This window comes from Microcaecilia unicolor, chromosome 11 (genome assembly GCF_901765095.1).
Source record: "Microcaecilia unicolor chromosome 11, aMicUni1.1, whole genome shotgun sequence".
Lineage (NCBI taxonomy): Eukaryota > Metazoa > Chordata > Amphibia > Gymnophiona > Siphonopidae > Microcaecilia > Microcaecilia unicolor.
The window spans coordinates 152,853,172-153,975,815 of NC_044041.1; the positions used below are offsets into that span (position 1 = coordinate 152,853,172).

Below are 1,122,644 nucleotides of genomic sequence, written 5' to 3' on the forward strand. Positions count from 1 at the left end.
CGGATTGGTCATCAACATGTATGTTAAAGTCTCCGAGAATGAGGGACGGAGATGAGGGTTCTAGAAAAACGGAAAGCCAGGCATCGAAGTCGGTGAGGAAGGAAGAGAGGGATTTATTAAGGGGGCGGTAAATGACTGCCACTCTGAGTGGCAATGGGTCGAATAGTCGGATGGAGTGTGCTTCAAAGGATGAGAAGCAGTGAGACTGGTAGGAGGAGGGGTTGGAAACTACAGGAGGGCGAGAGTAGTAGCCTGACGCCTCCACCACGGCCAGCTGGGCGGGGAGTGTGGGAGAAGAGATAAACTCCACGACAAAGGGCTGCGACTGAGGCAGAGTCATCAGGGGAGAGCCAGGTTTCAGTTAGGGCAAGCAGTTGAAGGGAACGAGAGATGAAGAGATCGTGGGTGAAGGGCAGTTTGTTGCAGACCGAGTGGGCATTCCACAAGGCACATGAGAAGGGGAGGGAAGAGGGGGGGAGGAGGGGAATAGAAATGAGATTGGAGACATCACGGAATCGTTTGCATGGATAGGAGGAGGACAGGTGAGGGGGGCCTGGATTAAGATTAATGTCTCCCGCGGATAGCAGGAGGAGGAGCAAGAGAGTGTGGAGGAGGGTAGGGGAGGTCAGGCGACGAGGGCGACGAAGACGGGGTGCACTTGGGAGGAATGGTGATGGGTTAATGGCAGGAAGGAAGTGTTGAAGGTTAAGAGCTAGGAAGGAGGAGGGGGACAAGAGAGATGGTGAAGTGGTGAGGGACGGGGGTGAATAGGGTATTGCTGTAGCGAGCAGGACGGGAGGGGACATGGGTGGGCAATGAGTTCCAGCGGTAGACAGCGGTGGGGGGAGGGGAAAAAGATTAGGAAGGGACAGGGCAAGGAAGAGAATGTGGACAGGGGCTATAAGTAGTGATTGCGGTGTAACAGGTGTATGTGTAGTGACTGAGGTGAGAAGCAGATAGATAGAGCGGAAAAGCTGAATTGGAGGCTTGGAATTGGAGGGATTGATGGACTGGAGAGCAGGTAAGTCAATGGCTGACAAGTTAGCAAGCAGGCAAGTGAGGCAGTGGCTGCCAAGCTAGCAGGCGGGCTGGAACAAGCTGGTGCAGATAGACAGGAACGAGCAGGGAGAGGCAGTGAGAAGCTGGGGAGCAGGTAAGTCAATGTAATGGCAGGTAAGTCAATGGCTGACAAGTTAGCAGGCAGGCAAGTAAAGCAATGGCTGACAAGCTAGCAGGCGGGCTGGAGCATACTGGTGCAGATGGACAGGAACGAGCAGGGAGAAGCTGGAGAGCAGGTAAGTCCAGGGCTGACAAGTTAGCAGGCAGGCAAGTAAGTCAATGGCTGACAGCTAGCAGGCGGGCTGGAGCATACTGGTGCAGATGGACAGCAGGTAAGTCGATGGCTGACAAGTTAGCAGGCAGGCAAGTAAGTCAGTGGCTGACAAGCTAGCAGGTGGACTGGAACAAGCTGGTGCAGATGGACAGGACCGAGTAGGGAGAAGCTGGAGCAAGCAGGCTGGAGCAGATGGACTGGAACAAGCAGGGAGAAGCTGGTTCAGGCGGACTGGAACACGCTGGAGCAGATGTACTGGAGCAAGCAGGCTGGAGCAGGTGTACTGGAGCAAGCAGGCTGGAGCAGATGGACCGGAACAAGCAGGGAGAAGCTGGAACAGGCGGACTGGAACAAGCTGGGATCTGGCGGACTGGAACAAGCTGGGATCATGCAGACTGGACCGAGCTCGGAGCAGGCGGATCAGGCAGACTGGAGCACACTAGAGCATTTGGACTGGAACAAGCAGGCTGGAGCAGATGGACTGGAACGAGCAAGGGGGAAGTGGATCGGTGGACTGGAACAAGCTGGGATCAGGCGGACTGGAACAAGCTGGGATCAGGCAGACTGGAACGAGCTTGGATCAGGTGGACTGGAACGAGCTGGGATCAGGCGGACTGGAACACGCTGGGGCAGTTGGACTGGAACAGGCAGGCTGGAGCAGATGAACTTGAACAAGCAGGGAAGCTGGGTCGGCGGACTGGAGCAAGCTGGAGCCGTTGGACTGGAGCAGGCAAGCAGAGAGACGCTGGCTCGGGTGGACTGGGGCAAGCTGGAGCAGCTGGGCTGCTTTCAGAGCAACCAAGCTGGGCTGATTTCAAAGCAACAGAGCAGCCAGAGCTCCCGTGAGGCACCTCACTCTCTCCCCGAGTGCCTGGTCAGCAGCACCCGGGCAGGCTCGATGGTCAGACGGTCGCTCAGGGTGGGTGTCCACAGGCGAACGGTTGTCTGCACCGGTGGAGTCTCTCGATGATCCGTGGGTGGCAGCATCAGGCGTCCACGTGCGGGTGGTCCGCGACAGGGCTGGAGGTGGCCGTGGGCAGACGGTCCACCAGCGGCGCTGAATGCGCCTAAGTGCCAGAGATACGCACATAACTCATGGAGGGGCATAATCGAACGAAAACGTCTATCTCCATGGGCGTTTATCTCCGAGAACAGGTCCGTGAAGGGGCGGACCGAACCGTATTTTCGCAAAAAATAGACGTCCATGTTTTATTCGACAATTTGTGAGCTGGGCGTTTTTGTTTTTCAGCGATAATGGAAAATGAAAGCGCCCAGCTCAAAAACGAATAAATCCAAGGCATTTGTTCGTGGGAGGGGCCAGGATTTGTAGTGCACTGGTCCCCCTCACATGCCAGGACACCAACCGGGCACCCTAGGGGCACTTTTACAAAAATTAAAAAAAAGGTAAAAGAGCTCCCAGGTGCATAGCACCCTTCCCTTGTGTGTTGAGCCCCCCAAATCCCCCTCAAAACCCACTGCCCACAAGTCTACAGCATTACTATAGCCCTAAGGGGTGAAGGGGGGCACCTACATGTGGGTACAGTGGGTTTGGGGGGGTTGGACGACTAAGCATTAAGCAGCACAATTGTAACAGGTGGGGGGGATGGGCCTGGGTCCACCTGCCTGAAGTCCACTGCACCCCCTAACAACTGCTCCAGGGACCTGCATACTGCTGCCAGGGAGGTGGGTATGACATTTGAGGGTGAAAATAAAAAGTTGTGAAACATCATTTTTTGTGGTGGGAGGCGGTTAGTGACCACTGGGGGAGTCAGGGGAGGTCATCCCCGATTCCCTCTGGTGGTAATCTGGTCATTTAGAGCACTTTTTGGGGCCTTATTCGTGAAAAAACAGGGTCCAGGAAAAGTGTCCTAAATTCTAGCTAAAAACGCATACTTTTTTTCCATTATCGGCGAAAGGCGCCCATCTCTGTTCAGGTGATAACCATGCCCCAGTCCCACCTTCACCACGCCTCTGACACGCCCCCGTGAACTTTGTACGCTTCTGCGATGGAGTGCAGTTGAAAACGTCCAAGTTCGGCTTTCGATTATACCGCGTTATTCATTTTTGTGAGATAAACGTCCATCTCCCAATTTAGGTTGGATCTTGGGCGTTTTTCTCGTTCGATTATAAGCAGGATAGTATTCTATAAATTATGTGCATAATGTTTAATGTTTAATAAGGTTTGATATACCTCCTTTCTTAAAAGAAAATCATAGGTGTGAATCCTGCCCATACTCCACCCAAACTCTGCCTGTGTGTAGGCCCATCTGTAAAATATGTACTATATAAGATATGCGTGTATTTACAGAATAGCCCTTAGATGAAATTTTATTATTTATGCTCATGTGCACACATACTTGCATATATGCCGTAATTCAAATTAATTACATGTGTAATTGGTATGTAGCTATTAGCATGTACTTTACAGAACTTGCCCTTAAAACGTGCATGGTAAAAGCAGTGGCATACTTTGCAACAATGCAGGCTAGATGAAAATTGCACTCCAAATGCCTTCTAGGAAGCCCTCTGAGAATCAAGTGAGTTTACAACTTCACCAAGGCAGAAGCTCCATCCATGTATCACCTGAATAGTTTGTCCAGAATTCCCAAAACTAGTTGTATTGGTGAGGTAGCAGTGTGGTTAGGCCTGCCTGAAAGCTCTGATGTTGCTGTCAGGGTTACCAGCTGGCACCAAACTTACCAACAGTCAGTAAAATAAAATGAACTGAAAATGATGCCAAAAAAGCTAAAACAAACAACATAGAGGAGGCAACAAAAAAGGTTGGAAATATTTTTTAATGGCCATGTTTCGGTGACAGGGCCTGCTTCAGGAGTCTAAAAATATAAATTATTATTATTATTAGCATTTGTATAGCGCTACCAGACGCACGCAGTGCTGAACACATGACACAAAGAGATGGACTGCTTGGTCCAGTCCATCTGCTCCAGCTTGTTCCAGTTCGCCTGATCCAGCTTCTCCCTGCTTGTTCCAGTCCATCTGCTCCAGCTTGTTCCAGCCCGCCTAATCCAGCTTCTTCCTGCTTGTTCCAGTCCGCCTGATCCAGCCTCTCCCTGCTTGTTCCAGCCATCTGCTCCAGCTTGTTTCAGTCCGCCTGATCCAGATTCTCCCTGCTTGTCCAGTCCATATGCTCCAGCTTGTTCCAGTCCGCCCGATCCAGCTTCTTCCTGCTTGCTCCAGTCCATCTGCTCCAGCCTGTTCCAGTCCGCCTGATCCAGCTTGTTCCAGCCCGCCTGATCCAGCTTCTCCCTGCTTGCACCAGTCATTCTGCTCCAACTTGTTTCAGCTTGTTCCAGCCCGCCTGATCCAGCTTCTCCCTGCTTGCTCCAGTCATTCTGCTCCAACTTGTTCCAGCTTGTTCCAGCCTGCCTGATCCAGCTTCTCCCTGTTTGTTCCAGTCCGCCTGATCCAGCTTCTCCCTGCTTGCTCCAGGCCTTCTGCTCCAGCTTGCTCCAGTCCGCCTGATCCAGCTTGTTCCAGCCTGCCTGATCCAGCTTGTTTCAGTCCGTCTGCTCCAGCTTGTTCCAGTCCGCCTGATCCAGCTCATTCTAGTCCGCCAGCTCCTGCTTGTTCCAGCCTGCTCCAATCCTACTGCTCTGCTCTCTTCTGCTCCAAACCATTCCAGCTTGTTCCAGTCCTGCTGCTGTGCTCTCCACCGCACTCACCTGTTCCTGCCTGCCTGCTGCCCAATCACCTGCTCCTGCCTGCTAGCCACTCAACCTGCCTACTAGCCAATCACCTGTTCCTGCCCGCCTGCCTGCTAGCCAATCGATCAGCCTGCCACTTGTCAGCCCTTCAACTTGCCTGCCTGTCTGCCCATCAACAACCTGCCACTTTACCAGCCCTTCACCCTCCTGACTGACTGCTCACCCTGAAACCTGCCTGCCTCCCAGTCCATCTTACTGCCAGCTCATCACTCCCCTGCCCGACTGCTCACCCTCACCTGTCTGTCTCCCAGCCCATCTACCTGCCCCCTTGAACACCTCAGTCACTACTTATGGCCCCCATTCACATTCTATTCCTTGCCCTGTCCCTCCCTAATCTTTTCCCCCTCCCACCGCTGTATACCACACGAACTCACTGCCCATCCATGTCCTCTCCCATCCTGCTCACTACTGCAATACCCCACCCACCCCTGTCCCCACCACCTCACCATCCCTATTGTCCACCTCCTCCTTCCTAGCTCTCAACCTTCAACACCTCCTTCCTGCCATGAACCCTTCCCCATTCCTCCTAAGCGCATCCCGTCTTCGTCGCCTTCATCGCCCTACCTCCCTCACCCTTCTCCGCACTCTCTTGCTCCTTCTCCTGCTAACCGCGGGAGACATCAATCCCAACCCAGGTCCCCCACACCTGTCCTCATCCTCATCTCATCTATGCAAACGTTTCCGCGATATCTCCAATCTCATCTCTATTCCCCTCCTCCCCCCTCCTCCCTCCCCTTCTTGTGTGCCCTGTGGAATGCACGCTCGGTCTGCAACAAACTTTCCTTCACCCACGATCTCTTCATCTCCCATTCCCTTCAACTGCTCTTCCTAACAGAAACCTGGCTCACCCCTGACGACTCTGCCTCAGTCGTGGCCCTATGCCACGGAGGTTATCTTTTCTCCCATTCGCCCCACCCAGTTGGCCACGGTGGCAGCGTCGGGCTACTACTTTCGCCCTCCTGCAGTTTTCAACCTCTCCTCCTACCACAGTCTCACTGCTTCTCATCCTTTGAAGTCCACTCCATCCGTCTATACTACCCGCTGCCACTCAGAGTTGCAGTCATTTACCGCCCCCCTGATAAGTCCTTCCCTTCCTTCCTTACCGACTTCGATGCCTGGCTCTCCGTTTTTCTTGAGCCCTCATCCCCATCCCTCATTCTTGGTGACTGATAACCCATCCGACTCATACTCTTCTCAGTTCCTCACTCTAACCTCCTCTTTCAACCTCCAACTGAGGACCACCACCCCTACTCACCAACCGGCCACTGTCTTGATCTCGTCCTCTCTTCTACCTGCTCACCCTCCAATTTCCGTGCATCAGCTCTTCCTCTCTCTGACCATCACCTGATCACATTCACACTTCATCACCCTCCCCCTCAGTCTCGCCCAACACTAACCACTACTTCCAGGAATCTCCAGGCTGTTGACCCCCCCACCTTATCCTCTAGTATCTCTGATCTCCTCCCTTCCATCATGTCCTCCGAGTCTGTCGACAAGGCTGTCTCCACTTACAATGCCAGTCTCTCCTCTGCTTTAGACACCCTTGCACCGTCCATCTCCCATCCCACAAGGCGTACCAATCCCCAGCCCTGGCTGCCCCCTTGCACCTGATACCTTCACTCCTGCGCCAGTTCGGCTGAACGCCTCTGGAGGAAATCTCGCACCCATACTGATTTCATTCACTACAAATTCATGCTATCCTCCTTCCAGTCCTCCCTATTCCTCGCCAAACAGGACTATTACACCCAATTGACTAATTCCCTCAGCTCTAACCCTCGTCGTCTGTTCGCCACCCTCAACTCCCTCCTCAAAGTGCCCTCCGCTCCCACCCCCCTCACTCTCTCCCCAATCTCTGGCTGACTACTTCTGCGACAAGGTCCAGAAGATTAACCTCGAATTCACCACCAAACCTTCTCCTCCTCTTCATTCAATAACCCACTCCCTCAACCAACCAACCCAGGCCTCCTTCTCCTCTTTTCCTGATACCACCGAAGAGGAAACCGCCCATCTTCTCTCCTCCTCGAAATGCACCTACTGTTCCTCAGACCCCATCCCCACCATCTTACTTAACACCATCTCTCCTACTATCACCCCCCCCCCCCCATCTGTCATATCCTCAACCTCTCTCTCTCTCTACTGCAACTGTCCTGGACACCTTCAAGCATGCTGTAGTCACACCACTCCTAAAAAAACCATCACTTGACCCTACCTGTCCCTCCAACTACCGCCCCATTTCCCTCCTACCCTTTTTCTCCAAGATACTTGAACGCGCCGTTCACAGCTGTTGCCTTGATTTTCTCTCCTCTCATGCCATCCTCGATCCGCTTCAATCCGGCTTTCGCCCCCTACACTCGACAGAAACGGCACTATCTAAAGTCTGCAATGACCTGTTCCTCGCCAAATCCAAAGGTCACTACTCCATCCTCATCCTCCTCGACCTATCCGCCGCTTTTGACACTGTCAATCACAACTTACTTCTTGACACACTGTCCTCTTTTGGGTTCCAGGGCTCTGTCCTCTCCTGGTTCTCCTCTTATCTCTCCCATCGTACCTTCAGAGTACACTCTCATGGATCGTCCTCCACCCCTATCCCGCTCTCTGTTGGAGTTCCTCAGGGATCTGTCCTTGGACCCCTTCTTTTTTCAATCTACACCTCTTCCCTGGGCTCCCTGATCTCATCTCATGGTTTCCACTATCATCTTTATGCTGACGACACCCAGCTTTATCTCTCCACACCAGACATCACTGCGGAAACCCAGGCCAAAGTATCGGCCTGCTTATCCGACATTGCTGCCTGGATGTCCAACCGCCACATGAAACTGAACATGGCCAAGACTGAACTTATTGTCTTCCCACCTAAACCCACTTCTCCCCTCCCTCCACTCTCTATCTCAGTTGATAACACCCTCATCGTCCCCGTCTCATCTGCCCGCAACCTCGGTGTCATCTTCGACTCCTCCCTCTCCTTCTCTGCACATATCCAGCAGATAGCCAAGACCTATCGCTTCTTCCTCTATAACATTAGCAAAATTCACCCTTTCCTCTCTGAGCACACCACCCGAACTCTCATCCACTCTCTCATTACCTCTCGCCTTGACTACTGCAACCTACTCCTCATTGGCCTCCCATTTAGCCATCTATCCCCCCTTCAGTCCATTCAGAACTCTGCTGCACGTCTTATCTTCCACCTCGACCGATACACTCATATCACCCCTCTCCTCAAGTCACTTCACTGGCTTCCGATCAGGTACCGCATACAGTTCAAGCTTCTCCTACTAACCTACAAATGCACTCGATCTGCAGCCCCTCCTTACCTCTCTACCCTCATCTCCCCTTATGTTCTGTTTAATTACCCCTCTATAGACCCCCGTGGGATCCTTCCACACGGAGGTGTACAGAGGGTTTGTTCTTCTGAGATCTTTTTAACCACCTCCCTGAATTCCTGTGAGACCCCTTCCCATGGGTATCGCTGTTGGGGAGGCATCAGAAGGCTCAGTTCGAATCTTATTCCCATGACCACAGCTTTCTGTCTCTTTGGATCTAAATGAATCTTTGGCTATTTATGTTAAGTGAGAAATCTTACTTGTGTGTGTGTTAGTTTGCAAAACAGATAGAAGATAGAGAATAAATTGAAGCAAGGACAGAAACAGTGTAGTTAAAGAAATAGTCTTTTTATTCTTACCAAATCAGACTTTAATCAGATACATTCATCAGACAAATTCTGGATTCAGCTGACTGGAGCTCTGTGTCCTAGATGCGTTGGGGAGAACCTCCAACGATCTATCTGATGCCCTTCTCTTATATAGTATCTGGTCCTAATACAAGTCTATGGGAAGGGATTTTTTTTCTCTAATCTTGCTTAATCTATGAGTCATGCCCTCCGGTCAGGTGCCCCTCTTTCCGTTTTAGCTATTGCAAGTTATTGTGCAATTTCCTTTTTTGTAAACACTTCCCTAGATATGGACTTCCAAACATCCAAACATTAGCTATTGCAAGCTATTGTGTAATTTCCTTTTTTGTAAACACTTTGTTCTTATGAAGATATCTAAATATGGATATATCAATTTCATAACATCTTGTGATCTGGGTGCCAACTTATTAAAGACAGACTCCGTGTTATGAACCAAACTTCTTATCATTTCTGTCTTTAATTTCTACATCATGTGTGTTACACTCAATTTGGAAGTAGCACCAGGTTTCATTAGAACTCACCAAGCAGTCCTTGCTCTTGCAGGCTCTCTGCTATAAGGCCATCATCTTGTTATCAGGCCTAGTCAGTGCTTTTCAGCTGTTTAAAGCTATGTAGCTTGGCCCACCACTATTCCAGTGGATAGGTCTCAAAGTAGAACACATATTAACCTGCAGGAAAAGCAAGTCCTTGCTCAGCCAGTCATAGATTTTTAAACCTAGCTGGTATTTTTACAGCCTGAGTCCTAAAATCTGGCCTTCCACCCTTCCGGTGGGCATCCAGTGAGGGCCTCTTGCTGTACTATAATTATACAGTTCCTACCCGTAACCTCCACTCTCAAGACAAATCCCTCCTTTCAGTACCCTTCTCCACCACCGCCAACTCCAGGCTCCGCCCTTTCTGCCTGGCCTCACCCCATGCTTGGAACAAACTCACTGAGCCCATACGCCAGGCCCCCTCCCTGCCCATCTTCAAATCATTGCTCAAAGCCCACCTCTTCAATGTCGCCTTCGGCACCTAACCACCACACCTCTATTCAGGAAATCTAGACTGCCCCAACTTGACATTTCGTCCATTAGATTGTAAGCTCCTTTGAGCAGGGACCGTCCTTCTTTGTTAATTTGTACAGCGCTGCATAACCCTAGTAGCGCTCTAGAAATGTTAAGTAGTAGTAGTAAGTAGTATAGTCCCTGCTCAATCTACAATCTAAATAATACAGACAAGACAGTTACGGGTGAGGGAAGTAATGGGTGAGAAGGAAGGAACGGATAATTGAGTAATGGCTAGGAGCTAAAAGCAGCAGTGAAAAGGTGGGTTTTCAGCATAGATTTGAACACAGGTAGAGATGGGGCTAGACGTATAGGTCCAGGAAGTCTATTCCAGGCATAAGGTGCCACAAGAGAAAAGGAACGAAGCCTGGAATTAGCAGTGGAGGAGAAGGGGGACGACAAGAGAGATTTGTCCAGTGAGCGGCAAATAGCATATAAACATCATATAAAATATAAATTATGAAAATTATGAAAAGGATGGGCTCCACCTTAACCAGGGTGGGGCCAGGCTGCTGGCATCGGTATTTAAAAAGGAGATAGAGCAGCTTTTAAACTAGAAACTGGGGGAAGGCTAACAGTCATTCAAAAGTGCAAGGTATCTTTCAAAGATATCACCAAAACAGGGAAGATAGGGTTTCTCCTCTCTCCCTTCCACTCCATCCGTGTGCATCTCCTTCCTTTGTCTTTCCTTCCCTCCATCCTTGTACAACATTTCTCCTCTCTTCCCTCCCCTCCATCCATGTGCATCTCCTTCCTGACTTCCCTCCCCTCCATCCATCCATATCCAGCAAATCTCCTCCATCCATCCATATCCAGCAAATTTCCTCTCTCCCCTGCCCTCTCCTCCATCCATATCCAGCAAATTTCCTCTCTCCCCTGCCCTCTCCTCCATCCATATCCAGCAAATTTCCTCTCTCCTCTGCCCCTTCCATCCATCCATGTCCAGCAATTCTCCTCTCTCCCCTGCTGTTCCCTCCCCTCCATCCATGTCCAGGAACTCTCCATTCTCCCCTGCCCTCTCCTCCATCCACCCATATCCAGCAAATTTCCTCTTTCCCCTACCCCCATTCATCCATCCATGTCCAGCAATTCTCCTCCCTCCTCTCCCCTGCCCTCCCCTCCATCCATCCATGTCCAGCAACTCTCCATTCTCCCCTGCCCTCTCCTCCATCCATCTCCAGCAAATTTCCTCTCTCCCTTGCTCCCTCCATCCACGTCCAGCAATTCTCCTCTCTCCCCTGCCCTCCCCTCCCTCCATCCATCCATCCATGTCCAGCAATTCTCCTCTCTCCCCTGCCCTCCCCTCCACTCCAGCAATCTCTTCTCTCCCCCTGCCCTCCCCTTCTCTCCATGTCCAGCGATCTGTTCTCTCAAGGGTAAGGCTGTGGTCAGTTGTGACACCGAGTATTTTTAGGCTGTCCGAGGTAGGGAGGGTGTGTTCTAGGGTGTTTATGGTTGTGGGATTGTACTTGTTATGTTGAGATAAGAGGATAAGGCAGTGTGTTTTTTCAGAGTTTAATTTCAATTGGAATGAATTTGCCCAGGAGTTCATAATGTTAAGGCCGTCATTGATTTCATTGGTTATTTCTGTGAAGTCATGAGTGAAGGGAATGTAGATTGTGACTTCATCTGCATAGATGAACGGGTTGAGGCCTTGGTTGGATAGGGACTTTGCCAGTGGGATCATCATCATGTTGAAGAGTATTGGTGAAAGTGGTGATCCTTGATGTACTCCACAGATAGCTTTCCATGCTTGTACATTGGAGCATGCTTGTACATTGTAGCACAGGTTCTTTTCTTCCAGTTCAGGAACCTACTGCCTCACACTTTAAAGAAAATCAACAAAAAAACTTCCTTCCTGACTAACACCAGGAACAGCCCTAACTGGGATTCAGGGACAACTATGGCTTTCTAACTAACAAAATAAATAATAATTTTGTAACCTTAAATAGTTTTTCTATTCTTGTACTGAGTACCCTAACTAAGGAAGGGCACTCTTCATTGAATCCTGTAGTCACACTGCCCACAGCAACTTGGTCTCTCCAAAATCATGCAATCTTCCACACTAGCATACCAGCAGACCATGCAGAACACACCTGCTGCCAGCCCAACCTTAAGCTTCGAGACCAGTTTTCCTAGTGGCTTAACTGGGATTAATCCACTTACACAAACTTCTGCACTTGGTCTGTCTACCTCAGTCTTAACTGCAAAACTTTTAAACAGCGCACAAACAAAATAAATCAGTTTTAGTTCTTTTTTCCTGCTCAAATCCAACACCTTTCTCCTCCAGCTCACTTCATCTACCCTCAGTGCTCAAACACTTACAGAAAAACTTACTTTCACATACTTTCTGTCTCAGAAATCCTGTCATGCAGTCAGAGCTCCCACACACACACCTTCACTCTTCAGTGTCTTCAGCCCCTCTCCCCACAGGGTTGCCAGGTGGAAAATTTTTTTCCCACCCAAACCAGCCTAAATCCAGCCCCAAACCCACCCAAACTCAAACCCCGCCCCTGACACCCCCACCCCCGCGTCATCACCCCCGCCCCCGCCGTCATCAACCCCGCCCCCGCCATCATCAACCCCGCCCCCGTCATTGGCCCCACCTCCCCCGTCATTGGCCCCGCCCAGAACATCACTAACCCCGCCCAGAACATCACTAACCCCGCCCCCCACGGCCGAAAAAACGCCTAAAAAACCGCCCAAAAGACAAAAAAGAAGCCCAAAAAACCACAACCCGCCGCGGGCAAAAGTTTCCCGCGGCGGGTCGCGGAAAACCGCCCAATTGGGCGGTAAAACCGCCCACCTGGCAACACTGTCTCCCCACTTCCTGGCAAGCTGTTGCCAAGGGAGACTGTGACTCTGAGTCACCAGCTGACCTCTGCCAGCCAATAAGGTTTCAGAACACAGGGTGATCGCCTCATGGACCCTAATTAGCAATTTTTTTCACAGTCTCCATTTTGGAAAATAATTTCCTATAGAAAATAATAGAAAAGTTAAAATTTTAGAAAAAAAACATAAAATTTCTGTACAATTTGATCAAAATATCCTATAATTATTAGTGCTGTCGAACTACACATACACTGCATTTTTTTTATAAATTTAAGCACACATTTAAAGACATTTACAGATTTTTATCTATAAAACTAGAGATGTTTACTCTAATTAAATTCTGCATGACCCCATGCACATGCCCGAGTGATGCCCACTCAAAAAAAACCAAATCCAAAGCTCAGAGCATTGGGGCAAGCCGCGGACAGCGTGGATCCAGGCAGGAAGCCCAGGATCACTTCCAGAGCTGCAGCACTGGCCACCAACAATAGCTGGAAGCCCGGAGCCTCCCTCAAACCCCAGGTAAAAATAAAAATAAGAAAAAATAAATATAACCAGTGGTGTGCTGGTAAGTGTTTAACAACAGGCTCTCTCCCCGGTCCCCCTCTGTGCCCCCCGGTCCCCCTCTGTGCCCCCCGGTCTCCCTCTGCGCCCCCCCCCCCCCCCAAATTGCAGAGCTGGCTATAGCCGGGGAGAGAGCCTGGGGGGGGGGGGGTGGCAATGCATTACTCCAGGAAAAAAATTAAATGATCCCAGGTTCCAATCTAATTCATGTTTAATGTGTGATAAAATGCCATAAATAAGTAAATAAATATAAACTTTTAATGTTGAGCACCTGATTCTCAAAGTGAACATATTCCAAACACTATAATGAAAATAAAATGATTTTTTTCTACCTTTGTTGTCTGGTGACTGTTTTTCTGATCATGCTGGCCCAGTATCCAATTCTGCTGCTATCTGTCCTCTTAACTCCGTTTCCAGGGCTTCCTTTCCATTCATTTCTTTCCTTTCCTCCTTTCTTCTTCATTTCTGGTCCTCAGCTTCTTCCTATTCCTACAGGAAGTGGATCAGAGAGGGCCGGATGGATGCGGCAAAGGGGAGCAGAGCTGCCTGTGCGAACGGCGGTGCTTTGCGACGGGTGAAGAAGTAAATGCAGCAGAGCCTGGGGAGACTAATTATTTTAAAAGGCAGGCAGGCAACGCTGCTGAATGCTGCTTCCCGCCACGCTGGTGACTGGTGCAGGGATGAGAGTTCTCAAGCCTTGGGGGCCTCCAGAAGATTCTTCAGCTGGCAGGGCCCGGAGATCCCCGCCAGCCCAGGTATTTATCTTTACAGGAGGGGGATGGACAGAGAAGAAATATGTGGGTCATGCCCACCCAGTCCACCCAAAAAATGAGGTCTGGCTATGCTACTGGCTCAGAGGTGAACTACAAGCTTGACGTATTCAGCCACGGGTAATAGTAGAGCTGTTATATGTTGAGATCTTGTTAACTGGTTCTGTTTGATGTGTTAAGGAATTTTTCATGGATATTCAAGGCAACTGTACCATCAGTTCAGCCCAAAGCCACAATGTTTGTGATCTTGTTAACTGGTTCTGTTTCTAGTGTTAATGACATTTTCATGGATGTTTTAGGCAGCTGTATCATCAGTTTGGCTCATAGTGACAATAATTTTGGATTGTCTACTATCACTCTTATTCAGTGCTTTTTTTGTGCTGGTATGCGCCGGTACAGCGTACCAGCACCTTTTTTTGTGGGTCCCCTCCCCGACCCAGTCCCCACCTGCCTACCAGCTCCGTGCCGACAATCCTCTTCTCCTGCCACCCGGCACCGTGACCCAGCCTTTAAAAAAATCTATGAAGCGGCGGAGCGGTGCCTCGCGTCTGCCTGTAAAAGAAGAAAAATCACCTCGTCGGCTGGCCTTCCCTCACTCTGTTCCGCCCTTGCGGAAATAGGAAGTTACGTCAGAGGGCGGGACACAGTGAGGGAAGGCCGGCTGACAAGGTGAGTTTTCTTCTTTTACAGGCAGATGCGAGGCACCGCTCCGCCGCTTCGTAGATTTTTTTTTTACTTTATTTATATTTTTTTACATTTACATATCAACATAAATGTATTGGAAATATACAAGAAATATAATAATCCATACAAATGATTAAAAGGAAATATTTCTCTAATCTCTTTTGTCCACAACTCAATAAAAGATCCAAGTACTAGGTAAAAAGAAAATATAGAAAAAAATGTAGAAATGAAATTTCAAGAGCAGACATAAACCTGATAGCCTACATAATAGCATTTATCACTGGGAGGCAGTTAAAGGTTTTTCCACACTTTCTTGTGCCTCAATAAATTGTAACAATTTTAAGGGTTCAAAAAAAACATAATTATTTCCATTTAATGACACCAGGCATCTACATGGAAATTTTAATTGGAAAACCCCTCCAAGCTTCAGAGTTCTAGCCTTGTAAGACAAGAATTCCCTTCTTTTTTTCTGGGTGTCTCTAGCCAAGTCTGGAAAAATCTGAACTCTTGAACCCAGGAATTCCGTATTCATATGGCGAAAATAGGTCCGAAAGATATTATTTCTGTCTATTTCTAATGCAAAGGTAACTAATAAGGTAGTCCTCTTAGTCACTACATCCAAGGAGCTTTCCAGGAAATGAGTCAAATCTAAGTCCGGTGTAGCCCGAGGTTGTTCAACTATATTCTTTATTCCAGTTATGTACTGGGCCCCAGCAACAGGTGGAAAAGCTGCTGCTGGGATTCCCAGTACGTCTAGAAAATATTTTCTCAACATATCCAAGGGAGCAATTAAAGGAGATTTTGGAAAGTTTATTAATCTCAGGTTGTTCCTACGACTTTGATTTTCTAAGTAAATAATTTTGCGAGCAAAAACATCTCATTCCTTGATTAGAGTGGCTGATATATTCTGAGATTTGATAAGTTCTCCCTCCAAGTTCTGGACTTTTTCAGCCATATTCTATTGATTTTCCTTTAAATCAGTTATTTCACCCCCAAAAGAATTGGAAATAGATTGTAAGGAAGTGTGAATACCTTGAATCGCGTCCCAGAGCGCATCAAGCGTTATTACAGTCGGTTTAACATTTCCTCGGTGTCCTACAGGAGTCATATCGCAAACCGCAGACAAAGACAACACTTCTTCCGTTGTAAAATTGGTTGGCGTCGAAGATACAACGGGCGCTCCCAGCACAGCTACCAGGGGTGGCGTTCCACCAATCACTCCGGTCTCCTGTGCCTCCGTCATACTCGTAGTCACTCCTGGTCGAGGAGGGGCTGTATTCGGGGGAGGACTAAGCGATACCCCCTCAATGCTATGGCCCGCTTGAACAAAAGCGCGCCCTGCAGAACCAGGCTGTCGCTCTCCGAGGGTCGTCACTCCATAGGACTCCAAGACGGTCTGACACACAGCGGGGTTTACAGCTAAGCTCGGGGAGGTAAGAGCTTTAGCTTTCCCCTTTTGCTTCCCTATGGTATTTATTTGGAGAACTGGCATTCAAACCTCGAGGTACTCAGGAGCTCTGATCCTCGCGTCCTTTCAAGATGCCATCTTGGATCCTAACGGCCCCATTCCGTAGATGTTTTTTTTAAAGGCTGGGTCACGGTGCCGGGTGGCAGGAGAAGAGGGTCATCGGCACGGAGCTGGTAGGCAGGTGGGGACTGAGTCGGGGAGGGGGGCTCAGATGGGTATGGGTGGCTGGAGGGAGGGGGAGCATGGAAACGAGGAGAGTTGCTGGACATGGGTGGATGGCAGGGGAGGGCAGGGGGGACAGGAGGGTCACTGGACGTGGGTGGATGGCAGGGGGAAGAGAGAATCGCTGGACATGGGTGGATGGCAGGGGGGACGGGGGGTCGCTGGACATGGGTGGATGGTAGGGGCAGGGGGGACAAGAGGGTCGCTGGACATTGGTACATGACAGGGGGAAGAGAGAATCGCTGGATATGGGTGGATGGCAGGGGGGACGGGGGGGGTCGCTGGACATGGGTGGATGGCAGGGGGGACGGGGGTTGCTGGACATGGGTGGATGGCAGGGGAGGGCAGGGGGGACAGGAGGGTCGCTGGACATGGGTGGATGGCAGGGGGAAGAGAGAATCACTGGACATGGGTGGATGGCGGGGGGGACGGGGGGGTCGCTGGACAAGGGGGAAGGAGGGCAGGGGAGAGGAGGGTTGCTAGACATGGGTGGATGGAGGAGAGGGAAGGGAGAGAGAAATGCTGGACATGGATGGAGGCAAGGAAAGAGTGAGGAAGGAGATGAGATGACTACTACTACTACTACTTAACATTGCTAGAGCGCTACTAGGGTTATGCAGTGCTGTACAAATTAACAAAGAAGGACGGTCCCTGCTCAAAGGAGCTTACAATCTAAAGGACAAAATGTCAAGTTGGAGCAGTCAAATTTCCTGGGTAGAGATGTAGTGGTTAGGTGCTGAAAGCGACATTGAAGAAGTGGGCTTTGAGCAAGGAATTGAAGATGGGCAGGGAGGGGGCCTGGCGTATGGGCTCAGGGAGTTTGTTCCAAGCATGGGATGAGGTGAGGCAGAAAGGGCAGAGCCTGGAGCTGGCAGTGGTGGAGAAGGGTACTGAAAGGAGGGATTTGTCTTGGGAGCGGAGGTTACGGGTAGGGACGTAAGGGGAGATGAGGGTAGAGAGGTAAGGAGGGGCTGCAGATTGAGTGCATTTGTAGGTTAGTAGGAGAAGCTTGAACTGTATGCGGTACCTGAGCGGAAGCCAGTGAAGTGACTTGAGGAGAGGGGTGATATGAGTATATCGGCCGAGACGGAAGATAAGACGGGCAGCAGAGTTCTGGACAGACTGAAGGGGGGATAGATGGCTGAGTGGGAGGCCAGTGAGGAGTAGGTTGCAATAGTCAAGGCGAGAGGTAATGAGAGAGTGGATGAGAGTTCAGGTGATGTGCTCAGAGAGGAAAGGGCGAATTTTGCTAATGTTATAGAGGAAGAAGCGACAGGTCTTGGCTATCTGCTGGATATGCACAGAGAAGGAGAGGGAGGAGTCAAAGATGACACCGAGGTTGCGGGCAGATGAGACTGGGACGATGAAGGTGTTATCAACTGAGATAGAGAGTGGAGGGAGAGGAGAAGTGGGTTTGGGTGGGAAGACAATAAGTTCGGTCTTGGCCATGTTCAGTTTCAGGTGGCGGTTGGATATCCAAGCAGCAATGACAGATAAGCAGGCCGATAATTTGGCCTGGGTTTCCGCAGTGATGTCTGGTGTAGAGAGATAAAGCTGGGTGTCGTCAACATAAAGATGATAGTGGAAACCATATGATGAGATCAGGGAGCCCAGGGAAGAGGTGTAGATTGAAAAAAGGACAGATCCCTGAGGAACTCCAACAGAGAGCGGGATAGGGGTGGAGGATGATCCATGAGAGTGTACTTTGAAGGTACGATGGGAGAGATAAGAGGAGAACCAGGAGAGTACAGAGCCCTGGAACCCAAAAGAGGACAGTGTGTCAAGAAGTAAGTTGTGATTGACAGTGTGAAAAGCGACAGAGAGGTCGAGGAGGATGAGAATGGAGTAGTGACCTTTGGATTTGGCAAGGAACAGGTCATTGCAGACTTTAGATAGTGCCGTTTCTGTCGAGTGAAGGGGGCGAAAGCCGGATTGAAGCGGATCGAGGATGGCATGAGAGGAGAGAAAATCAAGGCAATGGCTGTGAACGGCACATTCAAGTATCTTGGAGAGGAAGGGTAGGAGGGAAATGGGGCAGTAGTTGGAGGAACAGGTAGGGTCAAATGATGTTTTTTTGAGGAGTGGTGTGACTACAGCATGCTTGAAGGTGTCCGGGACAGTTGCAGTGGAGAGAGAGAGGTTGAGGATATGACAGATGGTGGGGGGTGATAGTAGGAGAGATGGTGTTAAGTAAGATGGTGGGGATGGGGTCTGAGGAATAGGTGGTGCATTTCAAGGAGGAGAGAAGATGGGCAGTTTCCTCTTCGGTGATATCAGGAAAAGAGGAGAAGGAGGCCTGGGTTGGTTGGTTATAGGGTGAAGAGGAGGAGATGGTTTGGTGGTGAATTCGAGGTTGATCTTCTGCACCTTGTCGCGGAAGTAGTCAGCCAGTGATTGAGGAGAGAGTGAGGGGGGGTGGGAGTGGAAGGCACTTTGAAGAGGGAGTTAAGGGTGGCGAACAGACGACGAGGGTTAGAGCTGAGGGAATTAGTCAATTGGGTGTAATAGTCCTGTTTGGCGAGGAATAGGGAGGACTGGAAGGAGGATAGCATGAATTTATAGTGAATGAATTCAGTATGGGTGCAAGATTTCCTCCAGAGGCGTTCAGCAGATCGGGCACAAGAGCGAAGGTAACGGGTCCAAGGGGTCAGCCAGGGCTGGGGATTAGTACGCCTTGTGGGACGGGAGATGGATGGTGCAAGGGTGTCCAGAGCAGAGGAGAGAGTGGCATTGTAAGTGGAGACAGCCTAGTTGACAGACTCGGAGGACATGATGGAAGGGAGGAGATTAGAGATACTAGAGGATAAGGTGGGAGGGTCGACAGCCTGGAGATTCCTGGAAGTAGTGGTTAGTGTTGGGCGGGATTGAGGGGGAGGGTGATGAAGTATGAAGGTGATCAGATGATGGTCAGAGAGAGGAAGAGCTGAGGCACAGAAATTGGAGGGTGAGCAGGTAGAGGAGAGGACAAGGTCAAGACAGTGGCCAGATTGGTGAGTAGGGGTGGTGGAGCTCAGATGGAGGCTGAAGGAGGAGGTTAGAGTGAGGAACTGAGAAGCGTATGAGTTGGATAGGTTACCAGTGTGTATGTTAAAGTCTCCAAGAATGAGGGATGGGGATGAGGGTTCAAGAAAGACGGAGAGCCAGGCATCGAAGTCGGTAAGGAAGGAAGAGAAGCACTTATCAGGGGGGCGGTAAATGACTGCAACTCTGAGTGGCAGCGGGTAGAATAGACGGATGGAGTGAACTTCAAAGGACGAGAAGCAGGAGACTGCGGTAGGAGGAGAGGTTGAAAACTGCAGGAGGGCGAGAGTAGTAACCCAATGCCGCCACCGCGGCCAATTGGGCGGGGAGAATGGGAGAAAAGATAACCTCCATGACATAGGGCCGCGACTGAGGCAGAGTCATCAGGGGTGAGCCAGGTTTCAGTTAGGGCGAGCAGTTGAGGGAAAAGGAAGAGAGGAGAAAAACTACACATGGTTGTAGAAAATAGGCAGAAGCTGGATCCACTGGACAGTCAAGTCTGCGGAGGACCCAGCTTTTACTTACGGATGTAGGGCAAGAAATGAAGAAGAAAGGAGGAAAGTAAAGAAATAAATGGAAAGGAAGCCCTGGAAACGGAGTTAAGAGGACAGATAGCAGCAGAATCAGATACTGAGCCAGCATGATCAGAAAAACAAAGTCATCAGACAACAAAGGTAGAAAAAATCATTTTATTTTCATTTTAGTGTCTGGAATATGTCCAATTTGAGAATTTACATCTGCTGTCTTATTTTGCACTGGGTATACTGGAGCTGTAACAGCTTACAGAAATTATTTATAATGAAAACAAATCACGTTATTTTTTTCTCCTATACTAGTATAATATTTTCAATGATGTCTGCTTATATGCTCTATGGCTGGTATAAGGGGTGTGGTAAATGTGGGTGTGGTTATGAGAGGGGCAGGGTCATATGTGGTGACTCCACCTACAATGAGTACCGGCACCTTTTTTTCTACAAAAAAAGCACTGCTCTTATTTGAGTATAACCTGAAGAAGGAATGGGCAACAAGGCAAAGCTTATTTTATTTTGTAGCATGCACCCTGGAAGTCATGTGTCAGCTGCTCTCTGCTTTTTCTTCTTGTTTGTGGGTACACAATAACTTGCTGCTTCAGCCTCAAAATATCACAGAATCTGTACTGCTCAGAGTATTTTTTGATGGAATCTGCAGTTATACACAGATATGTAGCGTAGAACTCTGAAAGATACATTTCGGAAAGGTGGTGGTGATACAGAACTTAAGTTTCTTCGAATCAACACAGAAGTCAAAAGGATTAGTGGGAAATGTTATAGGTGGCTCTCAGAAAGAGATCAAGTAGTGACATTATTCATCACAAACAGTGAGTACATTAATCTTGGCTAAGGGTACACATTGCAGTAATGGTAAGCACAGGGATGTCCAACCTCGGTCTTCAACAGCCGCAATTAGTCAGGTTTCCAGGATTTCCTCAATGAATATGCATGTAAACATGTATACTCTGGAGGAAAGGAGAAACAGGGGTGATATGATACAGACGTTTAAATATTTGAAAGGTATTAATCCGCAAATGAACCTTTTCCGGAGATGGGAAGATGGTAGAACGAGAGGACATGAAATGAGATTGAAGGGGGGCAGACTCAAGAAAAATGTCAGGAAGTATTTTTTCACGGAGAGAGTAGTGGATGCGTGGAAATGAAAACGGTAACGGAATTCAAACATGCGTGGGATAAGCATAAAGGAATCATGTGCTGAAGGAATGGATCCTCAGGAGCTTAGTCAAGATCGGGAGGTGGGGCTGGTGGTTGGGAGGCGGGGATAGTGCTGGGCAGACTTATACGGTCTGTGCCAGAGCCGGTGGTGGGAAGCGGGAATGGTGGTTGGGAGGCGGGGATAGTGCTGGGCAGACTTGTACGGTCTGTGCCAGAGCCGGTGGTTGGGAGGCAGGGCTGGTGGTTGGGAGGCGAGGATAGTGCTGGGCAGACTTATATAGTCTGTGCCAGAGCCGGTGGTTAGGAGGCGGGGCTGGTGGTTGGGAGGCGGGGATAGTGCTGGGCAGACTTATACGGTCTGTGCCCTGAAGAGCACAGGTACAAATCAAAGTAGGGTATACACAAAAAAGCAGCAAATACGAGTTATCTTGTTGGGCAGACTGGATGGACCGTGCAGGTCTTTTTCTGCCGTCATCTACTATGTTACTATGTATTAGATTATTTGCATGCATTGACTCCATTGTGTGCAAATAGATCTCATATATATTCATTATGGAAATCCTGAAAACCTGATCTGGCGAGGGCTGAAGTTGGTCACTCATGGTTTAGCACATCTACTGAATCCCCTGCTTTAAATGTCTCCGCATGCCACTGGTATGAAGGCTCACTTCAAAGCACTTAGACTTACAAAGTTACATAAGTTACTATGGGGCTCATTTTCAAAAGAGAAAAACATTTAAAAAGTGGCATAAATTGGCATTTGGATGTTTTGCTTGGAAAAAAATGCCAATCAATATTTAGGAAGCCCATTTTTTAAACATTTTGGTATGCAGTTCATCGGTAGTGCGTTCAAATTACAAGGGAGCATGGCGGGGTGGGATTTGGGCTTTCCTAAGACTTGGACATTTTTCTGCCAAAATGGAACAAAATAAAAATGTCCTGGGCTACAATTTAAATGTTTTGGTCTAGACCTGTTTTTATCACAACTAAGTCAAACAAAGCTGCCCTAAATGACCAGATGATCACTGAAGGGATTAAGGAATGACCCCGCTTACATCCCCAGTGGTTATTGATCCCCTCCCACCCCCAAAGGTATGAAAGAAACAGCCTCAGATGTTAAAGCCAGTCCTATTAGACCAGCAAGCAGGTCCCTGGAGTAGTCTAGTGGTCGGTGAAGTGCACTGTAAAGAAGGGGACCCAGGCCCAAAATCCACTCTGTTACTCTCATGATGGAAAGTGTGAGCCCATCAAACCTCCCCAAAAATCTACTGTACCCACATATAGGTGATACCTGCAGCCATAAGGGCTACTGTAGTTGTGAATGGTGGATTTTGAGGGGCTCACCATACAATATAAGGGAGCAACAGTGAGATGTGTACCTGGGACCTTTTATGTGAAGTCCACTGCAGTGCTCCTTAGGATGCCCCAGTGCTCTGCTGTGATGTCTGTGGGGCCAGTGCATTTTTCACTTGAAAATGTTTTTTGAAAATGGTCCAAAAAGATAAACGCACTGAATACAACAACGTCTAGAATATGGCCATTTTCGAAACAAAAAGATAGACATTTTTGTTTTCAAAAATCATTACATTCGCCACTTGAATGTTAGAAGTTTTGAGCAAAATATCCAAAGTTAGATTTAAATGTCATATCGAAAATGCCCCTCTATGTAACTTTCAGGCTTATTTTCGAAAGTGATCGCCGGCCATCTTCCGACATAAATCGGGAGATGGCCGGCGATCTCTCAAAAGCGGCGAAATCCATATAATCGAAAGCTGCTTTTTTGACAGCGTCGCCGCTTTCCCGTCGCCGAGCCAGCGAAAGTTCAAGGGGGCGTGTCGGTGGCATAGCGAAGGCCGGACATGGGCAGGCATGGGCGTGGCTACAAGATGGCCGGCTTTCGCGGATAATGGGGAAAAAAAGCGGCGTTCATCAGTATTTCGCCGGGTTTACTTGGTCCTTTTATTTTCACAACCAAGCCTCAAAAAGTTGCCCCAACTCACCAGATGACCACCGGAGGAAATGGGGAATGACCTCCCCATGCTCCCCCAGTGGTCACCAACCCCCTCCCACACTAAAAAAATAAAAATCAAAACCTTTTTTGCCAGCCTGTATGCCAGCCTCAAATGTCATACCCAGCTCCCTGACAGCAGTATGCAAGTCCCTGGAGCAGTTTTTAATGGGTGCCGTGCACTTCAGGCAGGCAGACCCAGGCCCATCCCCCCCTACCTGTTACATTTGTGATGGTAAGTGTTGAGCCCTCCACCCCCCGAAACCCACTGCACCCACATGTAGGTGCCCCCCTTCAACCATAAGGACTATGGTAGTGGTATAGAGTTGTGGGTAGTGGGTTTTGGGGGGGTCAGCACCCAAGGTAAGGGAGCTATGCACCTGGGAGGTATTTGTATATTTTTGTTTTAATTTTTAGAAGTGCCCCCTAGGGTGGCCGGTTGGTGTCCTGGCATGTGAGGGGGACCAGTGCACTACAAATGCTGGCTCCTCCCACAACCAAATGCCTTGGATTTCGCCGGGTTTGAGATCACCGGCATTTTTTTCCATTATCGCTGAAAAACAAAACCGGCCATCTCAAACCTGGCGAACTCTGGCATTTGGCCGGGCTAAACCGTATTATGAAAAAAAAGATGGCCAGCCAACGTTTTCGATAATACGGTTCCGGCCAGCTGTTGCGCCACCACCAAAATAGATCGCCTGCGACGTTCGATTATGCCCCTCCACGTAAGTCTGTGTACTTTGAAAATGAGCACCATAATGTCCTTTGATAAATGGTTAAAATTTAGACTACATATAACTTTTCCTTCTGGGGGAAGGCCGACAGTCGTTCAAAAACCACATGGTTCAGAACAAGGTATCTTTCAAAGATATCACCAAAACAGGGAAGATAGGGTATTCCGATAGCAAGGTTGCCAAAGAGACCATAGTAAATCAGCCTGCTTATAATCGAAAGAGAAAAACGCCTATATTGTGACCCAAATCGGGAGATAGACGTTTATCTCCCAAAAACGAATAAAGCGGTATAATCAAAAGCCGAATTTGGACGTTTTCAACTGCACTCCGTCGCGGATGCGGACAACGTTGATGGGGGCGTGTCGAAGGCGTGGTGAAGGCGGAACTGGGGCGTGGTTATCTGCCGATCAGAGATGGGCGCCTTTCGCCGATAATGGAAAAAAAATATGCGTTTTTAGCGAGAATTTAGGGCACTTTTCCTGGACCCTGTTTTTCCACGAATAAGGCCCCAAAAAGTGCCCTAAATGACCAGATGACCACTGGAGGGAATCGGGGATGACCTCCCCTGACTCCCCCAGTGGTCACAAACCCCCTCCCACCACAAAATATGCCGGTTCACAACTTTTTATTTTCACCTTCAAATGTCATACCCACCTCCCTAGCAGCAGTATGCAGGTCAATGGAGCAGTGGACTTCAGGCAGGTGGACCCAGGCTTATCCCCCCCCCCCCCCACCTGTTACACTTGTGCTGGTAAATGGGAGCCCTCCAAACCGCCCCCCAAACCCACTGTACCCACGTGTAGGTGCCCCCCTTCACCCCTTAGGGCTATAGTAATGGTGTAGACTTGTGGGCAGTGGGTTTTGAGGGGGATTTGGGGGGCTCAACACCCAAGGGAAGGGTGCTATGCACCTGGGAGCTGTTTTACCTTTTTTTTTTTTTTTTTGTAAAAGTGCCCCCTAGGGTGCCCGGTTGGTGTCCTGGCATGTGAGGTGGACCGGTGCAGTACGAATCCTGGCCCCTCCCACGAATAAATGTCTTGGAGTTATTCGTTTTTGAGCTGGGCGTTTTCGGTTTCCATTATCGCTGAAAAACAAAAACGCCCAGCTCAAAAAAAGATAAACGTCCATGTTTTTTCGAAAATACGATTCGGTCCGCCCCTTCACGGACCCGTTCTCGGAGATAAACGCCCATGGAGATAGGCGTTTCTGTTTGATTATGCCCTTCCAGGTGACCTTAAATAAAAATCAGACAAAAGATTGCAAATTAATACTGTCAACTAATGAGCAAAATGTAAATAGGAACAACAAACATAGTTTGAAATGTCTATATGTGAATGTCCGAAGCCTAAGAAATAAGATGGGAGAGTTAGAATATATTGCAGTAAATGAAAAATTAGATATAAGGGCATCTCTGAGACCTGGTGGAAGGAGGATAACCAGTGGGACACTGTCATACCAGGGCACAAATTATATCATAGTGATAGGGTGGATCAAATTGGTGAAGGGGTAGCTTTGTATGTTAAGGAGGGCCTTGAATCAAATAGATTGAAAATTCTACAGGAAACAAAACACATCTTGTAATCCCTATGGATTGAAATTCCATGTGTAAAGAGGAAAAGGATAGTGATAGGAGTGTACTACTGTCCACCTGGCCAGGATGAACAGACAGATGTGGAAATGTTATCAGAAATTAGGGTGGCTAACAAACTGGGCAACACAATAATAATGGGTGATTTCAATTATCCCGATATTGACTGGGTACATGTAACATCAGGGCATGCTAGGGAGGTAAAGCTCCTTGACAAAATCAAGGACTGCTTTATGGAGCAGCTGGTACAGGAGCCGACAAGAGAAGGAAAAATTGTACACCTTGTCCTTAGTGAAGCATATGATCTGGTGCAAGAGGTAATGGTGCTAGGGCCGCTTGATAAAAGTGATCATAATATGATCAGATTTGATATTGGCTTTGGAGTAAGTACACACAGGAAATCCAATGTGTTAGCATTTAACTTTCAAAAAGGAGACTATGATAAAATGAAAAGAACGGTGAAAAAAAAACTTAGAGGAGCAGCTGCGAAGATCAAAAATTTACATTAGGCGTGGATGCTGTTCAAAAATACCATCCTGGAAGCCCAGGCCAAATGTATTCCACGTGTTAAAAAAGGAGGAAGGAAGACCAAATGGCAGCCGACATGGTTAAAAAGTCAGGTGAAGAAAGCTATTAGAGCTAAAAGAAAATCCTTCAGAAAATGGAAGAAGGAACTGACTGAAAATATTAAGAAACAGCATAAGGAATGGCAAGTCAAATGCAAAGTGCTGATAAGGAAGACAAAGAGAGACTTTAAAAAAAGATTGCATTGGAGGCAAAAACATGTGGAGGGGCATAATCGAAAGGGGCGCCCAAGTTTTCCTGAGGATGTCCTCGCAGGACGTCCCAGCAAAGGGGCAGGGAAACCCATATTATCGAAACAAGATGGGCGTCCATCTTTCGTTTCGATAATACGGTCGGGGATGTCCAAATCTTGAAATTTAGGTTGTCCCTAGAGATGGTCGACCTTAGACTTGGTCGTTTCTGATTTTCGGCGATAATGGAAACTAAGGACGTCCATCTCAGAAACGACCAAATGCAAGCCCTTTGGTCATGGGAGGAGCCAGCATTCGTAGTGCACTGGTCCCCCTGACATGCCAGGACACCAACCGGGCACCCTAGGGGGCACTGCAGTGGACTTCAGAAAAAGCTCCCAGGTACATAGCTCCCTTAACTTGTGTGCTGAGCCCTCTCAAAACCCACTACCCACAACTGTACACCACTACCATAGCCCTTATGGGTGAAGGGGGGGCACTGTGGGTTTTGAAGGGCTCAGATTTACCACCACAAGTGTAACAGGTAGGGGGGATGGGCCTGGGTCTGCCTGCCTGAAGTGCACTGCACCCACTAAAACTGCTCCAGGGACCTGTATACTGCTGCCATGGAGCTGGATATGATATTAGAGGCTGGCAAAAAATATTTAAAAAATGTTTTTTGAGGGTGGGAGGGAGTTAGTGACCACTGGGGGAGTAAGGGGAGGTCACCCCCAATTCCCTCCGGTGGTCAACTGGTCAGTTCAGGCACCTTTTTGTGGCTTGGTCGTAAGAAAAAAGGACCAGGTAAAGTCGTCCAAGTGTTCATCAGGGACGCCCTTTTTTTTCCATTATGGGTCGAGGATGCCCATGTGTTAGGCATGCCCAAGTCCCACCTTTGCTAAGTCTCCGACATGCCCCTGGGAACTTTGGTCATTCCCCTGTGACGGAAAGCAGTTGGGGATGCCCAAAATCGGCTTTCCATTATACCGATTTGGGCGACCCTAAGAGAAGGACACCCATCGTGCGATTTGTATCAAAAGATGGGCGTCCTTCTGTTTCGAAAATAAGCCTGATAGTAAAAATCTTTTTTAGGTATATTGAAAGCAAGAAGCTGGCAAAAGAATCGGTTGGATCACTAGATGACCGAGAGGTAAAAGGGGCAATCAGGGAAGACAAAGCCATAGTTGAGAGATTAAATGAATCCTTTGCTTCATTCTTCACCAAGGAAGATTTAGGAGAGATACGGGTGCCAGAAATGGTATTCAAAGCTGACGAGTTGGAGAAACTAAATGAAATTTCTATAAACCTGGAGGATGTAATGGCACAATCTGACAAATTGAAGAGTAGCAAATCTCCTGGACTGATAGAATTGAAAAATGAACTTGCGGAGCTATTATTATTAATATGTAATTTATCTTTAAAATCAAGCATGATTCTGGAAGATTGAAGGGTGGTCAATACAATGCTGAGTTTTTAAAAAGTTTTGTGGTTTTTTCTGTTTTTATTTTAGAGCAGCCATACTGAGTCAGACCAATGGTCCATCGAGCCCAGTATCCTGTTTTCCAAACAGTGGCCAAGCCAGGTCACAAGTATCTGGCAGAAACCCAAATTGTGGCAACACTCCATTCTACAAATCTCAGGGCAAGCAGTTGCTTCCCATGTCTGTCTCAATAGCAGACTGTGGACTTTTCCACCAGGAATTTGTCCAAACCTTTTTTAAACCCAGATATGGTAACCGCTGTTACCACATCCTCTGGCAAAGAGTTCCAGAGTATAACTATTCATTGAATAAAAAAATATTTCCTCCTATTCGTTTTAAAAGTACAGTGCAACGGTCTGGGACCAAAGAAATACATGCAGTCAACTGGAGCGTGCACATAACCGTTGTGACCCAAAGAAGCTTGACATCTGATAAACATACGTACAGTACTGTTTATTATATGTACAGTATATGGTCTCCATTAACTGACGTTATACAGTCTCCGTTAACTGACAAAACATAGTAGATGACAGCAGAGAAAGACCCGCACAGTCCATCCAGTCTGCCCAACAAGATAAACTCATATGTGCTACTTTATGGGTATACCTGACCTTGATTTGTATCTGTCATTTTCAGGGCACAGACTGTAGAAGTCTGCCTAGCACTAGCCCTGCCTCCCACCACTGTCTCTGCCACCTAATCTCCGCTAAGCTTCTGAGGATCCCTTCCTTCTGAACAGGATTCCTTTATGTTTATCCCACGCATTTTTGAATTCCTTTACCGTTTTCATCTCCACCACCTCCTGCGGTAGGGCATTCCAAGTATCTACCACTGTCTCCGTGAAAAAATACTTTCTGACATTTTTCTTGAGTCTGCCCCCCTTCAATCTCATTTCTTGTCCTCTAGTTCTAGTTAGGCTTACTTGAAGTAATCAGTCATAGTCCTCTGTACACTCTTGTGTCTGTGAGTTCCATAGACTATGTCTGCCAGACGGTAAAAATTGTCGTAGCACGGACATCCAGTGGCTTCCAGATAGGCCCGCACAGTGTTAAGACTCTCCAGCGCTCTTGCAAAAGTGACAGGAGGAGGTTGTTGAATTTCGTCAGCATGTGCCTCGCTGCTCATTTCATCATCTGTTTCATCATCAGCCGTTGCCTGCGTGTAGGAGCATATCTCGACATCAGTGCTGTCGTCAGCTGTTTGTAGATCGTAATCAACAGCTACGTAGTGATGAAACTCCTCTTCAGTAACACCGGCTGGGATGTCAATAGCCTGTTCATCTGATGTGTTTGCAACAGCTGCATCTGTTTCATCCCTCTCCACATCCTTAACAAAACTTGCCCACTTGTAGCAGTTCACAATGGTTGCTTTTGTAACATGATTCCAGGCTTCTTTCTGCATATGTAGGGAATCCAACAGTGATAGATTATGAGCCAGTTCAGCAGCACGTTTATCCTTGCCAGTCTGGTCATCCATAATGCTCATCAGACGACATAGCACAAGAGCCCGATAATGTTGTTTGAAATTTGCTATTATGCCCTGATCCATAGGTTGGATCAGAGAGGTAGTGTTTGGTGGCAGGAAGACCACCTTGACATTAGACTGCCTGACATCATCACTGTGTGCAGCACAATTATCACAAAGCAACAAAATCTGACACTTTTGTGCCCGCATTCTAGTGTCTAACTTCTTTAGCCACTGCTTCCAAATTTCCCCAGTCATCCATGAATTTGCGTTAGCCTCGTATGACACAGGAAGTCGCTTAACATTCTTAAAGCGATGGGGCTGTTTGCTCTTTCCAATGACGAGTGGTTCCAACTTCTCACTCCCATCCATATTGCAGCAAAGGAGGATCGTCAGTCGGTCCTTCGATGTTTTACTTCCTGTAGTTTCGGCATGTTTGAATGCAAGTGTTCCATCAGGAATCGCTCGCCAGTAGAGACCGTTTTCGTCAGCATTGAAAATGTCACGAGATCCAAACTCGTTCAAGATGTTAGGAAGAACAACCAACCCAATTTTCAACACCAAAGTCATCAGCGTCTTGTTTCTCACCATGCTGTTTCTTGAATTTTATGTTGTTCCTCTCCTTCCATCTTTCTAAGCATCCAACAGTGGCTTTGAAATCAGTTAGTCCAAGACTTTCAGCTAGCTGATTAGCTTTCTCCATAAACAGTGGACCACTGACAGGAAACTGTCAGCTCCTGACCTGAGAAAACCACCGAAGAAGAGCATCTTCTACATCCTCAGCTTTTCCCACCCATTTTCGTTTCCTGTGTGGATTTGTATTGTTTTGCCAGTCTTCCAAAAGCTGATCTTTCTGCTTCAAGATACGTGAAATTTGACTGGGATTGACACCATATTCTTTAGCAATAGATGCTTGACTTTGCTTGTTTTCTAATTTAAGAACTTCTATTCGTTCAGCCAGTGTTAAAGTCTTACAGTTGTGTGATGACGACTCCAGTGTACACTCTAACAACATTCTTTCGCTTATTCTGCCTGTGGCAGTTAACCAACTAGATTTCAAATTTACCGCCCCTTTGTCACGCGCCAATCGGCTTCCATATTCCGTGTGTGTGCTTATGTGGAGTCTTTCCTGCAGAGGTAGCGGTCTTAAACCATGCATATAAGTGAATCTTGCACTTATCAGTGGTGCGCTAAACCGGTTTGTCCCCATAGAAATAGATGGCGCCAAAAACGGGACCGAAGTATGGCATGCAGTTAAACAGAGCATGCGCTTATCCGACGTGCACTTAAATGGAGTGCACTGTATTTCCAAGTAACTTCCTTGAGTGTCCCCTAGTCTGCACTTTTGGAATGAGTAAAAAATCTATTTACTTCTACTTGTTCTACACCACTCAGGATTTTGTAGACCTCAATCATATCACCCTTCATCCGTCTCTTTTCCAAGCTGAAGAGCCCTAACCTCTTTAGCCTTTCTTCATACGAGAGAAGTTCCACCCCCCTTAATCATTTTGGTCTGTCTTCTTTGAACCTTTTCTAATTCCGCTACATCTTTTTTGAGATATGGCGACCAGAACTGAACACAATACTCAAGGTGTGGACGCACCATGGAGCGATGCAAAGGCATTATAGTGTTTTCTCTTTTTTTGAAAGTATCTTTATTGATGCATGGAGACAAGCACAATAATTCACTTACAGAACATTTCCAATCTTTGCGACACAACATAGCAGTACAAACTATATAAATACAACTGTGTATACCAATGGCCTCCATAACGTTTTCAGTTTTTCCCCCTTCCAAAACAAGAACATAACAAACCAACCCCCCCAACAAAGACAACCCCACCCCTTCACCCCACTCCACCCCCTTTTACTGTCCATCCATCATACTATCCTCAGCTTCAACTGTGGGGCCCACTGGCAAGAACAAGGAAAGCACCCTCCCCCATATGTCACAATACTGACGATGCCCCAGGAAAGTAGAAAACTTAAGCGTGGTGAGTACCCAGTTATCCATCTCCTTCATGGAATTCTTCCACATATCAAGGGATGGGGGTGCGGTGTCAACCCATGCCTGCAGAATGCATTTCTTTGTTAATAATGTCGCCAGCAAACTTACATTGGCATCTCCCAACCCCTGTTCACGGAGTGAGTCTGTACATCCCATCAGGCATTATAGTGTTTTCAGTCTTATTCACCATCCCTTTCCTAATAATTCCTAACATCCTATTTGCTTTTTTGGCTGCCGCTGCACCCTGAGCAGAAGATTTCAGCATATTATCTATAACGACACCCAGATCTTTTCTTGAGCGCTGATCCCCAAGGTAGACCCTAGCATACTATGATTTGGATTATTCTTTCCAATGTGCATCACGTTGCATTTGTCCACATTAAATTTCATCTGCCATTTGGATGCCCAGTCTTCCAATTTCCTAAGGTCTTCATGCAATATTTCACAGTCCGCATGTGTTTTAAGAACCTTGAATAGTTTTGTATCATTGCAAATTTGATCACCTCACTCATCATTCCAATTTCCATATCATTTATAAATATGCTAAATAGTACTGGTCCCAGTACAGATCCTTGCGGGACTCCACTATTCACCCTCCTCCATTGAAAGAAATGACAATTTAACCCTACCCTATGTTTTCTATCCAATAACCAATTCCTAATCTACACCAGAACCTTGCCTCCTATCCCATAACCCTTTAATTTTCTCAGGAGTCTCTCATGAGGAACTTTATCAAAAGCTTTCTGAACATCTAGAAACATTATGTCAACCGGCTCACCTTTATCCACATGTTTATTCACGCCTTCAAAGAAATGAAGCAAATTGGTGAGGCAAGACTTCCCTCAACGGAACTCATGTTGACTCTGTCCCATTAAACCATGTTTGTCTATGTGTTCTGTAATTTTATTCTTTATAATGGTTTCCACTATTTTGCTTGGCACCGATGTCAGGCTTACCGGTCTATAATTTCCTGGATCACCCCTAGAACCCTTTTTAAAAATCGGCATCACATTGGCCACCCTCCAATCTTCAGGTTCCAGAGGTGATATGGGAAATTATAGACCGGCCCAGCAAAATGGTAGAGACCAGTGGTGTACTGGAGCCGGCTCGCACCGGTCGTTAAATTTTTAAAGCTCGTGCGAGCCTGTTGTTCTGGCAGGTGAGCCGGCTCCCAGGGGAGGCGCAACCCGGCAGTAAGTGAGGTAAGCATAGCAGGAGGGTGCCACAAGCCATGCTTAACTCACCTCCCGCCACTCTGGGGGATTTAAATCGTTGATTTACCTCTGTTGCAGCAGCCGCAGTGAAAGCCCGTCTCTAGTCTTCCCTTCGTTCCAGTCAGTGTCCCGCCTTCTTCTGACGTCATTTCCTCTTTCTGCGAGGGCGGGACACTGACAGGCAATAAAGGGAAGGCTAGAGACGGGCTTTCACTGCAGCTGCTGTGACAGAGGTAAATCAATGATTTAACCCCCCCTAGGACAGCAGGAGCAAAAATAGGGATGTTGGGGGGAGAAGAGGGTGGGCAGGTGGACATTGGAGCAGGAGGGTAGAGGAGAGAGGAGCATCGAAGCCATCAATGGATATGGATGGGAAGGCAGGGTCCAGGGAGAGAGGAGAAATTGCTGGACATGGAGGGGAGGGGAGGGCAGGGGAGAGAGGACAGCTGCTGGATATGGATGGATGGAGGGGGCAGGGGAGAGAGGAGTATCGTTGGGTATGGATGGCTGGAGGGTGGGCAGGGGAGAGAAGAGAATCACTGGGTATGGATGGCTGGTGGTGGGCAGGGGAGAGAAGAGAATTGCTGGGTATGGATGGCTGGAGGGGGGCAGGGGAGAGAAGAAAATCACTGGGTATGGGTGGCTGGAGGGGGGGCAGGGGAGAGAAGAGAATCGCTGGGTATGGGTGGCTGGAGGGGGCCAGGGGAGAAGAGAATCTCTGGGTATGGATGGCTGGGAGGGGGGCAGGGGAAAGAAGAGAATCTCTGGGTATGGATGGCTGGAGGGGGGCAGGGGAGAGAAGAGAATAGCTGGGTATGGATAGCTGGAGGGGGGCAGGGGAGAGAAGAGAATCGCTGGGTATGGATAGCTAGAGTGGGGCAGGGGAGAGAAGAGAATTGCTGGGTATGGATGAAAAGAGGGGGGCAGGGGAGAGGAAAGTTGCTGGACATGGGTGGATGGAAGGGAGGGAAGAGGAGAGGGCAGGGGAGAAAGGAGGGTTGCTGGACATGGGTGGATGAGGGGAGGGCAGGGGGGAGAGAAGGGTTGCTGGACATGGATGGATGAGGGGAGGGCAGGGGAGAGAGAAGGGTTGCTGGACATGGGTGGATGGAGGGGAGGGCAGGGGAGAGAGGAGGGTTGCTGGACATGGATGAATGGAGGGGAGGGCAGGGGAGAGAGGACAGTTTCAGGACATGGATGGAGGGGAGGGCTGGAGAAATTCTGGACATGGATGGAGGGTAGGGAACACAGGAAGGAGATGCACATGGATGGAGGGGAAGGGAGAGAGAGAAGAAATGCTGGACATCGATGGAGGGGAGGGAAGAGAGAGGAAGTAAGATGAACATTAATGGAGGGGAGAAAGGAGAAATGCTGGACATGTATGGAGGAGAGAGAAGGGAGAGAGAAGAAATGCTGGACATGGAGGGAAGAGAGAGGAAGGAGATGAGATGAGGGAAAAGGAAGAGAGGAGAAAAACTGCACATGGATGGAGAAAATAGGAAGAAGCTGGATCCACTGGACAGTCAAGTCTACAGAGGATCAGAAAAGAAGAAGAAAGGAGGAAAGAAAAGAAATAAATGGAAAGGAAGCCCTAGAAATGGAGTCAAGGGAATAGAATCAGAACGAGATACTAGGCCAGCATGATGAGAAAAACAAAGTCACCAGACAACAAAGGTAGAAAAAATTATTTTCATTTTAGTGTTTGGAATATGTCCACTTTGAGAATTTACATCTGCTATCATATTTTGCAGTGTATAGCAACGTGTTTCTTTCTGTTTTTCTGGTATTGTGCTTCTTAAGATTTCAGGTTAATTTTTGAAGAATTTGAATAGGGGCTATCTCTGCTCTGCATGTATGACCGCAAGGCCAAATGTCTGAATAGGGATCTGTTTGTTAGGTTCTGAGATTTTGATAACACATTGTTTTTCAGAGTTGGCAAGACTGGTCTTTATGCTAATTTGGTTTGTGTCATTTTGGGTATACTGCAGAGATTTTTTTTTCCTGGTAAAGGGTTTCTAAAACAGACATCATGTTATGAGAATCAGGTTCTCAACGTTAAAAGTTTATATTTATTTACTTATTTATGGCATTTTATCCCACATTAAACATGAATTAGATTGGAACCTGGGAGCATTTAATTTTTTTTTTCCTGGAGAGAGTAATGCATTGCCGCCCCCCCCCCCTCCAGACTCTCTCCCCGGCTATAGCCAGCTCTGCAATTTGGGGGGGGGGGGGGCGCAGAGGTGGACCGGTGAGAGAGCCTGCACACCACTGGTAGAGACTATTATAAAGAACAAAATTACTGAGCATATTCAAAAACATGGATTAATGAGACAAAGCCTGTCTTGTCCGCAAGGAAGGTGAGCCCTTAGGTCCCGCAAGGCCCCGAAGGACCTCAAAGGACAGCCGTGCAACCCCTAGTCTTCACCCGCGGCGACCGCCGTTCACCAAGGGTTGAGCCCCCAGCTGCAGGCGGTCAACGGGACTTCAGGAACCGCGGGGTTGACGAACTGACCTGGACTGGGACCAGGAGAGAAGAGGGCAGATGGAAAATGGAGACGTCCAATAACAGGCAACAGTTCAGGGCAGGCAGCTAGCAGCATAGTCAGAGTCAGGCAAGAGGTCAAGGCAGGCGGCTAGCAGAGTAAACCAGGAACTGTCCAAAAGTCAAAACCAGAAGTACAAGGAAACCAACTGAGCACAGGAACAAACGGAGACTGGCCTCGGGAATCAGAACCTGAAGCAATGTCCTAACTCAGGCCCGCTCCTTAAATACTGTTCAGCATTCAACCGCCCAGCCCCCGTAGACATAGCCGGCCAATCAGAACCTGGTTATCGACAGAACCCTTCTGATTGGCTCTGTCCGACCTCCCAGGTGGGAATACCGTACTGGCCTCCCAATCTAACTCCTCTGAGGCGGAGCTTCGGGTTCCTGTGCCCGAGAGTGAAGGAGACGCCGGCCATCGCGCCTCGGCGCCATCTTCCCTACTGGTGCAAACACAGCCACCATAGCCGGCGATCGAAAGTCCGGCAGCCGCAATCGCCGGCTTCTGGCCTCGGCCCCGGCCCCGGACTGGGCGGCCATCACCACGGCGAGCCCCGGCTCCCCGCTGTGGCCTCAAGAAAGCCGGCCTTCGTCGGGGCAGACGCCGGTTCCTGCTTCCCACGGAGGAGCAGCCGGAGGGAGCGACGGATGTGACAAAGCCAACATGGATTTAGTGAAGAGAAATCTTGCCTCACCAATCTATTACATTTCTTTGAAGGGGTGAACAAACAAGTGGATAAAGGTGAGCTGGTCAATATCTGGATTTTCAAAAGGTGTTTGACAAAGTACCTCATGAAAGACTCCAGAGGAAATTGGAAAGTCATGGGATAGGAGTAGTGGTGTGCTGGTAAATGTTTAACAACAGGCTATCTCCCCGGTTCCCCTCTGCGTACCCCCCCCCGACCCCCTCTACGCCCCCCCCCAAATTGCAGAGATGGCAATAGCTGGGGAGAGAGCCTGGGGGGGGGGGGGGCAATGCATTACTCCAGGGGAAAAATTAAATGATCCCAGGTTCCAATCTAATTCATGTTTAATGTGTGATAAAATGCCATAAATAAGTAAATAAATAAATAAATGTAAACTTTTAATGTTGAGCACCTGATTCTCAAAGTGAACATATTCCAAACACTATAATGAAAATAAAATGATTTTTTTCTACCTTTGTTGTCTGGTGACTGTTTTTCTGATCATGCTGGCCCAGTATCCGATTCTGCTGCTATCTGTCCTCTTAACTCCGTTTCCAGGGCTTCCTTTCCATTTATTTCTTTCCTTTCCACAGACTTATTTTTTTTTTTGTTACATTTGTACCCCGCGCTTTCCCACTCATGGCAGGCTCAATGCGGCTTACATGGGGCAATGGAGAGTTAAGTGACTTGCCCAGAGTCACAAGGAGCTGCCTGTGCCTGAAGTGGGAATTGAACTCAGTTCCTCAGTTCTCCAAAGTCCACCACCCTAACCACTAGGCCACTCCTCCACTTGACTGTCCAGTGTATCCAGCTTCTGCCTATTTTCTTCATCCATGTGCAGTTTTTCTCCTCTCTTCCTTTTCCCTCATCTCATCTCCTTCCTCACTCTTCCCTCTCCTCCATCCATGTCCAGCATTTCTTCTCTCTTCCCTGCCCTCCCCTCCATCCACCCATGTCCAGTGACCCTCCTCTTCCCTGCCCTCTCCTCCATCCACCCATGTCCAGCGACCCTCCGCTCCCCCTGCTCTCCCCTCCATCCACCCATGTCCAGCGACCCTCCTCTTCCCCTGCCCTCCATCCACCCATACCCAGCGACCCTCCTCTCCCCCTGCCCTGCTCTACAACCACCCATACCTAGCGACCCTTCTCTCCCCCTCCCCTGCTCTCCATCCACCCATACCCAGCGACTCCCTTCTCTCCCCTGCCCCCCTCCTCCAGCCACCCATGCCCAGCGACTCCCTTCTCGCCCCTGCCCCCCTCCTCTAGCCACCCATGCCCAGCGACTCCCTTCTCTCCCCTGCCCCCCTCCAGCCACCCATGCCCAGCGACTCCCTTCTCTCCCCTGCCCCCCTCCTCCAGCCACCCATGGCCAGCGACTCCCTTCTCTCCCCTGCCCCCCTCCAGCCACCCATGCCCAGTGACTCCCTTCTCTCCCCTTCCCCCCTCCAGCCACCATGCCCAGCAAATCCTTCTCTCCCCTGCCCCCCTCCAGCCACCCATGCCCAGTGACTCCCTTCTCTCCCCTGCCCCCCTCGTCTAGCCACCCATGCCCAGCGACTCCCTTCTCTCCCCTGCCCCCCTCCAGCCACCCATGTCCAGCGACTCCCTTCTCTCCCCTGTCCTTCCTCCAGCCACCCATATCCAGTGACTCCCTTCTCTCCCCTGCCCCCCTCCAGCCACCCATGTCCAGCGACTCCCTTCTCTCCCCTGCCACCCCCTCCAGCCACCGAGGTTGTCCAGTGGATGCTTCGGAGCAGGCAGGAAAGATCCCCAGTCTTTTCTGCCCGCTGCCGGAGCAGGCAGGCAAGACTGCCTGCCCTGAAGAATTCGCTGGACAAGGGAGGGGAGGGACCGGACTCTGTGGGAGGATGGAAGGAAGGAGATCCGGCTCGCCCTCAGAAACACCCGGCTCGCAAGTCGGTAAAAAATATAACAACCAGCTCTTGTGAGCCTGTGCAAGCCGGCTCCAGCACACCAGTGGATAGGAGGTAGTATCCTATTGTGGCTTAAAAACTGGTTAAAACAGAGAGGAGGGTTAAATGGCCAGTATTCTCAATGGAGAAGGGCAGATAGCAATGGCATAGCTATGGGTGGGCCTGGGTGGGCACAGGCCTTCAAAATAGTTCAGTAGTGGCTGCCTCACTCCCCTCTCTCCCTCTCCATCACCCCCAGATCTGGCATTTGCCTCCCGCCTGCAGCTCCACAACACACCCTTTCCCTGTTCTACCTCAGCACCTTCCTCAGCAGCTTCCCTTTGCTATGCCCTGCCTGATGATTAAAATGTTTACAGCAGCTGTATTTGCACTTTGTGTGAATATGCTCTCAAGCCTTTTCTTCCATTTTGTTAAATTGGTAGTTCTGATTGCTATTTACTTTGATTATGTTCACTATTTTCTTCTTTTCGTCAGTGTTCTGCATTTTTCTTTGGTATAGCAGAGAGAGGGAACAAAGTACAAGCTAAAGTCCAAACAAAAAAACAGCACCAAGGGCCTTAAAAAGAGGGACACAGTTCTTTATCATCATCATTTATCATTCATTCATTTTATATACCGTTTCTTATTGCTACACCTTCCCTGCTATCATAAATTCTGTTTAATACAGTTTGTAAAAAGAAAAGTTTTCAGAAGTTTTCGAAAGTGAATGTAGGAATCCTCTAATCTAATCTCTTTTGGAAGGCCATTCCAGAGAGAGGGAGACAGAAAAAAGAACGCTGATGCACGCGTAGATTCCCATCGAGCCTTAGCAGGCGGAGGAATGACTAACCTATTATCTGTTAGCAATCTAAGAGTTCGCATAGGAGAATAGGGAATAGTCAGATTAGATAGGTAACTAGGAGTAAGTAAATGCCTTATGTGTCAAAGTGAGTACTTTAAATTTGACTCTTGCTTCAATCGGAAGCCAATGAAGTTGGTATTATAAAGGTGTTATTCTATCATCCCTCTGAGCCCTACACATCATGCGAGCCGCTGTATTTTGTATTCTTTGTATTCTTTTTAGATTACATCATTACTTTAGTGATCCCTGCATAAATAACATTACAATAATCTAAGCGTGATGTAATACACGCGTACATCAATGTTTCAAGAGAGTCTTTACTTATTATATTTCTAATTGAACTGAGCTTCCTTAAGTGAAAAAAAGACTTTTATAACTACATCAGATATTTGTTCCTCAACAGTTAGTGCAGATTCAATAATGACCCCTAAATATCTGAAGGATTTAACTGTTGGAATGTATTGACCAAATAACATTGCTACTGATGGAATAGCTCCATGTCCCACTATCCATGATGTCATTGTCTAATCCGGATTTAATACTAAGTGATGTGTTGCCAACCATTCTGCCACTTTATCATGACAAGTTTGAATTGGTGTAAGATCTATACTTGATGGCTGGACATAATGAATGAGAAGGAAGTCATCAGCATACGAATAAGAACTAATACCCATTGTTTGAATGAGTAATGCCAGGGGACTAACGTATAAATTAAACCTTTATAAAACAGTCTTTGAAAAAGACCCGACACGGGCCATGTTTCGGCGCTCTGCACCTGCTTCAGGGGTCGCGATGATGGCGGGGAAAATTTTGTGGAATAACAGCACAGATGATAGTTGTTACGTGTGTCTTCAATATGTTTTCCCATATGTAGGAGAATGGCACTCATATAGTGAAAAACTAACGCTCTCCTTTGATATTGGTTTCCTATATGTGTGGAGGAATACATATTGCAGGCACACGTAACAACTATCATCTGTGCTGAGTTACTCCACAAAATTTTCCCCGCCATCATCGTGACCCCTGACGCAGGCAGGCACGGAGCGCCGAAACACGGCCCATGTCGGGTCTTTTTCAGTTTTATAAAACTTTACAATTAAAGAACTTGTGCCCCTCTTTTTAAGGCTTGGTGCTGTTTTTTTGTCTGCGTTTTTCTTTGACAGTTTTCAAAGGGATGTTTGTGTGTATGTTTTCTTTGAGAACTGGTGCAACAAAGTTTATGGGGAAAATGCCCACAGATTTTGTACTAATGTGGGTGGTATTCAATACTACCCTCCTAATCTACTGGATACAATAAAATAATACAATACAATAAATGTTTTTTTTCTACTGCAAACCAAAAAAACAGCTCAGCGTGGATTACAATCAAGAGAACTAGCTATAACTAATGAAATTACATACACAGAAAAAAGAAAGATTAGCAACAAGAATTACTCAAAGAATTTCTTAAACAAGTATGCTTTAAGAAATTTTCTAAATCTCAAATAACAAACTTTGGACCTATCCCTGAGTGGAAGGGCATTCCAACAGCTTGAGACTTGACAAGAAAAAGATGTTACATAAAATCTTTTAGGCCCCAATATTCAAAATGATTTAAACGGCCAGGAGCTGGCCATTTAAACCATCTGTTCGGGGCTAACCAGACATTTTCAGCAGCAGTTAACTGGATATTTTGGAGGCATTCTGGGGGCAGAGTTGGCACTTAGCCAACTAAGATAACCACATAAAATGCAGTCCTATCTTTATCGGTCAAATTTTGCCGGCATTGTATACCTGAAAATCCAATGCCATAGCCCGGACATGGTGCAGCATTGAGTAGTGGTCAGCAAAATTCTGATCACTGCTAGCTGAATATCAGGAACTTAGATTTTAAAAGTTTTGCCAATGTGTAGTGGAGAATCAAAAAGTCCTTCAAACACAAAGATTTTTAAGTAAAGGTAATGGCCTGACCCCATAAAATCTTAAAAACAAGAATATACAGAATATAAATTTACAGGGCTGGGAGCTGAAGGTGTTGTGGTACAGTCTCCGTCACAGGATTATGGCAGGGTGCAGGAGGGGGTCACAAAACAGCCCACATCATAGTGTTTGCTGGGGGTGTCTTACAGGATGGTTTCTTTCACAGTGCTGGAGGAGTGGTGGTGTTACAGGACAGTCAATCTGTTCTTGGCCAGGGAGAAGGAGCCTACATGTCACAGGGCAGCTGTCAGATTGCTTTGGCAAGGCAGCTTTTTCTTTGTAAGTACATTCTTTCAGTGCCTGCAAAAGACACAGAGTGACTTCCTGTGGCATTTCAAGCTTGCTAAGTGTCTTTATTTAGCCTGTGGGCGTCAAACATGACATATATCTACAGCTGGAAGCACATCAGAAACTCAGCAGTTTCCTTCTATCTGGGAACCAGCTGCCAGTCTAGACTGGAAGGAGTCCTAAATCTGTACAAAGGGGAGGGGCACAAATCACATCCTCATACACCACAGTTTAATGCATAAGAGTGGCACACTTTAATTTTGATTGTTGTCAAAAGACAGTGATTCTTCCTAGTTAGCGATGTGATCATCATACAATCTGTTAATAAAGGTACGATAATTTATTGTTTATTTATTTACTATACTGTCTCTTATTGCATAGTAAATCAGAACGGTTTACATATCAAAAAATATACAAATAACATATGATGTAATTTAAGCTATGAACTCCATTTTATGATAGGACAGCATAGACACAACTTCCATACCGAAGAAGACATAGACATTTAGTACAACAATCGTACATCTCACATCAATCATACTTTATCTCTAATAATTCATATTTTCTATATAATGTGGAGGGGCATAATCGAACGGCGCTGGCCAAATAGATGGCCAGCCATCTTCAGGGCCGGCGCAGTAAGTGGGCGGAGCCAACCGTATTTTCGAAAAAGATGGCCGGCCATCTTTTTCTTTGCTAATACAGTTGGGCCCGGCCAAATGCCAGAGTTCGCCGGGTTTGAAATGGCCGGTATCGTTTTCCGGCCATAATGGAAAATAATGCCAGCGATCTCAAATCCGGCCAAATCCAAGGCATTTGGTCATGGGAGGAGCCAGCATTTGTAGTGCACTGGCCCCCTTCACATGCCAGGACACCAACCGGGCACCCTAGGGGACACTTCTAAAAATTTAAAATAAAAATAGCTCCCAGGTGCATAGCTCCCTTCCCTTGGTTGTTTAGCACCCCCCCCAAATCCCCCCAAAACCCACTCCCCACAACTCTACACCATCACCATAGCCCTAAGGGGTGAGAGGGGGCACCTACATGTGGGTACAGTGGGTTTTGGAGGGTTCCCATTTACCACCACAAGTGTAACAGGTAATGGGGGATAGGCTTGGGGCCACCTGTCTGAAGTGCACTGCACCCACTAAAAACTGCTCCAGGGACCTGCATACTGCTGTCATGGAGCTGGGTATGACATTTCAGGCTGGCATAGAGGCTGGGTGGGAGAGGGTTGGTGACCACTGGGGGAGTAAGGGGAGGTCATCCCCGATTCTCTCCGGTGGTCATTTGGTCAGTTCAGGCACCTTTTTTGAAGCTTGGTATGAAAAAAAAGGGACCAAGTAAAGCCGGCAAAATGCTTGTCAAGCCTGGGGTTTTTTTTCCCATTATCAGGCGACGCCGGCCATCTCGTGAGCATGTCCCCGCCCCCATCCCACCTTCACTACCCTACTGACACGCCCCCTTGATGTTTCGCCAGCTCCGCGACGGAAAGCAGTTGAACCCAGCCAGAATCGGCTTTCGATTATACCGATTTGGCCGGGTTCAGGAGATCGCCGGCCATCTCCCGATTTGTGTCGGAAGATGGCCGGCGATCATTTTCGAAAATGAGCTGGATAGAGATCTTGTTTCTAACCTGAGTGGTTTCCTGAGTAAACAATGTTATATTTCAAAAGCTTTCTCAAAAAAATATGTTTTCAAAGCTTCATGAAAAAGCATATACGAGTCTTCCAGTCTGATATATTTTGGGAGGGACTTTCATAATTCTGGGGCCAAAAAGAAAAAGGCTGAAGCTTGAGTAGATTCCCACCTAGCTCTTGAAGGCGGTGGAATCACTAATCTAATGTATGTGAGTGAATGGAGTGTTCGTGTTGGTATGTACGGAATAGTTAAGGCCACGAGATAGGACAGGATGGTTGAGTGAAGCACTTTAAATGTCAAAACAAGAATTTTAAGTGAACTCTTAAATCTAACGGGATCCAGTGAAGCTGACGTAACAAAGGTGTGGCCCTATCATATTTAGAGGCTCGACAGATAACATGGGCGGCCGTATTTTGAATGGTTTGTAAATGCCTTAAAGTTTGCTTAGTAATGCCTGCATAAATAACATTACAATAGTCAAAACGTGTTGCAATATAAGCGTAGGCTAAGATACGCAATGAATTATTATCTATAGCATTTCTAATAGAACGTAATTTTCTTAGGTGATAGAAGGATTTTTTTTTTACTACCTCTGATATCTGATCATCAAAAGAAAGAGCTGAATCTATGATCACACCTAGGTATTTAAAAGATTGCACTGGAACAATTTGCCTGTCAAACAAAATAGGAATTACGGTTATTACAGGACTATGACCTGTTATCCAAGAATATTGTCTTTTCGGGGTTTAATATCAGGTGGTGCTTAGAAAGCCAAGTGGCAACCTCGTTTAGACAGTTCTGTAGTGGCTTTAAATCAATATTTAAAGGATTGACATAATGAATCAAGAGGAAATCATCTGCATACCCAAGGATTGAATAAGCAGTGCTAGCGGACTGACAAATAACAAACAATAGTGGTGATAAGACCGATCCTTGTTGTACACCACAGGAAATGGAACGAGATCTTGAGAAAGATGAATTTTGAGCCACTGTAAAAGAACAACTACTAAGATAATTAGAAAACCATTTATGGACAATGCCAGATATACCAAGAGACCGCAAATGCTCGAGCAATAAGCTATGATCAATCAGATCAAACGCCACGGACAAATCTAATGACACAAGTAAAGCAATCTGGCCTTGTTCCAGTCTTGAATGTAATTCACTTAAAAGAGCTGACAGTATTGTCTCTGTGCTGTAACCTTTCCTAAACCCTGACTGTCTGGGATGTAAAGCATTCATAGATTCAGAGTATGATTGAAGCTGTGAGAAAACGACGGTTTCCAATATCTTTGTCAGAAATGGGAGATTGGAAACTGGGTGATAGTTACTAGGAGATAGAGGGTCGTGAGGGGTTTTTTTCAGGCTAGGTTTAACCAAAGCTTCTTTAAGGGCTTTCCGAACGACTCCTTCTGCAAGACTTTTTATTATCATTGAGTGTATGTGAGCTGATAAACCCAAAGAAGGGATTTTAAGGGTCTAGGGAACAGTAAGTACATAAGTACATAAGTACATAAGTAGTGCCATACTGGGAAAGACCAAAGGTCCATCTAGCCCAGCATCCTGTCACCGACAGTGGCCAATCCAGGTCAAGGGCACCTGGCACGCTCCCCAAACGTAAAAACATTCCAGACAAGTTATACCTAAAAATGCGGAATTTTTCCAAGTCCATTTAATAGCGGTCTATGGACTTGTCCTTTAGGAATCTATCTAACCCCTTTTTAAACTCCGTCAAGCTAACCGCCCGTACCACGTTCTCCGGCAACGAATTCCAGAGTCTAGTTACACGTTGGGTGAAGAAAAATTTTCTCCGATTCGTTTTAAATTTACCACACTGTAGCTTCAACTCATGCCCTCTAGTCCTAGTATTTTTGGATAGCATGAACAGTCGCTTCACATCCACCCGATCCATTCCACTCATTATTTTATACACTTCTATCATATCTCCCCTCAGCCGTCTCTTCTCCAAGCTGAAAAGCCCTAGCCTTCTCAGCCTCTCTTCGTAGGAAAGTCGTCCCATCCCCACTATCATTTTCGTCGCCCTTCGCTGTACCTTTTCCAATTCTACTATATCTTTTTTGAGATACGGAGACCAGTACTGAACACAATACTCCAGGTGCGGTCGCACCATGGAGCGATACAACGGCATTATAACATCCGCACACCTGGACTCCATACCCTTCCTAATAACACCCAACATTCTATTCGCTTTCCTAGCCGCAGCAGCACACTGAGCAGAAGGTTTCAGCGTATCATCGACGACGACACCCAGATCCCTTTCTTGATAGGGAGACTTGATAAAAGTTTTTGAACTGATGTAAAAGAGTACCACGACTCAGAGAGACTTAAAATGGACTTATCATTTAATGTATTGGTAATACTAGTAAACTATGCTCATAGCTTAACAACTTTTGATATGAAGTTAGCTAATATCTCAATATCCACATGTGGTGTAATAACCCTAGTATCTGGTTTTGCTGTTACTTGTTTTATGATAGAAAAAAAGTTGCTTAGGTGAATTAGAGGCCCATTGAATTTGTTTAGAATAGTAAGAAGTCTTAGCTATTCTAATCTGAGTTTTAAAATACCGTTGGCATTGTTTACATTTATTTTTCAATTCTTCAGTTTCCCCTATTTTCCATTTCCATTCTGCTTTACGTACCTGCTTTTTACGTGGAGGGGCATAATCAAAAGGGGCGCCCAAGTTTTCCTGAGGACGTCCTCGTAGGACATCCTGGTGAAGGGGCGGGGAAACCCGTATTATCAAAACAAGATGGGCGTCCATCTTTTGTTTCGATAATACGGTTGGGGACGCCCAAATTGTGAAATTTAGGTCGACCTTAGAGATGGTCGTCCCCAATTTTTGGCAATAATGGAAACTGAGGACACCCATCTGAGAAACGACCAAATCCAAGCCCTTCGGTCGTGGGAGAAGCCAGCATTCGTAGTGCACTGGTCCCCCTGACATGCCAAGACACCAACCGGCAACCCTAGGGGGCACTGCAGTGGACTTCAGAAATTGCTCCCAGGTGCATAGCTCCCTTACCTTGTGTGCTGAGCCCTCTAAATCCCCCCCCCCAAAACCCACTCCCAACAACTGTACACCACTGCCATAGCCCTTATGGGTGAAGGGGGGCACCTACATGTGGGTACAGTGGGTTTGTGGTGGGTTTTGAAAGGCTCACATTTACCACCACAAGTGTAACAGGTGGGGGGGATGGGCCTGGGTCTGCCTGTCTGAAGTGAACTGCACCCACTAAAACTGCTCCAGGGACCTTCATACTGCTGTCACAGAGCTGGGTATGATATTTGAGGCTGGCATAGAGGCTGTAAAAAATATTTTATTTTTTTGAGGTGGGAGGGGTTAGTGACCACTGGGGGAGTAAGGGGAGGTCATCCCCGATTCCCTCCGGTGGTCATCTGGTCATTTAGGGCACATTTTTGTGGCTTGGTCGTAAGAAAAAAAGGACCGGGTAAAGTCATCCAAGTGTTCGTCAGGGACGCCCTTCTTTTTTCCATTATTGGTCGTGGACACCCATGTGTTAGGCACACCCCACTCCCGCCTTCGCTATGCCTCCAACATGCCCCGTGAACTTTGGTCATCCCCATGATGTAAAGCAGTTGAGGACGCCCAAAATCAGCTTTTGATTATGCCGATTTGGGCAACCCTGTGAGAAGGATGCCCATCTTGCGATTTGTATCGAAAGATGGGTGCCCTTCTCTTTCAAAAATAATCTTGATAGTCTAAGAGCAGGGTTGGGACTTTTTTTACCCATGTTTTAATAATCTTGGGGTGAGCAATAATGTCCAGTGATTTTTTAAGGACATAGTTCCAAACTGTGACTTGTTCCTCCAGTGGTTGATCTTTAAATTCTTCTGGAAAATGATCTGAGAGAGAGGGCAAGGAAAGAGGATCAACACGACTCAGGCATCTTGTCTGAATAAAGGAAGACGTAGCTAATTTAGCTGGTTTGGTAAGTAAAAATTTAATGATCAGACCAGATTGTAAGCTCTTTGAGCAGGGACTGTCTTTCTTCTATGTTTGTGCAGCGCTGCGTATGCCTTGTAGCGCTATAAAAATGCTAAATAGTAGTAGTAGTAGTAGTAGAAACTGGCATGGTCAGAAGATTAGTACAACGAAGCAGGTCTGGAGAATTAGTCATTAGTAGATCCAAGGTATGGCCTGTGTATATTCCTTCCTATGCTAGGCCTGTTACTAAGGCCTACACCTGACATTGCTCTGTTTGTTTCTCACATGTTAGCCTACTAACTCAGCATCTTTTGTAACAATCAGTGCTTTCTCAGGAGCTGAGAACAGACACTTCACAGATGCACATTTGGCTGCAGCTGAGACTATGCCTTTCATATAAGGTGGATAAAACCTTGGGAGATGGTGAAAGACTGACAATACTCAGTGAGCCTAAGATGTCCAGAATGTTTCATTTGTGGGGAGAGAGACAGAGAGAGGACACAAGGGTATTGTTTTAGTTTGCACGCACTACTGGTGGCTAATTAGCCAATGGCCACTGAGTGTTCACGTGAACACACATCAGGAGAGATTGGTATAATACAGGAAACTCCATACAGTGGGGGAAATAAGTATTTGATCCCTTGCTGATTTTGTAAGTTTGCCCACTGACAAAGACATGAGCAGCCCATAATTGAAGGGTAGGTTATTGGTAACAGTGAGAGATAGCACATCACAAATTAAATCCGGAAAATCACATTGTGGAAAGTATATGAATTTATTTGCATTCTGCAGAGGGAAATAAGTATTTAATCCCTCTGGCAAACAAGACCTAATACTTGGTGGCAAAACCCTTGTTGGCAAGCACAGCGGTCAGACGTCTTCTGTAGTTGATGATGAGGTTTGCACACATGTCAGGAGGAATTTTGGTCCACTCCTCTTTGCAGATCATCTCTAAATCATTAAGAGTTCTGGGCTGTCGCTTGGCAACTCGCAGCTTCAGCTCCCTCCATAAGTTTTCAATGGGATTAAGGTCTGGTGACTGGCTAGGCCACTCCATGACCCTAATGTGCTTCTTCCTGAGCCACTCCTTTGTTGCCTTGGCTGTATGTTTTGGGTCATTGTCGTGCTGGAAGACCCAGCCACGACCCATTTTTAAGGCCCTGGCGGAGGGAAGGAGGTTGTCACTCAGAATTGTACGGTACATGGCCCCATCCATTCTCCCATTGATGCGGTGAAGTAGTCCTGTGCCCTTAGCAGAGAAACACCCCCAAAACATAACATTTCCACCTCCATGCTTGACAGTGGGGACGGTGTTCTTTGGGTCATAGGCAGCATTTCTCTTCCTCCAAACACGGCGAGTTGAGTTCATGCCAAAGAGCTCAATTTTTGTCTCATCTGAACACAGCACCTTCTCCCAATCACTCTCGGCATCATCCAGGTGTTCACTGGCAAACTTCAGACGGGCCGTCACATGTGCCTTCCGGAGCAGGGGGACCTTGCGGGCACTGCAGGATTGCAATCCGTTATGTCGTAATGTGTTACCAATGGTTTTCGTGGTGACAGTGGTCCCAGCTGCCTTGAGATCATTGACAAGTTCCCCCCTTGTAGTTGTAGGCTGATTTCTAACCTTCCTCATGATCAAGGATACCCCACGAGGTGAGATTTTGCGTGGAGCCCCAGATCTTTGTCGATTGACAGTCATTTTGTACTTCTTCCATTTTCTTACTATGGCACCAACAGTTGTCTCCTTCTCGCCCAGCGTCTTACTGATGGTTTTGTAGCCCATTCCAGCCTTGTGCAGGTGTATGATCTTGTCCCTGACATCCTTAGACAGCTCCTTGCTCTTGGCCATTTTGTAGAGGTTAGAGTCTGACTGATTCACTGAGTCTGTGGACAGGTGTCTTTCATACAGGTGACCATTGCCGACAGCTGTCTGTCATGCAGGTAACGAGTTGATTTGGAGCATCTACCTGGTCTATAGGGGCCAGATCTCTTACTGGTTGGTGGGGGATCAAATACTTATTTCCCTCTGCAGAATGCAAATAAATTCATATACTTTCCACAATGTGATTTTCCGGATTTAATTTGTGATGTGCTATCTCTCACTGTTACCAATAACCTACCCTTCAATTATGGGCTGCTCATGTCTTTGTCAGTGGGCAAACTTACAAAATCAGCAAGGGATCAAATACTTATTTCCCCCACTGTATATGGCACAGGCTAGTTTCTGATTTCTAGTTTGGGAGAAATCACATGATTTGGGAGAAACGAAACTTACATAGGCTATATATGTGATGTCTGGGACAGTGTTAGCTGAGCAGTCTGTTATATAGTGATTGCATCTGGCATTGCTGTCTGACAACCTGCTCCAGAGAGAGAACAATTATTTTGTATATTGGCTCTGTGAGATACCAATAAAGATAATTACTGGTTGTGCCTGAGTATGTTTTCTCTCTTATTTTTAAGTCTACGAGGCTGAAGTGTTTCCCCTCCCTGAGGGTGGCAAAGGGATTGGGAAAACACAGCTGCCAGATGAGTTGGCCCTTTTATGTATTGCGTTACCCCAATATCTTGTAAGAATGTTGAAAATCTCAGGGAATGCGGTTTAGTAGTCATCGAGATGGATATTAAAGTCTCCCCAAATCAGGAGAGTAGGAAATGTTAAGGCTGCATCAGATTGGTATATATTCTCCCAATCTTCCATTGAAGCAGAAGGGGCACAATAGAAGAGAAGAATATGAAAGGTGGTAGTTGAATTTACCTCTAATAAAAGAAGTTCTGGATAAGAGAGACCATGAACAGGAATTTCCTTAACTTTAAGAGTAGAAGAATAGATGAACCTATTTCAGTTAATTGTTTGCATGTTCGATGCAGGAACATTTACCAGTTTCATCTGCCATGTGGGGTCAGTCTCATGTTATGAGCCACAAGGTTCTGGAATCTTGTGGTTCATACTGTGAGATTGACCCTGTGCCAAAGAGAAAACTGCACTATTAAATGCCTCCTTCCAGCTGGCTAATGGGGACAAGCTGCCAGGGGAAGTGCTGGTGTAGAGCCTCCATGATAATGGGAACTGGTATGGAGGAAATTTAAATTACCTGTCTGCTGCCTTTTCTCCCCTTCCCCCCTCAAAATAAATCTCAGTGCTCTAGGTGACTGCCTAGTTTGCCTAATGGAAGCACGAGCCCTGAATGTTTGGATTCATAGGATTATGTAATAATTGCCCTAGCAGCATTAATACCCACAGAGAAAAGAGACCCCTTACTGAACATTGGGTTACTACTGTATCAGAGGAGACTGTTCACTAACACCATGCTGGGACACTGGGTTGGTACTGGCTCAGAGGGAAGAGTTTCCTTTAATAATTTGCTTGGATACTGAATCACTACTGGATCAGGGGGAGAGTGCACCCAACTCCATTCTAGGACACTTGGTCAGTACTAGCTCAGCCCAGAGAGTGCCCCCTGACACCATGTTGGGACACTAGGCCAAAAGTGGTTTGGAGAAAAAAAAGTCACTCAACACTATACTAGCTTTCTGGATCAGAGTTGGCTAAGAAGTGTGAATGCCCTTTAACAATATGCCAGGACACTGGGACAATACCAGCTCAATGGGAAGAGTGCCCTTAATACTATGCTGGGATACTGGGAGGAAATCCCCCAACTGAAACACCACTCTCTACAGCATAAAAGATCTTGTCGAAATCTATTACTCGTCAGGACATCTCATTCAGTTTCTGAGCTCTTCTGTGGTGGCATTTTGATGCCAGAATATCTTTCCAGGATATTTATATTGAAATGCATCTGTAGTTGAGCCCACAGCCAAATTCTTTGAGTCTTAATTTGACTTCACTTTATAGCCTGTCATAGTCTGGCAGCCTCTGAAGAGAGAAGTTGTGGTTGAGGAAAGGAGGGTATGGTCATTGTGATACAGTGAATATGCTTTTCTTATGACCTCTCACATTAATCTTTTCTAGATGCAGTCAGTCTAGACCCAGATTTAGGCCTGTCTCTAAATGAGATGAAGTAGATGAGAGCAGTATCGGAATTTATGAAATCCTGGGCCAGGGATCTGTACTGGGACCAGTGCTATTTAACAAATTTACAAATGATTTGGAAATCAGAACAAGTGAGGTGATTAAATTTGAAGATGACACAAAGCTGTTCAAAGTTGTCAAAACACACAAGGACTGTGAAAAATTGCAGTAAACCCTTAGGAAACTGGAAGTCTGGGCATCCAACTGGCAGATGAAATTTAATGCAAAGTGATGCACATGGGGAAGATTAATCCGAATCATACTTACCTGATGCTAGGGTACACCTTAGGAGTCAGCACCCAAGAAAACGATCTAGGTGTCATTGTAGACAATACACTCAAATCTTCTGCCCAATGTGCGGCGGTGGTCAAAAAAGCAAACAGGATGCTAGGAATTATTAGGAAAGGGAAGATAAATAAGACCAAATATATTAGAATGCCTCTGTATCGTTCTATGGTGCGACCTCACTTTGAGTATTGCGTTCATTTCTGCTCGCCATATCTAAAAAAAAAATAACGGAATAGGGAAAAGGTTCAAAGAAGAGTGACCAAAATGATAAAGGGGATGGAACGTCTCTCATATGAGAAAAGGCTAAAGAGGTTAGGGATCTTCAGTTTGTAAAAGAGACAGCTGAGGGGACAAATGATTGAGGTCTACAAAATCCTGAGTGGTGTAGAACAGGTAAAAAGTGAATTGATTTTTCACTCTTTCAAAAAGTACAAAGACCAGGGGACACTCAATGAAATTACATGGAAATACTTTTAAAACAAATAGGAGGAAATATTTTTTCACTCAAAACCAGTTAAGCTCTGGAACTCTTTGAAGGAGGATGTGGTAACAGCAGTTAGTGTATCTGGGTTTAAAAAAGGTTTTGTCAAGTTCCTGGAGGAAAAGTCCATGGTCTGCTATTGAAATAAACATGGGGGAAGCCACTGCTTGCCCTGAGATTGGTAGCATAGAATGTTGCTACTATTTGGGTTTCTGCCTGGTACTTGTGACCTGGACTGGCCACTGTTGGAAGCAGGATACCAGGCTGAATGGATCATTGGTCTGAACTAGTATGGCTATTCTTATGTTCTTAACTGAGGGACAAAACTGGAAACCATCTGTAGTATTACATCAGAGACAGAATGGGATAGAAGCGTTGATCTGCTTTCACTGTCTGTTTTATAAGGACCTTGAACTGGGGGGCAAGTGAGGAGCCCAGCTAATGCCAAACATGAAGATACCTCTGTCTCTTTAGTATCTTGTGGAGTCCTGCCGAGAGCTACCTTCTTCTGCGCTGTCCTTGAGAATACTTAAATCTCAGGAGCATCTCGCCTCAGCCTGTCTTCCATTTCCCACTCTTGTTTGCCTTTCTGCCTATTGGATTCTCTGTCCAGAGCATAACCATGCACCCTATCTGCCTCCCTCCTCTTCTTCCCTTTATCATTATTACTAGTATTACTCCTATTTCTCATTTCTAAAGTGCTACCAGGCATGGGCAGTGCTATATAGACACATATGAGAAAGTCTCTGATCTGTAGAGCTTACAAGCTAGACAAGACAAACATACATGAAAACAGATTCTAGGAGAATGTGAAAAGAGAAGTAGATTATCTGTATAGTGCTCTAAAGGGGCACAGAAGAGATGTCCTTACTCCTTGCTTTATTCTTCTGTCTCTCCTTTATCTTTGTCCTTTTTACATTTCTTCTGTCTCTGTCTCTCTAAATTCCTCACATAAAACAGTGGTGTACTCCCATAGGAGTATGAGAGGTCACTTCCAATGAAGAAATTGAAGATGTTCCCCCGTGCCCAGAAAAAGACATTCAAGAATTAAACTCAGGAACATGGCCTTTTTTTCAATCACATTTGATCAAGACAATTCTATCCTGCCTGCAAAAGTGAGTGAGATTCGCAGCAGAGAGAGGAGGGCAGGGGACTAAGAGAGTGCAAAGGATAATTTTAGCAAATGTATTTTGCCTCTGAGGTTGGGTTACAGTCTTATGGCAATGGCAGACAAGACTGTGGAGGAATAGGAGAGAAGACGAGAATGCCAACTCCGCAAGCAGAAAAATGCTTCTGTCCCTCTGCCATGATCATGTACCATCCCCTGTGTCTTGGATCGACATGTTGTGGGGCTAGCTGTAATCCTCCGCCAGGATAAAGAGTACTAGGACCACCAAAGAGCATAGTGCCTTCTATGTGAAGGTGACAAGGCATCACAGACATACAATGGGAGTGGAGAGACATGACACATGGTATACAATTCTTCTAACCGATAACTCCCTCCTATCCCCATCTGCGCCCAAGTATCTTCTGGATTCATACACATAGTAACATAGTAACATAGTAGATGACGGCAGAAAAAGACCTGCACGGTTCATCCAGTCTGCCCAAAAAGATAAATTCATATGTGCTACTTTTTTATTTGTACTGTCCTCTTCAGGGCACAGACCGTATAAGTCTGGCCAGCCCTATCCCCGCCTCCCAACCCCCAACCCCGCCTCCCACCACCAGCTCTGGTACAGACCATATAAGTCTGCCCAGCACTATCCCTGCCTCCCACCACCGGCTCTGGCACAGACCGTATAAGTCTGCCCAGCACTATCCCCGCCACCCAACCACCAGCCCCGGCACAGACCATATAAGTCTGCCCAGCACTAGCCCCGCCTCCCAACCACCAGCCCCGCCTCCCAACCACCAGCTCTGCCACCCATTCTAGGCTAAGCTCCTGAGGATCCCTTCCTTCTGCACAGGATTCCTTTATGTTTATCCCACGCATGTTTGAATTCCGTTACTGTTTTCATCTCCACCACCTCCCGCGGGAGGGCATTCCAAGCATCCAACACCCTCTCCGTGAAAAAATACTTCCTGACATTCTTCTTGAGTCTGCCCCCCTTCAATCTCAATTCATGCCCTCTCGTTCTACCGCATTCCCATCTCCGGAAAAGGTTTGTTTGCGGATTAATACCTTTCAAATATTTAAACGTCTGTATCATATCACCCCTGTTCCTCCTTTCCTCCAAGGTATACATGTTCAGGTCCGCAAGTCTCTCCTCATACGTCTTGTAACGCAAATCCCATACCATCCTCGTAGCTTTTCTTTGCACCGCTTCAATTCTTTTTACATCCTTAACAAGATACGGCCTCCAAAACTGAACACAATACTCCAGGTGGGGCCTCACCAACGACTTGTACAGGGGCATCAACACCTCTTTTCTTCTGCTGGTCACACCTCTCTCTATACAGCCTAGTAACCTTCTAGCTACGGCCACCGCCTTGTCACACTGTTTCATCGCCTTCAGATCCTCAGATACTATCACCCCAAGATCCCTCTCCCCATCCGTACCTAGCAGACTCTCACCGCCTAACACATACGCCTCTCTTGGATTTCTACTCCCTAAGTGCATCACTTTGCATTTCTTCGCATTGAATTTTAAATGCCAAACCTTAGACCATTCTTCTAGCTTTTTCATATCCTTTTTCATGTTTGATTTGTACCTGCGCTCTTCAGGGAACAGACTGTATAAGTCTGCCCAGCACTATCACCGCCTCCCAACCACCGGCTCTGGCACAGACCGTATAAGTCTGCCCAGCTCTATCCTCGCCTCCCAACCACCAGCCCTGCCTCCCAACCACCGGCTCTGGCACAGACCGTACAAGTCTGCCCAGCACTGTCCCCACCTCCCAACCACCAGTCCCGCTTCCCACCACCGGCTCTGGCACAGACCGTAAAAGTCTGCCCAGCACTATCCCCGCCTCCCAACCACCAGCCCCGCCTCCCAATCTTGACTAAGCTCCTGAGGATCCATTCCTTCGGCACAGGATTCCTTTATGCTTATCCCACGCATGTTTGAATTCCGTTATCGTTTTCATTTCCACCACCTCCCGCGGCAGGGCATTCCAAGCATCCACTACTCTCTCCGTGAAAAAATACTTCCTGACATTTTTCTTGAGTCTGCCCCCCTTCAATCTCATTTCATGTCCTCTAGTTCTACCGCCTTCCCATCTCCAGATAAGGTTCGTTTGCGGATTAATACCTTTCAAATATTTGAACGTCTGTATCATATCACCCCGTTTCTCCTTTCCTCCAGGGTATACATGTTCAGGTCAACAAGTCTCTCCTCATACGTCTTGTAACGCAAATCCCATACCATCCTCGTAGCTTTTCTTTGCACCGCTTCAATTCTTTTTACATCCTTAACAAGATACGGCCTCCAAAACTGAACACAATACTCCAGGTGGGGCCTCACCAACGACTTATACAGGGGCATCAACACCCCCTTTCTTCTGCTGGTCACACCTCTCTCTATACAGCCTAACAACCTTCTAGCTACGGCCACCGCCTTGTCACACTGTTTCGTCGCCTTCAAATCCTCAGTTACTATCACCTCAAGATCCCTTTCTCCGCCCGTACCTATCAGACTCTCCCCGCCTAACACATACGTCTCCCGTGGATTTCTATTCCCTAAGTGCATCACTTTGCATTTCTTCGCATTGAATTTAGACCATTCTTCTAGCTTCCTCAGATCCTTTTTCATGTTTTCCACTCCCTCCCGGGTGTCCACTCTGTTACAGATCTTAGTATCATCCGCAAATAGGCAAACTTTACCTTCTAACCCTTCAGCAATGTCACTCACAAATATATTGAACAGAATCGGCCCCAGCACCAATCCCTGAGGCACTCCACTACTCACTTTTCCCTCCTCCGAGCGAATTCCATTCACCACCACCCTCTGGCGTCTGTCCGTCAACCAGTTCCTAATCCAGTTCACCACTTCAGGTCCTATAAAAAAGATATGGCAGTGCACAAAGCCTCATATGTCCTATTCCTGTTCCTTACAGCCAGTGTTCCTGCATCATTCCCTACAATGCCTCCTATTGAGAGAGGAGCTGTAAGCTTCCACATATCCAGTGTTTCTGCACCATTCTCTACAGTATCTCCTGCTAAGAGAGACTGGAACTGCAAGTGCTGTGAGCTCTCCCACACTCAGCACTCCTGCATGATTTCTGATAATTCCATCTGCTGGGAAAGCCAGGACGATAGGAGCAGTGAGCTTCCCCTACAGCCAGCACTCCTGCACCATTCCCTGCCTCTCTCCTTTACACATTCCTGATCATAGGCTGTGTCTGCCATCGACCCACAGGAGATCCTTTATTCTCATGGTTTTTCCATTCTTCCCAATATTTTCCTTTACTTCAGCAGGAAGGAGTGCTACACAGAAATATATACATGGATTTACATATGGATGCATATGGAGACAAAGCTTGAACTACAGAGACACTGCCAGGGGCAGACAGTGTGACACACATCCAGAGTAAAAAGAATGAAAACTATTACTAGCCATGCTATACTATTGGCTCATATTCAAGCCATGGGAGTCATAGAGAATGTTTTTAGCATGGCTCTTCTGTTGGATAGATGTCAGCAGGTTTTTGTACATGGTAATAGGTCATCCAGATACTAGTAAGTTGTGACCTACACTATAGTATCTACATGGATGAAAAACAGTTTTTCTTATCAATCATCTATGGCCTGGCAGATATCTTATCAAAAGTAGAAATATGTCTAATAGTGGTAGAAGAATGATGAAGGCTAACCATTAATCTGAATAAAATGAAGTTGATGAGTTTAGGTAGACCTAGAGCAGTGGTTTTCAACCCAATCCTCAGGGCATAGCTAGCCAGTCAGATTTTCAGAATGAGGAACCTCTTGCAAATATATGACATGCATATTCATTGTGGATATTCTGACTAACTAAGCTGTGTCCCAAGGACTGGGTTGAGAACCGCTGACTAGAATGACTGGTTGTTCAGTTGAGGACACAGTGTTTTAACTGGTTTGATATCTGTTTAATCTGAAAACTACCAAAAGAATTAGATCTTTTGTTTGCTCCCTAAAAGTGTACCCTTCCCCCATCTGGCTTGTAAATCTGTAGGTTAAGGTGAGGCTGATAGCTTGTGTTGTTGTAGAAGGAGCAGTTAAACCACATTGTCTTTACTGACTTCTGCCTAAAGGATACACACAGATAAGAATTGCTCTGGCTTAATTCTGGCTTAATTCTGCATTTATATCTTTATATCTTTCCTGTTTTTGTTACATACTCTGCTAAAATTGTGATTTGCATGTCCCAATCCTTAGAGCTGTACACCTGGACATTTCTTCTGGTAAATTTAAGTGCAACTTTTCAGATAGGTTACAGCGGAGACATTCCTAAAGTCTTAAGCTTAAGCCCACCCACCCCAATGCGGACACTTCATAAATAACTTCCCCAAATACACTACTTATCACAAATTAACTCCACCCATATTACAACTGTCTCTGAAAAGAAAACCCCTCATTATCACAGGAATCCCCAGTCTTCTACTCACCAGCTAAGGATTACTGCTCTAATAATAAGAATCTCAGCCAAAAGATCCATAGGCTGCTGATCTCACTATATCACACCTGTTCATACCCATTTCAACCAATCAGGATGACTTTTATCCTCTGTAATAATTGTGGTGCTTTACTTTCAAGACCAATTATCTGGAGACTTAAGGCTTGTCCTATCTGTCTGCAACTCACCAGATTAAAACACGAGCTCAGTAAAGTAAAACAGGAACTAGATGCACTTAAAGCAGCATCTAGGACCGCACAATATCATACTGCACAGAATCATACCAAATTATCACCACTACCAAAAAGGATAAAACTACCTAAAAATAGATTGAGCACTGTAGGCTCAGGCAGACTTCGTTATGTGACAAGAAAACATCCGACCTCACAAGTGTTGCCCCTACAAAATTCTTTTACTCCATTACAGCACTGTGATGTTCTTGAAAACAGAACTGAAGCCAAAGAAAAAATAATAAAAGTGGAACAAAAAGATATGAAGGTACCCAAAGAGAAAAGAAACCCCCAAATCACTAATGATGAAACGCATACCAGGAAATGTAGATGGAAAGCGATGACCACAAATGCTCGCAGTCTAAGCAATAAAGTTCATGACCTTCAGGCCCTGATGTTGGAGGCAGACTTGGATGTTGTTGCAATCACAGAGACGTGGCTAAATGGTTCCCATGAATGGGATGCAAACATACCAGGCTATGATCTATTTAGGAAGAATAGAGAGGGTCGTAAAGGTGGCGGAGTAGCTCTGTATGTGAGGAATGATATCACTGTGACTGAAATGACAGGGACATGGGGAAAGGAAGAAGCGATATGGATCACCTTAAAAAGAGATGATAGAACCTCTGTCCACGTGGGTGTTGTCTACAGTACAGACCTCTGACACAATTGGAGGAATTAGATAAAGACCTGATCGCAGATATTCAAAAGTTGGGAAACAAGAGAGAGGTGCTGCTGTTGGGAGATTTCAATCTGCCGGATGTAGATTGGAAGGTTCCGTCTGCGGAATCAGAAAGAAGTAGAGGGATTGTGGATGCTTTCCAAAGTGTTTTGCTCAGACAAATGGTGATGGAACCCACGAGGGAGGGAGCGACACTGGATCTGGTGCTCACAAATGGGGATAGCGTGTCAAATATCCGAGTGGGTGCCCACCTGGGCAGCAGTGACCATCAAACGGTTTGGTTTGATATAACAGCTAAAGTGGAGAGCGGCCACTCAAAACTCAAAGTCCTGGATTTCAAGCGTGCTGACTTTAGTAAAATGGGGGAATACCTGAGGAAGGAGATGATGGGCTGGGAGGAAGTACGAGAAGTGGAAGGACAGTGGTCCAGGCTGAAAGAAGCTATAAACAGGGCCACGAACCTTTATGTAAGGAAAGTAAATAAAAGCAAGAGAAAAGGAAAACGATATGGTTCTCCAAGCAAGTGGTTGAGAAAATAAAGGCTAAAGAGTTGGCGTTCCAGAAATACAGAAAAACTCAAGAAAAGGAACACATGGAGGAATACCGGATGAAACTGAAAGAAGCCAAGAGAGAGATACGACTGGCAAAAGCGCAAGCGGAAGAACAAATGGCTAGAAATGTAAGGAGGGGTGACAAAAATTTCTTCAGGTATATTAGTGAAAGGAGAATGACTAAAAAGGGAATTGTGAGACTAAAAGATACTGCGAACCGCTATGTGGAAAATGATGAAGAAAAAGCAAATTTGCTAAATAGATACTTTTGTTCTGTTTTCACAGAAGAAAATCCTGGAGAAGGACCACAATGGACTGGAAATAGTACAAATGAGAATAAAGTGGATAGAGCACCGTTCACGGAAGAAAGTGTGTATCAACAACTTGAAAAGCTAAAGGTGGACAAAGCCATGGGACCGGACGGGATCCACCCCAGGATATTGAGGGAGCTCAGAGAGGTTTTGGCGGGTGGTGGTGAATGGAATTCGCTCGGAGGAGGGAAAGGTGAGTAGTGGAGTGCCTCAGGGATCGGTGCTGGGGCTGATTCTGTTCAATATATTTGTGAGTGACATTGCCGAAGGGTTAGAAGGTAAAGTTTACCTATTTGCGGATGATACTAAGATCTGTAACAGAGTGGACACCCGGGAGGGAGTGGAAAACATGAAAAAGGATCTGAGGAAGCTAGAAGAATGGTCTAAGGTTTGGCAATTAAAATTCAATGCGAAGAAATGCAAAGTGATGCACTTAGGGAATAGAAATCCACGGGAGACGTATGTGTTAGGCAGGGAGAGTCTGATAGGTACGGGCGGAGAGAGGGATCTTGGGGTGATAGTATCTGAGAATTTGAAGGCAACGAAACAGTGTGACAAGGCGGTGGCCGTAGCTAGAAGGTTGTTAGGCTGTATAGAGAGAGACCAGCAGAAGAAAGGGGGTGTTGATGCCCCTGTACAAGTCGTTGGTGAGGCCCCACCTGGAGTATTGTGTTCAGTTTTGGAGGCTGTATCTTGTTAAGGATGTAAAAAGAATTGAAGCAGTGCAAAGAAAAGCTAAGAAATGGTATGGGATTTGCGTTACAAGACATATGAGGAGAGACTTGCTGAACTAAACATGTATACTCTGGAGGAAAGGAGAAACAGGGGTGATATGATACAGACGTTCAAATATTTGAAAGGTATTAATCCGCAAATGAACCTTTTCCGGAGATGGGAAGATGGTAGAACGAGAGGACATGAAATGAGATTGAAGGAGGGCAGACTCAAGAAAAATGTCAGGAAGTATTTTTTCACGGAGAGAGTAGTGGATGCGTGGAAATGAAAACGGTAACGGAATTCAAACATGCGTGGGATAAGCATAAAGGAATCATGTGCTGAAGGAATGGATCCTCAGGAGCTTAGTCAAGATCGGGAGTTGGGGCTGGTGGTTGGGAGGCGGGGATAGTGCTGGGCAGACTTATACGGTCTGTGCCAGAGCCGGTGGTGGGAAGCGGGAATGGTGGTTGGGAGGCGGGGATAGTGCTGGGCAGACTTGTACGGTCTGTGCCAGAGCCGGTGGTTGGGAGGCAGGGCTGGTGGTTGGGAGGCGAGGATAGTGCTGGGCAGACTTATATAGTCTGTGCCAGAGCCGGTGGTTAGGAGGCGGGGCTGGTGGTTGGGAGGCGGGGATAGTGCTGGGCAGACTTATACGGTCTGTGCCCTGAAGAGCACAGGTACAAATCAAAGTAGGGTATACACAAAAAGTAGCAAATATGAGTTATCTTGTTGGGCAGACTGGATGGACTGTGCAGGTCTTTATCTGTTGTCATCTACTATGTTACTATGTTCAGTTACATAGTAACATAGTAGATGACGGCAGAAAAAGACCTGCACAGTCCATCCAGTCTGCTCAATAAGATAAACTCATATGTGCCACTTTTTGTGTATACCTTACCTTGATTTGTACCTGCCTTTTTCAGGGCACAGACCGTATAAGTCTGTCCAGCACCATCCCCACCTCCCACCCCTGGTTCTGGCACAGACCATATAAGTCTGCCCAGCACAATCCTTTTCCCGAATTGATTTTTGGCTAGGGGAGGCTACGGTGGCAGGGATGATGAGCTCTCACCAGATACTGCCTCGTACCTGGTCCGATCACTCCCTGGTCCTAATGCAATTGAGGGTATCTGTGGCAGGCGGGGTAAAGGGGAGCTGGCATTTGGACGATGCTCTTCTACGAGACCCATTCAATATAATTAGCATAGAATGCAATATTAGAGAATACATTCAGTTCAACGACAATGGGGAGGCCTATCATGGTTTGGGAAGGATTCAAAGCAGTGATGAGGGGCCACTTAATAGCACTGAAGACACATGTTAGGAAACAGCGGATGTCTAAGGAGGCTGCACTTCGGAGACAACTGGAAAAGGAAGAAGCTAGGCTCCGCCTGGATGGGTCTGGGCAGTCACAGGCAATTATGGACAGCATCCGCCAGCTACGGAATCAAATTTGTGACCTTGAGCTGACGGACCTATCGGAGAACCTCCAGAAGACCCAACAGTCACGCTATGAATTTGGAAATAAGGCCAGTTGACTTTTAGCCTATAGGCTTAAACAAAATGCAACTCGCAATGTAGTTGCGAGCTTGAGAGATGAGGGAGGGGGGACTTGGGACGACCCTGAGTATATTAAAGGAGCCTTTAAAGACTTCTATGAGAGGTTATATGCCAGAGGTGAAGAGGTTTCGATAGCCGATATGGAAAGCTATCTAGAGGGCGTAGAGCTCCCCAGACTGACAATAAGTGCTGCGCAGGCGCTATCGCACCCCATTGAATTAGAAGAGATTGTTATTTTTGTTACATTTGTACCCCGCGCTTTCCCACTCATGGCAGGCTCAATGCGGCTTACATGGGGCAATGGAGGGTTAAGTGACTTGCCCAGAGTCACAAGGAACTGCCTGTGCCTGAAGTGGGAATCAAACTCAGTTCCTCAGGACCAAAGTCCACCACCCTAACCACTAGGCCACTCCTCCACTCTCGTCATCAAAGGGCTTCCTACAGGAAAAGTCCCGGGCCCTGATGGATTCACTAACAAATTTTATAAGATATTTGGGAAGCTCTTGGCCCCGTTACTGCTGCGAGTATTTAACTTTCTTGGGGACGGCTCAGGTCTTCCGCCAACGTGGAACTTGGCCAACATTATGGTCATTCACAAACCAGGGAAGGACCCCTAACTCTGCGGATCTTATAGGCCCATCTCTCTTCTGGGGATCGATTATAAAATCTTTACAAAGATCCTAGTGACGCGGTTGCAGAACTATTTGCCCTCCCTGATCCATGAAGATCAGGCAGGTTTTGTGAATGGGAGACAGACAATTGATAATATACGTAGAGCCATACACATGGTTTACCACGCACAAGATACGCAGACCCCCCCTATGCATCTTATCGCTAGACGCTGAAAAGGCGTTTGACAGAGTGAGCTGGTCCTTCCTGTTTGGAGTGCTAGATAAAATGGGGTTTGGGGGGCTATTTACTCAGTGGCTCCGTCTGATCTACAGGGCCCCCCAAGCCTCGATTCGAATCAATGAAAAGCTTACAGAGCCTTTTCGTCTATATAGAGGGACGAGGCAGGGGTGTGCGTTGTCCCCTCTGCTTTTTGCCATAGTGATAGAGCCACTTGCAGAGTGACTTAAGACACATCCTGATATCAGAGGGCCGCGGCTCGGTGGGATGGAAACACGAGCTCTCCCTTTTGCAGACGATATCCTGCTCATGCTAAGAGATCCCAAGACCTCCTTCCCGAAAGTGCTGGAGACACTACATGATTATGGGGTGGTCTCGGGCTTCAAGATTAATCTAGGTAAGTCTGAGGCACTAGATATAAATATACCTATTGAACAAAAAACACGACTGCAACAGACATCTCCCTTCCGCTGGGCGCAACGTTATATCTGAAACTTAGGGGTTAACATCCCGAGGCGTACAGAAGAGCTCTATCAGTCTAACTTCTCCAACATAGTACGATGACTCTTCCAAGACCTGCAGAGGTGGGAAGGTCTGACACTGTCCTGGGTTGGGCGGATTAGCGCAGTCAAAATGGTGATACTACCGAGGATGTTGTATCTCTTTATGGCGCTGTCGATTTCAGTCCCGGGCTGCAGAGAAAAATTTTCTCATTTATCTGGAAAAAGAGGCCCCCACAGGTTAGAAGAGAAGTTATGTATCAACCGAGGGAGCGGGGTTGGGAGGATGGGGATTCCCTCTTTCACTTCGTACTTCCAGGCAGAACATCTCAGAATAATAGCTACATGGTTCACAGACATGGAGAAACTAGGGACAAAGATAGAGCAGGGATGGATGGGACCTTTTCCGCTCAGGGCTATACCATGGCTGACTAAACAGGAGTTGGAAGCGCTAATTAAGAAATGCCCGCCACTGATACAGTGGCCCCTACTTACTTGGAGTAAAATTTGAGATCAGTTCTTCCCGGGGAGCAGATATTTTCGACACATGTTCCTGAGGTTTGCTCCCCACTTTGGCCCGGGCAGGCAAGATACGGCTTACTGCCACCGGGAGGACATGGGATTATGTGCACTGCGCCAAATGTGGGACGAGGATAAGACGATACTGTTTGAGGAGCTTTGCAGGGAGCATGGGTTATCCCCCCCCCCCCCCCTTGCAGGCTTTCCAATATTACCAAGTACGGGATTTTATAATTCCACGGGCAAAAGGAGAGCTTAGTTTGCCTGAAACCAGATTAGAAATTGGGCTGGCAAAAGTGTGTGTGGGGGGGGGGGGGGGGGGGGGGGAGAGGCAGCATATCAAGACATTATGAAGCGCTACTTTTGCACTCCAACCCGATAGAACATTATCTGACCAAATGGGGAGAGGCCTTGGGGGTGACATATACGTTCCCACAGTGGAAATTGGCATTTCGCTCTTTGCTTAAAGTCTCAATATCTAGTGCCATGATTCAGAGCGGTCACAAAATCTTATACTGCTGGTACTATACTCCACATCGCCTGGTAAAGATGTATAAGACAGGCTCGGCCCAGTGCTGGCGACAGTGCGGTGACATTGGAGATATAGTAACATAGTAACATAGTAGATGAGGGCAGAAAAAGACCTGCACGGTCCATCCAGTCTGCCCAACAAGATAACTCATATGTGCCACTTTTTGTGTATACCTTACCTTGATTTGTACCTGCCTTTTTCAGGGCACAGACCGTATAAGTCTGCTCAGCACTATCCCCGCCCCCCAACCACCAGCCCCGCCTCCCAGCACCGGCTCTGGCACAGACCGTATAAGTCTGCCCAGCACCATCCCCGCCTCCCAACCACCAGCCCCGCCTCCCAATCTCGGCTAAGCTTCTGGGGATCCCTTCCTTCTGAGCAGGATTCCTTTATGTTTATCCCACGCATGTTTGAATTCCATTACCGTTTTCCTCTCCACCACCTCCTGCGGAAGGGCATTACAAGCATCCACCACTCTCTCCGTGAAAAAATACTTCCTGACATTTTTCTTGAGTCTGCCCCCCTTCAATCTCATTTCATGTCCTCTGGTTCTACCGCCTTCCCATCTCCAGATAAGGTTCGTTTGCGGATTAATACCTTTCAAATATTTGAACGTCTGTATCATAGCACCCCATTTCTCCTTTCCTCCAGGGTATACATTTTCAGGTCAACAGGTCTCTCCTCATACGTCTTGTAACGCAAATCCCATACCATTCTCGTAGCTTTTCTTTGCACCGCTTCCATTTTAACATCCTTCGCAAGATACGGCCTCCAAAACTGAACACAATACTCCAGGTAGGGCCTCACCAACATCTTATACAGGGGCATTAAAACCTCTTTTCTTCTGCTGGTCACACCTCTCTCTATACAGCCTAGCAATCTTCTAGCTACGGCCACCGCCTTGTCACACTGTTTCGTCGCCTTCAGGTCCTCAGATACTATCACCCCAAGATCCCTCTCCCCGTCTGTACCTATCAGATTCTCACCGGCTAACACATATGTCTCCCGTGGATTTCTACTCCCTAAGTGCATCACTTTGCATTTCTTCGCATTGAATTTTAATTGCCAAACGTTAGACCATTCTAGCTTCTGCAGATCCTTTTTCATGTTTTCCACTCCCTCCGGGGTGTCCACTCTGTTGCAAATCTTGATGTCATCCACAAAAAGGCAAATTTTACCTTGTAACCCTTAGGCAATGTCACTCACAAATATATTGAATAGAATCGGCCCCAGCACCGATCCCTGAGGCACTCCACTACTCACCTTTCCCTCCTCCGAGCGGACTCCATTCACCACCACCCTCTGGCGTCTGCCCGTCAACCAGTTCCTAATCCAGTTCACCACTTCGGGTCCTATCTTCAGCCCGTTTAGTTTATTCAAGAGCCTCCTGTGGGGAACCGTGTCAAAAGCTTTGCTGAAATCTAAGTAGATTATGTGGACCTCCAAACATGCTCACTTATTGGATTGAGGTTCTGAAATTTATTACGGAGGTTACTGGGGCGACATACCCAATGAAAATGGACCACTGTTTACTACATTTCAAACCTCAGGGGGTTCAGAACCCTATACACCAATTTGCTGGCCAAGTATTTGTGGCAAGGAAGATGGTTCTAGCTGCAGCTTGGAAGCAACCATCACTCCCTGGCCTTCAGAGAATCCTGCATAAACTGGACTACCTTTGCTTGATGTCGAAACTCACGGTGATGCGGACTGGCCTTCTGGTGCAACATAAGAAAATTTGGAACCCTTATGAACAATGGTTAACCTCACCACACATCTCTGGACAGTAATATATAACACTATGTCGTGACAGATAGAGCTGTCAGAACTCCTGGGAGGGGGGAGGGGGGGAGGGTGATGAGGATGACAAGGCTTGATTTGTGGAACTATTTTGGATGATTTCTGACTAGCATTCCTGTTGTAATAGAAATGTTCTATATACTGCAATGTTTTAAAAATTGAAAATAATAAAATAGATGGTGAAAAAAAATAAAATTTCCAAAGCAGAGTGAATCATAAAGGTAGAATAACATAAACTTTCCTCACAGCGAACAAACGGCCCAGAACAGAAGCAATAACCACACAAAGGAGGGAAGATCTCAACCTCCTGTAATAGAACAGTATGTAGAAATTCTGCAAACTGGTTTTCAACTTCTCCCGATGAGATACATATCTGCATGAAAGATCTGAACAAAAAACAATGTCAGACAGGGAGGTATCATGGATTCATCTGCTGTGACTAAAGGAAAGAAAATTACCAAGGTAAGAATCTAATTTTCCCTTCCTTGTCATCAGCAGCAGATGAATCCATTAACTGATGGGATGTACAAAAGCACTCCCTACTTACGGTGGGTACAGGCCACTCCGTGAGCAAGCACTTGCGCTCCAAAATGTGCGTCCTGCTTCGCTGCAACATCCAGCCTGTAATGCCGGACAAATGAGAGCTGAGAAGCTCAGGTAGCCGCACTACAGATCTCTTGAAGAGAAAGTGCAACCGTTTCAGCCCACGATGAGGAAATCGCTCTTGTGGAATGCGCCTTAAACGCTTCAGGTGGAGACCGTCCTGAAAGCAGGTACGCAGAAAAAATGACTTCCTTGAGCCACCGTGCTATAGTGGCCTTAGACACTGGACACCCGCGTCGAGGACCTGTCAACAATACAAAAAGGTGATCAGAAGTCCTGAAGTCATTTGACATCTGTAGATACTGCAACAGGGCCCTACAGACATCCAAAAGATGCAATTGCCCAAAGGAATCGGAAATCTTCCCTAGAAAGGAGGGAAGAAAAATGGGCTGGTTCAGGTGAAACGCTGAAACCACTTTAGGCAGGAAGGAAGGCAATGTACATACCGTAACTCCGGACTCCGAGAACTGTAGAAAAGGGTCCCGACAGGACAGCGCCTGAAGCTCAGACACGCGTCTAGTCAATGGCATGGCCACCAAAAAGACTGTCTTGAGAGTCACATCCTTCTCCGAAGCTCGCTTAAGCGGCTCGAAAGGCAAACGCTGAAAAGCCTTCAACACCAGTCCCAGGTTCCAGGCCGGACAAGGCAACTGCACGGGAGGGCGGAGCCAAAGCGCCCCTCTGAGAAATCGGACAATATCAGGATGAGCAGCAAGGGATAAGCCCGAGACTTTCCCTCGAAAGCATGCTGTGTTTTTTCCCCATCTCCTAGCCCTGATAGTGAGGGGAAAAACAATACAGCCTCATAGGCTGAGAAAAAATAATAAGAAAGAGAACTTAGACTCTGTTAGGCGCAGCCAGTAAATTACCTTTATTATTATCTCACAGAGCCAAAATATACAAACAATAGTTCTCTCCCTTGGAGCAGGTTGACAGTCAGCAATGCGCATCCACCTGAAAGACAAGGGACTGCTCAGCTAACATTTCCCGGACATCACATATATACTGTTACAAGTTCTGCTTTCCCAGAAATCAGATTTAGAAGGCTTTCCAACTACATTGTCTAGGGGTCATTTTAAACCCATTGTTATGCATGAAGGCACATGGAGAAAATGGGTCTTACCTGCTAATTTGCTTTCCTTTAGTCCCTTCAGACCTGTCCAGACTGATGGGTTATCCACTCTTACCAGCAGAAAGAGACTGAGAATTCCTGATTCCTAAGTGAGTCTATAACTGTGCTGTGCAGTACCTCAGAGAGTCAATATTTCTGTACAAAAGTAGAGTACTAATGCTCCAAATTGTCCCTTTCAATGCTCTGCTCAACCTTCCATTGCAAAGCATATTTGTGCTGCATCAGCTATGCTCACTCCAAAATTTGGCGGCATATTAGATTCCATTTTCTTTTTTTTTCTAAACATCAAACTATTCCAATGCATCTCAGCGCTGCCCAAGATAAACGACCCAACTGACGCAGCAACTCTAAGTCCACCAAAGGTTTGCACTCTCTCAGGAGAAACAACACAACAACAAGAATAACCTGATTAGGGCAGGTTCTGGGCCAGTCTGAAGGAACTAAAGGAAAGCAAATAAGACCTAATTCCTCCTTTTTAGTCATCCCTTCAAACCAGCCCAGACTGATGGGAAGTACCAAAGCGGTGAAGGTCATTGGTGGGACCCTCAAAGCCTCTCAGACGGGTGCCGAAGGTTATGTCCTGTCGAGCCTGAACATCTACTCAATAGTGTCACACAAAGGTATGCAGACAGGACCAGATCGCTGCTCTACAAATTTCTTGAGGTAGAACCAGTGAGCTCTCAGCCCACGAAGTCACCTGTCTTCTGGTGGAATGAGCATTAAGGGCTTCCAGAACCATCCTCCTGCTGAAGAGATAAGCTGATGCAATTGCTTCCTTTATCCACCTAGCCATTTTGGGATTGAAGCTGGCATGGGTAACCCATCCTGCCTGGGCCAGCTCCAATCCCAAAATGGCTGCTGCGACCCCCAGTGGCAATCTCACAAGATTGCTGCGAAGTTGCAGCAGCCATTTTCACTATGGAGATGGCATGGGCATGAGCATGTGGGGATCAATCCCGCCCCAACTCACCACTAGATCACTAGGGCTGTACCAGTGGCGTAGCCACAGGTGGGCCTGGGTGGGCCGGGGCCCACCCACTTAGGGCTCAGGCCCACCCAGCAGTAGCACACGTTTAGTGGTAGCTGGTGGGATCCCAAGCTCAGCCAGCTGAAGACTTCCTCCTGATGGTAACGAAAATGCTACTCTCCATGATACCTGCACCTGCGTATGTTCAGTTTTCAGCGCATGCCTGCTGCAGACTGCCAAGGTGGAAAGAAGAGTTTTCCCACCAGCTGAGATATTTTTTGGATGGTGGTTGGGGGGGGGGAGAGAACAATTGGTGCCCACCCAGTTCTTCCTTAGGCCCACCCAAAATCTGATGTCTGGCTACGCCCCTGCTGTACATTAGACCCCTTTTTAGGGGGAAAATGTTATTTCAGCTTATATTCAGATTGGTTTTTATTCAAGTATGTACAGTAAGCTATGAGCACCCCCAGCCCTTGAGGCTGGCATCCATAGTTATATTGTGCACTCTGGGAGCTCCAGATTCATGCCTCTGTTCAAGCTGGGAGAGTTCAGCCACAATCTCAGGCTGCGCCTTGTCTGACCCCAGAGCAATAGCCAGGAAAGAAACGCCTGCTGCAGCAGTCTCATATGGGCCCTGGCCCACTGTACCACCTCCTGAGTAGCAGCAATTGAACTCAGTACATAAAGATAATCTCAGGCCTGCAGACACCTTGCATGAAGGATGGACTGCAACTTCTGAACTCTCGCTGTTCACAGAAAGACTCAGCCTTGAGGTATATTAAACTGGACCCCCTCAGTACTCCAAGTTCTACAAAGGATTCAGATTGCTCTTGGCTGGATTAACAATCCAGCCCAATGACTCCAAAAACTGCACCATCCAAGTAGTGACTTGTCTGCTCTCCTGACTGGATTTCACTCAAATCATCCAAATACAGGTGCACTAGAATGCCCTCTTTTCAACGGGCCACCTTGGAGAACGTGTGAAGAGCTGCTGCCAACCCAAAATGGAACACACAAAATTTATAATGCTGCCCCAAAAGGGCAAAGCATAGAAATCAAAGATATAGGCCTCTATCAGGTCCAGGGAAGTAAGAAACTCCCCAGTTCTCACTGCCACAATGATGGAGTGAAGAGTTTTCATGCAAAATCTGGGCACTTTGAGGGTCCGATTCAACCCATTTTAAAATCTAAAATAGGGCAAAAAATCCCTTCCATGTTTGGAACCCCAAAATAAATTGACCATTACCCCAGCTACTTGCATGGAGCAGGGCTTACCACCCACAGCTGCACTAACCTTTGCAGCATTTCTCTGATGGCCCCCACGTTCCACCGAGATCAATAGGGGGACTCCAGAAAGGCATCCAGCAGTGAGCATGCAAACTCTCAGAGGTAGCCCTCGCAGATGATTTCAAGGACCCACTGGTCTGAGGTAATGTGGGCACACCTTCAATAAACGTTTTGATGCAACAGAACCAGAGTCTCTGCTGCCACGCTGCCCTATATGAAAGGACTGACAAAGATTGAAGTCCTTCAACCAGCCGATTTTTGTCGATCCTCTGGTTCAAAATACAGCTGCCAGACTACTTTGCAAGCTGAAAATGTCAGATCATATCACCCCTCTCAATTCATTTGCACTGGTAACCCCTCCACTATCGTGTTTCATTTAAAATGCTTACTTTGACTCACAAAACTCATTACTTAGGCCAATCGCCTTATCTATCTTCTCTCACAATACCATACGCTCGCTCCCGTCATCTGCATTCACTGCATTTAGTTCTGCCAAATCCGTCCATTATGAATCCACTCGATATACTGCATTCCTTTTTCTATCACCAATACTGTGGCATGATCATCCACCTAATATTCACTGTCAATCTTCTTTTGCCAAGTTTAAAACTCTATTAAAAACACATTATTTTAGACTGGCTTATAATGTTTTGCTATGATAGTACTCTCCCATGATCCTTTTCCCATAGTGGATCAGTGGGTCTGAGTGCTTTGTTGAAATTGTAGGATCAGTGGTGTGCAGTGACATTTGTAGCAGGGGATTCAGTAGATGAGCTAACCAGGGGTGTCCAACCTCATTCTTTTCTAGGTCAGGTTTTCAGGATTTCCACAATGAATATGCTTGAGATCTATCTGCATACAATGGAGGCACTGTATGCAAATAGATCTCAGGCATGTTCATTGGGGAAATCCTGAAAACCTGACTGGATTGTGGCTCTTTAGGACCAAGGTTGGAACCCTTGTGCTAAACATCAGTGCAATACATACCCTTAACCAAAGTTAATGTACTCACCGTTTGTGCTGGATGATGTCACGTCTTGGTCTCTTTCTGAGAGTCACCTATAATATTTGCCACTTCTCCTTTTGACTTCTGTGTTGATTAGAAGAATCGGAAGTTCTATATCACCACCACCTTTCTGAAATCTGTCCTTCAGAGTTACACAGACTGATATTATGTGGTGTAGAACTGCAGATTCCATGAAAAAATACTGAAGGCAGTCCAGCACAGCACAGCACTCAAGTCACTCACCTCTGTCACAAGCAGAGGAATCAGGTTGGATGACTCATGAAATTCCAGGGCACAAGGAGCCCCATTCACTAGCTCAAAGCTTTCCCTTTGCATTTTCTCCTCTCTTATGGCATGCCCACTGTCTTTCCCTCCAATCCATGTTTCTTGCCCACACCAGTACCTTGCTTGTTGCTTTCAAGACATTGCAAGTTGCAGATCAGAAGATGCAGATTGTGCTAAGGCATTTCCATGACTAGGGAGGGGGCAAGGGAATGAAAACAAAATTACCCATTCCTTGTTTTACTTAAAACAAACAAACAAACAAACAAACAAACAAACAAACATTATCCATAAAGCAAGCAGGTGTAAATCCATGGATGATTTTCAAGAGGACCAAAAATTAAAGCAAAGATACTCAGACACTGAAAGTGTGTTGGCAATCTGTTTACAGTGATATTAAAGATAAACTGAACTGAATACCAAATAGAAATAAGTAAATAGTTTTATTATAATATGTCCCATGCCCCTGTAACAAAAAATCAGAAGTACTATTGTGAGCATGATGAGAATATCCACTGACTGAACCTAAGGAACATTCGGAAGCCTAAGTTATGCACGATATCTGTGGGGGCGGTTCGGTACCGTTTTTTCCTGGTCACATTCCAAGCTGGCACCAAGAGAGCGCCAGTCGTGAGAAGAGCCACTTAATCTCTGGATGGCGGGTGTTGTTTGAGGGCGTTGTTGGTTCTCCCCAGTTTTTATTTGCTCCTTCCACCACCCAGCCCGCTGATAGCCTGCCCGACCTGTTGCCAGGTGGGCGGTTTTACCGCCCATTGGGCGGTTTTCCGCGACCCCGCCGCGGAAATTTTTGACCCGCGGCGGGTTGCGGTTTGTTTTGGGCTTCTCTTTTTTGTGTTTTGGGTGGTTTTTTGGCGGTTTTTTCGGCCGCGGGGGGCGGGGTTAGTGACGTTTTGGGCGGGGTTAATGACGTTCTGGGCGGGGCCGATGACGGTGGGGCGGGGTTGATGACGGCGGGGGCGGGGGTGATGACGCAGGGGTGGGGGTGTCAGGGGCGGGGTTTGAGTTTGGGCGGGTTTTGGGCTGGATTTAGGCTGGTTTGGGTGGGAAAAATTTTTTCCACCTGGCAACCCTTCCAGCCCTCACACAGAACAGCAGAAGCAGCATGTAGCATGCTCTGTGGCATCCCTCTTCAAAGGCCTGTGAAGAGAGATGCCACGGAGCATTGCTGCTTCAAAAAGTCGGGTCTGTGAAGAGAGATGCCGCGAACGTGGAGCATGCAGCTTCTGCTGTTCTGTGCGAGAGCTCAGAGCTGGAAGGTCGGATGGGCTATCAGCAGGCCAGGCATGAAGAAGCAAATATAAACAGCCTCGAACAGCGCCCGTTGCTGTTCTGCATGAGAGCTGTGCTGGCACAGGCAGGATCGGGCTGTCCGTGTGCAGGAAGGAGGCAGAAAATTGCAGAAAACAGAAGCCTTTTGGGGGGCAGGTGAGGAACTAGCAAAAGTTTTTAAAAAGCCCTTGGGGTGGCTAGAAATATTGGGGGGGGGGGGGAGGGAAGGCATTTGCCCCCATAGTGAAGCCTGAAGCCTAGTTCTCTGGCTTACCAAATCCAAAGTGCTCCAATTCAGTCGCGCGGCCACCATGGCAGGTTACTGCCTTTGTGGGGGAGGTCACAAGTTGTTTCTGAAGTTGAAATGGAAGCTCTAGACTTTTCAAATGGCACCTAGAGCTTCTATTTTCAACTTCAGCACAACTTTAAAGTACCCCGTTCCTGATGAAGCCGAGTTCTAGGTGAAATGGGTCCCCCCAAGTTCTTTTGTTATGCTGATTTTGATTTAAGTCGCCTGAGAAAGTGACTGCATAAAGGAAATGTGAGGGATGACTCATTTTTCATTAGTTATTTAAGGCATACAATTTTGAGCCTGTGTAAGTGGAGTATTTTTGTGCCCAATGATAGAACCGTCTGTGTGTATTAATCAATGTAAATAATATATAACACGTGCTAAACCATAGGTAGTTTACCTACGGTTTCTGAGGGCTTTTTTCTCCACTTTTCCAATTTAGCACTGATTATTTTGCTGCTAGAGCTTCTTTTGGTATTAGGTCACCAACCCCCTCCCACCCTAAAAAAAAATTAAAATATTTTTTTGCCAGCCTCTATGCCACCCTCAAATGTCATACCCAGCTCCATGACAGCAGTATGCAGGTCCCTGGAGCAGTTTTAGTGGGTACTGCAGTGCACTTCAGGCAGGCGGACCCAGGCCCATTCCCCCCACCTGTTACACGTGCTGGTAAATGTGAGCCCTTCAAAACCCACCCAAAACCCACTGTAGGTATATATGTAGGTGCCCCCCTTCACCCCTTAGGGCTATGGTAGTGGTGTACAGTTGTGGGGAGCGGGTTTTGGGGGGGAGGTTGGGGAGCTCAGCACCCAAGGTAAGGGAGCTATGCACCTGGGAGCAATTTCTGAAGTCCACTGCAGTGCCCCCTAGGGTGCCCAGTTGTTGTCCTGGCATGTGAGGGGGACCAGTGCACCATGAATGCTGGCTCCTCCCACGACCAAATGCCTTGGATTTGGTCATTTTTGAGATGGGCGTCCTGGTTTCCATTATCGCCGAAAACTGGGGACGACCATTTCTAAGGTCGACTTAAATGTTGAGATTTGGGCGTCCCCGACTGTAATATCGAAACGAAAGATGGACGCCCATCTTGTGTCGATAATAGCGGTTTCCCCGCCCCTTCACCGGGACATCCTTAGAGATGGGCATCCTTAGAGATGGTCGTCCCCGTTCTATTATGCCCCTTCATGTGTTTTTGCCTCCAATGCAATCTTTTTTTCAAAGTCCTTCTTAGCCTTCCTTATCATCATTTTGCATTTGACTTGCAATTCCTTATGCTGCTTCTTATTATTTTCAGTAGGTTCCTGCTTCCATTTTTTGAAGGATTTTCTTTTAGCTGTAATAGCTTCCTTGACCTCACTTTTTAACCATGCCGGCTGCCATTTGGTGTACCTCCCTCCTTTTTTAATACACGGAATATATTTGGCCTGGGCTTCCAGGATGGTGCTTTTGAACAGCATCCACGCCTGATGTATATTTTTGACCATCGCAGCTGCTCTTCTAAGTTTTTTGTTCACCGTTCTTCTCATTTTGTCATAGTTGTCACGCTTCTCACGGAAACTCTGGGTTTGTGAGTCCTTGGACCACTGCCAGTGCCGAGGAGCAGCAGTGGCAGGCAAAACCACCCCCAATCCAGAGACAAGGCAGGACAGGACTGGAACCTCGGACTGGAGTTGCAGCAGAGGCAAACAAGGTGGGACAGGCAGAGCAGGAACAGCTAGACTTCACCTGCGCTTGACCGCCGTTCCCAGGAATTGAGCCCCTGGGTGCAGGCGGCCAGCAGGACTTACAAGACAGAGCAGGAACTGGATACCAAGAAGAAACACACAACAGAGTCAGGACTAAAAGCTGCCAGGCAGCCACTAAGACAGAAACACAGACAGGTAAGAGTCAGGACTGAAAAAAGGAACATAGACACAAGACAAGGAAATGCAGACCAGAAACAAGAATAGGAACTAAGCAATAAAACCAAAGCTAACTACACACAAACAAACTAGAACCAGGCAAGAAACTCAGATTAGAACTGGACTAAGCAGAAGTGCACAGAGCACACCCACATACCAGGGACCTTAGATGATGCAAAGGCATCCAACCGATTCTTTTGCCAGCTTCTTGCTTTCAATATACCTAAAAAAGATTTTTACTATCAGGCTTATTTTCAAAACAGAAGGACTCCCATCTTTCGACACAAATCGCACGATGGGTGTCCTTCTCTTAGGGTCGCCCAAATCGGTATAATGGAAAGCCGATTTTGGGCATCCCCAACTGCTTTCCGTCACAGGGGAATGACCAAAGTTCCCAGGGGCATGTCAGAGGCTTAGCAAAGGTGGGACTTGGGCATGCCTAACACATGGGCGTCCTCGACCCATAATGGAAAAAAAAGGGCGTCCCTGATGAACACTTGGACGACTTTGCCTGGTCCTTTTTTCTTACGACCAAGCCACAAAAAGGTGCCTGAACTGACCAGTTGACCACCGGAGGGAATTGGGGGGTGACCTCCCCTTACTCCTCCAGTGGTCACTAACCCCCTCCCACCCTCAAAAAACATTTTTTAAATATTTTTTGCCAGCCTCTAATATCATATCCAGCTCCATGGCAGCAGTATACAGGTCCCTGGAGCAGTTTTAGTGGGTGCAGTGCACTTCAGGCAGGCAGACCCAGGCCCATCCCCCCTACCTGTTACTCTTGTGGTGGTAAATCTGAGCCCTTCAAAACCCACCGTGCCCCCCCTTCACCCATATGGTGCACAGTTGTGGGTAGTGGGTTTTGAGAGGGCTCAGCACACAAGTTAAGGGAGCTATGTACCTGGGAGCTTTTTCTGAAGTCCACTGCAGTGCCCCCTAGGGTGCCCGGTTGGTGTCCTGGCATGTCAGGGGGACCAGTGCACTACGAATGCTGGCTCCTCCCATGACCAAAGGGCTTGCATTTGGTCGTTTCTGAGATGGATGTCCTTAGTTTCCATTATCGCCGAAAATCAGAAACGACCAAGTCTAAGGTCGACCATCTCTAGGGACAACCTAAATTTCAAGATTTGGACGTCCCCGACCGTATTATCGAACGAAAGATGGACGCCCATCTTGTTTCGATATTATGGGTTTCCCTGCCCCTTTGCTGGGACGTCCTGCGAGGACATCCTCAGGAAAACTTGGGCGCCCCTTCGATTATGCCCCTCACGGTTTTTGCCTCCAATGCAATCTTTTTTTAAAGTCTCTCTTTGTCTTCCTTATCAGCACTTTGCATTTGACTTGCCATTCCTTATGCTGTTTCTTATTATTTTCAGTCAGTTCCTTCTTCCATTTTCTGAAGGATTTTCTTTTAGCTCTAATAGCTTTCTTCACCTGACTTTTTAACCATGTCGGCTGCCATTTGGTCTTCCTTCCTCCTTTTTTAACACGTGGAATACATTTGGCCTGGGCTTCCAGGATGGTATTTTTGAACAGCATCCACGCCTAATGTAAATTTTTGATCTTCGCAGCTGCTCCTCTAAGTTTTTTTTTCACCGTTCTTCTCATTTTATCATAGTCTCCTTTTTGAAAGTTAAATGCTAACACATTGGATTTCCTGTGTGTACTTACTCCAAAGCCAATATCAAATCTGATCATATTATGATCACTTTTATCAAGCGGCCCTAGCACCATTACCTCTTGCACCAGATCATATGCTTCACTAAGGACAAGGTGTACAATTTTTCCTTCTCTTGTCGGCTCCTGTACCAGCTGCTCCGTAAAGCAGTCCTTGATTTTGTCAAGGAGCTTTACCTCCCTAGCATGCCCTGATGTTACATTTACCCAGTCAATATCGGGATAATTGAAATCACCCATTATTATTGTGTTGCCCAGTTTGTTTGCATCCCTAATTTCCTTTAACATTTCTGCATCCGTCTGTTCATCCTGGCCAGGCGGACAGTAGTACACTCCTATCACTATGCTTTTCCCCTTTACACATGGAATTTCAATCCACAGGGATTCCAAGATGTGTTTTGTTTCCTGCAGAATTTTCAGTCTATTTGATTCAAGGCTCTCCTTAATGCTACCCCTCCACCATATCACTACGATCATAGGCGCCGACTCCGTGTGTGCTGTGGGTGCTCGAGCACCCCCAATATTTCACTCACCGGAAGTTCGTTCCCTCCCTCCCTCCTCCCATCGAGTTCCAGGCCCCCTCCCTCCAAAGTTTAAAAGTCATCTATTTTACCTCGTCGGGGTTAGGGCAGCAGCAGCAGTAATAAGCATGCAGGCTCGGCTCGGTGCCTGCATGCTTTTTACTACTGCTGCTGCCACCCTAACCCTGATGAGGAAAGATAGATGACTTTTAAAATTCGTAGGGAAGGGGCCTGGAACTCGGAGGGAGGGAGGAAGGGAGGGACGACGACCCTGGAACTGGGAGGGAGGGAGGGGGCCCTGGAACTTGGAGGGAGGGGGGAGGGAAAGGAGAGAGAGAGACGGGGGAGGGATGGGGCCTGAAACTTGAAGAAAGGGAGGGAGGGGGCCTGGAATGGGAGGGACTGGAACTGAAAAGAGGGCGGGAGGGGAGCCTGGAACTCAGAGGGAGATTGAGGGGGGACAGGGGAGGGAGGGAGGGATGAGGGGGAGGGGGAGGAGGGAGGGGTCAAGGGGAGGGAGTCGGGGGGGGGGGGGGAATGCAACACCTATAAAAAAAAAAATTCAGCATCCCCAATCATTTTGAAAAGTTGGCTCCTATAACTATGATATAATTTGTACCTCAGTATGACAGTGTCCCACTGGTTATCCTCCTTCCACCAGGTCTCAGAGATGCCTTTTATATCAAATAGGGCTTCGTTAAAATCAAGTATTTACTGGTGTCTTTGGCACAATTTTACATACTGCTCAAAGATTTACTGCTAAACATTTCTGCAAGCAAGTCTCACAAACAGGAAATTGGTATGTCTTCTTCCTCGGGAGAAAAAAGGAAGAAATGTGATATACAGTCTCCTGAAAAGATGGCGCCGAACAGGTCTAACGTGTACCCTTCTGAAGCTGTTCTTGAAGAACTAAAGGCATTAAGGGATCTCACTGCAAAGCACTTTGAAACAACTTGCAGCTTGAAAAACAATCTCTTGGCACTTATAATGTCTGTCTCCATTTTCAAACAAGATTAGAAGCAGTAGAAAAACACTCAGAACAAACCGCCACAGATTTACAACAACATGTGCACTTAACAACCGACAAACTTCTCTACTTGGAAAAACAGCTAGAAGATCTTGCAAACAGAAGCAGGAGAAACAATATCCAAATTTTGGGCTTACCAGAACAATCAGAAGGATCTGATTTACCACTGTTTTTAAGCCAGGGGCGTAGCCAGACAACAGATTTTGGGTGGGCCTAGACAAGAAGTGGGTGGGCACCAAGTGTTCTCTACCCCCCCCCCCCCCACCACCACCACCACAAAAAAAAAAAAATCTCTGCTGGCGAGAAAACGCTTCTTTCCACCTTGACAGTCTGCAGCAGGCATGCCCTGAAGACTGAGCATGCACAGGTGACAGTATCTAGGAGAGTAGCATTTTCATTACCATCAGGGGGAGGTCTTCAGCTGGTGGAGCTGGGGATCTCCACCAGCTACCACTAAACGTGTGCTACTGTTGGGTGGGCCTGAACCCTAAGTGGGTGGGCCCTGGCCCACCCAGGCCTACCTGTGGCTACGCCACTGTTTTAAGCACATGGCTCCTGAAAATCTTGCGTTTATCACCTGAAACAGTTCTTGAATTGGAGCGTGCACACAGATCTCCGGGGAAGATTAAGTACAATGCTAAGACATCGCGCCCTATAGTTGCAAAACTACATCGATATCCTCAAGCTCTATTAATTTTGACAACAGCAAGATCCATTTCATCTCTGATTTTTGAAGGCAGAAGGATAAATATTGACCCAGATCTATCGAAAACCACTGCACAGAAACAGAAGCAGTTTCTATGAGAGCACAACTTAAAGAAAAAAGACCAAGGTTTGGATTACAATACCCTGCAAGGATGATTATCACATTAAACAACATCACCGGAGTCTTTGACTCTCAGGAATCCTTACAACTATTCCTGGATAAAAGGGACAGGGAAGGTATGGCTAGATTAGTTAATCTCTATGCATATATTCTTTTTTTTCTCACTCTGCTGAGCTGTTTCATGCTCTAGTAGGTCATGTGCTGGTGGCTGTTTACTCACTGCAATGGTATTGAAACTTTTGCTAGTCACAGTTTCCTTTTTTTTTTTAATGCAAATTCTCTTTTCATGGACAAATGACAACGACTTTTGTTATGTTGATTTTCTAGTACTTGAATGGAAATGACTTCAGTGACAGAGTAACGCTATTGACTAGCTTGTTTTTGTATGTTTTCACCTACTTCTACAAAAGGCAAATTTTTCACTTTGAAACTATACTAAAATTGTTATTATTAGATATATAACTTCAGTTATATTAATTGTCACCAAATTTTATTAGGCCTGGGAGTTCTCCTTGCCTGCTGTTCATTTCTAATATCCTCTTACACCCATCTATTTTTCTCAAGCTGAGCTCTCAGCTCTTAGCTCTTTCTTCTTATGGCTTTTGTCTTTCCTTACATGAATCCAAGCTATACTTTTCTTTCTAACGTAATTGCTGGATGTAATAGTAGCAATATGATGATGTATATTTGTCATCCTTCACTAGGATATACACAATATTTGAAATGGAAAATGTTTCATATAAAATTTTGCAACACTTTTAATGTTTTTTCAGATCTTAACATACTTTCACAACATGGCTCACAATATAAAAAATTATACTAAGTTTATTTCTTGGAATGTGCATGGGCTCCGGCACCCAATAAAAAAGGGGAAAATATGTTTAGCTCTTTAAAAAATGAAAGCACAAATCATGTTTTTACAAGAAACACATCTCCCGGACATGCATCTTTTTATCAAAACTGGTAATTGGTTAGGTGAATTCTACCAGTCTCCATCTGATGGTAAAAAGGGAGGAGCTGCTATTATATTTGATAAAAAATTAACAGTTAACCTTCAAAAAGAAACAAAAGATGCAGGGGGACGATGGCTTCTGTTAAATATAGCTGTAAATTGTTTAAAACTAAAGTTGTTCAATGTTTATGCCCCTAACAAAGATGACCCTTCTTTTTTTTATACAATAGCTGAAAAATTGGCAGAATACCCTCCAGTTCCCATTATCACAGCCGGTGATTTAAATATGCCTCTAGATACATGGTTAGACAGACAATCCAATACAATTTACCATATACCTAAAGCACACATTGCCTTACTCTCTATGATAAATACATATCATCTGATTGATCCATTGAGACGGTTTCACCCAGATTCCAGAGAATACTGTGTTTTTTCTAATCCTCACCATCTATATATATAAAAGGCACCACTGAAGCCTCCAGCCGGAAGTGTGAAGCGCCAGAGATATCCGGTTTCCCCATGAGTGAAGGAAAACAGCACAGCACGAAATCTCACACAGTGAAGGACTCAGAGGGGGGAGGGGAGAGAGATGCCCTCACTCTCTCTCTAACAAAAACACAGAACAACAGGAAACAACACTGAAGGACTGGACTCGGAGGGGGGAGGGGGAAGGGGAGGGAGAGAGGGCAGAGGGCAGGGACACACACACTCACTCCCACATGCACACTCTGAAGAAAACCTTGCTAGCCCCCGTTTCATTTGCATCAGAAACGGGTTTTTTTTTTACTAGTAGTTTAACAAGAATTGATTTTTAAATTTCTAATAATTTACTGGAACCAACCATTTCTTCAGACATATTGTAATATATGGTAACATATATTAAATGTTTTTTCCTGGGGCTCTGGGGGGGCTTGTTCCAGGGTTTTGGTGGAGGCTGCTGGCTGGAAAAGGTTTAAAGTTTAGTTTGGGAATTGTTAATGGAGTTAGCTGAAGAAAGTGTGAGATGTTTCTTAAATGTGGTTTTATTTTTCAAGAAATAAACCATGATTAAGTGGGGATTGTACTTTAAAATGTTCCTTTCTGTTTTGGGTACAAGTCAGGTTAAAATTGACTTTGAAATTCTCTTTATAGGAAGTTTTGCATTTACTTCTATGGTTGAGGGAGATTCTAAACAGATCAGAAAAAAAAACTGTCTTTCTCTGACAAGCTGATTGGTTGAGTGATGTCAGATCCTCTAGGTGGGGGTGAGTTGCCAGGGAGACTGGAGTGAGCAGAGAGACCAGGGCTGTGAACATGGATTGAGAAAGAAAAAAACGTATAGTGTGTGTCTGTGTAAAAGTAAGAATAAAAGTATGGATTTTGTGAGTTTAAAGTGAAATGTGATATTGAAAAAGGGTACTTTAATATTGAAAGTGAGTGAAGGTGAGCTTTGGTGATTTGAGCTTAAAAGTGAGTACTTCAATAAACAGACTGCCTTTTTCATTATTGTGTTGCTGAATACATGTGGGGAAAAACATGTATTTTGGGTGGGAGAGAGCTGTACTAATAGAAAGCTGTGAGAAGTTTTAAACCAAATTTAGGTTGGTTTGGAGTGAAACAGAGGTATGTATGTCCCAGCATGCAGTGAATGGAATGATTAAGTTCTAAGGGAATTTAAGGTCATGGAAGGTGGAATGAGAATCTGTAGGCTCAGGTATTAAGTGGACACATGGCTGCCTACTCTTTTTAGAATAGGGGAAACAGTTGAGACTCAGGTTCTGAGAGACTGTGATTTCTGCTGGTAGTTATACTAAGTGAAAGAAACTATAAGGGTGTCAGGAAAAAGTGTGTAAGGATTTTAACTCTAACACAGGGGAAGGACTGAGAGGTGAATCTGTGATTTTAAGAATGAAGCCATTAAGCTGTGTCTGGGGGGAAGGTGTGTTGTTTGTGAGAGTTCTGAGTTCAGTGCAAGCAAGGTTTGGAATCTGACTTCAGAATAAAGAAAATCCAGCACTGCTGTTGTCTGAGTGTGCTGTATTCTCCAGATTGATCTGATAGCTGTGAAGGGAAAAGTTATGCTTTTATTTGAAGTCTGGGAGATGGAATGTTGAAGCCTGCTGGATTTTAGACTAGGGAAACAACAGTGAGAAATAGGTTTTCTAGTGAGAAAACCTTTAACTTATTTTATTTCAATTAGAGAGTTTGGCCACAGTATTGAGAATTGGTTAATAGTCACCAGAGCCTGAACAAGAACAGAGGGAGTTCAAGGGTCTTGCCTCCATTTATTTTCTTTATAAGTGAGGTTTAGGGAGAAGAAATCTGGGGGAGTCATCCTCTGAAGGGTTCCAGATGAGCTCCAACGCAAGAAAGACATCACCTAAATAAATTCAACCACAGCTAAGTGACATTGCCAAGGGTGTTGAAAGAAATATATTATTTTTTCACAACATTTTAAGGGAAACAAAGGAACAGACCATCAGATCTTAAAAATCTATGAGATCCCTGCAAAAACACCAATAGTGCACACAAAGAGACCAATTTCTACATCAGGAAAGAGAATAACCACAAATATCTGATTTTGATAAAAGACAATTTAAATACATATCTGAAAAGGTTCTTTTCCGCCTTTTTAGGTGAAACAGACAAAGTTAAGGGTATACATGTAGTTCTACATTTGAATGTTGAATATGTTATTGTAGTTCTATTAAGCTTCACACTAATTGTGAATTTGAGTTTATTTGAATGAAAATTTGCTTGCATTTGTATTCAATAAAGAAAGAGATAATTTGCAAATCTGAAAGTTTGGTCCTTCCATTTCAGGAACAAATCCTAAATTTAGATTCTTTTCCTCCTTTATTCTTTGAGAGTAAAGGACGAGGTTAGTTTATTTGTTCCACTCCCTCGGCTGTGAGTGTGTGTTCCCTGGATATTCGCCACGACTACAACCATCAGGTATCTGGGAGCACATCACTACAGTCCAGCCGAGAGGGGTGGTAACAATATCTCCAATTACAATTTCAGATCTTGCAGCAATCTCTATTACTCTTCAACTTAATGCATCTACTTCATTAAAAAACCCTTCTGGAGACTTACTATATTACATTGTAAGCTCTGTCGAGCAGGGACTGTCTCTTCATGTTCAAGTGTACAGCGCTGCGTACATCTAGTAGCACTATAGAAATTATGAGTAGTAGTAGTAATTATTAATGGATGATAGCTACAAGAACAGAATTAAAAATGCAATTGTTGATTTTTCTTTTGCCTATAATCAAGATCCTAACATAAACCAAATCACAATTTGGGAAGCTTTTAAGGACACTATAAGTGGAGAATTCATGCTATCTCTGCACACCAAAATAAAGAAAGATAAACACCTTACAGGATAAGAGAATGAATTAAAATTACTGGAAAAAAAATATATTGTTATCTCCTAATCCAAACATTCTCAATTCCATATATCAAACCAAATACAAATATAACAGATTATGGAGTATAAAAGCTGGCCATGAGATCTTTATTCGCAATCAATCCCAGTATGCTGAACAGAATAAATGTAGTCAAATGCTTGTTATCAGAAAAGGAAAATAATTAAAACACAGATACCTACAATAAAGCAAAAAAATTCAGATATTTCTTATACTAAAACAAAAGATATACTTGAAGCTTTTCACAAATTTTATACAGAACTTTATCAATCAGAAACTTCATATGCCCAATCTCAACTACAAAATTTTCTAAATAATATCTCTTTCCCTTCCTGGTCCACAAAAGAAAGAGACTCACTCCATTCCCCTATAACTGATCAAGAAATCTTAATCTCGATTAACCAATTGAAGTCTAGGAAAGCACCTGGACCAGATGGGAGGGGCATAATGGAACAGAAACGCCTATCTCCATGGGCGTTTATCTCCGAGAACGGGTCCGTGAAGGGGCGGGGCGGATCGTATTTTTTAAAAGAAAAAGACGCCCATGTTTTATTCGTCAAGGTGTGAGCTGGGCGTTTTTGCTTTTCAGCGATAATGGAATATGAAATCGCCCAGCTCAAAAACGAATAAATCCAAGGCATTTGTTCGTGGGAGGGGCCAGGATTCATAGTGCACTGGTCCCCCTCACATGCCAGGACACCAACCGGGCACCCTAGGGGGCACTTTTACAAAAACCAAATAAAAGGTAAAAGAGCTCCCAGGTGCATAGCACCCTTCCCTTGGGTGTTGAGCTCCCCAAATCCCCCTCAAAACCCACTGCCCACAAGTCTACACCATTACTATAGCCCTAAGGGGTGAAGGGGGACACCTACATGTGGGTACAGTGGGTTTGGGGGGGTTGGACGACTAGTAGCACTAAGCAGCACAATTGTAACAGGTAGGGGGGGGGATGGGCCTGGGTCCACCTGCCTGACGTCCACTGCACCCCCTAACAACTGCTCCAGGGACCTGCATACTGCTGCTTGGGAGGAGGGTATGACATTTGAGGGTGAAAGTAAAAAGTTGTGAAACATCATTTGTTGTGGTGGGAGGGGGTTAGTGACCACTGGGGGAGTCAGGGGAGGTCATCCCCGACTCCCTCTGGGGGTCATCTGGTCATTTAGGGCACTTTTGGGGGCCTTATTCGTCAAAAAACAGGGTCCAGGAAAAGTGTCCTAAATTCTAGCTCAAAACTGTTCCAGTATCGGCGAAGGGCGCCCATCTCTGTTCGCCCGATAACCACGCCCCAGTTCCGCCTTCGATACGCCCCCGTCCACTTTGTCCGCATCCGCGACGGAGTGCAGTTGAAAGCGTCCAAAGTTCGGCTTTCGATTATACCGCTTTATTTGTTTTTGTGAGAAGAACGCCCATCTCCCGATTTAGGTCGGAACTTGGGCGTTATTCTCGTTCGATTATAAGCTGGATGGTCTTCCTAGCGAATTTTATAAAGTATTTAGTAAAGATTTAATTCCTAACCTTCTTAATTTATTTGAACAACTAGAAAATTACTCTTCATTAAAAACACTCATTAAAAACACTCTGAGGCAGTTATCACTATTATACCTAATAAGGATCCTACACAGATCTCCAATTATCGGCCAATATCTCTATTAAATGCATATTACAAAATATTTGCAAAAATCCTATCTAATCTTTTACGTTTAATCATTGGCTCTGTTATTCACTACAATCAAGTTGGGTTTATGCCAGGGAGAATAATTACCAACAATGCCCGCTTGTTTCACCAGATTTCCTTGCTTGCTAAATCTCTAGATCAACCTGTTATAGCAATGGCTATTGATGCTGAAAAAGCATTTGAGAGAGTAGAATGGAACTTCGTATTCTCTGTCCTTTATAAATTTAGAGCACCAGACTCTTTCATCAATAAAATTAAAATGCTGTACACTAAGAGGTCACGTGATCGCCATGGTCGGGAGCAGACGCAGTAGAGTGTAGCTCCTACGACTTTCCCGCTGATCCGAGCATAATCGGCTTATTTGGCTGCAAATTCCCACAAACAGAAGTTGGGAGTAAAGAGATTTGAGTGGAGGTGGAATCTCATTCGAGCAGCTTGAGGAACTATGACATTGAAGCCGCCAAGGAGAGAGTGAGAGAGGCAGAGGCCAGCTCATTCTAAAATGGCAGATACATGTGGTGACTCGAGCCCCCAGCAAAATGGTATGTGGATCTCTGAGTTGGTGGCATATGGGCAAACTTAGATGAGCTGGCACAGAAAATAACAGCTGGGACAGGCCATTTTCAGAAGATGTGGTCAGAGATATTCTGCAAAAATAGTCATTTTCAGTAAAACAGGTGAAAGAAAACGGAACTTTGTGAGGAGCTGACCGAAACTAGAGGACTGAGAAGACATTGTGGTCGAAAGTGAGAAATTGCTAAATAGATTAGACGAAATTGCAGAGAATTGCAAAAATATGACTGATAGGTGCTAATGAAAAAGATAGGACACAAAAGGATATATAAACTGACAGCAAAGAGCAATCTTGGAAGAATTCAGATACTTTGTTAACTGATTGAGTTACAGTTTGAGCTTCCTATGAGAAATCCTATGCTTGTATTGCTTTCCTTATTCATCCTGTATTGCATTTATGTGGTGAGTATAATAATAAAAACTTAAAAGATAATTTCTCATATCCACTGTATTTATTCTAATTATTATCGCTATAATTATTCAGAGTAAGTGCATTGCTCTGGGTACCTGGGAGTCTAGATAAATGAGGAAAAATATATCCTGATGCAGCCTTGGGTGGTTAATTCATCCCTAGCCTTCTGTGGCTGGACCACAGGCCTGGGAGGGATTAATACACCCTAAAATATTTACATTAACTAGCCATTAAGCCCATTAAAATGGGCGAGATTTCCAGCTACCCTCCTCGCCGCCGCTCCCTCTCCCCTCCGTGCCGGGCCCCCTGCACTGACCTCACAGCGCCTCTCACCTCCATGTGGAAGCGCTGCTGCAGCGCTTCCACATGGAGGTGAGAGGCGCTGTCAGGTCAGTGCAGGGGGCCCGATATGGAGGGGGGGCGGGAGCGGCGGCGGGGGAGGGGGGAGGTTGGTGTGCGTGATGTTCGTTTCCAGGCTCCAGCTGCAGTGGCAGGGTCTGACAGTCCGACTCCGTTTCCCTCTCTGTTCCGCCCTCTGACGTCATCACGTCTTGACGCGAGGGCGGGACAGAGAGGGAAGTCTCTACTGCGCATTTGCAGGTGAGTCGGTCACTTGCCATTTATATGTTTGATTGGTGACTAACCCGACTGCTGATAGAGGGGAATTCTGTGCCCTTAAAATCTGGAAATCCCCGGCTTTTTATCAGTCTTTGTCTAAATTTAATCTCCTCACAATTTGTTATGCCTTTTTCAATTTCCTCTATTGTTTTCACATTTTTATCCTTGTAGTTTGAGAAGTTACAGCTGGCTTCTTGTTGCAAGTACAAAGGCTACTAAACATTTCCTATTTCAAACCTTTTTTACTGCAGTTTTAAAAGTTAGGTAATTTTCCCTTCACATAGAAGTTCTCAAATTTTACCTTGAGTTCTTCATTTCTCTATAGTCTGATAATTTTGGCCTCCAGGACATCTCATTTTAAGAGCTGGTCCTTGCTTCTAAATTGCCAAAAATCCTTTTTCACATATATATGGCACATATATATGGGTATTCTGTTGTACTTCAAGTTTCTTGTAATGGATCCAAGGGAGGAAATTTTTTGGAGACGTCCATCTAGATTGACCTCCCGCGGGAGGTGGTGGAAATGAAAGCGGTAACAGAATTCAAACACGCGTGGGATAAACATAAAGGAATCCTATTCAGAAGGAATGGATCCTAAGGAGCTTAGCCGAGATTGGGTGGCAGAGCCAGCCTGTGGTGGGAGGCGAGGATAGTGCTGGGCAGACTTATACGGTCTATGCCCTGAAGAGGACAGGTACAAATCAAAGTAGGGTGTACACAAAAAGTAGCACATATGAGTTTGTCTTGTTGGGCAGACTGGATGGACCATGCAGGTCTTTTTCTGCCGTCATTTACTATGTTACTATGTTTAGAACTGGGGTACAACTTTGCCCCTTGAGTTTATAGTTTTATTGATTATTGTCCCGGGCGGGCGTGAGGCCCTCTGCGAGCCCCGAGGACAACCGCTCCTCTATTCACTGTCTCTCGCAGGACGTCTGAATACAAGAAGGGGGTTTTGCATATTCCCATTGTGAGCTCCATGCCAGTTGAGTGAGTCCTGGAATTCGAGGCATACCCTTAGAGAGTAGTGATTTTACACCGGTCGAGAGATTCTCAGGTAAACAGTTGTGCGTATAAGCCGATTGAGTGATTCTCAGCTGTCCCACGGTAGAGTGATTCCTGCATGGACTACTATCCCTGAAGATTGGTGAGTATTAATTTTATTTACCTGTATATTATTTGCTATAAGTTTTGGTTCAGAATAAGCTCTTACCCACCCACTATGTCCGCAACATCTTTAGATACACTTTTAAAATTCTTCCCTTCTGAAAAAAAGAATTCACACGCATTTGTGAAAAATGGTTTAAGAAATGGAATAAAAATGACAAGGACCTAAAGTGGCCTGTCTCCGGCTCTTTTGAGCCTGCTAAGTTACGGGCATTAATTGCCTACAATGATTCCCATAAAACCGGGAAATCTAGATCCAAGCATCTTGACACAATCAATAAATGGATCCTTATTGGAGATCAGGATGCTGACCATAAATCTCTACCCGACTCCCATATCGGTTCACCTCCACCTTTGGAAGCGACCGCGCCCTTAGCGTCACCTCCTTATGAGCCTGCACTTTCCACACCCGCTCACAAATTGTTAACCTGCGGCACAGCTGTTGGCTATACCACCATTCCCGTGGGCTACTGTGACCAACCTTCAGCCGCTGAGCCAACACTTACAGACCCATCCCTACTCCCTGAACCCCTTACCTTCATTACTCTTGATAGCCCTTCTGCGGTTCACATCTCTGGCACAGTGGATCTATCCCCACTTCCCTCCCAATTGCAGCCCAGTGGCCCCGTTGCTGTTATGCCCTCTGCACCTGGGGCCGGATCGCAGCCTCTTGCGCCTGGACCTCTGCCTCTTTCTGCGGAACACAATCCAGTTCTGCCTCACCCTTTGCTTGTGCCCTCTCCTCCAAATTCGTGGAAGAAGGATTGCTCTGACCCCCCTCAGCCTGCTGCGCTTTCACTCTCGTCTGCCCAACCACTGCCTGCGCAGTCCGCCCAACATGCTGAAGATTGGCACCAATTGGGTGCTCGTCCCAAAGAACGGAGCCTTTCCGCTCCTATATTGTCTGAAGAAAATATGGATTTTCTTAAGCTACCATTGGAGGATGGTCTAAAAACCATTAAGTGAGATCTGCTCCATTTAGGGAGACTTGTCACCTTTGCCCAACCCTCACCTGTGCAGCAATTCTTCTGTACTGTTTCCCTTCCCCCGAAGTCAGACCACACCCCGATACAGTCTGATCCTTTTCATGATCCCAAGCTCCACTTCACGACCCTTCATACCATACATAATAAGCTAGTGGATATCTATAAGGATATCAAACACTTCCAAAACTCCCGGCACTCTGTCCTACAGGAGCCTGTGTTTGCGGATAACCTGAACCTAGACCATATTCCAATACTAAGTGATCCCATTGCAGATCATGGTCCCTCTTGCCCCCCATCTCTTCAGGAAGTCCGTGAGAAGCTTGTTCACATTTCGCATGGACTTGATGCCTTAAAAGATTCTGTGTGCCCCGCACCACGAAATACCTGCATAGCGGACAATATTAGATTCAAACATCCCAACGCACCTGAACTCAGTCTTGCTGTTGTCACCCCCATGCCTCAGGAGCCCACCCATTCTATTCCCGCGGCACCTGATGAATATGTTGCACAACAGGAGAACTCCTGGTTTTACGCCCAACCATGGGCTTCTCACCTGGCAGGATGGTCTGAGACTCTTGCTCCTCAGTCTACTACTACTACTATTTAGCATTTCTATAGCGCTACAAAGCGTACGCAGCGCTGCACAAACTGCCCTTTTCCCTCCTCCACGGTTCCCTTGCAACTGATAAATTATTGTTAGCTCATGAGCTCATTTTCTCCCATCCTGACCCTACCTGGCCTCACAGGACTAAGACCTATTTGATTGAAGGTTTCCAGGTGTGGAAGAAATATGAAAATAAGTTCCTGGAGCCCACTCTTACTGTCCCTAGTGCCCCCGATTCCATTAAAGTCATGCCATTGCTGAACAAAATGTCCAGTGGTGTGCCTCACACCAAATACACCCCCTATTCTGCAGTAATAAGTACATAAGTACATAAGCACTGCCACACTGGGAAAAGACCAAAGGTCCATCAAGCCCAGCACTCTGTTTCCGACAGCGGCCAATCCAGGCCCCAAGAACCTGGCAAAAACCCAGAATTTAATAACGATCAATGGACTTTTCCTTCAGGAATCTGTCCAGACCCCCTTTAAACTCAGCAAGGCCAGCTGTCGTCACTACCTTCTCCGGCAATGAGTTCCAGAGTCTAACCCACGCTGAGTAAAGAAAAACTTTCTCCAATTTGTTTTAAACCTACCACATTCTAATTTCATCTTGTGTCCCCTAGTTCTATTATTGTTAGAAAGCTTAAACAAACGCTTCACATCTGTCCGCTCTACCCCACTCATTATTTTGTAGACCTCTATCATATCACCCCTCAGCCGCCTTTTCTCCAGGCTAAAGAGTCCTAGCCCTCTTAACCTCTCCTCATAAGGTAGTCGTCCCATCCCTTTTATCATTTTCGTCGCCCTTCTCTGCACCTTCTCCAATTCCATTATATCTTTTTTGAGATGAGGCGACCAGAACTGAATACAATACTCCAGGTGCGGTCACACCATGGAGCGATATAACGGCATTATAACATCCTCATGCTTGTTTTCCATCCCTTTTCTAATAATACTCAACATTCTGTTCGCCTTCCTAGCCGCCGCAGCACATTGAGCGGAAGATTTCAACGTTCTATCCACGATGACTCCCAGATCCCTTTCTCGGTCCATAACTCCTAAAGCGGAACCTTGCATGACATAGCTGTAATTCGGGTTCCTCCTTCCCACGTGCATCACTTTGCACTTGTCAACGTTGAACTTCATCTGCCAAATGGACGCCAAATCCCCCAGTCTCACGAGTTCCTCTTGTAGTCTTTCACACTCCTCCTGCGACGAGACGACCCTGGATAACTTTGTGTCATCTGTGAATTTAATTGAGTTGAGCTTAATAGTTTGGTATAAAAATTACCTGATATTTCCACAGGGAGTAATAAATGGATTCACAAATTTCAAGAATCCACACTTGGTACTACTCTTGCTGTGGGTGACATCAAAGCTTTACTTGCCTGTACCCCACATGCTAATGTTGGCGACTTGTTCACACAAGCCGGCTATTCCAAAATGATGACTGATTGCCAATATGATGGTAATCCCCTTACCACCATTGAAGTGAACTTGTTTGCAGCCATCCATACAGCCTTTCCCCCCCCCATAAGGACTTCTCAGTTCTCACTTCACAGCAATGGGTTTCAGACTCTGAATCCATCGAGACATATATACTTAGAATGCAACAGCTCTACAGAGATTAGACAGAAAAGAGGTTTGATGCTAAAAATGCTCTTCCTGTTTTCTACCACCTCCTAAAAGAGACGTTACCCTCCAAAAGTCAAGGAAGGCTTGGACAACACTATGGGCCTCCCACACAAATTGTGGCCTGAAATGAAGGACCACATTCTGCATCACTGCAGACTGTTTGTCAAAAATAAACAAAACGAGGACCACAAGGAAAGGGCTTTACACACTCATCTCATGTCCATGCAGATAGCTAAGCTAAAAGATGAGAAAACCCCACAAACTAGTGCTTCCACTTCTAGCTCTAGTTCTCCCATGTCCTCGCCTGTCTACCCTGCAACCCCCCAATCATACTCAGAACTAAACTCATCACTGTCCTCTAGTTCTTGCTCTACCCCCGACCCACAGGACCCTTTTAGGGACTCTAATTGGCCTTCAGATTGTTCTGACTTTCCCTTTTGTGGAAAGCATGATCCCCACAGTTATACTATGTATTCTGGCAATCGTAATAATAATGCAAAAGGCCCAAATCCCAGGCGATATCGACAGGACCGAGATCAGTTCCCCAATACTCGGGGAAGACAGAACATGAGAGGTCCCCCAAATCGCGACAAGCAATTTAACCATAACCCCGGGCAATCTAGTCCCAACCACTGTCCTAACGTTGAATGTTACCGTTGTCATCAGTTCGGCCATTTTGCTGCCGAATGCAGGCAACCTCCTCAGAACATTGACAGGCAGGCAGGCACGACGCTATCCTTCCCCCGCCCGGCAATCGTTCCCCTTGTGGAACCCTGACCAACGTCATTCACAGTGACTAGGTGTGGTCCGTACCCAAGCAGGTTATGATGACCCTATGATCACACTGCTCATCTGTGATGTACCTGTATTTTTCTTAATTGACACCGGAGCTTCTCGCTCTGTATTAGCTAATGCTCCCCAGAAATTGAAGAAGCATCTTAAACTGTCCAAAGAAAATATTACCACTACTGGATTCAACGGTATCTCTACAGATACTCCATTACTGGAACCATTGCCCATACAGTATGCGGATCAACAGCTATCCGCCTCGCTATTATATGCTCCAGTATGCCCAGTTAATCTGCTCGGCAGAGACTTGTTGACACTGTTCAAGTTTGAAATTCACTTTGATTTGTTGCATCCAACTGTCAGTAATTCTCTGTTACTCGCAGTTACATCCTATGTTGACCAACAGATAGCTGCTGTCCTTAATAAGTTACCCGATTACCTTTGGGCATCTCCTTTCTCACCCTACGGTGAAGTGGTTAATCGATTGCACCACATTCAACTCATGCCTGACTGCAAAGGCCCCAAGATCTCTGAGTACCCTTTGAAACCTGAAGTTATAGCCGGTGCCCAAGAACAGATCAATTCCCTATTGCAGCAGGGGATAATTGAGAAGTGTCATTCTCCATATAATACCCCTTTGTTCCCGGTTAAAAAGAAGGAACCAGGGCAATGGTGCATAGTTCAAGACTTGCGCGCCCTTAATGACGTGACCCCAATTTTCTCTAATGTGGAAAATCCCACTACACTCTTAAATAGTATCACCCTTCAAAAATACCATTCAACCATTGATTTGTCCAATGCCTTTTTCTCTATTAAACTTGACCCTCAGAGTTGCCCACTAACTGCTTTCCAGTTTGATAACACTATCATCAATGGACATGCATTCCTCAAGGTTTCATTGATAGCCCTACCATCTTTTCTCAGACATTTGCAGTACACATACGCGACTTTAAGGTATGTTTTGCACCCCACACATCTACTATTCAATATGTTGATGATAAAAAAACTCAAAAATGATCCACTTCATTTTACTCCTGATGAAACTGAAAATCTTATGTCATTGGTTAAGGATGTTATGTTACATTCTCCCCTTGCTACTATTGATGTTTCTCAGGATGTCCATTTATGGATTGTACATTCTGAAGACACATGGAGTTGTTTAATAATACAGGCAGATGAGGATATAGCTTGCGGTTACCTATCTGGTACTTTTACTCCCATTGAAAGAGCTTTCGCTATTTGTGAAAAAGGATTGGTTGCTGCTGCGACCGCTATTATGAAGCTGTACAGCTATATCCCCCACCTCCCTGTTGTTTTATATACCTCACATGATGTTAAGTACCTTTTAGATAAACAATTTAGTCACATGACTGTTTCACGCCTTCAGAAATACCGTGCTCTTGTTTAGTGTTGTACACTCTATACACCCACTGACTTTGACTGACATTCAACGTCTTGATCCTATGCTCATGATTACTCTTACAGCACACAGCGCCCCTTTCCCCATCAATGTACTGCCCACTTGACCCCCTTACCTAATTCCCTTGCAATTCACTATGAGATACTACAACACAGACAACTGTGGTTGATGGTTCATGCCAACATGGCAGAGCTGGTTTTGTGGCTCTTCAATACACATCGGAAGAGGATATCCTCGATCCGGTACAATTCAGACTCCCTGAAAATTTTACTGCCCAAACTGCTGAACTGGCAGCTGTACTTTATGTTTTGCTATTCAAAGCCTTGAACACTGTCCTCTCCATAGTCACTGATTCTGACTACGTTTTTTCTTCCCTGCATTCTCATGCCCGTAAATGGAACCAGAGAGGCATGATATCCTCCACTGGTCAGCCATTAAGTCACTTATCTCTGTGGACTGCCCTTTTGAGGCGCTTCAAGAGCGCCATCAGAAAGGCTTTTGCACAGCAATTACCTGGATTCGAGCCCACCAAGAGACCCTTTTTTCCTTTGCAATCAAAGGGAACAATTTAGCAGATGAAATGGCCCGTGAGGTGATGTCAGCACCTGACTGCTCCCCCGACCGTGATCACTCCCTTACATTGACCACCGACGTTCTTACGTCACCACCCTCAACCTCACCCCTCGATCCTCCTCCTGCCTTGCCTCTTACTCTGCCCCTTGACACACCCCCTTCCACACGCCCCCATCCAAAACTACTCCCCCGGTCACATGCCCACCTCCTGATCCGCCCATTTCTGATTTTTCCTCGACGTTAATATCATCCATCACACAGTCAGAACTTAACCAATGGAGGTTATCAGGTTGCTTCATTAATTCTGAAGGTCTCTGGACCCACCCTAATGGCCAATTATGCACTTTCCATTACATTTTATCTTTTACTTCATGCTTTACATTACCCACTGCATTTGAATGCTGCCACAATGTACGACCAACTGTCCACTAAACTTTGGGCCCCTCGGCTGCTTTCACTATGTAGGACTGTTGTTCAGAATTGTTACAAATGTTTTCTCTACGCACCTAAGTGTGGACTCACTGTTCCGGCTGGCCACTTGCCCATTGTGCAAGGACCAGGACTACATTGGCATGTAGACTTTACTGATATGCAGATACCTGTGCAAGGTAAAAGGTACCTGCTTGTCTGCGTGGATGCCTTCTAAGTGGATAGAAGCTTTTCTGTGCACCAGAGAAACTGCTCAAGTCATGGCACTTTCTCTCTGTCACGAGATCATACCCCGATTTGGTATTCCATCTAAAATTACAACAGATAATGGTACACATTTTGTTAATGAGTTTCTGAAGTCTTTACTTCCAGCTTTAGGTATTACCCATCGCACAGTTTGTGTTTACACAGTCTTTGGTATCTAGTTATAGGGTCCCAGGTGGGGTCGTCATCTGGGGCAGGATCCCAGGGTATGAGTTGGGTAGGGGTGCTATGACTCATGTACTGGCAGAAAGTTTTTCAAGAAGAAAAAATGCTAACAGAGTTAAGGTCAAGATAATAGCGATAGTGAATATCACATAGAAGGCCCAGTCGGTTCTAGAATTTTCAACACCTAATTGTGCTTTCCTCAATTGGGATAACTGTGTCAGTCTGTGTTGTAATACAGGGTGGGTGGTTTGCAGAGAAGCGTGTTGAGGTTGAGGTCCCTGTGAGGGAGGGGTAGACATGTAATTCGTAGAAGACCTTCTAGGTTAGATGAGATAAAAAAAGTAGAGAGGCATCCAAACCACCCCTCGATGCAACTGGCTTCATAGAACGGCGTTAATGCGAGCTGCTGAAGTAACCTCACCTGAGAAAGACGCGGTACTTCCAGTTCGTCTACCCGCCCCCAATGCAGTGGCACTAGGTGAGGGCTGCTGGAGTAACCTTGCAAGAAAAAGGCACTGGACTTCCTGGTTCATCCGCTTGCTCCCAACGCAGGCTCATCCTTCCCAGCTGAACAAGGATACGGACAGTCGGAGAATAGCGGATTTAAGAACATGAAGAGAGAGCTGGTCGGGAGGAGAGTGAGGCCCGATCTGACCTAGCCTTCTCAAGCCCAACAGCCCCACTTGGTCGCATCCTGCCCGCGTGGCGGTGCCTGAATCACCAAAGCACAGGACCGAAGCTAATCAACGCAAGAATAAGAAAGCAACACCCGAACAACCAAAATATCTCACCAACATGCTCCTCCTAAACATACTCATCATCATCTACGTTCATCCATGCAACATTCACTACCCCCCCCCCCCATCAGAACTCAATGTTATACCAGTTCTTCACTACCACAAAAGAACAACCAAACTAATCACACCCCCGCAAACCGACAACAACCAAACAAACCTACCATCACGCAGACAACCATCACTAAAAACAATCTCACCTAAACCCAAGACAGCTATAACAAGGCAGCTCACCAATATCCACCTATCAAACCCAATTCATGAACCATACCAAACCATCCGAGTGGGTTATACCAATGCAAGATCAGCAGTCAACAAAACTGAAATCCTCACAGACTGGATCAAGTCAGACAATCTTGACCTCTTATTCATCAAAGAAACCTGGGTACGCGATCCAAAAGACCCCATCATACTTGAACTATGCCCCCCTGGTTATAAACTCTCACACTGGACCAGAAAAGAAAAAAGAGGTGGAGGCATAGCTCTCATCTACAGATCACGCTTCTCCACTGAACCCATTTCTGAAACCATTACACCACAACTTGAAATTGCTTCAATCAGACTTCACAGCCCCACACTCTGTGACCATCTACCCTGTATCCTATTCTACAGACCTCCCACTAACTGGAATAACAACCAATCCACCTTCATAGACTTCATGTCAAACGCATACATCAATAATCCCAATGTACTATTAATTGGGGACTTAAACCTACACTTAGAAGATCCCAATCCACCTTCATGGACTTCATGTCAAACGCATGCATCAATAATCCCAATGTACTATTAATTGGGGACTTAAACCTATACTTAGAAGATCCCAACTCTGCCTACACCCATGAATGTAAGGATCTCCGTCACCTTTGTAACCTTGACATCCCTCCTATACAACCTACCCACAGCAAAGGGCACTCGCTCGACATCATCTCTTACAAATTCTCTACAGACCAAAACATCTACATATCCGATATCAACTGGTCTGCCACCCCCTGGTCGGATCATCATAAATTGACACTATCCCTACACTGGTGAAAAAAAGGCCAGCCTAAAACACAAGACCCTGTAAAAATCATCACTAGAGGATGGATTGACAAAGAAAGGTTCTGGCAACAAATCTACAACAACAACTGGTCTACACAACCAAACTCAAATTACTTCCTTGCAGAATGGGACAACAGATGCAAATATACTGGATGAAATTGCCCCACTGCGCACTAAAATTCTACATAGGTGCAATCCATCACCATGGTTCAACGACATACTAAGAAACCTAAAATCACAAACCAGGAAACTAGAAAAAACATGGTGTAAATCAAAAAATAGCATCACCTACAACGCATGGAAGCAGTCACACAGGAATTACAAAAACGCCATCAAACGAGCCAAGAGATCCTACTACACACAAACAATTACAACCAGCGACACAGACATAAAAAAACAATATCAACTCATTGTAAGCCACATTGCAAAGAGCCTGCAAAGAGGTGGGAAAATGTGTGATACAAATGCAATAAATAAATAAATAAAGAATCTTCTTAACACCAACCCAATCACATCCTCCCCCTCAAACTACCCATCTGCTAACCAACTGGCCAAATACTTCAACGATAAAATTACCAATCTTTGCAGCATGATCCCCCAGGATTGTGCAAATATCGATACCTTTCTTGACAAACTAGACCCATACTTAGATGAAATTCCAGCCGACCACTCATGGACAAACTTCACCCTCCTCACCACTAAAGAAGTTTCTATGACGGTCACCAAGCTCTCCAAATTGCACTGCCACCTTGACCCTTGTCCCAACTACCTAATGAAAGATGTCCCAGAACGCTTTATTACAGATCTTGCCTCCCACCTAAACTTTCTGCTACAGCAAGGCTCATTCCCTACTGAACATGGCAACATACTACTCACACCAATACCTAAAATCCCCAAGAAACCAGCGAGTGATGTCACCAACTACCACCCTGTCGCCTCCATCCCGTTGCTAATTAAATTGAAGGAAAACAGGGTGACCTCTCAAATCAACGACTATATACAAAAATTCTCCATTCTACATGAATCGCAATCGGGTTTCCACCCAGCCCACAGCACAGAAACCATCCTACTCACTCTAATAACCAAATTCAAACAGGAAATCTCACTTGGAAACAACATCCTCCTTCTACAATTCGACTTATCCAGTGCATTTGACATGGTAAATCATAATATCCTAACCAAACTACTAGATAAACTTGGGATCGGTGGAAATATCATTAATTGGATAAAAGGCTTCATCACCACAAGATCTTACCAAGATAATCAGCCTCAACTATCTCATCTCCCTGGACTGCGGTGTACCTCAAGGATCCCCTTTTATCACCGATCTTCTTCAATCTTATAATGATCCCCTTAGCCAAAGCGCTATCCAGACATGGTCTTAACCCTTTCATCTACGCCGACAATGTCACCATATTTATTCCCTTCAAATCTAATCTAACAGAAATCTTCAACAAAATTTCCTTGGGCATGAACATCTTAACCTCCTGGGCCAACGCCTTTATGATGAAAATGAACAAAGAAAAAACACAATGCCTAATCCTCTCATCCCCACACTCCACGCTCCTCCCAACTAATCTTAACACATCTGACATCACAATCCCCATATCTGACAACCTGAAAATCCTTGGGGTGACACTAGACAACCATCTCTCACTTGAAAATCACGCAAAATCTGCTACACAGAAAATGTTCAACATGATGTGGATACTGAGACGCGTAAGACTATATCTCCCCTTGAAAACTTTCCGGTACTTGGTACAATCCACGGTACTTACCTACGCCGACTACTGCAACAGTATCTTCTTAGGCTGCAAGACCCATATCCTGAAAAAGCTTCAGACTGCCCAAAATACAGCAGCAAGACTCATTTTTGGCAAACCACGATTTGAATGCGCAACACCTCTTCGTAAAAAACTTCACTGGCTCCCTATTCAAGAGCATATCAACTTCAAGGCCCAAACGTTAATCCACAAGATTATCCACGGTGAACCCCCGAGCTATATGCTCAATCTGATCGACCTCCCTACCAGAAACATGTCTGAAACTTCGTGAACTTACTTCAACCTACATTACCCCAATTGCAAAGGAATCAAGTGCAAAACATATTATGGATCCAACTTCTCCTTCTTAGGCAGCCAACTCTGGAATGCCCTCCCCAGACCCATCCGTTCAATCAGCGAATATCTTCCCTTCCAGAAATCGCTAAAAACCCATCTGTTCAAGCAAGCCTACCCAAACTAACCCTATGAACCCATCTAGCAACACATCCAAGAAACAACGACAATGACCAAGATTACACCTCCCATCAATTTCCCTATCCCATACCCCATCCCCCCTCTCTTTCAGCATTCTAATATACTTAACTTATATTCTCTCTAACAACATTATGTAACCTCTATTACTATGTAAGCCGCATTGAACCCTCTTTGAGTGGGAAAGCGCGGGGTACAAATGTAATAAATAAATAAATATTAATTATAGCTAGTAGATTAGACCTATATGAATTATTGGGCTCAGGTTTCGCTCAGCTCCAAGAGGGGTTAAATGTAGAATATGTAGGTTCCTTGGGTTGGTAATTGTTAAGGGATTTCCCAAACTTCCCTTCATAGGGATGACATAGTTTTATACTGGGAAGCAGCTAAGGCAGTCTTAAGAGGTGATATTATAGCCTTTAGTGCAATGAAGAAAAGACGAAGGGATGCGGCTATTTTGCAGTTGGAGAAGCAAGTGGGCTTTTACCAACGGCAATATGGGAAAGTTTTATCTGATGAAAATAGAGACTGGTTTCTAGCTGCTCAGAGTTCCTTTAATGAACTGCTACACCAAAGAGCCAAAAAATCGGCCATATACTACCAATATCAACTCCATAAGCATGGAAATAAAGCAGGCAAACTGCTGGCACATTTGGTACACCAGAATAGGGGATCTAGGAGAGTGTTAGCTGTTCATACTGCTTCGTGGCATTTGGCCAATACTGATGAGGAAATTGTTCAGGTGATTCAAAATTATTATCAATCATATATCTGACTTGACACAAGAAATGGATTTGGATATATACTTAAATAGTTTAGACTTACCTAGAATTTCCAATAATCAAGCTATAGCCCTTAATGCACCCATTGGAATAGATGAAGTTGCATGGGCAGTGGGAAAGAGTGCACTATATAAAGCTTCGGGTCCATGGTTATAGAGCTGAATTTTATAAATTATTATTGTCTGACATTCAACCTATTCTAGCTTGCTTATACAATAGAGTAATAGAGGACCTGATTCTTTGCACTTGGCAGAGATTGTAGTGTTTCTCAAACCAGGAAAAGACCCTGGATTTCCCGAATCTTATAGACCAATTTCTTTGATTGGATATAAGGCAAAACTGTTAGCTGGGATTCTGGCAAATTGTTTGGCTTGTGTGTTGCCGTTGGTGATCACAGAAGGGAAAGGGAAGGGAAAGGGAAATGGGACTTGTTATACCGCCTTTCTGAGGTTTTTTGCAACTACATTCAAAGCGGTTTACATATATTCAGATACTTATTTTGTACCAGGGGCAATGGAGGGTTAAGTGAGTTGCCCAGAGTCACAAGGAGCTGCAGTGGGAATCGAACTCCCCAGGATCAAAGTCCACTGCACTAACCACTAGGCTACTTCTCCAGAGCCTCAGGTAGGATTTATTCATGGGAGACAGGCGGTTAAGAATATTTGGACTATATTGGCCACAAAGGAGAAAGTTCAAGAGTCACATACTCCATCGATTCTAATTAGTTTTGATGCAGAAAAGGCCTTCGATAGGGTTACTTGGAACTTTTTGTTTGCAGTGTTATGTAAGTACGGTCTCTAGGGTTTTTTTGCACTGGCTATTCAGGCACTATACGCTGAACCAATGGCTAGAGTTATGGTTAATGGCTTGATGTCTGAAGCTTTTCCCATACTTAGAGGTACCCGGCAGGGTTGCCCTTTGTCCCCATTGTTATTTGCTTTCACCTTGGATCCCCTGATAAGGGAAATTCTGCACAATCACGATATCAGGGGTATTATGCTGGGAAGTTATGAGTTTAAGATCTCGGCCTTTGTGGATGACCTGCTAGTGCATTTGTCTTTGCCAGAGTGATCCCTATTAACCTTGTTGGAGAGTTTCAACGAGTATGGTTGCTTCTCGGGATTTCAGCTTATTATGCATAAGTCAGAGGGACTGCCGACCAGTCCAGAAGTGCGCACTAGGTGGGAGGGTGAATTTCCCTTAAAGTGGGCGTTGGGGTCCTTCCGATACCTGGGTATCTTGTTACCCAGTGATATCCGAAATCTTTACAGAATAAATGTTGATTATTTGTGGAGGAGTGGAGGAGTGGCCTAGTGGTTAGGGTGGTGGACTTTGGTCCTGAGGAACTGAGTTCGATTCCCACTTCAGGCACAGGCAGCTCCTTGTGACTCTGGGCAAGTCACTTAACCCTCTATTGCCCCAGGTACACATAAGTACCTGTATACAATATGTAAGCCACATTGAGCCTGCCATGAGTGGGAAAGCGCAGGGTACAAATGTAACAAAAAAAAAAACCCAGCAGCTCTTTATTTGGCATACATTGCCACTCTCACTTAGTGTTAAAATCAGTCTATACAGTATGATTTTGTTTCCTCAATGGCTATATGTGTTAAGACAATTACCTCTCTGTTTGCTGCAAAAAGACTTGTGTCACATTCGGAGATCTCTTACATTTTTTTGCTGGGGGGGGGGGGGGAGGAAGCCCAAGATTCCTTTGGAATATTTGTATGGTAACTGGAGGGCAGGAGGGTTAGGATTGCCTAATTTAAAATTATATAACTTGGCATGTTTGCTACGACATTTGGCGGACTGGGTCCTAGGTATAGAACATTATACATGTTGGTCTTTAGAAAGGGAATTGTTTTCACTATTCCACCCTCACTATCTCTCATAGGAGCCGACTCTGTGGGTGCTGTGGGTGCTTGAGCACCCCCAATATTGAGAAAATTCCATGTATGTGTCCAGGGAGGGGTTATTTCCACTGGGCTTAGCACCCCCAATAATTTTGAAAAGTTGGCTCCTAGTATCTCTTGCATGCTACGCAGCAAAATTTGCCTTCAAAGTTGAAAAAGCATGTTTTGTTACATTCAGTGAAATATGCATGGAATTCCCTGTTTTGGTATTTACAAGTAAACCCATGATGTACAGATTTCCTGCCATTAGTGGGGAATCTAGATTTTGACCTAGGCCAAACCAGAGGAATATTTCATAAATGGGCTTCCCAAGGGATATTTTATGTTGCTGATCTATTACAGGAAGATGGTTCACTGAAAGCTCTTGATAATCTGTTAGAGCACCTACAGGCACACCCACTAAATTCTTATGTCTATTTGCAGGCTTGCCATTATGTAAAATCTTTAATGTCGGAATGCACTAGAGGATTGTTTTCGCTATTGGAGAAGTTTTTTAGACCAACAAGTCAGGTTTATATTTCTGTAGCTTTTCTGCATAAATCATTAGTATCACGCATACCAGGGAAGGATTTTAATACATTGACACTTAGATGGCGGGTGGACCTGGAGTACTCGACCAGTGTTAGGGATATTTTGCGTTTAATACAGTTGATTCCACGACATATTTATAGTGCACAATATAGAGAGTGTCAATTTCGAATTGTTACTAGATCTTATTATTCCCCTCGACAGGCGTATTATGCTGGTTGTTTAGATGTCAAGAATTGCGCAAAGTGTGGAAATCCCGATGCCACTTTGGTTCATGCGTTGTGGTATTGTCCAAATGTACAACAATTTTGGTCATGTTTGATTAGATATTGGGAGCAACTGCTAAATAAACGAGTGTTTCTATCACCGGCAAGTCTCCTGTTTGGTTGGGTGGGGCGTGAGGATTCCCTACTATTAAATGAATGCATTTTTATATATAAAGCAGGGGTGGTGGGAAAGAAGTGTATTATGCAGTGTTGGATTCAGAGTGTGGCGCCTGGTTATTGGTCCTGGCGGAGTGCTTTTCATAATTTAGCTGTCATGGAAGCTAGAGACGTACGCCTGACATCAATTTGGGAACCCTATATAATGTCTCTATCCCCAAGAGTTTGCAGTCTTCTAATGAACCAATCTTCCATATAACCTTCTAAAGAGTCATGAGTAGTCCTTTGGTATATGGGGGGGGGAGGGTTGGGATAGACTGAGGGAGATATGGGCAGTCTCAGGATTTTGGGGAGTGGCTCTGTTCGTGGGTTTGGTTGATGAGAGAATGTTAACTTGAGTAGAGTAATATAATATTTAGGCTGCTTAGTTCGTTCACATAGTCTTCACTGTTGAAGAATGTAGATGAAAGGGGAAGGAGGGTGGGGGAGGGGTGAAAATTCAAGGTATGGTTCCTGTTTAAGTTTTATAGATGGTTGGAGAGATAGTGGTCTTGGGCTATGAAGTCTTGAGACATAGTTATTGGTACAACAAAACAAACAAATGGATGCCTGTTTTCTAATGTATATTATGGTAGAATAATGTTAAGAAAATGTTTACTTTGGTGACACTTGTATATTGCCTATTTGATCAATAATAAAGATTATTTTCACTAAAATACTATACACTAATCCCTCTGCATGCATTATTACAAATAATACGTTATCAAAGCAAATAAGTTTAAAGAGAGGCACCAGGCAAGGCTGCCCGCTGTTGCCTCTTCTATTTAATTTAGCTCTGGAACCCCTACTTATTTCCATCCATCATAATTCTACTATACATGGTATCTCCTTTAAAAATGAAGAAATCAAAGCAGCGGCCTATGCAGATGATGTTCTACTATTTTTCACAAACCCTATACAATCTATAGAAAATTTTCTAAAACTGGTAGAAACTTACTCTTATTTTTCAGGCTACAGGATTAATAAACAAAAAATGGAGTTAATTCCCCTTAATGTACATGCCATTCCAACCATTAGCTCACATTTTGATTTTGTTTGGTCATCTAGTGGCTTTCGTTACCTTGGATTAGATCTCTTACCAGATCTTGAATCTACTATGACATCTAATTCAAAGAAAATTCTTTCAATAATCAAAGAATTACTTCTTTCATGGAGCTCATTGCACCTTTCCTGGTGGGGAAGATTGGAATCTATAAAAATGGTAGTAATGCCAAAAATCAACTTTATTTTAAGTATGATTCCAGTTTATTTTCCCCACACTGTCTATCAACAAATAGATAAATTTCTATCACAAGGAGGAAGTGACGTCAACTCCTAGAGATGGCTGCTTAATTGAAGAGCTCTGTAAGCTCCGGAGTGAATTGAGGCGCTACCCCCCCCGCAAAAACGCAGCGAAATACCCTCAAACACAGAGACCACAAACGTGATCGCGGTGAGGAAAAAGCTGGCCAAATTTAAATATTCATCTGAAGCTCCGAGTGCGGGTAAAGGCACAGGAGCCAGAGCGGTGACACGAGGTACCAAGATGGCAGCTGAAGAATACGAATCAGACCCAGACCTCGAAGAGACTGTGGACCAGCGATTCAGAGATCTTTAAGCAGGCCTTTGTAAAGTGGTTCAAGGAAATAAAGACGGAGCTAGTGGCCACTAGACGCAGCATCCATACAGCTGTAGAGGAGCTGCGGGACGAAATGAGAGAGATTGGTAACAGGCTGGCAGAGACGGAAGCGATAACGGAGGAGATGCGGGAGCTGCAGAAATCCGTTAGAACAGAGCAACAGTCAAAACTGGAGATGGAGACGCTGTTAGAAGATCTGGAAAATCGCACACGGCGATGTAACCTACGTTTCAAGGGAGTCCCGTAGGAAGATCAATTTACAGATGCAGTACAAACGGTTAAAGATATTTGTGCCTTTTTGCTTCAGAAGGACAACAACCCTCGGTAAATTGCTGGAGATGAACAAGTGGAAATTGAGAGGGCACAGAGAAGCCTGGGCCCTCAAAGAGGTGGAATACCTAGAGACATAGTAGCCTGTTTCCACAAGTTTACAGTTAAGGAGGCTGTGTGGCGGAAGGCAAGAACCATGGGAGAAATAGAGTGGAAATCAGGGAAAATCAAAGTGTTCCAGAACTTGGCTCGAAAAACATTACAAAGGAGGAGAGACTTTAAAGAAGTCACGACTTATCTCCAGAAGGCTGGGCTGCGGTACAGGTGGCTGCATCCATTTGGAATACAAATCACAGTGGGGAATGCCACACGCAGGCTACAATCGCATTTGGGAGCATGGAAAATATTGCAAGAAATGGGCTGTACAGATCTCTTGAGAGAGGCAGTGGGCACACAACAGCAGCAACAGCGGAGCCCGGTGCGAAAGGAACAAAATGGCTGGCAGAAGGTGACAGGGCAGAGGGAGCGCACACCGAAGCGGGTGGAAAGACCAGAGGCTGGGAATGAGGATGGAACGTGAACAGAATGAAAGACTGGAAGGACAAAATTTGGTCAGAAAGACCTGCGGAGTAAAAGCAGGGGGAAGTTTGTTGGTTAATGTTTGGGGGGAGGTTGGAATGGGGGGATAAAAGAGGGAGAGTGCACATTATTGAGTTAAAAAGTTAATAAGTGGGTATCTGGGGAGGGCTCACTTCCTAAGGTGCAAAACTGGCAGGAGGGGGTGGTGGCTAGTTGTGGGAAAGGCCCACAGAAGGGAGGGTGGGGGTGGGGTACAGGGGAGGGGGAAGGGGCGGGAGGAGGGTTAAGGGTAGGGTCGTGGAATATAAATGGTTTGAACAGCCCGAATAAGAGAAGTGTTATATTTAGAGAGCTACGAAGAATGCACTGGGACATAGTTATGTTGCAATAGACCCACATTAGGGCACAAGACACACACCTAATTTTGAATAAAGGTCTGGGAGAAGGCTTTACACTGGCAGATCCGAAGGGGAGCAAAACGGGTGGGCTGGTTATCTATGTGAAAGATCACCTGTAATTTGTTAAAGAAGCAGTATATAAGAATGGGGAAGGGAGATGTATTGCCATTAAGGGGAGGATAAATAATAGCCTAATCACATTAATAAATGTTTATGCACCTAATGTAAGGCAGGGGAAGTTTAACGATCATTTTAGACAAGAAATGAAAACTTTTGTGGAAGGCAGAGTCATTCTGGGGGTGGATTTTAATTTCCCGGTGGCTGAGATTGATCACTCTAAAGGAAGGGTGGGAGGGGGAGGACCTAATAGAAGCTCATTACTTAGATTGATGAGGGAACTGGACTTGATTGATGTGTGGAGACTCCAACATCCGGGCCAAAAAACATACACTCACTATTCTCATGCTCAAAGCTCATATGCTAGGATTGATATGATTTTGTGCAGTAGAGCGTTATGGGGAGTAATAAATAATGCGGAAATTGAAAGTTCAGTGCAAAGACAGTGGGAGAATGACCAAGGATACCAAAGACAGGAAGATGTTCCTTAATAAAAGAGTTTATTTGGAGGATGAAATTGAAAGTTTACATGCCTCTGATCATGCCCCAGTATGGGTATCAATGAAGGGTATGGGACAGGGAGCGGGAAAGGTTTGGCGGCTTAATGAAACATTATTGGATCTTGAGGTGGATTGTCAGAATATCCGGGCTGCCATTACAGATTATCTGGATATCAATGATAATGGGGAGGTGGGGGAAGGGACTTTATGGGATGCATTGAAGGTGGTGATCAGGGGCCATCTTATCCAAAAAGGGGCCTTTCGGAAAAAGGAACGGGAACATCATGAAATGCAGGTTCGGAAGAAACTGGTGAAACAAGAAGCTAGGTATCAAAGAGAAGGGGGCACCTATAACTTACAAGAGCTCCTTAAATGTAGAACAGAGTTGCAAACTATACAGATGAAAAGGATGGAGTTCCATAGAAGCTTAATGCAGCAGAAATTCTTTGAGTTTAGCAATAGGGCAAGAAATATGTTGGCTAGGAGGTTACGGGAGAGAAGGGTTAAAAATACAATTGTAAAGATAAAGGGAGCAAAAGATGCAATGTACTACCAGGATGAAGACATTAGAGAGCAATTTGTGAAATATTACATCAAATTGTACTCTAAAGGATTGGAGACTCAGAAGGAAGAGATGCGAGAATTTCTGCAGGACTTAGATTTGCCAAAGATAACGGCAGCGCAGAGGGCTGAACTGGAAGCTGCCTTTACTTTGCTGGAGGTACTTTCGGTCATAAAGGGTTTGAAGGGAGGGAAGTCACCAGGATTAGATGGATATACTGCTAAATTTTATAAAGTATTCCAGCAAGAGTTAGGATCATTATTGGTGAGGATAGGGAACATCTGTTTTGTCGACAGAATTCCGCCACTAAGTATGCGAGAGGCGGGGATCTTGGTATTGCTAAAACCGGGACGAGATCCCACGGCTTGTGGATCGTATAGGCCGATTTCCCTGCTTAACATTGATGTTAAGATTTTAGCAAAAGTAATGGCGGAAAGGCTGAAGAAGATTCTCCCCTCTCTCATACACGAAGATCAGTCAGGATTTATAGCGCATAGACAAGTGGGCGATAACATCAGGCGCACCTTAAACATCATTTGGGGGGCACAGAAAAGGGGGGATTTCTTAGCGTTACTCACGGTTGACACTGAGAAAGCGTTCAATAGGGTGGAATGGGAGTATCTATGGGATGTTATGCTAGAGATGGGATTAGGAAGTTTATTCGTAGGATGGGTGAAAGGCCTCTACACAACACCGGTAGCACAGATCAAAGTAAATGGGGGCTAGTCTAGCCAGTTAAAATTCAGAACATCCCCTTTATCGTTTGCCATTTCTATAGAGCCACTAGCACAACGAATAAGAATGTTAAGGGATGTTAAAGGGGTTCGGATGGGTGGGAGGGACCACAAAATGGCATTATTTGCCGACGATATTCTATTCTATGTTGGATATCCGCTTTTGACTTTACCTATAATAGTGAGGGAATTAAAATCATTTGGAGCATTGTCAGGTTTTAAGGTGAACCTAGACAAATCAGAAATAATAGGGATTACGACATCAGACCAAGAACTGGAACAGATGGGGAGGAATTTTGTGTTTCGGGTGGCAGCTGATAGCTTCCAGTATTTGGGCATATGTATTCCGCGAGATCTTTAGCTTATATTTGCTGAACTATGTCCCCCTTCTCCGAGCAATACGAAAGGTGGAAGTTGGGCTGGCTCTCATGGTGGGGATGGATAGCAACGATAAAGATGAACATATTGCCCAGGTTATTGTTTTTGTTCCAGACTCTGCCTATCCCAGTCCCTAAAGGGGAGTTAGGGAAAATACAAACAGAACTAGGTAGATTTGTATGGGGAGGGAATCAGGCACGACTATCCCAGAGGATTTTATGGAGGGCGGTGGATCAAGGTGGAAGGGGCATGCCAAATATACTTTGGTATTATTGGGCAGCTCAGCTGAAACAGATTGGGATGTGGAGTAAAGTGGACCTATAACTTGATTAGAACAGATATTTGTCCGGGGGGGGGGGGGGGGGGGGGGGGAAGAGATTAGATGCTTTTCTATGGAGCTCTATTCCTGAAGTAAATTATAAGAAGATATCCCTGAATCCATTTGTATCCCACCTGTTGATGCTATGGGGGGGCCCTTAAGAAGAGGCTACGGGGAACTCAGTATAGATCCACATATGCATGGATAACTCAAGAGCCAAGATTTCTAGGAGGGGGGGAAATCGGGTGTTTCTCACATGGTTTCATAAGGGACTGATTCGATTCAGGGAGTTCTTGGAGAATGGCGCAATCAGAACCTTTGAGGAGCTCAGCAAAGCTTATGATTTGCCTGAGACAGACATATATGCTTATCTACAGGTGAAAGATTATATTATGAAAGAGAAAGGGTTGAAGGATGGCCCAGCCACAACTGAAAAGTTTGAAAATCTGTGGGGGGACATAGACCTGAAAGGTAAAGGGATTTCTAAACTTTATGAATACATTAGGGGACGGGATTTTGTAAAATTACCATTTATAGATATTATTTATTTATTGATTTTAGATTACAAGTACATTAACTTGCACAGGAAAAACAGAAAGCAACAATCTCATGTAACATTATATTGCATATATCTACCTAAAATGATAGAAATACATTCTTCCTTAGACCTCTATTGGTGAGAGACGTTAAGAAACATGAGGAGACATTTAAATCAAAAAGAAAAATTTTTTTTTGTATAATTCGGCTTGCCTTTAAACCCACACATACTATTAGTTGATAAGTGATGTTATTACAAAACAGGTGCCTGGATTTTTTTCATTTCTAGGAAAGATCGTAGCTGTAAAGGATCGGAGAAAACATATTTATTCCCCTGAAAGTTAATCCTACACTTACAGGGGTAAGCTAGCAAAAACGATGCACCCAAAGCTCTAATATCATTTCTTAAGTCCAAAAATTGTTTCCTTCTATCCTGAGTTGCCTTCGCAACATCTGGGTAGATCCATATTTTCTGTCCATAAAACATTTTAGTGGAATTTTTGAAGTATAATTTAAAGACATGGTTTAAGTCTTGCTCAAACACAAATTGAACCAACAATGTTCCTCTATCAGTTATATCCATATTAGAATCTTCCAGAAATGCAGTCAGATCATGGGGTTCCTGGGGTTCTCCTTGTAAGTTTCTTGCAGGACCTGTATTCAAACCTTTTTTCAGAGGTAAGTAATAAATCTTATTATATAGGGGTAAATTTGAAGCTGGTATCTGCAGAATTTCCTTCAAATACATTTTAAATAACTCATCTGCTTTTATCAACGAAGAAATAGGAAAGTTCAAAAGTCTCAAGTTCAAACGTCTATTATTATTCTCCATTAATTCAATTTTCCTGTGAATTATTTGTTTATCCTTAATTAGAGCTTCTACTGAAGATTTTAAACCATTAATTTCAATTTGTGTCTGTTGAGTTTGGGTGTTAGTATTGTTTTTTATTTTTTCCAATGAGGCATCAAATTTTTCTAGTTTACTTATGATTGTGGCAAATTCATTAGTGGATTTAGTCACTGCTACCGTCAAAGCTTGAACCGCTTTCCAGACTTCCGTTAATGTAACCTCTCCTGGATTTTCCTGGGACTTTGAGTCCTCCCCGTCAGAACTCCGAGGTAGTTTGCCGAACGAAATCCCCCTAGCAGCGACTTCCGCATCCAGCGGGGTTTCCCCATCTCGGGTCGAAGCAGGGCAGGGAGGCGGGATCAACTCCGGCGGTGTGAGAGAAACCTCATAGCCCAGAAGCGCCGACGCTCCTCCGTCGGGGCTTAGCATCGGGCTCGCCAAACCGGTCTCTGGTGGGATATTCTGCAAGAAGTGATCGAGAGTTTGCTGAGTTGGGGTCGAAGTTATTGCCTTCGGCAATAGGCTTTTCGTCGCACCCTTCCTTTTAGTATGTGGCATATTTCAAGGAGGAAAAGTTTTCAGCGTTCTCGGTCAGCCTCGCGCAGCATTCAGGCGGCCATCTTGTAACGCCCCTCCTACCAAAATTACCATTTATGAAGGCTTGGGAAAGGGACCTCGGTACAGAGCTTACTGAAGCTGAATGGAGGAGAGTCTGCATGGAGGTTAAAAAAGCCTCCATATGTGTCCTCATTAAAGAGAATGCATACAAGATACTAAGTAGATGGTACTATATGCTGGATAAAATAAAAGCAATGTATCCGAGTGCAACGGATAACTGTTGGAGATGTGAGAAGGGGAAGGGAATCTATTTTCACATATGGTGGGAATGTCTGGTACTGCAGGTATTCTGGGAAGAGGTAACTGGCCTCCTAACAAAGGCGGTGGGTACCTTGGTCCCTTGTAATCCTAAGTGGTGTTTGCTGGGATGGGGAAACAGAAGGGGAAAGAAATGGCAATGTAGAATTAAGCGTATGGGCCTGGCAGCGGCGAAAACGACTGTGGCTTTAAGGTGGAAACAAACAAGGGGTCCCACAGGGAAGGACTGGGTTGAGAAGCTTAAGATGGTGGTTGCCATGGAAAAGATGACAGATAAACTTAGAGGGAGATTTAGTTCCACCACTGAAGAATGGATACATCTGGAGGTAATCATGGCTGAAGCTTTAGGGAAACAGGCGGGTTAACCAAAACATAAAGGAGGAAGGAGCGGGGGGGGGTAAGGGGGGAGGGAGGGGGGGATGAGTGGGTTGGAAGGGGTATGGGGAGAAAAATGATTTATGGAAATTGTTTGACTAAATGTAATTTGGAATGTTATGAGAGCTCCTTGCTCCAAAGTGCTGTTAACATGGTTGTTTAATAAAATTTATAAATTAAAAAAAAAATTTCTATCACAATTTTTGTGGGCTTCCAAAGTCCCAAATATTGCTTTGAAAACATTGAAAAATCCTAAAGAACTTTCTGGACATATCATAAAGACTTGCTGAACTAAACATGTATACTCTGGAGGAAAGGAGAAACAGGGGTGATATGATACAGACGTTCAAATATTTGAAAGGTATTAATCCGCAACAGGGGCGTATCTGCGTGGGGCCTCAGGGGCCTGGGCCCCCGCAGATTTCGCCCTGGACCCCCCTACCGCTGCCAACCCTCCCCCTCCGTTGCTCGCCTACCTTCGCTGGCGGGGGACCCCAACCCCCGCCAGCCGAGGTCCGCGTCCTCCTGCCGCTGCCGGCTGCCTTTGGTCCTTTAATTCTTCCATTGAAGCTGGCGCCGACGAAAGTTTCTTTTGAGTCTGACGTCGCTGCACGTTGTACGTGCAGGACGTCAGACTCAGAAATTGTTTCTGAGTCTGACGTCCTGCACGTACAACGTGCAACGTGCAGCGACGTCAGATTCAAAAGAAACTTTTTCGTCGGCGCCAGCTTCAATGGAAGAATGAAAGGACCAAAGGCAGCCGGCAGCGGCAGGAGGACGCGGACCTCGGCTGGCGGGGGTTGGGGTCCCCCGCCAGCGAAGGTAGGCGAGCAACGGAGGGGGAGGGTTAGCAATGGCAGCGGCTGGGGGGAGGGGGATCGGCAATGGCGGCGGCGGCGGCGGCGGCGGGGGGGGGGGCTATAATGTGCCCCCCCTCTCTGGCCCTGGCCCCCCCTACCGCCGCAGTTCAGATACGCCCCTGATCCGCAAACAAACCTTTTCAGGAGATGCGAAGGCGGTAGAATGAGAGGACATGAAATGAGATTGAAGGGGGGCAGACTCAAGAAAAATGTCAGGAAGTATTTTTTCACGGAGAGAGTAGTGGATGCTTGGAATGCCCTCCTGCGGGAGGTGGTGGAAATGAAAACGGTAACGGAATTCAAACATGCGTGGGATAAACATAAAGAAATCCTGTGCAGAAGGAATGGATCCTCAGGAGCTTAGTCGAGATCGGGAGGCGGGGCTGGTGGTTGGGAGGCGGGGATAGTGCTGGGCAGACTTATACGGTCTATGCCAGAGCCGGTGGTGGGAGGCGGGACTGGTGGTTGGGAGGCAGGGATAGTGCTGGACAGACTTATACGGTCTGTGCCCTGAAGAGCACAGGTACAAATCAAAGTAGGGTATACACAAAAAGTAGCACATATGAGTTGTCTTGTTGGGCAGATTGGATGGACCGTGCAGGTCTTTTTTCTGCCGTCATCTACTAAGTTACTATGTTATTGGATTGCTACACATTCCAGTTATGAACCTATATGGTTGAAAATTGAAAAGGAATTATGGTCTCAAAACTTACATCCACAACATATTCCTTTCTGTATACCGAAACACTTTACAAGATAATTCTGTTATTGTTTCATCTCATAAATGCTTGATTGAAGTAGATAAATATATGGAAACCCCTAGTGAGAACTCATTACACTCCATAATTTGGGGTAATTCCATTATTAAAATCAATAAATCATATATATTCTGGTTAACTTGGTATAATAAAGGCATATATTATATAGCTCAATTATTATCCAATGGAACACTGCATTCATTTTCTTTATTGCAGAGTAAATATCTATTACCCTTTAATCAGTTTTTTCGATGGTTGCAATTGCAGCTTTACCAGAAATGAAAATATTAAGACACTTTCCTCACAACAACCAACTAAAATTTCCTTTGTTGAGAAACTAGTATTGATCATATGACCTCTAATATATACAGCTTTTTGATATCAAAAGAATCGTCTTCAAAATCTGGCCTCATGCATTCATGGGAATTAGATCTGGAACACAAACTAACATCAGAACAATGGAAAGACTTCTGGAAATTTCTTGAACGACCAGTAACCTCAGCTAATATGATCTATTCACTTTTCTTTTTGCATCACACAGCTATCTGGACTCCACAAAACCTAGCAGTTGCAGATCTACTACCTCAAAATCTCTGTTGGTCATGTAAGACATATCCTGGAACTCTGAAACATCTTCTTTTTGAATGCATGGAAAAAGACATGAAACATTATTTCCAAATTCTACATATTCAACAACCAATCTCCTGGAAAATGATTATTTTTGGTTCTCTGGCATTGGACACCTCTGTGGATAAACATGACTCTAAATTGCTCAACATTTCATTAGCAGTTGCTGTAAAATCCGTACTATCCAATTGAAAAGATAACTCTCTTTTAAATATTCATTTCTGGTGGCAATCTGTATTGCAACTTCATCAATTTGAAGTCTCAGTAATAGATAAAGATCTTTCTCCATTGGCACTTAAAGTATGCTCTAACTTGGACTTTTATATGTCCAATACTTAAATACTTACTTAACAGCTTTGATACATGTTTCTGATATTTTCTAGACACTGTACTTGAAAGGTGATGACTTTCTTTATTCTCACATCCAGCAATTCACCTGACAAATTGTTTTTCTTTGTACTGCTTGGTCTCATTGAATTATTTGAGTATTCTGTTGTACACATTTTCTTTGTACTTTGTACTTTTCAAAGTTAATAAAGATACTTGGACACAAAAAAAGAAGCTACAAAGTAGTAAATTTAAAACGAATTGGAGAAAATATTTTTTCACTCAATGTGTAATTAAACTCTGGAATTTGTTGCAAGAGAATGTAGTAATAGCAGTTAGCTTAGCAGGATTTAAAAAGATTTGGATATCTTCCAAAAACAAAAGTCCATAAGTCATTATTAACATGGACTTGTGGAAAATCCACTGCTTATTGCTTCGATAGTAATACTGGCAATTGAATATACAATACACCCGGGCAAAATACAACAATGGAGACCTGTTATTGCAGGGGAGACAGCAAGATCCAACAGCAGACCCCAAGTTAACGTTTGTCATGAGATACGTGCCTGATGGAGAGAAAGCAGCCTATATTATTCGCCAGCATTGGGATGTAATGCAATCACATCCTTTGTTTGCACATTACAGATTGAGAACTGCATTCTCAGAAGCAAAAAACTTGAAGGAAATATTAAGTCCTGCAGTATTAAGAGAAAGTGAATTGCAATCCACAAATGCCAAGAAGGGACACGTTAAATGTGGCAGGCCAAACTGCAAAACGTGTTCTGCTACAATAGAAGACAACAATTTTGAGCATGATGGGAGGACATATCATTTAAGACATGACACAGCATCTTTCAGTCTCATAATTCCATTTCCAGCCTTCCTTCTTTCATTAATAATTTTGTCTCCCTTCCTTGCATTTGTAGCCATTTGCTCTTCAACCTCTGCTTTTGCTAGATGTATCTCCCTCTTGGCTTCTTTCAGTTTCTCCCAGTATATTTTCTGTGTTCCTCTTCTTCAGTTTTCCTGTATTTCATGAATGCCACCTCTTTTGCCTTTATTTTTTCAGCCATTTGTTTGGAAAACCATATCAGTTTCCTTTTCTTCTTGCTTTTATTTACTCTCCATACATAAATGTCAGTAATCATTTTAATAGCTCCTTTCAGCCTGGACCACTGTCTTTCCACTTCTATGTCTTCCAATCCCATCAGCTCTTTTTTTCAGGTACGCCTCCATTGTGTTAAAGTCAGTATGTTTGAAATCCAGGACTTTGAGTTTTGATTAGCTGCCCTCCACTCTAGCTGTTATATCAAACCAAACCTTTTTATGATCACTGCTACCCACGTGGGCACTCACTCTGACATTAGATACACTTCCCCCATTTGTGAGCACCAGATCCAGAGTCGTTCCTTCCCTTGTGGGATCTATCACCATTTGTCTTAGCAGAGCACTTTGAAGGGCATCTACTATCTCCCCTACTTCTTTCCGATTCTACAGATGGAACTTTCCAGTCCACATACCCTCACTTACCCACTTCCTCCTTCAAAACAAGATGCCAGTAGCAGCAGTAGAAGTGGCTCCTGAACAGGGTGCCTTTTGGGGGATACCCGAGTTGCCTTTGTATGACTCCTTTCTTTCCCAGATCTTTATCAAGCTGCGCCAATTGTGTTGGAGGTAAGATTAGTATGGCATGATTTTCCTTTGGTAAAACCATGTTGCCGTAGATCTAGTAAGCCACTGGATTCTAAGAAGTGTACTATACTTCTTTTCTTCAGCAGTGACTACATAATTTTGCCTACTTCTGAAGTGAGGCTTACCAGCCTGTAGTTTCCCACTTCTTCTTTGTCACCATTTTTGTGCAGAGAAACCACATCTGCCCTCCTCCAATCCCATGGAACCTCCCCTGTCTCTGAGGATCTATTGTACAAATCTTTAAGAGGGACACCAAAACCTCTTTGAGTTCCTTCAATATCCTCGGATGTATCTCATCCAGCCCCATGGCTTTGTCCACGTTCAGTTTTTCCAGTTGTTTATAAACACTTGTCAGTCAACAGAGGTCTTTCTGCAGGATTTTCTCCCGTGAACATAGAACAGAAGTATTTGTTAGTATGTCCGCCTTTTCCTCATCACTCTCCACATATCGGTTCTCAGCAGCTTTCAATCTCACAATTCCATTTCTAGCCTTCCTCCTTTTCCCAATATACCTGAAAAAGGTCTTGTCACCTCTCATCATATATCTTACCATTTTTCTTCCACTTGCACTGTTGCCAGCCATATTTCCCTCTTCACTTCTTTGAGTTTTATGTGGTATTCTTTTCTTCTTTCTGCATTCTTCTGTACTTAATGAATGCCACAAGTTTTGCCTTTATTCCTTCAGACACTTGTTTGATGAACCATATAGGTTTCCTTTTCCTCTTGCTTTTGTTTACTTTCCTTACATAAAGATCAGTTGCCATTTGTATTGCTCCTTTCAGCTCGGACCACTGACTTTCTACTTCTGATATATCCTCCCATCCTGCTAGCTTTTCCCTCAGGTACTCCCTCATTTTACTAAAGTGAGCAATAATTCAGAGCAAAAATTCAGAGACCAGCTTTTGATATGAACAGACTGAATCTGAAGGAAATAGGGAATCATTTCTTAACACAGCTATGTGCTTTGAATTGTTGTATTATCTCCATCTGCTGGAATGTTGAAGCATGTCAACCATCAACTGAAAGGGTGCTGATTCAAAAAGGACTGCTTCAAAGCTGGGCTTAAAACGACATGGGCCAGTGTGTCACTAAGTGCAAGAATCAATCTTCTACACTGGGCAGCAAAAATCTAGATCAGAAGTCTAGCAGTAAGTTACACAGCAAAAGAAGTGCAGGCCACAAAGATGATCACTCCTCGGGATATGGGAAAGCCTCTTGAGACATCTTCCTCAATGGAACAAAGAAAATGGAAACAGTGCAACTTAGGATGCGAAAGAGTGTTCACAGAGAACCAGAAGTGCTGTTGTACGATGATAGTCTGAGCAACAAATGTTAGTAGTTTCTTGCAGCAAAATGGAGGAGTGCTGCAGAATAACAAGGATTCAAGATGGCTACTGTGACTTTGTCCACCAGGAAAAATCCAATGAAGAACTGGTCCCTCTCACATAGACAATGGCAGCAGCAGTGGCAGTACAAGAATTCTTAATCAGTGTGTGCTGAAAGACCCAAGTGCTCTGCGTGGGTTTCCAGTCAAACAGGAAGTCCACATAGGAGAATGGGGCAGAGCCTGGTGAAAATTCATTAGTTCAAAAGCGCCATTCCAATTCCATAGGTACCAGCTCTATTTTCTGATATGTTTTATTAAATTTGGAGCTGAGATCTTCAAGCTGCAGGGCAGCAGAAGAAGGCAGGAAGAAAGTGTTTCTGCTCCCACCTCCCCCTGCAGCCTATTAGGAAGAGGAATAGAGAAGGCTAGAAAGAGGCAGAGGAGATTGAAAGGAGCTACTGACATGGAGAGAGAATTCTACTGTGAAGGGTTTGAAGAGACAGAAATTTGTTGTAAGGGGAAGAGAAGTAGGGTAATGGGGATAGCATCTGGGAATGGAACTTTGGGAGCTACAAAAGGGTGCAGGGAAGAATGTGGCTGTAAGGAGCTTGAAGTGGTTGAATGCAGCTTTAAAAGGAAGAGAGGCTGAGTGATGGGGACAGCAATTGTGAGTGGAGCAGAAACAACCATGATGGGCTGTGATGAAGAAAGGGAACTGGGAGAAGGAGGCATGATCTGGGAGAGAGAAAGAAGAGGAAAGAGTAGCTGAAAGAGATGGAGTGTAGCTATGTGGGACTGAGAAAAAAGGAGCTGAGAGAAAGGTGAGAGGAAAGAGGTTATGATGAAGAGAAAAGAGGAGAGACATGAAGGTGAGAAAAGGATGAAAGGTGACATGAGGGGGTGAGACTAGAAGGCCATTTACAGTGGTGGAAATAAGTATTTGATCCCTTGCTGATTTTGTAAGTTTGCCCACTGACAAAGACATGAGCAGCCCATAATTGAAGGGTAGGTTATTGGTAACAGTGAGAGATAGCACATCACAAATTAAATCCGGAAAATCACATTGTGGAAAGTATATGAATTTATTTGCATTCTGCAGAGGGAAATAAGTATTTGATCCCCCACCAACCAGTAAGAGATCTGGCCCCTACAGACCAGGTAGATGCTCCAAATCAACTCGTTACCTGCATGACAGACAGCTGTCGGCAATGGTCACCTGTATGAAAGACACCTGTCCACAGACTCAGTGAATCAGTCAGACTCTAACCTCTACAAAATGGCCAAGAGCAAGGAGCTGTCTAAGGATGTCAGGGACAAGATCATACACCTGCACAAGGCTGGAATGGGCTACAAAACCATCAGTAAGACGCTGGGCGAGAAGGAGACAACTGTTGGTGCCATAGTAAGAAAATGGAAGAAGTACAAAATGACTGTCAATCGACAAAGATCTGGGGCTCCACGCAAAATCTCACCTCGTGGGGTATCCTTGATCATGAGGAAGGTTAGAAATCAGCCTACAACTACAAGGGGGGAACTTGTCAATGATCTCAAGGCAGCTGGGACCACTGTCACCACGAAAACCATTGGTAACACATTACGACATAACGGATTGCAATCCTGCAGTGCCCGCAAGGTCCCCCTGCTCCGGAAGGCACATGTGACGGCTCGTCTGAAGTTTGCCAGTGAACACCTGGATGATGCCGAGAGTGATTGGGAGAAGGTGCTGTGGTCAGATGAGACAAAAATTGAGCTCTTTGGCATGAACTCAACTCGCCGTGTTTGGAGGAAGAGAAATGCTGCCTATGACCCAAAGAACACCGTCCCCACTGTCAAGCATGGAGGTGGAAATGTTATGTTTTGGGGGTGTTTCTCTGCTAAGGGCACAGGACTACTTCACCGCATCAATGGGAGAATGGATGGGGCCATGTACCGTACAATTCTGAGTGACAACCTCCTTCCCTCCGCCAGGGCCTTAAAAATGGGTCGTGGCTGGGTCTTCCAGCACGACAATGACCCAAAACATACAGCCAAGGCAACAAAGGAGTGGCTCAGGAAGAAGCACATTAGGGTCATGGAGTGGCCTAGCCAGTCACCAGACCTTAATCCCATTGAAAACTTATGGAGGGAGCTGAAGCTGCGAGTTGCCAAGCGACAGCCCAGAACTCTTAATGATTTAGAGATGATCTGCAAAGAGGAGTGGACCAAAATTCCTCCTGACATGTGTGCAAACCTCATCATCAACTACAGAAGACGTCTGACCGCTGTGCTTGCCAACAAGGGTTTTGCCACCAAGTATTAGGTCTTGTTTGCCAGAGGGATTAAATACTTATTTCCCTCTGCAGAATGCAAATAAATTCATATACTTTCCACAATGTGATTTTCCGGATTTAATTTGTGATGTGCTATCTCTCACTGTTACCAATAACCTACCCTTCAATTATGGGCTGCTCATGTCTTTGTCAGTGGGCAAACTTACAAAATCAGCAAGGGATCAAATACTTATTTCCACCACTGTATTTATTTACATTGACTTGATATACTACAAAGGGCCATGGTGGTTTCTATGTGGTTTACAACAAATCTAAAAGCTGCCTAGAAGAAAGAAAGAAATACAATCAAAGAGAGGAAGCACAGATATAGTTAGTGGGTGGAAGGGAATGCAGTTGCAAAGAAGTGAGTTTTCAATGCTGCCTTAAACTTCACATAGGATGGTTCTGAGCAGAGATGGACAGGGAGTGAGTTCCAGTGTAACTAATGGCAGTGGAACAGGTAATGTCAAGGCGAGCAACGGAAGAAGGGGTAGCCAAAGTGAGCCAACTGTAGAGGAGCAAAGAAATTGAGAAGGTTCATAGGGTATGAAGAGGCACAATAAATAATCTGGGGATCATGGATAGTTAGATTTAAAAACAAGAATACCAAGTTTCTATTGAATTTGAGCAGAGAACAGCAACCAGTGCTCTGTACGAAGCAGAGGTGTGACATGATTGAAGGGTCTTGAACGGTACAGTAAATGAACTACAGTGGATTGAATGAGCTGGAGCTGTTTAATGGAGGAAAGAGGAAGAACTATGTAGAGAGAATTACAATAATCAATATGAGTGATGACTAGGCTGAGTAACAGTGACTGGATGATGGAAAGAGAAAAAAGAGAGAGGATGGAGCAAATTCTATGAAGAGCAAAAGAAAGAGGTCTTAATAACCGCATTAATCTGGTCCTTAAAGGTGATATGGGTATCAAGGTGAACACCTAGAATTCTAACAGAGTCCTTAAAAGGGAGCAGCTGGTTATCAACCATAGGAAGAGAAGGAGCTATAGTGGAGAGGCTCCAATGATTCCAAGTGTATGGAGTCAGAAAGTGAGTAGGTTCATATTTCTAGGAATTGAGAAATGGGTGATGTTCAGAAAGCCACAAAGAGACCTTTTTCAGGCAGAGATTGAGGTCAGTGAGATCAGTGCTTGAAGAAGGAAGCGATAAAGGATCTGAATATCATCAGCCTAGCAGAAAGAAAGGCAATGATTAGATTGGATCAAAGTAAGACGTGTGGCCACAAAAAAACATTAAATAAAGTAGGGGCTAGTATAGAACCTTGTGGCACACCAGAGAGTATAGGAACAGAAGGTGAGCGAGCCATGTCATGAATAACCTGACAGGTACAATTAGACAGGTAACTTTTAAACCACAGCAAAACAGAGCCAGAAATGCCAATAGACTGCAAGTGATGGAGAAGAAGAGCGTGATCAACCAAGTCAAAGGCAGAAGACAGATCAAGTGAATCCACGTCAATCTGGATTCAGACCCAGTTAAGGAACAGAAACGATCCTCGTATCCCTACTAGATAATCTTCACAGAAACTGAGACAGGGGATTCGCCTCGGTGTTAGTACTGCTAGATTTCTCAGCAGCTTTTGACACTGTGGATCATGATATCATGCTAGCACGACTGACAGAAACAGGTATCAATGGAACCATACTTGCCTGGTTCAGACCTTATCTATCAGACAGGCAACAATCCACACTGTTTAGCCACAACTCATCACCACCATGGGCACTGACCTGTGGGGTACCACAAGGATTGATACTGTCACCTATTCTGTTCAATATCTATCTCAAGCCACTAGCTGAGCTTATTCAGTCAATGGACACTCAGTTCTACATCTACACGGATGATGTGCAGCTACTCATACCCATTTAACCTGACTTACCTACAGCCTTGAATAAACTGATTACTTGTCTAACATCATTTCAAGAATGGGCTAAACACAACAAACTTTGCCTAAACCCAAGTAAAACCAAGCTTCTCTGGGTCCCTAACACAAGTGGATACATACCTGACATCAAAATTTCTTTTGGGAAGTACGAACTCCTCCTCAAATCACAAGTCAGGAACCTTGGAATACAGTTAGATTCAACACTTACTCTGATTCCCCAAATCCAAGCAACCTTCAAGTTGTTTTTACTATTTGCGACAGCTACGCTGCCTCTCTCCTTACATCAAGAAGGTAAATCTTATCCCAGTTGTGCATGCCATGATAACATCAAGACTGAATTACTGCAATACAATGGTCTTGACTACAAAGGGCCTGCACCAGCTCCAGTTAATTCAGAATGCTGCAGCAAGTCTCATAGAAGGTTGCAAGCGACGTGACCACATCACATCATTTTTGCAAAATGTTCATTGGCTGCCAATACAATACAGGGCTAAATTTAAAACTCTGTCTGATCTTCAGGTCCTTAAAGGAAATGGCTCTGGATACCTGAAAAATAGGATGATCCTCTATACACCACGAAAGACACTAAGGTCCTCTCAAAGACTATCACTAACCACACCCTTTCCAAAAGACATTACACAATGTGATACCCGCAAGCAAGCCTTCTCTGGAGTAGCCCCCACACTCTGGAATGCACTGCCTGAAAGGATCCGCTTAACACAAAACTATCTCTACTTCAGGAAGCAGGTGAAAGCTTGGCTCTTCAACCAGGCCTTTAACAGAAGAAGTAACTAACTTATTAGTCTCACTCACACACACAAGGAGTGACACAGGCTGCACATACTGCAGCAGGACATGTTTATCCACTCCTACCCTAGCTGAGATAAAATTAACTATACAAGACTCATGAAAAACACTAGTATATTGAGCTTTTCAAATTTATATACTGAGAAAGGAGAAAACCCCTCAGAAACCTATCGGATTATGAATCCTAGGTTATAACGGATATAAATATATATTTGACCATTGATTAGTTTCTATCATAGGGATTTAATAAAAACTCCTTGCATTTTTACATATATGTTTTTTGTAACTTCGTTTTTTTATGCAATTTCATTTTTTTATGTGCTAAACTTTAAACCCAAAAAGTGCAAACATTCAATTTAGAAGCGCCAAATATACAAAGAGCAACACTTAGCTTATGTTCGACAGGGCCGGCGTTTCACCTGTACTTAAGTACATAAGTAATGCCATACTGGGAAAAGACCAAGGGTCCATCGAGCCCAGCATCTTGTCCACGACAGCGGCCAATCCAGGCCAAGGGCACCTGGCAAGCTTCCCAAACATACAAACATTATTTTTGAACAGCGTCCATGCCTGTTGTACAGTTTTTACTCTCTCAGTTGCCCCCCTAAGTTTTTTTTTTACCGTTCTTCTCATTTTATCATAGTCTCCTTTTTTAAAGTTAAACGCTAACGTATTTGACTTTCTGTGTACAGTTACTTCAAGGTCGATATCAAAACTGATCATATCATGGTCACTGTTATCAAGCGGCCCCAGTACCATAACGTCCCTCACCAGATCATGCGCTCCACTAAGGACCAAGTCTAGAATTTTTCCTTCTCTCGTCAGCTCCTGCACCAGTTGCTCCATAAAGCTGTCCTTGATTTCATCAAGGAATTGTATCTCTGTAGCGTGTCCCGATGTTACATTTACCCAGTCTGTATTTGGATAATTGAAGTCACCCATTATTATCACATTGCCCATTTTGTTCGCGTCTCTGATTTCTTTTATCATTTCTGTGTCTACCTGCTCATCCTGGCGAGGCGGACGGTAGTACACTCCTATCACCGTTTTTTTTCCCTTTTATACATGGAATTTCAACCCACAATGATTCAAAGGTGTGATTTGTGTCCTGCTGAATTTGTAATCTATCTGAGTCAAGGCTCTCGTTAATATACAATGCTACCCCTCCACCAGTCCGGTCCACCCTATCACTACGATATACTTTGTACCCCGGTATGACAGTGTCCCACTGGTTATCCTCCTTCCACCAGGTCTCAGTAATGCCTATTATATCCAATTTTTCGTTTAGTGCAATATATTCCAACTCTCCCATCTTATTTCTTAGACTCCTAGCATTTGCGTATAGACATTTCAGAGTATGTTTGTTGTTCTTATTTGCATGATGCTTAGTACCTGACACTATTGATTTGACATCTTTTGTCTGATCTTTAGTTGTATTTAAGGGCACCTGGTCTACCACGGTCTGTTGTGCAACCTCACTATCCAGAAACCCTATCTTCCCTGTTTGTGAGGTATCTTTGCAAGATACCTTTTCCCGAACCATGCGCTTTTGAGCGACTGTCGGCCTTCCCCCCATTTCTAGTTTAAAAGCTGCTCTATCTCCTTTTTAAATGCCGACGCCAGCAGCCTGGTCCCACCCTGGTTAAGGTGGAGCCCATCCTTTCGGAATAGGCTCCCCCTTCCCCAGAATGTTGCCCAGTTCCTAACAAATCTAAAACCCTCCTCCCTGCACCATCGTCTCATCCACGCATTGAGACTCTGGAGCTCTGCCTGTCTCTTGGGCCCTGCACGTGGAACAGGTAGCATTTCAGAAAATGCTACCCTAGAGGATCTGGATTTGAGCTTTCTACCTAAGAGCCTAAATTTGGCTTCCAGAACCTCTCTCCCACATTTTCCTATGTCATTGGTACCCACATGTACCAAGACAGCGGACTCCTCCCCAGCACTATCTAAAATCCTATCTAGGTGACGCGTGAGGTCCGCCACCTTCGCACCAGGCAGGCAAGTCACCGATCCTCACGTCCACCAGCCACCCAGCTATCTATATGCGTAATGATCATATGTGGCTTCTTCAGGAAAATGTGCTGCTAATTTGACTTTCACATATCTAAAGAAACAGGATTCAATCAGTTTCTTAAATATATAGTTTAAAAGCTGTAGAGCTCTATCTCCAGTTAACATACTTTCAGTTGTTCAGGCTGCAAACAAAATGGCGCTTATACATCATCACACGCCAACTGAGCCCTTTAAATAGAACATTGGGAACAGCTGATTTTAAAGTGATCGTTACATTAAAGATTCTATATGATTTGTCATTTAATTCAATCCAGTTAATAAAATGCATACCTGTCAATTTTATTGTTTAATCCCATAGGTTCTAGCGTTTTCAATTTAAATGTCCATTTTGCTTCTCTTGGTTGTAACATTAATTTTCTATTACCTCCCCTCTCATTAATTTCAATTCTGTCAAGGACACAACATTTAAGATCTTCAAATTTGTGTTTCAACGCAGTGCAGTGTTCAACAAGTGGCTCTTTCATATTCTGTCTGACAATGTTTGATCTATTTTCTAACATTCTAATTTTCAGTGCCCTTGTTGTCATTCCTATGTATAATTTATAACAGGGGCACTGGATGATGTAAACTACAAAATCAGATCTGCAATTAGTGAAATGGACTAAAGGATATTCTTGTCCATTCAAGACATCTTTGAAACTTTTTGTTTGTACAGTGATTTTGCAAATTTGGCACATGCCACATTTAAAGTGTCCCTGAATTTTTCTGCTCCCATCTGCATATGATGGGAATACTGCAGGGCACAGCTCTTCTTTTAGGTTCCTGCCTTTTGCAAATGCTATTCTTAAATTTGTTTTCTGGAACAAGGGATTAGTTTGCGTGGAGGGGCATAATCGAACGCGAACGCCTATCTCCATGGGCGTCTATGTCCAAAAACGGGTACGTGAAGAGGCGGGACAGACCGTATTTTCAAAAAAATGGACGTTTTTCAGCTGGGCGTTTGTTTTTTTTAGCGATAATGGAAACTAAAAACGCCCAGTTCAAAAACGTCCTAATCCAAGCCATTTGGTCGTGGGAGGGGCCAGGATTTATAGTACACTCGCCCCCCTGACATGCCAGGACACCAACTGGACACCCTAGAGGTCAGTGCGGTGGACTTCAGACAATGCTCCCACATGCATAGCTCCCTTACCACGGGTGCTGAGCCCCCAACCCCCCTCCCCCAAAACCCACTACCCACAAATGTACAACACTACCATAGCTCTTAGCGGTGAAGGGGGCACCTACATGTGGGTACAGTGGGTTTTGGAGACCTCCCATTTACCAGCACAAGTGTTACAGGTAGGGGGGATGGGCCTGGGTCCACCTGGCTGAAGTGCACTGCGGTACCCACTAAAAATGCTCCAGGAACCTGCATACACGCAGGCCTCTAGGACTTGTTGCTGCTATATAACATTGGCACACCAGTTGACACCTGAAGACTAATCTCTCCGAAAACGTCCTTTATTGGAATAAGCATGCTTACTTGCAGTTAACTGCAGATCAGAGGTTGTGCCCCACTGGCAACGAGTCTCCCTGGTACTGAGATGAGCAGTAGGTCAGAGCTGGCAGAATGCTGTACAATGCCCTCTTTCAGCCACATTCAAGGTAAGAACTAAGTTCTATAACGTGGCTAACATGTGAAAGGGATCTAAAACTGGCTTACAAAAATGGTCACTACCTCATGGACTACCGGAAACAAAACAGGGCACACTCTGACCCAGTAAGCAGGGGGAAAAGCACCATGGGAGTAGAGCCTACCAACTACCAACATCGTGAGCATTTGCCACAAGCTAGTGGAATCACGGAGCCCAATACCCTACACCCACCACAATGCATTGCTGATGTGACTCTGCAGTGCGCATAACCAGTGCCTTTTTTTGTGACGGTACACGCCGGTATGGCGTACCGGCACCTTTTTTCACCTGTCCTGACTTTTAGCTGTGCTCTCGCTCGCTCTCTCTCTTTCTCGCCGCTGCCTCTGCTCTGCCACCAACGGTACGGTAGCTGTCCTAAGCTTCTCTCTCAACCCCCCTCCCCATACCCCCATACCTGTTCCAATTCAACTTTCGAGCACTAACAGAAGCAGTGTTTCACATTTAGCTGCCTGTCCTGCATCAGCCCAGGAATCTTTCTCTCTGCAGTGCCGCGCTAGCGCGCCCCTGCGGAAACAGGAAGTTACAGCAAAGGGGGCGGAGCGCAGCACGGCAGAGAGAAAGGACTCCTGAGATGACGCAGGGCAGGCAGTTGAATGTGGAACGCTGCTACTGTTAGCGCCAGAGAGGGAAAATCATTTCAAAATGTACTTGGTAGGTGGGATGCATGGGGAAGTGTTTACCAATGCTGGCAAGGGAGGGGGCGCAGAAGAGAGACATGGGGAGGGAGGAAATGTTCATTTGACCTGTGCACAGGGGGTGGGGGGCACAGGAGAGAGACATCCTGGACTCGAGGTTAGAAAAAGCAGGAGACTGCTGACGGGGTGAGTCTATCACACTGCTTCACCCAAAACAATTCCAAATGCTAACAATAGCAAAAAGATAATAAGAAATAAGGGACTGCCTATGCCTGTCCATCTGTAAAAAAAAGTTTAAAGCTGTCCTAGTTGGATAGACAGTGTCTTCAAAGGTGGCGCAGACAAAAATGATTTTTTAACTTATTGGACACCTTTTTAATTTATTTGAAAGCTTCCCATATGTAGATATAAAGAAACTGTATTTTGTGCTCATTTTTCTACACTGTCCTACAATACAGTTGGCAAAAGTTCAGTGAGGACAACCTGTTTCTTGATGGGTTCATCTTAACTTTTGTTTTAATCTGCCTTGGGAAGCCTGGTATTTTAAATATTGGAAGTACAATTAAAATCTCCATTCATTGGGGCACATGGAATCGCATCTTCACCTAGACATAGATGGAGAGGAAAGCAGGAGAAAGAGAATTGCTGGACATGGATGGCTGGAGGTGTGGACAGGTAAGAGAGGAAAATCGCTATACATGGAAAAGAGGAGAATTGCTGGACATGGATGACAGGGGAGGGGCAGGGGAGAGAGGAGAATTGCTGGACATGGATGACAGGGGAGGGGCAGGGGAGAGAGGAGAATACCTGGACATGGATGGCAGGGGAAGACAGGAAGGAGGAGACATACTGGATATGGATGGGAGGAGAGGTCAGGGAAGAGAGATTTGCTGGACATGGATGGAAGGGGAGGGCAGGGGAGAGAGGAGAATCGTTGGATATGGATGAGTGGGGAGGGCAGGGGAGAAAGGAGAATCACTGGACATGGTTGGCAGGAGAGGACAGGAGACAGAGGAGAATCGCTGGACATGGGAGGGGAGGGCAGGGGAGAGAGGAGAGATGCTGGACATGGATGGAGGGGAAGGAAGAGAGGAAGGAGATGCACATGGATGGGAGGGCAGGGAAGAGAGGAGAAATGCTGCAAATGGATGGAGAGGAGAGCAGGAGATAGAGGAGAATTGCTGGACATGGATGGATGGAGGAGTTGGCGGGGAGAGAGGAGAAATGCTGGACTTGGATGGAGGAGAGGGGAGAGAGAATTATTGCTTTATATGGTTACAGGGGAGGGAAGGGAGAGGAGAAATACTGGACATGGATGGAGGGGAGGAGAGAGGAGAAGTGCTGGACTTGGATGGAGGGGAGGAAAGAAAAAAGAAGAAGATGCACATGGATGGAGATTAGGGAAAGTGAAGACAGGAGAAAAACTGCACATGGATGGAGAAAATAGGCAAAAGCTGAATCCACGTTATACCTCCTCCAGTCAATTCCACGGAGGAGGGCCCAGTTTTTACTTATGGATGTATGGCAAGAAATGAAGAAGAAAGGAGGAAAGTAAAGAAATAATTGGCAAGGAAGCTCTGGAAACAGAGTTAAGGGAACAGATAGAGAGCAGTAGAATCAGAGACTGGGACCAATATGGATAGAAAAACAAAGTCACCAGACAACAAAGGTAGAAAAAATCATTTTATTTTCATTGTAGTGTTTGAAATATGTCCAATTTGAGAATTTACATCTGCTGTCTTATTTTGCACTGGGTATACTGGAGCTGTAACAGCTTACAGAAATTATTTCTAATGAAAAAAATCACGTTATCTTTTTCTCCTATACTAGTATAATATTTACATAGTAGATGACGGCAGAAAAAGACCTGCATGGTCCATCCTGATGTCTGTTTATATGCGCCATAGCTGGTATAAGGGGTGTGGCCAATGTGGGTGTGGCTAGCATAGGGGTGGAGTCATATGTGGTGACCCCGCCCATAGTGAGTACCAGCACCTTTTTTTCTACAAAAAAAGCACTGCGCATAACAGAAAAGGTGTCACACTCACCCGAGAGCCACATCAGAACTAGGGAAAGGCTGTCACAGGATAGAACACATTCTGCTGTCATGGAGGTGAGTACGGCATTTGAGGCTGGCATAGAGGCTTGAAAAAAAGTTTTTAAAGTGGGTTTTGTTTGGTGGGAGGGGGTTAGTGACCACTGGGGGCGTCCAGGGGGGTCATCCCCGATTCCCTCCAGTGGTCAACTGGTCAGTTGGGGCACTTTTTTGGGACTTGTTTGTGAAAAAAAAGGGTCCACAATAAGTGACCCAAAATCGCAGTAAAAACGCCTTTTTTTTCGATTATCAGCTAAAGACGCCCATCTCTCCTCGGCTGATAACCACGCCCCAGTTCCACCATCACCACGCCTCCGACATGCCCCTGTCAACTTTACCCGTTTCCGCAACGGATTGCAGTTGGAAACGCCCAAAATCGGCTTTCGATTATACCGATTTAAGCGTCCACGGGAGAAAGACGCCCATCTCCCGATTTGGGTCGCAATATAGGCGTTTTTCTCTTTCAATTATAAGCAGGACAATCTCCCAGCGTCTTCTCACCATTCTAGAAACTTCGGGGCCCAATGATGTATATTTCATTACCATGGTACATGTATTATTGTGTTTTTCTTTCTGACAATATATATACTAGTGTTTTTTCATGAGTGTTGCATAGATTTACCCTGTCACACTAGTTTCACTGCACTAATCGTCTAGTGATAAAATTAACCATTTCTATGACCTCATGTGCACCTTTCTTTAAATTAGTCACCTTACTTTCTAACCTATATATATGTTCCATCTTTGCTTATACCCTTCACTATCAATTAAAATGTTCTATTATGTATTGTGTTGTCATTGTAAGTAGTAGACTATGCCATACTTGGTATTGTTATTTGAATATTTTTACTGCTGTAATTGCCTATTGCTCATGTTTGATCTATTCTTACTGTACACCGCCTTGAGTGAATTCCTTCAAAAAGGTGGTAAATAAATCCTAATAAATAATAAAGTGAAACAAGGATTACTGAAGAACATTGGTCTAAGGAGGTTCTAATAGTGTCATGCATAGCCACCAAGAGAGTTTCTGTGCTATGCTGTTTTCGAAAGGCCAGTGAAGAATCCAGGAAAGAAGTGAGGTGATAATGTATTACTTTTTCCAAGACCTTAGAGAGAAAAGAAAGGTTAGAAATGGGTGTATAAGTGATTAGGATCAGTACGATCAAGGGAAGGCTTTTTTCAAGAGAGGCATGATCATGGCATGCTTCCAAGCATGGGGCACTTGCCCAAGTGACAGAATTGTCTGGATCAAGGGCAGAAAAAGTGGGAGATGAGATGAGAGAAGGTAGAGAGACAGGCTATGGAAAGACAAACATGTGGAGTAAAGAAGAAACAAAAGGAATGATAAGAAAACTGGAAAAGAAATCATAAAACACAAGGAACTTGAAGGCAGAGAGGAAGCATAAGAGAAGACCAAGAATAAGTAGAGACAGAGGATACAAGACAAACTATAGACACAAAAGAATCAATTTTTGTGGTAACTGGGCTCCTCAAGGGTAGGGAATAGCTGGCATTCTGCCATTCTCCTCCAGCCCTAAGATCATCGGGATAAATAAGTTATTTTACTGAAAGGACATGAGGGAGCAGAGGGAGTTTTGGCAGGATGTGATGCCATGGTGTGAAAAAGTTCTGTAATAGATAGGACCTATACAGGCTTATTTTCGAAAGAGAAGGGCACCCATCTTCCGACAAAAGCCAATTTTGGGCATTCTCAACTGCTTCCCGTCGCGGGGACGAACAAAGTTCATGGGGGCATCTCAGCACCGTAGTGAAGGCAGGGCTGGCGCATGATTAAGAGATGGGCATCCTCAGCCGATAATGGAAAAAAGAAGGGCGTCCCTGACGAGCACTTGGCCGATGTCATGTTCCCTGCCTGCGCAAGGTATGGGCATCTGAAGAGATGGTGGCCATCTTGGATTTGAGCATATCCAGGAGAGGGCGGCCATCTCAGAGGTGGGCGTCTTAGGAGGGGGCGGCCATCTTGCTGTTGGGCAGCTGCAGGAAGGAAGCCCATGTTTGGGCTTGAGGCCATCTTGCTGTTGGGCAGCCGCAGAAAGGAAGCCCATGTTTGGGCTTGAGGGCGTCTCCGTTTGGGGCAGTCATCTTGAAGACAGTTGTGCATGTTTGGGCCTAATTCCTGCACTATTTAAAGCCAGGCCACCAGTCCTCCCACGCTTCGGCTTCTATTCAGTTCTCTGGGTAGTTGCAGTGCTTCTGGTTTTTCTACTGTTTGTTGCCTGGTATTGACCTTCATCTGATTCTGGATTTGCTTCTGTCTGCTGCCTGGTTTTGACCTTTGCCTGATCCTGGATTTTATACTGTCTGCTGCATGGTATTGACCACTGTTTGTGCCTGGACCTTCTTTGCCCGCTGCCTGGCTGTGCCCCGTGGACTCTGTTCTGGACTCAGTTCTTCCTGCTGTTGGCTTCCCGCACCTGGGAGCTCAACCCCTGTGGAACGGAGGGAGACACAGGGGGAACTCTGGGTTGGCCGACAGCTCAGTGGGAATTCTTCCTCCATTGGGCACAAGGGCTCACATCTCCACTTTGCGTGCCTGACAGAAAGCCGAAGCCATGAGCTTGTCGGACAAGTCCGCGATGGCCGAGTTGACCCGAATTGTACAACAGCAGCAAGGACAGCTGAACCAACTATCCACGGCGCTGCAGAATGTCTGCTCCCAGATGCAGACCATGCAGGCGGGCCGCCAGGTTGTTCCTAACCCTTCGGAGCCGGGGGGATCTCCCTTGGGACTCCGGCTGCCGGACCTGCCACGCTTTGATGGCACACCTTCTGCCTGCCGAGGTTTCATCAACCAATGCAGAATGCTATTTGAAATGCAGCCCCGGGCCTTTCCATCTGACCAAGTTAAAATTACATATATGATGACTCTCTTGTCTGGACCAGCCCTGGCGTGGGCCGCTCCCCTTTGGGAGCAGCGGGATCCCATGTTAACTAATTTCAATGAGTTCCTATGCCAATTCCGGACGGTGTTCGACGTTCCTGGAAGACCATCCACCGCCGCTGGGGAGCTGTTGCGAGTGCAACAGAGTACAGACTCTGTGGGGGTATACGCTATTCGCTTCCGGACGCTAGCTGCAGAACTTGGCTGGAATCAAGAAGCCTTGACTGCCATATTCTGGCAGGGATTAAATAGCCGCATTAAAGACGAGTTAGCCGGACGAGAGGTACCTGCGTCCTTGGATGCAGTGATCTCCCTATGTACCCGAGTGGATGTCCGGTTTCAGGAGAGAGCCCGGGAACGGGCGAATCCGCGTTCGGGACCCCGGTCCACCTCGGGGTCACAGTTCCGTCATTCCCCTCAGCGGGCACTGGGGTTTGTGATGGAGAGGTCCAAAGAACCAATGGTAATGGTACGATCACGACTCTCCGAGAAGGAGCGAGCTTTTCGTCGTAGGAATCGACTCTGCTTCTACTGCGGGAAGACCGGCCATATAGTGGCTTATTGCCCTTGCAAGGCAGGAAACGACCAGACCCAGGACCACTAAGGCAGGTGGCCTTGGGTCATGTGTTTGCTAAGCCTGAACAAGTATCCCCATGACATGAAAAATTGGTTATTGTTCCATTGACTCTGCAATATCAGAATTTCACAGTGTCCACCTCGTCTTTGATAGATTCAGGAGCTGGAGGTAATTTCATCGCCGCCGGACTCCTGACGAAGTTAGGTAATCCTTGTGTAACCTGTGGATCGCCACTACATGTAACCTCAGTGCAGGGGATAGCCTTGCCTCACACTATCACGCAAATCACCAAACCGTTACAGATGAGGCTTGGGAGTAAGTCATGAAGAGACGATCCAATTGTATGTTCTTCCTCAGGCTATTCACCCCTTGATCTTGGGCATGCCCTGGCTATGCCAGCACATGCCTCAGATCAACTGGAAGACCGGCGATGTGGCTAGTTGGAGCCCTTGGTGTCAGGAGATCTGCCTTAAACTCAGGGTCTCCTCTGGAGGTAATGTGAAGGTGACAACGGGAGGTTTGAAGGCTTGCCGTTCCCAGCTCCTCAGTGAGTATCAGACATTCCGGGACGTGTTTGATGCCCGGGAGGCGGATGTTCTTCCCCCTCGTCGTCCTTTTGATTGTGCTGTTGATCTTATGCCTGGACAGACCCCTCCCCGGGGACGAATATATACACTGTCTCGTGGGGAGTCAAATGCCATGCGCTAGTACATCCGTGAGAATTTAAAAAAAAGATTCATTCGCCCGTCCTCCTCGCCCGCTGGCGCGGAATTCTTTTTTCTGTCCAAAAAAGATGGCTCTTTACGTCCATGTATTGATTATCAAGGTTTAAATGCCATCACAATTAAAAACAGGTACCCCTTACCCCTTATTCTGGAGCTCTTTGATCGTCTCCAAGGGGCCATCATTTTCTCTAAATTGGACCTGAGAGGTGCTTACAACTTGGTGCATATCCGGCCAGGGGATGAATGGAAGATGGCTTTTAACACCCATGAGCGGCATTTTGAATATCTAGTCATGCCTTTTGGCCTGTGTAACGCCCCAGCTGTTTTCCAGGACTTCGTCAACTCCATCTTTCAAGATTTGTTATATGTCTCAGTAATTGTTTATCTGGACGATATCCTTGTTTTTTCTAAGTCCCCTCAAGAACATGTAAAGCATGTGCGAATAGTACTGCAAAGGCTACGAGAGAATCACCTATTCGCCAAACTTGAGAAGTGTGAATTCCATCAACAAAGTATTCCTTTTTTGGGATACATTATCTCAGCTATTGGGTTGCGGATGGACCCAGGGAAAGTCCAGGCTATTCAAGAATGGCCACACACGCAGGGATTACGGGCGATACAAAGGTTCTTGGGCTTTGCCAATTTTTATAGACAATTTATTCACCAATATTCAGTAGTGGCAGCTCCCCTTACCGCCTTGACGAAGAAGGGAGCCAACGTGAGGGATTGGTCCCCACAAGCTATTGAAGCCTTTGAAAGTCTAAAGAAGGCTTTCTTATTTGCCCCTGTTCTTCACAGTCCAGATACCCATTCATTTTGGAGGTGGACGCATCGGCCTTAGGAGCTGGAGCTATCCTATCACAAATAAACCAAAGAGATATTTTATTAATATGATAAAGATAAAATATGCATACAATAGTCCGTATACATAAAATAGCCCGACACAGGCCGTGTTTCGCCCAACTGGGCTGCTTCAGGGGCTAAAAAAAAAATAATAATAATAAATAGGTAATAAATAGCAAATCTAAACATCTAAATAAAAATCATAATAATAATAATAATATAAAATGATATATTATATAAATTTACAAAGGACAACATTAAAATACAGTCAAATGCAAACTTGTACTATTGAGAGCCAAATAATAATGATGAAGCTAGGGCATTAAAGTGTATAATATCAAAACCCCAAAGGCTCATTATTCAAATTTTACAGGTGGCTAAAGTATCTGCAACATACATATTTACGTATATATTACAGAAGTCCAGAAACATGTTATACAAACATCTAGAGAAGACACATGGAAAATACATAGAGATAATTATAATTATGAGCACAGAAGTTTACTAGACACCAGACAGCCATCTTCAATAATATATTGCAAGGCACACCCACCTACAGAGTGGTTCTTCACTACCAAACCAGAAATATGCTTGGTAAAGGCAACTAAAAACATAAATAAGAAATAAAAAGAAAAATGTGGATCAACAATTAAAAAGAAAAAATATGGAAAAATCATATGATAAAGAGATATCATAAAAAAAATAGAGACTCACGTGTATGAACAATATCCTGAAAAAACGGCTCATCCAGAGACGCAAAAACAAATGGTTATGGACCTGCATAAATTATATTATATGTAAGTAAAACTTTAAAATGATGAAGAAAACCTGGTAAAAACGGACCACAACTCCTTGAAGGGGATCACATGAAAGGCTATATAATTGAACGGCCATATCATTAGACATAGGTCTGCCTACTTAAATAGAAAGGAGATATATCCCAAGCCGTAGTCCTCTCTGGTAATGTCACGGTGCCTCTTTATTAATTCGGGCTTAGTATCGGAGAGTATGATTACTATGCTAAGTTAAAGGGCAAACGTAATTTTCGAAAGAAAAAGCCTGTAATGATGCGGTAATCGTTATAAAGACGCAGTGACGCGTTACTCTATTTTATTCGGGCTCAATATCGGGAAGTGTAAATGCCAACTATATTAGAGGGCGACATAGTGAAGCAGAAGAAAATAAAATAATAAAACATTAGATCAATTTAGCCCAAGACTTACCTGAGGTCATATGAGCAGCCTCTAATCTCCGAATATGCCGAAAAAACTATGGCGAAAAACCGGAAGTTATTTAAAGGGAGGTAGAGATCAAAGGTCAAAGGACCGTGTTTCCCACAGAGATATATTTATTCCAGTGCAAATGATGAATAGTAATCATCAATGAATAAGAGTATTAAAATATGCTTGTATTATAAAAAGTTCTTGTATTATAAAAACGTGCGAATGTTAACATATGAGCAGGCCCGAAAAATAGCCAATCGGGATGAGCGAAAAAAGCCAATAAACTCTAACAAACAAATCATTATATGGACAGAAAAAATCATATCGAAACTAAGATAGGTGTATCGAATGATGAAAACCTTATGGAGAAAAATAGATAATGAAAAGGGGAGGTAAACCACGGAAATAAAGGTCAAAGGTCGTCTAAGCTTAAACAGACACTCACTCACTTGCGCATGTTCACTGCAACCAAAAGCAATATAATGAGTGTAAACATGGAGTAGCATCACTGTATTGATGAGTAATGTGTGTAAAGTCAAGAGCTAGAAATAGTAAATGAAGAATGATGGATGATGAGTGAAATTATAAAAAATGAATGAATGGAAAATAAAAAATGAGAAACACAAGGGGCACTAAAAGAGGTGCCATAGTCAAAAATAAAAATAAAAAATAAAAAAATAAATAAAAATATATATTATATATTATTAAGATGGATGTCTAATGAACATACATGGTCATAAAAATACAGAATAGTCCGTTTCACCATTTAAACCATGTGGATGGAGGGTATTTAATTCAAAGATAAATTCTTGTTCTTTCCGTAATAAGTACATATCAGTTGGTCCACCTCTCCATTTGCTTTTATATACATAAATGGCACAGAACCTATAATCATCAAATTTGTGACCTAATGATATTGAGTGTTGTACTAATGGTTTATCTATTAGTTTTCGTTTAATTGCACTTCTGTGTTCAATAATTCTAGTATTTAGTTTCCTTTTTGTTTTTCCCACGTAAGCCAATTTGCAAGGACACATAGCAATATATATCACATTACTAGTTTGGCAATTTGAAAAATGTCGGAGATGAATGTCTCTATTTGCTGATGGTACATAGAGATTTTTGGTCTTAATGTTAACTTTGCAAACCGAACATTTACCACAAGGGAAATGGCCGGTTGGCAATTTGTTCAATGCAGTAGAAACATTAGGTAGTGCAGAGGGAACTAGAAGGTCCCTTAGATTACGTTCTCGTTTGTATGCAACTATTACTCTCTTTTGCTGAAATGGTTCTAAACCTTCCAACAAATGCCAATGTTTTTTAATAATATTGACTATGGAGCTAGACATACCGGTAAATGGCAATGTGCAGACTATCTTATTCTCATTTGTTCTCTGGATTGGATTGAGCAGTGTTTCTCTCGAATTATTGGATTGAGCAGTGTTTCTCTCGAATTATTGGATGCTTTATAGAATCCCTCTTTGATGCATTTTAAGGGGTACCCTTTTTCTCTAAACCGTCTGGACATATCCTGAGAACGAAGTGTATATGTTCTTTGTTCTGAACATAACCGTCTTAGACGTAAAAATTGGCTATATGGTAAATTTGCTTTCAAACTTCTACTATGACAACTTTCATAATGCAAAAATTTATTCACATCCGTGGGTTTGCGGTAAATGTCAGTAGTGAACTTATTTTCCATTATGTTTATATTAATGTCCAGGAAAGGGATTTTTCTTCCATCAAAATGCATTTGGAATTTTAAATTGGTATCCAGAGTATTTAACCAATTGTAAAAATCTTTAAGCTCCTCTTCTGTGCCCTTCCATATCATAAAAATATCATCAATATATCTCTTCCAAATGTATATATGATCTATATATCTGTTCTTTACAATAAATTTTCCTCAAATTGGGCTACGTATAGATTATCAATGGATGGTGCGAATGTAGCACCCATCGCTGTACCTTTAATCTGTTGGTAATATTTACCATCAAACGCAAAAAAATTCTTTGTAAGTGCTATTGTGGCAAGTTCAACAATGAGTTGTGTCAGTATCCTAGGTCTTACATTTTGATTTGACAGTTTTTCCTTAATAATCTCTATTGATTCTTTCTGTGGGATATTGGTGTACAGACTCTCTACGTCAAAAGTCACCAGTAACATATCTTTACTTGGTGTGATTTTATTCAACGTATTGATAATATCAGACGAATCACGTGTGTAGGAAGGAATTTTATGAACCAGAGGACGTAGAAATTTATCAGTGAAAATTGATAACGGTTCTAATAAGGAGCCACAGGCAGATATAATTGGTCTACCTGGGGGTCTGGACAGGGACTTGTGTATCTTTGGGAGAATATATATAGTTGGTGTAGTGGGTTCTTTTACCACTAGGAAACTAGCTTCCTTTTCAGTTAGATACTGTGCTTTTCTTCCTATTTCAGCCAAAGAGAAAATTTCATTTTGAATATTTATTGTGGGATCTTTGCTCAATATTTTATAAAAGGACTGGTCATTAAGTTGTCTATAAACCTCGTCTATATAGTCTTTCCTATTCATGACTACAACGGCTCCACCTTTGTCTGCCGGTTTAATAATGATACTATGGTCTTTCTGTAATATTTTAATAGCAGTGCTTTCTTCCCTTGTTAAATTATAGAAAGTCCTTTTCTTACCTTGTTTCTCTAAAGTTGCTATATCTTTAAGTACGACAGTTTCGTAGGCTTGTATTAGATGATGGGTGTTGGCAGGCGGGAGCCATTTGCTATTATTTTTAACTATAGATTGGTCATTATAATCTGATGTTTTTTTTTAAAAGAATTCCATAATTTTCAGTTTGCGTATAAATTTAAAAAATTCTATTCTAGTTTTAAAAGCATTATATTTTGGCGTAGGTATAAATGACAGACCCTTGCTCAAAACGTTCTTCTCTGTATCCGTTAGTTTTCTATCTGAAAGGTTGTATACTGTATTCAATACCCGTTTATGTTTTCCTGTCCATATTTTTGTTGAAAAATGCCACCTCTTCCTCTGCCTCTACCACGACCCCTACCTCTATATGATGAGTATCCTCGTGGATACTCAGAGGTGGAGTTGCCTATGGCAGATTTTTTCCTCCAGAGTTGACCTAAATGATGTACCTGTTTATCAACATTCATTCTCGGGGGTCTGTTTAAGCTTAGACGACCTTTGACCTTTATCTCCGTGGTTTACCTCCCCTTTTCATTATCTATTTTTCTCCATAAGGTTTTCATCATTCGATACACCTATCTTAGTTTCGATATGATTTTTTCTGTCCATATAATGATTTGTTTGTTAGAGTTTATTGGCTTTTTTCGCTCATCCCGATTGGCTATTTTTCGGGCCTGCTCATATGTTAACATTCGCACGTTTTTATAATACAAGAACTTTTTATAATACAAGCATATTTTAATACTCTTATTCATTGATGATTACTATTCATCATTTGCACTGGAATTAATATATCTCTGTGGGAAACACGGTCCTTTGACCTTTGATCTCTACCTCCCTTTAAATAACTTCCGGTTTTTCGCCATAGTTTTTTCGGCATATTCGGAGATTAGAGGCTGCTCATATGACCTCAGGTAAGTCTTGGGCTAAATTGATCTAATGTTTTATTATTTTATTTTCTTCTGCTTCACTATGTCGCCCTCTAATATAGTTGGCATTTACACTTCCCGATATTGAGCCCGAATAAAATAGAGTAACGCGTCACCGCGTCTTTATAACGATTACCGCATCATTACAGGCTTTTTCTTTCGAAAATTACGTTTGCCCTTTAACTTAGCATAGTAATCATACTCTCCGATACTAAGCCCGAATTAATAAAGAGGCGCCGTGACATTACCAGAGAGGACTACGGCTTGGGATATATCTCCTTTCTATTTAAGTAGGCAGACCTATGTCTAATGATATGGCCGTTCAATTATATAGCCTTTCATGTGATCCCCTTCAAGGAGTTGTGGTCCGTTTTTACCAGGTTTTCTTCATCATTTTAAAGTTTTACTTACATATAATATAATTTTATGCAGGTCCATAACCATTTGTTTTTGCGTCTCTGGATAAGCCGTTTTTTCAGGATATTGTTCATACACGTGAGTCTCTATTTTTTTTATGATATCTCTTTATCATATGATTTTTCCATATTTTTTCTTTTTAATTGTTGATCCACATTTTTCTTTTTATTTCTTATTTATGTTTTTAGTTGCCTTTACCAAGCATATTTCTGGTTTGGTAGTGAAGAACCACTCTGTAGGTGGGTGTCCCTTGCAATATATTATTGAAGATGGCTGTCTGGTGTCTAGTAAACTTCTGTGCTCATAATTATAATTGTCTCTATGTATTTTCCATGTGTCTTCTCTAGATGTTTGTATAACATGTTTCTGGACTTCTGTAATATATATATGAATATGTATGTTGCAGATACTTTAGCCACCTTTAAAATTTGAATAATGAGCCTTTGGGATTTTGATATTATACACTTTAATGCCCTAGCTTCATCATTATTATTTGGCTCTCAATAGTACAAGTTTGCATTTGACTGTATTTTAATGTTGTCCTTTGTAAATTTATATAATCTCTATGATATCATTTTATATTATTATTATTATTATGATTTTTATTTAGATGTTTAGATTTGCTATTTATTACCTATTTATTATTTTTTTTTAGCCCCTGAAGCAGCCCAGTTGGGCGAAACACGGCCTGTGTCGGGCTATTTTATGTATACGGACTATTGTATGCATATTTTATCTTTATCATATTAATAAAATATCTCTTTGGTTTATCTACGATCTGCTTTGTACAGTTTCCACTTTGGAGTTTGCAGATCGTCTGCCTCTTTGTTTTCTTGGGCTATCCTATCACAGACTTCAGGTGCAGGGAAAAGGCACCCTTGCTTTTTCTTCTCCAAAAAATATACAGCAGTGGAACAAAATTATACGGTTGGGGATCGAGAACTGCTGGCCCTTAAACTGGCCTTTGAGGAATGGCGATATCTCTTGGAGGGGGCAGTTCTGTTATCACCGACCACAAGAACTTATTGTATCTGCAGGAGGTGAAGAGACTTAATCCTCGTCAGGCCAGGTGGTCCTTGTTTTTCGCCGTTTCAATTTTTGTCTCAGCTTCGCCCTGCAGTTAAAAATATACAGGCAGATGCCCTGTCCAGAGCCTTTGACCCGCCGGAGGAGATTGAGGAGTGGAGTCCTATGTTGAATCTGGCCTGCATCGCCGTCTCCGTGCTATCTACCCAAAGCCCTTCCAAGAACCTCGTGTCCCCTCGGTTCAGGAGAAAGATACTTAGATGGGGACATGCTTCCAGGATTGCGGGACACCAAGGACACCATAAGACATTACACCTCATTTCCCGGTTTTACCAATGGCCTCATATGGCCCAAGTTGTCCTGCAGTTTGTCACCATTTGCCCTACGTGTGCTCAACACAAGAACCCTCCTGGGAAGCCTTGGGGGTTGCTCCAACCTATACCAGTGCCACAAGCACCGTGGCAAGAGGTCTCCGTGGACTTTATAACAGAGCTACTCCCCTCTCAGGGTTGTACGGTTATTTGGGTGGTGATTGACCGATTTTCACGTATGGCACACTTCATTCCTCTAAGGCAGGGGTAGGCAACTCCGTTCCTCGAGAGCCGCAGGCAGGTCAGGTTTTCAGGCTATCCACAATGAATATGCAGGAGATAGATTTGCATACCATGGAGGCAGTGCTTGCAAATCTATCTCCTGCATATTCATTGTGGATAGCCTGAAAACCTGACCTGCCTGCGGCTCTCGAGGAACGGAGTTGCCTTCCCCTGCTCTAAGGGGACTTCCGTCAGCGGCAGTGCTAGCCCAGCAGTTTATCCTGCATATTTTTCGCATCCACAGGTTACCCATACGTATTATCAGTGACCGAGGGCCACAGTTCACATCCAGATTCTGGAGGGCCTTATGTACAAGTTTTTTTTGGTTTTTTTTTAATTTGTACCCCGCGCTTTCCCACTCATGGCAGGCTCAATGCGGCTTAGGTACTTATTTGTACCTACTTTGGAATCACGAACCACTTCTCATCGGCATATCATCCCGCAACCAATGGTATGGTGGAGCGGGTGAATCAAACGCTGAAACTGTATCTGCGGATGCATGTTAATAAAGAGGATATAAACAACTGGGCCTTGTTGTTTACCTTGGGTAGAGTTTGCGTATAATAACAGTCTTCACTCGGCCTCTCACACCTCTCCGTTCTTCGCGGCTTATGGATGGCACCCAAGATTGCCTCTCCCCATGCCACAAGTGATTGGAGATGTTTCAACTGCTGCTCCACCTCAACTTCAAAGGACCTTAACTGACCTCCGGAAAGTTTGGAATGAAGTACAATCACACCTCCAACAAGCCACGGAGACATATCAAAACGATTTGCAGATCAGAAGAGGCGCTCAGTCCCACTACTCCGGCCGGGACAACGGATATGGCTCAACACCAAATACCTCAAACTCAGACTGCCTTCTTTTAAATTTGCCCCCAGATTCATTGGACCGTTTGCCATTACTGAGCGAATAGGGGCCGTTACCTACAGACTACGATTGCCTCCTCACTTCAAGATACATAATGCATTCCGTGTATCTTTACTCAAGCCATTGGTATCCTCCAAGTGGGACCCCAAACCCAAAGTGGGTCCAGTCCCGGAGGTCTACTGTTTGCTGCCTGGTATTGACCTTCGCCTGATTCTGGATTTGCTTCTGTCTGCTGCCTGGTATTGACCTTTTCCTGATCCTGGATTTTCTACTGTCTGCTGCCTGGTATTGACCTTTGCCTGATCCTGGATTTTCTACTGTTTGCTGCCTGGTATTGACCTTCGCCTGATTCTGGATTTGCTTCTGTCTGCTGCCTGGTTTTGACCTTTGACTGATCCTGGATTTTATACTGTCTGCTGCCTGGTATTGACCACTGTTTGTGCCTGGAACTTCTTTGCCCGCTGCCTGGCTGCGCCCCGTGGACTCTGTTCTGGACTCAGTTCTTCCTGCTGTTGGCTTCCCGCACCTGGGGGCTCAACCCCTGGGGAACGGAGGGAGACACAGGGGGAACTCTGGGTTGGCCGACAGCTCGATGGGAATTCTTCCTCCATCGGGCACAAGGGTTTACATCTCCACTTGGCGTGCCTGACAGCCGACTTTACTTGGTCCATTTTTTCTTGCGACCAAGCCGTGAAAAGGTGCCCGAACTGACCAGATGACCACCGGAGGGAATCGGGGATGATCTCCCTCCCCTTACTCCCCCAGTGGTCACCAACCCCCTCCCACCCTAAAAAAAAAACTTTAAAAAATTTTTCTGCCAGCCTCAAATGTCATACCCAGCTCCATCACAGCAGTATGCAGGTCCCTGGAGCAGTTTTAGTGGGTGCAGTGCACTTCGGGCAGGCGGACCCAGGCCTATCCCCCCCTACCTGTTACACTTGTGGTGGTACATGTGAGCCCTCCAAAACCCACCCGAAACTCACTGTACCCACATGTAGGTGCCCCCTTCACCCCTTAGGGCTATGGTAGTGGTGTACAGTTGTGGGGAGTGGGTTTTGGGGGGGATCAGCACCCAAGGTAAGGGAGCTATGCACCTGGGAGCAATTTGTGAAGTCCACTGCAGTGCCCCCTAGGGTGCCCAGTTGGTGTCCTGGCATGTCAGGGGGACCAGTGCACTACGAATTCTGGCTCCTCCCATGACCAAAGGGCTTGGATTTTGTAGTTTTTGAGATGGGCGTTCTCGGTTTCCATTATGGCTGAAAACCGGGGACGACCGTCTCTAAGGTCGACCATCTCAACATTTAGATCGACCATCTCTAAGGTCAACCTAAATGTTGAGATTTGGGCATCCCCGATCGTATTATCGAAATGAAAGATGGACGCCTATCTTGTTTCAATAATACGGGTTTCCCCGGCCCTTCGCACCCCGTTCGATTATGCCCCTCATAGTCAAGTATCAAATTGAAAGAGGAATGGAGAGGAACATCATTTTCACTTTTCCAAAAAAAAAAAAAAGTTTTTAAAAATCAACCCACCTGATTGTGGGTGGTTTAGATGGGCCAGGTTGGACTGGAAAGGATATGACAGTGGTATAGATGGACTGTGGGTAGGAGGAGGAGGGAAGAGAAGAAAAGTGATGTGGATTAAATTGGTGGGGATGAGTTGGGGTTGGGAAGGAAGTGAGACTGGTGGGACATTCAGTGCTTCCCTAGCTTCTTTTTTTTAGCCACAAGTCCTTCCACTATGTGCACTACCTGCTATGCTCTACATTTAAATATGGCCTGGCCATGCTTTGTTTTCAAAGCACCCCCAATCATTTTGAAAAGTTGGCTCCTAAGCCATTATTAGGCATAGGCTACAGTGAATGGTAGGCAGCTCTGTTTTTGTGACCCCATTCATTAATGTTGCAACCTCATTTGAGGTTCCAACCCACAGTTTGGGAACTACTGTTCTAGCTCCATTGTTGAGATATGTTACAGAAATGAAATGCAGGTTTTATATTGAGATTCTGTCCATTTCTGTATAGAATACATACCTTGGTCCCATATAGCAGAATGCTGTCAATTCTAATGGCAGCTTTACTGGCTGGAGGGTTTCTTTACGCATAGAAAATCCTTGAAGAGGTCACGTGATGACGCGGAGCTGAGCAGACGCCTGAAACACCGGCTCCAGCCTGCCTGCAAATAAACCGGTGAAATAGCCTGCTATCTCCCCCCGAAGTGACTCCTCAGTGAGACCATCGCGAACAGGAACGCAAGAGCAGAATACCGAGAGGTTCGGAGGTGTTTACAACTCGCCAAGAAGCAGGGTATGCCCGCAAAGACCCCGTGAGGCAAGAAAAGCGCTAGCGGTGAGCAAAACAAGATGGCATCGGCGTCGGAGGCTCCGATGGCAGGGCCGCTGCCGCCTGAGCTGGTCAGAGAGCTGGCGCAACAAATTTCAGTGGTCCTGGAAGAAAAACTATCCAAATTACAAGCCTCGGTAGACCACATCCGTGAAGCGCTGGAACACCAGAGTACTCGCCTGCAACAAGTTGAGGACCGGGTATCGCAGTGCGAAGACACAGCTGCGGGTTCGAGTGGAAGAATAGCGGCGCTGGAACTCAGGTGTGAACAACTAGAGCGGAAGGCGGATGATCTAGAGAACCGCAGTAGGCGCAACAACCTGTGGATTGTGGGTCTCCCTGAGGCTGTCAAGGCAACAGAGCTTAGAAAATTCGTGGAGCAATGGCTCCCTGAGCAATTGGGCCTGGATTTTGGTGGGAAATCGCCACAAGTGGAACGTATACATAGAGTGGGAGCAGAGCGAGCAGCTGATAGCAAGCCGAGCCAAGTGCTGGCGAAGTTATTGAATTACATGGATATGGAAACTATTCTGCAAGCTCATCGACGCAAGCCTGGCCTGGAATATGATGGAAAGAAAATTCTACTATTTCAAGATTATTCAGCTGCGGAGGCTGACCAGCGGAGGATTATGGGGTACCACTGTAAGAGACTGCATGAAAAAGGAGTTCGTTTCTCACTGCTATATCCGGTAAAGGTACAAGTGTTACATGAAAACAAGAACTTGTTTTTTAAAGAATCTGAGGCGCTGGAACCCTTTGTGACAAATTTAAGCTGAAGCGGGAGCTGCAGAATCGTGTGGACATTAGCAGTATAGCAGGTTGCGGATGGCTGCAGGGCCCTGAGTTGTGTGCCAGAAGGTGACTTGCGCAAGAGGAGACCGCTATGGTTGACCGGGAATTGCCGGTTAGAGCTGGAGACCGTAGTGAAGGCAGCGGGGTAGGACATCATAGCAGAGGAGGACATGAATACCATGCGTGAGGGCCACAGGGAGCTTGAAAACCCCTGCCTTGAGTTATCAGACTTTACAAGTGCGGGAGTTTCTTGCTGAAAGCCTTCTGGTAATACGAACTGGTTGCATGTTTTTGTTGCAGGTTACCATGTGTTCATGTTTCGATGTTACATATGATATATGCTGGGGAGTTGAAGAGGGGGAGAGAGGGCAGTTGAGGGGGGTGAAGAGACCGGAAGAGTTGGCGGTGTGTTTGGAGGGTGAGTGTGTTGTGAGTCGGGCGGGACTGTAGGGGTATTTCCCTGTGATCTAGCCTAAGCTGGTCTTGGCCTATACAAGCCTATGACATCTTGGTATAATAAGATGGCTGCTGCAACATCTCTGTGTCAGCAAAATCCAGCTTCAGCTTGTGGAAAATCACTGACAGGCTTGTTGAAGCCAAGGACATTCTGTGTTCCAACCATCCCCCTTCTATCTCAGAGAAGCTGAGAAGGGAGGCAGAGCCATGGCACCAGAAGTTACCATCTCCAAGGTCACAAAACAAAGAACTCTTCTTACCCATGCACTGTACGGTATGAGAGGAGAATTGGTCCAGGCTATCACTGAGAGAGGTCTGAAGAACGCGGGGAGAGTGGGAGAAGAAAGTTGTCAGAGACCCTCGGAGGAGTACCTGGGAAGGACCTGAGAAATCCAGCAAGGCTCGGGGTGAGCTAGAGACTGTATGATACCAACCTTGTGACCTGCATAACTGGTGCAAATACCTGTGGCAGAGATTTTGGCTCTGAGAACCAAAGGAGAGACGGGAACCTGCTTGTTTTCTGAGAAAGACCTGCACTGGTCTTATCTGAAGCCGTGATCAGGACAGCGTGGTAAAATCACAGTGATATATTTCCAGGTCTGGGGTTAGGCAGTGGTTTTATCTAAGTACGACTGGTTTATGTCAGCTCTTGGTCAGGGACAGCTGCTAATGTGTATTTTGCATAAGATGTGATAAGTTTTCATAAGGATCATTAGGATATCATTTGTACTGTTCTAATCATTACTGTACGTAGTCTCAGGATAATCAGAGTGTAGTTAGACAATATATTTTGTTAGTGCATATCAGCAAGAGATATTTTTTGCATATAAGCTATTGCAGAGTGTCTATTTTTCTACCTGTAATAAATATATAATTATCATCTGTGAGGTGGCTTTGGGTTTTTTTTGGCGAAGAACAAAACACTGGCAGGGTGCCAGCACAAGGTTTCTTTATAATATTTCCCCTAGACTGAGCAGAAACCTTGTAATAAGTTTTATCAGGGAATAATTATTGCCCTAATTACTTATTTTCATCCTACAAATTTGAGCTTGCGTTCCGGGAATGTCATTCAGTTGATAACAGTTTAGACCCGGAGGTTCTCTGTTTAAAAAAAAAATCCTAAGCTGCACAAGTCTGAGCTTTGTTTTTTTTACATTCTCTTACTGTGTTTTCACTGAGGACTGTTGAAGCTTATCTGGTAGTCGTAAATCTGTTGCTCTTGCCAGATTTATGACTGGGCAGTGAACCAGGTTTTTTTGGGGGGTGTTTGTACTAGCTGTGTTAATTGCTAGCTGTTTTTTTTTTTCTTTCTTTCATTTTCCTGTCCGTACAGTGTCAGTATGACGGCACCTAGCCATAGGCTCTCACCTCTAGAAGTAGCAGTGTTTGATGCAATGGTGGCAGGGGGCCAGTCTAAAACACTTACGGAGGGCTCTCTGAAGTCTATGTTGTCCTTATTTCGCAAAGAAGACGCACAAAGTTTCAAAGCATATGAGGTAGTCTTGAACCAAATCATGAAGGTAAAGCATAGATTGACTGTTCCAGCATTAGTGGAGCTCTCATGCACCCTGCTGGCCAAAATGGAAAGTGCAAGTTGTAATCGCTCTACATTGCAAAACGAAATTCAGCAGTTGCAGACTGAAGTTGACGCCCTAAAGAAAGAGAGACTTGATTTACAATTGGCTCTTGAGAGCAAAACTTCACAGGCAACTGGTGAAGGGGGGGGGGGGGTGACTGAGAGTTCCCATGATCATGGTATATGTGCCGAATGTGTGGGTCTTCAGGACAAATGTGCTACTTTAGAGAAAGACAGATTGCATTGGGAGCAGACTGCCTAATCTTTACAGACTGATTTGAGGCTGAAAAATGATTCCCTCTCTGCTAAATCATATCAATTAGAGGAGGTGATGCGAACTTTAAGTTTGCGAATGAAAGAAATAAATCACACTCACTCCCGGCTACAGGAGGAGAGAGAAATGCATCAGGATATGATTTCTGCTTTGCGTAGGGAGTTACAACATGAGAAAGGGAGTCATAGCTTTGCTCAGCAGGCTTGGCATAAAGCCGAAGGAGAACTAGCGGAGTCCTGGGAGAAAAATAATACACTGTCACTGCAGTTATCTCAGGCTTTGCAAGATAAAGAGATGTGTATAAAAGCACTCAATCAGCATAAAGGAGACCTAGAGATGTTGCGGACGGAGGTATGTGACTTGGTGGATGAGGCTACTGCTACACCCACGGAGTTGCAGGATAGGGATGATGTGAGATCACACAGCCCTGTACTAGAACAATTTTGCCTGCCTGAATGGGTCCCTTGTAATGAATTAGAGCAGGAGTCTAATCCTTTTCAGTTGACAGCAATTCCCCGGTACAGTACTCTTGGTCCGCAGACCTTTGACTGCATGCCGGACCATAGGGTCCGCCCAGTCCGGTCACGGAACACTGTATCCCCCGATGAGGACACTGACACTAGTAATCAGACACTCCCACCAGTCAGGTCCCAGAATACTATGCCCACTGATGAGAGTCATGGTACAATTGGTCCTATGTTCCTCCCAGGAAGGGCACAGCACAATGCACTTCCTGATGAGGTCACTGGTACCATTGGGCCTATGCTCCTCCCAAGAAGGTCACAGCTTTCTGTCCTGCCTGATGATGTCACCAGGAACAGTGGGCCTGTGCCACACCCAAGGAGGTCACAGCCCTCTGCACTACTTGATGACATCAACAGTACACCCGCACCACCATTTTTGTCCCCTACTGGTGAGCAGCGGTATTCCACCCAGACACTTAAAAATAACACTTTATCTAGGGAACAACACTCCCAAACAATGAAGACTATTCACACTATGATCAAACCTTTTAAGGAGTCTTCCAAGGTATCCATACATGCTCATTTGCGGTCAGTCCATGAAATCTTTAAGACTTTACAGGTCACTGCAGAGTCAGATAAACTGGCTTTACTGAAGTGGACGTTTGGCGAAGAATGTCAGGTGTACTTGGAGGCTATAGTGGAAGACAGCCCAGACCTGTTTAATGTGGAACAAGCTTTGAAGAAGCGATATGGTCTGTTTTCAGATGACACGGAAGCAAAACGGGCAGCCTATAATATGCTCTGTGGTCCCAAGGAGAGTCCGTGTGAGTGGGCATTTCGCTTGAAGCAAGCCTTTTTCCAGGGGCAGGCCACACCAGACGCAAAGGATCTTGAATTTGGTGAATTCAGAAATCTTTTTCTGAAAGGGCTGCCTGAACGAGTGAGATTTCACTTGACGGGACAACAGAAAGAACCTTATTCCAAGCTTTTGAAACAGGCAGATGGGGTTTTTGATATGTGTCGCGCCCGGCCCACAGTGGAGGCACCCAAACCCGCATCAAAGCATCGCAGCCCGGGGGCTCAACCCAGTGTGTGTGCAGTCACCTCCACCCTTGCACTGGAAAACAAGGGGTCAAGTCCGTCGACACAATCACAGCCTAGCAATACCCAACCTCACCAGCCAGGTGGCACCGCGCAATCTGCTGTGCATGAAGGACAACAACAAGACCCGAATAAGAAGCATTTTAACAAAAGGCAGCGGCCTCAGGATAAGATCAGAAAGCAGCAAGCACAGATTGAGCAATTGTTGGCGCAACTGCAACGAACAAATTCTGAAACTGCACCTCAGCCATCCTCTTCACAAACCAGAGGAGGCAACTTTTCAAAGAACAAGGAGAAGCCTTTTGGGCCACCCACACCTGGGCCTAGTGTCAACTCTGTTGAGGTGGAACCTCTGTCCATGCCTGAGGACGACCAGGCATGACTAGGCTTGGATCCACCTACACCACCATCCATGCCCACAGTGCAGGTGGAAGCTGTGTCGGCTGTCAGTGATGAGTCTCCTGTGACCCAGGCTGATGTCCACCCCTCAAACCCGGAAGGGCCTCTATTATGTGACTCGATTAAGGAAACCAGGTACTTTATGGGTCAACTTACTCCTAAAGGTTACAGATATACCGTGGAGCTGTTGATTCAATAGACATTTTCCTGTCAGGGTCTGCTGGATACAGCCTTAGAGGTGACTTTGATTACCCAAGGCCTGTTTCAGAAACTCGAGGCATCTCTAGGGGGGGAGCGGGATGTGCTGAGTGTCACTCCATGCGATTTATCCCTAATGGCCTATGGCAACCAGAGCATCGGTACTGTGGGACAGGTTTGGCTTTCTTTACAGCTCGGTGAGATGAGTATCAAACACCCTGTCATCATTACCGCCAGTGCGGGTGAAGAATTCTTAATTGGCAATGATCTGTTAAAAAGATTGCGGCCTAATTTGGATTATCACCATGAAGTCATCTGGGCTCAAGTCACAGGTCCCCTTCCATATAGGAAGGTACGGCATATGAGCAGAGTCAGTGGTTCCAGCTCTGTGGGGCTTAGGGATTCTCCATGTCGAATTAATTTCCAGACTACAGAAGACCCTCTTACCTGGGAGATCCAGTTGAGTGGTGCACCAGGGGGGGAAGTCCAGAATGCTGAAGTAATCCAAGTTCAGACAGATTGGATAGCTGACATCGTCATCCATGCAGACAAGTTGGAGATTGTTCTGAATAACCCGCCTACCACGCATGACACTCCAGATGATGCTACAGACATACCTCAAGAGATCACGGCATCCTCTTCCAGTCATGAGACACCACATCCTCGCCGGTTGACTGACATCCAGCAAAAGGATGATGCTTTCACCATTCCTGTTCAGATAGCTGAACATGGCCAAGACTGAACTTATTGTTTTCCCACCAAAACCTACTTCTCCTCTCCCTTCACTCTCTATCTCAGTTGATAACACCCTCATCGTCCCCGTCTCATCTGCCCGCAACCTCGGTGTCATCTTCGACTCCTCCCTCTCCTTCTCTGCGCATATCCAGCAGATAGCCAAGACCTGTCGCTTCTTCCTCTATAACATTAGCAAAATTCGCCCCTTCCTCTCCAAGCACACCACCCGAACTCTCATCCACTCTCTCATTACCTCTCACCTTGACTACTGCAACCTACTCCTCACCGGCCTCCCACTTAGCCATCTATCCCCCCTTCAGTCCATTCAGAACTCTGCCGCACGTCTTATCTTCCACCTTAACCGATATACTCATATCACCCCTCTCCTCAAGTCACTTCACTGGCTTCCGATCAGATACCGAGTACAGTTCAAGCTTCTCCTACTCACCTACAAATGCACTCGATCTGCAGCCCCTCCTTACCTCTCTACCCTCATCTCCCCTTACGTCCCTACCCGTAACCTCCGCTCTCAAGACAAATCCCTCCTTTCAGTACCCTTCTCCACCACCGCCAACTCTAGGCTTCGCCCTTTCTGCCTCGCCTCACCCCACGCTTGGAACAAACTCCCTGAGCCCATACGCCGGGCCCCCTCCCTACCCATCTTCAAATCATTGCTCAAAGCCCACCTCTTCAATGTCGCCTTCGGCACCTAATCACTTCATCTCTTCTCAGGAAATCTCATCTATCCCAATTTGACATTTCGTCTTTTAGATTGTAAGCTCTTCTGAGCAGGGACCGTCCTTATTCGTTAATTTGTACAGCGCTGCATAACCCTAGTAGTGCTCTAGAAATGTTAAGTAGTAGTAGTAGTAGATAGCTGACATCCAAACACTTCAGTCCACTTTGCTATTGCCTAGCGATGTCTCCTTCATCAGTGATACTCTGTTCTTCCGTCTGCGAAAGTCTGTGCAACTTCACTTCAGTAAGTGTTCTTCCACTTCGGTGCAGGTACCTGGACAAGGTGCCAAGACGCTCGTGGGAATGTGCAGTCTCCCTTTGACCGTGGGACAGAAGACGTTCACCCACCACTTCTCAATTATGAAAGGCCTACAACAGCCCTTATGCCTGGGCTCCGATTGCCTTGTGCGACTGGGAGTTTATGTGGATCTGGTGAACCTTGTCTTGTGGAGTAGACTTGCTGGCAGCCCCGTGGAATCCGAGGTAACGCCTGTTAGCCTGAAGTCTGGACAGACCATACCCGAGGTCTGTGAAGTAGTCTGTGATAAAGATGTGATCATTCCGGCTAGAGTGAGGGATTTTTCCATCAAGCTCCGACTTGCTCAGGGACAGTGTCTGTTGGACAAAGTGGTGTACTTCAACCCTCATGCTCATTTTCGTGACCTAGGGTTGTCCATTGGTGTTCTGCCATGTTTGGAGGTATCTGATGCTCCTTTCCACTTGTTGGTCACCAATCCGCAATCAGATGAAGTTGTTGTGTCTAAAGGAGACCCTTTTGGATTTCTGGTGGGAGAGTCTTTTCCTGATGTCGAGGTAAGTTTGCCTATTATTGGCAGGCTGCCTTCCTCTTGGAACACCTGCCGGGGGGGAGACTGAGAGTCTGTTTACCTCTCCCAGAGGCCTCATATCTCTGGAGTTCATGTGGCCATACGATGCAATGGATTCACAGGTGCAGTTGGAAGACGACTTCTTGATTTTGTCCAGAAGGATGTCTCTACCCCAGAGGTCTAGAGGGGTGAATTCTGTCGAAACCTCATCTCTGCAGGCGGACATTGAAGAGCAAGTGGAAATTCCATCCAACCAACCTTTCTCAGAGTTTGATGCTATGGTGAAAGATCAAGTGGAACAGGCTGATGCTTGTACTACTGACACAGAGAAGATGCAGTTGACTGAGTTGCTGTACAAATACAAGGAGCTTTTTGCTGTAGACTCATATGACTGTGGCCTTACAGACCTGCACGTCACCAGAGTGCCTACAGAACCAAATAGTAAGCCTGTCTTTGTGCGCCAGTATAAGATTCCATTGGCTTCCTATGAATCTGTGCAAGAGATTCTCAATACCTTGGAGGCCAGGGGTATCATTAGGCAATGCAACAGCACATACAACTCCCCTCTGTGGCCCATCTTAAAAAAGAACAACAGCTGGAGAATTGCTCTGGACTACCGTCAGCTGAATAAGCGAGTACCGTTGTCCAGGTGGCCGATGGCTCCACTGGATCAGAGTCTTGCTACTATCAAGGGGGCTAAGTATTTCACCAGCTTAGACTTGGCATCAGGGTTTTGGACCGTACCTGTACATCCACATGATCAGTATAAACTGGCTTTCACCTTTGGGAAGAAACAGTACACGTGGAACAGAACTCCCTTTGGTTTTCTCAATTCACCGGCTGAATTCAACATCTTCCTACATAAAGCACTTCCAGATGCTGAAGCTCGAGGAACTGTAGTCTATGTGGATGATATTTTGATCAAAAGCTCTACCTTTCAAGAACATTTGTCAGAGATTGAGCACGTTTTCAGACAGTTGACAAATGCTGGAGCCAAATTGACATTGGCCAAAGGACAATGGTGCAAGAAATCTCTGAATTACCTAGGGTATGAAATTTCTGCTGAGGGTCTGTGACCTCAGAAGAAGCAAGTTCAGGCCTTACAACAGCTGAAACGACCCACCAATCTCACAGAACTTCGTTCCTTTCTGGGAATATGCAATTACTCCCGACAGTTCATAAATGAGTATGTGGAGATCACCCGACTATTGGTCAAGTTATTGAAGAAGGATGTACCCTGGAATTGGGGTCCAGAGCAGGAATCTGCTATGCAGGAGCTGAAGGAGCAGCTCAGCCGCTTTCCATGCCTCGCGTACCCTGAGGGGGGTCGTGAGTTCTACGTTGACCTTGGTTACTCCAATCACTCTATGAGTGCTGTCTTGTATCAGAAATATGATTCTGATAAGCGGGTTGTGGCCTATGCCAGTAAAGGCCTATCTGAAGTGGAAAAGAAGTATTCAGACTGTGAGAAATCCTTATTGACCACAGTGTGGGCTCTGCAACATTTCCAGAGTTACATCCAAGGGGACAAGCTAATCGTGGAAACTTGTCATCAAATCTAGTTTCCTGGGTAGCGACCGAATCAAATCTGGTCGGGTGTCCAACAGCAGAATAGTCTCCTGGACACTAGCTCTTCAAGGATGGCCTCTAGAGGTAAGGTATGCTCAAAAACATCGCAATGTAGTAGCCCAAGGTATGGCTGACCTGCATGACTGTGCAGGACATGATTCCTTTGCCGGTAATCCTGAAACAGATATCCCACCACCAGAGGTAGAACCTCATCGACACCACCTGTATGATGAGAAGATTTGTACTACCATGCCCAAAGTCTATATGGATGGTTGTGCCTACCGCCATGACACAGACCATGAGTTGGTTGCAGGTGTGGGAGTGGTATGGAATCCAACCGTTCCTGAAGAGACTTTGAAGCACAGCTTGGGTTCACAGACAAATCAGTACGCTGAGATTGCTGCAGCTTTGGTGGCGGTACAGTCTGCCGTTCAGAGAGGAATTAGGGAACTAGTCATCTGTACAGACTCCGATTATGTGAGACAGAACTTTGTCTCTCATCTACCCAACTGGAAGCAGAACAACATGCTAAACTCGAAAGGAAAACCGGTACATCATGGAAGTTTGATTCTGGCCTTAGATCGCCTGGTATGGGACCATGACATGACCATCTATTGGAAGAAGGTTAAGGGTCATGCAAAAGTTGATAGTCCTGACAAGATAGGGAACGACTTAGCAGACCAACTCGCCAAGGAAGGTGCACTCACCGGAGAGCCATGGCGGTTCTCAGAACCTGAGACATTGGCAGTTCATGCTGTCACTCGATGGCAAACAAGACAGTCGACTGAGACTCCCGTGTTCCAGTGGTGCAGTGAAGTCCCATCATTTGATCTTGTAACGGCTCAGAAATCGGATCCAGTGGTTGGACGATTTTATGAGTACATCCAGAATCCGCAAGAACATCCATTGACAGAAGAGGAATGTCAATCTGAAGAACTGAGGATACTCTATACATCCAGGGAGAAGTTCAAGATTCAACAAGACCTGCTTATTCGGACGAGTAAGCATGGCATTGAGCAATGGGTTGTGCCCCAGACATATCGTGGCATCATGTTGCAACATGCTCATGATGAACCATGTGCAGGACATAGAGGAGAAGGCATCACCTATGAGACCTTGAAGCAAGTGGCTTATTGGCCCCATATGCGTCAGGATGTGAAGCTGTATACTCGAGGTTGTCTGACCTGTTGTCGGTTCCAGCCATCTTCTCCGTCGCATCGAGCACCACTCAGGAAGAAGGGTATTGCTATGCCCTGGTCAGATATCCAGATTGATTGGGTTGGACCAGTGGTTCGATCCACCCGAGGCAACAAGTACATGCTTACTGTCACCTGCATGTTCACCAAGTGGGTGGAGTGCCTACCTGCACCCAATTGCACTACCGAGACTACGGCTACCTTACTACTGAATCATGTGTTCAGCCGGTGGGGTTTGCCCATGCGAGTGGACTCAGACCAAGGATCCCAGTTTACCGCAGAAGTGATCCAACACATGTGGAAGATGTTAGGCATGAAGAGTAAACTACACATTGCCTACCGACCTCAGTCCTCAGGACAAGTGGAAAGAGCTAATCGTACCATCGTCACCATTCTGAAGAAGTATGTGTCCTCCTCAGGTAAGGATTGGGACATGAAGTTACCATTGGTCCTCATGGCCATCCGTGCCACACCCCATCGGTCTACAGGCGTGTCACCCTTTGAGGTGATGGCAGGTAGGGAAATGATGTTACCAATTCATTTGCTTTACAGGACTAATGATGTGAACTTGTCCAGTGCTACTTCCTCTCATGAGTATGTCACCCATTTGCGGCAGCATTTGCAAAGTGCCTTTGTCTTTGCCTAAAAGAACTTGGAAAGTAGTGCTAGAGGTAGAAAAGCCTACTATGATCAAGGGACTACCTCCAAAGAATACCAAATTGGTGACAAGGTATTCTATTTCAATTTTGCCAGAAACAAGGTAAAAGAAAAGAAGTTTCTGCCCAGTTGGCATGGTCCTTTCCCTATAGTGGAAAAAGCTTCACCTGTGGCTTACCAAATTCGCCTCAGAAAAAGTTCTCAAGGTGAAGATAACCTTAAGTGGGTCCACATCAATCAGTTGAGACCATGTCATCCCAGTCATTTGGTTCCAGATACATGCATTGTTGAAATGACACAAACTAACCATGAAGCAGAATAGCTTCGTCTTCTTTTGTTTTTCAGCTACAGAGAAAAACAAAACCTTGAAGATTCGGTGCAGTTGCCTAACAGATTGATCCTGTTTCCATTCCTGATGTCGTTCTTCAAGATGTTCCTGACGCCCTGCTTCTTAATCCATTGGTGGTTTTCAACATTCCTTCCCCTTGTTCCTCATGATTTCCATTGTTTAGTCATGACTGTTGGAGTTTTTCTTTTCCCAAGAATCATTCTTCGTGTTGGGGGGGAATTTGTTTGGTTTATTTTATTTCAACTGATCTAGTGTTCCTGAAAGTGAAGTTTTGGATGTGTTTGTTTGTTTGTTTGGACATTTCATTGACTTTCTTTTTGAACTGTGTCCAATGCTTATGTTTGAAGACTTTCTTCATCATCACCATTTTGTTCCTGTTTGATGTCTTCTTGATGAGAGAAGTTGTCCATTTACACCTCATCATTCATCACGGTCCACCCTATTGACTATGATTTGGACATTATGTCGTTTTACAGTCTAAAGACTCTCATATCATTGACTTTGTTAGACTTTGTGGAGGTCAACCATGAGTAATTCTCCACGATGCAACAGTTTTAGTCTACTATCATATTAAGGACTAATTTGCTTATGCTTTGCCATGCATTTTATAGTATGATAATTGATTTTTGATTATACTTTCATGCGTTAGGACATAACTGCTAACACCCTATGATTTGTTCCTTATTAATGATCTGCTGTTTTAGCATTTGAGTTTACGTGTAAACATAAAGACACGATTCATGAAGTGCATGCTTCTAGAAGTGCTTTAATAGAGTGTTAGTATGGAGTTACTGACATTTACAGTTCTTGTTTTATTTGGTCCTGACCATGAGTCTTGATGTCAACCCGTCTAGTTATATTGCTAGTTAGGTTGGAGAAGGCTTTTACTCCTGTGTAGTAAATTCCATCTCCAAGGGGGGGGGAATCTGTAGGGGTATTTTCCTGTGATCTAGCCTAAGCTGGTCTTTGCCTATACAAGCCTATGACATCTTGGTATAATAAGTTGGCTGCTGCAACATCTCTGTGTCAGAAAGATCCAGCTTCAGCTTGTGGAAAATCACTGACAGGCTTGTTGAAGCCAAGGACATTCTGTGTTCCAACCATCCCCCTTCTATCTCAGAGAAGCTGAGAAGGGAGGCAGAGCCATGGCACCAGAAGTTACCATCTCCAAGGTCACAAAACAAAGAACTCTTCTTACCCATGCACTGTACGGTATGAGAGGAGAATTGGTCCAGGCTATCACTGAGAGAGGTCTGAAGAACACGGGGAGAGTGGGAGAAGAAAGTTGTCAGAGACCCTCGGAGGAGTACCTGGGAAGGACCTGAGAAATCCAGCAAGGCTCGGGGTGAGCTAGAGACTGTATGATACCAACCTTGTGACCTGCATAACTGGTGCAAATACCTGTGGCAGAGATTTTGGCTCTGAGAACCAAAGGAGAGACGGGAACCTGCTTGTTTTCTGAGAAAGACCTGCACTACATAAGACAGACAGCTAAGATAGCGTCTGGGGAGAGTCTGCTCTGGTCTTATCTGAAGCCGTCATCAGGACAGCGTGGTAAGATCACAGTGATATATTTCCAGGTCTGGGGTTAGGCAGTGGTTTTATCTAAGTACGACTGGTTTATGTCAGCTCTTGGTCAGGGACAGCTGCTAATGTGTATTTTGCATAAGATGTGATAAGTTTAAGTTTTCATAAGGATCATTAGGATATCATTTGTACTGTTCTACTCATTACTGTACATAGTCTCAGGATAATCAGAGTGTAGTTAGACAATATATTTTGTTAGTGCATATCAGCAAGAGATATTTTTGCATATAAGCTATTGCAGAGTGTCTATTTTTCTACCTGTAATAAATATATAATTATCATCTGTGAGGTGGCTTTGGGTTTTTTTTGGCGAAGAACAAAACACTGGCAGGGTGCCAGCACAAGGTTTCTTTATAATATTTCCCCTAGACTGAGCGGAAACCTTGTAATAAGTTTTATCAGGGAATAATTATTGCCCTAATTACTTATTTTCATCCTACAGGACCCGGGTGTGGGTTCCACTTAGATGGGGGCAGGGCGACAGGGGAGGGATGGAGGGGTAGGAAGGGAGAAGAGAGAGCGGGAGGGACCGGATAGGGGGGGAGACAGGGGGAGGTGAAGTGAGGGGGTTCTACAGTCGATAAACAGGACAGCACGGGAACTACTGCTAAGGGTTGGAGGCATAAAGGCATGATGGGTGGGCAATACATTGTCTGGGGAGATGCAGGAGTGTATGAGTGGCCCAGGGGCTCAGCTGGGAGGCCCTTGGGCTCTGTAATTGACTTATGCGCAAGTGGAGGCATGCTGCAGAAATTGCATGACTAGTTTAAAGATTGTCACACTGAATGTGGATGGAGTGCACTCCCCAATCAAACGCTCAAAAATATTACAGGCGCTCAGGAAGCAGAAGGCTGATATAGCTATGCTGCAAGAGACCCACTTAAGTAAGATGGAGCATTTAAAATTAAAAAAGGATTGGGTAGGGGAGGTGTTTTTTGCAGCTTACAACGGGAGACAAAGAGGGGTAGCTATATTGCTTAAGAAAACTATTGCTTTTGATCTTCACAGAATGTACCAAGACCCAGAAGGGAGATTTCTCATAGTAGTGGGAGAATTGCAGGGCAGAATGGTGGGGCTCTGCAGTGTGTATGCGCCCAATATATACTCGCATAATTTCTTTGCGTTATTGGCAGCTAAACTGGTCACATTTGATCAATATCAACTAATAGTAGGGGGGGGGGGACTTCAATATAGGATCCCTCTATAGACTGTAAACCCCCAAGAAGGGTAGGCAAAGATCAGGAAGATAGAGGGGTTAATTTCTTGATGAAGGAACTAGATCTAGTGGACATATGGCGCTATCAACATCTTAGTGAGGCTGATTTTACCTTTTTCTCGCACCCACATGGGACGCACTCTCACCTTGACTATCTGCTAGTGCCTTACTTGTTGGTGCTGAGGGTGGACCAATCGGGAATCGGAGAGCCAGAAGTACCTGATCACTCGCCGGTGTGGCTGGTGTGGCAGGGGGGAGGCCGTGAGGGAGCCGATCGGTGGCGCATGAACCTGGCACTCTACCAAAGTAGGGAGTTTCATACTTATCTGAGAAAGAGCTGGATAGATTACACTATAGAGAATGAGGCACAGGACGTGACCCCACGAGTCTTTTGGGAGGACTCAAAGGCAGTACTGCGAGGGAAGATCATCTCGTACACTGCCTCCCTGAATAAGAAGCGAGGGGAGAGAATCCGAGCCCTTGCCATAAAACTGAGAGATGCTCGCCGAGCGCTCATTGGGTGCCCTTCGGACTCTGCTAGGAAGGCTTATATGGATTGTAAAAAGGAGGTGCAGGAAGTATTGGAGGAAAGTGCACTCTACAATATCAAGCTGTATAAATACAAATTACACCAGTGGGGTAATAAGACGGGCAAGTTGCTAGCGTCCTTAGTGTGGCAGAAAACAGCAAAAAGGCTTATAACTAGAATAAGGAACAGGGAGGGAGAACTTAGAACCCAGTTGCCCGACATAAAAAAGGAATTTGTTGAATATTATTCAAAGTTATATCAGTCAGGACATTTTTCAGAGGAAAAGTGTTTAGAGTTCGTCGACGGGATAGGGCTGCCCCTGATTTCGGAGGAACAGCGGAGGGGGTTGAATGCACCCATTCAGGGTAAGGAAGTACAGCAAGTGATTAAGCGCCTCAAACTGGCTAAGGCGCCGGCCCGGATTGGCTAGGAGCGGAGTATTATAAAATACTGCAAGACATAATGGTGGCCCCATTTATAGCTATGTGTGATGAAACCAAGGAAAGGGGTGAGATGGGGGCGGTGTTAAATCATGCGCACATTGTATTGATCCCTAAACCGGGGAAAGATGAAGAATTAGTGGGTTCGTATAGGCCCATATCGCTGTTAAACCAGGACGTAAAGATCCTAGCAGCGGTGTTGGCAGACAGACTGGGCAAGGTGGTGCCTGGCCTGGTCCACCCAGACCAGATGGGTTTCATTAAAGGGCGGTTTGCATCAGCTAATATACTGAAAGTGACCCGCATACTACTGGAGGGTAGTGGTAGACCGGGAGACGCCATAGTGGCAAGCCTTGATGTGGAAAAGGCTTTTGACAAGGTAGTCTGGCCATATTTGTTCTGGATTCTGAGATGCTATGGCATTCAGGGGGATTTTTTGGGATGGGTACGAGCGTTATACTGTAACCCGACGGCGCAGCTCCTTGTCAATGACTCCCTGACTGCTCCATTTACCCTTGGGAGGGGGGGACTAGGCAGGGCTGCCCCCTCTCACCCCTACTATTTATTCTTACCTTAAAACCTCTAGCGATAAAACTGCGGCATGAGGCCGCGCTGAAGGGACTGAAGGTGGGAGGAGAGGAATACATAATCAATTTGTTTGCAGATGATGTGCTGCTTCTGTTGGATGAGGCAACTCGTACACTGCCGCTGGCTATGACGCTTATTCGGGCATTTGGGGCATTCTCAGGGCTCAGTATAAACTTCAACAAATCTGAGGCGTTGCCGGTGAGCGACCCGTGTGCGAGTAGACGCTTACACTCCTTTCCGCTATGATGGGCTACAGAGGGTATTAAGTACCTGGGGATTTATATCAGTGCGAGCCCGGCGTGGGTATACAAAAAAAAAATGTGCTAGACCGCTTGACAGAGGTGAAACACACATGCCAGAAGTGGAAGGACCTGCCAGTGAACTTTTTAGGGCGCATAGCATTGGTTAAAATGGTACTGTTGCCAAAATTGCTCTACTCGCTACAGATGCTCCCTCTGTGGGTGAAAGCCTCGGAGGAGCGCTTGTACAAAAGCATTGTTGGGACTTTTATTTGGCACGCTAAATGCCCACGGATAGCATTTGCGAAATTAGTAAGGAATAATGGGCAGGGGGGACTTTGACTTCCGGATCTGCGAATTTATAACGTAGCAGCGCTGATGCGGTGGATCCACGAGCTAATCACAGAGAAGGGCTTTTTTGCCCCTTTGGGCTTCTGGGAAAGCTGGTGCATGCCAAACGACCCCTTTGCGGTTTTAGAGTCCTGGGCAATACAGGATGCAAGAAAGAAAGTGTACAACCCCTATGTCGCAGCTCTTCAACTAGCTTGGAGATGGTAGAGAGGGCAGACGGGAGTCAAAGGGGGGACCAGCCCGTTTTTGCCGCAGGTGGGGAATATGGCTTTCCCAGCGGGGTTGGGAGTGTCAGTCTTCTGCCAGTGGAAGGAGAAAGGCTGCAGATTCATAGGCCAGTTTCGGAAGGAGGGGGAGGATGTTTTTCCCAAGTTTGACATGGTGCGTAATGCGTTACAGATCCCTGGCTCTCAATTCTTTGCATACCTATAGGCGCGAGATTATATACTGAGTGTGGAGCGCCGCAGCAAGTCAATAGTGCGATTTACACAGCTTGACCATACTTTTATGCAGTTGACCCGCCCCATAATAGGTTGACCGGCTGGTGTCAATTGATTAGGGAGCAATTGAAGACACCCCACTTAACCACGTTAGCGACAGCATGGAGCAAAGATATTGCAGAAGAGGTATCGGTGGAGAGACTGAGTACAATATTCCGAGACCTGCGAAGGCTCACTCCGAATGCGCCATTGCAGGATATACAATACAGAGTTCTATACAGGATACATATCACTAAGGTTAAGGGGAAAACCCTGGGGATGTGGGACAATGACACATGCGATAAGTGTGGAGGGGCGGCGGGCACACTCTTTCATGGAATGCCCAACCCTGCAGGAGTTGTGGTCTGGGGCACTGGAAACCATGGAAGGGATCTTACAGAGATTAGTGGAGTGGTCTTATTCAGTCATGTTAATGGGGTGTGGACAGGCTCTCAGGGAGCAAGGGTTGAGGGCCTCACATTGCAACTTTGTATTACTAGCCATGGTCCTGCTTAAGAGATGTGTGTTGAAGCAGTGGGTGCACAGAGAACCCCCGGCACTGGCAGCATGGAAGAATAGTATGCTTGAGATGGCACATTGGGTGTCTATGAGATACAAATGTGTGACCTCCCTGGACGCTCGCCAATACCGGGATTTGTGGGGGAGAACAAGCACCTCACTCATGATGTCTGAACAAGTATCCGACTAACTTGATTTCAGTGCTGATTCAGCGACAAGCAGTAGAGGGGGGGAGGGAGGGGGGAAAAGGGGGGAGTGGGGGGAAGGGGGAGGGTAGAAGGTAGAGGAAGGGATTTTCTGCTGGGGGGGGGGACAGCACTGAAAGAATAAAACCATGGAGATCGGTAGATTGTTGTCAAAAGTTGTTAGATTATGTTATGTTTTTGCATTGTTATTACTACTACTACTACTACTTAACATTTCTAGAGCGCTACAAGGGTTACGCAGCGCTGTACAAATTAACGAATAAGGACGGTCCCTGCTCAGAAGAGCTTACAATCTAAAAGACGAAATGTCAAGTTGGGGTAGAAGAGATTTCCTGAGAAGAGATGAAGTGATTAGGTGCCGAAGGCGACATTGAAGAGGTGGGCTTTGAGCAATGATTGCCTTTGATGACTGTACCTGTATCCATGGAACAATAAAAAATATATTTAAACAAAAAAAAAAAGAAAGAAAATCCTTGAAATCCATTCTTGTAGGATTTTGTACAGCTAACATACAGTAGGCACAAGGGAGAAGATGTAATGTGATGCATGAAAATGTCACTTTGGTTTACCAAATTCCCCTCTCCCATTGCACTGCATTGAGATGCAACTGCCCTGCTGGCTTCCCTCTCCCCACTCTGACAAATCATCTGGTACCAGCAGGTCATGAACAGAACCAGAATGGCTGCTCCATGCAATGCCTCTGCCCTCACAATTAAACTGAGTTCAGATTTTAATTAAATTGAGTAGAAGATAATTCTGAATATCTGTCCCAAGTGGGGAAAGGCTGACCCCAGCTCTGCTGATGCTGCCTTTGTCCCTAAATTGGCCTGCACCCTAGGGTTACCATATGGCTCCAGAAAAAGGAGGACGGATTGAGCCAGCCGGGTTTTACTTCCATTGCTTTGAAAGCAGTGGAAGTAAAACCCAGCTGGCTCAATCTGTCCTCCTTTTTCTGGAGCCATATGGTAACCCTACCTGCACAGATCCTGGCACAAAAGGTTCTTGGTTAGTGTCCCAGTATTACCTGGTACAAATTGCAACAACTAATCCTGCCCTCCAGTGGACCCGCTGGGCAATCCTTTCTGGACCAGGCCCTGACAGGTGCTGGAAGATTTTATGCTGCTTAAAGGTGACCTGTGGTTAGTAAAAGTGAATCGATTTTTCACTCTTTCAAAAAGTACAAAGACCAGGGGACACTCAAGGAAGTTACATGGAAATGCTTTTAAAATAAATAGGAGGAAATATTTTTTCACTCTGCGTTAAGCTCTGGAACTCTTTGCCGGAAGATGTAGTAACAGCGGTTAGCGTATCTGGGTTTTAAAAAAACTTGGACAAGTTCCTGGAAGAAAAGCCCATAGTCTGCTATCCAGACAGGCATGGGGAAGCAACTGCTTGCCCTGTAATTGGTAGCATGAAATGTTGCCACGATTTGGACTTCTGCCAGGTACTTGTGAACTGGCTTGGCCAGTGTTAGAAACAGGATACTGGGCTAGATGGACTATTGGTCAGACCCAGTATGGCTATTATTATGTTCTATGTATGTCACTTAACCGTCCATTGCCCCAGCTACAAAACTTAAATTGTGAGCCCACTAGGGACAAGGAAAGCACCTGTATATAATATGTAAACCACTTTGATTGTACCACAGAAAGGCAGTATATCAAATGCACTACCTATACAAGGCATCTCTCTTTTTACTCAGCTCCCGCCCTGCAAGTTGTATCATTTTGTATCTTCTTCTGTGGTATAAGGAAGAAAGTACAGACTGTGGTGGTTATCTGCACCTACTTTCAAAGAAAAAAATCTCACATTTTTGCCATGTCACTAGCTTTCCAATTTTTTTTTCTCTGCAAAAATCATTCACTCAGTTTAATTCCTTTCATTGGTATTTTAAGCTGCCATACTGTGTAAATCTAGACATGTGTTAAATGTGGTGTAAGTGGTTTATTAAAATTTGATATACTGCCCCCAAGAGGTGGCTTTCAGAGCGGTTTGCTGAATTCTGCATTTTACTGGCATCTCCCCTGCCATTTCCAGCCCCTACACTCACTGCAGTTTGCTGAGATCTTCACTGGTGTTTCTGATCTATGTGTGCTCTGCATTTTGCTGGCATCTTACTATCTCTCCCCCCCCCCCCCCCCCCCCACCCTCCACCCCCGCAACAGCAAAAGAATTTCACATATTGTTTCTGCTCATCTCATCATGTGATACCCCCTCCCTCTTGTAGTGTTTATATGTATATTCAGCAGCACAAGCCGTTTACTTACTGTAGTACAACTGAATATACATCTAAGTGTGACTGATGCCAGTGAGTAGTACAGCCCTCATCACATTTTCTATAGCTTTGACCTCATTATTGTGGTCACAAAAAGCATGCAACCTCCAGGGCACAGGGCGATGATGTTTCCATTTACAGCTCACCCAGGTTGTGACCTCAAACAGGAGGTTTTGCAACCACATTTTGGGAAGTTCTGGACTAGTCATTTAAGATAGGCTTGCTATTTATTGCACCTTTATTTGCAAGTGTGATATCTAGTAGTTGTACCATAAGACTACTCAGGGATTAGCCAGAGTCATTTTTGAATACGACAGCTGCCTGGGCTGGAGTAAATATGGTTCAATTCTACCTTCATCACTCCCTGGACCCCTAGTGGGAGTTGATGACCCAGAGGAGGCAGGGGACAAGACAGGGCAGAGCTTTGGGAAAAGGGGGACCTTCTACCATTTTAGCTCCATGTCAGGGCTTGGATTTGGAAGGGGTGTTATGAGCACACTGAGCCACCAGGGAGTGGAGATTCTCCTAGAGGAGAGGGTCTGGTGGGCCTCCAGTTTGGGCCAGTGGGCCCTTTAATGGGATGTTGTGAAAACATGTTAAGTCTTGGTCAAAAAGTCCCAACTGTATGTCTGTTCATCATCAGAGATGAAAGGGGAAAGGGAAATGGGAAATGGGACTTGATATACTACTACTACTACTTATCATTTCTAAAGCGCTACTAGATGTACGCAGCGTGCCTTTCTGAGGTTTTTGCAACTACATTCAAAGCGGTTTACATATATTCAGGTACTTATTTTGTACCAGGGGCAATGGAGGGTTAAGTGACTTGTCCAGAGTCACTGAAACCTTTTCTAGAGGTAGAAACTAAACAGCCAAAAACTCTTGTTCTAAAAGGCAGTTATTTTCTGTTCCTTGGCTGCTGGAGAGGTAGCTCATCCAGCGACCTCAATTAAGTGTTAATTAAGGTGTGGGGGAGTAGAATACTTCCATAGGTTGCTGAGTCAGCTTCAAAGAGCCTGTTTAAAAGAGGCCCCTTAGATTCCAAACTATATAAAGAGGAAAGGTCCCACTGAACTTTCTTTCTGAGAAGTTCTGAGAGAAGAGGACATTTCTCTGGTAAGTGAACGCTATTTTGCTTTGTGCTTTGGGACCTTAAAGATTTCGGGTTTAAAGGAGGAATTGTAGGTTAGTGTTAGGCAAAATAAAAATATAAAAAAAAAATTTTACCAACTAATCTCCATAGTCTTTTCCACTTAGTTTTAAAAACTTTGTACCACAGCATTAACAGATAGAATCTAGCAGGCACTGCAGGACCCAGGGCCCAAGAGAAAGGCAGAGCTCCAGAGTCTCAATGCGTGAATGAGACGATGGTGCAGGGAGGAGGGTTTTAGATTTGTTAGGAACTGGGCAACATTCTGGGGAAGGGGGAGCCTATTCCGAAAGTATGGGCTCCACCTTAACCAGGGTGGGACCAGGCTGCTGGCGTAGGCATTTAAAAAGGAGATAGAGCAGCTTTTAAACTAGAAATGGGGGGAAGGCCGACAGTCACTCAAAAGCGCATGGTTCGGGATAAGGTATCTTTCAAAGATATCACCAAAACAGGGAAGATAGGGTATCCTGATAGTGAGGTTGCAAAAGAGACCGTAGTAGATCAGGTGTCCTTAAATAAAAATAAAAATCAGACAAAAGATTGCAAATTAATACTGTCACGTACTGAGCATGATGTAAATAGGAACAACAAACATAGTTTGAAATGTCTATATGCAAATGCCAGGAGCCTAAGAAATAAGATGGGAGAGTTAGAATATATTGCATTAAATTAAAAATTAGATATACAGTGGTGGAAATAAGTATTTGATCCCTTGCTGATTTTGTAAGTTTGCCCACTGACAAAGACATGAGCAGCCCATAATTGAAGGGTAGGTTATTGGTAACAGTGAGAGATAGCACATCACAAATTAAATCCGGAAAATCACATTGTGGAAAGTATATGAATTTATTTGCATTCTGCAGAGGGAAATAAGTATTTAATCCCTCTGGCAAACAAGACCTAATACTTGGTGGCAAAACCCTTGTTGGCAAGCACAGCGGTCAGACGTCTTCTGTAGTTGATGATGAGGTTTGCACACATGTCAGGAGGAATTTTGGTCCACTCCTCTTTGCAGATCATCTCTAAATCATTAAGAGTTCTGGGCTGTCGCTTGGCAACTCGCAGCTTCAGCTCCCTCCATAAGTTTTCAATGGGATTAAGGTCTGGTGACTGGCTAGGCTACTCCATGACCCTAATGTGCTTCTTCCTGAGCCACTCCTTTGTTGCCTTGGCTGTATGTTTTGGGTCATTGTCGTGCTGGAAGACCCAGCCACGACCCATTTTTAAGGCCCTGGCGGAGGGAAGGAGGTTGTCACTCAGAATTGTACGGTACATGGCCCCATCCATTCTCCCATTGATGCGGTGAAGTAGTCCTGTGCCCTTAGCAGAGAAACACCCCCAAAACATAACATTTCCACCTCCATGCTTGACAGTGGGGACGGTGTTCTTTGGGTCATAGGCAGCATTTCTCTTCCTCCAAACACGGCGAGTTGAGTTCATGCCAAAGAGCTCAATTTTTGTCTCATCTGACCACAGCACCTTCTCCCAATCACTCTCGGCATCATCCAGGTGTTCACTGGCAAACTTCAGACGGGCCGTCACATGTGCCTTCCGGAGCAGGGGGACCTTGCGGGCACTGCAGGATTGCAATCCGTTATGTCGTAATGTGTTACCAATGGTTTTCGTGGTGACAGTGGTCCCAGCTGCCTTGAGATCATTGACAAGTTCCCCCCTTGTAGTTGTAGGCTGATTTCTAACCTTCCTCATGATCAAGGATACCCCACGAGGTGAGATTTTGCGTGGAGCCCCAGATCTTTGTCGATTGACAGTCATTTTGTACTTCTTCCATTTTCTTACTATGGCACCAACAGTTGTCTCCTTCTCGCCCAGCGTCTTACTGATGGTTTTGTAGCCCATTCCAGCCTTGTGCAGGTGTATGATCTTGTCCCTGACATCCTTAGACAGCTCCTTGCTCTTGGCCATTTTGTAGAGGTTAGAGTCTGACTGATTCACTGAGTCTGTGGACAGGTGTCTTTCATACAGGTGACCATTGCCGACAGCTGTCTGTCATGCAGGTAACGAGTTGATTTGGAGCATCTACCTGGTCTGTAGGGGCCAGATCTCTTACTGGTTGGTGGGGGATCAAATACTTATTTCCCTCTGCAGAATGCAAATAAATTCATATACTTTCCACAATGTGATTTTCCGGATTTAATTTGTGATGTGCTATCTCTCACTGTTACCAATAACCTACCCTTCAATTATGGGCTGCTCATGTCTTTGTCAGTGGGCAAACTTACAAAATCAGCAAGGGATCAAATACTTATTTCCACCACTGTAATAGGCATCTCTGAGACCTGGTGGAAGGAGGATAACCAGTGGGACACTGTCATACTGGGGTACAAATTATATCGTAGTGATAGGGTGGATCGAATTGGTGGAGGGGTAGCATTGTATATTAACGAGAGCCTTGAATCAAATAGATTGAAAATTCTGTAGGAAACAAAACACATCTTGGAATCACTGTGGATTGAAATTTCATGTGTAAAGGGGAAAAGGATAGTGATAGGAGTGTGCTACCATCCGCTTGGCCAGGATGAACAGACGGATGCAGAAATATTAAAGGAAATTAGGGATGCAAACAAACTGGGCAACACAATAATGGGTGATTTCAATTACCCCAATATTGGCTGGGTAAATGTAACATCGGGACACGCTAGGGAGGTAAAATTCCTTGATGAAAGCAAGGGCAGCTTTATGGAGCAGCTGGTACAGGAGCTGACGAGAGAAGGAAAAATTCTAGACCTAGTCCTTAGTGGAGCGCATGATCTGGTGCAAGAGGTAATGGTGCTGGGGCCGCTTGATAACAGTGATCATAATATGATAGGATTTGATATTATCTTTGAAGTACACATAGGAAATCAAATACGTTAGCGTTTAATTTTAAAAAAGGAGACTATGATAAAATGAGAAGAACGGTGAAAAGAAAACTTAGAGGAGCGACTGCAAGGGTCAAAAATTAACATCAGGTGTGGATGCTGTTCAAAAACACCATCCTGGAAGCCCAGGCCAAATATATTCAGCATATTAAAAAAGGAGGACGGAAGACCAAACGACAGCCGGCATGGTTAAAAAGTGAGGTGAAGGAAGCTATTAGAGCTAAAAGAAAATCCTTCAGAAAATGGAAGAAGGAACTGACTGAAAATAATAAGAAACGGCATAAGGAATGTCAAGTCAAATGCAAAGCGCTGATAAGGAAGGCTAAGAGGGACTTCGAAAAAAAGATTGCATTGGAGGCAAAAACACATAGTAAAAATTTTTTTAGAAATATTAAAAGCAGGAAGCCGGCAAAAGAATCAGTTGGACCGCTATATGACCGAGGAGTAAAAGGGGTGATCAGGGAAGACAAAGCCATAGCGGAGAGATTAAATGAATTCTTTGCTTCGGTCTTCACCGAGGAAGATTTGGGAGTGATGCCGGTGCCGGAAATGGTATTCGAAGCTGACGAGTCGGAAAAACTTAATGAATTCTCTGTAAACCTGGAGGATGTAATGGGGCAGTTCTGCAAACTGAAGAGTAGCAAATCTCCTGGACCGTATGGTAGTCATCCTAGAGTACTGATAGAACAGAAAAATGAGCTTGCAGAGCTATTGTTAGAAATATGTAATTTATCCTTAAAATCGAGTGTGGTACCGGAAGACTGGAGGGTGGCCAATGTAACGCCGATTTTTAAAAAAGGTTCCAGAGGAGATCCGAGAAATTATAGACCGGTGAGTCTGATGTCGGTGCCGGGCAAAATGGTAGAGACTATTATTAAGAACAAAATTACAGAGCATAATCAAAAGCATGGATTAATGAGACAAAGTCAACATGGATTTAGTGAAGGGAAATCTTGCCTCACCAATCTACTACATTTCTTTGAAGGGGTGAACAAATATGTGGATAAAGGTGAGCCAGTTGATATTGTGTATCTCGATTTTCAGAAGGCGTTTGACAAAGTACCTCATGAAAGACTCCAGAGGAAATTGGAGAGTCATGGGATAGGAGGTAGTGTTCTATTGTGGATTAAAAACTGGTTAAAAGATAGAAAACAGAGAGTAGGGTTAAATGGTCATTATTCTCGATGGAGAAGGGTAGTTAGTGGGGTTCCGCAGGGGTCTGTGCTGGGACCGCTGCTTTTTAACTTATTTATAAATGACCTAGAGATAGGAGTAACTAGTGAGGTAATTAAATTTGCTGATGACACAAACTTATTCAAAGTCGTTAAATCGCGGGAGGATTGTGAAAAATTACAAAAGGACCTTACGAGCCCGGGAGACTGGGTGTCTAAATGGCAGATGACATTTAATGTGAGCAAGTGCAAAGTGATGCATGTGGGAAAGAGGAACTCAAATTATAGCTACGTCATGCAAGCAGTGGCGTAGCAAGGGCGGGGCGGTGGGGGCGGTCCGTCCCGAGTGTCAGCTGGTGGGGGGGGGTGCTCCGCTCCCGCTGCTCCCACCCTGTCCTGCCTTAAAAAAAATTTTTTTCGAAGCACCAGAGTGGCAGGCAGCGCCTCGCGTCTGCCCTGCTAGTAAAAAGCTCCTGGACGTCGTCGTCAGGCCTTCCCACATTGAGTCCCGCCCTCCTCTGAGGTAATTTCCTATTACCGTGAGGGCGGGCAGGACTCAATGTGGGAAGGCCCGACGACGACGTCCAGGAGCTTCTTACTAGCACGGCAGACACGAGGCGCTGCCTGCCACTCCAGCACTTCGAAAAAAATTTTTTTAAGGCAGGACAGGGTGGGAGCAGGAGAACGGAGCTGGTAGGTGTGTCAGGTTGGGTCGGGTGGGAGGGGGGACTCAGAGGGGTGCTCAAAGGGGAGAAGGGGATTGGGGAGGGTGGGGGAGGGAGCCCAGATGGTTGCCCAGAGGGAAGAAGAGGATTGGGGAGGGTGGGAGCCCAGATGGGTGCCTGAAGGGGATTGGGGAGGGTGGGGGAGCCCAGATGGGTGCCCAGAGGGGAGAAGGGGATTGGGGAGGGTGGGGGAGCCCAGAGGGGTGCCCAGAGGGGAGAAGGGGATTGGGGAGGGTGGGGACAGACCCTGGATGGAAAGGGGAGTGTGAGGGAAGGCAGACCCTAGATGGATGGGAGAGGGAGGGCAGACGGATTGAAGGGGCAGAGAGAAAGGGCAGATGGTGGGTGGAAGGGGGAGAGAGAAAGAGGGCAGACTGGGGCAAATGGTGGATGGAAGGGGCAGAGATAGAGGGCAGATGTGGATGGAAGGGAGGGAGAGAGAGAGAGAGAAGGCAGATGTTGATGGAATGGGGAGAGAGATGGCAGACTGGGGCAGATGGTGGATGGAAGGGGCAGAAATAGAGGGCAGATGTGGATGGAAGGGAGAGAGAGGGTAGACAGTGGATGGAAGGGGCAGAGAGAGAGAGGGCAGACAGTGGGTGGAAGGGACATTAGAGAGGGCAGACACTGGATGGCAGAGAGAGAGAGCGAAGACAGATGCTGGATGGAAGGAAGACAGTGAAAAGAAGATGAGGAAAGCAGAAACCAGAGACAACAAACTGTAAATATATATATTTATTATTTTGCTTTAGGATATATTATTGTAGCTGTGTTAATGTTTATAAATAGAACATGTAAATAAGGTAATCTTTTTATTGGACTAATTTTTTTTTTTTTTATTTGAAAGAAGTCTTTATTGTTCAATGAAACGTAACATAACATACATTGCTCAAACATCAAATAAGTACTGTTCTATTGTAAATACAAAGAATCCGCTAATAGTTTCTGCACTATGGTGATTAACAGTTTCATCATTCAAATATTAACATCACGTAACTTCAAAATTTTTGTCGTTTATTCCTTTTCCCCCCCCCCCTTCCCCCCCAATCTATCAATACCCCCCCCCCCCCCACTACCCACCCTCCCTCCTAAAGGACACAGCTGGCCATTAACAATCATATTACACTCGGGTAATCAACATGCTAGACTGATAGGTCTTCAGAGGGAACATTGTTCCAAACTAATTTCCATTTTCCCATCTGGTTTTTGCGCTCAGCCATCAGTCTCTCCATTTCACACACATACCTCAGTTTGCGCATCCATTTCGTTATTGGGGGAACCCCCTCCCTTCGCCAGTGAGAGGCTACAACCACCCTTGCCGTTCCCACCACATGTTTCGCCAGAGTCTGTTTACATGCTGTTAAGCCTGCAATCCGAGCAGAGAACAGGAACACCTCAGGAGCCCATGGGATTATACCTCCCAACCATTTCTGCATCCTAAAGTGGACCGCTCTCCAAAATGCCCGGATTTTGATACAGCCCCACCATATGTGCCCCATTGTGCCCCTGTGGCCACACCTCCGCCAACACATACCCGAGGAAGACGGAAATATCCTCTGTAAACGAGCAGGTGTAAGGTACCACCTATATAATACTTTTACTGCGTTCTCCTGCAGGGGTACATGTGTCGACACTCTCACTACGCTTCTTTCTATTCTCTCCCACTCAGGCTTCTCCAGGCATATACCCAGTTCCCTTTCCCATCTATTCCTGTGCTCCTCACTACAAATTGTTTTCTTACTTATGATGAGGTATAGGTGACTGATCAAGCCTCGAGAGGTAGCAAACTTCTCGCACATTTTCTCCAGCTCCAGCGTTTGACGCTTCATCACTTCTCGTACCGCTTTAGTCTGGAGAAAATGTGCTAATTGACGATATGCAAATTCACCTCCCTCTACCCCTGGATATCTGTCTTTCAAGGCCCGAAAAGACAGCAATGAGTCCCCTTCAAACATTTGACCCCACTTTCTTACCCCTGTCTCATACCATTTAGTAAATACCCCCTTGGTGGTACCTGGTAGGAATAAAGGATTAAAAGCTATAGGGGTGCCTCGGGTCAATATGCATTGTCTCTTAGGGAATAAACTGTCCCAGTAATAAAGTGTTGTAGCTATAGAGGGGCAGGCTCGCTCCATTGGACTAATTTTAATACATTTTTACTTAACTTTCAGAGAACAAAACCCCCTTCCTCAGGTCAAGATAGGATACTGTAAAAGCACTATACTGTATTGACCAGAAGAAGGAGATTTTGGCCTCTGGAAGCTAAATGTATTAGTCCAATAAAATGGTATTATTTTATTTTCTGTATTTGTTTTATTTCTATTTGTTAATTTGTAAAGTGGTGATTGGTATTTGTTAGTTTTTTCAAATTTACATCTGCTGTCTTTATATTTTGCACAGTACTAGGGGACATTTTCTGTTTCTGTGGTGTTGCATTGTATGCAGAGTCTGGCATCGGGGTTTCAGTTTAATTTTTGTCTAAATAGAAAGTTTATGATTACTTATTCTATAGTGGATTAGGGTGTATCTGTGTTTGTGAAAAAGACATGGCTTTCAATTGGCATTGACTGTGCAGGATCGACGATCTGTACTATTCTGTCTGGTTTCGTTTTTACAATAGGTGAATTGATGTTCTAGTGCTCACTGTAGTGTTTAAGATGCTTTCCTTTTCCTTGTGTGACTCGTAGAAATGACTGCTTATGGTATGGTAGAATTGCTCTATAGGTCCTGAGTGTTTTGTATTCTCGGTATGCCTAGTACTGGATTTGTGGGGGGGGGGGGGGGGGGGTTAAAAAATGACCGGCCCCGGGTGTCAACTACCCTAGCTACGCCACTGCATGCAAGGTTCCATGTTAGGAGTCACGGACCAAGAAAGGGATCTAGGTGTCGTCGTTGATGATACATTGAAACCTTCTGCTCAGTGTGCTGCTGTGGCTAAGAAAGCAAATAGAATGTTAGGTACAGTGGTGGAAATAAGTATTTGATCCCTTGCTGATTTTGTAAGTTTGCCCACTGACAAAGACATGAGCAGCCCATAATTGAAGGGTAGGTTATTGGTAACAGTGAGAGATAGCACATCACAAATTAAATCCGGAAAATCACATTGTGGAAAGTATATGAATTTATTTGCATTCTGCAGAGGGAAATAAGTATTTGATCCCCCACCAACCAGTAAGAGATCTGGCAACCACAGACCAGGTAGATGCTCCAAATCAACTCGTTACCTGCATGACAGACAGCTGTCGGCAATGGTCACCTGTATGAAAGACACCTGTCCACAGACTCAGTGAATCAGTCAGACTCTAACCTCTACAAAATGGCCAAGAGCAAGGAGCTGTCTAAGGATGTCAGGGACAAGATCATACACCTGCACAAGGCTGGAATGGGCTACAAAACCATCAGTAAGACGCTGGGCGAGAAGGAGACAACTGTTGGTGCCATAGTAAGAAAATGGAAGAAGTACAAAATGACTGTCAATCGACAAAGATCTGGGGCTCCACGCAAAATCTCACCTCGTGGGGTATCCTTGATCATGAGGAAGGTTAGAAATCAGCCTACAACTACAAGGGGGGAACTTGTCAATGATCTCAAGGCAGCTGGGACCACTGTCACCACGAAAACCATTGGTAACACATTACGACATAACGGATTGCAATCCTGCAGTGCCCGCAAGGTCCCCCTGCTCCGGAAGGCACATGTGACGGCCCGTCTGAAGTTTGCCAGTGAACACCTGGATGATGCCGAGAGTGATTGGGAGAAGGTGCTGTGGTCAGATGAGACAAAAATTGAGCTCTTTGGCATGAACTCAACTCGCCGTGTTTGGAGGAAGAGAAATGCTGCCTATGACCCAAAGAACACCGTCCCCACTGTCAAGCATGGAGGTGGAAATGTTATGTTTTGGGGGTGTTTCTCTGCTAAGGGCACAGGACTACTTCACCGCATCAATGGGAGAATGGATGGGGCCATGTACCGTACAATTCTGAGTGACAACCTCCTTCCCTCCGCCAGGGCCTTAAAAATGGGTCGTGGCTGGGTCTTCCAGCACGACAATGACCCAAAACATACAGCCAAGGCAACAAAGGAGTGGCTCAGGAAGAAGCACATTAGGGTCATGGAGTGGCCTAGCCAGTCACCAGACCTTAATCCCATTGAAAACTTATGGAGGGAGCTGAAGCTGCGAGTTGCCAAGCGACAGCCCAGAACTCTTAATGATTTAGAGATGATCTGCAAAGAGGAGTGGACCAAAATTCCTCCTGACATGTGTGCAAACCTCATCATCAACTACAGAAGACGTCTGACCGCTGTGCTTGCCAACAAGGGTTTTGCCACCAAGTATTAGGTCTTGTTTGCCAGAGGGATTAAATACTTATTTCCCTCTGCAGAATGCAAATAAATTCATATACTTTCCACAATGTGATTTTCCGGATTTAATTTGTGATGTGCTATCTCTCACTGTTACCAATAACCTACCCTTCAATTATGGGCTGCTCATGTCTTTGTCAGTGGGCAAACTTACAAAATCAGCAAGGGATCAAATACTTATTTCCACCACTGTATTATTAGGAAAGGAATGGAAAACAAAAATGAGGATGTTATAATGCCTTTGTATCGCTCCATGGTGTGACCACACCTCGAATATTGTGTTCAATTCTGGTCGCCATATCTCAAAAAAGATATAGTGGAATTAGAAAAGGTGCAGAGAAGGGCGACAAAAATGATAAAGGGGATGGGACGACTTCCCTATGAGGAAAGGCTAAAGCGGCTAGGGCTCTTCAGCTTGGAGAAAAGGCGGCTGAGGGGAGATATGATAGAGGTCTATAAAATAATGAGTGGAGTTGAACGGGTAGTGTGAAGCATCTGTTCATGGTTTCCAAAAATACTAGGACTAGGGGGCATGCAATGAAGCTACAATGTAGTAAATTTAAAATGAATAGGAGAAAATACTTCTTCACTCAACGTGTAATTAAACTCTGTTATTCGTTGCCTGAGAATGTGGTAAAGGTGGTTAGCTTAGCGGAGTTTAAAAAAAGGTTTGGACAGTTACCTAAAGGAAAAGTCCATAGACCGTTATTAAATGGACTTCGGGAAAATCCACTATTTCTGGGATAAGCAGTATAAAATGTTTTGTACTTTTTGGGATCTTGCCAGGTATTTGTGATCTGGATTGGCCACTGTTGGAAACAGGATGCTGGGCTTGATGGACCTTTGGTCTTTCCCAGTATGGCAATACTTATGTGTCACAAGGAGCTGCAGTGGGAATCGAACTCACTTCCCCAGGATCAAAGTCCACTGCACTAACCACTAGGCTACTCCTCCACTGAACCCTGTGTCAGGCTGGATGTGAGCCCTTGAGCCTAGGCTGAGGCCTAATATAGCTTTTAGGCCAAGGCCTAGGATGGACCAAACAGGTACTATACACCACCCCAACTACCAAGCCCTGCACACACATACACGCGACCAACTTGCACTACCAGAAAGGGGAAGATAGGCCATGAGGCCCGCCTGAATGCCCTAACGGGAACCCACTTGCTCAAAATACAGTCATAAGGGCCTCATGGCCTAACCAGAACCGACTCAAACCCAGGGAAGGGAGAAAGAAAAAATGAGGAGTCCCCACGGGGACCAGAGCACCAACACACTAAGTGCTCGCTAAGGACACAAGGGAAAAATGAACTAAGAGAGGTAACTACAAGAAGCACATCAGACTGTGCCTCACAGCACACAAAGAAAATGAGGGACTGAGAAATATGGATACAGAGAGCAGAGACCCCAGCAGACAGGAGAGGGAAAAGCCATCAAAAAATAGAGAGCCGGGCCTGGGACGCACCCCGCTTAGAAAGGGCAGCACACAGTAAGAGCGAGGGTAGTGACAGCAAAAAAAAGAATTAAAACAGTCACAAGGGAAAGACTGCTCCAAACACTCAGCTGCCAGAGGCAGGCAAAGGGTTAACCAATCTCTGAACACACAGCTGCCAGAGGCAGGAACACTGTAGACAAGGGTAACATAAACACAGGGAAGAACAAACAAACAACCCCACAGCAAGAAACAAAGGTCCCGGGTCTGCCACAAAGACAGACAAAATACAAACACAGCACAAAGGGTAACTCCAAGGGAAGCAAAACAAACAACCTGGAACAGAATGATAAATAAGCTTACCACAAAGCACCAGAGTCAAACAGAGGAAATCACAGGTGAGGGAAGAGGGGTAATCAGACACGCAGGAAGCAGCAAGCACACTGAGACAGAGCAACAGAGGGCTACAGCAAGGAAGGAGAAAACAAACTCCACAATACAGAGAGCAAAAGCTCAAACAGCGCAAGGAAAGGCTTCAGCAATAAATGAAGGGCAACGCCAAAGCAAGGGTTGTAGGAAGGGTAAGCTTAAGTAGATCAGACTGACGTCAGCTCAGCCCAGATGGGCCAATCAGGAATGGTTCCAGGCATTCCTCTGTCTGACTAGCAGAGTTAAACAGAATCATAACACCCTGGATCATCCAAAACATCCATACTCATATTCCAACCCAACTGCTTAATCCCCATTCAAATTCTTGGCATCCATTCTTCACCAACCTAATCCCCAAGTTCCTATTTTCCCACCCTATCCAATCATCAATCAGTCACCATGATCCCACACTCCTTCCAATCCACAGTTAATTTCCGAGCCTATTCTCTTCTGTTCTACTACCTAATCCCTTGGTTCCCACCTACAGTGTAGTAAATTTAAAACAAATCGGAGAAAATTTTTCTTCACCCAACGTGTAATTAAACTCTGGAATTCATTGCTGGAAAATGTGGTGAAGGCGGTTAGCTTAGCAGAGTTTTAAAAGGGGTTGGACGGTTTCCTAAAGGACAAGTCCATAAACCGCTACTAAACGGACTTGGAAAAATCCAAAATCCCAGGAATAACATGTATAGAATGTTTGTACGTTTGGGAAGCTTGCCAGGTGCCCTTGGCCTGGATTGGCTGCTGTCGTGGACAAGATGCTGGGCTCGATGGACCCTTGGTCTTTTCCCAGTATGGCATTACTTATGTACTTATCTGAGTCCCTGATCTATCCTTAACCCTATAACACTACACCCCGACATTGCTGACGCTGCTGTTTCAGCAATGGTGGCAAAAACAAAGAAAAAGATTGCGGGGCTGCACTGTTCATGCTTGAGGCTGCCGACTCTGCCCCGGAACAGGATGTGAAGTCAGAGGGGGCGGGAACATAAGATCTTAAGAATAGCCATACTGGGTCAGACCAATATGGTTCATCTAGTCCTGTTTCCAACAGTGGCCAAGCCAAGTCACAAGTACCTAGCAGAAACGCAAATAGTGAACACAAAAGGGAGTACTATCAATGTGGCAATCAAAATACAAAGAAGACTAATCATATTACTTTGAACATTTCTAAATTTTTCCTTATTTGATCCATCTGATAATTTTACAAAAAAGTTTTTTTTATTTAGTTAGTTTTATAATTCTTTTTTTAAAGGGAAAGAGACATCAGACAGCCAGCAAGGCAAGCTATCAGATCTCTTATAGCACACAGCTTTTTCAAATCCAACCTTATTAAGCAATCATCGATCATTTGCCTAAATACCCCAAACCTCTCTTTTGTGTTTCCTTTAATTCATATAAAACAGACTGTTAGGACACAGTGCCTCCAAGTCTCCAACTCAATACTAATAACAACATAGGAGCCAACTTTTCAAAATGATTGGGGGTACTTAATTTTTTTTTTTTTTTACAGGTGGTGCATTTCTCCCCCTCCCCTCACCCCCTCCCCCCTCCTCAGAGTTCCAGGCCCCCTCCCTCTCCTCAGAGTTCCAGCCCCCCCTCTCCTCCGAGTTCCAGGCCCCCTCCCTCCGAGTTCCAGGCCCCCTCCCTCCCTCCGACTTGAGTTCCAGCCCGACCTCTTCTCCCACTCCCACAACAGTCCTTCGCCTGCCCCTCGCCTTCCTGCATGCTGCCCATAACTTAAAAGTCATCTTACCGGGGTCCCAGTGGCAGCAGGAAACAGGAAATGAGGGTGGGACCAGAGGCAAAGCTGAGAGCAACGAGAAGGGAAGGCAGGCTGAAGCGCCAACTCGCCGAGCCTGCTCATGCTCACCTTTCACTACTGCTGCCACCGGGACCCCGGTAAGATGACTTTTAAGTTATGGGCGGCATGCAGGAAGGCGAGGGGCAGGCGAAGGACTGTTGTGGGAGTGGGAGAAGAGGTCGGGCAGCGGGCTGGCTCCTGTCCTGGGGAACTTCTTGTTCCGGCGGGGAAATATTGGGGGTGCTCGAGCACCCACAGCACCCACGGTGTCGGCGCCAATGAATAACAAGACAAAAAAGGGAAAGGAAAAGCACTGACTACTTAGCTTAAACAGCATATTAACCCAGTGCTGCAAACCTTAGGTAAAGAAACCCAAATAGTGGCAACATTCCATGCTACCAATCTCAGAGCAAGCTGTAGCTTCCCCATGTCTGTCTCAATAGCACACTATGGACTTTTCCTCCAGGAACTTCTCCAAATCTTTATAAAACCCAGATACGCTAACCACTGTTACTACTTCCTCCAGCAAAGAGTTCCAGAACTTAACTATTCATTGAGTGAAAAAATATTTCCTCCTATTTGTTTTAAAAGTATTTCCACGTAATTTCCTTGAGTGTCCCCTAGTCTTTGTACTTTTAGAACGAGTAAAAAATCAATTCATTTCATTCTACACCACTCAGGCTTTTGTAGACCTCAATCATATCTCCCCTCAGTCATCAGCCTCTTTTCCAAGATGACAAGCCCTAAACTCTTTAGCCTTTCCTCATATGAGGAGTTCCATCCCCTTTATCATTTTGGTTGCTCTTCTTTGAAACTTTTCTAATTCCACTATATCTTTTTTTAGATACAGTAACCAGAACTGAAAGCAATTTTTAAGGTGAGGTCGCACCATGGAGCAACACAAAGGCATTATAATATTTTCGGTCTTACTCACCAAGATTTCAGCATATTATCTACAATGATACCTAGATCTTTTTCTTGGGTGATGACCCCTGAGGTGGACCCTAGCATCAGGTAACTATGATTCGGATTATTCTTTCCAATGTACATCACTTTGCATTTGTCCACATTAAATTTCATCTGCTGTTTGGATGCCCAGTCTCCCACTTTCCTTAAGTCTTCCTGCAATTTTTCACAGTCCAAAAGAGTTTTAACAACCTTGAATAGTTTTGTGTTATCTGCAAATTTAATCATCTCACTTGTCATTCCGATTTTCATATAATTTATAAATATGATAAACAGCACCAGTCCAAATACTGATCCCTGTGGCACTTCACTAATCACCCTCCTCCATTGACAGAAATTTCTATTTAACTCTACCCTCAGTTTTCTGTCCAATAACCAATTCCTAATCCACACCAGAACACTGGCAGCCGCAAGTATGAACAGAGAGGCCCTGTGATTGATTTAGTTTTGTTTCACTGCTGCTGTTGGTCTGGATAAACAGCAGCAGCGGTGGTGGGGGTGTTGGGTGGGAGGGGGGACAGAGGGGTAGACACTGGATTTGGGGGGATGGAGAAAGGGGGCAGATACTGGATGTAGGAGAAGAGGGGGGGACAGATTCCAGAAGGAAGGGGGGAGAGAGTTGGCAGACACTGGATGTAGAGGGGAGGGGCAGATGCATGAAAGCAGGGAGAGAGAAGAGTCAGATGCTGAATGGAAGGGGAGCAAAAGAGGACAGATGCTGAGTGGAAATGGGAGAGAGAGGGGGCAGATCCTGGATGGAGAGGAAGAGAGAGAGGGAAGATGCTGGATGGAAAGGGGGAGAGAGAGTGGAGGATAGATGCTCAATGGAAAGGGGGAGAGAGGGGGCAAACACTGGATGGAAGGCACCACAGAAACAGGGCAGATGTTGAATGAGAATGGGGAAAGAAAGGTTAATGCTTGATGGGGGGGAGAGAAAGAGGGCAGATACAGGATGGAAATGGGGAGAGAGAGGTCCCAGATGATGGATAGAAGGGACCAGAGAAAGAGGGCAGACACTGGATGGAAATGGAGAGAGAAAAGGGCCAGACTCTGGATGTAAGTGAGGAGAGAGACAGGCCGGACTCTGGATGTAAGTGGGGGAGAGATACTGGATGGAGGGGGAGTGAAAGAGGACTGACACTGGGCAGAAGGGGGAGAGAGCGGAGCTGATGCTGGATGGAAAGGGGGAGAGAGAGAGGGGACAGATGCTGGATGGAGGGGGAGCAGAGAAATAGGTCAGATGCTGGACAGAAGTAGGGAGACAGGGGGGCAAAGAAAGAAGGCAGATGATGTATGGAGAAAGGGGAGAGAGGGCCCATGCTGGATGGAAAAGGAGGAAAGAGGGCACATGCTAGAAGGAAGGGGAGAGAAAGAGGGCACGTGTTGGAAAGAAGGCAGAGAGAAATAGTGTACGCATTGGAAAGAAGGGTGAAAGAAAGAGGGCACATACTGGAAGGAAGTGAGGAGAGAAAGAGGCAACATGCTGGATGGAAGTGGGAGAGAGAGGGGACAAATACTGGATGGGAGGGAAGAAAGAGGATGGAGTTAGTGAGAGACTGGGAAATAAGAGGAAGTAAAATAGGAGAGCCAGAGTGGGAAAGAAATGGCAAACTATAGGTAGACACAGTAAAAAAAAAAAGGGGGGGGATTGAAGACTGTATACTAGGAAAGAATTAAATTTGGACAGATGCAAAAAATAAATTGAATAAAACTAAAAGGAAAATCAGAAGAAAAGAGAGAAAAATTACAAATCGACAGGAAATCATGGCAAGAGAGTTATGAAAACAACGAGGAAAGCAGAAACAAGAGACTGGGACCAACACAATTAGAAAAATTAAATGGCCAGACAACAAAGGTAGAAAAAATAAATTTTACTTTTAGGATAAAGTAGTGTGGGAGCTATGTTAATAAATGTTAATGAATATTGAAAATGGAAAATGGAAATAAGGTGATATCTTTATTAGATTAATTCAATATATATATTTTTACTAATGTTTGGAGACCAAACTTCCTTCCACATGTCAGAACAGGATACCATAAGAGCACTATACTGTCCTGACCTGAGGAAAGAGGTTTTGGCCTCTGAAAGCTAATTGAAAAATGTATTTAGACCAAAAAAATGGTATCATGATCATTTCCATTTTTTGGTTTGTTTGTATTTGTTAACTTATAGTGTCGTGATTGGAATATAACTAACGTAGTACTGGGGTATCCCGCTCTTCTGGTTTCAAAATATATGTTCTAATACTCTATTCAGAAACCACTGTATACACTATTTTTTTCAATTTTTAATATGCTGTACCTAATGTGCCTAATATATGCAACTAATGTAATATGAGTGCTCAGTAAAATAAAAGTTGCAGAGGCTGGTAGCCGTGGAAGAGCTAGGCGGTCCATCTATTAGAAATCTTCCTGAGTCCTGCTCTCACTCGATGAAGATTTCTAATAGATGGACCGCCTAGCTCTTCCACGGCTACCAGCCTCTGCAACTTTTATTTTACTGAGCACTCATATTACATTAGTTGCATATATTAGGCACATTAGGTACAGCATATTAAGGATTAAATTCTCCTGAAGACGCCTTATGAGCGAAACACATATTGTGTTGGGAACAGAACAGATGATGGGATGAGGAGACATTGATGAACTGTTGATTCTAAGATGGTTCTCTTCCTACCTCTCCCTCCGCACCTTCAGTGTTCACTCTGGTGGATCCTCTTCTACTTCTATCCCTCTGTCTGTCAGCATACCGCAGGGTTCTGTTCTTGGTCCCCTCCTCTTTTCTATCTACACTTCTTCCCTTGGTTCATTAATCTCATCCCATGGCTTTTTCTACCATCTCTATGCTGATGACTCCCAAATCTACCTTTCTACCCCTGATATCTCACCTTGCATCCAAACCAAAGTTTCAGCGTGCTTGTCTGACATTGCTGCCTGGATGTCTCAACGCCACCTGAAATTAAACATCACCAAAACCGAGCTTCTCATTTTTCCCCCCCAAACCCACCTCTCCGCTCCCCCCGTTTTCTATTTCTGTTGATGGCTCTCTCATTCTCCCTGTCTCTTCAGCTCGTAACCTTGAGGTCATCTTTGACTCCTCTCTCTCCTTCTCTACTCATACCCAGCAGATCGCCAAGACCTGTCGTTTCTTTCATTACAACATCCATAAAATCCGCCCCTTTCTTTACGAGCACTCTACCAGAACCCTCATCCACACCCTTGTCATCTCTCGTTTAGATTACTGCAATCTGCTTCTTGCTGGCCTCCCACTTAGTCACCTCTCCCCTCTCCAGTTGGTTCAAAACTCTGCTGCCCTTCTCGTCTTCCGCCAGGGTCGCTATACTCATACTACCCCTCTCCTCAAGACCCTTCACTGGCTCCCTATCCATTTTCGCATCCTGTTCAAACTTCTTCTACTAACCTATAAATGTACTCACTCTGCTCCCCAGTATCTCTCCACACTCGTCCTTCCCTACACCCCTTCCCGTGCACTCCGCTCCATGGATAAATCCTTCTTATCTGTTCCCTTCTCCACTACTGCCAACTCCAGACTTCGCGCCTTCTGTCTCGCTGCACCCTACGCCTGGAATAAACTTCCTGAGCCCCTACGTCTTGCCCCATCCTTGGCCACCTTTAAATCTAGACTGAAAGCCCACCTCTTTAACATTGCTTTTGACTCGTAACCACTTGTAACCACTCGCCTCCACCTACCCTCCTCTCTTCCTTCCCGTTCACATTAATTGATTTGATTTGCCTACTTTATTTATTTTTTTGTCTATTAGATTGTAAGCTCTTTGAGCAGGGACTGTATTTCTTCTATGTTTGTGCAGCGCTGCGTACGCCTTGTAGCGCTATAGAAATGCTAAATAGTAGTAGTAGTAGTAGTAGTAGTAATAGACTTCCTGAGCCCCTATGCCTTGCCCCATCCTTGACCATCTTTAAATCTAGATTGAAAGCCCACCTCTTTAACATTGCTTTTGACTTGTAACCCCTTGTAACCACTTGCCTCCACCTACTCTCCTCTCCTCTTTCCTCTACACATTAATTGATTTGCTTGCTTTATTTTTTGTCTATTAGATTGTAAGCTCTTTGAGCAGGGACTGTCTTTCTTCTTCTATGTTTGTGCAGCGCTGCGTACGCTTTGTAGCGCTATAAAAATGCTAAATAGTAGTAGTAGTAGTAGGTTTTTAACTGCACCAGTCACATGAGCACGAGAAGTTGATGGTGACTCTACTGGGAGCGGCACACTCTAATATCTGAAGACCCAGCCCTAAGTTAAGTACCTGTGTTGTGGTATCGTGAACAGGCTTGTTTTTCCACGTTAGTGTATTAGCTTTAATTAGGAGGTAGGGAGGGTTGAGAGTGCAATGATGTCTGAAGTGATTGGAATATGTCAGTTTTTGAAATTTATATCTGCTATCTTTATATTTGCACAGTACAGGGGGACATGCATCACTTTTTCTCTTTCTCTAGTGCTGCACTGTGACTTTTTGGGGGTTCAATTGTCAGGTTTTCAAGGCAGAAACTAGTTTCGTGAGCCCTTGGGCCACTGCCGTGGAGTAATTAGAGTCATGCTGGAAGCAGCCAGCACACAGAGACAGAGGCAGAACTAACTCAGGAAAACAGGCAGAAGCCAGCTCAGAAACTGACCGCCGGAAATAAGGTGAGTCTGAGAGGGGTCACGACCACAATCGTGACAGTACCTCCCCCTCAAGGCTCCTGTGTGCCCACGGGAGCTTTCAGGTTTCCATGGGTAACAATGGTGAAACCTATGGAGGAGCTTCAAAACAGGACCATGGTTAGCTGGACTGGAACTTGGACTGGCATCCGCATCTGGGCTGGACCTGGAACTTGGCTTGGACTCAGCATCTTGGCTGGAGTTGGAACTCAGCTTAGACTCAGCATCTTTCTCTATAACATCAGCAAAATTCGCCCTTTCCTCTCTGAGCACAGCACCCGAACTCTCATCCACTCTCTCATTACCTCTCGCCTTGACTACTGCAACCTACTCCTCACTGGCCTCCCACTTAGCCATCTATCCCCCCTTCAATCCATTCAAAACTCTGCTGCACGTCTTATCTTCCGTCTGGACCGATATGCTCATATCACCCCTCCTCTCAAGTCACTTCACTGGCTTCTGATCAGGAACCGCATACAGTTCAAGCTTCTCCTACTAACCTACAAATGCACTCGATGTGCAGCTCCTCATTACCTCTCTACCCTCATCTCCCCTTATGTTCCTACCCGAAACCTCCGCTCACAGGACAAATCCCTCCTCTCAGCACCCTTCTCCACCACCGCCAACTCCAGGCTCCGTCCTTTCTGCCTCGCCTCACCCTATGCTTGGAATAAACTCCCTGAGCCCATACGCCAAGCCCCCTCCCTGCCCATCTTCAAATCCTTGCTCAAAGCCCACCTCTTCAATGTTGCCTTCGGCACCTAACCATTATACCTCTATTCAGGAAATCTAGACTGCCCACCTTGACATTTCGTCCTTTAGATTGTAAGCTCCTTTGAGCAGGGACTGTCCTTCTTTGCTAAACTGTACAGCGCTGCGTAACCCTAGTAGCGCTTTAGAAATGTTAAGTAGTAGTAGTATCTTGGCTGGAACTGGAACTCGGACCGGACTCAGCATCTGGGCTGGAACTGCCACTCAGACCGGACTCGGCATCTGGGCTGGAGCTGGAACTCGGCTGGGATTCAGCAGCTTGGCTGGAGCTGGAACTCGGCTTGGACTCAGCAGCAATTCGTCTGACAGCATCCCTCAGGATGGACTGCTGGTAAGCCTGGACCTCGGAATTCGCAAGACGCTTCCTTTCATCGGCAGCTTCCCGAGTATCCCGCAGGGCTGGGTCGGAGATAAATAGGCGGCGGTATTCCCAGAGCGTGGTCCTAGGATCAATGGCAGAAACTGGGTTTACAATGCGCCCAAGCTGCCGGAAACACTTCCTCTCCACTGAAGCTTCAGGCCGCTTCTTCAAGATTGGATCAGACAAAAGTTTTCTGCGATATTCCTCAAGTGTCATGAAAAGATCAGGAACAATAATAAAGCCAGAACCGAACTTCACAAGGGAAACAGGTGCAAAACCCGGGTGATGACCCGGATTGCCAACAGGGGCAAAAGTCCTAGGCTGGAAGCCCAGCGGGTAGGGTGATCTTGCCGAGCTCATGGCCTTTGCATTCTGTCAGGTTTTCAAGGCAGAAACTAGGTTCGTGAGCCCTTGGGTGAATTCCTTCAAAAAGGCAGTAAATATATTGTTCTGTTTCCATGCTTAATAAAGTCTTCACTTAAATAAAATTTTTAAAAGGCGATAAATAAATCCTAATAAAATAAATAAATAAATATTGCCAATGGGAAGAAGCTGGACTAGTGAGCTGACAGAGAGTCAAGTATTAAAGTACCTGTTATTTCCAGAATACTGCAAATCAAAATCACAGAAAAACACTTCACTCGTATCATGCTCAGCTACAATTGTTTGCAGAAATACATTCAATTAACTCAACAAAAAAAAGGAGGAAAAAGCCTCAGAAAATGCAGGACATTTTGCTTCAATGTTTTGTTAAATGAACCTGCTACATCAATCATTGGCATAGAAAACCTCTTTCCTAATTGAGAGTTGGCATGATTTTTATTTAAATTTTATGTCTAAACTTTTATTATAAAAAAGCAAACTCCACTTTATGTTCAATTCAACTACTTAGCTTTAGTGCAGCATGCTAATCACCCCAACGCTGGCCACCGTTTCACGGGCCACTCCGCTGCTTCAGGGGGAGATAGAAAAATCCAGCACTGCAAAAAAAAACAAAAAAAAAACAAAGTGGTCATGCTACCAGTTTCAAAACCAATTATCAAAAATAATTTCAAAGCCATTTACTGCTCATCCTGCTAACTATTTTACTATTTGAGCTGAGCACATTCAAAATGGCAGCTCAGCATCTTTTGATCATATTTAAATAAACAACTAAACAATCTAAAAGCTTTCTAATAGATACTGTGGATATTCATTGGTTCAGAAAAAATGAACTAGCTCAAGATCAAAATGTAGGTCAACTGGTTGCAAACAAACCAAATGAAAAATCAAATCTCTCACATATGAGAAAGAATCTTTTATAAGTGGACAGAGAAAACAATCAGAAAAAAATCGACAAAGGTTCAAGAAGTTAATCCTTACTAGATATTATCAGGTAACCAGGAGGATTAGATAGAGTCTTGTGAAGTTTGGGTAACATGTACATCACAGGTATATAAGGACATTTTTTGTTCAAGAACAAAAACTCTTGCATGGTTAAAAACTTCTCTTGGGCGGTTTTTGGAGCGCGTTTTGGGGAAGGAAGTGTCAATGGAGTCTGAGGTTGTTCTCTTGGGAGCTGCCCAGGTGAGGGAGTCTAGTGCTGCTCATCATACATTATTTCTATATAAGGCTTTTCTAGTAGGGAAAAAATGTATACTGTTAAATTGGACAAAGTTGGAAGCTCCTTCATATTGGCAATGGCGCAATAGGCTGCATGCACTCCTCTTGTTAGAATTGCAAGACTCATATTTCAATCCCAAAAAGCAACGCAAGCTTTACTTGATATGGGGGAAATATATTCATATTCTAGCCCCTCGAGCTCGTAGCTCAATTCTTAATCAATTGAAAGTGGATTAGGGGTTGGGGTAATAAGAGGGTATAAGGTTCCTGTCTATTCGCGTTATGTGGAAGGTACAGCATGGAAAATAAGGGGGGGGAAGGGAAGGGGGGAACAGGGAGCGAGGGGGATAAGGAGGGAGGACACAGAAGGAGGGAGGGGGTGCGGGTGGGTATTATTCAACAGAAAAATAACATAGATGTTGGTAAGACTGTAGTAAGGAATGTATAAGGAGTCTAAGAAATAAGATGGGAGAGTTGGAATATATTGCACTAAATGAAAAATTGGATATAATAGGCATTACTGAGACCTGGTGGAAGGAGGATAATCAGTGGGACACTGTCATACCGGGGTACAAAGTATATCGTACTGGTAGGGTGGACCGGACTGGTGGAGGGGTAGCATTGTATATTAACGAGAGCCTTGACTCAGATAGATTACAAATTCTGCAGGACACAAATCACACCTTTGAATCATTGTGGGTTGAAATTCCATGTATAAAAGAGAAAAAAACGGTGATAGGAGTGTACTACCGTCCGCCTCGCCAGGATGAGCAGGTAGACGCAGAAATGATAATAGAAATCAGAGACGCGAACAAAATGGGCAATGTGATAATAATGGGTGACTTCAATTATCCAAATATAGACTGGGTAAATGTAACATCGGGACACGCTAGAGAGGTACAATTCTTTGATGAAATCAAGGACAGCTTTATGGAGCAGATGGTGCAGGAGCCGATGAGAGAAGGAAAAATTCTAGACTTGGTCCTTAGTGAAGCGCATGATCTGGTGAGGGACATTATGGTACTGGGGCCGCTTGATAACAGTGATCATAATATGATCAGTTTTGATATCGACCTTGAAATAACTGTACACAGAAAGTCAAATACGTTAGCGTTTAACTTTAAAAAAGGAGACTATGATAAAATGAGAAGAACGGTAAAAAAAAAACTTAAGGGGGCAACTGAGAGAGTAAAAACTGTACAACAGGCGTGGACGCTGTTCAAAAATACCATCCTGGAGGCCCAGGCCATACATATTCCGTGAATTAGAAAAGAAAGACGGAAGTCCAAAAGACAGCCTGCCTGGTTGAAAAGTGAGGTGAAGGAAGCTATTAGGGCTAAAAGAAACGCCTTCAGAAAATGAAAGAAGGAACCGTCTGAAAATAACAAGAAGCACCATAAGGAGTGTCAAAGCAAATGCAAGGCGCATATAAAGAAGGCCAAGAGGGATTACGAAAAAAAGATAGCATTAGAGGCAAAAAAACATAGTAAAAATTTTTTCGGTATATTAAAAGCAGGAAGCCGGCAAAAGAATCGGTTGGGCCGCTGAATGACCGAGGGGTAAAAGGGGCGATCAAGGAAGACAAAGACGTAGCGGAGAGACTGAATGAATTCTTTGCTTCGGTCTTCACCGAGGAAGATTTGGGTGGGATACCGGTGTCGGAAATGGTATTTCAAGCGGACGAGTCGGAGAAACTTACTGACTTCACGGTAAACCTGGAGGACATAATGGGGCAGTTCAGCAAACTGAAGAGTAGCAAATCTCCTGGACCGGATGGTATTCATCCTAGAGTACTGATAAAACTGAAAAATGAGCTTGCGGAGCTACTGTTAGTGATATGCAACTTATCCTTAAAATTGAGCGTGGTACCGGAAGATTGGAGGGTGGCCAATGTAACGCCAATTTTTTTAAAAGGCTCCAGGGGAGATCCGGGAAATTATAGACCGGTGAGTCTGACATCAGTGCCGGGGAAAATGGTAGAGGCTATTATTAAAAACAAAATTACAGAGCACATCCGAGGACATGGATTACTGACACCAAGTCAGCACGGGTTTTGTGTGGGGAAATCTTGCCTGACCAATTTACTTCAATTCTTTGAAGGAGTAAACAAACATGTGGACCAAGGAGAACCGGTTGATATTGTGTATCTGGATTTTCAAAAGGCATTTGACAAGGTACCTCATGAAAGGCTGTAGAGGAAATTGGAGGGTCATGGGATAGGAGGAAATGTACTATTGTGGATTAAAAACTGGTTGAACAGAGAGTGGGGTTAAATGGGCAGTATTCACAATGGAGAAGGGTAGTTAGTGGGGTTCCTCAGGGGTCTGTGCTAGGACTGCTGCTTTTTAATATATTTATAAATGATTTAGAGATGGGAGTAACTAGCGAGGTAATTAAATTTGCTGATGACACAAAGTTATTCAAAGTTGTTAAATCGCGACAGGATTGTGAAAAATTACAAGAGGACCTTACAAGACTGGGAGACTGGGCGGCTAAATGGCAGATGACGTTTAATGTGAGCAAGTGCAAGGTGATGCATGTGGGAAAAAGAACCCGAATTATAGCTATGTCATGCAAGGTTCCACGTTAGGAGTTACGGACTAAGAAAGGGATCTGGGTGTCGTCATTGATAATACGCTGAAACCTTCTGCTCAGTGTGCTGCTGCGGCTAGGAAAGCGAATAGAATGTTGGGTATTATTAGGAAAGGTATGGATAACAGGTGTGAGGATGTTATAATGCCGTTGTATCGCTCCATGGTGCGACCGCGCCTTGAGTATTGTGTTCAATTCTGGTCTCCGCATCTCAAGAAAGATATAGTAGAATTGGAAAAGGTGCAGCAAAGGGCGACTAAAATGATAGTGGGGATGGGACGACTTCCCTATGAAGAAAGATTAAGGAGGCTAGGGCTATTCAGCTTGGAGATGAGACGGCTGAGGGGAGACATGATAGAGGTATATAAAATAATGAGTGGAGTGGAACAGGTGGATGTGAAGCGTCTGTTCACGCTTTCCAAAAATACTAGGACTAGGGGGCATGCGATGAAACTACAGTGTAGTAAATTTAAAACAAATCTGAGAAAAGTTTTCTTCACCCAACGTATAATTAAACTCTGGAATTCATTGCCGGAGAAAGTGGTGAAGGCGGTTAGCTTAGCAGAGTTTAAAAAGGGGTTGGACGGTTTCCTAAAGGACAAGTCCATAAACCGCTACTAAATGGACTTGGGAAAAATCCACAATTCCAGGAATAACATGTATAGAATGTTTGTACGTTTGGGAAGCTTGGCAGGTGCCCTTGGCCTGGATTGGCCGCTGTCGTGGACAGGATGCTGGGCTCGATGGACCCTTGGTCTTTTCCCAGTATGGCATTACTTATGTACTTAACTGAACTATATAAGCTTTGGTGATTTATGAAAGTAGCTGTTTTTTGAGGGGTTTTTTTGTGTTTGAACATCAATAAAAATTGTTGAACCATAAAAACCTTCTCAAGCCACATTCTATAACTTGTTGAATTTCCTGTTGTAACATTTTAGTTGGATCTTCACTCAATACACTATAATCCCATTCACAACTCAACTGACTTTTAACCTCTTGGATGTAATCATTTTTATTCAGGAGAATAGCCCCACCTTTGTCCACCTTTTTTCAAAACAATATTGCAAATACCATTCTGTTTAATATGTTGCATTATTTTGCTGTGCATTATTTTGATTTTTTTGATACATAATTCCCTGAAGTGTATTACAGTGTGCATAATACCATCAGTAACAGAGGTACTGGGGGAGGCACCTGGTAGACAGTGAAGGGGTCCTTCCCCGCTGTGTTCAAAACTGCCCCTACTGTCCCTTTTGTTGTTGTTGTTGTTGTTGTTGTTAAAAGTAGTACTTATAAAGGGGTAGCAGTGTTTCCTCTAAGCTACGCTATATATTCAGTAGCTGAGTAAAATTTAAAGTAGCTGTAAATATAGCTAAACTACAGGTGAACAAGGAGGGAAAGCATGCAGAGCATGTCTTCTCATGAAATTCTTTCCAGCCTCCCTGAACGTGCTGCCATCTGAAGACATCAGGAGTGGCAGACTGAGGTATGGCTGCAGAATCACCATGACAAGAAGCACTGAAGAAACAGCAGCAGGAGTCTGCCAGCACTGTGAGCATATTTAATATTGGCACTGAAGAGACAGGGAAGAAGATGGGGCTAATGAGAGACAGAGGAAAGTAGATGAGAGCTGATAGCTGAAGAGAAAGTAAATAAAAAGAGTGGAAATAGGAGACTTAAGAGGAGTGAAAAAATGTGTGGAACTGAAGACTGAAGGGGTTGATGCTCAAAGGTTCAAGGAAGAGTCTTCATCTACCGCTAACAGTGCAAAAAAATAAGCGCAGCATGCTCAAACTCTAATGAGCACGCAAATTACCGCCATGTTAAAATCCTGGCAGTAATCTGCAGCTTACCACAAAGTGACAAGTTTCCTGTCAGGACCTGAGTGGTGATTGGCTCAGGCACTGACAGGAAACCCAACATTAAAAAAGAAAAACACATGCTGCAAAACAGCTGGGCTGACACCTCCACCCCCCCCCCCCCATATTAAAAAATATTCCTGAGTGGTCTAATGGCCCCCTGCCCCCTCTCTCCTACACACATACCCTACAATAGTGGTCTTAACTCCACCCCCATCCCATAACCATACACATCCCTGGTAGTCTACTTCCCACCCCCAGTCCCATAAAGCCCCCCCCCCCCCCCCCCGGGTACCTGGAAGAAGAGAGACAGGAGTTTGAGACTATTTGGTCCTGTCTCTGGGCACTGTCATCTTCAAAATGGGATGCACTGGGTGGGGTCTGTTTACCATATAAGATATCTAGCTGAAGAAGCCTTAGATATGAATGTAGTAGCCACTCATTGTTGCAATGTTTGGAAGGCTTTTCTCTCCGAGAGCAGAAACTGTGTATTACAAGTTCAATTGGAAGGACACCCATACGAGGCACTGGTGGACTCTGGCAGTGTCATGATCCTCGATTGGAGAAAAATACTTACCCAACTGCAATTAAACTATGAACAGACTGTGACATTGGCATGCATACATGGTGACCAGAGGCAGTATCCTACAGCTCAAGTATCATTTAAAACACCTGTAGGGCAAGCTCAACTGGAAGTAGCAGTCTTGCCTTGGTTACTCTACCCAGTAGTACCTGGTCATGATTTTGCAAACTTTGGAGCCATCTGGGCCCAGCTGATCACTGGACCACAGAAGAAAGAGGAGTCCTTCCCTGAGATCTTCCCACTAAAGGACCCCAACTTGTATACCGAGAGCTCAAAACTGCCTAAATCCTGTATTGCTTTCTGAATTTAGGAGCTGGAGTGGATGGAGTTCCAGAGCCGGGGACAACAGTGGTCCAGACACTTCAAACCTTTCAGATAGTCTACCCAAATGGAGTAGCAAGGGAATCACAGGGAAATGTAAAAGAGCCCAGTCATAGAATGAGTTTCTTAGAGCAGCATGAGTCAAGATTGTAACTGTAGATGGAAATTCCCCTCTAAGGTAACATTCTCGTAATTCATAACAAAGAATGACCAATGGTCCATCTAGCCCAGTATCCTGCTTCCAACAGTGGCCAATTCAGGTCACAAGTACCTGGCAGAAACCCAAATAGTAACAACATTCCATGCTACCAAATCCAGGGCAAGCAGTGGCTTCCCCCATGTCTATCTGAATAACAGACTATGGACTTTTCCTCCAGGAAATTGTCCAAACTTTTTTTTTAACTCAGATACGATAGCCACTGTTACCATATCCTCCAGCAAAGAGTTCCACAGCTTTATACTTTGAGTGAAAAAATATTTCCTCCTATTTGTTTTAAAAGCATTTCCATGTAACTTCCTTGAGTTTCCCCCTGGTCTTTGTACTGTTTGAAAGAGTGAAAAATCAATTCACTTTTACCCATTCTACACCACTCAGGATTTTGTAGACCTCAATCATATCCCCACCCCCTTTGTCTTTTCTTTTCCAAGCTGAAGAGCCCTAAACTCTTTATCCTTTCCTCATATGGGAGGATTTCCATCCCGTTATCATTTTGGTCGCTCTTTTTGAACCTTTTCTAATTTCACTATTTCTTTTTTGAGATATGGCAGCCAGAATCGAATGCAATACTCAAGGTGAGGTCACATCATGGAGCGATAAAGAGGCATTATAATATTCTTGGTCTTATTTTGCATCCCTTTCCTAATAATTCCTAGCATCCTGTTTGCTTTTTTTTTTGGCCACCACTGCACATTGGGCAGAAGATTTCAGCGTATAGTCTACAATGACACTTAGATCTTTTTCTTGGATGCTGACTCTAAGGTGGACCCTAGCATCAGGAGGTAACTATGATTCAGATTATTATTCCCAATGTGCATCACCTTGCATTTGTCCACATTAAATTTCATCTGCCATTTGGATGCCCACTCTTCCAGTTTCCTAAGGTCTTCCTGCAATTTTTCACAATCCTCATGTGTCTTTCACTACTTTAAAAAGTTTTGTTTCAACTGCAAATTTAATCACCTCACTCGTCATTCAGATTTCCAGGTCATTTATAATTATGTTAAGTAGCACTGGTCCCAGTATAGATCCCTCCGGCACTTCACTATTCACCCTCCTCCATTGAGAAAAATGGCCATTTAACAATGCCCTCTGTTTTCTGTCCAGTAATCAATTCCTAATCCACAGAAGGACATTGCCTCCTACACCATGACTTTTTACTTTTCTCAGGAGTCTCTCATGAGGAACTTTGTCAAAAGCTTTCTGAAAATCTAGATACACTACATTAACCAGCTCACCTTTATCCACATGTTTAGTCACGCCTTCAAAGAAATTAAGCAAATTGGTGAGGCAAGATACCCCTTGGCCCCACGGATTCCCTCACAGGCTTTCTGCTTTTGATGTACCTTAAAAAGGGGTTTCTATGAGTTTTTGTCTCTGTGGCAACTTTTCTTCATATTCTCTTTTAGCCTTCTTTATCAGTGCTTTGCATTTAGCTTCACAGTGCTTATGTTGCTTCTTATTTTCATCATTCGGATCTTTTTTCATTCTTTGAAGGCACCACCCGTGTCAACAAGATATTTTGGATTATGCCACCAATGTTACCCAGAGGTCACTGCCTTGCATAATATGAAAATTACCACAGTGGCCAATGCTCTATGGGAAACCTTCTCCCACATGGGGATTCCTACTGAAATATTGACCAAGGCACCACTTTTATGTCTAGAGTCATGAAGCAAGTGTGTGCTCTGCTCAAAGCAAAGATCTTGCAGACATCAGTTTATCATCCACAGACAGATGGTCTAGTGGAACACCCTGATAAGACTCTCGCAAATGCGGAGGAAGTTTGTGGCTGAACTGGATACTCTACTTCCATATATACTGTTTGCTGACCAGGAAGTGCCCCAGAGTTCGACAGGATTCTCTCCATTTGAACCTTTATATGGTCAGAGACCTAGAGGAATCCTAGATGTTGTTCAGGAAGCTTTGGAGGAAGAACTTAGCCTCATAAAGAACTTGGTTGAATATATGCTCACCATGCGGGAAGGTGAAGAAAGCAGGTGAAGCAGCCAAATTCTTCTTGGAGAAGACTCAGGCTGGTCAAGCCTGAACCTATAAAAATAAGCAGTGCAGAGAACCTTCCAGCTGGAGGACTGAGACTTAGTCCTCCTGTCCTTCTCAGAAAGCAAATAATTGTGCAAGTGGCAAGGACCTTATGAAATAGTAGAGAAGACAGGACCTGTCAATTACAAAGTGGCCCAACTAGATAAGAGGAATAAGGCAATGATCTTCTACATCAATTTGTTAAAGAAGTGGATCCCAGTGACCGCGGCACTGGTCCAAATGGATGACTTTGGACTGGAAGTTCCAAGACAGTCCGAGCCCCTGTAAGTCCCATTTGATGATCAACTTTCTGCTTCATAAAAGGCCGCCCTGAAACAGTTGGTCCGCCATAACCAGGATGTGTTTTCCGGAGTGTTGGTCTGGACCCACCTTGCAACTCATGATATTATCACTGAGCCTGGAGTGGCAGTCCAGCAATGCCTCTATTGGATCCTGGAAGCCGAGCAGCAAGCAGTTACAAAAGAAGTAGCTGAGAAACTGGAACTGGGTGTTGAGGAGTTGGCCAGTAATTGGTCATCCCTCATTGTGCTGGTGCCAAAGCCAGATGGGAGCATCTGGTTCTGTATCAATTTCTGGAAGGTAAATGCTTTCTCCAAACTGGAGGCTTATGATGAACTCATTGAAAGGCTGGGAGGAGCCCAGTTCATCTTGACCCTAGACCTGACCAAAGGATATTGGCAGATACCCCTCACTCCATCTACCAAGGAGAAGACATTCTCTTCAACACCCCAAGGTCTATTCTGTTTCATTGTATTGCCTTTCGTCCTTCATGGAGCTCCCACCACCTTCCAACCTTGTCGACCGCCTACTCAAGCCACATGGCAATTTTGAGGCTGCCTACTTGGACAACATCATCATCTACAGTAAAGACTGGAGGACCCATATCCTCCAGGTAGAAGCAGTACTGGATTGGCAGCACATTCTAAAAAGTGCTTCCTCGGAGGACAAGCGGTCCAATACCTGGGATACTTGGTCAGGAAAGGACAAGTGAGACCCCAGATCCAGAAGGTATTAGTGATTACTCAGGTGCTGGTATCCCAGACCATGAAGCAGGTGCAAGCCTTCCTAGGGCTTGTTGGATACTACCGATGACTTATCCCAGTGTTTGCTAAGAAGGCGAAACCACTAACCCAGCTCCTGCAGAAGAAAGCCCTGGAGAAGGTAAAATGGATGTTGGAACTGGATACTGCTTTCCAGACCCTAAAGGAGGATGCCTGTTTGGAGCCGGTGCTAGTCAGTCCGGACTTCAACCGGCCCTTCATGGTACAGATGGATGCATCAGATGTCAGGCTTAGGGCCGTCCTAGCCCAAGAAGTGGGCTGTTTCCTAAGGAGAGGAGCTATGCTATGATTGAGAAGGAAACCAAAGCTGCCAAGTGGGCCTTGGAGACATTCCAGTATTATCTGCTATGATGACACTTCTTGCTCTTCACCACAAAAGTAGACTACAGTGTTCACTTGGATATATTCAAGTGAGAGGGATAGGTCTCATACATCACTGGGATATGCTGCCCTATGGTGGCTTTAAATGTAAACAAATCTGACTCGTGATTAAAATAATCATAGACCATAAACCCATTCCTTCCTCGATCTGTGCACTTATGTAAAAAAACTTTTTCTAAAACTTTTTTTCTTCTTTTTCTATGTGAAGATGCATTATCCTCTCTTGTGCTCAAAAATAAACCAGAATGACCGGCAATTTAGCATGAAAGGGTATAATCACACTTATCTGAAAGCTCAGTTGATCCTGACAGGCACCCGTTTTGCTGCTGCTTTGTCAAGGGACCTGAGCTGGAAAATACACATAGTTTTCATACTGCCAATTTAATATATCCAAGTGAACACTGTAGTCTACTTTTGTGGTGAATTGTGAGTGTATATCAGTAGACGTTTGAGAGCCACTTTATATTATTATAAATGATCTTATCTGACACTTCTTGCTCAACATGGACCATGAAACCCTCAAGTGGATGGCTTGCCACAAAGATTGGAATGTATGCATCATGCAGTGGTTCCTCGGCCTCCAGCCCTTCAGCTTTCAGGTGCAACATCAGGTGATTTTTTGTCATGGGAGGTGGACCCTGACATGGCAGGTGCTCAACCAGGTATGCTTGAGCTAAGAAGGAGGGTATGTGAGGGAGTCTATAGGACGCTGCCCCTTTCCCTTAAAAATACTCCCTAACAGAGTCAGAACCACCTTAAGCCCCATAGACCTGCCCAAAGAGGAAGTGACACAGGAGAGGTGGAGGCAGAAGGACATCTGCCAGAATGTATAAAAGGCAGGGCCAGAATTGGGAAAAGGAGGCCCAGGGAAGGAAGAAGTAGCCCCACAGCATATGCCTTCATTATCTATGTGTAGCTACCATAACCTGGTTCAGATAGGCCAAACTAATTTGAATAACTGTAAGAATTCTGTTCTTGAGGCCTCGTTGGACCCAGACCAGCATGCGTGCTACCTAAGAGAGAGACTGTATACAATATGATTTTGGGGCCTTTCAGCCATAGGCCTATTTATTTATTTATTTATTTATAGCATTTATATCCCACAATTTCCCACTCATGGGCAGGCTCAATGTGGCTTACAACAATCTGTAAAAACATACATCAAGTCAGCAAACAAACAATTTCTTAGAAGTGTAAGAGAGAAACGGTAAAAGCAAAGAAGAGAAAAAGAGAAAGAGTAGTGGTGATCAATATGACGCCTTGACAGAGACAGTTCAGAAGTAAGAGATGCTAGGCGGGATTTGAGTGTAAGCTTTTCCAAATAAAAAGGTCTTGAGGCGTTTAAAGATTTCCTCTGAGACTTTACCCCTCATTTTCTTTACCTGTGAAGTAACAGGCCTCAGCCTTTGAGTTAATAGAATTTTACTTTACCTTTGTAAGCTTGTCCGCCTGTATGATCTGAAGGCCCACTCTCAATCCTCACTCATGTTATCAGTCTCCTTCCTCTTTTCTCACTGACTTTGATTCCTGGTTTTCCTTTTTTCTTAAACCATCTTCCCCTTCCCTCTTTTTGGGGGACTTTAATATTCAAGCTGGGGACTCCTGACTCTTATATCTCAAAGGTTCTTCCTTTAAACTCCTCATTCAGCCTCCAGCTATGTTCTACTATCCCTTCTCACCAGCATGGTCACTGCCTCAGTCTCGTCTTTTTCTCCAGCTGCTCATTCTCAATCTTTTCCTCCTCAGTTTTTTCCCTCTCTGACCATTATCTGATAGCTTTCACACTTTATCACCCTTCCTCTCATTCTTGTCCATTCATCCACAACACATTTAGGAATCTTTAGACTATTGACCCTATTCCACCGTTGTTTCATCTTTCCCCTCATCCACCATGTTATCCAAGTCTGTCAATGAGGCAGTCTCTTTCTTGTTGGAATGTAATTGTATTTTGCATGCATTGCCTGTCACCTATTATTTCTCTGTGATTACTCTGTGACCTCTGATGTGAATTAGTTAGAGAGGTCACACAGCTATGCAACTTCCTGTGGGGGTTAGACTCAGAAGATGCAGCAGATGCAGCACATGGAGCACATGGAGCTCATGTTCTCTCCTAACCTGAGAGGATCTATGGTGGTGTGAGCATCCATTACCATCTAAGCACATGGAAGGAGCTGATAAGACAAATGTATAGTAATATGTAAATATAAGCCTGTCTGATTATAATCTAACTACAAACTGTGAGTAAACAGATGTTTTGTTACTTCAACTTTAAAGTGACTCAGCAGTGAATTATTCAGGGGTGAATGAGAGAGAGATGAAGAAAGAAATTAACATTTCTAAAGCTGAAGCTGTGTGTACTAAAATCTGCTAATTATTTACTACAAATAATCCAACAAAAGGGTTATGGGCCCCAGGGCTCAGGAATTGAAAAAGAAGAGAAATATTACCAGGCAGAAAAAAAGGCCACATTTTTCTCTTAAGTTTTAAAGGAAAGATTCAGTCTGTCTCTCTCTCCCCCCACACAGCAGACAGAAGGCTAAGAAAATGGCTGAGGGAAGAAATTCACCATTTTTCTATTCTCTCAAGGTGCCTAGATTAACTGAGTTTAATTATCGGCAGTGGGAACTAAGATTCATATGTCTCCTTCGAGCAAAAAGATTAAATATATGCTTAGACCAAGACAGAACAGCTGAAAATATGGCTGAATGGGACAATGCAAACTATTATGTGAAGTGCATGCTTTTGGAAGCTCTCTCAGAGAAACAAGCCATATTAGTGGAGGGAAAAGATACACCAAAGGACATTTTATATAAACTGAGAACTATGTATGCAACTACATATGCAAAGCAGCAACCAATTTGGTTGGCAGAGTTGAATGAAACCAAATTAAGGGATAAAAGTAAATGTAATGATCACATTATGCATCTTATGTCTTCATTTCAAAAGCTAGAACTTTCTGGAATTCCCATGTGTGATGCATTGAAAAGAGCATTTCTTTTTACCTCACTATCAAAGAAGTTTGATGTTTTTAGGTCTGTAAATGAGGCCATTGAAGGGCAATCTTTTGAACAGGCAACATCAAAACTAAGGCAGGAATGCATAATAAATGATTCTGAGGAGATGTGTTCTCAAAGCAAGTCAGAGAGAAATGAAACAAATTTCTTGGCAAAGAACAGAGGAAGGCGGAGCTATGGGAAAACTCCACCCAAGGGCAAGCTGATTTGCTACTCATGTGGAAAGGAGGGACATGTATCTAAATGGTGTAAGGAAACACAAAACACTCCCTCTAGCTCACCTAAGCCAATGGAACTAAAGAATTTTCAAACCAGGAAATGTATGAAGGACAAAGATAAACACAAGGGCTTTCTAATGGCAGAAAAATCTTTGACTATGGTAAATAATAATTCAAATGAAAGTACTTGGATTTTGGATTCGGGGAGCACATGCCATTTAACCAATTGTAAAGATTTCTTTCAGGAAATGTGTCCAGAGGAAGGTATTCTTAAAACTGCAAACGCAGGGACTGCTAAGATCCAAGCAAAAGGTATTGGATTCTTAAAATGCAAAGTGTCTAATGAAGTTAAAGAAATTCCTGTAAGTGATGTCTTGTATATTCCCCAAGCAGTTTGTAATATGCTTAGTGTATCTACATTAGATAAGAAGGGATTTGTGATTCATTTTGAAAACAGTAAGTGCACAATCTCTAAAAATGATGAAGTGTATGCTGAAGCTTTTATGCATAATGATGTTTATAAACTGAGCATTTCAGGTGAAGCCTCACATATGGCGCAAGTAAGGAAGAATGATGGTAAATGTAGTCTGGAAATCTGGCACCGCCGCCTGGGACATCGTGATTCTAAGGTGATCCAGGATCTTTACAGTAAGCAACTGGCCACTGGCATTCAGATAAGTGCAGATGCTGGTAAAATGGAGAAATGCATAGACTGTGTTACTCAAAAAGGTGTGAGACCCTCATTTCCTGCATACACAGGAAATAGGAGTAATAAAGTGCTGGACTTAATACACAGTGACTTATGTGGACCGTTTAATATCCCATCATTGGGAAATAACAGATTTGTGCTAATATTCTTGGATGATTTCTCTAGATATTGTGTGGCCTATTTGCTGAAAGAAAAAAGTCAAGTCACAGACATGCTGAAGAAATACGTAGCCATGGTGAGCAATAAATTTGAAAGAAAACCAAAGGTTCTTCAGACCGACAATGGTGGTGAGTTCACTTCACAAAGCATGCGCACATTTCTAGAACAAGAAGGCATTCAACATATCACAACAGTAGCTTATACACCAGAGCAAAATTCTGTTGCAGAGAGAAAATTTAGGTCACTTGTGGAAATGACCAGATGTATGCTGTCAGATAGCAATCTCCCTAAAAGACTATGGGGGGAAGCCATTCTCACAGCAGTGTACCTACAAAACAGAATGCCAACTAAAGGCGCTGAGCGCACACCACATGAGACATGGCATGGTAGGAAGCCAAACCTGTCACACATAAGAACATTTGGAAGTACAGCATATGCTCATATACCAAAGCAAAGAAGGCATAAGCTGGATTCCACAACAGAAAGGGGCATTTTAGTTGGCTATGCTCCAGGACACAAAGGATATAGAATTTTGAATCTGAAAACTGGCATTGTTGGCATAAGACATGTTACATATTTTTATGAAAACAAAAGGGTTGATAAAGGCTGGATTATCCCAGATGAGCCTTATCATCCAGAATATGAAACTAGAACCATAATAGACATGCCAGTGTATATAAATGCCATACCAAGGCAGATGTCTGAAAGCAACTCACCTGTATCTAACGAGGAACAGGCAGAGGAAGCAGACACAGAAAGGATCATTGAAGAAGACAGTACAGTTGGAGAAGGGGAATCAATTGGAGAAGGACTCTCAGATATAGAGGATGCAGAAAGGTCGGACCAACCTGTTGTCAGACGCTCATCCAGGGAAACAAAGGTGTTCCACCCCCAAGACTGTCTTACCTAACAAAGTCAGCAGAAGCTCAAGAGCCCTTAACATGGGATGAGATTGAGAAAATGCCAGCAGAAGAAGCTGCTGAATGGCATAAAGCTGCACAAGAAGAAATTGATGCATTGGATAAAAATAATACTTGGATTCTTACAAAATTACCTCCTGGCAAGAAAGCTATAGGATGCAAATGGGTATTCAAGTTAAAAAGGAATGCACAAGGAAAAGTGGAAAGGTATAAAGCCAGATTAGTGGCAAAGGGATATCTTCAAAAATATGGAGAAGATTTTGATGAAGTGTTTGCACCTGTAGTGAAACACACGACAATAAGAACACTTCTGAGCATTGCAGTCTCAAAAGGCATGCAAGTCAAACACATTGATGTGAAAACAGCGTTTCTTCACGGAGATATAACTGAAGACTTGTACATGGAACAGCCAACAGGTTTCATAAATACAAAACAAAGACAGCTAGTGTGTAAATTAAACAAAGGTCTTTATGGATTAAAGCAAAGTGCAAAATGTTGGAATGATAAATTGCATGAAATATTGACAAATTTAGGATTTAAGCAAGGTGAAGCAGATAAATGTTTGTACACTAGGTGCACAAATGGACAATATGCATACATTTTAGCTTTTGTTGATGATCTGCTCATTGCAAGCAAAAGTGAGCAAGAGTACAAGGACATTGTAAAATATTTAAACCTCAATGTTGAGATAAAAGAACTTGGTAATGTGTCATACTATCTTGGTATAGAAATTGAGAAACAAAATGATGGTTCTTATCTTCTAAGCCAGAAGCACAAAATAAATGAGCTTATTGAAAGTTTAGGTATGCAAGATGCCCAAGTTGTAAGCACTCCCATGATCACTGATTTTCTGAAGGATGAAACAGTAAGAGAACCTTTACCAGATAACATCCAATATAGATCAGCCATAGGTAAGCTTTTATATCTAGCTACCACATACAGGGCTGATATAGCAAATGCAGTAGGAATTTTGAGCAGAAGGGTCAGCTCACCTACCAAATCAGATTGGACTGCAGTTAAAAGGATGGTAAGGTATTTAAAGGGTACCATTGATTGTAAATTAAAGATTTCAGCCAATAGTAATCCAAAACTAATATGTTACTGTGATTCAGATTGGGCAGGGGATCATTCTGATTATAAATCCACAAGTGGATATGTGTTTATGTATGGAAATGTACAAATTTCATGGGCCAGTCATAAACAAAGTATTGTGAGTTTGTCTTCTACAGAAGCTGAATATGTGGCCGTATCGGAAGCGTGCAGAGAACTGATGTGGATTGAAAAACTTTTGCTGGATTTCGGAATAGCTGAAAAGAGACCAATCCAGATAATGGAAGATAATCAGAGCTGCATCCGACTGTCACAGAATGACAAGGTTCAGTCACGTACCAAGCACATCGCAACGAAATACCACAACGTGCGAGAGTTGGCGAAAGAAGGGGTCATCAGTCTACACTATTGTCACACCAGTGAGATGACAGCTGACATCATGACCAAACCGTTACCCAGAGAACATTTTGTGAATCTGCGTATAAAGCTGGACTTTGTATGAATAAATAATTGCATGACAGTTATGCATGAGAAGGGGTTTGTTGGAATGTAATTGTATTTTGCATGCATTGCCTGTCACCTATTATTTCTCTGTGATTACTCTGTGACCTCTGATGTGAATTAGTTAGAGAGGTCACACAGCTATGCAACTTCCTGTGGGGGTTAGACTCAGAAGATGCAGCAGATGCAGCACATGGAGCACATGGAGCTCATGTTCTCTCCTAACCTGAGAGGATCTATGGTGGTGTGAGCATCCATTACCATCTAAGCACATGGAAGGAGCTGATAAGACAAATGTATAGTAATATGTAAATATAAGCCTGTCTGATTATAATCTAACTACAAACTGTGAGTAAACAGATGTTTTGTTACTTCAACTTTAAAGTGACTCAGCAGTGAATTATTCAGGGGTGAATGAGAGAGAGATGAAGAAAGAAATTAACATTTCTAAAGCTGAAGCTGTGTGTACTAAAATCTGCTAATTATTTACTACAAATAATCCAACATTTCTATAACACTATACTCTCTTCTGCTTTTAACACTCTTATAGAGAATAACACAGGGATATTGTTTGTCCCCATCCCTGTGGGTTCTGTCTCCATCCCCACCCCATCCCTACAGATTCTGTCTTTATCCCCTGCCCCATCCCCGCTGGCTCTGTCTATATCCCTATCCCTGTGGGCTCTGTCCTCACCTGAAGAAGCCTTGAACACTTATGATTTTATATTTAAATATTTTTATTAACGTATAAAAAGGAACAATATGCTGTGCAACTGTTGTTTATAAATCACAAATAGAAAACAATAACAACGAGCAACTATAATAACCCCCCCCCCCCACACCCTCTACCCTTCTAATCTCAACAGTAGCTGACTTCTACTACCCCAAGTTAAAATGTCCAGGGGTACAAAATACAACCTATTCTGTATGCCTTAGTGGTGGAGAAATATGCCCTATGAAGCACTGTTATGATTTTTTAATCTGTGGATGATAAGTGATGATAAGTCATCAACAATCTCAGGATTCAGTCTAGCTCTCCTATCTTCCACAGTCCTTCCTGCAATAGGAAATGTCTTCTCAGAAGATGTGGTGGTAGCAGTAATGTACAGGATCCCGCATGCAAATTTTGCCAGTTATGGCCAGCACTTTTGCTTGTGTTTCCAAAAAATGAAAATATCATCGCCTGCATCACTCGACCATAAATAACTGTCCAATTCATTAACAGCCTTCAAAGTAGAGAATGACACGGGGACAAAGTTTGTTCCCGTCCCCATGGGCTCTGTTCCCCATCCTGCCCCTGCGGGATCTGTCCCCGTCCCCTCAGGCTCTGTCCCTGCGGGCTCTGCCCCCATCCCCACTGGTCCCTGTCCCCGTGTCATTCTCTACACTCTTGTCTCTACACTCTCGTTCCTTCCATTCCAGAAACCACAGCTTTGGCTGACCTCCAGAATCACTACCTACATTCCTATGCTCCCTTTGCTAAGTGCTTTTAGCTAAAATACCATAAGTGATTTCATACATTTCCAATTGTTGCTGAACAGCTTTCAGTCTGCTACTGCACTTGCCAAACAAGAGTAATGTCCATCTGACAAACTCTCTTAACTCCAACCCACACCATCTCTTTGTCACATTAACTCCCTCCTCAAAGTGTCTCCACCTTCAACCCCATCTTATTATTATTTTTTAAATCATATTTATATCCCGCATTATCTGCAAAATCTAAGGGGTTACATAAAAACACTTTCTACAAACACAATCAGTTACTAATAATTCAGGAGCCACCATAATTTAAACATCTTTGCACTGATATATTTTATTTATTTTCCAGATTTATAACCTGCTCAATCTGACATCCTTGGCGGGTTACAATAAACATACAAAAGCTTCATTTAACCACAATATTTACAAAAAACAACATTCTACACCAGACATTTCAAAAGGAAGCCAGGCCCAAGTCTCAGCCTGTTTGTCTGACATTGCTGCCTGGATGTCCCACTGCCATCTGAAAATGAACATGGCCAAGAGCAGACCTACCAAGTCTCCCACTGAGATACACTACTGTTGCCACCACCGCTGCCGCTGCTGCTCTTTTGATAAGTGGCTGCAGCCACAGCAAAAGAAGAAAAACAAGCACAGGGCTGCAGCTGCCTTCAGGCAAACTTTGTCTGTCAGCAGGGGCAGAGGATGGCAGAGCTGACAGTGCATGCCTGAAGGCTGCTGCGGCCCCGTGCTTGGTTTTTTTATGTTTTGCCGGGGCTGCTGCTGTGACATCGAGAAAAGCAGCAACGGCCAGGAAATGTGGGGTACTGGGTTGAAAGGATAGGGGAAGGGGGGAAGGGCATTGTCAGGTTTCTCGTGGAACCTCTGGGTTAGTGAGCCCTTGGACCACTGCCGAGGAGCGGCAGCAGCAGGAGAATCACCCAAACACAAGACAAGGCAGAACAGACGTACCGGCAAACCCAGGACCGGAACTCCCAGACGGAGACTGCAGCTGAGGCAACTCAAGCTGGAACAAGCAGGACAGGAAATTAGCCCAAACTTCACATGCACTTGACCGCTGTTCCTCAGGGGTTGAGCCCCTGGGTGCAGGCGGCCAGCAGGACTTACCGGACAGGGCAGGAAGGCTGAACTGCAGGACACAGCAGGAAGAAGAAACCAGAAAACAAGCCGGGTCTAGGCAGGCAGCAGACAGTAGAATAAACCAGGAGACAGGCCGGGTCAAGGCAGGCAGCAGACAGTCGAATAAACCAGGAGACAAGCAGGGTAAAAGCCGTAACCGGGAAAAACTCAGCAGCACTGCAACTAACTCTCACCAAAGGAAACTCCTCTGAGGACCTCTGTTGTAAGGCAAACTAGAAAACTTCCCAGGTGATTAATAAAGGCAGCCTACAAAGGAGTTCACCAGGTACGGGTACTGCTTGGTTCCAAAAAACTCCCAAAACAATCTGGAAGGCTGGAAGATCCAGACCGGACCAGAATATCTTCTCAAACATGGGAAACGGCAAGCCATCGGTTCACAGCAGCTACCAGGTCTAACCACCGGGGGGCGAGGTGACTGAGAGCAAGGAACCTGGGTACAACCGTGACAGGCGTTGGAGGGAGGCAGGAGGTGATAAATGGAGAGAACAGAGGGGGAAAAAAGAAAGAAGAGTGGGGATACTGGATGGAAGAGGGATACAGAGAAAGAGAGATGAGAGAAAGAGGGGACAAGGAAAAGAGCAAGGGAGAGACAATCTGCTGGTGAGAAGGAAGGGAAGCAAGGGGGAGAGCCTGGTTGATTAGATGGAGAGAGAAAGAGGAGAAATGCTGGATGAAAGGAGGGAGAGAAAGAGAAAAAATGCTAGAAGGAGGGGGCAGAAAGAGGGAAGATGCTGGATGGAAGAGGGGTACAGAGAGAGAGAGATGTGAGTGGAAAGATGGGGAGAGAAAAAGTGGATATGGAAAAGGGCTGGAGAGAGAGAGAAGCTGCTGGGAAGAAGCATGGGGAGAAACTGGGGGAGACCCTAGCTGGTCAGACAGAGAAATGCTGGCTGAAAGGAGAGAGAGAGGGAAAATGCTGGAAGAAGAGAGCAGAAAGAGGGAAGACACTGGAAGGATGGGGAGAGAGAGAGGACATGCTGAATGGAAAAGGGTAGAGAGAGAGAGAACTGGCTAGAAGGAAGGGAAGATAGAGGGAGACAATGGATGGAAGGATTGGGAGAGGGTAGATGGGTGGAAGGATGGGGAGAGAAAGAGGGATGACACTGGATGGAAGGGTAGGAGAGAAAGAGGAGATGCTGGATGCAAGGATGCAGACAGTAAGAGGGGGAGACACTGGAAGGATGTGGAGAGAAAGAGGGGAGATGCTGGATGGAAAGGGGGAGAGAATAGAACTAGTGAAAGACTGGAGAATTCGAGAAAGGGGCATGGGGAGAACAAAAGTGAGGAAAAGATAAAAAGCCATAGGTAGATGAAGTAAAAAGAGGGAAATTAAAGAATGGATAGTAAGAATGAATTAAATCTGGACAGAGAGAGAGAGAGAGGGGCAGAAAAATAAATTGAAGAAAACAAAGTAAAAGGAGAGAAAATGACAAATGGACAAGAAACCCTGGCAAGAGAGTTAAGAGAAGATGAAGGAAAGCAGAAACAAGAGACTGGGACCAACACAATTAGAAAAAGTAAATGGCCAGACAACAAAGGTACAGAAAATAATTTTATTTTTAATTTAGGATAAAGTAATGTGGTAGCTGTGTTAATGGAAGTTAATAAATACAAAAAAACGCAAAATAGAAAATAAGGTCATACCTTCACTGATTTTAAAACATTTTTGATTAGCCTTCAGAGACCAGCACTTCCTTCTTCAGGTCAGCAGAGGATACCATAACAGCATTATTCTGTCCTGACCTGACCTGAGGCAGGAGGTTTTGGCCTCTGAAAGCTAACTGAAAAGGGTATTAGGCTATTAAATAAAATATTTTCTGAAATGGCGTAGGATTGAGGTGTGCCAGGGGTGGAGCTATGTAGAGTGGGTGGAACTGAGGCAGAGTGGGTGGGGCTGGGATGTGCACTAAAATCTCCCTCTAAAAATTGAGACCCCTTGGCAGCTCTGCAAGAGTGAGCTTCTTATCTTTCCCCTTAAACCTAACTCTCCTTTTCCTTCATCCTCTGTTTCTGTGGATAACACTTCCCTGTCTCCTCAGCTCATAATCTGGATGTCATCTCTGACTCCTCTCTCTTTCTCTGTACATGTTGAACCAAAATTCATAGTAACTTAGTAAATGACAGCAGATAAAGACCAGCAAGACCCAACCAGTCTGCCCATCTCTTTTATCTCTCCTTATACCCAGGACTGGCTCAAGGGATTGTGGTATCCTGAGCCAGCTTGCATCGGTGCACTGCCTCCCTGCATTGGTGGGCCCCTTCATCATTTCTGTTCTGCCACCCCTACGGGTTTGACATCTCTCCCTTCCTCCTGCGGTCCAGTGTCTCTCCTCTTCTCTACCTCCCTCTCGCCCCTTCCACACCCCTCCCTCCTCCGTGGGTCCAGTATTGTTCCTTCTCCTCCTCCTCCTCCCCACTGCAGTCCTGTAAACTCTGTGCAAGTTGCCAGCAGCAGCCTGAAGAAAGACTGCCTTCACTCAGGCTCTGGGTCTTCCCTCTGCTGCATTCTGCCCACAGGAAAGGTGGAAGGTTGCCTTTCTTCAGGATGCTACTGTCGGCAACTTGCAAACAGTGTACAAGACTGTAGAGGAGAGGGAGGGGGGAGAGAGAGAGGAGAAGGAACAATGCTGGTCTGTTAGGGAGGGGGTGCAGAGAGGAGAGAGAGAGAGGCTGGGCTGAGGAGGTGGGCAGAAAAGGGGACGGATGCTGGACAAAGGAGGGAGGCAGAGATGCTGGAGCAGTGCATAGAGGAGGAAGAGAAAACTTAATCATTAGACCAGGTAATTCCAGAAGCTGCCCTCCAACCTGCCTAATTTTTCTTGCCTGCAACATTCAGTCTGCTTGAGAATGGGAACTCGGGACCTGGACGGTTTTTGCAGTGAGAAGCCAGCAGAATAGAAAACCAGCCACTGTAAGTGCTGGTTTTCTGCCGACCACCAGTTTCACTCCCTCCTTTGCTGGCCTCGCTGTTTGCACCGGATCACCTGAAGACTTGCGGACAGTAGCGATGTCATCCTCTGAATGCAGCATGGGACCTCCCAGCTACATGCACACTAACAAATCTGCCCCTTAGAACACAAAATTCCTGTTTCCATATGGTCAGGACCCTGCATAGCTGTTAGTGTGTATGCAGCTGAGAGGTCCCGTGCTGACTTTTGAGGATGACTTCATGGCTGCCTGCAGGTCTTCGGGTGATCCGGTGGCAACTACTGGTGAAAGGCCAGCAGGGTTGCAGGGAAGGGCGCTGTTACAGGGGACAGAAAGATCTGGAGAGCTGAAGGAGGGAGGGAGGGAGGGAGAAAGGTGATGTGATGGGAGGGGTGGATGCCGTGGTGTGCTGGAGCCGACTCGCACCGGCTTGCAAGAGCCGTTGTTAAATTTTGGTACCGACTTGCAAGCCGGTTTGTTCCCTAGTGCGAGCCGGTTCTCCTCCCTCCCGCCCGCCCGATCCGGTCCCTCACGTCACCGACCTGACTCTTCTAATTCTTTGGGGCAGGCAGTCTTGCCTGCCCGCTACCAGCGCTGACTCTTCCCTGCTGGTTTGCGCTTTAAAAATGGCTGCCGAGACTTCTACTGGTCTTGGCGGCCATTTTGAAGAGCGAACCGGCAGGGGAGAGTCAGCACTGGTAGCGGGCAGGCAAGACTGCCTGCCCCAAAGAATTCGAAGGACAGGTTGGTGAGGGACGGATCCGGGGAGGGAGGAGAAGTCGCCAGTGAACAACTCAGGAGGGGTGGCAGGGGAGAGAAGGGAGTCACTGGGCATGGGTGGATGGAGGGGAGAGAAGGGTCGCTGGGTATGGGTGCATGCAGGGCAGGGGAGAGGAGGGTCACTGTTGGACATGGGTGGATGGAGGACAGGGGAAAGGAGGGTCACTGGGTATTGGTGCATGCAGGCAGGGGAGAGAAGGGTCGCTGGGTATGGGTGCATGCAGGGCAGGGGAGAGGAGGGTCACTGCTGGACATGGGTGGATGGAGGGCAGGGGAAAGGAGGGTCACTGGGTATGGGTGCATGCAGGGCAGGGGAGAGAAGGGTCGCTGCTAGACATGGGTGGATGGAGGGCAGGGGAAAGGAGGGTCACTGGGTATGGGTGCATGCAGGGCAGGGGGAGAGAAGGGTCGCTGGACATGGGTGGATGGAGGGCAGGGGAGAGGAGGAGAGAGAGAAGAAATGCTGGACATGGATGGAGGGGAAGGAAGAGTGAGGAAGGAGATGAGATGAGGAAAAAGGAAGAGAGGAGAAAAACTGCACATGGATGAAGAAAATAGGCAGAAGCTGAGGACCAGAAATGAATTTAAATGCTTTACTTTTTGTCTATTAGATTGTAAGCTCTTTGAGCATGGACTGTCTTTCTTCTGTGTTTGTACAGCGTTGCATACACTTTGTAGCGCTCTAGAAATGTTAAATAATAGTAGTAGTAGTAGTAAATGAAGAAGAAAGGAGGAAAGTAAAGAAATAATGGAAAGGAAGCCCTGGAAATGGAGTTAAGAGGACAGATAGCAGCAGAATCGGATACTGGGCCAGCATGATCAGAAAAACAGTCATCAGACAACAAAGGTAGAAAAAAAAATCATTTTATTGTCATTATAGTGTTTGGAATACGTTCACTTTGAGAATCAGGTGCTCAACATTAAAAGATTGGAACCTGGGATTATTTAAAATTTTTTTCCTGGAGTAATGCATTGCCACCCCCCCCCCCCCCCCCCCCAGGCTCTCTCCCCGGCTATAGCCAGCTCTGCAATTTGGGGGGGGGGGGGGGGGGGGGGGGGGGGGGGGGGGGTGGCGCAGAGGGGGACCGGGGAAAGAGCCTGTTGTTAAACATTTACCAGCACACCACTGGGTGGATGTCCAGCCAGGTAATATGACCTAGAGGAAAGATAAATGCACCAGGTTAGGAAGAATAAGGACATAGGAGGATAGAGAAATAAAGAGGAGATGCTACATTGGGAGGGGGGAGGATATAGAGAAGGAAATGGAATGCCAGACATGAAAGAAAGAATACAGGAGATTCTTGCTGCACGGAGGGAGAGGACGCAGAGAAGGGGTGCTGGGCCTGAAGGAATGTGGGAGATCTTGACTACAGGGATGGACAGGACAGAGAGGGGGTGCTGGGCCTGAGGGAAGGAATGAGGGAGATTCTGGACACAGGGAGGGATAGGACACAGAGAGGGTTTGCTAGACACAAGAGAAGGAATGGTGAAAGATTCTGGATGAGAAAAGGAATGGGTGGAGATTCCAGACACAGGGAGGGACAGGCCAGGGCCGGTCTTAGGAATTGCAGGGCCCAGTGCAGACCAGTTTGCTGCCCCCCCAGCCCCGCCCCCACCCAGCCCCTTGTTGACAAGATATGTTTTAAAGATTCTTTTATTTCAAATAAAGACAAAATCAAGCAAAACTTGTTTACAAAAACTAATTCAAACATGAAAAATGCTATACTAGGAAACCTTTGGGTTTAAAAAGCAAAACCACGTGCACGTAAGGACTATATAAATGAATTAAAATGAATCCACTTAATATGTAATACTTGGTAGCAATAATGAAACAGTGACTGAATATTCAGATATCAAGCAGCCTGAGCCAACAGATTTATTTTCCACTGAACATAATTAACTTAGTATGAACTTGGCTGCTAATAGTGTGCTGAACTGGCCAATGTTGGCACATTTAGCCACACCCTTTTACCAGCCATGACGCATATAAACAGTAATCGTTGAAATATTACACCAGTACAGGAGAAGAAAAATAAATTGGGTTTTTTTTGATCATGTTGGTACCAGTCTCTGATTCTGCTGCTCTCTATCTGCTCCCTTAACTCCACTTCCAGGGCTTCCTTTCCATTTATTTCTTTACTTTCCTCCTTTCTCCTTCATTTCTTGCCCTTCATCCATAGGTAAAAGCTGAGCCCTCTGTGGACTTGACTGGAGGAGGTATAGAGTGGATCCAGCTTGTGCCTATTTTCTCCAGCCATGTGCTGTTTTTCTCCTTTTCCCATTCCCTCATCTCTGTCAGTATGCATCTCCTTCCTCTTTTTTCCCTCCCCTCCATCCATATGCATCTCCTTCCTCTCTCTTCCCTCTCCTCCATCCATGTCCAGCATTTCTCCTTTGTCTCCTCCCCTCCATCCATGTTCATCTCACATCCTCTCTTCCCTCCCCTCCATCTATATCCAGCATTTCAACTCTCCCCTCTCCTCCATCCGTGCCCAGAAATTCTCTCCCCTTCATCCATGTGCATCTCCTGTCTTCCCTCACCTCCATCCATGACCAGCATTTCTCCTGCCCCCCCCTCCATCCATCCATAGCAAATCTCCTCTGCCCTCCCTACCTATCCATGTCCAGCAATTCTCCTCTGCCCTCCCCTCACATCTATGTCCAGCAATTCTCCTTTGCCCCCTGTCCTCCCCTCTCATCCACATTCAGTGATTTTCTTCTGTCCCCTGCCCTCCCATCAATGTCCAGCATTTCTCCTCCCTCCCCTCTCCTCCATCCATGTGCAAGGCCGTGCTAACATGGTAAGCGAGGTAAGCACCGCAGGGGGGGCGCCAACCTCTGGAGGGCGCCTACCGTTTCCTGAGGTCAGCTCACTTGCAAAATGTTTTACCTGAAGCTGTGATTCTCCTCTGTCCCCTGCCCTCCCCTCTTCGACCACAGTACTCACTGAGGCAGGCAGGCTCTGCTGAAGCTGTTTGAAAGAATACAACCAGTGCTATTTATGTCTTTGGTGTGGGACAAACTCCTCATTCAGAGTGAGCTTGAACAACATTCAAATTAAAGAGAATAGCCAGGTTTGGAGGGAGGTGTGCAAGTGAGACCGGGGAGAAATAAAAACTAAATAGTGTAATTGTTAAAATCTGTAAGTGGTTTTTTTCTCTGAGCTTGTACACCGAGAGGAGGGCATGACTGCAATGATGTTTGCATAATTATCAGGTAACCCGATAGCTACAACTAAAAGCCATTTCATTGGCTGATGGTTCCAACAGTAGTTTCAGAGGAAGTTTAGCTGACGTAGTGTAGAATAGCTGGTAAGTGAAAATCTGATTGGTTTTTTTTTTGTGTGTTTGTTTTTATGTAAAAGATTCTCCTTGGATAGGGAAGAGTCTGCCCTTATTTGACTGTCCCTATTTGACTGACTGTACATTTGTCCTTTAGATTGTAAACTCCTTTGAGCAGGGACTGTCCTTCTATGTTAAATTGTACAGCGCTGCGTAACCCTAGTAGCGCTTTAGAAATGTCAAGTAGTAGTAGTAGTATATGTGAAAATATATTTTGCTTTAATGAAATTGCTAAACTTTAGAGTCAGAGACTTATCAATGATCAGAAAAAGAAAGTCACCAGACAACAAAGGTAGAGAAAAATCATTTTATTTTCATTTTAGTGTTTGGAATATGTCCACTTTGAGAATTTACATCTGCTATCTTATTTTGCAATGTATAGCAATTTGTTTCTAAGAATATTGCTGACAATTCCTGTCAGTGTGGCAAGTGGTGAGCGATCATTTTCACGGTTAAAAATCATAAAAAACTAGTAAAAAATGCCTGTTTCAAAAGGGAAGGAAATGGGCACTAGCAAGGCCATCCCCCACCCTCCCTCCCTCGCTGTTCCAGACTCTGCAGTCCCTCCGTTTTCACCCCCCCTTTCCGCGACCCAGTCGACCCCCCCTTCTTGGCGAAAACCGTCCGCCACCGTCCAGTACCTGTGCTGACGGGAGACCCCAACCCCCGTCAGCTGAAGTCCTGTGCTGGCCTTCGAAGCGTTGCTTCTTCAATGATTTTGTGTCCAAGTTGCTCTGCGTGCATCTGACATCAGATGCACGCAGAGGAATTTGAACCAAAGATCATTGAAGAAGCAACGGCGTGAAGGCCAGCACAGGACTTTGGCTGACGGGGGTTGGGGTCCCCCGTCAGCACAGGTACTGGACGGCGGCGGGGGACGGTTTTCACCGAGAAGGGGGGTCGACTGGGTCGCGGAAGGGGGGTGCAGTGGGCTGTAACACAGGGGGAGAAGTAGGGAAACACGTGGAGTGTGTTTCCCTACTCCTCCCCTTGCTTTGGTAACAGCTGTCACTAATGTCACTGATGTCAGTGCGTGCCTGCCTAGCAGACTACCTCTGAGGGAGGCATGGTTCCAGGCACATCCTGTTGGAGGTGAGAATTATTATATAGGATTATTTGCGATCAAGTATTTCGCAAGAAAGACTTGTAAGCCTTGCCATGATTGCTATTGAGAATGATATATGTGCCCAGTTAGATATCAAAGATTTAATTACTAATTTCGTGAACATGAAAGCACGAAAAGCTAAGTGGTGGTAAACCCTCTATTTGTTCAGCAATCCCACAAAGATGCACTCCATCTTTCAGCTCCTATTTCCTTTGCATCTTGTACCACATGGGGGGGGCACCAACTGATAGTCTGCAGGGGGGCACCAGAGACCCTAGGCACGGCCCTGTCCATGTGCATCTCATTCCTGTCTTCCCTCACCTCCATCCATGTCCAGCATTTCTCCTGCCCTCCCCTCCATCCATGTCCAGCAACTCTCCTCTCTCCCCTGCCCTCCCCACCCAACCAGCGATTCTTCTTTGCCCCCTGTTCTCCCCTCTCATCAACATCCTGTGATTCTCCTCTGTCCCCTGCCCTCCCCTCCCATTGATTATCCTCTGCCCTCCCCTCCATGTCCAGTGACTCGCCCCAGACCCAACTTACCCCCTTTTCACCCCCTGAGTTTCAGTTCCCAACCACAGCCCTACCTGTGCCCTCAGTTTTTCACCACAGCCTCTCCTTTAAGCCTTCCCCTTCTCTCTCAGCGTGCACTGTGCTGCCTTCGCGGAAACAGGAAATTGCATCAGTGCACGCTGAGAGAGAAGGGGAACTTTTAAAGGAGAGGCGAGCCTGCTTTTTCGCTGCAGCTGTGTCACGATTCTGAGGAATGATCCAGAGTAGTGAGCTCTTGGGCCACTGCCGGGGACCGGCAGCAGCAGGTGAACCACCCAAACAGGAAGCGAGGCTGAACAAAGACAGGCTAGTACAAGATTCAGGACTCTCAAACAGGCTTGGCTGGAACCAGATGCTGGAACGGACTTGGCTTGGCTGGAACCGGATACTGGAACAGACTTGGCTGGAACCGGATGCTGGAACGGACTTGGCTTGGCTGGAACCAGATGCTGGAACTGTTGGAATGTAATTGTATTTTACATGCATTGCCTGTCACCTATTATTTCTCTGTGATTACTCTGTGACCTCTGATGTGAATTACTTAGAGAGGTCACACTGCTATGCAACTTCCTGTGGGGGCAGATGCAGCAGATGCAGCACATGCAGCACATGGAGCACATGGAGCTCATGATCTCTCCTAACCTGAGAGGATCTATGGTGGTGTGAGCATCCATTACCATCTAAGCACATGGAAGGAGCTGATAATACAAATGTATAGTAATATGTATATATAAGCCTGTCTGATTATAATCTAACTACAAACTGTGAGTAAACAGATGTTTTGTTACTTCAACTTTAAAGTGACTCAGCAGTGAATTATTCAGGGGTGAATGAGAGAGAGATGAAGAAAGAAATTAACATTTCTAAAGCTGAAGCTGTGTGTACTAAAATCTGCTAATTATTTACTACAAATAATCCAACAAAAGGGTTATGGGCCCAGGGTCAGGAATTGAAAAAGAAGAGAAATATTACCAGGCAGAAAAAAAGGCCACATTTTTCTCTTAAGTTTTAAAGGAAAGATTCAGTCTGTCTCTCTCTCCCCCCACACAGCAGACAGAAGGCTAAGAAAATGGCTGAGGGAAGAAATTCACTATTGTTCTATTCTCTCAAGGTGCCTAAATTAACTGAGTTTAATTATCAGCAGTGGGAACTAAGATTCATATGTCTCCTTCGAGCAAAAGGATTAAATATATGCTTAGACCAAGACAGAACAGCTGAAAATATGGCTGAATGGGACAATGCAAACTATTATGTGAAGTGCATGCTTTTGGAAGCTCTCTCAGAGAAACAAGCCATATTAGTGGAGGGAAAAGATACACCAAAGGACATTTTATATAAACTGAGAACTATGTATGCAACTACATATGCAAAGCAGCAACCAATTTGGTTGGCAGAGTTGAATGAAACCAAATTAAGGGATAAAAGTAAATGTAATGATCACATTATGCATCTTATGTCTTCATTTCAAAAGCTAGAACTTTCTGGAATTCCCATGTGTGATGCATTGAAAAGAGCATTTCTTTTTACCTCACTTTCAAAGAAGTTTGATGTTTTTAGGTCTGTAAATGAGGCCATTGAAGGGCAATCTTTTGAACAGGCAACATCAAAACTAAGGCAGGAATGCATAATAAATGATTCTGAGGAGATGTGTTCTCAAAGCAAGTCAGAGAGAAATGAAACAAATTTCTTGGCAAAGAACAGAGGAAGGCGGAGCTATGGGAAAACTCCACCCAAGGGCAAGCTGATTTGCTACTCATGTGGAAAGGAGGGACATGTATCTAAATGGTGTAAGGAAACACAAAACACTCCCTCTAGCTCACCTAAGCCAATGGAACTAAAGAATTTTCAAACCAGGAAATGTATGAAGGACAAAGATAAACACAAGGGCTTTCTAATGGCAGAAAAATCTTTGACTATGGTAAATAATAATTCAAATGAAAGTACTTGGATTTTGGATTCGGGGAGCACATGCCATTTAACCAATTGTAAGGATTTCTTTCAGGAAATGTGTCCAGAAGAAGGAATTCTTAAAACTGCAAACGCAGGGACTGCTAAGATCCAAGCAAAAGGTATTGGATTCTTAAAATGCAAAGTGTCTAATGAAGTTAAAGAAATTCCTGTAAGTGATGTCTTGTATATTCCCCAAGCAGTTTGCAATATGCTTAGTGTATCTACATTAGATAAGAAGGGATTTGCGATTCATTTTGAAAACAGTAAGTGCACAATCTCTAAAAATGATGAAGTGTATGCTGAAGCTTTTATGCATAATGATGTTTATAAACTGAGCATTTCAGGTGAAGCCTCACATATGGCGCAAGTAAGGAAGAATGATGGTAAATGTAGTCTGGAAATCTGGCATCGCCGCCTGGGACATCGTGATTCTAAGGTGATCCAGGATCTTTACAGTAAGCAACTGGCCACCGGCATTCAGATAAGTGCAGATGCTGGTAAAATGGAGAAATGCATAGACTGTGTCACTCAAAAGGGTGTGAGACCCTCATTTCCTGCATACACAGGAAATAGGAGTAATAAAGTACTGGACTTAATACACAGTGACTTATGTGGACCGTTTAATATCCCATCATTGGGAAATAACAGATTTGTGCTAATATTCTTGGATGATTTCTCTAGATATTGTGTGGCCTATTTGCTGAAAGAGAAAAGTCAAGTCACAGACATGCTGAAGAAATACGTAGCCATGGTGAGCAATAAATTTGAAAGAAAACCAAAGGTTCTTCAGACCGACAATGGTGGTGAGTTCACTTCACAAAGCATGCGCACATTTCTAGAACAAGAAGGCATTCAACATATCACAACAGTAGCTTATACACCAGAGCAAAATTCTGTTGCAGAGAGAAAATTTAGGTCACTTGTGGAAATGACCAGATGTATGCTGTCAGATAGCAATCTCCCTAAAAGACTATGGGGGGAAGCCATTCTCACAGCAGTGTACCTACAAAACAGAATGCCAACTAAAGGCGCTGAGCGCACACCACATGAGACATGGCATGGTAGGAAGCCAAACCTGTCACACATAAGAACATTTGGAAGTACAGCATATGCTCATGTACCAAAGCAAAGAAGGCATAAGCTGGATTCCACAACAGAAAGGGGCATTTTAGTTGGCTATGCTCCAGGACACAAAGGATATAGAATTTTGAATCTGAAAACTGGCATTGTTGGCATAAGACATGTTACATATTTTGATGAAAACAAAAGGGTTGATAAAGGCTGGATTATCCCAGATGAGCCTTATCATCCAGAATATGAAACTAGAACCATAATAGACATGCCAGTGTATATAAATACCATACCAAGGCAGATGTCTGAAAGCAACTCATCTGTATCTAACGAGGAACAGGCAGAGGAAGCAGACACAGAAAGGATCATTGAAGAAGACAGTACAGTTGGAGAAGGGGAATCAATTGGAGAAGGACTCTCAGATATAGAGGATGCAGAAAGGTCAGACCAACCTGTAGTCAGACGCTCATCCAGGGAAAACAAAGGTGTTCCACCCCCAAGACTGTCTTACCTAACAAAGTCAGCAGAAGCTCAAGAGCCCTTAACATGGGATGAGATTGAGAAAATGCCAGCAGAAGAAGCTGCTGAATGGCATAAAGCTGCACAAGAAGAAATTGATGCATTGGATAAAAATAATACTTGGATTCTTACAAAATTACCTCCTGGCAAGAAAGCTATAGGATGCAAATGGGTATTCAAGTTAAAAAGGAATGCACAAGGAAAAGTGGAAAGGTATAAAGCCAGATTAGTCGCAAAGGGATATCTTCAAAAATATGGAGAAGATTTTGATGAAGTGTTTGCACCTGTAGTGAAACACACGACAATCAGAACACTTCTGAGCATTGCAGTCTCAAAAGGCATGCAAGTCAACCACATTGATGTGAAAACAGCGTTTCTTCACGGAGATATAACTGAAGACTTGTACATGGAACAACCAACAGGTTTCATAAATACAAAACAAAGACAGCTAGTGTGTAAATTAAACAAAGGTCTTTATGGATTAAAGCAAAGTGCAAAATGTTGGAATGATAAATTGCATGAAATATTGACAAATTTAGGATTTAAGCAAGGTGAAGCAGATAAATGTTTGTACACTAGGTGCACAAATGGACAATATGCATACATTTTAGCTTTTGTTGATGATCTGCTCATTGCAAGCAAAAGTGAGCAAGAGTACAAGGACATTGTAAAATATTTAAACCTCAATGTTGAGATAAAAGAACTTGGTAATGTGTCATACTATCTTGGTATAGAAATTGAGAAACAAAATGATGGTTCTTATCTTCTAAGCCAGAAGCAGAAAATAAATGAGCTTATTGAAAGTTTAGGTATGCAAGATGCCCAAGTTGTAAGCACTCCCATGATCACTGATTTTCTGAAGGATGAAACAGTAAGAGAACCTTTACCAGATAACATCCAATATAGATCAGCCATAGGTAAGCTTTTATATCTAGCTACCACATACAGGGCTGATATAGCAAATGCAGTAGGAATTTTGAGCAGAAGGGTCAGCTCACCTACCAAATCAGATTGGACTGCAGTTAAAAGGATGGTAAGGTATTTAAAGGGTACCATTGATTGTAAATTAAAGATTTCAGCCAATAGTAATCCAAAACTAATATGTTACTGTGATTCAGATTGGGCAGGGGATCATTCTGATTATAAATCCACAAGTGGATATGTGTTTATGTATGGAAATGTACAAATTTCATGGGCCAGTCATAAACAAAGTATTGTGAGTTTGTCTTCTACAGAAGCTGAATATGTGGCCGTATCGGAAGCGTGCAGAGAACTGATGTGGATTGAAAAACTTTTGCTGGATTTCGGAATAGCTGAAAAGAGACCAATCCAGATAATGGAAGATAATCAGAGCTGCATCCGACTGTCACAGAATGACAAGGTTCAGTCACGCACCAAGCACATCGCAACGAAATACCACAACGTGCGAGAGTTGGCGAAAGAAGGGGTCATCAGTCTACACTATTGTCACACCAGTGAGATGACAGCTGACATCATGACCAAACCGTTACCCAGAGAACATTTTGTGAATCTGCGTATAAAGCTTGGACTTTGTATGAATAAATAATTGCATGACAGTTATGCATGAGAAGGGGTTTGTTGGAATGTAATTGTATTTTACATGCATTGCCTGTCACCTATTATTTCTCTGTGATTACTCTGTGACCTCTGATGTGAATTACTTAGAGAGGTCACACTGCTATGCAACTTCCTGTGGGGGCAGATGCAGCAGATGCAGCACATGCAGCACATGGAGCACATGGAGCTCATGATCTCTCCTAACCTGAGAGGATCTATGGTGGTGTGAGCATCCATTACCATCTAAGCACATGGAAGGAGCTGATAATACAAATGTATAGTAATATGTATATATAAGCCTGTCTGATTATAATCTAACTACAAACTGTGAGTAAACAGATGTTTTGTTACTTCAACTTTAAAGTGACTCAGCAGTGAATTATTCAGGGGTGAATGAGAGAGAGATGAAGAAAGAAATTAACATTTCTAAAGCTGAAGCTGTGTGTACTAAAATCTGCTAATTATTTACTACAAATAATCCAACAGGAACGAACTTGGCTGGAACCGATACTGGAATGGACTTAGTTGGAACCGGATTCAGGATTCAAGCTTGGCTGGAACAGGATTCAGGATACTCAAACAAACAGGATTCAGGATTCTCACACAAGCTTGGCTGGAACAGGATTCAGGATTCTCAAAGTAGAGAGGTGTGGTAGCCGTGTTAGTCCACTCTTAAGGTTATCAATAGAAATCAAACAAAATAAAACATGGAAAAGAAAATAAGATGATACCTTTTTTATTGGACATAACTTAATAGATTTCTTGATTAGCTTTCGAAGGTTGCCCTTCTTCGTCAGATCGGAAATAAGCAAATGTGGTAGCAGATAGTATATATAAGTGAGACATCCAAGCATTACTTTGACAGTCTGACAGAGTGGGAGGGTGGGGGTGGGTAGGAGGTATGCATGGGGACATCAAAGCATTTCATTGATATTCTAACAGGATGGGTGTGGTCTTGTAAGATGCTAGCCCACCGGGGTGGGAACCTGACTGGCACCGGCTATCTTCATGTGATGTCTGTGCAGATTGAATCTTGTCTTAAGCATCTCAAACAAACAGGATTCAGGATTCTCAAACAGGGCGACACAAGCAGGGTAAGAACTAAAGCTGAAGGCTTGCAGGGCTGGAACAAGCAGGATGGGAACTGAAGCTAAAGACAAACAGGGCAAACACAAGCAGGGTAGAACTGAAGCTGAAAAAAAACAGGGCAAACACAGGCAGGAAAGAGCTGAAGCAGAAGGTTTGCACGACAAGAACTAGCAGGGCTGGAACTGCAACAAACACAGACGAAAGCTTGTCAGAAGACCTCTGTTGCAAAGGCAAGTCTGAAAGTTCCCAGGTGCTTAATAAAGGCAATTACAAATGAGGTCACAGGTGAGGCTTGGCAGCAGGAACACCAGGGCAAGTCTGGAGTGCTGGAACACCAGGAATGGCATGAACTCTGGAACATGTCTGGGAAACAGGAAGAAGGCAGTCCACAGCAGCCATAGGGCCCGGTCACCTGGAGGCGCGTTGAGTGTAGGCATGGGATATAGTCACAACCATGACAAGATGCCGCTGCGACTTTTTAAACGCAGGGCAGCTGGAAGGAAAGCAGCTGAGGATCAATGGCACTACGGCAGGGAGCAACAGGAAGTGCCGCGAGGTCCCGTGCGACCGCTCCTGTCGCCCTTGCCTAAGACCAACCCTGCCGACAGGCCACAGGGAATCCTGGGCATGAGGGAAGGAATGGGGGAGATTCTGGACATGGAGAAGGATAAGGGCAGGGTCATAAAGGTGAGATGCTGGACCTAGGGAAGTGTAAGAGCAAGGAAACAGATGCTGGACACAGGGGAGGGTAATGCAGGAACACAGAAGGGAGATGGATGGTGGACATGGAGAGAGAAGGAATGTCAAATGGACAGGAGATATGGAAAAAGACAGAGGAACATAGAAACCAGAGTCTGGGGCAATGCAATCAGAAAAATAAAACGACCAGACAGCAAAGTAGAAAGAAGAATTTTATTTTCTATTTAGTGATTAGAATATGTCAGTTTTTGTAATGTATAGAGCTGGTGTTAGACATCCAGTGCTTTTTTTTGTGCCGGTACGGCGTACCGGCACCTTTTTCGTGAGGCCCCGCTCCCGTCTGTTCCTGCCCCGCAGCTCCGTTTAAATAACATTACCCGTTGCGATTCTCCGTCCCCTCCCCTGCCCTCCCCTCACCTACCCTCCATCAGCACGTCGCCTCTCTCCACTGCCCTCCCCTCTGCAAGTCGTGCGAACCGGTCCGGAAGTGAAGGCAGCAAGGCAGGCACACAGCAGACAGGTTCCTCTCCTCTTGCGTCGCTTCCCTTTAGCGTGCCCCGCCTTCGTGGGTGGGACGCGCTGAGAGGGAAGCAACACGAGAAGAGAGGAACCTGCCTGCTTGCTGCGTGCCTGCCTTGCTGCTTTCACTTCCGGACCGGTTCGCGCGACTTGCAGAAGGGAGGGCAGTGGAGAGAGGCGACGTGCTGGATATGGAGGGTAGGTGAGGGCAGGGGAGAATCGCTGGACTTGCAGAGGAGAGGAGAAGTGCTGGGCATGGATGAGGGGAGGGAGGCGACATGCTGGGCATGGAGAGGAGGGGAGAGAGAATCGCTGGACAAGGAGAGGAGGGCAGAGGAGAGATGAGAAGTGCTGGGCATGGCTGAGGGGAGGGCAGGGGAGGGAGGCGATATGCTGGACATGGACATGGGCAGGGGAGAGATGAGAAGTGCTGGGCATGAATGAGGGGAGGGTAGGGGAGGGAGGCGACAAGCTGGGCATGGAGGGGAGGGGAGAGAGAATCGCTGGACATGGAGAGGAAGGCAGGGGGGAGAGGAGACATGCTGGACATGGGCAGGGGAGAGAGGAGAATTGCTGGGTATGGATGAGAGGAGGGCAGGGGAGGGAAGCGACATGCTGGGCATGGAGGAGAGAGAAGAGAGAATCGCTGGACATGGAGGGAAGGGCAAGGGGGAGAGGAGACATGCTGGACATGGGCAGGGGAGGGCAGGGGAGAATCACTGGGCATGGGTGGCTGGAGGGGGGCAGGGGGAGAGGAGGGTTGCTGGACATGGATGGAGGGAAGGGAAGAGTGAGGAAGGAGATGAGATGAGGGAAAAGGAAGAGAGGAGAAAAACTGCACATGGATGAAGAAAATAGGCAGAAGCTGGATCCACTGGACAGTCAAGTCTGCGGAGTAGGACCCAGCTTTTACTTACGGATGTAGGGCAAGAAATGAAGAAGAAAAGTGGAAAGTAAAGAAATAAATGGAAATGAAGCCCTGGAAACGGAGTTAAGAGGACAGATAGCAGCAGAATCGGATACTGGGCTAGCATGATCAGAAAAACAGTCACCAGACAACAAAGGTAGAAAAAATCATTTTATTTTCATTTTAGTGTCTGGAATATGTCCAATTTGAGAATTTACATCTGCTGTTACAGGTCTAGTATCCCACTGGGGATACTGGACCTGTAACAGCTTGCAGAAATTATTTATAATAAAAATCACATTATTTTTTCTCCTATACTACTATAATATTTTCAATGTCTGTTTATATGTGCCATGGCTGGTATAAGGGGTGTGGCTAATGTGGGTGTGGCTATAACAGGGGTGGAGCCATATGTGATGACCCTGCCCACAATGAGTACCGGCACCTTTTTTTCTACAAAAAAAGCACTGTAGACATCACTGGGGCCCAAGGTAGAAATTTGGGAGGGGACCCCTAAGCTTGTTACCTGGCTGTGCCTTCTTTGGCATCAGGCAGGCTTGGGGCCCAGAACAGTTGGCCTGATTGCAAGTACTTCCCCCTGCTCCCAAGCGCTGGCCCCTGACATCTGCTAGCTTTATAATTTTTTTTATAGTACAAGGGGAAATATTGTTGGTTTTTTGTTTTGTACTGCATGCTAGAGTCTGGTTTCTTAGGGTTTCAGCTGAATTTTTATCTAAATATTTCTATTAGTTTATGGTCACTGAGTTTCTATTTAGTGAGGGTCTCTCTGTGTTCTGTGTGAGTTTCTATGTAAAGATCTGTAGTAATCTGGCTTTTTCAGTTTTCCCAATAGCTGTACTGATGTTCTAGGGCCCACTGCATGTTTATTGTGCTGCCTCTCCCTAGGTATGGTCCTTATGAAGTTTTGGAAGTTATGGCAGAATGAGTGAATTTTTGTACAGTTTTGTATTACTTTACATTATGCCTATTACTGACAGAATTTATATTGCTGTTACTGAGATTGTATTATAAACAAATATTTTTGTACAGCATGTTTTATAGGGAAATATCTAAGCTCTGCTGTACACCAGTTGTTGGGGGAGAGGCCCAGTGGCTCTGTGAATGAAAAATATATATTTGGATTTAATACTGTATGTAGGAAGCAAATGTATGTTCAGAGACTATGGAAAGAGTTGTGGCTCGTTGAAGATTGAAGAGAACAACCTGTTGTACTACCCCTTCTCCTAGTCCTCAATGCGGCCTGCAGGTACTCAGTCTTGTAATGCTGCCCTCACTGTTGGGAGTGGGTCATGGACATGGTGTGACAAGTGGCAGAACAGTGATGGAGCAGGGTGGTGGCAGGTGCCAAGTTTTATCTTTCAAAAAGTTGGCAACCCTAGGCATACCATTCACGTAGCTGGCAGGGATCACCAAACCCCCAGCTGCTGAAGACATCTGCAGCCCACTGAACACATCAAAAAACCATAGCAATCAGTGGTGCTGCTCCAAACTACTGACACTGGTACTGTGGGCATACCCAGTACTTATGTTTTTTCAGTTTATGCATGAGAACTAAGCATGCCTGGGGTGCTGGTGTCAGTGGCTCAGAGCACTGCCTTAAATTGCTGCACTTATATAAACATGGCCTGGTGGGTTGTGCATGTCTTCAGCTGGCAGGACCGGAGATCTTTGCTAGCTAAGGTATTTAATTTTTAAAGTTTGGAGGGGGGGTGCTGGTAAGGGAAGAGGAAATGCATGCCCACCCAACCTACCCACCCAAAAATTGCCTTCTAGCTACGCCACTGGCCTACACCCCTCCTTGGTAATTGCTATTTGGTAAGTAACTGTGCCCTTCTCCACTGCCAACTTCAGATTCTGTTCCTTCAATTTTGCGGTGTGTGCCTGGATTAGATTTCCTGAGTCAGTATATCATGCTCCATTTCTGGTCCTATTTAAATACAGGTTAAAAGTCCACCTTTCTGAAGCTGATTTTAAACCTTAAACCCTGTTTAATATCCATGTTGTTTTAATTATTCCCGTAATAAAGGAAACTCCCTGATCTCTTATTTGTCCTATATTTCTCTCTTGAATTGATTGCAAGTTTTGTTGAGCAGGGATTGTCCCTTATGTGTTTGTGTACAGCGCTGTGTACGTCTAGTAGCACTATAGAAATGAAGCAAAGATACTTACCTGTAGCAGGCATTCTCTGAGGACAGCAGGCTGATTATTCTAATAGTTGGGTCAGCAATCCGTGTCAGCGCGGGAACTGGCATTCCAAATAGCAAACAATTTTCCTGGAGCCTTCTAGCACGCTGCGTGTCCGTCCACGCTGCGGGTGCCTTCCCACCCACCGCGTAGCCACGCTCCTCAGTTTAGTCACAAGGGGAGGTGGGCGGGTTTGTGAGAATAATCAGCCTGCTGTCCTCGGAGAATACCTGCTACAGGTAAATATCTTCGCTTTCTCAGAGGACAAGCAGGCTGTATTAATTTCACAGTTGGGGTATCCCTAGCTTTCAGGATTACCCAAAACAACAAACGTTGGTCAATTGGACCTTGCAACAGCAAGGACATAACAGAGATTAACCTGAAACTATATACAAACTAGCTGAGATTGTAGCCTGAAACAGAAGAAAACGGTCCTGGGAATGGGGGGGGGGGGGGGGGGGGGGGTGGAGTTGGATTCTAAACCCAGAATAGCTTCTGCAGTACCGACTGCCCAAACCAACTGTTGCGTCAGGTATGCTGCTCAAGGCAGTAGTGTGATGTGAATGTGTGTACTGAAGACCACGTTGTAGCTTTACAAATCTCTTCAATGGAGGCCGACCTTAAGTGAGCCACCAATGCAGCCATGGCTCTGACATTATGAGCCGTGACATGGCCCTCCAGAGTCAGCCCAGCTTGGGCATAAGCAAAAGAAATGCAATCTGCTAGCCAACTGGAGACTGTACGTTTTCCGATGGCGACTCCCCTCCTTTTGGGATCAAAAGAAACAAACAACTGGGCGGACTGTCTGAAGGGCTTCGTCTGCTCCATGTAAAAGGCCAACGCTCTCTTGCAGTCCAAGGTGTGCAAGCTGCTTTTGCCAGGGTGGGCATGAAGACAGGGAAAAAATGTTGGCAAGACAATTGACTGGTTTAGATGGAACTCTGACACCACCATCGGCAGGAACTTAGGGTGCGTGCAGAGGGCTACTCTGCTGTGATGAAATTTAGTATGAAGTGCATCCACTACTAGGGCCTGAAGCTCACTGACCCTACGAGCTGAAGTAACAGCCACCAAAAAAATGACCTTCCAGGTCAAGTAATTCAGATGGCAGGAATTCAGTGGCACAAAAGGAGCTTTCATCAGCTGGGTGAGAATGACGTTGAGATCCCATGACACTGGCGGAGGTTTGACAGTGGGCTTTGATAAAAGCAAACCTCTCATGAAGCGAACACCTAAAGGCTGTCCAGAGATAGGCTTACTTTCTACACGTTGATGATAAGCACTAATTGCACTATGGTGAACCCTTACGGAGTTGGTCTTGAGACCAGACTCTGATAAGTGTAGAAGGTAATCAAGCAGGGTCTGTGTAGGACAAGAAAGAGGATCTATGGCCTTGCTGTCACACCAGACGACAAACCTCCTCCATTAAAAAAAATAACACCTCTTAGTGAATCTTTCCTGAAAGCAAGCAAGACTCAGGAGACACCCTCCGAAAGACCTAAGGAAGTGAATTATAGGCTGTGACAAGGCTACAGCCCAGATGTACAAAATGAAGCAGCAAAACCCTGAACTACATCTCCCAGAATGCATTTCCAGTCCCAGCAGGGGGAGCCCAGGGGATAGGCAAGCTGGCCATATACCGTCTCTGACCACAAGAGGGAGGGAGAATGAAGAAGCCCAGTTCCCCTGGACCCGCAATCAGTATATCATGCTTCCCACCTGTAAGAGGGAAGGGTGGGGTGAGAAGCAGAAGGAGGATTGGATGGATTGGGTGGAAGAGGGGGTTAATGAGGCAGAGCAAGGGGAAGAAAGCCGAATGGAATGGGAGCTTGACAGTCCTGAGGAGCACAGCCCCTGAAGGTTTGCAAACCTACATTGTTTTGGAATTTATTTTGATTTAAACCCTGCTTAAATAGAGAAGCCTGTTTTCTTTTGTGAGACCTGTTTGCTTTGGGGAAACCCTGAATGTTGGAAAGTTTGCTGGGAGAATTACAAACCTGTTTTGAAACCTGATTATTTTGAGAAACTCTGTTGAATTTGAAAGGCTTGTTTATGAAGGAGGACTGCCTGGTGGGAAGAGGGGAAATCCTGCTTGGGGGCAAGTACTGTTTGTTTGCTATTGACTTTGACCAAAAAGGAGGGATTTCAAAAGGACTATTGCATCCCCCTCAGGGATTGGGGAAGAGTAGTTGTGTTTAGTGGGCTGATGTACTAAACAAGGCAGAACCGCCCTGCCTGAGAAGTCCTAACCCAGGGCTCTGGAGTGAAGTTTGGTTATTAACCTGACAAATAAAGGAATGTTTTGATGTATCCCCTGGTGGCAGTTTTGTGAAGATCTGGCTATTCGCGGGAGGCAGCTTCCTCCCCCATACTGGAGCAGCGGGCCTGTTTACAAGGCTCTCAACATCCAGGCCATGAGAGCCAGAGACTGGAGGTTGGGATGTAGAAGCAACTCCTCGTTCTGGGCGATGACTGTCAGAAAACACTCAAATCTCCACGGTTCTTCGGAGGACAATTCCAGAAGAAAAGGGAACCATATTTGATGTGGCCAGTACGGTACAATCAGAATCATGGTTTCAAGTTCTTGCTTGACTTTCAGCAAAGTCTTCCCCACCAGAGGTATGGGAGCATACCGAACGCCTGTTCCCCAATGTAGGAGAAAGGCATTTGACGCTAGTCTGCCGTGGGTCTGAAGCCTGGCACAAAACTGAGGGACCCTGAGATTGATTTGAGTGGCGAAAAGATCCACCGAGGGGGTGCCCCACACTCAGAAGATCTTGCAGGGTACGTCCAAATTCAGTGACCACTCGTGAGGTTGCATTCCCCTGCTTAGCCTGTCGGCCAGACTGTAGTTTATACCTGCCAGATAAGTGGCTTGGAGCCTTCAGAAGCCACATCTGGATGGCTTGCTGACACAGGGGGTGAGATCCAGTGCCCAGGGCCTTGCCTAGGGTCTCCGGTGCCCCCCTGCAGTTGGCCCCGCCCCCTGAAAACGATCGCTACACTACCCGCCCTCTTCTCCCCAGATCCTTTTCCTTTTTTTTTGTTTAAATTTACTTCTGTCCGGCGGCAGCGTAGCATTAGTGAGAAGGAGGCGGCGCTCCCCCGCCCCAACGTGTCAGTCTTCCCTTCGCTCAGTTCCCACCTTCTTCTGACGTCTTTTCTGATGTCAGAAGAAGGCGGAACTGAGCAAAGGGAAGGGGCGGGGGAGCGCCGCCTCCTTCTCACTGACGCTACGCTGCCGCTGGACAGAGGTAAATTTAAACAAAAAAAAAAAAGGAAAAGGATCTGGGGAAAAGAGGGCGAGGTAAGCATGGTGCGGCGGGGCACCCCCCAGAGGATGGCGCCCTCCTGCCATGCTTACCTCGCTTACCGTGTTGGCACGGCCCTGCCAGTGCCCCCCCTGCTTGTTGGTGTAGTACAACACAACCTGATTGTCTGTTTTAATTAAGATAATTTGGTTGGACAGCCGATCTCTGAAAGCCCTTAGAACATTCCAAATCGCTTGAAGCTCCAGGAGGTTGATCTGAAGACCTGTTTCCTGGAGGGATCGGGTTCCCTGAGTGTGAAGCCTATCTACTACTACTACTCATCATTTCTATAGTGCTACTAGACGTACGCAGCGCTGTACACCTGAACATGAAGAGACAGTCCCTGCTCGACAGAGCTTACAATCTAATTAGGACAGACAAACAGGACAAACAAGAGATAAGGGAATATTAAAGCGAGGATGATAAAATAAGGGTTCTGAACAAGTGGTTAGGAGTTAAAAGCAGCATCAAAAAGGTGGGCTTTTAGCTCACATTCTTCTAACAACAGTGCTCATACACTGTAAGCAGCCTGTGCAGGGAGGTGCGTACCTGCAATCAATGAGTTTGCCGGGGTGAGTCTAGGGATAACTGCAATAGCTGGAAAGGACGCTGGAGATAAAATGCGGAGGTAGAAAAAAGGGACAGTCGAGGTCTGATGGCTGAGGTGAATTTTTAATTCTGCTCACATCTTCCCATGCTTGATGCACAAGGCGAGTAACACTACTAGAGATGAAACTGAGATCTACTGGAACAATGCAGACTGTGCTCTTCATCCTCTACATTCATCTGGGTCACAAGACTACCAGAAGGGATGGGCCAACCACTTCTGTGGCTATAATCCACTGATGTCATAAGACAATCTAATTAATAACTCCTACATTGAAATATTTAGGTTAAATACACTTAACCCTAGTCTCACCACAAACTTCCAAACACCAGCTAGCTTTTCGGGTCAGGTACCTGAACCAGGGCCACAACAAAAGTTTTATTATTCCTGATCTAGGCGCAGGTCAGGTCCGGGCTTGATCCTAATAGGTTGTAGGGTTTTAAGCCACACTTTGTATTATTACTCTTTATCAGTCTGGGAATAAAATAACTTCACTTTCACTCCAAAGAAACTCTCCACTCCAGGATTTGTATTTTATGCAAAACAGAACTTTACTGGAATGCTGCAACAAGCAGATATCCAAACTTCATATTTTTCTTTAATAAACAGTTCAATCTATCTGTATCCAAATAGTTCATTTTGCTGAAAGAGGTTTTCGTGCCATATTTTTGGTATAAAATTTCCAACTCTTAATTAATAGTCTCTTTATAAATCCTAGGGTATTTTCATGTTTACAGTGTCACCAGTCCTCCAATACCTATCCTTTCTAGCAGAACAATCCAAGGCTGTGATCCTGCGCTTTCTGTGGCAAGCTGTCCTGCTGGGCTTTTACCCAGCCGCAGGACTCAGGACCAGACCTCCCTGTCTGTCTTTCCTCCAGAAGTGCACTTCCACAAGCTGCTGCCTCTACAAGCATTTTCCTGTTCCGCTCCCAAGCTGGGTTAATCCTTTCTACCCACCTGGAGCACTCCTTACTCTCCAGTTAATGCTTTTGTTGGCAAAACCTCCTCTATGTTCAGCCTTAGGTTATTGAGCCTGTCCAGAACACCCCCTTTCCTCAAGGGTCTTGGCGGAGGTGAAGGCAACCAAAGACCATGTGCTCACTAATCCTATCACTTTTATAACTTTTTAACTCCATCCCAACTATGACACCCATTGCCAATAATCCTCCCTCTGGGCTGGCTCTTCACCCTCACATTCATGCTGTTCTCCCTTTTCCCAGTGAATCTGGAGAGCTCTACATTGGTCTAGTAATCCCCTGAGGAAATTTCCAAACCCAGTTTACCAGGGGATTACATACATATATGAATATTTACATTTTGAAAAGTTGTAGAGAAAGCCACAATTTCTGTCAGAAATAGCCTCCAAATGTAAATTCAAGACCCCCACAGGTACAGCCTCGCAAAAGGTTGTTATCTTCAGCTGTTCCAAAGTGGCCACCCAACACCCTGGCAGATCAACAAAAGACCTATTGGCACATCACCATTATGGGCTGTAGAGGAATAACAGTCAGGGTCTGTAAAAGGAAATGCTGAAGAAATTAAAAAATATGGGGGTTCTAAACATGGCTGCTCCCAGTATGGACGTGTAGAGCGCTGTCTCCTGCCAGCCAGTTCGCTGAACTACCGGTATAACAGCTGATCTATTGTATATCGATGTCGAGGCACCATGTCATCCAAATCCACTAGAATTGAGGGCTCTATTGTACACTCATATCACATCCGTCGCTCCCTCCGGCTGCTCCTCCGCTGGAAGCGGGAGCCGGTGTCCACCGCGGTGAAGGCCGGCCATCTTGAGGCCGTGGCGGAGAGCCGGGGCTCGCCGCGGCGATAGCCGCCCATTCCGAAGCCGAGGCCGTAGGCCGGCAATTGCGGCTGCCGGGTTCTCGATCGCCGGCTATGATGGCCGTCCTCGCGCCATTAAGGAGAATGGCGCCGAGATGCGATGGCCGGCGTCTCCTTCACTTTCGGGCACGGGTACCCGAAGCTCCGCCTCAGAGGAGTTAGATTGGGAGGCCGGCAATGTAGTCCTGCCAGGGAGCTCGGACACAGCCAATCAGAAGGATTCTGTCAGTTACCAGGTTCTGATTGGCCGGCCATGTCAGCTGGGGCTGGGTGGTTGATTGCGGACTGTATTTAAGGAGCAGGTCTGGGATAGAACATTGCTTCAGGTTCTGTTTCCCGAGGCTTGTCTCCGTGTGTTCCAGTTCTCAGTCTGTTTTCCTTGCTCTCCTGGTCTTGACCTTTGCATTGTTTTGGACTTCTCTGCTAGCTGCCTGCCTTGACCTTTTGCCTGTTTCGACTACGCTGTGAGCTGCCTGCCCTGACCTATTGCCTGTTTTCGACTACGCTGTGAGCTGCCTGCCCTGCCCTGTTGCCTGTTTCGACTACGCTATGAGCTGCCTGCCCTGACCTGTCGCCGGTGTTTCTCCTGCCCTCCTGGCTCCTGGTTCCAGTATTGGGTCAGTTCGTCAACCCCGCGGTTCTGGAAGTCCCGTTGACCGCCTGCAGCTGGGGGCTCAACCCTTGGTGAATGGCGGTCGCCGCTGGTGAAGACTTGGGGTTGCACGGCTGTCCTCTGAGGTCCTTCGGGGCCTTGCGGGACCTAAGGGCTCACCTTCTCTTCAGACAAAACACTCAGCATCTAAAAGAAATAAAATCGACCTCTCTGTGCCAGAGAAAGCCCTGCAGTCGCCACTACCTGGTGACAAAACGGATCTCCTCGTTGATGATATCAAAGCGCTGCATGCTTTGATGAAACAAAATCTCAATGCCATTTGTGAGATTAAATCGAAGCTAGCATCAATCGCTACTCAGCTAGTCCAATTTAATGCTAGAATTGAATTCTTGGAGGATCGTATGTCTGCTCACGACTCTCTCCATCAGGAAATGGATTGCAAAATCAATAAAATTGATTTTCTACAACGGGAATTAGAAAATATGTCCAATCAAATGAGGAGGAATGATATACGTATTTTAGGTCTGCCTGAACAGTCGGAGGGTAAAGATATTGTTAAGTTTCTACACTCCTTCCTGGCTAACATCGTTAATCTCCCAACCGTCACCACTTTTGAAATAGAACAGGTTTACCGTGTTGCGTTCAGGCCCGCCCCTGGGACATATCATCCGAGGCCAATAATTGCCTCTTTTCGCAGGCATGAGCAGCCGTTGCTATTGTTGAATGCCTCCTGGGCTAAATCTCCGCTGATGTATGCAGGAGCAAAGAACATGACGAAAAAGATGTTTTACTCGATGTGGAAACTCAAAAGAGTAAAACCTTTCTTCCCGAGAAACATTTTCCGTACCCTGGTACAGTCAATGGTAATAAGTCATCTGGACTACTGTAACACTTTGTACGCTGGCTGCAAAGAGAGGACTATTAAAAAACTCCAAACAGCTCAGAATACCGCAGCCAGACTCATATTTGGAAAAACTAAATATGAAAGTGCGAAACCCTTAAGGGAGAAACTACACTGGCTCCCTCTCATGGAACGCATTGAGTTTAAGATCTGCACGACCGTACACAAAATCATTCATGCAGATGCCCCACTCTACATGTTAAACCTAGTGGACTTACCGCCCAGAAACGCCAAAAGATCAGCCTGCAAATTCCTCAATCTGAACTTCCCCAGCTGTAAAGGACTTAAATATAAGCAGGCATACGCCACTACCTTCTCGTACAGAAGTACACAGCTATGGAACGCACTACCCACAGCCTTGAAAACCATGGACAATCTAATCAACTTTCGCAAATCTTTGAAGACACATCTCTTCAACAAAGCCTACAAAAAGAACCCTTAATGACACAAATCACCACCCAACCCACCCAAGTATTAAAATACACCTCTTACACCACCCAATCTAACACTTCCTTCTCTAATCCCTCATACATCTTCTGCTTACTACCGATTGTATTTAAGATCCTGTCATGACTATGTCATAACAACACTCTGAAAGCCACATTGAGCCTGCAAATAGGTGGGATAAAGCGAATGATACATACCTGTAGCAGGTGTTCTCCGAGGACAGCAGGCTGATTGTTCTCACGACTGGGTTGACGTCCACGGCAGCCCCCACCAACCGGAACAAAACTTCGCGGGCGGTCCCGCACGCAGGGCACGCCCACCGAGCATGCACGGCCGTCTTCCCGCCCGTGCGCGACCGTTCCCGCTTAGTTGAATGACAAGCAAATTAATGAGTAAAACGCAACTCCAAGGGGAGGAGGGAGGGTAGGTGAGAACAATCAGCCTGCTGTCCTCGGAGAACACCTGCTACAGGTATGTATCATTCGCTTTCTCCGAGGACAAGCAGGCTGCTTGTTCTCACGACTGGGGTATCCCTAGCTCTCAGGCTCACTCAAAACAAGAACCCAGGTCAATTGAACCTCGCAACGGCGAGGGTATAACAGAAATTGACCTACGAAGAACAACTAACTGAGAGTGCAGCCTGACTAGAATAAATTCGGGTCCTGGAGGGTGGAGTTGGATTTAAACCCCAAACAGATTCTGCAGCACCGACTGCCCGAACAGACTGTCGCGCCGGGTATCCTGCTGCAGGCAGCAATGAGATGTGAATGTGTGGACAGATGACCACGTCGCAGCTTTGCAAATCTCTTCAATAGTGGCTGACTTCAAGTGGGCCACCGGCGCTGCCATGGCTCTGACACTATGAGCCGTGACATGACCCTCAAGAGTCAGCCCAGCCTGGGCGTAAGTGAAGGAAATGCAATCTGCTAGCCAATTGGAGATGGTGCGTTTCCCGACAGCGACCCCTTTCCTATTGGGGTCGAAGGAAATAAACAATTGGGCGGACTGTCTGTGGGGCTGTGTCCGCTCCAGATAGAAGGCCAAAGCTCGCTTGCAGTCCAATGTGTGCAACTGACGTTCAGCAGGGCGGGTATGCGGTCTGGGAAAGAATGTTGGCAAGACAATTGACTGGTTAAGATGGAACTCCGACACCACCTTTGGCAGAAACTTGGGGTGAGTGCGGAGTACTACCCTATTATGATGAAATTTTGTATAAGGAGCATGAGCTACCAGGGCTTGAAGCTCACTGACTCTACGAGCTGAAGTAACTGCCACCAAGAAAATGACCTTCCAGGTCAAGTACTTCAGATGGCAGGAATTCAGTGGCTGAAAAGGAGGTTTCATCAGCTGGGTGAGGACTACGTTGAGATCCCATGACACTGCAGGAGGCTTGACAGGGGGCCTTGACAAGAGCAAGCCTCTCATAAATCGGACGACTAAAGGCTCTCCAGAGATGGCTTTACCCTCTACACGATGATGGTAAGCACTAATCGCACTAAGGTGATTCCTTACTGAGTTGGTCTTGAGGCCAGACTCTGATAAGTGCAGAAGGTATTCAAGCAGGTTCTGTGTAGGACAAGAATGAGGTTCTAGGGCCTTGCTCTCACACCAAACGACAAACCTCCTCCACTTGAAAAAGTAACTCTTTTTAGTGGAATCCTTCCTAGAGGCAAGCAAGTCGCAGGAGACACCCTCCGACAGACCCAACGAAGCAAAGTCTACGCCCTCAACATCCAGGCCGTGAGAGCCAGAGACTGAAGGTTGGGGTGCAGAAGCGCTCCGTCGTTCTGCGAAATGAGCGTCGGAAAACACTCCAATCTCCACGGTTCTTCGGAGGACAACTCCAGAAGTAGAGGGAACCAGATCTGACGGGGCCAAAAAGGCGCTATCAGAATCATGGTGCCGTGGTCTTGCTTGAGCTTCAATAAGGTCTTCCCCACCAAAGGTATGGGAGGATAAGCATACAGGAGGCCGGTCCCCCAATGGAGGAGAAAGGCATCTGACGCTAGTCTGCCGTGTGCCTGTAGTCTGGAACAGAACAGAAGCAGCTTGTGGTTGGTCTGAGAGGTGAAAAGGTCCACCGAGGGAGTGCCCCATTCTCGGAAGATCTTACGTACCACTCTGGAATGGAGCGACCACTCGTGCGGTTGCATGACTCTGCTCAGTCTGTTGGCCAGACTGTTGTTTACGCCTGCCAGGTATGTGGCTTGAAGAAGCATGCCGAACTGGCAGGCCCAACGCCACAGCCCGACGGCTTCCTGACACAGGGGCGAGATCCGGTGCCCCCCTGCTTGTTGATGTAATACATTGCAACCTGATTGTCTGTCCGAATTTGGATATTTTGACAGGACAGCCAATCTCTGAAGGCCTTCAGTGCGTTCCAGACCGCTCGGAGCTCCAGGAGGTTGGTCTGAAGATCCTGTTCCTGGAGGGACCACAGTCCCTGGGTGTGAAGCCCATCGACATGAGCTCCCCACCCCAGGCGAGATGCATCCGTCGTCAGCACTTTCGTGGGCTGCGGAATTTGGAATGGACGTCCCATGGTCAAATTGGTCCGAATGGTCCACCAGTGCAGTGAATTGCGGCAACTGATGGAGAGGCGGATGACATCTAGATTCCCGGTGGCTTGACACCACTGGGAAGCTAGGGTCCATTGAGCAGGTCTCATGTGAAGGCGAGCCATGGGAGTCACATGAACTGTGGAGGCCATGTGACCCAGGAGTCTCAACATGTGCCGAGCTGTGACCTGCTGAGACGCTCTGGTCTGGGAAGCAAGGGACAGAAGGTTCTGCGCCCTTGCTTCGGGAAGAAAGGCCTGAGCCGTCTGAGAATTCAGCAGCGCTCCTATGAATTCCAGAGATTGGACCGGCTGGAGTTGGGACTGCGGGTAATTTAGCACAAACCCCAGCAGCTCCAGAAGGTGGATAGTGCACTGCATGGACCGAAGGGCTCCTGCCTCTGAGGTGTTCTTGACCAGCCAATCATCAAGGTACGGGAACACGTGCACTCCCAGCTTGCACAAGTACGCCGCCACCACCACGAGGCACTTTGTGAACACTCGAGGCGCAGAGGCGAGCCCAAAGGGCAGCACACAGTACTGAAAGTGCCGTGTTCCCAAACGGAATCTGAGATACTGTCTGTGAGCTGGCAGTATCGGGATGTGAGTGTATGAGTCCTTTAAATCCAGGGAACATAGCCAATAGTCTTTCTGAATCATTGGTAGAAGGGTGCCCAAGGAAAGCATCCTGAACTTCTCTTTGACCAGGTATTTGTTCAGGCCTCTCAGGTCTAGGATGGGGCGCATCCCCCCTGTTTTCTTTTCCACAAGGAAGTACCTGGAATAGAATCCCTGCCCTTCCTGCCCGGGTGGCACGGGCTCGACCGCATTGGCGCTGAGAAGGGCGGAGAGTTCCTCTGCAAGTACCTGCTTGTGCTGGGAGCTGAAGGATTGGGCTTCCGGAGGACAATTTGGTGGAGGGGAGGCCAAATTCAGGGCGTATCCGCACCGCACTATTTGGAGAACCCACTGGTCGGAGATTATTAGAGGCCACCTTTGGGTGAAAAACTTTCAACCTCCCCCCCGACTGGCAGATCGTCCGGTACGGACACTTTGATGGCGGCTATGTTCCCATGGATCCAGTCAAAAACCCGTCCCCAGTTTTTGCTGTGGAGGCGCAGGGGGCTGCTTAGGCGCACGCTGTTGACAGGAACGAGCGCGCTGGGACTGTCCCTGTGCCTGATGAGGCCTTTGGGCCGGCTGGGTGTACCTACGCTTGTTGTAGGCGTAGGGCGCAGCCTGCCAGGCCCGGGAAAAACGTCCACCTGCAGAGGTGGATGCTGAAGGCACCCGGTGGGAGAGCTTGTCGAGGGCGGTTTCCCGCTGATGTAGTTGGTCCACCAACTGCTCGACCTTCTCGCCGAAAATATTATCCCTCTGGCAAGGGACATCAGCCATCCGCTGCTGGGTGCGGTTGTCCAGGTCAGAGGCACGCAGCCATGAGAGTCTGCGCATCACTATACCTTGGGCCGCAGCTCGAGATGCCACATCACAGGTGTCATAAATACCCCTGGACAGGAACTTTCTGCACGCCTTCAGCTGCCTGACCACCTCCGGAAAAGGCCTGGACTGCTCCGGGGGGAGCTTGTTGACCAGGTCTGCCAGTTGCTTCACATTATTCCGCATGTGTATGCTCGTGTAGAGCTGGTAGGATTGGATGCGGGTCACGAGCATTGAAGATTGGTAGGCCTTCCTCCCAAACGAGTCCAGAGTGTGAGACTCCCGCCCCGGGGGCGCCGAAGCGGTATCCCTCGAACTCCGTGCCCTCTTGAGAGCAGAGTCCACGACCGCCGAGTCATGAGGCAATTGAGTCCGCATTAACTCTGGGTCTGAGTGGATCCTGTATTGGGACTCCGCTTTCTTGGGGATGGTGGGATTAGATAAAGGTCTCAACCAGTTCCGAAGCAGTGTCTCTTTGAGGACATTGTGCAACGGTACCGTGGAGGACTCTAGGTGGTGATGGATAGTCGAGGACCTCGAGCATCTCGGCCCTCGGCTCATCCACAGAGACCACGGGAAAGGGAATGCAGATAGACATATCCCTGACGAAGGAGGCAAAGGAGAGGCTCTCAGGTGGCGAGAGCTTCCTCTCCGGTGAAGGAGTGGGGTCGGAGGGAAGGCCCACAGACTCCTCTGAGGAGAAATATCTGGGGTCCTCCTCCTCCCCCCATGAGGCCTCTTCCTTGGTGTCGGACATGAGCTCCTGTAGCTCAGACCTCAACTGGGCCCGGCTCGACTTCGAGGCACCGAGTTCTCGGTGGCGGTGTCGAGCGGTGGACTCCCATGCCGGTGGGGATGAAGCTCCCTCCATCAACATCGACGGGGACTCCACCTGCGTGGCGGTCGAGACCGGCGCCGCAAGCGGCGTCGGCGTCGAAGGCCTCGGCACCGGGCTAGAGCACGCCGGCGCCTCCATCAACGGCGCCAGGGGCGCAAGCACCCCCGGTGCCAGCACAGTCTGGCGCATCAACCCTTCCAGGATCCCCGGAAGGATGGCTCGGAGGCACTCGTCAAGGCCCGCTGTCGGGAAAGGCGAGGGGGCCGGTGGAGGTGCCGGTGCCAGAATCTGCTCGGGTCCAGGAGACGGCACCGAAGTGCTCGTGCCCTGACGTAGCGATACCTCTACCAGCGAGGGGGAACGCTCCTCCCGGCGCTGCCGCTTCCTCGGCGTCATCTCTGGAGCCGGAGCCGGCAGCCACATGCGCCGTGGGTGACCGATGATGGTGCTTTTTAGCTTTCTTCCGGTGCCCGTCATCGGCGCTCGGCGGTACCGAAGAGGAGGATGTAGATCCCCCTCGGCCTCGAGGGATCGGGTCCGACAGGGTTCGGTCCCAATGGCCCTGGGTAGAGGGAGTGACCAGGGCCGATTGCCCGCGCAGCCGCTCACCCCTGCCATCTCCGGAAGACCGGCGGGCCAACGGAACCTGTGCTCCTGGGGTCGGTGTCGTCGGTGCCGATTTCATGGACATCGGTACCGGTACCGAAGATCCGGCTGTCGACACCGATGCCGTCGAAGTCGACGTCGAGGGGCCGGCGCAAGTTCCAAAAAGACGGTCCCGAAGAACTTGCCTCGCCACCTGTGTCCGTTTCCGTAAACCGAGACACAAGGTGCACATCTTGGTATCGTGCTCCGGCCCGAGGCACTGGAGGCACCAAGCGTGAGTGTCGGTCCTGCGAGATATGGCGGCCGCCACCGACACACTTCTTAAAATCCACTCGGGACCTTCGAGGACATCGACGGAAAAATCGCGTCGGCGAAGTCAAAGTCATCGATGGTGGCGGTAAAAAGCACACCCGAAAAAGAAATCGACCGCGCGGCCACAAGGCCGCAACGAGGCGCCCCCCGCTAAAAGTACGAGGGGAGTAAAACAAAGTTTTTTTTCTTTTTTTTTTTTTTGAAAAAGAAAAAACAGAACAAAAGAAAAAACAAACGAAGAAACAAAAGAAAAAAAACTCGCATCTAAGGCGCGGTCCGGTTTCCGGGGCTGACAGAGAAAAGACTGAGCGGAAAAGAAAAGACTGAGCGGGAACGGTCGCGCATGGGTGGGAAGACGGCCGCGCATGCGCGGTGGGCGTGCCCTGCGTGCAGGACCGCCCACAAAGTTTTGTGTCCGGTTGGTGGGGGCTGCCGTGGACGTCAACCCAGTCGTGAGAACAAGCAGCCCTGCTTGTCCTCGGAGAATGTGGGGTACAAATGCAATAAATAATAATAATAATACTTCTGGTGCACGATTCTCTAAACCAACAGCTCAGAAACAGAAGCAATTTTTAGACATGCGCCCCAGGCTCAAAGCTATTGATGCTCAGTACGGTCTTCCTCTATCCTGCTGTTGATGAGTAACCTTTCAAACAGTACCAAGCTCTATAGCGATCCTTCTGAACTGCAAAAGTTCTTGGATGAGAGTGCCATGAGATAGTATAGTCGACATCAGAGGCTGTCACTATGCTTCCTCTCTTTTTGTGCTCCTTTTAAAATTTAAGAATGGCAGCATAAAGGCTTGATATTTATTTATTTATTTATTGCATTTGTACCTCACATTATCCCACCTATTTGCAGGCTCAATGTGGCTTACAGAGTGTTGTTATGACATAGTCATGACAGGATCTTAGATACAATCAGTAATAAGTAGAGGTTAGGTGAGGAATTAGAGAAGAAGGTGTTAGATTATGTACTAATGGTAACTGTTACTACTCTAACTTTCTCACTATGATTTAAGGGAGCACTCCTTTGGTAAATGCTTCTTAAATATCTCATTCGTGAGGACTTTTTGAGGATTCTTGATAATTAATTTTTGCTGTTATATATATCCATATACTGGCTTCTCTCTGGCTGGCTAAGACTCTCTATCTGAGTCTATTCTAGCCGCATGTACCTCACAATACGATTTTATCTCTCTTTATTCACTATGCAAACAGTTTCTGTCTTTCTCCTTCTTTCTTTTTTTTTCCTCCAGATTAGTATACCATTTTTTATTACTATTTATTTTGAGGACCTCGCTCATTGCAATCATTTGCAACCTTCTCTTCATGCAACTATATATTGGCCCACCCCACTAAAGGCAGAATTTTACACTACCAATGCTGAACATGCGAGTTTTATCCCTTAATATTAAAGGGATTTATAATCCCATCAAGCAAAAGAAACTTCTCCTTTACTTGAAAAAGAAAAACTCTGACATCTGTTTTTTTGCAAGAAACTCATTTAGATGCACATGAGGGGTCCAAACTTTTAAGTAAATGGTTTGACCAATGTTTCATTAGTCCTGCAAAAGGCCGGAAAATGGTGTAATTACACTTATAAGAAAATCCCTACCCTTCCAATTAACTTCTCATACCACTGATGAGGGCAGATGGTCTCGACTAGAGGGCACTCTAGAGGATAAACCCATAATACTCATTAATGTTTATGCTCCCAACACTGATGACCCTAACTTTTTCCACAAAATTAATACCTCTGGAACAACTGCTCTTGCTTGCCATACCATAATTGGAGGGGACTTCAATTTTCCTATTGTTCCTTATATGGACAGAGCTACATGAGCCCCCCACCCCAGGAGAGATGCATCCGTCGTTAGCACTTTCTGTGGCTGAGGATTTTGAAATGGGCATCCCATGGTCAAATTGGATTGAATTGTCCACCATTGGAGGGAATGAACAAAGTCGGTGGACACATGGATAACATCTTCCAGGTTCCCTGTGGCTTGACATCACTGAGAAGCTATGTTCCATTGAGCAGATCTCATGTGCAGTCGTGCCAGGAACTGTGGAGGCCATGTGCCCCAAGAGTCTCAATATCTGCCGAGCTGTGACTTGCTGAAATGCTCGAACCATGGACACCAGGGACAGAAGGTTGCCTGTCCGGGTCTCTGGGAGATAGGCTTGAACTGTTTTCATGTCATAGTAACATAGTAGATGATGGCAGAAAAAGGCCCGCACGGTCCATCCAGTCTGCCCAACAAGATAAACTCATGTGTATACCTTACCTTGATTTGTACCTGTCTTTTTCAGGGCACAGACCGTATACGTCTGGCCAGCACTATCCCCTCCTCCCAACCACCAGCCCCGCCTCCCACCACCGGCTCTGGCACAGACCGTATAAGTCTGCCCAGCACTATACCCCGCCTCCCAACCACCAGTCCCGCCTCCCACCACCGGATCTGGCACAGACCGTATAAGTCTGCCCACCACTATTTTCGCCTCCCCACCAATGCTCCAATTAATTCCAATTTGTGAACATAGTACCAAAAAAACATAGATGACGGCAGAAAAAGACCTGCACGGTCCACCCAGTCTGCCCAACAAGATAAACTCACATGTGCCATTTTTTGTGTATACCTTACCTTGATTTGTACCTGTCCTTTTTCAGGGCACAGACCATATAAGTCTGCCCAACACTATCCCCCGCCTCCCAACTACCAGCCCCGCCTCCCACCACCGGCTCTGGCATAGACCCTATAAGTCTGCCCAGCACTATCCCCACCTCCCAACCACCAGCCCTGCCTCCCACCACCAGCTAAGCTTCTGGATCCCTTCCTTCTGAGCAGATTCCTTTATGTTTATCCCATGCATGTGTGAATTCCGTTACCGTTTTCCTCTCCACCACCTCCCGCAGGAGGGCATTCCAAGCATCCACCACTCTCTCCGTGAAAAATACTTCCTGACATTTTTCTTGAGGTCTGCCCCCCTTCAATCTCATTTCATGTCCTCTTCATTCTACTGCCTTCCCATCTCCGGAAAAGGTTCGTTTGCGGATTCATACCTTTCAAATATTGAACGTCTGTATCATATCACCCCTGTTTCTCCTTCATTCCAGGGTATACATGTTCAGGTCAACAAGTCTCTCCTCATACGTCTTGTAATGCAAATCCCATACCATTCTCGTAGCTTTTCTTTGCACCGCTTGCATTTTTTTTAACATCCTTCACAAGATACGGCCTCCAAAACTGAACACAATACTCCAGGTGGGGCCTCGCCAACGTCTTATACAGAGGTATTAAAACTTCTTTTCTTCTGCTGGTCACACCTCTCTCTATACAGCCTAGCAATCTTCTAGCTACGGCCACCGCCTTGTCACACTGTTTCGTCGCCTTCAGGTCCTCAGATACTATCACCCCAAGATCCCTCTCCCCGTCCATACCTATCAGACTCTCACCGCCTAACACATACGTCTCCCGTGGATTTCTACTCCCTAAGTGCATCACTTTGCATTTCTTCACATTGAATTTTAATTGCCAAACGTTAGACCATTCTTCTAGCTTCCGCAGATCTTTTTTCATGCTTTCCACTCCCTCCGGAGTGTCCACTCTGTTGCAAATCTTGGTGTCATCTGCAAAAAGGCAAACTTTACCTTCTAACCCTTGGGCAATATCACTCACAAATATATTGAATAGAATCGGCCCCAGCACCGATCCCTGAGGCACTCCACTACTCACCTTTCTCTCCTCCGAGCGAAGTGGGATGGGACTTGGAGTAATTTATTAAGAACCCTAATAGTTCCAACACCTGAATAGCTCTTCAAATGGACTCCCGAGCACTATCCTCCAAGGTGCTCTTCACCAGCCAATCATCGAGATAAGGGAACACACGACATCTCAGCCTGCGTAGCGACGCCGCACCCACTACTAGGTATTTTGTGAATACTTTGGGGTACTGCTATGGATTTACAGCCTGTCTCACTAACACAGACTGCTCAATAATTACCGTGGATTCGTAATAAGTAAATGAAACCTTTATTAGGGAAGCTAAATTCTACAATGGTTAAGATTATATATATATATATATATATACACACACAATGGTTAGCACATATACCATGATTAACTCTATACACAATCATTACATCACTGGTCTCTACATCTCTTAGACCAGGAAAAGAAGCAAACACAATGATTAACTCTATACACAATCATTACATCACTGGTCTCTACATCTCTTAGACCAGGAAAAGAAGCAAACACAATGATTAGCTATATAAACAATCATTACATCACTGGTCTCTACATCTCTTAGACCAGGAAAAGAAGCAATACATTATATACATACAATCATCACTGGTCTCCATCATCCAGGCTCTTATCATCAGCTGGGGGGGGGGCCCGATTTGCAGCGAGAGCTAGGAGCTTTGGACCAGGAACAAACCTTCTACGCAGTCCGTACGTTACTCACAGATGAAGCCCACCTTACTGTGACAAGCCCTCCCTTTTTATTAGGCTCTGAGCTAATGTCCAGAGCTAAGGAAAGTTACAGAAAGCTTCTATGGAAAATCACAGAACGCTTACCATGGTCACATGCTTTCCCAAGTCCAGGTGGCCAAGCTGGGCCTGGGAAATAAGTGCTATCCTCCCCTTTGCATACCAAATTAGTTAGAGCTGTGTCTTATCTTCTGCATCCCAACTTGTTTTTTATATTTACAAGAAAAGTTACTTTCGGTCAAAGACAAGATTTCAGAGTATATTATCGGACAAAAGCAGGGTTGAAAAGCAATCCTTTAAGGTAACACTTAAACAATCATTTTTAAACAGAATTACTTCTAATCAATAATACAGACCCCAAGTGCACTGGTCGTTCAAGACAGGGTTGAAAAACAATCTTTAAAATTCACTTCCATTACATCTGGGCGCTGACGCTAGGCCAAAGGGCAGTATACGGTACTGAAAGTGCTGCGTTCCCAGCCGAAATCGAAGATACTTCCTGTGAGCTGGAAATATTGGGATATGAGTGTAAGCTTCCTTCATCTCCAGAGAGCATAGCCAATCATTTTCCTGAATCATGGGAAGAAGGGTGCCCAGGGTAGGGTTACCATATGACTCCAGAGCTCCTGGCAGCATGCGTTGAGGGAGAATGGTGTCGATGCTTCTTAGCATTCGCTCGATGCACCTCACCGAGGCAATTCGGTGCCGACGAGGATGACGTTGAATCCCCACGTCGCCTTGTGGTTGGGTCCGACAATGGACGGTCCCGGGGGGCCTGCATAGAAGGAGGCCTCAAGGCAGGTGGAGACCCACTCGATGCCTCAGTTCTCCCAGTGTGTCGTGGCCTTTCAGCAGCCATGACTACCTCCACTCACGACGTTGATGCCGCCGACCTCAGTACCGATGTCGATGCCAACATTGAAGGACCGGACCAAGCCCCAAAAGTTTTTCTCTCTGGACTTCTCAAGCCAGTTGAGTCCTTTTCTTCACACGAAGACAAAGGGCACAACCAGCTGGGCTATGGTCGGGCCCAAGACACTGAATGCACCATGAATGGATATCAGTACTTGAGATGGTCCATTTGCACCGAGAACACTATTTGAAGCCACTGGGAGTCTTCGATGACGTGGAAGGGAAGACTGCTCTAGCCAAATCAAAAAACTCGATGGTGCTGAAGAAAGTGCACCAAAAAAAAAGGGAAGTTCCTGGCCAAGCAGGCCTAAGGACGGCCGCAAGTAAAATTAAGGAAACATAAACGGGTCTTAGAAACTAAGACTATAAGGGAATTTTTTTAAAACAAGAAAATAAAGAGAAATTAACAGAAATAAGCGAGAAAGCCGTGCAAAAAGGCATTGAGGCTCTCCTGGGCGACGAAGCATAGCCAGGTAAATTAGCTGTTGCTCCTCACGCAGAAAAAAAGTAACTGAGGAGTGCAGCCGCGCGGCGGGTGGGAAGGCACTTGCCGCATGTGCAGATGGACACGTGGCGAACTAGAAGGCTCCAGCAAATTTTTTTGCTATTTGAAATGCCGGTTTCGGGGCCGGCGCGGATCGCCGACCCAACTGTGAGATTAATACAGCCTGCTTGTCCTTGGAGTACTAGTAATAGTAGTAGATTCTTTAACCTTTGTGGTAGATCTCTGTCAGTGTAAATTTAAATTAAGATATGGGATGCTGCCTATTGAGACATCTTTAAATATAATTGAACAGTTTCCATAAGTACGTATGTGGTTTAGTGTTGGTAAGTGCTTGAAATAATTTGTTTAAAATATTTACCAGTCAATATTCAGCTGGTGGCAGTAAGCATATTTTTAAAATGCTGACAATCGCCAAGTATGTTACGCCTAAATTAGACCCCTTCCCTCAAATCCAAGACTCAGTTAACTTGTCCACAAACCAGCAATCCCCCTAGCCCCCTGGAATCCTCACCATCCCGGAAATTACCCAGATCCCTGGTGATCTAGTGGGCTAGTGCTATAGTGGTCTCCTTCCACTTCAGCACTGTATGGATGATCTCTAGTGATAGTAATACAAGACCACCACAAGGGGGCAGTGCTGCCATTTTTGAACTCAGAGCTGGATGAGGTGGGAGCAGAAAGGGACCACTCCCACACCAGCCCACTAGACAACCAGGGATCACCTAAGTCCTGGGGGTGGTAGGGTATCCAAGGAGCTGGGGAGAGGGTTGGGTTGTGGCAGGTGAGGCAGAGCTTGGATTTGGGGGGGGGGGGGGGCTGGAAGGCAAACAGAAGGGGATCATAGTCTGTGGGGGTTGGAATGGGAAATGGAAGGGATCAGAATTTGGTGGGTGGGGGTAGAATGGGGGTGGTGGTGTCAGAAAGGCTGCCACTTAGGTGATATCCTTTATCTGCGTGCCAGCCAATATTCAGTGCCAGCATCGGCTTAACTAAGCAGCCAAAGAAAGGACAGCCTTTTGTGGGATCCTATCTGGCTGCTTAACTAAACATCAGCACTGAATATGGCCCCTGCCCACATTAGTACTGGCTCCACCCTAACGCCACCCCTGGACTGCCCAGTGCCTAGATTTCTACTGAGTGGTTAAAGCTGATATTCAGTAGCACTGCCTGATTAAATGCTACTGATCATTGGTGGCCAGCCAGCTCAGAAGCCTCTCCTGTCTGCATAAAGTACACAAAGTGTCACCCGTGATGCATAGTAACATAGTAAATGACGGCAGATAAAGACCTGTATGGCCCATCTAGTCTGCCCAACAAGATAAACTCATTTTACATGATATGTGATACTTTATATGTATACCCGACTTTGATTTTTCCTTGCCTTTTTTTTTTTTAATTACATTTGTACCCCGCGCTTTCCCACTCATGGCAGGCTCAATGCGGCAGGCAATGGAGGGTTAAGTGACTTGCCCAGAGTCACAAGGAGCTGCCTGTGCTGGGAATCGAACTCAGTTCTCAGGGCACAAACCGTAGAAGTCTGCCCAGTACTGTTCTTGTACTAAGTTCTGAAGCACCTTAAAATTTACACTCCAGCCCATCCCTATGTACATGACAGCTTTGCAGATTACTTAGAAATATGTTGTCAGGTGCACTCCAAGGCATTTTTTGTCAGTAAGGGGGCAATTCTAAAACCTATGTGCTAACATTTACACGTGCATTATATGCATAAATAGTTGCAATACTAGCATATATGTATGTGTGCACTTAGGCATCTATATGCCAGCATGCCTCCTAAGCACTATTGCTCAAATACCCTCTTAACTTACAAAGCATGTATTTCCAAGGGGGTGGAGCATGTGCAAGATATAGGCAATGCTCCCACTAGGATACTATGTTACCTGCATCCTTGCTGCACTTAAGTCACTCGCACTTATACCAGCTCTATGGCTGGTATAAATTTCTGTACCTAAATATTAGATGCATTAACACCTGGCTACGCTAGTATTCTATAGGAAGGTAGCTTACCTGTGCTCCTACCATGCGCTCTCCAGATGCTCAGTTCTAGGCACCTGTTATAGAATTGCTCTTAAGAGTCATGGCTCAGACTTGTGTGCCTAGTGCCTGCCCATGTTAACCTTGGGCCCCTCTCCCCCCCTTTAAAAAAAATCAGTTCTGGCTATACCACTGATAAACTTTACAGTCAGTGTGTATTTTCCTAGTCTCATCACTCATTGATGTGTTGTGCATATTTGTTTGGAAATCACAGTTCCTATTGTGTCTCTACATCTCTCACCACTAAGTGCTGATCTGCAAATTCATTTCATGTGGCTTTTTTCATTTTCTGTTTTGCAAAAATGATACTCTGCTTCTTTAAATGTACATACAGAGCACCAGTGCTATCCTCTGCAGTTAAAAAAACAAGTTTGGAAATATAGCCTCTTGGGTTAGTTGCCGAGTGACAATTATGGATGACAACATTCACATCAGTCACTGAGGATTTCTTTCATGCACAACATTGCCATTTTGATTGATAAAGCCTTTTCCTGTGCTGCTGTAAGGATTAGATTTGGCTGGGCAGTGCAGAAATGCTTTTTCCTGGAAAGATACAAAATATATTATTTAGGAAATCCCCAAATTTGCAGTGCTCCACATTTCTGCACAGCTCAAACATATACAGAATTCATAGATACCTATAGAAATACCCTTGTAGAACTCTAGGGGCCTCTACAGACATATGTAACAACATTTTAAAAACGAACAGATGTCACAATTAGAACCACTACTAGATACAAGTGATTACAGCCAGGACTGGCTCGACCTGTCCCAGGAGCCCTTCAACTATATGGTAGTCTGAATGGAAGAAAATAATTTTGTGGAGATAGCAGAGAGCTGTCTAATGAGCTATATGAAAAAAGCAGGAACCTGAGGTGGTGGAAGGTAGCAGGTACCACAAGGACAGATGGCCTGTGGGCACTGGGCAGGTGATCCCATTAATTATTTTATATCCTTTGCATTGGTGAGATGTGGCTCCTTCTCTGAAACGGCTTAGTAGTGCCGCCTGTGAATTCCTGCTCTGATTTTGCCCCTGGCTCTAAGCAGCCTCCTTTAATGGCAGGGTGCAGCCCCAGCCAAGCGTCAGAGCTCAGCCCTTGCCCCCAGCACTTTTCTGTCCTTAATAGGTAGCAATCTGCTGCCCCTCCCAAATAGCTACCTGAGTCACTGCCCCTCCACCTCCCTCCCTTCCATCCAGACCTGCTGCCACTCACAGCTAAGATGAGGCAATATCCGCCAGTCTTAAAATGGATTCTCCAGGGAAGCCTCTGGCAGAGTCAGGTATCTCTGGTGCATTGTGGGAAATGTCTATGGCAGGTGAGAAAACAACAATAGAGACAGGTAAGAAAGCGATTTATCTTTTTAAACTTTGACAGATGGAGAAAAGAAAGGTTTATAGGGATAGGGAATTGAGAATAAAGGGTGGGACAGGAAGGTTTGAAGAGTATGCTCATAATATATGCACTTCCTTGAATTCTGTGGATTTTACACTTGAAGCCTAGAATCACATTCCTCTCCTCCCCGCTCCTCGTACTGCTCTCACTGTAGCCGCAATGACAAATTACCTGTGCGACCCTATTTTTTAGAAATTGCACAGGCTTTAGAGCATAACTTGAGAGTAGCAAAAGGTGTTTATTATGTGAGAAAATAAATCATTAAAGGCACAGATCATGTTAGAAGTGGCTTCCAGTTTAACTCCTTGGAGTCACTTTGAATGATAAGTGGGAAAGGGATGCAGGATGGTCTCCTCCTAGCACGGTGGCAATAGCAGGCTGGTCCTTCTGTCCATGTCACTGCTAATATTAAACTTTGATATAACACTACAAGGTACACACAGTGCTGTAAAAATACACACACGAGACTTCCTGCTCTGTTCAACTTAATCTAGTCAAGACAGACAGATAAGACTAATAAATGTTTGGGGAAAATTAGTGAAACAATTTAAAGTCTCAAAGCTGACTAGATTCAGTTTGATTGAAGATATAGGTAAAGCACTATGTATGATACCACAAGCCCTCTGCTGGCCCTTCAGTTGTCTCTCTGCTTCTTTCTCAGCCCCTAGCTCTGTGCTTTGTTTTTTGAGGGCCAGATGCACTAAACTTAACGAGCCAGCAACGAACGTGGTTTTTAAACTGGTTCTAGCCAGTTTAATGCGCAAGTAGTAAACCGGGACATGCACAAAAGGGCATTGTCCTGTCACAGCAGCAGCTAACGAAAACGGAATGCAGATGAGCAAATTAGTATTATAATGTGTATGCGATGCACTACCGTTTTCTGAACCCCTTACTGTGGAAAACCTAACGGGAGGTCTGCACCTCTCGTTGGGGCTGCTGTGAGGGAATCGGAAGGAAAAAAATATGCAAACCTTACAGCTGCTTTTTTTTTTTTTGTTGTTGCTATTTTCCTGCTCAAACCTCCCTGGAAAATTCTTGCAGAGCTGAACACCTATAGCGAGCTCCAAAAACGTCTGAGAAGGACTACAATCTGGAAAAAAATGTCCAAGTGCTCGTCAGGGACGTCCTAACAAGGACGTCCTTCACTCACAAAACCAAAAAAGGATGTCCCTGACGAGCACTTGGACGTTTGCAGCTTTCTCCAAGTGAAGGGCTACTACTTATTTTAATCATTGCTTTAAAAGTTGAACGAAGGAGCTTAGATTTGTTCCCCTTCCTCATAGCCAGCTGAAGCTCCTTGAGAGGGCTAATGGATGATTGTGAGCCCCCCCCCCCCCCCCCCCACAGCTTGTCAGTCAATCACAGCGCGTTTAAGCTGACACCAGTGACGCTGTGATTGGCTGAGAGAGACTTGGAGGAGGGGCTACTTTTCGGGTACCCTTGAGTTTGAAGAAAAGCCCATCCTGCTCGTCAGGGACGTCTTTTTTTTTTTTTCACACTTGGCTGCTCTGGGCATGCTCAGCTGGCCGACTGGCTTGGAAGGAAATCACATGCAAATGAGCTAGCAGCGAGCAGCTCATTTGCATGCGATTTCTTTGATGCATGCCCATTTCTTACTGATTCGCTAAGGAATCGGTAAGGGAAGGGCTTTAACGTTTTTGTTAGTGCATCTGCCCCTGAGTTCTGAAAGCAGAGCTGGCTGATAGAAAAGGGAGAAGGAATGAATGAAAAGTTCAAAGCCCTGATTCCTTTTCTGTGTGCACAACCAGCTTTGAGAACATATATGGGGTAATTCTCTACAGGTTGGCTAAAATTAGGTGCCAAGATGTTGTGTGTTAGGCACAAATTTTAGCAATTGTGCACATAATTGCCATTATAGAATACAAGCAAAAAAGGCCCGTGTCTCAAAAAAATGAAACGGACATTAGCAAGGCTATCATGTAATGGCGATTATGTTTTTAAGTGAACCGCGATTCTCCCTTCGCCTCCCTTACCATCCAGCGATTCTCCTCTGCGCTGCCCTCCCATCCCATCCATGTCCCGCAATTCTCCCCTCACCTCCCATCCCATCCCATCGATATCCAGCGATTTTGCTTCTGCCCTGCTCTCCCATCCATGTGCAGCGATTGATGTACAGTACGTTGGAGTGTCCCTCTGCTTCTCCTCTCTCCCCTGCCTTCCCCTCCATGTCCAGCGATTCTTCCCTCCCCTCTCATCCCATGTATGTTCAGCAATTCGCCTCCCATCCCATCGATCCAATGATTCACTTCTGCCCTGCACTCCCTTCCCATTGCATCCATGTCCAGCGATTCTCTCCTTCCCTCCCCTCCATGGCTAGTGACTCTGTCCTTCCTGCAAGCCATCCATCTTACCTGAGGTCACAGCAGCAGCAGGCTGGGCTCGTGTCTCCTCCAGCATTCCCTTGCCTTCCCTCTCAGTGCCCTGCCCGCCTCTGATGTCATTTCATTTTTACGCGAGGGCAGGACACAGAGGGAGTGGAACGCTGGATGTGAGCTGACATCAGCATGTTACGAACCTAGACAGACAGCCATCCAGAGAAGCTGAGGTACAAATTATTATACAGACTAGCATAAGTCCACAGTTACGTGTCTAACTTTAATTGCAAGCAATTAGCTGAATGGCTGGTGTAAATGCTTGTATTCTATAGCCCACGCATGTGAATGCTAGGTCTGCCCATATCCCTCCCAGGTCAATGCCCCCTTGCAGTTTCAGAATACTAAGGGCAGTTACACATGTAACTACCAGTTAGTGTAACACCAATGATAGCCAATTATTGGTCAACACCAATTAGCAGCTGACAGAATTCTATAACTTGCACATGCAACATTGCGAACAAAGCATTAAATTGTGCATGCAGGTTTAAGAATTAGGGGAATAATGCAACAAGTTTCAGTGATTCAGGGTCATCAGCTGGCTCCTTTTACTTCAGGAAAGTCTGAGCCAGTTCAGGTTTTATCCACTGAATGTATGGAGATTTGTTTTCCCTAAGAAAAGCGGAAACCACAACTGCAAGTCTATGCATGCAGTGGGTACAACCAGAACTGGATGAGCTTGTCCTTGTGATATGGAACCCATTGAAAATCTGATTGACTGTGCCAGTAATAGTGATGAATGAATCAGTAGAAGTAGAAAGGAGAATACAATCCTCTCTCGGGGATATAGGCAGCACCAAGGTTTAAAATCTTTTGAAACAGTTTGTGGATTCTAGGTCTATCACTGTATGCCTGAAATAATTTATGAAGTGAATTTAAGATCACTACAGATCTTTAATAAGATAAGAATAACATTTAGTCCCTTCCCCAAAGGGCTTATGATCTTCATGGAATGAGGCCAAGGAGCTACATTGTCATAGTGGAGACATGTAACACAGACACTGAGGTGATCATTTCAGCACTGAGCACATTTTTAGAGGAGTAAGTTAACTGTTAGTCTGAGACAGATGATCCTAATAGTAAAATAAAAAGTATGGCCTTCCTTCACATGTGCTGAATTCCCTTTGCTCTATCAGGTATCTAGATTCCCTGTAAGTTACTTCCTCATAGTTTTAAACTGTATTTTGCCAACAGTGTGGTAGGTACCTGGAATCATTACAAGAAGAGGGACAGACCAGAGGGCCAGTGTTGCCAGATAGAAAAAAATACTCCCGTTTGAAGGTTCCAAGCTGTTTGGCAAAACAGTTAGAAAGTGCTTTGGAGTTTTAAAAATTGTAATTTTTTTTCTAAAGGGTAATTTTCAAAACCATTTATCCTGCTAAACTGATAGTCTGAAGCCTGCTCACCCTTGAAGCAGCTAAAAGTAATTTGCAGGCTTCATAGCATGTGGATTTTCAGCAGTGTTTAAGGGAGGCATTGCCAAAGGCATTTTGGACAGGATTAGAAAATAATTCACTTAGATGGTATTTTCCATTAAAAATTATACCTGCACAAAAAGGAAGCTGAAAAGTACATGGGCACTCTCCTTTTGAAATGTGAAAAGTAACCATGGACTATGCATCAAAGCAGACTATTTGAAAATTACGCCCAAAGGTCTCATTAGCTTAGCAGAGTTTTAAAAAAGGTTTGGACGGCTTCCTAAAGGAAAAGTCCATAGACCGTTATTAAATGGACTTGGGGAAAATCCACTATTTCTGGGATAAGCAGTATAAAATGTTTTGTACATTTTTGGGATCTTGCCAGGTATTTGTGACCTGGATTGGCCACTGTTGGAAACAGGATGCTGGGCTCGATGGACCTTTGGTCTTTCCCAGTACGGCAATACTTATGTACTTATGTATTCTCTCATCCTTACCTGTTACTAATACAGTAGCTTTTCAGTACATTGTCTGGAATAGGATCGAATGAGTGTGTTGTCTTCAGAACGTAACTTTGTGCCACATGTGGACCACAGGCTGTCTTCCAGGGCTCCTGTTATCCCCCTTCACACTCACAGCACAGGTAATGTTCTCTGTAAGTAAATAATCATACAATTATTACACTCTCCCTCCACTTTTAAAAGCTGTTGGATGCAGGTAGAGAAGAGAACCTGATGAACATCTTGATTGGGGGGGGGGGAGGGAGGGTTAGTGATGACTTGCATGACACTATATCTAAAGTCGCTACTTCTATCTCCAAGAATAACTACTGTAGTTTTGATTCATGGTTTTAAATTGAATGAATATAAGACAAAAGTGCTCTGGCTTGATTGTAATGTTAATTGTATTCCAGATTCACTTTTTGGTTTCTAAAGACTTATCTCTATAAGTTGAACATACAGCCAAGGTCCTCGATACTACTGTTTCCTTTGAACCCCAGGTAAATCACCTTGTTCAAATGGTATTTTTCAAACTTTGCCAATTGCGCCATATTCATCATTACTTTGAGAGTAAACACTTTGCCATTCTAGTCTAGGCTATTTTAGCTCATCATATAGACTATTGTAATGTTCTCTATTTGTCTCTTATGGTTAAACTTCGCTCAAAGCTTCAGGTTCTACAGAACACTGAAGCTAGACTGATTTTTGGCCTTAAAAGATCTGACAGTGCCACAGCTGTGCTTTTTTTTTTTTCTCTCCATTGGTTACCAGTTCAGGCCCAAGTGCTGTTTATCTTTTTTTTTATTATTATTTAAATGAGATCTTTATTAACTTTCAAAACAGAAAAGCATATGCACAAAATAGTAAACACGTTGCAGCATACAACAAAAGCCCCTAACAAGTTTCTACAACAGCTTACAACAGTGGAAACAATCAAAATTTGTAACAAGTTTTGTGATGTAAGGTACAATATCCCCCCCATCTAGGTGGACCACACCCTGTAAATAAGAGTTCACCCAGCAGCCTGCAACTACGGTTCAGGAAAAAAATAAAAACAAAAAAACCCCTCTCACTCGCTCAGAAAAAGTTCACTTGCATATAGACCCCCAAATTTCTTTTCAACATCTTTCTGCATGTCACCTGACAGCGGTCAGTTTTTTCATTCTATATATATGATGAAGCTTAACCCTCCGTTAAGCAGCGATGGGATGCCTGGATCTTTCCAGGCTGCTGCCAATGTCAGTTTGGCAGCATGCAGGAGATGCCGAACTAGAAGAGTGAGTTTTATGAACACATGGGATATCCCTATTAAAAAGGAAGATCCCAGGGTCCCGTGGCACCTTCAAGTCCATTATCCACATGATTTGAAAATGTATGCTCTTCCAAAAGGCTTGAGCCTTCGGGCAGCGTCATCACACATGTCCTAGTGTACCCATGGAACCACACAGCTGCCAGCATAGGATGAAACCTGAGGGTACCAATGGCTAATACAATCTGGAGTCAAATATCACTGGTATAAAATCTTTTCTCCGAGGACAAGCAGGCTGCTTGTTCTCACTGATGGGTGACGTCCACGGCAGCCCCTCCAATCGGAAACTTCACTAGCAAAGGCCTTTGCTAGTCCTCGCGCGCCCATGCGCACAGCACATGTGCGGCCGTCTTCCCGCCCGAACCGGCTCGTGTTCGTCAGTCTTCTTTTGTCCGCGCTCGGTACGGTCGTGTTTGCGCCATTCACGCCCCTTAAGTTGACCCTCGCGCGTCTTTTGACTTTTCGCTTTTAAAAAAAAAAAAAAGAAAGGGATTTCGGAGAAGGGCCCTTCGGTTTTTTCCCCTTCCCGTATTTCCAGTTTTTGGCCCCGTTAAGTTTTCTTTCGTTTTCGGGGTAGGCCCTTTTGAGGCCTCGGGTCGAGTTTTTTTCTCCCCCTCTTTTTGGTGCCTTACCGCAATTACGAGTTTTGATTTCGCCGGCGTGATTTTTCCGCCCATGTCATCGAAGTCTCCCAGCAGCTTCAAGAAGTGCACCCAGTGCGGCCGGGTAATCTCGCTCACTGATAGGCACACGTCGTGTCTTCAGTGTCTGGGGGCTGGGCACCGCCCGCAGGCCTGTAGTCTTTGCGCCCTTTTACAGAAAAGGACTCGGGTAGCAAGATTGGCCCAGTGGAACGTTTTGTTCTCGGGCTCTTCGTCGGCATCGGCACCGGGAATATCGAGTGCGTCGACGTCGACAGCGTCAAGACCTCCGCCCTCGGCCGCGACTGTATCGATTGCATCGAGGCATCGACCCTCTGCATCATCGGGGCCGAGACATCGGAAGGCTGCGTCGGCGTCGGTGGTACCGGGACCTCCACTAGTGCTGATGTCGTCGGACGGTGGTGCTTCGACTGGAGTGCAGGTGAGGGCTGTCCATTCCCCTGCTGGTGGCGGTGAGCCTTCGGGTGGGTCTCCCCCTAACCTGAGGGCTCCTGTGGTACAGCCCCCCCCGAGACCGACCTTCTTCGGCCTCGGCCCCGAGGAAGCTCCGGTGACATGCTTCGTTTGAAAAAGTCAAAGAAGCATCGACACCGGTCTCCTTCCCGCGTCGGTACCGAGAGCTCTGGGTCGCCGAGGGAGTCGGCACCCAGTAGGCATCGGCACCGGGAAGACCGCTCACCCTCTGTTCAGGAGATGTCGATGCGCTCCACCTTGGACAGCCCGGAACAGCCTCCACGCCCGGAACAGACTCTGACTTCGACACCTGCATCGGCTTCCGTGTCTTTCTCCACAGCCGCCCTGCACGAGAGTCTCCGGGCCGTTCTCCCAGAGATCCTGGGAGAGCTGTTGTGCCCTTCCCCTCCGGTACCGGGGGTGCTTGCGCCAGCGGTACCGTCGAGTGAGGCGCCGGCTGGCCCCTTGCCCGGGGTGAGGTCTCCGACATCGGTGCCGCTTGCGGTACCGACTGCGGTCGCCTCCCAGGAAGGCTCCCCGACGACGTCGGCGGAGGGAGCTTCGCCGTTGCAGGCGAGGGAGTCTACCTCGACGCTCACACCGTGGCCGTGGTTCCACGGAGTCGAGCCGGGCAAGGCTTCAGACACAGGTTCGTGAACTTGTGTCTGATACCGATGGTGAGGCCTCGTGGGAGGAGGAGGAGGACATCAGATATTTCTCTGACGAGGAGTCTGATGGCCTTCCTTCTGATCCCACTCCCTCCCCTGAAAGGCAGCTTTCTCCTCCCGAGAGTCTGTCTTTTTTGCGGCCTTTGTCCGGGAGATGTCTACGGCCATCCCCTTCCCGGTGGTTGTGGAGGATGAGCCCAGGGCTGAAATGTTTGAGCTCCTGGACTATCTTTCTCCACCTAAGGAAGCGTCCACAGTACCCATGCATCATGTCCTAAAAAAGACATTGCTGGCGAACTGGACCAAGCCTTTAAGTAATCCCCACATTCCCAAGAAGATCGAGTCCCAGTACCGGATCCATGGGGACCCAGAGCTGATGCGCACTCAGTTGCCTCACGACTCTGGAGTTGTGGATTTGGCCCTAAAGAAGGCTAAGAGTTCTGGGGAGCATGCTTTGGCGCCCCCGGGCAAAGACTCTAGAACCTTAGACTACTTTGGGAGGAAGGCCTACCATTCCTCTATGCTCGTGGCCAAAATTCAGTCTTACCAGCTCTACACGAGCATCCATATGCGGAACAATGTGCGGCAGTTGGCGGGCTTGGTGGACAAGCTCCCTCCTGAGCAAGCCAAGCCATTTCAGGAGGTGGTCAGGCAGCTGAAGGCGTGCAGAAAATTCCTGGCCAGAGGGGTATATGATACCTTTGATGTTGCATCCAGGGCCGCTGCTCAAGGTGTGGTGATGCGCAGACTCTCATGGCTGCGTGCCTCCGACCTGGAGAATAGGATCCAGCAGCGGATTGTGGACTTGCCTTGCCGTGCGGACAATATTTTTGGAGAGAAGGTCGAACAGGTGGTAGAGCAGCTCTACCAGCGGGATACCGCTTTCGACAAGTTCTCCCGCCGGCAGCCTTCAGCTTCTACCTCCACAGGTAGACGTTTTTATGGGGGAAGGAAGACTGTTCCCTACTCTTCTGGTAAGCGTAGGTACAATCCTCCTTCTCGACAGCCTGCGGCCCAGACTAAGCCCCAGCGCGCTCGCTCTCGTCAGCAGCGTGCGCCTCAGCAAGGCCCCTTGGCTCCCCAGCAAAAGCAAGGGGCGAGCTTTTGACTGGCTCCAGCAGAGCATAGCTGACATCAACGTGTCAGTGCCGGGCGATCTGCCGGTCGGAGGGAGGTTGAAAGTTTTTCACCAAAGGTGGCCTCTCATAACCTCCGATCAGTGGGTTCTTCAAATAGTCCGGCAAGGATACACCCTCAATTTGGCCTCCAAACCTCCAAATTGTCCACCGGGAGCTCAGTCTTACAGCTTCCAGCACAAGCAGGTATTTGCAGAGGAACTCTCCGCCCTTCTCAGTGCCAATGCGGTCGAGCCCGTGCCATCTGGGCAAGAAGGGCTGGGATTCTATTCCAGGTACTTCCTTGTGGAAAAGAAAACAGGGGGGATGCGTCCCATCCTAGACCTAAGGGCCCTGAACAAATATCTGGTCAAAGAAAAGTTCAGGATGCTTTCCCTGGGTACCCTTCTTCCCATGATTCAGGAAAACGACTGGCTATGCTCTCTGGACTTGAAGGACGCCTACACGCACATCCCGATACTGCCAGCTCACAGACAGTATCTGCGATTTCAGCTGGGCACACGTCACTTCCAGTACTGTGTGCTACCCTTTGGGCTCGCCTCTGCGCCCAGAGTGTTCACGAAGTGCTTGGCTGTAGTAGCAGCGGCGCTTCGCAGGCTGGGAGTGCACGTGTTCCCCTATCTCGACGATTGGCTGGTGAAGAACACATCCGAGGCAGGAGCTCTACAGTCCATGCAGATGACTATTCGCCTCCTGGAGCTACTGGGGTTTGTGATAAATTATCCAAAGTCCCATCTTCTCCCAGTGCAGAGACTCGAATTCATAGGAGCTCTGCTGGATTCTCGGACGGCTCGTGCCTATCTCCCAGAGGCGAGAGCCAACAACTTGTCCCTCGTCTCGCGGGTGCGAGCGTCCCAGCAGATCACAGCTCGGCAGATGTTGAGATTGCTGGGCCACATGGCCTCCACAGTTCATGTGACTCCCATGGCCCGCCTTCACATGCGATCTGCTCAATGGACCCTAGCTTCCCAGTGGTTTCAGGCTGCTGGGGATCTAGAAGACGTGATCCACCTGTCCACGAGTTTTCTCAAATCCCTGTATTGGTGGACGATTTGGTTCAATTTGACCCTGGGACGTCCTTTCCAAATTCCTCAGCCACAAAAAGTGCTGACTACAGATGCGTCTCTCCTGGGGTGGGGAGCTCATGTCGATGGGCTTCACACCCATGGAAGCTGGTCCCTCCAGGAACGCGATCTGCAGATCAATCTCCTGGAGTTACGAGCGGTCTGGAACGCTCTGAAGGCTTTCAGAGATCGGTTGTCCCACCAAATTATCCAAATTCAGACAGACAACCAGGTTGCCATGTATTACATCAACAAGCAGGGGGGCACTGGATCTCGCTCCCTGTGTCAGGAAGCCGTCAGCATGTGGCTTTGGGCTCGCCGTCAAGGCATGGTGCTCAAAGCCACATACCTGGCAGGAGTAAACAACAGTCTGGCCGACAGACTGAGCAGGATTATGCAACCTCACGAGTGGTCGCTCAACTCCCGAGTAGTGCGACAGATCTTCCAGGTGTGGGGCACCCCCTTGGTAGATCTCTTTGCATCCCGAGCCAACCACAAGGTCCCTCAGTTCTGTTCCAGGCTTCAGGCCAACGGCAGACTGGCACCGGATGCCTTCCTCCTGGACTGGGGGGAGGTTCTCCTGTATGCTTATCCTCCCATACCTCTGGTCGGGAAGACTTTGTTGAAACTCAAGCAAGACCGAGGCACCATGATTCTGATTGCTCTTTTTTGGCCGCGTCAGATCTTGTTCCCTCTTCTTCTGGAGTTATCCTCCGAAGAACCGTGGAGATTGGAGTGTTTTCCGACCCTCATCACACAGGACGAAGGGGCGCTTCTGCATCCCAACCTCCAGTCTCTGGCTCTCACGGCCTGGATGTTGAGAGTGTAGACTTTGCCTCTTTGGGTCTGTCAGAGGGTGTCTCCCGCATCTTGCTTGCTTCCAGGAAAGATTCCACTAAGAGGAGTTACTTCTTTCTATGGAGGAGGTTTGCCATCTGGTGTGACAGCAAGGCCCTAGATCCTCGCTCTTGTCCTACACATACCCTGCTTGAATACCTTCTGCACTTGTCTGAGTCTGGTCTCAAGACCAACTCTGTAAGGGTTCATCTTAGTGCAATCAGTGCATACCATTACCGTGTGGAAGGTAAACCGATCTCAGGACAGCCTTTAGTTGTTCGCTTCATGAGAGGTTTGCTTTTGTCAAAGCCCCCCGTCAAACCTCCTACAGTGTCATGGGATCTCAATGTCGTTCTCACCCAGCTGATGAAACCTCCTTTTGAGCCACTGAATTCCTGCCATCTGAAGTACTTGACCTGGAAGGTCATTTTCTTGGTGGCAGTTACTTCAGCTCGTAGAGTCAGTGAGCTGCAGGCCCTGGTAGGCCAGGCCCCTTACACCAAATTTCATCATAACCGAGTAGTCCTCCGCACTCACCCTAAGTTCTTGCCAAAGGTTGTGTCGGAGTTCCATCTCAACCAGTCAATTGTCTTGCCAACATTCTTTCCCCGTCCTCATTCCTGCCCTGCTGAACATCAGCTGCACACATTGGACTACAAGAGAGCATTGGCCTTCTATCTGGAGCGGACACAGCCCAACAGACAGTCCGCCCAATTGTTTGTTTCTTTTGATCCCAACAGGAGGGGAGTGGCTGTGGGGAAACGCACCATATCCAATTGGCTAGCAGATTGCATTTCCTTCACTTACGCCCAGGCTGGGCTGGCTCTTGAGGGTCATGTCACGGCTCATAATGTTAGAGCCATGGCAGCGTCGGTAGCCCACTTGAAGTCAGCCACTGTTGAAGAGATTTGCAAAGCTGCGACGTGGTCATCTGTCCACACATTCACATCTCATTACTGCCTGCAGCAGGATACCCGACGCGACAGTCTGTTCGGGCAGTCAGTGCTTCAGAATCTGTTCGGGGTTTAGAATCCAACTCCACCCCCCTAGGCCCATTTTTATTCTGTTCCAGGCTACACTCTCAGTTAGTTGGATAAATTGTTAGGTCAATCTCAGTTATGTCCTCGCCGTTGCGAGGCCCAATTGACCGTGTTTGTTGTTTTGAGTGAGCCTGGGGGCTAGGGATACCCCATCAGTGAGAACAAGCAGCCTGCTTGTCCTCGGAGAAAGCGAATGCTACATACCTGTAGAGGGTATTCTCCGAGGACAGCAGGCTGATTGTTCTCACAAACCCGCCCGCCTCCCCTTTGGAGTTGTGTCTTCCCTTGTTTTGTCTTGCTACATATGGGACTGACGAACACGAGCCGGTTGGGGCGGGAAGACGGCCGCGCATGGGCGCGCAAGGACTAGCAAAGGCCTTTGCTAGTGAAGTTTCCGATTGGAGGGGCTGCCGTGGACTTCACCCATCAGTGAGAACAATCAGCCTGCTGTCCTCGGAGAATACCCTCTACAGGTATGTAGCATTCGCTTTAATTATTTTCTTTAATATTAGAAGCCATAGCAATGATGTCCAAAGACTTTTTCCATAGAGTCCCATTCCTTAGAGGGGAACACCACACCAGGCTCCTGCTCTCATTTTCACCGATGAGCAAAATCTGGGAGAGTAGAATCTCAGAGAGGAACATAGAGCCTTCCCACCAGATGCTTTGTATAGTGAAAAGTCCTTACATACATCCTCCAAGAAGGCATACTGACTTGTGAGACATTTCTTCAATTCTTTAGACATTAAAAAAATATTTCACTTGCACGTAAGCATAAAAGTGAGTCTGTGGCAGATCATAATCTCGCACCAAAGTGGCAAAAGTGATAAAGGAATATTTATCCTACATCTGGCCCCAGTGATTTAAGCCCCACTGCCTCCAAACCTCAAATATGGGTGATTCCAACCCAGGAGGGAACAAAGCATTACAACAAATTTTGTATGTTGCGAGACAGCTGGAAGTCCTGCAAAGGATTCAGGGTGTCCACAAATCCGAAGGGCATGAAGAACAGTAGGTGACCTCCCCTCTACAATAGTCTGGTAGCTTCAAGACATTTAATGATACTGCCCCACCCTGGAATAGTTCAGTTTGAACCCACAGCTTGTAAGCATGGTTCTGAAACCATTTTACAGCAGCTCTTGCTTGTGCAGCCTGGTAATATTGCCATGTCAGGGACCCCCAACCCCCCTTTTCCTAGAAAATCTTGGTGTTCTAGCCCCCTAAATAAATCTCAAGAGTCTATTTTGAAGAGAAAAAACAACACTCTTAGGAACTGCAACAGGAAGAACCTGAAACGATAAAGCTGCCTAGGTAATACATTCATCTTAACAGTGGAAATCCAGTCAAACCAGGTAAAGGACAAGCTATTCCAATGCTCCCAATCAACGTAAATACTAGAAATCAGTTTAGAGTAATTAGCTTCATACAGATCATCATTATAATGTGGTTGAATCCAAACACCTAAGTACTTTAACCCTTTAGTAACCCACCGGAAAGGGAAGGAGGCTTGCACGGTCGCCAGGGTGGGGTCATCTATAGTAAGATTAAGTGCTTCAGTCTGCTTTATTCCTATCCCAGAGCTAGTGTGAGAGTTAAGAGGGGTACCTCATCTATGTTTCAGCTTATTCGTGGCACTAGACAGGGGTGCTCCTTTTCCCCACTTTTGTTTGCCCTGGTGAGCGGCTATATACTATAACCCTGACATTAAGGAAGTGCTAATGGGTAGTCAGAATATAAGGTCAGTCTTTTTGCTGACAATGTGTTATCTCTAACCTCCCCTATTATCACTTTTCCCAATTTGGTTCAGGCATATTCCTTGGTGTCAGGGTTCAAAGTTAATATGGACAAGACTGAAGCACTTAATCTTACTATAGATGGCCCCACCCTGGCGACCGTGCAAGCCTCCTTCCCTTTCCGGTGGGTTACTAAAGGGTTAAAGTACTTAGGTAACATAGTACTGAAATCCAAGCATCCAGCATAGATGGGGGAATAGAATTTCCTTCTCTAACACCATTATTAAGTTGTGCTATCAAAACGGATACTTGTAGGCAAAAATCCTATAAAACTCCAAAGGAAGACCGCCCAATCCAGGGGTTTCCCAGCTACCATAGAGCTAATAGCAATCAACACTTTGTCTGACTGAACCAAAGCCTCAAGACCTTCCCTCTAAGCCTCCATAAGTGAAGGCAAATTTAACTTATCTAAGTAGGAGACAATCCTGGCATCATCAATGGTAGAATCCACAGTATGCAAAGCTGCTAAAAACTATCTAACATGATGTCTAATCTGAGAAGATTTATATAGCAACTGCCCAGATCTATCCTTTTCCCTACCACCCGGTCCACTTGAGCTTTCCTCAGCTAATACGCCAAAATAGAGCTAACTTTACCTGAGTATTTATAATACCTGATACACACTTTCAAACAAGAATTAAACCCTCCGCAGCTCACTAAGGACTTTTCTGGAACCAAACTATAGGTAGAGAGGGGCCAGATGTCAGATTAAGCTCCAAATACTCCATCAATAGGGTTCTATATTCTTGAACAACCACCTCATCTCTCAGGAGGCTAGTGTTAAGCATCCATAAGCACTCAGTGGAATCCTCACAAATTCCAAAAAGGTCACCCAACAAGGTGCATGGTCAGAAAAAGTTATGTTGCTAATACCCGAACTTCATGTTCTACCTCTCAAATAGTTATCAAAAAAAAAAAAAAAAAGATAATCTATACGGGAGTATTGCAGATGAGGAGAGGAAAAGAAAGTATTTATTTATTACATTTGTATCCCACATTTTCCCGCATAGCAGTAGGCTCAATGTGGCTTACAGGCTCCGGAGAGGAGAGTACCAACTCCGGGAATATATACAGAGTGGAAAATAGAGTAACAGTAGGTGCAAGGAAGCTGATAAGGTTCCGGAAAAGAGAATACAACTCTGGGACGAATATATAGTAGCATATAGAGAGAAGTAATCCCAATGAAGCTGATAAGTCTCCGGGGATGGGACTACAGCTTCTAGTGAGCAATACAGAGTAGGATAAGAGTAGAAGTACACTTAATTATAACTGGAGTGGTAAAATTCGTACAGTTTGAAGTAATAGGATTATTAAGTATAGTCCCGTTGTGTGCCATGTTCATCTCTCCACACATTATACAGGCCAAGATCTTGCAAATGAAGCTTCAAAGCATGAGACTTCAGCTTCTCACCCAGGGTCTATGCCCCAGTGGAATCTAGGGCCAGATTAAGATAGACGTTACAATCTCCCAGTGGCGTTCCTAGGCGGGGGGCAGTGGGTGCGGTCCGCCCCGGGTGCACGCCGCTGGGGGGGTGCCGCGCGCACCTGTCTTTCCTTCGTTCCATGCTCCCTCTGCCCCGGAACAGGTTGCTTCCTGTTGCGGGGCAGAGGGAGCATAGAACGAAGGAAGGACAGGCGCGCGCGGCACCCCCCCAGCGGTGTGCACTCGGGGGGGGGGGTCTTTCGCGGGGGGTGTCCTTTCGCCGGGGGGGGGGGGGCGGCGCTGCATCCGGGGGGCGGGGCGCATCAGCGATCCGCCCCGGGTGTCAGCCCCCCTAGGAACGCCACTGCAATCTCCAAGGATTAGTGGACCCACTGCAATACCACCTGCCTGTATCTTTTTTGTTTGTTTGTTTTTTGAATTTTTAGTTTTTATTATATTCTTTGTATAAACATTACAAAATCACAATATCTTAAGGCAATGCAGTGATACAATGATGTATATATCATCAAACAACATAATCATCCCCCCCCCCCCCACTCTAACCTTCCTTCCCTACCACAGTTTCTCTAAACATGAACATAATACCATAGTTCGAAAATCTTTCAATGAGTACCTCTCCATTGGTGATATGGCTTCCATATAGCATGGAAGTGTCCCATACAATCATATTTCAGAGCAGTCAGTTTTGACATCAGATATAAATTGTCAGTTTTTAGTAGCAAATTGTCTTTGTTGGGAGGTTCCAGCTGCCGCCAAGCGGCCACCACACAAAGGTGAGCCACAGATACCACCATGTGTCCTCCCACTGGGCTGGATAATCATTGCGCAAATAGCTAAGAATGAATGGAGAACGTGAGAGTTTTAACATCTCTTGAAGAATCTTAGAAACCATCTCCCAGTAAGTATTTTTGGACATAACCACCAAATATGTGCAAAAGAGCCCTCAACATCACATCCTCTCCAACAATATCCTGTTCCAGCCCCAATTATCTTCTGTAATCTAGCTGGGGTATAGTACCATTGGAATAATATTTTATAGCCATGTACAATATAATTGGATGCAGTGGAAACTTCTGTGATGGAAACTCATGCAAGTCTTTTGTAAATACTTTGCCAGTGTGCTGTCGATTAAGGAACACCCATTCATGCCTCCCATTGTTTTTCATATAACTGAACTATGGGCTTACTAAACAGCAATGCTTGATATAGTCTAGAAATTAACCCGGTCCCTACCACCATATGAAAAATGTTAAGCAAAGCTTGATAGCTTGATTTCTCTCCCCCCCCCCTCCCAATCTGGAAGGACTTTCCTCCTCATAAAATCATATAACTGATCATAGAAGAAATGGTCTCCTTCCCTCAACCCCTATCTATCCCGAATACAGAAAAGGGAATCGGAATCCCCTGAACCACCAGCTGGTCTAACATCCTACAACCTTGCTTCTTTCACCTGTGGAAGGCCCCGGTGTGGGCCGGTGCATCGAAACCCGAGGCATACACTATTGGAGTAGCTGAAAAATATTGTTTAGGGAAAAGAGACAACCTAATGGAGTACCAGAGGGCTAACATGCAGGATGCCCCATAAGGAGCTTGAGCAAGTCTGGAGTGGAGCTGGGGCAAGGATAGCCAAGATATATATTGTAATGGCATTTCTCTTAGCATTGCTTGCTCCAGCTGCACCCAGCACTTATCCAGAAAAGCACGCCATTCAAAAAGGGTCGTGAGTTGAGACGCTCTACAATACTTAAAAAAAAATCTGGTACCCCTATTCCACCCTGTTCTCTGGTCACATACATAAAATTCCTCTGCACCCGAGGTGGTTTCTGTTGCCAAATGTAATGGAACACTTTCCTTTGCAGTTTAAACAAAAACCCTTTCGGGATGGGTAATGGGAGACATGTGAAATAGTATAAAAAAAACGGGGTAGCACATTCATCTTCACCACATTAATACTCCCCACCCAAGAGAGACTAAGCCCATCCCAGCGATCCAGGTCTGCTATTACTCGTGTTTAAGAAGGGCGGGTAATTCAGCAAAAACAGACTGCCGGGATAGTTACTCCTAAATACCAGATACTATGAGACGCCCACCTAAAGGGAAAGCGTTGACAAAGGGCCTGAAGATCAGTACCTGCCAATGTAAGATTCAAAATCTCCAATTTGGCTGCGTTAACGGTAAACCCCGAAACCTGACCATAACAGCATAGCAGGTCCGTTACTTCTTCTGAAGATGTTACGGGATTCGACAAAGTGAAGAGTATATCATCAGCATACAGTAGGATCCTATGCTTCTGCTGACTTACATTGAGGGCTATCATGGATCTTCTGGGCCAACAGTTCCATAATCAGCGCAAATATAAGTGGGGATAATGGGCATCCCTGTCGAGTGCCTCGAGAAATTTGAAAAAATTTCATATATGTGCCATTAATCCGAAGGCTTGCCATCGGAGGATCATAAATAAGCGCTATCAGCACACAAAATTTCCAGAAAAGACAAACCGACGGAGTGTGGCAAACATGAACAGCCAAATCACCCGATAGAATGCTTTCTCTGCATCTATACTAAGAACTACTGCAGGAGGCTGCCCCTGATGGCCCGCCCAAATTAGATCTAACAAACACCTTATATTGTCTTTTGGTTGTTGCCCTGCTATGAAGCCTGATTGGTCTTCATGGACCAACTCTGGCAGATATTGTTGTAGTCTAGCCGCCAAGATTTGGGTTAACAAATTATAATCTAACCCCAGTAATGATATTGGATAACTACATTGAGCCGGATCTTTCCCCGATTTGTTTATTAAAGTCACACCTGCTTGACAAAATGAGAATGGTAATTGAGATTCCATAAGTAAGGTATTATAACAATGGGTCAGTGATTTGACCAAAATCTGAGCAAATTTTTTATAGAAAAAAATTTGGAAAAACCATCCAGTCTCGGGGCTTTGCTCGTTTTCCAATTCATAATGCCAAACCAACTTTATCTATAGAAATTGGAACTGAGAGTTGGGCTGCAACACTGGAGGAGAAACCAGGAAGTGCGATGCCATCTAGATAGCTCTCCAGCTCAGCGTCTAAAACCCCTAGACTTACCGCATACAGTGTCTCAGAATACTGAGCCATTTCTTACCCAATTGCGTTGTCGCCCTGGACCATGTCACCTCTCGAGGTTTTCATCTGCACTATTACATTTTGGGATTGCTGTTTTCGTATTTTGGCCGCCAATAGATGACTTAGAAATATTCTTGATGGACCTGTTGTAGAGAGGTAGCCAAATCCTCCAAATCCAACTCGTGCAACTCTTTCCTACATTGACGTAGTTGCTGACTGATTGTGTGAAGGGATGGGTGCGCTTGATGGTCTCGCTCTATGCCAATTAAGCACCAATGATACTGGAGCATGATCCGACCACACCCGTTGTGCAATAAATACTTGAGATACCAATGAACATGAGCCACGCTCCAGCATCCATAGATGTATTCGAGTATAAGAATCACGTAAAGCTGAGTAAAAGGAATACTCCCACTCTCCTGGGTGGTATAAGTGCCAGACATCTTCCAGTCCCAGGCGAGCCATGAAACTTCTCAATATAACATGATCCCGCTTGGCATATTGAATTTTACCCGAGGAGTTATCCATCAGAAGATGGCACGTCAAATTGAAATCTCCTCCTATTACCAAAGTGCCCTGCTGGAAGAAGAGCAACCTAGGCAATAAAGACTCAAAGAAGATTCCTTGACCAACATTGGGGGCATAAATATTTACCAATGTATAGAATGTCCCATTGAACTCGGCCTTTACAAAAATAAAACGGCCCTCTGGATAAGTACATAAGTATTGCCATACTGGGACAGACCAAAAGTCCATCAAGCCCAGCATCCTGTTTCCAACAGTGGCCAATCCAGGTCACAAATACCTGGCAAGATCCCCCCAAAAAGTACAAAACACTTTATGCTGCTTATCCCAGAAATATTTTCCCCAAGTCCAATTTAATAATGGTCTATGGACTTTTCCTTTAGGAAGCCGCCCAAACCTTTTTTAAACTCTGCTAAGCTAACCGCCTTTACCACATTTTCTGGCAACGAATTCCAGAGTTCAATTGCACGTTGAGTGAAGAAACATTTTCTCTGATTCATTTTAAATTTACTACTTTGTAGCTTAATCACATGCCCCCTAGTTCTAGTATTTTTGGAAAGCATAAACAGATGCTTCCTTGTCATCAGCAGCAGATGAATCCATTACGAATGGGTTGTGTCCACCTACCAGCAGGGGGAGATAGAGAACACTGAAAATCATAGTGCCTCTAGGATGGCTAGCTCCATCTGCCTCTCAGTATTTATTCATATCAATGTTTTAGGTTTTATTTACTATTATTATGCTTCATGTTATATGAATGCTCTTGCTGTTTTGTTCTTTATATTAGCTTTTCACTTTAAAATCACATCACATTTGCATAGCATTTAAATTTTAAATTTTATATTTGTTATATGTTTTAAGCTTTATTTACTTTCAAGATGTTCATGTTTCATGAATGCTGTAGCTGTTTTGTTCTTTATTTTCTCATTTAATATTTGCATAGTTTTCAGATTATATATGTATTATCATTTGTTTTTAGTGTTATATTCTTTTATATTTTGTTTTATATTGTTTTTATTTGTAGGCTCCTGATGTAGGCCCTTTGGCCGAAACACAACGTTGTGTGGAGTCAATATACTGATTAATAAAGTTTGGTTCATCTTCACTCTGGAACTCCTGGTTTTTTACCCACTGTTTTGTTGTATTGTGACTATCCATGGGATTTCATTGAGTTCTCCACGTTTGTGGATTCTCTACTGGTTTGTTTCTCTATCTCTCAGCAGGGTAGGACGCAGCTTGTTCAGCTCCTTGAAAATTTCTGCCTGGGGAGGCTCCTGTGCTTGGCCAGTTGAGCTGGGGTGTGGTGGCTTGTGGTGCCCACTTTAAAGGCACATAGGTTCGCCCTTTCCCTGCCTTACCCATTGTGGATGCAGGCACATAGGTTTGCCCTGTCCCTGCCTTTCCCACCCTCTACTGCCTCCAGAGTACCTCTGTAGCTGTTTGCCTCCAACTTTCCTCACAGCGTTAAAAAAAAAAAAAAAAGCGCTTTTTATGTGCTGCTATTCTGAGGCTTTTATTGACGTGCAACGTGACCGGAGTTCGGTGGACTCGGTCCTTTGAGGTAAGAGCGGTACTCAGCTCCTCCGGGGAGGGCCCGCGGATGGCGTTCCGATCGGGGTGATTTTGGTGCAAAGCCGCCATTTTGTATTTTATTCCGCCGTTTTTCGACGATGGCTGCTGAGGGAGTCAAGCGCTGTTCCTTTTGTGGCAAGCGCAGATCAGCAGTGGGGCTCTGTAAAACGTGCTGTATAGACGGTAGAGCCAGTACGAGCATGGTGAGCGATGAGTCTTCCCGATCAATGGAGCTGGCAGTGGACGCCATCTTGGAAGCGCCGCATGGCTCGACTCCCGCGGTTGTGGAGGAGTCTGTGAGCAGAGGGGCGCCTCGGGCCGAGGCTACCAGAGGAGCTCTGTTCCCCGTAGCTCCTAATTCGGAGATGGGGAGGTCAGGCTGAGTTTTTCTCCCCTGAGTTTGTGCTTATTTTACATAAAACCTTCATGCTGAAAAGAGCTCTGCCGCAGGTGTCTGACACTGTGTTGCTACCTGGTCTCCCTCCGTCTGATGATTGCTCGGGGCAGATGTCAGAAGTGGATGCCCCTGAGTGTTGGATGCACGCTAAACATATACGGATAAATTCCCGTCGGAGAGTGGCGCACCTCTCTCCCCCCCCCCCCCCCCCCCCCCCCCCCCCCCCGTGGTCGGGCTGTGGGGACTCTGAGGGATCTGGCAGGCCTTCGTGGTCTGAGGAGCCAGAGGAAGGTGCCAGTTTGCCACTGGATCTGGATGATCCCACTGCGGTTTGGATTTTCCACCGCGATGAACTGCCAGTGTTTATCTCTGATGCCTTACAGGCCCTCTCTATTGATGATCCTGTTCAAGGCGAGGCCTCCTCTGGTAATCGGAGGATGGCAAGTACTAAGAAGCCTGCTCAAGCCTTTCCTTTGCATGACTCCATCCATGAGCGTATTTCTGCTCAATGGGCTGACCCAGAGGGACCCTTGAAAGTGGCCAGGGCGATGGGGCATCTTTACCCTCTGAGTGAGGAGCACTTGGCCCGTTTTGGATGCCTAAGTCACGGCTGTGACAAAAAAGACCACCCTCCCAGTAGAGGGAGGGGTCGCCCTGAAGGACATTCAGGACCGGCGCCTGGAATCAGCGCTAAAACGGTCCTTTGAGATTTTGGGCCTAGCCTTAAGGGCGTCTGTTTGCAGTTCTTATGCTGCTCGAGCCTGCCTTTCTTGGTTACCACAGGCAGTGGAACAGCCCATGGATGGTGCGGAGTCCCTCGCTGAGGTTGCACCGCTCATGGAGTCGGCCTTGTCATTTTTAGCTGATGTCCTCTATGATCTGGTCAGAGCTTCGGCTAAACAGATGTCTGTGGTGGTGTCCACCCGCCGCCTTCTGTGGCTACAGCATTGGGCGGCTGACATGGCCTCTAAGCAAAGGCTGGTGAAGTTGCCCTTTCGGGGACTTCTGTTATTTGGAGAGGAGTTGGAGAGGATTGTTATTTGGAGAGGATTGTTAAAGACCTGGGGAATGCTAAACCCCAGCAGTTACCTGAGGATAGGCCACGGCCTTCTTCCAAGGGTCAGGTGGTTCCCTCCTCCTCTAGACCTCGCTTCCGTGAAGCTAGAAGGTATCTCCCAGGGCGCTCTGCTGGGTTTACTCAACATGCCCGTTTTCAGCAGAGGAACTCCTTTCGCTCGGACAAGCGATCTGCAGCGGCCGGTGCTAAGCCTGGAGTTCAAGGGCGACCCTCTCAATGATGGTGCGCCGGTCCACTCCTCCTTTACAGCTGTAGGAGGATGCCTTTCCCTCTTTCTAGAGGAGTGGACCAAGATTACCTTAGAAGTGGTGCCATGGGCGAGAGCGCATATGAGACCTCTGCAGATTGCCCTGCTTCAACGATGGTCTCCGATGTCCTAGGATTATCAACGCAGACTCATGTGGCTCCCTGCGGCCCGACTCAGTATGGAGTGGTGGCTCTCAGACAGCATGCTGCGGCGAGAAATGCCGCTAGTGCTTCCCGATTGGTGCCTGGTGGTAGCGGTTGCCAGCCTGAAGGGCTGGGGAGCACATTGCCAGGGAAGCTATGCCCAGGGTCTATGGACACCCGAGGAAACAGGGTGGTTCATCAATCGCTTAGAACTGAGAGCGATATTTCAGGCACTTCTGGCCTTTCACAAAACTCTGGAGGGACTGGCTGTCAGAGTTCTGTCGGACAACACGACAGCAGTGGCCTACATAAATCGACAAGGTGGCACTCAGTGCAGAGCACTGGCCGCGGAGGCTGCTCTAATTTGCTACTGGGCCGAGCTACATCTGCAGCTTCTGTCAGCAGCTCACATAGCAGGTCAGAGCAACGTGCAAGCCGGTTTTCTAAGCAGGCATCAAATCGACCCAGCGGAGTGGGAACTGGCAGATGAAGTGTTCCTTCAGATCTGTGCCAAATGGAGAAAGCCTGTAATGGATCTTATGGCGTCAAGCACAAATGCCAAAGTCTCGTCCTTTTTCAGCAGACTGAGAGATCCTCGCTTGGCGGGGTTGGATGCCTTGGCTCAACCCTGGCCTCCGGGCCTCCTGTATGTGTTCCCTCCTTGGCCCTTAATAGGGAGGCTCCTCCTGCGAATTCGGCTACATTAAGGAGTGGTGATCCTCATTGCCCCGGATTGGCCCAGGCGGCCGTGGTATGCGGACCTCCGGTGGATACTGATGGAGGCTCCCCTTCCTTCGCCTCTGGTTCTGAACCTGTTGACGCAGGGCCCAGTGACTATGGTGGATCCATTCCGCTTTAGTCTTACGGCATGGCTATTGAGAGGGCGCAATTGAGAGACAAGGGCTATTCTAACAAGGTCATCTCCACTCTCTTGCAGGCCCGCAAGCATTCCACTTCCATTGCCTATACTCGGATCTGGTGCCAGTTTGAGGCTTGGTGTGCTTCTAAAGCGATCACACCCATGCGGGCTTCTGTCTCGCCGATACTTGACTTTCTGCAGGATGGTTTACAAAAAGGCTTGGCCTATAATTCCCTGTGTATTCAAGTTTCAGCATTGTCGTGCTTTCTGGGGAAGGTCGCTGGCCTCTCCCTGGCTTCACATCCGGACATTGCACGGTTTCTGAAAGGAGTGCTTCGGCTCCGGCCTCCCGTGCGGGCACCTTGCCCGGCCTGGAACCTGGGGCTAGTATTAAAGGCTCTTCAGTGTTCAACCTTCGAGCCGCTGAAGCAAGCTTCGGAGAAGGATGTGACTCTAAAGACGGTCTTTTTGGTGGCCATTGCATCAGCGAGATGGGTATCTGAGCTCCAGGCGCTGTCCTGTTGAGACCCTTTTCTGCAATTCTCAGAGTCTGGAGTAAAGGTACTTACTGTGCCTTCCTTCATGCCTAAGGTGGTTTCAGCGTTTCACCTAAACCAGTCTATCTATTTGCCCTCCTTTACTAGAGAGGAGTTTCCAGAATCCTTTGGGCAGTTGCACCTCCTGGATGTGCGCCGGGCTCTGTTGCAGTATCCGCAGATGTCAAATGCTTTCAGGACCTCTGATCACCTTTTTGTATTGTTGTCAGGTCCTCGCAGAGGGTCTCCAGCGTCTAAAGCCACTATAGCCCGTTGGCTTAAGGAAGCCATTTTTTCTGCATATCTGCTGTCTGGCTGGCCTCCGCCTGACGCCTTTAAGGCTCATTACAGAAGAGTGATTTCCTCCTCTTGGGCTGAAACGGGAGCACTCTCTCTTCAAGAGATATGTAGTGCAGCAACTTGGGCTTCTAAGCTTTCTTTTGCCCGACATTACAGGCTGGATATGGCTGCCAGGAGGGACGCGCTTTTTGGAGCACAAGTGCTGGTGCATGGTGTGGCTTGTTCCCGCCCTATCTATGGATTGCTTTGATACATCCCATTCGTAATGGATTCATCTGCTGCTGATGACAAGGAAGGGAAAATTAGGTTCTTACCTTGGTAATTTTCTTTCCTTTAGTCACAGCAGATGAATCCATGATCCCTCCCTGTTTGACTCTGTTTTGTGTTCAGTTTTTCCTGCAGACATGTTCCTTCATTGGGAGAAGTTGGAAAACAGTTTTCAGGATTTCTGTTCTTCTACAGGAGGTTGAGTTCGTCCCTCCTTTGTGTTATTGCTCCTGTTCTGGGGCGTTCGTTCGCTGTGAGGAAAGTTCATGTTATGCTACTTTGCGGTTTGGAAGCTTCAAAATACTGAGAGGCAGATGGAGCTAGCCATCCTAGAGACACTATGGTTTTCAGTGTTCTCTATCTCCTCCTGCTGGGAGGTGGACACAACCCATTCATAATGGATTCATCTGCTGTGACTAAAGGAAAGAAAATTACCAAGGTAAGAACCTAATTTTCCCTTCACGTCTACCTGTTCCACTCCACTCATTATTTTATAGACCTCTATCATATCTCCCCTCCGCCATCTTTTCTCCAAGCTGGAGCCCCAGCCGCTTTAGCCTTTCCTCATAGAGAAGTCGTCCCATCCCCTTTATCATTTTCGTCGCCCTTCTCTGCACCTTTTTTAATTCCACTATATCTTTTTTGAGATGCGGCGACCAGAATTGAACACAATATTCAAGGTGTGGTCGCACCATGGAGCGATACAAAGGCATTATAATGTTCTAATTTTTGTTTTCCATTCTTTTCCTAATAATACCTAACATTCTATTTGCTTTCTTAGCCGCAGCAGCACACTGAGCAGAAGGTTTCAATGAATCATCAACGACGACACCTAGATCCCTTTCTTGGTCCGTGACTCCTAACATGGAACCTTGCATGACATAGCTATAATTCGGGTTCCTCTTTCCCACATGCATCACTTTGCACTTGCTCACATTAAACGTCATCTGCCATTTAGATGCCCAGTCTCGTAAGTTCCTCTTGTAATTTTTCACAATCCTCGGATCTCTAAGACCATTATTGTTCTTCACCCGAATCCTTTTATGTAGCAAAATTCCCACTCCATTAGGTTTTTTGTACGCATTTTATTTGGGGCTTGAAACACCTCAGGAAATTTGTGATGTGATAAGATATTTTAGAAGGCAGTAGATGAGTCTCCTGCACAAACCCGACATAAATTTTTGCCTCCTTAAAAAAATAAACATCTCTTTTGAGAGGAATTCTCGCACATTATAAGTGGAAAAAAATGTAAAGATCCCATTGGAACAAAGTATGTTAAGATACACCAGCCACCCACATCACCCAATTTCCGTTTACCCCAGAGGCTTAAGATCCTCGTGCATTGCCATGCATTCACCATCCTCTCCCCCCACTCATACCAGTTTCCCCAAAAAGGCAAGATATCCTGTCCCTGTTCCTCAATCCCCCTCCCCCAATCTCCTCCTGAGAAACTTGGCCCCACATCACTTCCACAGGGCCCAATAATAGAGGAAGAACTATTTGACAAGATATCAATATATACAACAGCAGAAACATGAGCTATGCAAGATTGCCTATGTCACGTCCCCAATGGGGTATAAGTAAATGCAATTAGCATCTTAAATTCTTAATCATGAATTTTTCCATTCTTGGTTACCCAATGCCAGCTTTGTTTTCCAGGGGATTTACATGGAGAACTAGTAGCTGTGGTAGCAGAAGCATCTCGGGTCAGTAACCCCGCAGCCACCAAGTTATCCTTTACTCCTGTAATTGAAGTAGCCGAATAGCTCTTGCCACCGTAAGTAAAGGAAAGGCCAATCGTAAAAACCCAACGATATTTTTCCTGGTCCTCGTGCAACAACAGTGTTGAGTCTCGATATCCGGCTAGATCACACTGCACAAAATCAAACCAAATTCACACCACTGCCTCAAAGGATAAAACCACCTAAGAATAGATGGTTCACAGTAGGCTCAGGCAGACTTCGTCATGTGACACAGAGGCATACACCCTCATAAGTGTTACCCCTACAGAATTCTTTTGCTCCATTAAAGCACTGTGAGGTTCCTAAAAATAGAACTGAGCCAGAAGAAACAGCAAAAGCAAAAGAAATTAAGGTGGAACAAAAAGATATGGAGGGACCCAAAGACAAAAAACACACCAAAATATCAAATGTTGAAACACATATCAGGAAATGTAAATGGAAAGTGATGACCACAAATGCTCGCAGTCTTGGCAACAAAGTTCATGACCTTCAAGCCCTGATGTTGGAGGCAGACTTAGACGTTGTTGCAATCACAGAGACATGGCTCAATGGTTCCCATGAATGGGATGCAAACATACCAGGCTATAATCTATTTAGGAAGGATAGAGAAGGTCGTAAAGGTGGAGGAGTAGCTCTATATGTGAGAAATGATATCACAGCAACCAAAATGACAGGGACCTGGGGTAAGGAAGAAGCGATATGGATCACCTTAAAAAGAGATGATAGAACCTCTGTCCATGTGGGTGTTGTCTACAGACCTCCAACACAATTGGAAGAATTAGATAAAGACCTGATCGCAGATATTCAAACGTTGGGAAAGAAGAGAGAGGTGCTGTTGCTGGGAGATTTCAATCTGCCGGATGTAGATTGGAAGGTTCCGTCTGCGGAATCGGAAAGAAGTAGAGAGATTGTGGATGCTTTCCAAAGTGCTCTGCTCAAACGGTCATGGAACCCACGAGGGAGGGAGCGACGCTGGATCTGGTGCTCACAAATGCGGATAGCGTGTCAAATGTCCGAGTGGGTGCCCACCTGGGCGGCACTGACCATCAAACGGTTTGGTTTGATATGACGGCTGAAGAGGAGGGTGGCCACTCAAAACTCAAAGTCCTGGATTTCAAGCATGCTGACTTTAGTAAAATGGGGGAATACCTAAGGAAGGAGCTGATGGGCTGGGAGGACGTACGAGAAGTGGAGGGACAGTGGTCCAGGCTGAAAGAAGTTATAAATAGGGCCACAAACCTTTATATAAGGAAAGTAAATAAAAGCAAGAGAAAAAGGAAACCGCTATGGTTCTCCAAGCAAGTGGCTGAGAAAATAAAGGCTAAAGAGTTGGCGTTCCAGAAATACAGAAAAACTCAAGATGAGGAACACGGGGAGGAATACCGGAGGAAACTGAAAGTAGCCAAGAGAGAGGTACATCTGGCGAAAGCGCAAGCGGAAGAACAAATGGCTAGAAAGGTAAGGAGGGGTGACAAAAATTTCTTCAGGTATATTAGTGAAAGGAGAATGACTAAAAGTGAATTGTGAGACTAAAAGATACTGCAAACCGCTTTGTAGATAATGATGAAGAAAAGGCAAATTTGCTAAATAGATACTTTTGTTCTGTTTTTACTGAAGAAAATTCGGGAGAAGGACCACGATGGACTGGCAAAAGTTCATTTGAGAATGGAATGGATATAGCACCGTTCACGGAAGAGACTGTGTATCAACAACTAGAAAAACTAAAGGTGGACAAAGCCATGGGACCGGATGGGATCCACCCCAGGTTATTGAGGGAGCTCAGAGAGGTTCTGGTGGGTCCTCTTAAAGATTTGTTTAATAAATCCTTAGAAATGGGAGAGGTTCCGAGAGATTGGAGAACGGCGGAGGTGGTCCCTCTTCACAAAAGTGGTGATAGGGAAGAAGCTGGAAACTACAGGCCAGTAAGCCTCACTTCGATTATTGGAAAAGTAATGGAAGCGATGCTGAAGGAAAGGATAGTGAATTTCCTGGAAGAAAATGAGTTGCAAGATCCGAGACAACATGGTTTTACCAAAGGGAAATTGTGCCAAACGAATCTCATTGAATTCTTTGATTGGGTGACCAGAGAATTGAACCGTGGACGTGCTATAGACGTAATCTACTTAGATTTCAGCAAGGCTTTTGACACGGTTCCCCACAGGAGGCTCTTAAATAAACTGGATGGGCTGAAGATAGGACCCAAAGTGGTGAACTGGATTAGGAACTGGTTGACGGACAGGCGCCAGAGGGTGGTGGTGAATGGAGTTCGCTCGGAGGAGGGAAAGGTGAGTAGTGGAGTGCCTCAGGGATTGGTGCTGGGGCCAATTCTGTTCAATATATTTGTGAGTGACATTGCCGAAGGGTTAGAATGTGAAGTTTGCCTATTTGCGGATGATACTAAGATTTGTAACACAGTGGACACCCCGGAGGGAGTGGAAAACATGAAAAAGGATCTGAAAAAGCTAGAAGAATGGTCTAAGGTTTGGCAATTAAAATTTAATGCGAAGAAATGCAAAGTGATGCACTTAGGGAGTAGAAATCCAAGAGAGGCGTATGTGTTAAGCGGTGAGAGTCTGCTAGGTACAGATGGGGAGAGGGATCTTGGGGTGATAGTATCTGAGGATCTGAAGGCAATAAAACAGTGTGACAAGGTGGTGGCCGTAGCTAGAAGGTTACTAGGCTGTATAGAGAGAGGTGTGACCAACAGAAGAAAAGAGGTGTTGATGCCCCTGTACAAGTCGTTGGTGAGGCCCCACCTGGAGTATTGTGTTCAGTTTTGGAGGCTGTATCTTGCTAAGGATGTAAAAAGAATTGAAGCGGTGCAAAGAAAAGCTACGAGAATGGTATGGGATTTGCGTTACAAGACATATGAGGAGAGACTTGCTGACCTGAACATGTATACCCTGGAGGAAAGGAGAAACAGGGGTGATATGATACAGACGTTCAAATATTTGAAAGGTATTAATCCGCAAACAAACCTTTTCCGGAGATGGGAAGGCGGTAGAATGAGAGGGCATGAAATGAGATTGAAGGGGGGGCAGACTCAAGAAGAATGTCAGGAAGTATTTTTTCACGGAGAGGGTGGTGGATGCTTGGAATGCCCTTCCGCGGGAGGTGGTGGAGATGAAAACAGTAACGGAATTCAAACATGCGTGGGATAAACATAAAGGAATCCTGTGCAGAAGGAAGAGATCCTCAGGAGCTTAGCCTAGAATGGGTGGCAGAGCTGGTGGTTGGGAGGCGGGACTAGTGCTGGGCAGACTTATACGGTCTGTGTCAGAGCTGGTGGTGGGAGGCGGGACTGGTAGTTGGGAGGCGGGGATAGTGCTGGGCAGACTTATACGGTCTGTGCCAGAGCTGGTGGTGGGAGGCGGGACTGGTAGTTGGGAGGCGAAGATAGTGCTGGGCAGACTTATACAGTCTGTGCCAGAGCTGGTGGTGGGAGGCGGGGATAGGGCTGGCCAGACTTATACGGTCTGTGCCCTGAAGAGGACAGTACAAATAAAAAAGTATCACATATGAATTTATCTTCTTGGGCAGACTGGATGGACCGTGCAGATCTTTTTCTGCCGTCATCTACTATGTTACTATGCTACTATCTCCACCATCACATCCTCCCAGGAAATAGTATCTCCTTTTTGTCAAATCTATTCGAATGACATCACTTCCTCTCCCCACCCAGCTGTATCTTAAGGTCATTGAAAAATTAGCCCATCCAACATTGGAAGTGTATACATTGGCAATAGTAAAAGTAACCCCCTCCAATAAGATACCCCCACAAAAGATCTTGTTTAATTTTATTTATTTGAATCCTCAAATTATGATGAAAAAACATTGCCTCTCCCTCATTTCTTGGAGTCTTGTGTATCAGAGGCAAAGATCTGATGGGGATAGGCTCTATGTCTCAGCAAACGTTCATAATGTTTTAGCAAATGAGTCTCTTGTACAAGAACAATGTTTGCTTTGTGGCGTGAGAGATCCTGAAACAACAAACTTCTTTTCCTAGACGAGTTGAGACTATTAACATTTAAGATAAACAATTTTAAGCAGACATCAGAATCTCATAGTACAATCATAGTCCACAGGCTGCTTACGAGTGGACCCCCAAAACGGCGAGAAACAAATAATATGGTCCCTCAAAAGAAAGAAAACACAGCAGCACACCAAACAAAAATCCCACGTCCAAAATCCCCCCACTCCTCCCAACCCTAACCCCATCCCTTGGTCAGAATGTCAAACTCCCACAACTCAGGGATCAAAGAAAAAAGAAGAAGGAGATCTCCTGTGGAAAGTAGTAAATTTAAAATGAATTGTAGAAAATATTTATTTATTGCATTTATATCCCACATTTTCCCACCTATTTGCAGGCTCAATGTGGCTTACATAGAGGGGCATAATCGACCGCGAACGCCCATCTCCATGGGCGTCTATGTCCGAAAACTGGGACGTGAAGAAGCGGGACAGACCGTATTTTCGAAAAAAATGGGCGTCCATCTTTTGTTTCGAAAATACGGTTTGGATGGACCAAATGCTATGGATTAGGACGTTTCTGAGCTGGGCGTTTTTTTTTTTTTTTGCGATAATTGAAAATAAAAACGTCCAGCTCAGAAACGTCCTAATCCAAGCCATTTGGTCATGGGAGGGACAAATGTACAACACTGCCATAGCTCTTAGGGGTGAAGGGGGCAACTACATGTGGGTACAGTGGGTTTCAGAGGCCTCCCATTTACCACCACAAGTGTTACAGGTGGGGGGGGGGGGGGCCTGGGTCTGCCTGCCTGAAGTGCACTGCAGTACCCACTAAAAGTGCTCCAGGGACAGGGCTTGTTGCTGCTGTATAACCTTGGCACACCAGTTGACACCTGAAGACTAATCTTGCTGAAAACGTCCTTTATTTGAATAAGCACGTTTACTCACAGTTAACTGCAGATCAGAGGTTGTGCCCCAGTGGCACTGAGTCTCGCAGTAGGTCCGAGCTGGCAGAATGGTGTACAATGCCCTCTTTCAGCAACATTCAAGGTAAGAACTAAGTGCTATAACGTGGCTAACACATGAACAGGATCTAAAACTGGCTTACAAAAATGGCCACTACCTCATGGACTACCGGAAACAAAACAGGGCACACTCTGACCCAGTAAGCAGAGGGAAAAGCACCATGGGAGTATAGCCTACCAACTACCAACATCGTGAGCATTTAGCACAAGCTAGTGGAATCACGGAGCCCAATACCCTACACCCACCACAGTGCATTGCTGATGTGACCCTGCAGTGCCCTTAACAGAAAAGGTGTCATATTCACCCGAGATCCACATCAGAACCAGGGAAAGGCTGTCAGAGGATAGAACACATTCTGCTGTCATGGAGGTGGGTACGGAATTTGAGGCTGGCATACAGGCTGGCAAAAAAAAGTTTGTAAAGTGGGTTTTTTTTTGGTGGGAGGGGGTTAGTAACCACTGGGGGAGTCAGGGCAGGTGATCCCCGATTCTCGCCAGTGGTCATCTGGTCAGTTGGGGCACTTTTTTGGGACTTGTTCGTGAAAAAAAGGGGCCAAAAAAAGTGACCCAAAATCGCGGTAAAACTCCTTTTTTTTTCGATTATCAGCTAAAGAGACCCATCTCTCCTCGGCTGATAACCACGCCCCAGTTCCGCCTTCGCCACGCCTCCGACATGCCCCCGTCAACTTTATTCGTTCCTGCAACGGAGTGCAGTTGAAGACGCCCAAAATCGGTTTTCGATTATACCGATTTGGGTGCCCGCGAGAGAAAGATGTCCATCTCCCGATTTAGGTCGGAATATGGGCGTTTTTCGATTATAAGGTGGATAGTAACTGTGATGGTGATCACCAGTTCCGGTATAGCAGATACAGAGTGACAATGTAGAAGGTTCGTGTAGGATAAACACATCAGGGAATAAGGAGGAAGGGTTGAGTTGTGATCAATTCGAGTCTTAGTTTCGTTGTGTTGTGGGATCGAGGCATTTAAGTTGGGTCATCAGGGTATGCCTTTTTGAATAAGTAAGTTTTTAGTGATTTCCGAAAGTTTGATAGGTCGTGCGTTGTTTTCAAGGTGTTTGGTAGTATGTTCCATAGTTGCATGCTTATAAAGGAAAAGCTGGATGCATAGGTTGATTTGTATTTAATTCTTTTGCAGCTTGGGTGGTGTAGGTTTAGGTATGTGTGTGTTGATCTTGTGGTGTTTCTGGCTGGAAGGTCAATGAGGTCTGTCATGTATCCCGGGGTCTCACCATAGATGATTTTATGCTCTAGAGTACAGATTTTGAAGGCAATCCGTTCTTTGATTGGGAGCCAATGTATTTTTTCGCGTAGGAGTTTGGCGCTTTGGTATTTCGTTTTTCCAAAAATCAGTCTGGCTGCAGTGTTTTGAGAGCGGTTTTGGAGTTTCTTTATGATTTGTTCTTTACATACCGAGTAGATTGCATTACAATAGTCTAGGTGACTTAGTACCATTGATTGTACCAAGTTGCGGAATATTGCCCTCGGCAAGAAAGGTTTTATTCGTTTGAGTTTCCACATTGATTGGAACAATTTCCTTGTTGTATTTTTCGATTGTGTTTCTAGCGTGAGGTTTCGATCTATGGTAAGTCCAATAATTTTCAGGTTGTCAGAAACAGGGAGGGTGTAGTCTGGGGTTTTAATATTGTTGGGTTTGTTGGTGTTGTATTGGGATGTAAGGATGAGACAGTGTGTTTTCTCTGTGTTTAGTTTCAGTTGGAATGCATCTGCCCATGTGTTCATGAGTTGCAGGCTGAGTTTGGTTTCTTTGATGATTTCTATCGGGTCGTGTTTAAAGGGGATGTATATCATAACATCATTTGCGTAAATGTAGGGGTTAAGTCCTTGGTTGGATAGGGATGTGGCTAGTGGGGGTAATCATTAGGTTGAATAGGATCGGTGATAGTGGTGATCCTTGAGGTACACCGCAGTCTGTATTCCATGATGGTGATATGTTCGATTTTGATTTGACTTGATAAGTTCTGGTGGTTAGGAAGCCCTTGATCCAGCTGAGTACACTTCCACCAATTCCAAAGTAATCTAAGATATTTAGTAGTATTTCATGGTTAACCATATCGAACGTGCTTGACATGTTGAATTGTAGGAGAAGTAGGCTATTGCCTGCTACGAGATCTTGTTTGAATTTGGTTAGGAGGGTAATTAGTACTGTTTTGGTGCTGTGGTTAGAACGAAATCCAGATTGTGATTGATGTAATATTGAAAATTTGTTTAGGTAGTCGGTAAGTTGTTTGGTTACCATGCTTTCCATCAGTTTGATTACCAGTGGGATAGATGCTATCGGCCGGTAGTTGGTGATTTCGTTTGATTTTTTTCTTTGTATCTTTCGGTATAGGGGTAAGTAGGATATTTCCGTTTTCTTTGGGAAAGAGTCCATGTTGAAGCAGGTAGTTTAGGTGGGATGTGAGATCTATTATGAAGCGTTGGGGAGCGGATTTTATTAAGTAGCTGGGGCAGGTGTCCAATTTACAATGAGTCTTGGCGAATCTGTTGATCGCCTGGGTGACTGTTTCGGAGGTGAGGAGGGCGAAGTTTGTCCAGGTTAGGTCCGCTCGGTGTTCATCGAGGGTTGGGTCGAGGCATTCAATGAATTTCTCTATGTCAGTAGTGTTCTGTGGTAGTGTGTTGCGTAGGTTTACAATTTTTTTCTTTAAAGTATTTAGCAAGTTTGTCCGCAGATAGGATGTCTGTGTTGGTTGTGGTGGCCGGTGTAGTGTCTAGTAGTTTGTTTACGAGATGATATAGTTTCTTCGTATCCTTGTAATCGTGTCCTGTTTTGGTTTTGTAGTATGACTTTTTGGGTTGTCTTATTGCATATTTGTACTTTCTTTGAGATTGTTTCCATGCGTTTACTGTGTGTATGCCTTATTTTCTTCCATGCTCGTTTGTGTTTCCTAGTTTGTGTTTTTAGATTTTTCAGTTCTTCATTGTACCAGGGTAACGAGTTATGCCTGCGTGAGGTTCTTGTTTTTAATGCTGCTATTTCGTCTAATATACTACTGCATCTTTTATCCCAGTCTAGAAGATAGTATATCGAGTCAGTTTGAGATGTCCATTCATTATCGTAGATCTTTTGCCAGAATGTTTCCGAGTCTGTTTTGCCTCTTGTGGTGTAGGTCGTGTGATCTTGTATTTGGTTTGTGCCTTTTTTTTGCCATTGAAGGGATAGGCTTAGTTTGTAATGGTCTGACCATGGTGTGTCTATCCAATTAGTATCTGATATTATTAGGTTTTGGTCTGTGGACAGTTTATGCGTGAGGAGGTCAAGTGTGTGCCCTATGACTTGTATTGCTTGCATATCTGGTAATTTAAGGTCCCAGAGTTGGAGGAATTCTTTGCATTCCCGTGCATTGGTGGAGTTTGGGTCTTCTAGATGAAGGTTGATGTCACCTAGTATTAGTATATTGGCGTTTGTTACGCAGGTGTTTGATATGAAGTCCATGAAGTGTGATTGGCAGTCATTCCAATTTCCAGGTGGCCTATAGAATAGTACACAGCTTAGATGGTCAAGCAAGGTTGTGTGGTGGATTCTGATTGAGGAGATTTCAGGTTGGGGTGTTATGGACTCGGAGGTGGTTAGGGTGGTGAAGTTGGATCGATGGATTATTGCTAGCCCTCCTCCTCTCATTTCTTTCCTGGTCCAGTGAGTAATTTTGTAGCCTGGGGGACATAGTTCTAGAATTATGGGGTCATTTTGATCGTGGATCCAAGTTTCATTGATGAATAGCAGATTGAGGTTTTCTGACGTGATCCAGTCTGTTAGTATTTCTACTTTGTTTACTACAGATCTGGCATTATTGTAACCCACATATTTTTTGGTAGGGCTCAATTGTGTTAGGTGTTATGGTGATTTTTGTTAATTGTCTATTCTTTGGTAGTTTGTGATTGTTCTGACCTTTCTTGCCCTTGTGTTGTTGTTGTCCGCATGTTGAAGTTCTTTCTTTGTTTTGGGTGTTGTTAGTTTGGTAGGGTGTGGTGTATTTGGTCACTTTGTTATGGGTGTGAATTGTGGGTATGATAAGTTCTGTGAGTGGGGTGGATAGGGTGCAATGGATCAGGGATATGGAGTAGATAGTTAGGAGTAGTGTGATGGTGTTCATTGTGGTGAGTGTTCCCTTTGGTTGCTGGTAGGTATGTTTTGTGGGTGTGTGGGCAGGGTTAGTTCTTTGTGGTGGGATCTTAGGTTCGGTATTGTGTGTTTTGTGTTTTGCGGCTGGTCTCAAGTCTTATGGGGTCAGTGGTGGTTTTGAGTCCTTTGTAGTACTGAGGTCAGTAATGGTTCTGTGTCTTTTATAATTATGGTGGGTGGGGGTGGGTTTGATTGCTTGGGTCTGTGGGTCCGATAGTCTGCGGCTTTACACGGCAGGCTCTCTAGGTCGCAGGGCTCATGAGTTGATCTTAGTTGACGATTCTTTTGCTCACTTTGTCGGGTTGACCGCCTCAGGGGTTGGACGGATGCATGCCACGTATCTCGCTGGTCTGCAGCCTTCTCGGAACTTCACTGCCAGGGCGAGTGGGTGAGCGGAGGATGGATTAGAGGGATCGCTGTCTTCACTCTGGGCATAGGCCGTTGCTTGCCCTTGTATGCCGTTCCAGGTGATTGGTGAGGTGGGGTTTGGTGGGAGCACTGGATGCCTGTGTCCTGATCGCCGACCACTGATTGCTGCTGCGGGTCCGGGTGAGCGGCCGAATTGGAAGGGGGATGCCTTTGCTCCGTCGCCACCTGCTGTCCTCTGATCACTTTCGTCGCGACTCAGGTGAGTGGTGCAATGGTGGGGTGGCGGGTCAGACCGGCATGGAGAGGCGGCCGGGTCGTGAGGTGGGATTTATTGGAAGCGCTGGCTGCCTATTCGCTGATCGCTGCTGCTGCGGACGAGGGATGCCTTTGCTCCGTCCCCGCCCGCTGTCCTCCGATCATTCTCCCCGTGACTCAGGTGAGCGGCTTAAGGATGGGGTGGCAGGTCAGAGCAGTGTGGAGGAGTGTTAGGTGTGCCGGGGTAGGCCAGGCCGGGTCACGGTCGACCGCTGGCTCTCGGATTTTAAACGCTAGCGCCCCTTAGGGAGAGGTTCATTTGCCTGTCCCTGCTTTGGGGGTAGTTAGCTGGTCTTACCGAGGTTGGTCCAGTCGGTTCGGACCCTCTGTGCTGCGTTCAGTACGCACAGCCTTCATTCAGGCACGGAGCTCAACGAGGACCGTCCTGCTCCGTTGCCATCTTGGGTCAATATTTCTTCACTCAACGTGTAATTAAACTCTGGAATTCATTTCCAGAGAATGTAGTAAAAGCAGTTAGCTTAGCGGGGTTTAAAAAAAGGTTTGGCTGGCTTCTTAAAGCAAAAGTCCATAGACCATTATTAAAATGGACTTAGGGAAAATCCACTGCTTATTTCTAGGATAAGCAACTGGAGTTGATGGATCTTTGGTCTGTCCCAGTATGGCAATATTTACATAATTGTAAAAGAAAACAGGAGAGTAAATGAGCCAGCCCCACTGCTTCCCAGCTAAGCAAAAGAAAGAGAGAAAAAAAATCATAAGCAAAATCTCACTAGATTAATAACACACACACCTACCAACCCAAAAAATGCATATCCCCAATTGCTCTGTTAATACTCCACAATCACACAAAAACACTCATCACAGTCAATACTGCTAAGACACCATCAAATCTAAGGTAGACTTGTCCTGCAGACAAGTGCAGCTTCTCCAGATCAACAATCAAAAAGTCCAAACTGAAGAAAATCCTCCAGCGGCCATCAAACTGAAATAAGAGGATCTTTCTCAGCACTACGAGTAAGCCTTTTGCCCTTATGTGGTGGTCAAGCCCATTGCTTCTTTCACTGCCGTGGAAGAGGCAGCCTTCGGTCCTACATGAACCTCAGCTACCAGGCTGGTATCCCGCAACAGCTTCCAGGCCTTCTGGCACTGGAAAGCATAAAACCAGAGGAAAGGCCATCAATATTTTACTTGGGCTTTCTGCACCACCTCAACACTGTTTAAACTCGCAGCACTTGGTCAGCTGAAAGTGGATAAGCCCTGGTACACAGAGATAGATGCATCTGAAAGGTCAAAAATCTGTTTGGTACAAGCTTTCTGAAGAACTATTTATTTATCCACATACCTCATGAAGCACACCACTGTGTCATAGCTGATTATTCACTACCACTCCTAGGGCCCAATGAGCTTGATCCAGCTCGATGTTGGGTGGTTCTTCACCCATCCCCAGCAATTGATGGCACAGCACCTGCACTATTTTTGGGACATCCTCCTGATTATTATTCTAACATAGTAACATAGTAACATTGTAGATGACTGCAGAAAAAGACCTGCACGGTCCATCTAGTCTGCCCACGATAAACTCATATGTGTACACCTTACCTTGATTTGTACCTGTCTTTTTCAGGGCACAGACCGTATAAGTCTGTCCAGCAGTATTTCCCGCCTCCCAACCACCAGTCCCGCCTCCCATCACCGGCTCCGGCACAGACCCCGTATAAGTCTGCCCTCCTCTATCCTAGCCTCTCAACCACCAACCCCTCTTCCCCCCGCCACCCAATTTCAGCTAAGCTTCTGTGGATCCATTCCTTCTGCACAGGATTCCTTTATGCCTATCCCACGCATGTTTGAATTCCGTTACCGTTTTCATCTCCACCACCTCCCGCGGGAGGGCATTCCAAGTCAGTTGCTGTTCAGATTTGGCAGGAGGAGGAAGTGCTGCTAGAAGCTCTGCAGGTTTCCAGGGGGAAGGGAGTGCGGCCTAGCTCCTTCCCCAAGGATGAGGAAGGGCCCTGGGGAGAGGGCCTCAGGCAAGGCCCAGGCCATCGGGCCGGCTGAGGCCCAGAGGGACCAGAATGCCTGTAGGAGCAGTTCCCGGTCTGGTCGAGCGCTGGAGAAGAGGGAAAGAAGTCCTCTGGACAGACGGGAGCGGACATCCAAGGGAGGTAGCCAGTCCGGTACCCCCCCCATGCCCTGGCAACGTCTAGAAGGTGAGGGGGGGGGGAGAGCTGGTGAAGGCCCGGGAAGAGAGGTCTGCAGAAACAAAGAGCAAGAAGGCTATGGAAGTTAGTCAAGAAATGCTGTCAGAGTCCGAAGAGGAAGGCAGCGAGGATAGTGACTCCTCAGAAGAGGAGGAGGAGGATTTGCTTGATATTAGTTATGATCCGGATGATCCAGCCAGCAGGGTGGTGAACATGGTGAAGCGTATTAAGCTGGTGGAGAGGGAAGTGGGGGAACTGGGGAAACGTTTGAAGATGGCAAAAACGTTGTGTAAGTTTGCCCCAGGACAGCACAGGAAGATGTATGAGAAAGAGGAAGGCAGATTAACAAAGATGTTGCAGTCTAAAGAACTTTTATTGAACAGATTGAAAAAGGGCCCAGAAAATCCTTTGAAAGAACTGTATGTTAATTTAGAAAGGATGGCAGGCTCATGTTCCAAGGGCCCTATAAAGACTGGGTCAGAGCAAGCTTTGAAGGGGCATAGAGAAAACAGAGTGGAGAAGCATGTTGATGCAGGGTTTGGGCGGCAGGAGCCGTCTGCCCAGGGAGAATTACCAGAGACCAGTACACAATCTACTTTGCAATTCATGAAGCAACTAGCAAGTCAGTCCAGTGCACTTACCAAAGGTGAAGCTCCAGTGGGAAGGAAGGCTGGAGGAGGATCCAATATGGAGGGGTCACGTCTGGAGCAGCCTGGAGGGGAGATAGCAGAAAACAACATAATACCATGCAAAAATGCCAGGTGTTGGAGCCGGAGGACTCAAGGGGGGTTTTTTCGGTGCAGAAGTACTGGTGGACATGACTAGTGTGGCTGGCGGTTTCCCTGGGGAGCCGCTGGCAAAAGATCCGCAGGGAGCAGCGGCAGATGCAAGAACATACCTGCCAGACGGAGGATAAGAAGGGTGGAGGTCCACAGCGGCAGCCTGAATCAGCGCAGGATGGGGAGATCCAGGGCAAGCCGGAGACTGTAGAGATGCGGGGAAAAGCTGGCGTCCCTTCCAAAAGGCATCGGGAGGGGAGAACAGTTGCAGGAGGGACTTTCAGGCAGCCAGCAGGCTTCTGAGCAGCGAATGGCAGAGGGCAGATTGCTGCTGGACGAGAAGGATTCGCTGGGTTTAGCGGGACAGGAGGCGGGCTTCCGGGCCCGGGGAAGCCACGCCCCCGCGGGCCAGAGTTTCAGGAGCCTTTGCCCAACCAGGATGCAGAAGAGGGACGTGGCAGCCTGATGGATAGTGGGTTCAGAATGGCGCCTGTGGCAGAGAGTGTTGGGGCAGCGCGGGATGTTTGGGGAGCTGCCAGTTGAGGAGCGTCAGTCGGTGCAATCCCTGCAGCAGCCAGCAGATCTGTTGGGACAGGAGGGGACTGGTATAAGTGACTCTGTGCATATAGGGGGAGGGCGGGGGTCTGGGGAATTGGTGTTGGACATTGCTGCTACGAAGAAGCAACAAGACATTGAAGGGGTTCATAATAAGTTGGCGATTGGGGAGGGGAGGTTGGAATGAAGGATGATGGGAAACAGGGGGAAGATGCTTGTATAGGGCGGGCTGGGGTTAGTTCAGGGAAGGGGACAGGGGGGGCGGTGGGGGCCGGGGGCCCGGTCCTTTGCTGCAGTAGTCCAGGGGAGGGGGGAGACAGAGGGGGGTGGACCTAGTGGAGGTGGGGGTGCGGGTAGGTCTTTTGGGGGTATGGGGAAGGGGAAGGGGAGTGGGCAGCTTCCTAAGCGACGTAATGTAGTACAATTAAAATGGATGGGGGAAGGGGCAATGCCATCAAGGGACCGGGTCTTGCAGCAGGTAATGGGGATGGGGTTTATACCCGAAGATTTTGATGCATGTATACATCCCTACAATATTCCTGAGTATGATATTAGCTTCATGACACAGAGGGGGCTGGAGATGTTTTGGGGAAGATATGAGGGGTTGCGGGGAAAAGGGGAATGGAAAGATTTCAGGGCCATCCCGATCAGCACGCCGGACTTGGTGCAGGTGACCCTACTCGTGAGGAATGAGTCTCTTTCAGGGGCGGATTTGGCGTATTGGCTGCAGCGGTACGCGGAGTTAAGATCCCCGCTGACGAAATTGCCGGATCCAAGCAGGGTGTGGGCAGGAGGGTGGGGAGCACGGGTACGGTTGAAACAGATAGGCCAGGTAGTGCAGCACATCCCTTCGTCTGCGTTCATTGGACGTGATCGCGTCCTCTGTTTTTACAAGGGACAGCCACGTCAGTGTTTTTAAGTCAGGCTCAGGAGGGTGGGGAGGGGGATGGGGAGTAAGAGGAAGGTAGAGAGGGTCGGGAAGGGGGTGCAGGCCCAGGAGCTTCAGTGGGGGGATAGGATGGAATTAGAGGAGGAGGTAGAGGGGGGATTAGGGGAGGGGGAGGGGAGGGGGAGTGAAAGGGAGAGTAGGGATGAAGAAGTAGGGCCGGTGGAAACCAAGAGGAAGAAAGGGAGGTTGAAAGGGGAGGGAGGAAGGGAGACTGTAGGGGGGGAAGAAGGAGGGGAGGAGAGGGAGCGGATTGAGGCTGAAGGTGACCGAACAGCAGAGATTTTGATTCAGGGCGAGAGAGGAGTTCTTCAGGAGGTCGGGGAGCAGGGGAAGGAGGAGGGGGTGACTGGGTCGATGACTGGGTCAGAAGAAGATGGCAGGGCTTCTACTCACATTTGCCACGCTTAATGTGGCTAGTATTATGTCGGCAAAGGCACAGGGTATGGCGTATGATTGGTTTGCACGGGTCAGGGCAGATTGTTTCCTGATACAGGAGACCCGGTTGCGATCCCTCGAGGAGGTCAGGCGTGCGCAACGGGCCTGGAGGTGGGGTCCTTCTGTGTGGGGGGTTGGCGGGGGACAGATATGGGGGGGTTGGGATTTTGTTTAAGAGGCATGAGGTTTGTATCCAACGGGTGGTGGAATTGGGGGTGGGGAGAGGGTTGGTAGTGGATGTGGTTTGGGCGGGTAAGGCACTTCGGGTGGTAAACGTGTATGGGCCCCAGAGCAAGAGGGAGATGGTGCTTTTGTTCGGGAAAATCAGACCCTATTTGTGCACATCACGGCAGGTAATTGGGGAGGAGATTTTAATACAATTTTGCGGAGAAAGGACAGTGGGGGGAAGTCGGTGCAGGTGAGATACGATGGGGTGCGATTGGCAGGGATAATGCGTGAGGCGGGGTTGGTTGATGTACATATGGAGTTTTTTGGGGAGCAGGATGGGTTTACGTTTTTCAGAGGGCAATGTAAAAGTAGAATAGATCGTTTTTTGGTGAGGAAAGGGGTTTGTTTTCAGGGACCTAAGTAGAGGCAGTAGACTTTTCAGACCACCGTATGGTTATCATAGAGGTGGGGGGGGGGGGGCAGCAGCTCAGAGGCCAGGGAGGGGGTTATGGAGGCTAAATTAGAGATGGTTAGGCAGTGGGAGGGTGAGGGAGGATTTTCTGAGATTTTTGGAAGACCAGGTCACGGTGCAGGGAGCCTTTTCATCACTGGGAGGGTGGTGGGAGGTGGTGAAGAAGCACACACGGGAGTTTTTTGTGCGGCAGGCAAGGTGGGAAGGGAGGGAAAGGACGAAGTTGGGCATGGCGGTTAAGATGAAGAGGGATAAATTGATTTCTCAGGGGGGGAGTGCGGGGGAAATTCAGGAATTACAAGTCCTTTTGGAAAAGGTGCAGTATAACCGCTATTCCTCCTTGGTCTATGAACGTGATTTTGGTAAATTGTTTAGTCCGACCCCTTTGTTTGTTGTAGGGAAAGGAGGGAGCACAAGGTGTTGGAGAGTGTGCGGGATGCCCGTGGGACTCTTCGGGACTCCAAGGAGGGGATCCTACGGGTTGTAGAGGATCATTTTTCGGCATTCTTTTCCACCCAGGGGTTAGATGAAGATTTGATGGACCGGTATGTGCAGGGTACGCCTGGGCTAGGGAATGGGGGACCCAGCTCCAGACCTTGTCGCAACCAGGACCTTGCGGGAAGTGGAGGAGGCGATTGAGGCACTCCACAAAAAGTCTTCGCCAGGGCCGGATGGGCTGCCGGCCGAGTTTTATAAGGTCTTTAAGGTGCAGTTGGGTCGATATTGTTGAAGGTGTGGGAGGCGGCCCGAGTGGAGGGATCCCTCCCAAAATCACTGAAGGAGGGCGGCCATTGTGTTGCTCAGCAAGGGGAAAGATGCGTCAGAGCTAGCCAATTGGCGGCCTATTGCATTACTTAATACGGACCGGAAAATATTTGCGAGGATGTTGTTCCAGAGGATGAGGCAGATGTCGGGGACATTGTTAGCAGCCTCACAAGCATGTGGGGTTAAGGGGAGGGGGGTGTTAGAGGCAGCGGCGTGGGTTAGGGAGGGGTTTGAGCATAGTAGGGCAGGACCCACGGGTAGATTAATGATAGCTTTAGATCAGGATAAGGCATTTGATAGGGTTCAATGGGGGTTTTTGTGGCGGGTGTTGAAGCATTATGGGTTTCCAAAGGGATGGGTAGAACAGCTGAAGTTAGTGTATAACCAGGCGGAATGCTTTCCGTTGGTAAACGGGTGGAGGGGGAAGAGGTTTGGGGTAGGTGCAGGGGTGAGGCAGGGGTGTCCACTTAGTCCGTTGCTGTATGCGTACGCCATTGACCCATTTGTGCGAAGGGTGGAGCAGGGAGGTGGGGGAGGTTTGAAAGGGGTGGAGGTGGGGGAAGGTCATCAACTGAGGGTCATGGCGTACGCGGATGATGTGACGGTCTGGGTAGCAGACCAGCAGGAAGGGGGGAAATTGCAGGAGATGATCGAAGAGTATTCACAGGCGACGGCATCACGGATCAACTTTCAGAAGTCCAATAGTTTGTGGGTAGGGGATCAGGGTGGGAAGTTTGGGTTAGGGGGTAGGTTTCCGTCACCAGGGAGAGGCTGAGGGTCTTGGGCATTCACTTTGGATTAGGGGATTATGGGTTGGAGAATTGGGATAGGTGTTTGCAGTTAGCCAAAGTAAAGGTAGACAGGTGGAAGGGGTGGAAAATGTCTATGGGAGAGCGGGTTCGGCTAATTAAAGTTCATTTGGTTCCTTTGTTGTTGTTTGTCAGTTATATTTGTTTGTTGCCCGAAAGATGATACACGTTACTTTATAGTATTTTTTTTCAGCTAGTGTGGGGAAACAGAATGAACCCTGTTAAGCGCAATATTACATATTTACCAAGGAGGGAGGGAGGGGTAGGTATGATAAACCCGTTTTGTTTTTCAGTTCATTATTTTGCAGTTTAACTTGGGTAAGGCGGTAGGGCAGGAGCCCCCAGGGTGGGCGCGGAGTGTCCTTGGGTGGTGGTCACGGTTATTGGACAATATGGCAGCAAGGAGGAAGAGTTGTAGCTTTGAGGAAGGGTGGCCCGGAGGGGGTGGGGTATTACAAATCCCTGGTAAAGCTAGTGCGGGTATGGGGGCTGACGGTGGGTGAGGATCCAGGAAGGAAGAAGGGAGGTATGGATGGAAAGGGTAAGGTCGCAGGTTTTCACTGCACCCTTGGTGTTGCGGGATGCTCCTGAGGTAGTGCTGAGGCAGGGTTTACGGCTTATAACATCAGACAGAATCCCGGTTAAGTATCGGGACATGGCGTGGCTGTCCCTGCACGGTAAGTTGTACGTGCGAGGCAACTTGAAGTATCGCAACGTGCAGGACAGAGGATGCCCGAGAGGGGAATGTGCTGGGCAGAGGAGACAATGGAACACTTCTTACAGAGGTGCCCATTCACGGTGTAGGTTGGGAATCGGGTCTCCTCGCTGTTGAAGATCCCTGGGTTCAGTAATTATAGTTATGCGGATTGGGTATATGGTCCCATGCATAAAATAAGGGCTTGGATCCGGTAACTCATTTCATTATTTCACTGGTTCTGCGCTACTGCTCTGGATGGCGCGATGTAGGGTTTCGCTGCACCAAGAGTTCCGGTCAGTAGAACGTGTTAGTTGGGATGTGGTGAGAGCCGTGCAGGGAGGTGGCGAAGTGGGAGGGGGTGGAGAGGGGTAAGGGGACAGCCTTGCGGTGGTGGAAGGCAGGTTAGGCTAAAACCCCCCATGAAATCCTAGAGCAAAGTTATTGTTTGGAGTAGGTTTGTTTTCTGTATTAGTTGGGGACTTGCTGTTTGCATGTGTGTAAAGGGGGGATATTTCTGTTGCATGATGTTTGTGGGGGATGGGGGACGGGGTGAGGTTTTATGTTTGTATTCTGCTTTAGTTTTTTCTAATAAAAAGAGTTCTCCAAGCGTTCACCACCCTCTCCACGAAAATGGAGGTTCTTCCGCTGGCCCCTATTTTTCATATTATCCATCTTATAGTGCAAGTCATCCAACTGCATCTCCAGCAACGTGCATTTAGTTTGCAAGTCCAGCACAGATTCCCCTTGGTCCTCAACCTGCATCTCCCTCCATGTGTGAGCCAAAGTCCTGAATGTCCCTATGGAGAGGTGTCAATCCACGTGGTGAGTTCACCACACATTGCCTGAAGTTTGAGCTGTAAATCTTTCAAACATCACTGGACTTCTCTGCTCAAACTAAGCAATGTGGAGTGGAACGGGTACACGTGAAGCGTCTGTTTACTCTTTCCGAAAATACTAGGACTAGGGGGCATGCAATGAAGCTACAAAGTAGTAAATTAAAACAAATCGGAGAAAATGTTCTTCACTCAACGTGTAATTAAACTCTGGAATTTGTTGCCAAAGAAAGCGGTAAAGGTGGTTACTTAGCAGGGTTTAAAAAAGGTTTGGACAGCTTTCTAAAGGAAAAGTCCATAGACCATTATTAAAATGGACTTGAGGAAAATCCACTGCTTATTTCTGAGATGAGCAGCATAAAATGTTTTGTACTTTTTTGGGATCTTGCCAGGTATTTGTGACCTGGATTGGCCACTGTTGGAAACAGGATGCTGGGCTTGATGGACCCTTGGTCTGTCCCAGTACGGCAATACTTATGTAAGTTAACTGGGTCTTGCTCTTCGTCATCCTCAGAGCAGGTAGGAGAATTCGTTTCCGTTCCTGATCAGGGATAGTTGACTGAGAGGCCCGTCTCAAGGCCTTTTCTGGTCCCGGCCGTGCTGCAAGGACTCCTTAATATTGGCATTTTTGAGTTTGTGTGCCATAGCTAACCAAGGAGAAGGCGCACACTCACAAAAAGCAACTTCAAAAACGTGATACAGTGAAATTAGGGCTTAGTTTACTAGATGGGAGCGGTAGCTCAGAATTTGCAATCCATCCAGGGAGCTGACATCACTTCCTCTCTCTGAAGATTTATCTTAAAAAAAAATTTTGGCTAAGTGATATTTATATTTTTCCAGTGATTTTTTTCTTTCTTTCTCTTTTTTTCCTCTGTTTGTTACCCACTTTGAGCCACTGTTAGTGGGAGTTGAAAGGATGCAAGAATCATATTACATTACACATGCTGACAACTTGAGGAGGGAAGAAAGGGGAGATGCTGAACATTTTGAGGAGACATGGAGGGAAGGGAAGATACTGAACATCTTGATGAGGGGGGGGGGGAAGAGGCAGAGATAGAGGAGAGGGGAGGTAGGGAAGGAGAGATAGTGGACATGGAGGGGAAGACCTTGAGCCACCTTTGCTGGGAAGCACATGGCTGAAGGTTCGCCTAGGGTGTCAGATACCCTTGGGTTGGCCTTAGGAATAGGAAAACATGCCTGTTTCAGTTCCACTTATATATATGTATTATGTAAGTAGTCAATTGTAGCACTCACTGCTACAGAACAATGTGGAGGTTAGAATCCGATAAGAAATTGTTTAACATTTTGTTAGTGGTTGCTTTACATTTAATTGTTTTAAATTGGAAAAATAATGTACATCTCAATTATAATGAATGGTGGAGTAACGTGTGTGTGATTAGGAAATATGAAACTATACTAGCCCATAGGCACCGTTGTGTTCAATCTGTCTTGAAGACCTGGGCTCGTTTGGATTCATTTTGTCAGACTCCTAATAGCACTACCTGATAATTGTATAATTGCTGATTTGCTATGGGTATTGTCATGGTATGTTGTTCTGCCTTTTTATTTTTGTTATTAACTTTGCCATGGATTATTGTTACTGTTTCTTTTTGGTTGTTTTGTGTTATACTTGTAAAACCTTAATTAAAAAAAAAAAAAAAAGATAACAAATATAGAATTATAACTTATAAAAAAAAAAGAAGCACAGATGGGTTTGAAAAAGAATGAGGCAAGTTGATGGAGCACAGATCAATCACTGGCTATTTAATGTAAGTTAGAAATGTCACCTCAGGTTCAGGGTACCTTGATTTTTCAAACCTTGATTGTTCAAACTGGGATATGACAGGAAATAGGCCACCATAAATAACCACTTTTTGATGCAAGTCCTTTAAGCCCTTGCTGCCTGCTTCTGTTAGATAGACCTCCAGGGCAGTAGTTCTTGTGTTCTTAAGCATATATTATTACTTGGTAAGCTGGGCCATTGCCAGAGGTGGTGCCACGCTGAGGAAAGAGGTCTGCTACATTACATTGAGTCAGTCTGTGAATCTGCAACCACATGAGCCTAAAAAGGAAGAGAAATGCCAAAAAGACTCTTGCTCTGGGTGCTGTTTTGTGCAGCAATTGTCCCATTAGTAACACATTCGCCTTCATAGATAGAGAGGATGTTGGTGGGGGGGGGGGGGGTTGCACATATTGGAGAGCCGATAAGCTGTACCCTGAGACCTGTGTGTGTCCAATCTTTCATTATAACTTCTTAAACTCCTCTAGTGGACTTTGCATACCTACTTAACTAACTTCGTGGCTAATCACCAGAACCTTCTGCCATGATGTATTTAAGAATGGTGGCCTGCTGCTTGCAGGAAATTTGAAAATGAAAAATCTGACAAAGTAATCCAGAGCAGGCCTGTCCTGTCTCTGTCCATTGCAATACCACAGATCTAAATCAGTCTCAGCCCAGACTCCTTGCTCTCCTGCTTCACGAATTCCTTCTCAGCACTGAGGCAGGTCTTCTCTTTCTTCCCAGGTCCCATTATATCATGTCCAGCATGGTGGAAGGCAGTGAGCAACAGCCAGAGAAGATGAACCCTGAAGACATCATTGTAACACACCGCCAGGTGGTAAAAGGGCTGGAGGCACTACGGAATGAGAACAGGGTGCTGTCCCATATGCTGGAGGAGGCTCTGCTCTATGGACAGAAGGAAGAGACTGGGAAAATAGGGAAGGACATGGAGCTCCAGGAGGAGAAGTACCAGCTGCTTCGGAAGTCCCTGGAAACTATTGACCTAGGGCTGGGGGAAGCAAAGGTATTCCTAATATGAGGGAATCTAGAAAAATGCACTGGTACATGTGGAGGGGCATAATCGAATGGGGACGACCATCTCTAAGGGCGCCCATCTCTAAGGACGTCCCGGCGAAGGGGCGGGGAAACCCGTATTATCGAAACAAGATGGGCGTCCATCTTTCGTTTTGATAAGTACAGTCGGGACGCCCAAATCCCAACATTTAGGTCGACCTTAGAGATGGTCGACCTTAGAAATGTTCGTCCCTGGTTTTCGGCCATAATGGAAACCGAGGATGCCCATCTCAAAAACGACCAAATCCAAGCCATTTGCTCGTGGGAGGAGCCAGCATTCGTAGTGCACTGGTCCCCCTCACATGCCAGGACACCAACCGGGCACCCTAGGGGGCACTGCAGTGGACTTCAGAAATTGCTCCCAGGTGCATAGCTCCCTTACCTTGGGTGCTGAGGCCCTCAAAACTCACTCCTCACAACTGTACAACACTACCATAGCCCTAAGGGCTGAAGGGGGGCTCCTACATGTGGGTACAGTGGGTTTCGGGTGGGTTTTGAAGGGCTCCCATTTACCACCACAAGTGTAACAGGTGTGGGGGGGGGGGGGGTATGGGCCTGGGTCCGCCTGGCTGATGTGCAGTGCACCCACTGAAACTGCTCCACGGACCTGCACACTGCTGTCAGGGTGGGTATGACATTTGAGGCTGGCAAAACATTTTTTTTAAGGTTTTTTTTTTTTTTTTTTTTAGGGTGGGAGGGGGTTGGTGACCACTGGGGGAGTAAGGGGAGGTCATCCCTGATTCCTTTTGGTGGTCATCTGGTCAGTTCGGGCACCTTTTTGAGGCTTGGTTGTGAAAAAAAAAATGGACCAAGTAAAGTCGGCCAACTGCTCGTCAGGGACGCCCTTATTTTTTCCATTATCAGTCGAGGAAGCCCATGTGTTAAGCACGCCCCAGTCCCGCCTTCACTATGCTTCCGACACGCCCCCCCAGGAACTTTGGTCGTCCCCGTGATGGGAAGCAGTTGAGGACGCCCAAAATTGGCTTTCGATTATGCCAATTTGGGCAACCCTGAGAGAAGGACGCCATCTCTCGATTTGTGTCAGAAGATGGGCGCCCTTCTCTTTCGAAATAAGCCTGAAAGTCACTCTTACTGCAGGAGCACTAGTTGTGGAGGTACTCATATCTTCTGTGGCCTCAGTCGCTCTCCAGCAGAAGATGCTGTAGAGAATAGTGGAGGAGCAACGACTGTTGGGGAGGTCACAGCTCCTGCAATCCCCATTTTTCCCAGCAGGAGGTACAGTAGAGAACAGTACAGAACCCACTGCTTCTGCATTTCCTGTTTGTCTCAGCAGAAGGGTAGTGCAGATGCACTTACAATTGGAGAACTCTCACAGCTCCTGTAATCTCTGTCTCTCCCAGCAGAGGTACTGTTAGAGAACTGTACAGAACTCCCAGCTCCTGCAGTCCCAGTGTCTCCCAGCAGAAGGTGCTGTAGAGAATAGTGTAGGAGTGTTCATAGCTCCTGAAGGCCCAGCCTTTTTTTATTTCATTTTTTTCTTCATCCTTCCTTCTTCAGATGATGATTGCACTTTCAACCCACATTGGGCTACTGGAAGCAGAAAAGCATAAACTAAAATCTCAGGTGAAACGACTCTGCCAGGAGAACCTGTGGTTACGTGATGAGCTGGCCAATACTCAGCAGCGTCTACAGCACAGTGAGGAGATGGTGGCACAGCTTGAGGAGGAGAAGAAACATCTGAAATTCATGAACCAAATGAAGCAGTATGAGCCCGAGGGGGAGCAGGTAGGACCTTGGGCACCCTAACAGTTGAGATTTGTGGCTGTAGGAAAACTGGCAGCCCAATATTCAAAGGCACTTATCTGTAAAACAGCAGCTCCTCTATAGATTCTTCACCTATCTGTGAATTTTTGACGGCACTATCTAGATAGTGCACTGAACATTGGAAGGCATTCTAGCTAACTTTACAGATAGTCAGTGATATTCAGCCGCTATCTGTACAACTATGCAGATTAAGTTGGACAACAAAAAGACTGTCTTAATTAAAATGCATAGTTCCATGGCTAGTAGCTGAATATTACCGCAGTTAGAAGAGTCATTGATGGTCAACACCAGGGCTTAATTTGTGCCATAATGGAATGGAAAACTGTTCCAGCACTGCTAGCAGCTCTGGCAGTGATGCCATCCCCCTATTCTCCCTACCTGCTGACTCTCCCCATGGTCCAGCTTTTCTTTCCTTCCTCTCCCCTTCCCAGCTGGTGATCTGGCATCTCCCATGACCTCTTAAACACCACTCCACCCACTCGGGTGTACGTGTACCTTTTTAAAAAGTCATTTTTGCTTATAGAGGCTGCTGGTGGAGATCAGCGATGCATATGCCCTGCTCACGTCCTCCCGAAGCCTTCTCGCTAATGTAATTTCCTGTTCCTGCATAGGCAGGAAGCATCCGAGGAAGGCTGTGGGGAGGGCACAAGCTGTACATATGCATTGCTGCTCACCGCTGGCAGCCTCTACAAGCAAAAACATTTAAAAGGCACACCTGAAGGGGGAGGCATTTGAGAGGCTGGTGGGAAGGGGATCAACTGGGTAAGGGACAGGAAGGACAAATGCGGGACCTTGGGGGTTGGGGTGGAGACATACTGGACTATTGGGTGGAGAGGAGACATGCTGGATGGACCATTGGGGAGGGAGAGAGGAGAAATGCTGGACCATTGGGAGGTGGAGGAAAAAGAGACCTGGAACACGGGGGGGGGGGGGGGGGGGGGGAGGAGATATGCTGGACTATTGGGGGAGGGGGGGGAGAAAAAAGAGACATCCTAGACCTTTGAGGGGGGAGCAGGAGAAATGCAGGACCATTAGGGAGGAGAGAGAAAAGGAGATGGGGAGATGCTGGGCTACAAATGAGGGGGGGAGACGGATGCATGATGTTGTGCTTTAAGGGTGGGAGTGAAAAGAAGGAGATGCTGGGTTGTGGAGAGGAGAGAGAGAGATGTTCAGTATCTCCCCCTCCCACCACCTTTGTAGCTCAACGTGACAACAACCCTCCATGGCTTCTCCCACATGGTTCCAAAGAGATGAATGAGAAGATGATGATGAATACAGAGGGTAAAAATGCGGTAATGGGGAATGGGTGACAGAAGAGAATAGGAGACTGGGGAAGGAGTGAGAGTGGAAATGGGGGAACCAAGGACTGAGAGAAGGAGATGGAAAGCCGATAGGTAGGTGAAAATAAAAAAAAGATTACAGTTGCACCCTGGCACATATACGTGGTTTTTTTTTTTTATGTTCATTTTGGCCAGCCCTTACAGGAGCAATTAAGGGAGTTCTCCTCCTTAATCCCCTGTTGTTTATTTGTCCCTCCCAATTGAAACTAAATAAAGATTGTGGCCTCTGTAGTTTTATTAGGAGAGCTCCACATGTAGGTTTCCAAAATGGCAGACATACATGTGTAAGTGCTTTACACATATGTAAGTTCTGCATTACCATATTACATATGTACATGTCGGCACTTACAAGTGTAATTTGTGGGATTTCCTCTATTGATGTTTTACACATAAGTAAAATGGATGCTCCTGCCGTACCCAGCTGCCACATACACATGCATTCCTGTGTATATTTTAGAAAAGCTCTATATCAGCAGATCCTTTTCTAAAATACTACCAGAATTGTACATATCGTGACCTGGATGTATCAGTTTTGATTTCTATATTCTATCTAAATGGTCCTTCACATATTTAAACGCCATGGCTGGCATTTAAAAAAAACAACTGTTGACTGCGACATTTAATAATGACCTGTGGATTTTAGAACCTGATAACAGGCGATTTACCTCTTTTGGCTACACAGTAGAGTGACTATCTTCAGAGCAGGTCACTGCAAACAGGTCCATGTCCGGCTATGACTCAAGTTCCTGCTAGTTACCCCTGGTCACTTCCTTTAAACCTTGTCACTCCCGCCACCACCACCACACCTCCTCATCAGATATCTTTTAGAACACATAAGCAGTAATTCAAGCTGATTAAGCATGAGGAGGGAATCTCTCGGTGTATTAATAAAAATCCAAATAAAATGGTCTGTCCTCTTACCAGGAGAAGGAGGAGCCACAGCCGTGGAAAGACAGTCTCACTGACCTGTTTTCCAGTGAAGAGGAGGAACACAAACATCGTAGGTTTTGTGTACCCAAATGTCTGTCAGTATATGTCTTCGAGTTCGTCTCTCAGTCTATAGACACTCACCTGTCCTTTTTTTTCTGTCCACTGCTAGTATGTGCTATTTATATAGTGCTATTAGTTTCCAAGTTTAATTATGCTTGATACACCACCTATTGGAGTACTGTCTACATTTTACATTGTCTCTGAATAGATTTGGTTGTTAGGAGACTTGAAAAATAAGAAATTAGGAAAGTTACAATATTATGATAAGCTGAAGTCAAGTAACATGGGGAGCTGTGTGTTTCAGGTCCGACCCACTGTGGTCCTAGGCTGGTTTGACAGCTGGCATCCTACATTGCTGGGATTAGAGATGTAGTGGGGATTAGAGATGTAGTGGGTATTAGGAGTTGAATGCATCCTGGAAAAGGTGCACATGCAGCAGTGTCTGCTCTGTGGAGCTTACTATCTAGTTAAGTCAGTTTTCCCATCTACTCCTTTGGAGTCTCATCTGTTTTGTAGCTGTCTTCCAGTGGTGGAACACACACAAAAGGAGAAGCAGGTACTAAAACACTAGCAGCAAAAACAAAACAAAGAACACCAAGATTCTGGAGAACCAGAGCTAACTTGACCACAGTTTAGTCAACGTAGAAATTGTGCTTGACAAAGCCACATTTGTCAAGTGAGCTGCATCAGGGGTCATATAACATAAGATTTTTGCACACTGCCTGCATAAGTCCTGTAACAGCATCTGTCTGTGAAGAAGAGGTTGCCCTGAGAAGTGGCAGTTGTGTCATAATCTTGTTGCTGTGACTTGAGTGAACAGTATCCATTCTGATGTTATATGACCCACTGATTGCAGCCCACTTGGGCAAAACATGACCCCATCAGGTGCATGTCTAACTTGAATAAATTTTATTCAAGTTACCTCTGGTTCTCTAGATTCTTGGTGCTGTTTTCTTTTGTTTTTGTGTCTCCCAGTGTACAGAGCCTCACTTGTGCTCTCTGTCACAGACTGTGTGTATTATAATGCTGCTAAATAGTTACTCATTCCTCCTTTTGTCCTCTCTAATCATGTGCCTCCTCTCCTTCCTCTCTATATTTCCCTCTCTCCCTTGCCTAATTCTCTCTATTTTTTTTTTAAACTTCTGTGTTTCTCACTTTTCCTCCATTCTTGCTCCCTCTCCTCCTCCAGGGAGTCCACAGATGAGCAGCTCATTCACAGCTGCTCAGCAGGGTGGTTACGAGATCCCTGCTCGGCTGCGCACTCTTCATAACCTAGTGATCCAGTATGCCTCGCAGGGACGCTATGAAGTGGCAGTGCCCCTCTGCAAACAGGCATTAGAAGATCTGGAGAAAAGCTCCGGCCATAACCATCCAGATGTTGCTACTATGTAAACATCCTGGCACTGGTGTACAGGTGAGGCCTAGAGGTATGGAACTTTTTTCTCATACAGTTTCCAGCATCAGATTCTGGTGTGACATGCCTGCACACCTCAGAGGCACAATGCTTTTGTTATTGGACAATTTTGTTAATGTTTGCTAATCAAAGACATATAATTTGATTAGCAAACAGCAAAATTGTCCATCTGGTACTCTGAAAAGGTCATTTTCAGCAAGGAAAATTCCTATCAGCATCAGAAGAGTTAATAAATGTGTTTTATCGTAGTCTCATTACCTAATTCAGCTGTAATGCAGAAATATCCAACAGCCATCTATTCCACCCTACCTTGCTGTCAACAGCCTTCAAAAGAATTTAGAAGATGTTTATGGGGGAAGGAGAAAGTCCTTATGCAGACAAATGTTCCTTAGGCTGATGGGATGGGAATTCTGCAAATTCAAACTTATGCCAAATTACAAGTAAAAACAGCACTCGTCTGCCCCACAGCACCCTAATTCCACTGCTGAGATATCCCTTCCTCCTCACCCTCACAGTTCTGCCAATACATCTCACTCCTGACTTCCCAAATGATAAATCAAACCAGACACTGGTGGGTGACATCATTAACTGTATTATTTAAATGTGTGCTGCCTCCTGAATTCTCCACCTGCTCCAACTCCACTGTCTGCCAGCTCCTTTGTACATCGGGAGAGCAGTTTCTAGTGTACAGGCTGAAGAATCAGAAAGCGGCCTTTTAAACCAGACACTGGTGGGTGACATCATTAACTGGTCCCTCGGGCAGAGTCTCTGATGTTACCCTTCAGAAGAAGTTAGTTCATATCAATTTGTTCTCTGTCACTAATTTTACTTGACAAAGTCTGTCATTATCTTTACAATGTATTACTACTGCACTTCTTTATAATCGTATTGTTGAATATTACTTTGCTTTGTCTCTGTAAATTGCTCTGTCCTCCCTACTAATGTTCTCACAAATCAGTCTCACTAATTGGCTCTGCTACATTGCTCTATGTTCATGGTACTAAGTTCTCAATCCGAGGCACTAGAATCACAATTTAATATTCCAGTGATCATAACCAATAGAGAAAAACCTAATTGATATAGTTATGAACACAACCATGCCTATTATCCTAACACACCCAGTTATTTGACCCAAATAATATCAGATCAAAACCACTTTTCTTCACATAGATCTGGTTCTTCTCAAAATCAACTATTAAACATAAATATATTAACTATCCCCCAATATCCTTCGTACTTATTGCAGTTCGATATATATAACTGCCAGATCTATAGTAAACAAAAGTAACCTAATCAGAGGATGGATTGAGGAGGAAAATCTTGGTTTGGCATTAATAACAAACTTGGTTACGCCTCATTGATGACCCACTATTACATGATTTATGTCCTCCAGAATACAAAATTCTCCATCAAACTAGACCAGTAAAAAAAAAAAAGAAGGAGGCGAAATTGCCATTATTTACAAATCTTTCTCAATATTGAATTTACTTTTAATCTTAACTCCCATAATCTAGAAATTATAACCACTAAAATCAAAGTTGATTCCCTACATGACTCAATGTGCCTTAATCTCTTTTACTGCCCACCGGGTAATTGGTCAGCCACCGAATCTGTTTTCTCAGAATTCATCTCTAACATATTTGTTAAATATGACAATGTACTACTCATGGGAGATATCCCTTTCAATCTACGCTGACAGAGATCTATGAGAAGATCCGAGGCTAGCTTTCCATCCTAACCTCATGGGCAAAAGTATTTCAGTTTAAGATAAACAAAGACATCCCAGCACAATAAGGTAATTCCAACTTCACTTGATGTCAATGAGTTTAAGCTACCAATCTAAAATAGCCTAAAAATCCTTGTCGTCGAGCTAGATAGCCATCTGCTTTTGGACCATCAAGTGAAGGTTGTCGTGAAGAGAATGTTTTTTTGCAATGTGGCGGCTGAAGCGTATCAGAAATTGCCTGCCTAGAGATCTATTCCGCACTTTCGTTCACTGGCTGGTCCTTTCTCACCTGGACTACTGTAGCGGGATTATGCTGGTTGTCATGACTATCTACTACGAAAACTCTAGACTGCCCAGAACACGGCTGCTAGTTAATACTAGGCAAATCGCTCTTTGCCCATGCACAGCCATTGCGTTTTGACCTGCACTGGCTCCCAGTCAAAGATCGCATCATCTTCAAAGTCTGCTCTTTAATGCACAAGATCGTATACAGAGAGGCGCCTGAATACATGCACAACCTAATTGATCTGCCCCCAAGGAATGCTTTGTCAACATCGTGCAATTTTCTCTGTCTTCATTATCCCAGCAGTAAGAAGTCAGATACAAACAGATGTTTGCTTCGTCTTTCCCATATACCAGTGCTAAGTCTTGGAATGAACTGCCGAGCAATTAAAAGGGATATTAGACCATCAATTATTTAAGAAGTTCTTAAATCATTCCTATTCATGAAAGCCTATTCCTTAACGAATCCCACCATTTGACTTTCCCATTGTGGTTTGTTTCAACACTTTTATTAAGATCCAACTGACACAGTGCAAACATTACACCATCACAAGAAGTACAAACATAGGCTTGCAGTAAGTTCACACCCTCCAATACTAGTCCATACTCTATGGGATTTTTTTTTTACATGTACAGAACACTCAAGAATAATTCAAAGTAAATTGATGTTTTAGGTGTAATCCCCTCTTTCCCTGTCCCCCTCCCCCCACCCCCCTCCCAAGAATCCATCCCCCAACCCACAACGATGCAACTAAAGATTCCTCCAGAATAAGGCACATTTACATCCAAGTAATACATCCTATACCTTCCCCCCTCCTTTTAAATTCTCCCTCCCCCCTTAAAAAAAAACCAAAAAACTTATAAGCTTTTTTAACACTGAACTGCGCGCGGCGTGGAGTCGAGACTGGATATAGGGACCCCAAGTCTCCAGAAACTGTGACCTCTCTTCTGTGAGGGTCCCACCGCCCTTCGCTCCATGCAATAGAAGATTGTGAAATCTGTTCCTCCAATGCCAAAAATCAGGTGGGTCCGCAGAGACCCACCCATGCATAATCACTTTTTTCCCATCAAACAGGCCCTGCGGATCACTGTCTCGAGCCCCTCTTCTGGAAGACAAAAAGCTCATATTATCAAATAGTATCCCCAGAGGCGTAAAACTTATTCGAGACTGTACCAACCCCTCCAAATATTCTATGATCTGATGCCAATATTTTTGTGTGGCAGTGCAACCCCAAAGACAGTGGTACAGTGTGCCTTCCTGCCTCTGACACTTAGAGCAGAGTGGATCAGGCACCCCTCCCATCTAAACAGCTGCGTCTTGGTCATAATAGCCCTGTGTAGAATTCGAAACTGACATTCCCGCAGACTCGCATTCACCGAGATCTCCGGGATCAGGACACCAACTTTGTATAATCTAAAGTCAAACCGGGTCTCTGCATGTCACGGGCCCATCGAGTGGTGATTGCTTCAGTATGTCTCTGCGGGTCACTACCCAAGAAGCTTATGCAAGGCTCGATATGAGGGCCGCTGTCCCGGGGTCTCCTTAAAGAACTCTCTGACTTCCTCCCATGTCCACAATTCAACTGCTCCATATTGAGAGACCGAATATAATGAGCTAGTGCTGATATGCAAATTCATGACTGGCACTAATTCCTACCCCCAATGCCCCCAAGTTTAGCAGACCACCCCTTGTCCCTAATACATGTTCTACCCTTGTTATTCCCAGTAGTGCCCACCTCCGAAATACCTGATTCTCAGATCCAGGCGTAAATGTTGGGTTTCCCTGCAACGGTAATAATCAGATATATCGCTCCCAAACCCCAGTACCTATTTAAATCCCGCCACACCTCCCTTATGGGTCTTAGCAACAAACTACCTCTAAATTGTGACGGTACCGAACACTGCGGACCATGTAATAAATAGTGTAAGTGAAAGGGCGCAAAAAAAGCTTGCTCCAGTTTCCGCGGTGTATAATCGTGTTTGTCCAACGCCAGTCACCCAAATGTCTTAGCAGGCAGGCTTGATTATATTTTTGTATATCTGCAGGCCAAAGCCTCCCACTTCCAGGTGCCCATTAACAAAATTCAGCGGCAGCTTAGACTTTCCCCCCCCCCCCCCCCCCAAACAAACTTTCGTAATGCTGGTTGATTCGTAATATCTTTATTTCGCAAACGCAGTGGAAGAACCTGCACATGTCACAGCCATCTAGGGAACTCTGCCCATTGCGACATAATTGGACCCTCCCATGCAGCGACAGCGGCAGAATTGCCCATTTTGCAGCCTAAGCTGCATATTCCCAACAGCCGTGTATAATTAAGGTTATAAAATTCCGTCGTCCTCATGGCTATCTGTACCCCCAGGTATGTAAAACTCCCTTTGGCCCATTTTAAGGGGAACCCACTCCCCCACTCCACCCCTCACCATCATCCCTTGCCGTTAGTGCTAAAGACTTGGAAAAGTTGAGTTTGAATCCAGCATAATCCCCATATTCCTTAAACAATTCTAACAGCGCATGTAGAGATTTCTTAGGGTCCGTGAAGTGTATCAAAATGTCATCCGCAAAAGCGGAAATCTTAAAACCCATCTCTCTCCATTTTACTCCTGCAATTTCCGGATGTGACACAATCTCTCGTACCAAGGGGTCCAAAGTCAGAACGAACAGCAATGGGGAGAGTGGACACCCCTGTCTCACCCTCTTCGAACCTGGAATTCCCGTGATTTCTCTCCATTAATCCACAGGAACGTGAGGATTAACATATAGCGCTCCCACCGCAGTGCGGAAAAAACCCCGATGCCCACTTCTGCAGTACAGCAAATAAGAACTGCCACGCCACCCTATTGAAGGCCTTCTCTGCGTCGAACTTATCAGCAGAGGAAGGCCGTCCCTGTTCCTCCACCTTCCTCCAAGGAAGCAATAAGGGCCCTCATGTTACTTACCACCGATCTACCCCTCACAAACCCCACTTGTGGCGACGCTACCAATTAGGGGAGCACCCGCGCCAATCGGTTAGCGAGAATTTTCGCGTACAATTTAGCATCGCAATTAACAGCGAAATTGGTCTATAGGAACCCATATCTTCTGGGTTTTTCCCCGGTTTCAACAACACGATCATTTTTGCCTTGGTAAAAGACTCTGGAACCTTACCGGAGATCGCTATGGAGGTTAAACAGATTTAACAAGGCGGAGCTACCTGTTCATACATCAGTTTGTAAAAGGCTATACTATAGCCATCAGGCCCTGGTGCCTTATGAATATCACTCTGTTGTAAAGCTAATATTAATTCCCCCTCCTCTATGGGGGCATAAGAATTTCTTTCTGTGGTGTCGCCAACTCTGGCAGGTCGATGTTATCCAGAATAACATACTATCAGGTATTATATCTGTATCCGCTTCATACAGTTTTGCATAATAATTTCGGAAACTTTCTACTATGTCCTGCTCAAGCCTATGCACTCTACCATCTGGGTTTTGCACCTGCAGGATCCGGGATATCCTCCTTGACCCTCTGGCAAAACCGGCCCAACAAGTGCCCCGCCTTGTTCCCATACATAAACAACTGATGTTATAATACATGATCGATTTGTATGCCCTCTCCTGCAAGAGCTCATTTTAATGCCCTCTGAGACTCCAAGTTTACCACCAATTTCTGTCCTCTGTCTGGACCCTCCCATATCTCCGCCGCTGCGCCCAAACCTCCCTTCCAAACGCACAGATCTCCTGATCCCTTGCCTCCTTTTCCTGCTCTATATGCGATTATTTCTCCTCTCAGCACCGCCTTTGCGGTTTCCCAATATAACCCATGCTGTTCTATATGGACCCTTATTATGGAGTTCATACTCCCTCCACTTTCCCTGAGATGTTCCTTAAATTTTGCATCTCGGTAAAGGTTCAAAGGGGAAAGGACCCACCCCCCATAACTCCTCTTTACTCCCCGCTATTTCCAGTGTTACCCACACTGGTGAATGATCAGAAATTTCTCCTGGCCCAATCTCTCCGCTGCCACAGTTTTAGAGAAGAGCGACCGTGAATATGAATATATAATACAATCCTAGATGAAGATAGAATGGGCTCTGGACAAATGTGTGTAATCTCTACACCCCGGATGGAGCACCCTCCACCATCTATCAATTCAAGGGTAGTACACAGAAACGGCAATCCTTTGGAGTAGTATCTCTGCCCCAGGCCCCCCTGACTTGTCTTGTCCAATATTGGGTCATAGACCATGTTAAAATCACCCCCAAGGACCACCGGTCCCTGCTGGTAAGGGGCTAGCAGTGTCACGATTCTGAATAAAATTTTTATCATAGACATTGGGCGCATATATATTACAAAAAGTGTATGAGACCCCTCCCAACTCTGCCTCGACCAACACAATCTACCCATGAACTTCTCTTTACTGTTTTGATATTTAATTGGCAACCCCTTCCTGAATAGGATCAGTACTCCAGCCTTCTTTTTGTGTGCGGGGATCCAACTACAGCTATCTACCCAGCCCCTGCTTAAATTTATCCTGCTCTATGGAGTCAAATGCGTTTCCTTGAAGGAATGCTATGTCCACCGCCCATGCGCCGCAGAGCCTGCTGAATTTTTTTTCCTCTTTATGGGCGATGAGAACCCCCCCCCACATTCCAAGACATTAACTTAACCTGCCCAGCGCTCAAGTTAAGGCTTTTCTCAATTTGTTCAATTGTCTAATGTATGGAGAGAGCACCTCCCAGCCCTCGGTACTCCCTCGTCTAGCCCCCAGATGATCCTTTGCCTCCCCCAGCGCACGCAGTCAGTCCACCATAAAAATAAACTGTCCCAAAAACAAACCCCAAAAAACTCCAGAACTCCCCCCCTCGCCCTCCCCCTTTTGTACCCCCCATTCTCACCAACCGTCCGGAGTCCTTCCGGAACACTTCCATTCTGGGCCTGAAGCCACCCTAGTCAACTATATCCAACCCGCCTCCATCCCCCATCTTCCCCCCTCCCATACAGAAGCGGCTGAAGCTTCACACTGTCCAAATTCTCATATCCCTCCATCCCATCTCTCCTCTAATGCACTCGTAAGATATGACCCATGCATTTATTATGAGAGAGCAGTAGACACTTTCCGTCCACTGCCTCCTATTCACTTCTATTCCACTCCTCCCATCCTCCTTCCCTGTCCCAGCCTTTTATAATTCCTCCTAACACATGCCTACCACACCCCCTCTATTCATACTCATCCAGTCAACCATCCATTTCTCCTATATACAACTCTTTCCTATAATCCCCCCATTCAGATCCATAGGAGCCCCAACAAACATCTCTCCCCTGCTTCCGTCTTTATCTTACATGAAACCTGCAACAACCTGAGACATACTCTAATGACTTCCCTCCGGCCCCTTCTGCCAAGAGAAAACATTCAAGATCAGGTCTAAATGGTTCATTACTTCCCAGGATAATCAATCAGTACAATCGCCCCACCACATTTTGCATCTGCAAGTCCTCTATCTCCAAACTCCACAGGTCCTCATCCCACAATCCTATTCTCCAAGCCTTGGGGGGGACTCATGCCCGGTTGCTACAAATTATAATAACTTCTTACGAATGTCCAGCTAAACCAGCTTTTCCTCTTCCTGCTTTATCTCCCGATTTCCAGTGTCTTTTATATCTCAGCTGCGCTCTTTTTGCAGGCTTGTAAATTCTTATCACGTTGCTAGCGACAGATCCTGCCTATGTGAACTGCCAACCTTATCTGCTGCCCTATTGCCTTAACACTTTGGCAATTTGCTCCTTCGCGAGTCCACTGTCAGTAGGAGGATTTCCTGGGCTCAAAACTCCCAAATACAAGGTGGAAACAACTGCTTCAAACGAAACTTGGCATCAGGGTTATCCCCAAACTACAGCTTAAAAACAACTGCTATCTCGAAGTTTAACTTACTAGTCCGTCTGTCTGCTACAGACTCAGCTGCTACCTCTCTGTTGTCTGCTCGCATGTCCAACAGTTCTGCATTCACTCTGGTGCAGCTCTCTTTTGACCACTTCCTCCAGATATCCATTAGCGTCTTCCACTCGTTCAAAAAATAGCACCTTGTCTTGTTCCATAACTTTCATTTCGCTGGATACAAGAGGCTGAAACGAATCTTGTGTGCAAAAAGTGCCGAGCATAGCTGGTACAAATGCCCTCCGAGCTGCAGCTACTTTGGTCGAATAGTCCTGAAAACAAAGGACTTTATTGTTCTGATATCTCAGGTGGTTGCCTCCCCGCAGCGATTGTAAAATTTTTGCTTGTGGGCATCATTAAGCACTTTAAGGATTGTCACTCTAGGGCGAGTTTCACCTGCCCTTCGCGGGCCCCAGCCTGTGTGCTCTCTCTAAACGGAGCCTCCCCCACCAACTCCGGTAGCTCCGCTGCCTCCGGTAGCCATTTTTCAAGAAAACTTCTGAGGTCCTCTCTCTCCCAGGGACTCCGGTAGACCTACCAACCGAGAGGTTGTTCCGTCTTGCACGGTTCTCAATGTCTTCTAACCGTTCCTCCAGTTCAGTGACTCGCTTTAGCAGTGCAGGAGTATCGCCAGACAGCTTCTGCACTGTGTCTTCAACACTGCTGACTCGCTGCTGTACCTCCCGCAGGTCTGTCACGATGGTAGCATATCTCTCCTCCATGCTGTTTAACTTGTCCAATATTTTTTGAAATTTGTCATCAACCGACAATTCCACTGCCTCCGACACTTCCCGTATAATCTCCGCTGCCCATTGCGAGCTCGGAGTCGGAGACGGCGGCTGGCTCTTATCCGCCATTTTAGCCTCCGCTCCGCGCCCTTTCTCTCGGCTCTCTTTTTTCAGCATCTTGGACCGCCATACCTCTCGATTTCTCTCCTTTTGTATGTCTCGCTCTCCTTGTTCAACTTAACCGCTTGCAAATTGCTTTTCGGGGGGATATCAGCTGATTCTAATCAATGGCTCTTTCGGGCGCTTCAGAGCAGTGAGATCAGGCGTCCTCACTCCTCCAACCGGAAGTCCTCCCATTGTGGTTTGAAGTGGGACTCTCACTCACTTGCTCTTGGTGGACAGTTTTTCCTCCCCATGTCTTTTCTGTGAATTCCTCCTGTCATTCTATGCTTATACTTTCTTTTATTGTAATTTTTCTTGAGCTACTGTACGCCACATTGTGCCTGCACTTGTGGGAAAATGTGGGATAGAAATGCACTAAATAATAAACTAAATAATGTGAATGGTGTCAACACTAAAAGACTTCATATCATCGTGGCAACTTATTCACTCAAAAACTACTTCATCCCACACCAGGAAATTACTGGACCTACTAGCCCATAGATTTAACGACTTAGACAACCACTATATTGACAACATTTCTTAGTCTCCAATACCCTGGTCAGACCATAAAAAAATTACTTTCACTCTATACTAATCTCTACAACAGAACCAAACTAAAGCATGTAATGGACAAAACACAACTCTTCTGTTCTCCGATTCCCTAATGTGGCTGTGCCACATGAACTTGATCTTACCACAACATCACCCTGTATTTGTTCACACCGGAGCCTGCAAAGGCCTCTCCGGTACTATGTAAGCCACATTGAACCTACAAATAGGTGGGAAAATGTGGGATACAAATGTAACAAATAAATAAATACTGGAAGGAATCCATTAGAAAACAATTTACTTCCTGAGGCCTCTTCAGTTTTTCAATCTAGAGGCAACATTTACTCTCTAAAATTCTGTCCAATGTACTAAATAACCAGGCTTTACCTCAACAGATTCAATCAATTTCATGTCTGACTGGGATGCTTAAGTAAATCTATTCTGGATGATTTCGCTCCCACAAAATCCAAAACTAGATCATCCCAAAAAAACATTCCCCTCGTTCAATTGTGAAACTCTCCTACTGAAAAGACTTTGTTATAACTTAGAAAGGAAGTGATCAAAAACCAAATCAGATATCAATTAAACAATGTTGGAAATCAGCCGTAAGGGCTTATAAATCTAAAAAGTAGAGAAGCCAAAAGCAGTTATTATAACTAACAAATAGGTAGATCATCTATGAATACTAAAAAACTATAATTTAATTACTCCCTACTAAATACTAAGAATTTATCCCAGTCAAATGAATCAACCCCTACTGTATCTCAACTAGCAACAGGGATAATACAATATCCTATATAAACTACAGAACACTTGTATCTTATTAACATTTTAATACTATAGCTACTCATATAAGATTTAAAAACACTTAGATGGAGTCAGCAGTCCAGGAGCTACCCAGTCTTTTGCACAGAGTGTCGCATTTGTGATTATCTCCCAGTTGGTGTGAAGTCATATGTGTGTGCTCGGTGCAAAGAGCTCCTAGTTCTCAGGGAACAGGTCCGTTCTCTCGAGGCTAGGGTTCAAGACTTGGTTAGAGATGAGGGAGATAGAGCAGTATATATGATGAGACCTACAGGGATGTTGTAGAGAGGTCCCACCTCCAGTCGGGTAGCCCCTGTGCTACTTCGGAGGAGAGAGGCCTCCTGGAAGGCGAGCATTCCCCTGGTGAAGTAGGAAGTACTCCTGTAGCCAGGACCTGCCCTCCAGAGGATGTATTATCCTCTCGCACCGAGGATATGTCTCTGATTACGGCCCACAGGGGAAAAGATAGGACCGCTGTTGTAGTTGGTGCCTCAATCATTAGGCATGTAGATAGCTGGGTGGCTGGTGGACGTGAGGATCGCCTGGTGACTTGCCTGCCTGGTGCGAAGGTGGCGGACCTTACAAGGCACCTAGGCAAGATTTTAGATAGTGCTGGGGAGGAGCCGGCCGTCTTGGTACACATGGGTACCAATGATGTAGGAAATGTGGGAGAGAGGTTCTGGAAGCTAAATTTAGGCTTTAGGAAGGAAGCTCAAATCCAGATCCTCTAGGGTAGCATTCCTCTGAAATACTACCTGTTCCACGCGCAGGGCCCAAGCGACAGGCAGAGATCCGGAGTCTCAACGCGTGGCTGAGACGATGGTGTGGGGAAGAGGGTTTTAGATTTGTCCAGGAACTGGTCAGCATTCTGGGGAAAGGAGAGCCTATTCCGATCTGATGGGCTTCACCTTAACCAGGGTGGGACCAGGCTGCTGGCGTCCAACTTTTAAAAAAGAAATAGAGCAGCTTTTAAACTAGAAAATGGGGGGGGGGGGGGGAAGTCGCTCAAAAGCGCATGGTTCAGGATAAGGTATCTTTTGAGGATATCATCCAGACAGGGAAGAAAAGGTTACTTGTAAGTAAGGATGTCAAAGAAATTGTAGTAGATCAGATGGCCTTAAATAAAATTAATAATGACCAGACAGAAGATAACACATTAATAATGCCAAGTATTAAACATAATATAAAACAAAACAACAAGCATGCATTGAAATGTCTATACGCAAATGCCAGGAGCCTGAGACATAAGATGGGAGAGCTGGAGTACATTGCACACAATGAAAAATTGGGTATTATTGGCATCTCTGAGACCTGTTGGAAGGAAGATAACCAATGGGACACAGTCATACCGGGCTACAAATTATATCGTATCGATAGGAGGAGTGGTAGCACTGTATGTAAATGAGAACCTTGACTCGGATAGGCTACAAATATTGCAGTAGACAAAACCCCTATTGGAATCTTTGTGGATTGAAATTCCATGTGAAAAGGGGAAAAGGACAGTTATAGGAGTGTACTACCGTCCGCCTGGCCAGGACGAGCGGACGGACACAGCAATGTCAAAGGAAATTAGGGAAGCGAATAAATTGGGCAATGTAATATTAATGGGTGATTTCAATTATTCACATATAGACTGGGTTAATGTAACATCGGTACATGCTAGGGAGGTGAACTTTCTTGATGAAATCAAGGACAGCTTCATGGAACAGCTGGTTCAGGAGCCCACAAGAGAAGGAAAATACTAGACTTAGTCATTACTGGAGCTCATGATCTGGTGCTGGGGGTAATGGTGCAAGGGCCACTTGATAACAGTGATCATAATATGATCAGTTTTGATATTGGCATTGAAGTAAGTGAACTTAGGAAATCAAATACACTAGCGTTTAACTTTAGAAAAGGTGATTACGACAAAATGAAAAAAGCGAGTGAAAAAAGACTGAAAGGTGCAGCTCGCAGGGTAAGATCTTGTATCAGGCGTGGATGCTGTTTAAAAACACCATCCTGGAGGTATAGGACAAATATATTCCGCGTATTAGAAAAAGAGGAAAAAAGACCAAACGTCAGCCGGCGTGGCTAAACAGTAAGGTAAAGGAAGTCGTTAGAACCAAAAAAACAATCATTCAGAAAGTGGAGAAGAGAAACCGACTGAAAGTAACAAGATAAAACATAAGGAATGCCAAGCCAAATGCAAAGCAGAGATAAGGAGGGCAAAAAGGACTTTGAAAAAAGTTAACGTTAGAAGCGAAAATACATAGTAAAAATCTGTTTAGATAAATTAAAAGCAGGAAGCCGGCTAAAGAATCGGTTGGGCCGCTGGACGAAAATGGTGTTAAAGGGGCGATCAGGGAAGACCGAGCCGTAGCAGAGAAATTAAATGAATTCTTTGCTTCGGTCTTCACCGAGGAGGATTTGGGAGGGACACCAGTGCCGGAAAACATATTTGAAGCGGGCGAGTCGGAGAAACTAAACGAATTCTCTGTAAACTTGGAGGATGTAATGGATCAGTTCTGCAAACTGAAGAGTAGTAAATCGCCAGGACCTGATGGTATTCATACCAGAGTATTAATAGAACTGAAAAATGAACTTGTAGCGCTACTGTTAGTAATATGCAATCTATCCCTAAAATCGAGTGTGGTACCGGAAGACTGGAGGGTAGCCAATGTTACACCAATTTTTAAAAGGGTTTCAGAGGAGATCCGGGAAATTATAGACCGGTGAGTCTGACGTTGGTACTGGGCAAAATGGTAGAGGCTATTATCAAGAATAAAATTACAGAGCACGTACAAAAACATGGGCTGATGAGACAAGTCAGCAAGGATTTAGTGAAGGGAAGTCTTGCCTCACCAATCTACTGCATTTTTTTTGAGGGGGGTGAACAAATGTGGACAGTGGGGAGCTGGTGGATATTGTGTATCTGGATTTTCAAAAGGCATTTGACAAAGTGCCTCATGAAAGACTCCTGAGAAAACTGGAAAGTCATGGGATCGGAGGTAGGGTATTACTATGGATCGAGAGCTGGTTGAAAGATAGGAAGCAAAGAGTAGGGTTGAATGGTCATATTCTCAGTGGAGAAGGGTAGTTAGTGGGGTCCCACAGGGGTCTGTGTTGGGACTGCTGCTTTTTAACATATTTATAAATGACCTAGAGATGGGAGTAATTAGTGAGATAATTAAATTCGCAGATGACACAAAATTATTCAGGGTCGTCAAGTCGCAGGAGGAGTGTGAAAGATTACAGGAGGACCTCGTGAGACTGGGGGATTGGGCATCCAAGTGGCAGATGAAGTTCAATGTTGACAAGTGCAAAGTGATGCATGTGGGTAAGAGGAACCCGAATTACAGGTATGTCATGCAAGATTCCGCGTTAGACGTTAAGGACCTAGAAAGGGATCTGGGAGTCATCGTTGATAAGACGTTAAAAACGTCTGCCCAGTGTGCTGCCGCGGCTAAGAAAGCACACAGAATGTTGAAAGGGATGGAAAACAAACACGAGGATGTTATAATGCGTTGTATCGCTCCATGGTGAGACCGCACCTCGAGTATTGTGTCCAATTCTGGTCGCTGCATCTCAAAAAAGATATAAAGGAATTAGAAAAGGTGCAGAGAAGGGCGACGAAAATGATAAAGGGAATGGAACGACTTCCCTATGAGGAAAGGCTGAGAAGGTTAGGGTTCTTCAGCTTGGAGAAAAGGCGGCTGAGGGTGATATGGTAGAAGTCTACAAGATAATGAGTTGAGTAGAGCGGACAGATGTGAAGCATTTGTTACATTTTCAAACAACAACAAAACCAGGGGACACAAGATGAAGCTAGAATATGGTAGATTTAAAACAAATAGGAGAAAGTTTTTCTTTACTCAGCGTGTAGTTAGACTCTGGAACTCGTTGCCGGAGAATGTAGTGACAGCAGCTGGCCTTACGGAATTTAAAGGGGGTTTGGACAGATTCCTGAGGGAAAAGTCCATTGAACATTTATTACATTTTTTTTTTTTGGGGGGGGGGGGGGGGGTTGCCAGGTTCTTGAAGCCTGGATTGGCCGCTGTCAGAGACAGGATGCTGGGCTTGATGGACCCTTGGTCTTTTCCCAGTATGGCGGTGCTTATGTGCTTTTGTACTTATTTTGAGTACAAAATCTTTAAAATATGAAAAGATGTCATAAAGTCCAACAAAATTTCTATTATCCTCCCTAACGAACCAATAAACCTATAAGGAGGTTTAGTAGCCGTTAAATTTTTTATTTATTTATTTATTTTTTGTTACATTTGTACCCCGCGCTTTCCCACTCATGGCAGGCTCAATGCGGCTTACATGGGGCAATGGAGGGTTTAAGTGACTTGCCCAGAGTCACAAGGAGCTGCCTGTGCCTGAAGTGGGAATCGAACTCAGTTCCCCAGGACCAAAGTCCACCACCCTAACCACTAGGCCACTCCTCCACTTTGTGATCAGGAAGATGTGCTGCTAACTGTTTTTTGCGAAGACAGGTTTCTTCTGTATTTGTTACAGCTAACTGTATTACTTCATGACCTAGTCACTATTACTAATCAGGATTGTGTAATAACCTAGTAACCAGTGATATCAGTGTTTTAGTTAGACAGTACACTCTACAGTTGCTTATCAGCATAATGGAGCTACATTTGTACAGCTGAGCTGTAGTGTAGGGTGTATTATTCTATTTTCTTACCTATATAATAAATTAATATATTTCACAGCAGTGACTTTACTTTTATTCCAGTTCTATCTAACAGAAGAAAAGTTCTGGTGTAGGCCCAGCATTTATAGGTGAATAACTCTTCTGGGCAAAGCTACCCAATGATTAATTCCCAGGTTCCGTTTACAGGAGTCTGGCTAAACCAACTTCCTAGCTCTGTCCAGGGGTTATATATTATAAAGGAACCTGGCTGTTCTGGGCCACATATGTAAACAAAACCAGCAATAAAACTCTTGCCTCTGCTTATAAGTGAGCTGTAAATCTTGAATAGCAGCTTCACGAAAACCTGACTCTTTAAGTTCTCCCCCCCTGCAGTCTCTGAAACAATGTCAGAGACACAGACAGCAAGGAAACGAATTAGTGAATGGATACAGACTTTAACAGCACGAGAGATCACAGGAAAGCAGGGATACACACAGAGACCTTCCTCTAGCAGGTCTCTATACAGAAAACAATCGGATTCTTTTCTCAACTCTCTGAGATCGCGGCCCGAGCCTACATTCCTAGATCCGTCGCTGGAGACAGTAAAATAATTTCTGCTGAAATATTTCTCCTCTCAATGTTCCTTGGATGCTTGTCCGAGCTACCTTTTAAAAGATTGCGGAAGCACTTTTATTAATCTCCTCAAAACAAACATTTCCTTCATATTAAGTCATGGGTTTTTTTCCCAAAGAATATAGGCTCAATAATACTTACTCCTATTCCAAAAAGTTATCGGCTTCAATCAATGATGTCACCAACTACACACCAGTAGCATCCATTCCTGTACTAACTAAAGTCATGGAAGGTATCATTGCTGCACCTCTTATGGAATATCTTTAATCTTTTGCACTCCTGCACAAATCCCAATCAGTTTTCAGACCCTCCTATAGTACTGAAACAGACCTTACCACTCTAACTTCCAACCTCAAGAAAGAAGTCAGTCATGATAAAAAGATAATCCTGATGCAATTTGATATGTTGAGTGCGTTTGTTATGGTGGACCACCACATACTATTAAACATCTTAGATCACTTTGACCTGAGTGGTAATGTCCTCCAATGGTTTCAAGGTTTTCTGAAGTTCATATCATATCAAGTGAAGATGGCAGGTTCCATTTATCCTCCTTGGTCCCCTGATTGTGGAGTGCCTCAGGGTTCTCCACTCTCCCCCATTTATTTATTTGTGACGTTTGTATCCCACATTATCCCAAACAAGGTTGAGTTCAATGTGGCTTACAATAAATAGTATAGGATACATAAAGAATAATGCATAAGAAAGTAATTTGTTGAAAGAATTCAATTTTACAGTACAGTATGATAAACATACTGGAATAGCTTTGGATGTTTAACATTTAGAAAATCTATTATGAATGAGAAATTGTACATGAAGCAAAGAGAAAGTTAATGGTAAATAGAGTAATAACCAATTCAGGTAATAATTAGTTATTTGAGATATGGTTTTTCTTTGTGAGAATTTGTTTGAATAGGAATGATTTGAGGATTTTGCAGAATCTAGTATATTTCTGTATAATTTCTTATTTTGGATGGTAAGGAATTCCACCATTTGGTTCCTTGGTAAGTGAAGTCTGCAGAGTTAATTAACGTAATGTCTCCCCTGGGTAGCAGTCTGGAATCTGCAGGTTTCAAAACCTTCATGTATGCAAGTGACCTTGTCCATTATGGGCCCAGAGGTCAGCTTTGGTGGTGTTCTGGGTTCCTTTTTCTGGTCCCGAGTCCACTTCTTAGGGGCAGTGGGTTTGGTAGCACAATAATACAACACACAAGTGTGGCTTGGCAAAAGGTATTTTATCGAGAAATAGGCTTACAGCACTTAGGGCAGAAAGATAATACAGCACTGCTTCTGTGTGTCTCAGGGTCTGCCTGATATCTCTGAGTGAATGAGTGTCTGTCTCTGTCAGGGCTGAGAATAGGTGTGTGTGTGTGTGTGTGTGTGTGTGGAATGGCTGCAGGTAGGATGGAGGGGGGGGGGTGTGGATGTGTGTGTGTCTTTTCTTTTTGTCCCTCCCTGGTTTAAATAACAGAATTATTTTGCTACACATAGGAAGTATGAATTCCTGTGAAGGCATAGTTTATGGAGACAGTGGTTCATTTCTATTGTTTCCTGAGCATTGGTTCTGGCTTTCTTCTTTTTTTTTTTTTTTCAGAAGCACAGGTAGAAGTTCTGTCTTGCGTGACATTCCCAAGTATCAGACTAGGAAGGTGGGGGAGGGGGGGGAATGTCAGAGCTGCTGTCCCAGAGGTCTTTTGCTGACACAGAGTAGGCCCAAAAGCCTCAAATAGGCTAATGCTGATAGACATCAATATTTACTTCCCTTGCAGTAAACATATTTCTGAAATCTTACACCAAATAAAATTAGGCCTTGACCTTATGGAATCTTGGGCATCTGATTTCAGATTGAAACTCGACAGGGACAAAACAACATTTTTGGCCATTACTAACCCATACGATTTCACTTCCTTCAATTCATTTACCATTGATCAAACTTCCTATCCTATAGAATCCACTTTGAAGATTCTTGGTGTTTTCATTGATCATCAGCTCACGTTTGATCAACATGTCTCCCAGGTTATTTCCAAATTATTCACAACCCTCTGAAAGGTTAGGCACATCAGGCCCTACTTTACATCTGAGACTGCTGGTTCAGTCTCTAGTTATCTCATAGCTGGATTACTGTAACACTATGTACTCGGGGTAGTAAGGAGCAGGTCCTAAAAAGACCTCAAACTGTACAAAACACAGCTGCTCGATTTATTTTAAAGTACGTTTTGAGCAAGCCACTCCTTTATTAATTAGATTACATTGTCCCCCCATTAAAGCCAGGATCTCGTTCAAGCTATGTACCTTTATATTCCAGATATTGTATGGACTGGCTCCAGATTATATGAACCATTTAATAGAAATATCTTTACATAAAATTTCCTTGGAACTAGGAACCCTCTCATACTTTGTCCACCAAATTTTAAAAATGTGGTATATAAAACCACTTTCAGCTGATTTCACCTATATTGGAACCAAATGTTGGAACTGATAAGCAGTAGTAGTAGTAGTAACTCTTCCAAAATCTATTAGATTTCATCCTATATACTTACAATTCTGAAAATTGCTGAAAACTCATTTCTTCACCAATTCATACCAGAATTCATTACATTAGTTAATATAACAATAATCAATTGATAATCTTGTCTCTTTTCTGTATTGCGACTCTATCAATATATAGACTATATGTAGTTTATTTGTTAATCTGTTACTCTGTCACTTCATCATACTACTTCACTATGTTGAAATTCAAACTCTGTATTTTTAATCAAAACTGCAAGCCATATTGAACTCAAGCTTGTTTTTGGGATAATTTGGGATATAAATAAATAATACATAAATAAAACCCTGAAACTAAAGCACCCCATTTTATTATAGAAAACCACAGCCTAGGATTAAATTTTCTTCTTATTGTTACAGAGACCAGAATAAATATAAGGAGGCGATAGATCTCCTGAATGATGCTCTTCAGATCCGTGAACAGACCATGGGAGTGGACCATCCTGCGGTTAGTGGCCATCTTGTTCTTTAACATAAGGAACACTGAAGTTCCTGCCCAATTCTCTGCAGCATCTTCTGCTGTGAAAGGCTGGGATTGCAGTTCCTGTGGGTCCTCCTCCTCCCCACTCCTTCCTCCACGGCTAGAGAGAGCATCTTCTTTTTGAAGCATGTATAAACCTAGAGTCTTGTCCTTCCCAATTATTTTAACTGTCCTTCTTCCTTCCTCTTCTCCTGTAGGTAGCTGCCACTCTGAATAACCTGGCAGTGCTTCATGGGAAGCGGGGAAGATACAAGGAGGCAGAGGCCACTGTGCAAACGAGCATTGGAAATCCGAGAGAAGGTAAGGAAAGAGCTTTAGCTAGAGTTGAGGCAACGATATTAGACACCCTAGGCAAACCTTCAGCCTTGTGTCCCCTCTCAATTAACTTTTACATTCCTAGAGCTTCACCCCTTTCCAAGATTTTATAATTAAACTCAACAATCATGATCATTTGAACACTATACCTCCCAGAACAATCCCGTAAAAATGCATTTCATGGACATATACCACCTGATATTCAAAAGAATTTAACCTGGCTTGAGAGAGTCCTGCCTAGTTAAATTCAGTAGAGCTGCCCTAAACGCTGATAATCAGTGGGGCTTAACCGGACAGTGCTGCTGAATATCACCATAGACCACCCCTGGCCTTAGAGCTTGGGCAGAGTGAGGGATAAGCCAGCAAAAAAGCTTGTCCTATCTTTATCCACAAAGCTAACTGGCACCGGGTTGAATAATAGCTGGTGCCCACTTAACTTCTGGGTTGCGGCATCTGCCTTCTTGGTACCCCTTTCCCTTCCCTGCAATGCCAACGCAACACAAACAAACTGGGCAACACAGTAATGGTGATTTCAATTACCCTGATATTGACTGGGTTAATGTAACATCGGGACACGCTAGGGAGGTAAAATTCCTTGATGAAATCAAGGACAGCTTTATGGAGCAGCTGGTACAGGAGCCGACAAGAGAAGGAAAAATTCTAGATCTAGTCCTTAATGGAGCGCATGATCTGGTGCGGGAGGTAATGGTGCTGGGGCCGCTTGATAACAGTGATCATAATATGATCGGATTTGATATTAGCTTTTAAGTAAGTATACATAGGAAATCAAATACGTTAGCGTTTAACTTTAAAAAAGGAGACTATGATAAAATGAGAAGAACGGTGAAAAGAAAACTTAGAGGAGCAACTGCAAGGGTCAAAAATTTACATCAGGCGTGGATGCTGTTCAAAAACACCATCCTGGAAGCCCAGGCCAAATATATTCTGCGTATTAAAAAAGGAGGACGGAAGACCAAACGACAACCGGCGTGGTTAAAAAGTGAGGTGAAGGAAGCTATTAGAGCTAAAAGAAAATCCTTCAGAAAATGGAAGAAGGAACCGACTGAAAATAATAATAAACGGCATAAGGATTGTCAAGTCAAATGCAAAGCGCTGAAAAGGAAGGCTAAGAGGGACTTCGAAAAAAAAGATTGCGTTGGAGGCAAAAACATATAGTAAAATTTTTTTTAGGTATATTAAAAGCAGGAAGCCGGAAAAAGAATCAGTTGGCCCGCTAGATGACCGAGGAGTAAAAGGGGCAATCAAGGAAGACAAAGCTGTAGCGGAGAGATTAAATGAATTCTTTGCTTCGGTCTTCACTGAGGAAGATTTGGGAGTGATACCGGTGCTGGAAATGGTATTTGAAGCTGACGAGTCGGAGAAACTTAATGAATTCTCTGTAAACCTGGAGGATGAATGGGGCAGTTCTACAACTGAAGAGTAGCAAATCTCCTGGAGCGGATGGTATTCATCCCAGAGTACAGACAGAACTGAAAAATGAGCTTGCATAAATTACATAGCAGTGTTAGAAATATGTAATTTTATCCTTAAAATCGAGTGTGGTACCGGAAGACTGGAGGGTGGCCAATGTAACGCCAATTTTTAAAAAAGGTTCCAGAGGAGATCCGGTAAATTATAGACCAGTGAGTCTGACGTCGGTGCCGGGCAAAATGGTAGAAACTATTATTAGAACAAAATTACAGAGCATATTCAAAAGCATGGATTAATGAGACAAAGTCAACATGGATTTAGTGAAGGGAAATCTTGCCTCACCAATCTACTACATTTCTTTGAAGGGGTGAACAAAGATGTGGATAAAGGTGAGCCGGTTGATATTGTGTATCTGGATTTTCAGAAGGCGTTTGACAAAGTACCTCATGAAAGACTTCAGAGGAAATTGGAGGGTCGTGGGATAGGGATAGGTAGTGTTCTATTGTGGGTTAAAAACTGGTTAAAAGATAGAAAACAGAAAGTAGGGTTAAATGGTCAGTATTCTCAATGGAGAAGGGTAGTTAGTGGGGTTCCCCAGGGCTCTTTGCTGGGACCGCTGCTTTTTGGCATATTTATAAATGACCTAGAGATGGGAGTAACTAGTGAGGTAATTAAATTTGCTGATGACACAAACTTATTCAAAGTCGTTAAATCGCGGGAGGATTGTGAAAAATTACAAGAGGACCTTACAAGACTGGGAGACTGGGTGTCTAAATGGCAGATGACATTTAAAACGTGAGCAAGTGCAAAGTAATGCATGTGGGAAAGAGGAACCCGAATTATAGCTACGTCATGCAAGGTTCCACGTTAGGAGTCACTGACCAAGAAAGGTGTTGTCGATGATACGTTGAAACCTTCTGCTCAGTGTGCTGCTGCGGCTAAGAAAGCAAATAGAATGTTAGGTATTATTAGGAAAAGAATGGAAAACAAAAATGAGGATGTTATAATGCCTTTGTATTGCTCCATGGTGCGACCGCACCTCGAATATTGTGTTCAATTCTGGTCGCCGTATCTCAAAAAAGATATAGTGGAATTAGAAAAGGTGCAGAGAAGGGCGACGAAAATGATAAAGGGGATGGGACGACTTCCCTATGAGGAAAGGCTAAAGCGGCTAGGGCTCTTCAGCTTGGAGAAAAGGCGACTGAGGGGAGATATGATAGAGGTCTATAAAATAGTGAGTGGAGTTGAACGGGTAGACATGAAGCGTCTGTTCACGCTTTCCAAAAATACTAGGACTAGGGGGCATGCGATGAAGCTACAATGTAGTAAATTTAAAACAAATCGGAGAGAACTTTTCTTCACTCAACGTGTAATTAAACTCTGGAATTCGTTGCCAGAGAATGTGGTAAAGGCGCTTAGCGGAGTTTTAAAAAAGGTTTGGACGGCTTCCTAAAGGAAAAGTCCATAGACCGTTATTAAATGGACTTGGGGAAAGTCCACTATTTCTGGGATAAGCAGTATAAAATGTTTTGTACTTTTTGGAATCTTGCCAGGTATTTGTGATCTGGATTGGCCACTGTTGGAAACAGGATGCTGGGCTTGATGGACCTTTGGTCTTTCCCAGTATGGCAATACTTATGTACTTATGTATTCCCTCCTACCCCCAACTGCACAATGAGCCGCATCCTTACTCCATTCATCCCACACCCTCATAAGCTCCCACCTCCAATTCTGGTGGAATCCTAAGCAGCTCCATATCCAAATGGCTGGTGTGACCTCTAGGAGCAATCTTGCAGTACTCACTTGAGGTCATGGCAGCCATTTTGGATAAGGAGCCACTAGGGTCAGGAGTGAGTGGGCATCACTCTTGCCTTTAGGACCACCACTGGACCACAATAGACCTTCAGGTAGGCCCAGATGGACCTCTGGAGCTGGGGGATTGGGGAACTTGGGGCCAGATTTGTTTTTCTTTGGTGGAAGGGAGATCATTACTGGGGGAGGGGGAATGGAGGGGGCAAAGGCACTGAAAGCACTTATGCGGGTCCAAGCTGATGTTCAGCCAGGGCCCGCCTAATTGTCTCTTAGTTGAGTCCTGGCTGAATATCAGTTGGGACCCACATAAGCTCCAGCACTCAGTGCCGGTGCCCGAACATGGTCTAGCACTGAATATGCAGGGCTAATTCTGCCATGGTAGTCAGCATTTTACAAAACACTGACTGTTGCGAGCTGAGCACTGACCAGATACTATTTAATATTAAACTAACAAGCCACTTACAAGGCCTAACCCCTGGTAAGCCTTTCCTCAGCTGAGAGGTGCCCAGCTCTACCACCGGCTGCCTTTCAGGTGCTGTGGAGGACTTGCAGCTCATCTGCATATCCTTACAGCCTTCTCTGGGGTGACACACCCAGGTCCACTCCGATCCACTCATGGCCTCCGCTCTAGGTGCCCCATTTTTCTCTTTACATCTAATCTTCTTCCCAGTTGCTAAAGTACCTCAGTCATTTATGGCCCCTATTCACATTATCTTCCTAGCCCTGTCCCTTCCTAATCTTTTCCCTCACCCCCTACCTCTCTCCGCTACAGGAACTCACTGCCCATCCATCGACTTCATCACCTCACCTTCTCTCCTACCCTCTTCCTCCCTCTTGGCTTTTAATCTCCGTCTCTTTCTTCCCTCCATTTTGCCCTCCCCATTCCACCTAAATACCTCTCGCCTTCGTGGCCACACCTCTCCTACTCTCCTCCGCTCTCTTTTACTCCTTCTCTTACTCTCAGCCGGTGACATCAATCCCAATCCTGGCCCTCCTCACCAACTATTATCCCAACTCTACAGATCTCACCGCGACCTCTCTAACCTCATCTCTATTCCTCTACTCCCCTCCTCTTCTCTGCCCTTCTCTTGCGCCCTATGGAATGCCTGCTCTATCTGTAACAAACTCCCCTATATCCAGGACCTCTTTATCTTGCGTCACCTCCATCTGCTCGCCATAACAGAAAACCTGGCTCTCAGTGGCGTTCCGAGGGGCGCTGACACCCGGGGCGGATGGCCGATGTGCCCCCCCCCCCCGTGCAGCGCGACCCCCCCCCCCGGTGAAGGGACACCCCCCCCCCCACCCCAGCGAAAGAACCCCCCCGGGTGCACGCTGCTGGGGGGGTGCTGCGCGCCGGTCAGCGTCGTTGGTTTCCATGCTCCCTCTGCCCCGGAACAGGTTACTTCCGCCCCCACCCGCCCCCCCCCTTGGTACGCCACTGCTGGCTCTGCCCTGATGACTCTGCTTCAGTCGCAGCCCTCTGCCATGGTGGTTATCTTTTTTCACATACTCCTCGCCCTACTTGTCGCGGGGGCGGTGTTGGACTACTTCTCTCTCCCTCCTCCAGATTTCAACTCCTTCTTCCACCTTAATCTCACTGTTTTTCCTCCTTTGAAGTCCACTCTATCCGCCTTTTCTCTCCTCTGCCTCTTCGAATAGCGGTCATTTATCGTCCCCCTGATAAGTCCCTTTCATCATTTCTCAGTGACTTTGATGCCTGGCTTGCCTTCTTCCATGATCCTTCCTCCCCCTCTCTCATCCTTGGTGACTTTAATATTCATGCTAATGGTCCTTCCAACTCTTATATTTCCAAGTTATTCGCTTTAACATCCTCCTTTAAACTCCAACTATGCTCTACCTCCCCCACTCATCAAAATGGTCACTGTCTTGATCTCATCTTCTCCTCCAACTGTTCACCCTCTAGTTTCCTTGCCTCTGGTCTTCCCCTCTCTGATCACCATCTTATAACTTTCACACTTAAATCTCCTCCCTCCCAGTCCCATCCTATCTTATCTAATTTATCTAGGAATCTTCACGATATTGACCCTTCATCTCTATCCTCCCATGTTTCAAACCTCCTCTCTACTGTGGCACCATCCACGTCTGTCAACGAGGCTGTTTCTTCTTACAACAATACTGTATCCTCTGCCTTAGACACTCTTGCACCTTTGATGACCCGCCCTATAAGGCGTACAAAACCCCAACCTTGGCTGACTTCTAATATCCACTACCTACGTTCCTGTACCCGCTCCGCCGAATGCCTCTGGCGGAAATCTCGGGCCCTTGCTGATTTCTTACACTTTAAGTTCATGCTGACCTCCTTCCAATCTGCTCTTTTATGCGCCAAACAGGATTATTATATCCAACTGACCAACTCTCTTGGCTCTAAACCTCGACTTCTCTTCACCACATTGAATTCTCTCCTCAAGGTGCCCCCTCCCCCAACTCCCCCTTCATTATGTCCTTAGACCGACAAGGTTCAAAAGATAAACCTTGAATTCTCTACCTTGCCACCTCTCCCTCCACTAGTCCGTTCCCCTCTCTCTCCTTCCCCTCATTTCTTTTCCTCCTTTCCTGAAGTTACTATAGAGGAAACTACAGTTCTCCTTTCTTCCTCAAAATGTACCACCTGTTCCTCTGATCCCATTCCCACCCACCTTCTTAATGCCATCTCACCTGCTCTTATTCCTTTTATCTGTCACACTCTTAACCTCTCACTTTCCATTGCAACTGACCCTACTGCCTTTAAACATGCTGTGGTCACACCTCTCCTTAAGAAGCCTTCACTTGACCCTACTTGTCCCTCTAATTACCGACCCATCTCCTTCCTCCCTTTTCTCTCCAAATTACTTGAGCGTGCTGTTCACCACCGCTGCCTTGATTTTCTTTCCTCACATGCTATTCTTGACCCACTACAATCTGGTTTTTGCTCTCTCCACTCAACCGAAACTGTGCTTACTAAAGTCTCCAATGACCTATTACTGGCTAAATCCAGAGGTCTCTATTCCATCCTCATTCTTCTTGATCTTTCCGCTGCTTTTGACACTGTTGATCACAGCATACTCCTCGATATCCTGTCCTCACTTGGATTCCAGGGCTCTGTCCTTTCCTGGTTCTCTTCCTACCTCTCCCTCCGCACCTTCAGTGTTCACTCTGGTGGATCCTCTTCTACTTCTATCCCTCTGCCTGTCGGCGTACCTCAGGGTTCTGTTCTTGGTCCCCTCCTCTTTTCTATCTACACTTCTTCCCTTGGTTCATTAATCTCATCCCATGGCTTTTCCTACCATCTCTATGCTGATGACTCCCAAATCTACCTTTCTACCCCTGATATCTCAGCTTGCATCCAAACCAAAGTTTCAGCGTGCTTGTCTGACTTTGCTGTCTGGATGTCTCAACGCCACCTGAAATTAAACATAACCAAAACCGAGCTTTTCATTTTTCCCCCCAAACCCACCTCCCCACTCCCACCGTTTTCTATTTCTGTTGATGGCTCTCTCATTCTCCCTGTCTCCTCAGCTCGAAACCTTGGGGTCATCTTTGACTCTTCTCTGATCATATCCAGCAGATCGCCAAGACCTGTCGTTTCTTTCTTTACAACATCCGTAAAATCCGCCCCTTTCTTTCCGAGCACGCTACCAAAACCCTCATCCACACCCTTGTCACCTCTCGTTTAGACTACTGCAATCTGCTTCTTGCTGGCCTCCCACTTAGTCACCTCTCCCCTCTCCAATTGGTTCAAAACTCTGCTGCCCGTCTCGTCTTCCGCCAGGATCGCTTTACTCATACTACCCCCCTCCTCAAGTCGCTTCACTGGCTCCCTATCCGTTTTCGCATCCTGTTCAAACTTCTACTAACCTATAAATGCTGCTCCCCAGTATCTCTCCACACTCGTCCTTCCCTACACCCCTTCCCGTGCACTCTGTTCCATGGATAAATCCTTCTTATCTGTTCCCTTCTCCACTACTGCCAACTCCAGACTTCGCGCCTTCTGTCTCGCTGCACCCTACGCCTGGAATAAAGTTCCTGAGCCCCTATGTCTTGCCTCATCCTTGGCCACCTTTAAATCTAGACTGAAAGCCCACCTCTTTAACATTGCTTTTGACTCGTAACCACTTGTAACCACTCGCCTCCACCTACCCTCCTCTCCTCCTTCCTGTACACATTAATTGATTTGATTTGCTTACTTTATTTTTTGTCTATTAGATTGTAAGCTCTTTGAGCAGGGACTGTCTTTCTTCTATGTTTGTGCAGCGCTGCGTACGCCTTGTAGCACTATAGAAATGCTAAATAGTAGTAGTAGTAGTAGCTAAATGGACTATTTGAAAATTGCCCCTTCTTCCTGCAGGTAAAAGAGTGCACTGATTATAGGTCGATTCAGAGAGCTACTGTGGGTGAAAGCATGTGGTTGGCGAGAGGATTACAAAGAAAGGTTTTGGGCTGAAGCAAAACCTCACATTTAGTCACCATTGCACAGCATATTAAAAAAAAATTAATCTTTATTACAACCACAATAAAACACCAAAAACACCCCAAAAGGCAATACAACGTGGTGATTTTCAATTTTCACCCCTCCCACCACACCTTCCCCCAAATCCTACTAGACAATACAAACCAAACAGTTCAAATTGCTCGTGTTGATTCTTCACGGCGACCTAAACCCAAAACCTTAAAAACAACAACCACTATCACCTCCGTCCCCCCCCACCAAAATTCGAGTGCTCCAGGTTACAAGTTCAGCAGAAAACTACGAGCTCGATGTGGCAAACTGACCCACACCAGGGACCAAACTTGTTGGAAGAGTTTCCATGCCCTGATGACTTCCATCCAATATCCAATCTTTACATTTTCATCAGATGAAAGAGTTCATTTCTCCAGAAAGTCACTGAAGTGGCAGCATCCTGCCACAAGCACATCAAGATGCAGTTTCTGGCCAAGAAGACAGTTTTGTGTAAAAGAAGATTAGGACCCGATCTAAGGCCCAAAGCAACAAAATTCGAAAACAGTTGAACGCAGGTGTCTACCCAAGATCAAAGACAGATAATTCAGCACCCACACCCAGAAAGGTTTTATCAATACACAGGTCCAAAACATATACACCAATGTGGCAGGTTCAGCTCTACATTTTAGACACTCGGCCATATTCTTCAGCCAAGCCAAATACGCCCGATGAGAAGAAATATACAGACAAAGTTTATACTGTTGTTCTTGAAAAGATACGGAGCAGTGATGTCACCATAAAAGATGGCCGCCTGAGCCGAGAGCTCTGATTGGCCCCGAGCAATAATTAGCACCACTGCGACGCATTTGGCGATAAATATCTTGGTCTGTAACACATCTCTCTGCAGGAGCGCCCCCTGACAACTTTCGATGGGCTCCAGGACTCCTGTGGTGGATTTCACTGAGTTGCCCTAAACAGGCCCTGCTACAAGCACCTGCATGGACGAATCGGGAGCCCGTATTCCCGCCCATCAGCCACCGCACACATCCTAGTACTTACCATTGCTCTTTACTCCTGGAGAACTTTCGGAGCAAGAGAGCGAACCCCTATGGGGAAATTAGACAGTGGGTGCAAGAAATAAAATCAGACTTAAAAGTGGCACGCTCCGAGCTTGCTACTTTGGGCGCAGACCTTCGTGGCAATATAAGAGCTCTCGGTCACCGCGTGGCGGAAGCAGAGGATTGGAGAAGAAGGCGGAGGCATTGAACGCAGTTGGAGACTCAACAGCTATAGGATAAACTAGAAGCCCTCGAGAATTGGAGCATCCATTGCAATATTCAGTTTCGCAGCCTGCCTGACCACTTTATGCAGATTGTGAGTTGGTCATACAAAAGATAGTTTGTGCGTTGCTGGCTGAAATGCAAATTACTATGGAGCCTGCCGAGCTGCACCTAGAGAGAGCACACCCGTCGCTGGGGGCCCCGAGAACAAACCAGCCCCATGATATGATCGCCTGCTTCTCAGACTTTAAATTGAAGGAAAAAATCATGCATGCATCACGAGTGGTGCCTGAGTTTAAATGGGATACCTATCATATAGAACTGTATCAAGACCTGGCTATGGCCACATTGAGAAGACGAGCTGAGCTCAAACCCTTTACACAGTTTCTCTGCTCTCGGGGTATCCAGTACAAATGAGGTCATCCGTTTGCATTGCGCTTTTATAAAGATGGCAAAATGCATCAGGTTCGAAAAGCCTTGGAAGCAGCTGAGATATTCCCAGAAGGTGTTCTCGGCATGATGGACCCACCAGTGAGACATCCTACAGGACCAAAGGAGGCCAGACCATGTTGGCCGTGGATTACCTCAGGCAAGGGACGCCTACAACGCCAGCACTCTGATTCAACTTTAAAGCATACAGACTTAGCAACTAAAACTCGAAATGAAATGGACTGTACAATTTACAGTTGCGTCCTTACCCTCTCATTTAGCGAGAGTCGTCACAATTTTGGATTGACTGTTGAAGGACATTTTAGTCAATATGGACACTGAGTCATGTACCTTTTGCTTTAAGTTTGCGTCCAGTGTGTAAGTTTTATATCTATTATTTGTATATTGGGCACAATCACTTCCTCCTAAAGCACCCTCATGTCATTCAAGGGAGAATGCCACGTTATTGGGGAGGAATGTGGGTTTCAAGGAGTAGGAGAAGGGATGGGAATTTTTCTTTTGATTCAGATTGGTGGCTGGCTCCTGGTTCCCTGCTTTGATAATAAGACTAAAGCTCGCTATCCGATATGAGAATGTTTGCTGATTATCATGAGTACCCTTACCTTTCTTACCCTTAATGTTAAGGGATTAAATTCACCTGTGAAAAGGCAACTCATGTTTAAGGAGATACAGCGCCTATGAGCGGATGTGTCTTTCATACAGGAGACACACCTGTGAGTATTTGTGCACTCATGGTAGATTCCCACATATTTACTTCGAATCTAGTCATATGGATAAAAAAAAGAAGGGGGGGGGTCATAATAGTGCTCTCCCAGAGTTACCCCTGGCAGTTGAACACATAGTTCGAGACCAGGGGGGACGATATATTCTCTTGGTCTTATGAGTGCTTTTCCTACTTAATATATACACCCCCAATGAACATCAAGGAGCTTTCTTTGATGAGCTGTTAGCGGTTCTCTCCAAACACGTGGAGGGCACTTTATTGGTGAGACGCAATTTTAACCTTACTTTGCAGCCAGTGCTGGACAACTCCATGGCAGCAGTGCTGTACTCCCGATCTGATCGCGCCCGTTTACATAGCTTCATGGGCACATGGCAATAGACCGATTTATGGCACCATCTAAATCCCTCAACACGTAGCTATACTTATTCAGCTGTCCATGGCTCTCACTCCCGTATAGATCTTTGGTTGAGACCCCCCACATTTGCATGTGGAAAAGAGGAATCCAAATTATAGCTATGTAATGCAAGTTTCCATCTTAGGAACCACCAACCAAGAAAGGGATCTCATTTCGTTGTTGATGATACATGATACACAAATTCATCCCAGAACCTGGTCGGACCATGCCCCCCCACACGGTGGAGGTGAGACTTGATGTAATATCCCCCCCCCAGCCCCACAGTGGCGCTTTGATGATAGACTATTAGCAGACCCCTCCGTTATTTCATGCTTAGAAGTTGAACTCAGGGAATACATGGCTTTATTAACAAATTTTATAAATGCTATAAAATTAGAGCCTTTAATGAACTGGAGTTTTATATGAAATTGCTATATTCTTGGCGCTTGGCTAATGTTACTGTTCTATTGAAACCAAGGAAGGATCCCCAGCAGTGTGGTTCATATCGTTCAATCTCACTGTTGGAATTAGACTACAAATTGTTTACAAAAATTCTATCTAAAAGACTACAACAAGCAATGCCACAGCTAATACATATAGATCAAGCAGGTTTAATTGTGGGCCGACAGACATTCGGAGGGCACTCACGCCGCCTGATGCATGAAGTGAACGCTACACGACAGCCCACATTACTGCTCTCCTTGGATGCTGAAAAAGCATTTGATCGAGTGCACTGGCCCTTTATGTTTTCTGTTTTGGACCACATGGGTTTTACAGGGCGCTTTGTCTCCTGGCTTAAGCTATTATATATACAGCCACTGGCCTCACTACAAATTAATGGCAAATATTCAGACCCGTTCCCTTTGGGTCAAGGCACACGCTAGGGGTGTGCACTATCTCTGTTACTGTTCGCACTCACCATTAAACCATTACGTAGCTCAGATGATTTGAGCTCACCCATACATACGTGGTATCTCTCGGGAGAAGAACACAATGTAATTTATCTTTAAAATCGAGCATGGTACCGGAAGATTGGAGGGTAGCCCATGTAAAGCCGATATTTAAAAAAGGTTCCAGATGAGATCTGGGAAATTATAGACCAGTGAGCCTGACGTCTGTGCCGGGCAAAATGGTAGAGACTATTATAAAGAACAAAATTACAGAGCAAATTCAAAAGCATAGATTAATGAAACAAAGCCAACATGGATTTAGTGAAGGGAAATCTTGCCTCACCAATCTATTACATTTCTTTGAAGGGGTGAACAAATATGTGGATAAAGGCGAGCCGGTTGATATTGTGTATCTGGATTTTCAGAAGGCGTTTGACAAAGTACCTCATGAAAGGCTCCAGAAGAAATTGGAGTCATGGGATAGGAGGTAGTGTCCTATTGTGGATTAAAAACTGGTTAAAAGATAGATAACAGAGAGTAGGGTTAAATGGTCAGTATTCTCAATGAAGAAGGGAAGATAGTGGGGTTCCTCAGAGGTCTGTGCTGGGACCGCTGCTTTTTAACATACTTATAAATGATCTAGAGATGGGAGTAACTAGTGAGGTAATTAAATTTGCTGACGACACAAAGTTATTCTAAGTGGTTAAATCGCAAGAGAATTGTGAAAAATTACAAGAGGACCTTATGAGATTGGGAGACTGGCAGATGATGTTTAATGTGAGCAAATGCAAGTGATGCCATGTGGGATAGAGGAACCTGAACTATTGCTATGTAATGCAAGGTTCCACGTTAGGAGTCACCGACCAAGAAGGGGATCTCGGCGTTGTCGTTGTTGATGATAGGTTGAAATCCTCTGCTCAGTGTGCTGCTGCAGCTAAGAAAGCAAATAGAATGTTAGGTATTGTAAGCCCGCAGGGGTGCTCTCAGGAGTGCAGCAGCCCTCTAGTGGCTCCTACCCGGCCTGACCAGTCCTTTGCTCCAGGGAACAACCTTGAAACAAGACTTCTCTAGGACTCTGGTGACTCAAGCCTCTCTGTTTGGGCCTCCCCTTTCCCTCAGGGTGACCTCCCCATTAACCTCCAGTCCTGGACCTGCCTCCCCGCTGTATCTCCTGGTAACCGACCCCCTTACCAGTTCTTCTGGTGGGGCCCCCTGGTCACCCTTCTCTGGAAGATAGCCCAGATTCCTCTGCTTTCAGAAATATGCAAATTAGCTGAGTAAATGTAAATTCAGTTTATTGGAACTATGCTTCAGTCTTGTGGGAACCTTTCTTTCCAACTATTATAAGTTTTCTGCAATTCACTCCCTGAGCCCATTTACTGTGGGACACCTGGGTCTCAGGGTATAACAGCCACCACCCCTGGATATGACCTTCTTTACTCTCATTAACCTTACGGTCCTATCCTCCACCCCACGGCTGTTTGTTCATTTTAAACACTTCACAGTTCCAACCTCACTATTTTGGGAACTTCTAACCCCAGGCTTTGCCTGCCTCAGCTTCTCACCAACACAGTTCCACCATCAGTACTTTGGGGACTTCTTCTCTTACCCCAGGACTTTCAGCCTGCTTCTCTCCCTCTAGGACTCTTCAGCTTGGAGAAGAGACAACTGAGGGGAGATATGATAGAGGTCTATAAAATAATGAGTGGAGTTGAACGGGTAGTCGTGAATCGTTTGTTTACTCTTTCCAAAAATACTAGGACTAGGGAGCATGCAATGAAGCTACAAAGTAGTAAATTTAATATGAATCGGAGAAAATGTTTCTTCACTCAACGTGTAATTAAACTCTGGAATTTATTTCCAGGACATGTGGTTAAGTTGGTTAGTTTAGCAGGGTTTAAAAGGGGTCTGGACAGCTTCTTAAAGGAAAAATCCATAGACCATTATTGATTTGGGGAAAATCCACTGCTTATTTCTGGGATAAGCAGCATACTGCTTATTTCTGAGATAAGCAGCATATCTCGGTGGTAGGAAAAATAATGGAGTCTCTGCTGAAAGAAAGGATAGTTAACGTTCTAGAAGCCAATGGGTTACAGGACCCGAGGCAACATGGCTTTACCAAAGGAAAATCCTGCCAAACCAATCTTATTGATTTCTTTGACTGGGTGACCAAAGAACGGGATGAAGGACGTGTGCTAGATGTAATCTACTTGGATTTCAGCAAAGTCTTTGATACGGTCCCCCACAGAAGACTCGTGAATACGCTGAAAGGGTTGAAATTAGGCCCAATAGTGGTGAACTGGATAGGAAACTGGTTGACCGACAGGTGACAGAAAGTGGTGGTAAATGGAATCCGCTCGGAGGAAAGGAAGTTGAGCAGTGGAGTTCCTCAGGGGTTGGTGCTGGGGGCCTATTCTGTTTAATATTTGTGGGAGATATTGGTGAAGGGTTGGAAGGAAAGGTGTGCCTTTTTGCGGATGACACGAAAATAGCCAATAGAGTGAATACGAACAGCCCTGGGATTTTCTCTATGGATGGAAGATGTGATTTATAAACTATGGGAAAGGAAGGGCCTAACCCAACTGGGACAAATTTGGGAGGAGGGGACAATACTATTGTTTGCAGAGCTTCAAGAAGATTTTGATTTACCAGCACACCACCAGTTCCATTATAGACAGATACAAGATTATATTTATCGTAGAGCCAGAGGAATTGGCCCTGGAGGATACCCTATTAGAATGTGCCCTTAGAAGTAGGAATTCTAGAGGGTGTGTCTTACGCTTATATGCTGCGCTAATATCTTACCAAACACCTTGTAACCAGGTACCTCTAGGTGCAGCCAAGGATAGAACAATCTCCTCCAGCCACAGGCTCCAGGTACAGTCAAGAAATAAATGTCCACCAGCAGCTTCAATCTTAAGGACTTTATTCCATGCAGGTTTCTAGTAGACCTGATACACAGTTCCAACAGCAGCATTCACCTTCAGTCTTAAGCACATATAAGCCACCTGAAAGTGTGTGGCAAATAGTCCCCTTTAAGCAGTAGGCTATCAGCACATACCAGGATTCAATACAGGCTCACAGTTGGCTCCAGTCTGGGCTCATTATCCAGTGCACAATAAACAGTAGTTCAATTCCAAATAGAAGCAGTTCATTCAGTTCATCATCACAGTTAAATCACAAAGCAGAGGTTTCTACCTTCTACTCTCTTTACCTTCATAATAGGTTCCATACTTTAGGGACTTCTCATACCCAAGGGATTCCACCCTGCATCTGCTTCACTGGTAGATTCAATAGTTTAGGGACCTCTCTTACCCAAGGGTTTTCAGCCTGCATAACTTTAGGGACTTCTCTTACCCAAGGATTTTCAGCCTGCATCTGCTTCACTCTATCCTCTTCTCTCCCTCTCTCCTGGGACTCCTTCCCACCTGCCTAATCAATCCCTGGCTGCTGCTACCACAACCAATCATTCTCCTTCCACTAGCTTCCACCACACCCATACCAGCTGAGTTAAGCATTAGACTAATGATGAGCTCCTGCACACAGGGTTTCCTATCTCTCTTTCCCCCTAGTGGCAGCCAGTCTACACATCCTGCCAGCTTGCACCCATGTCTTCCCCTATTGCAGCTAGGAGTCCAGTCCGGGTTCTTCATCTCACCCCCTGGCTCCTTGCCTGCAATGCCTTCTGGGACTTGTATTTCAGACTGAAACTGCCTTAACCCAACTATCCTGGATGTGACTCTATCACAACCTATCCTGAGATATACTCAGCGATGGGAACGGGATCTGGGAATCGGCCACGATTTAAAAAGTTGGGAAAAGGCTTTTGGATATATGTTATGGGTTTCTGTTTCTAGTTCTTTAATTGAAAATGGGCTATAAAATGCTTTACCGATGGTATTACAACCCCCATAGATTAGTGAAAATATATAACCAGGGATCTGGCCGATGTTGGAGGGGATGTACAGAGGTAGGGGATATGATCCATATCTGGTAGTCTTGTCCCAAGAGAGAGACCTAGTAGACTGAATTGATACGTATACTTTGCCAGATTATTGGCACACAATATCGAGCAACAGCGGAATCTTGCCTCCTGCACTTCAGACCCGCGGGGGTTCAACCTGATATACACCGTTTAGCTTCGGTTCTGTTTGTAGCGGGAAAAATTACGTTGGCATCTGCCTGGAAAAGCTCCCCCCCCCTACCTCCAACGATAAAAGTCGTTCACAAGATGGACCATCTATACCAGTTGTCTAAATTGACTGCTATGGGTCGCTTTACTCATACTACCCCTCTCCTCAAGACCCTTCACTGGCTCCCTATCCGTTTTCGCATCCTGTTCAAACTTCTTCTACTAACCTATAAATGTACTCACTCTGCTGCTCCCCAGTATCTCTCCACACTCGTCCTTCCCTACACCCCTTCCCGTGCACTCCGCTCCATGGATAAATCCTTCTTATCTGTTCCCTTCTCCACTACTGCCAACTCCAGACTTCGCGCCTTCTGTCTCGCTGCACCCTACGCCTGGAATAAACTTCCTGAGCCCCTACGTCTTGCCCCATCCTTGGCCACCTTTAAATCTAGACTGAAAGCCCACCTCTTTAACATTGCTTTTGACTCGTAACCACTTGTAACCACTCGCCTCCACCTACCCTCCTCTCTTCCTTCCCGTTCACATTAATTGATTTGATTTGCTTACTTTATTTATTTTTTGTCTATTAGATTGTAAGCTCTTTGAGCAGGGACTGTCTTTCTTCTATGTTTGGGCAGCGCTGCGTATGCCTTGTAGCGCTATAGAAATGCTAAATAGTAGTAGTAGTAGCTATACGAGCTAGACAAATCATACAATTCCATAAGCAGTGGGATAAATATACCACTTGAAGATCCTGCTCAGGAATAGATCTTGATGCTCCATGATAGATTGCTCCTCCTGTTTGATTTGTTAGCGGGCTCATAAGCTTTCTGAAGAAGAGGGTCAGGCCACCTTCCAGACTAAGGGCTTTGTTTGGGTGGGAGGGGGAGGGGGACTGAATAGCGTTACTATTGTCTAGCCTATGTTCTGATTGTTTAGCTTTGATTGTATGTTATATTCAAAACAGGAGGGGGACTGAATAGTGTTACTATTGTCTAGCCTATATTCTGATTGTTTAGCTTTGATTGTATGCTATATTCAAAACATTTTTCAATTAAAAAAAAAAAGGATACAAAGCAAGCCAGGAGCTTCAAATGTTTCATGAGCAATTGAAAACCATCCCCTGTAACCTGCTCAACTTGGAGGTCCATATTCCAAACACTGGCCAAAATTGCATAGTCCCAGGCAAGTGCCAAGCTGCACAAGTTGAACTGGTAAAGTGATAAAACTGCCTTAGTTGTTGAAGCTAAAAATTAAGTCTCAGAAAGCAGATCCACTGCATCTTCGTTCAGCGTAGATATGTCCAGTGTTCTAACACAATGTTGCACTTGTCGATATGCTAGACAGTCAGCAGCTCACAAATTCTCCTTCTCCTGAAGCTGTTCAACAGATTTCATGGCCCCGTCATCAATCACAAGACGAACATAATTTAGCTCATGCTAGAACCAGCACTGTAAGTACAAGCTAAAGCGGTTGGGCTCTTCAGCTTGAAGAAAAGACGGCTGAGGGGAGATATGATAGAAGTCTATACCATAATGAGTGAAGTGGAACGGGTAGATGTGAATTGCTTGTTTACTGTTTCCAAAAATATTAGGACTAGGGGGCATGCAGTGAAGCTACAAAGTAGTAAATTTAAAACAAATTGGAGAAAATAGTTTTTCACTCAACATACAATTAAATGCTGGAATTCGTTGCCAGAGAATGTAGTAAAAGCAGTTAGGTTAGTAGGTTTTAAAAAAGGTTTGGATAGCTTTCTAACAGAAAAATCCATAAGCCATTATTAAAATGGACAGGGAAAATCCACTGCTGATTTCTATAATAAGCAGCATAAAATGTATTGTACTGTTTTGGGATCTTGCCAGGTACTTGTGACCTGAATTGGCCACTGTTGGAAACAGGATGCTGGGTTTGATGGAACTTCGGTCTGTCCCAGTATGGCAGTACTTATGCACTTAAAACTGTCGCACCAGGGTCCAAATCTCTGTTACCCTAGAGAGAAAGTAGTATAGTAGAAGTGGAGGGAAGCTTTATCTGTTTACAAAGCCACTTCCAGCCTTTGTGCATAGTTTTTAAAATAAGATGTGCTGCAGCTGTCTTTGCTCATGTGGGATGCTTTGTATGTGGAGGAGTGGCCTAGTGGTTAGAGTGGTGGACTTTGGTCCTGGGGAACTGGGTTCAATTCCCACTGCAGGCACAAGCAGCTCCTTGTGACTCTGGGCAAGTCACTTAACCCTCCATTGCCCCAGGTGCAAATAAGTACCTGTATATAATATGTAAGCCGCATTGAACCTGCTATGAGTGGGAAAGCGCGGGGTACAAATGTAAGAAAAAGAAAAGTACAGCAGTTGGTTGGTTTGTAATCAACTGTTGTTCCAGAACAGTAGGAGTAAAATAATCAGTCCCTTTAATCCAGTCCACTAAATGTCTCACAATACAAGGCACATTATACCGTCTCAGACCAGGTAAATTCAAGCCTCCTGGACCAAAAGGCAAAGATAACTGTTGTAGGAAGACTCTAGGCCTTTTAGAAGTCCACAGAAACGTAGTCAAACGTTTCTGAAAAAGAGCCACATCACGGTTAGTTATATTATCGGGAAGGTCTGTAAAACATACAAACATCTTGGAAATAACACCATCTTATATAAAGCTATATGTCCAATAAGGGACCATGGTAAAGAAGCCCACAGAGCAAAAACATCTAAAGATTTTTGAAGTAATATGGTATAATTTTTCCAGTAGGCATCTGCCACTTTACTAGTCAAATAAACCCCCAAAGTATAGTGCACTTTCTGCAGTGAAAAGTCATCCCCCCAGTCAGCATACTGGTACTATCCCATGGTCATGGCCTCAGACTTAACAAGGTTAAGTGACAAACCAGAAACTCTGCCATGGGCATGCACCAAGTGCAGAAGCCGAGGTAATGATCACTGCGAATGGGTGAGGACACACAACATATCAGCAAAAGCCATGCACTTCACCACTTCATCATCAACAGTAAGGCCACTGACTGCAGGATCTGCCCGCAGTGCTATCAAAAGGGGTTCCAAAGCAAGAATGAATAACAGTGGCGACAAAGGGTACCCCTGATGGGTGCCCCGTACCAAAGAAAAATATTCAGAGAATCCACCATTGATCAACACCGTTGACATAGGGTCGGTATGTAAGATCTTTATCATATCCAAGAAGGGTCCCCCAAAACCATATTTATCCAATAAAGAAAACAGATAATCCCAATGTACACAATCAAAAGCCTTTTGGGCATCCAGAATAACTAAGATATTCCCAATGCCCCAAGGCTTCCTTAACCTTACATACATTCCAGACTGCTTGTCAGGATTGCACTAAACCCACCTGATCCTGATGGACAAGATCTGGATGCAAACCCGCTACCTAGTTGTATGGATCTTGGCTATCAGTTTCACTTCAAAATAAAGTAAAGAGATGGGTCTGTATGTGTCCAGCAATGTGGGATCATCACCAGGCAAGACCATGATAATAGACCAATTCGCATAAGCTGGGAAGGCAGTTGCCTCACAAACTCGCCCAAAATAAGCCTCCAAAGGATGGGAAATATGGTGCCGTAAAAGCTTATAAAAGTCAGCACTCAGACCATCAGGTCCAGGAGCTGTGGCCAGTGGGGCCTGCTTAATATCATTAAGAATCTCCCAAGCTGAGATCGGTTCATGCAAAAGCTCAGCAGCCTGGGGGCTAACATGGGGCAAACCCAAGGAGGACACATACGACTGAACCTCCTCAGTAGCCACAGATGACTTCTGATATAACATCGTTCCATATTTGCAATAAGATTAGCTTTATGACTAATACTCTTACAAAACCGCAGGCCCTCCCAAGGGTGAGTTAATTACTTCCCAGTGTGATTCCCATACCGATAAAGCTTGTGCTTATAATACAACCTAGGTCTCTAGTCAATGAAGAAGGGTGTGAAATCCATTCCCGCTTACAACAGTCCACCTGATGCTCCAAATACAAGAAGTCCTTGGCCAATCTTTTCTGCTCAGCTGCCACATAAGCAATCATTTCCTCCCCCAAAACAGTCTTCACTGTTTCCCAAAATAGAGTGGGGTCTGAGACATGCTGACTACTGTCTGCTAGGTAATGCTGCCATTTCAGGGCAATGTATATTTTAAAATGGGAGACCCAATTGTCATGGTCCTTGGTGATGTCTGAGGTTCAGGCTGGCCTGCAGGAGTGCTGGCGAGGGATCAGGAGGAGTCTGCAGCTATATCCGCTGGTGCATCCTGCCAGCACACGTGGAGCCGATTTTGGGGTTTGGACGGTTCAGCGTCTGTTTTGGATGACACCAGATGCCAGACCTGATTTAATTTCACCAATGCTTCAGACAGACGCTCTGGCGTCATTGCCACCCTAGCTTTCGGTCTGCTGTGGGTTTTGGGACATATGCCTTGTGAGAGTTTCTAGCGCAGCGTGTTGCTGCTTGTGTCTGTGGGGGCTTGTCTTTAGCCCTAGTGTTTGTTAGTGTTTCCAGTACAGCTTGTTTCTGCTTGTGTCTGAGTGGGCTTGTCTTGAGCCCGTGAGCTTTAAGAGAGTTTCCAGTGAAACGTGTTGCTGCTTGTGTCTGAGTGGGTTTGTCTTTTTCCCTTGCGCTTTGAGAGTGATTCCAGTACAGCGTGTCACTGCTAGCTTTTGGGTGGGCTTGTCCTTAGCCCCAGTGCTTTGTGAGTTTCCAGTGCAGTGCATTGCTGCTTCTGTCTGTGGGACTTGTCCCTTGCCATGTGCTCTATGTGGGTTTCCAGCACTGTCCTGTGCTGCTTTTGTGTTTTTTCTTTTTGTTGTTGTTACATTTGTACCCCGCGCTTTCCCACTCATGGCAGGCTGAATGCGGCTTACATGGGGCAATGGAGGGTTAAGTGACTTGCCCAGAGTCACAAGGAGCTGCCTGTGCCTGAAGTGGGAATCAAACTCAGTTCCTCAGTTCCCCAGGACCAAAGTCCACCACCCTAACCACTAGACCACTCCTCCAGGGGCCTGTCTTGTCCAGCCTTGTTTCGTTTGTTACATCTTTGACGCCCTTGATTTTTGGGTTGTATGCCTGCCTGGTTTATGCACTCCTGTGCTACAGTTGTGCCCTTCACGTTCTTTTTTTTTTTTTTTTTTTTTTTTTTTTCTTACTTGCTGTTTGGGTTCCAATTCGGCCTTGTGGCCCATGTGTCTTGATCCTTCCTTCTGTGCTTTGTTTTCTGGTCCTACTTGGGTGTGTTGAGTTTTGCTGCCTTTTAGTTTCTTTTGCTGGTGAGGGTTTAGCCTGACATAAGCCCTGGTCTTAGTCCAGGGGCTCACTACCAAACCATAACACCAATACAGATAGTACAGAAAGCGCAAGACTCTCTGCAAGTCCAATCAAATTAAAGAATGATCAGATAAAGTGTGAAGATATATGGCCGCATCTAATACCCGAGAAAAATAAGGGAATGTTGCAAAAATATAATCCATGCGGGACATGGTTGAGTGTGCCCTGGAAACATGAGTTAAAACTTTTGTCTAAAGGGTGAAGATTCCGCCAGGGGTCTACCAAATCTAATACTTTGCAAAAATATTGTAAACCTCGACTGGCTCTAAGCACTTCCCCCAGCTGATCCATGGAAGAATCAACTGCAGTATTAAAGTCCTCCAAAATTATAAGAGGCAGGTGTAAATAAGGCACTACAACCTTAATCAGTGCTAGAAAAAAGGGAAGGGTAAAAATGTTTGGCACATAATCATTGAGTATGACCAACTCTGTATTGTGAACAGTCAAGTGGACCAACACATCTACCCTGCCACCCCACAAGCACCTTATGAATCTGACTTGGAACAAATTTACTTATCAAAATCACCACCCCAGCACTATGGGTAATACGAGAAGAAGATTGCACAGCACCCACCCAGCTAAACTTCAAATTTTGATGCGCCCCAACACTAAGATGAGTTTCCTGAAGGCAAGCTATATGAACAGTATAGTGTGTCGTTGCTTTTGTCTGTGTGGGCTTGTCTTTAGTCCTTGTGCTTTGAGAGTGATTCCAGTACAGCATGTTGCTGCTTGTGTCTGAGTGGGTTTGTCTTCAGCCCGTGAGCTTTGAGAGATTCTCCAGTGCAGCGTGTTGCTGCTTGTGTCTGTGTGGGCTTGTCTTTTACCCTTGCGCTTTGAGAGTGATTCCAGTACAGCATGTCACTGCTAGCTTTTGAGTGGGCTTGTCCTTAGCCCTAGTGCTTTGTGAGTTTCCAGTGCAATGTGTTGCTTCGTTTGTTACATCTTTGACGCACCTCCACAGGGATTTCATAAAAAACAGTGTGATACTCATGCATCACCTGAAGGTGGTCTGGATAAAGAAGTGCAAAACAGACTTGATGTTTATATAGCACAGAGCACACCGAGCTGAATTCTCACTGGCCGGTTGCAATTGCCACCAGTCCTGAAAACACAAAATCTTGTGACTGTCTACATGCAATGTCTTTCCAGCTCGCAAGCCATGAAGGCTTTCCACTATGTGGGCGAAGGTAAGCATATGCAGGATTACCACCCGTGGTCTGACCCCTTCAGGTCCACAAGCACCCAGGCGGTGGGCCTGCACAATCTACAATGGGCTATGCTGATTACTCAATTTAAGCATTGGGGAATCCAGATCCCCTTCCCGAATGTGCTTCGTAATGTCCACCAAGCACAGATTGTTGAACCTGGCCCTGTTCTCTAAATCTTCAACCTTGTCAGTAAAGGCCTGCAATTCCTTATACCAGGTGTTGGTCTCCACCCAGTGCAGGGAATCCTCCACCACTCCAGTCCGCCTCTGCACCTCATCCAGTTCCAGACCCAAAGGAGCCAGCTCTGTGGGTGCTTGAGCACTCCCAATATTGAGAAAATTCCTTGTATGTGTCTAGGGAGGGGTTATTTTCATTGGGCCTAGCACCCCCAATAATTTTGAAAAATTGGCTTCTATGCCCACACCCATACCATCTATACGCTCGTGAGCATTATTGATTTAATAAAAAAAACTGCTGCAACTTCAACAGCCGCCTTCACTTCAGAGATTATTTCCACAGTCCACTCCAAGCTAACAGAGGGGCTTAGCAGGCCAGAACTCAGCTCCATCTTATTTTCCAAGGGTCGGCTCTTGTACTGCCCTTTTCACAAAGATTTTGTAGCCATGCAGGCAATGAAACATCCCAAGAATCAATGGCTCACCATAAAGTGAGCTAAATCTACAAAATGAAGGTGGTCTCCTCTTACGATAAACAGAATATCCAAAAATATATTGGGAGATCCAGTACACTAGCATAAGGCGTATCTAGCTTAAACTCAGGTAATTTATCTCACTCTCTGAGGAAAAGGCCTTAAGAAGCCCCCAGCTTATACACTTTTAGCTTCGGGGGCTGGACTGCTTCATCATCGGCCAAAAGCCTTGTAATTGTATTGATTTAATATTCTTTGAATATACTATTGTCCAAATCTTAGTGGCTGTGCAGCTCTATTGTTTTCACACCCAAGTTATGGGCAAGGGAATAACTTAGCTTATTTGCCGTCTCCTTCTCTTTTTCTTTTTTCTCTCATTCTTCCTTACACTTCGAGTCTTGACCACGGCCTACGATGGCCAGCATTTCGATCACCTGCCTCAGGGTCCAGTGGTCTGCATCGATCTCTTCAGGGTGCAAATTTTGAACGCTATTCGGTCTTTGATTGGGAGCCATTGCAATTTTTCTCGTAGGGGTTTGGCGCTTTCAAATTTCGTTTTCCCAAATATGAGTCTGGCTGCGGTGTTTTGGGCAGTTTGGAGTTTCTTAATGATTTGTTCTTTGCATCCGGCATAGATTGCATTGCAGTAATCTAGGTGACTTAGTACCATTGATTGCACCAGGCTGCGGAATATTTCCCTCGGGAAGAAAGGTTTTACTCATTTGAGTTTCCACATTGATTGGAACATTTTCTTTGTTGTAGTTTTCGCATGGCTTTCTAGCATGAGGTTTCGGTCGATTGTGACTCCGAGAATTTTCAGGCTATCTGAGACAGGAAGGGTGTAGTCTGGGGTGTTTATATTGGTGGGTTTGTTCGTGTTGTATTGGGATGATAGGATGAGGCAGTGTGTTTTTTCTGCGTTGAGTTTTAGTTGGAATGCATCCGCCCATGAGTTCATGATTTGGAAACTGAATTTGATTTCGTTCGTTATTTCTGTTAGATCGTGTTTGAACGGGATGTATATCGTGGCATCATCTGCGTATATGTAAGGGTTGAGGCCTTGATTGGATAGGGATTTGGCAAGTGGGGTCATCATTAGGTTGAAAAGGGTCGGTGATACCGGTGATCCTTGGGGTACTCCACATTCTGGTTTCCATGGTGATGATCTATTCAAATTCGATATCACTTGGTATGTTCTTGTGGTTAGGAATCCCTTTATCCATCTAAGTACACTACCACCAATCCCGAAGTATTCTAGGATGTTTAGTAGTATTTTGTGGTTTACCATGTCGAATGCACTAGACATGTCGAATTGCAGGAGAAGTATGCTTTTGCCAGTTGCAGTTTCTTGTTTGAATTTGGTTAGGAGGGTAATGAGTACTGTTTCAGTGGTGTGGTTGGAACGCAATCCTGATTGTGATTCATGTAGTATTGAGAATTTGTTTAGGTAGTCGGTATGTTGTTACCCTCCTCAAAGAAACTTTGTCTTATCAGATCTTATAGCTTATTTGTTCTGCCTCTAAAAGTCTGCAATTCCTACTTTGCTTTCTAAAGAGCTCTAAAAACCATGGTCAACTGGTTGCCTTTGAGGGGCATAATCGAAAGGGGCGCCCAAGTTTTCCTGAGGACGTCCTCGCAGGATGTCCCGGCAAAGGGGAGGGGAAACCCATATTATCGAAACAAGATGGGCGCCCATCTTTCGTTTCGATAATACGGTCGGGGACATTTAATCTTGACATTTAGGTCGTCCCTAGAGATGGTCGTCCTTAGACTTGGTCATTTCTGATTTTCGGCGATAATGGAAACTAAGGACGCCCATCTCAGAAACGACCAAATGCAAGCCCTTTGGTCATGGGAGGAGCCAGCATTCGTAGTGCACTGGTCCCCCTGACATGCCAGGACACCAACCGGGCACCCTAGGGGGCACTGCAGTGGACTTCAGAAAAAGCTCCCAGGTACATAGCTCCCTTACCTTGAGTGCTGAGCCCCCCAAAACCCACTACCCACAACTGTACACCACTACCACAGCCCTTACAGCCCTTACAGATGAAGGGGGCACCTATATGTGGGTACAGTGGGTTTGTGGTGGGTTTGGGAGGGCTCATATTTACCACCACAAGTGTAACAGGTGGGGGGGGGGGGGGGGCCTGGGTCCGCCTGCCTGAAGTGCACTGCACCCACTAAAACTGCTCCAGGGACCTGCATACTGCTGCGATGGACCTGAGTATGACATAGAGGCTGGCACAAAATATTTTTAAACCATTTTTTTTAGGGTGGGAGGGGGTTAGTGACCACTGGGGGAGTAAGGGGAGGTCATCCCTGATTCTCTCCGGTGGTCATCTGGTCAGTTCAGGCACCATTTTGTGGCTTGGTCATAACAAAAAAAGTACCAAGTAAAGTCGTCCAAGTGCTCATCAGGGATGCCCTTTTTTTTCAATTATCGGTCGAGGATGCCCATGTGTTAGGCACGCCCAAGTCCCGCCTTCACTACCCCTCCGACACGCCCCCGAGAACTTTGGTCGTCCCCGCGACAGAAAGCAGTTGGGGATGCCCAAAATCGGCTTTCGATTATGCCGATTTGGGCGACCCTGGGAGAAGGACGCCCATCTTCCGATGTGTGTCGAAAGATGGGCGTTCTTCTGTTTCAAAAATATGCCTGTTTGTGTCATAACTCTAAATGTCATACCTTTTACCCAGTTTCCCCCTCATTCCTCATTCTCCCCTTTTTCAAACAGCTTGCCTTATATTTATAAGGCTTCATATCCTCCCACCCCAAAACTCTGAACATATATCCTCCCTTTCCAGTAAAGCTCTCATTTAACCTACAGAATGTCATTGGGATCCAGTTGTTTTGCAGATTAATCTGTATCTAAACTACACCATGATCCAACCAAACTACTGCCTTCTGTACCCTTCCCACCAGAATCAAATCAACTCTAGAGTAACTATTATGAATTTGGGCATTTAAAAAAAAAATATATATATATATATAAGTACATAAGTAATGCCACACTGGGAAAAGACCAAGGGTCCATCGAGCCCAGCATCCTCTCTACGACACCGGCCAATCCAGGCCAAGGCACCTGGCAAGCTTCCCAAATGTACAAACATTCTATACATGTTATTTCTGGAATTGTGGATTTTTCCCAAGTCCATTTAGTAGCGGTTTATGGACTTGTCCTTTAGGAAACCGTCTAACCCCTTTCTAAACTCTGCTAAGCTAACTGCCTTCACCACGTTCTCCGACAACGAATTCCAGAGTTTAATTACGCATTGGGTGAAGAAAAAGTTTCTCCGATTTGTTTTAAATTTACTACACTGTAGTTTCATCGCATGCCCCCTAGTCCTAGTATTTTTGGAAAGCGTGAACAGACGCTTCACATCCACCTGTTCCACTCCACTCATTATTTTATATACCTCTATCATGTCTCCCCTCAGCCATCTCTTCTCCAAGCTGAAAAGCCCTAGCCTCCTTAGTCTTTCTTCATAGGGAAGTCGTCTCATCCCTGCTATCATTTTAGTCGCTCTTCACTGCACCTTTTCCAATTCCATGATATCTTTCTTGAGATGTGGCGACCAGAATTGAACACAATACTGAACGTGAGGTTGCACCATGGAGCGATATAATGGCATTATAACATCCTAACACCTGTTTTCCATACCTTTCCTAATAATACCCAACATTCTATTCGCTTTCCGAGCCGCAGCAGCACACTGAGCAGAAGGTTTCAGTGTATTATCGACGACGACACCCAGATCCCTTTCTTGGTCCGTAACTCCTAACGTGGAACCTTGCATGATGTAGCTATAATTCGGGTTCTTTTTTCCCACATGCATCACTTTGAACTTGCTGACATTAAACGTCATCTGCCATTTAGCCGCCCAGTCTCCTAGTCTCGTAAGGTCCTTCTGTAATTTTTCACAATCCTGTTGTGAGTTAACGACTTTGAATAACTTTGTGTCATCAGCAAATTTAATTACCTCGCTGGTTACTGCCATCTCTAAATCATTTATAAATATATTAAAAAGCAGCGGTCCTAGCACAGACCCCTGAGGAACCCCACTAACTACCCTTCTCCATTGTAAATACTGCCCATTTAACCCCACTCTCTGTTTCCTATCCTTCAACCAGTTTTTAATCCACAATAGGACATTTCCTCCAATCCCATGACCCTGCAATTTCCTCTGTAGCCTTTCATGAGGTACCTTGTCAAACGCCTTTTGAAAATCCAGATATACAATATCAACCGGCTCCCCTTTGTCCACATGTTTGTTTACTCTTTCAAAGAATTGAAGTAAATTGGTTAGGCAAGATTTCCCCACACAAAAGCCGTGCTGACTCGGTCTCAGTAATCCATGTCCTTGGGTGTGCTCTGTAATTTTGTTTTTAATAATAGCTTCTACCATTTTCCCCAGCACCGACGTCAGACTCACCGGTCTATAATTTCCCGGATCTCCCCTGGAACCTTTTTTAAAAATGGGCATTACATTAGCCACCCTCCAATCTTCCGGTACCACTCTCGATTTTAAGGATAAGTTGCATATCACTAGCAGTAGCTCCGCAAGCTCATTTTTCAGTTCTGTCAGTACTCTAGGATGAATACCATCCGGTTCAGGAGATTTGCTACTCTTCAGTTTTATTTATTTATTGCATTTGTATCCCACATTATCCCACCTCTTTGCAGGCTCAATGTGGCTTACAATTCGTCGTGGATATTGGAAATAGAAAAGAGCATACATTTGGTTTATGGAGGGTTAGGTGGTGAAGTACATGGTTGTATTACAGCAAAAGACATTATACCGTATTTTTCGGACTATAAGACGCACCGGACCATAAGACGCACCTAGGTTTTAGAGGAGGGAAATAGGAAAAAAAAATTTTCCTCTTTCCCTTCTCTAAAACCTAGGTGCTCTGCTCCGGTGCGTCTTGTCCGGGTTTCGGACCTCCGTTCCAGTACTTACATGATTCCATGTGCCCTGGTGGTCTAGTGACGTCGGGGCAGGAAAGAGCCCCCTCTTTCCTGCCCATCGCGCTGCTCTCCGTGCTTCTCAATGCTTTCTGATGGTCTCGGCGAGATTCAAAATGGCCGCCGAGAATCTCGGCGGCCATTTTGAATATCGCCGAGACCATCAGAAAGCATTGAGAAGCACGGAGAGCAGCGCGATGGGCAGGAAAGAGGGGGCTCTTTCCTGCCCCGACGTCACTAGACCACCAGGGCACATGGAATCATGTAAGTACTGGAACGGAGGTCCGAAAACGCTACCTTCGGACTATAAGACGCACCCCCCATTTTCCTCCCAAATTTTGGGGGAAAAAAGTGCGTCTTATAGTCCGAAAAAGACATTCCTATATATATTAAAGATTGTACAGTTACATGTGTTGATCTTTGTGATAAATCTTGTCGAAGAGATAAGTTTTCAGTAGTTTGCGGAAATTGACCAGTTCATGGACCGTTTTCAAGTTGCGTGGTAGTGCGTTCCATAGCTGTGCACTCATATAGGAAAAGGTAGATGCATGCAACAATTTGTATTTCAGACCTTTACAATTGGGAGGATGAAGATTGAGGAATGTACGAGAAGATTTTATTACGTTCCTGGGTGGTAGTTCTATTAGGTCTGTCATGTAGGCTGGGGCGTCTCCATGGATGATCTTGTGGACTAGGGTACAAAGTTTGAACGTGATGCGTTCTTTAAGTGGGAGCCAGTGTAGTATTTCTCGTAGGGGTGTCGCGCATTCGTATTTTGATTTGCCAAATATTAGTCTGGCGACTGTGTTCTGGGCTGTCTGAAGTTTTTTTTAAGTATTTGCTCTTTGCAGCCAGCATATAGTGAATTACAATAGTCCAGATGGCTGAGTACTAGTGATTGTACCAGATTGCGGAAGACGGACCTTGGAAAAAATGGTTTGATTCTTTTTAGTTTCCACATTGAGTGAAACATCTTTTTGGTTATGTTTGTCGCATGATTCTCAAGTGTTAGGTGTCGATCAATGGTGACTCCAAGAATTTTTAGGGTGTCCGAAACTGGTAGGTTTAGTTTAGGTGTATTAATGGTGGTGAATTTATTCTTATTGTACTGCGAAGTGAGTACAAGGCATTGGGTTTTTTCTGCGTTTAGTTTCAGCTGAAATGCATCTGCCCAGGAATTCATGATGTGTAGGCTTTGATTGATTTCGTTGGAGATTTCCCTTAGATCTTGTTTGAATGGGATGAAGATCGTTACATCGTCAGCATATATATGTGGGTTTAAGTTCTGATTCGATAGTAGTCTGGCCAAGGGTGTCATCATTAGGTTGAATATGGTCGGTGAGAGAGGGGATCCCTGTGGAACACTGCATTCAGGTGTCCATGTAGCTGATGTAGCCGAATTTGATGTCACTTGATAAGAGCGTGTAGTTAGAAACCCCTTAAACCAGTTGAGAATGTTGCCTCCGATGCCGAAGTATTCAAGGATGTGTAATACAATTCGACATGTCAAGCGCATTTGACATGGTTGACCATGGAATTTTAACAGTAGTATGTTATTCCCGTTTGCAATCAGTTGTTTGAGTTTTGTCATGAGTGTGACTAATACAGTTTCAGTGCTGTGGTTGGCGCGGAATCCTGACTGGGAATCGTGTAATATTGAGAACTTGTTTAGATATTCTGTGAGTTGTCTGGTCACCATACCTTCTGTTATTTTGGTAATTAAGGGAATGGATGCTACTGGTCTATAGTTCGTTAGTTCGCTGGCATTTTTCTTTGCATCCTTGGGTATGGGGGTGAGTAAAATGTTACCTTTCTCCATTGGGAAGAGTCCGTTTTGTAGCATAACGTTTATGTGGTTTGTTAGGTCTGTTATAAATTGTTGAGGGGCTGACTTCATGAGGTTGTTTGGGCAGATGTCTAATTTGCAATGAGATTTGGCAAATCTTTTAAGCATTTGTAAGATGAGGTCTTCCGGTAGTATTGTGAATTCAGTCCAGATCCTGTCTGCTGGGTAAACTCCAGGGTCTGGGTCTAGGCATTCTAGGAGTGCAGTGTAGTCGATGGGGCTGACAGGTATTTTAAGTCGTAATTGTATGATTTTCTCCTTAAAAGTACTTCGCCAAGTCGTCGGCTCCTGGTGTGTCTTTGCTCATGTTGGTGACTGGAGTAGTATCTATTAATTTGTTCACGAGTTGGAAGAGTTTGTGTGTGTCTTTGTAATTTGGACCAATTTCAGTTTTGTAGTATTGTCTTTTGGTTTGTCTTATGGTATATTTATATTTCCTTCGGAGTTGCTTCCAAGCGTCGAGAGTGGGATCATCTTTCTTTTTATTCCACGCACGTTCTAGTTTCCTAACTTGTGTTTTGAGTTTTTTCAGTTCTTCATTGAACCATAGTATTGAGTTCTTTCTGTGCGAGGTTCTGGTTTGGATTGGTGCAATGTTGTCTAGTATTAATTTACATCTGTTATCCCATTCTGAGAGGAATTGGATTGTGTCTGTCTTTATTGTCCATCCGTCAATGTAGATTTGTTGCCAGAATTTAACCGAGTCTATTTTTCCTCTTGTGGTGTAGGTTTTTCGTGTTTGTATGTTAGGTAAGTCTTTCATTCTCCATTGGAGGGTGATATGTGCTTTGTAATGGTCTGACCACAGTGTAGGTGACCAATTAGTGTTTGTTAGTGTAACAGTTGCGTCATGGTCAAATTTGTGTGTTATGATGTCTAATGTGTGACCTTTTTTGTGTGTTGGTTGTGTATTTTGTCCTTGTAGATCCCATAGTTGTAAGAACTCTTTACAGTCTTGGGTACTTGTTATGGTGAGATCTTCCAGGTGTAGATTAATATCTCCTATTATGATGAGGTTAGAGGAAGAGATACAGGTGTTCGAGATGAAGTCCATGAAGTGTGTTTGGCAGTCTCGCCAGTTGCCTGGTGGTCTGTAAAATATAACTGCGTTAAGGTGTTCCTGCAGTTTAGGGTGACTGATTCTTATGGAAGTGATTTCAAGTTGTGGCATTATGGATTCAGCTGTGTTTGTGACGTTGAACTCCGATTTGTATATTATGGCTATTCCTCCTCCTCTTTTTTTCCGTTTCTTGTCCAGTGTGTAATTTTGTATCCTGGTGGGCATAATTCTAAGATTATAGGGTCTTGAAGGTTGTGGACCCAGGTTTCAGTGATGAATAGGAAGTCAAGGTTGTCTGCAGTGATCCAGTCTTTTATGGTTTCTGTTTTCTTTACTACTGATCTGGCGTTTACGTATCCCATTTGGATTGAATGGTAAGGTTCGGGGCGTTGATGTCTTAATTTTTATTAGTTGCCTGTTTTCTTGATGTCTTGTTTTGTTGTGTCCTTTCTTCCCTTTCTGTTGGTTATTTCCATATATATTTGTTTTTCCTTTTAATTATTATTCGTTTGTTCTGGTGGGTTGTGCGTAATTTGTCTGTAGGGTGTGTGTGTTGTCAGTAGATTGGTGTTTGAGTTAGGAATTGTCCATGCGTAGTATATTAGGGGGAGGAAGTAGATTATCATGATCAGTTTGTTGGTGTTCATGTTGGCTGTTATTCTGAAATCTGTGATATGTATTTAAATGTATAAAGCAGGTAGCAGATCGTGCCTTCTTATGGTATTATTAGATGTCTAGCAGTCATTTATAAGACATTTATAAGGTGGACATATAAGAGCGTTTAGAGGCAAAGCGATTTGAGAGGCTTTTAGCATGTGTTTGCTGAACTGCCCCATTACGTCCTCCAGGTTTACCGTGAAGTCAGTAAGTTTCTCCGACTCGTCCGCTTGAAATACCATTTCCAACACCAGTATCCCACCCAAATCTTCCTCGGTGAAGACCAAAGCAAAGAATTCATTCAATCTCTCCGCTACGTCTTTGTCTTCCTTGATAGCCCCTTTTACCTCTCGGTCATCCAGAGGCCCAACCGATTCTTTTGCCGGCTTCCTGCTTTTAATATACCAAAAAAGGTTTGAAACCTGATAAAGATCCCAGTTCTGTGCAAAACTATAGACCATTATCTTTAATAAACTTGGATGCCAAGATATTTGCCAAAATTGTTGCAGAGAGATTACAACTTTTCCTACCTAAAATCATACATCCGGATCAAACGGGTTTTATGAATGGGAGATCCTCCTCAGATAACACAAGAACCTTCTCTAACATACTAATGCATGGTCAAGAACATCAGATCCTTTGGTTGCAATAGGATTAGATGCTGAAAAAGCATTTGATCGTGTAGAATGGCCATATTTGTTCAAAGTATGGTTTATCTGCACAATCAATCAATATAATTAAAGTCCTGTATACCTCCCCAACTACATTTATTCAAATTAATGATGTAATTTCTAAGCCTTTTACACCAACAAAGGGCACTAGACAGGGTTGTCCCTTATCTCCATTATTATTTAATCTAGCCCTTGAACCATTATTAACAGCGATTCGTCAACACCCCCTTATCAGTGGCGTTAAAATCGGTCAACAAAACATTAAATTAGCTGCGTATGCAGACGATGTCCTACTATTCACCTCTCCTACATCAATTCCTCACATACTGTGTTTTAATATCTAAATATGCCAAAATATCCGGTTATAAATTAAATACCACAAAAACGGAACTTTTGCCCATAAATTGTGTTCATCTGAAACATATTATTCAACAATATAATTTTCAATGGAATGATAATCAAATGAAGTATTTGGGAGTTTTATTTGGCCCAGCTATTGAGGACACTATCCTACATAATAATTCTCACCTCCAACAGGATGTGCTTGGGACCGTGCCTGCCGGAAGTGGTCTGCTAGGCAGGCATGCACTGACCTCAGTGACATCAGTGACAGGCAATTTGGCAAAGCAAAACAATCTGAGTGCTGGCCATTAGGACACAGGGTTGATAGGAGAGTTTTAAAAGACTGAAGGAACCGAAAGTGTTAAATGGGGGGGAGGGGGGGAGTTCTGAACGACTGAAAGACATGAACATTTGGGAAAGGAAAACAATCTGAATGCTGGCCATTAGGACACAGGGTAGATAGGAGAGTTTTAAAAGACTGAAGGAAACGAAAGTGTTAAACTGGAGAAGGGGGGGGGGGGGGAGTTGTGAATGACTGAAAGACATGCAAATTTGGGACAGGAAAACAATCTCAATGCTGGCCATTAGCACACAGGGTACATAGGAGAGTTTTAAAAGACTGAAAGAACCAAAAGTGTTCGGGGGGGGGGGGGGGGGGGCAAGTTCTGAATGAATGAAAGAAATGAAAATTTACGAGAGGAACACAATCTGAATGCCGGGCATTTGTACACAGGGTAGATAGGACACTTTTTTTAAAAAAATGAAGGACGTGAAAGTATTACATCTTGGGGGAGGGGTGAGGAGGAAAGCGGTGGGGAATCCGGATACTGGGCGTTAGGGCCACGGGGGTACATAGACTTTTGAAAGCCTTAAGGAACCCAAAGTGTGGGAAGGAGGAGGAAAAGGAGGGGAGGGAATGGGGTGAGTGGCATTAGGAACAGGGGAGGGGGCCCTGTCACACACTCTCATTCTCACACACACACTGTCACACAGACAGTCTCACTCTGTCACACACCCGCACATTCACTCTGGCTCTCTCTCTCTCAAACATACACACTCCCAGGAAAACCTTGCTAGCGCCTGTTTCATTCGTTCCAGAAATGAGCCTTTTTTACTAGTCATTTATAAAACACAATAAAAATATTGGAACTAAAAAAAAATATACTGAAAATTTTTTTTACTATGTTCTTTTTGCCTCTAATGCTAAATTTTTTTTTGTAATCTCTCTTGGCCTTCTTTATCTGCGTCTTGCATTTGCTTTGACACTCCTTATGTTGCTTCTTGTTATTTTCAGACGGTTCCTTCTTCCATTTTCTGAAGGCATTTCTTTTAGTCCTAATAGCTTCCTTCACCTCACTTTTCAACCAGGTCGGCTGTCTTTTGGACTTCCGTCTTTCTTTTATAATTAGTGGAATATGTTTGGCCTGGGCCTCTAGGATGGTATTTTTGAACAGTGTCCATGCCTGTTGTACAGTTTTTACCCTTTCAGTTGTCCCCCTAAGTTTTTTTTTTTTTTCCACCGTTCTTCTTATTTTATCATAGTCTCCTTTTTTAAAGTTAAATGCTAACGTATTTGACTTCCTGTGTATAGTTACTTCACGGTTGATATTAAAACTGATCATATTATGATCACTGTTATCAAGCGGCCCCAGTACCATAATGTCCCTCACCAGATCATGCGCTTCACTAAGGACCAAGTCTAGAATTTTTCCTTCTCTCGTCGGCTCCTGCACCATCTGCTCCATAAAGCTGTCCTTGATTTCATCAAAGAATTGTACCTCTCTAGTGTGTCCCGATCTTACATTTACCCAGTCTATATTTGGATAATTGAAGTCATCCATTATTATCACATTGCCCATTTTTTTTTGCATCTCTGATTTCTTTTATCATTTCTGCGTCTACCTGCTCATCCTGGCGAGGCGGACGGTAGTACACTCCTATCACCGTCCTTTTCCCTCTTATACATGGAATTTCAATCCACAATGATTCAAAGGTGTGATTTGTGTCTTGCTGAATTTGTAATCTATCTGAGTCAATGCTACCCCTCCACCAGTCCAGTCCACCCTATCACTACGATATACTTTGTACCCCGGTATGACAGTGTCCCACTGGTTATCCTCCTTCCACCAGGTCTCAGTAATTCCTATTATAGTCAATTTTTCATTTAGTGTAATATATTCCAACTCTCCCATCTTATTTCTTAGACTCCTAGCATTTACATATAGACATTTCAGAGTATGTTGTTTGTTACTATTTGCCTGATGCTTAGTACTGGACACTACTGATTTGCCATCTTTTGTCTGATCTTTAGTTGTATTTAAGGGCACCTGGCCTACCACGGTCTGTTGTGCAACTTCACTATCCAGAAACCCTATCTCCCCTATGTTTGAATCTCCATGCATTTACCAAATTTAGGTTTCTCATCACTTCTTTCACTTTTCTCCTTTGTGCCTATAACCCATGATCCCTTCCTTCTAGAGGTGTCTACCCTTGGGAGAGGGCCAAATTAAAATCCCTACACTTTGGCTTACTCATTCCCCCAAAGTTTCAAAAAAGGCTTCCCGATTCATATTTGGTGCATAGGATCACTATGGTGAGCCAAAGCAGTATTACCTATTCCTCTGCTTCTTTAAGTTTGCTCTGCACTGTTGCTGTGTGCTCTTCCTCCTCCACTTGCTGCCTAAAGTCCACCATGTCGGCTCAGAGGACATGCATTAACTTGAGCAGTTCTCCTTTTGCTACTCATATTTCCTCTTTCAGCTCCTGCTGGAACTATGAGCATATCTCTTCCCTCATTTCTTTTAGAGCTGTCTTGTCACTGCTTTTGCCTTCCTGTACTTTGTGCTCCTTTGCCTTCTTTCCCAACATATTGCCACTTGCTGTCATTTTCAGAGTTACACATCCTGGCTCTGTTGCCCTGAAAGCAAACTTCTTTAGGTTGACTACCTTGCTTCTCGTGGTCAATACTGGGGCTTTGGTAGGTTGTAATAATACTGTTGAGGTCAATATTGAGGCTGCGGTAGGTTGTAATAATACTGTTAAGGTCAACACTGGGGCTGTGATAGGTTGTAATAACACTGTTGTGATGAATTTGTGCTTTCAAGGTTGATAAAGAACATATTGGCCGTTGGCACAGAACTCTCTGTCCATCCAACTAGGCTGCTAATGTTATTTCTTCCTTGGTCTTATACATGAACAGTGAAAACTCACCTTGCGAATGTAAAAAAATTGCAATTATTTCTTGTACGATATTTTAATTTGCTTCTCTAACTTACATTCAGTCTGCCTTATGGAGTACCTCAGGAGTCCATACTGGGCCAATTATTTTCAGTAGGTTCTTGGCTCCTCTGGCATTACTGATACAGTCACTAGGATTGACCTTATCTAGGCAGATGACATTCAGTTATTGACTACTATTGATTTGACTACTATAGACCTGCTTTCCACTAAATAGTTTTAAAAACTTTGTACCATAGCATTAACAGATAGAATCTAGCAGGCACTGCAGGATCTAGTTTAGTATTAAGGGGGAATAAAAAGAGAGAGCGAAAGGGATAATCAAGTAGGACCTAGTTTAAGTATTAAGGGGGGAATAAAAGAGAGAGAGAGAGAAAAGCAAGCATTATTAACTAGATGCTGTGGAGGGGCATAATCGAACAGGTTTCCTGGGGTCATCCTCCATGAAGGGGTGGGGAAACCCGTATTATCGAAACAGGATGGGCGTCCATCTTTCGTTTCGATAATACGGTCAGGGATGCCCAAATCTCAACATTTAGGTTGACCTTAGAGATGGTCGTCCCCGGTTTTCAGCGATAATGGAAACCGAGGACGCCCATCTCAGAAACTACCAAATCCAAGCCATTTGGTCGTGGGAGGAGCCAGCACTGGTCCCCCTCACATTCCAGGACACCAACCGGGCACCCTAGGGGGCACTGCAGTGTACTTCAGAAATTGTTCCCAGGTGCATAGCTCCCTTACTTTGTGTGCTGAGCCCCCCAAACCCCCCCAAAAACCCACTCCCCACAACTGTACACCACTACCATAGCCCTAAGGGGTGAAGGGGGGCACCCATATGGTGGGTACAATGGGTTTCTAGTGGGTTTTGAAGGGCTCACATTTACCATCACAAGTGTAACAGGTAGGGGGGGATGGGCCTGGGTCCGCCTTCCTGAAGTGCACTGCAACCACTAAAACTGCTCCAGGGACCTGCATACTGGGTATGACATTTGAGGCTGGCAAAAAAACATTTTTTAAGCTTTTTTGTTTTTTTTTTAGGGTGGGAGGGTTTTTTTTAGGGTGGGAGGGGGTTGGTGACCACTGGGAGTAAGGGGAGGTCATCCCCGATTCCCTACGGTGGTCATCTGGTCAGTTCGGGCATCTTTTTGAGGCTTGGTCGCAAGAAAAAGTGGACCATGTAAAGTCGCCCAAGTGCTCGTCAGGGATGCCCTTCTTTTTTCCATTATCAGCAGAGGACGCCCATCTCTTAAGTATGCCCCAGTCCCGCCTTCGCTATACTGCCGACATGCCCCTGTGAACTTTGGTCATCCCCGCGACGGAAAGCAGTTGAGGGCGCCCAAAATTGGCTTTCGATTATGTTGATTTGGGCGACCCTGAGAGAAGGGCGCCCATCTCCTGATTTGTGTCGGAAGATGGGTGCCCTTCTCTTTCGAAAATAAGCTTGATAGTGTACAACCCTTTTCCCATAGTTATAAACTGAAAGCCTGAGACCCCCCAAGGTGGCATTTTGAAACGGACATGCGCTGCAGCAGCTCCTGAGTACCAGTTGGGATCCTAGAACTTGAGCTTTCCTTAGAACCAGCAATGGGGAAAAGGAAGGGGAAAACTAACGTGCTCACCTCCACGAGCCGGGTAGAGTCTTCCACCATGCGACAGGCAACCCTGGATGAGATGATAACGTGGGCGCCGGGACCCCCAATGAGCACCTTGATGAAACCAACTGAAGATCGGGAACATAGTATAGAGGGAGTTACATTGAGTCCGCCCTCGTTTACAGCCCCCCCCCCACCCCGAGACCCGGAGGTGTAATAGTGGCGTCGGAGGAGCAGCAGTCTGGTGCACCCGAAGGTGGACAAGCCCCAGTTGCTGCAGGAGGAGGCCCCGTAGCTACTTCCTCTCCTGTAGGAACAACTGATTTGCGAAGACAGGGTTTACATTCCTTGCCGTCACTATCGCCTTCACAGGATATTCCTTCAGGAGGTAACCGAGAATGTGTGACACCTGCTGTAGTTACACTAGAGAGTCTATGGGACGCGATACAGGGATTGAATTCCACGATGCAGCAGATCTCCATTTCCACTCGAAGAGAAACGGTGGAAATCAAACAAACTGACGATCAGCTTTCTGGTAGGCTCGAGACTCACATTACCAAAATGAAGTTCACCTTAAGAATTTTACATCGATAGTTTCAAAAGATAAAAATTTCTTAGAAAATCAGATTAGGAGAAATAACTTAAGACTATTGAATTTTCCTAAATCACCTCTAGTTTCTGCAGTAGAAATGTTTAATATCTTATGGAAGTTTTACATATTCTTTTCTGATAATTTTCCACCTATAACAAGGATTCAATATATTACTGGTATAAGAAATGTAAGGAATTCTTCCCAACCTGATCTGAATTTAACTGAATTTCTTGAAAACTCATTGGAAGTAGTAACTGAAAGGACCACTATGCTGGTAACGTTTGCAACTTGATCGTAATAATATATTTAAATTATATTTCTGCCATATCCTATATAATAATTCTCACCTCCAACGTTCTAATCTTGCTGCCTGTGTCCGTGGCTCCTTCAGAGTTGCTGCGCTAGGCTCCGTAGTCAGGCTGACGTCACCGTTGCAATTATGCTGTGAACTTCAGAACCCGCGAAAAAAGAAAAAAAAAAAAACATTCCATGCCTCACAGCTGATCCATGTCCAGCGACCCTGCTCTCTCACCTGCCTCCCCTCCAGCCACCCAGGTTGTGTAGCGAATTCTTTGGGGCAGGCAGGAAAGATCCCCGGTCCTGCCTGCTCGCTGCTGGCGCTGACCCTCCTCCGCTGCCGGATTGCTGTTAAAAATGGCCGCCGACACTTACAAGGGCGGCCTCCAAGACTACAGCAGAAGTCTCGCGAGTCATCCATTGGAAGTCTCGGTGGCCATTTTGAACAGCGATCCGGCAGCGGAGGGTCAGCGCCAGCAGCGAGCAGGCAGGACCAGGGATCTTTCTTGCCTGCCCCAAAGAATTCGCTACACAACCTGGGTGGCTGGAGGGGAGGCAGGTGAGAGAGCAGGGTCATTGGACATGGGTGGCTGGAGGGGGGGCAGGGGGAGAGGAGGGTCGCTGGACATGGGTGGCTGGAGTGGGGGGCAGGGGAGAGAGGAGGGTCGCTGGACATGGGTGGCTGCAGGGGGAGAGGAGGGTCGCTGGACATGGGTGGCTGGAGGGGGGGCAGGGGGAGAGGAGGGTCGCTGGACATGGGTGGCTGCAGGGGAGGGGGTGAGGGGGGTCCTCAGACCATAAAGGGGGGGAGGGGTCCTGAGAGAGGGCGGTGGGGGCACACACTCACTCTGTCTCTCACATACACTCTCTCTGACACACTTTCTGTCTATCACACTCTATCTCTGTCACAGACACACACACACTCTCTCCCTCTTACAAACACACACACACACACACTCTGTCTCTCTCATTCTCTGTCTGACACATACACTCCATCTCACACACACACACACACACTTTCTCTCTCAAACATACACTCTGAGGAAAACCTTGCTAGCGCCCGTTTCATTTCCAACAGAAACGGGCCTTTTTTACTAGTAAATGATAATTTCCTAGGATCAAGAATTCAAATGTTTCCGGACCTATCGAGGGATACCCAAAAAAGAAGGAAAGAATTTCTGCAATTAAAATCAAGAATGCTTAGCTTAGGTGGAACTTTTTTGCTTAAGTATCCCTGTAGATGTGTTATTTCTTTTAACTCTTCAAATTATATCTTTTTTGAACCTGGAAAATTATTAGAATTTATTACAAGTAAAGAGTAGAATAGAAATCCCTGATTGTAATACTATGCATCGGCTGTGCTTATGGAGGGAGCCTTCTGTTTTCAATTGTTGATTAATACTACGTAAAATGTTTCCTTGCTCTTGGATCATTTTGTGGACTAAATATTGAAATAGTTTTCTTCATTTAATATTAAAAGAGAATAATATTCTAATTACTATATGTTTATGTTATGACATGAATGTAAAATGAAAAATTCATAGGTTGCTGAGTCAGCTGTCAAAGAGCCTGTTTAAAAAAGGCCCCTTAGATTCAAAACTATATAAAGAGGAAAGGTCCCACTGAACTTTCTTTCTGAGAAGTTCCGAGAGAAGAGGACATTACTCTGCTAAGTGAACACTATTTTGCTTTGTGCTTTGGGAATTAAAGATTGGGGTTTAAAGGAGGAATTGTAGGTTAGTGATAGGCAAAATAAAAATACAAAAAGCAAATTTTATCAACTAATCTCCATAGTCTTTTCCTCTTAGTTTTAAAAACTTTGTACCACAGCATTAACAGAAGCTAGCAGGCACTGCAGGATCTAGTTTAGTCTTCACGCCCACCCCTAGAACAACTCTTCTTCATTTATAGTCAGTTATTGTAATTAGGGTAACAAGCAAGGAGTGCTCTTACAGAGTTTTAAATACATTTCATTACCCTCTAAGAAGAAAACACTAAATAAATCATAAAATATACTATATGAACTAAAAGACATTTTTATATTAGGCTAATATCCTTAATACTGTAGCAAGTTTTAAATTATTGAAAAACTCAAAAACACTAAGATGGAGCCAGCAGTCCAGCAGCAAGAGGGGTGCTATCCAGTCTTTTGCATTGAGTGTCACATGTATGATTATCTCCCAGTTGGTGAGATGTCATAAGTAGTAGTAGTAGTATGTGTGTGCCCGATGCAAAGAGCTCCTAGCTCTCAGAGAACATGTCCGTTCTCTTGAGGCTAGAGTAGCAGACTTGGTGGAGCTGAGGGAGACAGAGTGGTACATAGAGGAGACGTACAGGGATGTTGTAGAGAAGTCCCACCTCCAGTCTGGTAGCCCCTGTGCTACCTTGGAGGAGGGAGGTCTCCTAGAAGAAAAGCATCACCCTGGTGAAGTAGGAAGTACTCCTGTAGCCAGGACCTGCCCACTAGGGAATGTACTATCCTCTCGCACCGAGGATATGTCTCCAAGTGCTGCCCGGGAGGGAAAGGATAGGACAGCTGTTGTAGTTGGTGATTCGATCATTAGGCATATAGATAGCTGGGTGGCTGGTGGATGTGAAGATCGCCTGCTGACTTGCCTGCCTGGTGCGAAGATGGCGGACCTCACACATCACCTAGATAGGATTTTAGATAGTGCTGGGGAGGAGTTGTCTGTCTTGGTACATGTGGGTACCAATGACATAGGGAAATGTGAGAGAGAGGTTCTGGAAGCCAAATTTAAACTCTTAGGTAGAAAGCTCAAATCCAGAACCTCTAGGGCCCAAGAGACAGGAATCTCAGTGCGTGGATGAGATGATGGTGCAGGGAGGAGGGTTTTAGATTTGCCAGGAACTAGGCAACATTCTACGGAAGGGGGAGCTTATTCCGAAAAGATGGGCTCCGCCTTAACCAGGGTGGGACCAGGCTGCTGGCGTCGGCATTTAAAAAGGAGATAGAGCAGCTTTTAAACTAGAAACCGGGGGGGGGGGGGGGGGGGGGGGGAGGGAGGAAAGCAGACAGTCGCTCAAAAGCACATGGTTTGGGATAAGGTATCTTACAAAGATATCACCAAAACAGGGAAGATAGGGTATCCTAATAGTGAGGTTGCAAAAGAGACCGTAGTAGATCAGGTGTCCTTAAATAAAAATAAAAAACAGACAAAAGATTGCAAATTAATACTGTCAAATACTGAGCATGAAGTAAATAGGAACAACAAACATAGTTTGAAATGTCAATATGCAAATGCCAGGAGCCTAAGAAATAAGACGGGAGAGTTAGAATATATTACACTAAATGAAAAATTAGATATAATAGGCATCTCTGAGACCTGGTGGAAGGAGGATAACCAGTTGGACACTGTCATACCGGGGTACAAATTATATCGTAGTGATAGGGTGGATCGAATTGGTGGAGGAGTAGCATTGTATATTAATGTGAGCCTTGAATCAAATAGATTGAAAATTCTGCAGGAAACAAAACACTTCTTGGAATCACTGTGGATTAAAATTCCATGTGTAAAGGGGAAAAGGATAGTGATAGGAGTGTACTACCGCCTGCCTGGCCAGGATGAACAAACGGATGCAGAAATGTTAAAGGAAATTAGGGACGCAAACAAACTAGAGAACACAATAATAATGGGTGATTTCAATTACCCCAATATTGACTGGTTAAATGTAACGTCGGGGTACGCTAGGAAGATAAAATTCCTTGATGAAATCAAGGACTCTTTATGGAGCAGCTGGTACAGGAGCTGACGAGAGAAGTAAAAATTCTAGACCTAGTCCTTAGTGGAGCACATGATCTGGTGCGGGAGGTAATGGTGGTGGGCCCGCTTGATAACAGTGATCACCGCCTGCCTTGACCTCCTGCCTGTCCCTGGACTACTCTACTCGCCGCCTGCCTTGACCTCCTGCCTGTCCCTGGACTACGCTGCTCACCTTGCCTGCTCCTCTCCCCTGCTGGGGTTGGGAGGCTAGTCCCCTGGTGTCCGGTCAGTCCGTCCACCCCCGCGGTTCCGGAAGTCCCATTGGCCACCTGCAGCTGGGGGCTCAACCCCTGGTGAACGGTGGTCGCCGCGGGTGAAGTCTCGGGGTGCTCGGCTGTCCTTTGGGGGAACATTGAGGCATTCCTTACGCTCTCCTGGGGGACCCAAGGGCTCACACTCATCAGTCAGGACAGTCATCAAAGGAATCAGGTTGTTGTTGCCTGTGTTGTTTGTTTCATTCTTATTCTTGGAGGGGGGGGGGGAGAGGGGGAGGCTTCGAGGAGAAAGTTGAGTTTGGGGGCTGCTGGCTGGGACGGCTCTAGAGCAGTGTAGATATTAAAGATCAGGGATAACATTAAAGTGGGTAAAATAACATGAAGGAGATTAAATTTATATCCTGGAACGTTAATGGAGTGTCCTCGCCGATTAAAAGGAAGAAAATATTGAGAGACTTGAATAGGCATGGGGCAGATATTGCATTTCTGCAGGAGACCCACTTCTCAACAACAGAACATCATAAATTTGGGTGTTGGTGGGTAGGTCAGGTAGTGGAGGTACCTGCAGTGGGGCGTAAAGCGGGATTAATGGTTTTGTTGAGGAAGAGGATAGATTTAGAGATACAGCAGACATGGAAAGACCCACAAAGTAGATTTCTCATACTTAAGGTGATGCTTAATAAAACACCTTTATTATTATGTAATATATATGGCCCAAATGTCTATAATCAGCAGTGGGTGAAGAGACTAATCAGTAAAATTACTATGTTGGGAGACCTACCTGTAGTGATGGGAGGAGATTTTAACATTGTGCATGATACTTCTCAAGATAAATCTAGTACGAAAGTAAGGGAAGACAACAATCCTGACAAGGGCATTAAAAGGATATGTTCCAGATTGGAGATGGTGGACATATGGAGAACATTACATCCCAATGAAAGGGACTATACTCATCTTTCCAGGGCCCATGGAACGCAATCTAGAATAGATTGCTGGCTATTATCTCGGGAACTTTTCTCTAAAGTAGGAGGGGTAGGAATTGGATCCTATGGGTTATCAGATCATGCATTTGTATGGCATACACTAGAATATGGGGTAAGGAGGGACCAGCAATATATATGGAGATTCCCCCTGAGATTCTATAAAGATCCTTTGTTTAGAGACCATCTTTTGAAAACATGGGAGGAATATCAACACCATAACGCAGAATTTCAACAACAATCGATATTATATTGGGAAGCATCCAAAGCTGTGTTGCGAGGGGAAATAATAGCATACTCTTCTTTTCAAAAGAAAACAAGAGATAGGGAAATTCTGCATTTAGAAAAACAAGTGAGTAATGCGAGAATCCAATATGGGAAAAATTCTACGCCCCAGAGACGTACACTATTGTTGACCCTTCAAACGAGTTTAAATGAGCTTCTTCACGAGAGAGCAATAAAATCAGTCAAATATTATCAATACCAATTATTTTTACATGGTAATAAGGCTGGTAAGCTATTATCGCGTCTGATAAAGCAAGAGGGAGGCTCAAGAATTATTACACAAGTGAAAACAGAGGGCAGAGGGTTGGTACGCACCGATAGAGATATAGCGGAAGTGTTTAGCAAATATTATCAGAAGCTATATGGCAGACCATCTAATGAACCCATGGAAGGGGATATGTATTTAGATAACCTGCAATTACCAACTTTGAGCGCAAGGGACATCAATAAGTTGAATAGAGAAATAGCACTAGAGGAGGTAGAGTTGGCCATTAAAGTGCACTCTGTAAGGCTCTGGGCCCTGACGGATTCAGGGCAGAGTTTTATAAATAGTTATCCCCTTCCATTATACCGACATTGCAAGCATATTTTTCGCAGTTTATATTAGATGGAAGGGTACCGCAAACGCTTCAGTTGGCACAGATAGTGTTGCTACTGAAGCCAGGGCGGAATCTGGAGCGAACATCTTCATATAGACCAATATCATTGTTGAACATGGAACTTAAACTCTTTGCAAAGATATTGGCCAATAGAATGGCTAGAGTGCTATCCGACTTGGTGAGTGAGCAACAGGTGGGGTTCGTGGCAGGGCGTAAGGTAGCACACAATATGCGGCGGCTCTTGCTTTCAATGGACTATGTGGAGACAGCCAGGATACCATCCCTCTTGGTTAGTTTTGATGCTGAAAAAGCATTTGACCACATATATTGGGAGTTTTTGTTTATGGTGTTACGGAGATATGGGTTTTTCGGGTATTTTTTAGAGGCCTTACAAGTGTTCTATTGATCCCCTAGGGCTAGGGTATTGGTTAACGGAGTGTTTTCTCCTGAATTCGACATACATCGTGGAACTAGGCAGGGGTGTCCGCTTTCCCCTATGCTCTTTGTATTAACGGTGGACCCACTAATTAGGGAAATCATGAGTAATGGGGAGATTCGAGGAGTAGAAATAGGGAGAAATATCTTTAAAATTTGAGCATTTGCAGATGATTTATTAGTACATCTAGTAGATCCCCAGAGGTCATTCCCTACGTTATTGGAGTGCCTAGAAGAATATGGGGATTACTCAGGATTTGCGCTGAACTTAGATAAAACTATAGCGATGCCTACAGAGCATGCAGTAAGAGCTGGATGGGTGGGAACCTTCCCAGTAAAGTGGGAATTCAACTCCTTTAGATACTTGGGAATCCAATTATCCCGAACCACGACACGTCTGTATAGAATAAATATGGATTCTCTATTGGATCACTGTAAAAGTATATTAACCCACTGGCAAACCTTGCCTCTTTCGCTGCATGGACATATTCAATTATTTAACATGATATTGTTTCCCAAATGGTTGTATATTATTCAATTAATGCCTTTAAGGTATTAAGGAGAGATCTTAAAAATCTGAAGAGAATGATTACCTTTTTTTGCTGGACGGGAAAAAAACCAAGAATGCAGTTTAAGTACTTAGTAGGGGCATGGAAGTATGGGGGAGTGGGCATCCCAGACTTAGCTGTATACAATTATGCCTGTTTACTCCGACACCTAGGCGATTGGATACTGGAACAAGACAGATATACCCCGAGAGAGTATGAAACAGGATACTATGCTCCTTGGCACATCTTCTCCCTATTGTACTGCCCGCAAAAGTCACTTCCGAGAGAGCTGAGACAGAGTAGGTTGTTGAGAGCAATGAGACAGACGTGGAAGTTTTTGGTTCGATTGTTGGGAGGACGGGCCAATATATCTGACCAACTCCCGATTAAAGGAAACTTGTCTTTTGCCCCGGGGAATGACAATGCGAGTTTCCATATCATCATGCTGATCAATCCATAGACTGGTGGGTTGTGTCCATCTACCAGCAGGTGGAGATAGAGAGCAATCCTTTTGCCTCCCTATATGTGGTCATGTGCTGCCGGAAACTCCTCAGTATGTTCTCTATCTCAGCAGGTGGTGGTCACACACAGCAGCAGCTCTGGCTAGGCCTCCAAGCCTAATTTTTAGGTTTTGTTGAGTGCCTGGGGTTGAGGGCTCTTCTTGAGCAAGTGCAAACCTGGTGGCGTCAGGTCCCTCCTTTTCTCCCCCCTCCCGCTGGCTCCGTTAAAAAAAAAAAAAAAATTTTGGACATCCTTAAGGGCGTTTATTTCGACGTTTATTTAAACGTTTATTGCAGCTACTCACTGGGACACCAGGTCGTTACAGCTCGGAGCGAGAAGCAGGTAATTTTTACCTTTTTATAGCGGGCAGGGGGTTCCCCGATTGATCTCCACGTGGCCTATGGCGTCGGAGGGCGAGGGCGCGAAGAATCGCTTCCCGGACCGCGTGTGCGCTTCTAGCGGGGATGCGGGGGTTTTAAAATCTGATTCACCCTTGTTGGGTGTCAGTTTGGAGGCCGGTCAGTGTCCCGGGTCTTCCTCTGGCGCGGCAGTTTTTCCCGCCATAAACGCCCATCCCCCGCTGCTCGCCTCCGCCATCTTGGCCGGCCACTCTGCTCAGACGGCTTCTTCTTGGGCCGCCCTTGAGCTGGGAGACATTCATGCCATGGCCGCCCTTGATTTGGGCGACGGCAAAAAAGCGGCTAAAGTTAAGCGCCGTTCTTCCCGCGCGGCTCCTTCGCGGAGTGTCGCGCCGGACGCCATCTTGGATGCGCAGCATGGTTCTCCCCCGCTCTTGCGAGCGCCGGTTGAGGGTACGTCTAGGGCTGTGGCCCAGGCTGCTGAATTGCACAGTTTGGGGGGTTTCTCCCCCGAGTTTATTTTGCTACTGCATCAGGCCTTCCTTATGCAGAACGCTGCCCCTTCTCCCTTGTCCGATAAAGGGGTTGAGGCCCCCGGAAGTAAACGCCCTCGGGTGGATGCCCAGGCCTTAGAGGACGCTGTTTCCTCTGATGTAGATGAGGGCAGCATATCTGAGTTCTCCCAACGGTCCTTTGGGGATTCCTTGGAGGAGACGGATTCCCGCTCGGATGGAGCGGATGACCCCTCTGCAGCACGGATCTTTCGCTCAGAGGATTTGCCCAACCTGTTAATGCAGGCCATGAGCATTTTGAAGATTTCCTCTCCGGAGGACGTCTCTCCCTCAGCCCCTGTTGGCTCCGCCATTATGCTGGGGACGAAGCGCCCGCCTAGAACCTTCCACGTGCATGATGCCATGCACACCTTAATTTCGGCTCAATGGGATGTCCCGGAAGCGAGCCTCAAAGTGGCTAGGGCTATGTCCCGCCTCTGTCCTTTGCCTGAAAGTGAACGTGAGGCCTTTCTTTGGCCTACCATGGATTCTTTAATCACTGCGGTGACTAAGAAAACGGCGTTGCCGGTGGAAGGTGGCACGGCACTAAAGGACGCCCAAGACAGAAGATTGGAAGCGGCTTTAAGGTCATCCTTCGAGGCGGCTGCCTTAAGTTTGCAGGCCTCAGTTTGCGGCTCCTATGTGGCCAGGGCGTGCCTGACGATGGTGCAGCGGGCTTCCCCCTCGGATCCTTCCTTGAGGGCTGACTGGCCGGCCCTGGAATCGGGCTTGGCTTATTTGGCAGACTTATTGTATGATGTCTTGAGAGCCTCGGCTAAAGGCATGGCTCAGACAGTCTCTACGCGGCGCTGGCTTTGGCTGAAACATTGGTCTGCGGACCACGCCTCTAAGTCCCGCCTGGCTAAGTTGCCTTTTAAAGGCAAGCTGCTCTTTGGGGTCGAGCTGGACAAAATCGTGACCGATCTCGGCACGTCTAAGGGCAAGAGGTTACCAGAGGTCAGGGCTCGGGCCAGTGCTCGCCCCGGTATCTCCAGAGGACGGTTTCAAGAAGCCCGTCGGTACCGCCCGGGCAAGTCGGGCTCCTCTGCCCCCTCTTCCTTCAAAAGGAACTTCTCCCCCAAGCAGCATTCCTTTCGCAGAGACCGCCGTCCGGGAGGTACGCCCTCCGGTCCTCCCCCAGGGTCTCGTACCCAATGACGGGGTCCTGGTCCATGGCCCAGTGCAGATTGGAGGACGCCTGTCCTCGTTTCTGGGCGAGTGGACCAAAGTAACTTCAGACGCTTGGGTGCTGGAAGTCATCAGAGACGGCTACAAGTTAGAGTTCTGCCGACCCTTAAGAGACGGGTTTGTACTCTCTCCCTGCAAGTCTCCGGTCAAAGCTGTGGCAGTGCAGCAGACCTTGGACAACCTGATCCGCCTGGGTGCGGTCGTTCCGGTGCCAGAAAATCAGATTGGCAAGGGACGTTACTCCATTTACTTTGTGGTACCAAAGAAAGGAGGTTCTGTCCGGCCTATCCTCGACCTCAAAGGGGTCAATCGGGCCTTGAAAGTGCGGCACTTTCGCATGGAGACTCTCCGCTCTGTTATAGCGGCAGTGAAGGCAGGAGAGTTCTTGGCTTCCTTGGACATCAAGGAAGCGTACCTGCATATTCCCATCTGGCCTCCTCATCAACGCTTTCTGCGTTTTGCAGTCCTGGGCCGACACTTCCAGTTCAGAGCCCTCCCTTTCGGGTTGGCTACTGCTCCGCAGACCTTCTCCAAAGTAATGGTGGTCATCGCGGCCTTCCTGCGGAAGGAAGGAGTACAAGTCCATCCTTATCTGGATGACTGGTTGATCCGAGCCCCCTCTTATGCAGAGTGCGGCAAAGCTGTGGACCGGGTGGTTGCTCTTTTGAGCTCCCTGGGGTGGATCATCAACTGGGAGAAGAGCCAGCTGCGCCCGACTCAGTCCCTGGAGTATCTGGGAGTTCGATTCGACACCCAAGTGGGCAGAGTGTTCCTGCCAGACAATCGGATTGTCAAGCTTCAGGCTCAGGTGGACCAGTTCCTAGTAGCCTCTCCTCTTCGGGCTTGGGACTATGTGCAGCTGTTGGGCTCTATGACGGCCATGATGGAAGTAGTGCCCTGGGCCAGGGCTCATATGAGACCACTACAACACTCTCTGCTGCAGCGCTGGACTCCGATGTCGGAGGATTATGCTGTGCGCCTTCCCTTGGACCCAGCAGTGCGCAAGGCGCTGAGCTGGTGGATGCAGACAGACAAGTTGTCTGCAGGAATGCCTCTGGTGACCCCGGAGTGGATTGTCGTCACGACGGACGCCTCTTTGTCGGGCTGGGGAGCCCACTGCTTGGGAAGGACAGCGCAGGGGCTCTGGTCTCCTGCAGAGGCAAAGTGGTCTATCAACCTTCTGGAACTCAGAGCCATTCGGTTGGCGCTTTTGGAGTTCATCCCGGTACTGGCGTTGAAGCCAGTACGGGTCCTGTCGGACAATGCCACGGCTGTGGCCTATGTCAACCGCCAGGGAGGTACCAAGAGCGCCCCTCTAGCCAAGGAGGCCATGAATCTATGCCAGTGGGCGGAAGCGAACCTGGAACAGCTGTCAGCGGCCCACATTGCCGGAGTCATGAATGTCAAGGCGGACTTTCTCAGTCGCCATACCTTGGAGCCCGGAGAGTGGCAGCTATCTGCTCAGGCGTTCTTGGACATCACGAAGCGCTGGGGCCAGCCGAGCCTAGATCTGATGGCGTCATCGGCCAATTGCCAAGTGCCGCGCTTTTTCAGCAGAGGACGGGACCCTCGATCCCTGGGAGTAGATGCTCTTCTCCAACAGTGGCCGACACAAGAGCTTCTCTATGTGTTCCCGCCCTGGCCCATGTTGGGCAGGGTGCTAGACCGGGTGGCAAAGCATCCGGGCCAGATAATCCTGGTGGGTCCGGACTGGCCCAGACGTCCCTTCCTTTCGTAGGGAGGACTACCCAGAGGAATACTCTGCTCTCAAATATCTGGATGTGGGACGAGTCATCATCAGATACTTGGAAGTGACCAATGATTTTCGGAAATCGGATCATCTGTTTGTCCTGTTTGCAGGTCCTCGTAAGGGTCTGCAGGCTTCTAAGCCTACAGTGGCAAGATGGGTCAAGGAAGCCATTGCAGCGGCTTATGTGGCCGCGGGGAAGGTGCCGCCTATCCAGCTGAAAGCTCACTCGACTAGAGCTCAGGCGGCCTCGATGGCAGAGGCTGGGTCCGTCTCCTTGGAAGAGATTTGCAAGGCGGCAACTTAGGCATCGGTCCATACCTTCTCCAGGCATTACCGCTTGGCTGTGGCTGCTCGGGCGGAGGCCCGGTTTGGAGCTTCAGTGTTGCGGTCAGGGATTTCTATGTCCCGCCCTGGGTGAGTACTGCTTCGGTACATCCCACCAGTCTATGGATTGATCAGCATGATGATATGGAAGGTAAAATTATGTATCATACCTGATAATTTTCTTTCCATTAATCATAGCTGATCAATCCATAGTCCCTCCCAGATATCTGTATTGGTTCTATTCTGGTTGCATTTCAGGTTCAAGTTTAGTCTTCAGTTCCTGTTCAGGAGGACTTTGTGTTCAAGTTTTTCAATGGATTCTTCAAGAGTTGAGACGAATTTGTGTTACAGTGAGCTGCTGCATTCCTCTCCCCTCCGTTTTACGGGGCTGGATTGAGACTTAAATTCTGCCGGCGCTCCCTCCCGCTTCGTGCGGCAGTAGGGCAGCTTTGTACCCCTCCCGCTTCGGCGGTGTTAGGGTCAGTCAGCTCCTCCCGCGGTTGCGGTTGCAGGATAAGCCAGATCCCCCCGCATCGGCGGGTGTGGTGTCCCTCCCCCGCTCCGCGGGGATGAGCTGGACGGATTCCCCTCCCCCACTTGTGTGGGGATGAGCTGGGTTAATTCCCCTCCCCCGTTTCGGCGGTGGTGAGCTGGGCAGAGTGCCCCTTTGTGGGTGTAATTCTCTAAGTGCTGAGTCCTGCGGATGGAGCTTGGATATCGACATACTGAGGAGTTTCCGGCAGCACATGACCACATATAGGGAGGCAAAAGGATTGCTCTCTATCTCCACCTGCTGGTAGATGGACACAACCCACCAGTCTATGGATTGATCAGCTATGATTAATGGAAAGAAAATTATCAGGTATGATACATAATTTTACCTTTACTAGGTGGGCGTCCAAGGGGCTTATATTATTACAACATGTATTAGATGACAATGGTAAGATGCACACATGGGAGGTACTTCTGGCAGCGGGGAAGGTAGAGGGTAGAGATGTGATGGCCTACATGCAATTAAGTCATTATATATCATCGTTGGAACGAGAGACCTTGATCCCGTCATTAGGAAATAAGATACAGGGCTTTTTTAAAAAATTTAGAGATGAAGGTCTTTTGATATCTGGACTGCATGCAGCAATCCAGAAGAACTCGCAGGAAAGGATGTTTGAGGACCTGGTTGCTAGATGGGCCCCTGAATTGGGTGTGAGGCTGAACCCCTTAAAGTTAATAAAGAGAATACCTGAAATATCAGTTAATGCAGCCCTTAGAGAATGTTAGTTTCGTGTAATCCACCGAGCATACTTTACGCAAGAACGCTTATTTAAAATAGGGGCATTAGATTCATCGATCTGCCAAAAATGCAAACAGGGAATAAACTCTTTCTACCATTCATTGTGGAATACCCTCACACTCAGACTTTTTGGAAAGCAGTGTGTGGGTATCTGCAGAAATTAACCGGCTGTGTAATTCCACTATCTCCACAGGCCATATTATTAGATTATTATGAAGCATATCATTTACCTACCAGAACATATACATCACTGCTGAGGAAGGCAGGGATTTTGGGGAAAAAAAGTAATCCTGGGAGTGTGGGTAGGGGAAGAAACACCGTCCTTTTGGACATGGAGAAATAAGTTGCATGCTTTGATGATTTTTGAGCATCGATATGCAAAATGCACACCTAAGTGGTGGAAGTTATTTCAAGGAATATGGGGTGTATATATTGACTCCCTCCCACACAGAGTGCGAAGTATGCTACTCAATACTGGACAATAGTTATACAGATCAGGCGGGGACACTCTGAAGTGATATTTAGGATGTCTAGGATGCTACGAGTGCTCTGAGGGATAGAGGAGGCTTCCCCTTTTTGCCTTTCCCTCCCCCCCATTTTTTTCTTTTTCTAGTTGATAGTATTGTGGTATGTCTGTTGTTACATTAGTTAGGGATGTAAGTGTTAAAGCTGATGACTTGTGGTGGGGGGGGGGGAGAATAAAAAAATGGAAGACGGGCAGGGTACAAGGAATCTTAATTAGATAATTGGATGGATCAAAGGTTAAGGGGGAAGACTAGGGATGGTCCAGGAGGGAGGGAGGAAATCATATTAGATCAGTGGGTAATATATGCAGAGTGATAACCAAATGTTTGATTGAATCTTTCCCTACATTTCTTGGCCAAGGGCCCATGGGGTTATAAGAGTCCAGACCCTGTGGGCTGTGGAAGGGGAGATATGAGATCTTGAAAAAGGGAAGGAGGGTAAGAGAACACTCCTGGATTATGTGGTTTATTGGTGGTTAACATAAAAAGGTTTACGGCAATGTTATATAGTTAAATTTAGTAAAACCGTCAAGTATAGGAAATGGGTGGGGAGAGGAGTGACCAGCAGAAGAAAGGAGGTTTTAATGCCCCTGTATAAGACGTTGATGAGGCCCCACCTGGAGTATTGTGTTCAGTTTTGGAGGCCGTATCTTGCTAAGGATGTTAAAAAAATGGAAGCGGTGCAAAGAAAAGCTACGAGGATGGTATGGGATTTACGTTCCAAGACGTATGAAGAGAGGCTTGCTGACCTGAACATGTACACCCTGGAGGAAAGGAGGAACAGGGGTGATATGATACAGACGTTCAAATATTTGAAAGGTATTAATCCGCAAACAAATCTTTTCCGGAGATGGGAAGGCGGTAGAACGAGAGGACATGAAATGAGATTGAAGGGGGGCAGACTCAGGAAAGATGTCAGGAAGTATTTCTTCACGGAGAGGGTGGTGGACGCTTGGAATGCCCTCCCGCGGGAGGTGGTGGAGATGAAAACGGTAACGGAGTTCAAACATGCGTGGGATATGCATAGAGGAATCCTGTGCAGAAGGAATGGATCCTCAGAAGCTTAGCTGAAATTGGGTGGCGGAGCAGTTGGGGGGAAGAGGGGGTGGTGGTTGGGAGGCGAGGATAGGGGAGGGCAGACTTATACGGTCTGTACCAGAGCCGGTGATGGGAAGCGGGACTGGTGGTTGGGAGGCGGGAAATACTGCTGGGCAGACTTATATGGTCTGAGCCCTGAAAAGGACAGGTACAAATTCAAGGTAAGGTATACACATATGAGTTTGTCTTGGGCAGACTGGATGGACCGTGCAGGTCTTTTTCTGCCATCATCTACTATGTTACTATGTTACCTCTTCTGGGCCCATACGCTGCTACCAGAGCCTCTCCTGTCTTGCAAGTTGCACCAGTCCCAATAGTGCCTTGGGCTCGTGCCTCTGTGGTCACTTCTGGGTCACGGGTGCATGGCCCGTCTTCCTTCCTCCACACATCCACTGGCAGCTGCCTCTTCCTAGCAAGGCCGACCCGGAAGCCGGTCCCTGCAGTTCTGGTGAGCCCCAGTTTTTTTTTTTAAATGCTCGATGCTTGTGGGTGGGGAAGGGAGCCCTGCAGTTAACGTGCGTTAAAATTTTTAACGCACATTAACCATTTAACACATTAATCGTGTTATTAGCACATTAAATGTACAGTCCTATTTTTGAGGCAACATGACATTTTGCGTTCTACTTTTTGGCTCCCAAATTATGGAACGACAGCCCTATTTATATCCGATCTGAAGAGTCTTTTTCCAGATTTAAGAAGGCCCTCAAAACCCATTTCTTTTACTCCAGCTTTCTGTGTTTCCCCTAGAGCCTCCAATGCCTTAAACCCAACATATGTAGCAGATGCAGGTTGATACAATTTTATTCTTATTTTATTTTTAGTTTATTGGTTCCTTGTTATTTGGATGTTGCTTACTTTCCTATCAAGCTCTGGCATTCTTTTCTTAACCTGAATTATAAGTGCCTTGACCTGCATGTCAGATTAGGTGGTATAGTATTTTTATTACTATTTATTTATATTTTGCTCACACCTTTTTCAGTAGTAGCTCAAGGTCAGCTAGATTCAGGTACTCTGGGTATTTCTCTGTCCCTGGAGGGCTCACAATCTAATTTAAATGACTTGCCCAATATCACAAGGAGCATCAGTGGGATTTCAACCGGCCACCTCTGGATGTCAAGACTGGTGCTCTAACCACTAGGTTACTCCTCCACTCCTGAAACAAACATTAAACAAAATGTTTCTTCATGGAAAGGGTGATGAAGACACGAATGACCACCTGGTGTGGGTGGCAGAGACAGAGTAAAGTCTGGGATAAGGATTCATACTTGTGAATAAGTAAGGGAATAGAGAGTAACAAAAATATCAGTGACAAAATACCACGAATAAGATTGCACAAACTAGGTGGTCCTTGTCTGCCTTCATCTTCTGTGATTCTTTATTGGTTGGCATTTGTCTGTGTCTTTGAAGTGATAACTTCTAGATCACGTACATGAAGTGACCAGTTTTGTACCTTTCTCCCTCTCCCTGGGCACCCAGGTTCTGGGCGTGGATCATCCAGATGTGGCCAAGCAACTGAACAATTTGGCTCTACTGTGCCAGAACCAGGGCAAGTTTGATGAGGTGGAGCAGTACTATGAACGTGCTCTGCGCATCTATGAGAGCACCCTAGGGCCAGAGGACACCAATGTAGCCAAGACAAAGAACAATCTGGTGAGTTTTTGAGGAAATGAGGGGGCATATATGTAAAGGCTGTTTCTCCTCTGTGTTGCTCAGATCTTCCAGCACTAGGACTTCACTGACACTTGTGGCCTGTTATTCGCTACCTGGTGGCTTCAGCTTACACTTGTTCCTTTCTGGGACAGAATTGATAGAGGAGGGAAACTGGAACATTTTAAAAGGTTCTCTCTACCCAGCTGAGGTCTATTTCACTGGTTCATAAAGAAGGGCTCAGGGTATAGAAAAAAGTTTCAAGTGTTGTGCTGATCCTCATCACAACCTGATGATGTCAACACTTAATGGACAACAAGAGGTAGCAGAAGCAATGGGCAAGTGCTCACAAAGGAAAAAGGAAAGCCCATCTTTTCAACTCAGAAAAAAAAATGCAAGATTGATAGGAAATTGATGAAATGGTGTGGGTGTGGGTGTCAGGATCATGTTGGTTACATTTGGTTTTATTCTAACCCTAGACACCTCAAAATGTTTCCTTATAAAAGAACATACCCTGTACTCAGAAATAAGCTCTATAGGACAGAGATAGATTATACACCATGGTTGCAGCTGCTCAGTTGAGGATATTAGTAAGGCAGTTTAGTGAATCAGTTGGGGATGAGTCCCTAATTAACGAGGTGCCATAACTGGTCAGTCAGGGGTATTTTGTCTTGTTCTTTCAGGTGCTGAGGCTAAAGTAAATGATCTATTTGTCCCTAGGTTTTTATCTTGGCATATATTACATTACATCTCTCCTTGGATCTTTCCCTGTAGGCCTCCTGTTACATAAAGCAGGGGAAGTACCAGAAAGCAGAGGAACTATACAAAGACATTCTGGCCACACATGAGCAGGAGTTCCTAGCTGCGGAGGGTAAGCACTTGCCAACTTCCTTTTATGTCAGCTTCAACAAAGGCTCAATGGGCCCGCTATTCAGACCATGGGAGTTAGCCCGGTGAACTCCCGTGGTTGGTGCTGAGCCCAGATATTCAATGCCGGGCCGTTTCCAGTGACCAGCGTTGAATATCTGGTTTATTTTTGGCTGACTCAAACTTAACCAGCCAAGCCGATATTTGGTGCTGGCTGTTTTAAGTTTGAACTGGGCAAAGAAAGGCATGGTATTCACGTGGACAAATATGACCACCAAACTCACCCTGAAAATCAGCAGATAGCTGGTTATGTCACACGATATACCCAGCTAGTTGCAAATTTTCAGTGGGTCATGGCATGAGAGATGCAAGGAAACATTTCTTCACACAAGATAGTGGGCACAGGGAACAACCTCATGGCAGAGGGGTAGGGACAAAAATGGTATCAGAATTCAAGAAAACCATGGCTGGGCAGTGGGAAAGTGATCACTGGCAATAGAAAAGTGAGGGATAAAGCCTGGGCGCATAAGGTAAAGCTGGAGACTAGGTAGAATCTACTGTATTGCAGCAGGGAGCAGAAGGTCCTGAAGATCACAATTTTGTTTTTAAAGACTGTTTCTCTGATGTTGCATAATTTATAGGTAGCACATGTAGACAGACCCTGAGTGATTAGTAGGACCCTCAAATTGCTTACTTGTAGAAATTACCCATCATACCAGCGGACCTCCATTTTCAGGTATTGTCCCCAGCAAATCTGTTTTCAATTGCCAACTTCTCTGGCAGATTTCACCAATTGCTGTCACAGGGGCAGAAAGCATCATCTCTTTTCCTCACCTCAGGAAGGACGTGACCAATCAGTGGTAGAAGTGGGGAAGCCTCCTCTTCCTAGAAGGAGGTGGCCAATCACTGCAGCAATGGCAGTAAAGCCTTGGTACATGTCCCCTGGAGAGATATAGCTTATCAATACTCCCTACTGGCCTGTCCAGTGGAAGGATGTGTCCTGAGATCCATTTGCTGTGTACAGGGCTCATCGCATTAGCAGTACCAGGCAGAGCAGGTATAGTTGGGAGTTGCTACTCTTCTCTCACTAGCAGTCCACTCTCCTGAGAGTAGAGAGAGATGATAGGATGAAGAGGAAGAATGGGGTTGAAAGTAGTTGGAATTGGGAGGGAGGAAAACTAGAATCGAAGGGGGGTTGGGGGAGGAGGAGAGGATAACCAATGATGGACCTGGCAGGGGAGAGGAAGAAGGAAGGTTGGCGGTGATTTATTTTCACCCACAGCTAAATCGATGGGAGATGAATGAAGGTGTATAGCTGGAGCTATGCAGCAAGAGGGTGCAGGAGAGGGGAGAGACTTGGGATCAAATTAGTTAGTAAAAGAGAGACAGCAGGATTAAAAACAAGAGGAGGGGATAAGAATAGAACAAGAGACATAGGCATAACAGTGAAGCTGCATGAAAGTGGAAGAAAGGGACATAAAAGCAAAGAGAGAGAAAAATATAGAACAAGGCAAAGTGATGGTAAGGTTGAGAAATGGATAAGGAGAGAAAGCATGAGGAAAATTTAAAAAATGATGGATCTGAAGGAATAATGAAAAATATTGCATTTGATAGGAAGAAAATCAGGAAGTTGAGGGGATGAATGATAGGAAGGAAAAAATGAGAGTTGAAAGATATGAAAGGAAGGAGAAAGATGGAAGCAATGAGGAAACAGGACATTAAAGAACAGAGAGTTGAGAGAGATGGCACTTGATTGTCTAGCAATCAATAAGGGAGGCAAAGGTGGGGAGGGGTATTTAGAAAAAAGGACAAGGAATGAGAGACTGAGGTGAGGAAGGGGAAGTGCTGAGATACAGGGAGGATAGAGAACAAGGAAGGATATGGTGGGGATAAATTTCCAATATATCCAGAAGTACTTAGCAGACAGAACACTATTAAATAGCAATTATTCTGGACACGTTTCTAGGGGAAGCGTACCTCTTTGGTCCTTGACTAGCTAGCTGTACGAATGAAAGGAACAATGCCACAGATGGAATATATATTACTAGTAAAAAAAAAAAAAGCCCGTTTCTGATTGAAATGAAATGGGCGCTAGCAAGATAATCACCTTCTCCCATTAATGTTTTTAAGGGAAGTGTTAGGAGGAATGTACTCTGATGGTAATCAATAATTTCCAGTGATGTATTATAAGTACTACCATGCTGCAGAATGAGATCTATATTTGTTTATGTACTTGTATTCTTTTGTTTCTGTCTGTCTGTTAGTGAATGTTACGTATAGGTTTTTCTAAAAGTTATACATTATACACATTTTCCAAAAGTTTTATTCCTAATATAATTTTTTTCTTACATTTGTAAGATTTCTTTATAAACAATATTTTTAGTGTAAACTTTGTTACAATGAACTAAAAGCTTTCCTTGTTCAGGACCATCCATCATAGTAACATAGTAACATAGTAGATGACGGCAGAAAAAAGACCTGCACGGTCCATCCAGTCTGCCCAACAAGATAAACTCATATGTGCCACTTTTTGTGTATACCTTACTTTGATTTGTACCTGTCTTTTTCAGGCCACAGACCGTATAAGTCTGCCCAGCACTATACCTGCCTCCCACCACCGGCTCTGCCACCCAATCTCAGCTAAGCTCCTGAGGATCCATTCCTTCTGAACAGGATTCCTTTATGTTTATCCCACGCATGTTTGAATTCCATTACCGTTTTCATCTATACCACCTCCCGCGGGAGGGCATTCCAAGCATCCACCACTCTCTCCGTGAAAAATACTTCCTGACATTTTTCTTGAGTCTGCCCCCCTTCAGTCTCATTTCATGTCCTCTCGTTCTACCGTCTTCGCCTCTCCAGAAAAGGTTCATTTGCGGATTAATACCTTTCAAATATTTGAATGTCTGTATCATATCACCCCTGTTTCTCCTTTCCTCCAAGTATACATGTTCAGGTCAGCAAATCTCTCCTCATACGTCTTGTAATGCAAATCCCATACCATTCTCATAGCTTTTCTTTGCACCGCTTCAATTCTTTTTACATCCTTAGCAAGATACAGCCTCCAAAACTGAATACAATACTCTAGGTGGGGCCTCACCAACGACTTATACAGGGGCATCAACACCCCCTTTCTTCTGCTGGTCACACCTCTCTCTATACAGCCTAACAACCTTCTAGCTACGGCCACTGCCTTGTCACACTGTTTCGTCGCCTTCAAATCCTTAGATACTGTCACCCCAAGATCCCTCTCCCCGTCCATACCTATCAGACTCTCACTTTAACAACTGCATCTGAAGAGTTTCGAACTCTTGAAAATGCCTGTGTAAATACAGGTTCTGGTAGGAAAATACTAACTTTGTCAAATGTTTGTCCTTGTGACTTGTTAATTGTCATAGCAAATGCCAATTTGACTGGAAATTGTCTTTGACATAAGGTAAATGGGAGGTCAGTGTTTGATGGTGCTAGGTCAATATGTGGGATAAAAACAGTGCTCCCTGCTGTTGACCCAGTGATTATTTGACTAATGAAGAGGTTTGCTCTTAAGTCTTTCACTATTAAGCGAGTTCCGTTAAACAAACCTTCTTTTGTGTTTAAATTTCTCAGTAGTATAATAATAGTGCCAATTTTTAAGTGCAGTTTATGTGGAGGCATGCCAGTTGGTGTTTGTTCATGAAGGAACTCCACAGGATATATTTGATAACGGGGTCTGTGCCAGAGGCGGGACTGGTGGTTGGGAGGCGGGAAATACTGCTGGACAGACTTATACGGTCTGTGCCCTGGAAAAGACAGGTACAAATCAAGGTAAGGTATACACATATGAGTTTATCTTGGGCAGACTAGATGGACCGGGAAGGTCTTTTTCTGCCGTCATCTACTATGTTACTATGTTACTATGTCTATGATCATCTTCAGTGGAGTCATGAATGGAATCTGTACTTAAATAAGTTATTTTCTTGCCTTCTAAAATATTTAGAACGTCGTCATTTATTTTATCTACGTGTGCATTTTTTGGACAAAGAATAGCCTTTTAAGCAAAGTTTTGAATAGCATCAGCTGTAATTTTCTGTCCAAACACTGCATGAACTACATCAGTGTTACAAATGTGCTTCTCAGGTATTTCAATAAGATCTTTGAAACCATGTGGACATGGGAGATTTCTGTTAGCTAAACAAATCCAGTTGTTGTAATCTGGATCCACACAGCGGATATTGTTGTGTAATTTAAGTATTTGAAAATGGTTCCATAGTTTATTATACTTTACTAGTAAAAAAGGCCCGTTTCCGAGAAAATGAAACGGGCCCTAGCAAGGTTTTCGTCGATTCTCCTGTCTCCCTGCCCCTGGCACCACGCCCCCCAGAGGCCGCCACCGTTCCCCCCCTCCCGATGTCACCGCAGCCACTGCACCCCCCTTCCACCCCCACCCAGGTCGTTGCTGGCGCCGCAGCTCCCCCCCTCTCCGTCTGGCCACCCACCCAACAGACCTGCTGAAACAGAAAGAGATGATTTTAAGAAGCAAGACGGAACCGCAGGCAGGCAGCAGGCGTTGGCTGTACACTCTGAAGCCGCTCCTCCTCTCGCCTGTGACGTCAGTGCGGTCCTCCGGGTTCCCCAGCAGGGGCATTGATGTCAGGCTAGAGGAGGCGCGGCTTCAGAGTGTACAGCCAATGGCCGCTAGCTGCCTGCGGTGCCGTCTTGGTTCTTAAAATCATCTGTTTATGTTTCGGCATGTCTGTTGGGTGGGTGGGCGTTCTGAGAGGGTGGAGCGGCGGCAGCGACGTCCTGGGTGGGTGTGGAAGGGGGGATGCAGTGGCTACAGAGTCATCGTGGGGGGTGGAGTGGTGACTGCCTCTGGGGGGGCGTGGCGGCAGGGGCGGGGAGAGAGGAGAATTGCGGGGTGGCTGGGGGGGGGGGTAGGACACTTGTGCAGATCTGTTGGGTGGGTGGGCGGTCAGAGAGGGGGGACCGGCACTGGGTGTTGTGACCTGAGGGGGGGGGGCATTTTTGCAGGTTGTTTTTTTTTGTTTGTTTTTGTATCGGACGTGGGGGGGGGGGGTGGTAGCGGCAGTGAGCAGGGGGGTGAGATGGGATTTGTTCAGTGTTAGTGCTCCGCCCTCGACGTCATCATGTTGTGACGCGAGGGCAGGGCCAACACTCATGGGCAAATTTGGGTTTCACCACCATGCAAGTTAGAACGTTGGGAGTTGTGGAGGCTTCATAGAACGTTGGGGTTGTGAATTATGTCTGCTGGATGGGGCGTGGCTGAGGGTGTGTCCATGAGTGAGAGTGAGTGGTGCATGAGTGAGAGTGAGTGGTGCTGACAACCTAGCCTACCAACAGTACAGGGCTTCAGTGTTTCCCTGCCACAGAGTGAGCTTCAGAACGTTGGAGGTGAAAATTATTTATACAGATGCTTGCTTCAATAATGTGCGTTCTATCACCATGTGGTACCACCGGCAGAGTTTGTCTAAAATCTCCACCAAGGAGACGAACTTTCCCTCCAAATGGTTTGTCATTGTTCATGATGTCTTTAAGTAGTCTATCTACTGCATTAAGTGCCATACTGGGAGCCATAGTTGATTCATCCCAAATAACTGTGCATCTCTAAGTATGGAGTACATAAGTAATGCCACACTGGGAAAAGACCAAGGGTCCATCGAGCCCAGCAATCCTGTCCACGACAGCGGCCAATCCAGGTCAAGGGCACCTGGCAAGCTTCCCAAACGTACAAACATTCTATACATGTTATTCCTGGAGTTGTGGATTTTTCCCAAGTCCATTTAGTAGTGGTTTATGGACTTGTCCTTTAGGAAACCGTCTAACCCCTTTTTAAACTCTGTCAAGCTAACCGCCTTCACCATGTTCTCCGGCAACGAATTCCAGAGTTTAGTTATGCGTTGGGTGAAGAAAAGGTTTCTCCGATTTGTTTTAAATTTACTACACTGTAGTTTCATCGCATGCCCCCTAGTCCTAGTATTTTTGGAAAGCGTGAACAGACGCTTCACATTCACCTGTTCCACTCCACTCATTATTTTATATACCTCTATCATGTCTCCCCTCAGCCGTCTCTTCTCCAAGCTGAAAAGCCCTAGCTGTCACCTTTGTGACCATTTCCTTGTCTGTGCTCACCTCGCCCTCTGGTGGCCAGACCTGGTGGCTGCAATGGACTGTCTGTTTACTGTCACCCGTTCCAGACTTCAGCCCAGTTCAGTCCAGATCTTCCGGGCTGCCAGAATTGCTTTCCCTGTTTGTACCTGAACAGCACCCGTAGTCGCCTTGTGATTGCTGCAGCTGAGCTTTAGCAGCTGATGGGCTTTATTAATCACCTAGAAACTTCTGTGTTTGCCTAAGGTATGTGGGTGTGCTCTGTGCACTTCTGTGCACTTCTGCCTAGTCCAGTTTTATTCTGAGTTCTTGCTTGGTTCTTGTTTGTTTGTTTGTTTGTGTGTAGGTAGCTTTGGTTTTATTGTTTAGTTCCTAGTCTTGTTTTTGGTCTGCATTTCCTTGTCTTGTGTCTGTGTTCTTTATTAGTGGCTGCTTGGCAGCTTTTAGTCCTGTTTCCCTCCTGTCTGTTTTTCTGTCTTAGTGGCTGCCTGGCAGCTTGTAGGTTTGACTCTGTTGTGTGTTTCCTGCTGGTATCCAGTTCCTGCCCAGTCCGGTAAGCCCTGCCGGCCGCCTGCACCCAGGGGCTCAACTCCTGGGGAAGGGTGGTCAAGTGCAGGTGAAGCCTTGCTCTAGTCCTGTGTTCCAGTCCAAGTGTTCTTGTCCAGTGTGTTCCTGCTTTGCTTATCCCTGTCTGCAGTCCCTGCTTTGTGTGTGTGCTAGTCCAGTGCTGGTTGGGGTGGTTTTGCCTGCCACTGCCGCTACTTGGCAGTGGCCCAAGGGCTCACAAACCTAGTTGCTGCTTTGAGACCTGACACTAGCCTCCTTAGTCTTTCTTCATAGGGAAGTCGTCCCATCCCCGCTATCATTTTAGTCGCCCTTCGCTGCACCTTTTCCAATTCTACTATATTTTTCTTGAGATGCGGCGACCAGAATTGAACACAATACTCAAGGTGCGGTCGCACCATGGAGTGATACAACGGCATTATAACATCCTCACACCTGTTTTCCATACCTTTCCTAATAATACCCAACATTCTATTCACTTTCCTACCCACAGCAGCACACTGAGCAGAAGGTTTCAGTGTATTATCGACAATGACACCCAGATCCCTTTCTTGGTCCGTAACTCCTAACGTGGAACCTTGCATGACGTAGCTATAATTCGGGTTCTTTTTTCCCCACATGCATCACCTTGCACTTGCTCACATTAAACGTCAGCTGCCATTTAGCTGCCCAGTCTCCAAGTCTTGTAAGGTCCTTCTGTAATTTTTCACAATCCTGTCGCGAGTTAACGACTTTGAATAACTTTGTGTCATCAGCAAATTTAATTACCTCGCTAGTTACTCCCATCTCTAAATCATTTATAAATATATTAAAAAGCAGCAGTCCTAGCACAGACCCCTGAGGAACCCCACTAACTACCCTTCTCCATTGTGAATACTGTCCATTTAACCCCACTCTCTGTTTCCTATCCTTCAACCAGTTTTTAATCCAGAATAGGACATTTCCTCCTATCCCATGACCCTCCAATTTCCTCTGTAGCCTTTCATGAGGTACCTTGTCAAATGCCTTTTGAAAATCCAGATACACGATATCAACCGGCTCCCCTTTGTCCACATGTTTGTTTACTCCTTCAAAGAATTGAAGTAAATTGGTCAGGCAAGATTTCCCTCCACAAAAGCCGTGCTGACTTGGTCTCAGTAATCCATGTCCTCGGATGTGCTCTGTTTTTGATAATAGCCTCTACCATTTTCCCCGGCACCAACCTCAGACTCACCGGTCTATAATTTCTGGGATCTCCCCTGGAACCTTTTTTAAAAATCGGCGTTACATTGGCCACCCTCCAATCTTCCGATACCACGCTCGATTTTAAGGATAAATTGTATATCACTAACAGTAGCTCCACAAGCTCATTTTTCAGTTCTATCAGTACTCTAGGATGAATGCCATCCGGTCCAGGAGATTTGCTACTCTTCAGTTTGCTGAACTGCCCCATTACATCCTCCAGGTTTACCGTGAAGTCAGTAAGTTTCTCCGACTCGTCTGCTTGAAATACCATTTCCGACACCGGTATCCCACCCAAATCTTCCTTGGTGAAGACCGAAGCAAAGAATTCATGCAATCTTTCCGCTACATCTTTATCTTCCTTGATAGCCCCTTTTACCCCTCGGTCATCCAGCGGCCCAACCGATTCTTTTGCCGGCTTCCTGCTTTTAATATACGGAAAAAATTTCTTGCTATGTTTTTTTTTGCCTCTAAAGCTATCTTTTTTTCGTAATCCCTCTTGGCCTTCTTTATCTGCGCCTTGCATTTGCTTTGACACTTCTTATGCTGCTTCTTGTTATTTTCAGACGGTTCCTTCTTCCATTTTCTGAAGGCGTTTCTTTTAGCCCTAATAGCTTCCTTCACCTCACTTTCCATGCCGGCTGTCTTTTGGACTTCCGTCTTTCTTATCTAATTCGCGGAATATGTTTGGCCTGGGCCTCCAGGATGGTATTTTTGAACAGTGTCCATGCCAGTTGTACTTGTTTTTACCCTCCTAAGTTTTTTTTTAACCGTTCTTCTTATTTTATCATAGTCTCCTTTTTTAAAGTTAAATGCTAACGTATTTGACTTCCTGTGTATAGTTACTTCAAGGCTGATATCAAAACTGATCGTATTATGATCATTGTTATCAAGCGGCCCCAGTACCATAACGTCCCTCACCAGATCATGCGCTCCACTAAGGACCAAGTCTAGAATTTTTCCTTCTCTTGTCGGCTCCTGCACCAGCTGTCCTTGATTTCATCAAGGAATTGTACCTCTCTAGCGTGTCCTGATGTTACATTTATCCAGTCTATATTTGGATAATTGAAGTCACCCAGTATTATCACGTTGCCCATTTTGTTTGCGTCTCTGATTTCTTTTATCATTTCTGCGTCTACCTGCTCATCCTGGCGATGTGGACGGAGGTACACTCCTATCACCATCCTTTTCCTTTTTATACATGGAATTTCAACCCACAATGATTCAAAGGTGTGATTTGTGTCCTGCTGAATTTGTAATCTGAGTCAAGGCTCACATTAATATACAATGCTACCCCTCCACCAGTCCCGGTCCACCCTATCACTACGAGGCATTGTTAGATGTTAATCTCATACTTGATGTAGAGTCCTCTAGTAGAGGAACAGGCAATTTAAACTGCGAATGATAAGTGCGTCCTCCTGGAAGAAGATTTGCAGCAATTTCTGTTGAAGCAACTGCAAGTGCTATTCCACCCTCTCCTCGGATGTTACTCAGGATACTTTTATATGTATACGTTTTTCCAGTTCCACCAGGACCATCTAGGAAAAAGCAGGTGTTGGTTATGTTATTTGTATTGCATGCTGAAGCTTTGCGTTGCTCATTGTTTGTTTATTTATTTATTTATTTTACAGCTTTTATACCCCACAATTTCCCACCACTGGCAGGCTCAATGTGGCTTACAACATTTATTAAAAATAGTTGAGTACAATAGACGGAAAAGAGATAGTCAGAGTGGAGGACAAGGATAAAGAAATGGGTCAGTCCATAAGGGCCGTGCCCCGAGGTCAGTGTGGCTGGACAGGTGCGTTGGGGTACACTTGCTCAAATAGGTAGGTCTTGAGTGACTTCCTGAAAGTCAGATGATCCTGAATTGTTTTCACTGATTTAGGCAGCGCATTCCACAAGTGTGTACTGACATAGGAAAAGGTGGAAGCGTACATGGTTTTATACTTCAGCTTAGAACACGCAGGGTAGTGGAGGTTTAAGTAGGAATGGGCAGTTCTTAGTGAGTTTCTTGGTGGTAGGTGGATTAGGGCATCCATGTACGCTGGGGCTGTTCCATAGAGAATCTTGTGGACTAGGGTACAGATTTTAAAAGTTATATGCTCTTGGACAGGAAGCCAGTGCAATTTCTCACGAAGTGGACTGGAGCTGGTGAATTTCGACACTCCATAGATGAGTCTAGCTGCTGTGTTTTGAATGGTTTGTAGCTTCTTTAGGAGAACACCTGTGCACCCTGCATAGATGCAGTAATCTAGGCGACTCAAGACGAACAACCTGACCAGATTGCAAAAAACTCCCCTCGGGAAATAATGCTTCACTCGCTTTAGCTTCCAGAGTGAGGAGAACGCTTTCTTGGTGGTTATGATGGTATGATCCAGTAGCGTTAAGTTCCGATCTACAATAACACCTAGTATACGTAGGCTTTCAGAGATGGATAAGGTAAAGCCTGGCACGGTTAAGGTAGTGGGCCTAAATTTATTAAAGGGAGAGGCAAGAATCAGGCAGTGAGTTTTGTCGGTGTTAAGTTTTAATTTGAAGGCGCTGGCCCAAGTCAGCATGGTATTTATTCCAAGGTTGATGTCATCAGTAATTTCAGCGAAGCTCGTATGAAATGGGATGTAAATAGTGACATCGTCTGCATAGATAAATGGGTGGAGACCTAGTTTAGAAAGGGCTGCAGCCAGGGGAATCAGCATTACGTTGAAAAGAGTAGGAGAGAGCGGCAAGCCTTGGGGCACCCCACAGACCTGGTGCCACGGAGAGGATAGCTGTGAGTCAGACTTCACTTGGTAGGTCCTGGTGGTTAAGAAACTGGCTAGCCAGGCTAGAACATTCCCACCGACTCCGAAGTAGTCGAGAAGCCTTAACAGGTTTTGTACCATCAGTTCAGCTTTATGCTTTTCATCTGCAGCGTTGAAGGCAAGGTTTGGGTCTTCTATTGTGTGGATGGGTGTTAGTAAACCAAAGTGTTCAAGGTTTTTGCCATGTGTATTAAGAACGGCTTGGATTTTCATAAGGCACAAATCTTCACAAACTGAGCAGTCTCCTTTGCAACCATGCATATGTTGTAAATCTTCATGCATAAAGAATTTGTATTTGTGATAAATTTGTAAAGCATTTGATGGTACAGCAAAAACACAAATATATGCAAAAAGGTGTCTTATTTGTTGTGGCATGCTGCATGTGACAGCATTGTCTAATGTGTTGTCCCACAGAACTTCGTCGTGAATCAGGCCCATTTTCTTGGCTGCATCTTGAAATGTATTGTAAACAATATTTTCTACTGTTTTTAAATCTTGAAAGGACTTTGCCCCCGGTTGGTGTAGTAGAATCAGTCTTAAACAGTAATGCTCTGGATCTGCTGCAAAATTAACTGCATACATTCTGCCAATAGTTTTGTGGTTTCCAGTTTTCCTGTGTTTTCACTTTCGTTCAGTTTTGTGAAAAGTATAGTATATAGGAATATCAACGTACAGAATGGAGTTTGCTTTAGAATCTTCAGCATTAAGTTTAAACCATGCTGGTGTCTTTTGTTTTAGCTGTTTCTACTGCAGCTTAGCACAATCATGTCCTTTATAGACATATTTAAAAAGGTACTTCACACTTTTAATAGATGCACATACTTCTACATTAATATGTGAATTGTATTTTAAAAGTAAAAATGGGTTATAAGGGACTACCCAAGTGTTATTAATGAATTTTCCAAGTAAAACCAGTAGTGCTTTTTTATGTAGGTCCCCTCTCCGACCCAGTCCCCACCTGCCTACCTGCTCCGTACCGATGACCCTCTTCTCCTGCCACCCGGCACCGTGACCCAGCCTTTAAAAAAATCTACGAAGCGGCGGAGCGGTGCCTCGCATCTGCCTGTAAAAGAAGAAAAATTGCCTCGTCGGCCGGCCTTCCCTCACTGTGTCCCGCCCTCTGACGTAACTTCCTATTTCCACAAGGGTGGAACACAGTGAGGGAAGGCCGGCCGATGAGGCAATTTTTCTTCTTTTACAGGCAGACGCGAGGCATCACTCCACCGCTTCGTAGATTTTTTTAAAGGCTGGGTCACGGTGCCAGGTGGCAGGAGAAGAGGGTCGTCGGCATGGAGCTGGTAGGCAGGTAGGGAGGGGGAGCAGTGAAATGAGGAGAGTCGCTGTACATGGGTGGAGGGCAGGGGGGACGGGGGGGGTTCCTGGACATGGGTGGATGGCAGGGGAGAGCAGGGGGGACAGGAGGGTCGCTGGACATGGGTGCATGGCAGGGGGGACGGGGGTGGATGGCAGGGGGAACAGGGGGGGTTGCTGGACATGGGTGGATGGCAGGGGGGACAGGAGGGTTGCTGGACATGGGTGCCTGGCAGGGGGAACAGGGGGGTTGCTGGACATGGGTGGATGGCAGGGGAGGGCAGGGGGGACAGGAGGGTCACTGGACATGGGTGGATGGCAAGGGGAAGAGAGAATCGCTGGACATGGGTGGATGGCAGGGGGGACAGTGGGGACGGGGGGGGGGTCGATGGACATGGGTGGATGGCAGGGGGGGACAGGGGGGTTGCTGGACATGGGTAGATGGCAGGGGAGGGTAGGGGGACAGGAGGGTCGCTGGACATGGGTGGATGGCAGGGGAGGGTAGGGGGGACAGGAGGGTCGCTGGACATGGGTGGATGACAGAGGGAAGAGAGAATCACTGGACATGGGTGGATGGCAGGGGGAACAGGGGGGTTGCTGGACATGGGTGAATGGCAGGCGAGGGCAGGAGGGTTGCTGGACATGGGTGGATGGCAGGGGGGACGGGGGGTCGCTGGACATGGGTGGATGGAGGGCAGGAGAGAGGAGGGCTGCTAGACATGGGTGGATGGAGGAGAGGGAAGGGAGAGAGAAGAAATGCTGGACATGGATGGAGGCGAGAGAAGAGTGAGGAAGGAGATGAGATGAGGAGAAAAACTGTACATGGATGTAGAAAATAGGCAGAAGCTGGATCCACTGGACAGTCAAGTCTGCGGAGGACCCAGCTTTTTACTTACGGATGTAGGGCAAGAAATGAAGAAGAAAGGAGGACAGTAAAGAAATAAATGGAAAGGAAGCCCTGGAAACGGAGTTAAGAGGACAGATAGCAGCAGAATCAGATACTGAGCCAGCATGATCAGAAAAACAAAGTCACCAGACAACAAAGGTAGAAAAAATCATTTTATTTTCATTTTAGTGTCTGGAATATGTCCAATTTGAGAATTTACATCTGCTGTCTTATTTTGCACTGGGTATACTGGAGCTGTAACAGCTTACAGAAATTATTTATAATGAAAAAAAAATCATGTTATTATTTTCTCCTATACTAGTATAATATTTTCAGTGATGTCTGCTTATATGCGCTATGGCTGGTATAAGGGGTGTGGCAAATGTGGGTGTGGCTATAATAGGGGTGGGATCATATGCGGTGGCTCCGCCTGCAATGAATACCGGCACCTTTTTTTCTACAAAAAAAGCACTGTGTAAAACTGTACCAACACCATTATCCCTTCTGCGGTATTTAGGATATCCATCACAGTTCTCAATAGTTTCATTCTGAAATGATTTTGGAAATTGTTTAGAGCACTTGCCAGAAACCATGCATGGGAAAACTTAAGTTAGTATCACTGCGAGGGCCACGTATCACATGTTTTGCAACAGTTGCATGGAGACGTGGAAATTTCTGTATATCGAATTTCAGCACATAATATTTTATCAATTAATTCCTTGTTTTTTGGCTTGTTCTTCTTTTAGGATAAGTAATATGTGCGTGTGGTAAACCACATTTTTGAAATTCTATAACATGAATTTTTGCAAGAGGGACACCAAGTATGTGTTCTTTGCATATATCGTCTAGTAAGTGTTTGAGTTTTAAATGAAACACCCTTGCCAATAAGTCAGGTCGAACCTCTGGTGCCTGGCCTTTTTGTAGATTTTGAGTAATTTCTTCCCACCTAGGGTTGCAGGTCATAGTAATAAAGAGATCTGGCTTCCCATATTTGCGAACTATCGCCATTGCATCTTGATAATTTTGATGCATATTTCTTGGGCTTCCTGAAAATGTTGATAGTAAAATAAATGGTTGTCCAGGTGTAAATTGTCGATCTGTAGGTTCACTTGCAAGGTGGTCCATTAATCCAGAGTGTTTTTCTACTCTTAATAGTTTTTGATTTTGTCGAATAAAATTCATTCTGTTAGCCTCAGTTTTAATATAGGCATCCACAAAATATTGTTGTGTTAGTTTTCCAGCTGATATGAAACAAAAAAGTGAGGAGAATGAATGAGGATACCAAATAATGTGTTTATTCACATAAAAAATGACGTAATTCACATAAAAAAAAATTTTTAAGAACGGACTTGTTATACTCCTCTCCAAAGAGAGAGGAGTATAACAAGTCTCTTTGGAGAGGAGTATAACAAGTCCGTTCGGTTTTTAAAAAAATGTTTTTATGTGAATTACGTCATTTTTTATGTGAATAAACACATTATTTGGTATCCTCATTCATTCTCCTCACTTTTTTGTTTCATATCTCACGGTTTCGTGAGGGATTTTACCTCCTTTTTGTTTTATCTTAGTTTTCCAGCTGAAACAAAAGGATTGAACTCATTTCTTATAGCAAAACGATATCCATAGTACTGCATTTGTGTTACTCTTACTCTTGTGTTCTTTTGTTTGCGACACAGGTGCATTAGACATTATGGTTGCTCAGACAAAGGAATATGTATCCCCCAGCTCTGATCTCCATATGGAAAGAGTAATGTATATACCACAGGTTCAAGATTGGGATCCAACACACTGATTATCTCTATTTTGTTGTTTTCATTTTGTGTGTTTCGGCAGTGTATTATGAGATCTCAATGTAAGGGAGGTTCTCGATCACTGTTTTGAAAAATGAAATCCACTTCATTGGCTCTAGGAGCATTGTATCATCTGGGATCATTTTTGCGATCTTGAACAATAGCCATAGAAATTCTTGGTAGTTCTATTGTTAGTCGTTGAGCTTCAGATATGCATTCATTCTCAACTTCATACAGCATCTTGCATGCATCAGCGAAAGGATTTTCGTGTGCCATAAAATTACTTAGTAGTCTCAATAATGTGTTGTCGATTTGTGCATTTGTTAAGATTTGTAGTCTCTGAACAACAGCTTCGTCTGGATCAAGAATATATAATTGTGCAAATTGTCTTTTGTTGTCATTTTCAGGATGTAGTGATGCTATTCTATGGTAAACAGTGCCATTAATTCTAAAGCAGTAAGGGCCATATCCAGGTGGTGGTGAAATGTTAGCTCCCATAGAGGCAAAAGCTATTGAACTATTAATGGACCGAATGTCTTGGAAAAATTTTTTTTCGAATATTGATGTTCCCCAGAGAGAAGCTGTTGTATAAATTCATTTGACCTAATTGCTGGTAGTTTTACTTTGCCTTTACAACAGCATTTAGTGAATAGATTGTCAGAAGGTGTTTCATTTTGAAAATGTTTAGCATGGCAAAATATGCATATAGCGTTCATTGGACCACAACTGTAGTATAGAGTGTCGTTCTCATTTACAGAATCTGTAATTGCAATTCCTGTGTTTGAATTTGTAGACTGTGTTGTCACTGGTGCTAGTTTTAAATGCTGTACTGTCTGGTTCTTCGTCTCTGTCTCTGTAAATATGCTTTCCTTTTCCTATTGGTGGCTCTTGCTTCATCTGGCATTTTATTAAATCTTGTGCGTTCTATGGCACTGTGCCTTCTTCTGTGTGTTTCTCTCTGTTTGTTCGTCATTTCAGCAAATCGTTGCCTTTTTACAGCAGTGGGCCTTGGTCTGTTACTTTGATTTTCCTGAGCAGTTATATTTAGGACAGTTGTGCTTTCCCTTCCATTGTCTTTTTGATGTAGACATGGGTTGTATTTTGTTTCTCAGCTACATGCCTTTTTTGTTCTGCTTCAGCTTTCTTTTGTCTACGTTTAGCTTCTTCCTCAGCAGTGACTGTTGTTGTATGTTTTTTACTTGTCCTTTTTATTGCAGTACCTTGTTCAGTTACTGTTGCAGTGGCTTGTTCATGTAGATGTGCCTTTTTCTCCTGACTCATAGCGACACGCCTTTTTCTTTGAGCTTCTGCTCTTTTTTTGTTTACGTTTTGACAGCTGTTCAGCAGTTACTGTTGCTATATTTTGCATGGTGGACCTTCTCCTTGCAGTGGCTTGCTCATGTAGATGTGCCCTTTGCCTTTTTCTTTGAGCTTCTGCTATTTTTTCTTTTCGTTGTGACAGCTCTTGATTACTTAGTGTTTTTATATTTCCCATCCTGGACCTTCTCCTTGCAGTGGCTTGTTCAGTTAGATGTGCCTTTTGCTCCTGACTCAGAGCAGCATGCCTTTTCCTTTGAGCTTCAGCTTTTTGTTGCTTCGATTGTGCCAGTTCTTCAGCAGTTAGCCTTGTTATATTTTGTATCATGCACCTTTTCCTTGCATTTGCTTGTTGTCTTAGATGTTTCTTTTCTTCTTCAGTCAGAGCTGCACGCCATTTTTGTTGTGCTTCGGCATTTTTGCGTTTACGTTCTGCCATCTCCTCAGAAGTTAGTGTTTTAATATTTTGTTTGCTGGACCTTTTCGTTGCAGTGGGTTCATTTTCTCATGCCTTTTTCTCAGCTGTACAGCCTTCTGGTTGTGGTAGAGCTGGGTTTTGTTCTTGTTTTGTCTGCTGGTCAGCAGTTAGTGTTGTTATATTTTGTATCCTGGGCCGTTTCCTTTCACAGTCTTCTTCAGTTTGACGTGTTTTTTCATTGTGAGTGAGAGAGCTCTCAGCCTTTTTAGTTGTGCTTCTTCTTTTTTAACTGTACATTCAGCATGTTCGTCAGCAGTTATTGTTTTTTGATGGATTTGATGTACACACAGATTATCACAGTGGGTCTGTGTGCTTCTTGTTTCTCTGGTATCCATAGCCTGTGATTGATCTGTATGGAAGTGAGAGTTGAAGAGAGAGACGTACTTTTCCTGGTGGTTTGTGCATTTTGCGGCACCCTGCGTGGTACCTCTGTGTCTCGTGTTCTGAAAGAAATGGGGGAGAGAATCAGACTGTTTCACAGACTGAGTGTGTGTCAGAGAGTTGAAGACAGATGCACAGTGTCTGTGTGTTAATGAGTGAGAGACAGCTGGAATTGGGTTGGGGGGTGTACACTCTGTGACTCAGAGTGAGACAGAATCAGTGTTTGACAGACTGAGTGTATGTCTGAGAGAGACAGAAAGTGAGTGAGAATGTGTGACAGTGATAGTGACTATATGTGAAACAGAGAGTGTGATTGTGTGAGAGAGAGTATGTGTGACTGTGATAATGAGTATTTGTGATAGTGAAAGAGACAGGCCGATAGCTTGCAGTAGACTCAGTGCTACCAGTCAGTCTGTCCGTTTTGGTTCACAGTGTTGGTGCGGTGAGCTGTGATGCACTTTTCCTGGTGGCTTGCACGTTTGGTGGCACCCTGCGTGGTATCTCTGCGTCTGTTGTTCTGAAACAAATGAAACAGACCGTATTAAAGTGTGTGTGTGTATGAGTGAGAGATAGATGCAATGGGGGGGGGGAGGGGGTAGTATTTGTGACGCAGAGATAGGGAGAATCAGAGTGTTTGACAGACTTGAATGTGTGTCAGAGTAGAAGACAGAGATACACATTGTGTGCGTGTGTACGAGTGAGAGTCAGCTGGAATTCGGGGGGGGGGGTAGTATGTGTGACAGAGAGAGAGAATCAGTGCGTTTGACAGACTGTGTGTGTGTCAGAGAGTGGAAGACAGAAATACACATTGTGTGTGTGTGTGTGTGTGTGTGTGTGTATGATTGTCAGACAGATCCAATTGGGGGGGGGGGGGGGTGTAGTATGAGTGTCAGAGAGAGAGAATAAGACTGTTTCACAGACTGAGTGTGTGTCAGAGATACACAGTGTATGTGTGTGTATGAGTGAGAGACAGCTGAAATGGGGGTGGGGGGTGTAGACTGTGTGACACAGAGAAAGAGAGAATCAGAGTGTTTGACAGACTCAGTGTCAGAGAGTGGAAGACACAGATACACATTGTCTGTGTGTGTATCAGTGAGAGACAGGTCCAGTGGATCACAGAGAGAGAGAGAATCACAGTGTTTGACAGACTGAGAGTGTGTTTGTGAGTGGAAGACAGAGATACACAGTGTCTGTGTGTAACAGTGAGAGTCAAATCCAATTGGGGGGGGGGGGGGGGGGGGGGGGAAGGGCTGTCTTTCTGTTTGTCTGTCAGAGAGAGAAAGACAGAGAGAGAGTGACATGAAATCAACTCTGCCTAGTCCCCACATCACCACAGCCCAAAGTTGTTTTTGTAGTTTTGATTTCTTTTACCTCGACAGCAGGTAGGCACAGTGATGGAGCCTGGAGTAGTGTAGGAGGTCCAAGTTGAATACAGGCGAGGCAGAGCAGGCACTATCAATGCCTGCAGCACACGGGACAGGTTTTCTTCAGTCATCAGCTTTGCTGCTGTAGCAACGGCCAGTGTGTTTGCAGCTGGAGTCCTGTCAGAGCAGTTGGTCCAGGTAGGATTTCTGCGCGAGGAAGTGAGTGAGGCGTCTGTTTGTTCAGGTCAGGATTTCAGTGGGAGGAGGATTTCAGCGCGAGGGACTGATTCAGGCGGCTGTTTGTTGAGATCAGGATTACAATGCGAGGAATTGAGTCAGGCGGTTCTTTCTTCTGTTCAGGAGGGCTCCGAGGGCAGGACACGGCGCGAGGAACTGAGCCAGATGGCTGTTTCTTCAGATCAGCAGGGCTCCGAGGGCGGGAGGGTGGAGTGATTACAAAGCCTACGAACACTTCAGGGCTTCACGGCTTCACTGCCACGGAGTCAGCTTCAGAACATTGAAGGTGCAAATTATTATATTAGAGATGATTATTTATGAATATAAAAATAATAGCTGCATATATGTGGCAAATTGCAAAGCAGATTATAAAAATAGCTTAGTTGCCAAAAATAGCACTAAAATATATACAAAGGTATATGATTATCCAAACGGACTATCTAAATGAGTGATCACACAACCAATCACAATACTGATATCCAGGGGTGTAGCTACTATGAGGCCACGGGGGCCTGGGCCCCCATAGATTTGACCCTGGACCCCCCTGCTGCGACCCTCTCGACCCCCCCCTTCCCGTCGCCAACCCTCCCCTGCCGCCGTTGCGTACCTTTGCTGGCAGGGGACCCCAACCTCCGCCAGCCGAAGTTCTCTCCTTGGCCGTGCAGCGTTGCTTGCTGAATGTACGTGCAGGATGTTAGACGTATGCACAGAAACTTGATCAGATCATTCAGCAAGCAACGCCGTGCGGCCGAGGAGAGAACTTCGTCCCCCACCAGCAAAGGTACGTGGCGGGAGAGGGTTGGCAGAGGGAAGGGGGGGTCGAGAGGGTTGCGGTGGGGGGGGGGGATGTGTCAGCAACGCCGCGCAGCCGAGAAGAGGACTTCGACTGGCGGGGGTTGGGGTCCCCCACCAGCAAAGGTATGCGGCAGGAGAGGGTTAGCGGTGGAAAGGGGGGGGTCGAGAGGGTTGCCGGGGGTGGTGAAAGTTGGCGGCGGCAGGCGGGGGTCGGCAGCGCTGGGGGGAGCTAAAACGTGCCCCCTCACCTCGGGCTGTGGACCCCCCTCCCGTCGATCTCTGGCTACGCCCCTGCTGATATCCTAATGATTATTATGAGAACTTACACCACATGTCTTCTGCAAAATACACAGTTAGCAGCTAATTACTCACTGACCATAAATCCTGAAATAAAACCAATCACAGATAAAACTGTGGACTAGCTATCCCTCTGACCATAGGTAGTATATCCAATTATCTCACCTTCCCATCTTTGGCAGACTTCCAATAGTAAAGAAGTGGATTCCTCCTCTGAGACTGAAGCTGAAGCCCCAACGAGTCTCTCAGTCCAGGAATAAAGTCCAAGGTCAGTATTCTGGATACAGATGAAATGATAAGTAGTAGTAGTAGTAGATGGCACAGTCTTTAGGGAGGCAATGTATCGTAGCTGAGCTAACCTTTTTGTTACAAGGTATGCATTTCACTGGTGTAGAAAATCAGTCTCTTGCTCTCTCTGTCAGAGCCTTCTATCCTCCAGCAAGTCTTCTGGTCTTCTTCTGTTCTCCTTTTCAGTCTAACATTGGCATCCAAGGGTCAGATGAAACATGTGGACCAATCACAGATGGTGTAATAATGTCCAGCCAGATTCATGATCATGAAAAGAGGCCTTTGTTATAACAAAGAAACAGTTATCAGAAGGCACATACAAACCTCCCTGCCGGATCCCATACTCCTGGAGCTATCTGTGTCTCTCTCCTCCATTCTTCCCAGGAGATATGGGCTAGTTTGCAACAAATATGTCCTTGGACGAAGTCATCTTAATATGCCCAGCAGTAATTTTCCTTTGTAGAAAAGCTGGTTTCTAATGGTTACAGATGTATTCAGGCCACAGGCTGTAGAATCCATATTGGTATAACAGAATGGTTCAGGCTTGTATAGGCCCCAGACCAGCAAAGGTGAGATCGCAGGTAAGTACATAAGTAATGCAGCACTGGGAAAAGACCAAGGGTCCATCGAGCCCAGCATCCTGTCCACGACAGCGGCCAATCCAGGCCAAGGGCACCTGGCGAGCTTCCCAAACGTACAAACATTCTATACATGTTATTCCTGGAATTGTGGATTGTTCTTTAGGAGATCGTCTAACCCCTTTTTAAACTCTGCTAAGCTAACCGCCTTTTCACCACGTTCTCCGGCAACAAATTCCAGAATTTAATTATGCGTTGGGTGAAGAAACATTTTCTCCGATTTGTTTTAAATTTACTACATTGTAGTTTCATCGCATGCCCCCTAGTCCTAGTATTTTTGGAAAGCGTGAACAGATGCTTCACATTCACCTGTTCCACTCATTATTTTATATACCTCTATCATGTCTCCCCTTAGCCGTCTCTTCTCCAAGATGAAAAGCCCTAGCCTCCTTAGTCTTTCTTCATAGGGAAGTCGTCCCATCCCCGCTATCATTTTAGTCGCCCTTCGCTGCACCTTTTCCAATTCTACTATATCTTTCTTGAGATGCGGCGACCAGAATTGAACACAATACTCAAGGTACGGTCGCACCATGGAGCGATACAACGGCATTATAACATCCTCACACCTGTTTTCCATACCTTTCCTAATAATACCCAACATTCTATTCGCTTTCCGAGCCGCAGCAGCACACTGAGCAGAAGGTTTCAGTGTATTATCGACGATGACACCCAGATCCCTTTCTTGGTCCGTAACTCCTAACGTGGAACCTTGCATGACGTAGCTATAATTCAGGTTCTTTTTTCCCACATGCATCACCTTGCACTTGCTCACATTAAATGTCATCTACCATTTAGCCACCCAGTCTCCTAGTCTCGTAAGGTCCTTCTGTAATTTTTCACAATCCTGTTGCGAGTTGACGACTTTGAATAACTTTTTGTGTCATCAGCAAATTTAATTACCTCGCTAGTTACTCCCATCTCTAAATCATTTATAAATATATTAAAAAGCAGTGGTCCTAGCACAGACCCCTGAGGAACCCCACTAACTACCCTTCTCCATTGTGAATACTGCCCATTTAACCCCACTCTCTGTTTCCTATTCTTCAACCAGTTTTTAATCCACAATAGGACATTTCCTCCAATCCCATGACCCTCCAGTTTCCTCTGTAGCCTTTCATGAGGTACCTTGTCAAACGCCTTTTGAAAATCCAGATATACGATATCAACCGGCTCCCCTTTGTCCACATGTTTGTTTACTAAGGAGAAAAAAGCTGGGATGAAATGAAGTTGGGGTCATTACAGAGTAAGTAAACAGAAGGGCAGGTGAGAGTGAAATATAGAATGAGCTGAAAGGAGAAGGGGGATTTTTTTTTTTTGTTACATTTGTACCCCGCGCTTTCCCACTCATGGCAGGCTCAATGCGGCGGGCAATGGAGGGTGAAGTGACTTGCCCAGAGTCACAAGGAGCTGCCTGTGCCGGGAATCGAACTCAGTTCCTCAGTTCCCCAGGACCAAAGTCCACCACCCTAACCACTAGGCCACTAGATAAAAGGTGGAACAAGATTAAAGGTGCTAAAAAGGGAATCTGGTGGGCTGTGAGAGATGGAGAAATAATAAATGAATGAGATGAAGTGGAGAAGACTGAAGAAATATGGGAGAAAGAGAGGCAAAGAAGAGAGATGGAGGAAGGTGAAAAGAAAGGATTTAAGGAAGATGAAGAAGACACAGAATGAAAGTTTATGGGAAATTGAACTGAGAACATATGCTGTTATATGTTGTATGTTCTTTTTAAATATGCTTTTTTTTGTACTAGGCTGCATGGTTTATTTTGATATGGAATGTCTTCCAAGTTTCATTTGCTAGTGACTCTCAATGAATAGGGAGGACCTGGATTATGCTAATTTGGATAACTAGGAGGTATTTTATTCTATTGTGTTCTCTTCTTCCTTCTCCAAAGGAGTCTAGAATGTAGATCGAAATTATGAGACAGCTGTATTTAAGGTGTGGCCATTTCTCCACTGTAACAGGAGTTACTGTAGACAGCACACACAGGGGGCCAAGTACCCAGTTCCAGGAGTGAGACTTTTTTGGCCAGTCCTGGTTTTAAATTTACAATCCAGAGCAGTATGGCATGTGTAGGCTTTTATTCTACCCATTGAAATCTGTGCTGCGGGTTCCATAATACATTAGGACAGTGCTATCTGAAATCTAGGAGTGGCCTACAATCTCTCTTTTAGAACTGGGTAATTTAGCAGCTCTGTAGGAGGGAGATTTGAAGCTAGTTCTGAACTTTTGACGATCCTTCCCTGATATATCATGGGACTTGCAGCAATGATTTCAATAGGTAGCATCAGGGACTACAAATCCTACACTGCTTTGAAATATAAGTTCAAAACCAGGACCAGCCAGAAAGTCTCCTTGCTGGAACTGAGTAATTTGAAAACTCTGCACACCGAAAGCAAGACTCCTGCTGTTTGTACCCTTTTACTGCTGCGGCACTTCTAAGCGAGCATTCCTTAAAGTGAACACCTTTATTTCTATTAGGGATGAATAGCAAACAAAATTTGTTGTTTTTTTTTTCTGTTCTGGAACACGTCATCTAGAGTGTACACTCTCCTTGAAGAGTTCATCTACTTGCACATAGTGCACTCTAAGAAAAATGCACACTTTATCAGTGAATGATATTTTATCACAAATGACAGCCCATCCCTAATTTTTATGTACACAGTGGGGAAAACCAGGAATAGGCATCTTGTCTCAGTGACGTCGAGAGGAATAATCGAATGGGGCGCCCAAGTTTTCCTGAGGACATCCTCGCAGGACGTCCCCGTGAAGGGGCGGGGAAACCCGTATTATCGAAACAAGATGGGTGACCATCTTTCGTTTCGATAATACGGTCGGGGACGCCCAAATCTCAACATTTAGGTCGACCTTAGAGATGGTCGTCCCCGGTTTTCGGCGATAATGGAAACCGAGGACACCCATTACTACTACTACTACTATTTAGCATTTCTATAGCACTACAAGGCATACGCAGCGCTGCACAAACATATCTCAAAAACAACCAAATCCAACTCATTTGGTCGTGGGAGGAGTCAGCATTCGTAGTGCACTGGTCCCCCTGACATGCCAGGACATCTACCGGGCACCCTAGGGGGCACTGCAGTGGACTAACTGATACACTAACTGAATGGAAAAAGCCCTTCCATTACCGGTCCCTTAGCGATTCGGAAAGGAACCGGCATGCATGAAGGAAATCATGCAAATGAGCTGCTCACTGTTGGCTCATTTGCACACGATTTCCTTCCTAAGGAGGAGGAAGCCAGTGCAGAGCAGCCAAGCATTATGTGTGGCTGCTGCGCACATGCCAAAGATGGCTTCATACATGCAGACAAGCTGCATGTATAATAGCCATCTACAACCTTAAATAAATTGCCATCTACAACCTTAGAAAAATACAAATACAGGTGAAAACATCCAAGTGCTCATCAGGGACATTTTTTTTTTTTTAGAGTATAGGTGAAGGGACGTCTTTCCCTGCAACGGCAGTTGAGGACGTCCTTCACTAAGCCGCCGTCCCTGTGATGGCAGTTGAAGACGTCCAAAATGTGGATGTTTCTGTGAGAAGGACGTCCATGCCTGTTATCCTCCGACACCCCCTTTATTTGGATTTTGGATCACAAGTGGCAGCAGTGGGATTTGAACCGGCCACCTCTGGATTGCAAAACCAGTGCTCTAACCACTAGGCCACTCCTCCACTCCACTCCCTTGAAATTTGGCTGTCCCTGTGGAGGGTGGGGGGCAGTTCAGGACGTCCAAAATGTTTGAAAGAAGAACGTCCACGCCTTCGCTATGCCTCCGCTGACACACACATACCTCCCTTCCCAGGGACCTGCATACTGCTGCGATGGACCTGAGTATGACATTTCAGGCTGGCAAAAAAAGTTTTTAAAGTTGTTTTTTTTCAGGGTGGGAGGGGGTTAGTCATCACTGGGGGAGTCAGGGGAGGTCATCCCCGATTCCCTCCGGTGGTCTTCTGGTCAGTTCGCACACCTTTTTGAGGCTTGGTCCTAAGAAAAAATGGACCAAATAGTCGCCCAAGTGCTCGTCAGGGACACCCTTCTTTTTTCCATTATTGCTCGAGGACGCCCATCTGTTAGGCACGCCCCAGTCCCGTCTTCGCTATGCCTCCGACATGCCCCCATGAACTTTGGTCGTCCCCGTGACAGGAAGCAGTTGGGGACGCCCAAAATTGGCTTTCGATTATGAACGATTTGCGCGACCCTGAGAGAAGGACGCCCATCTCCTGATTTGTGTTGAAAGATGGGTGCCCTTCTCTTTCGAAAATAAGCCTGATAATTACCCAATCCATATCATGTGTGCTCAACTGCACTTACCAATAATACAATATGAACAACTGTTCCAGATTTGCCTATCAAAATCTGGTAACCATACCTCTACCAGAATTAATATGAGTCCATAACATCAGAAAAAGAGCCCAAGGTGATCTGCTTCATAAAAAAAGCGTTCCCACCAAACAGTACTGACCAAAGAGGCAACAGATGGAAGCTGTGTTATGTGTGGGTGAAGTGAAAGCAGGGGACCAAGTTACTCAGAATAGATCCCTGGAGTAAAAGACATAATGATGTATTACAGAATCCTGATTTCCATAGAGAATATGATAGATTTGAGACCTGTCAAGTTCCATTCATAAATATGTTACATCAAGAGGCAAGCAATGATAAAAGAAAGCTTCTTAGTAAGATATTAAATGAAGTCTTTTGCAGCAACAGTTTATATTTTTAATGTCGTTAAATTATAGTGGAGTTTGGCTCTGTTAATGGTTCAGTAACAAAATACACAAGCACAAAAAAACATTTGATATAACAAAGTTCAATTTATCTACTATAATAATTTGCACCTCCAACGTTCTGAAGCTGACTCCGTGGCACACTGAAGTGAAGGGTTCGTAAGGTTCGTCAGTCTGTCACCATCTCTCTCTGTCCCGCCCTCACGTCAAAACGTGATGACGTCAAGGGCGGAACAGTGATAGGGAAGGGAATACTGCAGAGTTGCCAGGCAAAGGTACGTGACGTCACATCACAAGGCAACCAACCAACGGCCACACCAAGCGCACCTGCGCACCGCCTACCCTCTCTCTGTCTCGCACAGTGCACCCTCCATCCACCCATGTCCAGCGATCCTCCTCTCCCCTTGCCCCCCAGCCACCCATCGCCAGTGACTCTCCTCTCTCCCCTGCCCCCCTCCAGCCACCCAGGTTGTCCAGCGAATTCTTCGGGGCAGGCAGGAAAGATCCCCAGTCTTGCCTGCCTGCTGCTGGTGCTGACCCTCCTCCGCTGCCGGATCGCTCTTCAAAATGGCCGCCGAGACTTACAAGGGCGGTCTCCAAGAAATCTCGGCGGGTATTTGAAGAGTGATCCGGCAGCGAGGGAGGATCAGCGCCGGCAGCGGACAGGCAAGACTGGGGATCTTTCCTGCCTGCCCTGAATAATTCGCTGGACTACCATGAACCGGGTGGTTGCTTTCTTCAGGTGCTCGAGGGAGGGGGGGAGGACATCCCGCTCGCCCTCAAGAACAACTGGCTCACACCCGGCGTCCAGATCCGCAACTTGTGCCTCCTTCTGCGACAGGCTGGCCTTCTGCACCGCCACCGCCCCGACCTCATGTGAGTACCGACCGAGAAAGGGAAGGGGAATCGCTGTAAGAGTGAACCCCACATGGGGAAGTGGGTGAGGCTCTGCTGGCGCGGGGTAGGGCTGTGGCACCTCTGCTCTGACCGACTCCAAGCATCTTCCCCTCAAATACTGATCAAGTTCTGAGACATGAGGGGGAGGAGGGGGTCCTGAGACGAGAGAGAGGTGTGGGAGGGGGTCCTGAGAGAGAGGTGGGGGGGGGGGCTGAGACAAGGGAGAGGAGGTCCTGAGATGAGAGAGAGGGGGAGGGGGTCCTGAGACGAGGGAGAGGAGGAGGGGGTCCTGATACGGGAGAGAGGGGGGAGGGGAGGAGGAGGAGGGGAGAGGGAAGGAGGCCAGGGGAGAATGCAGAGTTGATGCACATGTAGGGGGGGGGGCAACGGACAGAGGAGACTTGCTGCACAACGATGGATGGAGGGGGCAGGGGAGAGATGCTGCACATGGATGCAGCACAGAGGATGTTTGCTGCATATGGATGAATGCAGGGGAGAGAGCATAATTGGTGCACAAGGGACACACACTACACTCTCTCACTCACTCACACAGACAGACACACATATTCTGTCTCTCTCTCAATCACACACTCTCACACATACTCACTCTCTGACACATACTCATTCACTGTCTCACATATATTCATTCACTCTCACACATACTCTCTCCTAACATTTCCCTTAAAAACATAATTGCCATTAGAGGACAACCTTGCTAGCGCCCCGTTTCATTTCTTTCAGAAACAGGCCTTTTTTTACTAGTAAATAATAGAGCACACAAGAAAAAGAAAATCAAGGAAACAATTAGTATAACTTTAGCCCTATAACAATGAAGGGAGGGACGCCTAAGCAAACCCTGAAGCTAGATAAAAAGCAAGCAGTAAAAAAACAAACAAACAAACAACCCTCCCCCCTGAAATTAGACCTTATTCACAATTTGAATTACCTGATTTGAAGAAGACACCAATTTAACCCAAAGGACCTTCAGAATGTTCCAGCTGTTTAGCATTTAAGAACAAAATTGTCCAGGCTCAAAAAAATACACATTTGGAAAAAGAAGAAACTGTCCACCAATGGTCAAGACTTCATGCAATTCAAGAAAAGTTTCTCTTATGTTCAGTGTAATCATACACAAGTCAAGAAAAATCCAAAGTTTGCAGCCCAGAAAAGAAACATTTTTTTTTTTTGGGGGGGGGGGGAGGTCTTTTTACAAAGGCACGTTAAATGCTAGAGATGCTCATATTCTTAACGTTCAGCACACACTTATTTTCAGTACACACTAAAAATGTTAGCATGCCTTTGTAAAAGAGGCCCATACTTAGCTAATGGTATAGTTAAAGTATGCCTGGGAATTTTTACAGGGCATCACAGACTTAGCCCTTCTGCATTTAGGTGTGCCAGTTATTGGATGGTGGAGGAAAAATAGTGAATGCATGCTCAGATGGTTGTATGATGCTAATAGAAAATCCCCACACTGATGCAAAAGGCTGCAGCTATTCTTGGCCATAGATTTCACACCAGTTTTCTTTTACTTTTTATTGAGAAAAATGTTGAATACAGAACAAGAAAAAAACAAAACTAACAGAAAAAAGAACTACTAATTACAAATTTGAGGGTAGGAAAATCACTAATGAAAAAGCAATTAAGTACTTCTTGAAAAGAAGGTGGTGGTTGCTTACTTATGATAAGAAGAAAAGTTTTTTATTAGGTACTTGATATACCGCTGTTTCTGAACAGTTCACAACAGTTTACAACAGGTAAAATAGAGCACAGCAAGTAGAAAAGAACACCATTAAAATAGGAAAGATGCACGCAATCCAGATAAAGCATCACACCCTAATAGATCATAGTAACATAGTAACATAGTAGATGACAGCAGAAAAAGACCTGCATGGTCCATCCAGTCTGCCCAACAAGATAAACTCAAATGTGTATACCTTACCTTGATTTGTACCTGCCTTTTTCAGGGCACAGACCGTACAAGTCTGCCCAGCAGTATCAAAATAAGTCTTCATGTATCAGGCTGATCCTTCACCTGATGCTCTAAATGACATGTAGATTCATAGTGGGCCAGTTTTGGAGAGGGAAGGCCAATCGGTGGGCATTCAAAGAGTGAAGAAAATGATTTGGAGTATATGGTATTTATAACACAAGAAAAATATGAAGGTAGTCCCAGGTGTAAGGCCTTATGTGCCAAACAAAGGATCTTGAACCAAACCTGAAAGTTAACAGGAAGCCAATGCAACTTGACTAGTATGGAAGAAACCGAGTTAAATCTCTGAATCTGTCAAAATTGAGCTGCTGCTGCATTCTGGAGAGTATGCAAACAATATAATTGCTGGAAGGTGATGGTGTTACAGTACTCCAATCTTAAGGTTACAAAAGCATGAAGAAGATAAAAATCGAGAAACCTAGAGAAAGAGCAGTCTATGATGGGACAGGAAACCCAGCTTAAGGACTTGGGAAACCTGTTTTACAAAGGAGAATTTAGAGTCAATAAACACTCCTGGTAACAGAACAAGTCGACTGCAGGAATAGGTAGATTGAAAAGGTTGGCCGAGGAAGAGGGCCAGTGATCCAGCATGCAACTATTTTGGACAGATTGAAAACTAACTTGTGGTTGCTCAGCCAATTTGATAGAGCAAAGAGACAGGTCTGTAATGGACTGAACCAGAGAAGTTGGAAAAATGAGCAGAATATCATCAGCATAAATTAAAACTTTTATGTTAAAGTCCTGTATCAAGGTAGCCAGAGGGTTAAGAAAGATATTAAACAAAAGTGGAGACAGAACTGACCCCTGTGGAACACTACAGAGTGTAATTATCGCCTGGTCACTTCAATTCCACTATTTGCAAAAATGATGGAAGACTATGTTGTTAAATTATTGGATAACTATCTTATTGGTCATGATATTTTACTCCTACTTCAGTCCAGTTTCCATAAAAATCATGGTACAGAAAGTGTGATACAAGCTATAATGCACAAGGTGGTGCGATATTGAGCCAGAGACAAAATGCCATAGAGGGGCATAATTGAACGAAAACGTCTATCTCCAGGGGCGTTTATCTCCGAGAACGGGTCCGTGAAGGGGCGGACCGAACCGTATTTTCGAAAAAAATAGACATCCATGTTTTATTTGACAATTTGTGAGCTGGGCATTTTTGTTTTTCAGTGATAATGGAACATGAAAGCGCCCAGCTCAAAAACGAATAACTCCAAGGCATTTGTTCGTGGGAGGGGCCAGGATTCATAGTGCACTGGTACCCCTCACATGCCAGGACACCAACCGGGCACCCTAGGGGGCACTTTTACAAAAACAAAAAAAAAGGTAAAAGAGCTCCCAGGTGCATAGCACCCTTCCCTTGTGTGTTGAGCCCCCCAAATCCCCCTCAAAACCCACTGCCCACAAGTCTACACCATTACTATAGCCCTAAGGGGTGAAGGGGGGCACCTACATGTGGGTACAGTGGGTTTGGGGGGGTTGGACGACTAAGCATTAAGCAGCACAATTGTAACAGGTAGGGGGGGGGATGGGCCTGGGTCCACCTGCCTGAAGTCCATTGCGCCCCCTAACAACTGCTCCAGGGACCTGCATACTGCTGCCAGGGAGGTGGGTATGACATTTGAGGGTGAAAATAAAAAGCTGTGAAACATCATTTTTTGTGGTGGGAGGGGGTTAGTGACCACTGGGGGAGTCAGGGGAGGTCATCCCCGATTCCTTCCGGTGGTCATCTGGTCATTTAGGGCACTTTTTGGGGCCTTATTCGTGAAAAAACAGGGTCCAGGAAAAGTGTCCTAAATTCTAGCTAAAAACGCATACTTTTTTCCATTATCGGTGAAATGCGCCCATCTCTGTTCGGCCGATAACCACGCCCCAGTTCCGCCTTCGCCACACCTCTGACACGCCCCCATCAACTTTGTCCGCATCCGCGACGCAGTGCAGTTGAAAACGTCCAAAATCGGCTTTCGATTATACCGATTTATTCGTTTTGGGGAGATAAACGTCCATCTCCCGATTTGGGTCGCAATATAGGCGTTTTTCTTTTTCAATTATAAGCTGGATAGTCATCTAATTTGATCTTTCTTCTGCATTTGATTTTGTTGATCACAATTTTTTAATAAATAGATTGAATGAGTTAGGCATCTGTGGAAAAGTCAAGACTTGGTTTAAAGGTTTCTTAACATTTCAAAGTTACAAAGTACAGAAGGTAGACACATAAGTACATAAGTATTCCCATACTGGGAAAGACCAAAAGTCCATCAAGCCCAGCATCCAGTTTCCAACAGTGGCCAATCCAGGTCACAAATACCTGGCAAGATCCCAAAAAAGTATAAAACATTCTATACTGCTTATTCCAGAAATAATGGATTTTCACCAAGTCCATTTAATAATGGTCTATGGACTTTTTCTTTAGGAAGCCATCCAAACCTTTTTAAAACTCTGTTAAGCTAACCGCCTTTACCACATTCTCTGGCAACGAATTCCAGAGTTTAATTACACGTTGAGTGAAGAATATTTTTCTCTAATTCATTTTAAGTTTACTACATTGTAGCTTCATTGCATGCCCCCTAGTCTGAGTATTTTTGGAAAGCGTAAACAGACGCTTCACATCTACCTCTTCAACTCCACTCATTATTTTATAGACCTCTATCATCTCTCCCCTCAGTCGCCTTTTCTCCAAGCTTGTCAGATAGCTGGAATCCTGGATGTGGGTACCCCAAGGCTTGGTCTTATCCCCCTCTTTTATCATTTTGCTACAACCATTAGGTAGATTACTGGAACAATTTTAGATACCTTACTTTTTTATGCAGAAGAGACAGCTGTATTATTACCAGTCTCTCAGGATTGGTCTGATACCTTAAAGACTCTGTAGCCCCCCCTCCAGCGCTCTTGTAAAACCAATGCACATGCTATCTGACGCGTCGTTGTTCTTCTTCTACTTTGTGTCTTTTCCATTCTCATTATCGTCAGTATCATGTCCTCCTTTGTACCACTACGAAGGATTACTTTACATGTCGTAGTTCAGAAGTATCCAGCACACTACAGGCTCTTTTCCGTATTATTAACTCAGTTGTTCCTTCCCATTCTTTGACCCCCTTCTTATGATCCTTCTGTTTTCTCCCTGATTTTAGGAACTTTCTGGCAAACTAAGATTCAGTCCTTGCGTGCTTCCCTTCAACCGACCTCTTCGCTCTCTCTGCCTATTTCATCTCTTCCTTCCTCCGTAGCACCTCAAACTGCAGGAGAGTCTACTAGTTTTCTCTCCACAGCCACCTGGTCTTCTTTCAACACCCCTACTTTGATTTGATTTCACTCAAGCTTGTTTTTCCCTCTACTAACCCTTCTGGATCACTTACTGACCCTTGGCCTGCCCATCTCTGTAAGCACCTTGCTTCGCATATTCTTCCTCTTCTTCTCCTTCTCATTCAGATTAGTCTTTTATCAGGCACAGTTCCCAATGCTTGGAAGCATGCCTTCGTTACCCCACTTTTAAAGAAGCCCAATCTCGATTGCACTGATCTGTCAAAAAACAGACCGATTTCAAATCTCCCATTCTTTTCCAAAGTTTTGGAAAGGTGATGCATTTTCAATTCACCTGTTTCTTAGATTCTGTCCTTGTTCTTCATCCATTTCAGGCTGGCTTTAGGAGGCAGCACAGTACTGAGACCTTGCTTGTTTCCTTCTATGACACTATTCAGACAACATTGTTCTGGATCATTCACCCGCTTTTGATTTAATAGACCACACCCTTCTTCTTTCATGTCTTCAATCTGTTGGTATTTCAGGTGCTGTTCTGCAGTGGTTTCACAGTTATATATCAGGTCACTCTTTTCAAATTGCCCATTGTCAATCATGTTACAATACTTTTTCAGTTATCTCTGGGGTCCCTCAGGGTTCAGTCCTTGCACCACCCCTGTTTAATGTTTTTCTGGCTCTACTAATCACCCTTATCCAATCCAATCCAATCCAATGGTTGTCTCCCTTTCTGTTATGCCAATGATGAACTGATATTATTTTGTATTCCTCCCACACAGTCCAATCTGACTCAGCTTAATTTATTTATTTTATTTAGTTAGATTTTGCTCACACAGTAGTAGCTCAAGGTGAGTTACATTCAGGTACTCGGGATATTTCTCTGTCCCAGGGCTCACAATCTAAGTTTGTACCTGAGGCAATGGAGGGTTAAGTGACTTGTCCAAGATCACAAGGAGCAGCAGTGGGATTATAACCGGCCACCTCTGGATTGCAAGACCTGGTGCTCTAACCACTAGGCCACTCCTCCACTACACTAATTTATGTCTTCAAAATGTCTCCAGCCGGTTATGTAATCATTGTTTATTTCTGAATATTAAGAAATGTGAGGCAATCCATTTTCCTAATCCTTGATCAGTAGTTCCTTCTCATCCTATTGGTGATCAGTACCATCTTAACTTGACTCTTTAAGAATCTTGGAAGTTATTTTTCATAGTTGTCTTTTAAGGATAAATTCAGTTCTAAGGGTATCTTTCTTTGCACTTTATCATATTTGGGCTATTCGCTCTCTTTTCTTTTTCTTCTGTACGCACCCTTCTTCTTTTTCTTGATATCACACATCTTGATTACTGCAATTCTCTTTATGCCAGCTTACCATTATCCTCTTTAAAATGTTTACAGTTAGTTCAGTCTACTGCTGTCCATCTTCTTCACAGGTCCACTGCCTTTGATCACTTTATTCTGTTACTTTGTGCCGAACATTGGCTTCCACTTGCATCACGTATTGAAAAAAATAAAAGTGTGCATACGTTTGCGATTTCCACTATATGGACTAGATTCTATATATGGAGCCTCAAAAATGAGAGAAATACCTGTGTAAATGGTTTGGCGTGGTTTATAGAATACATGCTTAAGTAGAGAGTTACTTGGCCATTTGCACCAATGAAAACTTGGTGCAAATGCCCATGCCTAAATGTACGCATGGAGCACAATTATTCTGTAATTACGCATGCAACTCAAAGCCATGTCCCTGTTCCACCCATGACCCTCCCATTTTCGCACTCCCTTTTTAGGACTTCTAACTTTACGCACATTGGTCCCAATTAAATCTAATTGTTAAACAGCTTGGAACAGAACTAAGGGACTTTGTGATTGGACTGAGCAGCAAAGAGATCCAACGAGGAGGGTGCCCCATGCTCAGAAGATCTTTCAGGCAACACCTATACTGAGGGACCACTCATGTGGTCATATGACCCTGCTTAGTCTGTCAACCAGGCTGTTGAATTTCCCCACTAGGTAAGTGGCCTTGAGGAGCATCCCATACTGGTGTGCCCAATGCCACATCCAGACGGCCTCATGACACAGAGGGCGTGATCCGGTGCCTCCCTGCTTGTTCGTGTAGTACATGGCAACCTGATTGTCTGAATGGGTACAATTTGGCTGTTCAGCCGATCCCTGAAAGCCTTTAGAGCGTTCCAGATCGCCTGGAGCTCCAGAAGGTTGATTTGGAAATCTGTTTCCTGGGCTGACCAAGCACCTTGAGTGTGAAACCCATCTAAGTGAGCTCCACACCCTAGATGGGATGCATCCATCATCAGCACCTTCGTGGGCTGTGGAATTTGGGAGTCTTAGAATCAGATTGAATTGTCCACCATAGTAGGAACTGAATCAGCTCTGGCAGAACTCAGATGGCATCTTCTAGGTTCCCAGTGGCTTGACACCACTGGGATGCTAGGGGCTGCTGGGCAGTTCTCATGTGAAGACGTGCTATGGGTGTCACATGAACAGACGCCATGTGGCCCAACAACCTCAACATCTGCCGGGCTCTGACCTGCAGAGCTGCTCAGACTCGAGTGGCAAGGGCAACAAGAACATCTGTCTGCACCACAGGGAGAAAGTCCGGAGCAGACTGAGTATCTAGCAGAGCTCCTAGGAACTCCAATCACTGGACAGGGAGCAGATGGGACTTGGGGTAGTTTAAAAGAAACCCTAGTAGCTCAAACACCCGAATAGTCCTCCATATCGACTCCTGAGCACCGTTCTGCGATGTGCTCTTTACCAGCCAGTTATCAAGATAGGGGCACACATGCACTCCCAGTCTGCACAGCAACACTGCGACTACTGCAAGACACTTGATGAAAACCCTGGGAGCTGATGCAAGACCAAAAGGCAACACAAGATACTGGAAGTGACGTGTCCCCAGCCAAAATCGAAGATACTTCCTGTGAGCTGGAAATATCGAGAAATGAGTATAAGCATCCTTAAAGTCCAAAAAGAATAGCCAATCATTTTCCTGAAGCATGAGAAGTAGGGTGCCCAGGGAAACTATCCTGAACTTTTGTTTGACCAGGAATTTGTTCAGGCCCCTTAAGTCTAGGATGGGACGCATCCCCCCCTGTTTTCTTTTATACAAGGAAGTATCTGGAATAGAATCCCTTCCATTTTTCCCCTGGTGGAACGGGTTCAACCGCATGGGCCTTGAGAAGGGCAAGGAGTTCCTCTGCAAGTACCTGCTTATGCTGAGAGCTGAAGTGATGTGCGTTTGGGGCAATCTGGTGATCTCTGTAGCAGAGCATAACCGAGATGGACTATTTGAAGAACCCACTGGTTGGAGATTACAAGGGGCCACCTTTCTCGGTAAAACTTCAGCCTCCCTGTGAATACCAAGTCATCCGGGATGGTCACTTTTACAGCGGCTATGCTCTGCTAGAGCCAGTCAAAAGCTCACTCCCTGCTTTGACTGGGGAGCTGCCTGGGCCTTAGGCGCACGCTGTTGATGAGAATGAGTGCACTGGGGCTGAGCCTGCTGAGGCTGGTGAGAAGAAGGGGTGTACTTATGTCTCTGCGAGTAATAATTACTCCTCTTTGACTTGCAAAAAAAACCTCCTAGATGAGAAAGGTACAGAAGGTGTCCAGCGGGAGACAGAATTGATGGTGTTAAGTGTGTTTCTTGATGAAGTCAGCGACCTTCTTCACCTTTTCTCCAAAAAGATTATCCCCTCCCCCGCCACGTGGCAAATCTCTGCTGGACCTCCGGGTCCAAGTCAGAGACACGCAGCCATGAGAGTCTATGCATTGCTATACTCTGGACAGAAATCCTGGAGGCCAAATCAAAAGTGTTGTAGGTGCCCCTGGCCAAGAAATTACTACATGACTTCTGCTGCTTGACCAGCTGGCGAACAGATTCAGCCTGCTCCAGTAGGAGAGAGTTTGCCAAATCAGATATACAGCGCCCCAAGGACAAGTACAGGCTCATGTAGAGCTGGTATGACTGGATACAAGAGCAGAGCATGGAGTCGCCCATACATATTCTGCCCCAAAAAAATCCAGGGGGGAAACAAAGCATAATCCCTAGAACTCCTGGCCCTTTTGAGCACGGATTTCACCACCAAGGAATGATGAGGCAACTGGGGCCTATATCAAGCTTAGGGGAAGACTGAAATCCGGTACATGTCAATCTTCTTGGGGAGGAGAGGGACCAACAGAGGGGGACTCCCAGTTCTTCACTTGACGATCTCATGAAGTGGGACCAACACAGCCTCTCTAGGAGGAGAGTCATAGTCCAGGACCTTGAACATCTTAGCCCTGGGCTTGTCCTTCACTTTCAAAGGAACTGGGATGGCAGCCACCATCTCCATCACAAAAGAGGGGAAGGAAAGGCTCTCAGATGGAGATTTCCTCCTTTCCTGTTGAGGGGAGGGTTCAGATGGGATGCCATAGGACTCCTCCACTGAGAAGTACTATGAATCCTCTTCTGAGTCCCATGAGCTGTAAGCCAAGATCTCATGGGAGGGCTGAGACTGAGCCTGCCTCGACAAAGAGGTACCATGACCCCAAGAGGGGCGTCAAGGTGTCGGCTCCGGCCTTGATTCTGGCAAAGCTTCCTCCACTGATGTTGAGGATGTGCCAACACGGGTGGCAGTCGACGCTGAGTGTCGATGGGGGATAAATGCCGATGATTCTTCTGATGCTTGGCATCGATGCTCCCTGGTGCTGAAGAGGATGATGAGTCTTCTCGTCACCTTGGGGTTGGGCACGATGACAATCGGTCCTGGGAGGCCTGCATAGCGGCCGGCATCAAGGCACGTGGGAAACCCACTCGATACATGGTTACTCCCAGTATGCAAGGGTCTCTTAACCAAATGGACCAGTGTATCCAATACCAATGCAACACCCGATGCTGTGACACTGATGTCAACACCAATGTCGAGGTTTTGGACCTGGCTCCAAAAATCTTTTCTCTGAGCCTCTCTGACCATATGAAGAAAGAGAATACAGTTTGCAGGGGTATGATCAGACCCTAAACACTGCAGACACCAAGAATGGGTGTCTTTGCCAGAGATGGTCCTGTTGCATCGAGTGTAGTGCTTGAAGCTTCTGGGAACCTTGGATGACATGAAAGGGAAAACTGTGGCCAAATCAAATGACTGAATGGTGCTAAAAAGGGGGAAGCACCAGGAAAAGGAAGAGGGAAAAACTCGACCGTAGCTCAGGCCTAAATGCAGCCTAGCAAGTGCAGTAAAATCAAGAAAACTTAAAGAGGCAAAATAATAATCTAAAAATAATACATTGAAGGAAGAAAATCAAAGATAAACCCCCCCAAGAGAGGTATAAGAAACAAAAAGGAAAGTACAAAAAGACCGAAGGCAGAACCAGCTGTGAGGAATGTAAATGAACGTGTCCTCTCCTCACCGCGGGAAAAAAAGAGAACAAATAGTCCCGTGCTCTTGTTGCGGGCGAGAAGGCACTCGTGCTTGCGAGGTGGAGTACGTCTCATGCTCAAAGACCTATTTTAAGCTTGTTACAAGCTCTGGACCGGCAACACATGTGGGAATTATAGGCCTGTTTGTACTAACCCCCAAATTTTATAAATGACGCTTAAAAACTGTGTGCACAGATTTGGACAAATGCCCAATTTATACATGCAGTTTACTTGAACAAGCCAATTAGCACCAATAATTGAGTGCTAGCGATCAATTATTGGCACTAATTGGCATTAAAATTTGTACATGCATTTTTAGACACACAGTTCCAAAAAGCGGGTATGGCAGTGGGTCGCACGCAGATCAGGGGCATTCGTATAATTTATGCACGCTGTTATAGAATAAGGGCAATCCTCACCAAATGCGTGATTTGGTGCAAATTCTTGCATCTAAATTTAGGCACCAATAATGACAGTAAGCATTATTCTATAAACTGCGCAAAATGTTCAGCGCCTCTTATAGAATAATGCTTAGCGTGGTTTTCATTTCAGCACCATTTATAGAATTTAATCCTAACTGTGTATGTTCAGACACACTAGCATTTTGCATCACACCCTGGGACACTACACCTCCAGGCATATAAAGGAGTAAAACTAGAACTGGATTTTATTTATTTGCATATTTGTATACTGCTTTACACACGGCAGGTGCACAAAGCACCCATGCTGATTATGGTGTTTGTGTGTGTGTGTGTGTGTGTGTGCTTGTGCCTGCAAAGTTATCCATTGTAGGCATCAGAATAATTCTCTTTTCTCCCATAGGTAAGAATCAATCAGGCACCAACAATACCCAGATCAAGGTAAGTCTTTTTGCCGCAGGTTACAGCCAACAGGATACTGGTGACACCTGGAAAGGGTGGAGGATGGGAGAAGGCAGAAACCCTAGGGGCCTTTACAAGCAGCAGATGTTAGTTTTTCTCTTACCCCCAGCACCAACAGGATTTTTTGCTGTGACACACTGGTCTGAGATCACATTGAGCTAATTAGTTGAGATTCCCCTTACCCCTTCAGATCAGACATAATTTATTGGTAAGACAATTTTACACATATTGCCAAAGTAATATATTTATTTACCGCCTTATTGAAGGAATTCACTCAAGGCGGTGTACAGTAAGAATAGATCAAACATGAGCAATAGACAATTACAGCAGTAAAAATATTCAAAAACAATACAAAGTATGGCATGGTATACTACTTACAATGTCAACACAATACATAATAGAGCATTATAATTTTAGTGATGGGTAAAGCAAAGAAGTAACATATAAATAGGTAAGAAAGTAGGAAGAGTTAGAAAGGCGATTGATTTAAAGAAAGTTGCACATGAGATCAGAGAGATGGTTAAATATTATCTCAGCTAGGGTAGGAGTGGATAAACATGTCCGGCTGCAGTATGTGCAGCCCAAGTCACTCCTTGTGTGTGTGTGAGTGAGACTAACAAGTTAGTTACTTCTTCCATTAAAGGCCTGGTTGAAGAGCCAAGTTTTCACCTGCTTCCTGAAGTAGAGAGAGTCTTGTGTTAAGCAGAGCCTTGCAGGCAGTGCATTCCAGAGTGTGGGGGCTACTCCGGAGAAGGCTCGCTTGCGCGTATCACATGTCAATATTAACTAAGTATTATTTTAAACACTGGCTGTGGTTTTATAAAAAAACATGTACATTCAACATTGCAATCCATATAGCTGCTGGAGGTCTATACAGTATATATACACAGAACTGAATGTACATTAGAAAGCAATTCTATAAACTGGCACCTAACGATTGGCGCTAATTGGGTGCATAAGTTCTAGAATAATAGCCCTTATGTGCGTGATGGCACAACAAACTGACATTTATGTGTTAGGTTCTAGGTACTATTTTATCACATGTGTGCCACAATTGCCCAGCACTTAAGTGTGAGGGGGCACACATGTAGGAAAGCTGGGCATGTCTCTGAGGTACACATGTAATTTATAGAATACTATAAATTACAGGCACACACAGAGGGGCATAATTGAATGGGGACGACCATCTCTAAGGGCGTCCATCTCTAAGGTTGACCTAAATGTTGAGATTTGAGCATCCCCGACCGTATTACTACTACTACTACTATTAAACATTTCTATAGCGCTACTAGACTTACGCAGCGCTGTACAAATTAACATGAAAAGACAGTCCCTGCTCAACAGAGCTTACAATCTAAATTGGACAGACGAACAGACAGCTAGGGGTGGGGAAATTGCAGTGGTAGGGGTGATAAGTGAGGGTGTTGAGTAAGAGAGTCATGGTTAGGAGTCGAAAGCAGTAGCAAAGAGGTGGGCTTTAAGCCTAGACTTGAAGACAGCCAGAGACTGAGCCTGACGTACTGGCTCAGGGAGTCTATTCCAGGCATAGGGAGCAGCGAGATAGAAGGAACGGAGCCGGGACCTTAGAGATGGTCGACCTAAATGTTGAGATGGTCGTCCATGGTTTTCGGCCATAATGGAAACGGAGGGCGCCCATATCAAAAACGACCAAATCCAAGCCAGCATTCGTAGTGCACTGGTCCTCCTCACATGCCAGGACACCAACCGGGCATCCTGGGGGGCACTGCAGTGAACTTCAGAAAAAAGCTCCCAGGTGCATAGCTCCCTTACCTTGGGTGCTGAGCCCCCCAACCCCCCCCCTAAAACTCACTCCCCACAACTGTACACCACTACCATAGCCCTAAGGGATGAAGGGGGGCACCTACATGTGGGTACAGTGGGTTTCGGGTGGATTTTTGGAGGGCTCACATTTACCACCACAAGTGTAATAGGTGGGGGGGGGGGGGGGGGGGGGGATGGGCCTGGATCCGCCTGCCTGAAGTGCACTGCATCCACTAAAAACTTTTTTTAAATTTATTTTTTAGGGTGGGAGGGGGTTGGTGACCACTGGGGGAGTAAGGGGAGGTCATCCCTGATTCCCTCCGGTGGTCATCTGGTCAGTTCGGGCACCTTTCGAGGCTTGGTCGTGAAAAAAAAGGGACCAAGTAAAGTCAACCAAATGCTCGTGAGGTACGCCCTTCTTTTTTCCATTATCGGCCGAGGACGCCCATCTCTTAACCACGGCCCGTCCCGCCTTTGGTACATTGCCGACACGCCCCCGTGAACTTTGGTCGTCCCCGCGACGGAAAGCAGTTGAGGATGCAAAACATCGGCTTTCGATTATGCCGATTTGGGCGACCTCGGGAGAAGGATGCCCATCTCCCGATTTATGTCTGAAGATGGGTGTCCTTCTCTTTCGAAAATAAGCCTGTTAGGCACCAACAGTTATGACTGCCATTGACTTAGCATAGCTGTTGGTGCCTAATTTTAGGTGCACCAATGTCGATATATGCTGTATCCTAGAATGGAATCTTGGTGCGCAAACACTGCTTTAGAACTGATGCTAAGCACATGGCATTGGGGCACCTAAATCTGGGTGCCAATTTAGAGAATTGTCACCACAGACAACCAGCAGTTACATGTATATCAGCAATATTCAGCCACCATATAATTGAGCTCAGTGGTTTAAAGTTAGGGCAGCTTTTTTTTCTGTCCTAAATTAAATCAATTAGCTATACAGACAGCAGCTAAATATCAGTGCTATAAGTATTGCTAGGAAAAATGTCTTTAGTCTGCACTGTTTCCAGCTAGAGAATGCCACTATAAAATCACAGATAAAGAACTTATATGTTCTAACAGCAGCTACTAAATGTCTTTAGTCTGCACTGTTTCCCCCATACCCAAAGACTCAAAGAAAAATGCTAGTGAACTAACTACAGACCAGTGGCATCTATTCCCCTAATAACCAAACTAACGGAGGGAATGGTAACCAAACAACTCACTGACTATTTAAATAAGTTCTCAATACTCCGTGATTCCCAATCAGGATTTCGTTCTAACCACAGTACTGAAACAGTACTAGTCACTCTCATGTCCAAATTTAGACAACTGATCGCAACTGGCAAAAACATACTACTTCTACAATTTGACATGTCCAGCGCTTTCGATATGGTAGATCACAGTATTCTACTACATCTCCTTGAATACTTCGGAATCGGAGGCAACATTCTTAACTGGTTCAAGGGATTCCTAACCACAAGATCTTACCAAGTGATAACTCGACTACATCTGCCACATGGACACCTGAATGCGGAGTTCCACAGGGATCCCCCCTCTCGCCGACTCTATTCAACTTAATGATGATACCCTTGGCTAAACTACTATCTAACCAACACCTCAACCCATACATATACGCAGACGACGTAATGATCTACATCCCATTCAAACAAGATTTACAGGAAATCTCCAGCTACATTAACCAGAGTCTTTATATCATGCATTCATGGGCGGATGCATTCAAGCTGAAACTTAATGCAGAAAAAACCCAATGCTTAATACTCACCTCTCAACACAATACGAGCAAATTCACCACCATAAACACACCAAATTTGACACTCCCTATCTCGGACATCCTAAAAATTCTTGGAGTGACTATCGATCATCATCTTACACTTGAGAGTCATACGAAAAACACAACCAAAAAGATGTTCCACTCAATGTGGAAATTAAAAAGAGTAAAACATTTCTTCCCAATGACAATCTTCCGTAACCTGGTACAATCAATGGTGCTCAGTCACCTAGACTACTGTAATGCACTCTACGCTGGATGTAAAGAGTAGACAATCAAGAAACTTCAGACAGCCCAGAACACCGCAGCCAGACTTATATTCGGAAAAGCAAAATATGAAAGTGCTAAACCACTACAAGAAAAGTTGCACTGGCTCCCACTCAAAGAACGCATCACGTTCAAGATTTGTACTCTAGTTCATAAAATCATCCATGGAGATGCCCCAGCCTATATGTCAGACCTGATAGACTTACCGACTAGGAATGCCAAAAGATCAGCCCGCACATTCCTTAATCTTCATCTCCCAAGCTGCAGAGGTCTAAAATACAAACTTACGCACGCAGCAAACTTTACCTACCTGAGTGCCACGCTATGGAACGCACTGCCGCACAACCTGAGAAAGATCTACGAACTAACAAACTTCCGAATATCACTGAAGACCCATCTTTTTAATAAGGCATACCACACAGAACAACAAATATAAATGCATGCACCTCCTTTACCTTTACACAGACCTATTTTTATAATATCTGTTTGTTCTAAACTTCTACTATGTTACTCAAAATCTCTATGTAACAATATGTAATTATTTTTATAATCTCTGCTTGTTTTAAACTTCTACCATGTCACTCAAACAATAAGTGACTATGTTCTAATCCATTACCACCAAATACGATACATTGTAAGCCACATTGAGCCTGCAAAAAGGTGGGAAAACGTGGGATACAAATGCAATAAATAAATAAATAAATGTAGGACCCTTTAAATACTGACTTGTTAGTGATTTAAGGTACAAGTAAACAAAAGGTGATAATTTACAAAACAGTAGTAAGAACAATAAAATAAGTTACAGGGTACAAAGAGTGCAACAAGGACAATTTCCAGGTTCTGATCCGTATTAGCCCTAATCAGCTTAAATTTCATGTCTGGTGGCTTAATAGATGCTTTACTGCTATAGCTGCTGTTTCTCCTGATTGCCTGGTATTAGAGAGTTTTTTTCTGCTCATTCTTTTGTGGGAAATCTGTTTGTTTTTCACTGTCAGCTTTGTGAAATTGTGCATCTCTACTATTTTTATATTTTACACAGTGCATGAGGAAGTGCATTTGTGTTTCTAAATGTCCAGCACTATACTTCAGGCAGAGCTGGCTACTCAATTTCCAGTTCAGGTTGTGTATGCGTTTTCTATGTCTTTTCTGCGGTCACTTATTCTGTGTTGGTGAGGCTTTTTCTCTGTTTTGCATGTGTGACTGAGGTCCTGTTCTGTGCAGGTTTCTGTTGCTAGCTTTTGTTTTTCAATTGGTATCTCCCAAATAGAAGACGCACTGATGTTCTAGGGCAGGTTGCAATTTGGATTGCCTGTTTTTCATATGCAGGGAAGTGGTTGCTTAGATTTTGGGTGTTAATGTTCATTTACTATGGCCAAGGTTGCAATGAATGTGAGTGTATTTTTCCTAGGGTTTTGTCTTACTTCAGAGAGCTTGGTAGTGGATGAAGTTTGTGCCACTGTTCAGATGATACTAAAATCTGAACAGCTGTTATTTTATTTCCAGGCATTTTATATACCGCAAATTGATTCTGTACAGGCAACTAAGTGCTTTACAACAATAAAAACAAAATTCTTCCATTCTGAACTGGTGGAGGAAAAAAAATTGGGGGGGGGAGGGGGTGAGGGGAGGGAACAGAGGAGATATGGAACAATTAAACAGAAGGAAAGGTGAAGGAAAAAAGGAAAGTTTTCAAAAGCACCTTAAATGACTGAAGAGGCATATCATTTCTAAGAGTGGGGGGCAGATCATTCCATAATTTATTGGGTATGGAGTAGCTATTGCCAGAATTGGAGGTGCAGGATTGCTATTGGAATTCTGTCCAAGTCTGAGTAATTTGGGGTTAAATTCTAGACCTCCCCTACCCCAGATCTCTCTCATAACACAAAGATTAGTGGGTGATACTATCAAATAATTGCACTTGTAGTTTTCCTTGGTGGCTGCATTTGTCCAGAGGTTTCTTAGTTTTTGTTGTTTCTTGCAATATTTTTTTTTAATTTTTTTATTTATAACAATTTTATACATAAAATCAAGTATTCAACTTGTTTGAAAAGTGGTACATTTCGTGTCATATACAATTTTAGGAAATAATTAACAATAAAAGGAAAAGAAAAAAATATTTTAAATTGAAATCCCCACTCAAGTCCACAATATGGGATTCAAAATGAAAAAGAAAAGTGGAATTATTCTAACAGGGATACTTTTCTAGGAACATTCACTTGAGAAATTTACAGGCTACACTATTCGGTGTCATAATTATCTATATCAAAGGGAAGATGACATTTTCAATTTTCCTTATTTTGTCTAGACACTAAAAAGGCTGTTAGCTGAGTTGGTTCAAAAAATACATATTTAAGGGATTGGTATTTTACCACACATTTACAAGGAAATCTAAGAAAGAAAATTGCTCCCAGCTGTAACACTGCTGGCTTCATCAAAAGAAATTGTCTTCGCTTTTTTTGTGTCTCACGAGAGACATCAGGAAATATCTGAATTTTTTGGCCTAAGAACACTTTGTCCTTATTTCTAAAATACATTTTCATTAACCATGCCTTATCTGGTGGTAATGCTACCATCACTATCAATGTTGTTGGAATGACAGGGTCATTTTCTGAAGACTCAAGTATAGCTGAAATATTAAGATCTTGTTTCTGGTTTTCTTGATTTAATATTGGAAGGTAGTATATCCGAGAGAAAGGTGGAATCATCTCTTCTTTTACTTCAAGTATTTCCATTAAATACTTCTTTAACATTTCCCTTGGGGATTTAGACAACTGTCTTGGAAAATTTAATAAACGAAGATTGTTACTTCTAACTGAATTTTCCAGTAATTCCGTTTTTTTTCGCAGGAAAATCAAGTCTTTAACCATAGTCTCTTGTTGAGTTTGAAGTTTTTTAACTTCCAAGATCCTATCGTTATCCGTTTGCTCTAATTTTTCAACTTTAGTATCCAGAATTTTAGTTTTTTGCTCAAGAGCCAAAAAATCCTAATTCAATTTATTTACTTGCGGGACAAGAGATTTTCCTAGGCCAACTATCAAGGTCCACAACGAATCTAGCGTTACTTCCGCTGGTTTTTTAATTTCAAAAGAAAATTGTGTGGGTAGTACCTCTTTATCCGAAGTTTTCTCCAGTATCAAGCTAGCAGCTTCTTCCACCTTCGATAGAATAGGTGTTTGTGTCCGAGACCTCAGTTCACATCCAACCGGATCTATTTCCTCCCGGCCCTGTAGACTTACACCACTTCGGGAAAGCAAGTCCAGAGACGCCTCGGTTGGTGTGCTATACCCTGCAGGTTGCGGGGGCGGTTCCCTCGAGTCGGGGCTGAGCATCAGCTCAAGCCCAGGAGAAGCTTCCGGGCCTCCACTCGCACCGGCGCTACTCAGCGGGCTGCCTTCTGACATTTGAATCGCCGAAATAGTTGGAGTAGACGCTGCCTGAAGAAGCGTTCGAATATCTTGAGAGGTAAAAACTTGCCGTTGCGGGGCTTTGGAGGCAGGACGGCCCCGTCTTTTCGGCATGTTTGAATAATTTTCCCTTCAGGGAGCTAGAGTGTAGCCTGCTAGCGTCTCAAGGGCGCGGCCATCTTGAATCCTCTTGCAATATTTTTATAACCAGTTTAAAGCTCCCAGCTGCACTTAATCTAAAGCCAAGGTGTGTGTATCTTAGTATGCTCAACTTCTTATTCATTTAGAAAGAATATTGATATTGTGTTGCGATTGTTTTTCTCTTTTCAGTAAAATCGTAATTTTTATCTATTCTATCTGTACTTGAAGGGCCCACAATTTGCGCTAAGTCACCAACTGGTTTAGGCACTCTGCAGCAGAGGACAGTGTTTACCAAAACCACCCACTGGAAGAGGTTAATGCAATGATAGTTGAGTCTCTCCTGGTTCCCCATACCAGCCCACTCCCAGTCAGTTCTACCAGTCATCAAAGAGGCATCAGTCCCAAGTGAAAGTGAACAAAATTACACTAGCTAAATTGCCTGGATGGCCCAGTGCCACAGATGTAATCCTTCAGCTTTGGGGACACATGCTTACATGTAGCAGGAAATTCTTGAAGGGTGAGCTGCAGCCTCGGTATGTGCATGTTCATTTCTCTATGCTTACAACCTTCTTTCAGCAGTGGATGGGACCATCTCCTGCTCTGCAGCTGGGGAGTTGTTAATGAAGGCAGTTAGCAGGACATTAGGGGCGTGCAGTCATTTTTTTTAATTTATTTATTTACAAGAAGTCTTTATTGGAAAGTGAAAGATCCCTGTACAGCAATTAGAAACTACAACAATGTCATTAGAGAGTTGTCAATCTGTACATGTCGAACAGAACAGCATTTAACATACAGAGTCCACTGCTAATCACATCATATGTCTGGACTTCACATTTTTTCAAAAGTTTTTTTTCTCCCCAACAAAATACAACTTATCAATCCAAATCTACTCATAGTTAGTATCCCCCTCTTCCCACCCGGTACATTACCCAGCAAGAGACAGTATCACATTTATTCAGCAGTCAAGTAGTAACAGTAACCCCTTCTATAATCCCATACCCAGAGGAGCCCAAATTCTTCCCAATTTTGCCAATTGTTTGCATTCCTTTGCTAATAACTTCTCCTTTTCTGCAATATTTCCAAGCAGTTTTCCACTTAATCATTGAAGGACTATTGTTTCCAAGCTCGCGCAATTGTCAGTCTGCCCGCACAGAAACAATGTTTCGCTAGGGTCCTGCCCTCTTCTTTAAGTCCCAGAATATTTTTGTGAAACAGGTACACTGCGGGGTCCCACGGTATATCACGGTCCCACTGCGGGGTCCTACCCAATGTTGCACCCTCCCCTGGATAGCCCTCCAGAATTCTCTTACCTTTCTGCATCCCCACCATATATGGCCCATGGTGCCTATTTGACCACAATGTCTCCAGCACATCTGGGACACTGTACTGAACATATGGTGTAGTCGTACTGGGGTCAGATACCAACGATATAGTATTTTCGTAACATTTTCCTGAACATTTACCGCTGAAGAGATCCGAACCGAGCCTCTTTCAAATCTCTGCCAGTCCTCCTCTGTATATTTTACTCACACTTCCTTTTCCCACTGGACCCGATGCCTTGAGCTCTGCGGGAGTTGATCTCTCAAATATCCATATAACAAAGTAATTAGACCTCTAGTTCCCTGGTCTCTTACACATAATTCTTCTAGAAAAGTGACTTCCCCAAACAGATTAGTTCTTAGCCCTGGGGATTGTAAAAAATGTATTAATTGTGTGTATGCGTATTGATCCCTCTGAAGGAGATTATATGTTTCAGCCAATTCTGGGAATGTGACTAATCTCTCTCCACTTAGCAATTGTCCCCAAAGATCAAGACCTTTCTATGCCCACCTAGTAAAAGTTGAGGGTATGCACCCCAGTGGGAAAGTCAGATTGTATGCTATAGGAGACAGCCTAGAATTATATACTTCTACGTTCCATTCTATCGCAACACAAGAATGTGAAGCGAATAACAGGACTCACTTCCACTCCCAGCTGCCTATGTTTGGGTGCTAGCCATAGCACGTGTCCAAGCTTTAAAGGGCTGCGAAGTAAGTACTGTTCTACCCGCACCCATAGCTTGTGAGAAGCCTCCTGAAACCATTCTATCGCCGCTTTAACCTGGGCTGCCCTATGATAGAGCTCCAGGTAAGGGACTCCCAATCCCCCCTTAGATTTACGGGCCATATATGCCACATTGGGGTGAATTCTCGGCTTACTCCTTTTCCAAATAAATTTTGTCAACCAATTTTGCATGGACTGAAGCAAATGATCTCCTATTGGTAGTGGTATGGATTGAAAGAGATATAATAGACGTGGCAAAATATTCATTTTCACCGTGGCAATCCTGTCAAACCAAGACAAGCTAAGAGTTCCCATCAATCTAGATCTGCCTTAAGTTCAGTCAATAAGGGAGTATAATTCACCTCACTTAGGCGCTTCAGATCACTAGTGAGGAAAACTCCCAGGTATCGGATGCCTTCAGCTACCCACCTCAAGGGGAACAACTGCTGGCACTTCTGATAGATTTGTGCCTCCATACCTTGTGTGTTAATGCTTCCGTCTTGGTGTAATTTTAAAACCGGAGACCCTACCAAAGGCTTCCAGAGTCTGAAGTAACCTTGGAAGAGAGTCTAGAGGAGATGTGATTATTAATAAGACGTTGTCTGCAAATAGTGCTACTTTGGACTCTCAGTCCTGTACCTTCACCCCGGTAATTCCCGGGTCGTTTCTAATGGTCCACGCCAGGGGTTCCATCACCATAGCAAATAAGAGGGGCGATAATGGACACTCCTGGCGTGTTCCTCTTTGTAAATCAAAAAAGGGGAGGCCTGTCCATTGATCTTTATACATGCTCTAGGTCTAGTGTAGAATTCCTCTATCCAGCCCATAAATTTAGAGCCAAATCCAAACTGGTGCACTGTTTGATATAGAAAGGGCCAATGCACCCTATCGAATGCTTTTTCAGCATCGATACTTAACAGGTAGTAGGATAAATTTCTTTGCTTTGCGACATACATAACATCTAGTGTTCGCCTAATGTTATCGGAAGCTTGTCTATGTGCAATGAATCCTACCTGATCAGGATGAATGATAGATGGTAGGACTGTAGTCAACCTGGTGGCCAATACTTTTGCCAATATACGCACATCAACATTTAGTATCGAAATTGGCCGGTAGGAAGAACATTCGGTCACATCTTTTTTGGGCTTAGGGATCACAGCAATCCATGCCTCTCGCATAGTTTCTGGCATACTTTCCCCTGCCCGTACAGAATTTAATACTTCCGCTAACAAAGGTGCCAGATAAGGAGCAAATGTTTTATAAAATTCACTTGTGTAACCATCTAGCCCAGGTGATTTGCCAGTTTTTAGGGTTTTAATGGCATTGAGCACTTCCTTTGCCTGTATAGGAGCTTCAAGCATTTCCCTTTGTTCTGGAGCAATACTTGGCAAGTGCAGTTCCTCTAAATATGACTGAACGTCCTCTTCCTGTATCAAGCCATCCTTAGAATACAGTGCAGCATAATATTGGGTGAATCGGTTTCTAATCTCTTGCGACTGTCGCAGACTCTCTCCTTGCTGTCCCTTAATATGAAAAATAGTACGCTGTACCTGAAGCTTTCGCAGTTTAAGCGCTAGCTGTCTGCTAATCTTATTCTTCTCAGTATAATTATGAAGCTTTAGCTTTTCATTATGGAAGTCTAACTCCTGACTTAGTAGAGCATCCAATTGTACCCTCATTATTTTATTGCATTTGTATCCCACATTTTCCCACCTTTTTGCGGGCTCAGTGTGGCTTACAATAAGTTGTGAGTGATAGAAATACAGTTTGTTACTACTCGGTTATGGATTACATTGTGAGGAGTTAGGCGAGACAAACTCAGAGTATCATTTAGGAATATAACAATGGAAAGGAGCAGTTAAACATTGGGGGAACAACGGAAAACTAAAAGGGCAGTACATACAACAAGAAAGCATAAAGGCATACATTTTCTGTGAGTAGAGGTATGAGTGTGGTGAGAGTACAGGGGATGAGAATTCAGAGTGGCTATATTGAAGCATTGTTGAACCGTGGGTGTGGGCTTTATGTATTTTGGTTCTTTCCGTAAGTTTTCTCAAAAAGATGGGTCTTCAGTAGTTTGCGGAATGTGGCTTGTTCATAGGTCGTTTTCAGGTTGCGCGGCAGTGAGTTCCAGAATTGTGTGCTCATGTAAGAAAAGGTTGACGCATGCAGCGCCTTGTATTTCAAGCCTTTGCAATTAGGGAAGTGGAGGTTGAGGAAAGTTCGGGATGATCTTTTAGCATTTCTGGGTGGTAGATCTATTAGATTAGACATGTAAGCTGGGGCCTCACCGTGAATGATTTTGTGGACTAATGTGCATGCCTTAAAAGCAATGCGTTCCTTAAGTGGGAGCCAGTGTAGCTTCTCTCGTAAGGGTTTTGCACTTTCATATTTTGGTTTTCCGAAGATGAGTCTGGCTGCTGTGTTCTGGGCTGTTTGGAGTTTCCTCAGTATTTGCTCTTTGCAACCTGCGTATAGTGAGTTGCAGTAGTCCAGATGGCTGAGTACGAGGGATTGCACTAGGCTGCGAAAGACGGATCTGGGGAAGAATGGTCTTATTCTTTTCAATTTCCACATGCAGTAGAACATCTTTTTGGTTGTGTTGTTTGCATGGTTTTCGAGTGTTAGGTGGCGGTCGATAGTGACTCCAAGGATTTTTAACATTTCTGAGATTGGAAGGTTTAGTTTTGGTGTGTTTATAGCGGTGAATTCATTCGTGTTGTACTGGGAAGTGAGTATCAGGCATTGAGTTTTTTCTGCATTTAGTTTCAAGCGAAATGCATCTGCCCAGGTGTTCATGATGTGTAGACTTTGGTTAATTTCATTGAGGATCTCTTTAATGTCTTCTTTGAAAGGGATGTATATTGTTACATCATCGGCGTATATATATGGGTTGAGGTTGTGATTTGATAGGAGTTTTGCCAAGGGGATCATCATTAGGTTGAAGATGGTTGGTGAGAGGGGTGATCCTTGTGGTACTCCACATTCAGGTGTCCATGCAGCAGACGTGATTGACTTTGATGTGACTTGATATGACCGCTGGGGTAGGAATCCCTTGAACCAGTTTAGGACATTTCCTCCGATGCCAAAATTTTCGAGTATGTGTAATAGGATTTCGTGGTCAACCATGTCGAAGGCACTTGACATGTCGAATTGTAGGAGGAGTATATTGTTGCCGGTTGCAATCATTTGTTTAATGCAAGGTTCGGTAGTGTTTAAGAGAGCCTGTATTTTCATGTTTTAGCTCCAATTCCCTAATCTGACTTCTCAACAGTTCTCTAGCTCTTTTCCGTTTAAGTTGTCTTGCCACCACCATGAAATGGCCATGGGATACTGCCTTAAGCGCCTCCCAGACCACCGCCACTGGCGGGCCTGAATTCAAATTAAATGACAGGTATTCCTCAAGTACCTTAACATATTCGCTACAAATATCTTCTTGCCGTAATAAGCATTTTATTGAAAGTCCAGGTCCCCCACCTTTTCTCTGTCAGGTGGCTTTCCCACTGCAGCATACAAGGAGCGTGATCAGATAGGATGATATTTCCAATCTGAGCGTCTCCAATCTGACTTCCTAGCGTTTTATCTGTAAGGATGTAGTCTATTCGGGAGTACGTCTGATGGGCTTGGGAGTAAAAAGAATAGTCACGTTCCCACGGATGGCGATCTCTCCAGGAATCAAAGAGCCCTACCTCCGCCACAAAAGTGGCAAAGTGCTTAGCAATCACCCTATCAGAACAATCCAAGTCTGGTTGCAAGGTGGCATTGAAATCGCCTCCTAGAATCACAGGGCTTCCTATCATTTCCATCAATTTTCGCTTAAGTAACTGGAATAAAGAATGTAGATCCTAATGTGACCTCTCTATTTTCTATGGTACCTCTAATCAAAACATACCACCCCTTTGGTTCTCTTTTCACCTGGTGAACCTGTAGAGGGAGGTTATTATGAAAGAGCAGGGCCACCCCTCTTTGTTTCTTATTCGAGGTATCTGATGCAAAAAATTTTTTGAATAGTGGGGATGCCGGAACAGGTATTCACGGGCCCTTTTCAGATGTGTTTCTTGCAGCATTATAACATGCGATTTCAATCTATTAAGTTCCTGCCACACTAATTGTCGCTTTCTTGGGGCATTGAGGCCTTTTACATTAAGGGTTACAATGTGTAAGTTATGTGACATTAGGTTTGTACCAACCGGTTCCAGGCCCTGCGCCTGTTCGCTGCCCCTGAGTAATGTACTCCCCTAACCCCCCTCCCATTCCCCCTCCACCCCTCCCCGTATCTCCCTATTGACAAAGAGAAACAAGAAGAGATCAAAACACAAATATCCTTCCTTCCTCGCACTCCCAGTCAGATCGACAGACCCATCTACAACCCACAACCCCCCCCCCCGCACCCCTCTCCCCTCTTGTTTCATACAGACAACATATTCATCCCTCCCTTTTGTCTCCCATATGTGTAAACTGATGTACTTGCAGGTAACTACCCGTTATATGTGTTCAATCAGTCTCTGCAGGAGTCTTGTGGCCAGTTTAGATGTATTCAGCTGAGGTTTCTTTGCTTTATTAAAGACCTGTTGCCACTGATGTAATTTGTCCCATGTCGCTGCGGTGGTTGTTGTAGTGGCGGACTCTGCCTCCATGTCCATCAAACTTGCCACTTGCAAAAGTTGTCGAGCAGCTGCCACAGTGCGGACCTTATGGGTTTGACCCGCTATGGTGAAGCACAGAGAAAACGGGAACGCCCATCGATATTTAATATTATGTCTTCCCAGGACTTCCAAAATGGGTCTCATGTTTCGCCTTTGTTGTAAGGTATAAGCTGAAAGATCCTGGTAGATAGCAACTGAGTTTTCATGAAACTGTAAATCCTTCTTCTGCCTGGATAGGGCAAGCACATTTTCCTTCTCAGCATATTTCCAGAAGCGAACAACAATATCTCGTGGCCTGTTAGCCATCTGTTTTCCCAGAGCCCTATGGGCCCTCTCGATTTCAGGAAGTGCTGCTTCTGGGGTTCCCTCCATTAGTTGTGCACACAGTTCTTTTATTATTTTCGGTATATCTTCTTGCTCGCCCACCTCCGGAATTCCCCGGAAGCGTAAATTGTTCCGTCGCCCCCGATTTTCAATATCATCCATCTTATATTGGAGTTCTTCTAATTGGGTGGCAAATCCATCTTCCCGCTGTTTCACTTGCACCAACAGTTCATCCTGTTCATCAACTCGGCCCTTAAGCTCTTCCAGCCGGGCCCCAACATCTTTAATCTCGCCCCTCAAATTGTCTATGCTTTCTACAATTTCTGATTTCATGTGAGCCAAGTCTTTTTGGAGATCTTTAAGTATCTTAGCAAACTGCGATTCTCGAACGCTGCCTGTTTCATCTTCAGATCGCACCGATTCAGAGTCTGAAACGTCCTCGTGTTGCGGAGAGGCATGGCGCCCGGCCATCTTGCTTACCCTTTGGCTGCTCCTCGCGCCAATTTTGAGATCCGATGTTTTTGATTTTGCGACATCTTAGCTCAAGTGAGTTGCAGAGGGTTGTTTAGCTTTCAGTCGCTTTTTGTTACTCTATCTGTGTCGCTTAGCTAGCTATTTTAACGGGAGAGGTCCGGAGCCGTGGGTTCAGGCTGCCATCAAGGTTGCCGACGTCCGGGTGTGCAGTCATTTTGAAACACAAGAACTATCAGATATTTTAGCAATTTTGATTCTAAAATGAGAAAAACATGATTCTCAAAACACAACTAATATCATACACCGAATGCTCAGCAATTATTACTAAACTTCCAAAGATATTTTATAAAATATTTGTACAAAACACAAAGAGGAAAAAAGCTTCATAGCCAATCGGGGTTCAGTGTCTTTCATAGACATAATTTTGCATTGTTTATAATATTTCATAAATCAAAAAATGTAATAAGCTCTACTGCACATTCTTTCAAAACAATATACTTAACTTGTAAGTTTTATGACCACCACATAAGTCCAAAACACATGATCCTCCCTGAATTTCTTTTATGTGGTTTTAGAAGATAATTCATTTTTACTCCCCCCTCCCCCAAGATGTGCCTCCAGGGGCCTGTGCTCAAGAGGGAAGGGTTAAGACAGTTGTTATAATTAGCAAATCAATCATTAGGCATGTAACTGGGCAGCTGGTAGGTGTTAGGATTGCTTGGCAACTTACCTGCCTAGTATGAAGATGGCAGACCTCACATGTCACCTAAATAGGATTCTAGACAATGTTGGGAGGAGCCAGCTGTCTTAAAACATGTAGGCACCAAAGGAAAAGAAGCTTCATTCTTCTCCCCTTCCATCTCATTCCTTCATTATTTCTCCATCTTCTTTCTCAGCACTCCAGAATCCCATTTCAGCCTTTGATACCTTCCTGTCTTTTTTCCCACCTTTTATCTTGCTCTTCCTTCCCTCCTGTTTCCGTCTTTCCCCCTTCTCCTTTAATTCTCCATTCAGCTCATTCTATATCTCACACCTACCCTTATTTTTACTTACTCTGCAATAATCCCAACTTCACTTCATCGCAGATTTCCCTCCCCACCATATCCTTCCTCATTATCTATGCTTCATGTATCTTAGCATTTCCCCCCTTCCTCAACCCAGTCTCTATTCTGTTTTACTAAGCTGCACTAGTGGAGGAGTGGCCTAGTGGTTAAGGTGGTGGACTTTGGTCCTGGGGAACTGAAGAACTGAGTTCGATTCCCACCTCAGGCACAGGCAGCTCCTTGTGACTCTGGGCAAGTCACTTAACCCTCCATTGCCCCATGTAAGCTGCATTGAGCCTGCCATGAGTGGGAAAAGTGCGGGGTACAAATGTAACAAAAATAAAATAAATAAATGGGCTTAACATGTCCTTATGTGGTCCTCTCTCCTGGGCTAAGCCCATTTCTAGTACAGCCATCAAACAGGGCTTTTTTTTTTCCATTTGTTGCATTTTTGGCTATATGCTAATAATAGCATTAGTAGGTGGCCATTTAAAAAAATTAACATGGGAGCACTTACCTCCTCCTACTTAGGCGGTGCTAAGGCTCCTGCATTATGGATATGCTAACCAGTTAGGGCGGCGGTAATATCAGCACACTAGCTGATTAGCACATCCATTTCCACACTCATTCTCCATCGGATAATCCTTCTAAAAAAACCAAAAAACAATACATACTGTGCACTTAGTGCATACAGATGACAAAAGTAACTCAGAACACTTTAGTGCATCCTGCCTTAGGCCATTTTTGCTGCGACAGCTGCCTATTAGCACCTAATGCAGCTTAGTTGAAAGGGCCCTTAGTCTTTTAGATAGAAGCTGAAATCCGGAATCTTCAACATAGGATTCTCCTATTCCACACACAGACAGGCAGAGCTCCGAAGTGTATGAGACAATGGTACAGAGAGAAGGGATTTAGGTTTGTTAAAAACTGAGCAACATTCTGGGGAGGGGAGATCTAAGTCTGAAAGGATGAGCTCACCTTATCCACAGTGGAACCAGCAACTGGCATTAACCTTTAAAAAGGAGATTACTGCCTTTTTGAAAAGAAAATAAGATGATACCTTTTTTATTGGACATAACTTAATACATTTCTTGATTAGCTTTCGAAGGTTGCCCTTCTTCCTCAGATCGGAAATAAGCAAATGTGCTAGCTGACAGTGTATATAAGTGAAAACATTCAAGCATTACTATGACAGTCTGACAGGGTGGGAGGATGGCCTCCCACCCTGTCAGACTGTCATAGTATACTGCTTCCAACAGTAGCCAATCTACGTCTGTCAGACTGTCATCTGTAGCCAATCTACGTCACAAGTACCTGGCAGAAACACAAATAGTAGCAACATTCTATGCTACCAAATCCAAGGGCAAGCAGTGACATGGACTTTTCCTGCAGGAAATTGTCCATACCTCTTTTAAACCCAGATATGCTAACCGCTGTTACCACATCCTCCGGCAGTGAGTTCCACAGCTTAACTATTCTTTCAGTGCAAAAATATTTCCTATTTGTTTTAATAGTGTTTCCGTGTAATTTCACTGAATGCTCCCTGGCCTTTGTACTTTTGGAATGAACGAAAAATCGATTCTTTTACCCGTTCAGGATTTTGTAGACCTCAGTTACCTCCCCCCTCAGCCATCTCTTTTCTAAGCGGAAGAGCCCTAAACTCTTTAGCCTTTCCTCATATGGAAGGAGTTCCATCCCCTTTATCATTTTGGTTGCTCAACTTTGAACCATTTCTAATTCTGCTATATCTTTTTTGAGATACAGTGACCAGAATTGAATGCAATACTCAAGGTGAAATTGCACCATGGAATGATAGATGCATTATAATATTCTTGGTCTTATTTTGCATTCGTATCCTAATAATTTTAGCATCCTGTTTGGTTTTTTGGCCACAGCCAAACACTGTACAGAAGATTTCAGCTTATTTTGTACAATGACACCTATCCTTGAGTGCTGACTCCTAAGGTGAACTGGGTAACTATGTTTTGGATTATTTTCCCCAATGTGCATCACTTTGCATTTGTCCACATTAAATCTCATCAGCCATTTGGATGCCCAGTCTTCTAGTTTCCTAAGGTCTTTCTGAAATTTTTCGCAATCTGCATGTGTTTGACAACTTTGAATAGTTTTGTGTCATCTGCAAATTTAATCACTTCACTTCTCGTTCCGATTTCCAGATCATTTATAAATACGTAAAATAGCACTAGTCCCAGTACAGATCCCTGCAGCACTCCACTATTCACCCTCCTCCATTGAGAAAAATGGCCATTTAATGCTACCCTTGTTTTCTATCCAATAGCCAATTCCTAATCCACAGAAGGACATTGCATCCTATCCCATGACTTTTTAATTTTCTCTGGAGTCTCTCATGAGGAACTTTGTCAAAAGCTTTCTGAAAATTCAGATACACTACATAAACTGGCTCACCTTTAACCAGATGTTTATTCACACCTTAGAAGAATCAAAGAAATGAAGCAAATTGGTGAGGCAAGACTTCCCACGGCTGAACCCATGCTGACTTTGTTCCATTAAACTATGTTTGTCTATGCGTTCCGTAATTTCTTAATAGTTTCCACTATTTGCCCCGTACTGAAGTCAGGCATACCAGTCTGTAATTTCCCAGATCACACCTGGAACCCTTTTTAAAAATAAGCATTACATTGGCCACCCTCTAATCTTCAGGTACTACACACAATTTTAACGACAGGCTGCAGCAGATCAGCAATTTCATGTCTGAGTTCCTTCAGTACCCTGGGGTGTATACCATCTAGTCCAGGTGATTTATCACTGTTTTTAACTTGTCAATTTGGCCCAGCATGTCTTCCAGGTTCACCAAGATTTCTTTCCGTTCCTCCGCTTCACCACCCTTGAAAAACATTTCTGGTACAGGTAGATCTTTTACATCTTCTTCTGTAAAGACCAAAGCAATTAATTCATTCAATCTCTCAGCTAAGGCCTGGTCCTCCCCAAGTGCCACTTTTGCTCCTTCATGATCTAAACATATCATGGATTCCCTCACAGGCTTTTTCCTTCTGAAGTACCTGAAAAAGGTTGTTTTTGTCTCTGCAGCATGTTTTTCTTCATCAATACTTTGCATCTAGCTTGACAGTGCTTATGTTGCTTATTTTCTTCATTTGGATCCTTTTTCCATTCTTTGAAAGATGTTGTTTTGGCTCTAATAGCCTCTTTCACTTTACTTTACTTTACTTTTAAACATGCTGGATGTTGTTTGCTCTTCTTTTCACCCATCCTTGTTGATACGTGGATATATGTTCTGGGCTTCCACGATGGTATTTTTAAACAATGTCCATGCCAGATTTAAAGTTCTAACCTTTGCTGTCAACCCTTTTACCTTCTTTTTAATCATTTTCCTCATTTTGTCGTAGTTGTCATTTTGAAATTTGAACGCTACTACAGTAGATTTCTTTAGTGACTTCATTCCACATAGCTCAAATTTCATCATGTTATGATCCATGTTTGCTGGCAGATCCAACACAGTTACAACTCCAACCATGCCCTGTATTCCACTAAGGACTAGATCTAAAATAGCTCCCTCTCTTGTCAGTTCTTAGACCAGTTGCTCCAAGAAGCAGTCATTTATTACATCTAGGAATTTTATTTACCTAGCACTCCAGATGTAATATTTATTCATTCAATATTGGGGTAATTAAAGTCACCCATTATTATAATGTTGCCCAAATTTCCAGCTTTCCTAATTCTGTGAACATTTCTTATCTGTCTGTTCATTCTGTCCTGATGGATGGTAGTACTGCCCTACCAGTATTCTCCTTCCTTTCACACCTGAAATTTCTATCCATAAAGATTCCATGCTGCTATCTGTTCCATGTAGAATGTTTATTTTGTTTGACTCAATTACCTCTAACATATAGAACAACCCCCCCTCCAATTTGATCCACACTATCATTGCGATATAATTTTTACCCTGATAACACAGAGTCCCATTGAGGTCTTTTTTCCACCAGGTCTCCGAGGTGCCTACTCTATCTACCTCTTCATTTAGTGCTATATACTCCAACTCTTCCATCTTATTTTTTAAGAACATTCTAGCATTTGTATAGAAACACTGTAATGCTATGGATTTACAGCCTGTCTCACTAACACAGACTGCTCAATAACTACCGTGGATTCTTTTGGATTCATAACAAGTAAATGAAACCTTTATTAGACGAGCTAAATTCTACAATGATTAAGGTATATGCAATGAAATGAAGATACATACCTGTAGCAGGTATTCTCCGAGGACAGCAGGCTCAATATTCTCACTGATGGATCGTCCTCCGCGACAGCCCAGGAGACCGGAACAAAACTTCAAAGCCAAAAGAATCTCCAGAACGCTCCATCACATGGGCCAAGTGCACCGTGCATGCGCGAATGGCTTCCCGCCCGCAACGCGAGCATGCCCTTACTTAGTTTAATAAAAAGCAAATTATAGAACTGCAACAACTCCAACGGGGAGGAGGGGAGGGTTTGTGAGAATATTGAGCCTGCTGTCCTCGGAGAATACCTGCTACAGGTATGTATCTTCATTTTCTCCGAGGACAAGCAGGCTCAACATTCTCACTGATGGGGTATCCCTAGCCCCCAGGCTCACTCAAAACAATGAACATTGGTCAATTGGGCCTCGCAACGGCGAGGACATAACACAGATTGACCTAAAAAGAAACACAACTAAGTGAGAGTGCAGCCTGGAACAGAACAGAAATGGGCCTAGGAGGGTGGAGTTGGATTCTAAACCCTGAACAGATTCTGCAGCACCGCCTGCCCAAAACGACTGTCGTGCCAGGTATCCTGCTGAAGGCAGTAGTGAGATGTGAATGTGTGGACTGATGACCACGTTGCAGCCTTGCAAATCTCTTCAATAGAGGCTGACTTCAAGTGAGCCACTGACGTAGCCATGGCTCGAACATTATGAGCCATGACATGGCCCTCCAAAGACAGGCCTGCTTGGGCATAAGTGAAGGAGATGCAATCTGCTAGCCAATTGGAGATTGTGCGTTTTCCAATGGCGACTCCGCTCCTGTTGGGATCAAAAGAAACAAACAACTGGGTGGACTGTCTGTATGGCTTAGTCCGCACCATGTAAAAGGCAAATGCTTTGCAGTCCAAGGTGTGCAACTTGTCTTCACCAGGGCGGGTATAAGGATTGGGAAAAAATGTTGGCAAGACTTACGTATTGTTAAATAACTTCTGGTTTTTAAAAGAGAAAGAATGTAATCAGATGTATTATTTCTAACTAATATTGGACAATATTGGGAAATGATTTGACTATACACCGTATTGGCATTGAAGAAGCCAACCAGATGATCAATGTGGAATAATGAATTAGACGAGTAATATCTGGGGATAATCAGGTTAATACCACTTTTTTTTCTGTTTACTGTTTAATTGATCTCCTTGTCTTGTTTCACTCTCCCTATTTAATGGTCTAAGGAAGAGAATAGAATTACCTGACTGAAATAATTCCTATATATTACTTTCTCTGTATTTCTGGCAAGTTGTTTTATCGCTTGTAAAAATTTAAATGATTATAAATAAAAAATTTTAAAAAATGTTGGCAAGACAATTGACTGGTTCAGAGGGAACTCCGACACCACCTTCGGCAAGAACTTAGAGTGAGTGCGGAGGACTACTCTGTTATGATGAAACTTGATATAAGGTGCATGCACTACCAGGGCTTAGAGCTCACTGACTCTATGAGCTGAAGTAACAGCCACCAAAAAAATGACCTTCCAGGTCAAGTACTTCAGGTGGCAGGAATCCAGTGGCTCAAAAGGAGGTTTCATCAGCTGGGTGAGAACGACATTGAGATCCCATGACACTGGCGGAGGTTTGACAGGGGGCTTTGACAAAAGCAAACCTCTCATAAAGCGAACAACTAAAGGCTGTCCAGAGATGGTAAGCACTGATTGCAGTAAGGTGAACCCTTACTGAGTTGGTCTTGAGACCAGACTCTGACAAGTGTAGAAGGTATTCAAGCAGGGTCCATGTAGGACAAGAAAAAGGATCTATGGCCTTGCTTTCACACCAGGCGGCAAACCTCCTCCATTTGAAAAAGTAACACTTTTTCGTGGAATCTTTCCTGGAAGCAAGCAAGACTCGGGAGACACCCTCTGAAAGACCCAAGGAGGCAAATTCTAAGCTCTCAACATCCAGGCCGTGAGAGCCAGAGACTGGAGGTTGGGATGTAGAAGCGACCCCTCGTTCTGGGTGATGAGGGTCGGAAAACAGTCCAATCTCCATGGTTCTTCGGAGGACAACTCCAGAAGAAGAGGGAACCAGATCTGACGGGGCCAAAAAGGCGCAATCAGAATCATGGTTCCATGGTTTTGCTTGAGTTTCAGCAAAGTCTTCCCTACTAGAGGTAAGGGAGGATACGCATACAGGAGGCCTGTCCCCCAATGAAGGAGAAAAGCATCTGATGCTAGTCTGTCGTGGGCCTGAAGTCTGGAACAGAATTGAGGGACTTGTCTGTGGCAAAAAGATCTACCGAGGGGTGCCCCACGCTCGGAAGATCTTGCTGACAACTTCCATGTTGAGTGACCACTCGTGAGGTTGCATGATCCTGCTCAATCTGTCAGCCAGACTGTTGTTTACACCTGCTAGATACGTGGCCTGGAGAAACATGCCATGATGGTGCGCCCAAAGCCACATCTGGATGGCTTCCTGACACAGAGGGTGAGATCCGGTGCCCCCCTGCTTGTTGGTGTAATACATTGCAACCTGATTGTCTGTCTGAATTAAAATGACTTGATTGGACAGCCGATCTCTGAAAGCCTTGAGAGCGTTCCAGATCGCTTGTAATTCCAGGAGGTTGATCTGAAGATCTCTTTCCTGAAAGGACCAAGCTCCTTGAGTGTGAAGTCCATCTACATGAGCTCCCCACCCCAGGAGGGATGCATCCGTCGTCAGCACTTTCTGCGGCTGAGGAATTTGGAATGAGCGTCCCAGGGTCAGATTGGACCAAATGGTCCACCACTGAAGGGAGCTGCAAAAATCGGTGGAAAGATGGATTACATCCTCTAGATCCCCTGTGGCCTGGCACCACTGGGAAGCTAGGGTCCATTGAGCTGATCTCATATTTAGGCGTGCCGTGGGAGTCACATGAACTGTGGAAGCCATGTGACCTAAAAGTCTCAACATCTGCTGAGCCGTGGTCTGTTGCGATGCTCGAGCCAAGGACACTAGGGCCAGGAGATTGTCTGCCCTTGCCTGGGGAAGATAAGCTTGAGACGTCCGTGTGTCCAACAGAGCTCCAGTGAACTCCAATTTCTGTACCAGGACAAGGTGGGACTTTGGATAATAACTTACAAACCCCAGTAGCTCCAGCAGTCGAATAGTCATCCGCATGGACTGTAGAGCGCCTGCCTCCGAGGTGCTCTTCACCAGCCAATCATCGAGATAAGGGAACACATGCATTCCCAGTCTGCGTAGCGATGCTGCGACAACTGCCAGAAACTTTGTGAAGACCCTGGGTGCAGATGCGAGGCCAAAGGGCAGTGCACAGTACTGAAAGTGCCGAGTTCCCAACCGAAATTGAAGATATTTCCTGTGAGCTGGAAGTATCGAGATGTGAGTATAGGCATCCTTTAAGTCCAGAGAGCATAGCCAATCATTTTCCTGAATCATGGGAAGAAGGGTGCCCAGGGAAACCATCCTGAACTTTTCTCAGACTAGGAATTTGTTCAGGGCCCTTAGGTCTAGGATGGGACGCATCCCCCCTGTTTTCTTTTGCACAAGGAAGTACCTGGAATAGAATCCCAGCCCTTCTTCTCCTGATGGAACGGGTTTGACCGCATTGGCCTTCAGAAGGGCGGAGAGTTCCTCCACAAGTACCTGCTTGTGCTGGGAGCTGAAGGACTGAGCCTCCCGGTGGGCAATTTGGAGGCTTGGAGACCAGATTGAGAGTGTATCCTAACCAGACTATTTTTGAAGAACCCACCTGTCGGAGGTTATAAGAGGCCACCCTTGGTGAAAAAATATCAACATCCCCCCGACCGGCAAGCCGTCCGGCACAGACACTTGTTCCGAGGCTATGCTGCACTGGAGCCAGTCAAAAGCCCGTCCCTTGCTTTTGCTGGGGAGCCCTAGGGGCCTTAGGCGCACAGCGTTGAAGGGAAACGTGCATGCTGGGTCTGAGCCTGAACCGGCTGCCGAGAAGCAGGAGTGTGCCTATTATAGAGTGTGCCTATTATAGGAAGAGGGAGCACTCTTCCTCCCTCCAAAAAACCTCCTGGATGAGGAGGTGGTAGCAGAAGACGCCCGGTGGGAAAGAGAATCCATAGCATCATGGTGCTTTTTGATCTGATCGACCATGTCCTCTACTTTCTCTCCAAAAAATTATTCCTCCGGCAAGGAACATCCGCCATTCACTGCTGGGTCTTATGATTCAGGTCAGAGACACGCAGCCATGACAGTCTACGCATCACTGTACCCTATACTCGGGGATAGTGTCGTAAGTCCCCCTGGCCAGGAATTTGCGACATGCCTTCTGCTGCCTGACCACCTGGTGAAAAGGTTCGGCGAGCTCCAGAGGAAGTGCTTCAACCAAACTAGACAGTTGCCTCACCGAGTTCCGCAAGTGGATACTTGTGTAGAGCTGGTAAGTTTGGATCTTGGTGGCGAGCATAGCGGCCTGATTCTCTCCCCAAAAGAATCCAAGGTCCTAGACTCTCTGCCTGGGGGGCGCTGAGGCATAGTCTCTAGTACTCTTGGCTCTTCTGAGAGCAGAGCCCACCACCATGGAATCGTGAGGAAGTTGGGCCTTCACCATTACAGGCTCTCCATGGACTCTGTACTGGGACTCAGATTTTTTGGGGACCACTGGGTTAGAAAGAGGGCACGACCAATTTCGCATAAGCACTTCCCTCAGTGTATTATGCAAGGGGGCTGTAGCAACCTCAGCAGGCGGAGAAGGATAATACAAGACCTCGAGCATCTCGGCCCTGGGCTCATTCACAACCTCCATAGGGAATGGAATGTCCTTAGACATTTCCTGAACAAAAGATGAGAAAAAGATTCTCAGGTGGAGACATTCTACTTTCAATTGGCGGAGTTGGATCAGAGGGAACCCCACACAACTCTTCCTCCGAAAAGTATCTGGGGTCTTCCTCCTCTTCCCACGAGCGCTCTTCATTGGTATTAGACAAAAGCTCCCTAAGAGCAGCCCGAACCCGAGTCTGTCTCGATGTCGAGGATCAACGACCTCGTGGGGGGTGTCGAGAAGTCGACCCCTGCCTGGACTCCGGCGAAGCTTCCTCCGCTGACATCAAGGGGGAATCGACCGGGGTGGTGGCCGACGCTGGTACCGCAAGCGGCACCGAGGACAGAGACCTCACCACAGGTGACAGCCCAGATGCCACTTCTGCAGTCGGTACAGAAGGTGCAAGCACCCCCCAACACCGAAGCAGATTGGCGCAGCAATCCCTCCAGAAGCTCTGGAAGAAGGGCCCTGATGCGCTTGTCAAGAGCTTCCCCCGGAAAAGGCTGGGGGGCCGGTGCAGGAGTCGGTGCCAGAATCTGAGGAGGTTCGAGAGCTGGTACTAGGCTGCCAGATGACCGACGCATCGGCACTTCTTGTATGGGGGGTGAGCGGCCCTCCCAGCGCCGATGCTTCTCAGGTGCTGACTGCCTCAGCTGCCCTGAGCTCTTGGTGCATGGAAGATTGATGACGGTGCTTTTTAGCCTTCGCTCGACGCCCGTCATCGAGACTACTCAGTACCGAGGACGTGGAATCCTCACGCCTCCTCGGGGCCGAGCCCGACGAAGGTTGGTCCCGGGGGGCCTGCATAGCAGTAGGCCTCGAGATAGGTGGAGACCCACTCAATGCCTCTCTGCTCCCAGTGTGATGCGGTCGTTTGGCAGCCATTACCTGAGCTCTCGGTGTCGCTGCTTCCTTTGACATAGATGCCGATGCTGACATTGAAGGACCAGACCGGTCAGAAAAAAGTTTCTCACACTGAGCCTCTCAAGCCACTTGGGTCCGTTTCTTCATCAAAAGACACAGCTTACAGGCAGCTGGCAGATGGTCGGGCCCAAGGCACTGAAGACACCACTTGTGGGGGTCGGTACCCGAGATGGTCCAGTTGCAGCGAGTACAACGCTTGAAGCCGCTGGGAGTCCTCGATGACATGGATGGAAAAACAGCAGCTGTGAAATGAAAAGGCTTGATGGTGCCAAATAAAAAGGCACAAAAAAAGGACAAAAGACCCGGCAGAGCAGCCTAAAAAAAGAACAAAAGACCCGGCAGAGCAGCCTAAGGGTGGCCGCAACGAAAAAGAAAGGAAGCGTAGAAAATTTGAGAAAAACTAAGAAAAATAAGGAAAAATACTATTATTTTTTTATTTTTTAGTTTAAGAAAACTATAACGGGAAGCTAAATAAAGCAAGAAAGGGGGCGATAAACACCAAAAAAGGTCTCCTGAGCCGTAAGAGCGAAGAAAAAATACGTCGTCACTCTAAAGCGGATCAAAGAAAACTAAGGGCATGCTCACGTCGTGGGAAGCGATTTGTGCATGTGCGGGGCGGAGCGTTCTGGAAACTTCTTTTGGCTTTGAAGTTTTGTTCTGGTCTCCTGGGCCATCGTGGAGGACGACCCATTAGTGAGAATATTGAGCCTGCTTGTCCTCGGAGAATTAGTTATATACACACAATAATGAGAAACAGTCATAAACAATCATTACATCACTGGTCTCTACATCTAAACAATGCAAAGAGTTCTTAGACCAGGAAAGAAACAATACATACACTATACATACAACATCACTGGTCTCCGTCATCCAGGCTCTTATCAGCTGGGGGGGGGGGCCCAGTTCACAGCGAGAGCTAGGAGCTTCAGACCAGGAACAGACCCTCTGCACAACACGTCTCCCCACAGATGAACCCCCACTTTGCTGTGACAAGCCCTCCCTTTTTATTAGGCTCTGAGCGCATATTCAGAGCTATGGAAAGTTACAGAATGCTTCTCTATTTAGGACTGTGGGAACGCGGTCACATGCTTTCCAAAGTCCAGATGGCCAAGCTGGGCCCGGAAAAACAAGTTTATGATTGTTTTTTCATTATTGTGTGTATATAGCTAATCATTGTATATACCTTAATCACTGTAGAATTTAGCTCCTCTAATAAAGGTTTCATTTACTTGTTACGAATCCAAAAGAATCCATGGTAGTTATTGAGCAGTCTGTGTTAGTGAGACAGGCTGTAAATCCACAGCATTACAAACACTAAAAACTTCTCCTTTCACAAATGTTTAAAGAGATATCCATTTAAAATATTCTTATTCTAATGCTTCTCTGTTTCTTTATTTAATTGTATGTTTACATTTTTGTTAGCCTCTTTGACCCTTTATTGAGATTTAGCAGAATACAAATAAGAACATAAGAACAGTCATACTGGGTCAGACCAGGTCCATCCAGCGTGGTATCCTGCTTCCAGTAGTGGCCAATCCAGGTCACACGTACCTGGCAGAAACAATATTAAGTAGCAGCATTCCACGCTACCAATCCCAGGGCAAGCAGTGGCTTCCCCTATGTCCATCTCAGTAACAGGCTATAGACTTTTCCTCCAGGAACTTGTCCAAACTTTTTTTTTAAACCAGATACACTAACTGCCAATTATCACATGCTCCGGCAACGAGTTCCAGAGGTTAACTATTTGTTGAGTGAAAAAATATTTCCTCCTACTTGTTTTAAAGCATTCTCATGCAATTTCATTGAGTGTTCCCTGGTCTTTGTACTTTTGGAATGAGAGAAAAACCGATTCACCTCTACCCGTTCCTCTCCACTCAGGATTTTGTAGACCTCAATCATATCCACCCCCAGCCGCCTCTTTTCCAAGCTGAAGAGCACTAACCTCTTTAGCTCTTCCTCATATGGGAGCAGTTCCATCCCCTCTATCATTCTGGTTGCTCATCTTTGAACCTTTTCTAATTACACTATATCTTTTTTTAGATACAGTGACCAGAATTGAACACAATACTCAAGGTGAGGTAACACCATGGAGTGATACAGAGGCTTAATAATAGTTTTAGTCTTAGTTTGCAGCATCCTGTTTGCTTTTTTTTGCCTACGCCACACACTGGGCAGAAGATTTCAGCATATTAGCTATAGTGACACCTTCTTGAGTGCTGACTCCTAAAGGGACCCAAGCATTAGATAACTATGATTTGGATTATTCTTCCCAATGTGCATCACTTTGCATTTGTCCACATTAAATTTCATCTGCCATTTGGATGCCCAGTTTTCCAGTTTCCTAAGGTCTTCCTGCAGTTCTTCACAATCCACGTGCATTTTGACATCTTTGAATAATTTTGTGTCAGCCACAAATTTAATCACTTCACTTGTTGTTCTGATTTCCAGATCATTTCTAAATAGGTTAAATAGCACCGGTCCCAGTACAGATCCCTGAAGCACTCTACTATTCACCCTCCTCTATGGAGAAAAATGGCCATTTAACCCTACCCTCTGTTTCCTGTCCAATAACAAATTCCTAATTCACCACAGAACATTGCCTCCTATCTCATGACTCTAATTTTCTCAGGAGTCTCTCATGAGAAACTTTGTTAAAACCTTTCTGAAAATCTAGATACACTACTTCAATTATTGGAAAAGTAATGGAAGCGATGCTGAAGGAAAGGATAGTGAATTTCCTGGAAGCCAATAAGTTGCAAGATCCGAGACAACATTGTTTTACCAAAGGGAAATCATGCCAAACGAATCTCATTGAATTCTTTGACTGGGTGACTGGAGAATTAAATCAGGGATGTGCTATAGACATAATCTACTTAGATTTCAGCAAAGCTTTTGACACAGTTCCCCACAGGAGGCTCTTGAATAAACTGGATGGGCTGAAGATAGGACCCGAAGTGGTGAACTGGATTAGGAACTGGTTGACGGACAGACGCCAGAGGGTGGTGGTGAATGGAATTCACTCGGAGGAGGGAAAGGTGAGCAGTGGAGTGCCTCAGGGTTTGGTGCTGGGACCAAATCTGTTCAATATATTTGTGAGTGACATTGCTGAAGGGTTAGAAGGTAAAGTTTTTCCTTTTTGCGGATGATACAAAGATTTGTAACAGAGTGGACACCCGGGAGGGAGTGGGAAAACATGAAAAAGGATCTGCGGAAGCTAGAAGAACGGTCTAAGGTTTGGCAATTAAAATTCAATGCGAAGAAATGCAAAGTGATGCACTTAGGGAGTAGAAATCCACGGGAGATGTATGTATTAGGTGGTGAAAGTCTGATAGGTACCGAAGGGGAGAGGGATCTTGGGGTGATAGTATCTGAGGATCTGAAGGCGATGAAACAGTGTGACAAGGCGGTGGCCGTAAGTAGAAGGTTGCTAGGCTGTATAGAGAGGGGAGTGACCAGCAGAAGAAAAGAGGTTTTAATGCCCCTGTATAAGTCGTTGGTGAGGCCCAGTGGTGTGTTGGTAAATGTTTAACAACAGGCTCTCTCCCCGGTCCCCCTCTGCGCCCCCCCGTCCCCCTCTGTGCCCCCCCCCCCAAATTGCAGAGCTGACTATAGCCGGGGAGAGAGCCTGGGGAGGGGTGGCAATGCATTATCCAGGAAAAAAAAATTAAATGATCCCAGGTTCCAATCTAATTCATGTTTAATGTGGGATAAAATGCCATAAATAAATAAACAAGTAAATAAATATAAACTTTTAATGTTGAGCACCTGATTCTCAAAGTGAACATATTCCAAACACTATAATGAAAATAAAATGATTTTTTTTCTACCTTTGTTGTCTGGTGACTGTTTTTCTGATCATGCTGGCCCAGTATCCGATTCTGCTGCTATCTGTCCTCTTAACTCCGTTTCCAGGGCTTCCTTTCCATTTATTTCTTTCTATTTCTCCTTTCTTCTTCATTTCTGGTCCTCAGCTTCTGCCTATTTTCTTCATCCATGTGCAGTTTTTCTCCTCTCTTCCTTTCCCCTCATCTCATCTCCTTCCTCACTCTTCTCTCCTCTCCATCCATGTCCAGCATTTCTTCTCTCTCCCCTCCTGTCCCCTGCCCTGCATGCACCCATGTCCAGCAGTGACCCTCCTCTCTCCTGTCCTCCATCCACCCATGTCCAGCAGTGACCCTAATCTCCCCTGCCCTCCATCCACACATGCCCAGCAGTGACCCTCCTCTCCCTTGTCCTCCATCCACCCATGTCCAGCAGTGACCCTCCTCTCCCCTGCCTTCCATCCACACATGCCCAGCAGTGACCCTTCTTTCCCCTGTCCTCCATCCACCCATGCCCAGCAGTGACCCTAATCTCCCCTGCCCTCCATCCACCCATGTCCAGCAGTGACCCTTCTTTCCCCTGTCCTCCATCCACCCATGCGCAGCAGTGACCCTTCTCTCCCCTTCCCTCCATCCACCCATGCCCAGCAGTGACCCTTCTCTCCCCTGCCCTTCATCCAGCAGTGACCCTCCTCTCCCCTGCCCTTCATCCACCCATGCCCAGCAGTGACCCTTCTCTCCCCTGCCCTCCGTCCACCCATGCCCAGGGACTCCCTTCTCTCCCCTGCCACCCCTCCCGCGTTGTTCACCAGCGACTTCTCCTCCCTCCCTCCGGATCCGTCCCTCACCGACCTGGCTCTTCTAATTCTTCGGCGGGGCAGGCAAGACGCTACCAGCGCTGACTCTCCCCTGCCGGTTCGCGCTTCAAAATGGCCGCCGAGACTTCAGTAGAAGTCTCGCGAGGCCGCCTCTGGAAGTCTCGGCAGCCATTTTTAAAGCGCAAACCGGCAGGGGAGAGTCAGCGCTGGTAGTGGGCAGCCCCGCCGAAGAATTAGAAGAGTCAGGTGAGGGACCGGATCGGGCGGGCGGGCGGGAGGAGAGCCGGCTCGCAGTGGGAAACAACCGGCTCGCAAGTCGGTACAAAATGTAACAACCGGCTCTTGCGAGCCGGTACGAGCCGGCTCCAGCACACCACTGGTGAGGCCCCACCTGGAGTATTGTGTTCAGTTCTGGAGGCTGTATCTTGCTAAGGATGTAAAAAGAATTGAAGCGGTGCAAAGAAAAGCTACGAGAATGGTATGGGATTTGCGTTACAAGACGTATGAGGAGAGACTTGCTGACCTGAACATGTATACCCTGCAGGAAAGGAGAAACAGGGGTGATATGATACAGACGTTCAAATATTTGAAAGGTATTATTCCGCAAATGAACCTTTTCCGGAGATGGGAAGGAGGTAGAACTAGAGGGCATGAAATGAGATTGAAGGGGGGCAGGCTGAAGAAAAATGTCAGGAAGTATTTTTTCACAGAGAGAGTGGTGGATGCTTGGAATGCTCTCCCACGGGAGGTGGTGGAGATGAAAACGGTAACGGAATTCAAACATGCGTGGGATAAACATAAAGGAATCCTGTTCCGAGGGAATGGATACTCAGAACCTTAGCTGAGATTGGGTGGCATAGCCGGTGGTGGGAGGCGGGGCTGGGGGTTGAGAGGCGGGGATAGTGCTGGGCAGTGCTTTTTTTGTAGAAAAAAAGGTGCCGGTATTCACTATGGGCGGGGTCACCACATATGGCGCCGTCCCTATTATAGCCACACCCACATTAGCCACACCCCTTATAACAGCCATGACGCATATAAACAGACATCATTGAAAATATTATACTAGTATAGGAGAAAAAATAATGTGATTTTTTTTCATTATAAATAATTTCTGTAAGCTGTTACAGCTCCAGTATACCCAGTGCAAAATAAGACAAATTCCAAACACTAAAATGAAAATAAAATGATTTTTTCTACCTTTGTTGTCTGGTGACTTTGTTTTTCTATCCATATTGGTCCCAGTCTCTGATTCTGCTGCTCTCTATCTGTTCTCTTAACTCCATTTCCAGGGCTTCCTTTCCATTTATTTCTTTACTTTCCTCCTTTCTTCTTCTTTTGTTGCCCTGCATCCATAAGTAAAAGCTGGGTCCTCCTCCATGGAATTGACTGGAGGAGGTATAACGTGGATCCAGCTTTTGCCTATTTTCTCCATCCATGTGCAGTTTTTCTCCTCTTCCCATTCCCTCATCTCCATCCATGTGCATCTTTTTTTTTCTTTCCACCCCTCCATTCATGTCCAGCATTTCTCATCTCTCTTCCCTCCTCTGTATCCATATAAAGCAATAATTCTCTCTCCTCTCCTCCATCCAAGTCAGCATTTCTCCTCTCTCCTAGCCAACTCCTCCATCCATCCATGTTCAGCAATTCTCCTCTATCTCCTGCTCTCCTCTCCATCCATTTCTAGCATTTCTCCTCTCTCATCCATGTCTAGCAATTCTCTCTTCCCTGTCCTCCCCTCCCTATCCAGTGATTCTCCTCTCTCCCCTCCGTGTCCAGCAATTCTCTCTTCCCTGCCCTCCTCTCTCCCCTGCCCTCCCATCCATGTCCAACAATTCTCTCTTCCCTGCCCTCCTCTCTCTCCTGCCCTCCCATCGATGTCCAGCAATTCTCTCTCCCCTGCCCTTCCCTCCCATCCCATCGATGTCCAGCAATTCTCTCTCCCCTGCCCTTCCCTCCCATGTCCAGCAATTCTCTCTCCCCTGCCCTTCCCTCCCATCCCATCGATGTCCAGCAATTATCTCTCCCCTGCCCTTCCCTCCCATGATTTCCAGTGATTTTCCGCCTCTCCCCTGCCCTCCCCTCCCATGATTTCCAGTGATTCTCCGCCTCTCCCCTGCCCTCCCATCGACGTGCAGCGATTCTCCGTCTCTCCCGTGCCCTCACCTCTCCCATATCCAGCGATTCTTCGTCCCCCAGCTGTCCTCCTTCACTGCCTGCCAGCCAGCGTCGCTCAGAAGCGAACAGTGCAGGCAGCAATTGACTGGCAGCGTCGTAGCTTCCCTCTGCGAGTCCCGCCTACAACTTCCTGTTTACGCATAGGCGGGACTTGCAGAGGGAAGCTACGACACTGCCAGCCAATCGCTGCCTGCACCGTTCGCTTCTGAGTCCGACTGGCTGGCAGGCACTGAAGGAGGATGGCTGAGGGACGAAGAATTGCTGGATATGGGAGAGGTGAGGGCAGGGGAAAGACGAGAATCGCTGCACGTCGATGGGAGGGCAGGGGAGAGGCGGAGAATCGCTGGATATCATGGGAAGGGAGGACAGGAGCAGAAAAAGGTGCCGGTACGCCGTACCGTTGCGTACCGGCACAAAAAAAGTACTGGTGCTGGCAGATGGTGGGAATTGGGGCTGGTGGTTGGGAAGCAGGGATAGTGCTGGGCAGACTTATACGGTCTGTGCCCTGAAAATGACAGATACAAATCAAGGTAAAGTATACACAAAAAGTAGCACATATGAGTTTATCTTGTTGGGCTGACTGGATGGACCATGCAGGTCTTTTTCTGCCATCATCTACTATGTTATATGTTACTACATCAACCACTTTTATCCACATGTTTTTTCACACCTTTAAAAAAATGAAGCAAATTGGTGAGGCAAGATCTTCCATGACTGAATTCATGCTCTGTCCCATTAAACCATGTTTGTCTACCTGTTCTATAATTTTATTCTTTATAATAGTTTCCACTATTTTGCCTGGCACTGAAGTCCAGCTTACCGGTCTGTAATTACTCGGATCACCCCTGGAACCATTTTTAAAAATCAGTGTCAAATTGGCCACCCTCCAGTCCTCAGGTAATACAGATGACTTTAATGGCACTTTACAGATCACTAGCAGCAGATCAGCAATTTCATGTTTGAGTGCTTTCAATACCCTGGAGTGTATATCATCTTGTCCGGGTGATTCATCACTCTTTAACTTGTCAATGTTTTCTTTACAATACCAATTGTATCTGTATTTTGGAATGGTGTAAGCCATGACAGAAAATTGTAAGCCACATTGAGCCTGCAAATAGGTGGGAAAATGTGGGATACAAATGCAACAAATAAATAAATAAATTTGGCTCAGTACATCTTCCAAGTTCAATGAGATTTCTTTCAGTTCCTCTGCATCATCACCCCTGAAAATCCATTTCCGGTACAGGTAGATCTCTTACATCTTCTGCCTTAAAGACTGAAGCAAAGAATTCATTCAATCTCGCCGCTATAGTCTTGTCATCCCTGAGCACTCCTTTTACTCCTTCCTGATCTAACGGTCCCATAGATTTCCTCCCAGTCTTCCTGCTTCTGATATACCTGAAAAAAAAAGTGTTACTATGACTTTTCATCTCCGCAGCAAGTTTTTCTTCATATTCTCCTTTAGCCTTCTTTATCAGTGCTTTGCATCTGGCTTGACAGTGCTGATGTTGCTTATTTTCTTCATTCGGATTCTTTTTTCATTTTTTGAAGGATGTTCTTTTGGCTCTAATAGCCTCTTTCACCTCACCTTTTAACCACACTGGTTATCTTTTGCTCTTTTTTCCACATGGAATACATGTAGTCTGGGCTTCCACAATGGTATTTTTAAACAACATCCACTCCTGATTAAGTCTTAACCTTTGCGGCTGAACCTTTCAGCTTCTTTTTACCCATTTTCCTCATTTTGTCATAGTCACCCTTTTGAAAATTAAAAGCTGCTACAGTAGATTCCCTTAGTGACTTCACTCCAGATGTAAACCCAGATTTGATCATGTTATGAACACTGTTTCCCAGCAGATCCAACACTGTTACCTCTTGTACTATACCCCGCATTCCACTAAAGATTAGGTCCAAAATAGCTCCCTCTCTTGTTGGTTCCTGGACCAATTGAACCAAGAAGCAGTCATTTATTACATCTAGAATTTTTACCTCCCTAGCACTCCTTCATGTACCATTTATCCAGCCAATATTGGGGTAATTGAAATCACCCATTATTATAATGTGGTCCAAATTGCCAGCTTTCCTAATTTCTGTAACCATTTTCATCTGTCCATTCTGTCTCGGTGGACAGTAGTACAACCCTATCAGTATATTCCACACCTGGAATTTCTATCCATGAAGATTCCACCCCACTATCCATTTCATATAGAATGTTTATTTTGTTTGACTCAATTTCCTCTTTAACATATAGCGCAATCCCCCTCCAATTTGATCCACTCTATCATTACAATATAGTTTATACCCTGCTAACACAGTGTCCCATTGATTTTCCTCCTTCCACCAGGTCTTTGAAATGCCTTTTATATGTATCTCTTTATTTAGTGCTATATACTCCAAATACTACATTAAAGTAAGTAAGTTACCTGTAGCAGGTGTTCTCTGAGGACAGCAGGTCAAGAATTCTCACACTAGTAAAAAAGGCCCGTTTCTGTTTGAAAGGAAACGGGCGCTAGCAAGGTTTTCCTCTGAGTGTGTATGTTTGAGAGAGTGACTGTGTGAGAGAGGCTTCTATTCCTGCTGCTGTGTTGTGCTGATTCGCTGCTCCCTGTATCGTGGCTCCGCCCCTCTCCCTTCTACTGGCCAATCTGGTGTGGGTTGTGTGACATCACTATTATCTACTCCAACATGATCCACGGTTCCAGGCAGCCTCAGAATGTTAGAGGTGAGAATTATTATATAGGATGTGGGTGAAGTCATTCGACGGAGCCCGATGTGTACATTGACTAGTGTGTATATCTAAGTTCTAGAGATGTCCCACTGTACATGCACAGGTACCTTCTTGCCTGATGCGCAACTGCGGGTCCCTCAGTCAACAGACATAGCTGAAGAGACAACTCCGAGGCGAGGTGGGAGGATATGTGAAAATACTTGGCCTGCTGTCCTCAGAGAACACCTGCTACAGGCAAGTAACTTTGCTTTCTCTGAGGACAAGCAGGTCACAGGTATTTTCACATGTACAAATCCCCTAGCTACTAGGCTTACTGAAAACAACATTGGGTCAATAGAGACTAAAAATGTTGAGGTCTTGAAGTCAATTAATCTGAAACTATATACAAACTGGTTGTGAAGCTGCAGCCTGAAACAGAACAAAACTGGGCTTAAGAGGGTGGAGTTAGATTCTAGATACCAAACAAATTCTGCAGGACTGTCTGACCGTGACTGTCTGTCATGTTGGGTATCCTGCTCAAGGCAGTGGTGAGATGTGAATGTGTAGACTGAAGAACTCATCGCAGCTTTGCAAATCTTCTTGATGTAGGCTGATCTCAGGTGGGTTACCGACTATGATCCCACAGGGTGGATAAAATCAAAAAGACAAGGAGTGGGAACTGGATCAGGTTCTTCAAAAACAGACTCAGGACACCGAAGTAATATTATAGGTATTTATGCAAGATGACTCAACACAGTACCATGTTTCGGCACAAGCATGCCTGCCTTAGGAGTCTACACAAAAACAAATGTATAGTAAGATAAATAAATAATCATAAAATCATACATAATGGTAAAACAAATATTAGAAAATATGAACATCTCAAAATCATCCATAGTGATAAAAAGAGAATATAGAGTATGAAATAAATACAATAACATTAGAAATGAAATAAATAAAGTACAAATAAAGAAAGATTGGTGAAGTACAAGGTGAAAATCATTACATATTTTTTGGAATAAGAGAGAATGGATGTTATGTATATGGTTAAAAACAAATGAACAAACCTTGATACATATAATTGATAACCACATTAGTCCTCGGTGATACATCTTGTGAAATAAACATTAGCTGGTCTGAAAAAAGGTGGAAAATGAGACCTAGCTTTGTATGAAGTGGTGTAAAATGTAAATGTGATGGAACAGATAAAAATTAAGGATGCCAAAGTGATGTTGAGAAATGTGTAATATACAATTCAACATTAGGAAAATGAGATCCTGTAATTTTATTTATTTTTTATTTGTTACATTTGTATCCCACATTTTCCCACCTATTTGCAGGCTCAATGTGGCTTACATAGTACCGTAAAGGTGTTCGCCAATTCTGGTGTAAACAAATACAGTAATGTTGTGGTAGAATAAGGTTTGTGTGTACAGACACATTAGGGAATCTTAGAGAGGAAGAGAATCGTAGAGAGGAAACGTTATTATATGTCCCTTACGAGCTTTGGTTTCGTTGTGTTGCAGGGTACAGGCATTTAAGTTGGGTCGGTAGGGAATGCCTTTTTGAACAGGTTAGTTTTTAATGATGTAACAAAACAATCTAATGTAGGACAATCATGGATATATATAATAAAGTTGGTTATTTAGTGTAAATGAATGGGATAGCAACAAAAAGAGTACACTGGTTTGTAAAAAAAAAAAAAAACTGTTGCCAGTACGGCTTTCCTAAGCTGCCTTTTGCACATATGTATTTACCACAATCCTTACAAGGAAACATAGCAACATTCTGTGTGAAGGTAATGTAGTTCGATGTGTGTATATACAAGGGCACAACAAGCTGACATATGTTAGATGAGACGCTCCAAAAATCGGTAAAAGAGGGTAAAAACCAGAAGCAAAGTGATTCAATGTCTCAAATTGTATAATTGCACTACAAGATGTCTAATTGGAAGCTGAATTAGAAGGAAGCAGAGCAATTTGATGTGTTACACTGTGTAATTTCAATAAAAACATCCAATTGAAAGTCATGGGAATAGAATACAATTAAAAAATTTTTACAAATACATTACAAACGGCCTTGGTATAAGAACTCTTCAAAAGCGCTGTATTACAAAAGGTATTTTACAAAAGCGCTGGAGGAGGAATTTCAACTTTACAGTTGACACTAGACATCATATCATAGAGCATTCTACAGTAGCACTAAAGAAGGAATTCCAACCTTACAGTTGACATCAGATTGCATAACTTAGAGCAGTGAAACTTATATATGTGTCTGCCCAAATTGATGTAAGAAAGCACTGAAATGCATATGTGGTCAAGATTTTATCAAAAGGAGTAATGGGAGAAATGGAGATATGGGTGATAGCACTGAAAGGCACATGAAATCAAAATTCTAACAAGAAAAGTGGAACTGGGAAACAGTGGGTAATTAAAAAAGGGTGGGGGCGCTTGCATGCTACAATGAGGAAAACCATATTAGAGTGAACGTAATATAATAATTTGGTATTGAAATGTGAAAACGTAATGTAGAAGCATCCAAGTGAAACTTACCGCATGCAAGTGCTTGTATTGGAGTGAGAAAACTATAACCATTTGGTGTTAAAATATAATAATGTAAAAGCAATGAATTGAAAGTTATTGCATGCAAGTGCCTGTGTATATGTATAAAACAACACACATTAGTCTATGAAAAATATGATGGTACTGAGATGCAGGAAAAATCTAAATGGGTTCTAAAACGCACAGTTTGTAAAATGCACGGCTTTGAAAATAATGCCAATTGTAAAATGATGCAGTCATATAAGAGGGGGGAACAACTAGTAAAAGCAACATAACAATAGAACTTACCTTTAAAAAGGCCGTTGGTGAAAGACGATTGTTGAATAGTGTGTAAAATATCGCTATGATGCTAAAACGTATGTTGCTTTCTGGAGGAAGTTTATAACAAAGTGAAAGGGAATCAAAAGTAAATGCATGCGCATCAGTTACTGATTTGTTAAAAGACACGGAGGTATGAAATACACAGCGAATGGACTGCACCAAAGCTGCACTTAAACAAATGGAAAAGAAAAAGGCTGTGCCTTGGCTTGTGTAGGTAATTGAAAGCAGAGAAGTGCATACTACATATAAAAATTATATATGTATATATAACTGTAAAATGGGGCAAATTTAGAAATGAGTGCTTAATGTGATATCATAGGACTTGTTAGAGAATTACAACTGAAAAGAGAGAAACACTTCTAAATATCACCACCAGAGGGTGTCAGTGTAATACAGTATTTGTGAAACGCTGTGGAAACAGATACTACTACACCATTAATGTTTGGGGAAGCAAAAATTGGTTGTGTTCTTTTAATGAGTATGTGTCATAAAGCGATGTGTCACAAAACAGTTTTGGAGTACGAAAGTTGCATTCTGTGGTGGTTGTCCACCACCATGTGGACAACCACCACAGAATGCAAAGAAGAGTCCAAACAAATTCACCTCAACAAAGAAACGGCAACTAATAAAAGTCCACACAACACCAAACGCAAAAGACCCATTCCAAATAATCCAGGTGGGCTACATCAACACCAAATCCGCAGTAAACAAAACAGAATACTAACAGACTGGATCTTGGCAGAAGACCTCTACCTACTCTTCATCAATGAAACCTGGATCCATGACCAAAAGGACCCCATAATCTTAGACCTGTGCCCTCCAGGATACAAAATCACACACTGGACCAGAAAGGAAAAGAGAGGTGGAGGCACAGCACTAATCTATCGATCCCACTTTACCACCGAAACCACTGCCGAGTCCATGACACCTCAACTTGAAATTGCCTCAATCAGAATCCACAACAAGACCCTTCGTGATAATTTGAACTGTGTCCTGTTTTATAGACCGCCAGGTAATTAGAACAAAGGCCAGACCAACTTCATGGACTTCATTTCAAACACATGTGTGACCAACTCCAATGTACTAATAATAGGAGACATCAACCTTCACTTAGAAGACCCAAACTCAATAAACATATGCGAATGCAAGGAATTCCTCCACTTATGGGATCTCAAATGGCCACAAATGCAAGCAACCCACGTCAAAGGGCACACACTTGATCTCATCTCACACAAACTCTCAACAGACCAGAACCTAATAATAACAGATATTAAATGGACAGAAGCACCCTGGACTGATCACTACAAACTAAAATTATCCCTACACTGGCGGAAGAAGGGATCACACCAAATACAAGAACACACATCCTACAGTTCTAGAGGTCAGGTAGACTCGAAAACATTCTGGCAACAGATATACAACAATGAATGGACAGCACAGACTCCATATACTACCTCATGGAATGGGATAAAAGATACAAATGCATACTAGATGAAATTGCACCCTTACGAACAAGAACCTCACGTAAACATAACTCGATACCATGGTTCAACGCTGAACTGAAAAAGCTAAAAACACAATCCAGAAAACTAGAATGAGCATGGAAAAAAACAAAAGATGAACACACACTCAACACATGGAAACAATCACAAAGAAAGTACAAATACGCTATAAGAAAGTCCAAACGATCTTACTATAAAACGAAAATAGGAACAGATTACAAAGACACAAAGAAATTATACCAACTCGTGAACAAACTCCTAGACACCAACCTGGTCACCACATCTAATACAGACATCCCATCTGCAGATAAACCTGCTAAGTATTTCAATGAAAAAATTGTAAACCTACTTAACATGTACCACAGATCAATACTGACATCGAAAACTTCCTTAATGAATTGGACCCAACCACTGGAGAATACCCGGCTGACTGAACCTGGTTAAACTTTGCCCCCCTTACCCATAGGAGCCAACTTTTCAAAATTATTGGGGGTGCTAAGCCCAATGGAAATAACCCCTCCCTGGACACAAACAAGGAATTTTCTCAATATTGGGGGTGCTCAAGCACCCACAGCACCCACAGAGTCGGCTCCCATGCCCTTACCGTCGATACAGTTGCACAGGCGATCAGTAGGTTCTCAAACACCCACTGTAAACTGGATACCTGTCCCAACTACCTAATGAAATCTGCCCCAGACCGCTTCATAGCAGACCTCACATCCCACCTAAATTACATGCTACAGCAAGGTCTCTTTCCTAAGGAAAATGGCAATATCCTACTCACCCTGATACCAAAAGACACCAAGAAAAAACCCCAATGAAATCACTAACTACCGCCCAGTAGCATCCATCCCGTTGTCAGTCAAACTGATGGAAAGCATGGTAACCAAACAACTTACAGATTACATAAACAAATTCTCAATACTACACGAAACACAGGTTTTCGCCCCCTCCACAGCACAGAAACAGTACTACTCACTCTCCTAACCCAATTCAAGCAGGAAATAGCAATAGGCAAAAATATCCTCCTCCTCCAATTCGACATGTCTAGTGCATTCGACATGGTAAACCATAACGTATTAATAAGATTACTAGATAAGTTGGAATTGGTGGAAACATACTTAGCTGGATCAAGGGTTTCCTAACCACAAGAACATATCAAGTAAAATCAAACTCAATCATATCATCACCGTGGAAAGCAGACTGCGGAGTATCACAAGGTTCACAACTATCACCTATCTTCAATCTAATGATGACCTCGGTAGCCAAGTCCTTATCCAGCCAAAGCCTTAACCCCTTCATCTATGCAGACGATGTCACAATATACATTCCTTACAAATCTAAACTGACAGAAATCACCAACGAAATCAAGAACAGCTTGAGCATCATGGACTCTTGGGCAAATGCATTTCAAATACAACTCAATAAAGAAAAAACACACTGTCTCATCCTCTCATCCCAACACAGCGCGGACAACCCCACAACTATATCAACACCCCACATTACACCCTCCCTATCTCAGACAGCCTGATAATCCTCGGCGTTACAATAGACCGCAACTTAACACTAGAGAGCCAAGTGACATCCACAACAAAGAAAATGTTCCACACAATGTGGAAACTCAAACGTGTAAAACAATTCTTCCCGAGGGAAACATTTCGCAACCTGATACAATCAATGGTACTAAGCCAGGTGGACTACTGCAATGGAATCTACGCGGGATGCAAAGAACAAACACTAAGGAAACTTCAGACCACTCAAAACATGGCAGCTAGGCTTATCTTTGGAAAAACACGATTTGAAAACGCAAAACCCCTCCGCGGAAAACTACACTGGCTCCCAATCAAAGAACGCATTGCCTTCAAAATCTGCACTATGGTTCACAAAATTATCTACGGCGAAGCCCCGGGATACATGACAGACCTGATCGACCTACCAACTAGAAACACATCTGGATCCACACGAACGTACCTAAATCTGCACTACCCAAGCTGCAAAGGACTCAAATACAAATCTACCTATGCATCCAATTTCTTCTACATAAGCACACAACTGTGGAACGCATTACCAAAAGCCTTGAAAACTACGTATGACCACGTAAACTTCCGGAAAACACTAAAAACTAACCTGTTTAAAAAGGCATACCCTACCAACTCAATATAAATGCCAATTTCTACAACACACTAATACTAAAATACGTAAAGGACATAACACAACACTTCCGCTGTATGATGCCACATGAACTTTATCTTACCACAACATCACTTTGTATTTGTTTACACCTGAGTCTGCAAATGCCGCTCCGGCACTATGTAAGCCATATTGAGCCTACAAATAGATGGGAAAATGTGGGATACAAATGTAACAAATAAATAAATAATAGGTATCTCACAAAGGATGGTTTCTCTTGGAAACAAAGCTGCCTGTACCATTAGTTCTGACACGAATTGCTTACGCTATTGTGAAAAGTGAAATGAATACTGGAGTATACTTTCAAAGGGTAACGAATGCTTGATGTGTATTTTTGGAAAAGAAATAATGTGATGGAATGTAATGCAAAATGAAGATACAAACATTGATCAAATGGTCTTAAGGGAAAATGAATTGGTAACTAAAATGTGTTCTATATAAGTGTAAATGGGTAAAAATTAAAAGTAAATAATATCCTTACTTGGTGGAGTGATTCTGATGGGTAAGGTACAACCTCTTGTGAATAACTGCGTGAAAGATTAAACAAATATTTTTTGATATGGAGTGAGAAATGTTATAAAAAAATTAAAAAGTATATATTGTGATATATAGAGGCATATTTTCAAAGCACTTTGGGAGGCTAAGAGGCATATTTTCAAAGCACTTAGCCTCCCAAAGTTCCATAGAAACCTATGGAACTTAGCCTCCCAAAGTGCTTTGAAAATATGCCTCTAAGTTCCATAGGTTTCTATGGAACTTTGGGAGGCTAAGTGCTTTGAAAATATGCCTCATATTGTGATAAAGTCACCTCCAGGATAGTTGGATTAAGGCAGTTTCAGTCTGAACTACAAGTCCCAGAAGGCATTGCAGGCAAGGAGCTAGGGGGTGAGATGGAAAACCTGGACTGGACTCCTAGCTGCACTAAGGGAGGACATGGGTGTAAGCTAACAGGAGGTGTAGATTGGCTGGCACTAGTGGGAAAGAAAGCTAGGAGACCCTGTGTGCAGGAGCTCCTCATTAGGCTCTTGCTCAACTCAGCTCGTATGGGTGTGTAGAGAAGCTAATGAGTGGAGAAGGATTGGTGGTGGTAGCTGAAGCCAGGGATTGATTAGGCAGGGGGGAAGGAGTCCCAGGGGTGGGGTGGGGTGGAGTTCAGTTCAGGAGAGAAGTATTTGCAGGCTGAAAATCCTTGGGCAGGGAGGTCCCTAAAGTACTGAAGCAGGCTGAGATTCCTTGGGTGAGAGGAAGTCCCAAAAGTATTGAATTCACTGTGAAGCTGATGCAGGGGAAAACCCTTGGGTAGAAGGAGTCCCTAAAATATTGAACTCTCCTGAATGTAAAGAGGATAGAAGGTAGAAAAGGCTGCTTGGTGACTGAACTGTGATTTGTCTTGGGAATTGAATTACTGTTTATTGTGCACTGGATAAAGAGCCCAGACTGGAGCCTGTAAGCCTGTATTGAATCGTGGTAGGTGCTATGCTGCTGTTGGAACTGTGTACTAGAAACCTGCATGGAATAAAAGTTCTTAAGATTGAAGTTACTGGTGGACATCTATTTCTTCATTGTGCCGGGAGCCTGTGGCTGGAGGAGATTGTTCTATCTTTGGCTGCACAAGAGGGGCACCTGGTTACAATATGCATCGTTACATTTAGAAATATCATTACATTTAGAAAGTGCATTGTACAACATACAAGGAAAAAGTTACTCAATCATGTATTTCAAGTAAATATGCACAAAATTAAATCTATGAATCAAAATCACATGTAAAATAGAGATCTGTCCAAATGTGTGGTATGGTTTCTTAAGAATGACCTCTGAACGTCTGTTGACTATCATCTTATCTTTGTAAAAGAATACTTATGGTCTTCTGTAAATCCAGATGTTGAAAAACATTAAAAAAAAAAACAACAAACCTTAATTTAAAGAAAAGGACATAAATCTAACTCGCTATTAAGTCCAAAAGGGGTAACAGTATTAAACTCAAATATCAATCTCTGTTCTTCCTTAAGCAGCAAGTTGTCTAAGTTGCCACATCTCCAAAAAGCTTATAAACCAAAAATTTTTAATTATCTACAGAATGATTTGCCATTTTCCAATGTCAAACCAGTGGTGCAGCTACGGTGTTCGATGATACGCGTTTTAATTGTTCTATTTTTTTTTCAATATACAGCAGATGGCATGGACATTGAATGATGTAAAGTACATGTGAGGTGTTGCAATAAGATGTATGTAATAGTCTATGTATTTGGTCTGTGGTAGGATGAATGAACACTGTGGTTTCCCATCCATGTTTGCAGACACTACAATGTCCAGATCTCTGGTATCCTAGTAAGATGTTAACAGATCCACTGGCTGCGTCTGGTAAAGTTGATGGGACTAAGATCTCCTTTACATTTCTCTCTCTAGTATAGGCTACAACCAATCTCTTGTTCTGGAAACATTTGTGATTTTCTAGTACATGCCAATGGTGGCGTATGATTTTCTGTATGTGCTGTGCCAATAAAGAGTATCTAAGTGTGCACACAATGTCAGGAGTCTCTCTCGTGGTTCTGATGCATAGGAGTTCCTGTCGTTCTTTGGCTCGTGCTTTGTCTAATCCTGCAGAAATATGTGGTAATGGATACCCTGTATTTAAAAATCTTTCAGACATGTTCTATGCTTGTGTACTAAAGTTTTCTGTGTTTGAACAAATCCGCCTCAATCGAAGGAATTGGCACAAAGGTAAATTGTTTTTAAGGCTGGTATTGTGATAACTGGTGTAATGTAAAAAAGCATTCCTATCTGTGGGCTTCCTGTATATGGTAGTCTCAAAATGGTCATTGGTCTTTATGGTGAGATCAAGAAAATTGATTTCATTAGAGCTGTATTGAATCTTGAATTTCAGATTTGGATCTCGATTGTTCAACCAGATTCCAGATGGTCAATGTTACCTTGCCACAGAATGAAAATATCAATATACCTTTTGTATAACAATGCACTTTCTAAATGTTTGTATATATACTTTTTAATTTTTTATAACATCTCTCACTCCACATCATAAAATTTTTTTTAATCTTTCACACAGTTATTCACAAGAGGTTGTACTTTATCCATCAGAATCACTCCACTAAGTAATTCATTCTCCCTTAAGACCATTTGATCAATGTTTGTATCTTCATTTTGAATTACATTTCATCACATTATTTCTTTTCCAAAAGTGCACATCGAGCACTCATTACTCTTTAAAAAAAGCATACTCCAGTATTCATTTCACTTTTCACAATAACATAAGCATTTAATTTGTGTCAGAACTAATGGTACAGGCAGCTCTGTATCCAAGAGAAACCATCCTTTGTGAGATACCCATTATAACTTTAATACTCCAAGACTGTTTTGTGACACAGATCGTTTTATGATACATACTCATTAAAAGAACAGTTTTATCTCTATCATAATGCACAAGCATTCTTTATCACACATCATAGTGTACCAGTTTTTGCTTCCCGAAACATTAATGGTGTAGTAGTATCTGTTTCCACGGTGTCCAGAGGGCGTCACTGTAATAGAGTTATTACATTGATGCCCACTAGTAGCGGTTTAGAATTGTTTCTCTCATTTCAGTTGTAACTCTCCGAGTCCTATGATATCACGTTAAGCACTTCATTTCTAATTTGCACCCTTTTACAATTGTATTATATATATACATATATGATACATATATGTAACTAGTAAAAAAGGCCCGTTTCTCAAAGAAATGAAATGGGCGCTAGCAAGATTTTCCTTGGAGTGTGTATGTTTGAGAGAGTGTGTGTGAGAGTGACTGTGTGAGAGAGAGAGAGTGAATGTGTGTGTGTGACAGAGAGAGAGAGAGTGAGACTGGGTGCAAGTGTGTCTGTGAGAGAGTGTGTGTGTGAGATTGAGAATGTGTGCCAGGGGGGCCCCCTCCCTCCGTGTTCTAAGGTCATCCCCCCTCCCTCCTTCCAGGTTCGTCCCCCCTCCCTCCTTCCAGGTTTGTTCCCTCCCTCCAAGTTTCACCGTCCTCCCTCCCTCCCTCCGAGTTTCACAGTCCCCCCTCCCTCCCTCCTTCTGAGTTTCAGGGTCCTCCTCCCTCCAGTTCCAGGGGTGTCGTCCCTCCCTACCTCCCTTCCAGTTCCAGGCCCTCCCCCTCCGATTTTTAAAAGTCATCTTCACTTACCAAGTCAGGGTTACGGCGGCGGGCAGCAGCGGTAAAACACGTGTAGGCTCAGCCCTTCTCTCTCTTTCTCAGCTGTGGTAAGTTCCATAGTTATGTTGTTTTTACTAGTTGCTCCCCCTCTTATATGACCCCATCATTTTACAATTGGCATTATTTTCAAAGCCTTGCATTTTACAAACTGTGCATTTTAGAAGCCATTTAGATTTTTCTTGTATCTTAGTACCAGCATATTATTCATAGACTAATGTGTGTCATTTTAGATATATACAGGCACTTGCATGAAATAACTTTTAATTCAAAGTTTTTACATTATTATATTTTAACATCAAATGGTTATAGCTTTCTCAATGTAATACAAGCACTTACATGCAATATGTTTCAATTGGATGCTCCTACATTGTTTTCACATTTCAATACCAAATTGTTATATTATGCTCACTCTAATATGCTTTTCCTCATTGTAGCATGCAAGCGCCCCCTCCTTTTTTTTTTTTTTTAACTAACCACACTTTCAGAGTTCTACTTTTCTCATTACCCTTGTTGTTAGAATTTTGACCTCATATGCCTTTTTTGATAAAATCTTAATCACATATGCCTTTCAGTGCTTTCTTACATTATTAGTTTGGGCAGCCACATAGGTATGTTTCACTGCTCTATGTTATGCCATCTGGTGTCAACTATAAGGTTGGAATTCCTTCTTTAACACTTCTGTAGAATGCTCTATGATATGACGTCTAGTATCAACTGTAAGACTAGAATTCCTTCTCCAGCGCTTTTGTAAAATACATTTTGTAGTGCAGCACTTTTCAAGAGTTCATATACTAAGGCCGTTTGTAATGTAGCCATACTTTTAACAATTTTTTAAAAAAACATATTCTAATCCCATGACTTTCAATTAGATGGTTTATCGCAATTATACAGTGTAACATATCAAATTGCTCTGCTTTCTTTCAATACAACTTCCAATGAGACAACTTAAGTACACAAGTATTGCCACACTGGAACAGACCAAAGGTACATCAAGCCCAGCATCCTGTTTCCAACAGTGGCCAATCCAGGTCACAAATACCTGTCAAAATCCTGAAAAAGTTCAATACATTTTATGCTGCTTATCCCAGAAATAAGCAGTGGATTCCCCAAGTCAATTTAATAATGGTCTATGGACTTTTCCTATAGGAAGTCGTCCAGACCTTTTTAAAACCCTGCTAACTGCCTTTACCACATTCTCTGGCAACGAATTCCAGAGTTTAATTACATGTTGAGTGAAGAAAACGTTTTTCCGATTTGTATTAAATTTACTGCTTTGTAAGTGCATCACATGCCCCCTAGTCCTAGTATTTTTGAAGAGAGTAAACAAACTATTCATGTCTAGCCGTTCCACTTCACTCATTACTTTATAGACCTCTATCATATCTCCCCTCAGCCGTCTTTTCTCCAAGCTGAAGAGCCCTAGATGCTTGAGCCTTTCCTCATAGGTAAGTCGTCCCATCCCCTTTATCATTTTCGTCCCCCTTCGCTGTACCTTTTCTAATTCCACTATACCTTATTTGAGATGCGGCGATCAGAATTGAACACGGTATTTGAGGTGCAGTCACATCATGGACCGATACAAAGGCATTATAATGTCCTAACTTTTCTTTTCCATTCCTTTCCTAATAATACCTAACATTCTATTTGCTTTCTTAGCCGCCACAGCACACTGAGCAGAGGGTTTCAACGTATCATTGACGACGACACCTAGATTCCTTTCTTGGTCGGTGACTCCTAACATGGAACCTTGCATTACGTAGCTATAGTTCGGGTTCCTCTTTCCCACATGGCATCACTTTGCACTGGCTCACATTAAATGTCATCTGACATTTAGACGCCCAATCTCCCAGTCTTATAAGGTCCTTTTGTAATTTTTCACAATCCTCTCGCGATTTAACAACTTTGAATAACTTTGTGTAGTCAGCAAATTTAATTACCTCACTAGTTACTCCCGACTCTAGATCATTTATAAATATGTTAAAACGCAGCAGCCCCAACACTGGGGAACCCCACTATCTAACCTTCTCCATTGAGAATACTGACCATTTAACCCTACTCTCTGTTTTCTATCCTTTAACCAGTTTTTAATCCACAGTAGGACACTACATTCTATCCCATGACTTCCAATTTCTTCTGGAGTCTTTCATGAAGTACTTTGTCAAACGCCTTTTGAAAATCCAGATACACAATATCAACCGGCTCGCCTTTATCCACATGTTCACCCCTTCAAAGAAATGTAATAGATTGGTGAGGCAAGATTTCCCTTCACTAAATCCATGTTGGCTTTGTCTCATTAATCCATGCTTTTGAATATGCTCTGTAATTTTGTTCTTTATAAAAGTCTCTACCATTTTGTCCGGCACCGACGTCAGGCTCACCGGTCTATAATTTCCCGGATCCCCTCTGGAACCTTTTTTAAATATCAGCGTTACATGGTCTACCCTCCAAACTTCCAGTACCATGAGCGATTTTGAAGATAAATTACATAATACTAACAATAGTTCTGCAAGTTCTGAATACCATCCGGTCCAGGAGATTTGCTACTCTTCAGTTTGTCAAATTGCCCCATTACATCCTCTAGGTTTATAATGATTTCATTCAGTTTCTTCGACTTGTCAGCTTTCAGAGAAGTTCTGAGAGAAGAGGACATTTCTCTGGTAAGTGAACACTATATTTTGCTTTGTGCTTTGGGAACTTAAAGATTGGGGTTTAAAGGAGGAATTGTAGGTTAGTGATATGCAAAATAAAAATAGTCTGTGTGCAATTCTGATCACTACATCTAAAAAAAAGATGTAGTGGAATTAGGAAAGGTACACAGAAGGGTGACCAAAATGATTAAGGGGATGGAGTGAATCTTTGAGGCAAAGCCTGGGAGGTTAGGGCTCTTCGGGAATTGTCACACCATGGAGCAGTAGAGGCATAATGATATTCTTAATTGTTTTCTATTCTTTTCCTAATAATTCCCAACATTCTGTTTGTTGGATTGAAAACTGGATAAAAGGAAAGAGAAAATAAGAATAAATGGACAGCTAAATATATGAAAAAGGATCAATAGTGGAGGGCCCTAATTGTCTGTACTGAGACCTGTGCCATTTAGCTCATTCATAAATGATCTGAAGAAAAGTATAAGTAAGGTGATCAAATTTGCAGATGATGCAAAATTACTCAGTCATTAAAATGGCAGAGGATTGCTTTTCTTGTGAGACTAGGAGACTGAGCTTCTAAATGGCAGATGAAATTGAATGTGAACAATTGCAAAGCAATGCATTTAGATGAAAATAATCCCAACTACGGAAGAAAACACTGGGTTCTAAGAAAAAAGATCCTGCAGTCATTCTGGACCTTATGTTGAAATTTTTAGCCCAGTGTGCCACAGTCACTACAAAAGCAAGTACATAGTAAATGACGACAGATAAAGACCTGAACAGTCCATCCAGTCTGCCCAACAAGATAAACTCATTTTACATGGTATGTGATACTTTATATGTATACCCAAGTTTGATTTGTCCTTGCCTTTCTCAGGGCACAGACTGTAGAAGTCTGCCCAGTACTGTTCTTGTACTAAGTTCTGAAGCTAACATCGAAGCCCCTTTAAAATTTTTCACTCCAGCCCATCCCTATCTATTCAGTCACGATGAGGACGTAGACCGTAGAAGTCTGCCCAGTTCCCGTTTTGTTTCCAATTACCGACGTCGCCACCCAATCTCCGTTAAGGTTCCACGGAACCATTCCTTCTAAAAAGGATTCCTTTGCGTTTATCCCATGCATGTTTGAATTCCATTACCGTTTTCATCTCCACCACCTCCCACGGGAGGGCATTCCACATATCCACCACCCTCTCCGTGAAAAAATACTTCCTGACATTAGTCCTGAGTCTGCCCCCCTTCAACCTCAATTCATGTCCTCTAGTTCTACTGCCTTCCCGTCTCCGGAAAAGGTTCGTTTGCGGATTAATACCTTTCAAATATTTGAACGTCTGTATCATTTCACCCCTGTTTCTCCTTTCCTCCAAGGTACACATGTTCAGGTCAGCAAGTCTGTCCTCGTACAGTTTGCAACGCAAATCCCATACCATTTTTGTAGCTTTTCTTTGCACCGCTTCCAGTCTTTTTACATCTTTAGCAAAATATGGCCTCCAGAACTGAACACAATACTCCAAATGGGGTATCACCAACGACTTGTAGAGGGGTATCAACACCTCATTTCTTCTGCTACCCAGTCTTTTGCACTGAGTGCCACATGTATGAGCATCTCCCGGTTGGTGTGATGTCATATGTGTGTGCTCAATGCAAAGAGCTCCTAGACTCAGAGAGCGTGTTCGTTCTCTCGAGGCTAGAGTAGCAGACTTGGTAGAAATGATGTCGATAGAGAAATATATAGATGAGACCTACAGGGATGTTGTAGAGAAGTCCCACCTCCAGTCAGGTAGTCTCTGTGCTGCCTTGGAGGAGGCAGGTCTCCCAGAAGGTGAAGTAGGAAGTACTCCTGTAGCCAGGACCTGCACACCAGGGGATTTCCTATCGTCTCACACCAAGGATATGTCTCCAGTTACTGCCCGGAAAGGAAAGGATAGGATAGCTGTTGTAGTTGGTGATTCGATCATTAGATATATAGATAGCTGGGTGGCTGGTGGACGGGAAGATCGCCTGGTGACTTGCCTGCCTGGTGCGAAGGTGGCAGACCTCACGCGTCACCTAGACAGGATTTTAGATAGTGCTGGGGAGGAGTCGGCTGTCTTGGTACATGTGGGTACCAATGACATAGGAAAATGTGGGAGAGAGGTTCTGGAAGCCAAATTTAGGCTCTTAGGAAGAAAACTCAAATCCAGATCCTCTAGGGTGGCGTTTTCTGAAATACTACCCATTCCATGCGCAGGGCCCAAGAGACAGGCAGAGCTCCAGAGTCTTAATGCGTGGATGAGACAATGGTGCAAGGAGGAGGGTTTTAGTTTTGTCAGGAACTGGGCAACATTCTGAGGAAGGGGGAACTGGGCATCATTTTGGGGAAGGGGGAACCTATTCCGAAAGGATGGACTCCACCTTAATCGGGATAGGACCAGGCTGCTGGCTCCCATCATTTAAAAAGAGATAGAGCAGCTTTTAAACTAGGAACGGGGGGAAGGCTGACAGTCGCACAAAAGCATATGGTTCGGAATAAGGTATCTTACAAAGATATCGCCCAAACAGGGAAGACAGGGTATCCTGATAGTGATGTTGCAAAAGATACTGAAGTAAATTAAAAATAATAAAAACCAGACAAAAGATAGTAAAATAGTACTGTCAAGTAAACAACATGATGTGATAAGGAATAACAAGTCTAGCTTGAAGTGTCTATATGCAAATGCTAGGAGCCTAAGACATAAGATGGGAGAATTGGAATATATTGCACTGAATGAAGAAATAAACATAATAGGCATCTCTGAAACCTGGTGGAAGGAGGATAACCAGTGGGACACTGTCATACCAGGGTACAAGTTATATTGTAGTGATAGGGTGGACCGGAGTGGGGGAGGAGTAGCACTGTACTTTAACGAGAGGCTTGAATCAAATAGATTGAAAATTCTGCAGGAAACAAAAGACCTCTTGGAATCATTGTGGATCAAAATTCCATGTGTAAAGGGGAAAAGGATGGTGATAGGGGTGTACTACCGTCTGCCCGATCAGGATGAGCAGACGGACACAGTCATGTTAAAGGAAATTAGTGAGGCAAATAAATTAGGCAACGCAATAATAATGTGTGATTTTAATTACCCCTATATAGACTGTGTTAATGTAACATCAGGGCACGCTAGGGAGGTAAACTTCCTCGATGAAATAAAGGACAGCTTTATGGAGCAGCTGGTACAGGAGCCGATGAGAGAAGGAAAAATTCTAGACTTAGTCATTTGTGGAGCGCATTATCTGGTACGGGAGGTAGCGTTCCGGGAGCTGCTTGACAACAGTGATCATAACATGATCACCTTTGAAATTTGCTTTCAAAAAGGTAAACATAGGAAGTCAAATATGTTAGCGTTTAACTTTAAAAAAAGAAGCTATGATAAAATGAGAAGAATGTTAAAAAAAAACAACTTAGAGGAGCGACTGAGAGGGTAAGAAACCTACAACAGGCGTGGATGCTGTTCAAAAACACTGTCCTGGAGGCCCAGGCCAAACATATTCCACGTATCAGAAAAGGAGGGCAGAAAACCAAAGGACAGCCGGCGTGGTTAAAAAGTGAGGTAAAGGAGGCTATTGAATCTAAAAAGGAATCCTTCAGAAAATGGAAGGAGGAACCGAATGAGGAAAATAAGAAGCAGCATAAGGAATGTCAAGTCAGATGCAAAGCGCTGATAAGAAAGGCAAAGAGGGATTTTGAAAGAAAGATAGTGTTAGAGGCGAAAACTGATAGTAAAATATTTTTTAGATACATTAAAAGAAGGAAACCGGCAAAAGAATCGGTTGGCCCGCTGGATGACTGGGGTGTAAAAGGGGCAATCAAGGAAGACAGAGAAATAGCAGAAAAACTAAATGAGTTCTTTGCTTCAGTCTTCACCAAGGAAGATTTGGGTGGGTTACCGGTGCCAGACAGGGTATTCAAAGCCGAAGAGTCGGAAAAACTTATTGAAATATTTGTAAATCTGGAAGACTTAATGGAGCAGTTCTGTAAACTGAAGAGTAGCAAATCTCCTGGACCGTATGGTATTCACCCTAGGGTACTGATAGAACTAAAAAATGAGCTGGCAGAGCTACTGTTAGTGATTTGTAATTTATCCTTAAAATAGAGCGTGGTACCAGAAGATTGGAGGGTGGCCAATGTAATGCCGATATTTAAAAAAGATTCCAGAGGAGACGGGGAAATTATAGACCGGTGAGTCTGACGTCGGTGCCAGGCAAAATGGTAGAGACTATTATCAAGAACAAAATTACAGAGCACGTTCAAAAGCATGGACTAATAGGACAAAGTCAACATGGATTTAGTGAAGGGAAGTCTTGCCTCACCAATCTGCTGCATTTCTTTGAAGGGGTAAATAAACATGTGGACAAAGGTGAGCCAGGTGATATTGAGGGGCATAATCGAACGGCGGCGGCCATCTATATGGCCGGCGCCGCAAAAGGCGGTCCCGAACCATATTATCGAAAAAGATAGCTGGCCATCTTTCATTTCGATAATACGGTTGGGGCTGGCCAAATGTCAGAGATGGCCGGGTTTGAGATGGCCGGCCTCGGTTTTCGCCGATAATGGAAACTGAGACCGGCTATCTCAAACCAGGCCAAATCCAAGGCATTTGGTCATGGGAGGAGCCAGCATTTGTAGTGCACTGGTCCCCCTGACATGCCAGGACACCAACCGGGCATCCTAGGGGGCACTTCTAAAAATTAAAAAAATAAAAATAGTTCCCAGGTGCATAGCTCCCTTACCTTGGGTGCTGAGCCCCCCAAACCCCCCCCCCCCCCAAAACCCACAACTCTACACCATTACCACAGCCCTTATGGGTGAAGGGGGGCACCTACATGTGGGTACAGTGTAGCAGGTAGGGGGGGGATGGGCCTGGGTCCACCTGCCTGAAGTGCACTGCACCCACTAAAAACTGCTCCAGGGACCTGCATACTGCTGCCAGGGAGCTGGGTATGACATTTCAGGCTGGCATAGAGGTTGGCAAAAAAGTTGTTTGTTTTTTTTGGGGTGGGAGGGGGTTGGTGACCACTGGGGGAATAAGGGGAGGTGATCCCTGATTCCCTCCAGTGGTCATCTGGTCAATTGGGGCACTTTTTTGAGACTTGGTCCTAAAAGAAAATGGACCAAGTGAAGCCGGCGAAATGCTCCTCGGAGCCGGCCTTCTTTTTTCCATTATCAGCTGAAGCCGGCCATGTCTTTACAACGCCCCCGTCCCGCCTCCCATACCCTTCCGAAACGCCCCCTTTAACTTTGGCCGGCTCTGCAATGGAAAGCAGTTGGAGCCAGCCAAAATCTGCTTTCCATTATACCGATTTTGCCTGCTTCAGGAGATGACTGGCCATCTCCCGATTTGTGTCGGAAGATGGCCTGCGATCTCCTTCGAAAATAAGCTGGATTGTGTGTCTAGATTTTCAGAAGGCGTTTGATAAGGTCCCTCATGAAAGACTACAGAGGAAATTAGAGGGACATGGGATCGGAGGTAGTGTCTTACTGTAGATTAAAAACTGGTTGAAAGATAGGAAACAGAGTAGGATTAAAAGGCCAATATTCACAATGGAGAAGGGTAGTTAGCAGGGTCCCTCAAGGATCGGTGCTGGGACCTCTGCTTTTTAACATATTCATAAATGACCTAGAGATGGGGGGGGGGGGGGGGTAACTAGTGAGGTAATCAAATTTGCTGATGACACAAAGTTAGTTAAAGTAGTCAAATCGTGGGAAGATTGTGAAAAACTACAAGTGGACCTTACGAGACTGGGGACTGGGCATCTAAATGGCAGATGACGTTTAATGTGAACAACTGCAAAGTGATGCATGTGGAAAAGAGGAACCCAAACTATAACTACGTCATGCAAGGTTCAGCGTTGGGAGTCACGGACCGAGAAAGGGATCTAGGTGTCATCATTGATGACACATTGAAATCTTCTGCTCAATGTGCTGCTGCGGCTAGGAAAGCAAATAGAATGTTGGGTATCATTAGAAAAGGGATTGAAAACAAAAATAAGGATATTATTCTGTCATTGTATCGCTCCATGGTGCGACCGCACCTCGAGTATTGTGTTCAATTCTGGTCGCTGCACCTCAAAAATGACATAGTGGAATTAGAAGGGTGCGGAGAAGGGCGACAAAGATGATACAGGGGATGGGACGACTTCCCTATCAGGATAGGCTGAAGAGGCTGGGGCTCTTCATCTTGGAGAAAAGGTGGCTGAGGGGAAATATGATAGAGGTCTATAAGATAATGAGTGGAATGGAACGGGTCGATGTGGAGCGTCTGTTTACGCTTTCCAAAAATACTAGGACAAGGGGGCATGCGATGAAGCTGCAGTGTGGTAAATTTAAAACCAATCGGAGGAAAAGTTTTTTCACTCAACGCATAGTTAAAATCTGGAATTCGCTGCTGCAAAAGGTGGTTAAGGCGGTTAACTTAGCGGACTTCAAAAAAGGGTTGGACGGCTTCCTGGAGGAAAAAGCCATAGAATGTTATTGAATGGGCGAGGGAATAATACAGTATTTTCTAGGATGGGTGGGACAAATTGCTTGCAAGCAAGAAAGTACCCCTAGTGTTTGCAAACAGAGGGTAATCATTACATTTTAATAATGACAACATGGGCCAGTGCTTTCTTATGATTCCATGTATTGAAGCAGTTCTATTAGAAAACGGTAAAATGCAGGTCATCCTTTCTTGCTTGGTGTCAGAGTTTCTCCTCCTTCCTTACTTCATATTTAAACTGCGCGCAGGCGCCAGCATTTTTTCGCTGGTATGCCGCGGGAGAGTTAGGCGGTCCTTTAGGTAAGCCCTAAATATATGATAAATACATTTGAATTTAATGGTAAAGAGGGCTCTCAGCAGCCCCAGAGAAGAGTTCTAGGCATGAACATGAGAAGAACAATAAGAGTGTGATAGTAACATCGATCTTTTCTACTGTTTACAATATGTAGAGATCATCATCAAGAGAGAGCATGGCTCCGGTTCGATAGGATTAAGTTCTCCTGATGACGCTATAAGAGCGAAACACAAATTGTGTTGGGAACAGAATAGATGTCGAAATGAGGATTTACATATTGAACTGTTGATCCAGTACAGTTTTATACTGCACTTTTCACATGAGCACAGACTGTTAACGGAGGCTTCACTGAGAGCACATCCAACCATCTGAATATCCAGCCCCAAGCTAAGTGCCTATTTTTACTATCGTCAATAGGCCCTTTGAATCTTTAAGTTCATTGGTTCACTACATCACAGTAAATTAGCTTTATATAAGGAGGTAGGGAGGGGCTGAGGGTGCAATGATGTTAGCGTCATATGTTGCTTCTCAGTAGTCCAGCCTCAGCAACATGAGTTTTACTGAGCACTCATTATCACGTTAGTCACATGAGTCACAGCATTAAAAAAATTAAAAAATATTATAACAGCGGTTTCCAAAAATAAAGTATGAGAGCATAACGTTGAAACCAGAACAGTGTGATACCCCAAAGGTACATTAGTCATTAAATTTTAACTGCCAGATCCTCAACCATTCTTCTAACGTTCGGAGATCCCTGGAGGGAGTATCCACTCTATTGGCTATTTTCGTGTCATCCGCAAAAAGACACACCTTTCCTTCCAACCCTTCAGCAATATCTCCCACAAATATATTAAACAGAATAGGCCCCAGCACCGACCCCTGAGGAACTCCACTGCTCACCTTCCTTTCCTCTGAGCATATTCAATTTACCACCACCCTCTACCACCTGTTGGTCAACCAGTTTCTTATCCAGTTCACCACTTTCGGTCCTAAGTTCAACCCTTTCAGCTTATTCACGAGTCTTCTGTGGGGGACCGTATCAAAGGCTTTGCTGAAGTCCAAGTAGATTACATCTAGCGCACGTCCCTCATCCAATTCTTTGGTCACCCAGTCAAAAAAGTCAATAAGATTCGTTTGGCAGGATTTTCCTTTGGTAAAGCCATGTTGCCTGAGGTCCTGTAACCCGTCGGTTTCTTGAAAGTTAACTATCCTTTCTTTCAAGCAGCGACTCCATTATTTTTCCTACCACCGACTTGAGACTTACCGGTCTGTAGTTTCCCACTTCTACCCTGACTCCCCTTTATGCACCACATCCGCTCGTCTCCAATCTTGCGGAACCTCTCCTGTCTCTAAAGATTTATTAAATAAATCCTTAAGAGGTCCCGCTCTCTGAGCTCCTTCAGTATCCTGGGATGTATCCCATCTGACCCCATAGCTTTTTTCACCTTCAGATTCTCCAGCTGTTTATAAACTCTTTATTCTGTAAACGGCGCAGTATCCACTCCATTCCCAGATGTTCCCTCGGCAGCCAACCGCGGTCCTTCTCTAGGATTTTCCTCTGTGAACACTGAAGAAAAATAATTGTTTAGCACGTTCGCTTTATCTTCATTACTCTCCACATAGCCATTCTCATTATCTTTCAGTCTCGCAATTCCATTCCTATCTCTTCTCCTTTCTCCAATATATCTGAAAAAGTCTTGTCACCTCTCTTTACATCTTTAGCCATTTTTTCTTCCGCTCGTGCTTTCGCTAGCCTTATTTCCCTCTTCGCTTCTTTCAGTTTAATCCGATAATCTTTTCCGTGATCCCCTTGTTGTGTTCTTTTGTATTTCTTGAACAAAGCCTCTTTTGCTCTTATTTTTTCAGCTACTTGTTTGGAGAACCATATAGGCTTCCTGCTTCTTTTGTTTTTGTTTACTTTCCTCACAAAAGGATCAGTCGCCATATTTATAGCAGCCTTTAGCTTGGGCCACTGTTTTTCCACTTCTTCTACGCCTTCCCATGCCAAAAGCTCCTTCAGGTATTCCCCCATTTTATCAAAATCAGTATGTCTGAAATCCAGTACTTTGAGTTTTGTGCGTCCACACTCCGCCTTCGCCCTTATATCAAACCATACGGTGTGATGATCACTATTACATTGGTGGGCACCCACCCAGATATCGGAAATACAACCTCCATTAGTGAGCACTAGATCCAGCATTGACCCTTCCCTCGTGGGTTCCGTCACCATTTGTCTGAGCAAGGCACTTTGACAGGCATCCACAATCTCCCTAGTTCTTTCCGATTCCCTAAATAAAATATTAGGGATTATTCAGAAAAGAGTCGAGAACAAAACTGGACCTTGAATATGGTATGCAGCTCCGGCTGTTTTATCTCAAAAAGGGCATAGTAGGACTAGAAGACATCCAGAGAAGGGTGACAAAATTATAAAGGGGAAAGAATATTTCCCTCATGAAGAGAGGCTAAACAAGTTATGGCTCTTAAGCTTGCAGAAAAGGTACACGAGATGGGATGTACTAGAAAGTTTTAAAATCATGAGTAGAATAGAACAATTAAAATATGGATTTGTTGTTTAATTTTTCAAAAAATGTATAACAAGGACACTCCACAAAACAACCAGCAGACTGAAAACATGTGGAAAGTATTTTTTTCACGCAGCATATAAAGGTATGGAATCTAGTGCTGCAGGACGTGGTCAAGGTGACTAACATAGTAGAGTTCCTGGAAGGAAAGTCTGTAAAAGATGATCATCGACACATTTAGGAGAGCCACTGCTTATGAACTATGAGAAACAGAACTATATTTTAGGATCTACTGGTACTTGTAACCTGGAGAAGCCAGAGTCTGACACAAGATGCTGTGCTCAGTGGACTTTGGTCTGATACAGCATAGCTTTTATGTTCTTAAACCATTATAAAAAAAAATACAATTTCAACAAGCACACCCCTACAGTACAGACAGCTGTAGCACTAGGTACCTTTTTCCTACAGCTGCTCTCTCTCTCTTTCATGCTTGCACGGGGCTCAGGGGAACCTGAGACGGAGTGGTTCCTTCTCCAAATTACGTGAATCCATCCGCCGCAGCAGTGAGAAGCTTGTTCGCCGACTGAAAGGTGACGGGCTACAGGATGCCACCCCAAAGAATTCTGGGTAAGACTGATTCAGAAATAAAACTGTGCCACTTCCAGCCTTGCCCATACATCTCACTGCTGCTCTGCTATTCAACCTGTGCCCCTCTACAGATCTGGCTGTACACAAGTGGGTAGCACTGTTACCTGTCCCCTACTACTTTACTAATTTATAGGCGTTAATAGCTAATGCCCCCCCCCCCATCCCATGATCCTATGGTAAGAGGTGTACAACCTGGCCTTTGCCAGGGAATTGCTAGGTTCCCCATGGAATTGCAAGAACCTGGTGCTAGGTTGAAAATGTGTGGGTACACTTCTTTCCCTCCTGCACCAACCTCCCCTTTACTCTTTGCTGTTACATCTCTCGCTGATGCTGATCCAGAATGACAGGAGGAGAGCAGCAGTTCACTGCATGGTCCACAATTTGGGGACTACAACAGAAAAGGATATCTCACAAGATACCGCTGCTCACTATCTCTCAGTGGCGAGAGGTATAGTTGAGGGAAAGGGGAATGAGGGGCTGAAATTATATGAAGGATGTTGGTGACATGTGTAGGGTTGATGCAAGAATATTAGGCACCATAGGCAAACCTTCAGCCTTGTCTCTCCTCCTCCCCCCCCCCCCCAATTAACATTTAGGCCCCCTAAGGGCTCTTCCCCAAGATTTTAATAATTACATTCAACAATCATAACACCCCAGTACCAGCCCTCCCAGAACAATCATGTAAAAATGTATAATCAGATATCATAATTTTAAATATTGAATTCTGAAACAATGAAAGCAAATTTACAAAAGCCTTTTACCGAGTTTAATGGGCTATATGAAAATTACCCATCATCCCTTTGAGCAAACTACATGCTGATGGTTGAGTTTGTCTGGATGTTAGGACCTGTTACTTTGCTTTGACTTTAGCTGCTCTTTGCTGCCCACCATAAGTAACCACCTAGTCTGCCCACTAGTTAGGCCGACCTTGCATCTATGTATGAGAACGAAGGATCTAATGCAAGGCAGGATTGTGGAACCTTAACCTCTTTCCAACCTTATCCTGACTGTAGAACTTCCTACTCCCAGTCCTCTCTCTCTCCCAGATTCCCTCAGTGGAGTAGGGTTGGAGGGGGAGCTGATGAGTGCTGTTTGAGTGGGGTGTGGGAATTTGTATGTATTATATATACTCCCCTGCCTGGACTGATGAAGATCCAAAAGAAGAAAATTAAAAAAAAAAAAAAAAAAAACTAATTTGGATAAGGTACAGTAATTTACAAGCACTCCAGTTTCAATGGCTGGCAGCTGGGATATAGTCTTCAAAAGGTGTACCTAAAGAACTGGGCAGACTGAAAGGTGGCATCGGGTCTTTTTCTGCTGCCAGCTGCTATATTGAGAGGACTTTTCCCCATTCTAAAAAATAAATTATACAGACACCCAAATAATAAAATTAAAAACTACTTTATCTTTAAAATGTAAAGTAAAATTTACATTATTTTATACTAGTAAAAGAGGCCCGTTTCTGTGTGAAATGAAACTGGTGCTAGCAAAGGCTCCCTCCCCCTCACCCCCCAACATCCCTCTCCCTCCAACCCCCCCTCACACCCCCTGGGAGTACCCTGCACCCTTGTCTTTGGAGTTCCACCCCCATTCGTCCATCCCTCTCTGTCCTCCGAGTTCGAGCCCCCTTCTCCTCCGAGTTCCATGCCCCCTACCCGCCTCCTTCCCTGTCCTCCGCGTTCCAGGCGCCCCTCCCCTTCAGGTTTCCGGACCCCCTCCCCTTACAGTTGCAGGCCCCCACCTCCCGTTGGAGTTACAGCACCACCCGTCCCCTTCCATGACCCCCCTCTCTGTCGTCCCAGGACCCCCTCCCCCCTTCACTCGTCCCGTGCCGTCCGAGTTCCACATCCCCCCTCCTCCGATTTGCACCGCCCAGCGCCTCCCTCCCTCTCTGTCTGTGGCCTCCGAGTGCAAGCAGGACGTGTGCTGCTGCCTCTGCCCTTCGTAAGTGCCAGCTGTTCTTTAAAACTTTTTACCTCCTGCGAGGCCGGCAACAGTAAAGTCCAGCACACACGGACGCCGCTTCAAACTGCCTTCGCTCTCGCTTCTGTTTCAGCTGTGCCTCTGGTCCCGCCCTTCTGCAAACAGGAAATGAGGGCGGGACCAGAGGCACAGCTGAAACAAAAGCGAAGGCAGTCTGAAGCGGCGTACATGTGTGCTGGACTTCACTGTTGCCGGCCGAGCAGGAGGTAAAATGTTTTAAAGAACAGCCGGCACTTACAAAGGGCAGGGGCAGCAGCACACGTCCTGCTTGCACTCGGAGGCCACAGACAGAGAGGGAGGGAGGCACTGGGCGGTGGAAATCGGAGGAGAGGGGGGCATGGAACTCGGACGGGATTGGGGCCGTCGGACGGGAGTGGGCCCGTGGAACTTGGACGGACAGGAGTGGAAGGAGGGGGTCATGGAACTCGGGGGGGGGGGGGCGCGATTCTTTACTCACCTCTGGTGGCTGGTGCTGGGTTCCTTTCCATCTCACTTCCCATTGGTCCGCCCTGTGACGTCATCCCCAGGGTGGACCAATGGGAACTGTGTTACGAACCCAGGCATCCAGACGGAGGTGGAAATTATTATATAGGATGAAAAATATACTCCTGTGCAAATGTGGAGCATTCACAAAATTTCAGAAAAACAGCAGTAGAATCCATCCTACAGGAAACAGGGGTTGTGCTAATAGCAGAGAAATATAACCAGAGTCACATCATCTTCTTTTTGACAGGATGACAAGAGCCTACAGTCTAAATGTCCTGAACGTGGACAGCAGGACAGATGCTAATTCTCTTCAGGTGAGAACTGCCTCTAGCCAATGAAGCATAGGCTTGAGCCTAAGCCTAAGCCTCTATTTTCAACAAACCCTTTGGATTGATTCTGCTTCATTTGGGGGCTTAAGCTGTGCTTTATTTTCAATTTACAGTGGCATCTTAGCTCTCACAATGGCCAGTTACCAGTAGGTTGCAAAGGGATCCTCAAACTGCTGAGGTAGTTTCTGTGGTAGTGGGGGAGTGGAAGGGGAGCCAAGAATCTGGGGGTGAAGAAGGTAGAAAGTGACCATCCTATGCATTCATATGTTGAGTAAGGTCAATAGTTTCCTAAACTCCTATTACAAAGAATACAGCATGTCTCGTAGTCATTGTATTCTATAAAGTATTTTTAAAAATATTGTTTTTTTGAATTTGGTCCAGGAAAGTGGTATATAAATTACAATGGCTGGGAGCCATGCTAAGTTTTATGCAATGTTCACCTTTATTTGATATACTGCTAAATCAAACATATATCAGAAATGGGATAAGAAAAAGATAAGAGACAATAACAAAGGATGACAGCAGGAGGGTCCTAGGATATTAATTTTCTGGGTTGAGCCTAATGTGTGAAAATGTTTATACCCAAGCTATTTTAGATCAAAATTGCTGATTCTCCATAGTTAAGGATTTCATGAACTAATCTGGGAAACTGTTTGCTTTGTTTTTCACAAAAGGGACTGTGGTAGGATAAGGTTTCAGTTCACAGTTCAGCTTTAGTTTAGGCCATTAAGATGTATTAAAGGGCAATATTTTTTCACAAAAAGGGTTTTTGCACATTAAACAGTGCTAAAATGCCATTAGATACACAAACGCTTATTTACATTTTTCATTAATGAGCTGCCTTGCATTAATTTGCATCAATGCAGCTCATTAATGAAAACATTTAAATGAACTTTTGTGTATCTACTGGCGTTTTCACACTGTTTAATGTGCAAAGTCCTTTTTGTGAAAAACAATATTGCCCTCTAATACATCATAATGGCATAAACTAGGGCTGAAACCTTGTCCTGCCACAGCTATGGAAGTCATGTTCCAAAATATGGAAAGCTGCCCTTACATCCATCCATCCACATACACTTATGTATAAAGTCACATTCCTGATCAAAAAAGAGGCACTGAGTGTCTTGCAGTAATAGAGAATAGTAACACCAAAGCAGACACTAAGTCCAAAGAGTCTTTATTCAAACAATCCTGACATGGCCTCGTCTCGCCAAATAGGCTGCATCAGGAATAAAACAAACAACAAAAAATATATAAAAACAATTAGAACATACATATTAAATTATTTGCTTACAAAATAATAACAGCTAGAGAAAGGGACCAAGAAAGGGATCTAGGTGTCGTCGTCGATGATACGTTTAAACCTTCTGCTCAGTGTGCTGCTGCGGTTAAGAAAGCAAATAGAATGTTAGGTATTATTAGGAAAGGAATGGAAAACAAAAATGAGGATGTTATAATGCCTTTGTATCGCTCCATGGTGCGGCCGCACCTCGAATATTGTGTTCAATTCTGGTTGCCGCATCTCAAAAAAGATATAGTGGAATTAGAAAAGGTGCAGAGAAGGGTGACGAAAATGATGAAGGGGATGGGACGACTTCCCTATGAGGAAAGGCTAAAGCAGCTAGGGCTCTTCAGCTTGGAGAAAAGGCAGCTGAGAGGAGATATGATAGAGGTCTATAAAATAATGAATGGAATTGAACGGGTAGATGTGAAGCGTCTGTTCACGCTTTCCAAAAATACTAGGACTAGGGGGCATGCGATGAAGCTACAATGTAGTAAATTTAAAACGAATCGGAGAAAAAGTTTCTTCACTCATCGTGTAATTAAACTCTGGAATTCGTTGCCAGAGAATGTGGTAAAGGCGGTTAGCTTAGCGGAGTTTTAAAAAAAAGTTTGGACGGCTTCCTAAAGGAAAAGTCCATAGACCGTTATTGAATGGACTTGGGGAAAATCCACTATTTCTGGGATAAGCAGTATAAAATGTTTTGTACATTTTTGGGATCTTGCCAGGTATTTGTGACCTGGATTGGCCACTGTTGGAAACAGAATGCTGGGCTCGATGGACCTTTGGTCTTTCCCAGTATGGCAATACTTCTCTAAAAAGGAACTTAATTAAAAATGTAACTATAAGACAAATAAATGATAAAAGGTGCCCAGAGCAACATAAATCATTAAACATATGTACAAATTAAACCAAATTGACATTTCTTACCGGGGACACACAAGACTTAGCCCTGGTAGTAAAACTGAGCATACAAGATGACCTGGAGGAATAGCATAAAAGCATTAAATACTCATACTTAAATAGGATAGATGTGAGCAGCAAATAATGCAACCCCTAAGCAGTGCTGGAGTGACAAAGATGGCATAATCGAAAGGGACGCCCAAGTTTTCCTGGGGACGTCCTCGCAGGACGGCTTCAGCAAGGGGCGTGGAAACCCATATTATCGAAACAAGATGGGCGTCCATCTTTCATTTCGATAATACGATCGGGGACGCCCAAATCAGCAAGTTTAGGTCGACCTTAGAGATGGTCGTATCCAGGACTTGGTAATTTCTGATTTTCAGCGATAATGGAAAGCGAGGATGCCTATCTCAGAAACGACCAAATCCAAGCCATTTGGTCGTGGGAGGTGCCAGCATTCGTAGTGCACTGGTCCCCCTGACATGCCAGGACACCAACCGGGCACACTAGGGGGCACTGCAGTGGACTTCAGAAATTGCTCCCAGGTATGTAGCTCCTTTGCCTTCAGCCAGATGCACTAACTGAACAGAAAAAGCCCTTCCCTTACCGATCCATTAGCAATTCGGAAAGGAACGGGCATGCATGAAGGAAATCGCATGCAAATGAGCTGTTAGCTTATTTGCACATGATTTCCTTCCTAAGTAGGGGAAGCCAATGCAGAGCAGCCAAGCATTATGCGTGGCTGCTCTGCGCATGTCAAAGACGGCTTCATACATGTAGACAAGCTGCGTGTATAATAGCCATCTACAACCTTAGAAAAACACAAGTCCATGTGAAGGACGTCCTTTGCTATGCCTCCGTCCCTGCAACAGCAGTTGAGGATGTCCAAAATGTGGATGTTTATATGAGAAGGACGTCCATGCCTTTGCTATGCCTCTGACATCCCCTTTATTTGGATTTTGGATCACAAGTAGCAGCAGTGGGATTTGAACTAGCCACCTCTGGATTGCAAGACCAGTGCTCTAACCACTAGGCCACTCCTCCACTCCACTCCCTTGAAATTTGGCCGTCCCTGTGGGGGGGGGGGGGCAGTTCAGGACCTGAAACCAAACTCAACTAACTGAGAGTGCAGCCTGGAACAGAACAAAAATGGGTCTAGGGGGGTGGAGTTGGATTCTAAACCCCAAACAGATTCTGCAGCACTGCCTGCCCAAATCGACTGTCGCGTCGGGTATCCTGCTGAAGGTAGTAGTCAGATATGAATGTGTGGACTGATGACCACGTTGCAGCCTTGTAAATCTCTTTAATGGAGACCGACTTTAAGTGGGCTACTGACGCAGCCATGGCTCTAGCAATATGAGCCTTGACATGGCCCTCTAGAAACAGCCCAGCTTGGGCATAAGTGAAGGAAATGCAAGCTGCTAGCCAATTGTAGATTGTGCGTTTTCCAATGGCGACTCCCCTCCTGTTGAGATTGAAAGAAACAAACAACTGGGCAGACTGTCTGAAGGGCTGTCTCCGCTCCATGTAAAAGGCCAATGCTCTCTTGCAGTCCAAGGTATGCAAACTGCGTTCGCCAGGGTAGTATGAGGACGGGGAAAGAAAGTTGGCTAGACAATTGACTGGTTCAGAAGGAACTCAGACACCACCATTGGCAGGAACTTAGGGTGCGTGCGGAGGACTACTCTATTATGATGGAACTTGATATAAGGTGCATGCACCACCAAGGCCTGAAGCTCACTGACCCTACGAGCTGAAGTTAACAGCCACCAAGAAAATGACCTTCCAGGTCAAGTACTTCAGGTGGTAGGACTTCAGTAGCTCAAAAGGAGCTCACATCAGCTGGGTTAGAACGACGCTGAGATCCCATGGCACTGGTGGAGGTTTGACTGGGGGCTTTGACAAAAGCAAACCTCTCATGAACCGAACATCTAAAGGCTGTCCAGAGATAGGCTTACCTTCTACACAGCGATGATAAGCACTAATCGCACTAAGGTGAACTCTTACGGAGTTGGTCTTGAGACCAGACTCTGACAAGTGTAGAAGGTATTCAAGCAGGGTCTGTGTAGGACAAGAAAGAGGATCTAGGGCCTTGCTGTCACACCAGACGGCAAACCTCCTCCATTTGAAAGAGTAACACATCTTGGTGAAATCTTTTCTGGAAGCAAGCAAGACTCGAGACACCCTCTGAAAGACCCAAGGAGGCGAATTCTAAGCTCTCAACATCCAGGCCGTTAGAGCCAGGGACTGGAGGTTGTGATGTAGAAGTGACCCCTCATTCTGAGTGATGAGGGTTGGAAAACATTTCAATCTCCACGGTTCCTCGGAGGACAACTCCAGAAGAAGAGGGAACCAAATCTGACGCGGCCAAAAGGGAGCTATCAGAATCATGGTTCCGCAGTCTTCTTTGAGTTTCAGCAAAGTCTTCCCTATTAGAGGTATGGGAGGATAAGCATACAGAAGGCCTGTTCCCCAATGCAGGAGAAAGGCATCTGACACTAGTCTGTTGTGGGCCTGAAGCCTGGAACAGAACTGAGGGACCTTGTGATTGATCTGAGTGGCAAAAAGATCCACCAAAGAGGTGCCCCATGCTTGGAAGATCTTGCGGACTACGTCCATGTTCAGTGACCACTCATGAGGTTGCATTACCCTGCTCAGTCTGTCAGCCAGACTGATGTTTATGCCTGCCAGATAAGTGGCTTGGAGAAACATGCCAAAACGGCGTGCCCAAAGCCACATCTGGATGGCTTCCTGACACAGAGGGCGAGATCCGGTGCCCCCCTGCTTGTTGGTATAATACATGGCAACCTGATTATCTGTCTGAATCAATATGACTTGGTTGGACAGCTGGTCTCTGAAAGCTTTTAGAGCATTCCAGATCACTCGGAATTCCAGGAGATTGATCTGAAGACCTTTTTTCTGAAAGGACCAAGCTCCTTGAGTGTGAAGTCCATCTACATGAGCTCCCCACCCCAGGAGGGATGCATCCATCGTCAGCACTTTTTGTGGCTGAGGAATTTGGAATGGACGTCCTAAGATCAAATTGGATCAAATTGTCCACCACTGCAAGGAATTTCGAAAGTCTGTGGATCACATCCTCTAAACTCCCCGCAGCTTGATACCACTGGGAAGCTAGGGCCCATTGAGCTGATCTCATGTGTAGGTGTGTCATGGGAGTCACGTGAACTGTGGAGGCCATGTGTCCCAGAAGTCTCAACATCTCTCTCTCTCTTTCTCTCAAGACGCTTAGGTCCGTTTCTTCATACGAAGACACAGACTACAAGCGGCTGGGCTATGGTCGGGCCCAAGGCACTGGGTACAGCAAGCGTGGGTATCTGTACCTGAGATGGTCTGGTTGCTCCAAATACAACGTTTGAAACCGCTGGGTGTCTTCGATGACATGGAAGAAAAAACGGCTTAGGCGAAATCAAATGACGCGATTGTGCCAAGAAAGAATAAGCACAAAAAAGGGAAAAAGGTCATCCTCGTCAAAAAAGAAAGGAAACTTTAAAAGTGGACAAAAAGATAAGAAACTACGGGAAAACTACGGGAAAACTTTTTTAAAAAATCTTTTAAGAAAAAAGAAAATAAAAGCGAAAATCAGTCGCGGCGTAGTTGTCTTCCTGGGCTCCTGACCGAGCGCAGCGAAAATATTGCCACACCTAACAGCGGAGAAAAAAAAGAACTAAAGAGGCACGCCCGCACGATGGAACTTTCCTGAGAGACTTTGTTTTTATTTTGCTTGCAAAATTTGTTTGCCGATTCCTGGGCCACCGCGGATGTCAACTCACATGTGAGAACAAGCAGCCTGCTTGTCCTCGGTGAATACAGCTCCTAGACACTGCTGGAGTGACAAAGTAAATAGGAAAGGGAAAAAAAGAAAGTTAAACTTACTTCAGCAGTTTCTTCATCACAGATGGCAGAGCATAGCTTCATATGTCTGGGCAGGAGTCCTCCAGCTTGGATCCTGCCCACCATTTATAGTATTGAATTACCTCTTTCTTAATGGTTAAAAATCCAAGTCTCAAACATCTGCAAAAATAATCCTTGTGGATAAAAATGGGGGAAGCTAGTTTGCTCTTTATTACATGATGTTAAAATTGAAGTTAAAAAATCGGAACTTTTGAAAAAAACAAAATTTGAAATTAAAACAAATTCATATTCCCTGAGTGATGTTCTTCTGAAAAATGTAACGACAGAAAATGCTAAAAACATTATGCGTTCCAGTGGCCATCTTGAATGTGTTTCAATGATGTCATCAGGCTTCACTGAAGCTAAAAAGCTTAAAGAACACACATTACTCTAAAACCATTCATGTCTAGTGTAGAAATAGCTATAAAACCCTATTTGAAATGACAAAAAGCATATAAAATAAGCAATAGCTCTTAAAATGCGATTTGAAATACAATTAAGAGAAATATACATACAAATAAAAAACATGCATAATGTATTTCTTAATCTTAAATGAATGATAAATACATAAATAAATGCAGAGGGAGAAGGGGGAATTTTGTATTGATAACAGTTTTCTTAAAAAATCATCACTAAATGCAGGCTAAAAGGTTCAAGTCCTTATTTAAACCATGTAGGTGCACTGTGTTAAAACTAAAAATTAACTTCTCCACATCCCCACTTCGCATTGATAGTGTTGGTTTACAAATCACACAGAATCTGTAATCTTCAAATCTGTGACTCAGCATTTTAGAATGTTCCACCAAAGGTTTCTCTAAGATTCTTCATAGCGTTTTTCAGCAGCAGATTTTAATAAAAATTACATTTTTCAGAAGGGCATCACTCAGGGAATATGAATTTGTGATTAGTTTCAAATTTTATTTTTTTTATCAAAAGCACCAATTTTTTAACGATTTTAAACTTCAGTTTTAACATCATGCTGCAAGTAAAAAAATAAAGAGCAAAGTAGCATCCCCCCCTTTTACCACAATGATTATTTTTGCACATGTTTATGACTTGGATTTTTAACCATTAAGAAAGAGGTAATTCAATACTATAAATAGTGGGCAGGATCCAAGATCTGCCATCTGTGACGAAGAAATTGCTGAAGTAAGTTTAACTTTCTTTTTTTTCCCTTTCCTTTTTGTCACTCCAGCACTGCCTAGGAGCTGTATTATCTGTTGTTTATACCTATCCTATTTAAGTATAGTGCTTTTAATTTATGTTTTACTTTGTCACTCCAGCACTGCTTAGTTGAATTACTTGCTGCTCAAATCTATCCTATTTAAGCATAGAGTTTTTTATTTAATGTTTTTATGCTATTCCTCCAGGTCGTCTTGGATGCTCAGTTTTACTACCACAGCTAAGTCTTGTGTGTCCCTGGTTAGGCATGTCAATTTGGTTTTATTTGAACACTAGTAAAAAAGGCCTGTTTCTGGCTGAAATGAAACGGGCGCTAGCAAGGTTTTGCGCGGAGTGTGTATGTTTGAGAGAGTGTCTGTGAGAGTGACTGTGTGAGAGTGAGAATGTGCAAGTGTGTGTGTGTGACAGTGGGTGTGAGTGTGTCTGTGAGAGAGCGTGTGTGTATGTGAGAATGAGTGTGTGCGAGTGCGTATGTGAGACAGTGAGTGTCCTTCCCTGTCCCCCCTGTCAGGTGTTAGGACTGGGGGGACTGTGGACAATCATGAAGGTAGCCCCTACCAAAATAATGAAAGCAAGACCATTTGTATAATAATCACTGCATTCCAGAGAACAAAATGGAGCAAGTTCCCACATGCTATCTTTTGCTTTCTGTATTCAGTAGCTGACAGGCTTGCTAGACTTACCTAAGTGGCTGTAGCTGCAATACACTGAGAAGAAAGCAAGGAAACCTATGAGATGTAGATACGGCCGTCCCCTTGGCCTCTGGCACTCCTACCTTCTTCTATTTGACTTCCCTCTGATAGGTCCGTCATTCGGTGTGACGCTCCTCCCTTTTCCTGTTTCAGTTCCCTTTGATAGGTCAGAGCGGTGCAGCTGTGACACTCCTCCCTTCTCTGATAGGTCAGGGCGGGGCAGAGATGTAGTGTGCTTAAAAATGGTTACAGAGCTTCGAACATACGAACTGTTGAAGCCTCAGAGTGTGCTTTAGAACGTTGAGGGTGCTTTTTATGTGCAGATGGGGCGTGGCTGAGACTGAGGGTGAGTAGTCCGAATAGCCTAGCCTACCAGGAGGACAGGAGTTCAGGACAGATGGAGTGAGCTTCAGAATGTCTGAGGGGGGGGATTTTATTTATATAGATACTAGTAAAAAGGCCCGTTTCCGAAACCAATGAAACGGGCACTAGCATGTGTTTTTTGTGTGTGTGTGTGTGTGTATGTGTCACAGAGTTATTTTGTGTGTGTGTGTGTGTGAGGGTGGGGTGTGTGTGCAGGTTGTTGATGTGTGTCTTTTTTTTTTTGTTTTTTTTGCTTGGGGGGTTGGGGGATGTGCTGTGCTATGCTGGCAAAGTGGGATGGATTGGTGTGTGGCTTTGAGGGTGTGTGTCTGTTGTATTGTGTGTGTGTGGTTTTGTCTGTCAAGGAGGTTTGTGGAGGGGGGTCTTTCTGTTGGTGAAATGTAAATGTGGTTGTAGGGGGGTCAGCCTTTGCTGAGTGGTGGATTGTTTTTTCCGGTTTTTTTTTTTGTGTTGTGCTGAGGCAGCAGTGTTGTTTTAGATGGGCGGAAGGTAGAGGAGCATGTTCTAGGTCTGTCTGTATTTTTTGGCCGTTTCAGGGCTACTGTAGGGGAACACTGGAAGAGAAATGTGCTGTGGGAAGCAGCGCCGTCTTTTTCCGTTGGGCTGGGGTTCTGGGCATCCTGGAGGTGGGAGACGGCTTGCCTGAGGATGGGGATGGTTGTTTTAAGTTGGCGGAAGGGAGAGGATCACGGTCTCGGGCCATTGGGTGGTGATCCGGTATGTTCGGTCCATTTCAGGCCGGCTGCAGGGGAATGCTGGAACATGCGCTGCGGGAAGCTGCGCCGTCTTTTTCCGGGTGCTCGGGGAATCCCCGAGGTAGGAGATGGCTTGCCTGAGGCTGGGGATGGTTGGGCACGGCCGCTTTGGCAAAATGGGAAGAGGAAGGGGGTGGGGAGTTACCTGTAGCTGCGTGAGAAAACGGGTATGCTTTGTTTTGTATTATTAGTTTGCATTTCTGTTGAAGAAAGAGTGGATGCCTTTTGAATGATGGAGGTGGTGCGTTGGTGTGCGGTTGTTTCGTTAGTTTGGCAGCCAGTCTCCAGCGATTCCTAGGCAGGGAAGGAGTAGGGAAACACGCGGAGCGTGTTTCCCTACTCCTCCCCCTTCCTTGGTCGCTGCTGGCTGGGTCGCGGGTAATCCTTCCAGCTGGGCCGCAGCTTGTCCTGTTCGCCCACGTCCCAGATGGTGACGGGCACGTTGTTTTCCGGCTCCTCTGACTCCATGTCAAGCGATCCCAAATCTAGTCTTTGCTATGGGCCCTCTGGCACTCTTCAGTACTGGCATTAGGCATTTAAAAATTTCTCCCCCCCCCCCCCCCCCGGTCTATTTTTGCACATACCCACAGCAGGAATATTCTTCTCTCGTTCCAGCGGTGGTTCTGTGCTCTCCGTGCTGCACAGATAATAAGCCATTCTGCTGGGGAATGCTCCTCCCTTATTGTCACGTAGTTTCCTCTGATTGGTCCATCTTACGTTGCCTAGTGTTGCCTGGGAACAGTGTTGTGATGGTCCTTTGTGTTTCAGAATGTTGAGGGTGTTTTTTCTGATTGGTCCGTCATGCGAGGGCGGGGCAGAGAGACATGGTCAGTGTTGTGGCTTCACCACCATGAATCCATGAACCCTTCAGGGAGTGACTGAGTGACTTCAGAACGTTGTCTTCAGAATGTTGAGGGTGAGTTTTATTATAGTAGATGTTTAATGATTTATGTTGTTCTGGACACCTTTTATCTTTTTATGTGTCTTATGGTTTTTTATTAAGTTCCTTTTACTTATTAAAGATTTCTCATATAGATGTTTTTACTTTGTAAGCAAATAATTTAATATGTATGTTCTAATTGTTTTTATATATATATTTTTTGTTAGTTGTTCATGTTTTACCCCCGATGCAGCTTATTTGGCAAAACGTGGCCACGTTGGGATTGTTTGAATAAAGACTCTTTGGACTTCACAGTGTCTGCTTTGGTGTTACTAAATTCACATTCCTGACACCTGTGTGTACCCTGAATCCCCTTCATATACACCATTACTCTTCATCCACCCACTCATACCACCAAACATCCATACACGTATCTGTAAATCCTATGCATCCCCTCCACCTACTATTCTGTAACCCTTATAATGATTCAACCACTTATGCTCCCATAAACCTAAATGGCCCCTCTACCTTACCTTCAGATCCCTAATCAAGCTACTTATGCCCCAAACACATTGCTAGCTACTTACCGGTCACAATAAATCCATTGTGCAGCAGTTCACCCCTAAATAAACATTCATGCAGTCCTTCACACCGTTTTCTACCTTCCCTACACCCCCCCCCCCCTGTGTGGATTGCATACTTTGCAGCATCCCATCACCTATTTGTTCCTTTTTTTTTTTCACTACAGCAGACTGGTGGAAACCTGGCAGTCTCCCGAACATTGAGTGCCAGTATCCAGAACCTCACTCGCCGGGGCTCCCTCTCTGGCTCCAGCTAAATGTGAAGAGGAGGTCCAACAGCACACTGTCCCACCAACTGTAATCCCTTCACACAGGGATGACCTGTCTCCACCCTGCAAGACCCCATCATCCTCACAGCACTCCAAATGACAGCAGTTATTTTCTGCACAGTAAGACTACAGCATCCGGAAAGCCTGTACCACGCCTCTGCCTCTCAGGGATACTTAAGCATTAGACGGTGTGCTAGAAATGTTCTCTTCAGGTGTTCCACAGTTATCCCTAGCTGTGACACATCATGCAAAGGAATAGAGTCGGTGCAGATTTGAACATCTTCCAAAGGACCAAATAAGAATAAGCCAGAGCTGATGCTATACAATGGTTCTAATGTCGAGGCCACTGAGGGAAGTCATATTTGTTACTTCTCTGGCAGTGTAAATTGGCAATATTTCCAAGCTCGGGATGATTGGCAGAAGCCAGTCACTTCAGGGGGGGGGGGGGGGGGGGGGGAATAGCTTATTTATAGCCTCCCTCCTTTTTTCAAATGGGACGTGTGTATGTAAATAGCTCAAGTTACATGTACCATGCTACCTATCAAACTGCTTAAATTAGAGCCTAGATGTGAGTTGCAGGCAGATGCCACAACACTGACTGACCTTTGCCTCTTCTATAAGACACACTGGGGCTCATTTTCAAAGCACTTACTTACAGAGTTACACAGGTTAAAAAGTAAGTCTAAGCGCTTAGAAAATATACCTTGCTGTGTGCTCAGCAGGAAAGCATCACTTCCAGGCCAGAGATCAGCAAGTTTCAAGGCCATATACTCATCAGTTTATAAGGGCTCTTTCTGTCTTGCAAGACTGCTTCATACTTCTGGTTTGCTAAAATGACATATGCTTCCACAACAACTTTTACATCAATGGAACCAACTGTTCAATGCAGACTGGACTGGCTGAGAGAAAGCTACCACTCTTAGATGCTATGCTTTACAGGGTTTTCTATTACAGATATGGTATTAGATGGGGGTATTCATCTCATCTCAGACATGGGATCCAATAGTAGATATTTGTTACAGAGATATTGTTACCTTCAAATATTACCCGTTCCAGATGTGCAATCATTTTAAGGGTTACCTGCTACAGATGTGCTGTCCCACAAGGTTTTCTGTTATATGTGCAACCATTTTAAGGGCTTCCTGTTACAGATATATTATTATGAAGGCTACCTGTTCTTATAGGGAGCAGATGGCAGAAGGAGGTGGGACCCAGCTGCTAGAAGAATGTTTACAACAGAAGTTTTGGCAAAAAGATTCAACTTAGATTATTATACCATGCAAATTCAGTGATGTCCATCTTAAGCTTGAAAACAGAGTTTTCCTTGTGGGTAGCATTAGGGTGGGTCCAAGACATAGCTTCTGGCTCTGGCACTCATTTACATCTATGACATTTGCTTGCTGCCCATTGCACAGAGGGCATTTCACATATTTATTATTTGGAGGGGTAGGGGAAAGACTGGCTTTGAACAAAAATAAAATCCATTTTGGAACAGAAGAACAAACAATGTAAACTACAATCCTGTATTGGCTGTCGTCTTGGTTCTTACATGGGATGGGAGGGCCAGGTCTTATATAATCACCCACTACTACCCAGGGAGGAACTTTAGTCCACTCTTTTGCCCCATTCCTTCCTGTACCTTCACATAATTGCAAGGCGGCATACACTTATGGTAACAAAACAGTGTGTACTTGTATGTAGGTGTTTGCAAGGGTATATTTGACCGCAGCAGGCCTTGAAATGCAAAATATACACTTGTAACATGCACAAATTTACACCAGCTTCAGAGCAGATGTGTGCCAGCCATTTGTGCACTATTGGGGCTGGTTCTGGGGAGACTGTTTTATAAAGTGCACAAAGGCACTTATCTTGCCTGCATCAAGTAGGCTTAAATAGGTGTTCTGTTCAGGGCCTAGAAAGGTTCAGGCATAATAAAAGACCTCTCCTCAATTTCCTATAGCAGTCCTGAAATCAATCAGCTCAGTTGCGAACAGCTCCAGGTTCACAAAATCTTGCTACTTAAAGTATTTTGGAATTATTTTCATTCTCCTGGCAATAAACATTTAAAGAAGGGAGATTAAAACAAGCAGGAAAGTAAGAAGCATCTGGCAGTACCAAAGAGGTATCCCACACTTTATCCTATACAAATTGTATTTTAGAAGTTATCCAGGACCCTAAAGAAGCATTTTCCAAAAGTAACACTTCCTTTCACCTACCTACCCCAGTCATGGCCATTGCCAGTAGCAGATCATCTTTATATTTGCTTGCTCCTATTTGCACACAGTTTTCTCCTTATTCCTTTCAGCAAAGGGAGATGAGGGCAATACAATGACAAGCTGGCACATTGAGACCTGGGGACATAATGGAACTCATTCTAAGGCAGGGGTTCGCAACCTAGTTTTTGACACACCGCCAAACAGTCAGGTTGTCAAGATATCCATGATGAATGTGCAGGAGATAAATTTGAATGAACTGCCTCCAAGGTATGCAAATCTCTCTCATTTATATTCTTTGAGGATATCTTGAAAATCAAACTGACTTGATGTGTCCCAAGGACTTCAGAGCCCCTTTTCTCAGGTAATCTACGAGGTATCCGTTGCAGATCCAGGGCTCACAGAGGTAAAAAGAACTCATGGAGTCAGCCAAGTACAAAATCTGAGACAATACCAAAATCAGAGACAGGTAGGTAGAATGACATTACAAATGTTTGGCAAGAAAGATAACACAAGAGGATTCCAATGTAATAACCAGTTAGGAAACTCCATTTATGACCTCCAAAACTCTCAGGTTTTTCACACTACCAGCCTCGTGGTGAGAGATGCCAACATTAGGAATAAGTCCACGCATGCTTCAGGGCCCAGCCCTTTTGCACATCTTCCCAGATCAGCATGGATAGGCCCAGCATACTCCCATTCTCTTGCAACATGGTACTGTTATACCTGGTGTGCAATCTGCTCAATCTTCTGCAGCATCTCCTCTGACTGCAGCTGCTCCAGGGTGAGCAGTGACAGCCCAAGTTGCTCCTCCTGCCAAAACAGAAGTGGAATAAAAATAACCATGCAAAATCCTGACAGGATTTAAGACTACTTACTCCTGTAAAACAGGCCCAGAAGAATACCTATGTGGACACATGCCTTTTAAAAAATTCTTCACTGAGAAGTAAACATCAGATACAAAATACATCTGTCGGAAATACATCAAAGAAATATCCTCTTCTCCCTTTCAATGTGTACCCCCAACTTAGATCAACGTGGAATGTGAGCCTACTAGGGACAGAGAAAGTATGTGCATATACTATATGTAAACTACTTTGGTTGTACCCACAGAAAGGTGGTAAATCCATGACCCTTAATTCCACCTTGGCTCCATACCATCTCTACAACAGTTCAGGAAAGCAAAGGTACTTACCTGTAGCAGGTATTCTCTGAGGACAGCAGGCTTATTATTCTCACAAGTGGGTCGACGATCTGCGTTGGCCTGGGAACCGGCATGATATATAGCAAAAAAGTTGTCAGCGCCTTCTATCGAATGTGCTGCACCCCACTGCACATGCGCAGAATGCCTTACCGCCCGCTGAATAGCATAAGAAAAAAGTAGAAAGAAACAACTCCAAGGGGAGGTGGGCAGGATTGTGAGAATAATAAGCCTGGTGTCCTCAGAGAATACCTGCTACAGGTAAGTATCTTCACTTTCTCCGAGGAAAAGCAGGATTGCATATTGTCACGAGTAGGGAATCCCTAGCATCCAGGCTCACCCAAAACAACAAACAGTGGCCAATTGGGCCTCGCAATGGCGAGGAGATAACACAGATTAACCTGAAACTATAGACAAACTAGCTGAGAGTGCATCCTGGAACAGAACAAAATGGGCCTAGGAGGGTGGAGTTGGATTCTAAACCTCAAACAGATTCTGAAACACTGACTGCCCAAACTGACTGTCGTGTCGGGTATCCTGCTCCAGGAAGTAGTGAGATGTAAATGTGTGGACTGAAGACCACGTCGCAGCCTTGCAAATCTCTTCAATGGAAACAGACTTTAAATGGGCCACTGACACAGCCATGGCTCTAACATAGTAAGATGTGACATGACCCTCCAAAGTCAGCCCAGCTTGGAAATGCAATCTGCTAGCCAATTGGAAATGGTGCATTTACCGATGGCGACTACCCTCCTGTTGGGATCAAAAGTAACAAACAACTGGGCGAACTGTGTGAAGGGCTTCTTCCGCTCCATATAAAAGGCCAACGTTCTCTTGCAGTCCAAGGTGTGCAAGCTGCTTTTGCCAGGGTCGGGGGAAAAATGTTGGCAAGACAATCGACTGGTTCAGATGGAACTCTGACACCACCTTTGGCAGGAACTTAGGGTGTGTGCGGAGGACTACTCTGTTGTGATGAAACTTAGTATAAGGTGCATCCACTACTAAGGCCTGAAGCTCACTGACCCTACAAGCTGAAGCAACAGCCACCAAGAAAACAATCTTCCAGGTCAAGTACTTTAGATGGCAAGAATTCAGTTGTTCAAAAGGAGCTTTCATCAGCTGGGTTAGAACAACGTTAAGATCCCATGACACTGGTGGAGGTTTGACCCTAAAAGCAAACCTCTCATGAAGTGAAAAACTAAAGGCTGTCCAGAGATATAGAAATGATAAGTAGTAGTAGTAGATAGGCTTACCTTCTACATGCTGGTGATAAACACTAATTGCACTAAGGTGAACCCTTATGGAGTTGGTCTTGATAAGCAGGGTCTGTGTAGGACAAGAAAGGAGATCTATGGCCTTGCTGTTACCTCCATTTAAAAGAAGGGTACTTACCGATGAAACCGTCACCCAAGCGATCAACAGGTTCGCCAAATCCCACTTCAAACTGGACATATGTCCCAACAACTTAATAAAATTCGCCCCTCAGCGCTTCATAGCAGACCTCATGTCACACCTAAACTACATGTTACAACATGGATAGTGGTCCAGGACGGGCATACAGCTGGAGCAGGTAGGGGAAGCCCAGGGTGTTCAGAAGTGGTGCTCCAGGTGCAGAGACTCCGTAATTCTGGGTTTTGTATCTGTGGTTGGGATAGGGGATCATGCACGGTGTTGCTTCTTGGAAAGAAGAGTCTCTCCTCAGTCAGCTGCAGCATGCAGTAGTAGAGGGATTAGATTCGGTATAGGAAAACTTCTCAAGCAGGAGTTGGGTTTTAACTTGAAGGGGGAAAAGAATATGGAGATTAGTTGATAATGAGTTGGAGATAGGTTCCTTAATTAGTTGGACCCAACCACAGGAGAATACCCAGCTGACCGAACCTGGTTAAATTTTGCCCTCCTCACCGTCAATACAGTTGCATGGGCGATCAGCAGGTTCTCAAACACTCACTGTAATCTAGATACCTGCCCCAACTACCTAATGAAATCCACCCCTGACCACTTCATAGTAGACCGCACAGATTGCATAAACAAATTCTCAATATTACACGAATCACAGTCAGGATTCCGCCTCTCCACAGCACAGAAACAGTACTACTCACTCTCCTAGCCAAATTCAAGCAGGAAATAGCAATAGGCAAAAACATCCTCCTCCTCCAATTCGACATGTCTTGCGAATTCGAAATGGTAAACCACAATATGTTAATAAGACTACTAGATAAGTTCGGGATTGGTGGAAACATACTTAGTTGGATCAAGGGTTTCCTAACCACAAAGAACATACCAAGTAAAATCAAACTCAAACATATCATCACCATGGAAATCACACTGCGGAGTACCACAAGGATCACCACTATAACCGATCCTCTTCAACCTAATGATGGCCCCTCTAGCCAAGTCCTTATCCAACCAAGGCCTTAACCCCTTCATCTATGCAGGCAATGTCACAATATACATTCCCTACAAATCTAAACTGACAGAAATCACCAACGAAATCACGATCAGCTTGAACATCATGGACTCTTGGGCAAATGCATTTCAAATACAACAACAAAGAAAAAACACATTGTCTTAGCCTCTCATCACAACACAGCGCAGAGAACCCCACAATTATCAACACCCCAGACTACACCCTCCCCTATCTCAGACAGCCTGAAAATCCTCGGCGTTACATTGGACCGCAACCTAACACTAGAGAGCCAAGTGACATCCACAACAAAGAACATGTTCCATTCAATGTGGAAACTCAAACACGTGAAACAATTCTTCCCGAGAGAAACATTTCGCAACCTGATACAATCAATGGTACTAAGCCATGTAGACTACTGCAATGGAATCTATGCGGGATGCAAAGAACAAACATTAAAGAAACTTCAGACCGCTCAAAACACCCCAGCTAGGCTTATCTTTGGAAAAACACGATTTGAAAGCGCAAAACCCCTCCGCAAAAAACTACACTGGCTCCCAATCAAAGAACGCATTGCTTTCAAAATCTGCACTCTGGTCAACAAAATTATCTACGGTGAAGCCCCGGGATACATGACAGACTTGATCGACCTACCAACTAGAAACACATCCAAATCAACACGAACGTACCTAAATCTGTACTACCCAAGCTACAAAGGACTCAAATACAAATCAACTTAAGCATCCAATTTCTCCTACATAAGCACACAACTGTGGAATGCATTACCAAAAGCCTTGAAAACCATGTACAACCACTTAAACCTCCGGAAAAAAATAAACTAACCTGTTTAAAAAGGCATACCCTACCAATCCATCATAAATGCCTGATCTCTGCAACACAACAAAACTAAAGTACATAATGGACATAGCACAACTCTTCCGTTGTACAATTCCCAAATGTGGCTGTGCCACATGAACTTTATCTTACCACAACATCATTTTGTATTTGTTTACACCGGAGTCTGCAAACGCCTCTCCGGTACTATGTATGCCACATTGAGCCTACAAATAGGTGGGAAAATGTGGGATACAAATGTAACAAATAAAGTTTGCATTTTTATATTTTTATTCTGCCTATAACTAACATACAAGTTCCTAAAGCAGAAAGCAAAATAATGTTCAAATCTCCTCTTCTCTCACAACTTCTTGAAGCTCTAGGAGGTTGATCTGAAGATTCATTTCCTGGGGGGACCAAGCTCCGTGTGTGTGAAGTCCATCTACATGAGCTCCCTGTCCCAGGAAAGATGCATCCATCGTCATCACCTTTTGTGGCTGAAGAATTTGGAATGGAAGCCCCAGAGTCAAATTGGATCGAATTGTCCACCAGTGAAGAGAGCGAGCAAACTCTGGAGACACTTGGATGACATTCTCCAGACTCCCTGTGGCTTGAAACCACCGAGAAGCCAGGGTCCACTGAGCTGATCTCATGTGAAGACGTGTCATGAGGACGTGTCATTGGTGTAATGTACACTGTGGAAGCCATGTGGCCCAGCAATTTCAACATCTGCCGAGCTGTGACCTGCCAACAGGCATGAACCTTGGATGCCAGCAAAACAAGAATGTTTGCTCTGGCTTCCAGGAGTAGGCTCGGACCTTCTGTGTGTCGAACATGGCTCCTTATGAACTCCAATTGCTGGACAGGGTGGAGATGGGACTTGGGGTAGTTTAAAATGAACCCTAGTAGCTCCAGCACCTGAACAGTCATCCGCATGGACTCCCAAGTACTGTCTTCTGAGGTGCTCTTCACCAGCCAATCGTCGAGATATGGGAACACATGGACTCCCAGTCCACATAGCAATGCTGCGACTACTGCTAGACACTTGGTGAAGACCCTGGGAGCTGACGCAAGGTCAAAAGGCTACACGTTGTACTGAAAGTGATGAGTTCCCAGCCGAAATCGAAGATACTTCTGGTGGGCTGGAAGTATTGGGATATGAGTATATGCACCCTTTAAGTCCAGAGAGCATAGCTAATTGTTTTTCTGAATCATTGGGAGAAAGGTGCCCAGGGAAACCATCCTGAACTTTTTGCGGACTAGGAATTTGTTCAGGGCCCATAGGTCTAGGATGGGACGCATCCCCCCTGTCTTTTTCTGCACAAGTACCTGGAATAGAATATCTGCCCTTCTTCCCCTGGTGGAACAGGTTTGACCGCATGGGCCTTGAGAAAGGCAGAGAGAGTTCCTCTGCAAGTACCTGCCTGTGCTGAGAGCTGAATGAATGAGCTCTCGATGGACAATTTGGGGGTTTGGAATGCCAACTGCGGGTGTATCCGAGACGAACTATTTGAAGAACCCACCAGTCAAAGGTTATGAGAGGCCACCTTTGGTGAAAAAATTTCAACCTCCCCCTGACCACCAAGTCATCCGGAATGGACACTTTTACTGTGGCTATACTCTGCTGGAGCCAGTTAAAAACTCGTCCCTTGCTTTGACTGTGGAGTAGCAGGGCCTTAGGCGAATGCTGTTGACGAGAATGAGTGAGCTGGGGCTGAGCCTGAGGAGGCTGACAAGCCGAAGGAGTGTACTTACGCCTAGAGTATTAGTAAGGAGCACTCCTTGACTTGCCAAAAAACCTCCTAGATGAGGAGGTGGATGCAGAAGGTGCTTCTTGATTTGGGCTGCAACCTCCTCAACCTTCTCTCTGAAAAGATTATCCCCCTGGCAAGGGGCATCTGCCAACCTCTGCTTAACAGAATGTTCCAAGTCAGAAATATGCAGCCATGTGAGTCTGCGCATTGCTATACTTTGAGCAGAGATCCTGGATGCCACATCAAAAGTGTCATAAGTGCCCCTGGCCAAGAACTTTTGATACGCCTTCTGCTGCTTGATCAACAGGCAAAAAGGCTCAACCTGCTCCGGAGGAAGCGTATCGACAAGTCAGACAGCTGTTTCACCGAGTTTCACAAGTAAATACTTGTGAACAGCTGGTGCGACTGAATACGGGAGATCAGCATTAAGGCCTGGTACATCTTCCTCCCAAAAGAATCCAGGGTTTTAGCTTCTCTGCCTAGGGGAACCGAGGCATAGTCCCTAGTACTCCTGGCTCTTTTGAGAGTGGATTCCACTACTATGGAGTCATGAGGCAACTGAGGCCTTACAAACCCAGGCTCACTGTGGATCCGATACTAGATGTCAATCTTCTTGCGGATAACAGGGACAGACAGAGCAGATGCCTAGTTCCTGACGAGGACTGCCCTGAGTATCTTGTGGAGAGGAGCCATCACAGCCTCCTTAGGAGGAGATGTATAGTTGATGACCTCAAGCATCTTGGCCCTGGACTCATTCTCCGCCTCCAAAGGAAATGGAATGGCATCAGCCATTTCATTTACAAAAGATGGGAAAGAAAGGCTCTCCGGTGGAGACTGTCTCCTTTCAGGTGGTGGGGAGGGCTCAGAGGGAATCCCATAAGACTCATCTGAGGAAAAGTATCCGGGATCCTCCTCTGATTCCCATGATACCCTCCCCATGTACACTCCCTTGTTCTTGTTCTTCCAAAAACTCAAACTGCCATACACCCATTTTCCCATTCTCTAACCCTCCTCCACTCTATCATTCATCATCCACAAAGAGCAAGCCATCAATGCAATAAATATGCTTTAAAGTCGTTAACATCTGCAATCACCACCCAACCCCATCGATCAGTTTTCTTTGCAGTGTTCAAATCCCTGTATGTTCACTTCAGTCTCTCTTGCTCACACTGCAGCATCCTCCCCCCCCCCCCCCACCAAAGCCTTATTTTTGCGAGTTTCCTTTCAGAACTTTCTGCCACTTTTACCTCTATTCCTGTTGCCCCAGTCTCTCTCCATTTGGTATTTCATCACTCTCTGCCATACTGGCCTCGTCTCAGGCCTCTGCACCACCACCTAAGTAAGCAAACTCCTAGATCTGCTGTCCTTTACCTCTATCACATACTCTGCAATATCCTTATGGAGGGGGATGGAACAGGATGGAAATATCTTGATGGGTACAAACCCCATTAGCCTTCCTGGATTAAAAAGAGAAAATTCAGCTGAAGCACATTCTCCCTCACTACATTTACTTTTATCTAGTGCCATCAAGGAATAAGAGGTTCTCTTGCTACTGAAGTGGGCCACGTCTTGGCCACACCTGGGAAAAAAACAGAATTGTGTACCTTTAATGGGGGTTCTCCGTAGACAGCAGATTTATGCAGCCATACTCTACAAAGACATCATAGTTGTGTCCTGGAGTTTTCTCTTACCTCCGAGAAGTCTTTTTTTACTTCTGAGCCTGTGCGAGTGTTCCCACACTACAACATAATCCCTTCCTCTCTAGTCTGTTCCATAGCAAGTCTTTAGCTACAGCGGCTTGTTGATATGCTACATCTTTCTTATTGCCCTGTAGAATTATTCCATTTTTATTTCCATTTTCCTTATTTCTTTCTCTCTCTCTTTTTTTTTTTTTTTATAAGGGAGGGAGGGTGAGTGTGGCCGCATTCCCTTGCTGTCTATGGAGAACTTCTATTACAGGTAAGCATCTGTGTTTTCTCCACACACATGCAGGGGGCTACAGGCACACTCCATGGTGATTCCAGAGCTAAGGGCTGCTTCGTTGTTCTGTACTACAATTGGCAGTCTAAGAGTAGAACGGGAGGAGAAGCATTGTTCATTAACATCTTTGGAAGCTAATAAGCAAAGAGGCTGCACAAAACTGTTTGGCTAAAGGCCGTATCTTGGGCAAACAACTATCATCCCATATAGCAGCTTTACAGACATACTGAAAGGAAGTGGTCATGAAGTATGGCACAGAAGCTGCTTTAGCTTGTAGTTGATGTTTCCCTATTTCCCCCACTAGTTTAATATTTGCTCTGAATGTAGCAGTAAGCAATACAATGACAGACCCTAGCAGAATGTGTGCACTTGGAAGCTGATCTGCCTGGCTTATTAGGATTGTTAAGAAACAAAGAGTTCGAAGGTTTTCCTGAAAGCTTTGATGCCCTGCTATCTGCAAATCAAGGGTAGAGAGGATTCCAATAGTGAAGAATGAGGGCCTGGCAAGACAGCAGGAAGGATTATAGAGTAGTTTAGATGAAAATCAGATACATTCTATAAAAATTTAGGATATGTTCAAAATACAACTCTGTTGTGGAAGAACTGCATGTATGGAAGGTAGTGTACCAACACTTATAGCTCACTTACTTTTTCTCACTGTGGTGATGGCAACAAGAAAAATGATCCTCCAAGTAAGATGTCTGAAAAAAGCTGTGCCTAACAGTTGAAAGGGGCTTTACATAAGGAAAGCAAGAATTATGTTGAGATCTCAGGCTGAGGGAGGAGTTCTAAGAGGAGGTTTGCTCTTCATAAGCTCCCTCACAAACCTGTTGGTGGCAATGGTTTTCTCTATACGTGACAGTGATAAGCTGAGACGGCTGAGAGGTGGAGACAAACTGATGAAGTCTTCAGTCCTGCAACTGATAGCTGGAGCAGGCAGGATAGAACTTGCAACAGTGGACATGAGAAAAGGTCCTGATTGTGATCTTTGCCAATGTGGAAAAATAGGTCAATATGAACTGGTAAAAATGGTACAATTACCTTGTTGTGTGTCTCCTGAAAATTAGCAAAATCTTCTTTAAAGGGAGTCGTGGATTTGATATACCACCTGTCTGTGGGTAGAACCAAAGCGGTTTACATATACTATATGCAGGTACTTCTTCTCAGTGCATTTGTTCTAGCAAAAAAGGTGCCGGTACTCAAATCCCAGGCCACCCTTCAGATATGGGGTGATCACCAAGGGGCCTACCCCACAATAGCCAGCCCCCCCCACCCCCCCGCAACCAGTCACAGAATCTGTGACAAGGCAGAATTGGTGTGTAGAGCCTGAGCTCTTTCATTAAAACTTGGGGACCATGAGTCAATTTTAGCAGACAATGGAAAAGGTGCCGGCACTCAGTACCCCCTCAAAAAAAGCCCTGCTTTTTCTGTCCCTAGAGGGCTCACAATCTGTTTGTACTTGGGGCAATGTAGGGTTGAGGGGGTATTTTACTAAAGCTTAACTCGAGCTAAGGAATAAAATGGGCCCTGCTGCAGATAACGAGCTAAGCTTTAGTAAAAGACCCCCTAAATGACTTATCTGGGGTCACAAGGAGCTGCAGTGGGAACTGAATCCAGTTCCCCAGGTTCTCAGCCCACTGCACTAACAATTAGGCACTACCATTAAAAGTGAAAGAGTAGTCTAGTGGTTAGTACAGTGTAGGGTTACCATATGGCTCCAGAAAAAGGAGGACAGATTGAGCCAGCCGGGTTTTACTAGTGGCCTAAGAACATGGGGAACTGGGTTTGATTCCCACTACAGCTGCTTGTGACTCTGGGCAAGTAATTTAACCCTCCACTGTCCCAGGTACAAAATAAGTACCTGAATATCCTATATAATAATTCTAGCCTCCAACGTTCTGAGGCTGCCTGGAACCGTGGTTTCTGGCCAGAGCTGCTCAGGAAAGTGGAGTGGATAAAAGTGACGTCATTCCTGGTGCCACTGATTGGCTGCGCCTCCAGCCCGACGCCTAGCAACAAAACGCGACCCAGCCAGCACGAAACAGCGATCCAAGCAAACGGCGACCCAGCCAGCAGCAAACAGCGACCCAGGCAGGGGGAGGAGTAGGGAAACACGCGGAGCATGTTTCCCTACTCCTCCCCCTGTCCACGTGTTTCCCTACTCCTCCCACTGCCTAGGAATCACTGCAGACTGCCTGCCAACTTACAGAACTAACTGTCCTCAATCGGAGAGCATGAAGAGGGAGGGCGGTGACACGGCGAACGAGCGTCGGAGAGGATGAAGAGGGAGGGCAGCGACACGGAGAGTGGAGGTGGGGGAGGGCTCAGGGCGGGGGTCGAGGTCCAGTAGTGGCGAGTCAGAGGAGGGGGGAGGGAAAGTGCAGCGGGTCCAATTCCAGCACGGCCGTCATCCCCATTCACTCAAAAGAAAGCAAGCAAACCTATGACATGCTGCAGGACGTTCAATAGACAGGAGTGGAAGTGAACAAAGCAAGTCTATGGTAAGCAAGGAAGCCTATTGGTTAATCTCTGATTCCACTCCCCAAACCAGCCGTCATTCCTATACACTAAAAAAAAAAAAAAAAAAAAGGAAACATAGGAGCTGCTTCTCATTGTCGTTTTTACAGCTGTTTCCACTGGACAAAAGGAGGGGCAAGACACACAGACCCTGCAACTGGAAGGGGGGAGGGGGGACCCTGCAACTGGAAAAAAGGGAGGGGGGACCCTGCAACTGGGAAAAAGAGGGGGGACCCTGCAATTGGGAAAAAGGGAGGAAGGGATGGAAGGGGGGGGGACCCTCCAACTGGGAAAAAGGGAGGATGGGAGACCCTGCAACTGGGAGGAAGGGGGGGACACCCCTGCAAATGGGAGACATACCGGGGGGGGGACAACCCTGGAACTGGGAGAGAGGGGGGACCCTGGCACGTACTCTCATTCTCGCACGTACTCTCATTCTCACACACACACTCGCACCCAGTCTCACTCTCTCTCTGTTGCACATACACACACTTGCACATTCACACTCTCTCAAACATACACACTCCAAGGAAAACCTTGCTAACGCCCGTTTCCTTTAAAACAGAAACGGGCCTTTTTTACTAGTAATTATATTAACTGCTTTGAATGTAACCACATAAAGGTGGTATATCAAATCCTATCCTCTTTACCTTACACTTCTACTCCACACCTTTTAGGAGGCCAGGAGGGGGCTGATTTTGTTTGCTCAACATCCAAGCTGTAAATGACAAACTTTTCAGATAGATATGTAACAGTAGGCCATGCTGCTGTGTTAGTAATGAGCGGTCAAGAGGGATCGGCTGACCCCTTGTCAGATTGAAGAGATAGAGAAAACATATCTGTCTTGGCCACCACAGAGCAATGAGAATGACTTGAGCTTTGTCTGTGTTTATCTTCTGAATGGGACCTGGAGATATTACACAGACCAATCTTTGTACTGTGCCAACAACAGGACTGGTTGTTCCCTAGGTGCAGTCTGTTAGAGTACTGTGAACAGATGGAGTTGGGAAGGAAGAGATTGCAGATTTTATGAAGGTAGCTTATTTCAAATTCTTCGGCAGTTGAAGCCATTTTTAGATCTGAGAGCACTGTTGACAGTGGTCCATTTTTTTAAAATCAGAGTCTTTTAGATTTTTCTAATATCCTATACGTAGGTAACCCAGCCTTACGTAGAAAGAGGTTTCAGATAATTCAAATATGGCAGCGAGATTAGTATTAGGTGAACATGTTGGGAATGTGCACACCTGTTATTGATTAAATTACACTGGCTTCTTGTGAAGGAAAGGTGAACATTTAAATTGCTAATACTGATTTTTAAGGTTTTGCACAATCAGAAATCCAGGTATCTGAAAGATAAAATTAGACCTCACGGACTAGATTCTATGTATGACGCCAAAAAAATTGGCGCTGAAACGAAATACGCCTACGTACTTTATAGAATAAGCCTAAATTTCCATGTTGTTTATAGAATACGCTGAGCGCCCATCCGTGTGACAACATTTAGCCGCTGGCAGTTACGCCAAGTAAAACTTGATGTAAATGCCGACGCCTAAATTAAGCGCAGACTGGGTGATTTGTATAATAGCACGCATAGATTTTAGAAATGTGCGCAAGCCATTCATTCCATGCCCCCTTTTCCAATATGTGACTTAGAATTTACGTGCATCACGTTATAGAATACTCTTAGTTCTGCACGCAAATTCTAATTACATAGTAACATAGTAGATGACGGCAGAAAAAGACCTGCACGGTCCACCCAGTCTGCCCAACAAGATAAACTCACATGTGTCATTTTTTGTGTATACCTTACCTTGATTTGTACCTTTCTTTTTCAGGGCACAGACTGTATAAGTCTGCCTAGCACTATCCCCGCCTCCCAACCACCAGCCCCACCTCCCAACCACCGGCTCTGGCACAGACCGTATAAGTCTGCCCAGCACTATCCCCACCTCCCAACGCCGGCTAAGCTTCTGGGGATCCCTTCCTTCTGAGGAGGATTCCTTTATGTTTATCCCAATTAATGCCAATTAGTGTCAATAATTGCTTAAGTGGATTGTTAAGCTAATCAGTATATGACCTGATTAGTGCACAGAACTTTAGGTGCCATATATAGAATCCTGGGGTATCTGCTTAGAAGGGCTGTGAGTTCATCACTAGGGAATTTTTAAAGAAATTCCTGGGCTAGATCACAAAAGTGGGATGGAGATCTAAGGCATTCAGGATTGTAGGCCCTGAATATTGGAACAAATTACCCAGTGATCTGAGAATGGAGTCTAGCTTATTTGGGTTTCGGAAGAAATTGAAGACTTTTCTTTCCCCTTTGTCTTTAACTGCTGTATAAAAGAGTTTAATTTTTATTTAAATTTAATCTAAACTGATTACATCTTTGTTAGGGCTGAGCAATTAACACTTTATTAATGCAATTAATGCGTTAACATTTTAACGTAGGAAATATTTTTTACCGCTGGCAAGTATTTTTAACACTGCCCCGCCCTTCACCCCCTGCCCCCCTCATCTACTCTTCAGTCTCAGGCAGCGGCACCGGCTCTGTCTTTGCATTTCAAGGCTCATTCTGGGGCTCCAATAGCTTCTCTTGGTAATTACAGGCCTCAGGGGCTCCAATAGGAGAAGGTTGTGACAACACCGACTGAGAGAGCAGCAGCACACAGGAGTTATAGGTGAGCACATGGTCAGCAGCACGGGAGAGGAGGAGACAGTGTTATAAGCGTTGGAGTACATGATCAGCAGCAGTGAAGAGGAGGAGGAGGCAGAGTCAGGAAGTTTTGAGATGAGCAGAGCAGTGTGAGCCCATGGTCAGCACTAGAGGAGAGGAGCCAGCAAGATAAGCACATTGTCATAGCTCCAGAGGAGAGCAGGCAGTAGCGTTAGCAGTGAGAGCACATGGTCAGTGCCAGAGGAGGCATCGTCAGCGATTTTTGAGCTCAGCAGGCGGTTGAGGGATGCGTGTGCCATTTTAGTAGCCCGTTCACATCCTTCTGAGGTAAGACCTTTGATGTGAGGGAGAGGGGTATGGCTGGAGCTGTGCTGGGAAAGAGTGAGGGGTATGGCTGGAACTCTGCAGGATTTTAATCAGCTGTCACGTCTCTCCCGGAATCTCTGGGTTAGTGAGCCCTCGGGCCACTGCCGAGGGGCGGCAGGAGAATCACCCAAACACAGACAAGGCAGGACAGACGTACCAGCAAACCCAGGACAGGAACTACCAGGCGAAGACTGCAGCTGAGGCAACTCAAGCTGGAGCAAACAGGACAGGAATTCAGCCCAAACTTCACCTGCACTTGACTGCCGTTCCTCAGGAGTTGAGCACCTGGGTGCAGGCGGTCGACAGGACTTACCGGACAGGGCTGGAAGGCAGAACTGCTGGAAACAGCAGTCGGCTGGCGAACAGCAGGAAACTTCCAGAAAGCACACCGGGGTTCCAGGCAGGCAGCAAGCAGCAGAATAAACCAGAAAACAAGCCGGGTCTGGGCGGGCAGCAGACAGAAGAATAAACCAGGAGACAAGCAGGGTCAAGCCACAATCAGGAAAAAGCACAAAAGCACTGCAACAAACTCTCACCAAAGGAAAACTCCTCTGGGGACCTCTGTTGCAAGGCAAACTAGAGACCTTCCCATGTGGTTAATAAAGGCAGCATACAAGGGAGTTCACCAGGTACGGGTACTGCTTAGTTCCAAAAAACTCCCAAAACAATCTGGAAGGCTGGAATATCCGGACCGGACCCGGACCGGACCAGCATATCTTCTGGATTATGGGAAACGGTAAGCCATCAGTTCACAGCAGCCACCAGGTTTAACCACGGGGGGGGGGGGGGGGGGGGGGGGAGGGGGGGGGGCCAGGTGACTGAGAGCCAGGAACCTGGGCACAACCGTGACATCAGCCATGCTGAGCACTTGTTCAAAGGATGTTGACTCAGTCAGTTCTAAACATGATATAGAGCTCTGTCCCACACAGATTTAATGTTGTGGATCATTTTTCTGAATAGAAGCCAGGGTCTACAAAATCATGTAGATTTTTTGAAACTTCTGGAACAAACAGTGTAGGCTAGAAAAAAATAAAGCCCAAAATGCATGCCTTTTTCAATTGCGCAATTAAAATTTTAACTCCCTCCCAGAATCAGTCAGATGGAAGCATAATTATCTGAAGTTCCAGAAATCCTTAAAAACCTTTCCTTAAGAAATTTTTTACTGAAGGACCCCTCTATAAGGAAGAATCCTAACACAAAGTGTCCACTTCCATTTTTTTTTCACTTCATAATGTTATTCTTTCAAATTATCACATTCTACTTAATCACTGTTTAATTCAACCCTACAAGTCTTTTATACTGATACTAGTAAAAAAAGGGTCCGTTTCTGTCAGAAATTAAACGGGTGCTAGCAAGGTTTTCCTCGGAGTGTATGTTTGAGAGAGAGTGTGTGTGTCAGAGAGAGAGAATGAGAGAGACAGAGTGTGTGTGTGTTTGTATGAGAGAGAGAGTGTGTTAGAGTGTGTGTGACAGAGAGATAGAGTGTGTTAGAGAGTGTATCAGAGAGAGTGTATGTGAGAGTGAGTGTGTGCCCCCACCCCCCTCTCTCCCTTATGATCTGAGGACCCCCTTCCACCCCCACCTCTCTGGTCTCAGGACCCCCTGCCCCCCCCTGCACCACCCATGCCCAGCGACCCTCCTCCCCCCCTGCAGCCACCCATCTCCAGTGACCCTCCTCTTCCCCTGACCCCCCTACAGCCACCCATGTCCAGCGACCCTCCTCTCTCCCCTGCCCCCCCTGCAGCCACCCATGTGCAGCGACGCTCCTCTCCCCCTGCCCCCCCTCCAGCCACCCATGTCCAACGACCCTGCTGTCTCACCTGCCCCCCCTCCAGCCACCCAGGTTTTGTAGCAAATTCTTCGGGGCAGGCAGGAAAGATCCCTGGTCCTGCCTGCCCGCTGCTGGCTCTGACCCTCCCCCCTGCCGGATCGCTGTTCAAAATGGCCACCGAGACTTCCAATGGCGGACTCGCGAGACTTAGAAGGGTTGCTGGAGGGGGGGCAGGGGAGAGAGGGTCGCTGGACATGGATCAGTTGTGAGGCATGGAAGGGTTGTTTTCCTTTTTTCGCGGGTTCTGAAGTTCACAGCATAATGGCAACGGTGATGTCAGCCTGACTACGGAGCCTAGCTCAGCAACTCCGAAGGAGCCACGGACAGAGGCAGCAAGATTAGAATTTTTATATAAGATATTCACTGACTGATTTGTATCTGTAGCCACATTGAACCCAATTTGATTGGGAAAATGTAGGATATGTGTGAAATAAATACAACTACAATTAAATTTTTTAAATTGTTGCTCACCCCTAATCTTTGTTGTTTATTCTTCATCCTGACTTGTCTTTTACATTACATATCAGGTTTTATATTCTGCAAAAGCCTATACAGTTCCATGCAATTCCAGGAATTACAAGCATTACGTCACAATCTAAAATATAAATCAACCCATATAATTCTTGAATAAAAAGGTGTTTAGTTGTTTTCAAAATTTTAAATATTCCCTTAAAGAACAGACTGAAATAGGAAGGGAATTCCAAACTGAAGCAGCTATATAAGACAAAGATGCAGATAATTGTCTAACAGACTTAACTGAACCAACTGAAGGAATTTTAAAACAACCTGACCCCAAACCAACTGTCTATTTAAAAGGGGAAAAACCCCAATCAAATATGAGGCGTCCCCATAAAGGGACCGAAAAACCAAAGTACACAGTTTAAAATGAGCTCGCTATAACAGGTAAACAAATGGCAGTGGCGTAGGAAGGGGGGGGCGGTCCGCCCCGGGTGCACGCGCTGGGGGGGGGGGGGGGTGTCGGCACCGCTGGTTCTCCGAGGACAAGCAGGCTAATATTCTCACATGTGGGTGATGTCACGTCGGCCCGGAGGACTTTCTAGCAAAGTCTTGAAATCTTTAAGTGTCCCTTGTCGCGCGGGCGGGCGGGCACACTGTGCATGCGCACGCTCCTCTTCCCGCCCGCCGCGCGGACACGTTCCTCAGTTGTTTTTTCTCCGCGTCTGAGGTGACACGGAGTTCCATCGATTTTGTGTTGCTTCGAAGCCCGGAGGTGAAGAACTTCAAATTGTATCCTTTACTTTTCTTAGTTTCTTTTTCCATCGTTTTCAGTTTTCTTTCTTTTAGTCGCGACTGTATTTAAGTCGCTCGTTCGAGTTCTTTTCCTTCGTTTTTTTGTGTGTCTCTTTTTTCTGGCACAATCGCGTCCTTTGATTTGGCAGGGGCTGTTTTTCCTGACATGTCATCGAAGACGCCCAGCGGCTTTAAGCCTTGTGCCCGCTGCCACCGGACCATCTCTGGCACTGACCCGCACTCCTGGTGCCTTCAGTGCCTTGGGCCAGATCATCGTTCAGAGGGCTGCAAAATGTGTCTCGCTATGAAAAAGCGGACCCTGCTCTCTCGAGATGCCCAATGAGAGAAGATTTTTGGATCCGGTTCCTCGACGTCGACGCCGGTGTCGACACCGTCGACGTCGAAGGTGGCATCGGGAGTCCGGGGACAGGCTGCCAAACGACCGATGCACGCTGGGAGCAGTGATGCATCGAGTGGGTCTCCACCTGCCTCGACGCCTCCTGCTTTGCAGGCCCCCCGGGACCGTCCCACATCGGACCCGGCCCCGAAGAGGCGTGTGGATTCCACGTCCTCTTCTCCGGCACCGAGGAGTCTCGACGGCGGGCATCGGGCGAAGGCTAAGAAGCACCGCTGTTGTTCTCCTTCTCAACACGGTACCGGGAGCTCCGGTTCATCGAGACATTCGATACCCGAGAAGTGTCGGTGCCGAGAGGGTCGCTCCCCCTCTGTTACGGAGGTACCGATGCGTGGGTCACCTGGCAGCCCAGTCCCGGCTCCCCAGCCTCACCAGACTCTGCCTCCGGCGCCTGTACCGGCCCCACAGCCTCTTCCGACAGCAGCTCTGGATGAGCGTATCAAGGCTCTCTTTCCTTTTTTTTATGGAAACGATGCTGCACCAGTTGCACTTGGTACCGGGGGTGCCGACAGTGCCGGTGGTGTCGGTGCCGATGGAGTCAGAGGCGCCGGTGTCACCGGTGCCGGAGATGCCCGCGGCATCGAGCCTTATGCCTGTGGTGAGGTCTCTTTCACCGGTACCGCTTTCGGTGCCAGTATTGCCAGCCTCCCGGGTCGACTCTCCGGTAGCATCGGTGGAGGAAGCTTCACCGGAGTCTTCTGGACCGTCGACTTCTCGAATCCCCCATCGAGGTCATCGTGCCTCTTCGTCGAGACGGGCTCGGATTCGGGCGGCTCTATCTGAGCTTTTAGCCCCTACTGATGATACCTCATCTGATCATGATGAGAGGCGTGAGGAGTTCTCTGCCGAGGATTCTCAAGGCATCCCATCTGATTCTACTCCCTCGCCACAAAGACAACTTTCTCCTCCTGAGAGCTTGTCTTTCTCCTCTTTTGTTCGGGCGATGTCTGAGGCCATCCCCTTCCCTGTGGAGCTTGTGGATGAGCCCAGGGCCAAGATGCTCGAGGTCCAGGACTATTCATCTCCACCTAAATCTTCTGCCACAGCTCCGCTTCAGGATACACTCAGGGAAGTGCTGTTGAGGAACTGGGAGAAGCCTCTTTCTTGCCCATCTGTCCCCAAGAAAGTTGAGTCCCAGTATCGGGTCCACGGGGAACCCAGTCTCATGCAGGCTGAGTTGCCCCATGATTCAGCGGTGGTGGATTCCGCTCTCAGGAGAGCCAAAAGTTCTAGGAACTACGCCTCGGCGCCCCCGGGGCGGGAGTACAGAACGTTGGATCTTTTGGGAGAAAGGCGTATCAGGCTGGTTTGCTCGCGACCAAAATCCAGTCTTACCAGCTCTATTAGATTGTAAGCTCTTTGAGCAGGGACTGTCTTTCCTCTATGTTTGTGCAGCGCTGCGTATGCCTTGTAGCACTATAGAAATGATAAATAGTAGTAGTAGTAGTATACGAGCATCCATTTACGGAATTACGGAACTCTGTGCGGCAACTTGAGAGTTTGGTGGATGCACTCCCACCGGAGCAGGCTGAACCCTTTCGCCAAGTGGTCAGGCAGCAGAAGGCGTATCGCAAGTTCCTGTCCAGGGGTGTTTATGACACTTGCGATGCGGTATCTAGATTTTCTGCCCAAGGTATAGCGATGCGCAGACTCTCATGGCTGCGTGCCTCTAACCTGGAGGACAGGACTCAGCAGAAAATAGCAGATATCCCGTGCCGAGGGGATCACCTTTTTGGAGAGAAAGTAGAAGAGTTGATTGATCATCTCTACCAGCGTGATAACGCTATGGATTCTCTCTCCCGACGGGCGCCTTCTGCATCCACTTCCACCTCTAGGAAATATTTTAAGGGAAGGAGAAGTGCTCCTTACGCCTCTAGGGGCTGTAGGTACACTTCTTATTCCCGACAGCCGGTTCAGGCTCGGCCCTAGCCCGCTCGCTCTCGTCAGCAGCTAGCGCCGAAGCAGGCCCCTGCAGCTCCCCAGCAAAAACCAGGGACGGGTTTTTGACTGGCTCCAGCAGAGCATAGCTGAAATCATCGTATCTGTACCAAACGATCTACCTGTCGGAGGGAGGTTACGATTTTTTCACCAAAGGTGGCCTCTGGTAACCTCCGATCGGTGGGTTCTCAAAATAGTTCGGTCCGGGTACACCCTCAATCTGGATTCCGAACCTCCAAATTGCTCGCCAGGAGCTCAGTCCTTCAGCTCCTACCACAAGCAGGTACTTGCAGAGGAACTCTCCGCCCTTCTCAGCACCAATGCGGTCGAGCCCGTTCCACCAGGGCAAGAAGGGCTGGGATTCTATTCCAGGTACTTCCTTGTGGAAAAGAAGACAGGGGGGATGTGTCCCATCCTAGACCTAAGGGGCCTGAACAAATATCTAGTCCGAGAAAAGTTCAGGATGCTTTCCCTGGGCACCCTTCTACCCAAGATTCAGGAAAATGATTGGCTATGCTCTCTGGACTTGAAGGATGCTTACACCCACATAAAGATACTTCCAGCTCACAGGGAGTATCTTCGATTTCGGCTGGGATCGCAGCACTTTCAGTACTGTGTATTGCCTTTTGGCTTGGCGTCTGCTCCCAGGGTTTTTACCAAGTGCCTGGCAGTTGTTGCAGCGTCACTACGCAGACTGGGAGTGCATGTGTTCCCTTATCTGGACGATTGGCTGGTGAGGAGCACTTCCTCGGAGGAAACTTTGCAGTCCCTACGAATGACTATTCAGGTGCTCGAGCTGCTGGGCTTTGTGATAAATTACCCCAAGTCCCATCTCATTCTAGTCCAGAAGTTGGAATTCATCGGAGCTCTGTTCTGTACACAGACAGCTTGTGCCTATCTTCCCGGTCCCAGAGCAGACAACCTTCTGTCTCTGGCTTCCAGGGTGCGAGCATCTCAGCAGATCACAGCTCGGCAGATGTTGAGACTCCTGGGGCACATGGCTTCCACAGTTCATGTCACTCCCATGGCACGTTTACACATGAGATCTGCTCAATGGACCCTAGCTTCCCAGTGGTTTCAGGCTACAGGGAATCTAGAGGATGTCATCCAGCTGTCCATCAACTTTCGCAACTCCCTCAAGTGGTGGACCATTCGCTCCAATCTGGTCTTGGGACGCCCATTCCAAATTCCTCAGCCACAAAAAGTGCTGACGATGGATGCATCCCTCCTGGGGTGGGGAGTGCATGTAGATGGGCTTCACACTCAAGGAGCTTGGTCTCTTCAGGAGAGGCATCTCCAGATCAATCTCCTGGAATTGCGAGTGATCTGGAACGCTCTAAAGGCTTTCAGAGATCGGCTATCCAACAAAATTGTTCTAATTCAGACAGACAATCAGGTTGCAATGTATTACACCAACAAGCAAGGGGGTACCGGATCTCGCCCTCTGTGTCAGGAGGCCGTGCAGATGTGGCTATGGGCCCGCCAACATGGGATGTTTCTCCAAGCCACTTATCTAGCCGGTGTAAACAACAGTCTGGCCGACAGGTTGAGCAGGATTATGCAGCCTCACAGTGGTCCTTGAACATGACTATTGCCAAAAAGATTTTTCGAGTATGGGGCACTCCCTCGATAGATCTTTTTGCTTCTCAGGACACTCACAAGGTCCCTCAATTCTGTTCCAGACTTCAGGCCCACGGCAGGCTAGCATCGGATGCTTTCCTCCTTCATTGGGGGACAGGCCTTCTGTATGCATATCCTCCCATTCCTCTGGTGGGGAAGACTTTGCTGAAACTCAAGCAAGATCGAGGCACCATGATTCTGATAGCTCCCTTCTGGCCGCGTCAGATATGGTTCCCTCTGCTTCTGGAGTTATCCTGCAGAGATCCATGGAGATTGGACTGTTTCCCAACCCTCATTACTCAGAACGAGGGGGCGCTTCTACATCCCAACCTCCAGTCTCTGGCCCTCACAGCCTGGATGTTGAAGGCGTAGATTTTGCCTTCTCAGGTCTTTCTGAGGGTGTCTCCCGAGTCTTGCTTCCAGGAAAGATTCCACGAAGAGATGTTATGCTTTTAAGTGGAAGAGGTTTGCCGTCTGGTGTGACGGCCGGGCCCTCAATCCTCGTTCTTGTCCTACACAGACCTTGCTTGAATACCTTCTGCACTTATCCGAGTCTGGTCTTAAAACCAACTCGGTCAAAGTCCATCTTAGTGCAATCAGTGCTTATCATTATCGTGTAGAAGGTCAGCCTATCTCTGGACAGCCTTTGGTGGTTCGCTTTATGAGAGGTTTGTTTTTGACAAAGCCCCCTGTCAAACCTCCTCCAGTGTCATGGGATCTCAACATCGTCCTCACCCAGCTGATGTCAGCTCCTTTCGAACCACTAGACTCCTGCCATCTGAAGTACTTGACCTGGAAGGTCATTTTCTTGGTGGCGGTTACTTCAGCTCGTAGGGTCAGTGAGCTTCAGGCTTTAGTAGCTCATGCACCTTTTCTTACTTTTCACCATAACAGGGTAGTCCTCCGCACTACCCTAAGTTCTTACCGAAGGTGGTGTCGGAGTTCCATCTGAACCAGTCAATTGTCTTGCCAACATTCTTTCCCCCTCCTCATATGAGCCCTGGCGAAAGCAAGTTGCACACTTTGGACTGTAAAAGAGCATTGGCCTGTTACGTGGAGCGGACAAGCCCCTTCAGACAGTCCGCCCAGTTGTTTATTTCTTTTAATCCCAACAAGAGGGGAGTTGCTGTGGGGAAACGCACTATATCTAATTGGCTAGCAGATTGCATTTCCTTCACTTACACCCAAGCTGGGCTGACTTTAGACGGTCATGTCACGGCTCATAATGTTAGAGCCATGGCTGCATCAGGGCTCATCTAAGGTCAGTCACTATTGAAGAGATTTGCAAAGCTGCGACGTGGTCTTCAATCCACACATTCACATCTCATTACTGCCTTCAGCAGCATAGCCGACGCGACAGTCGGTTTGGGCAGTCGGTGCTGCAGAGTCTGTTTGGGGTTTAGAATCCAACTCCAACCCCCCTAGGCCCATTTTTATTCTGTTCCAGGCTGCACTCTCAGTTAGTTGAGTTTTGTTTCAGGTCAATCTACGTTATGTCCTCGCCGTTGCGAGGTTCAATTGACCATTGTTTGTTATGTTGAGTGAGCCTGGGGGCTAGGGATACCCCACATGTGAGAATATTAGCCTGCTTGTGCTCGGAGAAAGAGTAGTTACTTACCTGTAGCAGGTGTTCTCCGAGGACAGCAGGCTATATATTCACACAACCCTCCCACCTCCCCTTAGGAGTTGTATTCCTCTAATCTTTTGGATATAACTGAGGAACATGTCCGCGCAGCGGGCGGGAAGAGGAGCATGCGCAGTGTGCCCGCCCGCCCGCCCGACAAGGGACACTTAAAGATTTCAAGACTTCGCTAGAAAGACCTCCGGGCTGACGTGACGTCACCCACATGTGAGAATATATAGCCTGCTGTCCTCGGAGAACACCTGCTACAGGTAAGTAACTACTCTTTACCTGCTCTCTTTGCCCCGGAACAGGTTACTTCCTGTTCCGGGGCAGAGAAAGCAGGGAACCAACGGAGCCGACGCAGCTCCCAGAGACGACGTGCACTCGGCGGGGCGGAGCACCAGCGATAAAGATGCACTCCGGGGGGGGGGGGGGTGTGCACACGCGCCGAGGGGGGGGGGGGGGTGCGCAGCGGCGACCCGCCACGGGTGTCAGCCGGCCTCGCTACGCCGCTGACAAATGGTGATATTGGTTAATCCTGACATAATGAAAATAACTCTAATCGCTAAATTTTGAACTCTCTGTAGATTTTTCAAAACCATGCTTGTACAGCCCACATATACAATGTTGCAATAAACCAATTTAGATGGTAACCTACCACTTGTGGTGTCCCTCAAGGATCAGGATCCATTCTATCACCCATTCTTTTCAATATCTTTCTAAATCCTAGGGCAACACTGATTCAACCATTTGGAACCAGCTTTTATTTTTATGCAGATAATATTCTTTTAATTTACCACACAGATGTTCATAATATCGACCCAATTCCTCTATAAACCTGCCTTAAACTTGGCTTTCAGAACATCATTTTTTTCTTAACCATGAAAAAAAATAGCATGCTGGATTACAGGTCATTCGAATCCCTCCTCAATGCTTTTTAACTTGCTCATTATTCCAGAAGACTCTTTCCATTATTTAGGAGCGATCCTTGATATCCATCCCACTTTTCCCAAGCACATTTCCACACTTTTGAAAGCAGGTTTTCTCTCCCTCCGCAAACTTAGATCAATTTGTTATTTCCTGGATGCTGATTTGTTATTTCCTGGATGCCGATTCATTACATACACTCTACCAAGCCTTTATCTCATCTAAGCTGGATTACTGCAACATGATGTATGCCAGCGTAAACCAGTCTGAATTAAAACAGTTACATTCCCTTCAAAATACTGCTGCTTGCCGTATACGCCAAGCAAAAAGATGGGATCATATTACACCACTTCTTAAACAGCTTCATTGGCGGTCGGCTGCTGAGGGAACATCTGGGAATGGAGTTGATACTGTGCCATTTACTTAAGAGTTTATAAACAGCTGGAGAATCTGAAAGTGGACAAGAGTATGGGGCCGCAAGGGATATATCCCAGGATACTGAAGGAGCTCAGAGAGGAATTGGCAGGACCTCTTAAAGATTTAATAGATCTTTAGAGACGGGAGAGGTTCTGCGGGATTGGAGACGAGCGGATGTGGTCCCTCTTCACAAAAGTGGAGACAGGGAAGAAGTGGGAAAGTGGAGACCGGTAAGTCTCATGTCAGTGGTAGGAAAAATAATGGAGTTGCTAATGAAAGAAAGGATAGTTAACGTTAACTTTCTAGAAACCAGTGGGTTACAGGACCCCAGGCAACATGGCTTTACCAAAGGAAAATCCTGCCAAATGAATCTTATTGACTTCTTTGACTGGGTGACCAAAGAATTGGATGAAGGACGTGCGCTAGTTGTAATCTTCTTGGACTTCAGCAAAGCCTTTGATACGATCCCCCACAGAAGACTCGTGAATAAGCTGAAAGAGTTGAACTTAGGACCAAAGGTGGTGAACTGGTTAAGAAACTAGTTGACCAACAGGTGGCGGTAAATGGAATCCGCTTGGAGGAAAGGCAGGTGAGCAGTGGAGTTCCTCAGGGGTCGGTGCTGGGGCCTATTCTGTTTAATATATTTGTGGGTGATATTGCTGAAAGGTTGGAAGGAAAGATTTGCCTTTTTTGCGGATGACACGAAAATAGTCAATAGAGAGGATACCCTGGAGGGAGTAGAAACGATGAGAAGGGATCTCCAAACAGTAGAAGAATGGTCGAGGGTCTAGTAGTTAAAATTTAATGCCGAGAAGTGTAGAGTGATGCACTTGGGGTGCACAAACCAGAAAGAGAGATACTGGATATGAGGGGAGAGATTAGTAAGCTCGATTAAGGAGAGAGACCTTTGGGGTGTTGGTGTCTGAGGATCTGAAGGTGAAGAAACAATGTGACAAGGTAATGGCCATGGCCAGAAGGATGCTAGGCTGCTCAGAAATGGGTATAACTAACAGAAGAAAGGAGGTGTTGATGCCCCTCTACAAGTCATTGGTGAGGCTCCACTTGGAGTGTTGTGTTCAGTTTTGGAGGCCATATCTAGCTAAGGATGTAAAAAGACTGGAAGCGGTGCAAAGAAAAGCTACGAAAATGGTATGGGATTTACGTTGCAAACCGTACGAGAGACTTGCCGACCTGAACATGTATACTTTGGAGGAAAGGAGAAACAGGGGTGACATGATACCAACGTTCAAATATTTGAAAGTTATTAATCCGCAAACAAACCTTTTCCAAAGACGGGAAGGTGGTAGAACTAGAGGATATGAATTGAGGTTGAAGGGAGGCAGACTCAGAAGTAATGTCAGGAAGTATTTTTTCACGGCGAGGGTGGTGGATACGTGGAATGTCCTCCCGCGGGAGGTGGTGGAGATGAAAACGGTAATGGAATTCAAACATGTGAGGGATAAACACAAAGGAATCCTGTTTAGAAGGAATGGATCCATGGAATCTTAGAGGAGATTAGGTGGCGACGCTGGTAATTGGGAAGCGAAACCGGTTCTGGGCAGACTTCTACAGTCTGTGCCCTGATCATGACTGAATAGATAGGGATGGGCTTGAGTGTAAATTTTAAGAGGCTTTGACGTTAGCTTCAGAACTTTTAGTATGAGTGCTGGGCAGACTTATACGGTCTGTGCCCTGAGAATGGCAAGGACAAATCAAACTCTGGTATATATGTAAAGTATCACATATCAAGTATAATGAGTTTATCTTGTTGGGAAGACTGGATGGACCGCACAGGTCTTTATGTGCCGTCACTTACTATGTTACTATGTAAGTTTCGTTTGGGAACCCTTCTGGACAACATTAACGCCTGTTGCTAGGAGTAGAGTGCTTAATGCTTGTTACATTTTGTATGTCTTGTTGAGCCCTCATTTCTGTCTGGGATAGTAGCATGCATAGGGATATTATATATATATATATTATATATATATATATATATATAGTGATAAAGTCACCTCCAGGATAGTTGGGTTAAGGCAGTTTCAGTCTGAACTACAAGTCCCAGAAGGCATTGCAGGCAAGGAGACACTGGGTGAGATGGAAAACCCGGACTGGACTCCTAGCTGCAATACGGGAGGACATGGGTGTAAGCTAACAGGAGGTGTAGATTGGCTGCCACTAGGGGGAAAGAGAGATAGGAAACCCTGTGTGCAGGAGCTCCTCATTAGTCTAATGCTCAACTCAGCTGGTTTGGGTGTGAGGAAGCTAATGGAAGGGGAATGATTGGTGGTGGTAGCTGAAGCCAGGGATTGATTAGGCAGGTGGGAAGGAGTTCCAGCAGTGGAATTCAGTTCAGGAGAGAGAAGCAGAAGGCCAGAAGCAGTTGCAGGCTGAAAACCCTTGGGCAGGAAGGTCCCTAAAGTATTTGCAGGCTGAAAACCCTTGGGCAGGGAGGTCCCTAAAGTACTGAAGCAGGCTGAAATTCCTTGGGTGAGAGGAAGTCCCAAAAGTATTGAATTCACTGTGAAGCTGATGCAGGGGAAAACCCTTGGGTAGAAGGAGTCCCTAAAATATTGAACTCTCCTGAATGTAAAGAGGATAGAAGGTAGAAAAGGCTGCTTGGTGACTGAACTGTGATTTGTCTTGGGAATTGAATTACTGTTTATTGTGCACTGGATAAAGAGCCCAGACTGGAGCCTGTAAGCCTGTATTGAATCCTGGTATGTGCTATGCTGCTGTTGGAACTGTGTACTAGAAACCTGCATGGAATAAAAGTCCTTAAGATTGAAGTTACTGGTGGACATCTATTTCTTCATTGTACCGGGAGCCTGTGGCTAGAAGAGATTGTTCTATCCTTGGCTGCACAAGAGAGGTACCTGGTTACAATATACATATATATATATATATATTTTTTTTTTTTTTTTTTTTTGTGGGGTGGGGATTGGCTGTTTCTGAGAGGGCGCCAGTGTTGATGCAAACCTGACCTGTGTTCCTCTTTAGTGTTATATTTGGACATTTGTACTCTGTTTTGGTTATAAAATAAATATATATTTGGTGGGGGGGAAAGCTTCATTGGCTCCCTACACATTATCAGATTCTTGATCCTGACTTTCAAGACAATTCACTCTGGCATAATCAATAGATGACAGAAATGAAAGCCTTGCTGGGATAGCTGGGGTGTTGAAGCTCAAGGAAGGCATCAAAGGAGGTTAGTGTGTCTGAAGAATTCTGAAGTAGGACTGCACTTTCCTGAAGAAACTTTTGTAGTAGTTGGAGCACAGCTGTTTGAGGTGGTCCACCAGAAGTGGTAGGAATTGGTAAGGATGTCTCAGGCTATAAGATAGGCATGTTTTGGCCTATGATGTTGTCAAAATTGTCAGTAGGTGGTTTTTGCTTCTTGGGTGCAAGAACAGGTCAAAAGGGTGAAAGCCACCAAAACCACATGTTCAAAAATAACAAATTCCGAGGGTTTTGCCTATATATACTAACTAGTAGTTAAGCCCATTAAAACAGGCAAGTTTTTTTTATTTCTGTGCTTTCCTCCTTTTGTTTGTACCGTCATTGTAGGTCCCATATGTCTTCAGTTAGTCAGAGTGTAAATGGAGAGAGAGAGAGAGGAAGGGGGAGAGGGAGAGAGATACCTCCAAATCGGCAGCAAAAAAGGGATCGGCAGGTATTCTGTGAGGAGAGAGGACCATCCTTTCACCAAGCTGGAGCCAATTTGGACGGATAGAGGAACGCCGGGGCTGTATCACTGGCTAAAGAAGTTTCAACGATGCGAGGGGTACGCCACTGAAGCCCGTTGCTGTTCCGAAGCCAAGCAAAACGGTGCAAGGCAGCGGATGTTTTCATTGGCTAGAGGACTTTCAATGGGGCGGGGCCTGACACCCCTCAGTGGTTGGAGGCCAATGGGAGTGTGGAGCAGCGCTGGTGCCTGCGCCCACTGGCTGGGGGAGGTGCCGTTCAGTGGTCTTCCCCCGCGGGCGGGTTAGCGGCTGCGGAGAGCCGGCATTGGCCAGGAGGCAGCATGTCAGGTTCAGGCTTCGTTCTGGAGGCGCTCGGGGAGAAACTGGTGAACGCCGAACGGGCGGAGGTGGACACTCAGGCTCTGGCCTTGCGCCTCCCCTTGCTCGGGCTCTTCTGTGGCTGTAGTGTGAGCGCCCCGTGCCTTCAGCTCTGCAGCAGCCTGGCCAATTTCTTCAGCCACTTCCGCCAGTCGGAGCATGGCCCCAAGGTGGAGGTGGTCTTCGTGTCATCCGACCAGGATCCGAAGCAATGACAGGACATCGTGCGGGACATGCCCTGGTTGGCGTTGCCTTTCAAGGAGAAACACTGTAAGGTGAGAGAGAGAGAGCCACGGACCACCGCCTCCCCTCTCCTCTCTGTCTATCTGCAGAGAAAGGTGGCCATCTGGTTGATGTCATTGGCTGCCAAACTGAACAGTATGCTGTTGTGTTGATCGGCAACCAGAATTCTGTTCTGCGAGAGAGGAGTAGACAGAGCCGGGTAAGGAGAGAGGGAGAAAGAGGAGAGGGGGAAGAGAGAGAAACTGATCGAGGAGAGGCACAGATCTGGGCCTGGGGTTCTTGTTGTTTCTGCTGCTAATAGGCACTGAAGCTCATTTTCCTTTAGTCTCTTCTCGACCGGAGACTGTTTCAAGATGGCGTCTGGGTAGGACGCTGAAGTCTGAGCTGGAGAGTTTTTTTTTCCCTTATACTGTTTTTCGCTTCTACTACTATGCCTAAACGGAAAGGGAAAGTGCGAGGAGGAATCTCCCTACCCTCCACCGACCGGACCAGAAGGCAACCTCCAATAACAGCCTTCACTGTTCCAGTAACACCATTGGGCGCTCCGCTGCCCGAGACCGAGAGGAGTCCGGGCTTGGATAGCGAACTCTCGCTAAGCCCCCGAAGTCCGTCGCAGATTCGAGTGGCAGGAAGCACTCCGGGAGGAAGTCCCGCCCTTCGGCCTGAGAAAGTGGCTGCGGAGTTGGGGAGGGAGAACTCCTCTGGAGAAATGGCGCTGCCAATAGCGGGGATTCCCCGCGAAAAATCGAATCTGGAAAGTACTCCCAAGGAAAGCAGGATTACAGACAACTCCATGGAGCAAATATCTGCGGTTCAGCAAAGTATTGCTGACCAGCCTAACCCACCCGTGACCCTGCAATCTTTGGAGAAACCATCGAGTGTTACATTAGAATCTCTATGGTGTGCTATAGAATCTTTGCATAAGGTATGCTTGAATTTTGTAACTAATACGAATACTAACTCTTTGAAAATTGAAAATCTTCAATCTGAATTGTCTACTCAAAAGAAGAATTTACAGCAATGTGATCTTTCGATAACTCAGATAAAAGATCAAGAGATTAAAATATTTCAAAATGTGGACTTAATGCAAAGAAAGATTGAGAATCTAGAAAATCGAAGTAGGTGTTTAAACCTGAGATTGTTAAACTTTCCTTCTCTTAAATATACCTCACCAAGAGATCTGTTTCAAAAGTTTCTGATAGAAGTATTTAAATATTCAGAAAACAACCTTCCTCCTGTGCAAAAGATTTATTTCCTTCCTGTGAAAACTATATCGCAGAGGGGTCAACCCTCTGTGAGTCTTGATATATCAGCTTTATTAGAGCAATCACAGGAGGAGGTTGAATTTAGATCTACGCTTTTGGTATCATTTGTGTTTCTAGCTGATAAAGAATCCTTGTTAAGGTTATATTTGAGACAAACTTCAATGATCACCTTTATCGGTGAAAGGATTCAAATCTTTCCGGATGTGTCGAGGGCCACACAAGAAAGACGAAATAAATTCTTGATAATGAGACAAGAGACTGTTCAATTGGGAGCAAAATTCCAATTACGTTTTCCTTGTAAATGTGTAATTTTCTTTGATACAGAGACATATCATTTCTTTGACCCGGTTCAGCTTCGATCATTTTTAAATGCAAGGAATCCTAAGCCGTCATGAGAGTTTCTATTACGGACTTATATTGTTTGATGTTAAATACCTAGACGCCTTCTTTTTCTTTTTTATTTTTTTTGTTGTTTATATAATACCTAACCTCTTATTAGGTTTATATGTACAGTCTCCTCCTATATTGAGGACTATGTAATTATAGAAATTTATTTCCTGGGAGTATTCCCATTATTTGGTATTCCTGTTAATAACTGAAGCTTTTTGACAAAGCCTTGCTTTGGATGTATAAAATAAAATTTGCATAAATAAAAAATTAAAAAAAAAAAAAAAAGTCTCTTCTCTGTGAAGCAGCGGATAACCGCGCTGCTGTCAGATCTGTTAGGGTGTGGTGAAACATGCGTAGAACAGCTGCGCTGTTCTGCGCATGCAGGGCACGGTTGGGAGAGACTCATGAAGGGACAGCTGTGCTGTTCTGCGCATGCACGGCACGTCGGTCACCTTTTAACCCACTCCCTCAACCAACCAACCCTGGCCTCCTTCTCCTCTTTTCCTGATATCACCGAGGAGGAAACCGTCCACCTTCTTTCCTCCTCTAAATGCACCACCTGTTCCTCTGATCCCATCCCCACTAACTTACTAAACACCATCTCTCCTAGTCACCCCCCCATCTGTCATATCCTCAACCTCTCTCTCTCCACTGCAACTGTCCGTGACTCCTTCAAGCATGCTGTAGTCACACCACTCCTCAAAAAACTATCACTAGACCCTACCTGCCCTTCCAACTACTGCCCTATCTCCCTCCTACCCTTCCTCTCCAAGATACATGAACGCGCCGTTCACAGCCGCTGCCTTGATTTTCTGTCCTCTCATGCCATCCTCGATCCGCTTCAATCCGGTTTTCGCCCTCTACATTCGACAGAAACGGCACTCACTAAAGTCTGTAATGATCTGTTCCTTGCCAAATCCAAAGGTCACCATCCTCATCCTACTCGACCTATCCGCCGCTTTTGACACTGTCAATCATAATTTACTACTTGCTACACTATCCTCATTTGGGTTCCAGGGCTCTGTCCTCTTCCTGGTTCTCCTCTTATCTCTCCCACCGTACCTTCAGAGTACATTCTCATGGATCTTCCTCCACCCCCATCCTACTCTCTGTTGGAGTTCCTCAGGGATCTGTCCTTGGACCCCTTCTTTTTTCAATCTACACCTCTTCCCTGGGCTCGCTGATCTCATCTCATGGTTTCCAATATCATCTTTATGCTGACGACACCCAGCTTTATCTCTCCACACCAGACATCACTGCGGAAACCCAGGCCAAAGTATCGGCCTGCTTATCCGACATTGCTGCCTGGATGTCCAACCGCCACCTGAAACTGAACATGGCCAAGACCGAGCTCATTGTCTTTCCACCCAAACCCACTTCTCCTCTCCCTCCACTCTCTATTTCAGTCGATAACACCCTCATCCTCCCCGTCTCATCTGCCCGCAACCTCGGAGTCATCTTCGACTCCTCCCTCTCCTTCTCTGCCCATATCCAGCAGACAGCCAAGACCTGTCGCTTCTTTCTCTATAACATCAGCAAAATTCGCCCTTTCCTCTCTGAGCACACCACCCGAACTCTCATCCACTCTCTCATTACCTCTCGCCTTGACTACTGTAACCTACTCCTCACTGGCCTCCCACTTAACTATCTATTATTATTTTATTATTTGTAGTATTTGTATCGCACATTTTCCCACCAATTTGCAGGCTCAATGTGGCTTTAGAATTGCAAAGGTTATTGCGTATGGTGCCTACATAAATGATAACATACATGGAACATAACTTATATGGAACAGATCATGGTATATATATATATACCATGTGCGTACATACATCTATCTCCCCTTCAATCCATTCAGAACTCTGCTGCGCGTCTTATCTTCCGCCTAGACCGATATGCTCATATCACCCCTCTCCTCAAGTCACTTCACTGGCTTCCGATCAGGTACCGCATACAGTTCAAGCTTCTCCTACTAACCTACAAATGCACTCAATCTGCAGCCCGTCACTACCTCTCTACCCTCATCTCCCCTTACGCTCCTACCCGTAACCTCCGCTCACAGGACAAATCCCTCCTCTCAGTACCATTCTCCACCACCGCCAACTCCAGACTCCGCCCTTTCTGCCTCGCCTCAACCTATGCTTGGAATAAACTCCCTGAGCCCATACGTCAAGCCCCCTCCCTACCCATCTTCAAATCCTTGCTCAAAGCCCACCTCTTCAATGTCGCTTTCGGCACCTAACCATTGTACCTCTATCCAGGAAATCTAGACTGCCTCAATCTTGATTGACTGCACTTTTCGTCCTTTAGATTGTAAGCTCCTTTGAGCAGGGACTGTCCTCCTTTGTTAATTGTACAGCGCTGCGCAACCCTGGTAGTACTTTAGAAATGTTAAATAGTAGTAGTAGTAGTAGTAGGATGAGGAATGAACAGTTTAGAACATCAAAACTGATTGCCCTTGAAATTTGTTCTTTGAACTTGCTGTTTTGGTGGCTTCCACCCTTTTGGCTTGTGCTTGCAGCTTTTTGTGGGAAATTTTTTTGTTCTTCTCCTGCCTTTTATTTTTTGCAAGCACAGTCAGCTGTGCTGGTTCAGCAGAGGGGTTGACTTTTTTGCTGCTTTGTGGTCTTGCTTTTATCTATCAGGATGTGCTGCTCTTTAAAAGGATTGAATTTTCCTGGGTGTAGTTTCTCTGCTGAGGCATGTTGTTTGGACTTAGTGGCCCCATGGTCTGGGCATCCTTGGGAGCAGAAGCTGTACATGAAGCAGCATGAGAGGAGCTGGTGGAGCCTGCAACACGTTTTGTCTCAGTTCTGCTTTCAGCAGTGGAGGCATGAGAGATGAGACACAAATCTCACCGCGAGACTGGATGTATGCAACCTCTCTCATTATATGGTACGTACCTTACGGAATGGCTGTGCCATCTGGCGCAGGAAGTACTTGGCAACCTGCACTGCCTCATCCACAGTCAGGTTCAGGTTGGCATCAGTCAGGTGCTCCTGGATCCAGCGTGGTAACTTTCCCCGTTTGTCGGCACGGGCAAAACGCTTAAACAAAAAAAATATATTACACCATTGCAAGAAAACCCCTACATATACCTAAAGAACAAATATGAAAAATCACACTGTTTATTCTTAACATTCTAAATTGCATTAGGCAAGGTCAGCTATGTTATGGGCATCTGGTTCAATTTCTGGATAAGGGATAATACAGCCTGGGTTGGCTGAGGATACTATAAGATAAATTATGATTCAAAATTCCTTAAATTCAAAATATAATTTATTGCTGGGAGATATCAAATTGCATTTAGAAAAGCCTAATATTTCTGCTAATATATCAAGTCTTTATTCCTATTTAAAAGCTTTGAATTAACAAGTTCCTAGCTCTAGACCTACACACATTAAAGGACATCAACTGGATTTAATAGCATTTCTATAGCTGATGTCAGTTTAGATATTTCCTTCCCAGAAGATACCTGGCTGGAGTACCCTGGTCAGACCATTTTTTATATCAATTTAACATAGTTTGGAGACAGATAGGGAAATCTAGATCATGACAGAGAATTTCGTATCTATCTAGAGGAGCTATAGATCATGTTGTATTTTGGTGGTCCCAGTTTCATAAAAACAGTGTATCTCGGGACTCCTTTGATTTTTATTAATGATTGGTTTTATTTTAGTAAGGAGATTCTAGATAATTTGGCTCCATATAAATCCAGACCCAGAATAATTAGATCCTCAGATAAATGGTTTGACTGGATTGCTAGCTCTAAAGAGGAAATGCAGGTCTGCAGAAAGACTATTGCGTAAACATCTATCTGATGAGAAAAAACTGAGTTGGAAATTGGTAAATAAAGATTGCAAGAACATGCTAAAATTGAAAAGAAAGATATTATTATGAGGGACCCTTTTACAAAGCATTGGTAAGCCCAACGCAGGCTTACCACATGCTAACTTGGAACTACCACTGGTCCAACATGGCCACCAGCAGTAGTTCTGCCTCAAGCGTGTGCCATTTCCGGTGTGCCAGAAAAAAATGGTTTTTATAGCGCGGCGCTAACCCGGTGATAATTGGGCCCTTTTTCCCACAGCTTAGTAAAAGGACCCCTAAATTAGTTCTTAGTAACTCCTTAGATACAAAATTTATTTTCAAGATATTTACTGATCTTACTAATGTTGAACCTTGTACAACATCACAGATTAAAAGACCCTCAGCCTTCCAGATTATTTCAGCTCTAAAATAACAGCCATTTATGAATAATAATCAAGATTGGGATTTTTAAAAATTTCCAACCCTCATTTACTGTCTGTCAATAGAGCGTGGAGGGAATTTTCTCTCATATCTTGGTCCCTTGTGGACGCTTTATATAAAAAGTACGCTTCCTCTTACTGTATTCTAGATACTTGTCCTCCTTATGAAATCTGCTTCATGCAATTTTAAATTTATGTTATTAGACTAGTTACATACCTCATTACATTTAGGGGAATTTCCCCTGGACTTGGGAGAACTTGTTGTTACTCCTATTATGAAGAATAACAAAGAACCCAGAAACTTAATTTCAAATTATAGACCAACAGCGTCTATACCACTTTTCTGCAAGCTAATGGAGTGGTGGCCCACCAGTTGTATGATTATTTAGATTGCCATAGTATTCTCCACTCTTCACAATCTGGATTTACATAGTAACATAGTAGATGACGGCAGAAAAAGACCTGCATGGTCCATCCAGTCTGCCCAACAAGATAAACTCATATGTGCTACTTTTTGTGTATACCTTACCTTGATTTGTACCTGTCCTTTTCAGAGCACAGACCGTGTAAGTCTGCCAGCACTATCCCTGCCTCCCAACCACCAGCTCCGCTTCCCACCACCAGTTCTGGCACAGACCATATAAGTCTGCCCAGCACTATCCCCGCCTCCCAACCACCAGTCCCACCTCCCACCACCGGCTCTGGCACAGACCGTATAAGTCTGCCCAGCACTATCCCCGCCTCCCGCCACCGGATCTGCCACCCAATCTCGGCTAAGCTCCTTAGGATCCATTCCTTCTGAACAGGATTCCTTTATGTTTATCCCACACATGCTTGAATTCTGTTATCGTTTTCATTTCCACCACCTCCTGCGGGAGGGCATTCCAAGCATCCACTACTCTCTCCGTGAAAAAATACTTCCTGACATTTTTCTTGAGTCTGCCCCCCTTCAATCTCATTTCATGTCCTCTCGTTCTACCTCCTTCGCATCTCCGGAAAAGGTTAGTTTGCAGATTAATACCTTTCAAATATTTGAACGTCTGTATCATATCACCCCTGTTTCTCCTTTCCTCCAGAGTATACATGTTCAGGTCCGCAAGTCTCTCCTCATACGTCTTGTAACGCAAATCCCATACCATTCTCGTAGCTTTTCTTTGCACCGCTTCAATTCTTTTTACATCCTTCGCAAAGTACGGCCTCCAAAACTGAACACAATACTCTAGGTGGGGCCTCACCAACGACTTATACAGGAGCATCAACATCCCCTTTCTTCTGCTGGTCACACCTCTCTCTATACAGCCTAACAACCTTCTAGCTACGGCCACCGCCTTGTCACACTGTTTCGTCGCCTTCAGATCCTCAGATACTATCACCCCAAGATCCCTCTCCCCGTCCGTTCCTATCAGACTCTCCCCGCCTAACACATACGTCTCCCGAGGATTTCTATTCCCTAAGTGCATCACTTTACATTTCTTCGCATTGAATTTTAATTGACAAACCTTAGACCATTCTTCTAGCTTCCTCAGATCCTTTTTCATGTTTTCCACTCCCTCCCGGGTGTCCACTCTGTTACAGATCTTAGTATCATCCGCAAATAGGCAAACTTTACGTTCTAACCCTTTGGCAATGTCACTCACAAATATATTGAACAGAATCGGTCCCAGCACCGATCCTTGAGGCACACCACTACTCACCTTTCCCTCCTCCGAGCGAATTCCATTCTCCACCACCCTCTGGCTTCTGTCCGTCAACCAGTTCCTAATCCAGTTCACCACTTCGGGTCCTATCTTCAGCCCATCCAGTTTATTTAAGAGCCTCCTGTGGGGAACCGTGTCAAAAGCTTTGCTGAAATCTAAGTAGATTACGTCTATAGCTCGTCCCTGATTCAATTCTCCTGTCACCCAATCAAAGAATTCAATGAGATTTGTTTGGCACGATTTCCGTTTGGTAAAACCATGTTGTCTCGGATCTTGCAACTTATTGGCTTCCAGGAAATTCACTATCCTTTCCTTCAGGATTTAGGTCAAACTTCAGCACCGAGACAGTCTTTGGTTCATTGATAAATAATGCTCGTAAATTATTGAATGAAGGTAGGAAAGCTCTGCTGCTGCAGTTTGACCTATCCAGTGCTTTTGACCGAGTGGACCACAAAATTGTTCAATCTCTGGAAAGTCTAGGAGTTACTGGGAAGGAACTCATTTGGTTTTCTGGTTTTTTGAAATCTTGATACTATAAACAGATTAGGGATAAACTGATTAGGGAAGTCAGTTTAGAAGGCTGCATAGGTTTTACAGAAAACAAAAAAATACAAAAAAAACAGTTATTTAGAAAGCAATTATTTAATGTGCAAAAGGAGACAGCAGAAGAGTTTGGAAGAGTGGGTGTGTTTTGGGCAAGCCAGAAAAGTATACGAGCATTTCTGATTTTACAGTGGTAATATAGGCATATTTTATCAAATCTGGACATTGGCATTTACACTGCTCTGTGGCAGGAATGCCAGCTGACTGCTCTTTTGTTCTTAGGGTTTGTACCAGTAATGGAAGAGCAAGTATGCTTACACTTTCTGTTTAAAATCACCTCAAAATTTCAAAAAAGTTATTTTGCTCAACAACTAAATAGTCTCTTCCTAGACATACAGTTGTGTAAAGTCTGTCAATTACAGGTTTAAACCCTCAAGTGATATTCTATTTGTGAAAAGTGTTTCTTACTAGAATGGCAGTTCCCGTTGGACATGGCAGCACTTGCACATGTATATCCTGCCAACTTTGTACACATTTTACAACAGTCTCTGCATTCAGGGAGCCTTTTGTTTAATACTTAAGGAATGGTGCAGGTCTTGAACCCACAAATACCAATCTTTACCTAGATGAGCAATTTAAAAAATAGGCCTTATGTGCAAATTGTATGATCTATAGAAGTGTTCTTCTCTGCAAGGCCTGGAGGTCAGAGACAGTACTCACTGAATCTATGTGCAGCTCCCTGATTCTCTTTTCTTAGTGTAAACACTCTTCTCCTTCCCTACCCTTTTATTCAAAGCTTGCTGCTGCCACTGCCTCCGGAACAACTGAATGTTTTGTTTGGGACTGTGCAGCCCACAGTGAATTTGAGTTATACAGTGTCCAAACGTCTATATTCTCATGAGATTACTGCTTGCCCTGGGATTGGTAGAATGGAATGTTGCTACTGTTTGAGTTTCCGCCAGGTACTTGTGACCTGGATTAGCCACTGTTGGAAACAGGATACTGGGCTAGATGGACCATTGGTCTGATCTAGTATGGATATTTTTAAGTTATGTTTTTTAACATATTTATAAAAGACCTAGAGATGGGAGTAACTAGTGAGGTAATTAAATTTACCGATGACACAAAGTTATTCAAAGTCATTAAATCGCGGGAGGATTGTGAAAAATTACAAGAGGACCTTACGAGACTGGGCATCTAAATGGCAGATGACGTTTAATGTGAGCAAGTGCAAAGTGATGCATGTGGGAAAGAAGAACCCAAATTATAGCTATGTCATGCAAGTTTCCACGTTATGGATCACAGACCAAGAAAGGGATCTAGGTGTCGTCGTTCATGATACGTTGAAACCTTCTGCTCTGTGTGCTGCTGTGGCTAAGAAAGCAAATAGAATGTTAGGTATTATTAGGAAAGGAATGGAAAACAAAAATGAGGATGTCATAATGCCTTTGTATCGCTCCATGATGCAACTGCACCTCAAATATTGTGTTCAATTCTGGTCACCGCATCTCAAAAAAGATATAGTGGAATTAGAAAAGGTGCAGAGAAGGGCGACAAAAATGATAAAGAGGATGGGATGACTTCCCTATGAGGAAAGGCTAAAGCAGCTAGGGCTCTTCAGCTTGGAGAAAAGGCGGCTGAGGGGAGATATGATAGAGGTCTATAAAATAATGAGTGGAGTTGAACGGGTAGATGTGAAGCGTCTGTTCACACTTTCCAAAAATACTAGGACTAGGGGGCATGCGATGAAGCTACAATGTAGTAAATTTACAACGAATCGGAGAAAATATTTCTTCACTCAACGTGTAATTAAACTCTGGAATTTGTTGCCAGAGAATGTGGTATAGGCGGTTAGCTTAGCGGAGTTTTAAAAAGGTTTGGACGGCTTCTTAAAGGAAAAGTCCATAGACCGTTATTAAATGAACTTGGGGAAAATCCACTATTTCTGGGATAAGCAGTATAAAATGTTTTGTACATTTTTGGGATCTTGCCGGGTATTTGTGATCTGGATTGGCCACTGTTGGAAAATGCCTCTCCACATCTTTTTTGAGATGTGGTGACCAGAGTTGAACACAATATTCGAGGTGCGGTCGCACCATGGACTGATATAAAGGAATTATAACGTCCTCACTTTTGTTTTCCATTCCTTTCCTAATAATACCTAACATTCTATTTGCTTTCTTAGCCACCACAGCACACTGAGCAGAGGATTTCAACGTATCATTAACAACGATGCCGAGATCCCTTTCTTGGTCGGTGACTCCCAACATGGAACCTTGCATTACGTAGCTATAGTTTGGGTTCCTCTTTCCCTTATGCATCAATTTGCACTTGCTCACATTAAACGTCATCTGCCATTAGACGCCCAGTCTCCCAGGCACATAAGGTCCTCTTGTAATTTTTCACAATCCTCTCGCGATTTAACAACTTTGAATAACTTTGTGTTGTCAGCAAATTTAATTACCTCACTAGTTACTCCCATCTCTAGATCATTTATAAATATGTTGAAAAGCAGCAGTCCCAGCACAGACCCTGAGGAACCTCACTATCTACCCTTCTCCATTGAGAATACTGACCATTTAACCCTACTCTCTGTTTTCTATCCTTTAACCAGTTTGTAATCCACAATAAGACACTACCTCCTATCCCATGACTCTCCAATTTCTTCTGGAGTCTTTCATGAGGTACTTTGTCAAACGCCTTTTGAAAATCCAGATACACAAGATCAACTGGTTCGCCTTTATCCACGTTTGTTCACCCCTTCAAAGAAATGTAATAGATTGGTGAGGCAAGATTTCCCTTCACTAAATCCATGTTGGCTTTGTCTCTTTAATCCATGCTTTTGAATATGCTCTGTAATTTTGTTCTTTATAAAAGTCTCTACCATTTTGTCCGACACCAACGTCAGGCTCACCGGTCTATAATTTCCCAGATCCCCTCTGGAACCTTTTTTTAAAATATCGGCATTACATGGACTACATATTACTAACAATAGTTCCACCAGTTCATTTTTCAATTCTATCAGTAGTCTGGGATGAATACCATCCGGTCCAGGAGATTTGCTACTCTTCAATTTGTCAAATTGCCCCATTACATCCTCTAGTTTTATAGATATTTCATTCAGTTTCTCCAACTTGTCCGCTTTGAATACCATTTCTGGCACCGGTATCTCTCCCAAATCTTCCTCAGTGAAGACCGAAGCAAAGAGTTCATTTAATCTCTCTGCTATGGCTTTGTCTTCCCTGATCGCCCCGTTTACCCCTCAGTCATCCAGCAGGCCACCTGATTCTTTTGCCATTTAATATACCTAAAAAAATGTTTACTATGTGTTTTTGCCTCCAACGCAATCTTTTTTTCAAAGTCCTTCTTTGTCTTCCTTATCAGCGTTTTGCATTTGACTTGACATTCCTTGTGCTGTTTCTTATTATTTTCAGTCAGTTCCTTCTTCCATTTTCTGAAAGATTTTGATTTAGCTCTAATAGCTTCCTTTACCTTGTATTCTGGTGCACCTTTCATCACAAATCCATGGTTCAGATGTACATAGCATGTCCTATGTTGAGAGTTCATCTGTGCTTTCAAAAAATTGAGAATTCTGTTTGTTTTCCAACATAATTCCAAATTAAAGGACATGCTATGTACATCTGAACCATAGATTTGTGATGAAAGGTGCACCAGAATACAAGGCTATCATACAGCATGCGGATTGTGCACAATATGTAATGTTATGTTGGAATCTAATCAATTCATTGATATATATACTGGGAAGGTCTATCCCCTTGCTGCTGAAACTTCTTGTGTATCTCAAAATGTTGCATATCTTTTGATATGTCGATGTAATTTGTATTACATTGGTCAAACATCCTGCTATCTGAAGACGCGCCTCATATAACAGACATTGTATACATTCTCAAAAGACACATGAACCTTTGGTATCCCATTTTATGGAGAAACAACATATGTTTTCAGAAGTGCGATGTATTGTGTTGGAGCAAATAAAGGTCACTGAGCGAAAAAGGAATATAAGACGTTCACTTCGACAGAGGGAACAAAGATGGATTTTCAGTTTGCAGACAGCAATTCCCAAAGGATTAAATATTTCCATTGAATGGAAGGCGTTCCTATAACCTTGCGCTTGTCTCACGCGACATTCTGACGTAATCCTATGATGCGAGGATTTAAAGTTCTTGGCGTCTTTCAAGAAGCAGCCGCCATTTTGTGACAAGCCAGGAGAGACAGGCGGTGGTGAACTGAATTGTTGCTGTCTTCGATGTGTCCCGTTAAAATTGTAGTTTTTGCCCCTGAAGCAGCGAAATGATGGTGAAACAGGGAACCCCTGTTGGGAGTTAGAGAAATCATCAGGACTTTGATAACATTTACGGAAGGAGTGGCAAATTTATTGAAAGCTGCATCCAAGATAAGTACTTAACTATAAATATATCAGCTATTAAGAAGTTTAATAGTCTCTTCTTATTTCTGTATCGTGGAGAGGTATTATATACATGTAATATACAGTGGAGTTTTTTTAGACTAATGATTAGAAGGAGCCCTCTGTGCCAATGAAGGTATATCTTTTAAATTGGGGTGTCTCTGATTCACACTAAGGTCTTTTTCTCCACTATTTTTCATTGAATAATATAAGATGTACCTCCAGATACAGAATAAATTGATGTAGAAGTAATTACTATTGTGTGATATTGAGTTCTACAGATTCCCTACAAATTTAGGCTTCTATATTTTCACAAGTGGGGAATCCCTAGCATCCAGGCTCATCAAAAACAACAAACATTGGTCCACTTGGCCTCGAAATAGCAAGGACATAACACAGATTAACCTGAAACTATATACAATCTGACTGAGAGTGCAGCCTGAAACAGAATAAAACGGGCCTAGAAAGGTGGAGTTGGATTCTAGACCCCAAACTGACTGTTGCGTCGAGTATCCTGCTCAAGGCAGTAGTGTGATGTGAATGTGTGGAATGATGACCACGTTGCAGCCTTGCAAATTTCTTCAATGGAGGACGAGCTCAAGTGCGCTACCGACACAAACGTGGCTCTGACATTATGAGCTGTGACATGACCCTCCAAGGCCAGACCAGACTGAGCATAAGTGAAGGAAATGCACTCTGCCAACCAAATAGAAATGGTGCGTTTCCAGATGGTGACCCCCATCCTGTTGGGATAAAAAGAAACAAAAAGCCGGGAGGAATGTCTGTGGGGCCTAATACTTTCTTGCAATCCAAGGTGTGCAAGCTGCTTTCGCCAGGATGAGGTCGGGGAAAGAAGGTTGGCAAGACAATCGACTGGTTCAGATGGAACTCAGACACCACTTTCGGAAGGAATTTAGGGTATATGTGGAGGACTACTCTGTTGTGATGAAACTTAGTATAAGGTGCACCCACTACTAAGGCCTGAAGCTCACTGACCCTACAAGCTGAAGTAACAGCCACCAAGAAAACGACCTTCCAGGTCAAGTACTTCAGATGGCAGGAAGTCAGTGGCTCAACAGGAGCATTCATCAGCTAGGTGAGAATGACGTTGAGATCCCATGACATTGGTGGAGGTTTGACAGGGAGCTTTGACAAAAGTAAATCTCTCATGAAGTGAACAACTAAAGGCTGTCCAGAGATGAGCTTACCTTCCACATGTTGATGATAAGCACTAATTGCACTAAGGTGTCACGTCCATGGTAGTGACTCCTCTTTTGCTCACCTGATTCCCCGAAGTGCAGCTTCCGGGATGGCTCCTGCCTGGCCAGCTTCCAAGATGGCTCCTGCCTGGCCAGCATCTAAGATGGCTCCGCCTGTTCTGTTCCAGCTTCCAAGATGGCTCCTGTCTATCCTTCCTGTATGCTCACTTCCTGTGTTTCAAGCCTGTCTTTGGTGTTAGTGTGTTCCATACTTCTGTCCTGCTGTAGGTGACATCATTAGTGAGAGCCTTTATAAGGAAGTGCTGTACTGGCATTCAGGGCCTTTGCATTGCCAAAAGGTCGTCAGGTTAGTCAGTGTACTGTTGCACTGCTACATAGCCTTGCTTTGGGCTCTTGCCCTTCCTGCTTTGGGCTCTTGCCCTTCCTGCTTGTTGTTTCTCTGGACTGCTAGTCCTTCTGGTGCTTCATTCTGTGTTGAGAGCTTCTGAAGCTTCAGCCTTTGTTTGTTCCCTGTCCGTGTTTGGAGCTGCTGTAGCTTCAGCCTTTAGCCTGCTATTCCTGGTTTATTCTACTGTCTGCTGCCTGCCCAAGACTCTGGTATTCCTGGTTTATTCTGCTATCTGCCGCCTGCCAAAGACTCTGCTAGTTTCTGGTTTATTCTACTGTTTGCTTCTGCCCACCTTGGGTGGTTGTCCTGAGTCCTGCTTCTACCTAGCTTGTATGTAAATCCTGAATCCTGCTTCTGACCAGTTTATGTCTTTATCCTGCTTCTACCTATCTTGTATGTATATCCTGAACACTGCTTCTGCCCAGCTTGTTTGCATATCCTGAGCCCTGCTTTGCCCAGCTTGTGTGTATATCCTGAATCCTGCTTCTGCACAGCTTATGTGTATATCCTGTACCCTGTTTCTGCCCAGCTTGCCTGTATATCCTGAACCCTATTGCTGCCAAGCTTGCATGTATATCCTGAACCCTGTTCCTGCCAAGCTTGCATGTATATCCTGAACCCCGCTTCTGCCAAGCTTGTATGTATGTCCTGACCCCTGCTTCTGTCAAGCTTGTATGTACCTCCTAACCTCTGCTTCTGCCAAGCTTGTATGTTTATCTGAGCCCCTGCTTCCACCTAGCCTTTGTTTCCCCTGTCCATTTAGTCTGTCTTGTGTTCTTGCCTCGTGGCAGCGAGGCAGCCTTCAGTCCTAGTCTAGTATCTAGCCAAGCCTCCCTCGTGTATCCTAAACCTTGCGGGGGGGGGGGGGGGGGGGTCCTCTGGGCCTTCAGTTGCTACCTTGTCCTGCCGGCCCCCTGCACTCAGGGGCTCAACTCCTGAGGAACGGTGGTCAAGCGCAGGTGAAGCTGTTCCTGTTCTGCCTGTTCTACTCCAGTCCAGAGTTCCAGTCCTGCTCTTCCTTGTATCCGGATCCAGGGTGGTCTTGCCTGCCTCTGCCGCTCCTCTGCAGTGGTCAAAGGGCTCAAGAATTCCGGTTCTGCCTCGTGAACCCGACATAAGGTTAGCCCTTACGGAGTTGGTCTTGAGACCAGACTCTGACAAGTGTAGAAGGTATGCAAGAAGGGTCTGTATAGGGCAAGTAAGGGGATCTAGGGCCTTGCTTTCACACCAGATGGCAAACCTCCTCCATTTAAAAGAGTAACACCTCTTAGTGGAATCTTTCCGGGAAGCCAGCAAGACTCGGGAGACACCCCTCGAAAGACCCAAGGAAGCGAATTCTAAGCTCTCAACATCCAAGCTGTGAGAGCCAGAGACTGGAGGTTGGGATGTACAAGCGACCCCTCTTTCTGCATAATGAGGGTCGGAAAACACTCCAGTCTCCATGGTTCTTCAGAGGATAATTCCAAAAAGAAGAGGGAACCATATCTGCAGTGGCCAGAATGGCATGATCAGAATCATGGTTCCACGGTCTTGTTTGAATTTCAACATAGTTTTACCCACTAGAGGTATAGGAGGATGCGCATACAGAAGACCTCTCCCCCAGTTGAGGAGGAAAGCATCTGACATTAGTCTGTCATGGGCCTGAAGCTTGGAACACAAATGAGGGACCTTCTGGTTGATCTGAGTGGCAAAAAGATCCACCGAGGGGGTGCCCCATACTCGAAAGATCTTGTGAGCTATGCCCATATTAAGAGACCACTCGTGTGGTACATTATCTTGCTCAGCCTGTTGGCCAGGGTATTGTTTGTGCCCGCCAGTAAGTGGCTCAAAGGAACATGCCATGTTGGTGAGCCCAATGCAGTGGTGTGCTGGAGCCGGCTCGCTCCGGCTCGCAAGAGCCGCTTGTTAAATTTTGACAGCTCTTGCGAGCCGGTTGTTGTTGGGGGCGAGCCGGCTCCATTGCGGGAGGTAAGCATGGCAGGAGGGCGCCATCACTGGCTATGCTTACCTCCCCTGCCGCTCCGAAGCATGTCCAACGATGTCCTTCGCCCCCACCCTCCCCTCTCGCTCCCCTCCGTTTTTTTTTAATTACCTCCGTCGAAGCGCCGTCATTTAAAGCCCTGCTGCGTGCTGGCCGGCCATCTCCAGGCTTCCCCTGCTTGCTTCGGATGATGTTCGTGCCTTAGTCCCGCCTTCATTCAGACGTCATTTCCTTTTTTCGCGAAGGCGGGACTAAGGCACGAACATCATCCAAAGCAAGCAGGGGAAGCCTGGAGACGGCCGGCCAGCATGCAGCAGGGCTTTAAATGGCGGCGCTTCGACGGAGGTAATAAAAAAAGACGGAGGGGAGCGGGAGGGGATGGTGGGAGCGAAGGACATCTTTGGACATGCTTCAGAGCGGCAGGGGAGGGAGGAGAATCACTGGATGGGTAGAGGGGGGCAGGGGAGAGACCTGCTGGGCATGGGTGGGTAGAGGGGGCAGGGGAGAGACTTGCTGAGCATGGGTGGGTAGAGGGGGGCAGAGAAGAGACCTGCTGGGCATGGGAGAGAATTGCTGACCATGGATGGGCAGGGGAGAGAATTGCTGGGCATGGATGGGCAGAGGGGGGCAGGGGAGAAAACTGCTGGGCATGGATGGGCAGAGGGAGGAAGGGGAGAGAATTGCTGGCCATGGATGGGCAGGGGAGAGAATTGCTGGGCATGGATGGGCAGAGGGAGGCAGGGGAGAGAATTGCTGGGCACGGATGGGCAGGGGAGAGAACTGCTGGGCATGGATGGGCAGAGGGGGGCAGGGGAGAGAGCTGCTGGGCATGGATGGGCAGAGGGAGGCAGGGGAGAGATTTGCTGGCCATGGATAGGCAGAGGGAAGCAGGGGAGAGAATTGCTGGGCATGGATGGGCAGATGAGAGAATTGCTGGGCAGAGGGGGCAGGGGAGAGAAGATAATAGCTGGTTATGAATGGATAGAGAGGGACAGGGGAGAGAGGAGAGTTTCAGGACATGGATGGCGGGGAGAGCAAGAGAAATTCTGGACATGGATGGAGGGGAGGGAAGAGAGAGAGAAGAAATGCTGGACATGGAGGGAAGATAGAGGAAGGAGATTAGATGAGGGAAAAGGAAGTGAGGAGAGAAACTGCACATGGATGGAGAAAATAGGCAGAAGCTGGATCCACTGTACAGTCAAGTATGCGGAGGACCAGAAATGAAGAAGAAAGAAGGAAAGAAAAGAAATAAATGGAAAGGAAGCCCTGGAAACGGAGTCAAGGGAACAGATAGAGAGCAGCAGAATCAGATACTGGACCAGCATGATCAGAGAAACAAAGTCACCAGACAACAAAGGTAGAAAAAAAATAATTTTATTTTCATTATATTGTTTGGAATATGTCCACTTTGAGAATCAGGTGCTGAATGTTAAAAGTTTATGTTTATTTACTTATTTATGGCATTTTATCCCATATTAAATATGAATTAGATTGGAACCTGGGATCATTTAATTTTTTTTTCCTGGAGAGAGTAATGTGTTGGCCGCTGCCACCCCCCCCCCCCCCCCCCCCCGGGTATAGCCAGCTCTGCAATTTTTTTTTTTTGGGGGGGGGGGGCGCAGAGGTGGGTGGGGGGCGCAGGGGTGGACGGGGGGCACAGAGGTGGATGGGGGGGGCACCGAGGTGGACGGGGGGGGGGCGCGCCGAGGTGGACCGGGGAGAGAGCCTGTTGTTAAAAATTTACCAGCACACCACTGGCCCAATGCCACATCTGGATAGCCTCCTGACACAGAATGTGTGATCCAATGCCCCCCTGCTTGTTGGTGTAATACATTGCAACCTGATTGTCTGTTTGAACAAGAACAATTTGATGAGATAGCTGATCTCTGAAAGCCTTTAGAGTGTTCCCACATTACCCAAAGCTCCAGGTTATTGAAGATTCGTTATCTGGAAGGGCCAAGCTCCTTGAGTGTGATGCCCATCTACATGAGCTCCCCATCCCAGAAGAGATGCATCCGTCATCAGCACTTTTTGTGGCTGAGGAATTTGGAATGGAAGTCCCAGAGTCAAACTGGATCGAATTGTCCACCACCAAAGAGAACATACAAGCTCTGGGGACACTTGAATGACCTCTTGTAGACTCCCCATGGCTTGATACCACCGAGAAGCCAGGGTCCATTGAGCTGATCTCGCAGTGCTTCTAAGGACTTCCGTGAAGAAAGAGATTATGGCCTTAACCCTAGTCCCTGAGGAAATTGTTTGAAACCCGTGGAGTCGGACGGTTTCAGGGGAAGGCGTCCTTTGGAGGAAGAAGAAAGAAACTTTTAGTCTGGCTTTATTTCCGGCGAGACATTTTTGAAGCTAAGTACATTGTGTTTCACGTTTTATTGTTTGTATGAAAGGTTTAAGTACACTTATAGCACTTGGGTGATGGGGTATGAATTGCATATAGAAAAATACCCTCCCAAAAAAAAGTTATATGAGTGACCCGATGAAAGAAGTGCTATACCACTGATTGGCGGCTTCATTGTCTGCACTTATAGTGGGTTATATATATCTGAGGGTACTCAAAAAAAAACATTAAAAAAAAATGTGTACTTGCAAACGTGAACACAAAAAAGTATTTGTACTATAGGTTTTTTTAGTAGCCTGAGTCCTGGTTTCTACAATAGCAGTTTCTTTACCTACAACATTAGCAAAATTCGCCCCTTCCTTTCTGAATATGCTACCAGAACCCTTATCCAAACCCTTGTCACCTCTTGCTTGGATTATTGCAATTTGCTTCTCACTGGTCTTCCATTCAACCATCTCTCTCCTCTCCAATCTGTCCAAAATTCTGCAGCACGACTTATTTTCCGCCAAAATCATTATACCCACACTAGCCCATTCCTCAAGTCACTTCACTGGCTCCCTGTCCGCTTCCGCATACAGTTCAAACTTCTCTTACTGACCTTTAAATGCATCCATTCTGCAGCCCCCCATTACCTCTCCACTCTCATCTCTCCCTACATTCCTCCCCGTGAACTCCGCTCACTGGACAAATCTCGCGTCGTCCCCCTTCTCCTCCACTGCTAACTCCAGACTTCGTTCCTTTTCCCTCGCAGCACCTTATGCCTGGAATAGACTTCCTGAGCCTGTACGTCTAGCTCCATCTCTACCTGTTTTCAAATCTATGCTGAAAACCCAACTTTTCACCACTGCTTTTGGCTCCTAGCCACTACTCAATTGCCCTCCCCTTGTTCCTTCTCACCCAATACTTCTCTCGCCCTTAATTGTCTTGTCTGTCTGTATTTTTAGACTGTAAGCTCTATTGAGCAGGGACTGTCTGTGTCAGATGTTCAGCGCTGCGTGCATCTGGTAACGCTATACAAATGCTAATAATAATAATGAACACTGGAAGCCATGTGGCCCAGCAATCTCAACATATGCCAAGGCGACCTGCTAGCTCTAAAACCCGAATAGTCATTTGCATAGCTCCTGAGCACCATCCTCTGAGGTACTCTTCACCAGTCAATCGTCAAGATATGGGAACACATGGACCCCCAGTCCATGTAGCAATGCTGCAACTACTGCTAGACATTTGGTGAACACCCTGGGATCTGACGCGAACAAAAGACAACACGTGGTACTGAAAGTGATGTACTCCCAGCTGAAAGATAATTTCTGTGGGCTGGAAGTATTGGGATGTGAGTATATGCGTCCTTTAAGTTGTTTTTCTGAATTATTTGTCACATTTGTTTAGGTGGGATGTGAGGTCTGTTAGGAAGCGATCAGGGGCAGATTTTAGCAGGTAGCTGGGGCAGGTATCCAGTTTGCAGTAGGTGCTGGAGAACCTTTTGATCGCCTGGGTGACCGTTTCGACGGTGAGGGCTGTGAAGTTTGACCAGGTTCGATTAGCTGGGTATTCTCCAGGGTTTGGATCCAAACTATTGATGAAGCTCTCAATATCAGTATTGTTGTGAGGTAGCGTTTTGCGTAGGTTTGTGATTTTTTTTCCTTAAAGTAATTAGCGAGTTTGTCTGCAGATGGAATGTCTATATTGGTTGTAGTGACCACTGTAGTGTCTAGTAGTTTGTTCACAAGTTGGTATAGTTTCTTCGTGTCTTTATAGTCAGGCCCTTATATTAGTTTTATAGTATGTTCTCTTGGATTGCCTTATTGCATATTTGTATTTCCTTTGTATCTGTTTCCATGTGTTGAATGTGTGTTCGTTTTTTTTTCCATGCTCGTTCAAGTTTCCTGGATTGTATTTTTAGTTTTTTCAGTTCATCGTTAAACCATGGTATAGAGTTATTTATGCCTACGTGAAGTTTTAGTTCGTAAGGGCGCTATTTCGTCAAGTGTGTTCCTGCATCTTTTATCACATTCTGTGAGATAATGTGTGGAGTCCGTTTGTGCTGTCCATTCGTTTTTGTATATCTGTAGCCAGAATATTTCCGGGTCTATTTGGCCTCTGGAAGTGTAGGTTGTGTGTTCTTGTTTGCGGCTTGAACCCTTTTTCCGCCATTTTAGTGATAGGTTTAGCTCGTAGTGATCGGTCCATGGTGTTTCTGTCCATTTAATATCTGTTATTATTAGGTTTTGGTCTGTTGGTAGTTTGTGTGAGATAAGGTCCAGTGTATGCCCTTTGACATGGGATGCATGTATTTGTGGCCATGTGAGGTCCCATGAATGGAGGAATTCCTTACATTCTCGTGCATTGGAGGAGTTTGGGTCTTCTAGGTGAAGGTTGATGTCTCCTAGTATTAGTATGTTGGAGTTGTTCACACATGTGTTTGAGATCAAGTCAATGAAGATAGTCTGACTTTCGTTCCAATTTCCTGGTGGTCTATAGAACAGGACAAAGTTCAGGTGATCAAGCAGGGTTTTGTTGTGGATTCTGATTGAGGTGATTTCAAGTTGGGGTGTTATGGACTCAGTAGTGGTTTCTATGGTAAATTGGGATCAATAAATTAATGCGATGCTTCCGCCTCCTTTTTCCTTTATGGTCCAGTGGACGATTTTATATCCTGGGGGGCAAAGATCTAGAATTATGGGGTCCTTTTGGTCATGGATCCAGGTTTCAGTGATGAAGAGTAGATCAAGGTTTGCCGACGTGATCCAGTCTGTTACTAATGTCGTTTTGCTTACTACAGATCTGGCGTTGATGTAACCCATTTGTATTTTTTGGTATGGGTCTGTTATCAGTGGTATTGTATGGATTTGTTATAAGTTGTCGTTTCTTTGTTGCTAAAGAATCGGTAGGGCCACTGGACAACTGTGGTGTTAAAGGGGCGATCAGGGAAGACAAAGCTGTAGCGGAGAAATTAAATGAATTCTTTGCTTCGGTCTTCATCGAGGAGGATTTGGGAGGGATACCGGTAACAGAAAAGGTATTTGAAGCGGACGAGTCAAAAAGACTAAATGATTTCACTGTAAACTTGGAGGATGTAATGGTGCAGTTCTGCAAACTGAAAAGTAGTAAATCACCGGGACCGGATGGTATTCATCCCAGAGTATTAATAGAGCTGAAAAATGAACTTGTGGAGCTACTGTTAGTAATATGCAATTTATCCCTAAAAACAGGTGTGGTACCGGAAGATTGGAGGGTGGCCAATGTAACGCCGATTTTTAAAAAGGGTTCCAGAGGCGATCCGGGAAATTATAGACCGGTGAGTCTGACGTCGGTGCCGTGAAAAATGGTGGAGGCTATTATTAAGAATAAAATTACAGAGCACATACAAAAGCATGAGCTACTGAGACAAAGTCAGCATGGTTTTAGTGAAGGGAAGTCTTGCCTCACAAATCTACTGCATTTTTTCGAGGGGGTGAACAAACATGTGGACAAAGGGGAGCAGGTGGATATTGTATATCTAGATTTTCAGAAGGCGTTTGACAAAGTGCCGCATGAAAGACTCCAAAGGAAACTGGAGAGTCATGGGATCGGAGGTAGTGTATTATTATGGATTAAGAACTGGTTAAAGGATAGGAAGCAGAGCGTAGGGTTAAATGGCCATTATTCTCAATGGAGAAGGGTGGTTAGTGGGGTCCCTCAGGGATCTGTGCTGGGACCGCTGCTTTTTAACATATTTATAAATGACCTTGAGATGGGAGTAACTAGTGAGGTAATTAAATTCGCAGATGACACAAAATTATCCAGGGTCGTCTCGTCGCGGGAGGAGTGTGAAAAATTACAAGACGACCTCGTGAGACTGGGGGATTGGGTGTCCAAATGGCAGATGAAGTTCAACGTTGACAAGTGCAAAGTGATGCATTTGGGAAGGAGGAACCCGAATTACAGCTATGTTATGCAAGGTTCCGCGTTAGGAGTTACGGACCAAGAAAGGGAGCTGGGAGTCATTGTGGACAGGATGTTGAAATCTTCAACTCAATGTGCTGCGGCGGCTAAGAAGGCGAACAGAAGAGTATTATTAGAAAAGGGATGGAAACCAAGCATGAAGATGTTATAATGCCGTTATATCGCTCCATGGTGCAACCGCACCTGGAGTATTGTGTTCAGTTCTGGTCGCCTCATCTCAAAAAAGATATAAAGGAATTGGAGAAGGTGCAGAGAAGGGCGACAAAAATGATAAAAGGGATGGGACGACTACCCTATGGTACTAAGCCATGTAGATTACTGCAACGGAATCTATGCGGGTGCAAGGAACAACTCACAAAGAAACTCCAGGCCGCTCAAAACACAGCAGCCAGGCTGATTTTTGGTAAATCGCGATTCGAAAGTGCCAAACCCCTCCGAGAAAAACTGCACTGGCTCCCAATCAAAGAACGCATCACCTTCAAAATCTGCACACTGGTCCACAATATTATCTACGGCCAAGCCCCAGGATACATGACAGACCTCATAGACCTACCAATCAGAAACATTACCAGAACATCCCGAACATACCTAAACCTCCATTACCCAAACTGCAAAGAACTGAAATACAAAGCAACCTATGCATCCAGTTTCTCCTACATAAGCACACAACTATGGAATGCACTGCCAAACGCTGTGAAAACAACCTACGACCACCTAAACTTCAGGAAATTACTAAAAACCAACCTGTTCAAAAAGGCATATCTCACTGACCCAACAAACACCTACACCCCGCAACACAGCAATTCCAAGCTCGAAATGGACACTTCATAACCTTCCTCTCCTCGACCCCCACTGTAACTACAACACAGAAAACCCAAAACTCTAAATGGACACTTTACAACCCTTCCTCTCTTCGACCCCATTGTACCTGAAACATGTGTACCTTATCCAACCACAATATTACATTGTAACTGTTTCTACTTGATTGGCGAATGCCTTTGCAGTACTATGTAAGCCACATTGAGCCTGCAAATAGGTGGGAAAATGTGGGATACAAATGCAACAAATAAAATATCCCACCTTTTCCCACTTATTAGTAGGCTCAAAGTGGCTTACATAGTTCCAGAGAGGTGGTTACAGACTCCGGTGTGAACAAATACAGTATGGGGTACTATTACAGTGACATTGGGAGAAAGGTGCCCAGGGAAACCATCCTTAACCTCTCTCGGATTAGAAATCTGTTCAGGACTCTTAGGTGTAGGATGGGACGCATCCCTAGTCTTCTTCTGCACAAGAAGTATTTGGAATAGAATCCCTGCCGTTCTTCCCCTGGTGGAACGGGTTTGAATGCATGTGCCTTTAAGAAGGACGGAGAGTTCCTCTGCAAGTACCTGCCTGTGCTGAGAGCTGAATGAAAGAGCTCTCAGTAGGCAATTTGGGAGTTTGAGATGCCAATTGAGAGCGTATCCGAGACGGACTATTTGAAGAACCCACCGGTCAGAGGTTATAAGAAGCCACCTTTGGTGAAAAAATTTCAACCTCCCCCAGATCGGCAAGTCGTCCAGGATGGACACTTTTACTGCGGCTATGCTCTGCTGGAGCCAGTCAAAAACTCATCCCTTGCTTTGACTGGGGAGCAACAGGGGTCTTACATGCATGCTGTTGATGTGAACAAACACGCTGGGACTAAGCTTGAGGAAGATGGCGAGCCAAAGTAGTGTACCTAGAATAGCAGTAGGGACCGCTCCTTGGTTTGCCAGAAACCCTCCTAGTTGAGGAAGTGGATGCAGAAAGTGCCCAGCGGGAGAAAGAAGAAATGGTATTAGTATGCTTCTTGATTTAGTCAGCGACCTCCTCAACCTTCTCTCCAAAAAGGTTATCCCCCCAGCAAGGGGCATCCGCTAACCGCTGCTGAACAGTGTTCCAAGTCAGAAACATGCAGCCATGAAAGTCTGTGCATTGCTATACTTTGAGCAGAGATCCTGGATGCCACATCACAAGTTTCATACGTGCCCCTGGCCAAGAACTTTTGACACACCTTCTGCTGCTTGACCAACTGGCGAAAAGGCTCAGCCTGCTCTGGAGGGAGTGCATCCACCAAGTGAGACAGCTGTCGAACAGAGTTTCACAAGTAGACGCTTGTGAAGACCTGGTAGGACTGTATACAGGAGATGAGCGTTGAAGCCTGGTACATCTTCCTCCCAAAAGAATCAAGGGTTCTAGCTTCTCTACCTGGGGACGTCAAGGCATAGACCCTAGTACTCCTGGCTCTTTTGAGAGCGGACTCCACCACCATGGAATTGTGAGATAACTGAGGCCTAACAAAACCAGGTTTACTGTGGATCCGATAGTGGATGTCAATCTTCTGGGGCACGACAGGGACCAACAGAGGGGACTCCCAGGTCCTGATGAGGACTTCCTTGAATACCTCATGGAGAGGGGCAGTCACAGCCTCCTTAGGAGGAGATATGTAGTCCAGGACCTCAAGCATCTTGGCCCTGTGCTCATCCTCCACTTCAAAAGGAAATGGAATGGCATACTCCTCTGAATCCTATGAGCGCTCCTTCTCAGTGTCAGACAGTATCTCCTGTGATAAAGTCACATCCAGGATAGTTGGGTTAAGGCAGTTTCAGTCTGAAATACAAGTCCCAGAAGGCATGGCAGGCAAGTAGCCAGGGGGTGAGATGAGGAACCCGGACTGGACTCCTAGCTGCAATGGGGGAAGACATGGGTGTAAGCTGGCAGGACGTGTAGATGGGCTGCCACTAGGGGGAAAGAGAGTTAGGAAACCCTGTGTGCAGGAGCTCATCATTAGTCTAATGCTTAACTCAGCTGGTATGGGTGTGGGGGAAGCTAATGGAAGGAGAATGATTGGTTGTGAGAGCAGAAGCCAGGGATTGATTAGGCAGGTGGGAAGGAGTCCCAGGGGAGAGAAGCAGGAGAGAGAAGCAGTTGCAGGCTGAAAACCCTTGGGTGTGAGGATGTCCCAAAAGTATTTGCTGGCTGAAAATCCTTGGGTAAGGGAGGTCCCTAAAGTATTGAATTTACCAGTGAAGCTGATGCAGGGTGAAATCCCTTGGGTATGAGGAGTCCATAAAGTATTGAACTCTCCTGAAGGTAAAGAGAGTAGAAGGTAGAAACTGCTGCTTTGTGATTTAACTGTGATGATGAATTGAATGAACTGCTTCTATTTGGAACTGAACTACTGCTTATTGTGCACTGGATAAAGAGCCCAGACTGAAGCTGACTGTCAGCCTGTATTGAATCCTGGTATGTGCTGATAGCCTGCTGCTTAAAGGAGACTATGTGCCACACACTTTCAGGTGGCTTACATGTGCTTAAGATTGAAGGTGAATGCTGCTGTTGGAACTGGGTATCAGGTCTACTAGAAACCTGCATGGAATAAAGTCTTTAAGATTGAAGTTGCTGGTGGACATTTATTTCTTGACTGTACTGGGAGCCTGTGGCTGGAGGAGATTGTTCTATCCTTGGCTGCACTTAGAGGTACCTAGTTACACTCCCTATGGGATTGCTGAGACCGAACCTACTTTGATGCCAAGGAATTGTGCCTCCTGAGAGCGGCGTCGAGAAGTTGGTTCCTGTCTCAACTCCAGCGAAGCTTCCTCCACTGATGTCGAGGAGGTACCGGCTTTGGTGGCAGTTGACATCGGGTCCATAGTCGGCGTCACTACTACTACTACTACTACTACTTAGCATTTCTGTAGTGCTGCCAGGGTTACGCAGCGCTGTACAAGTTTAACATGGGGAAGGACAGTCCCTGCTCAAGAGAGCTTACAATCTAAAGGTTACAAACTATGTAGTCAGTGTAGGTATCATGAATGGGGAAGGTGGTTAGGCGCCAAAAGCAAGGGAGAAGAGATGGGCTTTGAGTAAGGACTTGAAAATGGGCAGGGAGGGAGACTTGAAAATGGGCAGGGAGGCCGCACTGCAGGCTGTGGGCCAGGCAGGGCCACAACGGGACGTATGTCAGATGCAAGAACTCTTAATATCGATGCACACCGCTGTATGAGGCCATTCAGCAGCTCTGGGAGCTAGGTCCAGATGCGCTCATTGAGGAATGACACCAGGAAAAGCTGGGGTGCCGGTAGAAGCGCAGGTTGCAGAACCACTGGGGTCGACACGGGAGCAGGATCTCGGCTGTTTGGAGACAGGTGCATCGGCACCTCTTATATGGAGGAAAAGTGATCCTCCCGACACTTCTCGGGTGCCAAATCCTTCGATGCCCCAGAGCTCCCGGCACCATGTGTCGAGGATGACAGATGACAATGCTTCTTGGCCTCACCCAAAGTATGTCACAAAGGCTCCTCGGTGCCAACGAGGACGACGTCGAATCCTCACATCGCCTCGGGATCGGTTCCAATGATGGACGGTCCTGGGGGGCCTGCACAGCAGGAGGCCTCGAGACAGTTGGAGACCCACTCAATGCCTCACTGCTCCCAGTGTCTAAGGGTCTCAAAGCAGCCATGCTTACTGATGCTCCCGATGCTGGTGAAATGCTCAACGTCGATGCCTCCAACCTCAATGCCGATATCGAGGAACCGAACTTGGCTCAAAAAATCCTCTCTCGTTGAGCCTCTCGGGAAACCTGGGTCCTCTTCTTCATATGAAGACAGAGAACACAGTTAGCAGGACTAAGGTCGGGCCCACGACAATGCAGACACCAAAAAAGGATGCCCTTTCCTGAAATAGTCCGATTGCAAAGGGTACAGCGCTTGAAGCCACTGGGAATCTTCATGGACATGGATGGAAAAACTTCATTGGTTAAATTAAATGACTTGATGGTGCCTGAAATAGGGGCAAAGCACGGAGAAAAAGAAAGGGAGAGACCCAACCGAAGTCAGGGCCTAAAAACTGCCAGATTACATGGAAAATAAAGAAAACTTAAACCCGGGTAAAATAAAACTAAGAAAAAATAAAGGACAGGTTTGTCAGGCCCAATAAAAGGAGCCACAAGAGAAGCAGAAAAAAAGACCAAAAAGCACTAAAAGCTTTCAAAAACCGGGCGAGTGAGAGGACAAAACAAACGAACCTTCTCATGTGGAAATAAGAGAATTGAGGTGACTGCATTTGCACAACAGGCAGGAAGGCACTCGCGCATGCACGGTGGAGAACGGCTGGCACTCCACAAAGCTCTCTTTTTAGCTTTGGCAAAATGACAGACCAGGCGAAGTGGATTGGTATCACCCACTTCTGAAAACATAGAAGCCTGCTTGTCCTCAGAGAATAGCCTCTTTCACTTCACCTTGTAACCATGCTGGCTGTCGTTTTCTCTTCTTTCCACCTTTGTAAATATGTGGAATGCATCCAGTCTAGGCTTCCAAGATGGTATTTTTGAACAATGTCCATGCCTGATTTGGAGGTGTACTTTAAAAGCATTGCAACTTACAAAGTTACATAGCAACCAATGAAACTTTGTAAGTCTAAGTGCTTTGAAAACATAGTAACATAGAAGATGACGGCAGAAAAAGTCCTGCACGGTCAATCCAGTCTGCCTAACAAGATAAACTCACATGTGCTACTTTTTGTGTATACCTTACCTTGATTTGTACCTGTCCTATTCAGGGCACAAACTGTATAAGTCTGCCCAGCACTATCCCCGCCTCCCAACCACCAGCCCCGCCTCCCACCACCGGTTCTGGCACAGACCGTATAAGTCTGCCCAGCACCATCTCCGCCTCCCGCCACCGGCTTTGCCACCCAATCTCGTCTAAGCTCTTTAGGATCCATTCCTTCTGAGCAGGATTCCTTTATGTTTATCCCACGCATGTTTGAATTCCGTTACCGTTTTCGTTTCCACCACCTCCCACGGGAGGGCATTCCAAGCATCCACTGCTCTCTCCGTGAAAAAATACTTCCTGACATTTTTCTTGAGTCTGCCCCCCTTCAATCTCATTTCATATCCTCTCGTTCAACGCATCTCCGGAAAAGGTTAGTTTGCAGATTAATACCTTTCAAATATTTGAACGTCTGTATCATATCACCCCTGTTTCTCCTTTCCTCCAGAGTATACATGTTCAGGTCCGCAAGTCTCTCCTCATACGTCTTGTAACGCAAATCCCATACCATTCTCGTAGCTTTTCTTTGTACCGCTTCAATTCTTTTTACATCCTTAACAAGATACGGCCTCCAGAACTGAACACAATACTCCATGTGGGGCCTCACCAACGACTTATACAGGGGCATCAACACCCCCTTTCTTCTGCTGGTCACACCTCTCTCTATACAGCCTAACAACCTTCTAGCTAGGGCCACCGCCTTGTCAGACTGTTTCATCACCTTCAAATCCTCAGATACTATCACCCCAAGATCCCTCTCCCCATCCGTACCTATCAGACTCTCGCCGCTTAACACATACGTCTCCCGTGGATTTCTACTCCCTAAGTGCATCACTTTGCATTTCTTCGCATTGAATTTTAATTGCCAAACCTTAGACCATTCTTCTAGCTTCCGTAGTTCCTTTTTCATGTTTTCCACTCCCTCCGGGGTGTCCACTTTGTTACAGATCTTAGTATCATCCGCAAATAGACAAACTTTACCTTCTAACTCTTCGGCAATGTCACTCACAAATATATTGAACAGAATCGGCCCCAGCACCGATCCTTGAGGCACTCCACTACCCACCTTTCGCTCCTCCGAGCGAATTCCATTCACCACCACCCTCTGGCATCTGTCCGGCCAGAAAATGAGCCCCTTAGTGTCCTAACCTTTGCAGCCAATCATTTTAGCTTCTTTTTAACCATTTTCCTCATCTTATAGTTGCCCTTTCGAAAATTAAATGCAGCTATAGTAGAATTCCTTTGTGGCTTCATTCCAGAGAATAGCTCAAACTTGATCATGTTATGATCACTGTTTCCCAGGGGACCCAACACCATTACCTCTTGTATTATGTCCTGCATACAACAAAGGACTAGATCTAAAATGGTTCCTGAACAATTGCTCCAAGCAGCAGCCGTTTATTACATCTAGAAATTTTATCTCCCTGGCTCTCCCAGATGTAACATTTATCAAGTGAATATTGGGTAATTGAAATCAACCATTATTATACTATTGCCCAATTTGCCAGCTTTCCTAATTTCTGTAAAGATTTCTTCATCTGTCTGTTGGTTCTGTCTCGGTGGATGGTAGTACAGCCTTACAAGAATACTCCTTCCCTTCACAAATGGAATTTATATTAATAATGATTCCATACTGCTATCTGCTTCATGTGGAATGTTTATTTGACTCAATTCCCTCTTGAACATACAGCACAACCCCCCTCCAATTTGATCCTCTCTATCATTGCAATATAATTTCTACCCTGTTAACACATTGTTCAATTGATTGTCCTCTTTTCACCAAGTCTCTGAGATACCTATTACATCTACCTCATCATTTAGTGCATATACTCTCTCTCTTCCATCTTATTTTTTTAGGCTTCTTGCATTTGTATACAGGCACTTCAAATTATGTTTTTTCCTTACATCTATAAGCTGCTTAGAAGTTGACAGGGATAATGTAAATCCTTTATCCTGTTCTCTTCTTAAACACATCTGGCTTTCTTTCAGCATTGTTGAAACTTCCCTAAAAATGAATGATACATACCTGTAGCAAGTATTCTCCGAGGACAGCAGGCTGATTGTTCTCACGACTGGGTGACGTCCACGGCAGCCCCCTCCAACCAGAAGAAACTTCTCGTGGGAGGTCCCTGCGTGGGGCACGCCCCCTGCGCATGCGCGGCCGTCTTCCCGCCCATGCACAACCGCGCCCGCTCAGTTAAGTAAAAAGCAAAAGAAATAAGGATAAGCAAAACAACTCCAAAGGGGAGGAGGGAGGGAAGGTGAGAACAATCAGCCTGCTGTCCTCGGAGAATACCTGCTACAGGTATGTATCATTCGCTTTCTCCGAGGACATGCAGGCTGCTTGTTCTCACAACTGGGGTATCCCTAGCTCCCAGGCTCACTCAAAACAACAAAGAGGGTCAATTGGGCCTCGCAACGGCGAGGCCATAACAAAAATTGACCTACAAAGAACAACTAACTAAGAGTGCAGCCTGAACAGAATAAAAACGGGCCTAGGGGGGTGGAGTTGGATTCAAACCCCGAACAGATTCTGCAGCACCGACTGCCCAAACCGACTGTCGAGTCGGGTATCCTGCTGGAGGCAGTAATGAGATGTGAATGTGTGGACAGATGACCACGCCGCAGCCTTGCAAATCTCTTCTATAGTGGCTGACTTCAAGTGGACCACTGGCGCTGCCATGGCTCTAACACTATGAGCCGTGACATGACCCTCAAGAGACAGCCCAGCCTGGGCATAAGTGAAGGAAATGCAATCTGCTAGCCGATTGGAGATGGTGCGTTTCCCGACAGCGACCCCCTTCCTGTTGGGGTCAAAAGAAACAAACAATTGGGCGGACTGTCTGTGTGGGCTTGTCCGCTCCAGGTAGAAGACCAATGCTCTCTTGCAGTCCAATGTGTGCAACTGACGTTCAGCAGGGCAGGTATGCGGACGGGGAAAGAATGTTGGCAAGACAATTGACTGGTTCAGATGGAACTCCGACACCACCTTTGGCAGGAACTTAGGGTGAGTGTGGAGGACTACTCTGTTATGATGAAATTTGGTATAGGGAGCATGGGCTACCAAGCCTTGAAGCTCACTGACCCTCCAAGCTGAAGTGACTGCCACCAAGAAAATGACCTTCCAAGTCAAGTACTTCAGATGGCAAGAAGCCAGTGGCTCGAAAGGAGGTTTCATAAGCTGGGTGAGGACGACGTTGAGATCCCAAGACACTGGTGGAGGTTTGACAAGGGGCTTTGACAAATGCAAACCTCTCATGAAGCGAACTAAAGGCTGTCCAGAGATAGGCTTACTCTCTACATGATAATGAAAAGCACTAATCACACTAAGATGGACTCTTACGGAGTTGGTCTTGAGAACAGACTCTGACAAGTGTAGAAGGTATTCAAGCAGGGTCTGTGTAGAACAAGAGCGAGGATCTAGGGCCTTGCTGTCACACCAGACGGCAAACCTCCTCCATTTAAAAGACAAACACTTCTTCCTGGAATCTTTCCTGGAAGCAAGACTCGGGAGACACCCTCAGAAAGACCCAAGGAGGCAAAGTCTACCCTCTCAACATCCAGGCCTTGAGAGCCAGAGACTGGAGTTTGGGATGCAGAAGTGCCCCTTCGTTCTGAGTAATGAGGGTTGGAAAGCAGTCTAATCTCCATGGTTCTTCAGAGGACAAGTCCAGAAGAAGAGGGAACCAGATCTGACTGGGCCAGAAGGGCGCAATCAGAATCATGGTGCCACGATCTTGCTTGACTTTCAGCAAAGTCTTCCCCACCAAAGGTATGGGAGAATACGCGTACAGGAGCCCGCTCCCCCAATGCAGGAGGAAGGCGTCCAACGCTAGCCTGTTGTGGGCCTGAAGTCTGGAGCAGAACTGAGCCAGCTTGTGATTGGTCTGCGTGGTGAATAGATCCACCGAGGGGGTGCCCCACTCCCGGAAGATCTTGCGTACCACACGTGAATTGAGCGACCATTCGTGCTGTTGCATGAGTCTGCTCAGTCTGTCGGCCAGACAATTGTTTACGCCGGCCAAGTACGTGGCTTGGAGAAGCATGCCATGCTGGCGAGCCCAGTGCCACATCCTGACGGCTTCCTGACACAGGGGGCGAGATCCGGTACCCCCCTGCTTGTTGATGTAGTACATCGCAACCTGGTTGTCTGTCCGAATTTGGATAATTTGGAAGGACAGCCGATCTCTGAAAGCCTTGAGCGCATTCCAGACCGCTCTCAACTCTAGGAGGTTGATCTGCAGACCAGATTCCTGGAGGGACCACAGTCCTTGAGTGTGAAGCCCATCGACATGGGCTCCCCACCCTAGGAGAGATGCATCCGTCGTCAGAAGCTTTTGTGGCTGAGGAATTTGGAATGGGTGTCCCAAGATCAAATTGGAGTGAATCGTCCATCAGCGGAGTGAAGTGCGAAAGCTGGCGGGTAGGCGGATTGCATCCTCTAGATTCCCTGTAGCCTGGTACCACTGGGAAGCTAGGGTCCATTGAGCTGGCCTCATGTGAAGACGTGCCATGGGAGTCACATGGACTGTAGAGGCCATATGGCCCAGGAGTCTCAACATCTGCCGAGCTGTGATCTACTGGGACGCTCTGGCCCGGGAGGCGAGGGATTGAAGTGTCTGCGCCCTCGCCTTGGGAAGATAGGCATGAACCATCTGTGAATTCAGCAGGGCTCCAATGAATTAGAGTGACTGGACTGGGCGTAGGTGGGACTTTGGGTAATTTATCACAAACCCCAGTAGCTCCAGAAGTTGAATAGTCCTCTGCATGGACTGTAGAGCTCCTGCCTCCGAGGTGCTCTTCACCAGCCAATCGTCAAGATAAGGGAACACATGCACCCCCAGCTTGCGTAACACCGCCACCACCACCACTAGGCACTTCGTGAACACAAGTGGCGCGGAGGCGAGCCCAAAGGGCAGCACACAATACTGGAAATGCTGTGTCCCCAGACGGAATCGCAGATACTGCCTGTGAGCTGGCAGTATCTGGATGTGGGTATAAGCATCCTTTAAATCCAGGGAGCATAGCCAATCGTCTTTCTGAATCATGGGGAGAAGGGTGCCCAGAGAAAGCATCCTGAACTTTTCTCGGACCAGATATTTGTTCAGGCCTCTCAGGTCTAGGATGGGACACATCCCCCCTGTTTTCTTTTCCACAAGGAAGTACCTGGAATAGAATCCCAGCCCTTCTTGCCCTGGTGGTACGGGCTCGACCACATTGGCGCTGAGAAGGGCGGAGAGTTCCTCTACAAGTACCTGCCTGTGGTGGGGGCTGAAGGACTGAGCTCCTGGCGGGCAATTTGGTGGAATGGAGGTCAAATTGAGGGCGTACCCGCACCGCACTATTTGGAGAACCCACTGGTCGGAGGTTATGAGAGGCCACCTTTGGTGAAAAAATTTTAACCTCCCCCCGACCGGTAGATCGCCCGGCACGGGCACTTGTATGGCGGCTATGCTCCCCTGGATCCAATCAAAAGCCCATTCCTTGCTTGGTCGCACGATGTTGACGCGAACGCGCTGGGGCTGAGCCTGGGCAGGCTGTCGGGAAGGAGGATTGTACCTACGCTTGGTGTAAGCGTAAGAAGCAGTCTTCTTTCCCCTGAAAAATCGCCTACCTGAAGAGGTAGGTGCTGAAGGCGCCCGGTGGGAGAGGTTGTCAAGGGCGGTTTCCGACTGGTGAAGCTGTTCGACCAACTGCTCGACCTTCTCACCAAAAATATTATCCCCCCGGCAAGGGGCATCCACCAGCCACTGCTGGGTCCGACTGTCCAGGTCAGAGGCGCGCAGCCATGAGAGTCTGCACATCACTATACCTTGGGCAGCGGCTCTGGATGCAACATCACAAGGTAAAATTATGTATCATACCTGATAATTTTCTTTCCATTAATCATAGCTGATCAATCAATAGACTGGTGGGTTGTGTCCATCTACCAGCAGGTGGAGATAGAGAGCAATCCTTTTGCCTCCCTATATGTGGTCATGTGCTGCCGGAAACTCCTCAGTATGTCGATATCCAAGCTCCATCCGCAGGACTCAGCACTTAGAGAATTACACCCACAAAGGGACACTCTGCCCAGCTCACCACCGCCGAAACGGGGGAGGGGAATTAACCCAGCTCATCCCCACACAAGTGGGGGAGGGGAATCCGTCCAGCTCATCCCCGCGGAGCGGGGGAGGGCCACCACACCCGCCGATGCGGGGGGATCTGGCTTATCCTGCAACCGCGGGAGGAGCTGACTGACCCTAACACCGCCGAAGTGGGAGGGGAACAAAGCTGCCCTACTGCCACACGAAGCGGGAGGGAGCGCCGGCAGAATTTAAGTCTCAATCCAGCCCCGTAAAACGGAGGGGAGAGTAATGCAGCAGCTCACTGTAACACAAATTCGTTTCAACTCTTGAAGAATCCATTGAAAAACTTGAACACGAAGTCCTCCTGAACAGGAACTGAAGACTAAACTTGAACCTGAAATGTAACCAGAATATAACCAATACAGATATCTGGGAGGGACTATGGATTGATCAGCTATGATTAATGGAAAGAAAATTATCAGGTATGATACATAATTTTACCTTCCATATCATCATGCTGATCAATCCATAGACTGGTGGGATGTACCGAAGCAGTACTCACCCAGGGCGGGACATTGAAATCCCTGACCGCAACACTGAAGCTCCAAACCGGGCCTCCGTCCGAGCAGCCACAGTCAAGCGGTAATGCCTGGAGAAGGTATGGGCCGAAGCCCAAGTTGCCGCCTTACAAATCTCTTCCAAGGAGACGGACCCGGCCTCTGCCATAGAGGCCGCCTGAGCTCTAGTGGAGTGAGCCTTCAGCTGGATAGGCGGCACCTTCCCCGCGGCCACATAAGCCGCTGCAATGGCTTCCTTGACCCATCTTGCCACTGTAGGCTTAGCAGCCTGCAGACCCTTACGCGGACCTGCAAACAGGACAAACAGATGATCCGATTTCCGGAAATCATTGGTCACTTCCAAGTATCTGATGATGACACGTCTCACATCCAGATATTTGAGAGCAGAGTATTCCTCTGGGTAGTCCTCCCTACGAAAGGAAGGGAGACAGAGCTGCTGATTCACATGGAAGCGAGAAACAATCTTGGGCAGGAAGGAAGGCACTGTGCGAATAGTCACTCCTGCCTCAGTGAACTGCAGAAAAGGCTCTCGACATGAGAGTGCCTGGAGCTCGGAAACTCTTCTGGCTGAAGTGATAGCCACCAAAAAGACTGCTTTCAACATCAGGTCTTTCAGAGATGCCCTCGACAAGGGTTCAAAAGGCGGCTTCTGCAATGCTCTTAGCACCAGGTTGAGATTCCACGCAGGCACCACTGAGTGCAGAGGAGGGCGCAGGTGATTAACTCCCTTGAGAAAGCGCACCACATCTGGCTGCGAAGCCAGGGAAACACCCTTCAGGCGGCCCCTGAAGCAAGCCAGAGCCGCTACCTGGACTTTAAGGGAACTGAGCGACAGGCCTTTCTCCAGACCTTCTTGCAGGAACGCCAACACTGAAGAAATTGGAGCAGTGAAGGGAGAAAGTGAGCCTGCTTCACACCACGCTGCAAAGATACGCCAAACCCTGGCGTAAGCAGTAGAAGTAGAGCGCTTCCTCGCTCTCAGCATAGTGGCGATGACCTTGTCTGAGAAGCCCTTCTTTCTCAGACGTTGCCGCTCAATAGCCAGGCCGTAAGACCAAAGGGGGAGGGATCCTCCATCACCACGGGACCCTGATGTAACAGGCCCTGCTCCACTGGCAGCCGCAGAGGATCGTTGACTGAGAGCCTGATCAAGTCCGCATACCAGGGACGTCTGGGCCAATCCGGACCCACCAGGATTATCCGGCCCGGATGCTTTGCCACCCGGTCTAGCACCCTGCCCAACATGGGCCAGGGCGAGAACACATAGAGAAGCTCTTGTGTCGGCCACTGTTGGAGAAGAGCATCTACTCCCAGGGATCGAGGGTCCCGTCCTCTGCTGAAAAAGCGCGGCACTTGGCAATTGGCCGATGACGCCATCAGATCTAGGCTCAGCTGGCCCCAGCGCTTCGTGATGTCCAAGAACGCCTGAGCAGATAGCTGCCACTCTCCGGGCTCCAAGGTATGGCGACTGAGAAAGTCCGCCTTGACATTCATGACTCCGGCAATGTGGGCCGCTGACAGCTGTTCCAGGTTCGCTTCCGCCCACTGGCATAGATCCATGGCCTCCTTGGCTAGAGGGGCGCTCTTGGTACCTCCCTGGCGGTTGACATAGGCCACAGCCGTGGCATTGTCCGACAGGACCCGTACTGGCTTCAACGCCAGTACCGGGATGAACTCCAAAAGCGCCAACCGAATGGCTCTGAGTTCCAGGAGGTTGATAGACCACTTTGCCTCTGCAGGAGACCAGAGCCCCTGCGCTGTCCTTCCCAAGCAGTGGGCTCCCCAGCCCGACAAAGAGGCGTCCGTCGTGACGACAATCCACTCCGGGGTCACCAGAGGCATTCCCGCAGACAACTTGTCTGTCTGCATCCACCAGCTCAGCGCCTTGCGCACTGCTGGGTCCAAGGGAAGGCGCACAGCATAATCCTCCGACATCGGAGTCCAGCGCTGCAGCAGAGAGTGTTGTAGTGGTCTCATATGAGCCCTGGCCCAGGGCACTACTTCCATCGTGGCCCTCATAGGCTGCACATAGTCCCAAGCCCGAAGAGGAGAGGCTACTAGGAACTGGTCCACCTGAGCCTGAAGCTTGACAATCCGATTGTCTGGCAGGAACACTCTGCCCACTTGGGTGTCGAATCGAACTCCCAGATACTCCAGGGACTGAGTCGGGCGCAGCTGGCTCTTCTCCCAGTTGATGATCCATCCCAGGGAGCTCAAAAGAGCAACCACCCGGTCCACAGCTTTGCCGCACTCTGCATAAGAGGGGGCTCGGATCAACCAGTCGTCCAGATAAGGATGGACTTGTACTCCTTCCTTTCGCAGGAAGGCCGCGATGACCACCATTACTTTGGAAAAGGTCCGCGGAGCAGTAGCCAACCCGAAAGGGAGGGCTCTGAACTGGAAGTGTCGTCCCAGGATTGCAAAACGCAGAAAGCGTTGATGAGGAGGCCAGATGGGAATATGCAGGTACGCTTCCTTGATGTCCAAGGAAGCCAAGAACTCTCCTGCCTTCACTGCCGCTATAACAGAGCGGAGAGTCTCCATGCGAAAGTGCCGCACTTTCAAGGCCCGATTGACCCCTTTGAGGTCGAGGATAGGCCGGACAGAACCTCCTTTCTTTGGTACCACAAAGTAAATGGAGTAACGTCCCTTGCCAATCTGATTTTCTGGCACCGGAACAACCGCACCCAGGCGGATCAGGTTGTCCAAGGTCTGCTGCACTGCCACAGCTTTGACCGGAGACTTGCAGGGAAAGAGTACAAACCCGTCTCTTAAGGGTCGGCAGAACTCTAGCTTGCAGCCGTCTCTGATGACTTCCAGCACCCAAGCGTCTGAAGTTACTTTGGTCCACTCGCCCAGAAACGAGGACAGCCGTCCTCCAATCTGCACTGGGCCATGGACCAAGACCCCGTCATTGGGTACGAGACCCTGGGGGAGGACCGGAGGGCGTACCTCCGGGACGGCAGTCTCTGCGAAAGGAAGAGGGGGCAGAGGAGCCCGACTTGCCCGGGCGGTACCGACGGGCTTCTTGAAACCGTCCTCTGGAGATCCCGGGGCGAGCACTGGCCCGAGCCCTGACCTCTGGTAACTTCTTGCCGAGATCGGTCACGATTTTGTCCGGCTTGACCCCAAAGAGCAGCTTGCCTTTAAAAGGCAACTTAGCCAGGCGGGACTTAGAGGCGTGGTCCGCAGACCAATGTTTCAGCCAAAGCCAGCGCCGCGCAGAGACTGTCTGAGCCATGCCTTTAGCCGAGGCTCTCAAGACATCATACAGTAAGTCTGCCAAATAAGCCAAGCCCGATTCCAGGGCCGGCCAGTCAGCCCTCAAGGAAGGATCCAAGGGGAAAGCCCGCTGCACCAACGTCAGGCACGCCCTGGCCACATAGGAGCCGCAAACTGAGGCCTGCAAACTTAAGGCAGCCGCCTCGAAGGACGACCTTAAAGCCGCTTCCAATCTTCTGTCTTGGGCGTCCTTTAGTGCCGTGCCACCTTCCACCGGCAACGCCGTTTTCTTAGTCACCGCAGTGATTAAAGAATCCATGGTAGGCCAAACAAAGGCCTCACGCTCACTTTCAGGCAAAGGATAGAGGCGGGACATAGCCCTAGCCACTTTGAGGCTCGCTTCCGGAACATCCCATTGAGCCGAAATTAAGGTGTGCATGGCATCATGCACGTGGAAGGTTCTAGGCGGGCGCTTCGTCCCCAGCATAATGGCGGAGCCAACAGGGGCTGAGGGAGAGACGTCCTCCGGAGAGGAAATCTTCAAAATGCTCATGGCCTGCATTAACAGGTTGGGCAAATCCTCTGAGCGAAAGATCCGTGCTGCAGAGGGGTCATCCGCTCCATCCGAGCGGGAATCCGTCTCCTCCAAGGAATCCCCAAAGGACCGTTGGGAGAACTCAGATACGCTGCCCTCATCTACATCAGAGGAAACAGCGTCCTCTAAGGCCTGGGCATCCACCTGAGGGCGTTTACTTCCGGGGGCCTCAACCCCTTTATCGGACAAGGGAGAAGGGGCAGCGTTTTGCATAAGAAAGGCCTGATGCAGCAGCAAAATAAACTCGGGGGAGAAACCCCCCAGACTGTGCACTTCAACAGCTTGGGCCACAGCCCTAGACGCACCCTCAACCGGCGCTCGCAAGAGCGGGGGAGAACCATGCTGCGCATCCAAGATGGCGTCCGGCGCGACACTCCGCGAAGGAGCCGCGCGGGAAGAACGGCGCTTAACTTTAGCCGCTTTTTTGCCGTCGCCCAAATCAAGGGCGGCCATGGCATGAATGTCTCCCAGCTCAAGGGCGGCCCAAGAAGAAGCCGTCCGAGCAGAGTGGCCGGCCAAGATGGCGGAGGCAAGCAGCGGGGGATGGGCGTTTATGGCGGGAAAAACCGCCGCGCCGGAGGAAGACCCGGGACACTGACCGGCCTCCAAACTGACACCCAACAAGGGCGAATCAGATTTTAAAACCCCCGCATCCCCGCTAGAAGCGCACACGCGGTCCGGGGAGCGATTCTTCGCGCCCTCGCCCTCCGACGCCATAGGCCACGTGGAGATCAATCGGGGAACCCCCTGCCCGCTATAAAAAGGTAAAAATTACCTGCTTCTCGCTCCGAGCTGTAACGACCTGGTGTCCCAGTGAGTAGCTGCAATAAACGTTTAAATAAACGTCAAAATAAACGCCCTTAAAGACGTTCAAAATTTTTTTTTTTTTTTTTTTTTTAACGGAGCCAGCGGGAGGGGGGAGAAAAGGAGGGACCTGGCGCCACCAGGTTTGCACTTGCTCAAGAAGAGCCCTCAACCCCAGGCACTCAACAAAACCTAAAAATTAGGCTTGGAGGCCTAGCCAGAGCTGCTGCTGTGTGTGACCACCACCTGCTGAGATAGAGAACATACTGAGGAGTTTCCGGCAGCACATGACCACATATAGGGAGGCAAAAGGATTGCTCTCTATCTCCACCTGCTGGTAGATGGACACAACCCACCAGTCTATGGATTGATCAGCATGATGATATGGAAGTGTCATAAATACCCCTGGACAGGAATTTGTGACACGCCTTCAGCTGCCTGACCACCTCCTGAAAAGGCCTGGCCTGCTCCAGCGGGAGCTTGTCAACCAGGTCCCCCAGTTGCCGCACATTATTCCGCATGCGGATGCTTGTGTAGAGCTGGTAAGACTGGATCTTGGTCACAAGCATGGAGGAATGATAGGCCTTCCTCCCAAAAGAGTCCAGAGTGCGAGACTCACGCCCCAGGGGCGCCGAAGCGGTATCCCTCAAACTCTTGGCTCTCTTGAGAGCAGAATCCACGACCGCTGAGTCATGAGGCAACTGAGTCCTCATCAACTCCGGGTCAGTGTGGACTCTATACTGGGACTCCGCCTTCTTCGGGATGGTGGGACTAGATAAAGGCTTCACCCAGTTCCGAAGCAGCGTCTCCTTCAGGACATTGTGCAACGGTATCGTGGAAGACTCTCTAGGTGGAGATGGATAGTCGAGGACCTTGAGCATCTCAGCCCTCGGCTCGTCCACCGTGACCACGGGAAAGGGAATGCTCACAGATATGTCCCTAACAAAGGAGGCAAAGGAGAGGCTCTAAGGTGGCGAGAGCTTCTTCTCCAGTGAAGGAGTGGGGTCAGAGGGGAGACCACAGGACTCCTAGGACAAGAAATACCTGGGGTCCTCCTTCTCCTCTGCACCGACTACACTTTTTGAAGCCGCTGGGTATCCTCGATGTCATCGATGAAAAAATCGCGGCGGCGAGGTCAAAATCGTCGATGGTGGCGGCAAAAGGGGCCACGAGGAAAAAAACAGGAATGCGCGGCCACGAGGCTGCAACGGCGGCGAAAGGAACGGAAAAAGAATAAGAAGAAGGGGGGACCTTTTCTTTTTCTAAACAAGAAGAATTAAGAGAAAGAAGGCGCGAACGGTGCCACAAAACAAAGAAAAAAGCGGACTAGGCCACAAACCGGTTTCCGAGGCTGACAACGGAGAGGGACACAAAGCAGTCTCTCTCCAAGAACGGAAAACGAGAAACTCAGCAGGAACGGTCGCGCACGGGCGGGAAGATGGTCGCGCATGCGCGGTGCGCGTGCCCCGCGGGACCTCCCACGAGAAGTTTTTTTCCAGTTGAGGGGGCTGCTGTGGACATCACCCAGTCTTGAGAACAAGCAGCCTGCTTGTGCTCGGAGAATGTCCTGTTTCAATAGTATATATGTCAAGGATACTCCATACCGAGCTATGTGCTCCTGGGCAACTGTCGGCTTTCCCCACCATTCTAGTTCAAAAGCTGCTCTATCTCCTTTTTAAAAGTTAGCGTCAGCAGCCTGGGGCCATCCAGTTAAGGTGGAGTCCAACCTTTCGGAACATTCTCCCCCTTTCCCAGAATGTTGCCCAGTTCCTAACAAATCTAAATCCCTCATCCTTGTACCATCGTCTCAACCACGCATTGAGACTTCGGAGCTCTGCCTGCCTTTTGGGTCCTGCGCGTGGAACGGGAAGCATTTCAGAAAATGCTACACTGGAGGATTTGGATTTCAGCTTTCTACCTAAGAGCCTAAATTTGGCTTTCAGAATACCCCTTCCACATTTTCCTATGTCATTGGTACCCACATGTACCAAGACAGCAGGCTTCTCCCCAGCACTAAGATCTAGATGACATGTGAGATCCCGTCACCTTCACAGCAGGCAGGCAAGTGACCAGGCAATCCTCACATCCACCAGTCACCCAGCTATCTATATGCCTAATGACAGAATCACCAACTACAACAGTTGTCCTAACCCTTCTCACCTCGGCAGAAGTTCTTGGAGACATATTCTCAGTGCGAGAGGATAATACATTCCCTGGTGGGCAGGTCCTGGTTATAGTACTTCTTCCTACTTCACCAGGGTGATGCTCTTCTTTTAGGAAATCTCCCTCCTCCAAGGCAGCACAGATGCTGCCAGACTGGAGGTGGGACTTCTCTACAATTTCCCTGTAGGTCTCCTCTGTGTACCGCCCTGTCTCCCTTGGCTCCTCCAAGTCTGCTACTGTAGCCTCAAGAGATCGGACCCGTTCTCTGAGAGCTAGAAGCTCTTTACATCAGGAAACACAAATATAACCGCTCACCAACTGGGAGATAATCATACATGTGACACTCAATGCAAAAGACTGGATAGCACACCTCTAGCTGTTGGACTGCTGTCTCCATCTTGGTATTATTGAGTTTTTTTTTATAATTTAAAACTTAATAAGATACTAAGGATATTAGTCTAATATAAAAAAGCCTTTAGCTTATATGGTATATTGTGTGATTTATTAAATGTTTTCTTCTTAGAGAAGTAACAAAATATAATTAAAACTCTGTAAGAGGACTCCTCTCATTATCCTAATTAGAATAACTGACTATAAATGAAGACTAAACTAGGCCCTGCTGTGCCTTCTAAAGGCTTCCTGTTAATGTTGTAGGCTATGGCAGAAAGTTCAAGTTTTAAAGTTTTAAAACTATAGGGAAAACTAAGCTGTCCTGCAAAACTAAAGTTAAATCTCTAAATTGAGGTTTCCTGTGATTATCAGCTCTGTATTCCTTATTTGATAAGCTGTTCTGGAAAACTAAAGTTAAAACTCTATACTGGGGCTTCCTGTGACTATCAGCTCTGTTCTACACTGATAAAATGGTAAACTCTAGAATAGTTCCTTAACTGCTAGCCTATGGAACTGTAAGAGAGACTTTAAATGCTAAACAAACAAAGACGACCCTAAATTCCTTAAACTGTCTTTGCTAAATAAGTAGAGTAACTTAAAAATAAACACAATAAACTCTAAAATCTACCTTTCCCAAGTTTAAAAACAACTTCCCAGCAAATAACTTACAATTGAAGATTTGTCCTGCTCTGGAAGTCCTCATTTCTGGAAGACCAACATAAAGAGTTGCAGTAATCTAGATGAGTGATAACTAAGCAGAGAAGGGGGGCACGGAGACAAGAGAGCGAGAAGAGAGGCCGGACACCCCAAAGACAGTGGAGGACAAAGAAGAAAGCCTTAAGAACTGCGTTGATTTGCATGCTAAAGGTGAGATTGCTATCAAAGTGAACCCAGATAATCTTCACAGATTCTTTGTCGTCCAAAGAACACTGGTCGATGATGGAATTGGAGGGGATGGGAGCATAAAGGTTAGGAAAGAGGATCGCCTCGCACTTGATGGAGTTAAGAATAAGCCTTATCATTTAACCAGGAAGAGACTCTCTGAAGGCAAAGATTAAGTCAGAATCAGAGGAATGAACATGATAAAGTATCTGGATGTCATCAGCATAGCAGAAATAAAGGCAATGGTTAGGCTGAACTGGGGTGAGAAGGGGAGCAAAAAGATTTTAAACTGTGAGGGTGCAAGAATAGAGCCCTGAGGAGCACCAGGCGTGACCGGAAAGATATGAGATAGAGTACTGTATAATGCAGTGGCGTAGCCAGACCTGACATTTTGGGTGGGCCCAGAGCTAATATGGGTGGGCACTATGTATACAGGTATGAGTAGTGTTTTATGGGATATTACAAAATAATGCCTTAGAGTGCACTTGATGAAGGATAAGTAAATAATCTGCCCAACAGTTGTCCTGTGTCAACATAAACATATATATGGAACACCACCATTTTAAATTTATTTTAAAAATTTCTATCATGCACTATCCCACAATTCTAGGCAATTACTAGACAAACAGCACTTAAACCTGACCAGACATAAGTCTACTATAATGGCAAACATCTCAACACACATCACAGTATCCTGCAAAATAATTATAGCAATGGCACATATTCATCAAACTTTGCTTTATAACAAATGTAAATGCCCGATTAAACTGTGTTAAAACCACCTTTTTTAAAACTTTAGATAAAAATGGCAAATTGGACACTGGCCTAAAAATATTTGGCAGATCTGTCATAGTCCACAGCTAAGTGTTTCCTCTTACAGTTTTCCACTGAAAAAAAGTATATTCAAATTCTGGTAGGACCTCAGTAATAGCAACATTGTCAAAATCCCTTCCAGATTCTTTGTGAAGTAACATTAAATCTTATGATGCTTCTTAGAGTCTATATGTAGCAAACCTTAACACCATCAATTCTGAACACACAACGATCAATAACAGTACCTTTAAAAAGGCAGCAGTGAATATACACAACAGCAACATATGTCCCATTGTAAAAGTCAGACAAGTCAGATTGATATAGGTCCCCACACAAAGCACATGCCAAAACACAGAACAACTCTCACCAATTACAGAATAGAGGATCAAAAATTAGGAATTGTCCCGTAGCCCAGCATCAGCCCCCGAGATGCCAAGTTACCCAGTTCCAGGCTGGAAATTTTGGGGATGTCCTGCATTTTTGCCCACTCCATTCTGTTGCATTATGGGACTCGAAGCACTCAAAGGGCACTACAAATCTCATACTGTTTTGGGATATAAGTTCAAAACCAGGACTGCCCCAAAATCTCCAGCCCGAAACTAGATAATTTGGCATCTCTGCAGCCCTGCCCTTCCCTACCCTTCATACCTCAGCATCAGCCCTACCCTTGACTACCCCTTTCCCCATCCCTCCTTGTAGCTCGGCATCAGCCCTGTCCTTCCCCTCCCCCTCCCCCTCCCCCATAGCTCAGCATCAGCCCACCTCTATCTACTCCTCATAGTCTGGCAACAGTCCTGCCCTTCCCTCTCTCTTCCCCCATAGTCTAACATCCCCTTTTCCCTTCCCAATCACCCACCCCCACCCAGAAGCCCAACACTATATATATATATATATATATATATATATTTATTTATTTATTTATTTTAATCTGGCCACTGCAGAGCTCACCCCCACCCAGAAGCCCACCAACAGGAAATATACAGCTTTTCTTTAAACTGAACATTGTGAAGACCACACGCACCCAGAAGCCCACCACCATTAAATATCAATATATATAAATGGCGAGTGTCATACTCACTCGCAAATGCGCAGTAGAGACCCTCTCTGCCCCGCCCCCGCGTCAATACGTGATGACGAGGGCGGAACAGAGAGGGTCTCTACTGCGCATTTGCGAGGGACACCGCCGTCGCTAACGCTCCCCCCACCCGGAGTCGCCGCCGCCACCACCCACCTTCCACCCAGTCGGGCCCTCGCTCTGCTATTGAAACAGCGAGGGCACGCAGCACACAGCTCTGCTGAGCTGCCGTTGGCCTTCCTTCTTCTTCTCTGCCTGTGTCCCGCCTTCGACGACGTTACGTCACACGAGGGCGGGACACAGGCAGAGAAGAAGGAAGGCCACGGCAGCTCAGCAGTAGAGCTGTGTGCTGCATGCCCTCGCTGTTTCAATAGCGGAGTGAGGGCCCGACCGGATGGAAGGTGGGTGGTGACGGCTCCTGGGGGTGGGGGGCCTTTCAACCCCTCCTCCTATACTAGCCCGTTTTTACAGGCTGAACGGCTAGTAAAAATATAAAACTGTTTTTCTTTTCTTTCTTTTTTTTACCCGAGTCCAGTGCAGGGAAAGTGTCCTGTAGATTTCAAGTCTACAGCCCCGATCAGTGTGTGCACGTGGTTAGGGAGAAGGCCCAAGTTGGCTCCTAGCGGTGGCTGAGCTTGGCAATGGGGGGAGTAGACTTCAATCAAATGCAGATACAGTGGCTACTGACTCACTCCTGGTGCCTGGGGCAGGAGGATAATGAGTGCCCAGATTTCCCCAGCTGCTAAGTTCAGTGCAGCACGGGCCTCTGGGACTTCCGACTCCCTGACTTTGCAGCAGGTTTGGGTCCTGGCGGGGGCTGACTGAGACCTGAGCTGTGCAAGATCAAGCAAACAAACAGTGAGCGAACACTAAAAGGAATTGCTGTTTTTTTACCTTTTGCCCTATAGGAACGGAAGCAGAGCAGTCGATGGAGGTAAGCACTTTAAGAGCACAGCAGGGAGCGAACTAACAAAGACCCCGATGCCGGACTCCAGAGTCCAGAGCAGAGCAAAGTAGCAAACACTTTTTCAGTTTTGTTCGAGCGCGGTACAGCCAATAGCGCAACCGAAAAAAGGTTAGTACAGAGGAGGAGAGGCATTTCCACTAAGCAAGTTCTGCACTACAGAGCTGTAACTTGGGAAACCTAAGGGCTTGTGAGAACCAGGGAGTGTAGTCAGTATGTTTGTGGACAGAATGTTGAAAAGGAGCAACATCATCAAGGCACAGTGAAGAGAGTGATTTAGCTTCTGGAGTAAAGGGGACAGAGGGCCAGGAGTGGAAAATAAAGGAGAGGGGAGTAAATTATGAAGCAAAGATAGGTTCTCGTCGGTAAGGGGGTGAAGTTGAAGGAAAAGGAAGGGAGGAACTCACAAGCAGCAGTGAAAAATGAAGGAGGGCATGATCAGACCAAGGAAACCACTGCAAAGAAATGGAAGGAGAGAGTGAAGACAGAGAACGGGAGAAAACCAAATCTAAAGCGTTACTAATGGTATGAGTGGGGAAAATAACATGCTAAATAAGTCTAAGTTACTCAATGAAGGAATGAAAAGAAACGAAGGATTCAGTAAGATTGAAGTCACCTAGGAGCAGAAGAGGGTGGAAGAGAACACTTGGAGAAAAATGCAGAAAGTTCATCTAAAGAAGCCAAAGTGGGAGGAGGAGCATGGTAGACAAAAGCAATGTAGAAGGAGAAATCAGCAGTAGAGAACTGAACAATATCAATATCAGAGAAGAAGAGAGGAGAAAAAGATCAGTGAGAAGGGAAGGGAGCGCTGGAGTAGATAATAGTCACACCTCTGTCACTCCGACCTTAGCAGGAAAAGTGAGAAGCGTGAAAGAGAGGCTTCAAGAAGAGTGGCAGTATCACCAGGTCTAAGCCAGGTCTCTGTAAGGCATAAAACGTCAAGGGTGTGCATGCGTATAAGGTCATTTATGAGACTGCCTTTATGACAAAGGGAACAAGAGTTGAGAAGACCAATCTTCAGAGTAGAGAGATGACCATCCTGCTTATTTTTGAATGAGAAGGCCAGCCACCTTCCAACACAAATCGGGAGATGGCCAGCTTTCTCCTAAAGCCGGCCAAATCGGTATAATCGAAAGCTGATTTTGGCTGACTTCAACTGCTTTCCGTCGCAGGTCCAGCCAAAGTTCAAGGGGGCGTGTTGGCAGGGTAGCGAAGGCGGGACAGGAGCGTGGTTAAGAGATGGGCGGCTTCGGCCGATAATGGAAAAAATAAGCCAGCCCTGACAAGCATTTGGCCGACTTTACTTGGTCCCTTTTTGTTCACGACCAAGCCTTAAAAAAGATGCCACAACTGACCAGATGACCACCGGAGGGAATGGGGGATGACCTCCCCTTACTCCCCGAGTGGTCACCAACCCCCTCCCACCCAAAAAATACAAAATAAAAATCTTTTTTGCCAGCCTCTAATGTCATACCCAGCTCCATGACAGCAGTATGCAGGTCCCTGGAGTAGTTTTAGTGGGTGCAGTGCACTTCAGGCAGGCGGACGCAGGCCTATCCCCCCCTCCCCACCTGTTACACTTGTGGTGGTAAATGGGAGCCCTCCAAAACCCACTGTACCCACATGTAGGTGCCCCCCTTCACCCTAAGGGCTATGGTAGTGGTGTACAGTTGTGGGTAGTGGGTTTTGGGGGGCTCAGCGCACAAGGTAAGGGAGCAATGTACCTGGGATCATTTTGTGAAGTCCATTGCAGTGCCCCCTAGGGTGCCCGGTTGGTGTCCTGGCATGTCAGGGGGACCAGTGCACTACAAATGCTGGCTCCTCCCACGACCAAATGCCTTGGATTTGGCTGGGTTTGAGATGGCCGCCATTAGTTTCCATCAAAACCAATGGCGGCCATCTCTAACGCCGGCGATCTCTAAGAGATTTGGCTGGCCCCAACCGTATTATCGAAACGAAAGATGGCCGCTTGACGGGGCCGGCAGAGATGGCTGCCCTTATAGATGGCCGGCCCCATTCGGTTAAGCCCCGCAATGTCTGCTAGTTTGGTCTCTGCACTGATAGCACAAAGAGGAGAGTGCATGAAAAGGGCAGCTGCCAAGACAGAGAAAAAGGACGACAACCCCAGAGCACCAGAATTGCTGACATATTGGGAGGAATAGGGAACGGAGAGAGAGCAAGGAGTAGTAGCATAGATATCAAGGTAAAACAAAAGAAATACCACAGTGAGCAATATACGATAAAGGTGCCACCCAGATAGGCGCCAAGGAGTAGAACCTGCTCCTTGTGCACGCTCCTTTGGCACGCACACCTGTGGTGTGCCTTGATTGCAGAGTTTTCCTTCATTTGAAAAAGGCTCATCTCCTGTACATTAATACCACTGAGATATGTAAACATTTCTATCATATCCCCTCTCTCTCACCTCACTTCCAGGGTGGTGGATGTGTGGAATGGCCTCTCGGTGAAAGTCTTGGAGACGAGGACTGTGTCAGAATTTAAGAAAGCGTGGCACAGGCAGGTGGGATCTCTTAGAAAAAGGAGGAGTTAGGGATTACTGGGGATGGGCAGACTGGATGGGTCATTGGGCCTTTATCTGCCGTCAGGTTCATAAGCCTGTCCTTATATGTTTTACTGTTAATTAGTTAAGACCGTCACTCTGTCCCATATGATGAAATATCAAACAAAGTTCACAGAGTGTATGGATGCAAATATAGTAGTTATAGACTAAAGTGAAGGAGAGTCTCATATATAGTACTCAGTAATATTGCTTTCACTCAATAGGTGAATACATTACATATGTTAATGTCATAATCATTGACTCAACCTCCACCATCCCAATTATGATAGCAAAAAAAGACTTGCACTGCTTTTTTATATATATACTTGTCAAAAAAATGCACACTGCACTTATCTTAGGCAGATTGGTGCGCTCTTAAAACCCCGACAGGTTCCCGTTTCGTATTGACTTTGTCAAGGGGGAGTGACACCAGTTCTGTCAAAAAAGGAAAAGAGACAACAAGAAACAGACAGAACTGGTGTCACTCCCCCTTGACAAAGTCAATACGAAATGGGAACCTGTCGGGGTTTTAAGAGCGCACCAATCTGCCTAAGATAAGTGCAGTGTGCATTTTTTTGACAAGTATATATATAAAAAAGCAGTGCAAGTCTTTTTTTGCTATCATAATTGGGATGGTGGAGGTTGAGTCAATGATTATGACATTAACATATGTAATGTATTCACCTATTGAGTGAAAGCAATATTACTGAGTACTATATATGAGACTCTCCTTCACTTTAGTCTATAACTATCTAAGACTACTATATTTGCATCCATACACTCTGTGAACTTTGTTTGATATTTCATCATATGGGACAGAGTGACGGTCTTAACTAATTAACAGTTACTACTGACAAAGATGGCCGCAGGCTCTTGGAAGACCGGTTTCAGCTTCAGTGCTGATGTAGCGACAGATTTACTACAACATTCTGCCACGTCAACTCCAATAGGCAGTGACACTTTAGAAACTGAATGGGAAACACTTTTATCTAACTTCAAATCTTCTGTAAAGCTGGAAATAAACAGCTCAGCCCTGGTAGAATATTGTAGAGCTGAACAAATCCCTCGCGGTTTGCGGATTTATAAGGCACCACAAATTTTTTAAGAGCAAGAGGAATTTGTCACCAAATGGAACATGATATTAAACAAATGTTCTTTAGATCTCATGCTCTTGGTTATAGAACAGTCTCGAGTAGTGCTACAACATGAGAAAGAACTCCTCGACAAAGAATTAGAACGGTTGAAACAGGACGTATCTGAGCATGTTTTTCTTTCAAGACATACTCAGTTAAAAGATAGTCTAGAACAGTTTAAAGAGTCTTTGAGGAAGATGAAATTGAAAAAATTGTCCCGAGATAGAAAAGACTACGCACAAGGACGCGTATATCCATGGATGTACAACAAAGGCAATCAAGAAGCAGATAAGATAAGATCTAACTCGGTAGAAGTAGGCCACAAACAGGTGGCATTTAAGGCCTTTCAGTTCTCGGACAGTTCTTCAGTGAGTGACACAGATGATTTTTTAGACCATCGACAAACAAGTTCAACAAGATCAAGAGGCAACAGAAGAGGCACGAACAGAGGAGGATCCAGGTCACGCCCACGGACGCGATCCCAATTTCAATAGACTCAAATGTAATAAATTTATCTAAATGTCCCCTGAATGAGGTAGAAACATCATTATTATCTAAAGGATTATCATACGTTCCTGCACAACCCTTTAACACTTTCCAATTCAGGATAGATCTTGAGAAATTTATTCGTGCTCTACAATTAAAAATTTTCTTTAACGATAAAGAAACTCAAGATTCCTCTCGGGTAAAAGAAAAATCCCAATGGATACCACAGATACCCATAGATCCGGTAGTAGCAGCTTTCAAACAACTTGTCCTTAAAGATGTATACCAATTCCATAGAAAAGATGCGCATAGATTTAGAGACAACTTGTCCTTTGAAGAACGGAAAGCTCTACAATCTTTGAGAACCAACACTGATGTGGTAGTAAAGCGTGCTGATAAGGGGGGAGCCACTGTGATCTTGGACAGATTGAAATATGAGACTGAAATTAACCTGCAATTGACAGACATGACATCATATGTTCGTTTACATCACGATCCTACGAAAGAGTTGCAGGAAAAAATTTTTCACATCACACAGAGAGCCGAGGAAGTAGGATTCCTTACGAAGAAGGAATTCCAATATCTAAACAAACAATCACCAATTATTCCCGTTTTATATACCCTGCCCAAAGTTCATAAAGATCTTTTGAATCCTCCGGGCAGACCGATCATGTCCTCCCGTGGCTCGCTCCTCGAACCTCTATCAGTATATGTGGACACGTTTCTGCAAGAGTATGTTAGAATCACTCCAGCGTTCATCAAAGATACAACGCATTTTCTCAATATTCTACAAGAATTGTCGTTACCGGAGACCCCGATTCTAATGGCTACTTTTGACATCAAGTCCTTATACACCATGATTCCACAAGAAGAATTATTAAATATCATCTTTGACACCTTAAATGCCCGCTCCAATCCACATCAAGTCCCTACCAGTTTCATATACGAACTGGCAGAGTTGGCATTGTGTAATAATTTTTTCAGCTTTCAGGATGTGATATACATGCAAAAATCGGGAGTGGTGATGGGAGCCACATTTGCGCCTACCTTTATACATGGCGGCATTTGAAAAGAAATGGCTGCATGTCTCTCCCTATAAAAAAATGCTGGGTACCTGGAGGCGGTTCATAGACGATATCTTTGTAATATGGTATGGCAGCGCAGAAGAATTACAAGAATTCCACCAGTGGCTCAACCAACGTCACACCAGGATTCAATTTACTTTAACATGGTCTAATGACAGGATTCACTTCTTAGATGTGGAGATTCTGTTGTCCAAGAAACAGTTTATCACTAAAGTATTCACCAAAAATACAGACCGGAACACGTTCCTGGAGTTCGGTAGTTGCCATCCCAAGGCACTAAGGCAAAGTCTCCCTTTCTCTCAATTTTTGAGATTCAAGCGCATCTGTACCACTGAGGATGATTATAAAGTACATTCAGAGGAATTTGGTACCAAATTACTACAAAGAAATTACCCACGTAAAGTAATCAAGCGTGCATATACTAGGGCAAAATTCAACAATAGAGATTTATTACTACAGGGATCACAACAGCAAGATGACCATACTATGACGTTTGTCACCAGATACACCCCAGGTGGTGAATCAACAGCAGGGATAGTCAGAAAACATTGGGATATTATTAGATCTCATCCCGTGTTTGCAGACTATAATATAAGAACTGCATTTTCACGTTCTAAAAATCTTAAGGAGATCCTGAGTCCTGCTGTCTTGCCGACTATATCAAGGAACAACGGGCAGGCGAAACCCATAGGACATTACAAATGTATGAAATCCCGGTGCAAAACATGCCCGGCCACTATTGAAGGTACAAGTTTCACTTGTAATGATAGAACATTTACATTGAAAAGTTACACCACTTGTCGCTCAGTGGGCATCATTTATTATATAGTGTGTCCGTGTGGCAAATATTATATTGGCAAATCAACTAGGTCTTTACATGAAAGATTGATTGAACATCGCTCACGTATAAATGCTCAAAATTTCGGAGCACCTCTAGTTCATCATTGGGTGTCCCTCAAGCATACTATAGAAGATTTAAAATGCATGGTAGTTGAGCAAGTACTCCCCCTGAAAAGGGGAGGGGATCTCAATAGAAGAATTCTACAACGTGAAACCTACTGGATTTTCACATTAGGCACAATAGAGCCAGCAGGGTTAAATACATATATCCAATGGGGAAGTTTTTTCTAACATATTCCCCGGAGGTCTCTCACAGTTTTTTCAAGTACATCTTCCCTGAGGTTCTTTTAAGTTCTGAACAAAACGTTTTGACAAGCTTTTGAAAAGTTTCTCCACGATGTTTTCTAATGTCTGCCTTAGCAGTTTGTTCTAAGCTGTTCTTTTAAGGTTGGTTACACCTTTAAGAGTTTCGCAATGATCCTCACGTATTAACGTTTGACGAAACATCATCAGCTGTGTATATGCTAATAATAAAAAGACGCCGTCGCCATTTTGTTGAGTTCAAACAGAACAAGCCAGCACACACAAATGCCTGGGGCAGTAATCGGGTAAGCCATTAGCCGTTTTAAGAAAATTTATGCGAATATTCAGAGAAGTTAAATAATAGGGTTAAGGTCTATATACAAGAGACTTGATGTCTGTTTTTTGTTGTCTCTTTTCCTTTTTTGACAGAACTGGTGTCACTCCCCCTTGACAAAGTCAATACGAAACGGGAACCTGTCGGGGTTTTAAGAGCGCACCAATCTGCCTAAGATAAGTGCAGTGTGCATTTTTTTGACAAGTATATATATAAAAAAGCAGTGCAAGTCTTTTTTTGCTATTATAATTGGGATGGTGGAGGTTGAGTCAATGATTATGACATTAACATATGTAATGTATTCACCTATTGAGTGAAAGCAATATTACTGAGTACTATATATGAGACTCTCCTTCACTTTAGTCTATAACTATCTAAGACTACTATATTTGCATCCATACACTCTGTGAACCTTATATGTTTTAAAGCAGAGACTGCTTACTAATTCTGTAGCTGCCCTCTGGACTGATTTCATCCTGTTTATATCCTTCTGTATGTGCGGTCTCCAGAATTGCCCACAGTACTCCAAATGGGGCCTCAACAGAGACTTATACAAGGGAACTATCACTTCTTTTTTTCCTGCTGGTTATCCCTCTTCTTTTTTGTTTTTTAACTTTAAATTTTTTTTATTGAGTAGTTTTTAACATTTGGAATAATCACATCATTAACTACACACCAGCTTATTTTTCCGTCTCTTTACATTGTCTCTACATACAGTCTTTCCAACTAACTGTTACTACTAGACATCATGACAACCCTTAGATTCCAAACTATTCACTTTAATCGATTCCCTCTAACCCTATTCCCCCCTGCATTACCCCCCGCTTAACTATTCACTTACCTCCTCCATGTATTACAATCAACATTGTCCCCATTTCCCTTCCCCCCCATCCTCCCTCCCCCTCCATACCTCCCCTTGGTCCCCTCATACTACCCCCCCTCTACCCTTTCCCCCTCCCTGGAATGTATCCCCGCCCCTTCTATAATTTCTCAATCATATTTGTTGAATTCTTAACCATCCCCTTTTACGTCTAAGCTCTCCCTCCCTGCTATATACCATTAAACGCTCCATATGCCACAAATGTCTCACTTTAACCTTCCAATCCCCTATAATTGGGGGATCCACTGTTTTCCAGCAGCGCACAATCAGACATTTAGCAGCTGCTAGACCCCAGCGCACCAGTTTACTCTCCTCCCATATCTCTCGCTCATTGTACAGTCCCAGTAAGCACTCCCTAGGACCGTACACCAGGGAGACTGACATTGTTCGGGCCAGCGCTTTCATCACTACCTGCCAGAAACGATACCACTCCAGGGCACGTCCACCAAACATGCAGAAATGTGCCTTTCTGTATTCAGATGCTCCTGAATACATCTTCTTCAACCTCTCCGGTGTGTAATACCACCGTGTGAGTACTTTATACGCATCCTCCTGTATTAACACACAGACCGAGGCTTTCTGTACTTCCCCACATATACTTTCCCATTCCCGTTCAGTAAACTGGCAATGCAAGTCCCTTTCCCATGCCCCCTGAAATGAATATGACTTATCCTCATCCCCTTGAAAAAATCGGTATAGCACCGATATATGTTTTGGAACTTTCCCCAACAGGATCCACAACATATATAGCACCGATATATGTTTTGGAACTTTCCCAACAGGATCCACATATTTTCTAAGCTTTCCCTATCTCGGGGATATCCTCTTCGCCACCCCTCCCTGCCTATAAAATGTTTTAATTGCATGTATGCAAACCCATCACCCTCGGCGATCCCATACCAGTTACACACCTCCTCCCAACTCCACATTCCACTCCCATGCAGCACATCCCAAAATCTCCCCAATCCCTTCTGTTCCCATCTTACAAATGTGGCGTTTTCTCTGCCCGCCCTAAACTTAGGTTCCCACCGGAGAGAGGCCACTGATAATACTCCATCCTTCCGCCCCCAACGTTTCCTAATGTCACCCCATAGTTCCAATAAATGCCGAAGGTATGGACTATACTCCCCCCTTTGCCTTTTCCCTATGTTCTCTGAAGTCCACAACAAGGATTTCAAGCTCCTTTGCGGCCAATATGATTGCTCCACCTGAACTGCGGGTTTCTCCATTCCCCTTTCCCAATCTAAAATCATCCTCACTTGAGACCCCCAATAATACCACTCCAAATTAGGAACCGCTCTCCCCCCATAGCACTCTCTGCGCCAACCGCGGTTTCTTATTTCCCATATGTAGTTCATTATAGTACTCTGTAATCTCTTAAAAAACAGCTTTGGAACCGCCACAGGCAATGACTGGAATAAAAATAGTATACTCGGGAGCACATTCATTTTGATCACTGCCATTCTCCCGCACCAGGACAGCCACTTGTTTTTCCATCTTAACATATCATTTTTAATCTGCTCTTGTAAATGACCATAACTGAGTTGAAATACCTTTTCTAGGTCCCCTGGTACCTGTATCCCCACATAACGAATTTTTGGGGGTGCCCATTTAAACTCATACCTGTCTCTCACCTCAGTCTTCTCCTCCTCGCTTAAAGATATTCCCATTAGCTCACTTTTATCCATATTGATCTTGAGCCCAGCATATCTCTCAAACTCCTTGAAGATCCCTTGGATCACCGACAGAGTTTTGCCCGGTTCCCTCACATATAGTAGCATATCATCTGCAAACAATGCTATGCGATGTTCTCATTCTCCTATCCTCATCCCCTTAACTTCCGGATGCCCCAGAATCCTTTCCGCCAATGGTTCTATATAAAGGGCAAAAAGAAGCAGGGACAGCGGACAACCGTCTAGTCCCTCTACCTATCGAGAAGAAGGGAGAATACCCCCCAATGATATTTAAACAGGCTCTCGGGCTCCTATACAAAGCATCCACCCATAAGCTAAAATTCCCTCCTAGCCTCATTCTACCCAACATCTCCCGAAGCAACCTCAATTTACCCTGTCAAAGGCCTTTTCCGCGTCCATTGCCACTATTGCTATTCCCGAATCCGTTTTTTGAGCCTCCCAGAGCAGATGTAGCGTTCTTCTAATATTATCTCCCACTTGTCTCCCTGATATAAATCCCGATTGGTCCACGTGTAGCAGTTTAGGCAGCACTCTACCCAGTCTGTTCGCTAGAACTTTGGCAATGATTTTCGCATCCACATTTAATAGGGATATGGGTCTACCTAGTTGGATCCTTTCCCGGTTTGGGCAAGACCGTCACCCCTGCTTCTAACATAGATCTCAGAAGCTCGCCCCCCTCTAGTACTCCATTTCCCACCCTCAACAATAGAGGGCTGACTAAGCTCTCAAAATATTTATAAAACCGGGCCGTGAATCCATCCAGCCTCGGGGCCTTACCGTTAGGAAGTTTTTTAATAACCCCTGTATTTCCCCCAATCCTATTGGCTCTCCCATCCTTTGGCGCTCTGCGTCGCTCAATCTACGCAGGGGGATCTGGTCCAGATATCGAGCTATAATCTCCGGCTGTTCCCCCTCCGGTGCTGCATACAGTTCTTTGTAATACTTTAGGAAGCCCTTTTCTATGTCTAGATCTGTATATACCCATCTTCCCTTCTCATCTCTTATTTTCTGTATCATCGTCTTCCCCCTCTTAGCTTTCAGACATCTAGCCAACATAGTGCTTGATTTGTTAGCAAATCAAAGTACTGCTGGTGGAGGCCCGTTCTCATATATTCAACCTCTGCCATCTGCGCCTGATCCAGCTCCCCCCTGGTCTTTTTAAGTTCTGCCCATACCTGTGAAGATGGATTTCTCTGGTGTATCCTCTCCAGCTTATTCAGTCTCAGCTGCAAAGCCATCATCACCTGTCCCTTCTCTCTTTCTTTCTTGCTCCCCATTTAATCAGTACTCCCCTCACCACTGCCTTCATCGCATCCCACAAAGTCCATCCCCTACTTCCCCTGTGTCATTAATTTACAGTATTCCTGTAAGGTGGCCTGTATCTCGTCCCTCCCCCAAGAGAGATTCATTAAGTTTCCAAGTGGTATTCCTCTTCTTGTGTCCCCACCCTTGTAATCTAATCCACACCGGGGCATGGTCGGAAATTTGAATAGATTCTATCTCTGCCTCCTTTACCATTTGCGCACAATTGCAATGTACCCACAACCCATCTATCCTGGTGTAGGAACTCGCTGCATGGGAGTAAAACGTGTATCCCCGCTGCACACCATGTAACATCCTCCAGGTGTCCACTAATTCCATCTGTCTCAAACATTTGTGTAGCGCCTTTCTCCCTGGACCTGACTGATGTCCCCCTCCTCCCGAATGATCCAATCGTGCATCTGGGGCTATATTGAGATCCCCTCCTACGATCACCTGCCCCCATATAAACCCTTGAATCTCCTTCCATAATGTATGGAAGAATCCCCGCTGTCCCATATTAGGGGCATAGATGTTAATCAGTGTTACCTCCTTCCCCTGTATCAGTCCCGTAGGGCCACACATCTCCCTGTTGTGTCTTTGAATTCGTTTTTAATAATCAGCCCACATGTCTGACTTATCAATATGGCCACTCCCCCACTCTCTTTCCCCCCTATTACCTGGTGTGACACTACTTCCTTGTATCTTTTACCTCGTAGCAAATGCGTATCCCTAGGCCTCAAATGTGTTTCTTGCAGAAATATCACCTCCCAGCTCAACCTTGTTAGCTCCTTCATTACTCTTGTTCGTTTCCTGGGGTTATTGAGCCCATTGACATTCCAGGAACCCACCTTCACTGCCCCTCCCTCCCCCTTCCCTTTCCCTCCTCCCGTCCCTGACCTAACTCCCCCCCCCTTCTTTTTCATCCCTTCCCCCCTCCCTCTATATCTCCCTCTCCCCCCTTTCCTCCCCTCACTCCGATCGTGACTTGGTCTGTCAGTCGAAAACGAGGCTCCGCCTTGACCCCCAAGGCCCTCAGACCCTCCAAACCCCCCGGCCTGTTATCTATTGCCCCCTTCATTTCCTCACCCCCTTTTAACCACACCTCCAAGTTCCTGTCTTAGAAACCCCCCCTCTCCTCCCCCACTCTCCTATCCCTATAGTCTTTGTAAAGGGTAGCCTTCTTCCCCTCCCCCCACCTCAATATACCCCCTACTCAGTCAGCTCCCCACCAACATCACAGTTAAACTTTTTTCCATAAAAGTTCGTCAAACTTATCCCTGCTTGCTCTCTCTTGGGTCATCAGGAGGCGCTTCTATCGGCCTTCTTCCCTCTGCTGGTCACGATCTGCCATGCCAAGTCTGTTCTTGGCTCCACCACCGCCAGTGGCTGTTGCTCTCGGTCTGGAAGTCCCTCACATCCCAACAGCCTCAGCGCCGCCCACGCTTCCGCAGGTGTCTTCACCCTTCGTGACTTCCCCGCCACCGTGAGCCATATTGCAAAGGGGAAAAGCCATCTATATCTAATCCCCTTTGCTCTCATGAAACTTGTCATTTCTCCCATTGCTCTTCGTTTTTGCAGCGTGGTTCCCGCCAAATCTTGGTACACTACAATCTTATAATTTTTCCATTGTATCAACTTCTGTTGTCTCGCCTTTGCCAATATCCGTTCTTTGGCAGGGAAATCCAGAAAACAGGCTATGATATCTCTCGGTGCAGAATCCCGTTGGGCGCCCACACTTCAATGTACTGATGTCTCGATGCCCACTTTCACCCTCAGGGCTTAAGATATACTGACATAATTCTTTGATCACCGCCTCACAATTACTAAAAATGTCCAGCTAAGAGAATTCCTTTGAACCGTAAATTGTTGCGGCAAGATCTGTTTTCCAGGTCCTCCACCTGGTCTTTTAACTGTTGGATTTCTGTTGTCTCTATCTTTTTTTTCCTCACTTCAGCCTGGACTATTTCCATCTTCTCCTCTACTTCGTCCACCCGGGACCCCAGGTCTCTGATCTCCGTCCGGATCTCTCTGAGCGTACTTTGAATATCTTTTCAAACCCCCTCCAGTTCTGACTTCAATTCTTTAAACCAGCCCAGCACATCTGCTTTGGTGATTTCTTCATTACTCTCCCCCACTTCTCTGAGGGATTCTTCCTCTGAATCGGAGGGAATCGCAACCATCTTCTCCACTCCCTGGCTAGTTCCTGCCGCCTCGTTTCGCTTTTCCCGACTGTTCCGCCGCAAACCGGAATTTTTCCAAGCTCTTTTTTGGTGGCATCCTGTTTATAGCCTTTTCTTAGCTTTATTTGCTCAAAAGTCTTTTGGGACTGATTGACTGTGATTTGCAGGGGATTTGCAGTTAGCTGATAGGTTTGTGCAACAAGGCAATTTCCTGCCATTATGGTCCTCATTCCCCTTCTCTCCCTTTGCTTGTGGGTGAATGCTTGATTGGTATTCTGTCCAGTACTTCATTTCAAATTTTTGTTTGCCCATCGCTCTGATTTGTTTTGTAATGAGGGTAGTTTTATTACATTTGAATATGGAGGGGGGGCAGCCTTCACAGCACTGATGCTTCTCAGGTATCAGGGGTGCCGATGACCTGGGGCTCCTGGCACCATGCTTCAAAAGTGAACGATGTCAGTGATTCTTGGCCTTTGCTTGATACATCGGGGTCCCTTGGTGCCAACGAGGACAATGTTGAATCCAGACGTGTTCTCCATGTCAGGTTCAATGCAGACCAGCCCAACGAGGTCCTACTGGTGCCCAAAGTCAAGGCAGGGGAGACCTGCTCAATACTGGTGTACCCACAGTCTCTGATGCCCTAGGGATCAATGCTAATGGCAATGGATCAGTCTTAGAAGCGCCAAATCGTTTCTCAGGCAGGACCTCCCTGTTCTTTTGGGTCCTTTTCTGCATTTTTTTTTGTTACATTTGTACCCCACGCTTTCCCACTCATGGCAGGCTCAATGCGGCTTTCATGGGGCAATGGAGGGTTAAGTGACTTGCCCAGAATTACAAGGAGCTGCCTGTGCCTGAAGTGGGAATCGAACTCAGTTCCCCAGGACCAAAGTCCACCACCCTAACCACTAGGCCACTCCTCCACTCCACTCCATTTTTAAACAGAGAACTCAAAAAGAGGCCTTGTGGTCAGGGTCTAGGCATGACAGATATCAGTTATTGAGGTCAATCCCAGAAATGACTCTGTTCCACATACAGCACCATTTGAAATCACTACAAGTGTTCTGTGCCATTGAGGGAGAAATAGTCTATGTGAAAACAAACAGCTCAATTTTGAGAGATGTCAAAATCTCTGAAGCAAAAAGAAAAAGAAACCACCCAGGCTGGAACTGAGGTCTAAGAAGGCCCCTGGAGCCATGAAGTGAAAAAAAAAAGAAAACAAACTTGCCGAAAATTCTAAGACATTAAATAGATATCAAAAAATATAAAGAAAAAATGAGGAAAAAAACCTCACGAACTGTGAAGAAAAGCACTGAAAAATTATAAAATAGATGACGCATTGAGGAGAGTTCACTAAATGCGACCTCTCTGCTCCACGTAAAAACCAAGACTGCTGGTCCCGCGCGCTCATACTGTGTGGAAAGGCACTTGTGTGCATGGAGTGATGCTGCCAAAAGCTTCATAAAGTAACAGACGCTATCGGAAGATGTCACTCATATGTCAGACAATGTCCTGCTTGTCCTCAGAGAAATAATTTTCTAATGTTTCACCTCAAAAAATGAATTTGTAAACCTCTATCATATCCTCTCTTATGCACCTCTTCTCTGGGCTGAAGAACTCTAACCTGTTTATGTTTATTAAAATGTAATACACTGCTCAAACTAACTGGCAGACCTGAGCAGTGTACAGTAATAGTATAAAATTTAAAAAGACAGAAAGTAACTACTAGGAACGAAATCAACATGCATTCCAAATAAGCATAGGGAACTCAATAATCATACTATATAAGAGAAGTATAAAAGAGGAGAACAAATGGGGACAAAAAGGGTAAGGGTGCGGGGAGGTAGGGAAACAGAGATAACCCTATGAGTGCACTGAAATTCATGAAGTCATATTGTAAGCCTGATAAAAAAGCCAGGTTTTTATTGCAGTCTTGAATTTTTTCAAAGATGACTCAGCTCTGACAGAAATGAGGAAGGAATTCCAGAAGAATGTAGCGGTGAAGAAAAAAGCATGGTGACAAGTGGACTCAAGTTGGGAAAATTTCGGGCCTGGGAGGATCAGGCAGAAATCACTGGGAATAGGGAATAGTTAAAGAAGCTAAGCAGTCAGGTAAACATGGGAATAGGGAATAGTTAAAGAAGCTAAGCAGTCAGGTAAACAGAGTCTAAAAGCTCTGAAAGTATGTATAAGAAGCTTAGGAAGCCAATGGAATTTTTGTAAAAGCTTGAGTGACACGATCGAATTCTTCGAATGACAGATCAATTTAATAGCAGTGTTCTGGATTGTTGGAGTTTCTTTAAATTAGCACGGGGAGCAGTCAAGGTAAATAATATTGCGGTACTCTAGCCTTGAAACTGGAAGGGATAAGGACTACAGAATGGAAAGTGTTCTGATCAAAATAACGGTATATAGAGTGTAGTTTACAAAGTATAAAGAAACAGGTTTTAGACAGGTATGATATTGAGGAGAGAAGTCACATGGGAGTCTAAAAATGACCCCTAAATTGGTGTACCAAACAGATTTAGGGTGGAAATGGGCATGGTCAGACCACCAGCAAACTAGCAGGCCACAGTTTTTTCTTTAAGTACCAATTTATGTTTCGGGTGGAAATGGGCGTGGTCAGACCACCTGCAAACCAGCAGGCCACAGTTTTTTCCTTTATCAATTTATGTTCCAATAACAAATTAGAGACTGTTCCATCCCATTTATAATTTTTTGTGCTCAAGTTCTCTTGTTCCACTATATATATATATATATATATATATATATATATATATATGACATTTGCTATTTTATTCACCATTCCTTTCTGAATAATTCCTAAAATTCCATTTGATTTTTTTGAACGCAACTAAAGATTTCGAAATATAGAGATATAAGGGTTTACATGCTAAATTTCCTTTCTTTGAGCCCTTCCAGACCAGTCCAGACATATGGTTTTACATTCTCCTCCACAGATGGAGGCCGAGAACTAATGACCGAATGACATCACCTTATAATAATCCTGTAGCAGTCTACAATTAGTCACTATTTTTCAACCAAGCAACTTAAAATCTTTTTCTCTTGACTACCACTCTGAGGGCACTTGAGCAACTATCAATTGAGTCAGTGAATGATTCACCATGTAAGGAAAAATACAAATCACTATGAAAATGACGAAAGGAAGTGGGAACAAAAAGGCAGCATGCCTAATTCTTCTTGGAAAATCTTTGGCCAAAAGCAAATGCAGGACATGAGTTTTAAACGGCTGAGTTATGGACTGATCTGGAGGGACTCTAGGAAAGGAAACTAGCAGGTAAGCCCTTATTTCTCCTTCCTTATCATCCCTTCAGACCAGTCCAGACATGCAGAAAGTACCAAGGCAGTAACTAATTGGGGAGGGGCCCTGTCAAGCCAGCTTCCAACATCCTGGCTCCAACATTTGAATCCTGTTTCACCTGACTGTTCAACCCATAGTGCTGGACAAAATAATGTAAACTTGACCACATAGCTGAAGGAACTAGACTACGGTTGGCCCAGGATGCCGCCTGCACGATGGTAAAAGGCACCCGCAGACCAGGGGAGATTAACTGGCCATAATCAATATATGTCAATACAATAGCTTCTTTGACCCAATTAACTACTCTAACATTTGATGTTCTCTCTCCCTTGTTGGATCTTCCAAACACAAAGAGGTGATCCAACTTCAGGAACTCCTTGGTCACCCTTTAAATATCTCTGTAAAATCCTTTTTGAATATCCTACCAATGAAAACTTACTGAGCCAACCAAATTCCTCAGATTATGAAACACCAAGATCATAACCTTTTGGTTATGATAGAGAGGGTTGCTATTTATTCCAGTTCCTTCTTTCTTACTCAATTGATTAACGTAAAAAGGAGAAACCACCTTGGGTAAGAAAGAAGGAACCAGATAAATCATGACCCTCTCCTTTGTCAGAACCAAAAATGTTCCCAACATAAAAAGGCATACAATTCTGAAATTCTTCTAGCTGAGCTAATAGTCACCAGAAACATAATTTTCATCATCACATCCTTAAAGGAACCTACTTGAAGAGGCTCAAACAGAGGCTTGACCAAGGCAGAAAGGATACGATTAAGATTCCAAAGAGGCATCACCAGATGCTGAGGTGGACATAAAGCTTCATTCTCATGAAAAACAAATGCCTGACATCTGGGTTTGTCAACAGTAGACAACCCTGAACCTGTCCTTTACAATAGGCAATGGCCACCACTTGAACTGCAACAAGTTCAGGGCCAATGACTTCTTCAGGCTTCCTGCAAGAACATCAAAATATCTGGCAGAGGGCACAACCTTTTTTTATTTGTATTTACAATCATTAATAATATACTACATTAGCATAGGCCCCAGGTATAAGAGGCTTGGGAAGGCTAAGCCTCCCCTGCTGCAGCAGGATGGATCAGCTGTTTCTCCCGGGAGTCCCGCTACTCTGGGGGGGTTTAAATTGATTTACCTCAGCAGCAGCTGCAGTGAAAGCCCTCTAGCCTTGTGTAACCAGTTGTAGAAATTGGTTTATGGTTTAATTTGTTTACCTTACTGCTGGGAGAGCAGGGGGGTTGGCTGGAGGTGTCCTGGGTTGCCAGGGAGATATTTAATGAGGATGACTTCCTGCATGAGCAGTTCATACCAAAGAGACTTGCACTGACACCTGAGATTTTAAAAGTGCTAAAAATAAGTTTTAAAAGTATTTGTATTAAATCTAATTGTAGAATTTAGGTGCTAGGAAGTGGGATTGGTATGCTATGTACTCAAATTTGCTCAAGCCATATGCAAATTAGTCTGTTTTTGGGAGGTTCTCATTTGCATATTTATGGGTAAAAATTATTGGAAATGTTTACAGCCTTAATGTTAGGGCATGGCTCTGATCAAAAATGTGAAGTTTGATCCAAAAATGAAGGGTTTATCTAGTGTTTTTGACTAAAAATTCCCATTAGAGTGTCTGTATGTTAATCTGTATTCAAATAGAGATCTCTGATTGGATGAGCAGCTCCTGTTAGAAATCTGCCCGGGAACAGAGAGAAGAGAGCAACTGAAGATTTGGACTGAAAGGACATGCAGCTTTGAGCTCCGTGTGTAAGGATTGATAGAAAGAATTGAAATTATAAAAGAGTGCCTGATTATGTGGTAAATGAGAAAATATGAGTGAAAAGAGATTGGTGGAAATTTACAAGTTTGAGGTTTCTATATTGAGAAAAGGATCTGAATATTTCACTTGTAAGCCTTCCCTTTGTTCCCATCAGTGTCCAGCCTTCTTCTGACGTCATTTCCTCTTTCCGCGAGGGCGGGACAGTGATGGAAATGAAGGGAAGGCTTACAAGGCTAGAGATGGGCTTTCACTGCGGCTGCTGCAACGGAGGCAGGGGAGCGAGGAAAATTGAGGGTGGGTATGGATGGCTGAAGGGGGGGCAGGGGAGCGAAGAGAATTGCTGGGTGTGGATGGCTGGAGGGGGCAGGGGAGAGGAGAGAATCGCTGGGTGGGTGTGGATGGCTGGAGGGGGGGCAGGGGAGAGGAGAGAATGGCTGGGTGGATGTGGATGGCTGGAGGGGGGCAGGGGAGAGGAGAGAATTGCTGGGTGGGTATGGATGGCTGGAGGGGGGGGCAGGGGAGAGGAGAGAATCGCTTGGTGGGTGTGGATGGCTGGAGGGGGGGCAGGGGAGAGGAGAGAATTGTTGGGTGGGTATGGATGGCTGGAGGGGGTCAGGGGAGAGGAGAGTTGCTGGACATGGATAGAAAAGAGGGAAAGGAGAGAGAAGAAATGCTGGACATGGATGGAGGGGAGGGAAGAGTGAGGAAAGAGATGAGATGAGGGAAAAGGAAGAGAGAAAAACTGCACATGGATGAAGAAAATAGGCAGAAGTTGGATCCACTGGACAGTCAAGTCTGCGGAGGACCCAGCTTTTACTTACGGATGAAGGACAAGAAATGAAGAAGAAAGGCGGAAAGTAAAGAAATAAATGGAAAGGAAGCCCTGGAAATGGAGTTAAGAGGACAGATAGCCGCAGAATCGGATACTGGGCCAGCATGATCAGAAAAACAAAGTCACCAGACAACAAAGGTAGAAAAGATCATTTTATTTTCATTATAGTGTTTGGAATATGTCCACTTTGAGAATCAGGTGCTCAACATTAAAAGTTTATATTTATTTACTTATTTATGGCATTTTATCCCACATTAAACATGAATTAGGGTGTTTTGTAGCTCTACATGAGAATTGTGATGGTATGATCCCTTGTTTCATATTGTTGATGGTCTGCATTTTCCATGTGGGTGGTATATTGGTGTATTAGGTTCTGCCCAGTGTAATATTTATAGTACAGTAAGGTTCTGAGTGTGTTTTTGCACAAAGTTGTGCATAGTGTTTTGCAGTTGAGCGATTGTGGTTAGTATATGCTTTGAGCAACCACTTTATTCTTTGACATATGATACATATCTAATATCTAAATTTAATAAAAGGTATTAATTGTGACTTTTATTTTTATTTATTTTTTCTGTGTGTTATCAGACAATTATGGATTTAAGCTCCACCCCTGGCCCCACCCCTAACCACACCCCCTTTAGCCTCCCCAAACAGTTGGGCCACCAACCGCCTATGTACATTAGTAACTAGGAAAATAACGCAAAAATTTTTTTTACACACATCAAAACAGCTCTCAAGTCATATCCAAGTGTACACATCGACGATAGACATCTACCAGTGATCCATACAGCAGAAATACGATGCAAAGATCAACCCCAATTTTACTTTCAACCTATTTTAAATAATTTTGCTTGAAACTGCTCTATCAGCCAAAATGTTCTTCAGTTGAGCAAGGAAAAACAAAAATATATCTGTTATTCTCTACTATGATCAAGCATTTGCAAGGAAACCTTAAAAAGAAGGAAGCCTCCAAGGTTAAAACTCTAGGTTTTAAAGCCAAGAAAGCTGTGACGATTGTGACTGTTTTTTTGGTTTGTGCTCCTCTCGCCCTCTGGTGGCCAGAACCGGTGGCTGTCATAGAGTTTCCAGACTCTCTGTTCGGTCCGGTCCAGATATTTTAGCCCTCCAGTCTTGCTTGGAAGTTTGGCAGCTAGCCTCACCCTTAGCTGCCTTGAGATTGCTGCAGCTGAGCCTCAGGTGCTGATGGGCTTATTAGCCACCTGGACACTTTCTGCTTTGCCTTTGCAACGCCAAAGGTCCAGGTTGGTGTTTGTGCTTAGTGTGCTTCTGCCTTGTCTTGTTTAGCCTTGTTTCTTAGTTAGTGTCCTTAGTCTGTATTTCTTGCCTGTTTGAGACCCTGTACCTTGTACCCTGTTCTAGCCAAGCTTGTGTTTATGTCCTGTTTGAGACCCTGTACACCTTGTACCCTGTTCTAGCCAAGCTTGTGTTTGTTTCCTGCCTGTTTGAGACCCTGTATCCTGTACCCTCTGTCTAGCAAAGTTTGTCTTGATCCACTCCGTCCAGTAAGTCCTGCCGGCTGCCTGCACCTAGGGGCTCAACCCCTAGGGAACGGCGGCCAAGCGCAGGTGAAGTATTGTTCCAGTCATGCTAGTTCCTGTAGCCTGCTTGAGAATCCTGTATCCTGTCCAGTCCTAGTTGGTGGGTTTTTGCCTGCTGCTGCTGCCCCTGTCAGCAACCCAAGGGCTCACGATTCCAGACTCCTCCGTGAGAACCTGACAAAAGCTTTCCCATGTAACTTAGGAGCTCATTTTCGAAGCAGATAGATTTTTCAAAATGGCCACAAAAACGTCCATATGCCAAAAAAACATCTAAATTGCACGTTTCGAAAGAGCAGAATTTGGATGTTTTCCACTATGTTCATCCAATTAGCAAACGAGTATGTTGGAGGTGTGTTTTGGGCAGGCCCAAAATTAGGACATCTTTCAACAATAATGGAAGAGGAAGACATATCCTTCAAAAAAAGAAGGGCATTTGTATTTAGAACTGTTTCAATCACGTCCAAGTAGCAAAAAGTTGCTCTGACTGACCAGCTGACCATTGGCTGGATTAATGATTGACCCCTCCTTAAACCCCCAGTGGATGCAGTTCCCATCCCATCCCCCTACGAACTGAAACTGAAAGGGAACACCAAATGCTTTGACAGAATCAAGTATTAAGAGAAAACCCAACAGAGCAGCAATCAGCTCCCAGGGGTAGCCTAGTGGGCAGTGCAGTGGACTGTGAACAAGGGGATCCAAGTCCCACTCTAACTAGAACATTTGTGGTAGAAATTGTAAGCCCTTCAAAACCACCAAATTACCTACTGTACCTAAATGAGGGAGAACACCTGCAGGGTAGAATGTGATTGGACAACAAAGAAAGTCTACAGCAACCTGCCTCAACAGGACCATCCAAGGATATCAGAACCAGAAACTAAAAAGTGAATTAAACAACATCTGTGAGTTGAAGTTTTATTTAACTACAGAACTATTTCTAAAATTCTGAATCTGTTACATTCTGTTAAAGTCCACCATCAACCTCCTCTGCATTGTGTCCAAAGAAATTCACATAGAAGTGTAAAGTACAGCCATTTGGTTCCTCTATTACTGGAAGCCTTTAATCTCCCAGGCCTTCTCTGAATTTACAACTTAAAAAAAATAAAAAAAAGATTACTTAATGCCTTTAATCCTACATTGCCAACTGGTAAGATTGCAGATCCACAGACTGGACTTAAGTGCCACCCAGTGAAATCTGCCTAAGGAACTTCTGTCACAAGGAATGTGTCTTGCCCCAGGAGACCGAGAGCTCGGGGATCCCAGTAATATGTGGGAGAGGAAACTATAATCCCTACTAACCAAAGAGAAGACAAAACTGCAAGAGGTCAAACACCTACAAAACAGTACTTAAAAGATCACCTCATTGCCATACCACAGTTACCCCCAGCACCCCCAGACTACCCTTGGGAACTATAGGACTGGTGAATGCCAGATCAGCTGCAAAGAAATCCTCAGTGATCCATGATGTCATCCATGAACATCATCTTGATATTTTAGGAATAAGTGAAACTTGGCTAGATGAAAGCGAGGGTTTACCACTGGCTGAACTATGCCCAACAGGTTTCAACATCCATCATCAATCAAGACCAGGAAGACGGGGTGAAGCAGTAGAAGTCTTGATTTGGGATATAATTAAAACTACATAGAATCGCCATCCCCCAGCTAAATGAATCAGAATCTCTTTTAATCCAGTTAAAGTGGAGAAACCAATCTGGCTGCTCATCGTATACTGATCACCTCGTAACAATTCATGCAAGAACTCCTTGATCTGATTACACAAGTGACTCTGAATTATCCTAGGATGGCAATCATGGGAGATTTCAATCTACACATTGAAACCCCAGATGATAACACTAGGATTCACACAGGTGATCAATTCAACAACAGATGGAGAGTCACATACTAGACTTGGTATTCTACAAAGGGGTTGATATCCCAGAATACTGGGATGGTAGTATTGAGATAACACCCCTATTATGGACAGACCAGTTTCTAATTAAGTTTTCCCTAAGTGACCACCTGAAATAAATGGCACCTCTCAGAATTTGGAAGGAGATCAGAGGCAAGAAAAAGCTGACTGCTGAGAATGTCCTAGAGGCGGACTATCCACATGTGGATGAAAAGACAACTACAGTGTCAGAACAGGTTGATATTTGGAATACACACCTAGCTAAGACCTTAGAAAAAAATGTTTTTATGCCCCACTCACAAACGTTCACCTTGGTCTTCTCCAGAACTTTGGACCCTTAAGCACAAAGGACAGAAACTAGAAAGGAAATGGCATAAATCTCGCCTGGATGAGGACAGGCTAAACTGTAGGAATCACATGACAAAGTACCCCCAAGCCTTAACAGCAGCCAAAAAAACAATATTTCTATCAATGCATCAAACAGGCTGCCAATTCAGCATAGTAAACAGCCAACCCCCCACAACAGAACCAGCCTACCCAATCACAACTAAAATGCAATGATTTTGCTGCACACTTTGCCAACAAAATTAAAAGTCTCCACCAGGATTTACAGACAGTCTCACCCAGTCTCCAATCAGCTAACCCGCCTCATGACACAGACATATGGGATTCTTTTAACCCATTAACAGAGGAGGGCCTTGACAAAACCCTAAGAAACCTTCAACCAACTACCTGCTCCCTCGACCCCTGCCTATCAAAGATAGTGCAGCAGACAAGCAGGGGCCTCATAGAAGCACCACAAAAATTGTGAACTCCTCTCTTTCTAATAGGCAACTACCAACAGCATTAAAAAGGGCAGTAGTGTGTCCTTTGCTAAAGAAGAACAACCTTGACCAGGACAAACTTGAAAATTACTGGCCAGTATCCAATATCCCATTTTTAGGGAAACTTATAGAACAAACACTGTGATCAACTCAATCATTGGCTAGAAGAGAGAAACTGGCTAGATCTATGTCAATCTGGATTCAGTTATGGAACAGAAACAGTCCTTGTACCCCTACTAGATGATCTTCATAGAAACTGAGAAAGAGGATTTGCCTGCTAGATTTCTCATCAGCTTTTGACAACTGTGGATCACGATATTATGCTAGCATGACTGGCAGAAACTGGTATCAGTGGAACAGTACTTGCCTGGTTCAGGTCCTATCTATCAGACAGGCAACAATCCATAGTGTTCGGCAGCACCTCATCATCACCACAGGCACTGACCTGTGGGGTACCACAAGGATTGATACTGTCACCTAGTCTATTCAGTGTCTACCTCAAGCCACTAGCCAAGCTGATTTGGTCAATGAACACTTGGTTCTACATCTATGCGGATGAGGTGCAGCTACTCATACCCATTGAACCTGACTTACCCACAGCCCTGAATAAACTGACTACCTGTCTAATATCAATTCAAGAATGGACTAAAAACAAATAACTTTGCCTGAACACAAGTAAAACTGAGCTTCTATGGGTCCCTAACATAAGTGGGGACATACCTGAAATCAAAATCTCTTTTGGGAATACGAACTCCCCCTCAAATCACAAGTTAGGAACGTTGGAATACAGCTCAATTCAACACTTACTCTGATTCCCCAAATCCAAGCAATCTTCAACAGAAGCTTCTATCACTTGTGACTATGCTGCCTGTCTCCTTACGCTGAGAAGGCAAGCCTTGTCTCAGTTGTGAATGTCATGATAACATCAAGACTGGATTACTGTAATGCACTCTACACTGGCCTGACAACAAAGGGTTTGCACCAACTCCAATTGATTCAGAATGCTGTAGCAAGACTAATAGAAGGTTGTAAGCGACATGACCAGATCACACCATTTTTGCATAAACTTCACTGGCTACGAGTACAATACAGAGACAAATTTAAAACTCTGTTTGACTTTCAAGGCTCTTAAAGGAAATGGTCCAGAGCATTTGAACAGGATCTCCTTCTACACACCTTCAAGGTCACTAAGGTCAGCCCAAGGAGTTTCCCTACATCACACCCTCTCCAAAGGACATACCGCAAGCGAGCCTCCTCCAGAGTAGCCCCCATGCTCTAGAATACACTCCTCGAAAGGTTTCGCTCAAAACAAAAGACTATCTCTACTTCAGGAAGCTGGTGAAAGCTTGGCTCTTCAACCAGGCCTTTAATGGAAGAAGTAAATGGCACCAGCTGCACATATTTATCCACTCCTATCCTAGCCAAGATATTGTTCAAGCACTTTTCTGACTTCATTGCAACTCTTTAAACTAGTCCCTTACTTTCTTACTCCCGTACTCTATATTATCTATCTACTAGTAAAAAAGGCCGTTTCTGGAAGCCAATGAAACGGGCGCTAGCAAGGCTTTCCTGTGCCCCCCCCCCACCCGTTGTCGATGTGGGTGAAATTGCTCCGCCTCCGCCCTCAACGTCATAACGTTTGACGCGAGGGCAGGTCCGAGGCTGTGATTTCTTGGCTTCAGAGCTTCGAACTTACGAACCTTGGCTTCAGTGACGTCATCCGACAATAGAACGTTGAGGGTGAGTTTTATATATATAGATATGTTCCACCTTTGCTTATACCCTAGGCTTTCTATGAAAATGTTTTATTATATTTATTTGTAACATTTGTACCCCACATATTGTGCTGATGTTGTGTAGCATACTGTGCCATACTTTGTATTAGTGTTTCAATATTTTTACTGTTGTAATTGTCAATTGTTTATGCTTGACTTATTCTTGCTGTACACTGCCTTGAGTGAATTCCTTCAAAAAGGCAGTAAATAAATCCTAATAAAATAAGTGTACAGTTAGGTACAGTAAATTTCATTCTTTTCCTGGAGGGCTCACTGGGTGCCATTGTTTAAAGTCCGCTGGACTAACCACTAGGCTGCCCCTCTGATCTGCGTGACCATTTCTCTCAAAACGATGCCAGACAGATGTTCTTGTGCCTGGTTTTCTGGCATTTATAAACTGGATGTGTCAGTTGGGAAAAGGGCTCTTCTTTTAGATGTCTTCTGCACAAAAACGTCCATCTTTGAGCCATTTTCGAAACAGAAACCCAGACATTTTTCCTGTTTGAAAATGGCTCTATGATGGACATAATTTTTTGAACGAAATGAACAAAATGTCCCAATTTGCACTTGAACGACTTATTGAAAATGCCCCTTAGTCACATTTGGGAAATTATTAATTCACTGTCCACAAAAGGGGGCATTCTTCTTAGCAAAAGATAAAATGTCAAAATAGCTGGCTTTTCTTATTCTGTTTGAAAAACAACTAATAAAGCAATGTGAGTCTCAATATTACCTTGGGAAGACTCAAGGAATTCAGATATATCTAAAGTAGATACAGCAATATTATCCATAGCCCCTTCTATAGTATTAATTTGTTTAGTTCCTTTAGGGACATAAAATATATTGTCCACCATAAGATTAACTACTTGTGGAAACAGTAGACCTTCTTTCAAATATTTTAAGCAAATCCAAAGGAACCAGAGGATATGCGTTAGGAAATTAAAAAACGAAGATTCTTAATTCTCATTAAGTTTTCTATCCATTCTATTCTATTACATGTAACAAAAGAATCTTTAACAGCTGAAACAGCTACTGCTGCAGGGTACTAAATTGACTCTCCATTTTAGAAACATGAGAACTCATAGATTGTAATACCCTGTCTTGCTCGTTTATCTTAACTGTGACCTCAGAAAAATCACATAATTGTTGCAGGGTCTCCTTCACAACCAATTCCGACCTCACAACTACTATCCATATATCTGTAAGAGTTATTTCAGAATCTTGCATCTTTACAGAAGAATATTCTATTGAACCCAGGTCAGATGAAACACACAGCTGAGGGCATTATTACCTGTTGCTGCAATATGACCCAATGCTAACACTACTGGGAGATTCCCCATTTGAAGGCTTCCTGGATAGTTGAACCGGCTCTTCAATTAAATGAGTCACATTGGATAGCAATGTTCCAAAAGGTTGAGAGAATGGGGTTCTTGCTCCTGAACTTAAAAAAGCAATCTCACGGGAGAATATACTAACAAACTGTTGAAGATGTTGACTGCAGAGGGATCAAATGATGGTCCATAGGTCCTCTTACAGTTACTGGGGTTGACAACCACTGATATTTTCTTGGCTTTCCTCTCCCCCCCCCCCCCCCCAAACCACCCTCACCAGTGCTGCGGGTCATGCTTCTATGAGTATGGAATAGAGTAGTTTGAGTTTTGTTGGAAAATGTGACAGTGGTATCTTAAATCAACCTCCAAAGGAGCACCAGTATCAGACAAGTTTTGGAGGAAGTGGGTCTCCTACTGAGCAGGATGGAGAGAGATCTTACAGCACTGTCGATGCTTCACATACCAAACAGAAAACTTTGGATCCTAGACAGCAGCAGCTATTAGACTTTGAATTCAAACACATTGTGCAACAGTGGGGAACCTTGACCACGGACTTGATGGTGACTGCGAAGAATGCCACAAAGCCAGGATTTACCACAGAACAGAGTATCATTCATACAGCCTGGATGCCCAGGTGCAGTGGTGGCCTTGAGAGGTCCCCTCTGTGGTCACTGCTGGGCAGGATGATCCAAAAGGGTTCATCTTCGGATGCTATGTGGATCTCATCTGACGGAAAGTAGAGCTGGGCATTCCATAGAAGAAGTGCTAAGCAAAAATAAGCAGAGTGGGTTGTTTTCTCTAATCTGGAGCAAAAGGAGAAATCAGGCCTCACCTGCTAATTTTCTTTCCTTTAGGCATCCAGACTAGTCAAGATGCTTGGGTTATGCACGCCTACCAGCAGATGGAGACAAAAAACACCTTAGGCACAAAGGACAGGTCTGCAAAGCAACCTTTTCAGCAGAAAATTCCAAGAAGGGCAATCTACACAACAAGGCCTGTAACTCCAAAATCATCTGTGCTGAGGACATGATGACCAAGAAAACAGTTACAGTTGCAGATAGTTGATTTACATCCCACTAATAACATAAACTGAGTTCACAGCAGGTTACAACTAAGATACTAGATACAAACAAATCTAGGATGTAACAGTCATATCTTTCAGAGTGGCCAAGGAGAAAGGCCCATAAGGTGCAGACACCAACACCCTCCAAACCAATTCAAATCCCACGGAGGCACCAGGGGATGAGGAGGAGGCCCCTAGCAGCTTAACGCCCAGAGAAAATGGACCACATCTGAAACAGTGGCAATACACACTCAAGCCACGGAAACTCAGCAACGCTGCCATCTGCACCTTCAAGGACGCCAGAGATAGTCCTCTCTAACGCCTAACTGGAGTAAATCCAAGATATCTGGAAAGGAAGCCAGCAAAGGCGATACACTGCATTCCGCCACACCAAGCCTTGAACATGCACCAGACCCAGTATATACGCCAAGGATGTGGACCGCTTGCGCGAACTCACCATTGTAGATATCTCTCAGCAGAGAGTAACCTGTCTTTTTCAAAACACTCCCGTGTACGAGTGCTGGATACTTTGCAGGAATAGGATATAGCAACACGTATGCAAAAAGGTTTGCCATCAATTTTTAGCAGTGGGAGACCCAAAGGTGGACTTGTCACCAATCGAATTTGAACAGGTACATTGTGGCCCTGGGTCCCAAACTGACTGACCAGCCTTATGACATATAGCCTACTTCCTCAGGTTCATGGCAAAAGGAGTGAGTTCAAGCAGGCTGCAAGAAAAGTGGGGCATATTATGAATCACGTGTGCTAAAGTGGAAATCTTTGCCAACATCGCTGCCATCACCTTGAGAATTCCGTGAAGTTTATTTATTTATTTTATTTATTAGGACTTATTTACCGCCTTTTCAAAGGAATTCACTCAAGGCAGTGTACAGTAAGAAGAGATCAAACATGAGCAATAAACAATTAATTACAGCAGTAAAAATATTCAAAAACAATACAAAGTATGGCATGATATACTATTTAACGCGTAGTTAAACTCTGGAATTCACTGCCGGAAAAAGTGGTTAAGGCGGTTAACTTAGCGGACTTCAAAAAAAGGTTGGATGGCTTCCTGGAGGAAAAGGCCATAGAATGTTATTGAATGGACGAGGGAATAATACACTATTTCTAGGAGGGGGCGGGACAAATTGCTTGTGTCTTTGGTCGCTGTCAGTGACAGGGTGCTGGGCTGGATGGACCCTTGGTCTGTCCCAGCATGGCAATGCTTATGTACTTATGTACAATGTCAACACAATACGTAACAGAACATTATAATTGATAGTGAAGGAGTAAAGGCAAAGATTTAACATATCGATAGGTAAGAAAGTAGGAAGAGCTAGAAAGTAAGGTGATTGATTTAAAGAAAGTTGCACATGAGGTCACAGAAATGGTTAAATATCTCAGTTACATGTTGTCTCTCTACCAGTAATATACGTTGCCAATGGCATTATCCATTTGGACTTCATTTGCTCTTAACAATAAAGCTTCCATAAAGACTGGACCCCTTGGAAGCACAGCAACTGCTAACCAAGGACAAAACTATAGAAGGAGGACCCGCCACATGGACGGCGTGAGTCGGCCTTGATCAGGTCAACTTCATCCTAGCGATGGCATTGGGGGGACCAGAAAAGTCATCTGCAGCATCATATGGATACCTCTGCAGGCCTCCCTGATCAACTGGACTGACCATTATTATGGGATCAGCCAAGGAGGGGTCTTTTCTTTCTTCACAGTATTTGCCCTGGACTGTGATATAAGCTGCCTTTTTGTTAGTTTGTTTTTTAGTGCTGTCCACACTTATAAAGGAGCAGGTCCTTAAGAGGGCTGATGACCCAGTCGGACATTGGGTTTTTCTAATGAACTGAGCTACAATAGTATTGGATTAGGCAAATATTTACGTTTGAGGGGTTTTAGCTGTGTTGTTAATGTCTGACTTTTTGTGTGAACCTTAGGGGGTTCCCTATTTTGGAGGGATAATAGGGGTACGCAGATACTGGGTTTTAAATGAGTTGGGTGAGAATTTGGAAGAAAAAGGGGTGGAGCTGGGTTACTGGATGGCTTTTGGTGGGAGGTTGCAGATGGGGTATGAGACATGGGGTATTGGTATTATTTAGTCTGTCCTCACCTCAGATTTGTCTCTCCATGAATTTTTGAGGCTTGAACTCGCCTGGTAAAAGACAACTCTGTTTCAAAGAGGCAGAGAGGCTGCATATGTCCATTGGCTTTGTTCAGGAGACTCATCCCCGGCATAACTTTGAAAATCTCTTTGCACATATCGGGATGCCTTTTTTGCCTCAAACAGAATAAAAGCAAAGACTAATTTATTTATTTGTTACATTTGTACCCCACATTTTCCCACCTATTTGCAGGCTCAATCTGGCTTATACCGGAGAGGTGTTAATAGACTACGGAGTAAAGCAAATACAGATAATGGTTAAGTTGGGGTAGGAAGGGTAGGGTCCACATGAAGGAACATGTGGTGGGGCCATATAGAGGATAGCAAGAACAGATGAGATTGTTTGGTGATCAATACGAACTGTGGTGGTGTAGTGTCGCCACCACTAATGGGGTGGCCATAGTGTTTGAGAACGCACTGTCACCTGAGGTGCGTGAGATTGTGCGAGATAAAGAAAGGAGATACCTTTTGCTTAAAGTGCTCATAGAGGTTTGTTCTTCAGGACTCTTAATCAACTACTAATTGAGAAAGCTGAAGGTGGTGGTGGGGGGGGGGGGGGGGGGGGGGGGGGGGTTAACATTACCTGTCTGACTTGAATACGGCTAAGGATAACTCAGTGTCATGCTCCCCACCTAGCGTTCGGCGACCCACTCCGGTAGCGCGGGTTTCCCCGTCTCATCGTCGGCAGCTCCTTTTGGCAGCACGGGGCTCCCCGCTGTCATAGTCGTCACCATGCGGAGCGACCCGATGACACTGCCATTTTTCCCAGCGCTTTGCCCCACAGTCCGGGCACACGGTTAAGCTATGCCTGGCCCTGCCCCGGGATCTCCGGCCCACCCTCCGTTCGCTGGGGATTGGCCACCCCGCGATCAGGTCCTTGGTCTCCTCTCTCTCTCGCCTGTTCCAGCCTGTATGGCTTTCTCTGTTTCTCCAGGGCTCCACTCTCACTGGCGGTTTGACTACTCCTCTTGTTATTTTCCTACCCTATGGCAGCTCTCCCTCTCTGCTGGTTCCTGCTATGTCAGACACCAGCACTATTTCTGCTCAGCTTTCTCTCTGCCTCATTGCTTCAGCTTCAACTTTGGTAGCTGTTTCCTTGCTTGGTGTTCTGCATTTTTCTGTGCTTACCTGTTTACCGGTTCTCAGCTTGTTCCTGGACCTCTCTGTGCCTGCTGCCTGCCTGTTTGACCTTAGCTTGTAACTGGACCTCTCTATGCCAGCTGCCTGCCTATCTGACGCTGCTCTCCAGCCTCAGATCTCCTAAGACCTGCCGGCCGCCCGCACCTAGGGGCTCAACCTCTGGGGAACGACGGTCAATGCAGGTGAAGCTTCAGGGTTGCCCGACCACCGAGTCAGAACCTAGGTCCTCTACTTTTCCGTACCCACCAGCGTTTTACTTAGTTCAAGAACTCACTAGTCTGACACTCAGCTGGAGTGGTGGGTTATGGTAATACAGATAGGAAACAGCTGCATAAGCTATTAACTGATCTGGGATTTAGTTGAAGTATGGCGATTTCACCATCCTCTGGAAAGGGACTATATATATCACTCCAGGATGCATGATTCCTATTCTAGAAATGATTTGTGGATGGTGGGTAAGGATTTGTTAACTTTTGCAAGTACGTCTAGCATAGAATCCCTGGTTTGGTCTGATCACACCCCTATCACTATCATCATGTCATTGAGATTGAAAAGGATCTGAAAGAATACTTATAATTTAATGATCTGGCTGAAATTATACCTCCAATATTCTGGGAAGATTTGAAGGCTGTACTCAGAGGCAAATTAAAAGCTTCAGTGTCTCATAATTGTCGCGCAAGGTCTCGGAAGACGACACTCTTAAGGCAGCAGTCGTACAGCTTAGAGAATGCTCATAAATCCAGAGGGATCTCAAGACCACATGCCCCAAATTTAAGTGTCGCACAGAGCTTCAGGAACTGATCTGGCAGAAATTAGTATAAAGCTGCAACTGTTAAAGCAGGACATAACCTGTACAATAATTTTTCCAATCAGCAGAAAACAGCATTAAGATCTTTATAAATGATGGCACCATCATCATCAAGAAAATCAATAAAGGTGGTACAATTGTGTTGCTAAATAAGGCAGATTACTTTCAAGAAATATATAGACAATTAAACGATGTTAATGTTTATCAAAAGTAGAGCTTAAATCCTACCAGACGTCTACAAAGCCGAATTGGTAAGGTTACTAAAAGTGCCTTAGAAGCTGGTTTTCTGAGCTTCAAAGATTTAAAGTTTTTGAATGTAAAGATTTCTATAGCTCCAGTTTTGTATTTATTGCCCAAAATTCATAAAGATCTTGTACATCCACCTGGACAACCTATTTTATGCTGCAGAGGAAATTTATTGGAACTTTATCAATTTATGTTGATCATTTTTTTGTGTGAAGAAGTGAAATGTATTGCATCTTATATTAAAAACACCACACACTCTCTTAAAATTTTGGATTCTGTCATTTTTGTCAGTAGTTTTTTTCTGTTCTAGAATTGTACCAAAGGCCTCATACTGTACCCACTGAATTTTTAATATGTTTGGATAGGTTGGTAATGAACGAGAATTTTTTTTCTATTCAATGATCAATTATATTTGCAATAATTAGAGGTGTCAAAATTTGGCAGAAGAGGGGAAAGACCTCAGAAAGGTGACAGACAGCAAGACTACTGAAACTATTCCCAAAGGAGTTTAGAACCTCCACCAACATAGTAGTTAAGAAGGCTGACAAAGGCGGGGCGGTGGTCCTACTGGATAGGACAGATTATGTGCAAGAAATTCAATCCCAGTTGCAATAGGTGGGAGTTTATGAATTGTTATCAACGGATACCAGTCCTCGCCTCCAGTCAGTCATTAGGGACATTACCCAAGAAGGGTTGGAGCTGGGTTTCCTTACATCTAAAGAATTCAAATTTTTGAATCCCGAACATCCGCTCACTCCTATATTGTACACTCTACCCAAAGTACACAAGGATCTTCGGAGTCCCCTGGGCAGACCGATTGTGTCTTCCCGGGGTTCTCTATTGGAACCTTTGGCCACGTTTGTGGATGTTTTTTTTTTTTTAACCTCTGGTATATAGTATTCCTACATACATTAAGGATACAACACAGTTTTTGAAGTTGTTATCTGACTTTACGTCTCCATCTGACTCATGTTACTTGATGGCCACTTTGGATATCAAAGCCCTATACATGTCCATTCCCTAGGACCAGGCCTTGGCAGTGGCACAGGATGCTTTTGAGTCTCGACAGAGGCCCCACGAAGTTCCTTCTGACTTTTTGTTACGGCTCACCAAGATGGCACTTACGGAGAATTTTTTTAATGTTTTCTGACAATTTTTTCCTACAACGTTCTGGAGTAGCCATGGGTGCCACTTTCGCACCATCCATCGTGAATTTGTTTATGGATGGATTTGAACGACGTTGGCTGCCTGATTCTTCCAATCGGTCGAAGCTGGCCTTTTGGCGCCACTATATAGATGACATCTTTTTACTATGGTCAGGGATTACTGTGGAATTGGACGCCTTTGTGTTGTGGCTCAATACGTGCAATTCGTCAATACAGTTCACGATGTCAAGTTCTTTCGAGGACATTCATTTTTTAGATGTTCAAATACAACAGACTGATGGAGCCTTTGTGACTAAGGTGTTTAGGAAGTCTACGGACCGTAACACCATATTACCATACAGCAGTTGCAACCCCCGTTCTTTACGGCGGAGCCTGCCTTTTTCACAATTTTTAAGGTTCTACCGTATTCGTACCTCTCTAGATGACTTTAAAGCACACTCTCAGGTCCTATTTCAAGAATTGCTGGAGAGAGGGTATCCATTTAAAGTCCTCAAATCTGCATATAGGAGGGCCCATTATACCAACCGAGATCTCCTCTTCACGCCCAGACAGAACGTGAACGACGACACCAGGACTGTCTTTGTGATGCGACACATGGCGGGGGGGGGGGGGGGGGTGAACAATTAGCCAACATTTTACAGCAACATTGGGATGTTTTGCGGTCCCATTCAGTGTTTCATGATCAAGAATTATTAATCACTTTTTCTAGAGGTAAGAACATCAAAGAAATTATTAGTCCATCAGAATTACCCCCCGGAACAGGTAGAGTCAATTGCACTGATTGAGGTGAGCCATTACAGATGTGGCCATTGTAAGACCTGTGCCATCACCCTGCAAGGAGATCTGTTTACGAATTTGACTGACCGAAGGGAATATCGCCCCACTTTCTATACGGATTGCAGATCATCACACGTGTTTGAAAGTATATGTGGGCAAGACCATTAGACCTTTGAACATCCGTATGAATGAACATAGACATAGTATTGTCCACTCGAAAGTAGGTGCGCCTCTAGTGTCTCACTGCCAAAGCTGTGTCACACACTCTGGATAATTTTAGAGTCAGAGTGATCGACCGGGTGCTCCCCCGTACATGAGGGGGGGGGGGCACTTAGACAGGCAGCTGCTGCAACTGGAACAACGGTGGATATTCCGTTTGCAGTCTGTGGAGCCTTTGGGCTTGAACTCCAAAATTGATTGGACTGTATTCTTTTGATATACACATTCCTATCGGCATATCCAATTTTTGGATGGACATTGTTTTTGCACACATAGAGGTGTATTTTCAAAGCACTTAGACTTACAAAGTTCTATAGGTTACTATGCAACTTTGTAAGTCTAAGTGCTTTGAAAATGAGCCCAATAGTCTTTTTTGCATACAGTTTATTCTTGTTTCCCTGATTTTACATCCTGAGTCTATGAATGGAACCCTGCATGTGGGAGTTGCATCTGGGCTTGGGCTGGCTCAGGTTTTCTTTGCATGACACCACTACTATTATGTCAGTTGCATCTTTTTCGCTTTTTGTCTTTGTTTAGTTTCTCTTTTGAATACACGGTTTAGCCTATTCAGTAGTCCCCTCTGCTGGTTGCTGCACGCCCCCCTCTGAGAGCCTGGTACTTGGATTGGCCAGCATTCAAAAACAGCTGTTTGGCACGCTTGAACCAGTTGTGATTATGGGCCGCAGATGACGCATGGAGGGGGGCGTGCAGTATATAAAAGACGCCGGTTCTTTGCGGCGCCTTGTGCAGCAGTTGTGCTTCAAGCCGACAATTAGGCCGACAACTTGAATGGGGTTGATCGATTTTTTTTTGTTTTCAGTTTATATATTGCCATGTGACAGGGTAGGTGGTGTATCATCTGTTCTTCACATTTTATTTTTTGTTGTAGGACCTTAATGACTATCCACGGAGCAGTGATCCTCGGCTCGGGCGTCCTTATCCCCTGAAGAAGCCCATCGGTGAAACGGGTCCGTTGGGTGGGGATGCCCGTTCAAGATGTTGCTATTAGCTAAGTGGTTTTTGTCTTTTGCAGCATAATTTCTACTAAAAATATTTTGAAAAAATATTTTCACGTAAAGGGAGGAGGTGGGGGATAAGACCAATGATTAAAGAAAGTACGGTGACTCCTTTGGGAATAGTTTCAGCTGTCTTGCTGTCTGTCACCTTTCTGAGGTCTTTCCCCTCTTCTGCCAAATTTTGTAACCCTGCACATTGTGTATGAATAGATTCGCCTTCACAGTATTGTTGTATTACACAAGTTCAAGCGAATCTCCCCTTTTTGTGTTTGTTACTTCAATTATTAGGGGTGGCAATGGGGCAATGTTCACCCCGTCAATTGCTAACCTGTTTACGGGACATTTTGAACAAGAATGGATTTAATGTTCTCTTTTTAAAGACCAGATTTATTGTTGGCATCGATATATAGACTAGGTTTTTTGTTGTTGTGAAAAAGAACAGAATGAGATTCAGTATTTCAACACTAAATTGTTAGTGTTGGTGTTTAAATACTAGATCCTGATTTAGTTAAGGCGCAAGCGTGGGTGTCGTCATTGACAACCCTGTCGGGCGACTGGTTTTTTGAGTTCCCAGCAACCAGTGATAGCCGGATTTGACCCCTGAGGACGCTCTATTGTGCGAAACATGTGCGTGTAGGGTCGTGTTGCTTTTATATTGAACCAGCTTACTCATGCAGAAGATGTCAAGAATATATGAGAACTGTTAAGTGGATCTTGGTATTAAATGGTCCCTCAATACTGAAAAGAAGAAGGACTGAGATCGTTTTTCTCGTGGACAATTGGAGTAGTTACAAATGTTCTTTATGGACAGTGGAGGAGTGGCCTAGTGGTTAGGGTGGTGGACTTTGGTCCTGGGGAACTGAGGAACCGAGTTCGATTCCCACTTCAGGCACAGGCAGCTCCTTGTGACTCTGGGCAAGTCACTTAACCCTCCATTGCCCCATGTAAGCCACATTGAGCCTGCCATGAGTGGGAAAGCGCGGGGTACAAATGTAACAAAAAAAAAAAAAAAACTTTGACGAATGAGAGTAACACTCCGAGTTAAGAATGAGATGAATATAATCTTTGGATGTTCTATCAGTTGAGATCATGATACTTGATCATGCAGATTAAAAAGCAGAAGAGTATCAATAGAAATATGAACACTGTTCCTTGTGATAACAATCGTAATTGTTTTTATGATATTAAATGTTTTTGTACTAGTTTTATAGCTGATGTGAGTAATAGGGTATGTGTGTGATTTGAGTGAGAATGTAATGAGTATGAAAGAGTGTTAGTTTGTTGGTTTTTTAAATATGTGGTGGACAACATTGTGATTTATGAAACATTATTTGAATAAAGATTGTTAATTATATGAAACGGTTGTTTAAGAAAATGCATATGAGCTAATTACAACCAATTGAAGAGTATTAGCCTATGATTGGATTATTGTTATATAACACTTAATAACAGATCTAATGAAACACATGAATTTTATGCTACAAAATGGACTCTTCCCAAAGGAGAAAGGAAACATTCTACCCACCCCATACCCAAAGATGCAAAGAAAAACCCGAGTGAATTAACCAACTATAGACCAGTAGCATCCATTCCCTTAATAACCAAAATAACAGAAGGGATGGTAACCAAACAACTCACAGACTATCTAAACAAGTTCTCAATACTACATGACTCCCAGTCAGGATTTCGTTCTAATCACAGTACTGAAACAGTACTAGTTACGCTCATGACTAAATTCAAACAAACGATTGCAACCGGCAAGAATATACTACTTCTACAATTCGACACGTCAAGTGCCTTCGACATGGTTGATCATGGAATTCTACTACACATCCTTGAATACTTCGGAATCGGAGGCAACGTTCTTAATTGGTTTAAAGGATTCCTAACCACACGCTCATATCAAGTGACATCAAATTCGATTACATCAGCCACATGGACACCTGAATGTGGAGTTCCACAGGGATCTCCCCTCTCACCGACTATATTCAACCTAATGATGACACCCTTGGCCAAACTACTATCAAACCAAAACCTCAACCCATACATTTACGCTGATGATGTAATAATCTACATCCCATTCAAACAAGACACAAAAGAAATTTCCAATGATATCAACCAAAGTCTACATATCATGCAGTCCTGGGCAGATGCCTTTCAATTAAAACTCAACGCAGAAAAAACCCAATGCCTAATACTCACCTCTCAACACAACACAAGCAAATTCACCACCATCAAAACACCAAAACTAAATCTACCAATCTTGGAAACCCTGAAAATTCTTGGAGTTACCATTGATTGACACCTAATGCTTGAGAATCACGCGAAAAACACAACCAGAAAGATGTTCCACTCAATGTGGAAATTAAAAAGAATAAGACCATTCTTCCCAAGAACTGTCTTCCGTAATCTGGTACAATCATTAGTACTCAGTCATCTAGACTACTGCAACTCTCTCTACGCTGGCTGCTAGGAGCAAATACTCAAAAAACTCCAAACAGCCCAGAACATGGCGGCTAGACTCATATTTGGAAAATCAAAATATGAAAGTGCAAAACCCCTACGAGAGAAGCTACACTGGCTCCCACTCAAAGAACGTATCACGTTCACAATATGCACCCTAGTACATAAAATCATCCATGGCGATGCCCAAGCCTACATGTCAGACTTGATAGACCTACCACCCAGGAATGCTAAAAAATCATCTCGTACATTCCTCAATCTTCATTTCCCCAATTGTAAAGGTCTAAAATACAAATTAATGCACACATCAACCTTTTCCTATATGAGCACGCAATTCTGGAACGCACTGCCACGCAACCTAAAAGCGACCTATGAACTGACCAACTTCCGTAAACTACTAAAGACCCATCTCTTCGACAAGATATACCACAAAGATCAAATCATGTGAAACTCATACATATACCCAGAAATGTTATTAATGCATTCTATTATATTACTATCATGTATTCCATCACCAAGCAATCCAACATCCTTCTGTAACACCAAATGTATATCCTCTTCTCATTTCCATTATCCTAAGCCACATTGCACCTGCAAAGAGGTGGGAAAATGTGGGATACAAGTGCAATATATATATATATATATATATATATATATATATATATGTTATTACTTGTATAGACTCCTAAAGCAGGCACACATGTGCCGAAACATAGTACTGTGTCAAGTCACTATCAAATAAAGTTCTTACTCATATATTGAGAGATTTGGTCTATTTGGAAGAGCCTGATCCCATTCCCACTCTTTGTTTAGGGAAGGGGAAGGGAAATGGGACTTGATAAACCGCCTTTCTGAGGGTTTTTTTTTTTTTGTAACTACATTCAAAGTGGTTTACATATATTCAGGTACTTATTTTTTGTACCTGGGGCAATGAAGGGTTAAGTGACTTGCCCAGAGTCACAAGGAGCTACAGTGGGAATCGAACTCAGTTCCCCAGGATCAAAGGTCACTGCACTAACCACTAGGCCACTCCTAGGTAGGATTCAGGCCGTAAAAATGGTTTTGCCTAAATTGCTTTACCTGTTTGCAGCTCTGCCAGTTGTGATGTGATATATTTCTTGTATCCTGCTAACTCCCACTTACAAGTGGTTCAAAGCGGTTAACAAAAATAAGGAATAGATTGTAAATTTAAAGAAAAAAAATATATAGTGATCATGACATAAAAGTCTTTAGGTCCTTATGAAACTGAAAGTAACTAGAAAAGCTTTGAAGTTCAATCAGAAGACAGAAGTAAGGGGCCTGATAACAAAAAGATGACTCCAGGAACTTTTTATATTTAATTCCTGAAAAAGAAGGGAGCAACACCTGGAGTATTGTGTTCAGTACTGGTCTCCGTATCTCAAAAAAGATATAGTAGAATTGGAAAAGGTACAGCGAAGGGCGACGAAAATGATAGTGGGGATGGGACGACTTTCCTATGAAGAGAGGCTGAGAAGGCTAGGGCTTTTCAGCTTGGAGAAGAGACGGCTGAGGGGAGATATGATAGAAGTGTATAAAATAATGAGTGGAATGGATCGGGTGGATGTGAAGCGACTGTTCACGCTATCCAAAAATACTAGGACTAGAGGGCATGAGTTGAAGCTACAGTGTGGTAAATTTAAAACGAATCGGAGAAAATTTTTCTTCACCCAACGTGTAATTAGACTCTGGAATTCGTTGCCGGAGAACGTGGTACGGGCGGTTAGCTTGACGGAGTTTAAAAAGGGGTTAGATAGATTCCTAAAGGACAAGTCCATAGACCGCTATTAAATGGACTTGGAAAAATTCCGCATTTTTAGGTATAACTTGTCTGGAATGTTTTTACGTTTGGGGAGCGTGCCAGGTGCCCTTGACCTGGATTGGCCACTGTCGGTGACAGGATGCTGGGCTAGATGGACCTTTGGTCTTTCCCAGTATGGCACTACTTATGTACTTATAACAAACAAAATGGGTCTCGTGCTCTCAATACATCACGGAAACAGGAAAAGAAATCAAATTTAAAAAAAAATATTCTGGGGATGAACCATCAAACATCTTAAAAATTAAACAGGACAACTTAAATAGAATTCTAGAATGAGACAGTGCAAGGATGCAAGAACTAAGATAGAACTATCAGATTTTTTGAGACCGAGGTTAAGTTTTTGCAGTGGTGTTCTCAAATAAGGGAAAATTAGGTTCTTATCTTTAGTCACAGCAGATGAATCCCTTAACTGATGGGTTGTATCTGCCTACCAGCAGGTAGAGATAGAGAACACTGAAAAACCACAGTGACCCTTGGACAGCTAGCCCCAACCGCCTTCAGTATTTGAGATTTCCAAAGCAGAGTGAACCATAAAGGGAGAATAACAAACTTTCCTCACAGCAAACAAATACCCCAGAACAGGAGCAATAACCATACAAAGGAGGGACGATCTCAACCTCCTGTAGTAGAACATCATGTAGAAATTCTGAGAACTGGTTTCCAACTTCTCCCAATGAGATATATATCTGCATGAACGATCTGAACAAAAACCAGCGCCAGACAGGGAGGGATCATGGATTCATCTGCTGTGACTAAAGGAAAGAAAATTATCAAGGTAAGAACCTAATTTTCCCTCCCTTGTCATCAGCAGCAGATGAATCCATTAACTGATGGGATGTACAAAAGCAATCCCTACTTAGGGTGGAAACAGGCCACACCGCGAGCAAGCACTTGTGCTCCAAAAATCACGTCCTGATTCGCTGCAACATCCAGCCTGTAATGCTGGACAAATGAGAGCTGAGAAGCCCAAGTAGCCGCACTACATATCTCTTGAAGAGAGAGTGCACCCGTTTCAGCCCACAAGGAGGAAATCGCTCTCGTGGAATGCGCCTTAAACGCTTCAGGCGGAGACTGGCCTGAAAACAGATACGCAGACTTCCTTGAGCCAACGGGCTATAGTAGCCTTAGACGCCGGACACCCGCGTCAAGAACCTGTCAACAATACAAAAAGGTGATCAGAAGTCCTGAAGTCATTTGACATCTGTACATACTGCAATAGCGCCCTGCGGACATCCAAAAGATGTAACTGCCCAAAGGAGTCCGGGAAATCTGCCCTAGAAAAGGAAGAAAGAAAAATGGGCTGGTTCAGGTGAAACGCTGAAACCACTTTAGGCAGGAAGGAAGGCACTATACGTACCGTTACTCCGGACTCCGAGAATTGCAGAAAAAGGTCCCGACAGGACAGCACCTGAAGCTCAGACACACGTCTAGCCAATGTCACGGCCACCAAAAAATCTGTCTTGAGTCACATCCTTCTCCGAAGCTCACTTAAGCGGCTCGAAAGGCAAACACTGGAGAGCCTTCAACACCAGCCCCAGGTTCCAGGCTGGACAAGGTGACTAGATGGGAGGACGGAGCCTAAGCACCCCTCTGAGTAATCAGGCAATGTCCGGATGAGCAGCAAGGGACAAGCCATTTTCCCTCGATAGCATGCCAATGCTGCCTCTTGAACCCGCAGGGAATTGTAAGCCAGGCCTTTTTGTAAGCCATCCTGCAAAAAGTTCAGCACCGGTGAGACAAAAGCCCATGTGGGAGTGATCGCCTTTTAAACAGACCATGCCTCAAACTTGCGCCAGATCCGAGCATAAGCTGCAGAGGTGGACCACTTGCAGGCCTGCAAGAGAGTGGAAATTACCTTGTTAGAATAGCCCTAGTCTCTCAATTGCGCCCTCTCAAGAGCCAGGCCGTAAGAACAAATCGGCAGGGATCCTCAATAGACACCGGACCCTGAACCAACAGATTCAGCACCAGGGGCAAATGAAATGGAGCCTCCACCATCATCCAACGGAGATCCGCATACCACGGACACCTTGGCCAGTCCGGAGCGATAAGAATCACCAATCCCTGTTGTAGTCGAATCCGAAGTAGGACTCGCCCTATCAAGGGCCAAGGAGGGAACACATACAGGAGACCCGCAGGCCAGGGTTGAGCCAGAGCATCCAACCCTGCCGAGTGAGCATCTCTCCTTCTGCTGAAAAAGCGAGGCACTTCGGCGTTTGCATTTGATGCCATTAGATCCATTCTGGGTGTCCCCCATTTGGCACAAATCTGAAGAAAAACTTCTTCTGCCAGTTCCCATTCCACCGGGTCGATTTGATGCCTGCTGAGAAAATCAGCTTGCACGTTGCTCTGACCTGCTATGTGAGCTGCTGACAGAAGCTGCAGGTGGAGCTCGGCCCAGTGGCAAATCTGAGCAGCCTCAGCGGCCAGGGCCCTGCACTGAGTGCCACCCTGACGATTTATGTAGGCCACCGCTGTCGTGTTGTCTGACAGGACCCGGACAGCAAGCCCCTTCAGAGTCTTTTGAAAGGCCATAAGAGCCTGGAATATCGCTCTCAGTTCCAAGCGATTGATGGACCACCCTGCTGCCATGGTTGTCCACTGACCCTGAGCATAGCTTCCCTGGCAATGCGCTCCACAGCCCAAAAGGCTGGCATCTGTTATCACCAGGCACCAAGAAGGAAGCGCAAGCGGCATTCCTTGGCGCAGCATCCTGTCGGAGAGCCACCACTCCATACTGATCCAGGCCACAGGGAGCCACGTTTGTCTGCGTTGATATTCCTGGGAAATCGGAGACCATTGTTGAAGCAGGGCAATCTGCAGAGGCCTCATATGTGCTCTCACCCAAGGAACCACCTCCAAGGTGGCCGTTATCAACCCCAGCAGCTGAACAAAGTCCAAGCTCGCGAACGAGGCATCCGCAGGAGCAGACAGAGCTGATTCTGAAGCTTGCACCGCCTTTGTTCGGGGAGAAAGACAAACCCCGAGGCCGTGTCGAACCGGACCCGCAAATACTTGAGAGACTGAGGGGGTCAGGTGACTTTTGGGTATATTGACCACCCAGCCTAGCGCCTGCAGGACTGTAACCACTCTGGCTGTGGCAAGATGACTTTCGATTGCTGAATCCGCTATGATGAGCCAGTCGTCGCGATAAGAGTGAACTCGGATACCCTCTCGCCTGAGACAGGCAGCTATGACCACCATTACCTTGGAAAAGGTACGGGGAGCTGTGGCTAGGCTGAAAGGCAAGGCCCGAAACTAGAAATGTTGTCCCAACACGGCAAACCGGAGAAACCGCTGATGCGGGGGCTAGATAGGAATGTGCAAATACGCTTCTTTTAGGTCCAGAGACGTGAGAAACTCTCCTGGCTGTACCGCCGCAATGACGGAGCGCAGGGTTTCCATGCGAAAGTGTCATACTCTGAGGGCCTCATTGACTCTTTGTAAGTCGAGGATTGGTCTGAAAGACCCGCCTCTTCGAGGCACGACAAAATTAATGGAATAGTGGCCGCAGCTGCGTTCGGCGGGAAGCACCGGGATCACCGCTCCGAGATGCAGCAAGACTTATAAGGGCTCCTCTCCGCCTGCCCGTTTTATGGCAGTGCTGCATCGGGACGCCACAAACACGTCTCTCACCGGGGCACCAATTCCAGTCGGTAACCTTCTCTGATCAGGTGGCAGGACCACTGATGCGAGGGTAATCTTGGTCCACTCTTCTAGAAAGAGGGAAAGACGTCCTCCCTACTGCAGAAATTGAGGAGTGGACCGGCGTCCCATCATTGTGGAGGACGACCCTGAACTCCTGGCCTTGAACCGGCCCCTGCGGAACGTTTGTCTGAGCAAAAGGAGTTCCTCTGCTGAAAACGGGCACGTTGAGAAAACCCAGCAGAGCGCCCCGGGCGATACCTGCAAGCTTCACGGAGCAAGGTCTGGAAGAGGAGGGAAATACAGGACCCTTGGAAGAAGGCCTCGGCCTATCCTCAGGTCCGCTAGGTCTTAGAGTCCCCCAGGTCTTTCACAATCTTCTCTAATTCCTCTCCAAATAACAGGAGGCCCCGAAAGGGTAACCTCACCAGCCTTTGCTTAGAGGCCATGTCAGCCGCCCAATGCAGTAGAAAAGAAGGCAGCGGGCAGAAACCACCACAGACATCTGTTTAGCCGAAGCTCTGACCAGATCCTAAAGGGTGTGTCAGCCAAAAATACAGGCGACTCCATCCGCCAGGCAACCTCAGAAGGGACCCCGCACCATCCGCGGGCTGTTCCATCACCTGTTGTAACCAGGAAAGACATGCCCGGGCTGCAGAGGAACTGCAAATAGACGCCCTTAAGGCAAAGCACGCAATTTCAAAGGACCGCTTCAGCACGGATTCCAGCCGCCGGGCCTGCATATCTTTCAAAGCAACGCCTCCCTCTACTGGGAGAGTGGTCTTTTTAGTCACCGCCGTGACCAATGCATCCACTTTAGGTATCCCCAAAGAGGCCAAGTGCTCCTCACTCAGAGGGTAAAGCTGACCCATAGCCCTGGCCACTTTCAAAGGCCCATTGGGGTCAGACTATTGAGCTGAAATAAGCTCTTGGATGGAGTCATGCACCGGAAAGGCCCGAGTAGGCTTCTTAGTACTCGCCATCCTAAGATTAACAGAGGAGGCCTCGCCTTCAGCAGGAGTCATCAATCAAGAGGGCCTGCAAGGCTCAGTAATGAGAGCTGGCAGCTCGTCGTGGTGGAAAATCCGAACTGCATTGGGATCATCTAAATCCAGTGGCAAACACGCCCCTCCTCTGGATCATCTGTCCCTGGGGCCTGCCAGATCCCTCAGACTCCCCACAGCCTGACCACCGGGGGGGGGGAGGGGGGGGAGAAGGATATGCGCCACTTTCAGACGGGGAATTTACCCGTCTATGTTTAGCGTGTTTCTAACACTTGGAGGAGGAAATAACATCTGAAGCCATCCCTGGGGCATCAACACCCGGAGGGAACCCAGGATGCAACGCAGTGTCAGACACCTGCAGCACAGCTGTTTCGGCATGAAGGCTTTATGCATTAAAAGCACAATCTCTGGGGAGAAAAACTCACCCTGACCCTCCGCCTCCGAATTAGGAGAACGGATGTCGGAGCTCCTCTGGCAGCCTTGAAACGAGGCGTCCGCCTACACTCACTCCTCCTCAACCGCGAGGGTCGAGACATAAGGCGCTTCCAAAATGGCACCCGCTGCCAGCTCCATCGAGCGGGAAGAATCATCGCTCGGCGTGCTCGTACTAGCGGGAGCGTCTAAGGAGCATGTTTTGCACAGCCCGCTGCTGATCTGCGCTTACCACAACGGGAGCAGCGCTTCACTCCTTCAGCAGCCATCACCTGACTGGACGGAAATATAGCAATAAAATGGTGGCTTCACGCCAAAACTTACCCCGTTCGGAACGGCGTCCACGGGACCTCCCCGGATGAGCTGGGCACCACTCTCACCTCAGAAGACCAAGTCAAGCTGCACAGAACCAGAATCTCTGGAAAAAGCCTCAGCAATAGCAACGCTGTACAAACGCGCCCTTTTTTTTTTTTTTTTTTGTAACGCTGTGAGGAAAGTTGGAGGCAGGCAGCAACAGAGGGACTCCGGGAGGAGGGGGGAATGAGTAAGGCAGGGAAAGGGCGAACCTACATGCCTTTAAAGTGGGCACCACCAGCCACAACACCCCTGCTCAACCGGCAAAGCACAGGAGCCACCCCAGGCAGAAATCCAGGAGCTGATCAAGCTACATCCACACCTGCTGGGAGACAGAGAAATACTGAAGGCAGTTGGGGCTAGCCGTCCAAGGGTCACTTTGGTTTTTCAGTGTTCTCTATCTCCACCTGCTGGTAGGCGGATACAACCCATCGGTCAATGGATTCATCTGCTGCTGATGACAAGGAATTGTAACTTATGACATAATTTCACATGATTGAAGCAAAATTTCAAAATGATCCTGATCAAAATACATTGAATATGACGAAATTGACAAAACTTAAAAAAAACAAAACCAGAGCAAGTTAAATGATTTACCTGTGGCTCAAATGAAAGAGAGAAATAAAGTATAATTCCAAGAATCCTTGCAGAATGATCAATCTTTAAAGATAAATTGCTAGACACCAGAAAAAAATCTGGAATAAAATCACGTTTCAAGCAATTTATCAGCATTTAACTTGAACCCATGTAGTGTTTAATCATATCGATACATTTGGTGACTTTTGGCGTGTTACTGGACCAGTTCTTGTAGAAATATGCTAGCCCTTGTTCTCAGTAAAATACAGGCCAATGGCTAAGGCTAAAGAGCTAGGCCTCTTAAAATCAAAAATCATCTCTGATACAAAATATATTTCACTGTAGCAAGTGCTGAAATGAGGTAATTGAGAGCTGGCAAGGGAGGGGGCATTTGCTCTTGTAAACAATCCTGAGATTGGCACCTGCGAGAAGTCATGAGCAAGATGTTTTGATTAAAATGAAAGATAGTAGAGGGTCAGATGCAAGTAGAGGGAGGGGGGAGCTGAATAGAGCAAAATGACCTGTGAAGTCATCTCACAAGATGCGCTCTCAGCATATTTTGTTTATACTTAGAGCTTGAGAATATGATGAAGTCATTTTGATCAACTGATAAGGGCCAAGAGCCCTGGTGACAAAGCTAGGGTCCATTGGAATCAATAGGGCCAAAATAGTATAAAAGGAGCAGTCTGAAGAGTATTAGATCAGAAGACTTCAGAAGACTCCAGAGGGCTGTAGTCGTGTCGTGAAGAGCTGTTCCACCATATGAATGCCTGATTTGCCTGTACCGCTATTGGTGAGAATGTAATAAACTATCTTCTTATATCCCAGTGAGTCCTTCTGATTATGGAGCTTGTCAGTGCCCAGTTTATATTATTATATCTACTGAATACTGGGTTTCTTTCTAATTAAGGAGCCTGCTGCTGCTCTGTGTAAAACTGTCATGAGCAGATATAAGGTTGGGATAATTAAGTATTTAGAGGGGATATGATTTATAGCTGTATTTTCTGCTACCGGAGAACTTAAAGGAAATTCTTTCCCTTCCATTTGCTCTCTGACATCTTTTTGTTAGCAAGTGCAGATTCGTCTGCCCATAAATTACGTCCTGATAATTTTTATGCTTCTTAACTGTTTTCTGTTTCACAGCCCGTTGATTTACAGGACAGAGGAAACTTTAAAATGCTGCACCCCTGCTCAACTGGCAAAGCACAGGAGCCAGGCAGAAATCCAGGAGCTGATCAAGCTATGTCCACACCTGCTGGGAGATAGAGAAATACTGAAGGCAGTTGGGGCTAGCCATCCAAGGGTCACTGTGGTTTTTCAGTGTTCTCTATCTCCACCTGCTGGTAGGCGGATACAACCCATCAATTAATGGATTCATCTGCTGCTGATGACAAGGAATTGTAATTTATGACATAATTTCACATGATTGAAGCAAAATTTCAAAATGATCCTGATCAAAAATACATTGACTACGACAAAATTGACACAACTTAAAAAAAAAAAAAGAGCAAGTTAAATGATTTACCTGTGGCTCAAATGAAAGAGAGAAATAAAGTATAATTCCAAGAATCCTTGCAGAATGATCAATCTTTAAAGATAAATTGCTAGAAACCAGAAAAAAATCTGGAATAAAATCACCTTTCAAGCAATTTATCAGCATTTAACTTGAACCCATGTAGTGTTTAATCATATCAATACATTTGGTGACTTTTGGTGTGTTACTAGACCAGTTCTTAATAAAAGGGACCAAATGCAACATATTGACCGCAAATAAATAAAAATGTACCCCTAAGGAAGAAAGACTATAATCCATATTGGTCATGTATACATTAAACAAGATAGGCGATAATGGAGAGCCCTACGAAACACCACAGGGTGGTACCCAGGAAGTAGAAAGTTCACCCTTCATTTTGACGAAAAACTCCTTAAACAACCGTAAGACTTCACTAGAGGTATCTATTGAGTTTAATTTCAACAATTAATATTTCATGATCCACTGTGTTGAACGCAGTCAAGTTAAACCGCCACAAGACCATTGATTTACCTCTTGCCATAAAGCATTTGGCATCTGAAACAAGTGCTCATAAAGCTGACTCGGTACTGTGAAATGCTCTGAATCCAAATTGAAAAGAACTGAAACAGCCACAACTGTCCAGGTAAGATGATAATTGCGTGGCAACAATAGATTGAGACAGTTTAGAAAGGTAAAATTATGTATCATACCTGATAATTTTCTTTCCATTAATCATAGCTGATCAATCCATAGACTGGTGGGTTGTGTCCATCTACCAGCAAGTGGAGATAGAGAGCAATCCTTTTGCCTCCCTATATGTGGTCATGTGCTGCCGGAAACTCCTCAGTATGTCGATATCAAAGCTCCATCCGCAGGACTCAGCACTTAGAGAATTACACCCACAAAGGGATACTCTGCCCAGCTCACCATCGCCGAAACGGGGGAGGGGAATTAACCCAGCTCATCCCCACACAAGTGGGGGAGGGGAATCCGTCCAGCTCATCCCCGCGGAGCGGGGGAGGCACACCACCCCGCCGATGCGGGGGTATCTGGCTTATCCTGCAACCGCAACCACGGGAGGAGCTGACTGACCCTAACACCGCCGAAGCGGGAGGGGTACAAAGCTGCCCTACAGCCGCACGAAGCGGGAGGGAGCGCCGGCAGAATTTAGGTCTCAATCCAGCCCCGTAAAACGGAGGGGAGAGGAATGCAGCAGCTCACTGTAACACAAAATCGTCTCAACTCCTGAAGAATCCAATTGAAAAAACTTGAACACGCAGTCCTCCTGAACAGGAACTAAAGACTAAACTTGAACCTGAAATGCAACCAGAATAAAAACAGTACAGATATCTGGGAGGGGCTATGGATTGATCAGCTATGATTAATGGAAAGAAAATTATCAGGTATGATACATAATTTTACCTTCCATATCATCATGCTGATCAATCCAAAGACTGGTGAGATGTACCGAAGCAGTACTCACCCAGGGCGGGACATAGAAATCCCTGACCGCAACACTGAAGCTCCAAACCGGGCCTCCGCCCGAGCAGCCACAGTCAAGCGGTAATGCCTGGAGAAGGTATGAGCTGATGCCCAAGTTGCCGCCTTGCAAATCTCTTCCAAGGAGACGGACCCGGCCTCCGCCATCGAGGCCGCCTGAGCTCTAGTGGAGTGAGCCTTCAGCCAGATAGGCGGCACCTTCCCCCGCGGCCACATAAGCCGCTGCAATGGCTTCCTTGACCCATCTTGCCACTGTAGGCTTAGCAGCCTGCAGACCCTTACGAGGACCTGCAAACAGGACAAACAGATGATCCGACTTCCGGAAATCATTGGTCACTTCCAAGTATCTGATGATGACTCATCTCACATCTAGATATTTGAGAGCAGAGTACTCCTCTGGGTAGTCCTCCCTACGAAAGGATGGGAGACAGAGCTGCTGATTCACATGGAAGCGAGAAACAATCTTGGGCAGGAAGGCACTGTGCGAATAGACACTCCTGCCTCAGTGAACTGCAGAAAGGGCTCTCGACATGATAGCGCCTGGAGCTCGGAAACTCTTCTGGCTGAAGTGATAGCCACCAAAAAGACTGCTTTCAACGTCAGGTCTTTCAGAGATGCCCTCGACAAGGGTTCAAAAGGCGGCTTCTGCAAGGCTCTTAGCACTAGATTGAGATTCCACGCAGGTACCACTGAGTGCAGAGGAGGGCGCAGGTGATTAACTCCCTTGAGAAAGTGCACCACATCTGGCTGCGAAGCCAGGGAAGCACCCTTCAGGCGGCCCCTGAAGCAAGCCAGAGCCGCTACCTGGACTTTAAGGGAACTGAGCGACAGGCCTTTCTCCAGACCTTCTTGCAGGAACACCAACACTGAAGAAATTGGAGCAGTGAAGGGAGAAAGGGAGCCTGCCTCACACCACAATGCAAAGGTACGCCAAACCCTGGCGTAAGCAGTAGTAGAGTGCTTTCTCGCTCTCAGCATAGTGGCGATGACCTTGTCTGAGAAGCCTTTCTTCCTCAGACGCTGCCGCTCAATAGCCAGGCCATAAGACCAAAGGGGGAGGGATCCTCCATCACCACGGGACCCTGATGCAACAGGCTCTGCTCCGCTGGCAGTCGCAGAGGTCCGTCCACTGAGAGCCTGATCAAGTCCGCATCCCAGGGACGTCTGGGCCAGTCCAGACCCACCAGGATTACCCGGCCCGGATGCTTTGCCACCCGGTCTAGTACCCTGCCCATCATGGGCCAGGGCGGGAACACATAGAGAAGCTCCTGTGTCGGCCACTGTTGGAGAAGAGCATCTTCTCCCAGAGATCGAGGGTCCCGTCCTCTGCTGAAAAAGCGCGGCACTTGGCAATTGGCCGATGACGCCATCAGGTCTAGGCTCGGCTGGCCCCAGCGCTTCGTGATGTCCAAGAACGCCTGAGCCGATAGCTGCCACTCTCCGGGATCCAAGGTATGGCGACTGAGAAAGTCCGCCTTGACATTCATGACTCCAGCAATGTGGGCCGCCGACAGCTGTTCCAGGTTCGCTTCCGCCCACTGGCATAGATTCATGGCCTCCTTGGCTAGAGGGGCGCTCTTGGTACCTCCCTGGCGATTGACATAGGCCACAGCCTTGGCATTGTCCGACAGGACCCGTACTGGCTTCAACGCCAGTACCAGGAGAAACTCCAAAAGCGCCAACCGAATGGCTCTGAGTTCCAGGAGGTTGATAGACCACTTTACCTCTGCAGGAGACCAGAGCCCCTGCGCTGTCCTTCCCAAGCAAAGGGCTCCCCATCCCGTCAAAGAGGCGTCCGTCGTGACGACAACCCACTCCGGGGTCAAAAGAGGCATCCCTGCGGACAACTTGTCTGTCCTCAGCCACCAGCTCAGCGCCTTGCGCACCGCTAGATCCAAGGGAAGGCGCACAGCGTAATCCTCCGACACTGGAGTCCAGCGCTGCAGCAGAGAGAGTTGTAGTGGTCTCATATGAGCCCTGGTCCAGGGCACTACTTCCATCGTGGCCGTCATAGAGCCCAACAGCTGCACATAGTCCCAAGCCCGAAGAGGAGAGGCTACTAGGAACTGGACCACCTGAGCCTGAAGCTTGACAATTCGATTATCCGGCAGGAACACTCTGCCCACTTGGGTGTCGAAACGAACTCCCAGATATTCCAGGGACTGAGTCGGGTGCAGCTGGCTTTTCTCCCAGTTGATGATCCACCCCAGGGAGCTCAGAGGAGCAATCACCCGGTCTACAGCTCTGCCGCACTCTGCATAAGAGGGGGCTCGGATCAACCAGTCGTCCAGATAAGGATGGACTTGTACTCCTTCCTTTCGTAGGAAGGCCACGATGACCACCATTACTTTGGAGAAGGTCCGCGGAGCAGTAGCCAACCCGAACGGGAGGGCTCTGAACTGGAAGTGTCGGCCCAGGACTGCAAAACGCAGAAAGCGTTGATGAGGAGGCCAGATGGGAATATGCAGGTAAGCTTCCTTGATGTCCAAGGATGCCAGGAACTCCCCTGCCGCTATAACAGAGCGGAGAGTCTCCATTCAGAAGTGCCGAACTTTCAAGGCCCGATTGACCCCTTTGAGGTCGAGGATAGGCCATACAGAACCTCCTTTCTTTGATACCACAAAGAAAATGGAGTAACGTCCCTTGCCAAGCTGATCTTCTGGCACCGGAATGACCGCACCCAGGCGGATCAGATTGTCCAAAGTCTGCTGCACTGCCACAGCTTTGACCGGAGACTTGCAGGGAGAGTGTACAAACCTGTCTCTTAAGGGTTGGCAGAACTCTAGCTTGTAGCCGTCTCTGATGACTTCCAGCACCCAAGCGTCTGAAGTTACCCTGGTCCACTCGCCCAGAAACGAGGACAGGCGTCCTCCAATCTGCACTGGGCCATGGACCAGGGCCCCATCATTGGGTACGAGACCCTGGGGGAGGACCGGAGGAAGCACCTCCGGGACGGCGGTCTCTGCGAAAGGAATGCTGCTTGGGGGAGAAGTTCCTCTTGAAGGAAGAGGGGGCAGAGGAGCCCGACTTGCCCGGGCGATACCGACGGGCTTCCTGAAACCGTCCCTTGGAGTTAACGGGGCGAGCACTGGCCCGAGCCCTGACCTCTGGTAACCTCTTGCCCTTAGACGTGCCGAGATCGGTCACAATTTTGTCCAGCTCGATCCCAAAAAGCAGCTTGCCTTTAAAAGGCAACTTAGCCAGGCGAGACTTAAGAGGCGTGGTCCGCAGACCAATGCTTCAGCCAAAGCCACCGCCGCGCAGAGACTGTCTGAGCCATACCTTTAGCTGAGGCTCTCAAGACATCATACAGCAAGTCTGCCAAATAAGCCAAGCCCGATTCCAGGGCCGGCCAATCAGCCCTCAAGGAAGGATCCGAGGGGGAAGCCAGCTGCACAATCGTCAGGCACGCCCTGACTACATAGGAGCCGCAAACTGAGGCCTGCAAACTTAAAGCAGCAGCCTCGAAGGACGACCTTAAGGCCGCCTCCAATCTTCTGTCTTGGGCGTCCTTTAGGGCCTTGCCACCTTCCACCGGCAACGCCGTTTTCTTAGTCACCGCAGTGATTAAAGAATCCACGGTAGGCCAAAGAAAGGCCTCCCGTTCACCTTCAGGCAGAGGATAGAGGCGGGACATAGCCCTAGCCACTTTGAGGCTCGCTTCTGGGACATCCCATTGAGCCGAAATCAAGGTGCGCATGGCCTCATGCACGTGGAAGGTTCTAGGCGGGCGCTTCGTCCCCAGCATAATGGCGGAGCCAACAGAGGCTGAGGGAGAGACGTCCTCCGGAGAGGAAATCTTCAAAATGCTCATGGCCTGCACTAACAGGTTGGGCAAATCCTCTGAGCGAAAGATCCGCGCTGCAGAGGGGTCATCCGCTCCATCGAGCGGGAATCCGTCTCCTCCAAGGAATCCCCAAAGGACCGTTGGGAGAACTCAGATACGCTGCCCTCATCTACATCAGAGGAGACAGAGTCCTCTAGGGCCTGGAAATCCACCCGAGGGCGTTTGCTTCCGGAGGCCTCAACCCCTTTATCAGACAGGGGGGCAGGGGCAGCGTTTGCATAAGAAAAGCCTGATGCAGCAGCAAACCCCACGAACAGTGCACTTCTGCAGCTTGGGCCACAGCCCTAGCCGCACCCTCAACCGGCGCTCGCAAGAGCGGGGGAGAAACGTGCTGCGCATCCAAAATGGCGTCCGGCACGAAACTCCGAGAAGGAGCCGCGCGGGAAGAACGGCGCTTAACTTTGGCCGCTTTCTTACCGTCGCCCGAATCAAGGACGACCATAGTATTAACGTCTCCCAGCTCGAGGGCGGCCCAAGAAGAAGCCGTCCGAGCAGAGTGGCCGGGCAACACGGAGTGGGCGAGCAGCGGGGGATGGGCGTTTATGGCGGGAAAAAGCGCCGCACCGGAGGAAGAACCGGGACACTGACCGGCCTCCAAACTGATGCTTAACAAAGGCGATTCAGGTTTTGAAATCCCCGCATCCCCGCTAGACGCACCCACGCGGTCCGGGGAGCGAATCCTCGCGCCCTCGCCCTCCGACGCCATAAGCCACGTGGAGACCGAACGGGGAACCCCCTGCCCGCTATAAAAAGGTAAAATTACCTGCTTCTCGCTCCGAGCTGTAACGAACTGGTGTCCCAGTGAGCAGCTGCAATAAACGTTGAAATAAACGTTGAAATAAATGCCCTTAAAGACGTCCAAAATTTTTTTTTTTTTTTTAACGGAGCCAGCGGGAGGGGGGAGAAAAGGAGGGACCTGGCACCACCAGGTTTGCACTTGCTCAAGAAGAGCGTCAACCCCAGGTACTCAACAAAACCTAAAAATTAGGCTTGGAGACCTAGCCAGAGCTGCTGCTGTGTGTGACCACCACCTGCTGAGATAGAGAACATACTGAGGAGTTTCTGGCAGCACATGACCACATATAGGGAGGCAAAAGGATTGCTCTCTATCTCCACCTGCTGGTAGATGGACACAACCCACCAGTCTATGGATTGATCAGCATGATGATATGGAAGAAGTGGAATACTGGCCACAGGATGAAAATTAGCAAGTAAACTCAGATCAGCATTAGCTTTTTTTATGATAGGGGTGAGAACAATTCCTCCTAAACTCACATGGAGGGGCTTAATTGAACAGGGAGCACAAGTTTTCATGAGGGCGTCCTCGCAGGACAGCCCGCAAAGGGGAGAGGAAACCCATATTATCGACACAAGATAGGCGTCCATCTTTCGTTTCGATAATACAGGCAGGGACGCCCAAATTCATATATTATTTGCTTGTTATTCTATTATCATGCTTTTTCATTATCATGCTACCAAGATCCTTCTGTAATTACTAAAAGCTATTTCTTGTATACCTAAACTACTCATGATAATTGTAAGCCACAATGAGCCTGCAAAGAGGTGGGAAAATGTGGGATACAAATGCAATAAATAAATAAAAATCTCAACATTTAGGTCGACCTCTGCAGAGGAGACGCTTCCGGGTTAGAAGCAGGAGGCAGCATGTTTGAATCGCAACGCTACCGCTGCTGTTGAGAGTGAGACAGAGGGAGGATGTAGATCGTGCGATCGTGGCGGCGGTAGGCAGTGTCTGGGAAGCGCTGCCGTCAGAGAGAGGGCGGGCAGGTGGAATGGAATGGGAGGGAAGGATGCATGGGGGTGAAGGAGAATCGCTGGACATGGATGGGAGCGGGAGGGGAGAGAGGAGAGTCACTGGGGATGGATGGATGGAGGTGGGGTCAGGGGAGAGAGGAGAATTGCTGGGGATGGATGGATGGAGGTGGGGGGCAGGGGAGAGAGGAGAATTTCTGGGGATGGATGGATGGAGGTGGGGGGCAGGGGAGCGAGGAGAATTGCTGGGAATGGATGGATGGAGGGGACAGGGGCAAGAACAGAATTGCTGGGGATGGATGGATAGGGGCAGGGGAGAGAAGAGAATTGCTGGGTATGGATGGATGGAGGGGAGAGGAGAGTTGCTGGACATGGGTGGAAGGAGGGGAGGGCAGGGGGCAGAGGAGGGTTGCTGGACATGGATGGATGGAGGGAAGGGCAGGAGAGAGGAGGCTGCTGGATATGGATGGAGGAGAGGGAAGGGAGAGAGAAGAAATGCTGGACATGGATGGAGGGGAGGGAAGAGTGAGGAAGGAGATGAGATGAGGGAAAAGGAAGAGAGGAGAAAATTGCACATGGATGAAGAAAATAGGCAGAAGCTGGATCCACTGGACAGTCAAGTCTGCGGAGGACCCAGAGCAAGAAATGAAGAAGAGAGGCGGAAAGTAAAGAAATAAATGGAAAGGAAGCCCTGGAAACGGAGTAAAGAGGACAGATAGCAGCAGAATCAGATACTGGGCCAGTATGATCAGAAAAATAAAGTCACCAGACAGCAAAGGTAGAAAAAAATCATTTTATTTTCATTATAATGATTGGAACATGTCCACTTTGAGAATCAGGTGCTCAACATTAAAAGTTTATATTTATTTACTTATTTATGGCATTTTATCCCACATTAAACATGAATTAGATTGGAACCTGGGATCATTTAATGTTTTTTTTCCTGGAGAGAGTAATGCATTGCCTCCCCCACCCCCCAGGCTCTCTCCCCAGCTATAGCCAGCTCTGCAATTTTGAGGGGAGGTGCACAGGTGGATGGGGGGGGGGGGAGGGGCGCAGAGGTGGACCGGGGAGAGAGTCTGTTGTTAAACATTTACCAGCACACCACTGTCTAGTGCCCACCCATCCAACCTGTTGGCCCACCCAAAAATTGACTTCTGGCTACGTCACTGGCACTTTTGTTGATCTTTTAAATCTTGTTTCATCTTTTCCATAGACTTAGAAAGCTGATCAACAGTAATTGCAAGTTTTTTAGTCTCTTGTGTAGAATTAATTATAAGTTTTTGCATTTTCTCCATTGCCACAACGTGTCAAGAGTTACCACTATAGGCGGGTCTCCCCGTGTTGGATTACCTTCCACTGCCGACCCCAGTTCCAAAGGGGGACCCTCTCCGCTGGCCACAACTTCACCGACTTCCGGGTTGTGAAGTTCAGCTCTCCCCTCTCGAAAGAGATCTCACCCTCCAGTGACGCCTGAATCCCTGCGCCAGCATCAAGCGGAGTTTCTCCTCCAGTTTCTGTTGGTGGGCGCCGAGTTGCGAAGTCGTCGAGCGTTCGTTGCGTCGGAGAGGACGTGTGAGCCTGGAAGGGTAAGGCTCTCACCGTCCTCTTTCTTTTGGTATGGGGCATCGTTATCGGGGATAAACATGATAGAGCAATTCATATTCTCCAGCAGCTTCGCACACTCAGCTTATCGACACCATCTTGACTCCGCCTCCAGGTTGGACGTCCACTTGTTCCTCTTTTAATGGATTGGAAAGAATCTCAAAATTTGTCTGCTGGAATGGCTGGAGAATTCGACAAAGCCAAGACAGACTGATAAGAGACAACATGTAACAGAGGGGAAATTAAATTCCTTATATTAAGAATTTTATCTGAAAAATAAAAAGCCAAAGACGAAGCTGAAGTTTATCTATATATGTCGATATCAGTGCAAGATTTCGGTACAAGAATTTTGAAAATTGTGAATAGTTGTTTAGAAGAAAAAGAGGGGTTGTTTATCAAAGAGGCAAAATAAGACTGTTTAGTATTATAAATTGCTTTCTTCCACTCTAACCTAGACAGATCATTGTGAGACCGACACCAGCAATGTTCTAATCAGCTACACTTTTTAATTTAGCAAGATCCTGAGTAAACCATTTTGCCTTGTGAGAAAATGGTACTACTTTTTTTTTTAAACTAATGGCGTTAAGGCATCCCTTGTTTCAGAAAGAACTCCATGTCAATTATCATATGACTTCTCTGGGTTAGAAAAGTCTAAATTTAATTGCGGTACAACTATATTCCAAGAGGTATCAATGTCTATATGTTTCCTGGTAAATTTATAACAAAGAGGATGATTATTACTGACCATGTAAAATCAGATAAAGAATGATCAGACCAATGCACTTGATTGCCAATTAACATCAAAGATAAAAGAATTTGCAGAACTATCCTGGTTAAAAGCAATAAAATCTAAACTATATCCTTGTTCATGAGTGGGTTGACAAGGACTCAACAACAAACCGGCCAAGTCCAGGATAGAAATAAAATTTAAATCCTCAGGGTCAGTTTTGATCTCAAGATGAAGATTTATATCCCCCAAAATAGATTGGGAGAAAAGAAAGTCATATAATTGATCATGAACATTATTCCAACTTTTCAGAGGGCAGTAAATCACTATCAAACCAACCTTACTCGTTAAGTTGAAGTCATTCAACCTACAGCATAGTAGCTCAATTGCCGACGAAGAAATAGAGTCTACTAGAAAAAGTTTAAAAAGGACTTAAAAATAATTGCAATACCTCCCCTCTTTTTGTCCAGTCTAGAATGACTAATGCTATATTCAGGAGGGAGAGTTTAGTTAGAATAAAAGGTTCAGTATTAACTATCCAAGTTTTCAGTTATAAATGTGAAACCTACCTATCAAATCCCTAATAAGACGGGTTTTATTAAACAGATCTAGCATTAAAATAACAGCAAGGGACAGGAAGGTAGTCTGCTTTAAGGCAATCAACATGACTTCTAGACAGAGCTCTGTTAGTCCTTTTTAGCTTAATAACTGGATGACTGCCAATAAATAACCTCTATATTATTTATTTATTGCATTTGTATCCCATATTTCCCCACCCATCGGTAGGTTCAATGTGGCTTACATAATATAAGAGAGAGAGTTACAGAGATCGGCTTTGCTGAAGTATAATTCTTAATAAATATGATCAAAACTGGCGTGGACTATGTTTGAAAGAGTTGATGGATGAGGTTAAAATCGTTTTCATTTCTGAGCTTATTTCGGCAATGTTTAAGTTGTTTTGGGGTGAGCAGACACTGGCGGAAGTAGTTTCTTGAAAAGGTATGTTTTTAGGTTTTTACGGAATTTGAGGTAGTTGTCAGTGAGTTTGAGGTTTTTTTGGCAGTGAGTTCCAGAATTGGGTGCCCATATAGGAGAAGCTGTCTGCGTATGATGTTTTGTATTTCAGTCCCTTGCAATTGGGGTAGTGAAGAGTCACGTATGATCTCGCTGATTTCATCGTGTTTCTTAGAGGTAGATCGATTAGTTCGGTCATGCAGTCCGGTGCAAGGCCGTAGATAGTTCTAAACATGATTGAGTATATCTTGAAGGTTATGCGTGCATTTATTGGTAGCCAGTGGAGACTTTGGAGGAGGGGTTTCGCGCTTTTAAAGAGAGTTTTTCCGTATATAAGTCTGGCTGCTTTGTTCTGTGCTGTCTGTACTTTTCTTATGATTTGGTCTTTGAATCCTACATAGGATTGCAGTAGTCTGCTTGGGCTAGCACCATTGATTGGATCATGTTACGGAATACGTCTCTGGGGAAGTAGGGTTTTATGCGTTTGAGTTTCCACACTGTGTAGAACCAACCGCTCTCACCAACCCTTTTTAACTTAATGACGACACCTTTAGCCAAATCGTTATCCAACCAAGGACTCAACCCATACATCTATGCAGATGATGTCACGATATACATCCCGTTCAAACATGATCTAACCGAAATCACAAATGAAATCAAACAGAGCCTCCAAATAATGAACTCATGGGCGGACGTATTCCAACTAAAGTTAAACGCAGAAAAGACAGTGTCTCATCCTATCCTCACAATATAACACATACAAGCACAATACCATAAACACCCCAGATTACACCCTTCCGGTCTCTGACAGTCTGAAAATTATGGGAGTCACAATTGACCGAAATCTCACACTCGAAGACCATGCAAAAAATACAGCAAAGAAAATGTTCCACTCAATGTGGAAACTTAAAAGGATCAAACCTTTCTTCCCAAGGGAAATATTCCGCAGCCTGGTACAATCAATGGTGCTAAGCCACCTAGACTACTGTAATGCCATTTATGCCTCCTCCTCTTCACCCTTCAACCCTCTCCCTCAACCAACCAACCCAGACCTCCTTCTCCTCCTTTCCTGATATCTCCGAGGAGGAAACCGCCCGCTTTCTTTCCTCCTCAAAATGCACCACTTGTTCCTCTGATCCCATCCCCACCAACTTACTTAACACCATCTCTCCTACTATCACCCCCTCCATCTGCCATATCCTCAACCTCTCTCTCTCCACTGCAACTGTCCCCGACACCTTCAAGCATGCTGTAGTCACGCCACTCCTCAAAAAACCATCACTAGACCCTACCTGTCCCTCCAACTACCGCCCCATCTCCCTCCTACCCTTCCTCTCCAAGACACTTGAGCGCGCAGTCCACAGCCGCTGCCTTGATTTTCTCTCCTCTCATGCCATCCTCGATCCACTTCAATCCGGTTTTCGCCCTCTTCACTCGACAGAAACAGCACTTTCTAAAGTCTGTAATGACCTGTTCCTTGCCAAATCCAGAGGCCACTACTCCATCCTCATCCTCCTGGATCTATCCGCCGCTTTTGACACTGTCAATCATGACTTACTTCTTGCCACACTGTCCTCATTTGGGTTCCAGGGCTCTGTCCTCTCCTGGTTCTCCTCCTATCTCTCCCACCGCACCTTCAAAGTTCACTCTCATGGATCTTCCTCCACCCCCATCCCCTTATCTGTTAGTGTTCCCCAGGGATTGGTCCTTGGACCCCTTCTCTTCTCAATCTACACCTCTTCCCTGGGCTCCCTGATCTCATCTCATGGTTTCCAGTATCATCTCTATGCTGATGACACCCAACTGTATCTCTCCACACCAGACATCACCGCGGAGACCCAGGCCAAGGTATCGGCCTGCTTATCCGACATTGCTGCCTGGATGTCCAACCGCCACCTGAAACTGAACATGTCCAAGACCGAGCCTATCGTCTTTCCACCAAAACCCACTTCTCCTCTTCCTCCACTTTCTATCTCAGTTGATAACACCCTCATCCTCCCCGTCTCATCTGCCCGCAACCTCGGAGTCATCTTTGACTCCTCTCTCTCCTTCTCTGCGCATATCCAGCAGATAGCCAAGACCTGTCGCTTCTTCCTCTTTAACATCAGCAAAATTCGCCCTTTCCTCTCTGAACACACCACCCGAACTCTCGTCCACGCTCTCATTACCTCTCGCCTGGACCACTGCAACTTACTCCTCACCGGCCTCCCTCTTAGCCATCTATCCCCCCTTCAGTCTGTTCAGAACTCTGCTGCACGTCTCATATTCCGCCAGAACCGATATACTCATATCACCCCTCTCCTCGGGTCACTTCACTGGCTTCCGATCAGATACCGCATTCAATTCAAGCTTCTCCTTCTTACCTACAAATGCACTCAGTCTGCTGCCCCTCACTATCTTTCTACCCTCATCTCCCCTTACGTTCCCGCCCGTAACCTCCGTTCACAGGATAAATCCCTCCTCTCAGTACCCTTCTCCACCACCGCCAACTCCAGGCTCCGCTCATTCTGCCTCGCTTGGAACAACCTTCCTGAACCCTTACGCCAAGCCCCCTCCCTGCCCGTCTTCAAGTCTTTGCTTAAAGCCCACCTCTTCAATGCTGCGTTGAGCACCTAACCCTTACCGTTCAGTGAATCCAGACTGCCCCAATTTGACTGCCCCTATCGGACCGACCGTTCACTTGTCTATTAGATTGTAAGCTCTTTGAGCAGGGACTGTCTCTCTTTGTTAAATTGTACAGCGCTGCGTAACCCTAGTAGCGCTCTAGAAATGTTAAGTAGTAGTAGTAGTAGTAGTTATGCCGGATGTAAAGAACAAATCATTAAGAAGCTTCAAACTGCTCAAAACACAGCAGCCAGACTCATATTTGGGAAAGCGAAATACGAAAGCGCTAAACCCCTAAGAGAAAAACTACATTGGCTCCCATTAAAAGAACGAATTGCATTCAAAGTTTGCATCCTGGTACACAAAATTATACACGGGGAAGCCCCGACCTATATGTCAGACCTTACAGACCTGCCTACTAGGAACGCAAAAAGATCAGCATGCACATTTCTCAATCTCCACTACCCCAACTGTAAAGGTCTAAAATACAAATCCACATACTTAACCAGTTTCTCCTACATTTGCACGCAACTATGGAACGCACTACCGAAGGCCATAAAAACAACGCAAGACCTATCCATCTTCCGAAGACTACTGAAAACTGATCTATTCAAGAAGGCATGCCATAAACAACCATCCTAATTACTAAATAATAAGACTGATCACGAACGAGACAGAACTGAACTCTTATCACTAGACCGACTAACCTCATTGTTATTAATGACAAGCACTACCACTTTAATCCTTATCTCGAAAATGATTTCTCCATAATTGATGACCTATCTTATGTTACAATCTAATCTATTACTCAGGAACTTATATGCAATACCATAACGTATTCTTCTTTACCATGTATGTACGCACCTTAATGCAATACTATGTTAATCCTTATGTCGAAAACGATTTCTCTATAATTGATGACCTAACATATGTTACCATCCAATCTACCACTCAGGAACCTATATGCAATACCATAATGTATTCTTCTTTACCATGTATGCATGCACCTTAATGCAATACCATTTGTAATTCTGTTAACCGGAAATGGCAACCACCACTACAGCAAATGTAAGCCACATTGAGCCTGCAAATTGGTGGGAAAATGTGGGATACAAATGCTACAAATAAAATTTCCATTGTTCTGTTCTTAGCTTGGTTTTCAAATGTTAGGTTGTGATCTAGTATTATGCCTAGAATTTTCAATTTGTTTGAGATTGAGAGAGAGGAATCCAAGGCATTGATGGTGGTGGGATGTTCAGTGTTGTATTGGGAAGAGAGAATGAGACACTGAGTTTTTTCTCTGTTGAGTTTTAACTTAAATGCCGAAGCCCATGATTCCATGATGTTCATGCTGTTTGTTATTTCTTTGGTGATTTCGGAGGGATTCTGTATGAAGGGTATGTAGATTGTGATGTCATCCGTACAGTGGTGGAAATAAGTATTTGATCCCTTGCTGATTTTGTAAGTTTGCCCACTGACAAAGACATGAGCAGCCCATAATTGAAGGGTAGGTTATTGGTAACAGTGAGAGATAGCACATCACAAATTAAATCCGGAAAATCACATTGTGGAAAGTATATGAATTTATTTGCATTCTGCAGAGGGAAATAAGTATTTGATCCCCCACCAACCAGTAAGAGATCTGGCCCCTACAGACCAGGTAGATGCTCCAAATCAACTCGTTACCTGCATGACAGACAGCTGTCGGCAATGGTCACCTGTATGAAAGACACCTGTCCACAGACTCAGTGAATCAGTCAGACTCTAACCTCTACAAAATGGCCAAGAGCAAGGAGCTGTCTAAGGATGTCAGGGACAAGATCATACACCTGCACAAGGCTGGAATGGGCTACAAAACCATCAGTAAGACGCTGGGCGAGAAGGAGACAACTGTTGGTGCCATAGTAAGAAAATGGAAGAAGTACAAAATGACTGTCAATCGACAAAGATCTGGGGCTCCACGCAAAATCTCACCTCGTGGGGTATCCTTGATCATGAGGAAGGTTAGAAATCAGCCTACAACTACAAGGGGGGAACTTGTCAATGATCTCAAGGCAGCTGGGACCACTGTCACCACGAAAACCATTGGTAACACATTACGACATAACGGATTGCAATCCTGCAGTGCCCGCAAGGTCCCCCTGCTCCGGAAGGCACATGTGACGGCCCGTCTGAAGTTTGCCAGTGAACACCTGGATGATGCCGAGAGTGATTGGGAGAAGGTGCTGTGGTCAGATGAGACAAAAATTGAGCTCTTTGGCATGAACTCAACTCGCCGTGTTTGGAGGAAGAGAAATGCTGCCTATGACCCAAAGAACACCGTCCCCACTGTCAAGCATGGAGGTGGAAATGTTATGTTTTGGGGGTGTTTCTCTGCTAAGGGCACAGGACTACTTCACCGCATCAATGGGAGAATGGATGGGGCCATGTACCGTACAATTCTGAGTGACAACCTCCTTCCCTCCGCCAGGGCCTTAAAAATGGGTCGTGGCTGGGTCTTCCAGCACGACAATGACCCAAAACATACAGCCAAGGCAACAAAGGAGTGGCTCAGGAAGAAGCACATTAGGGTCATGGAGTGGCCTAGCCAGTCACCAGACCTTAATCCCATTGAAAACTTATGGAGGGAGCTGAAGCTGCGAGTTGCCAAGCGACAGCCCAGAACTCTTAATGATTTAGAGATGATCTGCAAAGAGGAGTGGACCAAAATTCCTCCTGACATGTGTGCAAACCTCATCATCAACTACAGAAGACGTCTGACCGCTGTGCTTGCCAACAAGGGTTTTGCCACCAAGTATTAGGTCTTGTTTGCCAGAGGGATTAAATACTTATTTCCCTCTGCAGAATGCAAATAAATTCATATACTTTCCACAATGTGATTTTCCGGATTTAATTTGTGATGTGCTATCTCTCACTGTTACCAATAACCTACCCTTCAATTATGGGCTGCTCATGTCTTTGTCAGTGGGCAAACTTACAAAATCAGCAAGGGATCAAATACTTATTTCCACCACTGTATATAGAAATGGGTTAAGGCCTTGTTTGGCTAGTGCTCTGGCCAGTGGGGTCATCATAAGGTTAAATAGTAATAATAATAATTTATAACCTACCTTTCCAAACATCTAGGCGAGGTGTAATAAAACAGCCTTTAAAAAAAACACAAATCTTACAAATCGCAAACTCTAAAAACTCAGAAACCACCTATCACCTAAACGCCCTACAAAAATAGCCAGGATTTTAGCAATTTCTTGAACTGGAGAGCAGAAGTCGACTGACGCGTAGCTAATGGCACTGAATTCCACAAACAAGACCAACAATAACAAAAACTCAACTATGAATTTCCTCCAAGCATCCGAGATGAAAAGATGGAACAACCAATAAATTCTTGGTCTGAGACTGTAACGCCCGAGGTCTGCAAACTGCGCACTACAGCCCCAGGAGCAACACCCTACCACGATGGAAACACCAATTACAAAAGTTTGAATTCAATGCACTGCGCCACAGGCAGCCAATGCAACAACCTCAACCAGGGCCGTGCTGATGCGGTAAGCAAGGTAAGCGCCGCAGGGGGGCGCTTGCCTTCGAGGGGCGCCACTGCCCTGCCGTCCGTCTGCTCACTTGCAAAATCTTTCACCTGAACTTGTGATTCTCCTATCTCCGCTGCCCTCCCCTTTTCATGCAAAGGAGCAGTATTAATTGAGGCAGGCACGCTCTTCAAGAACCAGATTGCTATTTATGCTTCGGTTTGGGGCTAGCTCCTCAGTCAGGGTGAGTTTCAGAGCTTGAAACAGCATTCAAATTAAAGAGAACCTGAAATTTTAAAAGTGCTAAAAATAATTTTTAAAAGTATTTGCCTTAAATCTAATTGCAGAATTCAGGTGCTGGGAGTCTGTACTTGGTTGTCATATGCTCAGATTTGTTTAAATCATATGCAAATTAGTCCGGTGTTTTTCATTAAACATTCCCATGAGTGTCTGTATGTTAATCTGCATTCAAATAGAGCTCTCTGATAGGATGATCAGCTTCTGTTAAGAAATCTGCCCGGGAAGTGAACAGAGTGAGAGCTGTCCTTTGCCAAGAGAGACATCCAGCTGTGACTTCCTGTGTTTGTTGACTGAAGTTATAAAAGAGTGCCTGATTGTGGTAAATGGGAAAATATAAGTGAAAAGAGATTGGTGGCGACTGAAGTTTCTCTAGTGAGAAAAGGATCTGAATATTTCAGGATTACTTGAAGTTTATGAAGAATAGAAAAGGGTGAATTTCAGTTTAAGAGTGTTTAAATCCTATAAGCTATATAAAGGCTAGGTAGATTTAAGTGACTGTAAGCAAGGAAACCTTAATATTTGATCTGAAATAAATATTTGATCTGAGATAGTAGATCAGAGATAAATATTTGATCTGAATTATATCCTTTGGTGCAAAGGAGATTAGAATGCAATAGAGTATTTCTTTCTGTTTACCAGTACAGTCAAATAATTCCATTCCACTTAAATAATTTTTTGTTATATATATGATGGAGTAGTATCTAGATTTATTGTAAATCAAATTGATTCCATTCACAGGAATTCATATTCACCTTCATGCATTCATCCGATATTATCTTTTAAGGATGAAGTTTTATTTTATGTTCACTCTGTCTCTTGTGAGCTGAGCACAGTTAGTTTCCTCGGCTGGCACGACTACATATTAGAGGTATTTTGATACTGTGTGAAGTTTTACCACAGACGGGTGACATATATAAAACATTCTCCTTGGATAGGATGTGATATGTGAAAATACATTTTGCTTTAATGAAATTGCTAAACTTTAGAGTCAGAGACTTATCAATGAGGGATACATACAGTGCTATTTTTTCCTGAGGTCCGGCTTACTTGCCTGCTCCCTTCTGTTCCTGCTCTGCTGGGGGGGGGGAGCGCCAACCGATAGTCTGCAGGGGTGCACCAGAGACCCTAGGCACGGCCCTGACCTCAACTGTGGCGTGATATGCGCCTCCCGACCCAAACTCAAAAGAATCCATGCAGCAGAGTTCTGTGCAACCTGCAAGGCCTGCAAAGTCGTACACAGAAAACCGCACAAAGCAAAAGAATATGGGCTAGGGTAACAGGACCGCTTCTCCTATAGACAGGTGACAGACTTTTTAAAACATAGAGCCTGGCGTGATCTGTGCGAAGATGCACTAGTAAAGGAAGTCTCAGGTGAGAAGTGGTCAGGGATGTATCACCAGATTTTATAGAGCACTGTTATTACAAATTTCGACACCCCTGAGGTATAGGGCAGCACAGAAGGGCATACTGAGCATCCATTTTGAGACTAAACTCTGGGAAAGGAATCTTCAGAATCTTTTGCTGGTATCTATAGCTAGTAATTTCGTAGAAAATGGTTATAAAATGCTCTAATCAATGGTAATATACGCCAGTGCATCTCAAATCTATCTTTGGTCAGGGTAGTTATCTCTGTTGGTAGTCTTGCCCTAAAGCTCAGGTCTTATGGGATCAAATTATGCACCTACTGAGATTTTGGGGGTTCCAACTGATAAGACCATAGCCAGCTGTCTTAATAGGGGCCCAAAAAAATGTTGCTATAACGGCGGAAGTTGATTTACTATTTGGTAACGGCAGGCTGCCTGGTTTCGGCCTCTGCAGGAAATGCACTGATATTCCTGGCTTGCCAGTGGTGCTGGTGATGGTTAAGCATACCTATTTGATATCAAAGCTCATTGTGCTGTGAAGGAAAAGACTGCTGAATTTTCAAAAAATTTAGAAAGATTATATCAAATGGCTTGATCATCAGGGGAGTGTTCCACCATCTGCTGCTCCTCAAGTATGCCATGTTCCACTTTTATGCAGTTAGAGGTTATTGGGGGTAGGGTTTGAGAAGCGGGGTCATGGGCAACGGGAAGTGCATTATTCTTTGTTACGGTATGCTGTATTTGGCCATGTACTGAAGGGTCACAGTACATATCAAGCTTTGTTCCTACACTGAGCCATATGCTTGTTTGGATTTATTGTACTTTATGATATAAAATAAAAAACAAAATACCCAATCTCAATGTGCCCTACCAATGATCGATGTTGAGGCAAGTGGAGACCTCTGTGATGCTGATGCATCACCAGTGTCTAACGCAGCTCCCAGAGCCAAGGAGACTGATGCTCCTTATGCTGCAGCTGATGAACCAGACTTGCTGGTGCCATAATTTGCGCTGCTTCTGACAACCTTTAATCCCTTTCTTTGACATCTGTGAACAGTGTTTACAAAAAGAAGGATTACGGTCAGGCCCCAGGCAGGCACCCTTAGGCCTTGAACATCCCGGTCGGGGTTCATCTAATCATCAAGCCGTTTGATTTTGCCTTGGCTATTTTCCCTGAGATGTCACAGAAAACTCCCAGTGGTTTTAAAAAGTGCACAGGGTGTACTTTTTAAAACCACTGGGAGTTTTCTGTGACATCTCAGGGAAAATAGCCAAGGCAAAATCAAATGGCTTGATGATTAGATGAGCCTCGACCGGGATGTTCTAGGCCTAAGGGTGCCTGGTGAGCCATGGAAAAGAAAGGAAACTTAAGAGCCAAAAATCTGACTACAAAACTAAAGAAGGGAAAGATTCCGGCCCCATGCAACATTTACACAACTAAAGGGAAAAGAAACAGCAGAGCTATTGCCAAAAAAATATACGAGTTGAGGTGCATAGAAGGAGAGCGTCTTCTCTGCTCTGTGGAAAAGTAAAGATTAACCTGGTCCTGTGTGACAACAGCAAGCAGGAAGAAGTGCACATGCACTGATGGCTGCTTCCAATAACTTCTAGAAATAGAATGCTGGGGAACCATGCTGGGGCTTTGTCGGTGACGTTGTCTATTAGTGAGAATATAATCATCCTGCTTGTCCTCAAAGAACTGAATTCTCTGACCTAGCTCTGCGATGTCCACCTTTAGCCTGGCAAAACGTTTTTTGATCTCACCTCTCACACTGGAAATATTGTGTTTAAATTCCTTAAACCATCTGCTTTTCCAAAAAATTTACCAAATACATTGCTCCCTCCAATACCTTTTTGTTTCAGGCTCTATCTTTCGTTTCATGCTGCTCGCACAACTGGTATCATCCAACATTTTGGCATCATCAAAGCCCTCAGAACTGCTGTCCAGATACACGTATGCTTTTAAATCAACTTTCTTCCTCGTCACCATTAGCTGACATCACTTCTCCTCCAGAATTTTTCTTTTTTTAATTCCTTCACATCAACATAGATTGCACAGGCCTACATGTCTACCCTCTCCTGAAGATTGAGAAACGCTGGCCAGGTGTGGATTGCAAAGGATCTTCATAAGGTGATGTCATCAAACCAGAGGTTCTGCATCTCCATTTGCTGCAAGGAGAGTATAAACCCATGCATCCGGAATGGTCTAGACCAGGGGTAGGCAACTCCAGTCCTTGAGAGCCGCAGGCAGGTCAGGTTTTCAGGATAGCCACAATGAATATGCAGGAGATAGATTTGCATACCATGGAGGCAGTGCTTGCAAATCTATCTCCTGCATATTCATTGTGGCTATCCTGAAAACCTGACCTGCCTGCGGCTCTCGAGGACCGGAGTTGCCTACCCCTGGTCTAGACGGATGATAAGCAAATGTCCATATGACTCCAAGATCTCTCTTCCTGGATGGTGACTCCTAATACAGAATCCAGCATTATGTACCTACATAGTACAGATTAGTTTTTATTATGTGCATCACTATGCATTTGTACAGTGTACGAAATAATGGGAAGCAGAAAAGGGCTTATTATGAGGTCTGCACAAAAAGAAACTAAAAATTTCTGTTAATATTCTCAGAAGCTGTAGGGGTAGATCAGTTAATCTAATACCTGGAGGGTGTGATAGGAAAAAGGCAGATCACAATCTGGGGCAACTTTAAAAACTAGTCAAGTTCTGGAAATCTAAACAAAATAGAGGAAAAGGTTCAGCACAGAACAGTGCTACGACTTGTCAACTTTTTTTTTTTTATCTAAGATGTCATCCAATAAAGATCCTAAGATCAATATGACAAAAGGGGAATATGTTACCTAGTTTACAATATAGAAATAAGGTAGTAGAACAGGAATGGCACATACTTATAGCCTGGGCTTTGCTTTCTCTTTTTATCTTACCTTGTCAGCGAAGACCATCAGGCCATAGTCTGTTTTACCCCGGATAGCTCTGCCCACACATTGGGCTGCGTGCCTCATTGCATCAAAAGTCAGGAAGTCATTTTCCCGGATCTGGAACTGATCCCTCAGATATTCCAGGCGTGCCTGAAAGGCAAGAAAAGAGCAAAACTAGGAAGACGTGCACTGTACAGTTGTGGAAAGAGAAAGGGTGATTCTTGGTTCTATAACAGAAGATTATTATTATGTTATTTCAATGTTCTAATTGTGTGCTTATTAGATATTCCATCACTATTATGCTTACATCATATTATATCTCTGTTTTTTTAATTTCAGTGCTGTTAAATGTGTATATTTTTGATCCTGTTTCATGGTAGTCTTATTATTAGGTTTCAATTTGATGTTTTCAAGTTTTCCTCTTTCATTGTATTTATGTTTATACTTGTTCATTTTATTATTGTTATGCTATTAACAAAATTGTAAGTTTGATGTTAAACTGTACCTACTGTACACCGCCTTAGGTGAATCTCTTCATAAAAGCAGTTAATTTATCCCAATAAATAAAAAATAAGATTAAAACTTGGTGTTGCAGAGCAGAACTAAGGTGAGCTGACAGATCTGTCTGATGGAGGAACTCTCTTGGGCAGGAGTGAAGTGTACTGGCAGGGGTATTTCTATTTCAATTATGATAGGCTAAAATAATAAAGAATTTGAGAGTATGCATGTCCTAGTGGTTAATATTTTGGGGCAACTACAGGAGACCCAAGTTCCATTTCTGGCTTAGCATTCCATTTCTCAGAATAGCCGGTGAGAAGGGGAAGAATCAAAATCTGAAGATAACTGCTTGCTAGGCCCAACTCGATTCTGCATAAACCCACCTTGAGAATCCGGCTTTGAGTGTAGACATACGGAACCCCGAACATGATCACAGCACGGCCAAAGTGGTGAACTGCAGAAGTGAACAGAACAGAGAGGAATCACAAAGCCTTGTACTATTAAAATACTCTTTAATAGTTCCAACAGAAAATACAAAATAATCTGGCACATAGGATAGGACTCAATATCCAATGTTGGACAAGGGGTGCACTGAGAATCTGTCTTTCCATTACGTAGCTTCCAACTATTCCAGAACCTGTGGGATAGTTGTGTCCATCAACCAGCTGGTGGAGATACAGAACTGAAAACTAAGCTGAGACATATCTCTTTGGCATCCGGTACAGCTCCCTCAGTATTTTCTATCACCAGCAGGTGGATGGACACACTTTTCAGCCTTTGGTTCTGAGTGATTTGCTCCTGGTCAGTGGAGAGCATGGGACAGAGTACCAGTCCTAATTCTTTGTCATCCAGGGTAAGACTTGTGGAGAGTGTGAGCTTGCAAGGAGCAGCCAGCAGTGGTAAGTCCGACTAAAGTTTTGACTCAGATCCACTCAGAGAGCTTTAAGTTCTACTTGGTGCAGGGGAGGGTTCCTGACTCACCGCTTGGGACTGCGTTGTGCTGCGCTTATGCCAGTCAGGGTTGAATGATAACTTCCGTGGAGGCAGTTAAGCAGTTTTTCCACTGTGGGACCCACTGGCCAGCATCAGGGCGTTGCAGGGCATGTAAGCCAAGATGACACGGGGAAACGTTCAGTGGAAGCATGTCTTCGAATTTGGCGCAGCATCCAAATATGCCAGGGAGTTTGGGCTCTCTGGCAGGGCCAGTGTGCAGTTTATGCAGGAGAGCATGGGAATGGGTGCCATCTTGTTGGTGCCGACTGGCAGTGAGGAACAGCCTCTGTTTGATCATGCGCAGAGCAGAGTCACCATTTTAAAACCTCCGGGCCCGAAACAGCATTCAATTGCATCGAGATCTTTATTTTATTTAGTTGGGGTTTTTTTTTTTTAATTTAATCCATAAATATCAAGTACACATATATCAAACTTGAAGATCAGAAAAATAATCAAATATCCACCTAATCAAAAGGAAAAATTACCTCCATATTTAGTCCACAATATTTGAAGGGGTCAAAGGGAATAAACTAAACAGAAATCTGCAGCTGGTTCACACTACTCTAATGGCTGGATGTTAGGACTCACTAATACCTTCCCTAGCTTTAATAAAAAAAAAAAAAAATCAATCAATTGTTTAGGTTAAGAAAAAGAAAAGAAAATTTAATTATATAATACAACACTACAGGAAATTTCAATATAAAAGTGGCACCTAAAGCTCTTTGGAAACTGAAGCGTACAAAACCTTTTTTCCCTAGAGAAGTATTTTGCAATTTAGTGCGGTCTCTTGTTTTGGGTCATCTTGATTACTGCAATGGTATGTACGCAGGGTGCATGGAGCTACTTCTCAAAAAATTGCAGACTGCTCAAAATACCGCTGCAAGATTGATCTATGGTAAATCGAAGTTCATCAGCTCCAGACAATTATGAGAAAAACTGCACTGGCTACCTGTCAAGGAACGTATAACATTCAAACTTGGCGCCCTGGTGCACAAAATCCTCAACGGCGAAGCTCCAGCTTATATGGATAATCTTATCCTCTTGCCACCAAGGAACTTGAACAAATCTTCCCGATCCTACTTGCATCTCCACTACCCCTCGTGCAATGGCCTCAAGTATAAAACCAGCCACGCATCTACCTTTCCCTACATCAGTGCACATTTGTGGAATGGTCTATCCAACTCAGTAAAAGCTACCTCCGAACAACAGGCTTTCAGAATCTCCCTGAAGACCACTTTATTCAGGAAAGCTTACACTGCAGCTCCGCATTGCCTTAATGTCTTCTGATCCATTACTGTTATGTGACCATACTGTATTCCTTACCTCCTTCTCACTTCTCTCCCTCTGTCTCTCCCCACCGACTACCTCGCCCTTAATGTGTCTATTTGTCTATTACTTGATTGATGTGTCTTTTTATATGGCTGTTAACCTTTTGAACTAATGTAAGCCACATTGAGCCTGCCCATGGGCGGGAAAGTGTGGGATATAAATGCCAAAAATAAATAAACCCTAGGCCTAAGGGCCAAGAATTCTTTCCTACTCTTCTGCGTCACCTGCGAAAGATCAGGAAATATAAGTATACTAGAACCTTTGGAGTTTATATTGCTCTTACACCAGACCTATTAACTGAAGCAGAGACAATCAGAGTTGCTGCAAGGTGCTTCAGTTTCTCGTCTCGCTGCCTCTTAGGCTCCTAAGAGATTGTTGTAGGAGGTGGAAGGCCTCCAATTATTTAATGTACAGAAATTAATGTCTCATATGTTGGACAGAGAGAAATGAAGGTTTCTTTCCTTCTAATCATGAGAAGCTTGCTGGCATGGCAATTACACTATAAGCCCTGATTGCCCACAATCTCTCCCACTGAATATGGTCAGGAGACAGAATTCTTTCCCATGCCCTTTGAAGTAAGGCTACTATCCAGGAGAGAATTACCCTTTTTTTACAACCATGAGAGGAAGACCAGGTAACACCTTATTTCCTTCTCTGCCTAGAACAATTCAAACACTATCCCTGGAGTCAATAGCAAGAGAAACCTAACACCTCTATAGCAACTCTATAAGGAAGCAGTAGTTAAACTTTTGTCTCCTCTTTTAGAATAGGGGAAATACTAATTAAAGGTTCTGAGAAATGTATTCTTGTGTGAGGCTGTAAAGATGAATAGAAGAGGTCCAAAACATTTGGACAACAGATCAAATGCATCTTCAAAAGGAAATATAAACAGATGCTATATATTTCTTTATTGTCAAGAGATCCTGCCTGACTGTAAGATGCTAATTAAGGGGGTAAGAAGAAACCCTCCCTCCTTCTTGTGCTCCATGTATTGAAAGGGAAAAGAAATCCTATATAATATTTCTCTGCCAGATAGGAGGCTGGTCAGTGTGCAGCGCTCCTGGTCTCATGCCAGAGAACTGGGAGACTGCCCTGGCCAACTTTCCATTGTAATTTCCATTTCTATATATGTTCTCATTTCTGTCATATTCTAGACTATGACTATTTCTTATTATTTATCCTAAATCTCTGGATAAAAAAATAAACCTGTGTTTTCCCCCAACGGAAGCTTCTCTTGGCTCTCTTTTCTGTATTTTTGTTTTAAAGGCTTTAATCCACCTGTCAGAGTTTCTTAAAGGTATAGTTGAGAGGGTTTGTGTGCGTAGTATTGCTGGCCTGATTGGACTCCGCCGGCCGCAAGAACAGACGCAAACAAAAGTGTTTCTGCTCGGTTATTTGAACCTAGGATGGATCTTACCGCCCGACGTCGCTGGACTGGAGTCAGCCGTCTGCTAAGAAGTGCACGTGTTGCAACGGCCAATGTCCAGAGAGTGGGCCTCGACAAGGCAACTGACCAAAGGATGAAAGTGTTTGGATCTTAAGAAACAAAAAGTGACCGGCGACCAGGATAGGCGAACGGTCAGGATTCCTGGTTCCCACCGCTGTGGCCTGGGTTTGACTCCTGGGATGGGGACTGGAGGTGAGAAGACAGCGTGGTAAGTACTTCATTTCACTTTGTGGGGATTGTCTTTGTATTCCTTTATTTGTGTTCTCTCTCTCTCTCTTCATTCTAGGACTTTAGATTAGAATCTGTTTAGTTATAGTTATGCAGACTGCATTGGAGCAGGTCTCCACGGCAGTGCCGGCTTATAGAAATGAAATTTTAAAGTGCCACCAGAAATGGGTTAATGGAACTAAAAATATCTGAGCATTAATTGGCCTCAGACAGGCAGGTTTGACAAAGAAATTCTAACAGCTTTGTGGATAGAATATACTAAGAAATACAGTAGGGCACAGACAGATTCAGCAAGGTACAGTGAGGACAGACTACACACAGAAACCAGATTTCTCACAGTTCCAGTGTTGGAGCTGTGGGCAAATAGGACACTAAGCAGAGGCTGCGGGACCAGGAGACAGCGAGATGCAGGTCCAGCCCCCAGATATCAAGCACTGCCTGGGAAGGGGGAATTTTCTTTCCCCTGGGAATCCCAGGGGAAGTTCAGGGCTCCAGTGACTAGCTGAGCAGCAGGTTCTGAGGGCAGAGATTGGGCTAGAAGATCCTGTTGTGGAGGGTAGACTAGCTACTGTACCAGTCCAATTTTTGATTGACACAGGGGCTACAATATCCACCATAGGCTTGCATCAAAGCATATGCCCATTTCCCTTTTCCTCAGAAACTACCAGCACAATAGGATTCTCTGGACAGTCCCAAGAATTCAGATATACAGTGCCTTTGAATTTAGAATTGGAGGGAGAACAAATAGAGGCAAAATTCTTGTATGCCCCGGATTCTCCCATTAACTTACTAGGGAGAGATCTACTGACCAAACTGGGGGTGCAGATTCTCTGCAGAGAAGTGCCCTTGGAAGATTTCAGGCATTAGGAAAAGTAGGAAAAACACTACAGGAAACAAGTTTGTTTTGTGAAGTTTAAATATTGGTCACACCTTTGAACTGAAGCAGTAAAAGGACTCCTCTTTGTTCTGTCTACCTTTGTGCAGCTCATATGTATTTTGAGGCATTTTTTTACTGGCATACAGGTCTAAGTAAAACGTAGGGAAGGGTAGAACTTTAGTGGAAATAACACAGCAAAAAAAGGACTTGTGCTTAATATATAGGACACTGACAGGATTAAAAAGAAATGTATATCTCTACTCCCCACTATTGCTAAGATTGCCTAAACTATGTGTTTGTGCATCCTCTCCATTAACTGAATTTAGGAGAGACATTTAAGGGCTTATATTATTCATGATCTTTTCCTTTCTCCTCTCTCTCCCTGCATTTTCCACTGTATTTCTCTGCTCCTCTTTCAGCCATGCTGGCAAGATCAAATTACTTTCTCCTCTACACTGAAGACAGGGGTAGGGGTCTGCTCTGCCTCCCTGTAGAGTTAAACAGTGTGCCTTAGTAGGTGTTCAAATCTGCTGTTTACTTAATACAAATTCCATGTTACTTTGCCCTTTGTGAATACGGTTTCTAGATAAAAGTTTGTTTCATGATAGGCTTGCTAAAAATTCTTAAGTGTCAGTCTCAGAATGTGTTTAAGTTATTAGGAAATTAATTGGTCCACATTCCAGTATGATTAAGTTTGTTTTTGCAAGATTGATAGAAAATATGTGGTTCCATCCCTTTTATAGGGAGTTTTTAGTTTTAAAATTTGACTAACAGGATAACAGAAATTAATTGACAATAAGCGTTTTTTTTCTTAAAAACAAAGTAAGATCTGTAGATTTCTGCAAATAGCAAGCAGCCCTGACACTTAAATGTTAAAACAAAGTGTTTATACCAACAGAGCTAGGAGCCAGAGAAGTTAATGCTGCATTTCAGCTTATTTTATATTTATTGTGACCTCTTGTCAGGCAGGTTTTGTGTCTTTTCAGACCAGAGATAGGGGTACCTTGTGAAAAAACCAGTGCTTTTTTTGTGCCGGTACGCAACGGTACGGTGTACCGGCACCTTTTTTTGCCCCCCCCCCCCCCCCCCCCCCGCGTCACTGATCAGCAGTTTTGGTGAGCATGGGCAGGGTGTAATGTTTTCTTTCCCACACTCTGCACTGTAAGGGTCTCTCCCTCTCTAAAGTATATCTATATCTGATACTATCTTTTACCTAGATACTATCTTTGCCCCATTTTTTCTCTATCTGTCTCCCAGAATACTGATGATGTCTCTTTATTTCTCAATAATACCCAGAACCAGAATTGCCATTGGTGCCAATTTGTCCCTACCAACTTGCAGATCGGGCCTACCTGAGAAACCACCGATCCTGCCTATGAACTAGCCTTGATTTGAGAGTCCACTGAAAGTTTGCAAAATCCACACCTTTTGCTGTCCAGATGCACTACTACTACTACTACTATTTAGCATTTCTATAGCGTTACAAGGCGTACGCAGCGCTGCACAAACATAGAAGAAAGACAGTCCCTGCTCAAAGAGCTTACAATCTAATAGACAAAAAAACAAAGTAAGCAAATCAAATCAATTAATGTGTACAGGAAGGAGGAGAGGAGGGTAGGTGGAGGCGAGTGGTTACGAGTCAAAAGCAACGTTAAAGAGGTGGGCTTTCAGTCTAGACTCAAAGGTGGCCAAGGATGGGGGCAAGACGTAGGGGCTCAGGAAGTTTATTCCAGGATACAGACTCTAGGAGACAGCATGGGCTAGGGTTTCATTGTTGGTGGTTTATGATTAAATTGTTTTACTATGTTTTTGTTTGTTGCATGAAAATAAATAAACTAAAGACCAGCTGCAAATGCCTTCATAGTGGTTTCCATCACTACCACCTTTCCACGTTGCACTGCCTGCACCAGACTGATCTTACGCTTTGAACATCTATACACTACTGCAGCAGAATGTTATTTGCTTTTTGTGGACTTAATGGACTCATTCAAATGACCACTGCCCTTTTCCTTCTCAGTACTATTTTGCCTGATGTTGTATTTAAGTACATAAGTACATAAGTACATAAGTAGTGCCATACTGGGAAAGACCAAAGGTCCATCTAGCCCAGCATCCTGTCACCGACAGTGGCCAATCCAGGTCAAGGGCACCTGGCACGCTCCCCAAACGTAAAAACATTCCAGACAAGTTATACCTAAAAATGAGGAATTTTTCCAGTCCATTTAATAGCGGTCTATGGACTTGTCCTTTAGGAATCTATCTAACCCCTTTTTAAACTCCGTCAAGCTAACCGCCCGTACCACGTTCTCCGGCAATGAATTCCAGAGTCTAATTACACGTTGGGTGAAGAAAAATTTTCTCCGATTCGTTTTAAATTTACCACACTGTAGCTTCAACTCATGCCCTCTAGTCCTAGTATTTTTGGATAGCGTGAACAGTCGCTTCACATCCACCCGATCCATTCCACTCATTATTTTATACACTTCTATCATATCTCCCCTCAGCCGTCTCTTCTCCAAGCTGAAAAGCCCTAGCCTTCTCAGCCTCTCTTCATAGGAAAGTCGTCCCATCCCCACTATCATTTTCGTCGCCCTTCGCTGTACCTTTTCCAATTCTACTATATCTTTTTTGAGATACGGAGACCAGTACTGAACACAATACTCCAGGTGCGGTCGCACCATGGAGCGATACAACGGCATTATAACATCCGCACACCTGGACTCCATACCCTTCTTAATAACACCCAACATTCTATTCGCTTTCCTAGCCGCAGCAGCACACTGAGCAGAAGGTTTCAGCGTATCATCGACGACGACACCCAGATCCCTTTCTTGATCCGTAACTCCTAACGCGGAACCTTGCAAGACGTAGCTATAATTCGGGTTCCTCTTACCCACATGCATCACTTTGCACTTGTCAACATTGAACTTCATCTGCCACTTGCACGCCCATTCTCCCAGTCTCGCAAGGTCCTCCTGTAATCGTTCACATTCCTCCTGCGACTTGACGACCCTGAATAATTTTGTGTCATCGGCGAATTTAATTACCTCACTAGTTATTCCCATCTCTAGGTCATTTATAAATACATTAAAAAGCAACGGACCCAGCACAGACCCCTGCGGGACCCCACTAACTACCCTCCTCCACTGAGAATACTGGCCACAGTATTTTGTGAATCAGTTGAAGTTTTATTTTCTGGTAGCTGCATTCCATTTTCATGCCCCCGTTGCTCTGTGTTTTATTTATTTCTGTGTGGACCTCCCTTGCACAGCCCTCATGCTACATTTACATTTCTGGACACTCACTGGTTTTACATTTTGGTTTTCTGGGAAAGTTATGTTTGCCTGCAAATTACTGAATTACCTCTAAATGTGGGAAACAAAATGCAAATTATCCTCTACCCCTGCCAGGTATTTACCTTTCACTTTTGCTATCTTTCCTTTGCTGCCCTACATTTTGGAATAAAATGACCTGTAAATCCCATGCCTAGCCAGTACTGCGCATCTCTCTGATTGTGTGGGCTGTGCATTCTTTGTGCCTAGTTCTAACTTGGCCATCCCCCTGTCTCCTAGTCCATTACTGATAATTTGTTTTCTCTCTAAAGATGTTTTCCCTACTTACACTCTGTCATGTCATAGTGGTTCTGTATATGAACATGCTCAGTTCTGATCTTTGCTTTAATTTGTTCTCTTTTGCTTCTTTTCCTTTTCTGCATTACCAACAAGGGTTCAGGCCCTGCTCTGGGCAATACTGATACTTCTGTCTGTATGATGCACCTTCTTCCTAATGGTGCATGGCAGTCCCAGCCCTCTCTTAATCACTCTGCTTTCTTTTCCAGTTACCTAGGCCCCCTCACTGCCTGCTTGGGAGCCTCTAATATGCACGCACATAGAGTAACACATAGCAAGTCATTCTATGCCGTCATCTACCATGTTACTATATTTTTAGTGGGACACTAATTAGGTTTGTGGTTCTTGGGCTCACCAGGCCTTGCCTCCTAATGGAAAGATACAATTACAAAGGTCTATTAGACATGTCCGGTTGGGATACTTTCACTTCATGGTTCTCTCGTTTAGGTTCCAATATAAGATCTCTCTCTATTGGACAGTTATGTTTTATTGTTATATTGATCCTATCTTGTTGTTTGCTTGGTTGCATCTCCCCCTGTTTACGCAAATTATGCACTCCACCTAAAATCCTTTTTATGTCAGCAAATACTTACTACTACTACTACTACTTAACATTTCTAAAGCGCTACTAGGGTTACGCAGCGCTGTACAATTTAACATGGAAGGACAGTCCCTGCTCAAGGAGCTTACAATCTAAAAGACAGGTGTACAATCTAAAGACAAGTGTGGAGTCCGTCTGATAGGGAATATTATATTTCACGAAAGGTTAGGTGCCGAACGCAGCATTGAAGAGGTGAGTTTTAAGCAGAGATTTGAAAATGGGTAGGGAGGGAGCTTGGCGTAGGGGTTGAGGAAGATTGTTCCAGGCAAAGGGTGAGGCAAGGTAGAATGAGCGGAGCCTGGAGTTGGCAGTGGTGGAGAAGGGAACTGAAAGGAGGGATTTGTCCTGTGAGCGGAGGTTACGGGCGGGGACATAGGGGGAGATGAGGGTAGAAAGGTAGTGAAGAGCCGCAGACCGGGTGCATTTGTAGGTAAGGAGGAGAAGTTTGAATTGTATGCGGTATCTGATCGGAAGCCAGTGAAGTGACTTGAGGAGAGGGGTGGTGTGAGTATATCAGTTCTGGCGGAATATAAGACGTGCGGCAGCATTCTGAACGGATTGAAGGGGGGATAGATGGCTAAGTGGGAGACCGGTGAGGAGTAGGTTGCAGTAGTCAAGGCGAGAGGTAATGAGAGCGTGGACGAGAGTTCGTGTGGTGTGCTCAGATAGGAAAGGGCTAATTTTGCTGATGTTGAAGAGGAAGAAGCGACAGGTCTTGGCAGTCTGTTGGATATGCGCAGAGAAGGAGAGGGAGGAGTCGAAGATGACTCCGAGGTTGTGGGCAGATGGGACGGGGAGGATGAGGGTGTTATCAACTGAGATGGAGAGTGGAGGAAGAGGAGAGGTGGGTTTAGGTGGAAAGACGAGGAGCTCGGTTTTGGACATGTTCAGCTTCAGGTGGCAGTTGGACATCCAGGCAGCAATGTCGGATAAGCAGGCCAATACCTTGGCCTGGGTCTCCGTGGTGATGTCTGGTGTGGAGAGATATAGCTGGGTGTCGTCAGCATAAAGATGATACTGAAAACCATGAGATGAGATCAGTGAGCCTAGGGAGGAGGTGTAGATTGAGAAGAGAAGGGGTCCAAGGACAGATCCCTGGGGAACTCCAACAGATAGTGGGATGGGGGTGGAGAAAGATCCATGAGAGTGTACTCTGAAGGTGCGGTGGGAGAGATAAGAGGAGAACCAGGAGAGGACAGAGCCTTGAAACCCAAAAAAGGACAATGTGGTAAGAAGTGTCAAATGCAGTGGATAGATCGAGCAGGATGAGGATGGAATAGTGGCCTCTGGATTTGGCGAGGAGCAGGTCGTTTAGAGAGTGCTGTTTCTGTCGAGTGTAGAGGGCGAAAGCCGGATTGAAGTGGATCTAGGATGGCATGAGAGGAGAGAAAATCAAGGCAGCGATTGTGAACGGCGCGTTCAAGTATTTTGGAGAGGAAGGGGAGGAGAGAGATGGGGCGGTAGTTGGAGGGGCAGGTAGGGTCAAGTGATGGTTTTTTTTAGGAGAGGTGTGACTACTGCGTGCTTGAAGGTGTCAGGGACAGTTGCAGTGGAGAGAGAAAGGTTAATGATGCGACAGATGGAGGGGGTGATAGTATTGGAGATGGTGTTAAGTAGGTTGGTGGGGATGGGATCGGAGGAACAGGTGGTGCATTTCGAGGAGGAAAGAAGGCGGGAGGTTTCATCCTCGGAGATCTCAGGAAAGGAGGAGAAAGAGGCCATGGTTGGTTGGTTGTTGGATAGGGCTATAGGCTAAGGAGGAGGTGGCTTGGTAGTGAACTCAAGGTTGATCTTTTGTACCTTGTCGTGGACGTAGTCAGCCAGTGATTGAGGAGAGAGTGAAGGGGGAGTGGGAGCCACGAAGTTCTTATATTGCTACTCCCTCTACAGACCCTGACACATTGGTTACCTCTGCATGTGTTTAATTTCTCCTCCTGGTTACTAGACATAGGTATGCATACTTTTTTAGTATCATTCTCTCTCTCTCCTCCTCTCCATCCCTATTGGCCCCTTTTGTTAACTTGTAGCAAAGTGAAGAACTCTGCACCCTTTCTTGTCTCCTCTGGCTGAACACTGAAGACCGGAACAGTCTTCTTTTTTTCCAGAGGGGGGGGGGGGGGGGGGAGATGTTGGTGGAGGTGTACTTTGTACTTATGAAGGCCTGAACCAAGCAGTTTCAGTGCTGCTAAGTATTTAATATCTAAGAATTAATATACAGACGATGAGAAGTGGAAATTTCTCTTTTTTTCTGTAAATTACAAAGATATTAAGCAGGCCAGGTGGAGCAAGTACCCCCACCTCTTCCCCCACCTTCCTCTGACCAAGCAAGTGAAAGACAATGAGCTCCTGCCATTTGCTGTTTACATGAGTGTGTTTATTAGCCTTTGAGAGACTTTTAGGATGCAGATCAAAGGAAGTTCCAGGTGAAGGGGGCAGGGCTGACAGAGGAGAGAGAGAGAAATCCTGTAGTCAGGACAGGATAAGAAAATATTATTGCAGGGGGGGGGAGTTGTTGTAGGAGGTGGAAGGCCTCCAATTATTTAATGTACAGAAATTAATGTCTCATATGTTGGACAGAGAGAAATGAAGGTTTCTTTCCTTCTAATCATGAGAAGCTTGCTGGCTTGCTGGAATGGCAATTACACTATAAGCCCTGATTGCCCACAATCTCTCCCATTGAATATGGTCAGGAGACAGAATTCTTTCCCATGCCCTTTGAAGTAAGGCTACTATCCAGGAGAGAATTACTCTTTTTTTACAACCATGAGAGGAAGACCAGGTAACACCGTATTTCCTTCTCTGCCTAGAACAATTCAAACACTATCCCTGGAGTCAACAGCAAGAGAAACCTAACACCTCTATAGCAACTCTATAAGGAAGCAGTAGTTAAACTTTTGTCTCCTCTTTTAGAATAGGGGAAATACTAATTAAAGGTTCTGAGAAATGTATTCTTGTGTGAGGCTGTAAAGATGAATAGAAGAGGTCCAAAACATTTGGACAACAGACCAAATGCATCTTCAAAAGGAAATATAAACAGATGCTATATATTTCTTTATTGTCAGGAGATCCTGCCTGACTGTAAGATGCTAATTAAGGGGGTAAGAAGAAACCCTCCCTCCTTCTTGTGCTCCATGTATTGAAAGGGAAAAGAAATCCTATATAATATTTCTCTGCCAGATAGGAGGCTGGTCAGTGTGCAGCACTCCTGGTCTCATGCCAGAGAACTGGGAGACTGCCCTGGCCAACTTTCCATTGTAATTTCCATTTCTATATATGTTCTCATTTCTGTCATATTCTAGACTATCTCTATGACTATTTCTTATTATTTATCCTAAATCTCTGGATAAAAAAATAAACCTGTGTTTTCCCCCAACGGAAGCTTCTCTTGGCTCTCTTTTCTGTGTTTTTGCTTTAAAGGCTTTAATCCACCTGTCAGAGTTTCTTAAAGGTATCGTTGAGAGGGTTTGCCTGCGTAGTATTGCTGGCCTGATTGGACTCCGCCGGCCGCAAGAACAGACGCAAACAAGATCTTGTTTAGATCTCCAAGAGTGGGCAGATAAGGCTCTCAGCTTCTTCCTCTTTATCTGATGAGGCTTCGGTATATTCAAAAGGAGCTATCATTAAAGGAGCCGTTACAAGAGGGAGATGATCCAAACGTACTGAGGCTGTTTCATAAAGAGGAGCTTAGTACTCTTATTTCTGAGGCAAATGTCTTCTGCTTCGGCATCAGAAGTTCCAGCTTCGTCGATCATGAGGGGGCTCAGAGGTCCTTCAAAGGCTTTCCCGATGCATCCTGACACTCAGGACCTGATTACAGAAAAATGGGTCTCAGACATGGGGCTGAGAGTGGGAAGACCCATGGTTTGCCTCTACCTGTTGGTTCCGGAAAAAGAAATTGCAACTTCCCACGATGGACTTCCTGGTTACAGCGGTGACTAAAAAGACCACCTTGCCAGTGGAAGGGGGCACTGCCCTAAATACCTACAGAATAGGAAGCTAGAAGGCTCGCTGAAACAAGCCTTGAAGTGGCCTCGGTGGGCCTTCAAGTGACAGTGTGCAGCTCGTTCATGGCAAGAGCATGCCTTAAGTGTGTCACACCACTGCGGGCGGTCAGGAATAGTGAGCCCTTTTGGCTGCTGCCTGAGACCGGCAACAGCAGGGGAACCACCCAAACTGGAAGTGAGGCCAACCACCAATAGGCTGGTACCAGGTACAGGAGTCTCGAACAGGTTTGGCTAGACCGAAACTCTGAAGCCGACTTGGCCTCGCCGGACTGGAACCAAAAACCTGGAATGGACTTGGCTTGGCCGGGATGGAATCAAATGCTGGAACGGACTTGGTTTGGCCGGGATGGAATCAAATGCTGGAACGGACTTGGCTTGGCCGGACTGGAACCAAATGCTGGAACGGACTTGGCTTGGCCGGACTGGAACCAAATGCTGGAGCGGACTTGGCTTGGCTGGACTGGAATCAGGATATTTGCACAAGGCAGACACAAGCAGGGTAGGGCAGAAGCTAAGGACAAACAGGGTGGTAGAACCAGGAAGGGAACTAAGCTGAAGACAGAGCAGAGACACACAGTAAGGAGCTGAAGCTAGGCAGGGCAGATACAGCAGTAAGGAACAGAAGCTAAAGACACACAGGGCAGCTACAGCAGTAAGGAACAGAAGCTAAAGACAAACAGGGCAGCTACAACCAGTAGGGAACTGAAGCTAAAGACACACAGGAAAAGATCTAGCAGAGCTACAGCTGCAACAAGCACTCACAGACGAAAGCACATCTGAAGACCTCTGTTGCAAAGGCCCTGAATAAAAGTGCACCACTTCCTTATAACAGGACAGAGACAGGAAATACACAGAACCCAAAGTGAGGCTTGAAACACTGAGGAAGTGGAAACCCTACAGGACAGAAACAGGAAATACACACTGAACACTGAAGTGAGGCTTGGCAGCAGAAACACCGGAGCAAGTCTGGAGTGCTGGAACATCAGGACCGGAATAGAACCTGGAAGATGTTTGGGAAACAGGAAAAGACAGTCCACAGCAACCACAGGGCCCGGTCACCCGGGGGCAAGGTGAGTGTAGGCATGGAATACAGTCACAATCGTGACAAAGTGGCATTAGAAGTCGGCAACACAAGTCAAGCACCATAACGCCCAGCTGTAAGCAGGGTTGGCCTACTTGGTGGATAATATTTATGACATGTTACAGGTTATGGCCCACAGTATATCTTAGGCCAACATGGCATGTCAGCAGCTCTAGTTGTGGCTTTGGGCAGTAGATGCAGTGTCAAAGTCAATTATAGTTAAACTGCCCTTTCAGGGCAAGTGACTATTTGTAGAAGAGCTCAGTAAATTGGTGAAATATTAGGTATTACCTGATACATTTTTTTTCCATTAGCTCTTCCCACTTCCAGAGGCCCGCCCGAGGGATCCGAGATGTTTACTCACTGTGAAGTTACCTTGCATGTGCTTCCTGTATATCTCTTGTTCTCTACAAGTTGTCCAGAGATGAGAAAGGTCCATGCATGTTTGCTTATCTGGTTAGTGTTAGGTTAGCGAGTTGTTTAATATTGTTGTGTTTATTCTGAGTATTATACTTACTGCTTGTCTAGATAAATACTGAGGAGCTGGACTGGATGCCAAGAGAGATGTGTCTCAGTTCAGTTTTTCAGTCCTCTTGCTCCCCCTGCTGGCTGATGGACACAACTATCCCACAGGTTCTAGAATAGTGGGAAGGACTAATAGAAAAAAATTATCAGGTAAGATCCAATTTCTCCATTAATGCAACTCCTGCAGGAGTGGACACAAGGGAAGGGCAGAGAAAAAAAATGAACTAGGATTGTATATCTTAATATGTACAATGGTTCCTCAACTTGCCCTAAAGTCATTAACAGTACACATGAAGCAATGTGAGCATCCTCCCAGCTGTGTCCACTGAGCCTGGTCTTCACTCCAAGTGCTTGAGGTTTACCAACAGATTTTCAGGATATCCCTAATGAATATGCATGAGAAAGATTTACATGCCTACTATCTCCATTATATGCTATCTCTTTCATGAATAATCATTATGGATATCCTGAAAACCCGACTTGTTGGCAGCCCTCAAGGACTGGAAATGAAGCCAGAAGACTTAGAACAGAACTCAGGTCATGAGCCCCTCAACAAAATACACCACATACCAAAGTCAATACCCTCAGAAACCTTTCCTCTGGCTACAGACAGCAGGATGGCCCCTCGGCCGTTCTCACATGCCTAGGCAAAAAGAGAAAAAAAGTCATTCCCTGTAAGAAAGCGCTCGAGTTTATCACTACTTTTTGACAAATGATACGTGATAAGGTGAAATTAGGCCTTACCTGCTAATTTTCTTTCCTCTAGATCCTCCAGACCGTTCAAGACGCTTGGGTTATGCACTCCTACCAGCAGAGGGAGACTTGAGAACACTAAAACTTCTTATACAAGTAGCCTGTGCAGACCTTCTACTAACCAGTAAAACAGTAACAAAGCAGAGGAACAAAACACCTCCACCTAAACAAAACCACTGAATCCATACTCAGATCTCCTCCCCTTAAGACGGGGGAATTCAACTGCAGATGGCCACAAACTGCCCTTAGTAAAACTCCAGGACCCAAATCACAGGAGCTACTAGAAATATCAGCAACTGAAGTCTAAAGAAAATATCATACTGAACTGTCCGATACACTGGGTGGGCTCTAGAACGGTCTCGAGGATCTAGAGGAAAGAAAATTAGCAGGTAAGGCCTAATTTTACCTTCCTCAGCAATCCTCCAGACCGTTCAAGACGCTTGGGATGTACCAAAGCAGTAAACACATCTAAGGGTGGGACCTGCGAAGCCCAGAGGACAGGAATGCAGTTCCAAAACTGGCATCCTCCCTTGCCTGTACATCCACTCTGTAACGTTTGACAAAAGAATGCAGAGAGGACCACACCGCCGCTCTACAAATGTCCACCGGTGGAACAAAACTACTCTCTGCCCAAGAAGCCGCCATCCCCCTAGTAGAATGTGCCTTCATCCCCACCGGCACCGTACGGCCATGCAATATGTAAGCCGAAGAGATGGCATCCTTCAACCACCGAGCTATAGATGCCTTAGAAGCAGCCACTCCCTTCTTGGGCCCCCCATGAAAGACAAATAACCTGTCCGAAGACCTGAATTCCTCCGACCTGCGCAAGTAAACCTTCAACATTCTGCGCACATCCAATTTCACCAAACGACGCTGAGAAGCATCCCCCGTCCACTCCCCCAAGACCGGCAACGAAATCACCTGATTGACATGTAAGGAGGATACCACCTTAGGCAAAAACGAAGGGACTGGACGCAGCGAACCTTTTCCTTAGAAAATCACAGAAATGGAGGCCTACATGAAATAGCCTGAAGTTCCGAAATCCTGCAAGCCGACTATATAGCTACCAAAAAGACCACCTTCATAGTAAGGTCTTTTATCGAACAAAACTCCAAGGGCTCAAAAGGATATTACGATCCCACTGAGGAACTACCGGCTGCTGAGGAGGACGAAGCAACTTCACCCCCCTCAAAAAACGGACCACATCCGGGAAAAACACAACTGACCTGCCCTGCACCTTACCCCGAAAACACGCCAAAGCAGCCAGCTGCACCTTCAAAGATGACAATGAAAGGCCCTTCTCAAAACCATCCTGCAAGAAATCTAAAATGCACGACACAGAAGCTGTCGAAGGGACATACGCCTGGTCCCCACACCAATCTTCAAATATGCGCCACACACGCACATAGGCCAAAGACGTCAAACGTTTGCGAGACTGCAGCTTCGTCTGAATCACCTGAGGGGAAAACCCTTTCCTTCTTAACCGTTCCCTCTCAAGGGCCACACCGTAAGAGAGAACTGAGCCGGATCCGGCATGACAATTGGACCCTGACACAACAGCACCGAGCCCCCCAGCTGCAGAGGCTCGCCTTCTAACAAGCGCATCAGATCCCCGAACCACGGCCGACGCGGCCAATTCGGAGCCACCAACAACACTGGACCCGCATGACATTCTACCCTCTGTAGGACTCGACCTATCAAGGGCCACGGGGGAAACACGTACAGCAACACCCGCTGAGGCCACGGAAGGACCAACGCATCGATCCCTTCTGCTCGCGGATCCCGATGCCGACTGAAATACCGAGGAACCTGAGCATTCTGTGCCGACGCCATGAGATCCACTACTGGCATTCCCCACTTTAGAACTATCTGGTCAAACACCGACTGGTGCAGAGACCATTCTCCGGGGTCCAACATGTGTCTGCTTAGAAAATCCGCGTTCACGTTATCCACCCCGCCATGTGCGCCGCCGAAATCTGCACTAGATGCCTTTCCGCCCAACTCAAGAGCAGAGCCGTCTCGATTGCCAACCGCGGACTCTTTGTACCACCCTGCCAGTTGACATACGCTACCACTGTCGCACTGTCGGACATGACTCTTACCGCCTTTCCGACCACACTTGAGCGAAACGCCAACAGAGCTAGCCGAATCGCCCTCGTTTCCAACTGGCTGACAGACCACTGAGCTTCCTCCGTCGACCACCGCCCCTGCGCGGACCGACTGAGACACTGAGCTCCCCAGTCCAGCAGACTGGCATCTGTTACCAGAATCACCCACTGAGGAGGTTCCAACGGCATGCCCTTTTTCAGATGGGCCGAGCACAGCCACCACTGGAGACTGCGCCGAGGAGCCCCCCTCAATGGCAACCGCAACTCCAAACTGTGTACTTGGGGAGACCACCGGGACAACAGAGCCGCCTGAAGCTGACGCATATGCGCCCTGGCCCATGGTACTACCTCTATTGTCGCTGCCATGAGGCCCAGAACCTGAAGGTACATTCGAACCGTCGGACTCTGAACGGACATTAACAGCCGGACCTGCTGCTGAAGAGAGGCGATCCGAGAATCCGGCAGAAAAACACGATCCACTGCCATGTCGACCCGCACTCCCAAGTACTCCAGACTCTGCGATGGGATCAACTGACTTTTGACTACATTCACTACCCATCCGAGCGATTCCAGAAACGTGACCACCTGAGTCGTCGCCGCAACACTATGAGCCCGAGACTTCGCCCGGATCAACCAGTCGTCCAGCTACGGATGCACCAGAATTCCCTGCCTCCCCAAAGCCACTGCTACTACCGCCATTATCTTGGAGAAGGTGCGTGCAGCCATTGTCAGACCAAAAGGCAGAGCACAGAACTGAAAGTGCCTCCCTAAAACAACAAAACGAAGGAAACGCTGATGGGCCTCTCAAATCGGCATGTGCAGATACGCTTCCGTGAGATCCAGTGACGTGAGAAATTCTCCCTGACGAACAACCACTATGACCGAGCGCAGAGTCTCCATGCGGAAGGATGGCACCTTGAGCGCCCCATTGACCCTCTTGAGATCTAAAATGAGTCGAAACTGGTTCTTCTTCTTCGGCACCACAAAGTAAATGGAATAACAACCCATTCCCTGCTCGTGCCAAGGAACGGGTACCACAGCTCCCAACTGGATTAAGCGACCCAGAGTCTCTTGAATAGCCTTTAACTTGACTCGAGAGTGACAAGGAAAGGGAAGAAACAGATCCGGCAGCTGGTGCTTGAACTCGAGCGCATAACCGTCGCGAACGACCTCCAGCACCCACTGATCTGAAGTAATTTGGGTCCACCCCTGATAAAACAGACCAAGTCGCGCCCCGACCTTCAGCAGAGGCTGGACCCGCACACCTTCATAAGGAGGACTTATTACCATTTCCGGCACCTCCGGAGGAGTCCCGATCTCCTCGACAACCCCCTCGAAAGGACTGTGTCCGCTGGAAAAAACAGCTTTTAGAAGGAGATTCAAATCTGCCCGGCCTGTACCGCCTCGCGTCCTTAAACTGACCTCTAGCCGAACCACCTTGACTAGCCGCCTTAGGCCGTAACTCTGGCAACCATAAAACCTTGGTATCCCCAAGACCACTCATCAGTTTATCCAAGTCCTCTCCAAACAACATAGAACCTTAGAAAGGTAGAGAACACAACTTTGCTTTAGAGGCCGCATCTGCCACCCAGCCCCTAAGCCAAAGAGCCCTGCGAGCCGTCACCGCCAGAGCCATATTCTTAGCAGAAGCCCTTAGCAAATCATAAAGGGTGTCCGCCAAAAACGAAGACCCCATCTCCAATTTGGCCAGGACCTGAACCAAACCAGTCCTATCTAACGCAGGCTCATTCAAGAGCTTCTCCGCCCAACTGAAACAAGCTCTGGCTACCAAGCCCCCACACACAGAGGCTTGCAAGGCCAAAGCCGACAAATCAAAGCTGAGCTTCAGAAAGGACTCTAGCTTCCTATCCTGACGATCCCGTAAGGCTGTACCACCATCCACCGGAATGGCCGTAGCCTTAGTAACCGCCGTAACCACAGTAGGTGCAAGTTCTTCTGTTATGCTGATTTTGATTTAAGTCGCCTAAGAAAGTGACTGCATAAAAGGGAATGTGAGGGATGACTCATTTTTCATTAGTCATTCAAGGCATGTAATTTTGAACCTGAGTCAAGTGGAGTTTTTTTACCCAATGATAGAATCGTTACGTGTGTTATAAATCAATGTGAATAATATATAATCACCTACTAAACCTAAGGTAGTTTACCTACGGTTTCTGAAGGTTTTTTTCTCCACTTTTCTAGTTAAGCACTGATTATTTTGCTGCTAGAGCTTCTTTTGGTATTCGGAAACCAGACCCACCCCCCCGGCGCTGCTGAAGCCCCAACACTTCCTGCAGTCTCCGCGACGGACCCCCCTCGCTCCCGAGGCAGCAGGTCCATCGCATGATCCGCGGCTAAACTAGGCGCGCTTCCTGCCACACACAGGTCCCCCAGCACCGGTACGGAATGCACTGCCAAAATGGCCGCGTTTCCCGCCAAAACCGGCCCCACCATTGCCGGCCCGGAATGTGCGGTCAAATCGCCGCCCAACACCTCCGCCGACTCAGGGGAAAGCACGGGGGGCAAGAGCACTGACAACATTGGCTCCCCACAAAATTTACATTGGCCACCTTTCACTTCAATGCTGTGCTTCACGCAAAACCGACACCTCGCCGGCTTAGACATAATGGCCGCGAACACAATAAAAACAAACAGTTGCTTTGTGCTCTGACAGACTAATAGGCAAAACCGCCTAAGGCAAGAACGCCCTTGAAGACGTTTTATCTCTGGACTGCCACAAGTACGGCCAAAATAGCCGCCTTTTAAAAACGTTTCTTTTTTTTAAACCTCGTTGCTGATGCCTAAACGCCTCAAGGGTACAGAACGAGGTCTGTAGCCGAGGTCAAGCAGTCCTCCAGAAGAGCACAGGGGGAGGGACCCGGCCACCCGGGTGTGACACCCCACAGGGAATAAGAAGACCCTTAGGACTTACACCCTGTAATAGAGATCCAAGTGTGGGTTCTCTAACATTTACAACCCAACCTAGAATCCCCAAACGGGCCTACCAGACTGAGTACACTGTACAGGATGCACACATCTACCCTCTGCTGAGACTGAGAAAATACTGGTTAGTAGAAGGTCTGCACAGGCTACTTGTATAAGAAGTTTTAGTATTCTCAGTCTCCCTTTGCTGGTAGGAATGCATAACCCAAGCGTCTTGAACGGTCTGGAGGATTGCTGAGGAATCAAGTTTTAGCTCAAATTTACAACAATTTACTCCAGGCAAAGCATGAACTGAAAACAAGTGCCTGTCTTTCCATTCTTAGGAGATGGAGCAGAAGAGACAGACTTTAAAAAGAAAAAAAATTATAAAAAGATAATACAGGCTGGCCCAGTGACCTGGTAGCAGCACAGCACATTGTCATATTGAAGGAACTGACTTCCATTCCAAGGTCAAGTCTTCTGTACTCCTCAGACTAGCCAGGGATGCTTCAGAAGCCACATTCACAAATCCCTAAGTTCAAAGAATCGTCAATGTGTACTTTTACCTACAGGAAGGGTGGGAAGTTTTCAAATAGCCCATTTACCTGGGCAAGTGACTTTTGGAAATTGTCCTCATTTTTTTTTTACAACCACCCCTTGCAAAAAAGTACCAGCTTTTGATGTGAGCTATTTTTTCTGGCCAGACTACTATATGCAGATTTGAAAAAACAAAATCACACATGATATTGCCTCTCCCAACCTAACCCTATCCCCACGAATGCCTCTGTAGTATACAGGTAAACATTCAACACAAAGCTCAACAGTGTGCATGATTTTACATGTATAAGCCTATTTCCATGAGTGAAACACATTCACAGAAATGGCTTTGAAAATTGTTTTCGTAGAAACACAGCATATGATAGCAGACAAAGACCAAAATGGCCTATCCGGACATCCCCACTAAGATTTGTAACTAGAACATAACTCCCGATCCCTCATTCCCTTTAACTTTCCTCTCAACCCTTTTCCAACCACTGTCCTCCATATCTGTCACAAGCATGGCCAAAATCTGCCACAATGATGGCTTCAACCACCTCCAATATCATGGAGGGGCATAATCGAAAGGGACGCCCAAGTTTTCCTGAGGACATCCTCGCAGGACGTCCCGGCGAAGGGGCGGGGAAACCCGTATTATCGAAACAAGATGGGCGTCCATCTTTCGTTTTGATAATACCGTCATGGACACCCAAATTACGAAATTTAGGTCAACCTTAGAGATGGTCGTCCCCGATTTTCGGTGATAATGGAAACCGAGGACGCCCATCTCAGAAATGACCAAATCCAAGCCCTTTGGTTGTGGGAGGAGCCAGCATTCGTAGTGCACTGGTTCACCTGACATGCCAAGACACCAACCAGGCACCCTAGGGGGCACTGCAGTGGACTTCAGAAATTGTTCCCAGGTGCATAGCTCCCTTACCTTGTGTGCTGAGCCCCCCAAAACCCACTCCCCACAACTGTACACCACTAACATAGCCCTTATGGGTGAAGGGGGGCACCTACAAGTGGGTATAGTGGGTTTGTGGTGGGTTTTGAAGGGCTCACATTTACCACAAGTGTTACAGGTGGGGGGGGGGGGGGAGGGCCTGGGCCTGCCTATCAGAAGTGCACTGCACCCACTAAAACTGCTCCAGGGACCCGCATACTGCTGTCATGGAGCTGGGTTTGATATTTGAGGCTGGCATTTTTTTTGAGGGTGGGAGGGGGTTAGTAACCACTGGGGGAGTAAGGGGAGGTCATCCCCAATTCCCTCCGGTGGTCAACTGGTCATTTAGGGCACATTTTTGTGGCTTGGTCGTAAGAAAAAAAGGACCAGGTAAAGTTGTCCAAGTGTTTGTCAGGGACGCCCTTCTTTTTTCCATTATCAGTCGAGGACGCCCATGTGTTAGGCACACCCCAGTCCTGCCTTCGCTACGCCTCTGAAATGCCCCCGTGAACTTTGGTCGTCGCCGCAACGGAAAGCAGTTGAGGACGCCCAAAATCGGCTTTCAATTTTGTTGATTTGGGCGACCCTGTGAGGACGCCCATCTTGCGATTTGTGTCGAAAGATGGGCGCCCTTCTCTTTCGAAAATAAGCCTAATACTATACCACCTTCAACTTTGTTTCATATAGACCAACACTAGAGTTCCCTTTTGGAAAACAGAAATTCAGCCACTCTATGCACATGGAAATTTCAGCTTTAACTCTGGTCTCTCCAGCTTCTTAAAACCCAATGCCATTGTAAATCACCGAATTGTGCAGGTTATCCCAATGCTTCATTACCATCCTCTTTGCCACTAAGGGGTCCATTAGAAGTCCAGAGATGCACTGGGGGGTTCAGCCTGTCCATATGGCATGGAGTAACCCTCCTTGTACTGTTTTATCTTGCAAGCATGTTATTTTAGTAAAATATACTACTCTATATCCCTGGCCTGGCCAATGTCTGCCTTGCACACTTAGTCATGTAAACTGCCAGCGCTACTCTGGCCCACCTCCTGATACTTCTCCAGTGCCATGCTGGTTTCTGCTCCATCTTGGGTCTCAATGAAGAGGAGTTTGTTCCGTTGAATGTTCTCTAGGATTCCCTGTCAGGAAGAAGAGGGTGGCAGGTTACAGAGTTTTGATCAGAACCCAGAGGAGCATGCTGATGCTACAAAAAATGAATGGCATTTCAGGAGTAAGAGAAGGAGGATATAAGGCGTGCCTGACCTGCTCATACCAGGAAGCCACGATGTTCTCCATATACTGGTAACTGGTGAAAAATGCCACAATCCCATCCGGCACAATTGCTGACATCTCCAGCAGCAAGTTGCCATAGTTACGGATCACTGCTGTGAGAAAAAGAAAGGGCCCATTTCTGGTTTACAGGGAAGACTCATTCTCTTTTGTAATGGGTAGCATGTTTCAAACGCTTGTTGTGAGTCCTTTAGGAAGTCACTTAAAATTCCCCTGCAATCCTCACTAGGACATTTAAACCTTAAGCATTAATCACAGGCATGACCAAGAACAGCACTGTCTAAACCGAATATCAAATATCACTTCTACAGATTTGCCATCATATGCTGTTACAAGTTATATAAGGAAATCAGGGATGCTATGACTGTGTATTTGATAACTACATGGCTGCCAACTGCTCAGGTTTCTAAACATTCAATAGCAACCCAATGCTTATGAATCACTTCAATCACACTTTTAAGGAGTAGGCAAATCTAATTAAATAGAAGCCTCAGCAGTAACTCGTTTCACACAGGAACACATACTGCGACTTGCCTGCATTGTCATCGGCTTCCATATATTGTAACTGTGACAGAACAGTGTGTTTTAAGCCTGTAAAACTGCCTTTATTAAATCTTGAAGTGCATTTCTCTAGTTTGGCCAACAAGTGGTGCATGTTATGTTTTAAGTTGTTACAAAGAACTGACCTTTCTTTCCTTAATTAACACAGATAAGGAAATGCCCAAGAGATATAATCAGCTTTTTTCAAATGTTGTTGTTGACTGGGCTCTGATTGTCCCAGGATGTGTCCCCCCCCCCCCCCCCCCCCCCCCCAATTTCAATTGTACTGTCTTTTGCTTCAGCCCAGGAGAAGAGAGAGAGAGAGCTCTTTGCTGAAGCCCTGTAAAAATAACAGTTATATTTGATAACTGGTAAAAGGCTATATGTTCTAATCTCCCCAGGTACTTTTTAGGAAGTAACCAAATATTTAGTTAGTGTTATAATTGATCCATATTTCAGTTACCTGTTATTGTTTTCTGATTGCACATTTTCTTTTGTTCATTGTTCAGGTGTGACAATAAACCTGTATAGTTTGTTGACTCTGCCTGTCTGGACTGATAAAGAATCCTGGTGGTTTGTGTGTTGGGTCTGTGAGTGCTTTCTGGGAACTGTGGAACCACTGGGAGTGTGGCTGCAGTAACCTAGAAATCACTGGGGATAATTTGAGAGCGGGAGACTCGCCCAGAGGCGGTTGTGACCCAGTCGATAACAGGAGGATGCTAGTGTAGAGCACAAGCAGCAGGTGCATACGGACCTGAGCAGTGCTGGTGATAGACCCTCTAAGTGGCTGCGGGGTAACCCCAGGCGGATGGCTAGGTGTTTCGTGAAAGACCTTTCCTTTTTTTGTGGCAGCGTGGTGGGCTTGTCAGGTTCAGTGTGTGAAGGGTCACCATCCACTGAGTAGTTCATAGTCTTTTTTTATCTGTAACCTCCAGACACAGAGCATAGTGAACAAGTGCAACAGTAACAGGGCCCCTTCCTCTTTTTTGGTAGTTTAGCAGCAGCCAGCAGACACTGGAGATACCTAACCTAACACAAGAGCAACAGGATGGCATCAGCGAGGAGAAGCTACAGGACCGGCCTGCACAGAGTTCTCCTGTGGAGAGAACAGACCCCTTGTGAGCAGAGGTCTGTGAGTTGGCAGGGCCAGATGCCACACCAGCTGAGATCAGGCAGATCTACATTCTAGCGCGACAGTGGCTAGACCAGCTGCAGTGAGAGGAACAGGGCCAGGAAGAGCGTGAGTGATCGTGGCAAAAAGAGCGAGAACAGCAGCATGAGGAGCAGGAATTCCAGCTGTAAACAAATTGCTCGACACAGGCCGTGTTTCGCCCACCAAGGGCTGCGTCAGGGGCTACAGTAAACAAACAGATTGAATTATAATAAATAAAACATCAAATTTAAAATATAAAAACAACATACTTAAAATATAAAAACAACATACCACCATAGTTTCTCATATATTCATGAACAAATAGATAATGTATAAGGTATAAAATGATAATAAAATGTTATACATACATGTATGTAAAATCTAAACATGAATAAATAAGTATGTGGTGTACATAGAAAGGACCACTTAATGCAAATAAATAAATAAATCATCCCATCACAAAAAACGCTTATATGTATTTAAAAAATGTATATATATAAACATGTATACGATTCCCAACATATATATATAATAAATAATAAATAATAAATATCTATATAAAAACATATACATAAAAACAGCAAAGCAAGGGCACTGATATACAGCATTAGACGAACATATATAAATATGTAAAAATATTGTGTAACATATTAAATAATAAAAATGGAGTGGTGGACACATACCTAATTTGAAACCTTCTGAAAGGAGCAACTCTAAAAACGGAAAACCTAAAAATATGAATGTAATCAAACACTAAATATATCAAACCAGCAATGATAAAAGATCATAATAATGAAAAATTAAAAAATAAGAAGTAAAAACAAAAATAAATAGCAATATGAATAAGATTATGCAATAAAAGGTTACTCACTTGTGGTGTATAATAGATTGGAAAAAAACAGCTCATACAGCAGATGCATAAAATGACATTTCAAAGCAGACTGGCCAGATAATCCCAAGCCTGCATTAAAGAGCATTCCAGTTCGTGCACCTAAGCTGGCGGCTTTCATGGGTGGCTCAAGTTCCATAAAGGAGACCCATACAGTTGCCGCCGCACAAAAAGTTACTGCCCATTCATCAAGCAAGGAAGCAGATGGGTTTCCACAACACTACAGCACTCTAGTACTAAACTGTGAACCAAACCCAGGTGGCTGGGCTTGTGGACACTGGCTCTAGCATGACTTTGTTATGACCAGAGCTAGTGCCGGAAGTTGCTATTCTACCAGGACGCACTGTAGAGGTAGTGCTAGCCAATGGATCCAGAGAGACTGTACCCACTGCTCTAGTATTCCTGGATTGGGGTACGAAGCCTGGATACAGAGAAGTAGGCATAATGAAAAACATGCCGGTGCCAATGCTGTGTGGAACTGACATGGGTCCAATGAACATTACCCTGGATAGCGGAGTTAGCATTTCCACTATGGTGAACCGTGGTCAGGCCAGGGCGGCCCAACAAGCAGAAGCAGCACAGATCACCTTTCCAGATCCTGAGCCAATCCAGGTGGGACCAAGTGACAGGCAGAGGCAATCCAGTGCTTCCAGCAGCACCAGTTCTAGAGGTGACCAGGGCCATGAGTATTGAACAGCCTGACTTAACTGACACACCTATTGATCAGACTGATGACCCTGATTTGCCAGTCACCAGCAGAGACCCTTCCAGATATAGATACTGATATAGGACAGAGGCATGCTTTTCAGGAAGCACGGCGCTCTGACTCTGACCTGGAAGGCCTGAGGCAGAGGGCTTGTCAACCAACCAATGAGACTGGTAAAGATTGTATTCTATGAAAAGGGGGCTTGTTGTACAGAAAGACTGATCCTGCTGATCCTAATAGGCCCTGGACAGCAGGCAAGAAGCTTATAGTACCCAGGGCATACAGAGAACAACTCCTACAGACTGCACACGACATTCCACTAGCAAGACATCAGAGGGTGACACACATACACATTAGATTGTCCCAGAACTTCTATTGGCCAGGAGTATCTCGAGCCGTAGCTGACTACTGTTGAACCAGTGATGAAAGCCAAAGAGTGGGTAAGACCCAAGATCACCCCCGAGATCCACTGAAACCTTTACCCAATATCAGTGAGCCCTTTGAGAGAACAGCCGTGGGGCATCCAGCTGTCCGTAGCTGGACTGGGAAAAGATATAAACACATGGCCATGACCCGCTGAAGTAGGGTCCCTATCGAATATCTGCTGAGGTGGGGAGGCAAATGAAGCAGGAGATTGATGAGATGCAAGCACTAGGTGTTATCAAGAAGTCTCATAGTCCCTGGGCTTCTCTTGTAGTCCTTGTTCCCAATGTGACTCCCCCCCTCTATTCCGATCTGGCTAGGTGTAGTATAGCAGGAGACCCACTCACAATCAGTAGTCGGCCGTTACCCTGGGTTAACTCTGGGAACAGGGGAAGGAGCAGCAAAATACACTAACCTCGTCTTCCACTCCGAGAGTGGAAGAGGGAAAAAAAAACTAAGTTAGGATAAATCCTGAATTCAAATGACACCAAACCGGAAACCAAACTTAATAATGTTTATTTTGTTCAAACATATGATCAATATAAATATATATTTCTTTCAACTTTTATACTTGTTTCCCAATATTATAATTTCATAACATTCTAATATGAGCACAACCTTTATGCTTGGGTCTAGTACCACATATATATTACAGTTGTTAATTATCTATCTTTCTTTCTCTCTACAGAATCGCATTTCCAGCAATCGCTATCCGGAAAGCTATCAGATAAGTATCAGCAATTCAAAATATTCCAATACTTTCTAAATTTTCAAAGTTATTTTAGCTGTAAAGAACTGATACTTTGTGTTTCCTTTTTGTTCTTCCTCTCACAGAACTTCAATGAACCCAATCTCAACTCAGGTAAGTATGTTTCCTCTTGTCCTGTAACCCGTTGCAACTTAGCTGACTCTTGACTTCAATGCCGTTGGCGCGAGCCATCTTTCTTGCGTGGGGGCTCGTGACATTCTCTGGAACTCGTCCGTTCTCTTTTATGCAGGTCTTCTTCCTACACCTTTCTCTTAATAAATTAAAATGAATGCAAAACCCTAACTCCCTCACTTTGTTCAAAGGGTTTCAACTAGGGGACAACATTAACAAATATACTGTGGCCAGATAATTTTATCCAAATAAAATTCCCCTATCTTTCCAGCCTACTCTTATTTTAAATGACCCTGCTCTGGAGGATCACCTGATATGCCTTCATACACTGCTTTACCCTTTCACTATACCAAACATGCAATCCAGTAGCACAAGTCATTCACTAGAAAATTTAATCCTATTTTCTCACTTAAATCACCTTCTTCACTCTCAAATAATTTATTTTTCCCCACCACTCTTCAACCCATACACTATATGTATCCCTTCAATCACCAAGACTCAAGACACCCTGGACACACAACCTGTCTCTTTCACTACTTCCGCTCCTCTGCATTTGCACTTTCTCTAAATAAAATTTCCAACTTTCCCTTCTCTTTCTCACAGCTCACCATCAGCACAACCTCTCACTCCCAGTGCTGCAGCCTTCTCCTTCTGGCCACTCTCACACTCAAAAATACATATACTCTCTTCATCTGTTTCTGCCCAACTTTCAACTGACCAGCAAGCTGTCGCCAAGGCAACCAGGTCTCAGCTTGCTCAGCTGTTGTTCCAGAGTGATGTCACTATAAAACTTTCTTTTCTTTTCCCTCTGGAGGAGCCCAGTTAAGATTATTTTAACCCCTAGGTTACACCAAGACAGATAGCACAATCTGCTTCTGTGTGGCTTACAGGAGACTCATTGATTGTACTGTATCTGACGCCTAGCCAATGCCCCAATTGGACGAGTTACCAGACCACTTACCTGGGGCCCAGTACCTGACTACAATGGACCTTAGACATGGGTACTGACAGATGACATTTTGTGAATCGCAGTCAGTATTATCTCTTGCTACAATCAGAGGGTGTACGGTGGAAGAAATATTGTCATGTAAAAGGATTATCCTCTCCTCTAAAATCCTAAGCATGGTCAAGGGGTGTGCGGGGGTTGTCAATGGTATGCCTCGTCAATGATAGGATTAGAATGATGTCCAGTAAAACAGGATAGAGTGTTTGTAGGTAGAGATAATACTGACTGTGATTCACAGAATGTCATCTATGTGATACGTTGCCCAAGCAGACTTTTATGTATGGGTCGTACATCTAGGGCAATTAAAATGTGATTAAGAACGTAAGAGTAGCCATACTGAGTCAGACCAATGGTCCATCTAGCCCAGTATTCTGTTTTCCAAATAGCGGCCAAGCCAGATCACAAGTACCTGACAGAAACCCAAATCGTGGCAACACTCCATACAACAAATCCCAGGGCAAGCAGTTGCTTCCCATAAGTACATAGGCATTGCCATGAGCATAAATCCAGAACTGTTTGTAAAACTGGTCAGGCACCGCGACTGTCATATTGGCTGGGGAAACACCACACATTTGTGGATATTTTAAGTGGAGAGTTTCAAAATTATATGCATCGGATGGGAAGGTGGCGACATTGAAAGATTGCTTAACTTCAAGGAACGATATTGGATATTTTCTTTGGGGACAGTTTTGCCCAAAGGATTACATTTAGAGGCTGATTGGGCATCCTTATTGTAAGCAGCTGATTGGGTGGGTTGGAGTCAATGTTCTGGGGTTGGGTCAAATTGAACATTTATAACATGATAACGCTTTTAGCGTCTACGTTGACAAGTTGAGGAGGCACCTAAGTATTATTATTATTTATTACATTTGTATCCCGCGCTTTCCCACTCAAAGCACGTTCAATGCAGCTTATACAGTAAAAGGAATACAAGGAGAAATTAGATCTTACCTGCTAATTTGCTTTCCTTTAGTCCCTCCGGACCGGACCAGGATTGGACTGATGGGTTGTGCTCGCCTACCAGCAGGTGGAGACTGAGAAAAAACTCTGACTCTAGAGAGCCAATAGGAGCCCTGGCCATGTGACCTTAGCCTCAGTATTTGAATAACAAAGCAGGAAAGAAAGAAAGACCTTCTGTGCCGTATGGAATCCTAGCAGCCACAAAGCACTCGGCAATGCCAAGTATCAGAGCTCACCAGCAACTCTCACCAGAGAAGTGGTATGGCCCGATATGTATTACAGCTCACCAGCAACTCTCCCCAGAGAAGTGGTATGGCTCACTTGTACTATAGCTCACCAGCAACTCTCCCCAGAGAAGTGGTATGGCTCACGTATAATATAGCTCACCCGCAACTCTCACCAGAGAAGTGGTATGGCTCACTTGTCTTATAGCTCACCAGCAACTCTCACCAGAGAAGTGGTATGGCCCACTTAAGATTTTATATATATTCCATCAACTGAGCTTACCAGCAACTCTCACCAGAAAAGTGGTAAATCATATTTAAGGTTTTATAGATATTCCAGCAACTGAGCTCAGCCACAACTCTCACCAGAGAAGTGGTATGGCGTATTTAAGGTTTTATAGATAGATTCCAGCAATTGAGCTCACCAGCAACCACCAGAGAAGTGATATAGACCACGTAAAGTTCTGTATATATATAGTATTGTTCCACGAATCGTAAAGGAATGAATACACTTCCTACTGAATACACTTCCTACTTAATAAAAGAAGCTAAAGAGTAGAGAGAACATGGGAGGGGCCTGGTCCGGTCCGGAGGGACTAAAGGAAAGCAAATTAGCAGGTAAGATCTAATTTCTCCTTCCTTAGCGTCCCTCCGGACCGGACCAGGATTGGACTGATGGGAAGTACCAAAGCAGTAATCTGAAGGGAGGGACCCTATGAAAACTGCAGAGAAATGTTCATGCTGCATAGGCCACCTGGCGACAACTAACATGTAGTGTGTCCCAATGAGCAAAATAAAATGAAACTAGGACTAAGTTGCCAACTTACCAATGTGCACCGAGAGCACCAAAAATTGCCATAGTAAGAATAGAGTCCGCTTCTGAAGTTGTGGAATATGTTGTAATACGCTGTGGAACTGCCCTCTCAGCGAGAAGAGAAAGACATTCTCATTTCCTTGATCCTTCGCGATATAGCGGGTTAGAAACAATGAAAAACTTTTACGCCTACTGGCTAGAAGGACAAAACCAATAAGAAAAAACCGATTGGGAAAGGTGAAAATTTTAAACTACAGCAGACCGAAAAGAAGTTACCAGCCGTAGAAGTATTCCACACATAGATCTACTTGCTGCAATGGTTACTAGGAAACACTGCTTGAAGAGGAAAACTTTATAGAAAAAGTTATGGCTACTAGAAAACAGAACTTTAAGAGTCTGTTCACCTAGCTGGTGGACGAAGAGGGGGGTACAGGTGCAGGACTCCTTTAAGAAACCGCTTTGACAGTGGATGCTGCATAAGCGTGCGGTTGTCAACAGTATCATGCATCACTGATAGAGCTGCCAAATGAACTCTAATGGATGAGTAAGACAGACAAGATTTCGCAAGATGCAGAAGACATTCCAAAACATGCAAAATGGATATTGTTTGTGGAATGAAGTGGCGAGAGGAGCACCACAGAGTGAACTGTCGCCACTTTGATTCATAGGACTTTAATGTAGATTTCTGTCTGGAAGCAATTAAAACTTGAAGTACTTCCTGCGAAGATATCAAAGATGTTGTGGACCCAGTAACCACGCCATAAGTTTGAGTGATTGGGGGTCCGGATGTAGAAGGGTGCCTTGGTTCTGCGTAAACACCTAGTGAGATGACGGAAGAAACGCATAAAGAAGGTTGAAAAACCCCTGCTGGACGTTGGCATCTGTCCCTGTCTCCGTCAAGACTGTTGCTGAACGGAAGAAGCAAGAAATGTTCGTGAGCCTGAAGGCAAAAAGAGATAGCCCTGAAGTGTCGCAGTGAGGAAGTAAGGCTGAAAAAATGAGAGTCCATTCACCTAAATGCAGGGTGACACAACTAAGAAAAAATGAGTACAAACTCAAGAGTATACTCTTAACTCCTCCTTGGCGGATGACATAACCCATTGCCATGGCAAGGACCAACATAGCTCTCTCCGCCTTGTTTGTCAGTAGGGAAAACAAAATTCAACCGAAGGTAAAACGAATTGCTGAGGTCCCCCAGAAAAAAATATATACAAACAAGCTTCTGCCAAAAAGTGTACTGCACGAAGCATCCCAATGACAGAACTAAGGTTCTTGAGATAACTAGATGACACTTAAATAGCGCGATTGATGACCCTGAGATTCGCAATAGGATGAAGGAAAATTCCTTCTTGGGCATTAGAAAGTAAAATTGCATTCTGCAGAATAGAGCGAGGAAATGGCCGAAGGCCCAAGGTCACCAAGAAAAATATAAACTGGGATGTTTGCAGAGGAGACAAAAGACTGTGCGCCAACCTGACTAAACAAAGAGAAAATCAGAGATATCTGATGAGAGATCAAATGAGAGGCCTGGCTACAATCACCACCCAACCTAGAGACTGTAAGAAATGCAACACCCGGTGCGTGACCTGAGAACTCTGCTGATAAGACTTTCTCCAATTAGGCAGTCGTCTAGGTAAGAATGAAATGACCCTAAGAGCGCAATGAACATCCTCTTAGATCTATAAAAGAACGGAAGAGAGAGTACTGCTGAAAATGACCGGTTAATGCATAAGCAAAAAACTAGCCATTCTCTGGATCCTGAGGAGAAGAGGAAGGGTGACCAAGGACACCAGTTAAATAGGGCTACAAACTCCAACCCTATCTCTATGGCGTTCCATAGTTGGGTAAGTTCTGAATATAGAAAGTTCTGAATATAGGAGTCCACCAGCTATGGTAGTATGCTCCGGACAGAAAAAAATTGTCCCAGTATGAACGTCTGATTCACCGGCCTGTAATTTCTTGGATCTCCCTAATCCACATAACACTAATCCACGTACCACAGTCATGCGTCCTCCCTCACTGAGATGTAGATTGTAAACTCCTTTGAGCAGGGAACGTCCTTCTTTGTTAATTTGTACAGCGCTGCGTAACCCTAGTAGCGCTCTAGAAATGTTAAGTAGTAGTAGTAGTAGTACCAGACTCACACCCAATAGATATGAATGTTGAGCTTGTTTCAGGTTAAAACACCGAACCTAGGCCCAGGGTCCCCAGTGTTCCCAGTGGTGAACAGCCATGGCAAATATTGTATGCGTTAGTTTGCAGAATTACTGCAAAGCCTTGCTTTTGGAGCAGAGATTTCTGTTCGATACTCTCGTGAGAGGTTTTTTTTTTTTTTTAACTTTAATGCTGTTCTGGCTGTAGAAAGGTGGACATTTGAGCTTCCCCAGAATGGCAAAACTTATGTACCTATGCCCATTAGATATGAATGCTGGACTTGATGGACTTTAGGCCTTACCCAGCATAACCATACTTATGTACCTATGGCATAAATACACAGGAAGTGAGTGAATCCCCTGCCAATTGAAAGAACACTCTGGAGTGAAGGCGCATAGAATGAAAATGAAAAAGGACAAACTTGGAAATTACCTGTAACGAAAAAAATGAAGTTGTGCCACAGCCACTTGGTGAAGGCAGTGTAGACAAGACTGTATCTGAATTCAAGAAAGCTTGATATAACATCAGGTCTCTAAGGAAGAGGAAGAGATAGCAGATGGTATGTATAGGCATACTGGACCAAACCAGGATGTTTATAATCTGCCAATGCTGAACTGATAGAGTAGAGACAAACACGAGTAGATGGTTTGAGGACCGTCCACTATCTTTAAGTGAAAGGATGACTTTATTCTCTAAGTGACCATATGTCCTGTAAAAACCAGAAGAAAGCTAAAATGAAATATGAGAGGCTTCAAGGCAGTTGGAAAAGAAGGGAAGACATGAATAAAGCATGCCTGCTAAGGCAGCTGAGTGATTGGGAGCTTGGAAGACAGGACTGTCCCTCAGAGAATATGAAAGAGCTGATATATCCCCATGGCATCTGAACAATATACTGTATGCCTCTAGAGAAGGCTTCTTAAAGTCGGAAAAAGAAAACACTGTATAACACTACAGCCATTGAGAGTGATTGTCTGTTAAGTTCTTAAAACACTATATAACATCATAGGCATGGAGTAAAGTGCTTGAAAGGAACTAAGATATTATGGTCAGAATTGCAAAGTATCAATCAATTGACTCTTAGACAATGTAGTCCTATTCACCAGGGAATGAGAAAGACAGAAATTTACTCTATGCCTATAGAGAAAGTTTCTAAAGTTCTTAAAACACTGTATAATACTACAGCTATTGAGGAAAATGCTTGAAATGAATTATGATATTATGATAAGATGTAGATTTTCCACCAGGCAATGAAAAATGACTGAGCACCAGAAAAAACTAGTGTTAACAGCCCCGTGATACATAGAAATTTAAAAGAAGAAAAGCTTGTTATATATCCATATATGAAAGGAGCCCCCTTTCAACCAAATATTGCCTGCTGATGTGAAGAGCATTTTAGAATACGCCGTTCAGCACATACAAAAGTGTACACATCTTGGAGCCGAACTGCTCTATGAACTGCAGCCTTACCTTCAAGCAGAGAAATCCCTGACTGATAAGATGGAGGGAGAAACAAAATGGCCGCCGTTCACGCCACTGGCCCTGTGGCGATCGTCAACAGCGCGCCCGACACCTCCGAACAAGCGGAGCCCAGTGGAACGGCGAAGAAACAACAGCCGGCGAAAAAGGCCCCGAAAAAACCGGAGGCAGCACCGGACCCGAAGAAACCTTGAAGGGAGAGCAAAATTTACACGTTCCGGCCTCATGAACTGCGCGACGCTGACCGACAGCAGCTGTTTGAACTTTTAAGCCATATCGGAAAAAACAGGTGGCCGCGCTTACGCGGTTCGCACCTTTCTTTTTTTTTTTTTTTTCATTTGTTTAAACTGCCGCCGCCAAAACGCAAGAAAATGGAGGAAATTAAATCTGACGAGAAAAATCGCTGTTTAAAGTCACAGACACTGAATTATTTTCTTTTTTTTTTTTTTTTATAACCCCTCAATCATAATAAAACATTGGAGCTGCCTGCTCGTTAGAAGTCTGGGGAAAGAAAGGCTGCTTCTTTGAATTTCCTTTTATTTGATTTAATTCTTTTAAAGCAGCTGCCTGTTAAAAGTGGCTGCCTCTCCCAAAGACGGTACACCTTTCCAGAGAAAGGGACGGCCCTTCCCTGCTAAGCCAGGGAGATGGGGAGGAAGGGGGGTGGACTCGAGACACCCGAGTTTAACACCCCCGAGGCTGTCAAAGAAAGAAGAGAAAGGAAACCCTGTCAAGCCTCTAAATAAGATTCCAGGCACAGAAGAATTATCACAAATATCTGTAATATCTAAAGAGAAAAGGAGAGAGACTAATGGGCTCACTTCCTACCTGCTGGGAGACTGAGAAAATACTGAGGCTAAGGTCACATGGCCAGGGCTCCTATTGGCTCTCTAGAGTCAGAGTTTTTTCTCAGTCTCCACCTGCTGGTAGGCGAGCACAACCCATCAGTCCAATCCTGGTCCGGTCCGGAGGGACGCTAAGGAAAATATTGTTAGAGAGGGTAAAAGTTAATTATACCAGAATATGGCATCTTAGAAAAGGTACAGTGGTGGAAATAAGTATTTGATCCCTTGCTGATTTTGTAAGTTTGCCCACTGACAAAGACATGAGCAGCCCATAATTGAAGGGTAGGTTATTGGTAACAGTGAGAGATAGCACATCACAAATTAAATCCGGAAAATCACATTGTGGAAAGTATATGAATTTATTTGCATTCTGCAGAGGGAAATAAGTATTTAATCCCTCTGGCAAACAAGACCTAATACTTGGTGGCAAAACCCTTGTTGGCAAGCACAGCGGTCAGACGTCTTCTGTAGTTGATGATGAGGTTTGCACACATGTCAGGAGGAATTTTGGTCCACTCCTCTTTGCAGATCATCTCTAAATCATTAAGAGTTCTGGGCTGTCGCTTGGCAACTCGCAGCTTCAGCTCCCTCCATAAGTTTTCAATGGGATTAAGGTCTGGTGACTGGCTAGGCCACTCCATGACCCTAATGTGCTTCTTCCTGAGCCACTCCTTTGTTGCCTTGGCTGTATGTTTTGGGTCATTGTCGTGCTGGAAGACCCAGCCACGACCCATTTTTAAGGCCCTGGCGGAGGGAAGGAGGTTGTCACTCAGAATTGTACGGTACATGGCCCCATCCATTCTCCCATTGATGCGGTGAAGTAGTCCTGTGCCCTTAGCAGAGAAACACCCCCAAAACATAACATTTCCACCTCCATGCTTGACAGTGGGGACGGTGTTCTTTGGGTCATAGGCAGCATTTCTCTTCCTCCAAACACGGCGAGTTGAGTTCATGCCAAAGAGCTCAATTTTTGTCTCATCTGACCACAGCACCTTCTCCCAATCACTCTCAGCATCATCCAGGTGTTCACTGGCAAACTTCAGACGGGCCGTCACATGTGCCTTCCGGAGCAGGGGGACCTTGCGGGCACTGCAGGATTGCAATCCGTTATGTCGTAATGTGTTACCAATGGTTTTCGTGGTGACAGTGGTCCCAGCTGCCTTGAGATCATTGACAAGTTCCCCCCTTGTAGTTGTAGGCTGATTTCTAACCTTCCTCATGATCAAGGATACCCCACGAGGTGAGATTTTGCGTGGAGCCCCAGATCTTTGTCGATTGACAGTCATTTTGTACTTCTTCCATTATCTTACTATGGCACCAACAGTTGTCTCCTTCTCGCCCAGCGTCTTACTGATGGTTTTGTAGCCCATTCCAGCCTTGTGCAGGTGTATGATCTTGTCCCTGACATCCTTAGACAGCTCCTTGCTTTTGGCCATTTTGTAGAGGTTAGAGTCTGACTGATTCACTGAGTCTGTGGACAGGTGTCTTTCATACAGGTGACCATTGCCGACAGCTGTCTGTCATTCAGGTAACGAGTTGATTTGGAGCATCTACCTGGTCTGTAGGGGCCAGATCTCTTACTGGTTGGTGGGGGATCAAATACTTATTTCCCTCTGCAGAATGCAAATAAATTCATATACTTTCCACAATGTGATTTTCCGGATTTAATTTGTGATGTGCTATCTCTCACTGTTACCAATAACCTACCCTTCAATTATGGGCTGCTCATGTCTTTGTCAGTGGGCAAACTTACAAAATCAGCAAGGGATCAAATACTTATTTCCACCACTGTATATGGGCAAAATTTTATCTTATGATTAGGAGATGAGGTGCAGGTCCAAAGGCAGTTGTTTGAGCTTATAAAGATAAGTTTTACAGTTTATATGAATTATAGTATACTAGTAAAAAAAGCCCGTTTCTGTTAGAAATAAAACGGGCGCTAGCAAGGTTTTCCTTGGAGTGTATATTTCAGAAAGAGCGTGTGTGAGAGATGGAGCGTGTGTGTCAGAGACAGAACGTGAGAGAGAGACAGAGTGTGTGTGTGTTTGTGTAAGAGAGAGAGTGTGTGTGTGTGTGTGTGTGACAGAGAGAGTGTGATAGACAGTGAGTGTGTCAGAGAGAGTGTATGTGAGAGAGATAGTAAGTGAGTGTGTGGTCTGAGGAACCCCTTCACCCCCTCCCTCTCCCCTGCCTCCCTGCAGCCACCCATGTGCAGCGATCCTCATCTCCCCCTGCCCCTCCCGCAGGCACCCATGTCCAGCATCCCCCTGCAGTGACCCATGTGTAGTGACCCTCCTCTCGTCTGCCCCCCCTGTAGACACCCATGTCCATCAACCCTCCTCTCCCCCTGCTGTGTCCCTCCTGTCTCCCCTGCCCCCCCTGCAGCCACCCATGTGGTCTCAGGATCCCTTCCCCACAAACCCTCCTCTCCCCCTGCAGGCACGCATGTGCAGCGTCCCTCCTCTGTCCCCTGTCCCCCCTGCAGCCACCCATGTCCAGCGACCATCCTCTCCCCCTGCCCCCCCTGCAGCCACCCATGTCCAGCGACCCTCCTCGCCCCCTGCAGCCACCCATGTCCAACAATCCTCCTCTCCTTTCCCCTGGCCCCCCCTGTACCCACCCATGTCCAGCGACCCACCTCTCCCCCCTGCAGCCACCCATGTGCAGCAACCCTCCTCTTCCCCTTGCCCCCCTGTATTGTCCCTCCTGTGTCCCCTGTCCCTCCTGCAGCCACCCATGTGGTCTGTGGATCCCCTCCCCATCTCCCTCTTCCCTGCCCCCCCTGCAGCCACCCATGTGCAGCGACCCTCCCCTCCCCCTGCCCCCTTCCAGCCACCCATGTCCAGCGGCACTCCCCTCCTGCCCCCCCACTGCGCATCACCCAAGGCCCTCTGTAAGGACGCATCACCATGCCCCCCCCTTCCCCCTGGCGCATCACCAAGCCCCTCCCCCCGCCCACATCAACCCACTCAGCACTCGCAGCCGCAAATACTAACTCTATCCGGCCGCTGCTGCTGCTGCTCCTGTTGAGCAGCAGCAGCCCGTACATAACGAAAAAAAAGAAAAAAAAAACTTAAAACTAAAATGCACCTCCGTAGACAGCCATCTCACATTGGCTGTCGTCTCTGCAGCCCCTCCTCCTCTCCCCTCTGACGTCGCTGCGGTCCTCCGGGGTTTTCCTCCAGGGGCAGTGACGTAGAGGGGAGAGGAGGAGCAGCTGCAGAGACGTCAGCCAATGTGAGATGGCTGTCTAAGGAGGTGCGTTTTAGTTTTAAGTTTTTTTTTCTTTTTTTTGTTATGTATGGGCTGCTGTTGCTCAACAGGAGCAGCAGCAGCAGCGGCCGGATAGTATTTGCGGCTGTGGGTGCTGAGGGGGTTGATGTGGGCGGGGGGGAGGGGGGAGGGTGATACGCCGAGGGGGGTGGTAGGGGCTTGGTGATGCGCGGAGGGGGGCAGGAGGGGAGGGGAGTGTCGCTGGACATGGGTGACTGGAAGGGAGCAGGGGGAGGAGAGAGGATCGCAGCGCGGGTGGTTGGCAGGCAGTGTCAAGTGATTCCTAGGCAGGGGGAGGAGTAGGGAAACACGCGGAGCGTGTTTCCCTACTCCTCCCCCTGCCACTGTACACTCGCTGCAGCCGATTCGCTGCTTCCTGCTTCGCGGCTCCTCCCCTCTCCCTGACGTCAATATTATCTACTCCATCTAACCCTGGCCGGAAACCACGGTTCCAGGCAGCCTCAGAACGTTGGAGGTGAGAATTATTATATAGGACAAGCAAAGTTGTGAAATTAAGAAATTTAAGAGATACAATATATGGAAACCGATGACAGTGCAGGCAAGTCACAGGATGTGTTCCTGTGTGAAACGAGTTGCTGCTGAGGCTCCTATTTAATTGGATTTGCCTACTCCTCAAAAGTGTGACTGAAGTGATTCGTAAGCGTTGGGTTGTTATTGAATGATCTGTTTTACCTCCACTATGCATATACTATTGTTGGACTATTTAACAGTGGTTTATCATCAAGTTTCTACACAAACATTGTATACGTCATTAGCAGAAAAAAAAATCTGACTTACCAATCCATATTTCTGAACATCGCATCATTGATTTTACTTGCAAAACATGACCTAGATGTCTCAGTGCAAATGCACTCAGAGGACTGTAATCCCCAGCATAGGTAATTAAAACAAAATGTATAGGTACTAGGGGTTTACCCACTCACCAATCTCCTCTCGTGTCTCAAACTTGGAGCTGATGGCGACTTGGTCATTTCCACGTCCCACCACCTGCAGAGGATGCATAGAAGTGGGCCAGAATAACTGCCTTTGCAGGCTCTTACAAACTCTGTATTCACTGGTTAATAACCCTGATTTGCAAGCCTCTGTGTGTGTAATATATAGGGAAAAAGATATAGTGGCCAATATTCAGTAGAACTTATTCAAGTAAGGGGGCTCCTACCCGGATAAGTGCCATACCTGGATTTTCAGCTGCATTTACCTGGAAGGTTCGGCTGAAAATCCAGATGTAAGGGCAGGCATGGGGAGAATGTGGGTAGAGCCAGGAGATACCTGGTTAGGCAACATTCAGTCTGCAAACTGGGTAACTATCCAGATAAAGTACTTTATCCACATAGTTATCCAGGTACTGGGCAAAATATCATTGGTACCTGGATAAGTGCCAGCAGCCCCTGAACACCTGGATATGCAGCATTGGTATCCTCATATGGCTTGGCGCTGAATATCTGAGCATATAAACCCACAGTGGTCACAGTTTTAAAAATGCTGACTGCCATAGACCAATTATTAGCACCATAATTATTAATTCTAATACAATAGGTGGTAAATGGCTTTGTCTTACATCCACTATGTTTTGAATCTTCAGATCTTCTTCACAAAAATAAACCATTTCCATAATTGTATGCCAGGTATTTCTCTGATCTCTCCCTTTATTCTTTCCTTATTTTTCTCATTCATTTCCTCTCTTTTTTGTCCCTTCCTTATGTGATTTTTTTTATCTTGCTGTCCCTGCCCACTTTGAAAATTCCTGACATTTTCAGCTATCCCTTTCCAACTCTCTCCTCTTCACTATCAATCTCCTCCCACCATAAAATTTTTAAGTACCAAGATGCATGCCGTATGCACACACAGACAAAGCTTATAAAAGAACATGAAAAAACATCCAGAGACAGGATAAAGCAAAGGAGGAAGGCAAGATAAGTATTTCTTAATGTCTGTAAATATTAGATGAATTACAATACAAATCCAGAAATCCGGACCCTTCAAAACAGCATCTGGACTGCTCAAGAATCTGGACTACAAGTGCTGCAAACCTTCTCCCTCCCTCTCTCTCCAACCCCCCCCCCCCCATGTGCACAGTCTGGCATCTCTCCCCCCCCCCCCCCCCCCATGTACCTTTTTAGAAGCAAGCAAGTGTTCTATCCTTTAGTGCCAGTGACGGCCTTACTCACAGGCTGCCTTTGGTCTGCAGTGGGCGTTTCCCTCTCACCCGTCCCACCCTTCTGATGCAAATTCCTGTTTTCGGAAGGGTGGGAGATTTGTCAGAGGGAAAGCCCACTGCAGGCTGGAGTAAGGCTGCCGCTGCAGGACGCAAGATAACCGAGGGGTAAAAGGGGCGATCAGGGAAGACAAAGTCGTAGCAGAGAGATTGAATGAATTCTTTGCTTTGGTCTTCACTAAGGAGGATTTGGGAGAGTTACCGGTGCCAGGAATGGTATTCAAAGCTGATGAATCAGAGAAACTGAATTAAATCTTTATAGACCTAGAGGATGTAATGGGGCAATTTGACAAATTGAAGAGTAGCAAATCTCCTGGAACAGATGGTATTCATCCCAGAGTACTGATAGAACTGAAAAATGAACTTGCAGAACTATTGTTAGTAATATGTAATTTATCCTTAAAATCGAGCGTGGTACCGGAAGATTGGAGGGTGGCCAATGTAACGCTGATTTTTTAAAAAGGTTCCAGAGGAGATCCGGAAAATTATAGACCGGTGAGTCTGACGTCGGTGCCAGGCAAAATGGTAGAGACTATTATAAAGAACAAAATTACAGAGCATATTCAAAAGCATGGATTAATGAGACAAAGCCAACAAGGATTTAGTGAAGGGAAATCTTGCCTCATCAAACTATTACATTTCTTTTAAGAGGTGGATAAAGATGAGCCGGTTGATATTGTGTATCTGGATTTTCAGAAGAAATTGGAGAGTCATGGGATAGGAGGTAGTGTCCTATTGTGGATTAAAAACTGGTTAAAAGATAGAAAACAGAGAGTAGGGTTAAATGGTCAGTATTCTCAATGGAGAAGGATAGTTAGTGGGGTTCCCCAGGGGTCTGTGCTGGGACCGCTGCTAATGACCTAGATATGAGCAGTGCATTGTTTCTAACGAAAAAGGTGCCGGTACTCAAATGGCAAGCTATCCTTTAGGGGTGGGGTGATCACTGAGGGACCCACCCCACAATAGCTAGGCCCCCCTGCAACCAGTCACAGAATCTATGACAAGGCAGAATTGACATGTAGAGCCTGAGCTCTTTCATTAAAACTTGGGGACCATGGGTCAATTTTAGCAGACAATGGAAAAGGTGCCTGTACTCAGTACACCAAAGTACCCCCTCAAAAAAAGCCCTGGATATGAGAATAACTAGTGAGGTAATTAAATTTGCTGATGACACAAAAGTTATTCAAAGTCGTTAAATCACAAGAGGATTGTGAAAAATTACAAGAGGACCTTACGAGACTGGGCGTCTAAATGGCAGATGACATTTAATGTGAGCAAGTGCAAAGTGATGCATGTGGAAAAAAGCAACCCAAATTATAGCTACGTCATGCAAGGTTCCATGTTAGGAGTCACCGACCAAGAAAGGTATCTAGGTGTCGTCGTTGATGATACGTTGAAACCTTCTGCTCAGTGTGCTGCTGCGGCTAAGAAAGCAAATAGAATGTTAGATATTATTAGGAAAGGAATGGAAAACAAAAATGAGGACATTATAATGCCTTTGTATCGCTCCATGGTGTGACCGCACCTCGAATATTGTGTTCAATTCTGGTCGCCGCATCTCAAAAAAGATATAGTGGAATTAGAAAAGGTGCAGAGAAGGGCGACAAAAATGATGAAGGGGATGGGACGACTTCCCTATGAGGAAAGGCTAAAGCGGCTGGGGCTCTTCAGCTAGGAGAAAAGACGGCTGAGGGGAGATATGATAGAGGTCTATAAAATAATGAGTGGAGTGGAATGGGTAGACGTGAATCGTCTGTTTACACTTTCCAAAAATACTAGGACTAGGAGGCATGCGATGAAGCTATAATGTAGTAAATTTAAAATGAATCAGAGAAAATTTTTCTTCACTCAATGTGTAATTCAACTCTGGAATTTGTTGCCAGAGAATGTGGTAAAGGCGATTGGCTTAGCAGAGTTTCAAAAAAGGTTTGGACAGCTTCCTAAAGGAAAAGTCCATAGACCATTATTAAATTTGACTTGGGAAAAATATTCTGGAATAAGAAGCATAAAATGTTTTATACTTTTTGGGGATCTTGCAAGGTATTTATGACCTGGATTGGCCACTGTTGAAAACAGGATGCTGAGTTCGCTGGAGATGCCTTTTTTCAAGGGAGGTGCTCGCGCTTCTGACATAGACAAAGCGGAGTCCGAGTCCGAAAGGGAGTCACGCCCTGGAGACTCATGGCGCTTAGCGGCCTTAGGCGCCACACTTTTCTCCGCTCCGCCCGCATCTTTTTTCCGGCTTGAAACTGCTTTGCTCATGGCTGTAGTTGTTTAGTGGCAGAATCCGCTCATCCAAACCCCTTTTTTCGGTTGTTGATTCGCGATTTTACCCCAAAAATCAGTGTTGGGTATGGGAGCAGCAGAGCTAGACCACCATGCTATACGGTGACGTCACTTCCTCCCATCCCCAGTGATTTCTAGGGTACTAGGGTCACACTCCCAGTGGTCCCACAGTTCCTGGAAAGCACTCACAGACTCAACACACAAACCACCAGAATTCTTAGTCCAGACAAGCAGAGGCAATAAACAGAAAAGATGCAATCAGCAAAAACAATAACAGGTAGCTGAAATATGGGTCAATTAGAACACTATCTAAACATTTGTTTACTATCTGAATAGTACCTGAGGAGTTCAGGACATATAGCTACTCACAGGTTATCAAATATAACTGTTCACAGGGCCTCATAAGTACATAAGTATTGACATATTGGGACAGACTCCATAAGACCAGGTCACCAGGGACATGGTGTAAGGAAAATACACTACTCTGGCCTGGCAGAGGTACCTATTCTGTACTGTATATTATGAATGCGGGTGAGGGTTCTGCACATAGGTATAAAAAAAAAAAAATGTGTTAAGTTCATGGTTGGCTGTACTGGTAATGGTGGAGGGTAAAAGGAATTAGCTGAAGGATGGAACGGGAGAGTTAGTTGTTTGATTCGATAAGGCAGGGTTGGGGGGATGGATGTGGGGTTGGGACTGTGTGAAGGGTGGGGAACTTCCTCAAATCCCACTTGGAGGTCATGGTCTTTCAAGTGGTGAAAAAGGATGGGATAGGGGGGGAAGTGGCTAGGGGAGAGAGGGCTGAAGGGGGTAGGGAAGGACGTGGCTGGCAATTAAGATTACACACTCTACGACACTATACAGAGTGGTCTTGGAGGGATAAAGCTCCTTAAGAACGATACTCCATTTAATGAAGGGTACAGGTTTAAAAATCTTATCTTATAATGTAAAAGGACTTAACATGCCTCAGAAACGGCAGAAGTTTTATAAAGAACTGGGACAGCTTAGACCACATGTGGCTCTTCTTCAAGAAACACACTTGAGGGGAAGGCACGAAAGATTTCTCTCCTGCTCGGACTACCCGGTGGCGCATTTCGCCTCTGCGGCAGGGCCCAGAAGGGGGGGTGTGGCAGTTTTGATACATTCCACAGTGGGGGCGCAGGTGCTTAGGATCAAGAGGGACCCGGGTGGACGCTATATTTTTTTGCATGTTAAAATTGACCAGGTGGACCTCACTATCGCCTCTATCTATGCCCCAAACGAGGGACAAGCAGGTTTTATTGAGAAAGTTAAAAATTCATTGACCTCCTTTGCACAGGGCTCCTTAATTATAGGAGGGGACTTTAATACAGTGATGAACCCAGGCATGGATCGCTCTGGAGCCTCTAGAACGGAGGGACAGAGGGATGCGCAAGCGCTGAGATCTTTAACTCAATCTTTAGACCTGTGGAGGGTTCATAATCAGAGGGTGCGAGACTATACGTTCTATTCCCCAGTACACCAATCCTACTCCTGCATAGATTATATCCTAGTCGATGTTGCCTTAGCGGAGAGAGGCCCGGAAGCAGGAATAGGTAGTATGACTTTGTCAGACCATGCCCCGATTTGGGTAACTTTACCCCATATTAGAACCGAGAGCAAGGACAAAAGATGGGCACTAAACGTTAATATTCTGCAAGATGAGGCAGCTGTGGTGGGATATAAAAAAATGTTGAAAGAATATTTTGAGTTTAATTTGAATTCTGGACCTTCTCTCAGCACAATCTGGGATACTATGAAGGCAGTTTCTCGTGGATATTTTTTGCAACTGGCCAGTAAGAAAGAAAAAGCCCGTAAGGCACAGATAGCAAGCTGTATGGAGAACATTCGTTTGTTGGAAGCGCAGCATAAGGCAACTGGGTCCTCGCAGACCCTGAAAGAACTAAGCGATCAAAGATTAATACTCGATTCTATCTACTCTGAGCAACTTAGCATGTTATATGCAAAGAGCAGGTTGGGCTCCTATGAGTTCGCCAACAAAGCAGGGTGTCTTCTAGCTATAAAGATGCGTAGGCAAAAAGTAGACAAAACTATCTTAAAGATTAGGGACAGAGCTGGGAAAGATCTTGATAAATCTGAGGACATACGTAGGAGATTTGGGGAATTCTACCAGGCCTTATATGCTAGGGAACTCAATCCATCTATGGAATTAGTTGACCACTATTTACAGGACAGCGAGCTGTCCTCCTTGAATCACCAGCAGCAGCGACTGTTAGATGAGCCGGTCACCCCTAAGGAAATTCAAGAGGCTATTAGAAGTTTACCATCGAGCAAGTCGCCTGGTCTGGATGGACTGCCTAATGAGTTCTACAAGCAATTCGCATCCGAGTTAGCCCCTCTCTTGGCTGACTTGTTTAATCAAGTGGGAAAGGGCGGATCCTTGCCCCTGTCAATGATGGAGGCTTGGATAGCAGTAATACCCAAGCCTGGAAAAGATCATATGGAATGTGGATCTTATAGACCTATATCAGTGTTAAATGCTGATGTAAAAATCTTGGCTAAGGTGTTAGCTAATCGAGTGGCGCCAGTTCTACCAGTGCTCATCCATCCAGATCAGGTGGGCCTTGTCTCATACCGGAAAGCAATGGATAATATCAGAAGAGCGGTTGACCTTATGTACTTGACAAAAGGAACCCAGAAACCATTATGTCTTCTAAGTTTGGACGCAGAAAAAGCCTTTGACCGGGTTCACTGGCCCTTTATGCATAGAGTCCTTGAGACGATGGGGTTTGGATTACAGTTTAGGAGATGGATCCAGGCTTTCTATAATACCCCAAGGGCATGTGTCCGGGTCAACGGAAGCAATTCAGACTTATTTACGCTCTACAGAGGAACTAGGCAGGGCTGCCCTCTTTCACCTTTGCTGTTCGCTATGGTGATGGAGCCCTTTGCGGCTCGGTTGCGCCTGGACCCCAATATCTCAGGAGTTAGAGTGGCAGACAGAATCCATAAATTGGCCCTTTTTGCGGACGATGTCCTACTGTTTGTTACTCGCCCACTAACCACATTTCCATATTTAGAGCGATTGATAGATGAATACTCAGCTGTGTCTGGCTTTAAAGTCAACATGACTAAATCCGAAGCCCTAAATGTAACCCTTCCAGAGGAGGTGGTGGATTCTTTAAAGATCTCTTCCCCTTTTCGATGGGCTCATAAACAACTTAGATACCTGGGGGTGAATCTGACTAGGACATTCTCTGAGTTGTTTAACGCAAATTATAAGGGGCTAGGCAAAATTATTAGGGCTGATTTAGAGCGCTGGGGAGACATGCAATTTTCATGGTTTGGGAGAATAGCTATTCTTAAAATGAATATTCTACCTAGGCTGCTATATCTTTTCCAGGTGCTGCCTGTGATGATGCCCAGACGATTTATAACATCCTTACAAGACACACTTGTGCGGTTCGTCTGGGCAGGAAAGCATCCAAGACTAGCGAGATCACTGCTATATAGGGATAGGAAAAGAGGAGGGCTGGGGGTACCCAATCTCGCTTGGTACTACAGAGCGGCACAGGGGAAGGCAGCACTTGAATGGCATCAAGAATACCCAGATAGACAATGGGTACAAATAGAACAACACTCATTGGGAGACACACCGTTGAGCGCATTAATGTGGCTACCTAAGACATTTAGAAGTATGGGAGAGGGAACTTGCTCCTCAGTGGAGGTAACACTTCACTATTGGGACAGAATGTTTCCCAAGAAACAATGCATCCTGACCCAGAATACACCAATAGCATATAACCCATTATTCTTACCCGGCACTATAAAGGGGACATTCACAAAATGGCACAGAGCCGGGGTGCGGACCTGGGGACAGATGTTTGAAGATGACTCGGTATTGTCTTTTAAGGCTTTAAAGGACAAATACCCTGAGGTAGAGGGAGATGAATTCGCCTATTGCCAAGTTGCCCACTTCTTGCAAACTAAAGCGGTGCGAGAGGTGATGTCGCGAAAGAAACTTGGTCTGGAAGAGATATGTGAGAAACTTGCGTCCTCCCGTGGCCTGATTGGTTACTTGTATCAAAACATACGTTATCATTCATCTTATAAGGGAATGCACAGAAGAGGTTGGGAGAGGGAACTAGCCATACATCTGGAGGAGTCTGAGTGGGAGAGAATTGAGAGAAAAGTAGTGAGGCTATCGACTCATGTCCCTATGCAGGAGAATGCAGTGAAGGTTCTGTATAGATGGTACCTCACACCGGCCCGGTTGCAGAGGATCTTTCCAGACGCGTCGGATGGGTGCTGGCGACGCTGTGGTCAAAAGGGTACAATGGGTCACGTGTGGTGGAACTGTAAAAAAATAAAAGCCTATTGGAGGGCGGTTCACTTTCGGCTGCAGAAATGGCTGGGGTGTAGGGTGCCACTGAGCCCCTTGGTGTTCCTGTTTTCGGCAAGAATTGCTGGTCTCTCGCCTGCCCAGCAGTCTTTGGTTGACCAGGTGGCAGGCACTGCCAGGGTGGTTGTGGCATCCCATTGGCGGAGAGAGGGGGTGCCCCCAATAACAAAATGGCTATATAAACTGAGGTATGTGAGAGAGATGGAGAGATTGATTGCCGAGCGCAAGCACCAGTTGGGTATTTGGCAATCGGTATGGCAATATATTCCTCCTGACGCTCTGTAACTAAAGGTCTATATGCTTAGAGAGTGTTCTGCATGGCCATAGCTAGCCGTGTCTTTTGGGAGAAAGTGGGGGGTGGGAGGGGGTAGGGACTGGATGGGGCATTATTATATTATGTTAAAAATATAAAAAAACACTCTAAAAAAATTACTGAAGTTTGGTAATGTACTTGTAGGCCAGTTGATACTGTTACTCGTTACAATATAGGCAGCACTATTAGACTTCTTGTATATGTAAAGCAGAAGTGCTGGCCTGTTGCTTGTATTATGTAAACTTTGTTCAAGTTCACTGACAATAAAGACTTCTTGCAAATAAAAAAAAAAGAAATCACTGGGGATAATTTAAGAATGGGAGACTCGTACAGAGGCATTTGGGACCCAGTCGGTGGAAGGAGGGTGCAAGTGTAGAGCACAAGCAGCAGGTGCAGGCGGACCTATACTGTGCTGGGGATAGACCCTCTAACTGGCTGTGGGGTAGCCTTAGGCAGGTAGCTAGGCATTCCGTGATAGCATATATGGGGGGGAGGGGAGCTGTAGGCAGAGCCGGAGGGGAGCAAGAGATATCAGGTGGGGGGAGAAGGTCCTTGGGGACCTGGGCCCTCTCCTTTGGGCTTGGGAATTTTCTAAAACTACAGTACTTGAGAGGGTGATGCTGGACGTGAAGAGTGACCTTGGAGTGGGGTGGGGGAAGACACAAAATTTGCCTGTTCATCTCTTATTTATTCTTCCTTAAATATGAATTTTAAAAGTACTGCCTGAGAATCCAGATTATCCAGACTGACCCCATTCCCCAAACAGTCCGGATTTTTGGACTTGTACTACAGTCCCCAAGTTCTTGAGCAAGCATTTGTCAGGAATAAAGAGGGAGCAGGAGGTTGTATATACTCACCATGGGGCACAGACAGGTCCGGGCAAGTGTCATAGTGAAAGTTGCCATAGTCACTGGCTGGAAGTCCAGGATCTTGGGGTAAATGTCCAGTGGTGACAGCGTCTGAGGGTTGGGAGAGCAGGAGACAGAATTAAGCCTGATTCAGCTCCTTCATTTGTACCAGTGAGTCCTGCTTCCAGCTTGCCATACCATCAGAGAGGAGGAGGTCTCACACAGCCAACCCTAGCTCTGCTCTAAACTAACAGGCTGCAGGTAACACAGAGCCTGGGCAGGGTTACCAGGGTGCTGCCTAACATCATATGTCTATTCACATAAGGAGGTGCCAAATGAAGTCATGTACACTCAAATTTTTAATACCGCACAATTCAAGTAAACTTCCAGATCTGTCCCTGGATTATTTAATACACTGATAAATTTTCTGGGTGGCTTAACACCGCAATGTGAAAGCAGATATTAGACACCCTGAGAGCACAGTCCTATCTGCTTTTCCACCAGGATTGTGGAGTCAGAGATGTAGTCGGACGCAATTTTGGGTGGAGTCAGAGTCAGTAAAAATGTACTGACTGACTCCAGCTTCAAAATTAAAAAAAAAAAACTTGTATTGCATATTTTCATTTGTCAGCAATTTCCTTGTTCAGGTTAACACAGTAAGTGATAGCAGACAAAGACCTGCATAGTCCATCCAGTCTGCCCAACAAAGTGGCCAGAGCTGTACCCGCCACTCTGTGTGGGCCACAGCCATCCATGCTTAAACACCGGTTGGCAAGTCTGCACCATGCCAACCACATATAGGCAGCCAAATATGATGGGGCTGATATAGGATTATAACCAAGACTCAAATATTGCTTACAGTATTCAACTGTATTCATGATGTCTTCCCCTCCCCCCCCGAGCTCTATTAGTTCTAATTTTGTACATAAAGAAATATCCTATGTTTCTGTATCCCCGGCCTGGCCTATACATAGAAGGTGTCAGAGTTGGATAGTAGAAAAACAGAGGAGTCATTTGGTGTATCAACTCCACAATCCACACAAGGAAATCAGTAACTGCCATACAAGAACGTAAGACCTTTGAAGTCAGAATGATTGAATATTTTAACACCCAACAGAAAGGACTTAACAAGGATCTGGGGTTCCTAGCCCATTATAAACCATAAAGCTGTATGTCTCTGTTGATCACCCTACCCCTCACCTATCCACACCCATCCTATTAGAATATCAATGATATGCTTTGATGTCCCCATGCATACCTCCTACCCACCCCCATCCTCCCACCCTGTCAGACTGTCATAGTAATGCTTGAATGTTTTCACTTTTATACACTGTCAGCTAGCACATTTGCTTATTTCCGATCTGACGAAGAAGGGCAACCTTCGAAAGCTAATCAAGAAATGTATTAAGTTATGTCCAATAAAAAAGGTATCATCTTATTTTCTTTTCCATGTTTTATTTTGTTTGATTTCTATTGATAACCTTAAGAGTGGACTAACACGGCTACCACACTCCTCTAACTGCAAATAGAATGCTTACCCCAGAGGTGATGATAACAGACTGGAATCTCTCAAAGATGGGTTTGATGGCAATGGAGGCATCCATACAGCTGTGAGAGAAGAGAGAAGGGAACTTATAATCTCACCTGCATGGAACTGCAAGAGGGGAAAGTGCAGTGAGCTGGGAGATTATAATCACACTTGCATGGAACTGTGAGAAAGGAAGAGTTCAGGAGGGGGGAAAGGGAAGGGCGAGAGAGGATTCTATCACATATATACTTCCCCCTTCACAGATGGAGCCTCTTTTATACCTGAAATGCAGGACTGGGTTGGAAATCGTTGGAGTCTTGTCCTCAAAAGGCTCTATGATGATAGTAAACCCTGACCGGAAATGCCACAGGTAAAGAAGATAAAAGAGCTAGTTTAGTAGAGAAAATTCCATGGTAAATGATGGAGAAAATAGACCTTGCTTGCTAATTTTCTTTCCTTGAGTCTCTCCAGACCATTCCCAGTGAGTGGTTTGCATATTTCTTAGTCTCCCCAGCGAGACAGTAGGTAAGTGACTGTGCAGTCCTGTACCAGAATGGCCTTCTTTGGCTGGAATTTTGAAAAACAAAAGAGAAAACTCATGACTTCTGCAGGGGAAAGCCTTTCACAGTTGTGAGCCCCAGGGTGCACACTCTGGCTTCACAAACATACAGATCCTCACCAAAAAGTGACTTCCCCCAAAAGGATAACTGAGATGCACTTTAGAAGCCACATCGGCAGACCAATGACTAAGCCACAGAAAACAGTGCTCTGCCACAGATAAGGCCAAATTGTTTGTCAAGGCTCTAACCAGATCATAAAGGGTGTCTGCCAAGAAGGTCTTACCCATCTCTAAACTGATGTCATCCAAAGCTTCACCAGGTGCATCCGGCAAATGCTTAGCCCAATGAAAACAGGCCTAAGCCACATAGCCACTGCAGATGGCTGTCTGGAAAGCCACAGCAGATACCTCAAAAGACCTCCAGGAGACCCTCCATTCGACAATCTTGGGGATCCTTAAAGACTATACAACCCTCCACTAGAATGACTGTTTCTTGGTTATCACCATGACTTCAGCAGCCAAAACCTCTCCTGCTCCTCTCCACTGGCAACTGGTAGAGCTGAGCCATGGCTTTAATCTTAAGGGACGCATCTCGGGACTGCCACTCCACCTCCACTAAATTCCTTGAGATCTTCATTTCATGGAAACACCAAAGGTTTGCGGGTTCCATTCAGCATCTTCTTTTCTGGGAACAGAAGGCTAGTCTTCTTCCAATCCAATAAGTTGCAGATCTCCTGCCCACAAAAGATCCAAACTACTGACGGGTCCTCTCTTAGGGGTATCCTCCTTTGGTGAATCATGTCTCTAATCATCTCCTTCACTGAACCCCTCATCCAAGCGAGGTAGAAAGATAACACTTCCCTCTCAACCTGCTCCAATCCTGACAAACACAGATGTATGGCCCCTGAGGGACCCTCTGGATCTGACCCCCCAGAGTCCCCTAGGCAGACTGGTCTGACCAATCCCTCTTTAAACGGAAAGCTTGGTGCAAAAAGTAACAAACAAACAAACTCAGGCAATAAAGGAGGTGGTGCACTGGCATCATGCCTGCTGAGAACTGGAGGCCCCTCTGCCAGGGTCTGAGTGGCTGTGGACGTGACCAATACGTTGATGTTTCCTGCCAAGAAGAGTTCCTCTGAGGCCCTCTGCGATGACTCAGCCACCTTCCATGAAATCCCCCAATGCCAGCCTCATGGAGCTGCATTTAAACTCGCTGACTCATGGCAGAAGCTTCCTAACATACATAGCAAAGGCCATTAACAGGAGGCACAGTGGCGTATCTTTTCTGAGAGAGCTGCCATTGAAAATCACTGTGCAGAAAGCAGCTCAAGCCTCCTCCCACAAACTGACTCTTGGAACCCCCCCTTGACTGCCAACACAATGCATGAACCAGACTCTGAAAGATGTTTTTTTTTTTGTGCTCTTAACAGTTGATCAGTCCCATCTGGGAAGGCTCTCAAGGACTACTACTACTAATCATCATTTCTATAGCACTACTAGACGTACGCAGCGCTGTACGCTTGAACATGAAGAGAGCTTACAATCTAATTAGGACAAACAGGTCAAACGAGATAAGGGAAAATTAAAATGAGGATGATAAAATAAGGGTTCTGAACAAGTGAATAAGGGTTAGGAGTTAAAAGCAGCATCAAAAAGGTGGGCTTTTAGCTTAGATTTGAAGACGGCCAGAGATGGAGCTTGACATACCGGCTCAGGAAGCCCACTCCAGGGATATGGTGCAGCAAGATAAAAGGAACGGAAGTCTGTAGTTAGCGGTGGAGGAGAAGGGTGCAGATAAGAGAGATTTACCCAGTGAAAGGAGTTCCCAGGGAGGAATGTAGGGAGAGATGAGAGTGGAGAGGTACTGAGGAGCTACAGAGTGAATGCACTTATAGGTCAATAAAAGGACTTTGAACTGTATGCGGAAACCGGATAGGAAGCCAGTGAAGTGACTTGAGGAGAGGGCTAATATGAGCATAACGACACTGGCGGAATATTAGTCGTGCAGCAGAATTTTGAACAGATTGAAGAGGGGGGACAGATGGCTAAGTGAGAGAGCCTGTGAGAAGCAAGTTGCAATAGTCTAAGCGAGAGGTGATAAGAGTGTGGATGAGGGTTCTGGTAGTGTGCTCAGAAAGGAAAGGGCGAATTTTGCTGATATTATAGAGAAAGAAACGACAGGTTTTAGCAGTCTGCTGAATATGTGCAGAGAAGGAGAGGGAGGAGTCGAAGATGACCCCAAGGTTACGAGCTGATGAGACAGGAAGGATGAGAGTGTTATCCACAGAAATAGAGAATGGGGGAGGAGGAGAGGTTGGTTTAGGGGGAAAGAATAAGAAGCTCAGTCTTGTCATGTTTAGTTTCAGATGGCACTGAGACATCCAGGCAGCAATGTCAGACAGGCAGGCTAATACTATGGCCTGGATTTCTGGTGTGGAGAGGTAGATCTGGGAGTCATTAGTGTAAAGATGATATTGAAAACCATAGGATGAGATCAGAGTACAAAGGGAAGAAGTATTGATGGAGAAAAGAAGAGGTCCCAGGACAGATCCCTGAGGTACACCAACTGACAGTGGGATAGAAGTAGAGGAGGACCCACTCGAGTATACACTAAAGGTATGCTGGGAGAGATAAGAAGTAAAACCAGGAAAGAACAGAGCCCTGAAATCCAAGTGAGGACAGCATATCAAGGAGTAGGCTGTGATCATCAGTGTCCAAAAGCAGCAGATAGATCGAGAAGGATGAGGATAGAATAGAGACCTTTGGATCTAGCCAGGAACAGATCATTGGAGACTTTAGCAAGCGCTGTTTCAGTTGAATGAAGGGGGCGAAGCCAGATTGAAGTGGATCAAGAATAGCTTCAGATGAAAGAAAGTCAAGGCAATGGCAGTGAACAGCACGTTCAAGTATCTTGGATAGGAAAGGGAGGAGGGAGATGGGCGATAGTTGGAAGGGCAGGTAGGGTCCAATGAAGGTTTTTTAAGGAGTGGTGTGACTACGGCATGTTTGAAGGCATCAGGAACAGTCGCAGTGGAAAGTGAAAGATTGAGGATATGACAGATAAAAGGGATGACAGTAGGCGAGATAGTGTTAAGTAGATGGGTGGGAATAGGATCAGAGAAACAGGTAGTTAGTTTCGAGGAGGAAAGATGATGTGTAATTTCCTCTTCAGTGATTTTAGAAAAGGAAGAAAAGGAGGCAGGGGTGGGAGGGTTGAGAGAATGGACTAAGGGAAGGAGAGGTGGAGGTGACCTGGTTGAGAATTCAAGTTTAATCTTGTGAAGGGGGAGTTGGAGGTGAAGGCACTTTGAGGAGAGAGTTCAGTGTGGCAAAGAGACATTGAGGGTTTGAGCCAAGAGAATTTGTCAACTGGATGTAATAGTCCTGTTTGGCAAGTAAAAGAGCAGACGAAAGAGGTCAGCAAGAATTGAAATGTATGAAGTCAGCATGGCACAGGAGTTTCAGCCAAAGGCATTCGGCAGAGCGGGCACAGGAACATAGGTAGCAGATTCTAGAGGTCAGCCAAGGCTGGGGTTTGGTACGTTTTACAGAACGAGAGGAGCGAGAGTATCCAGAGCAGAGGAGAGAATAGTATTATAGGAAGAGACTGTCAGGTCCCTCGAGGCAGAACCTAGATTCGTGAGCCCTTGGGCCACTGCCGAAGAGCGGCAGGCAAGACCACCCTGTAACTGGATACACAGAGGAGCAGGACTGGAACTCTGGACTGGAGTAGTAACTGAGGCAGGACACTAGAACAGGCAGAACAGGAACAGCTTCACCTGCGCTTGACCACCGTTCCTCCGGAGTTGAGCTCCGGAGTGCGGGTGTCCGGCAGGACTTGCAGGAAAGGCAGGAACTGAAGATCCAGAGGACCCACCCTGGGTCTGGAATACACGAGGGAGGCTGGGCACAGAACTAGACTAGGACTGAGAGCTGCACGCAGCCACGAAACCAGAAACACAAGACAGACTAAGGAGACAAGATGTACACAAAGGCTAGGCAGAGACAGGATTCAGGATATACACTCAGGATATCCACACTAGCAAGACAGAAGCAGGACTCAGGATATATATCAGGATATACACACTAGCTAGTCAGGAACAGGGTTCAGGGATAAACACTCAGGATACACACACTAGCGAGGCAGAAGCAGGGTTCAGGATATACACACTAGCTAGGCAGAGCAGGTTCAGGAAATACAAGCACGCCTGGAAGAAACAGGATACAGGATATACCAGCAGGTTTGGCAAAGTAGACAGAAGAAGAACCAAGAACTAGCAGAGTCTTTGGGGCTGGCAGCAGACAATAGACTAAACCTGGAGCTAACCGAGTCTTTGGGCAGGCAAGCAGACAGAGGAAAAACCCAGGATAACAGGGTCAGGACTGAAGCTTCAGACACCAAACACAGACAGAGAGAAAATGCTGAAGCTTCAGACTCCAAACTCAGAGCAAGGCAAAAGAAGGACCAAGCAGTCCACAGACACAAAGCAGCAGGGCAGAGCCCCCCACGGAAGGGCTAGCGAGTCCACAGACCACAAAACAGCAGCAGATGGGCAAAAAGCCCAGAAGAAAGGCTAAGTAGGCAGCGCAGCAGTGCACTCACTACCTGACGACCTAATAGCATAACACCATGCAAAGGCCCTGAATGCAAGCACAGCACTTCCTTATGAACGGCCCTCACTGATGATGGTCACCTCGCGCAGGACAGGAAACACCAATCACCACCAAGGGGAGGCTGGGACACATATGAAGTGAACCACACATGAAAGACAAGCAGGAGCCATCTGGGAAGCGGGACAGAGCAGGTGGCAGCCATCTTAGATGCTGGCTCCCCAGAGAGGCATAGCCCACACAGGTGAAGTCTAGTGAAGTAATCAGCACACAGAACCAGAGACAAAACTAACACAGAGACAGAGACAGCCTCATTGACAAACTTGGATAACATAGTGGTAGAGAAGAGATTTTAAAACACTGCGAGGACAGAGTAGTAAGGGTCAACAGCCTGAAGATTCCTAAATGTATTGGCTAAGATTGACAGACTGGGGAGAGGGTGTTTAAGTGTGAAAGTTATCAGATGATGGTCAGAGAGGGAAAGAGTTGAGGCACAGAAACTGGAGAGTGAGCAGTTTGAGAAGAGGATAAGATCAAGACAGTGGCCATTCTGGTGAGTGGGGGCAATGGAGCACAGTTGAAGATTGAAAGAGGATGTTAAAGCAAGAAACTGAGAAGCTTAAGAGTCAGAGGGATCATTAGCATGAATAAAATCCCCAAGAATGAGGGAAGGAGATGAAGGTTCAAGAAAGAAGGAAAGCCAGGCATCAAAGTCAGTGAGAAAGGAAGAAAGGGACTTATCAGGGGGTTGATAAATGACTGCTACTCGGAGAGGCAGAGGAGCAAATAGGCAGATGGAGTGAACTTCGAAGGAAGAAAAACAGTGAGACTGAGGTGGAAGAAGAGGTTGAAATCTACAAGAGGGTGAAAGTAGTAGCCCGATACCACCTCCGTGGCCAACTGGGTGAGGAGTATGAGAGAAAAGATAACCTCCATGGCATAGGGCTGCGACTGAAGCACAGTCTTCAGGGTAAAGCCAAGTTTCAGTTAGGGCAAGTAGATGGAGAGTACGAAAAATAAAGTGGTCATGGATGTAGGAAAGTTTGTTACAGACACAGCGGGCATTCCACAGAGCGCAAGAGAAAAGCAGGGAAGAAGGAGGAGAGGAACAGAAATTAGATTGGAGATATCACGGTGTGACCTGCACAAATAGGATAAGAGCTGATGTGGAGGACCAGGATTGGGATTAATGTCCCCAGTGGAGAGCAGGAGAAGGAGCAAGAGAGTACGGAGAACAGTAGGAGAGGTATGACGACAACGACGAAGGCGAGATGTACTCAGATAGAAAGGGGATGGATGAATGGAAGGAAGGAAATGTTGAAGGTTGAGAGCTGAGAAAAAAAAGAGGAGGAAAAAGAGATGGTGAGATGATGAACAGAGGGTGGACAATGTGTTCCTGCAGTGTACAGTGGTTTCAGATGGAGAAACAGATTAGGAAGGGACAGTACCAAGAAGAAAAAGTGTACTGGAGCCATAAGTACTAACTGGGAGAAAAATACATGTAAAGAGCACCTAAAGCGGAGGCCCTGAGTGGATCGGAGCTGCAAGTCCTCCACAACACCTGAAAGGCAGCCGGTGGTAGAGCTGGGCACCTCTCAGCCAAGGAAAGGCTTACCAGGGGTTAGGCCAAAGCCAGCATTCCTCCCCCTGGAACCCATCTCTAGAGTGGGATAGAGGAGTCCGAGGCACACACCGACTTAGGTAAAAGGGTTGGGGGGGAGGAGAGACCCAACAATGCGGAGTGTGTACCCTCAGGGCTCATAACCATACTAGGTATTGCCCCTGTAGAACTCAAGTAGAATTCCTTCCATCACTTGACTTTTTTTTACTGTTGCTCCCAAAACCAAATCAAATAATAGCCTTTTTTTTTTTTTTTAATTCCAGCCAAAGGTAGTCATACCGGTACATGACTGCACAGGCACTTACCTACCACTTGCTGGGGAGACTGAGAAATACAGAAACCACTTGTTGGGAATGATCTAGAGCAGACAATAAGGAAATTAATATTAAATAAATTGTGCTCTTCATGTACCAGTACATTATGTCCCTGCTCCAGGTTCAGGTTCACTTTATTTCATATACCGCTAATACAAAGAAAATCTAAGCGGTTTACAATATAATTAAGGTTATCAATAGAAATCAAACAAAATAAAACATGGAAAAGAAAATAAGATGATACCTTTTTTATTGGACATAACTTAATACATTTCTTGATTAGCTTTCGAAGGTTGCCCTTCTTCCTCAGATCGGAAATAAGCAAATGTGCTAGCTGACAGTGTATATAAGTGTCCAACTTGTCCAACACTGTCAGCTAGCACATTTGCTTATTTCCGATCTGAGGAAGAAGGGCAACCTTCGAAAGCTAATCAAGAAATGTATTAAGTTATGTCCAATAAAAAAGGTATCATCTTATTTTCTTTTCCATGTTTTATTTTGTTTGATTTCTATTGATAACCTCAAGAGTAGACTAACACGGCTACCACACTCCTCTACAATATAATTAAAAACGGGAAATAAGTACCAAAATATAATATAAATGGGTAAAATAAAATAATAAAACTAATCAAACAGTATACAGTAACATATGACTAGACAAAAGGGGGAAAGTTTAGGAGATATATAGTGGATACCTGAGGCAATAGAAGATAGTGAGTTGCTAAAGGTCACAAGGAGCATGTGTGGCAGAGGCAGAACTTGAGCCCTGGCTTCCCCAGTTCTCATCTCATTGCTTTTACTACTAGACCACTTCCTTTCCAATATTCCAGCCTGGAAGCTGTTATGTAGAGAAAGATTAAGAGGAGCAGCTGAAGGTCACACACAAGAACTAACAAGAAAACGAGAAGGGAGGAGAGGAATCCTCGCGTGCAACAAAAGCAATGGACAAAAAGTGAGGACAAATCGAAGAGGAAATTAGGAAGTCTTTAATATGGATAGCTTAAAAACGACCAGACACAGCCGTGTTTTGGCACCAGAGCCTGCATCAGGGGTCAAATAAATCTACATAAAAAATTAAAATTAAAATTCAATACAAAAGTATGACAAATGAACAATAGTGACACATAAAACATCTAATATAATAATTTGCTCCTGCAACGTTCCAATGTGTCTACCTGCATTCATAACCATCTCCTGACGTCACTCTCACGCAGTAGAAGCCTGCTTGCCTGACGTCAGGAGATGGTTACGAACGCAGTGAGAGACATTGGAACGTTGCAGGAGCAGCTTCAGCCCTTCCTCCATATGCAACGCAGGAGCCGCTTTAGCTCTCCATCGCCACTGCACCCACGCTACCAGTTCGCACCACCATCTCCACCCACGGCCGTCGAGAGGCTGGGCCGGGCCTGCCCCTGCCGCCCTCCCCGAGGTCGCAACCGCCGCCGCCGCTCACCCCTCCTGAGGTCACCATCGCTCCCCCCCTCCACACCCCCCGAGGTCACCGCCGCTTTTCCCCACCGGGCCAGACCCCCTGCATTGAAATCGTAGTCTCACCTCCGTGAAAGCAGCACTGCAGGCAGCAGAACGCCTCCCTTCGGCCCTCCTTCCCTCCTTGCGTCCCGCCCTCACAGAAGTTGCATCAGATGAGGGCGGGACACAGGGAGGGAAGGAGGCCCGAAGGGAGGCGTTGGACGTTTCTGTGACGGGGCAGTTGAGGTCGTCCAAATTTTGAACGGTTCAGCAATGGGCAGTTAAGGATGTACAAAATTGGATGTTTCTATGAGAAAGATGTCTTTCTCATAGAACCATCCAATTTGGACGTCCTTAACAGCCCATTGCAGAAACATCCAAAATTTGGACGTCCTCTACTGCTCCATCACAGAAACGTCCAAATTCTGGACGTCCTCAATTGCCCCGTCGCTATACCTCCGACACCCCCTTGAAATTTTGCAGTCCCTGCAACTGATTGGAAAAGGGTGAATTGATGTGGAAGGGAGTGCCCACACACTGTCTCACACACACACTCATTATATACCCTGATTTTTGGTAATGGTACTGTTAACAACATAATTGCAATTACATCATCATTATCCTAGCGCCCATTTCATTTCTTTCAGAAACGGGCCTTTTTTACTAGTAAATTATGTCATTAAAAAATGAAAAAACTGAATCATGCATACAAATTATAAAAACATTCGTGTATAAGCATAGCAAATTTCATTAACCCAAATAATATTCAGACAGCATTGATTGGAATGAATTACAAACTTAAAACAGAAACATTTACACCAAGAACTTGATAAAGATCAAAACACATAATTAGCAACAGGAGTGCGATAGTGTATTTTAATTGTAAAACTGAATGTAAAAAATTAATAAAAATAGTACTAAATAAAAAAAAAAAACTTTCTTTTAAAAAATAGAAATTTAAAATGATAAATGAACATCTTGATCTGATTTTGGAGAAACTAAAAAACACTCAATATCATAATTCCATCTAAAAATTAGAAATAGTTAAAATACCACATAAGGAAACAGTGGAGCCGAGGAAAATGTATAAATGAATATGAACGTGGCTGATATTACAAAATATCTATGAATTTTAGAGGAAGACACTATAATCTTTGCTCTTCTCTATTTAGTAGGGTATCTAAATCCCCCTGACGCCATCTCTTAATGAAATGTTTAACCACAAAGAATCGAAGGTCATAAATGGTGTGGTTTTCATTAGTCCAAATGTTTTGTTAATGGTGCAGATGGACCTTGACGTTTAATGCAAGTTCTACGCTCAATTATCCTAGTTTTAACTTGTCTTGTGGTTTTGCCAATATATAATTTGTGACAAGGACACACAATCAACAACATCATGGACATCTAAAGAGGAAACAAAGCATTAAAAACTCTATCATCCAATACTGAAAATAGTCATTAAACCTGCCAATTAAAGGAGGCGGGATCATTATACTTGAGCGACATGATTACATTGCAGAAATAGAACGGCAGATATTGGACCCCAAATATTACCTGCAGCTATCGCTCGATCCCAAGAAGAAATAAAGAAAGATATCCATGAGGTTGTTGATTTTGCACATCACGCAGGTTTTATAACTTCAAAAGAAAGAGATTTCCTCCTTGTGGAACGTCCTACTATACTACAACATATATTTTGCCAAAGATCCATAAGACCTCTACATCATCCCCCAGGTAGACCCATAATATCCGCAAAGGGTTCTATTTTGGAACCACTATCCATTTTGTTGACCATTTTCGTTAGATCATTTGCACCTAAGATTGCATATTATATTCGTGATTCAACACCATTTGATTAATTTGCTGGATTTTATTTGACGGTGACCTTTCAGACACCTTGCTGGTGACACTTGACATTGAATCCCTATATACAAATATCCCATAACTAGAGGCTATATCCATCATTGATGACATGCTTAGAGGAAGGACTACAACCTATCGCATTCCCAACTGGTTCATTTTGGCATTGGCAACCATTGCCTTGACAAAAATATTTTTTGCTTTCCAAGGAAAATTCTTTCAACAAATAAAGGGAACAGTTATGGGTGTTTCCATGGCTCCTGACTTGGCCAATCTCTATGTAGCACATTTTGAAGTCACGGTGCTGTGCGATCATCCTTTTATCCAGGAAGTTCGATTTTATAAACGAAATATCGATGATATTTTTATCATTTGGAAAGGCTCAGCGACAGGTCTCGAAGAGTTTCATTCATGGCTTAACTCTAGGAATCCAAATCTTAGATTTCAAATTCAATATCACCACAATGCTATTTCTTTCTTGGGCGTACTGATACACAAAAGACCTATATTCATTTTCCATGACGATTTACTGCAAAAGCACAGACAAGAACACATATCTTCATTTCGAAAGCTACCTTCAACAGGCATTGAAAGATCATCTTCCCTTCTCACAATTTCTTATATTGAGAAGACTTTGCAGTGCACAGATTTAGGAGATTTCAAGACACAGGCTGTCAAATGAGGAAAAGAATTCTGGATAGGGGATACCCAGAGAAACCATCAGAGAAGGATACCATTAAAGCATTGATGGCCAAAAGGGAAAACTTTGCTTCAACCCCGAGAAAGCAAAAATGTACCTGACCTTGACTATACCAATGAAGTTCTCATTTTTGTCAAACAAATCAAAATAAGCATTAAAAGTTCTGGCCCATTCTTGAGCACCATCCGTTTCCTGACAAACGTATTGTTTTGCACAGGCCCGCAACAGGAATCTCAAAGAAATTTTAGTGCCTTCCACCTTGCCTGACACCACAATGAATAGGATGGATTTCACTGGACATCACACATGTGGACGGTGTTCATTATGCAAGCACTCTCTAGATATTAGACAGTTCGAAGACCAGAGGACCGGAAAGAAATTCATCTTAAGACACTCCTTTATCTGCAACACAAGTAATATTATCTACGCAACTGTATGTCCATGCCAAAAATTATATATTGGCAAAACCACAAGACAAGTTAAAACTAGGGTAACTGAGCATAGAAGTTGCATTAAACATCAAGTTCCATCTGCACCATTAACAGAACATTGGACTAACGAAAAACACACCACTGATGACCTTTGAATTCTTTGTGGTTAAACATTTCATTAAGAGATGGCGTCAGGGGGATTTAGACACCCTATTAAATAGAGAAAGATTAATTTTTTTACTTCAATAGTCTACAGCCTGATGGACTAAATTTGGAAATAGATTATAGTGTCTTCCTCTAAAATTCATAGATATTTTGTAATATCAGCATGCTCATATTCATTTATACTTTTTTCCTTGGATCCACTGTTTCCTTATGTGGTATTTTAACTATTTTTAATTTTAGATTGCATTATGATTATTTAGCTTTTCAGTTTCTCCAAAATCTGATCAAGATGTTCATTTATTTATCGTTTTGAATTTCTATTTTTCAAAAGAAAATTTTTTTTTTAATTTAGTACTATTTTATTAATTTTTTACATTCAGTTTTTACAATTAAAAATACACTATCGCGCTCCAGTTGCTAATTATGTGTTTTTATCTTTATCAAGTTATTCGTGCAAATGTTTCCGTTTTTAAGTTTGTAATTTATTACATTTGTACCCCCACATTTTCCCACCTATTTGCAGGCTCAATGTGGCTTACACAGTACCGTAAAGGCGTTCGCCAAGTCCGGTAGAGAACAAATACAAGGTTAAGTTGTGGTCAAAAAGGTAGGTGTATTCCAGGCACTATGAGGGTCAAAGGGAGGGAGGTTGTATATTGTCCAGTACGATCATTGGTTTTGTTGTGTTGCTGGGTGTGGGGATTATGTTGGATCTGCAGGGTAAGCCTTTTGAAGAGTTTGGTTTTTAGTGATTTCCTGAAGTTTAGGTGATCGTGGATTGTTTTCACAGCTTTTGTGAGTGCATTCCACATTTGTGTGCTTATATAGGAGAAACTAGATGCATAGGTTGTTTTGTATTTGAGTCCTTTGCAATTTGGGAAATGGAGGTTTAGGTATGTCCGTGATGATCTGTTCCTGGTTGGTAGGTCTATAAGGTCTGTCATGTATCCTGGGACTACACCGTAGATGATTTTGTGGACCAGGGTGGAGACTTTGAAGATGATCCGTTCTTTGATTGGGAGCCAGTGTAGTTTTTTATATGCTTTTTAAATTTTAATTTATTGTTTTATGTTTTTTATTCAAATTCATTATTATAAGCCTTGGGTGTTTATACTTTTTATATTTAATTTTTTAACTTCTCTGTTAAATTACTTTATCATTTGCAATAAGTATATGTTTTTATTTTATGTATTTTGTACAGTTTATATACATTGGCACATTCACACAAACTAGTTTATTTAAATATATAGTTTCGTTATGGTATACACATGACACAATTTTCAAATGATTATTATTTAGATGTCTCATTCTAATTCATTTTTATCACTTTAAACTCTAAATTCTTGCTTATTTTATTTATTATTATTATTTTTTAATATTTATCTGCCTGTGTCTATATGGTTAAAAATTCTTTTATACCTTTAATCACCACGACACACTGTATCTATTCATATGCAGTTTCTAAACGTCACGTAGCTGCACTATACCCTTACTCACTGGGAGATACACTGTATTTATTCATGTGCAATTTAACTTTGTCTATCACCGTTTTAAACATTTATTTTTTACTCTCATTTGTCATATTGAACCCATACTATGCACATTTTACAAATGTTCACATTTTTTTGTCAACTATATTATTACTACTACTATTTAGCATTTCTATAGCGCTACAAGGCGTACGCAGCGCTGCACAAACATAGAAGAAAGACAGTCCCTGCTCAAAGAGCTTACAATCTAATAGACAGCTTACAATCTAATAGATTGATATTTATCTTAGAAACAGGTTCAGAATTTTTTTACGAAACACACATTTATTTTAGGCAATACCATTTAGCATTGTTACTCTATAAAAGAAGACATTTCACTACATCAGTAGTCGTTTTAGCTAGGACATTATGTACGGACGGTTTTTTAATTTATTTATTTATCTAAATGTATCCAACTGACAGCCTACACAATACGCACTGTGTATTGTTCACTACATCATTGTGTTACTGCGTTCATCAATTAGCAATATTACATATGCAATTACTTACATGATTATTCCTATGTTATTTCTACAAGTCAGCTTTTTAACCGGTGCCATTCTCCGACCCTCGGTTTACACTATTGACGTCATGACGAGCATTGTCGCCACAGCGCTCTACAGCTGAGCGTTCTACAACCGATTTTCCTTTTTGTTTTTCCCAAAACACTTGGTCCTTAACTAGTTTGGCGCCATTTTTTCAAATTACAGAGGTAGCATTTTATCTATCATAGAAAGGGTTTTATTTTTGAAGACACGGTAGACTCTTCATAGTGTTCCTGTTATTGCTATGTCATTCCGCATAACACTATCCATTTACCATCTAAATGATATTTCAATATTTTATTAGTTGTCACTTTTTTAATGGTACACGTAGATGTGAATGAATTATTAATATTAACTCTGTATTTTAGAAATCATTTATTCATTTAATTTCTGCACATATTATTATACTTTTTCTTTTGAAGTGTTTTGAAAGCGTCTCTCTTATTGTTAGACCCATACACGTACTTGATCTGATAATGTTTTACTCACCATTCCGAAGTACGGTATCTGGAACACTTCTTCTCCTTTCAGTATAAATGTTATCCTTCTCATAGTTCATCCGGTGTATAAGATTGTTCATATTGTTGCTTTAATCCTTTTGCATCTTTTCTACTACAGTTATGCAGCATTCACATTGCAACGAGGAACTAGACAAGGCTGCCCACTATCCCCCCTCTTGTTCTTATTATACTTAGAACCCCTACTACGGACCATCACAAGAGACCCAGATATAGGGGGCCTTTCTATGCCCGCACAGGAGGTCAAAATATTAGCATTTGCGGATGATATATTTTTGACTTTGACTAACCCTGAAACATCGGTGCGGCATCTGCTGGGGGCCCTGGACGAATTTGGGTTTCTCACGGGATTTTCCCTGAACTTTCAAAAGTCAGTAGCCCTTCCAACACAGGCGGAGATCAGGACAAAGTGGACAGGCAATTTTCCCTTTCAATGGGAGACAACCAGGCTCAAATATTTGGGGGTTATATCCCCCATAGACCCTATCGGAGATCTATGCACTCAATATGGTACCCCTAAAGCAACAGACCACGAAAATGTTGCAAAGATGGCAGGCACTCCCGATCTCACTATTAGGTCGCATTGCACTTTACAACATGGTCCTCTTTCCCAAGTGGACATATGTGTTGCAAATGCTCCCACTACTCCTACGTCCCGGAGAGGGAAAGTGGCTCCGAAAAAAATTAAATTATTTCTTATGGCAGGGGAAGAGGACCCGCATACCACTTCCCAAAGTAATGTTACCACGAATTAGGGGGGGATTGGGACTTCTGGACCTTAAATTGTTCGCCCTCGCTAGTAATATACGGTACATATCAGATTGGTTTTGCAACTCCCACTATTTTACTTGCACAGACACAGAGATTGCGCTACTGGGAAATACCCATTTTGCATGGTGATTACATGCCCCATCGGTAGACCTGACCCAGTTGGGTCAGCTGCGATATGTTCACCTGGAGGAGACTCTGTCAGCTCGGTCGATGAGTCCTTCAGTCTAGGGACTGTTGCCACTTAGTGGAAATTCGGCATTCCCGCCTTTCGGAGGTGGAGCGCGGTGGGGTAAAATATCTGTTTCAGGTGGTAAACGATCAAGGGGGAATAAAATCATTTGAGGAGCTGAGGAAAGAGTATGGGGCGAATGTGAATGATTGGTTTGCGTATGCACAGTTGAAACATTATGTAGCCTCGTTACCGGCAGACTCTTTGAGTGTGGACTCTTGGGACAAAATTCGTGAAATGCTTGGACTGGACGCACAACTGAAAGTACCACTCAATTACTTTCATCGCAACTTGAGAGATGCATTGGAGACCCTGGATTACAAGGAGGTGGCTGTGGCTTGGAATGCCGAGCTGCACTTAAACATACAACCAGAGCAAATTGGGGAATGCCTAAAAGCAATGTACAAAATGACGGCAAACGCGGCTTGGTGGGAAATGCAGTACAAATTCCTACTTCGATTGTATATTTCTCCTTACAGAGCATATAGAGCAACACTGCGAGAAACAGACTCTTGTCCTAAATGTAAGGTGCTAAGGCCCACTTGGGGCACATGTATTGGAACTGTGTTCGAATAAAAATCTTTGGACAAAGTACATGGCCACATGACACAGATCTGGAACTCATCTTGGAAGCAGTCTCCAAGACAACTGTTCGATGTATTCGGGCTGCAAAGACAACTCCGGTGGGATTTAGAAGCTTTTTGTATAGAACTATGTTAATGGCGAAGAGAACCATACTGCAGTATGGTTAACGGAGGACCGTCCCACAGTTCCACACTGGAGATCAGCGATGATCCAGGCATGCGCCTTGGAAAAGAAGAGTATACCGGACTTGGCCTCCAGAAAAGGAGTGCAATTTTGTAACACCTGGGCCCCATTCTGGGACTCCCTCACACCAGTAGCAAGAAGCAAAATATTGAATTGTTGACATGCTTGATAGAGAAGGGGGGGAAGGGAAGGGAGAGGCGGGGGGGGGGGGGGAAGGGATGGGGAATAGGATAGGAAGGAATAAAAGGAAAAGGCAAGATGAACAATGTGTCCTATAAGATATGTAACTTGAATTAATATTGTAAGCTGTTGATGTTTGGATTGCAATAAACACGATTAAAAAAAAAAACCAAAAAACAAGTCCAAAGGGGAGGCGGGCGGGTTGGTGAGTACATAAGTAATGCCACACTGGGAAAAGACCAAGGGTCCATCGAGCCCAGCATCCTATCCACGACAGCGGCCAATCCAGGCCAAGGGCACCTGGCAAGTTTCCCAAACGTACAAACATTCTATACATGTTATTCCTGGAATTGTGGATTTTTCCCAAGTCCATTTAGTAGTAGTTTATGGACTTGTCCTTTAGGAAACCGTCTAGCCCCTTTTTAAACTCTGCCAAGCTAACCACCTTCACCACGTTCTCCGGCAACGAACAGCCTGCTGTCCTCGGAGAATACCTGCTACAGGTAAGTATCTTCGCTTTCTCCGAGGACAAGCAGGCTGCTTGTTCTCACATGTGGGGTATCCCTAGCCCCCAGGCTCACTCAAACAATAAACAATGGTCAATTGGGCCTCACAACGGCGAGGACATAACAAAGACTGACTTACGAAGAAACATCTAACTAAGAGTGCAGCCTGGAACAGAACCAAAAATGGGCCTGGGGGGGGTGGAGTGGATTCTAGACCCCGAACAGATACTGCAGCACCGACTGCCCAAACCGACTGTCGCGTCGGGAATCCTGCTGAAGGCAGTAATGAGAGGTGAATGTGTGGACTGATGACCACGTCGCAGCCTTGCAAATCTCTTCTATAGTGGCTGACTTCAAGTGGGCCACTGACGCTGCCATGGTTCTAACACTATGAGCCGTGACATGACCTTCAAGAGTCAGCCCAGCTTGGGCATAAGTGAAGGAAATGCAATCTGCTAGCCAATTGGAAATGGTGCGTTTCCCGACAGCAACTCCCTTCCTGATGGGATCGAAAGAAACAAACATTTGGATGGACTGTCTGAAGGGGCTTGTCCGCTCCACATAGAAGGCCAATGCTCTCTTGCAGTCCAATGTATGCAACTGACATTCAGCAGGGCTGGAATGAGGACGGGGAAAGAATGTTAGCAAAACAATGACTGGTTCAGATGGAACTCCGACCACCACCTTCAGCAAGAACTTAGGGTGCATACGGAGGACTACTTGTTATGATGGAATTTAGTATAGGGAGCATGGGCTACTAAGGCTTGAAGCTCACTGACTCTACGAGCTAAAGTAACAGCCACCAAGAAAATGACCATCCAAGTCAAATACTTCAGATAGCAGGAATCCAGTGGCTCAAAAGGAGGTTTCATCAGCTGGGTGAGGACGACGTTGAGATCCCATGACACTAGTGGAGGTTTGACAGGGGGCTTTGACAAAAGCAAACCTCTCATGAAGCGAACAACTAAAGGCTGTCCAGAGATAGGCTTACCCTCTACACGATAATGAAAAGCACTAATTGCACTAAGATGAACTCTTACAGAGTAAGTCTTGAGACCAGACTCTGACAAGTGCAGAAGGTATTCAAGCAGGGTCTGTGTAGGACAAGAACGAGGATCTAGGGCCTTGCTGTCACACCAGACAGCAAACCTCCTCCATTTGAAAGAGTAACACCTTTTCGTGGAATCTTTCCTGGAAGCAAGCAAGACTCGGGAGAAACCCTCAGAAAGCCCTAAGGAGGCGAAGTCTACGCTCTCAACATCCAGGCCGTGAGAGCCAGAGATTGGAGGTTGGGATGCAGAAGCGCCCCTTCGTTCTGAGGGTTGGAAAACACTCCAATCTCCACGGTTCTTCGGAGGATAACTCCAGAAAAAGAGGGAACCAAATTTGACATGGCCAAAAAGGCGCAATCAGAATCATGGTTCCGCAGTCTTGATGGAGTTTCAGCAAAGTCTTCCCCACCAGAGGTATGGAAGGATACACATACAGAAGGCCTGTTCCCCAATGTAGGAGAAAGGCATCTGACGCTAGGCTGTCGTGGGCCTGAAGCCTGGAACAGAACTGAGGGACCTTGTGATTGATCTGAGTGGCAAAAAGATCCACCGAGGGGGTGCCCCACTCCCGGATGATCTTGCGTACCACGCCCGCGTTGAGCGACCACTCGTTGCATTTCCTGCTCAACTCAACCTGTCGGCCAGACTGTTGTTTACGCCTGCCAGATACGTAGCTTGGAGAAAAATGCTGTGACAGCGAGCCCAAAGCCACATCTGGATGGCTTCCTGACACAGGGGGCGACATCCGGTGCCCCCTGCTTGTTGACATAGTACATGGCAACCTGGTTGTCTGTCTGAATTTAAATAATTTGATTGGACAGCCGATCTCTGAAAGCCTTTAGAGCTTTCCAGATCGCTCGCAACTCCAGGAGATTGATCTGAAGACCTGATTCTTGGAGGGACCAAGCTCCCTGAGTGTGGAGCCCATCTACATGCGCTCCCCACCCCAGGAGAGATGCATCCGTGGTCAGCACTTTTTGAGGCTGAGGAATTTGGAAGGGACGTCCCAAGGTCAAATTGGATCAAATTGTCCACCACTGAAGGGAATTGTGAAATTCGGTGGACAGCTGGATCACACCCTCTAGATTCCCCGCAGCTTGATACCACTGGGAAGCGAGGGTCCATTGAGCAGATCTCATGTGAAGGCGTGCCATCGGCATCACATGAACTGTGGAGGCCATATGGCCTAGCAGTCTCAACATCTGCCGAGCCGTAATCTGCTGAGACGCTCTGGCCATGGAAACGAGACAGAAGATTGTCTGCCCTCATCTCAGGAAGATAGGCCCGAGCTGTCTGAGAGTCCAGCAGAGCTCCTATGAATTCTAATTGTTGAACTGGAAGAAGGTGGGACTTTGGGTAATTTATGACAAACCCTAGTAGCTCCAAGAGTCAAATATAGTCATCTGAATGGACTGTAGAGCTCCTGCCTCTGAGGAGTTCTTCACCAGCCAATCGTCGAGATAAGGGAACACATGTACTCCCAGTCTGCGTAGCGACGCTGCAACTACTGCTAGGCATTTTGTAAAAACCCTGGGCGCAGAGGCGAGACCAAAGGGTAGCACACAATACTGGAAGTGCTGTGTTCCCAGACGGAATCGAAGATACTGCCTATGAGCTGGAGTATCGGAATGTGAGTGTAAGCATCCTTTAAATCCAGAGAGCATAGCCAACCGTTTTCCTGAATCATGGGAAGAACCATCCTGAACTTTTCTCGGACCAGGTATTTGTTCATGGCCCTTAGGTCTAGGATGGGATGCATCCCCCGTTTTCTTTTGCACAAGTACCTGGAATAGAATCCCAGCCCTTCTTGCCCTGGTGGAACGGGCTCGACCGCATTGGCGCTGAGAAAGGCGGAGAGTTCCTCTGCAAGTACCTGCCTGTGCGGGAAGCTGAAGGACTGAGCTCCCGGTGGACAATTTGGAGGTCTGGAGATCAAATTGAGGGAATAGCCTAACCGGACTATTTGAAGAACCCACTGGTCGGAGGTTATGAGAGGCCACCTTTGGTGAAAAAATTTTAACCTCCCCCCGACCAGCAGATCGTCCAGCGCAGGTACTTTTATGGCGGCTATGCTCAGCTGGAGCCAGTCAAAAGCCCGTCCCTTGCTTTTGCTGGGGAGCTGCAAGGGCCTGTCTGGGCACACGCTGTTGATATGAACGAGCGCGTTGGCTGAGCCTGGGAAGGCTGTTGGGAAGGTGGATTGTACCTACACTTATTGTAAGCATAGGGAGCATTCCTCCTTCCCCCGAAAAAACGTCTACCTGTTGAGGTAGATGCTGAAGGCGTCCCGTGGGAGAGTTTGTCGAGGGCGGTTTCCCACTGGTGGAGCTGCTCTACCACCTGCTCGACCTTCTCGCCAAAAATATTATCCCCCTGGCAAGGAACATCCGCAAGCCGCTGCTGGGTCCAATTGTCCAGGTCAGAGGCACGCAGCCACGAGAGTCTGTGCATCACTATACCTTGAGCAGCAGATCTGGATGCAACATCAAAAGTGTCATACGCACCCCTGGACAGGAATTTACGACATGCCTTCAGCTGCCTGACCACCTCCTGAAAAGGCCTGGTGTGCTCTGGAGGCAGCTTGTCCACCAAGTCTGCCAGTTGCTTTACATTGTTCCGCATGTGGATGCTCGTGTAGAGTTGGTAAGACTGAATTTTGGACACGAGCATAGAGAATTGATAGGCCTTCCTCCCAAAAGAGTCTAAAGTCCTAGCTTCTTGTCCCGGGGGCGCCGAGGCGAAATCTCTAGAACTCCTGGCTCTCTTGAGAGCGGAATCCACAACCATAGAGTCGTGAGGTAACTGCGACATCATCAACTCAGGTTCTCCGTGGATTTGATACTGGGACTCCGCTTTCTTGGGAATGGTGGGATTAGTTAACGGTTTCATCCAGTTCCTCAGCAATGTCTCCTTAAGGACATTATGCAGAGGGACAGTGGATGACTCCTTAGGTGGTGAAGGATAGTCAAGGACCTTGAGCATCTCAGTCCTGGGCTCATCCTCAGTTACCACAGGGAAGAGAATGCCCACAGACATTTCCCAGACAACTGACGAGAAGGAGAGACTCTCCGGCGGAAAAAGCGTCCTCTCAGGTGAAGGAGTGGGATCAGAAGGAAGACCACAAGACTCCTCGGAAGAGAAATATCTGGGATCTTCCCCTTCATCCCAGGAAACATCCTCCTCGGTATCGGACAAGAGTTCTTGAACTGCAGTCCGAAACCGGGTCCGTCTCGACACCGAGGAACCATGTCCTCGATGGCAATGTCGAGAAGTCGACTCCCATGCCGGTGGCGATGAAGCTCTCTCCAGCGATGTCGACGGGGAGTCGACCTGGGTGGCAGCCGAGGCCGATGCTGCAAGTGGTACCGGCATCAGGGACCTCACCACAGGCACAGAACCAGCTGCCGCTTCCATCGACGGTACTGAGGGCGCAAGCACCCCTGGTACCGAAGCAGGCTGACGCAGCAGCCCTTCCAGAAGGCCTGGAAGAATGGCTCGGATGCTCTACTTCAGAGTCGCTGTCGAGGAAGGCTGTGGGGCCGGTACAGAAGTCAATGTCAGAATCTGTGGAGGCCTGGGAGGCGGTACCGGGCTGTCCGAAGATCGACGCACCGACACCTCTTGTATGGAGGGTGAGCGCTCCTCCCGGCATCGACGCTTTCCGGGTGCTGAATCCTTCGACGCCCCAGAGTTCACAGTACCGTGCCTCAAAGGTGATTGGTGCCGATGCTTCATTGCCTTCGCTGGAAGCACGTCACCGGTACTCCTTGGTACCGATGAGGAGGACGTGGAATCCACATACCTCCTCGGGGTCGGGTGGGCCTGCACAACAGGAGCCTTCGAGACAGGTGGAGACCCACTCGACAGCTCGCTGCTCCCAGCTAGTGGTGATGTCCGGACAGCCATTACCTGCGCTCCTGATGTCGATGCCATCCCCGGTGCCGATATCGACGCCACCAACCTCGGTACCGATGTCGAGGAATCAGTCAGAGATCCGAAAAGACGGTCCCGAAGAGCTCTTCTCGACGCCTGTGTCCGTTTTTTCAAACTCAGACACAACTTGCAAGCGTCTGGGCAATGGTCGGGCCCAAGGCACTGGATGCACCAGGAGTGCGGGTCACTGCCTGAGATCGACCGCTGGCACCGTGCACACTTCTTGAAGCCGCTGGGAGGCTTCGATGACATCAGCGGAAAAATCGCGGCGGCGAAATCAAAAGGCTCGACTGTGCCGACCGAGGGCACAAAAAGGGAGCACTGCAGACAGGCAGCCCAAGGAGGCCGCAACGGAAGTGAAAGGAAACTTAACAGGGGAAAAAACTAAGAGAAAAGAGGGTTTCCTTTTTTTTTTTTACTGGAAAAAAGAAAAAGACAAAAAGGCAACGTAAAACAAAAATAAAGCGGTAAATAAGAACGCCTATGGCCTGAGGGAGAGAGACCGACACGCAGCCACTCTCCACACGGAAAAAGAAAAACTGAGAAGGGAACGGACAAGCGGGCAGGAAGATGGCCACGCATGCGCAGTGTGTCAGTCCAGCACTCTGCTGGCTGTCGCAAAGTTTTCTGGATTTTACTGGGAAAATCTCCGTTCCTGGGGCCGCCATGGACACTGACCCACATGTGAGAACAAGTAGCCTGCTTGTCCTCGGAGAAAGCCACATTTCTCTTGGTTTATCCACCAGCCACAACACAAGAGGTACATTTATTTTGTATATACGTTCATTCTTGAACAAGTTATGGTATCAATTAGGATTAATATCGATTTGTACACACATGTTCTTTTTTTTTTATTGGGTTTATTAGAGAAATTACACAGATTAAACAAGTGCATCAACATTATTAGCATCAAAATAATACAGAGATAAAACACTCTAAAAGTCTCTAAACTTATATCCCTTCTCTATATACCCAACCCCCTCCCCAACCCATCCCTCCATTTTCCCCCAATCCCCCCTCCCCCCACCCTAATCAAGAATCCAGCACTAGAGAGTCGGGATGTGAGAACCAAGTAACATAAGAATCCCATACACGGTGATATGCCAAAATGTGTCCATTGCGCAGGGCAGTCAGTTTAGACATCAGATGTAGATAGTCCAATTTGCCCAAAACTACACTAAGCCCAGGTATGGTAGGCTGTTTCCACGCTGCCGCCAAGACCAGTTTACTAGCCACAAACATCTGAGTGACTAGCTGATGGGTAGGAGAATTCACTCCATGTGGCTTAACATGCAAAAGACAATGGCCTATCTTCATGGGGTAGGAAGTCTTAGTTAAGCTCAAAACAAATTTCAAAACATTAGTCCAGAATATTTGAGCTTGGGGACAAGTCCACCAAACATGACACATCACCCACTAACCCACACTTATGCCAACACAGAGCAGAATTCAAATGAAACACTTTGGCCAATCGCTGAGGAGTATAATACCAGCTATAAAGTATCTTATAGCCATTTTCTACTAATGCATTAGATACTGATACTTTGAGTAAAGATTTAAACACCTTCTCCCATTGCGCATAATTATATGACACCCCCAGTATTTTCTCCCATTTTAATAGATAATATATAATAGGTTTCTGATAGGAGAGCTTTATATAATCTAGATACTCCCCCCTTCCCCCTCCACCCATCATAGCACACTCTAGAGAGGTCTCAGCTAGGCTTAACTCCCTCTTTGCCCTTCTAAGCATAAAATCTCGAAGCTGATGAAATTGGAATACCTGGGAAGTGGGGATTCCATACTCCTCCTTTAAACTCTCAAATGAAATCAACTCTCCTTCCTCCCATATCTGAACTAACTCACATAAACCAGAACATTCTCAGGAGCGATAGCAAAGATCCACCCCCCTGCGCCCTGTCAAACGCCTTCTCAGCGTCAAGTGACAAAAGGCACAGGGGGGTCCCAGAGCTTTGACCATGATGTAATAGATGAAGTGCTCTACGTATATTATCAAAGGTCTGATGCCCTTGAATAAAGCCAGCTTGATCCTCATGGACCAAAGATGGCAAGTGAGGCTGTAACCGGGTTGCCAAGATCTTAGTAAAGATTTTATAATCCACTCCTAAAAGACCTATAGGAACTGCAAAGTTACGGATCTTTCCCAGGTTTGGGCAGAACTCTTATATCTGCTAAATTCCAGGTCTCTGGAAGCGAATGGCTCTCCCCCACGGAATTAAATACCCGTAAGAGCAAAGGGGCCAAAGGTTTACCAAAAGTTTTATAAAATTTATTGGTGAATCCATCCGGTCCCGGGGCCTTGCTAGGTGCTAAGTGCATGGATCACTTGAGAGACTTCATCTAGCTCTATAGGCCTAGACAACATTAGTTGGACTCCTTCTGAAAGTGTAGGAAGGGTTACTTGATCAAGGTAGGCAGAGATAGATTCCCCCGATGGATTAATCTTAGGAGTGTATAGCTTTTCAAAAAACTGCTTAAAAAGGGACTGCAATTTAGCCGGGTCTGAGTGCACTACCCCCATATCGTCTTTAAGGCTAGTGACCTGCGCACGAGCAGTGCGTTGTTTAAGTTTATGGGTCAATAGTCTACTAGCCTTATTTCCAAATTCAAAGCGAAGCTGGCGAACTCACTAAAATTGTTCCGATTTATCTGCTAGTTGCAACTGGTATAACTCGTCTAAGTTTATGTGCTTGATCTAATAATGAGGAAGGAGGCTGAGAAGACTGCGCATGAAGTGAACCCTCCACCGCTTTTAAGGGTTTTCGCGCCAGATTTTCCACATTAAAGCGTTCCCTTCACACGTGAGCTCCCAGTGCTATCAAATGACCACGCATCACTGCTTTAAGGCCCTCCCACAGTATCCCGGGCGAAACTTCCCCATTATCATTAAGCTGAATATACTCCTTTATCTGCTGCTCAAGTTGGGAAATATGGCCCATATCTGCCAATAATGCGTCATCTAATCGCCATCGTGGGGGGGGGGGGGTCCTTAATGATACAACAGGACACAATTGTAACAAAACTGGGGCATGATCTGATCACACGCGGGTCATAAATTGATGACTACGGACAGAACCATGGATCGAAGCATCCCCCAACCAAAAAATACGAGAGAAGGAACTGTGCACTGTAGAAAAGTATGTATAATCTCATTGGAGCGGATTTGCTTGCCTCCATAAGTCAATAAGCTGCCACCTTGTAAGAAAAGCATGGAGCAACCCACGATCGCGCTGAGCATAATGTAATGTCGGTGTAGAGTTATCTAATTGTGGATTTAACGTAAGGTTAAAATCTCCCCCCACCATCATGGACCCCTCCCTGTGCTTTAATAGTAGTTGATCCAGCTGGTGAAAGAAGTCCCTATGGTCTGCATTAAGGCCATATATGTTCAGCAAGGTATATCTCTGGTCTCCTAGTGAAAAGATTAACAGTAAGAAACGCCCCCCTTTATCTCTGATAATTTTCTCAATGCCCCATGGTCGTGAGTCATTAATTGCGAACAGGACGCCCTGGTTCTTTGTATTATCATGATTGGAAGCAAAATATATATGTGGGTATCTCCGGTGACGACAAACATATTCATGTGCTGGTTTCAAGTGTGTCTCCTGAATTAAAGCTATATCTACCTAGAGGCGAACGAGCTCACGAAACAGCAACTGCCACTTCATGGAGGTATTCAGCCCTCTGGCATTCAAAAGTACTACGTTATATAAGATATTTAACTTCAAATATCCATGCAAACGATTCCAGGATGTCTCCAATCTCGTCTCTATTCCCCTCCTCCCCCCCTCTTCCCTCCCCTTCTCATGCGCCTTGTGGAATGCCCACTCAGTCTGTAACAAACTGCCCATCACCCAAGATCTCTTCATCTCTCGCTCCCTTCAACTGCTCGCCCTAACCGAAACCTGGATCTCCCCGGAAGACTCGGCCTCAGTCGCGGCCCTCTGCCATGGAGGTTATCTCTTCTCCCACACTCCCCGCCCAGTTGGCCACGGCGGAGGCGTTGGGCTACTACTCTCGCCCTCCTGTAGTTTCCAACCCCTCCCCCTACTGCAGTCTCACTGCTTCTCATCCTTTGAAGCCCACTCCATTCGGCTATTCTACCCGCTGCCGCTCAAAGTCGCAGTCATCTACCGCCCCCCTAATAAATGCTTCTCTTCCTTCCTCACCGACTTTGATGCTTGGCTTTCCGTCTTTCTTGAACCCTCATCTCCGTCCCTCATTCTCGGAGACTTTAACATACACGCTGATGACCCATCCGACCTTAACGCTTCTAAGTTCCTCACCCTAACATCCTCCTTCAACCTCCAGCTGTGCTCCACCACCCCCACTCACTGTGACGGCCATTGTCTTGACCTCGTCCTCTCCTCCTCCAGCTCACCCTCCAATTTCCACGCTTCTGCTCTCCCTCTCTCCGATCATCACCTGATCACATTCACACTTCTTCACCCCCCCCCCCCCCGCCCCGTCCAACTTTAACCACCACCTCCAGGAATCTCCAGGCTATTGACCCCCCCCCCACTTTATCCTCTAGTATCTCTAATCTCCTCCCCTCAATCATGTCATCCGAGACTGTAGAGAAAGCGGTCTCCACTTACAATGCCGCTCTCTCCTCTGCTTTGGACACCATCGCTCCATCCACCTCCCGTCCCACAAAGTGTACTAATCCCCAGCCTTGGCTGACCCCTTGCATCCGTTACCTTCGCTCCTGCACCCGATCTGCTGAACGCCTCTGGAGGAAATCTCGTACCCATTCAGACTTCCTTCACTACAAATTCATGCTATCCTCCTTCCATTCCTCCCTATTCCTTGCAAAACAGGACTATTACACCCAATTGACCAATTCTCTCAGCTCCAACCCTCGTCGTCTATTCACCACCCTCAACTCCCTCCTCAAAGTGTCCCCCGCTCCCACTCCCCCTTCACTCTCTCCTCAATCACTGGCTGATTACTTCCGCGACAAGGTGCAAAAGATCAACCTTGAGTTCATGACCAAGCCACCACCTCCTCTTCAGCCTGTAGCCCTTTCCAACAACCAACCAACCTTGGCCTCTTTCTCCTCCTTTCCTGAGATCACCGAGGATGAAACCTCTCACCTTCTTTCCTCCTCGAAATGCACCACCTGTTCCTCCGATCCCATCCCCACCAACCTACTTAACACCATCTCCCATACTGTCACCCCCTCCATCTGTCGCATCCTTAACCTTTCTCTCTCCACTGCAACTGTCCCTGACACCTTCAAACACGCCGAAGTCACACCTCTCCTAAAAAAAACCATCACTTGACCCTACCTGCCCCTCCAACTACTGCCCCATCTCTCTCCTACCCTTCCTCTCCAAAATACTTGAGCACGCCGTTCACAGTCGCTGCCTCGGTTTTCTCTCCTCTCATGCCATCTTCGATCCACTTCAATCCGGTTTTTGCCCTCTACACTCAACAGAATCAGCACTCTCTAAAGTCTGCAATGACCTGCTCCTCGCCAAATCCAGAGGCCACTATTCCTCGATCTATCCGCTGCGTTTGACACTGTCAATCATAATCTACTTCTTGCAACACTGTCCTCTTTTGGGTTCCAAGGCTCTGTCCTCTCCTGGTTCTCCTCTTATCTCTCCCACCGCACCTTCAGGGTAAACTCTCATGGATCTTCCTCCACTCCCATCCCACTATCTGTTGGAGTTCCCCAGGGATCTGTCCTTGGACCCCTTCTCTTCTCAGTCTACACCTCTTCCCTAGGCTCACTGATCTCAATCTCATGGTTTTCAGTATCATCTTTATGCTGACGACACCCAGCTATATCTCTCCACTCCAAACATCACCGCGGAGACCCAGGCCAAGGTATCGGCCTGCTTATCCGACATTGCTACCTGGATGTCCAACCGCCACCTGAAGCTGAACATGTCCAAAACCGAGCTCCTCGTCTTTCCACCTAAACCCACTTCTCCTCTTCCTCCACTCTCTATCTCAGTTGATAACACCCTCATCCTCCACGTCCCATCTGCCCGCAACCTCGGAGTCATCTTCGACTCCTCCCTCTCCTTCTCTGCGCATATCCAACGGACTGCCAAGACCTGTCGCTTCTTCCTCAACATCAGCAAAATTCGCCCTTTCCTATCTGAGCACACCGCATGAACTCTCATCCACGCTCTCATTACCTCTCGCCTTGACCACTGCAACTTACTACTCACCTGCCTCCCACTTAGCCATCTATCCCCTCTTCAATCCGTTCAGAACGCTGCCGCACGTCTTATATTCCGCCAGAACCGATTTACTCTTATCACCCCTCTCCTCAAGTCACTTCACTGGCTTCCGATCAGATACTGCATACAATTCAAGCTTCTCCTCCTTACCTACAAATGCACCCGGTCTGCGGCTCCTCACTACCTCTCTACCCTCATCTCCCCCTATGTTCCCGCCCGTAACCTCCGCTCAGACGACAAATCCCTCCTTTTTTTTTATTGCTACATTTGTACCCCGCGCTTTCCCACTCATGGCAGGCTCAATGCGGCGGGTAATGGAGGGTTAAGTGTCTTGCCCAGACTCACAAGGAGCTGCCTGTGCCGGGAATCGAACTCAGTTCCTCAGGATCAAAGTCCACCACCCTAACCACTAGGCCACTCCTCCACTTTCAGTTCCCTTCTCCACCACTGCCAACTCCAGGCTCCGCTCATTCTCCCTAGCCTCACCTTATGCCTGGAACAATCTTCCTCAACCCCTACGCCAAGCCCCCTCCCTACCCATCTTCAAATCTCTGCTTAAAACTCACCTCTTCAATGCTGCTTTCGGCACCTAACCTTTCGTGAAATATAGTATGCCCTATCAGACTGACTCTACACTTGTCTTTAGATTGTACACCTGTCTTTTAGATTGTAAGCTCCTTGAGCAGGGACTGTCCTTCTTTGTGAAATTGTACAGCGCTGCGTAACCCTAGTAGCGCTTTAGAAATGTTAAGTAGTAGTAGTAGAAGTAGTAGTAGGAGTAGTAAAAACAAAAAAGATTAACAAGAATAATATTTCTAGTTGGCTCCATATCCCATCCTCCTCCCCTCTCCCTTCCCGAGAACCTTTCCCCCTCCATGCCAGAAAGAAAAGATACATACCTGTAGCAGGTATTCTCCGAGGACAGCAGGCTGATTGTTCTCACGATTGGGTGACATCCACAGCAGCCCCAAGACGGAAATCTTCCTAGCAACAAACTTTGCTAGAGCCTTTCAGCGCGCAGGCGCGGCCATCTTCCCGTCCATCGCGCGAGAGTCCCGCTTTAGTTCAATTATAAAGCAATAACAAACAAAAAGGACAATTCCAAAGGGAAGGCAGGTGGGTTTGTGAGAACAGTCAGACTGCTGTCCTCAGAGAATACCTGCTATAGGTATGTATCTTCACTTTCTCCGAGAACAAGCAGGCTCCTTGTTCTCATGATTGGGGTATCACTAGCACCCAGGCTCACTCAAAACAACAAAGAAGGTCAATTGGGCCTCGCAACGGCGAGGACATAACAAAGATTGACCTAAGAAACAGAACTTCTAACTGAGAGTGCAGCCTGGAACAGAATAAAAATGGGCCTAGGGGGGGTGGAGTTGGATTCTAAACCCCAAACAGATTCTGCAGCACCGACTGTCCAAACCAACTGTCACGTCGGGTATACTGCTGAAGGCAGTAGTGAGAGGTGAATGTGTGGATTGATGATCACGTCGCAGCCTTGCAAATCTCTTCTATAGTGGCTGACTTCAAGTGGGCCACTGACGCTGCCATGGTTCTAACACTATGAGCCGTGACATGACCCTCAAGAGTCAGCCCAGCTTGGGCAAAAGTGAAGGAAATGCAATCTGCTAGCCAACTGGAAAATGGTGCATTTTCCTGACTGCAACTCCCCTTCTGTTGGGATCAAAGGAAACAAACATTTGGGCAAACTGTCTGAAGGGGCTTGTCCGCTCCACATAGAAGGCCAATGCTCTCTTGCAGTCCAAGGTGTGCAACTGACATTCAGCAGGGCGTGTATGAGAATGGGGAAAAAATGCTGGCAAGACAATTGACTGGTTCAGATGGAACTCCAACACCACCTTCAGCAAGAACTTAGGGTGCGTGCGAAGAACTACTCTGTTATGATGAAATTTGAGATAAGGAGCATACACTACTAAGGCTTGAAGCTCACTGACTCTATGAGCTGAAGTAACAGCCACCAAGAAAATGACCTTCCAGGTCAAGTACTTCAGATGGCAGGAATTCAGTGGATCAAAAGGAGCTTTCATCAGCTGGGTGAGAACAACGTTGAGATCCCATGACACTGGTGGAGGTTTGACAAGGGGCTTTGACAAATGCAAACCTCTCATGAAGCGAACTAAAGGCTGTCCAGAGATAGGCTTACCCTGTACACGATAATGAAAAGCACTAATCACACTAAGATGGACTCTTACAGAGTTGGTCTTGAGACCAGACTCTGACAAGTGTAGAAGGTATTCAAAGCAGGGTCTGTGTAGAACAAGAGCGAGGATCTAGGGCCTTGCTGTCAAACCAGACGGCAAACCTCCTCCATTTAAAAGACAAACACTTCTTCCTGGAATCTTTCTTGGAAGCAAGACTCGGGAGACACCCTCAGAAAGACCCAAGTCTACCCTCTCAACATCCAGGCCGTGAGAGCCAGAGACTGGCGTTTGGGTTGCAGAAGCGCCCCTTCGTTCTGAGTAATGAGGGTTGGAAAGCAGTCCAATCTCCACGGTTCTTCAGAGGACAAGTCCAGAAGAAGAGGGAACCAAATCTGACGTGGCTAAAAGGGAGCAATCAGAATCATGGTTCCACAGTCTTGCTTGAGTTTCAGCAAAGTCTTCCCCACAAGAGGTATGGGAGAATATGCGTACAGAAGGCCCTTCCCCCAATGAAGGAGAAAGGCATCCAACGCTAGTCTGTCGTGGGCCTGAAGTCTGGAACAGAACTGAGGGACTTTGTGATTGACCTGAGTGGCAAAAAGATCCACCGAGGGGGAGCCCCACGCTCGGAAGATCTGGCGTAGAATGCCTGAATTGAGCGACCACTCGTGAGGTTGCATTATCTTGCTTAACCTGTCTGCCACTGTTGTTTACGCCTGCCAGGTATGTGGTCTGGAGAAACATGCCGTAACGGCGAGCTTACAGCCAGATCCCGACGGCGAGATCCGGTGCCCCCTGCTTGTTGATCTAGTACATCGCAACCTGATTGTCTGCCTGAATTTGGATAATTTGATAGGATAGGACAGCCGATCTCTGAAACCCTTTAGAGCGTTCCAGACCGCTCAGAACTCCAGGAGATTGATCTAAAGACCTTTTTCCTCGAGGGACCTAACTCCTTGAGTGTAAAGTCCATCTACATGAGCTCCCCACCCCAGGAGGGATGCATCCGTTGTCAGCACTTTGTGGGGCTGAGGAATTTGAAAAGGACGTCCCAAGGTCAAATTGGATCGAATTGTCCACCACTGAAGGGAATTGTGAAATTCGGTGGACAGCTGGATTACATCCTCTAGATTCCCGGCAGCCTGATACCACTGGGATGCTAGGGTCCATTGTGCAGATCTCATATGAAGACAGGCCATGGGTGTCACATGAACTGTGGAGGCCATATGGCCTAGAAGTCTCAACATCTGCCGAGCTGTGATCCGCTGAGTTGCTCTGGCCATGGAAACCAGAGACAGAAGATTGTCTGCTCTCGTCTCAAGGAGATAGGCGCGAGCCGTCTGTGAATCCAGCAGAGCTCCAATGAATTCCAGTCTTTGAACAAGAAGAAGATGAGACTTGTGGTAATTTATAACAAACCCGAGTAGCTCCAGCAGTTGAATACTCATCAGCCAATCATCGCAATAAGGGAACACATGCACTCCCAGTCTGCATACATAGTAACATACATAGTAGATGACGGCAGAAAAAGACCTGCACGGTCCATCTAGTCTGCCCAACAAGACAACTCATGTGTGCTACTTTTGTGTATACCCTACTTTGATTTGTACCTGTGCTCTTCAGGGCACAGACCGTATAAGTCTGCCCAGCACTAGCCCCGCCTCCCAACCACCAGCCCCACCTCCCAACCACCGGCTCTGGCACATAGCGACGCTGCAACTACTGCCAGGCATTTTGTAAACACCCTGGGCGCAGACGCGAGGCTAAAGGGCAGCACACAATACTGGAAGTGCTACACTCCCAGACAGAATAAAAGATACCTCCTGTGAGCTGGAAGTATCGGGATGTGTGTATAAGCATCCTTTAAGTCCAGAGAGCATAGCCAATCGTTTTCTTGAATCATGGGAAGAAGGGTGCCCAGGGAACCCATCCTGAACTTTTCTCGGACCAAGAATTTGTTCAGGGCCCTTAGGTCTAGGATGGGACGCACCTCCCCCTGTTTTCTTTTGCACAAGGAAGTACCTGGAATAGAATCCCAGCCCTTCTTGCCCCGGTGGAACAGGCTCGACCGCATTGGCACTGAGAAGGGTGGAGAGTTGCTCTGCAAGAACCTGCCTGTGCTGGGAGCTGTAAGAATGAGCTCCCGGTGGGCAATTTGGAGGTCTGGAGATCAAACTGAGAAAGTATCCTAACCAGACTATTTGAAGAACCCACCGGTCGGAGGCTATGAAAGGCCACCTTTGGTGAAAACATTTTAACCCCCCCCCCCCCCGACCGGCAGATCGCCCGGCACAGACACTTTTATAGCGGCTATGCTCATCTGGAGCCAGTGAAAAGCCCGTCCCTTGCTTTTGCTGGGGAGCTGCAGGGGCCTGTTTGGGCGCACGCAGTTGATGAGAACGAGCGAGCTGGGGCTGAGCCTGAGAAGGCTCTCGGGAAGGAGGATTCTACCTACACTTATTGTAGGCATAGGGAGCATGCCTTCTTCCCTGGAAAAATCGTCTACCTGATGAGGTAGAAGCTGAAGAGATTGTGCATAGCAGTTTCCCGCTGGTGGAGCTGATCGACCACCTGCTCGACTTTCTCACCAAAAATATTATCCCCCTGGCAAGGGACATCCGCAATCCGCTGCTGGACTCGATTTTCCAGGTCAGAGGCACACAGCCATGAGAGTCTGCGCATCACTATACCCTGGGCAGCGGTTCTGGATGCAACATCAAAAGTGTCATAAGCACCCCTGGACAGGAATTTACGACATGCCTTCAGCTGCCTGACCACCTCCTGAAAAGGCTTAGTCTGTCCTGGAGGGAGCTGGTCGACCAAGTCCGCCAGTTGCTTCACATTGTTCCGCATGTGGATGCTCATGTAAAGCTGGTATGACTGAATCTTGGACACGAGCAGAGAGGGCTGATAGGCCTTCCTCCCAAAAGAGTCCAGGGTTCTATATTCCCGTCCCGGGGGCGCAGAGGCAAAATCTCTAGAACTCCTGGCTCTCTTGAGAGCAGAATCCACAACCATAGAGTCGTGAGATAACTGTGACTTCATCAACTCAGGTTCTCCGTGAATCCGATATTGGGACTCAGCTCTTTTGGGAATGGTGGGATTACTTAATGGATTCTTCCAGTTCCTTAGAAGTGTCTCTTTCAGGACATGCAAAGGAACAGTGGATGATTCCTTAGGTGGCGAAGGATAGTCAAGGACCTCGAGCATCTCAGTCCTGGGCTCATCCTCAGATACCACAGGGAAGGGAATTGCCACAGACATTTCCCAGACAAATGAAGAGAAAGAAAGACTCTCTGGAAGAGAAAGCTTTCTTTCTGGCGAAGGAGTGGAATCAGAAGGAAGACCACAAGACTCCTCGGAAGAGAAATACCTGGGATCTTCTCCTTCATCCCAGGAGGCATCCTCCTTGGTATTGGACAAGAGTTCTCTAACTGCAGTCTGAAACCGGACCCATCTCGACGTCGAGGAACCATGTCCTCGATGGCGATTCTGAGAAGTCGACTCCCACGCCGGTGGCGATGAAGCTCCCTCCAGCGATGTCGACGGGGAGTCAACCTGGGTGGCAGCTGATGCCGATGCCGCAGGCGGCACCGGCATCGGGGACCTCACCACAGGCCTTGAGCCAGCTGCCGCTTCCATCGACGGTGCCAAGGGCGCAAGCACCCCCGGCACCAGAACAGGCTGACGCAGGAACCCCTCCAGCAGACCTGGAAGAATGGCTCGGATGCACTCGTTCAAAGTCGCTGATGAGCAAGGCTGCGGGGCCGGTGCAGGAATCGGGTCCAGAATCTGTTGAGGTCGAGGAGGCGGTACCAAGCTGCCCGAAGACCGACACCTCCTGAATGGAGGGTAAGCGATCCTCCCGGTGTCGGCGCTTCATGGGTGCCGAATTCTTTGACGTCCCGGAGCCGCTGCCTTGATTTTCTCTCCTCTCATGCTATCCTCGATCCACTTCAATCCGGTTTTCACCCTCTACACTCGACAGAAACAGCACTCTCTAAAGTCTGTAATGACCTGTTCCTTGCCAAATCCAGAGGCCACTACTCCATCCTCATCTTCCTCGATCTATCCGCCGCTTTTGACACTGTCAATCATGATTTACTTCTTGCAACACTGTCCTTATTTGGGTTCCAGGGCTCTGTCCTCTCCTGGTTCTCCTCCTATCTCTCCCACCGCACCTTCAGAGTTCACTCTCATGGATCCTCCTCCACCCCCATCCCGCTATCTGTTGGTGTTCCCCAGGGATCTGTCCTTGGACCATTCTCTTCTCAATCTACACCTCTTCCCTGGGCTCCCTGATCTCATCTCATGGCTTCCAGTATCATCTCTATGCTGATGACACCCAGCTGTATCTCTCCACACCAGACATCACCGCGGAGACCCAGGCAAAGGTATCAGCTTGCTTATCCGACATTGCTACCTGGATGTCCAACCGCCACGTGAAACTGAACATGTCCAAGACCGAGCTCCTCGTCTTTCCACCAAAACCCACTTCTCCTCTTCCTCCGCTCTCGATCTCAGTTGATAACACCCTCATCCTCCCCGTCTCATCTGCCCGCAACCTCGGAGTCATCTTTGACTCCTCCCTCTCCTTCTCTGCGCATATCCAGCAGATAGCCAAGACCTGTCGCTTTTTCCTCTTTAACATCAGCAATATTCGCCCTTTCCTCTCTGAACACACCACCCAAACTCTCGTCCACGCTCTCATTACCTCTCACCTTGACTACTGCAACTTACTCCTCACCGGCCTCCCACTTAGCCACCTATCCCCTCTTCAATCTGTTCAGAACTCTGCTGCACGTCTTATATTCCGCCAGAACCGATATACTCATATCACCCCTCTCCTCAGGTCACTTCACTGGCTTCCAATCAGATACCGCATTCAGTTTAAGCTTCTCCTTCTTACCTAGAAATGCACTCAGTCTGCTGCCCCTCACTACCTGTCTACCCTCATCTCCCCTTACGTTCCCGCCCGAAACCTCCGTTCACAGGACAAATCCCTCCTCTCATTACCCTTCTCCACCACTGCCAACTCCAGGCTCCGCTCATTCTGCCTCACCTCACCCTATGCTTGGAACAACCTTCCAGAGTCCTTACGCCAAGCCCCCTCCCTGCCCATCTTCAAGTCTTTGCTTAAAGCCCACCTCTTCAATGCTGCATTCGGCACCTAACTCTTACCTTTCAGGAATTCCAGACTGCCCCAATTTGTCTGCCCCTATCGGTCTGACTGTTCACGTGTCCTTTAGATTGTAAGCTCTTTGAGCAGGGATTGTCCTTCTATGTTAAATTGTACAGCGCTGCGTAACCCTAGTAGCGCTTTAGAAATGTTAAGTAGTAGTAGTAGCTCCCGGTACCGTGCTTAGAAGGATTCTGATGACGTTGCTTCTTCGCCTTCGCTCGATGAATGTCATCGATACTCCTCGGTACCGACGAGGACGACGTGGAATCCACATGCCTCCTCGAGGTCGGGTCCAAGAGTGGCCAGTCCCGTAGGGCCTGCGCAGCAGGAGTCTTCGAGGCAGGTGGAGGCCCACTCGATGGCTCACTGCTCCCAGCGTGTGGTCTCCGGACAGCCATTACCTGCGCTCCTGAGGTCGATGCCATCTCCGGTGCCGATATCGACACCACCGACTGCAGTACCGATGTCGATGCCGAACCGGGTGACGCTCCAAAAACACGATCCCAAAAAGCTTGTCTCGACGCCTGTGTCCACTTTTTCAAGCTAAGACAAAACTTACATGCATCTGGGCGATGGTCGGGCCCAAGGCACTGAAGATATCACGCATGAGGGTCAGTACCCGAGATCGCCTGGTTGCACCGAGTACACTTCTTGAAGCTGCTGGGCGTCCTCGATGACATGGATGGAAAAATAGCGGTGGCGAAATCAAAATTCTCGATTGTGCCAAAAATAAAGGCACAAAAATGAGAAAAACGCGTACGCGCGGCGTAAGAGGGCCGCGACGGAAGCGAAAGAAAATTTAAAAGGACCAAAACTAAGAAGTAAAGGTGTTTTTTTGTTTTTGTATTGTTAAGGAAAACACGTAAAAGAAAAAGAAAACAAGGGAAAAGGAGACGAAAAACTGAAAAATAAGGCTCTTTCAGGGCGAACGGAGAGAGACCGCAAGCAGTCACTCTCTACCGCTGAGAAAAAAGAACCAAAGCGGGACTCTCGCACGACAGGCGGGAAGATGGCCACGCATGTGCGGTGTGCACGCCCGCGCGCTCAAAGGCTCTAGCAAAGTTTGTTGCTAGGAAGATTTCCGTCTTGGGGCTGCCGTGGATGTCACCCAAACGTGAGAACAAGCAGCCTGCTTGTCCTCGGAATATAGAATCACCACAACCCTCCCCCCCATATCCCTCCCTCCCACCCCAACCCACCCTGTCAACTCTGAGGTCTCTCACCAAACTAAGGAGAGATAACCAACTGAGGAAGAATGCCCCAAATCCCCGTCTTTTACACAAACCATAACATTATAATATTATAATATGATATAAGACTACACTGCAAATTAGTAACATCCTCCGCAACCAGCAATTGAACCAGATATTAACCATAGAGGCTGGACCCTCTCACGCAAGTCATTAAGAAGAAAAAGGGCAGCTCCAAAATACATGAAGCTCTTAATACTTCTTAGTGCGAAGACCAACTGCAGGCATGGCATTCAGGGGAGTTGCCCAGTTGACTACTGGCGTTGCAGCCACTTATGTCCCCTCGTCACTCGCTGCCACTTAGCGCGTGAAGTCAACATGGGAACAGGCTGAGACTTGCTGGAAGTTGGTGTCGCCATCGGCAAGTTTCCCTCTAATACAATCTCAGTAGCCTCCAATATAGATCTAAGCTGGAGTTGGCCATCCTTATGGAATACCAAGGCAAAAGGGTGTCTCCAACGATATTTAATGCCCATCTCCATAAGCTTCAACTCAGCCCATCGCTTAAGAGTAGCTGCTGCCAAGTCTTGGTATCTCTCTATATAAAACGCACCTCCTACATTCTAATGAAGCCTCCACAAGTCCCAACATTCTAAATCCATGGTGGTGTAGATCAAAATTCGCCCATGAGTGTTTGCCCCGCTCTCGCGTCAAACGTGATGACGTCGAGGGCGGAGCAATGGCACAACCAATCGCATCGCTACGCCCTCAACGTCATCACGTTTGACGCGAGGGCGGGGCAGACATCGATCTACACCACTACACAAACGTTGGAACTTTTGGAGGCTTCAAAAGAACGCTGGAGGTGCATTTTAAATAGAGAGAAGAGAGATGAGGAAAACTGATAGGTGGCTGAAGGGGGGGCAGGGGAGAGAGCAGATTCGCTGGGTGGCTGCAAGGGGGGCAGGGGAGACAGCAGAATCGCTGGGGGGGCCAGGGGACAGACCAGAATTGCTGGGTGGCTGAAGGGGGGGCAAGGGAAACAGCAGAATCGATGGGTGGCTGTAGGGGGGGCAGGGAAGAGAACAGATTCACTGGGTGACTGGGGGGGGCAGGAGAGAGAGCAGAAACGCTGGGTGGCTGCAGGGGGGCAGGGGGAGACAGCAGAATCGCACACACTCTGTGCCTCACACACACACTATCTGTCTCACAGACACACTCTCTCTCTGTCACACACACACACTCGCACGGAGCTGCAAACCACGCAGAGGGGGGGAGAGGCAGGGAGACCTGAAACCACAGGGGGAAAAGGGGGAGGGGGTCCTCAGACCTCAGAGGGGGGAGGGGGTCCTGAGACCACAGAGGGAGGGGGAGGTATCTCTGTCACACACACTCTCTCACAGTGTCTCTCTCTTTCACACAGTCTCTCACACTATGTCTCACACTGAATCACATTCACTCTCTATGTGTCACACAGTGGGTCTCACACACACTCTCGGTCTCACACACTCGTTCAAATACACTCTCTTGGACTCACAGAGAATCTATGTATTGCACACATACTCTCGCACACTCTCTCTCACACACACTCTCTTGCACACAGTGTATCTGTGTACAACACACTCTCTCTCACATACACACTCGCACACACTCTCTGCCTCACACACACACTGTCTGTCTCACAGACACACTCTCTCTCTGTCACACACACTCGCACATTCACTCTCTCTCACTCACACAGACACTCTCACACACACTCTCTCAAGCAAACACACTCCCAGGAAAACCTTGCTAGCGACAGTTTCATTTGTCTCTAAAACGGGCCTTATTTACTAGTATTTCCATATTATAGGAGTCCCATTAAACTGGGTAGATTGTCGAGCTGCTTTCAATACACGCTCCTTTAACTTAAAGTCTTGGAAACAGGCAATTATATCCTTAGATAAATTGTTTCTTGCGGGCCCCACAGCCCTGTGAGAGCGCTCCAGCAAAACTGAAGTTGGGTCCACCGGGGATCCGGTATCCGGTAACAGGGAGCTGACCAGCCGCTGCACTACTGACTTACAGTCCATGTTCTCCGGTGTATCGGGGAGACCGCGAAACCGCAAATTCTGCCAGCGACTCTGATTTCTAAGTCCTCCATTTTATCAGCCAGCTGTTGTTGACCTTGGTGTAACTCAACCACCTGCTGATCCAAGGAGGTCACTGTCTCCACTTGCTCTTCTAGCCGGTTCCCCAGGTCGCGGATCTCCCCGGGCAAGTGTGCTCCCACTGCCTCAAGATCAGTCCAAACAGCCTTAATATCAGTTTTTATTTCCTGAAGCCAATCTTTCAACTCACAGAAGGGTGTCTTCTCTGTTTCATCTTGTGCTTCCTCCAGCGCAAGCATGTCTCGGGGCAAAGATCCCCCCCCCCCCAATCGCTCCGAGTTACGTGAAGCTGCGGATTCTGGGCCTACCACGTGGTTCGCTGAAAATCCACCGGTAAACGCAAACTCATCGCAATACCGGCTCTGCACTACTTAGGCAATCTGTCACTGCCCACAAACAACTTGGAGGGTCGCTGGGTGTGGGAGGGTTGCTGAAAGAATATCGCGGGTGGCCGGGAGCTTAGCCCTTAAGCGGCCATATCATTCGGTGACGTCACTTCCTCCGTACACACATTCTTAACTTTCCAATAATATCATCCGCTGATTACTTATTTTATTTTTTTATTCTATATTTCCCTGTTTGTTTAAAAAATGTTTAATTTCAAAATAATTTTAATTTCAAATAATGCTATCTGAATATTATTTGGGTTAATGAAATTTGCTATTCTTATACACAAATGTTTTTGCATGATTACTTATAATTTGAGTTTTTTCATTTTTTAATTATATAATTTATGTTTTGTGTGTCACTATTGTTCATTTGTCATATTTTTGTATTGAATTTTAATTTTCAATTTTTATGTAGATTTATTTGACCCCTGATGCAGACTCTTGTGCCGAAACACGGCTGTATCGGGTCATTTTTAAGCTATTCATATTAAAGACTTCCTGATTTCCTCTTCGATTTGTCCATCACACACAAGAACTAGACATGTAGGCTCCTAGGGCACACCTTTGTGTCCTAGGAGCCTACATTGCTGTATACACTGAAGGCTTCTCTAGACTTACAGTTAAGTATAGAGAAGCACTCAATGTATACAGCAATATACACCCACACAGTGTATTTAACAAAGCAACATAAATTATGATTCAAGCATAGCTATTGTGATTCTAAAAGCAACCCGGCCTACCATCCCTAAAGCCACTGGCTCAAGACCTTCTGATTCTGAAATACAAGTAGATGTACGCATACTAATTAAAAAGAGTGGAGAAGTAGCCTAGCAGTGGCATAAGTTCCAATGCAATGCCCCCAAACAAAATTTTGCTGACGGCCCCCATAGCGGGGAGGGTGACCCCTTAGCAAACCTTTGTTTGGGGACCCTGCTTTTGAACATATGCCACTGCTAGGATGGTACAGAGTGGCAACACTGTACTTTCCCTTCAATAGTATTGCTGCACCAACTTTCTAGAGCCTTCTTTGGTAATCCATCCCATTCAGCAGCTGGAGAAGAGCTTAAGAACAGCATCTCCCGCTGCCAAGTCTCTGATGTCTGATTTTAGTGCTTCTCTAGAGTTGAGACTGGAGATGGGCAGATGTGATCCATCTTAACAAAAACAGGAGGTGGTGTTTGGGAACAGTTAGTCTGTCATTTGTGATAAGTAAAATAATGGAAATGCTTCTAAAAACAGAGAATAGTAAGGTTTCTGGAAACTAATGGATTGCAGGACTCAAGGCAGCACACACAGAGGCCGCCGCCAGACCGGGGCTTCTATATCGTGCCGGCAAATTCCCTTGGACAGGTCGGCGCCGGAGGCCTTCTGACGACGCCTTCCTGCCTAGTGGCCTGGCCGAATCTGACCCCGACAGGACCCGGGAGGTTGACTTAAGCTGGGAGCAAGACCAGAGAGCAGAAGCGACCAGCCAGCACTGAGAGTCCTGCGACGGCCCTCACAACTGGATCGGCGCCAAGAGCGGCCCCTCTTGGTCGAAGCCCCGAATTAAGCGTCGGCAGTCACCCACAGCCCTAACCTGGGAGCAAGACCCGATAGCAGGAGCGACCATGCCAGCAGAGAGAGTCCTGCGACGGCCCTCACAGCTGGATAGGCGCCAGGAGCGGCTCCCTCTTGGTCGGAGCCCCGAATTAAGCATTGGCACTCACCCGCAGCCCAACACTGCCGTCGACGGAACCCATTCACAGACTGCGGAAACCATCGGGTGGCCAATCGTCTGCCGTGGCTGAGGAAGCAAGGTGAAGAACGACAGCCCGAGTGCGCACGGAGGTGGAGCAGGAATACTCCCGAGATGGCCACGGAGCAGGACAGACCCTGATGAGCTCCGTGACCGAGCGAAGGAACCCGATCTGAATTTGATCCGACCGAAGAGCCATTATCACCCCACAGAAGAGAGAGGCAAGTGAACCTCTCTCCACAAGGGGCTAGCAGCGGTAGATCTTATCAATTACTGGGATCAATTACTGGGATCAATTGGCACAATTACTCCTCTTAAAGCCACAGCAACTCTAGTCGCCTACCACCAGTCACTGAAACACCTCCAAATCTCAGATCCAAAGGAAAAACATCTGAGCATCTAAAAGTGAGTAAACTAATGATCCACAGGAAAAACACCTGCACATCAAATTGTAAGCAAGCTAAACAATTTTAACCAATTAACCCGCTCAACAACATAAAAGAACCATAGAAACACTTTAGACCTCCATAATCACACTATCTTAAGGATAAAGCCCAACAACAAATCAATCACAGCGGTCACCTAGTAGCCCAAAGGGAACCAACACCACAATGAACACTGTCAAAATACTCCTAATAATATACTCCTTATCCATGATCCACCATACATTAACCACCCCTCCCACAGAAACCAACATCATACCCACAATATACAAGATCAATAGATTTGTCAAGATATAACACAGCCCACCAAACAAACAACAACCAAAATAATGGAAGACCTCCAACACGAGGACAAAATCAACACAAAGGTAAGAAAAATCATAACAAACCCATACTACAAGAGAACAGACAATTAACAAAAATCAAAACAATCTCGAACACAGCAGACCCCTACCAAAAAATTAAAGTAGTCTACATAAACGCCAGATCAGCAGTTAACAAAACAACAATAATAGTAGATTGGATCACATCAGACAATCTTGACCTACTACTTATTACCGAAACCTTGATGAGCGATCAAAAGGACCCCATAATCCTTGATCTATGCCCCCCAGGCTACAAAATCACTCACTGGACAAGAAAAGAAAAAAAGAGGCAGAGGCATAGCACTAATCCACAGATCCCATTTCACCATAGAAACTGTAGCCGAGTCCATAACACCCCAACTTGAAATCGCCTCATTTAGAATCCACCATACAACCCTGCTTGACCACCTAAACTGTGTATTGTTTTACAGACCACCAGGGAACTGGTATGACTGCCAAACACACTTCATGGACTTTATATCAAACACCTGTTTATCTAACTCTAACTTACTTATATTAGGTGACATAAACCTACACCTAGAAGACCCCAACTCTATCATATTAAAGGGCACACACTCGACCTCATTACATATAAACTGACTTCTGACCTGAACCTAATACTATCAGATACAAATGGACTGAAATACCATGGTCAGACCACCACAAATTAAACATATCCCTACAATGGCAAAAAAAAGGCTCACACCATACACATGAACGCACAACTTACACCACGAGAGGCCAAGCAGACTCTGCAATATTTTGGCAACAGATATACAACAACGAATGGTCAGCACAAACAGACTCGATACAATACCTCCTAAACTGGGAAAACAGATGCAGAAGCATATTAGAAGACATAGCACCACTACAAACAAGAACCTCACATAGACACAACTCGATACCATGGTATAACGAAGAACTGAAAAAAACTAAAAACACAAACCAGGAGACTTGAACGAGCATGGACAAAAACAAAAGATGCACAGACATACAACGCATGGAAACAAATGCAAAGAAAATACAATATGCAATAAGACAAACTAAAAGGTCTCACTACAAAACCAAGATAGGGCCAGATTACAAAGACACGCATAAATTATACCAACTTGTGAATAAACTACCTCACTGGTTACCACAACCAACACAGACGCACCATCTGCAGACAAACTTGCTAAATACTTCAACGAAAAATTGCTAACCTAGGCACTACATTACCACAAGACACTACTGACATTGATAAATTTATGGACTGCATGGACCCAATCCATGGAGAATACCCAGCAGACCAAATCTGGACAAACTTTGCCTTCCTCACCGAAGAAATCGTAGCACAAGCGATCAACAGGTTCGCCAAACCCTAACTACCTAATAAAATCAGCCCCTCAACGCTTCATAGCAGACCTCACATCACACCTAAACTACATGCTACAACATGGACTCTTTCCTAAGGACAAAGGCAATATACTACTCACCCCAATACCTAAAGATCCAAAGAAAAAAGCAAATGAAATCACCAACTACCGCCCAGTAGCATCCATCCCCCTGGTAGTCAAATTGTTGGAAAGCATGGTAACCAAGCAACTTACCGACTACTTAAACAAATTCTCAATACTAAACAAATCACAATCAGGATTTCGCTCCAACCACAGCACCGAAACAGTAATAATCACTCTCCTAACCAAATTCAAACAAGAAATTGCAACAGGCAAAAGTGTACTCCTACTACAATTCGACATTCCTAGTGCATTTGATATGGTAAACCATAAAATATTACTAAACATCCTAGAATATTTCGGGATTGGGGGAAGGGTTCTTAGTTGGATCAAGGGATTCCTTACCACAAGAACTTACCAAGTGATATACTACTACTTCTACTATTTAACATTTCTAAAGCGCTACCAGGGTTACGCAGCGCTGTACAATTCAAACATAGAAGGACAGTCCCTGCTTACAATCTAAAAGACAGGTGTACAATCTAGAGACAAGTGTCCAGTCAAAGACAAGTGTAGAGTCCGACTATTAGGGCATGCTATATTTCACGGAAGGTTAGGTGCCGAAAGCAGCATTGAAGAGGTGAGCTTTAAGCAGAGATTTGAAGATGGGTAGGGAGGGGGCTTGGCGTAGGGGTTGAGGAAGATTGTTCCAGGCATAGGGTGAGGCAAGGCAGAATGAGCGGAGCCTGGAGTTGGCAGTGGTGGAGAAGGGAACTGAAAGGAGGGATTTGTCCTGGGAGCGGAGGTTACGGGCGGGAACATAAGGGGAGATGAGGGTAGAGAGGTAGTGAGGAGCAGTAGACCGGGTGCATTTGTAGGTAAGGAGGAGAATCTTGAATTGAATGCGGTATCTGATCGGAAGCCAGTGAAGTGACTTGAGGAGAGGGGTGATGTGAGTATATCGGTTCTGGCGGAATATAAGACGTGCGGCAGCGTTCTGGACGGATTGAAGGGGGGATAGATGGCTAAGTGGGAGGCCGGTGAGGAGCAAGTTGCAGTAGTCAAGGCGAGAGGTAATGAGAGCTTGGATGAGAGTTCGTGTGGTGTGCTCAGATAGGAAAGGGCGAATTTTGCTGATGTTGAAGAGGAAGAAGCGACAGGTCTTGGCAGTCTGTTGGATATGGGCAGAGAAGGAGAGGGAGGAGTCGAAGATGACTACGAGGTTGCGGGCAGAAGGGACGGGGAGGATGAGGGTGTTATCAACTGAGATAGAGAGTGGAGGAAGAGGAGAGGTGGGTTTGGGTGGAAAGACGAGGAGCTCGGTTTTGGCCATGTTTAGCTTCAGGTGGCGGTTAGACATCCAGGCAGCAATGTCAGATAAGCAGGCCGATACCTTGGCCTGGGTCTCTGTGGTGATGTCTGGTGTGGAGAGATATAGCTGGGTGTCATCAGCATAAAGATGATACTGAAAACCATGAGATGAGATCAGTGAGCCTAGGGAGGAGGTGTAGATTGAGAAGAGAAGCGGTCCAAGGACAGATCCCTGGGGAACTCCAACAGATAGTGGGATGGGAGTGGAGGAGGATCCATGAGAGTGTACTCTGAAGGTGCGGTGGGAGAGATAAGAGGAGAACCAGGAGAGGACAGAGCCTTGGAACCCAAAAGAGGACAATGTGGCAAGAAGTAAGTCATGATTGACAGTGTCAAACGCAGCGGATAGATCGAGGAGGATGAGGATGGAATAGTGGCCTCTGGATTTGGCGAGGAGCAGGTCGTTGCAGACTTTAGAGAGAGCTGTTTCTGTCGAGTGTAGGGGGCGAAAGCCGGATTGAAGTGGATCTAGGATGGCATGAGAGGAGAGAAAATCAGTGCAGCGACTGTGGATGGCGCGTTCAAGTATTTTGGAGAGGAAGGGGAGGAGAGAGATGGGGCGGTAGTTGGAGGGGCAGGTAGGGTCAAGTGATGGTTTTTTTTAGGAGGGGTGTGACTACGGCGTGCTTGAAGGTGTCAGGGACAGTTGCAGTGGAGAGAGAAAGGTTAAGGATGCGACAGATTGAGGGGGTGACAGTATGGGAGATGGTGTTAAGTAGGTTGGTGGGGATGGGATCGGAGGAGCAAGTGGTGCATTTCGAGGAGGAAAGAAGGCGGGAGGTTTCATCCTCGGTGATCTCAGGAAAGGAGGAGAAGGAGGCCTGGGTTGGTTGGTTGAGGGAGAGGGTTAATGGGTGGAGAGGGGGGGTGGGGGGTGATGGCTTGGTAGTGAACTCAAGGTTGATTTTTTGCACTATATCGTGGAAGTAATCAGCCAGTGATTGAGGAGAGAGTGAGGGGGGAGTGGGAGTGGGGGGCACCTTGAGGAGGGAGTTAAGGGTGGCGAAGAGACGACGAGGGTTGGAGCTGAGAGAGCTGGTTAATTGGGTGTAATAGTCCTGTTTTGCAAGGAATAAGGAGGAGTGGAAGGAGGAAAGCATGAATTTAAAGTGAAGGAAGTCTGAATGAGTACAAGATTTCCTCCAGAGGCGTTCAGCAGATCGTGCGCAGGAGCGAAGGTAACGGATGCAAGGGGTCAGCCAAGGCTGGGGATTAGTACGTTTTAATTGAAATGCATCTGCCCATGAGTTCATGATTTGCAGGCTTAGTTCGATTTTGTTTGTGATTTCTGTTAGATCGTGTTTGAACGGGATGTATATCATGACATCATCAGCGTAGATGTAGGGGTTGAGGCTCAAATATTTCATCACCATGGAAACCAGAATGGATCCAAATAAAGCCTCAACCCCTACATCTACGCTGATGATGTCATGATATACATCCCGTTCAAACACGATCTAACATAAATCACAAACAAAATCGAACTAAGCCTGCAAATCATGAACTCATGGGCAGATGCATTTCAATTAAAACTCAACGCTGAAAAAACACACTGTCTCATCATATCACAATACAACACGTACAAACCCACCAGTATAAACACCCAAGATTACACTCTTCCTGTCTCAAACAGCCTGAAAATTCTCAGAGTCACCATCGATCGAAACCTTACGCTAGAAAGCCAAGCGAAAATTACAACAAAGAAAATGTTCCACTCAATGTGAAAACTCAAACGAGTAAAACCTTTCTTCACGAGGAAAATATTCCACAGCCTGGTACAATCAATGGTGCTAAGTCACCTAAACTACTGCAATGCAATCTATGCCGGATGTAAACAACAAATTATGAAGAAACTTCAAACTACCCAAAACACCACAGCCGGACTCATATTTGGAAAAACGCGATACGAAAGCGCCAAACCCCTACGTGAAAAACTGCATTGGCTCCAAATCAAAGAACGAATCACGTTCAAAATCTGCACCCTGGTTCACAAAATTATTCACGGCGAGGCCCCGATCTACATGGCAGACCTCATAGACTTACCAACCAGAAACACAAACAGGTCAGCATGCACATTCCTAAATCTCCACTACCCAACCTGCAAAGGAATAAAATACAAATCAACATATGCATCCAGCTTCTCCTATATAAGCACACAAATATGGAATGCACTACCAAACACCACAAAAACAATGCATGCCATAACAACCTTCTGGAAATCATTAAAGACTTATCTGTTCAAGAAAGCCTACCACAACGATCCAACCTAAACACCCGAACTCTGCAACACAACGAAACTTGTACCAGAAAAGGACACTTAATTCTTCCTCCTCAACTACCTAAGACACTCTGTTACTCTTGAACTTTAACGCAATTATCACTATGTATTTCTGACACGGGAATTGGCGTTCGCCATCACGGTACTATGTAAGCCACATTGAGCCTGCAAATAGGTGGGAAAATGTGGGATACAAATGCAACAAACAAACAAACAAACAAATAAATAAATAAATAAATAATTTTTTTTTTCTAGAGGGAGGTGTCAGACAAATCTGATTCATTTCTTTGACTGGGTGACCAGAGAACTGGATGGAGGGAAGGTGCTAGATGTGGTGTACTTAGTTTAGAGGCCAACTGAATTTTGGTTCTGGCACCAAAACCAGCCCAAAATTCTGATTTGGCCATATTTCGGTTTCAGATGAAAATGCCAGTGTATTTTTTGGCTGAAACTAAAATGCCCCCCACCCCAACCAAAACTGCAGCCCACTCTCTGCTCTCCCAACCAAAACTGCTGCCCCACCATCACTCCTAGGCCTTCCTCAGGCCTATTTTAGAAGCACTTGAGATCTACTGGCCTAACCAGGACAGGAGTGATCACTAGTCGCTCCTGTCCCTGCCATCAGAATGGCTGTCAAAACTGTCGCTCAAGTGTGGCAGCCACTTTGAGAATGGAAACAGCACAGCCAGGAGCAAATTCACAGTTGCTCTTGCCTATGCCAGATCCAATCTCAAAATGGCTGCTGCGACCTTCAGCGGCACGTCTCGGCAGCCATTCTCATAGCAGAGACAGTATTGGCAGGAGCGATTGGGGATCGCTCCTGCCCTGGTTAGGCCACTAAACCACCAAGGATTAAGGTCAGGAGGGAGGAGGGGGATGGGAGGCTCTGTCTGGTCAAAGGGAAGGGGGGGAAGAATGAGTGGGTACTGTTCAGGGGGCAGGGGCAGGTTGGTTTCAATTTCAGCTGTTTCAGATGAAACCGAGCAGCAAATTTCAGCTGAAACCGAAAAGAAAGGTTTCAGTCAGCCTCTCTCTTAGACTTTAGCAAAAGTCTCTGACACAGTTCGCATAGACGATATTAAATAAAAAAAGGCAACTGTCCTCAGCATGGGCCCTAAAGTGACTGACTAGGCTAGTGCTCAGTTGAATGGAAAGTGACAATAGATAGTGATAAATGGCGCTCACTCTGCGGAGAGGGGCATCCGAAATGGTGTGCTGCAAGGAACGGTTTTTAACATTTTTGTAAGCAATATTGCAGAAGGGTTGACTAGTAAGTTTTGCCTCTTTGTAGATATCAGAATCTGGAATAGCATAGATGCAATGGTGTGGATAACATAAAGGGGGACCTAATGAAGCTTGAAGGACACAGAGCAGCTTTTAAACTAGAAATGGGGGAAGGCCGACAGTCGCTCAAAAGCGCATGGTTTGGGATAAGGTATCTTGCAAGGATATCTCACAAACAGGGAAGATAGGGTTTCTGGATAGTGAGATTGCACAACAGACCGTAGTAGGCCAGGTGCCCTTAAATACAACTAAAGATCAGGCAAAAGATGGCAAATCAATAGTGTCAAGTACTAAGCATCATGCAAATAGGAACAACAAACATACTCTGAAATGTCTATATGCAAATGCTAGGAGTCTAAGAAATAAGATGGGAGAGTTGGAATATATTGCACTAAATGAAAAATTGGATATAATAGGCATTACTGAGACCTGGTGGAAGGAGGATAACCAGTGGGACACTGTCATACCGGGGTACAAAGTATATCGTACTGATAGGGTGGACCGGACTGGTGGAGGGGTAGCACTGTATATTAACGAGAGCCTTGACTCAGATGGATTACAAATTCAGCAGGACACAAATCACATCTTTGAATCATTGTGGGTTGACATTCCATGTATAAAAGGGAAAAGGACGGTGATAGGAGTGTACTTCCATCCGCCTCGCTAGGATGAGCAGGTAGACGCAGAAATGATAAAAGAAATCAGACACGCAAACAAAATGGGCAATGTGATAATAATGGGTGACTTCAATTATCCAAATATAAACTGGGTAAATGTAACATCGGGACACACTAGAGAGGTACAATTCCTTGATGAAATCAAGGACAGCTTTATGGAGCAACTGGTGCAGGAGCCGACGAGAGAAGGAAAAATTCTAGACTTGGTCCTTAGTGGAGCGCATGATCTGGTGAGGGACGTTATGGTACTGGGGCCGCTTGATAACAGTGATCAGTTTTGATATCAACCTTGAAGTAACTATACACAGGAAGTCAAATACGTTAGCGTTTAACTTTAAAAAAGGAGACTATGATAAAATGAGAAGAACGGTAAAAAAAAAAAAAACTTAGGGGGGCAACTGAGAGGGTAAAAACTGTACAACAGGCATGGACGCTGTTCAAAAATATCATCCTGGAGGCCCAGGCCAAACATATTCCCCGAATTACAAAAGAAAGACGGAAGTCCAAAAGACAGCTGGCCTGGTTGAAAAGTGAGGTGAAGGAAGCTATTAGGGCTAAAAGAAACGCCTTCAGAAAATGGAAGAAGGAACCGTCTGAAAATAACAAGAAGCAGCATAAGGAGTGTCAAAGCAAATGCAAGGCGTAGATAAAGAAGGCCAAGAGGGATTACGAAAAAAAGATAGCATTAGAGGGAAAAAAACATAGCAACATTTTTTTTCGGTATATTAAAAGCAGGAAGCCGGCAAAAGAATCGGTTGGGCCGCTGGATGACCGAGGGGTAAAAGGGGCGATCAAGGAAGATAAAGACATAGCGGAGAGATTGAATGAATTCTTTGCTTCGGTCTTCACCGAGGAACATTCGGGTGGGATACCGGTGTCGGAAATGGTATTTCAAGCGGACAAATCGGAGAAACTTACTGACTTCACGGTAAACCTGGAGGACGTAATGTGACAGTTCAGCAAACTGAAGAGTAACAAATCTCCTGGACCAGATGGTATTCATCCTAGAGTACTGACAGGGCCGTGCCTAGGGTCTCCGGCGCCCCCCTGCAGTTGGCCCCGCGCCCCTCCCCCCCGAAAACGATCGCTATACTACCAGCCCTCTTCTCCCCAGATCCTTTTCCTTTGTTTAAATTTACCTCTGTCCGGCGGCAGCGTAGCGTCAGTGAGAAGGAGGCGGCGCTCCCCCGCCCCAACGTGTCAAGTCTTCCCTTCGCTCAGTGTCCCGCCTTCTTCTGACGTCATTTCTGATGTCAGAAGAAGGCGGAACTGAGCGAAGGGAAGACTGACATGTCGGGGCGGGAGAGCGCCGCCTCCTTCTCACTAACGCTACGCTGCCGCCGGACAAAGGTAAATTTAAACAAAAAAAAAAAAGGAAAAGGATCTGGGGAGAAGAGGGCGAGGTAAGCATGGTGTGGCGGGGCGCCCCCCAGAGGATGGCGCCCTCCTGCCATGCTTACCTCGCTTACCGTGTTGGCACGGCCCTGAGTACTGACAGAACTGAAAAATGAGCTTGCGGAGCTACTGTTAGTGATATGCAATTTATTCTTAAAATCGAGCATGGTACCCGAAGATTGGAGGGTGGCCAATATAACGCCGATTTTTAAAAAAGGTTCCAGGGGAGATCCGGGAAATTATAAACCGGTGATTCTGACGTCAGTGCCGGGGAAAATGGTAGTGGCTATTATCAAAAACAAAATTACAGAGCACATCCAAGGACATGGATTACTCAGACCAAGTCAGCACGGCTTTTGTGTGGGGAAATCTTGCCTGACCAATTTACTTCAATTCTTTGAAGGAGTAAACAAACATGTGGACAAAGTGGAGCCGGTTGATATTGTGTATCTGGATTTTCAAAAGGCGTTTGACAAGGTACCTCATGAAAGACTACAGAGGAAATTGGAGGGTCATGGGATAGGAGGAAATGTCCTATTGTGGATTAAAAACTGGTTGAAGGATAGGAAACAGAGAGTGGGGTTAAATGGGCAGTATTCACAATGGAGAAGGGTAGTTAGTGGGGTTCCTCAGGGGTCTGTGCTATGACCGCTGCTTTTTAATATATTTATAAATGATTTAGAGATGGGAGTAACTAACGAGGTAATTAGATTTGCTGATGACACAAAGTTATTCAAAGTTGTTAACTTGGGACAGGATTGTGAAAAATTACAGAAGGACCTTACGAGACTGGGAGACAGGGCGGCTAAATGGCAGATGACGTTTAATGTGAGCAAGTGCAAGGTGATGCATGTGGGAAAAAAAGAACCCGAATTATAGCTACGTCATGCAAGGTTCCACGTTAGGAGTTACGTACCAAGAAAGGGATTTGGGTGTCGTCGTCGATAATACACTGAAACCTTCTGCTCAGTGTGCTGCTGCGGCTAGGAAAGCTAATAGAATGTTGGGTATTATTAGGAAAGGTATGGAAAACAGGTGTGAGGATGTTATAATGCCGTTGTATCGCTCCATGGTGCGACCGCACCTTGAGTATTGTGTTCAATTCTGGTCGCCACATCTCAAGAAAGATATAGTAGAATTGGAAAAGGTGCAGCAAAGGGCGACTAAAATGATAGCGGGGATGGGACAACTTCCCTATGAAGAAAGACTAAGGAGGCTAGGGCTTTTCAGCTTGGAGAAGAGACGGCTGAGGGGAGACATGATAGAGGTATATAAAATAATGAGTGGAGTGGATCAGGTGGATGTGAAACGTCTGTTCACGCTTTCCAAAAATACTAGGACTAGGGGGCATGCTATGAAACTACAGTGTAGTAAATTTAAAACAAATCGGAGAAAATGTTTCTTCACCCAACGCATAATTAAACTCTGGTATTCGTTGCCGGAGAACGTGGTGAAGGCGGTTAGCTTAGCAGTTTAAAAAGGGGTTAGACGGTTTCCTAAAGGACAAGTCCATAAACCACTACTAAATGGACTTGGGAAAAATCCACAATTCCAGGAATAACATGTATAGAATGTTTGTACGTTTGGGACGCTTGCCAGGAACCCTTGGCCTGGATTGGCCGCTGTCGTGGACAGGATGCTGGGCTTGATGGACCCTTGGTCTTTTCCCAGTGTGGCATTACTTATGTACTTAGGCTATAAACACCTGAGTGACAGTTTATGGGGTGGGGCCAAAGTAGAAAAGGTGATGGCAAATGCCAGAAGATGCCTGGGTGCATAGAGGGAGGAACGGACAGTAGGAAAAAGGAGGTGATGCTTCTGTATAAGTCTCTGGTGAGACCTTATTTACAGTATAGGTCTGGAGACTGAACCTTAACATAACCCTGTGAATGAGATGGTTCTTTGGAATGCTGGCATTTGGGAGTGTATATTGATGTTACTTTTAATGGATGTTAATTTATGTAATTTAATCTTGCATGTTTGTTTTACTTTTCTATCAATTTTTGTAGTTCTTTTTCTTCACTTTTAAATTTGTTTAAAAACCATTCTGATCTACTTAACAGTGAAAGTGGTATATCAAATTACAAATAAATAAAATGAATAAATAAGAACATAAGTAAGCACTGCCATACTGGGACAGACCAAAGGTCCATCAAGCCCAGTATCCTGTTTCCAACGATGGCCAATCCAGGTTACAAATACCCGGCAAGATCCCAAAACAGTAGAATACATTTTATGCTACTTATCCTAGTAATATGAAGGATTTTCCCAAGTTCATCTTAATAACAGTTTATGGACTTTTATTTTAGGAAATAATCCAAACACCTTGCTAAGCTAACTGCTTTTACCACATTCTCTAGACAACAAATTCCAGATTTTAACTACACACTGAGTGAAGAAATATTTTCTCTGATTTGTTTTAAATTTACTACTTTGTAGCTTCATTGCAGGCCCCCTAGTCCTAGTAATAATAATAATAACAAAACTTTATTTATAACCCGCTATATCAGTAAAAGTCTAAGCGGGGAACAAATTACATACAAAGTATATATTTAAAAAAAAACGATTCACATCTACCCATTCTACTCCACACATTATTTAATAGATCTCTATGATATCTCCCCTCAGCTGTCTTTTCTCCAAGCTGAAGAGCCCTACCCGCTTCAGCCTTTCGTTATAGGGAAGTCGTCCCATCCCCTTTATCATTTTCATCACCCTTCTCTGCACCTTTTTCAATTCTACTATATCTTTTCTGAGATGCAGTGACCAGAATTGCAAACAGTATTCAAGATGTGGTCACACCATGAAGTGATACAAAGGCATTATAACATCTTCATTTTTGTTTTCCATTCCTTTCCTAATAATACCTAACATTCTATTTGCTTTCTTCGCCGCCACTGCACACTGAGAAGAGGGTTTCAATGTATCATCAACGATGACACCTAGATCCTTTTCCTGGATGGCGACTCCTAATTAGGGTTACCATATGGCTCCAGAAAAAAGCAATTGCTTTCAATGGAAGTAATTGAGCCAGCTGGGTTTTACTTCCATTGCTTTCAATGGAAAGCAATGGAAGTAAAACCCGGCTGGCTCAATCCGTCCTCCTTTTTCTGGAGCCATATGGTAACCCTACTCCTAATGTTGAACCCTGCAACACGTAGCTTTAGTTTGGGTTCTTCTTTCCCACATGCATCACTTTCCACTTGCTCACATTAAACATCTTCTGCCATTTGGATGCCCAGTCTCCCAGTCTCGTAAGGTCCTCTTGCAATTTTTCACAATCCAGACAGTGGCTACTAAAATGATCAGCGGTCATCCATAAAGCATATAAAGATCTCAATATGTATACTTTGAACGTAAGGTGGTAGAGGGGAGATATAATAGACACATGTAAATACCTCCATGGCATAAATACACAGGAGGCAAGCCTCTTTCAATTGAAGGGAAGCTATGGAATGAGAGGTCATAAGATGAAAATGAAAAGGAACAGACTCAGGAGTAGCCTAAGGAAACATTTCTTCCCAAAAAGGGTACTGAATGTGTGGAATAGCCTTCTGGTGGAGGTGGTGGAGATTGAAGACTATCTGAATTCAAGAAATCTTGGGACATATAAGGAAGAGGAAGGGATATGTTTCTATGTTAACAGCTGAATGATTCTGTGCTCTTCTCTTGACTTGGACCCTGACAGGAGATGTTGCATATGAGCTCTTTTCTGACTGCTGAGTGGGAAAGAATAATTTAATTAAAGAAGAGTTTGGGAGGTGTCACAGCAACACTATTTAATGTACGGGGCTGCTTATGCAGAATTTATACCAGAGGCCTAGTGATTAGAGTAGCAGGCTATAAGCCAGAGAAGCCAGGGCTCAAATCCTGCTTCTCACACTGACTCTCCTTGAGACTGGGCAAGTCACTTCACCCTCCATTGCCTCAGCTAGATTTAACAACTGACATCAGTGTGCATTATTTAATCCAGGCTCCATTACTGTAAATGAGGCTTATTTACTAATAACATGTTAAAAGTGCAATAATACAGGTTAGTAAATCTAGCCCTTAAGACTGTAAACTCTCTGGGGACAGAGAAATATCAACTACACTTAAATGTAATTTGCCCTGAGTTACTAATGAAAAGGTGCAAGCTAAAGCCTAGTTACATCCTGTTAAGGATCTAAATAGGAGCCAGCACAGGGGAGCAAGGGGATGTACTCATGTTTTTGATGACAGCAGACTGCCAAGCTGGGTTTGGAACCCTGGGACTTGTGACCAAAACAGCTTCTGGAGAGTCCTTTCCAAAAAAATACTCAGGACCTGCTCAGCTTCCATCCCCAGCAATCAATGGGCCCCTTGCAAAAAGCAGGGCACACCAATATTTTTCCACTGTCTCCTCCCTTAAGGTTTTTCTCCAGCTATCTGTGCTCTGTTCCTGCTCTAGTGTCTTGAGTTGCTGGTTTCCCTTCTTTTAGGTCTCTCTCCTGCTGTCAGCACTCTGTCTCCTTACCCTTAGCATAGGTGCTCACAAGCGTGGCAAAATTGGCAATAAGCGTAATTGGAGAGAAGTCAGCAATATCTGCAATCTCCAGTGTCCGGACCAGGGATCGCAGCCGCTCTGCACAGAAACTTTAAAAGAGAGAATATGTAAAGCCAAGGACCACACCTGCTCATAATTAGCCACTAGATCTTCAGATCCAAATATTTCACATCTAAGTGCAAGATATTTGAGCTCATCTGTATGACCCAATTCGAAAATCTAGTCAGGGTAAATGAATGACTCTAAGACTGACTCACAATTTACATAAGCCTAAAATATAGTATCTAGCTATGGAAACGTTTTAAACAATCCTCTCCCCTGAAGTAGCCATCTCCACAGCACATCTAACAGACTGCAGACCCATACGTTAGAGAACTTCAACTCAACTGCAATGTCACCCAAAACATCAGATACAAAAGATAAATAGTTCCACATTCTGTGATTTGTGACACTGTCCTGAATACAGCTGTTCTCAGTAGTTTGGGGGGGGGGGGGGGAAGAGAGAGTGAGCGGCAGCATAAAACTATTTAAAAAAATAACTTCAAATAAAATATTTCCTAGAAACATGGCTTGATACTTAGACCAGTGTTTCTCAAGTCAGCTTGGTTTTCAAGATATCCACAACAAATACAGTGGGGGAAATAAGTATTTGATCCCTTGCTGATTTTGTAAGTTTGCCCACTGACAAAGACATGAGCAGCCCATAATTGAAGGGTAGGTTATTGGTAACAGTGAGAGATAGCACATCACAAATTAAATCCGGAAAATCACATTGTGGAAAGTATATGAATTTATTTGCATTCTGCAGAGGGAAATAAGTATTTGATCCCCCACCAACCAGTAAGAGATCTGGCCCCTACAGACCAGGTAGATGCTCCAAATCAACTCGTTACCTGCATGACAGACAGCTGTCGGCAATGGTCACCTGTATGAAAGACACCTGTCCACAGACTCAGTGAATCAGTCAGACTCTAACCTCTACAAAATGGCCAAGAGCAAGGAGCTGTCTAAGGATGTCAGGGACAAGATCATACACCTGCACAAGGCTGGAATGGGCTACAAAACCATCAGTAAGACGCTGGGCGAGAAGGAGACAACTGTTGGTGCCATAGTAAGAAAATGGAAGAAGTACAAAATGACTGTCAATCGACAAAGATCTGGGGCTCCACGCAAAATCTCACCTCGTGGGGTATCCTTGATCATGAGGAAGGTTAGAAATCAGCCTACAACTACAAGGGGGGAACTTGTCAATGATCTCAAGGCAGCTGGGACCACTGTCACCACGAAAACCATTGGTAACACATTACGACATAACGGATTGCAATCCTGCAGTGCCCGCAAGGTCCCCCTGCTCCGGAAGGCACATGTGACGGCCCGTCTGAAGTTTGCCAGTGAACACCTGGATGATGCCGAGAGTGATTGGGAGAAGGTGCTGTGGTCAGATGAGACAAAAATTGAGCTCTTTGGCATGAACTCAACTCGCCGTGTTTGGAGGAAGAGAAATGCTGCCTATGACCCAAAGAACACCGTCCCCACTGTCAAGCATGGAGGTGGAAATGTTATGTTTTGGGGGTGTTTCTCTGCTAAGGGTACAGGACTACTTCACCGCATCAATGGGAGAATGGATGGGGCCATGTACCGTACAATTCTGAGTGACAACCTCCTTCCCTCCGCCAGGGCCTTAAAAATGGGTCGTGGCTGGGTCTTCCAGCACGACAATGACCCAAAACATACAGCCAAGGCAACAAAGGAGTGGCTCAGGAAGAAGCACATTAGGGTCATGGAGTGGCCTAGCCAGTCACCAGACCTTAATCCCATTGAAAACTTATGGAGGGAGCTGAAGCTGCGAGTTGCCAAGCGACAGCCCAGAACTCTTAATGATTTAGAGATGATCTGCAAAGAGGAGTGGACCAAAATTCCTCCTGACATGTGTGCAAACCTCATCATCAACTACAGAAGACGTCTGACCGCTGTGCTTGCCAACAAGGGTTTTGCCACCAAGTATTAGGTCTTGTTTGCCAGAGGGATTAAATACTTATTTCCCTCTGCAGAATGCAAATAAATTCATATACTTTCCACAATGTGATTTTCCGGATTTAATTTGTGATGTGCTATCTCTCACTGTTACCAATAACCTACCCTTCAATTATGGGCTGCTCATGTCTTTGTCAGTGGGCAAACTTACAAAATCAGCAAGGGATCAAATACTTATTTCCCCCACTGTATATATCAATCAAATAAATAAATCCAGGCTATCACTTATGTACAATGATTAAGCATACAGTGTACAAATATTAAGTCAATGAATTACACATAAAACTGTATCTAAACACTTATTAATATATTAAACAAACTCATATATTAAAAACTAGTTGAACATACGCCAAGGTTGTAAATGGATTTGTAAGCAGCTGAAACTTCCCTCTTCCTCCCGTGTTGTTCCCTCTCTGGTGTAATAAAGACTTGGATCCTGACGGGACCAAGTTATATTTAAAATGTTGATCACATCATGGATTAAGTTATGTTCATGACCTGGTGACAGATGCAGGATCTATGCAGTCCTTTGAACAGCTTCAGGAGGAGTGTGGGGGGGGGGGGTCTGCAACCTGGAGATTGGCTTGCTTACAATCAGGTGCGCCACTATGTACGTGAGCTGGATGCTTTTACCTTGAATGAAGATACCGTAGACTTACTTTCTGAAACTTTGCTCTTATCCCGATCTTCTAAACCAAGTTTATCCCTTTATCAGATTAGCTTATGCAGTCTGGCTCCTGCTTTTAATTACGATGCTTTGGCCATTGTATGGAGAAGGACTTTACTAATAGAAGAACGAGTAATGAGTGACCAGCTGCGGTCCCTCATGAAACACTTGAAGCAACTTACACATTTATCAGCTTTCTAAAAACAACAATATAAGTTTTTGTTCCATTTATACATTTCTCCTCATTGAGCCTTTTTGGCTCAAATTGCAGCAACAGCAGAGAGCCTGCATTGTAGAGCTGAGCCGGCTACATTAGTGCATATATTCTGGACCTTTCTGAACACGAGTGCAGACCCAACTCTAAGCAATATTGGGTAGACTCCTGCCTCTCTGGGTGGGCATTCAACTGTTCTCGAACTTTGTTTCCTTGGGTCTGAGATCAGAGACTAATCTTCTGCTGCATAAGGTATTTTTATTTATCCAAAAAAGACTATCTAGATGTGTTGGAGACAGGCTGCAACCTCATCAGTTAATGCTTGGAGCAATGAACTTTTCAATTTAATGAAGATGGAGAGACTGAATACTAGTCGGCAGTCTCCTAGAGCCTGGAAATCTTTTCAACAAATTTGATTCCCAGTGTGGGATCATTTGCCACACCGTGCTTGTAGCTATCTGTTGAATCTATAACTTGAAGTACTGACTTTGGGAAAGGGAGATGTTAAGGTTCTGTTTTGTTACTATTTGTGGATTAGACTGCCATGAAGCTACAACATGTGTGGTCTGATCTCCTGCAGTGAACGTATGGGGATGAAACTTGAAAAACTTCCCAAGCTGTACCTCCTTTTATGGATATTATTGTTCTTGACATTGTGTGGTTCTAATAAAGGTACATATTTAAAAAAAATAAATAACTAGTTCAACCAAATTGAACTGCACTGTTAATTCCTGTGTAAATCATAGATTGCTTAGCTCTACCAGACCCACTATCAGTAACTGTCTGTAATCCGTCCTTTAAATATAGCAATCACCAAGAGGAAACATCCAGCAAATATTCCATTCCATCATTCCACATTGTTGACATTCCCTCACACCATATCTGATGCCTAACTGTGTCAAATCTTCAACCTTTCCCAAAGTCCACAGTCCAAATAACCTTGATTCCAGAAGTATATGGTTCTCAATCAGTGGTGTGCTGGAGCCTACTCGCACTGGCTCGCGAGAGCTGTTTGTTATTATTTTCAGAATTTGGGCTCGGGTCCCCCTCCTGGCAGCAAAGGTGGCATCATCATCCCCCATGCAGCACTTCTCTCTTTTTATCCTTCCCCCTCCCCCAACCTCTCTTCTTTTGCCACAAACCCATGATTCATTTTTTTTTAACCAGTGCTGCCTGGAACACGTCAGTAGGAACAGGCTGCTTCAGCCAATCCCGGGGGCCTTCCTTCAGCCCTTGGGGGCAGAAACAGGCTGAAGGAAGGCCCCTGGGATTGGCTGAAGCAGCTTGTTCCTGATGACGTGTTCCAGCATCACTTAAAGAAAAATTAATCGGAGCAGTCAGCAGAAGACGATGAGGAAGAGGCAAGGAGGTGCGAGAGGAGAGAGCAGAGGTACTGCTTTGAGGAGGGGGAGGGAGACAGATACCGAATTGGGGGGGGGGGGGGACCAAGCAAGACAGCCAGCTAGGCACTGATGGAGAGGGGGAGGGAGAGAGAGAGGTGCTGCATCAAGAGGAGTAGGGTCGGGAGAGAAGTGCTGCTGGGGGGGGGGGGGCAACGAGGGAGACAGATACTGCATTGTGGAGGAAGAAACAAGGGAGACAGCCAGCCAAGTACCGATCCCTGCCAGCCAAATTAAATGGGCTGCCGCTGCTCCCCACTGCTTGTTTCTGGCTCTGAGCAGCATGCTAGGACTTCTCGCGCAAGTATGAGTGAGAATTCCTGGTATGCTGCTCAGACCCAGAAAGAAACTGCGGGGAGTGGCGGTAGTCCATTTATTTGGTTGGTGGGGCTCGGCCTTCCTGCCAGCAAAGGTATGCCCAGCATGTCCACATGGGGTGGAGGGGGAGAGAGAGGAATGTGTTGCCCCCTCTAGTCCACCCCAGCCCCACCCCCTAAATTGCAGGGCTGGCTATACCCGGAGAGAGATCCTGTTAAAAATTTTCCAGCACACCACTGTTCTCAATCCACAATAACACAGGTCTCTCATGCAGCATAGCAAGACAGGTAGAGATCATCAATTTATGGTTTATACAGGAGCAGTCAGCAGAAGACGATACAGGAAATAACAGTGCAGTTCACATTACCAGATGGTTTGTGGTTCAACTAGCTTAGTTTAATATATTAGTGTTTAAATATAGTTTTATGTGTAATTCAATGACTTAATATTTGTACAACGAATATACATGACATAAACCTGCATGCAATGGAAGCAGTGCAGGCTAATCTCTCATACATATTCATTGTTGATATCCTAAAAATCAGACCTACTTAAGGAGGAGAAATTCAGTCTTACCTGATCATTTTCTTTCCATTAGTCTTTCCCACTGTTCCAGAACCTGTGGGATAGTTGTGTCCATCAACCAGCAGGTGGACTGGAGAACTGAAAACTGAGCTGGGACATATCTCTCTTGGCATTCAGTCCAGCTCCTCAATGTCTATGTAGACAAGCATTAAGAAGAAACTCAGAATAAACACAACAACCTTAAACAACTCACTAAGTTAACACTAACCAGACGAGCAAACGTGTGGACCTTTCATCTCTGGACAACTTGTAGAGAACAAGAAATATACAGGAAGAACCATGCAAAGTGACTGTTGTTATTTAACCCATTACTCTGCAACAACTGAACATCTCAGATACCTCGGGCAGAAATCTGGAATAGTGGGAAGGACTAATGAAAAGAAAATTATCAGACAAGATCTAATTTCTTCTTCCATTACGTAGTTTCCTACTAATCCAGAACCTGTGGTCTATGTTCAAAAACAATCCCTACAGTGGGTGGGATCCTGGCGCTGCCGTCTTGAGGACCGAAGCCCCTAAACTGGCTTCTGAGCACAGTGCAATGTCCACCCTGTAGTGTTTGGCAAAGGCATGAAGCATCAACCACATTGCTGCCTTGGAAATATCTGCTAGACACATTAAGGTAGTCTCCCTCAAGATGTCTCAACTAGTCAGCAAGGCCTGAGGAGCCTGCTTCCCCACAAGCAAATAAGCTGATGTGATAGTCTCCTTCAGCCACCTAGCAACTGTGGGCTTAGAAGCTATTAGGCCAAGCCTCTGATTACCAAAAAGCACAAACAGTCTATCCAATTTGTGAAACTCATTCATGACTTCCAGATACCTAATGAGGACTCTATGCACATTAAGAAGCTTCAAGGAAGAATACTGAGCCTCTTTGCATCTCTGTGAAAGGATGGATACTTTACAGATTGGTTGAGATAAAATGCTTATACAGCTTTTGGAAGAAAGGAAGGAATGTATGCAGGGAAACCCCTGCCTTCGAAAAGCAAAAAAAGGGATCCCAACGAGAGCCTGAAGCTCCGAAACCGTACATTCTGACGCAATAGCCGCCAAGAACACGGTCTTTAGTTTAAGATCTTTCAAGGAGGCATTCCAAAGTGTCACAAAAAGAGGCTTCTGAAAAGCCCAAAGAACTGAATTAAGGTCCTACTTTGGACACGGCATACGAAAGGGAGGCCACAAGCGGCCTGCTTCCTGCAATTGAATGTATCCTGGTGAACCACGAGGTCTTCTGTAGTCGGCCCCTGAAACAGGCCAAAGCTGCAACCTGAACTTTAGAGAACCTAACATCAATCCTTTCTGAAGACAAGCTAGGATGTGTGCGATCTGAGCAGAGAAGGGAGATAGTCCACAGTCAGAACACCAGCCCTCAAATGTCCTCCACACCATCGTATACGCCATGGATGCACAAGATTTCAATGCCTGAAGCAAAATAGCAATGACCACATCAGAATAACCTTTTCTTCTCAACTGAGCCCTTTAAATGGCCAAGCCATAAGACCAAAGGGACACAGATACTCCATGAGCACCAAACCTTGCTTCAGTAGGCCGTGTACCTGCAGAAGACGGAGAGGACCCCCATCTAGCAGCTGAACCAGGGCCACGTACCATGGCCTCTGAAGACAATCTGGGGCTACAAGAATTATTTGACCCCGGTCCAATGTGATTCTTTTCAACATGTGGGCCAAGGAGGGAAGAAATACGGTAGATGTGTCTCTGGCTAGGGCTGCAGTAAAGGAAGGGAAAAGGAAAGGGGACTTGATATACTGCCTTACTGTGGTTTTGCAACTACATTCAAAGTATATAGTATATATAGGTACTTATTTGTACTTGGGGAAATGGAGGGTTAAGTGACTTGCCCAGAGTGACAAAGAGATGCAGTGGGAATCGAACCCAATTCCCCAGGATCAAAGTCTGCTGCACTAACCACTAGGCTACTCCTCCACTCCAGGCATAGACCCCCATTGAGCCTGGTTCTTTCCAATGGCTAAAGAACTTGGGCACTTCAGCATTCCTTTTTGTCATCATCAAGTCCTGAAGCAGAGAACCCCATCAGTCCATTTTCATCGCCATTAAGTCCTGAAGCGGAGAACCCCATCAGTCCATTATCAGCTGAAACCCCTGGCTGGATAGTTCCCAGTCTCCAAGGTCCAAAGAGTGACTGCTGAGAAAGACTGCCTCCACATTCAAGAACTCTGTGATGTGAGCTGCTGACAAACGGAGAGATTTTTTTCTTCGCCAAACTCATGAGGGAGGCCACCTCCACCGTCATCAGACTGCAGGTCTCGCCTTGCTGTCACATTGTCAAAGAGCACTCAAACGGGGGCCCGCACAAGAAATGGAGCAAAGTCACGCCAGGCACTCTACACTGCCCTGGGCTTCAAGCAATTTACTGACCACCGAGACTCCTGTTCTGTCCAAGTGCTCTGTACCAGATTGAACTTATAATGAGCTCCCCAACCCGACTTGCTGGCGTCCAGTCACCCCCTTCTCATTGTGTTATCAGAAAGGGAGCTCTGACAGTCAAATTCCTGGACATCAACCACCACTACATACTCCATCTGCCAACCAGTGTTACAACGCCTCCTTTCACTGGTAAGGTAGTCTTCTTAGTCCCCAAATAATCAGGGGTCCACCCTGGGAAGCCACAATTTATCTTTCTCCTTCAAAACAAAGGTCTTATTTCTGTGACACTGGAGACAGCTGTTGAGAAAAGATTCATGTAATAGCTGCATATGAGCCCTTGCCCATAGTATCACTACCATCATTGCCATGATTGATCCCAGAATCTGGATGTAGTGCAAGATCTTGAGTCTGCCTTGACCGAGGAGAAGGCGAATCTCTTGTACCAGCTTCGACCTCCCACGCTCCATAAGGAAGATCCTGTCCCATGCTGTGTCAAATACAATGCCCAGAGATTCCAGCATCTGTGATGGTCATGGTTTACAATAAAATGGAGTTAGTCTGCTCTTCTCAAAAGTGATCACCCAACCCAATGACTGCAGAAAATGGAAACTCTGTCCATCGCCGCCATGCTGTCCAAATAGGAAGACACACAAAGCCAGTCGTTGAAACTCAGGGAACTCCTAGCATCAAAGGAAGGCCACCACCACCACTACCACAATCTTGGTAAATGTTCTTGGTGTTGTGGCAACACTGAAGGGTAAAGCCCTGAACTAGAAGTAACAGCCCATTCACTGCAAAACGTAGAAACCTCTGATGCGGCAACCATATAGGTAGCTATATGTGAAGCACTGCGTACGACTGGTAGCGATATAGAAATGATTTGTAGTAGTAGTAGTATATGCAAATAAGCCTCCTTGAGATCGATGGCGGTGACAAATTCTTCTGCTTAAACCAAGCCTATCACTGCTCTTAGTGTTTCCATGCGAAAGCGGGACACTCAGAGGCAGCAGGTTAGACCTTTGAGATCTAAGATCAGATGAAAGGTGCCCTCCTTCTTTGGGACAATGAAGTAGACAGAGTACCTGCCTTCTACCTGTTCAGACTGAGGAACTGGTACAATAGGCCCAGAACACCAGCAAGGAATCTACAGTGGCCTGAACCTCGACCGCCTTGGTTCCCTTTCGACAAAGAGAGTGCAAGAACAGAGGGGTGATTGGGTGGGACAACTCCAACTTGTAACCTTCTGTAAAAATATCCATAACCCACTAATCTGCTATGATTTTGGCCCACTCCTCCTGAAATTTCTGAAGATGTTCTCCCACCAGAGGAAGAGAAGAGTGGACCAGCCTCGCATGATTGTGAAGCTCTGGAGGCATTGGGTGCTCTAAGCTGACTGAGAGGAGGACTTCCTGTCCGCATGAAATAAAAAGATTGGCATGACTGAAAGCGGGACTTCTGACAATATTGCTGATGGCCAGACTGGTACGGTCTGCTGTCTCAAGACCGAGAGTACCCTGAAAATGTACAACCAGAAGCTTTCGGCTTATCCTCTGGCAACTGCTGTGGCTTAGATTCCCCCAGTTCTTTCACCAAGTTACTGAGATCTTCTTCAAATAGCCACTTGCCCCGAAAGGGCAATTTAACTAGATGTGACTGATGCTGCATTCACTTTCCAATGCCTCAACCAGAGTTGCCAACGTGCAGTGTCAGTTAAAGACATACTGTGGGCTGTAACATGTCATAAATAGCATCCAACAAGTAGGCCAATCCCACTTCCAGGTCCATCTTGTGTTGCCGACTGCTGATGCCATTTAAGGCATGTTTTTGCCACGAACAAGCTCCACACTGTCACTTGAAAGGTGTAGGAGGCGGGAACCAGAGGTGAGGTGAGAAGACAGCGTGGTAAGTACTTGATTTCATTGTGGGGATTGTCTTTGTATTCTTTTATGTGTGCTTTCTCTCTCTCTCTCCCTTCATTCTAAGACTTTAGACTAGAATCTGTTTAGTTGTAGTTATGCAAACTCCCTTAGAGCAGGTCTCTATGGGAGTCCCAGCTTATAGAAATGAAATTTTAAAGTGCCACCAAAAATGGGTTAATAGAACTAAAAATCTGAGCATTAATTGGCCTCAGTCAGGCAGTTTTGACAAAGAAATTCTAACAGCTTTGAAATTGTGGATAGAATGTACTAAGACTAAGAAATATAGTAGGGAGAGACATTTAAATCTGTGGGGAATATGGGACAATATGGCAAGAAATGGTTATGATCAGGTAGCCCAAACCCCTCCACCCTATGTGGTAGTCTCCAAGCAGTGTTTGGTAGGGGAAGGGTCTGCAGCACAGCTCACAGATTCTAAACATCCAGATCAGCTGCAGCCGCTCATATGGCCTACTGCTGCTGGTTACACTGCACCCATTCCCTCTGCCCCAGCTATGGATAGTTCTGAGAAAGAATTACCAGTACAATCTAAAGCAATGCCAGACACACAGCCATCTATAGGACAGGGCAGGTTCCCACTGCTCCTGTATCCACAACTTCAGGTGGGACAGCTCAGTGTGACCCCAACCTCCCTGAAGGAACAGTGAAGCAGGTGTCTATTAATTATCCCGATACACAGGGGGGCGACAGTATGTGGACTAGAGCATGTGGATTCCTGAATCTTACTGGACTACAGGGACCTTTAATGAGGGATGAATATATATAGAACAGTGGGTAAAGGGGTGAGGATTGGACAATGAAATTAGAAAAATTATAAAGGTAAATGAAAAGGAAGATGAGGGTGAGGAAGAGCAAGAGCAGGATGTAGAAATAGAACAGACTGATAGTCAGAGACCAGGAGGTACTAAATTGAAACAGATAAAGGTACCTGCAAGTAAGACCCGAGGTAAGCAGAAGGCAGACACACAGGATAAGGAACTGATAGCAGTCAAGCAGGCTAATCGCTCACATAGGCCAGCTTCACTGAAATCAATGAATCCTTTATTAAGGACTAATAATTTGGGCAGAACTGTGTTAAAGTATGTCTCATGGTCTTTAGGGACCTAGAAAATGTATGCAGGTCCTTACCTCCTCTGGAGAAAGGAGCCTCAGCTTTTATAGCTAAATTTGAACAGATTACATCTGGCCACTCTGTAGCTGTCGGCGACGTGAAAGCACTACAAGCCAGGTTGGTAGGAGGTAATACAGATGAAATCTTTAGAATGGCAGGGTTTCCAGGTGTGACATTGCAAAGCACTGATAGTGATGGCACTGAATTTGGCCCCATGCGTAATAAGCTTTGGGAAGCCCTGAGACAGCGATATAGGAACACCCGCAATTTTAGTAATGTATCTAACAGGGTGATGGCACCGGGGGAAGATATTCATCAATATGTAAAAACACTACAGGATCTGTGGCAATTAGAAATAGGCCAGCCTTGGGATTATGGAAATTCCCATGTTTTATTTTATCACATCTTGAAGAAAGGGCTCCCTGTAGAAGTGCAGAAAGCTCTGGAAGGTGTAGTAGCTATAGAACATAAGTCTTGGGCAGAGATTATGTCTCATATTGTGCATTTTATGCAGAGAACTTTTAAATATTAGGAAAAACACTACAGAAAACAGTTTGTTTTGTGAAGTTTAAATATTGGTTACACCTTTGAACTGAAGCAGTAAAAGGATTCCTCTTTGTTCTGTTTACCTTTGTGCAGCTCATATGTATTTTGAGGCATCTTGTTGTTTGACAGGTCTAAGTAAAGTGTAGGGGAGGGTAGAACTTTAGTGGAAATAACACAGCTAAAAAGGACTTGTGCTTAATATATAGGACACTGACAGGATTAAAAGAAATGTATATCTCTACTCCCCAGTATTACTAAGCTTGCCTAAACTATGTGTTTATGCATCCTCTCCATTAACTGAATTCAGTAGAGACATTTAAGGGCTAATTTTATTCATGATCTTTTCCTTTCCTGCTCTCTCCCTGCATCTTCCACTGTATTTCCTGCCCCTCTTTCAGCCATGCTGGCAAGATCAAATTACCTTTTTTCCTCTTCACTGAAACAATTTACTGAATGAAAGTGAACTGAAGTGAATTAACACTGCTAATTAGACCCATACTAAGGTTTCTTTTATTAACTACAGGGACAGGGTTTGCTCTGTTCCCCCTGTAGAGTTAAACAGTGTGCCTCAGTAGGTGTTCAAATCTGCTGTTTACCTGATACAAATTCCATGTTACTTTGCCCTTTGTGAATACGGTTTCTAGATAAAAGTTTGTTTCATGATAGGCTTGCTAAAAATTCTTAAGTGTCAGCCACAGATAAGGGGTACCTTAAGAAAAAACTAAGGGGAACTGATTGAATAATTTGTTGCTCAGTCATCAGACTTGTGCGGCTTGTCTTTTTTATTTCTAGTTCACAGGGATTTCTGCATACTGTTGTTCATATACCAACGTTGGAAGAAATGGTGGTTTTCCCTGCTTGCTCAGAGAAAGTATGAAGGAATCTGTGAATGAGTGTCTTAAGAATGAAATAGCCAGAACAGTGGAGATATGTGACCTTGTGAATTAATTTCTGAGTGTCTTTTTTTCTTTCAGAATTCAAATTACAAATTTAGGATTTTTTTTTATTTTTATGGAATCAGGGTTTCATTCATATATGCCATCCAGATAATTTTTATAAAGAAATATTTTCTGTCTTTTAATTTTATTTGAATGCGCTCCAAAGAGCTTCTCTTACCAGCTGCAGAGGTAAAAGATTCTCTAAAAAGAGCATTTAAAATTGTACCTTTTCTATTTCTGGAATGGCTATGCTATGCTTTTATTCATTTGTGCACATATGAGCTCACAGAAACTGTTTTGGTATCCACTTGGATACCATACATAATTTTATTTTGTATAATGCTGTGTTTACTTGCAGATTAAGTCCACTCCTGAATCCAACAAGACAGATTTGACATATGGCCTCTCCAAACTTTGTCTTTCGTCTGTTTGTGTGTGTTTTGTGGGACCCATCAGATACATTCAGTATAAGTGACCATTTCTGATCTTTTAATTTTGTGGATAGTACGATCAGTATATAGAAGTAGTTTCTCTCCTGAATACATATTGGTTGTGTGTGAAATATAACAAAAGTGTTCTCTTCTGAATGCCCTACTAAACACATTAACTACTTGTGCTGTCACTAAGCAACAGTTTTAGTGAACACAGGCAGGGTGTAATATTTTCTTTCCCACACCCTGTACAGAAAAGGTCTCTCCCTCTCTGAAATATACCTGTATCTGACACTACCTTTTACATGGATGATATCTTTGCCCCACCTTTTTCTCTATCTGTCTCCCAGGATACTGATGACGTCTCTTTATTTCTCAATAATACCCAGAGCCAGAATTACCATTGGTGCCAATTTGTCCCTACCAACTTGCGGATCGCGCCTACCTGAGAAACCACCGATCCCGCCTATGAATTAGCCTTGATTTAAGAGTCCACTGAAAGTCTGCAAAGTCCACACCTTCTGCTGTCCAGAATCAGAACTCTGATGCTTGCTACTACCTTTCCACGCTGCACAGCCTGCACCAGACCGATCTTACGCTTTGAACATCTATACACTACTGCTGCAGAATGTTATTTGCTCTTTGTGGACTTAATGGACTCATTCAAATGACCACTGCCCTTTTCCTTCTCAGTACTATTTTGCCTGATTTTGTATTTCTTAAGCTACAGTATTTTGTGAATCAGTTGAAGTTTTATTTTCTGGTAGCTGCATTTCTTTTTCATGCCTCTTTTGCCCTGTGTTATATTTATTTCTGTGTGGACCTCCCTTGCATAGCCCCTCATGCTACATTCACATTTCTGGACACTCACTGGTTTTACATTTTGGTTTTCTGGTAAAATTATGTTTGCCTGCAAATTACTGAATTATCTCTAATGTGAGAAAACAAAAATGCAAATTATCCTCTACCCCTGCCAGGTATCCTCACCTTTACCTTTCACTCTTGCTAGCTTTCTTTTGTTACCGTACTTTTGGAAAAAAAATAACCTGTAGATCCCATGCCTGGCCAGTCCTGTGCATCTTTCTGATTGTATGGGCTGTGCACCCTTTGTGCCTAGTTCTAACTTGGCCATCCCCCTAGTCCATTACTGATAATTTAACTTGTTATCTTTCTACAGATGTTTTTCCCTACTTATACTCTATGTCATGTCATAGTGGTTCTGTGCATGTACATGCTCAGTTCTGATCTACCTTTAATTTGTTCTCTTTTGCTTCTTTTCCTTTTCTACCTTACCAACACTGGCTCAGGCCCTGCTCTGGGCAATACTGATACTTCTGTCTGTCTGATGCACTCTCTTCCTAATGGTGCGGGGCAGTCTCAGCTATCTCTTAATCACTCTGCTTTCTTTTCCAGTTACCTAGACCCCCTCACTGCCTGCTTGGCAGCCTCTAATATGCACTATGCCCGCACTGGTAATCCTGGCCTTTCTATGGTCAAATAATTGGAGGCCTGCTCTATACCTCCTCCAACAATCCTTACATTTTTTGTAAATTCTGGAATGAATGCACATCTGTTGCATTGTCTATGTAGCTAATGCACATGCTAGGTTATGAACACCAGATGGGTGGTAGAGAGGTTATGAGTTGGGAGGCGGGGCTAGTGTTGGGCAGACTTCTATAGTCTGTGCCCTGAAAATGGCAGATACAAATCAAGGTCAGGTATGCACATAGAGTAACACATAGCAGGTCTTTCTCTGCCGTCATCTACCATGAATATGGTCAGGCCTAAGGGAGTTCAGGAGACAGAATTCTTCCGTATGTCCTTTGAAGCCCTTTGAGGTAAGGCCACTTCAAAGTACAAGATAGAATGACCTTTTTTTGTGGTAACTATAAGAGGACATAACACATAACACTTGCAGACGACATCTTTCTGTCTAAAACAAAAGACCAATGCTGTACCTCACAAAGGAGAGGCAATTGAACTTCTCTGAGAAGCAGACTACTGGGGCCAGGCAACTGTAGCCTTTTTGTAGCTTTCTTTATTATGCATTTCCTTGAAAAACAAGAGAAACTATGTTCTGACATGTTATGACAGAGGCTGGGCTATCAGGTGAGAAATATATCACATCTGAAAGGAAAGAGTTTAACTCTTGTCTCCACTTTTAGAATAAGAACATAGGAGAAATACTAAGATAAAAGATCAAAGGTTCTGAGAAATATATTCTTGTGTGAGAAAAGCTGTAAAGATGAATAGAAGAGATATAATATCCAAAACATTTGGACAAGAGACCAACTGCATCTTCAAAGAGAATGTAAACATATTCTATGTATTTCTTTATTGATACTGGAGATCCTGACTGTAAGATGCTAATTAAGGGGGTGAGAGAATCCCTCCTCCTTGTGCTCCTTTTGTCTTGAAAGGGAAAAGAAACCCTATATAATATTTCTCTGCCAGGGAGTCTGAAAGAATGTCCTGTTTCCATTTTCCTTGTATTTCAATTTCTATAATATGCTCTTCTTTCTATCCTGATCTGTATCTATTCTATTTCTTATTTTTTGTCCTATTTCTGGATAAAGAATAAACATGTGTTAACCCCAGGAAGCTTCCTTGGCTCTCTTTTCTTTTGTTATTGTTTTAAAGGCTTAATCCACCTGTCAGAGTTTCTAAAGATACCAGTTGAGAGGATTGTTTTGCGTGAGTAGTGCTGGCTGAGTAACGGCTCTGGAGCGCAGCATGAAAGGCGCTAACAAAGGCCCAAAGAGGCCACTTCAAAGGCTTGTTTCAGCGAACCTTCTAGCTTTCCATCTTGTACGTCTTTTAGGGCAACGCCGCCTTCCACTGGTAAGGTAGTCTTTTTAATCACCCACATAATCAGGGGTCCACCATGGGAAGCCGCAATTTATCTTTCTCCTTCAAAACCAATGGGTAGAGGCAAGCCATGGCCTTTCCCACTCTCAGCTCCGCATCTGGTGAAACCCATTCTGCTGTAATCAGATCCTAAATGTTAGAATAAATCAAGAAGGCCTTAGAAGTACCTCTAAGCTCCATCATGATCGACAAAGATGGACCTCCTGACACAATAGCAGACAGCTCCTCAATGGAAAGCACTAGCAGTGCCTCAGAAATAGGAGTACTAAGCTCCTATTTATGAAACAACCTCAGTAATTTTGGGTCATTCCCATTCTCAGGAGGGAGCACTCCCTCCTCTAATGGGCTCCTTTAACAGCTGTCTTCCAAACAGACCAAGACCACATCAGTTAAGAAGGAAGAAGCAGAGACAGCCTTACCTGCCCACTCCTGGAGGTGTAAACGAAATTTCTCAGGAGCTAGAGAGGCGAGAAACTGAAAATCCTTGCAGCAACTGACTGTCCCTGCTTCAGTAAATAGGCCTGGTGTAAGAGCAATATAAACTCCGGAGAAAACAAAGATCCTGATGCAGCAGAATACTCTGTGAGAGACTGAGGCTGTGCTCTGCGCGTGATCAGACAGAGGCTGCTCCTTACTGCCAGTCAGCCTCGACAAAATGGCACCTATTCCTGCACTCTCCTGCATTAAATTGTGCACCACCCCTGCCAGAGAGCCCGAAGACCCAGGCATATTCAGATGCTGTGCCAAATCTGAAGATGTGCTGCCGCCAACTGTTTCCTCTGTGTCCTGCGGGATTCCCAGCTTGCACACACTGCAATGCCCCGATGCCAGCAGGTCCCACAGTGGGAAGGTAAAATTAGTTCTTACCTGATAATTTTCTTTCCATTAGTCCCAACAGATCAATCCAGACACGAGTGGGTTATGTCCATCTACCAGCAGGTGGAGATAGAGAGAACTTCAGAGGTTTACTATATGTGGACATGTGCAGCCATCTTAACTTCAGTATTGTCAATACTAAAGCAGAGGAAGAAGTTCAAACTGAAAGCCCTCTCCTGCCTCTATAAAGCCCATGTAGGCTCCTCCTCCACCAATCCTGCGAGAAGGAAATATCCAAAGCGGGAAACTGTAGCAGACTGATTTCCTCTTGTTCTCCTAGGAAGCAGACAGAACTACTCAATCAAGATCAACCAAGGGCGGGCCGCTGGATTGATCTGTTGAGACTAATGGAAAGAAAATTATCAGGTAAGAACTAATTTTACCTTCCATAGTGTCCCACAGATCAATCCAGAGACGAGTGGGATGTAACAAAGCAGTCCCCAAGTTGGGTGGGAGAACAGCAGCACCAAAAGACAAATTGGCCAGCACTAAGAAGGCTCAACAAGCCAACAACAAGACTCAGTACCCAGAGCATTCTCGAGCCCGTTCCATAGACTGAGAAAGAAAGAGACACACACATGCTCCACCTCAAGAAATCGTAACAAGGCGCATCCTCGCTAGGGGACGAACGTGCCACTCCATACAGAACATCGCATACCCTGTAGAGACGGAGGAAGTCACATTCTCCAGATCCGAACAAGGACCCTCATTCAGAAACGGAGCAAATACTGACGAGCAGCAAGGCTCGAACATCTGGGGAAACCAGACTGACACCCAGAGACAGCGAAACCCGGGACCTCCCACGACAGATTACAGGCCAAACACTGAAAGGAGGCCGACATCCAGTACCCGAGCAAATCCCATCAACCCCCGATGCAGCAAGATTGTCGGCCAGCACCAACCATGACAGCACGTGACAGAACAAAGCTCTACACCCCAAAACAGATCAAGGTGCTATGCCATAAATCAGATCAATGCTCGACTTCCAGAAACGGAGCACGGTGGCACATCCCTAGACAAAGTACGGCCCCACGCCCAGACAAGGAGCATAGCCCCATACCCAGACAAGGAGAAAAGGCCCCACGGCCAGAGACCGAGCAAGGCTGGAAAAGGCTCAATGTCCAGTGATGGAGTGAGGTTCAACAAGGCTCAATGTCCAGAGATGGAGCAAAGCTCGCCAAGCCTCGACGTCCAGAGACAGATTCAACAAGGCTCGATGTCCAGAGATAGAGCAAGGCTTGACATCAAGCAACGGAACAAGTCTTGATCAAGTTTAACGTCCAGAGAACGAGCAAAGCTTGACAACACTCGACGTCCAGAGACGGAGCACATACTACCCAGCTCGACGTCCACAGACAGAGCGAGGCTTGACAAAGCTTGATGTCCAGAGACGGAGAAAGACTCGACAAGGCTCAACGTCGAGCAAGAGAGCAAGACTTGACAAAGTTCAACTTCCAGAGACTGAGCAAGGCTCAACAAGACTTGACGTCCAGAGTTGGAGCAACTATTACCCAGCTCGAAAATGCTTGACGTCCAGAGATGGAGCACGGCTCGAAAAGGCTAGATGTCCAGAGAAGGAGCAAGGCTTGACAAGGCTCAATGTCCCGAGAAGGAGCAAGGCCCGGCAATGCTCGACGCCCATAGACCGAGAAAGGCCTGACCAGCCTCGATGCCCAAAGATGGAGCCAAGCATGAGAAGGCCCGACATCCAGAGACATGACAAGGCTCAATGCTAAGAGACAGGACAAGGGACATCACACACGGTATAATCCTCAATGTCCTGAGACGGATCAAGGCCTGATGTGCAAGAAGCAGAGGCGGAGCAAGACTCGACGCGCAGCAGCAGAGCGACACTCGATGCACAAAGCCGGAGCGAGGCTCGCTGCGTAGAAATGGGGAAGGCTCAAAGCAGAAAGACAGGGTCCGCCTCGCTGCACAAAGATAAATCCAGGCCCAAGTCCCCAACCACAGAGATAGAAGAAGGTTCAATACCCCAAGAGCCTGGGGCAGTCTAGCTGACCAGCAACAGAGCAGGGCAAGGCACCAGCCTGAGCCAGTTTCGGCATACCAAAACTAAAAGGGAGGCCAACTGTTATAAACGGAAAACGCCTCGACGGACAGAGCCAGAGCAATGCCTCAACAGTCCAAGATGGAGAAAGTCTCAATCAGCATAGAAGGAGCAGGCTCCATACAGGATAAGACTCAGCATTCCAGAAGCACGGAGATGGAGCAGATCAGCGTACAGAGAAGGAGCAGGGCTGGACGTACAGCGACAGAGCAAGGCTCGACGCACAGAGGCAGAGCAAGGCTCAATGCCCTGAAATGGAGCAAGCTTCGACACCTGAGGGTGGAGAAAAGCTCGATGCACGGAGGCAGAGCACGGCTGGAAGCACTGAAACAGGGCTAAGCTCGATGCCCAGACGGAGCAAGGCTCGACACTGGAGATGAAGTAAGGCTAGAAGCACATCTCATGCCCGGCATAGGAAACACAACACCCATCACAAGGGAACCTGCCCTGAACTGAGGCCGGGGAACCATGCCCACCAAGACAGGGGTACAAGGAGCCCCCAAGTCAAAAATGCCACCTCGACGCCTGTCCCAGTTCCCCAGGAGGAACAGCAGGAAACCAAAAAAAGGATTGGGCTGCACTGGCTCTGCAAGGTGAGCCTGGTTCCAACTCCCAGACAAGAAAAAGAGCTGACCAGCAAGTGAAGCCTCATCTACTGTGAAGAAAGCACCACTGCTATGGAAGATAAAGAACCCAGTCCACCAGCGTATGAGCTACCTGAAACCTGGGTTCCGCACTCCGCCCAAGAGCCAGCCAGAAGACAGCCCAGCTGAGCTGGCAAGACGACACTCGCCACAGCTCATAGCCTACCCTGCAATGCCCACGTATCAACCAGCCAAAACAAAATAACAGGCAGGTGCCATCAAAGCAGAGGGCTACCCAAGCTGGAGACCCCCAGGCAGGAGAAGCGAGAGAAAGGAAGGTCAACAGTGCAAGCATGCCAGAAACAGCATCCGCCCCAGCCAAGCCCAGGAGACAGGGAGAAAGAGTCCCCTACAGGAAAAGGTGTTCCCTGAAAGAACTCTATGAGAAAAAAGGGAAGGCCTGGAGGTTAATCTAGGGAACCAAGACTCCTTGCAGAAGAGTCCAAAAACACCAAAGCCCCGAGGCAGGGCCCAGTCACAAACAGCGTGCCCTCAGAACACCTCCAGCATGCACACCCCGCTAACTCTCCCAGGTTCTACAGGCACCCATAGGAGCCAGGGTGGGAAAGTTCTAAGAGAGGGAAGCCCCTGAGGGCTGCCAGAGGAAAATACAGAGCCGAATTCCTGCAGCTCCAGCCATATTCCCAGAGTACTGCATGACACGGATCCTGGAGGGAACCCTAGAGCCCAGTGCTGCAACTCCCGAGAGGGCACCAGCAAGGAAGCGGACAGGGAGAATAGGGCGGCTGAAGCCAAGAAGAGCTGAACACAAAAGAGAAGAGCCGCCACCGCCCCCTCGGGGCGCAGGGTTTTTTTTTTTTTTTTTTTAACTTGCGACATCAAAGTAAAGGGAGCCGAAAGGCTTCGCACGGTGGTCCGGGCAAAAATGGGACCCTAGAAGTCAGCATCTCAGTAAGACAACACTAAAGCAGCGAGGAAAAATCCAAAATAACCCCGCCCCCCCCCCCAGCTAGCCCTAGCCGACAGTCCTGAACGGTATCCCGTTGCAAAACCGAAAGGCTCCCGGGCCTCATATCCTTCAGACTGACGCGGGTGGGGCACTGAAGAAGCTCGGAGGGAGCCCAGCAGCAACGTGAAGTGCCTAATGCCCTGCGTTAGGAGCTGTCCAAGATGGCGGATGGAGCGTGTGAGAAAGCCCGCCAAAACAAAACCACTGCCACCGGACCCGGAGAGAAAACGCAAGAAGGCACTCCATATCACAGCAGCAGCAGCACAAACCGAGGCTGTCGGAAAGTGAGAGAGAGTAAACAGCGCAGAACTAATCACCCAGGCAGTGGCAGCAGACTAAGAACCAGACAGTTCCAGCAGAGAGACAAATCATTATAACAACCTTACCAACCTCAGCAATGAAGGGGACTGAAGAGACCAGTCTTATAGTGTCAGCAGAGAAAATCTCACTGAAGCGGTGCTCCTTTTTTTTTTTTTTTTTTTTTTTAAAAGAGGCAGAAGAAAGCAGAACCATAAGAAAGCCCAGGCCCACAAGTACATAAGTACATAAGCATCGCCGTGCTGGGACAGACCAAGGGTCCATCGAGCCCAGCACCCTGTCACCGACAGCGGCCAAAAGAACAAGCAAGAAGCCCACAAAGGTGGGAAATGAGAGGGGGGAGGGACCTGGCCCCATCAGGTGTACCCCAACTGACCGGCAAAGCCATGCCAAGCCCCCAGCTCAACTAAACCTGCTGGAACAGGTTAGGAGCAAACACTGCACCAGAGCTGAAAAGATGTCCATCCACCTGCTGAGATAGAGAGAAACCTGAAGTTAAGATGGCTGCACATTTATTTATTTAGATTTTGCTCACACCTTTTTCAGTAGTAGCTCAAGGTGCGTTACATTCAGGTACTCTGGATAATTCTCTGTCCCAGGAGGGCTCACAATCTAAGTTTGTACCTGAGGCAATGGAGGGTTAAGTGACTTGCCCAAGATCACAAGGATCAGCAGTGGGATTTGAACCAGCCACCGCTGGACTGCAAAAGACCAGTGCTCTAACCACTAGGCCACTCCTCCAATCCTGTCCACATATAGTAAGCCTCTGAAGTTCTCTCTATCTCCACCTGCTGGTAGAGGGACGTAACCCACTCGTCTCTGGATTCATCTGTGGGATGCTAACTGCCTCCGAGGGAGTCACCATTCACCCCGACTGTCACAAGCACAGCGTGTCCCAAGCAGTCAGTCAGGATCCCTGCCCTGCACCATGAAGAACTCGCAGGCCTCTAAGTGATTCTGAACAAAAACTTTAGATGGCCTCACCATGCTAGCTGGTCCCCCCAAGCTTAGTGTCTCCAGACGTTTTACCAAAGATGAGAAAGGCTCAGGACTGATACTCTGTTCCACACTCTCCAGCAAACCTCTTTCCTTAAAAAAAAAAAAAAAAAAAAATAGTTGTTCTGCTGGAAAAGAAGAGCTCCACAGGAAATGGGAGGGAGGGAGGGAAGAGGTACATTCACCAGCACCACAGACCTTCAGATATGAATCTGCAGACTTAAGCCACCCACAATGCTCAACTGGGGACCAGTTGATGAACTGGACCAGGAGCAAAGCACTCAGAACCAGAGGCTGAAAACTGTGTGTCCATCCACCTGCTGAGAATAGAATTGTGGGAAGCTACTAATGGAAACACTCAAAAATGTTCCCATTTTAAGATGGAGCAGATGTCTTCTGCACTCCTTCAGCTTTTCCTATAGGCCCTGTGTCTTATGCCCCGTTACTCACCGTAATGGCTTACGCTCAATGCACACTCTTTCATAGATATCTTTAAGGAAAGATGGTGGGCTCTCCTGCACCATGTGATGCACCCTCAATCGTGATTTCAGATACTCCAAGAAGCGTTTCAGAAACCCCATGAAGTGCTCTGCCATCCGAATGTTCCCTGGCACAGCCTCTGTACAGAGAAAGAGAGATTGAAAACTCAGGGGTTTCAGCTCTTCTGTTCATGGAGATCAGCAAGAGGAGGGAAAGTAAGAAGATGGGGCTGGTAGGGAGGGACGCACGTAGGGAGGGAAGCAGGCAGGCACGCACTAAGAACACATATATTCTGAAAACTAGACTCATTTGCACACCCTGAACTCCATGAACCAGACCTGGACCCTCTCCCACCTTGAAGAATTTCATCAGGCAATACAGGATTGGCCAAGTAGACATCTGTTTCCCTGGCAACATTAGCTTCCCTCAGACCTTCCACCAATTGCCTATATTCTTCCTTCAGTCTCTGTGAATCTGTCTCCTTGATCCTGGAAGTCAACAGTGATAAAATGTAGGAGCAGCCTTGTTAGCAAGAGTTGTGGATAACATAGCATGCACACCAGATCCCAATGGCCTGTATTGACTAAATCAGCAGCAAGAACCAATGAGTTAGTGTGCTGTGGTGTCATATGCAACACTTGGTGTACTAAAGTGTGATGTATTTTCAGACCTGGAGCAGAGATGCCTACACAGTTCCTGATGACCTCTGATCAGCTGGGGCAGTGATTCAGAAAAAAACCATAGACAGTATCTGCAAGGCACTGACCTATGTATGGTCTTCTGAAGTGTCTCCACATTATCCTGACAGCGGTCCAAAGTGCGCCGTGTAATGTTTACACTCATGGAGTCAATGCAGACATTGTCTACAAGGAAATGGTGAGGGTGGGAACAATGATCAGAGCAACACAAAAAGAGATCATCTACTACTTCAATACAACTTCTTTCAATAAATTCCTACTAGACAGCTATATCGAATGTTAACCAATGAATATTCCCCTTATTATACCTTTCAACTATGTTCTGTAATTTCACAGTTTTCATCTAATATGTTATCATTCACCACTTTGTACTGTTTTTTTTTTACTCATGTAAGACACATAGAACTGAATAACTGAATTTGGATATTGTGGGATACAAGTATCAAATAAATAAACAAACATCCTAACAGCAGTGGCAACATCACACAGCCTTGGATCAGTATAAACTAGTAATGTCTGCAACAGTAGCAGCACCACTACAGTGATGGCCTTGGATCAAACAGAAATGCAACACCAAACAGCTGATTTCAACTTGCAGAGATAACTTAGAGGAGTCTTGAACCAACACAAAATCTTATCACAGGAGCTACAGAAAATATTGGGATTCTCCATAATTTGGTCATGAAATACCAATGCTTCTATTATATGTCATTAGCTTTTACTCCATCCCATCAACACACATACAATTTCACTGCAATTATGCCCTAAGAACAATGATCACAAAATGCACCAAACCTTTAGTAGTCTCTGCTGATGAACCCCTAACCTGCCCTTCACTTAACCATATCAGTTGAAGGGAGACAATACTCACCAATGTTGTGAGCCTCATCGAAGACCACAACAGATTTCCTGGCCAGTTCCTTGGACACCAGGTCAGCAATCTTGGGATCTAGGAGATAGTGGTAGCTGTATACTACAATGTTTGCATGGAGGATCTAGTCAATGAGGAGGGAAAAGTAGTAGTTAAAACACTCAACGCTCGTCTCATCCCTTAGAGACAACAGTGCTCCCCCTTTCAACGCATGGTCTCTTCCTGCTTCCAGGAGCACTAACTCTTGTCAACATTTGAACATTACAAACTATAATATATAAAATACTTTAGGCCCATTCTGTATCTGTCCATTTTCCCTTCCTATTACAATACCATAAATCTGAACGGATTTCCAGCATTATCCCTTGTTCCCCACCATAACCTAAATGCAGATTCTGAATTCTGTGACTCTTTGCCCTCTACACTTCTACTGAGAGACTGTTTTATAGTGATACTAGTAAAAAAAGGCCCGTTTCTGACACAAATGAAACGGGCGCTAGCAAGGTTCACCTCGGAGTGTGTATGTTTGGGAGAGTGTATGTGAGAGTGACTGTGTGTGAGAGAGAGAGAGAGTGAAAGTGTGAGTGTGTGTGTGTGAGAGAGAGTGTGAGTGTGTCTGTGAGAGTGTGTGTGTGAGAATGAGAGTGTGTGCAAGTGTGTATGTGAGACACAGTGTGAGTGTGTGTGTGTGTGTGTGAGAGAGAGAGAGTGTGTGTGAGACACAGATTCTCTGTGAGAGTGAGTGTTTGAGTGACTGTGTGACACATAGAGAGTAAATGTGATACAGTGTGAGACAGAGTGTGTGAGAGTGTGAGTCAGAAAGACATTGTATGTGAGACAGAGAGTGTGTGTGTGACAGAGATACCTCCCTTCCTCTCTCTTTGGTGTCAGGCCTCCCCTCCTCTCTGTCTGAGATTCCAGCCACTGCACCCAAGCAATTGGTGTGCTGGAGGAGGGGGAGAGAGAGAGAGTGTGTGTGTGTGTGGGGGGATATGTTGGGGGGGGGTTCAGCTTGGAAGAAGAGGGGTGCGGGGGGTTCAGGAAGCGCTACCAGATGCGAGTGAGAGAGTGAGTGTGTGTGGGGGGGGGGGGGGGGGGAGAGTTCAGGAAGCAATGCCAGATGACAGAGTGAGTGTGTGTGTGGGGGGGGGGGGGAGGGCAGGGGGTTCAGGAAGCGCTGCCAGATGAGAGAGAGAGTGAGTGTGTGTGTGTGTGTATGGGGTGTCAGGAAGCACTGCCAGATGAGAGACAGAGTGAGTGAGTGAGTGTGTGTGTGTATAGGGTGTGTATAGGGTTTCAGGAAGCGCTGCCAGATGAGAGAGTGTGTGTGTGTTGTGTGGGTATGTTGGGGGGGGGGGGTTCAGGAAGCGGGGCCAAATGAGAGTGAGTAAGTGTGTGTGTGTGGGGGGGGGGTTCAGGAACGTCTGCCAGATAAGTGAGTGTGTGTGGGGGGGGGGGGGGGGCAGGGGTTTCAGGAAGCGCTGCCAGATGAGAGAGAGTGTCTGTGTGTGTGTGTACGGGGTTTCAGGAAGCGCTGGCAGATGAGACAGAGAGAGTGTGTGTGGGGGGGGAGGGGGGTTCAGGAAGCGCTGCCAGATGAGAGTGAGAGAGAGAGTGTGTGTGTGTGTTGGAGGGGTGTGTGGGGGGGGGGGTGTGTGTTGGGGGTTTCAGCTTTGAAGAAGAGGGGTGTGTGGTGCTGCCAGATGAGTGAGTGAGTGAGTGAGTGAGTGTGTTGTATAGTTCAGTTTTGTGGGGGGGGATCCTGCTTTGAAGAAGAACGAAGGACGCGCCTCCTCCACGCGATGCACCCCCCACCCCCCCATCCCACCCATCGTGATGCACTCGCCTGCCGCCATCCCACCCACCGTCTCCATCGCACCCACCGTCGCGTAGTTTTGCTGGTGGGGGACCCAAAATCCCGCCAGCAGAAGTCCTGTGTTGTCTGCTAAGTCTCACTCCAGCGATCTTCGGCGTTGCTAGCCTGTGCAGGCAGGGCTTCTGTGCGTCTGAAGTCCTGCACGTGCAGGACATCAGACGCACAGAACCCTGCCCTGCACAGGCTAGCAACGCCGAAGATCGCTGGAGTGAGACTTAGCAGACAACACAGGACTTCTGCTGGCGGGATTTTGGGTCCCCCACCAGCAAAACTACGCGACGGTGGGTGGCTTGGGGGGGGGGGGTGTTGCACCTCCTGCATTCTGTGTCGGGGCTTCTTTTGAACTGCAGCTTTGGGGGGGCGGCGCGGGGGGGGGGTGTTGGAGGTCCAGCATTCTGTGGGCGGGGCTTCTACTGCAGAGCTTTGTTGGTTGGCTTGGGGGGTGGGTGTTGGACCTCGAACAGTGGGTCTCCGGAGTCATTTGGACCGGAGCTTTGGAGGTGGTTTCCCTCCAGTTTTTTTCAGCGTGTGGGTCGGGAGGTTGGTAGCGTGCGTTTCCTACGCAGGGGGAGGAGTAGGGAAACACGCTCCGTGTGTTTCCCTACTCCTCCACCTGCTTGGCTGCGATCCCTTCCTTTAGTTTACTGTTTTCCGCCCTCGTCATCATGACGTTTGACGCGAGGGCGGGGCACGGGTCTGTGAAGTGGCTTCACCACCATGAATCCACGAACCCTTCAGGGAGTGACTGAGTGACTTCAGAACGTTGTCTTCAGAACGTTGAGGGTGAGTTTTATTATAGTAGATAGTAAATGACAGCACATGAAGACTTGTATGGCCCATCCAGCATGCCCAACCAGGCGGCCAGAGCTGTACCTGCTGCACCATGCAGGTACTGCCTCTATACCCTGTTTAAAGCGTGAGGATCATTTACGTTTTGCTTTGATTCCATCCTCTATCTATATAGAAATCCTGTGTGTATCCTACACTGTTTGAATTCAGTCACTGCTTTTGTCCCTATCACCGCCCCCTGGAGGATATTCAGGCATCCACCACCCTTCTCTGTGAAAAAGTATTTCCTGATGTTACTTCTAAGTCTACCACCCTGCAACCAATTCATGTCCTCTAGTTCTATCGTTTCCCCATTTTAAGAGAGCTGTGTGTCTATTAATGCCTACTACTGAAAAAGGTGTCAGCAAATCCAAAATAAACCTGTATCTCCCCTGTCCCTTCTTTCTTCTAGGGTTCACATGTTCAGGTCTTCCAAGTCTCTTCTCATGTGTCTTTTGGCACAAACCCCGTATCAGTTTTGTCACCTTCCTCTGAACTGCATCAAATCTGTATGTCCGTAGCAAGATACAGCCTTCAAACATGACCACAATAATCCAAGTGGAGCCTCACCAATGACCTGTACAGGGGCATTAACACCTCCTTTCTTCTACTGCTTTTGTCTCTCTCTATGCAGCCTAGCAACCTTCTGGCTCTGGTCACCACCTTTTCACTCGCCACTCTTTCTGTGAAGAAATATGTCCTAATGTTGCTCCTCAGTCTATTGTCACCATATCTACATCAACATTCCCCCTTCATGTGTCCTATACAAAGATTATTCTCTATTCCCAGCCTATTCTCTTTTGGACAAAACCCTCCCAGCTCTGCCCACTCAATTCTTGGCTCATGGTTATCTGGAGGCACCATACTGAGTATCTGGCGAGGAAATAAGGACACCAGCCCTTCTGTCGACCATATGCCTTCAGATCATCAAGATTATAGACTCCGGATGGGATGGGCACCTGCCGACCATGAGCATCAAACTCCTGTTAACAATAACATCAAGAGACAAACAATCAGCATCAAGACAAAGGAGATCTGATTTCTGTATTACAGACACTGGCAAAAAGACCCTTCCAGACAGTATCACCACAGTACTGTGAGCAGCAGTGGCACCATATAAAGCGAATGCTACATACCTGTAGAAGGTATTCTCCGAGGACAGCAGGCTGATTGTTCTCACTGATGGGTGACGTCCACGGCAGCCCCCTCCAACCGGAAACTTCACTAGCAAAGGCCTTTGCTAGTCCTCGCGCGCTGATGCGCACCGCACATGCGCGGCCGTCTTCCCGCCCGAACCGGCTCGTGTTCGTCAGTCCCATATGTAGCAAGACAAAGACAAGGGAAGACACAACTCCAAAGGGGAGGCGGGCGGGTATGTGAGAACAATCAGCCTGCTGTCCTCGGAGAATACCTTCTACAGGTATGTAGCATTCGCTTTCTCCGAGGACAAGCAGACTGCTTGTTCTCACTGATGGGTTATCCCTAGCCCCCAGGCTCACTCAAAACAACAAACATGGTCAATTGGGCCTCGCAACGGCGAGGACATAACTGAGATTGACCTAACAATTTATCCAACTAACTGAGAGTGTAGCCTGGAACAGAATAAACATGGGCCTAGGGGGGTGGAGTTGGATTCTAAACCCCGAACAGATTCTGAAGCACTGACTGCCCGAACCGACTGTCACGTCGGGTATCCTGCTGCAGGCAGTAATGAGATGTGAATGTGTGGACAAATGACCACGTCGCAGCTTTGCAGATCTCTTCAATAGTGGCTGACTTCAAGTGGGCCACTGACGCTGCCATGGCTCTAACATTGTGAGCCGTGACATGACCCTCAAGAGCCAGCCCAATCTGGGCGTAAGTGAAGGAAATGCAATCTGCTAGCCAATTGGATATGGTGCGTTTCCCCACAGCCACTCCCCTCCTGTTGGGATCAAAAGAAACAAACATTTGGGCGGACTGTCTGTTGGGCTGTGTCCGCTCCAGATAGAAGGCTATCTATCCAATGTGTGCAGCTGACGTTCAGCAGGGCAGGAATGAGGACGGGGAAAGAATGTTGGCAAGACAATTGACTGGTTCAGATGGAACTCCGACACCACCTTTGGCAAGAACTTAGGGTGAGTGCGGAGGACTACTCTATTATGATGAAATTTGGTATAAGGAGCATGAGCTACTAGGGTTTGAAGCTTACTGACTCTACGAGCTGAAGTTACTGCCACCAAGAAAATGACCTTCCAGGTCAAGTACTTCAGATGGCATGAATTCAGTGGCTCAAAAGGAGGTTTCATCAGCTGGGTGAGAACGACATTGAGATCCCATGACACTGTAGGAGGCTTGACAAAAGCAAACCTCTCATGAAGCGAACAACTAAAGGCTGTCCCGAGATCGGCTTACCTTCCACACGGTAATGGTATGCATTGATTGCGCTAAGGTGAACCCTTACAGAGTTGGTCTTGAGACCAGACTCAGACAAGTGCAGAAGGTATTCAAGCAGGGTCTGTGTAGGACAGGAGCGAGGATCTAAGGCCTTGCTGTCACACCAGACGGCAAACCTCCTCCATAAAAAGAAGTAACTCCTCTTAGCAAGACACGAGAGACACCCTCCGACAGACCCAAAGAGGCAAAGTCTACGCTCTCAACATCCAGGCCGTGAGAGCCAGAGACTGGAGGTTGGGATGCAGAAGCGCCCCTTCGTTCTGTGTGATAAGGGTCAGAAAACACTCCAATCTCCACGGTTCTTCGGAGGACAACTCCAGAAGAAGAGGGAACCAGATCTGACGCGGCCAAAAAGGAGCAATGAGGATCATGGTGCCTCAGTCTTGCTTGAGTTTCAACAAAGTCTTCCCCACCAGAGGTATGGGAGGATAAGCATACAGCAGGCCGTCCCCCCAATCCAGGAGGAAGGCATCCGATACCAGTATGCCGTTGGCCTGAAGTCTGGAACAGAACTGAGGGACCTTGTGGTTGGCTCGAGATGCAAAGAGATCTACCATGGGGGTGCCCCACACCTGGAAGATCTGGCGCACTACTCGGGAATTGAGCGACCACTCATGAGGTTGCATAATCCTGCTCAACCTGTCGACCAGACTGTTGTTTACGGCTGCCAGATATGTGGCATGGAGCAACATGCCATAACGGCGAGCCCACAGCCACATGCTGACGGCCTCCTGACACAGGGGGCGAGATCCGGTGCCCCCCTGCTTGTTGATGTAATACATGGCAACCTGGTTGTCTGTCTGAATTTGGATAATTTGGTGGGACAGCAGATCTCTGAAAGCCTTCAGAGCGTTCCAGACCGCTCGTAACTCCAGGAGATTGATCTGCAGATCGCGTTCCTGGAGGGACCAGCTTCCCTGGGTGTGAAGCCCATCGACATGAGCTCCCCACCCCAGGAGAGACGCATCCGTAGTCAGCACTTTTTGTGGCTGAGGAATTTGGAAAGGGCGTCCCAGAGTCAAATTGGACCAAATCGTCCACCAATACAGGGATTTGAGAAAACTCGTGGACAGGTGAATCACGTCTTCTAGATCCCCAGCAGCTTGAAACCACTGGGAAGCTAGGGTCCATTGAGCAGATCGCATGTGAAGACGAGCCATGGGAGTTACATGAACTGTGGAGGCCATGTGGCCAAGCAATCTCAACATCTGCCGAGCTGTGATCTGCTGGGACGCTTGTACCCGGGAGACGAGGGACAACAGATTGTTGGCCCTTGTCTCCGAAGATAGGCACGAGCCGTCCGAGAATCCAGCAGAGCTCCTATGAATTCGAGTCTCTGTACTGGGAGAAGATGGGACTTTGGATAATTTATCACAAACCCCAGTAGCTCCAGGAGTCGAATAGTCATCTGCATGGACTGTAGAGCTCCTGCCTCGGATGTGTTCTTCACCAGCCAATCATCGAGATAAGGGAACACATGCACTCCCAGCCTGCGAAGCGCTGCTGCTACTACAGCTAGACACTTCGTGAACACCCTGGGCGCAGAGGCGAGCCCAAAGGGTAGCACACAGTACTGGAAGTGACGTGTGCCCAGCTGAAATCGCAGATACTGCCTGTGAGCTGGCAATATCGGGATGTGCGTGTAGGCGTCCTTCACGTCCAGAGAGCATAGCCAATCGTTTTCCTGAATCATGGGAAGAAGGGTGCCCAGGGAAAGCATCCTGAACTTTTCTTTGACCAGATATTTGTTCAGGGCCCTTAGGTCTAGGATGGGATGCATCCCCCCTGTTTTCTTTTCCACAAGGAAGTACCTGGAATAGAATCCCAGCCCTTCTTGCCCGGATGGCACGGGCTTGACCGCATTGGCGCTGAGAAGGGCGGAGAGTTCCTCTGCAAGTACCTGCTTGTGCTGGAAGCTGTAGGACTGAGCTCCCGGTGGGCAATTTGGAGGCTTTGATGCCAAATTGAGGGTGTATCCTTGCCGGGCTATTTGAAGAACCCAACGGTCGGAGGTTACAAGAGGCCACCTTTGGTGAAAAACTTTCAACCTCCCCCCGACCGGCAGATTGCCCGGCATGGACACGTTGATGTTGGCTATGCTCTGCTGGAGCCAGTCAAAAGCTCGCCCCCTGCTTTTGCTGGGGAGCCGAGGGGCCTTGCTGAGGCGCACGCTGCTGACGAGAGCGAGCGCGCTGGGGCTTAGCCTGGGCCGCAGGCTGTCGAGAGGGAGGATTGTACCTACGCTTACCAGAAAAGTAGGGAACAGTCCTCCTTCCCCCATAAAAACGTCTACCTGTGGAGGTAGATGCTGAAGGCTGCCGGCAGGAGAATTTGTCGAAAGCGTTATCCCGCTGGTGGAGCTGTTCTACCACCTGTTCGACTTTTTCTCCAAAAATGTTGTCCGCTCGGCAAGGGGAGTCCGCAATCCGCTGCTGGATCCTATTCTCCAGGTCAGAGGCACGCAGCCATGAGAGTCTGCGCATCACCACACCTTGAGCAGCGGCCCTGGACGCAACATCAAAGGTATCATATACCCCTCTGGCCAGGAATTTTCTGCACGCCTTCAGCTGCCTGACCACCTCCTGAAATGGCTTGGCTTGCTCAGGAGGGAGCTTGTCCACCAAGCCCGCCAACTTCCGCACATTGTTCCGCATATGGATGCTCCTGTAGAGCTGGTAGGACTGAATCTTGGCCACGAGCATAGAGGAATGATAGGCCTTCCTCCCAAAGGAGTCTAAGGTTCTGGAGTCTTTGCCTGGGGGCGCCGAAGCATGCTCTCTAGAACTCTTAGCCTTCTTTAGGGCCAGATCCACCACACCAGAGTCATGAGGCAACTGAGTGCGCATCAGCTCTGGGTCCCCATGGATCCGATACTGGGATTCGATCTTCTTGGGAATGTGGGGATTAGTTAGTGGCTTGGTCCAGTTCGCCAGCAATGTCTTTTTTAGGACATGATGCATGGGTACTATGGACGCTTCCTTAGGTGGAGGATAGTACAAGAGCTCAAACATTTCAGCCCTGGGTTCATCCTCCACAACCACCAGGAAGGGGATGGCCGTAGACATCTCCCAGACAAAGGCCGCGAAAGACAGACTCTCGGGAGGAGAAAGCTGCCTTTCAGGGGAGGGAGTGGGATCAGAAGGAAGGTCATCAGACTCCTCGTCAGAGAAATATCTGATGTCCTCCTCCTCCTCCCACGAGGCCTAACCATCGGTGTCAGACACAAATTCACGAACCTGCGTCTGAAGCCGTGCCCGACTCGACTCCGTGGAAACACGGCTACGGTAGGAGCGTCGAGAGGTGGACTCCCTCGCCAGCATCGGCGAAGCTCCCTCCGCCGACGTCGTCGGGGAGTCCGCTTGGGAGGCGGCCGTAGCCGGTACCGCAAGGGGCCAGCCGGCGCCTCACTCGACGGTACCAGTGGCACAAGCACCCCCGGTACCGGAGGGGAAGGGCGCAACAGCTCTCCCAGAATCTCTGGAAGAACGGCCCGGAGACTCTCGTGCAGAGCGGCTGTGGAGAAAGACTGAGAAGCCGATGCAGGCGTCGCTGTCAGAGGCTGTTCCGGGCTGTCCAAGGGGGAGCGCATCAACACCTCCTGAACAGAGGGTGAGTGGTCCTCCTGGTGCCGATGCCTACTGGGTGCCGACTGCCTCGGCGACCCAGAGCTCTCGGTACCGAGACGGGAAGGAGACCGGTGACGATGCTTCTTAGACTTCTTCAAGCGAAGCATGTCACCGGAGCTTCCCGGTACCGACGAGGAGGACGTAGAATCCAGCCGTCGCTTCCTCAGGGCCGAGGCCGAAGAAGGTTGATCTCGGGGGGGGGGGGGGGGGGGGGGGCTGTACTGCAGGAGCCTCAGGGCAAGGGGAGATCCACCCGAAGGCTCCGCCACCAGCAGGGGAATGGACAGCCCTCACCTGCACTCCAGACAAAGCACCACCGTCCGACGACATCAGCAACAGCGGAGGTCCCGGTACCACCGACGTCGACGCAGCCTTTCGATACCTCGGTACCGACGATGCCGAAGGTAGGGACCTCAATGCAGTCGATGCCGAGGTCGAAGACTTCGATGCTGTCGACGTCGATGCACTTGATGCCCGTGCTGTTGTCGTCGAAGAGCCCGAGAACAACACATTCCACTGGGCCAATCTCGCTACCTGAGTCCTCTTTTTTAAAAGAGCACAAAGACTGCAGGCCTGCGGACGGTGCCCAGCCCCCAGACACTGAAGACACGAAGCGTGCCTATCAGTGAGCGAGATTACCTGGGCGCACTGGGTGCACTTCCTGAAGCCGCTGGAAGACTTCAATGACATGGGCGGAAAAATCACGCCGGCGAAATCAAAATTCGCGATGATGACGAAGGGCACCAAAAAGAAGGGAGAAAAACCCGAATCGAGGCCAAAAAGGCCGGTCCCGAAAGCGAAAGGAAACTTACTCGGGAAAAAGCTGGAAATACGGGAAAAGGGTAAAGACCGATCGGTCTTTTTTTTTTTTTTTTTAGCGAAAATCGCGAAGACGCGCGAGGGTCAACTTGAGGGGCACGAAACGGCAGTAAAACACGACCATCCTGAGCGCGGACAAAAGAAGACTGACGAACACGAGCCGGTTCGGGCGGGAAGACGGCCACGCATGCGCGGTGCGCATCGGCGCGCGAGGACTAGCAAAAGCCTTTGCTAGTGAAGTTTCCGGTTGGAGGGGGCTGCCGTGGACGTCACCCATCAGTGAGAACAAGCAGCCTGCTTATCCTCGGAGAACACACGCTACAACAGAGCTTGGCAGCTGGAGCTATATGGTAGTGCCACCTTGAAAATCGGTGTGAAAGTCATTTTGATTGAAGATCCACCTATCCCTCCCCCATATCCCAGGACATTCATCGAACCAAGGCACTGACAACACTAGAGATGAAGGTGCCACATGAAGCAACAGCTAAGCTGCACTGTTGGGTAGCAACAGCTAAGCTGCACTGTTGGGTAGCACCAGATATTCCTTTCCTGATTTTGCAATCATCAACTAGTTTCCAGTTGCTCCTAGCTGCAGCAAGAAGAACTGTGTCTAAGAATTTAACCTGGACAGGACACAGGGAAACCACCGTAGTACAAAAGTGGAGGAGTAGCCTAGTGGTTAGTGCAGCGGACTGGGTTCGATTCCCACTGCAGCTCCTTTTGACTCTGGGCAAATCACTTAAACCTCTATTGCCTCAGGTACAAATAAGTACCTGTATATACTATGTAAACCACTTTGAATGTAGTTGCAAAGACCACAGAAAGGCAGTATATCAAGTCCTATTCCCTTTCCCCTTTAAGTTTGGCCTTGGATACAGTAGCACCTATGAGAGAGATTAGTTTGAGAAGAGGATATAAGGCTTGCCCTTGGAGGACTAAAGCAATGTTGCAGGTGAGATGTGAGCTAAGAGGAAATCATATGATACTGATGATTTTGAGAGACAAGATTTACAAAGACTAGGGGACACTCGAGAAAGTTACATGGAAATACTTTTAAAACAAATAGGAGGAAATATTTTTTCACTCAACGAATAGTTAAGCTCTGGAACTCTTTGCCGGAGGATGTAGTAACAGTGGTTAGTATATCTGGGTTTAAAAAAGGTTTGGACAAATTCCTGGAGGAAAAGTCCATAGTCTGCTATTGAGACAGACATGGGGAATCAACTGCTTGCACAGGGATTAGTAGTATGTAATGTTGCTGCTAATTGGGTTTCTGCCAAGTACTTGTGACCTGGCTTGGCCACTGTTTGGAAAACAGGATACTGGGCTTGATGGACCACTGGTCTGACCCAATATGGCTACTCTTATGTTCTTATGCCATTGGCCCTTTAGGAACCTACACTCTAAAGTATTTGAAAGGTCAAATGGATGGCCAGTAGTTAATCTCATGTGCCACAAGGCAACTAGCCCATTCACAGTTAATGTTTCTGAACATTGAAATGAAAGTGCTGTGCAACAAACAGGGCTGACTCAAGAACCAAATGCACAGCACACTTGCCATTCATTCCATACACATCTAAAAGGGAAGAAAACCATGGGAGTGTATAATGCGCACACCTCAAAGAAGCAGCAGATCTGCACACCATGATCCTGGAGTTGCTGGGCCCTGACGTATGATGCTGTAAGACTGTGGCACTTCCCATCCACCTCCTTCCCAAAGCGCAGACTGCTCACCTATGTCAAAACAAACTTGTGATAATTGATGAAGTAATAGCAACACAATGGCGGTGTGCATGTTTGTGCGTGTCAAGGTTAAACTCTCTCCTCTACAACCACCTACATTTCTCGCATCCCACTATTACTTCATGCTCACCTCAGGGTGAATACAGAGGTTTTTCCTGGAGCTTAAGGCCAGACCCAAGAAATGCAACTTCTCTCCCATCTCCTTCTCATAAAATTCCAGCAGCTTCCGAAGTTCCTCAATCACCTTGCAAGAAATGAGATATATTTCAGTTCAGATATCAGAGCAGTGGCTTAGAGTACAGTCTTAATGCACACACACACACACACACATATATACTGAAACAGAATATTATTAATTTGCATTTATTTTTTTTTTAATTTATACACTTTTTATTAGTCAATCAGTTTAACAACAGTCTGGAGCCTCAGACTCCCACAACATTCCAAATTACAAATATTCAAACATTTTCCACAAACCATTTTTCTCCCCTTCCTCCTGCCACCCGCCTCCCATCCCCCCACCCTCTTCCCATTCCCCCCTCTCCCCCCTCCACTTCTTCCCCCCCACCCCCTTTTTATTCTTTGGTTTATCCAACCCTCTTCATTAAATTTCCCCGACCAAAATAATCTCCAGATGTATCCATTCCTCTGCATTGGGATTGAAGCGCCCCTTGCGTCTATCTGTCATCTTTTCCATAGCAGCTACCATCCTAAGTTTCTCTACCCATTCTTTCCCTGTGGGTCCCCTTGTTTGTTTCCATGTTAATGCCACTATTGTTGTTGCTGCAGCCAAACCCATACACTTAATTCTACATTGCCACTTCTTCCCCCCTCTATTTCCCCAACCCAAGAGACACCACTTTGGTTCACTAGGAAACAAAATACCCAACGCCTTGGTTAATGAGTTTGTTACGTCTTTCCAGAACACCTGCAGAACTGGGCATTCCCACCATATATGAAAATAGGTTCCCTTCCCCTTCTCACATCTCCAACAGGTGTCTGAGGCACTTGGAATCATTGCCTTTACTTTATCTGGCGTATAATACCATCTACTCAGTATCTTATATGCATTTTCTTTGATAAGAACACATATGGAGGCTCTCTTAACTTCCATACATATTTTCCGCCAGTCAGCTTCTGTGAGTTCAGTATCTAGGTCCCGTTCCCAAGCATGCATAAACGATAATTTTTCAAAGTCTCGTCCCCTAATGAAATCATAAAGTTTAGTAATCCCTTTCCCCCTCAGGTCTATGTCCCCCACAAGTTTTCAAACTTTTCACTTTTAATAGGGCCGTCTTTCATCCCCTTCTCTTTTACAATATAATCTTTCACCTGAAGGTATGCATACATGTCCATCTCAGACAGGTCATATTCCCTTCTGAGATCTTCAACATTTTTGATTGAACCATTGTCCAGGAAATCCCCAAAACGAATCAATCCCTTTTGGAACCATGTGGAAAACACCCTGCATTGCCTCCCTCCTGGAAACCTGGGTTCCTGGATAATCCAAGCATAAGTAGATCTATTCTGGGTTCCACGTGACCTCTTCTTAAGTATTCCCCAAAGCGTGAGTAAATGAGAAACAAAAGGATTTAGTGACATCTTCTTGTAGTTAACTTCTGGAGTAGAGCCCCACAGGAAAGCATCCAGCCGCCCCCCCTGAACAAAAATCTGTTCCAACCTGGTTATAGGTGACAGATCCACCTTACTCCACACCCCAATCTGTTTCAGCTGTAATTTGCATTTATAATTTGTTTCTTCTTTTTTTTTTAAAGTGACTTACAAATACATTAAAACATAATCTACTTGAAAAGTAACACAGAGTGAAAACTTCCCTCCACCTTCCCTATATCTCAACAGCTACATGCCAGTCCAATTCCACACAAAAACACACATACTGACAAATTTGGTACAATAATCATGTTTTTTACATTTCAAAACACCTTCTTTCTCATGAACTTTCTCTGACACAGAGTTACAGTGTATTGGCACCCAACAGAGAACACCTTATATCTAGTTGCTGTCAATCTAGTTACATCTACAGCCGGTATAAACAGCAAAATTATTCCGTGCAGAGCAAATAGATCTTTAACATACACCAATCACTAAGCACTCTGACAAATACCCAAGGCTGTATCAAGTAGCACCTTAAAGGTTAGTAATATTGCTATGGCTGTACCAAATATTCATATTCGATTAAACCCTGAAGACATTATTCATATTCAGCCGAACAGCGATGTAAATTCAAATACAAATAATCCGGGGCTTTAATGTGCTAAATCCTACTGAAATAAACACTTGACCTCTGATTTCACATTGCTTCTTTTATTATTTATGTTAAAGCTCAATGCCCATTATAAATATTCGGTATTCAGCCAAATAATATTTTTCATTATTTGCATTCAGCCGAATAGTAAAATATGCTATTCGGTACAGCTCTATTACCTTCGGATCTACATCTAGTATCTCCTGGGAGCCAAAGACGACCCTTCAGAAAGCGAAAGCTACATACCTGTAGAAGGTATTCTCCGAGGACAGCAGGCTGATTGTTCTCACTGATGGGTGACGTCCACGGCAGCCCCTTCAATCGGAGATCTTCACTAGCAAAAGCGCTTGCTAGCCCTCGCGTGCGCACGCATACTGCGCATGCGCGACTGTCTTCCCACCCGAACGCACTCCTGTTCGTCAGTCCAGTACATAGCAAAGACAAAGACATGGAAAGACACAACTCCAAAGGGGAGGCGGGGGGGGGGGGGGGGTTGGTGAAAACAATCAGCCTGTTGTCCTCAGAGAATACCTTCTACAGGTATGTAGCTTTTGCTTTCTCCGAGGACAAGCAGGCTGCTTGTTCTCACTGATGGGGTATCCCTAGCCCCCAGGCTTACTCAAAACAATAAACATTGGTCAACTGGGCCTCGCAATGGCGAGGACATAACTGAGATTGACCTAAACTTAACCAACTAACTGAGAGTGCAGCCTGGAACAGAATAAAAATGGGCCTAGGGGGGTGGAATTGGATTCTAAACCCCGAACAGATTCTGTAGCACCGACTGCCCGAACCGACTGTCGCGTCGGGTATCCTGCTGAAGGCAGTAATGAGATGTGAATGTGTGGACAGATGACCACTTCGCAGCCTTGCAAATCTCTTCGATAGTGACTGACTTCAAGTGTGCCACTGACGCTGCCATGGCTCTGACACTATGAGCCGTGACATGACCCTCAAGAGTCAGCCCAGCTTGGGCGTAAGCGAAGGAGATGCAATCTGCTAGCCAATTTGAGATGGTGCGTTTCCCGACAGCCACTCCCCTTCTGTTGGGATCAAAGGAAACAAACATTTGGGCGGACTGTCTGTGGGGCTGTGTCCGCTCCAGATAGAAGGCCAATGCTCGCTTGCAGTCCAATGTGTGCAGTTGACATTCAGCAGGGCGGGTATGCGGACGGGGAAAGAATGTTGGCAAGACAATAGACTGGTTCAGATGGAACTCCGACACCACCTTCGGCAAGAACTTAGGCTGAGTGTGGAGGATTACTCTGTTATGATGAAATTTGGTATAAGGAGCATGAGCTACCAAGGCTTGAAGCTCACTGACCCTGCGTGCTGAAGTAAATGCCACCAAGAAAATGACCTTCCAGGTCAAGTACTTCAGATGGCAGGAATCCAGTGGCTCAAACGGAGGTTTCATCAGCTGGGTGAGAACGACATTGAGATCCCATGACACTGTAGGAGGTTTGATGGGGGGCTTTGACAAAAGCAAGCCTCTCATGAATCTAACAACTAAAGGCTGTCCAGAAATCGGCTTACCTTCCACACGGTAATGGTATGCACTAATAGCACTAAGATGAACCCTTACAGAGTTGGTTTTAAGACCAGACTCCAACAAGTGCAGAAGGTATTCAAGCAGGGTCTGTGTAGGACGCAAACGAGGATCTAGGGCCTTGCTGTCACACCAGACGGCAAACCTCTGCCATAGAAAGAAGTAACTTGTTTTAGTGGAACCTTTCCTGAAAGCAAGCAAGACTCGGAAGACACCCTCTGAGAGACCCAAGGAGGCAAAATCTACGCTCTCAACATCCAAGCAGTGAGAGCCAGGGACTGGAGGTTGGGATGCAGAAACACCCCCTCGTTCTGAGTAATGAGGGTCAGAAAACACTCCAATCTCCATGGTTCTTCGGAGGACAACTCCAGAAGGAGAGGGAACCAGATCTGATGCGGCCAAAAAGGAGCAATCAGGATCACGGTGCCTCGATCTTGCTTGAGTTTCAACAAAGTCTTCCCCACCAAAGGTATGGGAGGATAAGCATACAGGAGGCCCTCTCCCCAATGCAGGAGAAAAGCATCCGACGCTAGTCTGCCGTGGGCCTGAAGTCTGGAACAGAACTGAGGGACTTTGTGATTGGCCCGAGTAGCAAAAAGATCCACCAAGGGGGTGCCCCACGCTTGGAAGATCTGGCGTACCACTCTGGAATTGAGCGACCACTCGTGAGGTTGCATAATCCTGCTCAACCTGTCGGCCAGACTGTTGTTTATGCCTGCCAGATATGTGGCCTGAAGAAACATGACATACCGGCGAGCCCAATGCCACGTTCTGACGGCCTCCTGACACAGAGGGCGAGATCCGGTGCCCCCCTGCTTGTTGATGTAATACATGGCAACCTGATTGTCTGTCTGAATTTGAATAATTTGTTTGGACAGCCGATCCTTGAAAGCCTTTAGAGCGTTCCAGACCGCTCGCAACTCCAGGAGATTGATCTGTAGACCTTGTTCCTGGAGGGACCAACTCCCTTGGGTGTGAAGCCCATCGACATGAGCGCCCCACCCTAGGAGAGACGCATCCATGGTCAGCACTTTTTGTGGCTGAGAAATTTGGAAGGGACGTCCCAGAGTCAGATTGGACCGAATTGTCCACCAATGCAGGGATTGAAGAAAACTTGTAGACAGCCGGACTACATCCTCTAGATCCCCAGTAGCCTGAAACTACTGGGAAGCTAGGGTCCATTGAGCTGATCTCATGTGAAGGCGAGCCATGGGAGTCACATGCACTGTGGAGGCCATATGGCCGAGCAATCTCAACATCTGCCGAGCTGTGATCTGATGAGACGTCCGTACCCAGAAAACGAGAGACAGAAGATTGTCGGCCCTTGCTTCCGGAAGGTAGGCATGAGCCGACTGAGAGTTCAGCAGAACTCCTTTGAATTCGAGTTTCTGAACCGGAAGAAGATGGGACTTTGGATAATTTATCACAAACCCTAGCAGCTCCAGGAGTCGAATAGTCATCTGCATGGACTGTAGAGCTCCTGCCTCAGAGGTGTTCTTCACCAGCCAATCGTCGAGATAAGGGAACACGTGCACTCCCAGTCTGCCTAGAGACGCCGCTATGACAGCCAGGCATTTGGTAAATACCCTAGGCGCAGAGGCGAGACCAAAGGGTAGCACACAGTACTGAAAATGCCGTGTTCCCAGGCGGAATCGAAGATACTGTCTGTGAGCTGGCAGTATCGGGATGCGAGTGTAAGCATCCTTTAAGTCCAGAGAGCATAGCCAATCGTTCGCCTGAATCATGGGAAGAAGGGTGCCCAGGGAGAGCATCCTGAACTTTTCTTGGACCAGATAGCTGTTCAGGGCCCTTAGGTCTAGGATGGGACACATCCCCTCTGTTTTCTTTTCCACAAGGAAGTACCTGGAATAGAATCCCAGCCCTTCTTGCCCCGGTGGCACGGGCTCGACTGCATTGGCGCTAAGAAGGGCGAAGAGTTCCTCTGCAAGTACCTGCTTGTGCTGGAAGCTGTAGGACTGAGCTCCCGGCGGGCAATTTGGAGGCTTTGTGATCAAATTGAGGGAATATCTGAACCGGACTATTTGAAGAACCCACTGGTCGGAGGTTATGAGAGGCCACCTTTGGTGAAAAACTTTTAACCTCCCCCCGACCGGTAGATCGTCCGGCACGGACACTTTGATTTCAGCTATGCTCTACTGGAGCCAGTCAAAAGCCCGTCCCTGGTTTTTGCTGGGGAGCCACAGGGGCCTGCTGGGTCGCACGCTGTTGACGGGAACGAGCGCGTTGGGGTTTTGCCTGGGCAGCAGGCTGGCAAGAGGGAGGATTGTACCTATGCTTACTCGACTAGGGAACAGTCCTCCTTCCCCCATAAAAACGTCTACCAGTTGAGGTAGAAGCTGAAGGCGTCCGGCGGGAGAATTTGTCGAAAGCGGTGTCCCGCTGGTGGAGCTGCTCTACCACCTGTTTGACCTTTTCTCCAAAAATATTATCCCCCCGTCAAGGAGAATCCGCAATCCGCTGCTGAGGCCTATTCTCCAGGTCGGAGGCACGCAGCCATGAGAGTCTGCGCATCACCACACCTTGAGCAGCGGCCCTGGACACGGCATCAAAAGTATCGTAAACACCCCTGGCCAGGTATTTACGACACGCCTTCAGCTGCCTGACCACCTGCTGAAAAGGCTTGGCTTGCTCAGAAGGGAGCTTATCCACCAAGTCCGCCAACTGCCGCACATTATTCCGCTCGTGTAGAGCTGGTAGGATTGGATTTTGGAGATGAGCATAGAAGAATGGTAGGCCTTCCTCCCAAAAGAATCCAAAGTTTTAGAGTCTCTGCCCAGGGGCGCCGAAGCATACTCTCTAGAACTCTTGACCTTCTTAAGGGCCAGATCCACCACTCCAGAGTCGTGAGGCAACTGAGTCCGCATCAACTCTTTGTCCCCATGGATCCGATACTGGGACTCGATCTTCTTGGGAATATGGGGATTAGTTAGCGGCTTCGCCCAGTTCGCCAGCAATGTCATCTTGAAGACATGATGCATGGGTACTGTGGATGATTCCTTAGGTGGCGAAGGATAGTCCAAAAGCTCAAACATTTCAGCCCTTGGCTCATCCTCCGTAACCACAGGGAAGGGAATGGACATAGACATTTCCAAGACAAAGGCCGCGAAATTTAGGCTCTCGGGAGGAGAAAGCTGTCTTTCAGGAGTGGGGTCAGAAGGAAGTCTGTCAGACTCCTCGTCAGAGAAACATCTGATGTCTTCCTCTGCCTCCCACGAGGCCTCACCATCGGTATTGGACACGAGTTCATGAACCTCTGTCCAAAGCCGTGCTCGCCTCGACTCCATGGAAACATGGCCACGATGGGAACGTCGAGAAGAAGACTCCCGTACCGGCGGCGATGAAGCTCCCTCCATCGATGTCGTCAGGGAGTCTGCCTGGGAGGCAGCCGATGCAGGTACCACAAGCGGTACCGGCACTGGAGACCTCACCACGGGCAAGGGGCCAGCTGTCGCCTCACTCAATGGCACCGGCGGCGCAAGCACCCCTGGTACCGGAGGAGAAGGGCGCAACAGCTCCTCCAGGATCCCCGGAAGAATGGCCTGGAGACTCTCGTTCAGAGCGGCTGTCGAGGAAGGCAGGGAGTCCGACACCGGCGACGAGCTCAGAATCTGTCCGGGACGCGGAGGCTGTACCGGGCTGTCCAGAGTAGAGCGCATCGACACCTCCTGAATGGAGGGTGAGCGGTCCTCCCGGCATCGACGCTTAGTGGGTGCCGATTCCCTCGGCGACCCAGAGCTCTCGGTACCACGTCTGGAAGGTGACCGGTGCCGATGCTTCTTCGCCTTCACGCGAAGCATGTCACCGGAACCTCCCGGTACCGAAGAAGAGGACGTCAAATCCAAACGCCTCCTCAGGGCTGGGTCCGAAGAAAGTCGATCCCAGGGGGGGCTGTACCGCAGGAGCCCTCGAGACAGGCGGAGATCTACTCGAGGGCTCACCGCCACCAGCAGGGGAATGGACAGCCCTCACCTGCGCTCCTGAAGAAGAGGCACCCTCCGATGACATCAGTACCAACGATGACTTCGGTACCGCAGACATCGATGCACCGGCCGATGACCTCGATACTGTAGACATTGATACACCGGGCGAGGCCCCGAACAAGGCGTTCCACTGGGCCAATCTCGCTACCTGAGTTCTCTTCTTCAACAGAAGACAGAGATTGCAGGCCTGAGGACGATGCCCAGCCCCCCGACACTGAAGGCACGAAACGTGCCTATCAGTGAGCGCACCAAAAAAGTAGGGAAAAACCCGTACGGGCGGCCAAAAGGGCCGCTTCCAAAAGCGAAAGGAAACTTAACGGGGGAAAAAACTCGAAAATAAGGCTTTTTTTTTTTTTTTTGTAAACTCAAACACGACGGATAAGAAAATCGCAAGACTTCCGAACGGAAGAACGCGGCGAAAGGTCTCCTCAGGGCACAGACAGACCGAAAAAAAACAGCCATCCTGAGCCATGGAAAAAAGAAGACTGACGAACACGAGTGCGTTCGGGCGGGAAGACGGTCACGCATGCGCAGTGTGCGTGTACGCGCGAGGGCTAGCAAGCGCTTTTGCTAGTGAAGATCTCTGCTTGAAGGGGCTGCCATGGACGTCACCCATCAGTGAGAACAAGCAGCCTGCTTGTCCTCGGAGAATAGGGATTACATGTTCCAAATATATGGGAAAAAACAGTGAAAAGACACACACATTTGAAAATGGGCCACATCAGACTTCGGCTTTCAATTACATAAGCCACCCAAACAATGGCCAATGCATTTCTACAGGGAGGCATTTCCAGCTTCTTAAGGATAGAAATTTACATAGAGTGAAACAGATTTGCTCCTTTCAAACCACTTGCTAACTGCTATCTTCCCACAATTGCCTCCACTCTCCAGAAATATCCTCCCACAACTACCCTCACTCCCAAAACCACTCTCCCTAACTACCCCATCATTCCCTCAATCATCCTTCAAAACTACCCCACCCCTGAAAACTACTCCTCCACAATTACGCTATCACCCCCCTAAAAGCAACCCCCTACAATTACCCCACCCCATTACTGTCTTCTCTAAGTCAAAAACATACACCAGTTATTACTGGATCATAAACCTAATCCCATAAAGATCCAAATGGTAGTCGGAGGTACTTCATGTCCCCTACAAAAAGTTATTAAATTACTAGGTGTTTATATTGATCAGGCATTAACATTGGATTTTCAAATTTCATCTCTAATGAAGAGTTCTTTTGGTATACTATAGAAATTGAGACGCATTAGGAGATTTTATGAGATTTCTCAATTTAGGCTGCTGGTGCAGTCTTTAGTTTTATCTAAGCTGAATTATTACAATCTTCTGCTGTTGGGTGCTTCAGTAGTGAGATTAATTTTTTCGTTAAGAAAGCAGGATCATATTTCTCAGTTCTATTTACAATTGCACTGGTCGTTGAGTGAAGCAAGAATTTTATTCAAATTTGTATGTATTTTGTATAAAATTCTAATTGGACACTCTCCGAACTACTTGACAGAGCAAGTGAAGTTTGTAGATCTCAGAAAAGTAGATCATCATACTATTCTTCTCCTTTTGCAGTTCCTTCTCCTAAGGGCATAAAAAGGTTTGGCTTTTTTAAGAAGCTGATGACGTCTCAGGCTCCCAACATTTGCAACTCACTTGCTTTAAAATTAGAGGATTTGAATAGTTACAATAGTTTTCGGAAACTTCTGAAGACTATTCTTTTTAAAAGATTTGTTAGTTAATTTCATGGTACAGTTGTAATTCCCAAGGTTTTGTCTTGGTTTTTGGCTCTATATTTTAATGTAAACCGCATAGAAACTTATAGGTCAGGTGGTCTAGAACTTCAATGTAATGTAATGCCCCAACTTGACATTTCGTCCTTTAGATTGTAAGCTCCTTTGAGCAGGGACTGTCCTTCTTTGTTAAACTGTACAGCGCTGCGTAACCCTAGTAGCACTTTAGAAATGTTAAGTAGTAGTAGTAGTAATGTAATACACACACATAAGTACATGTCCATCTGTACAGCATATATCCATAGAACTGTAATTGCACATCTGCTGGATTACTACTTTGCATTGGCATATATTATTTTTATCATACAATTGAGAATAAACTTTTTGTCATCATCCCAGAAGAATGTTTTTGTGGTCATTTCCACTCTACTCTTCTTTTTTCTTTTGGTTGATTTGTTTGTGGAAGTACTGGTTTTCCTTTTTTTTTTTTTTTTTTTTTAAGAATTCCATGAGCCATACTCCACATGTTTCAACTCTACAATCATTTTAGCCATGGTGTTCCGCACAATCTTCAAGCATTTAATCTGTCTAACAGCATTCCCATAGATAGCAACAAAGCCTTAGCTATGGCTTCAGGATTCCTACAGGGCAGATAAGAAATAGCTAGTTATGATCCCAGGCTTGGAAGAACTCTCTCTTATAATTATAAGTCCCAGTCTTTCAAGGAGGATGTAGGTGTCTCATTAATTTATAGGCCACCAGAAGTTGGACTGCTATTAAGAATGAGTTATACCCTCTTTTGGTTGAGCATTCATTAAAATTCCAATATACTTTAACAGTAGATTTCAATTTGCATTTGGAGGATTGTTCCAATCTAGAAATCTCTTCCTTTGTGACTGTTTTGAGCACTGGCACAACTTATCAAGGGAACATGAAATAGATACTTTAATCTCTTCTCCAGGATGGGATGGTAACATATTAACGGAATTTGATTCCCCTCAGAGACTCATTTGGTCAGATCTTTTTAGTTATTTATTTTTTTTAATTAGAGTTTACTATTCAGGTAACTTTAAAATAATTCTTTAACAATTAAAAGAAAAACGATATATACTAGTAGGCAGATTTCTTCAGAGAATTCTGGAAACAGGTTCAAACTGAACTAGAAGAAAAACCATTTAATGGTTTGATGACTGAATGAAATGCAGTGACTTCAGATTCAATTGATTTTGCAGCCCCTTTGAGGAGGACAAATAAAAATCAGAGCTGTATCCCCAGGCCTTAGGGCAAAATAAATCCCCAAAAATGTTGGAAGAAAGAACAAATCTGGCAGGAACAACTTTCAGATTCTTCAAGGTTTGAGAATATAAAGTAATGATTAAAAAAAAAAAAAAGAGGTGGTTTTATTCTGAACAATCTGCTGAACTCCTCTAAAGTACTTTTCTAAATAAATGAAATGCAGACACAGGCGGAAAGCCTATCCCTGGTTCAACCAGGAGCTCTGAAGCTGAAAAAGACCTGCAGACGGCTGGAGAGTAAGTGGATACGCAACAAATCCGATGAAAACAGAATGCAATGGCGCAAACTGATCCAAAAATACAAGTATGAGATCAAAAAAGCCAAAACTAAATAGTACGAAGAGCACATTACAGGAACACATATAGACTACAGGAAACTTTTTGGACTTGTCAACAAATACTGAACACACAGGATATGACCGCAGACAACAAACAATCCTCCTCAGCCCAGGAATTGGCAAACTACTTCGAACACAAAGTCACCAATACTAAAAGAGGATTTCCTACTCCAACCAATGGAATCAAATGTATTTATTGGAACAATACCCGACGTGGCCACGTTTCGCCCTCAGGCTGCGTCAGGGGTATAAACTATTAAAAACAAACAAAACACAAGTATAAAAACATGTATAACCATACATATTAACAATGTCATAAGCATGATTCAACTAATAAAAGGCAATTATATAAAAAAGAGATTCAACATATATAAAACAATCCTTTAAGAGTTCTAAAAAAACATGTATAGACATACATGATATCATCTGTAAAACAAATATTTATAATTATCATTAAAATCATACATCACATAAAATATTTTATCAGAACATCTACAATTACTCATATCACATTTATAACTCTCAATAAAAAATGTTAAGATCATACAATTAGAATCAAAACATTTCAATGAAGAGGGGAAGAAATTTCTTTATACATACCTATCAAAAGTGTATGTAAATATATCATACACACTAGTAGTTCCAAAAATCTAGTTCTACACAGATATAAAAACAAAAGATAAAAATATCATCAGACAAGAAGTATATCTAAATGTGCACAAAACCTTTTAAAAGACTCTAGATATTCTAGTTTCTCCACTGATATTCTTAACACAAAACCAAAAAACCTCCTTAGAAATAAATAACCAGTCCACATTACTGCTAGAGGCAGGAAGCAGTTCACTAAATAAAAGACTTCTCACAAAAATATAACAACAGAGGAAGCACTGCAAGCACTCAATCTTCAAAACAACATCTAGTAGGTCTCCATCAGATCACAGCTAGACTCCCTACATATTCCAAAGATGTGCAAGATGAACAGAAATAAAGCAAACACTTACCCACTTATCTGCTACTTCCAACTAAACTGATATGCATTAGTATTACTAGCTTCTGAGACCCATGACTCATATAGCATCATCATAAGGTTAAAGGTCATCTCCAAGCACATTGCAAGTATCTTAAAGGGCCAGATAGCTATTTTACATTGGAGAGCCAGATTTTAAAGGAGAGGAAGGGGGAACTCTATGACCAGACAAGTAACGAGCAGACAGTTCAACAACAGGCCCCAGATGTATTCACACATGAGGCCTATAGAAGACTATTGGAAATGAAAAACAAACCAATAGTTACAGTGAATAATGATATGCATATGATAGGGTCGTCTAAATGGGAGACTAGTAATGTTATTAATTTATCTAAAAGGAATTTGAGTCAATATGAACAGGCAGTTTTAGATAGGGGTCTATCTTTTGTACCAACACCATGCTATAATGCCCTGAATACTAGAGTTGATCTTTTTAAACTAACTAGGAAGTTACGCATTATGGACTTCTTCTCCAAAAATGAAAGCTGTGTTATGGAACAATCAATAGTCAGACGAAATAGTGTATGGGTCCCCCCGGTCCAGATAAATCCGATGATACAAGCCTTTGAGAGAATGGTACTTAAAGATCTAGATCTTTTGGAGAAAAATAAGAAGAATCCATTTTTCAATCTAACAAAAGAAGAAAGAAAAGCCATTGACACTCTGAGGTATGATAATAGTATTGTGATAAAACAAGCGGACAAAGGGGGAGCAGTAGTGGTGATGGATAAAGAGAAATATATAGATGAAATCAGGAGACAGTTGAAGGATAAGAGTTTCTATCTACCATTACTTAGGGATCCCACTACTGACTTGAAAGTAAAAATTGACTCTCTTATTACATTAGGGGAACAAGCTGGTTATTTAACTAAAAAGGAAAGAGATTTTTTAATAGTTGATCACCCACGTACTCCTGTTTTGTATGTATTGCCTAAAATACATAAATCTCTTATAGATCCACCAGGGAGACCAATTGTGTCAGGCATTGGCTCTCTTTTAGAACCACTGTCTGTATTCACGGATTCATTTCTTAGACCCCTCATTCCCTCTATTCCATCTTATGTGAGGGACTCGACGCACATTATTAATATTTTGGACGAATTGGGTCCGGTTCATAACAATATTATTTTAGTAACATTTGACGTCGAGTCTCTCTACACAAGTATCCCACAAGATGAAGCATTGGCAGTAATTCAAGAAGCATTGCTTGAAAGGAAATCATATAGAAGAATACCCACAGAATTCATCATGCAAATAATTACTATAGCTTTAAAAGAAAATTTTTTCAAATTTGAAGGATGTTACTACCAACAGGTGAAAGGGACAGCCATGGGGGCAACGGTAGCCCCATCGCTGGCAAACTTATTCATGGGTAATTTTGAAAGGAAATATATACAGACTAGTCCCTTGAGAAAATACATTTTAACATGGAGGAGATTCATAGATGACATACTGATGTTATGGGAAGGTAGTGAAATACAGCTGAGAGAGTTTCACGAATGGTTGAATACACGTGATAATAATTTGAAATTTCAAATGTATTTTAATAGAAAAGAAATACCATATCTGGATATAAAAATACAATTTGAACATGGTAATTTTAAAACTACAATATACCGTAAATCAACAGACAGGAATAAACTTTTGAAATATGATAGTTGTCATAGCCAACCGTTGAAACGTAACCTCCCATATAGTCAGTTTTTAAGAGTTAAAAAATTATGTTCAGATACTAATGATTTTCAGAAACAGATGCATGTAATGGCTGATAGATTTAAACAGAGGGGATATCCACATAGATACATAGAGGAAGGGATGCTAAAAACAAAAGAACATCAAAGAGGTAACCTCCTCCATAGAAATAATAATATTCCTGATAAGAATACAGATAAAATTGTGTGTACCCTTTATTTTGACCATGTGTCACGTGATATTATTAAAATACTTAGAAAACATTGGACACTTGTTCAGAATATACCGAGCTTTTCTGAGAAACAACTGATGATAGCATTTAAGAGAAATAGAAATTTAAAAGATTTCTTAGCACCATCAGCATTACCAGTACCTGTAAGGAAAGATCCAGTTTGGGGGCATTTCCCATGCTTGAATTGTTGTTTTTGTACAGTAAATCTGAAAGCAAAAGTTTTTGAAAATCCAAAGACAGGAGGAAAATTTGAACTAAAACAATATTCGAATTGTAAAACATCTCAGGTTGTCTATGCAATTATTTGCCCTTGTGGACTTGAATATATTGGTAAAACAGTACGTATATTCAACAAACGTATTGCAGAACATAAGAGTGCCATAAAAAACAAGATGTTTGAAAAACCACTGGTAGAACATATGCATGATTTTATGCACTCCTTTGAAGAATTGAGATTTCTTGTATTATTGAGAATCAAAACACATTGGAGAGGTGGAGATGTCAACAAATTGCTGTTAAAGGCAGAACAGAGGCTTATTTTTAAATTTAATACAGTGAAACCATATGGGTTAAATCAAGAGAGTGACTACTCGGTTTTTCTATGATAAAGCCATTTGTTTAGATAAGCTTTTATTAATTTAGATCACCAGTTTTGTAATTTTTATGAACATTTTACAATTAAACACTGTTTATTTTAAACCTGGCTCTCAAATGTAAAATATCTATCTGGCCCTTTAAGATACTTGCAATGTGCTTAGAGATGACCTTTAACCTCATGATGATGCTATATGAGTCATGGGTCTCACAGAAGCTAGTAAAGAGTAGTTACTCACCTGTAACAGGTGTTCTCCGAAGACAGCAGGCAATATATTCTCACTGATGGGTGACGTCACGTCGGCCCGGAGGACTTTCCAGCAAAGTCCATGACAAAGTCTAAAATGTCCCCCGTCGCGCGGGCGGATGCAGTGCGCATGCGCGCGTCCACTTTCCCGCCCGCCGCGCGGGCACATTCCTCAGTTAATTACAAGAATTAGAGGAATACAACTCCAAAGGGGAGGTGGGAGGGATGTGAGAATATATTGCCTGCTGTCTTCGGAGAACACCTGTTACAGGTGAGTAACTACTCTTTCTCCAAAGACAAGCAGGCCAATATTCTCACTGATGGGGTATCCCTAGCCCCCAGGCTCACTCAACACAACAAAGAATGGTCAATTGGGTCCCGCAACGGCGAGGACAAAAAACAAAATTGACCTGAAACCAAATTCAACTATTGAGAGTGCAGCCTGGAACAGAATAAACATGGGCCTAGGGGGGTGGAGTTGGATTCTAAACCCCAAACAGACTCTGCAGCACCGACTGCCCAAACCGACTGTCGCGTCGGCTATGCTGCTGAAGGCAGTAATGTGATGTGAATGTGTGGATCGAAGCCCACGTCGCAGCTTTGCAAATCTCTTCTATGGTGGCTGACTTTAGATGAGCCACCGACGCAGCCATGGCTCTAACATTATGAGCCGTGACATGACCGTCCAAAGTCAGCCCGGCTTGGGCGTAAGAGAAGGAAATGCAATCTGCTAGCCAATTAGAGATGGTGCGTTTTCCGACAGCAACTCCCCTCTTGTTGGGATTAAAAGAAACAAAGAGATGGGCGGACTTTCTGAAGGGGCGCGTCCGCTCCACGTAACAGGCCAGTGCTCTTTTACAGTCCAAAGTGTACAACTTGCTTTCGCCCGGGCTCAAGTGAGGAGGGGGAAAGAATGTTGGCAAGACAATTGACTGGTTCAGATGGAACTCCGACACCACCTTCGGTAGAAACTTTGGGTGGGTGCGGAGGACTACTCTGTCATGATGAAAGACAAGGAAAGGTGCATGAACTACCAGGGCTTGAAGCTCACTGACCCTACGAGCTGAAGTAACAGCCACCAAGAAAATGACCTTCAAGGTCAAGTACTTCAGATGGCAGGAATCCAGTGGCTCGAAAGGAGTTGTCATCAGCTGGGTGAGAACGACATTGAGATCCCATGGCACTGGAGGAGGTTTGATAGGGGGCTTTGACAAAAACAAACCTCTCATGAAACGCATGACTAAAGGCTGTCCAGAAATCGGCAAGCCATCAACATGTGAATGATAAGCACTGATAGCGCTAAGGTGAACCTTGACCGAGTTAGTCTTAAGACCAGACTCGGATAAATGCAGAAGGTACTCAAGCAATGTCTGTGCAGGACAAGAGAAAGGGTCTAGACCGTTACTGTCACACCAGACGGCAAACCTCCTCCATTTAAAAGAGTAACACTTATGTGTGGAATCTTTCCTGGAAGCAAACAGAACTCTGGAGACACCCTCAGAGAGACCAAAGGAGGCAACCTCTATGCTCGCAACATCCAGGCCGTGAGAGCTAGAGACCGGAGGTTGGGATGTAGAAGCGCCCCCTCGTTCTGAGTAATGAGGGTCGGAAAACAATCCAATCTCCATGGCTCTTCTGACGAAAGTTCCAGAAGAAGGGGAAACCATATCTGGCGGGGCCAAAAAGGCGCTATCAGAATCATGGTTCCCTGGTCCTGCTTGAGTTTCAGGAGAGTCTTCCCCACTAAAGGGATGGGAGGATAAGCGTACAGGAGTCCTGTCCCCCAAAAAAGGAGGAAGGCATCCGACGCTAGTCTGCCGTGGGCCTGGAGTCTGGAACAGAATTGAGGAACCTTGTGAGTGTCCTGGGAAGCAAAAAGATCTATCGATGGAGTTCCCCAAACTCGAAAGATCTTTTTGGCAATAGTCATGTTCAAGGACCACTCGTGAGGCCGCATAACTCTGCTCAGCCTGTCGGCCAGACCATTGTTTACACCGGCTAGATAAGTGGCTTGGAGAAACATTCCGTTTTGATAGGCCCATAGCCACATCTGCACGGCCTCCTGGCACAGAGGACGGGATCCGGTACCCCCTTGCTTGTTGGTGTAATACATCGCCACTTGATTGTCTGTCTGAATGAGAACAATTTTGTTGGCTAGCCGATCTCTGAAGGCCCTCAGAGCGTTCCAGATCGCTCGCAATTCCAGGAGGTTGATCTGGAGATGCTTCTCCTGAAGAGACCAAGCTCCTTGAGTGTGAAGCCCATCTACATGCGCTCCCCACCCGAGGAGGGATGCATCCATCGTCAGCACTTTTTGAGGCTGAGGAATTTGGAATGGGCGTCCCAAGACCAGATTGGATCGAATGGTCCACCAACTGAGGGAATTTCGAAAATTGGTGGACAGTCGGACAACATCCTCTAGATTCCCTGTGGCTTGAAACCACTGAGAAGCTAGGGTCCATTGAGCCGATCTCATGTGTAGACGTGCCATGGGTGTCACATGAACTGTGGAGGCCATGTGGCCAAGCAATCTCAACATCTGCCGAGCTGTGACCTGCTGAGATGCTTGCACTTTGGAAACCAGAGACAGAAGTCTGTCTGCCCTGGGTCCTGGGAGATAAGCACAAGCTGTCTGTGTGCACAACAGAGCTCCTATGAATTCCAATTTTTGCACAGGGACGAGATGGGACTTGGGGTAATTGATGACAAAGCCCAGCATCTCTAGCACCTGAATAGTCATCCGCATAGACTGCAAAGTTTCTTGCGGGGAGGTGTTCTTCACCAGCCAATCGTCCAGATAAGGGAACACATGCACTCCCAGTCTGCGTAGCGACGCTGCCACAACTGCCAGGCACTTTGTAAAAACCCTGGGTGCAGACGCCAAGCCAAAAGGCAAAACACAGTACTGAAAGTGCTGTGTTCCCAGCCGAAACCGAAGATACTTCCTGTGGGCTGGAAGTATCGGTATGTGAGTGTAAGCATCCTTCAAGTCCAGAGAGCATTGCCAATCGTTTTTCTGAATCATGGGAAGAAGAGTGCCCAGGGAAAGCATCCTGAACTTTTCTTTGACCAGATATTTGTTCAGGGCCCTTAGGTCTAGGATGGGACGCATCCCCCCTGTTTTCTTTTCCACAAGGAAATACCTGGAATAGAATCCCAGCCCTTCCTGCCCTGGTGGTACGGGCTCGACCGCATTGGCGCTGAGAAGGGCGGAGAGTTCCTCTGCAAGTATCTGCTTGTGGTAGGAGCTGAAAGACTGAGCTCCTGGTGGGCAATTTGGAGGTTTGGAAATCAAATTGAGGGTGTACCCGCACCGGACTATTTGAAGAACCCACTGGTCGGAGGTTACGAGAGGCCACCTTTGGTGAAAAAATTTTAACCTCCCCCCGACCGGCAGATCGTTCGACACAGGTACTTTGACTTCGGCTATGCTCTGCTGGAGCCAGTCAAAAACCCGTCCCTGGTTTTTGCTGGGGAGCTGCAGGGGGCTGCTTCGGTGCCCGCTGCTGACGAGAGCGAGCGGGCTGGGGTCGAGCCTGAACCGGCTGACGGGAATAAGGAGTGTACCTACGATTTCTAGAAGCGTAGGGAGCACTTCTCTTTCCCTTAAAAAACTTCCTAGCAGTGGAAGTGGTTGCAGAAGGCGCCCGGCGGGAGAGAGAATCCATAGCGTTATCACGCTGGTAGAGATGATCAATCATCTCTTCAACCTTCTCTCCAAAAAGGTGATCCCCCCGGCATGGGATATCTGCTATTTTCCGCTGAGTTCTTTCCTCCAGGTTAGAGGCACGCAGCCATGAGAGCCTGCGCATCGCTATACCTTGAGCGGAAAAGCGAGATGCCACATCGCAAGTGTCAAAAATGCCCCTGGACAGGAACTTGCGACACGCCTTCTGCTGCCTGATCACTTGGCGAAAGGGTTCAGCTTTCTCCTCAGGGAGTGTGTCTACTAAACTCTCAAGTTGCCTCACAGAGTTCCGTAAATGCACACTCGTGAAGAGTTGGTAAGACTGGATTTTGGAAGCGAGCAGACCAGCCTGATACGCCTTCCTCCCAAAAGAGTCCAGAGTTGCATATTCTCGCCCCGGGGGCGCCGAGGAGAAATTTCTGGAACTCTTGGCTCTTCTGAGGGCAGAATCCACCACCGCTGAATCATGAGGCAATTGGGTCTGCATGAGACTGGGTTCCCCGTGGATCCTATATTGGGACTCAGCTTTTTTAGGGACGGTTGGACTTGAAAAAGGCTTCTCCCAGTTCCTCAGCATAAGTTCCTTAAGAGTCTCATGAAAAGGAACTGTGGCAGAAGATGAAGGTGGAGATGGATAGTCCAGGACCTCCAGCATTTTGGCTCTGGGCTCGTCCACAATTTCCACGGGGAAGGGGATGGCCTCAGACATCTCCCGAACAAAAGATGAAAAAGACAAGCTCTCGGGAGGAGACAGCTGCCTTTGTGGCGAGGGAGTGGAGTCAGATGGAATGCCTTGAGAATCCTCGCCAGAGAACTCCCCATGCATTCCTTCATCATCCTCGGATGAGGTACCATCAGATGGAGCTAAAAGCTCAGACAGAGCCGCCCGAATCTGAGCCCGTCTCGACGAAGAGGCTTGATGGCCTCTATGATGGTGCCGAGAAGTTGATGGTCCCGGAGGCTCCGGGGAAGCTTCCTGCTCCGATGCCTCGGGAGAGTCAACTTGGGAAGTCAAAGGCACCGGCACCGGAGACGGCACCGGTGAGACAGACCTCACCACAGGCTGAAGGCCTGATGCAGGAACATCCGGCATCGGCAATGTCGACACCTTCGACGCCGTCGGCACCGGTGCCTCTGAAAGCATCGACACCGGCCCCGTCGACGCCGTCGGCACCGACAACCTCGATGCCGACTGCCACTGCTGCATCATGTTCATGAAAAATGGGAACATGGCCTGCATACTCTCATCCACAGCTGGTGTCGGAAAAGGCTGCGGGGTCGGTTGAGGTGTCGGGGGCAAAGTCTGCTGAGGTTGGGGAGTGGGGACTCGGCTGCCAGCGACTCCACGCGTCGGAACCTCAGTAATAGAGGGAGAGCGATCCTCTCGGCACCGACGCTTCTCGGGTATCGAGTGTATCGATGACCCGGAGCTCCTGGTGCCGTGTCTCGAAGGAGATCGACGACGATGCTTCTTGGCCTTCGCCCGACGCATGTCATCGAGACTCCTCGGCACCGGAGAGGAGGACGTGGAATCCACACGTCTCCTCGGGGCCGGGTCCGACGCAGGACGGTCCCGGGGGGCCTGCACAGCAGGAGGCGCCGAGGCGGGTGGAGACCCACTCGATGCATCACTGCTCCCAGCGTGCATGGGTCTAATGGCAGCCTGTCCCCTGTCTCCCGGTGCCGACGCCTCCTTCGACGTCGACCTCGACGACGCCGGCCTCGAAGACATCATCCTCGACGGCACCGACTTCATCGGCACCGACTTGCCCGGCGCCGATTTGGAGGGCGCCGACTTAGACGACGTCGACGGCGGCGCCGCCGAAGCACCGGGCCCAAAAATCTTTTCTCTCTGGGCGTCTCGAGAGAGCAGTGTCCGCTTCTTCATGGCGAGACACAACTTACAACTCTCCGAGCGGTGGTCCGGCCCAAGGCATTGAATATACCACGAGTGTGTATCAGTGCCAGAGATGGCCCGATGGCAGCGGGCACAAGGCTTGAAGCCGCTGGGCGTCTTCGTTGACATCTCGGGAAAAATTGTCCCTGCCAAATCAAAAGACGCGATTGTGTCTAGAAAAAGATGACACAGAAAAACAAAAGAAAAAGACGGGAAAAATACCCGACCGAGCGATTTAAATAAAATCGCAGACTAAAATAAAGGAAACTTAATAAACGAAAACAATCTAAGATAACAAAAAAAGGATACTTCGCTTTTTTCTTCTTTCTTCACCTCCGGGCACAGGAGGAACACGAAGACGAGAACGTCGAGCTCCGTGTCACCTCAGACGCGGAGAAGAAAAAACTGAGGAATGTGCCCGCGCGGCGGGCGGGAAAGTGGACGCGCGCATGCGCACTGCATCCGCCCACGCGACGGGGGACATTTTAGACTTTGTCATGGACTTTGCTGGAAAGTCCTCCGGGCCGACGTGACGTCACCCATCAGTGAGAATATTGGCCTGCTTGTCTTTGGAGAATGCTAATACATATCAGTTCAGTTGGAAGTAGCAGATAAATGGGTAAGTGTTTGCTTTATCTCTGTTGATCTTGCACACCTTTGGAATATGTAGGGAGTCTAGTTGTGATCTCATTGAAACGTACTAGATGTTGTTTTTAAAGATTGAGTGCTTGCAGTGCTCTCTCTGCTGTTACATTTTTGTGAGAAATTTTTCATTCAGTGAACTGTTACCTGCCTTAGCAGTAATGTGGACATTACTTATTCCTAGAGTTTTCGGTTTTGAAAGCATTGTGTTTATACCCATTTGTAAGCTTTTATTAATTTAGATCATCAGTTTTGTAATCTTTATGAACATTTCACAATTAAGCACTGTTTATTTTAAAATCTGGCTCTCCAATGTAAAATAGCTATCTGGCCCTTTAAGATACTTGCAATGTGCTTGGAGATGACCTTTAACCTTATGATGATGCTATATGAGTCATGGGTCTCAGAAGCTAGTAATGCTAATGCATATCAGTTTAGTTGGAAGTAGCAGATAAGTGGGTAAGTGTTTGCTTTATTTCTGTTCATCTTGCACATCTATGGAATATGTAGGGAGTCTAGCTGTGATCTGATAGATGTTGTTTTGAAGATTGAGTGCTTGCAGTGCTTCCTCTGTTGTTATATTTTTGTGAGAAGTCTTTTATTTACTGAACTGCTTCCTGCCTCTAGCAGTAATGTGGACTGGTTATTTATTTCTAAGGAGGTTTTTTGGTTTTGTGTTAAGAATATCAGTGGAGAAACTAGAATATCTAGAGTCTTTTAAAGGTTTTGTGCACATTTAGATATACTTCTTGTCTGATGATATTTTTATCTTTTGTTTTTATATCTGTGTAGAACTAGATTTTTGGAACTACTAGTGTGTATGATATATTTACATACACTTTTGATAGGTATGTATAAAGAAATTTCTTCCCCTCTTCATTGAAATGTTTTGATTCTAATTGTATGATCTTAACATTTTTTATTGAGAGTTATAAATGTGATATGAGTAATTGTAGATGTTCTGATAAAATATTTTATGTGATGTATGATTTTAATGATAATTATAAATATTTGTTTTACAGATGATATCATGTATGTCTATACATGTTTTTTTAGAACTCTTAAAGGATTGTTTTATATATGTTGAATCTCTTTTTTATATAATTGCCTTTTATTAGTTGAATCATGCTTATGACATTGTTAATATGTATGGTTATACATGTTTTTATACTTGTGTTTTGTTTGTTTTTAATAGTTTATACCCCTGACGCAGCCTGAGGGCGAAACGTGGCCACGTCGGGTATTGTTCCAATAAATACATTTGATTCCACTGCTTTGTTGTTTTTCATCTACTGTTTTGTAAGCAGTTGTGTGCCTTTTTGTTTTTTTTGTTTTCTACTCCAACCAATGACATAGAGGAATACAAGGAAAGTGGAAGACCCCATGCCAGTAGACAGAATATGGTCATCATTCACACCACCCTCTACAGACATGGTCAAATGCCTTGTGCACAGATATGTCAAATCCCAATGTTTACTAGACACCTGCCCAAATTTTCCACTGTGCACAAGGCAGGATATAGATTTTAATTACAGACCTGTGGCCTCCATCCCCCTACTTACCACGGTGAGAGAAGGTATAATAGCAACACACCTCATGGGCTATATGATCCATTTCTCAATATTAAACAACTCACAATTGGGTTTTCGCCCCAGCTACAGTACTGAAACTGTCCTATCATCCTTGATAACGGAGCTGAGAAAAGAAATTAGCATGGGAAGTCAGGTCATGGTCCTCGGCATTCGACCTGGTGGACCATGAGTTGCTGATACATTTGCTAGACAACCTAGGAATAGGAGGCAAGGTACTATCCTGGTTTAAGGGATTCCTAAAAGACAGATCCTACAAAGTGAAAATGCCAGCATCTCTATCTTCAGAATGGACCCCAGAATGTGGAATGCAACAGGGCTTCTCCATCTCACCATCACTATTTACTATCCTGTTACGTCAGCCCTAACATCAAAAGCATTCAGATTGCTATAGAAACTACGACAACTAAGAGCTTACTTCTCAAAACACACCTATCACGTCTTGATCCAAAGTTATGTTATGTCTCAGATAGATTACTGCAATGCAGTCTATACGGGCTGCAAACAATACATCTTCAAAAAGCTACAATACAGAACACCACTGCACGTCTGATCTATGGCGCATCCAAGTATGGCCATGCCACGCCACGCCACTACTGCAGTCCCTACATTGGCTTCCAATAAAAGCGAGAATGATTTTCAAAATATGCTCTTTCGTATACCAGATTGTCCTTGGCAAAGCACCCAGCTATATATCACATCACTAGTTAAGCTACCACTACTAAATCTCAAGGAGAAGTTGAGAGACCACCTAACTGTCCATTTCCTGAGCTGCAAAGGGGTCATCTATAAATCGGTCCATACCACAAGCTTACCATACAATGCAGCCAAATGGTGGAACACACTGCCCAAAGACATACGGCATGACAACAACTATGAAAACTTCAGTAAAAACAGAAAACATTCATATACAAGAATTTCTTGCTAGTAGATATAACTTAGAATAAAACTGCAAGGCACGTTCAACATTTATGTATCAAAATTTCTCATCCACCGCCTAATTGGGCCACACACCTCAAGCAGTACACCTTCAATTGACACACTCCCTTTCTTGTAATCTCGATTCTACATTTCTCGCCCTTGTTATGTATTGTTAAATTGTAGCTTAACATCCATTCTACTTTATGTAAGCTACATAGAACTAAGTACTCAACTCGGATTATTGTGAGGTACAAATCCAATAAATTGAAAATGACTAAGAGCTCTTGAAAAAACCCAGAAGTGCATCAACTCTCTTAACTCAATGCTAAATCATCTGCTTTTAGTATTCAACAAAACTGAAAGGAATTCAAAGTGGTATGTAGGGATTGTCACCAAATTGTTACTCAACACCATAAAAGTATCAGAGAATGAAAACTCAGAAGTTATGTGTAGCTGATCATCTATAGGGAAAATTTTCTTCAGTCTCAAAAAACATTTAAATTTTATTATCTAAAGAAAATTGCCAGGTAGATCCCTGTCCAGAGAGTATGTTTAAAATTACACTTTATGTATATGAGTTACTTATATGATAGATCAACCAGTGGAGGGGGGCTGTTTTCTGAAAACGTTAGCACTAATTATTTTAACTCTATTGTTGAAAGAAGAAAAAGAATGAGGGAGGTGGTCAATAATTACTGAACTATTGCTAACATACCAATCTTGACCAAAGTAATAGAAGCTATTGGAGGAGTGGCCTAATGAGTGGAAGAGTGGCCTATTGCACCGACATGACTTGCAATCCAGAGGTGGCTGGTTCAAATCCCACTGCTGCTCCTTGTGATCTTGGGCAAGTCACTTAACCTCCATTGCCTCAGGTGAGCCCTCCTGGGACAGAGAAATATCCAGAGTACCTGAATGTAACTCACCTTGAGCTACTACTGAAAAAGGTGTGAGCAAAATCTAAATAAATAAAATATTGATGCAGAGTAGTTTTACCAATATCTAGACGATCATGATCTGCTTGATCCCTTTCAACTGGAGTTTTGTAGCAATTATAGTAAAGAGATATTGCATTATTAACTGAATTGTACCTATTTTTAGACAAAGGAAAACAAGCATTCATAAAGCAGCTTGATTTATCTGAAGCTTTCAATTTGGTAACTCATAAAACTTATGTAAATTAGAAGTGAGTATTGTTAGTAATGTGCTGAAATGGTTCAGTGGTTTTTTGAAAAATAGATCTCTCATCGTATGTTGAGAAAAAAATAACTATCAACATCATGGGATTTGAATCAGGAAATTCCGGGCTGTGTGTATTCATTGCTCATTTTTGTGCTATTTTGGATTGATTGAAGCATCCTGGGTTAATATACTGTATTTGACATACTGTTTAATAGAGGCCTCAAATTTAAAAATGCATGGGATAAACACAGAGGATCCCTACATAGAAAGAGGATGAAATCAAATTCAACTAAGGAAATTTAAATGAACTCATAGCTGAAGTGGGCTTTGATGGCAACTCTAATAGTTGAAAAGTAAGACCACTGCTGGACAAACTTCTAAAGTCTATGAACCAAAAATGGCAAAGAAAAATCAGGATTAACAGTGCTCATTATATATCACATTCATAGCCTGTGGTATGATTGCAGGTGCTGTGATATTAGTGAATAAATGATGCTAGTTAGCAGTAAGGGAGGGAAAGGCATCTTAAGGTTGAAATTAATGGTAGTGTGGTATTATGCTCCAAAATTGCATTATATAACTATCTATAAGGGGTTCTCAAGGTTGCCGACTACCTTGTTTATAATGCCAGTATTTCATCATGAAGAAGTATATCCTGTATATGTCACGGCTGTCGTCGGCGACGTCCATGCCTTGCTCATCAGGGCACTCGTCAGTGCCCTGTTCCTCCTTCTAAACTTTCTAAAATTACCTGCAGTTCCAGTCAGTGACCTGTGGGGTTACAGTAGAGTGGTGGAGGCCAAGCTGGTGATGTCATCAGCACTGAGCACTTCTTAAGCTGGCTTCTGAGTGTGCTCAGGGTTCTGGCAATTATCCTTGATGGGGCCCAGGTCTGCCTGGGCTATGCTAGTTCTTACTACTGTTTATTTGCGAAGCTTTGCCTACAGCTTTCTCCTTATGCTGTGTTCCAGTGGAAGTCTACTTCCAAGCCTACAGCTTTCTCCTTATGCTGTGTTCCAGTGGAAGTCTGCTTCCAAGCCAGGGAGTCCTGAGGAGTAAAAGATTTGCTTACAGCTTTCACCTAATGCTTTGTTCCTGTGAAGCCTGCTTTCAAGCTTGGTAGTTCTGAGGAGTAATAGCTCTGACTACAGCTTTCACCTTTTCTTGGGTCCAGTGAAGCCTGCTGCCAGGCCTGTGAGTCCAGCGCCTCCCTTGCCTCAGTTGAGATTCCAGTCACCAACCATGAGTCCTTAGTCTGTATGCAGCGAGTGGCTTTGTGCTGTATTTGGGACTGTGTGGGCTGGATGACGGGGAGTGCTGCAAGTGCAGTGGCTGAGGCCACGTCTCAAGGTATCTCTAGACGAGGGAGCAGTGCTTGGAGCTTGATGGGGTTCACGTGGGCTGTTCCTGGCCCTTAGGTGCTGTGCAGGGCCGTTGAGTCTTCTGCCTTGGGAGCATCGGCTCAGGTTTGGCTTCTTCACCTTGTCTGCCTTGGGAGCATCAGCTCGGGCTTTATCTTGCTTGCCTTGGGAGCATTCAGCTCGGGCACCTCAGTGACTGCTTGTCTTAGGTGACATCCCTAGTCTTCTGTGAGCAAAGTGGCCCGCTGTGGCCTCTATCTGCGGTGCAAGTCCTCAAGAGACTGATACTTTTCCCTTTTGCTTCTGCTCCACTCTGGTTTTGAGGGAGCTTGCTGAGGTTGTTCAGCAGCTCATCTAGTGTACTAGTAACCAAGTGTACTAACAGAATGAACCCTTTCCTTAACCACTTGCGGTGTTACCTCTGTCAGCCAAGTATTACCTGTTTGTCTTTTGTAATCCACGGGATACTGCAATTTCCTGAATCTCTCAGGTTGACAATCCTCTTACCAGGAGAACCCAAGTTAGTCACTTATGCCTTCTCCCCCCTCTGGCTCCGGTGTCCGGTTTCCACTCTAATGGGCACACTCAGCTCAGACCTAGGCAGCCACCTAGGGCTGCAGCTAAGATGCTAGATTTTCACTGGGGCTCCTCTATCCGCTCCTTTCTAGTTTCTGTCCACTGCTCGTAATTGCAGCTCATCCAGCTGCTCGGGTCTCCGAGTGCTCTACAAAGTCCACCCTAAATTCCAGAGCAATAGCCACTGGAGAGCAAACCCCCTTCAGTCTTCTTTCTTTCCCCTTCCCCATATGGGGAGTAGGGCGCTTGTATCTCTTCCTCACTCCTCAGGTCCTTTTACCTTTTAGCATTATCAAAGTCCACCTTGTTCACAAACTCAGGTTAAACAGTTATTTTCCTTTCCTTTCTATTCCTCAAGCACAGTTCTTGGTATACACAATGCAACTGTTCAGTTTCAACCCTTTCTTCACTTTCTCCTCTTACAGCCTGGCAAATGAAAGGGTCCCACCCATTCCTTGTCTGCTCCAACACCTGACAACCTCCCACTTGACCCAAGTTGAAACCTTAAATTTACGGTTGAGTGCTGCTGTAGCCACTTCCTCCCTCCTTTCATCAAGTCAGAGAACCAAGCCACCGCGAGCCCTTTCAACTGCTCACCTTTGACTCAAGCCAGAGCAGAAATGTCCATGGCTCTCCCTCTGGGATCTCCTCTCTCTCTAACCATTCTCCATTCTCTCCTGCCTGCCAGTCCATGGACTTCTCTACAGCACCTCCTCCCAGCTGTTTCCCATCCTCCTGATCAATCCCTCCCAGATCCTCCTCCTTTCCCTTAGAATTTTGGGACTGATAGTGTGGGTAACATTTCCTGGCCCTACCCTGTGTCTCCCTCAAGGACTGCTTGGACTTGTACTCTTTTGATTCCAATGACCTAACTGGGAAAGAAAGCCAGCTGCTCTCTCGGACCGGCCTGGATCTTTTGGTCCTGGACCTTCTGGCTCTGTACTCCCGTGGGGTTTTAGGGTGCAAAAGGGACTTCCCCTTCCTGCTTCCCCGGGTTCCCAATCCACGCTACCTGACTGATTACACTTTGTCCCGCTAGGGTGGCCCTTTGCCTAGTCTATTGTGTTCTACTGTATGCCATATGTTTGTATTGCTTTGCTAATATTGAGATGCGCAGTTAGGCTGCTTATGTTTTATTTCCCTATACAGCTAGGCTCTTCTACTTTACCTTAATCTATGTTTTATATTTGCCTTGCTTCAGCTAGGTTAGACTGTATAGCTAGGCTGCCTGTTTTCCTTTCTGTGCTGTTTGGCTACCCTTTTAGCCTTTTGTTTTTTGCTACTAACAAATCTGCCTCAGCTCATCTCCACTTGTGGTTCAGTCCAGTTCTTGGGAGTACTCTTAGTTCTGAGGGGACTCTGTCTACCCAGAGGTGGTTGAGTGATTCTCACGTAGCCACCTCTGGGCCAAGGGCTCACAAAAATCACAGTATACAGTTCTAGATACAACTCTGGCTGCCTTGTTGAGCAGACTAGATAAACTGTAAGGTTCTTTATCTACCATCATTTACTATGTAGCACGGTCAGTATCATATCTATGCTATATGAATGTTCTCCCATGCTGCCTATTATGGTAGCATTCGGATTCTGCTGACATTTATCATGTTTTTCTTGTATGATTGTTTCACTTCTCAGTTAAATGTATATATTTCTAATACTATATCATCTCCAAGTTTACCTCCTTGATTGTATTTATGCTTATATTTGGTCATTTTACTATTGTTATACTGTTAACAAGACTAAGTTTTATATCAAGCTGTACCTGCTGTACACCGCCCTGCGCAATTCTCTTCATACAAAAAGATCCATTATTTACAGCCAAACCACAAGATACCACCGTATCTGCTCTGACCCAGGGGACAGAGACAGACACCTCGGAACTCTGACTGCATCCTTCAAACAGAAAGGCTACAACCCCAAAATAATCTCCAAGAATATTGCCTCCTCCCTCAAAACACCCAGGGAAAATCTGCTACAGTAAAAAGAAAAAAAAGCCACAGACAGAATCCCCCTTATAGTGACATACAACCCAGAGCTGGAAAAATTAAGAAAAATCATAAAAGATCTGCAGCCTCTACTCCAGGAGGATGAATTACTGAAAGAGATATTCCCATCTCCACCAGTGCTGGCCTTCTGACAGCCACCCAACTTAAAACACAAGCTAATTAGAAGTAAGCTCCCAACACAGACTCAAAAAGAAAAGAATGGCACACATCCTTGCAATATATCCAGCTGCAAACTATGCCAAAACATTTCGCAGGACCCCACGGTCATTCACAAAGGAAAAATATTCAACATTAAGGAATCTTTCATGTGCTCATCATCCAATGTGGTATATATCATTCAGTGTAAAAAATGCAACGAAGGCTGCTACATTGGAGAAACCAGTCAGATGCTAAAGAAGAGGTTTAATTTACATAGACACCGTATGAAAAATGGCAGTACTAATAAAAATGTCACGCCTGTGGGGCAGCACTTTACAAAACTAGAACACTGTACCAGTGACTTCATGGTAAGAATCTTAAAAGGGAACTTTAAAACAATACAGGAACGTAAGACCTTTGAAGTCAGAATGATTAAATATTTTGACATCCACCAGACAGGACTTAAAGATCTGGGTTTTCTAGCCCATTATAAACCATAAAATTCTACTGCTTTGAAAATCATACTGCTTTGTCACCCTCCTGTCTCCATACATATCTCACCTGTCCCTCTTCCTGTCTCTCACCTATCCACCCCATCCTGCTAGACTGTCACTGGAATGCTTTGATGTTTCACTTATATATACTGTCATCTACCAACATTTGCTTATTTCCGACCTGAAGAAGAAGAGCAACCTTCGAAAGCTAATCAAGAAATGTATTAAGTTATGTCCAATAAAAAAGGTATCATCTTATTTTCTTTTCCATGCTTTATTTTGTTTTATTTCTATTGATTACCTTCATAAGGAGATATTAGGTCTCCCTGATCATTTTCTTTCCATTAGTCCTTCCCACTTTTCCAGAACCTGTGGGATAGTTATGTAAATCAACCAGCAGGTGGAGACAGAGAACTGAAAACTGAGCTGAGACATATGTCTTGGCATCCAGTCCAGCTCCTCAGTATTTAAGTAAGCAAGCAGAAAGGAGAAACTCAGAAGAAACACAAAAACCTTAAACAATTCACTAACCTAATACTAACCAGCAAACATCGCTCCACAAATAACGCTGGAACAGCACGGGGCGTCATTAGACCTATGATCAGAGATAATGACATGCAAATTTAAGCAGGCAATTATCTCTGATCATGGGGTAGAAGTGCGGGAGAATTGTGCCTCAGCATGCAATCAGCACAATCCTCCCGCACTGTCAAAAGCCCAAACCTGTCAAACACAGGGGCTGGAGGTCCATGGGACCACCAGGCCCCTACTACCCCTGCCCCAAGCAACAGGGGCTGGAGGTCTGGAGGACCTCCGGTCCCCCCCCCAGGTTCAAGGAGGGCTGGAGATCCGGTGGATCTCCACCCCCCCCCCCAACTCACCCAGCAAAGGGTCCCTGGTGGCCTAGTGGGCGACCAACCAACCCCCCCCCCAGCGACAGGAGGGCTGGAGGTCCAGTGGGTCTCCAGTCCCCCCCTAGTCCCCCAGCAAGGGGTCCCTGATGGTCCAGTCCCCCCTACCCCCCTATCTTGTGGGATGGAGGAGGGAGGGTAGCCTGCCTCCCTCCTCTTCCTGCGACACCACAAAATGGTGGTGCCCAGCCCTGCCCAGTGTATCCTGGGATGCGCTGGGCGGAAGGACTCCCGATGTTGCCATTGAATAAAAAAGATTCAATAAGGGGGATTTTATCTGTTCATAAAGCAACTTATAAAATTCTATCACGTACCCATCAGGTCCTGGTGTCCGCTAGAGCTTACTTTGTTGTATGGCCAATAAAAGATCTCCATCTGTAATGGGAGCTTTAAGAAAATCTGTCTGTACAGATGAAATCGTAGGCAATGTCAAGTTATCCAAGAACAAATCACTATCTAACATAGCATCTGTGGGTTCCTGGTAGAGTAACTCGTAATATTCCTTAAAGTGGGCTGAAATATCCTTGTCAGCCCAAATCCAACAGCCCCTAGAGTCACACAACTGCATTATATGGGAGGTCCCCCTTCTTTCTTTAATTAATCGTGCCAACAATCCTCCCACCTTATTGCCATGAAGAAAGAGTTGATAATGATAATACAATTGGGATTTTCTAGCCCTCTAATGGACCAGTTCATTCAACTCTCTCTGGGAAGTCAAAAGCCACTGTTCGGGTAGCCCCGTACTCGATTTGTTGTTGGCGGATTACCTTCTCCAATCTGAGAATAGCTTTATCACTGAGTTTACGAATACGGGCTCGATAGCCAATGAAAGCTTTTGCTGTCTAGTGGAGGAGTAGCCTAGTGGTTAGTGCAGTGGACTTTGATCCTGGGGAACTGAGTTCAATTCCCACTGCAGCTCCTTGTGACTCTAGGCAAGTCACTTAACCCTCCATTGCCCCTGGTACAAAATAAGTACCTGAATATATGTAAACCGCTTTGAATATAGTTGCAAAAACCTCAGAAAGGTGGTATATCAAGTCCCATTTCCCTTTCCCAAAAAAACGGCACACTGATGGATATGTGAGCTGTTAATGCGCACAAAATCCTCCCATTTCTCCCGAGGAAAAGAATGAAACCTCGTATACCAGAAAGATCTAAAGGGAATTTCCAGAGCCCACTTTTTTTAGGCCCTCCTCCCCCAGCCAATTGAAACCAAATTAGAGCATGGTCAGAGACCTCACAGGGTCCAATCTCTGCAAGGGAAACACTAGAAAAAAGCAGGCTGGATATCAAAAAATAGTCAATAAGAGACTGCGTCAGATGTGCTCATGATGAGTGAGTATAATCTCTAATGGTGGGATGCCACACCCACCAAACATCTATCAAATCCAAAGTATTGCAGAGAAAAGGCAGGCCTCAAGCACAGTGACTTGAACCATAGGATACAGCAAAAAATTTATCCAGCTATACCTAAAGACCCAAAGAAAAGTGCAAGTGACTTAACCAACTATCGCCTAGTAGCATCTATACCTCTGATAACCAAACTAATGGAAGGCATAGTGACCAAACAGCTCACCAACTACTTAAATAAATTCTCAATCCTCCATGGCTCTCAATCAGGATTCAGATCTAACCACAGCACCGAAACAGTATTAGTCACTCTCCTGACTAAATTTAAACAAGCAATTGCAAAAGGCAACAACATACTTCTCTTACAATTTGACATGTCCAGTGCTTTCGACATGGTTAACCATGGAATATTACTACACATCCTAGAATACTTCGGAGTCAGAGGCAACGTTCTGAGTTGGTTCAGAGGCTTCCTGACCACAAGATCCTACCAAGTGATATCTAACTCGAATAAGTCAGCTCCATGGACACCTGAATGTGGAGTCCCTCAAAGATCCCCCCTCTCGCCAACCCTCTTCAACCTAATGATGATAACCTTAGCCAGGCTACTATCCAATCAGGACATCAATCCATACATATATGCAGATGACGTCACGATTTACATCCCGTTCAAACATGATCTAAACAAAATCACCAACAACATCAACCAAAGCTTCCAAATCATGCATTCATGGGCAGATGCATTTCAATTGAAACTCAATGCAGAAAAAAACAGTATCTTATTCTTACTTCACAATATAACACAAGTAAACTTACTACTATAACCACACCAAACTTTTCCCTTCCCATTTCTGACACCCTGAAAATTCTTGGAGTTACCATCGATCGAAACCTTACACTTGAAAGTCATGTGAAGATTACAACTAAGAAGATGTTCCATTCAATGTGGAAACTCAAAAGAGTAAAACCTTTCTTCCCAAGGAGCATTTTCCGCAACCTGGTACAGTCAATGGTGCTGAGCCATCTAGATTACTGTAATGCACTCTACACTGGTTGTAAAGAACAAATCATCAAGAAACTTCAGACAGCCCAGAACACTGCAGCCAGACTCATAGTCGGAAAGACGAAATACGAAAGTGCAAAACCCCTAAGAGAAAAACTACACTGGTTGCCTCTCAAAGAACGCATCATGTTCAAGGTCTGCACTCTAGTTCACGTGGAGGGGCATAATTGAACGTTGCCGGCAAAATAGATCGCCGGCGATCTATTTTGGCGGCGGCGCTACAGCTGGCCGGAAACGTATTATCGGAAAAAATGGCCGGCCATCTTTTTTTTCCGATAATACGGTTTAGCCTGGCCAAATGCCAGAGTTCGCCGGGTTTGAGATGGCCGATTTTGTTTTTCAGCGATAATGGAAAAAAATGCCGGCCATCTCCAACACGGCGATATCCGAGGCATTTGGTCGTGGGAGGAGCCAGCATTTGTAGTGCACTGGTCCCCCTGACATGCCAGGACACCAACTGGGCACCCTAGGGGTCAGTGCAGTGGACTTCAGAAAAAGCTCCCACATGCATAGCTCCCTTACTTTGGGTGCTGAGCCCCCCAACCCCCCCCCCCCAAAACCCACTACCCACAAATGTACACCACTACCGTAGCTCTTAGGGGTGAAGGGGGCAACTACATGTGGGTACAGTGGGTTGTGGAGGGCTCCCATTTACCAGCACAAGTGTTACAGGTAGGGGGGGGGGGAATGGGCCTGGGTCCACCTGCCTTAAGTGCACTGCGGTACCCACTAAAAGTGCTCCAGGGACCTGCATACATGCAGGCCTCTAGGACTTGTTGCTGCTGTATAACCTTGGCACACCAGTTGACACCTGAAGACTAATCTCTTTGAAAAAGTCCTTTATTTGAATAAGCACGTTTACTCACAGTTAACTGCAGATCAGAGGTTGTGCCCCACTGGCAAAGAGTCTCCCTGGTACTGAGATTAGCAGTAGGTCAGAGCTGGCAGAATGGTGTACAATGCCCTCTTTCAGCAACATTCAAGGTAATAACTAAGTTCTCTAATGTGGGTAACACATGAAAGGGATCTAAAACTGGCTTACAAAAATTGCCACTACCTCATGGACTACCGGAAACAAAACTGGACACACTCTGACCCAGTTAGCAGGGGGAAAAGCACCATGGGAGTAAAGCCCACTACCCTACACCCACCACAATGCATTGCTGATGTGACTCTGCAGTGCACCTAACAGAAAAGGTGTCACACTCACTCGAGAGCCACATCACAACCAGGGAAAGGCTGTCAAAGGATAGAACACATTCTTCTGTCATGGAGGTGGGTACGGCATTTGAGGCTGGCATACAGGCTGGCAAAAAAGGTTTTTAGTTTTATTGTTTTAGTGTGGGAGGGGGTTGGTGACCACTGGGGGAGTACGGGGAGGTCATCCCCGATTCCTTCCGGTGGTCATCTGGTCAGTTGGGGCACCTTTTTGAGGCTTGGTCGTGAAAATTAAAGGACCAAGTAAACCCGGCGAAATACTGCTGAACGCCGCTTTTTTTTTTTCCATTATTCGCGAAAGCTGGCCATCTGGTAGCTATGCCCATGCCCGCCTTCGCCGCCAACACGCCCCCTTTAACTTTCGCCGGCGAGGCAACGGGAAAGCGGCGATCTGTCAAAAAAGCCGCTTTCGATTATACCGATTTGGCCGCTTTGGCGAGATCGCCGGCCATCTTCCAATTTATGTCGAAGATGGCCGGCGATCACTTTCGAAAATAAGCTGGAAAATCATTCACGGAGATGCCCCAGCCTATATGTCAGACCTTATTGACCTACCACCCAGGATTGCTAAAAGATCAGCACGCACATTCCTTAACCTGCATTTCCCCAACTGTAGAGGACTAAAATACAAACTAATACATGCGTCCAGCTTTTCCTACATGAGCACGCAGCTGTGGAATGCACTGCCACTTAACTTAAAAACAATTTACGAACGAATTAACTTTCGCAAATCCCTGAAGACCTATCTCTTCAACAAGGCATACCACAATGATCAATGACTGGAACTGTAACTCATCACCACTCCATCTCATAATTTCTATGTTCTCTTACTATATCTACTTGCTTAACTCAATTATGTCATCCATGCTCTCTATATAACACCAATTGTATCTTTAACCCCGGAATGGCGACTGCCATGACAGAACACTGTAAGCCACATTGAGCCTGCAAATAGGTGGGAAAAAGTGGGATACAAATGCAACAAATAAATAAACCAGGTTAAAATCTCCTCCCATGATGATATTTCCTCCTTGATAGGGGGCCAAAAGAGCAATCAATCCACTGAAAAAAATTTTTATCGAAAACATTAGGAGCATAAACATTATATAGAATGAAAGATTGCCCTTCTAGCACCACCTCAGCCAGAACATATCTACCATCTGGGCCCCGTTTTACTGACTAAACCTGGACATCAAGGCCTCTACAAAAAAGAACCATTACTCCCGCTTTTCTCCATAGCGCTGGGGCCTCTATCAACTGTCCCACCCAAGGCAAAATTTAGCATGCTCTGCAGAAGTAAAGTGAGTCTCTTGAACAAACGCTACACCTGTTTTATGACGTTTCTGAGCTTCCAATACTTTCGTACATTTAATCGATAAGGATATCCCCCCCTAAATCCCAGGACACAAATTAAGTGCTCATGGTCCCCAAGGGCAATGTGAATTATGGCAAACAGAAAATCTATCTCAAAAAGAAGATGGGCGTCCCCCAGCCCTTGGACACCCCCCCCCCCCCCCCCATGTCTGAAGAAACCAGCCTTGGAAAAATCTCCTCCCCCACCACTCCTCCAATATACATACGTTAAACTTCTTTTCCCACCTAGCAAAATAGCAACCAGCACAGCCCCTCTTTAAAAAAAAAAAAAAAAAACCTCCTCCTCACCCCTCCCAACACCTCCCCACCCCCAAACTCCTCTAATCCACACACTCCAATACAGACAATTTTGTCAAAGAATCCGATCACCCCGAGTCTCTCCCAGAGCCTCCCCCCCGTCAAGCAACCTGACAACAATGAATGGTATATAACCCCAATAAAATTTAAGAAGAAATCAAACTCAGATATATTCTAATGCAAGATCTACTACATTCTGGAACCGGGAGAGATCATCCATTAGCGCTAATTATTTCAGCCGCTGCAGAGAGAAACCTACATACAAGTCTCTCATAAGAGTTATATGGATAGTACTCCTGTATGATGTATTCCAGTATCGGAAGCTCCATATTCCCCAATATAATATCTCACACCGCATCAGACTCCACAGTCACAGGGGGCTCCAAAGTCATCTGAGCCACATATTTCAAGGCTTCCTCAGATAAGAAAATCTAGGTTTTGCTATTATAAGTAATTTGGAGTTGTGCTGGATATAACAGGGCAAAGGGGATTTTTTTTTTTTTTAGCATGTAGTAGTTTGCAAGTCTCAGAAAACAATCTCCTCTGCGCAGCCACCGCTGCTGAAAAATCTTGAAAACAGAGAATTTGGTGGTTGTCATAAGTTAGTGTGCCTACCAGCCTCAATGCTCGCAGAATCTCCATCTTATGTTCTTAGTTGAGCAGCTTGAAAATCACAATCCTCGGGCGCAACTCTCCCGAGCGGAGTGGTCCCAAGCGATGGGCCAGTTCAATTCTCACCAGACCCACTGTTGATTGTCAATTATTTTAGGGGTTCCCCCAAACCTATTGTTCTGCCCGATAGGACAGTCTACAGACAGAACATTGAGAAGGCTGTTTACCACTACATCTGACTCCATCACTGCATGGAATAGTGTACCTGTTCCCAACCAAATCAGGGTATAGATAGCAGATAATAAAGGAGAAGGAGAGATAGTTTAGATATAGAGATTAGAAGTTTATTGTAACTTACCAAAGCTTATTACAGGATATTTCCACATGAAATCAATTTTACTTATGAGACACCAAAGAATATACAGGTGGTTGTAGGAATACAGTATCCCAGCTGCAAGCAGGTGCTATCTGGGTTTTAGTCTTATGTGACATATCTCACCCCTCAAGGGTATACATGGGAAAGCAATTGAGTAATTTGCCAATTCTATTGCGCTACATTGGTTTCTCCTGGAGAGAAAGAGCAGTGGCCGCCCCTCTCTAGCTTGAAGCAGGAAGTACACCAATTTTTATAGGTTTACTCAGGATACGGGTAATATGACAGTAAGCACATCTGATTGGATCTATGTTAATGTCATGGTTAACACTGATTGGCTATGCTAATGAATAGCTTAATCTCATAAACATGTTCTCATCTTTAGCTTGCTTAACCACAAATGTTTGCAATTCCCTTGCACCTGGCCGTTGTTCACCAGTAACTGACTCACCTTATTGCTACATCTTCCTGAGGAGCCAATTTTGTACTAGTTTTCAAAAGCAACTGTTACCACCAGATTGCTAAACAATGTCACCCTGTCAGTTAGACCCCCACCCTTGTGTTTCTCTGTTTGTTCTGCAGTGTTTCAAAACTGGAGTTCAAGTCAGAGACACAGGCCTGTAAGTTTTTATCTAATTTTAAATCCTGAACCAAAGTCTCTGGCCTTGGCTGCCAAATAATAATATACAATTGCAAGTTGAGCGCTTTGGGCAGCCAGGATTCCAAAAAATCCTGTAGATCAACGTCTTTAACTCCAGGAGCCCAACAAAACCTAAGATTATTTCGCCGGGTCCGGTTATCCAGGTCTTCTATTTTAGATTCGAGCCACTCTAATTGCTTTTGTAGAAATTGCTGCTGTGTCTCATGCTGCAGGCTCTTGTCCTTCTACATCTGAGAGTCGTTGTTGATAGTCAGTCAGATCTGTCTTCAGACTCCTCAAACTGTCGTCTATCTTTTCCAGCTTGTCTGCTATTAGCTGTAGCTTCTGGTCGACTGAGGATTCTAGAAGTGCGGAAACCTCCGCAGCAATCTTGGCCGCCCATGCTGAGCCCATAGTGGATACTCCCGAGGAGCCACCATCCGCCATCTTGGTATCTCCTGTGCGGCCTCATGTTCCTTCTTTGCATTGGGTTTTTGCAGACATTAGCTGTCTAAAAAAGGAATCACCGCTGCTAATTTCCTCTTCCAGAATACTTCTCCTGCTAATGTGCAGAGCAGAAAAGGTCGCTGCAGAAATCACTGGGGTGCTTGAAGTAACGTATTAATCAGGGGGCCCCAGAGCTCTTCTCTGCAGCTCCCTCTTGCTAGCCTAGCATCACGTGACCCCCTGTGGGATGTTCTAAAGCAATCCCTACAGTGGGTGGGATCCTGGCACTGCCACCTAAGGAACGAAGCCCCCAAATTAGCTGAGCATGCCACAACGTCCACCCTGTAGTGCTTGGCAAAGGTATGCAGCATCAACAACGCCACTGCCTTACAAATATCCACCGGAGACAAGGTAGTCTCCACCTAGGATGTCAGTGTAAGCCTCGAAGAATGAGCCTGCAAAGTCTGAGGAGCCTGCTTCCTATTAAGCAAAACAGCAGACGTCATAGTCTCCTTCAGCCATCTAGCAATTACGAGCTTCGAAGCCACGAGGCCAAGCCTCTGTTTATCAAAAAGAACAGTCTGTCCGATTTGCAAAACTCATTTGTGATGTCCAAATATTTAATGAGGACTTTACGTGCATTGAGAAGCCTCAAAGAAAGAATACTGAGCCACTTCATCCTCTCTGCGAAAGGATGGAAGCTCCACAGATTGGTTGAGATGAAATGCTGAGGCCACTTTTGGAAGAAAGGAAAGAACCATGCACAGGGAGACCCCCCCCCCTCCCCAATGCAAAAGTGGGACACTGGAAGGCTGCAGTTTAGACCTTTCAAATCTAAGACCAGATAAAAGGGGCCTTCCTTCTTTGGGACAGTGAAGTAGACGGAGTATCTGCCTTGTCCCTGTTTGGCTTGGGGAACTAGAACAGTGGCCTGGAGCGCCAGCAAAGAACCTTTGGTGGCCTGAACCTCGACCACCTTGGTTCCTTTTCTTTCTTTTTTTTTTTTTTTTTTAAACTGAAAGCTTTATTAAATGCAAAATGCACAAACACCAAAAATTTAAGTAACTCAACACAAAAAGGAGCAAGTACACATGGATTCTTCAATGCACTTGCCCACTACAAAAAAAACTCTCCTGCAAAACAGCACAAATACCCCTGCCACCCCCCCCCCCCCCCAACCCAGTCTAAGGAGCCAAACCCACATCTGTATCAAAAAGAAAGAGTACAGAGCACAGAGAAAAGCACAAACCCCCTTAAAAGTGTGTTCATTCAAATGTGGGTCAGACATCAGCACTGGAACACCCTCCATCTGCACTCAAACGATCTGGTGCAATGTTGCTTAAGAGCCGTCACCAGTTACATCTCACACCAATGGTCCAGCTTGTCCACCAATCCCCAAGCTGGGCAAGACGGTTGCCGGCAGACAGAAGCAGCAGCCATCAAGCGACCTACCGTGAGAACCAGCTGAGAGAATTTGTCCTCGCCAAGGTCCAGCCCCTCCGAGACAGAGATGTCTGGCAAAAGCGCAAATGGAAGAACAAATGGCTAGAAATGTAAGGAGGGGTTGCAAATTTTTCTTCAGGTATATTAGTGAAAGGAGAATGACTAAAAAGGGAATCGTGAGACTAAAAGATACTGCGAACCGCTATGTGGATAATGATGAAGAAAAAGCAAATTGCTAAATAGATACTTCTGTTCTGTTTTCACAGAAGAAAATCCTGGAGAAGGACCGCGATGGACTGGAAAAAGTACAAATGAGATTGAAGTGGATAGAGCGCCGTTCACGGAAGAGACTGTGCATGAACAACTTGAAAAGCTAAAGGTGGACAAAGCCATGGGACCGGATGGGATCCACCCTAGCATATTGAGGGAGCTCAGAGAGGTTCTGGCGAGTCCTCTTAAAGATTTGTTTAATATATCCTTGCAGACGGGAGAGGTTCTGAGGGATTGGAGAACGGCGGATGTGGTCCCTCTTCACAAAAGTGATAGGGAAGAAGCTGGAAACTACAGGCCTGTAAGCCTCACTTCGGTTATTGGAAAAGTAATGGAAGCGATGCTGAAGGAAAGGATAGTGAATTTCCTGGAAGCCAATAAGTTGCAAGATCCGAGACAACATGGTTTTACCAAAGGGAAATCGTGCCAAACGAATCTCATTGAGTTCTTTGATTGAGTGACAGGAGAATTGAATCAGGGACGAGCTATGGACGTAATCTACTTAGATTTCAGCAAAGCTTTTGACACGGTTCCCCACAGGAGGCTCTTAAATAAACTGGATGGGCTGAAGATAGGCCCCGAAGTGGTGAACTGGATTAGGAACTGGTTGACGGACAGACGCCAGAGGGTGGTGGTGAATGGAATTGGCTCGGAGGAGCGAAAGGTGAGTAGTGGAGTGCCTCAAGGATCATTGCTGGGGCTGATTCTGTTCAATATATTTGTGAGTGACATTGCCGAAGGGTTAGAACGTAAAGTTTGCCTATTTGCAGATGATACTAAGATCTGTAACAGAGTGGACACCCCGGAGGGAGTGGAAAACATGAAAAAGGACCTACGGAAGCTAGAAGAATGGTCTAAGGTTTGGCAATTAAAATTCAATGCGAAGAAATGCAAAGTGATGCACTTAGGGAGTAGAAATCCATGGGAGACGTACGAGTTAAGCGGGGAGAGTCTGACAGGTACGGATAGGGAGAGGGATCTTGGGGTGATAGTATCTGAGGATTTGAAGGCGACGAAACAGTGTGACAAGGCGGTGGCCGTAGCTAGAAGGTTGTTAGGCTGTATAGAGAGAGGTGTGACCAGCAGAAGAAAGGGGGCGTTGATGCCCCTGTATAAGTCGTTGGTGAGGCCCCACCTGGAGTATTGTGTTCAGTTTTGGAGGCTGTATCTTGTTAAGGATGTAAAAAGAATTGAAGCGGTGCAAAGAAAAGCTACGAGAATGGTATGGGATTTGCGTTACAAGATGTATGAGGAGAGACTTGCGGACCTGAACATGTATACTCTGGAGGAAAGGAGAAACAGGGGTGATATGATACAGACGTTCAAATATTTGAAAGGTATTAATCTGCAAACGAACCTTTTCCGGAGATGCGAAGGCAGTAGAACAAGGGGACATGAAATGAGATTGAAGGGGGGCAGACTCAAGAAAAATGTCAGGAAGTATTTTTTCACGGAGAGAGTAGTGGATGCTTGGAATGCCCTCCCGCGGGAGGTGGTGGAAACGAAAACGGTAACGGAATTCAAACATGCGTGGGATAAACATAAAGGAATCCTGTTCAGAAGGAATGGATCCTAAGGAACTTAGCCAAGATTGGGTGGCAGAACCGGTGGTGGGAGGTGGAGATGGTGCTGGGCAGACTTATACGGTCTGTGCCAGAGTCGGTGGTGGGAGGCGGGACTGGTGGTTGGGAGGCGGGGATAGTGCTGGGCAGACTTATACGGTCTGTGCCCTGAAAAGGACAAATCAAGGTAAGGTATACACAAAAAGTAGCACATGTGAGTTTATCTTGTTGGGCAGACTGGATGGACCGTGCAGGTCTTTTTCTGCCGTCATCTACTATGTTACTATGTAATGCAATATCAAAAGAGGGCTCCACAGATTGTCCAATAATCTGAGACAAAACAACCTCATACATTAAACATCCTGATTCACTCTTTTATCATAGCTTGATTATTGTAAAGCTTTATACAATGGTCTCAATTGTAAAGCTATTCATCACCTTCAGCTTGTGCAAAATACTGCTATAAAATTGATTACTGGTTCAAGGAAAATTGATCACGTCACCCCACTTCTTCGGGAAGCACATTGGCATCCCATCAGACATAGAATCACATATAAAGCTATACTTTTAGCTTTAAAAAAATGTCAGGTGAACCTCAATATCTTTCTCGTTATTTGAATCCGTATGCTCCAACATGTACATTACGATCAGCAACACAATCTCTATTCATTCTTCCATCTTTCCGTGAAATTTTTCATTTAAATACAAAGTCTGTTGTTTTTTTCAGTTCAAGCTCCTAAACATTGGAATCTGCTTCTGCAATCACTAAGAGATCGAGTGAAACTCCAGGAATTCAAAACAGAACTGAAAACATTTCTTTTTTATGATGCTTACGCTTAGAGCAGTCATTTATGTGCCAACTCCTCATTTTTATTGCGAGTCTGAAATGCAGCACACCTTATTTTTATACCCCCCCCCCCCAATGCTGTCCTATCGATATTGTAGTTCTGCCCTTATCTCCTTTTGTGTCTGTTTTTACGTTTTCTCCAATCTTATCTTCCTATTTTTAGTATGTTAGCTGCCCAGATGAGTTAGCCAATGGGTGGGATAGAAAAACTAATAAACTTGAAAACACTTGTGCCCAAAAAGACCGAAGCTTCTCACACTCCCACCATATATGCAGATAAGTCCCCCCACTGCCCACAGCCACTCCAACACAAGCCATCCCTATGCCCACACATTCGAGCTAATTGAACTGAACTGAGTACAATAACCAATGAAGCAACACCTTATACCCATTTCCCACAATCATAGTTGCCATATCTAGAGTCCACCACGCCCCCAAATCAACTCCCACTCAGCCTCTCCCAACTTCCTCCCCAAGATCACCCCCCACACCCTCATATAACCCAACTTCACCCCCCTTCTTCCATTGAGGCACTTACAGATTTGAGATGTTGCCCCCTTCTGCAAGTTTGGGCCTAATAAAGATTCAAAGGCAGTTTTCTCCTGAAGAGGTTCCCCCAACAAACTCAAACTGTGAAGACAATGCTGTACCTGCAAATAGGGGAATTGGTCCCGCAACATTAACCCAAACTCAGTCTGCAAATCCCCAAAACTTTTCACCCACCCAGCCTGCAAGACACAGCATTGCCAGGCACAAACCAACCCCTTGACCTCCCACTGACACAAAAGACCCAGCCCCCTCCGGGATCAAACTCTAGGTTGAAACACAGTGGTGTAAACCATGAACCCTTCAAGCAACCAGACCCACAGCGTAACTACCCCAAATAGCCTACCCAGGTTCCCCCAGACCGCACCATACCTTGGCAGGCAGGGCAAATGCAGATGTGGAATAGCCCCTGATTCTGCCTGCTCTAACAATAACCAGGGCTTACATTCCTGTGCCTGCCACTCCAATACTGTCCACAGCTGAGCCACCTGATAATATTTCTTAATATTAGAGACCGTGAGCCCTCTCCCTCCAGTTTTCACAAACACATAACCCCACCTGCAATGTGAGGACCCTGCCCAACCCAAACAGGAGATCCAACACTGCAGGCGGCAAAATACACGATCCTCAATCCAAAGGGACAATGTGTGAAACAAAATAAGAAGCTGGGGCAGGACCATCATTTTGACCAGCTCTATTCTACCCAACCAGGAAAAACACAAACTCTTCCAATAATTTCAACTTCTGCACTATGTCCCTCAATGACATCCCCCAGATCTGTTAAAGTAAACAACAAATCATCAGCAAAAAGGCTCAGCTTTTAAGATCTTCCCAACACCTCTAAGCTCCCAATGTCCAACCTCTCCCATACCTGCTGTGCCAATTGTTTGATCACTAGCACCCCTGCTTCGTGCCTCTAGCCAATGTGAAAGCAGGTGAATAGCTGCCATTACCCTTTATGCATGCTAAGGGAGAACTGTAGAGCGATGCTATCCAACCTCTCAAACGCAGGCCCAGACCTATACGCTCCAAGACCAGAACGGGCCAGGAGAAACACAGAAACATGACGGCAGATAAGGGCCAAATGGCCCATTCAGTCTGCCCATCCTCAGTAACCACTAACTCCTCCTTTTCCTAAGAGATCCCACGTGCCTGTCCCATGCTTTCTTAAATCTTGACACAATCCTCATCTCTATGACCTCCACCAGTTGGCCATTCCACGCATCCACCACCCTTTCCGTGAAAAAGAGTAATTTCTTAGATTACTCCTAAGCCTATTTCCTCTTAACTTCACCCTATGCCCTCTCATACCCCTCTCTCCCAGTGTATACATGTTGAGGATCATAAGCCTTTCCCTATATATTTTACGACAGAGACCGCTGACCAATTTTGTAGCTGCCCTCTGGACCGACTCCATCCTGTTTATATCTTTCTGTAGGTGTGGTCTCCAGAATTGCACACAGTACTCTAAACGGGGTCTCACCAGAGACTTATACAAGGGTACTATCACCTCTTTTTTTCCTGCTCTTCATTGCTCTCCTTATACATCCGAGCATCCTTCTGGCTTTGACCGTCACCTTTTCTGTTTGGTCACTTTAAGAACATCAGACAAAAACAATCACCCCACGTCCCGCTCTTCTTTCATACACAGAAGCACTTCACCCCTATATTATACCGTTCCCCTTGGATTTTTGTAACCCAAGTGTATGAACCTGCATTTCTTAGCATTAAATCTTAGTTGCCAATTATTGGACAATTCTCCAAGCTTCGCTAGATCCTTCCTCAGGGATGTCCACCCTATTACAGAGTTTGGCATCATCCGCAAAGAGACAAACCTTACCAGACAACCCTTCCGCAATCTCACTCAAAGATGTTAAAAAGAGACGGCCCAAGGACCGATCCCTGCGGCACACCACTGGTAACATCCTTTCTCAGAGCAAGCTCCTTTTACCACTACACTCTGTCTCCTTCCATTCAACCAGTTCTTAATCCAGTTAGTCACTTTAGGTCCCATACTGAGGGCACTCAGTTTATTTATCAAGTTGCCTGTGCAGAACCATGTCAAAGGCTTTGCTAAAATCCAAGTACACCACATCTAGCCCCTCCTACATCCAACTGTTTGGTCACCCAGTCAAAGAAAATCAATCAGATTTGTCTCACAAGATGTGCCTCTAGTGAACCATGCTGCCTCGGGTCTTGCAGTCCATTTGATTCAAGAAACCTCACAATCCTCCGCTTTAGAGGAGTTTCCATTAATTTACTCACCACTGAGGTCAGACTGATCAGTCTATAATTAGCAACCTCCTCCTTACTTCCACTCTTGTGCAGAAGGACCACATCCTCCCTTCTCCAGTCCTCAGGGACCACTCCAGACTCTAAGAAAGCATTGAAGAGGTCAGTAAAACAGCGGAGCCGCCAGAACTTCTCAGAGTTCGAGTACACTTGAATGTATCCCATCAGACTCCACCACTTTGTCTACTTTTAGTTTAGCTAGCTCAACAACACAGTTTTCTGAGAAACGGTCTTGCTCTACCATACATACACACATTTGTGTATGTTTTTTTGTGGTCCTGCCCCTGGCCTTTCAACCATGAACACAGAACAGAAATAATTGTTAAGCAGTTCAACTTTATCCTTATCAGCTTCTACATATTCCTTCCCCTCAGCTTTGAGCCTCACAATGCTATTATGGCACTTCTTCCTCCCACTAACATATCTAAAAACTGTCTTATTCCCCAATTTTACTGTATCAGCTATCTTTTCTTCAATTTACCTCTTTGCTTTCCTTATAGATTTTCCAGCTTCTCTTAACTTTTCTAGGTATTTTTGCCTGTTTTCCTCTCTTTCTGAGTCATTTTGTAATGTATGAAGGCTAACCTTCTTTCCTTTATCTTTGCAGCTACTATGTTTGAGAACCAAAGCGGCTTTCTTTTCCTCTTACTTTTATGTAATTTTCTAACATAAAAGGTTTGTCGCCTTTAAAATAGCGCCTTTCAGTTCTGCCCACTGATGTTCTACTTCCTTCAGTAGTTCCCATCCAACTAACTCTTCCTTCACAAATTCCCCCATTTTTGGCAAACTTAGTTCATTTGACATCTAGGAACTTCAATCTTGAATAAGCCCTCTCTTTCTGTGCCTAAATATTGAACCACACTATTCGATGGTCACCAGATGCAAATGATCTCCCACCATAACATCATAAATATTCTCCCTATTTGTAAGCACCAGGTCTAGAATCACAACATTCCACATTGGTCCCATTACCCACTGCTGGAACAATTCTTCCCGTAGAGAATCCAGTATCCCTTTGCTTCTAGATGACCCCGCAGCAGGGACACTCCAATTGATGTCTGGCATATTAATATCACTATCAGTAGTACTTCCTTTTTCCTAGCTATCTTATGAATGTCTTCAATTAAGTCTCTGTCCATTTCTTCTGTGAAGGTGACCTGTATATTACACCAATGTAAACACATTTTCCTTACCCACTAAGCAGTTCAACCCATAGTGCTTCTTCCTTACCCCCATATGTCCTACAATTCTGTCACTTTAATATTATTGTTAACATATACTGCCACTCCTCCACCCTTTTTTCCTACCCTGTCCTTCCTGAATAGATTATAGCCAGATATATCTCAGTCATGGTTCTTTGTGAACCACATTTCCGTGACAGCCACTAAATCTAACTCGGCTTCTATCATTGTATCCTCTAGATCTAGAGATTTGTTTCTCATACTACAGGCATTGGTATACAAGGCTCTCCAATTTTTACTATTTTCTCCCTTTTCTATAAAGGTATTTGATGTCTTACCTTTCTGAGGTTATTAATGACTTTGGGGCTTTTCTCACCCATCAACAGCATATTTATTTTGAAGCCCTCTTTAGTACTTCAGCCAGTCTGTTACGGAAGACACTTTGTCCCTTCCTTGATAGATGGGACACCATCATTGCTCAGTAGCTCTTGGAAAATTGTATTTATTTATTATAAAACTTACATTCCAAATTATCCATTGTTCTAAGCAGATTACAATAGGAACATTCATAATAAAACAGAAGACACTATACAGCATATGAACACTGTAGGAAAGTTACAGGAATGTGTTAGAACAAGATGCTATTCTGTGTATCTTACATTGCACATTTAGTGACAGATTCTCAGGTATCTCCCCAGTTGTAGGTATGTAGGAATAATAATGTTTTAAGTTCTTTTCTGAATTCTTTGAAGCTGGTGATATTTCTAACTCTCATGGGTAGCTTGTTCCATAGTATAGGTCCAGCGATGTAAAAAATCCTGCGTCTGAATTCCTCTAAACGGTCAAGATGATGCGATGGAATAGCCAGCAGACTACTGGATTCTGATCTTAATGGTCTTTTCAGTTGGTAGATCTGAAGTTTAGTTGTCAAAATCTAGGAAGCTTGTTGTTGTAAAGTTTTGAATACCAAAGGATTTTGAAATGTATCCTTTGTTCTATGGGCAGCCAGTGTAGCTTTTTCAATACCAGGGTGATATGTTCTGAACGGCTAGTCCCAGTTAATACTCTGGCTAATGAATTCTGCGTTATCTGCAAAGCTTGTATCTGTGTTTTCTGAAGTCCTAACAGTAGTGCATTTGCATAATTGAAACATAGTGTTATTAGACCTTGCACAACAGTCCTAAAGTTATTGGGTTTAAAATAGGTTTTTCAGTCTCCTTACTAACCTTAGTTTGAAGTACACATCTCTGATAATTTTGCTCATGTGATCTTTCATTGTTAATTTCTCATCAAGCATGACCCCTAGGTCTCTTAAATTTGATTTAATAAGGATTGGATCACCACCAAACTGAAATTCATCCCATGGTCTAGGAAACCGAAACACTCATGCTGGCACCATCCATGCAGCCACAAATGCAGCTCCAGGATGCAAGCTTCCCTTATTTGGCCTTTACCTTCAACAGGAAGGATGAATGAGAACATCACCTATGCACCTAGATGCTTTACCCTCTGATCCAGAGCCATGAAGTATCATTTCTGCCAACCTGGATGAGCAAACAAAAATCCCTCAGTCTCTGGTAAAAAAATCAATTATTCTCCACTAGAACCAGGACAACTGCTACCTAGAGAAATAGCTAGTAATTTCTCAATAACAAACATATATATTAAGATGTTTTTTTTTAATTATTTTTTGAAAGAGTACCCTCAGAATTTCCCACTGTCTTCAGCAATCAGATTAACTATTGCCCGGTGGTATAGCACTTAATTCATCGGGCTACTCTTCTTTTTAACGCTGTCATCTACGCTGTCATCTCTTGTGGAACAAGCTGCTAGGTCTAGTAGCTTGTTCCACAAGAGATGACAGTATAGATGACAGCTTTAACCCGAGTCCCTGAGGGGGCGCTTCCAGGGGAAGGCGGTTGGATATTCATATTCGTTTCTGCTCTTTGACTCATTGGAGCATGGAGTCAGTGACAACACTGATATAAAGATAAGTTCAGTTTCTATTAATGACTAAGCCATTTTAAAGTATTGGTGAATGATCATAGTTGGTGCAAGTGCAGCAAATGTATCACTAAAAGACACTAATAGCACATACACGGTGTTAAAAAGAAGAGTAGCCCGATGAATGAAGTGCTATACCGCCGGGCAATAGTTAATCTGATTGCTGAAGACAGTAGGAAATTCTGAGGGTACTCTATCAAAAAATAATTAAAAAAAACATCTTAATATATATGTTTGGAAAGTTTGGTATTGAGAAATTACCAGCTATTTCTCTAGGTAGCAGTTGTCCTGGTTCTAGTGGAGAATAACATGGATGAGCAGCATCGGATAGTGGTCAGTAGGCTTGATGAGTCTTGGCAATCTTTCTGCTACATCTTGAACCTTGGCATCAGGCAGACAGTACACCTCCCTGGACATTATATCTGGTTGGCAGATGGGTGCCTCTGTACCCTTCAGAAGAGGATCACCACCACTACCTTTCATTTCTTACTGGCCACCAATCCAGCAGCTTTGGGATTTTTGATCGTTGTTTCCTCCTGTTTGAGATGTTTTCAGCTCTTCTACCTTCAGGGCTTTGAACCGATTCTCTAGATCAACAGAAAATGGAGTTGGGGGGATGATTTTGCAGGATCTGGTAACCTGAATCCAGCTATCCTCTTTTTCCACAATATCTCCTCTCCTTTTGCTGGAGATCCCCAATGTTTCAACATAAGTACATAGGTACATAAGTAATGCCACATTGGGAAAAGACCAAGGGTCCATCGAGCCCAGCATCCTATCCACAACAGCGGCCAATCCAGGCGAAGGGCACCTGGCAAGCTTCCCAAACGTACAATCACTCTATACATGTTATTCCTGGAATTGTGGATTTTTCCCAAGTCCATTTAATAGCGGTTTATGGACTTGTCTTTTTGGAAACCGTCTAACCCCTTTTTAAACTCTGCCAAGCTAATCGCCTTCACCACGTTCTCCGGCAACAAATTCCAGAGTTTGTTTCCGCGTTGGGTGAAGAAACATTTTCTCCGATTTGTTTTAAATTTACTACACTGTAGTTTCATCGCATGCCCCCTAGTCCTAGTATTTTTGGAAAGCGTGAACAGACGCGTCACATCCACCTGTTCCACTCCACTCATTATTTTATATACCTCTATCATGTCTCCCCTCAGCCGTCTCTTCTCCAAGCTGAAAAGCCCTAGCCTCCTTAGTCTTTCTTCATAGGGAAGTCGTCCCATCCTCGCTATCATTTTAGTCGCCCTTCGCTGCACCGTTTCCAGTTCCACTATATCTTTCTTGAGATGCGGCAACCAGAATTGAACACAATACTCAAGGTGCGGTCGCACCATGGAGCGATATGACGGCATTATAACATCCTCACACCTGTTTTCCATACCTTTCCTAATAATATCCAACATTCTATTCGCTTTCCGAGCCGCAGCAGCACACTGAGCAGAAGGTTTCAGTGTATTATCGACGACGACACCCAGATCCCTTTCTTGGTCCGTAACTCCTAACGTGGAACCTTGCATGACATAGCTATAATTCGGGTTCTTTTTTCCCCACATGCATCACCTTGCACTTGCTCACATTAAATGTCATCTGCCATCTAGCCGCCCAGTCTCCCAGTCTCATAAGGTCCTTCTGTAATTTTTCACAATCCTGTTGCGAGTTAATGACTTTGAATAACTTTGTGTCATCAGCAAATTTAATTATCTCGCTAGTTACTCCCATCTCTAAATCATTTATAAATATATTAAAAAGCAGCAGTCCTAGCACAGACCCCTGAGGAACCCCACTAACTACCCTTCTCCATTGTGAATACTGCCCATTTAACCCCACTCTCTGTTTCCTATCCTTCAACCAATTTTTAATCCACAATAGGACTCTTGTGCATGCATCTCCAGGATCAATTTCTTGTTGTCACATATGATTCTTAGTCTTGCCACCTCCTCTCTTGTACTTCTTTCATGAGTGATTCAATATGCATACATTTATCACAGGAAACCAGATTCTTGCCTTGGACCAAGCATTCAGTCTGGACAGAGGCAGAAGCTGTAATCAGAACAACAGCTTTAAGGACACAATGTTTCTTTGCCATACTTCAAGTGTAGATTTTTGTACCTATGAATAAAAAGAAAATAATAAAAAAAAGCGAACCAAAGTCCAAACCCTATATTTTCCTTCACCGGTTCTGTAAGTTACATGAAGCAGGTAGTTTTAATGTGATATTTATGAACGTGTTCAGATTTACTCTCTGGATGAGGTTCAATGTACTTCCTTGCCTAGTGTCACGTCCGTGGCCGTGACAACCCTCAGACTTACACTGTTTCTGGGAGTCAGTGTCTGTGCTGGCTTCTGCTTGTCTCTGTGTCTGTCTTAGGTTCTCACTGGCTCTGTGTGCTGATTGCCCTACTGAACCTCACCTGTGAGGGCTATGCCTTTTCCAAGATGGCTGCCGCCTCCTCCTCTTTGCCAGTATCCAAGATGGCTCCCGCTGTTCCTTCCTATGGGCTGACTGCTCTGTGTGTCAAGCCTCTGTTTGGTTGCAAGGTGATTGCTGCAGCTGTGGCTCTGGTGTTGAAGGGCTTTATTTATCACTTGGAGACTACAGTCCTGGCCTTTGCATCTCATCTAAATGTCCTGGTGTATAGAGTGCTCTGTACACGGTTTCAGTGTTTGCTCTGTGTGAGTTTCTATGTTTGTTTAGACTAGCTAGCTTAGGCACCGTCTGGCTTGTAGCCTGTGTATAGCTTTGCTAGTGCTCTGTGTTTGTTTAGACTAGCTAGCTTAGGCACTGTCTGGCTTGTAGCCTGTGTATAGCTTTGCTAGTGCTCTGTGTTTGTTTAGACTAGCTAGCTTAGGCACCGTCTGGCTTGTAGCCTGTGTATAGCTTTGCTAGTGCTCTGTGTTTGTTTAGACTAGCTAGCTTAGGCACCATCTGGCTTATTAGCCTGTGCATAGCTCTGCTAGTTCTCTGTGTTTGTTCCTAGTATAGACTAGCCAGCTTAGGCACCGTCTGGCTTATTAGCCTGTGCATAGCTCTGCTAGTTCTCTGTGTTGTTCCTAGTGTAGACTAGCCAGCTTAGGCACCGTCTGGCTTATTAGCCTGTGCATAGCTCTGCTAGTTCTCTGTGTTTGTTCCTAGTGTAGACTAGCCAGCTTAGGCACCGTCTGGCTTGTTAGCCTGTGCATAGCTCTGCTAGTTCTCTGTGTTTGTTCCTGGTGTAGACTAGCCAGCTTAGGCACCGTCTGGCTTGTTAACCTGTGCATAGCTCTGCTAGTTCTCTGTGTCTGTTCCTAGTGTAGACTAGCCAGCTTAGGCACCGTCTGGTTTATTAGCCTGTGTATAGCTCTGCTAGTTCTCTGTGTTTGTTCCTAGTGTAGACTAGCCAGCTTAGGCACCGTGTGGCTTGTTAGCCTGTGCATAGCTCTGCTAGTTCTCTGTGTTTGTTCCTGGTGTAGACTAGCCAGCTTAGGCACCGTGTGGCTTGTTAGCCTGTGCATAGCTCTGCTAGTTCTCTGTGTTTGTTCCTAGTGATAGACTAGCCAGCTTAGGCACCGTGTGGCTTGTTAGCCTGTGTATCGCTTTGCTAGTTCCCTGGGTTTGTTCCTAATACTTGACTAGCCAGCTTAGGCACCATGTGGCTTGTAGCCTGTGTATAGCTTTGCTAGTGTTCTGTGTTTGTTTCCAGTGCATGACTTGTTAGCTTGGGCACAGCTTAGTTGTTAGCTGGTGTATAGCCTTACAAGTCTCCTGAGTTTGCTCTATGTATGTTTCTTGTGTATGACTGGTTTGCCTGGGTATAGCGTTCCTATTAGCCTGGGTACAGTTTACTAGTCATTGTGTTGAAACCTGCCGACTGCCAGAACCCGGACAGTCTCTGCCTGTCTGCCTTGCCTTCGTCTAGGTGCCAGGGGGCACTCCTGGATCTTCATTCCTGCTGTTCCTGCTTGCAAGTTCCAGTTCCGGGTTTTTCCTGTAAGTCCTACCGGCTGCCAGAACCTGAGGGCTCAACCCTTGGGGAAAGGCGGTCAAGTGTAGGTGAAGCCTAGGTCCAGGGTGTTCCAGTTCCGCGGGTTCCGCTCCAGTGTGTTCCAGTCCAGCGGGTTTCACTCCTGTATGTTCCAGTGCAGTGGGGCCACTCCAGTGTGTCCAGTCCAGCGGGCCCCACTCCAGTGCGCACCCGTCTGGTGCGTTCCAGTTCCGAGTATTCCTGTGTAGAACTCCAGTCCGGGGTTCTGGTCCAGTTTGGTCTCATCTCCACCTGGAGGGTGATCTTGCCTGCCACTGCCGCTCCACGGTAGTGGCCTATGGACTCACAAACCCCGTGCTCCCGGGGAAGAAGCCTGAAAGTATGCCAAGGTCCTCAAGAGCGCGGCAAGTGCGAGAGACGCAACACCTAGTATTGGGAAATACAGTAACTTAGCATATCCATTCAGGCCTTTTCCACGTCCACCAAGAAAAGAACAAAGTCCTGACGCTACCACTGAGCCCTCCTCCATCAAATTAAGCACTCACCTGATATCATCTCCGACGCCCTGCTATAAACCCGGACTGATCTGGATGCATGAACTGGGATAGTCAGCTCATAATCCAGTACACCAACAGCCGAGCAAAAAGCTTAGTATCCACCCCCAACAAGGAAATAGGCAACAGGACCCACATGATAATGGGTCCTTACCCTCCTTGGGGATCACTGTCACCCCACCTAAATACATATATTAAGGCAAGGAATCTATTTCCTCCAAGACCATCAGTCTATGAGCCACCACTCTACTGGCCTTATTGCCAAACTCAAAATACTTCTGTTTAAGCAATTTCAACTTAAAAGCAAGATCCTCAGCCACATAACTACTGAGCAACCAACGGACCTCAAATAGCTGAGATAGGAGATTTCTCTGTCCCGGCTGATGCCCTAAACAGGCCAAGCAATCGTGCAGTCTAATCATTTCTTCTTTCCACAGTCGCATTCCGACCTGCCGCCAGTGCAATAAGATGGCCCCTAATAGTCGCCTTCAACCCTTCCCAGACTGTTTCTGGTGAAGCCTCCCCTCCCCCATATTAAAATGCAAATAGTCCTCCAAGGAGCGAAGTACCACACCCACCACCTCCAGTACTTCACCCCCGCTTCCTACCCATCATCTGCTAACGTGACCCATATCAGAGCATGGTCAGACAAAGAAATCATCTCAACACTAGCAGCCCGTACCCTCCCCAACAGATTCTGCGCCATAAAAATATAATCAATTCGAGAGTACAATTGATGAACCCCAGAATAATGGGTATAATCCCTACCTAGAGGATGCAGTCATCACCACACATCAACCATGTTCAATGTGATCACAAAAGATTGAAAATTCTTCCTGTCTTTCTTACTATAGGAAATCAGTGAACCAGTATTATCCAACCCAGGCACAACTTATAAAGTTAAAATCACCCCCCCCCCCCCCCCCCCAAGGACTAAGTAGCCCTCTTTAAAGTGTAAGAAAGCACATCCTCAGAAATTCTCCCTGTTGGGCATTTGGCACATAAAGATTACCTACATGTAAGTAACCCCTCTAATCCCCAACCACCACCACCACTAATAGATACCAACCCTGTGGGTCGCAAACTCTCTTAATCTCCACCGGGACTCCCTTAGCAAAAAGTAAGATCACTCCATCCTTAATATGCCCCCCTCCAGTGCCCTCAAGAGATATGTTTCTTGCACAAAGCAAATATGTACCCACACTCATCAGCTCCCAAAAGAACGCACTCCACTTAAAAGGGGAATTCAAGCCCTATAAATTATAGGACACCAGCTTAAACAGCTCTCCCATCCTGGAAATCAACAATCTGGGAAAACCTTATTGCAGGAATAAGCTCTGTGAGCTGGTCACCCTTCCAGGCTCTGGCCAGGGCTGACCCTGCTTAGCTTCCTTCACACACAGTCCCAGTTGGGCTCTACACTTCTCGGTAATTCACCAGGACTCTGCCTCAAACACAGGGGAGTTCTCTGCCTCCTCTTCACCTTTCACAAATGTTCACCAACACCAGGCTTCTCATAACTAAAGGTTTTATTAGTTACCATTTAACATAATCTTCATGGCTTATTCCTTCTTTAACTTAAACATTTCTTCTTCAATTCAAACATTTAAAGCAGTTCCTCAAACTTTCACAGTTCAAACAGCCAAACAAAAGCATTTACTTTTCTTTCTCAGAGGGTCGTGCAGCTGTCACCTTTTCAGCAGAGAGCTTCAAAAGTCCACAGAGTTCAGCCAGTACCTTCAAGGGGATCTTCTTCCTCCAGCTGCCAGGTCTCCAGGTCTCTTTCACCTCTCAGGCCAGAATAAGGTGGTTAATTAGCTCCTCCACCCCTTTAAGCTCTTCCCCCTAATTCCAGGCAGGACCCAGCCCATACCCACCTACACCGGTTTCCAGCTCAGGACTCTCCTTGGTCCTAGTAACCTCCACCTGGACATTCCCCTACTGGCTCCCTCTAGTGGCTCATCCTGGACATTTTCCCCCATTTCTATGGGAACAGCGCCACCTAGTGGCCTACCCAGGACAGGACAACCCCTTATTCTTCACATACCCCCACCCTTAAGCTAATTGCTGATCTACCTCAGCAACCCTTTAAGTCTTTTCCACTGAGGAGCAGCAATTCTTCAAAGAAGCCATACTCTTTTCCAGGCTCATCCCTGTTCTATCCCTGGGCCTCACCACCCCATCTAGGCTCCTCATCCCCCTCTTAGCACTTCACATGGCTTGGGCCTTCCCCTTTCACTAGGCCCTGAGGGCTCTCACTGCAGCAGGCCCTATCTGACCCTCATCCCCTGCAGCCCCCTCCTACCTCCTGGGTGCCCGCCTTTACCATGATCCCTCCGAGGGAGGGGTCACCTAGTTAGCCTAGGTCCCTTATCTTCCTCTTAGCACCTCACATGGCTTGGCCCTTCCCCCCCTTCCCGGGGACCTGAGGTGCCTAATTGCAGCAGGTCCTATCTGACCCTCATCCCCTGCAGCCACCTCCTACCTCCTGGGGCATCCGACCTCACCACGATCCCTTCGAGAAAGGGGTCACCTGACGACTCCTTCAGGCGCTCTGCAGCAGGTCCTTTCTGACCCTCATCCCCCGCAAGTCCCCAAAACCTGGTTCTCAATGTCCATCTTTGTTAGATCTTTTCCATTGGCAATCGACTCAGGCAAGTGCTCCCAAAGCCCTGGCCTTCTCCTCTCCGGCTTGAACTGCCTCCGGCTTCTCAGGCCTCCCTCCTTCCTGGCCGTCCGATGGGGTGCAGCCTGTAATCACAAAAAACAAATCCAAGTGTGGCCTTTTTACTCTCCTGGCCCCCACACGTGCGCTGCACCTCCCTGTGGCCTCCTCCATCCCCTACAGCCACTCCCAAGCCTCCATATCTTACGAATCCACCCTCGCCTCCCCCCTAGGTACCCTTTACCTGGGGTAGGTGAGTAAAGTGCTTTTGCCAGCGTTGGCCCCCTCGACGAACTTCTGGTACACGGGCCTCTGGAACCTCCAAGGACACCTCCATCTCACTTCAGCCCCTCGTCTGGTCCGATCTGGAACCACCTCCGCTTTACCGAGAGCTCTCCTCTCCCACGTGGAAGTTCGGGGGGGGGGGGGGGGGCAGTGGCTGCGGTGACCTTGGGGGGGGGGAGGGGAGGAGCGGTGGCACCCTGTGGTGGCACCCTTGGGGGGAGCACCCTGGGGGTGAGCGGCTGCGACCTCGGGGGGGGGCATAGTGGCAAGGGCGGCAGGGGTGGGGCCTGAGAAAATGGAGGGGGAACGGGTCCTGAGACCTGGGAGGGGGGAGGAGGAGAGGTCCTGAGACCAGATACGGAGGGGGGAGGGGCGGTCCTGAGACCTGAAAGCAAGGGGGTAAGGAGACCTGAGGGGGGGAGGGGAACCAGATAGGGAGCGGGAGGGGTCCTGCGACCACACAGAGGGAGGAGGAGGGGGTCCTGCAACCACACAGAGGGAGGGGAGAGGTATCTCTGGCACACACACAGTCTCTCTCTCACTCTCATACACTGTCTACCACACACTCTATGTCTCACACTGTATCACATTCACTCTCTGTGTCACACAGTCACTCTCAAAAACTCTCTCGATCTCATACACTGTCGCTCTCACAGAGAGTCTGTGTATCGCACACATACTCTCTCACACTCTGTTTCACACAAGCACTCTCTCTCACACACACTGTATCTGTGTGAAACACACTCTCACACTCACTGTGGCTCACATACACACTCGCACACACTCTCATTTTCACACATACACTCTCTCACAGACACACTCGCACCCACACTCACTCTCTCTCTGTCACACACACACATTCACTCTCTCTCTCTCTCTCACAGTCACTCTCACACACATGCTCTCAAACATACACACTCCGAGGAAAACCTTGCTAGCGCCCGTTTCATTTGTGTCAGAAACAGGCCTTTTTTACTAGTTCTCAATAAAGAAGGATACTCAGTGTAAAACCTTTTATGAGCAAGGAGAAGAATTTTGCATTAAATTCCTATAAACAGACTTATCAAGTGACTCGATTCTGCAATCCCTCATCTCAAACTCACCTTCTCGATCTCTGGCACAGTCCGAGAACAGTAGATAAGTTTTGTCACCTCAAGGGGATATGTCTGCATTCAAGGAAACAAGCATTACTGAACATATGAATGCACAGGTATTTAAGACTTATCTACTCATTTGAATAATAAATTTTTATTACTCCTTTTAAGTTCTAATAAAGAAGGTAAGGGGTTAACTGGGTTGGTTATATAAAGTAAAATATCAGCATAAGTTGATAATTTATAGTGAATGCCATTGTATGGTATTCCATCCATTATTCTGTTTAGTTAAATTGTAGAGGTTTTTCAAATTGAAAATTAAATATCTTTTGAACTAAAAAAAAAATGTAAAAAATGTCATCACTCAGAAAGCAGAACAGCAGGCATGCCTCTATTTTATTGTCTTGCCATGCATTCTGCATCAGGTATAAGCAAGAGATGTTGATGGGCCAAATCATAATTCTAATTTTGGCTGCCTTTCAAAATAATGCTAAAGTCAGCTTATAAGGAGAAATTAGGCCTTACTTGCTAATTTGCTTTCCTTTAGTCCCTCTAGACCAGCACAGACGGGTTATGCACTGAGCTTCAAGCGACTGTATAAGTGGGCCGTGCAGTCAAAGCAGAATAAACAAAACAAAGAAAAAAAATAAAAGGGAAGACCACAATGCAAGAGGAAATAATGAACTGAAACCAAATGAAACAAATGAAATCTCGCAATTAATGGCCCTTTTACTAAGCAGCGGTAAGCCCACCACAGGCTTACCGTGCCTATCTGGAACTACCATCGAGCTACAGCAGGAGCCCAGCGGTAGTTCCCACCCCTAGCACATGCCATTTCCGGCGCTACAAAAATACGTCCTATTTTTGTAGGACCAGAACTTAACCAGCAGTAATTACCACCAGGTTAGTTCAGGAGCCCTTATGCAATCTCAATGGGTGGCAGTAAGGGCCCCCCCCCCCCCCCTTGAAATGGCCATGCACGATCATTTCTTTTTCTCAGAAAAAGACAGCCTTTTACCTGCTGTGGTAAAGGGGACCTCAGCGCACATCAAAAACATGTGCTGACACTAGCAAAGGTCCCCTTTTAGTAAAAAGACCCCTTAGAGCATCCCTGGGGGGGGGGGGGGGGGGGGGGGGGGACACTGCTACCTTTCTGCTGTGCCCCTGCCAGAGGCTGATAGAAACATCAGCGCAGCATACCAAACTGAACACGAGTCTTTCCTCCAGCTTGTTAGTTCTTAAGTAATTCAGTTTTTATGTTGTCTCTTCTTTTTTTCATCACTGCCAAAAACATGAAACAGCAAGTCCTTCTGACACCTCTCCCCTTCAGCCTCCCCACCAGATCTGCACTTGAAATAGGAAAGCTACGCAGACATCCTAAAGAGCAGGCTACCAAAAAAAAAGAATATTGGGCAGGACCTGAGCCTGTCTAGAGGAGCTAAAGGAAAGCAAATTAGAAGGTAAGACCTAATCTCCTTCTAGACTGGCACAGATGGCAAATACCAAAGAAGTAACTTCATAGGCAAGACCCCCGAAACCCTTCTTCCCATACTTAAGTTCTGAAGACTGTATCCCGTTGACCCTGAACATCTAATCTGTAGTGACACGCAAAAGAGGGCAACGAAAACCAAGAGACTGCCTTACAAATATTGATAGGTGATACGAGCGAATGTTCCACCCATGAAGAAGCTTGAGCTCTCATGGAGTGGGTCTTCAAGCACTCCGGGACCACTCTGCCTTTGAGCAAATAGCATCCATCTAGCAATTGTTACCTCAGACACCACCTCTCCCTTCTGAGAACCACCAACAAGCACAAAAAGCCGCTCAATTCACCGGAACTCCTGGGAAACATGGAGGTACGGTCTCAGAGTCCGACAGTCATCTAAGAAATGAAGCCATCTCTGCTCCGCTGAACCAGCACGGTCCCCAAGGAAGGGTCACAGATTGGTTAACATGAAATGGTGAAACTACTTTGGGAAGGAAGGAAGGAACAACCAACTTCAGCAGCTCCACCTTGTCCAGATAGACCAGGAATAACTCACGACACAAGAGGGCCTGAAGTTCCGAAATGCAGTCTGCTGAAGCGATCGACATGAAAAACACAGTCTTCAAAGTAAGATCTTTAATGGTGGAAGCTGACAAGGGTTTGAGTGGTGTTGCCACCAACAACAACAGAACCATATTGAGTTCCCAAGGTGGAACTGAGGGATGCACCGGAGGCTGGAGAAGCTGGACTCTGCAAAGAAATCTTTGCACACTGGGATGAACCACCAGCAGTTTATTGCACAGACACCCATGAAAACTACACAGGGCCGCCACCTGAACCCAGAGAGAAGACCACGCAAAACCTCAAGCTAGACTGGCCTGCAAAAATTCAGGATGTCCAGAAGTGAAGACTGGAAGGAAAGAGCGCAATGGTCCTGGCACCAAGCCTCAAAACTCAAACATATGCAACATCCAAACACATGCTAGGGAGGTGGACTTTCATCGAGAATGTAAAAGGGTGGCAATAATCTGACTGGAATACACTCGCTACTTCAACCGTGCCCGTTCAAGAGCTAGGCCATGAGAGAATCAATCCGGGTCTTCCATGAACACTGCATCTTGAACTAGAAGAGTCTCTGAGACAGGCAGCCAGAGAGGCTTCTCCAACATGAGTTGAACCAGATCCCCATACCAAAGCCAGTCCAGCGCCACTAAAATCAAGGGCCCTCAATGGCATGCAATCCTCTGAATAAATCTGCTCAAAGAGGCCAAGGAGGAAACAAATACAAGAGAACAGATGCAGGCCAAGCTTGGATCAGGGCATCCAGACCCTCCACCCAGATGTCTCACTGTTGACTGAAAAACCGTGGCACTTTGGCATTGAACGAGGTCGCCATGAGATCCATGACCAGCGGATCCCACCAGTTGATTATGAAAGCGAAGACGTGAGGACTGAGACTCCACTCCCCAAGATCTAGAAAATGTATGCTGAGATAATTCACCTGGACATTGTGAGCAACCGAGAGACACCAGAGGCGCTTTTCTGCCCATGAAAAGGTCAGAGCCGCCTCCTGGTGCTCCCTTGACGATACATGTAAACCACCACTGTGACACTGTCCAAGAATACTCGTATGGCTTTCCCGAGGAGATCCTGAAACGAAAGCAGCGCCAGACAATTCACCCTGATCTCCAAGACATTGATTGACCAACCGGCCTCCTCCGCGGTTCACCAGCCCTGTTTTACGTGGCCTGCACAATGGGCTTCCCCAGTCGACCAGACTTGCATCCATCATCAGCACCATCCAAGATGGGGAATCGAGACTCACTCCCCACCCCAACCCCCTGACAAGTGACAGCGCACCAGCCACCAGAGCAGAGTGTTCCTCAACTGGCCTCGAAGGGGAAGCTGGAGCTCCAGATCCTGAAATTCAGGGGACCAGAGGGAAAGGAGGGATGCCTGAAGAGGGCGCATGTAAGCCCTGACCCAGACAACCACATCAAAGGATGCAGCCATGTATCCCAACACCTGCAGATATTGCTTGCCCAGGACTGAAAAGAAATCTGCTCCTACAATTTCTGAATGAGCATGGATGGAAAAAGAAACTCTGCCCTGAGACGTCAAAGTGCACTCCTAGGTACTCCAGAGTCTGCGATGGTTCCAGATAACTCTTGGATAGGAGGACTACCCAGCCCAGTTCCCAGAGCAACAGGATCACCCTGGTGGTAGACCGGACACTCTTTGGGAAGGACTTTGCCTGTATGAGCCAACTGTCGAGATAAGGGTGCACCAGAATGCTCTCCATTCAGAAGGCAGCCACCATGACCATCACCACCTTGGAAAAAATGTGTGGAAACATAGCCAGACCAAAAGGGAGTGCACAAAACTGATGCCTTCCCAAAACTGTAAAGCAAAGGAACTACTGGTGAGCCTCCCGGATGGGAATGTGGATAGGCCTCTGGGAGATCCAGGAGGCAAGGAACCCTTCCTGGTTGGACTGCTGCTAAAACCAAAGTGTCTCCCTACCGAAGGTAGGTACTCACAGAACCCGATTCATGCCTTTCAAATCCAGAATCAGACCAAAACAGCCCTCTTTCTTGGGGACTAAAAAATAGATGTAGTGTCCCAAACTCCTCTTGGAGACTGGGACTATCACCTGCAGGGCTAGTAGACACTGTAGCATCATTCGCACCGCCCTGACATTCCAACTGGCCCAGCAGGGAAACACTAGAAACGAGTCCAGTAAAAGGCAAGCAAACTTCAACACATAATCTTCCTCAACAACCTTGAGCATCCACTGATCCGAGGTAATATGGGTCTACCTCTGGTAAAAATCTCATAAGAATAGACATACTGGGTTAGATCAATGGTCCATCTAGCACAGTATTCCACCTCCAACAGTGACCAATCCAGGTTACAAGTACCTAGCAGAAACCGAAATAGTAGCAACATTCCATGCCACCAATCCCAGGGCACATAGTGGCTTCCCCATAGCAGACTATAGACTTTTTCTCTAGGAATTTGTCCAAACCTTTTTAAACCCATATATGCGAAACGCAGTTACCATATCCTCTGGCAATGAGTTCCACAGCGTAACTAGGGCTTGTTTAATCTATGGACCAGGTGAGGCTCTGGCCCAGGGTGCAGGAGATAATTGGTGTCAAATACCTGAGCCTGTGATATCACTGGCCCTACAGGTTAAGTTGGCCCAGAGCTTACCTGGCAGCGTTGCATGTGCAAGGAAAAAAGAAAATACAGCAACCCTCTTCCTCTTTCTGTCTCAGGCCACCTTCCCCAGTCTACCTTTAAAGACAGTTTTCTCCTCCCAAATAAGGACAGCGTTTCACCTAACACTACCACATCAGTGTCCCAGCATTGTCCTTTTTGATATAACTTTTACAGGGACGCGGTAGAGGGAAGAAGCAGGGACCAATGTGGATAGCATTAGGTAAAATGCTGTCAGTATTCAGGAGGGGAAACTGCCTTTAAAAGTAGTCTGGGGAGGGGGTGCTGAACCAAAAGTTGACTCAGGGCACCACAGTTCCTTGAGCTGACTCTGAGCTTAACTATTCGCTGAGTAAAAATTATTATTTCCTCCTATCTGTTTTAAAAGTATTTCCATGTAACTTCACTGACTGTCCCCTAGTCTTTGTACTTTTTGAAAGAGTAAAAGAAAATAAATAAATAAAATAAACAATTAACTTCTACTTCTTCTACACCACTCAGGATTTTGTAGACCTGAACCATATCCCCCTTCAGCCATCTTTTTTCCAAGAAGATGAGCCCTAACCTCTTTAAACTTTCCTCATATGGGAGGAGTTCCATCCCCTTTATCATTTTGGTCACTCTGAACCTTTTCTAATTCCGCCATATCTTTTTTGAGATACGGCAACCAGAAATGAACATAGTACTAAAAGTGAGGTCACCCGAACAGGAACCAGAGACTGGACCCAGACACCTTCATTGGGTAACTCGACTTCAGGCAGACAAGGAACTGGGATCCTGTCTGCCATGGCGACTGCCACAAAATGACTGAAAAAAAAACAACTAAGTTACTGGCTTCCCCCTCGACCAAGCCAATACCGGCAAGCTTCTCAAAAGCTAACCCTACCATGAAACCCTAGGCCCTCCTCTAGGCCTATCCTCTGGCAGGTGTGGAACCTCAGTTTTCGCAAAGCTCTTAACCAATTTGTCCAACTCGTCACCAAAGAGGAGGCACCCTTGGAAGGGAAATTTACTGAGTTTAGACTTGGAGGTCGCATCCGCAGACCAACCTCAATGCCACAAGGCGTGTCGTTCCGCTACACCAAGAGCCATGGACTTGGCCGAAGAGTGGAGGGGATTGTACAGAGCATACGACAAATAGGACGCCCCCATCTCTATCTTGGCCACCTCTTCATCCATGAAGGACCAGTCAGAGTCCCAATCGGGCACATGGTAGGCCCAGAAGAAGCAGGCTTGTGCCACTAAACCACCACAAACGGCTTATTGGACTGCCAACTCCACCACATCAAAACTGTGCTTCAGAAGCACCTCCATCCTCCAGTCCTGAGAATCCTTCAACATTGTACCGCCATCCACAGGGACTGTATTCTTAGTGACTGTGGAAACTACCATGTCCACCAACAGCGGATGCAAGGACTCGCGAACCTCCTCTGGATTAGGATAGATGCAGACCATGGATCGGGCTTTCCATTGGGTTTCAATGACATCCCTGTCGTCTTGGTGCATAGGAAAAGATTTATATGACTTCCTGATGCCCTTCAACAGAGATCCACCGTCCAAGGAGAGTCTTTAGGGGTATCTTCAAACTTCAAGATGGTAGACATTTGCTCGATAAGCTCCTGAAGCCACTCACACTAAAACAATGTGAACCAGCAAGTCCTCTGACCAGTCATCCTCCTTTAAACCCCACTCTTGGTCCAAAGACTCTTCCATGGACCACTCGCTGTCCTCTTATGAGTGGGAGGAACCAGTGTCGCCCAAATCCTCCAGGTCCCATTCAACCTAATGCCTCTTGGTAGGGTCGCGGAAAAAGGCCCTGGAAAAAGACCTAGCATATGCTGTTTCTCCAGATCTCCTTCCTTACTTTGGCAATAAGCTCTGTACATTGCCAAAACAAAATCCAGGGGAAAATCCACCCCGGAAGGCCTGTACCCCAAGAAAGGAGGAGTTCCTGACTTTCATGCAGAAACGGGTCCCAGCCAAGAAGGGAGCTCTGACGACAGCAGAGAGTCCAAGATAGCAGATGTTCCTGCCAAAACCAGAGCCGCCATAAGCAAAATGCCCCTCCCTAAAATCCCCAGTAACCATGCCCGAGGCAGGGCCCTGCTCCTGAGCTGCCGCCACCAGGATGGGGGAGCTGGCATTGGGTCACAAACAGCACAAAAACAACAAACACTGGCAGAATCAAGGCCACACCGCTGCCCTTGAGACATGTTGACATGACTGGAAAGTGCGCCAAGAAATTAACAGCACCAAACTCGCCCACTGCAGTGGAACTGGAAGAGAGAGGTGATACAAAAAAATTGCCATCTGAGATCCTGCCTTCACAGGCTCTGTACCAGCACTGACAGTGTATCTCTAACCTTGATTCCTTTTGAGTTTTTTTTTTCCCCTTTTAGAACAGGAGCAGAACGATATTAAAGGCTGCTGCAGGCAGATCCCTCAAGACTTCAGACCGCCTGTCTGCCTTGCAGCAGAGAAGACCAGTCATGTCACTGAACACCAGTGGCAAACCATGCAAGGATGTCACAAGGAGGAAGGAAGAGGGGACCCAGCCACCCGAGTTCAGCATCCCTGGGGTTACAGACACCCCCATGGAGCTCAACCCCTGTCCAGCAAGCAGAAGGAAAGCACAGCTTGCTTAATACAGTTTAGCTGTTCTTTTTTTTTTTTAACACTAAGAATGGGAAAATACTAAATTCCTCTTTCCTTTTTTTTTTTTTTTTTTTTAAGCAAACCCCTAACCCAAAGTGGGACTGCACAGATTTACTACTGCTGCCATCTGCTGAGACTGAGAAAAGACTGACTGACTTTTAGGGGACTGCACAGCCCAGTTGTACAAATTACTTGAAGCTCAGTGTGTTCTTTCTCCATCAGCTTGTAAGAGTGCATAACCCATCTGTGTCGGTCTAGAGGGATGCTAAGGAACATTATTTATAATTCAAGTACAATAAGTCCCTGTAATAAAATGAAGATACATAGTAACATAGTAGATGACGGCAGAAAAAGACCTGCACAGTCCATCCAGTCTGCCCAACAAGACAACTCATGTGTGCTACTTTTGTGTATACCCTACTTTGATTTGTACCTGTGCTCTTCAGGGCACAGACCGTATAAGTCTGCCCAGCACTAGCCCCGCCTCCCAACCACCGGCTCTGGAGAAAAAGCAATCCACCACCTGCTAAGATAGAGACATACTAACTGAGGAAGGAGCTGGCCGTCTGGCATCACTGCCTTTAGTTTGTTTATCTCTATCTCCACCTGCTGCTAGGCGGACTTAACCCACTAATTCCTGGATTCATCTGCTGCAAGTGACAAGAAAAGAGGTATATCTTTTGTACTCAAAGCTGCTGCCTCGTGACTATGAGAGAAAAGTCTCCAACATCCAACTTAAAAATGTGGCACACACAGACAACAGACTTGTGGATGTTCCATTGTGCAACAGAAAGCCTGGTGCTAAACTTACCCGCTGATATGCCACAATAAGTGACAGAAGAGAAACTGTCTTCCCAGTGCCAGAGGGCATTTCCAGCACTCCATGACCCTGGAAGGAGGAGGACAAAGGTTAGAGACACACTGGAAAAGAGAGAGTGGCAGGAGGGAAAAACCAAGAAAAAAAATGAATGAAGGGGACAAGGAAGTTGAAAAAAGGAGGAAAAAGAGACAAGCAGAGAGAACAGACATGGAGGAAAGGAGAAACAAAGCAATTAATTACATTTATGAAGCTGAGAGACTTCCAAGATGCCACTTGAAAGCACTGCAATAAGGGACAGATCATCTAGTCTGCCTTCTTCACTACCTTTGCATCAAGGGTCCTCTTCAATTCCAGCATATAGGAGTACTGCTCAGGGTAAATATAATCATAGGGGAAGTATACCAGCAGGCCATCGATATTCAACCTGAAAAACAAGGCAAGTATATTAAGAGGCCTGCCTATGCAACTCAAAAGAAAGCAATTGATAAATTTTAACCCTGTGGTCTACAGGGAAAAGTCCTGTCATCTGCCTCTAACCATTCCCATCTAAATCAAATCACGGAGCTATCACACTCAGCCTCCTTCCATCAAAATCACCACCTAATTCTTGCAGTGAACATGTGGAGAGAGCATGCAGAACAATGGCTCATGAATTCTTTCCAAACCCCCCTTTCAGCCTTCCAATTTCCAAAGCAGAACCGTATCTTAGTCAAAATATTTTTCTCTATCCTTTGCTTTTCTTTCCATTTCCCAGCAATCGTTATCTGTCCTCAAAATAGGCAGCCCTATCCTCAAAACCCCTCCATTACCCCCCCCCCCCCCGGACAATTTTCTTTGAACTTCCTCTTGAAGAACACGTTGGGATGAGACTTCATAAATGCCTCGTTTCTGTCATTAGCCCTTCCACTTCTCATCTAACCTCTAGACAGAAGAAGTCATTGTTTTGACAAGGGCTTCGGCTCCTTAGACGACAGGCAGCAGAACGGAACAGTTGTGACGTAAGCATCAGATTCCAGAATTCTTACAGGTCTGTAAATCACATTTGAGATTGTCCAAATCTTATATGTTGGCTAAGAAAATGTATTTTGACAGTCAGGGAATCCAGTGAAAAAACTTTGGCATTGTTTCTCATCTCACTTTCCAAAGTCCTGAAGCAAATTTATCTAAACTACTCTCAGCCAATAAGCTAAGAATTTCTCCTTTAAGGTTGAAAAACTTCCAAATTCTCTGCCTCTGGCCACATCCCCACAGCTAGAGGATTCCTCTATAACCCCCTTATCAGAGACTTCTCCTATTGAATCCTCAGTTTTGTTTTCTTCTACACAGAATTCCTTTTCTATTCCTGACCCATCTGCTTTGTCTCGTCTCCTTGCTGTCCTCATAGACTACCTGCTAGAGGAAAGTATCTTTGCTTTCTCAAAGGACAAGCAGGCCTTATTCTCACATGTGGGAACCCATAATTACCAGGCTCACAGAAAACAATAGATCAATGGGAGGAGTATCGATGATATCAATATGCTTCTTTATGAGGCTGGTGACCTCCTCCACCTTCTCTCCAAAAACGTTATCCCTCCGGCACATGGCATCCACCAATCTCTGCTGGACTGTCACAGACACGCAGCCATGAGAGTCTGCACATTGCTACACTGGGCAGAGATCTTGAATGCCACATCAAAACAGTATTAAAAAAAAATACACGTTTTTCTTTTTTGAAAATGACCTTTTGTTCTATTCAGATTTTGGATGTTTTGAGCAATAGTCAGACAGACATCATATCAAAAATTCCCCTCCACGTAACTTTGTAACCCTGACTGCTTTGAAAATACGCCTCTATGTAACTTTGTAAGTTTCAGATAGCCTGAAAATTCTCGGAGTTACAATTGACTGAAATCTCACACTAGAAAGCCATGCGAAAAAGACAACAAAGAAAATGTTCCATTCAATGTGGAAACTTAAAAGAATAAAACCTTTCTTCCCAAGAGAAATATTCCACAGCCTAGTACAATCACTGGTGCTAAGCCACCTAGATTACTGCAATGCAATCTATGCCGGATGCAAAGAACAAATCATTAAAAAACTCCAAACTGCCCAAAACACAGCAGCCAGACTCATATTCAGAAAAACAAAATACGAAAGTGCCAAACCCTTAAGAGAAAAACTACACTGGCTCCCACTTAAAGAACGTATTGCATTCAAAATCTGCACTCTGGTTCATAAAATCATTCACGGCGAGGCCCTGGTCTCATAGACCTACCACCCAGGAACACAAAAAGGTCAGCACGCACATTCCTGAATCTCCACTACCCCAGCTGCAAAGGACTAAAATATAAATTAACATATGCATCCAGCTTCTCATACATAAGCACGCAACTATGGAATGCACTATCAAACACCATAAAAACAATGCACGACCTAACAAACTTCCGAAAATCACTAAAAACCAACCTGTTCAATAAGGCATACCATTACGAGCCATCCTAAATACCAGACAACGAAACCTATACCAGAACTAGACAAAAACCAAACTCTCTACACTCGACTGCTTCATTCACTTTGTCACTAATGAACTTTAATGCAATACCACTTTATTCCTTATTCCGAAAATGAATTCTGTATACATGACTGCTTAATCTACTCTGCCACTTATGAACTTTAATGCAATACCACTTTGTATTCCTCATTCCGGAAATGGCGATCGCCATTACGGATTAATGTAAGCCACATTGAGCCTGCAAATAGGTGGGAAAATGTGGGATACAAATGCAACAAATAAATAAATAAGTGCTTTGAAAACACAGCTCACTGTTGTCACACAAGTTTTTAACTTTTCATGGGTACCCAGATATTTATTTGTGGGTTTTGTTTTGGGGTAGAAAGTGATCTTGTATTTTGCTCTCTACAATAGATAATCCCTTTAGCAAAGATACTTATCTGTAGCAGGCTTTATATTCTCATAAGTGGGTGATGCCAATCCCTGTTGCCCAGTCTAGTATTTACCGAAGCTAAATGAGAACTTTGTGGAGCATGAGCCATGCTCCACAGCACATGTGCGAGTGCCTTCCTGCCCGCTGTGCAAACGCGATCTCTTCAGTTTAATACTATAGCAAAAAACAAAGTAAAATAACAAAGGAGACAACTCCAAGGGGAGGTGGGAGGGACTTTGAGAATGTAAAGCCTGCTGTCCTCAGAAATGCTTTCTCTGTCAATTGTGTTGTGAATTATATTGTTATAAAAGGATGTATCAATATGATCTGATTTGGTTTCAGAAACCAAACCAGATCATATTGATACATCCTTTTATAACAATATAATTCACAACACCATTGACCAAGAAGATAATTTGACTTTTTCAGCCCCTATAACAGATCAGGAGGTTTTATCAGCTATAAAGACCATGGCAAAAAAAAAAAAAAAACCTGGTCCGAATAGCTTTACACTGGAATTTTATCTTTCTTTTCAGGATATATTTGCCCCCTTATTAAGCTCCTTTTTTAAATTATTTAACCAAATCTGGAGATGTTTCTGGTACCTTCACAGAAGCTACTACTATTGTTCTTCCTAAACCAGGGAAAGACCCCCAAAGAATACAAAATTATCGCCCATTATCTCTTATAAACATTGATGCAAAAATATATGCAAAAATCATAGCAGAAAGATTACAAACTATCTTACCTAAAATCATAAACCCCAATCAGACAGGTTTTATGCATGGTAGACACTCATATAACAATATTAGACTATTCACGAATTTACTAATACAAACACAAACCTCTAACACTCTTTATGTGGCCATAGGTCTAGATACCGAAAAAGCATTCGACCCTGTCGAATGGCTGTATCTGTTTCATACATTACAGTGGTTTGGATTTACACATAATGCCTTAAACATGATAAAAAGTACTTTATACCTGTCCATCCAATAAATTATTTATCAATGGACAATTCTCCCCCTCTTTCAGACCATCTAGAGGTACAAGACAAGGATGCCCTCTATCCCCATTATTATTCAATATAGCCTTAGAACCTCTACTCTTAACAATCTTACAATCTAACCATATTAAAGGATTAGAAGGTAAAATTATGTATCATACCTGATAATTTTCTTTCCATATCATCATGCTGATCAATCCATAGACTGGTGGGTTGTGTCCATCTACCAGCAGGTGGAGATAGAGAGCAATCCTTTTGCCTCCCTATATGTGGTCATGTGCTGCCGGAAACTCCTCAGTATGTCGATATCAAAGCTCCATCCGCAGGACTCAGCACTTAGAGAATTACACCCACAAAGGGACACTCTGCCCAGCTCACCACCGCCGAAACGGGGGAGGGGAATTAACCCAGCTCATCCCCACACAAGTGGGGGAGGGGAATCCGTCCAGCTCATCCCCGCGGAGCGGGGGAGGGACACCACCCCGCCGATGCGGGGGGATCTGGCTTACCCTGCAACCGCAACCGCGGGAGGAGCTGACTGACCCTAACACCGCCGAAGCGGGAGGGGTACAAAGCTGCCCTACAGCCGCACGAAGCGGGAGGGAGCGCCAGCAGAATTTAGGTCTCAATCCAGCCCCGTAAAACGGAGGGGAGAGGAATGCAGCAGCTCACTGTAACACAAAATCGTCTCAACTCCTGAAGAATCCAATTGAAAAAAACTTGAACACGAAGTCCTCCTGAACAGGAACTGAAGACTAAACTTGAACCTGAAATGCAACCAGAATAAAAACAGTACAGATATCTGGGAGGGGCTATGGATTGATCAGCTATGATTAATGGAAAGAAAATTATCAGGTATGATATATAATTTTACCTTCCATATCATCATGCTGATCAATCCATAGACTGGTGGGATGTGCCGAAGCAGTACTCACCCAGGGCGGGACATAGAAATCCCTGACCGCAACACTGAAGCTCCAAACCGGGCCTCCGCCCGAGCAGCCACAGTCAAGCGGTAATGCCTGGAGAAGGTATGAGCCGATGCCCAAGTTGCCGCCTTGCAAATCTCTTCCAAGGAGACGGACCCGGCCTCCGCCATCGAGGCCGCCTGAGCTCTAGTGGAGTGAGCCTTCAGCCGGATAGGCGGCACCTTCCCCGCGGCCACATAAGCCGCTGCAATGGCTTCCTTGACCCATCTTGCCACTGTAGGCTTAGCAGCCTGCAGACCCTTACGAGGACCTGCAAACAGGACAAACAGATGATCCGACTTCCGGAAATCATTGGTCACTTCCAAGTATCTGATGATGACTCGTCTCACATCTAGATATTTGAGAGCAGAGTACTCCTCTGGGTAGTCCTCCCTATGAAAGGATGGGAGACAGAGCTGCTGATTCACATGGAAGCGAGAAACAATCTTGGGCAGGAAGGAAGGCACTGTGCGAATAGACACTCCTGCCTCAGTGAACTGCAGAAAGGGCTCTCGACATGATAGCGCCTGGAGCTCGGAAACTCTTCTGGCTGAAGTGATAGCCACCAAAAAGACTGCTTTCAACGTCAGGTCTTTCAGAGATGCCCTCGACAAGGGTTCAAAAGGCGGCTTCTGCAAGGCTCTTAGCACTAGATTGAGATTTCACGCAGGTACCACTGAGTGCAGAGGAGGGCGCAGGTGATTAACTCCCTTGAGAAAGCGCACCACATCTGGCTGCGAAGCCAGGGAAGCACCCTTCAGGCGGCCCCTGAAGCAAGCCAGAGCCGCTACCTGGACTTTAAGGGAACTGAGCGACAGGCCTTTCTCCAGACCTTCTTGCAGGAACGCCAACACTGAAGAAATTGGAGCAGTGAAGGGAGAAAGTGAGCCTGCCTCACACCACGATGCAAAAGTACGCCAAACCCTGGCGTAAGCAGTAGAAGTAGAGCGCTTCCTCGCTCTCAGCATAGTGGCGATGACCTTGTCTGAGAAGCCTTTCTTCCTCAGACGCTGCTGCTCAATAGCCAGGCCGTAAGACCAAAGGGGGAGGGATCCTTCATCACCACGGGACCCTGATGCAACAGGCCCTGCTCCGCTGGCAGTCGCAGAGGTCCGTCCACTGAGAGCCTGATCAAGTCCGCATACCAGGGACGTCTGGGCCAGTCCGGACCCACCAGGATTACCCGGCCCGGATGCTTTGCCACCCGGTCTAGCACCCTGCCCAACATGGGCCAGGGCGGGAACACATAGAGAAGCTCCTGTGTCGGCCACTGTTGGAGAAGAGCATCTACTCCCAGAGATCGAGGGTCCCGTCCTCTGCTGAAAAAGCGCGGCACTTGGCAATTGGCCGATGACGCCATCAGATCTAGGCTCAGCTGGCCCCAGCGCTTCGTGATGTCCAAAAACACCTGAGCAGATAGCTGCCACTCTCCGGGATCCAAGGTATGGCGACTGAGAAAGTCCGCCTTGACATTCATGACTCCAGCAATGTGGGCCGCCGACAGCTGTTCCAGGTTCGCTTCCGCCCCCTGGCATAGATTCATGGCCTCCTTGGCTAGAGGGGCGCTCTTGGTACCTCCCTGGCGATTGACATAGGCCACAGCCGTGGCATTGTCCGACAGGACCCATACTGGCTTCAACGCCAGTACCGGGAGAAACTCCAAAAGCGCCAACCGAATGGCTCTGAGTTCCAGGAGGTTGATAGACCACTTTGCCTCTGCAGGAGACCAGAGCCCCTGCGCTGTCCTTCCCAAGCAATGGGCTCCCCAACCCGTCAAAGAGGCGTCCGTCGTAACGACAACCCACTCCGGGGTCAAAAGAGGCATCCCTGCGGAAAACTTGTCTGTCCTCAGCCACCAGCTCAGCGCCTTGCGCACCGCTAGGTCCAAGGGAAGGCGCACAGCATAATCCTCCGACACTGGAGTCCAGCGCTGCAGCAGAGAGAGTTGTAGTGGTCTCATATGAGCCCTGGCCTAGGGCACTACTTCCATCGTGGCCGTCATAGAGCCCAACAGCTGCACACAGTCCCAAGCCCGAAGAGGAGAGGCTACTAGGAACTGGTCCACCTGAGCCTGAAGCTTGACAATTCGATTGTCCGGCAGGAACACTCTGCCCACTTGGGTGTCGAAACGAACTCCCAGATATTCCAGGGACTGAGTCGGGCGCAGCTGGCTTTTCTCCCAGTTGATGATCCCAGGGAGCTCGGAAGAGCAATCACCCGGTCTACAGCTCTGCCGCACTCTGCATAAGAGGGGGCTCAGATCAACCAGTTGTCCAGATAAGGATGGACTTGTACTCCTTCCTTTCGTAGGAAGGCCGCGATGACCACCATTACTTTGGAGAAGGTCCGCGGAGCAGTAGCCAACCCGAACGGGAGGGCTCTGAACTGGAAGTGTCGGCCCAGGACTGCAAAACGCAGAAAGCGTTGATGAGGAGGCCAGATGGGAATATGCAGGTAAGCTTCCTTGATGTCCAAGGATGCCAGGAACTCCCCTGCCTTCACTGCCGCTATAACAGAGCGGAGAGTCTCCATTCGGAAGTGCCGAACTTTCAAGGCCCGATTGACCCCTTTGAGGTCGAGGATAGGCCATACAGAACCTCCTTTCATTGGTACCACAAAGTAAATGGAGTAACGTCCCTTGCCAAGCTGATCTTCTGGCACCGGAACGACCGCACCCAGGCGGATCAGATTGTCCAAAGTCTGCTGCACTGCCACAGCTTTGACCGGAGACTTGCAGGGAGAGTGTACAAACCCGTCTCTTAAGGGTCGGCAGAACTCTAGCTTGTAGCCGTCTCTGATGACTTCCAGCACCCAAGCGTCTGAAGTTACCTTGGTCCACTCGCCCAGAAACGAGGACAGGCGTCCTCCAATCTGCACTGGGCCATGGACCAGGGCCCCGTCATTGGGTACGAGACCCTGGGGGAGGACCGGAGGAAGCACCTCCGGGACGGCGGTCTCTGCGAAAGGAATGCTGCTTGGGGGAGAAGTTCCTCTTGAAGGAAGAGGGGGCAGAGGAGCCCGACTTGCCCGGGCGATACCGACGGGCTTCCTGAAAACGTCCTTTGGAGTTACCGGGGCGAGCACTGGCCCGAGCCCTGACCTCTGGTAACCTCTTGCCCTTAGACGTGCCGAGATCGGTCACAATTTTGTCCAGCTCAACCCCAAAAAGCAGCTTGCCTTTAAAAGGCAACTTAGCCAGGCGAGACTTAGAGGCGTAGTCCGCAGACCAATGCTTCAGCCAAAGCCACCGCCGCGCAGAGACTGTCTGAGCCATACCTTTAGCTGAGGCTCTCAAGACATCATACAGCAAGTCTGCCAAATAAGCCAAGCCCGATTCCAGGGCCGGCCAATCAGCCCTCAAGTAAGGATCCAAGGGGGAAGCCCGCTGCACAATCGTCAGGCACGCCCTGGCCACATAGGAGCTGCAAACTGAGGCCTGCAAACTTAAAGCAGCTGCCTCGAAGGACGACCTTAAGGCCGCCTCCAATCTTCAGTCTCGGGCGTCCTTTAGGGCCGTGCCACCTTCCACCGGCAACGCCGTTTTCTTAGTCACCGCAGTGATTAAAGAATCCACGGTAGGCCAAAGAAAGGCCTCCCGTTCACCTTCAGGCAGAGGATAGAGGCGGGACATAGCCCTAGCCACTTTGAGGCTCGCTTCTGGGACATCCCATTGAGCCGAAATCAAGGTGCGCATGGCCTCATGCACGTGGAAGGTTCTAGGTGGGCGCTTCGTCCCCAGCATAATGGCGGAGCCAACAGAGGCTGAGGGAGAGACGTCCTCCGGAGAGGAAATCTTCAAAATGCTCATGGCCTGCACTAACAGGTTGGGCAAATCCTCTGAGCGAAAGATCCGCGCTGCAGAGGGGTCATCCGCTCCATCCGAGCAGGAATCCGTCTCCTCCAAGGAATCCCCAAAGGACCGTTGGGAGAACTCAGATACGCTGCCCTCATCTACATCAGAGGAGACAGAGTCCTCTAGGGCCTGGAAATCCACCCGAGGGCGTTTGCTTCCGGAGGCCTCAACCCCTTTATCAGACAGGGGGGCAGGGGCAGCGTTTTGCATAAGAAAAGCCTGATGCAGCAGCAAAATGAACTCAGGGGAGATTCCCCCCGAACAGTGCACTTCTGCAGCTTGGGCCACTGCCCTAGCCGCACCCTCAACCGGCGCTCGCAAGAGCGGGGGAGAAACGTGCTGCGCATCCAAAATGGCGTCCGGCGCGAAACTCCGAGGAGCCACGCGGGAAGAACGGCGCTTAACTTTGGCTGCTTTCTTACTGTCGCCCGAATCAAGGGCGACCATAGTATTAACGTCTCCCAGCTTGAGGGCGGCCCAAGAAGAAGCCGTCCGAGCAGAGTGGCCAGCCAACATGGAGTGGGCGAGCAGCGGGGGATGGGCGCTTATGGCGGGAAAAACCGCCGCACCGGAGGAAGAACTGGGACACTGACCGGCCTCCAAACTGATGCTTAACAAAGGCGATTCAGGTTTTGAAATCCCCACATCCCCGCTAGACGCACCCACGCGGTCCGGGGAGCGAATCCTCGCGCCCTCGCCCTCCGACGCCATAAGCCACGTGGAGACCGAACGGGGAACCCCCTGCCCGCTATAAAAAGGTAAAATTACCTGCTTCTCGCTCCGAGCTGTAACGAACTGGTGTCCCAGTGAGCAGCTGCAATAAACGTTGAAATAAACGTTGAAATAAACGCCCTTAAAGATGTCCAAATTTTTTTTTTTTTTTTAACGGAGCCAGCGGGAGGGGGGAGAAAAGGAGGGACCTGGCACCACCAGGTTTGCACTTGCTCAAGAACAGCCCTCAACCCCAGGTACTCAACAAAACCTAAAAATTAGGCTTGGAGACCTAGCCAGAGCTGCTGCTGTGTGTGACCACCACCTGCTGAGATAGAGAACATACTGAGGAGTTTCCGGCAGCACATGACCACATATAGGGAGGCAAAAGGATTGCTCTCTATCTCCACCTGCTGGTAGATGGACACAACCCACCAGTCTATGGATTGATCAGCATGATGATATGGAAATGGATAATATATCAACTAAACTTTCTGCATACGCAGATGACGTATTACTATATACCACTCCTTCATCCATTCCTCATATCTTAGAAGTAATCAATAACTATTCACTGATCTCTGAATACAAACTAAACCCCACTAAAACAGAAATGCTACCCGTGAACATGGCAGCTAAACCACATCAAGATACACAGTCACTTTTGAAATGGTCACCCACTAGTTTGAAATACTTGGGGGTATTGTTTGGATCTAATGCCAATGAAACCATTAACCTCAATTCTACATATCTCTTGAACTGTGTAACAGAAATGACTAACAAATGGTCACCACTTAAATTATCATGGTGGGGTAGATTAGACACCATAAAAATGATGATTGTTCCAAAGGTAAACTATGTATTAAGTATGTTGCCGATTATGTTAAATGATAGTACATATAAAAATATGGAACAAATCTTATCTAAATTTTTATGGTCTAATAAACCACCTCGTATTGCACTAAAATATCTTAAGTCCACTAAACAACATGGTGGAGTTAATTTCCCAAACTTTATGGATTACAACAAAGCTTTCATACTCAGACAAAGCTCTTTATGGATCACCTCTAAAGAAGATCACTCAGATCCGCTTTGGTTAAAATGGGAAGCAAAGTTATTTAAAGATATCCCATTAAACTTATTACCTTGGTCATCAACAAACAACTCAGTAATTAATCCTATAATCTCTGCATCTCAAGCATCATTTAAGTCACTGGACTCGTGTAAAAATACCAATACAATCGACTACCATGATTCATCTCTGGAATAACCCAAAACTCAAAATCAATGGGAAATGCATAGTATGGCCTAAATGGATAGAAGCAAAAATTTGGTTTCTGCATCAACTTTTAGATAAACATAAATGGATACCCTTCTCTACACTACAAGTAACCTACAATCTACACAACCATTGCCACTACCAATGGATTCAACTAAAACATTGTATTTCTACTAACTTTAATATTGGTATTCTAAAGGAGGATACACCTAGCTATTTATGTCATCAATTGGATACAAGTAAGAAAACGGCATCCATATGGTACAAAATTTTTCAAGACCACTCTTCTCGAACTCCTTCAGCGTTACAAAACATTTGGAACAAAGAACTCAATTCTCAAATATCAGAAGATCAATGGGAAAAAATTTGGACATCACTATATAATTCCTCAAAATCATTGGCTCATATACAATCATCATTTTACATACTACATAGAGCTATGTGGACACCATATAAACTATCTAAAATATCAAAAGATGTCTCCAGTCGATGCTGGTCTTGTATTAATCATATAGGAACTTTAGATCACTTAATACATCATTGTCCATTACTGGATGAATATTGGTCTCGCATAGAAAAAACAATTTCTCACATTTTAAGCTTAAAGATTTCTTTAACTTACAAAATTATAATTGCAGGGGAATTTGGTATTAATACTGCAATGCCATCACATATGTTTAAATTATTACGTATATTGATCCAAGTGGTTATAAAATTGATCTGTCAAAATTGGAAAGATTTTACAAAGTTAACTCATGAAATGTGGTGGAATTCAGTATGTCTAATTGCTAAATATGAAAAAGTAGCAGCTGAGAAATGTGGTTCCCTTATAGCATATAATAGAATATGGTCTCCTGTGTTGAAATATTCATCCAGTTAATTAATAAATAATATATAGGTACTATTCATATATAGGCATTAATTTATAACATCTGATATGATTGCATACCCCATACGTATATAGTCAGTATACATTGACCTATTTGTTAAATTGTTATTGTCATTGCTACTAAATTTACTGTCTGTTGTGGAAAAATTAATAAAAAACAGATTGAACACAAAAAAAAAAGAAATGCTTTCTCCGAGGACAAGCACCCTTTATTCTCACAAGTGGGAAAGGGTCACGTGATGCACGGCTAGAGATCAGGTGTCGTCGTGCTGAGCTCCCGCCTCCCCCGCGCCGTTTTCACTAATTTTAAACCTCATCTTGGCTGTTTTGAAGAGCGGGATAGAAAATAACGGCAGTCGGACAACTTAGGGAGTCGCTGGAAACATCGCAGAGTTGAAAGGGAGCGTGATGGCCGCTAAAACGGCAAAGAAAGACGGCGCAAAGACCCGCACAGCAGAGGTTAAGATGGCGGACGGAGAAGGAGAAGGCACGAAGTCCGTGAGCTCCGCATGGGCGGCGGAGGTGGCAGCGGAGGTCTCTGCCATGCTGGGCACGTCGGTGGATACAAAATTACAAAAAAATCACAAAACAATTAGGAGGAATTGATGCTAAGCTGCAGAATATTCACTCCGAGTTCTCCCAATACAAGCAACGGCTTTCAGACGTGGAGGACCAGGTTCAGCAACAGGGAACTATACAAAAAGACCTGGCTAGCAAGGTGGAAAGGCTGGAGAGTAAGTTGGAAGACCTGGAGAACAGGGCCCGCAGGAGTAATATCCAGATGGTAGGCCTGCCAGAAAAGATCAAGGACTCCGAGTTGAGAGAGTTTTTAGAAAGCTGGCTGCCAAAAATTCTACATTTACAATCGCTTGCGGGACCCTTAAGAGTGGAGCGAGCGCACCGGCTGGGCCCTGGCAATTTGAAAGATCCACACCCTCGCATTGTTATCTTCAAAGTGCTCAACTTTGCCCACAAGCAGGAAATTTTTCGAGCCTTTCAGAAAGCTGGGACTGTACAGTATGAAAACAATACAGTGCGCTGCTTCCAGGATTTTTCGGCTGGAGTGTCTTAACAACGGCGAGCGTTTCGGGAAGTGTGTCAGCAGCTATTTGCTAAAAAAAATCCAATTTGCTTTGCTGTACCCGGCCCGTTTGAAGATTTGGCATAATGGGAAGCCGACTATGTTTTCTTCGGCAGCAGAGGCAATGCAGTTTGTAAAGCGGGATTTGTCTGCTGAAGGACCAGTGTGAAAGGGAGTCCTGAGGAGGTCATGCTGGAACATTGAGGATGAGAGTCTCTGGAAGCTACAGTGGAGCATGCACACCATGATGTTGGGACTAAATTGGGTAATTTACTTGTTGAGAGTGGGATAGCATGCTCCGTACCGGGAGAGGGACAGAAAGAGTTCGAGGATGCCTTGTTCAAAATGTTGACTGGTTCTGGCATGGGACTTTAATTAAGCGGGGGGTGGGCACTGTTTTAATTTTGATTTGATTTACTGAAGGAGAGGGTCAGTTCTTGAATTTGGGGGAGGGGAGTTCCCTATGCTATTTCATTTTGGAGGATTTGGTAGTACACATGGGTTTTTTTAATGTGTAGCGGGCTAAAAGGGAGGTTGGTGATATGATATAGTGGTGTTTCGCCAAGGTAGCAATCAATTGGGAGATAAGTAGAGGGGGTGGCGGGGGAGGGGGAGCTCACGTGATCTTAAGCTACGGTAACACTGTGGAGAGGTTCTAGGGTAGGGAAGGGGGGAGGGGGGATGGGAGAGGGGAGGAGGTATCTGAAAGAGTTCGGTCTTCGGAGACAGAGTCATTGGGGATTGGGGAGGGGAGTCCCATGGGCTGGGAGGGATCCTCTCATTTTGTTTCAATGTGTAACCTTTATCATGTTATTATCAGATTTCTGGTGCAATGGGATCACTTAAAATTGTCTCCCCATAAAGCGGACAAAAGTGATTCAGGTGCTGAAGCGACAAAAAGTGGATATAGCCTTATTACAGGAGATGCATCTGTCATCAAGGGAACACCTCAAGTTTAAGACAGGTTGGGTAGGATCTTTGTTAGAAGCCCCAGCAGTAGGGAAGAAGGCTGGGGTATTAATTCTCTTCAGGAAAGGTCTGCAAATTACAATTACCTCCACAATTATGAGTTCGGAGGGCGGTACATTGTGGCCCAGATGGAGATTGACGGCCAGAATTTGGTGCTCTGCAATGTATATGCCCCAAATGTGTTTAATACAAAGTTCTTTCAGGGGTTAATTTCTAATTTGACTAAGTTTAAAGGGGGGGGGGGGGAACATTATTATGGGAGGAGATTTCAATTTGGTGGTGGACCCCCTGCTTGATAGATCTGGTTCTGGTGCTGGGAATTCGGGGGGGGGGGGGGGGGGGGTGCTCGGGCCTTGTCTCTGCTTTGTGATGCGTTGGACCTGGTGGATGTGTGGCGTGTTTTACACCCGTCAGACAGAGATTTTACTCATCTTTCCAGGGCCCACGGGTCCCAATCTCGCATAGATTACTTGTTTGTTTCGAGCCCCCTCTTTTCACAGATTGTGCAGGCAGAGATTGGTCCTTATGCAGTTTCGGACCATGCCTTGATATGGCTGAAATGGGTGAGACCCATAAAGGGGGGGGGGGGGGGGGGCCCGTGCCTTTGGCGATATCCATTGGATTTAGTGGGAGATCAGAAATTTCAGACATTTCTAATGGAGAGGATGGTGGACTATGAATTTCATAATGATATTCACAGACAACAGCCGATCCTTTTTTGGGAAACAGAGAAAGCGGTATTGCGGGGGGATATTATCTCTTATTGCGCTCGCTCTAGGAAGCTTTGTGATAAGGAGATATTGCAATTAGAGTTACAGGTTCGCAAATATAGGAGGTTATACGGCCGAACCGCTACTGCCGAGAATAAGGCTCTGTTGTTGACCACGCAGAAAGAACTTAACGAACTGTTGCATCAGAGAGCCATAAAGTCCCAGTTCTATTATAAATATAAACTCTTCCAGTATGGTAATAAGGCAGGGAAATTATTGGCAAATATGGTGCGACGTAAGGGTGGAGCCTCTAGAGTGTTACAGCTGAAAGATTTAAATGGGCAGCTGCTGAGAACGGATCAACAGATAGCAGACCGTTTTGGCCAGTTCTATGAGACCTTATACACTAGGCCGGAGTGCGGATATGTTTTTAGACTCTGTAGAGTTACCCAAGTTATCCCCTCGACAGTTACAGAGGTTAAATAGCCCAATTGTACAGGGAGACCTTATGCTTGCATTGCAACAAAGTGCTTCTCATAAAACGCCGGGTCCAGATGGATATCGCATGGAGTTTTATAAGCAGTTTTATGAAAATCTTAAGAGACCGCTATTAGCTTTGTTTAATTTTATAACGGAGCGGACTATTCCGGATACGATGAAGGTAGTGCAGATTGTAGTCATCCCGAAGGAGGGTAAGGACATGGCAGACCCTGGCTTGTACAGGCCCATCTCCCTTCTAAATGTGGACGCCAAATTATATGCTAAAATACTGGCAAACAGGTTGGCTCGGGTGCTCCCGAATCTGGTAGAAGAGGCTCAGGTGGGTTTTGTGAGGGGGAGGACAGCGGTTCAGAATGTCCGTGCTATATTGGCCTCTCTAGAGACTGTGAACTATAAGCGTTTCTCTTCTCTGTTAATCAGCTTCGATGCAGAGAAAGCTTTTGACATGGTGAGATGGCCATATTTGTTTGAGACTTTGCAACAATATGGTATACAGGGGTTTTTCTTAGATGCCATCCAAGTACTATATTTAGAGCCTTTGGCATATGTCTGGGTCAATGGGGTATGCTCACGCTCATTTAACATCTTTAGAGGTACCAGACAGGGTTGTCCTCTCTCTCCTCTATTGTTTGTGTTGTCCTTAGATACCCTGGTTAGAGCAATACAAACCCATCCGGAGATTAAAGGGGTACCGATAGGAGCCTCGCAATTTTTGATGTCGGCCTTTGCAGATGACTTGCTGGTACACTTGACACAACCTTTCCAGCCACTCTCGGCATTGTTAGAACTCTTCCAAGAATTCGGCGATTATGCAGGATTCAAGCTTAACTATACGAAATCTTTGGCATTGGACTCTCCAGAGGTGCAGAAAGAGGTATGGGGACAGACCTTTCCGCTTAGGTGGGCAAAGGGTTCGTTTTGTTATCTGGGGGTTTGGTTGTTCATGAACCCAGTAGATATATATCGACTGAATGTGGACAGATTGTTAAGTGCTACAGAAACGAGGCTGAGTAATTGGATGAATTTGCCCCTTACACTTTATGGGCACATTCAATTGTTTCGGATGGTGGAATTCCCCAGATGGCTATATTGTTTGAGGATGTTGCCCGTTCTAATATATCAAAAAGATTTTAAAGTGTTATATCGTCGGATTCGACGTTATTGCTGGGGAGGGAAGAAGGCTAAATTACCATTACCTCAGTTGATGGGCCACTGGAAAGAAGGGGGACTGGGACTGCCAAACTTGAAACGTTATAATAGAGCATGTCTCTTGAGACATTTTGGAGACTGGTTTTTTTGATCGAGAAGATTATACACCCCAACGAGTAGAGGGCCAGTTCTTTGACCCTTGTCATTTTTATTTTCTAGTGCAGGCACCTAGAACCCACATTCCGAAACATCTACGGAATAGCTTGCTGTTGACATCTTTGAGGACCCTTTGGAGAGATTTGATGGGCATTTGGGGCTTGCAGATCCACACGTCGGATATGTTACCCATTTGTGGCAACTTATTTTTTAAGCCGGGGATGAATAGTAAGATATTTTGAGTTTGGGGGCACTTGGGCATTAGTCGTCTAGAGCATCTTTTGAATGGGCAAGGGAAGCTGTTAAGTTTGGTAGCGTTAGGTATCGGTTATGACATGAACAACATTTTTGCCTATCATCAAATAGCACATTATGTCAGATCCTTAGACTCGGAGGCTTTGAGATCTCGGCATTGTCACCAGACGAGACAGTTTCTGGAAGGAGGGGGAGCGGATCGGCTGTCGGTATCGAAATTGTATTCTCAGAAGTGGGAACTCCCTAGCATACAGGCTCCCCTAAAACAACAAACATTGGTCAATTGGGCCTCGCAACAACGAGGACATAATACAGATTAACCTGAACTATATACAATCTGAATGAGTGCAGCCTGGGACAGAATAAAATAGGCCTAGGAGGGTGGAGTTGGATTCTAGACCTCAAACAGATCCTGCAACACTGTCTGACCAAACCAACTGTCATGTCGGGTATCCTACTCAAGGCAGTACTGTGATGTGAATGTGTGGACTGAAGACCACTTCGCAGCCTTGCAAATTTCTTCAATGGAGGTTGACCTCAAGTGGGCTACTGACGCAGTCATGGCTCTGACATTATGAGCTGTAGCATGACCCTCCAAGGCCAGCCCAGCCAGGGCATAAGCGAAGGAAATGCAATGTGCCAGCCAAACTGAAATGGTGCGTTTCTCGATGGCGACTCCCATCCTATTGGGATCAAAAGAAACAAAAAGCTGGATGGACTGTCTGTGGAGCCTTGTCCGCTCCATGTAGTAGGCCAATACTCTCTTGCAATCTAAGGTGTGCAAGCTGCTTTCGCCAGGACGGGCATGAGGTCGGGGAAAGAACGTTGGCAAGACAATTGACTGGTTCAGATGGAACTCCGACATCACTTTTGGAAGGAATTTAGGGTGCATGCAGAGGACTACTCTGTTGTGATGAAACTTAGTATACTAAGGTGCATCCACCACCAAGGCCTGAAGCTCACTGACCCTACAAGCTGAAGTAACAGCTACCAAGAAAATGACCTTCTAGGTCAAGTACTTCAAGATTGCAGGAATTCAGTGGCTCCAAAGGAGCTTTCATCAGCTGGATGAGAACGACGTTGAGATCCCATGACACTGGTGGAGATTTGACAGGGGCCTTTGACAAAAGCAAACCTCACATGAAGCAAACAACTAGAGGCTGTCCAGAGATGGGCTTACCTTCTACACGTTGATGATAAGCACTCATTACACAAAGGTGAACGCTTACAGATTTGGTCTTGAGATCAGATTCTGATGTGTAGAAGGTATTCAATCAGGATCTGTGTAGGGCAAGTAAAGGGAAATGAGCATTGAGGCCTAGAACATCTTTCTCCCAAAAGAATCCAGGGTTTTAGCTTCTCCAACTGGGGGCGCTTAGGCATAATCCCTGGAACTCCTGGCTCTTTTTGACAGTGGATTCCACCACCATGAAATTGTGAAGCAACTGAGGCTTATCAAAACCAGGTGTGCGGTGGATCAGGTACATGGAATCAATCTTCCTGGGCAGTACTGGGACCGACAGAGGGGACTCGCAATTCCTAATGAGGGCTTCCTGGGGTACCTCATGGAGAGGGACAGTCACAGCTTCTCTAGGAGGAGACATGTAGTCCAGGACCTCGAGCATCTTGGTCTTGGGCTCGTCCTCCACTTGTAAAGGAAATGGAATGGCATCAGCCATTTCCTCTACAAAAGATGTAAATGAAAGGTTCTCCTTTCAGGTGGAGGGGAGGGTTCAGAGAATATCCCATAGGACTCACCTGAGGAAAAAGTACCTGGGATCTTCCTCTGACTCCCATAAGCACTCCTCATTGGTGTCAGACAAAACCTCTCTACAAGAGAGATCAAACCTGCCTTGATGCAGAGGAGCCATGTCCTCAAGAATGGCATTGAAGAGTTGGTTCCTGCCTTGACTCCGGTGAAGCTTCCTCCATCAATGTCGAGGGGGTCTGGCTTGGGTGGAAGTCAATACCGGGGCTGTACGAAAACCAGAAGAGGCCGCAACGGGAGGCAGGGTAGGTGCAAGGCCATCAAGTAACTCAGGAAGCAAAGCTCGAATGCGCTCATCAAGAACAGACATCAGGAAAACCTAGGGCTCCAGTTGAGAGACATGTTGCAGATCCGTCGGGGTCTATACTGGAGCCGGCTGATGGTTGATGGTAGAACAGCGCAGTGGTACCTCCTGGCACCAATTCTTCTTGGGAGCCAAATCCCTTGACGACCCGGAATTCCTGGCACCATGCATCGAGGGGGATCGATGATGATGCTTCTTGGCCTTAGCCCGAAGACCGACAATGGACGGTCCCAGGGACTCTAAAGAGCAGTAGACCACAAAGCAGGTGGAAACCCACTCAATACACCACTGCTCCCAGTATTTGCGGGTGTAGCAGCAGCCATGTTCACCGATGCTCCCGACACTGGCGTGATGCTCAACAGTGATTGCAACCTCCGACCTCGATGCCAATGTCAACACCGAGGAACTACTTGGCTCCAAAACATTTCTTGTTTTCAGCCTCTCTAGAAACTTGGGTCCTTTTCTTCATACAAAGACAGTTTGCAGGGCTATGGCCAGGCCCTAAACACTGGAGACACCAAGAAAGCCCTGCACCTCTGCTGCCTTGGAGGGAGATCTTCTAAAAGGAGATGCACCTGGAAGTAATCCTGTAGCCAGCACATCAGGAGATGCAATATCCTCTCGCACCGAGGATGTGTCTCCAGGAGCTACTGCCCAGAAGGGAAGGGTTAGAACAGCTGTTGGTTGGTGATTCGATTATTAGGCATGTAGATAGCTGGGTGGCCAGTGGATATGAGGATAACCTGGTGCAAAGGTTGCAGACCTCACGTATCACCTAGATAGGATTCTAGAAAGTGCTGGAGAGGAGCCGTCTGTCTTAGTACATGTGTGTACCAATGACATAGGAAAATGTGGGAAAGAGGTTCTGGAAGCTAAACAGGCTCTTAGGTAGAAAGTTCAAATCCAGAACCTCTAGGATAGCATTTTCCGAAGTGCTACCCGTTCCACGCACAGGGCCCAAAAGACAGGCAGAGCTCCAGAGTCTCAATGTGTGGATGAGGCAATGGTGCAGGAAGGAGGGGTTTAAATTTGTAAAGAACTGGGCAACATTCTGGGGAAGAGGGAGCCTTTTCCGGAAGGAGTGCTCCACTTTAACCAGGGTGGGGCCAGGCTGCTGGCATCAGCATTTAAAAAGGGGAGCAGCTTTTAAACTACAACGTGGGGGAAGGCCGCCAGTCATTCAAAAACGCATGATTCGGAACAAGGTATCTTTCAAAGATATCACCAAAACAGGGAAGATCGGGTATCCCGATAGTGAGGTTGCAAAACAGACCATAGTAGATCAGGTGTCCTAAAACAAGAAATCAGACAAAAGATTGAAATTAACATTGTCAACTAATAAGCAAGATGTAAATAGGAACAACAAACAGTTTGAAATGTCTATATTCGAATGCAAGAAGCCTAAGAAATAAGATGAGAGACTTAGAATATACTGCACTAGATGAAAAATTATAGATATAATAGGCATCTCTAAGACCTGGTGGAAGGAGGATAACCAGTGGGACACTGTCATACCAGGGTACAAATTATATCGCAATGATAGGGTGGATTGAATTAGTGGAGGGATAGCTTTGTATATTAAGGAGGGCCTCAAATCAAATAGATTGAAAATTCTGCAGGAAACAAACACATCTTAGAATCCCTATAGATTGAAATTTCATGTGAAAAGAGGAAAAGGATAGTGATAGGAATGTACTACCGTCCACCTGACCAGGATGAACAGACGGATGTAGAAATGTTATCGGAAATTAGGGAGGCTAACAAACTGGGCAACACAATAATAATGGGTGATTTCAATTACTATCCCTTTGGGAATAATCAATGATTTCAATTACCCCAATATTGACTGGGTAAATGTAATATCAGGGCATGCAGGGAGGTAAAATTCCTTGATGAAATAAAGGACTGCATCATGGAGCAGCTGGTACAGGAGCCAACAAGAGAAGGAAAAATTCTACACCTAGTGGAGCTTGTGATCTGGTGTAGGAGGCTACTTGATAACAGTGATCATAATATGATCAGATTTGATATCAGCTTTGGAGTATGTATACACATTTAACTTTCAAAAAGGAGACTATGATAAAATGAGAACAGTGAAAAAAAAAAACTTAGAGGAGCAGCTGCGGGTCAAAAATTTACATCAGGCGTGGATGCTGTTCAAAAATATCACCCTGAAAGCCCTGGCCAAATATATTCCATGAATTAAAAAAAGGAGGAAGGAAAAACCAGATGACAGCTGGCATGGTTAAAAAGTGAGGTGCAGGAAGCCATTAGAGCTAGAAGAAAATCCTTCAGAAAATGGAAGAAGGAACCGACTGAAAATAATAAGAAACAGCATAAAGAATGACAAGTCAAATGATAAGGAAGGCAAAGAGAGACTCTGGAAAAAAAGATTGCGTTGGAGCCAAACACACATAGAAAATTTTTTTTTAGGTTTATTAAAAGCAAAAAGCCGGAAAAAGAATCGGTTGGACCGCTAGCTGACCAGGGGTAAATGGGGCAATCAAGGAAGACAAAGCCATAGGAGAGATTAAATGTTCTTTTCTTTGATCTTCACCAAGGAAGACTTGGGAGCGATACCAGTGCCAGAAATGGTATTCAAAGCTGACGAGTCAGAGAAACTGAATGAAATCTCTATAAACATGGAGGATGTAATAGGGCAATTTGACAAGCTGAAGAGTAGCAAATCTCCTGGACAGGATGGTATTCATCCCCAAGTACTGATAGAACTGAAAAATGAACTTGTGGAACTATTGTTAGCAATATGTAATTTATCTTTAAAATCAAGCATGGTTCCGGAAGATTGGAGAGTGGCCAATGTAACGCCAATATTTAAAATAGATTCCAGAGGTGATCCAGGAAATTACAGACCAGTGAACCTGACGTTGGTGCCAGGCAAAATGGTAGAGACTATTATAAAGAGCAAAATTACTGAACATATTCCAAGCATGGATTAATGAGACAAAGCCAACATGGATTTAATGAAAGGGAAATCTTGTCTCACCATCAATTCTTTGAAGAGGTGCACAAACGTGTGGATAAAAGTGTATCTGGATTTTCAAAAGGCATTTGACAAAGTACATCATGAAAGACTACAAAGGAAATTGGAAAACCATGAGATCCTACTGTGGATTAAAAACTGGTTGACAGAAAACAGAGAGTAGGGTTAAATGGTATTTTCAATGCAAAAGGGTAGATAGTGGGGTTCCCCAGGGGTCTGTGCTGGGACTGCTGCTTTTTAATATATTTATAAATGACCTAGAGATGGGAGTAATTAGTGAGGTAATTAAGTTTGCTGACGACACAAACTTATTCAAAGTCATTAAATAGCAAGAGGATTGTGAAAAATTACAAGAGGACATTACGAGACTGGGAGTCTGGGCGTCTAAATGGCTGATGACGTTTAATGTGAGCAAATGCAAAGTGATGCATATGGGAAACAGGAACCCAAATTATAGTTATGTAATGCAATGTTCCATATTAGAAGTCATCAACCAGGCAAGTGATCTAGGCGTCATCATTGATGATACGTTGAAACCCTCTGATCAGTGTGCGAAGGCGGCTAGGAAACCAAATAGAATGTTAGGTATTATTAGGAAAGGAATGGAAAACAAAAATGAGGACATTATAATGCCTATCGCTCCATGGTGCGACTGCACCTCAAATACTGTGTTCAATTTTGGTCACCGCATCTCAAAAAATATATAGTGGAATTAGAAAAGGTACAGAGAAGGATAATGAAAATGATAAAGGGGATGGGACAACTTCCCTATGAGGAAAGGCAAACGCAGTTAGGGCTCTTCAGCTTGGAGAAAAGATGGCTGAGGGGAGATATGATAGAGGACTATAAAATAATGAGTAGAGTGGAACGTGTAGACGTGAATTGCTTGTTTACTCTTTCTAAAAATACTAGGATTAGGGAGCATGCAATGAAGCTACAAAATAGTAAATTTTAAACGAATTGAAGAAAGTATTTCTTCACTCAACGTGTAATTAAACTCTGGAATTCGTTGCCAGGGAATATGGTAAAAGTGGTTAGCTCAGCAGGTTTAAAAAAAGGGTTGGGTGTCTTCCTAAAGGAAAAATCCATAGACCATTATTAAAATGACTGGGGGAAAATCCACTGTTTATTTCTATAATAAGCAGCATAAAATATATTGTACTGTTTTGGGATCTTGCCACTACTTGTGATCTGGATTGGCCACAGGACGCTGGGCTTGATGGACCTTCGGTCTGTCCCAGTATGATAATACTTATGTACTTATAAGAATGGATATGTGTTCGAGAGATCGTCCGATTGCACCAGGTACAGCGTTTGAAGTCACTGGGAAGTTTAGTGGACATAGATGGGAACACTTCGTCGGCTAAATTAAAGGAAGCGATGGTGCCTGAAAAAGGGGCAAGGCACACGAATAAAAATAAGAAGAGAACGCGGCCAAGGCCCAGGCCTGAAAGTGGCCTTGTGACAATGAAAAAGAAAGAAAACTTAAAATTTGGAAAAAAAAAAAAAACCTAAGAAATTAAAGGGAAAAACATAGTTCCACAAACAGAAGAACTGCTAAAAAGGCGAAGAAAAACATGCCGAAAAGCACAAAAGAAGCTCTTGAACCAAGCAATGTGTGGAGATGGTGACAAAATATACCATCTCCTCACTGCGGTAAAAAAACAACTGATGTGACCGTGTTCGCGCGGTGGAGCGTGTCTCGCGTACAAAGCTCTTCTTATGCTTGTCATAAGATCTGGACCAGATGTGGCCTGCATTATCCACTTGTTGTAGGGAAAGTATTGGGTTAATCATTTTTTACATATACAGCTTCTGGACAAGAAAGCACTGTAGTTTGTTCTTAGTTTATCCAAGCTTAGAAGGTCTGATAGCAGTGCATGTAAAAGGACAAGAATGTACTAATTGTATAGGTCATGAAGTTCATCCAAAAGGAGGTTACTGAGAAAATGAAAAATGATGCAGGTGCAGGATGAGGTAAGACATGGAGAAACGTAGATGGGAAACTGGGCAGATTGACCATATAAGGGAATAGATAATTGGAATTGATCTAATGGTGAAAGAAGGTACATAATGACTTGGTTAATTGTATAGAGTTAGACAACAACTTTCTGCTTGTGGGTGCTGGATTAATCTTCTGGATGTTGTCTCCTTGCAAGTAATAAAGCTGCTTTACGCCTGACTTGGTCTCGTGCTGTTCGTGAGTATTGTTAAAATTCTTTTAACAGCTTGGTCCTTCGAGCCGGAAACCATAACCTTTTCCCTGTGTCAGGGTCAGAACTGTTGTGCACACGGATTTTGAAAAAATCCTTTAATCAAAGTCCCCCGGGGAGATCCTGTAAAAAGGGGCCAGTTCTTTTGACAGAAGCATGACGGTTTTCTTTCTTAGATGTCACGAAACCACACGGGACCAATTTAGGTAATGTGTCTTGTTTTGTCTTTTAAATTAATGAGTGAAAAACGTAGTCACAGTTTTGAGGGGCAAGATGGCGTCTTGAGCAGAAGCAAATATCTGAGCTCTTGAACCGTTGTGAATTGTCAGCAGGAGCGGTCTTATCTTTCCCTGTTTACATGGAGAAAAGAAAAGGAAAACCCAGGGGGCAGGCCTCCTTAACCCCTGGAGGGAACCCCGCACTTCTCCAGACTACATTGACGATGTTTGCAGCTCATGTACTGGGAACTCCGACGCCCACTGTGAAAGGTCACTTCCTCCCTTTATCGGAGAGAGAAGCCCACAGCATAGAGGAGGTCTCTTTGAGCTCTCCCTCGAGCACGACACCTACCAGACCGGGTGGCAGTTTTCTACAAGCAGTGGAGCAGACAAAAGAACAACCTGAAGTGGTGAATAGTTCTTTGATGCCTGGAGGACGCCCCCCTGCTACTTCTACCCCAGAGTTAACATCGAGTAAAGGACGGGGATTCCCGTGTCTTTCAAACCTGGGGCCTACCAGTTCGAGCTGGACGAGAAGTGAAAAACCGAATGTGGTGACATTGGACACCCTATGGGACGCGATTCAGGAGCTGACCGGCTCTCTTCTCCAGGTAACTAAAACGTTTACAGAAGAAACGACTAGTTTGAAAAATATCTATATGCCTTTATCTGAGACTGTTCAAAAACAGGAGGAAAGACTTCTGAAGCTAGAAGGCGAGATAAAAACTTTGCAAACTTTTGCAGGGGCAGTGACGAAAGAAAGAGAGACTGTGAACAGGAAATTAGCATACCTGGATAATAAAGCTAGAAAATTAAACTTAAGATTGCTTAATTTCCCGAAATCTCCTATCTTGTCAGCTATTGATATGTTAAAAGAAATACTTCAGTGAAATTTTGGCTATCCCGAAAGAAGCATATCCTCCAATTGCCAGAGCTCAATACATTACAGGAAAAGGAACTTTAACACAATCTCAAACCGGGACTGAATTTAACTGAATTTCTTGAAAGTTCCCTTGAAGTAATAACTGAGCGTACTACTCTTCTGGTATCATTTGTGTTTGAAACAGACAGATAAAATATATTTCGTTTATATTTCAAACATATGAAAGCACTGTTCCTCAGAGCCAGTATACAAATATTTCCAGATTTAAATAGAGAGACTTTGAAACGAAGAGAGGAGCTTCTGGGTTTAAAGCAGAAGACTCTTACTTTGAAAGGAACTTTCCTATTGAAATTTCCCTGCAGATGTTTTCTCTCCTTTGACTCTGTTAATTGTTCACTGACCCGATGAAAATGCATGACTTTTTTTTTTTATAAACTGTTTTTATTATCTCACAAGTCCAGGTGCAGACATCGTAAACAACATCATCCTCATCAACAACATCGCAACAGTAAATACATAAAAACCTTTCCCTCAACAGCCCCCTGTATCCCATGATTTCTTTTTATTCCCATACAGACCCCCCTCCCCCTCCCCCTTCCCTCCCCTCCCTCCCTTCCCCTTTGCTCCTCAACCCCTCCACCTCTCATTTGTCATGGCGCTCAACCAGCACGCAACCCAGCTATCCAGAATCATATCCATGCCTCAAAAAAAAATTATACGCTCTTCCCCACAAATCTCGATATTGACGGGCCCCCAGAGAAGCTGAGAATTTGTACCTGATAAGTACCCAGCTGGCCATCTCAACCATACAGCTCTTTCATACAGCCAGTGCTGGGGGTTCTGCATCCACCCATCTCTTCAACACACACTTTTTAAGCAGAATCATGGCTAAGAGCACAAATTTGCATTGTGGTACCCTGAACTCCTGCTCTTTAAGAGCCTTTCCACACCCCATCAAGGTAACTGAGTATTGCCATTCCACTGTTCTCTGCAGGATCTCTTCCACTAGTCCTAGCGCCCCAGACCACAATGCATGCAGAGATGCGCATTCCATAAAGGAATGCAGAAAAGTTCCCACCGCTGCCCCACACTTGCCACATATGTCACTTTCCCACATCCCCAAAACTTTCCCCCGCGCCTTAGTGATATGCACCCTATATAAAATTCTGTACTGAATATCTTGCAGTGCCGGATTCGGGGTAAGCAGACTCAGGCCTCGGAATACTGCACCTAATCTTTCCACCGATACCTCTTCTACTATGTCCTTACTCCATATCTCTGCTAGCGCGGTCAGGTGTGGAGCTTGTAATCGCTCCCTAATCATCTGGCACCACCCTGTCAACCTGTTACAAGGCAAGGGTATCTGCATAAAAATGTGATCTAACTGCGTAAATCGTACAGAGGCCTTGCTCTTGCGCTCCACATTCATTATATAATCTCGTGCCTGTAGGTATGTGAAGAACTGGGAGCCAGGGATCTGCAGGTCAGTTCTCACCGTATCAAATGTGGGAAAAGCATCCTCCCCCTCCCTTCTGAATTGACCTATAAATCTACATCCTTTGTCTTTCCATCCCTCAAATACTGAGTGCCCTAGCCCCGCCGGGAAATCCATGTTCCCCACTAGCGGCAAAAAGGGACTAGCCCCCTACTTGCCCTCTCCACCATCTCCAAGCCATTTGAAGGGCCATTACATATAGGTTACCCACTTTTTTCCTTGCACTGCCCAGGATTCTAAAACAGTAAAAGGGTCATTTGGCCTGCACCAACTGTCCCAAAATTCCGGGGGGGGGGGGGGGGGCAAAAAAACCCTGCCCCGTGATCAGCTCATGTATCCACCGCAGCAGTGCCGCTACGTTATAGATCCGGAGATAAGTCCCCCTCTCCCGCTATTCCTAGTAAGCTTAGCGAAAGCTATCCTTGGGCGCTTAGCATGCCAAATGAAGGTCCCCACTATGCTCTTATACAGACGCTCCACCGAGGTACTCACCCACAGAGGAAGCATCTGCAATGGATAAAGTAACTTTGGCAAAAGCACCATCTTGACCAATGCTATCCTCCCCATAAAGTTCACTGGCAAGTCTTTCCACCTCTGACACAACTTCTTCACCTCATCCAACCTAACACATTTTTTTTATATACCCACACCGGGTTTGCACTAATATAAATCCCTAAGTATTTAATACCCTCTAAGGCCCATCGCAAGGGAAATGTGTCCAACTCCCTACTAGCACAAGGGTTACTCACTGGCAGCGCCTCCAATTTATCAAAGTTTATACTAAGACCCGAGAACTCCCCAAAGGCCCGAATGATGGTCATAGCCAATGGTAGCATACGAGTCGCCTCATCTAGCAAAAGCAGCATATCATCTGCAAATAGGTTAATAATATATTCCTCTCCCCCTACCTTCAAACCCTTCAGCCTTTCCTCTTGCTGCAACTTTGCCGCCAAGGGTTCTAGGGTGAGTATGAACAGTAATGACGACAGTGGGCAGGCCCTGCCGTGTCCCCCCTCCCAGATGAATCACCTCTGTCAAAGAGTCATTAACCAGAATCTGCGCTGTTGGTTTGCAATATAGCGCTTGGATCCATTCCAGGAATTCTCCCTGGAATCCAAAACATTCCAGGACCCAAAACAGGTACCGCCATACCACCTTGTCAAAGGCTTTTTCCACATCAAGACTCGCCACTATCGAATCTCCTGCCCTTCCACTACCCTCCAGCAGCGCTCGACTCACTTTCAATATATTAGCTGATGCAAACCACCCCTTTAACAAAGCCCACTTGATCAGGGCTTATCAGTCCAGGGACCACTCGACCCAATCTGTCCGCCAACACCGCTGCTAGTATCTTTACGTCTTGATTCAACAACGAAATGGGTCGATAAGAACCCACAAGCTCATTATCTTTCCTCGGTTTAGGGATTAATACAATATGAGCATGATTTAATACAGACCCCAGCGTGCCCGTCTCTCTTACCTCTTCACACATGGCTATGAGGGGTGCAATCATGACATCCTGCAAGATTTTGTAGTATTCCGCCCCAAGACAATCTGGGCCCGGCGCCAGTTTAAGGCGTTTAATAACGTGCTGCACTTCCTTTCCCTGGATGGGTGCATTCAACCCCTGCCGCTGTTCCTCTGATATTGTGGGCAGTCCTACTCCCCTGAAAAATTCTATGCATTTATCTTCTGAAAATTCCCCTGCCTGATACAACTTCGCGTAATATTCGACAAATTCTCTTTTGATATCCTGCAGCTGAGTGCTGGCCTTACCCTCTTTATTCCTTATTTTATTTATTTATTTATTTTAGTTACATTTGTACCCCGCGCTTTCCCACTCATGGCAGGCTCAATGCGGCTTACATATACAGGTACTTATTTGTACCTGGGGCAATGGAGGGTTAAGTGACTTGCCCAGAGTCACAAGGAGCTGTGCCTGAAGTGGGAATCGAACTCAGTTCCTCAGTTCCCCAGGACCAAAGTCCACCACCCTAACCACTAGACCACTCCTCCACATACCTTCGAGCTACTTTCTGTTTTACTAGGGATGCCAGCAGCTTGCCCATCTTGTTACCCCAACGGTGAAGTTTATATTTGTACAACCGAATATTATAAAGTGCCCCTTCGTCTAGCACTACCTGCACCTCCTTCCTGCTTGCCACGTATACTTCCCTATTGGCCTCTGAGGGGTTCCCCACAAATGCTCGCCTGGCCTTCCTTAATTTCTCCATGAGGACCCTCACTTTCTCCCCTCGCTTCTTATTCTGCGAGGCTACGTGAGAAATGATCTTACCAAGCAACACTGCCTTTGAGGCATCCAGAAGATCCTGGGGTTTACCTCCTGTACCTCATTTTTCCTTAATGTAATCCATCCAGCTTTTCCTCAAATACGTGTGAAACTCCCTACTTTGATATAATGCCGGGTTTCATTCGCCAACGGCCTAGCCCCTCACGCCCTCCCCATTGCAAATCCATCCATACCGGCGAGTGATCAGATACCTCTGGCTCCCCAATTGCCGACTGGCACACCCTCAGCGCTGTCGCATATGAGACTAACAAGTAATCAAGACGAGAATGAGTTCTGTGTGGGTGCGAGAAAAAAGTAAAATCAACCTCGTCCAGATGTTGATGGCGCCAGATGTCTACTAAATCCAGCTCTTTAAGCAAAAAATTTACCCCTCTGTTGTCCTGATCTGCTCCTACCGTTCTTGGTGGTTTACAATCTATTGAGGGGTCGCTGACAATATTAAAGTCCCCTCCCATTAGTAGTTGATATTGATCAAATGTTGTTAGCTTAGCTGCCAACAATGTAAAAAACTTATGGGAATACACATTAGGGGCATATACACTGCACAATCCTACCTTTTTACCTTGCAGCTCTCCTGCCACTATAATAAACCTCCCTTCTGGGTCTTGGTACAATCTGTGGAGATCAAATATTATGCTTTTCTTAATTAGTATTGCCACCCCTCACTGCCTCCCATTATAAGATGCAAAGAAGACGTCTCCCACCCAATCCTGCTTAAGCTTTAGATGTTCCGCTCTACTCAAATGAGTTTCCTGCAACATAGCTATGTCTGCTTTTTGCCTCTTAAGAGCTTGCAATATTTTTTTACGCTTGATTGGGGAATGTACTCCATCAACATTCAAAAGTCACACACTTTAAATTAGCCATATGGGTCCCCACTCAACCGAGTCAGCTGCTCATTCTTCCTATCTTATCCGGGGGTCTCCCAGCCAAACCCCAAGACCACTTGCCCATTCCTTTATCTTCTCATATTGCTCAATCCCAATTCTCTTTGTCTCCTCTATCCTAGACCTCTGTGGTTGCTCCCGTGCTGCCCCCGTTAATAACCCAAGTCTCCCCTGCCCTGTTCCTCCCTCCCCCCTCCCCTAACCCCACCACCATACTTAATACTGAACATACATACCCACACCAACACACTCATACTCCCTTCACCACCAACCCCCAAAACCCCCTATTGCTACCCATTCCCCTTACACAACCAACAGTTCCCAGAACATTTTATACCCGCATCAACATCATAACCATTCCCTCCCCCACAGTTTAGAAATGATCTAACAGTCTAAGTAAACTTCTTTGAACCTGCAAGTGCTCGCAGTTGAAAAAAAAACCCATAGAGACAAAGCACAAATTAAACACAGCAACATGAAGAGGGAGAGAGGGCGCGCTCAGTAATATCAGCTATCTGTATGAGTCCGCCCTCGCGTCTTGGCAGCTCCTATGCATCAAGTGTCCAATCCGGCTCTTGCCAGTCCGTTACAAAGGCCTCCCGCAATCCATGGTGTCACCCGACCTCCTCCTTCATTGCGGGTATCATTGCCAGGCACCAGCAGTTTTAAACTCATATTGATAGTCACATCCCACCATCCTGTGTCAGAACCACTGCAATGTCCGGCAGTCCTCATACGAAGGTGGTCCTCAACCCTCTACATCAAAGTTATATAGCTGCCACTCAGCTTCAGTTTGCTCCCCCTCTCCCTCTCCAAATAGTGCTCTGTCCCGGTAATGAGTCTCAATGATGTTTCCGCCCCTTCCAATCTGGTCTATAAGCGGTCCACATACGATCGGAGCTCATTAGGGTCAGTGAAGAAAAAAAGTACTTTATTGTCCTCCATGATCCGCACCTTTGCTGGGAAGAGCACGACAAACCTCACCCCCTTCTCATATAACCTTTTGCAGTGTTGACCCATCTTCCTGCGCTGCTCTGACACCGCTGCCGAGTAGTCTTGAAAGAGTAGAATTTTAGTGCCATTATATTCCAATGCTCTCTTCTTTTTAAATGCCTGGAGTAACCTCTCCTTGTCGACATAGTTAAGAATCTTTGCAATCTCAGGTCTTGGACGACCATCTCCCTCTCTCACCGCCCCGATCCTGTGGACGCGCTCTATCTTCATCACATCCCCGGAGCCCTGCAGTCCCAACTGTTCCGGGAGCCAGTGTTCCACCAGCTTCCACAATTCTGTTTCTTTTACTGTTTCAGGCAGACCAATGCTCCTCACATTGTTTCTGCGGCTCTGGTTCTCTAAGTCATCCACCCGCTGTGTTAACTTCCCGCACTTACTTTCCAGTGCAGCAATCCGCATGTCTGTCGCTTCAGCCATGTCTTCCTGCCTGGAGACTCGTTCTTCCATCTGCTGGATTCTGGCGCTTTGGCTATCTACCGCTTCTCTGATTAACTCTACTGCCGTCTGAAATTTAGAAAGTTTGTCTTCTAATACAGCCGTAACCTGCTGTATAAGACCCTGGAATGCTTCTGCAGGTTGGCCAGCCGCCCCCGCGGTTTCCGGTAGTGCCGCCATTTTGTTATTCTCGCTGGGGACTCGCGACTTCTTGAGCTTCTGGCTCTTTGTGGGCATGCCACTCTCCTGCCACTGACAGGTCCTTCGCATTGTGGTCAAAGGGAAGCGCGGAGCTTCTCCGACCCTTGCAGGTATTTAAATGTTTTATCTTCTGAGATTAAGCGGGCGAATTATCCAGATAAGGGGAGTTGGGAGCGGAGCTAGGTCTCGAGGCGTCTGCTCAGCTGCTCCGCATCACGTGACCCCTCAGAAAATGCATGACTTTATAGTTTCCAAGGAAGAAGAGAACCGATCTAACCAGAACAATCCTGTAGGCTAATGCTGTTAAATTCGATTGTGGGTTTAGTAGTTCTCCTGCTCTGATGTTAAAGTATTTCCTATTTTTACTTTTTTTCATTGTGTCTTGCCTCACTTTACTTTATTTTATTGTGGACTAACTAAATGGAAGTGTTTACCTCAGGAGGTTATCTCCTAGATTTATTTTTTCCTTTATGTTGTAATTCAATTACTGTGATTGCAGTCATGTTATGAGATTGTTAATTTGGAAAATTATAAATAAAGATATTAAATCAATAAATTAATGAGTGAGATTTAGAGTGAGGACTCTTTTTCAGTCTAGGACTGCTATAGTATAAAAAGAATTCCAAGGTCTGGGACCCACTCGGAGGAGCAGGGCCGTGCCAACACGGTAAGCGAGGTAAGCATGGCAGGGGGGCGCTTCCCTCTGGGGGGCGCCGCCGCACCATGCTCACCTCGCTCGCCCTCCCGCTTCCATTGTTCAACTGCCCGCCCTCTTCCCCCCCCCCCCCCAACATCCCTTTTCTTTTTTTTTCCTTTTTAAATTTACCTCCGTGGCGGTTCCGGCAGCGCAGCGTCAGTGAAGGAGGCGGCGCTCCCGACGTCTCTAGCCTTCCCTTCGCTGTGTTCCGCCTTATTCTGACGTAATTTCCTTGACGTCAGAAGAAGGCGGAACACAGCGAAGGGAAGGCTAGAGACGTCGGGAGCGCCGCCTCCTTCACTGACGCTGCGCTGCCGGAACCGCCACGGAGGTAAATTTAAAAAGGAAAAAAAAAAAGAAAAGGGATGTTGGGGGGAGAGAAGAGGGCGGGCAGTTGAACAATGGGAGCGGGAGGGCAGGGGAGAGACAAGAGCATGGATGCGAGAGGGGGGTCATGGAAGGGAGAGAGGGGAATTGCTGGAAAAGGATGAATGGAGGGGGCAGGGGACAGGAGCATGGATGGGCATGGATTGGGAGGGCAGGGCTCAGGGAGAGAGGGGAATTGCTGGAAAAGGATAAATGGAGGGAGCAGGGGACAGAGGAGCATGGATGGGCATGGATTGGGAGGGCAGGGCTCAGGGAGAGAGGGGAATTGCTGGATAGGGATGAATGGAGGGGGCAGAGGAGCATGGATGGGCATGGATGGGAGGGCAGGGCTCAGGGAGAGAGGAGAAATTGCAGGACATAGAGGGGAGGGAAGAAAGATGAAGGAGATGAAATGAGGGAAAAGGAAGAGAGGAGAAAAACTGCACATGGATGAAGAAAATAGGCAGAAGCTGAGGACCAGAAATGAAGAAGAAAGGAGGAAAGGAAAGAAATAAATGGAAAGGAAGCCCTGGAAACGGAGTTAAGAGGACAGATAGCAGCAGAATCAGATACTGGGCCAGCATGATCAGAAAAAAAAAGTCACCAGACAACAAAGGTAGAAAAAAATCATTTTATTTTCATTTTAGTGTTTGGAATATGTCCACTTTGAGAATTTACATCTGCTATCTTATTTTGCAATGTATAGCAATTTGTTTCTAAGAATATTGCTGACAATTCCTGTCAGTGTGGCAAGTGGTGAGCGATCATTTTCATGGGGGGGGGGGGGGGCGCTGCTGCCAACGCCAACTGATAGTCTGCAGGGGGGCGCCAGAGACCCTAGGCACGGCCCTGCGGAGAAGAGTGCGGACTCTTTTCTTTGTCTGGGACTGCTATAGTACAAAAGAAGTCCAGGGTCTGTGACCTACTCAGAGGCCATAGTCTTTGTGAGAAGACTACAGGAATAAATAAACTCCGTGTGCACCTTAAAAACAGAGAGAGTTGGTAGGAATTTGGAATTCCTGAACCAACAGTTTAATAGCTATGGGAAATTTATGTTGTAAGATTGGGTGTTGTGTATGTTTGTGTTGTTATTTTACGAGATCTCAGAAGGAAAAGATCCTTTGCGGGGACCCTAAGTTTATGCATAAACGTAATCCAGATACTGTGTTGTATTTAAATAAATGGAAAAAGAAATTAATTGAAGAGAAGCGGCTGAAATCTGAGACACAATGTGTTAACACAGGAGGATGACCTGCTAGTAATTAAACCTGTCCAGGTTTCTTGAGGCTTTCTTTTGCAGTGTAAATAGGGATATATTTATTTTTCAATCATAAGCAGTCTGTATCCATTTGTACGGTATTGTGATTGTTACATTTTTTCTGAGAAAAAGAGAGAGAACTTTTTTTTTTCCCTATACTCACTGTTTATATTTCGTGCAGCTGATAAAAAAAAAAAACAAAGCACTTTCTTTTGAGCTGCTTCGCTTCTGGGCAGAGATACATTCATTTTAAGCAGACACTGCATTCCTTTGCTATGTGTGGGTGTGAGAGAAGTCCAGTTTGTGCTTTCTCCCAGGGACATATCAGCTTCCTGTATAGTTAGCCATGTTCATTTGTCCTTGATTGAGCACACTAACGGTTAGCGTTATAAGAACTTTATGCAAGTCTTATGGGTTTAGCCGGCTGTGCAAATTACGGCTGCTTTAATTGCATTTTATCTTTAAATTACACTAAATTTCTTTTTCTCCACTGCTTCTGTTTCAAAGGGCCCGATTCACACAGCAGAGGAGGGATGTGATTTCCCAATTTGTTCATAAGACTTGCAGACTCTTTCTTGCCTAATCTATGTATCTACCTCATTAGGATTTGTACAAGAAATGTTGTCTAGTGAAATATCCAAAGTGTTTATCTATGTATGTTCTGTATCCCAGGTAACTGAAATTTCAGAAAAATAACTCCCAGGAAGAGTGTGTCTAGATGCGCTTTTAGATTATGAAGTTGTTTAGTTTTTATATACTTTGCATGACAGTATTTTGTGCTGTTCCACAACCAAGGACAGTGCCTTTCTAGGCAACTGCCTAGTTTGCCCTACTTACTTGCTGCCCTAATCTTCTTTGTCATGCAAGCTATTAATTAGTTTTCTTTGGACAAGTGTAGAACTTTCTTTTCACTAATTTGCATTATTAAAATTCAGATGCTAATGTTCCATAATATGTTTTTCTATAAAATAAAATGTGCCTATCTAATGATTTTAAGCAAAGGCTTACCTCTGGTTACCCAAAGAAGTAAAATCTACCATGATAAAGATTTCAATTTATGTTTTGAATTGTAGAGAGTCCAATTGTGAAGAAGATGGATGAAAATTCCCTTTCATTCTTGGGTAATTCTATGTGAAAGGTTACTGAGCTGTTTGGACATTGTAAAAGTTATTTCTTGCCAATGTGCAAGTTGTATGACATATTGTGAATAATCACATGGCAGAAGTGCATGCTAATATATTAAGCAGCATGTCTAGAAAGTACACTGTAAGTTAGTTAGAAGGTCTGTGGAAGTGAATATATGTGGAAGTGTTTGAACAGGAATATGTATATGAATAATTATATATTCTTTTAGTTAAGGACAGAACAGTAATTGACTTTATTCTGAATTAACTATCACTAGAACTGTATAAAGCATCACATCTGAGCATAGAATTGAGCTAATGGTATTTTGTTAAGGATTTGACCAGACATTGAGTGAATTGTTATCCGTATGACCTAAGGCCTAGACAGAGACCCTTATTGCCCTGCTTTGTTTAATTGATTTATTATTTGGAGTCATTTTTTCAGGTTTATAAAACTGTACTTTCACCTTAGTGGACACCTTCCACTACAAGCAGGACATCACATCATTTGATCCCTGACTGTGTGACCACTACCAGCACTAGTCTTCGCTACAATTGTGTTAGGACTGCTGTTTCACAATTTCAGAACCAAGCCTGAACACTGCAGTCTCCTCTGTCCTCAGGACTGTCTATCTATCGCTGCAATTAACTTTTTTTTACACTTCCTGAACTGCTTTCTAGTTGTGAACAATTATGGACTCTTATTTTCTTCTTCTCCTACTTAGTATTTGGTTTTCTCTATATTGCTCTTCTTTTGTTCTGGTGTCTTCATGTATTATATCATGTTGCAAGAAATATGCTACTAAGGTTCTCAATAGTAACCCATGACCAAATTTTAAAAGCGGCATCATTATAAATCTATATTACCAAAAAATTTGTTTCGTTATGCTGCAGTAGTGAGCCATGGGCCAAGCCATGTCTCAACAGGAGAGATGGTAACAATAGTAACGAAAATATTCACAGCATATGGGTTTTCACAATACTCTAAAATTTTCTGTTCACAATGTATGCTCTGTGCTAAGCACAATTTTCAGGGACGACTCAGACCACGAATGGACACCTTCCCTCACCCAAAGTATCCATTTCAGTACTTATGTATGGATTTTATTGAATTGAATAAATGTGAAAACAAGAAATATCGCTTACTAATCATTGACATGTTTTCAAAGTGGGTAGAAAAGAAGTCATACCACAGTATGGCATTCCAGAAAGAATTTATAGTGACAATGGTCCCCATTTTGTGAACTCCATCATTTCTCTGTTAGGGAAATAATTGGCCATTGACCTGAGGAACCATTGTGCCTACCACCCCCAGTCGGCAGGACTCGTGGAAGGACACAATGGAATCTTCAAAAGCAAATTGAGAAAGATAATGGCAGAAACCAGAAAGAGTTGGATATACTGCCTTCCCTTGGCCACCTTGTATATGCATATAACACCGGCAGGGAAAACGGGACTGACTCCCTTTGAAATTCTGTTTGGAAGGCACCATGTGATCCCTCAGTTTGCCTCACTGGAAAAGAGTCATGAGGAGGCTGAGGAATCACTGGCGACATACATGAAGAAAATGTTAACAAAGAAGTTTCTCTGTCTAATGTCATTCCAGATCAGTTTAAATATTCTGGCCATACTGAGCTTGGAAAGGTTCAGAGTGGAGACGGGGTCCTTATTAAGGTCATTAAGAGGAAAAACTGGCCTTCACCCCGCTGGGAAGGTCCATACCAAGTAATTCTGAGTACCCCCACAGCTGTAAAAATAGCTGAACGAAGTACCTGGGTACATCTATCTCACTGCAAGAAGGCAGCAGAACCCGGAGCTGAGATTAGGCAACTAGAGTAGACCCAGAGTACACCAACTTCTTGCAAGGGTAAGCCCGGCTACAAAGGGGAGGTGCTTCAATAGGAACCCTCGTCTCAAACCCGGTGAAGAAAACAACAACCCAAGCGAGAACTTGGGGTTGAAATGGAGGCCTTAACATCTGATCCAGAAGACCCACGTGAGCAATTGACTGAGAGTATGGAGTCCCCTCGGAAGACTGGAAAAGAGGAGAGCAATCAAGACTTTGGCCGACAGATAACAATCAGGTTGGTACTAGGAACAATCTGTAGTATAGCTCATATCATCCTCCTGGTCCAGGTTACAGACACAGTCAAAAGGATATCAAATCCTGGGAACCAGAAAATAAATAATTCCCAGGACTACTCCAATTGGATGCAGGAGACATTCAGTCAAGAAAAACGCCGAGTTGCTGCAGCCCAAATACTACACTAAGGAACTGATCCCACGCAATGGGCATGTACGGGGCTTCCTGAACCCCCAAAGAACATTACCTTTTATGAAGGCCAGACCAGCACAGTAGAAATAGATTTTTGTGAACTAACTCGCTGCAGAGGACGAGAGGCAGCTGCGAGACTCACGTGGTCTGACAAGTATGTGTGCTTCCTTCCCACAAATACTCCCGGAACCCGCCAATGCACTATATGGGACCTAGCTATTTGAAGCACAAGCTCCACACCTTGGGGCTATCGCCTACTAAGAACACAAGATGATACCACGATCCAAAGCAGGTTTTCCATCATAAAGAAGGCAGTGTCCCAGTGTACTGATGAGACAAACTGCAATAAACTATTAATTAACTATTAATTACTTTACAAACACCTCAGAAGGCAGATGAACGTTTATACGCTGCAGGAGCGTATGTCTCTGGGACTGATCCCATTGGACATTTCTTTATCCAAATATTGGAGGGAAATATGTCTCGAGATGACTTTGGATTTTCCATGCCCAAAATAATCAGATTTGCAAATCTGACAATTGAAGAAAAACTGGGACTTGAAACAGGTTACAAGGAAAAAAAATGAATGGATGGCATGGGTAATTTATACTACTGGGAAAATAAACAAGACCTTCCTTGGGGACCATACCCTTCAGACTGAGTCTTGATGATCCTGAAGGACTGAAGTGCATGGTCCAGTTATATAACAGCAGTTACAGACCTAACGGAACCTGCCTTATATCACACCTTTTTCCCCCACTAAAGGAAGGATTAAACCACCAGTAGTAGCATCATACCCAGGTAACTATACCTGCTTCTCTATAAAAGGACGAGGAAAGCGACAAAATCTGAAGCCACTCCCAGACCCGTTAGATTGTAAGCTCTTCCGAGCAGGGACCGTCCTTAACTGTTAATTTGTACAGCGCTGCGTAACCCTAGTAGCGCTCTAGAAATATTAAGTAGTAGTAGTAGTAGTAGTACTCATACTGCGGTCATCGGGTCAACTTGACGGGAAGACAAAACCATAAATACCATCTTAACTGGTTCCAGAATCAAGACCAAGGAAGAGCTGATGTCTCGTGGATGTGTGGGGATCTCCTTCTTAGACCCCATCTCCCGCAAGTTTGGCATGCATTAATTCAAGTTATCGTGCCTTTTTATATGTTACCCACAGGAACACTGGAACTACCACAATCAATTCCACATAGAAAGAAAAGGGCAGTGACACCTGGCAGATCATTTGACCTACATATGTATATGGATGACGGGGTACTCGAGGGGTACCCAATGAATTCAAGGCAAGGAACCAGGTTACTGCTAGATTTGAGTCCTTCCTCTTCTGGTGGATAACAATTAATAAGAATGTAGACTGGATCAACTATATCTATTACAATCAGCAGAGATTTGTCAACTACACCCGAGACGCCGTAAGAGAAATCGCTGAGCAACTTGATGCCACTTCAATGATGGCATGGCAGAATAAACTGGCACTGGACATGATACTGGCGGAAAAAGGCGGAGTCTGCCAGATGTTTAGAGAGTTTTGTTGCACGTATATCCCGAACAATACAGCTCCTGATGGAAGTATCACCAAGGCATTGGCTGGAATGACAGCCTTGTCAAGGGAACTGGCGGAAAATTCTGGTTTTAAACGACCCATTCACGAAATGGATGGAAGATTGGTTTGGAAGTTGGAGTGGCCTGATTACTTCAGTATTGACCTCTGTTGCTGTGGCTGCAGTCATATTGGTAACATGTGGATGCTGCTGCATTCCTTGTATTCATGGTCTACTTCAAAGACTAATTGATGCAACCCTGACCAAGACTATGTACCAGCATGAAGAGCCTGATGATGACAATAGCCAGGCTTCCTTTAAGGACTACATATCTCCCATTGGTATATAACAGACTCAAGACTACATGAATCTCCAGGACGAAAGAAGATGTCTCGGAGAGGAATCTATCTTAAGAGACATGAGCAAGTATATGTAACAATGATAAACAGGAGGGAAATGTAGGGAAAGTATTGGGTTAATCATTTTTTACATATACAGCTTCCGGACAAGAAAGCACTGTAGTTTGTTCTTAGGCACGCTTTTGGCTAAGCTTATAACACGTTTATCCAAGCTTAGAAGGTCTGATAACACTGCATGTAAAAGGACAAGAATGTACTAATTGTATAGGTCATGAAGTTCATCCAAAAGGAGGTTACTGGGAAAATGAAAAATAATGATGCAGGTACAGGATGAGGTAAGAAATGGAGAAATGTAGATGGGAAACTGGGCAGATTGACCATATAAAGGAATAGATAATTGGAATTGATCTAATGGTGAAAGAAGGTATATAATGACTTGGTTAATTGTATAGAGTTAGACAACAACCTTCTGCTTGTGTGTGCTGGATTAATCTCCTGGATGTTGTCTCCTTGCAAGTAATAAAGCTGCTTTAAGTCTGACTTGGTCTCGTGCTGTTCGTATTGTTAAAATTCTTTTAACACTTGTGACAATAGCTAGGCCTGCTTGTCCTCAGAGAATGGTAACATTTAAGTTTGGGATAATGCAACTTCACTTAAAAATGTCAGTGCTTCCAAGGTTTCCATAAGTGTGCATCTGGTTTATGTTGATGCAGGACAGACTATTTAATTAGAAATCGTTATCAAGTGCACACTAAGGAATTATTTAGGAGTATACCAAGCACTACTCACAACTATATGCCTATTGCCCCCCCCCTCCCCCATTTTAACTCTGGGCACCTCCAAAATGTCAGGTCTGGCTATGCCCTTGAATCCAAGGGGCTCATTTACTAACGGCTCTCTCAGACTTTGGATTCAATGCAGTAAGCGGCACTATCCTTTAGTGTGGTGGTTTACTGCTGATTTTCCTGCACTAATCTTATTCACAATACAGTAAGGGTTTTAGGGCAGAAAGTACCACAAATTGAATGAAATCCACTGAATCAGAAATTGCTCCAGCTGTTAAAAATCATGCTTAATTTTTGTGGAAGCAGCACGGTGATTTGAGGTGAAAAGCAGCACCTCACCTCTGAAAATTTGTGGCCCAAAGGGCCCAGTAGCCAGAGCTGGATTTATGTATATTAAGGCCCCTAAGCTGTAACATTTAAGAGGGCCCCCCTTCAATTAAGTAGGAAGTAAAGTTTAGGTTTAATCATTTTCCATGCTGGTGAAAAAGTATGCATAAAATGCCACATTACATAAAAACATCTTTATTAATATTGGATGAGAACAGCTGAAAGAAGTAGAACAGCAGTGGGCAAAACTCAAAGGAGCTATTTTAAAGGCGACAAACCTTTATGTTAGAAAACTACATAAAAGTAAGAGGAAAAAAAGGCCACTCTGGTTCTCGAACACAGTAGCTGAAAAGGTAAGGGAAAGAAGGTTAGTCTTCATACTGTCAGCCACTCCGCTTGGCCGAGTAATCGTCTCTCTCTCCTTCTTTCACTTGTCCGTGCTGTCCGCTACTGACTCCCCACTCGTCAGTGCAGTTCGCTCTTCCCTTCACCATTCAGCTAGCCAGGCCTTTCTCCACAGTTCAGCTAGCCAGGCCTTTAAATACAGTTCAGCTCGCTAGGCTTTTAAACACAGTTCAGCTAGCTAAGCTTTCCTACTCAGCCTAACCAGGCAGGCTTTTATTCACAGTTCAGCCAGCCAGGCTTTTCTCCACAGACCAGCTAGCCAGACTTTTAAATACAGTTCAGCTGGCTAGGCTTTTAAACCCAGTTCAGCTAGCTAGGCTTTTATACTCAGTTTAACCAGACAGGCTTTTATTCACAGTTCAGTTAGTAAGGCCTCAGAAATTAGCAAGGCCTCCCCCAAAACTCCCTTCAGCCAGCCCAGCTTTAAACACAGTTCCACAAGTCAGGCTAAAACGATCCACCACCCACAACTGTCAACAACTTAACTCTTGACATCCATCCACCGGATCTCCCCTATTATGCTTTCCTTGTTACATTGGGCTCCTCAAGCAATCACTTCCTCACCCACCTCCATCTCTTCTTCCACCCCTTCTCCCTCTACCTCCTCCAACTCTTCCCATTCCATCCTCTCATTCTCCACCCCCTCACTCAAATGTTCCACCGTCTCCTCAGCTGATTCCATTTCCCAATCAGCCACCTCACTTTCCTTCTCCTGCCACACTGGTTCTCATTTGTCATGACCCCTCTTATTCTTCCAGTCTGCAATCTGTGCTCTCTATGCTCCTGCCTCCTCCCCTCCCGCAGTGCATTCTGGGTTCTGTAGCTGTTCTGCTCTGGTTTTTCCCTCTCCTGCCATGCATTCTGGGATCTGTAGTTTTTCTGCTCTGGCTTTTCCCTCTCCTGCCATGCATTCTGGGATCTGTGGTTTCTGTGCTTCTCACAATACATTACAAGACTCAGAAAGAGGACAACAGGCAAAAATACCTGGAAAAATTAAGAGAAGCTGAAAAGGCTGTCAGGAATGCGAAGAGGCAAATGGAAGAAAGGATAGTTGATGCAGTAAAATTGGGGGACAAGACATCTTTCATTTTCTGATGTCAGAAGCGCATTGGCAACACCAAGGTCTTTTTGAAGACCAGATGCAAAATTAATAGGCAAATCCTAAAGTGTTTGATGCAAACATTGCTTTTGATATAATCGCTCATGACCCCTGAGGCAGGCACTTAGTGCCAAAACATGGCGCAGTATCGGGCCTTGGAGTGAAACAACAATAAAGTGTTTTTACTACTGATGATCATCCTGTGTCCCTGGTCTTTCTCAAGCCTTCTCCTAACTTCCCACTTTCATTAGCTGAGGGACAGGCTTAGGAACCTCAACATGTCTACGCTGGAAGAGAGGCGAGAGGGAATATGATAGAGACGTTTAAATAACTCAGTGGCGTCAATATACAGGAGGCAAGCCTTTTTCAAAAGAAGGAAAACGCTGGAATGAGGGGGCATATGATGAAGTTAAGAGGAAATAGACTTAGGAGGAATCTAAGAAAATACTCTTTCACCGAAAGGATGGAAAGCATGGGACAGGCATGTGGTATCCCTTAGGAAAGGAAGAGTTGGTGGTTACTGAGTACGGGAAGACTGAATGGGCCATTTGGCCCCTATCTGCCATCACGTTTCTCTGTTTCTAATTCATTAAAGTAATACAATATAATTTTTTATTTTATTTTATTGCATTTGTATCCCACATTTTCCCACCTATTTGCAGGCTCAATGTGGCTTACATAGTATTGTTAGCATAATTATTCCAGTATATCAGGTACAGTTAGTATTATGTAGAGATTAATTAAGGGGAGAAAGGAAGGGATTTATTAGGGTATTTATAGAAGGTGGGCTTTCATAACTGAATGGGTTGTTGAAGTGGATTAGTGGGGCTGTAAGTTCTCATTGTAGGCCTTGTTGAAGAAATATGTCTTCAGAGATTTGCGAAAGATAGTTGTTTCGTCGATTGTTTTCAGGTCTGTGGGTAATGCATTCCATAATTGTGTGCTCATGTAAGAGAAGGTGGTGGCGTGCATCAGCTTGTATTTTAGTCCTTTACAGCTGGGGAAGTGCAGGTTGAGAAATTTGCGAGATGATCGTGTGGCGTTTCTGGGAGGTAGGTCCACGAGGTTTAGCATGTAGGTTGAGGCGTCTGCGTGAATGATTTTGTGTACAATTGTGCAGATCTTGAATGCAATGCGTTTCTTAAGTAGGAGCCAGTGAAGTTTCTCTTAAGGGTTTTGCACTTTCAGATTTAGTTTTTCCATATATGAGTCTGGCGGCTGTATTCTGGGCAGTCTGGAGTTTTTTTGATAGTCTGTTCTTTGCAGCCAGCGTACAGTACATTGCAGTAGTCCAGATGACTTATTACCATTGACTGTACCAAGGTACGGAAGATGTATCTCGGGAAGTAAGGTTTTACTCTTTCGAGTTTCCACATGGAGTAGAACCTCTTTTTCTTAGTGTTTTTCACGTGGGCATCATGAGTGAGGTTTCGATCAATTGTGACTCCAAGAATTTTCAAGTTTTGTGAGACAGGAAGAGAACAATATGGTGCGGTTATGGTGGTGAAGTTTTTTGTGTTATATTGTGTTTTTTCTGCATTAAGTTTTAGTTGGAATGCATCTGCCCAGGTGTGCATTATTTGGAGGCTTTGGTTGATCTCGTTGGTGATTTCATTTAGATCCTGTTTGAACGGGATGTAAATTGTGATGTCATCTGCATATATTTAGGGGTTGAGGTTTTGATTGGCTAGAAGTTTGGCTAAAGGTATCATCATTAGATTGAATAAAGTTGGTGAGAGGGGGGATCCTTGGGGTACTCCACATTCAGGTGTCCATGGGAGTAATCTGTCCGCATTCATTGTTACTTGGTATGATCTTGTGGTCAGGAATCTTTTGAACCATTTGAGAACTGTGCCTCCTACTCCGAAGTATTCTAGTATATGTAAAAGTATTTCATGATTAACCATGTCGAAGGCGCTGGACATGTCGAATTGTAGGAGGAGTGTGCTGTTACCAGTTGCAATTGCTTGTTTAAATGAGTTCATTGCGGACACTAGAACAGTTTCGGTGCTGTGATTTGACCGAAATCCTGATTGAGACTTGTGCAGGATTGAGTGTTTATTTAGGTAATCAGTAAGTTGATTCGTCGCTATGCCTTCCATGAGTTTGGTTATAAGTGGAATAGATGCTACTGGGCAATAGTTGGTTAGGTCCATTGTGCTTTTCTTAGCATCTTTCGGTAGCGGAGTAAGTAGGATGTTTCCTTTATCCGTGGGAAAGAGCCCATTTTGGAGTCTGTAATTTACGTGGTTCGTGAGGTCTGTTTTGAATTGTTTGGGTGCGGATCTTATTAGACTATTAGGGCAAATGTCTAGTTTGCATTGCGATTTGGCGTATTTTCCGAGCCAAAGTGAGATTTCGTTTGATGAAAGAGTGTCAAAGTTGGTCCATGATCAATCTGCAGGGTATTCCCCGGGTTTTGGGTCTAGACATTCAAGGATATTTGTGTAATCCGTTATGAGGGTAGGTATCATGAGTCGGAGCTTTATGATTTTCTCCTTGAAGTAATTTGCAAGATTGGTTGCTGATGGGATATCAGTGTTGTTGGAGGTAACCGTATTAGTATTTAGGAGATTGTTTACGAGTGTGAAGAGTTTGTGTGTATCCTTGTAGTTTGGTCCTATTTTGATTTTGTAATATGTCCTTTTAGTTTGTCTGATAGTGTAATTGTATTTTCTTTGTAGTTGTTTCCAGTCCTTGAGTGTATTTTCGTCTTTTTTCTTGCTCCATGCTCTTTCTAATCTTCTGACCTGCGTTTTTAGTTCTTTCAGTTCTTCGTTAAACCATGGTATTGTTTTTTTTCTATGTGAGGTTCTGGTTTGAAGTGGCACTATATTGTCTAGTATTGTTCTGCATCTGTTATCCCATTCTTGAAGAAATTGGGGAGAGTCTGTAGGTGTTGTCCATTCGTCGGTGTATAATTGTTGCCAGAATATTAGTGGGTCTATTTTGCCTCTCGTAGTGTAGGTTTGTTGTTTTTGTTGTGTCTTTTTTGTTCTCCAGTGGAGGGAAAGGTTTGCACTGTAGTGATCGGACCATGGCCTGGCTGTCCATTTTGTGTCTATTAGTGTGAGATTTGGTTCTGATGAGAATTTGTGGGTGATGATATCTAGTGTATGTCCTTTGTTATGGGTGGGTTGCATGTTTGGCCAGAGGAGCTCCCATAGTTGGAGGAAGTCCTTGCATTCGCGTACATTGCTTGAGTTAGTATCTTCAAGGTGAAGGTTGATATCTCCTGCTATGAGAAGGTTCTGGGTGGAAACACAAGTATTCGATATGAAATCCAGAAAGTGCGTTTGTGCATCTTGCCAGTTGCCCGGGGGTCTGTAGAATAAGATTAGGTTTAAGTGATCACATAAGTTGGCGTGGTTGATTCTGACTGAGGCTATTTCGAGTTGGGGAAGAATAGATTCTGCTATTGTTGTGACTATGAATTGAAATTTATAGATTATTGCTATGCCTCCTCCTCTTTTTCCTTCTCTTATCCAGTGGGTAATTTTGTATCCTGGAGGACAGAGCTCTAAAATTATTGGATCTTTGGGATCATGGATCCAAGTTTCGCTAATAAGTAGGAAGTCGAGATGGTCATTTGTAATCCAGTCGGTTAGTATCGTGGTTTTATTGACTGCCGATCTGGCATTGATGTATCCTATTTGTTTTTGTTGATGGTGTTCAGTTAGATTTGAGGTAGTGATAATTTTTATCAGTTGTCCATCTTCTTGATGTATAGGTTTGTTATGTCCTTACGTTCCTTCCAGTTGATGGTGACCGTGGTTAGTGGATTTTTCGTGCCATATTTTAATTTTTTGGATAGGCATGTGGTGTGTGTGTTGTGTGGATGGTTTGAGAATTGTGGGAGTAGTGATGCCTATGTTAGGGGTTGTGGTTGTGTGATGGATTAGAGAGAGATAGGAGGTAATTAGGAATAATAATTTGCTGGGGTTCATTTCAGTGTTAATTATTTAGGGAGCGTTTAGCAAATTACACTTCAGATGCAGTATAAGACTGTGAGATGCCTATTAAGCATTTAGAAGGTATTTAGTAGGTTATGAATCATGCTTCAATATGGTACTATGAGATACGTGGTAAGCATTTAACCGACATTTAAATTACAGTTTAGATGCAATATTATGATGCGAGATGCCTAGTATGCAGTTAAGTAATATATATTCCCCATGAACCTCAGTGATGTTCAATCACCAGCAATGCTGGTGATTGAACATCACTGAGGTTCACGGGGAATATATATTACTATATTGAAGATTTGAAGAATGGGGTATTGAATACTACATATGAACTAATTTTGGACTGGATAGGAAGAGCCTGTATATGTGTGATTATATATATCCAGTTTTATCAAGCATTATTTATGCCTGAACAGTGGGTGGTAGTATGCAGTTAAAGCATTACATATCTTGCTTCAATAAAATGCTATGGAAGACTTAGCAAACATTTAAAAGGCATTTAAATTACAGTTTTAGATGCAATATTATGATATGAGATGCCTACTAAGCAGTTAAATGCATTACAGATCTTGCTTCAGTATAATTCTATAAACCTAGCAATCTTAGCGAACATTTACAATTTTAGATGCAATGATTTGATATAAGATGCCTAATAAGCAGTTAAAAAGCATTACAGATTTTGCTTCGATATAGTATTATGGAAAACCTAGCAACAGATAAATTACAGGTGTATAATGATCATTAGAAGCATTATAGACCTTGCTTCATTGTGGTGCTACGAGATGTAAAGCAAGCAATTAAGACCTGGAAGCACGGAAGCATGCTTGGAAGAACACCGTCCCTTCCACGTGGAGTCAGTCCAGGGGTTCGCGTCTGGCGCCTATACGTCTCAGAGGCTCGCCCCGAAGATCGCGATCATGTTCTCTCCTGCCCGTTTGGCACTGGGATGGCTGCCGCACAACGCCTCGAGGGACCCGGGCTCGTCGGTCTGTGCTGGGATCCTTTCGCTTCCTCGACCTGCTTCGCTCCCACTTTCGCTTCCTCGACCCGCTTCGCTCCTGGCTGATCCTGCCAGGGAGCACGTCAGGTTCACAGTGCTGAGCGACACAGTTGGGAGTGCAGATCCACCGATCCTCGGCTCCGTCTCTGCTCACTGTCCCTCAGTTGTTCCCAGCATTCAGGTGAGCTCCATCAGCCTTCCCTGCCCTCGGGCAGTCGATCTGATCGATTCGGACCCCTCTGCACTGCGTCAGGACCTCTGACCAACTTTTTGTTCTGTTGTCAGGTCCGCAGAGGGTCTCCAGCGTCTAAGGCCACTATAGCCCATTGGCTCAAAGAAGCTATTTTTTCAGCATACCTGCTGTCTGGCCGGTCTCCGCCTGAAGCCTTTAAGGATTGGCCGAAAAGACCCTCCTTTTCACGGCACCAAGAAAGAAAATGGAGTAACGGCCAGAGCCGAGCTCGTGGGAGGCACCGGGCACACCACCCCTATGTGAATCAAGCCTTGTAAGGTCTCCTCTACCGCTGCCCGTTTGGCGGCAGAACCGCATCAGGACTTCACAAACACGTCTCTTATCAGGGCACTGAATTCTATTCTGTAGCCATCTCTGATCAGGTCCAAGACCCACTGATCTGAGGAAATCTTGGCCCACTCCTCGAGAAAAAGGAAAAGTCGTCCTCCTATAACAGGGAGCGAAGAGAGGGCTCGCGCACCATCATTGAGAGGGTCGCCCTTGAACTCCAGGCCTTGAGCCAGCTGCTGCAGAACGCTTGTCCGAGCGAAAGGAGTTCCTCTGCTGAAAACGGGCACGAGAAGTGAACCCAGCAGAACGCCCCGGGCAGTACCTTCGAGCTTCTCTGAAGCGAGGTCTATAAGAGGAGGGAACTGCCTGACACTTGGAGGAAGGCCGCGGCCTGTCCTTGGGTAAACGCTGGGGTTTAGCATCCCCCAGGCCTTTAACAATGTTCTCCAACTCCTCACCAAATAGGAGAAGGCCTCGAAAGGGCAACTTCACCAACCTTTGCTTAGAGGCCATGTCAGACACCCAATGCCGTAGCCACAACAGGTGGTGAGCCGCCACCGCCACAGCCATCTGTTTAGCCGAAGCTCTGACCAGATCATAAAGGGCGTCAGCCAAGAAAGACAAGGCCGACTCCATCCGCGGTGCCACCTCCGCAAGGGGCTCCGCTCCATCTCCGGGCTGTTCCACTGCCTGTTGTAACCAAGCAAGGCAGGCTCGGGCAGCGTAACAGCTGCATGCAAACGCCCGTAAGGATAGGCCTGAAATCTCAAAGGACCGCTTTATAGCTGATTCAAGGCGTCGGTCCTGCATGTCCTTCAGGGCAACTCCTCCTTGAACCGGGAGGGTAGTTCTCCTTGTCACAGCTGTGACTAGGGCATCCACTTTAGGCACCGCTAGGCGTGTCAACTTCTCCTCACTTAGTGAGTATAATTGCCCCATAGCCCTGGCAACTTTCAAAGGCCCCTCGGAGTCAGCCCATTGAGCTGAAATAAGCTCTTGGATGGAGTCATGCAAAGGAAAGGCTCGAGCAGGCTTCTTAGTACTTGTCATCCTCGGATTAGCAGAGGAGAGCTCAGCACTCGCAGGATCTTCAATAGAGAGGGCCTGCAGTGCATTAGAAATCAGCGCTGGCAGCTCATCGCGGTGGAAAATCCTCACTGTGGAAGGATCATCTGGATCCAGTGGCAATCCTGCACCTTCCTCTGGCTCTCCAGACCACGAGGGCCTGCCAGACCCCTCACATCCCGACCACGGGGGTGGGGTGGGGTGGGGAAACGGAGGTGTGCCACTTCTGCGCTTGTCCTGCGGCCATCTGTCAGGGGAAAACGCACCTGACAGTAATTCAAGGCCGGGCTCTACTGGAGGGGACAAAGGCAGCCGGGGCCGATTGAGACCCCTGCGGGAGAGCTCTTTTTAACATAAATGCTTTATGCAGCAGTAAAACAAATTCAGGGGAGAATGGCTCACCCTGGCCTCCCGGTTCCAGTCCGGGGGAAATGGCTCTCATATTAGCCTCCATTTGAGGCTCCCCTCCAGGCTCACACCCCTCTGCCTCAGCAGAGGTCGCGCCATGCTGTTCCAAAATGGCTCCCGCTGCCAGCTCCACAGAGCGGGAAGAAAGCTCGCTCGCCATGCTCGGGCCGGCTCTGACGTCAGAAGAGCACAATTTACAGAGCCCTGCTGCTGATCTGCGCTTGCCACAACGGGAACAGCGCTTTACAACCTCCGCAGCCATCGCCGAAAATGGCAGGAAATTCAAAATGGCGGATTCGTGCCAAAATCGCCTCGAACGTGGGTCCACCCCAGAGGAGCTTCCAAATGCTCTTACCTCTCCAGATCGAGTCGACAGCGCTCCGATCCGCTGCACAAACTGAAGGAAAGCCTCTTTTCTTGGATCGCAGCGCTACAGCGCGAAGCGACTTCTGCATCCACAGCATGGGCAAAGACAGGGACAGGGCTTGCCTATGTGTCTACATCCACATCGGGGGCTGGGTAAGGCAGGGAAAGGGCGTACCTATGTGCCTTTAAAGTGGGCACCATCAGCCACAACACCCCTGCTACAACTGGCAACAGCACAGGAGCCACCCCAGGCAGATTTCTGAAGGAGCTTGAACAAGCTGCGTCCACCCTGCTGGGGAGATAGAGAATACTAAAGAGGCAGATGGAGCTAGCTGGCCATGAGGCACTATGGTTTTTCAGTGCTCTCTATCTCCCCCTGCTGGTTGATGGACACAACCCACTCGTAATGGATTCATCTGCTTGATGACAAGGAACACTCAAATATGGAAAGAAGTCCTGTCCCACAAATGAGTTTAACATGACTTGCACAAGTCAGAGACAGTCAATACAGCATTGTTGACCCAAAAATGCAGACATTGTTAACATTTACACCACCCATGTTTTATTAGCAAATGTTTATATTCTTTTTGTGTGAACACTACACCTATGAAGACCTGTGTAAAAACTGTAGTACCCTTAATTGCCTTAATTGTAGAGTAAAATGAGTTTGGTATGATACATTGTTAGGAGCTTTTAGTATAAGTGTAGAGATAATAAAGGCTATTAATGCTGAAACTTTAACCAACACAAAATGTATTAGAACTGACATTAATCAGCTAATTATTTTGCAATATGATAAAGGTTTTGTTTTTATTATACTCAGATAGCTGATTATACTCAATTAGTTTACAAGTAGAAATTAATCCTATATAATAATTCTCACCACCAACGTTCTAATGTCTTGCCTGTGTCCGTGGCTCCTTCGGCATTGCTGAGCTAGGCTCCGTAGCCAGGCTGACGTCACTCACAGCTGATTCCCCCCCCCCCCCCCCCACACACACACAGCCATGCGCAAATCTGGCATCAAACAACACAGCAAAAAGAAAAATAAAACCAGCCTCGCGCCCATCAGCTGTCGCGCTCCCGCACGTGCTACAAAACGGAGAACCGGCTCCAGCGCATTGTCGGAGACCGCCCGCCCGCTCTCCCTCCGTCCACAACTCGGCAACCGGCTGAAGCATAGCACAAGTAACAGGCGGGGAGGAGTAGGGAAACTCGCGCAAGTGGCAGGGAGTAGCGGAGGAGGAGGACATGGGTGAGTAGGAGAAAAGGGGAACAGGAGGGTCGCTGGACATGGGTGGCTGCAGGGGGGGCAGGGGAGAGAGGAGGGTCTCTGGACATGGGTGGCTGCAGGGGGAGCAGGGGGACAGGAGGGTCGCTGGACATGGGTGGCTGCAGGGGGGGCAGGGGAGAAGGAGGGGGGACAGGGAGGGGGTGAGGGGGGTCCTGAAACCAGAGAGGTGGAGGTGGAAGGGGGTCCTCAGACTATAAAGTGGGGGGAGAGGGAGGTCCTGAGAGAGGGGGTTGGGGGCACACACTCACTCACTGTCTCTCACATACACTCTCTCTGACACACTCTCTATCACACTCTCTCTGTCGCACACAGACACTCTATCTCTCTCACACAAACACACACACACACTCTGTCTCTCTCTCTCTCTCATTCTCTCTCTGACACACACACACACACACACTCCCTCTCTCAAACATACACTCCGAGGAAAACCTTGCTAACGCCCGTTTCATTTCTGACAGAAACGGGCCTTTTTTTTTTACTAGTATAGCATAATGTACTACTTGCATGTTGTAACATTTATTTGCCCTTATACAACGGAATAAGGCTCAAGATAACTAACTCTGAATACTTGTGGAGGTGAATTTCACTGGTGGGTTCCTGCCACAACCTGATTAATAATTTCAAATACTGCCTTGTGCACTGACCTCTTTTGTTATGGGCAAACTGTGTAGTTTAATGTAACTAAGCAGTGTGTATTATTTGTAATACTGAATTTGGGTTAGTTATTAGTGGGCAGCATTATTACTATTTGCCCTTGGATTATACTCCCTGCTAATTTTAGTATGTTTGTTGAAATTAGTGCTCAGTATATTATCGATTTGTATTTGATAATGTCTTGGGGGGGTTTTTTTTGGTTGTTTTACCTGATGTAGAGTAATGACTTATGTTTGGACTGTCGTTCAGACAGAGTTGAAAATCAAGGATCGATTGTAAAGGAAGTGAATTTTAAAGATTGGTTTTCAACTGTGTCTTTGACCAAAAGTAACTTTTCTTGTAAATACAAAAATAAGTTGGAATGCAGAAGATAAGACACAGCTCTAACTAATTTGGTATGCAAAAGGGAGGATGGTTCTTGCTTTCCAGCTCTAACCTGGCCACCTGGAGTTAGAAGACATGTGACCATGTTCCCACAGTAAGCATTCTCTAATTTTCCTTAGTTGCAATTTTCCATAGCTCTGAACATGAGCTCAGTGCCTAATAAAAAGGGAGGGTTTGTCACAGCAGAGTCAGGGTTTCATCTGTGAGCAGACGTGCTGTGCAGAGGGTTTGGTTCCTGGTTGTAAGGAGACTTTGAGCCTTCGCTGTAACGGACCTCCCAGCTGATGATAAGGGCCTGAGATTCCTGAACCAGTGATGTGGGTGTGTGTGTGTGTGTGTGTGTGTGTGTGTGTGTGTGTGTGTGTGTGTTTTATAGCTTTCTTTTAGTTAGATGGTTTAATCAGTGTGCATATCTCCTAATTTGACTCAAGTCAGTGTGTATATTTCTTAATCATTGTGTAGATTGAAGCAATAATGACCTATACACTCTCCATTTGAAGTATTAATAAAGAGTTTCATTTACCCAATATGAATCCAAAAGACTATGTAGTATTTTATTCTATGAACAGTCTGTGGTGATCAAGTGAGTAGGCTGCAATACCAAAGCAATACATACCTGTAGATATCTCTTCCAATCCCTCCCCCCTGGTTATCTAGTCCAGGGCACCCCTTACAGCCACCGTTCCTTTATTTGGTAGGCTGACCTTTAATAGAGCTTAGTGGGCTATGTAACCTGCACAGAGTGGCAAGTATAACTCTGGTAGCTTTGTTGGGCAGTCTGGATGGACCATGGCAGGTCTTTATCTGCATTAGATCAGGTGTTGAAGAAAGCAAATCTTCCATACAAGCTATTCATTCAGCACTAGTTACGCACAAAATCGCTCTTACAAAAAGCAAGAAACTTTGAAAAATGCCCTTTTCTTGGTATTAGTTCATTTTCTGAGGTAGAACCTTGTGAGAAGTATATAGAAACATAGTAAATGACGACAGATAAAAACTTCATCCAGTCTACCCAACAAGGCAGACTAATACCTGCAATAACCTAAAAAGAAAAGCCCTTAAAAACACATACTTTATAAAACAAACTGGTATAGCGTGCATTATATGAGTTTATTTTTAGGTATGCAATTTGTGCGTTATAGATTCAATTCTGTAAATAGGTGCCAAAAAATAATGCACGCTAAACGCTATTTTATAAATGGCACCATTTATAGAACAGCACTTAGCGCTGTGATCTGTGCCCAATTTTGGGCACACGGATTTACACCAACTAAACCCTGGTGTAATCACCTCCACCTAAATTAGGCGCAGATCCCCCAAATTCTAACACACTGCACACAAATCCTAGAAATGCCCCTGATCACCCATGCCCCTCCCATGGTCATACCCTATTTTCAGATCCATGCATAAAAATGTATGCATACATCTTTATAGAACAGCAACTAATATATTTATAAATGATTTAGAGATGGTAGTAACTAGCGAGGTAATTAAATTTGCTGATGACACAAAGTTATTCAAAGTTGTTAACTCGCGACAGGATTGTGAAAAATTACAGAAGGACCTTACGAGACTGGGAGACTGGGCGGCTAAATGGCAGATGACATTTAATGTGAGCAAGTGCAAGGTGATGCATGTGGGAAAAAAGAACCCGAATTACAGCTACGTCATGCTAGGAGTTATGGACCAAGAAAGGGATCTGGGTATCGTCGTCGATAGTACACTGAAACCTTCTGCTCAGTGTGCTGTTGCGGCTAGGAAAGCGAATAGAATGTTGGGTATTATTAGGAAAGGTATGGAAAACAGGTGTGAGGATGTTATAATGCCGTTGTATAACTCCATGGTGCGACCGCACCTTGAGTATTGTGTTCAATTCTGGTCGCCGTATCTCAAGAAAGATATAGTAGAATTGGAAAAGGTGCAGTGAAGGGCGACTAAAATGATAGCGGAGATGGGACGACTTCCCTATGAAGAAAGACTAAGGAGGCTAGGGCTTTTCAGCTTGGAAAAGAGATGGCTGAGGGGAAACATGATAGAGATATATAAAATAATGAGTGGAGTGGAACAAGTGGATGTGAAGCGTCTGTTCACGCTTTCCAAAAATACTAGGACTAGGGGGTATGCGATGAAACTACAGTGTAGTAAAATAAATCGGAGAACATTTTTCTTCACCCAATGCGTAAACAAACTCTGGAATTCGTTGCCGGAGAACGTAGTGAAGGTGGTTAGTTTAGCAGAGTTTAAAAAAGGGTTAGACGGTTTCCTAAAGGACAAGTCCATAAACCACTACTAAATAGACTTGGGAAAAATGCACAATTCCAGGAATAACATGTATAGAATGTTTGTATGTTTGGGAAGCTTGCCAGGTGCCCTTGGCCTGGATTTGGCCGCTGCCGTGGACAGGATGCTGGGCTCGATGGACCCTTGGTCTTTTTCCAGTGTGGCATTACTTATATACTTATATATAAATATGTGCATGTAAATTTCAATTGCCAATTAGCACCTAATTATCAGTGCTAATTAAGAAATTAAATTGCACATGCAATTTTCAGCACTATATATAGAATTATGTAGTCTGGGCCAGATTCTTTATATGGTGCCTAAAAAATCCGCATGGAACTCGGTTTTGCCTAAGCATATTCTATAAGATCTATGTGCGGTATATAGAATGCACTTAGTCAATATCATCACGCCTTAATCTGCGTGCGCCCATTTACACCAATGAAAACCTAGTGTAAATCCTGGTATGTAGATTTAAGCAGACTGGGGCATATTCTATAACTACGCGCATAAATTTCGGAATGCCCATAAATACACCCCTTTTGAACTGTGCGCATTTATTTTGAACTGTATGCTTCACCATTTAGGCACAGTTCATTATAGAAAGCGAATGATACATACCTGTAGCAGGTGTTCTCCGAGGACAGCAGGCTGATTGTTCTCACGACTGGGTTGATGTCCACGACAGCCCCCACCAACCGGAACAAAAACTTTGCGGGCGGTCCCGCACGCAGGGCACGCCCACCGAGCATGCGCGGCCATCTTCCCACCCGTGCACGACCGTTCCCGCTCAGTTGAATGACAAGCAAAAGGATGAGGAAAAACGCAACTCCAAAGGGGAGGAGGGAGGGTAGGTGAGAACAATCAGCCTGCTGTCCTCGAGGAACACCTGCTACAGGTATGTATCATTCGCTTTCTCCGAGGACAAGCAGGCTGCTTGTTCTCACAACTGGGGTATCCCTAGCTCTCAGGCTCACTCAAAACAAGAACCCAGGTCAATTGAACTTCGCAACGGCGAGGGCATAACAGAAATTGACCTACGAAGAACAACTAACTTAGAGTGCAGCCTGAACAGAACAAAATCGGGACCTGGAGGGTGGAGTTGGATTCAAACCCCAAACAGATTCTGCAGCACCGACTGCCCGAACCGACTGTCACGTCGGGTATTACTACTACTACTACTATTTAGCATTTCTATAGCGCTACAAGGCGTACGCAGCGCTGCACAAACATAGAAGACAGTCCCTGCTCAAAGAGCTTACAATCTAATAGACAAAAAATAAAGTAATCAAATCAAATCAATTAATGTGAACGGGAAGGAAGAGAGGAGGGTAGGTGGAGGCGAGTGGTTACAAGTGGTTACGAGTCAAAAGCAATGTTAAAGAGGTGGGCTTTCAGTCTAGATTTAAAGGTGGCCAAGGATGGGGCAAGACGTAGGGGCTCAGGAAGTTTATTCCAGGCATAGGGTGCAGCGAGACAGAAGGCGCGAAGTCTGGACTTGGCAGTAGTGGAGAAGGGAACAGATAAGAAGGATTTATCCATGGAGCGGAGTGCACGGGAAGGGGTGTAGGGAAGGACGAGTGTGGAGAGATACTGGGGAGCAGCAGAGTGAGTACATTTATAGGTTAGTAGAAGAAGTTTGAACAGGATGCGAAAACGGATAGGGAGCCAGTGAAGGGTCTTGAGGAGAGGGGTAGTATGAGTAAAGCGACCCTGGCGGAAGATGAGATGGGCAGCAGAGTTTTGAACCGACTGGAGAGGGGAGAGGTGACTAAGTGGGAGGCCAGCAAGAAGCAGATTGCAGTAGTCTAAACGAGAGGTGACAAGGGGGCGCCGAGGCGGTATCCTTCGAACTCCGTGTCCTCTTGAGAGCAGAGTCCACGACCGCCGAGTCATGAGGCAATTGGGGCTACATCAACTCTGGGTCAGAGTGGATTCTGTATTGGGACTCCGCTTTCTTGGGGATGGTGGGATTAGATAAGGGCTTCAGCCAGTTCCGAAGCAGTGTCTCTTTGAGGACATTGTGCAACGGTACCGTGGAAGACTCTCTAGGTGGTGATGGATAGTCGAGGACCTCAAGCATCTCAGCCCTCGGCTCATCCACAGAGACCACGGGGAAGGGAATGCAAATAGACATGTCCCTGACAAAGGAGGCAAAGGAGAGGCTCTCGGGGGGCGAGAGCTTCCTCTCCGGTGAAGGAGTGTGGTCGGAGGGAAGGCCCTCAGACTCCTCTGAGGAGAAATATCTGGGGTCCTCCTCCTCCCCCCACGAGGCCTCTTCCTCGGTGTCGGACATGAGCTCTTGCAGCTCAGACCTGAACCGGGCCTGTCTCGACTGCGAGGAACCATGTCCTCGATGGTGGCGTCGAGCGGTGGACTCCCGTGCCGGTGGGGATGAAGCTCCCTCCATCGACGTCGACGGGGATTCCACCTGCGTGGCTGACACCATTACCGCAAGCAGCGTCGGAGGCCTCGGCATCGGGCTAGAGCACGCCGGCGCCGCATCAGCCCTTCCAGAATCCCTGGAAGGATGGTTCGGAGGCACTCGTCAAGGCCCGCTGTCGGGAAAGGCAGGGGGGCCGGTGCCGGAAGCTGCTCGGGTCCAGGAGACGGTACCGAAGTACCCATGGACTGACGCAGCGACACCTCTTCGACTGAGGGGGAACGCTCCTCTCGGCACTGCCGCTTCCTCGGCATCGAGTCATCTCTGGAGGCGCCGGAACTGGTAGTCCCGTGCGCCGTGGGCGACCAATGACGATGTTTTTTAGTCTTCTTTCGGTGCCCATCATCGGTGCTCGGTGGCAGAGATGAAGAGGAGGTAGAACCCCCCCCCCCCCGGCCTCGAGGGATCGGGTCTGACAGGGTTCGGTCCCAATGGCCCTGGGTAGAGGGAATGGCCGGGGCCGACTGCCTGCGCGGTAGCTCATCATCGCCGGTGGTCCGGCGGGCCAACGGTACCTGTGCTCCTGGGGTCGGTGCCATCGTCGGTGCCGATTTCGCCGACATCGGTACCGGTACCGAAGATCCGGCCGTCGACACCGATGCCGTCGACGGGCCGGCGCAAGTTCCAAAAAGCTGGTCCCGACGAACTTGCCTCAACACCTGTGTCCGCTTCCGCAAGCCGAGACACAAGGTGCACGTCTTGGTATTATGCTCCGGGCCAAGGCACTGGAGGCACCAAGCGTGGGTATCGGTTTGTGAGATCTGCCGGCCGCACCGACCACACTTTTTGAATCCACTCGGAACCTTCGAGGACATTGACAGAAAAATTGCGTCGGCGAAGTCAAAGTCATCGATGGTGGCGGTGAAAAGCACACCCGAAAAAGAAACGACCGCGCGGCCACAAGGCCGCAATGAGGCGCCCCCGCGGCTAAAGACGACAAGGGGACAAACCAACTTCTTTTTTTTTTTTTTAACACAGAAAATAAAGAAAAGAAGCGCGAACGCGCACGAAAAGAGAAAAAAGCTCGTGGTTAGGCCGCGATCCGGTTTCCGGGGCTGACAAAGAGAGAGACGATAACACGTCTCTCTCCAGCGCGGAATCGAAAAAAACTGAGCAGGAACGGTCGCGCACGGGCGGGAAGACAGCCGCGCATGCGCAGTGGGCGTGCCCTGCGTGCGGGACCGCCCGCAAAGTTTTTGTTCCGGTTGGTGGGGGCTGCCGTGGACGTCAACCCAGTTGTGAAAACAAGCAGCCTGCTTGTCCTCGGAGAATACGCTTTTCGAGTTGTGAGAGTAACTTGAAATTACTGTCAATTAGTGCTCATTATTGCTTAAGTGCTGTTAAAAATGCTGATTAGCTTGTTGAGCCAAGTTATGCGTGTAGTTTTAGAATGCACCTGGATTTCAGCATTCAAATCTAGGCGCCATATATAGAATCCCCAGCTATATGTGTAAAAATATGGCTGTCCCTTGAATATGGTATATTTTTATTATCAGTTCATGCAGACTCATTTATATAAGTAAAACTACCAGGATGCTAAAAACTCACTTTCAAGAACACAAAACCTGCATAGATAGACGAGTTCAAAACAAACCATTGGCTGAGCATTGCATAAAAGGACACTTTTTAAGACATTTGAAGTTTGGAGAATAATATGGCTACCATTACTGTGGATATACTGCGGTAAGGGCCACACCCTAACCAGAATCACCGTTGGAACAGTAAATGCCTTGTTCCTGTGGTAAAAAATCTTTTCCTCCATTCCCATACTCCTCCAACGGGCATCACTTACATTTTCCTGCAGCGATTCAGTCACAGGCCAAGACCATGTTCTTCCTCCTGCTGCATCCCACTCTCTCTACTGCAACTTCCTATTTAGCGTCAAAACAGGAAGTTGCAGTAGACAGAGCAGGACGTGGCAAAAGGAAGGCCATGAACTCGGCCTGTGAATCACTGCAGGAAAATGTATGTAACGCTCGAGGCGAGGAAGAAGGGAAGGGAAAAAAGTGTTGGCTACTCCATGCACGCACATCCTTCTTGCCTCTGCCCCCACAGAAAGGAGAGCAGCTTCACATCACTCCTCACCTGCTGCCCAGTACTGAATGAAAATTTGAACCATGTGATTTGAATGGAAACTTATCCTTGCATCAAAGAGATTATTCCCATATTTGGTATTCCCTGCAGAATTACTATAGACAATGGTTTTGGTTTTTAATGAGTTCCTCTATTCCTGCATTGGGTATTTCACACCACCCTGTTTGTATTTACAAACCTACTAGCAATGCCCTAATGAGCACTACAATGGACCTTTAAAAACTAAATTCAGACAACTTATATTAAATGGAAATAAAAATTGACTCGATGCTCTGCCACTTGCCTTACTAGCTCTTTAAGCCACCCCATCTGCCTCTTGATAAGACTGTCTCCTTTTTAGCTCTGCAGAGGCCGCACTATGCGCCTTCTTCAAGCCAATCCTGATAAGAATACAGCACTAAAGTGGCAGAGGGAGAGGATGTGGTCCAATGAATAGTTGTTTTCCTTTTTTGTGCCACTGCTGGGCGTGGGGGGGGGGGGGGATAGACAGCTGAGTACTTGCTCCCTGTGATCATGTGTCCCTGTACAGGAGTAAATACATCTCTATCTGAGGCTTCTGCAGATAGAGTCCGAGCTTGTGGGGATGGGGACAAACTTTGTCCCCGTGTCATTCTCTAGTTTGGAGTCCTCTGTGTTGCTACAATACTATAGAGGAGTGGAGAGAGAAAAAATTTCACCAAGAGCACAGATTTATTTTCAAGTTGGATACAGTTTCTCCTAAAGGCCTCAATCAAGAATTAGATTTGAGTATGTTTCTTTGATTTTGAGATGTTTATTCCAAAAATGTTTGTGTTTTTTTTTCCTCTTCCCTCTTTACTCCTAAATACTACCCTTTTTCCTTACTCCCCTACCCCCCAGTTTGCTCATCTGTTTCATTTTTTATTTCGAGTTGGTTTTACAGTCATGTATCTGTGCAACTTGGTTTATTTATAATATTTAGCCTTTTCATTTTTTTTAGGTTATTAGCTATTTATTCAGTGGGTTGCCTCCAGATTACTCTATTTTTCACTCATTAATATCTTTATTGTCTTTTTTATTATTCCAATCGAGTTATTTTACCTCCACATTTGTTTTTTCTCTCACACTCCGTGCTCAGTCAGCATTTTAGTTTTTGATGCCATGTTTGATGTTTCTTATTTATTAGCCAGTTCCGATCGTTTAATTTTGAGGAAACTTTACTTTGTTACAGTGTATTTAACACAATTTCATTATTCACATACGGTGTTCTATTGTCATTTGTATTTATATGAAAGACACTAAGTTGGTGAACTCTTTTCATGGTATGAAGTGTCTTGCGAATGTGTACTATCCCTTTTTCTATAAAATAAAGTTGGACAACATGGTTGATCAATATGCTTTTACTTACAAATACATACTTTTAATATATACAATGTTGCGGCATACATTATGCCCTCCAGGTTAATCCTGTTCTCATACCACATTTTGACATGCAAAATTGGGCATATATAACATCTGACAGTCGAATGGCGGGCATTCAGTAAGTAGCAATGATGGGCTTCAGATCACACTGTGGAAGTGCTTGCATATGGGAAAGAGGAACCCAAATTACAGCTATGTAACGCAAGGTTCCACATTAGGAATCACTGACCAGAAAAGGGATCTAGGCGTCATTGTTGATGAAACGTTGAAACCGTCTCCAGAGGAAATTGGAAAATCATGGAGTAGGAGGTAGTGTCCTATTGTGGATTAAAAACTGGTTAACAGATAGAAAACAGAGAGTAGGGTTAAATGGTCAGTATTCACAATGCAGAAGGGTAGATAGTAGGGTTCCCCAGGGTTCTGTGCTGGGACCGCTGCTTTTTAATATATTTATAAATGATCTAGAGATGGGAGTAACTAATGAGGTAATTAAATTTTCTGAAGACACAAACGTATTCAAAGTCGTTAAATAGCAAGAGGATTGTGAAAAATTACAAGAGGACCTTACGAGACTGGGAGACTGGGCGGCTAAATGGCAGATGATGTTTAATGTGAGCAAGTGCAAAGAGATGCATGTGGGAAAGAGGAACCCAAATTATTATGTAATGCAATGTTCCATATTAGAAGTCATCAACCGGGCATGATACGTTGAAACCCTCTGCTCAGTGTATGGAGGTGGCTAAGAAAGCTAATAGAATGTTAGGTATTATTAGCAAAAGGAATGGAAAACAAAAAGGAGGACATTATAATGCATTTGTATCGCTCCATGGTGCGACCACACCTTAAATATTGTGTTCAATTTTGGTCACCGCATCTCAGAAAAGATACAGTGGAATTAGAAAAGGTACAGAGAAGGGCGACAAAAGTGATAAAGGGGATGGAACAACTTCCCTATGAGGAAAGGCTAAAGCAACTAGGACTCTTCAGCTTGGAGAAAATATGACTGAGGAGAATTAAGATAGAGGTCTATAAATAATGAGTGGAGTGGAAAGGGTAGACATGAATCGCTTGTTTATAATTTCCAAAAATACTAGGACTAGAGGGCACAAAATGAAGCTACAAAGTAGTAAGTTTAAAATAAATAGTAGTCAAGGCGAGAGGTAATGAGAGCGTGGACGAGAGTTTGTGTGGTGTGCTCAGATAGGAAAGGGCGAATTTTGCTGATGTGAGAAGAAGCGACAGGTCTTGGCAGTCTGTTGGATATGCGCAGAGAAGGAGAGGGAGGAATCGAAGATGACTCCGAGGTTGCGGGCAGATGGGGAGGGGTGGATGTAATTAAGCTCTGGAATTCGTTCCCAGAGAATGTAGTAAAAGTGGTTAGCTTAGCAGGGTTTAAAAAAAAGGTTTGGATGGCTTCCTAACGGAAAAGTCCATAGACCATTATTAAGATGAACTTGGGGAAGATCCACTACTTATTTCTAGGATAAGCAGCATAAAATGTACTTTTTTGGGATCTTGCCAGGTACTTGTGACCTGGATTGGCCACTGCTGGAAACAGGATGCTGGGCTTGATGGACCTTTAGTATGTACATCGGAACATTTCTATTAAATATTTACACTCTGTCCCACGTCAGGTTTTTAGGATTAATTTATCGCAGTAGCTGCATTGTTAATAATTTCACACTATCTTTATCTTCTTGTTACACTGTTTTTAATTGAGTATAGTTTTTTTTTTTTTAATTAATCAGCACTGGTATAATTTCTAGCCTGTGAGCCTGTATTCCCATCAGAACTGCTGAGCTCCCACTTTCACTGTAAGCCTGCACTTACTTTAGAACTGTTAAGCTCCCACTTTTACAGCAGTCTACACATTTATTAGAACTGCTGAGCTCCCGTTTTTACAGTATTCTACCACTCTTATTAGAGCTGCTGAGCGCCAACTTTCATTGTAGCCTGCTCTCGAGGAAGGCTTTCCTCAGCCATCATCTTTCACAACATAATTTCTAGACATGCGGGAGTCCGGCAGATGATCACTGGCCCTCTGTGTCCTGCCCCGACGGATGCTCTTCCTGCCAGTGCCCAAGTCTGAAGCGGAGAGAGGTGCGGAGCTGGGAAACGGACCAGAGAAACAGGAACATCTGCTGGCGATCTCAATCCGAATCACTGGACCCCTGTCTACATCTACCTTTCCGATGCGACACTAGTGAAAAGCCTACAGCAACCTGCATCAGTTGGGTCACCCAGGGACGTCAGAACCAGAGACCTTAAAGGTCAAACCTGTAATCTGTGAGTAAAGAAACTTTCCTTAACTAACTGAACTAATCCTGTAACTCTGAATCTTTTGGATTCCTTGGAACTAAAGGAAGCCTACACACTGGCTCTGGAAATTTCACACAGAGATGCTAAGTGTAACCATTTGTTCCTCTATTTGATCGAAGATTCAGTTGATTGATCTGCATTCGAGCTAACTGAAATAACACACAAGATCAAAACACCAAACTCACACCAAAGAACAAAACTATTCCCACACACCCAATCATCAGGAACAACCCCACTACTACTCCACAGTGATCAGAAACCAAGATGAATACCCCCAAACTACTCCTAATAATCTACTCCTTATCACTGATCCGCCTTACACTAACCACCCCGCTTGCAGACAGTAATACCATACGAATACTGCACAACCATCAAAGACTGATCAGACACACCACGACCCATCAGACAACAACCTAAGCAAAGGTAGAACACCAACATGTAGACAATCAAATCAGAGCACACAGAAGGGCCCTAACAAAAGCACCCCGGCTAAGAAACGACAACTAATAAAAGTTCACACAATACCAAATGCAGAAGACCCATACCAAACAATCCAAGTGGGTTATATCAATGTCAGATCCGCAGTAAACAAAACGGCAACACTAACAGACTGGATCATGGCAGAAGACCTTGACTTACTCTTCATCAGCGAAACCTGGATCCATGACCAAAAAGACCCCATAATCCTAGACCTGTGTCCCCCAGGATACAAAATCACACACTGGACCAGGAAGGAAAAGAGGAGGAGGCATAGCACTAATCTATCGATCTCTATCACCAAAACCATCGCCGAGTCCATAACACCCCAACTTAAAATTGCTTCAATCAGAATCCACAACAAAACCCTACGCGATTACTTAAATTGTGTATTGCTTTACAAGACCCCCTGGTAATTGGAAAGAAGGTCAGACCAACTTCACGGACTTCATTTCAAACACATGTGCGACCAACTCCAATGTACTAAGAGACATCAACCTTCACCTAGAAGAACCAAACTCTACCAACGCATGAGAATGTAAGGAATTCCTTCACTTATGGGATTTCAAATTGCCACAACTGCAAGCAACCCATGTCAAAGGGCACACACTCGATCTCATATCATACAAACTATTAACAGACCAGAACATAACAATAACAGATATTAAATGGACAGAAACACCCTGGTCTGATCATTATAAACTAAACCTATCATTACACTGGTGAAAGAAGGGAATACACCAAACACAAGAACACACTACATATACATCCAGAGGCCATGTACACACGAAAACATTCTGGCAACTGTTATACAACAATGGATGGACAGCACTAACTGAATCCACAGACTACCTCCTGGAATGGGATAAAAGATGTAAATGCATACTAGATGAAATATCACCTTTACGAACAAGAACGTCACAAAAGCACAGCTCGATACCATGGTTCAACAATGAACTGAAAAAGCTAAAAACACAAACCAGGCAACATGAACGAGCTTGGAAAAAAACAAAAGATGAACACACATTCAACACATGGAAACAATCACAAAGAAAATACAAATACGCAACAAGACAGATAAAAAGATCATACTATAAAACCAAAATAGGAACAGATTACAAAGACACAAATAAACTATATCAACTAGTGAATAAACTCCTAGATACCAACCAGGTCACTGCATCAAAAATAGACACCCCATCTGCAGACAAACTTGCTAAGTATTTCAACGAAAAAATTGTAAACCTACGCAACACGTTACCCCAAGGCCTCCGACTCCTCCCCCCCCCCCCCCCCCCGACTGGTAGATCGTCCGGCACAGGTACTTTTAGAGCAGCTATGCTCAGCTGGAGCCAGTCAAAAGCCCGTCCCTTGCTTTTGCTGGGGAGCTGCAAGGGCCTGTCTGGGTGCACGCTGTTGATGCAAACGAGTGAGTTGGGGCTGAGCCTGAGAAGGCTGTTGGGAAGGTGGATTCTACCTACACTTATTGTAAGCATAGGGAGCATTCCTCCTTCCCCGGAAAAACCGTCTACCTGATGAGGTAGATCTGAAGGCGCCCGATGGGAGAGCTTGTCGAGGGCGGTTTCCCGCTGGTGGAGCTGTTCTACCATCTGCTCGACTTTCTCGCCAAAAGTATTATCCCCCCCCGGCAAGGAACATCCGCAAGCTGCTGCTGGGCTCGATTGTCCAGGTCAGAGGCACGCAGCCATGAGAGTCTGCGCATCACTATACCTTGAGCAGCGGATCAGGATGCAACATCAAAAGTGTCATAAGCACCCCTGGACAGGAATTTATGACACGCCTGAAAAGGCCTGGCGTGCTCTACAGGGAGCTTGTCCACCAAGTCTGCCAGTTGCTTCACATTGTTCCACATGTGGATGCTCGTGTAGAGCTGGTAAGACTGAATTTTGGACACGAGCATAGAGGACTAACATAGTAACATAGTAGATGACGGCAGAAAAAGACCTGCACGGTCCATCCAGTCTGCCCAACAAGACAACTCATGTGTGCTACTTTTGTGTATACCCTACTTTGATTTGTACCTGTGCTCTTCAGGACTGATAGGCCTTCCTCCCAAAAGAGTCCAGGGTTCTAAATTCTCGTCCCGGGGGCACCAAGGCAAAATCTCTAGAACTCCTGGCTTTCTTGAGAGCGCAATCCACAACCATAGAATCGTGAGGTAACTGCATCCTCATCAACTCAGGTTCTCCATGAATCAGATATTGGGACTTAGCTTTTTTGGGAATGGTGGGATTATTTAGTGGTTTCATCCAGTTCCTAAGACATGTCTCCTTAAGGACATTATGCAAAGGGACAGTGGATGACTCCTTAGGTGGCGAAGGATAGTCAAGGACCTCGAGCATCTCAGTCCTGGGCTCATCCACAGACACCACAGGGAAGGGAATGCCCACAGACATTTCCCGGAGAAATGAAGAGAAAGAAAGACTCTCTGGGGGAGAAAGCTTTCTTTCTGGTGAAGAAGTAGGATTAGAGGGAAGACCACAAGCCCAACAAGAGAAATATCTGGGATCCTCCTCTTCCTCCCACGAGGCATCCTCCTCGGTGTTGGACAAGAGTTCTCTGACTACAGTCCGAAACCGGGCCCGTCTCGACTCCGAGGAACCACGTCCTCGATGACGACGTCGAGAGGTCAACTCCTATGCCGGCAGCGATGAAGCTCCCTCCAACGATGTCAACGGGGAGTCGACCTGGGTGGCAGCCAAAGCCGATGCCGCAAGCAGCACTGGCATCGAAGACCTCACCACAGGCGGAGAGCCAGCTGCCGCTTCCATCAACGGTACTGAAGGCGCAAGCACCCCCAGTACCGGAACAGACTGACGCAGTACCCTTCCAGAAGACCTGGGAGAATGGCTCGGATGCGCTCATCCAGAATCTCTGCCGGGAAAGGCTGTGGGGCTGGTGCAGGAGTCGGAGGCAGAATCTGCAAAGGGCGAGGAGGCGGTACCGGGCTGTCAGAGGACCGACGCACCGCACCTCTTGAATGGAGGGTGAGCGGTCCTCCCGGCGTCAACGCTTCATGGGTGCCAAATCCTTCGACGCCCCGGAGCTCCCGGTACCGTGTCTGGAAGGAGACCGATGGCGATGCTTCTTAGCCTTCGCTCGAGGCACGTCATCAGTTCTCCTCGGTACCGATGAGGAGGACATGGAATCCACACACCTCCTCGAGGTCAGGTCCGAAAGTGGTCGGTCCCGTTGGCCCTGCATAGCAGGAATCTTCAAGGCAGGTTAGAGACCCACTCAATGGCTCACTGCTCCCAGCATGGGGTGGTCTCCGGACAGCCATTACCTGCGCTCCCGATGTCGATGCCATCTCCGGTGCCGATGTCGACATCAACGCCAAAGTCCCTGGCAAAGCTCCAAACAGACGGTCCCGCTGAGCTTGTCTCAACGCCTGTGTCTGCTTTTTAAGGCTAAGACACAACTTACACATGTCTGGGCGATGGTCGGGCCCAAGGCACTGAATACATCACAAGTGGGGGTCGGTACCTGAGATTGCCCGGTTGCACCGAGCGCACTTCTTGAAGCCACTGGGAATCCTCGATGTCATGGACGGAAAAATAGCAGCGGCAAGGTCAAAATTCTCAATAGTGCCAAAAAGAAGGGCACAAAAATGAGAATCGCGGACGCGCGGCCTAAAGAGGGCCGCGATGGAAACGAAAATAAACTTAAGTGGGGACAAAACCTAGGAAATAAAGGGTTTGTTTTTTTGTGTGTGTGTGTTTTTTTTTTTTTTTTTTAGAGAAAACAGCTCAACCAGAGCGAAAAGTGAAAGAAAAAGCGGAAAAAAAAACGCAAAAAAACAAAGGCTCTTTTCAGGGGAACACGGAGAGACACCGCAAGCAGTCACTCCCTTACCGCAGAAAGAAAAGAACTGATTGGGACTCTTGCGCAACAGATGGTAAGATAGCCACGCATGTGCAGTGCGCGCGCTCGAAGGCTCTAGCAAACTTTTGTTGCTAGGCAGATTTCAGTTCCTCAGGGCTGCCGTGGACGTCACCCAGTCGTGAGACCAAGCAGCCTACTTGTCCTCGGAGAACTATGGAACGCACTACCAAAAGACTTGAAAACCATATACGACCATCTACACTTCAGAAAGACACTCAAGACCCACCTGTTTAAAAAGGCATTCCCTACAGATCCAATGTAAATGCCTGATCTCTACGACACAACAACGCAAAAGTTCGTAATGGCCACCACTGAACTCTCCGGTCGAACGATTCCTCTATGTGGTCCTACCACATGAACCTTACCCTATCACACCTTCACCTTGTATTTGTATACACCGGAGTCTGCAACTGCTCTTCGGCACTATGTAAGCCACATTGAACCTACAAAGAGGTGGGAAAATGTGGGGTACAAATGTAACAAATAAATAATTTTTGTGCGCATTTATTTTTGGTTATTGACAAGCACAAATGGATATTTAAAATTTGATTTTCACAACATTATAAGCAGACTTATTTCTATTACTTTCAGCATCCATGTGAACTCCCTTATATGGGTATAATTCAACTCTTATCTTTTTAAGTTGTACATTGGCATTTAACAGATGGGAATACATACCCTTTTCTGTGTTATAGCTCAATTAGCTTTGTTATCAGTGCTATGAACTTATATATTATTATTTTAGGAATATTTACCAAGTTGTCTGATATTAGCACATCATTTATATTTTGATCCCTTTTTTACTACTTATTTCTAAAGCGCTACTAGACGTATGCAGCGCTGTACACTTGAACATGAAGAGACAGTCCCTGCTCGACAGAGCTTACAATCTAATTAGGACAGACAGACAGACAGAACAAACAAGAGCTAAGGGAATATGATGTAGATTAAGGTATAGATACCACATCTATTTATCCAGGGCTGTAGTCGGTACACCAAACCTTCAACACCAACTCCTCTTTTTTCTACTGTCTGACTCCAACTCCTAGTATGTACAGTAAGTCTACGAGAAATTTGATTAATTACAGAAACACAGTATTTTTTAATGTACAAAATTAGGACTAACAGACCAAATGAAGTAGATGATGGTCTTAAACATCAGCCATCAACCAATCAGAGAGAGTGTCATATCAGAATGATGAATGCCTATTGGTTAATGGACCTGGAAAAAGTGAACTGATACTAGGCTTTTCCTCATATCTACTGCCAGAGGTTCTATTATAAACTAAATCAACAATAAATGCTGATGCTGATAATCTCTCTCTCTCTCTCTCTCTCATAGCCACAGTTCGATTAAAATTTTTAATTGTGTTTAGTCCTCAGATTGAAGGTGGGACATTGCCAGCAGTCCAGAAAGCACATATTTCCTCTCCCTCCACCTCCACCACCCCCCCCCCCCCCCCCCATTAGATGATATATCTTTGCTGGTGAGGGCCAGTTGAAAAAATCCAATCCCTTCCTCCTTGTGCTGCCTCAGGTGAGAGGAAGTCAGAAGGGTGACTCCAGCAGCTGCCGATGTCAGCACTCCCCGAGCATGCTCAGTTCATGCACTAACTGACTTCCTCGCTCCTGAACCACTGCGAGGAGGAAGGGGGTGACTCAGGCAGTGGATTTCTTCAGCTGGCAGGGCATCAGCTACCCCACCAGCCACTGAAGAGGCCAAAGTGTGTGGGGGAAGAGGTCTCCAGAGCCCCTCCCCTCCCCAGTGGCTATGCTACTGATTAAAGGCCCTCTTCCTTTCTCCCGCCCCCCAGGTCCATTATCTCTCTCTCTTCCCTCTCTCCTAACCCCTCTGCCTCCCCAAGTCAACACCTCTTTCTTTTTCTTCCTTCCATCATCTCCATACCCCAGGTCTACTATCTCCCTTCCTCTCTCTCTTCCCCCTCCACCCTTCTCTCCCTCCCCTTTTGGCCCTGCCCATGGTTCTCTCCCACCCCCCACCCGGCCACCAGAGGTTCTCTCTCAATTCTCTCCCTCCCCTTCCTCCCGCAGGTGGCTCTCTCTCAATTTTGTCCCACCCACCCTAGGTTCTCTCTCAATTTCTTTCCTCCCTAGGCTGCCAGCACCTCTCTCTCAGGTCTCCTCCCCCTTCCCTTCCAACCCGGTTCACACTGTCAGCATGTTTTCGGCCCTGCAGTGCCAGCAGCAACTGAAAGGAGGATTGCAGCCTGCACCGAGTCTTTCCCTCTGACCATCCCACCCTGAAAACAGGCAGTTATGTCAGAAGGGGGTGGGATGGGTGAGAGGGAAAGGCCCAGTGCAGGCCACAAGCCTCCTTTCAATACAGCTGCTGCTGGCACTGAAAGGCCAAAGACATATTGACAAGGTGAACCGGGTTGTATGGGAAGGGGAGGAGACCTGAGCAAGAGCCACCAGCAGTCCAGGAGAGATGCTGGACCACGCTCAGCGAGGGAGGTGCGGGAGGGAGGCAGAGGGTAGGCAACACGTGGTTAATTATTAATCATAATTAATTTTTTTAATCATGAATAATAATTAACATGTTAATTGCAGAATTAATCATGATAAACAGGCAGCATATATAAGATGCATGTTATATTTATTAAATCGTGGAATAGCGACTGGTGTACTTATTTTTGTCTTAGGGTTCCTTTTATTAAGCTGCGGCAAAAAGTAACCTTAGCACATCCTAAGGCCATTTTTACCTCAACCATAAAAATGGCCTTTTGTAATTTTTTTTATGAATGGCCATGTGCTGTTGCCATAAGTGCATGGCTGTTTAAAAAAAAATTACCATATGAGCACTTACCACCGCTACCCCTTTTGTAGGTAGTAAGGGCTCACACAGTATTCCTATGCTAACCAGTTATTGTACGGTAAAGGATATGCGCCGTTTAGCACAGGAATGCCCACTCTCCACCCCTCTGACACACCCCCTCAAAAGAATTTTTTTTTTTTTTTACCATGCAGTTAGTGTGTATAGATTTGGCAGTTACTGAAGGATGTCTGAGCATCCTGCAGTATGCCATTTTAAGCTACACTAGGTGTGCATCAGCACCTAACACAGCTTAGTAAAGGGGCCGGCTTTGTCATGTAGCTTTGTCATTTATATGCTAAATATTTATTAGCTTGTTTTCAATCTCTCTCTAATATTGATATATTTGTTATATTTTGAAGTACTTTTAATGTTTTCAACTGCACTTGTGCAAAATCGTTGTACAGACTGTTTAAACAAAATGGGTATCAATTGTCTGATTTTAAGATTGAAATAATTATTTATGGCAACAATTTGTATTTGTATGTTAGCTTATTTTTTATTGTCATTCCAGTGCTTCTGAAATATATTTTGTACTGTGTTGCCTAATTTTATAGAACACTAATTTGAATTATCCATTTCCTTTCATTTTGAAAATTATAGTGTGGACACCATAAATCCAGTTAACACTTGCTATTTTTAGACCTGTCATTCATTTACCACCTGCTGCTATAACCCTGCTTACAAAGCCATATTAGTTCAAAGTGAATGGGCTATGTCGACATTACCGCACTGGCAGCTACCAGCGCAGCTTTGTAAACAGGGGGGATAGTTTGATTGGTGGCTGTTTTCAATATATTAACTATAATTTTTTTAATGTTTTTGATTAGTCCAGTGGTACATTTGCCATTTTCATTTAAGGATTCAGGTTTGTTTCAAAATGTATTGTTTCTACTTATTGTCCACTATGTATATTTGTCATTATTTTATTTTAAAAATACATTTGTACTACAGTAGAATCTCAATTATCCAACGTAAACAGGACTAACCCAGTGTCGGATAAGTGGAAAGTCGGATAGTATGGAAAACAATGGGAACCCCTTAAAAAATGCATCAACAAAGGCAAAGACTTCCCAATTTTCAAAAACTCTTTATTAAAAGCAATATAGCACATTCTGCAGAATGACTGAAGTGCTAAAACATACTGTAATCACTGTACTACACCATAAAATAAGACTAATACAGAACTGTAAAAACCAGAATCAGAAAGTATATGTACTGTATTGTATACCTAGTAGCAATGCAACTGGTAAACAATTTATAAAACTGTTTTGTAAAATTTTGTGATCAATGTTTGTTTTCCCATTTTACCTCTCTTCCTCACTGCAAGGTCATGCCAACATCTCAATAATATTACATCAGTAGCACCTTCACTATGACTGGCTTTTACAATTCTAGGTTCCGCCTCACTCTAGGTATCCTCATTCCCATTCACCAGAGCAATCACAACATTGTCAGTCAGCTCTTCTTGCTTGTCTGCCTGCATCCATTCTTGTATATCATCCTCACAAACAATCTCACAGCATGGTATTTCCTGTAACAAAGGAAGGAGATCTTCCTTGGCTGCTCCGTGTTCAGTGACATTCCTTGTTCATTTTCATTCTCATTCTCAGGAATTAACTTTCTCCATGATTATTCTAAGGTTGGAGGATCGATTTCATCACATGACTGAACGATCCAGTAATTAGCTTTCTTTAAAATTTCAATCATTCCTTCCCATCATCCAGCTTACAGCAATACTTTTTCTTTAAGGTTTCCAGCATACCCTGGTCCATGGGCTGACACAATGATGTCACACTGAAAACAGAAAAAGCACTCTAATGTCAGCACTTCTCAGTTCATCCTCATCAGGATGAGACGGTGCATTATCCAAGAGAAGGACTGCTCTCCTAGGCAGGTTTATCATTTTCAAAAAGTTTTCTACTGATGGAACAAATTCCTTGAAAAAACAGTTACAGAAAATGTCTTTTGTTCATCCAAGCATTCCTCTGGTTCCTATAGGTCACCGGAAGTGCTGCGGGAGCCATGTTTTTAAATAAAGGCCTTAGGATTTTTCAATTTCCAATGAAAGTCAGTGGTAATTTATGTTTACCAGTTGCATTGCTACAGACCAGAATAGTCACTCTTTATTCTATGGAGCCGAGGCCTTGAACTGTTGATGGCAACATTTTGAAATTTAACCAAGTTTCATCACAATTGTATATCTGGTCCCTTGACACACCTTCCTTTTTTAAGGAGATGCTGAAATTTCACTTTGAATATGACAAATTCCTCAGAGTTTGCCGATTGCTTTTCCCCAGCAATGTAGAGCTGCCGTATTCCATATCTTTTCTTCCAATGATCAAGCCACCCAATACTAGCAGTGAAATCAGGGTCACCTTCACTGAATTCCTTTTGAAAACAAAAGGGCTTTCTCTTGCAATATAGGCCCTGATATAGGTACGCCCTTGTCTCTTTGCTGTATGAACCACAGGAATAAGGCTTCGCTCACCTTCTCATATTCGCATCTTTTTTTAATAGTTTTTCTAGTGTCCAATGAAAACATACAAGCCACGATTTGAGGCTCATTTCTCCAGCTCACTCCATTGCCTTTTCCAGTCAAGAACTGTTACTCTCCTCACTTCTAATTCTGTTGCAATTTTTTAGATGGATTCAATCTTGTCAATTCTTTTTAACACGTCAAGTTTCTGTTCCATAGACAAAACATTTTTCCTTTTTTGACTGACCATTTCAGAAGTGATCTTTTACAGAACTAAAAAGGAAAAATAAAAATACAGTACTGTAGTACAATAGTATTACGTACCTACTATATTAGAAATGTTGCAGAAAAAGAGATAAAACTTACTGTGTAGTAAAAGCAGGATCCTGGTTCACATGGTGCAAGTAGGGTCTAGGCATCAAAAGTGTCTCAGGTGTGAAAACTTCCTTCTGTGCTACGCCAAAAAATGGAACGAGAAATCATGCGCTTTTTAACAGAGATGCAATATCGTCACCGTTTGGATAATCAAGACTGTACTGTTTACCTGTTATGACGGGAAATGTGAGCCCTTGTGCCCCGACTGAGCACGACGAAGATGGAGTGACGCCGCACTCGGTCAGGCAGCCAGACAACCCCTAGCTTCACCTGGGAAGCGACCGCCATTCCCTGAGAGTTGAGCCCTCAGGTGCGGGCAGCCACCAGGACTTCTGGAACCGGCGGGGTTGCAAGGCCACCGACCCGACAGGCGAGAGCAAACACAGTCCAGGAACAAAGGGGTCAGCAGTGAAGGAATAAATCAGGAAACAGTCCGAGGTCTGGGCAGGCAGCAACACAACGCGAAGTCAAGAAACAATCCAAGGTCGGGTACACAGGAAAACACTGGAACAAGGTAGCCGTCCAGGAACACGGGACGAGAACCACGACTTCTATGCAGCAGAAGTCGAAGCATGGAAGGACTGGAAGCAGGACTTTAAATAGTACAGGAATTAGGCTCAACCATGTGCAGCTGTTCCAAGATGGCTGCCCCCATCAGAGGAGATGCTCTACACCCAAATATGGGCTTCCTTCCTGAAGCAGCTCAGCTCCAAGATGGCTGCCACCACCTGAGACGCCCATCACCAAGATGGCCACCCTAACCTGGAGATACCCACATCCAAGATGGCCACCCTAACCTGGAGATACCCACATCCAAGATGGCCGCCGCATCCTCAAATGCCCATACCCTGCGCAAGCAGACTGCACCTCTGGAGGAGTGCAGCAGAGCGTAACATTACCCCTGCTGCAGCTTGAGTGAAATGTGGCCACATCAGGTTTTATAATCAGTTTTTACACTTAACATTTTAACTTTGGACACTTTTTATATTGGTGGTTTCTTTCCTAATGTTACTCCTAAGAACAACAACAAAGTCTACCACCCTACAACCTCAATTCATGTCCTCTAGTTGTACCGTTTCCCCATCTCTGAAAAAAATAGTTGTACACCATCTTGAGTGAATTCCTTCAAAAAGACAGTAAATAAATCCTAATAATAAATAAATATTATGATACAGATGTTTAAATAACTCAAAGATATGAATAAGTTATACCCCAGAGGAAAGGAGATATGAAGATATAATACCTATCTTTTCATATGTCTTTTGGCGCAAACCCCATATCATTTTTGTCACCTTCTGCTGAACCGCTTCAAATGTTATGCCCTTAGCAAGATAGAGCCTCCAAAATTCAACACAGTACTTCAAGGCTTCACCAATGACCTATACAGTAGCATTAGCTGTAGATGCTGGATTGTTTGACAATCCGAAAGTAAAGTGGTGTCATGTTAGTCCACTTTTAAAGGTAATAAATAGAAATAATAATAATTTTTTAAAAACACAACAGAGAAAAGAAAATAAGATGATACCTTTTTTTATTGGACTAATACATTTTTTATTAGCTTTCAAATGTAACCCTTCTTCTTCAGATCAGAAATGAGCAAATGTTGACAAATATCAGAATATACAAGTGAAACACAAAAGCATTCCAATGACAGTCTCACAGAAGAGGGTTTGGTGAGAAACAAGGAGAGCTGGGTGGGTAATAAGAAGGCGACAAAGCAGTATGATTTTATGGTTTATAACGGGATAGAAAACCCAGATCTTTGTTGAGTCCTGTCTGGTGGGCGTTGTGATGGGGAAGGCACGGTCCTAGCACCAGTGCCCTATTGCTCTTTTCCCACCAGATTCACACATAAGGAGTGCAGGGTGGTTTGGAGCTCAGGGGAAGGAGAATACCTGGAGCAGAATCACCTGGATTGGAAGGGAATTTTTACTGACTGCAGTCATTCAGGGGCTGGAAGAGCACACTGAATGGGAAAGTGTTAGCCCGTAGGCCTAGTAAGGAAAAGAGGAACATCTTACGATTAGGAGGAAGGGGGATATGTGTGGAAATAGTCCCCCAAATATCCCATCTAAGGCAGTGTTTCCCAAGACCAGTCCTGGAGTACCCCTTGCCAGTCAGGTTTTTCAGGATATCCACAATGAATATGCATGAACTTGATTTACATACACTGCTTGCATTATATGCAAATTTCTTTCATGCATATTCATGAAAACCTGACTGGCAAGGGATACTCAAGGACCAGACTTGGGAAACACTTTTCTAGGGAGCCAGATCCATTTAAACCAATCCTCAGGTACAGGACTCCCCCACCTTAGTACTAAGGGAGAGAAGGAAGACCCGGCATGCCCTCAGGGAGAAGAGAATAGGGTTATTCCTTCTGGGTTAGAGCCGAAGATACCCTGTTTAGCCACCAAGGAGAGCCCCAGGAATGAAGCCCAGCTCCCTTGGATTAAAAAAATTTTTGATTCCTCCTCTGACAGGAATCTAAGGGGGAGAGGACATGACTTGCCCAGCAAAGGCAGAAGAGCCTAGAAGGAGGGTAAGGAGCTTTCAGCCCTGCAGCATAAGGTAGTGAAATGGAATGGGCCGCTTGCTGATGGACAATTCAAGGTACTGATAAAGCATCTGTGGAGGCCCCCCAGAGAGAGACAGCAGAGCTGTGCAGTGGGAGGTGACCTGCCAGCCTTTCAACAGTGACAGGGGCAGACTGCTGAGAAAAGTTTGTTTAGAATACTGAAAGTGGAAATGGGCAACCCTTGTGGGAATAGCACATGATTCAAAGACTCTGAACATTGAGTTGTTTGTTGGAACTGTGAATTTGTTGTTTCTTTTGATTGATGGATATGAAAAATACTGGTCGAATGGCATAAAAGAAGAAAATCTGGATTGGATCACTTTGTAGCCTGACCTGAACTGGTGGGCGGGGGGACTACAAGGCTGGGAGAGCTGGGTAACAGTCGGAGAGGAGCACAGGACCCAGGATTATCACAGTGTCAAAATATTTCATCATTCTGACTTGGTCTTACGTTCCTGTAATTGATGCAGTGTTCTGGTTCTGTAAAGTGCCGTCCCACAGAGGTGACATCCTGGTTGGCTTTGTGATGTTTAATGTCTATTTTTTTTTTTATTATATTTTTATTGACGTCAACTTTCTACATAACATTTAAAATACAAACTTTTATACTTCCAGCACTATGTCATAGACATCAACTTTTTCCATTTTTCTCCCTCCTCCCACCCTCCCCTTTACCCCTCCACCCCTGCTTCACCAGAGATGTTAGCCATTTAATACTCTGCTCCTAGCTAGTGGAGTTAACGTCTCTAAGAATGGCATCCAACTCTGCAAATAAACCTCCCCTTTTTGGGTGGCTAGATCTGATATGTCCTTTCTCTCCAGGGCACTGAGCGATATCAAATATGTTCTCCATAGTTGTATTGTGGGTCTATCTTCCGACAGCCAGAGTTTTAGTATGGTTCTTTTCCCCATCAGTACTGCCTGTCTTGCAAATCCTTTAAAGCCTGCTTTAGCTGATCCTCAAGTGGTATAGACATCAAATAACATGTCCGGGCGCATTGTCCATGTTATGGCCCACATTGTTGAAACTTGTCTGCATACTTGTGTCCAAAACTTTTTCACTGGTGGGCATTGCCAAAACATGTGTCCCAAGTGTGCTCCCCGACCTGCACACCCGGGACAATCATCCTCTGGTCTCAATGTGGCTCGAAATGCCCTGTGTGGCGATATACATAGATGCATGAGAAACTTGTATTGTGTTTCCCATAGCTCAGCACTTCCAAATACCTTATAGCATGTCTGCAAGCAAGATTTCAAATTTGACCCCTCTATCCTGAACCCCAGTTCCCGTGTCCATTCTTGTGCCAACTGTTGATACGCCACTTCTGGCATTGCCTCTCTGATCTGTGTATGATAATATTTCAGTGCTGTGGCTCCCTGTGCCTCTAGATCATAGAGTTCCGTAATTTGGTTTTTAACTCTGACCTCTAAATTTGCCCTTGATAGGGCCTGCACATAATGTTTTATTTGATAGTAAGCTAAAAAGTCCCCCCTCTGAAACCCATGACTCTGTTGTAGCTTCTCTTTATTCTGTAAGGTTCCATCATCCTTAAGAATCTGGAATAAGAACACAATTCCTGCTTTTCTCCATTTTGTGAATGTAGAGGACGACGTTCCGGCCGAGAACTCCTTGTTCCCCCCTATGGGTAAGAAGGGTGAGGTCGTGTAACTAATCTTATGCATTTTCCCAACCCATTTCCATGCTCTTCGCAGTGGCGTTACTAAGGGGGCTACATGAATGGGGGGTTTTGCTTTTCCCGGTCCCGTATGAAGCCAGTAACTAAAATGTATGTCTCCCAGCATCGTACGCTCGGCTTCCGGATAAGAAAAATGGGAAGTCCCTCTGAACCAGTCGGATGTGCCTCATGCAGCCTGCTACCGAGATCCATTTAATACTGAGGGCCCCCAATCCCCCTCTGTCTCTAGGTAGGTATGTTTGCTGCAAGGAGATTCTGGCTCTCCGCCCATTCCATATAAATTTCTTAAGGGCACTATGTAAATCTTTCTCATCTTTCTGTGTGATAAATAGTGAGAGCACCTGCACTAAGTACATCCATTTGGGAACTATGATCATATTATAAAAAGCCACTCGCCCCCACAGTGACAAAGGTAGTTTTTGCCAAGCTGAAAAATCTGCCTTCATAGATTCCCATAAGGGTTTTAAGTTAATATTATGTAGTTGGCTCAACTGGGCCGGCAAATAGATACCCAGATATTTTATCTTGTCTAGACTCCACTGTAGAGGAAACGGGCCCCTCCATTGTTGTTTAATACTTGGCAATGTCGGCAACACCACTGATTTTTGCTTATTAAGCTTGAAACCAGAGTGATGGCCAAATTCTTCTATTGTTTCTAAAAGCTCTCTGAGAGATTTTTGTGGATTTGTGAGGGTTAACAATATATCATCAGCAAAAGCTAATGTTTTAATTTGTAGATTGGGGATTAATGTTCCTTTAATCTCTGGATTTCTGTCTATTGTGCATAAGAGAGGTTCTAAATACAATAAGAAGAGTAACGGGGACAGGGGACATCCCTGCCTCGCTCCTCGACCTACTGGAAATGTTTCAGATACCGTACCATTCACTATGAGGCGTGCCGTCGGGTTTGCATAAAGTGTTTTCACTGCTTGTAGATACCATCCCTGCAATCCCACATAATGCCGCACTTCAAAAAGGTACCCCCAGCGGACCCTATCGAATGCCTTTTCGGCATCTAGGCTCACCAGTATCAAAGGTTCTTTCCGCTCGCCAGCATGTGCCAAGGCCAGCAACGCGTGGCAAACATTTAACCCTGGGTGCCGTCCTCTCACAAATCCCACCTGATGGTTACTCGCTAGAAATGGCATATGATTTGCTAATCTTTCTGCTAATACTTTTGCAAAGATTTTTAGGTCTACATTAATCAATGAGATCGGTCTGAAGGCCTCTGGTTTCTCCGGTGTCTTGCCAGGCTTGGGTATCAACGTGATCAACGCTTCATTTGCTCTATTCGGTAATGTTTCTCGTTCCACTGCTTCGTGAAAATATTGTGTAGGTGGCCCACTCACTTTTTGGGCCAATATTTTATAATACTCTGCCGAATATCCATCTATCCCTGGACTTGTCTCTCCCCCCCCCCCCCCCCCGCTAATGATTTAATTGCCTGTTGTATTTCTAATGCCGTTAGGGGGTAACTAAGTTGATTACTAATTTCCTGTGATAACTTTGGTATACCTGAGTCCTCTAAATAGTCTCTCACCATATCTACCAATACCTCTTCCTCTGCTTCAAATATCTTTGTAAAGTAGTCTTGTAGAATTGTCATGATCTCTGAGGGTCTGTGGGTGTGAACGCCGTTAGGGTCAATTAGCGTGTGTATATATGGCTTGTCTAACCATGCCTTGGCTACCTTCGCTAATAACTTGCCATTCCTATTACCAAATTTAAAATACTGTGCACGCCTATGAAAAAGATATTTTTTGGTTCATTCATGTATGAGTGCATTCAGATTTGCCAAATTAGCCATCATTTGTTCATAATGTCTAGATGTAGGTGTCTGTGATGTTTTCTTTTTGATTGTACATATTGTCTCTCTAGGTGTACAATCCCCCCTGGGCTAGTCGTTTGTTTCTGGCCGCCACATAGCTTATTATTTCACCTCTCATTACTACTTTTGAAGTCTCCCAGTAAAGCCCTGGATCATCTTGGTGGCCCCCGTTAGTTTCCTCAAAGATTTCCCATTTTCTTTCTAGAAATGCCTTAAAATCCACATCTCCGGCCAAGTATGCTGGGAATCTCCATCTACCAGATCTCTCCCTCGGAGGGCCCATCTCTACATCTACCCATATGAGTGTGTGATCCAATATCGTCATTGGGCCCACCGTTGCTGAGTGTATTGCTGGGAACAATGAGGCTGTTACAAAGATATAATCTATACGGGACCAGGTTCGGTGCGCCCTAGAGAGGTGGGTATAGTCCCTCTGCGTGGGATGTAAGAGGCGCCATGGGTCTACCAGATCTAACACTTTGCAAATATTATCTAGTCCTTTTCCTCTCCCTAGGGCTCCCCAGGCCACGGTAGACGATCTATCAATGTCTGGATCGAAAACCTGGTTAAAGTCTCCCATCATAATCCAGGGTGCCGTCTCATATTTTAGCCCCAATCTGATTAGGGTAGCAAAAAAATCTGGATCTCTAAGATTGGGACCATATACGCCACATAAATAGTATTCCTGCCCCATGTAATTGATATGGACTAGTATATATCGTCCCTCTTTATCCTTTTCCACTGTTCTCGATGTGCATGGTGTACCTCTCTTGATAAGTATCGCCACTCCTCCCCTGCGGTCCTCAGCAGAAGAGAAGTGGCAATCTCCCACCCACTGTCGTCTCAATTTCTGATGCTCTGCATCCGTTAATTGTCTCCTGCAGACATGCTATTGTTGCGGTATGGTGCTTTAAATGTGTCAATATCTTAGTCCGCTTCACTGGGGAGGTTATTCCAGAAACGTTCCAAGATACTAAACGTACTACATTTTGTCTATTCATTATTATCATTTCTGCTTGCCCGATATGTTATTTTCGTATTTTCCAAAGGCTTTGGGTCCCCCGGCCTTGACCCTCTGCTTTTTTTCTTTATATTTACACTTTACATTCAAAACATGTAACTTTCCAACATCATTCCTCAATATCTTGTCTGGTGAAGCAGCTCTTTTCCCCCGCCCCATATCCCTCCCTAACCCCTCTTCTTTCCCATCCCCCCCTATCATCTCCCATGTGCCATGCATTCTAGCCTCACGGTCTACTTAATGCGGTCGAGGGCATATCACCAACCCGGTTTATATATAAAATTAGTATGTTCCTTTCCCGGTACCTATATGACATATGGATCTAATAATAAATTGGACTAATTCTATCCAGTCTCTTTAACCTATGTCCGTTACTTGGTTGGTGTCTGTCCGGCTCACTCATACTTTGAAGTATGTCTTTCTAGCAGATACTCACACTTCTCAGTCCAGGCTCACCCTGTATGAGGGCCCATCCACTCCAGCGCTGCTTCTGGGGTTGTAAATTGTTTCCAGCCCTTGTCTGTCTGTATCCTCAAAGTGGCTGGGTATTGCAGGACAAATCTCAGCTGTTTATCCACAAGTTTCGTGCAGACTGATGTAAATGCACGCCTCTTTAACATCAATTGTGCTGAATAGTCATGAAATATTTTGATAGGCCCTCCCTCATATTGTGAGTCGTCTTTATTATTCTTGTAACATCGAAGCACTGCTGCCTTCTGAGTGTATCGATGAAATTTGGCTATGATCACTCTGGGCCTTGTTTCTCTTTGCTGCCTTTTCCCCACCCTGTGGGCTCTGTCTAGAGAGATTTTTTCGCCTCCTGTCGCCTCCGGGAACCGTGCCACCAACCAGGTTTCTAGTGTCTCTTTAATCTGTCTGTTTGCCAACGATTCAGGGAAACCTACAAACCTGAGGTTTTCCCTCCTTGCCCGGTTTTCCAAATCATACAGTTTCTGTTGATATTCCATTGTCAGGCGTTCTAGTTTCTCTATACTGGTCACATGTTCATTTTTGATATCTTCCACATCCGATACACGTGTCTCCAGCTCGCCAGATTGTCGGGTCAGATCAGACGTTATGGCCGATAACCCCGTTATTTGTTCTGACAGTTGATTGAATCGCGAGTCCAGCGCTCGAACCACAGCCTCTGTAATTTCTGTTACCAGCGGTTCCGTTGCTTTTTGTGGCGGGGATGCGGAGGGTGAAGTCGGCGCCATTTTGTTTTCTGAGCCCCAAAGCCGCTCGTCCTTTCTTTTTATGGTTTTCGCCGAGGTTGACATCGTAGCCTGCAGAAGAAATTTGTCCATGCAGTCTTCTCACTTACACAGTAGGTTTGTACGGGTCGTACCGGGTCTGGAATAAGTTCGATTCTTTTGTTAGAGGCAGCCCTCAGGTCCCACGGTGTGATTCACGTCCACCCTCGTTCACCGCATCACGTGACCCCCGTTTAATGTCTATTTAAACTGATTCTCATCTATAGCATCTGGCTTGTCTATCCAATGCAGCACCCTTCTTCACACTTTTTTGTACAGAATGATATATACCACATTTGATCAACAAAAAACAGAAGAACAAAGTCCCTCACAAGGCACAAAAGTAAAAAAAAACACACAGCGAAGGTGACACAAAAAGAAAAATTAACTTGATGAATTAGATAAATCAGTACAGCTTTAATGAAAACATCCAAAGACACGACACAAATCGTGTTTCGGCCACACAGCTTGCCTCAGGAATCTAAAAGCAAAACATCAATAAACAATAAAAATACATGTAAATATATAAGAATTGTATAAATCTGAGGTCCATAAGATTGTGGACCACTGTGTAACTCCCTAAGATGCCTGCCTTTCTCTCTGTGGAGCAGAGTTTGCCCAACTCTGTAAAACAGCAAGGTAAGGTCATCAGGAGTTCAGACAGCAATCCAGAATAAGTTCTTATCTAACATGATTATTGTAAGCACAGCAACAGGGAGAAGTGAATAACGATGGGACACAAGCCCTAGGACTATCATGTGCAAGATTTGTGGATGGAGGTCTTGAGACTGGTTTTGCAGGGACAAGCAAAGCCAGATGATATTTTTAGATAAGGGCAGCAGCAGAGACAGTAGAAGTGAGGCTTGTCATGTACACACAGTTACATAAAAGTACAAAAGGAATGGTTTGTTACCTCAGAAATAGGAACTTGGCTACCACTGAGTAGCGCTTTGCTTCTGGGATGGTAGCTCCTCTTACAGGAAGAAAGAGTTTTTGTATGTACTACTTTTACACTGTAACTGACAAGTTTGTCTGTCCTAATTAGATTGTAAGCTCTGTCGAGCAGGGACTGTCTCTTCATGTTCAAGTGTACAGCGCTGCGTACATCTAGTAGCGCTATAGAAATGATAAGTAGTAGTAGTAGTTTGCAATTAGATGTCTATTTTCCTATTTGTAACAAATAAGCTTCTGTGATAAATGTATGACTGGCTAATGGTGTATCTCTTCCTGTGATCTTTAGTCCAAATTAGTTTATCCGTGGGAATAAGCGCCTGAAGGATTAGCCTTGAATCTTTCGGCCTATCTGATAAGGAGCACAGGCATAGGGCTAAACAAGTGGTGACTCCCGACGTATGGAGGGCATAGGTTTCTTCAGAGACCTGGTTATCTCGCTGAGTTTTCGGCGGAAGTCAGTCCGGTAGTGGCTGAAGGTAAGCCTGTCCTTAGTAGTCAGAGGTATTAGGATAGCCCGTCCTTAGTAGACAGAGGTATTAGGATAGCCCGTCCTTAGTAGACAGAGGTATTAGGATAGCCCGTCCTTAGTAGCTGGAAGCCTGTCCGCTGGACAGACGGAGGATATCCAGTCGTGGTTCTGACTGAGGAATGCCAGCTGAAGAGAACGAAGATACTATTCCAAGTAGTTTTGCAGACGTCTGATTGTAAGTATTGTATATAAATATTTTATTTCCTTTTTCCCTATTTGGTTTGCTTAGGGACCCTTTGTAAATTTTAGGATTGTATGTAATATGACTGCAATAAGGAAGATTTAATACCTGTAGCTTGCGTATGTATAGTTCTTCCCTTAATGGCGCAGGATATTAAATTGTTTATTATCACATGCCATACACCCTGGCAAAGTTTACCCTTCTTTTCCTGACCCCAAGAGGGATCTTTACAGTGCCATTATTTTGATAGGCTTGTTGCGAGAGCCTTGGAGAATTTTAAGAGGGGTAAAAATTCAACACAGCATTTACTGGAATAAAGTGAGAAAGAGTCCTGGAGGGATTACTGAACGGAGACGGAGACCATTTCTCCAGGTTTCTTGAGGCTTCACTTAGCAGTGTAAATAGGGATATATTTCTTTTAGTTGCAGACACTCTGTGTCACTTGGTAAGAGTTGTGATTGTTTCAGAATTTATATAATTTCTGTAAGTGAGAACAAGCGAGCACCTTTTTGTGTCCTAAACAATTATTTTTTGCAGTTTATCTGGGGATAGAAAAGCCATTTCTTTTAGAACATTTTTTTCTTGCTTCCCAGCAGGGGTTGTTTGGATTGAGAGAAGAGATAAGTTCTTTACTTTGTTCTCCTTTCACAAGCATGGGGTTGGCATAAATTAATTACAGCTTGTGAGGGACAGTGATCAGAAAGTACATTTATCAACATTCTTTTTGTAAATTGCCCTGTCTTAAGTTACGTGACATAAACTTCACTTCTGTTTGAGAGCACTAAACTTTTAGTGTTACAAGAGAATCCTGAACTCTATTGACAAGACTTTTTCTTTGAAATAGTCTGGTTTTCCTGTATTGCCTTTTGCTACTCCCTTTGAGCTGTGCAAATCCATTTGCACATTAATTATGTTCTGCTGTGGGGGTCACGTGATGCACTAGAAAGGGGAAGACGTGATTCCGTGCTCTCTTAGGCCCCATCGCTTCATTAAATTAAATAAACCTGATAAAAAGCGACTTTGCAGCACATCGTACTACGAAGCCAGTGGGTGAAGGACTCATGGACAGATTTGTGGAAACCTCAGCCAGAACCATGCCCGGAAGGGGAGTTAAAAAGATAAAGAAAAGGCGCGTGTGGGTAGCGATGAGGAGGCGCAAAAGAAGAATGAAGGCCCCGCGTTCACTGCAGAGCAATTACAGCAGATATCCGCAGCGGTGGGACAGGCACTTGAGCCAAAGTTAGACCGCCTATCCACGCAGGTAGCGAATTTGGAATCGCTACTGACGGAGACCACGCAGCAGACCAGCGAGCTGGAACGTAGGGTATCTGAACTGGAGGACGCATTGGGCCCGATTGAACAGCAGGTTAAAGAGCTTACTGTTACAATTGAGAAACTAACTGCTAAACTAGACGACCTGGAAAATAGACCTGCAGGTCTAACCTGCGCTTAATAGGCTTACCAGAATCCGTGGGAGATCGGATGTTAACCACAACGCTGGAGAAATGGCTGAAAACCGAATTTGCACTTTCAGACAGCGTGGAGCCTCTCTGGAGAGGGCCCACCGCGTGGGACAACCACAAGATGGCTGCCGATCTCCGCGGCCAGTGGTGATGAAAGTACACAATTACTTGCATAAAGCGGAGATATTGAGCAGCTATCGAATGAAACGGGACACCACAAAATTTGAAGGTCATTTAATTCACATTTTTCAGGACTTTTCGGCCCCATTACAGGAAAAGAGAAAACAATTCACTCCTCTTTGCAAACGGTTACACGAGCAGCAACAACAATTCTGGCTAATCTACCCGGCAATTTTGAAAATAAAAGGAAACGACGTGTGGAAGTCCTTTGATAACGCGACTGCTGCAGAAACTTTTATGCAAACGCTAGAGCACAATCAGAATGGGAAGAAGAAGGACGCAGATGAGGGCTGAGGGCTCAAGGAGACAAACACGTGTTTCAGCAGTAATGTCAGTGAGATGCTGTGAAGTGAGCTAAATGTTTTAACTGTTATATGCATTAGGTTTGATGTAATAGCTGTTGGGAACAGGGAGCGGTGGGGTCTTAAGCATGGAAGTGACCCTTAGATGAGGCCACAGGGCAGGTTACATAAGGGGACGGGGAGTAGATGGAGGGGAGTAAGGGGAGAGGGGGGACATAGGGGGAATATGGGGGGGGTTAGATCTTCAGGAAAAGGTAGTAATTCTGCTGAGAGTGAAGGATAGTAGGTCGAAAGCAGCCATCGGGATTGGGATGTTCCTGGGGAGAAGGGCTGGGCTCCCGGGGGACAAAGCACATGCTTAGCTGGGACAGTATCAAAACCTGAATGCCCTGCATAAGAGCCAACTAAGGTTAATATCCTGGAATGTATCAGGAATCTCTTCACCGGTAAAAAGGTCTAAGATATTGTCGCAGCTAAAACACCATAAGGCATCTATAGCATGTATACAAGAAACTAAGTTAACCGATGAGGAACATGAAAAACTAAAACAACAGTGGGTGGGGGACTGTTATTATTCCTCATCTGGAGCAAAAACAGGTGGGGTGGCTATATTGATAAAAAAAGGGGCCTGGCCTGTGAATCTAAGTTGGTGTATAAAGATCAGGAGGGCCGGGTAGTGTTACTTCACTTGAGCATGAAGGATCAAAAATATTACTTATGTGCTGTGTATGCCCCGAACTCTCCCTCTCGTTCCTTTTTTCAATCCTTAATTTCGCTGGGTTTACAGTATGCCGACGCTCCATGCGTGTGGGCGGGAGATTTCAATCAGACTATGGATCCGGCAGTGGATAGATCTGGAGGAGGAACGGGGAGGGAGGGAGGACTGCTCTTATTATGTCAGAGTTTGGGATTGGTGGACCCTTGGCGGTTACTGCACCCCACGACAATAGATTACACACATCAGTCGAAGGTGCATGGGTCCTGGTCGCGCCTGGACTATATTTTGATCCATCAGTCCCTGTTTTTTAAGGTTGCCCAGGCAGAGGTGGGCCCATTGGAGGTGTCGGATCACGCCTTAATATGGGTAGACCTGACCTTTACATCACCAGGGGAGTCAGGATACTTTTGGAGGTTCCCAGCCTTCTTATATAAAGACCCAGTTTTTCTCACTTATATTGGGCAACAATGGGACCAATATGTGACAGAAATGCAAACTCTTGTGACTCCCCTACGATATTCTGGGAGGCCTCAAAAGCTGTGTTGTGGAGGGGGGGGGGGGGATAATATCGTACATGCACACCCGGGCGAAGAGACTGGCCAGGGGTATAATAAAACTAGAGGGTGAGTTGCAACAGGCCAAACGTAGATATATCCGACACCCTACACCAGGGAACCGAGATAATAGGTCGGCAGTTAGTGTGGCCCTTAACTTGTTAATACACGAACTAAAAAACGATTAATAGTGAGGCGGATGACATTCCATCGCTATGGGAACAAACCAGGGAGGCTGTTGGCCCAGGCAGCACGTACGAGAACCCAAAAGAAACTGATCTCCTCCATTAAACCTGCTAAGGGACCTCGTGTGCACAATCCAGAGGGGATAGCGCAAGCTATACATGATTATTTTTCTGCCCTATATAGGAGAGAGGAGAGGATAAGGATACCGAATTGAGGATTGAGGACTATTTAGAAGATGCGGGGCTGCCGAGGTTCCCACAAACAGTTAGGGACAAATTAGTACTACCCTTACAGGCACAAGAAATTCAGGGCGGAAGGGAGGGAAGCAGGGGAGGATGGGTAGAAGGAGGGGGGGGAGTTGAAAAAGCACCAGACATGATATATGGTAATGGACTAAACATACAAATACTGTTATGGTGAACATTTATTTTTAGAGAACTTAGAACCAGTTTGTTTATATATTAACATTTTTAGGAGGACATAATACGAGTAATTGTGTTCTGTATGGCTTGTATGTTCGGAATCTGTCTTCAATAAACAAGATTTTTCACAAAAAAAAAAAAAGTTATGTCCTGCTGTGAACTTCCTCTGGGCCAGTGCCCTTGTTTTGATTTTTTCTCACTCGAGTCTCATGGGATTATTAGCCTGTCACTATTACTGGTGATTTAATTGCATTTTTCCTCATTCCTGCCTACTGCTTTCATGCTTCAGGGCCTGATTCATGACAGCAGTGGAGGGATGTGATTTATATTTAATACAATCTCCAATTTCCACATTTTTCCAAATTTGATAAAAAAAATTGCAGAGGCCTATGTGCTATTTCTTGCCTGGTCTATATGAAACTGTATTCCTGATCTTCTAAAGGCCTGCCAAGGACACATCTTTGCCTGCCCTATTAGGATTTGTTCTTTTTTTCCAGCTTAATTTTCAGGATGGATTAGATTGGGTTCCAAGCATGTTATTAACTCTTCTGATTCTACATAGTAGATTTCATAAAGGATAGCTTTCACATTAACTGTGAGATTTACTGAAAGGCTCATGCCTGCATTCTCTTATGTCTACACGTTGCACACTTTTACACTCTTGTATTTCTGATGGAACGCTAATCTTTGTGATGTAGTTTATTCATTTACAGATGGTTGCATTCCTCCCTGATAAACCTGAGGGACCATACTATCAGCTGTAGCTTGACAGTACGGTTCATCAACAAAGGATTTAACTATAATTTGCAGTTGAGAATCAGTTCCCTTTCAGTTCTGTTATTGTAAGAGAATTTTGTCTTGCTAATGTTCTAAGTGAAAGGCAATGTTTGTCTAGTGAAGTATGGGAAAATTAGGTTCTTACCTTCGTAATTTTCTTTCCTTTAGTCATAGCAGATGAAGCCATTATGTATGGGTTGTGTCCATCAAGCAGCAGGGGGAGATAGAGAGCACTCAACTTTTCACAGTGCCTCATGGCCAGCCAGCTCCACTGCCTCTTCAGTATTTGAAGCTTCCAAAGCAGTATGGCAAACCGCAATGGGAATAACATGAACTTTCCTCACAGCGAACGATGGCCCCTTAACAAGGGCATGAACTCAAAAGGAGGGAATGAACACATCCTCCTGGAGGGAATAAACTCGTCCTCCTTATTGTATAACTGGAGGGGATACACACAACCTCCTGGAGGGAATAAACTCATCCTCCAAAACATAAACTGCAGGGAATGGACTCATCCTCCTATAAGTGAACATGAATCCTGAAGACTGTTTTCCAACTTTCTCCCAAGGAAGGAACTTCAGGAAACAAGAACAGAACCTAAAACAGATTCACAGCATACAATCATACAGGGAGGGCTCATGGCTTCATCTGTTATGACTAAAGGAAAGAAAATTACCAAGGTAAGAACCTAATTTTCCTTTCCTTGTCATCAAGCAGATGAAGCCATTACGTATGGGATGTAACAAAGCAATCCCTATATAGGGTGGGAACAGGTCACACCACGCGCTAGCACTTGTGCTCCAAAATGCGCATCCCTCCTAGCAGCCACATCCAGCCTGTAATGTCGGGCAAAAGAGAGCTTAGAAGCCCATGTTGCTGCACTGCATATCTCTTGACGAGAGAGTGCTCCAGTTTCAGCCCAAGAGGAAGAAATCGCTCTGGTAGAATGCACCTTAAAGGCTACAGGCGGAGACCGGCCGGCAAGCAGATAAGCTGAAAAAGATAGTTTCTTTGAGCCAGCGGGCAATAGTGCCTTTAGACGCTGGAGACCCTCTGCGAGGACCTGATAGCAAAACAAACAGATGATCATAGATCCTGAAAGAGATAGTAACTCGCAGATACTGCAACAGAGTCCTGCGCACATCCAACAGGTGCAACTGCCCAAAAGATTCTGGAAACTCCTCCTTATCAAAGGAGGGCAAGAAAATAGGCTGGTTTAGGTGAAACGCTGAAACCACCTTAGGCATGAAGGAAGGCATGGTCCGAACCGTGACCCCGGACTCTGAGAATTGCAGAAATGGGTCTCTACAGGACAGCGCCTGGAGCTCTGACACCCGTCTCACCGAAGTAATGGCCACAAGAAAAACGGTCTTTAGTGTCAAATCTTTCTCCGATGCTCGCCGAAGCGGCTCAAAAGGAGAAGCCTGCAGGGACTTCAAATCTAGCCCCAGGTTCCAAGCTGGACAGGGTGCTCGCACGGAAGGCCAGAGCCGAAGCACCCCACTAAGAAACCGTGCCACATCTGGATGAGCAGCTAAAGATATGCCTTCAACCTTACCACGAAGGAAGGCCAACGCTGCCACTTGCACCCGCAGGGAATTATAGGCCAAGCCTATTTGTACACCATCCTGCAAAAAGTCCAGAATCGGCGAGTCAGGAGCCCGCATGGGTGTGATCGCTTTTGAAGCACACCAAGACTCAAACTGGCGCCAAATCCTGGCATAAGCCACGGAAGTGGAACGCTTGCGGGCCTGCAGGAGAGTGGAAATGACTGTGTTTGAATAGCCTTTGTCCCTCAATTACGCCCTCTCAATCGCCATGCCATAAGACCAAAGCGGCAGGCGTCCTCCATGGCTACCGGACCCTGTGACAACAGGTTCGGTACCAGAGGTAAAGGAAGGGGAGCCTCCACTAGCATCTGTCGGAGGTCCGCATACCAAGGCCTCCTGGGCCAATCCATGGCGATGAGGACCACTTCTCCTGGGTGCAGCCGAATCCACAGGAGCATGCACCCTATCAAAGGCCACGGAGGCCAGGGCTGAGTCAAGGCATCCAACCCTGCCGAGCGAGGATCTCTCCGTCTGCTGAAGAAGCACGGGACTTTGGCATTTGAACTTGTCGCCATAAGATCCATCACGGGCTTGCCCCATTTGGCACATATCTGCAGGAATACTTCGTCTGCTAGTTCCCATTCTGCTGGATCGATCTGATGCCTGCTTAGATAATCGGCTTGCACGTTGCTCTGACCTGCAATGTGAGCTGCCGACAGAAACTGAAGATGCAGCTCGGCCCAGTGGCAAATCTGTTCGGCCTGCGCAGCCAGTGCTCTGCACTGAGTGCCGCCTTATCGATTTATGTAGGCCACTGCTGTCGTGTTGTCCGACATCACTCTGACAGCCAATCCTTCCAGGGTCACTTGAAAGGCCAGAAGCGCCTGAAACACCGCTCTCAACTCCAGGCGGTTGATGGACCACTCAGACTCCTCAGGTGTCCATAGACCCTGGGCATGCTTCCCCTGGCAATGTGCGCCCCAGCCCTTCAGGCTGGCATCTGTCACTACTAGACACCAATCGGGGAGCGCCAGCGGCATTCCTCACCGCAGCATGCTGTGTGAGAACCACCACTCCATGCTGAGTCAGGCCGCAGGGAGCCAAGAAAGTCTGCATTGATAATCCTGAGAAACTGGAGACCATCTTTGAAGTAGGGAATACTGTAGAGGTCTCAGCTGCGCTCTTGCCCAGGGCACCACTTCCAATGTGGCTGTCATCGATCCCAGTAGCTGGACAATGTCCCAAGCTCGTGGGCGGGGCATCCTCAGGAGCAGACGGACCTGATTCTGAAGCTTGCACCGCCTTAGCTCGGGTAGGTATACATAGCCCGAGTCTGTGTCGAACCTGGCCCCCAAATATTCTACAGATTGCGAGGGGGTCAGGTGACTTTTGGCCATATTGACGACCCAGCCTAGAGATTGAAGTACTGAGACCACTCTGGCTGTAGCTTGATAGCTCTCTGTTACAGAATCTGCTCTGATGAGCCAGTCGTCTAGGTACGGGTGAACCCTGATACCTTCTCGCCTGAGCAAAGCAGCTACTACCACCATTACCTTCGAAAAGGTTTAGGGAGCTGTGGCGAGGCCAAAAGGCAAGGCCCGGAACTGGTGTTTTCCCAACACCACAAACCTCAGAAACCTCTGGTGCAGGGGCCAAATTGGTATGTGCAAGTAAGCTTCTTTCAGGTCTAGAGATGTGAGAAACTCTCCTGGCTGTACCACAGCAATGACGGAGCGCAGGGTTTCCATGTGGAAATGCCGCACTCTCAGGGACTTGTTTAATTCTTTTAAGTCCAGAATAGGGCAAAAAGACCCACCTTTTCGCGGCACCACAAAGTAGATGGAGTATCGGCCGTAGCCGTGTTCGGCGGGAGGTACCAGGGACACGGCCCCTAACTGAATCAGACCTTGCAAAGTCTCCTCTACCGCTGCCCATTTGGCGGCAGAACCGCATCGGGACTCCACAAACACGTCTCTTACTGGGGCGTTGAATTCTATTCTGTAGCCATCTCTGATCAGGTCCAGAACCCACTGATCTGAGGAAATATTGGCCCACTCCTCGGCAAAGAGGGAAAGACGTCCTCCGATGACAGGAAGCGAGGAGGGGGCCGGCGCACCATCGAGAGGGTCGCCCCTGAACTCCAGGCCTAGAGCCGGTGGCTGCGGAACGCTTGTCCAAGCGAAAGGAGTTCCTCTGCTGAAAAACGGGCACGAGAAGTGAACCCAGCAGAATGCCCCGGGCAGTACCTTCTAGCTTCACGGAAGCGAGGTCTAAGAGGAGTGGACCGCCTGGCCCTTGGAGGAAGGCCTCGGCCTATCTTCGGGCAAGCGCTGGGAATTAGGATCTCCCAGGCCTTTAACAATTTTATTTTTTTTTTCTAACTCCTCACCAAATAGGAGAAGGCCTTGAAAGGGCAACTTCACCAACCTTTGCTTAGAGGCCATGTCCGCTGCCCTATGTCGTAGCCAAATAAGACGGCGAGCCGCCACTGCTACTGCCATTTGTTTAGCCAAAGCTCTGACAATATCATAAAGGGCATCAGCCAAAAAGGACAAGGCCGACTCCATCCGCAGAGCCACATCCGAGAAGGGCTCCGCTCCATCTCCGGGCTGTTCCACTGCCTGTTGCAACTACGCCAGGCAGGCTCTAGCAGCATAACAACTGCATGCAGATGCCCGAACAGTAAGACCTGCAATTTCAAAGGACCGTTTAAGTGCTGCTTCCAGCCTACGGTCTTGTATATCCTTCAGGGCAACTCCTCCTTCCACAGGGAGGGTAGTTCTCTTTGTCACCGCAGTGACTAGGGCATCTACTTTAGGCACTGCAAAGTGAGCCAAATGCTCCTCACGCAGAGGGTATAACTGCCCCATAGCCCTGGAAACTTTCAAAGGTCCCTCGGGGTCAGCCCACTGAGCGGAAATAAGCTCTTGGATGGAGTCATGCAAAGGAAAGGCTCGAGCAGGCTTTTTGGTACTAGCCATCCTAGGATTCACAGAGGAGGCCATGCCACTGTCAGGCTCTTCAATAGAAAGGACCTGTAGGGCATCTGAAATAAGCGCTGGCAGCTCATCACGGTGGAAAATCCTCACCGTGGAGGGATCATCCAGATCCTGTGGTAATTCTGCACCTGACTCTGGCTCCTCAGACCAAGAAGGCCTGCCAGAACTCTCCGAATCCTCACAGCCCGACCACGGGGGGGGGGGGGGGGGGGGGGGGGGGGGGGGGGAAGAAGGAGGTGCACCACAATCTGAAGGGGAATTAGCCCTTCTACGCTTTTCTTTATGCCAATTATCCGGGGAAAAATAGCCTCAGCGGCCAGTCCCAGGCCAGAATCCACCGGGAGGGACAATAGAAGGGGCCTCAGACGACCCTTGAGGGAGAGCTCTTTTCAGCATGTATGCTTTATGAAATAACAACACAAAATCAGGGGAGAAAAACTCGCCCTGGGCACCCAGATCCCGTACGGGGCTAGCTGCTCCCTGAATAGCCTCAATTCGAGGCCCCCCCCCCCCCCCCCGGGCTCAGGGCTCTCCGTCTCTACGGAGGCCGCGCCATGCGGAGAATTCAAAATGGCGTCCGCTGCCAGCTCTGAGCGGGAAGAATCATCGCTCGCCATGCTCGGCCCTGCTCTTACACCTGTACAGCACGATTTACAGAGCCCTGCTGCTGATTTGCGCTTGCCACACCAGGAACAGTGCTTTACATTCTCTGCAGCCATCGCCGAAAACGGCACGAAAATTCAAAAATGGCGGTTTCACGCCAAAAACGCCCCGATCGCGGGCCCATCCCGGAGGAGTTAGAAAACACTCTTACCTCACCGGACCGAGTATCACAGCTCTGGTCCCATAGAATAATCAAAGGAAAACCTCTGTTCCATTTTTTTTTTTTTTTTAACGCTGTGAGGAAAGCAGAGGTAATAAGAACTCCGGAGGCTCAGATGAGTAGGAAAGGCAGGGAAAGGCAAACCAATGTGCCTGCATCCACTGAGTGGGAAAGGACAGGGAAAAGCAAGCTAATATGTCCACATCCACGGGGGCATTGGTAAGGTAGGGAAAGGACTAACCTATGTGCCTTCAAAGTGAAGCTGCACCATCAGCCACAACACCCCGGCTAACAACTGGCAAGCCAGGAGCCACCCCCAGGCAGATTTCTGATGGAGCTCGAAGAAGCTGCAGCCACCCTGCTTGGGGAGATAGAGAATACTGGAGAAGCAGTGGAGCTGGCTGGCCATGAGGCACTGTGAAAAGTTGAGAGCTCTCTATCTCCCCCTGCTGGTTGATGGACACAACCCATACGTAATGGCTTCATCTGCTTGATGACAAAGAATTAATGTGTTTAGTTATTAGATCTCATGATGTGTGTTATATAGCCCAGGTACATGAAACTCCAGAGAAATAGCCCCCAGGAAGAGTGTATCTAGATGGCCACTGTTGGAAACAGGATGCTGGGCTTGATGGACCTTTGGTCTCTCCCAGTATGGCAATACTTATGCACTTCTGTACTTATATTTACTACTTATATACTGTAATTGACAAGTTTGCAATTAGATGTCTATATTCCTATTTGTAATAAATAAGCTTCTATGATAAATTTATGATTGGCTAATGGTGCATCTCTTCCTGTTATCTTTAATCCAAATTAGTTTATCCAGGGGAATAAGCACCTGAAGGTTTAGCCGTGCATCTTGCAGCCTGTCTGATAAGGAGTACAGGTATAGGGCCAAACAGAATGACAGTAATAAAATATGCGTGTACATAAAAATCTATTTTTGGTAAAATGTCAAAGACACAGTAACATAAGGAGTAAAAGCTGAACATAAACATGGTAAATGTATTAAAACAGCATATTACAATGAACCTCATTTAAAACATATTTTAGGCTACCCATAGGACAGTTTTTTTAAGTATTTAATATTAGCAAAGCACATAATTGGCAGGATCCTTCTGACCTCTTTACGCTTCTGTCTTCCTAATAAGCATTACTACTACTTAACATTTCTAAAGCGCTACTAGTCATTAAAGGCTACATGTGCTAAAGGGCTCAATCCCATTGTGGTATATTAACGTGTATTAATGGTTTCTTTACTATAGGTCCTATTCTACACAGTAGGATCTAGTTAATAGTAATGCATGTTACTACATTAGTGCACTCTAACAAGGTAGCACACTTTAGTAGAGATATCCAGAGGTGACCAGGGCCAGTTTTAGACATAGTAACGTAGTAGATGACGGCAGAAAAAGACCTGCACATCCATCCAGTCTGCCCAACAAGATAAACTCATATGTGCTACTTTTCGTGTATACCTTACCATGATTTGTATCTGCCATTTTCAGGGCACAGACCGTAGAAGTCTGCCCAGCACTTGCCCTGCCTCTCAACCACCAGCTCTGCCACCCAATCTCGGCTAAGCTTCCGAGGATCCATTCCTTCTCAACAGGATTCCTTTATGTTTATCCCACGCATTTTTGAATTCCGTTATCGTTTTCATCTCCACCACCTCCCGCGGGAGGGCATTCCAAGTATCCACCACGCTCGCCGTGAAAAAATACTTCCTGACATTTTTCTTGTCTGCCCCCCCCCTTTCATGTTGGGGCCCAAGGCAGAAATTAAAGAGGGCGCTTCTGATCTCCCCACCTGCTGTACTACCTGGTTCGAGCATGTCTTCCCCTTCTCCCCACCACCGTCTCCCTCCCTTTCCCTCAACTTGTGGATTTTGTAAAATGTTTATTTCCCATGTCAGAGTGGCACAAGTGTAGCAGCCATTCTTACAAGCTATCTCCAACTGTCCCAAAGTTTTCCCTCAGGGGGGGTGGATCGCGGCGTTTCAGAGAGGGAAAGCTTGCGAAATAAGAGCCGGTGGTGAGAGGCGGGGCTGGTGGTTAGGAGGCGGGGATAGTGCTGGGCAGACTTATACGGTCTGTGCCAGAGCCGGTGGTGGTAGGCGGGTCTGGTGGTTGGGAGGCGGGGATAGTGCTGGGCAGACTTATACGGTCTGTGCCAGAGCTGGTGATGGGAGGCAGGGATAGTGCTGGGCAGACTTATACGGTCTGTGCCCTGAAGAGGACAGGTACAAATCAAAGTAGGGTATACACAAAAAGTAGCACATTTGAGTTTATCTTGTTGGGCAGACTGGATGGACCGTGCAGGTCTTTTTCTGCCGTCATCTACTATGTTACTATGTTACTAGGGTTATGCAGCGCTGTACAGTTTAACAAAGAAGGACAGTCCCTGCTCAAAGGAGCTTACAATCTAATGGACAAAATGTGCAGACAATCCAATTGGGGCAGTCTAGATTTCCTGAATAGAGGTATAATGGTTAGGTGCCGAAGGAGACATTGAAGAGGTGGGCTTTGAGCAAGGATTTGAAGATGGGCAGGAAGGGGGCTTGGCGTATGGGCTCAGGAAGTTTATTCCAAGCATAGGGAGAGGTGAGGCAGAAAGGGCGGAGCCTGGAATTGGTGGTGGTGGAGAAGGGTGCAGAGAGGAGGTATTTGTCCTGTGAGCGGAGGTTTCAGGTAGGAGCGTAAGGGGAGATAAGGGTAGAGAGGTAATGAGGGGCTGCAGATTGAGTGCATTTGTAGGTTAGTAGGAGAAGCTTGAACTGGATGCGGTACCTGATCGGAAGCCAGTGAAGTGACTTGAGGAGAGGGGTGATATGAGCATATCGGTCCAGGCGGAAGATAAGACGTGCAGCAGAGTTCTGAACAGACTGAAGGGGGGATAGATGGCTATGTGGGAGGCCAGTGAATAGGTTGCAGTAGTCAAGGTGAGAGGTAATGAGAGAGTGGACGAGAGTTCGGGTGGTGTGCTCAGAGAGGAAAGGCGAATTTTGCTGATGTTATAGAGAAAGAAGCGACAGGTCTTGGCTATCTGCTGGATATGCACAGAGAAGGAGAGGGAGGAGTCGATGACGACTCCGAGGTTGCGGGCAGATGAGACGGGGAGGATGAGGGTGCCATCAACTGAGATAGAGAGTGGAGGGAGAGGAGAAGTGGGTTTGGGTGGAAAGGCAATAAGCTCTGTCTTGGCCATGTTCAGTTTCAAGTGGCGGTTGGACATCCAGACAGCAATGTCGGATAAGCAGGCTGATACTTTGGCCTGGGTTTCCGCAATGATGTCTGGTGTGGAGAGATAAAGCTGGGTGTCGTCGGCATAGAGATGATATTGGAAACCATGAGATAAGATCAGGGAGCCCAGGGAAGTGGTGTAGATTGAAAAAAGAAGGGGTCCAAGGACAGATCCCTGAGGAACTCCGACAGAGAGCGGGATGGGGGTGAAGGAAGATCCATGAGAATGTACTCTGAAGGTACGGTGGGAGAGATAAGAGGAGAACCAGGAGAGGACAGAGCCCTGGAACCCAAATGAGGACAGTGTGGCAAGAAGTAAATTATGATTGACAGTGTCAAAAGCGGCAGATAGGTCAAGTAGCATGAGGATAGAGTAGTGACCTTTGGATTTGGCAAGGAACAGGTCATTACAGACTTTAGTGAGTGCCGTTTCTGTCGAGTGTAGAGGGCAAAAACCGGGTTGAAGCGGATCGAGGATGGCATGAGAGGAGAGAAAATCAAGGCAGCGGCTTTGAACATGTTCAAGTATCTTGGAGAGGAAGGGTAGGAGGGAGATGGGGCGGTAGTTGGAGGGACAGGTGGGATCTAGTGATGGTTTTTTGAGGAGTGGTGTGACTACAGCATGTTTGAAGGTGTCAGGGACAGTTGCAGGGGAGAGAGAGAGGTTGTGCTATACATTGAGGCATATTTTCAAAGCACTTAGCCTTCCAAAGTTCCATAGGTTTCTATGGAACTTTGGAAGGCTAAGTGCTTTGAAAATATGCCTCATTATCAAACATATAAACGGCGAGTGACCGTACTCACTGCAAATGCGCAGTAGAGACTTCCCTCTCTGTCCCGCCCCCGCGTCAATACGTGATGACGGGGGGGGGGCGGGACAGAGAGGGAAACTGCGCCGCCGACGTTGCTACCGCTCCCCCCCCCCCCCCACTCGGAGTCGCCGCCGCCACCCCTCCACCCGGCCCGGGCCCTCTCTTCCCTTCTGAACTTACAGATCCATTCGCCGAACGCAGCAACGCACATCAGCTGAGCTGCAGTGAGCCCTTCCTTCTTTGCTTGTGGCCCCGCCCTCCTGTGACGTAACGTCAGCGAGGGCGGGACACACACAGGCAGAGAAGGAAGGGGCAGCTCAGCTGATGTGCGTTGCTGCGTTCGGCGAATGGATCTGTAAGTTCAGAAGTGAAGAGAGGGCCCGGACCAGGTGGAGGGGTGGCGGCGGCGACGACGACTTCGCGGGGGGGGGGGGGGAGCGGTGGTGACTTCGCGGGGGGGAGGGGAGCGGTGGTGACCGCGGGGGGAGGAAAACCGCTATACCAGCCCGTTTTTACGGGCTCAACGGCTAGTCTTTTATATAATCTGATGTAATAATAGCCCATTATACATTGCTATTTTAATACGTGAATTTGCCATGTTTATGTTCAGCTTTTACTCCTTATGTTCCTGTAACATCGACATTTTATCGAAAATTGATTTTTATGTACACGTATATTTTATTACTACTGTGGAACTCATATTTATTTTTAATATATACCACATTTGAACATCAGCATGTGAAGGATCCCCTTATACTGAATATTTTTCCCATGTGACTGTGGGATCCTGTGAAACGTGATGGCATAGTTTGCAGCTTGATATGTTGCAGGGACATGTGCCATTCTCTTCTTTTAGAACTTGTATTGGGAGCTTGCTTTTCACTAATTTGTTTAAGATTAGGGGGCTGTCAGAAGGCCAGCACTGGTAGAGCTGGGAATATTTCTTTCAGGCCCTGATACTCAAAAGCAAATATGGGCACTAGAGGCTATTAGCACTGGACTAGCGCCTGCATTTGCTACTGCCAGGGCCGCCGAGAGACTGGGCCGGGCCCAGGACAAGGCCGCTCCCGGGCCCCCAGCCCCGCCCCCACTGCCACCCCCCCCCCCCCAGGTTGTCGTCGCCCACCCCTGAGGTGGGCCCGGCGCCACAGTCCCACCCGCCTCCATCACCGGGCCGGGCCCCTTCCACCCAAACCCTCGCCAGCAGAAGTGCTGTCTTCTGACTCCGGCGTGCGCAGCTCACACAGACGCGCTCCTCTCAGCTGATCTTCGCTGTACTCTGCAGGGCTTCTGTGCGTCTGACGTCCTGCATGTCAGATGCACAGAAGCCCTGCAGAGTGCAGCAAAGATCAGCTGAGAGGAGCGCGTCTGTGTGGGCCGTGCACGCCGGAGTCAGAACAGAAGACAGCACTTCTGCTGGCGGGGGTTCGGGTAGAAGGGGCCCGGTAGCGGGTAGGACTACGGCGCCGGGCCCCCTTGGAGGCCCGGCCCCAGGAATTTTGTCCCCCCTGTCCCCCCCCTCTCGGCTGCCCTGCAGAATGCTGAGCGCTGAGGAGCATGTGAACAAATGAGCTTGCTGGCTCACAGCACAATCAGCATGCAAATGCATGCTGAACAGGTCTTTACATATTCCTCCACAATGTTCAGTGGGCAAAGTACCAAACAAGGGCACTTTTCCCGCTGCAAATCTTTCGCCAGCCCAGAGCTGGCATTAGGGTGTCTGGGAAGATGACTTGATGGACACCACAATGCGCCATATTCCTTCAGATGCTTTTCAGCTACCTGCAGCTCTACTAGCCACACGTTAGAATCATACGGTAAGTTTGCTTTCTGTTTAACAGGCTTTTACCGGGAGAGTGACTAGATACTTGGGCTGTAGTCCCAGGAGGGTGACTGAGGTCAAACAAGCTACAGCACAGGGGAATTTAATTCTTAAGTTTTTGGTTTTCAAGATTTTAGCCTGCTCAATCTGTGCATTCTGGAAAAGAACAATGTCGGCATCTCGTTCTCCTCCCCTCCGTCATTCTGGGCATGCGCTGAAGAGCTGTGCTTAACGCACAACTCTTCAGTGAATGCACCAGACATTGTCCTTCCACCAAACTCCCTAATGCTCAACGCTATGAGCGCATCTATATCTATATCTCATTGGAGATCAGCATTAGGAAATTGTTCTATGCTGATCCGACGGCATTTCTCCGGCAATGTTCAGTACAGCGACGGAGTTTTGAGCATCTGTCCCTCAGTAATTCATCCTCCTGGAATAGTAGCTGTAGATCTTTTATGTTCCTTAGCACCAGCAGTATATGAATTCAGAGACTTGTGGGTTATGTCCACCTACCAGCAGGTGGAGATACAGAACAGTGAGCTGAAGTGGTAAATGGAGCGTCATGCTCCTAGCTCATCTAGTTTTCTCTATCTCCAGCAGGCGGATGGACGTCTTCCCTTATGCTCCAGGTTTGTGGCTGCTGGCTCCTGTTCTGCCCTAGTTCAGTGTAGCCTAGGGTGTGCGGCTGTGCGGTGCCACTTTTGGGGAGTATACCTGGTCACCCCAGGTACCTCTCTCTCACCCTCCCTCCTTCTCTTGCTAGCCTTGGTTGCTGCCTTCTCCTTCCCCATGAGAAAAAAAAAAAAAGGACAAGGTCATCTTTGTAGACAAGAAAGCAACTAAGGAGATACTTTCACAGGGACTGTCTTTCTTCTATGTTTGTACAGCGCTGCGTATGCCTTGTAGCGCTATAGAAATGCTAAATAGTAGTAGTAGTAGTAGTAGGGTCAGTTTAGGGCACTCTAGAAATGTGTGAATGAAGGTCCCCACTCCTACCTGACATTTGGAGCACCTATCCGAATCCCACAACTTCATTAGTGTCCCTCTCTTCTAGTTATGTAAGCCCTGTGGAGTAATTTGAACTGAGATTCCTGCCAGTCTGCAGATTTGACCATTTCAGTCAGTGTCACAAAGAGTGCATTGAATTGGGACCGAGTATACTGCGTTCCCAGTTCCTTATTCCAGCTAGAGACAAATCCCTCCTCTCCCTTCTCTGGTACGGTCATTTTCACTATCTTATACCAATTAGTTAATCTATTACCCTCCGGGGGCAAACTCATCAGCATCTTATCCAGACCACCATATGTCCATGTGGCTCCATATTTCCCCCACATCGTCTGCCAATAATGTCGAGCTTGCATATATTGTAACATATGATTGTTGGCAATTCCCCATTTCTCCTTCACCTGCTGGAAAGATAGAAAACCACTTCCTTCTGGAGACACCAGATCCCCCCATGTCACACATCCGTTCTCTGCCCATCTCGCAAATATTGAGGGTCCCATGCCTGCCGGGAAATCCACCAATCCCACCATCCTCAGAAAAGGCGATGCCCTCGAGCTTCTGGCCTGTCTGCTTCTCCACCATTTCCAAGCGGATCGGAACGGAGTGAGGAAACTATACTGTCTGTTTGCCATAGTACCCAACCCCGGAGGCGAGTGCAATAAATTTATAAATGTGTGCGGGGAGCACCAGCCCTCCCACCATTGAGCTGGCAGATATTTTGCCTTTCCCGTAATACCCTCATGAATCAGGCGCATCAATGCCGCCATGTTATACAGCCGGAGATCTGGTAAGTTGAGACCCCCCTTTTCCTTATTGCGCATGAGCACATAGTGCCCTATCCTAGCCTGTTTTTTTCGCCATACAAAAGCTCGGATAGTGGAGCGGAATGCCCTTTCGTCTTGTCTCTTAATCCAGATAGGCATTGCTTGTAGCGGGTATAATAGTTTGGGCAATAGTACCATCTTGACCAAAGCTATCCTCCCATACAGCGACAGTGGGAGGTCCCTCCACCTCTCACATGTTTGTTTTATCTTGTCTATGTGATCCAATATGTTTCTCTTGTACATCACTATGGGGTTAGTGCTCAAGTAAATACCTAAATATCGCATAGCCTGTTTCACTGGTGGTATAGGGAACCCCCCCAGCCCCGTGGTTGGTCGGGTTATTTGACAAAAGAAGTAATTCAGATTTATCGCAGTTTACTCTCAGGCCCGACAGCCCCCCAAAGTCCTGTACTAAAAGTGCCTGGGCCAGATGTATGGAGGCGTCTTGCATATAAAGTAAAATATCGTCCGCAAATAGATTAATGCGTATCTCCCTCCCTCCCACCCTTAGACCCCTGATCTTATTGCTCTGTCTTATTTTAATCGCCAATGGTTCGATTGCCAGGAGAAACAAGAGTGGCGACAACGGGTACCCCTGTCTCGTTCATCTCTGTAATTCAAATCTTTCTGTCAATGAATCATTTACTATTAACCTAGCTTGTGGCCTGGTGTACAAGGCTCTAACCCATCCCAGAAAGCGACCGCTTATCCCATACTTTTCCATTACCCAAAATAGATATTGCCACGATATGCTATCGAAGGCTTTTTCCATATCTAACCCCGCTATGGCTTCTTTCCCCCCTGTTCTTTTATAGGTATGGATTGCTGCTAAAGCCCTGATAAGGTTCATCGATGCATACCGGCCTGGTACAAAACCTGCCTGGTCTTCCTGGATGACCCCAGATAGTGAGAGGTTCATTCTTTTTGCCAAGATAGCCGCCAAAAGCTTTACATCCTGGTTTAGTAAGGAGATTGGCCTATAAGATCCCACTTGCCCAGGGTCTTTACCTGGTTTAGGTAACAGAATAATATGCGCCAGGTTATCATTGTGGTACTCATTAGTCCCCTCTCCCCCCTCCCCCGTCAGATTATTGAACATGTTCGCTAGGGGGTTGGTTATCTCGTCCACCAATATTTTGTAGTATTCCGGTCCGTAACCGTCTGGGCCCGGGGCTTTGGCCAATTTCAATGACTTAATTCCTTGTCTTATCTCCTGTGCAGAGATGGGGGCACTCAACCTCTGCCGCTGGTCATCTGTAAAGGTGGGTATAGTGAGTTTCTCAAAGAAAGCATCTCTCTGTATCGGGTCAAGTTCCCTTGCGGCATATAAAGATTTATAATAGTGGACAAACTGATTTTGTATTTGAGCCTCTTGATGGTATGTGCGGCCTGCGCTATCGCGTATAGATGTAACAATCTGTTTCTTTCTGTATGCCCTCACTAAATTAGCCATAAGCCGCCCAGCCCTGTTACCCCATTGGAATAGCTTAAATCTCTGAAAATATGTCGCGCTCAGCCCGCGAGTTAAGCAGGTGGTCAATGCGCTTCCGAATCTCTACCATTTTACCCTTGTGGTCAAGGTCCCCACTACCCATGTGCTGTCTTCGCGCTTGGTGATATTCAGTAGATAGCTGCAGCAGCTCCTCCTCTGTTTTTTTCTTTTTCCCAGCTGTGTAAGCCAAGATATGACCCCTCAATACTGCCTTAGCTGCATCCCAGTATGTAACTGGGCTCACCTCCGGGGTATCATTGAAGCTCTGGTATTCTGCCCATTTATCTTTTAGATATGCTCTGAATTCATTATCCCTATACAGTGAAGGGGTAAAACGCCACACTCTCTCCTGTCCCCCTGTTGTATAGGCTATTGATAACGATATAGCCGAATGGTCAGACAGAGTATTGTCTAGAATATGCGTCGCTTTCGCCACTTGAAACAGAGTCTGTGAAATGAGGAAATAATCTAATCTTGAATACGAATTATGAGGGTTAGAAAAGAAAGTAAATTCTGTATCTTGAGGATGCAACACCCTCCAGATATCTACCAACCCTAGCTGGTTGAGCAAGAAATGTATCCCCTTGTGATGCCACCCTTTAATTTTCGGTTTAGCTGGCTTGCAGTCTATGGTTGGATCTGCTGAGATGTTGAGATCACCTCCCAAGATCAATTGGTACACTGGATAAGAGGCCGCCCGTGTTACTAGGTCTGAAAAAAAAACTTATGGTTGTACACGTTAGGACCGTATATATTACAAAAACTGAGCTTACGCCCCCAGAGTTCTCCCAGGACTATAACATACCTTCCCTCTTTGTCTTGAAGGACCTTATGTATATTTAGGGGGAGTTGTTTGTGAATTAGTATAGCAACTCCCCGCTTCCTGTTGTTGAATGAGGAGTATACCACCTCTCCTACCCACCCTCTCTTCAGTTTCTCGTGTTCAGAATTGGGAAGGTGCGTCTCCTGTAAGAAGGCGATATCTGCACCCTCCCTTCTCAACCAAGATAGTATTTTGGTACGTTTTACTGGGGAGTGGATGCCATCCACGTTCAAAGATAAGATCTTTAATTTAACCATCTCCCAGGCAGCTGACAAGATTTCTCATACAATCTAACTTTGTAGTCCAGTAGGCCTCCCAGCCGGACCCACCGGAATCCATATGGCTCGTGTCGCTATCCCTTGCAGTTGTCTTACCCTGCCCTTTTCATGCAGACTATCTCCCTCCCCCCGCCCCTCTCCTACCCCCTCGCTAATCCCCCCATCAATCCCCCTCCTCCTATCTGCCCTCCCACCCCTACCAATCCCCCTGACCCCACAAAGCATTAGTATCTCCATCCTCATCAACCTTCTCCTTCCCTCTGTCATACAGCAAGAAAACGAACAACAAACTCCCCCCTCCCCCTAAATTTCCCCCCTATAACCAAATGTAACTGCACACCCGCAACAGTCTAAATAAAACAATCATCATGTACCAAAGTGTCCTATGTGGCTCCTGAGGTCTCAACTGGAGAAATCCCCATGAGTCTGGCACCACTCTCCCCGGTACGGTGGACAGTCCGTTGCTGCCTTAGAGTAGTCACTCCCTTCAGGTATTCTCCCCTACTCATGGCACAGCTAACAGTCCGCGTGCATCATCCTGCTCGATTTCTCCTTACCACCTCAGGATCCCGATCCCATGTGTCACTCCAGTCAGTGTCACGCCAGACCAACAGGCCTTTAATGGTTACTTAAAAGTTCTTTCTCCATGGAGTTGCGCTCAGCCATGCGCTACCGCTACGCTATTTTTGTATTCCAACTGTTCAGGCTTCAAACTGTCCATGCCTTTCCAACTAGGCAGGATTTAAAAGATATTAACCAAAAAATAACCTGGAAAACAGGGTCAGTTCCAACCGGTCACGCCTTCCCCTTCAGATAGCAGCACAGTCAATTGTTGTTCTCTCTCGGACTCTCTCTGTTCAGGCCCTCCATGAATGCCTTGGCCTCCGACACATCCGAGAATACCAAGTTCTTCCCTCCGTGCCATACTCTAAGTTTTGCTGGGTAGAGGAGCGAGAACCGGATGCCCTTGCTATATAGCTGGGTACACGTTGGGGCCATTGCTCGCCGCAGCTGCGCCACTGAAGAGGAATAATCATTAAAAAACAGTAGTTTGTGGCCATCATATTCCAGCTTTGTCTGTCCCAAGCGGCTTTGCTTCAACAATAGTTCTTTTTTCCGCCAGTTGGTGAAATGCGCTATCGCTGTTCGGGGCTTTCCGTCTCCTTCTCTTCGGATCCCTATTCGATGCGCGCGGTCAGATTGCCACGCTCCCGCGCCTCCACCGAGGCCGAGTTGTTTGGGCAGCCAGTCACTGAAGAATTGATACAAATCTGCTTCTTTTACTGTCTCTGGCAAGCCAACTACCCTTAAGTTATTGCGGCGGCTGCGATTCTCTTGCTCTTCAACTTGCTCTTTAAGTACTGCAGCTTCCTTTTGTAGGGTTACGATTTGGGCTGCCATGCTCTGTGTCGTATCCTCCTGCACTGACACTCTTTGTTCCACCTCCGTGAGCCTGCCTGCCTGCGCATCAAATTTTTCATTAATTTCTTCGACTGCAGAGTGGATTTTGTTTAATCGATCTTGTAATGCAGCTGTCACCGACGACGAGATTTCTCTCTCCCAGTCTCCCGCATTTTTCTCTGGCCCTGTCGCCGGTTCCGGGCTCAGCGCCATCTTGCTTGGCTTCCACGCTGCTGTTGCTTTGCTTTTTAGGCTGCCCTGATTTCTGGTTGGCATACCGGTCTTCCCCTCGCTTGAATTAGGAATGATTGCCGGTATTCAGCTCTCAGTTCTTTCTTGTTGATTTATTTGTCCTTCGGGGTACTAGCTATATAAGTAAATTAGCTGATTTTGCGAAGATGTTGGGGGAGCTCTCCCGTCTTGCTGCTGCTCGGGAAGCAGTCATCACGTGACCCCCACTATATCTTTTGTAATATAATGTAAACCACATTGAGCCTGCAAATAAGTGGGAAAATGTGGGGTACAAATGTAGCAAATAAATACATAAAAATAAAAAATATGGATTCTACAACCTGTAGCCTGAATATATCTGGAACCATCAGAAACCAGCTTTTCTACAAAGGAAAATTACTGCTTGGCATATGACAACTTCATCCAAGGACATGTTGTTTACTGCAAACTAGCCTCCAATTATCTCCTGGGAAGAGTGGAGGAGCTTACTTCATAGAGAACACAAGGCTCAAGGAGTATGTGAATCAAGAGGGAGGTTTGCTACCATCCGCCTCGTCTGATAAGAATTTCTTTGTTAATAACAAGGCCTCTCTTCGTGACCATGAATTCTGCTAGACAGAATTACACTGTTTGTGATTGGTCCACAGGTATCATCTGACCCAGAAAGATGCCAACATTGGACTGAAGAGGAAGAGAAGAAAGATTGCTCTGCGAAAAGAGAGAGAGACCGATTCCTAAACACCAGTGAACTGAATTCCTTGTAATAAGCAGCCAAGGTCAGTTCCACTGCAACACTGAGGCCTTACTGAAAAAGACTATGTAATCAGTATACAAGACCTTGGACTTTATTCCTGCACTGAGACAGACTTGCAGGGAAAATTCTACAAGAGTCTCAACGATGGAATCCAATTCTTCATCCACTGTCAGGATAGTTAATCTAAGACTAGCTATAGTCGGGATAGTTAGTCTAAGACTTTTGTCTGTGAAAGACTGGTCTTTCAGGACTGGTGGTCAGTGGATTACTAGCTGCTAAGAGTCTATTTTGCACAATATCTTTGTTGTAATCTCTCATACAGAGTAATTTAGATGATCAGATTTCTTTATATATATATATATATATATATATAGCTTGGTGATAATCTATATTTTTGGTAGAACAAGTTTATTTTTGTAACTTGCCTTGCATTTAGCCACATTATTTTTATATCTAATCCTATATAATAATTCTCACCTGTCTTGCCTGGGACCGTGGCTCCCTCAGAGTTGGTCTGCTAGGCTCTGTAGATCAGACTGAAGTCAGTGGCTGCATTATGACGTGATCCCAGGTGAGAGAAAAAAAAACCCACACAGCTGATTGAATCCCATGAACTGGCACGCGCCCTGCACCGCCAAATAGCTGGTCCACGCCGCTCCAACACCACCGACCGCCCAAAACCCCACTGGAGGGACCTCTCCGCTTCCTCACGCCGCCCCTGCACCTACTCTGCTGCTCTTGTGGCCGACAACTCCGGTCCGGACCGCCCCCTTCTCTATTCAAGATGCTGCAAAAATGCCGCTGACGCTCTGGCCACCGTCCCCGGATCACCGCTGCAGGAATGCGGCCAGGCACGGCCACAAATCGCCGCCCACACCTACCTCCCAACTCAGCCCAATATGGCCAGGATCGCTGCCCCAGCTGAGATACTGCCTCAGCTCCGCACCAGCCTTGCCGAAGAAACCCTGCTGCGGACACCAGCCCCCACTTCTTCCACCTCCCGGAACACCCCAGCAACAGCGCCCCAGGTAAAAAAAATTAATGAATATAACTTTGAAAGCGCCCGTTTCCTTTAAAACAGAAACGGGCCTTTTTTTACTAGTAAATAATAATATATTCCATTTGTAGCATTGCTCCTTTCATTGGTACAGCTAGTAAGAAGAGTCTGAGAACAAATAAGAGGTACGCTTCCCCTAGAAACATGTCCAGAATAATTGCTATTGTGCGATTATCTGATATAGAAGTACCGCAGATTATATATTAGGGGTTTATCCTCTAACAGATCTCCTTATAAGCCAAGGAGGAAAGGCTATTCTCAAGTTATCGCCATACTCCTACAGGCAAAAAAGTGGTCTACCTCTGCGGCTCATGACCGAGTGAGGAGGATTTTTGAATCCTGGTGTGCAGACCGGGCGGTGTCCCCCTTTCAGGATTCCCTTCCGCAGATTTTGGCCTTCCTCCAGGATAGCCTCACGCAAGGGCTGGGGTACAATTCGTTACAATGCAGGTGGTGACCCTAGCCTGTTACAGAGGTCGTCTTCTCCAGTCTTCATTGGCTTCTCTTCTGGATGTTGTTCATTTTCTCAAAGGAGTGAACCACTTTAAATCACCGGTTTGTTCTCTGTGCCTGGAGTGGAACCTCAATCTGGTGTTGCAAGCTCTTCAAAAAGTGCACTTTGAACCGATGAAGCAGTCTACTTTGAAAGATCCAATATTGAAGACTGTTTCTCTAGTTCCCATTACATCAGCGTTAGAGCTTCAGGCACTGTCTTGTCGGGAGTCTTTTCTCCGTAAGGGGTGTCGGTTCTTGCCTAAGGTGGTTACAACTATTCATCTCAAATCAGGTGGTATCCTTGCCTGCCTTTTGGAGAGACGCACACCTGCGGGATTTTTATTCCTTCCACCTTTTGGATGTGCGTCAGGTTCTTATTTGAAGGTTACTAATGATTTTCGCAGGTCCGATCACTTGTTTGTCCTTTTTGCAGGTTCTCAGAAGGGGGACGCAGCACCCAAAGACACTATTGCCCGATGGGTTAAAGAGGTTATTGCGTTGGCTTATTTGGTAGAGGGTAAGCAAGTTCGCCTACACTTTGGGGCACATTCTACTAGGGCTCTGGTGTTTGCTTGGGCGGAGACATGGATGTTTCCATTGCTCGAAATTTACAGAGTGGCAATGTGGTCGTCGATTCACACTTTTTCACGGCATTACCGTCTGGATGTTGTGCTATGCTCGGATGCAGCCTTTGGAGCAGCAGTACTTTCTGCGGGGACTTCAGGTTCCTACCCTACTAAGGACTGCTTTGCTACATCCCACAAGTCTCTGGATTCATCTGCTGCTGGTGCTAAGGTACAAGAAATTATGTCTTACCTGATCATTTTTTTTTTTCCTTTAGGTGCAGCAGATGAATCCAGAGGCCCACCCTGGTTTCTCCACTAATTTCTGCGGGGAATAGGAGACCTTTCCATTTCGTGCTGCGAAAGTTGCTGTTGTTCAAGGATTCTTGTTGTGGGTTGGTTTGGGTTGCTGTTGTTCTTTTTGCAGGTTTTTCTATCAACTGTATCAGAGTTCTCGTGTGGAAGAAGAAGATTCTTGCAAGTACACGCTTGACTCTTCTTGTCCTTTCCTTCTGCTTTGTTATTCGAATACCGAGTGAGATAGGAGCATGACGTCCCATAAACCACTTCAGCTCAGTGTTCTCTATCTCCTGCTGGTAGATGGACATAACAGACAAGTCTCTGGATTTATCTGCTGTGCCTAAAGGAAAGAAAATTATCAGGTAAGACGTAATTTCTTCTCAGTTTTTCCAGCTCTGGATTGTATGTCACTGCAAGGGAGATTCTCTGTGGTTTTCTTTTCTTTGTACTGCAATAGGGTTTCTCTGGGTACTTTAAGGGAACAGGCAATATTCTTGTGCCAACACATTTCACAAGATCCCAGTCACTCATATGGGAAAAACATTCAGTCTTCCTTTAAGACTATTATTGGAATGCTTTTGCGTTTCTTATATATTCTGATATTTGTCAATATTTGCTCATTTCTAATCTAAAGAAGGGGGGGGTTACCTTCAAAAAAATAATTAAAAAAAAGTCCAATAAAAAAGGTATCATCTTATTTTTTTTCTCTGTTTTATTTCTTTTTATTACCTTTAAACACTCCAAATACAGGTTTGCAATCCTGATCAACATTTTTTTTCTTCTAAAGAAGCCTTCCGAAGTGACAGGCTACACTTGGCTCAGTGATTATTTTAACACTGTTCAGTACCTAGTTTTGGTAAGGCTCCGGAGCAAAGGTTAACAATGAAGAGCTCGCTATCAAAACAAGATTCCCATTTTTATGGTTCACATATTAAATTGTGTTGTCTTGCAACATTCAAGAAAGGAGGCAGAATTTTGGTATATAGAAAAATGATACTGGGCCTAGGGGCCAAGTCCAAATTAAAATATCCAGCCAGCTGTGTTCCAGATCCCCAGGCAGAAATACACCTTGGAATCGAGTTAAATGTTGAAATTTGATTTTCTGTTTCTACTTACTTGCATTTTTGGAAGCTGCCTATGTTTATTCCTTTTTCTACTTTGGAAATTACTCTGGAGTTTAAGGGTGAGTAAATGTAGGCCTGAGATTACCCTAGGAAACCGGTCTGGGAAGATTCCACAGGAGATCTATAATAATACAACACTGCTGTCACCTCCAGAGCCGGTGTTGGTGGAGGGGAGCAAACAGGGCAGCTGCTCTGTGCCCCACAGGGCAGGAATCTCTTCCCTTTATCCTCACCACAGTACATCTCTCCCTCCCTTCCTGATCATCTTTACATAGTAACATAGTAGATGACGGCAGAAAAAGACCTGCACGGTCCATCCAGTCTGCCCAACAAGATAAACTCATATGTGCTACTTTTTGTGTATACCCTACTTTCATTTGTACCTGTCCTCTTCAGGGCACAGACCGTATAAGTCTGCCCAGCACTATCCCTGCCTCCCATCACCAGCTCTGGCACAGACCGTATAAGTCTGCCCAGCACTACCCCCGCCTCCCAACCACCAGTCCTGCCTCCCACCACCAGCTCTGGCACAGACCGTATAAGTCTGCCCAGCACTATCCCCACCTCCCAACCACCGGCTCTGGCACAGACAGTATAAGTCTGGCCAGCACTATCCCCGCCTCCCACCACCAGCTCTGGCACAGACTGTATAAGTCTGGCCAGCACTATCCCCACCTCCCAACCTCCAGTCCCGCCTACCACCACCGGCTCTGGCACAGACTGTATAAGCCTGCTCAGCACTATCCCCGCCTCGTAACCACCAGCCCCGCCTCCCACCACCGGCTCTTATTTCACAAGCTTTCCCTCTCTGACACGCCGCGATCCACCCCCCCTGAGGGAAAACTTTGGGACAGTTGGAGACAGCTTGTAAGAATGGCTGCTACACTTGTGCCACTCTGACATGGGAAATAAACATTTTACAAAATCCACAAGTTGAGGGAAAGGGAGGGAGATGTGGTGGGGAGAAGGGGAAGAGATGCCCGAACCAGGTAGTACAGCAGGTGGGGCGATCAGAAGCGCCCTCTTTAATTTCTGCCTTGGGCCCCAACATGAAAGGGGGGGGGGGGGCAGACAAAATGTCAGGAAGTATTTTTTCACGGCGAGCGTGGTGGATACTTGGAATGCCCTCCCGCGGGAGGTGCTGGAGATGAAAACGGTAACGGAATTCAAAAATGCGTGGGATAAACAAAGGAATCCTGTTGAGAAGGAATGGATTCTCAGAAGCTTAGCCGAGATTGGGTGGCAGAGCTGGTGGTTGAGAGGCAGGGCAAGTGCTGGGCAGACTTCTACGGTCTGTGCCCTGAAAATGGCAGATACAAATCATGGTAAGGTATACACGAAAAGTAGCACATATGAGTTTATCTTGTTGGGCAGACTGGATGGATCGTGCAGGTCTTTTTCTGCCGTCATCTACTACGTTACTATGTCTAAAACTGGCCCTGGTCACCTCTGGATATCTCTACTAAAGTGTGCTACCTTGTTAGAGTGCACTAATGTAGTAACATGCATTACTATTAACTAGATCCTACTGTGTAGAATAGGACCTATAGTAAAGAAACCATTAATACACGTTAATATACCACAATGGGATTGAGCCCTTTAGCACATGTAGCCTTTAATGACTTACAGCCACCGTTCTCCTGCTTAGGTGGTTTGTGTTATTTGGTGAGTATATAAAATTCTTATTAGCCATCAAATATTAAGATAAAATCACTCTTGTCTTTTTTTATTCATAGGTACCAACTCTATAGCTTTGAGCACACTATGGAGCCAACTCCTTCAGAATATGTTAGTTTCGCATATACGGTAATAAATCTCAGTACAATCTTAACAATCTTACTGAAATCACAGGCAGTTGAGCCAGATAATAGCGCTTCCTTGAAACGGCGGTTCACCGCAGACAACAGCCATACAGAGCACAAGGCAAACCAACGCGCATCTCCATTCCAACAAGAATAGTAGCGGTGTGCGGACAATACACCCATGATACCGTGGACAGCTATTACCCCCCTACCCCGTTTCTACTCACTTCATAGCCACCACCGAGGCCTGCACGCACTCAATACAACCTCCAGCAACAGCCCGTAAAACTAAAACGTGAAACACAGAAGCACACCACGACGAGGCTTCACAAGCACCGCCTTCTGTCGCTTAGAATCCTGGCGGAAAAAAAAAGCAAAGCGACAGAAGAAAGCCCGGAAGTGCCACGGACGGAACTTAGATAAAACAGGAGCCGAACTGACGCCAAAACGTTGAAACCAATTAGGGCAATTACTGTTTCCCTTTCCCCGCGCAGCCGTCATCGTCATACACTCAAAACAAAGCAAGCAAATCTATGAGCTGCTGCATCGATGTTGTCGTTGTCGTTCTTTATTGTTGGCAGGCGCATAGCCAGACCTCGGCGGGATGGGGATCCAGAGCCCAAAGTGGGGGATACATTTTAGCCCACCTCTCCCAGCCGTCACCCCCCTCCCCCCACCGCTGCAACAGCCTGCAAGATACCTTTGCTGGTGAGGGAGTCCCCAACCGCTGCCAGCTGAAGCTTTTATCTGTCCCACGCTGGTCTCCCACTTGCTTCCTCTCCTGTTTTCAACGCGCCATGCGCTCGTTTTAATGAAACTGAGCACACGAGAATGCTCAGTTTCATTAAAACGAGTGCATGCACTGCACGATTGGAAAATATTTCCGCAGGGGTTTAGCTTATTTGGGTAAAAATAGTAAACTTTAACCAATAATGGTGTAAGAATTACTTTGAAATATTTGTAAAATTCAGAAGCGATACCATCCAGTCCTGGATCTTTGTTATGAGAAAGAGATTTGATAACTAGTTTCATTTCCTTTTCATCAATGGGTTTTCCTAGATTACTTTGGGGCCCTTTTACTAAGCTGTGGTAAAAAGGGCCCTACGCAAGCGATGGCTGTAATTGCCGTGCAGGTAAAAAAGCGAAAAAAGAAATGGCCATGCGGTAAGACTGAACTGATTGTGTGGCCATGCAGGAGGCAGGGCCGGTCTTAGGCAGAGGCGGCCGCATAGAGCCCCGCGCTTAAGGGGGCCCCGCGCGGCGCACCTCAACTCTGCCTCTCCGACCGACCCCCGCTGCTCGGACCGCACCGCTGCATAATGATTTGATCCCGCTCCCACTCGGCCGCTCCGCTTCTGCCACCGGTCCGGCGGTGCGGTGCCCACCCACCGCTGAGCCCGCCGTCAGCGCCTGCCTCTCCCCGGACCCCGACAGACAGTTGCAGGCTTGCAGCGACGGCCCCGGCCCCCCGACAGAGTTGTAGGCAGCGATGGCTCACCCACCCAGCTTTTCCCTTCCCGCTCAATGTCCCGCCTTCCTTCTGATGACGTATTTCCTGAGCGGGAAGGGAAAAGCTGGAGCCATCGCCATCGTGGGTGCCATTCAATGATTCAAAGGCAAGCAAGCCAGGTATGATGATTATTTATTAGCATTTTTTCTATAAGGTGGAAGGGGTGACTACAAGTGGGAGAAAGTTTCTTAAGAAATTTGTTGGCCTTTTGGCTAAATTAAGATGAAATGGGGCACCAATTTGGATTTGAGTTATGGATCAGAATGGTATTTTTTTTTAACCTTTGAACAGGGTGCTGTTAAATATGGAAGTTGGTATTCTATTATTCAGCATCCCGCAGGGCCGGTCTTAGCAAGTGCGGGGCCCTATGCAGACCAATTTGGTGGGGCCCCACTCTAGCCCCGCCCCCACCTAGCTCCGCCCCACCCTAGCTCCACCCCATTGATAAGATTATTCCATTTTTAGAACTTTTTTTTATTTATGAAATTTCAAATAAAGACAAATGAAGCTAAACTTGTACAAACAATACTGATTTAAATAATAAGTACAATGCTATCGTGAAACCTCCCCTCCCCAGAAATTATTCAGTTCAAGTCCACTACAATTAGTAGTGAGGCAGCCTGGGCAGAGAAATTATATTTGTTAATTCTGTTTAACTTTGGTTCATTCCTGGAAAGTGGTGGAATGCCATCTGGTTTTAATTGCTCAGAAGTCTAGCTTTTGCTAGACTAGAGGTTAGAAAGGTCAGAGAGAAATGAAACTTTCTTTGTCCCTTTTTGAGTGATGGATTGTTAAGGCTAGTTCATATTTACCACATCTGGATGCCATTCTGAGTAAGGCATACTGCAGTTTTAAAAGAGTAGGCTGAATGCTGTTTAAATAATTCTAGATGATTTAGATTTTGTCTTATAAGGAATTCTGATTTCTGCTTATTTTAAAATATGTTTTATTCTGTTTAATTAATAAGTTCTATTTCTATGTAGAATATCTTTTCAATCCAGTGTCTGATTTTCAAGTGAGCTTTGTCTGCAGTTTAAGAGGTCATCATCTGGTTTGAATTATCCACAGTCCTAGCTAGGTGAAAGAGGTCAGGGAAAGTCAACTCTCTTCTCCTTGATGAATAGCTAAGTGTAGGACTGGTCTTCTGAAAGTAATAACAAACCATATCTGTGTGCCATTAAGCAAGACTGGCCCCTTGACCCCTTAATGAATGCCAGAACCCAGTTAGTATGAAGTTGATTGGGAATCTGATTATGTGAATAATAATAAAATGCAGGAGATAGGTGCCACATTGTCTAGTTTGAGAGGCCCCAGGTCATAGGTCAGTTTAGGAAATATCTCAAACCTATGTAACTGATATTTTTAAGTAATGTGTAAGTAATAATTAGTTCAAGACAGGGTAATCAATCTATTCTTTACCATCTGGTGAGAAAGGGGGGCTAGAGAGGGTGTAGGACTCTATATAACTGGGAGCAGAAGCAGCTTACGTTAGAAGAAGAGAAGGAGCTGAGACGAGAGAGACAAGACACAGAGAGCTGAAGAGAAGGAGAGACCTAGAGTTGATGTCCTACTTTGTTTGCTGGCAAATAAAGAAGATTTCTCTCTCATTCTGGTGTGTGGTGTTTGACTCCTGAAGTACCACAGACTCTGCTAACAATAGTGGTAATTCCTGCAACAGTAGTTCCAATTCTCATAACAAAGGAGAATAAAGGAAAAATATTAAGAAAAGATCCAGTACTTTCAAATTCTCCTATTACTCTGTAACCCATCAAACCAGAGAAGCAACTAGCCACATCAGTTACTAAATAGTTTCAACTGATTGTGCCTATATCAGATTTTGCTACTTCATGATTTCCATGCTCAGATTTTAGCTTAGTAATCTTTTCTTCCTGTGATTGCAGTCTAGCTTCCAAATGATTAATTCGAGGTGTCATATCATTAATTACTGGAAGCAGTGTTTTAGCTAAATCTGCTATTGCCATCCAAATTTTTATCAGGAGAAATATCTGCAGATCTATGTGAAAATAACCCAGATATGTTAGAAACAGCCTCTTCCAAGCCAGAAGATCTTACTTGCTCAGCTTCTCCAGCAACTAATGTTGTTGGGCCAAATTCCTCTCAGGGAGGCAGACATTTCCAACCCTTGCACCGTCCACAAGCGTCGTTAGATGAGAGAGACACTTCTCCTGATCTCCTGCCTGCATGGAATCCGATTTCGATTTGGCATAAGTGCACAACTGTTGGCGTCAGCAACGATGGCTCACCTCGCATCCTCACCACCTCCGACCAGGCTCCAGCTTTTCCCGCTCAGCGACTCCCGCCCTCGCGTCCGGAAACAGGAAATACATCAGAAGGCGGGACATTGAGCGGGAAGCTGGAGCCTGGAGGTGAACCGTCGCGCTGCAACTGTCTGTCATCACCGTCGGGGGCGGGGCCGTCACTGCCTGGGCTGGCTCGTTTGCATCGCTCAGTTAGTCGCCGGGGTCCGGGGACTCGGGAGCTGACGGCGGGCTCAGCAGGCCCAAGCCGGGAGTGGGCGCCGCGCCGGTGGTGGCAGGAGCAGAGCCGCTGAGCTGCGGGAATGGGGATCATCTCAGGCGACAAAGGCGAGCAGCGGCGGAGGTCGGAGCAGAGGCACGAGCGAGGCAGAGTTGAGGCGCGCTGCACGGGGCCCCCTTAGGCACGCCATGCGGGGCCCCCTTAGGTGCGCCATGCGGGGCCCCCTTAGGCGCGGGGCCCTATGCGGTCGCCTTGGTCGCCTCTGCCTAAGACCGGCCCTGAGCGTCCCACTGGCAGTATCATGAAAGAGGCTTAAACCTACCAAAAAGACATCTGTGTTGATGTCCAATCTGCGGTCTGTTATTTTGTTATTATTATTAATTCCCTGGAGAGATTGCTTTATGCTGCTGCCACCTTTTTAGTTCCTTTTGAAGAGCTGACTGCGAAGTTATTTATGGCTTGTGTCAGGGTTTTTTATACATGATGAACAGATGAAGACTGATTTTTTTTCTGCTTGCCAGGGGGTTTCAGGCTAAAGGGCATTAGGGGCTGTGTTTACTAAAGTGTATTAAGCTTTTGCTATTATCCTGTGGTAACATCAAAATCTCTCTGTTTACTTGGAGGAGTTCCCAGCTTTTTTGGAGAGGGCTGTGGTGCAATTAATTCAGAGAGAGAGAGAGAAATAGCTGCTAATATGTGATGCACTTAGCTTCACCTCCAGAAAATGACAATTGCATTAACTGTAAGGCAAGTTCCCCATCCATTCCTGCCCCAAAATGGCATTTTCCACATTAGCTGCGTAATGTAGTAATTAGCGTATGCTAACAGATAGCATGTTATGCAGTTAGTGTGCTAAACTCTATATTAAATAGCTAATTTTCTTAATAAACAGGCCCCTAAGAATTCTTCTTAATAACTGTGCTTTCTCATCGATGTACTTTCTCTATGGTGGTTCAAATTTGATGTCATTGATTCAGATTCCATTTTAAACTCTTTTATTGTAACCTGATGAACTGTTTTCTGATTTATCTATTTTCCTGGCCTAGTTTGCTCCTAACATGAAGTGTAGCATTTCTTTAATATTGAACTCTCCTAAGTGGGTCCAACTCTAGTGCAAGAGAGAAAATGTCTTATTTTTCCTGTTGCTTCTGAATGCAGTATCAATATAACTTATATGGGTCAGGGGGTGACCAAGGAATTGTGTGTGTTCCTGGATTGGTGGGGATACAAATCAAATGTGTAGTGATCGAGAATTTCTGGCCCTTAGCCCTATCTCTGAATATACATTTTCTTGTCCTGTACCCTTCAGTTCTCTGTGAATCCAGGCAATATTTGTACACTGCCTTGCTGCTTTGTACTGAAAGGTGATCAAAGCAAATAAATTAAACTATTTGCCAATACTTAAAAAATTAACAGCATTAGCTAAGGGATAGATTTACTAATGTGCACCAAAGTAAATAGGGCCCATTGCATAATGTAGAACTTCTGGTAAATAAATGTGTGTTAGTGTTTGCTGATGCTATAATGCATTTTGGTATTGGTAAGGGGCGTATCTGGAATCCGGCGGTAGGGGGGGCCAGAGCCAGAGAGACGTCAGACTCCAACTGGATTCAATGAATCAGCAGCATTACTTACAGCATGGCCACGGAAGAGTCGGAGGAAGACGAAATATGAAGACTGCGGGTCGGACCTCGGCTGGCGGGGGTTGGGGCCCCCACCAGCAAAAGTAAGCAGCGGGGGAGGGTTGATGGCGGGGAGGGGGGCCAGGGCGAAATCTGCGGGGGCCCAGGCCCCAGTGGCCCCACGCAGATACGCCCCTGGGTAATTCTAACCCTAAATTTCATAAAAACAACTGATATACTGACATTTGAGAACAATTGACAAAACAATTTACAGCATCAGAAGAGAGAAGGACAGTAACAAACTACAAACTCATAACAGAATCATAACTAGAAATTGCATGTACGATACAAGAAAGAGAAGGGTGGGGAATGAGTAGAACCACATCAATATTGGAAAGACAAGGCAATTAAAAACAGCACCACAAGTCCAGTCAATGCTCTTTCAGTTTGCAGAAGGAACAACCACAATGTTAGTATGAAATGATCTTTGCCCCTGGTACAAAATAAGTACCTGAATATATGTAAACCGCTTTGAATGTAGTTTTTAAAAAACTTCAGAAAGGCGGTATATCAAGTCCCCTTTTCCTTTAAAAACATTGAAGACAGTAGGGAATAAGTAATACGTGAAAGTAAAGAGGCTGATTAGTGTAGGAGGTCTGATAGGCCAACATAAAAATGTTGAATTTAATCGTACTGGTCATCAGGAAAAGGGTAGCATGATCTGACCTCAGTATTCTGTAACAGTTGAATACATCTTAAAACATAAAGCGGAACACCATCTGAAACAGTTACAGTAATTTAATTTAATTTTGGCATTTATAATCCGCTTAACCATCAAGTTCAAGGCTAAGGACAATCACACATTGTAAGCAGGTACTTTCTCTGTCCCTAGAGGGCTCTAAGTGGTTTAAAATCATGCATGGATAAAGGTCTCGAGTGCTCTAGAGACCAGAAAAGGCAAGTTTAGCTTCATTTGTCTTTATTTGAAATTTCATAAATAAAAATTTTTCTAAAAATGGAATAATCTTTTCAATGGGGTGGAGCTAGGGTGGGTGGGGCTAGGGTGGGGCAGAGCTAGGATGGGGCCCCACCAAATTGGTCTGCATAGGGCCCCACACTTGCTAACACCGGCCCTGGCAGGAGGGAGCACTTTTTGCCACCCCTTGAGGCATTCAGGATCTAAAAGGTGTTACAGAACAGCTGATCCGGATGAATGTGCCTGCCTCCTGCTCCAACTTGTTCCAGTCCTGCTGCACCGCTGTCTTCTGCTCCAACTTGCTCCAGTTCATCTGTTCCAGCTTTCCAGTCCATCCGTTCCAGCCCATCTGTCTGAGCCTGTTCCAGCCTGTTCCAGTCCATCTGGTCCAACTTGCTCCAGTCCATCCGTTCTAGCTTGTTTAGTCCGTCTGTTCCTACTTGCTACAGTCCATCTGCACCTGCTTGTCCCAGCGTGTTCCAGTCCTGCAGCGCCGCTGTCTTCTGCTCCAACTTGCTCCAGTCCATCTGATCCAGCTTATTCCAGCCCATCTGGCCTAGCCTGTTCCAGTCCATCCGTTCCAGTTTGTTCCAGTCCATCCGTTCCAGCTTAAGTCCGTCTGTTCCTACTTGCTCCCGTCCATCTGCACCTGCTTGTTCAAATCCGCCTGTTCCAACTTGTTCCAGCTTGTTCCAGCCCTTGTGCCAGCTCGTTCCTGCTCTAATGCTCCAGCTTGTTCCAGCCCATTCCAGCTTGGTCCAGCCCACTCCAGCTTGTTCCTGCTCATCTGCTCCAGCCTGATCCAATCCGTCTGCTCCAGCATGTTCCAGTCCACCTGCTCCAGCCTGCTCCAATCCGTCTGATCCAGCTTATTCCAGTCCATCTACCTGCATGCCTGCCTGCCTACCAGCAACCAACCTGCATACTGTCAGTCCATCAACCTGCTCGCTGATCAGCAACCAACCTGCCTGCTTGCCAGACCATCAACTTGCCTACTATCAATCCATCAACCACCTGCCTGCCATCTAGCCTCCTCAACTACCTAACTGCCTCCCTGCCTGCCGCCTGCCTTCAAGCCTGCACAACTTCCTAACTGCCTCCCCACCTGCCTCCCCGCCTGCCTTCAAGCCTGCACAACTACCTAACTGCCTCCCTGCCTGCTCACCTATCACCCCGCCTGCCTACCAGCTCACCTATCACCTGCCAGCCTCCCAGACCATGGCCCCTTTACACATTCTCTTCATCGCCCTGTCCCTTCCTAATCTCTTCTCCCTCCCCCCACCGCTGTCCACCGCAGGTACTCATTGCCCACCCATGTCCCCTCCCATCCTACTCACTACTGCATTACCCTACCCACCCCGTCCCTCACCACCTCACCATCTCTTCTATCCCCCACTCCTTCCTAGCTCTCAACCTTCAACACTTCCTTCCTGCCATTAGCCCATTTCCATTCCTACTAAGCTCATCTCGTCTTTGTCGCCTTCGTCGCCCTACCTCCCCACCCTCCTCCGCTCTCTCCTGCTCCTTCTCCTACTATCCGCCGGAGACATTAATCCCAATCCAGGCCCTCCACACATGCCCTCGTCTTATCCATGCAAACGCTTCCGAGACATCTCCAATCTCATTCCTGTTCCCCTCCTTCCCCCTTCTTCCTTCCCCTTCTCGTGCGCCCTGTGGAACGCCCGCTCCGTGTGCAACAAACTTCTCTCCATCCACGATGTCTTCATCTCCCGCTCCCTTCATCTGCTCGCCCTAACTGAAACCTGGCTCACCCCCAATGACTCGGCCTCAGTCGCAGCCCTATGCCATGGAGGCTATCTTTTCTCCCACACCCTCCGCCCAGTCGGCCGCGGAGGAGGTGTCGGGTTACTACTCTCACCCGCCTGTAGTTTTCAACCCCTCCTCCTACCGCAATCTCATTGCTTCTCATCCTTTGAAGTTCACTCCATCCGTCTATTCTACCCGTTGCCACTCAGAGTTGCAGTCATTTACCGCCCCCCTGATACATCTCTCTCTTCCTTCCTCACTGACTTCGATGCCTGGCTTTCTGTTTTTCTTGACCCCTCATCTCCGTCCCTCATTCTCGGAGACTTTAACATACACGTTGATGACCCCTCCGACTCTCACGCTCCTCAGTTCCTCATTCTAACATCCTCCTTAGGCCTCCAGCTGTGCTCCACCGCCCCTACTCACCACGATGGCCATTGTCTTGACCTCAACCTCTCCTTTTCCGGCTCACCCTCCAATTTCCACACCTCGGCTCTTCCTCTCTCTGACCATCACCTGATCACCTTCACCCTCCTTCACCCCCCCTCAGCCCCGCCCAACATTAACCACTACTTCCAGGAATCTCCAGGCTATTGACCCTCCCACCTTATCCTCTAGTATTTCTGATCTCCTCACCTCTATCATGTCCTCCAAGTCTGTCGACGAGGCTGTCTCCGCTTATAATGCCACTCTCTCCTCTGCTCTGGACACCCTCGCACCATCCATCTCCCGTCCCACAAGACGTACTAATCCTCAGCCCTGGTTGACCCCTTGCATTCACTACCTTCGCTCCTGTGCCCGATCTGCTGAACGCCTCTGGAGGAAATCCCGCACTTATTCAGATTTCCTTCATTACAAATTCATGCTATCCTCCTTCCAGTCCTCCCTATTCCTTGCCAAACAGGACTACTACACCCAATTAACCAACTCTCTCAGCTCCAACCCTCGTCGTCTCTTCGCCACCCTTAACTCCCTCCTCAAAGTGCCCTCCTCTCCCACCCCACCCCCACCCCCTCTCTCTCCTCAATCTCTGGCTGCCTACTTCCACAACAAAGTGCAAAAGATCAACCTTGAATTCACTACCAAGCCACCTCCTCTTCTCTCTTCAGCCCCATCCCTCAACCAACTCTTTCTCCTCCTTTCCTGTTATCACCGAGGAAGAAACCGCCCGCCTCCTTTCCACCTCGAAATGCACAACCTGTTCCTCTGATCCCATCCCCACCAACTTACTGAACACCATCTCTCATACTGTCACCCCCTCCATCTGTCATATCCTCAACCTCTCTCTCTCCACTGCAACTGTCCCTGACACCTTCAAGCACGCCGTAGTCACACCTCTCCTCAAAAAAACATCACTTGACCCTGCCTGTCCCTCCAACTACTGCCCCATCTCCCTCCTACCCTTCCTCTCCAAAATACTTGAGCGTGCTGTTCACAGCCACTGCCTTGATTTCCTCTCCTCTCAGGCCATCCTCGATCCACTTCAATCTGGTTTTTGCCCTCTTCACTCGACAGAAACAGCACTCTCTAAAGTCTGTAATGACCTGTTCCTTGCCAAATCCAGAGGCCATTACTCCATTCTTATCCTCCTCGATCTATCCGCCGCTTTCGACACTGTCAATCATGACTTACTTCTTACCACACTGACCTCATTTGGATTCCAGGGCTCTGTCCTCTCCTGGTTCTCATCCTTTCTCTCCCACCGCACCTTCAAAGTACACTCTCATGGAACTTCCTCCACCCCCCATCCCGCTCTCTGTTGGAGTTCCCCAGGGATCTGTCCTTGGACCCCTTCTTTTCTCAATCTACACCTCTTCCCTGGGCTCACTGATCTCATCCCATGGGTTCCAGTATCATCTTTATGCTGATGATACCCAGCTGTATCTCTCCACACCAGACATCACCGTGGAGACCCAGGCCAAGGTGTCGGCCTGCTTATCCAACATTGCTGCTTAGATGTCCAACCGCCACCTGAAACTAAACATGGCCAAGACCGAGCTTATCGTCTTTCCACCAAAACCCACTTCTCCTCTTCCTCCACTCTCGATCTCAGATGATAACACCCTCATCCTCCCCGTCTCATCTGCCCGCAACCTCGGAGTTATCTTCGACTCCTCCCTCTCTTTCTCTGCACATATCCAGCAAACAGCCAAGACGTGTCGCTTCTTCCTCTTTAACATCAGCAAGATTCGCCCTTTCCTCTCTGAGCACACCACCCGAACTCTCATCCATGCTCTCATCACCTCTCGCCTTGACTATTGCAACCTACTCCTCACTGGCCTCCCTCTTAACCATCTATCCCCCCTTCAATCAGTTCAGAACTCCGCTGCACGACTTATATTCCGCTCGAACCGATATACTCATATGACCCCTCTCCTCAAGTCACTTCACTGGCTTCCGATCAGATACCGCATACAGTTCAAGCTTCTCCTTCTTACCTACAAATGCACTCAGTCTGCAGCACCTCATTACCTCTCTACCCTCATCTCCCCTTATGTTCCCACCCGAAACCTCCGCTCACAGGACAAATCGCTCCTCTCAACACCCTTCTCCACCACCGCCAATTCCAGGCTCCGCCCATTCTGCCTCGCATCACCTTACACATGGAATAAACTTCCTGAACCCCTACACCAAGCCCCCTCCTTACCCATCTTCAAATCATTGCTCAAAGCCCACCTCTTCAATATTGCTTTCGGCACCTAACCTTTATACCTTTTTACCTTTCATGTAATCGAGAATGCCCCAAATTGACTACCCCTACTTGACTGACTCTACATTTGTCCATTAGATTGTAAGCTCTTTGAGCAGGGATTGTCCTTCTGTGTTAAAATTGTACAGCGCTGCGTAACCCTGGTAGCGCTTTAGAAATGTTAAGTAGTAGTAGTAGTAGTAGTAGTGTGTCCATGTACATAGGTTGGATTGTTTTACATATGGTAACAGAAATGTGATTGGCTCCTCAGATTGCTAGTTTGGGTCAGGGCTGCTGAGGGGGGAGGGGGGACAGGGGGGACAAAACGGTGCTGCCGCCGCCCGCCTTCCATCGCTCCCGAAACTAAACTTTAAGCGCCTCCCTCACCTTCGCAGCAAGCAGCGGCAGACCTCTCCTTCTTTCTGTGTCCCGCCCTCGCCTGACGTAACGTCCGCGAGGGCGGGGCACAGAAGGAAAGAGGGGTGTGCCGCTGCTTGCAGCGATGTTGAGGGAGGCGAGGCGCTTAAAGGTTAGTTCAGAGAGCCCGGGGGTGGATAGAGGGCCCGGCCCAGCAACCTTGGGTGGGGGGGCCCGGGGGCGGCCTTGTCCTGGGCCCGGCCCAGTCTCTCGGCGGCCCTGGTTTGGGTCCAAGGCATAAGGCTATTCTGAACTTGCATCACATTATGGATAGTGTGTGATGATTCTAATAGATTCTAAGTGGAAGTGGCTAATATGTAATGTGATGTGGAGCACCTGAACTGTCATCTGATGGTAACAATCAGGCTTCTTTTCGAAAGAGAAGGGCGCCTATTCCGAAAGGATGGGCTCCACCTTAACCAGGGTGGGACCAGGCTGCTGGCGTCGGCATTTAAAAAGGAGATAGAGCAGCTTTTAAACTAGAAATGGGGGGAAGGCCGACAGTCGCTTGAAAGCGCATGGTTCAGGAAAAGGTATCTTGCAAAGATACCTCACAAACAGGGAAGATAGGGTTTCTGGATAGTGAGGTTGCACAACAGACCGTGGTAGACTAGGTGCCCTTAAATACAACTAAAGATCAGACAAAAGATGTGAAATCAATAGTGTCAGGTACTAAGCATCATGCAAATAAGAACAACAAACATACTCTGAAATGTCTATATGCAAATGCTAGGAGTCTAAGAAATAAGATGGGAGAGTTGGAATATATTGCACTAAATGAAAAATTGGATATAATAGGCATTACTGAGACCTGGTGGAAGGAGGATAACCAGTGGGACACTGTCATACCGGGGTACAAAGTATATCGTAGTGATAGGGTGGACCGGACTGGTGGAGGAGTAGCATTGTATATTAACGAGAGCCTTAACTCAGATAGATTACAAATTCAGCAGGACACAAATCACACCTTTGAATCATTGTGGGTTGAAATTCCATGTATAAAAGGGAAAAAAATGGTGATAGGAGTGTACTACCGTCCGCCTCGCCAGGATGAGCAGGTAGACACAGAAATGATAAAAGAAATCAGAGACGCGAACAAAATGGGCAATGTGATAATAATGGGTGACTTCAATTATCCAAATATAGACTGGGTAAATGTAACATCGGGACACGCTACAGAGATACAATTCCTTGATGAAATCAAGGACAGCTTTATGGAGCAACTGGTGCAGGAGCCGACGAGAGAAGGAAAAATTCTAGACTTGGTCCTTAGTGGAGCGCATGATCTGGTGAGGGACGTTATGGTACTGGGGCCGCTTGATAACAGTGACCATAATATGATCAGTTTTGATATCGACCTTGAAGTAACTGTACACAGAAAGTCAAATACGTTAGTGTTTAACTTTAAAAAAGGAGACTATGATAAAATGAGAAGAACGGTAAAAAAAAAAAACTTAGGGGGGCAACTGAGAGAGTAAAAACTGTACAACAGGCGTGGACGCTGTTCAAAAATACCATCCTGGAGGCCCAGGCCATACATATTCCGCGAATTAGAAAAGAATGACGGAACTCCAAAAGACAGCCGGCCTGGTTGAAAAGTGAGGTGAAGGAAGCTATTAGGGCTAAAAGAAACGCCTTCAGAAAATGGAAGAAGGAACCGTCTGAAAATAACAAGAAGCAGCATAAGGAGTGTCAAAGCAAATGCAAGGCGCAGATAAAGAAGGCATAGAGGGATTACGAAAAAAAGATAGCATTAGAGGCAAAAAAACATAGTAAAAAAATTTTTCGGTATATTAAAAGCAGGAAGCCGGCAAAAGAATCGGTTGGGCCGCTGGATGACCGAGGGGTAAAAGGGGCGATCAAGGAAGACAAAGACGTAGCGGAGAGACTGAATGAATTCTTTGCTTCGGTCTTCACCGAGGAAGATTTGGGTGGGATACCGGTGTCGGAAATGGTATTTCAAGCGGACGAGTCGGAGAAACTTACTGACTTCACGGTAAACCTGGAGGACGTAATTGGGCAGTTCGGCAAACTGAAGAGTAGCAAATCTCCTGGACCGGATGGTATTCACCCTAGAGTACTGATAGAACTGAAAAATGAGCTTGCGGAGCTACTGCTAGTGATATGCAACTTATCCTTAAAATCTAGCGTGGTACCGGAAGATTGGAGGGTGGCCAATGTAACGCCCATTTTTTAAAAAGGCTCCAGGGGAGATCCGGGAAATGATAGACCGGTGAGTCTGACGTCGGTGCCGGGGAAAATGGTAGAGGCTATTATTAAAAACAAAATTACAGAGCACATCCGAGGACATGGATTACTGAGACCGAGTCAGCACGGCTTTTGTGTGGGGAAATCTTGCCTGACTAATTTACTTCAATTCTTTGAAGGAGTAAACAAATATGTGGACAAAAGGGAGCAGGTTGATATTGTGTATCTGGATTTTCAAAAGGTGTTTGACAAGGTACCTCATGAAAGGCTACAGAGGAAATTGGAGGGTCATGGGATAGGAGGAAATGTCCTATTGTGGATTAAAAACTGGTTGAAGGATAGGAAACAGAGAGTGGGGCAGTATTCACAATGGAGAAGGGTAGTTAGTGGGGTTCCTCAGGGGTCTGTGCTAGGACCGCTGCTTTTTAATATATTTATAAATGATTTAGAGATGGGAGTAACTAGCGAGGTAATTAAATTTGCTGATGACACAAAGTTATTCAAAGTCGTTAACTCGCGACAGGATTGTGAAAAATTACAAGAGGACCTTACGAGACTGGGAGACTGGGCGGCTAAATGGCAGATGACATTTAATGTGAGCAAGTGCAAGGTGATGCATGTGGGAAAAAAGAACCCGAATTATAGCTACGTCATGCAAGGTTCCACGTTAGGAGTTACGGACCAAGAAAGGAATCTGGGTGTCGTCGTCGATAACACGCTGAAACTTTCTGCTCAGTGTGCTGCTGTGGCTAGGAAAGCGAATAGAATGTTGGGTATTATTAGGAAAGGTATGGAAAACAGGTGTGAGGATGTTATAATGCCGTTGTATCGCTCCATGGTGCGACTGCACCTTGAGTATTGTGTTCAATTCTGGTCGCCGCATCTCAAGAAAGATATAGTAGAATTGGAAAAGGTGCAGCGAAGGGCGACTAAAATGATAGTGGGGATGGGACGACTTCCCTATGAAGAAAGACTAAGGAGGCTAGGGCTATTCAGCTTGGAGATGAGATGGCTGAGGGGAGACATGATAGAGGTATATAAAATAATGAGTGGAGTGGAACAGGTGGATGTGAAGCGTCTGTTCACGCTTTCCAAAAATACTATGACTAGGGGGCATGTGATTAAACTACAATGTAGTAAATTTAAAACAAATCGGAGAAAAGTTTTCACACCCAACGTGTAATTAAACTCTGGAATTCATTGCCGGAAAATGTGGTGAAGGCGGTTAGCTTAGCAGAGTTTAAAAAGGGGTTGGACGGTTTCCTAAAGGACAAGTCCATAAACCGCTACTAAACGGACTTGGAAAAATCCAAAATTCCAGGAATAACATGTATAGAATGTTTGTACGTTTGGGAAGCTTGCCAGGTGCCCTTGGCCTGGATTGGCCGCTGTCGTGGACAGTATGCTGGGCTCGATGGATCCTTGGTCTTTTCCCAGTATGGCATTACTTATGTACTTATGTACTTATATCTTTTGACACAAATCGGGAGATGGGGGTCCTTCTCCCAGGGTCTCCCAAATCGGCATACTCAAAAGCCGATTTTGGGCCTCCTCAACTGCTTTCCGTCGCAGGGACAACCAAAGTTCACGGGGGTGTGTCAGAAGCATAGCAAAGGCAGGGCTGGGGCGTGCCTAACAAATGGGCGTCCTCGACCGATAATGGAAAAAAGAAGGGCGTCCCTGACAAGCACTTGGGCGACTTTACTTGGTCCATTTTTTTATTACGACCAAGCCTTAAAAAGGTGCCTGAACTGACCAGATGACTACCGGAGGGAATCGGGGATGACCTCCCCTTACTCCCAGTGGTCACTAACCCCCTCCCACCCTAAAATTTTTTTTTAAATATTTCTTGCCAGCCTCTATGCCAGCCTCAAATGTCATAGCCAGCTCCATGACAGCAGTATGCAGGTCCCTGGAGCAGTTTTAGTGGGTACTGCGTGCACTTCAGGCAGGCGGACCCAGGCCCATCCCCCCCTACCTGTTACACTGTGGTGGTAAATGTGAGCCCTTCAAAACCCACCACAAACCCACTGTACCCACGTGTCAGTGCCCCCTTCACGCCTTAGGGCTATGGTAGTGTTGTACAGTTGTGGGTAGTGGGTTTTGGGGGGGGGGTTGGGGGCCTCCGCACCCAAGGTAAGGGAGCTATGCACCTGGGAGCAATTTCTGTTGTGTCTGTGTTATGGCTGTCTGAGGACATCACAACAATGCTGTATCAGGGGTGAGTCAAAAATGTTAAGGTGACCAAAGTCCTGCATGTTACAGTGGGGTGAACAAAATTTGCACCTGCAGGTCCCAGGGAGATATGCACTATATGGATCAATATATAACTGAAAATTAAGGTCTGAACATAAGTACATAAGTACATAAGTACATAAGTACATAAGTACATAAGTAGTGCCATACTGGGAAAGACCAAGGGTCCATCTAGCCCAGCATCCTGTCACCGACAGTGGCCAATCCAGGTCAAGGGCACCTGGCACGCTCCCCAAACGTAAAAACATTCCAGACAAGTTATACCTAAAAATGCGGAATTTTTCCAAGTCCATTTAATAGCGGTCTATGGACTTGTCCTTTAGGAATCTATCTAACCCCTTTTTAAACTCCGTCAAGCTAACCGCCCGTACCACGTTCTCCGGCAACGAATTCCAGAGTCTAATTACACGTTGGGTGAAGAAAAATTTTCTCCGATTCTTTTTAAATTTACCACACTGTAGCTTCAACTCATGCCCTCTAGTCCTAGTATTTTTGGATAGCGTGAACAGTAGCTTCACATCCACCCGATCCATTCCACTCATTATTTTATACACCTGTCAGGTGTGATCTGCTCACTGTGCAGGAGTCACCTCCCCTTTGTAGAAATTATAATGGCTGTAGTCTTGTCAATGTGTTCATGATATAGGTCTGTCAGGAAATGTGCTGTGCCTAAGTTTGTGTTCCCAGTTACATTGTTTCATTGTTTATGTTTAAATCTGTTTATTAAACTTTTCAATACAGAAGGAAGAGTCAACTCCAAAACAAATGAGAGCATAGTACATGTGGCATAACACAAAACAAGATCCTGTCTCAAAGGGCCTTATTTCTTATGGCCCTTCACCAAGAGACATTGCCTCTAGTAAAGCGTCTTTGTAAACCTGCTTTGTGGAGAAGTCCCATCAAGCATTTACCATCAGCTGTCATCAATCATTGTAGTGTCATTTGCCCACGCGTACTTGCTAACACTTATAAATGCTTTCTATCTGCTATTTAGGCAGGTTATATTGTAAGTAATATTAAAGACAACACAGTGGTTCAAACATCATTTCAATATAATCAAGAGTGTTGTTGCTGTTTTGACCCCTCCCCTCCTCCCTGCCAAGTCTTACCCCCCCCCCCCCCCTCCCTGGTCCCCCCGTCCCTCCCTTCCTTAACAAACTGAGCCTAATTATGGGCATCTTGGGAGCTTTGACAAAACTTTAAAGAACTTAACAGGTGTTGACGAGCAGACTGCGCCCCCTAGGGCTCAGCAATTGCAGGTATGAGGCCCAAACCTGAAGAAATTGCTTTTTGCGTTTAGCAGATTTTTTTGCATCTCGAGCTTCCCATGAAGCCAGCAGGTGCACCTGATTTCTCCAGTGCCAGTAGGATGGTGCCTCCGTGGAAGTCCAGTATTGCATAATGCTTTTGCGGGCTACCAAACTCAGCTTCCTACATAGAAGAACTGCATGCGCCTTTAAGGGGGCAAAGGCTCTAGGTTGGTCTAACAGGAATTGCCTTTCAGTTCCCTGAATTTTATTACACATCCTTATCAAAAATCCTCGGACCCGTTGCCAGAATGCTCGCACCTTTGGGCATTGCCATACTGCATGATAAAAGGAGCCAGGGCCTCCGCCACATTTGGAGCAATCAGCATTCTCCGAGCCTAGCATATGAGCCAGCTGTGCTTTGGTCATATAGCCCCGTAGGATCATCCTGTAACCACATTATCTCAGTCTTTCATCCGTGACCAACTGCCGGATTGCCCTCAGCGTTGCCGCCACATCCCAGGATGCTAATGAAATACCAAGGTCTTGTTCCCATTTGAGTTTAGGACCCTCATATTGTTTGGTCGGCCTATATCGGACCAGAGCCCCATATAAATCAGATACCGCGTGTCTCTCTGCTGCTAACTTAGTGAAAAAGTCCCGTAGCCTTTCTCCCAGATGGCCCCCTAAGGCAGCCTGATTCAAAGTCTGCAGGTAATGCTTGATTTGTAGGTATGCGAACCTATTTCCCCAGTCCGACCCTATCTTGCCTTGTAGGGTTTCGTATGTTAATATAGCTCCATTCTCCTGCAACAGATGTTCCAGCCTCATAACCCCCTTCTTCCCCCAGTCCCCGAATATCGGGCTATCATTTCCGGGTTGAAATAGCGTGTTACCCACAATCGGGATTTGGTCTGATACATTCGGGTGACCGCCCAGCTGACCAACCCACCACTGCCACGTCGCTCAAAGGGGTTGAAGCAGAGTGCTCTGATTGAAGCTAAGAGGTATCTTATTACTTGGCAGATGAAAAAGGGCGACCACGTCGTGTGGAGCAAAAAAAGCCCGTTCGAACGTTGTAGGCGTGTAATAGTGTGTTGCCTGGAGCCAATCTCTCACATGCCTAAGTAGGCACGCTTGGTTATATAGGAATATGTCCGGGAAACCTATTCCTCCCTGTCTCCAACCACCCACCAGTAGGTCTTGTCATAGTTTGGCCCGTTTCCCGGTCCAACAAAACTGGCAGCACAATCGTGTTATACATTTCAAGTCTCTCTTCAACAAGCGGATGGGCAGGGTCTGTAGGGTGTATAGCCAGCGTGGAAAAATCACCATCTGAATTAGATGGATCCGCCCCATTAAGGACAACGGGAGTCCCTTCCAGGAGTCTAGTTTTTGTCTCGTATATTCTAGAAGAACCTTGACATTTAATTGGTGCAGTTCCGAAGTGTTCATTGTGAGCCTGACCCCAAGGTATTTGATGACTGGTGCACCCATCGTAAAGGAAAGCCGTCTCCCCACTCCTCTCCATCCCCTACTGGCGAAGCCAACGCCTCTGACTTATCCAGATTGATCCGGAAACCCGCATAGTCTCCGTATTCTCGAAACGTCTCCAGTAACGTCTCTAACGACAATTTCGGATTCATGAGGTGCACCAAGAGGTCATCCGCGAAAGCTGCTATCTTAAATGTTTGCACGCCCAGTCTCACTCCGTGGATCAGGGGGTTATCCATAATATCTCTAATAAGGGGATCGAGCGCCAGGACGAATAGGAGTGGAGATAAGGGGCAGTCCTGTCTGGTCCCTTTCTTAATAGAAAAGCTCGGTGATTCCACCCCATTAACCCACAACATTGCGCTAGGGTTGGCATACAGGGCTTGGATTGCTTCTACAAATCTACCAGAGAAACCGTATCTCTCCAGGGTGTCGAAAAGGAATGCCCAATTTACATTGTCAAAAGCTTTTTCGGCGTCGAAGCTGATTAACAATGACAGCAAACCACAGCGTGTGCCGTGTTCCAGAGATGTTAAAATCGCCCTCAGGTTTTTGCTTACCGCCCGGCCGCTCACGAATCCAACTTCACTTTCATGGATTAAACGGGGCAATATTCTTGCCAATCTGTTGGCCAGAATTTTTGCCATCAACTTAGTGTCATAATTCAGTAAGGATATGGGACGATACGATGCCAGGTCTAACGGGTCTCTCCCTGGTTTAAGCAGCACTATTATTTGTGCCCAGTTCGGGTGGCACTGCCTTTAACTCTATCAATTGATTAAGGAACGTAGTCAAGTTTGGTATGATGCCCTCCCCCATCAATTTATAGAATTCTGCTCGCAGGCCATCTGGGCCTGGGGCTTTCAGCAATGGGCTTTGGGTTATTACCATTGAGACTTCCTCTTCTGTGATTTGGTGGTTAAGACGGTCCCGCTCCCGTTGTGTGAGTCTTGGTAAAGTAAGGTTATCTAGGTACATCTGGTTAGGGAGACCTGATTCTTCCGGGGGGGGGGGGCTTATAACTCTTTGTAGAAGGCCTGGAATGTATCACAGATATCTCTGTCTGAGATTTGAAGGGCTCCCTCTTTCCCCCGAAGCGTGAGAATGCTCCTAGCGCCTCCCTTTGGTTTAATTAGCTTAGTCAGTAGTTTACCCGCTTTATTCCCATGTTTGTAGAGCATGTATCTATAATAAATCTGAGATTTTCAAGCCCGTCCATGTAAGAGCTCATTCAGTGCTGACGGCAGGTCCAGCACCTGTTGTTTTTGGCCCGCCGCATGTGTCTCCCCAAATCGTTTTCGCGCGCGGCAGAGCTGTTTGCTCAATCTTAAAATATCTTTGTCTCGTGACACTTGCACATAGTGTGCATGACTGATTATTTCCCCCCCAGAGCACCGCCTTTGCTGCCTCCCAGAACAAGACCGGGTCATTTTGGTGTTCATGATTGTGTTCAACGTATGCCTCCCAGCTGGCTACCAAGCGACCCTTTAAGATTGGATCTGTGTATAGCTCTACCGGGAATTGCCACCTGTTACCCTTTTTTTTGGCCTGACCCTGAGGCTGCCATTCCACCTTTACCCACGCATGGTCAGACACCGCGTAGGGCCCTATCTCTGCCGCTATGATCTCCCCAAACATCTGGCGTGATATTAAAACATAATTGATTTGGGATTGTGTCGAGTGGGCCCTCAAAAGGTGTGTAAAATCTTTCACTCCCGGGTGAAGCACCCGCCAGACATCCGTCAAATCAAGCAGCTGGCTCAACTGTAGCAGGCCTTTGTTGTTATAATATGTTGAAGTACCCGGGGCTGACTTATCTAGGGAGGAGTCCCAGACTGCATTAAAGTCTCCGCCCACTAACATCTCCGCATGTGGTTGATTAAGAAGGAAGTGTATCACTGGTTGAAAAAACTTTTTGTCATAATTATTGGGAGCATAAATATTACATATTAACAGTTTTTGTCTTCCCACCACGGCCTCCAAAATAACATATCGGCCTGCAGTATCCACTAAAAGCGGGCGTATCGCCATAGCTACTCCTTTGCGAAATAATATTGCTACGCCTCCCTTTTTCCCCTGCGCATGCGCTGCTACACAGTCTCCCACCCACCAGGTGCTGAGTTTGGCATGTTCCATCTGAGACAGGTGGGTCTCCTGCAAAAGAGCAATATCAGTTTTCTGCCTATTCAATTGTTGTAAAATCTTAGACCGTTTTATAGGTGAATTCACACCACCTACATTCCATGATATAATGTTTACAATTGTGCAGTATTTGAAGAGATGCTCTCTACCCTAGAAAACTGTGTTAATAATGGAGAGGGACATCCCAGCCACTGTCCCCTCCTAGTTCGCTCACTCATACCTACTGGAGTTCTAGGGCCCCGAACCTGTGCTCGTGTCCACCCGCCATCCACCTGCAATCCTTTCCACCCCTGCCCAGCTCCTGTCGTCCTAAAGCTTGTCTTACCCCATACGTATACCTGCCCCGAGCTAATAGTCCTACTCACATTTACCCTCCCGTCCCCTCCCTCCCTGCCCTCCCCCCCCTTGTGACCCCCCATCCCCCAGTTATAGGCCCCACACATTGAGACCCTTACTTCCTACGTCCCTCCCTTCCTCCTCCATATTTAACAAGATAAAACAAATTCCCCCAACACATCATGAAACCAGGCATTAAACAGGTTCTTGTCCATACCAGATCCCCCTCTCCAGGGGACCAGTCTCTTCCACGCTTCTTCCTTAACTCCCGAAGCTTCCAACAAACTTCTGAAAAAAAAAAGGAACTGAACTTCCCAACTGTAACAGTGTCAGCTTCAATCTTTCCACGGCTGTTCACTTCTGTTCCTCCGTGGTGTCCAAAAATGCTGCTTTAAAGGGACCAATAAAAACGCCTCCCACCAGGCCACCATTCCTCAGCCCGCGCTTCTCGCCTCAGCATTTCGTGATGCAACACCCTTTCAATGGTCATCCGGGGCTGTCGTCTCTAACTGCTTCAAAAATTCTTGTGCTGCTCCTGCCGTCTCATAGATTTTAGAAGAGCCATTATAAGTCACTCGCAACTTTGCAGGATATTGCAATGTGAATCTGATCTTTTTTTTTTAAGTTTCGAACACACCTCCAAAAACTGGCGGCGCTTGGCAGCAACCCCTGCTGAGTAGTCTTGAAAACAGCGAATTGGTATTCCTTCGTATGATAGTGTGTTCCCAGAACGAAGCAGCTGCAGCACTTCTTGCTTTTGAGCATAATTCAGGAACCTCATAATTACCACTCGGGGCTTACTGGACCCGCTCGTTTTTGTGCCCAGCTGGTGGGCCCGCTCAATATGTAGTGGCCCCAGGGACTCTGGGAGGTGAAGTTCAGTGGTGAGCCAGCGCATCAAAAAGGCCTCCAAGCCCCGCTCTCCTACACTTTCCGGCAGGCCCACCATCCGAATATTGTTCCTCCTGGATCTATTTTCCAGATCCTCAATTTTATCGTCCATCTCCTGCATTTTTTTCTTGAAAACATTTTGAGAGTCTTCCACCACAGTCACATGGTCCTCAATTTCACTTACTCACGTTTGAAATGCAGCGCAGTCGCGGGAGAGGTCAAACAGCTGATTTTGTACTTTTTCAAGTTTTGTGTCTATTGGGGAGAGCCGGCGTTCCAGCTGGTCTTCCATCACTGCGGACATCTCCGCAGTGATCTCAGCTATCCACGCCGATGAGATCATCGGGCCAGACGGACTGGCGGGAGGCGCCATCTTCTCATCTCCTCCCCTGCTGCGGAGCTTTTCTTTATGCGCGCTTTTCGTGGCCATTTCGCCGTCGGGTGCGATAGGTTTTTTTGTCACCAGCCACTCTATGCTCTCCATCAGCTGTATGTGAGGAAGGTAAGTCGGGGGAACTCCGTTTTTTAGCCTTTGGAGGAGGATCGGGAGCCGGAGAGATCGCGGACTTCAACCTCTCACGGACATGACGTCACCGGAAGTCCCACATTGTTTCATTGTTTAAGTGTACATAAGTACATAAGTAATGCCACACTGGGAAAAGACCAAGGGTCCATCGAGCTCAGTATCCTATCCACAACAGCGGCCAATCCAGGCCAAGGGCACCTGGCAAGCTTCCCAAATGTACAAACATTCTATACATGTTATTCCTGGAATTGTGGATTTTTCCCAAGTCCATTTAGTAGCGGTTTATGGACTTGCCCTTTAGGAAACCGTATAACCCCTTTTTAAACTCTGCCAAGCTAACCACCTTCACCATGTTCTCCGGCAACGGATTCCAGAGTTTAACTACGCATAGGGTGAAGAAAATTTTTCTCCAATTTGTTTTAAATTTGCTACACTGTAGTTTCATCGCATGCCCCCTAGTCCTAGTATTTTTGGAAAGCGTGGACACTTCACATTCACCTGTTCCACTCCACTCATTATTTTATATACCTCTATCATGTCTCCCCTCAGCTGTCTCTTCTCCAAGCTGAAAAGCCCTAGCCTCCTTAGTCTTTCTTCATAGGGAAGTCGTCCCATCCCCGCTATCATTTTAGTCTCCCTTCGCTGCACCTTTTCCAGTTCCACTATATATTTCTTGAGATGCGGTGACCAGAAGTGAACACAATACTCAAGGTGCGGTCGCACCATGGAGCGATATAACAGCATTATAACATCCTCACACCTGTTTTCCATACCTTTCCTAATAATACCCAACATTCTATTCGCTTTCCGAGCCGCAGCAGCACACTGAGCAGAAGGTTTCAGTGTATTATCGATGACAACACCCAGACCCCTTTCTTGGTCCATAACTCCTAACGTGGAACCTTGCATGACATAGCTATAATTCGGGTTCTTTTTTCCCACATGCATCACCTTGCACTTGGTCACATTAAATGTCATCTGCCATCTAGCCACCCAGTCTCCCAGTCTCGTAAGGTCCTTCTGTAATTTTTCACAATCCTGTCGCGAGTTAACGACTTTGAATAACTTGCTGCTTGTTTGTGTGAACATAAGACTCTTGTAGTAGTGGCAAACCAGGAAGGCTTCCTGTGCCAAGAGAGATGGGTAGATTGTGTAGAAAAATGCTAATCTGTGAATGTAAAGGATTGCACCTTATGCAATGATGAGAAATGCCATGGCAGCTTCAGCTCAGGGTGGCCTATAGGCATGTCTGAGTATATGTTCACGTCATTCCATGTTTTGGTATAATGTTGGAGGAATGCAGAGTACAGCTGACTTTTAGAAGCACAACTATGACATATGTTGGCTGTCTATTTTGATATACCTTCATTTTTCTGTATAGGAGAGAACAACATATCCGGATCAAAAGTGGTAGAACAGACTTCAAGACAAGCCATGCATCCTCTTCCCTCCAGTAATCAGGTGGTGAGGTCACCAAGTATTTGCATGTGTACACATAACTTGATTATCGTTTGCCTTGTTGTGACTTGTTGGCTTTTCTCCACACTTTTAGGGTTGTTTGACTCATCTCTACTTGTCTCATCATTTCAAACACACCTTCCTGTCAGGGTTGATGTTTGTTCCTCACACATTTGCAACATATGTTACATGTTACATTGCATCTTCCCATTCTGGACTGTAACAATGTAGGCCAGTGAGGTGTAGTTTACCTGTCACTGGTTAGCTCTGTCGTCACAGAGGACTACCTCCTTTGAACCTGCCCCTTCTCATCTCTCTCACTACAGTGGTATATGGGTCTCACACTGAGTTCTCGACATCCCCAGATATCTGCTCATCAGGTAGACTTGGAAATGGTGAACTCTCCATGTTTACAAATGTCCTTTGTGTGCTTGATAGGGTCCATAGGTGGTGTAATTTGCTACCACTTTTCCTACTTGCATTGTACACCTGTGCCATTACAGACATCTTGCAGGTTCGGATACAGCTCTCTGGAAAGGTGCCAGTGTAGTAACCTTTGCAAGGCTATTACAACATGTGCAGGTTTGGAATAGCAACTTGTGATGTTTGGACTGTTTGATGCTGTGGGGATAGTTCATCTGCTGAGCAAACACATGTCATTGTGCCTTTCCCTATCAGCCTACAGGGATATGTTGCCCACACAGGAGGGTACCACTTTTCTCTAGATATGTAGCCTACAGTACATAGGCATTCTGGTGTCAGGTTCTGTGCTGTGCTGGGTGTAAGGCTGCTATTTCATGGGCACCCGTCTGCAAAGGAATATGATCACCAGAAACTTCCCAAAAGTTTGACCACTTTTGGGGAATGGTGTGGAAACACCTGTGTAAGTAAAGATGGCTAATGTCTAGGTGCTGTACTGCCTGTTTGGTTGTCCTATCTCTCACCTATGTTGTAAACATTAGCCCCATCACTTTAGACCTAGGCAACTGCGGAGAAGGTTCAGATGCATTTATAAGTCAATATCTACAGAAAAAAGGTAGTATTCATCTAGAGGGGCAAGTGACACCTCCATGCCACTTGCTGTTATGTTGTACTGACCAGATGTGGTCTTACTTCAGTACCACACACCACCCTTCCCTGCTTCATGCAGGAGAAAGGAGAGAGAAGTCCTCCACAGTGCTTGCTGTCTAGGCCTCCTATCTGGGATATTCAAATGTTATCTGCCAGGAGGAGCACATCACTCTGTATAGTTTGTGAATATTATAACTGGATAGCCTCAGAGCATATCACATTGATAACAAGGGGTAGAACTGTGTACATAAGTACATACACTGACATCCTGGGACAGACCGAAGGTCCATCAAGCCTAGCATCCTTTTTCCAACAGTGGCCAATCCAGGTCACAAGTATCTGGCAAGATCCCAAAACAGTACAATACATTTCATGCTGCTTATTCTACAAATAATCAGTGGATTTTCCCCGTCCATTTTAATAATGGTCTATGCTTTAATAATGGTCTATTCGCGGAACTTTGTTTTTCCCTTTCCTTTAATTTCTTAGTTTTCTTTTTTTTGCCAAATTTCAAGTTTTCTTTCTTTTTCGTCATCACAAGGCCACTTTTGGGCCTTGGCCTCAGCAGGGTTCGCTTCCTATTTTTTTTTCATGTGCCTTGCCCCTTTTTCAGGCACTATCGCTTCCTTTAATTTAGCCGACAAAGTTTTCCCATCCATGTCCACTAAAGTTCCCAGTGGCTTCAAGTGCTATACCCGGTGCAATCAGACAATCTCTGGAACAGCTACTCATTCTTATAAGTACATAAGTATTGCCATACTGGGACAGACCAAAGGTGCATCAAGCCCAGCGTCCTGTTTCCAACAGTGGCCAATCCAGATCACAAGTACCTGGCAAGATCCCAAAACAGTACATTCCTTGTCATCAACAGCAGATGAATCCATTAACTGATGGGTTGTATCCGCTTACCAGCAGGTGGAGATAGAGAACACTGAAAGCACATGGTGTTCCTGGACGCCCAGCCCCCTCTGCCTTCAGTATATCTCTATGTCCCAGCAGGTGTAGACGTCGCTTTCTCAGCTCCTGGATTTCTGCCTGGGGAGGCTTCTGTGTTTTGCCAGTAGAGCGGGGGGTGTTGTGGCTGGTGGTGCCCACTTTAAAGGCATACTTGGTTTTCCCTGTCCCTGCCTTACCCCATTCCCCCTCCTCCCATAGTTCCTCTGTGGCTGCCTGCCTCTAACTTTCCTCACAGTAAAAAGAAAAAAAAAGAGAGGCTTTCTCCAGAGCTCCTGGTTCGGTGCAGCTTGACCGAAACTCATTTGGACTTGGTCTCCTGAGGTGAGAGTGGTGCCCAGCTCCTCCGGGGAGGTTCCCGCTGACAGCGCTCTGTGCGAGGTAAGTTTTGGTGCGAAGGCGCCATTTTGCTTTCTGTATTTGATGGCTGCTGAAGGGGTTAAGCGCTGCTCCCACTGTGGGAAACGCAGATCAGCAGCAGGGCTTTGCAGCACATGCTGCCTTGATGCTAATGCTGGCATAAGCATGGCGGGCGGTGATTCTTCCCACCCAACGGAGTTGGCAGCGGGCGCCATCTTGGAGACGCCGCGTGACTCGACCCTCGCAGTTGTGGAGGGGTCTGAGTGCAGGGGGACGCCTCGTTTCGAGGTTTCTAGAGGAGCTATTGCCTCCACTTCCCCCAATGTGGAGGCGGATGCACAGGGTGAGTTTTTCTCCCCTGAATTTGTGCTGCTGATGCATAAGGCTTTTATGTTAAAAAGAGCACTGCCTGAGGCTCCTGACAATTCCTTTCGGACTGGGTTGCCTCCAGTTCTTGATAGCCCAGCGTCTGCTGGAGACTTTATTTCTTCCCCCTTGCTTTTGGCTGATGCTAAGCATAGACAAGTGAATACCCCGTCTGAGGGGGACTCTTCACCCTGTTCTCCCCCGTGGTCTAGTTTCAGGGAGTCTTAGGGGTCTGGCAGGCCCTCACGGACTGAGGATCCAGATGAGGATGGCTGCTTGCCACAGGAGTTGGATGATCCTAAAGCAGTTTGGATTTTCCACCGCGACAAGCTGCCAGCTCTCATTTCTGATGCCTTACAGGCCTTTTCTATTGAAGATCCTAATGAGGGCACTGCCTCTTCTATTAATCCTCGGATGGCTAGTACTAAGAAGCCTTCTTGGGCTTTTCCCATGCATGCTTCCATCCAAGAGCTTATTTCAGCTCAATGGTCTGACCCTGATGGTCCCTTGAAGGTGGCCATGGCTAGGTGTCACCTTTATCCTCTGAGTGAAAGTCGGTTGGCCCTTTTTGTGATGCCTAAAGTGGATGCGTTAGCCATGGCTGTGACTAAAAAGACTACTCTCCCGGTGGAGGGAGGGGTCGCTTTGAAAGATATTGTGATAAGGAAGAGGCTATCCTACCCTGGTTAGGCCCCTAGACGGCGCGGTTCCCCTAAAATGTCCAGGGAGAAGGGCTGGGTGAGTCACTAAAGGGAGCCAGTAAGGGGATGTATAGCTGGAGGTCGCTAGGACCGGGGAGAGTCCTGGGGGTGGAAACAGGTGCAGCAGGTTATGGGCTGGGTCCTGTTTGGCCATTAACCACTTAATACCCCACCTGAGTTGTGAGGGAGAGAGGAGAGCTAGCCGCTGCAGAAGAGAGCTGGTAGCTGAAGCAGAAAGATCCCCATGGAAAGTACGGGCTGAGCCCTATGGCCTGGTGGTGAACTGTGTGTTACAAAGAAGGACTGAGGTAATACGGCTGGGGTAAGAAGGCCCTAGAGTATCAAGTATAAGAACTGTGTGCTACAAGGAAGGACTGTGTGTCCAGGACTGAGTTAGTACTGAGCCCAGATGCCTGTGTGGGAGGGCTCAGGGGGAAGAAATCTGTTGGGTATTGAACTGTGCAAGAAGAAATGTTTAAGCTGGAAGATTGCACTGAGTAGGAAGAAATGGTTAAGCTGGAAGAACTGTTTAAGCTTGTGAAAGTGTTTTAAGCTAAAAGAAGTGTTCCCCAGAGGCTGGAATAAAGATTTGTATGAGAAAAATCCGGTTGATGAGACCTGACTATGTTTGCCTTTTTGAGAACCAGGTCACCCCGAGTACTAAGGGGTAGTAGACTAATTTGCATAAAATCTGCATACTGAGAACCAGCTCACCCTGAGTGAAAGAGGGACCTGGTATCCTGAGGTGGGAGCTTCATCGTCACAATAGCCTCATCTTCACAATAAGCAGGAATGGCGGCTGGAATCCGCGCTGAAGCGGTCCTTTGAAATTTCAGGCTTGTCCTTCCGGGCGGCTATTTGCAGTTCCTATGCAGCCCGGGCCTGCCTTTCCTGGTTGCAGCAGGCGGTTGAGCAGCCCACCGATGGAGCGGGTTCCCTCGCTGACGTCGGCCTGCGTATGGAGTCTGCCGTCTTTTTTTGGCTGATGCCCTTTATGATCTGGTCACAGCTTTGGCTCAGCAGATGTTGGTGGTGGTTGCTGCCCGCCACCTTCTTTGGCTCTGCATTGGGCGACTGACATGGCCTCTAAACAAAGGCTGGTGAGGTTACCCTTTCGGGGCCTTCTTTTATTTGGGGAGAATTTGGAGAAGATTAAGGACCTAGGGAACTCTAGTCCCAACGGTTGCCTGAGGATAGGCCGAGGCCTTCTTCCAAAAGTCCTTCTTTTTCCTCCTCTTCCAGGCCACGTTTTTGCGAAGCTCACAGGTATCACCCGGGGCACTCTGTGGGGTTTGGTCAACGTACCTGTTTCCAGCAGAGGAACTCCTTTCGTTTGGACAAATGCGCTGCGGCGTCCGGGCAACATCCAGGAATTCAGGGGCATCCTCCACAATGATGGGGCGCCGGTCCACTCGTCGGTTCCCGCAGTAGAGGGTCGTCTCTCCCTCTTTTTCGAGGAGTGGACCAAGATTACTGCGGATCAGTGGGTTCTGGACCTGATCAGAGAAGGTTACCAACTAGAATTCGCTGCCCCGGTAGGAGACGCGTTTTTGGAGTCCCAATGCAGCACGGCCATCAAGCGGGCAGCGGTAAACAAGACCTTGCAGGTATTGCTGAAGCTCGGAGCGGTGGTTCCGGTTCCTTCCGCCGAACGCGGCTGTGGTCGCTACTCCATCTATTTTGTGGTGCCTCGAAAAGGCAGGTCGTTCAGACCTATCCTCGACTTACGCAGAGTCAACGAGGCCTTAGGAGTGCGACACTTCCGTATGGAAACCCTGCGCTCCGTCATTGCGGCGGTACAGCCAGGAGAGTTTCTCACGTCTCTGGATCTCAAGGAAGTGTATTTGCATATTCCCATCTGGCCACCGCATCAGCGGTTTCTCTGGTTTGCAGTATTGAGTCAATATTTCCAGTTTTATGCCTTGCCTTTCGACCTGGCAACTGCCCCTCGGACTTTTTCCAAGGTGATGGTAGTGGTGGCTGCCTTTCTCAGGCGAGAGAGTATCTGTTACGTCTGTGGCCGTGACCACCCTCAGATTTACCTTATTTCTGGGGGTCAGCTTCTAAGCTGGCTTCTGCCTATCCTTTCTGGAGTAGTTTTCCTTCTGTGTGCTGGCTGCTTCCAGCATGGCTGTAATTACTCCACTCTACTGCACCTGGGGGTGCTGCCTGAGTTAGCTCTACCTCTGTCTCCAGCCTGGCTCTGTTTGCTCCTCTGTGCTGCACCTAGGTATTCTAAGTCTCTCTATTTTCTGTTTGCGCTCTGCCTGCTCCTTGGTTTGTGCTCCTCTCACCCACTGGGGGCCAGAGCCAGTGGCTGCCATAGTTTGTCTTGCTATTCCTACCCGTTCCAGACTTTAGCTCAGTCCGATCCGGTTCTGCCAGGCTGCCGGACTTGTCTCTCTTCTTTGTGCCTGGACAGCCTCCGTAGTTGCTTACTGATGGCTGCAGCTGCTCCTCAGGTGTTGAAGGGCTTTATTAATCACTTAGAGACTGCAGCCTTTGCATCGTCTAAGGTCCATGGTATGTTAGAGTGCTCTGTGCACTGCTACCTTGTCCAGTTCAGTGTGAGTTTCTAGCTTGTTACTAGGAGCTTGGGCATAGCTTTTCTTGTTGGCTTGTGTTCAGCTTTACTAGTTCTTCTGTGTGTTGTGTTGTGTTGTGTGAGTTCCTAGCGTGTGACTAGTTAGCTTGGGCATAGCTTTGCTTGTTAGCTTGTGTACAGCTTTACTAGTTCTCCTGTGTTTTGCTTAGTGTGAGTTTCTAGCTTGTGACTAGTTAGCTTGGGCATAGCTTTCTTGTTAGCTTGTGTACAACTTTACTAGTTTTATTGTGTTTAGCTTTCTGGTTTTCCCGTGTGTGTTTTCCTTTGCTTCTGGAGTTTCAGCCCTAGTCCTGTCCGCTGCCAGTACTCCTTGCTACTGGAGCTCCAGCCATAGACTTGCTGCCTGCTGCCTGACCCGACTACTGCCTGGACCCCGATACTTGCTGCCTGACCCGACTACTGCCTGAACCCAGATATTCTCTGCCTGTGGCCAGACCTGACTATTGCCGGAACCCGGACATTCCCTGCCTGTCTGCCTTGCTTTCGCCTAGGTGCCTGGGGGCACTTCTGTATCCTGATTCCTGTTGTTCCTGCTTGCTAGTTCCAGTTCCAGTTTTCCTGTAAGCCCTGCCGGCTGCCCGAACCTGAGGGCTCAACCCTCGGGGAACGGTGGCTAAGCATAGGTGAAGCCTAGGTCCAGTGTGTTCCTGTCCAGCGGGTTCTGGTCCCGTGTGTTCCAGTCCAGTGGGCTCCACTCCAGTGTGTACCAGTCCAGTGGGTTCCAGTCCAGTGCACACCCGTCCGGTGCGTTCCAGTCCTGTGTATTCCAATGCAGAACTCCAGTCCAGGGTTCCAGTCCAGCCTTGCCTCGTCTCTGCTTTGAAGGTGACCTTCCTGCTTATTTTCGAAAGAGAAAAACGCCTATAGTGCGACCTAAATCGGAAGATAGACGTTTATCTCACAAAAATGATTAAATCAGTATAATGGAAACAAAACTTTAAGTGCGTCTGTTTCGCTCGTACGCTCAGATACAAACGCCCAAATAAGGGGCGTGTTAAGGGCGGTGTTACGAGGTGGGCATCTACAACGTATAACGGATAGCAAAATGACTTAGGGTGGGCGGGAACATGGGCGTCATTGCTTAGACCCAAAATAAAAGCAACCAGAGCAAGGGGGAAATCGTCTTTAGACCCAATAGCGATTGTGTGCAGTTGGAGAGTGGCGCGATCGGTGTTGGGAGAGCTGAATTGGTGGTTGCAGAGAAAGCTGAGTGTGAGGAGTACCTGTAACATTCGTCTGTCTGCCCTAGTTGGAACGTTGTCACCCTCACCTGCCTCTTTTGTGTCTTACCTTTTGACCTTTCCCTACTGCTCCTCCTTGCTCTATCGGTCCCTTCCCCTTCCCTTCCCCCTATCCCTCTCTTCACTGTTCTCACGTGTATATTGTATTGCCTGACTTCCCTTTGTCTCTGTGTTCCCTGTACTGTTTGGGGAGTGACTGGCCAGAGGGTGTGTTCGGAGTGAGATTCTGTGTGCTGCTGTTGTTTCAGTACTACTACTAATACTTGCACTGGTGGGGAAATGGATGCACTAAATTCACTGGTGGCTTCCATGTTAGAGGAACAGGCCACACACCGCAGGAGCTATTCACGGCCCCGAGTGTTCAGGCCCCGCACCACCTTCCTACAACTCACTGACTAGCAGTGTCTGACAAGGTTCAGGCAGGGCCGTGCTAACCCAGTAAGCGGGGTAAGCACGGCAGGGGGGTGCCTCATCTTCAAGGGCGCCACCGCCCGCCGAGTCAGTGTTGTGTTTAATAAAATTAAAAAACACATTACTAACCTCTCTCGCGTTGGCGCCTATATGCGCATGCACTGCTGGCTCGCTCTGGCTTCTGCCTTCCCGTGCGCTGCGTTGTTCGTCTGTTTAGGCTGTTAGCACCGCCCCAGCATGACGCATGGTGTGACATCATTGCGCCTGGAGCCTCGCAGGCAGTCCGACTCCGAAGGACGACGACGACGCGTTGAGTGCACTGCTGAGAGAGGAGAGCCGGCGCCACTGCTAGATCACTGGATGATTAGCTGCTGCTGCCCGCTCCCGCAGCGCTCTGCAAGTCCGCCGCATCGGCATTCATTTTGGGTTTTTTTGAGAGAGAGTGGTGGACAAGGTCAGGACATCATTGGCATTGGTAAGGACGGTTTCGCCTTAACGTTTCATTATGGCTGGCTGGCCTACACTTGTTAATTGTTATATCGATAAAGAAAAAGTTACATTTGAGGCTGCAGTTGGGGGAACTGGAACGTGGAACCAACCAGGCCAGCTGGGGAAAGAAAGACCAAGGCAAGGAGGAAATTTCTGTGGGGGGGGGGGGGGATGGAAGAGAACAAGCTAGACTCGGAGGAACGAAGGAGGGGAGAGTAAGGAAAGGAAAATATGAGCTTATGGAACAGAAAGGCAAAGAGGAAGATAGGAAAAACAAGGCAAGGACATTTCTGTGTGTTGGGGTAGCAACTAGTGAGGTAATTAAATTCGCCGATGACACAAAATTATTCAGGGTCGTCAAGTCGCAGGAGGAATGTGAACGATTACAGGAGGACCTTGCGAGACTGGGAGAATGGGCGTGCAAGTGGCAGATGAGGTTCAATGTTGACAAGTGCAAAGTGATGCATGTGGGTAAGAGGAACCCGAATTATAGCTACGTCTTGCAAGGTTCCGCGTTAGGAGTTACGGATCAAGAAAGGGATCTGGGTGTCGTCGTCGATGATACGCTGAAACCTTCTGCTCAGTGTGCTGCTGCGGCTAGGAAAGCGAATAGAATGTAGGGTGTTATTAAGAAGGGTATGGAGTCCAGGTGTGCGGATGTTATAATGCCGTTGTATCGCTCCATGGTGCGACCGCACCTGGAGTATTGTGTTCAGTACTGGTCTCCGTATCTCAAAAAAGATATAGTAGAATTGGAAAAGGTACAGCGAAGGGCGACGAAAATGATAGTGGGGATGGGACGACTTTCCTATGAAGAGAGGCTGAGAAGGCTAGGGCTTTTCAGCTTGGAGAGAGACGGCTGAGGGGAGATATGATAGAAGTGTATAAAATAATGAGTGGAATGGATCGGGTGGATGTGAAGCGACTGTTCACGCTATCCAAAAATACTAGGACTAGAGGGCATGAGTTGAAGCTACAGTGTGGTAAATTTAAAACGAATCGGAGAAAATTTTTCTTCACCCAACGTGTAATTAGACTCTGGAATTCATTGCCGGAGAACGTGGTACGGGCGGTTAGCTTGACGGAGTTTAAAAAGGGGTTAGATAGATTCCTAAAGGACAAGTCCATAGACCGCTATTAAATGGACTGGAAAAATTCCTCATTTTAGGTATAATCTTGTCTGGAATGTTTTTACGTTTAGGGAGCGTGCCAGGTGCCCTTGACCTGGATTGGCCACTGTCGGTGACAGGATGCTGGGCTAGATGGACCTTTGGTCTTTCCCAGTATGGCACTACTTATGTACTTATGTACTTATGTACTAAGGAGGGTAATCAATCGTGATAGGCTTTTGGTTTTTGTATAGTACTACTACTACTATTTAACATTTCTAAAGCCACTACTAGGGTTACGCAGTGCTGTACAAGTTAACAAAGAAGGACAGTCCCTGCTCAAAGGAGCTTACAATCTAAAGGACAAGAATGCAGTCAATCAATTGGGGCAATCTGGGTTTCCTGGTTAGTCAACATGGTTAGGTGCCGAAAGCGACATTGAAGAGGTGGGCTTTAAGCAAGGATTTGAAGATGGGGAGGGATAGATCCTGTGTAGTGTTATATTTAGTGTTTAAGATGGATGATTATGGTATGCCTTCTTGAAAAGATCTGTTTTCAGTAGCTGTGTGCAGATGTATAAGAAACTGGCTTTTAGAAAATTGAAATAAAATATGAGCCTTTTTTTTAACTTTCCACATAGGCACCCTGTTATAATCAGGCTCTTTATATTTATTATATGTAGATTGAATGTAGGTACTTTTACACCTTAATACTAACTTGACTGGCACCAACTAAAGTTCATTTAAATGTCATGTTGAAATTCTAAAGCTGTGTTATTCTAGATCTGTATAGGGACCGGTGCTATATTGTACTGATCTGCAAATGGGAATGATGAGTGAGGAAATTAAATTTGCAGATGACACAAAACAATTCAAATCTGTTAAATGCATGCGGATTGTATAAAATTGCAGGAAGACCTTAGGAAGTTGGAAAGACTGGGAATCCTATAGCAGATGAGATTTAATGTGGCAAGTGCAAAGTGATACACATTGGGAAGACTGCTAATTCTGCCAGCCTGCCCTGCGCTCTGAACATCCATCAGAACAGCACAAGAGAAGAGGAAGCCTGACCGACGTCCACACCATCCGCTACAACACAACAACCAGTCGTCAAAAACAACCCCACTACCCTTACTTTCACACACACACCACACACGATATCTGTCTGTGAGACATGCACACTCTCCCGCACCCTCACAATTACGCCCCCCTTGTCACTTTCACCACACCACACACACGATCTCTGTCTGTGAGACACACACACTCTGTGTTATACAGACACATTCATGCTGCAAACTGACAATGATTTTTGTTGTTGTTGTTGGTTTGTTTTTAGTATAAAAGTCAAAGAGCTTTTGAGTGTTCACACAAACTGGTCGTGGTTGTGATGGCAACTAAAAAGAAACTGTCAGGTTGGCAAAACAGAAGAAAAGCAGCAAAAGAAGAAGCCATCCAGAAGCAAGCAGGAGCAATATATAGCTTTGTCAAACGATTAAAAGTGACTGGTGAGTACTCTCAGGAGGAGGAGGAGGAAGACCCCCAACCAGGTGCAAGTACCTCTGGATCAAGCCCATCGAAGAAAGTCATTGCCAGCAACAATCAGAAGATTCCTGTTCATTTACTCTCACTGATGATGATGAGGAGGAAGACCCCCAACCAGGTACAAGTACCTCTGGATCAAGCCCTTCAGATTCCTTGGCACCTGAGCTATCTGATCCAGCAAAATGGCCAAAACTCACTGACAAAATAAGAATTATTCTCACAGAATCAGGACCTGTTCAAAAGAAAGGCATTTTGTATCCCACAAACTCTAGTGGACGCAAGTTCAGCGATATATACTACCAACCGAAAAAAATGAAAAATGGTGAACTTCTGCCAAGACCATGGTTACTGTACTCGGTTTCCACAGATCACGTGTTCTGTTTCTGCTGCAAACTGTTTTCACCAACAGATCCAAGTGAATCATCGAGTAGTTTTATATCGACTGGCTACAACAACTGGAGGAGTTTATCCAAAGCACTGCTTACACATGAAACAAGTCTAGCTCATATGAAACATTCAAAATGTGGATCGACTTCAAAAGAATCTGAAAAACAAAACTACACTTGATTCACAGCATCAAAGGCTGTATGAGCTAGAAAAAAACATGGTCAGATGTAATTGAACAGCTCATCGAAATAATCAAATTTCTTGGATCTCAATGTCTGGCTCTTCGAGGCACATCTGGAAAGCTGTTTGAAAGAAATAATGGCAACTTTCTTAAACTGGTTGACCTGTTTGGAAAGTTTGATTCTGTCATGGCAGCACATATAAGGAGGGCTGTAAAAGAGGAATCCAAATCATAATTTGAGCAATCGCATACAAAATCAAATTATTACGCTTTTGGGCAATGCCATCACTGAGAAGATCTTATCTGAAATCAAACAGCAAAGTACTATTCTATAATATGGATTGTACACCAGATGTCAGTCACACTGAGCAGATGACTGTTATATTCGCTTTGTTAACTGCAAAGAAGGAAATGTAGACATTGAAGAACATTTCCTAGGCTTCCTAGAAGTTCATGATTCAACTGGAGAGGGTCTGTGTGACACTGTTATCAATCAACTGCGCACCTGGAATCTTAATATGGTGATATAAGGGGTCAAGGCTACGACAAACGGAGCCAATATGAAAGGGAAAAGAAATGGGCTGCAGAGGCTGATTTTAAACATGAACCCTCGTGCTTCCTACATTCCATGTGGAGCTCACAGCCTGAACTACATCACTTTCCCCCACCACCCCCCAGGCCCTGCACAACAACATGGCTGCCTTCTATGCTCTTGCTAGATTCCCTCGGTCATCGGTGTGATTGACTGCACACACGTCCCACTCAGGCCCCCCCGGCCACACGAAGCCACCTACAGAAACAGGAAGGCATTTCATTCCATGAACATGCAATTGTGTGTGATGCCCAGGGGAGATATTAGAGTGTGTGCCAGGTACCCCGGTTCCACCCATGATGCCTACATCCTACATCACTCGGGCATCTTCCGCAGGTTGAGCGAGGGGAGTTCACCGGTGGATGGCTACTAGGTAAGTGCAACATGGATGTACCCATACCCAATCTCCTCCACTGGCCAAACCCTCCGCCATGCCTTCCTCCACCTCACTCCACAACCCACTATCCTAATCCCCCCCCCCCCCACCCCCCCTGTACCTGCTCCAAGCAATACATACTCATCTATTTCATTCTGCTTCTCTCCAAAGGTGACCGAGGCTACCCGCAGAGGACATGGCTCATGACCCCCGTGGTGCATCCACAACCAGGGGCAGAAGAAACCTACAACAGGAGGCATCGGAGCACCCGGGGGATCATTGAGCGGACCTTTGGCTTCTTGAAAAACCGGTTCCACTGTCTGGACCGGTCTGGAGGAGAGCTGCTCTACAGTCCAGAAAAGGTGGCCAAGATCTTTGTGGCATGCTGCATGCTGTACAATTTGGCCCAGCGCAGAGGACAGGCCCTCCCAGAGGAGCCACAGCCACCAGAGGAGGCCCCAGATGAGCAGGAAGAGGAGCCCCCTCCACCCCCAGCCCACAGAGCAGAGCTCACTGCTTACCAGCTTGGCGTCAGAGCCAGACAAAGACTCATTGAAACAAGTTTTGTGTGAAAGTAAGTGCACATTTATTTGTAATACATAAGTGTTACCATCACATCACACCCACCACCACCACCCACCAACCCTCACCCTCCAGCATGTGCCATCACTTTCCACGGCCCCTCCCCCGTCCCCTCTTAGCCCTCCCACGGACTTCCTTTGCAGCTGGTGCTGCAGGGGAAGTCTGTTCAGACTCCTCCGATGGGCTACTCCCACTGTTCTCCTCCGTATCCACACAGCAGCCTGCGGCTTCGGCTGCGCTGTGGAAATCCAGCCACCTTGTTGGCTGTAGCCTGGCCACAGGACCCAGAATGGTAGCTGGTTTGGTGGGTGCTGCACTAGTGGCTGTGGAGGCGCCCGATCTCAGGGCCCACCTCTTAGCTGGTGGTGGTTGCTGCCCACTGGAGGAGGAAGTGGATGGCAGGTCTTGCTGCACCACCACTGGTGGAGTAGGTGCTGTGACCTGAGGGCACAGGCCTTCAATGCTGTGCTGCAGCTGTTCCAGTTGCTGGAGCACCTCATGGTGGGCTTGGCGCTGCACCTGGAGCAGTTCCTGGTGGGCTTGGCGCTGCGCCTGCAGTGCTTCCCGCTGCAGCTCTAATTTTTGTTGCCGGTACTCCTCCAAGCCCACATTGTGCCGCAGCAAATCAGTGGCCAGCCGCAGGAGTTGCCTCCTTTGGCTGGAGGGCCTCTGGCGAGGAGCTAGCCCCTTATATGCATCCTCCGCATCAGAAAACTCAACCGGTGGTGGAGGTGCCGCCTCTGCCGGTGGTGCTGGTGGAGGTTGGGCTTCTAGTGCTGGTTCTGCTGCTGCAGCTGGTGGAGGTAGAGGCTGCATTGGTGCAGGTGGTGGTGTTAGAGGCTGGACTGCTGCTGCAGGTGGTGGCGATAGAGGGTGCTCTGGTGCAGGTGGTGGTGGTGGTAGAGGCTGGACTACTGCTGCAGGCGGTGGAGGTTGAGGCTGTCCTGCTGGTGTAGGCCTTTGTTGTGATTGGAGGCCACTAGGGCCAGCCTCATCAGAGTCATCACCTGTGTAGCACAAGGGTGAGGAAGTGTGTTGGTGAAAATAACCCACTTTTGTCTTTCAGCATTCATCTACATAGCCCCACACTTGATGACACTGCAAAGAGATGGTGAGGAAGATTGGGTTTGAGACCCATGTGAACAACAGCCCCACAGGCAGCTGGGTACAGCTGGTGGACGGACAGCCAAGACAAGGACACCGCTCACAACTTTGTGGACCCGGACAAGCTGTTTGTTGTATATTAGTTAAAGTGAAGGACATTTGAGCGTGTCTTGTGTTACTACTGACTTAGTACACTGCCTAAAACTGCTTTATGACCCCGATTACAGGCTCCTTAAGTTGCACGCATGTGGCCCACACTAACTAGAGCACAAAGGTGACAGAAGGAAATAGGCACAGTTTGGTGATGATGGGAAAATAGAAGGGAGTAGGGAAGGAAGAGGCCCAAAGTTGTGCCACAGAGTAGAGTACTAACCTACACACACCCATAGGATAGGAGCCAAGTGTAAAGTATTATTGGGGGTGCTAAGCCCAGTGCAAATAAGCCCTCCCTGGACACCTACATGATATTTCCTCAATATTGGGGGTGCTCAAACACCCACTGAGTCTGCTCTTATGACACACATTAATACTACCACTACTCAGACACCTTACACTGTAATGAAGCTGCACACACAGGACAAGTAAGAGGGAAGCCAATGACTACGGTAGGAATAGAGAGTAAGGGTACAGAGCAAGTGAGTAGGGGATAGGAGGTGAGACACCATCATAAAGGTGGGCGTTTATTCCACATACTCCTCCCCCACCTCCCTCCTCCCCCTGGCCCCAACTTGTATAACACAGTGTAGTGCAGCACAACAGATATCCCAACATCATAATGGACAACCTACCTGAGGCCTCAGGCTGGGCCGAGGTGTCAAGGGACCCGATCCGTGGATGCCCTCCTGGGGTAGCAGGGCGTGGACCATCAGCTCCATGGGGGTGAGGTTGGCTGTGTCATGTGCTGCAGGATTGGCCCCAGCTTTCCTCCTCACACCCCTCCTCAGCTTGCGCCACTTGCGCTTACAGTCCTCCACGTCCCTTGCAGAGTGGAACACCGCATTCACCCTGTCACGGACCGCCTTCCATTCCCGCTGCTTGGTGGTCGCAGCCAGTCTCTGCCCTGTGGGAGCAAACAGGTTGGTGTGCTGTTGCTGTATCTCCTGCACCAGGAGCTCCACCTCGGCATCTGAGAAATTACCCTTCCGGGTTGGGGGCTGGCGTGGCGGCATTGTACCAATGGGGTTTTGAAAATACAGAGTGGGCGTTTATATCGTCGCCAGGAACGCCCATTTTGGACGGGGGATAGGCGTGTCTGATATGGACGCTGTAATTTCGATTATACACATAATTCCTAAACGTGCCCAGCTGAGATAGCGATTTGGAGCTCCTGATTTCGATTATGGGTAGATAACTATGGGCGTCTCCACCTGCCTTCCCCTTCTTGATTGCCATTTAAAGCGCCATTTTATGCGCTGGCAGTTCTGATTCACGTGAGTTCTCACGTGTTACCCACATTTATATTAAGGTTTGTGTTTGGCAAGGTATGCTTCGGGACACCTGTGTATTTTGGGGGGTTGTTATTTGTGGTTGCCCTCAGCCCACAACGCTTCCGTATCCATCCTTTGGCCCTCTTCCTGTCTCCCATTCTCTGTGCCTGGTTGTAGCAGGCAGTCTGTGGGAGCTAAGAAATTGTTACAATCGCTCCAAATCAGGCACCCCTCCCTCGTAAAGGTCATTTCACTGAGGCAGATGTCCAGCTAATGTTCCAGAAGATAGAAACAGACGTTCATGGTAAGCTCTTATTTCTGTGCCAGCTCTTCTCTCTCTGCTTATTATCAAGGAGTGTGCATTCACTGTATGTAGTCTGCAGTCATGTCTTAGCTTTCTTTTCTGCAGGTTCCTGTGCACTGGTTGGAGGCCATCAGCCCCGTACTGTGTGGTTCTGCCAGGTCCTCAATGCTGTGGGCCAGCTGTTGCAGCTGCTGTATTGGTTCCCGGTAGGTTCAATCCTTTGTTTGTGTGCTGAACCCCAGTCCCCATTTATGAAATGGCCACCCATTCTCACTTTTGATAGGAGAGGGAGGGGGAACTATATAGGCAAATCAGGTTTTTAACACAGTATTGAACACAGTCCTACAAACCTCCATAGTTCTAGAACAACAACATTTCTAACATGTAGGCTGTAAACTAGTTTCAAGGTGGCCACAGGTACTGCCTACTGAGCCCTTAAGACATGGTGAGGGAGAGAGTTTGTGGTAACAGGTGCAAACCCAAATTACCTGCAGGTAGCTACAACCTGATCGCTGCCGTGGCCTAGTGGTTAGATCAGCAGCCTTGTAATTACAAGGTTGCCGGTTCAATTCCCACTCCTGCCCCTTGTGATCTAGAGCGAGCCACTTAACCCTCCATTGGCTCAGGTACAAACTTACAGTCCTCCTGGGACAGGGAAAGACCTGGAATGTAGGTCACCTTGACCTCCTACTTAAAAAATGTTGGAATGTAATTGTATTTTACATGCATTGCCTGTCACCTATTATTTCTCTGTGATTACTCTGTGACCTCTGATGTGAATTACTTAGAGAGGTCACACAGCTATGCAACTTCCTGTGGGGGTTAGACACAGCAGATGCAGCAGATGCAGCACATGGAGCACATGGAGCTCATGATCTCTCCTAACCTGAGAGGATCTATGGTGGTGTGAGCATCCATTACCATCTAAGCACATGGAAGGAGCTGATAAGACAAATGTATAGTAATATGTAAATATAAGCCTGTCTGATTATAATCTAACTGCAAACTGTGAGTAAACAGATGTTTTGTTACTTCAACTTTAAAGTGACTCAGCAGTGAATTATTCAGGGGTGAATGAGAGAGAGATGAAGAAAGAAATTAACATTTCTAAAACTGAAGCTGTGTGTACTAGAATCTGCTAATTATTTACTACAAATAATCCAACAAAAGGGTTATGGGCCCAGGGCCAGGAATTGAAAAAGAAGAGAAATATTACCAGGCAGAAAAAAAAAAAAAGGCCACATTTTTCTCTTAAGTTTTAAAGGAAAGATTCAGTCTGTCTCTCTCTCCCCCCACACAGCAGACAGAAGGCTAAGAAAATGGCTGAGGGAAGAAATTCACCATTTTTCTATTCTCTCAAGGTGCCTAAATTAACTGAGTTTAATTATCGGAAGTGGGAACTAAGATTCATATGTCTCCTTCGAGCAAAAGGATTACATATATGCTTAGACCAAGACAGAACAGCTGAAAATATGGCTGAATGGGACAATGCAAACTATTATGTGAAGTGCATGCTTTTGGAAGCTCTCTCAGAGAAACAAGCCATATTAGTGGAGGGAAAAGATACACCAAAGGACATTTTATATAAACTGAGAACTATGTATGCAACTACATATGCAAAGCAGCAACCAATTTGGCTGGCAGAGTTGAATGAAACCAAATTAAGGGATAAAAGTAAATGTAATGATCACATTATGCATCTTATGTCTTCATTTCAAAAGCTAGAACTTTCTGGAATTCCCATGTGTGATGCATTGAAAAGAGCATTTCTTTTTACCTCACTATCAAAGAAGTTTGATGTTTTTAGGTCTGTAAATGAGGCCATTGAAGGGCAATCTTTGAACAGGCAACATCAAAACTAAGGCAGGAATGCATAATAAATGATTCTGAGGAGATGTGTTCTCAAGCAAGTCAGAGAGAAATGAAACAAATTTCTTGGCAAAGAACAGAGGAAGGCGGAGCTATGGGAAAACTCCACCCAAGGGCAAGCTGATTTGCTACTCATGTGGAAAGGAGGGACATGTATCTAAATGGTGTAAGGAAACACAAAACACTCCCTCTAGCTCACCTAAGCCAATGGAACTAAAGAATTTTCAAACCAGGAAATGTATGAAGGACAAAGATAACACAAGGGCTTTCTAATGGCAGAAAAATCTTTGACTATGGTAAATAATAATTCAAATGAAAGTACTTGGATTTTGGATTCGGGGAGCACATGCCATTTAACCAATTGTAAGGATTTCTTTCAGGAAATGTGTCCAGAGGAAGGTATTCTTAAAACTGCAAACGCAGGGACTGCTAAGATCCAAGCAAAAGGTATTGGATTCTTAAAATGCAAAGTGTCTAATGAAGTTAAAGAAATTCCTGTAAGTGATGTCTTGTATAGTCCCCAAGCAGTTTGCAATATGCTTAGTGTATCTACATTAGATAAGAAGGGATTTGCGATTCATTTGAAAACAGTAAGTGCACAATCTCTAAAAAATGATGAAGTGTATGCTGAAGCTTTTATGCATAATGATGTTATAAGCTGAACATTTCAGGTGAAGCCTCACATATGGCGCAAGTAAGGAAGAATGATGGTAAATGTAGTCTGGAAATCTGGCACCGCCGCCTGGGACATCGTGATTCTAAGGTGATCCAGGATCTTTACAGTAAGCAACTGGCCACTGGCATTCAGATAAGTGCAGATGCTGGTAAAATGGAGAAATGCATAGACTGTGTTACTCAAAAAGGTGTGAGACCCTCATTTCCTGCATACACAGGAAATAGGAGTAATAAAGTACTGGACTTAATACACAGTGACTTATGTGGACCGTTTAATATCCCATCATTGGGAAATAACAGATTTGTGCTAATATTCTTGGATGATTTCTCTAGATATTGTGTGGCCTATTTGCTGAAAGAGAAAAGTCAAGTCACAGACATGCTGAAGAAATACGTAGCCATGGTGAGCAATAAATTTGAAAGAAAACCAAAGGTTCTTCAGACCGACAATGGTGGTGAGTTCACTTCACAAAGCATGCGCACATTTCTAGAACAAGAAGGCATTCAGCATATCACCACAGTAGCTTATACACCAGAGCAAAATTCTGTTGCAGAGAGAAAATTTAGGTCACTTGTGGAAATGACCAGATGTATGCTGTCAGATAGCAATCTCCCTAAAAGACTATGGGGGGAAGCAATTCTCACAGCAGTGTACCTACAAAACAGAATGCCAACTAAAGGCGCTGAGCGCACACCACATGAGACATGGCATGGTAGGAGGCCAAACCTGTCACACATAAGAACATTTGGAAGTACAGCATATGCTCATGTACCAAAGCAAAGAAGGCATAAGCTGGATTCCACAACAGAAAGGGGCATTTTAGTTGGCTATGCTCCAGGACACAAAGGATATAGAATTTTGAATCTGAAAACTGGCATTGTTGGCATAAGACATGTTACATATTTTGATGAAAACAAAAGGGTTGATAAAGGCTGGATTATCCCAGATGAGCCTTATCATCCAGAATATGAAACTAGAACCATAATAGACATGCCAGTGTATATAAATGCCATACCAAGGCAGATGTCTGAAAGCAACTCATCTGTATCTAACGAGGAACAGGCAGAGGAAGCAGACACAGAAAGGATCATTGAAGAAGACAGTACAGTTGGAGAAGGGGAATCAATTGGAGAAGAACTCTCAGATTTAGAGGATGCGGAAAGGTCAGACCAACCTGTTGTCAGACGCTCATCCAGGGAAAACAAAGGTGTTCCACCCCCAAGACTGTCTTACTTAACAAAGTCAGCAGAAGCTCAAGAGCCCTTAACATGGGATGAGATTGAGAAAATGCCAGCAGAAGAAGCTGCTGAATGGTATAAAGCCAGATTAGTGGCAAAGGGATATCTTCAAAAATATGGAGAAGATTTTGATGAAGTGTTTGCACCTGTAGTGAAACACACGACAATTAGAACACTTCTGAGCATTGCAGTCTCAAAAGGCATGCAAGTCAACCACATTGATGTGAAAACAGCGTTTCTTCACGGAGATATAACTGAAGACTTGTACATGGAACAACCAACAGGTTTCATAAATACAAAACAAAGACAGCTAGTGTGTAAATTAAACAAAGGTCTTTATGGATTAAAGCAAAGTGCAAAATGTTGGAATGATAAATTGCATGAAATATTGACAAATTTAGGATTTAAGCAAGGTGAAGCAGATAAATGCTTGTACACTAGGTGCACAAATGGACAATATGCATACATTTTAGCTTTTGTTGATGATCTGCTCATTGCAAGCGAAAGTGAGCAAGAGTACAAGGACATTGTAAAGTGTTTAAACCTCAATGTTGAGATAAAAGAACTTGGTAATGTGTCATACTATCTTGGTATAGAAATTGAGAAACAAAATGATGGTTCTTATCTTCTAAGCCAGAAGCAGAAAATAAATGAGCTTATTGAAAGTTTAGGTATGCAAGATGCCCAAGTTGTAAGCACTCCCATGATCACTGATTTTCTGAAGGATGAAACAGTAAGAGAAACCTTTACCAGATAACATCCAATATAGATCAGCCATAGGTAAGCTTTTATATCTAGCTACCACATACAGGGCTGATATAGCAAATGCAGTAGGAATTTTGAGCAGAAGGGTCAGCTCACCTACCAAATCAGATTGGACTGCAGTTAAAAGGATGGTAAGGTATTTAAAGGGTACCATTGATTGTAAATTAAAGGTTTCAGCCAATAGTAATCCAAAACTAATATGTTACTGTGATTCAGATTGGGCAGGGGATCATTCTAATTATAAATCCACAAGTGGATATGTGTTTATGTATGGAAATGTACAAATTTCATGGGCCAGTCATAAACAAAGTATTGTGAGTTTGTCTTCTACAGAAGCTGAATACGTGGCCGTATCGGAAGCGTGCAGAGAACTGATGTGGATTGAAAAACTTTTGCTGGATTTTGGAATAGCTGAAAAGAGACCAATCCAGATAATGGAAGATAATCAGAGCTGCATCCGACTGTCACAGAATGACAAGGTTCAGTCACGCACCAAGCACATCGCAACGAAATACCACAACGTGCGAGAGTTGGCGAAAGAAGGGGTCATCAGTCTACACTATTGTCACACCAGTGAGATGACAGCTGACATCATGACCAAACCGTTACCCAGAGAACATTTTGTGAATCTGCGTATAAAGCTTGGACTTTGTATGAATAAATAATTGCATGACAGTTATGCATGAGAAGGGGTTTGTTGGAATGTAATTGTATTTTACATGCATTGCCTGTCACCTATTATTTCTCTGTGATTACTCTGTGACCTCTGATGTGAATTACTTAGAGAGGTCACACAACTATGCAACTTCCTGTGGGGGTTAGACACAGCAGATGCAGCACATGGAGCACATGGAGCTCATGATCTCTCCTAACCTGAGAGGATCTATGGTGGTGTGAGCATCCATTACCATCTAAGCACATGGAAGGAGCTGATAAGACAAATGTATAGTAATATGTAAATATAAGCCTGTCTGATTATAATCTAACTGCAAACTGTGAGTAAACAGATGTTTTGTTACTTCAACTTTAAAGTGACTCAGCAGTGAATTATTCAGGGGTGAATGAGAGAGAGATGAAGAAAGAAATTAACATTTCTAAAACTGAAGCTGTGTGTACTAGAATCTGCTAATTATTTACTACAAATAATCCAACAAAAAAGGTGTGAGTGAACACCATATTTATTTGTGCCCTTCTGTAACTCTTGTATTATATTGCAACTGTGATGCAGTAAGCCTTGTATAATTATGGTACAGCCAGAGACCCCCCCCACTGGAATGGTGGCGGCCCAGTCATAGAGCTCAGGCCATTACACCTTGGCTGAGTCAGAAATCTGATGGCTGACATAACTGGGAGCTTACTGGAAAAGTATGGCCTAGTTTGTAGCCCGGATTGAGGCCTAAATAAGCTAAATTAGGAAAAGTTAGGTCAATAGATATGGAAACAAAATGGAGGATTTCAGCACAAAATGGAAGCCGTATCTGTTTGTGGTCAGCCATGGTGTGAGAAAGGAAAGGTGTAGCTGGATGCAGGGTCTTGCTTAAGATTTGTGGTCAAGCGAGCTAAAGACAAACCCATGTTAGTAAGATAGAAGCTACTCATTAGCATGAGCCAATCAGTGACAACCATGACATTAGCATAGATCCAATCAGGTATATCTACTGTCATATTATCCATATCCTTAGGGCACCTATAAAAATCAGGGTATTTCCTGGTTTAAGCTAGAGAGAGAAGGGTTGCCACTCTCTCTCTCCAAGGGAAACCAATGTGTCCAGCAGAATTGACAAATTACCTAATTGCTTTCCCTTGTAAAACCTCTAATTGATAAAAGAAATTATAAAAGATTAGGAACTAATTAACACCTGTTTGCAGCTGGATTATTATATTCCTATAACTAATTGATTGTACGTGCCTGTTGTCAATCACTGATTTGACTTGTACCTTGGCAAATAAACTCCTCATTCCAAATGATGATTTGTGGGCTTCACTTAATGATGAAAGGCTGTAAGTATAAATGCTTTTGCTGTATCAGGCTATCTTTCGCTGCATTGTATCACTTGTAACCTAAATCCAGTTTGTCATAAGGCTGGTATCTTTTCCTTAGACCTAACATCTCTCTTAGTGGCAATCCCTTTTAGAACTTCACAACTCCTTGATTATCTCAGTACTAGTGCTATTTAGAGATGGAGTCAGATTTAAGGTCACTCCAGCCTTCTTGGGGGGGCTCTGGACCCCTAAATTTACAACATTGGTGACCCAGCGTTAGATTTAAACACGCCACCAGAATTTTTGTCAAAGTGGGGGTTGATTATAGCTCTTGACTAAAATTCAGTTGTTTTATCTTCCAATTGAATGTTGCCCTTACTAGCATAATTTTTGGCTGAATTTGTAAACTGTTGTTTTATTTTTGCTTTCTAGTCTCTTTCTAAAACTGTTTCTGAGACTTTCAGAATTAAGATGCTATATTTGGCAATCTAATCTGTTGCCCGGTTTCGTTAAAACTCAGAGAGATTTTTTTTTATGCTGCAAGAGACAGCCTGGTAGATCTTATCGTGTTCCACAATGTGGTTATAAAGTTTTAAAAGTTTGCTTCTTTTCCCTTAATAGAGGAGTTCTCGATACTAAATCTTATCTCTATTTCTCCTGCGTAGTCCCTTTTTTTTTTTTTCCCCTTTTTTTACTGCGACATTTTTTCACTTCCCCTTTTCTCGCTTGGGCGTTTCCCTCTCCATATCTAGTAGGCATCTCCGTGACTTTTTTTTAGTGACTTTACACTGTTCATTGCCTGTAATTAAAATTGGTTTCCTTTTAGTGTCTTTTTTTTTTTTTTTTGCAGCCCTATGTTACCTAACTTAATTTCTAAACTTTTTTTGTTGCACTCCTGTAGAAACTGTTTCTAAGATGCTCATTATTGCTTGGCAACAGTTTCCGCTACTTGTTTCCTGTTTCACTGAATCTATTGGCAGTCTGTCAGCCTGAACTTCTGAAGTTGTTCCTTAAGATTAGAGATTTCAATTTGTTTCTACCTGGGGCTTTCTCCTACGTCCCTTACATTCTATTTTTCAAGTGGGTAGAGCCCCTGCCATTGCTGCATGTATTTTATGGTTTCTGCATTTATCCCTTAGCTGGTGATTGTTTTAGCAGTTTCTTCAGCAGGTGCTTAGCCCGGATATATTATAGTGTTTCAGTCACGAGATTTACCTCAAGCTCCTTTCTCTTTCCGCTATGGGCTCTAGCTAAAATGACTCTTCAAATAAGTCCTGATAAGCCATCCTTCATATTAAAACTTTCTTCTCTTACTTACTCTCCTCCAGCACTGCCCCTCCCTTCCTTGATGGTTGCTCTGTCTCACAACTCTCACTCTAGTGGTTTTACACTTTTTTTCCCCCTTGCTATCCCTTAATTCAGCTTAAATAAGACTTGCTCACCATGCTGTTACAGGGCTTTCAAATTTTTTTTTGTGTCTCCCATGGACTACTTATTGATTGGTATGTTAAATCCATTTCTTTGAGCTATCTGCCAGCGTTAAGTTTAGCTCAGCCTTATACAACTGCTTACTCATTGGTTCGCTACGGTTGTCTGTCAATTTTTTTTTTATCCCGCCCACTTCCTATTTTACAGTGTGTCATTTTTCTTTGAGACTTCAATGCTAGAATAGCAGTACTCACTTTTGAATTTAGATGTGTTGTCAAGCTGCAAAACTTTTTTACTTTCCTTATTTATCATAAATAGTTTTCTTCTTTTACTACAGGTATAACTGCATAAATGAATTTATTTGTAGTGTTTGCCCTTGCATTGCAGGCTTCCTTACTGTCAGCTGTTCCGTTCTAATGCTTTTGAGTTTCCTTCTCGTGGTTTGTTGAGTGAAAAATATATTGTCTAGTGAATGATGAACGTGGAATTTTTCACATTTTTTGTTCTGGCTAATGTGTTCCAACTAATGGCTCCTTTATGGTTGTACCTTCCCCCATGAGCTTACATGTGTTTTGTTTTGCTTTAAAATATTTATTTCCTTTTTATCCTCTTTTATTTTACCACCTCTGAAGTCTGTTTCAGGGGCTTTTCCCTGGGATATGATATACCTTTCTTATTTTCTTTTGTACCAGTGTCACGCTATAACCATTGGCTTTGATATCGATGCCTGGGGCTTACACCCATCAAAGGGTCAGTGACCCTTCGTTGGATGACGGTATCTCAATTACTAGATTTTGAGCAGAAATTCCATTCCATTTTCGGAGTGGCCTGCTTCCACTATTCTGGATTATTGCCCGCATAGGAGTTACCTAGTACAGATGCGCGCTGGGGATATAAAGAGACGTCTAAAATCCTTAAGTTGCCATTGTGGACTAGTTGACTAGGGCATTCTAAATTTTAGGAAGGTTAGTCGTAGACGCTGAAGACTCCTAACCAGGAATTTTAGGAAAGTTAGTTGTAGACGCTGAAGACTCCTAACCAGGTTGTCTAAATTTTTAGAAGGTTAGTTGTAGATGTTGAAGACTCCTAACCAGGGGTGGATCCATTGGGGGTTAGTAGTAGATGCTGAAGACTCCTAACCAGCGGAGACCCATTGGACCGTTGTCCTCCGACTATGGGAGACTTTCTTCTGCGTTTCCTGTATTCTTTTAGGGGTAGTAGCAACCCCCACTTTAGGGGTTCTATCATTTGAGTGCTGTAATGCTCATGGCCAATAGAAGCTGCTGAACGCTCCTGGCGGACTGTAGAAGCTGCTGTATGCTCCTGTCCTTAGAAGCCTACCCTGGGGGACAATTATTTTATATAGAGTAGGGTACATATATTAGCTGACACTAAATATTTGCTCACTAATTCCTCGAGTACACATCTCTGTTTTGTAGCTTTTGTTTCTCTGTTAATGTCACCTGCGGTTAAAGCGTGGAGCTTTCCACCAATTAGTAATTTTTATTTTAGGTCCCTACGTTGGGGCACATTAGCAGATGCGTGAGTATGATTGTGTTATGTCTCTGCATGTTTTACTATCAGGATAATCATTGCATGTTTTTGTAACCTGTTAGCACATTATCATTTCTAGGTCTCCCTGCTATCTCTGAAGCTGCCTTTTGAACCACTGACCTTGTACCAGGTTCTAGGTCTGGTCAATATATATATATTACTACTCTAGTTCATTTTTCTATAGCAGATTACAGGTCTGAAGCTTATTTGTAGACCACTTGCTCACTAGGTCCCGTTATTATACATATTGGGTAATGTTGTTCACTACCCATCATACCATGTCTTCTCCTCCGCCCCCAACGCCAGATACTGGTGATCTGACATCTATTCAGATCTCTGGTAAGGACTTTGCGAAACAGACCTTTCTATTTTGTGGTTGATCCCCCTACGCCACCGAGAGTTCGAAAGGGCGTGGTGATCCCGCCTACTGTTTTCTTTCTCAATTGACTTTCTGCACTGGAGATTACATTGCACGAATTGTGAGTATATTTTCATTTATTGCATGTGTTACTATTAAGCTTGCCGTTGTATACTTTCATGGCCTGTTGGATTAGCTCTAATTTAAATGTTTTATTTTATCAAATTTTGTCCTCAATACACAGGGACACCTCTGTATGTGGGACAATAACTGTGTATGTGTATGAGTGTGGTTTTCCTTTTCTGTCTGTGTACTGTGACTTGTGATTGGCTACTGGAATATTTATTTTTATGTTTTTTGTTTTGAAACCCTAAACAATTCCTTAACCGTGCACAATTCCAATGATTGGTTTTGAACTACATTTAGAAATATCTTGCTTCCTCTTCTAAGCTTTAAGTTTTCTACTTATCAGGGTTAGGTTACTGTTTTAATTTTACGTCTATATGTTCCTGTGTGTCCTGTAGTAAATGGCATAAATTAAACTAGCTAGTTATTAAGGAATCATTTCTTTAGTTTTAAATTAGTGCTTTAAGGTTACCCCGCGAGATTGCCTATCAACTGCAGTGGTAGTAAATCTCAAAGGAGTGGGGGTTTTTTTTCCCCTTTTTTTCTTTTTTTTCCAGGATTGTATATTATTTCATTTAAGCAATGTTTGTTTGATTTGTGACATGATATTAAATAGACTGTTGTTATTTACTTCCGGTAAATTGCTTTCACTAGAAATGCAAGCACTTTTTAGTTCTAGTAGCTATAAATGGATTAAAGGTTTTCGATAATTTATCTTTGTTAGCTCCGGTACTCACATCCGGATTCTAAATCTGGATAAGACAGATATACCGGACATACTTGTCATTCTTATTCAGGTATCATATGACAGACGTCTTAGTAAAAGAGATCCACTTACAGTTTTAATTTTATAGGTGTGTGTCCGTGCATGTGTTCTTTGAAAATTGCATAATTATTCCAGATATTTACTATGAAAGGTTCTATATTATATGCCATCTAAAACACTGTTTATTTCTGACGTTGTTTAAAATAACTAGTGCTGATGTTCACTTCCTGGCTCTCTATTGGGGGTGTGCTCCGTAAGAATGAATTAACTGTTTTAACCGTACCTCTGGGAAACAGATAAAGTAATAACCTTCTCCTCTTTTCCTCTCCTGAAGTATTAATTCTATGAAGACTAATTACACCAGCATGAAGTTTTAATACGAGAACTTAAACTTACAGTTTTTATTTGATGTATAGTCCCATTTTCAGTCACCATAATGTCCAATGCTTGCAGTGAGCAGTAAACTCAAAATAAGCACAGGAAGCACGGTTATTTCGTGATTTCCTTAGGACCGAATGACAGAGATTAACCCTTGTAGTTCTTATTTTCTCTAAAGTTCATTTTTACAAAAGCTTTGAACTCAGTATATGATACAGGAATTCATTACGTGTTTCAGATTTTTAATAACTAGATGGGTTATTCTATGATTCTGTGTTATCCTTGCTACTCTTTGTTTAGAATTCAATTTACAATGTAGGCTTACAAGCTGTTCCATTTATCATACTGGTCTATATGAACATATCCTAATGGTCCATTGTGTGCATTTATTGACTTGATAAGATTTGTGATTATATCCTTGATTTTTGAATTTTACTAAAATGTTTTAAGAAATGCTCCTACTTGTCTCCTGCTTATAAAGCGGCTCCTCCGTAATTTAAAATATACTCTAAATTGTAAATTGATTCCTGGGAATATATAAGCTTATTTTTAGCTATCCCTCTGAATGTGAATCTTGATATGCTCTCATAATTTAGGGCCCAAATTGTGAAAGCATAGGAAGGATCAGTTTAGAATTTAATATAATTTTCATTTTCCAAATTGGCTCTGAACTATTACAGAGGACTATAGGTTATTGTCCTTCTCATTTGACCTATTCAAACCTTGTAAAGGTCACGTGAGGAGGCCTCATAGAAATATATAGTTTTTACATCTTTCTTTTCTGATATTGGCTTTTCTCTATCTCTCTAAATGTCATATTAAAGGCTGTATTTTCCTGGAGCAGACTCTGACCACAATGTTTCCTCAGACTCTGCTGACTTCCTGTGCCAGCAAAATCTAATCTACAGAGAAAAAAATTTTTTTCTACTTGTAACTTGTGATTTTATATATTGAGACTATGCTCCACCTACTGGTGCCCCAAGGAACTAACAGTGCATTCTTTGACTTTTCTTTCTAATGGTCCTGTGCTGAGATTTGATTACTAGATATTACTTCTTATATCAGCTCTATTTATTAAGTCTTGTAGGTTGACAGAAGACTGCTAATCCAATTCCTGATCTACCGCCCCCATTCCAGTTTGGTACTTCTGCTACCACTGACCTCTGGCAAGAAAAAGAAGCGCCACCTCCTCCAATGAGAATTTTCTTTTGTCCAAATGATGTCATTAATTTAGACCTTCTTGGTTATGCTCTTAAATATTCTATTGTATTAAATATTTTTGCAGGCTGCGCATCTTTTCCAGAACCTACATGGCACTTTACGTATGAGCTCTCTGTTACAACAGACAGCAACCGTGATTCCAGAAGATACTTCCATCACCTGGACTAGTTATGAGTTTTAAATTTCTGCACATTAGTCTTCTGCTTTGACTATGACTATTTCCTAAGCTACCCTTCTTTCTGAATCATCTAACTCGTAAGTCCTGCTGGCCTCCTGCAGCTGAGGGCCCAACCCTTGGTGGATGGTAGTCTTTGCAGGTGAAGAATTTCCAGGCCTCACATTAATATCCACATTACTTGCTTTGTTTCATGTGCATACGTTGACTTTCCCTAGGCCTCTTCGATTTTATGCTTTATATATTTCTTGACCTGCATACATTTGTCATTTCGTTATTGTTTTGGTACCTTTTTTTCCTTTTGTTCCATATACTTAACCTCTACTGTTCCTTGCCCTTACATATAATTACCCATCACCAATCTGTCTTGCCCATTGTGCAAGCCAGAAGTGGGGATACATTTTGGTAATGCCTGTTTTCTGAACATAAGAGACTTTGGCCAACCAATTCATGGTCATCGTGGAAATCCTGCTCTGTTAAACCCTTCTGAGTTTTCAGCTCTTCCTAATTCCTCAGAGCTTCCATCCACTCCAGGACATTCCTTAGCAAGAGATCCTCAGCATGGTATAACCATGTCAAGTTGGACAGTGTAACTCTCCCTCGACCCACTTCAAGGCGACTACACCTTGATGATCAGACCAGCTCACTAGGGATACAGAAAAGTTCCATCATCCATGAGGATACTGGCGTGCAATTCCCTGATACCAGTTGAAAACATCTCAGAACTAGAACCTCCAACAAATACCATCAAGCAAAATCAAGAGATAATTAATTTGAGATCTACAGTTGCTATTAATTGACATTATAGACTCATATTTTGTTTTATTTCCAGTTTAGCAATAATCCTGATTGAAAAGTTCAATTTTATTTTGTTATTCCCTTTCTAGCTGATGACTCTCTATTATGAATGGACAGTCAGAATTGGACTATAATTGTCTTTATTTTCTCTTGTTGTATTGGTTTTGAAACTCTTTTCTGCCATTTCTGTTTATGTAATTTAAATTGAAGTTGATATTGCTCAGACACAGGGGTAACATCAAACCCTAATACTGGCTAAGATATCATAATGTAGGTGTAAGCCCTGTTAGTATCAACCAGTTATGCATTTGTTTAACTTTGGTGTAGGCTTACTTAAGCTGCATGTCTTTCTGTAGGTTTGACTAAGCTCCAAGTGGGGTAACGGATATATAAAATGCTTCCCATACTTCCAGGTCATTATGCATATGTCCATGCATGACCTTTGTTAATATAAATTTTCCTAGGATTGACTGTTTTTGCTGTATGAGGCAACCTCATACTTGCTATCCACTTTTTAGTGCTCATGATTGGATGCCAATGATGAGTAATAGTAAGGTCCAGGAATTCCGACCTGTTTAAGAATTCTGAATACCTACAACCTAAAACAGCCTGCAATCAGAGTACTAACCATATATTTGTTGAGCCCATAACAATGCTTAATCAAAACCACTATTCCTTCCCAAGACCACTGAGATAGATACATTAGATTATCTCCCCATGCACTATGCAACAGATACAATAGAAGCTGCACTGACAAAAAACACACAGGACATGTTGGCAGATCACACTCATTGGGGACCAGCATGTTTGCATTGTGAGATGCAACGAGGGTTTGGTGACGTGTTTTTGTTGTTTTTAAGGGGGGGGGCGGTGGGAAGGGTGTTTACCACATTACTTTTATGTGAGGGAGGCCATGACATCCAGTAAAAGTAGGGCCTCAGGCAGGTCTACCAGGACACACTATCCACCCACCCCAGAAAAGGGGAGACTAAAGTGAGGCATGTCATCTTATTCATCTGGGGGGGGGGGGGGGGGGGGGGGGGGGGATGGTCGTTGGAAGTTGCAGCCACAGTCATGGGAGGGCACCTGCAACCTGCATCCTTGATCTGGCACCAATAAATACGTTATTACTTAGTAGTTGGCTATTAGCCACATATTGTACAGGACATTTGCATTAATCAATAAATATATTTACAAATCAGTACAGGTGTCCTGTTTTTGAATACTTACGGCGAGCCCTGAGGTGCCGTCGCACTGCCCGGATGAGTTTGGGCCTCTCCCGCCTCACACGGCGGAACCTCCTCCGTAGGGACTCCAAGTCCCGGTGAACACCAAAGCGTCTGTAAGATATAAGTTTGTAGAGCAGGAGTGAGGGGATGGTCCTTCTTGCCCTCTGCACACACATTCATTTGTTATTCAAATAGCAGAGAGAGGGTCAACACTGTTGGGGGGGGGGGGGGGGAGCACCTCCATTGGTCCAGATTCATAGAAGCCACCTTTGTACAATTTTTGGGGGTGCTACCCCCAGTGGAGATCACCCCTCCCTGGATCCATACAAGGCATTTATTCTATATTGGGGGTGCTGAAGCACCCACAGCAGCCACCGAGTTGGCTCCTATGCAGATGATGCCATAGAGGTGGCCATGAGGCCAGAAAGTACCATTTGTATGCATTATAATTTATGCTTGTAAAACTACTTTATATGTGTTATCATTACCCTGTTATCAAGTATAGTATACGTTTAATTGGTATAATGTTTCCACTATTCCAATGTGTTGTAAGCCACATCGAGCAAAGAGGGGTGGGAAAATGTGGGATTCAGAGGCAAGAAATAATTAAATAAGGAAATACATTATTGTAGGGATGTGGGAATGGTCGTCCTTTCAAGAACATACATTTTATTAGTGATTGTGTATGTACCCATAGTACTCATTATCCTTGCATGCACACTCCAGTTACTGGTTACATTGATGAGGGAGGGAGCTGTTATATATGTAAGTACAGGAGGGGGGGGGGGCAAACACTTACCTCTCCAGCCTCTTCCTGATGCGGGACCAGGCTCTCATGGCCTGGAGCCTGGGGGGCAGGTGGTGGTGGGTGATGAAGAGCCTGTGCCGGTGCCTAAAGCATAGCCACACCAGCAGCAGGCTCTCCTCCTCAGTGAAATTTGGCTCCCTCCTTAAATGCGCCATTTTTTCACTGAGAATAGGTGTGGGAAAACAAGTGCCTTATATAGACGTCCTTGCGTGACGGACATCGTTTCGTGCACAGCTCCATATATGGATGACCATCCCATATATGGCCCTATCAGCACATGGACGCTGTCAAAAGCATAGACGTCTTTGACGTGCATGCCTGGTTGTTATGCGTGCGGAACTTGCCTTATATAGGTGAGTATGAAGGAGCCGACCCTTTTCACATATACACAATATGCATATAGCTGCATGCAGTTCCGGACATCCAGAAAGGGCACATATGAGGAATATTCGGTGGAGCAGCATGATCTTTCTGTAGTTGACGCGTATAAACGTTCCTCATATTTTCCCGTACCTGGATGTCCAGAACAGCATGTACTGTACTTGCAGGACACCTATGTACATTTTTTTACACACTTTCTGATTTGGTCGTTTGCACCTGCAATAATCGAACGTGTTAGGGTGCCCAATTTAGTCACGCTTATGCGCTCCTCATTTGGTGGTTTTGCTACAGGGATAATCGATTATCGAAAAACGCCCATACTATTTTCCGATTATACATGCCTGATTTTGGACGTTTTTGTAAGGACGTCCTATTGCGTACTTGGACGCCCTTTCGATTATGCCCCTCCTTGCCTGCCACTACCGCTCCACAGTAGTGGTCCAAGGGCTCACAAACCCAGTACTTCCAGGGAAGAAGCCTGACAGTATCAGAGTTCACCATAGGCGGTCGGTGGCCCAACTGTTTGGGGAGGCTAAAGGGGGCGGGGTTAGGGTGGGGCAAGGGGTGGAGCTTAAATCATAATTGTCTGATAACACACAGAAAAAATAAATAAATAAAAAGTAACAATGAATACCTTTTATTAAATTTAGATATTAGCTATGTATCATATGTCAAAGAATAAAGTGGTTGCTCAAAGCATATACTAACCACAATCGCTCAACTGCAAAACATTATGCACAACTTTGTGCAAAAACACACTCAGAACCTTACTGTACCATAAATATTACACTGGGCAGAACCTAATACACCAATATACCACCCATACGGAAAATGCAGACCGTCAACAATATGAAACAAGGATCATATCATCACAATTCTCATGTAGAGCCACAAAACATCCTAATTCATGTTTAATGTGGGATAAAATGCCATACATAAGTAAATAAATATAAACATTTAATGTTGAGCACCTGATTCTCAAAGTGGACATATTCCAAACACTATAATGAAAATAAAATGATCTTTTCTACCTTTGTTTGGTGACTTTGTTTTTCTGATCATGCTGGCCCAGTATCCTATTCTGCTGCTATCTGTCCTCTTAACTCCATTTCCAGGGCTTCCTTTCCATTTATTTCTTTACTTTCTGCCTTTCTTCTTCATTTCTTGTCCTACATCTGTAAGTAAAAGCTGGGTCCTCCGCAGACTTGACTGTCCAGTGGATCCAACTTCTGCCTATTTTCTTCATCCATGTGCAGTTTTTCTCTCTTCCTTTTCCCTCATCTCCTTCCTCACTCCTCCCTCCCCTTCCTTTTCCCTCATCTCATCTCCTTCCTCACTCTTCCCTCCCTTTCATCCATGTCCAGCATTTCTACTCTCTCCCTTCCCTCTCCTCCATCCATGTCCAGCAACTCTCCTCTCCCCGGCCCCCCCCCCTCCAACCATCCACACCCACCCAGCGATTCTCTTCGCTCCCCTGCCCCCCCTCCAGCCATCCATACCCACCCATTGATTCTCTCTTCTCCCTTGCCCCCCCTCCAGCCATCCACACCCACCCACCCATTGATTCTCTCCTCTCCTCTCTGTTCCCGGGCAGATTTTCTAACAGGAGCTGCTCATCCAATCAAAGAGCTCTATTTGAATACAGATTAACATACAGACACTCTAATGGGAATTTTTAGTCAAAACCACTAGCTAAACCCTTCGTTTTTGGATCAAACCTCACATTTTTGATCAGAGCCATGCCCTAACATTAAGGCTGTAAACATTTCCAACAATTTTTACCCATAAATATGCAAATGAGAACCTCCCAAAAACGGACTAATTTGCATATGGCTTGAGGAAATTTGAGTACATAGCATACCAATCCCACTTCCTAGCACCTAAATTCTGCAATTAGATTTAATGGAAATACTTTTAAAACTTATTTTTAGCACTTTTAAAATTTCAGGGGTCAGTGCAAGTCTCTTTGGTATGAATGCTCATGTGCAGGAATTCATCCTAGTTAAATATCTCCCTGGCAACCCAGGACACCTCCAGCCAACCCCCCTGCTCTGCTCTCCCAGCAGTAAGGTAATCAAATTACAACTGGTTATACACAAGGCTAGAGACGGCTTTCACTGCAGCTGCTGCTATTTAAACCCCCCAGAGCAGCGGGACTTGCGGGAGAACTACTACTACTACTACTATTTAGCATTTCTATAGAAACAGCTGATCCATCCTGCTGTAGCCTCTTATACCGGGCGCCTATGGAGTTCACCCTTATCTCGACGTCTGGCTCATCAGAGCGGATTCGGCAGACGAAAGCCGACTTGCCACAGCCAGAGTTATTACAGTTCTTCGGACTCTGGGCTGGGTAGTCAATATGCCCAAAAGTCACCTGACCCCCTCTCAGTCTTTTCAGTATTTGGGGGTGTAGGGGTATTTCCCTGTGATCTAGCCTATGCTGGTCTTGGCCTATACAAGCCTATGACATCTTGGTATAATAAGATGGCTGCTGCAACCTCTCTGTGTCAGCAAGATCCAGCTTCAACTTGTGGAAAATCACTGACAGGCTTGCTAAAGCCAAGGACAGTCTGTGTTCTAAACACCCCCTTCTATCACCCTGAGAATGGAGTAGGGAGGCAGACATGGCTCCAGAAGTTACCATTCTCCAAGGTCACAAAACAAAGAACTCTTCTTGCCATGTACTGAACTGTGTTGGATTATTTGTAGTAAATAATTAGCAGATTTTATACACACAGCTTCAGCTTTAGAAATGTTAATTTCTTTTCTTCATCTCTCTCATACACCCCAGAATAATTCACTGCTGAGTCACTTTAAAGTTGAAGTAACAAAACATCTGTTTACTCACAGTTTGTAGTTAGATTATAATCAGACAGGCTTATATATACATAATACTATACATTTGGATTATCAGCTCTTTCCATGTGCTTAGATGGTAATGGATGCTCACACCACCATAGATCCTCTCAGGTTAGGAGAGATCATGAGCTCCATGTGCTGTGCCTAACCCCCACAGGAAGTTGCATAGGTGTGACCTCTCTAAGTAATTCACATCAGAGGTCACAGAGTAATCACAGAGAAAAACAATTTCTGACAGGCAATGCATGTAAAATACAATACATTCCAACAAACCCCTTCTCATGCATAACTGTCATGCAACTATTAATTCATACAAAGTCCAAGCTTTATACGCAGATTCACAAAATGTTCTCTGGGTAACGGTTTGGTCATGATGTCAGCTGTCATCTCACTGGTGTGACAATAGTGTAGACTGATGACCCCTTCTTTCGCCAGCTCTCGCACGTTGTGGTATTTCGTTGCGATGTGCTTGGTGCGTGACTGAACCTTGTCATTCTGTGACAGTCGGATGCAGCTCTGATTATCTTCCATTATCTGGATTGGTCTCTGTTCAGCTATTCCAAAATCCAGCAAAAGTTTTTCAATCCACATCAGTTCTCTGCATGCTTCTGATACAGCCACATATTCAGCTTCTGTAGAAGACAGACTCACAATACTTTGTTTATGACTGGCCCATGAAATTTGTACATTTCCATACATAAACACATATCCACTTGTGGATTATAATCAGAATGATCCCCTGCCCAATCTGAATCACAGTAACATATTAGTTTTGGATTACTATTGGCTGAAATCTTTAATTTACAATCAATGGTACCTTTTAAATACCTTACCATCCTTTTAACTGCAGTCCAATCTGATTTGGTAGGTGAGCTGACCCTTCTGCTCAAAATTCCTACTGCATTTGCTATATCAGCCCTGTATGTGGTAGTCAGATATAAAAGCTTACCTATGGCTGATCTATATTGGATGTTATCTGGTAAAGGTTCTCTTACTGTTTCATCCTTCAGAAAATCAGTGATCATGGGAGTGCTTACAACTTGGGCATCTTGCATACCTAAACTTTCAATAAGCTCATTTATTTTCTGCTTCTGGCTTAGAAGATAAGAACCATCATTTTGTTTCTCAATTTCTATACCAAGATAGTATGACACATTACCAAGTTCTTTTATCTCAACATTCAGGTTTAAATATTTTACAATGTCCTTGTACTCTTGCTCACTTTCGCTTGCAATGAGCAGATCATCAACAAAAGCTAAAATGTATGCATATTGTCCATTTCTGCACCTAGTGTACAAGCATTTATCTGCTTCACCTTGCTTAAATCCTAAATTTGTCAATATTTCATGCAATTTGTCATTCCAACATTTTGCACTTTGCTTTAATCCATAAAGACCTTTGTTTAATTTACACACTAGCTGTCTTTGTTTTGTATTTATGAAACCTGTTGGCTGTTCCATGTACAAGTCTTCAGTTATATCTCCATGAAGAAATGCTGTTTTCACATCAATGTGGTTGACTTGCATGCCTTTTGAGACTGCAATGCTCAGAAGTGTTCTAATTGTCGTGTGTTTCACTACAGGTGCAAACACTTCATCAAAATCTTCTCCATATTTTTGAAGATATCCCTTTGCGACTAATCTGGCTTATACCTTTCCACTTTTCCTTGTGCATTCCTTTTTAACTTGAATACCCATTTGCATCCTATAGCTTTCTTGCCAGGAGGTAATTTTGTAAGAATCCAAGTATTATTTTATGCAATGCATCAATTTCTTCTTGTGCTGCTTTATGCCATTCAGCAGCTTCTTCTGCTGGCATTTCTCAATCTCATCCCATGTTAAGGGCTCTTGAGCTTCTGCTGACTTTGTTAGGTAAGACAGTCTTGGGGTTGGAACACCTTTGTTTTCCCTGGATGAGCGTCTGACAACAGGTTGGTCTGACCTTTCCGCATCCTCTAAATCTGAGAGTCCTTCTCCAATTGATTCCCCTTCTCCAACTGTACTGTCTCCTGCGATGATCCTTTCTGTGTCTGCTTCCTCTGCCTGTTCCTCGTTAGATACAGATGAGTTGCTTTCAGACATCTGCCTTGGTATGGCATTTATATACACTGGCATGTCTATTATGGTTCTAGTTTCATATTCTGGATGATAAGGCTCATCTGGGATAATCCAGCCTTTATCAACCCTTTTGTTTTCATCAAAATATGTAACATGTCTTATGCCAACAATGCCAGTTTTCAGATTCAAAATTCTATATCCTTTGTGTCCTGGAGCATAGCCAACTAAAATGCCCCTTTCTGTTGTGGAATCCAGCTTATGCCTTCTTTGCTTTGGTACATGAGCATATGCTGTACTTCCAAATGTTCTTATGTGTGACAGGTTTGGCTTCCTACCATGCCATGTCTCATGTGGTGTGCGCTCAGCGCCTTTAGTTGGCATTCTGTTTTGTAGGTACACTGCTGTGAGAATGGCTCCCCCCATAGTCTTTTAGGGAGATTGCTATCTGACAGCATACATCTGGTCATTTCCACAAGTGACCTAAATTTTCTCTCTGCAACAGAATTTTGCTCTGGTGTATAAGCTACTGTTGTGATATGCTGAATGCCTTCTTGTTCTAGAAATGTGCGCATGCTTTGTGAAGTGAACTCACCACCATTGTCGGTCTGAAGAACCTTTGGTTTTCTTTCAAATTTATTGCTCACCATGGCTACGTATTTCTTCAGCATGTCTGTGACTTGACTTTTTTCTTTCAGCAAATAGGCCACACAGTATCTAGAGAAATCATCCAAGAATATTAGCACAAATCTGTTATTTCCCAATGATGGGATATTAAACGGTCCACATAAGTCACTGTGTATTAAGTCCAGTACTTTATTACTCCTATTTCCTGTGTATGCAGGAAATGAGGGTCTCACACCTTTTTGAGTAACACAGTCTATGCATTTCTCCATTTTACCAGTATTTGCACTTATCTGAATGCCTGTGGCAAGTTGCTTACTGTAAAGATCCTGGATCACCTTAAAATCACGATGTCCCAGGCGGCGATGCCAGATTTCCAGACTACATTTACCATCATTCTTCCTTACTTGTGCCATATGTGAGGCTTCACCTGAAATGCTCAGTTTATAAACATCATTATGCATAAAAGCTTCAGCATACACTTCATCATTTTTAGAGATTGTGCACTTACTGTTTTCAAAATGAATCGCAAATCCCTTCTTATCTAATGTAGATACACTAAGCATATTGCAAACTGCTTGGGGAATATACAAGACATCACTTACAGGAATTTCTTTAACTTCATTAGACACTTTGCATTTTAAGAATCCAATGCCTTTTGCTTGGATCTTAGCAGTCCCTGCGTTTGCAGTATTAAGAATACCTTCTTCTGGACACATTTCCTGAAAGAAATCCTTACAATTGGTTAAATGGCATGTGCTCCCCGAATCCAAAATCCAAGTACTTTCATTTGAATTATTATTTACCATAGTCAAAGATTTTTCTGCCATTAGAAAGCCCTTGTGTTTATCATTGTCTTTCATACATTTCCTGGTTGGAAAATTCTTTTCTTCCATTGGCTTAGGTGAGCTAGAGGGAGTGTTTTGTGTTTCCTTACACCATTTAGATACATGTCCCTCCTTTCCACATGAGTAGCAAATCAGCTTGCCCTTGGGTGGAGTTTTCCCATAGCTCCGCCTTCCTCTGTTCTTTGCCAAGAAATTTGTTTCATTTCTCTCTGACTTGCTTTGAGAACACATCTCCTCAGAATCATTTATTATGCATTCCTGCCTTAGTTTTGATGTTGCCTGTTCAAAAGATTGCCCTTCAATGGCTTCATTTACAGACCTAAAAACATCAAACTTCTTTGATAGTGAGGTAAAAAGAAATGCTCTTTTCAATGCATCACACATGGGAATTCCAGAAAGTTCTAACTTTTGAAATGAAGACATAAGCTGCATAATGTGATCATTACATTTACTTTTATCCCTTAATTTGGTTTCATTCAACTCTGCCAACCAAATTGGTTGCTGCTTTGCATATGTAGTTGCATACATAGTTCTCAGTTTATATAAAATGTCCTTTGCTGCATCTTTTCCCTCCACTAATATGGCTTGTTTCTCTGAGAGAGCTTCCAAAAACATGCACTTCACATAATAGTGTGCATTGTCCCATTCAGCCATATTTTCAGCTGTTCTGTTTTGGTCTAAGCATATATTTAATTTCTTTGCTTGAAGGAGACATATGAATCTTAGTTCCCACTGCTGATAATTAAATTCAGTTAATTTAGGCACCTTGAGAGAGTGGAAAAATGGTGAATTTCCTCCCTCAGCCATTTTCTTAGCCTTCTGTTTGGTGTGTGGGGGGGGAGAGAGACAGACTGAATCTTTCTTTTAAAACTTAAGAGAAAAAATGTGGCTTTTTTACTGCCTGGTAATATTTCTCCCTTTTTCAATTCCTGGCCCTGGGCCCATAACCCTTTTGTTGGATTATTTGTAGTAAATAATTAGCAGATTTTATACACACAGCTTCAGCTTTAGAAATGTTAATTTCTTTTCTTCATCTCTCTCATACACCCCAGAATAATTCACTGCTGAGTCACTTTAAAGTTGAAGTAACAAAACATCTGTTTACTCACAGTTTGTAGTTAGATTATAATCAGACAGGCTTATATATACATAATACTATACATTTGGATTATCAGCTCTTTCCATGTGCTTAGATGGTAATGGATGCTCACACCACCATAGATCCTCTCAGGTTAGGAGAGATCATGAGCTCCATGTGCTGTGCCTAACCCCCACAGGAAGTTGCATAGGTGTGACCTCTCTAAGTAATTCACATCAGAGGTCACAGAGTAATCACAGAGAAAAACAATTTCTGACAGGCAATGCATGTAAAATACAATACATTCCAACAAACTGGACAAGATCATGATTGGTTCCTACCGTCACCTGACCGAGAGTTACGGGAAAAGCGGGAACAGAAATAGGTTGGTGAGTTGGAGACCCTTGGAAGAGGGGCAACTGGTAAGAGGACCGGAGAGATCCAGCAAGGCTCGGGGGGAGCCAGAGACTTTGTATGATACCAACATCGTGATCTGCATCCTGGTGCAAATACCTGTGGCAGAGATATTGGCTCTGATAACCAAAGGAGTGACGGGAACCTACGTGGGCTAATAAAGACCTGCACTACCTAAGACACCGACAGCTAAAACAGCGTCTGGGGAGATTCTGCTCCGGTGTTATCTGAAGCCGTCATCACGACAGCGTGGTAAGATCACAGTGATATATTTCCTGGTCTGGGGTTAGGCAGTGGTTTTATCTAAGTACGACTGGTTTATGTCAGCTCTTGGTCAGGGAAAGCAGCTAATGTGTATCTTGCATAAGATGTGATAAGTTTCATAAGGATTATTAGGTTATCATTTGTACTGTTCTAATCATTTACTGTACTTAGTCTCAGGATAATCAGAGTGTAGTTTAGACAATATATTTTGGTAGTGCTCATATCAGTAAGGGATATTTTTATTGCATAAGCTAGCGCAGAGTATTTCTATTTTCTTATCCATAATAAAGCTAATATATATCTATCAGCTGTGTCTTTCTTTTTCACTCTACACACCAAAACACCTGGAGAGGTGCCAGAAGCAAGATTCCTGTATCTCACCCTAGACAGAGCTAGTGAGTCTGTTAGGCAGACTTATGCATCAGGGAATCTTGGTATAAGTAATCTGTGGGTACTTGTTGCCCTAGGTATTATTTATCTCACCCTACAAATGGGGGCTTGTGGCGGGATCTCAAGAGCTGAGGAAAGAATCCGTTTGTTTTTTTTTCTGTAGAAAGAAAGAAATCCTAGCTGTATAGTTCTGAACTTTAAATTTCTCGCTCTGTGTGTGCACTGGAAAGTGTCTGTGAAGCGTGCTATAGACACTGGTAGTCGTAATCTGCTGCTTCTGCCAGCTTTACGACCTAGCAGTGAGATAAGGTTTTTTTTTCAGTACTAGTTGTGTTACTTGCTAGCAGCTTTCAGTTCTTCAGTATGACGTCACCTAGCAATATGCTCTCCGCGCTAGAAGTCACTGTTTTGAAGTTTTAATTAGTGCAAAGACAGTCTAATAAGGCAGAGTACCGGAGTATTCTATAAACTCTCTGTTGAAATTGTTTAGGAAAAACTCGCCTGAAAGTCACAAGGCATATGATTTTGTATTGCATGCAGTGTTGAAGGTTAAAAATAGATTGACTGTGGCAGCACTAGTGGAGCTCGGCTGTACCCTACTAGCTAAGAACGAAAGTGCAGCTTGTAGTACCTTTGACCTCCAAACTGCACTCCAACAACTGCGTGATGAAGTTAATGCTCTGAAAACAGAACGATGGATTTACAATTGAGGTTAGAGAGCATCACTTCTCAGGCAACGGCTGGAGGAGGGGAGGGTGCTTCAGGTCCACAGGGAAATGTTCCATGTTCCACTTGTGCAGTGTTGAAAGAAAAGTGTGCAGCCCTAGAGAAAGATAAAGAGCATTGGGAACTGACTGCCCAGTCCTTGGAGAATGATATGAGGCAGAAAAATCTTATCAATTGGAGGAGATGATGCAGACTTTAAGTTTGCGAAAGAAAGAAGCTGATCACTTTCACTCCCGGCAAGAGCAAGTGAGAGAAAACCTATGAGGATAGGATTACGGCCTTGAGTAGGAGTTGAAACAGGAAAAAGGGAGTGTCAGCTCTGCCCGGCAGGCTTGGCACAAGGCAGAAGAAGGACAGGTGGAGTTATGGGAGAAGAATAATATGCTTTCACTACAGTTGTCACAGGCTCGGCAGGACAGAGAGATGTGTGTAAAGGCATTAACCCCAGTATAGGACAGAACTAGATACAGTCCAGCAGGAGGTATATGACTTATGGAAGAGGCTACTGCTACACCCATGGAATCACAGAATAGGGCTGACTCTAGGTCGCCCAGTCCTATGCTAGAACAGTTCAAACTGCCTGAATGGTCCCCGAGAAATGAAGTAGAGCTGGAGCCTAACCCTTGTCAGTTGACAGCCCCACCCCGGTACAGTAGCCTAGTTCCTGAGACCTTAGACAGCATGCAGGAGCCTAGGCTCCGCCCAGTGAGGCCACAGAACACTGTGCAAATTGATGATGTTAACAGGACAGTTGCACCTAGGCCCCACCCAGGAAGGTCACAGCTTATTGTGACACCTGAGGAGGGCACCGGTACAATTGGGCCTATGCTCCGCCCAGGAAGGGCGCAGCTCACGGCACCTCTTGATGACATCAGCAGCACCACAGCACCACTGTTTACGTCCCCTACTGGAGAGCAGCGGAACTCCACTCAGACACACAAAGTCATTCCTTTATCTAGGGACCAGTATTCACAAGTAATGAAAACACTTCGGGCGATGATTACACCTTTTTAAAGAGTCTTCTGAGGTGACAATCTACGCACATCTGGATAGCGTGCATGACCTTTTCAATTTCTTACAGGTTCAGGCCGACTCAGATAAAAGAGCTTTACTGCAGTGGACGTTTGCAACTGAGTGCCAACGTATTTAAAGGCAATTTTGGCTGAGAGTAATGATTTCCTCCACCGTGGAACAAGCGTTGAAAAAGCGGTATGGACTGTTTGCGGACCCCACCGAGGCCAAAAGGGCAGCATATAATATGCGCTGCGGGCCGAATGAGAGTCCACATGAATGGTCCTATCGCCTGAGGCGCACATTTTTCGATGGGGGGCGGACCAGAGGCCAAAGAGCTTGAGTTTGGGGAATTTAGGAATCTTTTTGTGAAAGGTCTGCCCAATCAAGTGAAAATGTCTCTAGCAGGAAAGAAAAGTGAACCTTTTTCCCTTCTGCTAAAGCGGGCGGAGGAGCTTTTTGATATGTGTCGCGAGCAGCCTGATGCGGCGACCACCCAAGTAGTTCCTAAGAATCGCAGCAAAGTGGCTCCACCTAGTGTTTGTGCTGTTACATCCACGCTTTCTCTGGAAAACAAGATGTCAAGTCCTTCTACACCCGCCCGGGTTGGCAATACCCAATCTTACCAGCAAAAGGGCACCATGCCTCCGACTGCGCCGGAGGGCCAACAACAGGACCCGAAAAGGAAGCGTTTTAACAAGAGACAGTGGGCAGCGGAAAAGATCCGGACTCAACAAGCACAGATTGAGCAACTGATAGCGCAACTTCAACGAACAAATCCTGCAGCCGCACCCCACCCATCCTCGTCACCGAACAAAGGAGGCAACTTTCAGAAGCCCAAAGAGAAATCTTCCGGGCCAATTAAAGGGCCTAGGCCGAGTGTCAAGTCCGTTGAATTACTGGAAGATCCGGTTTCTTGTGAGGAAGACCTGGCATGACTAGATTCGGACCCTCCTTCACCAACCATCATGTCCACAGTTCATGTGAATGCTTGTCGTCCAACAGTGAGGAGTCCTCCGTGACGATGCTGATGCCCAGCCCTCTAACCCGAAAGGGCCTCTCTTACAGGACTCGAATGAGGAAAACAGGTATTTTCTTGGTAAACTTATTCCTAAAGGGTACAGATATACCTTAGCTCTGTTGATTCAACAGAAATTTTCCTGTCAGGGTCTACTGGATACCGCCTCAGAGGTGACGTTGATCACCCATGGCATGTTTCAGAAACTTGAGGCTTTTCTGGGGGGAGATGGTGAGGCGCTGCGTGTCACCCCGTGTGACTTGTCACTGGTGGCCTATGGCAATCAAAGCATCGGTACTGTGGGACGGGTTTGGCTTTCCTTGCAGTTCGGCGAGTTGTTTGTCAAACACCCTGCTATCATTACTACTGGTGCTGGTGAAGAATTCTTAATTGGGAACGATCTTCTGAAGAGATTGCAGACTGATCTGGATTATCGCCATGAAGTCATCTGGGCCCAAGTGGCAAGTCCCCTCCCGTATGGGAAAGTAAAGCATATGAGCAGAGTCAGTGGTTCCAGCTCCGTGGGGCTTAGGGATTCCCCAATTCTAATGAATTTCCGGAAGTCAGAAGACCCTCACACCTGGGAGCTCCAGTTGTGTGGTGCACCAGGGGGGGATGAACAGCGTGGTGAAGTTATCCGCGTCCAAACGGACCGGATAGCTGACATTGTTCTCCAGGATGACAATTGGAAATTGTTTTGACTGACTCGACTCATACCGGTGACTCCCCCAGATGCTGCTGACGAGATAGCCCACGAGGCCTCTGTTTCCACTTCCAGTCCAGACTCACCGCATCCTCGCAAGTTGACGGACATTCAACAGAAGGATGATGCCTACACCATTCCTGTCCAGATAGCTGACATCCAAACACTTCAGTCCACGTTGCTGTTGCCTAGTGACGTTTCCTTCATCAGTGACACTCTGTTTTATTATCTTCGCAAGTCTGTGCAACTTCACTTCAGTAAGTGTTCGCCCACTTCTGTGCAGGTACCTGGACAAGGTGCCAAGACGCTCGTGGGACTGTGTAGCCTTCCTTTGACTGTAGGACAGAAGTCGTTCACCCACCACTTCTCTGTTGTGAGAGACCTACCACAGCCCTTATATCTGGGCTCCGATTGCCTTGTGCGACTGGGAGTTTATGTGGATCTGGTGAACCTGGTCTTGTGGAGTAGACTTGATGGCAGCCCAGTGGAATCTGAAGTAACGCCTGTTAGCTTGAAGTCTGGACAGACCATACCCCAGGACTGTGAAGTAGTCTGTGATACAAATGTGACCATTCCAGCTAGAGTGAGGGACTTTTCCATCAAGCTCCGTCTTGCCGAGGGACAGCGTCTGTTGGACAAAGTGGTGTTCTTCAACCCTCATGCTCATTTTCGTGACCTAGGGCTGTCCACCGGCGTTCTGCCATGGTTAGAGGTAATTGGTACGACTTTTCACCTGTTAGTCACCAATCCACAGTTTGATGAAGTGGAATTGTCTGCAGGAGACCCTTTTGGATTTCTAGTGGGAGACTCTTTTCCTGATGTCGAGGTAAGTTTGCCCATTGTTGGCAGGCTGCCTTCCTCTTGGAACACCTGCCAGGGGGGGGAGACACCTGAATGTCTGTTCACCTCTCCCAGAGGCCTCATCTCGCTGGAGTTTGTTTGGCCATATGATGCAACGGGTTCGCAAGTGCAGATGGAAGACGACTACTTGATTTTGTCCAGAAAGATGTCTTTACCCCAGAAGTCTAGAGTGGTGAATGCGGTTGAAACTTCATCTCTGCAGGAGGACATTGAGGAGCAGGTGGAAATTCCAACCAACCAGCCTTTCTCAGAGTTTGACGCGATGGTGAAAGACCAAGTGGAACAGGCTGATGCTTGTGCTACTGACACAGAGAAGATGCAGTTGACTGAGTTGCTGTACAAATACAAGGAACTTTTTGCTGTGGACTCATATGACTGTGGCCTCACAGACCTACACGTCACCAGAGTGCCTACGGAACCAAGTAGTAAGCCTGTCTTTGTGCGCCAGTATAAGATCCCATTAGCTTCCTATGAGTCCGTGCAAGAGATTCTCAATACCTTGGAGGCCAGGGGCATCATTAGGCAATGCAACAGCACATACAACTCCCCTCTGTGGCCCATCTTGAAAAAGAACAACAGCTGGAGAATTGCCCTGGACTACCGTCAGCTGAATAAGCGAGTACCGCTGTCCAGGTGGCCAATGGCTCCACTGGATCAGAGTCTTGCTACCATCAAAGGGGCTAAGTATTTCACCAGCCTAGACTTAGCATCAGGGTTTTGGACCGTACCGGTACATCCACATGACCAATATAAACTGGCCTTCACGTTTGGGAAGAAACAGTACACGTGGAACAGAACTCCCTTTGGTTTTCTCAACTCCCCGGCTGAATTCAACATCTTCCTACACAAAGCACTTCCAGATGCTGAAGCTCGAGGGACTGTGGTCTATGTGGATGATATTCTAATCAAAAGCCCTACTTTTCAAGATCACTTGGCAGAGATTGAGCATGTCTTCACACAGTTGACAGATGCTGGAGCTAAATTGACCCTAGCCAAAGGACAATGGTGCAAGAAATCTCTGAATTACCTAGGGTATGAAATTTCTGCTGATGGTCTGCGACCTCAGAAGAAGCGAGTTCAGGCCTTACAACAGCTGAAACATCCCACCAATCTCACAGAACTTCGTTCCTTTCTGGGAATATGCAATTATTCCAGACAGTTCATAGACGAGTATGCGGAGATCACCCGACCCTTGGTCAAGCTATTGAAGAAAGATACACCCTGGACGTGGGGTCCAGAGCAGGAATCTGCTATGCAGGAGCTGAAGGATCAGCTTAGCCGCTTTCCATGCCTCGCGTACCCTGAGGGGGGTCGCGAATTCTACGTTGACCTGGGATACTCCAATCATTCCATGAGTGCTGTCCTGTATCAGAAATATGACTCTGATAAGCGGGTTGTGGCCTATGCTAGCAAAGGCCTATCGGATGTGGAAAAGAAGTATTCTGACTGTGAGAAATCCTTGTGGACCACGGTATGGGCTCTGCAACATTTCCGGAGTTACATCCAAGGGGAGAAGCTAATCGTAGAAACTTGTCATCAAATCGTTAGTTTCCTGGGTAGCGACCGAATCAAATCCGGTCGAGTGTCCAACAGTAGGATAGTCTCCTGGACATTGGCTCTTCAAGGATGGCCTTTAGAGGTAAGGTATGCCCAGAAACATCGTAATGTAGTAGCCCAAGGTATGGCTGAGCTGCATGATTGTGCAGGACATGATGCCCTTGCAGGTATTTCTGAAACAGAGGTTCCCGAGCAGGAGAAAGAACCTCATCGGCACCATCTGTATGATGAGAAGATCTGTGAAACCTTGCCTAAGGTCTATGTGGATGGATGCGCCTACCGCCACGACACAGACCATGAGTTGGTCGCAGGTGTGGGAGTGGTATGGAACCCAAACCTTCCTGAAGAGACTTTGAAGCACAGCTTGGGTTCACAAACAAACCAGTATGCTGAGATAGTGGCAGCCGTGGTGGCGGTACAGTCTGCAGTTCAGAAAGGAATTAGGGAATTGGTCATATGCACTGACTCAGATTATGTGAGGCAGAATTTTGTCTCTCATCTACCCAACTGGAAGCAGAACAACATGCTAAACTCGAAAGGAAAACCGGTACATCATGGAAATTTGATTCTGGCCCTGGATCAACTGGTACAGGACCATGACATGACCATCTATTGGAAGAAGGTAAAGGGTCATGCAAAGGTTGACAGTCCTGACAAGATAGGGAACGATCTGGCAGATCTACTCGCGAAGGAAGGTGCGCTCACAGGAGAACTATGGCGGTTCACAGAACCTGATACCTTGGAAGTTCATGCTGTTACCCGACAGCAAACAAAACAGCTCTGTGAGACTCCAGTGGTACAGTGGAGCAGTGAAGTCCCATCCTTTGATCTTGTCACGGCTCAGAAATCAGATCCGGTGGTTGGAAGATTTTATGAGTACATCCAGAATCCGCAAGAACATCCATTGACAGAAGAGGAGTGTCAAGCTGAGGAACTGAGGGTACTCTATACCTCCAGAGAGAAGTTCCAGATACGCCAGGACCTGCTTATTCGGACGAGTAAGCATGGCATTGAGCAATGGGTTGTGCCTCAGACGTATCGTGGCATCATGTTGCAACATGCTCATGATGAACCATGTGCAGGACATAGAAGAGAAGGCATTACCTATGAGACCTTGAAGCAAGTGGCTTATTGGCCCCATATGCGTCAGGATGTGAAGCTGTATACTCGAGGTTGTCTGACCTGTTGTCGTTTCCAGCCATCTTCACCATCCCATCGGGCACCCCTCAGGAAGAAGGGTATTGCTATGCCCTGGTCAGATATCCAGATTGATTGGGTTGGACCTGTGGTTCGATCCACCCGAGGCAACAAGTACATGCTTACTGTCACCTGCATGTTCACCAAGTGGGTGGAGTGCCTACCTGCACCCAATTGCACCGCCGAGACTACGGCTACCTTACTACTGAATCATGTGTTCAGCCGGTGGGGTTTGCCCATGCGAGTGGACTCAGACCAAGGATCTCAGTTTACCGCAGAGGTGATCCAACACATGTGGAAGATGCTAGGCGTGAAGAGTAAACTGCACATTGCCTACCGACCTCAGTCCTCAGGACAAGTGGAAAGAGCTAATCGGACCATCATCACCATTCTGAAGAAGTACGTGTCATCCTCAGGTAAGGATTGGGACATGAAGTTACCATTGGTCCTCATGGCCATACGTGCCACACCCCATCGGTCTACAGGAGTGTCGCCTTTTGAGATGATGACAGGTAGGGAAATGATGTTACCAATTCATTTGCTTTACAGGACTAATGATGTGAACTTGTCCAGTGCTACTTCCTCTCATGAGTATGTCACCCATTTGCGTCAACATTTGCAAAGTGCCTTTGCCTTTGCCCAGAAGAACTTGGAAAGTAGCGCTAGAGGTAGAAAAGCCTACTATGATCAAGGGACTACCTCCAAAGAGTACCAAATTGGCGACAAGGTATTCTATTTCAATTTTGCCAGAAATAAGGTTAAAGAAAAGAAGTATCTACCCAGTTGGCATGGTCCTTTCCCTATAGTGGAAAAAGCTTCACCTGTGGCTTACCAAATTCGCCTCAGGAAAAATTCTCAAGGTGAAGATAACCTTAAGTGGGTCCACATCAATCAGTTGAGACCATGTCACCCCAGTCATTTGGTTCCAGATACATGCATTGTTGAAATGACACAAACTAACCATGAAGCAGAATAGCTTTGTCTTCTTTTGTTTTTCAGCTACAAAGAAAAAAAAAACAAAACCTTGAAGATCCGGTGCAGTTGCCTAACAGATTGATCCTGTTTCCGTTCCTGATGTCGTTCTTCAAGATGTTCCTGACGCCCTGCTTCCTAATCCATTGGTGGTTTTCAACATTCCTTCCCCTTGTTCCTCATGATTTCCATTGTTTAGTCATGACTGTTGGATTTTCTTTTCCCAAGAATCATTCTTCGTGTTGGGGGGAATTGTTTGGTTTTATTTTTATTTCAACCGATCCAGTGTTCCTGACAGTGAAGTTTTGGATGTGTGTTTGTTTGTTTTTGGGACATTTCATTGACTTTCTTTTTGAACTGTGTCCAATGCTTATGTTTGAAGACTTTCTTCATCATCACCATTACGTGGACCATTTTGTTCCTGTTTGATGTCTTCTTGATGTGAGAAGTTGTCCATTCACACCTCATTATTCATCACGGTCCACCCTATTGACTATGGTTTGGACATTATGTCGTTTTACAGTCTAAAGACTCTCATATCATTGACTTTGTTAGACTTTGTGGAGGTCACCCATGAGTAATTCTCCACGATGCAACAGTTTTAGTCTACTATCATATTAAGGACTGATTTGCTTATGCTTTGCCATGCATTTTATAATAGTATGTATTGATTATTGATTATATTTTCATGTGTTAGGACATAACAGCTAACACCATATGTTTGTTCTAGTATCAGTGATTTGCTGTTTAGTTTTTGTATACTTTTGAACATTGCTATGATTTCATGAAGTATTTGAATTATTTGCTTCCGGTTATCATTACCAGAGTGTTAGTTTTGAGTTACTGACATTTACAGTTTTTAATTTTTGGTCCTGACCATGAGTCTTGATGTCAACCCGTCTAGCTGTATTATTAGTTAGGTTGGAGAGGGCTTTTACTCCTTTGTAGTAAATTCCATCTCCAAGGGGGGGCATCTGTAGGGGTATTTCCCTGTGATCTAGCCTATGCTGGTCTTGGCCTATACAAGCCTATGACATCTTGGTATAATAAGATGGCTGCTGCAACCTCTCTGTGTCAGCAAGATCCAGCTTCAACTTGTGGAAAATCACTGACAGGCTTGCTAAAGCCAAGGACAGTCTGTGTTCTAAACACCCCCTTCTATCACCCTGAGAACGGAGTAGGGAGGCAGACATGGCTCCAGAAGTTACCATTCTCCAAGGTCACAAAACAAAGAACTCTTCTTGCCATGTACTGAACTGGACAAGATCATGATTGGTTCCTACCGTCACCTGACCGAGAGTTACGGGAAAAGCGGGAACAGAAGTAGGTTGGTGAGTTGGAGACCCTTGGAAGAGGGGCAACTGGTAAGAGGACCGGAGAGATCCAGCAAGGCTCGGGGGGAGCCAGAGACTTTGTATGATACCAACATCGTGATCTGCATCCTGGTGCAAATACCTGTGGCAGAGATATTGGCTCTGATAACCAAAGGAGTGACGGGAACCTACGTGGGCTAATAAAGACCTGCACTACCTAAGACACCGACAGCTAAAACAGCGTCTGGGGAGATTCTGCTCCGGTGTTATCTGAAGCCGTCATCACGACAGCGTGGTAAGATCACAGTGATATATTTCCTGGTCTGGGGTTAGGCAGTGGTTTTATCTAAGTACGACTGGTTTATGTCAGCTCTTGGTCAGGGAAAGCAGCTAATGTGTATCTTGCATAAGATGTGATAAGTTTCATAAGGATTATTAGGTTATCATTTGTACTGTTCTAATCATTACTGTACTTAGTCTCAGGATAATCAGAGTGTAGTTTAGACAATATATTTTGGTAGTGCTCATATCAGTAAGGGATATTTTTATTGCATAAGCTAGCGCAGAGTATTTCTATTTTCTTATCCATAATAAAGCTAATATATATATCTATCAGCTGTGTCTTTCTTTTTCACTCTACACACCAAAACACCTGGAGAGGTGCCAGAAGCAAGATTCCTGTATCTCACCCTAGACAGAGCTAGTGAGTCTGTTAGGCAGACTTATGCATCAGGGAATCTTGGTATAAGTAATCTGTGGGTACTTGTTGCCCTAGGTATTATTTATCTCACCCTACAGGGGTCTGGTTCGACACGGCTTCGGGGTTCATTTTTCTTCCTGACAACAGGCGTCTCAAGCTTCAGAATCAGGTCCGCCTGCTCCTGCGGATGCCTCGCCTTCGAGCTTGGGACTTTGTTCAGCTCCTGGGATCGATGATGGTCACCATAGAGGTGGTTCCCTGAGCGAGAGCTCACTTGAGGCCGCTGCAGCTTGCTTTGCTTCAGCAATGGTCTCCGATTTCCCAGGAATACCAATGCAGACTAAGGTGGCTTCCTGCGGCCCAGCGCAGTATGGATTGGTGGCTTTCCGACAGCATGCTACAGCAGGGGATGCCACTGGCTCTTCCTTTTTGGTGTCTGGTGATAACGGATACCAGCCTTTTGGGCTGGGGAGCGCATTGCCGGGGACGCTATGCTCAGGGTCTGTGGTCCACCGCGGAAGTGGGATGGTCCATCAATCGCTTGGAACTGAGAGTGATATTCCAGGCTCTTCTGGCCTTCCACAGGACGCTGAAGGGTCTTCCTGTCCGAGTTCTGTCGGATAACACGACAGCAATGGCCGACATCAATCGTCAGGGTGGCACTCTGTGCAGGGCCCTGGCTGCGGAGGCGTCTCAGATCTGCGACTGGGCCGAGCGCCACCTAGAGCTGCTGTCCGTGGCTCACATAGCCGGTCAAAGCAACGTACTAGCCGATTTTCTCAGCAGACATCAAATTGACCCGGCGGAATGGGAACTGGCAGAAGAAGTTTTTCTTCAGATTTGTGCCAAATGGGGGACTTCAGGTTTGGACCTTATGGCGTCAAGCTTAAATGCCAAAGTCTCTTGCTTTTTCAGCAGAAGGAGAGATCCTCGCTTGGCGGGGTTGGATGCCCTGGCTCAACCTTGGCCCTCGGGCCTCCTGTATGTGTTCCCTCCTTGGCCCTTGATAGGGCGAGTACTACTTCGGATTCGCCTGCACCGAGGATTGGTGATTCTCATCACCCCGGATTGGCCAAGGCGTCCGTGGTGCACGGATCTCCGGCTGGTGGACGCGCCTCTTCCTTTGCCTCGGGTTCCGAACTTGCTAGTTCAGGGTTCGATGACTATGGAAGATCCTGGCCGCTTTGGTCTTATGGCCTGGCTCTTGAGGGGGCGCAATGAGGGACAAGGACTATTCTAATAAGGTTATTGCCACGCTCTTGCAGGCTTGCATGCAGTCTACCTCTGTGTCTTATGCTCGGATCTGGTGCACTTTTGAGGTGTGGTGTTCTCCAAAGTCTATCTCACCGACTCTGGCGACAGTCTCGCTTTTGCTGGATTTTTTGCAGGACGGGCTATAAAAGGGCCTGGCCTACAATTCCCTTCGAGGTCAAGTGGCAGCATTGGCCTGCTTCCGGGGGAAAGTCTCTGGCTTATCCCTTGCTGCTCATCCAGATATTGTCCGATTTCTCAGAGGGGCACTTCGGCTCCGTCCTCCTTTGCGGTCGCCCTGTCCGGCTTGGAACCTGGGGCTCGTGTTGAAGGCACTCCAGCAATCTCCGTTTGAGCCTCTTGAACGGGCTTCTGAGAAGGATGTGACTCTCAAGACAGTTTTTTTAGTGGCAATGATGTCGGCAAGAAGAGTGTCTGAGCTTAAGGCTCTTTCCTGTTGGGATCCTTTTCTACAGTTCTCGGAATCCAGGGTAACTGTTCGTATGGTGCTTTCCTTTCTTCCTAAGGTGGTTTCAGCTTTTCTCCTGAACCAGACCATTTTTCTTCCTTCCTTTTGTAAGGAGGAGTTTCTGGACTCCTTTGGGCAATTGCGCCTTTTGGATGTCCGTAGGGCTCTGTGGCAGTATCTACAGATGTCACTATAGCCCGCTGGCTTAAGGAACTCATTTTTTCTGCTTATCTGCTTTCAGGGCGGCCGCCGCCTGAAGCGTTTAAAGCACACTCTATGAGGGCAATGTCCTCTTCGTGGGCTGAAACGGGTGTCTTTTCTCTTCAAGAGATCAGTCGTGCGGCTACCTAGGCTTCTCAGCTCTCTTTTGTGCGGCATTACAGGCTGGATGTGGCAGCGCAGCAGGATGCGCATTTTGGAGCACAAGTGCTTGCTCGTGGAGTTGCCTGTTCCCACCCTACTTAGGGAGTGCTTTGGTACATTCCATCAGTTAATGGATTCATCTGTTGTTGATGACAAGGAAGGGAAACGTAGGTTCTTACCTTGATAATTTTCTTTCCTTTAGTCACAGCAGATGAATCCATGATCCCTCACTGTCTGAATTTAGTTTTTGTACAGATGTTGCATACAGACATTGTGCTTCATCAGGAGTACTTGAAGACAAGCTATCAGAGTTACTACATGCTATTTGTATTGCAGGAGGTTGATAACGTCCCTCCTTTGTTTGGTTATTGCTGCGGTTCAGGGGCTTTTGCTCTCTGTGAGGAAAGTTTATGTTATTTTGCCTTTCTTATTCACTCTGCTTTGGAAATTCATATACTGAAGGCAGAGGGGGCTGGGCGTCCAGGAACTCCATGTGCTTTCAGTGTTCTCTATCTCCACCTGCTGGTAGGTGGATACAACCCATCAGTTAATGGATTCATCTGCTGTGACAAAAGGAAAGAAAATTATCAAGGTAAGAACCTAATTTTCCCATAGATTTTTTTAAAATCATTTATTTATAAATTTTCATTTTGCAAGGGTCACTTGCAAACAGTAATACAGAGATGACTGTACAATAATACAATATTAGAAGAAAACAATCTCAACTAGATAAATGGATTATATACAATCTTTCTCTTTCTTAGACCACAAAATAAATAGGGAGAGTAAAACAAGACAAGGAGATCAATTAAACAACAGTAAACAAAGAAACGTGGTATTAACCTGATTATCCCCAGTTATTATTTATCTAAATCATTATTCCACATTGATCATCTGGTTGGTTTCTTTTCACTTTTTATTTTATTTATTATTTTACTTAATTACATTCACATTTATCACATAAATGTAAGGAAATACAGAAATTAATATAAAAAGGAAAACATTTTTTCTCAACAATATATATTTACATAATTGTCCACAATTGGAAGATCCAAGATCAGGAAAACAATCTTAAAGAAAATAAGAAAAACTCAAAATGGTTAATCTTACACTTCACATTTTCTGAGGGCGGAAGGTTAATCGGTTATTGCAGCCGGTACAGTGGTAACTGAAGGAAGTTGCTGCAGAGGATTCTTCATCTGTTTCCACAAACTCTTATAATTTCTTAGGTTCAAACAAATAAGTAATAAGGAAATAAAACACAAGGGAATCGCGCTAGGAAGGTCCCACCTAGGGCAATGATTCCTAGCCTAAAAGCCAAGACCTCACACCTCCCAGTCTGCGATTCCCTTGATGTGTCAGGAAATATATGCATCTTTGAACCCAAAAACGATCAACCATGTATCGGAAATACAATTTCAAAACATTGTTCCTATCTAAATCAAAGACGAAAGTCACTAATAATAACTATCTATAACTTCTGAATTTTCCAAAATGTCAGTTAAACATACATCTCTTTTCTCTGATAAAGAAGATTTTAAAGGAAATATAATTTTAGTCACCAAAAGGTGGCTATCAGAAGGTATTAGCAAAGTATCAGAGAAATATTTCTTCAAGAATTCAGTAGCTGATATATAGGATATTATAGGCAAATTTATCATTCTCAAGTTATTTTCCCTTAATTGGTTCTCCAGAAATTCCAATTATTACAAGAAAGATAACTATTCTTCATTACCAAATTATCTGATTTTCATAGAGAAGCCATTTCCGTAATCAAAGTCTCTATTTTTATATCTTGGACTTCCACTTTGTTAGATAAGTATTAATATAAATTCTTTAACTCATATAGTGAAAAATTTTAAACATCTGAAGAAGAGAGTTATTCACATTCTGCTGCAGTTCCTATAGTACGTCCATTATGAGTGGAGGAGTGGCCCAGTGGTTAGGGTGGTGGACTTTGGTCCTGGGAAACTGAGGAACTGAGTTCAATTCCCGACACAGGTAGCTCCTTGTGACTCTGGGCAAGTCACTTAACCCTCCATTGCCGCATGTAAGCCGCATTGAGCCTGCCATGAGTGGGAAAGCGCGGGGTACAAATGTAACAAAAAAAAAAAAAATTATTGGCTTCACCAAGTCCAATTTCTCCACAGAAACCGCTCCAGATATCTTCGGGGGAAGAGCTCACTCTCCAATCCCCCAGTTGGTTTATTATCCGAGTCGATGCTGCGCCAGGACCTCCTCGGGTCACATGAAAATCCTAACCCACTTTGGGCGTTTCCATTATTGACCTCCATAGCGAAGCATTACTATTTCCGGGGCTTGGAGGGGTCGTGCCAACAGGGGGACTCAAAGTCACTCCCTCCACTGAGATTCGGCAATAAAGCCTTGCTGTTCCCCGAAGCAAGAACCGATATCCCCGACATTATGACCCCGAATCTCTCCAAAATAAACTGAGAAGTGGTGGGAACCCCAGCCGTGTTCGAGGAGGACAGCACCACGGCTTTGCCTTTTCTCTTCCCCATTTTCTGGGGAGCGCGCCCTCTTCTTCAGGCATTCTGGTGTAAAACGGGAACTCAACTAGCGTACGTCCTCCCTCAACGCCACCTTGGATCCTCCAGGTTGGGACACTCTTTGTCTGGTTTCTCCTCAAAGGCCTGTCTGATATGGGTAACCCTACAGCATAGCCCTCTGAGTCATTGAAACACGGAAGCCCCTCCACTATCTGGTTGGTTTCTTCAAACCCAAGACGGTTTATAGTCAATTAATTTTGTTGGAAACATACTTATTGTCCAATATTAGTGGAAATAATACACCTGATTTCATTTTTTTCTCTTTTAAAACCAGAAATTATTTAACAATACAAACACTTGAATCTCTAAACCAATTCCCACTGATTAAGGTAATCCCAGTTTCACAGGCTTCACTCCTTTTGAATTAATATACTAAGAGGAATCATTTCAGAGGGAAAAAAACTTTAGGAGTCATACCTGGAACTCTGGGAAAACAACTATCTCGATATTAATCATCTGTAGTAATATTCATTTTGTTCAAATTTTTCTGGTCTATTAACATTTTCAAAATCTTAACCGTTTCCTATTCCTGTAGAACTTCATTTGCTGTATCAATTTTTCATTCTCCAAGGATTCAATTAGATTATCCACGTGGCTCACTAATAAGATTATATCTGAAGCAAAATTATTTGCTACCACCGTTAGGTCCTGGCGCGCCTTCCAGATGATATTCAATGTAACCTCCACGGGAGCCAAAAACTTCAAGCTGATAGCTTTACGGGTTTAGGAGTGGCACCGCTGACACGGGTTCAGCTGTAAACGACTTCCGTTTCAGCATACACTCCTAACTCACTCCTCCACTTCTTTGGGCATGGTGATTAAATGATTTGAGAGCGATGAAGTTGTTTCCAGGTGCAAGAGCATCGATGATCATTCGCCGGTGCTAATCAAAGGACTCATCAACCCAGTCATCTGTGGGCAGCTCATCGCGCAGCAGTCCCACACTTGCTGCACAGGGGACAAAAAACGCTGGCCATCGGCGGCTGACCCCCCATTGTCCCCTTCCTCTCAGTTAAGGCAACTGCAAATGCAAAGAGGAAACTTCAAGTAAACAAAGACAGAACTTCAGAGGACAGCTGGGCCGTTGAGTGTACGAGCCTCAGGTCACCATCTTTTCACTCTCCCTAGTTTGGGACACTCTTTGTCTGGTTTCTCCTCAGAGGCCTGTCTGATATGGGTAACCCTTCAGCATAGCCCCCTGAGTCATTGAAACACGGAAGCCCCTCCACCACTACAAGGTGGTGTCTCTTCGGAGGGGTTTCCCATAGATTTTATGCTGCTTATTATAGAAATAAGCAGTGGATTTTCCTCAAGTCATTTTAATAATGGTCTATAGACTTTTCCTTTAGGAAGCCACCCAAACCTTTTTAAACCATGTTAAGCTAACTGCTTTTACCACATTCTCTGGCAACAAATTCCAGAGTTTAATTATACATGAGTGAAGAAATATTTTATCTGATATGTTTTCAATTTACTACTTTGTAGCTCATTATGTGCCCCCTAGTCCTAGTATTTTTAGAAAGAGTAACAAGCGATTCACATCTACCTGTTCCACTCCACTCATTATTTTATAGATCTCTATCATATCTCCCATCAGTTGTCTTTTCTCCAAGCCTAAGAGCCCTGGGCACTTTAACCTTTCCTCATAGGGAAGTTGTCCCATCGCTTTATCATTTTCATTGCCCTTCTCAGATTTGAATTGAGTTAATAGCAACCATCTGCTTAAGGTTTCTAGCTGTGTAAGTGGACACGATCAAACATTATCTAAACTATGCAGTGAGTGTCATTGAGTGATTATGAGCAGTATTGATCATCTGTAGCCATTGCCTTGTATTGTTGGAGGAGATGATAGGATAGAAGAGAGCACATAGGATATACTACAGAGTCTCTTTTACAGCAAGGTGTAGGTCATCCTTAATGAATGGGACACCAGTTAAGTTTAGATTGTATGATAGGGACTGGGGTGCTCCGCTTAATAGTGGGAGGTGTGCTCATGTGCTTCCTCAGCTTCCTGCCTCAGATACACTTTACAGTCTGCACATCTGTTGTCACACTGTTTGAAGTTTTATATGGTCTGATCTTTTAATCCTCTATAATCACTGGGGGCCTCTTGGCTGTTTGCTGCTAATAGACGTTGTTTCCTGACAAAGTCCAGGCACCATCTCGGTGTTATCCAGAAATGACCCTGCACCTACTCTCACTGTGTTCTCAAATAGGGCTAAGTGAATGTGATGGAACCAAGGGTTAGTGTCACATGGACCATAGCTATATGTGATTATGACTAATTCCTCCAACATTTCACGTGTTAATGTGTGTCTAGGCAAATTATATCTATATGGGTGTCTGGCACATCCCAAGGAGTTCTGAGTAGACATGCCGCATTGTCCTCAGTGTTGCCTCATGAAGTCAAAGAACGGTGTCTAGTCCAATGTTTTCCAGGGAATGTAGATGTTTCTGTGGTAGGCAACATGGTATTTGTTTGACAAACTCAAATAATATAGATGGTGCCATCTTGACATCAGACTGCAAACAACACTCTGTATCAACAAAATGTGGTTACTCAACCAGTCGGACTAGATAAAGAGTATGAGTGGGAGAATAGACTGCATGCATAACACTTTATTCAAAATTGCCAGGAGAGGGTAGCAAACAAGGAAGGTGCTCAGAATGACAACCAGCGCTATGTATGTTGTTAAGGACTCATATCAGTCCCTCTGAAAATACCACATCTTATCTGTCAAACAGTTTTCTATGCTCCATCATCCGTTCCCCAGATATTCTGAGGATGTGGCCCTTTGTGGGGGTGGGTGAGGCGTCACACTAGTTTATGTGCTATGCCACAGCTTCCCAAACTGCATCCTGAAGAAACACCACTCATTCAGGTTTTCACCATCTCCACTATGAACTGTCATGACATTGATTTGCATTGAGTATAGTTAGTGCATGCACATCTCTATTATAAGTCTTCATTGTGGAGATCCTGAAAACCTCATTGCCTGGGGTGTCTGTATGATCAGGTTGGGGAAATACTGTGCTATGCCCTCTGCCATTTACTCATACCTCCTCAGAGGCTCAAGTTTCTGAACCACAGGGGAGGAGTAAAGGCATCTAGGTGTCATCAGGCTGCAGTATGGACAGATTATCACAAGTCTCACTGCTCAGTCTTCCTATCTGTACCCCTTCTTTCAGCATGAAATGTGATAGCTAGGGTCCCCAAGAGGTACACTGCATCTGTCTGTGTTTTGAGAATAGTTCAACTCCCATCATACAGTATCTGAAATATAAGGCACACTTTTGTCATTACGGTTTTTTATCATTCGTTTTGTATGGACCAGATGATTTGCATAAAGTATATAATCTTACCATACTTCTTATTATTTTATAATTTTTATTCTTTTATTACCTTCATTTTTTAATATACTCATATCATGATATTATGTAGATGTGCATGTATATATATAGTCTCATATATTTTAATTATGTTTTTGGAAGTATATACATCCTTTATTCAAGTACACAAATATTGCCATGAGAGATATCTATGTATATATATGTTTTGTCATTCCTAATATACATATACTTTTTAATACATATTTTTATATGTATTTTTTCAGATATTTCTCTTTCTTATTTTATGTTAAAATACATTTGTTAATGTTTTAATATCCTTGTTCAGTTTTATCCTCTTTGTCATTGTATGTATATATATATATATATATATATATATATATATATATATATATATATATATATATATATATATATATATATATATATATATTGTTGTCATTGTTTTTCACATCATATGTATATATATGTGTTTTTTTCTGTAGACTCCTGATGCAGGCCTAGTGGCCGAAACATAGCGTTTGTGTCGAGTCATTTTATCAAATAAATGTTTGCTTTTGAAGATTTTTTTTTAATTACATTTGTACCCCGCACTTTCCCACTCATGGCAGGCTCAATGCAGCTTACATATACAGGTACTTATTTGTACATGGGGCAATGGAGGGTTAAGTGACTTGCCCAGAGTCACAAGGAGCTGCCTGTGCTTGGTATATTGAATAGTGTGCAGTTACTCTATGACAGCCTCTTACATGTACATAATACTTTAGCACATTGTGCCTTTTACAGCATTGCTCATTTTTATCTATTTTCTCCTATGTCAACCTATCACCTGCCTATCTCCCATTGCAACTGCTGGTGTTCTCTCTTTCCTAACATTAGGAGTAATATATTCCTTCTGGCCCATTATACATTACAATAAAGAACCTGCTGGGCAGACTTATACGGTCTGTGCCCTGAAGAACACAGGTACAAATCAAAGCAGGGTATACACAAAATTAGCACATATGAGTTATCTTGTTGGGCAGACTGGATAGACCGTGCAGGTCTTTATCTGCCATCATCTATTATGTTACTATGTCTGTGTGGTCATGCCTTCCACCATGACCCTAGCTGACTCAGAGTCTATGTTTCATTAATAGGATCTACTCTGTACATACCAAACCTATTTGCATTAATTACCCTCTCTCTCCCATCACCAATACAAATGAGCCAGTATAGTTGTGATCAGGCCAGCCAGAAGATGTGGACATATAGATCTTCATGTCTTCCTCATTTTTTAGTTGGACCTCTGCAACAGAAATAAGAAACAATGTTTGCACGCATGTTTCAAACTGTTGTTACATAGGCAGCTGTACTCATACATGCATAGGCCACCAGATTCACTAACCTGTCTACAATGACCTCTCCAAATCAGGGTCTGCATCATGCCCAATAAGCCAATTTGTATGTGTGTATCACCTATTCGGGGTCAGACAAACAAAAATGCAACAATACGTTAACATCTGTTGTTTTTGTGACAAGGTACACCTGTCACATTACCTTGTCAGGAGTCAGCTATGAATCTAGACTTCAACAGGGTCTTATACTAGGTTGGGTGGCTGATCATTTTGGGGGTATATTGTAATGCACAAGTCTCACATAGGGTATAGGTAGTTTGAAGACATCTTACCTACAACATTGATTCTTGCACCAAATTCCAATTCCTCCTAGAATGGGACGATAGATGCAGAACAATATTGGACAACATTGCCCCAACTCAAACCAGAACCTCACATAGGAAGAACTCAACACCATGGTTCAATGAAGAACTGAAAAAACTTAAAACACAAGTTAGAAGGTTAGAACGTGCATGGAATAAAAAGAAAGACGACCGCAAACTTAACGCCTGGAAACAACTCCAAAGAAATACAATATACCATAAGACAAACTAAAAGATTATTTTATAAAACTGAAATTGGACCAAACTACAAAGACACACATAAACTCTTCCAACTGGTGAATAAACTACTAGATATCACACCAATCACAACAACAGCAAAGATACACCAGGAGCAGCCAAACTCGCGAGATACTTCAATGAGAAAATCATAGAATTACGACTTAAAATACCAGTCAGTACTACCGAGTACACCACACTCCTTGACTGTCTAGATCCAGACCCTGGTGTATACCCAGCAGAAAGAACCTGGACCAACTTCGAGATATTATCGGAGGATCTTATCTCCCAAACGTTCAAAAGATTCGCAAAATCTCATTGCAAATTAGACATATGCCCAAACAACCTTATGACATCTGCCCCTCAACAATTTATAATAGACCTCACGAATCATGTGAACTATATGTTACAAAGTGGACTCTTCCCGAAAGAGAAAGGAAACATTCTATTCACACCCATACCCAAAGACGCAAAGAAGAACGCTAGTGAACTAACCAATTACAGGCCAGTAGCATCCATTCCCTTAATAACCAAACTAACGGAAGGGATGGTAACCAAACAACTCACAAACTATTTAAACAAATTCTCAATACTACACGACTCCCAGTCAGGATTCCGGTCTAACCACAGCACAGAAACGGTACTCATGAATAAATTCAAACAAACGATTGCAACAGGCAAAAACATACTACTTCTACAATTTGATATGTCTAACGCCTTCAACATGGTTGATCACGGAATACTACTACATATCCTCGAGTACTTCGGAATTGGAGGCAATGTTCTCAACTGGTTCAAGGGATTCCTAACCACATGATCATACATCTAACTCGACTACATCAGCTACATGGATACTGAATGCGGAGTCCCACAGGGATCCCCCCTCTCACCGACCTTATTCAACTTAATGATGATACCCTTGGCGAAACTACTATCAAACCAAAACCTTAACCCATACATATATGCAGATGACGTAACGATCTACATCCCATTTAAACAAGATCTAAAGGAAATTTCCAGTGACATCAACCAAAGCCTACACATCATGCATACATGGGCGGACGCATTTCAGCTGAAACTCAATGCAGAAAAAACCCAATGCCTAATACTCACCTCACAACATAACATGAATAAATTCACCACAATTAACACACCAAAATTGAATCTTCCAATCTCGGACACCCTAAAAATTCTTGGAGTTACATTGATCGACACCTAACACTTGAGAGTCACGCGAAAAACACAACCAAGAAGATGTTCCACTCATTGTGGAAATAAAAAAAAAAAGAGTAAGACCTTTCTTCTCAAGGACAGTCTTCCGCAACCTGGTACAATCAATGGTACTCAGCCATCTAGATTACTGCAACGCACTTTACGCTGGCTGCAATGAGCAAATAATCAAGAAACTTCAGACAGCTCAGAATACTTCCTTACTAGAGATTTGTTCCACACACTTGTCCACTGGCTTGTCCTCTCCCACTTGGACTACTGCAGCGGAATTTATGCGGGCTGCCAGGCCTCATTGTTGAAAAAGTTCCAAACAGTTCAGAACACTGCCGCGAGACTCATCCTAGGAGAGCGACGCTTTGCTCATGCCGAACCCTTGCGCTTCAGATTACACTGGCTGCCTGTACAGGAGTGCATTGCCTTTAAGCTCTGCTCCTTGACCCATAAAATCATCTATGGGCTTGCCCCGGACTATATGCACCCCTTGATCGATCTTCCGCCCAGGAATGCCAATCCTGCCGCTCATTCCTATCTCCATCTGCACTTCCCAAACTGTAAGGGTGTCAAGTACAAGAAGATCTTCGCCTCGTCCTTCCGCTATTGGAGCCCTAAGCACTGGAATGCTCTCCCGCATCACCTCAAAACTCAAGCAGACCACGCCCTCTTCAAGAAGTTGTTGAAGACCCACTTCTTTGCCAAGACCTACTCCTCACTTTATACCGCTGCTTGATGCACCCTCCCTGACCCCTACCCTGCTAGTTTGCTCTGTTAGATGCTTTTCCCCCTGCTTACTTCCTGTATACTTTTCTAAGTTTCCTATTTTGTAATCTTATTAATGTTTTGTAAGCCACATTGTGCCTGCATGAGTGGGAAAATGTGGGATATAAGCGAACAATAAATAAATAAATAAATAAATAAATAAATAAATAAATAAATAAAATACTGCAGCTAGACTCATATTCGGCAAATCAAAATATGAAAGTGCTAAACCCCTACGAGAAAAGCTACACTGGCTCCCACTCAAAGAACGCATCACATTCAAAATATGCACCCTGGTTCACAAAATCATCCACGGAGACGCCCCAGCCTACATATCAGACCTGATAGAATTACCACCCAGGAATGCTAAAAAATCATCCCGCACGTTCCTCAATCTTCACTTCCCCAACTGTAAAGGTCTAAAAATACAAACTAACGCATGCGTCAACTTTTTCCTACCTGAGCACACAATTCTGGAACGCGTTGCCGCGCAATTTAAAAATGTTGTATGAACTAACCAACTTCCGTAAACTACTGAAGACCCATCTCTTTGACAGGGCATACCACAAAGATCAACAAATGTGAACTCCTATACAAATATCCAGAACTGCCTTATAATATTTGCTTGTTAAACTACTAATATGTTTTACCATTATCATATAACCCATGTTCCTTCTGTAATGCTAAATGTATATTTTCTTATATGTTTCCACTATTCATGATGTATTGTAAGCCACATTGAGCCTGCAAAGAGGTGGGAAAATGTGGGATACAAATGCAACAAATAAATAAATAAATAAATTCAGAGGGGGACGCTGTGTCCATGGTGTGCTGCAGGTTGACGGCAGACATACGTTTTGCCTTCCCTGTATCCTTGCTGCTGTGGGAAAGAAAAGGCATTACTGTAAGGTGAGGCACACATTGGTCAACTAAGAGGGTGTCTGTAGGAGCAACCACTTAAGCCATATCAGGGGATCACTGTACTCACACATCCAAGGGCATGATGTCATTGTGCAAGGTCCTGTGTCATCACATGATCTGTAGTGCCTACAGAGGACAACAAATAGCTGCTGCCACTGTACCCTATGAGGTCCACATATACATCTAACAGCTTTGCCGCTGCAGGGATTGGAGACTGCAAGGGCCCAAATATTGTGAGGATTATCACCTCGTAAAATCAGGCTGACTGTCTATATAGACTGTTTGAGCCGGATACTGGCTGTCAGGTGTCATTGGTTAGAGACTCTGCACATGTGGAAGCCCAGAAGGAGGTTTGTAATTGTTGGACATGGTTCTAGATATGTTGCTCACTTTGTCCATCAGACCAGCTGCACAGACCATCATATCAACCTGGCACCCAGTTTGCTATCCCTTGACAGACATTCACAACTTCTGTGCCACCTATCAATGACAAATTGCCAGTCCATGAGATCCTCATCCAAGAATGCACCACTATGACACTGAGAACAGTTTGCCCATCTCACATTGTTTACATCTAACAAGATGCAGGACATCTGAAGAATCAACTTTAGGACGGTCGCGCATGCACGATGCGCGTGGATCACGCGAAAGCTGACGGACTTCTGTTGCTGGGGGGGATCTTCCGATCCTGGGGCTGCCATGGACGTCACCCAGTCGTGAGAACAATCAGCCTGCTGTCCTCGGAGAATACCTGCTACAGGTTAGTAACCTCGCTATCCAGGAAACTCGAATGAGCATGGAAAAAAGCAAAAGACGAACACACACACTCAATACATGGAAACAATCACAAAGAAAATAAGACGGACCAAAAGATCATACTATAAAACTAAAATAGGGACAGATTACAAAGACATGAAGAAATTTTACCAACTCATGAACAAACTCCTAGACACCAACTTGGTCACTACAACGAATACAGAAATCTCATCTGCAGATAAACTTGCTAAGTATTTCAGTGAAAAAATTGTAAACCTATGCAACATGCTACCTCATGACAACACTGACATTAAAAACTTCCTTAATGAGTTGGACCCAACTACTGGAGAATACCCAGCAGACCGAACCTGGTTAAACCGCCCTCCTTACCGTCGATAACAGTTACACAGGTGATCAACAGGTTCTCCAACACTCACTGCAAACTAAATACTTGTCCCAACTACCTAATGAAATCCGCCCCTGACCGCTTCATAGCAGACCTCACATCCCACCTAAACTACATGCTTCAGCAAGGTCTCTTCCCTAAGGAAAACTGCAACATCCTACTCGCCCCGATACCAAAAGACACCAAGAAAAAAACAAATGAAATCACTAACTACCATCCAGTAGCATCCATCCCGTTGTTAGTCAAACTGATGGAAAGCATGGTAGCCAAACAACTTACAGATTATATAAACAAATTCTCAATACTACAAGAATCACAATCAGGTTTTCGCCCCTTCCACAGCACAGAAACAGTTCTACTCACTCTTCTAGCCAAATTCAAGCAGGAAATAGCAATAGGCAAAAACTAGAAACTAGAAATGGGGGGAAGGCCGACAGTACTACTACTACTACTACTACTTAACATTTCTAGAGCGCTACTGGGGTTACGCAGCGCTGTACAAATTAACAAATAAGGACAGTCCCTGCTCAGAAGAGCTTACATTCTAAAGGACGAAATGTCAAGTTGGGGTAGTTTAGATTTCCTGAGAAAAGGCGTAGTGATTAGGTGCCGAAGGCGACATTGAAGAGGTGGGCTTTGAGCAATGATTTGAAGATGGGTAGGGAGGGGGCCCAGCGTATGGGCTCAGGGAGTTTGTTCCAAGCATGGGGTGAAGCGAGGCAGAAAGGGCGAAGCCTAGAGTTGGCGGTGGTGGAGAAGGGTACTGAAAGGAGGGATTTGTCAAGAGAGCGGAGGTTACGGGTGGGGACATAAGGGGAGATGAGAGTAGAGAGATAAGGAGGGGCTGCAGATCGAGTGCATTTGTAGGTGAGTAGGAGAAGCTTGAACTGTATGCGGTATCTGATCGGAAGCCAGTGAAGTGACTTGAGGAGAGGGGTGATATGAGTATATCGGTTGAGGCGGAAGATAAGACGTGCGGCCGAGTTCTGGATGGACTGAAGGGGGGATAGATGGCTAAGTGGGAGGCCGGTGAGGAGTAGGTTGCAGTAGTCAAGGCGAGAGCTAATGAGAGAGTGGATGAGAGTTCGAGTGGTGTGCTCGGAGAGGAGGGGGCGAATTTTGCTAATGTTATAGAGGAAGAAGCGACAGGACTTGGCTATCTGCTGGATATGCGCAGAGAAGGAGAGGGAGGAGTCGAAGATGACACCAAGGTTGCGGGCAGATGAGACAGGGACGATGAGGGTGTTATCAATTGAGATAGAGAGTGAAGGGAGAGGAGAAGTGGGTTTGGGTGGGAACACAATAAGTTCCGTCTTGGCCATGTTTAGTTTCAGGTGACGGTTGGACATCCAGGCAGCAATGTCGGATAGGCAGGCCAGTACTTTGGCCTGGGTTTCCGCAGTGATTTCTGGTGTGGAGAGATAAAGCTGGGTGTCATCAGCATAAAGATGATAGTGGAAACCATGAGAAGAGATTAGGGAGCCTAAGGAAGAGGTGTAGATTGAAAAAAGAAGGGGACCAAGGACAGAACCCTGGGGAACTCCAACAGAGAGCGGGATAGGGGAGGAGGATGAGCCATGAGAGTGCACTCTGAAGGTACGATGGGAGAGATAAGAGGAGAACCAGGAGAGGACAGAGCCCTGGAACCCAAAGGAGGACAGTGTGTCGAGAAGTAGGTTGTGATTGACAGTGTCAAAAGCGGCGGATAGGTCGAGGAGGATGAGGATTGAATAGTGACCTTTAGATTTGGTGAGGAACAGGTCATTGCAGACTTTAGATAGAGCTGTTTCTGTCGAGTGTAGGGGGTGAAAGCCGGATTGAAGCGGATCGAGGATGGCATGAGAGGAGAGGAAATCAATGCAGCAGCTGTGAATGGCGCGTTCAAGTATCTTGGAGAGGAAGGGTAGGAGGGAAATGGGGCGGTAGTTGGAGGGACAGGTAGGGTCAAGTGATGGTTTTTTGAGGAGTGGTGTAACCACGGCATGCTTGAAGGTGTCTGGGACAGTTGCAGTGGAGAGAGAGAGGTTGAGGATATGACAGATGGTGGGGGTGATAGTAGGAGTGACGGTGTTAAGTAAGTTGGTGGGGATGGGGTCTGAGGAACAGGTGGTGGATTTCGAGGAGGAGAGGAGATGGGCGGTTTCCTCTTCGGTGATAGCAGGAAAAGAGGAGAAGGAGGCCTGGGTAGGTTGGTTGAGAGAGTGGGTTATAGGAGGAGGAGAAGGTTTAGTGGTGAATTCAAGGTTGATCTTCTGGACCTTGTCACGGAAGTAGTCGGCCAGAGATTGCGGAGAGAGTGAGGGGGGAGTGGGAGCGGAGGGCACTTTGAGGAGGGAGTTGAGGGTGGCAAAGAGACGACGAGGGTTAGAGCTGAGGGAATTAGTCAATTGGGTGTAATAGTCCTGTTTAGCAAGGAATAGGGAGGATTGGAAGGAGGATAGCATGAATTTGAAATGAATGAAGTCATTATGGGTGCGAGATTTCCTCCAGTGGCATTCAGCCGAACGGGCACAGAAGCGAAGGTATCGGGTGCAAGGGGTCAGCCAGGGCTGGGGATTGGTATGCCTTGTGGGACGGGAGATGGGCGGCGCAAGGGTGTCAAGAGCAGAGGAGAGAGTGGCATTGTAAATGGAGACAGCTTTGTCAACAGATTTGGAGGACAAGATGGAAGGGAGGAGGTCAGAGATACAAGAGGATAAGGTGGGGGGGGGGTCAACAGCCTGGAGATTTCTGGACGTAGTAGTTAGTGTGGGGCGAGATTGAGGGGGAGGGTGCTGAAGTGTGAATGTGATTAGGTGATGGTCAGAGAGAGGAAGAGTTGAAACGCAGAAATTGGAGGGAGAGCAAGTGGAAGAGAGGACGAGATCAAGACAGTGGCCAGATTTATGAGTAGGGGTGGTGGGGCTCAGTTGGAGGTTGAAGGAGGAGGTAAGAGTGAGGAACTGAGAAACATATGAGTTGGATGGGTTATCAGTGTGAATATTGAAGTCACCAAGAATGAGGGATGGGGATGAGGGCTCGAGAAAAACGGTGAGCCAGGCATCGAAGTCGGTAAGGAAGGAATGGAGGGATTTATCGGGGGGGGGGGGGGGCGGTAAATGACTGCAACTCTGAATGGCAGTGGGTCGAATAGACGGATGGAGTGAACTTCAAAGGATGAGAAGCAGTGAGACTGAGGTAGGGGGAGAGGTTGAAAACTGCAGGAGGGCGAAAGTAGTAGCCCGACGCCGACGCCGCAGCCAGCTGGGCGGGGCGAATGGGAGAAAAGATATCCACCGTGGCATAGGGCTGCGATTGAGGCAGAATTGTCGGGGGTGAGCCAGGTTTCAGTTAGGGCAAGCAGTTGAAGGGAATGGGAGATGAAGAGATCGTGGGTAAAGGGAAGTTTGTTGCAGATGGAGTGGGTGTTCCACAGGGCGCACGAGAAGGGGAGGGAGGAGGGGGATAGAGATGAGATTGGAGCTATCGCGGGAACGTTTGCTCAAAAGCGCATGGTTCGGAATAAGGAATCTTGCAAGGATATCTCACAAACAGGGAAGATAGGGTTTCTGGATAGTGAGGTTGCACAACAGACCACGGTAGGCCAGGTGCCCTTAAATACAACTAAAGATCAGACAAAAGATGGCAAATCAGTAGTGTCTAGTACTAAGCATCATGCAAATAGGAACAACAAACATACTCTGAAATGTCTATATGTAAATGCTAGGAGTCTAAGAAATAAGATGGGAGAGTTGGAATATATTGCACTAAATGAAAAACTGGATATAATAGGCATTACTGCGACCTGGTGGAAGGAGGATAACCAGTGGGACACTGTCATACCGGGGTACAAAGTATATTGTAGTGATAGGGTGGACCGGACTGGTGGAGGGGTAGCAATGTATATTAACGAGAGCCTTGACTCGGATAGATTACAAATTCAGCAGGACACAAATCACACCTTTGAATCATTGTGGGTTGAAATTCCATGTATAAAAGGGAAAAGGACAGTGATAGGAGTGTAATACCGTCCGCCTCGCCAGGATCAGCAGGTAGACGCAGAAATGATAAAAGAAATCAGAGACGCAAACAAAATGGGCATTGTGATAATAATGGGTGACTTCAATTATCCAAATATAGACTGGGTAAATGTAACATTGGGTCACGCTGGAGAGGTACAATTCCTTGATGAAATCAAGGACAGCTTTATGGAGCAGCTGGTGCAGGAGCCGACGAGAGAAGGAAAAATTCTAGACTTGGTCCTTAGTGGAGCACATGATCTGGTGAGGGACATTATGGTACTGGGGCCGCTTGATAACAGTGATCATAATATGATCAGTTTTGATATCAACCTTGAAGTAACTATACACAGGAAGTCAAATACGTTAGCGTTTAACTTTAAAAAAGGAGACTATGATAAAATGAGAAGAACGGTGGAAAAAAAACTTAGGGGGACAACCGAGAGGGTAAAAACTGTACAACAGGCATGGGCGCTGTTCAAAAATACCATTCTGGAGGCCCAGGCCAAACATATTCCACAAATTAGAAAAGAAAGTTGGAACTCCAAAAGACAGCCGGCCTGGTTGAAAAATGAGGTGAAGGAAGCTATTAGGGCTAAAAGAAATGCCTTCAGAAAATGGAAGAAGGAACCGTCTGAAAATAACAAGAAGCAGCATAAGGAGTGTCAAAGCAAATGCAAGGTGCATATAAAGAAGGCCAAGAGGGATTACGAAAAAAAGATGGCATTAGAGGCAAAAAAGCATAGTAAAAAAAATTTTCAGTATATTAAAAGCAGGAAGCGGGCCGCTGGATGACCGAGGGGTAAAAGGGCCGATCAAGGAAGACAAAGACGTAGCGGAGAGATTGAATGAATTCTTTGCTTCGGTCTTCACCGAGGAATATTTGGGTGGGATATCGGTGTCAGAAATGATATTTCAAGCGGACGAGTCGAAGAAACTTACTGACTTCACGGTAAACCTGGAGGACGTAATTGGGCAGTTCAGCAAACTGAAGAGTAGCAAATCTCCTGGACCGGATGGTATTCATCCTAGAGTACTGATAGAACTGAAAAATGAGCTTGCGGAGCTACTGCTAGTGATATGCAATTTATCCTTAAAATCGAGCGTGGTACCGGAAGATTGGAGGGTGGCCAATGTAACGCCCATTTTTTGAAAAAGGTTCCAGGGGAGATCCGGGAAATTATAGACCGGTGAGTCTGATGTCGGTGCCGGGGAAAATGGTAGAGGCTATTATTAAAAATAAAATTACAGAGCACATCCGAGGACATGGATTACTGAGACCGAGTCAGCACGGCTTTTGTGTGGGGAAATCTTGCCTGACCAATTTACTTCAATTCTTTGAAGGAGTAAGCATGTGGACAAAGGGGAGTCGGTTGATATTGTGTATCTGGATTTTCAAAAGGCGTTTGAAAGGTACCTCATGAAAGGCTACAGAGGAATTGGAGGGTCATGGGATAGGAGGAAAAGTCCTATTGTGGATTAAAAACTGGTTGAAGGATAGGAAACAAGAGAGTGGGGTTAAATGGGCAGTATTCACAATGGAGAAGGGTAGTTAGTGGGTTCCTCAGGGGTCCGTGCTAGGACCGCTGCTTTTTAATATATTTATAAATGATTTAGAGATGGCAGTAACTAGCGAGGTAATTAAATTTGCTGATGATACAAAGTTATTCAAAGTCGTTAACTCACGACAGGATTGTGAAAATTACAGAAGGACCTTACGAGACTGGGAGACTGGGCGGCTAAATGGGCAGATGACGTTTAATATGAGCAAGTGCAAGGTGATGCATGTGGGAAAAAAGAACCCGAATTATAGCTACGTCATGCAAGGTTCCACTTTAGGAGTTACGGACCAAGAAAGGGATCTGGGTGTCGTCGTTGATAATACACTGAAACCTTCTGCTCAGTGTGCTGCTGCGGCTCGGAAAGCGAATAGAATGTTGGGTATTATTAGGAAAGGTGTGATAAACAGGTGTGAGGATGTTATAATGCCGTTGTATCGCTCCATAGTGCGACCGCACCTTGAGTACTGTGTTCAATTCTGGTTGCCGCATCTCAAGAAATATATAGTGGAACTGGAAAAGGTGCAGCGAAGGGAGACTAAAATGATAGCGGGGATGGGACGACTTCCCTATGAAGAAAGACTAAGGAGGCTAGGGCTTTTCAGCTTGGAAGGGGAGACATGATAGAGGTATTTAAAATAATGAGTGGAGTGGAACAGGTGGATGTGAAGCGTCTGTTCACGCTTTCCAAAAATACTAGGACTAGGGGGCATGCGATTAAACTATAATGTAGTAAATTTAAAACAAATTGGAGAAAATGTTTCTTCACCCAACGTATAATTAAACTCTGGAATTCATTGCCGGAGAACGTGGTGAAGGTGGTTAGCTTGGCAGAGTTTAAAAAGGGGTTAGATGGTTTCCTAAAGGGCAAGTCCATAAACCGCTACTAAATGGACTTGAGAAAAATCCACAGTTCCGGGAATAACATGTATAGAATGTTTGTACATTGGGGAAGCTTGCCAGGTGTCCTTGGCCTGGATTGGCCGCTGAACATATCATCACCGTGGAAAGCAGACTGTAGAGTCCAACAAGGATCATCGCTATCACTGATCCTCTTCAACCTAATGATGACCCCACTAGCCAAGTCCTTATCTAACTAAGGCTTTAACCCTTTCATCTATGCAGACAATGTCACAATATACATTCCTTATAAATCTAACCTGACAGAAATCACCAACAAAATCACCAACAAAATCAAGAACAGCTTGAACATCATGGACTCTTGGGCTAATGCATTTCAACTATAACTCAACAAAGAAAAAGCACACTGTCTCATCCTCTCATCCCAACACAGCACGGACAACCCCACAATCATCAACACACCAGATTACACCCTCCCTATCTTAAACAGCCTGAAAATCCTTGGTGTTACAATGGACCGCTACTTAACACTAGAGAGCCAAGTGACATCCACGACAAAGAAAATATTCCACTCAATGTGGAAGTCAAATGCCTGAAGCAATTCTTCCCGAGGGAAACATTTCGCAACCTGGTACAATCAATGGTACCAAGCTATGTAGACTACTGCAATGGAATCTATGCGGGATGTAAAGAACAAACCTTAAAGAAACTTCAGACTGCAGCTAGGCGTGCAAAACACGGCAGCTAGGCTTATCTTCGTAAAAACGTGATTTGAAAGCTCAAAACCCCTCTGCGAAAAACTACACTGGCTCCCAATCAAGGAGTGCATTGCTTTCAAAATCTGCACTCTGGTTCACAGAATTATCTACGGTGAAGCCCTGGGATACATGACAGACTTGATCGACCTACCAACTAGAAACACATCCAAATCAATACGAACATACCTAAATCTGCACTACCCAAGCTGCAAAGGACTCAAATACAAATCAATCTACGCATCCAGTTTTTCCTACATTAGCACACGACTGTGGAACGCATTACCAAAAACCTTGAAAACTATGTACAAGTCGTTGGTGAGGCCCCACCTGGAGTATTGTGTTCAGTTTTGGAGGCCGTATCTTGCTAAGGATGTAAAAAAAATTGAAGCGGTGCAAAGAAAAGCTACAAAAATGGTATGGGATTTGTGTTACAAAACGTATGAGGAGAGACTTTCTGACCTCAACATGTTGTAAGGAGGAGGTAGAAGGAAGGCAGAGAAGAGCTGATAGTGACAGTAAGCGAGGAAAGGAGAAGCACCCTCAGAGGGGAAAAGGGAGTAGGAGCAGGGCCGTGCCTAGGGTCTCTGGCGCCCCCCTGCAGGACTATCAGTTGGCACCCCCCCCCCCCCCCCCCCGGTGAAAATGATCGCTCACCACTTGCCACACTGACAGGAATTGTCAGCAATATTCTTAGAAACAAATTGCTATACATTGCAAAATAAGATAGCAGATGTAAATTCTCAAAGTGGACATATTCCAAACGCTAAAATGAAAATAAAATGATTTTTTTCTACCTTTGTTGTCTGGTGACTTTCTTTTTCCGATCATGCTGGCCCAGTATCTGAGTCTGCTGCTATCTGTCCTCTTAACTCCATTTCCAGGGCTAATTTATTTCTTTACTTTCCTCCTTTCTTCTTCATTTCTTGCTCTATATCCATTTCCAGCGATTTCTTCTCTCTCCCTGGGTCCTGCCCTCCCATCCATGTCCATTCTTGTCCCTCTCTGCCCTTCCATCCTCCATCCATAGCTAGCAATCCTCCTCTCTCCCCTCCCCTCCATTTCCAGCAATTTGTCCTCTCCCTGGGCCCCCATGTCCATCCTGTCCCTCTCTGCCCTTCCCTCCTCCATCCTAGCCAGCAATCCTCCTCTCTCCCCTCCCCTCCATTTCCAGCAAATTGTCCTCTCCCTGGGCCCCCATGTCCATCCTTGTCCCCTCTGCCCTTCCCTGCTGCATCCATAGCTAGCATCCTCCTCTCTCCCCTCCACTTCCAGCAATTTGTCCTCTCCCTGGGCCCCTGGTGCTGCCCTCCCATCCAGGCGTGCCATAGGCGGTCGGTGGCCCAACTGTTTGGGGAGGCTAAAGGGGGCGGGGTTAGGGGTGGGCCAGGGGCGGAGCTTACCTCCATAAGTGTTTGACAACACACAGAAAAAAAATAAGTAAAAATAAAAGTCACAGTTAATACCTTTATTAAATTTAGATATTAGATATGTATCATATGTCAAAGAATAAAGTGGTTGCTCAAAGCATATACTAAACACAATCGCTCAACTGCAAAACACTAGGCACAACTTTGTGCAAAAAACACACTCAGAACCTTACTGTACCATAAATATTACACTGGGCAGAACCTAATACACCAATATACCACCCATACGGAAAATGCAGACCGTCAACAATATGAAACAAGGGATCATAATATCATGATACGTGTAGAGCCAAAAAACACCCTTTTAGGGTGGCTAGTGTTCACAATGAGCTCCTTTTATTAACGACCATATGTAGATCCTTCAAGAGGTAGTGTGTCATGATTTACGCTGTACACCCTTTCTGGTGTTTTGGTGCCAACTTAGTAAGGCCAACACACAATCTCTCCACTGCAAACACTATATACAAACTTGTGCAAAACACACTCATAGCCTTACCAAACCATAACAGCACTAATTCCAAGGACAGGACGAGCTACAACCTTTATGTGTGGAAAGGCAGCACTATAATTACACCGGGCTCTAAAACACCAGTACACAACCTAGTGAAACCAAAATAAAACAAAAAGGGCTGCAAATACTTCACGCTAGCAGAATACTGCATCTTGATCACACATGAAAAACACATGGCTTAACAGATATGAAGGCAAAATACAAGAAGTCAGACTCAGCATGCAGCAATACTAGAAACATTGAAACTTACATGCAAAATATCACAGATGTACATTTCCAAAAGCTGACATATTCCAATTAATAAATTTTGAATAAAAAATGTTTTCTACCTTTGCTGTCAGAGCATTTAGTTTTTCTATTAGCTTTGGTCCCAGTGTCTTCTTTCCATTTGATATTTTTTTCTCTCATCATGTCCACCATCTTCTGTGTCCTTATGCGTCCTGTTCTACCACCCTATCCTTTCTCCAGTTTCAAACATCTGCCCTCAAAGTGTTCCAATCCAGCCTTTAAATCAGCAATTTCCCCTCCATCCATATAAAGCATTTCTCCTCACTCCCCTCCATCCATGTGCATCTACAACCTTTGTCTTCTCTTCCCTCCATCCATGTCCAGCATTTCTCCTCTCTCCCTTCCACTCCATCCCGTGTGCATCTCCTTCCTTTATCTTTCCTTCCCCCATCCTTGTCCAACATTTCTCCTCTCTTCCCTGCCCTCCACTCCATCCATGTCCAGCATTTCTCCTCTCTTCCCTCCCCTCCATCCATGTGCATCTCCTTCCTGACGTCCCCCCCTCCATCCATCCATGTCCAACAACTCTCCATTCTCCCCTTCCCTCTCCTCCATCCATCCACCCATATCCTGCAAATTTCCTCTCTCCCCTGTCCCCATTCATCCATCCATGTCCAGAATTCTCCTCTCTCCCTTGCCCTCCCCTCCATCCATCCATCCATGTCCAGGAACTCTCCGTTCTCCCCTGCCCTCTCCTCCATCCATCTCCCGACACTTTCCTCCTCTCCCCTGTCCCCATTCATCCAGCCATAGTAACATAGTAGATGACGGCAGAAAAAGACCTGCATGGTCCATCTAGTCTGCCCAAGATATGAGTTTATATTGAATTTGTACCTGTCTTTTTCAGGGCACAGACCGTATAAGTCTGCCCAGCAGTATTTCCCGCCTCCCAACCACCAGTCCCGTCTCCCATCACCGGCTCTGGTACAGACCGTATAAGTCTGCCCTCCCCTATCCTAGCCTCCCAACCACCAACCCCTCTTCCCCCCACCTGCTCCGCAACCCAATTTCAGCTAAGCTTCTGAGGATACATTCCTGCTGCACAGGATTCCTTTATGCATATCCCACGCATGTTTGAATTCCGTTACCGTTTTCATGTCCACCACCTCCCACGGGAGGGCATTCCAAGCGTCCACCACCCTCTCCGTGAAAAAATACTTCCTGACATCTTTTTTTTTTATTTTTTATTATTTTATTTATAAGTTTTAACAAATTATTACAAGAACACTTGGTTCCTGACATCTTTTTTGAGTCTGCCCCCCTTCAATCTCATTTCATGTCCTCTTGTTCTACCGCCTTCCCATCTCCGGATCCCATCTTCCCATCTCCCATCATCCATTTCCAGAATTCTCCTCTCTCCCTTGCCCTCCCCTCCATCCATCCATCCATCCATGTCCAGGAACTCTCCGTTCTCCCCTGCCCTCTCCTCCATCTATCTCCAGATAATTTCCTCTCTCCCCTGTCCCCTCGATCTATGCCCAGCAATTCTCCTCTCTTCCCTGCCCTCCCCTCCATCCATCCATGTCAGCAATTCTCTCCCCTGCTCTGCCCTCTCCCCTCCTGTCCAGCGATTTCTTCTCTCTCCCTGCCCTGCATCCATACATGGCCAACAATTCTCCTCTCCCCTGCCCTCCCCCCTACATGTGGCAGGCTGCAGCGTTTTTGCGAGGCAGCTCTGGCTCTCCCTCCTTCCTTACTTGGTTCCCGCTCTGGCTCCCCGCTCGGCAGCCCCCCCCCCCCCCGCGTGTTTTAACCTTTACTCTCCGACGTGGGAGCGATGTCAATCAATGAAGAACGTAGAACAGACTCGCTTCCAACTTCTCTCTTCACACAGTGTCCCGCCCTCGCGGGAACAGGAAGTGCATCATCGCTGACGCTGAAGGCGGGACACTGTGAAGAGAGAAGCTGGAAGCGAGTCTGCTCTACGTTCTTCATTGATTGACATCGCTCCCACGTCGGAGAGTAAAGGTTAAAACACGCGGGGGGGGGGGGGGGCTGCCGATCGGGGAGCCAGAGCGGGAACCAAGTAAGGAAGGAGGGAGAGCCCGAGCTGCCTCACAAAAGCGCTACGCTTGTGAGGGCAGCAGGGAAGTCTGAAGAAGTCCACGATTGGGCTGGGGCGCCGGGGCGAGGGTAAGCACCGCGGCGGCGCCCTCCAGAGGTGGGCGCCCCCCTGCGGCGCTTACCTCGCTTACCGCATCGGCACGGCCCTGAGTAGGAGACTGGTGAGAAGGGAAGAGAACTACAGAGTCCAGCAACACTTGCAAGGGAGGAGGGAACAAGAGAAAAAGTACCACAACTCCCAGCAGGTAGTAGAGTCAGGGGGTGATTGGGAGATGGAGGATAATCAGGGGGAGGAGCAGCACCTGGGAGAGAGGGTGGGGGAAGACTCCATGGAGTGGGAGGAGATTGAACTAGGGGAGGAAAGCGAAAATGTGATGAAGGAGAGTGGGGAGGAGCAGATGGAGTTCTTTTGCTCTGGACAAAGGAAGGTGGAAAGGGGTGAGACTGCAGAGAGAGAAACCAGAGGTTTGGGGCCGCTATGTGACAATGCCTAGTGGAGATCTGACTTAATGGAACTAGCGGGATTAAGTACCTGAAGGAGGTCAGTCTGAACATTTTGTGGGAGGTTGTCAGAGTGCTGGTGGCTGACAAGCGAGGGTGGTGAAAATGCCTCCAAGTCCTAGGCAGTAGAAGAAAGGAGAGGAGGAATAGACTGATTCACAGGTTTATCCCAAGTTGTTAGCGAATTCTAAGACTGAACTGTTCTGAACTGTTGTTGATTGTTGTGTGTTTGAGAAGTGAAGCAAGGTGCACAGAGACCAGTAGCTGTAGTACAGTGGACATACTGTTTTCCCGCTGGTACCGCTGTGGAATAAAGTACTCTGCAGAATAAATATAGTGCTGTGAATAATTACTTTTTGCAAGTGAGCAGAAGCAGTTCCTCTTAGGAGGTGGATTAGCCCCAATTGTGTGGGTGAAGGCGGACAGCACGGAGAGGTGTTACATTGCGAGCAGACAGCCATGTGGAGAGGTGTCGGATCGAGAGCAGACAGCATGGAGAGGTGCATGCGGTCAATGTATACCCTGGAAGAAAGAAGAAACAGGGTGATATGATACAGACGTTCAAATATTTGAAAGGCATTAATCTTCAAACTAACCTGTTCCGGAGACAGGAAGGCGGTAGAACTAGAGGACATGAAATGAAGTTGAAGGGGGACAGACTCAAGAAAAATGTCAGGAAGTATTTTTTTCATGGAGAGAGTGGTGGATACTTGGAATGCCCTCCCGCGGGAGGTGGTGGAGATGAAAACGGTAACGGAATTAAAAAATGCGTGGGATAAACATAAAGGAATCCTGTTCAGAAGGAATGGATCCTCAGAAGCTTAGCAGAGATTGGGAGGCGGGCCAGTACTGGGCAGACTTCTACAGTCTGTGCCCTGAAAATGGTAGATACAAATCAAGGTCAGGTATACATATAAAGTAGCGCATACGAGTTTATCTTGTTGGGCAGACTGGATGGACCGTACAGGTCTTTTTCTGCCGTCACCTACTATGTTACTATGTATTCTTTGCCCACCTCATATACATAGTCAACAATGTCTGTTTGCATTTGGTTGGTGAACACCTTCACCATGGTCCTTATGGTGCAAGTTGTTGCATTTCCAACTTTTTCTGGACTTTCTCACAGATCAGCTGTCAGTTCAGGATGTGTGTTCCCTTTTGTTCCAGTCCAATGTAGGCTGCCTATCCATCCCAAAGGTTTCATGGACCCCACACGATGGCAGGTGAATCATGTTGTGACTGAGACTAGGTAGCAAGAGGCCCCTCAGACAGCTATTGGATTATGTCCAGGAAAACTAAAGTCTATGTTGTAGGTGTGCTGAGAGCACTTGGGGGCTGTCCTGACATGTCAGGGTGGAGGATTTGTCCAAAAAAAGCACATGGGGGCTGGGCCTTTATGTCAAGACCCGGCAGAAGCAGGAGGACAAAGCCTTAGTGTTCAAAACACCTGTGGCCAGAGACACACTGAAACATGGCCAGAGCAGGGATGAAATGTCAAACTCAAACCAGGTGCAGATGAGGAGTGGAACATGTTGGCAGCAAGCCTGCAGCTCAAGAGCAGCCTGCCTGCATCAGGATTGGAGCAAGGCTGAAGCAAAGCACTGGAGCACGGCTAGAGCAGAAGACTGGAGCAGAGCACTGGAACAGAAGACTGGAGAACAGCACTGGAGCAAGGCTGGAGCTGATGGCTGGAGGAAACCTGGAGCTGAAGGCTGGATAAAGGCTGTAGCTGAAGGCTGGGGGGATGCTGGACCTGGAGGTGACAAACAGAATTGAATACGAACAAGGCTAGGTTGGTCAGATGATTGTCCATTATGTTCCATAAGGTTATACAATCTGAGAAATAGCTTTCTTCACATTCTGTGCAATCAACATGGTCACCAGCAACTTATCCACTGATGTCCCTTGCAAATATATCCTCATGTGCACACGTGATCCATGCCAGCATCGGGTATTGTAAAGGAGTAGGTGAACGTGTCCAGCAGCTGCCCTGGAGTGTCCCACACAGCAGGACATATTGCATTCATTGTTGAGGCTGTGGCATCAGATTGAGTCAACCAACTGAGGAAAAGACTGTGCAGTAAAGCCCCTATGTCGGCTGAGACCATCAGATGACCTTTGGTGCAGAGGGCATGGCTGTGACTGTGACATGAGGCTAAACAGTCTTTGTGGAATAGGATGGGTCGGGGGGGGGGGGGTCATGTGAGTTGTAACAGCATAAATTGTGGCATCATCCCTTGGATCATGTCACAATGGACACATCACTGCCATGTTGTTCTTACATATTAGTCACTTTTAATGGGGTCCACATTGTATTCCATCATCACTTTCCACCCTTACTTAAACATTCAGACAACATCCTACAAGGTTAATACAAGATAATAAACATGTCCTGTCTTCCCATCTCACCACATCACAGTGGGATTGGTAGAAAATCTGCAACAGCACAGCCTGTGGAGAACGCATGACACATGTCCACAGTCTCACACCACAAACACATTGTTGAGGTGTATGAGAATACACATACCAACATGTTATGTCCAGTGTGCCCGGTCACTCCTCTAGTTCACGGTCAGTGACCCACTGCACTTTTCTGGGGACTCTCCAGACTTCACAAATATGCAAATAAGGCAATCATATGCAAATTCATTTTATTAGTTCAGTCCTGTGGGGAACAAGTTCTTTCACACTCACCCTTTAACTTGTGCTGCTCCACTGAGCCCCCTTATTTGGGGAGACCTGGGTCTCAGTATCAAACAGCCCCCTTAGTGTACAAGCCCCCAAACACCAAGTCTCGGCCCCCTGTCCTGAAGGGCTGCAATAGTCTTTTGAAAATCCTTTCTTTTCAAGTCAGTAGCAAGATCAGTACTTGCCTCTCAGCAGGATTTTCTCCCCCTCTCCAAACAAGTCTTTCAAATTCCACAGAGTTTTCCAACATAATCAGGGTAAGCTTTTGGGGGAACCAGGTTTGTAATTCTTCCAGCAACCTCCCCCAACAGTCAGGGTTTCCCCACAGAAAACAGGTCTAACCCACAAGAAAACAGGCTTCTCTCTTTAAGCAGGTTTCAATCAAATAACTTTCAAAACAATATGGATTTTCAAACCTTCAGGTGCTGCTCTCCCCAGGCTCTCAAGCTCCCATTCCATTCTGGTTTCTTCTCCCTGCTCAGTTTCCCCTGATCCTCCAATTAACGCAGTGTTAGGATGCAGTGGGAGTGCACAGCCTTTCAGGAAATTGCCATGGCTCCAACTTCGTTGGCTCAGCTCACAGCACACATTCAGTAGGCAGTCGGCAGCAAAAATACAGGAGCTCTCTCCAGTTTTCCTACTTGTGGTAATCAGTCTAATTTTGTTTTTGTGCAGGTTGGGAAGTCAGTGCCTCTAGCGCTGCATTGCCACTGCTGCCGCTGAAGCTGTTCAGTGCTCTGCTTCTCTCAGCCCAATGCTGACTGTCAGTCAGGATGCCTGCCTTGCCTTACCCCCCTCCCCCATGCTCCGCAGCACGCAGGGCTGGCGCCACAATGAAATTTCTGCAGCCAGTGCCACAGCTCGGATTGAGGAGACCTGGCCATGCTGGAGCAATGGTGGCTGAAATTTCCTTGGGCACCAGCCTACAGTACACAGGGTGGGGTGGGGGGTAAGGCAAGGTAGGCATCCTGACTGATCTTCGTCATTGGGGCGAGAGCAGCAGAGCACTCAACAGCAGTAGTGGAGGTGCAGCACTAGAGGGGCTGGAGAAGATATTATTGGGCCTTCGCTGAGCTCACTGAGCCTTTAGTTGAGCCCTCAAAGCCTCAGCACTCCTTTATGTCCCTAAACAGGCACAGGACCCAGCCAGCACACAGAGCACAGCACAGTCTGTAGTGCTGTCTGAGATGCCTGTCACCACATGTACACAAATTTTGAAAACTCAGGCCCAGCTATCCAGGTTCTCCACCACCCACTGCAAACTTGATACCTGTCCCAAGTATCTAATGAAATCAGCCCCAGACCGTTTCATAATAGACCTCACATCCCATTTGAACTACATGCTTCAACAAGGACTCTTCTCTAAGGAAAAAGGCAATATCTTACTCACACCGATACCTAAAAACACCAAGAAAAAAACAAACGAAATCACTAACTACCGTCCAGTAGCATCCATCCTGCTGACAACCAAACTGATGGAAAGCATGGTAGCCAGTGGTATGCTGGAGTCGGCTTGCACCGGCTCGCAAGAGCCGGTTGTTAACTTTGCTCGGCTCTTGAGAGCCGGTTGTTGAAACGCGCAAGCCGGCTCTCCTCCCTCCCTCCCTCCCTCCCTCCCTCCGGATCCGGTCCCTCACATCACCGACCTCACTCTTCGAATTCTTCAGGGCAGGCAGTCTTACCTGCCCGCTGCCAGCGCTGACTCTCCCCTGCTGGCGCTGCCGGTTCGCGCTTTAAAAATTTCCGCCGAGACTTCCAGAGGCGGCCTCGCGAGACTTCTGCTGAAGTCTTGGAGGCTGCCCTTGTAAGTCTCGGCGGCCATTTTGAAACGCGAACCGGCAGCGTCAGCGGGGGAGAGTCAGCGCTGGCAGCGGGCAGGCAAGACTGCCTGCCCCGAAGAATTCAAAGAGTCAGATTGGTGACGTGAGGGACTGGATCCGGAGGGAGGGAGGAGAATTCGCCAAACAACTCGGGAGGGGGTGGCAGGGGAGAGAAAGGAGTTGCTGGGCATTTGTGGATGGAGGGGAGAGAAGGGTTACTGGGTATGGGTGCATGCAGGGCAGGGGAGAGGAGGGTCACTGCTGGACATGGGTGGATGGAGGGCAGGGGAAAGGAGGGTCACTGGGTATGGGTGCATGCAGGGCAGGGGAGAGAAGGGTCGCTGGGTATGGGCGCATGCAGGGGAGAGGAGGGTCACTGCTGGACATAGGTGGATGGAGGGCAGGGGAAAGGAGGGTCACTGGGTTTGGGTGCATGCAGGGCAGGGGAGAGAAGGGTCGCTGGGTATGGGTGCATGCAGGGCAGCAGGAGAGAGGAGGGTCGCTGCTGGACATGGGTGGATGGAGGGCAGGGGAAAGGAGGGTCACTGGGTATGGGTGCATGCAGGGCAGGGGAGAGAAGGGTCGCTGGGTATGGGTGCATGCAGTACAGGGGAGAGGAGGGTCACTGGACATGGGTGGATGGAGGGCAGGGGAGAGGAGGGTCACTGGGTATGGGTGCATGGAGGGCAGGGGAGAGGAGGGTCGCTGGGTGCATGCAAGGCAGGGGGAGAGAAGGGTCACTGGACATGGGTGGATGGAGGGCAGGGGGAGAGAAGGGTCGCTGGACATGGGTGGATGGAGGGCAGGGGAGAGGACGGGAGAGAGAAGAAATGCTGGACATGGATGGAGGGGAGGGAAGAGTGAGGAAGGAGATGAGATGAGGGAAAAGGAAGAGAAAAACTGCACATGGATGAAGAAAATAGGCAGAAGCTGAGGACCAAAAATGAAGAAGAAAGGAGGAAAGGAAAAAAAATAAATGGAAAGGAAGCTCTGGAAACGAAGTTAAGAGGACAGATAGCAGCAGTATCGGATACTGGGCCAGCATGATCAGAAAAACAGTCACCAGACAACAAAGGTAGAAAAAAAATCATTTTATTTTCATTATAGTGTTTGGAATATGTTCACTTTGAGAATCAGGTGCTCAACATTAAAAATTTATATTTATTTACTTATTTATGGCATTTTATCGCACATTAAACATGAATTAGATTGGAACCTGGGATCATGTAATTTTTTTTCCTGGAGTAATGCATTGCCACCCCCCCCCCCCCCAGGCTCTCTCCCCGGCTATAGCCAGCACTGCAATTTGGGGGGGGGGGGGCGCAGAGGGTGACGGGGTGGGGGGGTGGGCACAGAGGGTGACGGGGGGGGGGGGCGCAGAGGGGGACCGGGGAGAGAGCCTGTTGTTAAACATTTACCAGCACACCACTGATGGTAGCCAAACAACTTACAGAATACATAAACAAATTCTCCATACTCCACAAATTGCAGTCTGGTTTCCGACCCCGCCACAGTACAGAAACTGTACTAGTCACTTTCCTAGCCAAATTCAAACAGGAAATAGCAATAGGCAAAAACATCCTCCTCCTCCTCCAATTCGACATGTCTAGTGCATTCGATATGGTAGACCATAATGTACTAATAAGATTACTAGATAAGTTTGGGATTGGAGGAAACATACTTAACTGGATCAAGAGTTTCCTAACTACAAGAACATATCAAGTAAAGTCAAACTCAAACATCTCATCACCATGGAAAGCAGATTGCGGAGTACCACAAGGATCACCCCTCTCACCCATCCTGTTCAACCTGATGATGACCCCACTAGCCCTTATCCAACCAAAGCCTTAACTCTTTTCTCTAAGCAGACAGCGTCAAAATGTACATACCTTTCAAATCTAAACCGTCAGAAATCACCAACGAGATCAAGATCAGCTTGAACATCATGGACTCCTGGGCAATGGCATTAAAACTAAAACTCAATAAAGAAAAAACACACTCTCATTCTCTCATCCCAACACAGCGCTGCCCACCCCAGAACTATTAATACCCCAGACAGCCTGAAAATCCTTGGCATTACCATTGACCACAACTTAACACTAGAGAGCCAAGTCACAACCACAATAAAGAAAATGTTTCACACAATGTGGAAACTCAAATGTGTGAAATAATTCTTCCCGAGGGGAATATTTCGCAACATGAAACAATCAATGGTACTAAGTCATGATGACTACTGCAACGGAATATACGCGGGATGCAAAGAACAAATCCTAAAGAAACTGCAGACTGTTCAGAACACGGCAGCTAAGCTTATCTTTGGTAAAACACGATTTCATAGTGCGAAACCCCTCTGTGAAAAACTACACTGGCTTCCAATCAAAGAATGAATTGCTTTCAAAATCTGCTCACTGGTTCATAAAATAATCCATGGTCTAGCTCCGGGATACACAATCGACTTGATTGACCTACCAACGAGAAACACATCCGAATCAGCAAGAACATACCTAAATCTTCACTTCCCAAGATGTAAAGGACTCAAATACAAATCAACATATGCATCCAGCTTTTCCTACATTAGCACACAACTGTGGAAGGCAAAAGGTAAAAAACGGATACAGTGGGATCCTCGGGATCTTCCTGGATTCGATCAGAAAACTTTTAAAAGTTCTTTTTTTTTTGGCAGTCGTTTAGATATGGACATTTTACATCTAGCCTCCGAATTTTTTTTTTTTCTCTGTTGCTGGTATTTAATGCTGGAGATTATTGATTATTCTCCCTGACCCTCCTATTTGCGCACAATCTCGTCTACCTTAAAAGTGGTGAGCCCCCGTAATGCCATAAATTTGACTGGTTCCTCACCAGAGGACGGTAACGTCACGTCACAGGGGGCGTGGTAAATTTGACTGGTTCCTCTCCAGAGGACGGTAACATTACATCACAGGGGGCGTAACTTAGCGGATCGGGTGTTCTCAAGCTTAAAATAAGGTTTAATGACAGAAGGAGTGCTTCTTTGTTTTCACGGCTGCTACTGCTTACAGTATGCAGCGATCACCTGCCATAACCCAGCGCTGCACAAATCTTTTAAAAGGTTAAACAAAGAGGTGCAATAGACTGGAGTGAAAGTGAGCCTATAGTCCTCTGTAAGCAAGGAAGCCAATGTGGTTAATTTCTGTTTCCACTCCCCCACCCGGCTGTCATTGCCATTCACTGACAACAAAGCAAGCAAACCTATGAGCTGCTGCAAGGAGGTTTAATAGACATAAGTGGAAGTGAGCCTATCTAGTCCACTGTAAGCAAGGAAGCCAATGTGGTCAATCTCTGTTTCCACTCCCCTGCGTGGCTGTCATTGCCATTCACTGAAAACAAAGCAAGCAAACCTATGAGCTGCTGCAAGGAGGTTTAATAGACATGAGTGGAAGTGAGCCTATCTAGTCCACTGTAAGCAAGGAAGCCAATGTGGTTAATCTGTTTCCACTCCCCCACGCGCCCGTCATTGCCATACAGTCTTAAGGTCGTACTTGGATCCGGAAGATCCCGGGGATCCCGCAGATCTGGCTTTTACACTGTCCCTGCCTAGAGTCTTCAGCTGGTGGGGCTTGAGGATCCCCACCAGCCACATCACAGCTTTGTCGCTGCTAGGTGGGCCTGTGCCCACCCATGGCTATTTCACTCTGTTAGAGAAATAGGAAGTTCATAAAAACAATTATCTACCCTTAGGCATGACAAAGCTTTTGCAGCTGTAGTTCTCCACCACCCCTACTCACCAATCCGGCCACTGTCTTGACCTCGTCCTCTCCTCTACCTGCTCACCCTCCAATTTCAGCGCCTCAGCTCTTCCTCTCTCTGACCATCACCTGATCACCTTCACACTTCTTCACCCTCCCCCTCAATCCCGCCCAACACTAACTACTACTTCCAGGAATCTTCAGCCTGTCGACCCTCCCACCTTATCCTCTAGTATCTCTAATCTCCTCCCTTCCATCATGTCCTCCGAATCTGTCGACAAGGCTGTCTACACTTACAATGCCACTCTATCCTCTGCACTGGACACCCTTGCACCATCCATCTCCCATCCCACAAGGCGTACTAATCCCCAGCCCTGGCTGACCCCTTGCACCCGATACCTCCGCTCCTGTGCCCGATCGGCTGAACGCCTCTGGAGAAAATCTCGCACCCATGCTGATTTCATTCATTACAAATTCATGCTATTCTCCTTCCAGTCCTCCCTATTCCTCGCCAAACAGGACTATTACTCCTAATTGACTAATTCCCTCAGCTCTAACCCTCGTCGTCTCTTCGTCACCCTTGACTCCCTCCTCAAGGTGCCCTCCGCTCCCCCCCCCTCACTCTCTCCTCAATCACTGGCTGATTACTTCCGCGATAAGGTGCAGAAGATCAACCTCAAATTCACCACCAAACCATCTCCTCCTCTTCACCCTTTAACCCACTCCATCAGCCAACCAACCCAGGCCTCCTTCTCCTCTTTTCCTGATATCACCGAAGAGGAAACCGCCTATCTTCTTTCCTCCTCAAAATGCACCACCTGCTCCTCTGACCCCATCCCCACCAACTTACTCAACTCTACTACTGTCACCCCACCCATCTGTCATATCCTCAACCTCTCTCTCTCCACTGCAACGGTCCCTGACACCTTCAAGCATGCTGTAGTCACACCGCTCCTCAAAAAACCATCACTTGACCCTACCTGTCCCTCCAACTACCGCCCAATTTCCCTCCTACCTTTCCTCTCCAAGATACTTGAACGCGCTGTTCATAGCCGTTGCCTTGATTTTCTCTCCTCTCATGCCATCCTCGATCCACTTCAATCCGGCTTTCGCCCCCTACATGCGACAGAAACAGCATTATCTAAAGTCTGCAATGACCTGTTCCTTGCCAAATCCAAAGGCCACTACTCCATCCTCATCCTCCTCGACCTATCCGCCGCTTTTGATACCGTCAATCACAATTTACTTCTTGCCATACTGTCCTCATTTGGGTTCCAGGGCTCTGTCCTCTCCTGGTTCTCCTCTTAGCTCTCCCACCGTACCTTCAGAGTACATTCTCATGGTTCTTCCTCCACCCCCATCCCGCTCTCTGTTGGAGTTCCTCAGGGATCCGTCCTTGGACCCCTCCTTTTTTCCATCTACACCTCTTCCCTGGGCTCCCTGTCTCATCTCATGGTTTCCAGTATCATCTTTATGCCGATGACACCCAGTTTTATCTCTCCATGCCAGACATCACCGCGGAAACCCAGACCAAGGTATCAGCCTGCTTATCCAACATTGCTGCCTGGATGGCCAACCGCCACCTGAAACTGAACATGGCCAAGACCGAGCTTATTGTCTTCCCACCCAAACCCACTTCTCCTCTCTCTCCTCTCTCTCCACTCTCTATCTCAGTTGATAACACCCTCATCCTCCCCGTCTCATCTGCCCATAACCTCAGAGTCATCTTCGACTCCTCCCTCTCCTTCTCTGCGCATATCCAGCAAATAGCCAAGACCTGTCGCTTCTTCCTCTATAACGTTAGCAAAATTCGCCCTTTCCTCTCTGAGCACACCACCCGAACTCTCATCCACTCTCTCATTACCTCCCGCCTTGAATACAGCAACCTAATCCTCACTGGCCTCCCACTTAGCCATCTATCCCCCCTTCAGTCCATTCAGAACTCTGCTGCATGCCTTATCTTCCACCTGAACCGATATACTCATATCACCCCTCTCCTCAAGTCACTTCACTGGCTTCCAATTAGGTACCGCATACAGTTCAAGCTTCTCCTACTAACCTACAAATGCACTTGATCTGCAGCCCCTCCCTACCCTCATCTCCCCCTACATTCCTACCCGTAACCTCCGCTCTCAAGACAAATCCCTCCTTGCAGTACCCTTCTCCACCACCGCCAACTCCAGGCTCCGCCCTTTCTGCCTCGCCTCACCCCATGCTTGGAATAAACTCCCTGAGCCCATTCGCCAGGCCCCCTCCCTGCCCATCTTCAAATCCTTACTCAAATCCCACCTCTTCAATGTCGCCTTCGGCACCTAACCACCATACCTCTATTCAGGAAATCTACACTGCCCCAACTTGACATTTCGTCCTTTAGATTGTAAGCTCCTTTGAGCAGGGACTGTCCTTCTTTGCTAAACTGTACAGCGCTGCATAACCCTAGTAGCGCTCTAGAAATGTTAAGTAGTAGTAGTAGTAGTTAATAGCTCAGTGGGTGTCATATGCATATCAGAGCTCCTCTCTCCTCCCCCAGCTTTGGGGACAATAGTGGGAACAGCTTGCAGAAACAGCACTCTGTTCTGCTACAAAGTGAAGCTTCCCAGAGTGCCTTTAAAGCCGGATTAGGTTTGTGATGCATGAACCAAAAAAAAAAAGAAGGGGGTGGGGAGGGACAGACCTTATTCTATTGATAGATTGATAGAATTTTTTTTCTTATTTTATTGGATAGTTGTTACCTGGATAGATACTAACTTTCCTGTCAAATTTTGGCATTCTTATTTTGTTAAAAAAAAAAATGTATACATCACCTATTCCCTAGTCGGTTTACAAGAAAACTATATACAATAAAACATTAAAACAAGATATTACAAAACAAATAAACTCAAACAAAAAAGCTGCTCTTCATAAATAAAAAATCATAACAGGCTGCTCCTACCTAAAAGCATCATGTCAGATTAGGCGGTATGGCAAATTAGAAATAAACACTCTAAAGGGTTTGTTAGGACCCCCGAAGCATTTTCTGCTTGATGCTGGCAGGGGGAACCCCAGATGGGGATTATTTATTTATTTGTTACCTTTGTACCCCACATTTTCCCCACCTATTTGCAGGCTCAATGTGGCTTACATAGTACCGTCAAAGGCGTTCGCGAAGTCGGTTAATAACAAATACAATACAAATACAAGGTTATATAGTGATCGAGTGAGGTAGTTGTGAAGGGTCGAAAGGAATGAAGATTGTATGTTGTCCAGTACGATTATTGGTCATTCTGTGTTGCTTGGTGTAGGGATTTACGTTGGATCGTTGGGGTAGGCCTTTTTGAAGAGGTTGGTTTTTAGTGATTTCCTGAAGTGATCTCAGGGAGTCCCAGGTTTTGACAGGTTATATCCATTTATGCCAGGAGGAGGTGGATAGATGCTGGACGTTCCCAGTGTGGATGCCCTCAAGACACTTTCCAAGAATGCTGTCTTGCCAATGCAGGGTGTTCAGCTTTCAAAGAGGTACATGAAAAGAAAGTGGAGCAGTAGTTCAGGCTGGGTTCCTAAAGTACTGCACGCTTGTAAGGGCTGACAGGGGTATAGCACAATCACCAGAGTTGAATCAGCATGTCAGAGTTCACTTGTCACAGCTGCTAGTCCTGCAACAGACTGTTCCCAAAAATGGTAGGGGACGGGGGGAGGGGGGGGGGTTCCCAGATCTCAGCTGACAGTCCCAATGTGGAGTGGAGGAGTGGCCTAGTGGTTAGGGTGGTGAACTTTGGTCCTGAGGAACTGAGTTCAATTCCCACATCAGGCACAGGCAGCTCCTTGTGACTCTGGGCAAGTCACTTAACCCTCCATTGCCCCTGTACCTGTATACAATATGTAAGCCGCATTGAGCCTGCCATGATGGGAAAGCGCGGGGTACAAATGTAACTAAAATAAAAATAACTGCTTAGTGGCTATTTCTAATTGATATCTGTATTCTATGTAACAGATTTTAAAACTGCTTATTGGCTATTTGTATTTGATAGTTGATAATCTGAGAACTGGATTTAACAAGTGCTTTAAAATCGGTAGTAGTTTCTCTTGTGTTTTTTTTTTTCCCTTCTGCTTCCATACTGTGTGGAGCCCCTCCCCACCCCATCTGCTTTTGTTGTAAGGTAATTGCATAGCACAGGTGGAGCTTCTCTCTCCACCTGGTTTTTGTCTCTGCACAGAAGCTGGACGGATTTTTAGAGCTCTCAGATAAGACTATTTTCTGATTACCCCTACCTTACACTTGTGGCTCTGGGCATTTCAATGCTGTTCTAGAGATAGGTTACAGCAAACACATTCCATAGGTCTTAAGCTTAAGCCCACCCACCCCAAGACTGACACTTCCTATATAGCTTTCCCAAATATATTACATATCATAAATTAACCCCACCCTAATTACAACATCATCATAGTACACCTGTTCATACCCATTTCAACAAATCAAGATGACTTTTATTCTCTGTAATAATTGTGGTGCTTTAGTTTCAAGACCAAGCTTCTGGAGACTTAAAGCTTGTCCTATCTGTCTTCAGCTTGCTAGTTTAAAACAGGAGCTCAGCAAAGTAAAGAAGGAATTGAATGCACTTAAAGCAAATTCTAGGACTGCACAAAATCATACTGCACAGAACCATACCAAATTCTCACCACTGCCTCAAAGGATAATACCACCTAAGAATAGATGATTCACAGTAGGCTCAGGCAGGCTTCGTTATGTGACACAGAAGCATCCGCCCTCACAAGTGTTGCCCCTACAGAATTCTTTTGCTCCACTACAGCACTGTGATGTTCCTGAAAATAAAACTGAGGCGAAAGAAAAAGCAAGGAAGGTGGAACAAAAAGATATGAAGGTACCCCAAGAGAAAAGACACCCCCAAATCACTAAAACCGAAACACATACTAGGAAATGTAGATGGAAAGCGATGACCACAAATGCTCACAGTCTAAGCAATAAAGTTCATGACCTTCATGCCCTGATGTTGGAGGCAGACTTGGACATAGTTGCAATCACGGAGACATGGGTCAATGGTTCCCATGAATGGGATGCAAACATACCAGGCTATAATCTTTTTAGGAAGGATAGAGAGGGGCGTAAAGGTGGAGGAGTAGCTCTGTATGTGAAAAATAATATCACAGCGACTGAAATGACAGGGAACTGGGGAAAGGAAGAAGCGATATGGATCACCTTAAAAAGAGAGGATAGAACCTCTGTCCACGTGGGTGTTGTCTACAGACCCCCAACACAATTGGAAGAACTAGATAAAGATCTGATCGCTGATATTCAAAAGTTGGGGAAGAAAAGAGAGGTGCTGTTGTTGGGAGATTTCAATCTGCCGGATGTAGATTGGAAGGTTCCGTCTGCGGAATCGGAAAGAAGTAGAGAGATCGTGGATGCTTTTCAAAGTGCTTTGCTCAGACAAATGGTGACGGAACCCACGAGGGAGGGAGCGACACTAGATCTGGTACTCACAAATGGGGATAATGTGTCAAATGTCCGAGTGGGTGCCCACCTGGGCAGCAGTGACCATCAAACAGTTTGGTTTGATATGACGGCTGAAGAGGAGAGTGGCCACTCAAAACTCAAAGTCCTGGATTTCAAGCATGCTGACTTTAGTAAAATGGGGGAATACCTGAGGAAGGAGCTGATGGGATGGGAGGAAATACAAGAAGTGGAAGGACAGTGGTCCAGGCTGAAAGAAGCTATAAATAGGGCCACAAACCTTTATGTAAGGAAAGTAAATAAAAGCAAGAGAAAAAGGAAACCGATATGGTTCTCCAAGCAAGTGGCTGAGAAAATAAAGGCTAAAGAGTTGGCGTTCCAGAAATACAAAAAAACTCAAGAAAAGAAACATGAGGAGTTATACCGGATGAAACTGAAAGAAGCCAAGAGAGAGATATGTCTGGCGAAAGTGCAAACAGAAGAACAAATGGCTAGAAATGTAAGGAGGGGTGGCAAAATTTTCTTCAGGTATATTAGTGAAAGGAGAATGACTAAAAAGGGAATTGTGAGACTAAAAGATACTGCGAACCGCTATGTGGATAATGATGAAGAAAAAGCAAATTTGCTAAATAGATACTTCTGTTCTGTTTTCACAGAAGAAAATCCTGGAGAAGGACCGCGATGGACTGGGAAAAAAAAAGTACAAATGAGATTGAAGTGGATAGAGCACCATTCACGGAAGAGAGTGTGTATGAACAACTTGAAAAGCTAAAGGTGGACAAAGCCATGAGACCGGATGGGATCCACCCTAGGATATTGAGGGAGCTCAGAGAGGTCCTGGCGGGTCCTCTTAAAGATTTGTTTAATATATCTTTGCAGAGGTTCCGAGGGATTGGAGAATGGCGGAGGTGGTCCCTCTTCACAAAAGTGGTGATAGGGAAGAAGCTGGAAACTACAGGCCGGTAAGCCTCACTTCAGTAATTGGAAAAGTAATGGAGGCGATGCTGAAGGAAAGGATAGTGAATTTCCTAGAAGCCAATAAGTTGCAAGATCCAAGACAACATGGTTTTACCAAAGGGAAATCGTGCCAAATGAATCTCATTGAATTCTTTGATTGGGTGACAGGAGAATTGAATCAGGGACAACCTATGGACGTAATCTACTTAGATTTCAGCAAAGCTTTTGACACAGTTCCCCACAGGAGGCTCTTAAATAAACTGGATGGGCTGAAGATAGGACCCGAAGTGGTGAACTGGATTAGGAACTGGTTGACGGACAGACGCCAGAGGGTGGTGGTGAATGGAATTCGCTCGGAGGAGCGAAAGGTGAGTAGTGGAGTGCCTCAAGGATCGGTGCTGGGGCCGATTCTGTTCAATATATTTGTGAGTGACATTGCCGAAGAGTTAGAAGGTAAAGTTTGTCTATTTGCGGATGATACTAAGATCTGTAACAGAGTGGACACCCCGGAGGGAGTGGAAAACATGAAAAAGGACCTATGGAAGCTAGAAGAATGGTCTAAGGTTTGGCAATTAAAATTCAATGCGAAGAAATGCAAAGTGATGCACTTAGGGAGTAGAAATCCACGGGAGACGTATGTGTTAGGCGGGGAGAGTCTGATAGGTACGGATGGGGAGAGGGATCTTGGGGTGATAGTATCTGAGGATTTGAAGGCGACGAAACAGTGTGACAAGGCGGTGGCCCTAGCTAGAAGGTTGTTAGTGTGTGTAGAGAGAGGTGTGACCAGCAGAAGAAAGGGGGTGTTGATGCCCCTGTATAAGTCGTTGGTGAGGCCCCACCTGGAGTATTGTGTTCAGTTCTGGAGGCCGTATCTTGTTAAGGATGTAAAAAGAATTGAAGCGGTGCAAAGAAAAGCTACGAGAATGGTATGGGATTTGCGTTACAAGACGTATGAGGAGAGACTTGCGGACCTGTACATGTATACTCTGGAGGAAAGGAGAAACAGGGGTGATATGATACAGACGTTCAAATATTTGAAAGGTATTAATCTGCAAACTAACCTTTTCCGGAGATGCGAAGGCAGTAGAACGAGAGGACATGAAATGAGATTGAAGGGGGGCAGACTCAGGACTAATGTCAGGAAGTATTTTTTCACGGAGAGAGTAGTGGATGCTTGGAATGCCCTCCCGCGGGAGGTGGTGGAAACGAAAACGGTAACGGAATTCAAACATGCGTGGGATAAACATAAAGGAATCCTGCTCAGAAGGAATGGATCCTAAAGAGCTTAGACGAGATTGGGTGGCAAAGCCGGTGGCGGGAGACGGAGATGGTGCTGGGCAGACTTATACGGTTTGTGCCAGAGCCGGTGGTGGGAGGCGGGACTGGTGGTTGGGAGGTGGGGATAGTGCTGGGCAGACTTATACGGTCTGTGCCCTGAAAAGGACAGGTACAAATCAAGGTAAGGTATACACAAAAAGTAACACATGTGAGTTTATCTTGTTGAGCAGACTGGATGGACCGTGCAGGTCTTTTTCTGCCGTCATCTACTATGTTACTATGTTACTATGTCTTTGCTGCAGAAAACCTGCAGCAGGAGAATTCAGTCCCCATCTGGGCTTGTGGGGCAGAGCTGATTGTGGGGCAGAGCTGGTGTCTTCCACACCAATTCCAGCTCCAATCACAAGCCCCATTTGGTTCCAGCACTTGGTCCTGGTGGTTCAGCAGGCTCTGCCAGCTGAGGCTGGCTCCCTCCCTCTCTCCTACAGCAGGGCCCCCCCTCTCTAGGGGTCAAGCCGTACAGGGGGGACTAGAACCCGACTGTAGCTCCTGTCGTGCCAGAGTTTGTTCTGGGGGACATAGAGAATCTTTCATATCACCTCTCTAAAAGCCCTTTGACCAAGCCATCCTGGAAGGTCTGGGGGGGCCCCTTGAAGCTTTTTCTGCATGATGCTAGGGGAGTAGGAGACATTGGATAGGACTCTCCATGGGTTCCTTCCAGAAGAACGCATGTTCAAGCTCCAAGTCCAGAAGTGCAGTCTCTGTGGCCTAGAGACTCCCCAGGCTTGGGGCTATTTTCAACTATTAGATGCCATGGCAGCTGTCATGGAAGTGGTACCTGGGGCATGAGGCTGTAGAGATGAAGCCTGTTGGACCCATCAGACCAGTTCCAGTCTTCCTGTCCTTTCGCCTTCTTTTATCCTATATGGTAACTGTATTTCTACCCCTCCCGCTTTTCAATGCTCTACTAAGTACATACGTATTGCCATACTGGGACAGACCAAAGGTCCATCAAACCCAGTATCCTGTTTCCAACAGTGGCCAATCCAGGTCACAAATACCTGGCAACATCCCAAAAAAGTACAAAATATTTTATGCTGCTTATCCCAGAAATAAGCAGTGGAGTTTCCCCAAGTCCATTTTAGTAATGGTCTATGGACTTTTCCTTTAGGAAGCTGGCCAAACCTTTTTTAAACTCTGCTAAGCTAACCACCTTTACCACATTCTTTGGCAACAAATTCCAGAGTTTAGTTACACATTGAGTGAAGAAACATTTTCTCCAATTCGTTTTAAATTTACTACTTTGTAGCTTCATCGAATGCCCCCTAGTCCTAGTATTTTTGGAAAGAGTAAACAGATGCTTCACGTCTACCCTTTCCACTCCACTCATTATTTTATAGACCTCTATCAAATCTCCCCTCAGCCGTCTTTTCTCCAAGCTGAAGAGCCCTAGCTGCTTTAGCCTTTCCTCATAGGGAAGTCGTCCCATCCCCTTTATCATTTTTGTTCTTCTGTGCACCTTTTCTATTTCCACTATATCTTTTTTTGAGATGCAACGACCAGAATTGAACACAGTATTCGAGATGCGGTTGTACTATGGAGCGATACAAATGCATTATAACGCCCTCATTTTTGTTTTCTGTTCCCTTCCTAATAATACATAACATTCTATTTGCTTTCTTAGCAGCAGCAGCACACAGCAGAAGGTTTCAACATATCATCAACGATGACACCTAGATCCCTTTTTTGGTCAGTGACTCCTAACATGGAACCTTGCATTACGTAGCTATAATTCGGGTTCCTCTTTCCCATATGCATCACTTTGCACTTGCTCACATTAAACGTCATCTGCCATTTAGACGCCCAGTCTCCCAGTCTCGTAAGGTCCTCTTGTAATTTTTCACAATCCTCTTGCGATTTAACAACTTTGAATAACTACCCTTCTCCATTGAGAATACTGACCATTTAACCATACTCTCTGTTTTTTATCTTTTAACCAGTTTTTAATCCACAATAGGACACTACCTCCTATCCCATGACTCTCCAATTTCCTCTGGAGTCTTTCATGAGGTACTTTGTCAAACGCCTTTTGAAAATCCAGATACACAATATCAACCGGCTCACTTTTATCCACGTTTGTTCACCCCTTCAAAGAAATGTAATAGGTTGGTGAGGCAAGCTTTTCCTTCACTAAATTCATATTGGCTTTGTCTCATTAATCCATGCTTTTGAATATGCTCTGTAATTTTATTCTTTATAATAGTCTCGACCATTTTGCCCGGCACAAACATCAGACTCACTAGTCTATAACTTCCCGGATCTCCTCTGCAACCTTTTAAAAAATATTGGCGTTACATTGGCCACCGTGCAATATTCCGGTACCACAGTTGATTTTAAAGCTAAATTACATATTACTAACAATATGTAATTTATGTTCTGCAAGTTCATTTTTCAATTCTATCAGTAGTCTGGGATGGATACCATCCTGTCCATGGTATTTGCTACTCTTCAGTTTGTCAAATTGCCCCATTACATCTTCCAGATTTGTAGAGATCTCATTCAGTTTTTCCAACTCGTCAGCTTTGAATACCATTTCTGGCACCAGTATCTCTCCCAAATCTTCCTCGGTGAAGACCAAAGCAAAGAATTCATTTAATCTCTCCGCTATGGTTTTGTTTTCCCTGATCGCCCTTTTTACCCCTTGGTCATCTAGCGGTCCAACCGATTCTTTTCCCGGCTTCCTGCTTTTAATATACCTAAAAATATTTTTACTATGTGTTTGTCCCTCCAACGCAATCTTTTTTTCAAAGTCACTCTTTGCCTTCCTTATCAGCGCTTTGCAATTGATTTGACATTCCTTATGCTGTTTGTTATTATTTTCAGTCGGTTCCTTCTCCCATTTTCTGAAAGATTTTCTTTTAGCTCTAATAACTTCCTTCACCTCACTTTTTAAGCATGCCGGCTGTCGTTTGGTCTTCCTTCCACCTTTTTTAATACGCAGAATATATTTGGCCTTGGCTTCCAGGATGGTATTTTTGAACAGCATCCATGGCTGATGTAAATTTTTGACCCTCACAGCCGTTCCTCTTTTTTTCACCATTCTTCTCATTTTATCATAGTCTCCTTTTTGAAAGTTAAACGCTAACATATTGGATGTCCTGTGTATACTTACTCCAAAGCTAATATCAAATCTGATCATATTATGATCACTGTTATCAAGCAGCCCCAGCAACATTACCTCCTGCACCAGATCATGCGCTCCACTAAGGACTAGGTCTAGAATTTTTCCTTCTCTTGTCGGCTCCTGTACCAGATGCTCCATAAAGCAGTCCTTGATTTCATCAAGGAAGTTTTCCTCCCTAGCGTGCAATTTTTCCTTGTCTTGTCGGCTCCTGTACCATAAAGCAGTCCTTGATTTCATTAAGGAAGTTTACCTCACTAGTGTGCCCTGATGTTACATTAACCCAGTCAATATCGGGGTAATTGAAATCACCCGTTATTATTGTGTTGCCCAGTTTGTTTGCGTCCCTAATTTTCTTTAACATTTCTACATACATCTGTTCATCCTGGCCAGGCGGACGGTAGTTCACTGCTATCACTATCCTTTTCCCCTTTACACATGGAATTTCAATCCACAGTGATTCCAAGATGCATGGGCGTAGACTGGGGGGGCGAGGGGGGGCAATGCCCCCCCAAACGACGACGAGGCACCGCCGCGCCAGTAGTTTAAAAAAAAAAACAAGCAAGCAGGCACGCGCTCCTCTCCGTCCGCTTGGCTTCCCTGCCCTCTCTGTCTGCGTCCCGCCTTCCTCTGACGTCATTTCCTTTCGGGCTGGACGCAGACAGAGAGGGCAGGGAAGCCAAGCCGACGGAGAGAGGAGCGTGTCCGTCTACCCCTCTCTCTTCCTCCCTCCCTCCGGCGCAGGCAGCAGTCTTTTCCAGCGTTCCTGGCAGCGGTAGCGTTGTACACGCTGCCTTTGGCTCTGCCCCGAAGCCTTCTCTTCAAGTTCCTGTTCCCGCATAGGTGGGAACAGGAACTTGAAGAGAAGGCTTCCGGGGCAGACCGAAGGCAGCGTGTACATCGCTACCACTGCCAGGAACGCTGGAAAAGACTGCTGCCTGCGCCGGAGGGAGGAAGAGAGGGGGTAGACGGAGTCACGATCTTGGACCTCGCGGGGGGGGGGAGGGGGAAGGGCAGCAGATGGAAGATGGATGGGACTGGGAGGGGTGGGGAGCAGAGAGAAGGAACAAGAGATGGTTGGGACTGGGAGGGGTGGGGAGCAGAGGGAAGGAGCAAGAGATGGATGGGACTGGGAGCGTTGGGAGCAGAGGGAAGGACCAGGAGATAGATTGGACTGGGAGGGGTGAGGAGCAGAGGGAAGGAGCAAGAGATGGATGGGACTGGGAGCGTTGAGAGCAGAGGGAAGGACCAGGAGATGGACTGGACTGGGAGGGGTGGGGAGCAGAGGGAAGGACCAGGAGATGGATGGGATTGGGACAGGTCAGGCACAGCAGAGGGAAGGAATAGAAGATGGATGGGACGGAGGGATGGTGAGCAGAGGGAAGGAACAGAAGATGGATGGGACTGGGAGGGGTGGGGAGCAAAGGGAAGGAGCAAGAGATGGATGGGACTCGGAGGGTGGGGAGCAGAGGGAAGCCTACTGGAAAGAAGACACTGCATAAAACAGAAGACACTGGGACCAAAGCGAATAGAAAAACTAAATGATCAGACAACAAAGGTAGATACAAGTATTTTATTCAGAATTTATTGAAATATGTCAGCTTTTTGAAATGTGCATCTGTGATATTTTGCCTGTAAATTTCATATGCTAATATGCTCCGCCCATCCTTTGCCCCCCCAAATGAAACAGTCAAACTACGCCTATGCCAAGATGTGTTTTGTTTCCTGCAGAATTTTCAGTGTATTTGATTCAAGGCTCTCCTTAACATACAGTGCTACCCCTTCTCCAATTTGATCCATCATTACGATATAATTTGTACCCTGGTGTGACAGTGTCCCACTGGTTATTCCCTTTCCAACAGGTCTCAGAGATGCCTATTATATCTAAGTTTTCATTTAGTGCAATATATTCTAACTGTCCCATCTTATTTCTTAGGCTTCTGGCATTCGCATATAGACATTTCAAACTATGTTTGTTGTTCCTATTTACATCATCATGCTCAGTACTTGACAATATTAATTTGCAATCTTTTGTCTGATTTTTATTTTTATTTAAGGACACCTATGGTCTCTTTTGCAACTTCACTATCGGGATACCCGATCTTCCCTGTTTTGGTGATATCTTTGAAAGATACCTTATTCCGAACCATGCGCTTTTGAGCAACTGTCGGCCTTCCCCCAGTTTCTAGTTTACTATTTACTTACTTTACTTTATATTTTAGCATGTAAGCCACCCAGACATCTTTTTAATGGGCAAGATCAGGGCCGGTCCAACACGGTAAGTGAGTTAAGCATGGCAGGAGGGCACTGACCTCTGGAGGCCACCATGTTTACCTTCGCCGCTTACCTCAGCTCCCGGACCCTGACAGCAGCCCTGCCTTCGGTTTCCTGCTCCGGTACCCGCCCAACCCTGGGGCATATAAATCTTAAGTAGTAGTAGTATTTAAATTTACCTCCGACGTTGCAGCAGCTGCGCAGCGTCAGTGAAAGCGCTGCTGCTCGACATCTCTAGCTTTCCCTTCGCTCATTCGTTCCCTCTCAGTGTCCCACCCTTGCAAGGAAATGACATCAGAAGAAGGCGGGGCATTGAGGGAACGAACGAGCGAAGGGAAGGCTGGGATACGTTGGCAGCAGCGCTTTCACTGACACTGCGCAGCTGCTGCGATGTCAGAGGTAAATTTAAACACAAGATTTAAACCAGAGAAGAGAGCGGGCAGGTGGACATGGGAGCTGGAGGGCAGGGGAGAGAGGAGCATTGATTGATGGACATGGATGGGAGGGCAGGGCCCAGGGAGAGAGGAGAAATTGCTGGACATGGAGGGGAGGGGAGGGAGGAGAATTGCTGGATATGGATGGATGGAGGAGGGAAGGGTAGAGAGGAGCATCAATGGACATGGATGGGAGGACAGGACCCAGGGAGAGAGGAGAAATTGCTGGACATGGAGGGGAGGGGAGGGAGGGAGGAGAATTGCTGGATATGGATGGATGGAGGGGGGCAGGGGAGAGAGGAGCATCGATGGACATGGATGGGAGGGCAGGACCCAGGGAGAGAGGAGAAATTGCTGGACATAGAGGGGAGGGGAGGGAGGAGAATTGCTGGATATTGTTTGGGCCTGTTGGTGCTGGGTCGGGTCTTGGAACCAAAACCCAACGCCTCAACCCCACAAATTCCCCAACTGATTTCTTAGACCCTCCGGCTTGATAAGTACCAAAAACAACTATACAAGAGAAGCTTCTCACATTACCAAAGTTTTATTCTTACCCAAGAACATGAAAAATAAGAAATAATAGAAAGTTAGGAGTAGCACATATGAAGCAGGGCAGTGGAGGAACATAAAAAAGGGAGGAGCCATGGAGATGGTCGCATATTCCTTAAACTGAGGAAGATTTTAATCGACTGCCCTCTTGCTCCAGACCAGGCAGTTATATAGGCTGTAGTACAAAGAACTGGTTCTCAGGAACACATCATACGTCATGCAGGAGATGCCATTTGTTTCTTACAATTGCCCACATAAAAATATATATTGCATTTCCTTAAAAGTTACATCTTCAGCACATCCTCAAATAAAAGCAATCTGTATCTCACTTCAAAGGAGTCAGGATTCCTTTCCCACAGACCCTACTGCAATTATACCATTCTCCTATCCTGTCCTGAATTGCAGGATTTTCTGTCTCTCTCCTCTGTCAGCCCCGCTCCCTTGTCACCTGGAACTTCGCTTTGATCTGCATCCTAAAAGTCTCCAGAGGCTAATTGAACACACTCATGTAAACAGTGAATGGCATGAATTGTCTTTCAATTGCCTGTTAGAGGAAGGTGGGGAGGAGGTGGGGTACTTGCTCCACCTGGCCTGCTCAATATCATTGTAATTTACAGAAAAAAAGAAACCTTCGCTTCTTATTGTCTATAGACTACTTCTTAGATATTAGATATTTAGCAGTACTGAAACTGCTTGGTCTAGGCCTTCATAAGTACAAAGTACACCTCCACCAACAATATGGATGGATGGAGGGGGGCAGGGCAGAGAGGAGCATCGATGGACATGGATGGGAGGGCAGGGACCAGGGAGAGAGGAGAAATTGCTGGACATGGAGGGGAGGGAGGAGAATTGCTGGATATGGATGGATGGAGGAGGGAAGGGGAGAGAGGAGCATCGATGGACAAGGATGGTCATGGATGGGAGGGCAGGGCCCAGGGAGAGAGGAGAAATTGCTGGACATGGAGGGGAGAGGAGGGAGGAGAATTGCTGGATATGGATGGATGGAGGAGGGAAGGGGAGAGAGGAGCATCGATGGACAAGGATGGTCATGGATGGGAGGGCAGGGCCCAGGGAGAGAGGAGAAATTGCTGGACATGGAGGGGAGAGGAGGGAGGAGAATTGCTGGATATGGATGGATGGAGGAGGGAAGGGGAGAGAGGAGCATCGATGGACAAGGATAGACATGGATGGGAGGGCAGGGCCCAGGGAGAGAGGAGAAATTGCTGGACATGGAGGGGAGGGCAGGGGAGAGAGAGGAGAATTGCTGGATATGGATGGATGAAGGGGGGCAGCCGGGGAGAGGAGAATTGCTGGATATGGATGGATGGTTGAATAGATGGATGGAGGGCAGGGGAGTTGCTGGACATGGGTGGATGAAGGGGAGGGCAGGGAGAGAATTGTTGGACATGGATGGAGGGGAGGGAAGAGAAGACAGGAAGGAGATGCACATGGATGGAGGGGAGAGAGAAGAAATTCTGGACATGGATGGAGGGGAGGGAAGACAGAGGAAGGAAATGCACATGGATGGAGGGAAAGGGACAGAGAAGAAATGCTGGACATGGATGGAGGGGAGGGAAGAGAGAGGAAGGAGATGAGATGAGGGAAAAGGAAGAGAGGAGAAAAACTGCACGTGGATGGAGAAAATAGGCAGAAGCTAGATCCACTGGACAGTCAAGTCTGCGGAGGGCCCGGCTTTTACTTATGGATATGGAGCAAGAAATGAAGAAGAAAGGAAGAAAGTAAATAAATAAATGGAAAGGAAGCCCTGGAAATGGAGTTAAGACAGATAGCAGCAGAATCAGATACTGGGTCAGCATGATCAGAAAAACAAAGTCACCAGACAACAAAGGTAGAAAAAAATCATTTTATTTTCATTTTAGTGTTTGGAATATGTCCACTGTGAGAATTTACATCTGCTATCTTATTTTGCAATGTATATCAATGTGCTTCTTTCTGTTTTTCTGGTATTGTGCTGCATGCAGAGTCTAACTTCTTAGGATTTCAGGTTAATTTTTGAAGAATTTGAAGAGGGGCTATCTCTGTTCTGCATGTTTGACTGCAAGGCCAAGTGTCTGAATAGGGATCTGTTTGTTAGATTCAGAGATTTTGCTAACACATTGTTTTTCAGAGTTGGCAAGACTGTCTGTTCTCATAATTCATGGTCTGTATGCTAATTTGGTTTGTGTCATTTTGAGTATAATGGAGCTTACAGAAATTATTTATAATGAAAACAAAAAAAAAACACATTATTTTTCTTCTATACTGGTGTAATATTTTCAATGATGCCATGGCTAGTAAAAGGGATGTGACTACTGTAGGGGCGGAGCCATAGTAATCCCACCCCTGGATGGGTAGGGGCGCTGACTAATAGGCTGCAGGAAGACGCCAGAAACCCTACGACCGGCCCTGGGCAAGATAGTAAATTCTACAATAAACTTGAAACTTTAGTCAGCATTATTGTCTCACTAGGCACCGGCCTGTCAGGATTTTGAAAGCTGGATCCTGTTTCCAGCCAGAGTGTAGCACAGTCTGGACTAGTGGGATGGAGTCAGTCATCTACTTTGGGGGAGGGGGGATGTGTCCATTAGACCTGCCAGATTGGTTGGTAGCTACCGCCGATGAAAGCCTCCTTTGCAGGGTTGCTAGTCCCTGCTGAAGGCCTCTTTGTCCATCAATCACCTGTTGACCCAGGAAGGCAGGCTGGTGCTGGTTGGTGCTGGTGGAATTCCTCCTCCAGGACAACCTGTATGATGGTAGACACTGCCATGGCAGTGGCCTATATCAACAAGCAGAGTAGTACCAGGAGTCAGTTGGTAGCCCTGAAGGCGGCACCCTTTCTTGCTAGGCAGAAGAGAATCTGCTGACTTTGTTGGAAGTCCAAATAGCAGGCAAAGACACCATTCAGATGGACTTCTTCAATCGATCCCTGCTGGATCCAGGGAAGTGGAAACTGGGGCAGGCTGCTTTCCAAGTTCCTACTGGACTGGTGGAGCCAGCTGCCCATTGATGTCATGACCTTGAGCAGCAATACCAAAGATAGCAAATACCCTTCAGTTGTTGGAAAGAGTCTACCTCCCAAGGGATAGATTCCTTGGTTTAGCAGTGGCCCAGGAAGGACCCATTGTATGTCTTTCTGCCCTGGCCTTTGATAGACTGGGTGTGGCACAGGATAGCATAACATCTATTTCTGGTGCTTCTGATGGCCCCAGATTGCCCTTGATGGCCATGGTACACTGATCTGCTTCCCCTGCCCAGAGGGTGAGGTTTGCTCAGACAGGGACCTGTGGAAATGGAGTATCCAGATCCCCTTCTGGCTCACAATTTGGCCCTTAAAAAGTGCATTTAGCAAGGAAAGGCTGTTTGCCTGCCATGATCTCTACCTAGCTTAAGGCCCACAAGAAAGGGGCGTAGGTACGGGTGGGCCCAGGCCCATCCAATCTCGGCTCAGGCCCACCCACCCAGTTTTAAGCATGGTTGAATTAAAGCGCACAGATCAAAGCCAAAGCAGCAGCCTTTCACTAATTCATTTCTACCGTCGTCACACCACGGCTCGCTCATCTGATCTCCCAGTTCCACCTACCTTTTGGGCAGACTCAGTATGGCAGTGAGTCGACTCGGTACTGAATAAACATGGTCGCAGCTCTTGACTTCATGGTGACCTGCAGCATGTGTGACGTCCTCTTCCTTCTCATGTTCCATCCCGCACAACGCGCTCAGCCTCGTTCTCGCAGCTCATCATCTTCTCAACAGGCTAAAAAATAACTGCATGCTCAGCTGCAGGCGTTGGGAGTCGGGACCACTAAGCACTGTGTGCTCCTCCCCCCCCCCCCGGGCCCGGACCGCAATGCCGCTGCCAGATGGAAAGGATGGTGCTGCCTGGGTGTGTAGCAGCAGGCACGGCTTCTTAGCTCTTTACATTGTGCCTTAGTGCAGTAGCATTCCCCAGCCTCCCAGTAGTGCCCCATGGTGAGCCACAACACACTCTGCCTGAGTCAGCTACAGAAGCCAGGGTGTTCTGCATCACATGGCAGTTGCAACTTTACTGCAAGCAGCTGTCCAGCACTGCAGGTAATAAAATTTGAAATACATTTTTTTTTACATCATCATGTAGTTTTTTTTTTTTTTTTTTTTTTTTGGGGGGGGGGGGGGGGGTTGTACTCAAAATGCTGGCTGGTAGTGGTGGGATTCTGGGTGGGGTAAGCACTTCACTGCCTAGGGCAAAAAAATGTATATTTAATGATTAAAATATACCTTTTTTTGCCCTAGGCAGGCAGTGAAGAGCCCACCCCCACCTAGAAGCCCACCACTGTAACCAGCCAGTGTTTTGATTACTCTTGTAATCAAATGATGGCTCGAGTCTGGTCTGGTGGTGGGCTTCTGGGGGTAGGGGTAGACTCTTCACTGCCTAGGGCAAAACAAAAAGAAGATGTATTTAGTCATTAAATATATCTCTTTTGCATTAGGCAATGAGGAGCACATCCCCACCCAGAAATTCCCCAACAATAAATTTTAATAGTGCCCAGCTTAATTTTTAAAAAGTGGTCTTTCTCTCAGGGTTTTTGGGTGGGGATGGTCTCTGCAGTGCCTAGGTTAAAATAAAATAAAAAAGTGTAGGCAGTTTTCTCTGGGTGAACTGGAGCGTGCAGAGGTGGGCTCTGCATTGTTGCCCAGGGCATGAAAAAAAGTCTTTTATACTTAATTCCATACGGGGTGGGTAGGGAGTAGGACAGGGCTGATGCTAGGCTGCAGGGAGGAGTGGGGTGGTAGGATAGGGCTGATGCTTAGCTATGGAATGGATGGGGGGTAAGGTAGAGAAGGGAAGGGCTGATGCTGAGCTACAGGGATGGGTAGGGAGTATGGAACAGAAAAGCTGATGCCAGGCTGCTGGGATGTAGGGGTAGGGTAAGGAAGGTCTTTATGTTTTATGTTTTTGTAATATGTTTTACAATTAATGTGTGTTGAATTGTCATTGGACTATGACAGAATTATTGATATATTCAACACTAAAAGATGGCGCCTCATTCTTTAGTGAGCATAGTTTCTCAACTTAATTTGCTAGATACTATTATACAGCTTTGGAATTGTACATTAGCACCAAATTCCAATTTACTTTATCTAAAACATCACTAGTGCTGCCCACAAGGTACTTTTATAAGCCTATATACAGAGAGGCTCTTAGCCTTTGAGAAAGCCTAGCTGACTATAGAGGATACACCTTTTGTTAATCCCTATTAGACATGTGCTCCTTATTTAAACTGTATTTGAGATAGACTTCCGGTTGGGGAATGTAGTAGCAAGTCGCAAGACACAGCTGCTCCGGGACACCCGAACATCTTGCGCTCGTTATCAGCGCCCTTCGGGGATAAATCAGTGAAAAGCAGATCTATAAGAACAGCGCACACATAAAGCAACGAGGAAGTCGTGGCAAAGAGGCCGAAGGCAGCGAAATCAGCACATAAAGAGCCTAAAGGCAGGGTGCGACCGCCAGATGCCAAGATGGCCGACAAAGTGGCACCAAATTCTCCTACGCCCAGCTCAATGTGGGCAGCTGAAATAACGGAGGAGGTCAAGGCAGCAGTGGAGCAAGCTGTGGGGACGAAACTACAATTAATTCTGGACATATTAGACAGAATGGAACAGCGACAGGCGACGCTAGTGACGGACCTGCATGAAGCGCAACAGAGGCTGGGGCAGGCCGAAGAAGAGATTAAGAGGATAGCGGAGGAGCAAACAAAAATGGAGACCCGATTGTCGGAGTTGGAATTGAAAGTAGAGGACTTGGAGAACCGATTGAGGAGAAACAATCTCAGGCTTGTAGGGCTCCCAGAAAATCTACCTGAAAAGAATTTGTGCAAGTTCCTGGAAAAATGGCTACCAGGGGCATCGGCGAACCCGGGCCTCGCGGACAGGTTGAAAGTAGAGCGAGCCCATCGGCTAGGCCCGCGCAGAGATAATACTGACAGGCCACGGGTGGTGATTCTAAAGATACTGAACTATGGCCATAAGATGGAAATCCTGCAGACCTTGAGAGCAGGGAAGCACCTGGAATACCAAGGAAGTAAAATATTGTGCTTCCAGGACTATTCATCTAAAGTTTCGGCAGCACGGAAAGAATTTGCGCCGCTATGCTCGAAATTGTTTGGTTTGAAATACCCAGCCAGACTGAAATTGGTACCTGATGGAAAAGCACTGTTTTTTGATAAAGCCCGGGAAGCAAGAGAATATGTGGATAAACTAACAGTGGAAATAAACAACGCTCATGAGCAAAACAACGGATGAAGCGGGAAAGTCAGCTGGCGTGCAAGACTGTTGAAGAGAACCTCAAGACACAGAGCATGGCAAGACACTTAAGATGTCCATAATAGATAAAGTGAATATTGGCGTTAAGACCTGAGAAACATGATCCACACAACGGTTGCACAGTGTCGCAGGGGAGAAGGACATTGAGAGGGCTTGTGCCCAAAGTGACTGGGGTAGAGTCCCAATCCTTGGATAAGGAAGTCCAATGCCGCAAGGCAGGAGAGGGGTAATGTATGGTGGTTGAAAGGGAAGGGGGGAGGGGGGAGAGGGATTGGGGGAGGGAGGGATCAGGGTGGAAAGCTTGGGGGCGGGGAGGCAAGAGGGGGGGGGGGGGAAGGGGGGATGCAAGATTTGAATGAGTATTGGAAGGATGGATGTGTTCAAAGCTCTAGGGAAGGTGAGAAGAGAATATGGGATATATGGACTGGGGGGGTGGTGGCTGGGACACTCCTGGATGAAAGGTGTAATTCAGGAGAATAGTAACATCAAACAGAAGGTAGTATGGCACTTTGAAACTTGAGACCTGGAATGTCGGGGGCATACACTCCCCCATTTAGAGAAAGAAGATATTAAAAGTTCTCAATTATCAAAAGGCATCAGTTGCCTTCTTACAGGCAACACACCTAACACAGGCAGAACATGAAAAATTGAAACGATGGTGGGTAGGGAACATAATGGACTCACCAGCAGTGGACGGGAAAGGAGGGGTAATAATATTGATCCAGAAGGGAATCCATGTGAAGGTAAAAAAAATAGTTAGGGATACTAGAGGGAGATATGTATTGGTGACACTGGAACTGGATAGACAGCTGGTGACACTGTGTAACGTCTACGCTCCCAATACATATGAGAAACAATTCTATAAACAGTTGCTCAGAAGGATACAGGATATGGGGGCAGCACCAGTGATTTTGTCAGGTGACCTAAATGAAGTAGCAGACCCCAAACTAGATGGTCTAGACCAATGGAGAGAGAGCTGGTCAGGACTCATAGGGGCATTGAGGTGCTGGAGGAGGCCCTAGATGTAGTAGATGTATGGAGAACACTCCATCCAGTAGATCAAGATTACACTCATTTATCCTGGGTGCATTCCACATTATCCCGCATCGACTATATATTCGTGGCGAGGGCCTTGTTTACACAGGTAACGGAGGCTACAATAGGGCCTATAGCAGTGTCTGATCATGCGTGGTGTGATAAATATGAGGCTGTCCTAGCTGGGGCAGGCCACTAGATGGCGCTGTTCCCCTAAAAATGTCCAGGATGTCCGGGGTAGGCCACTAGAGGGCGCTAGGAGAATAGGTGGAGGTCGCTAGGATCGGGGAGAGCCCTGGGAGGTCCACAGGTGTAGGAGGTTATGGGCTGGGTCCTGGGTAGCTAATTAACCACTTTATACCCCACCTGAGATGTGAAAGGAAAAGAAGAGAGCTGGTAGCTGAAGAAAGAGAATCCCCCTGGAAAGAACTGGCTAAACCCTATGGACTTGTGGTGGACTGTGTGCTCAAGGAAGAAAAACAGGCTGGGGTAAGAAGTCCCTAAAGCATTAGTGTTGGACTGTGTAGCCTCAGTACTTAGAGGAACTGTGTGTTCAAAGGAAGGACTGTGAGTCTAAAGAAAGAAAGGACTGGGTGTCCAAAGAAGAAGTAGGGCTGTGTGTCCCAGTACCATGAAGCGGGCTGCAAAGCCTGGGGTTAGAAGTCCCCAAAGTATTGAGGTTAATGCTGAGCCCCGGAATCTGTGTGGGGAGGCTCAGTGTGAAGATATGTAAATGTATAAAGTATTTAAGCTAGAAGAATTGTGCCCAGGGGCTGGAATAAAGAATTGCCTGAATATGCTGTTGGTAAGACCTGTTTAATTTTGCCTCTGGAGAACCAGGTCACCCTGAGCATGAAAGGATAACATGCTAATCTGCATACAATTTGCATACTGAGAACCAGCTCACCCTGAGTGAGAAAGGGGCCCAGGAGCTTGAGGTTGGATTGCTCAGGATGCTGGGAAGAGACTGTTTGGAGTCCTGTTCAGAGGTCATAGGCCAGTGAGGCCTGCTGGAGAGTGGGAGCAGAAGCCCCATCTTTACAGTGGGTAGCGCCTAGAGGGGGACCAAAAGCGTGAACATACCTGGTGTTTCCCAACATATCTATACTGAGAGCCAATTTCTATCTCAATTAATGAATAAATGGAAGGACTTCAAGGAGAATAATGCAGCCTACCGAGAGGATCCCATACTCTTCTGGGAGGCCGCGAAAGCAGTGCTTATGGGAGAGGTCTTAGCATACACCAGCTTTAGGAAAAAGGTGAGGCAAAGAGAACTGCAGAGGCTGGAAAAGAGAGTGACCTTGTTGGAGACACAGCAAGCACTAAATGAGCTTTTGTATCAAAAAGTGCAAAAATCGATGACATATTATAAATATCAATTATATAAGTTTGCCAACAAAGGAGGGAGTTTTCTAGTGAAGCTCATACATAGAAGGGTAGGATCTTGCAAAATACTCACTTTAGCAAACAGGCAAGGAATATTAGAACACAAAGACAGTAATATCTCTAATGTTCTAAAGGACTTTTTCACAAAGTTGTATAAACCGCAGAAAGAGATAGTAACACCCAGTGAAGCTTATTTTGAAAGCACAGACCTGCCCAAACTGACAGGGAGCTACAAATACTAAATGCAACAATAACCGAGGATGAAGTAGACTGGGTGTTAAAGCAGAGTCCATTGGGCAAGGCACCGGGCCCAGGTGGCCTGAACAATGAATTTTATAAACTACTTAGGCCCGAGATTACTACACTGTTGGCAGAGGTGTTCAACTTAATCATCACAAGGAGGCAGATGCCAGCACACTCAAATCAAGCGCATATAACAGTAATTTTGAAGCCGGGCAGGCCAGCTCATCGACCGGAATCATATCGGCCTATATCGCTGCTAAACTCAGCAGGGGCGTAGCCAGACAGCAGATTTTGGATGGGCCTAGGCAAGAAGTGGGTGGGCACCAAATGTTCTCTCCCCCACCCCACATCAAAAAAATATCTCAGCTGGTGGGAAAATGCTTCTCTCCAGTCTCCACCTTGGTAGTCTGCAGCAGGCATGCACTGAAAACTGAGCATGCGAAGGTACCAGTATTGTGGAGAGCAGCATTTTCATCACCATGTGCTACTGTTGGATGGGCCTGAGCCCTAAGTGGGTGGGCCCCGGCCCACCCAGGCCCACCTGTGGCTATGCCACTGAAACTCAGAAACAAAATATGTAGCCAAGATACTGGCAAATAGACTGGCTAGATTTCTCCCCTCCTTAATAGAAGAATCACAGGTGGGATTTGTCAAAAATAGGAAGATAGCAAAGAACATGAGACGGATATTGGTGGCGCTGGAGAAAGTGCAAATGGAGAGTACAAAGGCTATGTTGATAAGCTTTGATGCCGAAAAGGCTTTTGATAGAGTAGACTGGGGGGTTTTATTTCAGACTTTAAGGGCCTACGGCATAAGGGGATTCATTGAGAACGCAGCACGGACGTTATACACTGAACCGCAAGCGAGAGTGGGTGTTAATGGGATGTTTTCCGAGTGGTTTTCCATCGGTAGGGGAACAAGACAGGGGTGCCCTCTCTCACCCCTTTTGTTTGTGTTAACACTGGACCCACTAATAAGGGAAATAAATAACAACATGGATATAGAGGGCGTACGAATTAGAGACCAGGTATTCAAAATTTCAGCCTTTGCTGACGATCTGTTGGTGTTGATTGAGAACCCCCAGATGTCACTTACACATCTCATGGAAAGTTTAGCAGAATAAGGAGCATTCTCGGGTTTCAAATTAAACTTGGAGAAATCGGAAGCTTTAGCGAGTGCTGGGGTTCACAGGGAGGTCTGGGACCAGTTCCCTCTGCATCAGGCAAATACAGTATTTAAATATTTGGGGGTGTGGTTACCTATGGACCCGGCCCAGCTATATAAGCACAATGTTACAAAGCTGCTGAAAGACACTAAAGACCAGCTGAATACATGGGTCTCTTTGCCAATATCATTTATGGGTAGGACACATCTCTATAGAATGATAACATTCCCAAAATGGTTATATGCGCTGCAGTCCCTGCCGATTTGGCTACTCAAACAAGACCTAAAAGTGCTGCAGAGGCAGGTAATGCAGTTCTGCTGGGCAGGTAAAAAACCAAAAATGAAGTGGCAATATGTATATGGAGCTCAGGCGAAGGGAGGACTAGGGGTACCAGATATGAGGGACTATAACCATGCCTGTCTACTTACACATCTGCTGGTTTGGTCCTGGATATGTCAACCTATACGGACACCAGATGGGAAAGAGCGTATTTCCATCCATGGGCCATGAATTATTTGCTACATGCTAAAAGGAACGGAATCCTACAATATCTAAAAAATAGTGCATATTTAAAACCTATGCAGTATCTCTGGCGGAGTATAGTTACATTTTGGGGCCAGAACCCGGAGAGCAGTGTACTGTTACCAGTTTCTGGGAACGCAGAGTTTATGGCAGGCCAAGAGAACAAAGTATTTAGAGATTTGGAAAGGCAGGGGGTGATGCTACTAGAAAAGTTTCTGCAAAGTGATGGGACAGTGTTGCCATTCTTGGAATTTGGGAGACGATGTGCAGGGGGAGCCCTAACAAAGCTGGCCTATCTCCAATTAACTCATTACATTCAAGGTATACCTAAACTGAACTTATCTTTGGAGTTTGGGAGGAAGATCAGAGAATTCTTAGAGGGGGATGCAGCAGGGCAGGCCTCAGTTTCATGGTTTTATAAGGCACTCGGAAGATATAGGCCTGCACAGGATGTCAAATAGGTAGCTGATAGATGGAGTAAGGAACTAGGCAGAAAGATCACAGAGAGGAGAATTATGACTGCTCTCAAGGGACTCACCGGGGTGGTACATAGTGCAGACCTACAGGAGAACCATTTTAGGATGATACACAGAGCATATTTTTCTGGTAAACAGGCCTGGTATGCTGGAGTTATACCCTCAGGGAAATGTAAGGAATGCGGAACGGAGAATACAACATTGACACATGGACTCTGGCAATGTAGGAGCATACAGAGGTTCTGGTTGGCTCTCTCCCGTTTCCTATCGGAGGTCCTAGGGGGTTGGGTTAACCTATCTTTTGAAAAGGTGCTATTCAGCACAGTGGGTGTGTGGGATAAAGGGACTCAGGAAGAGAAACTATTCCTGAGTAAATCAAGCATATTAGGGAAAAAATGTATTCTTAATTTTTGGATTAGTGATAAGGTCCCAACCTATTGGTACTGGAGAAATAAGCTACATGACCTTATGCAATGGGAAGCACGAGGAGCCCGTTACATAGCAAAAAGACGAAATTTTTTTATTAAAGTCTGGGGAGCCTATCTGGGGAAAGTCTCACCTAGGGCACGAAGCCAGGTATTGAATGAGTTAGGATGAATGTAGAATGAATGAGGGGGGGGAGGGGAAGGGTTATATAACTTGATTATAGGTATGATGATGAGGGACAGGGGAGGGAGGGGAGAGGGGAAGGGAAGAGGAGGGAGGGTAAGGTGAATTTGAATGTTGAGCAAATCACTAGTTGCCACACTCTCGGAATTCCATGTGTATAACAACATAGAAGTTGATTTTAGGTAACACTGTGTACAATCACATGTGGAAAATCGAATGGACATAGGGCTTAAACGGCCCAGGGAGAGACCTCACAATATCTTGCAGTCGACAAGCTTCCTGAGAAATGGGGAGGGCAGGTAAGGAAGGGAGGGATAGAGGAATGATGGAGCTAAGCAGTAGTAACACTTGACAAGACATATAGTAAGGTAATGGGGGGCTATGTGTACCGGAAGGTGGTTATTGATAGGGAGTTGATAATTACAGTTTGCAAATGTTTCTGTAACTGTTGCTATTAGTATATGACTAGAAGAGATGATTAAAGTATCAGGAGGAGGGGGTCTGAGAGATCGCGGGGAGGGGAGGGTGCGGGGGGGGCATTAAAAATTCAAAAGTATATGAATAATGTTCAAGAAGACACGAAATGTATATTGCCCGATTTGTATGGAAAATATGTTCTGTTGACTGTATTGAGATGGATAATATGCAGAAAGTTCAATAAAAAACGTTAAAACATAAACTGTATTTGATTTTTTTTCTTTGTCTCACTACACCAAACACACGGGAGGGAAAGGATAGGACAGCTGTTGTAATAGGTGATTCAATCATTAGGCATATAGATAGCTGGGTGGCTGGTGGGTGGGAGGATTGCCTGGTGACTTGCCTGCCTGGTGCGAAGGTGGCGGACCTCACCTAGACGGGATTTTAGATAGTGCTGGGGAGGAGCTGGCTGTCTTGGTACATTGGTACCAATGACGTAGTAAAATGTGTGAGAGAGGTTCTGGAAGTCAAATTTAGGCTCTTAGAAAGCTCAAATCCAGAACCTCTAGGGTAGCATTCTCTGAAATGCTACCCGTTCCACGCGCAGGGCCCAAGAGACAGGCAGAGAGCTCTGGAGTCTCAATGCGTGGATGAGACGATGGTGCAAGGAGGAGGGTTTTAGATTTGTTAGGAACTGGGCAACATTCTGGGGAAGGGGGAGTCTATTCTGAAAGGATGAACTCCACCTTGACCGGGATGGGTCCAGGCTGCTGGCATCGGCATTTAAAAAAGAAATTGAGCAGTTTTTAAACTAGAAACGAGGGGAAGGCCGACAGTCGCACAACAGCGTATGGTTCAGAAGGAGGTATCTTGTAAAGATATTGCCCAAACAGGAAGGATGGGGGTTCCTGATGGTGAGGTTGCAAAGGCGACCGTAATAGATTCGTCTATAAACAGAAATAATAAAAATCAGGCAGAAGATAGTAAATTAATACTGTCAAATAATCAACATAATGTGACTAGGAATAACTTGAAGTGTCTTTATGCAAATGCTAGGAGCCTAAGACATAAGATGGGGGAATTGGAATATATTGCATTAAATGAAAAAATAGATATAATAGGCATCTCCGAGACCTGGTGGAAGGAGGATAACCACTGTCATACTGGGATACAAATTGTATCGCAGTGATAGAGTGGACCGGATTGGGGGAGAAGTAGCATTGTATATTAATGAGGGCATTGAATCAAATAGACTGAAAATTTTACAGGAAACAAACGACCTTTTGGAATCACTATGGATCGAAATTCCATGTGTCAAGGGGAAAAGGACGGTGGTAGGAGTGTACTACCGTCCGCCCGACAAGGATGAGCAGACGGACACTAATAAAATGGGCAACGCGATAATAATGGGTGATTTCAATTACCCCAATATAGACTGGGTTAATGTAGCATCGGGGCACGCCAAGGAGGTAACATTTCTTGATGAAATCAAGGACTGATTCATGGAGCATCTGGTACAGGAGCCGAAGAGAGAAGGAAAAATTCTAGATGTAGTCATTTGTGGAGCACATGATCTGGTACGGGAGGTGCGGGGGCCACTTGATAACAGTGATCATAATATGATCAGCTTTGAAATCTGCTTTCAAAAAAGTAGTGTGAGGAGGCAGGAAACTACAAGGTCCAGAATGCACTGCAGCAGGAATTAGAGTCAGGGGAAGGACTGTAGGCAGGAGAGTGAGAAGCCAGGACTTGATTGGGAAACTGAACCAGGTGTGAGAGGTTTTCAGGCAGCTTTATTAAAACAATGGTGGAAAGCTGGAAGGTGGAGATGGAAGCGCTGGGGAAGCTCTCAGTTGAAAAGGTGACAGCTGCACTACCCTCTGAGGAGGAAAAGTAAATGCTTTTGTTTAGCTGTTTAAACTGTGAAAGTTTGAGTAACTGCTTTAAGTCTGAAAAGGGTTTAATTAGAAGACTCTGAGTAAATGCCTTTTGTTATGTTTGAGTTGAAGAAGAAATGTTTGAGTTAAAGAAGAAATAAGCAATGAAGATTATGTTAAATGGCAACTAATAAAGCCTTTGGTTATAAGAAACCTGGTGTTGATGAATATTTGTGAAAGGAGAAGAGGAGGCAGAGAACTCCCCTGTGTTTGAGGCAGAGTCCTTGTGAATCACCAAGATGTGTAGAGCCCAGCAGTGACTGTGTATGAAGGAAGCTAAGCAAGGTCAGCCCTGGCTGGGTCCTGGAAGGGTAACCAGCTCACAAAGTGGTGGCAGTGGTGGGATCTATTGAAGTCCCGCCAGCAGATATGAGTACCTCACCAGTGTCCGGTAAGCAGGCATGGAATTGGGGGAGGATTGTGAGAAGTGTGGAGGAGTCATGGGCTTTAGACAGGATATATATCCTGAGGAGCGGCACTTGGGTCCTGTGTGTTGTGTTTTGCAGGTGAAGGCATACAAACAGAGGCATGGATCCGAAGGAGCTGATGGCATTTATGGCACACCAGTTCCAGAAACAACAAGAGATGGCCCAGAAGTTTCTGGAGGAGTCCCTGGCGGCGTTGCGAGCCCAGCAGCAACCTCTGCTAGACAGGACAGGATGCAGGCCGGAGGAGCCCGGGGTTATGGAGAGCCTCGCCAGGTGAATTGGCTGCCCTAGGGAAAATTGGCTCCGGGGGATGACATCGAGGACTACCTGGGAACCTTTGAGCGGGTGGCCGTGGCAGCAGAGTGGCCTCAGGTGCAGTGGGCCATTCGATTGGCTCCAGCATTCGCTGGAGAGGCCTTGGCGGCGTTTCGGGGTTTGACTCCAGCTGAGGTAACAGACTATGGCCACCTCAAAAGAGCCATTTTGGACAGGTATGGCATCAGTGAGCAGGCCTACCATCGCCGCTTCCGAAGTTGGAGGTGGGCAGAAGGAGATACCCCAAGGGCGCTGGCGCAGAAACTAATGGACCTTGCCACAAAGTGGTTGGACCCTGACAAGAGGTCAGTAAGGCAGATCTTACAAGAGCTGGTATTAGAGCAATTTCTAGAGGCTCTGCTGGCAACGGTAAGAACTGACTTGGTTAAGAGGGGTTGTGAAACATTAGAGGCAGCTATTAAATGTATGGAATGTTACCTTGAGTCACAATGTTTAGGAGGACAAGGGGGGTTTGCCTCCCAGTCCAAGAACATGTCCGAGAGGGCTTCTCAGGAAAAGGGGACCAAGGGAACAGAGGCCAGACAGGGGATGAAGGAGGAGAGAATGTGTTATAGATGTGGGAGAAAGGGACACTTAAAGAAGGATTGTTTTGTAAGGTTGGGGCTCACCTCTTACTCCCAGGGGCCAGGGGTGAAACCATGGCAGCGAACAGTGGAGGTACTGGGTGTCAGGGTTAACGCACTGTTAGATTCAGGAGCGGACCAGACTATGCTTTCTCGGTCCCTGTGGGAGAGAATCAAGAAAAGAGGGAGATGGAGAGATAATAAGGGGGACTGGGAGGTTAGTATTCAGTGTATTCATGGGGCTTCCACCACATATCCCCTACGGAAGGTTCAGATAAAAGGGCCCTTAGGTACACACTGGGTGTGGGTGGCCATATTACCTAGACTGCCACAGGAGCTAATTCTAGGCAGAGATTGGCCTGCGTTTCCTCGCTGTGTAAGAGGAAAAGTGGGGCGGGCAGATGTTCAGGAAGAGGCGCTGCTAAGGGAAAGGAGCCCGGGAGAACATCAGGCAAAGAAGGGGGTACAACCAGCAGATGTTGGGGCTGGGATTGTTAGTTGAAGAAAGGAATAAAGATTAAACGGACTAGCAATTGTTTGGCCAGGAGGGTATGTGAGGAGGCAGGAAACTACAAGGTCTAGAATGCACTGCAGCAGGAAGAGAATCAGAGTCAGGGGAAGGACTGTAGGCAGGAGAGTGAGAAGCCAGGACTTGATTGGGAAACTGAACCAGGTGTAAGAGGTTTTCAGGCAGCTTTATTAAAACAATGGTGGAAAGCTGGAAGGTGGAGATGGAAGCGCTGGGGAAGCTCTCAGCTGAAAAGGTGACAGCTGCACTACCCTCTGAGGAGGAAAAGTAAATGCTTTTGTTTAGCTGTTTAAACTGTGAAAGTTTGAGTAACTGCTTTAAGTCTGAAAAGGGTTTAATTAGAAGACTCTGAGTAAGTGCCTTTTGTTATGTTTGAGTTGAAGAAGAAATGTTTGAGTTAAAGAAGAAATAAGCAATGAAGATTATGTTAAATGGCAACTAATAAAGCCTTTGGTTATAAGAAGCCTGGTGTTGATGAATATTTGTGAAAGGAGAAGAGGAGGCAGAGAACTCCCTTGTGTTTGAGGCAGAGTCCTGGTGAATCACCGAGAAGTGTAGAGCCCAGCAGTGACTTTGTCTGAAGGAAGCTAAGCAGGGTCAGCCCTTGCTGGGCCCTGGAAGGGTGACCAGCTCACAGTAGACAACAGAAGTCAAATATGTTGGTGTTTAACTTCAAAAAAGGGAGCTATGATAAAAGTGAGAATGGTAAAAAAAGAACTTAGAGGAGCGGAGCGAAGGATAGGGTAAAAAACCTACAACAGGCGTGGATGCTGTTCAAAAACACAGCCCTGGAGCCCAGGCCAAATATATTCCATGTAAAGGAGGGCAGAAGACCTAATGACAACTAGCATGGTTAAAAAGAGAGGTGAAGGAGACTATTGGAACAAAAAGAGAATCCTTCAGAAAATGGAAGAAAGAACTGACTGAAGATAATAAAAAGTGTCATAAGGAATGTCAAATCAGATGCAAAGTGCTGATAAGAAAGGCTAAAAAGGACTTTGAAAGGAAGATAGTGGTAGAGGCAAAAACACATAGTAAAATTTTTTTCAGGTATATAAAAAGCAGAAAACCGGCAAAAGAATCAGTTGGGTACTGGATGACCGGGGAGTAAAAGGGGGGGCACTCAGGGAAGATAAAAAAATAGCAGAAAGATTACATGAGTTCTTTACCTCGGTCTTCACCGAGGAAGATTTGGTTGGGATACCGGTGCCGGACAGGGTATTCGAGGCTGACGAGTCAGAGAAACTTAATTAAATCTCTGTAAACCTGGAGGATATGGGGCAGTTCTGCAAACTAAAGAGTAGCAAATCTCCTGGGCCAGATGACATTCATCCCAGGGTACTGATGGAACTAAAAAATGGGCTTGCGGAGCTACTGTTGTCAATGTGTAATTTATCCTTAAAATTGAGCGTGGTACCGGAAGATTGGAGGGTCGCTAATGTAACGCCGATTTTTAAGAAAGGTTCCAGGGGAGATCTGGGGAATTATAGACCGGTGAGTCTGACATCGGTACTGGGCAAAATGGTAGAGACTATCATTAAGAACAATATAACAGAGCACATTCTAAAGCATGGACTGATGAGACAAAGTCAGCATGAATTTAGTGAAAGGAAGTCTTGCCTCACCAATCTACTGCATTTCTTTGAAGGGGTAAACAAACATGTCGACAAAGGTGAGCCGGTAGATATTGTGTGTCTGGATTTTCAGAAAGCGTTTGCCAAAGTCCCTCATGAAAGGCTCCAGAGGAAATTAGAGAGTCATGGGATCAGAGGTAGTGTATTGTTATGGATTAAAAACTGGTTGAAAGATAGGAAACAGAGAGAAGGGTTAAATGGTCACTATTCAACTATTCGCAATGGAGAAGGGTAGTTAGTGGGGTCCCTCAGGGATCTGTGCTGGGACTGTTGCTTTTTAACATTTTCATAAATGACCTGGAGGTGGGGGTAACTAGCGAGGTTATCAAATTTGCTGATGACACAAAGTTGTTTAAGGTCGTCAAATCCCGGGAAGATTGTGAAAAGTTGCAAGAAGATATTGCAAGACTAGGAGATTGGGTGTCTAAATGGCAGACGACGTTCAATGTGAGCAAGTGCAAAATGATGCATGTGGGAAAGAGGAACCCAAACTATAGCTACGTCATGCAAGGTTCAGCGTTAGGAGTCACAGAACAAGAAAGGGACCTGGGATTCATCATTGATAAGTTGAAATCCTCTGCTCAGTGTGCTGCTGCGGCTAAGAAAGCAAATAGAATGTTAGGTATTATTAGGAAAGGGATGGAAAACAAAAATGAGTATTATAATGCCACTGTATTGGTCCATGGTGCGACCGCACCTAGAGTATTGTGTTCAATTCTGGTCGCCGCACCTCAAAAAAGATATAGTGGAATTAAAAAAGGTGCAGAGAAGGGCAACAAAGATGATTAAGGGGATGGGATGACTTTCCTATGAGGAAAGGTTAAAGCGGCTAGGGCTCTTCAGCTTGGAGAAAAGGCGGCTGAGGGGTGATATGTTAGAGGTTTATAAAATAATGAGTGGAGTGGAAAAGATAGATATGGAGCGTCTGTTTACGGTTTCCAAAAATACTAGGACAAGGGGGCATGTGATGAAGCTGGAGTGCAGTAAGTTTTAAAAAAAATAAGGGGAGAGACCAAGATGGCTGCCGCACCGGTTGATTGCTGAGATGTTCCCAAGTCTATGAGGAAATTTACCCCTTTTTTCCTATTGAAAATGCCACATACAAAACGTAAAGGAGTGTTGAGATTGGTACCTCCACCTGCCTCAACTTCCTCACCAGCTCAGACGTCTCTCGAGCATTTCTTTCCCGGCACTTCCAGATTGCAACGAGGAGAGGATCCCATAGCGGGGGGAACTGGAGGAGCGGAATCCCCGCTGAGAGAGGAAGTCTCCCTATCACCACCATCCGCTTCGTTCATCCCTCCCAGCCCAGCGTCGAGAGCAGCTCTGGCGGGAAACCCCATCAACCTCGAGGACATGTCGATAGGGGCAACTGTGGAGGACCTAGGCATGCAAATGGCGAATTGGGGCACTGGGGGAAGTTTGTCTTCCACAGTGCAGACCTCGGAGGTGACTCTACAAACCCTAAAGGTGATGTTGGACCAGATTGCTGCCACGTTACAGAAGAAGTCAGGTGATGATATTAATTTAAACACTAAATTTGAAGAACTGCAAAGTACAGTAGATTCTGTTAAGAGTGACCTAACAACACAAGTTCAATCTATTAAGAAAGAAGTTGAAACTTTGAATTCCTTTAAAAACGTGGTAACTCAAGACTCCTTGGACATTAGACGAAAAATTGAACAACTTGAAAACTTTAACAGGCACCTAAACCTCCATTTTTTGAATTTCCCGATAATAGCGGGGGAAACCCTGATTACTACTTTTCGGAAATATTTGACGGAAATTTTGAATATTCCCCCTGAGGCTATACCCCCGCTAAATAAGATTTAATATATTCCTTCTAGAAATGGAGCTCAAGGTCCTGCGAAAGATACTCCTGATTTACAAAATATCTCTGATATTTTAGAGCAATCTTCTGAAACAATAATGAACAGAATGATTGTATCATTGGTTTTTGAACAGGACCATAATACCATATTACTTTAAAAACCTTAAATCTCAATTCTATGGTTCTAAGGTTTGGGTATATCCTGACGTCACTAAATCAACTCAACAAAAAAGGAAACGTTTTCTTGCTTTAAAACAGAATACAATATATATAGGTGCTTCCTTTTTTTTCTTGCATATCCGTGTAAGTGTGTAGTAAAGCTGACTCAAACTAAATATACATTCTTTTCACCAGAACAGCTAAAAGTGTTTATAGAAATGAAGAAATTGAAGTGAAGTGAAATGATACATTGGGAAATGTAGCCGATACTTTATTGTGACTATTTGCCTTTAAATCTTTTCTAACTCTTTCTCTCCTTCCTAGCATTACTGTGGTCTAAGAAAGGCTTTAAAATATTAATTGTTTTTGTATAAATGCTCCAATAGAGATTTTCTTTATAGCGTTAAACTATTACATATGAACGTTTGGAACATAATCCTGTTATTTTCATTTTGCCTGTATTTCTGAACAAGGTTATCCTTGTCTTATTGCATTAAAAAGCATAAAAAAAAAAAAAGAGAAAAATGTTCTTTACTCAGCACGTAATTCAACTCTGGAATTCATTGCCGGAGAATGTGGTTAAGGCGGTTAGCTTAGCAGAGTTTAAGAAAGGTTTGGATGGCTTCCTGAAGGAAAAGGCCATAGAACGTTATTAAATGGACGTAGGGAAAAATCCACTATTCCTGGGACAAGCAGTACAAAATGCTTTGCTCTGTGGATCTTGTCAGGTGATTGTGACCTGGATTGGCCACTGTCGGAGACAGGGTGCTGGGCTAGATGGACTTTTGGTCTTTCCCAGTGTGGCGATGCTTATGTCTTATATGTAAAAAAATGTGTTTTGTCCCACAACACAATATGCACTTACTGTTTTTGTATTAAAGCACACTGCACTGTTCTTTTTAAATAGTTACACTTCTTGAGTGCATGTAACCACACCTGTACTTTCTACATTTGATAAGTAGAGGAGTGTGGTAGCCGTGTTAGTCCACTCTTAAGGTTATCAATAGAAATCAAACAAAATAAAACATGGAAAAGAAAATAAGATGATACCTTTTTTATTGGACATAATTAATACATTTCTTGATTAGCTTTCGAAGGTTGCCCTTCTTCCTCAGATCGGAAATAAGCAAATGTCTTATTTTTATGTCTTATGCTTATTTCCGATCTGAGGAAGAAGGGCAACCTTCGAAAGCTAATCAAGAAATGTATTAAGTTATGTCCAATAAAAAAGGTATCATCTTATTTTCTTTTCCATGTTTTATTTTGTTTGATTTCTATTGATACATTTGATAAGTAAGAGAGAGGTTTGTTCTTACTTTTTTTTTTTTTTTTTTTACAAATGCCCCTGACATAGCCTTCAGGCGAAACGTGGTCATGTTGGATCATTTTCAGTAAAGTTTTTTTTTGTTTTTTCTTCATCTGTGATTTGTTCTGTCCTTTGATATACGTTTCTTATAGAGCAAAGTTGAAGGATATGTGCCAAACTGTGGCAATTTTATTTTGCCAGCATCAGAATAGAAAGAAAGCAGTAGAGCCAAAGGAAGGGAAAAAGACTTCAAAGGTTTTCTTCCTGTTTTACTTAATCAGGCATTTAAATTTGTTATAAGCAAAGTATATGCCATTGTTGTAATTATACTATTATGTGTGTTGACATATTTGTCATTATAGTAGACATATCTGATCAAGTTTGATATATATATATATATATATATAAAGTGCCCACCCATAATGTCAGGTCTGGCTGCACCACTGCCCACAAGTCTTCCACTTACCTGGCCTATGTTCGGGTTTGGAAGGTTTTTGAGAGCTGGTGTGCTCAACGTTTGCTTTCCCCTTGGAAGCTGCAGATTTCCAAGGTTCTCGGTTTTCTGTAGCAAGAGTTCGACCAGGGGTTGGCATTGAATTCACTTACGCTTCAGTTAGTGGCTCTGTTGTTTCCGAGATAAAATCCTGAGCATTTCCCTCACCACTCACGAAGATATTGCCCACTTTTTGAAGGGAGTCACTCATTTGCATCATTCTGTCTGCCCATCTTCCCTTTTAGGATTTGAATTTAGTACTGTGTTCTCTCTGGTCCACCCTTTCAGCCTCCCTTAAGGACCTCGCTCTGAAGACAGTCTTCTTGGTAACAACTGTATTGGTCAGGAGGTTTTCAGAGTTCCAGGCTCTGACTTGTCTGGACCTCTCTCTCTCTCCTTTTTGGAGGATTTGGTGCCCATCCACACTGTTCCTTCTTTTCTTCCTAAGGTGATCTTCCCCTTTCACGTGAATCAGGATTTGGTGTCCATCCACACCCTTCTTTTCTTCCTAAGGTGATCTTCCCCTTTCATGTGAATCAGGAGGTTTGTCTGCCCTTCTTTGTGGATGGGAATTGGACTACTGCTGGGATGCTTCCTAAGCTTGACATCTGCAGAGTTTTACTTAGGTACTTGCAGGAAACAAATGAGTTTTGCCTCTCAGATCATCTTTTTGCTCTTTTCCCTGGCCCTAGGAAGGGCCAGGTAGCATCCAAATATTCCATTGCCCATTGGATCAAGACAGCCATTTATGCAGCAGGAACAAGAGAGTACTTCCAGGACTGAGAGCTCACTAGACGTGGGCACAGGCCTGGACAGTTTTTCTGGCATTCTGTATTCTCTTCACCACATTGAACTCTCTCCTCAAGGTGCCCCCTCCCCCAACTCCCCCTTCATTATCTCCTCAGGCCCTTGCTGAATTCTTTCACAACAAGGTTCAAAAGATAAACCTTGCTTTCTCTACCTCACCAGCTCTCCCTCCACTAGTCCGTTCCCCTCTCTCTCCTTCCCCTCATTCCCTTTCCTCCTTTCCTGAAGTTACTATTGAGGAAACTACACTTCTCCTTTCTTCCTCAAAATGTACCACCTGTTCCTCTGATCCCATTCCCACCCACCTTCTTAATGCCATCTCTCCTACTCTTATTCCTTTTATCTGTCACATTCTCAACCTCTCACTTTCCACTGCGACTGTCCCTGCTGCCTTTAAACATGCTGTGGTCACACCTCTCCTTAAGAAGCCTTCACTTGACCCTACTTGTCCCTCTAATTACCGACCCATCTCCCTCCTTCCTTTTCTCTCCAAATTACTTGAGCGTGCTGTTCACCGCCGCTGCCTTGATTTTCTCTCCTCACATGCTATTCTTGACCCATTACAATCTGGTTTTCGCCCTCTCCACTCAACCGAAACTGCGCTTACTAAAGTCTCCAATGACCTATTACTGGCTAAATCCAGAGGTCAATATTCCATCCTCATTCTTCTTCTTGATCTTTCCGCTGCTTTTGACACTGTCGATCACAGCATACTTCTCGATACCCTGTCCTCACTTGGATTCCAGGGCTCTGTCCTTTCCTGGTTCTCTTCCTACCTCTCCCTCCACACCTTTAGTGTTCACTCTGGTGGATCCTCTTCTACTTCTATCCCTCTGCCTGTCGGCGTACCTCAGGGTTCTGTTCTTGGTCCCCTCCTCTTTTCTATCTACACTTCTTCCCTTGGTTCATTAATCTCATCCCATGGCTTTTCCTACCATCTCTATGCTGATGACTCCCAAATCTACCTTTCTACCCCTGATATCTCACCTTGCATCCAAACCAAAGTTTCAGCGTGCTTGTCTGACATTGCTGCCTGGATGTCTCAATGCCACCTGAAATTAAATATGACCAAAACCGAGCTTCTCATTTTCCCCCCCAAACCCACCTCCCCGCTCCCCCCGTTTTCTATTTCTGTTGATGGCTCTCTCATTCTCCCTGTCTCCTCAGCTCGAAACCTTGGGGTCATCTTTGACTCTTCTCTCTCCTTCTCTGCTCATATCCAGCAGACCACCGTCGTTTCTTTCTTTATAACATCCGTAAAATCCGCCCCTTTCTTTCCGAGACTCTACCAAAACCCTCGTCCACACCCTTGTCACCTCTCGTTTAGACTACTGCAATCTGCTTCTTGCTGGCCTCCCACTTAGTCACCTCTCCCCTCTCCAGTCGGTTCAAAACTCTGCTGCCCGTATCCTCTTCCGCCAGGGTCGCTTTACTCATACTACCCCTCTCCTCAAGCCCTTCACTGGCTCCCTATCGTTTTCGCATCCTGTTCAAACTTCTTCTACTAACCTATAATGTATTCACTCTGGTGCTCCCCAGTATCCTCTCCACACTCGTCCTTCCTACACCCCTTCCCGTGCACTCCGCTCCCTGGATAAATCCTTCTTATCTGTTCCCTTCTCCACTACTGCCAACGCAGACTTCGCGCCTTCTGTCTCGCTGCACCCTACGCCTGTAATAAACTTCCTGAGCCCCTACGTCTTGCCGCATCCTTGGCCACCCTTTAAATCTAGACTGAAACCCACCTCTTAACATTGCTTTTGACTCGTAACCACTGTAACCACCGCCTCCACTACCCTCCTTCTTCCTTCCCGTTCACATAATTGATTTGATTTGCTTACTTTATTATTTTTTGTCTATTAGATTGTAACGCTCTTTGAGCAGGGGACTGTCTTTCTTCTATGTTTGTACAGCGCTGCGTATGCCTTGTAGCGCTATAGAAATGCTAAATAGTAGTAGTAGTAGTAGTAGGCAGTGCTAGCCAGAGCCCATTTAGACTTTGTCTTTCCCTGCCCTGTCAGTCTGCTGTCTGCTTGGTACATCCCCACTTGTTAAGGAAGGTACTGTCCAGAACCCTAAGGAAGATGACATGTAGTCATACCTGTTAATTTCCTTTCCCTTTAGTCGGACAGTACTATGTTTAGATTCTCCATAGAAGCCTGTAGTTGTCAGGATTCCTTGAGTATCTGTTTCCTCTCCAGTGGTGTTTAAAAATAATTCTAAATCAAAAATTATAGCTGCAGTGATTGATGGGACCCTTCTGCTGCTTGGCAGAAGCTACAGGAGCTTTCCACTGAGCACCAGCTGGTTATTATACTGACTGGGAAGGTTCAGTTTATCGGCAGGAAGGGATAACACCACTCTTAAGGATGGTACAAGGCCAACTGAAGATGAGGGAACTTAACAAATATGACTAATGTCACCGTTGCAGATATATAAAGAGATGCGACAAAAATGTCATGTTGTCTTATATATCTTGAACAAGAACTTGCAGTTGCTTGTAATCTTAGTCATCTAGGCAACTTTTTAGTGCTAAATAAGATTATAGCCTTCAAGCTGTCACTCTAACTATTTGTGAAAATGAACTTTAAATTAGGCTGAGAATTTATATGATATAATGTTAAAACAAAATTTGGATTGTCTTCAGCAGTAAAGGGGTTCAGATAGATAATATTTGACCAACTGCTTGACTCCAAGGTTGTCATTGTAATTTTAAGAGAAAACTTTTCTTGTGTGCTTATTGAGATGGGCAAAAAATGTTTGTGTAAAGTTGTGCCCTATTTTCAGGGCAAAGACTCAATAGATGTCAGACCAGATATTTTTCTTTTTAGCACCATTCAAAACAGGAATAATTTTAATGCTGTAATCTATTTTTTTTCACTCTAGGACCAAGTTATTTTGAAGCCCAGAACAAGCACTAAACCCCATATCTGTTGTTTGCACACAATATTTTGTGACATAACCATTGCCAAACAGAAGATGAGATGACAAGTTTTTCATTCCTGTTGCAGACATATGGGATGAATTGTCTCGGCTGAACAATAGCATTGGGTACTAATTGTAGTGCCTTGAAAGTGAACAATACATACCTGTAGCAGGTGTTCTCCGAGGACAGCAGGCTGATTGTTCTCACAACTGGGTGACGTCCACGGCAGCCCCCACCAACCGGAACAAAACTTTGCGGGCGGTCCCGCACGCAGGGCACGCCCACCGCGCATGCGCGGCCGTCTTCCCGCCCGTGCGTGACCGTTCCCGCTCAGTTGAATGACAAGCAAAAATGATGAAACGCAACTCCAAAGGGGAGGAGGGAGGGAAGGTGAGAACAATCAGCCTGCTGTCCTCGGAGAACACCTGCTACAGGTATGTATCATTCACTTTCTCCGAGGACAAGCAGGCTGCTTGTTCTCACAACTGGGGTATCCCTAGCTCTCAGGCTCACTCAAAACAAGAACCCAGGTCAATTTAACCTCGCAACGGCGAGGGAACAACAGAAAATTGACCTACGAAGAACAACTAACTGAGAGTGCAGCCTGACCAGAATAAATTCGGGTCCTGGAGGGTGGAGTTGGATTTACACCCCAAACAGATTCTGCAGCACTGACTGCCCAAACCGACTGTCGCGTCGGGTATCCTGCTGGAGGCAGTAATGTGATGTGAATGTGTGGACAGATGACCACGTCGCAGCCTTGCAAATCTCTTCAATAGTGGCTGACTTCAAGTGAGCCACCAACGCTGCCATGGCTCTGACACTGTGAGCCGTGACATGACCCTCAAGAGCCAGCCCAGCCTGGGCATAAGTGAAGGAAATGCAATCTGCTAGCCAATTGGAGATGGTGCGTTTCCCGACAGTGACCCCTATCCTGTTAGGGTCGAAAGAAACAAACAATTGGGCGGACTGTCTGTGGGGCTGTGTCCGCTCCAAGTAGAAGGCCAATGCTCTCTTGCAGTCCAATGTGTGCAACTGACGTTCAGCAGGGCGGGTATGCGGCTGGAAGAATGTTGGCAAGACAATTGACTGGTTAAGATGGAACTCCGACACACCTTCGGCAGGAACTTTGGGTGAGTGCGGAGCACTACTCTGTTGGATGAAATTGGTATACGGAGCATGAGCTACCAGGGCTTGAAGCTCACTGACCCTACGAGCTGAAGTAACTGCCACCACGAAAATGACCTTCCAGGTTCAAGTACTTCAGATGGCAGGTATTCAGTGGCTCAAAAGGAGTTTCATCAGCTGGGTGAGGACGACGTTGAGATCCCATGACACTGTAGAAGGCTTGATAGGGGGCTTGACAAAAGCCGGCTCATGAATCGAACAACTAAAGGCTCTCCAGAGACTGGCTTTACCTTTCCACACGCTAATGGTAAGCACTAATCGCACTAAGGTGATCCTTACTGAGTTGGTCTGAGGCCAGACTCTGATAAGTGCAGAAGGTATTCAAGCAGGTTCTGTGCAGGGCAAGAACGAGGTTCTAGGGCCATGCTCTCACACCAAACGACCAAACCTCCTCCACTTGAAAAAGTAACTCTTTTAGCTGGAATCCTTCCTAGAGGTAAGCAAGACACGGGAGACACCCTCAGAACAGGACCCAACGCAGCGAAGTCTACGCCCTCAACATCCAGGCCGTGAGAGCCAGAGACTGAAGGTTGGGGTGCAGCAAACACCCCGTCGTTCTGCGAAATGAGAGTCGGAAAACATCCCAATCTCCACGGTTCTTCGGAGGACAACTCCGAGAAGAAGAGGGAACCAGATCTGACGGGGCCAAAAAGGGCGCTATCAGAATCATGGTGCCGCGGTCTTGCTTGAGCTTCAGTAGGTCTTCCCCACCAAAGGTATGGGAGGATAAGCATACAGGAGGCCGGTCCCCCAATGAAGGAGAAAGGCATCCGCGCTAGCCTGCCGTGTGTCTGAAGTCTGGAACAGAACAAAGGCAGCTTGTGGTTGGTCTGAGAGGCGAAAAGGTCACCGAGGGGGTGCCCCACTCTCGGAAGATCTTGCGTACCACTCTGGAATGGAGCGACCACTCGTGCGGTTGCATGACCTCTCTCAGTCTGTCGGCCCCCAATGAAGGGAGAAAGGCACTCCGACGCTAGCCTGCGCTGTGTCTGACGTCTGGAAACAGAACAAGGCAGCTTGTGGTTGGTCTGAGAGGCGAAAAAAGGTCCACCGAGGGGGTGCCCCACTCTCGGAAAGATCTTGCGGTACCACTCTGGAAGGAGCGACCACTCGTTGCGGTTGCATGACTCTGCTCAGTCTGTCGGCCAGACTGTGTTTATGCCTGCCAGGTATGTGGCTTGGAGGAGCATGCCGAAACTGGCAAGCCCAACGCCACATCCCGACGGCTTCTGACACAGGGGGCGAGGATCCGGTGCACCCCTGCTGTTGATGTAATACATTGCAACCTGACGTTCTGTCCGAATTTGGATAATTGACAGGACAGCCGATACTCTGAAGCCTTCAGTGCGTTCCAGATCGCTCGGAGCTCCAGGAGGTTGATCTGAAGATCCTTTTCCGGAGGGACCACAGTCCCGGGTGTGAAGCCCATCGACATGAGCTCCCCACCCCAGGCGAGATGCATCCGTCGTCAGCACTTTCGTGGGCTGTGGAATTTGGAATGGATGTCCCAGGGTCAAATTGGTCCGAATGGTCCACCAGTGCAGTGAAGTGCGGCAACTGGTGGAGAGGCGGATGACATCTTCTAGTTCCGGTGGCTTGAAACCACTGGGAAGCTAGGGTCCATTGAGCAGATCTCATGTGAAGACGAGACCATGGGAGTCACATGAACTGTGGAGGCCATATGACCCCGAAGTCTCAACATCTGCCGAGCTGTGATCTGCTGAGACGCTCTGGTCTGTGAAGCCAGGGACAGGAGATTGTTGGCCCTCGCTCGGGAAGGAAGGCCTGAAGCCGTCTGGGTATTCCGCCGAGCTCCTATGAATTCCAGAGACTGGGTGGTGGAGATAGTAAACATAGTAACATAGTAACATAGTAGATGACGGCAGAAAAAGACCTGCATGGTCCATCCAGTCTGCCCAACGAACACCTATAAGTGTATACTTACCTTGATTTGTACCTGTCCTTTTCAGGGCACAGACCAATAAGTCTGCCCCAGCAGTATTTCCCGCCTCCCAACCACCAGTCCCGCCTCCCATCACGGCTCTGGTTACAGACCGTATAAGTCTGCCCTCCCCTATCCTCGCCTCCCAACCACCACCCCCTCTTCCCCCAACTGCTCGCACCCAATTTCAGCTAAGCTTCTGAGGATCCATTCCTTCTGCACAGGATTCCTCTATGCATATCCCACGCATGTTTGAACTCGTTCCTTTGGGTAATTTATCACAAACCCCAGCAGCTCAGGAGTTGAATAGTACACTGCATGGACGGAGAGCTCCTGCCTCCGAGGTGTTCATGACCAGCCAATCGTCGAGATATGGGAACACGTGCACTCCCAGCCTTGCGTAGATACGCCGCTACCACCAGAGGCACTTTTGTAAAACCCCGTGGGGCAGAGGCGAGCCCAAAGGGCAGCCCACACAATACTGAAAGTGCCGTGCGCCCAGGCGGAATCTGAGATACTGTCTGTGAGCTGGCAGTATCGGGATGTGAGTGTTATGCGGTCCTTTAAATCCAGGGAACATAAGCCAATCGTTTTTCTGAATCATTGGCAGAAGGGTGCCCAAGGAAAGCATCCTGAACTTTTTCTTGACCAGGAATTTGTTCAGGCCTCTCAGGTCTAGGTGGGATGCATCCCCCCTGTTTTCTTTTCACAAGGAAGTACCTGGAATATGAATCCCTGCCCTTCCTGCCCTGGTGGTACGGCTCGACCGCATTGGCGCTGAGAAGGGCGGAGAGTTCCTCTGCAAGTACCTGCTTGTGATGGGAGCTGAAGGATTGAGCTCCCGAAGGACAATTTGGTGGCAGGGAGGCCAAATTCAGGGCGTATCCGCACCGCACTATTTGGAGAACCCACTGGTCGGAGGTTATGATGAGGCCACCTTGGTGAAAAAATTTCAACCTCCCTCCAACCGGCAGATCGTCCGGTACGGACACTTGAGGGCGGCTATGGTCCCATGGATCCAGTCCCCCCGTCCCCCGGCTTTTGCTGTGGAGGCGCAGGGGGTGCTTAGGTGCACGCTGTTGACGAGAACGAGCGCGCTGGGACTGTCCCTGTGCCTGACGAGGCCCTTCGGGCCGGCTGGGTGTTACCTACGCTTGGGAAAAGCATAGGGCGCAGCCTGCGGGCCCGGGAAAAACGTCCACCTGTTGAGGTGGATGTGAAGACGCCCGGTGGGAGAGCTTGTCGAGGGCGGTTTCCGCTGATGCAGTTGGACCACCAGCTGCTCGACCTTCTCACCAAAAATATTATCCCCCCGGCAAGGGACGTCGGCCATCTCTGCTGGGTTGCGGTTGTCCAGGTCAGAGGCACACAGCCATGAGAGACTGCGCATCACTATACCTTGTGCCGCAGTACGAGATGCCACGTCACAGGTTGTCATATATACCCCTGGACAGAACTTTCTGACGCCTTCAGCTGCCTGACACCCCTCCTGAAAAGGCCTGGACGCTCTGGCGGGAGCTTGTCAACCAGGTCCGCCAGTTGTTTCACATATTTCCGCATGTGGATGCTCGTGTAGAGCTGGTAAGACTGGATGCGGGTCACAAGCATGGAAGATTGGTAGGCCTTCCTCCCAAACGAGTCCAGAGTGCGAGACTCCCCGCCCGGGGGGCGCCAAGGCGGTATCCCTCGAACTCCGTTGCCCTCTTGAGAGCAGAGTCCACGACCGCCGAGTCATGAGGCCAATTGGCGGCCGCATTAACTCTGGTGTCCGAGTGGATTCTGTATTGGGACTCGCTTCTTGGGGATGGGTAGGATTAGATAATGGTCTCAACCAGTTCCGAAGCAGTGTCTCTTTGAGGACATTGTGCAACGGTACCGTGGAGGACTCTCTAGGTGGTGATGGATAATCGAGGACCTCGAGCATCTCAGCCCTCGGCTCATCCACAGAGACACGGGGAAGGGAATGCATATAGGACATGTCCCTGACGAAGGAGGCAAAGGAGAGGCTCTCAGGAGGCGAGAGCTTTCTCTCTGGTGAAGGCGTGGGGTCGGAGGGAAGGCCCACAGACTCCTCTGAGGAGAAATATCTGGGGTCCTCCTCCTCCCCCCACGAGGCCTCTTCCTCGGTGTCGGACATAAGCTCGTGCAGCTGAGTCCTCAACCGGGCCCGGCTCGACGTCGAGGCACCGAGGCCTCGGTGGTGTCGTCGAGCGGTGGACTCCCGCGCCGGCGGGGATGAAGCTCCCTCCATCAACGTCGACGGGGACTCCACCTGCGTGGCGGTCAAGACCGGTGCCGCAAGCGGCGTCGGCGTCGAAGGCCTCGGCACCGGGCTAGAGCTCGCCGGCGCCACAGTCAACGGCGCCGAGGGCGCAAGCACCCCCGGCGCCGGCACAGTCTAGCGCATCAGCCCTTCCAGGATCCCCGGAAGGATGGCTCGGAGGCAATCGTCCAGGCCCGCTGTCGGGAAAGACGGGGGGGGGGCCGGTAGAGGCGTCGGTGCCGGAAGCTGCTCGGGTCCAGGAGACTGCACCGAAGTGCTGGGACCCTGACGCGGCGGTACCTCTACTACAGAGGGGGACCTCTCCTCTCGACGCTGACGCTTTCTCGGCGTCGACTCCTCTCCGGCACTGGGAGCCGGATGCATCGATGGCGACCGATGACGGTGCTTCTTCGTTTTCTTGCGGTGCCCGTCATCGGCGCTAGGTGGGATGGAGGAGGAGGAGGTCGATCCCCCTCGGCCTCGAGGGACCGGGTCCGACAGGGTTCGGTCCCGAGGGTCCTGGGTAGAGGGAGTGACCGGGGCTGATTGCCCACGCGGCCTCTCACCCCTGCCGTCACCGGAGGACCGGTGGGCCGACGGGACCTGTGCTCCTGGGGTCGATGCCATCGGTGCCGATTTTGTGGACATCGATACCGGTACCGAAGAACCGGCCGTCGATACCGATGCCATCGGGGCCGGCGCAAGTTCCAAAAAGACGGTCCCAAAGAACTTGCCTCGCTACTTGAGTCCGTTTCTGGAGACCAAGACACAAAGTACACGACTTGGTATCGTGCTCCGGCCCGAGGCACTGGAGGCACCAAGCGTGAGTGTCGGTCTGCGAGATAGGCCGGCCGCACCGACCACACTTCTTAAATCCACTCGGGACCTTCGAGGACATCGACGGAAAAATCGCGTCGGCGAAATCAAAGCCGTCGATGGTGGCGGTAAAATCACACCTCGAAAAGAAATCGACCGCGCGGCCACAAGGCCGCAACGCGACGCCCCCGCTAAAAGACGAGGGAAAAACAAGTACAGCGCGTTCTTGTTTTTTTTTTTTTTTAAAAGAAAAAACTAAAGATAAAAACGCGGCAACGAAAACAAACGAGAAGATTCGCGAACAACGCGATCCGGTTTCCGGGGCTGACAGAGAGAGAGACGAACACGTCTCTCTCCAGGCGCGGAAAAGAAAAGACTGAGCGGGAACGGTCATGCAGGGGCGGGAAGACGGCCGCGCATGGACCGCCCGCGAAGTTTTGTTCCGGTTGGTGGGGGCTGCCGTGGACGTCACCCAGTTGTGAGAACAAGCAGCCTGCTTGTCCTCGGAGAAGTTGATGTGACTCAAGCAAGCTGGTAAATCTTTGGTACTTACTAACTTAGACTATTGTAATATTGTATACATTTGTTGTAAAAAAAATTGCTGTCTAAACTTCAGACAGTGCAGAATATCACTGACCGCCTGGTTCATAAAGTACCAAAGTTTGAAAGGGCATCTTTGCTATTAAGTTGCATTGGTTACCTGTTGAGGAAACAACAGAGGGGCTGGGGAAAATAGACTCTTTTCAAACAATGGGGGAGACATATAATTAAAAAATATGTTTATTGCAATAAGTCGACTCAACACAGCCGTGTTTCGGCGCCGTGACGCATTCTTCAGGAGTCTTCCAAAGGTATATCAGGTGCTTGAATGGTAAACACACCAAAAAACAACACTGATGAATACTCTATTCCTTAAATCCAAAAGCAATGGCAGTGCAACATATGACGAGCATGGTCGTAGTTGTTTGGACATACAACTACGACCACGCTCGTCATATGCATTGTTTGAAAAGAGCCTATTTTCCCCACCCCCCCTTTTGTTTTCTTTTACTTGTTTTGTAGGGATCAAGTGCACCTCCACACTTCGTGTGGTACCTCTTCTTACCTGTTGAGGCCCAGTCACTTATCAAGTTATGTACATTTGTTTTCAAATAATTTACAGAATTGCATCTAGATGTATGCATGGACATATTCAACTGTCCAATAGGAACTCTAATAGTCAGTCTAGAAACTTCTTCATTCTCTCATTTCCAAGTTGTTTATAGATCTTCGCATTCAACCAGTTTTTATTAGGGAAAGAGAAGATGGGGATGGGACTTGATATACTGCCTTTCTGTGGTTACACTCAAAGCAGTTTATTTATTATATACAGGTACTTATTTTGTATCTGGGGCAATGGAGAGTTAAGTGAATTGTGCAGAGTCACAAGGAGCTGCAGTGGGAATTGAACCCAGTTCCCCAGGTTCTCAGGCCACTGCACTAATCACTAGGCTACTCTTCCACACCACTAGTATTTGGTATCACACTGGTGGAATACTTTGCTATTTGAAATCAGGCTTCTGGGATCTTATAGACTGTTTTCAAAGGCACTGAAATCTTTTTCTTATTTAGGAGATTTTTTGGATTTATACTATAACACTTTCTCTTTGTCCTTCCATAATTCTATTGTGCTTAATTAGCTTTTTACAAAGTGCAAGCCATACTGACCTTTACAGATAATGTGGGATAAAAATGACTTACAAAGTTACATAGTAACGTATATAACTTTGTAAGTTTATGCGCTTTGAAAATGAGCCCATTGCTATTGAGTGTTCACCACAGTACCAATCAATATTGTTCCATTGCTTTGATGTCATAGCCTTTCCTCAACTGTAAGGCACATTCTTTACTTCAGTGATGGATCTGCTGCATAGTTCAAGAATTGTAAGAACTTCATAAACCTGTGCCACCATAAAAAGAATTTTCTTGGAAAATCACCATGTGATGAATAGGTGGAACTACAACACAGTTGGCTGTACGTGCCTTTCTTCGACAACCTACAGAAAATAAAACAAAATACAGTAATAAATCTGTTCAAATTGTGGTTCTAAATGTAAATGGAATCAAATATTCCTTTGTCTCATGTGAGACATTCTACATGAGGTTCTCAGTTCCTTGGAATGACCATTTGTTACACTGCAGGGTGCGACATGTGTCCAATTATCATCACAGGAATAATAAGTATTCATTATAGAACTATCATTACTGGCAATAAATGGGATGCTGGATGACTCTCAATGTCCATGTTGTTATTTGCCCCACCTAGCAGTGATTCTGTTAGGTCAACTCAGGAAGTCATCCTAGTCACTATATACTCATCCCCATGCAAATCATCACTATGGTAATAACAGTAATATATTCAGCACCTGCTCACAATAAATGTATTGCACAGCTCCTTATGTTCAAACAGGATTGGAATCCACTTTGCGAATCCATCATGGGCTAAGCTCACAGCAGTGCAATTTCTAGCTATACTGGTCTGAGACAAGGATCAGGCTTGGCAGCGGTGTAGTCATGGGTAGGCCTGAGCTGGCCTGGGCCCCTCTACTTTCACCTCAGGCCCACCCAGGAGCTGTGCACCATTGCCTTGCCATATGAAGAAATCCAGAGCCTACACCCACTGTTCCCTCTGAGTGGACAGGCAGGTTCCCTGAGTCCTGCAGAGCTTGCCTGTTCTTCATTGTTGAAAATGTGATAGTGAATAGCAACTTCCCCCCCCCCCCCCCTCCTCCTGGCAGGACTATAGGTGGAAGACTGGCTCAGAGGGAATACTGTCCCCCTATTCCCATCAGAAAAGCACAGCAGTCAGAGGTAGCACTTTGAGCCACTGTTAACAGCACCATGGGCATGCTCAGTTCATGGGAAGAACCAAGAATGCCTGTGGTTCTGGTATTGGAGGCTCAAAGTGCTGCTACTGACTCCCTAACTTTTCTGAGTGGAGAAAGATAGACACTAATCTGTGTGCCTTCAGATGGCAGGGCTTAAGGATCCCCCACCAACTAAGGTATTTTAACATTTGGGAATAGGAAATGTGTGCCCACCCATGTTACCTATTGGCCCACCCAAAAATTGCTTTCTAGCTATCCTACTAAAGCTTTACTCTCTATTTACATTTGCACCCAATGGACTGCCACTAGTTCCAGCCACTTGTGAAGTCCTTAGAAATCTCATCTTTTTGCATTTATTTTACTGCATCATTGACCTGTAGCCTTCAGAACATCAATCTTGTGTTTATATGTATTTTTTGGGCTAGAATAGATTGAGTGTTCTATGTGCTGGTTCAGACAGTAACAAAGTAAATGTTGGGAGAAAGAGAGACCAGATGGGCAGATTTGGAAGGGCCAATTTGCTATTCTGTTTTTGAAAGATGAGCATATAAATTCTCATACATTAACCCAATTCCAGCGCCCTGCCCCCACATCTTCAATCACTTTCTTACCACTGCCCTCCAGATCAGTCCCAGGCTGTCCAGAATCTCCTGGTCCCACTGACGTTTCTTAGAGGTTTGGCCTCTACTGATAGGCTCTTTCAAGACTTCTCAACTTCTCCTAGGATTCTTACAAGGCCAACACGAAATCCAACATCCTACTACTAAGTATTCTGTACAGCAAGAGGATGCAATCAAAACAAAACTTAAACTTCACAGAATGTGCAGAGAAAGCATATTAGACAATGGGAACTAGACTAATCTGTTGAACCAGTTTTGATCTCCTACGTTCCATGAGGAAGATCCTTTCCCTTGCTGTGTCGAATAGAATGCCCAGATACTCCAACATCTGCATTGGAGTTAGTTGGCTCTTCTCAAAATTGATCACCCAACCCAGAGACTGCAGAAGACAGGCAACTTTGTCCATTGCTACCACACTATTTGAATAGTATGATACATGAATGAGCTAGTCATCAAGATAAGGGTGAATGCCGATTGATTCCCTGGCACTGGAGGAAGGCCGCCGCCGCCGCCACCACCATACCCTTGGTAAATGTTCTTGGTGCCATGGTAAGACCGAAGGGCAAAGCCCTGTACTGGAAGTGACAGCCCAGCACTGCAAAATGCAGAAGCCTATGAAGCAGAGGCAATATGGGTTTATGCAAGTAGGCCTCAGATCGAGGCAGTGAGAAACTCTCCCACTTGAATCAAGGCTATGACTGCTCTTAAGTGTTTCTATGCGGAAGCAAGACACTCAAAAGCAGTGGTTTAGACCTTTGAGATCTAAGATCGGATGAAAGGTGCCTTTCTTCTTTGGGACAATGAAGTAGGCAGAGTATCTGTCTCATCCCTGTTTGGCCTGGGAAACTGGAACAATAGCCCAGAATGCCAGCAAGGAACATACAGTGGCCTGAACCTCTACCACCTTGGTTCCCGTTCGACAAGGAGATTTCAAGAAGAGAGGAGTGACTGGGCAGGAGAATTTCAGCTTATAACCTTCTGTAAGAATATTCGAACCCACTGGTCTGACATGATTATGGCCCACTCCTTCTAAAACTCCCTCCCACCCAGGGCCAGCTTAAACTATGGACCACGTGAGGCTCTGGCCAAGGTATCAGAGATAAGGGGTTCCAAATGCCTGAGCCTGCGATGTCACTGGCCCAGTAGGTCAAACTGGCCCAGAACTAACCTAGCAGTGTTGTGTGTGCAGAGAAAAAAAAGAGGAGCGGGCAACCCATTTATTTTTCTGTCTCAGGCTACCTTTAAAGACAGTTTTCCCCTCCCAAACATATAAAGAACATAAGAATAGCCATACTAGGTCAGGCCAATGGTCCATCTAGCCCAGTATCCTGCTTCCAGCAGTGGCCAATCCAGGTCACAAGTACCTGGCAGAAACCCAATGAGTAGAACCATTCCATGTTACCAGGGCAAGCAGTGGCTTCCCCCATGTTCATCTCAATAACAGACTATGGACTTTTTCTCCAGGAACTTGTTCAAACCTTTTTTAAACCCAGATATGCTAAACGCCATTACCACATCCTCCGGCAATGAGTTCCAGAGCTTAACTATTTTTTTGAGTAAAAAAAAATTATTGTTTTAAAAGTATTTCCAGCAAGTGTCCCGTCTTTGTACTTTTTGAATGAGTGAAAAATTGATTCACCACCACCCGCTCCACACCACTCAGGATTTTGTAGACCTCAATCATATTCCTCCTCAGCCATCTCTTTTCCAAACTGAAGAGCCTTTCCTCATATGGGAGTAGTGCCATCATTTTGGTCGCTCTTCTTTGAACATTTTCTAATTTGCTGTATCTTTTTTGAGATATGACAACCAGAATTGAAACACAATACTCAAGGTGAGGTCATACCATGGAGTGATACATAGCCATTATAATACTTTTGGTTTTATTTTGCATCCCTATCCTAATAATTTCTAACATCCTGTTTGCTTTTTTGGTCACCGCTGCACTCTGGGCAGATTTTAGCATATTGTTTACAATGATACCTAGGTCTTTTTCTTGAGTGCCGACTCCTAAAGTGGACCCTAGCACCAGATAACTAGGATGCGGAAACACAGACAGCGTTTCACCCAAAACTACCCACATCAGCCCTGGCGTCTTCCTTCTGTGACACTCCACCTTCCTTTCACATAACTTCCTGTTTCCAGAGGGGCACGGCCGATGGAAGATGCAGGGGATGATTCGTGCAGTCTTGGGTAAAATGCTGTAAATATTCAGGAGTGGGAAACTGTTATTAAAAGGTATGCCGGGGGGGGGGGGGGGGGGTTCTTAGGTAGGTGCCAACGGGAGGGTACCAAACTAAAAGTTGGCTCAGGGCACCACAGTCCCTTGAGCCAGCCCTGCTCCCACCAGAGGAAGAGAAGAATAGACCAGCCTCACATCACTACAAAGCTCAGGAGGCATTAGGCACTCTAGCCGAGAAGAGGGCTTCCTGTCCACACAAAAAGATTGGTGTGCCTGGAAGCAGGACTTTTGATCATATTGCTGATGACCAGGCCTGTACCGTTTGCAGTCTCAAGGTCGTGAGCTCGCTAAAGATGAATGACCAGAGACTTTTGGCTTATCCTTCTGCAACCGCTGTGTTTTAATTTTTTTTACCAAGTTACTGAGATCTTCTCCAAATAGCCATTTTCCCCAAAAGTGCAGTTTATGCTGCATCCTCGGCCCAATGACGCAACCAGAGTTGCGGATGTGCCGTGACAGCCAAAGACATACTGTGAGCCGTAAACAGTAATGCCATAAATAGCATCCATCATGTAGGCCAACCCCGCTTCCAGCTGGGTGTTATGGTGCTCATCTTGTGTTGCAGACTGTTGATGCTACTTCAGGCATATTCTAGCCACAAACAAGCTGCACGCTGTCACTTGAAGACGCAAAAAGGACACTTCAAAAGTTAGTTTCAGCGAGCCTTCTAGCTTTTTATCCTGTAGGTCATTTAGAGCAATGGCCCCTTCCAACAGCAAGGAGGTCTTCTTAGTCACAGCCATAACCAGGGAGTCCACCCTGGGAAGCTGCAATTTATCTTTCTCCTCCAGAATCAACTCTCAGCCTCACTTCTGGTGAGACCCATTCTGTAATCAGTTCTCGAATGTCTGAATGCATCAGGAAAGCCTTAGAAGGACCTCTAAGCCCACTCATGATTGATGAAGATGGAAATCCCAGTGCCGAAGCAGAAAGCTCCTCAATGGAAAGCACCAAGCTCCTCTTTATAAAACAGTACTTTCAGGTCATGCTCCTCCTCAGGAGAAAGCTCTCCCTCCTCCAATGGCTCCTCCGATGATTGCTCCTCAGTATAGACCAAGGCCACATAAGATGAGGAGGGAGAAGCAGAGATAGACCTCCAGAAGTGGACAGATGAGGCTAAATGAGATCTCTTAGGAGCATGAGGGGCAGTGGGGTAAGAAACTGAAGCATCTTGCAGCAACTGACTCTCCCTGCTTCAGTAAATAGGCCTGGTGTAAAATGAAGATACATACCTGTAGCAGGTATTCTCCGAGGACAGCAGGCTGAATATTCTCATGATGGGTCATCGTCCGCAACGGCCCAGGAGACCGGAAGAAAACTTCAAAGCAAAAAGAAGAATCCAGAACGCTCCGTTGCATGGGCCAAACGCAGTGAGCATGTGGGAATGGCTTCCCGCCCGCGACGCGAGCGTGCCCTCTCAGTTCAATGAAAAGCAAACATAGAATAGAACTCCAAAGGGGTGGAGGGAGGGTTGTGAGAATATTCAGCCTGCTGTCCTCGAAGAATACCTGCTACAGGTATGTATCTTCATTTTCTCAGAGGACAAGCAGGCTGAATATTCTCATGATGGGGTATCCCTAGCCCCCAGGCTCACTCAAAACAATGAACGTTGGTCAATTTGGTCTCGCAATGGCGAGAATATAACATAGATTGACCTGAAAAGAAACACAACTAAGTGAGAGTGCTGCCTGGAACAGAACAGAAATGGGCCTAGGAGGGTGGAGTTGGATTCTAAACCCCGAACAGATTATGCAGCACCGACTGCCCAAACCGACTGTCACGTTGGGTATCCTGCTGAAGGCAGTAGTGAAATGTGAATGTGTGGACTGATGACCACGTTGCAGCCTTGCAAATCTCTTCAATAGAAGCTGACTTCAAGTGAGCCACTGACACAGCCATGGCTCTGACATTATGAGCCATGACATGGCCCTCCAGAGTCAGACCGGCTTGGGCATAAGTGAAGGAAATACAATCTGCTAGCCAATTTGAGATGGTGCATTTTCCGATGGCGACTCCCCTCCTGTTGGGATCAAAAGAAACAAACAATTAGGCGGACTGTCTGTAGGGCTTCGTCCGTTCCACGTAAAAGGGCAATGCTCTCTTGCAGTCCAAGGTGTGCAACTTGTCCTCACCAGGGTAGGTATGTGGACGGGGAAAAAATGTTGGCAAGACAATTGACTGGTTCAGATGGAACTCCAACACCACCTTCGGCAAGAACTTAGGGTGACTGCGGAGGACTACTCTGTTATGATGAAATTTGAAATAAGGTGCATGCAGTACCAGGGCTTAGAGCTCACTGACTGTATGAGCTGAACAGCCACCAAGAAAATGACCTTCCAGGCCAAGTACTTCAGGTGGCAGGAATTCAGTGGCTCAAAAGGAGCTTTCATCAGCTGGGTGAGAACGACATTGAGATCGGATGACACTGGTGGAGGTTTGACTGGGGGCTTTGACAAAAGCAAACCTCTCATAAAGCGAACTAAAGGCTGTCCAGAGATGGTAAGCACTGATTGCACTAAGGTGAACCCTTACGGCGTTGGTCTTGAGACTAGATTCTGATAAGTGTAGAAGGTATTCAAGCAAGGTTTGTGTAGGACAAGAAAAAGGATTTAGGGCCTTGCTGTCACACCAGACGGCAAACCTCCTCCATTTAAAAGAATAACACTTTTTCGTGGAATCTTTCCTGGAAGCAAGCAAGACTCGTGAGACACCCTCTGAAAGACCTAAAGAGGCAATTTCTAAGCTCTCAACATCCAGGCCGTGAGAGCCAGAGACTGGAGGTTGGGATGTAGAAGCAACCCCTAGTTCTGGGTGATGAGGGTCGGGAAACACTCCCATCTCTACGGTTCTTCGGAGGACAACTCCAGAAGAAGAGGGAACCAGATCTGACGGGGCCAAAAAGGTGCAATCAGAATCATGGTTCCATGGTCTTGCTTGAGTTTCAGCAAAGTCTTCCCTACTAGAGGTATTGTAATGGACCCCCTGAATTTCAGCGAAGATGGGTGTGCTCAGAATATCTGTTGTTCATAGTCATGACCGACATGTAAACTCACCCCGTTGAAACTTGAGGGACTTACAGGTCACTAACCTCGCCTTTCACTCCCGTGAAATGAAAGGGGAAAAAAACTAAAATTGGATTTATCCTGGTTAGGGAAATAACCAAACATACTGATGAAATTAATAAGGTTTGAATTTATTTTTCTAAATAAATATATTTTTTAAATCTAAGGGTTGTCAAATAATGTTTGTAGCTTAATCTATACCATTCAAAATACATACATTTTTTTAAAAACATTTCATAAACAAATATCCTTTTAACTCTTCATCATTCTTTCTGTTTCAGAACTCTCTTCCAATATCAACACAATGAAAGAAATTCAGATAAGTACATATGTTCAATTATCCCTTACTTTTTAAAATAACCCTTTAAATAACCACAGGAGTCCAAATGCTTAATGTTTTTCACCCAATGACTTCAAAATAACCAGTTTTTTCCCCCTCTATTCTCTCTCTCTCATTTCTATGTGTGTGTGGCTATTATTATAAAGAATTTGATTCTTTGTGTTTTTCTCTTACAGGTTCATCTAGAATTTTCACTCCCGGGAGACTTTTCAGGTAAGTTTGTATTTTTTTTCTCGCACTATTTAACCCAGTTCACTTAGCTGTCAGGTATTGCCGCAGTTCACAGAAGTCTTTCTTGCGTCGGGGCCCTTGTCGTCTTCTGATCACCAGCCGGTCCCGTCTGGTCGAAGGTTCCACCTAAACCTCACACTTAAGCAACTCAAAGTGGGCAAAGCCCTGTCTTTCCTACTTTCTGGAACATCCTTTTCACTGGTGGGGCATATTAACAAATACTGTGGCCAGTTATAATCTAACAAAATAAAATTAACTATAACAATCCCTAACACTTCCAAGCCTAACTAATTTGTTTTTTTTATTTCCCTATGCTGTGCAAGAGTGACTGACAGCCACTATGTATCACACTCAACATTCCATGCATATCCCCTTTACATCTCAAACAGATACCTAAATCATCCAAACCCTTCCTATTTTTCTTCCTTGTTTCCACCTATCCCATTCACCCTGCTATCAATTAGCTTTCATTCAATCACTACAGCTCTTGTCTCATTGCAATTCATCCAAAAATTTCTCAAAATTCTTCAAATTAGAGAAAATTAATTTCAACTCTACCCCAATCACACCTTCACTCCCACTTTCACCACAACACTATTATTACCACCCAAACTCTCTCCAACACTTTTCTTTTCCACAAATTTCCCCTCTGACTTTCCCACTCACAGCAGCACCTCCTCACGCTTTCACTGTCAGACGCTCTCCTCTACAAACAAACACCCTCGTCTTACAGCTGCTTTAGTACCTTCAATCACCAAAATTCCTTTAAAATCTTTCTTTCCCCTCTCTTTCATCAAAATCACCCTTTACCTGCTCACACACAGCACACCAGCTACTTTCACCTTGGCAATCAAAAACACTCTGCCACATCCCAGCACTTCCTCTCTCTCTGGCTGTCCAACTCACTCAGAGCTCACTCACACATCATCCTTCTCCTACAAAGCAGCAGGCTCAACACAACTGCCACAAACCCCCGTTTCCTAGGAAACTCCTCCTTAGCTTCCCATTCCAAACCCTTCTCAAAATTCCAAGCTACATTGCTGACTGGCGGAATGTTCGCCAACACAAGTAAATCCCCATTTTACCACTTTGTTTTTTTCTTCTTTTCCTAACCCCATGTTACAGTATGGGAGGATACACATACAGAAGGCCTGTCCCCCAATGAAGGAGAAAAGCATCTGACGCTAGTCTGTCGTGGGCCTGAAGTCTGGAACAGAACTGAGGGACCTTGTGATTGATTTGAGTGGCAAAAAGATCCACCAAGGGGGTGTCCCACGCTCGGAAGATCTTGTGGACAACGCCCATATTTAGTGACCACTTGTGAGGTTGCTTGATCCTGCTCAACCTGTCGGCCAGACTGTTTTTGACGCCTGTCAGATACTTGGCTTGGAGAAGCATGCCGTGATGGTGCGCCCAAAGCCACATCTTGACGGCTTCCTGACACAGAGGATGAGATCCGGTGCCCCCCTGCTTGTTGGTGTAATACATCGCAACCTGGTTGTCTGTCTGAATTGAAATGATTTGATTGGACAGCTGATCTCTGAAAGCCTTGGGAGCGTTCCAGATCGCTCGTAATTCCAGGAGGTTGATCTGAAGATCCTTTTCCTGAAAAGACCAAACTCCTTGGATGTGAAGTCCATCTACATGAGCTCCCCACCCTAGGAGGGATGCATCCATCGTCAGCACCTTCTGTGGCTGAGGAATTTAGAATGGATGTCCCAAGGTCAGATTGGATCGAATGGTCCACCACTGAAGGGATCTGCAAAACACGGTGGAGAGATGGATTACATCCTCTAGACGCCCTGTGGCCTTGCACCACTGGGAAGCTAGGGTCCATTGAGCTGATCTCATGTAGGCGTGCCATGGGAGTCACATGAACCGTGGAGGCCATGTGCCCTAAAAGTCTCAACATCTGCCGAGCTGTGATCTGTTGAGACGCTCGCGCCAAGGACACTAGGGTCAGGAGATTGTCCTTGCCTGGGGAAGATAAGCTCGAGACATGTGTGTATCCAACAGAGCTCCAATGAATTCCAATTTCTGAACTGGGACAAGATGGGACTTGTGATAATTGACTACAAACCCCAGTAGCTCCAGCAGTCGAATAGTCATCCGCATGGACTGTAGAGCCCCTGCTTCTGAGGTGCTCTTCACCAGCCAATCATCGAGATAAGGGAACACATGCACTCCCGGTCTGCGTAGCAATGCTGTGACAACTGCCAAACACTTTGTGAAGAATCTGGGCACAGATGCGAGGCCAAAGGGCAGTACACAATACTGAATGTGCCGAGTTCCAAACCAAAACCGAAGATACTTCCTGTGAGCTGGGAGTATCGAGATGTGAGTATAGGCATCCTTTAAGTCCAGAGAGCATAGTCAATCGTTCTCCGGAATCATGGGAAGAAGGGCACCCAGGGAAACCATCCAAACTTTTCTCAGACAAGGAATTTGTTCAGGGCCCTTAGGTCTAGGATGGGACGCATCCCCCCTGTTTTCTTTTGCACAAGGAAGTACCTGGAATAGAATCCCAGCCCTTCTTCTCCTGATGGAATGGGTTCGACCGCATTGGCCTTTAGAAGGGCGGAGAGTTCCTCTGCACGTACCTGCTTGTGCTGGAAGTTGAAGGACTGAGCTCCCGGTGGGCAATTTGGAGGCTTCGATACCAGATTGAGAGTGTACCCTAACCGGACTATTTGAAGAACCCACCTGTCGGAGGATATAACAGGCCACCTTTGGTGAAAAAAATATCAACCTCCCCCCGACAGGCAGGCTGTCCAGCCCGGACAGTTTTTCCGAGGCTATGCTGCCCGTCCCTTGCTTTTGTGCTGGGGAGCCCTAGGGGCCTTAGGCACACTGCGTTGATGGGAACGTGCATGCTGGGAATGAGCTTGAACCGGCTGCCGAGAAGCAGGAGTGTACCTACGCCAGCTATAGGAATATGGAGCACTCCTCTTCCCTACAAAAAACCTCCTAGAAGAGGAGGCGGTAGCAGAAGACATCCGGCGGGAGACAGAATCCATGGCATCATGGTGCTTTTTGATCTGATCGACCATGTCCTCTACTTTTTCTCCAAAAGATTATCCCCCCGGCAAGGAATGTCCGCCCTTCGCTGCTAGGTCTTCTGATCCATGTCAGAGACACGCAGCTTTGAGAGTCTGTGCATCACTATACCTTGAGCAGCTACTCAGGATGCCACATCAAAAGTGTTGTAAGACCCCCTGGCCAGGAATTTGTGACATGCCTTCTGCTGCCTGACCACCTCGTGAAAAGGTCAAGCAAGCTCCGGAGGAAGCACTTCAACTAAACTGGAGAGTTGCCTCACCAAGTTCCGCAAGTGGATGCTCATGTACAGCTGGTAAGTTTGGATCTTGGCTGCGAGCATAGCGGCCTGATACGTTCTCCTCCCCAAAGAATCCAAGGTCCTAGACTCTCTGCCTGGGGGCGCCGAGGCATAGTCTCTTGTACTCTTGGCTCTTCTGAGAGCAGAGTCCACCACCATGGAATCTTGAGGAAGTTGGGCCTTCACCATTACACCATGGACTCTGTACTGGGATTCGGATTTTTTTAGGGACCACAGGATTAGAAAGAGGGTACGACCAATTTCGCATAAGCACTTCCCTCAGTGTGTTATGCAAGGGGGCCGTAGCAACCTCAGCAAGCGGAGAAGGATAATCCAAGACCTCGAGCATCTCAGCCCTGGGCTCATCCATAACCTCCATAGGGAATGGAACGTCCTTAGACATTTCCCGAACAAAAGATGAAAAAGAGAGACTCTCAGGTGGAGACATTCTACTCTCAATTGGCAGAGTAGGATCAGAGGGAACCCCACACGACTCCTCCTCCAAAAAGTATCTGGGGTCTTCCTCCTCTTCCCACGAGCGCTACTCATTGGTGTTGGACAAAAGCTCCCTAAGCCTGAACCCGAACCTGTCTCGACATCGAGGATTGATGACCTTGTGGGGGGTGTCGAGAAGTCGACTCCAGCCTGGACAGTGAAGCTTCCTCCACCGACGTTGAGGGGGAATCGACCCGGGTGGTAGCCGACATCGGTACTGCAAGCGGTACTGAGGATGGGGACCTCCTCACAGGTGATGGCCCAGATGCCGCCTCTGCAGTCGGTATGGAAAGCGCAAGCACCCCCGACACCGAGGCAGACTGGCGAAGCAACCCTTCCAGAAGCTCTGGAAGAAGGGCCCTGATGCGCTCGTCAAGAGCTTCATCGGAAAAGGCTGGGGGCCGGTGCAGGAGTTGGTTGCAGAATCTGAGGGGGCTCGAGAGCCAGTACCAGGCTGCCAGATGACAGACGCATCGGCACTTCCTGAATGGAGGGTGAGCGGTCCTCCCGGCGCCGACGCTTTTCAGGTGCTGACTCCCTCAGCTCCCCAGAGCTCTCGGTACCTTACATGGAAGGAGATTGATGACGGTGCTTCTTAACCTTTGCTCGATGCCCATCATCGAGACTCCTCGGGGCCGGGTCCAACGAAGGTCGGTCCTGTGGGGCCTGCATAGCAGTAGGCCTCGAGATAGGTGGAGACCCACTCGATGCCTCGCTGCTCCCAGCGTATGAAGGTCTTTCGGCAGCCATTACCTGGACTCTCGGTGTCGCTGCTTCCCTCGACGCCGATGCCGCTGACCTCAGTACCGATGTCAATGCAGACGGACCGGACCAATCTGGAAAACGTTTCTCACGCTGAGCCTCCCGAGCCACTTGGGTCTGTTTCTTCATCAACAGGCACAGCTTACAGGCAGCTAGCAGATGGTCGGGTCCAAGGCACTGAAGACACCACGCATGGAGGTCGGTGCTAGAGATGGTCCGGTTGCAGCGAGTACAATGCTTGAAGCCGCTGGGAATCTTCAATGATATGGGCAGGAAAACAGCGGCAGAGAAAAAAAAAAGGCTCGATGGTGCCAAATTTAAAAAAAAAAAAAAAAAGGCACAAAAAAAAAAAGAGAAAAAACAGAAAAAAGACCCGGCTGAGCAGCCTAAGGACGGCCGTGATGGAAAACGAAAGGAAACTTAAAAAGATGAAGAAAACCTAAAGATTAAAGGAAAAAGGAGCTTTTTTTTTTTATTATTTTGAAGAGGTAAGAAGTTGAGAAAGATAAAGGGGAAATGATAAACGTTTACCCGGGTCTCCTGAGCACGAAAAAACGCAGGTCAAGAAAATATGTGATTCTCTGATCGCGGATCAAAAGAACAGAGGGCACACTCACGTCGCGGGCGGGAAGCCATTTGCGCATACTCACTGCGTTCGGCCCGTGCGACGGAGCATTCTGGATTCTTCTTTTTGCTTTGAAGTTTTCTTCCGGTCTCCTGGGCCGTCGCGGATGACGACCCATCATAAGAATATTCAGCCTGCTTGTCCTCGGAGAAGAACAATTTACACTCCAGAGAAAATAAAGATCCTGATGCAGCTGAATGCTCTGTTGGGCCCTGAGGTTGTAAAACGGCGGCTGTGCGCTGCTGCACGTGATCAGTCAGAGGATGTTCATCAATGCCAGTTGGCACCAAGAAAATGGTGCCCATTCCCACATTGTCCTGCATCAAACTGTGCACCAGCCCTGCCAGAGAGCCTAAAGTCCCTAGCATATTTGGATGCTGTGCCAAATTTGAAGATGTGCTGCTGCCAACCATTTCCCCCACATCGTGTGGGATTCCTGGCTTGCACGCACTGCAATGTCCCGATGCCAACTAGTGGGGCTCACAGCAGGAAAAACCACTTAATTGTCTCTGCAGGATTGCCATTCATCCTAACTGGCACAAGTGTAGCACAATGCAGTCCCAAGTAGTGAGTCAAAATTCCTCCCTTGCATCAAGTAGAACTTGGAGCTCTCTAAGCGGTTCTGAGTCAAACTTTAGTCAGACTTACCACTGCTGGCTGCTCTCCCCCAACCTCACGGTCTCCACAAGGCTTACCCCAGTTGAGAAAGAATCAGAACTGTCCCATGTTTTCCAGTAAACCTTTCTTTCTTTTTTTTTTTTTTTTTTAAAGGTTGTTGTATTGGAAAAGAAGAGCTCCACAGGAAACAAGGGAGAGGTGAAGGAAGGGATGAAGTAAATTCTCAGGGCACAAGAGACAGGGATCTGAAGACCTCCAGATATGACTCTGCAGACTCAAGCCAGCTGTAAAGCTTAACTGGGAACCAGTTGGCCAACTGGACCAGGAGTAAATCACTCAGAACCAGAGGCTGAAAAAGTGTGCCCATCCATCTGCTGCAGATAGAAAATACCGAGGAGCTGAACAGGATACCAAGAGAGATATATCTCAGCTGTGGAGCTGGACTGCATACCAAGAGAGATATCTCTCAGCTGTTTTCAGTTCTCTATCTCCACCTGCTGGTTGATGGTTCCTTTTTATTGTTTCCAACTCACTGGAATGCTAGAAAAAAATCTAAGAAATGTTGAGAATTTAGGGGTCCCGAGCCCCCCCAAGAAGGCTGGAGTGACCTTAATCTGACTCCATCTCTAAATAACACTAGTACTGGGGTAATCCAGGAGTTATGAGGTTCTAAAAGGAATTGCCACAGAGAGAGACGTTAGGTCTAAAGGACCCGCATTAGTCCGCCTCTCAGCACTGGCAAGGAATAGATACCAGCCTTATGACAAACTGGATTTAGGCTACAGGTTATACAATGCAGCGAATGATAGCCTGATATAGCAAAAGCATTTATACTTACAGCCTTTCATCATTAAGTGAAGCCCACAAATCATCATTTGGAATGAGGAGTTTATTTGCTAAGGTATAAGTCAAATCAGTGATTGACAACAGGCATGTACAATCAATTAATTATAGGAATATAATAAGCTGCAAACAGGTGTTAATTATTTGCTAATGTTTTATAATTCCTTTTACCAATTAGAGGTTTTACAAGGGAAAGCAATTAGGTAATTTGTCAATTCTGCTGGACACATTGGTTTCCCTTGGAGAGAGAGTGCCAACCCTTTTCTCTCTAACTCAAACCAGGAAATACCCTGATTTTATAGGTGCCCTCAGGATATGGGTAATATGACAGTAGATATACCTGATTGGATCTATGCTAATGTCATGGTTGTCACTGATTGGCTCATGCTAATGAGTAGCTTCTATCTTGCTAACATGGTTTTATCTTTAGCTCGCTTCTTAAGCAAGACCCTGCTCACAGGAAAGTCTCCCTCCTCTCTTGGACAGCTAGTTCCCTATTTTCTCTGCACCTGGCATGACTCACTCATTGCTCAACTTGTTTTTCTAACTTACATTAGAGAAAATTCCACTTTGTAACAGATACGGGCTTCCATTTTGTGTTGAAATCCTCCATTTTGTTTCTATATCTATTTACCTAACTTTTAGGCCTCAATCCGGGCTACAAACTAGGCCATACTTTTCCAGTAAGCTCCCAGTTATGTCAGCCATCAGATTTCTGACTCAGCCAAGGTCTGTAATGGCCTGAGCTCTATGACCCGGTGGGGGGGTCTCTGGCTGTACCATAATTATACATTCCCCACTTGTCACCCCCTCTGGGGAGGGGTGACACAAAGCTCGTCAAGCTTGTCATCATCCATTCCAGAAGGTGGCAAGCTATCAAACGAGGGGGCGAGTTTTGGTCTTACAAATTGCTAGAAGGTATGGTGCAAGATAGGAAACTTCATTCTCAGGTGATATATTACCCAACCCCTTGGGCCTTAATCCTGATGTCACCTCTCTTGAGACTTACTCAAACCTGTAGTGAGAAAGGTTTTATGAATGGGACAAATCCATGAGTTAATCTACAAAATCTCATGAAGTATAGGTGGATCATGCTAATAAATACTTTCAGGTCTTTCTATGGCTTCTATTGTATCTGTTGCATAGTGCATGGGGAGATAATCTAATGTATCTATCTCAGTGGTCTTGAGAAGGAACAGTGGTTTCGATTAAGCATTGTTATGGGCTCAACAAATATATGGTTAGTACTCTGTTTGCAGGCTGTTTTAGGCTGTAGGTATTCAGAATCCTTAAACAGGTCGGAATTCCTGGACCTTACTATTACTCATCATTAGCATCCAATCATGAGCACTAAAAAGTGGATAGCAAGTATGAGGTTGCCTTATACAGCAAAAATGGTCAATCCTAGGAAAATTTATATTAACAAAGGTCATGCATGGATCTTGACATATGCATAATGACCTGGAAGTATGGGAAGCATTTTATATATCTGTTACCCCACTTGGAGCTTAGTCAAACCTACAGAAAGACATGCAGCTTAAGTAAGCCTACACCAAAGTTAAACAATTACATAACTGGTTGATACTAACAGGGTTTACACCTACATTATGATATCTTAGCCAGTATTAGGGTTTGATGTTACCCCCGTATCTGAGCAATATCAACTTCAATTTAAATTACATAAACAGAAATGGCAGAAAAGAGTTTCAAAACCAATACAACAAGAGAAAATAAAGACAATTATAGTCCAATTCTGACTGTCCATTCATAATAGAGAGTGTGTCATTAGCTAGAAAGGGAATAACAAAAAAACAAAATAAGATTGAACTTATCAATCAGGATTATTGCTAAACTGGAAATAAAACAAAATATGAGTCTATAATGTCCATAAACAGCAACAGTAAATCTCTAATTAAGTATCAGTTGGTTCTGAATTCTCTTTCATTGGTCGTGGTTGAGGCGATGGAAGCGCAGAAGAATCTGGACGGAGATCTACATTCTTTTATACACTGACTCTCTACGCATATTTCTGTTTACTGTTTTTGTCTGTCTTTTAATATTGCTAGCGGTTAAAGCGTTGAGCTTTCCACCAATGCGTCATTTCTGTTCTAGGTTCTGCCGCTGGAACGCTCTTGAAGACACGTGAGTATCTACTAGTGGGTGCATGGTGCATGGTTTTTTGTTTTAATAACTTTCCTTTGCATGTTTTGTTCTACAGATATATTACAGGTGCCCCTATAATAAATCTTTGAGCTAGGATCCAGCTTGAGATTTAACTGGCATCACCTGTGGGCCTTGCCTTTAAATACTACTTTATATTGCACACATTTTCCTATGTGGATTGCTTTCCCTTTATTTCTGATTCCACTATGTCCTCTTCCTCACCCCCTAGCCCCCTGGAAAGAGTTCTCAACTTTTTCCCCGCAGATAGAAAAGAACTTACCCGTTTATGTCAAACCTGGCATACCTCTTGGTCCGCCAAAGATCAAGGACTGGAATGGCCATCAAAGGGATCGTTTGATCAGGGCAAGCTTCAAGCCTTGGTCTGCTACAACGAATCCCGAAAAACAGGAAAATCTAGGGATAAACATTTAGCTGCCATTAACAAATTCATACTTATCTCGCGTAACGAGCATGATAAAGCTCTGGCTAACGCAGATTGTGATCAGGCCCCTTACCAGGAGGCAGTGACACCTACTGCCCCACCACCCTATGATGCGGCTGCTGTCGCTAGTCCTGCAAAGCTGCTACCATGCGCAGTGGGATATACCCCAATACCCCCAGGATATTGTGATAAACCTGTCACGGATCCTCAGTTACAGCATTCCCAAGGGTCTCAGACGGAGACCTCTGCATCTCAGGGACCTCAGACAGTGGCCTCCTCGCTGCCTACGGGATCCCTTGCTCCTATGATATTTGACCCACCTACAACCGTGCACATCTCTGGCACTGTAGATATAGCTCCTCTCTCATCTCAAAAAGATCTTACAGATGTTCTATCAACGTCACAGGGGCCAGTACAACCGGTATCTGTGGTTCCCACGGCTGCTCAGTCGCCTACTATTACAGCTACTTCTACGATGCAAGCGACTACCCAGACAGTTGTCCCACAGCCACCTCATGTCTATCGTACTATCGGTGGTTATGAGATTGAGATACCCCCCCCCATTATTGAACAATATCCTTGTGTCCAGAACCCACCGGTTCCGGTCAATATCCATCGCCCAGCTACCAGTCAAACTGATGCGGCTGCCCAGACCTCCACCTGCCCAGTGCTAGGATCAGGACTGACCTCACATATGACCACTCAAACGACCACCAACCCATATATGGGGCATGCTACTCAGACTTCACCACATCCACCACTCTTGGACTCCTCTGTCCAGACTGGTCCCTTGCCTCCTGCAACCTTGCCTTGCCCTACCCTGTCCCAGTTACGACAGATGGGTTTTGTTCCATACAGTCCTGCCACACAGGCACGCGCAATTTGTCAGGAATTATATGATCAGGGTTACGTAAAATTGCCCCCTGATCCGGATAATCCATCCATGCCCATTCTTGCGCCTGAATGCTCTACTCCCCCTAGATGGGACAAGTTGGGTGCACGACCAAAGGTTAGACCTCCCCAATCAGTGGAGGAATTGGACGCCCTTCTTCAGCGTCCTCTGTTCCTTCCAACCAAACCTATCATGGAAGAAATCCGAACCGAGCCTCCTCCGATGCTCGACTTTTCCTCCCTAGTGGCAAGTGACGCGATCCCTTCCTTTGCAGACGATTCACCTCGTCTTACTTTACCCAAAGCTCTCCCCCTTACCACCCCGGTCCCTTCGGGAGCACGACCTATGCCGCAATATGGACATGCATTGGCCAGTATGGGAGATAACCTTGCGTTCGTTTCAGAAGGGCTTCGTTCCCTACGTAGGTCCCTTTCCACACACCCAGGTCCCGATACCCCGCACACAGTAGCATCCGCTGCAATAAAACCTGATTTACCCCCACCACATGACTCTATTGCTCATAATACCAGACAACGTCAACCTCGCAGTTATCTTACTGCCGAGGGTACCAATCGCTGCCTTGCAGTTATTGACAGGCCCCCTGACCCTTCAGTGCCCCTTGTCTCTAACTCTAGCACAGTGCATGCTCTATCTAATCCACCTAGCACTCCTGCCCAATACGTGGCATTACATGAGAATTCCTGGCATTATGTTCAACCTTGGATAGATGATCTAGCAGGATGGTCTGAGGCCCTTCAGCCCCAGTCCGCCCTTTATGCACGTGAAGGATCCCTACGTTCTGACAAACTTTTGTTAGTATGAGATCTCATTTATGACCACCCTGACCCCCATTGGGATCAGGAGACAACATTATACCTAATCCAAGGCTTACAGGTTTGGAAAAAGTACGAGAATCAGTTTCCTATCGCCCCTGTGAATGTAAAACTCTTTCCCCTACTGAATAAGATGTCAGGTGGCGTCCCTTACACAGAGTACACCCCACTTTCAGCTGTTGAGCTAAATAGCCTTATATTACAGCTCCCAGATATTGCTATGGGTGGCAACCGATGGCTAAAAAAATTGCAAGATATTACATTAGGTACCACCTTGTCAGTTGGTGACATGAAAGCATTATTGGGCAGAACCCCGCACGCTAGTGTCACCGATATATTCACTCAATCAGGCTATGCCAAATTTGTAACTGATACCCAATATGATGGTAACCCTTTGACAGAGATTCAAACCAAGGTGTTTCAGGAGATCCGGACTATGTATCCGGCCCTCAAAGATTTCTCTGTTATCACCTCCCAACGATGGGAAGTGGACTCTGAGCCTATTGAAGCTTACTTGCTTCGACTCCAAGATCTCTTTAAAGAAGAGACAGAGGAAAAATTTGACTCTGATAATGCACTTCCGGTGTTCTACCATTTACTTAAGGGAACCTTACCTTCAGAGATTAAAAATAAATTGGAGAACACAGTTGGTCTCCAATTGGAAAAATGGCCTAAAATTCGTGAACACATCCTACATCATTGTAGAAGGCTTATTAAAAGTAAGCAAGATGAAGTTCAAAATCGTAAGACAATTCGCACTAACCTGGAAGTGTTGCAGACTGAAGATCTCAAAGAGAAAAGAGCCTCTAAGAGCTCTGACACGGATCCCAATACCCCTGACAATTCTCCCCCTGTTATAGTTATGTATGCTAACCAACGCTATGACAATAACACCCGAAATCAAGGCCCACGGCCCTACCGCCCAGACCGTAGAACAGACTATCCTGAGGAGCGAGGTCGCCGCTCCCAACCTCAGAGAGGTCCCCCTCGGGGCCCTCCTGATTCCACTAAACAACCCAGAGACTACCGTTCTCGGCCTAGTCCCGATCGTTTCTTTGATGTCCAGTGCTACCGTTGCCAACAATATGGTCATTACGCACGTCAATGTCCTCAGCCGCTGCCCCATAGAATTATAAACCAACTCCGCCAAAATCCTCCAGAACGCCAGTCATTCCCTTTGTGGAACCCAGATCAACGTCGCCCACAGTGACTAGGCGTAGTCCGCACTACAGCAGGTCTGGATGATCCTATGACCACCCTGCTCATCTGTGATGTTCCTGTCCCCTTTTTAATTGACACAGGCGCTTCTCGCTCTGTGCTAGCCCACGTTCCGCATAAACTACAGAAACTTCTTAAGGTTTCTCCAGACAACATTACCACCACTGGTTTTGATGGAGTCCCAACGGACACACCATTGCTTGAGCCATTGCCCATCAAATATGCCAATCTCCAGCTCTCGGCCCCTTTTTTGTATGCCCCACTATGCCCTGTTAATTTACTTGGACGAGATCTGTTGACACTGTTTCACTTTGAAATTCATTTTGACCCTTCCCCTGATGAAAGCACTTCACTCATGATGGCTGTCATCTCTATGGTTGAGAAACAAATAGAGGTTGCACTGAATGACCTACCAGGTTTTCTTTGGGCCACACCTGAGAAACCCTATGGTGAAGTTGCAGGCCCTCCCCATCGTATTCAGCTCCTACCTGGCTGCAAAGGCCCTAAAATTGCTCAATATCCATTGAAACCAGAAGTTATTGCTGGAGCTCAAGAACAAATTGATTCCTTATTACAGCAAGGTATCATTGAAAAGTGTAATTCACCATTATTCCCTGTTCCAAAGAAGGAACCTGGCGCCTTCCGTATAGTACAAGACTTACGAGCGCTAAATGACCTCACTTACGCGACATTTCCGAATGTGGAAAACCCGACTACACTCCTCAATAGCATTTCCTTGCAGACATATCATTCCACCATTGATTTGTCTAATGCCTTCTTTTCTATCACTCTCGACCCTGTAAGCCGCCCGCTAACGGCTTTCCAGTTCAATAACACAACATATCAATGGACCCGTCTTCCCCAGGGGTTTACCGACAGTCCTACCATCTTTTCCCAAACTTTGGCAGGACACATACAGGAATTTAAACGTGACAGATATGTTCTCCCACCACATACTTCCATTGTTCAGTATGTGGATGACATGCTCATCACCTGCCCTGACTTTGACACTTGTGTCCAAGTCACCTGTGACTTTCTTGGCTTTCTTGCTACGAAGGGCTACAAAGTTAACAGGAAGAAATTAAAAGTAGCTCAAACACATGTTAACTTCCTTGGCCATCACATTGGCCCCCATCAGAAGGGCCTAGGTCCCGATACTCTTCAACATGTTTCCCCCTTACGTATGCCCACAACCGTTTCTGATCTCAGAGGTGTCCTTGGCATGTTAAATTTTTGTCGCCTTTGGATACCCAACTACTCAGCCCGGACTCAGCCTTTTTACACGAAACTACAAGGTAAACAGAGAGTAAAACATGAAACATTACATTTTACAACCCAAGAAACAACTGATCTTATGGCTCTTGTGAAGGATGTTATGCTTTCCTCACCATTGGCAACCATTGATGTTTCTCAGGATGTGCACCTTTGGGTTGTGCATACTGAGGATACCTGGTCTTGCCTGATTACACAAGAACATGATGACCTTGCATGCGGTTATCTTTCAGGTACTTTTTCACCTGTTGAAAGAGCTTTTGCTACTTGTGAAAAAGGCCTTGTTGCCGCCAGTACTGCTGTTACAAAATTATACAGCTACATTCCTCACCTTCCGGTGATTCTTCACACGTCCCATGATGTTAAATATCTCTTAGACAAACAGATCAGTCACATGACTGTCTGCCCTTTACAAAAGTACCAAGTGCTTTTGTTTAGTGTAGTGCACTCCATCCACCCATTAACTTTAACTGACCTTCAACGTCTGGATCCACTACTCACTGTAACAGAGACAGCACAGAATGCTATCTTTCCCCATGAGTGCACTACCCAATTATCTGTACCCGAATCCCTCCATGTACATTCTGAAATCCTACAGAGTGGAGAAGTTTGGTTTACAGATGGTTCTCAGCAAAACGGGGTAGCTGGTTTTGCCGCCCTCCGTTACACACCAGATGAGTACAGTGGTGGAAATAAGTATTTGATCCCTTGCTGATTTTGTAAGTTTGCCCACTGACAAAGACATGAGCAGCCCATAATTGAAGGGTAGGTTATTGGTAACAGTGAGAGATAGCACATCACAAATTAAATCCGGAAAATCACATTGTGGAAAGTATATGAATTTATTTGCATTCTGCAGAGGGAAATAAGTATTTAATCCCTCTGGCAAACAAGACCTAATACTTGGTGGCAAAACCCTTGTTGGCAAGCACAGCGGTCAGACATCTTCTGTAGTTGATGATGAGGTTTGCACACATGTCAGGAGGAATTTTGGTCCACTCCTCTTTGCAGATCATCTCTAAATCATTAAGAGTTCTGGGCTGTCGCTTGGCAACTCGCAGCTTCAGCTCCCTCCATAAGTTTTCAATGGGATTAAGGTCTGGTGACTGGCTAGGCCACTCCATGACCCTAATGTGCTTCTTCCTGAGCCACTCCTTTGTTGCCTTGGCTGTATGTTTTGGGTCATTGTCGTGCTGGAAGACCCAGCCACGACCCATTTTTAAGGCCCTGGCGGAGGGAAGGAGGTTGTCACTCAGAATTGTACGGTACATGGCCCCATCCATTCTCCCATTGATGCGGTGAAGTAGTCCTGTGCCCTTAGCAGAGAAACACCCCCAAAACATAACATTTCCACCTCCATGCTTGACAGTGGGGACGGTGTTCTTTGGGTCATAGGCAGCATTTCTCTTCCTCCAAACACGGCGAGTTGAGTTCATGCCAAAGAGCTCAATTTTTGTCTCATCTGACCACAGCACCTTCTCCCAATCACTCTCGGCATCATCCAGGTGTTCACTGGCAAACTTCAGACGGGCCGTCACATGTGCCTTCCGGAGCAGGGGGACCTTGCGGGCACTGCAGGATTGCAATCCGTTATGTCGTAATGTGTTACCAATGGTTTTCGTGGTGACAGTGGTCCCAGCTGCCTTGAGATCATTGACAAGTTCCCCCCTTGTAGTTGTAGGCTGATTTCTAACCTTCCTCATGATCAAGGATACCCCACGAGGTGAGATTTTGCGTGGAGCCCCAGATCTTTGTCGATTGACAGTCATTTTGTACTTCTTCCATTTTCTTACTATGGCACCAACAGTTGTCTCCTTCTCGCCCAGCGTCTTACTGATGGTTTTGTAGCCCATTCCAGCCTTGTGCAGGTGTATGATCTTGTCCCTGACATCCTTAGACAGCTCCTTGCTCTTGGCCATTTTGTAGAGGTTAGAGTCTGACTGATTCACTGAGTCTGTGGACAGGTGTCTTTCATACAGGTGACCATTGCCGACAGCTGTCTGTCATGCAGGTAACGAGTTGATTTGGAGCATCTACCTGGTCTGTAGGGGCCAGATCTCTTACTGGTTGGTGGGGGATCAAATACTTATTTCCCTCTGCAGAATGCAAATAAATTCATATATTTTCCACAATGTGATTTTCCGGATTTAATTTGTGATGTGCTATCTCTCACTGTTACCAATAACCTACCCTTCAATTATGGGCTGCTCATGTCTTTGTCAGTGGGCAAACTTACAAAATCAGCAAGGGATCAAATACTTATTTCCACCACTGTATATACTTGACCCTGTACAATTCAGACTACCAGAGGCATTTACAGCCCAAACCGCAGAACTTGCCGCCGTTTTGTACGTTCTGCTGTTTAAAGCACTACACTCAGATTTGAGCATTGTCACCGACTCGGACTATGTTTTTGCTTCCCTGCATTCCCATGTTCGGAAATGGAATCAGAGGGGTATGATTTCCTCTACTGGGCAACCCTTAAGTCACTTACCTTTGTGGACTGCACTTTTTGATGCACTGGAACAGCGCCATCAAAAAGGTCTCCGCACAAGTATCTCCTGGATTAAAGCACATCAGGAGACGGTCTTTTCTTTCGCCATCAACGGCAACCATGCTGCTGATGAGCTAGCCCGTGAGGTCACTTCCCTTCCCAATCTTCCTTCCGGATCCGCTGCCGATGCTACACTTCCAGTAATTGCGTCCCAAGCGCCTCCCTTTGACACGCCTCCTTCCACTCCTTCGGATTCCACCCACTCTGATTTTTCCTCTCCAAGTACCCCTCCCCTTTTTCATGCTCCTCCTGTCATTACCTCCCTACTTTCTCCGGTACCAGAGCCCCCTGTTACGTCCCCTCCCTCCTCTGAATCCCTTACCTCAGACTTTTCTACTACCCTTACTTCCTCACTTACACAAGCAGAACTCAACTTGTGGAAGCAAGCTGGATGTTTTCTTAATCCAAATGGTATTTGGACCCACCCCAACGGTCAATTATGTGTTTCACAGCATGTTTTATCTCTCCTTCTGCATGCTCTTCATTATCCTCTACATTTGAATGCTAAAACATTGTACGATCAACTTTCTCCCAAATTATGGGCACCCCAATTGATGCACGTGTCATACTGTAGTTCATAATTGTTACAAATGTTTCTTGTATACACCCAAACGGGGACCCGTTATTCCTTCAGGCCATTTACCTGTAGTCCAAGGACCTGGCCAACATTGGTATATTGATTTCACTGATATGCAGACACCTGTTCGTGGTAAACGGTATCTGCTTGTCTGCGTGGACGGTTTCTCTAAGTGGGTGGAAGCTTTCCCTTGCACTAGAGAAACTGCACAGATCATGGCCCAATCACTTTGTAATGAAATTATCCCACGATTTGGCATCCCTGCCAAGATCACCACAGATAATGGTACACACTTTGTTAACGAACTCCTACAGAACCTCCTTCCAGCACTGGGTATTACTCACAGAACTGTCTGTGTCTACAAACCCACCAGCAATGGTTTGGTTGGAAGATACAATGGATTGCTTAAAACTAAATTGCGTCAGCTTATGGCAAATGGGATCAAAAATTGGCTTGATGCCCTCCCATTGGCACTCCTATCTCTTCGTGCCACTCCATCCGCTTCCCTTAAGCTGACACCCTTTCAGTTATGTACAGGTCGCCGAATGCGACTTCTACCCGTAAATCCAGACACTCTAGTGCCCGATCAATATTCCGTATATTGGGATATCTTACAGACTATTGTAAGTTCTCTGTCCTCAATTCCACAGGCTATTTCGGACAGAAGAGGGGATTGTGATGCCAATAGATCCCCCCCTTTTCAAGTGGGTGATTTGGTGCACCGGCGTTATTATATGCACAAGACCTGGCGAGATCCCATCTACATTGGGCCCTTCAAGCTTGAAGCTCTGTCAGCTACAGCTGCCAAGCTCGAGGACCACACATCCTGGGTCCATCTGAAAGATATACGCGCCTATCCGAATATCGAATCAGGCCTCCTTGATGTTTCCAGCCCAGCAGCCACTGGAGAAGCCTGCCCCACCTCGGACCCCATCTCCACCGCCACTGAGCCCAAGACCACCGACACCGCACCCAACATCACTGTCTAATCACCTTGATCAACTAGACCAAAGACTTAATCACTTAATTACACAGGATCAACCATCTCCTGAGCCGTCGCTGCTTGATCTCACTGATATCAGCGTCCAACCAATCGCTGAGTCACCAGAGTCACCACCTGAGTTACCACCGTTACTCGAACCTGTCATTGAGTGGGTAGCCTCTCCTCCACCCTCCAGTGTTCCAGAATACCCACTTCCTTACGTTGATCTCCGTATCCGCCTTATCCGAATCCGCAACCTAGCAGGAAACTTGGATTTGGGTGAACCAGAGTCTGTTGAGTTTCCTACACTGCAGGCTTTGTATTGTAACATCACTGAGCTGCTCGACATTTTACATTTGTATTTCCCGAATCAAGCCAGATAAATGCCACAGCAAGTCCAGCCACAGTTCACTCCAGAAGAGACTATTCCCTTGCAGACTATTCCTTTGCAGAAAATTTTAATCCCTGTCCCACCTCCCTCAGCCTCTTCAGTTGGTACACTCCTCCGCAGGGACCCAACCGCAGAGAACCTTGCTGCCCTCGACTACATCAAGGCACCAGTCCCGAATAAACCTGACCTTTCTCCTGTTGACAAGTGTAACTCAGAGCAGTTATCTGACACCAACACTCATTGGTCCAACGACTTTGACGAGACCTATCTTGAAGACGACACAGTTCCTGAAGACACGGACGACGCAGATAGCACCGTTGCAAGTGTTGCTTCAGCAGAAGTCACGGTGGTACACCAGTACACCCTTTTCTTCTGCTTCCCATCTGCTCGATTGTTTGCAGTTGGACTCTCGTGTGTTATCATACTTTTTATAGGTTTGGTGTTGTTTTTCACTACATTGTTTACCTATACTGTTGACAGAAATCTTGCTGATCTCTGGGTTACACCTAGTGCCTCTCCCTCTGGCAACTTTACCTTGCCCATTGGAAACGCCACAGTACTTGCAACTACACCTGTACTTGCAACTACTCCAGTAGTCCTTGCCACTACTCCTGTACTGGCAACGACTCCACCAGCCTACACAACGCCCCAACACAATACCACCTTCACACGCTTATTTGGACATACCTCCCTCCACACAATCAGAAGGACTAGTCCCATTGCCACCAGTAATACCACCCCCTTGGCAGATATATCTGCCACGACAGACTTTTCAACTGGCAATCTTACAGTGCCTATTGAAAACTCTGCGACTACTCCTGTCCTCACTGATTCTCCTATTTTGCTTTCTACAAATATTCCCAATAATATCAGTAGCTCGGACAATATTGTCCCCATTACAACAACTACTTTTGAGGATAATATTACCGTGCTTGAATTGCGACCCACCCCTCCTCCTTATCCTTTGGTGCCTAATACTGACGTTCCTCCTCCCACGAATACTACCTTAACCACTCCAGGTACCAAAGTCCCAGCTACACACCCTCCCAGATAGCCCAACACCCCCATTAACTGTTACACCCGTGACATAATATATGTCCCATGACAGACTAAACAACCAGCCTTCACCACCACAAACCGTTCCTTCCCTTGAATCTCCACCACTGTCACCTTTTAATTTAGGTGATCACATAATCCCTGAACCCCCAAATTTCCTTTTAGATCCTCGAGAGTTAGGCCATCCCCATTGGGACCCAGCTCCAGAAGACGATCCCACTTGGGATCCTCTTACCCGGTACCAGATATTGTGTGAACCCTTACTTGAGAGTTGGACACTGGGCCCCAGTCGAATCGTTACACATACCCTGGCATTGTTTGGAGGAAGTTTAGGTTTACAAGTTGAACAGACTGAAGTGCTCTTAGTAAGACCAGAAAGTGGTGAAGTTGTGGATTTTTGGTTAATCACATACTCCGTACTTGGCACCGACTGGATACCGTTTCTGTTCATTAGAGAAGTTGGATGGGGATCTTTGGAAGTATTTAGCCTTTTTGAAGTCCCCAATCCCACTGAAAAAGGAGCTACTAGAATTTACCCCCCTTACACAAGTAATTCCTAATGATATATCAAGCCTTGGTATATTTTGGAATAGTGATTGTTGTGATAGCAGCTCTTGCTAAGACCCTAGGGATAATTTTGTTACTCACCTTAATCATTAGCCATCACTTGCCCTTCGTACAGTCTTGATACAGTGTTTAATCATGAAAACTACCAACATGATGTGCCTGGCCCTCTTCTTATGTGTGCTCACTATGCCCATTGTACATGGAGCACAGGACTTAGAAAATTTTCTGCAGAAATTTACAACCACCTATAAAATAACATTACCCACTACTGAACAGACGACCACAATAACCCTTGACGTGTGTGCCTACACTATGTGTGGTGAGCACCCGGTGCAGCAATATCTGTCAGCTTCTGAGATATACCTGTGTCCCTTTTCCAACTGCGGAAGTTGGGCACAAGTATGGTGGTACACAGGTTCATGGGTTCCCTATTCAGGTAGCGAAATTCCTGATCTTAAAAGGAGTATTTCCATTATGAAAATACGAGTGTCTAACCTTTGTCCGATGACCAAATGTAATCAAGTGGCTATCACTTTCAGAGGAGTAACTGCTGTCACGTACAGAACTTATTCCTTAGGAATTGATACCACAGGCAGAGATCCAATTGGAAAATTTCAGATTATTCCCCCTCCCCAACCAGACAAGAACCCCTTGATGCCAACAAAGATCCCTGAAGTAGAGATACCTTATCAGATTGTACCAATTAATAATTCCAAAGATTTAATGGCATTAGAAACAGGATTTGGGGATACTAATCTGTGGCTCAAATGGGCCCATTATACTACAAAGAGTCTGAATGTTTCTAACTGTTATTTCTGTGCCCATGCAAGGGCAGAACCAACTGTAGTTCCCTTTCCGCTAGATCTCTACAATGATCCAGATGGGTTTTGGTGTATGTTAGAGCTACTGCAGGTAACAACTGAAATTAATCAGTCTTGTCAGCATCTTGACAAACACCACCCCTACTTACCCCCTCGGCTGAGGGTACCACCTGCATTCAGGATTCCAGACCCTGCCACTAGATATCATACATGTCTGGAACGATATGGAGTGAAAAATTCACGGTTTTTGGGAAATTTGACCAATTGCAATAGTTCCCTAGCAAAAGGAGCTCTGAGGGGTCTGAACCTCACAGACTTCTCACAGGCTAGAGCAGATGTATGGTGGTATTATGGAAGCCATACTATCCACCATACACTTCACAGAAGTTGGACAGGCAGATGTGCCTTGGTCAAATTGGTAATTCCAATCATTATAGCATCCTTGCTCCCTTCTCATAGCAGATCTTCCTCACGAGTGAAGAGACATGCAATGCCTGGATCCTTTGATGATCGGGTATATATAGATGCAATTGGAGTTCCAAGAGGGGTCCCTGATGAGTTCAAAGCCCGAAATCAGATTGCTGCAGGGTTCGAATCAGCCTTCTTTTGGTGGGCTACTATAAACAAAAATGTAGACTGGATCAACTATATATATTACAACCAGCAGAGATTTGTAAATTATACTAGAGATGCGGTTCAAGGAATTGCAGCACAGTTGGACGCCACTAGCAGGATGACGTTAGAAAATCGATTAGTGCTTGACCAGATTTTGGCAGCAGATGGCGGAGTGTGCCATAAAATAGGTACACAGTGTTGTACTTTTATCCCCAACAATACTGCTCCAGATGGATCGATCACCAGAGCTTTGAAAGGTCTTACCTCACTGTCACAAGAATTGGCAGAGAACTCTGGTGTTGACACATCTTGGACTGGTTGGATGGATAAAGCCTTTGGTAAATGGAAGACATTTATCATTTCTGCAGCTACCACCATAATCATAGTAGTTGCAATTTTTGTATTAGTAGGATGTTGCATAATCCCTTGTGCTAGAGGCTTAGTAGAATGCTTAATTGAAACCGCAATAACAAAAAAGACAACCGCAGG

At 45.6% G+C, this 1,122,644-nt stretch overlaps 2 protein-coding genes across 5 annotated transcripts; one reads left to right on the forward strand and one right to left on the reverse strand.

Annotated features, from left to right (window-relative positions):
- The first annotated feature begins 248,262 nt into the window (after window positions 1-248,262).
- On the forward strand, window positions 248,263-479,926 carry KLC3 (kinesin light chain 3). Its single transcript, XM_030217437.1, is given in 15 exon segments — window positions 248,263-248,282; window positions 248,553-248,639; window positions 290,306-290,585; window positions 292,154-292,381; window positions 294,685-294,760; window positions 295,940-296,138; window positions 314,464-314,578; window positions 314,809-314,874; window positions 314,876-314,911; window positions 368,831-369,004; window positions 369,776-369,872; window positions 407,490-407,527; window positions 466,150-466,271; window positions 469,009-469,075; window positions 479,829-479,926. Coding segments are annotated over 13 exon segments (1,575 nt in total). The 5' UTR covers window positions 248,263-248,282; window positions 248,553-248,639; window positions 290,306-290,318; the 3' UTR covers window positions 479,919-479,926.
- A 2,923-nt stretch (window positions 479,927-482,849) lies between these two features.
- ERCC2 (ERCC excision repair 2, TFIIH core complex helicase subunit) lies at window positions 482,850-938,293 on the reverse strand. 4 transcript variants are annotated; one of them, XM_030217434.1, is made up of 23 exons: window positions 938,132-938,293; window positions 828,503-828,602; window positions 828,170-828,247; window positions 820,005-820,067; window positions 763,653-763,766; window positions 763,397-763,513; window positions 755,765-755,881; window positions 752,195-752,318; window positions 751,392-751,488; window positions 750,980-751,113; window positions 750,596-750,764; window positions 728,789-728,907; window positions 674,535-674,604; window positions 674,264-674,333; window positions 672,735-672,836; window positions 663,606-663,669; window positions 647,292-647,410; window positions 647,075-647,167; window positions 639,333-639,405; window positions 624,432-624,502; window positions 623,557-623,700; window positions 514,759-514,902; window positions 482,850-482,956 (listed from the first exon to the last, which is right to left on the reverse strand). In XM_030217434.1, the coding sequence occupies exons 1-23, from the start codon at window positions 938,134-938,136 to the stop codon at window positions 482,864-482,866; spliced, it is 2,280 nt and encodes a 759-aa protein (XP_030073294.1). In that variant the 5' UTR covers window positions 938,137-938,293; the 3' UTR covers window positions 482,850-482,863. The 4 variants fall into 4 exon arrangements, with proteins under 4 accessions (XP_030073294.1, XP_030073293.1, XP_030073295.1 ...); XM_030217433.1 differs by having other exon boundaries at window positions 647,292-647,413; window positions 938,132-938,292; XM_030217435.1 differs by lacking the exon at window positions 514,759-514,902 and having other exon boundaries at window positions 647,292-647,413; window positions 938,132-938,292.
- Between the last annotated feature and the right edge of the window lie 184,351 nt (window positions 938,294-1,122,644).

Excerpts from the sequence above, each read along its gene's own strand:
- ERCC2 (XM_030217433.1), bottom strand. Across the intron at positions 763,767-820,004 it reads CTGTGCCAGAGATCGAGAAG|GTGATTGAGGAACTTCGGAA; the intron begins GTGAGTTTGAGA and ends ATTTCTTGCAAG. Across the intron at positions 639,406-647,074 it reads CACTGGAGAAGTATCAGGAG|GCATGTGAGAACGGCCGAGG; the intron begins GTGGGCCAGAGT and ends CTTTTTGCCTAG.